Source organism: Leopardus geoffroyi, chromosome D4, assembly GCF_018350155.1.
Source record: "Leopardus geoffroyi isolate Oge1 chromosome D4, O.geoffroyi_Oge1_pat1.0, whole genome shotgun sequence".
Taxonomy (NCBI): domain Eukaryota; kingdom Metazoa; phylum Chordata; class Mammalia; order Carnivora; family Felidae; genus Leopardus; species Leopardus geoffroyi.
In genome coordinates, this window is record NC_059342.1 from 32,209,326 (window position 1) to 33,362,758 (window position 1,153,433).

General features: G+C 38.7%; 3 protein-coding genes, 6 long non-coding RNA genes, 1 other non-coding gene and 3 pseudogenes across 35 annotated transcripts; 5 read left to right on the forward strand and 8 right to left on the reverse strand.

Moving 5' to 3' along the window:
- The first annotated feature begins 11,468 nt into the window (after positions 1-11,468).
- On the forward strand, positions 11,469-94,424 carry UHRF2 (ubiquitin like with PHD and ring finger domains 2). Of its 3 annotated transcripts, XM_045467467.1 has the most exons (16): positions 11,849-12,001; positions 18,520-18,753; positions 30,757-31,016; positions 48,609-48,827; positions 60,870-60,979; positions 64,419-64,605; positions 68,838-68,961; positions 69,252-69,359; positions 72,812-72,916; positions 78,305-78,411; positions 81,696-81,858; positions 82,545-82,685; positions 84,386-84,482; positions 84,815-84,972; positions 88,800-88,898; positions 89,877-94,424. In XM_045467467.1, the coding sequence occupies exons 1-16, from the start codon at positions 11,849-11,851 to the stop codon at positions 90,021-90,023; spliced, it is 2,412 nt and encodes an 803-aa protein (XP_045323423.1). In that variant the 3' UTR covers positions 90,024-94,424. The 3 variants fall into 3 exon arrangements, with proteins under 3 accessions (XP_045323425.1, XP_045323424.1, XP_045323423.1); XM_045467468.1 differs by lacking the exon at positions 72,812-72,916 and having other exon boundaries at positions 11,490-12,001; XM_045467469.1 differs by lacking the exons at positions 84,386-84,482; positions 84,815-84,972; positions 88,800-88,898; positions 89,877-94,424 and adding an exon at positions 83,141-83,521 and having other exon boundaries at positions 11,469-12,001.
- LOC123592459 lies at positions 50,551-51,799 on the forward strand. The gene is made up of 2 exons (XR_006709785.1): positions 50,551-51,390; positions 51,641-51,799. It is a non-coding gene; the product is annotated as an uncharacterized LOC123592459 (long non-coding RNA).
- A 12,110-nt stretch (positions 94,425-106,534) lies between the features above and the next one.
- Positions 106,535-207,087, reverse strand: GLDC (glycine decarboxylase). 2 transcript variants are annotated; one of them, XM_045467470.1, is made up of 25 exons: positions 206,574-207,078; positions 205,953-206,031; positions 185,170-185,305; positions 174,776-174,940; positions 169,442-169,519; positions 167,613-167,760; positions 167,093-167,289; positions 165,172-165,268; positions 156,076-156,181; positions 154,749-154,888; positions 154,063-154,143; positions 152,337-152,434; positions 151,751-151,835; positions 151,547-151,588; positions 150,281-150,423; positions 135,026-135,101; positions 129,101-129,226; positions 127,526-127,675; positions 126,179-126,291; positions 124,792-124,933; positions 122,256-122,367; positions 114,647-114,742; positions 109,947-110,119; positions 108,375-108,455; positions 106,535-107,220 (listed from the first exon to the last, which is right to left on the reverse strand). In XM_045467470.1, the coding sequence occupies exons 1-25, from the start codon at positions 206,823-206,825 to the stop codon at positions 107,077-107,079; spliced, it is 3,060 nt and encodes a 1,019-aa protein (XP_045323426.1). In that variant the 5' UTR covers positions 206,826-207,078; the 3' UTR covers positions 106,535-107,076. The 2 variants fall into 2 exon arrangements, with proteins under 2 accessions (XP_045323426.1, XP_045323427.1); XM_045467471.1 differs by having other exon boundaries at positions 107,104-107,220; positions 108,328-108,455; positions 206,574-207,087.
- Positions 207,088-263,574: 56,487 nt separating this feature from the next.
- Positions 263,575-291,014, forward strand: LOC123592462. Of its 3 annotated transcripts, none has more exons than XR_006709787.1 (6): positions 263,575-263,726; positions 268,662-268,753; positions 283,182-283,243; positions 284,049-284,228; positions 287,931-288,187; positions 290,967-291,014. It is a non-coding gene; the product is annotated as an uncharacterized LOC123592462 (long non-coding RNA). The 3 variants fall into 3 exon arrangements; XR_006709788.1 differs by lacking the exon at positions 290,967-291,014 and adding an exon at positions 287,743-287,802 and having other exon boundaries at positions 287,931-288,618; XR_006709786.1 differs by lacking the exon at positions 290,967-291,014 and having other exon boundaries at positions 263,581-263,726; positions 287,931-288,618.
- On the reverse strand, positions 275,393-276,245 carry LOC123592461 (annotated as a pseudogene).
- An 11,715-nt stretch (positions 291,015-302,729) lies between the features above and the next one.
- LOC123592463 lies at positions 302,730-320,594 on the forward strand. The gene is made up of 4 exons (XR_006709789.1): positions 302,730-303,654; positions 308,403-308,593; positions 310,647-310,728; positions 320,204-320,594. It is a non-coding gene; the product is annotated as an uncharacterized LOC123592463 (long non-coding RNA).
- A 10,046-nt stretch (positions 320,595-330,640) lies between these two features.
- KDM4C (lysine demethylase 4C) lies at positions 330,641-758,826 on the forward strand. 20 transcript variants are annotated; one of them, XM_045468819.1, is made up of 27 exons: positions 330,641-330,752; positions 337,105-337,170; positions 354,246-354,345; positions 368,759-368,920; positions 376,272-376,447; positions 384,643-384,757; positions 419,262-419,455; positions 445,758-445,807; positions 461,264-461,367; positions 465,136-465,273; positions 570,613-570,806; positions 573,500-573,777; positions 576,173-576,486; positions 578,224-578,332; positions 603,888-604,069; positions 605,976-606,189; positions 608,021-608,097; positions 609,739-609,787; positions 615,505-615,563; positions 630,984-631,039; positions 633,469-633,577; positions 693,993-694,178; positions 714,485-714,535; positions 716,799-716,969; positions 749,289-749,408; positions 753,293-753,385; positions 757,746-758,826. In XM_045468819.1, exons 4-27 carry the CDS (start codon positions 368,777-368,779, stop codon positions 757,920-757,922), a joined length of 3,360 nt encoding a protein of 1,119 aa, XP_045324775.1. In that variant the 5' UTR covers positions 330,641-330,752; positions 337,105-337,170; positions 354,246-354,345; positions 368,759-368,776; the 3' UTR covers positions 757,923-758,826. The 20 variants fall into 20 exon arrangements, 19 of the variants coding, with proteins under 19 accessions (XP_045324775.1, XP_045324778.1, XP_045324776.1 ...); XM_045468822.1 differs by having other exon boundaries at positions 573,539-573,777; XM_045468820.1 differs by having other exon boundaries at positions 337,105-337,163; positions 354,249-354,345.
- LOC123593550 lies at positions 377,309-378,809 on the reverse strand (annotated as a pseudogene).
- On the reverse strand, positions 387,849-462,525 carry LOC123593224. 2 transcript variants are annotated; one of them, XR_006710197.1, is made up of 5 exons: positions 462,435-462,525; positions 450,177-450,300; positions 430,491-430,592; positions 416,890-417,007; positions 387,849-388,162 (listed from the first exon to the last, which is right to left on the reverse strand). It is a non-coding gene; the product is annotated as an uncharacterized LOC123593224 (long non-coding RNA). The 2 variants fall into 2 exon arrangements; XR_006710196.1 differs by having other exon boundaries at positions 462,445-462,523.
- On the reverse strand, positions 551,223-551,715 carry LOC123593223 (annotated as a pseudogene).
- LOC123593226 lies at positions 666,086-680,224 on the reverse strand. The gene is made up of 3 exons (XR_006710199.1): positions 680,015-680,224; positions 679,756-679,877; positions 666,086-666,457 (listed from the first exon to the last, which is right to left on the reverse strand). It is a non-coding gene; the product is annotated as an uncharacterized LOC123593226 (long non-coding RNA).
- Positions 689,677-689,795, reverse strand: LOC123593882. Its single transcript, XR_006710572.1, has one exon. It is a non-coding gene; the product is annotated as a 5S ribosomal RNA (ribosomal RNA).
- LOC123593225 lies at positions 707,514-716,855 on the reverse strand. Its single transcript, XR_006710198.1, has 2 exons — positions 716,745-716,855; positions 707,514-707,667 (listed from the first exon to the last, which is right to left on the reverse strand). It is a non-coding gene; the product is annotated as an uncharacterized LOC123593225 (long non-coding RNA).
- Positions 758,827-1,153,433: the final 394,607 nt, after the last annotated feature.

Here is a 1,153,433-nt window from a genome sequence, read left to right on the forward strand (position 1 = left end):
AACAATAATTTCAGGGGTAGATTCCTTAATCCCCCTCACCCATTTAGCCCATTCCTCCTCCCAAAGCCCCTCCAGTAACCCTCTGTCTGTTCCCCATATTTAAGAGTCTTATGTTTTGTCCCCCTCCTTATTTTTATATTATTTTTGCTTCCCTTCCCTTACATTCATCTGTTCTGTGTCTTTTTTTTTTTTAATTTTTTTAATGCTAACTTATTTTTGAGAGAGAGAGAGACAGAGCACAAATGGGGGAGGGACAGAGAGAGAGGGAGACACAGAATCCAAAGCAGGCTCCAGGGTCTGAGCTGTCAGCACAGAGCCCAACGCGGGGCTCAAACCCACGAGCTGTGAGATCATGACCTGAGCTGAAGTTGGACGCTGAACCTACTGAGCCACCCAGGTGCCCCTGTTCTGTGTCTTTAAGTCCTCATGTGACACTTGTCTTTCTCTGACTGACTAATTACACTTAGCATAATACCCTCTAGTTCCATCTACATAGTTGCAAATGGGAAGATTTCATTCTTTTTGGTCATTGAGTATTACTCCATTGTATATATATATACCACACCTTCTTTATCCATTCATCCATCGATGGACATTTGGGCCCTTTCCATACTTTGGCTACTGTTGATAGTGCTGCTATAAACATTGGGGTGCATGTGTCCCTTCGACACAGCATACCTGTATCCCTTGGATAAATACCTAGTAGTACAATTGCTGGGTCGTAGGGTAGTTCTACTTTTAATTTTTTGAGGAACCTCCATACTGTTTTCCAGAGTGGCTGCACCAGATTGCATTCCCACCAGCAATGCAAAAGAGATCCTCTTTCTCCGCATCCTCACCAACATCGGTTGTTGCCTGAGTTGTTAATGTTAGCCATTCTGACAGGTGTGAGGTGGTATCTCATTGTAGTTTTGATTTGTATTTCCCTGATGATGAGTGATGTTGAGCATTTTTTCATGTGTCAGTTGGCCATCTGAATGTCTTCTTTGGTGAAGTGTCTGTTCATGTCTTTTGCCCATTTCTTCACTGGATTGTTTGTTTTTTGGGTGTTGAGTTTGTTAAGTTATTTACAGATTTTGGATACTAACCCTTTATCTGACATGTCATTTGCAAATATCTTCTCCCATTTTGTCGGTTGCCTTTTAGTTTTGCTGATTGTTTTCTTTGCTGTGCAGAAGCTTCTTATTTTGATGAGGTCCCAATAGTTCATTTTTGCTTTTGTTTCCTTTGCCTCTGGAGACATGTTGAGTAAGAAATTGCTGTGGCCAAGATCAAAGAGGTTTTTGCCTGCTTTCTCCTCCAGGATTTTGATGGCTTCCTGTCTTACATTGAGATCTTTCATCCATTTTGAATTTATTTTTGTGTATGGTGTAAGAAAGTGGTCCAGGTTCGTTCTTCTGCATGTCGCTATCCAGTTTTCCCAGCACCACTTGCTGAAGAGACTGTCTTTATTCCATTAGATATTCTTTCCTGCTTTGTCAAAGATTAGTTGGCCATACGTTTGTGGGTCCATTTCTGGGTTCTCTATTCTGTTCCATTGATCTGAGTGTCTGTTTTTGTGCCAATACCATACTGTCTTGATGATTGCAGCTTTGTAGTACAGCTTGAAGTCTGATTGTGATGCCTCCTGCTTTGGTTTTCTTTTTCAAGATTGCTTTGGCTATTTGGGGTCTTTTCTGGTTCCATACAAATTTTAGGATTATTTGTTCTAGCTCTGTGAAGAATGCTGGTGTTATTTTGATAGGGATTGCATTGAATATGTAGATTGCTTTGGGTAGTACTGACATTTTAACAATATTTGTTCTTCCTATCCAGGTGCAAGGAATGTTTTTCCATTTTTTTTTTTTGTATCTTCCTCAATTTCTTTCATAAGCTTTCTATAGTTTTCAGTGTATAGATTTTTCACCTCTTTGGTTAGATTTATTCCTAGGTATTTTATGGGTTTTGGTGCAATTGTAAATGGGATCGATTCCTTGATTTCTCTTTCTGTTGCTTCATTGTTGGTGTATAGGAATGCAACCAATTTCTGTGCATTGGTTTTATATCCTGAAACTTTACTGAATTTATGAATCAGTTCTAGCAAGTTTTTGGTGGAATATTTTGGGTTTTCCATATACAGTATCATGTCATCTGCGAAGAGTGAAAGTTTGACCTTCTCCTGGCCAATTTGGATGCCTTTTATTTCTTTGTGTTGTCTGATTGCAGAGGCTAAGACTTCCAATACTATGTTGAGTAGCAGTGGTGAGAGTGGACATCCCTGACTTATTCCTGACTTTAGGGGGAAAGCTCTCAGTTTTTCCCCATTAAGGATGATATTAGCGTTGGGTGTTTTGTATATGGCTTTTATGATCTTGAGGTATGGTCCTTGTATCCCTACTTTGAGGGTTTTTATCAAGAAAAGATGCTGTATTTTGTCAAATGCTTTCTCTGCATCTATTGAGAGGATCATATGGTTCTTGTCCTTTCTTCTATTGATGTGATGAATCACACTGATTGTTTCGTGGATATTGAATCAGTCCTGTATCCCAGGTATAAATCCCACTTGGTCATGGTGAATAATTTTAAATGTATTGTTGGATCCAGCTGGCTAATATCTTGTTGAGGATTTTTACATCCATGTTCATCAGGGAAATTGATCTACAGTTCTTTTTAGTGGGGTCTCTATCTGGTTTTGGAATCAAGGTAATGATGGCTTGGGTTAAATATCCTTTTTAAAAAACCTGTCTTTTGGATGCCTGTGTGGCTCAGTCAATTCAGCGTCTGACTTCGGCTCAGGTCATGATCTAATGGTTTGTGAGTTCGAGTCCCGCATCCAATGAGCTTGAGACCTACATCAGGTAAGCTTGCGTCCCTCTTCGAGTAAAATATGAGCCCCTCTTCAGGTGAGCCCCACTTCTCTGTCTCACTCTCTGTCTCTTTTTCTTTCTGTGCCTCTTGTGGGATTCTCTCTCTCTCCCTCTCTCTCTCTCTGCCCCTTGCTCACTTGCACCCTCTCTCTCTCTCTCTCACTAAAAAACAAACAAAACAAAACAAAAACCTCTTTCAACAACCTAAAGGTAATAACAAAATTCCTCACTGTATGGAAACTTTATAAAATACAATTTTAATAGTATAGTTTTGTAGGGAGTACATTAGATATATTTGGTTTATTTGTATGTTTTAAACATCATTTTAGGTACCAGGTAGAAAATGAGACTGTTATATCACTGTAAATATTTTTGCAACTGTTTTGTGATTTTTTTTTGGTTTTGTAAAGTTATGTTTTAGATTTTAAATTTGGATTCTGGGAATGAGAAGAGAGAAGGCAAACAGTAGATCTTTCTGAGTTTTGGAAATCCTCTGGGATTTCACAAGAGTCTAGAAACCTTAAAGTGCCTTATAAGTATTATGATTTATTTGCTGAACTAATGAAACACAATAATAATTTAGATATATGTAAATTTGCCAAACAAAGTTAGCACTTCATAATTCATCTCCATCTTGAGCTGATGGGAACCCTATCAGAAAGAGCTTCCTCAAGCTCATAAACATAAATCCATAAATCCATAAACGGATTTAAAATGACAACAGTGCTTCCCATTACAATTTCTTTATTATCTCAAATCACCAACAGAATCATTTGAAAACCAGCATAAATTCTATTGACAGAATGCATTCAGGTATTGTGACAAAAACAAAGTGCTTACTCAATGAGACTTTGTCTCATTTGTTTCTTGCGGCGCTCTGTATTTTGGATACAGAAATCAAGGCTCGGAGAAATTAATTAAGTTGCCCAATGCTATGACACTGGTAATTAGCAGATTGCAGGTTCAAATTCAAGTGTCCCTGATTTTGGAGCCCATGATCTTTCCATTATAATACACACTTTAAGAAAATTTTTTTTAACGTTCTTATTTATTTTTGAGAGACAGAGTGTTATGTGGGGGAGGGGCAGAGAGAGAAAGAGACACATAATCTGAAGCAAGCTCCAGGCTCTGAACTGTCAACACAGAGCCTGACATGGGGCTCAAACTCATGAACTGTGAGATCGTGACCGGAGCCGAAGTCAGATGCTTAACCAACTGAGCCACCCAAGTGCCCCTATGCTACGCAATTTCATTAAACCTACATTAAACAAACTAATTACTAAACAGATATGGATCAATTACAAAGGGTTTCTTGCTCAGGCAAATCAGCAAAATAGCATCAACATGTGTTTTCAACTGGAAAATGGGGGGAAACACCCTACTATAGAAAGTGTTTATGTTAATAAGTTTTCCCCTTCACAGGCAGTAAATCCTAATAGCAAATTAAACATTATATTAATGAGATTGAAACATTGTATTTTCTCTCTGTACTATTCTAGAGAAAAATCTATTTTTTGATTATGTCAATTTTCTTGTCTGTCATAAATAGCAATAGTTTTAAAGCTGTTTAACCTCTTAAAACCTATAATTATAAGAAAATGTACAGCAAAGTTTTTTCTAGTAAAAATTATACTTATCTGTATAAAAGAATACATGATTTATCTGCCTCCCTGCAAAGAAGAGGTAGGAGGGCATGAAGAAATGCTCTATGGTAAATTGGTATAGAATGATGAAGAAAGAGGAATCTCCATATTTAGAGGCCTACAGATTACACAAATTTGTTTTTTGTTCCAATTAGATACCTGAATAGACTCTAATTCCTCCCTCCCTCCCTTCCATCCTTCAACAACCAGTTATTAAATATATCTAGGTACCATGCACTGAATTTTGTGTTGGAAACAAAGATAATGAGACTGACTCCTTGTCCTCTAGGGAATAAAAAAATTAATGGGGCAAGACAGTCATGCAAACAAATAATTACAGCTCTGAGTTAAGTGTTAAGAGTAGAGACATGATCTAAGTATGAGAATACAGGAGAAGCATTTCCTACAGCTGGGGAGCATCAGGAAAGGCAGCCTGGAAGAAATGGCATTTGAGGGAAATCTTGACATAAACGTTCTAGGCAGAGAAGGCATGGTAAGAAAGCGCCAGGTCAAGTTCAAAAGATGGTGGCTAGAGGGGTCTAAAGATAGGAATTTGCTGACCTTTATCCTCAAGAATAAAAGATGAAAACAGGAGTCAAGTGAGGCTTCCCACAAATCAAAATTTAGCAAATCTGCCAATTTTATTCCTAAGTCAGTTTTGCTCAATACTTCTTAAGGCAGAGGAGTATGATAGGGATGGGGTTGGAGATGGGTTATAACCTAGAGTAAGTTTTAGGGAACACGAGATATCTGTAGTGTTATAATTGTTATATTAGAGCTTAGGTAAGCAATGCTGCACTCTGAATTTATTTTTATAAAATAAAGTTTAATCAGAACATAGGCACACTGAGCCATGTCTAGGTGGCTCAGTCTGTTGAGCATCCGACTCTTGATTTTGGCCCAGGTCATGATCCCAGGCTTGTGGAAATGAGCCCCATTTTGGGTTCCATGCTAGGCATGGAGCCTGCTTGAGATTCTCTCTCTCTCCCCTCTGTCCCTCTCCCCAACTCATGCACTCTCTCTCTCTCAAAAAAAAAAAAAAAAAAAAAAAAAAAGAGAACACAGTCACATCATTCATTTACATATTGAATAGAGCTGCTTTTGTATTACAACTGTACAATGAAAAGTTGCAAGACATCGCTTGTCCAGAAAACATATTTACCATATGAACCTTTAAGAGAGTTTGTACTAGAGTTATATAGTAACATAAATAAATCTCAGAAAAAAAATTGAGTTGAAACATAAATTTCAATATTATAAAGAATCATGTTATATAAACCTTAAAAAGACATCAAAGTTGTTTGCTATTTTTAGAAATACATGTATTTTTTTTACACTTATTTATTTTTGATAGAGACAGAGCACAAATGGGGGAGGGGCAGAGAGACACAGAATCTGAAGCAGGCCCAGGGTCTGAGCCATCATGTACATGTATTAAAAGCGTAAAGACAGGCCTAATAATAATAAATGTCGAATTCAAGACAATGTTTATCTGTTTGAAAAAGGAAGAGAATGTAAGCAGAGAGGGTTTTAACTACTTGAAATATTCTATTTCCAAAGCAAGGTGGTGAATACAAGAGTGTTTATTATATTATTCTCTGTATCTTTTTTGTATTACTGATGTATTTCATAATTTATTTTTGTTAAAATTTTTTTCTAATGTTTATTTAATTTTTGAGACAGACAGACAGTGTGAGCAGGGGAGGGGCACAGAGAAAAGGTGACACAGAATCTGAAGCAGGCTCCGGGCTCTGAGCCATCAGCACAGGCTCTGAGCCATCAGCACAGCTCCCGACACGGAGCTCAAACCCACGAATGGTGAGATCATGACGTGAGCCTAAGTCTGATGCTTAATTGACTGAGTCATCCAGGTGCCCCTGTATGTCATAATTTAAAAACTCTTTGGTTATACAAAAAATTAGATGGAGAAGTTATCCTACCGTTCTATTTCCTCAAAACGGCTGCAACAATATCTTCCATCCCATATGTTCTTCTTACATGATTTTGATACCCTTCCCATCAAGGGTATCTATCCTGTCCCCCTGACAGTGAGTGGGCTTTTGTGAATGTTTTAGTCAAAAGAGTATGGTAGAATGATGCTATATGTCTTTCAAACAAAGCCATAAAAAGTGATACAGCTTATACTTTGCTGAGTGCAATTCTCACCCTTGAAGTCTTCAACTACCATGTAAGAAGCCTAAGTACTCTAAGGCAGCCATGCTGTGAGAAAGCCCAAACTAGCCCAAAGAGAGAGATCACATGGAGAAGTCTGAGGGAAAGTCTCCTAGGGAGAGATGCCTAGCTAATCCCCAACTGCTCTAGTCCTCATTGTTCCAGTTTGAGCTGCATCTGATTATAATAGCTTAATGAATTCTGAGCCAGAACTCAGGCTCTCCAACTGAGCCAATTCAGAACTCCTATGTCACAGAAGCTGTGTAGTCACTATTGCTATTTAAACCTCTAAAATTTGTTTCACAGAGCAAGTTGTAACTAGCACTGACCCCGTAATCAGAAAGTTGAGCCCTAACTGCCTTTAGTGGGGGAAGCTCAGCTGAATTGATCCAAAGACCATCAGAAAGGTTCAGCAATAGGAGGACCAATTTTATAGGGCAGGAAGGGTGCCTGGCTGGCTCAGTCTGTAGCCCATGCTATTCTTGATCTCAAGGTTGTGAATTTGAGCCCCACGTTGAGTGTAGAGATTACTTAAAAATAAAATCTTAAGAAAAATTTTTTTGGAAGTCAAGAGAAAACATGTGACTGAAAACATGGATAAATTTTAAGTCTTTAGTGAGAATCCCAGGTCCCCACTTCTATGTGAGCCATCAAAGAACCAGAGACACTATAGGAAGGATAAGGATTATTCTCTGAACAAAGTGAATGGAGAAGCCTTGACAGAAACAAAAGAGGGATGGCTGAAGAGTAAAGAACTCTGGCAAAAGAGGAAGAACACAGTGGGTCACATGTCCGTGTCCAAATCACTTTCTCATTTGTTAAAGACAAGGTAGACCGGAATGATCTCTAAAGCAGATGTCCACAGTAAAAATCTGTGATTCTATCAAAAAGAAAGAGCATACCCTTTAAAATATAGCTAATTTAAGTAATAAGCCACAATATGAAGTGTTTTTTAGTCAATGGAAATTCTAGTTCACTTCTCATAACGTGTAGTTCTTTTAGAAATAGCACTAGAGATTATAACAAAATCTTCAATTAAAAGGGTATGGATGGGCCATGGTATAAATCTAGGGCTGTAGAGCTGTTACAATCTGTAGACCCAAAGCAACAAGAGAAAGGAAAGATTATCAGAACATGCAAAAGTGAGTCAGTCATGTAGAGTAGGCCACTGTGAGAGGAATAGTGACTTCCCAGGAAGGCAACAGACAGCTAGAGGTGAACTTTCAGAGGGGGAAGCCAGAAGAATAAATATGCTGACCTTATTCTTCCAGTTTACTGTCTGTGCTTCCTCCCTACTGGCTAGATTCAATTGGAAACCTGAGAGCACTGATTCCATTGATGTATTCCTTGCCCTTAGACTCCAGGAGAGCAAGCAGGTAGCTCTGGTGGAACAAAAGGAAGACCACCAACATAGAGATGCTGATGAAAAGATGATAATCCCACCTTCAAAGAGGAAATTGAAATTCATTTTTAATGTATATGAAAGTTCTTGAGTTTGAACAGTAGGTGAGAAAACTGGAGATATTCTGTGGTATGAGGAGTCTAGAATAATTAGTTCAAAAACCAATCTTTTTCTGTTTTGCCTGTTTTGACTTGCAGAAATATTGAGTCATGGCTGATGGCATAAATTTTAGTATTTACTCTTTATCCGTGAAAATAATCCTCTTCTCTTCGATTATTCACATCCAAGTTGTGTCAGCTATACATGTGATAATAAGGTATGTTTATGTCAGAACTGTCTCATATTTTGTTTTTTGTCAGAGAACTTCTATCTTGCTTTTGCAACTTAAGAATTTTCCTAAGCAGGAAAAAGCACTGTAGGGAAAGAGGTAAAACCTTAGTTACAATATGTACTGTGCGATGAAATACAGAAACACATTTTGTTACATACAGAATGTATTTTGTTACATACAGAATCACTATTTGCAATTACTTATTTATATCCTAAGTAACTTACTACACACATAAGCTTATGTTTCCAGAAGTAATTAATTTGTTCTCCACATGACAAATATATCTTTTCTGGGTCTCACACTTCTAAGTCCTGTCCTACCAATCCTTTAGGATCTATATTGACTAAATTAACATAAACCCCATACATTCCAAGTAGATACCACTCTTGACAGTTGTCTTTTCCCCCCAAGAGTTCTCCACTACATTAACAAGGATAAATCCCTTCATGGGGGTGAGTACAGAGGTCTTGACTAGTTCCTCTGTCAGAACTTTTCTACTTCCCTTAAAAACTTTGGACTTATTTTTCCAATGGTCAGTTACATATCTCCATCTAGTTCAGTTTAAGAGCATCACCATTTACCCAAGCCAACTCATTTTTCTCCTAAACTAGAAACTCGGGAATTAGTCTCAGCATTTCACATTTCCACAACCCTCATATTCACACATTTTACAAGTGTGAATGAACAAGGGTTCATTTTCTAGAATATTCTGGAATCTACCCTTTCTTCTCTTAGCCACTGCCACAAAATTTCACTGAAAATGACACAATTGCTTCTTCACTAAACTTTCTGACTTCATTTCCCTTTCCTTTCCCTGTCCCTTAGTTTTCCCCTAAGACATCCTACAACAAACCTTTTACTGTCTTTCCAGATGCATATTTAATCACATTGGTGGGCTCCCTAAAATTTTAGTTTCTCCATGGGGCCCACAAAACCTACTGCTTTGAATGCTAATCTTCACACTCTGCCCTTCTCTATTTAGTCAACCTTTCTCTGATATGCGATCTCTTCTGACCTGTAAAAATTCATACCCTCAGTCTGTGCTTATGCACTCTCCCCTCTTTGGGCATTCTCTGCTTATCTAAATCCTCTCCATAATAATAGCATGAAAATAATTTATTGTGTACTACCAATGAATGGGTACTACGTTAAACACTATATATTCATTAAATGTTGTAAGCACTATTTTACACTGAGGAAATTAAATAATTTGTCCAAGATCACATTTGAAGTAAATGTCAACACTAGGATTATAATTCAGATCTATCTCAACCCATGAGTTGAACATTTAAATTCTGTCCCCATTACAATATAACATCTAACTCAGGTCAAGCTGTACCCCATCCTTACACTCTAGTGTAAGTGTAGTCCTCCTTCTCTCATTGCTAATTACTGCTTAAACTGACAGCAAACTATTTTATGCTAAATGATTCTTTAGTATTTTCATTTTTCTAAATCTTACCTAAACTAGGTTGTAAATTCTCTGTACACAGAGAATTAAAGAAACTCTTAACATGCCTCCACAAGGGTATAGCATATTCTTTAAAAAAAAAAAAAAAAAAAAAAACTTAATGTTTATTTTTGAGAGTCAGAGTGTGAGCAGGGGAAGGGCAGAGAGGGATTGGGACACAGAATCTGAAGCAGGCTCCAGGCTCTAAGCTGTCAGCACAGAGCCTGACACCTGCCCAAATCCTACAAACCATGGGATCATGACTTGAGCCATGCAGGTGCCCCTAGCGTATTCTTTTAATAGCAAATAGCTATCCCTTATTGAGGCAGGTTAGAAGTGTGCTTTACATATCTCCATCATCTCATTTACACATATAATGAATATTCAATATTTGCTTTACTTAAATCAGGAGCAGACAAGATGAATTATATTTAGAGGATATAAGTGAATGTAAAATTTTCAGCAAGAGCAGACACCCAAAATATGTGTATGTATTCCATTTTTTGTGTCTCTTCCATGTTGGGTCATCCTTTTTTAATGTTACTTCTGGACTTCTCTGTACTTGTAATTATTTGAATTGGTTATTACAAAAATGCTGCTCTGCCTTTATGGTAATAATTAGCATCAGACTGAATATTCAAGTTACGGATTTTGGCAAATATAAAGTCCAAATCTTGTTTTAATATATATATATATATATATATATATATATATATATATATTATTTTATACCTCTATCTCTAAAGTATTTCTACTTTCATATGCTCTTTTCCTTCTTATGAAAGCATTTTCGTTTTAAATAAACCCACTGTTGAGCAATGCTGCGATAGGCCTATTCCTGAGAATTTACTCCTGGTAGGATCTTGGGAGTTTTTTTCCTCTGAGGGGTGTAGTTCCGCATCCTTTGTTAAGTGTTTTCCATGACCCCTCCATCCCTTAGGTCAAAAGCGCACCAATAAGGAAGGTCCACAAACAACGTCCTGGAGAGCGGCCCACCGGGCGGCGACACCAACACGTCTGTGGCCAGAGGTCCAGGTGTGAGCTCATTGGATCGGAGAGATAGCAGCTGGACCAGCGGCCTGCGGAACTGAAGCCGCCACCTCTGCCCAGCTGTGGAAAACCGCAGGAAGCAGGTTTCCACGCGAAGGCAGCATTCGGGCCCGGCGGGAAGTTAGCGAAGCAGGATCCTGGGTCCTTTCCTGGGCAGCGGGCCCCGCCAGGCCCCATTGGGGGCAGTGTCCCGCCGAGCGCGGTGGGACAGGCTCACTTCCTTGTGTGCTTTCTCAGAAATCTAGGCCGTGCCCGCCCGCACCCCCATTTTCATGATCATAGAAGTGGACGCCAGAGTTTATTTTGGACATGTTTTTGAGATCACAGAAGCCGTATCCACTAGACCTGAGGAGTTGCTCAGTCCCAAAACCGGTACTAAGCCGGGAACCCCTGTGGTAGGCTTTGTAACGGCCCGAAACCCAAAGGCTGGAGGGCGTGTTCAGGGCCCAGGTGCAGGCCTAGAGACAAGTAACTGCTCTCGGCAGCCCCGCCCCTCAGCCCGCCCTCCCCGCACCCGCCCATCTTAGTTCTCTCTGGTCTATAGCTTCTTCCCTCGCTGCTTCCTCTTTAAGGCGGAACCGGGCGTCGATCTCGCGAGATCCGGGTTGGCGCCGTGACCTCCATGTGGGAGCTAGAGCTCTCTATAAGTAAACACTCCGCGCGGCGCAGACAAGGCTTCTTCCTATTTGTGAGGCGGCGGTTGCGGTAGTGGCGTACCCTGCGACTGGTTCCGGTTTCCTTTCCTTCTCGGCTCCGCTGGGCGGGCGTGAGGTCTAGCAATCACCGCCGCCAGTGGGGCCCAGCGTCTGGTCGGTTTCCTTCGTTTGTGCGCGCGTTCGCCCGCCACCCGCAGAGAGCCGGAGCCTCTGGGGAAGCCGCACGGGCCGGGCGGGGCGCGGCGTCCGAAGAGCAGGGGGAGACAAAGCCGGGCCAGCCCCCTTTCCCGGAGCCAAGATGTGGATCCAGGTTCGCACCATCGACGGCTCCCAGACGCGCACCATTGAGGACGTGTCTCGCAAAGCCACAATTGAGGAGCTGCGCGAACGGGTGTGGGCGCTCTTCGACGTGCGGCCCGAGTGCCAGCGCCTGTTCTACCGGGGCAAGCAGGTGAGGCGTGCCCACCGCACCCTCTCGGGAAGCCCGGGGTGAGGGCTGCAGGGCGCCTCCAAAACGCGTGGGCTCGGCGGGCCGGAGGGCTTGGTTCGCAGCGCGTGTAGAGAGCACCTGGCTCCTCCTGGGATGGGCAGCTCGCGAGGCTCTATAGCGCATGCCCAGGGCCCGCCGAGGGGGTGCAAAGGGTCCCTACCAGCTCGTTGTGGAAGTGCGCCCGGAGGGGTGAGAGGAGGGGACGCCCAGAGCGCAGAGACCTCACCCCTCTTCCTCAGCTGGGCAAGAGCAGCTCGCAGCAGAGCCCGCTAGAGCGTCTGGGTTCCCTCGCTTCCCGCGCTCAGTGGGGTCCGGCGCCCCTGGAGGCGGGGAGGGCAGCTGGCTCTGGCGGCCATGCCACGGTGCGGGTGGGGAGGGCTGACTCCGGCTAACGGCTCTCAGTGCTTCCGCGGCTCGCAGATAGGAGAGGGGAAACTTAAAAATCGCTTCCTCTTTGGCACAAGATCCCTAGTTCTGCCTCCTCGCTGTGAAGGGTTTTGAACACACTGAAGATTCGAAGGTTTTCCAAAACTTCTGGCTCCCTTCCTTCACCTTCTCTTCTAAAATTGAAATCTGTCTTGAAGATTGGAGACTTGGGCTGAAGGAGCGAGCTCTTGATGTAATTCGGAATCGGGTTTAAGCTGCCAGGTATAGGCAAGGGGGATTATTTTCAGAGTGGGAAAGAGTACGAAAGGCTGTTTTATTCTTCCTGTTCTCACCTTCTAATGTCCCCCTCACCCAAGCTTTTAACACTGCAACTGGAGCATAACCAGCGGTACGTACAAGGCTGAAAGTGGTATTGGCAGTGAGTGAGGGTGTTTGTGGGTGTCTCTAGTAGTTACATGCATGGTATGGCCCTGCCCTGACCTATTGAATATTTTACCTATACCAGAAGTCTCTCATGGTCTATACCTAGAGGCAGGTCTGTATTTTGTCTTTGCCTTATTATTATTTTTTAATTCACTAAAAAAGGTGGCATTCTCCAGTTGGGTAGACCACAGTTTGGCTCCAGTTCTGTGGTTTGGAATAAATGTAGCTTGTTGATTTGGTGGAAGTAACGTTTTTTTTTTTTGTTTTGTTTTTTTATTTTTTTTTATTTTTGAGAGAGACAGAGACAGAATGCGAGTGGGTTGGGGCAGAGAGAGAGGGAGGCACAGACTCCGAAGCAGGCTCCAGATTCTGAGCTGTCAGCACAGAGCCTGACACGGGGCTCGAACTCTGGAGCTGTGAGATCAGGACCTGAGCTGAAGTCGGCCACCCAACCTACTGAGCCACCCAGGCACCCCAACGTTTTCCTATAGCCACAGAGGATTTGAAAGGAATATTTTTCTTCTCTTCATAGGTTTAGCTTCAAAAACTACCCAGAAATTTCAGAGTAACAAGATTATGCTCAGAGAAAGTGCCAAGGTTATTTTAATTAGTTTTTATTTTTAATTTATTTTAATTTTTTTTAATGTCTACTTATTATTGAAAGAGCATGAGCAGGGGAGGGGCAGAGAGGGGGAAGCACAGAATCTGAAGCAGGCTCCAGGCCCTGAGTTGTCAGCACACAGCCGGATGAGGGCTCGAACTCACAAACCGCGAGATGGTGACCTGTGCCACCCAGGCGCCCCTATTTTGTTTCCAAATAAGTGGTAGCATCTTTCATATGTGTTTGCAGCTCTTTTACGTCGATCATTTACTGTTTGACTTGTAAAACACATGTTCAATTTTTAGTTGTAAATCTTGCTTTTGAAATCGTGTATGTTAAACCCCATGTAGCTTTATATTGCTGTACCTCCAGTGATCCCTTTTTTATCTTTTGGTCAAAGATGAAAATTAGGTTATCAAGTCTTCTGAGTTTTATTTTCTAGGTAGGGATAATAGTACATGAATTCTGGGATACTTAGGTGGCTTCAGCACAAGAGAGAAATGAAGCATGGGAATATATTCCTGGGCAACACACCTAAAGTCTAATTATCAAATATGCAAAAAGAGAACCTGCACATGGCTGCCTTGAGGAAAAAGTAGAAATAGAGTTACATTTAGGTCAACAAAGTAGACTTCCAGTAAACCAGGAAGTCAGTTCCAGGTTTAGGGAAAAACTGTTCAGGGTAATTATCCTTTTGTACTTCTTCCCCCAGGACTCTTAACTCACTACTTTGATTTCTTCAGCTCAGTGATAAAGCAGTAGGGATGAGGAATGGACCTTCGGTGCCCCATTGAGTTGAAGACAGAAGGATGACACTGCTCTGTTTTGTTTACTTCTCTGTGAACTAAGTAGCCATGGCAGTGATTATTATCTCTTTGGAGTTCACAGTGCATGGAGAGAGTAGTATGTCTATAGCAGACAACTACTGGATTGGCATCACAGGGCTTTCTCTCACTTGTAAATTGCCTTTGTGCTTATCAGAAAAAGGCACCCCTTACTACATAGTGAGAAAAAAAGTCATAGATAAATTTATGGTGTCTGTGATGTAAGTGGTACCCTTTCTCCCTTATTCCCCACCCCTTTTTGTTAGGACTGTTACTTATAGTCTTTGGTATATATCACTTGTGGATATTTATTATAGATGCTCAGCTCAGCTCACCCCAGAATTGCAAGTGGTTGAATATAACAAGACCGCATGGGAGATTCTCATGACCACCAGAGTTGAAAAATAGTCGGTCTCCTAATTTCTTACTCTTCAAAGTATGATCCCTGAATCAGCAGGACCTGCAGCCTTAGCTTCACCTGGGAGCCTCACGCTACACCTATCGAAGTAGAATCCATATTTTTAATAAGGTCCCCAGGTGATCTCTATGCAAATTAAATTTGAGAAGCAGAGTAATTGATTCCACTTTTGTGGGTCAAAATAGCAATTCTGGGCTGTGGTTCTGGTTAGAGTAGGGTAACCTCACTTGGACATTATTCTGGGAGTTTGAGTGTGCATCCTGGGGATTGGGTCTTTAAGGAAGAGTTAGGTTGATGGATCTCTAAATATTTTGAAAATCCGGAGCTTTCCTACTTTTAAAGGAATTTGTTCCCTCCTCTTTTTTTCATTTGTATCACTGTAGATGGGACATGAACCAAAGCTGAAGAAAAACGGAGTAGTTGCTTTTGCCCCTAGATTCTGTTTTCACATGGATTACAAAGTAAAAGTTTTTGCCTATTTAAAGGGGAAAGAGAATGTGTATGTCATATTTATATTATATATGTGATGGGAAAGATACATAAAAGTTGTCAACCTGATGCCCTCTACCTGCATTCTTTAGCAGTAACCCCTTTGGAATGAATTCTCCTCCCCTGACTTCTCAGCAATTGTCAATTGGTGTTTGCTTCCTAGTTTTCCCTTGCATCACTTTTCTAGTTCTTACTGTTACCTGGAATTTCTGATTTCAACCCAATACAAATTGAAGACTGCAGTGTGGCAAAAAAAACCCCAAAAAACAATAATAAAAAAATCTAGGGCCATTCCTGCCTTTCTAGTATTCTAAGACTGTGCCCCTGTCTTCTAGGATGGCAGTTGGAAACATTTTCAGCTATGAGACATTGATGGACTATAGTTACATGCCTGAAATGCATAGGTGTTTATAATTTCTAAGTGACTCAATCTCTTTCTTACAGTATAATATAAATGACAGTGATTCCAGTCTGCACTTTCATTAATTTGGGGGCACTTCACTACTTTTCAAGTAACATTCATTCCAACATTATTCACAATAGCCTAGCTGTGTGGAAGTTACTATGCAATGGCTGATAATCACTTTTTTTTGAAAACTGAATTAGGGAAGGAGTAGATAATGTAGGTAAAAGTGACTCTCCTAGCAAGCATGAATAATTGAAGGAAAAGTTACATGTTAATGTAAACCTAACTTCTATTATAGAGCCTCATTCCTTGATATGCTTCGTATTTTACTACACACATTGCTTTTCCTTTCAAACGAAATCCCATTTGAAGCAGCTTATGTTATTTGGACCAATCACTTGGTAGAAACTAGTCAGAGGTATTGAATATGAGAATGTCCCCACTATCGCTCTGACTCTTGTGCCTCAGATTTCAATGGAAAAATGTTTATGGAAGCACTTTGGATTTCCAGTTATTTTACTGCCCTCACAGCTCTCTTCATTTCAGGAAATGTCCTTCCAGTTAATTTGCATGTACTGTACTGTTTTGGTTTGGTTTGCATGCCCTATAAATGTTAACAGAGTTTTTATTTTCTGCTTTGAACACTGTCATAATGTGCAATAGTTGTATGTTTGATCACATTGTACTTATTTAACTATTCCAGAACTAGTATGTTCTCACCTTTTTTGGGGGAAAGGAGTATTGGAGAATGTCAAATGAAGGTGTGAATGTATAGTTCTTTTGCTCCTTGAGTTTGTTTTCTCCAGGAATTCAGGATTAGAGGAAGTTGTTGTTTGCTAATATTGCTTACCTTATTTATTTATTTTTTATTTTTTTATTTTTTCAATATATGAAATTTATTGTCAAATTGGTTTCCATACAACACCCAGTGCTCATCCCAAAAGGTGCCTTCCTCAATACCCATCACCTACCCTCCCCTCCCTCCCACCCCCCATCAACCCTCAGTTCTCAGTTTTTAAGAGTCTCTTATGCTTTGGCTCTCTCCCACTCTAACCTCTTTTTTTTTTTTTCCCTTCCCCTCCCCCATGGGTTTCTGTTAAGTTTCTCAGAGTCCACGTAAGAGTGAAAACATATGGTATCTGTCTTTGTCTGTATGGCTTATTTGACTTAGCATCACACTCTCCAGTTCCATCCACGTTGCTACAAAGGGCCATATTTCATTCTTTCTCATTGCCACATAGTACTCCATTGTGTATATAAACCACAATTTCTTTATCCATTCATCAGTTGATGGACATTTAGGCTCTTTCCATAATTTGGCTGTTGAGAGTGCTGCTATAAATATTGGGGTACAAGTGCCCCTATGCATCAGTACTCCTTTGCTTACCTTATTTAAAAACAAAACAATCTCTAATCCCTATAAGGACTTATCTGCTTATTGACCTGAGAGACTCCTTAGGCTTATTTGGAATAAGCATGTTAACTAACCTGTGAGATGGTGTCTAATTCCCCCCTGGGAAATTTGTGAATTTTTTGATCCCATATTGTAGTTAAAACTGTGAACATCTGTAATGTGCAGGATTGTGCTAGATGTGTTTTGGGACCACTTGAATTAAAATTACTCATCTAGTACATTTAGTAAGTCTATCAATATTTATGGACAAACTTTCATTCTTTGGTGGATTTTGGAAATATGGCCTTATTGTGTTAGGGAGTTGAGGATTGGTGACAGGAATGATATACAAAGAGGGGGAAATGAATAGTGATTAAATTAGTAATGTCTCTGGGGAAATGATAGTTTTGATATTTATGGAGTTTGGTTTTATTACTGTATCATGGTGAAATAGCCAACTGATTTTATAAAGAAACAAAATGGAGACTTTTAGTGTCTGTAACAAAGAGGGTTTCTGTAACAAAGTACCAAAACTTACGTGGCTTAAAACGATAGAAATTTATTGTCTTCTATTTCCAGAGGCTATGAGTCTGAAATCAAAATATCATCAGGGTCATGTTCCCTGGTTCTAATAGAGAATCCTTGTTTCCTTCAGCTTCTAGTGTTTGCCAGCAATCCATTGTTAAGTTCCTTGGCTTGTAGGTGCATTGCTCCATTCAGGTGGCTGCCTCCACATCTTCCTTCTGTGTTTGTTTCTGTGTTCCAAATTTAAACTTTTTATGAGGATGTCAATTACAGTGGTTTAGGGCCCACTCATATGACCTAATTTTAATTGATTACTTCTGTAAAGATCCTGTTTCCAAATAAAGTCACATACTGAGATATTTGGGATTAGGACTTCCGCAAATTGGGGAGGTGGGCAAGGTCTCTACCAAAATATGGGTAAGTTGCAAGATAATTTATTCACTATTCATCCTGGAAGACTTTTCATGATACAACTTGACAACCTTTACAAATAGAATTAGAGAACTTTAGGCAAGTGGAATACCATGAACAATAATTGTAATTATTTTTCAATTTTTTTGATTTAAAAAAAAATTACAGTGCTTCAGAAACATAAAATTTTTAACTTAATGTCTTTATGAACACAAGATCATAAAACCTCTTACTTTCAAAATTCACCTTCCTTTCTTACAGTGGATTCAGATACTGTTAATTAAAATAAATAAGACCTGGTGAGAAATCTAGAGTTTTTCTGCCTGGGTGTTGAAGTCACAGAAGCAATGGTACATTCTTGGTTTCAGTGGCTATCTGTCTTCCTGATAGGTAATACAGAATGATTCTTAAGAATTTATTGAGGTCCTGAGAAGATGCTGACATCAGAGGCCATAAAGTAGTAGGAATGGTTTTAAGTTCACTAAATTGCATTGCTATGAATTTTGTTTTAATAATTTGGCTAGGACATTTGAGTATCTAAAGATGTAGAAAGATCAAATTTTGAGAGAAGCATTTTAATCTTTTTTATTCTTTTTTTCTAGTTGGAAAATGGATATACTTTATTTGACTATGATGTTGGACTGAATGACATAATTCAGCTACTAGTTCGCCCAGACCCTGATCTTCCTAGCACATCTAAACAGACTGATGTACAGGCCAAACCCTGTTCTAATAGCCCACCTAAAGTAAAGAAAACCCCAAGGGTGGGACTTTCTGGTCAGCCGTCTACATCAACTTGTGATTTTCTTATTGATCCTGGCATTGGGCTATATAAGGTATGTTGTCTTCTTTTGAGAATACAGATGTCTGTTCTCTTTAGAATGTTTCAAATGGCAATCAATCTTCACTTATTTGCAAGTAAAGACTGAGCTGTTGATACTTTAACTTTTAAAAGTAGTCTTTAAAAATTGTGAAGTATATAGATAAATGTATATAAAATGTATAAGTGCAGGTTAAAGAATATAAAACAAAAACCTGTGTAATTGCAGTGAGGTTAAGTAGAATAATGCCAGTTCCTTTTTAAAGCCTTCTGTGTGCCTCTCCCAGAACATATCTTCCTCTTATCTGAAGAGGTAAACTATCATGATCATTTTGTTTTGTTTTTCTTTAGTGTTACTACTTATGTTATCTCTAAAAAAATGATTTGCTTTGCCTATATTTGAAGTCTATCTAATGGAATTCTACTTTTTCACAGCTTTGATTCTCATGCATATAGTTGTATTTTACTTTTCATGATTACGTTATTCTATTAACATGCTACAGTATATTTAATCCATGATTAATAGATACATTTGGGCTTTTCCCAGTTTCAGCTATTTTGAACTTTTGTGTATCTAGGTGCACATGTTCTAGAATTTCGTTAGGAATTTTTGTCTAGAAATAGTGCTCGTTCACTCACAGGATGCTGCATAACTGCTGTCTACTGTGTTCCATTGGTCTGCTTGTGTATTTCTGTGCTTATACTATTCTAAGTACTAGTAGCCTAGTAGACTGTTACCTCCCTACCCCCCATCTCCCAGATCTATTCCTATTCAAGGGTGTCTTGCTTAACACTTGCATGTAAGAATTTTAAAATTAGTTTGCCAAAACTCTGCAGATAAATAATGAGATTTTGATGGGAACTGAATCTATAGAGTAACTTGGAGAATTGACCTTCATTCTTGAACATAATGTCTCCATCAACTTCGATCTTTACCTCATTATCAGTTTTCTCTATATATCTTATTCTAGTAGCTGCATTTTTAAATGCTATTATAAATGGTTATCTTTTAAAATTGTGATTTGTTTGCATACATATGGAAGTGCAATTGATAATATTTATTGACCCTTGTATCTACCAACTTTTTCAAATTCTAATAAATTTTGTAGAAATAATTGACAGTTTTGCTTCATCCTTTTCTATCCTTAAAACTATTTTTCTTCATTCATACTGGTTGGGACAAATTGGGACCTAGACTCAATTTTTTAGAGCATTTTTAAGGTGAAAATTTAAAAAATTGGTAGCTGAAATAAATTGTTTAAGAAAATGCAAATAGAGATAATTTTTGATCTAAGGAGAAATACAGAAAGTCCATATGTATATAGAATCAAGAAAACCCACCAAGACCTATATCTCCAAAGTACCTGGTCTAGATGGCTACACTGATAAATTACCTTGAACCTCTATTGTATTATCTAAATTGACCCACATCTTAAAAAAAAAGGAAAGCTTCCAGTTGCTTTTTAAATTTAATATAATACTGATTCTAAAACATGACCAAAAGGACACCAGTATCACTACATATTGATGTAAAACCTAAGTTATATTTAGCAAATAAAATTATGATTATATGTTAAAAGAACATAGTACCTTGACCAAGTATGGTTTGTCAAGAAGTGGGATAGTTCATTATTTGGATTTTTTTTTTTAATACAAGTTTCAAGTATATAGCTTTATAGTTTGCCACCTAAAATTCAGGTGTACAGCTTTATAATTTGATAACACTACAAGGTGATCACCACGAGTCTAGTTACCTTCTGTTACCACACAGTTGACTCCCTTCACCCATTTCACCCAACCCGCAATATAGTAATATAATTCATCATATTAATAAATAAGTGATCTTATCTTAAAAGGGGGCGTCCATTTCTAAATTTTAAAAAATCCTTGGTAAGTGAAACAAGGGGAGTGGATGAATATTTTAAAGCCAAAAGCCTTCCCATTAAAGACAGGAGCCACAGAAGTCAGTTAATGCTGTTACTTAACGTCTTTCTAGATGATGCAGATAGGCAGGAGAACAACAAAGTGTAAATATTGGAGAAGGCAAAATTATTTATGGATATATGGAAAGACTAAGATAAACCTATTAGAATGATGTGAACAGTCATTAAGGTGGCTCTTTAAATACCAATAGCTTTCCTTGTTACCATCATTTAGTAAAAGAAAAAAAAACTTACAATAAGAAAATGTAAAGTCTGGGAATATTAACATGATATGAGCAAGACATATCAATTAAAACTTTTATGGGGGTGCCTGGGTGGGTCAGTCGGTTAAGCATCCAACTTCAGCTCAGGTCATGATCTCACAGCTTGTGAGTTCAAGCCCCGCATCAGGCTCTGTGCTGACAGCTCAGAGCCTGGAGCCTGCTTCGGATTCTGTGTCCCTCTCGTTCAGCCCCTCACCTGCTTATGCTCGGTCTCTCTCTTTCTAAAAATAAATAAAACATTAAAATAAATAAATTTTGGGGCGCCTGGGTGGCTCAGTCAGTTAAGCATCTGACTTCGGCTCAGGTCATGATCTTGCGGTCCGTGAGTTCAAGCCCCGCATCGGACTCTGTGCTGACAGCTCAGAGCCTGCAGCCTGTTTCAAATTCTGTGTCTCCCTCTCCCTCTGACCCTCCCCCGTTCATGCTGTCTCTCCCTGTCTCAAAAATAAATAAATGTTAAAAAAAAATTAAAAAAAATAAATAAATAAAATAAATAAATTTTAAAAAACTGTTTTATGTAGTACTCAAAATTTAGACAGAATTATTAATATTGAAAGTCCCCTTTTGGAGATTTCATCCCTCTGAGTAACCAGTATTTTCTATGTTTTTTTTCTAAATAAATTTGTTATTTTAGGACAATTTTAGATTTATAGCATAATTGGGAAGATACTAGAATTTTCCATATATTACACACCTGGTTTGCCCTGTTAATTTTAGCATTTTACATTAATGATACTATGGTACATTAGTTATAATTAATGAACCCTGTCTCCTTAGCTTTTATCTAATGTCCTTTTTCTATTCCAGAATCCCATCTAGGGTAGCATATTTACGTTAGTGCGATAGAAAAAGGTTGTTGAATTTCCTTAGGTTCCTCTTGGCTGTGACAGTTTTTCAGACTTTTCTTTTTGATGACCTTGACAGTTTTGAGGAGTACTGGTCAGATACTTTGTAAAATACCCTATTAGTATTCATCTTGTTTTCCTCATCATTAGACTGGATTTACATATTTTTGGAGGAAGACCACAGAAGTGTAGTACTATTTTCATCACATCCTATGTAGGGCACAAGCTATCAGCATTCCATTTGCTAATTATAGCTTGGGTTTTTACATCAGTAGTTAAGTTATCCCTGTTGCTATGAACCTTAATTACCTGGCTGAGGTAACATTTGTCAAGTTTCTTCACTGTGAAGTTATTCTTCCCCTACCCCTTTTTCCATGCTGTAGTCTTTGAGATGAAGTCCCTACCTGTAGCCCAAATTTAAGGAGGGAGTTATGAACTCTACTTCATGAAGGGTAGATTACCTACAAAATGTATTGGGAATTCTACATGAGAGACTGATCTCTTTTCCCCCATTTATTTTTTGTTAGTCGTTTATTCACATCAGTAGGGATATTTTTTTCCACATATCCCTTCAGTATACCTCCATTTTTGTGGGGTTTTTTGTTTTTGTTAAAGCACCTTCTTTCTGGCCCTAGAAGTTGCTCCAGGCTCATCTTAGTTATTTCTGCCCCAGCCCTGGAATCAACCATTTCCTTAAGGAGCCTTGATTCTTTAATTGGGGAATGGTATTAGAAACCAAGATCTGGGGACTAGGTATGCTTCTTGCTACTGGAGTATCATTGCTCTTATTACCCTTAGATGCCAGACTAAGGAGGTTTGTGTATGTATGTATAATTCCTGTATATCCATATATCCATAAATATGTATGTAGCCATCTGTATCTATGTTAAGTTTACATTTTGACTTTTTGGCTAAGGGTAACAGTTGAGAAGCTGCTACATTTGACTTGATAGATTTTGGGCAGTGAAGGTATAGAATTTATTTTCATAGGAGGGCCAGCTTATGTATTGTCCAGGTTAAGCTGTCTAGTCAACTTAAATTCTTTCTGTTTAGCATGTTTCTCAGTACCCTTCCATGTCTCCAACCAAATTCAGAAGACCATTATGAGAAACTGCTTTTCTCAGCAGATCTATGCATTTCATTTTCAGTATTACTACTTTGCCCACTATTTCTAGCACCTAACTTTTTTTAATACATTTTTTTTTCTTTTTCTTCTTTTTTTTTCTTTTTAAAGAGGATTTTATGTATAGGACACAGGAGTATTTTTTGTCTGTTTTTTTTTTTTTTTTTTTTTTTTTTTAAAGCTTTACATCCAGTGTGGGGCTTGAGTAATGGCCCTGAGATCAAGAGTCATATGCTCTACTGACTTGAGCTGGTCAGTCACCCCTCATGTACCTAACTTTTTAAACAACTCTTATATTTCATGTTAATATATAGCGTAGAGGTTAAGGTATTCAGTTTTGTCATCAGACTTGCTTTCAAATTCCAGTTCAGCTGCTTCCCAGTGGTACAAATGTGGCAAGTTTTACATGGTCTCCCTTTCCTCATTTAGGAAACACATGAAACAAACATGCAAGCTGGAACTTAAACTCTCAAAAGGCTGTTATTTGTAATGTTTAGTCAAAGCTGCATTTAACTTACTAGTTGAAGAGAGTAACAGATTTATTTGCTTTTTTCATTAAGCTTAGTAATTGTCATAGGTATTTGAAATTTTCACTGATTTTTTTTTTTTTTTTTTTTTGACGTAGAAGTGCTTATTTCTGGGTAATTCATTCATCGAATAAATGGTTATCTAGTATACATTTGTACTAGATATTAGAGATGCAAGGATAAACAAATGATATTGCCCCCTGTTTTCATGGAATGTTGTTAGCTATTAAAACTTATCTTTGGCTAACCTGAAAACTCTTAGAAGCTGCTACCTTTAAATTGGTTTGTTTTGAATATTTTCCTTTAAGCAAGTCTCATCAAAATTAAATTGTTCCTAGCCCAGTAAAATTGGGAGGGTTTTTTTGCCTTTGTCTTGAATTACTGCTTATGTCACTTCTGCTTTGCAAAGATTTTCCTTTCATAGACATAGGACTGTCTGTAATTAAAATTGCTTTATGGATGAGCAAACAGATTTGGGGCTTTCCTTTTTGCCTAAACTTTTCTTTGGACCTCAAGTGGATACAAAAAAATGCATTTTCAAGTTACTATCTCAAAAGTGGTATAGGTAAACATTTAAACTTAATACATGAAGATAGAATTTTAATCTGAAATTCTTACCCACCATCATTCTTGTTTCGCCCTATTTGGTAACTGAGCAACATTTGGTCAGTTTCAGACATCTTTTCATAATGAAACTAAGATATCATTATCACACTCAGCCTGTGGAAGATTGTGCAGAGGCTGGGTCCATCCATTCCCATTGTTTCTGAGAGGTAATTTTCTCAAACAAAGTGGACTTTTGATACCTAAATAGAGTTTAATTCTGGTTTTTGGATGCAGAAGCTTTGAATGACTCACAGTAGATCCTACTGTTGAAATGACTGTCATCTTGGCCTAAATAACTGGAATGATGATGATAATAAGCCCTTTAGAGTTTAGTTAAGTGTGTGGCACTGTTAAATTTTACATATATTCTAATGCTTATTATAGGAAATAAAGGAAAGAGGAAACTTCACAATAATTAGTAAAATTCCTGGATACTTTAGTATTTTCTTTTACATATAGTGCAGCTCTTCTTGATTTTTAACCTTTTTGATTATGAAGCGTAATAGACAATACAAAAAAGTAGAGCTTAGTGAAATATTATGAAGTCAATGTCTGTAAATACCACCAAATTAGGAAATATAAAGCAGTCCCCCAGGAACTTCCCAGGGGCCCCCTCTTGATTCTTACTCCCTCCTCCCTAGTTGTAACTAATACCCAAACTTCTAAAAAATTTTTTTTAAATGTTTATTTATTATTGAGGGACAGAGAGAGACAGAGCATGAACATGGGAGAGACAGAGAAAGGGGGGAGACACAGAATCTGAAGCAGGCTCCAGGCTCTGAGCTGTCAGCACAGAGCCTGACGTGGGGGTCGAACTCACAAACCACAAGATCCTGACCTGAGCTGAAGTTGGACACTTAAGTGACTGAGCCACCCAGGCGCCCCACCAATAACCCAAATTTCTATGGTAATTATTTCTTCACTTTTTATTAACTTTATCCTATTGTTACCCTTTAATAACCTCTTAATAACCTTTAACCTATATTTGCATCCCTTATTTTCTTTCTGAACTCTATGTAAATGGAACCACATTGTACTCTGATTTGTAAATTTTAGAAAACAACATGATATAATGAGAGAGTCCCAGAGTCAGAGAAACCTGTATCAGCTTTATCACAGTTCCCACTTCTAGCTGTGTATCTTCTGAGGACTAGTGTATTTACTTCTGTACCTCGTTGGAAAATAAGAATGACTTTGTATTATAGTTATTAAAGGAGTTAATGAGCATAATTATAAACTGCTAATATCTTTACTAAGAAGACTATGTTAAGACTATACTGAGGTTTAATGAGTCTTATAATTGGACATACTGATACTTAGCAGAAGGAGGCAAAGTTGTTTCATTTGTGTCTATGCTTGCTAGGTTGGCACATCGTGTGGATTTTGTCACCCAATCTCTTAATACACAGGAAAGTATATAAAGATGCTGAGGTGAGGGAGGTTAAGTAATTTGTTCTAGGTTATATCTAGTAGATATTAGAGACAAACTTAAACCTAGGTTTATCTGCAGGGCTGGTGTGTTTTAAACAGAACATATAAAGTGCTTAGGAGTACACCTGGCATATAGTAAATTTTCTAGTATTTGTTGATATTTCATTTTTTAATGATTTCTCCTTGCCTCCCATACTTCCTTTTTTCTTTTTTTATATCACCTACTTGGATGTGGTAGATTCTTCTCTGAATGTGGCTATGGTTTTTATATTTACATAATTTTTATAATTGGGTTTGTTTTGTTTTTAACTTTATCTCATGACTTTAGCTCAAACACCTCTCCCCCATTAATTTGTTTTCCTGTATCTTTACATGTTTTGATTTTTGACCTCTTTGGGGGAGGTACTTGCTGGCTGAGGATAGATTACCTCTTTCTAGATAGACCATAAACAACTTGTGAGTGAGCCCACCTTCCCCTCCCACCCACACCATGGTAATAGGAAGATTTTTATATAAGAATTCCGTTTATTTATTCAGGGTAGAGGTGTTTAGATTTTGTATTTCTTTTTATTTTATTACAGTATAGTTAACACAGTTATATCAGCTTCACATGTGCAGTATAGTGATTCAACATTCTTGTACTCTTTAATCCCCATCACCTGTTTCCCTTTTTTTTTTTTTTTTAAAGTTTATTTATTTATTTTGAGAGTGCGTGCAGAGGGTGGGATGAGAGAAGGCACCATGCTTGATCTCATGAACCCACGAATGAGATCATGACCTGAGTTGAAATCAAGAGTCTGATGCTTAACCCAGGCACCCCAACCCATCACCTATTTCATCCATCCCCCGCTCACTTCCGGTTTGATAACCACCAGGCTGTTCTCTGTAGTTCAGTCTGTTTCAGGGTTTGTCTCTCTTTTTTTTCTTCTTTTGTTCATTTGTTTTCTTAAATTCCACATGAGTGAAATCATGGAATTTGCCTTTCTCTGACTGACATTTAGCATTGTACTCTCTAGCTCCATCCATGTTATTGCAAATAAGTAATAATAAATAAAGGAATGCAAAGATTTCATTCCTTTTTAATGACTGAATAATACTACATGTGTGTGTCTGTGTCTGTGTGTGTATACACCATGTCTTTATTCATTTATCTATGGATACTTGGGCTACTTCTATAATTTCGCTATTGTAAATAATGGTGGAACATGGGTGAATATAGCCTTTCAAATTAGTGTTTTTGTATCCTTTATAAACACCCAGTAGTGTGCTTTACTGAATAATAAGGTAGTTTTATTTTTAACTTTTTGAGGAACCTCTATACTGTTATCTACAATGGCTGCATCAGTTTGTACTCCCACCGACAGTGCAGGAGGGTTCCCCTTTCTCCACATCCTCACCCACATTGGGTGCTTTTTGTGTTTTTGATTTTAGCCATTTTGACAGGTGTAAGGTAATATCTCCTTGTAGTTTTGATTTGCATTTCCCTGATGATGAGTGATGTTGAGCATCTTTTCACATGTTTGTTGGTCATCTGTATGTCTTCTTTGGAGACATGTCTGTTCATGTCATCTGCCCATCTTTTAATTGGATTGTTTGTTTTTTGAGTATCAAGTTTTATCAGTTCTTTATATATTTTGGACACTAACCCTTTATTGGATATGTCATTTGCCAATATCTTTTCCCATTCATTAGGTTGCCTTTGAGTTTTGTTGATTGTTTCCTTCACTATGCAGAAGTTTTTTTATTTTAATGTAGTCGCAGTTGTTTATTTTTCCTTTTGTTTCCCTTCCCTGAGTATAGTGATTTATGACAAATCATATGGCCATACTGAGGAGATACTATGGCCAGTGTCGGAGACATTACTGCCTGTGCTCCCTTCTAGGATTTTGATGATTTTAGGTCTCACATTAGAATTTATTTTTGTGTTTGGTGTAAGAAAGTTGTCTGTCCAGTGTCGTTCTTTTGTATGTGGCTGTCCAGTTCTTCCAACACCATTTGTTGAAGAGACTTTTTCCCATTGGATCTTTATTCTTCCTTTGTCAACGATTAAATGACCATATAATTATGGGTTTATTTCTGGGTTTTCTGTTCTGTTCCATTGACCCATATGTCTGTTTTTGTGTCAGCACCATACTAGGTGTTTTTGGGTTTTTTGTTTTTATTTTTTGATTTGAGAGAGAGTGCAAGCAGGAGAAAGGAGTAGAGGGAGAGACAGCAGATCTTAAGCAGGCTCCATGCTCAGCACAGAGCCTGATGCAGGGCTTGATCCCACGGCCCTGGGATCATGACCTAAACTGAAATTAAGAGTTGAACGTGCAACTCACTGAGCCACCCAGGTGCCCCAGTATCATACTGCTTTAATTATTATCGCTTTTTGTAGTATAACTTGAAATCTGGAATTGTGATACTTCCAGCTTTGTTTTTCTTTTTTCAACATTGCTTTGGCTACTCGAGGTCTTTTTTTGGTTCCATAGAAATTTTAAGATTTTTTTTTCTAGTTCTATGAAAAATGCTGTTGGTATTTTGATAGGGATTGTGTTGAATCTGTAGATTGCTTTGGATAGTCTAGACGTTTTAACAGTATTTGTTCTTCTAATTCATGAGCATGGAATGTCTTTCTGTCTTTGTGTCTTGAATTTTTTTCATCAGTGTTTTTATAGTTTTCAGAGTACAGGTCTTTCACCTCTTTGGTTAAGTTTATTCCTGGATAATTTTATTGTTTTTGGTGCAACTGTAAATGAGATTATTTTCTTTTCTGCTATTTCCTTATTAGTGTATAGAAATGCAATAACAACAAAAAGAAATGCAACAGAGTTCTGTACATTGATTTTGTATCCTATGACTTTACTGAATTCATTTATCACTAACAGTTATTTGGTGGAGTCTTTTAAGTTTTCTATGTATAGTATGTCATCTGCAAATAATGAGAGTTTGACTTCTTCCTTGCCATTTGGATGCCTTTTTTTTTTAATTTTTTTTTTTTTTTTTAACATTTATTTTTGAGACAGAGCATGAACGGGGGAGGGTCAGAGAGAGGGAGACACAGAATCTGAAACAGGCTCCAGGCTCTGAACTGTCAGCACAGAGCCCGACGCGGGGCTCGAACCCACGGACCCTGAGATCATGACCTGAGCTGAAGTCGGCCGCTTAACCGACTGAGCCACCCAGGCGCCCCCATTTGGATGTCTTTTATTTATTTGTCTAATTGCTGTAGCTAGAGCTTCCAGTGCTAATTTGAATTAAAGTGTTGAGAGTGAACATCCTTGTCTCATTCTTGACCTCGGGAACAACTCTGTTTTTCACCATTGAGTGTGTTAGCTGTGGGTTTTTCACATAAGACCATTATTACTGAGATATGTTTCATCTAGACCTACTTTACAAAGGGTTTTTTATCATAACATATCCTAACTTTTTATCAATCAGTTCTGAATTTGAACTGGATTACCATGAAATCCAAGAAATTACCATGGCAGTATCCTATTTTCATGTTAATCATATTAAGTACCGTCTTCTATACTATATTCAAAACCTAGGCTTTACCTTTAACTTCTTGCATGCATTTTGACACGTCAAATTTGACCTAGTTTAGTATGTCCACATAATGTGCAAAAACCTTACTTTTTAATTAAAAGGCATTTTTTCCCCACCCAGGTTATATACATTGTCATATGCTTAATGAAAATTTGTAGATCTTGTTTACAATTATAAGTCTCAGGTTGCTGTACTCAAAGGATGTCCTACCTCTTTGAGATAGTAAGTTCTCTTATGTGTGATGTATAAGCAATGGGAGTATTTTTAGATTTCCTTATGTTTCCTGTTACTATTTCAGTATCCATTGCATGCCACATTTTCTTCTATAATTATGTAGTGCTACATACAATCTTATATTTTGATTTGCTGTGAAAGAATAGTCTCAGTTTATTCTCCCAAGTATGATAGACCTTAACTTTAGTTTTTGTTTTACCTAATGTTGCCTGTAAGAAAGTAAATGTCTTTAAATTTGTCAGTGACTATTGAGGAAGAAAAGCATTTGTGTCCAAATGAATTAATTTATGTAAAGTATATCGTGTTTCAGCTCTGATTCTTTCTTATGTCTAGACTGGTTTACCCTTACATCTTTTTCTGTCCTCCTAAACTCTTTGTTCTCATATTATGTCAGATGTTATTATGTCTTTGAAACTTTTCATTTGCTGTTGTATTCATTATTTACAGTACTTTTGGTCAGATATTATACCTCTAATGGCAGTGATTGTTAATATTTTTTGGTTTTGTCTATAGTCTACCTTGTATGTTAGCTTGGTAGTTTGAAACCTTTATATATATACGTATATATTTTATTTATATGTACATATACATGTATATTTTATTTATTTATTATTTACTTATTTATTTTGAGAGAGAGCGACCATGAGCCAGGGAGGTACAGAGAGAGAGGGAGAGAATCCCCAGTAGGCTTCATGCTGTCAGCATGGAGCCCGATACGGGCTGGAACTCAACGACTCGTGAGATTGTGACCTGAGCCAAAGTCGGACGCTTAACTGACTGAGCCACCCAGGAGCCCCTGATAGTCATATTTTCTAATGTACAGTTTTCCTTTTGTCAGATTGCATGGTTTAGTTCTGAATCATCCACTAGACTTGAGTTACATCTATTTTGGATCTTATACATCTGTTCTCTTTTTTATTTTCTTTGTTCTTTGAAATACTAAATAATGCATTTGTTAGTGAACTATTAACAGGTAGTGGAACTTACCCCATTTTATATATATAGGTTCACTAGATTCTTCTCTTTATTCATGTGTATAATTTCCCCCATTTTCAAGTTTCTTCTGTTTAATACTTAACTGTTTTCTGTTGAACTGACTATATAAGTTATCGCTAGGATTCTGAAGAAATTAATGGAGCAAATCAATAACAGCCACAATACTATGAAGTCCCTGCTTTTCACTAAGTGACATACTTATTTAATGACTTGCTAGAACAACTCTTGGGAACACAAGAATGATATTTTTAAAAGTCTAATGTAGACCCAGGCAAGGAGTAAAAGAAAACATCTATTTCATTGAACGAAATTGGAAGGAAAGTTAATTTTCATAGTAGTAAATAACAGATTTCACAGTATAGTCCAAAAAGAATAGTTCTGATCTAATCTTTGAAATTAAACATGAATAGCTGCAAATGTTATATACCTTGATAATTCTCACAGTAACTGGAGTTATAGTATGGTTTTTGAAGCAATAGATGAAATTAAGCTTCATTAACTAATTTTAAACTTTTTTTAGGTAAATGAATTGGTGGATGCCAGAGATGTCGGCCTTGGTGCTTGGTTTGAAGCCCGTATACGTAGTGTTACTAGAGCTTCTGATGGACATTCACGTGGCAAAACTCCACTGAAGAATGGCAGTTCTTGTAAAAGGACTAATGGAAATGTAAATCATAATTCCAAAGAGAACACAAATAAATTGGACAGTGTACCCTCTACGTCTAATTCAGACTCTGTTGCTGCTGATGAAGACGTTATTTATCATATCGAGTATGATGAGTAAGTGCTCATGCTATTGAGGACTTCGTTCATATTTTTGTTTATAGAAGCAAAGCCTTCCATCCAAGATTGTTTTCAAATAATAGTCTCTCTGAAGAAATCTTTTAGGGGTCATGTTCAGTCTGTTATCCTTTGTTTAATGGTTGTAATAAGGGCTTCTTAATGCTTAGTCATCTCTGGCTCCTAAGTGGTTTGTTGTTTTTGGTATCTTAATACCTGGCTTAATTTAGCATGGAATAGTTTCTCTTTGTCTCTTCCTCTGTGATATTAGTGGTTTTTTTTTTTTTTTTATATGTATTCAGTAATGTTTTAGAAAGCATGTAATAACATGTAGAGTAGTAGCTTTTAGGATGAAGTTAAGAATGTTGAGTAGCTTACTGAGAAAATTCACATACACAGTTTACCCATTTAAAGGGTACAGTTCAGTGTTTTTAGTGTATTCACAGGATTGTTCATGACCACAAACTAATTTTTGAAGATTTTTATTCCTTCCCCACAAAAACCCCCATACCCAGCAGTCACTCCCTTCTCCCCCTCTCCCAATGAAATGTTTTTAAATGTTCATTTGAAAACTGTTAAGAACTTGCCTTGAGGGTCAAGATTCTAAAACTGAATTTTTTTTTTTTTAATTACCTATTTTCAAAATCCTATAAAAGTTACCATTGGGCAGATTTAGTATTTATTCAACACACTAAATGAACTTGAGTCATCATGATAACCTTAATGTGTGGAAATATTAGACTACCAAATCTTTATCTAGTATAAGAGTTCAATATCCAAAACCAGTTGTTATTTTTCTTGCCATAAAATGGTATAAAATACTTTGCTGTTAACCCAGAGTTCCAGGATACCTGGAAAGGGGTCAAAAGTAGATCACTTTAATCTACTTTTCTGATATTTCTTATGGTTTTGGCTAACTTGCCAACGTTGCTTATTTCAAATGAGACTTCCTACAACAAAAAGGACATCATATAACCAACAACTAGAATGAATATTAAGATCTAGAATTGGCCAGAACTGGCATTATTGGTAAATCAAGGCTGAGATAGAAAGGGTTTGGAGTTGGTGTGTTGGTTGTAATCAGTTTATGAGTTTATGAATGGTGTAACAAAGAGTCAAGATACTGTATAGGGAACTTAAGCTCTCTGTATATTTGCTATCAATAGTAAGAGTTCCTGATTTGCTTTGAGTTCTATCTCTTAGAGAATAGAAGAAATAATCCAGTAAAGCATCTAGTATTGGCAAAATATATTGTACAGAATGGCATGGCAAAGAAATAGGGTATTAAGCTTTAAACACTAAGCAAACCAAGGCTTATTAAATTTTCAACAGTTTTAGGGGCTCTTGCTATTGGAGTAGGACTTTTCCAGGGATAGGCCTGAGTTTGGTGTAATTAGGGCACAAATCACTGTACCTCAGCATTGATTTGGCTGGGGTTTTTTTGTTGTTGTTGTTTTGTTTTGTTTTTTGTTTTTTTAAAGAAGGAGATATTTGTCTTCATTAGAATAAATGTTAGTCTTCTCATGCTTATTGGGTTTAGACTCTCTTTTACTAAAATTAATTTGTCCTAAATACTTTTTTTTTTTTTCAACGTTTATTTATTTTTGGGACAGAGAGAAACAAAGCATGAACGGGGGAGGGGCAGAGAGAGAGGGAGACACAGAATCGGAAACAAGCTCCAGGCTCTGAGCCATCAGCCCAGAGCCTGACGCGGGGCTCGAACTCACGGACCGCGAGATCGTGACCTGGCTGAAGTCGGACGCTTAACCGACTGCGCCACCCAGGCGCCCCTGTCCTAAATACTTTTATGTGTTATAATTAAATGTGTCACTGTTGGCAACTTAAAAGATATAATAGTTGAACTATCTTTAAGAGATAAAAGATGACAGAAGCTTAGTGGTAGGTAAATGTCATTTACATCTTTAAAAAGAGAAAAAGACTATATAAAACAAAGTATAAAATAGATGAGCTTCTGGATAAGAATCTCAAATAACAGAAGGTTGGTATAGACATGACCCAATAAAGGTGGATAGCAAATCTTGTTAAAGTCTTGTTTCCCATGGTTACTGGAAAAGTAAGTTAAAAACTATAGTAAAGTACATAATGATCTCACTAAGCTAATAAAGTTCTTGATTCCTTGGATGGAGGATACATTGTGTAGTGCTTTTGGAGTGTATGGTTTAGCAGCAGTAATAGAATTTTATTGAGTAGTAAGTTCCAAGTGAATCAATAGAATATGGCTATTAGATACTTAAACTGGGGGCACCTGGGTGGCTCAGTCAGTTAAGCGTTCAACCCTTGGTTTCTGCTCAGTTTGTGATTTACAGTTTCGTGAGTTCGAGCCCTGTATCGGCTGTCAGTGCAGAGCCTGCTTGGGGTTCTCTCTCCCTGTCTTCCCCCACTCCCACTGTCTCTCTCAAAATAAATAAACTTAATTTAAAAATGCACTGTAAGGATGTTTTATCATCCTTAGATACCTAGAAAATATCTAGAATAAGCCCAGTAATGTTACTGTTGTGCTGGACTGGTTATTCCCTCCTTGGAATATTATTTTCCATCTCTCATGCTTTAAGAATACCAACAGGACCAGGGCGCCAGGGTGGCTCAGTCAGTTAAGTGTGTCCGAGTTGGGCTCAGGACATGATCTCGCAGTCCCTGAGTTGGAGCCCCCTGTCTGGCTCTGTGCTAACAGCTCCGAGCCTGGAGCCTGCTTCAGGTTCTGTGTCTCCCTTCCTCTCTCTCTCTCTGCCCTTCCCCTACTCACACTCTGTCTCTTAAAAATAAATAAACATTAAAAAATTTTTTTTAAAAATTCATAACAGCTCATAAAATCTCTTATGGTTTGCTTCTCTCTGTTTTTATCTTATTTTTCCTTCCCTTCCCCTATGTTCATCTGTTTTGTTTCTTAAATTCCACATGAGTGGAATCATATGTATTTGTCTTTCTCTGACTGACTTATTTCGCTTCGTATAATACATTCTAGTTCCATCCACATTGTTGTAAATAGCAAGATTTCATTCTTTTTGATCACTGAGTAATATTCCGTTTGTGTGTGTGTGTGTGTGTGTGTACATATGTATGTATATACACACCACATCTTTATCCATTGTCAGTTTTTAGACATTTGGGCTCTTTCCATAATTTGGCTATTGGTAGTGCTGATATAAACATTGGGTGCACGTGCCCCTTCAAATCAGCATTTTGTATCCTTTGGGTAAATACCTAATAGCGCAATTGCTGCGTTGTAGGGTAGCTCTGTTTTTAGTTTTTTGAGGAAATTCCATACTCTTTTCCAGAGTGGCTGCTCCAGTTTGCATTCCCACCAATAGTGCAAGAGCGTTCCCCTTTTAGAGATCTTGATTTCTAAATTTTACCTGATTTCTATGAAGAGAAATCTAGAAAACACCTAGTAGTTTGAATAAGGAAGTATATATGTAAACATGGAAAATGTTTATGGAAGTTATTTTTTTAAAGATTTTATTTTTAAGTAATTTCTACACCCAATATGGGGCTCGAACTCGCAACCCCGAGATCAAGGGTTGCATGCTCCACTGACTGAGGGAGCCAGGAGCCCCTTCTATACCATATGTTAAGAAAGAGTAATTATTCAGCAAAGTTCAAATCCTTAAACATTGTTAAGAGTTTTCATAATCACATGAAAACTGTGTGGTTTTCCATGCTCTTACAGTGTTCCCTCACTCACTCTCGCTCTCCCTCTCTCTCTTCCTCTCCCACTTAAAATAGCAATGTCAGTTTACCTCAGAAACCAAGGTTCTTTTTGTTTTGATTTTTTAGTAAATTATTTTGAAGTATTCTTTTTAAAGTATACTAGCTTAATTTAATAATTATCTTTTTTTTTTTAATTTTTTTTTAACCTTTTATTTATTTTTGAGACAGGGAGAGACAGAGCATGAACAGGGGAGGGGCAGAGAGAGGGAGACACAGAATCCAAAACAGGCTCCAGGCTCTGAGCTGTCAGCACAGAGCCCGACGCGGGGCTCGAACTCACAGACCACGAGATCATGACCTGAGCCGAAGTCGGCCGCTCAACCGACTGAGCCACCCAGGCGCCCCATAATTATCTTGTACAGTGCCTGACACAGTATTATTCTAACAAGTACTCTACCTGGATTGTTTTATGTAATCCTTATAAAAACTCAGTGATGTAGATACTTTTTTATGTGTTAAGTGGAAATAACTGAGATTTAAGAGTAACTTGCCTAATGTTGGACTGCTAGTAAGTGGTAGATCCCAATTCAGGAAAGCACATACTTGGCAACCACTCTACCATACTGTAATTTTGAGAGAAGCATTCTTATAAAATATCTATATATTGCATATAGGGTTGTTAACATAATTAAAATGTTTTCTGTCAGTCTCTCCAATTATGATTGCTTTTTGCAGAACAGATACCTTGAACCAAAGTTCTTTACCTGTCCATGAATGCCTTTGTGCCCCTTTTCTCTGGGGATAATCCATAGCTCATTAGTGTTACACGACATTTAAATAGGTTAAACTGCTTTTAACAGTGTCAAGGCTCTACCGTGGGATTGAAATCAGATGGAAATTCCATAGCATCACTTAGGACTTGCAGGGTAACTTATGCTAGGCTGTAATTAAAAGCTCATCTGGGAAGTGTCCTAGGATAATGTCATTGCTTTCAGCATTCTTTAAGATTTTTCAAGCTATTCCTACCCTGTGGTGCATGCCTTTGAGTACCTTTGCGTAGCCTTCATTATTGCACAGAATCACTGAGCCAGTTCTAAATAAAATCAAGTGGTATTTTAGATAAAAGTAGTTTTTCTATAAGGGAGCAGCACTGATTTTCTTAACTGTATTGATATAGTGATCTATTTCTGAAGGAGTCCCAAAAATATTTTAAGCAGTTTCAAGATGTAATGGTTTCTGGGTTTTGATGAGAGAGAGTAGGAGATTTTTAATCAAGTCAGTGTCCTGTTGGTATTGAGTATAGGGAGCAGCAATGAGAGGTCCAAACTGTCCTATTGTTATGTGTATTTACCAAAGACTTAGACTATTTCCTTCCAACTTTCTCTGACATACCATTTTCTGAATGGATTATAATCAGAAGGAGGCAGAAGAAGTTAGGGCTGTAACTTTATCATTGCTCTTCTGCTTACTGCTTAGAAGAATGACTTTACATATTGATTTCACCTTTTCCTTTTGTTTTTTTGTTTTGTTTTGTTTTTTTAGAGTGTGTGTGGTAACAGGGGAGGAGCAGAGGGAGACAGAGAATCTGAAGCAGGCTCCGTGCTCAGCACAGCGCCCGATGCAGGGCTTGATCCCACAACCCTGGGATCATGACCTGAGCCAAAATCAAGAGGCTCAACCAACTGAGCCACCAAGGCACCCTCACCTTTTTAAGTTTATACATTGTCCCTTTACATTAGTGTTTCTCAAAAGGCTGGTCAGCAGCACTTCAGATTCATGGAGGAAAGTTGTTTAAAATGTAGATTCCAGAGAGACACTAAATTCACCCCCACTCCTGTATAGGGTGGACCTGGGGTAGGACCCAGGAATCTGCTTTTCAAATAGGTACCCCAGAGACCTGTTAAGTTTTCAGAGTGGTAGTTCTTTCATAGTTCAGGTATTAGAATCAGAATTTGGTTTGAATTCTAGGTCTTTGGTTTATTGGTAAGTTTTTGTTTTGTTTGAACTCTTGCAGCTTTAATTTCTTTATCTTCAAGTAAATATCTACTTGACCTATGCTTTTTTCCCTAATAACGTTGAAAAGTACCCAGTAATAATAGAATCAAAGTTTCTACATTTCATTTATTAAAGCCAGGTTGGTAGATACTCTTAAATAATAGAGTTTTATCTTTAACATAGGTATTTAACATAATTATGTTGTTTATATTATTAAAACATAACGGTAGTTATCTACCATTGTTAATGTCTTATACAAATGATATTATTACCATGTAATATGTAAAGCCCTACTATAAGCAATTATAAGTTATTCTTAATTGTCTGAGTATGCTTTGCATTTAAGGTGTGACATTTTATTAAGCTGTTACATTAAGGTGTAACATTTTAGTAATGTTATCAGTTAGAATAAGAAATGCTTTTTGCATGCGGTATGACATTAAAGACGTGCTAAACTAGAACATGCCTCCAGGTGAATGGTGTTCTTATTTAAGCACGCTGTCTCCAGGAAGCCACGTTTTGAAGGAAAGTTTCAGTGATACCACTTTGTTAATACAGTTTGAGTCTAAAATTAGCATTAGCCTACAAGCCACATAAGGAAATGTAGTAGAAGAATAATACTCAATTTCCCTTAAATTTAACTCCCCTGTCTTTACTCAGTGGTTGTTTTGTGAGTTGAAAACAGACTTGGCTTTGCTAAACAGAGTTTAGAATAATCAAAAGCATGTACTCTGAAGGATAGCTCTAAAAGATATCCAAATATTTGGAGCAGTGCGAATGTTACTGAAGAAACTTAAGCTTAGGGATTTTTAAAAATTTTAATTTAAGTATAGTTAACATACAATGTTATATTAGTTTCAGGTGTACAACATAGTGATTCAACAATAAACAGGGATTTTTTTTATAATTTTTTTTCTCAATATTTATTTTTGAGAGAGAAGGGGGTGGGGCAGAGAGAGAGAGAAGGAGACTGAGGATCCGAAGGATCTGTGCTGACCACCCGGAACCTAATGAAGGGCTTGAACTCACAAACCGTGAGATCATGACCTGAGCTGAAGTTGGGCGCTTTAACCGACTGAGCGACCCAGGCACCCCTAAGCTTACAGATTTTTAAGCTTATCTAAGTAGTCTAAACTCTAAAGAATGCAAGTAGCTAACTAGAACGATTTATCTTACATTAGAGTAAAACCTTGACTTCAGGTTCTGAGAACAGGAAGTCATGTAATATAAGAGAAAGAAGGACCCTAGTTTCATACTTTGGTACGTTATAGAGTTGGCCCTCAGCACCATGTAGGTAAAGTTGACCTTGATAGATTCCTATCTCTCTGTGTTTCAGTCTTTGAGGATGTCTTGAGCCCTGTTTTAGAAGTTGTTCAGGCATCCAACATTTTGTAAAATATTTCAGCCGCCTACAGTTTTCCCCTGTGCAAATGCTGAAAAAAGTCCGCAGCTTGGGCCAATTTGCAGAGGTTGTCTTCAACCATACACTGGACCTCAAGGGATGGGGAGAATGGTGTTTTGGGGACTGCCTATAGCTGTCTTGAGTACTGGCGTAATTAACAGTTGAATTGACTACAGGTTTTTTGTTTTTTGTTTTTTGTTTTTAATTTTTTTTTTAACGTTTGTTTATTTTTGAGACAGAAAGAGACAGAGCATGAATGGGGGGAGGGTCAGAGAGAGGGAGACACAGAATCAGAAGGAGGCTCCAGGCTCCGAGCTGTCAGCACAGAGCCCAACGCGGGGCTCGAACTCGTGAACCACGAGATCATGACCTGAGCCCAAGTCGGACACTTAACCGACTGAGCCACCCAGGTGCCCCAGGGTTTTTGTTTTTAAGAACATCAAAAACAGTCTTTAAAAAGCCGGTATTAGCTCTTCATAGAATTCTGTGGTCCTGCTTAACTATCTAGCTCAAGGAAGGAGACTCAGAAGGATCTTTTCGAAATATAATGGTCATAGTTTATTACAGTTGATTAAGAGCCTTAGTTATATAAAAGTAGACTTTGTTATTTAATGCGTTACATCTTTCCAAACATTTGTAGACCTGGTATATCCCAAACACACTTAAGTTTGAACATGGTACCTGCTCCTCAAGGAAAAGTCGTAAGTACTGTGATAGAAATATGCACCCCTAGCTTTTAGAGTACCTAGGGCTCTAAGAGTACAAGGTAGAGGAGATAACTTTTGTATTCCTGAAGGAGAATAGCAGGGTACCAAGGATAAGTAGGAAACATAACAGGGTTACCTGAGGGTAGATTACTGTAGCTGGAGTGTAGGAGGTATATGGTGAGTAGTAAGCAGTAAAACTAAAGGTGAGTAAAGACTTTTCATTTAAACATGGCAGATTAAGATGGCTGTTTGTCTCCACTTCTTAAACCCTCCTAGAAGACAGTAAAAGAATAGATGCAAAAACCCCAAGGATAACAAATGAAATAGGAATAAAGTACACAGAAAAGAAAGCAGCTAACTTTTGGAAGGTACGAAGCTAATAGGTAAATGATACCTAACTTAGCAGGCTGGAGAAAACTGGAACCTAAAGGATGAGAAGCCAACAACAAGCAACTAAATTGGCATTGAAGAACCTTTGGAAGGCTCAGGCCTTGGATTTACGAGCTACTTTGGAGGTAGGCATATGGAACAAAACTGAGAACAAGAGGATTGGTTAATTAATATGAAAGAGCATTTTAACTACTCCCACCCTGCTCAGAGTTTAAACCAAGGAAGAGGGAGACTGTGTTAGGAAAATAAGAAGTAATGAAAGGAGATCCCAGCATGAAGCTGTGGAACAGGTATAGGCTTACAGAGCACAGAGCACACTAGTCCAGGTTAGACTAGGGTGAGGTCTCTAAAAAAGATGTTTTAAAGCCTGAAAGATTGGTTGAGTGCCTGAAATGTCTGAATGTACAGGAGTTTTAACAACAGGGGCAAAATGGAGGTAAAGTAATGATAAATACAGAACAGTTAAGCATTCAACAGAAAACAAAGCTGTGGAAGAAAGGACAGGTATTAAAGCATACTTTATTTTCTTGTGATTACTATTTAATCAACATGTTTTAAAAATCATAAAAAACATAGTTTTACAAAGTTTGTATAATATTCTTAAGAGCAACAAAAAGTTTGGGGTGCCTGGGTGGCTCAGTTGGTGAAGCATCTGACTCGATTTCAGCTCAGGTCATGATCTCACAGTTGGGAAGTTCAAGCCCCATGTGAGGCTCTGCAGTTACAGCTCCAAGCCTGCTTTGGATTCTCCCATCTTTCTTTCTCTCTGCCTCTCCCCTGCTCTCTCATTCTCTCTCTCTGTCTCTCAAAAACAAACAAACATTAAAAAAAAAAAAAGAAAAAAAAGAAAAAGTTTGTTGAAGGAGAATGGGATTTAGATCATCAGAGTTGGAATCATGTCTCTGCTTCCTGCTCCTGTCCAGAAAACCTCTGTGCCTCATCTGTAAAATGGGGCTTAGAAGAGCATACCTCTGTTCCAAGGATTGTAAATATATGTGCACACTTAAAGCAGCACTATGTGTTAGCAATTATAAAGAAGAGGAGAATGGAGACAAATGAACTATACATGGGGACTGGGTAGAATAATAGTTTAAAGTAAAAAATCAAAGTTCAAGCATGTTATTAAAAAATACAGATGTAAATAAAAGAAATAGCTAAGAATTGAAAATGGTTGCATCTGGGGAATATGAGCCAGGAATATGGTGGGCTAGGGCAGGCTGTTTATCCTCACAGTAAGCCATGAGTGTTAACTTTTTGGATTTTGTACATATATGGGAAAACTGAAAAAGCAGGATGAGCCTTTTGTTTGGATTTTAACCTGAACCACAAAGCATTGTATTATTTATTATAGAAATCTTTAGATTTATTCAGAGATTGAGAGAAAAGTATAACAAACCCATGCCCTAGCTTCAACCATTACGAACTCCTAGCCAGTGTTGTTTAAACCAGCATCCTCAGGCACCACTGGATTATTTTGAAGCAAGTCTCAAACCTTACCTCATCTCAACCAGTAAATGGTCTTATAGATGGCCTTAGTAGCTATGGTGGGTGCACTGCTCCCTTCAGAAAAAAACAAAAGCAAAAAAATGACTAGCTGCAAGGAATGAATGCAGTTAGCTGATAACTTTTAGCAACAGCACTTAGATAGCTGCCGCAGTGTTTGAGCCAAGATCACGCTCTCCAGGCATCCTCCAATGAGTTAGTGTGTGTGACCTGGCAGTTTCTGCTCACTATGGGACCATGTAGTCAGTTTCTGTACAGGGCTCACTGTTGGACTGGTCAGCTTTGTCAGAGTTGTACCACATTCTGATGCTTTTCTTGCCCAACTCTCCTTTCTTCTTTCAAAGTGATGGATCAACATGGTCTAAGGGCTTTTGCTATCTAGTCCAACTCTTTCTCCATAGCTTTTAAAGGTTCACCTTCATCTTAACATCTCGGGGCATTCAGCTTGCAAAATAGCTGACAGGATTCTTTTTAAAGTGTATAAGAGAAGAACTAACATATCAGATCTCAGGCTGATATTCTTTAAAAGGTCTGTTTGTACGGTGGACCTTTGGCTGGTGTTTGAGAAATTCACTTTCAGGAGGATTCTTACCATTCCCTGACTTAAAAAAACAAACCCACTGTGTCTAAACTGCAGACAGTATGGTTTATACTGAACACCTGCTTCTGGGAGTCTGGAATTTTGGTACGTGCTAGGAATTGAGTGCTTATGTGACCAGCCCCTAATAAAAATCTTGAGTATTCTTTACTACACATCCCTGGTACATAATACTTCACACGTGTTGTCATAATTTGTTGCTGGAGGAATTAAGCATATTTTGTGTGATTCCACTGGGAGAGGATTCTGACTGAGCTTGTACCTGATTTTTTCTGATTTCACTACGTGTGCCTTTTTTCCTTTGCTGATTTTGCTTTGTATCCTTTCACTGCAGTAAATCATAGCCATGGAAACAACCTTGTGAAAAAGAGTCCTGTGAGTTTCTGTAGTAAATCACTGAATCTTGGGGACCCTAGCAAGCCAACAAATCCCACATGAAATTTGTAATGATTCATGAATATCAAATGACCAGTCAATAGTCTGGTCTTTTCAAAAAATATATTCAGGTTGGCCAAATAGGGATCAAAAGCAAAATAAATCTACCCATTGCATTTAATTGATAGGTTAAGTTTCAACCTACAGATTTCACCCATTTTTCTCCCTTGCTAATTTATTTGCACAAGGCAAGTGACAGTTTATTCAGTTTTCAAAGTCCGGGCTTTCCTGATTACAACCCTGTAGTGGTATTTAACTTTTTTTTTCTGTTAATGTTAGTTTCCTGAAAGCTTATTAAAATTCCTTATTTGATAAGACTAGTTGAGAGATGATGTTTACTTACCTTTTGTAAGATATGGGGAGGCACATAATACCTGCTTCTTTCTCTTTTTTTGTCTTAAGATTTCGGTGTTGTCATCCTGATCCATTTATTGTGAAATTTGCTATTAGCTTTTTTTTTTAATTTTTTAAATGTTTTCATTTATTTTTGGAGGAGAGTGAGACAGCATGAGCGGGGGAAGCGGAAAGAGAGAGGGAGACACAGAATTTGAAGCAGGCTCCAGGCTCTGAGCTGTCAGCACAGAGCCCCATGTGGGGCTCGAACTCACGAACTGTGAGATCATGACCTGAGCCGAAGTCAGATGTTTAACCGACTGAGCCACCCAGGCACCCTACTATTAGCTTTTAATGGTTCTACAGCTATTTATCTTTACCTGTATCCACTATTTTGTCGTCTTGCAAAAAGGATGATACCTCATTCTATCTTTCCCTCATTTACTAGCTATAATTCTTTCATAAAGAACTTTAACAAGCAATTGGTTCATATATAAAAGGATAAACTATTGATTCCTGAACTTTTTGAGTGTTAAGAGTAAGTTCTTTATCATCCTCCAAAGGTTGGTCAACAAGATTAAAAATCTTAAGTGTCATTATGAATAGATTTTAACACCTGATTTAAAGCTCTTGGTGCCCAAATTGTCCCCTCTCTGGCCTGGGGAGGCTCCTTTGGGTTGATTTTCACACAACAGTTCTTGAGGGCTTTTTGCAAATAGGTACAGCAGGAGTCCCCAGCTCTTCTATTTCCTTCACAGGCCTGGATTCAGCCATTTCTTCGTGGAGTTCTAGTTCTTTTTAGAGATGGTATTTAGAGTGCATAGTCTGGGCTGCTCCATACTTGTTTAATCATATTTTTAGGTTTTCTGACTGGACACAGCTGGGAAATACTAAATATATACCATAGTTTTATATTGATATTATTTCTAGTTAAATTTAAAGGGTTATACTTTAATCTCTTTAATCTTCCATTTATTATTTTTTCTCTTGAAAAGCATGGTTCCTAATAACACCATTGATTTGCTTTATCCTATTCATTGTAGTTTCAGAATAGGCAGTAGTAATATTGCAAACAATATGATTATTGGAAAGTTGGTGCTTTTGTTTTTTACTTTATGTCCTTGGGAAACAACCCTGTATGGGATGTGTACTGTTAATTTAGTGTTTTTAAAGTGATTCCTGTCTATGTATTTAAGCCACCATGCTTTTGATTTTAAGGAATTTCTTACATTTTTTTTATATTTTGCTTTTATAAAACATTACATGATCTATAGGTAAATCTCCAAAACAAGATATATGAATAGAAGTGTCCATCCTGGTTTCTTCTATTTCTTACTTCTTTTTATAGTAACTATGTTTATTAGTTTTGGTTTATCCTTCTGTTTCAAAATAAACATATATACATATATATACACATACATACACTCACATCTATTTTTATATGTATACAAGTGTATTTTTATGTTTGTATTTCCACACACTTATTAGGTATAAAGTAGCACACTATAAACTTGTTTGCATCTTGCTTTTTTTTTTCTTAAGTTACTATAGAGCTCTCCATATATATTATTTCACTGTAGACAATTCTGTTCCTTTTTTTTTTTTTTTTTTTTTTAATTTTTTTTTCAAAGTTTTTATTTATTTTTGGGACAGAGAGAGACAGAGCATGAACGGGGGAGGGGCAGAGAGAGAGGGAGACACAGAATCGGAAACAGGCTCCAGGCTCTGAGCCATCAGCCCAGAGCCCGACGCGGGGCTCGAACTCACGGACCGCGAGATCGTGACCTGGCTGAAGTCGGACGCTTAACCGACTGCGCCACCCAGGCGCCCCATTCTGTTCCTTTTTATAGGAACATAATATTCCATTATGTAATTGTATCATGTTATTTCAAGTGGTTTTCTACTATGGATATTTGATTGTTTCTAGTCTTGCTATTATAGATAGTACATATATAAGTAGGCTTGTGTATGTGTCCTTTTTTCTTTTTAATGTTTATTTCTGAAAGAGTGGGAATGGTGGAGGGGCAGAGATAGAGGGGATAGAGGATCCAAAGCAGGCTCTGCACTGACTGCAGAGAGCCTGATGTAGGGCTCAGACTCACAAACCATGAGATCATGACCTGAGCCAAAGTCAGATGCTCAACTGACTGAGCCACCAGGGCGTCCACCAATGTGTCCTTTCACAAGGATTTTTGTTATCTATGTTTGGGATGGATTCCTAGAAGTAGAATTCTGGATCAAAAGGTAAACATAGGCAATTTTGCTGGTTATTGCTAAATTTCTCTTTACAAGGGGACAATACTACTTTGTATTCCCATCAGCAATGTTTGAGAATACTTGTTTTCCCTCAACCTGTGAACAGACCATTATCAAACTTCACAAAATATTTTGAGGTATGATCATAAAGACAGGGAGCTATGTTGGGCTTTGACAATAGTCTTAGAGAAATGCAGGTCTTCACTAAGGATGTACAATTACATTAAAGTAGTGTCAAAGGTATAGCATAAGGAGGACTTATTAACTGGATGAAGGCATTATAAGAGGAATCAGGGGTAATTCCTGAGTTTCTGGGAATATGAATAGTTTGCTCAGAGAATACCAAACATCAGATTATAGGATGGGAAATTCCATCTTGGTTGCCTTGAATTTGAAGTGCTTCTGAGATATCTGTTAGAAATGTAGTTGGATATGTGAGTCTGAAGAAAATTGCAATTATAGTAGAGTTTATGTGTTCCCATTCTGTTTACGCTAAGATGTCTGTAGGTGAAGATGCTCAGGTAAATAGTAATAATATTTGAGTGTTTGGCATGCTCTTGATTTTGGTAAGGGTGGTTTTATGTGCCCCTTCCATGTTTGTGTTTATACACAGCATTGACTTAGCATCTTTTTGTGGCTGGAATTAGAAGAAGTATACTTAATTTTCATGACTTACCTTCTATAGACTAGTAGTATATACATATAGAGTATATGTATGTATAATTGTTATGAAATTGTACAAATTTATTCCATGGCAAATATAGCTTATATTCCCTTGCTGTGGTGTATGGGATGGTTTATTTTGCCTTGTCTCTGATAAACATGATTTTATATACAAATTTGAAACTTTGGTCAAGTTTTCTACTTTAAAATATTTCCTTAGTGTCTACTTTTGACAAACTTAGGCAAATGGAGAATTGTTTTGCCATTGAAATATGCTTTCTTCCTGTATTAAACATACAGAGATGCATGATAATGTCATGATGTCAAAGTATAATTTTCACATTACAGCTGAAAAAGGAATCTCATCTAAAAGAATAGTTTTCTATTCTTATATGGTCTTAAGAATATTGAAGAAGGAAACAAGTTCACAAACTTCAGAATTAGAGAAGTCCTAAAAAAAATCTAGTTTAACTTCATTTTACAGGTTAGGAAAAATGTTGGTTATTTTTGTGACCAAACCATTGTGAAACAACATGAGTGTATAAGCCCCAAGTGTTAGAGACTTCTAAATTTAGATTTGACCATTAAAATTTTTTTAAATATTTGTTTATTTTTGAGAGAGAGAGAGACAGAGCACAAGCAGGGGAGGGCAGAGAGAGAGAGAGAGACACAGAATCCAAAGCAGGCTCCAGGCTCTGGGCTGTTTGCACGGAGCCCAACACGGGGCTTGAACTCATGAACCATGAGATCATGACCTGAGCCAGAGTCTGACGCTTAACTGACTGAGCCACTCAGATGCCCCAAGATTTGACCATTAAAAAATGGGATTGAAATAGAAGAGCAGAACCATAAACCTGATGTTGTAATTGTCAGTTTCTTTCTTTATGATTATTTCTGTGGGATAATAACAATATCTTAACTAACATTTACTTAGCCTATTATGTACTATTTTAAGCACTTTACAAGTCTTCTCATTTTAGTTCTCAAAACAACCACATGACGTACAGTTAGTTATCATTAAGCTACATTTTACACATGACAGAGTATTAGTAAGGGTACAGAATTTTCCCAGGGAGTCCCAATAGCAGGAAGCTAAAATGGGAATTTAAACTCAGCCAGTGAAGACACCGGGATGATAAAGGACTCAAAACCTTTTTCTGTAAGTTGAAGATATTTTTACTTAGAAGAGAAGATTGAGGGTGGTGGGGACATTGAGACCATCAAATATTAAGTCTTCTGTGGATAGAGTATATGGATTCCTTCATGGAATTTGGGCATAGAATGAGTTCCAAAGCTTATGTTTGATCCAGTATCAAGTATGTTCTCCTTTTTATGTCAGAGCTATGTGAAGATAGAATGGCTTTTCTTAGGGTTAAAATTTACCCCCTTGGGGTACCTGGGTGGCTTGGTCAGTGAAGCAGTGGTCTCTTGGTTTCAGCTCAGGCCGTGACCTCACTATTCACAGGTTAGAGCCCTGCATCAGGCTTCACACTGAAGGTGCAGGGCCTGCTTGGGATTCTCTTTCTGTGCCTCCCCTGCTTGCACTCTCTCAAATAAATTTGAAAAAACAACAACAACAAAAAACTGCCCTCTCATCACAGTCCAAGCAGAGGTTACGTGATTTTTTGGAATGCTTGTGGTAGAAGGGAATTAAGGCAATAAGAAGGTAAATAGACGAGATCCACTTTGAGGCCCTTTGCTAATCCTGAGATTTTTGGATGATTAACTAAAGATCCCACCTAGAATTAATACCCATTTTCTCTAAATGAGTTAAATATACTGTGAGAGTCATAGGCTTTCATAGTACTTGGTTTCTTCAGAAGAACCAAGGCTTTCTGCTAGAGATGCTTCCAGTTTCAGACCCACTTACATTTTGAGCAGGCCACTCAGTTGGTTAAGGGTTAATGGTCTTTACTCTTAGTTTCTACCTTCTTAATATTGTCACAGTAGGCTATGCTACTTATTCTTGTATTCTTAGAGCACACTAGGTTATCAGACTCGAGCATGCTTTTCAGTTACTAAGAGGATTTGTGAAATCAATTGCTAGGCCTTATTCCCAGATTATCTGACTCATTAGATCCAAAGTAGAGCCCAAGAATTTGCATTTGTAGCATATTCCCAGATGATGTTGATTCTGTTGATCATACTTTGAGAAACACCATTATATTACAGTAGTTTGGCCTACCCAAAAGACTGAGCTTTACAGGAGTAGGAACCAGACATTACTCATTTCTTTGCCCCCTTCCCTACTCCCAAGCAATACATAGGGGCAACCGGTCTTAATTTTTTTTTTTTTTTTTTCAACGTTTATTTATTTTGGGACAGAGAGAGACAGAGCATGAACGGGGGAGGGGCAGACAGAGAGGGAGACACAGAATCGGAAACAGGCTCCAGGCTCTGAGCCATCAGCCCAGAGCCCGACGCGGGGCTCGAACTCACGGACCGCGAGATCGTGACCTGGCTGAAGTCGGACGCTTAACCGACTGCGCCACCCAGGCGCCCCAGCCGGTCTTAATTTTATAGAAACCACTACAGACTATTACATTGCTGTCTTTCGCCTTGTTGATACCAGAAGTTAGGACTGAAAATTTAGAAAACTTCTGAAGCTTTAGGTTCAGATCAGTTTTGTTTTTTATGTTAAGCTTACCATTAGAAGCACAAAATCAAGATTCTGCTAGAATTATTTCGCACAGTTCCACTCTCTGATATATACAAGTTTCTTTTTCTTTTTTTTTTTTTTTTTTGCCATTACTAGACTACATGGCTACATGTAAGAACTAGAATTTTACCTCTCTCTTCCTGGAAAAATGGAGGCTATTGAAATGTGCTAAGTTGTGTAAAGCAAACAGCAGATCTCAAACTGATTTCAAGTTCAGGAAGAGGTCCACATCTAGTCCCGTTAAAGTAATTTTTTTTTTTAACATTTATTTATTTTTGAGAGAGAGAGAGAGACACAGAGCATGAGTGGAGGAGGGACAGAGAGAGAGAGAGACAGAGACAGAATCTGAAACAGGCTCCAGGCTCTGAGTTCTCAGCATAGAGCCTAAGGCAGGGCTCAAACTCACAAACCGTGAGATCATGACCTGAGCCAAAGTCAGACACTTAACTGACTGAGCCACCCAGGCACCCACTGTTAAAGTAATTCTTAAGTTTAGGTTAAAAAAATGGAATAAGAAGAACTTGGGTTTTTTACCTACCCCTACCCGCACCCCTCAAGCTAGCAAAGAATGTCTTACTAAAATTTTAGCAAGAACTTTATTCTGGCAATTAAAATCATGAAAAGATGTCATTTAAGTTAAATTAAGAATGATTTGATTCTTTATATGTTGCATATAGTTTTCGTCTTTGGTAGTAATCATAAGCAGCATTCTTTTTTTTTGTTTAATGTTTTTAATGCTTTTTTTATATATTTTTGGGAGCAAGAGAGAGACAGAGTGTGAGTGGGGAGGGGCAGAGAGAGGAAGACAGAATCTATAGCAGGCTCTAGGCTCTGAGCTCTCAGCACAGAGCCTGACGTGGAGCTTGAACCCACGAACTGTGAGATCATGACCTGAGCCCAAGTCTGACGCTTAACTGACGAACCACCCAGGCCCCCCCATAAGCAACATTCTTATGTGATTCTTCTCTTTTTCTCTCCTCAGATATCCAGAAAGTGGTACTGTAGAAATAAATGTCAAGGATCTTCGACCACGAGCTAGAACCAATTTGAAATGGAATGAACTAAATATTGGTGATGTGGTAATGGTTAATTACTCTGTAGAAAATCCTAGTAACAGAGGATTTTGGTTTGATGCAGAAATTACTGCACTGAAGACCATCTCAAGAACCAAAAAAGAACTTCGTGTGAATATTATCTTAGGGTAAGATGCTCTACACTGATACCCTATAATTGCTGAAGTAATCAAGGAATGTAATTCTTAGGTATTACTCACATGTTCCTCAGTAAAAAAGATGTAATCTATGAAAGATAAAAATTTACATGCTAAAAGAGAACTGTTTTATACAAATTCTTGAGATTTTTTTTCTTTCCTTTTTTTTTTTTTTTTTTTTATAAGAATGGCCCTTAAATGTCTATCACTGCTTTAAGACTGGAGATACTATTTGAAAGCATCTTGGAAATAACTGAGTATTAGAGAAATCCTTGCTTACCTCACAGAGGATGTATGTTGATGTAGTAACAGTGACTATCAGCCTAATCAGCTATCTGCAGTACTTGTAAGACTAGCTGAAACTTTCCTTCATAGTAATTTTCTTAAGTTTACAGAATTTAACAAGCTTAACGAAGAGAATTCAAAATGTAAAACGTCACCCAAAATGCCAAATTACTTAACCGCTATTTCCATCATTAATTCACTAATTTACTTTTTGAAAAGTCTCTTAAACTGTTTCTAGTTCTTATAATGTTTAAGTAAACAATCTTGGATTATGTATTTTGTGCTCTGCTTTTTTTGTAGAATGAATTCTTAGAAGAACATTTCTGTTGAGCAGTGGGGATTCTAGAATGACCCTGGCAGTTGTGCGTGTGTGTGTGTGTGTGTGTATAAATATGTATGTATTTATATATGAAGCAGCCACACTAATGCTTGTCAAATTCTGAACAGAATTATTATATATAATATATATTGGATAGATAATAATTTATATGTTAAATATAATGGCTGTGTTCTGTCTTGTAACAAATCTGAGGTCAAGCATCTGCTTATGATTAGTAATACAAAGTAGGGGTCTATAAACTATAGCCTACTGGCTACCTGATTTTAGGAAAATAGTTCTTGGAATGCCTATCCATTTGCACATGATCTATGGCTGTTTTTGTATTGAAAAACATTGTTCAATGTTTCAATGCATACCATTACAGTAATGTGTACTGAAAATATAAGACTCCCTGGCTTGCAAAATCTAAAGTACTTACTTTCTGACTCTTGATGAAAAAGTTTGCTGACTCTTACAATAAAGAAAAATAATGTGAGGTACTGATAATAACTTATACTTTAGAAAATGGTTTCTGAACTTTCTACAAACAGAATCACACTTCCAGGTAAAGATGTAACTCACAGACTTCCAAGCAGCTTGAAATTCTGATAAGGATATAAATCATGAAGAAAAAGAAAAGGCATCTATATAAATTAGTATATAGGGAGCCTTATAATGTACTTGAGTACAGGAAGTACAAAAACAGCATGTATACATAATAGGAAGAGGTAACAGTACTCATAGTATAGAGTAAAAAAAAAACAAAAAAAAACAAAAAACCAGCTCACTATTTAAAAAGTTTTCCCTTAGTGATTCTGAAGTACAGTTAGAGTGGAGCACCCTGGCTTTAGGGACTAGAACTACAATTGAGTGGAAATTATAGATAGGCAAACAATTAGAACAATTATGTGATGCCTCTCCCAGTAGTGCAACATGCTGTCCTGTAACACGTTATGTTCTGTCATTTAAGGTTTTTTTAAAAAAATTTTTATTTAAAATTTAGTTTATTACATTTACTTATTTTTGAGAGACAGTGAGAGCATGAGCAGGGGAGGGGCAGAGAGAGTGGGAGACACAGAATCTGAAGCAGGCTCCAAGCTCTGAGGAAGCATTCAGCACAGAACCCGACGCAGGGCTCAAACCCACGAACCATGAGATCATGACCTGAGCCAAAGTCAGACACTTAACTGACTGAGCCACCCAGGCGCCCCTGTCATTTAAGTATTTACTAGATGTGTTAGGAACATGAGAGCCGAAAAGGAGCCAGTGTGGTATGTGGCTTGTGGATAGAATTTTTTTTCCCCCATGTTTAAAAGTCTTTTCTCATTACTAGAAAGAGTGGATAAAAAATCAGAATGAAGGTATAAATGTATTCTGACGTTGATAGTTTGGAGCTGTTCCAAACTTTGCTGTTGTGACATTATCCCCGTGTTCTGGTGCTTATGTGCATTAATTTCTGTGGGACGCATCTTGTCTAGAAGTAGAATTGCTGGATTGTAAAACCTGTACATCTTTAATAGGTAGGACCAAATATTTAAGGGGCTGTATCACATTACACTTCTACAGCAGTATTAGAGGTCTCATTGCTCTGCATTCTCATCCACACTTAATTTTGTTAGACTTGAATTTTTGCTAATCAGGTGGGTGTAGAATAAAATAGTATATCATTATGGTTTTGATTTGTATTTCCTTGACTACTAAGGAGATTGATAACCTTATGTTTATTGTCAATTTAGATATCTTTTGTGAGGACTCTGTTCCAAACATAAATGTTTTGTTGTTACTAGGCAGTCTGTTATTAGGTAGTCTGTATTACTGATTTTTTTATATTACTAATTTTTTAGGAGTTCTAATTGGGGGGCTTGGCCATTTCAGTTATGTGTAGAGAAAATATCTTTTATAGCTTTTTTCATGTTATGAATAATATTCTTAACCTTAAAACTATCTGAGGTAGGGGCGCCTGGGTGGCGCAGTCGGTTAAGCGTCCGACTTCAGCCAGGTCACGATCTTGCGGTCCGTGAGTTCGAGCCCCGCGTCGGGCTCTGGGCTGATGGCTCAGAGCCTGGAGCCTGTTTCCGATTCTGTGTCTCCCTCTCTCTCTGCCCCTCCCCCGTTCATGCTCTGTCTCTCTCTGTCCCAAAAATAAATAAATGTTGAAAAAAAAAAATTCAAAACAAAACAAAACAAAAAACTATCTGAGGTGATGGAAGTTAACTTTTTGTGGTAATCATTTGTCAGTATATGTATCTATCAAATCATTATGGTGTATAGTTACACAGTATATGTCAATTACATCTCAATAAAACATGGCATTGGCAGGGGAAAAACTTTTTCTGCCCAGAATGCATTATTATTTTAAGCAGCTTTGTGGTTTTATCTTTCTTTAGTAGGCCTTTAATCCATTTGAAGTAGGTTTTTGTGTACAGTGTGAGGGTTTGACTTACCTTGATATATATGGATAATCATTTTTCCTCGCATCATTTATTAAAAAGCCCATTTTGGGGGGCACCTGGGCGGCTCAGTTGGTTGGGTGTCTGACTTCAGCTCAGGACATGATCTTACAGTTCGTGGGTTCGAGCCCTGCATGGGGTTCTGTGCTGACAGCTCAGAGCCTGTAACCTGTTTTGGATTCTGTCTCCCTCTCTCTGCCCCTCCCCCACTTGCATTCTGTCTCTGTCTCTCAAAAAATGAATAAACATTTAAAAAAAAAAAATGAGGGGCGCCTGGGTGGCGCAGTCGGTTAAGCGTCCGACTTCAGCCAGGTCACGATCTCGCGGTCCGTGAGTTCGAGCCCCGCGTCAGGCTCTGGGCTGATGGCTCAGAGCCTGGAGCCTGTTTCCGATTCTGTGTTTCCCTCTCTCTCTGCCCCTCCCCCATTCATGCTCTGTCTCTCTCTGTCCCAAAAATAAATAAACGTTGAAAAAAAAATTAAAAAATAAAAAATAAAAATAAATAAATAAAATAAAAAATGAAGGGGTGTCTGGGTGGCTCAGTCAGTTGGGCATCTGACTTCAGCTTAGGTCATGATCTCACCGTTTGTGAGTTTGAGCTCTGCTGACAGCTCAGAGCCTGCTTCAGATCCTGTGTCTCCCTCTCTCTCTGCCCCTCCTCTGCTTGTTCTATCAGTAATGAAAAAAAATTTTTTGACAATTAAAAAAAAATAAAAAGCCCATTTTTGAGGGAGAGAGGCTAAAATAAAACCCACTTTTCCCTCACTGATTTTCAGTATCCCCTCATATCAAGTGACTATATTTGATGCATCCATCTGATGTCTGTTCTATACCATGGGTCTATGTTGTGTGTCCTGATAGCAGTTCCACACTTTAATGATACGATACAACAGGGCTTCCTACCTTGCTCTTCAGTAGTTCTCTATTTTCTTAGGTCTGTGTGCTTTTATTTCAATTTTCCAAGTCATCTTGGTAATTTAAACATAAAAACCATTGGGAATTGAATACGTATTGTGTTGACTCTAATCCATGAATGTGCCTGTTCTCCACTTATTTAGGTCTTTAATGTGTTTTTCTCATGTTTTTATTAGGTTGAACCACATAAAATGTCTTTGTAGGTTCAAAATAATTGAATGTTGGCAATTATATGGTAGATCCTGATTTAATGCCGTCCAGAGATCTGATCTTATATGGGTGTCTGTTATCCTTATTTAACTTCAGGTACTACTTGTTATTCCTGTAAATGGTATTTTTATTTCATTTTCCTTTATTAGTGGTATACAAGTAACCTTTGATCTTGGATCTAGTAGCCTTACTAGATTTATTAGTTTTAATTTACATGTCGATTTTTTGGGGAATCTTTATTATTATAATCATCATGTGTGAATTATGACATTTTTGTCTTTTGATTTCTTTTATTCACCAACTGAATTTAGTATGTTGTTGAAAGGAAGTGATGATAGCAGGCATCTTTTTTCTCCTTTATCTCTATAAAAAAAACTTTCAAAATCTCACCAATATCTATAGTGTTTGACATAAGTATTTTGTGGATACTTTGTGTGGGATTTTTGCATTGTGTTAATGACTAAAATTTGCATGTTAGTTTTCCTATTTAACTGTCCTTCACAAATTATTCAGATTTTATAAAATAATGAGAATATTCTTTATCTTATGGTGGAGTTTTGTTTCCTTTTCTTGAATGGTATAACTTCTCACTAAAGCCTTCTTTGTGGGAAGGATTTTTATAATTGGTTAATTTCTATAATGATCATAGGGCAATCCAGATTTTCTACTTCTTGAAATAGAATTTTTTTTTTTTTAAGGAACTTGATTTTATCTAAATTTTATTTAAACTTCAGCTTTGATACTCTCTATTGTATTGAAGGTGCAAAGGAAGTAGTAAATATAGGACATGATTTTTAATCTGCCTTGGATATTTGATAAGGGAACTCGGAGTTAAAGTTCATGCTTGTTTCTATTTTTAATCTGTGACTACTAAAAAGTGAATATGCTTAAACTGTCTAGCGATCAAATTCTATTTTTAGCTTATTTTCTGTTTATATTTTAGCTTTGAAAAAAATTCACAACAAAAGTTTAGGAGTTTTAAGTCCATTTTTCAAAATACTTTGTTCAGTTTCTATTGTGATGCATATTCATTTAATACCACATGAAGTTATATTAGTTTAGATATTTATAAGTAGAATTTGAGGGGCACCTGGGTGGCTCAGACCGTTAAGTGTCCAACACTTGGTTTTGGCTCAGGTCCTGATCTCAGAGTTTGTAAGATTGAGCCCAGAGATAGGCTTGTGCCCTGACAGCACCGAGCCTGCTTGGGATTCTCTCTCTCTCCCTACCCCTATACCCCTCCCCTGCCCCTCCTCCACTCATGTGCGCATGTGCGCTCTCAAATTTTTTTTTTAACAAAAACTTAGCCTTTAAAGACAAAAAAGTAGAATTTGAATCCTATAGGAAGAAAATCCTTTATCTAAAGCTAAAGTAAGCTATGGATGTACTTTATTTTCAGTGTCCTTTTTCTAGGGCTTTTTACTTACTAAATTTTATCCAACTCGTTTATCATCACATCTCTTTAGTGATATTCTTATTATTGTACCATTCTTACACACTACAATTTTGGTGACCATATCAAGTTATAAATCAAAGTTTACTGTATTTTAACCATATTGGCCTCTTTGTGGTGCTTAATCATATAAACATGCTTCTGCTTCAGAGCCCTTGCCATTTGCTGTTCCTCTGCCTGGTCTGCTCCACGCATATCCTTATTTGGCTTGCTCTGTGTCTTGTCTTGGTTGTTTGTTCAGACATCACTTCAAAAGAAGCCTTTAATGTTGTATAACATTACATATGTACATGCATGGCATTGAATTGTTTCCTTACTCTTTCTTTGTGGTATTGATTATCACCTGAGATTTCTCTCTCTTGCCCTACTTGTAGTAGTTTCCTGTTGTTGCTGCAACAAATTCATAAATTTAATGGCTTAAATAGTAAAACTTACCATTTTATAGTTCTGTAAGTCAGAAGTCTTATATGGATTAAAGTGTCAGCAGAGATGTGTCACTTTTTGGAGAATCTAAGGGAGAATTTGTTTCCTTGCCTTTTCCAGATTTTACAGGCCTCCCAATGCCTTGGCCCATGGCCTACTTCTCCCATTTTAACGTTGCATATCTCTGACTCACTTCCCTCTTCTACTTTTAAGTTCCCCTGTAATTACCTTGGGCCTACCTGGTTAATCCTATTTCAAGGTAATTAACTTAATCATGTCTACAAAATTCTCTTTTGCCATGTAGTATAATATTCACGTGTTCCCGTACTTAGGGCATAGATATCTTTGGCACCCATTATTCTGCCTGTCATACCACTGAAATGTTAGTGCCTTGACTTTTGTTGGCTACTGTGTGCCAGGCCCTGTTCTAGGCATTAGTTATAATGAATATTAAGTAAATAGAGTATTTCATAGAATTGGAGATTAACGGTTTTCTTTATTTTACCATCTCAAATTAAAATATCTTGCTATTGGACCAAAGTTGGGTTCTTTAAGAGATTGAGTTTGAGTTTGCATCTACAAACCTGCATGAATCCTACCTTGTGGTTCAGTTCCTGGGATACTTTTTCTCCTTATACCCACTGATAACATTGAAATAGTCATGTTTATTTTTTATCTCTACCTGCTAGGTGGTTTATTTACCATTTATCTTAAACTGTGAGAAGAGCCGTTTGGTGTCCTAGCTTTATTTGAGAGTGTTTCTCAGATGTCTCCTCTCAAATTTTTTTCTTTTTTATGATTTCATAAAATAGTGTGCCTTATAGTTGTCTTCCATTTAGAGTCCTAACTTTGGGAGTTCTTCTTAGACTACCCCATTGCAGGCCAGTTCCTTTTTGGTAGTACATAAAATAATGTATTTTATAATTGGTGGTTTATTAGATTCAGTTTTGGCTTCATCAGTTTTGTTCAGAGGAAATCGGTATGGTAAGCCTTCAACTGAAATGATAGATAAATGAAAAGGTGATTCTAGTTTTGAATCTGTTTTTGTGATATTTATTGTACCACCTAATGAAGTACATGGAAGGTTTCTGTTTCCAGGTAGGATGGAATAGCTGGCAGTAGATTAGCATTTTTACCTAAAACTAGAAGAGCCAGCTCAAATAACATTATCATCTGTTATGTTAATGACAGCAGAGAGGTAAGGAGAACTACCAGAGCCTATGACTCTGGAATGGGAAGAACCTTAGAAAGCAGTTGGTTTTTGTAGTTGCTTTTTGCCCTGGGAACCCTTGCTAATAATTATGGATGTAGAGCAGATCTAGTTGAAAGCAGCTGGGGGCAGGGTGGAGACTGAGCTTTTGGCAGATGTTGGGGATGTTTCACGCATATGGCCTATTTTCCTCACATGACTTTTGCTAAATACTGGGGTTTTGCTGGGCAGGACGCTAAAAATGTAAGTAAAAAGTACAGTGGAGTTTTCAGTAGTCTTCGAAGGCAAACAGATTTTGTGATCACTGGGTGAAATGGTCCCACAGAGTATACAAAAGGCTCTTAGTTGAAAACTGGATGGCTAAGACAAATATGTAGACTACATTTTGTAAACAGGCCTTGCCTCAGCATAGTTGCTGAATAAAATGTTAAATCACCACAGTATCTTCCCAGCATGAGGAAGATTGGTCTGAAGCCTCCTCTAATGTTTTATACTTATATTGTTGAATATTTTTGTTTGGTTTGATAACATCTTTATCTCGGCTTCATTTTTTATAGTATGTTTTCATTAGAACTGTATTTCTAAGTTGAGAAATTTTTTGTCCGTGTTTTCAGATGCTGTTCCATTATGTTCTAGCTTACATTGTTTCTGATGAAACTTGGCTCATATTCCTTTTGTTTTTATCTTTAGTTTTCAGCAGCATTATTGCAATATGCGATTGTATTTTCTTTATGTTTATCTTGCCATGGAACCAAAAGTATGCTACCAAAAGATAGGGCCACATAATCAAAAACCAGAAGAAAAATCAATAATAAAAATGGACCCATAGATGATACTGATAATTCAGGTTATCAGACAGGATTTTAGAATAATTATGATTAATATGCTCAAGAAAATAAGTGAAGATTGAGAATTTCAACTGAGAATTGGAATCTATAAAAAAATCACTGGGAATCTATAAGATAATTACTCTATAACTGAAAAATACAGTATCTGAAACTAAGACTTCATTAGATTGGCTTAATAGCAGAAGATAGGAGTAGTGATAGGCAAGTCAGTGAAAAATATCAAAACTGAAACATGGAAAAAAATTATGAGAAACAACACAGAAAAGACTGTCGGACACATGGGACCTGGCAAAAGGTATGCATTACATCTATTTGTTGTTCCCAAAGAAGAGAAGGGTGAAAACAATATTTGAAAAACTAATAACTCGAATTTCCAAAAATGGGAGAAGATAGTACAAATTGAAGCCCTGTGAACCCTAACCAGGATAAATACAAAGAACACACTGTGGCATATTGCAATAATGCTGCTGAAAACTAAAGATAAAAACGAATATGAGCTGAGTTTTCATCAGAAACGATGTAAGCTAGAATACAATGGAACAACATATGAGAACACTGATAAAAAATGTTAGAAATACATTTCTAATGAAAATAGATTTGAAAAATGAAGCAAGATAAAGATGTTATCAAACTAAACCTAAGAATCCAAACCCTTTTGCACTGCTGGTGGGAATGCAAAATGGTGCAGCCGTTCTGGAAAACAGATGGAGGTTCCTCAAAAAATTAAAAATAGAACTACTCTACGACCCAGCAATTGCACTACTATGTGTTTATCCAAAGGATACAGGTGTGCTGTTTCAGAGGAGCACATGCCACCCCAAGGTTTATAGCAGCACTGTCGACAATAGCCAAAATATGAAGAGAGTACAAATGTCCATTGACAGATGAATGGATAAAGAAGATGTGGTAATTATTACTCAGCAATCAAAAAGAATGAAATCTTGCCATTTGCAACAACATGGATGGAACTAGACTATATTATCCTAAGTGAAATTAGTCAGAGAAAGACAAATATCATATGACTTTACGCATATGAGGACTTCAAGATACAAAACAGATGAACATAGGGGAAGGGAAGCAAAAATAATATAAAAACAGGGAGGGGGACAAAACAAAAGATTCTTAAATACAGAGAACAAACTGAGGGTTGCTGGAGAGGTTGTGGGTGGGGGGATGGGCTAAATGACAAGGGGCATTAAGGAGACACTTGTTGGGATGAGCACTGGGTGTTATATATAGTGGATGAATCACTGGATTCTACTCCTGAAATCATTATTGCACTATATGCTAACTAACTTGAATGTAAATTTTAAAATAAATTTTTAAAAAAATCCTAGGGAAAAAAAAAAGACATAAAAAAAAAAAAAAACCTAAGAATCCAATACCAACATACTACACTAAAAGAAATACTAAAGAGACATGAAATACAGGAAAGAAAAAACATAGGAAGGGTAACTGTATGATTAAGTTCAAATAAACTGTTCATAACACACAATAATAGTGAAGTTTAAAATACGTGTAAAATAAAATGCATGACAACCACAAAAGATGGAAGTTGGTAAATGAAGCTATGAAATTCTGATATGATCAGAGAAGTAGTGAGAACTTAAAAGTAGATTGATTTTTACCTGGTATATTCTCTAAGAGCCACCACATTAAAGAAATATTTTAATACATAATTAAATATTAAAATATTAACAAGTAGGGTAAAATGGAATAATTATTAGAATAATTCAAAAGAAAGCAATCAAGAAGAGTAAAAGAAACAAAAAGGTAGATAAAATAGAAAACATATAGTAAAATGGTAGAAACAAACCCAGATATGTCAGCCATTATATTAACTATATGTGAGCTAAATATTAAAGATCAACAGAGGAGATAAAAACAAAACCCATATGCTGCTTATAAGAAAGACTCCTTGGGGCGCCTGGGTGGCGCAGTCGGTTAAGCGTCCGACTTCAGCCAGGTCATGATCTCGCGGTCCATGAGTTCGAGCCCCGCGTCAGGCTCTGGGCTGATGGCTCAGAGCCTGGAGCCTGTTTCCGATTCTGTGTCTCCCTCTCTCTCTGCCCCTCCCCCGTTCATGCTCTGTCTCTCTCTGTCCCAAAAAAAATAAATAAACGTTGGAAAAAAAAAAAAAAAAAGACTCCTTAAATATGAAGTCACACAAGTTGAAATTACAAGGATAGATGAAATTCTAGAAAGATGACAACAGCATAGATTTTTAATCTCCCTAGATATTCTTATACAAACATAGAACAACTAAAATATCTAACCCGAAAGTCATGGGCAACATTTATAACCATTCAGGGAATTGTGGTATCCCTTACAAACACCAAAATAGCTGGTGGGATAAACAGCTGATAGCTATGAGACCTGTGTGGTATCAGCAGCCGTACAAGAGGTAGGAGAGGGTAACTATAGCATATGTGATGAACCCAAGCACACTGAAATAATAAAACTAGTTCAGCAAGCTGTTTTGAGAATAACAGTTATGGTGTTCATCTTTCAAAATAACCTGCAGTGATTCCTGCTTCCTGGTATACCACTTCCAAGAACTATTAACAGTTTTACCAAAAAATGAACTGGATTTGATTAAGCATTTCTAAATGCAAGGGTTGGCCATTGTTTTGTGCAAAGGGCCAGCTGGTAGCTTTAACCTTTGGCGGCCAAGTGGTCTCCACCATCACAACTATTCTGCCACTATAGTACGAAATGAACTATAGAGAATGCATAAATGAGTAGTTTTTCCAGTAGAACTTTATTTATAAAAATAGGCAGCAGACTAGGGTTTTTTGACCTCTACTCTGGATCCAACTATTAACTTACTAGAAATACAAATGATGGGGAAAAAACCTATTTAAACTACACTTTGGGAATGCACATATCAAAATCAAGTCTGTGGGGAAACTCTATAGGACAAATGATAGCAGTTCTTCAACAAATTGTAAGCAAGAAAAAGATTGCATGGAAATTGATAGGTTAGAATCTTTAAAGCACAGGTAGAACTATATATATCATATGCTTAGGCAGATAGGTGATAAGACTAAGAAAATTAAGGTAAATAAAACTCTTGAAAGGGAATAATGAGATTGGGAGGGAGCATGTCAAGTGCTTCTGAGGTAAACAGTTCTATTTCCTGTCATGATTGATGACTGCAAGAATGTATACGAATGTATACCTTATAATTGGCTATACTACACATTTGTCTATGCAGTTTTCTGCATTTGTAAATATTTGGCATTAAAAGTTTTAAAAGGTGAAAGAATAGAAAAAGTTACCAAGCAAATTCTAACCAAGAAAAGTACACTTTTGATATAGAATGCGTTACAGAGATACAGAGCCATTTTGTGACAGTTTAAGAATCCTAAATCTCTGTGTACCCAATAACAAAACTTCAAAAATATAAACCAAAGTTGACATGTTAAAAGGAGAAATCCACATATAAATCCATAGTCACAGCCGGAAAGTTTGAAGAAGCTTATGCAAACAGGTATAAACTGTGTCTATGAGGAGTATGGCTTGGTATCTGAAGGACTTTTCTTTTTAATAAGAGGTCAACTTTTTACCCAGAAACTTACTGTATTTACTGGAAATATATTTAAATTTTTTATTTTGATTGATAGAGTATCATTTTATCTAGTATTTAATTTATAAGAAAACTGTCTTGTTCCTAGATAATCTAGGTGAAGTCTATAAATTTTTTTCCTAATATTACACTAAAGTTACACTTAATTTTGAATAGTAACTAGTCACTATTTGACTTTTCCTGCCATTGGAAAGCTCAAAGTGATTGGAATAGCTATAGTCCCAATTTGTAAATAGACAAAGTTCAGTGGGTTTCCTAAATGACTCTTAATTATTTGTATATGATTTAGATTTTGCTGGCAGAAGTTAACTTTTCTTCTTTTTTTAAACAGGGGTTCTGAAGGAAAATTAAATGACTGCCAGATAAGATTCGTAAATGAAATCTTTAAGATCGAGAAACCTGGAGCACATCCCCTCTCACTGGCAGATGGAAAGTTTTTAAGTATGAATTTTTCTTATGGATTTAGATTACATATATTGTACTTGATTGGTATTTTAACCACCCAGGGAATAACTTTCGAGAAAGTATAAAGTTGCTGCAGATCATACAAATTTATTTTCATGACCATAGTTTTGAACTAAGATCCTTTCTGGTTTAGTGAATTTTTCTCAAATGATAAGATTTGTTTTTAAAAAAACAAATTTTTTTTCTCACTTTGGCATTTTATTGCCATTTTCTTGTTTCGTTTATTATAAATCTGTCCAAATAACATTTCAGTAATTTTGTGGCTACCTAGATTGATTTTTAATAATGAGACTTATTTTCATATGAGTAGAGCCTGACAGTAATGATGGTTAAACTTTGAATTTCTGGGAGGTAATAAATGAGGTTTAAATAACCATGAGAATATTAGGACGTAGCCCTACCTTTTCACTGTGCATATTGTATTTGCTTAATATCATACAGCTGGTTGGTAACAAAGGTAGGGCAAGATTTTAGGTCTTTTAATTCATGATTGAATTGTTATCTTTCCAAATAGATTACTGTTTCATACGTTCTTAATTCTGAATTTTTTGTGGGAAGCAATTTATTGGCTTTATGCCACATGTCAATGTCTAGTATTTTTTGTTTGTTTTTTAAGATTTAAGTAATCTCTACACCTAACGTGGGGCTCAAACTTACAACCCTGAGATCAAGAGTTGAATGCTGTATCTACTGAGCCAGGTGCCCCCAATTTCTAGTATATTTTAGAAAAATAAAGTTTTTAGGCAGAATAAAACGTTCTGCCTAACCTCTTCTTACCACAATTGTGCAAGATTACAGCAAGACAAGACCTTTAACAGATCAGTAAATAGACTTTCATGTTACCAGTCTAAGCCATTCTCATTTTTTGAGACTGCAATGTTGATGTATCTAGATTTGAATTAAGAACCTTTAGGAGTACTCTGTCAGGCTCTGTGCTGACAGCTGGAGCTGCTTCAGATTCTGTCTCTCCCTCTCTGGCCCCTCCCTTGCTCATGGTCTGTCTGTCTCTCAAAAATAAATACACATAAATTTTTTTTTTTTTTTAAAGAACTTTTAGGTGTACTCCGTAGGAGTACTTGTGTGGTTATATCCTAGGATTACAGGTAACTTGAGTAATTTGAGTAAACCTCTTTAATGTAACTTAGTCATTCTCAGTAAAACAGTGCAAAACCAAGATAGATAAGGTTTTTGTCATCTTTCTGTTCTCAGTACCTCTGCATGTATTCTGTTCCCTCTCATTCTCCATATATCTCTTCTCTGCCTAATGCTACTCACATTATAGCTACAACTTGTATGTGAAGAAATCATTTCAGAGCCACAGCCAGACTGCCACTGATCATATCACTCTTCATACCAAAAATCTCAGCATGCCAAAGGCATGTTTTTAGGTCTGTCATGCATCCATTACTTGTATGTCGTCATAGCTCCCTTAGTGAAAGTGAAACAAAATTGTAATCTGCCATTCATTAGCAACAATAGAGTCGAAATCGACTCTTGATTTCAGCTCAGATCATGATTCTCAGGGTCGTGAGATTGAACCCCATATTGTGAAGCCTGTTTAAGATTCATTCTCTCTCCCTCCCTCCCTTTTTCTCTTTCCCTCTCTCTCTCCCCCTCCCTCCCTTCCTCCCTTCCTCCACTTCCCTCACTTGCACTCTCTCTCTCTCAAAAATAAAATAAAATAAAATAAAATAAAATAAAATAAAATAAGGCAGTCACCAGTTAGAAAGATAGTGCTGAAATCAGTGCCTTTTCTCTTCCCCCTCTCTTATTTTTCAGATATGGCTTCCCATTTCCCTTATATTGCTAGATCAGTTCTGATATGGTAAATTTCCTCACAAATATGTTGTGTACATTTGTCAGAAATTCAAAATATAAAACAATATTAATTTAAAAATAGAACTCCCAAGAAGTAATCAGTCAAACTATGTATATCATCCTAGACCTCTTCCTCTATCTACATAATTCATCTGCAAAATTCTGCAGTGGGTGCCTGGGTGGCTCAGGTCGTGATCTCACAGGTTCGTGAATTTAAGCCCTGCATCAAGCTGGCTGCTCTCAGCATGGAGCTTGCTTTCAGATCCTCTGTCCTCTCTCTTCTGCCCTCACTTGTGTTCTCTCTCTCTCTCTCTCTCTCTCTCTCTCTCTCTCAAAGATTAATAAACATTAAAAAAAAATTCTGTAGTCCTTTTTGAATTTTATATAAATTTACCTTAGTTTTCATAAAATCTTCCCAACCATTTCTATTGACATTTTAATTTTTGGTATTGTGAACATAAAGATTTTTTAGTATATATACTGTATATTTTAAAATTTCAAGGGAACAGTTGGGTAGAAGGTGTTTGGATTTTAGTAGGTTGCCAGAGTTCTGAACCAATTGACAAATAAGATAAAAAATCAACTGGGTTAGAAATGCTATTTCTAGGGGTGCCTGGGTGTTTTAGTTGGTTAAACATCCAACTCTTGATTTTGACTCAGGTTATGATCTCAACATTTGTACCATCAGCTCTACACTGACTATGGAGCCTGCTTGGGATTCTCTCTCCCTCTCCCTCTTCCCTTCCCTGGCTCATGCGTGCATGTGCTCTCTTTCTCAAATAAATTTTAAAGACAAATAAAGAAATGCTATTTCTATTATGTTAAAAAGTATGTTGGGGGCATAACTTGAATGAGAACCAGAATGGGCTTGCTAACTCTTAACAGCCCTCCCCTTCCTACTTTAGCATATTCAAGGAAAGGTTTGGGTCTGCAGAGTACATGGTATTTAATAGTTCCACTTATTAAGTAGTTAGATCCAAACGACTTTAACAGAATGTAGTATTCCCTTGAAATTTATTTTTTTATCATGAATATCATTGTCAAATTGGCTTACATACAACACGCAGTGCACATCCCAACAAGTGCCGTTCTCCATGCCCATCACCCATTTTCCCCTCTCCCCTACTCCCCCACCCCATCCACTCTCAGTTTGTTCTCTGTATTTAAGAGTCTCTTGTGGTTTGCCTCCCTCCCTCTCTGTTTGTAACTATTTTTTCCCCTCCCCTTCCCTCATGGTCTTTCCTTGAAAGTTAAAGATACCTTATGATGCCCTGGTGAGTTCACTGTATTGCCCCTGGACATTTGGGGAACTTCCAGCTAGCCAATACAAATTTTTAAGGCAAAAGTATACATTATCCCCATGGTTGCAGGTAGTGATGCCCGTTGTGCCTCTGCTTTATCCCTGTAATTTTGGTAAGAATAGAATGAAGCTCAGGCATTTATTTTTAAAGTCCCACACTTGATTATTCTTTGTGATTTTTTTCTGTTCGTTAAGAAAAGCTGTATGCTATCTATTTTCATGCGTTTTTCTTTATAAGATTCATAGATAATAAAAATTATTTTAAGACTGAGCTTGTTATAATTTTGTTCTTACTAGGGAAAAATGATCCTGAGTGTGATATTTGTGGTGGAGATCCAAGTAAGAAGTGCCGTTCTTGCTCCTGTCATATATGTGGTGGGAAACAGGAACCCAACATGCAGCTTCTATGTGATGAATGTAACATGGCCTATCATATTTACTGCCTGAATCCACCTTTGGATAAGGTCCCTGAAGAGGAATACTGGTATGATTATCAGGGTTTTTTTGTTATTACTGTGTTAAGAATTGAATGTGAAATATGTATTTAAACCACAAAAAGATTTCTTAAGATACGTAATGTGTATTAAAGTACTTAAAATTTTATAGCCAGTGGTTTATTGGCATTGATAACTTTGATTATTATCACAGCTTGTGAACCAGTCTCTAGCTGTTTTTAATCCTTGCAGTCCTTCCTCTAATACGGAGTCTGTGTTCTTTCAAAAATGCAAATCTGATTGTGTTAATTCCTTTGCTTCTCAGGTTTTATGTTGCCGTGCAAGGCCTTGCACAGTGTTTTTTTAGTTGATTTCTCCAGGTGCATTTCTTACCATTTTCCTCTTCATTTTCCCAAATACTCTACAATCTAGCCAGTTTAAATGTCTTTCAGCTCCTTAAGTAAGTCCAGTTCTTTCTCTCCTCTGGGTTTTTATACTTGACACATTTTCTCTTTGAAACCTATTCGTCTTTGCTTAACTTTAGGATATTTATCCTTCAGGTTTTCACTTAACTGTGATTCCATCTGGGAAGCCTTTTTGGGTGGCCTCTCTATCCCTCAGCTATTTTAGATGTGCCTGTTATAGTACTTAATAGTTATTTAAGTGCTTAATATATGCTAGATGCTAACAAAGTGTTTTACATGGATTATTGTATTTAATTCTATGAGGTTAATAAGTGGAACCAGGCACTAAGGTTAAATATACCAGCCAAAATCTATGCTAAGTAGTCTTAGCTACAAAACAAAATCATTAGAAAAGAGGCTGGGAAGAACATGCTCAAAGTAATAATGAACTTTTTCATGTCATAATAAGTTTTTTCTTAAGCTTTGGACTATTGCTGGCGTGGAGGGTTAAGTTAAGGAATGACATACTCAGAAGTATGGGCATTCCTCAGAGATAGTACAGGTTCCAGAACAGTCTGGTAAAGTAAATATCACAATAAGGCAAGTCAGATGAGCTTTTTTGTTTCTCAGTGCATATAAAATTTATGTTTACACATGATGCTGTAGCCTATTAAGTGTGCAAAATACTTTATTGCTAAAAATGCTAGCCATCATCTGAGTTTTCAGCAGGTCTTAATCACTGATCACAGATCACCCTGACAACATAATAATATTGAAAAAGTTTGAAATATTGTGAGAATTACCCAAATGTGACACAGAGACAGAAAGTGAGCAAATGCTATTGGAAAAATCACACCAATAGACTTGCTCAATGCGGTGTTGCCACAAAGCTTCGGTTTGTAAAAAATAAACAAAAAACCACACAGTATCTGCAAAGTGCAATAAAATGAAGTGTGCTTGTAATAACATTACAATTGGGTAGCTGGTGTTACTGTAAAGAATAGATTGTTTTCTTCCCTTTGGCCTATCCCCATCTGTTGGGAGGGTTGTTACTGTATTACCACAGAGGCTGTAAGGGTGGGTGGAGGGAAGGGATGTAACTTCTTCCTTTCACTCCCTTCCTCTGCCTTGCGTGGTCACAGCCTGAATTTTACCATCTGTAAACATATTTCCTCTAAAATCTCATATATTTTTCTTCCCTTTTGTTTCTGTGGACAGTATGTTCCTGCTTCTCTAAAATGCGAACCCTTCTGTCTGCTCTCACAGTTCCGTATCCCTTTGCCTTTTCAGGAACTTCATTCCTACGGTGAATTCCTCTCCCAGATTGCCATTGCTGGGTTATTCTCAGTATCCTATAATCTATTCAGTCACACACACACCTTTCCCTTGATCCCATTTCTTTGCTTCCTTTATGGCAAAGCTTCTCAAGAACTGTCTGCATTGGTAATTTCCATTTCCTCTCCTCCTGTTCATACTTCAGCTCTCCAATTGGACTTTCCTTCTCACAACTCCACTATATTTAAGTTAGGCTCACAGACACATTCGTGTTGCCAAATCCATTGGTCCTGTCTAAGCCCTCTCTTACTTATACTTATCAGCTCTCTGTCTTTATAGATTTTATGATACCATATGACCTAATTTTCATCCTACTCCACTGGCCTTTCCTTCTTAATCTCTTGTTGGTTTTCTCATATCTACCAGATTTTGGAGTTTTCCAGAGCACTATTCACTTGCTTTTTGTTCTTCATGCTTGCTCCCTAGATGACCTCATCCTATCATGAGACTTTAAATATGAAGCTAATGGTTCTAAATTTTTGATATCTTCATAGCTAATCTCCCCTGGGCTCTGTATTCCTGTATTCATTCAATTGCTTACTTGACAAGTATCACAAAAGTAGTCCAGCTGGAGATCTTGATTTCCATAAACATACCTCCTAAAACCTTCCTCCTCCCTCAGTCCTCAGTAAATACTACAGTCATCCTGTCTACTTGCTCAGGCTTAAAAGCTAAACTTCATCTTTGATTCTCTCTTTGCCCTCCTTACATAGTCCACATCCAATTATACATGAGCAGATCTTGTCAGTCCTGCATAATCTTTCTCCACTCTCACCCTTCAGTCCAAACCAACATCTCTTCCCTGAACTGTATAATAAACACCCAACTTGTGTCCTTGCTTTCACAATGCTTACCAGGTGTCCTTTCTCCCATAGCAGCAGAATGATCTTACTAAGTCCGAATCTGTTCAAAGCCCCCTAGTGTCTTCCTTTTGCACTTAGAATAAAACTAAGCCCATGCCATCAATGACCTGACCCCTGCCTGTTCTATAACCTCATTGCTTATCTCTGTGCAGTTCAGAGTTGACCTAAACTTCAGCTTCCCAAGCTTCATGTTTTTCAAGGCATACCACTCCTTCTTATGCCTCGGGACTTTTATACTTAATGTCTTTTTGCCCGGAATGCCTTCCCTGGCTTCTTCTCAAAGGAGACCAACTGACTCCTTTGGTCTCAGCTGGAATATCACTTCAGAAACTACTCTATCTAAAGATACATGCCATGTTTAATCAGTCTTAACATCCACATAACCCTGATGTATTTCCTTTATAGAACTTGTCACTTCCTGAAATTGTTTCATTACATGTACTAGTTTTCCTTAACTACTCTGTACAAACATTTTGATCACATTTATCCCCAGTATCAAAATAGTGCCTGACATAGGAGGTTCTGAGCAAACCTGATGAAGGAATGAAGGTTTGACCATCTTTTCTATGTCTCCAAATCATTTCACCTCTGAACTCATTTTCTCATCAGAAATAGTACCTGCTTTGCCCCTAAGATCTCTGATAAAATTAGTTTTAAAAGTTAGCACATCAGGTAAAATTAATTTTGGGAAACCTCCTGATTTCTCAGTTAGAAGGGATTCTACTTGGTATTATCTGTTGACTTCTACATTTTAATTTTTGCCTTGATTTTGCATCTGTATATCACAACTTAACTGATTTTCTCAGAATCAGTGACTGACTTACATTTTTCTTTCCTGTAGTACTAAACAAGATATCTCATAATTAGGCAATTAGAATTAACTGGTGGGCGTCGGTATCTTTTTTTCCCTATAGACCATATGGATAATTATGAAATAGAAAGTATAGGCACATTTAAGATTAATTAATGCAGGGAGAGGCCAGTTGATCTTTGTTAGGGTATTCCTCAAGTTTCCATTTCTTGCTGACATAGGAATAGCCCCATCTGATTCTATACACATATTTATTTATACTTTGCTCTTTAGAAATGATTTAAGGTAGCATATAATGATATATAAGTTATAGTAGGGTAACCAACTACAAATAGGCTAAAGAAAAAACAAGTATAGGGAATTAAAAAGAGCTAGGGATAAGGCTAATACATAAACAAGCATCCTTGAACCCTCTATATTTGCTGTGATAGACTATACGTTTTGACTTGGAGAGTTCTAATAACTAATTTAGATGGGGAGATGTATCAGTTGTATAGTTGAACAGTCTAGGATCATCTATTCTTGCTACTTTTGTTTTAATAATAGGAACTTCAAATGAGTAAATTCCATTCTCCAGGTTAGTGATAAGATCAGAGCGCATGCTGCCATTTGAATTGGACAGCTCTGGCTTTTGAACTGAATTTGAGATTCTATGATATTATAATCTTTCACATTCTTTAAAGGAATGATAAGGGTTTTTTTTCTGCTACCTTAACCATATAAATATTTTGAAAAGTTTAGTACTAAAATGCCGGCTGAACATCTATATTATACACCAAGTATTACATCTTAAAACATTTTCTGACCTAGAAAGGCCATTCTGTTACTGGCTTTAATATGGTATATTAAAATTCCTTTCTCTTTTAAAGGTATTGTCCTTCCTGTAAAACTGATTCCAGTGAAGTTGTAAAGGCTGGTGAAAGACTCAAGATGAGTAAAAAGAAAGCAAAGATGCCATCAGCTAGTACTGAAAGCCGGAGAGACTGGGGCAGGGTAAGGAAGAAAGTCATCTTTCCTTCTTAGCTATAATGTTTTAACTGTAATGCAAGTTATAACTGTTTGATACCAACAGTAGTAGTGACATAAATTACATTTGCCGTATCAGAAATATTAAATAATTGTATTGTTTATTTGCTATAACTTAATTATGTGTTAATTAAATCATATAAATTATGTATTATGCGGTTAGGTTTCTGTTTTGTTCTCATTTTATTTGACTTTAAGATTTGGCTTTAAGGGTTGACATAACCAATTTGTCAAACAACTTGTTCTATAACTTGTAGGGGATGGCCTGTGTTGGTCGCACTAGAGAATGTACTATTGTTCCTTCTAATCATTATGGACCTATTCCTGGGATTCCTGTTGGGTCAACATGGAGATTTAGAGTTCAGGTATGTTTTAAATTGACTTTATTGAAAGGGTAAAGTTGTAAAAAATTGTAGCAGTGTCAGTATCTATTGATTATAAGTGGGCTAATCTAGGTTGTATCGCATGGCATTCAGTTGTTACAATGAAAGATTCTCTATAGGATGGGTAGACTCTTCCACATAGTTTAACAGGTCCATACATCATGGAATTAGGCATCAGCTGTGCTTTTTTTTAATCATTTTTACTGTTTTCTAGATATGATAGTTAACATTATTAAACTTTCTAGAGAATTTTTCTTGCTGAGAATTTAATATTTGAAATATTAGGGGTTTCTTTCTTTAAAATTTGTGGTAAGTTCTCATTTAATGTTATTGAAGTCCAAGAAAGCTCATTCCGGGTGTTTTGTTTGTAGCTTATCCTCCGGAATGAATGTTAAGTTGTTGGTCAAAGGAAGTGCCAGGTGATCCAATGATAAAATCACTTGTCACATCTTTTCCTGTTGTATTCATTTCTAATTTCTTTATTATAAAGGTAATTTTATCATTATAGAGATTTTAAAAGTTTTTTGTCCTCATTTTCTGTTTCTCAGGCACCACCACTTTGAAGTTTTAGCTGTTTCTTCTAGATTTACCTCCTTATTTCTAAGTAGCATGTTTATACTGCTTTTGTCTTTGTATTTTAGTTTCATTAACTTCTTTCTATGGTTGATGAGCATTAAGTTTAACACACTGTGTGTCTTTCCATGTTTGCAATGGTTATATTACAATTTTGGCTAAATACATATGCATGTTGTATAGTATGACTCAAATCTTTAAATACAGTAAAAAATACTACAAATAAATACAATATAATATAAATACAATAAAAAGTACACTTAGCATATTTTTAATTGCCTTGGGTTTTTGTTTGCTTCATTCTTTTTTTATATACCTGTCACTAATTCATTCCCAAACTTTAAAAGCCCCCATTAATACTGTCTCAGATGCGTTTGCAGTTGTTAGCCTGAGCAGTTAGAAGAATGGATTTGCCATTTAGGAAGTGGGGAAGAATCAGAAGAGATATATTGTCATCAGGATTGATGAGGTTGAGAATCAGGTGGTCCCATCTTCTGAAGTACCTGGTGTTTTCAAGGGTTACACTCAGGTTCTGAGGCTTTTATTAGCTTCTCACTGGCTTCTAATGTGTGTCTTTCCCTGCCCCACTGTACACCGTCCAGGGAATTTGAGGAACACAAAGTAATGCTGTTTTAGTGAGCCAAAATTGAAGATCTATGGGGAGAAGCAGTAGGCCATTGAAGTAGTAGAATAGCATGATTAAACTAACGAATTGGGTAGCATGTTTGGATAACATTGAATAGTTTTGGTTCAAACATTTGCTCTATGAAGGAGAAGATAAGAGTTAAGGCTGGGAACACGCAGAAGAATGAAACTGGACCACTTTCTTACACCACACACAAACATAAATTAAAAATGGATGAAAGATCTAAATGTGAGACAGGAAACCATCAAAATCCTAGAAGAGAAAATAGGCAGCAACCTCTTTGACCTCAGCCACAGCAACTTCTTACTTGACATGTCTCCGGAGGCAAGGGAAATAAAAGCAAAAAATGAACTGTTGAGACCTCATCAAGATAAAAAGCTTCTACACAGCAAGGGACACAGTCAACAGAAGTAAAAGGCAAGCAACAGAATGGGAGAAGATATTTTTAAATGACACATCACTTAAAGGGTTAGTATCCAAAATCTATAAAGAACTTACCAAACTCAGCACCGAAAAAAGAAATAATCCAGTGAAGAAATGGGCAGAAGACATGAATAGACCCTTTTCCAAAGAAGACATCCAGGTGGCCAACAGACACATGAAAGATGCTCAACATCACTCATCATGAGGGAAATACAAACCAAAACCACATTGAGATACCACCTCATACCAGTTAGAGTGGCTAAATTTAACAACTCAGACAGCAACAGATGTTGGCAAGGATATAGAGAAAGGGGAACTTTCTTGCTCTGTTGGTCGGAATGCAAACTGGTGCAGTCACTCTAGAAAACAGTGTGGAGGTTCCTCAAAAAATTAAAAATAGAAGTACCCTGTGACTCAGCAGTAGCTCTACTAGCAATTTATCCTGAGGATACAGGAGTGCTGATTCATAAGGGCACATGTACCCCAATGTTTATAACAGTGCTATCAACAATAGCCAAATTATGGAAAGAGCCCAAATCAACTGATGAATGGATTAAGAAGATGTGGTGTATGTATGTGTGTGTGTGTATATATATATACACACACAAACACACACACACACACACATACACACACACACACACACACACACACACACACAATAGAATACTACTCAGCAATTTAAAAGAATGAAATCTTGCCATTTGCAATAATATGGATGGAACTGGAGGGTATTATGCTAAGTGAAATAAGTCAGTCAGAAATAGATATCATATGATTTTCACTCATATGTGGGATTTGAGAAACAGAAGAACATAGAGGAAGGGAAGAAAAATAAGTTACAGAGATAGAGGCAAACCATAAAAGACTCTTCAATACAGAGAACAAACTGAGGGTTGATGGGGTGGGGGGTTGAGGGGGCAGGAAAAATGGGAGATGGGCATTGAGGAGAGCACTTGTTGGGATGAACACTGGGTGTTGAATGTAAGTGATCAATCACGGGAATCTAATCCTGAAGCCAAGACTACACTGTATACAGTGTTAGCTAACGTCGCGATAAATTACTTTAAAAAAAAAAAAAGTTAAGGCTGGGAAAGCAGATAGGAGCCAGATTGAGAGAGAGTAATGTGTAATAGTTAATTTGGGCTTGGTATACAATAAGACCATTTAATATATTTTAAGCAGTTGAATATTAAAAGCAGAATTGTTCTTAAAAGTATTTTCTGTTTGTGATCGGTAGAATGGGGTTTGAAGGGAAAAAACTGGAGGCAGTGAAAAAGGGGGGTTAATGACATTCATGACTCAAACTAAGATTATAGCAGAAGTAGAAAAGTAAAGACTTGAGAGATTTAGGAGATTGAATCAGCAGTATTTGTGACCAAGTGTGTTTTAAGAATAGAGAAGAATGATGCAAAAATGACTCTTGCCTTTCTCATGTGGCTAGGGAGCAGTGCCATAATTAAAGACAAGAAATAAGGTGGGGAGGGATCTGGACCACTGATAGCAAATTCTGTTTGACCCAAGTTGAGCTGGAATGACCGGTAGACATAAAATGATGATTATTTAATAATTATTTTGAAACTTGGAATTCTAGATCTGAGCAGTTTTAAGAGTCATCAGCTTAGTACCTAAGGGATATGTAGTTAGAAAGAAGTAAAGTCGGGGAGGAAAGATAGAACTCTGGGTGACATTCAGTTCTTAGTTGGAGGGTTTTAGGATCCAATAATATATACGAAAGCATTTTGTAAACATAACTGTTCAAAGGTATTTTGAGACTCTCTTTATTTCATAGGTGAGCGAAGCGGGTGTCCATAGGCCCCATGTTGGTGGAATTCATGGTCGAAGTAATGATGGGGCTTATTCTCTTGTCCTTGCTGGTGGATTTGCGGATGAAGTAGTAAGTCATAATACAACCTTGTTCTTTAGAACCATTCTTAATCATTCAGTAAAATACAGAAGTTTTGTGTAGGGTGTATAAAACCCCATCTTTTTTTAGCATAGTTTTTATGTTGAAGTGGTCACTTCTATATAAGTTATAAGAAAAGTCAATTGACAGTCTTCAATCTTTACAAGTGTTGATTTATGTATACATGTGGTTGCTGATTATTGCAATGAAAACATACTTTACAGAGCTCATTTTTTTTATTAAACTTTTTATTTTGGGATATTGCAGATTGACATGTAGCATTAGAAATACTACAGAGATCTCTGTGCTCTTTATGCATTTTCCTCCCAATGGTAACATCTTGCAAAACTGTAGTACAGTATCACAACCAGGATATTGACATATTGATACATTCAGGTCACTGAACATTTCCCTTAACCACAAGTATCCCTCATTGTGCCCTTTGATAACCACACATACTGTATCTGCTCTCCCGTTCAACCCATCCCTAACCCCTGACGACCACTAATCTGTTCTCCATTCCTATAATTTTGTTGCTTCAAAGATTTTTATAATTGGGGTCATCTGGGCGTCTCAGTCCATTATGTGTTTGACTCTTGATTTTGGCTCAGGTTATGATCTCACAGTTGTGAGGCTGGGCTCCACACTGATCATGGAGCCTGCTTAAGATTCTCTCTCACTCTCCCTCTGTCCCTCCCCCATTTACATACTCGCACTCTCAAAAAAAAAAAATAAATAATTTTTATGAGTGGAATCATACAGTATGTGACCTTTGGGAATGGTACTTTTTGCCCAGCATAATTCTCAAATTGTGGCATGTATTAATATTTTATTCCTTTTTTATTGCTGAGTAGTATTCCATGATATAGGTATAACACAGTTTGTTTAACCATTCACTCATTGAAGAACATTCAGGTTGTTATAGTTTTTGACTTTGCAGATGACTGTGATAAATGAGTACAGGCTTTTGTTGTTTTTTGTTTTTTTATAAACGTAACTCTTCATTTCTCTGTGATGAATGCCCAGAAGTGTACTGTTGGGTTATATGGTAGTTGAACATTTAGTTTTTTAGGAAGCTGCCAAATTGTTTTCCAGAGGGATTATACTACTTTACATTCCTATTATCAGTGTGTAAGTGATTCAGTTTCTCTGCATTCTTACCAGCATTCAGTGTTGTTGCTTTATTTTACTTTAGCCATTCTGATACGTATGTAGTGAGATCTCATTGTGGTTTTAGTTGACAGTTCCCAAATGGCTGATGATGTTAGGCATGATTTATTTGCTTTTTTGCTGTGTGTATAGCCTCCTTGGTGGTATATCTTCAGGTCATTTGCCCATTTTTCTAATTGGGTCACGTTTGGTTTGCTGTTCATTAAATGTGTACTTTACATGTATTTTCTCCCATTCTGTTTCATTGGTTTGTTTTCATGGTATATTATAATGATGGATTAGAGTAGCTATGGAGAAGCCAAGATGTAGTATGCTTTCAGACAAAGGTAGAAAAGTTTGCCATTTTTCTGACTGGCAGATTTGGCAGTACATTTGCATTAGCATGGCAAAGGAAACTGAAAATGGAAATATTCAAGTTAAGTCTTTGAGTACTCCTTTAACATGTATATTTTGAAGTTGTATTTTTCAGAAATACAAAGGGTGTTGTATAGTTTATTACAGTAGGCACTTATTTTTTTTTTAAGGCTCTGTAAGAAAACAAGCCAGGAGTAGAAACTCTTTAACATGTTTTTAGCATCGACCCAGTTGTGTTTGATCTGGAGTCTCACATTTGTGTGTGAGACTTGCCTAATTATTTTACCCCAGTGAACCTCAGTTTCCCCATGTGTAAAATAGAGAAAATAGTATCACCATTTTATATCAAAATAATTGATGTTAAATGAGGTAATTTATGTAATCTTGGAACATAACAAGAATTCAAATAATTGTATTGTCTATAGCAGATTATCTTAAATATATGAAACATAAACATGTAAAGTTGAAAATGAGTGCTAATTGAATTCAGGCGGGTATTATTACTTCCCTTTTTCCCCATCTTTTGAATATAGTTACTAATCAAACATTAAACATTTTCAGTACTGATGAGCTCAATGATGTGTATTAAGCAGTTAAAGAATGTTAAATAATGTAAGAATATTTTAAGGCTAAAACACATAGGCTTAGTTCACCAGCTAAGGTGTATCTGGAGATGTTAATATATTTTATAAGCATTTTCAATCTTTTCCTCTTTTATCATAGGCAGATCATATGTACAGAAATAGGTGGAGGAAACCTGAATAAGCTCTTTTTTTTTGTTGTTGTTGTTAGAAAATGATTTGTTTTGAAACCTTTAATTTAGTATAACATACATGGAACCAGTGATCTTTGTTCTGTCCAGATGAATGGACATGAAACAACTGAATACCTGTTGATAAACTGGTTAATATTTTAGTCTAGTAACTTGACAATCAAATGCTAGTTTTAGTGCCCTTTGTGACCTCACTTAAGGAATGAGGATCCACAAAGCTGGTCTGCCTTTTAGTTGTCTTGAGAAGTAGTTTGCTTAGTGATAGGAACAGATTCTGGAACTAAACAGTTAGGGTTTGTGTCCTGGTGCCATCTCTTACTAGCTAAGTGACTTTAGGGAAGTTAATGAACCTCTTCCTCATCTATAAAATAAGGCTTTATGATACTTTGCATTACAGGGTTGATGTGAGGGTAAAAAGAATCCATGTAAAATCTTAGCCTAACCACACACACACACACACACACACACAGTAAGTGGAAGTGTTACCAGCAGTAGTGGTAGTACCCAGTTTTGCAAACATGTAAGGAGTATTAGAAGAGAGAAACTCACAGAAATTGCAACTGTATTCTATCTAAATAGCCTTGAATTAAGGAATCATCAAAGGTGTCTGAGAAAAGTTTAATGATATTAACTATGCTTTAGGATATTTATCTGATTGTCTTTGGCGGGGGGTGTTGAGAAGATTTGAGATGAACTCCTTTTGCTTGATAAAGGTGATGGCAGGAATGGGAACATCCAGCTTATTGTGTTAGACAGCTGCTTTACAACTTGAAAAAAGAGTAGAGACTGGGAAATTGAGTCACTGTGGGGCAGTGGTATGTCCCCTCTATAAATGATGACTTCTTATGTGAGGGGTTCTCAGACAGCAGTCTTCTTTAGGCTACTGGCTCACAGGGGTACATGGACTTAAAGATGTAATAAATTTGGGCTGATCATTTTTCCTTAGGAAAATTAGTCTGAACTAATACTGACTGAGCTCTGACAGTCTGACAATTCTTTTTTCCCCAGTGACAATTAAAGTTTCTATTGGTGTGACAATTAAAGTAAGGATGAGTTAATGACATAGAATACAATATGAGGTAGAATAACTATTTTTACTTATTTGCTGCTTGAAAAATAATCAGAAATGTTTTTGTTCTTTCGTTTTAAACAGTACTGAGCTTAGATTGTCCCTATTATTCTCTCCTAGTCCCCACTCCCTTTTCCTTTATAGCACTGCCACAATTCTAACTTCAAAAGTTGACAAGAGTTGGGGTGCCTGGGTGGCTCAGTCAGTTCAGTGTCCAACTCCTGATTTTGGTTCAGGTCATGAGCCTTAGTCTTGAAGATATAGTCCTCAGTATTGGATCAACAAAAACTGAAGTCAAGGTTTTTAGACAGATAAGAACACTTACTAGACCATGAGATTTGGGGGGCACCTGGGTGGCTCAGTCAGTTAAGCATCCGACTTTAGCTCAGGTCATGACCTCACGGTTCATGAGTTAGAGCCCCGTGTCATGAGTTAGAGCCCCGTGCAGGGCTCTGTGCTGACAGCTCAGAGCCTGGAACCTGTTTCAAATTCTGTGTCTCCCTCTCTCTCTGCCCCTCCCCAGCTCACACTCTGTCTCTCTCCATCTCTCAAAAGTGAATAAACATTTAAAAAAATTTTTTTTTAAACATGAAATTTTAGTTTTGACTTTATCCAAAGGAAAAACAAGATGCAAAATAATTGACCTTTATTACAGACAAGGATTTAATAGAGAACACTTCATTATCTTGAGTTCAGTCTAAACTAACTAAAATCTTGCAATAAAGAAGTAACACTAATGGGTGGGGGAATGGGCAAGATGAGTGAAGAGGAGTAAGAGAGTCTTCTAGTTATGGAATTACTAAGTCATGGGAATATAAAAGACAGCATAAATAATATAGTCAATTGTTATATTAGCATTGTATGGTGATAGATGGTAGCTACACTTGTGGTTAGCATAGAGTAATGTGTAATTTTGTTGAATCACTATTTTGGATGCCTGAGACTAATGTTATATTGTGTGTCAACTATAACAATAATAAAAAAAAGAACCACAATTTTGATAGTGCTAATAGAATTAATTTGTATACTGATACTCTTCTCAATTGATTTTGAGTACTGATTCAGATAGAAACTTAGTAATATCAATATAAATTTATAGCTATTACAGAGATATTTGTGGAGCTAGTTTATATAATACCTACTTCCTTTGGCATGTTTTTTTCACATTTACTAGATACTTTATACAGATTTTAGTTTTCAAATTCTTTTCCAATGTTCTTTTTAATGCTAGGTGATTTTTTTTATCTCAGTGTGATTTGAGTGAACCTGTACAGCGTGAAATGTGGGGAACTTAGTATTCTGTAAGGATTTTAATTTTGAAATTTAACAGCAAACTTGGGTATGACATCGATTGCTGATGGGAAATCAGATACAGAGTATTTACTGAAATGATACTCTGTAAAAACCTACAAGCTAATATTGATGTTTATTTTAATACCGTTGAATTAAATGAAATAATATTCCCAGTCCATAAGACCTTATTTTCTAGCATTCTTTTTTTTAATTTTTTAAAATGTGTGTTTGTTTATAATGTTTATTTGTTTTTGAGAGAGACAGACAGAACAAAAGCAGGAAAGGGGCAGAGAGAGAGGAAGACACAGAATCCGAAGCAGGCTCCAGGCTCTGAGTTGTCAGCACAGAGCCTGACCTGGGGCTCAAACTCACGAACCGCAGGATCACAACCTGAGCCAAAGCTGGCCGCTTACCCGACTGAGCCACCCAGGAGCCCCTGTTTTCTAACATTCTGTAGATTATTGGCTTATATGTATAGCATGAGAATAGCCACATTTAGAAGTATTGGAAGCTATAACTTTAAAATGATCAACTCGATAACTTGATATAACTTGAAGGTATACTACATACACCGCATTTAAATTTTGTCTGATTTTGGTATATACCTTGAGAGAACGTGTAAATTCATAACATCCTAACCAAGTGCTCTGACTGTAAAACAAGAATTAGTGAAATTATATTTGGGCTTAGGTATCTTAATGTTGAAATTTTTCTCCTGTAGGACCGAGGTGATGAATTCACATACACTGGGAGTGGTGGTAAAAATCTTGCTGGTAATAAAAGAATTGGTGCACCATCAGCTGATCAAACATTAACAAACATGAACAGGTATTCTTTACTGTTAGAGTTTGTAAAGTCTATTTATTTGGGCTTTGTATAAAAGTTTGATTATATTAATATAATTTGTAAGTTATTCTGTAGGGCAGAATCTTAAATTGAGAGTTAAAAATCTAAATTTAAAATCCCATTATCTGATTATATAATTGTTTATAAGTATTGTAACTTATTTCTTTATATTTTGTAAATAACATAATTCCCAGTCTTAATACATGTGCTTTACATTTTAAAACATGTTGAAACCTTTGAAGGAAGGGAATCTAATATAAGTGATATTGAGAACAAGGTGGCTTATCTACTACCTCATGGATCAAAGTTATGTTTTACCCAACACAGATTTGTCTTTTAAAGTAACAAACTTCTTTTTAGAGGAAACTCACCAATATGAAGTAGGTTTAAGATTGGGAGCCCACATTTGTGGGCATAAGTGAAATATCAGATAAACTTAAAGCTATACTCAAGGTGCTTTTAGGATTTATAATGTCTTTTAAGTGTTAGAATGTTTAGTTATAAAAGTGACCTTTTCTAACTAAATGCTTATAAAGCATTACAAAAGAGCCACCTTGTGCTGACCTTTGTTCTATGGTATTAATGATATGCCAGCTTCCATGGGAGCAGAAAACTTGACGACTTCAAAATGTTTTAGTTCATAAATGCATGCTAATAGCAATAATAATAAAGTGACCCAGATCATCAGATAGCAACAACCACATTATAACTTGTCATAATTTTTAGATCAATTTCATAAAGTCAAAATTTTTATATCCTATTGTTATGAGTGTTTTATGGATTATTGAGTAAAAATGAGTATTTTTCTTTGAATCTGAATCACTCGGTTTTAAGTAGTGTGCCCTTAATTTCTGATTACCGTGTGAAGTAAAGAATATACCAGTATGATTTCAAGAATTTGTTGCATACCAAATTACATAGTCTGTTTTTATGTCTTCCTTCTGTATTATTTCTGACAGTAGGATTATTTAACTGAACCAGCAGAGGAGACAGGTCAGATTTGCTGGTGAAAACATTCCTGAAGTAGGAGTCCAGTCCCTAGTTAGTCTTTTTCTAGCGAGAAAGCAGCTCTTTAGGAGGAATGATCTTAAAAGGAGTTAGAAATATTTTGATGTGTTTTTGTCAGTGAAAGTATATCTTGAATTTTTAAAAGTGCTTTTTTAAGTTGTCTCATCTGAAGATTATATTTACCCTTTAATAATAATGAATTATTTTGCTTGAATGAGATTTGTTTCCTAACTACCTGCACTTGTAATGTAAATGGTAAATATTTTTCAAGCTTTTAAAGAATCTAAGTATAACCCTGTTTACCATTATGTTACAATCTCAGAAAATAATTGACAAGTTGTAAAAATGTTTGTATTTAAGAGAAGGTAGTGAAAATAAAATTCTGACTGAAAACAATTTAGGATTGACTTACCATAGGGACTCTGACATCCATTCAGTTAATTTATACATTAAGTTTTGAGTACACATTGTGATTATAAAGACCTCTTGAGCAAAGATACATATATGTTTCATAAACATGAAAACCAAGGTCAAAGACCCTTAGCTCTGACCCATATTACACTTTTTCCTGACTAGTGTATGGTCCAGTTTATTTTTCCTTCTCCACTAAGAGGGAGTTTGACCCTTGCTTCTTGCTTTGAGAAGGTTGTTCCTATTTCTTCTCAGCTCTTTCACTTTATGAAACTGAAGTGGGCAGCAAGGTATCCTGGCCTTCCTTTATCAGGGCAGTTAGAAACAACCAATTGAGCTGCAGACTAATGGTAAAGCCTTGTTTTGCATAGTTTGATCTTCTTGGAATCTCTTCACATACTTGAACAACCTACATACTTAATGTGAAAATAGAAGTGAGTTATTAATGCCAGTTAGTGGTGACAGTTCTGACTAAAGGTCCTTGTAAGTACCAAACCATTCTGTTAATTAATGTGAAAATAGTACTTATTCTTTTCCTTGCTCTTTAAGAAGATGAAGTATGTATATCTCAATAGGTATTCCATAAATAAGATATAATACTAACACTAGAAGATTGGATACATTTTCTTCTACCTCCCAGAGATTTAATGCATCTCCCTTTGAGATAAAAAAAAAAATAACTTGGTAAACTCCAACTATTTGACCACATTTATGAAACTTTTTTTTTTTTTTTTTTTTTAAACAAAACACTGTATTTACTTTAACAATATAACTGTGATGAAGAGATTTGGGTAGATTAGACATTTCATCTTACGGTCAATTTCATTTGAAGCTGCATAAAAAGAATTATGCCCTGAAAAAGTATTTTGTATCATATCTGAATTTACCAAATTGGGTGTGTGTGTTTTTAACCTTACATGTTCTCAGTGGTGTCTTGTCACTTAAGTTAGGAAGTAGGTATCTCAGAGGAAGAATACTAATTTTAAATAGTTTCTGATTTGGTGGGAACTTTGGGGTTTTTTTGTTTGGTTTGGTTTTTTTTGTTGTTTTTGTTTTTTTGGCAGGACTAAGTTCTCCCAAGAAAGGTCTTCTAACATAACCTTACTGATTAATTACTACTAAGTGAGTACACATACTAAGGAAGTTTCAAGTAAATCAGGTGCTGCTTCTCACTCACTGTTCCTCCTTGTTCATGTGTCATCATAAAAATAGTGATCTGGAGGAGCCAAAAATCTTTATTATCATGATTTAGTGCAGGCATTTGATTGCTTCAGTTTTATTTAAACTTACCTTTTTACTAGAAATCTTTAAACGATAATTTCATATTAAAATTGTTCTTTAATAACTTTTAAACGGTAAGGAATCTCTATCATCTGGAATGTGGAAAGTAGACCTAGAAAGGTCATTTGTACCTTGCTGACAAATTTATTTTTCTGGATTTCTTTCTACATTATTCCAGCAATATACTTCACTCCCTCCCTTATCAAAAATAACTACTACAACAATCACTTGCTTTAGTGTCCAACTTTCTCCCTTCCCTCGTTATTTAAAAAAAAATTCCATGTATTTCTAGTTGTTTTCTATTATACGTGGCACAGATGTTATTACTTTCAGAAGAACCCTACAGGCTATCTGAGAACCAATCCCCTGGCTTGGGGGTGACATCAGAAAACTGATTTGTCTTCTCTGCTGGTGGGGGAAAGCATAATCCTATTATCTGGAATAATATGGAAAGAATCATAGAATCTTAACTATCAGGTAAGGCATAATTCACCTTTTAATTGAGCTAATAATGCGATTATATACTTAAAGATTACTTGGTATAAAGACTTTGTTTTATTTTTTAGGGCATTGGCCCTAAACTGTGATGCTCCATTGGATGATAAAATTGGAGCAGAGTCTCGGAATTGGAGAGCTGGTAAGCCAGTCAGAGTGATACGCAGTTTTAAAGGGAGGAAGATCAGCAAATATGCTCCTGAAGAAGGCAACAGATATGATGGCATTTATAAGGTGCTCTATCTGGCATGACATCTTGTTAGTCATTTTTCCTGGGCTTTCAAGACAGGGTTGCCACAGGGAACTACCCTACAGTGGGTGGGCTAAAGGAAGTAGTAGACCACCTTAGTTGGTATCTCTACTTTTTCTGGAAATGTAACAGATATACAAAGTGAGCTCCTAACTTTGATATTTTTTCTCTTAATGCTTATTTGAAGTCCATAAGGGCAGAGTTCTGTTTTAGGTTAAGTTTTTTATAAGTATATATTCTCTGTGATAAAGCTATTTAAATAACATGGGCATCATAGATACTGATTGTTATATCTTTCAGAATTATTTTAATTATAATAGATTTTCAGAGCCAAGCACATTATAATTGTTCAGATAGATTGTATTGTTTTAAAAAATGGAGGCATTTACTGCCACCATTTTTATATCCTATTATGCGAGATTCTATTATTGAGCATAATCTTGTTAATATTTCAAACTTATAGCAACGGGTACTTATGTGGGAACTACCTTAATTAAAAATCAAGGTAAAAACAGTATTCTAGTGATTTTTTATTTACTATTCTTAAAGCAAGTATCTTTTGAAGTTGCATTCAGTTAAGTCAAGTGTACTTAGTTAAACTAGTAATGTGGCATTATGAATAAGTCTAAATATTAAATCTCAAACTAGTACCGAAATAATTATGATTTAGGTGGTGAAATACTGGCCAGAGATTTCATCAAGCCATGGATTCTTGGTTTGGCGCTACCTTTTAAGAAGAGATGATGTTGAACCTGCTCCTTGGACCTCAGAAGGAATAGAACGGTCAAGGAGACTATGTCTACGTTTACAGGTTAGATTACATTTGTCTAGGCTACCTGTATGCTCATAAAAACACACACCTCTGTAGTATCTTTGTGCCTTAACACTGGATACAGCTCACAGCAATTGATCAGTGGACTGTAAGGGGTGAGGAATGAAATCATTCAAGGATACAGAAGGAAAACAAATAAAAAGGTAGTAGCATTCTAGGTGTCAAACTGCTCTAAGACCAAGAATTGTGCTTGGGAAAAACCAAGCCTTCAATGAAAAGTAAAATAGTTGTAATTCAATTTGGAAATGACTTGAACAATGAAGGAGAGGGATACATAAAATTAATATAGAGAAGACCTTAAGAAGGGAAGTTTATCATAGAGGGCACAGGGGGTGTGTCTCTGGTAGGGGAAGGGGGAGGTGGCTTATAAGAGTGGTCTGCTTCTCCTACCCTTCTCACTTTTCCTCACCCCTTTTTTCTCTTCCCCCTCAAAGCTGCTTCCCTGTCCTGTCACCACCTTTAGTGCTTTGCCTTTTTTTTCCCCTTTGCCCATGTTCAGCTGTTAACCCATATAAGACTTTGTTGGTTTTGTATGCATAATGGATGGTATGGCTACATTCTCCCGTCCACTGCCTATGCACCCTAGACTTTGTCCCTGACACTGACTTCAGAGCATGGTTTGAGTTCATCTTCCATCATTCCCCATTGTTGTGCTTCCTGTAAAGACTACCAGCTTTTCATTTCCCCTGGCTCTGCCCACACTGCATGTGTAGGGGCTGAACTATGGGCAAGTGTCTGACCACCCAGGCAGGTGAGTGTGTGTTTTCTAGTGCAAGTCTGTGTCTGTTTTTGTTTTCTTTTTAAACTTGTAGAATTGATTGTTTAAATGAGACCCATCAGCTGATAAAATAACTGCCAATATTCTTTTTATAACTTAATATAAAAAAATAACTTGTTAAATCCATTTTCAAAAGAATTTTTCAGATTCATTGTTCAGCAGAGCAATGCTCTAGATAGGTTAGATTTGAAACTGAGCAGAAGCATGTAAGCTCATCTACTATGATTAAGTTAAAAACATCATTGATGGGGCCTGAAACATGTTGAGCTTTAAATATCAGTGTTATCAACAAAGCATGTTCTCCCCATAAGGGTAGCCAGGAAAACACAAATAGGTAGAATTTTATTCCTTAAAGTCTAACCTTTAGCTGATAAAGAATTCAGTAATTTAGTGTCTTTAGGTCCTCTAAAAGCCCCTGTGCCCCACCTTATTTTGGGAGATAAGAAATTTGACCCTTAATGTTGCGGGTGGGTTTGTTTTGTTTTGTTTTTTAAAGATTGGCTCCACAATTGAGTGTACTACCATCTCTATGAGTACCATATTGTGCTGTGTGGTTGATCTCACTTACCTTCATATCTAGATTCTTTAATTTCTTCCTCACACTTTTCAAGCCACCTAGTCAAACCTCCTGAAAACTTGTCTTTCCTCTTTTAGATCTGAAACTAAGATTATTATTTTATAAAATGGAATGTTTAACAGTCAAAACTACATGGTTTTACACTGAATTGGGGATTTTAATAGTCTTCTGTCCTTTAAATGTTTGTTTCCTTTATATAAAGTCTTTCAGTTTAGGGAAAATACAGACTCTTACCCCACCTCCCCTTTTTTAATTTCTCAGCAGCATCTAGAACCCCTTTTCTCTGTGAAACTTAAATCTATATTGTACTTTTTCCCCCAACAGTATCCAGTAGGTTACCCTTCAGATAAGGAAGGGAAGAAGACTAAAGGACAGTCAAAGAAGCAGGCTAGTGGAGCCTCAAAAAGGCCAACTACAGATGGTAGGTAATGATTGCAAACATAAGTCCTAAAATCATAGTTTCTAATAAAGAAAAATATTAAGAGAAAAATTTGAGAAACTCATAAGAAATTAAAAGCAAAGTGAAGGATTTTTGGGGGGTGGAGGGGTGGTGGGGGGCTTTCTGTGTATTTTAATAGTGTCAGAGCCAAAATAGCAGCAAACGTAGTATTCTAAACTCCATCGGAAGTTAGATGCTGCTGTGTGTAGGTTATCTTCATGCTAAACATTAACTGGTACCAGTTAACTCTTAGGTCTCATAGTTGTGCTTAGAACCGCTAGTAAACTTGCTTATGTATTTTTAAATAAATCTAGATGATTGTCCAAGTGCCTCCAAAGTGTTAAAAACATCAGATTCAGCAGAAGCAGTTGAGGCTTTCCAACTAACCCCTCAACAACAACATCTAATCAGAGAAGATCACCAAAACCAGAAGCTATGGGATGAAGTGCTTGCATCTCTTGTGGAAGGTCCAGTATGTAAAGATTTTTTAAATAATAATGTTTTATTATTGACATGATGAAAAATAATTTTCCTTTGCAAGTCAGTCAAAACTTGACGTTTTTATGTAATCATCTCATCCAGTGTCACTTTCAGAAATAATCTAAGGTAATACTTAAATGCTCTTAGGTGGATTTTAGGCCTCTTAGTTGTTGGTTTTGACCTCTTTGTGCCTGAACTTAATCATTTATGTTGAAGGCGCACTATTCATGGGAAGAATTTTCAGTTGTGTAAACACACTTAATTTAAAACTCATCAGGAAATTTTTTGCTATAGTTCAAAGTTATCTGATGATGGCATAAGTCTTAAGCAATGCAGCACATGTTTCACCTGTTTGTAAAATAAACCAGTGTTGATTTATTTAAATACTTTATATGTTTTGGATTTTTTTCCCTATTTTTGGTAATCATGAAATTTTAAAGTGAAAAGAAATTACAACTGATGTGTGTAGATTTTGTATTAAGCTGTGTTTTGCAAATGAGGCTTCCTTATCAAATCCTAAAAGCTGGAGTTTTCAAATGTGAATTGGCTATTCCTTCTTTGTTCACTTGCTTTTATTTATGTCTTAATTTATTTTGCTTAAAATTAGAATATTCTGTTTATTAGATATTAACCCCTTGTCAGGTGTAACATAATTACTTCTCTGCACTTTTTCCTCTGTGCAGCTATTGTGAGTGAACCTTAGTATCTTCTCTTGAAGTTTTATCCTGTCATCTTCTACTAATTTTCTTCTTTCCAGTGCTCCTTTTATTTGTCAGTGTATTAGCCAGAATTTCTCATATGTCTGAAATCAGGTTAGTTAAGATCTATCTTTCTATCTAAATTTAGAACTCTGAATTTTTGTGTTGCTTTTTGTTTGAGAAATAGTCACCAATATTAAGGAAGAATGTTCCCTGATACAATTTTTAAACATTTATTTATTTATTTCTATTTGTGTGTGTGTGTGTATACATATTTTTTTTAAGATTCCATTTTTAAATAATCTGTACCCAGCACGAGGATTGAACTCAGAACCCTGAGATCTACCCTGGCTCTACCGATTGAGCCAGCCAGACGCCTTACTTATTTTTTAACTTATTTTTGAGTAACACCCAAAAATGGGGCTCAAACTCATGACACCAAGATCAAGACGCTCATGCTCTACAGACTGAGGCAGCCAGATGCCCCTAATTTTTAAAGTTTTAGAAATGGGTGAAATTTATCAAATACTCTTTAGGAGTCATCATTTCCTTTGCTTATGTGTGATAATGGGTTATTCATGGTAAAATGAAGCTTACGTGTTTGGAGGACAGAAGGAAAGTGATTGAGCTCTGTGTGAAGTGTTACTTGCTTTTTAGCCAAGAGACCCAGACATAGTGAGAGTCTGACCCTGGTAGGTCATTTTCACTTAGAGAAAGTAAGGTGCAGCAAACAGTTATTGATCATAGTCTAAATATTCTCTAGTTGGAGGGGTACAGCTGGTGGTTAGGTGGATAACATGGGTGAGTTCCAGCTGTGGGTGGGTAGGAGACAAAGTAGCAGATACAGGTGGAGGAAAAAGCTACCTGAGTGTACATGGAAGTTCTCTTGCACATCTATTGACTGGTTTGGATGTGTGTATTGGGCTTCAGTGTAAGACTGCTAATATGTGTATACTGTTTATCAATTAAAAAAAATTATTGAAGTGATTGAGTCCTGTGAGACTTGGCAATTGTATGCAAACCAAGTACACTTGTGAGCTCTTTCAATGTAACTTTAATACGAAATAAAGTCAAAAATTGACAGTTCTCAAGCCACAATTTTAAAAAAGATGGGAGCACCTGGGTGGCTCAGTTGGTTAAGCATCTGACTCTTGGTTTCACTCAGGTCAAGATCTTGCGTTTTTGTGGGTTCCAGCCCCTCATAAGGCTTCACACTGACAGTATGGAGCCTTCTTGGTATTCTGTCTCCTCTCTCTGCCCCTCCCTCTCTCTCTCTCTCTCTCAAAATAAATAAACTTAAAAAAAAAAGACAAAATTGTATCCAGTAGGTTATCCTCTGTTGGCAGGATCTTGCATGCCTGGGTGAGATGATTATGAGCTTGCTGCTATTGATTACTCTGGATGTGTATGTACTGTTGTTGTGAACAGCTTTTATGCCCATTCTCTTCAGATAAGCCAGGAACACATTTATTAAGCCAGAAAAACCAAGTGTTGGCCATTGGTGGCTTTAAAATAAGTGCATATGTTATGTATATGTGAGTATATTTTTATCCCAATACCTTCCCAAGGCCCTACATGATCTGGCATGGGCCCTCTCAGGCCCAAACGCTTCAGCCATATTTAAACACGCTCTGTGCTATTTAAACACGCTCAGCCTGTTCCTTATCCTAGGCCCTTAGACCCATACTATCTCTCTGACTAGAAAATTCTTTACACCATCATGTCGCTCACTCCTTCTTTCCTGTAAGTCTCTGCAAAGTACAGGTCTTCACAAAGGTCTTCCCTGGCTACGCTTTCTAAAACAGCCACTCTTTTACTCTGTTGCTTTAGTTTGCTTTGTTTGCTTAGTTATTACTATCTGAAATTGATTTTATAAAGTTCCATGAAAGGAGAGACTTTGCATTTTTGTCACCACGATGCAGATGAGTACCTAGCCCATTGTAGGAATTTGAAATATCTTAGTACATATTACAAGTATCATGGAGATGCCAGGGAAATTAGCAGTCATTAACAAAGTAGTTTGTTGTGTGTTGGGGGGTGTACTTGGTATTAAAGTTTGAGTTTTTTCCGTATCTCCTCCCATTTTATTCTTCCAGTATATTGTATAATATTGTGTTACTAATTCACTTGACTTTTATAGTGTCCATAAATAAGTTAGTTTCAAGATATAACTTTGAAATGGGATCTTTGGTTTAATTTTAACTTGAAACTCTTGTAAGTTCTACTTTTTTATTGACAGAAAAAAACATAAAATATTTTCCCATATTACCAGAAATAACTGAACAGAAGATTAGCCTTGTGACTATTCAAAACTCTACTTACCTTTCTAGTTTAAAAGAAATAGTTGGGTAAAATGGAACCAGTAATCGCTTTTGATGAGTATAAGAGTACCCATTTGATCATATTTGCTTTAGATGGCTCTACCGTTTATAATTTAGTCCCAATTTGAGTAAACATTGGCATCAGGGTAATATGGGATTTTTGGATTGAGGCAAAATATCACAGAAGATAATCCTAGGAGAATAAATATGTTGATTCTTTGGAGTATTAGATACTACAGAGTATTATTGCCTAGTGCTATTATTTATTTATTTATTTATTTATTTATTTATTTATTTATTTAGCTAAAAAATAAATATTGAAGTTTCTTAACAGCAAAAGATTAAATAAATAATGTGTTCATATTACTGGAATACCACCCACCCAGCTTTTTTGAAAAGAGACATCTATATGTAATGACCTTGAGACAAGCTATCCATGATTGATATTTTTCCCCCTTTTAAGTTTTTATTTAACATGTCCATGACTGTGTTAAAGGCAAAAATAGTAATCTCTGGAATGTGAGGTTTAAGGGGAGACATTCACTTTTTAATGCCATATATTTTCACTTTGCAGCTTTTCCAAACCAATTATAAGATTTAAAACTAATGTGTATATATTATGGAATGAAGTTTCTTTGGTTTTATATTTTCATATTTGCTTTTGGTTACCATTACTTTTTTTTAATACAAAATGTTTTAAATGTGACAAAGACATTTTTTCCCTAATTACTTATAATCTTACTAATTTTTTACAAAGCTAACCTTTTTTTTTTTTTTCTTCCCCCTGGGTGCCATTCTAGAATTTTCTGAAAAAATTGGAACAATCTTTTATGTGTGTCTGCTGCCAGGAGCTAGTTTACCAGCCTGTGACAACAGATTGCCTCCATAATGTCTGTAAAGTAAGTAGGTTTCTTTCTCATTTTCCCTTGTTAGGACAGAGGGCAACTAACCTCCAAACATAGTTTTAGCACGTGAAACATTTTTCCATGCAGCAGAATAGTTGTGGAACCTTGCCAGTTAAGAAACATTTCATTACATTTTGGCAGTAATGCATGTTTTAATTTATTTTAATTTTATTACTATAGACAGTAATAGTCAAATATGTATTCTATAGTCAAAGGTATTGTATCATGTTTGGAATTGTTGAGGAGAATTTGAAATGGAGAAGAAAGTAAAGTGTCATTGCTATTTTTGTTATAGCTTATGTATGTTTTATATATTATAATGCGGACTGAAATAATCCCATCCACTTAATGAAACCTAAAACAGATTCTGTCTGGTAGCATTTCCAGAGGAGTTGAATATTGCATTATTAGTGTGGTGTAAAGGGGAAGATTGAGTTTTAGTCAAACCAGCGTTGGAATCCTGCTCTACTGCTCAGTGGTTGTGTGTCCTGACCTAGCTTCTGAATTTTAATTTCTTTTGTAACATGGAAACAAATCTTCCACATATGTGTTTGTGCCTGACCCATATATTTCTGGAAGACACATTCTATGTTAAGTGATTTGATAAGATATATAACTTAGTTCTAAGCAGGGAAATCCTAAATTTCTTTTAGGTGTTCTGTTATGAAAGAACAGGATTAAAATCCAACGTAGGTGAGGCTAGTGAAAATCATACATAAATTCTAACACTCTCATTTTATTGGATGAGGAAATTAAAGCAGTCAAAATTAAGGTCATTTACCTGAAGTCTCACAATATATGCTGGAAGTGGAACTTAAAGCCATGTCTATAGACTAGTTTTCAGAGTGCAGATTCAGGCAGTTCATCTTAAGTTTCTAGTTCCTATTTAAAAGCATAAGCCATTGACTTTTCTACATGCTATACTCTGATGAAATTGGGTATGTTTTTGTTTCTGTTTTGATTTTGCCTTAGGATTGCTTACAGCGCTCCTTTAAGGCTCAAGTTTTCTCCTGCCCTGCTTGCCGGCATGATCTTGGCCAGAATTATCTCATGATTCCCAATGAGATTCTGCAGACTCTACTTGACCTTTTCTTCCCTGGCTACAGCAAAGGACGATGATTTGTCTACTACTGTGTTGCTCTTGGTGGCTTTTTGGACAATAAAGAATCTAAAATGGTTGGGGGGAGGGGGCGGGGAGGGTGGAAGCGCTATGGTGGACCATATCTCTCACGTTCTGAAGCAGCTAATCCTCTTTCCTACATAGCCATTATCTTGTGTGTGTAGTGAGAGGCCCATTTCTCAACTGTCTTTTAAATATCAAAAGGTAGTTCCTGTCAGTAACAACTAGTTTTAAATGAGTAAAAAGTCAAAGCCTCAGCTCTAGTTGATATCCAAGTTATGATTTATTTTGCAACTACCTCAGGACAGAAAAGACGTATGGGGATTTTTTAAATCATTGAGTAATTAGTTAAATGAAGTTTTAGCTACGCACTGCCTCCCAAATATTAGTTGTGCCTGGTTCATGTAATTTGATTTTACAGAAAAGGAAATGACACTCGAGATCTTTGGAACGCAGCTTCTGTATTGTGCATAATACATTTTTAATGTCTTCTTCCATTACAATGTGTTTTGCAAGGACAAGTTCATTTTTTAGCCCATTTTGTGAGCTCCATTGTGCTTTTTTTCTGGTGTTTTATGCAAGTTGACTACTAATGACTAATGAGAACAATATGAATGCATTGTTGCTGCATTAGTGTAATGTGGTGTGGTTTTGCACTTAAAAGAGGTATTCAGATGCTCTAGTTGTAAATGTTCATGAAAAGCCTCTTCTGTACTAGTCAAACTGCTTTTAGTGAGTCTCACCAGTGGTTTTACATCTGCAGAGCATTGAGGGCTGGGCTTGACTTTTGAGAGGACTGAAATTGCTTCATATTGTGATCCTAAATTTTATATTCACTATATTCCCTAAAGTATACATTAATAAATATTTTATGACCAGAAAAATAGCTCATCTTACTTCACTTTTCTACATTTGTCTGGCTTGTAAGTATGTATTTTTAAGAAGTAATCACTTCCAGAAGTAATCACTTCCAGAGTATTTCATTGTGCATTTTAAAATAGACATTTTGTACAATTCTCTATTCTTGATTTTTGGTAATAAGAACTAGTATGAACTAAGGACAGGTTTCACCTTATGTTTGATTTTTCTTTTTTAATTTTACTAAATTAGAAAAATTTTCTATAATAACTTGTCTTACGTTCAATTTTAGCATGAGTGCTACTTCTTATTTCACAGACATGAGAATATGCTAAAACATTGTTCTAGTCTCTGAAAGTATATTGTTTTCATCAGAGTAAAGTTTTAATATGATTGAATCAGTTTTTCTATTCCTGAATTCAGAGCCATATATAATGCCAATATTTATTGAGTATATGTGTGTTTATTTAATCCTTCTGACAACCCTTAGAGGCAGTCCTGTTATCCCCATCTTATGGATGAACCTCAGAGGTACAGAAAGGTTAAGAAACTTGCCAAAGTTCAGGGGCTTCTGGGTGGCTCAGTCAGTTAAACGTCTGACTTCAGCTCAGGTCATGATCTCACAGTTGGTGGGTTCAAGCCCCACGTTGGGCTCTGTGCTGACAGCTTGGAGTCCAAAGCCTACTTCTGATCCTGTGTCTCCCTTTCTATCTGCCATTCCCCTGTTCACTCTCTGTCTCTGTCTCTCTCTCTGTGTCTGTCTCTCTCTCTTTCTCTCTCTCTCTCTCTCAAAAATAAATAAACATTTAAAAAAAAAAAAAAAAGGAACTTGCCAAAGTTCATACTTCAGAGAAGTGGCACAGCTGTGCTAGAAACAGGCAATGTGAGCCCAGGTGCTGGCAGTCTTTACTGTTGGGCTATAAAGGATCTCACATCAAAATCAAGTTCTGGGGAACACTTACAGCATAGTGATTGGAATGGTTGTCACTTTGGGCTTGTTTTTAACAGACATTGGAATCATTTTTATTTTGAAGGATCTAATTTAAATAAAACCTTTTTAGATTGAAATGAATCATTAAATTGCATCATCTAGTGTATTCCCTTTGGCATTGGCCATCTCTCTGCATGAAGGGTGGGGAACATCTCCCAGTTTCAGCTACTTGAACTGGATTGTTCTGCTTTTATTAGCAAAATAAGTGATTTCCATAGTTAGGCTATGTTTTGTCGTTTCTTTAATTTTTACTATTTTTTTTTAACGTTTATTCACTTCTGAGAGACAGAGCATGAGTGGGGAAGGGGCAGAGAGAGAGACACACAGAATCTGAAGCAGGCCCCAGGCTCTGAGCTGTCAGCACAGAGCCCGACGCGGGGCTTGAACTCATGAACTGCGAGATCATGACCTGAGCCTAAGTCAGACACTCAACTGACTGAGCTACCCAGGCACCCCTACGCTATGTTTTGTCTTAACTTTACTATAACATTATAGACTAGGAAAGAAAGCTGATTCCAGCTTAACATGTTCAGGAGTCCAGGACGGCCCCAAACTAAGCAATTTTATTTTGCTTTTAAACTTTTTTAAAAGACTTCGTTTGTTTTTACATAAATATTTCAGTTTACTCTAAAAGATACAGGAAATAACCACAATACCATTGTCATACATGTAAAGAAAAAAAACGTTATTATCAAATATCTAGTAAATATTCAAAATTCCATTGTCTCAAATGTCATATATAGATATTTTAGGTTAGTTTGTTTGCATCAGGATCCAAATGAGGACCTTACATTGTTGTTAATTGCTATCACTTAAGTATCTTTTAGTCTGTATATATCCCCTCTATCAATTTTCCTTTACTTTTTGTGATTTGTATGTTTAAATTACTCTAGAATCTGACAGAGTAAGATTTTGCTGACAGTAACCATGTGGTATGGTTTAACCTGTTTCTCTTTTATGTAAATTGGTAGTTAGAATTCAAGCATGACCAGATTTAGGTGTGAGGGGTTTTTTTGGCAAGATTTCTTCATAGGTGATGTGGTTATCCCTTCAGATACTACATAGTATCTGGTTGTCTCAGGCTTAAATTTGAAAGAGGAGCTTTTCACTGGATTCTGGTACATGTAGTAGGTTACAGTGATTACTATTAAGTACTCAGCCACTTTCATATGGGTAGAGTTTTTTTTCTTAAATTTTCTTAGATTTAGAAGGGCCTCTAGTTATAGACTCATTTCTAAATAATATGGCTCACTCAACAAATATGTGCATCCAGGTATGTTTAAGAATGTTAGGTAAGGGCATCTGGGTGGCTTAGTTAAGTGCTGATCAGACTCTTAATTGCAGCTCAGGTCATGATCTCAGTTTGTGAGATTAAGCGCCATGTTGGGCTCTATGCAGACAACTCAGAGCCATCATGGGATTCTCTCTCTCTCTCCCTCTCTTTCTCTGCCCTTCCCCTTCGCAAGCCCTCTCTCAAAATACACAAACATTAAAAAAAAAAAAAAAAAAAAAAAAAAAGGAGGGCACCTGGGTGGCTCAGTTAAGCATCCAACTCTTGACTTTGGCTCAGGTCACGATCTCAGTTTGCAAGTTGGAGCCCAACTTCAGGTTCTGTGCCAACAGCACAGATCCTGCTTGGGATTCTTTCTGTCCCTCCCCCAGTCACATGCTCTCTTTCTCTCAAATTAAATAAACATTGAAAAACAAAATGAAACAAAATAATATTAAGTAAGCTTTGGGGAGGTAGCAATCTAAAACACCGTAAGCTCTCTCACAAACTTGTTACAACAGTTTGGCTAACAGAAAAGGGCCCTGCCTGTAACTTAAAAGCTTTGGATTTTAGTGTAGAGTCTACATACAAATTGGATAGAGATCTGTTCTGACTTGTCCACTGTGTGGCATTTCTATTTTTGCTTATTAGGGATCAAACCTTTCCCTATTCTTCAGAGCACCCTGAAAAGATAGAGCTCATGACTACCTGATTTGAGGGAACTGAGCTTGATGGTCTACTCATCACCAGCTTACGCTGGGAAGAGTGTTTTGTGCTTAACTGTTGTATGCTGGTTGATCCCCATATCAGACCTTTAAATCCCTGAAGGAACTAATTATTTAGTAACCTGGATTAATCAGACGCTACACACACACAAAAAAAAAACAAACACTAGACACAAGATATCAAGAACTAGCTAGAGGGACCAGACAGGCAGACCAAATGACTACTATTGAAAGAATGAATGAAAGAATGTCACGCTATATTCTCAAGTATAAAATTGCATTGCATTGATAGAATAACAACAAGCTGCTGTGTGAAGAGTAGTTTGAGATTAAAATTCTTGTAAATAAATGAAAACAAAATAGACAAAACAGAATAGACAAAATCTGAACATATTAATAGGTATTCCATTATATATGGATATTCCAAAATTTGTTAATGCATCTGCTAATGGATATTTGAGTTTCCAGGATATTGCTGTATAAAGCTGCTTCATGTGTAAGTATTTGGAAAATAGTTGAAAGTTTCCTATAAATTAAGTATGTTCTTACTACGCAACCCACCAATTTCATTAGTATTTACTCAAGATAAATTAAGAGATATTCGAAAGTGGTTTATACCATTTTACATTCCTGCCAGTCATGTATGGGAATCTAGTTGCCCCACATTCTCACTAACACTTCATTTTTGCCCTTTCATTATAATCATTCTAGGGGACGTGTAATTTCTGTAGGACACAAGAGTGGGTTGAATATTTACTAACCAGAATGAGGGTAGTCATTGGTACTGTACTCCTGGTATTTCTGACTCTCAAGGGCATGTTAGGATTGTACATCTTAGCCTCCTTGTGGCTGGCTATAGTCATGTGACCAGTTAATCATTGAACTGTAACAAATGCTGTGTGTCACTTCTAGGCAGAGCATTTCATTGCCCTCCAGAGTTTTCTTTGCCCTTTCATGGGGATCAGTAGCACCAAGACAGCTTTTCTCATAACCTGGGTCCCAGAATGAGAATAATACAGAGGCCCACCCCACCCCCAGCCAAGCCATGATGAACATGTAACCATAAGTGAAAAGTAAATCTTCAGACCCTAAGATTTTTGAGTTAACACAATATGACCAAGACAACATGACCTGTTAGAAGCCAGAGGTGCCAGCTAAGCTACTTCTGGATTCCAGACCCACAGAAACTATGATAAGGAATGTTGTTTTAATTACTAAACTTTGGGGTAATTTGTTACGCAGCAAAAGATGACTAATACAGATAGGGTAACCCTAAGTGTCAGTTCGTCAGGACAAACCAAGTTTTATTGTTTGTTCCAGAGTGATTATGAATACCATACACTTTTCCTCTTTTAAAGTGGTCAAGTTTAGGAAAGATTACCTTATTCATAGACTCAATTAAGATCTCTAATGACCTAACCCTGACACTTTGTTTCTGAAAATATTCTTTCCCTACCATACCCAAGAATTTAACTCAATACCATTTTTTTTCCTTGAGAAAATACAGGGTTTTTTTTGTTTTGTTCTGTTTTGTTTTTTAAATCTCTGATGAATTGCCATAGATGAGAAACGATACCGGTAGAAAGCATAGCATTCCCATGAACATTTTGCCTGGAAATGGTCTCCAAAAAACTTCTAACTAGAACTCTACTAGACACTAGGAAAAATTTTTGAGGTGCCCTTCCCTTCTCACATATATCTGTTCTTCATTCTGTTTGTGTGAAGATCGTGAACTATATTGCTCAAATGCTTTAGTTAGAATTTGCCTGATTGGTTGTCTATTAAGAAATCACAGTAAAAGTTGCATGAGTTTTTGAGCTTGTTTACAACCACCACTAAACTATATAGACTACACATTTTAATTTTGGTCCCAGATATTTATTTACCAAAAATTCACACAAACACATCTTAACAAATCTATAAGTCCTTATAAAATACTTATAAAATATAATACTTATAAAAATACTTCAGTTTTATAGAGAATACCCCCGACTCACTTTTTTTCACTTTGTATTTTAAATTTATTGTACACTGACAAGTTCTAGAGTTCTTGTGTACTCTTCACTTACCTTTACCTTAACGATACATCTTCTATAGCCACAATAAGTTATCAAAACCAGGAAATTGATACTGGTGCAATAATATCAATTTATAGATCTTACTCAGATCTCATCAGTTTTTACATGAAGTCATTTTAGACAAATCTAGTTCTGAAATTTTATACATGTATAGATGGGTGTAACTGTATATTTAAAGGTTCCATCACAGGGCACCTGGGTGGCTCGGTTGAGCATCCAACTTCCACTTAGGTCATGATCTTGCAGTTGGTGGGTTTGAGCCCCACAACGTGCTCGGTGCTGACAGCTCAGAGCCTAGAGCCTGCTTCAGATTCTGTGTCTCCCTCTCTCTCTGCCCCTCCCCCACTCACTCTGTCTCTCTCTCTCTCAAAAATAAACATTAAAAAAAGATATTTCAATGTTCTATCACAAAAAAATTGCTTCATGCTATCCACTTCATAGTCACACCCTTTCACTAACCCTAACTCCTGACAATCGCTAATAAGTTCTCCATAATTTTGTCATTTCAAGAAAGTTATATCAGTGGAAACATACAGTATGTAACTTTTTGAGATTGATGTGTTTTTTTTCCCCATAGCATGATAACCTTGAGATCCACCTAAGTCATTGCATATATTAATAGTTTCATTCTTTCTATTACTGAGGAGTAGTCAGTTTTATCTTCTATTAACCCATCAATGGGCTTTGAGGTTGTCTCTAGTTTTTGCCTATAAGGCAAAAAAAAAAAAAAAAAAAAAATCATACAGGTTATTGTGTGAACACAAGTCTTCATTTCTCTAGGATACATACACAGCACAATTCTGGGTTATATTGTGTGTGTGTGTTTTACTTTATAAGAAACTGCTACACAGGTTTCCAGAGTGGCTGTACCATTTTGCATTCCTGAGAGACCCAATTGTTCAGTGTTCTTGCCAGTACTTGTTATCGTCAATATTTTTTTCTTTTAGTAATTCTAATAGATGTGTAGGAGTATCATCATGGCTTTCTTTTGCATTTCCCTAATAGCTGATGATTTAATCTTTCATGTGCTTATTTACCATTCGGTATATTCAGTCATGGGTTCATCCGGGTTCAGTCATGAAGTGTCTGTTTAAATTTTTTGTCTGTTTTCCAGTTGGATTGTTTCTAATACTGAGTTTAGAATTTTTTTTTTTTAATGTTTATTTTTGAGAGAAAAAGATCGAGCATGAGTGGGGAGGGGCAAAGAGAGAGGGAAACACAGAATCCAAAGCAGGCCCCAGGCTCCGAGCTGTCAACACAGAGCCTGATGCAGGGCTTGAACCTACGAACTGTGAGATCATGACCTGAGCCAAAGTCGGATGCTTAACCGACTGAGCCACCCAGGCATCCCTAGAATTCTTAATATGAGCACTAGTCCTTTGTCAGATATGTGAATTTCAGAATATTTTTATCCCAGTCTGTGACTCATATTTTTGTTAAGAGAGTGTTTCTCGGAGAAAAAGGCTTTAATTTTGATGAAGTCTCTGATTTATCAGTTTTTTATTTTATGGGTCATGTTTCTAGGGTTAAACAACTCTAGAGGAACATAATTTATTACTTTTACTCAGATACTTTCCATTATTCTTTACAAGCCTGATTTTCCGCTTTTCTCTCTGTTATTTCCTTTCTGTATGAAGAATTTACTGTAAGAATTCTTATAGATCAGATCTTCTGGTGACAATTTCTCTTTGTTTTCCTTCATCCAAGAAAGTCTATTTCACTTTTACTCTGGGAGATCTTTTCACAGGATATCAAATTCTGGTTGGCAGTTCTTCTAGCACTTGAAAATATCTTGCCACTTCGTTCTGGCCTCTATGGTTTCTGATAACAAGTCTGCTGTAGAGGCATGGAAGCCCCAATCATAAAACACATATCTTGTCCAGCCTCCTTCATGTCCACATGGTTTCAGGCCCTGTGGGTTCCCTTTTCATTTCTGCCATCTGGAGGTCTCCTTTTCTTCCTTAATAGCCAGTTTTTGTTTTCCTGTTTGTTTTTAATGGGGGGGATAGAGAACATTTTACCAGCCTTTCCATTTGGAACAGGAATGGCAACAGTTCCCACATCTCTTGAGTCTGTGTCCAAAAAGAAAAGTGCTATTGGCATTTTTCATACATTATTATTTCACTTCTCATACACACTTTGTGAGGTAAATGATATTATCTACATTTTATAGATAAGTTACTGATTTCAAGAGAGTTACCGTAAGTTAGATAGCAGCCTTAAACTCAAGGCTCTGTGTTACTTTCTACTACTTTTTCTGCTTCACTATGTTGTTTATTTACTGCAGTATTTACTTTGAATTTATACTATATCCTTTTGCTCTTTGAAAACCAAGTTTGGACACTATTTTAAAGAGAACAAATGTGCAACCTAACTGAATTTCATCTAAAAATTCTGAATTGTTGCGTGGTGCATATTTCTTTTAGAGCTTCTTTTCATTTTCATAAGAACTGTATGTTAACTAAAATTTAAATTAAACAAAATAAAACATGGGGGCCCCATGGGGGTTCAGTCAGTTAAGTGCCTGACTTCGGCTCAGGTCATGATCTCACCGCTTGTGGGTTCCAGCCCTGTGTGGGGCTCTGTGCTGGCAGCTCAGAGCCTGGAACAGCCTGCTTTGAGTTCTGTGTTTCCTTCTCTCTCTGCCCCTACTCCACTTGCACTCTGTCTGTCTCTGTCTCTCTCTCATACACAAAAATAAACATTAAAAAAAATTTTTTTTTTCAAAACATGGATATCATTCTTCTTTTAATGTTTTTTTTTTTTTTTTTTTTTTTTTAATTTACTTTTGAGACAGGGAGAGACAGAGCATGAGCAGGGGAGGGGCAGAGAGAGAGGGAGATGCACAATCCTAACCCGGCTCCAGGCTCTGAGCTGTCAGCACAGAGCCCGACGAGGAGTTCAAACTCACGGACTGTGAGATCATGACCTGAGCTGAAGTCAGACACTTAAAGACTGAGCCACCCGGGTGCCCCAACATGGATTTCATTCTTAAAGGCAACTAGGAGCACCTGGGCGGCTCAGTTGGAAGCATCCGACTTGGGCTCAGGTTTTGATCTCATCGTTCATGGGTTAAGCCCCACATAGGACTCCATGCTGATGGTGTAGAGCCTGCTTGGGATTCTCTTTCTCCCTCTTTCTATCCCTCACTGCTCATACTTTCTGTCTCTCCAAAATAAATACGGTTTAAAAAAAAAAAATTAAAGGCAACTAATTTCTGGGAAATAATGAATTATGTACTTAGCCTGTTTAACTGTAGCACCTTTCAGACTCTCCTCCCAGAACTTCCTCATGCTTAGGAGCATTAGACTTCAAATTAACAACAATTTTCTGAATGGCAGATACCATTCCAGGCTAAAGGCTGTCTTTTTGACAAAATACAGAAATAGTGCTAATCCTCCACAGTCCATCCGCTCCCTCCCAACATGGCTGGCACCACATACTATACTCACTCCTTTGCTATTTGCAAGTTTATTTAACAGCCTACCCAACTGTCGCCTTCTGTGGAAAGTATTTTCCTCATTGTATTGTGGAATGCATTTGAAGCAACTTCTTTTAACCAATAAAAACATTTAGCTCTATTTTGGGGAACTTTAATATTCCTCTGTAGTTCATGTAGGATAGAATGTCTTGAACATAAGCAGGTTATTTTTTTCTTTCTGTTCTTTATGCCAGACTTTAAAGAAAGGATCTGTTAGCCTCTAATTCTTCTTTGGCTGCTCCTACTGCAGTGAGTAGCAGTTTGAGATCAAATTCCCAGTGACAGCACTGTTGGGAAAGTCTGCATATTTTTAGGATGACTGACATCACTCCTGGTGCTGTTGGATGACACCCTGTTTTCTGGAAATTTATGACTTTGGCTGTTACTTAAAACACTTAAATCTTCACAGTCTCACCAAGGTTTGTGTTTTGTTTTTTCAAATGAACTTCAGAATTGTTATTGTACAAAATCAAAAATGCCACATCCTGAACTCTACAAACACTGGTAAGGTTAAAGTACAGTGCAACAAACAGATCAAAAGCACACAAAAATTTCCCTTGCATTAGTTCTGAAAACCCTAGGCTTCTGTAAGAGGTCCAAATACCCAGAGAATCATACAGATTAATTTAAAAAATAGTTTGTAGTTGATTTTTTCAACCCCCCATCAATTTTTTTGACTTTTGAAGAAATTACAGATTTTATCTAACTTAATTTTAGAAGTTAATTTTTAAGATGATGACAATGATTTCTGACTTCATGTAGGTTGAAAATGCAATTATGTCATTTGTATGAATTTGTACAAACATTTTGTATAGGAGCAGTGATACATAGAAAAGGGAAAAAGGTGTAGGTTCCCAGGTTAGCATACAAAAGACTATTAAACCATAATTTAGTAACACTGCTTTTATGGAAAAGATATCCAACAACCCTTGCCAGTTCCAGGCAGCAGAGACAGGTACTATTCCAAATTTACTACATTTTTCCCAACTTTGGGGTGGGTGATCTGAGGGTACAGATTGTTATCTTCTTTAATATCAAAGGCTCATCTCTATTCCTAGTGAGTTGCATGTATGAAAGATAGCAGGGAGACATGGGAAAAGCTCCAGATGAAAGTAACAATGTATGCAAAACTGGGTGGTTAAAGCACCACTGGGAGGCACCCCTGAACTGGGAGGAATGGGGGGCATCAAAAGGGAGGAGTGGGTGGGACCCAGTACTCAGTGAAGTAAGCAGTGAGAAGGACTTGCTAATAGGAGAAGGAAGAAAAGGGCAGCAGTACGAGAACATCATACACATTACATGAATCCTGCGTATCAGGGGACTTGTCTGTGTCCATAGTTATAGTTGGTAATCAACAAGTGGGTCCTCCAGCATCTGGGTTACTGCAGTGATTCTGGGAAGTGTCCACCAGTCCTATCCTCAGGGTTTTGCTGCACACTGGGCTGTTTTCAACTTTGCAGACACTCTAACCAGGGCATTCACTTCCCTGCCTCAGGCCTCAGGTTTAGGTTCCTGTATGGTCCCATTAGCTCAACAGTCTTCCTGCCTAGTTGGTTTCCAAAAAAACTTCCCTTGTTCTTCCTCTTCTGAGGGTCCTCCCTTCTCACACACCTTTCCCTTCTAACCATGGACCCTGTAACCCTCTACCCCTTTACTGAGAGGCCACCCTAAAATTCGCCCACACCCTGCCCAGACTTTTGCACTCTGTGTACTTTTTAACCATGCCTCTTCTCCATTTTCTTCTTGCTCCTTGTCCTCTTCCTAATTTGAGGGAGTCTTCTTGCACCTCCTGACCCTGTGCCTTATTACTTATAACTCTTGACTCCCTTCTCTTCCCACCCTGGACAGCCTTCTCCCATGTCTCCTACCCCACCATTTCCTGACTTTCATCTGTCTGGTCAGTGAGCTGATAATGTTCTTTCTCCTTCCACTTCTTAATCCTTTCCTTCTCCCCATCCCCACTGGAAGCCTCTATCTACCTCCTCCCCCCATTTCCTTCCTATCTGTAACCTGCATCTTTCTCCCACTTTCAATCCTACTCTCTGCTTTACAGTCCCCATTACAGATCCTTCCCTCTTCCTGACCCAAGGACCTCCTGACCCAAGGACCTCCACCTTTTTTTTTTTCTCAAAGCCCTTCACCTGAGACAGAGTCCCCTTCTTCTCCTCTGTACCCTATTTTCATTTTCTGTGATCTTGACTCTAGGCTAAAACCCCTCCTCACCATTCTTAACTCTTAGGAGTCCCACACCTCTTCCCAACCCTGATTTTCATTCCTCATCTTCTTTCTCCCATCCATATTTCCCAGGGACTCTTTTTTTTTTTTTTAATGTTTATTCAGTTTTTAAAGAGGTGGGGGTGGGAGGCAGGATCCGAAGTGGTCTCCATGCTGTAGCACAGAGCCCCACACGGGACTCGAACTCATGAAAACAAGATCATGACCTAAGCCAAAGTCAGACATTCAACCAACTGAGCCACCCAGGCCCCTTCCTAGGGATTCTTAAAACCCTTTACATATGAAAATAACCAGATGCTGCGATAGAGATTCTAAGGCCTTCAAGCATGCTTCTCTCTATTCCTGAACACTCCTCCTGCCCTTTCCCCACATCTAGTCATGCCTGGCTTCTTTCTGTTCAGATTTTAGGCTAAACGTCACCTCAGAGAATACCTCCCTGCCCACCCAATGTAAAAGTTTCCCAAATCCCCCCCCCCCCAACCTACCATCTTTGTTTTCTAAATAATATTTAACACTGAAGTCTTGATTGATGTGTTTTCTGTTCATCTAGCATTGGTGCTGCATGAAAGAGGTTGTCATTTAGAATGGTGTCTAATACAAAAGAGCTCAGTCAAAATTTGCAGAATAAGTCTGATTTCTGGGTGCCACTATGCTAAGTGATCACTTTGTGTTATTTCATTTAATCCTTACAATAGGCCTGATTTAGGTAAGTACTTTATTATTGCTATTTGACCTTAACTGAAGTGCAGAAAGGGTAAGTGAATTTGCCCAATGTCTCAAAACAGTTGGCATATCTAGGAATTTAACCTACACCTTATCAAGTCACAGCCCGTGTTCCTCGTATATTCTCTGGGAGCCATTTATAGGAAAGGGGCACTTAGGAGTGTAGAGAAAAGGAAAGGATATGGATCCGAATGCAAGGTGGGTCCAATTGGGGTTGGGGCTCCCCCACTCCTAGAGCAGGGAGTGCAGGGATGTGCAGTACAGGACACAAGACCCTAAGTGAAGCTCTGAAAATAAGAGCTAACACTTACAAGTACTTACTTGGTGTCAGGCAATGTTTCAATATATTGAAACCTCACCCAAGAGTGATAGATAATGTTTTCTACGTAAGGAGACTAGAGCTGAGAGATGCCAGTTATCTTTTCCAGAGTCATACAGTCATACAGGAGAGCTGGGATATGATTCCAGGCCATATGACTCCAGAGCAAGTACTCTAATTGCCAGCAAGAAATTCAACAGGTTTACAAGAGTAGTGTACTCTGTGTTGGGCACTAACTCCTACTTCCTGGACTTTGTTTTCTTCATGAAATGACCTCAGGTAATGTTACACTTCTCCCTGCTGGCCTACTCCTCACTACTCTCCATAGAGAAGGTGATGGATGACATTCATTCATCCATGTCACTGCACTACCACTGGGGAAACCACCCTTTTTATCTTTTGTTCCCCTGTGATCCTCATGAGGCAGCAATTCTGCACTGGTGCATCTGCTCTACAGACTCAAACTTCTTCCTTGAGTGGATGTCCCAGGCTTAGATTGGTGAAGCATGAGAGGGGCAGAAATGGAGAGGAAGCCCTCCTAATCGCAAGTAAAACACTATTTTTTCCAATCAGCTTTATTAGCAATAAAACTGACATTTTGATCTAAAAAAAAATTTCCTTCATGCACTGCTGGTAGGAGGAAGCCTACCAGATCAGAAAGCATGGCCAAAGTGCTGATTGCTTCCACTCCTGGACAGCCTTCTCCAGCCATAGGATTCTCAGTGAAAGCAAGGCAAAGAGGGATTTTTTTCAAAACGGTAAGATTTGCATAAAAAATACAAAGCTAAGTCCAACCTCTCACCCACCTTCAGCCTCCCAAAACCCATCCTTTAAAGGCTGAAATGTGAACAAAGGAAGCTGAGAAGTAATACCTGAAACTCATTAGAAATGCAAATTCTCGGGGCGCCTGGGTGGCTCAGTGGGTTAAGCGGCCGACTTCGGCTCAGGTCATGGTCTCGCGGTCTGTGAGTTCGAGCCCCGCGTCGGGCTCTGTGCTGACAGCCCAGAGCCTGGAGCCTGTTTCGGATTCTGTGTCTCCCTCTCTCTCTCTGACCCTCCCCCGTTCATGCTCTGTCTCTCTCTATCTCAAAAATAAATAAATGTTAAGAAAAAAAAATTTTTTTTTAAAGAAATGCAAATTCTCTGGCCCTGCCTAACACCTGTATCAAACTCTGAGGCCAGGGCCCAACAACCCCTCCTAGTGATCTATACACACAGTTTGAAAACCACTGCCCTAGCACACATCCCTGACCTTGGCCAATTAAGGACCCAAAACATTATGTCCCATAGCCTTGTAAACCTCTAAAAGCACTAACATCTCAGTTTCCAAACTACTTGTCTCAAATGGCTTCTTGCACCCAAAAGTGGTGCCTACGTCCTTTATTTGGATGATAGGCACCAGTTTGGTCATTGAAAAATTTGGCCCTGTATTTATCTAAAGATTTCATAGGGTTTCCAGACTGGGCCAGGGCCCTTGCTCTTTATCATACACAGCTTCAAGGCCACAGACTAAGGGCTGGGAGAAGGCAGAGGGAGTACCCCATTTATATGAAGTATGTGCATGTCTACCTCAGATCCTGTCTTCAAAACTGCTCAAAAGGCACATTTTGCACATTTACTACATACTTAATGCTACTGAATTGAATAAATTTTATGTATACCATAGAAAAAAAGAGGCAGACATCCTATATATACAAAGCCTGTCCAAAGGCCTTGTCTTTAAGGCCTGGCATTTTGTACTTTACCATGTCCTAACAGCAGGCATTGGAAATACTGGTTTCCATGACAGTGTCTCTTTAAGATAAAGGATCATTCCTTTCATCAGTTCATATTTCTTTCTGTTGAACATATACTATGTGGAAGACCCTGGGTCAGCACTGGAAATCCAATGATGAATGAGATATGGTCCCTGTTCTCAGGGAACTTAGTCTGGTGAGGCAGAAGAAAACCAAGTAAATAGAATAATTACTAATTGTGCTAAGGCTAAAGGAAAACAAGCTAGGTGCAGATACAAAATAGCACAGGGGCACCTGAGTGGCTCAGTCGGTTAAGCAACAGACTTGATTGCATCTCGGGTCTTAATCTCCTTGTTCATGAGTTTGAGCCCTGCGTCCAGCTCAGTATGGAGCCTGCTTGGGATTCTCTTTCCCTCTCTCTTTTTGCCCTACCCACCACTCACGTTCTCTTCCTCCCTCAAAAAAAAAAATTTTTTTTTTCAGAAAAAATACCAATAGCACATTTCACAGACATGAGTGGAAGACCTTCTTGAGGAGACGCTAAAACAAAATCCAGTAAAGCAAAGTTAGTAGGGAAGACTGCTCCAGGTGGATACCACCTGCGCAAAGACCCAGAGGTGGGAAAGATGGGCACAAGCATCAGGTAAACATGAGTGACTTAATAGTGAAGGACAATTTCAACTTTTTTTTTAGTTTGATTTATTTCCTTAGCACGGGCAGAGGAGGGGCAGAGCCAGAGGGAGAGAATCCTAAGCAGGCTCCAAGATCCCTAGCTGGCTTCATGCTGAGCCTGATGCAGGGCTCTCAGAGCAGTGAGATCATGACCCGGGTTGGGTGTTTAACCGACTGAGCCACCCAGGCACCCCAAGAGCAGTTTCAACTTTTTATCACCTGTATTTGCTTCTGATATACTTTACAGTCTGATGAAGAGCTGCTGTTCACCTGTATGATTTGTTTTTATGTGCTTGTCTTTTCTTCAAAGAGGCTACTCCATAACCTGATGGATAGTCTGTGTTGAGACCCTGGTTTCCAACTCAGGAAAGGCAGAATCTCCAGGTATAAAGTGACCATGGTGGTGTGGTAGCCTGTTTTGACCAGCTGCCACTGGAGTTGTGCAGTCTGGGTTCAAATTCTGGCTTATCCCTCTCATTAACTATATGACTTTGGGCATCTCTTTATACCCACCCACTCACCCCCACCCCCCCCCCACGCCCACCCCGTGTGTAAAAGCGGACTGTTTTGAGGTTCCAATGAGATAATACATCTTAAAGACTTAGAATAGTACCTGACTCCAGAGAAGAACTCAGTATTAACCATTTAATTATAATGTAAAAAAGAAACGATGGATCCCATCACTTCTCTATTGCTTAGTTAGGCTAAAATAAATTGTTCTATAAACGTTTTAAGTGTGAGAATAAGTGGACCACCTACAGAGCATTCAAAAGAGCACTAAGACCTTTCTACAGATGACTATCATAATAGTTTGAATAACAGTTGTGTGATCAAGCTGCCATGCAAAGAACCAAGTGGTCAGGAATTGAACAGTGCTCACTAATAGGGAAGAACATCTGAAGCATTTGCTATTTCTAGGGAAAAGTTATTTTGTGCCAAGCATGCTAGTTGCTTATCTGAAACCCACTTGCCCCCTTTTATTTAGCTAATAAACTGATTTTCTTTGGGGCACTAACATACCCAGGGAAAAGACCTCCCCATACTCCTTTGCAGGTAGAAGTAGCAATATGAACCATTTCTGGCCAGTTAAAAGCAAGCAAAAATTACTGGGTGAAATCTGCCTCTTGTTTTTGGTTTTTCTCCCCTTTTCCTATCAAAATGGGTATGTGATGTCAATATGCAGCAGCCATCTTAAGACCATGAGGATGAAGACTACCTACAAAGGAAGGCTGAACAAAAGACTGAAGGGACACTACACCTGGACTTACTCTGTCTGGACTTACTGTTAAATGAGAAAAGTTGCTAAACAAAACTGCTAATGTAAAAAAAAATGGCTATTGGGTTGGATCTTCTTGCCATTCAAATCCCTCTGAACTTAGTATAAATGGGAATAACATTGAAAAATGGACCAAGAAGACATTCTTCAAATTGAAATGCTTTTATTAGAATACTAATAATGGAAGATAGAAGAAAACCATACACATGGAAAAAGGAAAATACTCAGAAATGCGATTACAGATTAGGCAAATTAGAGAAAATTTCTTCAGTGTATGCAAAATGTAAACATTTGCCCTGGGATTCCTCACAGATGGCACAGTCCACAGAGACTTATTTGGAACAAGAATCTATCAAGTAGTCTACAGTATAGCCTCTACAATGTTTCCAACATTAAACTTAAAGCTCCTAGCACACCCAAAATTTTCTATGCAAAAAACTAAATGGCTCCCAACCAAAGCAACTTGAACTATCAACTGCTACATGTGAAAGCAGGCACTGAAGCAAACCAGTCTTTCAACACTGAGCTTCCATACACTACTATGCTAATTGTATTTACATTTACCTTGACAGAGATTACAAAAATATACAGTGTATATGAGTCCAGTGTGGAAAATTATAGAGTTCTTGTTCATCAAATGCTTCAGAGAAAGACATCAAGTCAGTCACATGAACTTAGGGAAATAGGACTAAGAAGAGGCCCTTTTCTCCTCAGAAAATGGGGACTCATAAACTTCCATGGGTGGACAGGTACAAACCAGGTGCTGATCTCCATAGATGTCATCAATCCGGGCAATGGTTGGCCAGAACTTGCTCTCTGGTTTCACAAAGGGCTGCAAGGGACAAAAGATGGAAATGTTCTGGGTATTCTGAAACATTTCTCTTGCAGAAAGAGATTGCAATGATGTCCCTACAGGCTAAGATGCCACTAAACCACAAATGCTCAAAAGCATAAGAAGGTAAAACCCACACTCCTATTTTTACTGCATCATTAGTTACAGTAGCCAAAACATGGAAGCAATCCAAGTGTCCATCAGTAGATGAAAGAAGATATGTATGTATGTGCGTGTGTGTGTGTGTGTATACACACATGTGTGCACATAGATACTCACATAGGAATATTGCCCAGCTATGAAAAAGAGTGAGATCTTGCCATTTACAACAACATAGATGGACCTAGAGGGTATTGTGCTAAGTAGAAAGACAAATGCCATATGATTTCACTTACGTGTGGTATCAGAAAACAAAACAAAAGCAGAAACAGACCCATAAATACAGAAAACTGATGGTGGCCAGAGGGGGACAGGCAGAATGGGCAAAATGGGTGAAGAGGAGTGGGGGGGAACAGGCTTCCAGATATGGAATGAGTAAGTCAAGGGTATAAAAGGTACAGCATAGGGAATATAGTCAATACTATCGTAATAGCATTTTTCCAGTGACAGATGGTGGCTATGCTTGTGGTGAGCATAGCATAATGTATAGACTTTTCAGATCACTATGTGGTACACCTGAAACTAATACTACATTGTGTGTCAACTATACACCAGTCCAACAAAAAAGCTAAGTCACCCCTTCATTACTGTCCCCCCAAATCCAACTTTTGACCCTTGTCCCCACACTGCCAGAGAGACTGCAGAGCACCTTTTCGTGTAAGAATCAGAAAGGAAGAAAAATTGCATTTGGGGATATCTCCCTTTGGATGATAGTAGAAAATACCTTAACCCATTTGACAGCGACTCCTATTTGGTCTTTCTCCACTGTATTCCCTGTGGATCCTCAGGCCTGTGGCTGACACTCTAACCTCAGAGCTCTGAAACCCAATTCCTGTGCTCTGCGTCACTTGTCATGACCCATTTAAGAAAATGTCCCACATATGGTAACTGTAATGACACTGCAAGGATAGGAGTCCCATCAGATAGGTGATGGCCCCTCATACGCACGTGGACGCTATACCAGCTGGCACACTTGGCTTCAGAAGACAACTTACAAGTGGGAATGCCGCCACCTCTCTGGAATATGGCCGATCCCAGTGGGAGGATGTGACGCAGGTCAGGGAATGTGGAGACATCTGAGACACACAGATGGGAAAGGGATCAGAGCAGAACACTGCCTTCTGCTGTGCTTTGCTTCAACCAGTGAGCTGACAGAAGCCCAGGTATGGGGCTGCTGGTTGGTTTTATTTCAATTTGAGGGGGAAAAAATTGATGGGAAATTTATTCTGAAATATTTCAAATGTCAGAAAGTCATGGTAATATATTAAGCACATTTACCACCCAATATAAGTCAACATTTTATCATATTTGCTTAACCCTTTAAAATAAACATTGGGGGCACCTGTGTGGCTCATTCACACAGGGGACACAAAAGTGTCCAACTCTTGATTTCTGCTCAGATCTCACAGTTCATGAGATTGAGCTCTGTGCTGACGGCACGGAACCTGCTTGGAATTCTCTCTGCCTCTCCCCCACTTGCATGTGTATGCACACCCTCTCAAACATTATTTTTTTAAATAAATAAAATAAACATTGAAGAGACAATTGAAACTGCCTTTATAACTCCTCCAGCTCATCTCTTACCCTATTCCCAGTGATAACCACTGTCCTGAATTCACCATGCTCATTGTGATTTTATACTATTATGGCATATATGTATAAACAGCATATGGCATAGTTGGGCACATTTTAAAATCTTTTATCATTTTACGAGTATTATTCTCCACTTGCTTTTATAGCTCTGTATTATGTCCTTTAAATGTCTATTGCCATTTTTAAAATTAGCCTAAATCCTTATAATCTCTTTTCAGTATCCACAAAGAGAAATAACAATGAGCAAGATGCCTTCTCCTGCCAGCCATTGGCCCCTGTGGTACACCTTCAGGTGCGCACTTTTAGAACTTGCCTGAGCTTCGCCAGGCATCTCAGACTTGTTCTCTGGCCCAAGGCCATAGTAGCACAGCCACAGCCTTCACAATATTCCCAATTCATGATCTCCCTCTGGCCCCCCAGCCCAGATTAATGTCTGGAGCTAACAAAAGACTTACAGCTCAGAAGCAAATATACAATAAACATGTTTCAGATTTTCTCCAAAATAGGCCATAAGCATTAAAAAACATTCAGGCCAAGTACCAATCAGTTGTTCTAAGCAATAATTGTTCTAGTAGAAGAACTTGTCTTTATCCAGAGTTTGTGAGGTAAATAATCTCACTAGAGTGCATTAGAGACACAAGAATAAAACTACCCCAACTAGATAAGAGCTCTTCAGCCCCTGCTCCCTCCCTTGGTAACCAGTTGGATGCATGTGGGAGGTACACCTCTCACAGTGACAAAACAATTACACAAACAAAACATATCTCAGAACATCCACATTATACTTAACTGCTACTGTGTTGTTCAAGATTCAAACCTGCAAGTAATGAATTTATCATCCTTTCAGAAGAATGGTCTTATTCTAGGCAAGAATAAATATCTTCTGATGGGAGTTCAGGGGTTGCTGGTACACTGTACATATGCACTCTTATACTCTATGGAACATTTTGGATCAAGTACCAATGCCTACGCACCTTCAGTGGATTGACCCTGGGGTCAATGCGGCCCTCCTCAATGTCAGCAATCTCCTGCCGAATGCTGATCATGGCATCACAGAATCTATCCAGCTCTTTCTTGTCTTCTGACTCAGTGGGCTCAACCATGAGAGTTCCTGCCACCGGCCAGGACATGGTAGGGGCATGAAATCCTGCAAAGGAGATAGGGGAACTTGTGTCACTAACTTTGACCTCCCTGATTTGTAATTTTTTAAAATGTCTATTATTGAGAGAGAGACACAGGGTGCGAGCGGGGAAGGGACAGCGGAAGAGGGAGATACAGAATCTGAAGCAGGTTCGAGGCTCCAAGCTGTCAGCACAGAGCCCAATGCAGGGCTTGAACTCACAGACCATGAGATCATGACCTGAGCCAAAGTCAGACGTTTAACCAACTGAGCAACCCAGGCACCCCTGACCTCCCTGATTTGGAAGAAATTTATATATATATATATATATATATATATATATATATATATATATATATTCATCTCAGCAAGAACTTAGGAAATAAACTAACACCCAAGAAGAAACCATCAGTTAAGCAAGTTTTAGAGAGTATCCATAATAAATATGCAACCATACAAATGTATGTAAATTTTTATTTGTTAAATTGGGTAAGCAATAAAAAATATAAAAGGGCAAGTTACATAATGACATCCCATTTTTATGAAAATGATAGTGTTTATATATTTTTTAATATTTTACTTTTTTAATGTTTATTTTTGAGATATAAAGCATGAGCAGGGTAGGGGGCGGGGACAGAGGATCCAAAGCAGGTTCCGCACTGATAGTCCTGACACTAGTGAGCTCAATTCGGGGCTCAAACTCACAAACCATGAAATCATAACCTGAGCTGAAGTCAGACACTTAACCAACTCAGCCACCCAGGCACCGAAAGTGTTTATATTTTGAGGGAAGACACTTTGAAAAATAAGTACTAAAATATTAACAGGGCTTATTGCTAATATGAGGCTGAGATTCTTTGATTTTTTTATTAGAATCATACTATACTGCTTATTTATTGCTTACAATAAGAGAAATTAAAATATTATAGCCTATCAAAAGTTAAATAAAGTGATAGCAACCATAAAGAAACCTACTAACCCCATTTTACAGATGAGAAAACTGAGGTTTGGCAGTACATGGAAACCCTTTGCCTTTATTCAGAACATAGGCTGAAGGTGTTTCTGTTTACAAAAGTAAGATGAATCACCAAGACATATTCAAGAGAGATTTTCTGGACAAAAGCCAAAAACCTTTTCCCATTTCTGGCTCTTTTTCTGTAAAACTGTAAAAGATGAAGACATTTAAATGGTTCCCCAATTCTGATTTGCATAATTACATGGAGTGCTTTAGGGTCATGCCTGCATGCTTTAAGGGATTATCTCCTCAACATGTTACAAACATTTTCAAATGGTAAGTTGAAAGGACTATAAAGTGAACACCCCCATATCTTTCACCTACATTCAACAATGATGCTCTCTTTGCTTAATCACATCTGTTCATTCATTCATCCATCTTATTTTTGATGCAATTCTAAGAATGCTTCAGTCATCAGTATACTTCTCCCTTAAATACTTCAGGATGCATATCATTAACTAGAATTCAATATCTGTTTACATGTATTTCTGATAAAATCTACATACAGTAAAATGCACAAATCTTAAGTTTATCACTTACTAAGTTTTGACAAATACATAGAATAGTGTCACTCAAATCAGAAAGGGATTTTAAAAGCTAATCTCTACCTATTAAGTCCAACCTCAATTTCATGGGTGAGCAAATTCAGCCCAACATACACTGTTGTAGTGGTTCCCATAACCAGAACCATCAGAGTTATCTTGGGAACACAGATTCTTTGGTCCTGACCCTGATTCAGGAAGCCCAAGGTAAGTCTCAAAAACATGAGTCTTAAAACTCCCCCAGGTGACTCATTACTCGCTAAGTCTGGATGCCTCTGCCCAAAGGCATTATGCCCCACATTTGGCTGTTTAAAGATACTGATTACTAGGCCCCTCCCCTGGAGATTTTAATTAAGTACATGTGATTAAGACCCAGAATCTGTTATTCTCGATTGCTGTTTTTTTGCTTAGCCATTCATTCATTCATCCATTCATTCTCTCACTTATTAGACACATATATTTTGAGGTACTAAGTGCTAGCCACCTGTACAATTCTAGGCTTAGGGCAAGTGTGGCATTCACTCTATCAAACATCAAAATAACCTCCTAGCCAGTGCTCTCCCTCCCTGCAAATGCTGCTACTGCAGTCAGATATGTGATACAGACAACACATCCCAGAAGTGAAGGTATATCCTGCCTGAATCTGCCATCAGCCAGGAGGCCTAGTCAGGTTACAGGAGCAACCAAGAGATTTTGGAGAGGTGATTGCTAATTTCATTAATGAAAACTTTCTCTGGCTTTCCCATTTATAATCAGTATAACTTAAGATCATGCATTCAAGAGAGGAATGAATCACACATGTGGGATTCCCAATATGATGCAGTAGTAAAACTATTAAATTACTGAAGCTTTCACTTTCCTTACTAAAAGAAGTTATTCCAGTTATTAAAATTCAGATAGGACTCCACATCCATTGAAAGGCAAACTTCTCACCATCTCTGCCTTTCTAAATATTGAGGGGTCGTTGATATTATTAATAATGTCACTAAAAATAGGTATTTCAATAAGGTCTGTGCTTAATGAACATCCACTGATTCATTAAAGGCCTGTCTTTCAAGTCTTCCAAGAAAATACAGTCTTTATGGAACTAGCATGTGCCTATTCCTTCATCTATGGAAGCAGCTATAGAAGCTGTAGAAGCTGAAACAGCTATAAAGCTCAAATGCCATTCATCTCTATCTAACACTTCAGCAGTTTACCTGAACTTCCCTTCATCATTACACCAACTCACCTCTTCATGGACTCCTTTCTTTACCAGAAATGGGATAGGAATAAGAATTTAATAGGAACATAGGCAATACAACTCAACACCAAAAATCCCCAAATCCAATTAAAAATGAGCCGAAGACATGAAGAGACATTTCTCCAAAGAAGACACGCAAATGGCCAACAGACACATGAAAGGATGCTTAACGTAACTCATCAGAGAAATGCAAATCAAAACTACAAGAGGGGTGCCTGGGTGGCTCAGTTGTTTAAGTGTCCAGACTCTTGGTTTCAGCTCAGGTCATGATCCCACAGGTTCATGGAATCGATCCCCACTTCAGGCTCTGCACTGACAGCACAGAACTTGCTCGAGATTCTCTCCCTCTCTCTCTCTACCCCTCTCCAGCTAATGCTCATGCACACACTCTCTCTCTCTCAAAATAGATATACTTAAAAAAAAAACAAAAAAAACACTGCACAATATTAACAAACACCTGTCAGAATGACATAAATGAAAGGCACAAGAAACAAGTGTTCGAGAGGATGTGGATAAAAAGGAATCCTCTTGCACTGATGGTAGCTGATGGTGGTAATACAAAATAGGGCAGTCACTCTGATAACAGTATGGAGGGTCTTCAAAAAGTTAAAAATAGAGGGGTGCCTGGGTGGCTCAGTCGGTTAAGCGTCCGACTTCAGCTCAGGTCATGATCTCACGGTCTGTGAGTTCTAGCCCCGTGTCGAGCTCTGTGCTGACAGCTCAGAGCCTGGAGCCTGTTTCGGATTCTGTGTCTCCCTCTCTCTCTGACCCTCCCCCATTCATTCTCTCTGTCTCAAAAATAAATAAACGTTAAAAAAAATTTTAAAAAAGTTAAAAATAGAACTACTCTATCCCTATGATCCAGCAATTGCACTACTAGGTATTTACCCAAAGAATACAAAAATACTGATGCAAAGAGATACATGCACCCCGATGTTTATAGCAGCAATATCAACAATGGCCAAATTATGGCAAGAGCCCAAAGGTCTACCAACTGATAAATGGATGAAGAAGATGGCATATATATTATATACACATATACATGCACAGTGGAATATCAGCCATAAAAATAGTGAAATCTTGCCATTTGCAATAACATGGATGAAACTAGAGAGTATAATGCTAAGCAAAATAAATTAGAGAAAGACAAATACCATATGATTTCACTCATATGTGGAACTTGAGAAATGAACACAAATGAACAAAGGGGGTAAAAAAGAGAAAGGCAAAGAAACAGACTCTTAACTAGAGAGAACAAAGTAATGGATACCACAAGGGAGATGGGTGGGGGTGATGAGTGAAATGGGTCATGGGGATTAAAGAGTACACTTATCATGATGGACATTGAGTATGTATGTAAGTGTTGAATCACTATATTGTACACCTGAAACAAATATAAATTAAAATTTAAAACTTAATTAAAATGAAAAAAAAAGAAAGAAACTAGGGAACAAAAACCATTTTCTTTGGGATTTTAAATTCTTTTAACTATAAAGACTTTTCTTGAATGCCAATGGATTCAAGACGCTGATTTAATATCTTTTGAAGGGTAGTACCAATGCAGTCATAGGGCACGTTTTTTCTCTATCACTTTGAAGTTTACCTAGAATCCTGTGCTCACCATTTATCCTACGGATCAGTTTATTGTGGTGCCTGCATGTTTGTTTTGTGCCTTGAGGAAGTCGCCCATAGCTAGCATGAATGTCAAAAACCTTAGATGCCCTATGAGGGTTTTTTCCCAGAGGATCACTCACCATAATCCTGAAGCCTCTTGGCCACATCCACAGCCTCAATATTTGCAGACTTTTTGAAAGGTCTTGTGTCCAAAATAAATTCATGAGCCACATAACCTGTGGGAAATTGTTTCAGTTCAAGATTACCATCAGCTTGTTTTGCCCAAGCAAATGTACAAATCAGCTTTGTAATGCATATCAACAAGGCCCAAGATGCCATGGTAACTTGGAAGTTTATAGGTGGCAACAAAGACCTCATTTACTTTTATTAATAACTATAATTATAGGGGCACCAGGGTGGCTTAGTCTGTTCAGCGTCCAACTTCAGCTCAGGTCATGATCTCACCATTTGTGAGTTTGAGCCCCACATTGGGCACTGTGCTGCCTACTTGGGATTCTGTCTCCCTTTCTCTACCCCTCCCCTGCACACACATTCTCTCTCTCTCAACCTCTCTCTCAAAATAAATAAACTTAAATAATTATTTAAAAAATAATTATAAAATATAAAAGTGATTATAAAAATAAAATTTTAACATGTCAAGCCAATGTGTTCAGTCCTTAGTGCACAACACACACAAGGCAAGAGGCTGATGGGAGGTGGAACTTTGGTGCCAGTGCATTGCTGGAACATTTGACTGAGATTCCTGGGGATGAGATTCTTTCAACTCTGATGATATAAAATCTATTTGCAATAGTTAAACATGTCATCACACAGGCCTGACCCTTTTATACAAAATATCTCTAGAGCCAAAGGTCCATTGATACCATTCTCCATAACTCTGCCCCAGCATCAAATAACTGTTTCATCTGTGTGAATGTAATTATATACGGAACATGTATCTCTAAGGCACATACATAATTGTATGAGATTCTTCAGAGGGGCTTTTGAGGGTTTGGTTTCAGGCTTCAGGCTGATTATTAGAAATCGGGGCTGTCAAACAGCACACCACAGGTGGCAAGAAGATGAAACCAAAGTCTGTGGGAGTCAGTTCACTTTGCTCTAGTTTGTAAGCTGGTTTCCTCTCTAGGCCCAGGTCACAATCTCCCCAGCACAACCTGTTTGACCCATCAGCAGGAATAAACCATCAATGAAGTCAGCATTTTCATTAATATAGAACAACAGTTCTGGGGGCTTCCCAAATTCTGTGGCCCCAAATCTGAGGAATTTCCTTCTAGGAAAGTATCTATAGATGAGACAATAATGTATTACTTCCTAACCTACTTTCCTCTCAGCAAACAAGGAATCTACTTACAGATACATGGAGCAGATAATTCCTCAAGCCTGAGAAGAGTTGCTCCAGTCACTAAACAGCTTCTGAAATCATCCATAACTGCTCTGCTTCTTATGTAATGAATAAATAAGAAAGGACTGATTTTGTGAGAAAATAAAGTATGAGAGCCTCAAGCTTTAAATATACTGTCACTGAATATTATAAAATATTCTAACAATGATGGAAATTAAATTTGTGAGGAGTGTGATTCAAAAGTGGGAAGTTATATTCATAGCTAGGTAAAGTCAGGGGCAAAAAGTGCTTAAAAGGAATGCCCAGTTGGAATGTTCAGGTGTGAGGGTGGGGTGGGGGTGGGGAGGCAATGGAGATCATTTAAGTGCAGGAATCCTAAATACCCAATTATCCCCACCCCATTTTGGGAGCCCAGCCTCAACCTTTGACCTTTCTTCTCTGAGCCTCTGGCAGCCACCCGGTGCTGTGACAGTGACACAAGAAAGAAGGGTAATGAAGTTCACTGCTCTAAAGGGCACTCAGTGGGCAGGAGACGAAGAGGGGAGGGACACATCATGGAGGAAAAGGAAAGTCACTCTTGCTGGCAGGCAGAGGGCTGTCTTCCAAGAAGTTCAGTAACAGCTGAAAGGCCCCATCACGTGGAGCCCAGCCCAGCACTAACACAAAGACTACATCTGCAGTGTCCCCACCACAACCAGGCGGTTTGGGAAGAGCTCCATTTCTGAAATGAGGTTCAGATGTTATTTTCTAAATCCATATTCTAATGTGTTCAAATGGAAACGGTAGAATTTTAGCATATCTCTCTGAGATCTGAAAGGGATGAAATTGAAACTTGGTGGCTGTTGGAGGCTAAATCCCAAAACGTTCATCTGTGTTTGTAGTTTTTAAGGAGAAGAGGTACACAAACCTTCTGTGGTATGTGGTAAGTCAGGGCAATCTGAAGTAGAAATTGTATACACTGATCAGCACAAGGTTTAATTTTCACTGAGTAGGTATTTCTCCTGGGCCTAACCATGGCTATAGCTGAGAGTCTGAAAAGATACCAAGTCAAAGGAACAGGGAGAAGAGGGAGGGGGTGACAAAAAAACAAAATAAAAGTGGCGTGGCTCTAAATTTGGAACACCTTTCCTCCAACTCCTATCCTCAGAATGACTACCTAGAGATATGTGGAACTCACTAGCTAATTACTCTTTAAGGCTTAGGTGAGCAATCAATGCTTAGTCAAGCTTTTCAGTTGCAATCCAGAGACCATAACTAATAGAATCAAAACTGAATGTTTCCATGGGAATGAGGTCGGGTAGGCAGAGCCTCTGGCCTCAGGAGGGTCACTTCCTTGCCTGGGACATGAAAGACCATTCCATGAAGTCCATGTCTGGCCGTAAAGGCCACTGGGAAACCAACTCATAACAGAAATTTCCAGGCAGCATTAGGTTTGTCTGAGGTCATAAGGGGATAGGCACTGAAAAAATTAAAACATAAATGAAACATTGGGATAGTAACAAAGTTGCCGCCTCCACTAAAAGGAACTCCATTTTCATCAGTGAGTTTAGCCTCCCACATGAGTAGACGGCTGTGAATTTTTTAAATTCCTCCTTTAAAAATGTACTATCTTGGGGCGCCTGTGTGGCTCAGTCGTTTAAGCGTCAGACTTCGGCTCAGGTCATGATCTCACAGTCTGTGAGTTCAAGCCCCACGTCAGGCTCTGTGCTAACAGCTCAGAACCTGGAGGCTGCTTCGGGTTTTGTGTCTCCTCCTCTCTCTCTGTCCCTCCCATGCTCATGCTCTTGTCTCTCAATAATAAATAAACATTAAAAAATGTTTTAAAAATCAATCAATCAATCAATCAATCAATAAATAAATAAAAATATGCTATCTTACCTGAGGTAATTCCTTTCTTTCCTCATCCTAAATACTACTGCTTTTCCCTTCCCAATTCTTGCCTGTCACTCCCTTGCTTCACAAAATCCTAAACCTCAACAGTTCAGCTGGGGTTTTCAAATCTCTCAAAGAAATGGTTCATAAAGGGAAGACTGGAGTTCATTAAAATTATTGCCTCATATTCATCTGTAATTACAATGTCTTATATAGAGCTAGTAAATATGATTAAGATGAATAATAGTCTCCTAATATTGCCATTAGACATTTTGGAATACAATGTGCTTATTAAGAACATTTCTATTTTGGGCCCTCAGGAGGTACAATAATAATTCTTCTTTAGGTCTGAGAATAAATGTGTTTACCAGACCAAATATGAGACAATTTTTGATTTCATGAACTTTTGGATTAGGTGACAAGGTCTGTAATTACCAATACATCTCTGTGTGGGATGAGAAATACAATTCATTATTTGATTCTGGGATAAAATGTCAAAACAAACGGAAACTGGATCTATCATTTTGTGCTGCAAATCCCCTAGGACTGAGACAGTCGCTGTTTTTAAAGCAGTCACTCAAACACTAAGCACGTGGTTAGGCACCTGAGAAACACTTGCTTTGTTCACTTTCCTCTCTCCTGGACTGCCACCAATCCCCATGTAGTCCAGATCACATGGACTCTTTAAAAATGAAAGTTTGCATTTACACAAGTCTGTGAACATACTAAAAATCAGTGAGTTGTACAGGGGCGCCTGGGTGGCGCAGTCGGTTAGGCGTCCGACTTCAGCCAGGTCACGATCTCGCGGTCCGTGAGTTCGAGCCCCGCGTCGGGCTCTGGGCGATGGCTCAGAGCCTGGAGCCTGTTTCCAATTCTGTGTCTCCCTCTCTCTCTGCCCCTCCCCCGTTCATGCTCTGTCTCTCTCTGTCCCAAAAATAAATAAACGTTGAAAAAAAAAAATTAAAAAAAAAAAAAAAATCAGTGAGTTGTACATTTAAAGTGGGTGATTTGTGTGATATGTGAATTGTCTCAATGAAATTATCAAATTAAGTTAATCACAAGGAAGTTTCAACTACATTTAAAAAATAATAAACATGGGGCCCCTGGTGGCTCGGTCATTTAAGTGTCTGACTTCAGCTCAGGTCATGATCTCACAGTTCATGAGTCCAAGCCCCACATTGGGCTCTGTGCTAACAGCTCAGAGCCTGGAGCTGTTTCAGATTCTGTGTCTCCCTCTCTGTGTGTGTGTGTGTCCCTCCTCCCCCCCTCAAAAATAAACATTAAAAATTTTTTCTTTAAAAATAATAAACGGGGGGGGGGGGGAGACCTATAAACCTTGTCAATTAAAACAAAAATACCGTTTTCCAGTCACCGGATTGGGAAAGATATTTTGGTTTCGGTTTGTGGGTTTTTTTCCAGCCTGGCACTTGGTGTTCACTGGTCCCCAGCATGATGGTCACTTCATATGCTATGAGAGTGAAATAAATTGGCACCTGTGGGGATAACCAGGGCACATGTACCAAGAGCTTAAATGCATTCACACTCTGAGATAATAATTTCTCTTCTGCAGCTCTAAGGAAATAATCAGAGATGTTTTTTAAAAAATCTAAGTAAAAGATATCCATTGCAGCATGTTACAGATGCAAATGACTAAGGGGAAAACATGACAGAATTCGTGGAATCCTGGTATATCCAAACAAATGAATCAATGTAGCCTCTTTCAAAGAACACTTAACGACATGAGGAAATGATCACAATATAAGATAAAATTAAAAAACAGGACACAAACTGTAATACTGGCTCAATGGTCTAAAAGTAAGATGAGAAGAAATACAGTGAAATATTAATAGTGGTTATGTCTTCTTACCAAAACCATGAATCATTTACATTTTCTTCCTCAGATTTTTAATTTTCCAAATTTTCCATGTTGAGCATATACATATTACTTATATAATCAGACAAAACAAATACTTAAACTTATCCTGAAGGCCAATACATAACAGGATGCATTTCACAGAGCAGGAGCTATATTTGAATTAATTAGTAGATCTTGTAGGTTAATACCCACTTCAGGAGCATTTTATTGTGTTGCTTAGAGACATATTGCCCACAATTTTTTTTTCCTAATCTCTAGGGAGCATTCTGGTTATTTAGAGCTTCTGACTATTTAGTTCTTTCCTGTTTTCAAACTATAGAACCACGTTTTTGGATACATATTTTTAAGGCAAGACCAGCCTTTAAATTAAAGATGACAGATGTAGATGTATACTCTGCCTGAGCTGGAGAAATCAAGAGCCAAAGCGAGGTCTCATCCTGTGGCCCAGGTCTGGGCATGCTGCTGTCTGTCTGCTCCAAGCTCCAAGTCCCCATCTGTCCCTGATCTCCAATTCTGTGCTCACAGCCAATGTGCTGTGTGTCTTAGGGCCATCTCCTCCTATTACCTCCAGTATAACTTTGTTCCCCCATCTACTATTTCCTCTATTGTAGCTTCACTCTTCCCTCTTCAAAGCCATTTCTCTGGCAGTTTTAAATCCTCTACCGATTTCAAAACAAAACTGCATCTTACTGAAATAGCTTCCACATGTACCCCTGCTTTACCACCAAACTCCCCCAAACCATGACTGCTTCTCCTTTGTCCTCCCCACCCTCAATCCATTCTCAACTCATTGCGGTTTGGCATCTGCCTTACCATTTTTGTTCCAATTCTTTCAAAGGTGACCAAAGGGTTGCTAATTGTTACAGGCAAATATTCTTTTAAGACTCCTATCAGAACACCATTCTGTCTCTCCCTGTTGTGCAATACATTTGTACTGGGGCAGGCATGATGCCAGGGATTGGTGCTCGAGAATGGAAGCAGGCACAGTCTTTACCCTGAAGGAGTTCAAGGTCTGATGGACAGAGCCAGACAATAAACTGAGTGGGAGAAATCCTCAGTAGCAGAGGGAGCCAAGAGGAAGGAGAAGTTCTCTCCACCAGGAAAAAGAGGCTTCAGGGAGGAGGTGTGAGGCCAGAACAGAGGCAGGCAGGACAAGCAGGGGCTTCTCTAGGGAGAGGCATTGTGACAAATGCTGCAGGGTCCTACAGCTGCCTCAAGCAGGGAGTCCTCTCTCACTGGAGTCCCCTATGCTCATCCTGCCTTTTTTTTTTTTTTTTTTTAATTTATTTTGAGAGAGAGAGAGAGAGAGAGAGAGACTGCAGAAGGGGCAGAGAGAGAGAGGGAGCGAGAGAATCTCCAGCAGGCTCCACACTGTCAGCATGGAGGCCAACACAGGGCTCAAACTCATGAACTGTGAGATCATGACCTGAGCTGACATCAACAGTTGGCCGCTTAACCAATTGTGCCATCCAGGTGCCACATCCCTTTTTTTTTTTTTTTTTTTTAATTTTTTTTTTCAACGTTTATTTATTTTTGGGACAGAGAGAGACAGAGCATGAACGGGGGAGGGGCAGAGAGAGAGAGACACAGAATCGGAAACAGGCTCTGAGCCATCAGCCCAGAGCCTGACGCGGGGCTCAAACTCACAGACGGCGAGATCGTGACCTGGCTGAAGTCGGACGCTTAACCGACTGCGCCACCCAGGCGCCCCGCCACATCCCTCTTAAGGTAGCCATCTGCTTGCAGGGCTTTGCTCTGGTTTCTCAAAACTCTTTCCTTGAGTTTCACCATTTCCAAGAGTCTGCTCTTAGATTCTGTGCCTAAGCCAAATTTCTGCAAAGCTATCTGGCTCCATCCTCTCCTATCACTTCCAGGATGACTTGGTTCCCCTACTATTATTCTCTCTGCTGTTCCTCTATTATAAGCATAAAAGGCTTACATAGAATTTCACTTCACATTTAATTAATCAGTAACTAAGCCCTATTGATCCTACTTCTAATAGGATCTTCTTCCCTTGCCATTTTTGAAATGAGTTTAACCTTCTCTTAATCCTGTCACTCCACTACTCAAAAAACCTTTCATGGCTGTCATCAAGGGTAAAGTCAAGAGGCTTCCAAGACTTCAAGTTGGCCTCTCCAACTTCACCTTCATCTGCTCTCCTTCCTCCTATTCCATTCAACAACCCCCCAACAAGCTTCTCACCACCTACACAATTCTTTCTTGCTCCAGTATTTCTGTTTACTGGGGTCTGATACTCTCCTTTCCAGGCTCATCTCAAGTGTCTCCTCCCAGAAGGCTCTCCCAACTATTCTGCACTTCCTCTGCCCAGTCTGAATTAGTCCACTCTTCTGGAGCCATTCCCATAGCACTTTGTGAGGTTAAGAGTGCATGGTATTTATATATACATCTCCCCATGCTGTGGGCTCCTTGTTGACCTGGGCTGTGTAGGCTACTGCATCACACAGCCTTGCAAATAGTGATACTCCTAACCTGTTCACTCAATTGAAGTTATTTCCAATAACTATGATTTATATATGCAAAGAAACGAAAGTTTCCTACCCACCGCAGAAAACATTTACTAGGTCAAACCTGGTCAAGAAAAAAACCAAGGTGATAGTAGACTGTGGTTGATACTTGCCTCTTGCACCCCGGAAAAGGACTCTATAGTGTTTTTCTAATCGCTTGGCCATGTAGTTGGCATTTAATATAGCAATTTCTGTGGCCTGTTTAAGGCCTTTGCCTCCCATCATCTGCAACAGAGAGGAAGAGTCATCAGCCATGGAACAGGTTAAACCCAAGGGGCACTAATGAAAGACACACCCAAGTAAATCCCACCCTCAAAGGGAGTCAGCCCAGTGTCAATCCCAACAAAGATGTCTTCCAGTCTTCTCTGATGCTGAAATGATTTTTGGTTTTCTCCTTTGAACATAACTTTGTATTTCTTATAAAAATAACAAAGTAATAACAAAGTAACAACATGGAACAAAGTAACAGAGGCAAAATTGATTGCTGACTATTATGTTACCTAAAGAGGAAAAAGAAACTTAGACTACACTCATTTGGGAATGTTTTTGTTTGTTTATGCATTTGAGATTATCTTGATAATTGCCAGGAATCTAATGGGATATTGACCAAAATCCTCACTGAATCAATTTGGTATGGTTTGTCTTCCAATTGACCATAGTCAGAGTTATTTATACATTTAACAACTGCCAGGCTTGATCTTACCCTGTTCTGGTGGTTCCTAGGTCCCTGTGATTATACCAGGTGAACATCATCACCAGCAAAGAGCTTAAAATCAAGACTGCATCAATTTTTATTGCCTACATTCTTCCCAGAATACCTCATGTATGATGGGGATTAATATGTATTAAATACATAACTAATATAAAGCAAATGAGAAAGCATCAAATAAAAAATAGAGACACCAAAGTCCAAAGGAAGGAAAGGACACATCTTGCCTGGCTGGAAAAGAAGGGTTCCCAGAGTAAGAGTTAGTACTTGAGTGGAAATCTACAAATGGGTAGAATTTGGTGAAGCAAAAAGAATGGGGAAGACACTCCAGCTGAGAAGAATGGCCAAAACCAAGGTGTAGAGGTAAAGGCACATGGTTGCAGTCTGGAGGTTACTATAGAGGTTGGTGGGTTGTGACAACTTCTTGCAAGCCTGGAACCTTTGCCACAAAGAACTTGGATTTGGTTCAGCCAGCCATGTCTCTCCACTCATGCACCAGAATCACTTGGAAGCTTGATGGCCAAAGCCCTACCCAGTCATGTGCTGAATTTGATTTTCTCTGGGATTGGGCCTAAGAATGTGTGTTTTGGGATAAATCCCCTAAGAATTCTGTGTAGGCTAGTAAGACTGAGAAGTAGAGGCAAAAGGAAACCATAAGATAATTCTGGCTCTTCGGTAGAATCTTGCAGTCCTATAGGGAGTGTCCACAATGGGCTGCAGCAGGGAAAGAAGGTAGTTCTAATGCCCAGGTGGCAAGTAACAACAGCATGAAACAAAGAGAAGGGTCAAAGTCAGAGGGGTATTTTTAAATTTACTTTATTTACTTCATTGTTATCTGAGGTTCTGTCTGGTACTCCTGGCATATGGCCAAACCAGCCTGGGGGCATTTACTTTTTAAATGTGGGAAATCATCTCCAACCCAAATACATCCATAATAACCCACGTTTACATGATCTAGGGACCAAAAGGAACCTGGGAATAAGATTCTGTTTGCAAAGAAGCAGACCTTTATTATGATTGTTTTTGTTGTTACTGCCTGTAAAATAACTCAAGTATCATTTTTAAAAGCAGGTTTTAGTCTCCGGGGTACAGAATTGTTGTTTCTGCTTCCCAGAAAGTTTTCATTAAGAATCATAAATGCCACACTGTTAAAGAGTAACAGCCAGCCCCAGAGAGTCATCCAACATGATTTGCACAGCTGAGTTTTAGAGTCTTGTTTCACCCTCCTTTAAGGAGGGAAGACAGTTTGGGAAGGCTGTTCTAATTAGCCACTGAACAAGTGTTCCTGTCCAGTGTACAGTCTTAGCCCAGGAGGTAGGCAGGCCAGTTTGAACAAGAGCTGTATAAAATAAACTATGGCCCTGGTGTTTTTTTGGAGAAACACAAAGGAAGGAAAGCTGTTCTAACAAAGTTTAATTACCCCGGAGAATTACAGTTCCACAGACTCTAAAGGGCAAAGAGCTTAGGGAAACCACCAGATAAGCAAATTTCTGCTACTTTTTCATCTTACCCTCCAGGCTCATAAGAAATCTAAGCCAAAATGAGATTTCTAAAATTTATCCTAGGATTTCAACCTTCTGTAATAATTAGTATGTGCACTGTTTTTCACTTGCAAGGGGCTATACAAATCCTACAGGAAATCAAATGATGTAACCAGAATATCCATATGACTCATGGAACTTTGTCTGGAAAACATATCTGGCATGTCAGTTTCTCTGATGGTAAACTCACTATGAGAGCTCCAAGGAAGCATAATGAAGAGATGAAATAAATTTTAGCTGATCTTTTTAAGAAGGTTTCTTCCACCCAAGTCAGCAATGTTCACTGAACTCCATCTCAGATCACGGACTTCATTTTTAAGTCAAGAAGAAAGTCTATAGACTTAGTTTCCCACCCACGTATCACATCCCCCACTGGCCTAACACAGTCACAGGCCTCACCTTAATGTAAGCCCATGAAATGGGCAGGATGGAACTGGAGCCCCATGGGGCTGCGCTGACAGTACCCACAGGCCGGTTATCCTCACATGGCTTTACTGAAATGATCGGATGATTGGGCAGAAAAGGAGCAAGATGCTTCTTCCTGTATTTTTTCAAGCACAAATTCAGAAGATATCAAAAAGATCCAGACCAACCAAACACACAAGTAAGTGCTGGGCCCTCTTGGGAAGCTCTATTCCTAGTAGAGAAACTCAGAGCAGAAGGGATCTGACGCCTGCTAAGAGACAGATGTTCAGGAAGTGTTCCATTCGTCTTCCTCCTCACCAGCCATCAGTGTCCCAGCAGCTCACCGGAGAACTGTGGCAGAGGATTTGGCAGATTTCATGTAGGCAGCCATGAAATAGCTTGTGGATTCATGGACTCACCAGGATGTGGAGACCTCCCTGCCCCACACTCTTTCCCAAGGCATCTAAGGGATAGAGGGTGCTTCTGAGGAGCCACAGGGCCTACACATCAGAGGCCAGCCTATGAATGCTACTCAGCCGCCTCCCGCATATCTAAGGCACTGAAGTGCCCCCACTTACTATAAATAATAATAATAATAATAAAAAGCAAGAGGGCCAGACTCCCAGCAATCTGAAGACTGGGACCTTTGGTCCATGTTTAGAAAACTTAAGAAACTCAGGAAATGGCTGATCAGCATCATCTTCACAAGATGATTCAATTTCAGTGTAAAAAGTTATCAACAGCTGCAAGATACTCCTTTAGTGCTATTATGATCTCATCCAATTATTCCAGTAACAAGGTTTGTTTCCTGCTTATCTCAGATGTAATCAGAGTTCAGGCTGCAAAGGGACACCTTATATCCAATTCACTGCTTCCTTTCCCTTCCTTTTTTCCCTCTCTCCTTCCCTCTCTTTTCTTCCTTTCTTTCTTTCTTTCTTTTTTTCTTTCCTGAGAACACTTAAGTTCTACTCTCTTACAAATTTCAATTATACAATATAGTGTTATCAACTAAATCACCGGGTCAAACATCTATGGCTGAAAGTTTGTACCCTTTACCAACCTCTCCCTACCCATCCCCTGCTCCCCAGCCCCACTTTTCTACTATAAGTTCCTTTGGTTGTTGATAATTCACTTTCAATGTAACCAACAGCTGATTTCTTTTTTTAAAAGACAGGAAAAAAAAAAAAAAAAAAAAAGAGAAAACATCTTGGAAGTCTAAGTTATCACCCCTCTCACTACTTCTCTCCAGCCCCTAAAGGAGGACTAGATATGATGGTGTCCATGACACTCAAAGACCTCGATGAGAAGAACAGCAAACTTGGGGCCATTCTTTCATTCTCAGTCTCCAAACCCATCCTGAAATGAGCAGCCTGGAACTCACACGCCAATGGGCCCCATGCCAGGGCCACCTCCTCCGTGGGGAATGCAGAAGGTCTTGTGAAGATTTAGGTGTGAGACATCAGACCCAAAATCTCCAGGACGACAGATTCCCACCTACCACAAAGGGAAAAGAGCCAAAAGCAAAAGTCAAGAGCTTGCAAGGATATTCTGGAAAGGCAGCCATGCTATTTGCTGCAGCTTCTCCTCTCAGAGGAAAGGCAGGCAGCACTGTTCACAGAAATGTTCTTAATACCGGAAGAGTTCCACATTCAAAATCTGACATCCCATAAGCAGCCTGGCTTATGGTTTCTGTGGAAACAGCAATTGACCATTTAGCCCAATTTAGATTTCAAAATACGGATTTGAGGAGAGAAAATACCATGAGCAAAAGGGAAGTACCTCCTTGCTGCAGAAACAGATGACATTCAGACCAGCAATGCTACTTCCCCCGCATGGTTGGCTTTGAGTATCATGCATTTTGGGTACCCCAATGAAAGAGACTGGAAGGCTACCTGATAGGATGCTGACCCAAGGCGAAGAAAGGAAGGAAGTTTTCCTGAGACCACCCTAATACCAGTCACAACAGGCCTTCCTGCCACTTAGGCATTAGGGCTAATTTTGAACATAAATTAAGTGCCAAACATAAAGAGTGCATTCCTGAACTCTTAGCAATAGACAATCTGTCAACTACACTTACAAAGGGAATCAGAAAGAAGCAAAGAAAAGCAGAAAGAGTTTGAAATGGTAAAGCAAAACAAAACAACAAACAAACAGCAAACAAACAACAAACAAACAACAAACAACCCACAATCACAAAATAATGACAAAGAAGTTAAGAAAACTCTGAAAATAACACCTTCTGCTCCAATGAACCCCTACAGCATTTGCAGAGAGGTGCACATTACACCCCACCCCCAACAAACACAGTTAGGATTGGCCCTTCAGGGACAGAACCATTCAGCTATTTTACACTGATGAAATTGAAGCCAGATTAAGGACTTGTCCATTGCCATGGGAGATCAATATCCACCAGTGGCTAGAACATGGGTGTGAATTTCCGTAGGGAGTCAGGAGACCTTCATAGCTGTAGCACCCGAGAGAGATCAAACACTCTGACATTCAGTTTATTCCATGCTTCCTGTCAACCTTTTTATCTCCCCCAACCTCCCCTATTGCCCCCTTCAAACCTGATCTCAGTGAAATTGCGGTACTTTCCTTGAAGTTGGCAATACAGAAAGTCAACCTCATTTCTGAATTCAGTATCATGTTTTAAGACAATTGTCAAGAAATCAGAGGAAAATAATATTTTTCTGTCACTTTCTCAAGGAGTCCCTCTTCTGTTGCTCACCTGTGCATTCATATTTGCCCCATCTAGATAGACCTGTCCTCCATGTTGGTGGATCAGGTCACACACATCACCAATGTTCTCTTCAAACACCCCATTGGTGGATGGGTATGTAATCATGATTGCTGCCAGGTTCTCCTTGTGTTTATCCACCTATGGGATAGAAAAGGGCAGAGGGAGACAGAAGAGGAACTGTTTATTTGTTGCCCAAACCATTGCTTTTACCTTACAGGATTAGGAAAGGTGATTTTTTTGGTCTTTTAATTTCTAGAATTGTCTCAAACTATGATGACAATAAAATCCATTACTCCTTTCCTAAGTCATTCCAAAGAAACAACAAAATCCCTTCAAACTAAGTCTCCATGATCAAGACCAAAAAACTGTTTGGAAGTTGGGTATTTTGGGCTCAACTCTCCTAGGTTTTCCTTTGGTTTTAGTCATCTCAATAATTACTTCAGATATTTTTCGTTATGGACATGTCTATTCTCACAGTTAATCTCTCTCTGCTGATCTTGCCATATCCACCCTTATTCCCTTTCCCTCTCATTCTGTTGAAATTAGAATTCCCACAAGGAGTGTTCTGCTCTGATTTAAAAAAAAAAAAAAATCTCCCTCATGTTTCCTTTTCACAGAAAGCAAACATATAAAAGGCATATTCCTGGGGTTTTTTTTGGCCAGTGATTCAGAGCAAGCTCGTATGGAAATAAAAAAAAAAAAAAATTTAAAGGTCATATCCTATATTGGGGAAACTTAGTAATTACAAGCACTGCCCCAGAATATCTGTGGGTAAAAACTTTGTGGGGTGCTGAATAGGTGGGGATGGTTGGGAGAGACTAACAGTGCTATTTTCAGCTTCCTTTGAAGGCAGTTACATGAAGTTCTCTGTCTCCATGCCTAATAACCTTGACAAAATCACATTGCTATTCAACTGATTTCCTTCCCTCTTAAGATGCAGCCTCCAGTCCACCAGTGGAAAGCAGATACAGTTGCTAGGCAACCTCTTCCTGGAGGTTGGGAGGTTGGGAGTGAGGGGTTGGTGTTGCAGAAAGGAGTGGAATGCCGCCCCAAATTCAGCAGGTAATGGCTGGGACAGTCACACACATTTAAAAAATCTACATGTATGTTTTAATTCCCAACACAAAGATTGAGAACAACTGTGACTGCCTGTTTGGTTATTAATAGGGGAAGAAAGGGGAAGGTGGGCAGGAGACAGGCAGGCCCTACAAGGAGTAGCCTTACTATGACCATGAATAATTCATTCAGTTTCTTACATATGCACGAATTAAGAGAATAGGATTTCAGTTTAAAGGACCTTGTCCCTGATTGGTGAAGGAAGAGGTAAAGTAGACTATGTTCGGTTTTATTCTGGACCAAAAATGTGACTGTTGCTTTTTATTTTTCTTACAGAGACAGGTTTTCTGATTTTATGCCATTTTCCCCAGACCCATTCAGGAGAAACTGCAGTCTTTTAATTAGAATGCAAAGAAAGACAATGTTGCTATAAACTATCCAGTCCCTTCTTCCCACCACCTCTTCTCAACCCAGACCTCTTCCATCTGTTTAGCGGAAGACTAGTACCATGGCCTTGAGGTGAGCTGTGTCGATATTCCCATATTTATCCACCTCCACAGGCTGAATCTTCATGCCTGCCATGTGGGCACTTGCAGGATTGGTCCCATGTGCTGATTTTGGAATGAGGCAAACCTTAGGAATGGAATGAAAGGAAGGAAGCAGAAAAAATCATCACCAGGCTATTCATGAGAGAAAAGTCCTACAACGTGCTTGGAGCACAGATTAAATAGGTGCTACATGCTTTATTTAAACTGACCATAACATCTGAAATCTGCTATAATTTCATTATTACTGTATTGTAAAACAATGTCCAAAAGGGCAGGTTCTGTTTGAATCCAAAAATATCGCTCTTTTTTCCTGTAGGGACACCTGGGTGGCTGAGTCAGTTAAGCATCTTACTTCGGCTCAGGTCATGATCTCACAGTTTGTAGGCTCAAGCCCCACATCAGGGTCTGTGCTGATAGCTCAGAGCCTGAAGCCTGCTTCAGATTGTGTTCCCCTCTCTCTCTGCCTCTCCACCATTTGCACTCTGTCTCTCAAAAATGAATAAACGATGAATAAACAATTTTTAAAGATTCCTATAATATTAATCAGTATTGTCCTCCCTTATCTCAGCACACCAAAACACAGGTCAGTGCTTATTCTGACCTTGTCTCAGTTATATGTAGAAAGTATCTTATAAGAACATGAGATTAGAAGTTAAACTCTAGGACCCAACTGCCCACATCACAGCTTCAGTTTTCTGCTTCACTTTGCTGAGATCCAGGAGAGACGATAACAGTAGACATAATTCCAAGGTCTTCCTATGCTGTCACACCAATTATGGCACCATTTACTGGATGCTTATTCTGTGCAATGAATTGCCATGAGAATCATACAGCAAGCATGAAAACTAATCAATACCTGTCCTGGGCACATTGACAATGCTGGTAAATGTATAAACAGGTGCCATAGAAACTCAGAATAAAGTGGAACTCAAGTGGAAGAGGTCAAGGGAGGGTGATTCAAGAGCTAGAGCCTAAGCTAACATTTAAAGATAAGTTGAATTCTTACAGAAGGTGGAGGGTGGGTACAATTTTAGAATTCCCAGATTTAAATCATTTTCATTTCCTCCTACAAATCATGTGAACACAAGTGAACACACGTGCTCTGATAGATCTGATGATGCTGCACTGCAGGAAACTGCATCACAAGAGGTTTTACCAAAAGAAAGCAATAAGGAGAAACAATGATCACCTGAAAATAATCCTCCTTTTTTTTTTTTTTTTTAAGTCCCAGAACTAATATTGCAACCCCTTGAAGAGAAATGGATGGGCATTACAGAAATGGCCTTATGGAGGGAAAACTTTGCTCTGCAGGTATTTCCTCAAAAACAGCAAAGGTGTCTACTTCAGAAAGGCACAGGAGTACACAAAGACAACTGTTTGCCAGAGGCAAAGTGTTACTCTTCTGTTGACAGAAGGTTTGTGCCTCTTTTGAACAGCTATTTGTCTCATGCTGGTTATATAGTGTTGTATTCAAATCCTTTTTCTTGTTTGAATGCTCCCCTATTTTATTGAGTTTAATTTCTCAGAACCAAAGCTGGAGACACTTGTCCTTTCCCATAAGGTATTTTTATTTTACCAAAGGATCTTTGGATAAAAGGATCCCTTCTGAGCAGAACATTGATCACAAAGGAAAAGGCAAACATTAAAAGTGAATACAGTCAACCATACTTAAGCGTAAAAGAAAGTTTAAAATTTTTTAAATGTTTATTTATTTTTGAGAGGGACAAAGTGCAAGCAGGGAAGAGCAGAAATAGAAGGAAACACAGAATCTGAAACAGGCTCCAGGCTCTGAGCTAGCTGTCAGCACAGAGCCCGATGTGGGGCTTGAATCCACAGACCACAAGATCATGACCTGAGCTGAAGTTGGACGCTTAACCGACTGAGCCACCAGGCACCCCTCAAATAAAAAAAAAAAAAAAAAAAAAAAAAAAAAAATTAATGAATATAAAACATTGGCTAAAGGCCTAAATTAAGAATTCATACCAGGGAAGTTCTGCTGAAATAAATATATTCAAGGTAAAAATGTCAAACCATCCTATGGTACGCTGAGTACCCCTTCAAATGCCCATGTTCTAATTCTCAGAATCAATGGATGTATCCTTATGGCAAAAGGGACTTTAAAAATGCGATTAACTTCAGGCTCATGAGATGAGAAATTAAGGATTTTGAAATCTGTCTGGATTATCAGTGGACCCTAAACACATTCCCCAGTACTCTCAGCAGAGGGAGGCAGGTGGAGGTTTGACAACAAAGTAAGTAGAAAATATGATGAATGGGGGCGCCTGGGTGGGCAGTCAGTTAAGCATCAGACTTTAGCTCAGGTCATGATCTTGTGGTTCATGGATTTGAGCCCCACATCAGGCTTTCTGCTGGATCCTCTGTCTCCATCCTACCTGCCCCTTCCCAACTTGCATGCACGTGCACACACACTCTCTTTCTCTCTCTCTCTCAAAAAGAAACATTTAAAAAATACTTTTAAAAATGACAGGAAATTTGAAGGATGAACAAGAGGATGGAGTGATAGCAAGAAGGGGCCCCAAGCTAAGGAATGCAGGAGGCATCCAGAAAGGCAAAGAAACATGTTCTCTCATGGATCCTCCCAAAGGAGACTGCCTTACCAATACCTTGACTTTAGCCAAGGGAAACCAATTTCAGACTTCTTGACTCCATAACCGAGAAGATAAATTTTTGTTTTTTCAAGCCATTAAGTTTGTAAGAATTTGTTACAGCAGCCACAGAAAACTAATACATATCCTGATATAAGGAGCAGCAGAAAAAGTCTCAGCGGTTTTGTCAGTGACTCATTTATATGTTGCTATTATACAGTTCTGTTTTTCTATGTAAAATTAGGAAACTTTAGTATTTTTTTTTCTGTAATTTTATTTAATGTTGGTTTTGCCTCACTTTAAAATTGTGCGGTCACAAGGGAATGGATGTGATGCTTTAGTTTATATAAAACAAATCCTCTTTGGAGCATTTATGCCCATTTAGATGGATGCTGTTTTTCTAACTCCCCAATGTACCTGGCATAAACCCAACCCATAACTCATTCTCCAACACTTGCTGAATGAGTGAAGGATTAAGAAGGAGTGCTCATTTGTGAGGGAAAATCGAATTCTTACCACTAAGAAAATCTAAAAACCAAATGCCACTACTTTGTCTCAGGCAGTTAGGAAGAGAAAAATACTCCCATATACATTTTGGGGGATGTTTTTTGGTATTTTCTGTGGGGTCAATGTTTTCTGTTATATAAAAACCACATCTCTGCTCAGCAAATCTAAGTTAATATTGGACTAACAAATGGAGTTGTTAATTACAAAGGGTTTAAGACAATCCCTGGTGTTTGTTAAACAAATTTATAGTCCCCCAAATTAAACTGGTAGATCAAGAACTTGGTTGTTGTATTTAGGAACCTCTGAAATTTAACCCAAGAGCAAATGTGAAAAATAATTGCCAAAAAACAGCTTGAAATAAGAGAACCATCAGGGACTCGGGTGGTTCTGCAGCATACAATTTCCCCACACTCCTTTTCAAAAAAGAAGGATGTATTTTACTGGATTCCATTAGGGTCTATTGTGCAGGAACAGCTGTCTGAGACTCTTCTGATATGGAAAAATCCTCCCTGATTATTTGAGTAATAAGTCATTTTCTTCTCTAACTGAAAATGTCAACTTTAATTAAAATCTTTAATCTAGAAAGGATGCCAACATTTCCAAACTTAAGAGTTCTGTATTTCTACAAGCTCAGGGACTGGGTGGCCTTCCCTGTCTCTCCCACCCTCGGCCCTTCCCCAGCTTCAGTGGCTAGCTCCCTGCAGTCCTTCAGAATGAAAAAATGACACTGTGGTTATAGCAGTGTGAACAATGGTCAGAGAAGAAACATCACATGCAGGGGGACAGACAGAGAAGAGAGGACTGGAAAACACAAAGAGAATGAAAAGGAACCATAAAGGATCTGTCAGTCACAGAAGAACTCTGCCCAGGCCCAATCAAAAGTTCTTTCATCCTTTCTGCTTGACCTTTCTGGTTTGGTCCCCCACTCCTGGACATTCACAGATACTTCCTGATGTCAGAGTGGAGACCTGGAAACAATAAGGGGTGGGGAGCATCAAAGATTGGATGGAACCTGGATTTTAGCATGACCACTACAATGCAGATCTCAAAAATCTCTTTATAAAGCAGGGGCAGGAGGAGGATGAGGAAAAGGAGGCAACATGGAGGTGGTCACACAGAATGAATGGATCCCTTCCCAGGATCCCCAGACACCCAGTGGTTAGAAAGTGTAACAAGGAGCTCCAGTGGCTACCTTAATACATGGAAGCCACAGAGGAAGAACAGAAGGGGGAACTTTTAATGTCAGTCACCTGCCATTCTTTCCCTGGACAACATGAGCTTCAATGTTTCCTTTCTGATGCTATGACAGTGCTGAGACTCTGAGGTCCAAAGAATGATTCTAGTTCTAAACTAACATTCCCTTAGAAACTTAAAGAATTCAAAACCACTAGGAAACCCAACTTGGAGTGTCAGGGACTGTGTCTATCTGATTTATCATTTAATCTAACTCAGGACTGGCACACACCGTGCCTTGTATGTAACCAGGATTGAATAATTATTCAATTAATGATGTCCTCTTTTTCAAAGATTTTTGAAAATTAGTTCTACTCCCCAACTAGGACAAAGGCCTGAGAAAACATACCTGTGAAATCAGGATGGATAAACAGGAGGAGAAAGAAAATTCTTTTTTCCCTCCGTTTTTGAAAGTGAAGTATAACAGTTTTCAGATTCTCCATTGCAAAATACAGGCAACTAGCCACAAATAATCTTCTAGTTTTAATATACCCAGAAATGGACTGAGATAGGGCCACCAGCTTCTGCACTCCCACTAACTTGGGCAACCAGAACTAGCCTGGCACCCTTTTCTAAGTCTCCTGGGATGGGCAGGCACTTTTATCCTGCTCCCGACCCCTACCCACTGCTCCCTCTAAGAACTCCACCTCCACAACTCAGTGGAAGTTCTCGCTCAGTGTTGGTCAACACCAAAATGAAGACCTCAGAAACAGGCTCATTCACCACACTCTGAAGCCTATGTCAGATCAACTGCTAGAGGCACTGCTACCTGGAGATTAGTGGAGTCCAGTCAAGCCCATTAGCACCTGTGGGTCCCTAAACAGGCTCCACAAGCAGTTTGGACCCTGGAGACTAGACTCCCATACTAAAAGCAAAAACTGAAGCAGAACCATGAACTCTGCTCCACCATCTTCTTTTGCTGCTTAGAGATGACAATCCTCAATAGGGAATTTACTTATTCAATAAATATTTTATAAAAAAAAATTTTTTTTAAGTAATCTCTACAGCCAACGTGGGGCTCAAACTCATGATCCTGAGATAAAGAGTTGCGTGCTCTACTGACTGAGCCAGCCAGGTGCCCCTCAATAAACATTTTTTGAGCATACATATGATCAGAACTGTGTCTAGTCACAGTAGGGGTTACAGAAGAATTAAAGGCAAGTCCCTACCCTTTGTTCAGGTGTAGGGCCAGGACTACACAAGGGAGAAGAGACCTTGAAGGGTAACATTCCTGCCCCTTCCATCCTTTGCAACCTGTGGAAAGCAGTTCCATGGCCAACTGGCTGACTTTTACAGACTGGGCTTGAACAAAAACCTTTATTTTCAAATGTTTTCCCTCAAAATGGTCCGTGGAAGTGTCTCCGGGGCAAGGATCGTAATGGCCAGTTCAGGGAAATCTGTTTCTTGATTATATGTTCCCTAGCTGATTCCAAGAAGGCTTAGAAGGAGTGCACCACAAAAGAAAAGGGACTCTTCTGTCCCCTGATGGGGACCCACTGTCCCCTGATGGTGGGCAAGCACCACCTGCCCATACTTACTGTCCTGTGTCCCTCTCCTTTCCCCTCGAGGTAAGCTCGGATAGTGGCCAACCCAGCATATTCCCCCTGGGCTCCGCTGCAAAGACAAGAAGAGAAGGGTCAGGGCTTTGGGCCTCTTTGCTTTCATTGACTCATTCACTATTCACTGGGCAGGGACTGCATGTTCTCCATTTGACAAAAAGGCATTACTAGACACCATGGAAAGCTCACCTAGGATCTCTGCACAACCTAAAAGCTCTTGAATGACCACAGAATGGCACTCAGTCCGTGTACTAAAGCTCATCTACTCCTACTCAGAAATGGGCCTTTCAAACCTCGCTCAAACCATGTATCTACGAATTCTATTACAGAAAATTTCAAAAATCACACAAAAATAGTAGAATATAAGGAGCTGCCATATACGTATTATCCAGCTTTAACAATTCTTGGGTATGGTCAATCTTTTTCCAACCATATCCCACACTAACCCCCTCACTCTGAACTAGATTATTTTTATTAGGTGGGCTTCACACCCAACAGGGGGCTTGAACTCACAGCCCACAGATCAAGAGTTGCATGCTCTACCTACTGAGCCAACTAGACACCTCCTGAACTAGATTGTTTTGAAGCGAAACTCAAGTATCATATCATTTTATCAATTCAAATGTCAGTGTGTATCTTTCAAGGAGAACAATTTTTAATAATATTAATTACAATTATTACACCTAAAACCAGAATTTGTCCATACCACATATATAATCAGTGATGATATTACCCCAAAGGAACTATACCCTTTGAGTGTGGCAATAGTCCTTTATTCTTAGGTGAGCTTTGCCATGCCCCCATGCATGTGGCAGCTAGAAGCTGTCCATACCCAACTAGGCAGTCCTTGAAGGCACCAATTTAAGAGCACACTTAATAATAGTCCAGTGAGCAATACTGAGTCAATCATAAACTGTTACTTAATGTTCTCAGTAGTCTTTGCAGAAGGAAAGGGAAGTGAGTAATAGGTTTTTAAATCCCATTCAAAGTGGTTATTTCCTCTATTTTGCAAAATTACACCATCCCTTAATCCTGTAGAAGACCCAGTGGTTTGGGTGTTCATCCATTCTAATCATCCCATAATACTGAGATAACACTCTAAAAGTACAAGTTGTAAGAATAAGATAAATTTCTAAATTTAAAAACTTCTAAAAGCTAGGAGTGATGGGTGGCTCATTGGGTTAAGCGTCCAACTTTGACTCAGGTCATGATCTTGCAGTTTGTGAGTTTGAGCCCCACGATGTGCTCTGTGCTGACAGCTCAGAGCCTGGAGCCTGCTTCATATTCTGTATCTCCCTCTCTCTCTGCCACTACTCCACTCATGCTCTGTCTCTCAAAAATGAATGAACATTAAAAAAAAAATTCTTTAAACCAAAAGATAAAATTTGGAGCACTATTTTTGTTTTGTTTTTTTTTTTTTTGTTTTGTTTCCTTGTTTGTTTTATTTTGAGAGAACACCAGGACAAAACCAGTTGGATTTGAAATGTTTTCAAACTACTGTGGGGACACTGATGGTCTGGTGTTAGGAAACAGCAGAATTGAGGACTTAGGTCAGGAGAGATAACAGGGAAGCATCTGGGGCTTATAGCCTGGCTGGAGAAAGAGAAAGTGGTGACTTGCAAAGCAATAGGATAGGGTAGATTAGCTAAGTAATAGTAATAATAAGTATAAATTGCTCCATTAATTAAACACTTCCTACTTAACAGGCACTCTGCACAGAGTACAGAGAAATGGTAGCCCTTGTTGTGGGGGTTACCACTAAAGCATTTTACATCATCTTATTTAGTCCTTATTTAATCCTCCCAATACCCCCATATGATAGGTCCATCACCCCCGTTATGTACATGAAGAAACTGAGGTTAAAGTGTTACATGCCCACATGGCCAACAGTGACAGAATTAGACTTCAGTACAAGTTGGCCTCTCAAGGAGCCTCATGTTTCCCCTGAGAGCAGTACTGTTTCTCCGAGCACATTGCGCTTCCCAAAGGATTCAGAGCTGTGATTTTCTTTCACATAACCCTTGTCGAACTAGGGAGGGTTGGCTAACACATATAATAAGATTCTTGTCACTTACACTGAGTGAGGTCTGCCTCTTCCCTCTTCCAGAGAGGTAGGCAGACATGAGTCTTCCATTTTCCTGTCTTTGGAAAAACAAGTTGTTGCTCACTTGTTGTTTTTATTTTGGAAACAGAAAAATGAATATGCTTCAGCAAACCACCAATACCAAGTTACCTAGCCTCTGTTTCCTCATCTCTAAAATAGGGATAATAATTGTACCCATATGCACTCAGTATTTTGTTACTGTTATAACACAATCCTATAAGTGCACTGTACATTGAAAATTATTTTAGAACTCCAACGTACTTTGTGTGCCTGTCTTATCTCAATTAGAGTGTAAGCCCTGAGGGTAGGATATAGTTCTCAGCATATATAGAACAGTACTCTGCATGGACTTTGTTCAAAACTTAGTTCCCATGGCCAAATCATGGAAAGAGCCTAAATGTCCATCAACTGACGAATGGATTAAGAAGATGTGGTTTAAATATACAATGGGATACTACTTGGCAATGAGAAAAAATGAAATCTGGCCATTTGTAGCAACATGGATGGAACTGGAGAGTGTTATGCTAGGTGAAATAAGTCAGGCAGAGAAAGACAGATACCATATGTTTTCCCTCATATGTGGATCCTGAGAAACTCAACAGAAGACCAGAGGAGGAGAAGGAGGGGAAAAAAGTTACGGAGAAGGAGGGAGGCAAACCATAAGAGACTCTTAAATACTGAGAACAAACCGAGGGTTGGTGTGGGGGTAGGGGGGAGGGGAAAGTGGGTGATAGGCATTGAGGAGGGCACCTGTTGTGATGAACACTGGGTGTTGTATGGAAACCAATTTGACAATAAATTTCATTTAAAAAAAATTAGAAAATAAAATAAAATAGCCAAAAAAGTTGGTAGAAAAAAACAAAACAAACAAAAACAAAAAAACCCCAAAATTTAGTTCCCATCTCCAGCCGAAGCAGTCAACATTGATATCCTTTCTTCCATCGAAAGGGGACTCAACAAATGGATTCTATACTTACCTCTATTTTTTTCTCATGACTTCTCATCTTATCTTGTTGGAAACCAATCAAGGTGTTCAGAACAGGAATGAAAGAGAATGGAACTGTGAGCCAGTAATCCAAGAGAGAGGCATTATCCTACGGATGATCATAAATGCTACATGTGGCAACTTAAAACTAAATGCCACATAAGGAGCGCCTGAGTGGCTCACTCGGTTAAGTGTCGACTCTTGATTTTGGCTCAGGTCATGATCGCACCGTTCATGAGATAGAGCCCCTAGATGGGCTGGCATTGACAGCACGGAACTTGCTTGGGATTCTTTCTCTGTCTCTCTGCCCTTATCCCACTTATGCTCTCTGTCAAAATTAATAATTAAAAAAAAAAAAACCTTAAATAAATAAATAAATAAATAAATGCTACAAAGGCTTATTATTGGGGTTCTATTAAAATAAGAGGAATTAGGGGCGCCTGGGTGGCACAGTCGGTTAAGCGTCCGACTTCAGCCAGGTCACGATCTCGCGGTCCGTGAGTTCGAGCCCCGCGTCAGGCTCTGGGCTGATGGCTCAGAGCCTGGAGCTTGTTTCCGATTCTGTGTCTCCCTCTCTCTCTGCCCCTCCCCCGTTCAAGCTCTGTCTCTCTCTGTCCCAAAAATAAATAAACGTTGAAAAAAAAATAAATAAAATAAAATAAGAGGAATTAGTGCCACATGTTGATGGAAAAGTATTATGAAAAATAACTGCTTATCTCCATAACCCAGATTGAGAGTCCATCAGAAAACCACTACATGTGGAGAAAAAACACAGCAAAAACAGTGGTTTTCTGACATCCATTTAAATTGAAGTGGTTGGTGGCTTGGATCTGCAGAGTTGGCCACAGAAAGGAGGACACTAGTGGGTGGGGAGCCTCAGACCCACAAAAGTGTCAAGTAAGCATAAGCTTAAATTGTCTTAGAAAAACAACATCCTCCAGTCATGGCATATATTCAGGCTGGTGAAAGAACTGCTACATATTGTACTGCTAAACACAAAATGAGCGAAGTCTAGCAGACAACATCCTCCAAAACACAGACTCATTGCACAAAAAATCTATAAGAAGTCATAGGCTATAAGAAGCTAGAACAAGTACAATGTCCCACAAGGTGAAAATAAAATGCAGTTGATGGGATTCAACAGTTTTGTAATGATTAAACTAGACTATTAGTATCAGCGTAGAATTCTAAGTGCAATCCTAGTCAGTGTGAACTTAGCAAAAGGTTTGGGGGGGGAGAGGAAGAGGGTAGAATTTGAAGATGGCATGACAGAAACAGGGTGACACTACAGCTCTTTTGCTAGAAAGAGACTAGAACTAGAATTCAAGGACACAAATGTCAATGATTTTTATCACTTTACCTTCATCTTTGCTAAGAACCCTGGGATTTAGAAATATTGCAACTTAGTTCTAACCTGGAAAGGTTTAGTTTTTAGACCTGTGGAACAAATTTTTATTGGACCTTCACACAAGATGAATCCCAAGGGAGACTTAAAGACTTTTGCTAGATGTTAGAAATATGACTGCAGATGATCTAACAATCAATGATGAAGAAGGAATAAGGTCTGCTCATACAGATGATTGTGGAGAACATTCATGGCGAGTAGTCACAGGTAGAAAGCTTAGCACTCCTTAAGCATAAAACTAAAGATGGGTTAACATAATGAATGAATTTTGGGGGCACCTGGGGGGCTCAGTTGGTTACTAGTCCAACTTCAGCTCAGGTCATGATCTCACTGTGAGTTCAAGCCCTGCATCAGACTCTGACTGAGCCTGGAGCCTGCTATGGATTCTGGATCTCCCACTCTCTCCTACCCTTCCCTGCTCACGTTCTCTCTCTCTCAAAAATAAATGTAAAAAAAAAATTTTAAAGAAGGTTTTTATCTTAAAAATTGGGGGTGGGTGGGCAGGGGCGCCTGGGTGGCTCAGTCAGTCAAGCGTTTGACTTCAGTTCAGGTCATGATCTCACAATTTGTGAGTTCGGGCCCCACGTCAGGCTTTGTGCTGACAGTTCAGAGCCTGGAGTCTACTTCAGATTCTGTGTCTCCCCCTCTCCCAACCCCTCCCCCGTTCATGCTCTGTCTCTCTCAAAAAATAAATTAAAAAAAAAAAAAAGAAGTAGGAAGGGAGCAAACATTCCCAATCACTGTCCATTAACAAGTTATTGAACATGTGACCCAATCACAGCATAGAGGAAACTCCCACAGTCTGGGACTTCATAATCTGGAGGAAATGACCCAAGAAGTGGGACAGTCACAGATTTTCCAGTGATAGTGGTGACCCTTCACCTGGAGTAACCCTGATTTGTTCTCTGCTGCAAGCCTCCCTTGGGTATTGTCACCTAATTCATAGGTGGATTTGAAAGTTTTTTGTTGTAAAATAAAACATTCCTGTGTTTAAAAAATTTGCATCTATAAAAAAAAAGCAACCTTCTCCCATTCTTCCCCATCTAATTCTCCAAAAGGAAACACTATTAATGATATGTTTTTTTTTAATTTTATAATGCTTTTTTTTAATTAACGTTTATTTATTTGTTTTCAGAGAGAGAGAGAAAAGCACAAGCTGGGTAGAGTCAGAGAGGAGAGACAGAATCCCAACAGGCTCCGCACCATCAGTGCAAGAGCCCGATGCAGGGCTTGACCCCAGGAACCGTGAGATCATGACCTGAGATGAGATCAAGAGTCAGATGTTTAACCAACTGTGTCATCCAGGTGCCCCTGTGATATATGTTTTGATGTCAAACTCCCCTCAACCAAACACTTTAATAATACCACCATCAAGTGCTTGGGAAGTGACCAAGTGAAACATTAGCTAAGAAACTGACATGATGGGATGCCTGGTGGGAAGAATCTGACTTTGGCTCAGGTCATGATCTCATGGTTCATGGGCTGGAGCCCCACTTGGGCTAGCTCAATTTCTTTCTCTCTCTCTCTCTCTCTCTCTCTCTCTCTGTCCCCTTGCTCACTTGCGATCTCAAAAGAAAAGAAAAGAGAAGAAAAAAAGAAACTGACATGGTAAAACTGATCCCAGTAAGATGATCAAAACAGCCACTGCTTCAAAATGACCCACTTTAGTCCATGGCAACATCCTAAGACACCTCCAAGAAAATAAAGTAAAAAATGGCACTGATTCCTATCTTATGAATGGAATAAATAGGGTGACTGACAATTTTTTCAATAAACATACCTTGGAAGCAAAAGGATATTAATCAGTCTAATTCTGTTGCTTACCTCAAGTACCCAAACACTGCCTGGATCTCCATTCCAATGAGCTTATAATAAAAATCTCAATGTATCATTCTGGAATGTTCTTACCAATCTGTATCTGATTTAAAAATTTTTTAATGTTTATTATTTGAGGGAGAGAGAGAGAGAGACAGGGAGCAAGCAGGGGAGGGGCAGAGAGAGAGGGAGACGCAGAATCGGAAGCAGGCTTCAGGCTGTGGACTGCCAGCAAAGAGCCCTACGTGGGGCTCGAACCCACAGACCATGAGATCATGAAGAATGAAGTCGGCCACTTAACCAACTGAGCCACCCAGGCACCCCAGTCTATATCTGATTTGACTTAAGCTGAATTCTATACTTAACCTTCAGATTCTGTCAAGAAACATCTGAATAGATCCAGCTGTTCTAACCATTCTGATATCCGAAGAGTATGTTAAAGCAACGGTTCTCAAACTTAAATCTCCAGAGCATCAGCATCACCTGGGAACTTGATAGAAATTCAAGTTCTGTAGTACTGAGTCAGAAATTCTGAGGGTGTGACCAAGTGCAAAAACCACTGCTCCAAGCCTTACAAACTGCAAAAAACAAAATATGCTTTTGAGAGTTAAGGAAATTGGGGGAGGGGAGGTCCTTCTCCTATTTTCTGTGTCCCCAAAGATGGTTCTCTTCATCCTTCACCCTTCTTTCTCTTCCTCCTGGTGTTCTGAGTACTTCTTTAGGAAATCAGTCTCTGACCAGAGGTCTCTGATATCTGGCTTCCTGGAGTTCTCTGATAGGAGGGTTCTGAAGCTGCACCAGGCTCAGTAGGAAAGCATTATCAGAGATTATCAATGGTATCAGTCATGTTAGAGCTAATTAATCAATTATGAGCTCAAGAATGGGGGTGTGGGAGGTAACAACCATCAAGTGTTTTGATTCTCCTTACTGTAAACTGTCCTGATACACACATGGTGGTCATGACTTAGTCTTCAAAGGGCAGTTTCAAAGTTCAGTCCACTGGAAGATATTAATCATCTAACTAAACCTTCCTCTTTGGTGTTCTTTCAGGGCAACACACTTTCCACCTCAGTGATGCACATTAGAATCACCCAGGAAGAGTTTTAAAAACCTTGATTCCTGAACTCCACCCTAAGGGGAAATTCTGATGCAACTAGTTTGTGGAGTGAGAAGAGCATCAGTATTCTTCAGAGTTTCCCAAGTAATTCTAACATACAGCCAGGACTATGAATCTCTGTAACCCCAGTGGTTTTCCCAGGATGGTAGTTAAAACAGCACATTAGCATCATCCAGATACTTGTTAGAAATGCAAAATTCTCAGGCTCCAAACTAGACTTACTGAATCAAACTCTGGCTGTGAAGCTAGCAAGTTAATGAGCTCCCCCAGGTGATTCTCATGCACAATAAAGTTTGAGATTCATAGATTATGCCCTGTTTACACCTTTATTTAAGAACCTCCAGGGAAGGGGAGCCTGGGTGGCTCAGTTGGTTAAGTATTTCTGACGCTTGGTTTCAGCTCAGGTCATAATCTCAAGGCTCTTGAATTCAAGCCCCGAGTCAGGCTCCATACTAACAGTGTGAAGCCTGCTTGGGATTCTCTCTCTCCCTCTCTCTGCCCTCCGCTACTTGTGCTTGCTCTCTCTCAAAATAAATGAATAAACTTAAAAAAAGAAGAAGAACCTTCCTGGAGATTCTGGAAAAGCAACTGCCAGCCTCAATCTACATTCAAGATCATAGTTTGCTGCTTTTAAAGACAAAAGCAACTTATTCACTCTTATAAGCCAAAGGAGCTAATAGTAATTCCAGATTGTATTTCACATTAGATATCTGTGGAAGGTGTTAATTACTGTTGCTGTGTGCCTCAAACATTACATTACCCAGCATTACATTACCCAGCAATTCCTGGAGTGTATTTGTGAGCTGCTGAATGATTTTAAGAGTGTCACAGTGTAATGGGGAACAAGTCAAAGCAAGCCACACTGGGCACAATGGAAAATGGAAAGGTAATTAAATATTTTATGGCGATTTTCTTCACCAAACTGGAAATGCTCTCCAGGTTCGTAGATTGAGCAAATAAATAGGAGAAAGGGGGACAAGTTTCTTGACATTTTTGTTTCAAGTCTTTTAAACACCTTTGGGATCTTAGGAATCCCAGAAAATAGACCTAATAAAGGTTTAGTCACATGAACAAAAGATTTTATGCCACAATTTATCATAATAAAATCCTTTATCAACTATAATCACTGGCCATTCCTCAATTAAACCTCACTCAGATCAATAACATAGCATTTGCTTTCTTGCTGTTTAGGACAGATGCCTACATCATCACTAAGGAGGAAGCCATATAACAGAGGTTTGGAGGCCTCCACACATTGTGGGTGCTATCCTTACAACTTTGAGCTGCTGAATTTCCTTTCAGAGAAAAATCCTCTGACAAGAAAGCAAGTCTATATCCAGGCATAAACTATTAAAGAAGGAACAAAAGCCTCCTGTAAGCATAATGTAGATAGAAGTGTACTGGATCTGGACACTATTGAAGGGCCTAGCAGCAAAGATGAGGTATAGAAGTCAGGGCCATATATGCAGAAACACTCAGGTTTGTCCCTGAAAATATAGTTCTCTTATACAGGCCTATTAGAACCAGAGTTGTATTTCAAGTTCAATATTATTCTCTTCTGCAGAGCTTGGTTCCTTTCCCTTTGTTATGAGCCTTTCACACTTTGAGTACTGAGTTGCTCCTAAAACTGAGGTAGTATATGGTTTGCCTCCAACCCGAGGGCAAGCTTCGAAGCTGGCTTCATCATGCCATCAGCTGACGGAGAAATCCTCTGAGATCAGGTCACCCAGGCTAGAAATGAATCTGCAAACGTCTTACATTGCAATTAATTATTTCATAATACATATGTCCCCCAAATAAAATTAACTTCTTTTCATTTTTTTGAATTAACTTCTTTTTAGATTATATATTAAACATATACCATGGTTTAAAAAGGTTTCTTGTGGGGCGCCTGGGTGGCGCAGTCGGTTAAGCATCCGACTTCAGCCAGGTCACGATCTCGCGGTCCGTGAGTTCGAGCCCCGCGTCAAGCTCTGGGCTGATGGCTCGGAGCCTGGAGCCTGTTTCCGATTCTGTGTCTCCCTCTCTCTCTGCCCCTCCCCCGTTCAAGCTCTGTCTCTCTCTGTCCCAAAAATAAATAAACGTTGAAAAAAAAATTAAAAATAAATAAATAAATAAATAATAATAAAAAAAAATAAAAAGGTTTTTCGTAATCTAAAAAAGGATAAGGACAAAAAGTATTGAAATTCTACCACCTTGAGATACCTATTCTTTTCTTTACCTCTTTTGAACTATAACTCTGCATATATATATAAAACAGTATGGCCATTCCTCAAAAAATTAAACTGAGTCACCATATATCCAATGTCACACTTGAGCATATACCCCAAGAATTAAAACCGGGGTTTAATTGTATGTATACATACAGTGGAATATGGATCAGCCTTAAAAAGGATATGTTGAGGGGTGCCTGAGTGGCTCAGTTGGTTGAGCATCCAGCTTGGGCTCAGGTCAAGATCTCGCAGTTAGTGAGGTCAAGGCCCGTGTTGGGCTCTATGCTGACAGCTCAGAGCCTGGAGCCTGCTTCAGATTCTGCGTCTCCCTCTCTCTCTGCCCCTCACCCATTCATGCTCTGTCTCTCTCTCTCTCTCTCTCTCAAAAATAAACAAATATTTAAAAATATTTTAAAAAAAGGATATGTTGACACATGCTACAAGATAAAGACATGGATATAAAGACATTATGCTAAGTAAAATAAGCCAGATATAGAAGGACAAACATGATGTGTTTCCTCCTACATGACATACTTAGAGTAGTAAAGTTAAAAGCAGCAGAAAATAATAGCACCAGCCAGTGGCTGGTGTAACAGAGAAATGGGGAGTTGTTGTTTAATGGGTAAAGAACTTTAAGAAGACAAAGTCCTGGAGTTGGATGGTGTTGATGGTTGCAAAACAATATAAATGTACTTCATGACATTGAATTGTACTCTTAAAAATGTAATTTTTAATTGGTAAATTTTCATGTTATGTTTATTTTACCACAAAAAAAATTTTTAGAGTTGCAAAACATTACTAATGCTACTTCCTAATTCTTGCCATATTTAACTTTTAAGTATACGATAGCAGCGCCTGGGTGGTTCAGTTGGATAAGTGTCCAAATGCGGCTCAGGTCATGATCTCATGGTTTGTGAGTTCAAGCCATGCATTAGGAACCCTGCTGTCAGCACAGAGCCTGCTTTGAATCCTCTGCCCCCTCTCTCTCTGCCCCTCCCCTGCTTGCGCTCTCACAAAATAAATAAACTTGAAATAAATAAATAAATATTATACGGTAACAAAAAAGGAAAGGAACCGCTTACTCTTTATTTATTTATTTATTTATTTATTGTCTTTATTTATTTTTGAGAGAGACAGAGACAGAGTGTGAGCAGGGAAGGGGCAGAGAGAGGGAGAGACACAGAAAGTAGGCTCCAGGCTCTGAGCTGTCAGCACAGAGCCCAATGGGGGAATCAAACTCCCCAACTGTGAGATCATGACCTGAGCGGAAGCCAGACACTTAACCTTGACCGACTGAACCACACAGGTGCCAGGGAAAGGAAACATTTAGATATATTTTGGTGACCAGACTCTAGTCTACAGACATACTGACCAACTCCAATTAGGTATAAGTGAAAACACCAAGAAATGGTCTTGAGAAGAAAAACAAGATAAAACGGGCCAGCCAGATAACCCCAGATGAGGCTGGATACTCCCCTTGCATACTTTTGGCTTCTGTAATCTTGTTTGCCTCCTGCCTCCACCAACTATCTGTGTAGCACCACTGATAAAGGACCCCTCCCCTTTTTCTTTTGTCTCTCAACCCCCTACCATCCCCAGCCATAAAAGGAGACTGATGCCAAAGTTGGGGCTCAGCCTATGGAGGTGACTCTGCTAGGCCAGCACTGGTGTGCAATAAACAGTTTTTTGTGATTTCCTGAGCGCATGTGGCTTGTCTCTTCCTAGGCGCCAAGGAGTTGCTGTAACAGTCTCTTGATAATTGCTACCACACCCTTTATTTTATGAGCATAATTTCAGTGGCTGACATGATACATCAAATTCTTCCTCTGTACAGAATACTCAAGAAAACTTCTTACAGTAAATATGAAGCCTACATCAGCATCTTGGATTGGTCACTAGCCAGCAATAAATCATGATAAATAACAGTTAACCCTGTGGTAGACTAATTATAATACTTCAAACATAGGTTATAGGACCTGAAAATATAATTCACTTGTGGAGAGAAGCTTAGCACAAGTAAACCAAGATAGTGTCACAGCAAGATAAAAATAAAATCTCTTGCATATAGAATATATGGTGCATCCCTTCCTCTTTTCCTCAAATTAAGACATCAAATCACTTTCATCTCTGGAAGCATGGCCCTTGATAGAAGGGCCAACAAAAGAGCAGGGCATTTCCTTACCTGTCAGAGCAGCCTCTGCTAAGAACCAGAAATATCCCTCATCTTAAGCCTCAACTTTGGGTACAGCTACTGTCACTTTCAAATCGGCTCCTAGAAATAAGTGTTACACCTGGGAATCTCTGTAGTGTAAGAAGGCATCACTGACAGGAAAGGCATCTTGATAATGATCTCTTTATTTTCTGCACAACTTAAATGGGGTAATGAAACTCACTGCCAATCATATGAGGAGAGCAGGACAGAGAAACTTCTAAGAGAGTAGTTCTTAACCTTGCCTTGTCTTTCTCTCTTTCTCAAAATAAATAACTTAAAAAAAAAAAAAAACTACTCATGCCTGTGTCCCTTCCCTTACCCCTCTTTTGCTATTAAGATTATGATTCAATTTGGGATTGTGATCTGATCATCAGGATCTTTTTATAAACGCACCACATGAGTAATTTCTATGCAGGGTTGAGAACCATTTTATTAAGGGAAGGCAAACTTCCTCATTTGTAGGTCGGACTTATGGGAATCCTGTTTTGGCCCTCAATTAGCTGCAAAAGCTAATGATTTAAGAGTTAAAATAATCCTGAAAAATTACTAATCCACAGAAGATGTAATCATATTCCATCACTAGAGGGCAAAATTTCTTCACTTTCAATATTCATTTAACGTATTATTTCTTCAGGCTTATCATTCAGTTTCCTTTCCTCCTTTGAAAAGGAAGAGGGGCCGGATGATGATGTTTTAAAGAAGGCATGAAGCCTGACTTTCATGAATATCATTCCTTCCTATTTATAAAATCAGGGTTCCAGAAGCTATTATTAAAAGATCTCGGGGCGCCTGGGTGGCGCAGTCGGTTGAGCGTCCGACTTCAGCCAGGTCACGATCTCGGGGTCCGTGAGTTCGAGCCCCGCGTCGGGCTCTGGGCTGATGGCTCAGAGCCTGGAGCCTGTTTCCGATTCTGTGTCTCCCTCTCTCTCTGCCCCTCCCCCGTTCATGCTGTGTCTCTCTCTGTCCCCAAAATAAATAAACGTTGGAAAAAAAAAATTTAAAAGATCTCTGTGTCCTTTCATTTGCATATGCCCCCTTCCTAAAAGGTTTGTATTTTATAGGATGTACTGTTTTTACAGAGTGCATGGCTTTGCTGTATACCCTATCTTACCAACCAGGAGGTGGGGCTTGGCTGTATCTAAGATCTGATTATTTTCTGTTGCATAGGGTCAGAAAATAAATGTCTCAGTTTTAAAATCATTTGATTTTTGTATCTTGAAATACAAAGTCTGCATTTCTTTTTTTTTTTTTTTTTTAATTTTTTTTTTCAACGTTTATTTATTTTTGGGACAGAGAGAGACAGAGCATGAACGGGGGAGGGGCAGAGAGAGAGGGAGACACAGAATCGGAAACAGGCTCCAGGCTCTGAGCCATCAGCCCAGAGCCCGACGCGGGGCTCGAACTCACGGACCGCGAGATCGTGACCTGGCTGAAGTCGGACGCTCAACCGACTGCGCCACCCAGGCGCCCCCAAAGTCTGCATTTCTAACAAGCTCCTAGGTGTTGCCAGTGTTGAGGCTGCTGGTGGAAAATTAACACTTGAGTAGTGGAAGGTGGAAAAGCCAACGGCAGAAACACAACTCTTCTGAAGATACTTAAAATGTGAACTCCTGCTGGTAGTGTTTGTCTGCCTATCCATCTATGATGTATCTATTCCCATGAAGACAGCTCACAAACCTAGTGGATTCCAGATTGGAAATGAGAAGGGATCAGAATCACTTGTTTGCTTCTTAAAAATAAAGATTCTTAGTCCCAACTGCTGGAGATTATGATTAGTAGGTCTGGAGAGGGACACAGACATTTGTATCTTTAACAAGTACCCAGGAGATTTTGCTAGAGCCCTCTGCTTTTAAAAATCACTGTTATTCTTTATCCAAGGGATACAAGTATGCTGTTTTGAAGGGACACATGCACCCCCATGTTTATAGCAGCATTATCAACAATAGCCAATGTATGGAAAGAGCCCAATGTCCATCGATGGATGAATGGATAAAGAAAATATGGTGTATATATACATACACACACAATGGAGGATTACTAGGCAATCAAAAAAGAACAAAATCTTGCCATTTACAACTACATGGATGGAACTGGAGGGTATTAAGCTAAGTGAAACTAGAGAAAGACAAAAATCATATGACTTCACTCATATGAGGACTTTAAGAGACAAAAGAGATGAACATAAGGGAAGGGAAACAAAAATAATATAAAAACAGGGAGGGGGACAAAACAGAAGAGACTCATAAATATGGAGAACAAACTGAGGGTTACGGGAGGGGTTATGAGAGGGGGGATGAGCTAAATGGGTAAGGAGCACTAAGGAATCTACTCCTGAAATCATTGTTGCACTATATGCTAACTAGTTTGGATGTAAATTTAAAAAAATAATAAATAAAATTAGAGTGCTAAAAATAAATAAATAAATAAATAAATAAATAAATATCACTCTTCAAAAACATATCCTTTACATATAAGGAGACAGAGGCCAGAGGCGGGCAGGGAACTTTCTTTCTTTTTTTTTTTTAATGTTTTATTTATTTTTGAGACAGAGACAGACAGAACATGAACAGCGGAGGGGCAGAGAAAGAGAGGGAGACACAGAATCCGAAACAGGCTCCAGGCTCTGAGCTGTCAACACAGAGCCTGATGCAGGGCTTGAACTCACAGACCACAAGATCATGACCTGAGCCGAAGTCAGACGCTCAACCGACTGAGCCACCCAGGCACCCCTGGCAGGGAACTTTCAAAGTTAGTGACAGAAGGAACCAGGATCTAGGGTCTCCTGACCCTACTGGATTGAGACGTGGCTTCCAGTTAGGAGTTAATGTATACTTGATTCTAATTATTATGCTATGTCATTGATGGATGTAGTAACTAGTTTCCAAAGACGGCCCACAATGAACCTCAATTCTGGACATCCACACCCATGTATCATCCACTCTTGCATTCAAACTGAGCTGACTCTGTCACTTGCTGAATAAATAGCATAGCATCTGGAAATGACGCTGTGAAACTTCAGAGGCTAAGCCTTAAGGAGTTTGCAGCTTCCACATTCTTCCATTATGGAACACTCCATTTTGAACCCAGACAACATTCCAGGAGGAATGACACTTGAGCAACCACATGGAGAAGTCTACATGGGCAAGAACCAAGACCCAGGTCAGCATACTCACCTGTGCTCCCAACCAGCTGCCTATCACTAATTTTCTGGCTATGTGAATGTGACTACAATGGACCTTCTAGCCATCCGCCCCAGTGGATTTCAACTGTCTACTCAACTCTCAGAGTAAGAAATAATAAATTGTTTTTTTTTCAAGCCTCCAAGTTTTGGAGTGGGTGTTATACCACATGAGATAGATGAAATGACAGAAGAAATCTCTTACCTGTTAGGCTGGAAAGAGATTCGGTCATAGCCCGTGAGTTCACACAAGTCCTTCTCAAGCTCTCGGAAAAGTTGCTGATATCCTTGAGCTTGGTCCAGAGGCACAAATGGGTGGATATTTGCAAACTCCTTCCATGTAATAGGCTGAAGAGCAATGGGGGAGAAGACACATGCATATGTACATATTGTAATAGTAATTACCAATACTAACTTTAATGATGATGATGAGTATAGTAATAGCTAGCATAAAGAGTGCTTACTATGTGCCAGGCACTGTTTTAAGCACTTTAAATATATTCATTTAAACCTCACCACAATCTTAACAGATAAATACTGTTACTGCCATCATTTTACAAGTGGGTCACAAAAGCCCAGAAAGGGAACTTACACAAAAATATAAACTTTTTCTATCTTTTCAGGAACAAAATATATTTATATCCATGAAATCCAATGAGTTGTTGCAGGTAAGGTTTACTCAAACTCTTATACAGCACCTTTATTATTCTGTCTTCATTGAGCAGAACAAGACATAAACCAAAGTAAATGGGGAAAACCTTTCTAATAACAATATAACATGATTTCCTTTGCCTGATGTCATTTGTCGTATGGAAAAAAGGAAGATAGTTTTGCTAAAATGGATCCTAGCCTAGTAGAGATACTTACCAACTCATGATCAGGTTACACAAATTTTCTGTTGATATAAGAAATAAATGAAAACCTCCAGTCTATACCCTTCTGGTATTTCTAGAAAGAAGGATTAAGGTTCTGAATTCTACTGAGCATAATAAACTCCAAGTTGATAAAAGCTTTTTACAATGCAGATTTAAAAGGGGGAATAGGAGGGGCACCTGGCTGGCTCACTCAGTAGACATATGACTCTTAGTCTCAGAGTTGTGATTTGATCTCCACATTGGATGGGGAGATAACTTAAAATAAAATCTTAAAAAGTACACAAATAAATAAATAATGGGGGTAGGAAAGCATAAATACTTTAATATTAGTTAATTATTAATTACATATATTAATTTAATTAATAATGTTTATTTTAATTTAAAAAAATAATTTTACTCATAAATTTAAATGACCAAGTCGCAATAAAACTAGGGTTTGTCCTGAGATTGTTGAATACCAGGTAAAGAATTATTTAGACAGTTACTAAATCACAGTCCCAGTAGCTTTCTCTAGTTATCCACTTATGTACAAGCTAGAACACTGCTCCTATTAAATTCCTTCCTAAGAAAAGTTTTTAAGAAAACCTCCTACTTACTGCGAGTTCAGATGAGCTGTTGAGCTTCATGGTGCAGGACCCCTTTAAGAAGCACATCCAAAATGTATCACATTAATGATTTCCTCTTATCCCTCTGATCTCCCGACATGGCCACCCCTTCATTCCTCTTGCAGCATATCAGCTGCAACCCAAAGAGGTGGAACCAGGCGTGAGATGGAAGCAGGAATAAAAGGCAACAATTACCAGTGGAATCATGCTGTGAACAAGGGAAATATCTTTGTTTTCCAATTTCTTCATATATCGGACAATGTTTGTTTCTGAGTGATAGCTATGAACACAAAACACATGATTTGGGCCATTATAATGAGCTAAGAGTCCATGCACATCCTCCTGAAAGATAAGACACACTGAGATCTACCTTCAAACTACAGATCAAATTGAGCCATAGCCAACATACTAACAAAGTGTCAGAAGGAAGGACATAGAACCCCCACAAACCTCAGGGATGCACCAGGACAAGAAGCTTCTGGTGGTCAGGTTAGGAAGAAGAGGATGTTGAGTTCCTGGGTATGAACATCAGCCTGTCAACTATGCATCCAAACTCCCCTCTTCCTGACAAGTGGGTTAGGGGTTACAGTTCCAATGGAGCAGAGCCAGCAACAGGTGGCTTTGCCACAATCAGGAATGGAATCCTTATGGCAATGGTTTCTTAGTGAGCCATGGCTGAGCTACAAAAACCAGATCCATCTCACAGGTGGATTCAGAAGCCACTCTCTATTGTACTCCTGAGCCACAGTACACAATGCAGAAGTCTCACACCCAAGCAAACCTGTTAAACACTTGATGTGTGAGGAATGAGCTAGTTCTCTTGAAGGCAGTCCCTGGAATACCTCTCCGCTCCTCACCCATGCTTTCGGCAACCAGCTCCTGCATGGAGAGACCACAGAGTAAAGGAAGGGAAGCAAGCCTTGAATTGCTCAGCATGCATTCTGACAAAGCACTGCAGATCTACTACCACTGCCCACCTCCCTGGCATCTGTCATGGTTAGGTAAAAGGTATCAGGAGTCATGAATTGTGGCAATTGTCCAGAGCACTATTTTCAAAGTCTGTTGACCTCTGCCTCAGATAAAAAAGGAAATATGACAATTTTTATGCCCCCCACTGCACCAAAAAACTTCTCCTGTGTGTTCCTTGAGTAATGAAGCAAGTTCCAGGAAGTTATTTTAAAGTGCTATCCAAAAAAGTTATGATGATACCACTCAAGTAAGGATTCTCACTTGACACTGCTTTTGTCTTTGACAACAAGTTTAATAAAATACACGCACTAAAATGGGCGAAAGGGCAATCTCCTCAAATGAGGCTGAGAAAACTGGTATCCACATGCAAAAGAATCAAATTGGATCCTTATCTTACAACATATAGGAAAATTCAAACTGAACTAAGAACCTAAATTTAAAAGCTAAAATTATAAAACTTTAAGAGAAAAACATAGGCACAAATCTGCATTACCTTGGATTTAGATTTTGGTTTCTTAAATACGACACCAAAAGCATGAATAACATGCTTTTGAGTAACAAAAGAAAAAATAGAGTGGACTTTAATTAAAAGAAACTTTTGCATATCAAAGGCACTATCAAGAGAGTTAAGAACTCACAGAATGGGAGGAAATGTTTCCATATCATATCTGATAAGGGTTAATATCCAGAATATATAAATACATGTCTTGTTCTTCATTCTGCCTCAGGCTGATAGTATAGCCATCTAGAGCCCTCAGTGGATACTTCATAAATATTCCTTAAATGCATGGAACAAATACCTGTGGTTAAATTTAATGCAAAATTCTAGATAGAATATGGCTTATTCAGTCCTATTTATTACTTAAGGCTTAAAAAAGAACAGTGTGATATCTCTTTGATGATTTATATTTGTTATCTAGTACTCTAGATAAGTCCCTTGTTAAAGAGTTCATAGGCAACCAGGACAGAACCTATTACTACTGACCACTTTCTTTTTCATCCATGCAAGTGTAACCTTTCTCCTCACATGGCCCTGCAATTTCATTGTTTCAGAAATCAACTCAGTCACACTGTACTGTGTCTAGTTCTCACTATAATCCTTGGCCTCTAAGCCTTTATAGTTGCTTTTCCAAGTGTCTGGAACCTCTCCAGCCCCAGCCTCCTGGTCATTAACTGTGCCATCTTAGATTCACAGAGTCCTCAGAGCCTAACATACTACCTGCCATATATTAGATGTTCAATAAATATGTTACATGAATGAGTATTTTCCCAGAATTGACATAACCAGGACACCAATGTCATGATTCCCCATTTGGGACAGTTTGAATTAAACACCATTAACCATCCTTCAAATTAGCTTGACTTCCAGTTCCTAGCTAGGGCCCACAGCAGTGACCACTAGCTATAGGGGATGGTCAGTGGCATAATTTTTAACAGCAGTCCACCCAGTTTCACACTTGGAATCACAAGAGGCACAGCTATCTTGGACAACACCTCAAATACTCATTGAGAGAAATGTATCTTCTTATTTTACTTACAGCAGATGACTCACAGCCAAAGATCCACAATAAGTCATCCAGATCTTTTTCACTCACTGTTTCATCAAGAGAAATACCAAGCTGCAGAAATGAAAATTAAAGGGAAAATATCAGCCCTAAACTCCAAGACCAGTGGAGAAACCCCAAGAGAGGTCAAAAGAAAGAAGGTGCTAGATAAAACTCTCAGTTGTTTCAAACTATCAGGGTGCCATTATACCCAAGTTGGCCCATAAGTGAAGTTGACTAGACGAGTTTAGTTTAGTTTAGTTTAGTTTAGTTTAGGTTTTATGAACCATTTCTGGACCCCAGCAGTCTCATGCCTGCAGGTCACCCCTACTGATGCTAGATAGACTTATCCTTTTCTTCCTTTAACTTACTTCATTATGGTGCTTATCACACCATACTGGGTATGATACCATACTTCAACAGTCATACTGGGAAGAGTATTATGAGCAAAATATGTGCCTAGGAGTATCATACATGAAAACATAAAGTCTTAAGGAAAGCTAAGAATGAATTATCCTTTGAAGGTCACAATGTTCAAAGTTGGAAAACAAAATTGTTTGTAAGACGTAGATTGTGTCTAAAATTTAAATATTGGGTTTTTAAATAAAGAAGAAAATTTTTAGTGAGTAAAGTTATGAAATCTTAGAGAATATATAAAGAAATGGAAAAGTTTTACTTACCATGCCATCCTCAAAGAGCCGAAAATTGATTTGCCGCTGAGTGGCCCTGTCCAAAACCTCCTTCACTGAGCAGCCACACTGAATCTTCAAAGTGTCAAAGAACAATTCATGCTGGAGTTGATGTCCAGCTCGCTTGAGACCTAGATAAGATAGGAGAGCCACCAATCCCCAACAAAGAAATCTGCTCCTCTGCTCTTGGCATTCCACAGAGAAATAAAGAGGTAAATTCTAACCATTGTCTATTTCCGGTCTTAGCCAGTGTTTTGGTAACTGCTTTTTTTTTGTAAAGAAATTAAATGCTTATTACTATAGTAGAGACTATTATGAAATAAATATATATAAAAAGAAAAATCACCATAATCACCATCTAGGAATAACCGTGGGTTACATTTTGGTGTGTATTCCTCTAGAACTGTAATGTATGTGTGTATGTGTGCATGTGTGATATATCATACATCTCTTTACACTTAAAAAAAAATTAATATATCATGAATATTTTTATTTTCTACAGATCAATAACTATATCATTATTTTTAATGGTAGTGTAATATTCAAATGTATGCATGTGCCAGAGTTAATCAATTATTTTTGGACATTTAGGCTGTTTTCAAGATTGTGGTATTATAAATAATGTTTCAATGGACATCTGATTATTTCCTTTAGATACATTTCTAAGAGTAGAATTTTTGGACCCAAATGTAGGCATATTTTAAAAGGCCTCATAAAAGTTATACCAACATCAGCATTCTTCTTAATCTTTGCCAAAGTAATGGGAGAAACACTATTGTTTCAATTTACATTTCCTTAATAGTGAGGCTGAAATGTCGTATGTTTATTGGCCATTGATTTGTACATGTATTTCTTCTAAAATTTGGGGCATCTGTGTGGCTCAGATGGCTCAGGTCATGATCTCACAGTTAACAAATTCGAGCCCTGTGTCAGGCTCTGTGCTGACAGCTCGAAGCCTGGAGCCTGCTTTGGACTCTGTCTCCCTCTCTCTCTCTCTCTGCCCCTCCTCTGATCACACACTGTGTATCTCTCTCTCAAAAAATAAAAATATTAAAATAAATAAATAAATAAAATAATTTATGCTTCATGATCTTTGGTCATTTTTCTCTGAGTGATCATCCCTCTCGTTTATGGGGTTGAGAGATAAGAAAAATCCATATTAAAATTTTTAACAGTATATCATAGATGTTGAAGTAATTTCTTATTCGACTTTTAATTTTGAATACAGTATTGGACATACAGTGAGTTTTCTATTTTACTTACTCAGGTTTATCAGTCTTGTTATGTTCGAAAGTTTTTAAACAGATAAATGACTCACCTTCAGACAGAATCAAAGTGGCATTATGTACCCTCCTAGCAATATGCTTCAGCCCATGAGAACCATGGTAGATTGCAAACATGGCAGCCATATTCGCCAAGAGAGCCTAAAACAACAAACAGCATTTAAGGAACCATGTTCAGTAACATGATGGAAGACAATTAGTGGGAAGGAGTATTCTCTTGACTTGAAATGCCAAAATTAAAAACAGGGACAAAACAAAATGATCTGCATTAACTATGAGAGGGGGAGACCATTCTCAACCTACCTGACTATCTGAGGGGCAAACACAACATCCAATATACCCAGATCAAATTTGACGACTATAAAGGAGAAGGATCATTGATGCAATATAAACATGTCACTCATAAGGGGAAGATCAGGCTGTCATTAAATATTGATGGGCAATATTTAATGTTGCAAGATGTGGAGCATTAAAGTCATCAGGGAAAAAAAGTGATATCCAAGGATTTTATACTCAATCAGTTATTCAAGGATAAAACCAACAAGGAATTTTCAAATATATAAGAACTCAGGGGGGCCCCTGGGGAGTATCCAACTTCAACCCAGGTCATGATCCCGTGCTTTGTGGGTTCAAGCCCCATGTTGGGCTCTGTGCTCACAGCTTGGAGCCTGGAGCCTGCTTCAGATTCTGTGTCTCCCTCTCTCTCTGCTTCTCCCCTGCTTGCACTCTGCCTGTGTCCCCAAAATAAATAAACATTAAATAAAAAAAAAAACTCAGGGAACATATCTTCTGAGAACTTAAAGCACTAGACACTGAATTTCAGCAAACCAAGAGATGAATAAGGATTATGTGGCAAGGTTCTACCAAATATGAAAATGAAGGATGCAGTGGAATAAAACCAAAATAAATTTGCAGGACATGTATTAGGAAGAGAAAATCAGAATCTACTGGCTATTTCCTCTCCGCTCATAGCAAGGTCACTTTCTAAAGTAAAGATATCTCCCCTTGACCATTGGCCTGAAGTTTCACAAAAATATTTACAGGGAAGTATATGTTTTTGTGTGACAGAAAATAGAAAAGAATGGCATTGAAACTTCTCAGAAATAAGGGACACAGACAACTCCAATGACGCTTCAGTGAGGAAGTCCTGCATGGGGAGCAAGGAAAGGCCCCACTGTGATGGCATGTAGGTCAGGAAGGAGGATAAAAAGAGAATGGTTAGGATGAGAGACCAAAATAAGTGACAACGAGGGGGAAAATGATGGAGGCCCACCTCCTGCTTCTCTTCCTCTTGGTCTTATCCTTATTGGCTTTATCATCCTAGATCCTGCCAATAAACAATCTTCTAACCATGCAATATCATCCTTGCCTCCCAGGTAATTGGTCCAAAACCAAGTCTCAGACTCCTTCCCTACCCAGTCCACTCCATTCTCCCACAGCCCCTCCTATTTTACTGGTCTAGCACCTAGACGCTGATATTTCCAGTCCCACTAGTGACTTTTCTACTAATGTACAAGGTTAGCAGTTCAAGGTCAACTTCACAGTCAATCATCCTAGAGTGGGAAGAACACCTGAAAAACACAGTGCTTTAAAGTTGGAACGTGTTCATTATTGGATCTAGTGTCAGGTGCATATTTTCTTTGCTAGGCTACTAGAAGGAATCCAGGGGACCACTGGAAAACAAGAAACAGTTCACAAAAAATACTAAAAACTGAAACCAACAGTCAATAAAGAAAATGGAAAGGAAAAGAAAACATCTGAAAACAGAGAAATGGACTTCATTGGGCCAAAATTCCCCAAGAGAGTTTAGACTATCGTGTGGGACTCTATACAACAACTAGTTGTTGGGGCACCAGGGTAGCTCAGTCGGTTTAGTGTCCGACTTTGGCTCAGGTCATGATCTCATGATCTCACAGTGAGTTCGAGCCCCACTTTGGGCTCTGTGCTGACAACTCAGAGCGTGGAGCCTGCTTCAGATTCTGTGTCTCCCTGTTTCTGTCCATCCTCTGCTTGCACTCTGTCTCTGTCTCTCTCTCTCAAAAATAAACATTAAAAAAATTAAAATAAAAAAAAGAAAGAGAAATGTAGAAGCACTACAATACATTCCAGCTATGAAGAGGGCAAGTCAAACAATCCATGACACTGTGTATCTAAATGCTTATGACTACTACAGGAGAATTAAAACTCAGGCCTCATAATCACAAAATCCTCTGGAAGCCTCTCATTGTAACAGCTTTGTAGATGGTGGTTCATGTCCCTTTTTAATCCAGAGGTGATTCTTGAGTAGCCAACAAATTGATGACTAGTAAAATCATTTTTAGGGGCTCCTGGGTGGCTCAGCTAGTTGGGTCACTGACTCTTGATTTTAGCTCAGATCATGTCTCATGTTTTATGAGCTAGAGCCCCACATCAGGGTCTGCACTGACAGTACAAAGCCTGCTTGAGATTCGTCCTCTCTCTCTGCTCTTCCCCCACTTGCACTCTAGTGGTCTCTCTAAAAATAAACTTAAGGGGCGCCTGGGTGGCGCAGTCGGTTAAGCATCCGACTTCAGCCAGGTCATCATCTCGCGGTCCGTGGGTTCGAGCCCCGCGTCAGGCTCTGGGCTGATGGCTCGGAGCCTGTTTCCGATTCTGTGTCTCCCTCTCTCTCTGCCCCTCCCCCATTCATGCTGTGTCTCTCTCTGTCCCAAAAATAAATAAAACGTTGAAAAAATAAAAAAATAAAAATAAACTTAAAATTTTTAAATCATTTTTAGAAATCTTAGAAAGGCCTTAGAACTCCAAAGGAAGTTCAGATAAATAAAGACCGAGAAAATTTGAATTTTCTGGATAATCTGGATAAAGTTAATTAGTATACTTAAAGAAAGTAATTTTTTTAAAAAAAGGAGTAAACAAAAGCTTGTGATTAAAATTTGCTCAAGACTTTGGGAGGGAGGGGCCAAGATGGCGGGGCAGCGGGCTTCTCTCATCTCTGAAATGCAGCTAACCCTTTTGCACACCTAGAAAATTGATCTGAGGAATAAAACAACAATCTGCATAACTTAAGCTACAGGTAAGTGGCAGGGAGAGATGAACTGGGGGAGAGAGAAGCCATGGAGGGTAGGGAGCTGTTTATGAGAAGAGAGAAGAGACAAAGGGGGGAGAGTACAGGAAAAGCACTCCCCCCAGAAGTAACTGGAGAGAAAAGAGAGAGTGGAAGAACCCTCAAGTGACTGAACAAGAAGAGGAGAAAGGACAGGGTTGATACCATAAGGACTCTATAAACAGAGGAGAGCAGACTGGGAAATTCCTCAGCTCAATACCTGGTGGTGCTCAGCAGGAGGGGCGAATCCCCAGGAGAAGGCAGTGAGGTCCAAAGAGACAAAAGGCCACACAGGGAGAAGCGGTTCCCCTGCTAGGAGAGCATTTGGTAGAGGCCTTATGGTCTCCCCACAGGCAAAGATCCCAATGGACCCCGAAGAATAGTCACGTTTGCTGGCATTGGAGGAAAGATGCCAGGGGGTGGTGAAATCTGGTGCTGGCTAGATGTTCCGATTTACCATAATCCTTGAACCTTTACTGCCATGAAATTGCACGGACTTTTTCTGGGGCAAGACAGCACCCAGCCAGAATTTTTCAACCTCTGCAATACTGCAATTGTACAAACATTCCCAGGAGCAAACTGGCACCCAGGCATTGCTTGTTGAGACCCTCCCCCAAAGGGTTGGAGCGGGCTCAAGCCGCAGGGCCCTCAGAAATGAGGGGTATGGAAAGACAGTCCCAGCTGAGAAAAAATTTGGGAGGGAGGTGCCACCTGGCAGGCTGATGGCTTGGACATCAATATGTATTACAAACCTGTAATCATTAAGACCATATGGTACTGGCACTTGAACAGACACACAGAACAATGGAACAGAATAGAGAACTCAGAAATGGCCCCACACATGCATAGCCACCTAATCTTTGACAAAGCAGGAAAGAAAATCCAATGGAATAATGACAGTCTCTTCAGCAAATGGTTTGGGGAAAACTTGACAGCAACATGCAGAAGAATGAACCTGGACCACAATCTTACACCATACACAAAAATAAACTCAAAATGTGGCACCTGAGTGGCTTAGTCAGTTAAACATCCGTCATGGTCTCAGGTCATTATCTCACAATTCATAGGTTGGAACCCTGCATCGGGCTCTGTGCTAACAACTAAGAGCCTGGAGCCTGCTTCAGATTCTGTGTTGCCCTCTCTCTCTGCCCCTCCCCCACTCAAGCTGTCTCTTTCTCACTGTCTCTCTCTCTCTCTCCAAGAAAATAAATATTAAAAAATTTTTGTTAAATAAATAAATAAAATAAACTCAAAATGGATGAAAGACCTAAATGTAAGACAGGAAGCCATAAAAATCCTAGAGGAGAAAACGGGCAAAACCTCTTTGACCTTGGCCGCAGCAACTTCTTACTTGATATGTCTCCAGAGGCAAGGGAAATAAAAGCAAAAATGAACCATTGAGACATCATCAAGATAAAAACCTTTTGCAAGGCGAAGGAAACAATCCTCAAAACTAAAAGGCAAATGACAGAATGGAAGAATATATTTGCAAATGACATATCAGATAAAGGGTTAGTATCCAAAATCCATAAAGAACTTATCAAACTCAACACCCAAAAAACAAATAACCCAGTGAAGAAATGGGCAAAAGACATGAATAGACACTTATCCAAAGAAGACATCCAGATGGCAAACAGACACATGAAAAAATATTCAATATCACTCAGCATCAGGGAAATACAAATCAAAACCTCAGTGAGATACCACCTTATACCAGTCAGAGTGGCTAAAATGAACAACTCAGGCAACAACAGATGTTGGTGAGGGTGCAGAGAAAGAAGAACCCTTTTGCACTGCTGATGGAAATGTAAACTGGTGCAGCCACTCTGGAAAACAGATGGAAGTTCCTCAAAAAATTAAAAATAGAACTATCTTATGACCCAGAAATTACACTACTAGGCATTCATCCAAAGGATACAGGTGTGCTGTTATGAAGGGGCACATGCACACCAATGTTTATAACAGTACTATCGACAAAAGCCAAAGTGTGGAAAGAGCCCAAATGTCCATCAAAGATGTGGTGTGTGTGTGTGTGTGTGTGTGTGTGTGTGTGTGTGTGTGTGTATTATTACCTGGCAATCAGAAAGAATGAAATCTTGCCATTTGGAACTACATGGAACTAGAGTGTATTATGCTAAGTGAAATTAGTCAGAGAAAGACAAATATCATATGCTTTCACTCATGTGTAATTTAAGATACAAAACAGTTGAACATAAGAGAAGGGAAGCAAAACTAGTAAAATAAACAGCGGGACAAAACGTAAGAGACTCTTAAATATAGAAAACAGAGGGCTGCTGGAGGGGTTATAGGTGGGGGAATTGGCTAAATGAGCAAGGGGCATAAAGATGACACTTGTTGGGATGAGCACTGGGTATTATACATAGGGGATTAATCACTGGAAACTTTTCCTGAAATCATTATTGCACTATATGCTAACCTACTTGGATGCAAATTTAATAAATAAATAAATAAATAAATAAATAAATAAATAAATAATAGAGATGCTCAAAATCATTAGTTATAAGGGAAATTCATATGAAATCCACATGAGATATCACCTCACAGTCACTAAGATGGCTATAACCAGAAAGGCAGTAACAAGCATTGGTGAAAACATGAAGAATTTAGAACCCATATACTCTAGTGAAAGTGATGTAAAATGATGCAGCCACTTTGGAAAAGTTCAGTGTAGATTTATAATATGGTCCAGTAATTCTACTCCTCAGTATGTGCCTAAGAGAACTGAAAACATGACCCCACAAAATCTTGTACATCAATGTGCATAACCACTTTAGTCAAAATAGAATAAAGTGAAAACAACCCAAATATCCATCAGTTGATGAATGGATAAACAAAATGTGGTATGTCCATACAATGAGATATTATTCAGCCATAAAAAAATGAAGTACTGATTCATACTAGAATATATATGAAACTTGAAATCATTATGCTAAGTGAAAGAAGCTAGGCACAAATGGCCACTTACTGTATAATCCCACTTATATGAAATGTCCAGAATGCAAAGACAAAAAGTAGATTAGTGGTTCTCAAGGGCTGCAGGGAAGATAAAAGGATGGGGAACAATCACTTCATGGGAATATGTTTCATTTTGGGATGATGAAATGTTTAGAAATGAATGCCAGTGATGGTTGCACAACTTTATAAAAATACTAAAAATCATTGAACTGTATATTTTATTTTTTGAAAAAAATTTAATGTTTATTTATTTCAAGAGAGAGAAAGACAGAGCATAAGCAAGGGAGGGGCACAGAGAAAGGGAGACAGAATCTGAAGGAGGCTCCAGGCTCTGAGCTGTCAGACCAGAGCCTGACACGGGGCTCAAACCCATGGACTGTGTGATTATGACTCGAGCTGAAGTCAGACGCTTAACCCATTGAGTCACCCAGGTGCCCCAGAACTGTATACTTTAAAAGAGCAAATTTTGGGGCACCTGGGTGGCTCAGTCGATTGAGTATCTGACTTCGGCTCAGGTCATGATCTCACGGTCTGTACTGGCAGCTCAGAGCCTGGAGCCTGCTTCTGATTCTATGTAGCCCTTTCACTCTGTTCCTCCCCGCTTGCACTCTGTCTCTCTCTCAGAAATAAATAAACATTAAAAAAAATTTTTTTAAGGGCAAATGTTATGGAAAGGTATACCTCAGTGAAAGAGCTGATGAAATGTAAATTATATCTGAACACACCTGACTTTAGATAAAAGTTAATGAAAAAATGGCTTGTGGTGGTAAAACCTAAGACGTAAGAAAACACAAAGAACATGATGCAAATTCAGAGATCTGTGAAATATCACAAGTATACAGAAGAATTTTTAAAAACAATTTAGTAACACACTTTCAGAGATTAAAGGAAAAAAAAAAATCTCTGTACCACCAACAAGCAAGGACAAGTACAGTGTGGAGCCTGTCATACTCAAGAGGAAAAGGGGCAGCCTGAGAACACAATGCAGTTGCTTTAAGAAGCAGAGGCTGGGGCACCTAGATGACTCAGTCAGTTAAGTGTCCGTCTCGTGATTTCAGCTCAGGTCATGACGTGATCTCACAGTTTGTGGAATCAAGTCCCGCATGGGGTTCCATACTGTCAGTTTGGAACTTGCTTGGGATTCTCTCTCTCCCTTTTTTCTGCCCCTCCCCTGCTCTCTCTCTCTCTCAAAATAAATAAGTAAACATTAAAAAAAAAATCAGAAGGCTGGAGAAAATCAGAAGACAGAGAGCTCAAGGAGCATTTCCAAAGATACATCATCTCCTAACAAAAAAGAATAATTGCATCTTTATAGAGAATGACACTGGAGTTATGGGCAACTGCTTCATACAACCAATTATGAAAAGAAACTCATGAAATGGAATAGACAATGCATAGCTGGAAGTTCTCCAGAATGAGAAAATTAAAATCAGAGAAGACAGAGTTGGGCTATCTCCAGGGCAAATATGACTTTAATAATTGCTGAAAAAGATAGAGACCTTTGTTCAGCCCAAGTTCACCTGTAAAATTAATTCCAAACATTGAAGCAGAAAACCCCTTGGGGTGCCTGGGTGGCTCAGTCGGTTGAGTATCCGACTTTGGCTCAGGTCATGATCTCACAGTATGTGGGTTCAAGCCCCTCATAAGGCTCTGTGATGACAACTTGTTCAGAGCATACAGCCTGCTTCAGATTTTGTGTCTCCTTCTCTCTGTCTCCCCCTCCCCTGCTCATGCTCTGTCTCTCTCTGTCCCTCAAAAATAAATAAATGTAAAAAAAATTTTTTTTTCTAAAGAAAACCCCTTAATTCACTTATAATCAGACCGGCATTTTTTTGGAAGAACATGTGCAGAAAGGGCAAGACAGGAGCAGTCAGCTGCAGAGGACAGAGAAATATTTAAGCAGATAATTCAACAAATGAAGGGTAAGCTACAGAAAGTAACAGCATCGTATAAAGTTCAACTTGCTATCAACAGAGGAAAAGTTTGTGACAGCTAGCTCCATCCTAAGATAATAGAAGAGCTCTTACCTGAAAAGAAATAGCCACCTTTTTTTTTTTTAAATGTATTTATTTAGAGAGACAGAGAGAGAAAGAGACAGAGAGCAAGCAAGGGAGGGGAAGGAGGTGCATGGAGAATCCTAAGCTGGCTCTATATTGTCAATGCAGAGCCTGATGCAGAGCTCAAATTCATGAACAGTGAGATCATGACCTAAGTTGAAATCAAGAGTCAGATGCTTAACCAACTGAACCACCCAGGTGCCCTGAAGCAGCCACCTTCTTGAGGCAACAAATACAGGAAAACCTACTGAGGAAAGTATTCCAAAGACCAATAGCTATAGAACCAACTTTAATAATACCTTATCATCTACTGACCCTGGAAAGGGTTTCCAAAACCTGGTGGTGGTGCTTTGAGCCAATGCCCTGAGAGAAAAAAACTACTGTACTGCCCAATGAGGTATGGGTGAGATCTCTTTCTCTGACCCTGAATGGAGAAGATGGACCTAGAATGGATTGGATGCTCAGGAACCATCTTCTACCTAAGCCTAGAAATTGGCTGGGTCTCAAACACTGCTCCCTCTGACCTGAGTCCTGGGCAACTTCCAGGCTCATCAGGAACTTGCGAAGCTCCTCCTCTTTTATTTCATCCATTTCAAGAATGATTTTCATGAGCCCACAGTAAGAATACCCCAAAACCACCACCAACTGGTCAGTCTGTACCATCCCCTCAAGCACAGTCACCTCAAACACTCTCACTTTGCTTCCTCACCACATTCCTGGAGGGCTTCCATTTTAGCCCTAAGAGAAGGTGCCCAATAGCCACCCATAATGGACCTGCCTATGGCCAAGATTACTAGAGACGCTGAAGTATAAAGTATGTACGTGGACAGAGCTCCAGGTAAATACATCGTATTTTGGTTCTGACAAGATCACAAGGCTTCTCTACCAATAAGATCTCTCCATTTCTGGTGTGCACACTGGTCAGCAGGTGGTGAAGGAAAATTAAGTGAATGAATGAGCAGCTCACGTCTACAGATTATAAGGCATTCAGTGGGAAGGACAGTCATGTGATCTACCTGAGCTGTACAAATGTTGCTAGTAGCTTTGTCTCTCCGGATGTGTTGTTCCCTGGTTTGAAGAGCAAGACGATACACTTCTTTCCCAGTGGCATCTCTGGGCAGAGAATAAAACATCTAGTTAGCAAAGATAATCACTACACCAAGGGTAGTCACAAATAGACCTGCTTCTTTCCTTCCCAGCTTGAAGGGAACCCAGCGAATTTATTCGGCTGCAAGGCCATAAGGAAATAATTACCAAGCCATCCACTTCTAAATAGGACTACTAATTTTTAGTATGTACTTTGAGGGAGGGACCAAGGTATACACAATAAAGCTAGGAACCTTGAATGGAAACTTCCCAGGAATTACCCAGGCTAATATAATGATGGTGAATGTGGACTGAATTAAAAATTAAATTTAATGAAAAAAAATTAAATTTAATGAGAATTAAAGTTGACTATGAGCTTCTTGGCACACACAGGAAAAGGGGAAATATCTCACAAAGGAATTAATTTCTTCACTGGAAATCTAAAGTAACTATACAGGTATTAAGAAAAAGAATGTGCTGAATCACTAAATTGTACACCTGAAATTAATATTACACTGTATGTTAACTATATGGAATTTAAATAAAAACTTAAAAAAAAAAAGAATGTTAATAATCTTACCACCTATCTCTAAGAAAAATTTTCCTTCTTTCTGAATGCAGTTAATAATTTGGATAACATGGAGCTCCTGGGTGGCTTAGTCGGTTAAGGGACCTACTCATTATTTCGGCTTGGGTTGTGACCTCTTAGTCGGGAGATGAAGCCCCACAAGTAGGATTCCATGCTGAGTGAAGAGTCTGCTTGGGATTGTCTGTCCCTCCCCTGCTCGCTCGCGCTCTCTCTCTCTCTCTCAAAATAAATACACATTAAAAGAAAAGCATTTGGATAAACACAAAGATTCAGCAGTCTTATCCTGTATTTCATCAAGCTCTGGGGTCCATTTTTCAGAAAGGTAAGTTCAATATAAAAATCAGCAGACAATAATTAATATATTAAACTTTTATTAATTAGAATAGTCTCTACCTCATCTCATCTGGTCAAGACACATCATTGAAAGAAACTAATGTAAGAATATTTGAAGACATTTATTTTTACACTGAAAAGCAAGGTGCCTCTTGCTATTATGTGATAATCAATGAGTATTTCAAAAATTCACATCATTCACTAATATAGACTATTCACTTAGGTTAGTAAGTCCAACCTGTATGAAAGGTCTAGTCTAAAAGATCATGCTAAATTTCCCCAATAATGATCATGTCATTCATCTAAATTCTTAATCTGAGGAGCTTTATCAATGAATAGCACTTGGGAAGATACATTTGGAAATTACTAGCAGGGTGCCTGGGTGGCTCACTCAGTTGAGCGTCCAACTTCAGCTCAGGTCATGCATGATCTCACAGTTTGTGGGTTCAAGCCCCCAAGTCAGGCTCTGTGCTGACAGCTTGGAGCCTGAAGCCTGCTTCAGGATTCTGTGTCCCCCCTCTCTCTCTGTCCCCCCCACCCCACCCCTGCTGGTGCTCTCTCTCTCTCTCTCAAAAATGAACAAATAAACATTTTTAAAAAATTACTAGAATAAACAAGTGGCAGGCCTCTAGGATCACATTATGTTCATGATAATCTCTCACTATACTTGTATTTTACATAACTGTGTAGCATGATAATGCTTTTGAGAATGAAACTGGTCAGATAAAAAACACACCTAGAATATCAAGTCTTTTCAATGCTTTCAACAACCTAATTTAATTCACTTATATGCCTTCAATACAAATATGTTATAAATTATTATATACATGGCCCAGGTAAATTTAGAGAGAAATCAACAACTTTTGTGATAAGAAGGAACAAAGAAACTAATAGTAACAATAAAAGGGTAGAAACATGAGCTGCTTTACCTTGTTACCCCCACCATTCTCCCAGGCATCATCCTCACCAAACTTTCTCTGACAGCGAAAAAGGCTGCATGTGGTCCGCCATAGCCCAGTGGCACTCCAAATCTCTGTGAGCTACCTAGGGCAATGTCTACACCAAATTCTCCAGGTGGCCTCAAGATACACAGAGCTAAAAGGTCAGTAGCACAGCAGGCCAGGCTCTAAAGAGGAAACAAGAGAAAATGGACATGGTTGTTCCCTTCCCCTGAAAGAAGTGGGAGAGTAGCAAATTATCCCCAATATAAGCAGACAGACAGAGGGTTGTTTCATGCCATTTACTCATTGATTCACTAAAAAATATTTACGGAGTTTTTACTATGTACCAGGAATTAGTTGGTGAACAAAACAAATTTGAAGGCAGGCAGGAAGGAGACAGTTTTACCATTCCAGGTGATACAAATATGGAAATTAAGACACATCCAAAAATCATAATACAAAGTTGGGACAGACCTACGTGGACCCCCGCAAGGAGACAGCTGCCTACCCCTGTCTGATGGGCCCTCTCCACGAGCTCTGTGAAATCTTCCACCTTCCCCTCAGTGTCTGGGTACTGGAACAGCACTCCACTAACATCTTTTCCACTGAAGTCCATTTCATGGGGTAATTTCAGCTCGATGAGAACTCCATTGTATCTGGAAAGAGAGAAGACAAAGAACAATCATGCTTTTGGTTTTCAAAAGGAAATGAAACTCCGTAAAATTTGTTTTCAGTGATAGAGAATTCATATTCTGTGTCCTTCCTCGTCGCCACCCACCCCCCAACTTCATCCAATACACACACACCCCCATCTCACACCTAACTGGTAACAATGCTTCACACCATCTCACATGCTGCCAACAGTCTGACTTCTGTTTCTCTCTTGTACCTTCCCTTACCATTCCCATTACCCCTTTCCTGCCAGAACCTTCTGAGAGGATCAGGAACATGGCTTCCTAGGACTAAAGAATCAATTCCTGCAATTACAGAGCTGTCTCACCAGGTCACCACCTTCACCCAGGATCAGTTTTAGATGAATGGAAAGCCATCAATTAAACAAAGAGAAAGACCTTCCTTAACCATCCAGTTCCAATCATATGTGAGAAGACACCTTCTAAAGGAATGGTGGTATGGGGTTGGGGGAGATTGCCCAGCTCTTACAAGAAGAAAACAGGCGGCTCAGTGGTTTAAGTGTTCAGCTTCGGCTCAGGTCATGATCTCACAGTTTGTGAGTTCAATCTCCACATCAGGCTCTTGCTGACAGCTCAGATTCTAAAGCCTGCTTTGGATTCTGTGTCTCCCTCTCTGTCTGCCCCACCCCACTCACACTGTCTCTCTCTCTCTCAAAAATAAACAAGCATTTAAAAAACACAAAAGGGGCACCTGGGTGGCTCAGTCGGTTAAGCGTCCGACTTCGGCTCAGATCATGACCTCACGGTTTATGAGTTTGAGCCCCACATTGGGGTCTGTGCTGACAGCTCAGAGCCTGGAGCCTGCTTCAGATTCTGTGTCTCCCTCTCTCTCTGCCCCTCCCATGTTAATGCTCTGTCTCTCTCTCTCAATAATAAATGTTAAAAAAAATTTTTTTTTAGACACAAAAAAACAAGAAGAAAGCAAATAAACACACTGGCAAGTGATAGTTGTGCTGTTTATCTGATTGCAGCACTAAACAAATACAGTACACTTGCTTTAATCTATATCATACCACATCTAGGTTTAAGTGGATTCTGTATAAACTATGTTTGCAAGAATACACACAAAACTCTAATTGTGGGAGAGTTTCATTTTCTCCCTCTGCTTTGCAAACTCTGAAACATTGCTGAAATTATTTTAATATTTTAATTTTATTTTTACAAAAAGGAAACAAATAGCATGGTTACTCAATATAGAGCAGAGGTGGGGCACCTGGGTGGCTCAGTTGGTAAGCGTCCAACTTCAGCTCAGGTCATGATCTCACAGTTCATGAGTTCGAGCCCTTCTCAGGCTTTGTGCTGACAGCTCAGAGCCTGGAGCCTTCTTTGGATTCTGTGTCTCCCTCTATCTCTCTGCCCCTCCCTTACTTGTACTCTGCCTCTCTCTCAAAAATAAATAAAACATTAAAAATTTTTAAAAATAAATAAATAAAGCAGAGCCAACTAAAGTCACTCATGTGTTCTCTCAGTTCTGACACATTTTTCTTACCAGCAAGATCTCAGGAAGAAAGTGGGAAAGAAAGTAAAATTCAACAACCGCAATTTAAACCAGGTTCACTTCCAATCAGTTTGGAAGTAAGAAAAGAAACAACAGAGATGAGCATGATGCTATCCCTGAGTTCAAAAAGTGAGTGAAATTAATTACTTAGCTCGAGTCTGGACCACAGCTATTGTCTGTGGGTGGCAACGGGGGTCAACCAAAAATTTCTTCCTCTTATTGTGTCTGTTGGAAAGAAAAATCACATTAAAAAATGCACATTAAAGAAATCAAAGTATCTTCTAAGAATGCAAAGCAAAGTTGGTACTTAGGGAATCTCTGAGCATGGTATAAAATATGAGGCATTAATTACAGTGGTTAGAATTCTACTGAAATCCAATTTGTGTTGTTAAAAAAAAAAAAAAAAAAGTTACCAAATGGGAGTCACTTGTGCTAGGCCCATGTCACCAAACTGAGGCTTAATACATACCTGATTACAACCTTCCCTAGTAATATAATTTTAACTAGTCAGTCTAGAATTTCCTGGTAAGCACCAAAGAGGTAATTCACCTAATAAAACACTTTTTGTCTCCCAAAGGAAAGTGACCTTGCTCTAAATAATCCCTTTTTTGTTTCTTTAGGACTTCCTTCACCTACCTTTAAAAACCTTTCCCTTTCAAACTGGACAGAAACATGTAAAAGAATGAAACTGGACCACTTTCTTATACCATACATAAAAATCTATTCGAAATGGAGGAAAGGCCTAAATGTGAGACAGGAAACCATCAAAATCCTAGACGAGAGTACAGGCAGTAACCTCTTTGACATCAGCCATAGCAACTTCTTACTAGATGGATTTCCTGAGGTAAGGAAAACAAAAGCAAAAATGAACTATTGGGACCTCATCAAGATAGAAAGCTCTACACAGCAAAGGACAAAATCAACAAAACTAAAAGGCAACCGATGGAATGGGAGAAGATATTTGCAAATGACACATCTGATAAAGCGTTAGTATTCAAAATCTATAAAGAACTTACCAAACTCAACACCCACAAGACAAATAATCCTGTGAAGAAATGGGCAGAAGACATGAACACTTTTCCAAAGAAGACATCCAGATGGCTAACAGACACATGAAAAGATGCTCAACATCACTCATCGTCAGACAAATACAAAATAAAACCACAATGAGATACCACCTCCCACCTATCAGAATGGCTAGAATTAACAACACAGGAAAGAACAGGTGTTGGTGTGGACACAGAGAAAGGGGGACCCTCTTACACCATTGGTGGGAATGCAAATTGATGCAGCCACTCCGGAAAACAGTATGAGTTTCCTCAAAATGTTAAAAATAGAACTACCCTATGATCCAGCAACTGCACTACTAGATATTTACCCAAAGGATACAAAAATACAGATTCAAGAGGATACACGCACCCCAATGTTTATAGCAGCATTATCAACAATAGCCAAATTGTGGAAAAGAGACCAAATGTCCATTGACTGATGAATGGATAGTGATACACACATGCACACACGGGCAGGCACGCACACACACACACACATATGAGCATGCACAATGGAATATGACTTGGACATCAAAAAGAATGAAATGTTGTCATTTACAACAATGTGGATAGAGCTAGAGAGTATTATGCTAAGTGAAATAAGTCACTAGGAGAAAGATAAATACCATATAATATTACTCATGTGGAATTTAAGAAACAAAACAGATGAACATAGAGGGGGGAAAAGGAGGAAAATCAGGAAACAGACTCCTAACTATAGAAAACAAACTGAGGGCTGCTGGAAGGGAGGTGGGCAGGGGGATGGGTTAAATAGGTGATTGATACTTAAGAGGGCACTTGTTGTGATGGGCCCTGGGTGTTGTATAACTGTTGAATCACTAAATCCTACACCTTAAACAAATATTACACTGTACATAAACTAACTGGAATTTAAATAAAAACCTGAAAAAAGAAAATTAAATCATTGAGGTGGGGGGTGGGGGAGAAACATTTCCCTTTCTGTAGCGCTTTGGTGCTCCGTTCTACTTTATTTATCTTTATTGAATAAACATCTTTAAATTTACTCAGTTGAATTGGGTTTTTTTTAACACCAATCTGATCCATTTCGCAAAATCAATCTTAAGTTGGTTTAAATTTTGAAAAATATGCTAGGAGTTAAGAGAAATAAAAACAGGGTAGCAATTGGGTACAAGTTGAAATAAAAAACTGTTTTCTTTTTTCTTTTTTTTCTTAAAATTTTTTTTTTAAATTTTCACTTATGTTTGAGAGAGAGACGCACACAAAGCATGAGAAGGGAGGAGTAAAGAGAGGGAGACACAGAATCTGAAGCAAGCTCCAGGCTCTATGATATGGGGCTCGAACCCATGAGGCATTAAATCATGACCTGAGCCAAAGTTGGGACGCTTAACCGACTCAGCCACCCAGGTGCCCCAAAACTAACTCTTGAAATAAAAACATCTGAGAATTTTACTGCCAAAGAAGCATTTAGAGATTATCTAAACCAAATGTCCTCATTTAGCAGAGATGAAAAGGACTGAGTTAAGTTGTGACATGTACAGCACCACACAGCTCCTAAAGGACCCAAATCCTGGGAGTTTTCTAACAATTCATGATTTCAGGAAATCAGACTGATAGGGATTGTTAAAAAGAAAACCATAGGCCCAAAATGGTATTTCTCGGGCCAAGCCCAGTCACCAAACCAAGGCTTAATTACTAACCTAATTGCAGTTTCAACCTCCTCCAGAAATTTAGTCTTAACCTGTGAATCAGGAATTTTCAGATAAGTGCAAAGGTGATCTGTCACAGGGGTGTTCTCCATCCATCAGAGGCTAGATGAGGTCATCTGGATAATAAGACCCCCTTACCTCCTCCCTAAAGGGAAGGTGATCTTGCCTGGATTCTTTACTTTTACTTATCATTTTCTTGCCCTACCCTGCTTTCCATAAAAAACAAAAACCTTCTTGTACAACTCCTCAGGGAGACTTTCTACCCTTTAGATGGAACATTGCCCCATTTATGAATTGTTTAATAAAGGCAATTAGATCTTCAAATATGCCCAGTTGAATTTGGTTTTTAAAACAGGATACATAACAGTTCATGTATCGTGAGCACATCTGGGTGAAAAAGGTGGGAAGCGCATATATATTGTGCTTTTCATTTAACTTCCCAGAAAGGTACACAATGACCAGTTAACAACAGTTTTCTCAATGGAACAGGACTGCGAAACAGAAGGTTTCACTTCATTATATTTTCTACTGTTTGCATATTATTTCCACTCTTAACAGGTATTTTTATAATAAGCATAAGTTAATAGAAGAATAAGTAGAGTTGGGGAAATACAAAAGTGATTAATTACCCAAAGCACAATGCTCTTCACAGTGTGAATCTAAGTAAATCAAGAGAAGAGCCATCTGAGCCTAAATGACCTAAGATGAAAACAAAAAAAAACTGCTATTTTAAAGAACATTTTCCTGAAGACAAAAAGCACAAGGCTGCTTTTCAAGGGTATAATTAAATGCAGGCCCGAAGGTATGAGACTGAAGAGAGAGGAAGCAAATCAAGCATTTACAGAGTAGTAGGTCATTAACTCAAATCAGTTCAGGACAGAACCCCTGAACCATCAACCAGAAAGACCTCAGCTTCTCCAAGTGTGAAATGGAAGCCCTTACTTAGAAAGAGAGTCAGGGAGGAAAATGAAAAGGCAGCACAAAGGTGGATGAGGAAGACAAAAATATGAAAAGCTGAGAATAGAGAGGTATTCCTTTTTGGCTGTCCTCCCAGGGTAAGGAGGAAGAGCCTGAGCCCACCCCTAGGGCTGCTTGGGAAGCAGAACAGCCTGCGGCGGGATATTTAGACATTTCCATACCTGGTAAGCGAGTTTGGAGTTCACTACTGCAATGTTATGATGTATAAGAAATACATATTTGGTCATTCAGAATTGAGTTGAATTCTTGGACACCTGCCTCTGTCCAAGAATCATTTGTTGGTGTGGGGGAAACTTCCATGCACACAGAACAAATTTAACCATCCCTTAAGTCTGTGGAAGCCAAGAAAGAGACTTACATGAGCATTCAGGGCCAGAGGCACAAAACCTCACAGACACACCAGTGAATGTGGGCAGATTTCCCCACCAGATGACATCTACATGAGAATTCTACCAGTAAGGTAAGCTCAAATGTACTCACAAGGCAAGAAGCAAAGGAAGGTGGAAACTGGAGAGCAATTGTTAAGTATATACCATGACCCGGCAATTCTACTTCTAGAAATGTGTCCTCAGGAAATAATCGGAATCTTTGACAAAATTGATTCTAAAGATGTAAAAAATAACAAGAACATTAGTAACTGTAAAAGATAGGATTAATGTACGTGTGAAACAATAGAGGTGAGGTTACATAAATGATAGTATTTCCATGCAAGTGAGTACTATCATGTAGTCAATAAAAGCCATATCCTAAAAAGCTGACTAAAGAAATGGGGGGAATGTTCACCATATATTGTTAAATAGAAAAAGAAAGCAGGCTATAAAAATTATATACAACCTAAAACAATATGCTTCATGAAAGAAGGTAATATTTATGTATTACAATACAGACTGCCAGTTCCTTTGTAATATCCATTCTCTCCTGAACCAATAATAGTAACAGAATCCCAATATGTAAAGGGGCAGCAATGTGCCCATCTAGTGAAAACCACATTTCTCCAGGCCACTTGTAGATAGATGTGCTCAATGAAGAGTAAAGTTGCTGAGTTGGGGCTTCCAAAAGTTGGGGCTTCTTTAAAGTGCAGCGTTGGTGGTATAGTGGTGAGCAGAGCTGCCTTCCAAGACTCTTTAAAGAGGGCTTATTTAGCTAGCAGTACCCTTTACACTGCCCCTTTTCTTCTTTCTGGGTACAGAGGTCATGGTGAAAGCCCCAGCAGTCATTTTGTGACCATGAGGACCAAGACCTCACGCTGAAGATGGTACAGAGCAAGGAGCTTGATACTATCTCAGAATTGCTGTAACATCCCTGAACTTAACACTATGTAAGAGGACAAATGTTTTTCTTCTGTAATGTAAAACAGTGAACAATAGTGGCTTTAAAAAGTAGCTTTTTTAGGGGCACCTGGGTGGCTCAGTTGATTAAGCATCCAACTCTTGGTTTCGGCTCAAGTCATGATCGCACAAGTCATGAGTTTGAGCCCCACATTAGGCTCTGAACTGAGAACACGGAGCCTTCTTGGGATTCTCTCTCCCACTCTCTGCCCTTTTCCTGCTCATGCTCTTTCTCAAAATACAAACTTTAATAAGGTAACAAGTGGCTTAAAAAGCTTTAAAAAGCCAGTTTTATTTCAGATTTTGTTATGTCAGGTGACTAGTATAATGCTATGTGTGCCTGTGTGAGAGGGATGAGTCACTGGACACTGACAGGGCCAGCTTCACCAGCACAGCAGGTGAGACTGGAGGATGTCCCTTGCCCTGTGGGCCTCTCACCTGTGGCACAGCTGCATCGCCTCAGCAGCTGCTGTAGCCTCATCCAGCAGGGATGCGTTGGCCATGTCCATGCCTGTGATGTCGCACACCATGGTCTGGTAGTTTAGTAAACTCTCCAGTCTCCCCTGAGACACCTCTGGCTGGTATGGAGTATATTGGCTGATCCTGTGAGAGACATAAGAGGCCATGTCCAAACTCTGACTCCACTATTGGGAAAAGCTCACAGAATGTCTTCATTTTGGAATTTAGTAACTGAAAATTAATTTTGCCCCTCTTGAGAATTGTGTATCAGTAAGCTTCCCTTTGACCTTTGTTGGGTTTTTTTTCTTTTTCTTTTTTCAATTTTTTTTATTTTTTAAAATTTACATCCAAATTAGCATATAGTGAAACGATTTCAGGAGTAGATTCCTTAATGCCCCTTACCCATTTAGCCCATCCCGCCTCCCACAACGCCTGCAGTCACCTTCAGTTTGCTCTCCATATTTATGAGTCTCTTCTGTTTTGTCCCACTCCCTGTTTGTATATTACTTTTGTTTCCCTTCCCTTATGTTCCTCTGTTTTGTCTCTTAAAGTCGTCATGAGTGAAGTCATGATTTTTGTCTTTCTCTGACTAATTTCACTTAGCATAATACCCTCCAGTTCCATCCACGTAGTTGCAAATGACAAGACTTCATTCTTTTTGATTGCTGAGTAATACTCCATTGTATACCACAAGATGTATACCACATCTTCTTTATCCATTCATCCATCGATGGACATTTGGGCTCTTTCCATACTTTGGCTATTGTTGATAGTGCTGCTATAAACATGGGGGTGCATGTGTCCCTTGGAAACAGCACACTTGTATCCCATGGATAAATGCCTAGTAGTGCAAGTGCTGGGTCGTAGGGTAGTTCTATTTTTAGTTTTTTGAGGAACCTCCCTACGGTTTTCCAGAGTGGCTGCACCAGCTTTCATTCCCATTCCCTTTGACCTTTGTAAGGAAGCTCAGAGATAAGTCATACTAACAATATTATCTTTTGCTTGGGTACATTCAGTATTTACATTTCTATCTCTTTAAGTTATTTTTTAATCTTACATTTCTTTTTTTATTAATCTTACCTTTCTATTTTAATAACCTTTTCATATCTATGTCCAGTAAAACCTTGAATTGAAAGTAACTTGAGCAAACATTTCTAATAAACTTTAACTTGACAAATGAGCTATGTCATGATCACAACTGAGACAATGGTTCTTGAAATTCACTGATATGCAAGTGCTTTGGATTACAACCATGTTTCTGGAACCAAGGTTTTACTGTATTTTATTATAAGCTGGCTCTTAAAATCCACTTGAAGCTACCTATAGTAACATAGAAGTTTTACTCCCTGTTATCTTTCTTCTAACTAAAAGACTACCTCAATCACAGTTCACAATAGGAAAGCATCCAAGAATCTACTATTTAATACTCAAAACTTTTTGTTTAGGGGCACTCGCGTGGCTCAGTTGGTTAAGCACCTGGCTCTTGATTTTGGCTTAGTTCTTGATCTCACAGTTTGTGAGTTTTAGCCCAGTGTCAGGCGGGCTTCTCATGGTGATTTTCTCTCCTCACTGTCTGCCTTTACCCCCCACCTTAAGTGCACGTGCACACACATGCATGGACTTTCTAAAATAAATGCTAAAAAAAAAAAAAAAAAATTCAAGGATATAAATAAATGGTTAGAAAGCAGCATAGATGTGAGTTCCACCCTTATATCCTCCAGTTATTAGCCAAAAATGGTTTATTAGGTATTTGAGTTAACCCACTTAGTGCCTTCATCCTTTTTTTTTTTTTCATTCCTTCATTCACTCATTCATCCATGTTATTACATGCCTACTAAGTGTCAAGAACCATATAATAAGTTCTGGTAATGATACATCATAAGCAAATAGATCCCTGATATCAAGGAGAACATATTGTAATGGGGAAAAAGTGATAATAAATGAAATTATTTCACCATGATAATATTGTAAAGAAACTAAAATAAGCTGATAAGATAGAGGGTAACTGAGAACGTGTGGTAGAGCTATCTTTTCACCAAGAATCTGTTCACTCTGACAACCACCAAAGTGAGATAGATTGGTGCCCACGCTCCCACATATGGTTGACATAACTCTATTTTTGTTCTTCCCAGCCAGGAAAGCATTAGGAAAAAAATTTAGGCTTTTTGTTTTGTTTTCACTTTTTCAAGCCTTATGCCTTTCTCTCCTCCTCTGGTAATCATGTACAGGATATTTCCATCCTTTTTCTTTTTTCTTTTTTGAAGGCTTTGAAAACAATACTTCTTATGTTGAGCGGAAGTGGGTGGGGGAACTTGCTTTACCAAGCAGTACAATGTCAAGACTTTGAAATAATTTTCCCAAAACTTTTATTGGTATAGCTGTGTATGTGTGTGTGTGTGTGTGTGTGTGTGTGTGTGTACACACACATGTGTGCGTGCGTGTGCGCACAGCAGAGTACATTTTTGTTTCAGTTAACTCCTTGAACAGCCTGCCTTAGCAGCTTGGTTTGCCAAATTCTAACTGGGTAGTGAACTGGAATGAATGAGGCACACAATACATGTTGTAGACAAGTAGAAAAGGAATTTGAGTAGAAATGGGGTCACACAAAAGGCATAGACAAGGAGCAATTGTGACCTCACATCAGATAAGACTTTCACACACAGCATTGCCTGCCACCACAAAGACACGCTTAGTATGCCTGGCTAACATGAAACTTTATTCAGAGTCATTATTTTACATATAGACAGACACACAAACTTGCATACACGCACACACAAGCGTACACACAGATTAGCTAGTCCATCTAATGAATGGGAGAGACTCGGTATATCCAATGACATATAATATACAATAGGAATACAGAGAGCAATGCTCCAAAGAACTCATCAGAGCACTGAAAGTTGAAAAACGAGGAACAAAATGAAGTGTCCACTGAAAAAGAATGATTGGACACTATACACACATAATACTATGCATTTACTAAAAATGATGGATAAAAGAATATTTCCTGACATGGAGATATTCCCAATATATTAATTTTAAAAGTACGATGTAAAATTCCTTGATCCCATTTTTATAAATTCATAAAAACAAGTAAACCAAAGTGTAAACTATAGTTTTCTCTGGGTGGTTTTTACTTCCTTTTTATTTTGTATTCTGAATATTAAAGACCTCTGCTACCATTTATTAATCACTTTATATATCAAGAATTTACAACCTTACACCTTTTCATTGTACAAAGTGAAAAACTCAGTCAACTGTCAAAAAAATAAAATCACTCATTATCCCAAAACTCCATTGTTATAATAGTTAACATTTACATACATTTCTTTTCTGTGTTTTTTCTTTTTCTCTTTTGTGACAGGCACACTCAACTATTATGCTGTCCATTTTTCTGTTGTGTTGTCTGTCTCTTGTTGATTTGTGACTTTTCTTTATAATTCTTTTTTCTCCAGCTTTATTGAGGTAATCAAAACTGTATATATTTAAAGTATGCAATGTAATCATTTGATATATATGTATCCATTGTGAGATTACCAGTCGGTTAATTTACTCTCTTTTCTACATCATATATATGAGAGTAAATTAACTCATATATATACATATATGAGATATATATATATATATATATATGTTTATTTTCAGGGGCACCTGGGTGGCTCAGTTGGTTAAGTGACCAACTTTGGCTCAGGTCATGATCTCACAGTTTGTGAGTTTGAGCCCTGCATCATCACACTCTGTGCTGACAGCCCAGACCCTAGAGCCTGCCTTGGACTCTGTGTCTCCCTCTCTCTCTCTCTCTGCTCCTCCACTCACGCTGCCTCTCTCTCTCTCTCTCTCTCTCTCTCTCTCTCTCTCAGAAATGAATAAACATTTAAAAAAATAATAGCAAATTTTTATTTTCAAAGAGAGAGAGTACAAGCGACCAGGGAGGGGCAGAGTCCCAAGCAGACTCTACACTGTCAGGGCAGAGCCTGACATGGGGCTCAACCCCACAAAACCGTGAGATCATGACCTGAGCTAAAATAAAGAGTTGGATGCTTAACCTATTGAGCCACGCCAAGTGCCCCCATATTTATAGTAAGACTATGCCTTATGTACATTTTTCTTTTTATTTTTTTAATTTTACTTTTTTGTTTTTATTATGTACTACATTGATACACTGCATAACCTTCTAGAAAGGGCAGATGAGCATAACTGAATTATTCTTCATCAGTCAGGAAAAGGCTTCTTCAATCAATATTCTCCAAACACTTTGACACATAGTAACGATTAACTCCAGAGATGTGCCTATCTCTTTGCATCAGACTCCACTGATACGGATAATAGGCAACCCTTTTTTCCTTGCCCTCATTACAGAACCTTTGGTTGTACGCAGTGGCTCATGCCAGGGATGACCAAGCACACTACCATGATGCCGATCCCAGGCAGAATCTCGAACCACCTCGTGCCGCGGCTGCCAGGACCAAGCCCTTCCTTCCTGACCCCTAAAGGTGACCCTATCTCGGACCCTTCCCGGTAGGCTCCTGTAAATTTTTCTATACTGATTTTCTATACTGATTTTTTCTATACTGATTTTCATTAACATTATTCCATGGACAATTTCTAATAACTTCATTATTCTACAACATAATTTTAATTGTTATGTGGTATTAAATCATTTTATTTACCATAAATTCCCTTCAAATTAAATATTGCTTTGTGTTTTAAATATTAGAAATAGCATTAACAGTGAACAGCCTTCTCTTTGTCTTATTTCCTTTGGATAATTTCTTAAAAGTGGAATTTTGAATTGTATATGAAAATTAGTTTTAAGGTTCTCAGTATATATTGCCACGTCCCTCTCCAGAAAGAACATATCTGTATGTACTCTTAAGTAGTATAATGATTCACAGATTTCTCTGCATTATCATGACACTAAATATTAATATGCCCTGGGTTTCAACCTTAATTCTTTAACTTACTACCTGTGAACTGGGACAAGTAACTAAATCTCTCTGCCAATTTCTCTTGGTGATAACATCACCTATATCATGTTTTCTTTGCACTCAAAGGAGATTAATATATATAAAGTATTTGGAAACGGTAAAATCCTACCTAAATGTTAGTTGTTTTGAAAAGTTGTGTTTTTCCCCTATTTTGATCTTCAAGAGGATTTACATATAGTTCTACTCAGATATTATTAGATATTTCTACTTGGAAAGTTTTTTTTTCCCCCTGGAAATTTATCACATCTTGTGTCAGCCTCACATTGCCTATTCTTCCTCCAACTAGATCCCCCAAACAAACTAGTTTATCTTCCGGAATATTCTTATTCCTTCAAAGGTACTCTGCCAATTCTCAAGGTAGAAAATACAGTTTTTTTGAGCTCAAATAATGATTAATTCCCATAGTCTTCCTTCCAATGCCTTATATCCACCGCTTGTTCTTTATCGCCTTACTGTCCTGATGCTGTCCTTAGAACAGGAAACTATTGAATATCTGTGGTGCAGATGTGTGCTGTATTTGACTTCCTTGCTTAAATGGGGATATCTCCCCATTACCTGCAGGAAAAAACCCCATACCTCCCAAGCACAGTCCTTCATACCAGAGACTGTGCTGTTCCTTTCATAAGAGACTTTGAGATTTAATATTCTCTTCCCTTGCTCATCTTTTCTCACTGTGCTCATCACTTCATAAGCCCAAACTTGGGCTGATGCTAATTAGCACTGCTAAAGGTAGAGAGATATAATTTTTTCTTGCAAAAAAATAACATATGATCCCACTTCTTTTACTTGTGAACTTCCTTTATAGTCTACACATTTTCTACAGTACTGAAATAACTGGCATTAAAGGTCTTAACAAGCACTTATTTTAAAAATTCAGTTCAGTGAGTCTGAGGCCCAAGGATACTAGAAAACCCTCATTTCAGGGGAAAAATGTTAACACGGGGCCTGCTGTAATACATGCTTCAATTAGACAAAATACAGTGATTAAGAAAGTGTGTCTGTAATCTACATTTTTCTTTATTTCTTTTCTTTTTTAAAGGTTTTATTTTTAAGTAATCTTTACACCCAATGTGGGGCTTAAACTCACAACTCCAAGATCAAGAGTTGCGTGCTCCACCAACTGAGCCAACCAGGTGCTTCTACATTTTCTATATTTCAACTGACTATTTAACTGAATTCACTTCTGTTTCTTGTTGTATTTTAATTTTTTTTTTTTAAAGCATCTGCACATCCAAGAAGGCATTTTGTCTGGCTCAAACAGGATGTTTGATATATTCAACTTGGCATTAACATTTATTCAAAATAATCAGTATTTTCATGATTTGGGGCTGTGACTTCCTCGTAGAATTGAGAAAGAAGATGATGGTGGGTTTTGAGGTAGGACAAACATTCATTAGATTCTGTCATTTTAATCCCAGTGCCAAAGTTACACAAAACAGAAATAGGTACAAAAAATATATAAGTTTTTTTTATATTAGTTACTGATGTTATCAGCAGTAAAAGATTTGTAGCAGTGGACCCCAGAAAATAAAATTCTGGACCTGATGTAAATTTTCTTGTAAGAGCCCCAATGTTTGTATTCTTTTGAAGCTATGTTGTCCATTTATTTTCACCTCACGTTACCGGAATTTGTTGGCTCCGTCTCTATGGAAACCATTCAGAAGGATGATAATGTGAAATCTCATGTGCACAGCCCTCTCTATCAGTGCTGGTGAGGTACAATATTACCCTGTGATTCAAATCCGCTTTCAGTAAATGGAAAAGAATAATATGTAAAATGTGCCCAAAAACCAGGACTGAAAAGCACAAACAACATTGGCTCCCTCTCAAAATCCTGGCTGCTCCTAAAGTAAATTAACACATCCACTCACAGCCAGGAGGCAATATGGTGAATATTCTCTATGGCCACCAAGAGTGAAGGACCCTGGCCACTATTCAGAAATGCTGAAGTTCATTCATGTACTTTTGAGGCTTATTTTGTAAGGGGAAAGAGAGACAGACCATTTGCATTTGGAGTTTATCATTCAAACTTTTATCAAAACCATAGTGGAAAACATGCCTCAGCAATGCAAATACATTCTCTCACACATACCAAAAGCAAAGCAACAACAACAAAACACAAACAACTCTACCTCTTTGATAGTTCTTTCCTGTTCTCTTACTAATGAAGGAATGGAGCATGTTCAAACTAAAAGCTGTGGCCAGGGATCTGGCACCTATAATGATGGGACACAAGTAACTGCATCTAGGACAAAGCACTCTGAGCAACCAGGTCTGCTTTGCATTCATGCAAAAGCAGAAAATGATGCAAAGGTGCTGTGCTCCCATACATCCAGGATAACTTCTGTGCTGGCCCACACAAATGCCTTTTTCCTCAGAACTACAGGTCTGGACTTGAGGCAGCAGATAACTGTCATCTGTACTGATAGCGAAACACACCTCCAGCCCCTCACAGACTCAAACACACAGAAACCAGTTATGCTTGTGGGTGGTATGCAGGCAAGTATAAGTTCCCATGTCATAAACAGTAGCCACAGCAGGTTTATTCCTGGTGCTAAGAACACTTTGTGCAAAGTTTAAGTAGGACATTTTCAAAATGCCAAAATTGTCAAAAAATTTGTATTCTTAGATGGGTCTGCATCTTTGTATGTGTGTGTGCATATGTGCGTGTATGTGGTGTGGTATGTGTACAAGAGGTAGCTCGATGTTTTAAGGAGAGAATGAGGGGGTAGGGAGGGAGTGAGCAGGATCTCAGTGGAATCAGGGAAATGAAAAATTACAAAAATCAGAAAGGAGTGTGAACTCATCTGGTTGTGCTAACTGGTGCTCAGAAGTTAGCTCTTTCCCTCCCACAGAGGGCCCTATCTTCATGTGCTGACTACAACAAAACAGTACATTTTTTGGCAGCTCCTGAGTTTTTGGGGGGTATGAGGGTTACATATTTGTCTTTAAGGTAAAAAAAATGGATTAATCAATGTCTCAATAGTCTGTCCTAGGGTGGCGGGTAAAGAGCCACTTATATAAAGCCATTATATAGAAATGAGAATTCTGATCACTGAGAATTCAAATTAAATTTAAAATTTATTGCTGTGGAGCATGTCCTTTGGTATTTCAAAAGCTCACGTTGGGGCAACTTATGATTTCCCATAGAGAAGCCTACCTTCCCTTTACTAAAGTTGATTTTTTTACATATGCTAACCTAAAAGACAATCTTTACATCTTGCTATAATTACCTTTGAATTGCAGAGGCAATTGCTTAATCTATCCTCACATGATAATTGGTAGTACTAGAAATTAAAGTTACCTCTTATATCATCAGGTGCCAAGCATTGAAACTTGTTTTAAATTTTTTTTTTTACTGTTTTGTTTTTTTTTTTTGAGAGAGAGAGAGAGAGAGTGTGTGTGAGCTAGGGAGGGGCAGAGAGAGAGGGAGACACAGAATCTGAAGCAGGCTCCAGGCTCTGAGCTGTCAGCACAGAGCCTGACATGGGACTTGAACTCAGAATTGTGAAATCATGACCTGAGCTGAAGTCAGAGGCTTAAAGGACTGAGCCACCTAGGCGCCCTAGGAAATTGAATTTTATCTGCCATTTCCTCCTTTTCTTTGTTCTCCATATCACTATGGAGGGGAGGGTGAAATTGGGGCTCCAGGAAACTGAGTAAATAGGTTTCTAGAGATTAGGCTTTGATAAGATTGCCTTTTTCTTATAATTTACTAAGATATTGAGCAGTGTAGTAGCAGAAAGAGGGAGACAGAGGATCCAAAACAGTCTTCATGCTGTGAGTGCAAAGCCCGATACAGAGCTTGAACTCACAACCCTGAGATCGTGACTGAGCTGAAATCAAGAGTCGACCCTTAACCAACTGAGCCACCCAGGTGCCCCTTGAAACTTATTTTTAAATATTAACTGGCACTATATATATTAATGTAAAACCATGTTAATTTACTCAATTTTTCAGCTTGTACTTCCTGGTATGTCTGTGTAAGAAGCCAATTGTGTATTATTACAGTTTCAGGTTATTTATATTTGATGTTTTATAAAACTCAAGTACAGCTATGCTTATGGACCAAAGAAATGGCATCTGCATACTTGTTATACGTGCCTACATAATTAAAAAAAAAAAAAGTTATTTCTTACAGCAACTAACTCAAAAAAAAAAGTCATCTGGGAATTATCATTGCCTCCACACTTCTGTTTCTACACCAGAAATAAGTGCATACATTCCTTTTGAGACATCAATTGAAATACAATTTCATATTCAAACATTCACACTTCAAATAAAGTGTATGCAATGATAGTGATCCAAAACCAAGAGAAAGAAAGGCCCAGGCATCCCCATCTTTCCTCCTCTATAGTCAGATAATATTACCCACTGGGCAGAAGCAGCAGATGGCCTGGTCTGCTCTCAGGCTCCTTTGGAGCCATGACCTCTGCCTATCAAGAAATATCCAAGGTGTTTTCTTATTTAGTTTTGAGATGTGAACCTCTGTTTTGTTCTTCCTATCATACAGCCAACTGCAATGGAAAATAGCAAAATAGCATGAATGTGGACTTGGGTGTTTTCCTTAAGTGTTGGGGAAACACTTTCAGAGTTGTGCAAACAGTAGCAGCAAGAGTGGGCAGAACAGGGGAACACACACACACACACACACACACACACACACACACACACTAGCACGCACACCCCTAGAATAGGAATGAGTTTCCTAATTGGTGAGATAAGAACAGAGCAAGCAACTGAGTATGTGCAGCTCCATCCCTTCTTTTACTGTTTGTAGAAGAGCCTGTTCACAGAATACATGTGTTCTCTTTCGCTACAAAGTGTTAAATAATGAAGCTGATATTTTAATCTCCATTTACCTAATACTATGTCTGCTTTTGCCATTGATTATGAACACAGAATATTGGGGGAAGGAGGTAAAGGACACTCCTAAAATCCTGAGAAGGCAATGGACTAAGATTCAGACTCACAGACATAGGCTTAAAAAAAAAAAAAAAAAGACATAACCTTAAAATCACAGTGTCTCCGAAGTATAAAGCCCTGAATCTGTCCACCTACAAGTTGACATCTTGCTCAATGTGCTTACAAAGACAGAATGAACATTATATTGGAACAGATTAACACCATCGACATTTTAGAGCTCTAGAATGTTTTAAGGGAATAAAAGTGGGAAGAACCTCAACATTTTCTTTACATTTAAGTAAGAAAATTTCCCAAACCAGAGAAAGCCCGGTAGGTTCCTGAAGGTTAGAGACAACACAGGAGTGTGGGTGTTAGTGTATAAGTTCTGATGCTCCAAGGGGGAGGAGGGCATGGGAAAATGGAGGGGAATAATGCAAATCAAAACACAGTACTCCTGTATTCAATCAACTAATACATTACCATCCTGCATTCTCCAGTAAGTTCCGCAAAATCGTCTGTGGCACAGAGCAGTTATAATAGCCCATGCCCATATACGATCTCCAGATCTGGTTTTTGCTGGAAATGGCATGCAGAGTTGTAAGGATTTCATTTTCACCTGATTGTAAGAAAGAGAAATATTATAGGCAAAAAATATCACAAAAGAGAGCTTTAATTACAGTTGAAGACCTTTATTTCATTTGAATATACCCTATATATGAAAACAGCTATCTGGAAAATATAAGAATCAATCCCTTAACAACACTAAGGACTAAATGTAGAAATCTCAAAAATCCACAAAATAGTACTCAATTACTCCTCAAAGTTGGTTCCTCACAATTTTTTTTTGGCTCCCCTTTTTTGGCTTTGTTAGAATTACCCAATTTTAATACTTGCCTCATTCCAACTTTCCTCTGGTTCCTTTACATTTCTGTGGTATTTACACCAAATAAAAATTCAGTTTTCTCTTAGTAAAGTACTGTTTTCCCTTTTAAATTGCCTTATACCAATATTGGCATAAGTCTTAAAAATACATGACCTATATTTTTCTCTAAAACTCCTCTACTAACTCTGATGCTTTTCCCTTTGTATCACTGACAGGGCTACTTATTTATTTTTTTTAAGGTTATTTATCTATTTTGAGAGAGATAGAGACAGCATGTGCGAGCAGGGTAGAGGCAGAGGGTGGGGGGGAGGGAGAATCCCAAGCAGGCTCTGAGCTGTCAGCGCAGAGTCTGACATGGGGCACGAACTCACGAACCATGAGATCATGACCTGAGCCAAAACCAAGAGTCAGACACTTAACCGACTGAGCCATCCAGGCACCCTTGAAAGGGCTACTTATAAAAAGCTCTTCACCCAACAGTGTAAAATATTAGTTGTCATAAAAGATGTAGTTTAAAAAAAAATGTTTTTAGTGTTTATGCATTTTTGAGAGAGCACGAGCAGGGGAGGGACAGAGAGAGAGAGAGAGACCGAGTCCGAAGTAGGCTCCAGGCTCCCAGCTGTCAGCACAGAGCCCCATATGGGGCTTGAACTCAGGAACTGTGAGATCATGAACTGAGTGATAGTAGAATGCTTAACCAACTGAGCTGCCCAGGCACCCCATAAAAGATGCAGTTTTAACCAGAATTCCCATTACAGCATTTAGATAATTGAAAAGGAAGTACAAAGTTTTTGGTACAGGTGCGACCCTATTTGGGGTCATTCATATAATAATAACAAAATAATAATCGCATCTGACATTTGAGCATTACTCTTTGCCAAGAATTGCACCAAATGCTTTTCATGCAGCTAAGGAATCTAAGGCATGAGCAGGATCACTGGCCCAAGGCTACATGGCTTTTAAATTGAATGGTTACAACCCAGTTTATCTAACTACAGATTCTACACTTTCCCTACTGGACCAGGTACAGACCTGCTACAGGTATAGCACTTATACTAATAGTTTCCAGATACAAATGACCTTACATGGTTCTTTCTCTGCCCTTCTGCATATAGATGCATCATGCTGCTAAAAATTTAACTACTTGGGCAAATGTCTGGCTCTTTTAAGATCTTCTCAGGGACTCAGTCACTTACATCTTAGAATTATCTGATTTTATTGTTACTATATCAGAGAAAAATATACAGCCGTCTCTAAAATGGCCAACTGGCTAGAAGGATGCTTCACTTTCTTTTAACCTTTCTTAACTCTATGTGAATATTACTCTCATTACTCCTTTATCCTCAAAGAAAGCACTTTTACCCTCCAATCTACCTTCCCACTCCACATGCTTTCACAAGAAATATATTTACAAGAAATGTATCATTTTGCCAGACTAAGTTAAAGAAAGAGAAGACAGGGTTTTTTTCTTAATTTGTTTATTTTTGAGAGAGAGAGAGAGAGAGACAGAGCACGAGCAGGGGAGGGGCAGAGAAAAAGGAAGACACAAAATCTGAAACAGGCTCCAGGCTCCAAGCTGTCAGCAGAGTCTGACGCGGGGTTTGAACCCACAAACCATGAGTTCATGACCTGAGCCGAAGTCGGGTGCTTAACTAACTGAGCCACCCAGGTGCACCAAGAGAAGACAGTTTTGTTACATGAGTAAATATCATTCAACTGACTTATGATAGACAACCTTGCCTTATTCCATTGAAAGTCTAGGAATATGTGAAGTTCAATAAACCAATATCTGAGGAGATATAGCATCCTTAGCAATTATGCAAGAAATCCAATCACTTACCAAAGTCTTAGGATAGAGTGATTGAGAAGTCCATTAGGAGCTGGGATAGACTAGCAGTGCCTGGCGGGCACACTATTCAGCAAGGCCAGCTTCAATTAAGATCCTATAAAAGAGGGACGGGTCCCTTTTCCATATTATGTCATGAGGACAAAAGGTCTAGCATCCAAATGAGAACAGTCTGTGAAGGACTTTATCTGTCAAATCAAGAGTTTAACGTTTAGGAGTAACAGAGTACTAAATAATATGATCTTTTCTACATTATAGAAAGAAAATTGTAATGATACTGTGCCTAGGTCAGAGAGGAGACCCTGGAAACAGGGAGGTATGGTAAGAAGCCAGTACATTAGTCCAGGAGGGAGATGGGCAAAGAAGTCCTGTGAACTGTGTCCTAAGATGTTGAAGTCCTAACCCCCGATTCCTGTAAATGTGATCTTATTTGGAAATAGGGTTTAAATAATGTAATCAAATTAAGATGAACTCAGGCTATATTAGGGTCAGCCCTAATTCAATGACTGGTGTCCTTGTAAGAAAAGGGAAATGTGGACATAGAGCAACACATCACCATGTAATGACAGAAGCACTATAGGATCAACAAGCCTTGCTTCTCAAGCTTGACTTTTTTTCTTATTTTAGTGATTAAAGTTTTTCCCCCCCTTAAAAAATTGGACTGAGGATCAAGTGAATTAATGGGAATTGCAGGAAGAGGAACCCCAGAGACATAATAACATGGCTGCAGTCAACTGAGTACTATCCCTCTCTGCTCCCGTAATTTTTCATCTGGAGCTCTCTTGGCTAGTAACCTCTATGCTTCTGGGTCTTCTCTATAATTAATTATTTTGCTCTTCACTTATGCCAGTGGGCCTTTAAATTTCTTCAAGTGTTTCATTCAAGTGTGTAAGGCATAATGGCAGCTATAAGGGATATAGATATCTATCTGAAGACCTTGAACTGATGTGGAATGTGCCAGTGGGTACCTGGCTAGTCTGGGTTCATGTCTTCTTTTCCTAACTGTTTAAGGCATATGGCCAGGACAGGACCAGGGCTTGGGTGGCAGAGGCTGCTGGAAAGAGGGGAGCTGGGCTCTAGTTGAGGCACCCACTGGGCTCTACCCTGGACAGCTCTGCTAAGAGGTATGAGAGAATGGGTTTTCCTGCAGAAGGAAAAATCAGATCCCTCCACCATTCTAGCTGAGATTTTGGGGTCTCCAGATACATTATCAGCATCCCTCATAACTGCCACTATCTCTTACACACTACACACACACACACACACAGACACACACACACACATACACACAATACCCAGAGCATGAAAATGATCAAACTTGAGACAATGAAGTTTCTAATCCTATAACAGATTTATTCTAGTCCTCACTGGACCAAACTGCCAAAGCACTCATGTGCTCTACCACTATTCAGCTTGGGGCTAACACAAATGTTCCTCATTTGGCTCTCATCATAGCTGGTCTTTACAATCAATTTTACCTTCTCTTGGGAAGAAAGTGAGTTAATAGAATGAGCAGTCCTCTGTACACCAAGCTAATTGACACTGCTGAGACATCAAGAGTAGGGTAGTTACTTGGCCACACTTTCAAAGTGAGAATGGTGTGGAAGTCTTTCTCATTCTCTCATCCGTTGTTCATCCTGAAGACACTTCCCACCTGGAGACCAAGGCAGTTTGTGACTTGAAGAACAAAGCTGCTCCTTTATTGTGATAAAATCAAGACCTCAGGCTGCATCAATCACATATCATAAAAAACATTCCCAGACACACAGCTTAGTGGGTAAGTGCCTGAATTGTTTCAAATGTCTGTTCACTGCTCACCATTTCTCATACCCACTAATGAAATCTCACTTTGGCCCAATTAGCAAAAGAGCCAACCCCATGTATTTAGGAGTCCAGAATTTGAATTACTATGTTAAATGATGCCAACCAAGATCCAATGGACATTGAGAAAAGGAGGAAAGAGGAAAGGTCCACAATTAGAGATCTACCTACTGAACCTATCTCAAATGGAACCTAGCAGAATCAGTCTCTAAGGGCAAGTTTTGGGGCATGATTGGTCTAAATAATAGCCAAAATCCTAAGCATGCAAATCTACCACTGCACTTCACACTAGATTTAGATTCCTTTCTCTCTTGGAACAGAATTCCTTTCTAGGGAAAATAGTGTAGGATCTATAACTGTAAAGTGGCAGTCTTTTCCCCCTACCTAGTAAGAGAAGCATTATAAAGAGGCAGTTGTGCCATCCAAACCTTGGGCAGCATGGCCCAAGGAGAGCTCTGTGGACAAGACAGAGAGGAAAAAGATTCCATCTCCCCCAGAGCAAACCACACAACAGTGCACATTCCTCACTCTTCCTTCCAATGTGACAAAAACAGCTTCCTTCTGTAACCAGACCCAATTCCAGTAACTGTTTTCCTTAATGAGAATGGCAGTGAAACTAGGGGGGAAATGAGACAGAAAGAGAAAGGGAGTGTCCATTAAGAAACACTTGGAGACAAGTGTCATTCTTCAAATGCTTGCCTATAGCCTCCCAGGGGAGCAGCTAGTCTCACTATTGTGCCCCTCCCCACCCCCAGCCATGAAAGTCCCCAGGCAATCCTTCAGGAATTCAAGCAGTAAGTTCTTTTCTTATGGAACAAACCCTGCTTCTGACCTTGTTTACTAGTCTGCCTCTGAGCATTGCATAATGCCCTGGTTCTAATGTACCAAGAACAGAGTTCAGTGGCCTGAGCCCTGAGTCCCTAAGAATCTACAGGTGGGTCTCACACTGATCCTCTTGCTGTTCCTCTTTGCAAAATTCAGAATGAACACTTTCTTGTTACATAATTCCATGTAAGAGACTTTCCAATAGTGACTCCCTTCTGTCACCAGCACATAAAATATCAAGGAGGGCTTTGTACTAACCACTACACTAAATAAATACTTTCTAACAGGAATAAACTAATTTAGCTATTAAATACTCAATGCACTCTAGGCCCAGATTATAATTTTTCATGTGTGTGAATTTTGACAAAAATTGGAAAAATATCATTAGAATAAGACAGGCAGGCTGTATGGGTTAATATTCTTGTGGCTTCAAAACACATGCATACACACAGTTCCCTCTTATGCTTTAACCTATCACCCGTAACACATAACCCCATGATTACTTTTTGTGTCAGTTATATGAAAAAAAATGTATCCATGCTTTGCTTCTGGTTTTTGACAATCTAAAAATATTAGGCATAAGTTTCCATCAAGAGTATATATGATTCTGCCATTTATATTAAAAAGAGAATACAGGGGCGCCTGGGTGGCGCAGTCGGTTAGGCATCCGGCTTCAGCCAGGTCACGATCTCGCGGTCCGTGAGTTCGAGCCCCGCGTCAGGCTCTGGGCTGATGGCTCAGAGCCTGGAGCCTGTTTCCGATTCTGTGTCTCCCTCTCTCTCTGCCCCTCCCCCGTTCATGCTCTGTCTCTCTCTGTCCCAAAAATAAATAAACGTTGAAAAAAAAAAAAATTTAAAAAAAAAAAAAAAAAAAGAGAATACATATGTATATGCAATCTATTAACAGTATCTCTTGAATGATTCTCAAGAAACTAATAAGAGGAGACTGAAGGGGTCTTGCTTTTCCCTATTTATCTTTGTTTTAAAATTTTGGACAATATTTCTATAATACTCAAAAACTAAAAATTAAATTAAAATGTTATGTGCAGAACAAAATCCTTCTTGGTGAAATCTATGAACGCAGACACCTATCAGTTCCCACAGTGGCCAAAAGTCCACAGAGCATTTTCCGAGAAATTCAGCAGCACCCAACGCAGAACAGTCACTCAACCAGTGTCAGAGCCTCCCTCCCACTCCCTGCGCTTCGTGTACTTGGCAAGATACTCAGAAAAGGTCGCCAAGGAAATCATCAGGACTGAAAACCAACACAGTCATATTTGAATTTGCCCAGAAAGACCTTTTTCTGCCAGAGACTGAAGGGGAAAGCTGGGGCCAGCATGATAAGACACAGAATGCCTTAGCATATTTTTCTTGCCAACCTGCAGATCCTTGGCTTCAAAGCTGCTCAGAAAACAATTGGGTAGGGTCGAAGGTCTCAATCAAGATAAACAGACCATGAATATTCAGATAGCATTTGTCAGGACATTTTTGGATTTTCTGAATGGAAGCTGGAGTTTGTATACAAATTCCATGCTAATCTGTAGCCTTTCGGTAGCATCACCTAATCATTTGCAGCACCCCTCTCCCTCCCCCATAACACCCTGGCTTCAACCCACTTACCCAGCCCATAAACCCTACTCCCTCTTGTCAAGTTTCCTCCCCACCAATGAAAGATAGTTTCACAACCAAAGTCTGTGAATTACAGAATCTCTTTATTCCAGGAAGGTAAACCAATTCATAAGCTCTGTGTAGTGTAGAAAAATGCATGGAAACTCTTTGAATTGGAAACTCTTTGAGACTGGCAGAGGGACACCCACCCTACATGACAAGATGTGGTTGGGACAGCACCATGCAGGCCTGACTTGGGGCTCTGATCCACTTGGCCCTAATCCTGCCAGGTTCTTCCCCATCTTCTTTCTAAGTTAATTAACACACCATCACACCCAGACCCTCATTACCCTCAGGGGTTAGAGCCATCCAGCAGGTACCTCCAAAGTCAAAAGGAGCTGAGGCAAGTTCAATCTTTGTTTGCAATGGCTCTTTGGTCCCTTGTCTCCACAGGAGACAGCTCTTCCCCTACAGCTCTTCTTTTCACTCAAAACATATATAAGATTCAAGATCTTACTACTAGCTGTAAGAAAACCAGAACAACATCCCACAGTGGGGAGGTGAAGAGAAAGGGCACCATGTCTCCTATTTTCTCCTCAGCCTTGGGTCACACTACTTTCTGTGAGAGGCCTCCTCCACCACATCTTTTCATTTTATCTATGAACATTTTTTAAAGAAATATACAGAGAAACATTACAATTCATATTTATCTGGAATGCCAGTTTACCTATATAATCAGGCCAAATGGTAAATTTGAAATCAGAATCAGAGTGCAAGTCCTGGATTATTTGTTTTTCCTCATTGCTGCCTTGCGGGGACATTGTTATAGCCAGCAGAACAAAACCAAGGGAAGAATATGTTCTAGGAGTCCAATTCAAACAATTTAACATGCTTGCAGGAAAGAGATCATTTTTTATAGATCAAAGGAATAGGCATAGGGAGAAATTTATAGTCCAACCCAGAACCTTACCCACTAAATTATAATCTCTTTATGAGCAGGGGCATAGCGGGTTGCTAGGCACATAGTAAGTGCTCAGAAAATATGGGTGGATCAAGGTGTTGCAATGAAAACTCACCTAAACTCCCACATATAGCTAGCTCAATATTCACAATAAATAATCACCCATCACAGAATCCCATGATGACAAATCAATGCACAAACTGTTCTCACATTTAGTTCAACTGCATCCTTAAAAGTTTGGGCTTCAGAGAAACGTTTATAAATGGAAATTCAGCTATTAAGCAAGTTCTGTGAAATAATGCACTACATTAACTCATTAATGCAATAATTTCAGAACCTCAGAAATTGTATTTCTTCATTGCTTAATCAGTATGTTGATGCTCTAGATATTGAGAATCCTTACTAAAATTGTTTACATTTTTGTAAAAATACTGTTTATGTGTGTGTAAAATTATGAGGTTTCTTCCTACACAGATGTTCACAATAGCTATTCTGGACCTTCCCACTTTTCTTTAATGTTCAGTCTCCCACTTCCTGTCTCTTACTCAGATCATCAGACAGGCAAACTCTCAACACTTACTTCAGAATGTCCTTACACCCTCAGGTGGACTTTATTCCCTTTTATGCCTAAGAAAGGTCCAGAATATGACAATAGGGCACAGAACACCCTACCTCCAGCCTTTGGAATTATTTCTCCTCAGACTGTTCTGCCTCCCTTCTACATGCTCTATTTCCCAACATCCTGGCTTCCACATTTCTTCCCATATTCCATCTCTAGGAAATCTCACTCCCATGAATTCATTTAGAAGACTCACGAAATCTGGAACTCCATCTCTCAACTCATGTTTCTGACTATTGCTTCAACATTTCCAAATGCATGTTCCATGAACACCTCAAACACAACTCTGCTCAAACAAGAGCATAATCTCTACTTCCTCCAGTACCCTCTTCTTCTCCTGTTCCTTCTCTTAATAAGATGACATCACCTCAAGACATTCAGCCTAGAAATTGACTGACAGTCCGCCTGCTGTGTCTCTGGATCAACCAGCATGTTTATACTGAAACCATAATCCCCATAGGCTACTCCCAGTCAATTACTAACAACAGCAAGAGAACTAATGCAGGCCCATTCTTGCAAGCTGTGGGACCCCCTCCCATGGGCAACTTTGACTCAAGGACTCTCATTTGGACTGACCAAAAGTTTCTTAGATCTGCGATGCAGTCTAAGAGTTTCCTAGCCATTTCTCCTTCCATCCCTCTCCCTTTCCACCAGGGTCAGATCTGCATCACAGTCTAAAAGTTCCCCTGCCTTCTCTTGTTCCCACTCCCAGTAAATTTCTTGCATATCTAATATTGTCCTGGTGAGTATTTCTTGGTGGACCTGAATGAATGCACATTTAAAATCTCACCTCTAAACTCTCCAATCTCCCAGCTGGTCTCCTTGCCTCTGATATCAGAGGCACTCTGCAAAACACAGTCATGTCACTTCCCTCTGTAATAACTGTTATTATCTTCTCATTAGAGAGAAAAAATAAATCCTTTATCATGGCTCTGAGCCCCCCCCATACCTTGTTTTCTATGCCTTTTGGCAGCCTGATATTCTACATACATGGTCATTCACCATATCAAAATAACCATGTTATCTCTATACCTCCATGTCTCTGCTCATGTCTTAACTTCAGCCAAAGCATTCTTCCTAATTTACAGATCTCACTGCTACTCAATATCTATCTCCCTATTATTTATAACCTATAGTCAGGGTCATATCTTTATCATCCTTTACCCCTTGATTCTTACCCTCAGTGCCTAAATGGTAACTTATCTTCAATAGAAGCTTCCCAATAAATGAGAAATGGAAGCAGACGGAGGAAGCTGTAAAATTAGCTTTGATGATAGCTTATAACCCATTGGTGACAAAGGTGAGTAGATGGGGACATTTAGTGTATGGGCAAATGGACCTGTGTACCATAATAGTCCTTAGGAGTAACACTATATTTACAATATAGTGATACAATATGACTGATTTCATTTTGATAACATTGAATAATTGTAACAGATAAAATTATTTATAATTTATGATAGAAATATGTGCTAATTTGGATGAATGTGGTAGTTTAAAAATGTCTGCAGGGAGGGGCGCCTGGGTGTCTCAGTCAGTTAAGCTTCTGACCTTGGCTCAGGTCATCAAGCCCCATGTCGGGCTCTGTTCTCTGACAGCTGAGCCTGGAGCCTGCTTCAGATTCTATGTCTCCCTCTCTCTCTGCCCCATCCCTGCTTGCATTCTGTCTCTCTGTCTCTCAAAATTGAATAAACATTTAAAAAAATTTTTTTTCAATGTCTGCAGGGGAAAAAAATGTCTTCAAGATATTTTTAGGGCAGTGAAACTATTCTGTATGATACTATAGAGGTAGACACATCATTATACATTTCTCCAAATCCATAGAATGTACAACACCAAAAGTGAACCTTAATGTAAACTATGAACCTTGGGTGTTGATGTGTCAATGGAGGTTCATCAGTTGTGACAACTGTATCACTTTGGGGGTGGGGTATATTGATAATGGGGGAGGCTATCTCGAGGCAGGAGGTATGTGGGAACTCTGTGCCTTACACTTAATTTTGCTCTGAACCTAAAAGTGATCTAAAAATTAAGTCTAGGGGCACCTGGGTGGTTCAGTCGGTTGGGCGGCCAAGTACGGCTCAGGTCATGATCTCGCGGTCTGTGAGTTCAAGCCCCACATCGGACTCTGTGCTGACAGCTCAGAGCCTGGAACCTGCTTCCTATTCTGTGCCTCCCTCTCTCTCTGCCCCTTCCCTGCTTGGTCTCTGTCTCTGTCTCTCTCTCTCAAAAATAACATTAAAAATTTTTTTTTCAAGATAAATAATTAAGTCTAGTAAAAAAATACATCTGTACATTCTTTTTAAGTCCTGCTTTCAAAGCGTGGAGGAATAGCATATCCCCTAGGTCCTCCATTGTTGTAAATGGCACGATCCCATCCATTTTGTGTGTATGTGTGTGTATACACATATATACCATGTCTTCCCTGTTCATTTTTTTTATTCCACTGTGTGTATGTGTATGTATACACACATATACCATATCTTCCCTATTCATTTTGTCAGTGGACACAGGTTACTTCCATATCTTAGCTATTGTAAATAATGCTGTGCTAAACATAGGGGTGCATGTCTTTTCAAATTAGTGTTTTCATTTCCTTTGAGTAAATACCCACTAGTGGAATTATTAAATCATGACATTTCTATTTTGAAGTTTCTTTGGAAAGTTCATACTGTTTTCCAGAGTAGCTGCACCAATTTACATTCCCGCCAACAGTGTAAAAGTGTTCCTTTTTCTTTATCCACATCTTTGCCAACACTTGTCATTTGTTGTCTTTTTTATTTTAGCCATTCTGACAGGTATAAGGTGATACCTCATTGTGGTTTTGATTTGCAGTTCCCTGATTATTAGTGATGTTGAACATCTTTTCATATGCCTGTTGGATATCTGTATTTCTTCTTTGGAAAAATGTCTACTCAGGTCCTCTTCCCCAGATTAATTTAATCTGATTGTTTTTTAGTATTGAGTTGTATAACTTCTTTATGTTTTGGATATATTATGCTAAGTAAAATAAATCAGACTGAGAAAGACAAATACCATATGATTCCACTCTTTAGCAGAATCTAAAAAAATAAAACGAATGAGTAAACAAAAAATAGAATCAGACCTATAAATACAGAGAACAAATTTGACTGATGGTTGTCAGAGGGGATGGAGGGGAAGGGAGTGGGCAAAATGGGTGAAGGGGAGCAGAAGATACAGGCTCTCAGTTATGGAATGAGTATGGCATGAGAATAAAAGTCACAGCATAAAGAATATAGTCAATGATATAAGGAATAGCACTGTATGGTGACAGATGGTAACTGCACTTGTGGCGAGCACAGCAGAATGTATAGAGTTGTCCAATCACTATGATGTACACCTGAAACTAATGTAACATTATGTGCCAACTATATTCAAATTAAAAAAAAAAAGCACACGTTTTTAAGTGAACGTTAATCCCCCTTCCCTTGAATTCAGGCCAGACTTAATAACTCATTCTAATCAATAGAAAGTGGTGTTAAGTGATGCTAGAGGAATTCCAAGATTATGTCATCAAAAGGATAGCTTCTGCCTGGCTTTCTTTCTCTCTTGAATCACTGGCTCCGGGGGAATTCATCTGTCATGTGAAGACACTTAAGCAGCCCTTGGGAGAGACTCATGTGGGGATGAACTAAGATCTCCCACACAGACAGCACCAACTTGCCAGCAGTTGTGAGTGAGCCACCTTGCAAGTGGCTCCTCCAGGCCTAGATGAGCATCCACCAATATGTGGCAGCAATATCATAAAAGACTCTGAGCCAGGACCATCCAGCTTGGCTGCTCCTGGATTCTTGACCCACAGAAACAGTGAGGATAATAAATGTCCAATAAATATTTAAGCCATGGAGTTTTACAGTAACTTCTTATACAGCAAGAGATAAAGGATATAGTAGCTTCCTCCCCCGCTCCCCAGCCCCCACCACCAAAAAGTCAGTTTTTAAAATATTTTAAACAAGTAATTTCAGGGGCACCTGGGTGGCTCAGTCAGTTAAATATCCCATGCAGCAGCGGTTGTGAGATCAAGTCCCTGAGATAGAGCCCCAAGGCCAGCTCTGCACTGGGCGTGGAGCCTCCTTAAGATTCTCTCCCTCCCTTTGCCCTTCTGGGGTGATGGTGGGGTTCGTGGGGTTTGGAGCTGAAGGCCAAGAATTCTTGAAGACATCTGGTGCAAAAAGGTGATTTTATTGAAGCACAGGGACAGGACCCGTGGGCAGGAAGAACTGCACTGGGGTTGTGGAGTGTAACTGGTTACAAACCATGGATTTGGGGAAGGTAAAGTCCACAGGCAAGTTTCCACTGAGACTTCCACATGCTAAAGACTCACAGATGACTGGAGGCCTAGCTATTGTCAAACTAAATTTGTTTCTCCCCCTAGCAAAGCATTAACATGAACACAGTAGGGAGTTCCTGGAGAAATGTTATACTCTTATATTTGCCACAAGTATTTGTCAATGGGCTGCAGGTTATAAGGACATTTAGTTTTATCTGCCCTTGCCTTCTCCTTTGTTCCCCATATCACGATGGAGGGGTGATGTCAGGGCTCCAGGAAACTCAGTCTACAGGTTACTGGAGATTAGGCTATTGATGGGATTGCCTTTTTCTGGTAAACTGGTGTACTCTTTATCAGTTTAACCATTTGTTTTGTCCTTTCCTTTGTCCTTGTGATGAGGGAGGATGGGGCAAGCTGAGGGCAAAGTGCAGGCTAACAGCACCCTCCCCACCCCAGGTGGGTTGTGTATGATAATCCTTGGACACTCTAGGCTCCCAAAACAGGAAAGGACAAAAAAACCCAAATGGTAAACTGATAAGAATCTCCACCAGTTTACCAGAAAGAGGCAATCCCATCATTTCCTAAAGTCCAGGAATCCTTACTGTCTTAATGTTAATGCTTTGCTAGAGGGAAAAACCTTAGCCTGACAAAGCTAGGCCTCCAGAAAGTCTTTAGCATGTTAAAGTCTCTTTGGAAACTGCCCCTGACTCCATAAAATGGTCACCCTCCACCCCCGCACTTATAGTGCAGCTCTTCCTCTTCAAGAATTCTTTCTTGGTCTTCAGCTCCAGAGCTCACGAACCCCCCATTACCCCAAAACTTTATCACTTGGGCAGCCAGAAGTGCCTGAGGAGTATCACCCATAATCCCACTTGGGGGAGGGGGGGGTGCTAGCTTGTATTTTGCCCTCAACCTGCCTCACACTCCATCTATATCATTTAAACTTTACTGTTTTTAAGTTTATTTTTATTATTTATTTTGAGAGAGAGAGAGTAGGGGAGAGACAGAAAGGGAGAGAGAGATAATGCCAAGCAGGCTCCTCACTGTCAGTGCTGAGTTGGAGGCGGAGCTTGATCCCACAAACCATGACCTGAGCCTAAATCAAGAGACACTCAACCAACTGAGCCACCAGGCGCCCCAATAAGCAATTTCATTTATATAAAATGTTTGATGATGCTGGATGAATTCCATTATCCATTAGCAAGATGAAAAGGAAAAGTTGTTTTTATATGTTATGTTTTTTTCCCAGTCACAGGACCTATTTTATTTGGGCTCTCATCAGCATGTTTACATGTTTGTATCCTTTATATGTCAATAAATAAGCCCCAAACATTTTAATGCTAAAAATGGTCAATTTATAAAGACTGAATTTCAACTTTGTATTCTAATTTTAAAAAGGGAAAAAACTGGGGTGGCTGGGTGGCTCAGTCAGTTAAGTAAGTGTATGACTTCAGCCTTAATTCCTGATCTCACAGTTCTTGAGTTTGAGCCCCACATTGGGTTATCTGCTGTCAGCACAGAGCCAGTTTCGGATCCTCTGTCCCCTTCTCTCTGCCCCTTCCTCACTGGTTCTATCTCAAAATAAATAAATAAACTTTAAAAAATAAATATAAAAAGTGAAAAAACTGATTATAATTTATTTCAGGACACATCCCTTTTATAATATTTTCATTTCTCAACTTCTATTGGGATACACCTCCACATATTTAACTGAAATATCCCTGTGGTAATAATAAAAACTATATATGGTCTTTGTCTTTGGAATTTCTTGAGTAATGGGATTCCTTTGTTATTCATAAGAAGCCCTTGTAAAAAGTCACATTTATGCTAATGAAGTGTTTTAGGGTGGTGTCCCTAAAAAGCCTCAGGATGGGGCTGGTTAGAAAGACCTAAAAAGACCTAGTGATAAGAGGGTGGGAATTTTCTTGGCCTCACCCACAGACCTCTGAGGAGAGGAAGGGGTGGGGGTGGGAGGCTACAGATTAATCTCGGACAAAATTTGATGAGCTTCTAGGATGGCTAATGCATCCACATGCTGAGAGGGTGGTGAACCCCAAGTTCCACAAGGGAAGAAGCTCCTGTGCTCAAAACCCTTATGGACCTCACCCTATGTACCTCTTCATCTGGTGACTCATCTGTATCTTTTATAATATCCTTTAAAATAAACCGGTAAACATATGAAATGTTTCTGAGTTCTGTGAGCTGCTCTAGCAAATTAATCAAACCCATGAAGGGGATTGTGGGAATCTCCAATTTATAGCTTGTTGGTCAGAAGCACAGGTGGACTTGGGATTGGCATCTGAAGAAGAGGCAGTTTTGTTATTGAGTCCTTAATCTGTAGCATATTATGCTACCTCCAGGTGGATAGTGTCAGAATTGAGTTAAATTTGTAGAACACCTAAAGAATTGCTTTTGTCATGTTGGAACATACACTAGAATCCCTGAGTGATTAACATAATTATTCTGATTAAGATTACATGAGCAGGGGCGCCTGGGTGGCGCAGTCGGTTGGGCGTCCGACTTCAGCCAGGTGAGGATCTCGCGGTCCGTGAGTTCGAGCCCCGCGTCGGGCTCTGGGCTGATGGCTCAGAGCCTGGAGCCTGTTTCCGATTCTGTGTCTCCCTCTCTCTCTGCCCCTCCCCCGTTCATGCTGTGTCTCTCTCTGTCCCAAAAATAAATAAACGTTGAAAAAAAAAATTAAAAAAGATTACATGAGCAGAACTACAACAACATTAAAATACTTCCCTAATTATGCTCTTCATGCTGCATTTGCCATTTTCGGTTCTCAGTGAAGATACTGCCTTTATTCCTTTGCATTTTTCCCATTTTATATGAAGTATTTTTACACACCAAAAGAACAGTCAATGTAAAGGTATTGTCTTTGCTTCTAACTGGAGAAGATATATTTCAACTCTTTATGTTGTTCCAGAAATCCCATTTCTCCATCCAACTGCTGAATACTCGCAGCATTTTATCCAAACTTCTCAGGGCACCTGGGACTTTTTAACTGTGTTTAACTTTTTAACTGACATATTTATATTAAGAAGGTAAGATATAAGCTTGAGGAGAGTGATTATGTTTACTCATATATTTTTCCTCACAGTGCTTTGCACATACTAGATGGCCGATGAACATTTAGCAATTTAGGCAATAGACTGACTTTCCAAGGTATCAGATCCGCAGCCATCTGCCTAATAAGAATTCATGACAAAAATAAAAGGACAAGATAGATTCTATTGTAAGAGACTGAATACACAAATAGACAATGGCAGACCATATATTACCACAGAACTTTCACCCACAACCTGCAGCAACCTGCTCAAGAAACCAACACCTTTTCTATAACAAACTCCAGAAGCCAGCCTGCTGTAAGTTAGACTTGCAGAAAGTCAACTTGTTATCTTCAGTGACTATGCAGCAAACTGCACAATAACTTACATAATAATTGACCAAAAATTATTGGCCAGGACTTGATTAATAACTGACAGCTACCTTAATTTTGGTGCTGGCTTCTGATGTAGGACCAACCATAAAAGCCAAATACACACCCTTAACCAATCACACAGGATCCCCTGCTTCTACTTGCCTCCCCTACATCTTCTGCATGCCAATAGCCCCCAACACTGGCATACCTGAAGCCTTTCCTTTATTTCACTATAAGGTTTTCCCATTCCTCTGCCAAAACAAAAGGCTGACTCCCCCTATAACAAGTACAGAATAAATAGTCTTTGCTTTTCTCATTTGACTGGTCTTCGTTTATTTCCACAGCTGCATAATGAAAATCCACTAGTATTAAAAAGACAAATTAATTCATATAAACTGGGAACTTGGCCAGGTAAAGGCCAAGGGTGAGCCTTGTCACAAACTGAGGAGTCTACAGACAGAACCCAATGATGGATATCATCCAGCTGAAAGACACCTGACATCTATCACCTGGGGAAGTGTTATCCTGTTTAGGTGTCCTTGAGATCAGTGCAGGAAAATGCCCAACCCCACTTGGGTGACATAGTCACCACCTGCAGCTGCATTACACAACACTCCTTCCATTAACCATTTATTAAATAACACTCTAAAAGATGTGACTTAGAACATCAAGTTCCCACAAGTCTGTCAAAAGTCTCATTGTGACAGCTCAGCTGCTTAGTTCTGCTTGAACACTTTGAACATTAGAGGGGTTAATGTCTCCTTTCTTCCTCAGCATGCTCACAATAAGCAATGTGCAATTTTGTGTAAACTTTAAACCCTGCAGCTTCTGTGCAGTTCTGGACTAGTTCAGTCTGGTTAGCTTGAGATTATTTTACTGAGAATACTACACAGAGAGGCATACCATAGCTAAAAGTGATTAGTTGGTTCATACACAAAGTATTTTGAAATTTGGTATTATAAAATAGTTACTGTAGAAAATCTAGAAAAAACAAGGTAATAAAAAGAAAGCTAAAATCATCCCTCAAGGCCCATCCAGGGAAATGAATGCTGCCATTGATATATATCCTTCCTATTTTTTTCTCTTTATGTGTATGTGGGTGAGGGAGAGTGGATTCACTTGAACAGGATAATAGGATTTTGAATTGAGTAGCTTTGCTTCTTTGAAGCGTGATTTACTGAGAATTCAACTGATAATCAAGGTATTCTTTCAAAGCACTTAAGTGTCCAAGGGGAGGGGAGCATCCCTCAGGACAGATGAATCATCTGATTCTGTCAGGCCACTCTATCCAGTACATGATGGTCCCTCGGTGGCAGCCTCCCCCAGCCTTGTCCAGCAAAGCCATCATGACTCATCCCTCAATACTCAACCCTAGTGCTGCACCCATCACCCCTTCCCTCTCCCTGGTAGTGGGTTGAGTGTTTCCACATCTGTGCTCTCAGTATGCCACTGCATTTCCACCAGAGCAGTTGGCAAATGGCAGAGGGATTCTGGCATGATTGGATTTGTGCATATCAATAAACTGGATACCTCAGAGTCAGGAGTTTTCTACTTTGCAGAAGGCACAGTGAAAACAGTGGTGTAGACTTTGGAGGGTGGACAGTGGATCTGGGCTGCCTGGGTCAACTTTTGCCTCCACTGTAAGTTACGACATATCCCCTGTAAAACAGATGATACTGGTACTTACCTCATAGGATTGTGCCAAGGACTAAATTAACACATGAAAAGCACTTTTAAAAGTACCTACTATATGGTAAGCACTAAACAAATGTTCAAGATTATTAAATTATGTGTAAGAACTAACTCAAGGATCTCCATGGTGCTTACAGCTCTGTCTTTTCACTCAGCAATGAGGGCATTTAAGACTCATGTAACCAACTAGCTCTTGTTAGTTTCCTGTGTATACAGTGAACAAATATTGGGTCCAGAATTCCTCTCTGAACACAACAGAAAACAAGCATTCAACATGAAACTGTTTGGGTAATGCTGCTCTACTATTAAATGGAAATGCTACTACTGGAGGTTACCCGGACCAGTTTGTTCTCCTCATGTGAAGGACATTCATTAACAATGACATGTGCACACCTCAGAATAAAACATTGATGCCTTTCTGACACATTCTCTGACTGCCCCAACCAGAGCTCATTCTTCCAAGAAGCAAGCTTTGTTGGAAAGCCAATTCACTTCAAGGCGAGGGAGAAGGGGGTGGAATCCTGACTGTGCAATATTTTCTCTGAGTCATCTCAGAATAACCAGATGGAACCAGCCCCAAATCTCACAGAAGCCACTGGGTTTAAAGTTTACAGTTAAGTTGCAAATTACTTATCAGGAGTTCACTTTCAATGAAAGAGGAGAAATGGAATCCCCCAATGTTCACATTATTCAGCTGGGAAGAAACTGCTGAACTTTTTTTAGAGAGGCGGCTTTGACATGTTCCTTAGGCTCTAATGCTCTTAAAGAACATCTTGTTTTAGAGTATATTCTAAGAATGGGTGACCCAAACATTTTCTGACTTTGAAAATCTCAGAAATGCATTACCTAAGGCTTGCTTTAAAAATATACAGCTCCTAGGGGCGCCTGGGTGGCGCAGTCGGTTAAGCGTCCGACTTCAGCCAGGTCACGATCTCGCGGTCCGTGAGTTCGAGCCCCACGTCAGGCTCTGGGCTGATGGCTCAGAGCCTGGAGCCTGTTTCCGATTCTGCGTCTCCCTCTCTCTCTGCCCCTCCCCCGTTCAAGCTCTGTCTCTCTCTGTCCCAAAAATAAATAAAAAACGTTGAAAAAAAAAATTTTTTTTTTTTAAATAAAAATATACAGCTCTTAGGGGCACCTGGGTGGCTTAGTCAGTTAAGCCTCTGTCTTCGGCTCAGGTCATGATCTCACTACCCATGAGTTCGAGCCCCACGTCAGGCTCTGTGCTGACAGCTCAGAGCCTGGAGCCTGTTTCAGGCTCTAGATTCTCTATCTCCCTCTCTCTCTGCCCCTCCCCTGCTCATGCTTTATCTCTCTCTCTCAAAAATAAGTAAAGATTTTAAATTTTTTAAAAAATATACAACTCTTAAAAATATATACAACTCTTGGGGTGCCTGGGTGGCTCAACTGGTTAAGCATCCAACTCTTGATTTCAGCTCTGGTTATGATCTCACAGTTTGTGAGTTCGAGCCCTGATGTGGAGCTCTGCACTGACTGCACAAAGTCTGCTTAGGATTCTGTTTCCCTCTCTCTGTCTGTCCCTCACCTGCTCGCTCTCTCAAAAATGAATAAATAAATTTTAAAAATATATATATATACAACTCTTCACTCTTTAAACATCCAATAAATCAGGATTCTGGTTTCCTAAAACTGAAATAGATAAGACTATCCCAGGACTGAATCAGTTCAATTGAACAAAATGTGCAGATTTTCTTCTAAGGGCAAGGTCTTTGCCATCAGGAGAAATGGTTCAGATCTGAAACCAACAAGGGGAGCAATTCTTATCAGAAACTGAGTTACATTAGCCACCTGGAGCTGGACTGGCTTCATACTTCAAGTTGTCTACTTTAAAACAAAATAAATTTTATCACTTCTTGGCCTTTTGGCTAAGATCAAGTATAAAACAAAATAAAGTTTGCCATCCACATATCTTTTGTGTCCTAAAAAAAAAAAAAAAAAAAACAAAGTTCCTTTTTTTCACCTGACTCCAAAAGTCTAAGAGACAGCATCTCTGTGATTCAAAAACCAGATAACCCAAGAAAATTCTTTCCTGTTTAAAAGAGAGAAAAGAGATGGGCGCCTGGGTGGCTCAGTCAATTAATTAAGCGTTAAGCATCCCACTTCAGCTCAGGTCAATGATCTCATGGTTTGAGTTCAAGCCCCATGTCACGCTCTGTGCTGACAGCTCAGAGCCTGGATCCTGCTTAGGATTCTGTGTCTCCTGCTCTCTCTGCCTCTCTCCCACTGGTGCTCTGTCTCTCTCTCTCAAAAATAAATAAACATTAAAATTTAAAAAAAATTTTTTAAAAAGAGAAAGAGAGAGCGAGAGCTCTTCAGCTCTGCCTGACCCTTTGACATGCAGATTCTTGTCTCACTCCATGAAGTCAAGTACTCATAAAAATACCTCTGGGGCGCCTGGGTGGCGCAGTCGGTTAAGCGTCTGACTTCAGCCAGGTCATGATCTCGTGGTCCGTGAGTTCGAGCCCCGCGTCGGGCTCTGGGCTGATGGCTCAGAGCCTGGAGCCTGTTTCCGATTCTGTGTCTCCCTCTCTCTCTGCCCCTCCCCCGTTCATGCTCTGTCTCTCTCTGTCCCAAAAATAAATAAACGTTGAAAAAAAAAAATACCTCTGAAAGTCAGTCTTCAGGACTATTAAAAATATTTAAGTATGAAACAAAATTCTAAGTAATCCTATGAGTAAACTAAACTTTTTTAACCAGGCACAAATCTTTTTTGCACATTTCTTCATAAAAATTATTTGAACTTGAAGAGTACTGCTGCCTTACAGTAGATATAAGTAAATGAAATTGGACATAAGAGAACAATTTGAAGCTGTTGTGATATAAAGAAGCTTGGGCTAGGAGGCCCTATGTCTGCATCTCCTCCCATTTTTGTCACTTCCTTAGTTGTATATGATTATAAGCATGTCCTTTCTCCTTTCAGTATCCTGACCTGCAGAGGTGATGACATCTCAACCCAAAGGGTGTGAGAACCATGGCCTGGGACATGGGGAGTCTTCCACAGCCTTGTGCACTGCCTTCCTTCCACCGGCAGTTTGCTGGTGCCTAGATAAAGAGCTAGAAAGGCGAGGCATGGACTCCAACCTAGGGTACAGAACTGATTGCTCCAGGAACTAAATATTCCACCCTCTCCCGCCCTTTGAGGTACTCGCACTGTTTTGTTTTAATAAAGATATTCCCAGTCCTGGGCAATCCTAACCCAGAGCTGAATTTTCAGAAACTGTAGAAGACAAATAGGCCAAAGCAAGCAGAGTCGAAGGGAGCTCTCCGGCAACTTACAAACAGGGTCTTCCATTTTCAAGGGTCTTTTCAAGCGGATGCTGGCAGGCACCGTCTTCTCAATCAGTTCATCAATACTCTAAAATGAAAAAACATAAATCCGTGAACACTAAAGGGAGAGGAAAGTGCTTCTGAGTTAAAGGAGTCACCTCTGTTTTGCATCTACAAAGGCCTGTGGGAACCTCATTTAAATCTCCTAATTAGTGTTTCTTTAAAAAAAAAAAAAAACAACTTTGAGCAAATCAGAAATCACTTGGAGGAAAGCAAAAGAACTGGGGTAGCGATTCTACCACTCTAGGCTGGATTTCAGTCAGCAACCAGAGATAATTGGATAAACCAGGAGGTCCTCCTTTTGCAAAGTTAGGGTTCATCAGGAGGGCGAGTTGGGTTGAAAAACATAAGGTTCTGAGGCGCGAAAAGCGGGTGGAGAAAGTAAACGGGTGAGAGAAGCCTGCGGCACAGGAACGGAACTCGCGGGCTCGCTTCCACGCCAGGGCCCAAGAACCGGGGTGCGGGTCCCACGCGGAGCTAAGCAGAGCTTCAGGCGGGGGCCGGGAGGCCGAGCCGGCAGAACCTGGGTAAGGCGGGGTGAGGCCCTGGAGGGCCGGGTGGGGTCCTTACCGCTAGCCCCAGGGCCTGTAGCATCTCCCTCTGGTCTTTGTCCCCCGGGCCGATGTGCCTCCGAGCGAAGTCGTCGTGTCTGGGCAGGAGGCGCTCGAGGAGGCGCGAGTCCCCAGCTCTGCTGCTGTCCGCGCCGCTGCTGCTGTCACGGCCCCGCGGCACCCAAAGCGGTCCCTTGCCCCCAGCCAGGCGGCGGCTGCCCCCGATTCCGCAGCCCAGACGCAGCCCCCAGGCCCTGGCGCACGTCTGCATGGTCGCGACCACAGTCCCCTGCCCTGGCCCACGAGGGTCAGCCGCACTCTCGGCCCCTTTGGGTCACAGTTCTCCAGGTGGCGGTTGCCTTCGGCCTGGAGCCTCTTCTCGCTGGACGACCGGTAGGACAGACGGATGGGTGCTCGTGGGCAATGAATGGGCGCCGCGCTCAGCCTAAACACGCGCAAAGTTGTTGCTCCACGCGAGGCACCTGCTCTGCACACTTTAAGTGTCGCCCGGCGGGCGGGCGGTGGGATGGGGCCTGGAAACCCTCAGCCAATGGGAGTAGATGGAGGGGCGGGGGCGGGGCGTCTCCCGCCCCGCCCCCTCTCCCTACTTTCTTCTCGGCCCTCAACCGAGTCCTGCGCCTGCCCCAGAACGTGCTGTCCTCAGTCACTCGTACTCCATCTCTGGCTGATGGGGAGATCTGGGCGCTCCATGCGGTCGGGGCCAAGGTCTGGGACCGCACTGGCGCGGGATCCGGCTGCACAACGGCGGGCGAAGTGCCTGGGGAACTAAGCTGAGGTGACAGATGATTCTGACAGGGAGGCCAGACTCTAATAATTAGGCTTCATTCATTAATTTTAGGCTCATATTTCATGGAAACCACTATGGACAGATGACTTTTTTTTTTTTTTTTTTTTTTTTTTTTTTTAGCAGTTGTCGTCTTTGGGGGCGCCTGGGTGGCTCAGTCGGTTACGCATCCGACGCTTGGTTTCTGCTCAGGTCATGATCTCAGGGTTGGTGGGTTCCAGCTCCGTCTGTACTGACTGCCAGAACCTGCTTGGGATTCTGTCTCCCACTCTCTGTCCCTCCCCTGCTCGTGTGCGCTCTCTCTCTGAAAAATAAGTAAATAAACATTAAAAAAAGTTTTTTAAATAAAAAAAAATAGTTGTGGTCTTTTATAGTTGTATTGTGGGCAAATTACGCAACCTCTCAGCTTCATTCAGTGTCCTCATCTCACATAGCTTGGTGGGATTTAAAAAGAGATTATACTGTTGAAAGAATTGCCCTAATAGTAGACTTGAACTACTTCTCTCTCCCTCCCCCACACCTTTTCTCCATATGTGTGTGGGGAGGGGGTAAATACAAAAGATATTGAAGTATATATTATGCACTATCATCTTACTTGGAAAATTTTGTAACTCTAAGCTCTCCAGCTGTCTCTTAAGATTTTTATCAAAAATAAACTTTTGGGGCACCTGGCTGGATAGAACATGTGACTCTTGATCTCGGGGTTCTGAGTTCGAGCCCCACATTGGGTAAAAAGATGACTTAAAAATAAAACCTTTGGGGCACCTGGGTGGCTCAGTTGGTTGAGCCTCCGACTTTGGCTCAGGTCATGATCTCACGGTTTGTGAGTTCAGCCCTGCGACAGGCTCTGTGCTGACAGCTCAGAGCTTGGAGCCTGCTTGGAGTTCTGTGTCTCCCTCTCTCTGCCCCTCCCGCCCTTGTTCACACTCTGCTTTCTCTGTCTCTCAAAAATAAATAATTAAAAATTTTTTTTTCTAATAAAATAAAATAAAACCTTTGGGGCGCCTGGGTGGCTGAGTCAGTTGAGCATTCGACACTTGGTTTCAGCTCAGGTCATGATCTTGCCATTGGTGAGACTGACTTGTGCTGACAGCATGGGTCCTGCTTGAGATTCTCTTTCTCCCTCTCTCTTCCCCTCCCCTGCTCACACTCTCTCTCAAAATAATAAATTTTTTTTCAACGTTTATTTATTTTTGGGACAGAGAGAGACAGAGCATGAACGGGGGACGGGCAGAGAGAGAGGGAGACACAGAATCGGAAACAGGCTCCAGGCTCTGAGCCATCAGCCCAGAGCCCGACGCGGGGCTCGAACTCACGGACCGCGAGATCGTGACCTGGCTGAAGTCGGACGCTTAACCGACTGCGCCACCCAGGCGCCCCTCAAAATAATAAATTTTAAAAAAATTAAAAAATAAAATCTTTTAAAAAATTAACTTTCAAAATTATTATTGTCCTAATATGAGGAAGAGAGGACAGATGCCATCAGAACATTACTTAGACTACAGGTAAGTAAAACCTGTTTTGTTTTTTTTTTTCCTCCTCTTAACTTCCTCCTTCAACTATCCTATGCGCATTCTGGTTTCTGTAGCTGATAGGCACATAGACTAGGCAGAGAGGCAGGAAAGTATAAGACAAAAACAGTAAGCAAACAGTAAGCAAAATGTGTGTGTATGGCAGGCAGGGGCAGCTAGTGAGCTAGAAGGGCTGGTTGAGTGTCTTTAAATAGTCTTTCTTCCATTTGGAATTGAAATTATAGCCTGCATAAAAGTTGGGAGATACCCTCAGTGTAAGATGTGATGAGGCAGAGAGGCATTTATCCCTATTCCTGTTTATGCACTCTGTATCACAGGGACTGGAAGCCAGAGAACTGTATCTCCCAGATTCCTTCAGCTCTAGGGTTCTGGATGTTATTAATCTTCTGTCAACAAGATACCCTTGTGTGATAATTGGAAAATAGAATAAAAGACACCATTTTCTTATTTCTCTGACAGCAGCAGAAAAATGCATGAGTGGCAGCAAACACAAGTGCTTCCCTAACAGCCACCCACAGCACAGCTGTGTCCCTCTATAAAAATGTCCTTTGGTTTTCCAACATCGGAGGCTGCAGGAATTTCTCACTGTCCTGGACTAAAGTTTCAGTGGTTTACCTGGAGATAGGGATGGTCTACTCTATTTTTTGCTCTCCAGTCCTTCCAATGGTTTTATATGCACCTATTCCTGGCATTTTAATCCTCCTCTGCTTGAGTACTCCAGGTTTTCTAAATAAACCTTAACAGACTGTAACTGAGGCCAAAAGTAGCTTTAGGAAACTGACCCCCCAAAATAGGAATCTGGGATTAGCTATCCAACCTGGTTCTATTTGAAGTAAACACTAGTGGAAGTTCGACGTTATTACTAGTGGAAAATGAGATCATTATAGTCTTAGGCATGAAATAGAAACAGTTGCTTAAGTTATCAATGGGGGATTAAGTGCCTATTGAAGGCAAGTCTTTGCAAGATCAACTAGTTGCTGGGTTGGACCGCTGTGGTGGGAATGATGCCTACAAGGACTATTGGGAAGGCTGGTGGCTTCCGGATGCACTGGAGAATTTACGGGATAAAATGACAGTTCAGAGAACTAGAGGGCTTCACCACTATAAAAGAATCTCTTAACTTCTTTAGCTGCAAGGTATTTATAAATCAGACCCAATGTTTGATCCTGTGAATTGCCCAATGATCATACAAGTTGAATTCACACCTTATTAGGTCTCACATGTGAAAGTTTTGGTTTAATTAAACATTAAGTGTTAACTTTCAGCAGGGAGATTTTGGTAGTTTGGATTGAATTTGACTATCTTGAACCCCCCAACTTTCACTGAGTCCCCCTGCCAGCTGAAGCTATTCCTCATACCCTGACATGCTGATCATCCCTTGCTTGAACATTCTGTAATGGTTTCACAAAAGCATTAACCTTGCAAAGGTATGTCAATAATTCTTTACCTCTAGATCCACAACAAGACTCTGATCTCAGCATACCCTGGGAAGATGAATAAGACATCTGACACCAGAGGAGAAGCTTACACAGGGGAAAAATTACAAGATATTGCTAATGTATATCAGTACTGGAAGACTTCTATGTAGGAGTGGGTTCTAGACCAAGGAAAAAGGAAAATAATACTGAAATTATTGATATGCTAGTAGCACCAAAGATTCCAAATTCAGTGGCTCTAAGAGTTTGCTGAGCTGGTTGACCAAAACCAGACTCAACAATGGCCTTCATTAAATTAGGTTAAGAGGGGCGCCTGGGTGGCGCAGTCGGTTAAGCGTCCGACTTCAGCCAGGTCACGATCTCGCGGTCCGTGAGTTCGAGCCCCGCGTCAGGCTCTGGGCTGATGGCTCAGAGCCTGGAGCCTGTTTCCGATTCTGTGTCTCCCTCTCTCTCTGCCCCTCCCCCGTTCATGCTCTGTCTCTCTCTGTCCCAAAAATAAATAAAAACTTTGAAAAAAAAAATTAAAAAAAAAAAAATTAGGTTAAGATACTAGAACTTTCTTGGTATAACAGAGAAAAAGTGATCTCTCTCTTTGTCTCTCTCTCTCTGTCTCTCTCTGTCTCTGTCTCTCTCTCTCTCTCTATATATATATATATATATACACACACACACACATATATATATCTCACTATATATATCACTATATATATCTATATCTATATCTATCTACCTATCTATCTGTCTATATCACTTCTGTCCTTAGAACAAGGAAAGTCCGGATAAACTAAAAATCAACTTTGGACACATCTGAAAAGTAAAATTGCAGGACAAAATGCCACTCTGAAATCTAATGAGACAGGCTCATCCAAAGAGACACAGCCAAGATCTGTTTGCCAGGAACAGAAGCTGCTAGAGCTATAAACTGGTAGGAACGTGTAATGGCAATTATGATGGATTGTTGGATGCTGACTGTGGAGTAACTTGAGAGGGAGAAGCTCCTGGGGACTACAGTCTTAGTAGGGCTCCTACACTTGCATGATTTCATGGGCTTTACCTCTAGAAGCCCCACCACAGTTAGGCTGAAAACCCAAGAAATGTCCCTGCACAGCACTGGTAGGAAAAGGAAAAGAGTAATCACTGTGAAATATACCCAGAGCCTTCTTCATAACAAAGACCTACTCTCCAAAGAAAAGGACTTTCAGAGTTTATCCAAGCTAGGGAAGGGAATTTCTCCCACTGAAGCCCTCTGCAGCCTTCGTGTCTCATATAATGTGGAAAAAGGTCAACAGGGTTTAGTGCTTCCAGGAAATAGATTGGGAATCCTGCAGCCAAGGAAAGGAGTATGGGGTGGGGTGGGAGTGAACAGTTATATCACTGGAGAAACATTTGGAAGTTCACAGTCTGAGACATAGAATATACTTAACTAGAACATTAGAAAACACTTTTCCTCTTCCATAACACATCACCACATTAATAGGGCTCCAGAAATACAACCAAAATTGCTGTACGACATAGGTTTTCTCTAAGGAAGAGTACTAGGGAATCCTACAAGCAACAAGGGAAAGAAAAACAAGGACACTAGAGGAATTTAAAGTCTCTGGCACTTTTAGCTACAGCAAACATTAAACACAATACAACCCTAGTCAAATTATCATAAATCTTCACACTAAAGCCCTGTTTACCTCAGTTCCTATTACCCAGCATATCATGTTCAGCTTTCAACAAAAAAATGCAAGACATGCAAAAAGTCAAGAAAGACAAACAGTCTGAAGAGACAAATAAATCATCAGAACCAAATTCATACATGATACAGACGTTGGAATCATCAGACAAGGAATTTAAAATAATTATGATTAAAATGTTAAAAGCTCTAGGGGTGCCTGTGTGGCGCTGTCGGTTGAACGTCTGACTTGGGCTCGGGTCATGATCTCATGGCTCATGAGTTCAAGCCCCACATCGGGCTCTGTGCTGACAACTCAGAGCCAGGAGCCTGCTTCAGATTCTATGTCCCTCTCTTGCTCTGCCCCTCCTCTTCTCATGCTCTCTCTTCTCTCTGTCAAGAATAAACATTATAAAATTGTTTAAAAAAATAATAAAGTGTTAAAACTCTAATAGAAAAAGCAGACAATTTGTAAGAATAGATGGACAATGTAAGCAGAGAGATGGAAACTCTAAGAAATTATCAAAAGGAAATGATAGAAATCAAAACCCTATAGAGACATGAAGAATGCCTTCTGAGTGATCATGTGTAGACTTGACATAGCTGAGGAAAGAATTAGTGACTTTGAACATAAGTCAGTAGAACTTTCCCAAATTGAAATGCAAAAGAAGAAAATTGAATGAAAAAGAAAACAGATCAGAACATCCAAGAACTGTGGGACAATTTCAAAAGGTACATAATTGGAATATCAGAAGAAGGAAACAGTGAGAAAGCAGAGGAAACTTTTGAAGTAATAGTAACTGAAAACTTTCAAAAATTAAAATAAGCATCAAACCACAGATGCAGGAAGATCAGAGAACACTAAGCAAGAGAAATACAGCAACACTTAGGCATATCATATTCAGACTACAGAAAACCAAGGAAAAGATAAAATTTTTCTTTTTTAAAGATTTTATTTTTAAGTAATCTTCACACCCAACATGGGGCTCGAACTTATAACTCCGAAATTAAGAGTCACATGCTTCACTGACTGAACCAGCCAGGTGCCTCAAAAGATAAAATCTTTTTTTTTTTTTTTTTTTTTTTTTTGAGCAGCAGGCAAAAATGTATTAGAGTTGAAGATCAGAAAGTAATAATAGTAGAAAAGCTCTCTTTACAGAGAGGGGACATTCGAAAGTGAATGCCCCAAAAGATAAAATATTTTTAAAAGCCAGAGGAAAAAACACCTTACCTATCATAGAGGAACAAGAATAAAAATTACAGCAGATTTCTTTCTTCTTTCTTTCTTTCTTTCTTTCTTTCTTTCTTCTTTCTTTCTATAGCAGATTTCTTAAAAATATGCAAAAAAGAAGCAGAGTGAGATATTTAACTATTAAAAAACCACCACCCTGAAATCCAATGCAGTGAAGTTATCCTTCAAAAGTGAACAAGATCGGGGTGTCTGGGTGGCTTAGTCTGTTAAGTGTCTGATTCTTGATTTTGGCTCATGATCTCACAGTTCGTGAAACTGAGCCCTGAGTCAGACTCTGTGTTGACAGTGTAGAGCCTGTCTGGGTTTCTCCGCAACCACCCGCCACCACCACCACCCCCTTACCCCCTCCCCTTCCCTACTTCATGCTCTCTCTCCCTCTCTCAAAATGAATAAATAAACACTAAAAAAAAAAAAAAGTGAACATGATAGAGCTAGAGTGGATTATGCTAAGCAAAATAAGTCAGTCAGAGAAAAATATACCATATGATTGCATTCATCCATGGAATTTAAGAAACAAAACAAATGAACATAGCTGGGAAGAAAGGGGAAGACAGGGGCAAACCATAAAACAGGCTCTTAACTATAGAGAATAAACTGAAGGTTGCTGGAGGGGAAATGGGAGAGGGGACAGACTAAACAGGTGATGGGTATTAAAAGGGCTTATTGGGATGAGCACTGGGTGTTATATATAAGTGATGAATCACTAAATTCTACTCCTGAAACCAATATTACACTATATTTTAACTAACTGGAATTAAATAAAAACTTGAAACTACAAACAAACAAAAAAACAACAAAACTGAACAAGAAATGAAAACTTCCTCAGACAAAAATTAATAGAATTCATAACTAGCAGACATTACCTATATTTTTGCTCTTTCCTTGCTCCTTCTTTTTCTTGACATTCCAAGAATATGTGTGGTTTTTGTTTGTTTGTTTTTTAATCATTTTCTTTTGTTTACAGAACTTCCTTCAGGTATTTTTTAATTCTAATTCTTAGTTTTCCTTTTTGTGGGAATGACTTGATTTCCCTTTCATTCATGAAAGATCTTTCATAAGACAAAAGATTATGGGTCAACACTTACTTTCTTTCAACACTTGAAAAACATGTGCCATGTCTTTCTGTCCTCCATGGTTTCTAAAGTTTTTCTTTTCCTTTTTTTTTTCACCTCTATTTATTCATTTTGAGAGAGACAGAGATAGCTTGAGTGGGGAAGGGGCAGAAAGAGAGAGAGAGAGAGAGAGAGAGAGAGAGAGAGAGAATCCCAAGCTGGTTCCATGCTGTCACCACAGAGCCAGACGTGGGGCTCAGTCTCATGAATGGTGAGATCATAGCCTGAGCAGAAACCAAGAGTCAGTTGCTTAACTGACTGCGCCACCCGGCACCCCTGTCTTCCATGGTTTCTGTAAGAAAATTATCATTCAATGGGGTGCCTGGGTGGCGCAGTTGGTTAAGCGTCCGACTTCAGCCAGGTCACAATCTCGTGGTCCGTGAGTTCGAGCCCCGCGTCAGGCTCTGGGCTGATGGCTCAGAGCCTGGAGCCTGTTTCCGATTCTGTGTCTCCCTCCCTCTCTGCCCCTCCCCCGTTCATGCTCTGTCTCTCTCTGTCCCAAAAATAAATAAATGTTGAAAAAAAAATTAAAAAAAAAAAAAGAAAATTATCATTCAAGTAGTTTTTTTTCCTATATATTAGATGTCCTTCCTCTTTTGGTTTTTCCAGCATTTATCTTTGTCTTTAATATTTAGCAATCTGACTATGATATGTCTTGGCATGAACTTCTTTGGGTTTATCTTTTTTGGGGGGGCGGAGAGGGGAGAGGTATCTTATTTGAGGTTTTCTTAGTGTCTCAGTCAACTTGTGTTTTCATAATGAAATACCACAGAGTGGGTAGAAACAACAGAAATTTATGTCTCACTGTTCTGGAGGCTAGAAGGTCCAAGATCAAGGTGCCAGCCAATTCAGTTCCTAGTGAGTACTCTTCCTGCCTTGCAGATGGATGCCTTCCTGCTAGGTCCTCACATGACCTTTCCTTGGTGTGCACACAAGAAAAGAGAGGTGGTGGGCAGGGGAGAGGTGGGTAGAAAGGAAGAAATCTTCCTCTTCCTATAAGGCCACCAATCCTATTGGATTAGTTCCTCCACCCTTATAACCTCATTTAATTAATTAAATTGCCTCCTAAAGGCCCTATCCCCAAATACAATCACATTGTGTTTAGGGCCTCAATACATGAATTTGGGGTGAGGAGTACAATTCAGTCCATAGCACTCAGCTTCGTAAAAATGTAGGTTTGTATTTTTTACCAAACTTGAGAAATTTTCAGACATTTTTTTCTTGAGCTCTTCTCTCTTTTTCTCCTCTCCTACTGGGACTTCAATAACATGAATGTTAGATCTTTTCTATTTTATATATACATAAATTCATATGCTTCTGAAGCTCTGTTCATTTTTTTCCTCCTATTTGCTCTCTGTTGTTCAGATTGGGGAACTGTTGCTGCTGTACCTTCTATCCTCTGTCCTTTCCATCCTGTGTAAAGCCTGTGTAACTTTAATAGTATTTACTCATTGTATTTTTCAGCTCTAAAATTTCTATGTAATTCCTTTTTGTATCTCTCATCAAGTTGAGGACTTTCCTCATTCTTCATATGATGAGTAATTTTGCATTTTATCCAGGACATTTATTATGAGACTATGGGTCCTATTTAAACCCTCCAGTTTATAAGGCAGTCAAACTGTTTTGGTTTAGAATGCATGTCCTGGCCCAGTTTGTGGGCCATATTTCAAATGTCAATTAGTTTTCAAAGCCTTTGCTGTGCTATTCTGGTCTGCCCCACTTGGGTGCTTCCCACAACAATCTAAAACCTGGGCAGTAGTCCACACATAGTTCAGTTTGCTGTGTTGATTATGATCAGTTTCATGCATGGTCCACTCCAAGGTCTGCCCAGGACTTCATACACAGATTTAAAGAATCCCACTTTCTTTTTTTTGAATTTTATTTTATTGTTATTTTATTTTTTTAATTTACATCCAAATTAGTTAGCATATCGGGGTGCCTGGGTGGCTCAGTCCGTTGAGCGTCCGACTTCAGCTCAGGTCATGATCTCGCGGTCTGTGAGTTCAAGCCCCGCGTTGGGCTCTGTGCTGACAGCTCGGAGCCTGGATTCCGTGCTCCCGCTCTCTCTAACCCCTGTTTCAGATTCTGTGTCTCCCGCTCTCTCTAACCCCTCCCCCACTCATGCTCTGTCTCTCTCTCTGTCAAAAATAAATAAACAAAAAATGAAAAAAAACAAAAAAACAAATTAGCATATAGTGCAACAATGATTTCAGGAGTAGATTCTTTAATTCCCCTTACCCATTTAGCCCATCCCCCCTCCCACAACCCCTCCAGTAACCCTCTTTTTGTTCTCCATATTTAAGAGTCTCTTATATTTTGTCCCCCTCCCTGTTTTTATATTATTTTTGCTTCCCTTCCCTTATGTTCATCTGTTTTGTATCTTAAAGTCTTCATATGAGTGAAGTTATGATATTTGTCTTTCTCTGATTAATTTTGCTTAGCATAATACCCTGTAGTTCCATCCAAGAATCTCACTTTCTACTTCCCTTTTCTAAATCTCACTCACTCTCTACTTGAGATGAAATGGCATTTTTTTGAAAGATGTTTTTAAATTGTTAATGTTTTTATTTGTTTTTGACGGAGAGAGAGACAGAGCATGAGTGGGGGAGAGGCAGAGAGAGAGACACACACAGAATCCGAAGCAGGCTCCAGGCTCTGAGCTGTCAGCACAGAGCCCGACGTGGGGCTCAAACTCACAGACTGAGAGATCATGACCTGAGCCGAAGTAGGATGCTCAACCCACTGAGCCACCCAGATGCCCCTGTTTTGTTTTGTTTTTTTAATTTAATTTAATATTTTTAATTTACATCCAAGTTAGTTAGCATATAGTGAAACAATGATTTCAGGAGTAGATTCCTTAATGCCCCCTACCTATTTAGCCCATTCCCCCCTCCCACAACCTCTCCAGTAACCCTCTGTTTGTTCTCCATTTTTAAGAGTCTCTTATGTTTTGTCCCCCTCTCTGTTTTTGTATTATTTTTGCTTCCCTTCCCTTGTGTTCATCTGTTCTGTGTCTTAAAGTCCTCATATGAGTGAAGTCATATGATATTTGTCTTTCTCTGACTGACTACTTTCACTTAGCATAGTACCCTCTAGTTCCATCCACGTAGTTGCAAATGGCAAGATTTCATTCTTTTTGATTGCTGAGTAATACTCCATTGTATATATGTACCACATCTTCTTTATCCATTTATCCATCAATGGACATTTGGGCTCTTTCCATACTTTGGCTATTGTTGATAGTGCTACTATAAACATAGGGGTGCATGTGCCCCTTTAAAACAGCACACCTGTATCCCTTGGATAAATACCTAGCAGTGCTATTGCTGGGTCGTAGGGTAGTTCTATTTTTAATTTTTCTGAGGAACCTCCATACTGTTTTCCTGAGTGGCTGCATCAGTTTGCATTCCCACCAGCCGTGCAAAAGAGATCCTCTTTATCTGCATCCTCATCAACATCTGTTGTTGCCTGAATTGTTAATGTTAACCATTCTGACAGGTGTGAGGTGGTATCTCATTGTGGTTTTAAAGCATTATTTTTTTTATGTTTATTTATTAGTTTTTCTGAACTTTTATTTTTATTTATTTTGAGAGAGAAAGAGGGAGAGAGAGAGCGTGCATGAGTGGGGGGGTAGAGAAAGAGGGGGACAGAGGGTCCCAAGCAGGCTCTGTGCTGACAGCAGCCAGCCCAATGTGGGGCTCGAACTCACGAACCGGGAGATCATGATCTGAGCCAAAGTCGGACGCTCAACTGACTGAGCCACCCAGGTGCCCCTCGAATGGCATTCTTAAAGCAATGATGGTCAAAAGTGTACCACCTCATAGTTTCTGCAGCGCTTGGTTAGAGGAGTGCTGCCTCCGTTACTGCAGGGCAGGCATGACCCACAGGGCTTGGTCCCACAGTCTTGTCCAGACCCAGCAATCAGGGGGATGGGTGTGGCTTTTTTCATGGTGTCTACCTGGAGTAGGACAGGAACAGTCAGACAGGTTTTGTCCTGCAGGGTCTCCCTTTTCTCATTCCTTTGGCTACTGAAAGCAGGTTTCTCTTGCACTGAAGCCTGGATACACAAGAGGCACAATAAAAACCTCAGGAAATGGGTGCCTGGGTGGCTCAGTCCACTCAGTGAGAGTCTGACTCTTGATTTTGGCTCAGGTCACAATCCCAGGGTTGTGGGATGGAGCCCTGTGCTCTGCACTGAGTATGGAGCCTGCTTGGGATTCTCAGTCTTTCTTCCTCTGCCCCTCTCCCCTGCTCAAACTCTTTGTCTCTAAAATAAAAACAATAAAAAAAAAAAAAACATTAAAAAAAAAAACCCAAACCAACACAAAAACCTCAGGAAACTCACTGCTAGGTCATTTTTCAGTCCTAAAGTGCCTGGGCCACTTTCTTTTCTCCACCTTTCAGAGTCTTCTGATAGGTGCCTTACGTATTTCAACCAGAAATTTTAGTTCTAAATAGTGGGAGGAATAGGGTAAAGTACATTTACTCCAGAAGCAGAAGTTTGGTTCATATCTCTTTCAACCTTCCTGTTTAATCTGTGCAGAAGACATAATTTTAGAAATTGATAATGGATTATGAAAATTTATGCAGGTAGTAATTCCAATTGGAGCTGCTCCTACTGATTGCTAGAACAAATTAACATAGCTCCTTGCAACTGATATGTGGCTGTTAATCTGTATTTTTCCTCTATACAATTGGTACAGACCACCAGAAAGACTTAATTTCACCTGTCAACAGAAGCAGTACACCTGCCTATCTTACCACAGGGCTGTGTCGGCTTTTCAACTCTCTGCCATGCTCTAATCTGCCAGGGCCTTGGACTGTCTTGCCTTCCCATAGGAAAAAACACTTGAAGAACCTGGTGAACTGAATGCAGCAAATTTGCTTGATGCCTGGTAAGACACATATCAGAGTGGGAGATAAAGCTCACGAAGATTCAGGAATCCACTACCTCAGTTAAGTTCCTAATGTTCTAGTGGTCTTAGTCATGTTGAGCTATACACTTTGAAGTAAAAGACAATTTGTACCCCTTAAACTTCATACCATTCAAAAAGATGTACAATGTTTGGTGGTCCTATTTTTATTTTGGAGGTTATATATGTCCCATTTACATATACTACTCCAACTTATTTACCTATAAAGTTGCCAGTTTTCAGTAGAGCCAAAGAAAGAGGAAATACAAGCTGGTTTCAACCCTTGGGATTCACAACCTAGTAAATCCAATACTGGTCTGTCTTTGGCACATAGGGATACTATATGGAGCCTCTGGTAAGCACTAATGGGAGAATCACAGAGTTGAGAGATAGGCTTTAAAGCAAAGCCATGCCCTTTTCTGCAATGATATGATCTTTTTGAGAAAGAGCTTTTGGACTGATATTGGGTCATGAAACTGAACATCTTACAATGAGTTACTTAAGAGATCTTGTGATTTATAATGCCCATTAAGAACTGGATGTTAACTAACCTACTAGTCTTTTTTTTTTTTTTCATTTTTTTTCTTTCTTTCTTTTTTTTTTTTTAAATTTTTTAACGTTTTTATTTATTTTTGAGACAGAGAGAGACAGAGCATGAACGGGGAGGGGCAGAGAGAGAGGGAGACACAGAATCGGAAGCAGGCTCCAGGCTCTGAGCCATCAGCCCAGAGCCCGACACGGGGCTCGAACTCATGGACCACGAGATTGTGACCTGAGCTGAAGTCGGACGCTTAACCGACTGAGCCACCCAGGCTCCCCTAACCTACTAGTCTTTAAAGTGGAGCATGCCCAGTAGCATTCTGTCAAGTAGAAGTGGTATCCATTCCATCATCCAGTGGAAGACAGGTTCAAGCAGTTTCTGAAGGTTCCAGTAATTTCATGAACAAGTACTCAGACTCCTTGGTGCTTACTTGTGCTGCATTGACTCCTCCCCTTCAACCCACATGTATGGTCTCATGAAAGAAAGAATTTAGGCTTGACGTATAGTTGGTTCTTCATGATATTTGGCAAAAACTAGAAGAAACTACTATAAAACTATAGCCTACTCCAGAATTGCCTTGAAGGACAGCAGGAAAGAGAAATCCTCCAAATGGGCAGAACTTGAAATAGTTCATTTGCAAAGACAGATGTCCAGAGATATAAATCTCACTGACTCTGTGATAGTGGCTAATGGTTTGTGGATAATACATTGTTCCAAAACAAGACTGGAAGATCAGTGATAAGGAGAGAGATTGCTTGGACCTCTTAGAATGGCACAAAATGAAAAAATATGAGTTTTCCACGTGAACATTCGCCAAAGAGCACTGGCTGCAGATGAGGGTCCCAATAATCAAGTGGACAAGACTACAACCAGAATCAGTCCCCAAACACCTCAGTACTTACTCAGTGAGCTCATGTTTAAAATGGACAAGGAGTTAAATACAGGCTTAACAGTGTGAGACTATCCTCATTCTAGTTTTTCGCTCTGTTGATTCAGAGAATTTAATTCCAAAGAAAGGAATGCTTCTTTCAGGAAATAAAATGATCCCAGCTAGGGCTGTCACCTGGACATATGGGGCTCTTCATGCCATTAAACCAACAAGCAAAAAAGAGGGTTACTTTACCAGCTGAGGCCATTGATGCTAATTATAAACAGAAAATAGGTTTACAGCTTCACATTGTCCACATTACTTCCATGTCCAGTGGCTAAAATGTAATGGAAAACTATAGTAATCCTATACAGACAGGGCCAGTAAGCGCTCAGACCCTTCAGAACTGGAGGTTTGGGTCATCCCACTACTGGTAGAGAATCATGACCAGCTAAGGTTCTGGCTGAGGAAAAGAGAACAAGATATAGGTAGTAGATTAGGGAGATTATAAATACAAGTTATAGGGCAATGACAAGTTGCAGAAACATACATGAGGTTCCTATGTATGCTTTTCCATGTTTTGTTGTGTGTATACTTTATCAACCTATTTTCCCTTTCCCCTTTCTCTATTACTTTAAGGTATGTTGGGGATAGTTACCATTATAAATTAATGCACTGTGTACAGAATATCAAAGGGGGATTATAACTGAACTAGAAGTGTCATTCATAAATATAAGAATTGATGAGAATTTGATTGTCCCATTCCAGGGGAAACGGTGGGTTATGCTTCTTTTGTATATGCAATTTTTACATTACATTAGAAGGAAGCAGGCTATTTTTATTGGTGTTATTTGTAAACTTGAATATAGATAGAATGCTCTATATGGTTGCTGAGAAGCCAGAGAAATAGACTGCTTTTTTTTCTTTATCGAAAATGCATTTCCACCCCCTTCTTTCTCTTCTCTATATGACAAATGCTGGCGAGTCTTGGAACTGTATTTCTCAGACCCCATTTCCTCCAGGAACCTGAATGCAATTTACAGCCAGCCACATATACATTCATACAATATTTGTTAGGCAGAAGAGAGGCAAAAGCCATTTCTTTCTTCCCCTGACAGCAGTGGGCAGATGTGTGGGATGAGGCAGATGGGAAGCATTGTAACAACAGGTGTTCCACTGTTAGTCACTCGCGTCCATGCAACAAAATAACAATGACAATTGGTAGCTAGTTCCTGTAATTTCCTGACCTGTGTGATAATCACAACTTACTTCTTTTCAGAACCATAGCAACAACACAAATCTGGCAGCCAGTGGCAGCTTCCTTTGACTTCTTCACAAAGAATCTACTGAATCTTTGCTCACAAAGAATTAAATGAAAGTAATTTGAACTAATAAGAGTTTCAATAGCTTATTCCTTTGCAATAAGCAATGATCACTTAGAATGAGAAAAATTTTATTCATAATAGCAACATAACACTTGGGAATAATATTAACACTAAATATTCAAAATTTATAGTATAAAAAACAAGGCTTATTAAAAAACCTAAATATAGTAAAAAATGATCACTTCTGCACGATATAATGTATAGGTTTAATTGAAGTCTAATAAAAATCCAACAGTAATTAGAACTTTAAAAAATATGTCTGTTTTATTTACTTATTTATTTATTGAGAAAGCAAGCCCAAACAAGGGAGAGGGGCTGAAAGAGAGGGAGAGAGAATCTTAAGCAGGAGCCTGATGCAGGGCTCTATCCCATGACCCTGGGATCACGAGGTTAAAGTATGTCTAAGTTTTAGTTGGAAATAATAAACAAGAATTGTTAGGACTGTTTTAAACATAAAGAGTGATGACAGTAGAACTTTAAAACTTACAATGCTGGGGAGCCTGAGTGGCTCCGTCAGTTAAGCACTTGATTTGGCTCAGGTCATGATCTCACGGTTCATGAGTTCAAGCCCCACATCATACTCTGCGCTGGCACTGTGGAGCCTGCTTGGGATTCTCTCTCGCGTGTCTCTCTCTCTCTGTCTCTACTCCGCTTGCTTGCTCTTTCAAAATAAATAAGCTTTAAAAAATTTATTTTATTTTATTTTTTTAATTTTTTTTTAACGTTTATTTATTTTTGAGACAGAGAGAGACAGAGCATGAACGGGGGAGGGTCAGAGAGAGAGAGGGAGACACAGAATCTGAAACAGGCTCCAGGCTCTGAGCCGTCAGCCCAGAGCCCGACGTGGGGCTCGAACTCACGGACCGCGAGATCGTGACCTGAGCTGAAGTCGGCCGCTTAACTGACTGAGCCACCCAGGCGCCCCCCAAAAAATTTTTTTAATAAAATATTGCAACAATGCAAGGGGTGCCTGGGTGGCTCAGTTGTTTGAGTGTCCAACTTTTGATTTCTGGTCAGGTATTGTTCCAAGATCATGGGATCATGCCCTGCATCAGTCTCTGTGCTGAGTATGGAGCCTGCTTCAGATACTATCTTTCCCTCTGCCCCTTTCCCTTATTCACTTTCTCTCTCTCTCTTAAAACAAAAACAAAAACAAAAACAAAAACAAAAACAAAAAACAATGTGAGGCACCTGGCTGGCTCAGTCAGTAGATCATGTGCTTTCAATCTTGGGGTCTTGAGCTCAAGACCTTGGGCATAGGGCCTACTTGAAAAATAAAGAAATAAAAATTACAACAATGTGATACACACAAGAATCCTGATTCAGTTCTAGCTCAAAACACTAGCTATACAAGATAAAACTGAGTATTACATGGCATGAAGGAATTTTTGTTAACTATCTTAGACGTGATAATGATTATGTAGGACAATGTTCTTATACTTAGGAGATATATATAAAGTATTCAGGGAGGGGGTTATGATGTCTGGGTCTTATTTTGAAGTGGTACAGAAATTTAAAAGACAGGCATTTTGTTAGAAGATGGAGGAGGGACAATGAAGTATCCTCCATTTTATGGAGTTTATTCACAATAACTTACAGATAGGATGGGGGAGGAGGAAGGTGGGAAAGAAGAGGAGATTTGGCAGGCAATGGTCCAGGCACTAAAAAGCTAGTCTCCACCCAGTTTGGACTTTAACCTACAGCTTTTATAGAGCAAGGGGCATGTGGTGGGGTGAAAGGGTAGTTATCTAAAGTGGATACTTTCTGGACACCACCCACCTACAAGTTATCTAAAGTGGAGCCTTCTGTGTGCCACTTTAGGGAATATCAGAACAAGCCTTCCTATATTCTGATCAGGGCATACATTAAGCTCCATAGGGCCTGGAACATACAGCCCTGAGGAAGATCATTGCACAGGCATGAACAACATGGAGGGCCAAAGATGGAGTCAGTGTTGTCAGCACTCCTAGACTCCACCCTCAACATCTCTATGGCCGGTACAATCTTTATACGCCATTCTTCCATGATGACCCTATAGCCAGATATCGGGAGGTGACTTATGTCCTTATGCCACAGCAGCAATATTAATATACCTATCACACCAAAGAAAATACTTAGAATTATGGTTCCCCAGAGGGTAAAGAAGCCCATTCCATAGACCCAACAGTTGGAGTGATCGTGAACTTCAGTGTAAGTGGAGGCCCATGACAGAAAGATGTTTCCTGATGTGACAGAAAGAAACATCAGTAATAGGAGGCCAGGGGCAAGAAGATAAATGTTTCCATAGGCAATGGATATGTAATCCATAGGCAAATGTATCCATAGGCAATGGATATGGTAAATCTTCATTTAGTAACAACACAGTTGTTTGGTCCCCAAGAGTCAATACTAACTCTGGCTTCGGTATTTTCCCTGGAGGATGATACCGTATATTTTGTCCCTTAGTATCATCAGAGGGTGTGTCTATATTGTGCATAGGCATCTCAGTTGGTCCCCATACCAACAACTCTACCTCAGTACCAAGCGCCAGAGATTCAGGAGCAGTTATTTGCATGTGTGTCGGGCCTTGACCAATGTAGAACCAGAGGTTAAGAATAATACTGGGGGCACCTGGGTGGCTCAGTAGGTTAAGCATCTGACTTCAGCTCAGGTCATGATCTTGCAGTTTGTGGGTTCGAACCCCATCCCGGGCTCTCTGCTGACAGCTTGGAGCTTGGAGACAGCTTCGGATTCTGTTTCTCTCTCTCTCTCTGTCCGTTCCCCACTCATGCTCTCTCTCTCTCTCTCTCTCTCTCTCTCTCTCTCTCGATAATAAATAAAACATTAAAAATTAAAAAAAAAAAAAGACTAATACTGGATGTGAACCTTTGGCCCCAAGAAATTAGGACACCAAGCCATCTATGGGCACACCAAGCCCATCTGTGGGCACTCCAAGCCAATTCCCAATGAGCTAAAGTCTTACCAGGTGGGAAGTCTTGTGGCAGTCACAAAATGAGTCCCTCTTCCCAGATAGGCCTCAGACCTCCTGACAGTACCTGCACCCAGAGGTCCAAGAAAGTTGTGGTTAGGCGTTGATATGCTGATATCTATCCTGCTGTAGTCTTGGCATTGAATTGAATTGCCTCTATTAGTATCAGAGACTATCCTTTGTAGGAAGCTTCTTTAGCGCATTTTTTTATTAGCCCAGTCACCCTTTCAATTAGGCCATACAGCAGTGCATAGCAGGTGGAATGTTCATAATATATCTTAGGCCTCTGCCCATTCTTGGACCTCATGACTGGTAAAATATGTCCCTTGATCACTACCTATCTGAGTCAGAGCTCATACATGCCCTCTAGTTTTATTAATCCCTTTATAATTGCAGCTTGATTAGCTCTTTTATGGGCAAAAGCTCATACAAGTCCTGAATATGTGTCCACACAGGTTAGTGCATGTTTTCTTCTGATACTGGCAAAGGGCCTATATTGTCTATGTCCCAGTGAGAAACTGGGCAGCAGTCCACTCAATATGTCCCAGGATGTGGCACAACAGTGGTCACCTGAGGTTGCACTGGGGGCAGTCCTTGTCAGCAGCTTGTCAATTGGAATGTTTTTTTTAAATGTTTATTTATTTTGTGGGCAAGAATGGTTGAGCAGGGGAGGGGCAGACAGAGGGAGAGAGAGAATCCCAGGCAGGCTCTGCACTGTCAGCACAGAGCCCATCATAGGGCTTGAACTTATGAACCCTGCGATCATGACCTGAACTGGAATCAAGAGTTGGGTGCTTAACTGACAGAGCCACCCAGGCACTCCTCAACTGGAATATTTTAAAGATAAATGTAATCTTTTTACTATTTCCTGAGTAGTTTGGAACTTCAGTGTCCTGACTTATAGTTGACCCATTCTGCTACAACAGACAGGGTCAAGATTTCTTCTGGCAGAACGGCTCATGCCCAGGCTAGAGTGTCTGCCTCATGATTGCCTGGATGGGGAATGAGCAGACATGAGCCATACTTGGATGAGTGCATCAGGCTTAGTGCATATTTCACAAATAACTTTCCTTAGTTCTGCTCCCCACAGGGGTGTATTTGATAAAGCCCAGCCTTCTTTTTCCACTGCAACTTCTATGTTGTTAATACTTATCACACTGCCTAGCTGTCAGTGGCCAAATGGATGGGTAAGGGCTCATGCATCAACACAATCCATATTGCTTTCAATTCTGCCCACTTACTACTTTGTTTAGTTCCTTCTTTGAACAAAAGTACATCAGAATGCAGTCAAATGCCAGAGGAATGCCAAATAGGCTAGTTTCTCTGGCAACTGCCACCAGTGTACTATGTGTCCACTGGAGGCAAGCCTACCCTTTCCTTTACTTGGGGAATGGGAGGCATAATGTCCTCAAATTCTGGAAATTGGGCAGGTGGATGTGAGTGACTGGCAGTAGTAACCAGTGTAGTTCATGAGATAGCATGCCATTTCTGTAAGGTGCTTACCTGGGCACAAGCACTCTTAGGTTTGCTTAACATATCCTTAATCCATTCTCCTGCTGGCAGAGAAGTTCGTATCAACATGGGAAGGTTGGCAGTCAGGCCCATCTGCTGCAGTTGAGATATACAGCTGATAGTTATTTCTCAGTGGGACTACATACCTGGTTCCTGCTGTCTTCCATAATTGAGACCAGAATGTGTCTCCCATTTTGTCATTGCCGCAAGCCCCAGCCAAACCCTTGTGGATGTGAATTTGCTGCTAATCCACAACTCATATCTGGCATTAATACTTCCAGAGCCTGTACTTGTTTTACTACCATTTTTGCCTTTAAGAAAGCCTCTTGTTGGTTAGCATCCCATTCCCATTGGCTCCTCCTCTTAATCCAGGTATCTGTACTAGATGGAGCATAAAAGGTCTCCAGCAAACCAATAAACCAACAAAAGCCTGTAATCCCATTACTGTTTTAGGAATCAGGAAGGCTTCTATTTTATCAGTGCCTGCCTGTGGCATCACTTTTGTCTTACCCAACCAGATGACTATGGTCAAGGACTATGCTGATTGATCTGGCCCTGGGATCTTGTTGGTATTTACCTCCTATCCTCAAAGTGAACTTGAGTACTCCTCTAATGATGAACCTACTTGAGACAAGGAGGCTGAATCACCACAAATTAACATAACATCATCTAGGTAATGAGAAGGTACCATCTCCTCTGGCAATATCCATATTTCCAAATCTCTGGCTACCATCCTGTGGCAAATTGTGGGACTATGGAGATACTCTTGGGCAATGCCTGGAAGGTCCACTGTCACCCCCTTCATGTGAAGGTGTATTGGTCTTGGGTTTCAAGTCCTAATGGAATGCTAAGAAAAGCATTAAACAAATCCAGTACATAATGATATGTCTTAAAGTGTGCCGTAATTTTTTTCTAACAATAGGCCGTATTAGGATGGGCAGAGTAATTTTATTGAGTTCCATATAATCTCATCATTCCCCAGGTCCCAATTAGATTTCTTTATAAGCCAACCCGGACTATTGTACGGGCTTTGAGCAGGCCTGATTATCCCCACCTTTTCTAATTCTCTAATTGTGGCCATAATCTTGCTGTGCCCCCTTAAGTGGCTTACGGTGTTTAATGTTTATTACTCTCTGGGAATGGTAGCTGTATAGATAAATTCCCATTTTGCTTGACCCATAACTGTGGGTTTCACTACTCAAATATGCTGCTATAAACATTGGGGTGCAAGTACCCCTTCAAATCAGCCTTTTTGTATCTTTTGGATAAATACCTAGTAGTGCAATTGCTGGGTTGCAGGGTAGTCAGAGTGGCTGTACCAATTTGCATTCCCACCAGCAGTGCAAAAGGGTTCCCCTTTCTCTGCATCCTTGCCAACATCTGTTGTTTCCTGAGTTATTACTTTTAGCCTTTCTGACAGGTGGGAGGTGGTATCTCATTGTGGTTTGGGTTTGTATTTCCCTGATTAGGAGTTATGTTGAGCATCTTTTCTTGTGTCTGTTAGCTATCTGGATGTCTTCTTTGTAAAAGTGTCTATTCATGTCTTCTACCCATTTCTTCACTGGATTATTTGTTTAGGGGGTGTTGAGTTTGGAGAATAACCTTATTTTTATAGATTTTGGATAATAACCCTATTTTTGTGTATGGTGTAAGAAAATGGTCCAGTTTCATTCTTTTGCATATAGCTGTCCAGTTTTCCCAACACCATTTGTTGAGAAGACTGTCTTTTTCTCATTGAATATTCTTTTTTTTAAATTTTTTAACATTTATTTATTTATTTATTTATTTATTTTTTATTTTTTATTTTTTATTTTTTTTAACATTTATTTATTTTTGAGACAGAGAGAGACAGAGCATGAACAGGGGAGGGGCAGAGAGAGAGGGAGACACAGAATCTGAAACAGGCTCCAGGCTCTGAGCTGTCAGCACAGAGCCCGACGCGGGGCTTGAACTCATGGACCGTGAGATCATGACCTGAGCCGAAGTCGGACGCTTAACCGACCGAGGCACCCAGGCGCCTACATTTATTTATTTTTGAGAGACAGAGAGAGACAGAGTATGAGCAGGAGAGGGGCAGAGAGAGAGAAAGAGAGAGAGAGAGAGACACAGAATTCGAAGCAGGCTCCAGGCTCTGAACTGTCAACATAGAGTCAGAAGTGGGGCTCGAACCCACAAACCGCGAGATCATGACCCGAGCTGAAGTTGGATGCTTAACCAATGGAGCCACCCAGGCACCCAAATATTCTTTTTAAAAAAATATTCATTTATTTTTGAGAGTGACAGAGCGAGGGAGAGGCAAAGAGAGAGGGGGAGACAGATTATCCAAAGCAGGCTCTGTGCTGACAGCAGCAAGCCCGATGAAGGGATCAAACTCACATACTGTGAAATCATGACGTGAGCTGAAATCAGGAGTCAGATGCTTAAGCAACTGAGCCACCCAGGGGCTCTGCATTGAATATTTCCTGCTAAGTCAAAAATTAATTGACCATATAATTGTGGATTTATTTTTCAGTTTTCTATTATATTCTATTGATCTATGTGTCTATTTTTGTACTAGTACCATATTGTTTTGATTACTACAACTTTGTAATATAACTAAGTATAGAGTTGTGATCATGCAGTTTTCTTTTCTTTTTTAAAGAAAAAGCTATTTGGGGTCTTTTGTGGTTGCATATAAATTTTAGGATTTTTTTGTTGTAGTTCTATGAAAAATGCTGGTGGTATTTTGATAGGGATTGCATTAAATGTGTAGATTGCTTTGGATAATACAGATGTTTTAACAATATTTGTTCTTGCAATCCATGAGCATGGAATGTCTTTCCATTTCTTTGTGTCATCTTCAATTTCTTTCCTCAGTGTTTTATTAAATATTTTTTAGTGTTTATTATTTTTGAGAGAGAGAGAGACAAAGAGAGAGTGTGAGTGTGGGAGGGACAGAGAGAGAAGGAGAAGGACAGAAGACCAGAAGCAGTATCCAGGCTCTGAGCTGTCATAACAGCACCTGATGCGGGGCTTGAACCCATGAACTGTGAGATCATGACCTGAGCCAAAGTCAGATGCTTAACCAACTGAGCCACCCAGGTACTCCAGTCTTTCATTGGTGTTTTATAGTTTATAGAGTACAAGTCTTTCACTTCTTTGGTTAGGTTTATTCCTAGGTATCTTATTATTTTTGGTGCAAATATGAATAGGATTGTTTTCTTAGTTCTCTTTCTGCTACTTCATTATTAGCATATAGAAATACAACAGATTTCTGTACATTGATTTTTTATCCTATGACCTTACTAAATTCATTTATCAGTTCTACTAGATTTTTGGTGGAGTCTTTAGGGTTTTCTGTATATACTATCATGTCATCTGCAAATAGTGAAAGTGTTACTTCTTTCTTAACAATTTGGATACCTTTTATTTATTCTTGTTGTCTAATTGCTGTGGCTATGACTTCTAGTACTATGTTGAATAAAAGTGGTAAGAGTGGACATCCTTGTCTTGTTCCTGACCTTAGGGGGAAAGCTCTCAGTTTTGCCCTATTGACTCTGATATTCACTATGGGTTTTTCATACATGGCCTTTATTATGTTGAGGTATGTTTCCTCTAAGCCTACCATCTTTAGGTCATTTATCATGAATGGATTTTGTACTTTGTCAAATGCTTTTTCTGCATCTACTGAAATGATCATATGGTTTTTATCTTTTCTCTTATGGCTGTGATGAATCATGTTGATTGATTTATGAACATTTAACCACCTTTGCATCTCAGGAATAAGTCCCACTTGGTCGTGCTGAATGATTTTTTAACTTATTGTTGGATTCTGTTTACTTAGAATTTTCTTAAGGATTTTTGCGTCATTTTCTTAAGGATTATATCTGCATCAGATATATTGGCCTGTGGTTCTCTTTATTTGTGGTGTCTTTATGGGTGATACTGGCTTCATAAAATAAATTTGGAAGCTTTCCTTTTTCTTCTATTTTTTGGAATAGTTTGAATAGAATAATTATTCACTCTTCTTTGTATGCTTGTAGAATTTGCCTGTGAAGCCATCTGGTCCTGGACTTTTGTTTGTTAGGAGTTTTTTTTTTATTCTGATTCCGTCTCCTTGCTGGTAATCAGTCTGTTCAAATTTTCTATTTCTTCCTGCTTCAGTTTTTGTCGGTTATATATTTCTAGGAATTTACCCATTTCTTCTAGTTTGTCTAATTTGTTGGCATATTGTGTTTCATAATATTCTCTTATGATTGTTTGTATTTCTGTGGTGTTGGTTGTTATTTCTCTTCTTTCATTGGTGATTTTATTTATTTGAGTTCTTTCCCTTCTATTTTTTTTTTTTTTTTGTCTTTCTCTTCTTTTTTTGATTAGTCTGGGTAGAGCTTTGTCAATTTTGTTGATCTTTTCAGAGTCAGCTCCATGTTTTTGTTCATCTGTTCTATTGTTTTGTTTTGTTTTGTTTTGTTTTGTTTTGTTTTAGTTTCTATATCACTTGTTTCTGCTCTGATCTTTATTATTTCCTTCCTTCTGCTAGTTTTGTGTTTTATTTTATAGGTCCTTTACATGTAAGGTTAGGTTGTTTGAGATTTTTCTTTTTTTTATTTTTTTAATAATTTTTTTAAGTTTATTTATATTGAGAGAGAGTATGCACAGGAACGGCAGACATTGGATGAGAGAGGCAGACAGGGAGAGAGAGAGAGAGAGAGAGAGAGAGAGAGAGAGAGAGAGAGAATCCCAAGCAGGTTCTGGACTGTCAGTGCAAGGAGCCTGAAACTGGTGAGTTCATGACCTGAGCAGAAATCAAGAGTCAGATACCCAAATGACTGAGCTACCCAGGCGCCCCTGTTTGAGATTTTTCTTGCTTCTTGAGTAGGCCTGTATTGCTATAAACATCTCTCCTAAAACTCTTTTGCTGCATCCCAGAGGTTTTGGACTTTTGTGTTTTCATTTTCATTTGTTTCCATGTACTTTCCAGTTTCTTCTTTGATTTCTTGGTTGACCCACTCACTGTTTAGTAGCATGTTATTTAAATTTTTTTTAATATTTCTTTGTTTAAAAAATGTTTTTAATGTTTATTTATTTTTGAGAGAGAGAGAGAAAGACAGAGCATGAGAGGGGGAGAGACAGAGAGAGAGGGAGACACAGAATCTGAAGCAGGCTCCAGGCTCCAAACTGTCAGCACCAAGCCTGACACAGGGCTCAAACTCATGAACTGTGAGATCATGACCTGAGTCGATGTCGGATGCTCAACCAGCTGAACCACTCAGGAGCCCCAGTAGCACGTTATTTAATCTCCATGTATTTGTGGTCTTTCCAGATTTTTATTGTGGTTGATTTCTGCTTTCATAGTGTTGTGGTCAGAAAAGATCCATGGTACGATTTCACTCTTTTTGTGTTTTTGAGGCCTGTTCTGTGGACTAATATGTGATCTATTCTGGAGAATGTTCCGTGTGCACTTGAAAAGAATGTGTATTCTGCTGCTCTGGCATGGAATGTTCTGAATATATTGTTAAATCCATTTGGTCCAGTGTGTCATTCATAGCTACTGTTTCCTTATTGATTTTCTGTTTTGGTGATCTGTCCATTAATGTAAGTGGGGTGTTAAAGTCCCCTACTATTATTGTGTTAGTATCACTTAGTTCCTTTATGTTTCTTATTAATTGTTTGATATATCTGGATACTTCCATGTTGGGTGCATAAATATTTATAATTGTTACATCTTCTTGTTGATATATACGAGTATTATATATGTGTGTGTGTGTATATATATATATAGCGAGAGACACACACAAGTATATATATATACATATATATATATATATACACACACACACACGTGTATGTATATATATACAAGTATTATATATAAGTATATGTGTATATATATATACAAGTATATATATATGTGTGTGTATATATATATATATATATATACATATACACACACATACAAGTATTATATGTAAGTATTGCCACTTGAGGTTTCTTTTGACATCCATTTGCATGACAAATATTTCTTCACCTCCTCACTTTCAATCTGCAGGTGTCCTTATGTTTGAAATGAGTCTCTTGTAGGCAGCATATAGATGGGTGTTGTTTTTTTTATATACTTTGTCACCCTACATCTTTTGATTGGAACATTTAATCCATTTACATTCAGAGTAATTATTATATGCATTTATTGCCATGTTTTGTGGTTGCTTTTGTAGTTTTCCTCTGATCCTTTATTCTCTTTCTCTCTTTTGTGGTTTACTGGTTTTCTTTAGTAATATACTTCGGTTTCTTACTCTTTAGTTTTTGCATATATATTACTGTTTTTTGATTTGTGATTACCATTCAATTCATATATTAACATCTTCTGCATATAGCAGTGTATATTAAGCTGATGGCTGCTGAATTTTGAACTCATTCTTACTTCTCTCCACTCCACATTTTAGATATTTAGTATCATATTTTGTGTTCTTTTATTTTGTATTTCTCTTGAATGATTTTTACAGATATAGTTAATTTTTGTTTGCTTTTGTGCTTCCTATTTTTCTTACATTTACCTATGGTTTTTGTTTTCCACTCACAGAGTCCTCCTTAATATTTCTTGTAGGGCTGGTTTTGTGGCCATGAATTTCTTTTATCTTTTGCTGGTCTGGGTAACTATTTATCTCTTCTTCTAGTCTGAATGATAGCCTTGCCAGATAGAGTATTCTTGGCTGCAGATTTTTCCCTTTCAGCACTTTGAATACATCTGCCACTCCCTTCTGTCCTATAAAGTTTCGGCTGAAAAATCATCTGATAGCCTTATGGGGTTTCCTGTATGTACCTGTCTACTTTTCTCTTGCAATCTTTAAAATTATTTATCACTATTTTGTGCCATTTTAATTACAATGTACCTCACTGTGGACCTCCTTCAGTTGAATTTTTTGAGAAACCTCTGTGCCTCCTGAATCTGGATTTCGGTTTCCCTCCCCAGATTTGGGAACGTTTCAGCTATTGTTTCTTCAAATACATTTTCTGCCCTCCTTTCTCTCTCTTCTCCTTCTGGAATCCATAAAATGTGAATGTTATTATGCTTCATGGTGTCACTGAGTTCTGTAAGATTCTCATTACGAAGTATTTGTTTTTCTCTCACCTGTTCAGCTTGATTGCTTTCTATTACTCTATCCTCCAGGTCACTGATATGTTCCTCTGCTTCCTGTAGCCTACTATTTATTCTACCTATTGTATTTTTTGTTTCACTTATTGAGTTCTCTGTCTTTGATGAGTTACTTTTTATCTTTTTATGAAGGGTTTCACTGATGTCCTACACCCTTTATGAAGCCCATTGAGTATTTTTATGATCATTGGTTTTTAAATGTTTTTTTTTTTTTGTATTTAAGAAAGACAGTTCATGAAGAGCTGACTGAGCCACCCAGGTGTCCCATATGATCATTACTTTAAATTCTCTATAAGGCATATTACATATTTCTATTTTGCTTAGACCTTCTGCTGTGATTTTCTCCTCTTCTTTCATTTGAGACATATTTCTCTGTTGCCTCATTTTGACTACATCTCTGTGTCTGTTTCTGTGTGTTAGGAAAGTCAGCCCTATCTTTTACCTTTTTTTTTTTTTTTTTTTTTTTTTTTATATTTTACTTTTGAAAGTAGTGAGTGGCTTTATGAAGAAGAGGTTCTGGGGATGCCTGGGTGGCTTGGTAAGCAGCTGACTTCAGCTCAGGTCATGATCTCGCGGTTCATGGGTTCAAGCCCCACATCAGGCTATGTGTTGACAGCTCAGAACCTGGAGCCTGCTTCAGATTCTGTGTCTCCCTCTTTCTCTGCCCTTCCCCCCCTCAAAAATAAATAAATATTTTTTAAAAAATTTTAAGAGGTTCTGTAGTGCCATACAGTGTTGTGTCCCCTGTTCACCAGAACATGGTGCTTCTGGGGAGTCTCCTATGTGTGTTGCTTGAATCCTCTATTGTGTCTGAGTCGCTTTTTCTTTCAGTCCAGATGTCTGCACTGCCTCTCTGTCTATTGTGGGCTGTGCTTACTGTCTGTGATTGTTAGTGAGACCCAGGCAGGCCAGCTTTGAGGGGACATGACACAGAAGGGCTTGGGGACAGGGCAGCAGTGTTAGCAAAATTTGCACTGAGCTGCTACTCCTACACTTGCCTGGTGACTGCTGGGGCATGGCTCCTACACTTGCCTGGTGGCTGCTGGGGCATGGCTCACAGGAATGGCAGTGGTCAGGGTCTCATGGCTTCTGTGCATGCTGTAGCTGGGCAGGGTACTCACGTGGTGTTAGCAAAATTTGCACTGAACTACTAGTTGTAGCTTGGAACTCCTGAAGTCCAGTGGTGGCTTAAAATTTGCCTTTAGCTCAGGGTGGAGGCCAGCCAACTTGGAGTGGGTGAATTCTCAGGAGAACATGTTCCCCAGGGAGAACTGCTAACAGGTTAGTCAGTGCTGCCTCCTGCTATGGGGCTGGGGAGAAAAATGGAGAGTGCCAGCTCCTTTGTTCTTAGAGAAGTCCCCTAACACACTCCAAAATCAGTATAAACATATCTCCCTTCTATTGCGCAAACTGTCAGTTCTACGTTGCCTCTCCTGGGGCTGTTGTCTCTTTAAGGGCGGGGACCCAGCCATCACCAGCCCTCCTGGCTCACTCAGTGCCGAGTCAGCTGACTTTAAAGCTCCAAGCTCCAAGTCTTGCTGGTTGTACAAATTCATGGAATTCAGCCCCTCAGGTCTGCAAGGCCAGACCCTATGGGAATTCATTTTCCCTGTGTGGGCTCTCTGGTGCTTTCTTCTCTCGGCCCCTTCTTCCTGCAGGCAGCTCTGACCGTGGTTTCTTCCCTTCCTAACCTCTCTGATGCAGCTTTTTCTCTACATTTAGTTGTGAAGTTTGTTCTGCCAGTCTTTGGATCACTCTCCAGTTTATTTACTTGGATATGAATGATATCTAGTTGTAAACATGGAATGAGGTGAGCTTAGGGTCCTCTTCTACCATCTTCCCAAACCTCCTTGTTTTTCCCCATTTTTCAACCCATCTATTTCCCTATGACAGATTTTTTTTTAAGTAGGCTCCATGCCCAACATGGGGATTGAACTCATGACTCTGAGATCAAGAGCTGCACATTGCACTGACTGGGCCAGCCAAGACACCCCAACAGATTTTTTTTTACTTTCACTTAAGTCAGCCACCATAGCAGCTACTGGAGCAAGGGGCTGATTAACCATAGCGGCAAGGACAGATGCTAAAGTCTTGTAACATATCCCTGGGGCTGACTCTAAGATACAGCCTTTCATACCAGAGGAAAATAATTCATTATCTGGGCCTCTAAAATGCTGAGCGTCAGGGCGCCTGGGTGGTGCAGTCGATTAAGCAAGTATCTAACTCATCATCTCCGCTCAGGTCATGATCTCACAGTTTGTGAATTTGAGCCCTGTATTGGGCTCTGTGCTGATAGTGCAGAGCCTGCTTGGGATCTTTTCTCTCCTTCTCTGTCCTTCCCCCGCTTATGCTCTCTCCCTCAAAATAAATAAACTAAAAAAATAAATTAATTAAAAAATAAAATAAAATGCTGGGTGTAAATGCCATGTTTCATTGCCAGTTCCTGTATAATTTCCTGTAGTTCTTCATTAGAGGTCCAGTGTAATGCAGGTCCAGTGTACTTTGTTAGGCCAGGCTATGTTTTTTTGTTTTTTGTTTTGGTTTTTTAATGTTTACTTATTTTTGAGAGAGAGAGAGTGAGCAGGGGAGGGGCCTAGGGAGAAAGGGACAGAGAATCCGAAGCAAGCTCTGTGCTGACAGCAGCAAGCCTGATGCAGGGCTCGAACTCATGAACTATGAGAGCATGATCTGAGCCAAAATTAGATGCTCAACTGACTTTGGCACCCAGGCGCCCCAGGCCAGACTATTTTAATGCCAGCATTTATCCAGTTAGTCATGACAATTTTCACCCAATGTCTGTGGCATATAATCTTTGTCACAAGGCAGGTTGGGTAAGTGACTGAGGCCATTTTTGACTCATGACTGGCCTGGGTCTTTGTTTGAATCAAACAGCATGCCTATAAATAATTTTTGTCCCCTATAATAATGTCCTCCTCATCAGAAGAGTCATTATCCCAGGGATCCCATGCTTAAGGGTCCCAATTCTCTTGAGTTATAATAATTCTCCTTTTAGGGCATTATAGTCTGCACGCATGCATCTTTGTCATCTTACATGCTTTTTTTTTTAAGTTTATTTACTTTTTTAGTAGTCTCTGTACCCAATTTGGGGCTCAAACTCATGATGCTGAGCTCAAGAGTTGTATGTTCTTCCTACTGAGCCAACCAGGCACCCCACATGCCATAATTTCTAAGGATTCCTCCTGCTGTTGGATTCTTTTGGACAAAATGTCCATATTAGAGAAACATGCACCTCGTACATCTTTTTCCAAAGTCAACACTTCTCTAGTCCATTCCAATACTCTCCTTACCTATAATTCCCTTTCGATAGCATCTCTTAATGAACAGATCAATGGCCAAGCTACTGTTGCAAAAGCTTGTTCACTTTCCCTTCTCCATGTCCTTTTCCCACCATTTCAGATAAGATATCTAACAATCCCTGGGGCATTTTGGGACATCCCTGTACCCATGCACCGGTCCAAAATACTCAAAAACATCACCAAATCTTCCCAGATAGAGATGGCTGGCCAACCTGGGTTTTCCCCCTCAGACAACAGGCTTTCTCTTGGCATGGCCCCATTACCCATGGTTGTTTTATTTTTAGCATCCTGGTTTGCTTGCCAATAGTTAGAAGGTGGTAGAAGAACAGTAAAGTATCCCCCAGACTGAGAAAACACTTTGAGACTGAAAAATGAAGGAAGCCACTCCATACTGTTTATACAGAGTTTTATTCAAGAAAATTTGCTGATGTGGGGGATCAGGTAGGCAACAGTCCAGGTGCTGGGCAGCTATTTTCTGCCCAGTTCAGACTTTACCCACAGCCTTTATATAGCAAGGGGCATTGTGATGAGGTCAAATGGTGGTTATCTAAAGTGGCCTTCTGTGCACCAGAACAAGCCTTCCCATATTCTAATCAAGGCATACTTTAACTTCCATGGGGCCTCGAACATGTAGCCCTGAGGAAGGTCATTGTACGGGCATGAAGAAGACAGAGGGTCAAAAATGGAGTCAATGTTTTCAGCATTCCTACACCATCTAAAGCAAATATGGCAAATGGTATATAATTGTTGAATCAAGGCAATGTAGAAGTGTTCATGATATATATGTTATTCTTTTATTTTTCCTTTGTTTGGAAACTTATAATAATAATAATAAAGCAGTGGGACATTGGCCTAAGACACAGCAGTCTGGTGAATAGAACCAAGATCCCAAGGCATATCTTAGTACACATAAAAACTTAATATATAACAAAAGAGAAAGAATTTGTAAAAACATTCAATGTAGTTTCACATAAGACTAAATTCCAGGGCACCTGGCCGGCTCATTCAGTAAAGTATGCAACTCTTGATCTCAGGGTTGTGAATTCAAGTCCATGTTGGGTGTAGAGATTACTTACAAGTAAAATCTTAAAACAAAAAAAAAAACCCCAAATTCCAGATAAATAAATATAAAAATATAGCTACACATATGAAAGGAATACAGAGATGAATACCTAATCTCTGGTAGGGGAAAGGTTCTGTATATATTAAAATAATGAACAAAAGTAAATAGTTATGTTATATTAATAACAGATATATACTTTTTTAACATATAACATAATCAATGTAGCCATTTCCCTAACTGTAGATATGCATCTCTACCCCAGATCCTTTGCCTCCAGCTTTCTTGCTTTGCACATGCAGTTCCCTCTGCCTGAATTGCTCTTCCCCTGATATTGCTGTGGCTTGCTCCCTCAGTTCATTCAGCTTAGATGTCACATCACTGAAGAGACCTGTTCTTGTCACTCATGTAAAATGATATTAAAGCAAGTCACACTATATCCCCTTCTTTGCTTTATTGTTCATAACACTTACATATTTGTCATGATCTTATGTTTGTTTTCCAACTGTCTCCCTTACTAGATTGTAAGCTCCATGAGGTAAACAAACAAACAAAAACCCTGCCTTCTCACTGTTATATCCCAGAGTCTAGAACATTGCCTGGTGCCTAGTATGTGCTCAAAATAATACATTAAATTGCATTGTGTTGCATTACATTACATCAATCAATACAAATTTTGATAATGAATCTAAAAAGAAACTGGTGCTATGAGAGATAATAACAAAGTCAATCTAATTTGGAAAATGCAAGGAAGGTTTTGCTGAGGAAGTGATATAAACTGAAATCTGAATGTCAAATCAGATGTCAAGTAGGGAAAGAGGCATTTTCCAGGTAAAGGGAACAATGTAGACAAAGGTTCAAAAAATAGAATAGCCATATATGAGCAGGTAAAACTGCTATGCCTGGAGCATAGTGAGGGAGGAAGGGGAGAGAAAGAGTAGGGAGAGTTGCTTAAAATGGTATAGAACTTAGGGGCACCTGGGTTCTAAGTCAGTTAAGTATTCAACTTCAGCTCAGGTCATGATCTCACAGTTTATGGGTTCAAGCCCTGCATTGGGCTCTGTGCTGACAGCTCAGAGCCTGGAGCCTACTTCAGACACTGTGTTTCCCTCTTTGCCCCTCCACTGTTCATGCTCTGTCTCTCTCAAAAATAAACATAAAAAAAATTAAAATGGTATGGAGCTTAAAAAGTTGAGTGGTACTGGGGTGCCTGGATGGCTCAGTTGGTTAAGCACCTGACTTTGGCTCAGGTCATGATCTCAGAGTTTGTGAGTTCAAGCCCCTGTACTGCCCCTGTACAGTGTCAGACTCTGTACTGACAGCTTACAGCCTGAAGCCTGCTTTGGAATCTGTGACTCTCCCTCCTCTCTGCCCCTCACCTGCTCACTCTCTGTCTCTCAATAAATAAATGTTAAAAAAAATTTTTTTTGAAAGTTGAGTGGGACCCTTAGAAATGATTTATTCAATCAAGTCCCTTGGTTTATAGAAGGAGTTACTGAGGGCAAAGAGTTGACTGTTTTATTTGTATTGTCAGAAGCAATGTTAGAACACAGGCCTTCTGATCTTAACTCCAAGATCCTCTCTATTGGAAAGGTTACTTGATCATTAAACTAGCATTTCAAGTCCTATAAATAAAGATGATCCTTTAATTATTGCTGTGAATATCTCAAGTTCCTGCCTATTCTGAAGCATTCTCCCTGCTTCTGTGAAGAGGACAATCATTTCTGGGCACCTGGGTGGCTCAGTCAGTTAAGCATCTGACTTTGGCTCAGGTCATGATCTCGTGGTTTGTGAGTTAGAGCTCCACATCAGGCTCTGGGCTGACAGCTCAGAGCCTAGAGCCTGCTTTGGATTCGGTGTCTCCCTCTCTCTCTGCCCCTCCCCAGCTTATGCTCTGTGTCTCTCTCTCCTTCAAAAAAAAAATAAATAAATAAACATTAAAAAAAATTTAAGAGCACAATCATTTCCTTTGGGAAAGCATCTCTCCCACATTATCAGGCCATGTATCTGAATGAGGTGATGCCACACCAGGCCACAGGCCTGCCCAAGACTTTCACTGTAAGTCCTGAGAGTTGGGGTTGCATATCAGATTGAATTAGATTCAATACATGTAACAACCCCCGCCCAAGTGGCTTAATCACACAGAAATGGATAAAGAGGGGCTCGTGCATGCTCTCTCTCTCTCTCAAAAAAAAAAAAAAAAAAAAAAAGGAGAGAGAGAGAAATATGGACAAAGAAATATCCCATTCCTATGACATTAGATGAGAACCTGGACCTAGCACCCCTTAAAAGCAAGATACCTTTAAACTGTGAGCTAAAAATTTCTCTCTCTTGATCTCTCACCAAAAATGTTTTGTACCCCAAATCTCATGTATTTCATGAGTGTCTAGAATCTTCCAAACTAAATTATATGGTAATGCTTAGACATGAGGGTATATTAACAGGAATTCAGCATTAGGAAGATAATATAGCTTAGTCAAACACACAAACTTTGGAGTCATGTCTCCTGAATTCAAATCCTGACTCCACTACTCATTAACGTGGTGACTTCAGATGAATTTAAATTCCAGACTCTTTAACTATAAAGCAGAAATGAAAATAATACCTAGCTCATATAGTTACTGTGAGAAGTAAATGATATATTGTAGGTAGAACAGCTGATGAAAATAAATTCTTTAATGAGTGAGACATTCTGAGAAATGCAGAACTGATTTTATTTAGCAGTGCTTTCTATGACTGAGCTAGGAAGGGCTAGAAAGCCAAGAGCAAAGAGCAACTTTTCTCTTTTGAGCATTTCTGTGCCCACATCCCCTTTGTGATTGGGAGAAGAAACCTTGAAAGAAGTGTGATCCCTACAAAATAAAAGCCCTTGTCAGTCTGAGCAGGGAGAAGCAGGAGCAGGAGCCCAGATCATGGTCACCTGGTAGCATCTGTGTAGAAAAAGAAAAGGAGTACACTGCTTGGGTTTGAGCGACTTAGAGGGAAGCACGTGGGAAAATGTTTTGACATATTTCTACCCCACCGGAGTCCCCGTCCTCCACTGCATTATGCTTTTGCTCTCAAGGCCACAGAAATCACAAAGCAGAGTAAATGCAAAATAGTATCTTTGATATGCCCAGCACAGAGTCTGGCATGCAATCAATATTCAGTAAACATCCTTCAAGTCCCAAAGATACTTAGACCTATAAACATTATATGCTTGGATCCATGTTGAGTATTTGTTCTGCAACCAGAACTAAATAACACCCCAAGTTAGCATTTGATATCTTGTTTCAAAGGAAACTGGCAGTGATTAGTTTTATTACTTTAAAGAACTGCCACCCCAAAATCCCTGCCCTTTGGAATATACAGGCCTTATTATTTAGATTAGGTTAGCTAGGTCACCAGTGAAAAGAAACCTGAAATAATAGTGGCTTATTTCTTCTCATCTAAATGAGATCTAGAGATTTGACAGTCTAGGGGTGGTATGATGGGGCCACAGTCAATTTTCTAGGTTTTTCTCTCTCCCATCCTCATTACATGCCTTCCACCTCATGGTTCAAGCTAGCTATAAAAGTTTCAGCTCTCACATCCACACTCAATCCAGCAGGAAGTAGGGATGGGAGAAATAGGGCGTGCCTCTTCATTTAGGGACATTTCTGGGTTGTTGTATACACAACTTTCATTGCATCTTGATGGCCAGAAATAAGTCATGTGGCTATACTCAGTTGCAAGGGGCAAAAGCTAGAAAATGTAAATGATATTGGGATAGCTATATGCTCAGGCAAAAATTAGCATTCCATTATAAATGGAGAGGTAGGTAATAGGTACTAAAATTGATCTCTCCCATACAGAAACATTCTGGCCAGTAAACATTTGCATCAACAATGGAAAGATGGGGATAGGGGCGTGAGGGGAATGGTAGAACATGGAACACTTAACAGGGAAAGATTCATCAAATCTTCTTTCCCTTAATTGAGCATGCATTTCCTGGAAGACCTCAATTAAGTCAGAAAGTAACATTTATAGAGGCCTACTATGTGCCAGTACTTTAAAAGCAATTACTGCCATGCCCAGTCTCATGTGAATTCATCTAACAACTCTGTGAATTCCTTTAAACAGACAATCCACTCAGCTCTTAGCTGAGGCCTTGTAAATGTCCAGCTAGAGTCCCTGGATTTACCAAACAGCAAATTTATGAAGTAAATACATGTATCTCTCTATTAAAATTAAAGGAGAGAGAAGCAGATTCAGAAAGATGACTGTGGCAATGGGTGATACAGAAAATGTACTGGAAGAGGATCATGTTTCTTTCATTGACCAGCATGTGCAGTGTGGAAAGACAAGAAAGCAAAAGCCTGATTCAAAGCCCAGAAGACCACTAATTCACTGTTAAGGGCAGGCAATGTGCTGAAGAATTTGCTTCCAGACCTGGGCTGTTACCACATGCATAAACAGGATTCTGATGCAAAACTGGCCACCAGCTCAACACAACTGCTAAACTCTGACGGCCTTGCTCAGATTGTAAATTTCATTGCATAAATAATAAGTACTGTTCTTTCTAAGGATCCAATAGACATAAACATATTTTTATTTTATCTCTTCTTTTTGAAGTGATTTTTTTTTTTTTTTTGAGAGAGAGAGACAGAGAGAACAGAGAGTGAGGAAGAGAGAGAGTCCCAAGCAGGCTCCAGGCTGTCAGTGCAGAGCCCAACATACACAGGGCTAGAACCCACAAACCATGAGATCATGACCTGAGCAGGTCTTGAATCCACAAACCATGAGATCATGACCTGAACCGAAACTAAGAGTCGGACACTTAACAAACTGAGCCACCCAGGCGCTCAAGTTAATTTTAAAAAAACAAAACTTATTTTTTAAAAAATACTATGTGTTTTGTAATGGAAAAAATATCACACAGAAGACAGTGCTCTAGGTAAGCAAGGGAGCTACCTCAAGCAAAGGAGCATTTGCTGTGAGAGGAGGAGTAGAAACTCAGCTCTCTGCAAGGATTGCAGCTAAGTCCTGGCTCTGCCACTTATTGAAGTGTGTGTTTTAGCAGATCTTAACCTTGCTCCACCACTATTCTTCATTAGTAAAATCCAGTTATTGTGGGTTATAAATAAATGAAATGTTCCTTTCCCTTCCTTTCCTTTTCTTATACTTCCAAAGTATTCATGTTCACAGCCCCAAATATTTATAGAGATTGCTATTTTTTATTTGCTTGCATTACAGTTTCCTAACGTCAGTAAGTCAACATGATGCAAGAGGATCAAGACCTTTTTAGTCATTTACTGGGCTGAAATCTTGTCATACATGCCTACAGGATCCAAATTGGCAAAAGCCATATCGTTCAAAAGACTTGAGAATATGAGAAGTTCAGAGTAATGTCAGGTACAGGATAACAAATGTCAGGGAGACATTGGTAGGATTATTTGGGTAGTTTAGTCACCACTCCAAGCCCTAATGCGTATCTTCATTATTAAATATCGCAGACAGGCAACCTCAGAGCTAATCTGATGCCACGTCACTTAAGCACTGAACAAGATGTAAAGCCTTCCCGAACTTCTTATGCAAGATCCAGATCAGGGCAATCCACTCCAACCCTACCCTGAGCACCAGTCTTAGAGGAATAAACTATCAGGAATGAGCCAGCACCAGGGCACCCTTTCACACAGCTTTCCATAAGAAGCCACTTACATGCCTGCCCAAACCCAGTGATTCCAAACCCTTGACAGAAAATTAAAAGAACAACAAACATGGCATAAAAGCACCAGTGTAGCTCCCATGAAATAAATGTTGAAAATATATCAAAAGGAACTCCAAATTATTAGCTTAAGTGGGGTGTCACCACATCTCAGGCAAGCCCTCACACCTGCCCAAAGTTTGAAATTGTCCTAGAGCCTGATAACCCAGGCTGAGCCTACAGGTATAGCGTGGCTGATCCAGGCTGTAGGGAGAAGAGGCCCAAAAGTTTTAGGTCAGTCAGGACTTTTCTTGAAGCATGGAGAGACATTTTACAGTCTCTTGGTTAAAGGAAATTATCTGGGGGGCTGGGGAAACAGTTGAGAGTCTTTACAGTGATTCAAGGTGAGGGCTTCAGAGAGTGGTCTCAATGGTGTGAATACAAAGAAGGCAATCACAGCGGTGATTTTTCTGGGTGAATCACTGAATCCCTGTTTCTCAGAATTGTACAAGCCAGAACATTAGTTGGGAAATTTATTTTTAATAATAATTTTAAAGCTAGAATAAGTCACAGGGATAAGTGTCCAGCATAGGAAACATAGTCAATCGTGTTGTAATAGTGTTGTATACTGACAGATGGTGGCTATGCTTGTGGTGAGCAGAGCAGAATATATACACTTGCTGAATCACTATGTTGTACACCTGAAACTAATGTAATATCGTATGTCAACTATACTTCAATAATTTTTTTAAAAAACCTATATACCAATGAATTTTTATGTTTATATCTAATAACTATTTTATTTATTTATTTATTTATTTATTTATTTATTTATTTATTTACTTTAGAGAGCAATTGAACATAAGCAGCAGAGGGAGAGAAAAAGAATCTTACGCAGGCTCCATGCCCAGCATGAAGCCCTATGTGGGGCTTGATTTCAAGACCTTGAGATCAGGACCTGAGCAGAAATCAAGAGTCAGATGCTTAACTGACAAGAGTCACCCAGATGCCCTACTAACTCTCTATTCATATGTATTTTGTTTGCTTTCATAATAATAAAAAAATTTTTTTGACACACTTTTCTTAAGTTACTACAGATTTCTTTCCTTTTCTCTAGGGTCTGACATGAGGACAGTCCATTCCACAATCAATACTGCTATGTAAAACATGGGAGAGCAGAAGAAAAGAGGGTGGAGAATTCTTGGTCTTCATCAGTTTGTGATTCTTGCATATACATGCCCTTGCTACCATACCATTCTCTATCCCTCTTCTTCCTGGAAAGAACAAGTAGGGCAGTATGATGTTTCTGCTGGTGGGACTTTTTTTTAAATTGAGGTGATGTTAAAAATAAATAAATAAATAAATAAATAAATTGAGGTGATGTTCAGATAACATAAAATTAACCATTTAAAAGTGAACAATTCAGTAGCATTTAGTAAATTCACAATGTGTGCAAACCTTACCACCATCCTGTTTCAAAACCTTTTCATCACTCCAAAAGGAAAATCCATAGCCATTAAGCAGGTATTTCTTCTTAATCCTACACCTTAGTAACCCCTAATCTGCTTTCTGTGTTTCTGAGACCATGCTTGGTCACTTCTTCCCTAACAAATCCATGGAGACATGCAGGCTGTAATGTCTCTGTGACCTCAGAGAGACCAGAATGTAGATCACTCTGAGAACATGGTCAAACTGTGGACCTCCCTGGGGGAAATTATTCTGTTCCTTTAATAAGAATATATAGGAATTGGATTAAGAAATCAAGTCATCATATATTCAAAATCCCCTAATAGATGAATTGATAGACTTCTTATAACTCACTGGTAAGATCTAGTCTCATAGCCACTACTATATGCTGGGAAACAGCTTCTGTACTTATAGACAAGCCAAGGAGAAGAGAGTTGGGACACTTTTACAGTCAGAATAAGAAGTATATATGTATATATTTAAATGCCAATAATTCAATCACTTGAAAAGGAGACATTGGCCTAATAATAAATTAAATGTATATAATTAAGCCCAATATTAGTGAAGGGTAATCACGATGGGGAAATACACTCCTAAAAATATTTTTAAACTTTTTAAATAATATATGTATATTATAAATATATAAATAATATTATATATTATATATACATTTTTTCATTTGGGAGACAGAGAGTGGGAAAGGGACAGAAGGAGGGAAAGAGAGAGAGAGAGGGAATCTTAAGCAGGCTTTATGCTGTAAACCTGATGCAGGGCTCAATTCCATGACCCTGGGATTATGACGTGAGCCAAAAATCAAGAGTCGGATGCTTAACTGACTGAGCCACCCAGGCGCCCCAAACTTTTTAAAAAACAAAGTAGTACTTTGGGAGCCTGGGTGGCTCAGTCGGTTAAGTGACCGACTCTTGGTTTCAATTCACGTCATGATACAATTCATGGGTTTGAACCCCGCAACAGGTTTAGCACTAAAAATGCAGAGCCTGCTTGGGATTCTTTCTCCTTCTCTCTGCACCTCCCCTGCTCACTCACTGTTTCTCAAAATAAATAAACATTTAAAAAAATAGTAGTACTTGATATTACAAGATATAATGAACACCCTTCCTGTAATATAAGTAAAAGACAAAAGGAATAATCAAAGGTCACTCCCAAATTCTGAGTGTAGAAAATGGGAGAGTATTAGCATACATAACAGAATAGGTCTATCCAGGAGGAGAGTGAGTTTAGGGTATAGGAAGTTGACTTTGCTTCCAAAACCGTGAGTTTGAGGTAGGGAGGAAGGCTACTCAAGGGAAGGCAGAGAACACGCCAGTGATAATGTAGGGTTAAAGTCAGAGGTCAAGTCTAGGAATCTGGGCCTAAGAGCCATCTACTTTCAGTGGGGGGGGGAGGAGGGGAGTACATAGGGGGGGTTGGGGTAAAGAAAAGGTGGGAAGTTAGTATATCATATCCAAGCAAGGTCTCTGGGAAGGGGTGTGACCAAACAGATCAGATCAAAACTTAGGGATCACCCATATTTAAGAATAGAGAGCAAAGCCCCTGAAGGAAGCAAGGAAAAGTCTTGAGAAACAAAGAGGAGACACAGTATGGCTTAGAATCCTGGAGACCAGAAAGGAGAAATGTCAGGATTGGGTGGGTAGGATCATTGTGTCCATATGCCTCAGAAAGATCAGGGGAAAGGGAAACAGGAAAAGAGTGAATGAAGTTTACACCGAGGAGACCCCTGTGGCCTCTGAGAGAGCAACTGCCCGAGGTTCAGAGCCTGTCCATGCAGGGCTTGAGTTGAGAGAGTGACAAGGGAAGGGATGCAACAGATTTCAGTCTTCAGATGTCTGGTGATGAAAGAATGGAGGAAAATCCCATGGTGGTTTGAAGGAAAATGACAGAGCAAGTTTTCAAAGCAGCAGACCCTGACCTTCGTGGCAATGGGTGACACATTCACGTGGGGTTTCCTGGCTGGTGCTGGCCAAGGTGGTGTAATCCAGCACTCTCTGGTCAGAGTTTTACACCAACAGGTATCATAGAGTAAATTCCAAAGTTCACTCAGTGGCCAGCTTGTGAAAAGAGCAAATAAACCATGAGTGGTTTTTCTTTAAATCTATACAAAAATGACCTCTGGAATTGCAGATAGAACCTCTACCTATTTTGGAAAGGAGTTCCATCATATATAGACACTGCATCAGAAGATGAACAGCTCATTCACATATTTGGAGAAGCTGGAGCCTAGCCAAACACAGTTCTCATTAAAAAATGGGGATGAAGAAGGCTGAGTATGGTGGAGATGAAAACAAACAAGATGAAAAACCTCTAACTTTGTCAGGCTGAGACTAGCTGCTGCTGCTGGTGGTGGTGGTGCCCTCCCTAGGAGGGACTTGGAGAGTCTGCAAGATAGAAGAAGGGTCATAGGACTAATGCATAGTCCAGGGGGTGGCATAAGAGTGGGAGTAAGCATATTTTAGGAGCTTGGAATCTGGGGGGGAGGGGTCAGCTTTTAGCAATAGCCACTGCTGTGGTAGAGTGGGGAGGGGATCTTTCACCACAAGCAGCCAGAGCTTGGCCTCAGGCAACTGTTTTTTTTTGTTTGTCGTTTATTTTTAAAGCTGTAGGAGGCAGAGGTTCTAGCAAGCAGTAACTCCAAAGCAAGGTCTGGTCACTTGAAGTTCATGAGGTAAATACTCCAATAATACAGTAAGGAATCCATGAGATCCTAGAGACACTGGGGTAATAGAAAATCCACTTGGAACTTAAGATAATTTTGGTGGCAGGGTCAATGAATCATGCAGAGTGCCCATTACTAAAAATCCAGGCAGAATCCCAGTTATTGGAATCAGGGAATAAGGTCCAAGTAGATCACCACCCACCCCCACCCTAGGCTAAATAGGAAAACTAATCTCCTAAGTATTTCCCTGTTTAGAGACCAGATTAATGGATTACTCTTAGAGTCTGGAGTAGGTGAAGGCCTGCAGCAGGGGATGATGTGGGAGGGATTTGGAGCCAGAATGAGGTCAGTCATTGCCAAAGCTATGTGTCCAGCTCAGCATTAGGCATCAACTCCTGTACTGTTTTCCACACCACCAAACAATTCCCCAGTTCTCAGGGGACACCACCTTGGTGTCCTACAAATTTAACAATTCTGACATTATCTACTTGGAGATAGCATCAGATCCCACAGGTTAAGAGCTCAGTCCCACAAGACTGCCCCCATTTCAGATGCCAATTACAAGTCCAGATTGTCACCTGTACTGGCTGACCACGTATACATTAGAGGTTCCCACAACCCTCTCCTGGGTTTGATTACTTAGCTAGAGCAGCTCACAGGACTCAGAGAAACATTTTTTTTTTTTTTTGAGGCTTATTCATTTTGAGAAAGAGACAGAGAGAGAGTGCTTAAGTGCATGGGCAGGGGAGGGGTAGAGAGAGAGGGAGAGAATCCAAAGCAGGCTCCCCACCGTCAGCACAGAGCCCTGTCAGCCCAGAGCCTGACTTGGGGCTCAAATTTACAAACTGAGATTATGACCTGCTGAAATCAAGAGTCGGCCACTAAACTCACCAAGCCACCCAGGTACCCCTCAGAGAAATATTTTCATACATTTACCACCTTATTATAAAGGACATTATAAAAGATACAGGTGAACACCCAGATGAGAGGGTACACTGGAGCTTCTGTCCCTGTGGAATTAAGGTATGCCAGCCTCACTGCACTTGGATGTCTTCACCAACCCAGAAGCTTATGAAATCTTGCCATTCAAGAGTTTAACCTGTAACATCCCCTCTACCTTCCCCTCCCTGGAGGTCAGTAGGTGGGGCTGAAAGTTCCCACCCTCTAATTGCTTGGTCTCTCTGGTGACCAGCCCCATCCTGAGGCTATCCAGGGGCTCCACCCTAAGTTACCCCATCAGCATAAACTCAGGTATGCTAAAAAGGGATTTTTTATGAATAACTTTTTTTTATGAATAACTTTCAAAAGAGTTTTAAAAAACTACTCTCATTCAGGAAAACAACAACAAAACCACTCTCACTTAAGAAATTCCAAGGGTTTTAGGAGTTTTGTGCCAATAACCAGGGAGGGACTAAGACTAAATCTATTTCTTATTAACCACACATCCCCACATGGAATTAGAATGATCCATGACGCTGTGGCATTCTAGTTCCTTAGCACCCAGTGGGGAATCCTTGGGGCTCCATCATCTCTGACTCTGAGCTTATGCCAGGGTTAGTATTCTCTTCCAGTTCTAGGCAATGGGTGAGAAAGGGAGATGCAGGGTTGGAAGAGTACTGGGCCTGGCCTGGGTTCTGTCCTCCTCAGCTCTGAGGAACAATAAACAGGTCCTAAGAGGAACTCACTCATGGGGGCACCTGGCTGGCTCAATCTGAAGTGCATGCAACTCTTGATCTCAGGGTCTTGAGTTCAAGTCCCATGTTGGGTGTAGAGATCACTTAATCAAATACATAAACTAAAAAAAGAAAAAAAAAGGAGAAATTCACTCACGATCCCCAAAGGTGGTTCTCCTCCCCTAAGTCTTCTCTCTATAGAAATGGCATATGAATGTTAGCCTCTGACCTGAGGACAAAGACAACCAGAAGCCTTCACACTCTTAGAAATGTTTTGTTTTGTTTTGTTTTTTTAAAAGAGGCACCTGGGTGGCTCAGTTGGTTAAGTGTCAGTCGGTTAAGCTCAGGGTGAGTTCGAGCACCACATCAGGCTCTGTGCTGACAGCTCAGAGCCTAGAACCTGCTTCAGATTCTGTGTCTCCCTCTCTCTCTGCTCCTTCCCTGCTCACACTCTGTCTCTTTCTGTCTCTCAACAATAAATAAATGTTAAAAAAAAATTAAGAAGCCTTCACACTCTGCACACTGTAGATCATATCTTCCCTTTTTAATTAAAATTTCCACTTCAGTGCAGCCTGATTTCATTCACTCCCTGTGGGGTTCTGCTCCTGTAACATTTTCATTGCCAATTACTTTATGACTCCCTTATTTGAGGCATACAGTCTTCCTTTTAACCATCAACTCTCCTCTCAATCTCCTCTCGGTTAATCAACCCAGTATGAAACTGACTGAGGGTCAGAGAAACTCAAAGTTAGGAGGGGTCAGGCAGCAGTCATAGGCTGAAGACATTTCAGACACAGGAGTAGAGACCATATGCTTTTAGGGGCTTCAGCAGCTAAAGGCTGGCCTCACATTATTTACAGAACCACATGCAGAAGCATACAGAGACTGAGAACGCCATCAGCAGAGTGTTGCTGTCAACCTGAGCACTAGCTTCTTTAGAAGCTGGGCTCTACTTCCGGGATTTTCACTTTTCTCTTACCCCACTTCATCAAATGTGGACCTGACTCTAAAGTCTATGCTTTAACCACTCTGTATGTGCAAGAAAACATAAAGGACTGGCCCGTGTGTCCCCTACTATCCTCTAGTAATGGCCAATTTAACAGAGACTTGAAGGGAAGGACCAAGGCAGAAGGTAATATTATTGGCATATGTACATTCACTTTACAGCCCAGGGCTTAGCATGTAATGACTTCGGAGTCAAAAAGTGTGTGTTGAAGTGAAAGCCAAAACTATTCATACGTGGGAGATCAGAATTCGATGTCCTTCACCTGCCTGAATTCTATGGATAAGATCAGAATGTGGAAGGCAACAGACAAAACAAACAGGAACTGAACTACACAGGGTAGTGCTGGGTCAAGGTGGAGAACCCTCTCCAGTGATCTACTTCATTGGTACCTTATACCTCTCAGCAGATTTTTAAGCTCTCTTCTTTTCCCCTTTAAAAAGGGCATCTTTTACACACATTCCTATCAGACTATACACATTCTTTTGGCTTCTGTGTCTCTGTCTATGGGGTGCCCAGACCACTCTTCCACCTCCACCTGTCCTATCAAAACTCTACCATTCTGTAATGCACATCTATTACTGAATATCCTGAAAATATATCTGTATTCCCTTTTTTTTTATTATTTTTTAATGTTTATTTAATTTTTGACAGAGAGAGAGAGACAGAGCATGAGCAGGGGAGGGGCAGAGAGGGAGGGAGATACAGAATCCGAAGAAGGCTCCAGGCTCTGACCTGTTAGCACAGAGCCTGATGCGGGGCTCGAACTCACAGACTGTGAGATCATGACCTGAGCCAAAGTCAGACGCTCAACCGACTGAGCCACCCAGGCACCCCTATCTGTATTCTCTTTTTAAGTTGAAACAAAGAACAGCAAAACAAAAAACAAAACAAACAAACCCCCCCCTCCCCCCGCATACCTCAAACCAAAGAGCAGCAATTGTCACTCATACATGATGTCTTATTCTACCCCTCTTATCTGTGTACCTGTGGGCATTACTTACCCTCTATAAGACTCAATTTCCTCACCTAAAAATGGGAATATTAACAACCACTTAACATGAATTAGAAATACATAAAGTGAGGGGCGCCTGGGTGGCTCAATCCCACTGTCAGCTCTGTGCTGACAGCTCAGAGCCTGGAGCCTGCTTCAGATTCTGCGTCTCTCTCTCTCTCTCTGCATCTCCTCTGCTCACACTCTGTCTCTCTCTCTCTCTCTCAAAAATAAATAAACATTACAAAAAATTAAAAAAGAAAGAAAGAAAGAAAGAAAGAAAGAAAGAAAGAAAGAAATGAAGTGGTGCCTGGGTGGGGCTCAGTCCAATTCTTGATTTCAGCTCAGGTTGTGATCCCAGGGTCCTGGGATGGAGTCCGAGTCGGGCTCTATGCTGAGCATGGAGCCTGCTTGGGATTCTCTCTCTCTCTCTCTCTCTCTCTCTCTCTCTCTCTCTCTCTTCCTCTGCCCATCTCCCCTGCTTGCATGCACTCTCTCTCAAACAATAAACAAACAAGCAAATTAATTAGTTAATTTAAAAAATGAAAATAAAATTTCAAAAATGAAAATATATGAAATGGTCTATGTAAAGTGCCTAACAGGGTCCTGACATATAGTAAACTCTCAATACATATTAATTCCCTTTCTCTACCTTACTGCTTACACCATTATAAAATAATTCATACCTCCTTTGCCACAATAAAACTTCTTTTGTGAGAACAAAATCCACACATTGCACACTCCACTTTTTCCTATATTATTAACTTACATGTCCTCTTTTCTCTTCAGTTTGCAATGCTTTTAAGCGCTAGAGACTTAACCTTATATGATTTATTTTACCTTCCCATCCGTGGGCCCAAAATGACACACTTAGTATTTCAAACACTCTACATGCTTTTAAAAATACTTGTTGAAAGCATGAATAATAAAGGAGGAAAGGAAGGTAATGAAGGAAAAAATTGAAAAAAAAAATATACCAGGATAAAAATGAAATTACCTTGTGTGTGGGTTTTTTAATTTATTTTCGTGAAAGAGAACATGACTGAGGGAGGGGCAGAGAGAGGGCGACAGAGAATCTGAAAGGGCTCTGTGAGCCTGATGCTGGTTTGAACTCATGAACCAGTGAGATCACGACCTGAGCAGAAGTCAGATGCTCAACTGAGTGAGCCACGCAGGCACCCCATTTTGTGTGTGTGTATGTTTTTTAAATTTATTATTATTTTTTTAAGGTAAACTCTACCCCCAACATGGGGCTCAAACTCTCAAATTCAGGACTCCAAGATCAAGACTCACATGCTTCACCGACTGTGCCAGCCAGGCATCTCTATTTTTTCTAAGAAACTTAATATATAGAAGGAGAGGGCTTGTGGGCTAGGATTTTGTTTCTAAGTTTACCTACTCTTTGTTTTACCATATGTAAACGTGATCAGAATAGTGCCTGGCACAAGTAAATACTATATAAACTTTTATTATTATTCCCCTCTCCTCCCAAGTGTACTTCTTTTAGTTTAGTTCCTGGCAAATACTGTCAAATACTGTCTCTCAGTTACTGTTCAAGCTAAGCAGGAAGATGGCTGGGCTTTTGTTTTGTCTGGGGGTTGGAAGGTATGGGTGTGTGTGTGGTGGAGAGAAGCCCCTTGGTCTGATACAGAAAACCCTGCCTAACTGCTGCCATCTAGTGTTCACTTAAAAAAGCTAGAAGTGTCTTAACAGACTAATCCTGTTCCTTCCTCTAAAGACCCTAATACTGTTTTGTTATTGGATCTCAGATTTGGGGAAATTCTGATTACCAAAAGTACAACTTTTGACAGCAATGAGGTGGCAATTGAGAAACCGGAAATTTTCCTAGAATCCTAACATAAATGATCCCATAGTGTACTAATATAACTGTAACCAAAGTCAAAGAAATGAAATTTGCATTATCCTGTGAATCTTTCTTCTTTAAAAAAAATTTTTTTAAGCTTATTTATTCATTTTGAGAAAAAGAGAGACCACGAGCAGGGGAGGGGCTGAAAGAGAGCATGAGAGAGAATCCCAAGCAGGCTCTACACTATCAGCACAGAGCCCAATGCAGGACTTGAACCCACTGAACTGTGAAATCATGACCTGAGATGAAACCAAGAGTTGGATGCTTAACTGACTGAACCACTCAGGTGCTTCTTTTTTTTTTTTTTTAATTTTTTTTTCAACGTTTATTTATTTTTGGGACAGAGAAAGACAGAGCATGAACGGGGGAGGGGCAGAGAGAGAGGGAGACACAGAATCGGAAACAGGCTCCAGGCTCTGAGCCATCAGCCCAGAGCCTGACATGGGGCTCGAACTCACGGACCGCGAGATCGTGACCTGGCTGAAGTCGGACGCTTAACCGACTGCGCCACCCAGGCGCCCCATCACTCAGGTGCTTCTTGCAGGTACACGTGGCTTCTGTTGGGAAGAGGAGTGAGAACATAGCTGTTTATTTGAGCACTTTCATGTAACAGTTTCTTTATACACACATACTCTAATTTCACATCTCCCCAGATCCCTCTGAGTTAGTATCACTATCCCCATTTTATTGTTTTTAGTTTTCCCATTTTAAAGATAAGAAAATAGAGGCCTAGACAGTTTAACTTGCCTGCTTTGTTTAATCATGGCTGAGAAAAGAATTAGGACTTGTACCCATGTCTATCAATGTCAAGCTCTATGTTTTCTCATCTGTAGTTCAATGCTTGTTAAACATTTGGAAATCCCAAAAACAGCCCACAAACTGTGGTTAAATATCCTTATATCTTTCCATTAGTGATGACCTTCTTTAAGAACAACTGAAGAAACACAAAACCCTCAGCATATTAATGTCCTTGAAATTAACTGTACCACTGAGATCTGAACCAACACTTTCAAATACCTAAGTTAGAAACAATTGAGGCTAAGTACAAACTGACTTAATTCAATTTTGTAAGAACTGAATTAGATGATAGTAATTTAAAGGGAAAATAATCAATAAATAGTAAAATAGCAACCTTACCAAAAGTATCTTATATTTTGTCTTAAAAAAAAATTTTTTTTTAAGTAATCTCTACACCCAACGTAGGGCTCAAACTCATGACCCTGAGATCAAGAGTCAGAAGCTTGGGGCGCCTGGGTGGCTCAGTCGGTTAAGTGTCTGACTTCAGCTCAGGTCATGATCTCACTGCTCCTGAGTTCAAGCCCCACATCGAGCTCTGTGCTGACAGCTCAGAGCCTGGAGCCTGGTTCAGATTCTGTCTCTGTCTCTCTGCTCCTCCCCTGCTCATGCTCTCTCTCTCTTTCTCTCAAATATAAAATAAAACATTAAAAAAAAGAATCATGGGAATACAAGCCGGTGCAGCCATTCTGGAAAACAGTATGGAGGTTCCTCAAAAAACTAAAAATAGAAATACCTTATGACCCAGCAATTGCACTACTAGGTATTTATCCAAGGGATGCAAGTATGCTGTTTCGAAGGGACACATGCGCCCCAATATTATAGCAGCGCTAACAACAATAGCCAAAGTATTCAAAGAGCCCAAATGTCCATCAATGGATGAATGGATAAAGAAGATGTGGTATATATACACAATGGAGTATTACTCAGCAATCAAAAAGAATGAAATCTTGCCATTGCAACTACATGGATGGAACTGGAGGGTACTATGCTAAGTGAAATTAGTCGGAGAAAGACAAAAATCATATGACTTCACTAATATGAGGACTTTAAGAGACAAAACAGATGAACATAAGGGAAGGGAAACAAAAATAATATAAAAACAGGGAGGGGGACAAAACAGAAGAGACTCATAAGTATGGAGAACAAACAGAGGGTTACTGGAAGGGGTGTAGAGGGGGGGATGGGCTAAATGGGTAAGGGGCACTAAGGAATCTACTCCTGAAATCATTGTTGCACTATATGCTAACTAATTTGGATGTAAATTTAAAAAAAGAAAAATAAAATTAAAAATTAAAAAAAAAAAAAAGAACAACAACAACAACAAAAGAATCAGATGCTGTACCAAGTGAGCCAGCCAGGTACCCTTCTATATTCTTATCATTATGAGAACTGAAACTAAACTGGAGAAATCATGGAGATGTTGGGGCACCTGGGTGGCTCAGTTGATTGAGCATCTAATTTTAGCTCAGGTTATGATCTTCCGGTTCATGGGCTTGAGTCTGGCATCAGGCTCCACACTGAAGGTGCGGAGCATACTTGGGATTCTCTGTCTCTCTCTCTGCCCCTCCCCTGCTCTCTATCTCTTTCTCTCCTAAAATAAATAAATGGACATTAAAAAAATTAAAGAAATCATGGAGATGTCATTTTTAATTACTTCTTATTAAAAATAAACTTGTGCTCAATGCTGAAAAAAAATTTTTTTTATGTGGAAGAGGAAACAAAATTAAAAAGCAACACCAGGAGGGGCGCCTGGGTGGCTCAATCGGTTAAGTGTCCGACTTCGGCTCAGGTCATGATCTCATGGTTCGTGAGTTCGAGCCCCACATTGGACTCTGTGTTGACAGCTTGGCTCCTGGAGCCTGGAGCCTGCTTCAGATTCTGTGTCTCGCTCTCTCTCTGGCCCTCCCCTCTCAAGCTCTGTCTCTCTCTCTCTCAAAAATAAATAAACATTTTTTAAAAAAAGAAAAAAAGCAACATCAGGAGCGCCTAGGCTGGCTCAGTCAGTTAAGAGTCCAACTGTTAATTTCAGCTCAGGTCATGAGGTTAGGTTGGTTAGTGAGTTCCAGCCCCAAGATGAGAAGTGCATTCAGTGCAGAACCTGCTTGGGATTCTCCCTCTCTCTCTGCCCCTCCTCCACTTAAGCATTCATGTGCTCTCTCTCAAAAAAAAAAAAATTAAAAAAAACAAAACAAAACAAAACAAAAAACCACACCAATCTCTAGAATTGTATCACTTAACCTCTCTTAATAAAGTTTTAAATCTATATGTGAATATGTGTGTATGCGTGTATATGTATTATATTTAAAGATTTTTTTTAAAGTAATTTCCACACTCAACAGGGGGCTAGAACTCACAACCTAGAGGATCAAGAGTCACACTTTCTATTGACTGAGCCAGCCAGGCACCTCTGTATAATTTTAAAGTAACAATATGTTAAATATGCAGTTTGGTTGCCTTTTTATTTTTATTTTATTTTTAATTAAAAATTAAAAAAAAATTTAAAGTTTTTAAAATGTTTATTTATTTTTAAGAGACAGAGAAAGACAGAGCACGAGCAGGGGAGGGACAGAGAGAGAGAGAGTGAGACACAGAATCTGAAGCAGGCTCCAGGCTCTGAGCTGTTAGCACAGAGCCCGATGCAGGGCTTGAACCCACGGGCCGCGAGATCATGACCTGAACCGAAGTCAGACGCTCAACTGACTGAGCTACCCAGGCACCCCAGTTGCCTTTTTATGTTTAAGTTTATTTATTTTTAGTAATCTCTACACCCAACATGGGCCTCCAACCACACCCTGAGACCTAGAGTCGCATGCTTTTCTGACTGACAGGTATGCTGGTTGCCTGTTTTTTTTTTTTTTTTAAGTTTACTTATTTATTTTGAGACAGAGAGAGAGAGAGAGAGACAGAGAGAGAGAGAATGAGTGGGGGTGGGGGAGAGGGAGGGCAGAGAGAGAGAGGGAGAGAGAGAAAGAGAGAGAGAGAGAGAGAGACAGAGAGAGAATTCCAAGAAGGCTCCACACTGCCATTGCAGAGCCCAACACGGGGCTCCAACTCATGAACTGTGAGATCATGACCTGAGCCAAAATCAAGAGCCCAACGCTCAAATGACTGAGCCACCCAGGTGCCCTGTCTTTTTAATTTTTTTAAACTGAGATACATTGGTAACAATTTTCCATTACAGAAACATTATTCTTTAATTTTTTAGTGCCTGTATTGAGTTCCATTTTATGGGTAATATTTTATTTAACCAGACTCAATATGAACATTTAGTTTAGTTCAGATTTTTACTATTGCAAGATGATGCAGGGATAAAAAACTACATACCTAAACCTAACATTGTTAGGTTACTGTGTTAACATTCAGAGAGAGATAAGCAGTAAAAATGGAAAGGAGCTTTTTTTTTTTCATGCTTTTTTAATGTTTTATTACCATCACATGAGGTAAAAAAAAAAAATCTATTTCCTTCTTTTCTCTCTCCCTTCCTGCTTTCCTTCCTTCCTTTCTTCTTTCTTTTTTTTTCTCAATATATGAAGTTTATTGTCAAATTGGTTTCCATACAACACCCAGTGCTCATCCCAAAAGGTGCCCTCCTCAATACCCATCACCCACCCTCCCCTCCCTCCCACCCCCCATCAACCCTCCGTTTGTTCTCAGTTTTTAAGAGTCTCTTATGAAGGAGCTTTAATCAACAGTCGAAAAAATCACAGGGTACAAAGATTTAATAGGAAAATAATAAATGATCAGTTAGACTAAGCACCAAAGTTGCCCAAGAAAAGCCCTCTTGTCTGTTCCAAATGAAGTTAAATTGATACAAACTGCTTTCTCAGAGGCAGGGCTCTGGCCTTTCCTGTGTGCCGTTATGACAAAATTAGAAGAAATCAGGGTGCAGTCTCCAGTTAAGAATAACAAACTAGGGGTGCCCGGGTGGCTCAGTTGGTTAAGCATCTGACTTCAGCTCAGGTCATGATCTCACAGCTTGTGAGTTTGAGCACCACATCAGGCTCTGTGATGCCAGCTCGGAGACTGGAGCCTGCTTCAGATTCTGTGTCTCCTTCTCTCTCTGCCCCTCCCCCACTTGTGCTCTGTCTTTCTCTCTCTCTTTCTCTCTCTCTCAAAAAAAAAATAAATGTAAGAATAACAAACTAAATGCTTACACAAAGGAAAGTGTTAGAAAATAAAGTAATATTTTTAGACTGGACTCACAAACACAGGCAGAGGTTAAGAATATGAAGGAGAGATTAACCAGAGACCATGTGAAGTCAGGGTTCTGGAGGGTGGTGGACCAGGGTTGGAAACCCAGATCTGCTAAGTACTGGAATTGTGCACCTGGGCTAGGTACTTATGGTCCTTGACCCTGTTTCCACATTTCCCTCACCCTGAAAATGGAAAAAAGTGATAATACTTCTCTCTCAAAGTTGTTAAGATTGAATGAAATAATGTGGGGCGTCTGGGTGGCTCAGTTGGTTAAGTGTCACTCTTGATCTCGGCTCAGGTCATGATCTCACGGGTTTGTGAATTTGAGCCCTGCATCAGACTGCACGCCATCAGTGCGGAGCCTGCTTGGGATTCTCTCTCCCTCTCTCTCTCAGTCCGCCTCTCTCTCTCTCTCTGTCTCTCTCAGAATAAATAAACTTAAAAAAAGGTTTTTAAGCTTAAATGAAATAATGTAGCTTCCATGCAGAGTAAAGTGGATGGCATGGGGTAGATGCTTAATAACCAGTAGGTATTAACCAGGAAACAGTCTTATCTGATTAGGGTAGAAGGTATGGTGCTTTAGAATTAGAGGCTGGAACTAGATACAGCTCAATAAAAAGGGAGGAGAATGTCTAGGTCACAGAAGGGATGATGGTGACAGTGGTGAGGGACTGATTATGTGATACTAGATCCCAGAAATCAGTATGACACTTGGGATCCATGAAAGGGAAGGGAAGCATGTGTTAACAGCCCCATGCTAAGTCCAGAGAGTATGTCCCCAGTTGGAACTCTCTTAACTCCTCTGATTTCCCTATGAGCCCCCAAAGCTGTATGCTTTTTTTTTAGCTACTTTTACAGGGATTTCCCTCCTCCCTCTTTCTCTGTTTGCCCCTGTTAAGTTTCATACTGACCAAACTTTCAATATTTACCACTTTCTAAAGAGTACAGCCTTATTCCAGAAAGATCATATACAGCTTTGTTTTCTTGGTCGAAGTGAGAGGAATTTCTGAATTCTTCAGAAAAGCTTGGAAACTCTCTCAATCAGTTTATCAGATCTTACCTGTCTCATTACCCCAAGGGTCTTTTCTGAATGTTTTCTGAATATATACACTTTCCTATATCTTTACTATTACCACTATGGTTTAAAATGACTTCATGTTTTGTCAGACACCTACAATTATCTCCTAACTGTAGTCTTCATTTCTACTTGTGCCCATACCAATCCTCCATTTGCAGCTAGAATGATATTGTATTATAAAAACAAAAGTATGATCAAATCTCTCTCTAACTTAAAAAAACTTCTGGTAATGTTCCCTACTACCAGGATGAAGTCACAATTATTTTAATTTTACTTTTCTTTTTTTAAATTTACATCCAAATTAGTTAGCATATAGTGCAACAATGATTTCAGGAGTAGATTCCTTAGTGCCCCTTACCCATTTAGCCCATCCCCCCTCTCACAACTCCTCCCATAACCCTCAGTTTGTTCTCCATATTTATGAGTCTCTTCTGTTTTGTCCCCCTCCCTGTTTTTATATTATTTTTGTTTCCCTTCCCTTATGTTCATCTGTTTTGTCTCTTAAAGTCCTCATATGAGTGAAGTCATATGATTTTTGTCTTTCTCTGACTAATTTCACTTAGCATAATACCCTCCAGTTCCATTCACATTATGCGAATGGCAAGATTTCATTCTTTTTTATTGCTGAGTAATACTCCATTGTATATATATACCACATCTTCTTTATCCATTCATCCATCAATGGACATTTGGGCTCTTTCCATACTTTGGCTATTGTTGATAGTGCTGCTGTAATATTGGGGTGCATGTGTCCCTTCAAAACAGCACACCTGTATCCTATGGATAAATGCCTAGTAGTGCAATTGCTCAGTCATAGGTTAGTTCTATTTTTAATTTTTGAGGAACCTCCATATTGTTTTCCAGAGTGGCTGCACCAGCTTGCATTCCCAGAAGTCACAATTCTTTAATATTGCTCACAAAGCCTGTATAACCTGGGCCTTATTTCTCTCTCCAGATTCATCTTGGCAACTCTTTGTTCATAATGCTGCAGTAGCACTGACTTTTTTTGCTCATGGAAGTCATTGAGCTTTGTACAGCCTCAGGACCTTTGCACATAATGTTCCCTCTGCCCAGAAGGCTCACTCCACAACTTTCCACCTGACCAATTCCTCCTTATACTTCAGCTCTCTAATTAATTTGTGACTTATTCACTGACACCTACCCAAACACTGCAAACTAGGTTAGGTCTTTCTGTTTTATACTTTCCTAATACCCTGTACTTTGTCATGGCTGTACTTATCATGAACCTAATTAAATAATAGTTGTTTAGTTATTGAATATCTAGATCTTTGGGTTGTGAGCTCCATGAGATCAAGAACTTATATCTTATGTTCAAAGTTATAAATCAATTATATAGTACAGTTAAAAGCACACAGCAGGCACTCAGTAAATAATGAATGTCCATAATTATCCATATTTGCATCTTTGGTCATAGATCTGTGCATATGAATGCTATATATATATATATATATATATATGTTTTGTTTTTCGTTTCATTTTGTTTTGTTTTGTTTTGTTTTTGCCTTATTTTCTGAGGGAGACTCACCATGATAAATTTTCTTCAAGTTTGGCTTGAAAAAACCTTTTTTTCAAGGTTTATCCATACAAAAAGAGCATGTCAACTATAAAGGATAGGGTAAATCAGGCTGTTAGCAATCTCCATATCAAAATTTAATGTTAAAAGAAAATGACACAATAGCCTATAAAGCGCACAGGCAAGAAAAAAAGTGTGATGCAAGATTGTAACATTCAGTACGGTGTCTTGAGACATAAAAGTTAAGAGAATGAAGAAAATGAATTAAATCTTAAATTTCTATTTCCAGTTATGATGGGCTAGGTTATTCAGACCAATATGTCCATAGATAACGAATAAAGATGCTGAATGAACTATACACATATATAAAAATTCCTCCAAGGCACAAAATTGCTGACAAGATAGTAAAAACTATTAGGCCAAAAGCTAAGAAAAGGTGGAAGCCCAGAAAAGGTGGAGTACAAGAGCACAAAAGCTACTCTTGCCTTGAAGACATTTTCTAGACAGGGACATCTAGCATTGTTTTTAGTAGGTTCACTGGGCATGGAAAGAGCAGACAAGGTCCAGGGCTACCCAAGGTGAAAATGCTATTAGGTGGACTCTTCCTATATTAATTTGGGACTCCATAGGCTATACCGTAAGGATAAGGGTGAACCAGTACCCAAGAACTTTAGAAAATGTTGTTTTTTACATGGACTATAATAGGAGAAAAAAAATAAAAGCATCTCTCCCTATCCCATTTTTGAGCAGATATGGCCACCACACAGCTCCTGCTTAGATTTGTAGCCTGGGTTAGCAATGACTCAAGGAACCTCAATCCATGAAAACAGGTCTTACTGAGAAAGCCCTGGGGCACCTGGGTGGCTCAGTTGGTTAAGCATCCAACTTTGACTCAGGTCATGATCTCACGTTTTGTGAGTTTGAGCCCCATTTGGGGCTCTGTGCTGACAGCTCAGAGCATGGAACCTGCTTCAGATTCTGTGTCTCCGTCCATCTCTGCCCTTTCCCCCACTCACACTCTGTCTCTCTCTCTCTCTCTCTCAAAAATAAATGTTAAGAAAGCCTCAAGGCACTTAGCAGGAGCAAACAAAAATCATTTTTTTTCCCCAAGAAGCCACAAATACTTTCCTTCACAAATAGTTTTTCAAGGATAAGAAGTAAACATACAAGGAAACTAGACACCACAAACAACACACAGCAAAAATATCAGGCAGCAGAAATAAACCAGAAAATAATTGAGACATTAGAATTATGATACAGATTACAAAAGAACTATGATTGCTATGTTTAAAGAAATAAAACAACACAACTACCAATGCAGGAAATAGGAGAGAGGAACATGTTGAAATGCTCCATATACATGCAATTGGCAAAATCCAGACTGGAGGAAACTCTGTATTGTCAAAGAACCCAGGTTAGTTAACAAAAAATTGTAAGGAAGAGAAAGCTTTAAAATTTGAAGATTATCATGTTAATTTCCCCGTTATTCCTGGTTTTTCATGAACATTTCTCATAAATAAGTGTTTCATTTCTTCTACATTTATTTTAGAGGACATTCTCCACATTAACCATTAGTACCTTGAATTTTGATGTTAAAACAACCTAACTTGCTTGTAATGTATTGTTCTTTCTATACAATCCTGGATTTAGTTAATATTTTAAGGATTTTTGAATCTACATTCATGAGCAAAACTGGAATATAATTTTCCTTTAACTTGGTGCCTGTCAGGTTTCCCCATCAGGGTTATTCTGTGCCTCATAAAAAGTTGAAGTGTTCCCTGTGACTGTCTCCCTTTCCCCAGTTTGTAAATATCTCATTAAGACAGGAAAGTTATCCTGGTAATATGTTTGGTTTAACTTTCCAAGGAAATCAGGGTAGTCTGGAGTCTTCTTTGTGGGTAGCCTTTGCACTACTTTCTCAATTTGTTTTTAAACGATTTCGGTTTTCTATTTCCCTGTACGCAAGCAAAGAAGTACCGGCCCAGGACTTCTCAATTCCGGTAAGCCGACTGCAGAAAACTGAAGCCACAACACAGGAAAATGCGCATAAAACAAGTCACTTCCGTCTAGGAAGTGACGGTGTAACCACGTCAGGCGCAGCGGGGCCTCAAAACCCCTTCTGCGGAAGCCGCGTTCTGACGTCACCACGCAGCCGAATACCCATAAGACCGCAACGAGCCATATTGCATTGTGGGACACTTGTCCATACCCTGGGGGCTTAGTGCGTCAGTAAGGGGTTCTCCACAGTGACGTATGCACCTGTTCATTCCGCCTGCTCAAAATCTCTCCCCTCTATTAAGAACGGGGGCCGTCCCATCTTAGAGGAACAAGAAAATGCTAGAGGATAGCGCCGGTTTTCGGTGACGTTGAAGGTAACAGAACCTGGCCCAGGGCCTGAAACCTATCAGAGACTCACGTGACTCACTGCTACTCTCCCACTGGCCCCTTTACTGAGGCGTGCGTGTGCGTGTGTGTCATATGACAGACTTCTGGCTCAGCTGTCACGTGACTGCCACGTCGCTTGCGACTTTGGAGACTACTAGCCTCTAGGGGGCGAATGTCTTTACCGCCTCTTTTCCCACTTTGGTTTCCCCGTTAGTAGCGCATGCGCAGCATACGACTGCCGCCAGCTTTGTCTCCCGAACACCTCGTTCACCATTTCTTCCTCCGGAGTCGGAAAGGCGCGCTTCTTTGGGCTCTTGAGAAGGTGGTCCGGAAGCTGGCGACCAAGGGTAGTTGTTCGCCCTCATCTGCTGAGACTATAGAGGTCGCCCCCACCCCCACCCCAGGGTTGAAGTAAGGGTGCAGTGGGCAGGGCGGCGCAGCTGGGGAATCGGTCCTGCGTTGGGTGTTCTCTCAGAGCCAGAACCCGAGTGGGGAGCGCGCGTGCTAGTGACCCGTGATGCGGCTATGTCGCTGTCATCTTCCCTTTCCATTGGGTTATCCTGGGTGTGAGCCTGCGCCACACGAATGTATTCTCTCACTCAGGAGAACCACAATCCACCCTCTCTTCCACTAATGTAAATCTAAGTTGGCCTGTTTTTGTTTGTTTGTTTGTTTGTTTTAGATTTTTAGCTACCCAGTTCAGGAAATACCTTCTATCTTGTTCGTGATTTCCATCCTAATCTCATGGTGCTAGGACTAATCCACCGTTGCCATCTTTAGGTGTTTACCATTGTATTTGGCATCCCCCATCCTTTCATGGTATTTGACTTGATTTGACATGATAACATTTTTAAAATTTTATTTAATTCCAAGTTAGTTAAAAAATAGTGTAATAATGGTTTCAGGAGTAGAATTTAGTGATTCATTACACATAACACCTACTACTCTCAACAATACCCTCCTTCATGCCCATCATGCCCCCACCCCCCTCCCAGCAACCCTCAGATTTTGTATTTAAGAGTCTTATGTTTTGCCTCCCTCTCTGTTTTTATCTTATTTTTCTTGCCTGTATGTTCATCTGTTTTGCTTCTTAAATTCCCATATAAGTGAAATCATATATTTGTCTTTAACTTATTTCACTTAGCATAGTATGTTCTAGTTCCAACCAAGTTGTAGCAAATGGCAAGATTTCATTCATTTTGATCGTAATATTCCATTGTGTACACACACCACACTTTCTACATGCACTCATTCAGTCGTTGGACATTTGGGCTCTTTCCATAATTTGGCTATTGTTGATAGTGCTGCTATAAACATTGGGATGTATGTGCCCCTCCGAAACAGCATACCTGTATCCTTTGGATAAATACCTAGTATTACAATTGCTGGGTTGCAGGGTAGCTCTATTTTTAATTATTTGAGGGATTTCCATAGTGTTTTCCAGAGCAGCTGCACCAGTTTGCATTCCCACCAACAGTGCAGAAGTGTCCCCCTTTCTCTTCCTCCTCTCTAGCTTTGGTTGTTTCCTAAGTTGTTAATTTTAGCCATTCTCACAGGTGTGAGATGGTATCTCATGGTTTTGGTTTGTATTACCCTGATGATGAGTGATGTTAAGCATCTTCATGTGTCTGTTAGCCATCTAGATGTAATCTTCGGAAAAGTGTCTGTTCATATCTTCTACCCATTTCTTCGCTGGATTATTTGTTTTGTGGGTGTTGAGTTTGATACATTTCTTTACAGATTTTGTATATTAACCCTTTGTCTGTCATTTGCAAATATCTTCTACCATTCAGTTGGTTGCCTTTTAGTTTTATTGTTTCCTTTGCTGTGCAAAAGCTTTTTATCTGGATGAGGTGCCAATAGCTCATTTTTACTTTTGTTTCCTTTGCCTCCAGAGACATGTCTAGTAAGAAGTTGCTGTGGCCAAGGGCAGAGAGGTTGTTGCCTGTTTTCTCCTCTAGGATTTTGGTGGTTTCCTTACACTTAGGTCTTTCATCCATTTTGAGTTTATTTTTGTGTATGGCATTAGAAATTGTTCCAGGTTCTTTCTTCTGTAGATTACTGTTTGCTGAAGAGACTGTCATTTTTCCGTTGGCTATTCTTTCCTGCTTTTTGGAAGAGTAGTTGGCCATACATTTCTGTATCCATTTCCGGGTTCTCTATTCTCTATTTTGTTCCATTGATCTATGTCTGTTTTTGTGCCAGTACCATACTGTCTTGATTACAGCTTTGTAATACAGCTTGAAGTCCAGAATTGTGATGCCTCCAGTTTTGGTTTTGTTTTTCAACATTACTTTGGCTCTTCGGGGTCTTTTCTGGTTCCATTCAAATTTTAGAATTGTTTTTTCTAGCTCTGTGAAGAATGATGGTGTTATTTTGATAGGGATTAGCTGAATGTGTAGATTGCTTTGGATAGCATTGACATTTTAACAATATTTGTTCTTCTAATCCAGAGGCATGGAATGTTTTTCCATTTGTGTCTTCTTCAATTTCTTTCATAAACTTTCTATAGTTTCCAGATACAGATATTTTACCTCTTTGGTTAAGTTTATTCCTAGGTATTTTATGGTTCTTGGTACAGTTGTAAATGGGATTAATTCCTTGATTTCTCCTTCTGCTGCTTCATTATTGGTGTATAGAAATGGCCACAGATTTCTGTACATTGATTTTATATCCTGCAACTTTGCTAAAATCATGGATCAGTTCTAGCAGTCTTTTGGTGGAGTCTTTCAGGTTTTCCACGTAGAGAGTGAAAGTTTGACTTCTTTCATACTGATTTGGATGCCGTTTATTTCTTTTTGTTGTCTGATTGCTGACTCTAGGACTTCCAGTACTATGTTGAGCAACAGTGGTGAGAGTGGACATATCTGTCATATTCCTTTTTTAAAAAAATATATTTTTTTAATGTTTATTTATTTTTGAGAGAGAGAGAGAGAGAATGCAAACAGGGGCTGGGCAGAGAGAGAAGGAGACACAGAATCCAAAGTGGGCTCCAGACTCTGAGCTGGGCCCACTAGGCCCCAATGCAGGGCTCAGACTCATGAACCATGAGATTATGACCTGAGCCGAAGCTGGACACTTGACCAACTGAGCCACCCAGGTGACCCTCCTGTCGTATTCCTGACCTTAGGAGGAAAGCTCTGTTTCTCCCCATTGAGGATGATATTAGCTGTGGGTCTTTCGTATATGGCCTTTATGGTGTTGAGGTTTGTTCCTTCTATCCCTACTTTGTTGACTTTGTTGAGGGTTTTTATCCAGAAAGGATGCTGTATTTTGTCAAATGCTTTTTCTGCATCTATTGAGAGGATCATGTGGTTATTATCCTTTTATTAATGTTATTTATCACATTGATTGATTTGTGGATATTGAACCATTCCTGCAGTCCAGGAATAAACCCCACTTGATCATGGTGAATAATTATTTTAATGTATTATTGGATTTGATTTGCTAGTACCATGTTGACAATTTTTGCATCTGTCTTTATCAGGGAAATGGTCCATAATTCTCCTTTTTAGTGGGGTCTTTGTCTGGTCTTGGGATCAAGGTAATGCTGGTAATACACAGAATCTGAAGCAGGCTCTGAGCTGTCAGCACAGAGCCCGACATGGGGCTTGAACCCACAAACCGTGAGATCGTGACCTGAGCTGAAGTCAGATGCTCAACTGACTGAGTCACCCAGGTGCCCCTAAAAATCCAGTCTATCTTTAAGATAAGTTTGGTAAAAGTCTTTTAGTCATATAATTAAAAAATTAAAATGTAGAAAAGTATATAGTGAAAAATCTGTTTCACATCCTTACAGCCTATTTGCTCAATTTCCAATGCACCCCATCCCAAAGACAACTAGTTGGGAGGTTATGGTAGTTTATGCTAGTTGGCTAGACAACTAGTTGGGAGCCAAGGAAATACAAATACACTTATTTTCCTACTTTCTTTTTTTTACACACAAAGAGTAGCCTAATATACATAATGTTCTGCATCCTACTTTTTTTTCATTTAAAAACATTTTTGAGGGGCGCCTGGGTGGCTCAGTCAGTTGAGTGTCCAGCTTCGGCTCAGCTCATGATCTCACAGTCTGAGTTTCGAGCCCCGTGTCGGGCTCTGTGCTGACAGCCCAGAGCCTGGAGCCTGCTTCAGATTCTGTGTCCCCTCTCTCTCTGCCTCTCCCCCACTCATGCTCTGTCTCTGTCTGTCTCAGAAATAAATAAACATTAAAAAAAATTTAAAAAATAAATAAAAAATAAAAACATTTTTGAGATTCATACGCATATACAATGTTATCACTTTTTGTACAGCTGTACAGATTCCATGGTATGGCTATACTATGTGTTTTTTTTTTTTTTTTTTTATTTTTTATAACCAGTCCCCTATTGATAGCCATTTGGGATTGTCTATTATGAACAATGCTGTAATGAAAAAAATTGTTGTTGTGCAAATTTATGATGATACAAATTCCTAAAAGACCATTTCTGTGTTAAAAGTTATATGTATTTGAAATTTTGATAGATAAATGCCAACTGCCTTCTGTAAGCATCATACTAATTGAATTTCCACTACCAATGTGTATATATTTTCCCATAGTATTATCAACAAAATGTTAGCATACTTATTTCATTTGATGACTTGATAGATTGTCATGATATCACATAATATTTTTAATTTTCATTTCTCTTGGGAAATGAGCATCTTATATTTAAGAGCCATGTATATTTTTTCTTTTCTGGGAACTCAGTGTAAACCATTGTCAATTTTTCTATTGATTTGTTTTATTCATTAATTTTTAATGTATTTTTAGTTTAGTTTTTTTTTTTTTTTTTTTTTTTTAATGTTTATTTTTGAGAGAAAGAGGACATGCATGGGAGGGGCAGAGAGAGAGGGAGACACAGAATCAGAAGCAGGCTCCAGATTCTGAGCTGTCAGCACTCATGGGGCCTGAACTCATGAATTGGGAGATCATGACCTGAACCAAAGTCAGAGGCTTAAAAGACTGAGTGAGTCAGGTACCCAAATATACATGCTGCTTCTTAATAAAAGGACCTGCAGCAGAGATAATGTATTCAATATGATTGGGAAAATTGAAAGGAAAATTTTCTGCCAAGCTTAATTCATTTGCTGTGATGGAGCATATTTCAGTCTGAGCTTCTATCAGCTATGGCAAAAAGGGAAAGGTATTTGGCAAAAGGAAACAAATAGAAAACCTTTAGTGGGTTCTAAAAATTCTAAACGAACTATAAAGCTATAAGAGGAATCCATTACCCTGACTCTGTTTTGTTTTTTCCCCCTAGAACAAGACAAATTCATAGGAAAAATGGAAAAGCAAAAGTTCTGATGTTTTGCTTTTGATTTCACCAGCTCCAGGTGTTTTCTTTTTAGAAAGGTAAGAAATTTATCTCAGAAACTAACAAATATGCTGTGCTTGAAAGATTCATTCTCACTTAGATTGCTGAAAAGCATCTCTAACAATTCAGTTAAAATAAGAATGCTTACCTGTCTAGTATTTTTTTTAATTTAAATTATTTATTTATTTATTTAAGTAATCTCTACAGCCAAAGTAGAGCTTGAACTCATGACTCTGAGATCGAGAGTTGCATGCTCCTCTGACTGAGCCAGCCAGGCGCCCCCACGTGTCCAGTATTTGATTCAACTGAAAATGGACACCAGAAAATCCCTTTCTTTTTAATAAATTAAATAAAAATAATTTAAAATGAGTACTTTTGAAAGCACTGATACTATAAAAGGTAATACTAAAAAATAAAGGTCCTGAAGAAAACAAAATACTTGGAAACTTACAAGATGGTATAGGGACATTTGGAACCCCAAGGTCAGTATGAAGATTATTTTAAGCTGAAGACATTTGAGAATCAATACGTGCAGAAAGAAGCCTTCTCAGAGCTTCCCTTATCTAACTAAAAGCAGAAACGTCTGGGAAGTGAGGCTGCAAGAATTTCCCTGTCAGGGTCAGCCTATCCCAAGGAGAGAAATCAAGAGTAAACCTACTATAAATCCCTTTCCCAGAAGAGTTTTATGGCCATGAAAAGTAAGGAAAACCACTCACAGCAGCATAAACAAACTATCACAAAGGTTCTTTCCAGGTTGTTTTTTTAAAAACCCATTTGTTTTTCTTAAGTAAATCTCTTTATTCTTCCCACAAAGTCTGTTTTTCTCTACTAAATTAGGTTAGCCTCTGGCTAACTGTTCAATGAGCTAGATTCCTCCTTTATTAACACCATATGCCTATGAATAAACCTTAATTATCAGATCCCCAGTTGCTGAACTTAAAAGGGTGGAGGAAGTTTTTCCTCTCTAACAGTGGTCAAAGGGACAGCAGTTTTTTCAATGAGGAAAAGAAAATGCGGTGGTGGTGCAGGGAACTTCAAATATTTTCCAAAAAGAGGAAATCTAAATGGATCATAAACAAAGCCTTTTAATTTCATAAATATCCAGAAAAGGCAAATTTAAATCACCCTTCTGATTGACAAATATTAAGAATCTGACAGTACCCAATGTTTGGCAAGAATGGTGAACAACAGGAACACTCAAACACTGCTGGACAGAGTGTAAATAGACGCAACAATTTTACAAACAGCTTGACATTTTCTAAAAAATTGAATATACAGTTATTCTAGGACCCAGCACTTTCACTCCCAGCTATACACTCACCCTTGCTACTCAACTGCGGACTATACACCAGAAACCTCAGCATTTCCCAGCAACTTGTTAGAAGTGTAAATTTCTGGGCCTTACTATAGATCATATGAATTAAACTCTGCATCTTAACAAGATCTTGAGTGATACATAAGCACCTGTGCCCCAGGATCCATGGACAAGAATGTTCTTGATAGCTACAAACAAATAATCCCTTTATCTATGAACAGGAGAAAGTATGCTATATTCATAAAATATATGAAAACTATATGTTAATGAAAAGGAACAAATTACAGTTAAATGCAACATGGATAAGTATCACAATGTTGAGAAAAATAAGTAAGACAAAAAAATACATAGACTATAATTCATATATGTAATCTTCAGTAACAGTTATAACCAAACTGTGCTGTTTATGTATGATAAGGTACATTAAGGTAATGATACTAAAAAGGGGAGAAAGTAAAGCAAGAAATTGATTCAGGGTGAAATCAGGGTGGAATTTCTCCAGAGGAGAGGGGTGAGTTGTGATCTTGGAGGGAGGGAGGCAGTTGTAGGGTGCTTACAGAACAGGCGTATGTGTTGGATAGTGTCTAAAGTGGTTCTATTTTATAAGTATTTAAATGGTATATAAGTTCCGTGTAGTTTTCAGTATGTGTGTTATATTTCACATTAGATAAATAAATGCTATAGACTTATTTCCAATGATATCTGGATGGCTGACAATGAGAAAAACAATAAACAGGAAGTAACAGCAAAGTAAATTGGCACTGGATAGACTAGAAAAAGAAAAACCAAGGCCTCCCAGTATTTGTTCTATTGAAAATAAGGCCTTTTTTTTTTTTTTTTTTTTTCCTGGGTAAGGCAATCTTTATTTTCCATGAGGGAAGTTTGGGCATACAGACTCAAAGAGTGGATGTGTTCTAGGGGGAGGGGTAGAAGGAAGCAGGAGAATGGGAGGAGGCTACAGACCATGCCAGGGTGGAGGAGGAGATGGGGATGACAGAGAGTGGGGAGGGGTTGGGGTTGGGTGGCAGGGGTGGTAGTGGTAGATGGACACAGGATACAGCACTTAGAGATCAAAGAGGAGGCCATACCCCAAGCTCTCAGCTTACATGTTTTCCTCCTTCCCCTAGTCCTGCCCCCTGTCCACCTGTTTGCATTTGACCACAGACCCTCACAGGAGTAGCAGTTCAAGAACCCTTTTCTGAGTCAAACATAGAGGGAAATAGTGTCCCATGTTGGAACTATCAGAGGTACATCCCAAAAATTGAGTTAAGGAAGATTTGGCCACTAGGGCACCTAAATAGGAAGTTAGGTAAGGTGAAGAATGCCCAAAAAGAAAACAATCAACCTCGGCTATGCTTTCTGTAGCTTTTATACCTAGATCTGATGTTCATGGAGTGGCCTTGAAGCCTCTCATTATCATGGCCTTGATGGAGATTGGTGAATATATTATTTTAATCTGGAGAAACTTCCTTTCTGTGTAAAATAGACTATGTAAGATAACTAAACTTCAAATTGTTGAAAATAAACCTCACTTGAGGGGCGCCTGGGTGGCGCAGTCGGTTAAGCGTCCGACTTCAGCCAGGTCACGATCTCGCGGTCCGTGAGTTCGAGCCCCACGTCGGGCTCTGGACTGATGGCTCAGAGCCTGGAGCCTGTTTCCGATTCTGTGTCTCCCTCTCTCTCTGCCCCTCCCCCGTTCATGCTCTGTCTCTCTCTGTCCCAAAAATAAATAAACGTTAAAAAAAAAAAAAATTTTTTAAAAAAAAAGAAAATAAACCTCACTTGAAAGAAAAAAAAAAAAAACCCAGAAATTCCTAAGAATGTGTCCAAACATTAACAGATGATAACAGGAACAAAGAAATCCTTGGGTTCATGACCACTTCAGAATATACTTCAGAATACAACTCACTTTTTTTTTTTTTTTTTTTTTTTACAACTCATTAAGAAGGCTGGGCTTAAAATTGTACTCGGGACTCTAAGAAAGTAGGGATAAGACAGAGGAAGATAAATTTAGGATGGACTTTGAGAAAGAAGTGGCAAAGAAATCTGAAAAATGTTACAAATTTCTGGAAAGATAAAACATAAGAAATCACTAAAATTTATAAAAATAAAAATGGTCATTAATTGTCTTAGTCCATTCCGGATGCCATAAGAAAATACCACAGACTGGCTAGTTTATAAACAACAGTAATTTATTTCTCACAGTTCTGGAAGTTGGGAAGTCCAAGATCAAGGTGCCAATATGGTCACTTGGTTTACAACTGTGCTTTAGTGCTGTGTCCTCTCTTAGTGGAAGGGGCAAACAAGCTCTCTGGGGTCTCTCTTATAAGATCATTAGTTCTACTCATGAGGGCTCCACCTCATGGATAAGCCCCTCCCAAAGGACCTACCTCCTAATACCACTACACCAGGCATTAGGATTTCAACATAAGAACTTTTGGGGGAAACACGTTAAGACCACAACATCAATGAAGCAAAAGTTGTTAAAGAAACCATCAAATGTGAGCTATTTCAAAAGTAGGGGGCAAGAAATTCAGGTTTTGGAAAATAGAGCAGTTGCCACAGAAAGTAGAGAATTGGGATGAACCAGCCACATTGAGCTGAGTAAAACCTTGAAGGTCATAAGAGGTCTCCAAATGTGGGGTGCCTAGGTGGCTCAGTCGGTTAAGCATCCAACTCCTGATTTTTCACTCAGGTCATGATCTCATGGTTGGTGAGTTTGAGCCCCACGTTGGGCTCTGCGATGACAGCACAGAGCCTGCTTGGGACTGTCTGTCTCCCTCTCTCTTTGCCTCTCCCCTTCTCTCTCTGTCTCTCTCTCTCAAAATAAATAAATAAGCAAACAAACAAACATTAAAAAAAAGATGTCTCCAAAAGGAAAGAACAGATCTGTTGATTACAAAATTGCAAAGAGAATTGGAACAGTTATTTTGAGATGAATTCTGAAACTGAGGACAAAAGTAATGAAAAAACTTTATGTATATACTGAAATAAGCAATAGAGAATCAGGGCCCAAGCTCTATTAGAACATGAAGACAGAAATGCTTCACTAGGCAAGATAAAGTGATACCAGCCACTCACAAATCATAGATTGTAGATGGAAGTTGGAAGACCACAGAAGGAAGTTGAAAGAGTAGTCCTGTTCATTGCGATTATTCCAGGTTTAACTAGAAACTGACCCTAAAGCAGAGTATGAAGAAACTAAAAACAAATGTTATGTACTAGGTTGAATAGTATATCTCCCAAATCCATGTCCACCTGGAACTTGTAAGTGTGACTTTATTTGGAAATAGGGTCTTTACAGATGTAGTCAAGTTAAAATGAGATTATGCTGGATTAGAGCAACTGGTGTCCTAAGAGGGGAATTTGGACACAGATATACACAGAGGGAAGACGGACAGAGATAGGAGTGATGCTGTCATCTGGCAAGAATGCCAAAATTTGCTAGCAACCACCAGAAGCTGGAAGAGTCAAGGAAGGATTCTTCCCTAGAGACTTTAGAGTTGGTGTGACCTTGCTGATGCCTCAATGTTTGACTTACGGCCTCCAGAACTGTGAGAGAATAAATTTCTGTTGTTTTAAGCCACCCAGTCTGTAGTATTTACTATATAGCCCTAGGAAACTAACGTACCCTATGATCAGATAGCGGAATGAGAAAGGTCAGGAACAATTAGTTGAAATAAAACAGTAAAAGCAGAGAATTCAATATCTGGAAAATTAATACAAAACAAGAAGATAACATTGCCATTCTGTAACAAAGTTCACTAAATTTTTTTTTTTTTTTTTTTTTTTTTACACAAGGGCAATTTTAATCCTCCATTATCCTGCAGTAACATCCACTGCTGGCTTTATATGTATTAAAACTGCATTTGCCAAGAACTGTGAACATTGAGAATCTTTACATGAAGTCACATGGTTGATACAGGTACATAGATACCTTCTAGCACCAACAGAATACATACACAATACATATCAAATGGTCTTGATGGATAAATTTGCTTCATTAGATACTCATATTTAGTAAAATTCACAGTTAATACAGAATTTCATTTTCTTAACTTATCTTTATTACACATTTTTTCTAAGATTTTAAGTATTTAAAAAAAACACCACTCATTCATTCAAGGTTGTAATTTGTAGGGCAATAAACAATGGGTTCTAAATTTCTTAAAGGTGTCTATAGCAATTTAAAATACCAGGACTCTTCTTTTCAATTTGTAGCACCTGACTTGAGACCTTTATTAAGTGCAAAGTTTAAGTTCATTTAGTGCATTCATTAAAATTCATTGTCACTGTTTCTCTTGTGAGAAAGACTTATTTCAATTGTTATTTCTCAGACTACCTATATATATAGAGAGAGAGCATGGATGTATATTCTTTCCAATTGGGTAGAATTTTATTTTCAGAATTTATAGCTAGAACAAGAACTCACAGCATCTCTGAATGGCCTTTCACTCAAAACAATGGTGATAGTAATGTATAAAATGGATTTGGGGTCTTCCCCCCTATTTAACATTACCAAACATGTTTCCAAAGTATTCTTGGAAAATATTTAAAAATATATGAATAATCTACCATATGGTACACCATCATTCTCTAACCATTTCTCAATTGTTCATTTACATCAGTTGCAGTTTTTTTATGAGTAACATTGTGGTGAACATCCTCACCCACAGTTTTAAGCAAGAATGATTCTATCTTTAGGATAATGTCAACTAAGTAGCTTACTGGGTCAGACTGCAGATGGTTTTAAGGCTTTAGTATACTTTACCAAATAATCTCCAGAACGTGAACAACTCCTACCAACATTAATTTACTGTGATCATGAAGTGGACTTGGTATCAGTGAAGGAAATTCAACCACAAATCTATTAGATGCCCAAGCATCTCAAAACTATCACACCAAAGAAGCAAGGAGACAATATTAATGATGATTAAGCCAAAATTCAAATTCTTTAAAACATTACTCAGCTTCAAATCATGATTTAATTAAATCATGATTATTTTAAGAAAATTAACTCATTAAATCATGATTATTTTTTTTTTTTTTTTAATTTTTTTTTTTTTTTTCAACGTTTTATTTTTGGGACAGAGAGAGACAGAGCATGAACGGGGGAGGGGCAGAGAGAGAGGGAGACACAGAATCGGAAACAGGCTCCAGGCTCTGAGCCATCAGCCCAGAGCCCGACGCGGGGCTCGAACTCACGGACCGCGAGATCATGACCTGGCTGAAGTCGGACGCTTAACCGACTGCGCCACCCAGGCGCCCCAAATCATGATTATTTTAAGATAATAAACAGAAAAGCTTTGCACAAAAAAATCTGTTTTTCCAAAAATAAAAAGTTAAAAAGAGAAAAAGTCAGTACTAAATGACCAAAAATTTTTATTTGACTAAATTCTATTTCACGCGTAAGCATGACAGTCTCCCCTGTTTTTTAGACTTTGGCAATTAAAAGAACACGCAGCCTTATACAGAACAGTGAAAATGCCAAGGGTGAGAGTAATCTACAGTTTTACTGTAGGATAAATATATATATTTTTAAAAGGCCTCTCTCCCTTTGGCCATATCTACTCTCAGTTCAAATCATTAAATAGGGACAAATTTTCAAAATCACTTCTTTACTTCCGCAAGATTTTCGATGCTACCATCATTCACCACCTCTGGCCATATTTCCTGAATGACATCAATGATGCCATCTGTAAAGTCTTCCTGAATGATGATTTCATCCTCTCCTGTTACTGAGATACCACAGGAGAATTTTTGAGCAAAAAATCTTTGTACTTCTTTTAGATCAATTTCAAAAGTTGCAGGGCCACATACTCTTGTTACATATTTCTTCTTTGCTCTGGGAATTTTGGCTATCATAACCTTTTGTGGTACATTCTTCTTTTTTTGCTTCATTTGACCCCTTCCACCTGTCTTTTGCTTTTTCTTCTCTTCTTCTTCCCCTGGTGTGCCTTGACCCTCACTAGTTCCAGCTTCTTGTTTGGGTGAATTTTCTATAGTTAAGTTTTGCAAACTCATTTGGAAAATTCTTCTCTAACCACTGTTCACATTTAGCGACATCAGGCATATATTCACAGTACTCTGTTGGTAATGAACAGACTCCACAGTAGAGGACTTAAAGTGGGTAGTCTGCATCTAACTTGGTATTTGCCCAGCTCTCCTTTGCAATTATGCCTACCAGATTCAGAAATATCAGCAGCCATCTCAAAAACCCAGGTGGTCACGCAACCCCTGCTGCCTCCACTCCACCATTACTGCCAGCTCCACTGTAATTTGACCCTTGTCTAGGATACAGAAGGAACTGTTGCTAAAGAGAAAAAAAATCTTCCTAAGGCAGAAATGAATTCAAGTTATCAGAATTAACATCTCACTCACAGTGCCTTCTTTAAGAAGCAGTCTGGGGCGCCTGGTGGCTCAATCGGTTGAGCCACTGACTTAGGCTTAGGTCATGATCTCATGGCTTGTTGGTTGGAGCCCTGCATAGGGATCTGCGCTGATAGCTGGGAGCCTGGAACCTGCTTCGGATTCTGTGTCTCCCTCTCTCTCTGCCCCTCCCTCACTTGCACTCTGTCTCTGTCTCTCTCTCAAAATAAACAAACATAATAATAAAAAAAAAAAAAAAAAAAAGGCAGACCTAATTTCAGTTCCTGATGTTACCATCCTGTGTGTTACTTTGGGCCTTTTAGTTAATCTTCCTAAAAAACATTCCTCATCTCAAAAAATGAGTACAAGGTATTAATTACCTAATATGGTGCAGGCTTTGTAAAGCACCCATTATGTAGTAGGGACTCATAGTAGTGTACTTCCTTTTTCCTTACCCTAATAAAAGATGATAAAATGCTACTTAATAAGACTTCGGTGCTGTGCTTATAAAATGTACATGCCACAAAGGGTACCTTACTCTGAAATTTATACTGCTGTCTTATTTCCCTCATGAGCCTGTGGTGGTGAACTTAACCAAATATATTTTCTAATCTCCCACCCTTAGTGACAGACTGATGCATATACCAAATCTTACACTGTAAACACTTGACTTGTTGAAAGAAAAGTAGAGTAGAAAGATTTTTTAAAAAGAACAAGTATGAGGTGAAAAACTTGCTGTTATAATGAACAGAGGTCTTTAGAATTAATTGAGGAAGATTCCTTTCTCCCCCTGCTCTACCCTCTTCATCACCGCAAAGATGAAATCACCTTGTATTGGTTCTTTAAAAAGGAAAGTAAAGTATAATGGAGGGACTTTATAAAGTATAAAACAAGGACAGGCTTAGAGGTTAGTTTGTTATTGTTTGTTTTGTATTTAATCTTTTCTCTACATAATCCTTTACAGATGCTTCATTTTTAAGGTTAGTAACTGCTATCTGGATGGAGGCAAGTGGGAAGGCCCCTGGAAGCAGGATCCCCTGGGTAAGAAAGATTCCATGCTCAAAGAAGACTTGGTTTAGGTTTTGTCAGGAGTGGAGAAAAATGGGTCATTTTACCCAGACGATCTTGTCTAAAAGCTGCCATCTAGTGTTCATTTCTGAGAATACATGCTGACATTCTAATCCTGTGGTTCTCTATCCCAAGGACCATTTTTATTGATGTTTTTTATGGTTATGCACAGATTCTAAGACAATTTGGTTACCAAAAGGAACACAATGTTAGAAGGAAATTGTTTTTCAGATATTTTCATCATATACATATAGTACTGCCAAAATAGGACTTTAGAATAATAACAGTATAATAATATTTCTGAAGGAGATTATCTCATATTGAACTGCTGTAATAGCAATTTAAAAAAAGTAACTCAGGTTATCTTATCCATCCTTCTAGTTAGTAAATGTTGCCTATAGTTTTTATTGGAGAGAGGGAGAGAAAAACCATTTATTGTATATTTTCAATATGCCAGACTCTAAAAACATTATCTTATATAAGTCTTACCACAATCCTTTGAGTTAAGCATTCTTTTCTTTTAAAAAGTATTTTTATTTATTTTTGAGAGAGAGAGAAGAGAGCTTGAGAGAGGCCAAGAGAAAGGGAGACAGAGAATCTGAAGCAGGCTCTGTGCTGACATCAGAGAGCCCAATGCAGGGCTTGAACTCATGAACCATGAGATCATGACCTGAGCATAAGTCAGACGCTTAATGGCCTGAGCCACCCAGCACCCTTGAGTTAAGTATTCTTTACTTTTTTCCCCTCATCTTTACTGAAGTGGAATTGACAAAGGAAATTTGAGTTAGTATTCCTAACACTATTTTACATATGAGAAATTGTAGTGAAATAATTGACTTAAAAAAATTTTTTTTTAATGTTTATTTACTTTAGAGACAGAGACAGACAGAGTGCGAGTGGGGGAGGTGTAGAGAGAGAGGGAGACACAGAATCAGAAGCAGGCTCTGGGCTCTGAGTGGTCAGCACAGAGCCCTACATGGGGCTTGAACTCAAAAACTGTGAGATCATGATGAGAGCTGAAGTAAGACCCTTAACCAGCTGAGCCACCCAGGTGCCCCTAATTGACTTTCTATCAAAGAGCAAGTTGACTAAAGAACTCATATCTGTCATACTCACGGTCAGTGCGTGTTCATTTATACCACAATACCTAGTAAACTTTTTGAAATTCAGGGGAAGTCTTACAAACCCCTTTTACTGCTTTCATAAATTGTTCAAAGGCCTAAACAACTCTAGAAATCATGGCATTAAAAGGAACCTCTAAAGGGGCGCCTGGGTTGCTCAGTTGGTTAAATGTCTGACTTCGGTTCAGATCATGATATCATGGCTCATGAGTTCCAGCCCCTCGTAAGGCTCTATGCTGACAGCTCAGAGCCTGGAGCTTGCTTAAGATTCTGTCTCTCTCTCTCTCTCTCTGCCCCTCCCCTGCTCGTGTTCTGTCTCCCTTTCTCTCTTTCTCTCTCTCTCTCTCTCTCAAAATAAACATTAAAAAAATTTAATAAAAAAAATAAAAAGGAACCTCTAAACTCCCACATTGCTCCGTAGGATTATTTCCTTAAAACAGATTGTAGTTTTGAGACCTGAATCAAAATGTACACAATTCTTTTTTTTTACAATAAAGTTTATTTATTTATTTATTTTGAGAGAGAGAGTGCGAATGAGGGAGAGGCAGAGAGATGGGGAGAGAGAAACCCAAGCAGGCTCTGCATTGGTAGCACAGAGCCCGATGTGTGGCTTCAACTCATGAACCATGAAATCATAACCTGAGTCGAAACCAAGAGTTGGACTAAACCACCCAGGAGCCCTGAAAAGTTACAAAATTCTAAGTTAAAAACACTTGGGTGGTTTTATTCTTGAGTTTTGCTAAAGCAAATTCATGAAATGTATGGGTTTTTTTTAAAGATATACTTTAATTATAATACATTTGACTGAAATCCCATATTTTATATTTACTTAAACCTTTAGCTATTCTGTATTACTTCAGGAATGCAAGTTCTTGCATGGATCAACCAAATGTGCCATGCCCCCAGATTTCAATTTTTCATTGTGTACAGACTATACTAATCACAACAGAGAAAACACACAGTTAATTTTTAAAAATTAAAATATTAAATTTCCTAGATTCATTATGTAATGTATTTGATCACCTTTTGAAATTTGATGAGTATTTAACGCTAAATTCCCTAATTTGGAACAATTATTTTAGGGAGCCAGTATGATTTATTAATGAATCATTTAGCATAGAAAAGAGGACTCACTGATTGCCAGAGTCCAGCTCCAGCAGGTCCAGGGGTTCCCAAAGGAAGAACGGCGTCAGTGAAAATAAAACAAAACTAAAATAAAAAACTAGAAAATAAAAAACTAAAATAAAAAACTAAAACTAAAATAAAAAACTAAAAATAAATAACTAAAATAAAAAACTAAAATAAAAACAAAAAATAAAAATGGACACAGACAACAGCAGTGTGTTGGATTGGCCGATTTATTGTAGTAAACATGCATTATATATGCTAGTGATTTCCTTGTAACATACATCATCTATGTTTTTCTAACATTACCTAATTTTAAAAATGTTCCTATGTGTAAACAACCTTTAAGAAATAACATGGTGATTTTCCCCTAACTTTCCTGCATACCCTTTGATTATAGATTAATTTCTTACATTATTCCATTATGCATCTGCATTTATCTATAATCTACAAAGCATTCGCTTTGCTGTTCTCGTGAAAGGCCCTCCATTTCTCAACACCTCAAGTGGAACAGTTACAGGGACATGACCTCCTAACCACATGAGGCCAGAAGAACAATGTGTTTGCCTCGGTCCAAGGTGCCAGAAAGGGGCTGAAAAAGCCTTAGAAACCCATGCCCCATACATTCTCAGAGAGACAATGCACCTAGGAACCAGTGAACCATTCTATACCTTAACCGACTAGGTTCAGTCATCATCTGGAATGCCTCCGGGGGCCAGGTGGGCCTAGGGGTTGAAGTCACTTGTGCCCAGAGATACACTCCTTAGTTGCCGGAGTGGGGCTTTCAAATCCATATGTCTCTCCTTAGTTGGCTGCCTTTGCTGGCAAAGGTATGAGGCTATCCTTCCTGTAAGTAGAGGAGTCTCCATGGGGGATGGAAAGGGCTAAATGTAAGGCCGCACAATTTCTTGCGGAACCTTATTTTCTTCCCTAATGGTTCTTTTCCCAGGGGGCCTGCTGAGGGCAATTCCCCAACAGACAATACCCCAGGTAGTTTTAAGGCCAAATTACCTAAAAGTGGGAGTACAAGAAGCTTCACTGTCTGTGGGCCGCCCTGCAGTCACCAATCTGTCCACAGCCCGGGCCCTGCCACTCAGGCTGGGATAGCTTGGCTTCCAGCAATTGATTTGACATTCATCTTTCTAAAACCTGAGCTGCTTTTCTAGGCAAGATTATTTTCCTTCAATCCTGACAACAGTTCTGTTAGGTTTGTAATAATTGTGTGAATTTTTCGGCAAACTACTGCAAATACCCCTCATTTTAGGGTGCTCAACACAATAAAATTTTATTGTTCACATCACAGTCTTAACATGGATTGGTGGAGGTTCTGTTCCATGCATTCATTTAAAGAACTAGGCTCCTTCTCTCTAGTACTCTACCACCTTCAAGGCAGGTAGGATTGTCTAAATCCCAGTTTTCCCCCTTTAGGAGTCTGGCTTCAGGGCCATGCTTTTTTATCCATTCCTTCCCTATGGCTTGTTCTTACCAACCCAGAGTTAGATTTCTCTTTTTGAGCCTAAGATGTGCTTTTATTTATTTATAAATTTTTTTAATGTTTATTTTTTTTTTGAGAGAGAAAGACAGAGCATGAGTGGGGAAGGGGCAGAGAGAGAGGGAGGCACAGAATCTGAAACCTGCTGCAGGCTCTGAGCTGTCAGCAGAGCCTGTCGAGCCCAATGCTGGGCTCGAACTCGGAAACGGCGAGATCGTGACTGGGCTGAAGTTGGTAACTTAACCAACTGAGCCACCCAGATACCCCTAAGATGTGCTTTTATAAAGTTGACTATAAAATAATTTAATTCATAGAATATTAAGCATCAGACACAGTCCTTCACACTGGCAAGTTATCTTTTTGGCTAAATAAATCCACAAATACATTCAGGCAAAATATTCAGAAACAAATTCTTCACATTTCATACATATTTATGAATTGAAACTTCATGATGTTACTTTTGAAAATATATGTATAGACCTATCTGTATATATGTATTTTAATTGACTGGCAAATGGGCAGTTGTTCTTCAGACCTTAAATATAGATGCACACATACATATATTTATTTTTAACTTAAACTGTAACACATTTGTAGCATTATAAACTGTTTTTAGAGGGTAAAATTATTTTATCTGCAAAACAGAGATTACATGTTAAAACGGAGCTTTCACTTACACATATTTAGATTTTAATATTTACTCCTGCAACATTAAGATTCTTTTTTTTCCCCCAAAAAGCCGACAAGTTCTGTACTCCCTGGCCTTTAATAATTTCTTTGGATAGTGTGAAATTACCTTATTTTTATATATTTCCAGTTACTGAAAAATTAGGTTTGGGGCAATTAAGGTGTTAAATTCATCAAAACACATCTAGGGGGCCCATTTAACATGAAGAGATGGCTTCCATTGGAGCACAGATGTTTTAGGGAGTAGCTGGGTACTCTGGATGCATCCTTTCTATGGTATGACTTCCTAAGGACTATAGGCTATAGGCTTTTGGTGATAATTCAGGCAATTAGTCCTATATGGAGGCAGTTTGGTAGAAGATTCCTGCATCAACTAGTTCCGGGCATCCCAGAAGGAAACCTGGAAGGTTTAGTCAGTATAGGGTGATTTTTAAGTTAATAGCGACATCAGGGAGTTGCTGAGGTTTATTGGGGCATTCATTTTTCCAATGGCCATGCTTTTACCATGGTTACATTTGGACTACATAGTCCATTGGGGGGAAATGGCCTGTATTTGGTGCTTATCATAGGAACCCAATAAGAAGTATTTACTTTTAGACCTAAGCAAGAGGGCCCTGTACTTAGTGGCCCACACATACTACAAACACTAAACTTGTGAGGCCTGTAGGAGGCAGGAGAAAGTTCTTTTCCTTCTCCTCCTCCCCCCCTCCTCCTCCTCCCCCTCCTCCTCCTCCTCCTCCTGCTCCTCCTTCTTCTTCTTCTCCTTCTTTTTCATGGTTTTCCTCTTTTTTTTTTTTTTTGTATTTTTTATTTAATTTATTTTTTAAATTTATATCCAAGTTAGTGTGCAGTGCAACAATGATTTCAGGAGTAGATTCCTTAATGCCCCTTACCCATTTAGCCTATCCCCCCTCCCACAACCCCTCCAGCAACCCTCTATTTGTTCTCCATATTTAAGAGTTTCTTATGTTTTATCCCCATCACTGTTTTTGTGTTATTTTTGCTTCCCTTCCTTTATGTTCACCTGTTTTGTATCTTAAAGTCCTCATATGAGTGAAGTCATCTGATATTCGTCTTTCTCTGACTAATTTCAGTTAGCATAATACCCTCTAGTTCCATCCACGTGGTTGCAAATGGCAAGATTTCATTCTTTTTGATTGCCGAGTAATACTCCATTGTGTATATATACCACATCTTTTTTATCCATTCATCCATCAATGGACATTTGGGCTCTTTCTATAGTTTGGATATTGTTGATAGTGAAAGTTCTTTTCCTTCTACCATTATAGGTTCTCTGGCTGAGGCCCTGCAAATTAGACTGATGAAAGACAGACTAACAAGAGAAAAACAAGTTTGTTAATATGCGAATCGTGTATATATGTGGGAGTACTCAGAGATAAGTAACTCAAAGGGATGATTAGAACTTGGGCTTATATAGCATTAAAAAAGTTTTTTTTAGTAATCTCTACACCCAACTTGGGGCTTAAACTCATGACCCTGAGATCAAGAGTCACACACTCTTACCATCGAGTCAGCCAGGTGCTCCATGGCTTATATAGCATCTTAACAAAAGAACAATAAATGTTGAGGGGCGCCTGGGTGGCGCAGTCGGTTAAGCGTCCGACTTCAGCCAGGTCACGATCTCGCGGTCCGTGAGTTCGAGCCCCGCGTCAGGCTCTGTGCTGATGGCTCAGAGCCTGGAGCCTGTTTCCGATTCTGTGTCTTCCTCTCTCTCTGCCCCTCCCCTGTTCATGCTCTGTCTCTCTCTGTCCCAAAAATAAATAAACGTTGAAAAAATAAATGTTTAGAGAAGTGATAAAACAAAGGAATTGAGTTTCTAGGGCAGCAAATTGTGGGAAGGCAAATATATGGGGAACTAATGGAACATAAAATTAGTAAAATTTGTTATGGAGATTCCACTGCTGTAGTCTCCGAGCTGGTAAGGGTATAGAATTGTCTCTGGTCATTAACTTCTGTTCTTTCTGGTTGAGAGAAGATGGGGAATACCTTTATGAGTTTATGTTTTGCTTTTAGGCAAATAGGGGGAGGAAAGAAAGCTTTTTTTTATACTTGATTCTTCTCAGTTGCCTTCAGCTCAAAATAATCCTGATGCCAAAATGATATGTTTTGAAGTGGTGTGTTCTGCTACCCTTCAGATCCCAGGGAGATTAACACTTCAAGACATCTCTTATCTTGGACATATTCTGATGTCCTCAAAAGAAAATGTGACTGCATCCAAATGCTAGGATGGCTCCCCAGTTGTGCATTGTGACATTGTGCCAACATCAGAGATGGATACTACTGCAGAGTGGAGAGGTTCTGAGAAGCAGAAGCATGTAAGTAGGACATCATAGGAAATTACATTTTTTGCCAGATCCTTTCAGGTAGATGAATGCAAGGGATTCTTACATAACAATGACCATTTGCCAGTAGTGTGGCGCATCCATTTCTTGCTTCTCTTCATATTTCAGTGAGTGGTTCCAGAATCACTCATGAATTAGTTTAGCACAGTGTTTGCAAAGCTTTGGAAACGTTTATGAATATTAATTTATATTGTATTTAAAGTCCTCTACATGTATGCCAAGACCTGATATACATGAAATATGCTGTTAACATTGTCAACTAGATGAAAAAAATTGGCAACTAGCTGGACATTGAATGTTAAAATCATGTTAGTTTTATTAAAAAAATTTTTTTTAATGCTTATTTATTTTAGAGAGAGTGAGAGAGTGGGGAAGGGGCAAGGAGGGTGTGGGGGACAGAGGATCTGAAGCAGGCTCTATGCTGACAGCAGCAAGCCCAATGCAGGCTTGGCCTCACAAACTGGAAGATCATGACCTAAGCTGAAGTTGGAAGGCAGCTATGCTCACCACTATACCACCAACGCTGCACGACCTGAGCTGAAGTCGGAAGCTTAAGCCATTGAACCACCCAGTTGCCCCTTAGTTTTCTTTCCTTCCTCCCTCCCTCTCTCACTTCCTTCCTTCCATCCTTTCTTTTTAAATTTTCATAACAGTGTTTAATAAGGGAGTACCTGGCTGGATCAGTCAGTAAAGTGTGTAGCTCTTGATTTTGGGGTTGTGAGTTGAAGCCTCATGTTGGGTATAGAGATTACTTAAAAACCTTAAATATATATATATATATATATATATATATATATATACACATATATATATACACACACACACACATATATATATATATATTTAAGGTTTTTAAGTAATCTCTATATGTGTGTGTGTATATATATATATATATATATATATACTAAGATTTAATTACATTTTATTACTCATTGCTGTTATTACAATCACTCATGTCACCCGACCTCCTAAGTAGTGTTAGAAGTCTGATATTGAAAAAAATAAAATGAAAGAAAGAAAAAGAATGAACGAACCCTGGTAATGTGCTCCTTATTAGGAATATACCCAATTATGTGCTAGTATAGGGAAAATTCAAAGTTTTGTGAGTGTGTAACCATGAGTATCATGCTCCCTTTATCTTCACTGTTCCCTTCAAAACCAAGAAAACATATGGGTGTAGAGACCAAATAAATTTTCAAATAAGCTGAAATTAGAGTTTTGTAGCATTGAAATGTGGAGTCTTTTCACCAAAGTACACTATAACTTGAAATAGGAAACAGCAATTGGACTCTGCCCAAATCTGTTGACTAGCATTAAGATTGGGCTAATCTTTCTTAGGTGGGAACACTACAGAAGAAAGTCCCACAGGGACTGGCAGTTGAGACACTGTCAGGCAGTTATGAAAATTCATTTTACCTTTGCTGAACATTTGTATGTTGAGCCAGCTGCCTCTGACAGCACAAAAGTTCTAAATTTGACACCTTGAAAGGCTGGTGTCGAAGTGCAAAACCAAAGGCTGCAACAACCTGACTTTGATACAGTGAATGGAACCAGAGTGCACCTGCACTTAAATTCTTTCAATTTCAGCCCACAGTGGGCTCCAAACATTCCTGATAATGTTCCTGTTCAGGTTCCCTTTTTGAAGGCTCCATTTGTGGGGATAGAACATGCTCCATACAGGTGCTTCCAGCAGATGGCTCTTGCCCTCCCCTAAACTTACAGCACAGCCATTGCTTAAGTGCCCCCTTGAAAAAGATCCAAAGAAAGATATGTAAGCCCATCTATGACATTACCACTTCACAGAGGCTGCAGAGACCCCAGGCCTGAGGGAGACTCACCACATGACATGATCTCTCCATTCCAGAGCTCCAAGGCTGATGAGACCTGCAGCTGGTGGGTGGGAACTCACACCTCTAAGGTCACTGCTCTGGAAGGCCCTATGCTATGGTGTGGGAATTTATTACTAAGTGGGGTGCATTGACTCCAGCTGGTTCCCACCCTACAGGAATCCCACAGGGGACTAGGTATCATTTCCAACTTATATTTTCCAGCTGTGTGATGACCGGTCAGTCTAACAAGGAAGTAGGATGCTTCAGTGTCTGTGGCTTTAGTTCAGGTGCTGTGTGGTAGAAGCCTAGAAAACTTAGTTGACCAAAGTGATGTAGGGCCTGGCCTAATGGTGCTCACTTTCACCAGTAGATGCAAGCTCATGTGAAGCACCTCAAACCTAGCAGGTCACATGAGGCCCTAAGAAGCAGGACCATTGGCATCCAGGTCTTTCTGTCTACATGTAGGCAATCTACTGCCACCTTGGTGGAAAAATTTCTCAAGTGGTACCCTTAGTACTGTACTGTGCCACCTTTCTTCTGCTGTTATGCCTAGAATTCGTGATCCCCAAAGACCACCAGGGAGCCGAGTCCGATGCAAAAGCAAAAGAGCCTGTATTCGAGCTAGCTCGAGCTCAGTCCCCTACCTGCACCGAAGCAGCGGTGAGATACCAGGGAGAGAGAGTTTCAAAAGCATAAAGGTTTTATAGGGGTCTAGGGCAGCCGATTGGCTGGGGAAGGGGCGTGGCCTCGGCCGATTGGCTGGGGAAGGGTCAGAGTCCCGCCACACAGGTCGCTGGGCGTGTTTTGATCAGGAAGCTTGAATGGGTGAGCGGGAGGTCACTCAAAGGGAGGAGGCATGGTCTAGGTGAAGGACACAGAACAAGATGGAGCCGGCCGGCGTAGGCCCGCCCTTTCACTGCTACTTTCTCTTCCAAGATCCTGGAGGAGTAACTGTCCTTCCCAGCACACAGTGTTGGTGGAGGGTCTGGAACCAGGCAGCTAAGAGGTATGGAGACCACTGGAACACAGACAGTTCTTCTTAGGTTTGCTGTGATATGCCCATTGTCACCTTGAGTGAGCTGCAGACACTGACATCTTACCCAGCCCTGTTGGACTTTTGCTGTCTCAGCTTGCAGCTCTCTGGAGGACCAGAGTTGGTAGTCCTGACCAGTTGAATATTGGTGCATGCAGATGTCACTGGATGCCAGACCCAGCCCTGTCCTTCGCCCCATGGGCCCCTCTTTTTCTGAAACCACCATCCCCAGAGAGTTAGTTCTCCTGGGATATTCCCCAGACCCTTTGGCCAGCTTTTCCACCTTTCCCTTCTGGGGTCAATACTTTACAGTGTCTACAACCAAAATATCTCCCCACCAGGAGAACTTTCACCATCCACTGGTCATTTAGAACCCTTCTTCATTTGTGGACATCCATGGGCCTTATTCCACTTCACCTTTCTGGTAGGCTATCTTGGTCTTAAGACAGTACATGTCTCCCACCTGTATAAATGGATCATCCCTTTGGCCCTGAAGACTATTAAACTGACCCCCATTTGTTTTTTTAGACCTAAGCCCTTCAGCTCAGATTGTCCTTTCCTCAAGGTCCTTGATTACCAACCCATCATAGGACTGGAGTAACTAACCGACCTTTCCCTTTTCAAGGTAGAAGTTTCTTTACATTCTTTCCTCGGGCTACTTTGTTAAAGCGCATTTCAAAATAAGGTATACATTTTCCTTTGATGTTTAGTTTTAGCAGTTTTATCAAACAGTATTTTTCTCTTGCAGCTGCCCTGGTATTATGCATTTCTGAACCAAACAACTCATATCTGATTGTTCTATCAAAAAAATAGGTTTGACATTAGCTGCAATGGAACACCACCTCAAAGCCTGTCCTCTTTGAACTCTCCTGCTTGGGCCTCAGCTGCTGCAGCAAGGAAGCCTAGATAAGGCCATATGGAGGAGAACTGAAACCTTTGGGCAACAGCCCCAGCTGAACTTCCAGTTGGCATCTGCTACCAGCTGTCAGCTTTGGGAGTGAGGTCGTTTGGACCTTTCTTCTGTACATCACAGAATGGGAGTCCTTTTCCAGATGTACTCCATGTGTGAGGTTTGGAAAAAACACATATTAGTTGATAATATTGCAGTGTGATGGAAAAAGAATGGCAAATAAGATCTAGCAGAGAAGAATGCCAATAGGATCCCTGTGAGGTGGGCATTCCGGACAGCAAGAGGGATGGATGTTCCAAGAGTGGGCAAGCTTGAGGTGAGCAAAAAAGACACCTATTATGATGAAGTCATAGGTATTGAGCTGGAAATAAATAAGGACAGGTGGCTAGGTCCGAAGACTAAATAGAGATTTCTTGTGGCAGAAAGGTGAATACCCAATACTTGTTAGAGGTGATTGGTTTAGAAAGGGTTTTACCTTATCCAGATACTTGAAGAACCATTATACAGGGGGCAAAGAAAAGAATGCCTAACAACACTATTACTAAATTATACTTGAATTTAAAAATAAAGCCTCTTTCATTCTTAAAAGTACCCATTTCAAAAGCTTACATTGCCTACCAAACAGTCTTTATTTTTTTATTAAAGTTTATTTTATTTATTTATTTTGAGAGAGAGAGCAGGGGAGAGGCAGAGAGAGATGGAGGGTGGGAATCCCAAGCAGGCTCCACACTGTCAGTGCAGAACCTGATGCAGGGCTCAAACTTACAAACCGAGATCATGACCTGAACCAAAATCAAAAGCCAGACACTTAACTGACTGAGGTACTCCTCAGTAGCAGCAGTTTTTATTTATTTATTTTTTTTTTCTTTTTTTTTTTTTTTAAATTTTTTTTTTTTCAACCTTTATTTATTTTTGGGACAGAGAGAGACAGAGCATGAACAGGGAGGGGCAGAGAGAGAGGGAGACACAGAATCGGAAACAGGCTCCAGGCTCTGAGCCATCAGCCCAGAGCCCGACGCGGGGCTCGAACTCACGGACCGTGAGATCGTGACCTGGCTGAAGTCGGACGCTTAACCGACTGCGCCACCCAGGCGCCCCAGCAGCAGTTTTTAAAGGATAATTTGGATCATGCTCAAATAGAGCTCTGCAAATTTCTTACTGCACTTTTCTGCACTTGAGAGAGAAACTGTTTACACGAACATGAAACAAACCTAAAACCTGGACCTTCACAGAGCTTTCACTCACCCAAATAAATGCATTTATTTGTTATTCTTAGCACTTAACCTAATAATACCCCCTGGGTTATATACAACATTCTTCTGAATATCTACAATGTAGCAGTTATTTCTGAACATTTACTCCTGGAAATTCACAGGATGAACAAGTTTGCATGCCGTAGGATTTCTGAAAACCATCTTGGCAAAAATAAAATAAAAATAAGTGAGGTAGGGCACCCGGGTGGCTCAGTCAGTTAAGCATCGGACTCTTGGTTTTGGCTCAGGTTATATTCTCATGGTTTGTGAGTTCAAGCCCCACGTTAAGCTCTGCACTGATAGTCCGGAGCCTGCTTGGGATCCTCTCTCTCCCTTTCTCTCCCTTCCCTGCTTGTTCTCTCCCTCTCTCTTTCTCAAAAAAAAAAAACAAAACAAAAAAAAAAAAAAACTTAAAAAGTGAGGTAATCATTTCACAGTATATACATATGTCAAATCATTATGTTGTACATCTTAAAGGAATACAGTGTTCTATGTTGATTATATCTCAGTAAAACTGGGGGAAAATGAATGAGGGCTTTGGAATAAAATTGGAACATAATTTTATTAGCTAAGTATTTAGTCTGTCTTGGCTTAACTACAGTGAAAGTATTCTAATATTAACCTCAATGAATCCTATTCCAAGAATATGGTAGTTAATGGTAAATAGGGCTGGAAGGAAGTTCCTCATAGGTGGAGATTTTTACGAAACCAGTTAGAGTCTCAAAGTTCTATTTTTCTAGAAACATCAAAAACTATCAGGATGTGTTGAATTTTGATAGTGACTCTTGAAGATGTTTAGAAATGAAATGCACTGGTTCTTTAGTTGTATGTATATTATGGTGGATTTAATGAAAAGAATCTTCTCAGATCAAAAGCATATTTTCCTCAAATCTATCTTAGTTCCTTAACTACCTTGACATCCCAATTAAGAGCAGGGAGAAAATCAAGGAGAAGACACAGGGAAAATAAAAACTAATACAAAAGGAAGACAGTGATGTTTTACATTTGTATCCCAGCATTCTTCATTTGCCCTCATTTTTTGCTGACAATAATAAAATCTGAAGCATGCAGTCTCACATAGTGAGTAGCTCAGTCACTGTAACCTATTATGGTAATACCTGCTCATAATTCATCAGGGGACCACAAGAAATACAGAACTACATGCTCACAAAAACAGCAGCTAGCCTTTAAAAAAGAAGCAAAAAAAAAAAAAAAAACAAAACAAAAACAAAAAAAGGAAAGGAAACAAAATGTATGGGGTCATTTCTTCTCCAGAGAATAAAAAAAGACTAAAATATATCAACTGATGGCAGAATGTGAGAATTCATTATTCTTCTGTAAAATTTACAAAAATATTTGCATGCTAAAACCTATCAGAGTTTATTAACAAGCTGTCATTTATTGAGCACCTACTAGATACAGAGCACTTTTACATGTCAGTTGGGGTTACCATTCACAGTTCTAAACCAGAGTAGCAGGGACTGTTACTTGTAGTAGGGACATAACATACTTGTATGTATGTAACATAACTGTTACAACAACTCCTTTGGAAATAATACAAAACCCAATGCAAACTGGCTTAAGAAAAAGAATTTATTGGGTTACACAATGCAAAATTATTTTCAATAAAAAATAGTTTTGATTTTTTTTCCTTTTTTCTTAATGTTTGTTTGTTTATTTGTTTAGAGTGTGCACAAGGAGCAAAGGGGCAGAGAGAAGGAGAGACAATCCTGCACAAGTGGGGAAGGGGCAGAGAGGAGAGACAGAATCCCAAGCAGGCTCTGTGTCATAAGTGCAGAGCCCGATGTGGAGCTCGAACTCATGAACTAGGAGATCATGACCTGCGGTAAGATCAAGAGCCAGATGCTTAACTGATTGCACCACCCAGGTGCCCCCAAAATAGTTTTTGAAAATAAATTATATCATTGTTTCAATGTCTATATTTTCTAGAGTCCAATGGACTTCAGAACATCAAAAACTGATTATGTAATTTGCTATTAGTATTATGAGCAATTGAAAAGCTCATTTATTTACTTATTTATTTTTAAATGTTTATTTTTGAGAGAGAGCAAGCGTGTGTGCGCATGAGTGGGGGAGGGGCAGAGAGAGAGGGAGACAGAGAATCCAAAGGAGGCTCCAGGCTCTGAGCTGTCAGCACAGAGCCCAACATCAGGCTCAACCCCACAAACCCTGAGATCATGACCTGAGCTGAAGTCGGATGCCGAACTGACTGAGCCACCCAGGTGTCCCGAAGAACTCATTTTTTAAAAGTTTATTTATTTTGAGAGAGAGTGGATGAGAGCACAGGCAGGGGAGGTTCAAAGAGAAGGAGAGACAGAATCCCAAGCAGGCTCCACACCATCAGCACAGAGCCCATGAGATCACTACCTGAGCTGAGATCAAGGGTCAGACACTTAGGGACCCCCTGGGGTGGCTCAGTGGGTTAAGCGTCTTTGACTTTGACTTTGGCTCAAGTCATGACCTCATGGTGGGTCCAAGCCCCATGTTGGGCTATTTATGCTGACAGCTCAGAGCCTGGAGCCTGCTTCAGGATCTGTGTCTTCCTCTCGTTCTGCCCCTCCCCCACTCACATTCAGGCTCTCTAAAAAAAAAAACCAAACACACACACACAAAACATTAAAAACAAATCACTCAAATCAGCAACTGACCAAGCCACCCAAGGCACGCTGAAAAACTCATTTAAAAAAATTAAAATAAAATTTAATGTTTATTTTTGAGAGAGAGATAGAGCGTGAGAAGGGGAGGGGGAGAGAGACACACACAGAATCCAAAGCAGGCTCCAGGCTCTGAGTGTCAGCACATAGTCCGATGTGGGACTTGAACCCACTAACTGAGAGATCATGATCTGAGACTAAGTTGGATGCTTAACTGACCACCCAGGCACCTCAAAACTTTTTTTTTTTTTTTTTTTAATGGCCAATGTGGAGCTTGAACTTAAAACCTCCACATCAAGAGTCACCTGTTCTATCAACTATGCCAGCGATGCCCCCAAAAGCTTTGGTTTTGTTTTTTTTTTTTGAAAAACTCATTTTTTACAAGTAGTGTCTCTGAGGTAATTTCAAAGGTAATTCATTCACATAAAGGTTTCAAAAGGATCACAGCTACCTTGCAACTGTAGTTCATTATCAGAACTAAATGAATTATTCTGACAATATTAATTACAATCCAAATTTAATGGTAATTCTACTTCAGGGATATATTGCAGTTGTTTGGATTATAATTTAGTCAGTTTTCCTAAGTGGCCTGCTTCAATAGTCAAGACTGTGAAACAAGTACAATGTAACATATTTTATATAGCGTTTTATAGCTTTAAAAATGCTCCCATTTAAAAAAAAACATTGTGTTTGGAGTGCATAACAACTCAGGGAGGTCAACACAACTGATTTAGCACCTTCAGTCTTAAGGTGAAAAAACTGAGACTCAGTTATACTTAGTTGAGCAGTTGTAACTTATAAACATTACACAACTGGTAAATAGTGGGGATGGGTCTGGAATAGGCCCCCAGACTTCCAGTCATTTCCCATTACACCAAGCGTAAAGAATACTACTTAAAAGGGCAGACGCTGGCTCCATGTGACTGTGAGCAAATTAATCTCACCAGGCAACAATCTGTCTGTAAATTGGGAATAATAGCATGTACTTCACTGGATAATACTTCACTGAAGATAAAAGGTGTTAATACCTGCAGAGCACCTAGAACAGTATCTGGCAAATCACAAGCCCTATATAAGTTCTACCATGTCACCTTAACCCCTAATGAGATGGGGGTCTTCTACACCTTACTAAATAATACACCCAATTAAGCACAGAAGGAGGGCACATCTCAGAAATTTTCTAAGTGTGAGAAGAGTAGAGAGCAAACCATATTTTTTACTTCTAATATTCCCACTATTTTTGATTTAGTTATATTTCCACAATGTCTTTACAACCAAGTAAATCTGGCAAACCTGTGTTAGGAGCACTTGCCTGGGATTGAGACCACCAAGACCCTTAATTACTCAAGAAGCTGACATCAAGAGGACATGCCAGTCAACGTGTAACATAATTTTCAATAAAAACGAAGCAATTGGTCTCAGCCCAAACCCACTGATTAGTACATGGAGTGACCTAATGAAAGATGGCTGGGTCAAAGCCCCAGCGAGACCCAGGTGCAACAATGAAAATTCTTTAAAGAAGTGTTTCAGTCCGCTAAAGGTCTGTGCGGGTCTTTTGGATACCTTGGATTGGGCAGAGCTTAATGCTCAGCTACAACAGGTGGCTGTAAATCGTCCGTGACCAGGAGGCCCCCACAGTTCTAGTTCTGCCAATGCAGGCCGAAGTTGGTTCAGCCTCCGTGCTCCTGACAAACCTGGAGTCCCCATTTCCCATTCGTGCCTCGCCCTCTAAAATCTCCACCAGTGGGGCGGGACGTTCTCCGAGGCCTCGCGTTACTGGCGCAAATTCAGAGCAATTTCGCGAACGGAGGCCTTTGCTACAAAGTCGGGGGTAAGGGGATGGCAGAACCCAGGTCTTCCCTGGCAAGAAGACCGTAAGTGGAAGGCGACAAGGCGACGCCATAAGAGACGCCGAGCTCCAGGCTCTGTCGCCGCGGCTCCGCCCACGACGGCGGCTCTGACGTCGCAGCCTCTGGCGCCCCCACTCTCCCCAGCTGCTTGCGATAGGCCAATAGGCCAGGTAGACGCAGGGACTCTAGTCTGGTTGTGCCCAACGGCGGGGAGTCAGGGGGGTGGGCTGCGTCCGGCTGCCCCCTTCGCGTCGGTTCCTGTCCTCTCTCCGCTCTCTCCTCAGCCTCCCAGAGCCAAGACTTCCTAGGCCTCAGGGGGCCGGAAGTTACGAGAAGGTGGCGCTTGCCCAAGTGGAGTGCGCAGCTTGGAGTTGGAGGGAGGAACGTGACAGGAACCCTCTAGGCCATGGAGGGTCACGCGGCTCCAAGTGGGGCTGGTGCTCACCGCTGCGGTTGACGGTCCAGCAGTACATCCTTTGGTACCTTTACCGGCCCTGCGAGTACACTGGCTTCTTGGGGAATGTCTCTAACTGACAGCCTTTTTACTGCCTCTGTAACTCACTCGCCTTTTTACTTTTATTTGTTTTAAAATAATACACATTTATTACCTCCTAGTTCTGTAGGTCAGAAATACAGGTTTGCTCAGCTGAATGCTCCATTTCAAGGGGCACCTGGGTGGCTCAGTCAGTTAAACATCCGACTTCAGCTCAGGTCATGATTTTAAAGTTTGTGGGTTTGAGTCCAGCATCGGGGGTCTGTGCTGACAGCTCAGAGCCTGGAGCCTGCTTCAGATTCTGTGTCTCCCTCTCCCTGCCCTTCCCCTGTTCACAGTCTGTCTGTCTCCCTCTCTCTCTCTCTCAAAAATAAATAAACATTAAAATAATTTTAAAAAAAGACCCACTCGCCTTTTTAGCTACAGTCTTGACCTGCCCTTCCAGAAAATTGCTGTCCGGCTGTGATGGGTGGGATGGAGGTGTAAGAAAAGACCTCAGAACAGTTTCTGAATACCAGATTCTGGAAGTGTTAGAGCTAGAGAAGGCAGAGACCATAGGGCAGTTTCCACCGTGTCCTCTATTCCTGTTGTCTGGTGGAGTGAGCCTCTGGCTGACCATTACCCCTTCTACTATTGAAGACTTTTTTGCAGTGCTTTTTGGCATTGGCACATGGTCTCATGGCATTGGCACCACCACAAGCATGAGAGCTTCCTGGGCCTAATCCCTTCTTCCACCTCCTTTTCTACTAGGCAAATTTTAGGATGATTAAACACCAAGGTCCTTAAAGTCTGGTGGAGAATCTGAGTTCAAAATTAAATTTGGAATGTTTCAGGTGGATTAAAAAATATTTCAGCAATGCAGACCATTGTGTTGTGAGGGATGGTGCTATTGGTAAGATAAGTCTTGATATCCTATCCAACAGTTTAATGTCTGAATATGTTCAATGGTTTTTGACAACTATGCAGTCACAGTTGTGATTGATGGGAGCCATACATGTTTGGACTTTTTGATCCCAGAGGCAAGAAAAATTTGACAGAATAAGCCCTCTGCTATTCACAAACAGACATATTTCTAGTTTCTTTTTTAGTTAGTACCCTCGTCTGAAAATATGAGAGAAAAGTGGGTACCTAAGATAATTCTCCATTGTCTGAAGACTTCTAGTTTGTTGAAACCAAAATTGATCTCAGAAATGTGATTCTCGATTATTGAAAAGCTTGCCAAAGATACATAGACACCTCTCATGACACAGACTGCTGAAATGTTGGTCTGTGACCTGAACGCGTGAAATATGTGGAGTATTCTGTATTCACACAGAAAAACCTAAAGGATGTGTTTGACAAAGCACTGTTAGCTGCCTTGGAGCCTCTAGAACTACAGAATAGCTGCAGGTGAGTACTGGTCTGAACATACCTCCAGACCACTTTCTGCACCATTATCATTAGACTAAAAGCAACATTTAAATAAAATTAAAAATTAAAATATATTTTTGCACTTGTAGAAGGAACCACTCTATGCTAGTTCTCTAATGACCTTACATCCTGTCAGCCTTACTTGACACATTTGGCATCCAACCTGGGGCTTCTAAGGTTAGGAAGTCTTTTTGGAAGAAAGAGCCACTTGGGCCATATCATAAGACTCCCTGCGATCTGGTAGTGTATGCTTTTGTCTAAGTGGTGGACAAGAGTGGGGAAAGAGCCTCCTCCCACTGCCATACCTGTTAATAGACTGTGTGTTGGATTAAGTGACACGAGTGAGGGCTCTGAGCCAATTCAATGTATCATTGTGAAAATGTATAATTTGAATGATATGCTACTTTATTGTAGTATGAATGCTTATAAAGTGTTAGAGAAAAAAATTTCTGATATTCAAAGTTTCCACTGTGTAAATAATGCTTGTTGACAAATCAAAAGTTTTTGTCTCTGTGATATTAGCAGATGCTTGCCCACACGTGTGACTAATAAACCCTTACAAAACTCAAGGCCTTCTTAACAAGTAACGTTTGGGGACTGTGTGAGTGAATTTTCCACACTGCCTTCTTGCAGTCGAAGAAAAAATGATGCCTCTCACAAAGTAAAGGACTGTATGGTTCTTATGAAGCTACCGTGTCATGCCAGACTTGTAAGACCTGCCAGGAGTTGACCTGCTTATCTGCGGTGAAAGAGTTCATACCATTATGGCCATTGAAACTTATCTATGTTAGGTTTTATTCAGAAAACAATTCACATACCCAAGTAGTTGTAACTGATACCTCTGAATAAATTGTGGGAACAGGTGTGTATGTGTAATACTTCTCTCGATTGTAAGGAATGTTCCCCTTGGGGAAATGCCACAAATAAAACAACACTTGTGGGACGAGTATATAAGTAGGTGCATGCTGGATCTTTCAGCCTAGTTATATGACACAAGTAGAGCAGTACAGAATGCTGAGTGAAGGGAAGAGAGTGAATGAGGAGATCACTGTAGTGAAACTACCCAGCAGAATGTACAGACTGCCCTTCAGCTTGGACTGCTTTGTTCTAATTTGCCTTATGAGCTATATGTGTCAGTGATTAACAGTTATGTAGCCTGGAGCCTGTGACACTAGGCAGTAGTGTCCACTTGGGTTTTTGACACAGCATTTGCTTGAAACTGCTGCCTGGTATACTCCATTTGAGGGGCAGTTATTGGCTTGTTACTGAGCGTGGGTGGACACTGAGAAGCTAACTAAACCATAGCAGGTGTTGTTATATTCTGACATGCCCATTCTGGAATGAAGTAAAAATGAAAACACCAACAAAATGACTATTGCCTAGTAATCATGCATTATAAAATGGAAATGATATATCTGGGAAAGAAGTAAACTCAGTGTATTTGTTTCCTGTTGTTGCTATAAGAAATTACCACAAACTTAATAATTTGTTTAAGCCAAACTGAGTTGTGGCTTAAAATAACCCAAATTTATTACCTTACAGTTCTGAGAGCCATAAGTTGAAAATGGATTTCAGTAGGCTGAAATCAAGATGTTGGAAGGGCCATACACCCTCCAGAGGCTCTAAGGGAGTATCTGTTTCCTTGTCTTTTCCAGTTTTTGCAGAGTCTCCTCATTCTTGGGCTCATGACCCCTTCCTCACAATCATTCCAACCTCTTGCTTCCTTCATCATATCTTCTACTTCCTTTTCTAGTCAAATCTCCCTCGTCTCTTTTTCTAAGGATACTTGTAATTACATTAGGGCCAACATGGATAATCCAGGATAATCCTCCCACTTAGATCCAGCAAGCTGGATCTCCTGAGTGTTTTTTGCTGTGCTAACTAAAGCGAGGGGGGGAAAAGGTGCAATTTGATGACACCTTTTTGTTTTTTGTTCTCTCCTCTAGGTGGGAGTGGAAAATTACCAAAGGTGAGCCTAGGTAGGCCAAAAATATTAAAAGTTTGGTGTTTCTCCAAGTGGAAGGAAAAAATGTTAGATCAATTCCTAGGGCTGGAGTAAAGCAAACCAGAGGGGAGTGGGGAGGGAAAAAAAACACTTCAGCCGTTTCTTCAGCTTAGTTGCTATCACTATTAGTCATACCTTCCACCTCCATTCTAGCTGATTCTTCCTTGGTACCTGTAATGTTAACCCTAAATTTTAAGTTCACTGTTGGAAAAAATTTCATTTAAAAGGGCGGGGGGCATATTTAAAAAAAAAAAAAAAAAGCTTTGTGTTATCCTGGACTTCAGCCTCTACTACAAAACTATAATCATCAAGTCAGTATGGTATCAACACAAAAACAGACACATAGAACAGGGGAATAGAACAGAGAACCCAGAATTGGACCCACAAATGTATGGCCAACTAATCTTTTACAAAGCAGGAAAGAGTATCCAATGGAAAAAGGACAGTCTCTTTAGCAAATGGTGCTGGGAGAACTGGACAGCAACATGCAGAAGAGTGAAACCAGACCACTTTCTTACACCATGCACAAAAATAAACTAAAAATGAATGAAAGACCTAAATGTGAGACAGGAAACCATAAAAACCCTAGAGAACGACCTCTTTGACCTCAGCCACAGCAACTTCTTACTCGACATGTCTCCAAAGCCAAGGGAAATAAAAGCAAAAATGAACTATTGGGACCTTATCAAGATAAAAGGTTTTGTACTGCAAAAGAAACAATCAACAAAACTAAAAGGCAACCAACGGATTGGGAGAAGATATTTTCAAATGACATACCAGATAAAAGGTTAGTATCCAAAATCTATAAAGAACTTACCAAACCCAATACCTGAAAAACAAATAATCCCATGAAGAAATGGGCAGAAGACATGAATAGATGCTTTTCCAAAGAAGACATCCAGATGGCCAACAGACACATGAAAAGATGCTCAACATCACTCATCATCAGGGAAATACAAATCAAAACCACACTGAGATACCACCTCACACCGATCAGAGTGGCTAAAATTAACAACTCTGGAAACAACAGATGTCGGTGAGGATGTGGAGAAATGGCAACTTTCTTGCACTGTTGGTGGGATGCAAACTGGTGCAGCCTCTCTGGAAAACTGTGGAAGTTCCTCATAAAATTAAAAATAGAGCTATCATATGACCCAGCAATAGCACTACTAGGAATTTATCGAAAAGATACAGGAGTGCCGATTCATAGGGGCACATGTACCACTATGTTTATAGCAGTGCTTTCAACAATAGCCAAATTATGGAAAGAGCCCAAATGTCCATCAACTGATGAATCAATAAAGAAGATGTGGTTTATATATACAATGGAATACTACTTGGCAATGAGAATGAAATCTTGCCATTTACAACGACATGGATATGGAACTGGAGGGTATTATGCTAAGTAAGATAAGTCAGAGAAAGACAGATATCATATGTTTTCACTCAGATGTGGAATTTGAGAAACTTAGCAGAACACCATGGGGGAGGGAAGGGGAAAAAATAGTGTCAAACAGAGAGGCAAACCATAAGAGACTCTTAAATACAGAGAAAAAACTGGTTGATGGGGCAACAGGGGAGAGGGGAAATGGACGATGGGCATTGAGGTGGGATGAGCACTGGGTGCTGTATGTAGATGATGAATCATGGGAATCTACTCCTGAAGCCAAGAGCACACTGTATATACACTGTATGTTAGCTAACTTGAGAATAAGTTATATTTTTTAAAAAAAGGAGATTTGTGTTTTGTGGCTATTGCATCTGAGTATAGAATAAAAATTGATGTAAAATGTTATGCTTATAATTTCATAAATGCTAGAGGGATCATCCCAATCAAGGAAACCTGCAAAAAACCTTGCTTTTTTGCCACTGGTGGGTGGGTTGAAATAAAAAATTTTAAGTATCAAAACCCAAGTAAATCTCCATAACTGATGATATTTACTATATTTTTTGCCTATTGGAACCTCTGGAGAAAAGGCAAAAGCATGAAAAGAGAGGTACTCTTCAGGTGAAATACACTTACGAAGTTTTACAAAGCAGAGTTTTAGATGCTGATGAGCTTTTGTCAAATCAGATGTTCTGACCCATAAAAGCTGATCATTTTCCAAAGTGTTGTGCATATTTTTGAGTGGGTGTATTTGGACTCTAAGCCTGATAAGATAAAAAGGGTGTAACAAAGCCTTGCTTGGCAGTTGGACCTGGTACATAGTAGTCTAGCCTTGCAGCATCCCAGCTTTGCTACTGCTGAAGAAGAGCCACTGGCTCTTTTGGTATCCTAATGCTAATCGCCTAGACCTGACTCTGAGCTGAAACCTGATACTTTTGATAGGGCTGTTTCAACCCCACCCCTAGGTTTGCCAACGTAAAATCTGACAAAATTTCCCTGTTCAAAAATCAAAACTCAGATGCTGGGACAGTTGCAGATGGGACAGCCTAGATGTGGGCTACATTGTGGAAACATCTTGGATGCTGTCTATACCATCTGGGTCACAAACACCCAAAGAAAATGGCTTATTTCTAATGTTTGTTTATTTTTGAGAGAGGGAGAGAGAGAGAGAGAGAGAAAGAGAATGATTGGGGGAGGTGCAGAGAGAGAGAGGGAGACACAGAAACCGAAACGGGTTCCAGGCTCTGAGCTGTCAGCACAGAGCCTGATGCATGGCTCAAACTCACAGACTGCAAGATCATGACCTAAAAATGGCTTATTTCTGATGGGACCATCTGAAATTGAGCTACTGATCCGCACCGTATCTCTGCTGCAGAGACTGATTGTGATCCTAACTTCTGATTCCTACAAAAGCTGCAAACTGGGCACATCATAGTGAGTGTGACCCCTCTACCCATTACTGACAGATGAAACCCTGGACCCCATCTCAGGGCTGTTTCACTGTTGTTGACTTGTTGTTTTTGGCTTTCCAGATTGGTTGCATTTTGCAACAGTGATCTGATAGCCTGACTTCCCTCACCTTCCTCCAGGTGCATACACCATGGTAAGGCAGTTTGATTATTTTTTATTTTTTTTAATGTTTCTTATTTATGTTTTAGAGAGAGACAGAAACAGAGCATGAGTGGGGGAGAGGAAGAGAGAGAGGAAGACACAGAATCTGAAGCAGGTTCCAGGCTCTGGAGCTGTCAGCACAGAGCTCAATTCAGTGTTTGAACTCACAAGCCGTGAGATCATGACCTGAGCCAACAAAGGGAGTGATCTTTTCTAGGTTGCTCCTTAGATAAACAATCAGGACAAAAGGATGGGAAGTTATGTAAACTCATGAAAAAAATTGTTTTTAATTCAAAATTTCATTCTAGACAATTCTGAATATGATGTCTTTCTGGTTCTTTCTAGTTAAATTATATAAAAATGATTTTGTGAAAATACTTTTGTGTTTCTTGCATACAACCCTTCCAGATGAAAGATCTAGATGAGAGTAGGGGGTGATTGAAAAAATGTTATGATTGCTAAAAAGGACACAACATAGTTTGTAATGATGAAGGAAAAAAAAATCCCAGCATCTGGGGTGTGGGGAGGGGGAAGGGCATTAATGATTTTTGCTTTTCAGAAGTGTTCCTGCAAGCTTTGCCCTCTTCCTAAAGGAAAACTCACTGTGTGCCTTTTCAAGCTGTAAGCACTTTGAATTCTCACTTGTTGACCCTAGCCTCAAACCTGACTAGCACTGACCATGAGATGGCAGGGGGTGACCCCAATACCAGCACTTTCCTGCAAAATACCTACTGATGTCCACATGATTGAACTGATGTTATAGACATATAAAACTGTTTGGAACTGACAGCCTCAAGTAGTCCCTCTTGAAACCATAGACTGAACTGCACAATTTGGACTAGACTAAGAACCTAGGGTGGGAGGCCCCATAGTGGAAGGCCACACTGGGTACCCTGTTAACCTGTATTGCCTGGCTGATGTATGTCCTGCTGGGCATGCCGCAGGAGTGGAAAACCCCTTGCTTCTATGCATACCACATACACCCTCTGAAACTGTACCTCTTGTCTGTGTGCCCTTGCCTATCATGCAATGCCTCAGCCCTGGAAGACTTTCAGGTCAGCTTCAATTTACTGGCTGTGCCTGAATTGATGCCTTGGGCCAAGTTAAAAAAAAATAAAAAGTTTTAAAAACAGAAACTCAAGGATGAAGCCATTTGGCTTTCTCAGATATATATGTGGTTTATTTATTTCAATTGGCTTAGTAAAGGACCCCTAAATTTAGGGCATAATTGAGATCAATATTGCAGGTTGCTCTCAAGGTCCTACTTGAGACACTTTTGCTGTAAAGATGCCTTGGCCAAGGGCCAAAGCCTGCTTATTCTTAGCAAGTCCTGCTTACAAGGTTGGCCTTAGGCTAGTTGTCTGAGAATTGTGATTTGGGAGGGTTCCCATTATTTGCAGAGCTGATAAGAATGACTTACTGTACCTAAAATGTCTGTGCAACCAGTGTGGTTTATGCTGAATACCTACTTTCCTTCTGGGAATCTTTAGGCAGGGTGCCTACATGACCAGCCCCCAATAAAAACCTTGGGCATGGAGTGTCTAATGAGCTTCCCTCGTAGACAACATTTCATATGTGTTGTCACAACTTGTTGATGGCGGAAATAAGCATGTCCTGTGTGACTGTGCTGGGAGAAGACTTTTGGAAGCTTATGCGTGATTTCCTCCAGACTTTGCCCCATGTGCCTTTTCCATTTGCTGACTTTTTTTTGTATCCTTTCAAAAAAAGATACAAGTTTAGCTGTGAGTACAACTAACTATATGGTGAGTGTTTTCCATTCTCCTGGTGAGTCATTTGAATCTGGTGGGTAGTTTGGGTCTCCCCCACCCCAACAGGATTGTACTATGACATTGTAGCTGTGCAGCTCTAAAGAAAACTAATGAGGGGCGCCTGGGTGGCTCAGTCAGTTAAGCATATGACTTTTGGTTTCAACTCAGGTCATGATCTTGCGGTTTGTGAGTTCAAGCCCTGCATTGGGCTATGCTCTGACAGTGTGGATCTTACTTGGGATTCTTTCTGTCTCTTTCTCTGTCCCTCCACTGTTCATGTTGCCTGTCCCTTTCTCCAAAAATAAATAAACAAATGAGAAAAAATGAAAACTATGCATGGAAAAGGGAACTCTGCTCATTGGGTATAGGTGTGAGTTGTGGTGCTTGCTCTAAAAACACCTCCCAAATGTTACGTTTTCATTGACTCATGACATTAGTCAGTAGGCTTGCAGTATAGTCTGGGACATGGCAGTAGGAAAATTAGATGATCAAGTCTCAGACTTGGTGGGGACAAATATTATGGCAGAAGAATGCACAAGACCCATGCCTTCTGTTCACAACCCATGTGGATGCCTATGGGAAAGGACTGTGGGAGGATAAACAGAAATGCAATCAACAAGCTGATTTGGCCTGAACTTCCCAAGTAAGGACTGTAGCCACATGGATATACTATCACAGAGGGAATGGCAATCCATTTACAAGTCAGGACTGGGCGTGAAAATAAGCTGTTGTGATTTTAGCACCTGAGACCAAGGAAGCCTGGCACACATGCCCAAACTGCTAACTACACACTTAAGTAGCAAGTGGAACTCAAGGACACATAATCTGGGGCACTGGTCTTGGCAAATGGACTACGTAATTAATCCTCTTATTCTTCGTCCCCCCCCCCCCCCGCCGCTTCCATGTCTACTTCCTGGGAAACTGGGGTACTGGGGTTTGTGAATATAAAAGAAGAGCCAGGGAGTGGAAGAATCTAACTTGGTGTTTTGTTTTGCTCCCAAACTAAGTTTCCTGGATTTGGACTGTTATGGATGATGATAATGATCATGGATATGGAATGACAACTCTAAAGTGCTCCTAGTCTGGCCCAGAGGATGGGAGGTGTTCTAGGGTGTTACATGTTGGGCAAGAAAGAAACTGCTGAGCCACCTGGAAATGATTCTGGACATATGGTGTGAGTAAGACATGGGAGCACTGGTAAAAGGGTGACATTATTGCTGTGGGGACTAATACTGAGCATATGGCTATAGCAGCACAACAACAATCTTGGCTGCTGGGGAGACTTGGGGTTAGCAAGGAATAATTAATCTCTCTCAGTTCTTGTCTACAGAGCAGCTGGCCAATTTATTTTATTATTTTAAAAATATGTTTATTTATTTTGAGACAGTATGTTGCGCGTGTGCACATGAGCAGGGGAGGGGCAGAGAGAGAGAGAGAGGGAATCCCAAGAAGGTTCTGCACTGTCAGCACAGAGCCCCAGGAGGGGCTCTATCTCATGAACTATGAGATCATGACCTGAGCTGGAATCAAGAGTCAGACGCTTAACTGGCTAAGCCACCCAGGCACCCCATATCTGGCCAATTTAATGGAGATGGCCACTACCAGCCTCAACGTGATGGATGGCCAGTGAGAAATATTAATCTAAGAACTTTCAGAAACATCCCAGTAGCTTCTGACTCCAGGAGTTAACAGTCTGCACTCAAGACAACAGAATAAGATCAACTTTCTGGACATTGATTGGATTTCCTTTAACCTCATCCTATTTACATACTATTGCACCTGCTCTGAATTTAACTGATTGTTGAATCTACATTGCCTATTAGGATATCTGGTGGGGTGGCCTATATTGTAAAAAGAGCTTGGTTGGTGATGTGAAAGGTTAGGAGGTAGAGTTATATGGTAACTGCTCTGTGCAAGTGTCCTTTTGTGTATTCATTCAGACAAGACCATAGACAAGGCTTATGCTCAGTTCATTTAAGTTTTGGTAGAGTGCTCCGTAACAGGAGAGAATGGCAGGCTTGTGAGGAACATGGCCATTTCTTACCCACCTCTTTATCTTCCCTTGAGGCTGTGATGAGACAATTTCTCATTACCTTCCAGGTTCTAGTGAGATATAAGTGTTTCTGCCTCGAAATTCCCCTCTTCCCCCAACTTTAGGGTAGATGTATGCTATAGGGTATAGACATATACTATAATACTCCAAACTGCTGAGTATGACATTGGCTTATCAGAAACAGAGCTCCCCATTGCCCATGTTGCATTATCTGATGTCTTCTGTTTTGGCATCCGATGGGGCAAGGGACACAGTGAATTGGCACCTTTGCTGATCTTAGTATTGTTGTCTGTGTAAGAAACTACCTTATCTAAACAGGCTCATTTTTCTTTACCAGGTGAATCTCTCAGCCTTGCTTGACAGCAATCATGACAAATGCTCTGGACTCACCCATATGCACTTGTGTGAGAGAAAAGGTCCAAGGCCCAAGAGGTGTGGCCTGCTTCCTCCTCCCAATTCAGTTTAAAGACTAGTTATAGTTGAGTAATGTCAGAAAAGTGATTAGAATTAGTTTTGGTTTTTATTACTACAAAAAATTTGTATGTTTAAAAGTAAGGTGTGCTCATGATGACTTTTTAACAGACTAATTCTTGGCTCCAGTTTTTGAAACTGCCCACTGGTTTGTATCTGGAGAATAATCTGGGACATCTTAGTGTTTAACTTTTCTTTTTTGGCAGTGTGTCTGGTGTCTTGTTGTCGTTTTTAAATCTTGTTTTTTCATTCATTAACCAGTGAGCAGACTTAGAGGACAGATTGATTCTACTTCCTAGATTTAGTTTAGAAAACATAGGCTTCACCTGATGCTCTTAAGAAAGCATATTGCAAATGCCTCATTTAATAACATACTCTACTTTTTGAAATTTGCCTTTTCTCTCCACCCTTGAATAAGTCCAGTATTTGATGAAACTCATGAAAGTGAGTGGAACCTGACTTGTCCCTCTTTTCTAGGATACAATGCATATATGATTGTGACTTTTAAAGTAATTTGTTTGTTATTTCCTTATTTATTTGAAGTTAATTTCTAACTTTTTAAATTTATAATGAAGAAAAATATTACATCTTTTGAAATATACTCAAGGAATTGAGTTTGTAATTTGAACAATTTTCATTGTTGGCGCCCTTGAGTGGCTCAGTGGGTTGTGAGCCCAACTCTTGATTTCAGCTCAGGTTGTGATCTAATGTTTGTGAGACTGAGCCCTGCGTTGGGCTCTGCACTGACAGCATGGAGTCTGCTTGGGATTCTCTCTCTCCTCAGCTCCCTGCCCCTCCCCCACTCACTTTCTCTCAAAAATCAATAAACTTAAAAAAAAATAAAGAATTTTATCCTATTAAAAAAAATGTTTGGTGGCACCTGGGTAGCTCAGTTGGTTAAGCGTCCAAGTCTTGATTTGGGCTAAGGTCCTGATCTTGTTTTGTGAGTTCAAGACCTGCACGGGGCCCTGCACAGGCAGCACAGAGCCTGATTGGGATTCTCTCTCTCCCTCTGTCTCTCTGCCCCATTCTCACTCATGATGTCTTTGTCTCTCTCAAAATAAATACATAAAACTTAAAAAAAAATTTTTTTAAAGTTTCATTGTCAAAAAAAAGTAAGTGCAGCAACCATTCTATAGTTCCAATATGTAAGTGTATGCATATATATGTATATTAGAATTCTGGGAGAACACAGAAGAAACTAGTTATAGAGGTGAAGGAATTGATTGGTGATGTTGAAATGGGAACTGGGTACACATAGCAAGACTGTAGAGATCAGAGGAAACAACCAGACTATATATTGCCCATGTATATCATTTAAAAAAATTTTTTTTTAACATTTATTTATTTTTGAGACAGAGAGAGACAGAGCATGAACGGGGGAGGGTCAGAGAGAGAGAGGGAGACACAGAATCTGAAACAGGCTCCAGGCCCTGAGCAGTCAGCCCAGAGCCTGACGCGGGGCTCGAACTCATGGACCGCGAGATCACGACCTGCGCCGAAGTCGGACGGTTAACCGACTGAGCCACCCAGGCGCCCCTCCATGTATATCATTTTATAGTTTTTAACATGATAATACCTGTTGAATACTTAATTTAAAATTAAAATAGATTATATTATTTTTATAATTTGATAAATATCTATTTCCTTAGAAAGTTTTGAGAATGATTTTTTTATGATGGCTCATCTAAATAAGTTTGTAAGATAGCATTCAAGTTAATTAAGAAGGCATCAGACCAATTTATTTATTTATTTTTATTTAAAATTATTTTTTTCATTTTTAGATAGAGAGCATGAGATAGAGAGTAGGCAGAGGGGGAGAGAGAGAGAGAGAGAGAGAGAGAGAGATTTTTTTTTTTTTTTAGTATTTATTTTTGAGAGAGGGCATGCATGCATTAGCGGGGAATGGGCAGAGAGAGGGGGACAGAGGATCCGAAGCAGGCTCTGCTCTGGCAGCAGCAAGTTCAATGTCAATGTCAGATGCTCAACAGACTGAATGTCCTGGTGCCCAAAGAGAGAGAGACAGAGAGACAGAGAGAGAAGAGAAAGAGAGAGAGAGAGAGAGATAATCTTCAGCAGGCTGCACACTAAGCGTGGAGCCCACCACTCTAGGATCATGACCTGAGCTGAAATCTAGAATTAGACACTCAACCAACTGAGCCACCCAGGTATCCCTACACCAGTTTATAACAAGTACAAGTAATGTAATGTGAACATGGGCCTTAACTAAATGCAGCTCACTTGGTTTGGGAGCATAATTTGTTCCAGAAACAGTCTTATAATCCAAAGCACTTGTATATTAATGTGAATTTCCCCATAAGAAATAATGAAAACTCAGATTCGTTTCACAACCCAAAAATATTCATATAAAATTATTATAATATTGTCATATAACATAAAATAATAAAGAAAATACAAAATATAAAGAAAAATAAACAAATTAACCTGCACTTATGTTTGAAAACCTTCGTGGCTGGTGTGAGAGAGACTAGAGAGAGGAGGGTAATTATGTAGGACAACTTTCACTATCGCTGACGGAATCATTGCTATCTATTGGGTCAATGGATCTTTTTCTTTTTGTACAACTTTAACAAGGAACCTATCCAATAACACTTGCTTTGCCTCCTTTTGAGGATTTTGCAGAAATGTGACATTGCATTGTCGTTAAACAGATTCATCGCTTGCACTGTTACAGCCTTATTGGGTAGTGCTTTTCTACAAAATTTTGCACTGTTTCCCACATTTTACACATCTCCCTAATCTCATTTGAAGTGAGGGATTCCTCCACCTTTATCTCCTCCTCTGCATATGAGATCTCCTCTGTAACCTCTTGCTGTTGCTCACAATGCAAATCCATCAGTTTGTTGGTGGTCAGCTCCTGGCCATGTTCCTCCACCAGTTTTTCAATGTTGTCCTCATTCACTTCCAGTCCCATGGTCTTCCCCAAGGACACAATTTCATTGACAACTGGCAGCTCCTGTTCATGAGCAAGCCCCTCTAAGTTATGTCCAAGAACACAATCAGGCCAGTTTTCTCCAAGCAGAATTCAGGGTTCTCTTGGTGACCCCATCCTAGGTTTTATCAGTGAACTTGAGGCAGTTTCTAATATGGAAATAATTTTTCCAAAACCCTCGGAGGGTAAGGTTTTTTTCCTTCAGTCACCTCGAAGAATCGCTGAAATAGTGCTTTGCTTTAAAGCTTTTTGAAATTCAAAATGACCTGCTGATCCATGGGCTGGAGGATTGGAGTGATGTTAGGAGGAAGGAATTTGAGCTTAATGAGCTCGAATTCCTCCAATAAGTCAGCCTCAAAGCCTGGAGGATGAGCAAGAGCATTATCCATAGCCAGCAAGGCTTTGAGTGGCCGACTCTTTTCTAAAAGCTATTTCTTCCCTGCAGGATCGAAGACCTCATTGATCCACTTAACAAACAAGATATGAGTAACCCAAGCTTTGCTGTTGGACCTCCACATAACGTTTAACTGGCTCTTCTGCACCTTGCATTTCTTGAAGGCTCATGGATTCCTGGAATGATACACAAGCAAAGGCTTGACTTTGAAATCCCCATTTGCATTAGCATAACACATGAGGGTGAGATGGTCTTTCATGGATTTGTGACCGAGCATTGCATTCTCTTCTTCTGTAATGTAGGTCCTCTTTGGTATCTTTTTCCAAAAAAGCCCCCCTCATCACAGTTAAAAACTTGCTCTAGCAGGTAACATTCAGAAACCATGATCTTTTGGAACTTAGGAGTGAATTCCTCAGCTGCTTAGTGTCTGAACTCACAGCCTCTCTGTGCCTCACAACACTATGGATGCCACTTCTCCTCTTAAAGTTATCAAACCATCCCGTTTGCCTTGAAGACTTCTTCATTTTCTGTTGCTGTACGTGGCAGTTTACTTATGAGGTTGCTGTACCAGGCCTTTGCCTTCTTGCAGATAAATTTCTCGGTCACAGTATCACCTGCTAGTTACTTCTTGTTTATCCAAACCAGAAGCAACTTTTCTATATCTTCCAGAACATATGGCCATTGCTTTCATATTCTTGTGACTCCTTTTGCTGCATCTAGCCCCCTTATTTCTTCTTGCTTCTTCAATACTGTGCAAATGGTCAATATAGACTTATAAAATCTTGCAATTTCAGCCACTCACATACCTTGTTCATATTTCTCAATGATTTCATTAACTTCCACCATAATCATCTTCTTACTGCCTTTCTTTTCAACCTTTTTCTACATGGGGGTCATTGTATACATTCACATGGATGTTGACTACAGTACAGTATTAATAAACTCTTGTCATATACTGCATTTAATGGAACTGGCAATAAGGCAGCAGAGGAAAGGGTCTGTATCTGGAGGCAGCCTGGCCTAGAATGAAAAAAAAAAAAACATTCCTAAGCTTACTCCTGTATGGAAAAGCAAAGGACTGTCCATAGGTGCTTTGAAGTGACAAAAAATACTCTAGTGCCAGTTGTAGACACCTTCCAATGTTCTGAAAAATCACTGATTTCTGCCAAACACTGTGGCCTGAGACCAAGCATCTGAGCATGGGAGACGATAACCCACAATTCCACAGAAAGAGAGAGAGAGAATCATTGGCTCAGTTGTGATCATGTGACGTTTGGCATCACGTACTACCTGTATTGCAAGCCATTGCTCATTTATCAAGTTAAAATTTATTAGAAACGTTTCCTTGTGTCTTGCAGAACACTCACAGACAAGTTGCTCTCAATCCAAGGTTCTACTGTACTTCGATCTTTGGTCCGGTCCAGAGATAAAATTTTGAAAGAAGTGCATTGCCCTGAATTGCAGACCCAAGAATAGCTTGGTCATGAGGGCTAGGGCAGAGTGAGAGAGGGAAGAAAGGTAGGCGACAAGGTCAGAGAGACAATGGAATGGTCCCTTGCCTATAGCCTATGGTGATAGAAGTAGTTCCTTTGAAGCACCAACTTCAGACTGCAAAGTCCTTCCATGCTGTAGACTCCTTCTATCTAAACCCTGTGGATACTAGACTCTTACCCAAGAACAAGGGGTAAGAGGCTGCACACTATGGGTTACAATCTCCATTTGAAATTAAGATATATACTTTAGTGTGGCCTAACTTATTTTGTTCCTTGTAGAATCTAGCTAATGAAAGAGTTTTCTCACCAATTACTTCATGACTACTTGCTCATTCAGGACACATAGCTCCCCTTCTACCACCAACATTCTTCTATGTCAACCAAGTCAATGTGAAAGAAGGCCATTTGAGGGTTGCAGAAATTCATTCAAGGTCTTTGGGATTGGGTACTAGTCAGAGGTCACACTGAGGAGAGCACTAAACACATCCCAGACATGTGAGGAATGATCCTGGTGCTGTCAGGAGCAGGCAGCCTAAGGCTGTGGCACATATAGTTATGAGCCACCGAAAAGCTCATGGAGACAATGATTAATCCAATATTGCTATTTATCTATAAAACTCAATTTTTCAGATACAAGGATAAGGCTTGTGTTGTGACTTTTCCTTCTGGCCCTCATTCATCATCCTTCATTTGTTGGCAACCATTTATTGAACACTTAATAGATGGCAGGTATTATGCTAAGCACTCAACTTGCCTTATTAAGTCATCAGAAGCTGCTATTATTATTATCCCCATTCTACAGAGAAGAAAACTGAGGTTCACAGAAAGCCTATATGATCAAGTTTCCACAATTCACAAGGAGTAGAACTGGGACATGAACCCAGGTATGTCTGACATCAGGTCTATTATTTTAATCAGTCTTCTTTACTACAAGAAATTACAAAGGAACTCCAAAGGAGCTCATAATTTGACAGAAAATTTAAGAGAGGCTCAAGTAAGATATAATTATGAGGCCTGGCCTCCATTTCACTCATGTTGGCATGTACATCTTTGGGGCAGGCCCACCTGCAGTAGGAACTCAAACATTTTGTGTTGAGAAGAAATGATACACATTGGTACCAGCATTCTTAGGACTTGCTATGTTCACCTCTGTGAATTTGGTGAATGTATCATAATGCAAAGGCCATTGGGAAAGCCAGAATAGGGGCTCAGGAAAAGCAGGACACCAAGGTCAAATGGAGAGATTCTAGAAATAATCTGCAGATGTATTGACACAGATTTGGTTCTTATGTAGATTTGAATGCTGTCTTTTTTTTCCCCTCTCTTTCAAAGCATTTATTGGTCTAAGAACTTAGGATCAATCACAGGTAGCCCCATTCCAGGCAGCCTGAATGCTCATCATTTCTCTCCTCTGCTTCCATTTTATGTCCATGCTATGCCTGGATGTCTGTTTCCTGCCTTCCCAATGTATTACAATTCTTCTATCTTACAATGACTATACATAAAGTTTCTATTTCTGAAAAATACAGTAAGCCATTTTCAAAAATAAAAACAGTAGCTGATGCTACCCCCTCCCCCCCATGAACAGTCTTTAGAGGCATACAGACCTGGGTTCAATCCTGGATTTTGCTGCTTCCTATCAGGAAACTTGCCAAGTTTATTTATCCTCTCTAAGATTCAGTTACTACTCCTGATAAATGGGCATTGTAAGTAAGAAAGTTCTAAACAGTAAAAATGATATGAAATTAAATCATGTATGTAAACCACCTAGCTCAATAACTGCCATATATATATGTCTATCCACATATATTTACATATATATGTGTGTATGTATATACATACATTCCTTAATATATTTCACTTTCTTTCTTTTTACTACTCAGCCAAATTGAGATAATCCTCTCTTTTACATCTGATAAAATCTCACATGTCTCACTTTCTACCTGCCCTGTGGTATTTCTGTAGTTGTCTTATTTTCTCTTCAGGACTACAATATCCTTAAGGAGAGAGGGTTGCTTAGAATGTGTGACCCATTTCCCACTCCCTTACTTCTACCTCCCTCATCCTGCATTTATACAAAGTTCTTTATACACAGTATGTTCTTGTTAAAGACTTCTTCAAAACATGGTTAACATAAAAGAGAGGAAAGAAAAAATGAAAAGATAAAAGATAGTTGCATTAAAAAATTGATTGAAGTCATAAAAATGATTCAGATTCTTAACTAATACATTCTCTCTCCTAAATTGCAGTGATAAAATATAGCATATAGCTTTTTGTTTTTAAGTTTATTTTGAGAGAGAGAGTGTGTGCGGCAGAGAGGGAGAGAGAGAGAATCCCAAGCAGGCTTTGCACCTTCAGCAGAGAGCCCGATGTGGGACTCAAACTCGTGAACCATGAGATCATGACCATGATGATATCATGACCCGAGCCGAAGTCAGATGCTTTAAGTGACTGAGCCACCCAGGTGCGCCCCCCTCCTTCCGGTTTTTCAAGAAAGTAAAAACTACTGCAGAAATGGATCTGGCTGTATGGGTTTCAGTGATTGGTGTTTGTTTCTTTTCTCCCCCCATTGAAACTCTCCTAGGTACTTGCCCCCACCTTTTTGATGTTTATTTATTATTTTTGAGAGACGGAGCATGAGTGGAGGAGGGGCAGAGAGGGAGGAAGACACAGAATCCAAAGCACGCTCCAGGTTCTGAGCTGTCAACACAGAGCTCAAACCCATTAACCATGAGATGGTGACCTGAGCTGGAGTCAGATGCTTAATGAACTGAGCCACCCAGTCTCCCCAGTACTTGCCTCTTCTAATTTGGCTACCAGGCAGTGAGGTTTCCAAATATCTCAAGTACCAAAATATCTCAACTCTCACCTACGAAGAGGAAATTGGGATTCTGTGTCAACTGAGTAGGCTGCAGGATTGTAGAAAAAAACCCTAATTAATTTGTGACCCAGAAAATCCTGTCTAAAATCTGCCATCTAGTGTGGGCTTTACAGAATTACGTGTTATTGGGCACATTAATCCTATGGTTAATTCTTCTTCCCTATGGATATGAAGTTTGAAATTTTAAATTGTCAAACAAAATGATCAAAAATAGCATTAAATTTGGATTCCCATTTGGTTTTAATTATAGTTGTATATAGAGATAGAGACAGAGATAGAGATACTAGATAGATATATTGATATGCCAGAGCTCTTGATCAGCATGGTAATGTGGTACAGGAAAACTTTAAATATAAAAATTACCTACCAATGAATTTTTATAACTGGTAATAAAAACAAGGAAACACATTCCCTTTGTTTTCCTTATTACTGGTAAATGTCATCCCTGATCGGAAAGTGTGAGTTTGTTGAGTACATTCTATTGTTCTAGGCTCTTTACCTACCTACTTTAATTTCATTTAAACCTTATTTTTGCTTTTTGAGTTAAAATATTACAATACCCATTTTACATATAAGAAAATTGACACCTAAAAGATGAAGTAATTGGTCTTCTATCACAGCTGGTTAGTAAAAGCAGGATTTGTACACATTGCTGTTAACTCCTGCTCATGCTCTTTCATCTACTCCATAATGCCTGTTACAGTTTTTGAAATATTGAAAATAGTGTACAAACCTCCAGTATGTAGCAGTAAACCCCCTTTCATTTCTGATATTGGTAATTCATGAGTTCTCTCTTTTTTCTTTTTCAATCTTGCTATAAATTTATCAATTTTTTTTTATCTTTTCAAAGAACTACTTTTGGTTATATTGATTTTCTGTTTTCAATATTATTTCTGCTCTTGTCCCTTCTTTTCTTCTGATTGCTTTGGGTTTATTTTGTTCTTTTTCTGTTTTTCTTTTTTTAAGTTTCTTAAGTCTTAAGGTTTAAGGCTTAAGTATTAAGGCTTTCTTTTTTTTTTTTTTTTCTAATATAGGCATTTAATGCTATAAAATCTCCCCTAAACACTGCTTTAAGTGCATTCTACAAATTTTGTCATATGTTTTCATTTTCCTTTAGTTTAAAACACTTTCCAGTTTCACTCAAATTTCATTTTCATCCAAATTAAAATCTTTTTTAATTTGAAATTTCCTTGATGTATGAACTATTTAGAAGTATGTTGTTTAATGTCCAAGTGTTTAGAGATTTTTCTGTTATCTTTCTGTTACCAATTTCTATTTTAATTCCATTATGATCAGAGAATATAGTTTGAATGATTATTTTTTTAATGTCTGTTTATTTATTTTGTGTGAGAGAGAGAGCATGTGCACGAGTTGGGGAGGGGCGAGAGAGGAAAAGAGAGAATCCCAAGCAGGCTCCATGCTGTCAGTACAGAGCCCAATGTGGGGCTCAATCCGTGAGATCATGACCATGATCTCATGTGATCACAAACTGTGAGATCATTTCCTGAGCCAAATTAAGAGTCAGATGCTTAACTGACTGAGCCACCTAGGCACTCCAGTTTGAATGATCTTAATCCCTTTACATTTATTAAGATCTGGGGGCAGGGAAGTTGTGGGGGGAAATTTATTAACATTTTTTTAATGTTTATTTATCGAGAGAGAGAGAGCATGAGGGAGGGGCAGAGAGAGGAGAGGGAGAATCCCAAGTAGGCTCCATGCTATCAGGGTAGAGCCCAACAGCGGGCTTAATCCCATGAACCATGAGATCACGACCTGAGCAGAGATCAAGAGTTCAACTCTTTTTTTTTTTTAATTTATTTTTGACAGAAGAGAGAGAGAGACAGAGCATGAGTGGGGGAGGGGCAGATAGAGGGAGACACAGAATCTGAAGCAGACTCCAGGCTCTGAGCTGTCAGCACAGAACCTGATGTGGGGCTCGAATTCACGGATGGTGAGATCATGACCTGAGCCGAAGTCGGACGCTCAACCGACTGAGCCACCCAGGCACCCCAAGAGTTCAAGTCTTAACCCACTGAGACACCTAGGTGCCCGTAAGATTTGTTTTTATCACATACATACACACACACACATACACACACACATACACAGACACACACACATTTGTTTTATCACAAATCTTTGATGGATGTTTCGTGTACACTTGAAAAGAAAATGTACTCTGCTGTTGTTGGATAGAGTATTCTGTAAATGTCAATTAAATCCAGGTTAATGGTGTTCAGTCCTTCAGTGTCCCTTCTATCAACAAGATAGGAATGTTGACATTTCCATCTATAGTTGTGTGTTTTTCTATTTTTCCTTTCACTTTTTTTAGTTTTTACTTCATATATTTTGAAGCTTTGTTGTTAGGTGCACCCACATTTAGGATTTTTATGTCTTCTTTATGAATTGAGTCTTTTATCATTATGTAATGTTCCTTAGTGGTACCTAGCTTCTGAAATGACTCCTAACGATTCCCAACTCCTGTTACTTGCACCTGTATGTAATCGTCTCCTCTTGAATATAGGCTGGACCTGGTGACTCACTTTTAATGAACAGAGTATGGCAAAAAAATGATGAGCCATCTCTTCCAAGATTAGTTTTATAAATTATTGTGACTTTTTTTTTTTTTGCTTGCGCTTTCTCTCTGGGTTTTGTTTTATTTTGTTTTTGTTTTGTGCCCTTACTCTGATGATGACATACCGTGAGCAACCTTATGGAAAGGCCCATATGGCAAGGAGCTGAGGGTGGCTGGCCTCTGGCAAACAGCCAGTGAGGAACTGGGGCCCTCACTCTAACAGCCTGGGAACAACTGAATCCTGCCAACAACATCATGAGTGGGTTTGGAAGCAGATCCTTCTTTGGTTAAGGCTTCAGGTGAGACCACAGCCCTAGCTGACCTTTGATTGCAGCCTTGCTAGAGACCCTGAAGCACAAAATTTAGCTAAGCCATAAGGAGATTCCTGACCAACAGTAACTGTAAGATAATAAATGTGTGTTATGGAGCACTTGGGTGACTCAGTTGGTTAAACATCTGACTCTTGATTTTGGCTCAGGTCATGATCTCACAGTTGTGAGATGAAGCCTTGCATCTGGCGCTGAACTGAGCGTGGATCCTGCTTAAGGTTTTCTCCCTCTCCCTCTGCCCCTCCCCTGCTTGTACTTGCTCTCTCTTTAAAAAAAAAAAAGAAATAAAATAAAAGTGTGTTGTTTTAGGTCACTAAATTTGGGGGTACTTCATTATATAGCAAGAAGTAACTAATATACCTACCTGGTAATTTTCTTTGCTCTGAAGTCCACTTTTGCCTTTAATATAGCTGTTCCAGCCTCCTTTTCTATTAGAGTTTACATTTCCCCCCACCCTTTAAATTTTAACATATCTATATCATTATATTTGAAGTGACTTTCTAGTAGACAGCATATAGCTGGGTCATGTTTTTTAATTTATTCTGACAATCTCTTTTAATTGATGTGTATAGAGCATTTAGAGTTGTATGATTATTGATATTTAAATTTCAATTCCTTATCATCATTTTATTATTTGTTCTCTCTTTATTTTCTCTGTTTTTCATTCCTTGGTTATCCCTTCCCTACTATCATCTGGAAAATTAGAACAGTTTTTGGTATTCCATTTTAATGTATTGATTGCATTTTAGCTGTATCTTTTTGTATAGTTTTGTGGAGAAGTTGCTCCAGAGATTTTGATGTACATACTTAACTTTTCGGTTTCCTTAGAATCAGTATTTTATCATTCAAATGGACCCACCATTTAGGTTCTTTTACCTTTCTTCTTTTATGTTATATTTATCTTACATATTACGTCTATGTATATTGAAAACTCATTAAAACAATGTTTTAATTTTTGTTTTCAACCATAAAAAATATTTTAAACAAATAAAAAATAATCTATTCTATTTATACTTATGTTATTCTTCCTTCCTTTCTGATGTTCCCAGTTTCCCTCTGACATTAGTTTCCTAATATCTGAACTTCCTTTAGAAATTTTTAAGAGCAGTTTTTTTCAACAAATTCTCTTAGTTTCCTTTTATCTGGGTATGTCTTTATTTCATCTCCATTCCTGAAGGATGTTTTCACTTGATACAGAATTCTGAGTTATCATCTCTTCTGTTTCTTTCTCTTTTTGGCACTTTAAACTTCTAAAATGAGTTTTTTAATGTTTATTTATTTTTGAGAGAGAGAGAGCAAGTGGGGGGGGGCACAGAGAGAGGGAGACAGAGGATCCCAAGCAGGCTCTGTGCTGTCAGCACAGAGACCAATGCTGGGCTCAAACTCACAAACCATGAGATCGTAACCTGAGCCAAAGTCAGATGCTTAACCAACTGAACCCCCAGGCACCCCTCTTTTTGGCACTTTAGCCCTGGGTGTCATATTTAGGAGATGAATCACTGGGTTTTACTCCTGAAGCCAAGACTATACTGTGTTAACTAACTTGAATTTAAATTAAAAAAAAATCTTATACTCCTTCTGCCTCCACAGTCATTTGAATCTTTGTCTATCTATTTATTAGTAATACATTGTTAGTCTCTGGCTATCTTCAAGATTGTCTTGGGGCACCTGGGTGGCTCAGTCAGTTGAGTGTCCGATTTCGGTTCAGGACATGATTTCAACAGTCTGTGAGTTCAAGCCCCACGTCAGGCTCTACGCTGACAGCTCAGAACCTGGAGCCTGCTTCAGATTCTGTGTCTACCTCTCTCTCTGCCCACCTCCCCCCCCCTCCACGCTCTGTCTGTCTGTCTTTCTCTCAAAAATAAACTTAAAAAAATATTGTCTTTAGTTTTCAGCAATTTGATTGTAGCATATTTAATTCACGTTCATTTGTATTTTTAAAAAGAATTTTTAACGTTTATTTATTTTTGAGACAGAGAGAGACAGAGCATGAACAGGGGAGGGGCAGAGAGAGAGAAAGACACAGAATCTGACACAGGCTCCAGGCTCTGAGCTGTCAGCACAGAGCCCAACGTGGGGCTGGAACTCATGGACCGCGAGATCATGACCTGAGCCGAAGTTGGACGCCTAACTGACAGAGCCACCCAGGCGCCCCTCATTTGTGTTTTTTGTTTAGGGTTTGTTGACATTGAATCTGTAAGTTGTCGTCGTTTGCCAAATTTGGTAATTTTTTAGAAAAAAAATATATATAGTAACACAGTTTTTCTCCTCTTTTTCTGTAACTCCAATGACGTGAATGTTAGTCCTTTTTGTACTGCTCATAGACCCATGAGGTTCTGTTCAATTTGTCTGAGAAGGGATTTATTTTTTCTCTGTTGTTCAATTAGGATAATTTCTATTGATCTGTCCTCAAGTTCATTGGCTCTTTCCTCTGTCACTTACATGCTTCTGTAAGGTGTTTTTGTTTACTTGTTTAGTTTTTGTATTTTCAGTTCAAATTTTTAAATGTTTTACCTAATTTGTTTAAAGAATAGTACTATCTGGGAATGCAAGCTGGTGAACCCACTCTGGAAAACAGTATGGAGATTCCTCAAAAAACTAAAATAGAACTACCCTATGACCCAGCAGTTGCACTACTAGGCATTTATCCATAGGATACAGGTGTGCTGTTTCGAAGGGACACATGCACCCCCATGTTTATAGCAGCACTATCAACAATAGCCAAAGTATGGAAAGAGCCCAAATGTCCATCGATGGATGTATGGATAAAGAAGATGTGGTATATATATACACAATGGAGTATTACTCAGCAATCAAAAAGAATGAAATCATGCCATTTGCAACTATGTGGATGGAACTGGAGGGTATTATGCTAAGTGAAATTAGTCAGAGAAAGACAAAACTCATATGACTTCACTCATATGAGGACTTTAAGAGACAAAACAGATGAACATAAGGGAAGGAAACAAAAATAACATAAAAACAGGGAGGGGGACAAAACAGAAGAGACTCACAAATATGAAGAACAAACTGAGGGGTTGCGGGAGGGAAGATGGGCTAGTAAGGGGCACTGAGGAATCTACTCCTGAAATCATTGTTGATATGCTAACCAATTTGGATGTAAATTAAAAAAAAATTTACAAATTAAAAAAAAAAAAGAATAGTACTATCTTCTAGTATATTTGTTTTCCAATTTCTCTTTTTCCCTATGTCTCATGACTCATTTTCACTGCCCCAGCTGGGTAAATGCACAGTTGTCTGCCAGCCACAGCTGGCGTTAGCTATGGTAAACTATGTGCTCAAGTGAGATATCAAATCCAGTAAAGAATTTACCACAAGTTTCCTCTACTTTATGTAAATTTTCACCTCTTCTGCAATGTCTGTCCAGATATGTTTCTTCTCAAAGTTTAAATCTCTGTTCTGAGATGTTTGAATATATACATCTCATTAGGGCAGTTTAAATTTTGGGGGAAGATGCTTTAGTTTTACTTCAAAGTTCATTATACACTATCAGAAGCCTTAATTTTTATCCTTTTGATAAATTATAGTTATTTTATATTTGAATGTTTGGGCTGTTGCCCTCTGGCTAAGAGGGTGGCTGGGAAATGACTGCTTCTCAAGATAACCTGCTAAAAGTATCCTCTTCATCTTTTTTTAACTTTTTTTAATGGAGATATAAGTGGCATATAACATTGTATAAGTTTAGGGTGTATAATGTGTTACGCAACATAATTATATATATATATATATACACATTATATATATGTGTGTATATATATATATATATATATATATATATATATATATACACACACAGTGGTGAGAACATTTAAGAGGTAGTCTCTTAGCAACTTTCAAGTTATAATACAATATTGTTAACTATAATCATGATACCGTGTATTAGATCGTTAGAACTTACTCATCTTCTAATTGCTGAGCTTGTTCCCTTGGACTAACATCTCCCCAATTCCCTCACTCTCTTTCCAAATCCTCCCCCCGAAAATTTCTATTTTGTGTCTGTTTATATTTTCTATTTCTTTGCTAAGAGTTTCTACCTTTCCATTCATTTCAAGAGTGTTTGCCCTTACTTCTTGGCAAACTTTTTAATAATAGCTGCTTTACAGTCATTGTCAGGTAATTCTAATATGTATACAGTCTCAGTTTTGGCATATATCCATTGTCATTTCCCATGTAAAAACCAAGATTTTCAAGGTTCTTCTTATGTCAAGTAAGTTTACTTTGTATCTGAGAGATTTTGAACATTAATATTGAGACTCTGTGTGTTATTTGAATCCTATAGACTATGTTGATATTTTTGCTTTAGCAGGCCTGGGGGGAATATAATTGTGGGGGCAGGGAGGGGCAGGTGGATGATAAACCCAACTCAATTCTCTGGTACTGATTTCTGTTCTTCTGCAATTCCAGCTATTATTTATTTTTCATTGTCTTCAGACTATTCCACACATTCTATCTAGGTTTTTTAGCTGGATCAGGGGAAGAGAAATAGTAGAGTGCAGTTACTACTTTTTACCCTGAACCTGAACTCACTGTCTTTTTTTTTTTTTTTTTTACAGATAAACTTGATGCAAATTTGCTGAACATCTACTACCACAAGGAATGACCAATAATGTTAATATTTTTTTGTCTTAAACCCAATCCTACATCATTAATTGTGTGAAATAAAGCCACCATAGAAACTCCCATATCATAGAGTATCATGGGGACTTAATTTTTTCTAATTACTGATGTAATATGTGTGGGGTTCAGAGATTTTGAAAAATATAGCCAATATGTAAGAGGAGCCATTGCTAAAATTTGGTTATAGAGTTTCTAAGATTTTGTTCTTTGTTTATATGTACAGATTTTAAGCAAATGTAGAAACATATTGCTTTGTTACTTTTTCTTTAACATAATAATACTGTATATTGACCAGTGTTTTCGGTGACAATAAATACTAATGTTTAATGTTTTTATTTATTTTTGAGAGAGAGAGAGAGAGAGAGAGAGAGAGAGAGAGAGAGAGAGAAAGAGAGACTGAGCACAAGCAGGGGAGGGGCAGAGACAGAGGGACACACAGAATCCGAAGCAGGCTCCAGGCTCCGAGCTGTCAGCACAGAGCCTGATATGGGGCTTGAACCACAAACCATGAGATCATGACCTGACCCGAAGTCAGATGCCCAACCAACTGAGCCACCCAGCGCCCCCCCTTTTTAAGTAGGCTCCATGCCCAGCATACGGTTTGAACTCATATCCCTGAGATCAAGAGCAGATGCTCTATTGACTGAGCCAGCGAGGCGCCCCAGATTTATCATTTTTGACATTGTGCCATATTTGCCTTATCTCTCTCTCCCTTTCTTTCTCTCCACACACACACACACACACACACACACACACACACACACACATTTATGTTTTTTCAACCAGTTGAGGCTAGGTTGCGTAAGTCATATTTCCTTTCCCCTGAAAACTTTAGTGTATTTCTAAGAAAAAGAATATTTTCTCACACAACTACAGTACAGTTACCAAACTTAGGAAACTTAACATTAATAAAATACTTTCATTTTATCAGTGCTCTATAGTTGTATCTGCTCTACACTCTATATCCCAAATTAATTGTCCTAATTCCATTACGACATTTATTATTTTTTTGTATTTATTGGTCCAGGACTACATATTGCATTTAGTTATTATTTCTTTTAATCTTCCTTTGATTTGGAATACTTTTCCAGTCTTAGTCTTTCATGACATTAGCGTTTTTGCAGCATACAGCTTAGTAGTTTTACAGAATGTGTTTCAGTTTGAGTTTGTGTGATATCCTTCAGTAGGATGCTACACCTAGATCTAAACAAGAAAAATGAAGCTGAAATAGCATCAATCACGAATATGGCTTTCATCAAAAGATATTCTTGTAGAAAAAAATTGTGCTACCAAAGGATCACCCAATATGAAAATAACAAGGGATCAAGAGGAATAGACAACACAGCTGCTAGATAATTAATCCTTTAAGTATAGCTAATGAAATTAGGTCTACAGAAACGGTTTTGTCAGTGGTGGGGGCTCCTGCCTTTTCAATGGTGTCACGTTGTGTAGGCAAAGCTATATCTACCGCATATACAATTATCATGGGCATCTTGACAATTCAATGTATATCCATTTACTGAGTTAATGAATGACAAGGATTACCCAGAATTGGCATCTTTAGTCTTACGGTTATTTTATTTTGTTGTTTGTGTACTCGTTTTACAGGAAGCTAGAACAAGAAAAAATACAAGATTTTCTGCATTCTATATGGGATCTGTGGCTAATCTTTGTTCACTTGACAAAGTGGATGTAGACCTAGTAGCTAAGAGATTCATTAATGTAAAATCTTCATCACCTCTAGGAGGTGGAGTGGGGAAGCAGGCAGGCTTCTGCAATCTCAATAGGGACAGTCTTTGGAAAAACTTATTTCCAAACGTAGAAGAACTCAGGATCTAGTTCACATTTAATTGAAAGGAAAAAAACTAAATTCCTGAAAAGATGTCAGAATATCAATAAAGGCTTCACAAACTAAGAAAGAATTCACTTGAAGAGAACAGCCAACAAAATAGGAATGCATCTCTCTGATGAAGGTGCTGGCTAAAATCAAGAAACAGTAAAAAAGTAATTTAAAGCCAGTGGAAAAAAACACTTGTTAGGGTGTAAACTAAGAAGAAAATGTAAAGAAATCTGTAGAAAAGCTTTTTAAGTTCATAGAAAAATAATGAGTAAGAATTCAGTAAGCCTTTTAAAGGTAAGATAGCTCTTAAGGAAGCTATAAACCATTGAAGAGAAAGTTATATGCAGGCTCTGTCTTGCTACAGGAAGAGGAAGTTGGATGGAGCAAACATAAAGCTCAGGAAAAACTGAAAATACATCAGAAGTCTCCAATCAGAGTAAAGAATCTCTTGATTATAAAAGTTATGATGCTAGAGTTTTCAATAATTTTCTTGTGCAGTTTGATTCTGAAACTGAGGGAAAAAGTAATAGGGATGAAATTGTATTTTCTGAATTAGACAATGGAGAGCTGGGGAATCACCAAGGTGAGAAAGTGAAAGAGAAGACAGTTCTATCAGTTATCTATTGCTGCATAACAACCCCAAAACTTAGTGGTTTAAAGCATTGGTGATTTATTTATTTATTTTTTTCACAATTCTCTGGGTTAGCTGATAGTTTATCTGCTGGTGTTGCCTGCATTCAGCCAGAAGGTGACTGGGCTGAAAGACCAAGGTAGCCTCACTCACGTTTGGTAATTGGTGCTAGCTGTCCATTGGGAACCTTAGTTCTTTTACATGTGACCTCCTATTCTCTAGTAAGCTAAGCTGGTTTCCTTATATGATGGTCTCAGGGTAGCATCATAAGAAGATGAAAACAGAAGCTGCAGTGTCCTTTAAGACCCAGCTTTGGAAGTCACATAACATCCCTCCTGCACATTCTGTTGATTAAAGCAAGTCACAAGATCAGCCCAGTTTCAAAGGTTGGGGAAATAGACAACCTCTTGATGGGAGGAAGAGTAAAGTCACATTGTATAGGAACATGGGAGGAATTTGTGGTCATATTTTGTATTTCATCACAACATGGAATGGATATGACAAAGGCCCTAGCTACATTAGCATTAGTTCAAGGAGAGAAACCATTTATGACTTTAGCTGACCGATGCCAATCACTCATGATTGAAAGAAAACGTAAGGAAGGTGGAACAGGATACTCGTTCATTGTAGTCATTTCGAGACCCCTAGAAAATGTATTACAAAGCTGAGAAGTGAACTCATTAATCAGGCAGAATATGTTACTGGAAGAATGTGAGCAGAAAAGAAAGATTAGGAGTAGTCAGGTACAGAGAAAGGGAAATAGAAATAAACTGTAGAATATGAAAATACATAGCAACATTTTATTCTGCACAAGAATGCCCATGATAATTGGATACTTGTTTGTGATACAAAGAGCTGTTACTGGAGAGATGAAGCAAGCCACCTTTCTGAGACAGAAATTGATAAAGGAACAAGTGAAAAGAAGTTGGTAATACTCTGAAAATCAAGGATTGTTAAAGCAACTTCAAGAAGACATTTTGAGGTCTCTTTCCAACTAATACATTAATTTCGTTTCTAAAATGTCAAGTGCTTTGTTTCCTATTGTAATCAGAGACTACAAAAATAGCAATACCAGAGCTCATGTCTCCCTCAGTGAAGGGATCTCTTAAGCTCATTGCCCAAGGGCAGAGGGGTATATTGCCCCTTGATGATGAAGGATATCCTGTGAAATTATAGGGGCTCTATGACCATTAATGGAAGAGATGTGCTTAGACTGGAACCCTGATGCAGTATTAATCAGTAGCCAAAACAATTCCTCTCCATCCACCACAATGGATAGCTTAGTTGACTCTGGTACAAATTCCAACCCTTCTCAGATATGCCCATCACAAACCACCAGCTGGGCTTCTACCTCCTCCTGGTCAGGTTGGACCACCTTTCACACTTCAGGAACATTAAAACTTTCCTTCTAGCCCCTATTCATGGAAGGCTGCCACCGCAGGCCTAAGATAAAACATACCTGGTCTCTACCTGAAATAATGGCCTTGTTCTATAGTTATTAAATCTGCAAACACTGATCTCCACCTTTTATCTTTAGCAATATGTTTTTGATACTTACAAAGAATACTGCTCTAAGTATGTATTTTGATGCATATATACATGTATTTCTGTTGAGTATATACCCAGGAGAGAAATTACTAGGTCACAGAGTATGTATATGTTCAATTTTAGCAGGTAATGCCAGTTCTCCAAAGTGGTGTTAAGTACTTAAAAGATATATGACCATATAAACAAAAGCGGCCTGTCTTTCATTTAAGATTAACTTGGAGACCCCAAAGCAATTTTTTATGGGAAATAAGAATTAAACTTTGAAAAAGTGAAACAAGGTATACGTATGCATCAAAAAAACCATTAGAATTTTTTTGATTATGATTGGGATGAAGTCACAATAATTTCTCCACCAAATAAACCCTTTCCTCTCTATAATTCACATGAGAATACTATTTCCTAGCATATTTCAATAATAGCTGAATGACATAATTAATAGTTCTTCTCTACAGATTGGTTTAGTGCACTGGAATCTATTTGTTCAATACAGTGGAAATTATACGGTGTTTAATGGTTAGATATGTAATAAGATACACTTATTACTCCAGATAATTTTGTTCTGGGGCTTTAGTATATCTCCCCAGTAAACTCTCTGGTCTACAGACTAACGCAGTTAGTTACCACACAGTTGGCATTATCATCTGCTGTCATAAATGGACCTGCTGCCTTCTTTACTATCTGAAATGATTTCAGCAAACTGATGTGAGAAAATATTTACAAAATCATCCCCTTTATATTTTAAAAATTTTAATATATTCTTTGCCTGCAACTAAAAAGGGTTAGAAATATTAGTATGTTTATAATATGGCTGGAAAAGCCAAAAAATAACTTATGCTAATAAAATTATTACAATGGATTCTGAGTTATTGACAACCCTGATTTAAAAAAAAAAAAAAAAAAGGAAGAGGCACCTGAATAGCTCAGTCAGTTAAGCATCTGACTCTTAGTTGTGGCTCAGGTCATGATCTTTCAGTTCCTGAGACTGAGCCCCATTCAGGGCTCTGTGCTGTGAAGAGGCAGAGCCTGCTTGGGATTCTCTTCTTCTCTCTGCCCCTCCACCAGTCATGCTCGCATTCTTTCTCTCTCAAAATAAACTTAAAAATAAATAAGTACAAAAAGGAAAATATCCATGTAAAAGAAACAGAGAGTTAAAGAGAGGAAAAAAAGTCTTTCAGTTACTAAAATTCTTTTTTCCAGTTGCTTAAAATCATAAGTGTTGATAGGATTAAAAGGAAAAAGGAGCTCAGTTCCCCATCTACTTGTTTTTGCCTTCAAGTTTTCCTCTTTTCTTTTCTTTTTTTTTTTTTAATTTTTTTTTCAACGTTTATTTATTTTTGGGACAGAGAGAGACAGAGTATGAACGGGGGAGGGGCAGAGAGAGAGGGAGACACAGAATCGGAAACAGGCTCCAGGCTCTGAGCCATCAGCCCAGAGCCTGACGCGGGGCTCGAACTCACGGACCGCGAGATCGTGACCTGGCTGAAGTCGGACGCTTAACCGACTGCGCCACCCAGGCGCCCCAAGTTTTCCTCTTTTCTAATACAACAAAAATTGTTACAGGAAAGGAAGGGGAAGGCTGAGAAGTTTTACCTTTTAATTTATTAAGCTAAAACAACCTGGGTGGTCCATTTGTCAAAAGGTAAGAAAGGGGATATAAAACATAAACAAAAATTAACACAGTAAATGTTGAAAAGTCTTTTAAATGTCACACATATAAAAGTGCACACATCATAAGTATATAGCTTGATGAACTACCACAATTATTGTCATCTGGGTCAAAAATTGAGCATAACCAGCATCCTAGAGGATCCTAGTTGCTCTGCCCCCTTTCTCTTTCTCAAATCCAGCCATTATTTTGAATTTTAACACCATAGAATAGTTTTATCTATATTTAAATGTTACATAAATGAAATCATACAGCACATATGATTTTGTGTCTATCTTCTTTCACTTAACACTATATTTGTGAGATTTAGTCATTCTTTTTTTAAATTTTTTATTTATGTTTATTTTTGAAAGAGAGAGAGAGAGAGAGAGAGTGAGTGTGAGCAGGGAGGGACAGAGAGAGAGGGAGACACAGAATCTGAAGCAAGATCCAGGCTCTGAGCTGTCAGCACAGAGCCCGACATGGGGCTTGAACTCACAGACTGCAAGATAATGACCTGAGCTGAAGTCTGATGCCCAACCGACTGAGCCACCCAAGAGCCCCTTAGCCGTTCTTTAAAAAAAAAAAAAAAAAAAAATTTAATATTTATTTTTGAAGGAGAGAGAGACAGAGCATGAGCAGGTGAGGGGCAGAGAGAGAGAGGGAGACACAGAATCCGAATCAGGCTCCAGGCTCTGAGCTGTCAGCACAGAGCCCGATGCGGGGCTCGAACCCACGAACTGTGAGATCATGACCTGAGCCAAAGTCAGATGCTTAATCGACTGAGCCACCCAGGAGCCCCTAGCCATTCTTTTTTTTTTTTTTTTATTAATATTTTATTTATTTAAGTAATCTCTACACCCAAAATGAAGCTCGAACTCACAGCCCAAGATCAAGTCACATGCTCCACCGACTGAGCCAGCCAGGCGTCCCTAGATTTAGTCGTTCTATTTTAGATTGCGGTAATTCATTTCTTTTCATTGTTGTTTAGTTTTCCATTGTAAAAATATAGAAGCATTTATATCTTCATTCTACCATTGATGGCTATTTGGATTGTTTCCAATTTGGGACTTCGTAAGTATAAATTTTCTCCTACATGTCTCTGGTTTATATGTATCTGTATTTCTATTGGTGTGTATGTCTATCCACATCATCACTGATGTTTGTTGCTGTCTTGTTTTTTTTAGCCATTTTTTTGTTGTGTATTAGTATTTCATTGTGGCTTGACTGTGCGCTCCATGAAAGCAAGGCCACATCTGTCCTGTTCATAGTGGTGTCACTATCCAATATTGTTTATAAAACATGGTAAATACTAAGTGGTAATAATAAATAATAAAAATGAGGATTGATCGAAACAATTACACTCAGAGCTTGCAACTTTAGCTTATTATTTATTTTTATTTGTTAAAATGAATAGTTTTTACATTGTGTTATGATTTGGATGTCATAAATCATTTCCAATGTTTTCCTTTTTTTTTTTTTTTTTAAATTTTTTTTTTTCAACGTTTATTTATTTTTGGGACAGAGAGAGACAGAGCATGAACGGGGGAGGGGCAGAGAGAGAGGGAGACACAGAATCGGAAACAGGCTCCAGGCTCTGAGCCATCAGCCCAGAGCCTGACGCGGGGCTCGAACTCACGGACCGCGAGATCGTGACCTGGCTGAAGTCGGACGCTTAACCGACTGCGCCACCCAGGCGCCCCCCCAATGTTTTCCTTAATGTGAAAAACAAACTACTCACTGTTCCCTTGACACCCTGCCCTCCCAAACACACATACATGCAAATTTAAGGCAATGGCCCAGTGAGAAGTAGAAGCCCTAAGGAAAATATGGCATATCTCCCCTTTAATTTTATTCAAATATTTTGATAGGAAAGTTAACTAATTTAACTGCTAAGTAATTTTAAGTATTTTTCTTACATTGAAACAAACACATATATAATGGTATTCAAATTGATTGAATATTGTACTTACCTAGGAGGCCTGCATCACCTCAAAGTCTATCTGTATACCCTTAGCCACCATACTCTTCTTAGCCATTGTGACTCTTTAGTGGAAAAGACTGAAAAGCTTTGATATGATGGGGAATTAATGATGTGTTTCAATTGTATGGGATCATGATTCAATTTTTATTTTAGGATAATTTTGGCTTGCACTACAGAAGATGAGTTGGAGGGGAAAGGGGGATGAAGAAGCACTGGAGGAAGAGATAGAATTAGGAAAATATTGAAACACATTATATTATAATAATCCAGGTAAGAGATAAGTTGACCTAAACTTCAGAGCACTTGACACAGAGAAGAACAGGTACCAAGATTTCTTTTATTAGGTATTCACTTTTATATTCACAATGACCCTTTAAAACATCATTTAAATGTCTAATTATTGGTTAGGGTTTGTACTATGCCTGCATAAATAACATACATATGTGATAGGATAAATAGAAATGTTAATGAGCACTGCTATTATTTAATTCCTTATATTTGCAAAAGTGTAATGGACTTCAATATATTCAAAATTAGCTATTATTTAGTTGTGTTTCAATTTGCTGCCTTATACCTAAAGAAATTTACAACAGCTGTCTGTGAGGTGATCTATGTAAGTTATAAACATAACATACAAGCTTCAAGGGAAATCTTTGTATCCATTGTGGAATTCTAGCTTATTGCAGTTGGAAGTTTTAATTGGACCTAAGTAAATTAATCTACTATAGGGCTAAAATGTTAACTATCCTTGTAATTCACAATATACAGGTATTTGATATACTAGGGACTCAACACTGCCATGAATCCATTTGATTTTTCCTTCAATTTCCCAAACTGTAAAGTCCTTAATAGATTCACAGTGCTTTCCAGCTTTCGAAGTGTTTTGGCATTTTACATTATCTTCCTTGATATTCAAAAATGCTTGGAAAATTCAACAAGGCTGGTATGTCACCCCAATTTTTCAGTTTAAAAAAAGCTCTGAGACTTGATTTAATGTGTTCCACAAATGTTATTTGTGTAACATCATGCACCTGCATACTGTAAAGGGACTGGAATTCAGATTTCTGGACTTTCCTAAGGACTCTGGTTTTTAGTAGCTGTTTGAAAAATTTCTTAAGCTCTATACTTCGGTTTTCATATCTAAAATAAGGAGATAATAGTACCTAGTCATTGAATTATTATCAGGGTACATTTAGTAAATATTTGTTAAGCACTTAAAAGCAGTGTCAAGTTCACAGTAAGCTCTAAATAAATGTTGGATTATATATTTATTGTTTCAGCATATCCAACTGACTTGTAAGGAGAGTTGGTATCCTCAAAGTACACACATTTGGAAAATTTCCAGTTAAGTGTATGCTAGGCAGGTTCAGACGTGTATATGGGTAATAGAGCATAACCTTTGTTTCTAATTTAATAACTAAAGAAATGTGGTGGCCCATTAATCCCATTAGCCTTGTTTAATTAACCACATTTCATCTGACCTCGATATGCTCTTCCCAGAGAGAAAAGACTTCAAGAGTGTAGTGACTTTTTATTTTAAAAAGCAGAAATCAGTAGATTGTAATAGAAACAGTATATTAGCCCAAGTGTGCTCAGTAGTGTAAAGATCCACCCAATCTTTCTTAGCTGAGAGGACGTTACGGGAAATGCTACAAGGGACCCAGCTGGGTACTCTGCAGGAAGTTAAAAAAAATTGTTGAGTTTTGCAAAACATCTGGTGTCAGCCATCTGTCTTTGGTAGTACAGAGACTTAAGGTCTGTGTGGTTCCGTCTGACACCTTGGAAGGCGGAGTTACAGCGCAGAAGTAACAAATAGTACCAAGCTAATTTAAGTAGGTTCTCAGGGGTCCGGAGACACTTGCACTTCCTGTTACTACAGTTCAGGCCAAACTGCTGTCAACCCCTAGTTTGAGAGATTCCCCCAGACTGGATTCCTACTGTGGCCACCCTCAAGTCTCCTCAGCTCCAGCGCACACCTGGGCGGGGGCGGGCTGTGCTCCACCTAGGTGCTTGGAATATGGGACAGTTTCGCTCTCCGAGGCAAACAACACACTCTCTTGCTGAGAGTTACTCGTTAAAAGGTTGGCAGGTGGACCCCCTGGCCCACTCGGGATCTCCCATTATTTTTTGGAGGCTCAGGTGCCCGGGTCCGTAAGACGCTGTCATTGCCACCCAGCCGCGAGCCCAGACATCCTAGCCAGGCTCCGCGGGGCATTCTGAGGCCCCACCCAAGGCAACGCCACTCTGACGTCCGCGCGCCGGAGGCCGCCATAGGCCCGCGTCGCGGCCCAGGACGACGTGTGGCGCGTGGACTCCATCAGTTCCAGCCCTGAGGGAACCCGGTAGGCACTTCCGGGCAAGGTTCTGTGCACCTGTTCCTTCCTTCTGGTTAAGTGTGTTCCTCTGTGGGAAAAAGTGGACATGCCCCTCCGGAGAGAACACGATGTGTGATAGCTAGTAAACCTAGATTAAGAACAGCTCGAGGCCTAATCCCAAAGCAAGAAGGCGCCGGGCATCTTTAAGCCGTTTGGAAGTTCACGTGACCCAAGAAGTGCCGGGCCCCAGTGGTCACGTGACAGCGCGCGCGCCCTCGCGCAGGGAGAGCCGGCAGGCGCCGTGCGCGCGCCTTCGCCGCTGCCTCCCTTCTCCTCGACGGGAGGGTGAGGAGCTGCGGAGCGATCAGGCAACTGGGGTCCGGTGCGCGTGCGCAGCGAACAGCTGTCACCCAGTGCGGAACAAGTCTTCCAAATTTCCCAAATCTCCCTGGGCCGGAGGCCACCTTCTTCCTCCTCATCTTCCTCCTTGGGGTCGTATCTCCGTCCCCACCCGCGCGCCAGGTAACCGCTTTTCCCGAGTCCGGACGATGGGGATGGTGGGGGAAGGGGTCAGGGCTGTCTTCTCGGCACTGCCCCTCTCTGCGCCGGGCCGCTGGGGGTGCCGGCGGCCGGGGCAGCGGAGACGCCGGTCAGCAGACGCTCGGTCCCCGGCCGCCGCGGCTGTCATGTCGGGGAGAGAGTGGCCAGCCATGGTCGCAGCGGAGGAAGGCGGGAGCCAGTGACAGTCCGCTCCGGCCCTCTCGGGGGTTCGGTCCCCGCGCTCGCCGTCCTCCTGGGGGCTGGAGTGCAGGTCGCGCTCCTTGGGGCAGAGGAGCGCGCGGGTGGTCCAGGGGTGCCGACTCCTTTCCATTCCCCTCCCAGCCTGGTCTGCGGCGGACTCCTGGGAGGCACGGCCTGCTGCACCCTCGGTGCCATCTCTTCTCTGGGACTGTCACGACCCAGGGGGTGAAGGCGGGGGCTCCTCTCCAGAACACCTCACCGCAGGCAGGCAGCCTCTCTCCCGGGTTCGTCCTCAGTCCCCGTGCTGTCCTTTTGGTTTTTCCCGCAAGGGGCCATTTCTTCCCGCAGTACCTGAAGCCACGATGTGGTGTAGACAGTGGGTGCTTAATAAATGATTTGGATCGCTTCGCGTGGAATGCCAGGCACGCAAGACGTGGCATAGGGTGGGGATGTGGAGGAAGGAGGCAGGCAAGCTGTGGCTCCGGGTTCGAGCTTCGCTTTTTCCTCCAGGCTTAACCCAGTGGAACCTGCAGGGCTCAATTCAGATGCTTTCCCGGTAAACTCGGACCGGGTCTTCCCCTAAGCTGCACGGTGCAGGTCTGCACGGACTGGCTTTGGTGGTGGGCGATGCCCAGGAGGGGTTTTATTTGGTTTCTGCTCCAGCAGAAGAGAGGGCAAACTTTTTTTTAGCACATGGTAAATTACACCGCAAGGTGATTTAGCAAGCCCTGCTTCGGAAATGTAGGTTAGAAGTTGGCGTTGGTTCACTTTTATTTTGGTGAAAGTTTCTGTTAGGCTCAGTTCCACCTAGTTCGGACCAAATTTTGGTCTATTACACCCACTTGATTTTGCAGTAATTTTCATTTTTAATTTTAGGAAATTCGGCTTCGCTGTTTCTATGGTAACAGTAACTAATACTATAATTTCGAAGTATTGTGGTTGAAAATGAGTGGCTTTAATTCTTGAAGGTCCATTTTTGCTTTGAAGCACTTGGTTCTTCTTTACGATCATTACTCAAATTCTGCCTTGCTGGTCTTCTCCCAACCCCCCATGCTTTGTTTTGGAATGTATTACACGGCTGTTCCGGTTTTTTAGGCCCCTCTTTCTCCCAATTTAAGACGTTATGAAAAGTTTGCACATAATCTTTACAACACTCCACGAACTTGTAGTAAAATCCAATTTAAATCGGAGACTTGTTTCGTTTAATTAGCAGATTTTAATCGGTTGCTTTTCTAAAGTTAAAAATATATGTTTTAAACCTTTTTGTAGGTGCACAAATGCTTTTAAAAATGCTTAACCTTTCTATAAGAATGAAGATTTTAAGAAGCTGAACAGGTACATAATTTTTAAAAAGTCAGTTAGATGTAAATTTCAAATTAAGAATAAAAATCTGGTATTTTGAATTCTCTTCTTGACACCTTCTGAATCATCCAGAGGTAGGTTAGGTGCATAACTAACCTTGGGGTAGTCTGTGAATTCTTCCTTTTTCTTTTTCTCATTATCTTGTCATTCTTTCCTGACTGGCTTTTCCTCTCTGTTAGAATGTTAGGGCTTTGAGAACAGGTTCTATGTTTTTTTCCCTTTGCTGTATTTCTGGCAATTTACCGTGATATGTGGGGTGCTAAAAATATCCTCTCTCTTTTTAAATAATTAAGATGTAATTCATATACCATAGAATCCACATATTTAAAGTATACAATCCAGTGGTACTACTATCACCGCAATTAATGTGAGAACATTTTTAAATTTTTTGTTTGTTTGAGAGAGAGAGAGAGAGAGAATGCAAATGGAGGGGGGAGAGAAGAGGGGGAGAGAGAATCTTAAGCAAGCTCCATGCATAGTGGCGGTGCAGAGCCTGATGTGGGGCTCAATCCCACGACCGTGGAATCATGACCTGAGTTGAAATCAAGAGTCAGAGGCTCAACCAACTGAGCCACCCAGGGGCACCAATGTGAGAGCATTTTTTATCACCTCAGAAAGAAACCCTGTTCCTATTAGCGGTTGTCCCTTTCTTTCCAGCTCCCATCCTCTCTAGCCTGAGGCAATGACTAATCTGCTTTCTGTCTCAATAGATTTGCCTATTCTGGACCTTTCATATAAATATAATCATATAATATATGGGTTTTTGTGACTGGATTCTTTGACTTAGCATAACATTTTCAAGGTTCATCTGTCATGTAGCATCTGTCAGTACTTCATTCCTTTTTATGGCTGACTTATATTACATTGTATGATATATTACTTTTTGTTTATCAGTTGATGGGTTGTTTCTAGTTTTTGGCTATTATGAACAGTGTGCTATGAACATTCGTGAACTGGTTTTAGTATGGATGTATGTTTTCTTTAATCTTGGATATAGACCTAGTACTGGAATTTCTGGGTTCAACATTTTCTCTTGAGTGAATGGATGAATGAAGGAGTGATAGTGTTGAGAGATACTCTCTCCAGGCCTTTGAGGGGAATACTCTCTACTTCACTACCAAGTCCACTTCTAGAGAGGCCAGAAGTCTTTGTGTGGGGCTTTGTCCTGAGGATACTGGTGTGTTTTACTTGTCTGGATGTTTTTAAGATCATCCCTTTATGTTAGCCTGGTTTTTCTTCATACAGCTAATGATTATTCCCTTGATACTAATTTATTTGTTATATACTTGTTAGAGATATGGTGATAAAACAGGTATATTCCATATTGTCATTACACTCAGTTGCTAATGCAGGTCTTTCAGTTTTTTAAGATTTATATTTTTTTGTTAATATGAATATTTAATGCTCCTCTGCCCACCTCCATTTCTAATATGAATTTCTTGGTAGTTGTGCAAGAGTTAAAATCACTTTTTTCCTTATTTGCTACCAGTGTAGAAGGTTGTGTGGAACCTAAAATACAAATTTAAAATATTGGATCACTGTCTTTTTATTCCCTGCACACCCCCAAAGATTCTCCTGTTTCTCGACCCTCTATACCCTTTGGGGGAGAAGATGCTGATCACAGAAGTCTGCACTTGCAGGGTCTAACCCTTTCCCCACCCAAGCAGTTGCAACAATCCAATCCTCCTTTTCCCAAGGATCAAGTCCTCTCAGCTCTCTCAGTAAGGCTCTGCCCAGCCAGTCTCCTCCTTCCACCCAACTTTATACCCAATGCCCTGCTGACATTCTTTTTTTTTTTTTTAATTTTTAATGTTTATTTAACATATCTCTCTACATCTCTCTACATATTGAGAGATATATATAGAGAGAGCAGGGGAGGGACAGAGAGAGGGAGGCACAGAATCCAAAGCAGGCTCCAGACTCTGAGCTGTCAGCACAGAGGCCAATGTGGGGCTCAAACTCGCAAACCACGAGATCATGACGTGAGCCAAAGTCAGACGCTTAACGGACTGAGCCGCCCAGGTGTCTTCCTGCTCACATTCTTGTTCCCTCTGCCTGGACTGCTACCCTGACCTGTGCATCTTTATCTGGTTAATTCCATTTCATCCTTCAGGTAGCTCAGCTCAGTTGTTGCTTCTTCAAGTTAGTCTTCCCTCAATACTGTACACTAGCCATAGCAGCATTCTGTAATCTCCTTCGTAGTCTAATTATATCGTTAGTTGTGGATCACTGTTTACTCTCTACCCCCATGTATGCACAGAAAAAGTTCTGTACAAAATGTTGAAAGTGGTTAGTTACTTCTGGGTGATGGGCTTATGGGTTATCTTTCTCTTTTGTGTCTGTGTGCATTTTCTGAATTTTCTCCCATGTATCGGTATAACTTTTGTTAACAGGGGGAAAAATCATCAGTAATTGCTTTTTATTTTCATAAATTTTCTTCTAACTTTTGTTTGTTTTAATAACCTAGATGAGATTTTACTATAGCTTTAAACATCAAACTTTTATTACATTTTGATTCTTTTTCATATCTAGGGGTAATAGGGAATGGTGAGCATATTTTACCATTGGTTGTCTAGGGATAGAATTTCTGGTATTGAAATTTAGCTGATTCTTAGGGAACAGAATCTAGTTCTGATACTATTAGGGTATGATAGAGTAAATAACTCCTTTCCCTTTTTTCCCTGAGAAATATCCTTGCTATACATTTGTATGTTTCATAGTACAGAGTTTTTCCTTGCACAATTGCTTATTTGGGCTATTTGTCGTATTTTTGCTGGGTAGTTTATTCTGCCTAGTAGTGGGTATATTTCTTCATTAGATATTTTAACACCTGCTGTGTGTGTCGTGCTGCTATGTTAGATGTGGAGCATACAACAAGTGAATATAATAGACAAGTGATTCCCTACCATTTCCTGGAAGAGGATTATTTTGGGTGTGAATGTTTAGTTACATTGTTGCTCTATATTTGTAGATACACAGTGGGTTCAGCTACTGTGGTATTTATGAATTGTTGCTCCTTAGAATCTTTTAAGATTTATTTTAGATTTTTGGAGGGTTTGTATTACACATTATTGTGGGTAAATATTTAAGGAGCAGAATGGTATTATCAAAAACCCTTTGGATGATGACTTCTTTTTTTTTTTATATTTCCATTCAGTTCTAGTTTTTAAATTTTTTAAAAAATGTTTTTATTTATTTTTGAGACAGAGAGAGACAGAGCCTGAGCAAGGGAGGGGCAGAGAGAGAGGGAGACACAGAATCTGAAGATGGCTCCAGGCTCTGAGCTGTCAGCACAGAGCCCGACACAGGGCTCGCACTCACGGACTGTGAGATCATGACCTGAGCTGAAGTCGGATGCTAAACCGACTGAGCCCCCCAGGCGCCCCCCAGTTCTAGTTTTTAATTTGACATCTCTACTTGTTAACTGTAACCAGCTGAACCAGGATCTTCCCTCTCAGCTCTGCCTCTCTGAGTTTCTCATGCATCTTATCACTGCTCACTTAGGAAACCTACGAGTTATCCCAGGTATTTCATAGTTTCTCAGCCCTCATCACATCACCAAACCTTGTCACTTCTGCTTCCTAAATAGGTTAGATCAGTCTTCCAGTCTCTACTTGGCAGCATCTCAGTAGCCACTCTAGCCTCCTTCCTATTTCTGCACCACTAATGATCTTTTAAAATGCAAACTGAATCATTCTCATTGTTCTCAGGAGACTTAAAATTCCTGCATTGTCTCCTCCTATCCTAAGCAACCCCCAAACCTTATCTAGATGTTTTTAGTTTTCCTATCTGCCCTTTGGCTTTTCTTTTTCACAAACTGTGCAGGCCTTTGCCAAACTGCTGATTTCTGCCACACTTTCTTCCTACTTTCTTTTTGGTACATCTTTCCAGTCTCTTCTTGAATGTACTTCCTCAGAGAATCCTGACCTGGCTCCCCCACCTCTTCCTCAACCTGAATCAGCTTTCCTAATGATAATCTATCTTAATTCCCTAAATGTTTCCTTCCATAACACTTAAGCATACAGCAATGGACACAATAGATAAGTGATTCCCTAACATTTCCTGAAAGAGGATTATTTTGAGTGTGAATGTTTAGTTACACTGTTGCTCTATATTTATGTGGTTATTTGATGGTTTCTAAACTGTAAGAATTGTGCAAGGGCAGGGACCCAAATATTTTTATCACTTGTGTCATACCAGCACACCGTTGTCTCATCAACTGTATAATATAGTTACTCAAACATTTGTTGTACAAATTAATTACTTCTGCATATATGAAAAATTTAAGGAAATTAAAACTAGGGCACACAGTAGGAAATAATTTTACCCATCCTGACCCAACACACATACACCACACACACACACAAAACTGAAACAAAAATTTCACAAAACAATACTTTGCCACCTTTGCCACCTCTGATATTTTCTGTTTTGTTCTATATCACATATTATGAAAATATTGATATAGCCCTCCAATTGGGTAGGACTTCAGGCTGCTGTCTGAACAATACAGTTCTAAGGCTCTACAAGGAGCCTCATTTACATTAGCCCCTCCCCTCTTTTTTGAAACACAATTACTATTTTCTAATTCTTGTCTGATGGCAAGTGCAGGTGCATATAGCTTTACATACCGTTGTCCCATCCTCCATCCTTACTATTAAAAGAAATCACTATTGCTAGTTCTACTTAGAAGTTCTGGCCTGACCTCAAAGGAGTGTTGCTTAAAGCCAGGTTGAGAAAAATCTAAATCTGACTCTGCCTTATCCTCTAGGTTTCTCTGGGCCACAAATAGCCAGTACTCTTCTCTCTACTTGGCTGAGCTCATTGCAGGTGTGTGGTAAGTCGCTGAATTTTAAGGCTCGTCACTTTTATTCTCTCAGTTTGTTAAAAACTAAACAAAACTCTGAAAATGATAACAAGGGAATCAAGGCAAACAAGTATTTGTGAAAATATGAATTAAAGAGCTGGCTTAGTAAGTCGTGTTCAGTGGATCATTAGAGCTGATCACTAGAGCTGTGTTTCTCATTTATTCACTTTACCAGGACTTCTGCAAAGAAGGCTTGGTGCTATATCGCCCCCATCAATGAAATATTGATCTCTCATCTATTTTGCTAACCAAATAATAGAAATAACCTAAGTGTTTATCCCAAGGTTATTTTAACTGCACACTGTGATGTGATACTTGTAACTTGGATGAATATTTTAAGATGTTAGAATTATTCCAAACCTATGTTTATTAATTTTTAATTAAAAAAATTTTTAAATTTATTTTGAGAGAGAGAGAGAGGGAGAGAGACTTACAGCATGAGTGGGGGAAGGGAAGGGAAGAGAGAGAGAGAGAGAGAGAGAGAGAGAGAATCCTAAGCAGGCTCTGCCTTATTAGAGCAGAGCCTTACTTGGGGCTCGAATTTACAAACCATGAGATCATGACCTGAGCTGAAATCAAGAGTCAGACACTCAACTGACTGAACTACCAGGGTGCCCCCAAACCTATGTTTAATGAAAAAAGGCATTATTCAAAATTGTATACATTGCATGAGCCCAGTTATGTTTAAATGTGTTTATAAATGTGTATATGTTAGAAAAAATATGCTGAAATGCTAATTTGGTGGTGAGATTACTGGTAATTTTGATTTTCCTTCTTAAAATTTTTTTAGAATGAACATTGTTGCATTTATAATCAGAAAGACTCAGTTGAGAAACAAATTTCCTGAACATGAATTTAGGTATTTACAAACAAGAAAAATAAAACCTTTGTTAAATGGTGGATAGAGCCCAGGTTTCTAGTGGCTGTGTTTTGGGGACCTTTGTCCAAGTGGGACGTACATTCTACCTTCATGATACGTAGTCTTGCACAGCAATCCGTGTTTCTTCTCCTAGTCTGTGTTTTTTTTCCTTTCTTGCTTACATTATTAAAGCTTACCTTGTTCATCTTTTTTGCTGTAATAGGATTCTGTCTCTTCCGGTCCTACTCATCCATGTTGATAATGAATGTTTCACTGATGGTTGCCCATAGCATGATAATATGGGAAGTCCTAATATCCCTTATTAAATCCTGCTGTGTGGCATGAATTAAAGGGATGGAGAGGATTTGGATGAATTATGTATATGCAGGTTATATCTTTTTTCTGTTAAGTTTGTCCAGTTATAGTGAGAATTAATAAACAAAATTGAAGGAAACATACAGTGACAGTTCAGTTGTGTAATCAGTGCACATCAGTACATTTTTCCAAACCTGTGTCTGAAATTGTTTACTTTTTTAGCACTCAAGCCTTAGTAGTTTATCCATTTGAAAATATATTTGATAACCATACAAAATAGATATACTAAATATTATTGATTTATTGTTTTCTAGAGGAGGAATTGGAAACTTGAATTTAGAGAGAAATACCAAAGTAAGAGCAGTTGGCTAGAAAGATAGTACCTTTTGTGTGTGTGTGTGTGTGTGTGTGTGTGTGTGTGTGTGTGTGAGCACTTTTAGGAGATTTCATAATTCTGTTCTCATTTTTAGTGTGGCATGTTCAGAAATCTGAACTTTCCTAGTTCATATAGAGCATGTCAGGCATTAGTTGCCTAATGTCCTCAGTGTCACCTCCTGATCAGACTCATAAGAAGAACTATAACCTGGATCCAAAACATGCTTGTCTGCTCTTCATGGCTCTTTCTGGGAAGTCTTGCTTTTTGGGAAAGCACATTGTTTGGTGACAGGGAGATCCCAGCAGATGGACATGGGTTGTGTTGAAGAGTAGTTTAAACAATATATTTTTTTAACTGATGGGCTTCTCTGACCCTCTAGAGTACTCAACTTTCTCATCAGAGCATTCTTCATGCAGTAACATTTCCTCCTTTTGAATGAGGTTAAAGAAGAAGTCAAATTTTTCACTTTGGCTCTGTCTTTATCTCCATCTTCTAACTAGTTTTTCACCAGACATTTGTTGAAATTCTGGTCCTAAGGATATTTTCTCTGATTCAACAATCGGCTTGTTCCTTCTTTTCTGTTTTGAGAATCTATCAGATACTTAGAAAGATCACTGGTGTCCCTATGTGGGTAAAACTGAAGGTGCAGGTGTTTTGTTTTGCAGTCTGCTTATCTCACCCATTTTGTTTTTATCTGTTTAACTCTCAAAAGGAACTATCACCTGAAATTTGGACACTTTACTGAGAATTCTGAATTTTCAGGGCAGCTTTCATTAGGTGGAATTTGGGCCCGCAATAGGGAAATTCATTCCTTTTTGATAATTTAACTTAGTAAAAATCATTATATTTTATATATATATATACACACACGCACACATATATATACATACATATACATATATGTGTATATATACGTGTATGTATATATAATACACGTATATATGTGTATGTATATATATATGTGTATATATATACACACACATATATACACATACATATACATGCACATATATATATACACACATATATGTAAATGTATGTATATGTATGTGTATATATATAAAATACATATTATTTTAAATAGACAATGCAAAGTATTCAACAAGGTGTAACATTCAGAAGATATAAATAGGTAAAAAGTACATACTCTCACTTTTGCCATCAGACAGCCAGTTTCCTCTTTTTGGTTAAACACTTTTTAAAAAAATTTTTTTAAAGTTTATTTATTTATTTTGATAGAGAAAATGCGAGTGGAAGAGAGGCAGAGAGAAAGGAGAGAGTGAGACTCCCTGGCAGGCTCCACACCGATATGTTGGGGCAGGGGGGCAACTCAGGAACCATGAGATCATGACCTGAGCTGAAGTCAGAAACTTAACCGACTGAGCCACCCAGGTGCCCCAGTTAACCACGGTTAAAGGATTTCTTTTAGGGCTTTCCAGAGATATTCCATACAGCCTATATAAGATACTTTGTAAAGCATATATATGTATATATACACATTTTTTTTTACACATTTATGTATCGTAGTATCTATACTTGCTGTTCTGAATTATTTTTCATTTACCACTATAACTTGAATGTGGTTTTTAAAATATGAGTACATGTAGAAATCCCTCTTTTTAAAATGATTGCACAGTATTACCTAGTATGCATGTACCATAATTTATTTAACCAGTGCAATATTGAAAGTGATTTAGGTTGGTTCTATTTCTATATAGTGATCTATTTATACATCATCATTACTTCAATGTTTTAATTGTTGTAGCTTTATAACATGTTTCCAGAACTTTTCAGGCTATTCTTATTTATTTTCCCTCATTATTTTTAATTTAAAATTAATATGTCAAACTCCAAAAACCTATTGATAGTTTTATTGGGAATGTCTTTAGATGGACTAACAGAGAAATATCTTTCAGATGTTGACTTTTCCTGCCCAGCATATGGTATGCCTTTCCATTTAAGTGTTTAAGTCCTTAGAAAGGACATTTAAAAAAATATCTTTACACAGATCTTGCATATTTTCTTAAATTTTGTTCTCTTTTATTTTATTTTAAAAATAATTTTTTTAGAAAAGTTGCAATTATTGTACAAAGAACTTTTATTTCCTTGAAAAATTTGCCTCATGTCCCATTGCTCCTCAGTACTTCAGTGTATATATTTCCTAAAACAGGCAGATCCACATAAACACAGTATTTCCATCAAAATAAAAAAGCTGCCATTGACATACTACTTTCAACGAATCTTTAGTCCTTTATATATCACCATTTGTAATAGTAATGTTCTTTGTAGTGAAAGTATCCAGTCCAAAATGGTGCATTGCATTTTCTTGTTTTCAGGTCCTTTAAACATCCCTTCACTCTCAAATATAGTCATTAGTCTTTCCTTGATTTTCATAATATTGACACCTTTGAAGATTACAGGCCAGTTATTTTATAGTCTCCTTTAATTTTTGTTTTCTGATGTTTCCTTGTGATTAGATTCTTGAGGCATGTTTGGCAGGAATGTCACAGAGGTGGAACTGTATTCATTACATCTTATCAGGTGGCATACAATCTCATTTTGTTCTGTTACTGGTAGTATTCACTCTGATTGCTTAAGATCTATGCTAGAGTCTTCTATGTTTCGCTAAAGTTTTTTTGTTTTGTTTTAAAAAACTGTATAAATATCTATCTCCTTATTAAGCTTTCAATTTATTTATTTTTATCTATTAGGATTTATGGTTTCCTATGCTATTCAATGAGTTATAATCTGTTAATAATTGTTATTTATATTGCTGCTTACATTGTCATAAGTTTGGCCCATGGGAATCCTTTATGTGAGATTCTGTGTCCTTTTGACATATCCCATCATTCTTTGAGCATCCCCTCCGTTTTGGGCACAGTGACATATGCAGGCTTATCTTGAACTTTTCCTGCCCCAAATATTTAGAAGCAAAGATCTAGATGGTTATTGATATTGGGTGTTGCTCCTGTGCCGTTTCAGCGAACAGAGCTAGAGAATATGTGTTTGTTTAGACATACATTTATATGTATTTATCCATACACACACATGCACACAAAAATTATATAACAGATGTACTAATATTGAAGCATTCTTGTACTCTGGGATGATTTTTTTAGTCATGATATATTATTTTAATGTGCTCTTGGATTTTTCTTCCTCAGCTTTTAAAAGAATTTTCATTGATACTCTTACATAGAATTGTTCTGAAGTTTTTTGGGCCGTATGTCAAATTTTTTTATCCATTTAGGCTTGCTTCTTAAAGAATTTTAAAACATTTTCTTTTCTTTCTTGGGCTCAGGAATAGCTTAAATAACTTTGGATTACATTTCTTAAAAATTGAGCATAATTCTGTGAAAACGTCTGGGCTTGGTACTGCAAGTTTATTCTTTTTTTAAATTAAAAAAAGTCTTTTTAGACATTTTCTTTAAACGTTCATTCGTTTTTGAGAGACAGAGAGAGACAGAACATGAGTGGAGAAGGGGCAGAGAGAGAAGGAGACACAGGATCTGAAGCAGGCTGTGGGCTGTCAGCACAGAGCCTGACACAGGGCTTGAATTTACGAACCACGAGATCATGACCTGAGCCGAAGTCAGAGGCTTAACTGACTAGCCAGCCAGTTGCCCCACTGCAAGCTTATTCTTAATTTAGTGGGCTTTTGGCTTATTTTTTTATGGTAGCTGAGGAGTCTAGCAAAGAGGTCAGTTATACTTGGCAATACTAAACGTGTAGTCAGTTCATTGCACGTATTTGCTGTCTGACTTTAGGAGAGTGATTTCCATTGCTGAGCCTTAGTTTCATCATCTCTCAAATGTAATAATCACAGCTGGCTAGAACACTTTTAAGAATGAAAATGAAGTACTGTATGTTATAGCACAGTAGAGAACCAAGCAAATGCAAGGTTTTTGTTTTTGTTTTTAGATTAATTTTATTTTTTAAAATTTATTTAAATTCAAATTAGTTATCATACAGTATAGTATTGTTTACAGGTATAGAACCCAGTGATTCATCACTTACATGTAACGCCCGGTGCTCATTCCAACAAGTGCCGTGTAGCCTATCTCCCACCCACCACCCCTCCAGCAACCCTCAGTTTTTTCTCTGTATTTAAGAGTCTCTTATGGTTTGCCTCCCTCTCTATTTTTATCTTATTTTTCCTTCCTTCTCTTAAGATTCATTTTAATAAGATTTCACTATTCAAAGAGTTGTCAATGAAGATAGTCCTGGGTGACTTGGTTGGCAGAGCATCCAACTCCTGGTTTCGGTTCAGGTCATAATCCCAGAGTTGTGAGATGGAGCCCCACCTCAGGCTCCATGCTGAGCCTGGAGCCTGCTTGGGATTCTCTCTCTCTCTCCCTTTGCCCCTTCCCTGCTTACTCTCTCTCTCTCAAAATAAAATAAAATAAAATAAAATAAAATAAAATAAAATAAAAATTCAAAAAGAATAAGTCAAGGAGAAGCATTGGGTAACAGATTATGATTTTCCTTTATGCTTTTATGATTATATTTGTGATTATTATAGTTTTGTTAAATATTTGAGATTTTGAGGAAAGTTAAACTCATCTAAATAGACACTGAAAATACTTTCATGTGTTTAGATGTGTTTGCATGTAAAAGAATTCCTGTATTGGTATTAAGATTAAGAGAATATATGATCAACAAATACCTGTGCGAGGTATAGCATTGCATACAGGATGAGAATATAGTAAACGCTTTTTCTGTAAGCTTGATTTTTTTGGAGAGCTAGTTGCTGAAAAATGTGCAAATTGTCGTGGTTCTTTAAAATAGTGTTCTTTGTATTCATTAATAATGAAACAAGTAAGAAGTGTCAGATTATTGTGTCTGATGTTTTCCAATCCTTTTTGCTCCCCTGCTCAGTATAGCTGATACCATGTATGGCTTGTGTGATTGTGAATCTTTAGAAATAATTTCAGAGTTTGCATATAAAATTGCATTTTGATGTTTTATGTATGAAACAAATAATGAGTGATTTACCTGGCCTCTCATGAGTTCTTCTGATAGGCCTAAATGGTTTAGGTAATCTCAGATGTATATGCAAAATGGGCTTTACTGTAGAGCCGGTGGTAGTGATATGGGTTCTACCCCAGACATTGATTGGGTCTGCGCCAGGCCAGGAATTGCACAGTTGGTACAGTTCAGAAATCAGCTGAGGGGCTGGCCAGTAAGCTTGCCTCAGGGTGCTGGGCTGTGCGGTGGGCAACACAAGGCCAGTAGTTGCCCAGGTACTGCTGCAGGTGTCTTGGGTCTGGGCATTGGGACCTGGGAGACTCAGGTAGGTCTTGCCTGTGCCAGGAAGTGTTCCCTCCTTTGCAGGTCTTGGACGGAGACAATCTAAGCCCTCCAAGCCCTGCAAGATTCTTAGAACTCACGATTATGTGCAGTGCAAGTTTTGCAAACTTGAAATTGCTTTATTTCCTTTAGCTGTTTTGTGTGTCCTTATCAATCCTTCTGCATAATAATAGGGATTTAGAAAGCCAATCAGATTTCTAAATTCACACTCATAGGGGAACAGCCCTTTTTTGCTATTTATGCAGAAATGGTAGTTAGCATTGACTGCATAATTTTTTGGTACTGTCTGTACCCATATTTTACTATAATTTTGTGATTTTCCTAAACTTGGAATTAACAGAGAATGAGTTTTTTTTTTTTTTTTAATTCAAATTTTAGAAAACTTTAGAATTTCTCTTTTTAAGCCCTTTTCGTAAAGGTCATGAATCTCAATCAGATACAAATTTGAATGTTTTAAAAATTATTTCTACCTTCTTCATAACTTTTAAAGCATTTTTTGTTCCATGCTTAGATGTTTTATTGATATACAGGCTAAAGATTATGTTTGGCTTTAAATTTAAAATAGTAGGTTTAGAAGGAGAGTTCAGTGGTAAAGAAAATATTGGTCATTTTTACTTAGTATTTTCTATTCTTAAAAAAAAAAACTTAATGCCAAGATGATGCTTTCTCTGCCTTTTGATCATTGTCTGTCAGGTAATTTACTGTTAAATGTAATATCCATATTACTTTAGAATATCTTTTACTTTCCTCAAAAGGATTTAACATTGTGTCTGCATTTATACTGAGTTTTTTTCTTTTTTTTGACCGTATTCTCTGTACTTTGAAACATTGAATTGTAAGATCTGACATTTTCCTGCATTGCAATATGAGAAATTGCTTTTATGAAACACGATAAGCTACTTTCTAGATAAACAGATTTATTATTTAGAATCACTGCTATTTGTGAACTTTCTTTTCCTCTGCCATTAATGATTCATTTATGTCAAAATTTCCTCTCAGATCAAAAGTATTGGTAGGATACATAGTTCACATAGCTAGGAAAGATTTTTATCCTAGTGTGCAAATGATTTTCTACACAAATTATCTTTTTTTTAAGTTTATTTATTTTCAGAGAGAGAGAGAGAGAGAGAGAGAGCGAGAGCGAGAGAGAGCACACACAAGCAGGAGGGGTACAGAGAGAAGGAGAGACAGAATCCCAAGCAGGCTCCATGCCATCAGTGCCGAACTTTATGTGGGGCTTGAACTCACCAACTGTGAGATCGAGACCTGAGCCAAGATTGAGAGTTGGATGCTTAACTGACTGTGCCACCCAGGTGCTCCTACTCAAATGATCTTTTAGTGTTAAAATCATTGTTGATGTTGTAGTTGATGATTATTTAAAAGTTAGTTATTTTACCAAAAGAGCCACACTTTATTAATCTGTAAATTTAAAGGTATTTATAGTTATGTTGTTGGTTGTATAGCAGAGTAGACTAAGAGAAGGAAACCCAAGCAATTTATTGCCACTTTAAGAGCTTGAATACAAACACAGAGCCTAATTACGGACTTTTCAATTAAAATAATGTCACAAAATACGGTTAGAAAACAGCTTAAAGCTGTTGAGGTCTTTACTGGCCATGCAGGTCTGTCTTACTTTTGGTACATTTAATGTACAAAAATATGGAATTGCCAAAATTAAAAGCTGGGAGTGATTGTTTGGTATTACAAAAAGATTGTTTATATTAAATAATGATTTTAGCATAGAAGTTTATTAAACATTTTTTTTGGTTTAATTTAAAGTATCTTTTTCAATTTTCTAACTATTTTCAGAAGTATATCATTTCTGTTATTTCATAAATGTAAAAAAGGTTTTCTGTAATGCATGAGGCATGCAAAAGACAGGGGACAGTCCTATGAATGTATCCAGATATTATGTGATGCTCTTGTATCCCATCTTTTTTCCTTCAGCAACCTTGTCCTGATTTTTGTGTTTAGTATTCCCTTGCTTTATCAATTTTTTTCAATTAAAAAATATTTTTATTTTTATTGTTATTATTATTTTTAAGTAAACTCTATCCCTAATGTGGAGCTCTAACTCATATGACATGAAGAGCAAGAGTTGCATGCTCTACTGACTAAGCCAGCCAGGTGACCCAGTATTCCCTTGCTTTAAAAAAATGGATTTATTTTATATGCATTTAATTAAGAACAGATTAAATTTTATTTTTTAGGTTTGTAAAAATAGACATATGGTTTGAGTAGCCTAAGACTTTCTGTGGTTCATATGTATTGTTGAGAGTAGTTTTGGTTTGTTAATTTTCACTGCTGTATAATATTCCACGGTTGAATATACTCTTATCTAGCGATCTTCTGTAAATGAACATTTTAGTTGCTTTCAATTTTTAGCTATTACAAAAATGCTGTTGTGAACATTATTGTACAATGTCTATTATTGAACATACACTGTAGTTTCTTTAGGCCCCAGAGCAGGGTTTTTGAACCTTTGCACAGCTGACATTTAGGGTTGGATAATTCTTTGTTGTGGGTGCTTTCTTATGCATTGTATGTTAAGCAGCGTCTCTGGCCTATGCCCACTAGACGCCAATAACACTCCTCCGGTTGTGACAAACAAAAATAACCACAGACATTGTTAGTTTCCCCAAGGGGACAAAAATCACCCCTGGTTGGGAACCATTGTTGCCTTTGACTGATGAACAATTTAAACTTATCTTAAAAGTTTCACGCATATGGGGATTTAAAATTTATCTTTTAATTTATAATTTAAGAAACTCCTCGGTTTTGGTAAATATTTGTGCCACAAAAATAAAAGCTCTTACTATTGGGTCCCTCGGTAAACTTTAGAAGTATATGGGAGCCCTGAGACTAAAAAGTTTGAGAATGTTGATCTAGGCTTCCAATTCCTCACTTACAGAATAGGGTTAATAATAATACTTCTCTTGTTAGGGCTGTTGGGAAGATTAAATGAATTACTATTTTCTATGTTAGTGTGTTATTGTGTGCTCCCTATCTCCTGTAGAAGGACAGCTCACCTTTTTTTGACCCAGATGCTATTTATTTTAAAGGCCCATCTCAAACCCACCTCTTCACTGTGCCTTTTCCCACAGTGCCCATCTGTGGTCTTTTCTTTTCTCTAGGAACTCTTATAGCATTTATGTTTGTACCCTGAATTTGACTCAGAAGTACATACTGTCTTGTATTGTCGACTTTTCTAGGATTCCTTAGCCTTCTGGATTTTCAGTTTCTGACAAAGGGAAGGAATTGCTGGTCAATTGTCCAATCTTTTATTACTATTGTTGTTTTCCTTCTGAGTTTGGTCAAGCTAGGTGTCGATTATCCTGGGAGGAATTCTTTTTACTTTTGGATTCTGTACCAGAGCTAGATGGAAGCATATTTTAAGCACCGCAGACTCCCTTTCTACCTCCCTGTCCATTTAATCCTCTACAGCAAAATCTCAGCAATATCTATAATTATCTTTTCAAAGCTATGTGACCTTGAGTAAGTTTGTTATCTTTTTGATTGATAATTAATTGTAAACTGTTGTTCTGCCATTACGTGATACAAAGATTCTTCCTTCTGCTTTGGCTTGGACATACCTCTTTTGGGATTGTCTCAGAATGACTTTGTAATCTCTTCTGTTACCTTTTCTGTAGTGAGTGTAGCTCTTTCAGTAGTCAATGCCTGTGTTTTGCACTTTCGAGATGGCTCTCTTATCTTAAGAAAGTTATTTTTTTCTTCCTTCTTATTGCCTCCAGGTCCTTGAAGTTAAATAGTTTTATCAGGCAACTTCTTTGATTAATCTTTGTATTTAGCTGTAGAAACAGAGCTGTCATTTGACGGAATGAATGATTTAGGAGGGATAGGCAGTAAGACCTGAAAATCTATGTGCTTTGGAGGAAAATGATGGGACTAGTTATCTTACATAACTAGTAGATCATGCTTTGAAGTTAGAGTGATTTGCAATCAGAAGCCATTTTTACTGAGAGAAAGATTCATTAAGAATGTTACATTTGGAAAATTTATCTATTTAAGTAGAGGATGGGGGTATTGTAGAGTTAAAAGCTTGGAAATCAGGAAGGTGTTGGTTAAATAAGGACTTGAGCTTGAGTAAGTTACTTGATCTTTGTTAATGTAAATAATTAGTTTCTTCCATCCCTCTATCCTTTGTCCCTTCCTCTCTCTTACATACAACATTGTGACCATGAAGGTGTTAGAGATCATATAGTTTATTGGTTTCCAGACTTCTGGATTTGAAAAAATAAGTTGGATTGACATAGGCTTGCCAACTTTTAATTTCCTTTCCTTTTTTTTTTTTTTGGGTCAACTTTTTCTAAAAAAAAAAAAAAAAGTATCAAAGAAAACTTACTATCTATTCCTACTGTCCAAAAAATATCAACAAAGTAGAAAGCATTCTTTGAGAATAAAACTGGAACTTTATGAAAAATTAGAGCACTTTCATTCTTATTTTTCAGAGGACTGGTGGAACCACTGTTCACCAGTTGTAGGAACATTGAACTTGTTCAATTTCCCAAGTTTACGGGTTACTGAGACTTAACATTAACAAAGATGAGGTGCTTAGGTGAAGTCACTGTGCTATTGATGGAGGCACAGTTCAGCTCACTTCTGTGGCTGTGATCAAATCCAGTAACTCTTATTTTTTGGGTTCATGTGTGATATATTTTTGAGAGTGATAGGAGCTGTGGATTCTTATCTTGGATAAAAAACAATGGATAGGAATAGCATGAGGACCGGAAAGACTACTTTATTATACATGAGGCCATGAAAAACTTAGGCAAATACATTTGCATGGACAGTTTTCCAGAGAAGTATAAATTCTGAAACAGATTCAAGAAGGAGTAGCAATATTATGGCAGATGGTAGCTACACTTATTGTGGTAAACATTTCATAATATATATATTATTGTTGAATCAATATTTTGTACATCTGAAGTGAATCTAATATTGGGTATCAACTCTACTTCAATAAAACACACACACACACACACACACACACACACACACACACACTAAAACACACACAAAACAAGAAGTAGTAGAAACATACCATTTAAGAGAATTGATTCTGTAGTTATAAGTCTTACTGCAAAGAAAATGCCAGGTTCAGATGGTTTTTCAGGCTAGTTCTACAAAGTATTCAAATAATACTTAATTCTAACCCTAACAAAGTCAAAGTTTGTCTCTTTTAGGAACACTGCCTGCCTCATTTTTTCAGGTTGATACATCCTAATGCCAGCATTAGACAAGGATAGTGTGAATAAGGAAAATTATAAGCTAGCCTCACTTAGGAAGACAGAATATGAAACCTTAAATATTATATTAGTACAGATAATTGTAGTGTGATATGGCATCAGGTGTATTCTAGTAATATAGGTTAGTTCAACATTAGAATCATATATATTTTTTAAAGTTTATTTATTTTGAGAGAGAAAGCATGAGTGGGGGAGGGGCAGAGAGAGAGGGGGGAGAGAGAGAGAATCCCAAGTAGTTTCTACACTGTCAGAATTGAGCCCAGTGTGGAGCTCAAAACCATTGACCATAAGATCATGACCTGAGCTGAAGTCAGACGCTTAGCCAATTGAGCCACCCAGGTACCCCAACTTTAGAATCATATTTAATTGCAATAATAGATAAAAGAAAATCCATTGTAACAGGTACAGAAAAAGCATTTGATAAAATTTAACATCTATTTGTGATTTGAAAGCAAAACAAAAACAACAAAAAATCTCCTGGAGAAGGGAATAGAGTAGAACTTTTCTAACCTGTTAAAGGGTACTTATACATAGTAAGAATTTTGAAGACTAAAGGTTAGAAGCATTCCCTGTATATATACATACATATATATACATACATATATACATACACACACACACATATATATATAACTTTATTTTTTATTTTTTAAAATTTACATCCAAATTAGTTAGCATATAGTGCAACAATGTTTTCAGGAGTAGATTCCTTAGTGCTCCTTACCCATTTAGCCCATTCCCCCTCCCACAACCCCTCCAGTAACCCTCAGTTTGTTCTCCATATTTATGGGTCTCTTCTGTTTTGTCCCCCTCCCTGTTTTTATATTACTTTTGTTTTCCTTCCCTTATGTTCATCTGTTTTGTCTCTTAAAGTCCTCATATGAGTGCAGTCATATGATTTTTGTCATTCTCTGACTGACTAATTTCATTTAGCATAATACCCTCCAGTTCCATCCATGTAGTTGCAAATGGCAAGATTTCATTGTTTTTGATTGCTGAGTAATACTCCATTGTATATATATACCACATTTTCCTTATCCATTCATCCGTTGGTGGACATTTGGGCTCTTTGAATACTTTGGCTATTGTTGATAGTGCTGCTATAAACATGGGGGTGCATGTGTCCCTTCGAAACAGCACACCTGTATCCCGTGGATAAATGCCTAGTAGTGCAATTGCTGGGTTGTAGGGTAGTTCTATTTTTAATTTTTGAGGAACCTCCATACTGTTTTCCAGAGTGGCTGCACCAGTTTGAATTCCCACCAGCAGTGCAAAAGAGATCCTCTTTCTCCACATCCTTGTCAACATCTGTTGTTGCCTGAGTTGTTAATGTTAGCCATTCTGACAGGTGTAAGGTATCTCATTGTGGTTTTGATTTTTATTTCCCTGATGATGAGTGATGTTGAGCATTTTTTCATGTGTCGGTTGACCATCTGGATATCTTCCTTGGAGAAGTGTCTATTCATGTCTTTTGCCCATTTCTTCACTGGATTATTTGTTTTTGGGTGTTGAGTTTGATAAGTTCTTTATAGATTTTGGATACTAACACTTTATCTGATATGTCATTTGCAAATATCTTCTCTCATTCCTTTGGTTGCCTTTTAGTTTTGCTGGTTGTTCCCTTCACTGTGCAGGAGCTTTTTATTTTGATGAGGTCCCAGTAGTTCATTTTTGCTTTTATTTCGCTTGCCTCCAGAGACGTGTTGAGTAAGAAGTTGCTGTGGCCCAGATCAAAGAGGTTTTTGCCTACTTTCTCCTCGAGGATTTTGATGGCTTCCTGTCTTACATTGAGGTCTTTCATCCATTTTGAGTTTATTTTTGTGTATGGCATAACAAAGTGGTCCAGGTTCATTTTTCTGCATGTTACTGTCCAGTTTTCCCAGCACCACTTGCTGAAGAGACTATCTTTATTCCATTGGATATTCTTTCCTGCTTTGTCAAAGATTATTTGGCCATACATTTGTCGGTCCATTTCTGGGTTCTCTATTGTGTTCTGTTGATCTGAGTGTCTGTTCTTGTGCCAGTACCATACTGTCTTGATGATTATAGCTTTGTAGTATAGCTTGAAGTCTCGGATTATGATGCCTCCTGCTTTGGTTTTCTTTTTCAAGATCGCTTTGGCTGTTCGGGGTCTTTTCTGGTTCCATGCAAATTTTAGGATTATTTGTTCTAGCTCTGTGAAGAATGCTGGTATTACTTTGATAGGGATTGCATTGAATATGTAGATGCTTTGGGTAGTGTTGACATTTTAACAATATTTTTCTTCCTATCCAGGAGCATGGGATCTTTTTCCATTTTCTTGTGTCTTCTTCAGTGTCTTTCATAAGCTTTCTATAGTCTTCAGTGTATAGATTTCTCACTTCTTTGGTTAGATTTATTCCTAGGTATCTTATGGTTTTTTGTGCAACTGTAAATGGGATCGATTCCTTGATTTCTCTTTCTGTTGCTTCATTGTTGGTGTATAGGAATGCAACTGATTTCTGTGCATTGATTTTATATCCTGCAACTTTGCTGAATTCATGAATCAATTCTAGAAGTTTTTTGGTGGAATCTTTTGGGTTTTCCATATAGAATATCATGTCATCTGTGAAGAGTGAATGTCTGACATCCTCCTGGCTGATTTGGATGCCTTTTATTTCTTTGTGTTGTCTGATTGCAGAGGCTAGAAGCATTCCCTGTATATTAAGACATTCCCCTGTCATTACTTCTCTTTAGCACTAGGGTGTCCTAGACAGGTCAGTAAAGGAGAAAGAGAAATAAAAAGAATAAGTTTTATGAAGGAAACAACAAAAAAGCACTATTCTCAGATAATTTTCACATGATAGACAAATTAGTGGAAATGAGAGGACTAGGGTAGCTGGATATGAGATCAATTTAAAAATTAATGACATATTATATGCCAGCAACAAAAGGAAAAATTCTTAGCTTAAAAAATATACCAAGATGAAAAATGTTGTATTTATTTATTTATTTATTTATTTATTTATTTATTTATTTATTTAACATATATTCATTTTTGAGAGACAGAACATGAGCAGGGGAGGGGCAGAGACAGAGGGAGACACAGAATCTGAAGCAGGCTCCAGGCTCTGAACTGTTAGCACAGAACCTGACACGGGGCCCGAACTTACAAACTGTGAGATCATGACCTGAGCTGAAGTTGGATGCTTAACTGACTGGGCCACCCAGAAAATGTTCAATTTAAAACAAATACACGTTCTATTTAAATGTTAAAACAAAATGACTGAATACTTAAAAAATTAAAGACAAAGAAAGGCTCTGGAAATATCCCACATTAAAGAATACTAAAGAGACATGACAGCTACATGCATTTTCTAATCCTAGATGGAATTCCCTACTAGAGGGAAAAAAAGGTGTCAAGTATCTTATTTGGTCACTTGACAAAATTGGAACACAGAAATTGGATACAAGTATTGTATCTATGTTAAACTTACTGGAGTTGAAAACTTTATCTATGTAAGACCCCTATTCTTAGGAAATGGGGTAAAGGACCATGATGTATGCAACTTAGTCTTAAATGGTTCAGAAAAAAAAAATTGTGTGTGGGTGATATATTAATGGAAGAAGAGAGATGAGAACACACATTGATAAAGCAGCAAATAGGGTAAAATATTATTAGATGAATCTGGCTTCAGATCATCTGGCTGCAGTATATGCAGGCTTTTTCTTTTATTCTATTCCAGCAATTTTTCTGTAAGTTTGAAGTTCTTCTAAGGAAAAAGTTAAAAAAAAAAAGTAATAATAGCAGTAAGTATAAGAATAAACCCACAAAGTTTTGTGTTTTTCTTTAACTCACATTAGACGCCTTCATTGATTTAACTTTCTTCTAAAGCATGAATGGAGGCTTGGCAGTGTGGAAGAAATAAGGGAAATAGCTATCCTTAGCCATGTGGAAAGACTTTTGACAATTGACCTTTCATTATTATAAGACAGAATGGTTCTTTCCCAAGGTATTGAGTAGTTTTTGTTTTGGTTAAAGATGCCTATTATATAAAAAAAGATACATACATCAATTATTTTATTTCTACTTAAAACTTGTACAATAATTTGCTTATCTTTTGTTGTAAGGCAAAGCCATTTCTTTGAAAGAAGTTTGAAGTCCTGCATTTCCTCTTTTGCATAAACCACACCCAATACAGCATCTACCGCTTTCAGTTTCTATTTTTTCAAAGCAGAGTGAGTGAAACATTTGAAGTAATATGAGCTGGAATCGTAGATTTTACAAATCCTTCTACCCCCTAACGTTTTACTGTTGCAATTCCCACACTTCATTTGATATCCCCCTTCCCTTTTTTAAAAATCATCTCATCTTTACTGGATCACTCCAAAAGATTCAACTTAAATCTTATAGAAACATAACATTGTTGTATTCACACTTCATCTATTTACATAATATTTAATTATGTCAGATAATTAGCACAAGTAGCATAAACTGGATTGGAAATAAACACTTGATTGCTAAGCATGCAATTCAACTGGTACTTAGACATAATAAACATACTCAAGTTTGTACTGTGTGGTGTTTTTCAGAGATAATATATAGTGTGTATCCTTTATCTGGCAAATCTGTTAAATAGAAGGTTATTGAGAGCTTCTACTATAGTAGGCCACTAAGAGTAAGTGGCTGTAGGTGGCTGGTTAGTTTGTTTAGTGGCTCAATTGATAATTTGTACTCAATATTACAGAATGAATTTTGAGTCATTCAAGTTAATTTCATTAAGATATACCAAGGAACTGATTGTTAAGAAAGGATTACTAATAAAAGGCAAGCAGATGTGAAGAAAGCATTCATTTGATTTACATCTGGTATTTTTTCTTTCTTTCTTTCTTTCTTTCTTTCTTTCTTTCTTTCTTTCTTTCTTTCTTTCTTTCTTTCCTTCTTTCTTTTTTTTTAAAGTAGGCTCTATGCCCAGCGTGGAACCCAATGTGGGGCTTGAACGCATGACCCTGAGATCAAGACCTGAGCTGAGATCAAGAGTTGGATGCCCGTACATCTGGTATTTGTATACCAGGTTTCTTTTCCATTCATCATTGTTATCAGCTTGTATTTGATAATTTTATCAGTCATGATTTAGTGACAGATTATGGCTACTGCCCTGGTTAACTTAAGCAGAAATGGATTTGATACTGGAGCTGTTGAAGTTTGGAGAGCAGGCACTGGATGTATCCCAGAACACTACTGCTGGAGGTGCTGCTAACGGATCTGCCATTTCTGCCACAAATAGAAAACTGAAGAATCAGGGTCTGGGATCATAGCACCATGGCTGAAATCTGGGGTGCAGGAGGTTGCTGCTGCATTTGTTTGTTCCATGAACATGCTGTCTTAGTTGTCATCCAGAGATCAGTAATAGTGCCAGGACTGTTCTTAAGAGCTAAATTACCTGTGCTAGTTCTGTTCCAGTAAGAAGAAAACCTTGTGGTCTCCAATTTGTTCCACACTCTGTCCAGTTCTGAATTCAAGCCTCTTCATATTGGAAGAATTTAAAGCATATCTGGAATGCCTTTTGCAATGTAGATTTCAGCTCTTCAGACTACTCAGTCTCTTGCAGATGCAAACTCTTTGAGTGTTTACCCTATGACTTCCATTATGCCTACGATGTCTGAGGCTTGGTTTCTTTCCTTCCTTTTTTCCCCCTCAAATCTCTCTCTGGGGCTATGTGGACTCTCTCTATTCTACTTCTTTCTGCTAATGTCCTTCCTTTGGTCATTCTCTGTTTATGCAAAAGGAAGAAAAATGGCTGTCCCAGCCCTTCATGGCTTCCTCTGTTCCCCAATTCTGAGTTCCTAGGGCAGTAATGGAGCTCGTGCAGGTCAATTGCAGTATGCAGTATTTGGCTGCCTGGGCCACTGCCATGAGTGGGAGAAATTCTTGAGGGAAGGAGGGAAGATGGCTTCCAGGGCTGAGGGGTGGAGGCTTTTTCTGAATGGTCTCATTCAAAGGGCTAAGATATAATTGATTCTCATGATTTTTGGTAGTTATGTTACATAAAGTCACTGAGAATACTGAATTACTGAATACTGAGGGGAAATACAGGGTTAGATTTCTGTGAGGCTTTGATCACACATTTTTGTCAACTGAGCTATATGTCAATCACCTTGTTTTATGTGTATTTCTGTTTTTTTTTTTTTAATGTTTATTTTTTTGAGAGAGGAGGGAGAGTATGAGCTGGGGAGGGGCAGAGAGAGAGTGAGAGAGAGAATTCCAAGCAGGCTTCGCACTGCCAGCACAGCGCCCGACGCAGGGCTCAAACCCACCAACTGTGAGATCATGACCTGAGGGGAAATCACCTGAGCCACCCAGGCACCCCTGTATATTTCTGTTTTAAAGCCACCTTATTTAATATATAATTGTTGATTCACTAATGTTGAACCCATGCCAGCAGCACTATAACTTATGCCTGAAGTTACATAACCTAGTATGTTTGTCATAGGGCACATTATAGCTTTCTTGCACTTAGGAACTTATGCTTGGGGACTGTTTTAAGCAGCTAAATCACCAATAAGAAACAGAAAAAATGCAAATACCACTGGCACTAAAGAGAGTGCAAAAATATATTTGTTTACAGTTTGAGGACTGAAACAAGAGGGAGCATGTCCTTGTTTGACCTCTGCTGAAGGGATGTGCATATTGGCTGATTCAAATATTTCAATACTGCGAATGTTTATGAATGGCCATGCAGGTGCCACAAGTATTGGTTTGGGGGTTACAGATAAATTTTAGCAAGTAGGTGAATTTGCAAATGCTGAAACCAGGAATAATGAGGGATGACTGTGTATATATGGAGTGAGGGTGAGAAGAACATTAAAAATGACCATTAGTTGGTGGGGAGTGTTGCCAGGAAAGGCTTCATAATGGAGTCTACGTGTGAGATAACCCTGACCTGTAGTATTACAGCCACTTGTGTGCATGTTCCCTCATGCACTTGTAAGCTCTGAGGATTGTGCTGGTCAGTGCTGGCTGAAAAAGGCAGAGCAGGACCATGGATGGATTGAATGAACTAGGATTGGGACTGTGGGGTAGAGAAGCAGATTTTAGAGGAAGGATTCCTTTTTATTCCTAGTAACTTTTGGATTAAGTTTTCTCTCTGTTGAGTTTGAGAATCGTCTAAAAATGGCTCTGCCTACTAGGCATTTAGATTTGCTGGACTTGGATTTAGGGGAGAGAGGTCCTTGTTTGCATATTTCTGAAGCATTGGTAAGGACAGTTGGATGACAGTGTCTGTCTGTGACTGATGGAAAGGGAAGACAACCACAGAAAGAACCTTGTGGTATACCATTTGTGAAAGATTTGGCTCTGGAGGAGTGCAGAAAGGAGTTCAGGGTGGAGGGTGGAGTTAACCATGAGCGAGTGAATGGAGGATGGTATATGTCCTCCCCATCTGCAGTAGCTGTACCAGGGGAGGACTTATTCAGTTTTAAAGGCTACAAAGAGACTGGGAAGAGGACTAAAGACAGCATGTAGCCAATAGCAATTAGAAAGTCATGGGGGCACCTGGGTGGCTCAGTCGGTTAAGTGACCGACTTCGGCTCAGGTCATGATCTCACAGTTCGTGAGTTCAAGCCCTGTGTCGGGCTCTGTGCTGGCAGCTCAGAGCCTGGAGCCTGCTTCTGATTCTGTGTCTCCCCCTCTCTCTGCCCCTCCCCTGCTCATGCTCTGTCTCTCTCTGCCTCAAAAATAAATAAAAACATTAAAAAAAAATTTATAAATAAAAAAAAGAAAGTCACTGGCAACCTTACCCAGAGTGATTTCAATGCACTGGTGGATGGAGATGTCAGATTGCAGCAGGACTGATGATTGAATAGATGGAGTGGACAACGTGAGTGTAGGCTATTCTCTGTTGGGTTTTGTCTGTGAGGGGTTGTAGAGCAAAGGCTATAGCTGGGGTCTTTCTGGGAGGGGGATGGTGTACAGAGAACCTTTAAAAATTATGTGGGAGAGATTTGAGCATGTGTATAGGCAGTGGGGAAGAAGGTAATAGAAGGGATTTAATTTGAAAAGTTTTTTTTTTTTTTGTAATTTTTTTTTAACATTTTTATTTATTTTTGAGAGACAGAGAGACAAAGCGTGAGGGGGGTGGGCAGAGAGAGAGGGAGACACAGAATCAGAAGCAGGCTCCAGGCTCTGAGCTATCAGCACAGAGCCTGACGTGGGGCTTGAACCCACCAACTGTGAGATCATGACCTGAGCTGAAGTTGGACGCTTAACTGACTGAGCCACCCAGGCACCCCATTTTTTTTTTAAGCCAACATCTGTGTCATTACTGTGTAGCCTGACAATGTGCTAGATTCTTACATTTAACTTCGAACTGAGTACCCATTACAATGCTATAGGGAGGAGTGGTATTAATGAGGAAATAGAGGTCTAGCTTAAGAAACTTTCCAGAGGTCATGTGGTCATTAAGTGGGGGAGACAGGAGGGATAAGAATCCAGTTTTGGGGTTGCCTGACTGGCTCAGTCTGTAAAGCATGCAACTCTCAATCTCAGGGTCATGAGTTCAAGCCCCACATTGGGAATGGTGCCTACTTTAAAAAAAAAAAAAAAGAATCCAGTTCTGTCTGGCTCTGTCTGGCTCTGTCTGCCTCCACCTGGCTGCCTCTTAAGTGAAATAGTCACAATTTGAAAGAAATATACAAGGTGATTTACTTCAACATCCATTGTAATAGTAATTAAAAAAAATATATCATTCTGTTTGGCTGAGATTACCAGTGTGATGTCAATTTAGTTTAAGTGCTGGAAAGCCGAGTAACTGTCACTGGCTACAGTAATCTTTTGTTTAGTCTAGTGCTTCAACCTAAGGATTTGGGCACAGACTAATTAATCAACATGGTTGTGGCCATTGTACTGTTAGAGATGAATGGAAACTTTATCCCAAGGGAAAAAGATAATGGGATTTCTGACAATTAGGTGGTTGTTGTGTTGTGCAAGCTGTGACTGAATAGAATCTATCTTTCCCCAACCCTCATCTCCCATTTTCTAATAGTTGCCTATTTAGTAGAATCTGACTGTTGATAAAGGAACTCTGACATTCTGCCATGGAACTTTACAAGTATAAAATAATAGGTTAGGCAGTTAGAAAAAGTCTGAGTATTGAATCTAAAATGTTCAATGTTCTAATTTATGCCTTTCAAATGAGGATATTCTCAGGTTTATAAGAATGTAGATATGCATATGCATACATATTAAACATATTAAAGACCCTTTATTCTAGTTGTGTTACTGCTCTTTTATAATATTATTATTAAAAAAATTTTTTTTAATGTTTATTTATTTTTGAGAGAGAGAGAGAGACAGAATGTGAGCAGGGGAGGAGCAGAGAGAGAGGGAATCCTAAACAAGCTCCAGGCTCTGAGCTGTCAGCACAGAGCCCGACGCAGGGCTTGAACTCACAAACCATGAGATCATGACCTGAGCCGAAGCCGGACGCTCAACTGACTGAGCCACCCAGGCGCCCCTATAATACTATTTTTTTATTTTGAGTAAGCTCTATGCCCAGCATGTGGCTTGAACTCATGAACGTGAGATAAAGAGTTGCATGCTCTACTGACTGAGCTAGCAAGGCATCCATTGTGTTATTGTTCTTTTAATCTAATTTTTTTCTCCCTTGTTACATTATTGTGCTTTTCTGTGCAAATATCTGGTGGCTGGTTGTTGGTGCATACATATAGTTTTTATCCAATATGTAATGCTCTTTTTATTATCTAACAGTCTTACTTTTCATTGGAATAGCCATATAAGTGATGGTGTATCCTTCTCAGTGTATCTTATCAGGAGGCACATGATATCTAATTTTCTTAGTAGTGATTTAGTTTTGAAGTGATAATGTACTCTCATTAGTCTTTGATAGCTTGCTTGCTTTCTGGAACAACATGTTTTAGTCACATATTATACATTTCTTGTCCCAGACCTGGAACTAGCCTTTTCTTCAAATATCCCTGGTTCTTTTTATTGAAATATAATATTTAGAGACCATAATTTGTGTGCAGTAATTTTTATTACTGTTTTGTCATTGTTTCTATGCCTTTTTCAGTGGGCAGTATTAGAAGATAAACATTTTAAGAGAAAAAAATCTTGAGTTCATGTTGCTATTTCAAATTCTAATGAAAGACTCACTTTTTATGTAATCAAAGGATTTTATATTGGTATCTCTTGATCCTGAGATCAAAACCTGAGCTGAGATCAAGAGTCAGACACTTAACCACTGAGCTACCCAGGGACCCCTATAATGAAAATCTTGATTCCTAATGACGTTAGCATTATTGCTTACTTGCTGTATCTTATAGTGTACTTGTAATAGTTAAAAAAGAGCTAACACTAATATTACTACTAAAAAATCTAACAAAGAAATGTAATTTATATACATTTAAAAAATCATCCTATATCCTAAAATATATCCTGTTAGAATCTACAGCCTAAATACTGTGATTTGAAGTTACTTAAGCAATTCTTTTCCTTGTTTGCTCATGTCACTGACTTATTGTACAGTTAATTTGTTTTTCAGGTGTTAGGCCTGGCTTTTTTTTTTCTTTTTAATTTTGTTTTTAATTTTGTATATCATTTACGTGATTGCTGAGTTAAAACTAGAAAAAGGGCTATACTCATAAAAGTTTTGCTTCCTTACCTGTCTCTTCTTTTCACTATAGGTAACCATTTTTGTGGGTTGGATCTTGCTTCCTATACAAAAAGTAGAACATTATAAACTCTGTTCTGCACGTTGCTTTTTTAATTTAACAGTGTAATTTGGAAATCACCCCAGATCTGTACTTAGAGATCCTTCTCATTCTTTTTATGTTGCCTATACTCTGTTGTTGGAAGTACCACACTGATCCAACCAGACACCTATTGGTGGACACTTAGGGAAGTGTAAGAGATACAAGAACGAAAACCAAGAAATGACTTGTGTCATTAATATCTGACTCAGTGCATTTGAAAAATTGATGCAAGACTGAAGTGGACACATAAATTAGATATTATATATTATAAGATTTAGTGCTGGGAAGAAGTTTGGGGTTTGCAACTAGAATCAATTACACTGTGGGCATTTCATGGAAAGAAAATTGCTTCTCCTGACCCACTCACTGAAGTCTAGACCTCGTTGTAGTCTGACCCAGGAAAGGAATGTTATGTGGGGTGGAGCCAAGAGTGAATATTTGGCAATTTTGCTGGTTTCAACACCTCTTCTGTGTACTTAATTCTGAGAAGATGACACCCTGAGTGCTCCAGTATCTGTTAATCTTGCCAGATCTTTGGTGAACAGGAGAAGGAGAAGCACTGCTCAGTTCGCCCAGGAGGATGATTTCTGCCTGTTTCCATCCACCAAGAGTATAAAGAGTGGTACAGTCAGGATTGTGAGTTGGAAAGAATATAGACTATTGGAAAGAATCTACATGTTTCCTTGGATCACTTCTCTTCAGGAACCTTCTCCTGGGACTCATCCTAGATTCTGTGCAATAAAAGAAAGTTTTGCACAGATTTATCTGTTGCCTTGACTCTTCTTTCCCAGAACTGTCTCCCTGAGTCCAACTTCCCATTCTTACTTCTGATCTCTGTAGGCTGGTAGAGCAAGGTGGACTGCTGATTTGAATGGGACCAAGAAGATTAAAGAAGAGCCCCCTGGGTCTCTGGGAGAGGATTGAGGTCTGGCTTAGGCAAAAAATGATTAATAGACTGAGGATTTTCTTTGCTGTCTTGCTCTCTAACTTAGGGCTCCAGGCCTGTGAGGTCCTGGGATGATAGAAAAGGGAAGAATTTAAAGCCCGATGTCCCTGTTGTGTTTCAGTTCCTAGATAGGCAGTGCTAGTGGTTAATGTGGCATTTTCAGGGTGGTCTGCCAGTTTTCTACCCAACTGAGAAAGATGAAGGAGTCAGATGGAAGGTCAGAGTATTATAGGCTTTACTATTGGTGAAACTGGGTTGGAGAATGTGGTAGGCTACTATGTTCCCATCAATGTGACCCCTGATGCCTGCGTTAGTTTGCTAGGGCTGCCATAACAAATTACCACAGACTTGGATGGCTTAAAACAAGAGAAATTTATTCTCTCACAGTTCTTCAGGCTAGAAGGCCAAAATCAAAGTGTCAGTAGGGCCATGCTTTCTGTAAAGGATTTGGGGAAGAATCTGTTCTGTGCCTTTGTCTTAGCATCTTATATTTGCTGGCATTTCTTGGTTTGTAGCTGCATGACTCCAGTCTGCCTCCCTCTTCACATGGTATTCTTCCCTCTTTGTCCAGCTCTTCTCCTCTTATACAGACACCAGTCATATTGGACTAGGGTCTGCCCTCATGAAGCATGACCTCATCTTAACTTGATTACATCTGCAAAACCCCTGTTTTCAAATAAAGTCACATTCACATGTATTAGGGGTTAGGTTTTAACACATCTTTTGTGGGGACGTAATTCAACTCATAACAATGCCTGACTGAGGCACTCTGCAAGTAGAAGCTTACTTGGCTCACTGTGAGGCCCAAAGTGGGTGAGCTTCCGTGTTGCAATAGAAATGCCAGACTTCCAGGGTGCCTGGGTGGTTCAATTGATTAAGCATCTCACTCTTGATTTCAGCTCAGGTCATGATCTCAGGGTCATGAGATTGAGCCCTGTGTTGGGGCCACGCCCCAGCGTGGAGCCTGCTTGGGATTCTTTCTCTTCCTCTCTCTCTCTCTGCCCCTCCCCAGCTTGCATGCTCGCAGGCTCTCGCTCTCTCTCTCTCTCTCTCTCTCTCTCTCTCAAAATAAATAAACATTTTGTAAAAAAAAAAAAAAAAAAAAAGATGCGAGATTTCCAGCTGCCTCTGGTGGACTTAGCACTTGGGAACTGAAGTAGAGTAGAGTAGTCACACCTGTTCCTTCTGGACCTTGACTGCTAAGTTTCTTTTAAAATCTCACTGTAGGGAGGGAGGAGTGAGGGCTGGCAAGGATGCCTCCAGTGTTCGGGCGAGTGCACATGAGGAAGCATAGGGGAGTGTTCTCTTCTAATATCACATGACTGATAATTGTGCCTTAGTTCATTTTCTTTTTAGCTTAATTATCTGCTTAAATGGTGAGTGCTTTATCTCTTAGGATTGCAGTAGATCCTTAAGTGTTCTCTTCGGAGGCAGTTAGCAGTGCAGACCAGTTCTGTGGGAAGGCATTGTCTAAGAAAATAATACCCCTAAGATGAGAACCATCCGTTTTTATGTTTTTCATAGAAGTTGCTTAAATAAGAGAACAGAAGTTGGAAATACAGCTGTACACAGGAAAGCAATATAGGATATAGATTTACATTTAGCAGGAAATTATCAGCCCCAGTTTCTTTTTTTATTGCCAAATAAAGATACATGATTAAAATAAGAATAGATGTTTGTCCTTCATGATAAGGCAAAATTTTTCAGAAAAGAAGCTTGGGAGAATTACAGAAGTATGAATTAGTGTTAGGCTTTTCTTCACTTAATAAAAAAGATCTTTAGCTCATTAAGAAAAAAATCTTAGGGTATTTACCAGAAATATGACTATTTGGTTTTGGTGGTTTATAAAAACATTGAAGGCTAGCTCTGTAGAAGCAAAACAACAAAGTTGTCATCACAGTATTGCTGTTACTCACTTTGGGGATTCAGTCTCTAAAGAGGGGGAACGTTGAAAAAATGATCATTGTATCACCTTCAGCTGAAAATCATAGGTATATTCTTCCCAAAATATAACAGTCTTTTTCTAAGAATCATTATTGCAAGAGCATTTTAAACCTACTTTTCTGCATGATTCAGAGAAGTAAAAGTAAAGGAGAAAGAAGGGTGGCTGGGAATTTGTGCAGCATGATTAAATTTGGTAGTGATAAATGTGGATTAGGAAAAACTCAAGGAACAGAAAACTTATAAGTTACCTTTTAAGGGTAAAGAATGTAAGGAAGCAACCCAAAAATGAAATGAAAATGGTTATTAACTCCCCCAAAATGATCAGTATCACTAGTATTCAAAACAAAAACAAACAAACAAACAAAAAAAACCCGGAAACTTGGGGCACCTGTATGTTCATTTGGTTAAGATCTGACTCTTGATCTCTGCTCAGGTCACGATCTCATGGTTTGTGGGATCAAGCCCCACATCGGGCTCTGTGCTGATAGCGTAAAGCCTGCTTGGGATTCTCTCTTTCTCTCTCTCTGCCCCTTCTCTGCTCTCTTGCCTCTCCCCCCCCCCCCCAAATAAAGAAACTTAAAAATAAAAAAGCTTAACAATAGACTTTTTTGCCTCTCATTTTGGCAAAGATTAGGGTGGTGGGATTAACGTTAAATTTTTAGATACTTTAGTATATTTCAAATTTTATGATGATCATATATTAACTTTATAGATTGAAAAAGGTCTGAAATATAAGCTAACCAGGTCTTTAGTATATGTACCTGATTTGTAGGTATAACTAGTTTTGTGTAGTCAAGGAATAGTGACACCAGGAGGAGGCAAAGTATATTTCAAAGGCCAGGTAGCAAACTGGGCAGAGATTTAACTCTGATTGCTACTAATTCTCTGCATATATTAATAGTCCTCTGGCTTCAGTTTCTTATCAGAACCATTGTTCTATATTTTAGGCCAAAAATCTTGACTTGTCTGTTTCTCACTTCTATCAGGAAATTCTGTTCCGAATATATCTGCAATCTGATCACTTCTCACTTCCCGCTGCTGGTCAAAGTCACCATTTTATTTTGCCTGGATTGGTGTATATTGCCTCTGTGCTTCCAATCTTGTTTTTGCTTGGTACAGCAGCCAGAATGATGCTGCTCACTGCTCTGCTTAAAATCCTCCAGGAGAGTTACCTTAGAAAGCCGTGTCATCTCCTTGAAATACCTGTTAGAATAGCAAGAATGGGAATGTACAAGAAGGGGAAGAGCCCCAGATTATTTCCCCCAAACTCTCTCTTCTCATCTTCCCTGTCACCATTCTCTTTTTCTTATGAGTTCTAGTCACACTCACATCCTTGCTATTCCTTGAAGAGCCCAAGAGGCTCCTTGCTCTTACTTAGTTCAAAATGCTTTTCTTTCAGATATCTGCATGATTTATTCCCTCTCTCAGGCACCTGAAATGTCTTCCCTCACCTACCCTGTATAAAATAGCTACTCCCTGGTTTCTTCTACAGAGGGCTTATGACTTATTTATTGTCTATTTCACTCCACTCCTTGTTAGGGTTTCTCTTCATCCTTCCTGAATGCCCGCTCAGCAGTTAGGCCTTCAGTAACTGTTGAGTGACTGGCTAGATTTCTCATTTCTTCCCTAGTGGCTTTTTCCTCTGCTGGAGAGCTATGCATACCACCCTTGTTCTTTGGCGAGGGAAAAAGTAAGGCTCTCTTCCAGGTACCAAATATTTCTACAAAGGTAATCTGGGAGCTTCTTCCCCCTTTTCACTGCTCAGATTTTTGTGTTCTATTATTCTTTACCAGTCAAGCAAATGAGTTTGTTTTCTAAGTAACTTTCCTGTGTGTGAGATCAATGCTTTCCTTTTTCCTGCATTTGGTATCATTTTATGTATATACTTTAGCATTTTGTCATTTATTTCTTCATTCGGTTGGCATGTAGTTATTATAGCAGATGTTACAAACCAGGCTGGATCCCAGACTGGAAGTTAGGGCTTAAAGAGACAGTCTGATTTTCCTTTGAGGGGTTTAGAGTTTCAGCGTATGGTCAGAAGTGTCAACCGTTGGGACAGGCAACTGCTATAAGGAATGCAGAGAGGGAGGTCAAAGCAAACAGGATGGTTCACTTAGGCCTACTTGAGAAGGGTTGAGAATCTTGCCAGGTAAGGAGGTAGCTAAAGGCTACTGTGATGGTAGGGAATGGTTTGGGCAAAGGCATGGAGAGTTCTGGTTTGTTGAAGAGAAGCACAAATCGGTGCAAGTTGTTGGAGCTTAAAGTATAATGCAGGCTGTGGTGAGGGACAAGGCCCTGATAGTTATGTAAAGGCTTAATCTAGGCGCTTCTTAAGGATTATGTGTATCCTGTATAGAGGTTAGACTTCCATCCTGCAGCCCATGGATTTGGGCATGTGTATCACATATGAAGGGGGATAGGCGAGGAGGTGGCCTGGAAGGTTTTTTCTTTTGCATGCCTCGTCCCTGAGGCAAGGAGAATATTTTCTGTCATGTATTAATATATCTATATCCATGCAGATTATTTTCTCCTTTATATTAAGTTAATAGTGGGTGGCAGGGTTTAATTTTGATTCTCCTCACATGTACTTTTTGAGATAGATGCTTATTTAAACCTTTACTGAATGATGATCACATCTTTATCTGTAGCCCTGATCTGTTTTAACCTCTTAGTATCCCATAGCATGTTTTCATCTTTAATTTTTTTTTAAATTTTTTAATGTTTATTTATTTTGATAGAGAGACAGAGAGCGAGCAGGGGAGGGACACAGAGAGGGGAAGACACAGACTCCGAAGCAGGCTCCAGGCTCTGAGCTGTCAGCACAGAGCCCGACACTGGGCTCAAACTCACAAACTGGAGATCATGACCTGAGCCGAAGTCGGACGCTCAACCGACTGAGCCACCCAAGCGCCCCAGCATGTTTTCATCTTTATCTATTCCATCCTGTCCCAGTTTTTCTTTTTGTCAGGCAAATTAAAATTATTAAAAAAAAAAAAAAAAAAAAGGAAAGCTTTGTTCTGAGAGTATTTGTGGTTTGGATTGTCAGATGCCAGGCACTGTTACTGCATCTGGAAGTGGGATGGGGCAGGACTCCTTTCTGGGGCAGGCAGGCCAGTGCTTCTTACTCAGTTTTGCACTCCATGTGTATTAGGTGATTAGTAAATGTTGAGGGAATCATCCTGACTATTGTCAGCATAATTAAGTTCATATTTTTATAGCACAGTCTGCTACCTACTTTTTTACTTTGACATCCTGTAAACTTTCCTCTTTTCTTTTTTCTTTTCTTTTCTTTCCACTTTGCTTTGCTTTGCTTTTCTAATTTACATCCAAGTTAGTTAGCCTATAGTGCAACAATGATTTCAGGGGTAGATTCCTTAATGCCCCTTACCCATTTAGTCCATCCCCCCACCTCTCCAGTAATCCTTTGTTTGTTCTCCATATTTAAGAGTCTCTTATGTTTTGTCCCTTTCCCTGTTTTTATATTATTTTTGCTTCCCTTCCCTTATGTTCATCTGTTTTGTCTCTTAAAGTCCTCATATGAGTGAAGTCATATGATATTTGTCTTTCTCTGACTAATTTCGCTTAGCATAATACCCTCTAGTTCCATCCACGTGGTTGCAAACGGCAAGATTTCATTCTTTTTGATTGCCAAATAATACTCCGTTGTGTGTGTGTGTATATATATACACATATATATACCACATCTTCTTTATCCATTCATCCATGGATGGGTATTTAGGCTCTTTCCATACATTGGCTATTGTTGATAGCGATGCTATAAACATTGGGGTGCATGTGTCCCTTTGAAACAGCAACCCTGTGTCCCTTGGATAAATACCTAGTAGTGCAAATACTGGGTTGTAGGGTAGTTCTATTTTTTGTTTTTTGGGGAATCTCCATACTGTTTTCTGGAGTGGCTGCACCAGTTTGCATTCCTACCAGCAGTGCTGCACCAGTTTGAATTCCCACCAGCACTGTGAAAGAGAGGATTCTCCGCATCCTCGCCAACATCTGTTGTTGCCTGAGTTGTTAATGTTAAACATTCTGACAGGTGTGAGTAGTATCTCATTGTGGTTTTGATTTGTATTTCCCTGATGATGGGTGATGTTGAGCATTTTTTCATGTGTCTGTTTGTCCTCTGGGTGTCTTCTTTGGATAAGTGTCTATTCATGTCTTTTGCCCAGTTCTTCACTGGGTTATTTGTTTTTTGGGTTTTGAGTCTGATAAGTTCTTTATAGATTTTTGATACTAACCCTTTATCTGATATGCCATTTGTGAATATCTTCTCCCATTCCGTCAGTTGCCTTTTGGTTTTACTGATTGTTTCCTTTGCTGTGCAGAAACTTTTTATTCTGATGAGGTCCCAATAGTTCATTTTTGCTTTTATTTCCCTGGCTTCTGGAGACGTGTTGAGTAAGAAGTTGCTGCGGCCAAGATCAAAGAGGTTTTTGCCTGCTTTCTCCTTTATGATTTAAAAAAAAAAAATTTTTTTTTTCAATGTTTATTTATTTTTGGGACAGAGAGAGACAGAGCATGGACGGGGGAGGGGCAGAGAGAGAGGGAGACACAGAATTGGAAACAGGCTCCAGGCTCTGAGCCATCAGCCCAGAGCCTGACGCGGGACTCGAACTCACGGACCGCGAGATCGTTACCTGGCTGAAGTCGGACGCTTAACCGACTGCGCCACCCAGGCGCCCCTCCTTGATGATTTTGATGGCTTCCTGTCTTACATTGAGGTCTTTCATCCACTTTGAGTTTATTTTTGTGTATGGTGTAAGAAAGTGGTCCAGGTTCATTCTTCTGCATGTCACTGTCCAGTTTTCCCAGCACCACTTGCTGAAGAGACTGTCTTTATTCCATTGGATATTCTTTCCTTGCTTTGTCAAAGATTGTTTGGCCGTACGTTTGTGGGTCCATTTCTGGGTTCTCTATTGTGTTCTGTTGATCTGAGTGTCTGTTTTTGTGCCAGAACCATACTGTCTTGTGGATTACAGCTTTGTAATACAGCTTGAAGTCCGTCCTATAATCTTTTCTAAGCTCCTGACAAACTAAACTCTCTCTGTCCTTACAGTACTTCCAGGTATTTTCACTGCTTGGAATACTCTTTCTCTTGTCTGGCAAACCTTACACCTTCTAATAAGTCTTAACTGTGTTCCTTTCTGGGGAAGTCATTTCTGAGTAATTTAGGTGGAGTTAGTTACTCCTGCCAGCGTACAGTTTTGTGTTGAGGTTTGTTCTGCCTCTAGACAGTGAGTTTGGATGGTGAAGACAAACCTTATCCATTTCTCTGTCTCCAGTACTTTAGTCTGGTGCTTGGTAGTTTTGCTGAATGGGTAGTTTGTAAATTGTTCTGGGAAAGATTATGACAAGTAGAAGTACACCTAAAGTCAAGTCTGTGCTGGGGATGTTGAACATTGTCCATTCACTACTCAACCTAGACTAGGCCTTTATGCAGGTGCATGTATGACAGGGTGTTTCAGAACTGGTACATAGAAACAACACCTTTTGTAAACTTGTGAAGTTAGAAAATTTGTTCTTACTAGGAAGGATTTTGAGTAGGCAAGTAATACAATCAGGTCAGTGATTGAATCACAGAAATAGGAAGTTGGGAGGAGGAAGATTAGAGGCTGGCTTTTCCCCCAGGAGTCCAGGGAGAGATAAGGAAGTCTCCTCAATGATGTGGTAGAGGGAATGGTAAATAAAGGAGAAGAGTTCCTCCTGGGAATGCTTATATGCTTTTTGGGAGAAATGACCGCCAACCTTAAGCACACAATAATTCAGTGCTGATGACTGCATCATCTCCTCTGCAGAGACTGCCCTAAACCATCATGGAGGTGGCTGAGGTAGAGAGTCCTCTGAACCCCAGCTGTAAGATCATGACCTTCAGACCCTCCATGGAGGAGTTCCGGGAGTTCAACAAATACCTCGCGTACATGGAGTCTAAAGGAGCCCATCGAGCGGGTCTTGCAAAGGTGATTATCCTCAGATCCTTTAAGCCAAAAACAATCACTTGGCCTTTCATTTATGCTCTTAGTTTTCATGATATGGGAGATTGTTTATTCCAAAGGAAGATATTTGCAAATTTTTTTCTTGTTAACCATGCAGGGCATTTGATTTCTTCACAGAATAATTATCTTATTTTTCAGTTAACTATTTATGCTAGGTTATGTTCTAGGGATTTTTTTTATTTTAATTAAAAAATTTTTTTTAATTTAAACAAAACAAAACAAGAATGGCTCCTAGAAACTAAAGATATCCATGTACGGGGCTCCAGAGGGGTGAGAACTATTCCTTCAACCCTAGGTGACCACTAATCTACTTTCTTTCTCTGTAGATTTGCCTGTTTTCATTTCTTTTCAGTTACTTGCTTAGCAAGTGTGGAGAGTGCTTGCTACATACCAGGCCTGATGCCAGGTGCTGGGGGGTATGATGGGATAGAACAGACCATGTTTCTGCCCCCGTTGAGCATATATTGTAGTGGTAGCCTCTTTGGGTGGTGAAATAAGGACATTTAAGCAGAGACCCAAAAGATATAAAGAAACCAAGATGTGGGGACACAAAGAATAGCAGGTCCAGAGGCCTGGAGGCTGACCTGAGCTTCAAGTGTGAGAGGAAGGTGGTCTGTGGAATTGGGGCTCAGTGAGCAGGGGAAGAAGTTGGTAAGTAAGGTGAGGGCCCTTGAAGGGACCAGATCATACTGGGCTTGCCTGGCCTTAGTAAGGATTGGGGGTTTATTCTCAGTGCAATGGGAAGCATTGGTGGGCTTAAAGCAGAGGAGTGGAGGACATGGTGGCTATTTGTATGTTTGTTGTTTTTGTGTCATTATTTTGAAAATGTCACAATGGCTCCTGCATGAAGAATGGATGTGAGGAGACAGAGTGGATACAGGGACTCCTGCCAAGGGTAGTTGTGATATACTGAGGGTCACAGAAAGCACTGAGGAATGCATTGCAGGTTTGTACCCATAGACCCAAAGTTAGAACTCTGTTTTTCTTAATGTTTATTTTTGAGAGAGAGAGACAGACATGAGAATGGTTGGGGCAGAGAGAGATGAAGTCACAGAATCTGAAGCAGGCTCCAGGCTCTGAGCTGTCAGCACAGAGCCTGATGTGGGGTTTGAACTCACAAGCTGTGAGATCATGACCTGAGCTGAAGTCGGACACTCAACCAACTGAGCCACCCAGGTGCCCCCCCCCAAAGTTACAATTTTGAAAGAGAGATCGTCTATATAATTCATCCTTTGATCTCAACCTAAGATGGATTTTCTGTCCTTTCTATAATGGAAATATATTTCAATCAGAAAGCTTCCCTCATAAGAGGCTGGGGGTGAGGGAGGGAAAAATTTTACCTCAGAAGAGTATATTTTATTGCACTTACTTCATTTTATTATTCTAAATGTTAAACTTGTAATCTGGGTTTCTGTAGATTTGTCAGCATCACCTCATAAGTTCCTGAGCCCTGTCAGAGCCTGCTCAACTGTATCTGGGTTATGGGTTCTCCTTGGAATCCCCATCTCTGAGGGGAGGTCCAGTAACATTAAGAGCAGATATCAGAGAAGAGAACTTCCAGAACTGCAGGGGTTGGTGTTCAAGTCCTCCTGCATCTGGATGCTCCTGCTTGTGCTGGCATCTATCCCCTGAGGTCTGTCAGTTTTGTTATGTATAGTTCAAGTCCCTCCTGAAAAGGTTTAAAATTTGGTGATATGAAGTAGAATGAAGGTTTATTAGAGGTGGGAGAGAGATAGAAAAGGAAGCTAAAGATAAAATAAAGAGAAAAGTAAAGAAGTTTATAATGAATTTCTCAGGTGAGGAATCCTTACTTTAACCTATTTATTGAGTTAGCTCTTAAAGAACTCCTTTATGGAACCTCAACACCGGATTATCTTTGAAGAGAAAAATAATTCTTGAGTTGAAGAGAATGTCATTTCAGAATCATTTGACACATATAATTTTGATCATAAACTAGTAGTGGATTCGCAAGGATTTGGGCTTTATTTAGGTGGAGGGAAATTGGGGGTGACAGGTTGTCCCCTTCTCTGGGCTTTGAATGCAGCCCTTTGTCCTGTTTTTCTTGCTTTTTGTTTCTTGAAAACATAGATCTTACTGTGTTCCACTGAGATTAGTGAGTGTCCTGTGGTAGGGTGGCACATTTAGTAACATTAGGAGGGGAAGTAGCACACACACACCCTCACAAGGGAGTTGCAGGCTCACAGGGTACACTTCTGCTTGCTGCATTATGAATGCATTATGAATGGCATTTGAATGGCAATTAGTTTCTGAATGTTGAACAAAACACACCTGAGTCTAGACATTTTTTTTTTTTTTTTTGAGGGAGAGAGAATCCCAGAAGCAGCAGAGAGAGAGAGAGAAGCACGGCTCACCCAAAGCAGGGCTTGAGCTCACCAGAAGCCAGGCTCGTGCTCACCTAAAGGGGGCTTGAGCTCACCCAATGTGGAACTTGAAGTCATGAACTGTGACATCATGACCTGAACTGAAGTCAGATGCTTAACTACTGAGGCATCCAGGCACCCCTAGACATTTTTTTTTTTTTTTTAGTGAGATTTATTGACAAAGTTGGAGAAATTCATTTATTCAATCTTGTGATAATTTTCTTTTACTTATACTAGGAATACAATGAACTGTTTTTTTTTTTTTTTTTGGATTTTTTTTGTGGAGTTTTTGGCCATTTGTGTTATCTTTTACATGAAGTCACATAAAGTCAGTTTCACCTACTTACCTTTTTTTTTTTTTTTTTTTCTGGAAGTTGCAGCAATAGCAAACGTGTAAAACTTCACCAAATCAAATTGTAAAAATCAAAACTATATTAATGCTGCTAGTTTGCTTTGAGGTCAAGTCCTGGAGACAGAACCACTTATGAGATTCTTTGTTAATGCACAATTTAATGAATTGCTCTTAAAATATGATTTGGAGAAAATGGTTCAGTAGTTCCAATAGTAGTGACTTTGGCCTTAGATTTTTCTTTAATCAACATTTTTTAGGTTTATACTCTGGATTTAATTTTTATTTCCATAGTGAGAGATTTGACACCCTGACTTCTATGTAAAAGGTGGTGGTCAAGTTGGGAAAGTAAAGAATGTCAGTCTCTTTAAATTAAATGTAAAACTTACATTGTTTTTGTGGAGAACGATTATGATGAACCTTTAATTACATATGAAATGGATAAAATTATTCCACAACAGTAATCTGGACATAGACTACCCTGGGCTATAGGTTATGCACATTACATAATTTTGTGTCCTTAAAGTGTGAAGAAAGATTGTAAGATGCACTGTTCTTCCCCTTCCTGCTTCTTCCTCAGTAGGTAAATGGTGATAATAGCAATTTATTTCAATGTAAGTAGTACAAATACAGATTTCAGTTAGAAAATTACTATTGGATATCCAGTCCAGGCTGGGATTGGGGAAATGGTGAAATAAAATAACATGTATGTATTCGTTTTGATAGAATAATCAAGAAGGTAAACTTTAGGAGGAGTAGTTTTTTCCTTCAGTTAGACTGATTGAATGTAAAAGTTTAACTTTGGAATGTTTTAAAACCCTAAGTATGTTGTGCTTCCATTTCCTGTGTAAGAGAATCTGATGTGTTGATACTTAAAATTATAGTCCAAAAGTAAGATTTTTGTTATAGACCTGAACTTACAAATTTTTAAAGTTCTGTCTGAACATTTTTATCAAAAGTAAGTGTGAACACATAAATGAAATATTTACAAAGATAATGTTTAATGTTCTAAATTAAATTTCTCTAAATTTAGAAAATTGCTACAAAACTTTTTTTTCCACAAGACAGGAAAATACTAAACTCTAAATATAATATTAATTTTGATTGTAGATGTATTTATTTCTAAACAAGAGCCTGAATCAATCCATGTTTATTTGTTTGAATTACTTGCACTTATTTCTGTTGAAGAAGTTAGCATTTATAACCTTTTTCCCTTTCAGTATATTATGAAGACAATTTAATGTATTTATCCATATCTATTTGGTACGATTATCCATATTCTTTTAAAGTATTGAGTATGGGGGTACCTGGGTAACTCAGTTGAATAAGCGTCTGACTCTTGATTTTGGCTCAGGTCATGATCACACGATTCATGAGTTCAAGCCCTACATTGGGTTCTGCGCCGACAGTGTAGCTCCTGCTTGGGATTCTCTCTCTCTCTCCTTCTCTCTCTACCCCTCCCCTGCTGTGTCTCTCTCTCTCAAAAATAAATAAACTTAAAAAAAAAGTGAGAATAGAGACAATCATATTATATGCTATCGAAAACATATACTCAAGGGGTGCCTGGGTGGCTCAGTTGGTTAAGCGTCTGACTTGTGTAAACAATTCAGAGCCTGGAGCCTCCTTCAGATTCTGTGTCTCTCTCTTTCTCTGCCTCTCCCCTGCTCCAGTCTGTCTCTATCCCTCAAAAAGAAATAAACATTAAAAAAAACAACAACACATACCCAATACTTTATTTTTCAATGTTTATTTATTTTTGAGAGAGAAAGTGCATGTACATGCATGTGTGCAAGGAAGGGGCACAGAGAGAGGGAGACAGAGAATCCCAAGCAGGCTCCGCACAGTCAGTGCTGAGCCTGACATGGGACTTGAACTCATTAACTGTAAGATCGTGACCTGAGCTGAAACCAAGAGTCAAATGGTTAACCCACTGAGCCACCTGGGCATCCCTCTATTCTCACTTTAAACTAACATACCTTGGATGCAATAAAATGTGAAATATCTCTGTATTGCTGATGTAATTAAATTAACTTTAGATTCGACAGTGCCCTGTTGATTTTTTTTTTTTTTTTTGTTAGTAAATACTGTCTTTTATCAGCTGTGTAACATTGGACAAATCACTCATTCTTCTGTCCCCGTTTTCTCATTTCATGAAGCTTGACCTAGAGTTTTCACAAAAGCTCCTTGCAGGAACACTGTAGATCTGAATATGAAAGACAAAACCTTAAAACACTTATAGTATAACATAGAATGCCTTCATGCTCCAGAGTAGGAAATTTTTTTTTTTAAACCAAAGGTCAAAGCAGCAAAGTGAACAAATTGGATTTTGTTAAGATTAAGAACTTAATGTTTATCAAAATATACTCTTAAGGTTGGAGGGCAAGTTATAGAGTAAGAGAAGATATATGATATATACACACATATACATATAGATATTTACAAATGTATATATACATGATCCAAGAATAACCAGACTATATAAAGAATTCCTATACATTAAGAAGAAAAAGACCAACAGTGCAGTAGTAAGATGGTTAAGAGTTGAGTAAGCACTTTATAAAAGGGGATATTCATAGGGAATATATAAAGAGATTTCTTTAATAATTAAGAAAATGCAAATAAGGTCCGCAATTGACTACCATTACAGAACTTATGAGAAAGACTAAAATTTAAATGATCAGCAATATAAAGTGATGATGAAGATGTGAAGCAACAGGAATGCTCCATACACTGCTGGTGGGAGTTATTGGTAATAACTGTTAAATTTGATCTATACATATCCTATGTCCCAATAATTTCACTGTTAGGAGTGTCTGTGTATACGAGTTTATTTTAGAGAACTGTGTGCTCATATGCAGCAGAAGATGCATGCAATATTATTAATTGCTGTGTTCTTTGCAAAAGCCAATAAACAGAAAAAAACAAGTGACCACTAAATGGTCATCCATTTATGGATAAATATTTGTATGAAGGAATATTGAGTAGGAATGAAAATCAATGAACTTCAGCTATGTGGGTCATAATATGTGTTTTTTTTTAATGAAGTTAATTTATTTATTTTTAGAGACAGTGAGTGAGCTTGCACAAGAGCAGGGGAGGGGCAGATAGACAGGATAGAGAGGGAGAGAGAGAATCCCAAGCAGTCTCCATGCTGACAGTGTAGAAGCAGATGCAGGGCTCAAACTCATGAACCATAATCATAGGCCATCATATTTGACCCCTAACAAAAATATTGAGTGAAATAGAAAAGATAAACCTCAAAGAAGATATGTATATATGGATGATTATATTTCCGTACATTTCAAAAAAAAAAAAAATGGTGCTGGGATGCATACCTAGGCATAAAACTATAAACTCCAGCAAGGAAATGAATATCATAAATGCTATGTGAGTGGTTACCTTTTGGGCAAGAAAGGGATGTGTTTGATGGGCAGTTGGAGGTACTCTGGTGTTTGCTTTATAATAATTCACAGTTACATCTTTGTGATTGTGCATTTTATTAATGTGTGCTATGTTTTGTGATTAATTTTTTAAAGTTTATCTTAAAAATTAAAACAATTTCTAAAGGTGAATAAATTCCAGCTATAAATCATGACTTTATAACTTTGTCCCTTCTAATTTTAATCACATGAACATATGTTTTTGGTCTTATTGTTAATGATTTTTTCCTTGTTTTTTAAAAAATTTTTTTAAAAGACAATCTTTTTAAAAAATTATTTATTTACTTTAGAGAGAGAGCAAGCGAGAGTGTGAGTGAGGCAGAGGGGCAGAGGGAGAGAGAGGGAGAATCTTAAGCAGGTTCCATGTTCAGCGTGGAGCCTGATGCAGGGCTCAATCCCATAACCCTGAAATCATGACCTGAGCTGAAATCGAGAGATGGATGCTCAACCAACTGAGCCACCCAGGTGCCCCTAATCTTTTGATTGTTAATAACCAAGTGTTTAAATAGTGTTGGAAAAGAGTGGTGTGCTGAACAACCTCATACAGGAACATAAAAGTTGATAATGCACGTCTCTTTCTAACTTTGTGTTCAGTTATGTCATGTTGGTAAGCTCAAATTAGCCATGGTGGGAGTAATTACATCATGGAAATAAGCAAGAGCTACAAACCAGGGTTTTCTCTACCTTCCTGGAAACTGATTGTTAAACATTTACTAACACACCAACCACTATGCTGTTTGCTGTATCGTGTGAGAGGTATTTAAAGAGAATAATACTGACTAAACAAATGTTTACTTATTTTTTATCATATTAATATAGGCATTATTTGAACTTCAAGTTATTTTGCTTCTATGTATCTCTTCATTTTACCTTTAAAATTGAGAGGTTAATAGTATCAACTAAAAAATAAGTTGATAAAAGTATAGTTGATATAAAAGTACTATTTGGTATAGTGCACAATAAATTTTGCTATTTCTAAAAAATCATATCAGTAAGGTGAATATTTAAGAGAATGCAAGTATTTCCCTTCATCTGAATCCTCATTGTTCTTTTACGCATTTGTTATAGAAATGCTGAGAAATTCTTTGTTTGTATTCCGTTGGAATATTTTCCAGATAATATTTTATTTATTATTTTATTTTTAGGTGATTCCTCCTCGGGAATGGAAGCCAAGGCAGTGCTATGATGACATTGATAATTTGCTTATTCCAGCACCTATTCAGCAGATGGTCACAGGGCAGTCGGGACTGTTCACTCAATACAACATCCAGAAAAAAGCCATGACAGTGAAAGAGTTCAGGCAGCTGGCTAACAGTGGCAAGTGAGTGCATGCAGTTTGCTATTTTATTTTTTTCAAAGATATACATGAACATGGGAGGAAACCAAATAGAGGAGCTTGTGATGAAAAGCAGTGGTTTTCTGCATATCTTCTTTCAGTTTTCATTTAACTGTTCCTGTTTTCTCTTCTTCAGGTGGTTGCCTGATTACATTTAGTTTACTCCTGAGGAAGTTGTTTCTCGTTTTATCATCTTATTCATAATATCTATAAATGGTTTTTTCTATATTTTAGTTGCCCTGAAATTTTGATTCTACACATTATTCATATTTGTTAGGCAAATTTTCTTCTTTGTGTCAGAGTGCTTAAATCTTTTTTTTTTTTTTCCTTTTTTTTGGCAACTCTGAGGTAAACTTTTCTTTCTTTCTTGGCTGACAGGACTTTTCACACCCATGCTCCTCCCAGCACCTTTTTCCTGTCCACACATTGGCAGTGTATTCCAAAAGGTACCATAGCCATGTGGTTGGGGAGTCACTTCACATTCCAGGCTTTTGGAGTTGGGGGCTTGGGAATACTGTCCACCCCCAACAAATTTTTACCAGCAAGAGGCCATGATATCCCCAGCCCCCAAACCTGTATCCTGGTGGGAGGTGGCAATGCCTCCTTAGCTCTTCACACCTTAGAGAAGCAGGACCACCGAGGGTAAGCCACAGGCCCCCCAGCTCCAGTAGCTCCCAACACTGGCCCCTGCCCAGGTCACAATCCCAGCCCCATTACCAGGCAGCAGAAGTCTTTCCTTCTCCTTTGGCTTCAGTGTCAGATGAGCCCTCCACACTAGGCAAGACAGAGGCAAAGCTGGAAGTAGCAGCAGTGGCAGAAAAGGAGCAGGCACTGAGATTGGTGGGTTTCTGGGCCAACAGCATGGGGCAAAAGGCTTTCCCAAAGTCAGGGCAAGCTGTCTGTTCATGCAGCTCTGAGGATGGCCAGTATGTGGGTGTAGTTGACTATGACACAGGCACTTGGACACAGTCCTGCCCAGATGCTAGCCAATGGCATACCAGTGATGGCATACCTGGTATCATAGGCTGGTTTCACCTCATGGGGGTTCCGCTGATCAGACCTTCTGATATTGGTTACCACAGTCCAGCTCTCAGGGAAGAATTGCAGTAGCCTGCCATGCACCTTTATGTCCCAGTTCTGATTCAGGTAATAGATAACAGGTGATGCAGTGCCCACTGCCATGTGGATTGTCAGCATGCTTCATGTTCCCCAGCCTATTGACTGAATAACATACCACCATGGCCTTGATTGTGCCTGTGGATGACATAGCCACCTAGCACCCAACATAGGGACAGATTATAGCATCCATGTGGGCCATGAGGACCCCAGTGCTTTGACAGCTAGGCTCATGGCCTTCTATCCAGGCAGTCTGGTCCCTACAGAAGCTGCATGGTGAAATAGCCCATTGGCTCACTAGCTGCCCATCATGCTGGTGCCTACTCTACTTTAGGGCCTCTGCCTCAGCCACCACATGGCCATCCAGTGCTGACCCCAGGAAGTTCTCCTTGATACAGATGCTGCAGGATACAGTATAGTCCGGGGCCAGGTGCTTGGGCATGATGGGTAGTCCCTCCTCCTGCACTGTGAGCCCCACACTGTTCTCCCCATTGCCACTGCTGCAGCCCATGCTGCCCTTCCCTTTGGCCTCTGCTTCCTGGTTCTCCTGTCTACCCCAAGGGCTACTTGCTGCTGCCCATTTCCCTTTGGGGACCTCAAGCAGGGCTCCCTGAGCCACCAGTTGCTAGTACTCCTTGGTGACCTGTGCTGCAGTGCCCGTACTCTACAGAGGCTGCAGCTCACCACCATCCTGCCTGCTGAAGCTCTCCCTCAGGGGGCTGACTGTGGTGGAAGTGGCTGTGGCCCTGGGAGTCCCACTCCCCACCAAGGCCTGATCAGATGCTCCTGATTGGTGGTGGGAGGGTAGCGGGGGACAGGGCAGGTAACTCTTCACACCAATTTTGGCCCAGCCAGGATCCAAGGGCTGAGACACAGAACCTGGGAGAGCCTCACTTAGGGACTGTGGCTGGCATGGGTTGGGTTGTCCATGGCAGCAGTGTCTTCATCCCCCCGATATGAAGGACACGGCCCAGGCTCATGGTGCCACCCTCCTCTAACTCGGCCTCCTCCACTTGATGCAGCTGGGGACAGGGTGGCTGAGCCTGGTGTGAGGCAGGGTGAGGCAGGGCAGGCAGCAGAGACTCTTCTTGTGCCTTGTGGTCGCTTGTAGGTCACCAAGTCCTCTGCTGCCCTTAGGGCTTGGGAAAGGACCCATCAGGGTGGTGAGCATTTTTCTCTGCTCTCTGCACTGTTGGTTGTACCTGCTACCCAGTGCCATACACCACGCCATACCCCTGACAGTGTTTAAGTCTCAGATGATAAATTATATATTTAGAAGATGAGTAATTTAAAAAGAAAACCCTTGAATGACTTAGAGGGCCACCATTATTGTATTAGCATTATTGTAATTATACCTATTGCTGTGTAGCAAATTACCCCAAATCTTATAGCTTAAATCAATAAACATTTATTTAATTTAGTTTCTGAAGGTTAGGAATCTGGGAGTGGCGTGGCTAGGTGACTGTGGCTCAGGGCCTCTCGTGAGGTTACAGTCAAGATGTTAGGAGGGTGGGGCTGTTATCATCTGAAAGATTGACTGTGACTGAACGATCCTATTTTAAGATTGCTCCACTTACATGGCTATTGGCTGGAGTCCTGAGTTCTTTGCCACATGGACTGCTCTTCATGTTGTGGTAGCTGGCTTCTTCCAGAGCCGGTGATCCAAGAGAGTAACCAAGATGGAAGCCACAGTATCTTTTCATGATCTGTCTCTTGACTATCACTTCTGTGTTATTTTGTTTCTTACAAGCCAGTTGCAAAGTGAATCCAACAGTTAAGGGGAGGAGAATTAAGCTCCACTTCTTGAAAGGAGGAGTATCAAAGAATTTGAACATATTTAGAAACCATTACAGTTATTAAGTTACCTTTTTAAAATTTTTAAAAAATGTTTATTTATTTTTGAGAGACAGAGAGAGACAGCATGAGTGGGGTGGAGCAGAGAGAGGGAGACACAGAATCCGAAGCAGGCTCCAGGCTCCAAGCTGTCAGCACAGAGCGTGACGCAAGGCTTGAACCCACGAACTGTGAGATCATGACCTTGCGGAAGTTGGATGCTCAGCTGACTGAGCCACCCAGGTGCCCCTAAATTACCTTTTTTAAAAAAGTTTCTGATATGGTAGTTAAGACCCTAGATCAAAACATTAATTTGAAAAAAAGAATTAGAACCCCAAACCAACCAACTAATCAGCCAGTCAAAAAACATTGTCTAAATTCTCTGGATAGGTGTGTGTGAAATTATGCTCTTTGGATGAATTTAGTTTATATCTTTTTAAAAGAAATTTATATTTGACATAGTAAGTACTTTATGGTACTTGAAGAATCTTAATTCTATGTATAATTTTTTTTTAATGTTTATTTGTGAGAGAGATACAGACAGAGTGTGAGTGGGGGAGCGGCAGAGAGAGAGGGAGACACAAAATCTGAAGCAGGCTCCAGGCTCTGAGCTGTCAGCACAGAGCCCGATGTGGGGCTCGAACTCATGAACCGTGAGATCATGACCTGAGCCGAAGTCAGACGCTTAACCGACTGAGCCACCCAGGCGCCCTTTAATTGTGTGTATAAAGTTTCTATGGAGCATTGTAGTTATTTCAAAGGAATTGAAATTTTTATATTTAATGTGAGTCCCTTCTTTTAAATTAAAAAAAAAATTAATGTTTATTTATTATCGAGAGACAGAGAGACAGAGCATGAGCAGGGGAGGGGCAGAGAGAGGAGGAGACACAGAATCCGAAGCAGGCTCCAAGCTCCAAGCTGTCAGCACAGAGCCCGACACAGGGCTCAAACTGAAAAACTATGAGATCATGACCCGAGCCGAAGTCGGATGCTCAACCGACTGAACCACCCAGGTGCCCTGCTTCTTTTAAATTTTTGATAAGCATTAGTAAAGCCTCATTGTTTCAGATCTCATTAATTGAGAATGTGAAACTTTTATCACTAACTGGACTAGTTTGTATTCAAACTCTTTTAAGAACTCTTTTAACAACTTACTAGTGCAATGCTATTGAAACAAGATTGTGGAAGAAAATTTACCCAAGTTTTTAAATTTTTTTTTTTTTCAACGTTTATTTATTTTTGGGACAGAGAGAGACAGAGCATGAACGGGGGAGGGGCAGAGAGAGAGGGAGACACAGAATCGGAAACAGGCTCCAGGCTCTGAGCCATCAGCCCAGAGCCTGACGCGGGGCTCGAACTCACGGACCGCGAGATCGTGACCTGGCTGAAGTCGGACGCTTAACCGACTGCGCCACCCAGGCGCCCCACCCAAGTTTTTATAAGTATGAATGGTTTACTGTGTTCTGTTATTTATCTTCTAGCACCCATTTCCAGAGTCATTTTTAAAATGTTAATAAAATAGGTTCATTTAGTGGAACATCTGCTTGGCTACTTTGATATTTTAGGAGACAATTTTTTTTTTTTACATATATTTATTTTTGAGAAACAGAGTGAGACAAAGCGTGAGCAGGGAGGGGCAGAGGGAGAAGGAAACACAGAATCTGAAGCAGGCTCCAGGCTCTGAGCAAGTGGTCAGCACAGAGCCTGATGTGGGGCTCGAACCCACGAACTGTGAGATCGTGATCTGAGCAAAAGTCGGTCGCTCAGCCGACTGAGCCACCCAGGCACCCCAGGAGACAATTTGTACTTGAAAGTAATCAGGCTATACTTACTAGGAAATGTTTGTTAATACCTTTAGTAATCATTTATAATCACCACACGAAAAGCTCAAAGTGCCATGGAATTTCAAAGAAAAATAAGACTTCTGTGGTTGTTAATCAGGATAGGAATGATTTCATTTTGTAGTGCTGTTGAGATGGATTTTAAAGATGGTCAGAAATGTTTTCATCAGTTACAAAAGTAACACATTCTTATTTGAAAATTCGAACATTTTAGAAACACAGAATTTTAACACCCAGAGACAATAATTGTTAATAATACATGGTAATTCAAAATATTGATGAGAAAAGAGACTGGAAGACCTTTTTTTCTTGTCATAGAGAAACTTAGATCATCATCTGTAGCCCATGTGATTACCTGAGCATGGTATTAGTTTTCTATTTAGAGGGAATTTAATTTACTGGGCACTTACTTTGTTTATATATCTGTTCAATTTTTGCACAGATGGCTTGTTTGTAGATTGTTCCTGAAGATAGCCATTCAGGTGACGTTGTTTGTTTTGTGTACCACTTTATATACTCAATACCTGGTACAGTATCTGGGATATAGTAGGTACTATTTCAGTTTATGTTGATTGAATGATTAGTGCCATGAAAGCCAAAATATAACTTGAGGTGGTGTCAATTACTGGACAGATTGTTGTGATTTTCTTAATAACAGAATGTACATTTCTTGACTTTCTGAAGTTTAAAAATGATTTTTAAAAATAATTGGCCCTTTTTTTAGTTGTGAAATATATTATAAGTTGCATGAAAGGTTATTCCATGTTAAAGTTTATTTTTTAGTTGGATTAATTTTGTTATAATTGCTACAATGTTAAAATACTTTTGAGAATTCTCTTTTTATATTTCATCTGCCAATTCCATGTGGAAATTTATTTCAAATGGCAATGAAATGGGTTTCTAAGCCTCAATCCAAGGCTCTTGCTTGTTCACTTACAGCTGTACTAGTGTCAAATGGTGTTCATTGAGGTTGTAGGATGGTCCTCAGGTGGGGTTAATTTTCATGGGAGGCAGGAGGCATCCTCCTGGTTTTTCTGTTCATCTGGTTTCCTTCATTCAGTACATGTCCTTGTATAATGTGCTTGGTATAAACAGTAGACAGGATAACATGCTCATTTGGTTGACAACACAACTTAATCCAACGAAAATCTAGAAACCTCCAACATAGCACTACTATAATAAAACTTTATGGAGGTAAGTAATATGCTCTCTTGTATCACTTACATTACTGACCTATACTTTCTTCTAGGAGTGGAGCTATGTGTTTTACATAATTATGTGATAGCATGCTCACAGTAATTCAATTGATATTATCCTGTTTTATAGAGGAATAACTGAGGTCTGGAGAAATTCAGTCCTTTGCCCAGGGTTACATGGCTTATATATGGCAATGCCTGGATTCAAAGCTCTAGGCAGGCTTGTTCTGGACACCCATCTCTTTTTTTTTTTTTTTTAATTTTTTTTTAACGTTTATTTATTTTTGAGACAGAGACAGACAGAGCATGAACGGTGGAGGGGTAGAGAGAGAGGGAGACACAGAATCGGAAGCAGGCTCCAGGCTCTGAGCCATCAGCCCAGAGCCTGAGGCGGGGCTCGAACCTGCGGACCGCGAGATCGTGACCTGAGCTGAAGTCGGAAGCTTAACCGACTGAGCCACCCAGGTGCCCCTGGACACCCATCTCTTAACAATTGTAATATAGTGAATAAAAGGTTCTAGAGAAAAGGAATGGCTGGATTGCTTTTGAGCAAATTGACACTGGATTTGTGGGACAGCTGTGATTGTTTGACAGTCCATTAGGGATGAAATCTGTAGCCAACTGAGTGAACTGGTCACTTTTTTTCAAGTTTAGGATCATTGTTTGTTTCAGATATTCATAGATCTTAGAATTCATCCTCAGTAGCCAATACTGAACCATATGTTTCCTTTTTAAAGTTATAGGTTGTTAAAAATTGATCATGATTGAGTAGTAAATAGTGTGATAGATTCTTTAGGTCATCTTATAGTGAAAGGTAATTTAGGACTTCTGTATCCAAAGTCCAACAAATTTCTTTGTAAATCGAAATAAACAGTATCTCTGTTACCTTTTTTATCGCTTGAGTCTGAACTCTGGTTAGCTTGCTTAGCTTGTGCCTAGAATTCATGTTACTACTGGAACCTACTAACTGAAGTGGTGAAATACAGTGGAGTTAATGATGCTTTCATGCCCATCCCTTTTATTTTTGGCTGTCCTGTTGAAATTCTAATGATTTGAGTAAATCAGAAAATTATTCTGTATTTCAAATACAGTTGTTAAATTGTTTGGTATTCTTGCTTATTGCTTAGATAACCAGTTTGGGGTCCCAGTATAGTGTATATTGATTTTGCTTGTTCTACAGTTATTCATTCTAAAATGCTCAGTAGGCTTTATTGGGATTGCTCCTGCTGCTAACCACTCTTTTTACTGCTAAACAAACTGTTTCATTACCTTCTTCATTTGATTTCTTTTTTTAAATGTAGAAATAATGGTATTTTGTGTGTGTGTGTGTTTGTGTGTGTGTATGTTAATATAAGATTATTTGTTCACAATCCAAATAGGACAGAGGAGCAAGTGCCTTTCTGTAATTCCAGTGTGAAAGATAAACATTAATATTAATAATATGGTATATATTTTCTTTTTGACCATTTGAGTACAGTTATAGATATTTTTTACATAAATATTATCATAGTATTCTGTAACCTGCTTATTAATTCACTGTGGAGAAATATTAATGTCAATGCATAGGAAGATCTACCTTATTTTGTATTCTGTATTTTATTTAAGCCCTTTTATTTAACTAATCCTGTAAAATTCAGTATAGTATAATTGGTTAAAGACTTTAGAAAATATTTTGAAAGATAAATTAATGAGTTTTTAACTGTTCTCCTTATATATTTGGTACTTTCATGAGAATATTTTCCTTACTAGTCAAAAATATAAAGATATTATAAAGAGTTATTTAGGAATCTTAAGAGTATTCAGAGATCTATGATAAATACATTGGTATATTTACTCACTCGATTTGACAACATGAGTTGTTGCAGTGTTTTCATTTTGATAAGATTTTGTTTAGAAAGTGATTTAAGAAGGGGTGCCTGGGTGGCTTAGTCTGTTGAGTGTCCAACTTCGGCTCAGGTCATGATCTCGCGGTTCACGAGTTTGAGCCCTGCATCGGGCTCTGTGCTGACAGCTCAGATCCTGGAGCCTGCTTCAGATTCTATGTTTCCCTGTCTCTTTTCCCCTCCACTGCTCATGTTCTCTCTTTAAATAAAACATTAAAAAAAATTAAAAAATAAAATGATTTGAGACATATGGGTGGAGAAAATCTTATAATTGTCATATGGTTTGTGCTCTTTTAATTTACCTTTTGCAGATACTGTACTCCAAGATACTTGGATTATGAAGATTTGGAGCGCAAGTATTGGAAGAACTTAACTTTCGTAGCACCCATCTATGGCGCCGACATTAATGGAAGCATATATGATGAGGTATATTTATAGTGTAATGGATTTTGTAAAGGACACATTTCCTATTTTTGTTACCATTTTAGACACATGAGAAGTAGTCATTTGTTATGCTTTGTGTGATCCATAATTCCTCATAGGACAAGAAGAAATAAAGACACATCAGGATTTCTGCTGCTGGTATTTGTCAGATTGAAACCACCTACTGGTACAAATATCTGAAATTGTTCAACAGTAATATATTATGTGGTTATCTGGCTGATCTTTAAATTACACTAAAATTTTTTTAAGCAAAACACCTTTTAAAAACATTTGGAAAACAGGAAATATAATCCATTTATAATACCACCTTAAGGCTAAAACAGTATTTTAATATGTATTCTTCTAGTAGTTTTCCCCTAGTCATTTAAAAAAGTTATATTTGAATAGGTTTATTCTCCTTTTTTTTCCCACAAATTGTGAGAATTTTTCTCTTTTTAAAAAAGTACATATTATTATAGTCTTTCCAGTATTATTTATGTGGCCATAACATGCTTGAAATAAACCAGTCCTTTTTGCTTCCTGGTAATACATGTAAATGCTGTTTTTTTGTTTTGTTTTGTTTTTTGTTTTCTTTTTATTTTGAGAAATGTCTTAACTACTGAAAGGTTGGAGTAGTGCGATGAACACTTGGATACTCTTCATTTAGATTCACCAGTTGTTAATATTTGCCTCATTTCCTTTGTTTCTCTGTTGCTCTGCCATTGTCTCCCTTTGTCTCTTTCTTTGTCTCTCTGCTATAACAGTTGAAAGTAAGTTGCAGACATTTTGATAGTTCAACTTTAATTATTTCAGCATGTGTTTTAATATCATCTAATATACAGATCACATTCATGAGATCCTAATTTTGCCAATAATATTTGTAAACTGGGTTTCCTCCAATCTAAATGATCCAGTCAAGAATTTCTCTTTATAATTAATCAGTGATTTATAGAGTGATACTTAGAGGATAGATAACTATCCTGTATCCCAGCAGCCTTTCACCCAGTGAATTTACATCCATTGATAATCTTTGCCCGAATCAGTTACTATAATATTTTTAAACTTTTCGTATTTTGAAACATAAAATAAGGTAGAAAGTGCACAAAACAGAAACTTAAAGCTTCATAAATTATTGCAAGGTGAACATCTGTGTATCATCACTGACATCAAGGAATATATTTACTAGCATACTAGAGTTCCCCTACACATCCCCTTCACTCATCGTATGTTTTATCCAAAGATAATCACTATTCTGACTTTATGGCAGTCACTTCTTTTTTTTCTTTAAGAATATAGTTCATTATATTCTGTTTCTGAATTTTATATAGCCAGAATCATTCAGCGTATATTCTTTTTGTCTGGCTTCTTTCATACCTTATAAACATTTCTAAATTTTTTCTACATTCATTTTCTTTGCTCTATAATATTCTATTGTATGAATATGCCTCAATGTATTTATTGTTGTGCCACCAAGGGTCATGTTGGTTGTTTTAGTTTTTGCTTTTATGAACAAAACTTTCATGGATGTTCTGCACATGTTTCCCTGAGCATGGAATGGTGTGTTTATATTGGGTGTATGCCTAGTAGTGGTTATAGGGTATGTACATAGTTAGCTTCAGAAGAAAACTCTTTTCCAGTTTTCACCTTCTTATAGCAATGTTTTCAGATTCCCCATTGTTCACATCCTATCTAATATTAGGTATTGTTGGTCTTTTAAATTTAGCCATTCTGTTGGGTGTGTGTTGTAGTTGTGGTTTTAAGTTGCATTGTGATTTTTTCCCCTTATGTTCATTGACTGTTTGGATTTTCCCTTTTATTGAGGTACCTTTTTAAGACTCTTGAATATTTTTATTTTGTGTCATGCTTTTCTTACTGCTTTATAGTTCTTTATACATTCTAGATATGAAATAGTGGCACAATTTAAAATTTTCTAGATGGATCTCTAAATTGAAAGGAACATTCTCATTTCCAAATATGGACTAGACATTAGATGATACTGTGGAATTATTGTTGTCCTATTAAATATAATGATGGCATAGTGACTCTATTTTTTTATTAATTAAAGATACACATTTAAACATATGCAGGTTAAATGACATGGGGTCTGGGATTTGTTTTTAAAATACTTTAGAAAATAAAATGGTTTGGATATAGTTGAAAGAAGATTGAAAAAATATTGGTAATTGATGGCAGTAGATGATAATACATGGCATTTTAAATATGTGTATGTTTGAAATACTAAAATAAAGTTAAAAAAAAGAGAAAACATTCCCCATTGCCCTTCTGGGTTTTCATTAATACAAGTAAATTCTGTGTTGAGAATTTGTTTATTAAGGTAGCATATCCTTATGTGGAAAAATGAAAAAATATAGGCAAATATGAAGACAAAAATAAAAATTACCTATAAGCTTACCAAACGGAAACAACCTCTTTATGATTTCCTTTGGCTTTTCATTTTATGTGAGTGTGTATATATGTATGCACGTGATTGCACCTTAGTTTGCGTTTCCCCAAAGCACCAAGGAAGTTTTAACAGTTTTTGACTTTAGAAACATTTTCTAATATTGCATTTTAGAAGATCATTCAGTGAATTCTAGTTCCTGCCATGTTTAGATTGCCACATTGTAATTTGTATTAGATTATTGCTATATATTTTTTATTTCAATTCTAGTTTATTCTTAATGATTTATTCTTCAGTGATAACAGATATATTTTTAAGCTTAACATGTTATGATTACTTATATCTGGGAAAATGAGCACCATTAACAGTTAGGCTTCCTTACAGAACATGGCACCTTGTCTTTTGTTTTTAAAATTTTTTTAATGTTTTTATTTATTTTTGAAGGAGAGAGAGACAGAGCATAAGCAGGGGAGAAACAGAGAGAGAGGGAGACATAGAATCTGAAGCAGGCTCCAGGCTCTACGCTGTCAGCACAGAGCCCGATGTGGGGCTCGAACTCACGAACTGTGAGATCATGACCTGAGCCGAAGTCAGACGCTCAACTGACTGAGTAACCCAGGCGCCCCCATGGCACCTTGTCTTATGAAAGTAGCTTCTGTGGGATTTCCATTGGAATGAGTAAGGCAGAGTAAATACTGTTGACATTTTATATTTGAGACCTAGGGAGATATTTCCAAAGTTCCTAGGCTAGTAGAGGGGCTGCCAGGTGCTCTTATTACCTCTCCTACCAGTTTTAAGGAAACAATTATGTAGAGTTAATCTCTTAGTTGTAGAAATGTGTAAAACTAGGTTGTTGTCAACCACAAATTCCCCGAGCTGATGGTTTATTTTGTGCCTTCTCTGGTTTCTTCCATGTGGTATGATGGCAAGTTTTCAGGCTTCCGAGAGGAAGATTGAGCTGAGGAATCATCTGGATTCTGGACTGAGAGGTTGCATGTCTGAGTGACCTAAAATGAAATGAAATTTTGTGTTTATTATTAAAATTTTTAAAAAATGTTTATTTATTTTTGAGACAGACACAGAGCAGGGGAGAGGTAGAGAGAGAGGGAGACACAGAATCTGAAGCAGGCTCCAGGCTCTGAGCTGTCAGCACAGAGCCCGATGTGGGGCTCACACTTGTCAACTGAGAGAGAGATCATGACCTGAGCCAAAGTCAGATGCTCAACCGACTGAGCCACCCAGGTGCCCTGTAAATTATTTTTTTCTAACCACCCTGTGGGATCATTGGCCTCTTTGTTCCTTTTTGCATATATAATTAAGAGTTAGAAGCAGTATATCTGGGGCAGTTTTCAGAACAATTAACATAAAAATGCCCTGAATTAGCTTTCCATATTTGATAGTGAAATAACATAATTGTTTATGGCACAGAAGAGGCTGATGGACTTTGGTTTCCTGTGCTTAGCAATGTGCTGCTTGTATTTGAAAACCAGTTACACATTGGCAGTGCTTCAACGAACATTGACTTTAGACTTCAGATTTGAGTAACTTTAGTTATTAAAATCCAATGAACAAAATCCACTGGTTTATAAACATGACATTTTAAAGCATCCTTATCATTTCCATGTTCTGAAGTCAGGAATCTGTCATTTTGGTAGGACCTACAAGGCATAGTATTTTATGGAATTTGTGTAGGCTCTGAGGGAACATTTAGTAGCTCCAAAGTTGAGTTGATATTTTCAAAGCTTTTGGAGCATACAGAAAGATGAGAGAGATGTTATAGACTGCTACTGGTAAACAAAACCAATCATGTTTATGACACCATAATTCAGACAAATGAAAAACAACTTGTTTTTGCCCCCTTGAGGTAGATGGAGAGTAACAAGAGAAAGAGTGCATTAAAGAGAGTGACAAAGAGTGAGTGTACCAGTAACCCACAACTGTCAGCAGTGTTTGAAATCATCACAACGAATGTGCATTGGAAAAGCATTGTTTTGCTTTTTTCTATTGTTTCCTTGAATTGTTTAACTGTTTGGCTTAATATTTAAATTATATTGAAAACTGGTTTGATATGGTTCATGGCATTATTTTGGAAGGAATTATGGTCATCAAATTGTAGTTTACTTTTCCCCCTAATGTCTAGTTGTGGCCATTTTAGTAGAATGATTGAAAAACCATAGCTTTTTTTTTTTTTGTGTGAGTCTGGGAGTTCTTGGAGAGGGTGTGGGGAGGTGAGAGAAACAGTTTGTGTAGGGTACAGAGATGAATAAGGAGCCTTGTTTTCAAGTAATTATTCATAGGCTTAGAGGGGCAATAAAGTACAATGAGCTTGGCCATAAAAGCAAGTGTAGGGTTCCAGGGAGCCAGGAGGAGACACACTGAGAGCAAGCTTGGCACTGAAGGAACACTTGCTAGAGCAGAGAGGACATCTGAGCTTGGCCTAGATGAGTAAGTTCAAGTCAGGTAAAGGAAGCAGAGAGGAGGATGGGGCAGGAATTAGGCAGATTTGTGGGTAAGACCACACTGAATTTGGAGGCTTTTCTATGAGCTTCAGCTAGAAGAGGGTGAGGCCAATCTGGAATAGTGTGATCTGCGGGGAAGGGATCTGCTCTAGGCTGGAGACAGGGCTGTAGGTATGGTCCCCGACCTGTGGTGCTATAGTGACCCCACCTGCTCAAATGTTTGTCTTGCAGCACAAGGCAAATCTTTTGGGCAAAGAGGTGCCATTTTAGTGATTATCAGTCTTGAATACAACACAGGAATTAGAGATGAGGGTGTTCACAAAGGTCTAGTTGAGAACAATCAGCCTTGATAGTAAAGGGAGAAAGGCTTGGAGATCCCAGGGCATGAGTGTTGGTTCCTCTTTCAATTTTTTTTTAAAGTTTATTTTATTTTGAGTGCATGCCTGCTGGAGAGAGGCAGAGAGAGAGAGAGAGAGAGAGAGAGAGAGAGAGAGAGAGAAGGAGAGGAGAGAGAGAGGAGAGAGAGAATCTGAAGCAGGCTCTGTGCTGTCAGTGTGTAGCCTGACATGGGGCTCAATCCCAAACACCGTGACATCATGTCCTGAGCTGAAACCTAGAGTCGGATGCTTAATGACTGAGCCACCCAGGTGCTCTGGTTCCTTTTTCATTCTGCCACTTCTTTCAGAGCTTAATTTCCTTTGATACTAAAGAATCTCAGTTGGTACCATGGGCAGTAGACTAGGGCAATAGTAACAGTCACATGATTTAAACAAGTTACTGTTTTTTAAATAGAAATACCAAGGCTGTTAAAGGCATATGGTGACACAGTCCAGAGCATGGCTTGACAGTCAGATTCTCTCTTTGGCTTGTCTTTATAAATAAAGTTTTACTGGAGCATAGCCTAATTCATTCATTTATGTATTATGGCTTTTTTCACCATAAGGGTAGAGTTAAGTAGTTGTGACAGAGATTGTATGGCCCACAAAAGCTAAAATATTTATTGTTTGGCCCTTTGCATAAAAAATTTGGCAACCCCTAATACAGAGGCATAATTATTTACTCTTGCTCAAAACCTTTTTGAGATAGATGGGATATAATTCTACATGTTCTCAGGAGAATGTGATTCATTTACATTGACTCCACTGATACCTTGAGACAATTAAATTGAGATATTTGGTTATGTCAGGAATTTTCTGTAATGAAAGAGGTTTTTGAGCTTAGAGGTAGAGCAACCTGTGTTCTTGGGTGGCCCTAGATGACTCCTTGGTAACAGTAACAGAAGCTTAAGAGTCCTAAGATGTGAATTTTTGTTGTTGTTATGCTTCACTAAGGACTTACTTTCTTTAAAAGTAAGTTTTATTTATTTTTATCTTATTTTTTAAAAATTTATTTATTGTTTAATTTGTATCCAAGTTAGTTAGCATAACGTGCAACAATGATTTCAGGAGTAGATTCCTTAATGCCCCTTACCCATTTAGGCCACCCCCTCTCTCACAATCCCTCCAGCAACCCTCAGTTTGTTCTCTATATTTAAGAGTCTTTAATGTTTTGTTCCCCTCCGTGTTTTTATATTATTTTTGCTTCCCTTCCCTTATGTTCATCTGTTTTGTATCTTAAAGTCCTCATATGAGTGAGGTCATATGATATTTGTCTTTCTCCGACTAATTTCGCTTAGCATAATACCCTCCAGTTCTATCCATGTAGTTGCAAATGGCAAGATTTCATTCTTTTTGATTGCTGAGTAATACTCCACTATATATATATAAACACCACATTTTCTTTATCTATTTATTCATCGATGGACATTTAGGCTCTTTCCATACTTTGGATATTGTCAATAGTGCTGCTATAAACATTGGGGTGCATGTGTAAAAAACAGCACACCTGTGTCCCTTTGATAAATACTTATTAGTAGGGCAATTGCTGGGCCATAGGGTAGTTCTATTTTTAATTTTTTTGAGGAACCTCCATACTGTTTTCCAGAGTGGCTGCACCAGTTTGCATTCCCAGCAGCAGCGCAAAAGAGATCCTCTTTCTCTGCATTCTTACCAACATCTGTTGTCTGAGTTGTTAATGTTAGCCATTCTGACTGGTGTGAGGTGGTATCTCATTGTGGTTTTGATTTGTATTTCCCTGATGATGAGTGATGTTGAGCATTTTTTCATGGGTCTGTTTGCCATCTGGATGTCTCCTTTGGAAAAGTGTCTATTAATGTCTTTTGCCCATTTCTTCACTGGGTTATTTGTTTTTTGGGTGTTGAGTTTGATAAATTCTTTATAGATTTTGGACACTAACCCTTTATCTGATATGTCATTTGCGAATATCTTCTCCCATTCCTTCGGTTGCCTTTTAGTTTTGCTGATTGTTTTCTTCGCTGTGCAAAAGATTTTTATTTTGATGAGGTCCTAGTAGTTCATTTTTGCTTTTGTTTCCCTTGCCTCTGGAGATGTGTTGAGTAAGAAGTTGCTGCAGCCAAGATCAAAGTGGTTTTTGCCTGCTTTCTCCTCGAGGATTTTGATGGCTTCCTGTCTTACATTTAGGTCTTTTATCCATTTTGAGTTTATTTTTTGTGTATGGCATAAGAAAGTGGTCCAGGTTCATTTTTCTGCATGTTACTGTCCAGTTTTCCAGCACCATTATCTGAAGAAACTGTCTTTATTCCATTGGATATTCTTTCCTGCTTTGTCAAAGATTAGTTGACCATATGTTTGTGGGTCCATTTCTGGGCTCTGTGTTCTGTTCCATTGATCTGAGTGTGTGTTTTTGTGCCAAACAAAGGAAGTGCTAATTGTACATTTAAAAAGTTAGCCTTCTGTTAAAAGAAGCATGAGAATTTCTTTAGGAAACACACACACACAAAAGAAATACAAAGAGAAAAGAGGAACAGGGAGAAAAAAGTCCTGTAACTATGTGGGGATGATTCAGCTTAGCTAAGAGACATGAAGTAAACAGGTATCTGTAGAAAAGACAAACTAGAACATTTCTGAGGTAGCCAGTAGCTGTGTGTACTTCTACAGACCTTTGGAGATGGAGTACGTCCCTTTGTTCTGTATGTGAGAGCTAAGCACAAGCGTTAACATTATTTATACTAGGACAGTGAGAGTGAAACATTCAGACTTGTGTTCTGTGCTGTTTAGGATGGCATTTCTAGTAATACTTATATAGTATAACGGTGATCCTCTTAATGATGGTAATGGTTCATTAAATCAAGGTTTAAAATGAAATTCAATATGCTTTGTTTAAGCTGGCTATTATCTTTATAACTGGTAACACTAGAAGGATCTCTAAGAGTGTTGTCTGTTTTCAAAAGAGTCCTCTATGCAAGATTTCCCTTTGTTGATTGTGACTTATAGCTCTACCTTTAAGGCTCATCCATCTCCTCCACTGCCCACGCTTTCTTCTTTGAATATCTCATATCATCACAGATAGTGCAGTCTGCAATGACCCCTTTGAACCGATGTTGTCAGAGTATTGTACCAGCAAGGAGCTTAGCTTATCCACATCATCGCAGTTCTCACTTAAGAACAAGTTAGCCTTTGGATGCTTTGCATCCAGGTACTTTGTCCTGAAATCAACCTATGAGATGGCATTGCATTAAGATTGATAGTTTCCTTTGTGTGTCACCATCTTTGATGATAGTTTTCTGCAGTTCACTGGAGGAAGATAGCACATCTCACTGTGAGGGGAAGCTGCTTCACCCGTGACTTACAGCTTGTGCCATCTATCACTGTTTATAAATCTCTCAGACTTGCTTTGAAATTCAGTTCCCCCCCCACCCCCAAATCATGTTCTCTCCCACTGCAGCTGCTTCCAGATCTCTGAAGGTGTCCACTACCCTTCCCTGTACCAGCCTGGTACCCAGTGGCCTGGTACTTAGAATGGCTCTCAGTCCACTGTACAAGGAGTTTCTCTAGTTTCTCAAATATTGTGTTGGCTTAAGCACAGTTAAGCTTTCTAGCACTGTTGTATTTACTAGATAGGGACATGTCTATGTCTATTCCCAAATTTCATTGGGAATTTTTAGTTTCTCAGAAGACATTTTTATTAATAAGATGGGATGATGATAGCATTGATGCTCAGTACATTTAATATGAGCACAAGGCATGATTACCTCCCCTTTTGGGAGAACAGTTGAGATACAACTTAACTGTTATATACATTCCCTTACCCGGATTTGTATACAACCAAAATGAATCTTTTGGTGGACATTCACAGTCATTATAGAGAGTTTTTGATGTGGATAGTGCATTTTGGGTGAAAAAAATTTATAATTCTAGCAAATTTGGAAAATGAATATAGAAAATTAAGGATGCGTATGTTTATGTGAATATTTCTTCCTCAGTAGACTCTGGGTCCAGGGATGGCAGGTGTTACTTCTCATAGACTGTTCAACCCCAGCCCCCGTCATAGTGTCTGTTGCAAAGAATGCACTGAAATAATTGTAGAATTGATGACTGTATAACATTTAAAAAATAATCTGAGGACAAATCATGGAGTTTCTTGAATGTTTTTGGTTATTGCTTGAACTGTTTGAGGTTATTTTAGTAGGGGAAATGACAGGATCAGAATCATGCTTTAGGAAATGTGATCAGATAATGGTCTGTAAGATGGACTAGTCACAGCCAGAAGCTTGGAAAGTGCTTTGAAGAGCAGGAAGAGGAATAGGGTAGAGTGATCTTCCCTAGTGCATGTTTTTCTGAACAGTGAGGCAGTGGTTCTCAAACTTTTTGGTCTCAGGACCCCTTTATGCTTCTAATAATTTATTGCGGACCTCTAAGAGCTTTTCCTTATGTAGGCTATGTCTATCCTTGTTTATTTTATTAGAAATTAAAACTGAGAATATTTAAAAACTCCTTAATTCATTAAAAATCATTATATAATAACATACATATTTTTATTAAAAAATGACTATACCTTCCTAGGCAAAAAATTAGTGAGAGGAGTGGCATTTTTTTACATTTTTTCAAATCTCTAATGTCTAGCTTAATAGAAGACCTCTGGATTTATATACTTGCTTCTGCATTTAGTCTGGTGATGTCATGTGGCCTGCAGAAACTCGACCTCATGTGAGAATGAGAGTGTAAAGGCACATAATGTCTTGGTATAATTAAGACTGTTTTGATGCCACAGACCCTAATGGGACCTGGGTATTTCCCAGTGGTCCCCAGAAAGCACTTGAAAACTTCTCCTGTAAGATATTTTGCAAAAGATTCCTTCACTGATCTCAGTCTGCATAGATGATACAGGGATCTTGAGGCAAGGGAACAATGTTCCATTCTTGATACTGACCTTCCAGTAACTGTGTTCCTGATATATACTTCAAAGCCCTAATTACATTGAGAGACAGTGGTTCTCAAACTGGAAGACCTGGAGTTCTTTGGGGGAATACCATGCCATATGTTCTGTCATATAACTCAGGCAAAATTTTACAAGCAGAAAATGGACTTAGGATGTGAACTCAAGTCCTTAAGTCTCAAAATATAGAAAATATTTTAAAGAAATTATATTTCTAACTTTATCCTTAAGTATTAATTTGCTAGTCATCCAGGTATTTATTAATGGACAATTGATAGAAAATTAAAAATATTTTGAAAAATACCATGGTAAGCCTTAAGACAAAAATGCAGTGTCTTATTCTGTGTATTTCTCCTTGAGAGCTGGAGAATTTTTTCCCCTGCTATTTATGTACTGGATGGATGGATATGTGTTTGGAGTCCTCTTTCCAGTTTCTTTTGTTCATTTTCTGATGGTCTATGAGTATAAATATATAAATATTTAACATAAAAATTTCTTTTTGTTAATAGAAATGTTAAGGAGGAGCTTAGCCTGGGTGGCTCTGTTGGTTAAGTGTCTGACTCATGTTTTTGGCTTAGGTCGTGATCTCACAGTTCCTTGAGTTAGAGCCCTGCATCGGGCTCTGTGCTGACAGTGCAGAGTTTGCTTGGGATTTTCTCTCTCTCCCACTCTCTCTGACCCTCCCCCACTCATGCTGCCTCTGTCTGTCTCAAAATAAACTTAAAAAACATATAAATGTTAAGGATAAAAAATGTGCAAAGCATTATGTAAGAGAAAAAATTTGAAATCACTCATAATCCTGGCATTCAGAGACACTACCTGTCAAAAATGTTTAATGTATTTCTTTCCAATGTTTTTTCTCTATTTAATGCTCTAGAACTGTATTTTTTTTTTTTTTTTTTTTTTTTTTTTTACAGATATGGTATCATAGTGAACATATTTGGTCCTTTCTTTTCCTCTCCCATTTTAACACATTATGAACTCTTTCCTGTGTTGATAGATACTCTTCAAAAGGGTGATTTAACATTTATTTTATCTGTCTTACTTTTATTGGTAGGTTGATTTTCTTGGGTGGAGGAAAACATAAATCTAAGGTGAAGAGGGATGCAAACAGGCTGTGGAGGCAGGGAGGATATAACAACTCCTGGTTGCGGGTCAGTTTAGGGGTAGGCCACAGTCCACAGTGAGGTGGGCAGATTATTGCCAACCCAAGAGAGTGGCACTTTGCCACAGACACTGGCTGCCTCATTTCCTGCCTTTCCTGCACAACCTCTTTAAATAGAAGGCCATATTAAAAAGTTGAGAATATTTGACCTATTTATTTATATAATCAATGCCTGCTATCCCTAGCCGTGACTTTCAGGAGAGCTCTGTCTTTGCCTTAGATTCTTCATCTGTAAAGGGAAGGATTTGAATAAACTGTTGTCTGAAGTTCCTCCCAGATTAAAAATGTTTGCTTCATATGAGCAACATTTCTTCAAGAAAGTGAACTGGATTCTTCGATAGTGAAGTTTATGAGTTCTAGATTTTTTTCATATTATAATCTTGTCAAGAGCCCCTCTATAGAAATCTTTTGGCTAAAGCATGGGAATCTTTACACTAAGATTTTAGTTGCAATGACATATTGTATATATGTATATATGTATATATATATATATATATAATTATATATTTGTATAATTATATATCTGTATAATTACATAAATTATATATTTATATGTATAATGGGGGAGCTTAAATACCTTTATCCACCAGATGGTGCACTTGGACAACAAATTTATCTAAGGCTGAGCATTTCCAAATGAAGTTAAACAGTTTAAACTGAGTCACGAATGGAGTTCCTTTTCATTTTGTATTTTTATCATGTCAGTATATCATTTATCTTGAAATAAGAAGTAATTTAAAGCCAGAACACTGTGTGTGTAATTTTCACATCCAAGGTAAAATGTCATTATTCCAGACATGTTTTGGTGCAAAGAGAGAACTATTGGTTTATAGGATCATGACTTTCAGATTTTAGTTCTGTGAAATAAGGCTTCTAGTTAGTCAAAACTCATTATCTGCTGGCATATTATGGCTGATCTTCAGTGAATGAAGTCTTAACCTGCATGATCCCATATTATGCCATCTAGACAGGGGAGGTGATGGTATTTCCAATTCACTAGTCATATTGCATCTAGAATGTTCCATCAGTTCTGGAAGCTTTTAGAGGGCTATTGCCAGAGCAGCATACCAGGAATTGTATAGGAACTGCCAATGGAAGAGAATTAAAGCCCAGATGCAGGGTGACCTCAGAGTATATCACCACTGCCTTCAAGTGTGTTGCATGTGAGAAGGTTAGGTGAGATCACTGTAGGGAACATCAATTTTGTCTCTGGAAGAACTTTCTGAAGAATACATCTCTGCCCCAGAACAGATTGGGCTGCCACTTGAGATAAGCAGCTGTTGACCTCAGCATGTTTATGGGAAAAACTGTTTGATCTTATGTTGGAAATGATTTTGGGTCCTGAGGAGGGGTGTAATCCCTGAGATTATGGTGAGGATTAAAGGTACAGAGGCCCTCAGGCATATGAGCCATGGTGAGGGGTAAGGATGCTAAGGGTTGTGTGGGTACTAGATGATCAGTAGGCCCAGAGGGGCAAATATCTGTGGGAAAGTATTAGGGAAGCAGCAGTAGGAATTACTGAAGGGGCAAGAACATGAAGCCAAGAGGTGAAGAACCAGAATTTTATTACTGAATTTGACTGGTGATCATAAAATCATTGATTTTACCTGGAAGGAGTGTTGGAAATCATATGATGTAGTTAACACATTTAATAGATGAAGAACCTCAGACTGAAATGTGAGGATTCATCTAAGATGACACATACTTAGTGGCAGAGCTTGGGAGGCCCTCGTTCCCATTCTCTTTCTACTACTCTACAGTGGTACCAGGAAGGAAAATTAGAACTTTGAACTGTGTTGTGTACTCTGGACCTCTTCCTGTCTTGGGTTAATATCTGCCAGGGTCTTCACTGGATGTTTAGTATCTTCAGAAGCAAGCTTCTTCTGTTCCCATTGCAGCCCAGGCTTTGTCTGCAGGCTTATAAAAGTACTCTGATAAGGCATGTCCATTTGAAGCCCCATTCTTACTTTGGCCCCACTCTTCCCCATTAAAAAAAAAAAAAAAAAGGAAGATGAAGATAATCTAGATTTCATCTTTATTATGGCTTTTAAAGACATGGAAGTGGGTATTTTTTTTAAAGGGATTTTATAGAGTAGAAAGACTCATGTAACTCTGCTGTAAAAAAGGAACTATTGATCCACACCTTCTGCTTCTAGAATCTGTTTTAGAAATGATCAGATATATGGGTCAATACTTATGCACCAAAATTATTTTCCAGTGTTTCTTAAAATTAGAGCAAAGAATGTAAAACGATGTGTGTGTTACAAAGGAAAATAATGATACAAATTCTTATAGACATGAAGTAATATGTACAATAAAATAGATGTTAAGAAATGTTCATAATTCAATGGTGAGTGAATAAACCAAAGTAACTGTGTATAGCTATATCCCCAAGATCTTGAAATGCCCACATTGGGTTTCCAGTATTGTGTAGAATTCCCATGATAAATCATCCAATTGACCATGGGCAGAGAGTGGCTGGTCTGGCTGAAATGGAGAGGTTGTGGAACTGCTCCCACATACCAGTTTCCTAGCCTGGATTCCTCAAAGTGAGTTACCACCTGTCAGTGGGCTTTTGGGGTCACTGGAATATAATTAGAGCCACAGATTCCAGAAGTCTGATTCTAATTATGTTTTAATTTAAAATATTTCTTTTTAGAGAAAGGTATAACTAAAATTATATAATGGTTTTCTTTTGTTTGCAGGTTTATAAGTAAGTTTGATCTCTTAAAAACTTATATTCCAAATTTTCTACAATGAGAAAATATAGTTTAATATTCAGGGAAATTATTGTTAGTTCCCCCATTTTCACTGAAGGAATAATGTTGAGCCTGTGTATATGATCCAGAATTTTACACTGTGAAGAATGAAAATGAGATCATTGTTCATGCCTTAGATTGTTTTTATTTATGAACAATGAAAGGGAAGCTCAATAGTTGCAGCTCTCTGCCAAGTGTTATGAGAGTGTGTTAAATCTAAAATTGCTTTAAGTGAGAAGTTACACCAAGAGAAAAATGAAGCAAGGTGGAAAAAAACAACTGGGAGAAACAGAAGAAAAAGTAGATAGAAGTCTATAGAAGAATTTGGAGAGACAGATAAAATCTTTTCTAAATTGGGATTTTCCTGGAATTATTAATAAGTATCAAGTAGTAAAGAGGGTGAAAACAGATACTAAGTACTTAGGTAGTCTAAGTACCTAAGTACTTAGGTAGTACTTTAGGTAGTCATGAAAGTGTATTATACAAATGTTTTGAAATACTGTGTTACACTATAGTATAATACACTTAAAACAGTTGGATGAACAAGGGCTTGCTTAATCTAGAAAAGTATGAATACATTAGTAAAGATTGTTGTGTTTTTAATTTCCCATATGAAAAAACTAACTTACCAGGGTGTAAGTATGGGATTTTCTTGTTTTATTAAATATGGAGACAACTGATCCTCTTTAAAGGAGAACAAGGCTTCATTATGGTTCAGGTCCCCTTTAGGATACTCTTCAAGGGCCATGTGTCGATGTGTAAAATAAGTTTGACAATTCTGTTTATTACATCTGTGATTTTTTTTTTTAATTTTTTTTTCAACGTTTATTTATTTTTGGGACAGAGAGAGACAGAGCAAGAACGGGGGAGGGGCAGAGAGAGAGGGAGACACAGACTCGGAAACAGGCTCCAGGCTCTGAGCCATCAGCCCAGAGCCCGACGCGGGGCTCGAACTCACGGACCGCGAGATCGTGACCTGGCTGAAGTCGGACGCTTAACCGACTGCGCCACCCAGGCGCCCCACATCTGTGATTTTTTTTAATAGACAGCAGATCTTTGAGTAAATCTATTAGTCCTGCTCTTAGCCTAAGCCAGTATTTACAAATCATCTTCTTGACAAGTAGTCCTTTAAAAAAATAGAAAGTAAAAAGCATACTAACTTTCCTTTCCAGTTATTGAGGGATACAAGGAAGTTTTTACCTCCTTGATTATATAAAACTAGGTGGTTTAGAGTTGATTTTTCTGGCTCATTGCTTGGCTGTGTGGCTTCAGAATAGTTGAGCCAGAGTTGGTTAAAGTTTTCCATTCTCACTCTTGAATGGCAGCTCCTTGATTATGAGCTGTGAGATCTTAGGCAAGTTATCCAGTTTCTCTTGGCTGCAGTTTCCTCATCTATAAAATGGCACTGATAATAGATGATTTTAGTGTCTGCCTCAGGGTAAAAGATGTTACAAATGAAATACCTTGTGGCCTGTTCCATAGTATATGTTGGGTAAATGTTACTTGCTGGTGGTGGCACTATTAAAGCAAGAAAGGCAAAAATCCTGAGTCTGTAATGAGATATCCAATAGCTGATTCCAGGAGGACTGGGAAGATTCTGTTCTGCAATAGTCATTTATGTGTAAGTCTAGGCCAGCAGTTGAAACTTTCTAATCATCTGTCAAAGCCTGTCAGAACCATAAAGGATGTTTGCTTAGGGATTAATGCTTTAAAAAATACCCCCGTTTTTTTTTAAGATATAGACCATCATCTTGTCACTGGCCAGACAGAATTTGGTGCCATGGTGTGTGTATCAGGAGAGATCTACTTTATTGTGATTTTTTCTTTATTGTATTTTTGGAATGTAACACCTGATTATGTGCAGTGTATTTAAGTTTTAAAGCACCATGATACATTGAATACCTCAAACGTACCATGCAGTCCAACAGTAGAATGTTAACAGTACTTGGCCATGGATTACTCTCTACAGCCCTTCCTTGCTACCCTACCCTATCACTCAGGGGTGCCTTAATTTTGTGTTTGATTTTTTGCCTTTTAAAAACATAATTTTCTCACAGATGCGTGTGTGTGTGTGTATGTGTGTGTGTGTGTGTGTGTGTGTGTGTGTGTAGTATAAAAAATAAACGTTACTATATATATGTATATACAATATATTTACAATGTATATACAATATAGTAATGTTTATTTATTTATTTTGAGGGAAAGAGCACAAGCAGAGGAGGGGCAGAGAGAAAGGGAGAGAGAAAATCCCAAGCAGTTGCACTAATAGTGCAGAGCCTGTCATGGGGCTCAATCTCCCAAACTGAGAGATCATGATCTGAGCCAACATGAAGAGTTGGATGCTTAACTGATGCACAGGTGCCCCACAGATGCGTGTGTGTGTGTATACATATATATATATATATATATATATATATATATATATATATACACGTATATATATATATTTTTTTTTTCAGATCAGCACATTTATTTTTTATTTATTTATTATATGAAATTTATTGTCAAATTAGTTTCCATACCACATCCAGTGCTCATCCCAAAAGATGCCCTCTTCAATGCCCATCACCTACCCTCCCCTCCCTCCCACCCCCCCATCAACCCTCAGTTTGTTCTCAGTTTTAAAGAGTCTCTTGTGCTTTGGCTCTCTCTCCCACTCTAACCTCTTTTTTTTTTCTTTTTTTTCCTTCCCCTCCCCCATGGGTTTCTGTTAAGTTTCTCAGGATCCACATATGAGTGAACACATATAGTATATGTCTTTCTCTGTATGGCTTATTTCATTTAGCATAACACTCTCCAGTTCCATCCACGTTGCTACAAAAGGCCATATTTCATTTTTTCTCATTGCCACGTAGTATTCCATTGTGTATATAAACCACAATTTCTTTATCCATTCATCAGTTGATGGAAATTTAGGCTTTTTCCACAATTTGGCTATTGTTGAGAGTGCTGCTATAAACATTGGGGTACAAGTGCCCCTATGCGTCAGTACTCCTGTATCCCTGGGGTAAATTCCTAGCAGTGCTACTGCTGGGTCATAGCGTAGATCTATTTTTAATTTTTTGAGGAACCTCCACACTGTTTTCCAGAGTGGCTGCACCAATTTGCATTCCCACCAACAGTGCAAGAGGGTTCCCGTTTCTCCACATCCTCTCCAGCATCTATAGTCTCCTGATTTGTTCATTTTGGCCATTCTGACTGGAGTGAGGTGATATCTGAGTGTGGTGTTGATTTGTATTTCCCTGATGAGGAGCAATGTTGAGCATCTTTTCATGTGCCTGTTGGCCTAGATGCATATATTTTTAAGCAATATATTCATTTCGCTTATTTTGACCTTAATAGAAATAGTATCACTTTATGTAGTCTTTGAGACATTTTTTTTACCCAACAATAGGCTTCCCAGGATTATTCGTATTATTTGTGAATAATTTTCGATGCTGTATAATATTCTCTTTGGTGAATATATATTTTATTTTTTATTATCTTGCCAGGGGACATTTTCTGTTTCTTTTTTAAATAATAGATATTTCTGGGTGATACAGGTGAAGGGCATTAGAGTACACTTAACATGATGAACACTGAGTAATGCATGGAATTGTTGAATCACTATATTGTATACCTGTAACCAATATACTGCCTGTTAGCCCTACTGGAATTAAAATTTAAAAATATAAATAAATATTGCTGTTGTGAGCACATTTCTGTGCATGGTTCCTAGTGCATATGTATAAAAGTTTCCCTAAAGCAGTTACCTTGGAATGGAAGTGCTAGCTCGTGGAGTGTTCAACATTATCACATACTGTTGACTTGTTTTTCAAGAAATTTGTACCAATTTACGTTCCTCCAGCAGTGTATCATCATTTTTAAGAAAGCTTTGTTGAGGTATAATTTGTATATTATAAAATTTGCCTATTTTAAGTGTAGAATTCAATGATTTTTGTGTAACCAGCACCTTGAGTCCAGTCTTAGAGCATTTCTGTTGGCTCCAAAAGCATCCTCATGCTGACATAAATTCTCAACCTTTAATTTTGTTCATCTTACTTATTGTCAATCTTTTTCCGATAAAATATCTCATATGGGAATTTGCATTTCTTTGAATACAAGTGACATACAATAGCTTTTCATGTCTTTGTTGGCATTTATGATTCCTCCATTGTGAAACATCCACTGCCTATTTTTCTGTTAGACTGTTTGACTTTTTCTGATTATTTGAGTTTTTTTTTAATGTATTCTGGAAAACAAAATTATGTCAGTTATATTTGTTGAATTATTTGCTTCATTTGTGACTTACTCCTTTATATTTTTGTTTCTTTTGTTTTCAGTGTCTTTTTCTTTTTTTTTTTTTTTTTTGTGATAATGATGAATTTAAATCCAAGCTCCTGAAGCTATCCAAGGTTATACTTTATCAGGTCATGGGACTGTTGTACACATTAAATAAAGTGAAGTTAGGGGTGCTTCAATGGCTCAGTTTGTTGGGTGCCCGATTTTGGCTCAGGTCATGATCTTATGGTTTGTGGGTTTAAGCCCCACATCAGGCCCTGTGCTGACAGCTCAGAGCCTGGAGTCTGTTTCAGATTCTGTGTCTCCCTCTCTTCTCTGCCCCTCCCCTGCTTGTGCTCTATCTCCCAAAAATAAATAAACGTTAAAAAAATTTAAAAGAATACTAAAACAGGTCTTGCAATTTATGAATTAAAAAAAATTTATTATTAAAAAAAGTGAAGTTGCACAATACCACTTAGTATGGAACATACTTTTGAATTGTTTACACATAAGCTGAAGAATTAAAAACAAAATTAGAAGCTACTCAGTTACACTAATTGTCATTTAAGTGTTGTGCACTTAATACTTGATATAGCAGTCGGTCTAGTAAGGGGTGTTAAAAGTAAGTTCATATCTTCATCCTGTTGTACCCCATGGTGAAGGTTTCTTGAGTAGGTATGTGACTAGCCAAAGGTATAGGACCAGAGGGCAAATAAAGTTCTACCACAGTTTCTGTAATTTTCACTGATTTTTTTCTTCATCAGAGAATGAACAGCAAGAGTGAAATACTTCTTTTTACATATATACAAGGTATGTTGTGAAAACGTATTTGTTTACAAACATAAAAATACTTGGTAACTGTTTTGATAAGAAAATATAATGAATATTTTATATTACACCAAAAAATGTGTTTAGTTTTTTTGAATTCCTTATCCAGAAACACTTGAAAAGGAAGAAGACAAATTATTTATCTTTACTCTCACATGGCTGTGAAGAATTAAAAATGAAGAACATTGAAATAAGTCCAGAATAACCTCAAATATTTGGCCACATAGACTATTATAATCTTCAAAAGTAGGTGTAATAGTGAAGGCTTTATAAGTGGTTTTCAATCCATAAATACAGTAGGCATTTTGGTATTTTGGCCATTTGGAAAATAAAAGCTGCAGCATCAGTAAAGGTCTGAGATGTCCCAGTTTTGTGGATTCAATTCAGTCTATTTATTTATTTTTTAAAAAGTTTATTTATTTAGAGAGCATGTGTGTGCAAGTTGGGGAGGGGCAGAGAGAGAGAGACACACACACACAGAATCCCAAGCACGTTCTGCACTGTCAGCGCAGAGCCTGATGTGGGGCTTGAACTCACCAACCATAAGATCGTGACTTGAGCTGAAGTTGGGCTCTTAACCGACTGAGCCACCCAGGTGCCCCTCAATTCAGTGTATTTAAAGTTAATTGAAGTTGATATCAAAAATTTTAGAGATAGGTTTATTTACAGTGTCTTTTAGTGAACAAAGATTTTAATGTAATTGATTTTACATCAATTTACATGTACTGCACCGTGTGTTTAATGTCTTAAATTTTATCTTCTGGTTAACTACCTCTCTTGTTTAACCCTTTCATTGAGTTTTTAGTTTAGTAATGACGTATTTCATTTCTGGAAGTCTACCCCTTCCTCCCAGATCTGACTCGCCATTCCAAATAGTTTATTTTATGAGCTTATCTTTGTGATTCCATATTTTATTTTTTTAAATATTTCATGTTCTTTAGTGTCTCTCTGGTAATTCTAATGTCAACTACCTTTGGTGGGGGCTGGTTCTAAATGCTTTGTCAGTTGTTTTTGCTAGCTTTTTCCGGTGTTGCCTTGCTTCCCTGTGTGTATAGAGATCTTTGGTTGTATGCTTTGACTTGATCTTAATTTGTGAAAAATTTATAGATCTAAATGGAGGTTGCTTTTCTCCCAAGAGGATTGGGGTTGCTTCTGTGTGGAACCAAAGACACATTAACCTCAAACCCTTAATGGTCCACACTCAATTCAGGAGTCCAAAGCTCTCTGCAATCTTTTATTTGACTGGACATTTCTCTCTTTTTCTTCTCTGCCCTCCTTCTCATATTCATAATTACCTTTTTATAAGGTGAACAGCCTGCCTTTTTTTTATGGTACTTTTGTTGCAGAATTTTAATTTATTTGTTTCTCTCTTTTTTTTTTTTTTTTAACGTTTATTTATTTATTTATTTATTATTTATTTATTTATTTTTTTATTATATGAAATTTATTGTCAAATTGATTTCCATACAACACCCAGTGCTCATCCCAAAAGGTGCCCTCCTCAATACCCATCACCCACCCTCTCCTCCCTCCCACCCCCCATCAACCCTCAGTTTGTTCTCAGTTTTTAACAGTCTCCCATCCTTTGGCTCTCTCCCACTCTAACCTCTTTTTTCCTTTTTTTTTTTTTTCTTTTTTCCTCCCCCTCCCCCATGGGTTCCTGCCAAGTTTCTCAGGATCCACATAAGAGTGAAACCATATGGTATCTGTCTTTCTCTGTACGGCTTATTTCACTTAGCATCACACTCTCCAGTTCCATCCACGTTGCTACAAAAGGCCATATTTCATTTTTTCTCATTGCCACATAGTATTCCATTGTGTATATAAACCACAATTTCTTTATCCATTCATCAGTTGATGGACATTTAGGCTCTTTCCATAATTTGGCTATTGTTGAGAGTGCTGCTATGAACATTGGGGTACAAGTGCCCCTATGCATCAGTACTCCTGTATCCCTTGGGTAAATTCCTAGCAGTGCTATTGCTGGGTCATAGGGTAGGTCTATTTTTAATTTTCTGAGGAACCTCCACACTGCTTTCCAGAGCGGCTGCACCAATTTGCATTCCCACCAACAGTGCAAGAGGGTTCCCGTTTCTCCACATCCTCTCCAGCATCTATAGTCTCCTGATTTGTTCATTTTGGCCACTCTGACTGGCGTGAGGTGATACCTGAGTGTGGTTTTGATTTGTATTTCCCTGATAAGGAGCGACGCTGAACATCTTTTCATGTGCCTGTTGGCCATCCGGATGTCTTCTTTAGAGAAGTGTCTATTCATGTTTTCTGCCCATTTCTTCACTGGGTTATTTGTTTTTCGGGTGTGGAGTTTGGTGAGCTCTTTATAGATTTTGGATACTAGCCCTTTGTCCGATATGTCATTTGCAAATATCTTTTCCCATTCCATTGGTTGCCTTTTAGTTTTGTTGGTTGTTTCCTTTGCTGTGCAGAAGCTTTTTATCTTCATAAGGTCCCAGTAATTCACTTTTGCTTTTAATTCCCTTGCCTTTGGGGATGTGTCGAGTAAGAGATTGCTACGGCTGAGGTCAGAGAGGTCTTTTCCTGCTTTCTCCTCTAAGGTTTTGATGGTTTCCTGTCTCACATTCAGGTCCTTTATCCATTTCGAGTTTATTTTTGTGAATGGTGTGAGAAAGTGGTCTAGTTTCAACCTTCTGCATGTTGCTGTCCAGTTCTCCCAGCACCATTTGTTAAAGAGGCTGTCTTTTTTCCATTGGATGTTCTTTCCTGCTTTGTCAAAGATGAGTTGGCCATACGTTTGTGGGTCTAGTTCTGGGGTTTCTATTCTATTCCATTGGTCTATGTGTCTGTTTTTGTGCCAATACCATGCTGTCTTGATGATGACAGCTTTGTAGTAGAGGCTAAAGTCTGGGATTGTGATGCCTCCTGCTTTGGTCTTCTTCTTCAAAATTCCTTTGGCTATTCGGGGCCTTTTGTGGTTCCATATGAATTTTAGGATTGCTTGTTCTAGTTTCGAGAAGAATGCTGGTGCAATTTTGATTGGGATTGCATTGAATGTGTAGATAGCTTTGGGTAGTATTGACATTTTGACAATATTTATTTTTCCAATCCATGAGCAGGGAATGTCTTTCCATTTCTTTAAATCTTCTTCAATTTCCTTCATATGCTTTCTATAGTTTTCAGCATACAGATCCTTTACATCTTTGGTTAGATTTATTCCTAGGTATTTTATGCTTCTTGGTGCAATTGTGAATGGGATCAGTTTCTTTATTTGTCTTTCTGTTGCTTCATTGTTAGTGTATAAGAATGCAACTGATTTCTGTACATTGATTTTGTATCCTGCAACTTTGCTGAATTCATGTATCAATTCTAGCAGACTTTTGGTGGAGTCTGTCGGGTTTTCCATGTATAATATCATGTCATCTGCAAAAAGCGAAAGCTTGATTTCACCTTTGCCAATTTTGATGCTTTTGATTTCCTTTTGTTGTCTGATTGCTGATGCTAGAACTTCCAGCACTATGTTAAACAACAGTGGTGAGAGTGGGCATCCCTGTCGTGTTCATGATCTCAGGGAAAAGCTCTCAGTTTTTCCCCGTTGAGGATGATGTTAGCTGTGGGGTTTTCATAAATGGCTTTTATGATCTTTAAGTATGTTCCTTCTATCCCGACTTTCTCAAGGGTTTTTATTAAGAAAGGGTGCTGGATTTTGTCAAAGGCCTTTTCTGCATCGATTGACAGGATCATATGGTTCTTCTCTTTTTTTTTGTTAATGTGATGTATCACGTTGATTGATTTGCGAATGTTGAACCAGCCCTGCATCCCAGGAATGAATCCCACTTGATCATGGTGAATAATTCTTTTTATATGCCATTGAATTCGATTTGCTAGTATCTTATTGAGAATTTTTGCATCCATATTCATCAGGGATATTGGCCGGTAGTTCTCTTTTTTTACTGGGTCTCTGTCTGGTTTAGGGATCAAAGTAATACTGGCTTCATAGAATGAGTCTGGAACTTTTCCTTCCCTTTCTATTTCTTGGAATAGCTTGAGAAGGATAGGTATTATCTCTGCTTTAAACGTCTGGTAGAACTCCCCTGGGAAGCCATCTGGTCCTGGACTCTTATTTGTTGGGAGATTTTTGATAACCGATTCAATTTCTTCGCTGGTTATGGGTCTGTTCAAGCTTTCTATTTCCTCCTGATTGAGTTTTGGAAGAGTGTGGGTGTTCAGGAATTTGTCCATTTCTTCCAGGTTGTCCAATTTGTTGGCATATAATTTTTCATAGTATTCCCTGATAATTGTTTGTATCTCTGAGGGATTGGTTGTAATAATTCCATTTTCATTCATGATTTTATCTATTTGGGTCATCTCCCTTTTCTTTTTGAGAAGCCTGGCTAGAGGTTTGTCAATTTTGTTTATTTTTTCAAAAAACCAACTCTTGGTTTCGTTGATCTGCTCTACAGTTTTTTTAGACTCTATATTGTTTATTTCTGCTCTGATCTTTATTATTTCTCTTCTTCTGCTGGGTTTGGGGTGTCTTTGCTGCTCTGCTTCTATTTCCTTTAGGTGTGCTGTTAGATTTTGTATTTGGGATTTTTCTTGTTTCTTGAGATAGGCCTGGATTGCAATGTATTTTCCTCTCAGGACTGCCTTCGCTGCGTCCCAAAGCGTTTTGATTGTTGTATTTTCATTTTCGTTTGTTTCCATATATTTTTTAATTTCTTCTCTAATTGCCTGGTTGACCCACTCATTCGTTAGTAGGGTGTTCTTTAACCTCCATGCTTTTGGAGGTTTTCCAGACTTTTTTCTGTGGTTGATTTCAAGCTTCATAGCATTGTGATCTGAAAGTGTGCATGGTATAATTTCAATTCTGGTAAACTTATGAAGGGCTGTTTTGTGACCCAGTATATGATCTATCTTGGAGAATGTTCCATGTGCACTCGAGAAGAAAGTATATTCTGTTGCTTTGGGATGCAGAGTTCTAAATATATCTGTCAAGTCCATCTGATCCAATGTCTCATTCAGGGCCCTTGTTTCTTTATTGACCATGTGTCTAGATGATCTGTCCATTTCTGTAAGTGGGGTGTTAAAGTCCCCTGCAATTACCACATTCTTATCAATAAGGTTGCTTATGTTTATGAGTAGTTGTTTTATATATTTGGGGGCTCCCGTATTCGGCGCATAGACATTTAAAATTGTTAGCTTTTCCTGATGAATAGACCCTGTAACTATTATATAATGTCCTTCTTCATCTCTTGTTACAGCCTTTAATTTAAAGTCTAGTTTGTCTGATATAAGTATGGCTACTCCAGCTTTCTTTTGGCTTCCAGTAGCATGATAAATAGTTCTCCATCCCCTCACTCTCAATCTAAAGGTGTCCTCAGGTCTAAAATGAGTCTCTTGTAGACAGCAAATAGATGGGTCTTGTTTTTTTATCCATTCTGATACCCTGTGTCTTTTGGTTGGCGCATTTAATCCATTTACATTCAGTGTTATTATAGAAAGATACGGGTTTAGAGTCATTGTGATGTCTGTATGTTTTATGCTTGTAGTGTTGTCTCTGGTACTTTGTCTCACAGGGTCCCCCTTAGGATCTCTTGTAGGGCTGGTTTAGTGGTGACAAATTCCTTCAGTTTTTGTTTGTTTGGGAAGACCTTTATCTCTCCTTCTATTCTGAATGACAGACTTGCTGGATAAAGGATTCTCGGCTGCATATTTTTTCTGTCTAGCACACTGAAAATCTCATGCCAATTCTTTCTGGCCTGCCAAGTTTCAAAAGAGAGATCAGTCACGAGTCTTATAGGTCTCCCTTTATATGTGAGGGCACGTTTACCCCTTGCTGCTTTCAGAATTTTCTCTTTATCCTTGTATTTTGCCAGTTTCACTATGATATGTCGTGCAGAAGATCGATTCAAGTTACGTCTGAAGGGAGTTCTCTGTGCCTCTTGGATTTCAATGCCTTTTTCCTTCCCCAGTTCAGGGAAGTTCTCAGCTATTATTTCTTCAAGTACCCCTTCAGCACCTTTCCCTCTCTCTTCCTCCTCTGGGATACCAATTATGCGTATATTATTTCTTTTTAGTGTATCACTTAGTTCTCTAATTTTCCCCTCATACTCCTGGATTTTTTTATCTCTCTTTTTCTCAGCTTCCTCTTTTTCCATAACTTTATCTTCTAGTTCACCTATTCTCTCCTCTGCCTCTTCAATCCGAGCCGTGGTGGTTTCCATTTTGTTTTGCATTTCATTTAAAGCGTTTTTCAGCTCCTCCTGACTGTTCCTTAGTCCCTTGATCTCTGTAGCAAGAGATTCTCTGCTGTCCTCTATACTGTTTTCAAGCCCAGCGATTAATTTTATGACTATTATTCTAAATTCACTTTCTGTTATATTATTTAAATCCTTTTTGATCAGCTCATTAGCTGTTGTTATTTCCTGGAGATTCTTCTGAGGGGAATTCTTCCGCTTGGTCATTTTGGATAGTCCCTGGTGTGGTGAGGACCTGCAGGGCACTTCCCCTGTGCTGTGGTGTATAACTGGAGTTGGTGGGCGGAGTCGCAGACCTGGTGTCTGCCCCCGGCCCACCGCTGGGGCCACAGTCAGACTGGCGTGTGCCTTCTCTTCCCCTCTCCTAGGGGCGGGATTCACTGTGGGGTGGCGTGGCCCGTCTGGGCTACTTGCACACTGCCAGGCTTGTGATGCTGGGGATCTGGCGTATTAGCTGGGGTGGGTAGGCAAGGTGCACAGGGGCAGGAGGGGCAGGCTTAGCTCGCTTCTCCTTAGGTGATCCACTTCAGGAGGGGCCCTGTGGCAGCGGGAGGGAGTCAGATCCGCTGCCGGAGGTTTGGCTCCTCCGCAGAAGCACAGAGTTGGGTGTTTGCAGGAGCAAGGAAGTTCCCTGGCAGGAACTGGTTCTCTTTGGGATTTTGGCTGGGGGATGGGCGGGGGAGATGGCGCTGGCGAGCGCCTTTGTTCCCCACCAAACTGAGCTCTGCCGTCCGGGGGCTCAGCAGCTCTCCCTCCCTTTGTCTTCCAGCCTTCCCGCTTTCCGAGCAGAGCTGTTAACTTATAACCTTCCAGACGCTAAGTCGCGCTTGCTGTGGGAACACAGTCGGTCAGGCCCCTCCGCTTTTGCCCGCCAGACTCAGGAGCTCTGCTTGGCCGGCGAGCCGCCCCTCCGCCCCAGCTCCCTCCCGCCAGTCCGTGGAGCGTGCACCGCCTTGCTGCCCTTCCTACCCTCTTCCGTGGGCCTCTCTGCGCTTGGCTCCGGCGACTCCGTTCTGCTAATCCTCTGGCGGTTTTCTGGGTTATTTAGGCAGGTGTAGGTGGAATCTAAGTGATCAGCAGGACGCGCGGTGAGCCCAGCGTCCTCCTACGCCACCATCTTCCCAAGAGTCTATTTGTTTCTCTTTTAAAAAATTTATTTGTTTAAATTCAAGTAAGTTAACTACAGTGTACTATTGGTTTCAGGAGTAGATCCCAGTGATTCATCACTTACATATAACGCCCAGCGCTGTACCAACTAGTACCCTCCTTAATGTCCTTCATCCATTTAGCCTATCCACCTACACACTTCCCTTCCAGCAACCTCAGTTTGTTTTCTGTATTTAAGAGTCTCTTATAGTCTTCCTCCCTCTCTGTTTTTATTTTATTTTTCCTTCCCTTCTTCTATGTTCATCTATTCTGTTTCTTAATTTCCATATCTGAGTGAAATCATATGATACTTGTCTTTCTGTGACTGACTTATTTCGCTTAGCATAATACACTCTAGTTCCATCCACATTGTTGCACATGGCACCAGAAATTCTTTTGGGTCACTGAGTAATATTCCATTGCATATATATGTATATATACCACATCTTCTTTAGCTATTCATCAGTCGATGGACATTTGGGCTCTTTCCATACTTTGGCTATTGTTGAAAGTGTTGCTGTAAACACTGGGGTGCATGTGTCCCTTCGAAACAGCATTTTTGTGTCCTTTGGATAAGCATCTAAGTAGTGCAATTGCTGTGTTATGGGGTAGTTCTAGTTTTAATTTTTTGAGGAACCTCCATAGTGTTTTCCAGAGTGACTGCACCAGTTTGCATTCCCACCAACAGTGCCAAAGGGTTCCCCTTACTCTGCATCCTTACCAACATCTGTTGTTTCCTGTTGTTAATACTAACCATTCTGACAGGTGTGAAGTGGTATATCACTGTGGTTTTGGTTTGTGTTTCCTTGATGAGGAGTCATGTTGAGCATCTTTTCCTGTGTGTGTTAGCCATCTGGATGTCTTCTTTGGATAAGTGTCTGTTCATGTCTTCTGCCCATTTCTTCAATGGGTTGTGTTTTAGTTGTTGAGTTTGTTTCGAAACTTGTTCTACATTGGTTATTATCTAGACTTTTATATTTATTTATTTATTTATTTATTTATTTATTTATTTATTTATGTTTATTTTTGAGAGAGAGAGAGAGACAGAGCATGAGCAGTGGAGGGGCAGAGGGAGAGGGTGACACAGAATCCGAAGCAGGCTTCAGGCTCTGAATGGTCAGCACAGAGTCCAGTGTGGGGCTCACCTCAGCAAGTGCACTCCTTAATCCCCATCACCTATTTTTCTCATCCCCCACCAGTCTTCCCCCTGGTAACCGTCAATTTGTTCTCTATAGTTAAGGGTCGGTTTCTTGGTTTGCCTCTCTCTCTCCTTTTATTCCCTTTTCCTCGTGTATTTCTTTTTTAAAAAATTTTTAATGTTTATTTAGTTTTGAGAGAGAGAGAGAGAGACAGACAGACAGACAGATTGTGAGCTGGGAAGGGGCAGAGAGAGGGAGACACAGGATCTGAAGCAAATTCCAGGCTCTGAGCTGTCAGCACAGAGCCTGATGCGGGGCTTGAACTCACAAGCTGTGAGATCATGACCTGAGCCAAAGTTGGATGCTCAACTGACTGAGCCACCCAGGCGCCCATTTGTTTTATTTCCTAAATTCCATATATGAGTGAAATCATATGGTATTTGTCTTCTCTGCCTGACTTATTTTGCTTAGCATAATACTTTCTAGCTTCTTCCATGTCCTTGCAAATGGCACGATTTTATTCTTTTTCATGGCCAGGTAATATTCCATTATATATATATATATGTATATATATATATGTATATATATATGTATATATATATACACACACACATACATATTATATATATACATATATACATACCACGTCTTCTTTTTTTAACTTTTTAAAAAATTTTATTTATTTATTTTGAGAGAGAGAGAGAGAGCCAGCAGGGGAGGGCAGAGAGAGAGACAGAGGGTCCGAAGCAGGCTCTACACTGACTGATACGGGACTTGGACTCACGAACCATGAGATCATGACCTGAGCCAAAGTTGGATACTCAACCGACTGAGCCACCCAGGCACCCCATATATCATGTCTTCTTTATACACTCATTATTCGATGGGCACTTGGGCTGTTTCCATAATTTAGCTATTATTGATAATGCTGTTATAAACATGGGGGTGCCTGTATCCCTTTGAATTAGTATTTTTGTATTCTTTGGGTAAATACCTAGCAGTGTAATTACTGGATCATAGGGTAGTTCTATTTTAACTTTTTGAGGAAAGGGGGTCTGTTTTAAAGCTAATAAGTTTAGGGGCACCTGGGTGGCTCAGTTGGTAAAGTGTCCAACGCTTGATTTAGGCTCAGGTCATGATCTCATGGTTCGTAAGGAGATTGAGTCCTGCATTGGGCTCTGCTCTGGTAGCACAGAGCCTGCTTGGGATTCTTTCTCTCCTTCTCTCTACTCCTTCCCCACTCTCTCTCCCTCTCTCTCAAACTTAAAAAAATTAAAACGAATAAGTTTAGAGATGTGAGACGTTTTTATGGAAAGGAAGAAACAAAAAGAGCTATAGTGTCACACACTGTAATTAATTTTAAAGCAGAATGAATTTCATTTGGGTGTAATTTATTTTTATTGTGTAAAGATCTGAAGGAAATCCTCAGTCTGTTTTAAAATGTGGACCATGAGCTTTCATTTTAGTTATGGAAAGGTACAATTTTCACTCATTACTGTGTAAAATGGATTGAAGTTTGAATTCTTTAAAGCACTAACCAAGTTTTATTTTTCTTTCCCCATGTGCATTACCTTTGAAACTTCAAGGGCTTGTTAAAGCCATATAAATTAGTGGCAGTAATTTACATTAGCCTATCTCTAAGTTTCTGGTGAATTAGTGGAGATTGGTGCCTGGTCTTTTGTTAGGTGTTGGCCGGACTGTGATAGGGTCATTAAAAGGGATGGTAAAAGCCTAATGAGGAAGAGCATACTCTTTTAAAAAATGCTTAAAATTTAGTATTTTTATTTAATTGGTTTAAGTAAACATATCTAAAAAAAAAAAATACCTCACTGTAATGTCCTATGAGAAACAGTATGTAATAATACTGAGTTATAAAAATGGGACCAGCTCCGCTATTTCTCAAGGGATTGATTACAAAGAATTATGATTCACTAGACAGACAATACATCTACTACTAAGGAGACTGACTGGACTAATTTTCAAACAAGGAGGCCTGTTAAATTACTGAGTATCTTGCTTCCAACTGTAAAATGAGGGTGTTTTGCCTCTGTTTTGCTAGCATGGGGATTAGCCCAGTGCATTTTAGGTCTCTGCATTAATAAAATAGTTACCAAGTACTTGTACAGTGTCAAAACTTGGCACTAGTTTTTTGGTAGATGTCAGATATAAAGAAAATGTTATTTTTCCTTTTCAAAACTTGTTTACTAATTTTTAAAATACATTTTGCATACATTGCTTTGTTTCTTCTTAATAATTTGATGAGGGATGTTATTAGGTGTAAAAGATGCCCCCAGTTCTGCAGTTGGTAGACTTTGAGAGAGAGGATTTAAATAGGTGCTAGCTATGTCAGCTCTTGTAAAGACCAAGAGCACAACATCCAGTTATAACTCAATGACGTTTCTGTGTCAGAATACCGTAATTTGATTTCTCTGTATTTTTATTTAAAAAATTTTTTTAATGTTTTTATTTATTTTTGAGAGAGAGAAACAGAGCACGAGTGGGGGAGGGGCAGAGAGAGAGGGAGACACAGAATCCGAAGCAGGCTTCAGGCTCTGAGCTGTCAGCACAGAGCCCGTTGAGGGGCTTGAACTCGTGAACCGTGAGATCATGACCTGAGCTGAAGTTGGATGCTTAACCAACTGAGCCACCCAGGTGCCCCTGTATTTTTTTTTTTTAATAACCTCATTTGAATCAGGGGCAGACCTGAAAATGTTAGAATCTTTAATAATTCTTTCAGTATTTTCTCAGTCTTATAGCTTCTAGGTGGTGATTCTTATTTTTTTAATAGTTGGGTTTTTGAATAGAATGATATTTTCCCCTTATAATTCTTACATTTCAGAAATTTTTGTTGGTCATTGTGAATCCAGCTTAGAGTGGGGCATAAGCCACTGAAACTCAGGAGAAAGATTGGGGGCTCATAATATTGTTTGGAAAGTAGCCCCATTGGGATAACATTGAAGGTGTTGAAGATAATGGCAGGAGATGGGGGGTAGGGAGAGAAACATGTGGTTGGATATTGACAATTTTGAAGACAGAATATAGAGTGATAGCAATGAAGATGTGGAAAGCCCTAAATGAGAGAGTGCCAGGTTAATGATTTAGGACTAATTTTGGAGAACAAGGGCTTTATGGTGAATTATTTCAGAAAACATTACAGACACAGGGTAAGAAGACAAACGGAGCAGGAGAGGGCCCAGGAAGCTGACTGGATGGGGTGATTGGAGTGGAGGGAGTGGGGATCTGACAGGAAATGTCTGCCCCAGTGGAGGTCAAGTGAATGACAAATATTGCTCAAGCACCTGCAGAGCATTGTGTGGAGAGCTTTTTTTGAGGGGGATGGAATCTCAGAAGAGGCATTAGTCTATGAACTTGGGCTGGTGTTCAGACTTTCTGCTAAGACTCATTAGCTGTAAGCTTTGAATAGTTGGGCAAATTCTGACCTGTTATTGTTTGTATCTAGGGTCTTTCTGAAGACTGCTTTTATAGTAAATGAGTTCTGTTACCACTCTCACAAGTAAAACAGGCTTGCATTTTAAGCCTTACTAGTGTTTGTGTCGGATGGCTGTACCCGTGGGTGGGAATAATGGGAGCTTTATATGTTTGCCTGTCCTGAATTTTAGCTCCTTGGATATTTGTTGAGGAGGCTGAGAGAAGGGAATGATACATTGTATTTTAAGATGATCAGAACTGGAAGCATAGAGTTTAGAAATGATGGCTCAGGAGTCAGATTTAGGTTTATCTTTGCCACCTCCTACTAGCTAGGAGTATTAGTTTTTCCATTTGCTCATTTGGGTATAATGTTACCTATTTTACAGGATTGTTTTGAATAGGTATAGTGTGTATGTATGTGCAGTATAATGGGGTAGAGTATGGCACAACAACTTATGTAAATGACAGACTAGATGTTCTCCTTGTCTAAATCTGGACTCTTAAGTGTTTCAGCAGAGCCTGTCTTTGGTGGTGGTTAGTTCAGTCAATAGTAGAGAACACAAATTGGAGAAGGAATTTTGAAGCAGTAAGATTTATTTTTAGTCTCCATTATACCAGTTACTCTTAATATTTTAATACGCTCTTTAATTGAAATGATATGACTTTTTATTTTAGCAAAATAAATTAGGTTTCAGCATCGTGGTAACCTTGGCCTTACCTAGAAGAAAGTGCTACAAACATGTTATTTGCCCACTAATGGAAAGAACCAGTAGTGAATTTCACAGAACTTTTTTTTTTTTTAATCACTTATCTCCTTGTTGTTTTGGAGGCTTGCCAGTAAGATATACTACAGAATAGTGGAGGTGTTCATTTCGTAGGTTCTAAGAAATAATAAGTGTTATTCCCAAAGGCTTTGTGTCCTTTAGACCATTCAGTACTCTGAGTAGCTCTGGGAAGTGCTGCAGCTCTCATGTTTTCTTGAAGAAATACGGAAGCTCAGGAAATCTCAGTGATTTTTACCTTGGTCAGTGGCAGAGCTGGGGCCATAATCTGGGTCTTCTCTCAGCACGCTTTCTCTACCTTTTTCCTCTCAGACCTGCATGTCGAGGGATATCAAGGGATTCAGCCTTAGTTATTTCTGAAAGATAATGTCAGAAATAAAGATAAGAATTCCCCAAATGTAGGAATTTCAGAGAAATAGTTTGTTTGTAAATTCGCAAGCTCATTCAGTTTAAAATGATTTCTATAATATGTTGCTCATTTATTACTTCAGATTCATTGCCTCAGTAATGACTTTCAAATAGGAATCTATTATTAGAGTGATTGGGCTGAGGTCTGATTGGACTAGAGTTAAGAGGCTGCATCACTATAAATAGAGTGAGATAAAACATTTTATAGAATTTGATTTAATTTTTATGAAGTCTCATAAATTGGAACCTAGGATTTTCTCTAAAAGGATACTAGTTTTGACCAGTTTCCAAATAGCAGACTTCCCACTGTGGAGTTTTAAGCTGTAGATAGAGTGGCTGCTTAGGGAAATTTGGGAATTAAATTATTTCCCTTGGGACTTTTAATTATGTTACCTGAGGCAGAGCTTCATTAACTGCTGCATCAATAATTTTGCTAACCCAAAGCTTGAGGAAGTAAGATTAGTACACTGATTAGAGAATCATCTAGAGACCAAATTAAAACAGAACAACCCTGAAAGTTTTTAGTGGATAAGGGAGATCTGTGTGGTCATTGGCATAGTTATTGGAGAAGGCCTTACTGTTATACAGAAATGCATTTAATGCCCCTCTTTAATAGCATCATAAGGAGATTGAAATGGATTTACAGGCATTGCAGTTTCCTCATGATATCATAGGAATGATCCCAATATCTGATGTTTATGTGTGGTTATGAGAAAGGCATATAGTAAAAATACATAGTTTGTAAAGATTTTAAGCAGTTGTGAGTTATAATTGAATAATTGGTAAGTTCTAATAAAACTAGAATCTTTTCCTATCACCAAAACTCTGGTATCAGTGATTCTATCCTTTTCTCTGTATCATCACCATTATTGCTATAAAACTACATTATTCCAGCAGTTTTACTAAAGTCTGGATAAGGAATTTTTTTTATTATTCTGTATTTAAAATTTCCCATCGACATAAGAAGTTAATATTTATGCAGCCACTCTGGAAAATAGTGTGCAGGTTCCTCGAAAAATTAAAAATAGATCTACCCTATGACCCAGCAATAGCACTGCTAGGAATTTACCCATGGGATACAGGAGTGTTGATGCATAGGGGCGCTTGTACCCCAAGGTTTATAGCAGCACTGTCAACAATAGCCAAATTATGCAAAGAGCCTAAATGTCCATCAGCTGATGAATGGATAAAGAAATTGTGGTTTATATACACAATGGAGTACTACCTGGCCATGAGAAAGAATGAAATATGGCCTTTTGTAACAACGTGGATGGAACTGGAGAGTGTTATGCTAAGCGAAATAAATCATACAGAGAAAGACAGATATCATATGTTTTCACTCTTATGTGGATCCTGAGAAACTTAACAGAAGACCATGGGGGAGGGGAAGGGGAAAAAAAAGTTAGAGAGGGAGGGAGCCAAACCATAAGAGACTCTTAAAACCTGAGAATAAACTGAGGGTTGATGGGGGGTGGGAGGGAAGGGAGGGTGGGTGATGGGCATTGAGGAGGGCAGCTGTTGGGATGAGCACTGGGTGTTGTATGGAAACCAATTTGACAATAAATTTTATATAGAAAGAATAATATTTAATTGAAGGAGCAGTAAAAGCACAATGATCTGTGGTTTAGTAGTGCTAAGAATTTTTCCCATAATTATAGTGGAATTTTTAGGAAATAATGTATCACATTCTAAAGTTGAAATGCATAGGGATGAGAGTGGGAAGGCAGAAGATATATTTTACTATTAGTATCTTGAGATGATGTCTGATGTTGAATATGACTTCTAAGCTAATGTACAAATAAATAATTTAAAAAGAAAAAACTACCCCCACCCTCAAAGAAAAGGTGTGCCAAAAATGGAAAGCACACTTCAGATCATAGTCTTTGAAGCAATGATTTTTTGATAACAACAACTGAGGGGTGGAGCCTTAACTTATACTTCCATTTGGAGTCAGGAATTTTATTGGTATACTTTCATACTAATGTTCATATAGAACCATATTATGCTAGTAGTAATCTTGGATCTTTAATAATTGATATATACATACATATATTACCTGAATAATGATTGTTTTATTTTTCATTTCTCAGTGAATTTAAGTGTACAGTATGATAATTTTGGCACATGACAGTTTGATTAATAAATGCTATTTTTATTAGTTTATTAACATTTCATTTTTTTTCCTCTTTCTCCTGGTTCCAGGGTGTGGATGAATGGAACATAGCTCGCCTAAATACGGTCTTGGATGTGGTTGAGGAAGAGTGCGGTATTTCTATTGAGGGTGTAAACACCCCTTATCTCTATTTTGGCATGTGGAAAACCACATTCGCGTGGCACACCGAGGATATGGACCTCTACAGCATTAATTATCTCCACTTTGGAGAGCCCAAGTCTTGGCAAGTTTCATGTTTAATATTCATTTGCTTAGGAGTTTTGAAATTTGGGTAATATGAACCTACTGAAGAGGATTTTTTCGTTTTATCTGGTGAATTCAGATTTATATGAGGTGAAATGTTTTGAGTGTAATAATTGATTATTTTCCACTCTGCCCATGGTTTTACTCGAAACCATAAAGCTAGTGGTGACTTATGTATCTAAAGTGGCTTGCATACCATTTTGTGGGCCATGGGTTGATAGATACTGTAGTCTTGAAGAATTTGTTAGGCATTGTTACTTTTTTGAGCATTTGTTAGAAGGTATGCAGGAAATAGTTAAGAGTGAAAGTTGACCTCATGGATGTGGAGTATCCGGTAATCATAATGATCTTCTGGTCCAGCCTTTTCTAAATAAATGACTAGTTTAGGAGAGGAGGTATGAATTCAGGAAGCCTATCATTGCTCTTTGGGTGATGGGCATGGGGAAAAGAATGTCATTGTTAATACGTGCTCTTAACTAGCAGTTTCCTGTGCTTGTGAGCCTCGTTCCTCATATTTCTGAGCAACGACTTACAGATGTACTGCTTTGTAAAATACATCATGTAGTACACACATATGTAATCGTTAGTTTGTCAGTCACTCTGGCCAATTTCATGTTTTGAACTTGTTTTTGTGGGTTTTAGTCTTAGGGGAGTTTAAGCATCAATTCTATTTTCTGTAATACATGGACATGCAGGAAAACACAGACAGAAGCATACAAAGCGTCACCTTGACCAACCCAGGGAAGATAATGTTTCTGATGGATGTGAACATGATAGGATGCTCTTCAGGTGTTCGTGTCAGCCCAGTAGCTTTCTTGCCTCCAAGTTAAAGATAATGGTCTGTTTTCAAGTTCTCCTGCTGATTAAGTATTGAGATACAGTTATTTGGGGATAATCTCCGCACCCATTTTGCCATTATTACTTGCCTTTGAGGTTTTATCATTTGGTGAGATGCAAAGTTGTAAGCTTTCTCCAAAAAACTCAAATATAGCAAAAATTGCTAATGATCAAAAATGGCATTTAGTTGGAAGGCAAGTTTTAGGTGGAAGAGGAAGGTTCTTAGGACATACAAGAAAAATTCAGACAGTTCTGATTTGTTGTGTTCTGATTTGTTGTTAAGGAGTCCCTTAACTCCACAACAAAAGTTAGGGGAAAGGCTGTTTAACTTTTTTTTTCTTAATAGGAAATTTATTATCAAATTGATTTCCATACAACACCCAGTGCTCATCCCAACAGCTGCCCTCCTAAATGCCCATCACCCACCCTCCCTTTCCTCCCACCCCCCATCAACCCTCAGTTTATTCTCAGGTTTTAAGAGTCTCTTATGGTTTGGCTCCCTCCCTCTCTAACTTTTTTTTCCCCTTCCTCTCCCCCATGGTCTTCTGTTAAGTTTCTCAGGATCCACATAAGAGTGAAAACATATGGTATCTGTCTTTCTCTGTATGACTTACTTTACTTAGCATAACTCTCCAGTTCCATCCACATTGCTACAAAAGGCCATATTTCATTCTTTCTCAGGGCCACGTAGTATTCCATTGTATATATAAACCAGAACTTCTTTATCCATTCATCAGTTGATGGACATTTAGGCTCTTTCCATAATTTGGCTATTGTAGAAAGTGCTGCTATAAGCATTGGGGTACAAGTGCCCCTGTGCATCAGTACTCCTGTATCCCTTGGGTAAATTCCTAGCAGTGCTACTGCTGGGTCATAGGGTAGGTCTATTTTTAATTTTCTGAGGAACTTCCACACTGTTTTCCAGAGTGGCTGCACCAATTTGCATTCCCGCCAACAGTGCAAGAGGGTTCCTGTTTCTCCACATCCTCTCCAGCATCTATAGTCTCCTGATTTGTTCATTTTGGCCACTCTGACTGGTGTGAGATGATATCTAGTGTGGTTTTGATTTGTGTTTCCCTGATGAGGAGTGATGTTGAGCATCTTTTCATGTGCCTGTTGGCCATCTGGATGTCTTCTTTAGAGAAGTGTCTATTCATGTTTTCTGCCCATTTCTTCACTGGGTTATTTGTTTTTCGGGTGTGGAGTTTGGTGAGTTCTTTATAGATTTTGGATACTAGCCCTTTGTCCGATATGTCATTTGCAAATATCTTTTCCCATTCCGTTGGTTGCCTTTTAGTTTTGTTGATCGTTTCCTTTGCAGTGCAGAAGCTTTTTATCTTCATGAGTTCCCAATAGTTCACTTTTACTTTTAATCCCCTTGCCTTTGGAGATGTGTCAAGTAAGAAATTGCTGTGGCTGAGGTCAGAGAGGTTGTTGCCTGCTTTCTCCTCTAGGGTTTTGATGGTTTCCTGCCTCACATTCAGGTCCTTTATCCATTTTGAGTTTATTTCTGTGAATGGTGTAAGAAAGTGGTCTAGTTTCATCCTTCCGCATGTTGCTGTTCAGTTCTCCCAGTACCATTTGTTAAAGAGACTGTCTTTTTTCCATTGGATATTCTTTCCTGCTTTGTCAAAGATTAGTTGGCCATACTTTTGTGGGTCCAATTCTGGAGTCTCTATTCTATACCATTGGTCTATGTGTCTGTTTTTGTGCCAATACCATGCTGTCTTGATGATTACAACTTTGTAGTAAAGGCTAAAGTCTGGGATTGTGATGCCTCCCGCTTTGGTTTTCTTCTTCAATATTACTTTGGCTATTCAGGGTCTTTTGTGGTTCCATATGGATTTTAGGATTGCTTGTTCTAGCTTTGAGAAGAATGCTGGTGCAATTTTGATTGGGATTGCATTGAATGTGTAGATAGCTTTGGGTAGTATTGACATTTTAACAATATTTATTCCAATCCATGAGCACGGGATGTTTTTCCACTTCTTTGTATCTTCTTCAATTTCCTTCATAACCTTTCTATAGTTTTCAGCATACAGACCTTTTACATCTTCGGTTAGGTTTATTCCTAGGCATTTTATGCTTCTTGGTGCAATTGTGAATGGGATCAGTTTCTCTATTTGTCTTTCTGTTGCTTCATTGTTAGTGTATAAGAATGCAACTGATTTCTGTACATTGATTTTATATCCTGTGACTTTGCTGAATTCATGTGTAAGTTCTAGCAGACTTTTTGGTGGAGTCTATCGGGTTTCCAAGTATAATATCATGTCACCTGCAAAAGTGAAAGCTTGACCTCATCTTTGCCAATTTTGATGCCTTTGCTTTCCTTTTGTTGTCTGATTGCTGATGCTAGACCTTCCAACACTGTTAAACAACAGCGGTGTGAGTGGACATCCCTGTCGTGTTTCTGATCTCAGGGGGAAAGCTCTCAGTTTTTCCCCATTGAGGATGATATTAGCTGTGGGCTTTTCATAAATGGCTTTTATGATGTTTAAATATCTTCCTTCTATCCCGATTTTCTCGAGGGTTTTTATTAAGAAAGGATGCTGAATTTTGTCAAATGCTCTTTCTGCATCAGTTGACAAGATCATATGATTTTTATCTTTCTTTATTAATGTGATGTATCACATTGATTGATTTGCAAATATTGAACCAGCCCTGCATCCCAGGAATGAATCCCACTTGATCATGGTGAATAATTCTTTTTATATGCTGTTGAATTCGATTTGCTAGTATCTTATTGAGAATTTTTGCATCCATATTCATCAGGGATATTGGCCTGTAGTTCTCTTTTTTTACTGGGTCTCTGTCTGGTTTGGGAATCAAAGTAATGCTGGCTTCATAGAATGAGTCTGGAAGTTTTCCTTCCCTTTCTATTTTTTGGAACAGCTTGAGAAGGATAGGTATTATCTCTGCTTTAAATGTCTGGTAGAACTCCCCAGGGAAGCCATCTGGTCCTGGACTCCTATTTGTTGGGAGATTTTTGATAACTGATTCAATTTCTTTGTTGGTTATGGGTCTGTTCAAATTTTCTATTTCTTCCTGTTTGGGTTTTGAAAGTGTGTGGGTGCTTAGGAATTTGTCCATTTCTTCCAGGTTGTCCAGTTTGTTGGCATGTAATTTTTCATAGTATTCCCTGATAATTGCTTGTATTTCTGAGGGATTGGTTGTAATAATTCCATTTTCATTCATGATTTTACCTATTTGGGTCCTCTCCCTTTTCTTTTTGACAAGCCTGGCTAGAGGTTTATCAATTTTGTTTATTTTTTCAAAAAACCAACTCTTGGTTTCATCGATCTGCTCTACTGGTTTTTTAGAGTCTATATTGTTTATTTCTGCTCTGAATGTTATTAATTCTCTTCTTCTGCTGGGTTTGGGGTGTCTTTTCTCTTCTGCTTCTATTTCCTTTAGGTGTGCTGTTAGATTTTGTATTTGGGATTTTTCTTGTTTCTTGAGATAGGCCTGGACTGCAATGTATTTTCCTCTCAGGACTGCCTTCGCTGCATTCCAAAGCATTTGGATTGTTGTATTTTCATTTTCGTTTGTTTCCATATATTTTTTAATTTCTTCTCTAATTGCCTGGTTGACCCATTCATTCTTTAGTAGAATGTTCTTTAACCTCCATGCTTTTGGAGATTTTCCAGACTTTGTCCTGTGGTTGATTTCAAGTTTCATGGCATTGTGATCTGATAATGTGCATGGTATGATACTTATGAAGGGCTGTTTTGTGACCCAGTGTGTGATATATCTTGGAGAATGTTCCATGTGCACTCGAGAAGAAAGTATATTCTGTTACTTCAGGATGCAGAGTTATAAATATATCTGTCACATCCATCTCATCCAATGTATCATTCAGGGCCCTTATTTCTTTATTGATCCTGTGTCTAGATGATCTATCCATTGTTGTAAGTGGGGTATTAAAGTCCCCTGCAATTACCACATTCTTATCAATAAGGTTGCTTATGTTTATGAGTAATTGTTTTATATATTTGGGGGCTCCCGTATTCGGCGCATAGACATTTATAATTGTTAGCTCTTCCTGATGGATAGACCCTGTAATATATAATGCCGTTCTTCATCTCTTGTTACAGCCTTTAATTTAAAGTCAGTTTGTCTGATATGAGTATGGCTACTCCAGCTTTCTTTTGACTTCCAGTAGCATGATAGATAGTTCTCCATGCCCTCACTTTCAATCTGAAGGTGTCCTCAGATCTAAAATCAGTCTCTTGTAGACAGCAAATAGATGCGTCTTGTTTTTATCCATTCTGATACCCTATGTCTTTTGGTTGGAGTATTTAGTCCATTTAAATTCAGTGTTATTATTGAAAGATATGGGTTTAGAGTCATTGAGATGTCTGTAGGTTTCATGCTTGTAGTGGTGTCTCTGGCACTTTGTGGTCCTTGCAACATTTCACTCACAGAGTCCCCCTTAGGATCTCTTGTACGGCTGGTTTAGTGGTGATGAATTCCTTCAGTTTTTGTTTGTTTGGGAAAACCTTTATCTCTCCTTCTATTCTGAATGACGGACTTGCTGGATAAAGGATTCTTGGCTGCTTATTTTTTCTGTTCCTCACATTGATGATTTGCTGCCATTCCTTTCTGGCCTGCCAAGTTTCAGTAGATAGGTCTGCTACTACTCTTTTGTGTCTACCTTTGTAAGTTAGGTCCTGATTATCCCTAGCTGCTCTCAGGATTCTCTCTTCATCCTTGTATTTTGCCAGTTTCACTATGATATGTCTTGCAGAAGATCGATTCAAGTTACGTCTGAAGGGAGTTCTCTGTGCCTCTTGGATTTCAATGCCTGTTTCCTTCCCCAGATCAGGGAAGTCCTCAGCTATGATTTGTTCAAGTACACCTTCAGCTCCTTTCTCTCTCTCTTCTTCTTCTGGAATTCCTATGATATGGATATTGTTCCGTTTGATTGCATCACTTAGTTCTCTAATTCTCCCGGATTTTTTTTTATCTCTCTTTTTCTCAGCTTCCTCTTTTTCCATAATTTTATCATCTAATTCACCTATTCTCTCCTCTGCCTCTTCAGTCCATGCTATGGCTACCTCCATTTTATTTTGCTCCTCATTTATAGCATTTTTAAGTTCCTCATGACTATTTTTTAGTCCCTTGATCTCTGTAGTAATAGATTCTCTGCTGTTCTCTATGCTTTTTTCAAGCCCAGCAGTTAATTTTATGACTATTATTCTAAATTCTTGTTCTGTTATATTGCTTAAATCAGTTTTGATCAATTCGTTAGCTGTTGCTACTTCCTGGAGTTTCTTTTGAGGAGAATTCTTCCATTTTGACGTTTTGGTTAGTCCCTGCAGTAACTCCAAACTGCAGGGCAGTTCCCCTGTGCTGTCCTGAGAAACTTGTGTTGGTGGGCAGGGTCACAGTCAGACCCCAATCCACGGCTGAGGCCACAGTCAGACTGGTGTGTACCTTATCTTCTCCTCTCCCAGGGGCAGGACTCACTGGGGAGTGGTGTGCCCCCTGTCTGGGCTGTTTGCACACTTCCAGGGTTGTGATGCTGCTTCAATAGGCTCTGGCCAAGGGCGTTTTAGATGGGGTGGATCTGAAAGGTGCACAGGGGCAGGAGGGGGTGGCTTACCTAGCTTTACCATGGGTGGTACCCTGCGGGAGGGGCCCTGCAGCACTGGGAGGGAGGTAGGCCCCTTTGGAGGGATGGATCCACAGAAGTATAGCATTGGGCATTTGCGCGGTACAAGCCAGTTGGGTGACAGGAACTGGTTCCCTTTGGAATTCCGGCTGGGGGATGGGAGAGGGAAATGGCGCTTGCCAGAGCCTTTGTTTCCCCACCAAGCTCTGTGTTTCCGGGGCTCAACAACTCTCTCTCCCTGCGTCGTCTCGCCCTCTCTGCTCTCTGATAGCAGAGCTGTTGACTTTTAACATTCTAGATGTTAAGTCCCACTGGCTGTCAGAACTCATGGAATCTGGCTCCTCCGCTTTTGGAAACCAGACTTCAGGGGCTCTGCCTTGCCCTGCGGACTGCTCCTCCACTGCCCTGGCTCCCTCCCGCCAGTCTGTGTAGCACGCACCACCTCTCCGCCCTTCCTACACTCTTCCGTGGGACTTTTGTCTACACTTGGCTCTGGAGAGTCTGTTCTGCTAGTCTTCTGGCTGTTTTCTGGGTTATTTAGGCAGATGTGGGTGGAATCTAAGCGATCAGCAGGATGAGGTGAGCCCAGCATCCTTCTACGCCACCAACTTCTCCGGTTCGTTTAACTTATTTTAAAGGTGTTTTATTTGCACATTTCATTTGATAAAGTCTTAGCATTCTGCTCTCTTAATGGAATAAATCAAAATCAAACAGTTTTAGCAGGTGGTCTAGGACCCAGAGAAGCTTTTGTGACAGAATGGTATGATGGGACTATTCATGACAGAGGTGTTTCCTCAGGGCTGGTTTTGAGCACATGCTTTAGATCCTGTGGGTTTCTGTCATATTTCTTCAACACCACTGTAATGTCTCTTGGAATGTCATCCTTTAGTACTTTGGGGACTTAGCTTTGAGAGACTTGGAGAGATATTTTAAGGAATCGGCATTTGGGCTGTTTCTCAACTGCATAGTTACCTCTGTGCTCTTTGTGACATTCACTTTTAGTGTGAACCAAATTAAATGAAATGGATAAATTCAACATGTTGGTAAAATCTAATGTATAGGCAACTATGTACTATATATTTTCCTTAAAAATCTGAAAAGCTAGTAGCAAAACTTTTCTGGAGGTGTTTTAGAAATTAGTTAATGAGAATGCCTGGAAACAATAATTTGAGATTTTCCTATTAGAGGAGTTTAGATGATATCTCTGCTTTCTTATCAAGAAAGATGATCTCCCCACCCTGTCTGGGGAACAGGATTATATTATCTCCTAAAGATCATTTAGGGGAGAGTATTCTGATCAGGGAGAAGACTGATTCTAGAGTCTTGGGTCTTTGTGAAAGAATACCACTGTTCATGAGTGATAATAATTATGCCCATTTTCAAAAATTTCTTTCTGCCAGCATCTATATTTTCTGTAGTTAATTACTCTATTAGTTATTATAGACTCCATTATATGCATCAATGGTAGATTTATAATATCACTATTATCTTTAACCTTGACTATTATTTATAATGATAAAATAATAAAACACAACAGTGAGTTATGACTGCTAATCTACATTCCATTTTCTAAGATAACTACTGTAGGAAAAGAATTATATAAATGACTCTAAGGCTATTTCCCGACAGATTTATGAAAGATTATATTAGTTCAGCATAAATAATTTTGAGGTAAATTCTATTATTAAAATTCATTTTAGTACTCATCATAATACATGTTAAATGAGTTTTGAATGATGGTAGAAACAGTACAAATTCATGTAAATATTGGGAGGTGGACAGTGTCTGTTGGCAGAACTTAGACTCAAGGGACCAGCAATCTGGGCTCTAGTCCTTATTCTGCTGGTAACATTTGTGGCTTTGGCCCAATAACTGTACTTCTTTGGAGCTCAGTTTACTCACCCACAAAATGACAAGGTTAATCATGATAATCTCTGATGCTCTAATTCTGTGATTTGTGATCAGAACCATGGAAATATTTCTACTTACTCTGTCTATAAAATGAGAAGATGAGGAGGTGACATCAGGTTCTCTATGTGCATGTGTGTACATGTGCTGGTTCCCTTCAGCTGTCTTCACCTTGTTGAGTTGAATGTGGGATGGTTGCCTTTACTTTTCTCCAGGGAATGCCCACAACCTGTGCTTGACATCTCTGACCTGAGCAATGTGTCTTCCTTCTTCTAGCCTTATAGGCTGTTGTTGAACTTCAACTTCTACTACTACTAACTACTTTTACTACTTCTCCTCCTACCCCTCCTTCTACTGCTGCTTCTCCTCCCCCCTCCTACTTCCGCCCCTCCTCCTCTCCCCCTCCTGTTTCTACCCACCCCCCTCCCCTGCTCTTTTTCCCACTTCTCTTCTTCCCGTCCCCCTTCTCCCCCTCCCCCCCCTTCCTTCTTCCTTTCTACCTGCAGGCATCAAGTTTTGGAAATGATTATTGTAAAACTGCCTAATATTCCCTCCTTAATTCCATGTCTACACTGGTCTCTGCTGTCTTCTGCCTGTGTATCCCTTAGTTATTGCCTGAAGACCTTCTGGACTGTGCGCTGCCCCTACCTTAGACACCTGTTTTTGTACTTTTAATGTGCTTCTGACTACCTCCTTGCCCTTTCCTGTGTCTGTCTTGAAGTTGGGGTCTGTGTCTATTTGCCTTTGAATCATCAGCACTTAACAAAGAGTCTAGCTATAGTACTGAGGCTCTGTAATTCTTGTTTGGATTAGGAGAGTGTTAAATTGTTTTGGAACAATCTGTTTAGGGACAGACAAGGAAATATATAGAACATTTTATAAAGATTTTTTTGTTTGTTTGTTTAAAATGTAACTGTTAAGAATATGCAGTTTCCTGAGATTTCTGAGTAGCTGCAGATATGCACAGCTCCAGATGGAAGCCCTGAGACATACTTTGCTGGACACTGAATGAACATGGAGCTATACTGAAGAGACTAGAGGAGGTGATGATTTATTTAAACATTTTTGGTGTAAAGGTTTAAGGGAGAAAGAATGTTTTAAATAAGCAGATAGAAAGCTGTTTTAGCAGTTAGTGGTAAAGTATTTATTTTCTTGGAATGAACATTGACTTTGGAGCCAGAAGACCTGTTTTAAAATCTCAGTCTGTCACTTACCAGCTGAATAAGTTAGGGCAAATCATGAGTTTCCTTAACTGCTGATCGGAGGCATGATTTATCCTCTGCCTCTATAGGGTTGCTAGGAGAGTTCAGGGATATACTTTGTAAAAGAGCTTTGTAAACTGTAAAGTACCATACAAATATTTTCACTTACTATTATTTTAATAACGTTATGAAAATAAATCTTTTTTTTTGTCATAGTAATGACTCAAAGCCATAACTTGGCATGATGTGTCTATATATAATACAGTAGGGGTTTCAAGGATAAATACAATATAATTCTTCCTTTCAAGTGTTATGTGTGATAATGTTAATTACTGGAGGATATAGAATTTAGATGGTACCTTGAATCCTTCTTCTGGAGACTGTCCAAACAGTGAATATGAGACTTTCAGATTTATTCAAGTATTTTTTTAAAAGAACAAAGAAGGTGGTGTTACATTGATCTATGCATGTTTAATATATATCTTCTCCATCAAAATGTGAGCTCCTAGAGAAGGGGACCCTGTTAGTTTTGTTCACTAACACATATCCCTTGCCTGGCACAATATCTGGCATGATTGTGGCACACAGTACTCATGTATCTGGCATGATTGTGGCATGATTGTGGCACACAGTACTCAATATTTGTTAAATAAACAGCTTTATGGATGAATTTCTTACTGAGATTTTTTTCTTTAAACACCTAATGCAGAACATTGCTTTAGGGATTGGATAGCCTGATAATATTCAATGATACATTGAATTAGCAACCCATGGTATTAATTCCTACCTATCCACTTGGTAAGTTTAGACCCATTAATATATTCTATTTTTAAATGTTAAGACTAATTGGATAATGGTGACAGCTGTATCCTTTTTGATGGTTTGTATAAAAAAAATACTCTTGGAATTAGTTTGTTTCTGGTTTTAATTACTATTCCTAGGGAAAATTGCCCTGTAAATAGGAAAAGTAGACTTGCATAAATACTTTGTCTAGTATTAATGAAATTAACTGCATAAGTTATTATTATTTTTAGGCATATGGATGCATAGTTTTTTTAAGGTATTATTAAAAAAGGTGTAAGAAATTGGAAATCTGCTTAAAAAGTATGGTGTTTATTTTGTACTTAGCTACTGATTATATTATTAGGAAGAAAAGGGTACAGTGATAAATGGTATCAAAAATTATTTGATCAAATGGATTATAGTTTACTTAAACCTGAGCCTGACTTCCAAATAAACACTATTGTACAGGCACACATACACATACTTGTGGTCCAAACATTGAGTCTTGTAGACGCCTGCTCAGCAGAGTTCCCTAAAAGAAGGATCTGTGAGATCTAGTGTTTGCAATTTTCAGAGCAAATCTCACTGTTTTCACTGAAGTAATGTGATGTAATGCCTTTTTACTAACTGATCCGTAAGTGTGCATTTTCATACAGGTACTCTGAACTTACATTAAGTACTCTTGGTATCCCTGGAAGACAGAGCAGGGGCTTGTAAATTCCTCCAGGATGCCTCTTATTGTTGGTACTTTCACTTAAAGTTATCATCGTCACCTACAAGAGCCAGAAAAATCCCTTCAAATGAAAAGAAATTGCTGAATCAAATCCATAACCCTTAGGGAAAAATAAGATTGTTAATGCAAATTTATTTACTTTGGAGTTCACGGAAAACAAACATTAGTGCTGTAAGTTTTGCACATTACCATGGCAAATGTTGTAGTTCAACAGTTACTTTGCCTAGCTTATCTTTTTCCCCATATTTCTTCTCTCCTTTTCAGATGGTTTTAATCTTACTGTTTAGATAGTACTTTGTAGAAAATACATACTACTTCATATTTGTTTTGCAAAAGTTATTCCTTGACTTGAGCATATAGGAAAATTGTATGTGTGTGTGTATGTGTGTGATTACATATCTACAGGGAGGCTTGCAAATAGATTTATGTCTTACTTCTATGATCTCAAATGTATTTGTTCTTTGTAAGCTTACTTTCCAAGGAGTAGGACTTGACTAGGGTGGTGAAGTATGTTTTGTTTTTGGTGACTCCATTCCATTTAGTGAAGTCCTTTTATGTGTGCCAAGAACCATGCTAATCACTTCAAGAAAGCACAGAGTTTTTCAGGGGCACCTGGATGGCTCAGTTGGGTGAGTGTACTACTTTTGATTTTAGCTCAAGTCATGATCTCATGGATTTGTGGGATTGATCCTCATGCTGGGCTCTACGCTGACAGTGTGGAGCCTACTTGGGATCCTCTCCCTTCCCCTCTCTCTCTGCCCCTCCCCTACTCATGTGCACATGTACTCTCTCTCTCAAAATAAAATAAACTTAAAAGCACAGAGGTTTTTCAGACTTATGTAAGTGAAGTTTATTTAGAAGGTCAATATATAAAACTGAAAATAAAAGAAGAGCTGACTTGGCTGAAATGTCAGGTGGGACATTTGGTGGGACACTCTCTCTCAGTAACTCCTTCCTTGAAGCACTTTCATCTGGAGACTCTGGGCCCAGGATTGGGGGGTGATGGTGGGCATGGAAAACAGTTTGAAAATCAGTCATTTGATCCTTTAGTAATAGAAAACATTATTGCTGATTGTGTTATCTGTTGAGTGTTTTGGAGAGTATTTAAAAAATTTTTTTAAATGTTTATTTATTTTTGAGGGGGCAGGGAGGGGCAGAGAGAGAGGGTGACACAGCATCCAAAGCAGGCTCCAGGCTCCAAGTTGTCAGCACGGAGCCTGACGTGGGGCTCAAACTCATGAACAGTGAGATATGACCTGAGCCAGTTGGGCGCTTAACCAACCGAGCCACCCAGGTGCCCCAGTATTTTGGAGAGTATTAAGGAGGAAAGACTTCTTTCTACATAAATGGCCTATATTTGATAGCAACTAACAATTAATAGTACCTCTTGGGGAAAAGAAAATGTTAGTAGTGGGTAGAACACACTTAGAAAATATTCAGTGGATTAAGTAATATGAAATACATTCTTTCTTGAAAATCAAGTTTTGTGCAGTTATTGTTTTTACTAAGTTTTATAAGGATTTCAGACAAAAATTAACTTGATTTTTATGATTACTCAGGATATTAACTTACATGTATATGGATACTGAACTGTATTTTGAATCCCAGATGAAAAAGAACTGCTTATATTTTTAATGTTCAGTTATTCATTAAAATTTCCTTGTTAGGCCTTTTTTTTTTTTCCTGCAGTTCCCTCATCTGTGACTATCTGCAGATGTGGCTGGTAGAGTTTCTCTTTTTATCTGATTGTTCTGTTAGGAAATGGGACATAAGATAGCATAAGGGTGGGCCTAAGCTCTGGCTCAGTTCCTTTGCTCAGGGGCTTTTTCTTCTGGTAGGGTCTTAGCTCAAATACCTCATTCTCTAGGCCATGCTTGGAATGGGCCCATGTTAGGAAATGGGCCATAAGATAGCATAAGTGTGGGCCTAAGCTCTGGCTCAGTTCCTTTGCTCAGGGGCTTTTTTTTCTGTAGGGTCTCAGCTGAAATACCCCATTCTCTACGCCATGCTTTTAGATGCCTCGCTTTGAGTGACACCTCCTTACAAACCCCTTAATTGTAGCGCAGATTGCTCAGGGAGCCCACTCTGAAACTCAGATTTCTGTACCAGAGGTGTCTGTGATAACACCTGTGAGGGGGAGGGAAGGCAGGACCGCACAGAAGGGGAAGTGAAACTGCAGTGGAGCCATGGCAGATCCCACAGGCAGCTGGAACTGTCAGGTCCCTTCTGAATTACCCCAAACTGAAGCAAGAGGATCTGGCTTTTATATTCTTGTATGGATCACTCATTGGATACCGGCTACCACTGCCTCCTGTTCTAGAGGCCATGATGTTGGGAGAGGGAACATGACTTTGAGTGGGTGTAAGTGGAGCCTTCCTTTAGAGAATGGAATGAAGGCCTCATCTGGAAGGCAGTACCTACCACAGCATCCCTTATAGTCCTATGTTCTGTTTCTCACATTCATCTGTTTTTATGAACTGAAAATGAAGTAAGTGATCCTCTCTTTTCCACAGTTAACTAATGAGACTTTATAATTTAAAATATGAATGCTTAAAGTTTAATAAATGCACAAATATTAAAACTTGTTAACATCATCAGTAATGTGAAAATGTAATCACACATATAAAATCCATAGTTGTTCAGTCTTCTTTTTGACACAGGAGTATGCCTTGATTAAAAAGTATAGTGTAAATTAACCACTTAAGAAAGATTGAGTTTTGTGGAATATAAATAGGTATTTTACTTTTTGATTCATGAAGTTTTGTGTAACAAGAACCAAGGAAAACTTTTGTACTTGTTTAATGGTTTTGTTCTTTATATCTGCATTTTATTTAAAGTGCTGTTGTCTTTTGCTTGGTGAATATTGTAATTTTAGTTTGAGAGGTTAGTGACTTTTTTGTTTCAATTGTGAGTTTTAAGAGAGATAAAGGTATGGGGCACCTGGGTGGCTCAGTCAACTGAGCATCTGACTTCAGCTCAGGTCATGATCTCGTGGTTTGTGAGTTTGAGCCCCACATCTGCTGTCTGCCTGTCAATGCAAAGCCCACTTTGGATCCTCTGTCCCCCTCTCTCTGCCCCTCCTCTGCTTGTGCTCTCCCCAAAATAAATGAATATTTACAAAAATGTAATAAAGGGAGAGAAGATGGTGGCATAGGAGGATGCTGGGCTCACCGCGCATCCTGCTGATCACTTAGATTCCACCTACACCTGCCTAAATAACCCAGAAAACCACCAGAAGACTAGCAAAATGGAGTCTCCAGAGCCAAGCGCAGACGAGAGGCCCACGGAAGAGGGTAGGAAGGGCGGAGAGGCAGTGCGCGCTGCATGGACTGGCGGGAGGTAGCCGGGGCGGAGGGGCAGCCTGCTGGCCAAGCAGAGCCCCCGAGTCTGGCTTGCAAAAACAGAGGGGCCAGATGGAGTGTGTTCCGACAGCAAGCATGACTTAGCATCTGGGAGGTCATAAGTTAACAGCTCTGCTCAGAAAGCGAGAAGGCTGGAGGACAAAGGGAGGGAGAGTTGCTGAGCCCCGGGACGACAGAGCTTAGTTTGGCGGGGAACAAAGGCGCTCGCCAGCGCCATCTCCCTCGCCCATCCCCCAGCCAAAATCCCAAAGGGAACCAGTTCCTGCCAGGGAACTTGCTTGCTCCGTGCAAACACCCAACGCTGTGCTTCTGTGGAGCCACCCCTCCGGCAGCGGGTCTGACTCCCTCCTGCTGCCACAGGGCCCCTCCTGAAGTGGATCACCTAAGGAAAAGCGAACTAAGCCTGCCCCTCCTGCCCCCGTGCACCATGCCTACCCACCCCAGCTAGTACGCCAGATCCCCAGCACCACAAGCCTGGCAAGTGTGCAAGTAGCCCAGATGGGCCACACCACCCCACAGTGAATCCCACCCCTAGGAGTGGGGAAGAGAAGGCACACACCAGTCTGACTGTGGCCCCAGCGGTAGGCTGGGGGCAGACATCAGGTCTGACTGTGGCCCCACCCACCAACTCCAGTTATACACCACAGCACAGGGGAAGTGCCCTGCGGGTCCGCACCACTCCAGGGACTATCCAAAATGACCAAACGGAAGAATTCCCCTCAAAAGAATCTCCAGGAAATAACAACAGCTAATGAACTGATCAAAAAGGATTTAAATAATATAACAAAGTAATTTAGAATAATAGTCATAAAATTAATTGCTGGGCTTGAAAACAGTATAGAGGACAGCAGAGAATCTATTGCTACAGAGATCAAGGGACTAAGGAACAGTCAGGAGGAGCTGAAAAATGCTTTAAACGAGATGCAAAATAAAATGGAAATGACCACGGCTCGGATTGAAGAGGCAGAGGAGAGAATAGGTGAACTAGAAGATAAAATTATGGAAAAAGAGGAAGCTGAGAAAAAGAGAGATAAAAAAATCCAGGAGTATGAGGGGAAAATTAGAGAACTAAGTGATACACTAAAAAGAAATAATATACACATAATTGGTATCCCAGAGGAGGAAGAGAGAGGGAAAGGTGCTGAAGGGGTACTTGAAGAAATAATAGCTGAGAACTTCCCTGATCTGGGGAAGGAAAAAGGCATTGAAATCCAAGAGGCACAGAGAACTCCCTTCAGACGTAACTTGAATCGATCTTCTGCACGACATATCATAGTGAAACTGGCAAAATACAAGGATAAAGAGAAAATTCTGAGAGCAGCGAGGGATAAACGTGCCCTAACATATAAAGGGAGACTTATAAGAATCGTGACTGATCTCTCTTTTGAAACTTGGCAGGCCAGAGAGGATTGGCAGGAGATCTTCAATGTGTTGAACAGAAAAAATATGCAGCCAAGAATCCTTTATCCAGCAAGTCTGTCATTTAGAATAGAAGGAGAGATAAAGGTCTTCCCAAACAAACAAAAACTGAAGGAATTTGTCACCACTAAACCAGCCCTACAAGAGATCCTAAGGGGGATCCTGTGAGACAAAGTACCAGAGACATCGCTACAAGCATAAAAAATACAGACATCACAATGACTCTAAACCTGTATCTTTCTATAATAACACTGAATGTAAATGGATTAAATGCGCCAACCAAAAGACATAGGGTATCAGAATGGATAAAAAACCAAGATCCATCTATTTGCTGTCTACAAGAGACTCATTTTAGACCTAAGAACACCTTTAGATTGAGAGTGAGGGGATGGAGAACTATTTATCATGCTACTGGAAGCCAAAAGAAAGCTGGAGTAGCCATACTTATATCAGACAAACTAGACTTTAAATTAAAGGCTGTAACAAGAGATGAAGGGCATTATATAATAATTACAGGGTCTATCCATCAGGAAGAGCTAACAATTATAAATGTCTATGCACCGAATACTGGAGCCCCCAAATATATAAAACAATTACTCATAAACATAAGCAACCTTATTGGTAAGAATGTGGTAATTGCAGGAGACTTTAACACTCCACTTACAGTGGATAGTGTTATAGATAGATAGATCATCTAGACACAGGATCAATAAAGAAACAAGGGCCCTGAATGATACATTGGATCAGATGCACTTGACAGATACATTTAAAACTCTGCATCCCAAAGCAACAGAATATACTCGACTGCGCATGGAACATTCTCCAAGATAGATCATATACTGGGTCACAAAACAGCTCCTCATAAGTATACAAGAAATGAAATTATACCATGCATACTTCCAGACCACAATGCTATGAGGCTTGAAATCAACCACAGGAAAAAGTCTGGAAAACCTCCAAAAGCATGGAGGTTAAAGAACACTCTACTAAAGAATGAGTGGGTCAACCAGGCAATTAGAGAAGAAATTAAAAAATATATGGAAACAAACGAAAATGAAAATACAACAATGCAAACGCTTTGGGATGCAGCGAAGGCAGTCCTGAGAGGAAAATACATTGCAATCCAGGCCTATCTCAAGAAACAAGAAAAATCCCAAATACAAAATCTAACAGCACACCTAAAGGAAATAGAAGGAGAACAGCAAAGGCAGCCTAAACCCAGCAGAAGAAGAGAATTAATAACATTCAGAGCAGAAATAAACAATATAGAATCTAAAAAAACAGTAGAGCAGATCAACGAAACCAAGAGTTGGTTTTTTGAAAAAATAAACAAAATTGACAAACCTCTAGCCAGGCTTCTCAAAAAGAAAAGGGAGATGACCCAAATAGGTAAAATCATGAATGAAAATGGAATTATTACAACCAATCCCTCAGAGATACAAACAATTATCAGGGAATACTATGAAAAATTATATGCCAACAAATTGGACAACCTGGAAGAAATGGACAAATTCCTAAACACCCACACTCTTCCAAAACTCAATCAGGAGGAAATAGAAAGCTTGAACAGACCCATAACCAGTGAAGAAATTGAATCGGTTATCAAAAATCTCCCAACAAATAAGAGTCCAGGACCAGATGGCTTCCCAGGGGAGTTCTACCAGACATTTAAAGCAGAGATAATACCTATCCTTCTCAAGCTATTCCAAGAAATAGAAAGGGAAGGAAAAGTTCCAGACTCATTCTATGAAGCCAGTATTACTTTGATTCCTAAACCAGACAGAGACCCAGTAAAAAAAGAGAACTACAGGCCAATATCCCTGATGAATATGGATGCAAAAATTCTCAATAAGATACTAGCAAATTGAATTCAACAGCATATAAAAAGAATTATTCACCATGATCAAGTGGGATTCATTCCTGGGATGCAGGGCTGGTTCAATATTTGCAAATCAATCAACATGATACATCACATTAATAAAAGAAAAGATAAGAACCATATGATCCTGTCAATCGATGCAGAAAAGGTCTTTGACAAAATCCAGCACCCTTTCTTAATAAAAACCCTTGAGAAAGTTGGGATAGAAGGAACATACTTAAACATCATAAAAGCCATTTATGAAAAGCCCACAGCTAACATCATCCTCAATGGGGAAAAACTGAGAGCTTTTTCCCTGAGATCAGGAACACGACAGAGATGCCCACTCTCACCGCTGTTGTTTAACATAGTGCTGGAAGTTGTAGCATCAGCAATCAGACAGCACAAGGAAATCAAAGGCATCAAAATTGACAAAGATGAAGTCAAGCTTTCGCTTTTTGCAGATGACATGATATTATACATGGAAAATCCGATAGACTCCACCAAAAGTCTGATAGAACTGGTACATGAATTCAGCAAAGTTGCAGGATACAAAATCAATGTACAGAAATCAGTTGCATTCTTATACACTAACAATGAAGCAACAGAAAGACAAATAAGGAAACTGATCCCATTCACAATTGCACCAAGAAGCATAAAATACCTAGGAATAAATCTACCCAAAGATGTAAAAGATCGGTATGCTGAAAACTATAGAAAGCTTATGAAGGTAATTGAAGAAGATATAAAGAAATGGAAAGACATTCCCTCCTCATGGATTGGAAGAATAAATATTGTCAAAATGTCAATACTACCCAAAGCTATCTACACATTCAATGCAATCCCAATCAAAATTGCACCAGCATTCTTCTCGAAACTAGAACAAGCAATCCTAAAATCCATATGGAACCACAAAAGGCCCCGAATAGCCAAAGTAATTTTGAAGAAGACCAAAGCAGGAGGCATCACAATCCCAGACTTTAGCCTCTACTACAAAGCTGTAATCATCAAGACAGCATGGTATTGGTACAAAAACAGACACATAGACCAATGGAATAGAATAGAAACCCCAGAACTAGACCCACAAACGTATGGCCTACTCATCTTTGACAAAGCAGGAAAGAACATCCAATGGAAAAAAGACAGTCTGTTTAACAAATGGTGCTGGGAGAACTGGACAGCAACATGCAGAAGGTTGAAACTAGACCACTTTCTCACACCATTCACCAAAATAAACTCAAAATGGATAAAGGACCTGAATGTGAGACAGGAAACCATCAAATCCCTAGAGGAGAAAGCAGCAAAAGACCTCTCTGACCTCAGCCATAGCAATTTCTTACTTGACACATCCCCAAAGGCAAGGGAATTAGAAGAAAAATGAACTACTGGGACCTTATGAAGATAAAAAGCTTCTGCACAGCAAAGGAAACAATCAACAAAACTAAAAGGCAACCAACGGAATGGGAAAAGATATTTGCAAATGACATATCGGACAAAGGGCTAGTATCCAAAATCTATAAAGAGCTCACCAAACTCCACACCCGAAAAACAAATAACCCAGTGAAGAAATGGGCAGAAAACATGAATAGACACTTCTCTAAAGAAGATATCCGGATGGCCAACAGGTACATGAAAAGATGCTCAACATCACTCCTCATCAGGGAAACGCAAATCAAAACCACACTAGATATCATCTCACACCAGTCAGAGTGGCCAAAATGAACAAATCAGGAGACTATAGATGCTGGAGAGGATGTGGAGAAACGGGAACCCTCTTGCACTGTTGGCGGGAATGCAAATTGGTGCAGCCACTCTGGAAAACAGTGTGGAAGTTCCTCAGAAAATTAAAAATAGACCTACCCTATGACCCAGCAGTAGCACTGCTAGGAATTTACCCAAGGGATACAGGAGTACTGATGCACAGGGGCACTTGTACCCCAATGTTTATAGCAGCACTCTCAACAATAGCCAAATTATGGAAAGAGCCTAAATGTTCATCAACTGATGAATGGATAAAGAAATTGTGGTTTATATACACAATAGAGTACTGCATGGCAATGAGAAAAGAATGAAATATGGCCCTTTTAGCAACGTGGATGGAACTGGAGAGTGTGATGCTAAGTGAAATAAGCCATACAGAGAAAGACAGATACCGTATGTTTTCACTCTTATGGGGATCCCGAGAAACTTAACAGAAACCCATGGGGGAGGGGAAGGAAAAAAAAAAAGAGGTTAGAGTAGGAGAGAGCCAAAGCATAAGAGACTCTTAAAAACTGAGAACAAACTGAGGGTTGATGGGAGGTGGGAGGGAGGGGAGGGTGAGTGATGGTTATTGAGGATGGCACCTTTTGGGATGAACACTGGGTGTTGTGTGGAAGTCAATTTGACAATAAATTTCATATATTGAAAAAAAAATAATATGAAAAAAATGTAATAAAGGTAGGAAGGGTAGCTGGAGAAGAATTCTGTGTGAATATTGGAACTTTGGTCTGTTAGTTGCAGGCAGAAAAATTTTTCTTCCAAAAGTTGGATCACCGTCTAGTGATCTCAGTGATCATTGTGTATTTGCTTGGGGAGGGTGGGGCTCATTAGCCCCTCTCACTTCCTTCCAGTTGGCATCTTTGTGGTGATTGGTGAAGAAACAGGAATGAAATACAGGGCTGGAAAGCACATCTTGGGCTTTGGCATCCCATCACCCAACCCAATACAGGAGTTGGGTGCCAGCTCTGTTGTCCTTCTTGCTCAAGTAAATCCCTTTAAGCCTTGGTTTCGTCATCAGTAAAATGGAGGTGGTAGTAGTAGAATTTGCACAAGGTCTGGCATAGTATAAATGTTCAATAAACAGTAGCTGTGATGAGCTGTTATAGTATTTATTGGTCAGTTATTCTTTTCACTGAGCTTTCCACTCCTTAATAACTATAGAGAATAAGCCAGGTGCATAAGCTTATGCCAGTAAAAGCGTGGAGAGTCAATTTAGACTCGTCTATCAGAAAACTGTCCATGGGGATGTGAGCTTTATTCTTTTTTGGAGATGACTATAAGAGAAATTGCAAGAAGAAAAGGAAACACAAGAAGAGGAAAGGGCTACTTCACATGTAGCCTCAGTTAAGAGAGGGGAGTAAAGAATAGTGCTGTTTTAGGACTGATCTGCTTGAAGATGACACGGACCTAGAAGGGTTCTCCCTCTGCTCTGGGCTTGGTAAGACTGCCCTAGATGTTACAGAGTGGGTTGAAGCTGGGCCAGCAGGAGGTGCCAGAAGCACCCGTTGGTGAGACTGGTAGAGGAACTCACACAGCTACTTATGTCAGACAGCACAGTGACAGAGATATGGGCGGGGTGGGGGGCGTAGCTGAGAACATTTCTTTCTAAGCATGTTAGTGACAGTCCCAGGGTTCCATCCCAAATTAGGGATACTTTCAGGGAGTGATCTGAAAAGTAGGAGTTTCTCTTTGAGAAGTGCTGATAAACACTTCTAATGAACTAATGGACTGAGCATACCTTGAAAAGAAATACAGTAGGCCACTTTGTAGAGAAAACCTGAATCAGAGGAATGGATCTACTACATTGTGAAAAATACACCTTTGCCTACTGACAGTTTGAACTGTCAGCCTGATATTATTCATTCAAGATCGTGTTTATATTACACCCATCAGGATAACATTACTTTAGGTCTCTTCTTTGAGTAAACCACCCAAAGATGTGCTTAGAGGGATTATTCTGTTTTCCTTGGTCTTCAAATTAGATTTTTAAAAAAATTCATAAAAGACTCTGGTTTTAAATAAAACATCACCCTGTAAATATCTAATTAGTGTGTTCATAGTTCATTAGTGATTCATAGTTTCTTAATATTAGCAGAATTGTTGGCAGTATTTATTATATCTGAAACAAAAACACTGTCCTGAAGGTTAAATGAGCAATTAATAATTTCAACAAACCAGTATGTACTTGAGGGTATACAATGGTAGGCATCTTATTTGGTGGATTTCAAAGAGTACAGAGAAGGGCAAGACACATTCATATCCTTGAAGAATTAAGAATTAGCTGCATAACCAGCTAGTGGTGTAGTACATAGTAGAGTGCCTGGCTATGAACTGGGTACTCACTATACAAGGTATGTTAAAAAGGATAATTCATGTGAAAATTTCCAGGTTGTGGTAGTCATTCTGTCCCTCATACAACTCATTGGTATCCAGTCAAAAGTGACTTACGCACACTGAACAGAAGCTAGCTCTGGAAAGTAGTAGATGATAAATACTACATGAAAAATAGAAGGGCACTGGAAGAAAGAAAAGGGGTGAGATTGCTGAGATTTATAGTGGTCAGTGAAAGCTTCAAGGAGGAGGTGGAATCAGGGCTTGGAAGGCTGGGGTTTGAAGTGGAATGGAGGGGGCTATTTGAGGTGAGGCATGAGGTTAAAGCCCATGTGAGTGATAGAATAATTCATAGTCTAGCCTAGTGAGAGCAGACTGTTGATGTTTAAAGCTAGGGCTAAACTGTGTGTGTGGGAGGTCCTTGGAAGCCAGGCAGTAAGGAATAAAGGGTCTTATGATAGTGTTTCACAAACTCTAGCTGCCCAGGGAGATTCAGGCAGAGAGTTTAATTATTATAGTAGTCTAGTTGGGGGCAAATCAAACTTGAAATTGATGTGATGCTAAGGGAGATGGATATGAGGTTTTGGGTATAGAATGGATAGGACTTGTGACTGGCAATGAGGGCAGAGAGATTGAAAAATCAGGAAGAATTGACTTAGTTTGGAAGGCGAAGGGAAAATGGAGTTATGAATGCTTAGAGAGAGAATCATTTTAAAGGAGGAGGAAGTCATGAGTTTGATCTTATGTGTGTTGAAACTTCTGAAGTGATAGCGTACGAACTTTTCCAGGCCATAGAACTCCTCTCAGCCAGGTCACTCATTGTCTGTGGTAAATCCCTCTGCGTATGGGCCCTCCAGCTTGTCTCTGTTTAGTCACAAGTTCCTCTTGCTACATAGATTTTAAACAGGGAAGGAAAGTGATATGCTCTGATTGGGCCACCTGGACTACAGAGGGCAAGGCCAGAGGCAGGGTAGCCATTTAAGAGATGAAGCAGTACTGTGTGTGATGGAGAATGATGGCCTGGGTCAAGATGGTGGCAGTGGGGCTAGACAAATAAATGCATGAGATTCATGAGACCTCTCTTGAACAGGTACAAAGTAGAACACATACAACTTGGGGATTGATTAAATAAGGGGAGCATAACTATAGACAACTCCAACATTTCTGGAAAGTTGGATGGATGGGGAACTCTGGAGGAGAAGCAGATCTGTCAGGAAGATATTGGAGGATTAAACTTTGGACAAATTGTGTTTGAGGGCTGCCAAATGGATTTGTTGAGTAGCTGGTTTGTTTTAGAGGTTCAACGCCCAAGAGACGCTTGGAATGGAAATGTGTGGTTCAACACCACAAGGAAAGTTGTGAAGCCTTGAGTGAAGGTGGTTCCCTCAGGGAAAAATGTAGAAGCGCTAAAACATGGAGTCCTGGAGAATGTCACTGTGAAGTTTGGCAAGAGCAGAAGGAAGAAAATTATTGGAAATGAGTTAGATCATGAAACTCAAGGGAAGTGAGTGTTTCAAGGATCTGGTCAGAAATTCAAGAGAAGACCAAGTAGGTAAGGACTAAAAAATATATCACTCTTTGTCCAAGCAGTTATATCAAGAATGATAAAAATAAGATTCAGGTTGCAATGGATTCCAGGGTTAATGGGAATGAAAAATGTGGGAGTACTTTTCTTTTTCCCATATCCTTCCTCTCCTTCATGCCTTCTATCATGCAGGAGCAGGAATATCATTCATCATTTGAGAGTGACAGAAGTCAGCAAACACTGAGCATCTGCTCAACTGGTGCTTTGTTCTAGGAGAAAGACACTGGCCTTTGCCACTAAGGTGCTTGAGAGGAGAGCAGGGAGGCACAAAGGTGAAAAAAAAAATTAAACTTTGAGTGCCATGGTGGAGGTCTGTATTCCATGTGGGTGATACAGCAAAAGAGGGAAGGGGAGGCTCTCCCTTGGGGAGACTCAGGGTGAGCTTGGAGAAAGGAGTGTTTTTGTTGACTGGACAAAACTGAGGGCTTATTAAGCTAAGAAAGAGGGGATGGAAAATAGTGGAGGTGTGAAATAGCAAGGACACTGGAAAGAGCTCCAAATGATTTGTTAAAACCAAAGAGCAGGTTTGACTGGGACATCTGAAAAGTTGTCAAGATTGCAGCAGGCCTGTGTGCCTTTCAGAGGAGTTTGGCTTCTGTCCTTCAGGTTACAGTCAGCCATTGAAGGTTCAGGGTTTTGTCATCATCAGCTGTAGTTCACAGAGATGACTTTAGTATACTGTGGAGTGTAGTTTGGAAGAATGTGGGGAGCACACCTGTAGTGGTCAGTTACATCTTAGTGGCTCAAAGGGCAAGCTGCATCAAGGAGACACACCTAGTGTCTTACGGTCATGTGTCCGATTTGAAGAATTTTTGTTACATGTGTAGTGTATGGAGAAAATCTTTTTGATGATCAGCTTCTAGAGAAGTTTCATAAATATCCTTTTAGAAGATGACTTTAGAAGAAGTGTTGGGTATGTGATTTTGTCATAGGGTTGTGTGGACCAACTGAAAGACTATGTCAGAGATATTCATTTTCCTTACATGTATGTTTATGTTTATAATTACATTTATATATATATATATATATACATATATATATATGTTTATATGTTTTCTTTGAATAGATGATTGAACCTCAGATTAATGAGCTTTAACTTCGATACCAATTTTTCAGAAAAGGAAATCTGGATGTATATCTCCATCCATGTCTAGCCATTGTGGGCAAGCATATACTTGTTACATGTGTGCAAGCATATGTTTGTACATGCATGGGTGTGTATGATTGTTATGGGGGACATGGCCCTCTTGTCTGGTGTATGTAGATGGGTTTTTTCCCCTTTCTGGGTATATTTGGCGATACAAACTGGGGATTAAAAACTGCTAAGAAGTGGCCTGTTTATAAATAAATTGGATGATTGTCATTTAGTTTTGCTAAAATTTTATCTCCCTATTCAGTTGGAATAATTTCATTAACAGCGCCTTAAGGAACAGGATGTATGGTTGAATTTTCTTTCAGAGAATCGCCTAGTTACATTGGATCCAGTTAAATTTTGCATATGTTATCAGTGGCATTAAATGCAACCAAGTGTGGTGTTAAGTAAAATGAGAAAAATTATTTTAGTAAAAAGTAACTTGTACTTCATATATATCATATATATTGAGCTAGTAAACATAGCATATGTAGGTCTTAAGGATAACATCATTTTTACTTAAAACGTGAAATAATCATTTAACTATATTTTTAATATCCTTAAATTTCCTCATTAAACTGTTTATAAGATTATTTATGTAATAAATTTTGAGATTGTTTAAAATTTTTAGTAAGTTCACCATAGATAAGTTCAAGTATTTCATTTTTGAAAACACCAGGAACTAGAAATGAGTATTTCTATAGCAGGGTGAACATTTTTTTTCTATAATCAAGATTTTATAAATCACAAAATCACAAAATCAATAAACAGTTCTTTCTTATCACTGGTAATTTTTTATTTAAAATCTTTTTTTTTTTTTAATTTTTTTTTTTTTTCAACGTTTATTTATTTTTGGGACAGAGAGAGACAGAGCATGAACGGGGGAGGGGCAGAGAGAGAGGGAGACACAGAATCGGAAACAGGCTCCAGGCTCTGAGCCATCAGCCCAGAGCCCGACGCGGGGCTCGAACGCGAGATCGTGACCTGGCTGAAGTCGGACGCTTAACCGACTGCGCCACCCAGGCGCCCCAATTATTTAAAATCTTTTTGAGGGGCACCTGGGTGGCTCAGTTGGTTAAGCATCCGACTTTGGCTCAGGTCATGATTTCACAGTTTGTGACTTCAAGCCCCGCATCAGACTCTCTGCTGTCAGCTCAGAGCCTGCTTCAGATCCTCTGTCCCCCTGTCTCTCTCTGCCCTTCAAAAATAAATAAACTTAAAAAAAATCTACTTGAAAGGTATAATGTTCTTAGAAATATTTGGTGCAAATATGAATATTGCTACAATAATTTTGTGCTTTATCCTGCTGTCAATAAAAATATTTTAAAAGGTTAAAAAAAGCACAGCAACCTAGGTCTTCTTAAAAACAAAGGCCAAACTAACCAACAACAAAACATAAAACATACAACCAAAAATAGCCCTGGATTTCTGGGGTGCTGTGAGTGTTGGAAAAGAGGTTCTAGTCTTCCTGCTGTGGCTAACTGCCTCCCTTCTCCAAGTAGTTTACTGGCCTTGGGCCTTTGTTCCCTAATTTGTAAAATGTGGTTGGGATGGTGAGCTGGGGTATTGAAATAGGTGGTTAAGTTTATTTTTCTTCTGTCTAGTGTTCAAGGGATATGACTCTGTGATTAGTTTTCTAATTTCACTATGTCTAAATGGAATTTGGCATTGTTTTTGTTTTTGTTTTACATGACATTGTGTTAGGATACTAAGAACAGTTATAAACCTAAAATTTTTATTTGTGTTTAAAATTTTAGGTATGCAATACCCCCGGAACATGGAAAACGACTTGAAAGACTAGCTCAAGGTAAACTTGCTTTCTATGTTTCTCATCTAGACAGATTATTTGTTTTTGAGGTATTTTTACAGTGTGGAATCTAACTTGGTTAGTTTTACTCTTTTTAAGTTTTGAATGTTTTTCTAATAGAACAATTAAATTTTTTTTCACATTACTGTGTGAATATTTTTTCCTGTTGCATAGTCTTTATGATTATTTTAGTTGGCTGCTTAGTAGTTCATCAAGTAATTGCACTTAACTATTTTGATTATTTCCAATTTTTTCTCTTTTATATAATTTTTAATACATATATACATATATATAACTTATTTAACATTGTGCTAATAATATTTTTCCCTTTTTTATTATTAAAATTAAAAAAAATGTTTATGTTAGAGAGAGATAGAGTGCAAAATGCTAGCAAAGGAGGGGCAGAGAGACAGAGAGAGGGAGACACAGAATCTGAAGCAGGCTCCAGGCTTTGAGCTGTCAGCACAGAACCCAATGTGGGGCTTGAACTCATGAACCGTGAGATCATGACCTGAGCAAAAGTCTGATGCTCAACTGACTGAGCCATCCAGACATCCCTGTTTTTCCTTTTTTAAAGTTACACTCTTGAGATGAATTCCAAAGAGTACTGATGCTGCATATCAGGGTGCAGGTATTTTATGAGTACTTTTCATGTTGTCCTATCATTTCACCAAAGGGTTGTGTTAAATCTCTTTCTGACTCCTGATTTGGCACCCTGGGTTTGGGGTTACTCTTACGGAAGTATGAAGATGACATAAGCAGATAAGCATGAGGGTACATGCCTTCTTAGACTGTCAAGTTTTTTTTTATGTTTATTTATTGAGAGAGAGACAGAGACAGAGACAGAGTACAAGCAGAGGAGGGGTAGAGAGAGAGAGACACACACACAGAACCTGAAGCAGGCGCCAGGCTCTGAGCTTTCAATCACAGAGCCTGTCGCGGGGCTTGAACTCACAAACTGCGACATCATGAATTGAGCTGAAGTCGGACACTCAACCAACTAAGCCACCCAGTCACCCCTTAGACTGGCAAATTTAAACATACCTTAGTGGAACTTGAATTTTTATTTTTTGTGGCTTTGTCCAACTTCATATGGGCCAGAATGAAGAACTCTATTAATGGTTTCATTGTGTACCCACTTGTATCACAGAAGGCGCTTTCCTCTTTTCTTTTCTGCGTTTAGGACAGAAAAAAACTTGCCATATCTGTTAATACAAGGGAGGAGAATCATATTCACCCACTGCCAACCTCATCTGTTTTCCTTGACCAAGGAAGAAGTAGACTGGTAGTGACTTGTTTCTAGGGGAAAGTGGAGTTCCATTTGAGTGACAACTAGCCTAAGACATTCTACTTTTATCCAGGATCGAATCCTCAGTGACCATTGTCCTTTTAGTCAGGTGCTGATCTGTTTTATTGCTATTTTAGGTTTGCCTTTTATTAGGAAAGGATTTTTGTTCTTGCATTATGTATGTTTTCATTTGATAATGAAATGGGGACACTGAAAAATCTCTTTCATTGACTTGACAGTTTTGAACAGAACTTGTTAATGATATCTAAAAGTTACTTTCCCCCCAAATTATAGGAGAGTATTAGAAGGAACAGTTATAGTATCACATTTGTCAGAAGCATTATTATAATTTTGGCAGGCTAATAACTATAAAGTCTTAGTGTTTTTATAATGTAATACATTGTAGTAATAATAGCAATGTAACTGTAATCTTGAACTTTGTTAGGGACTATTTTCATGAATATTAAGGTGGATGAATCCTGGTTCTGGATAATAGATTAGACATAGCTGAGAAAATGATTATCATAATCCTTAAATACACAGGCAGTGAACTTTGTGCTAAATCTGTATGCTGAGCTATCCTCTTCTCTATAATAATTATTCCACCATTTTCTGTTTGCCTCACCACCAGAGAACTTTTAAAATGGAGCCAATGTAAACTTTACAGTATAGAGTCACACACTAAAATTTCTGCTATAAATTGTCTGCGAATGCTTTGACATAAACTGTCTGAAAATGACATTCTAGGAAAGTGGGTGCCATTTGTTTAATCAGTAAGAGGTTAATAAACTTGAAGGATGAACAAGAATTTTAAATCAATCGCATGTTTGTTCAGAACTGTTTTGCAGGATTATTTTGAGAAATGACACAGGGAAAAGACCCAATAGACAGTAGAGGAATCCCATCCACTGACCAGATGCCAGCCAAATTAATTGAATTCTGCTACATAATTAAAATGATAAAATAATGCAGTAAATGTGATGGAACATTATAGGATGTCTAGGTCAAGGCAGCACTTGATACATAAAATGAAAAGCAGCCTGGGATATTTTCCATTATCTTGTCTGCACATCATAATTATCACACTTGCCTTTTATGCATGAATGCTTTCATCTTTGGTTTCCATTGAAATCTTGATTGACTGTGGCACCTACAAATATTTTATCTGGAAGACATTAAGCCTGCATCTAATAAAGCCAGGATTTGATTTTGCCCTTCAGCTGCTTTCTCGTTTATATAGTTTTTTCCCCAATATTATGTAGATGTAAGTATAATAAAAAAAACCTCAAGTGAATTGTTGCAATTCTTATACTTGTTATGTTTGCCTGTAATGCCATTACATTCTTTCTAATTTTTGGTTTGATACAACTGAATGAAAGATACAAAGGAGAATAGAGATATAATGTTAAATCATGAATGACAGTTTTGAACATTTTCACTTTTTAGATCATCAAAATCTCATCTATTTTAGAAATAAGACAATATCTTTGCTGTTCTATTGAGTTAAGCAACATATGGATTAAAATAAATTGGGAATGACTAAAAGTTTTTGTGAAGGACTGTAGTCCATTAGTTTTTTGTTGTGAATAAAATGCCAGCGTTAAAAAAAATTGAAGATGACTTACTGTGGTCAAAATATTGGTTACTGGGAAAAGAATATGTGAGTTAGGGCTTTGTGCATCTGAGTTTGGAAGTATGAATGATCAGCAGGAATCTTGTTTCAGATGACAGTGTGGTAGAAGTGAATAAATTGATTCTTATACTTGTAGCAAGTATTTTAGTTGTGACTTATTAAAACAACATTTAGCAAAAAAGAACAGAAGAGTCATTGTTATGAAGGATTAATATGCTTTTTTTAATAGTTAGTTTTTAAAAATTTGGAGTCGTGTGTGTTTTAATGACTAGTAGCCTTAAATTTAAGCCTGTGGAGCAGAGAGCCTTAGCCTGATTGCAGAAGGGTCTTGTGGGTGGGATACAGGCAGTCTGTGGACTCTGAAATTATACTCAAAATTGGTCATTTATATGGATTTCTGGGAAGCCATCTTTAAATCCCTTCAGAGGGTTTGGCCTGAAGAGATTGTGAACCTGCTGTCAAGAGACTAGAAGAGCAGCAATAAATAACAAGTCATTTTAGTGTTATGAACAGATTCTAAATTGATCTGTTCTCATGCCTCTGTCTTGGAATTAGGAAAATATACTTTTATCAGATCTCCAAATCATAAATACATTATTCCCTTAAGCATTCATTTAGCTAATGGTCTGAAAATATCATATTAAAATGCCTTGTTTTGAAAGACTAATAAATAAAAACACCCCTGTGTGTAAATAGTCAATTTTATGGGACCCCCTAAGCCATAAAAAATGAAGTTCAGTGATATACTCTCTGCCTTCATGCCTAACTCATGCCTTAGGCATGGAGATCAATGTGTGGTATGTCAGGGTATGTTATTTTCATCTTTCTATCAGCTGAGTTACATTAAGAATGGTGCAACAGGCCCTAAACTTAATTTCCTCATAATTTGATGTCAGATATCACCGTCCATGTTTAAATATATCTGAATATTTTATACCCAGCTATGTTCCTAGAAGGATTTTAGACATTGGGAAATGATACATAACATACACCAAGCTAGCATAATTTGAATGTAGGATGGAAGACAATTTTCTAAAAAGTGACAGCAGAGAATGGGAAGGAAGAATTCGGGAAGGGAATGTCAGCTGTCAGGGAGGAGTTACTATGGAGGGAAAGAGTACTTTGATTCTGCATGATGGAAGCTGAGCCAGGAAAATTCTGGTTAGCTTGACTATGACCTGTTTGAGCTCAAAGTACTTGGCCTGGGGAGTCCTTGATCTATTTTGTGTGGTCCATGTGTCATGTCAAGGGGACAGAAGTGGGATCTGAAACAATGTGGTCTTAGGAATGCAATAAGAAACCATATGTAATGACCTATATACTTGTTAAATTGGGTAGAAATTTGAACCTTAAATGTTCTGACAGCCAGCTGGAACTGGAAAAAACTTGACTATTACATAGTGTACTGTGTTCAGGAGATAAAATAAGGTGATTGTTAGGAGACTCACCATCCTTCTCAAGACCATGATCAGTGTGAATATCTCCTGGTGCTCCTCTGGAGTGCTCCATGGAGTTCTGTCTCTACTAGTAGTGATGTTGGTGGGTCATGGGACACTTAAAGCAGAGTGAAGCCTGTTTTGATAGATTATGAGACGCTTAGAGGTGGGTGAACCTTGCAGTGTGATAATTTTCTACCTAATCCAAATTAAATGGTAGCAAGCACAGAGAGGTCAACTGTAGCTTAAACCTCTAAACTTGATATTTTAGGTAGGGATGTGGGTAAAAAGTACCAAGTTTTTCCCCACATACTGTAGCTCATTGGTTCTTTTCATTAATAAAGTTGTTAAGAAATTTCATGTGTAAATTTAATACATCTATCTAAAAGCACTTCTCACAGAAGTCAAATTAATTGAATCCTTCTATATCCTTTTTCTGTATTCTTTTCCTTACCATTTGTTTGTATGGTTGCTATATATTTTCAAGCCTGTTAGTCATATGAATATTGCAAAAACCATTATAAAAACTCTATCAAAGCATACTTGGGTAAATTTCAATTATATTTAAATTAAATTATCTTAAAATCTGTTGCTAATGTGGGCATATATTCTACATGTCTGATTTCTTCATCTTTCCTCATTCCTTTCTTCCCTTCATCCTTTCCTTCCTGACTAATAACTAATTTAAACTTCTCCAAAATAGTGTTCTCAAATCCATAGTAATAGTTACTAAACTTTGATTTTTAATCTTTTTCCAAGGCTCAAACTTTGGTGATTTAATAGCAACATTATGGGTTTAGTTTGTCATATGAGATTGGAATTTAGAAGGAATTCCTTTGTGGGGCACCTGGGTGGCTCAGTCGGTTTAGCGTCTGACTTCGGTCCAGGTCATGATCTCGCGGTCTGTGGGTTCAAGCCCTGCATCGGGCTCTGTGCTGACAGCTCAGAGCCTGGAGCCTGCTTCGGATTCTGTGTCTCCCTCTCTCTGCCCCTCCGCCGCTCATGCTCTGTCTCTGTCTCTCTGTCAAAAATAAATAAACATTAAGAAAATTAAGAAAGAAAATAAAAGGAATTCCTTTGTAACAGCCAATGTGTTAGAAAATATAAACCAATGGACAATTTAGAGAAATTTTTATCTGAAGGAAAGAATACATTTTTAGAGTAGATCTGCTCTATCTCTAAAACAATTTAAAAACATTTAATGATTATTTTGGGAGGTCAGATTATTATTATTTTTTTTAATTAATTAATTTTTTTTTTTTTTAAATTTTTTTTTCAACGTTTATTTATTTTTGGGACAGAGAGAGACAGAGCATGAACGGGGGAGGGGCAGAGAGAGAGGGAGACACAGAATCGGAAACAGGCTCCAGGCTCTGAGCCATCAGCCCAGAGCCTGACGCGGGGCTCGAACTCACGGACCGCGAGATCGTGACCTGGCTGAAGTCGGACGCTTAACCGACTGCGCCACCCAGGCGCCCCAAGGGAGGTCAGATTAATTGAGGTATGATGTGCTTACAACAAAAGTGACTCCCTTTAAATATACAGTTCAGTGAGTTTTGACAAATATGTACAGTGGTGTAATTACCACCATCATCAAGATACAGATCATATCCAATTCCCTGAAAAGTTCTGTTGTGCCATTTCCAAGTTAATCCCTCCCCACAGCCACTGGCAACCATTAATCTGATTTCTGTCCCTAAAAATAGAATTTTACAGTATGTAGACTCCTTTGTCTTCTTTCACTTAGAATAATGCTTCTCACATATGATCATTTTTCCATTGGATACTGGACATTGTATTTAATGGATGCAACCTGGTCCTTGAGAGGACTTACGGGATTCTGCACTACCCATGCTGCACAACTCCTAGCAGTATTTTGTTAGTCTTTTTTTTTTTTTAAATTTTTTAATGTTCATTTATTTTTGAGAGAGAGAGAGAGACAGAGAACAGGTGGAGGAGTGGCAGAGAGAGAGGAAGACACAGAATCTGAAGCAGGCTCCAGACTCTGAGCTGTCAGCACAGAGCCCGATGCAGGTCTCGAACTCACAAACTGCGAGATCATTACCTGAGCTGAAGTCAGATGCTTTACTGACTGAGCCACCCACAGTACTTTATTAGTCTTAGCAAAGGTTATTATGGGATACTTTTTGGGCTTTAGGGCTTTGTTGGGAGCTCTGGAGTACATGCTTTTTATCATACTACATTTTTATCCTCTAACATGTTTGGGCTGAAAGAATGTTCCAAAGACTATCGTTGCTTGCTTACCACTGTAAAGTATCTTAAAAAACAAACAAAAATATTGTCTTTATTTTATTAAGGAGTTGGCAACTGGTAGGGTCCTATCTTTATAGATAGTATAAATGAGGTATAGATCATATAAATCAAGTTGTTTAAGCAGCCTATTATAAGTTTGTATTATTGCTCTTCCCTTCTCTTGGATGCTATAACCACAAGAGTTGATTCTTCTTGAAATATATATTTAAACTGTTTTGCTCATTGGAAACTTAGTTTGTTTTTCCAAACTATTCTTCCAGTTTTTTTTTTTTTATACCTCCAAATCAGATACCATTTCATTGGGAGTTCATTGATTTACCTGTCACAGAAACCCTAATGTGTTACTTGTGGACAGGAGTTGGTATGGGGGAAATAAGTTGTAAAATGGTTGTCCTTACCAATATCCATAGCTTGGAGTGTGAAATAAGTGATTGTCTTCTCAGTCTGGTCTTTCTAGTTGTATAGGGTTTTTACATTAGAGCTCACCTGTGAGTGTTAATTTGGAATCCAGGCTGAATGTTGATGTTTAATTTTAAAACAATAGAGTTAGAGAACAATTGGAAGAATCTACAGGTGAATACAAAGTTAAAATTGAATCCATATGGTTTAACTCAGGTTGTGCTTGACTGTTAGAATTCCTTTTTGGGGAAGAAGTTTGTTACTTGTGGCTAGAACTGTTAGGTTTAGGTCAGAAGGCCCAAGAGAATGATACAGTTTTTTTTAACCTTTTTTTTTGACGGTTGCTTATTTGGGGCGGGGGGAGGGGGGATGAGTAGGGGAGGGGCAGAGAGAAGGGGAGATAGAGAATCCAAGCTCCACATTGTCAGTGCACAGCCTGATGCGGGACTCAAATTCACAAACTGTGAGATCATGACCTGAGCCGAAATCAAGAGACAGATGCCCAACTGACTGAGCCACCCAGGTACCCTGGAAATGAGACAGTTTTTAAAGCTTTGTAACCATTGACTTTTCATGAAAACACCCCCAGTCAGCTCTCTAGATCTCTTGGGACTGTGATTCCCCCTTCTCAGCTAGCAGGCTGCAGAGATAGTGGAAAAGGAAGATTCGTTGAACTAACATGGTGACTAGAGTCAGTATTGTTTAAATGAGTAATAGGGATAAAAAGAATGGTTACTATTTACTGAAATTTACTGTGTCAAGTATACTAACAAGTTTTTTTCTCCCTTTTTTCTTTTCTTTTTTTCTTTCTTTCTTTCTTTCTTTTCTTTTCTTTTCTTTTCTTTTTTCTTTTCTTTCTTTCTTTTTTTACTGTTTGCTGAGTATGTCTTACATACTTCATTTTTATTTTATTTTTATTTTTAAATTTACATCCAAGTTAGTTAGCATGTAGTGCAATAATGATTTCAGGAGTGGATTCCAGTGATGCGTCCCCTATGTATAACATCCAGTGCTCAACCCAACAAGTGTTTTCTTTAATGTCCCTTACCCATTTAGCCCATCCCCCCACCCACAACCCCTGCAGCAACCCTCAGTTTGACCTCTGTATTTAAGAGTCTCTTATGTTTTGTCCCCCTCCTTGTTTTTATATTCTTCTTGCTTCCCTTCCCTTATGTTCATCTGTTTTGTATCTTAAAGACTTCATATGAGTGAAGTCATGATATTTGTCTTTGTATGACTGACTAATTTTGCTTAGTATAATACCCTCTAGTTCCATCCATGTAGTTGCAAATGGCAAGATTCATTCTTTCTGATTGCCGAGTAATATTCCGTTGTGTATATATACCACATCTTCTTTATCCATTCATCTGTCTATGGACACTTGGGCTCTTTCCATACTTGGGCTATTGTTGATAGTGATGCTATAAACATTGGGGTGCATGTGCCCCTTCGAAACAGCACACCTGTATCCCTTGGATGAATACCTAGTAGTGCAATTGCTGGGTTGTAGGTTAGTTCTATTTTTAGTTTTTTGAGGAATCTCCATACTGTTTTCCAGAGTGGCTGCACCAGTTTGCATTCCCACCAGCAGTGCAAAAAAGATTCTCTTTCTCTGCATCCTTGCCAACATCTGTTATTGCCTGAGTTGTTAATTTTAGCCATTCTGACTGGTGTGAGGTGGTATTTCATTGTGGTTTTGATTTGTATTTCCCTGATGATGAATGATGTTGAACGTTTTTTTCATGTGTCTTTTAGCCATTTGGATGTCTTCTTTGGAGAAGTGTCTATTCATGTCTTTTGCCCATTTCTTCACTGGATTATTTGTTTTTAGGTATTGAGTTTGGTAAGTTCTTTATAGATTTTTGATACTAACCCTTTATCTTATATGTCATTTGCAAATATCTTCTCCCATTCCGTCAGTTGCCTTTTAGTTTTGCTTATTGTTTCCTTCGCTGTGCAGAAGCTTTTTATTTTGATGAGGTCCTAGTAGTTCATTTTTGCTTTTGTTTCCCTTGCCTCCAGGGACGTGTTGAGTAAGAAGTTGCTGCGGCCAAGATCAAAGAGGTTTTTGCTTACTTTCTCCTCGAGGATTTTGATGGCTTCCTGTCTTACATTTAGGTTTTTCATCCATTTTGAGTTTATTTTTGTGTATAGCATAAGAAAGTGGTCCAGGTTCATTTTTCTGCATGTTACTGTCCAGTTTTCCCAGCACCATTATCTGAAGAAACTGTCTTTATTCCATTGGATATTCTTTCCTGCTTTGTCAAAGATTAGTTGACCATATGTTTGTGGGTCCATTTCTGGGCTCTGTGTTCTGTTCCATTGATCTGAGTGTTTTTGTGCCAGTACCATACTGTCTTGATGATTACAGCTTTGTAATACATCTTGAAGTCCAGGATTGTGATGCCTCCAGCTTTGGTTTTCTTTTTCAGGATTGCTTTGGCTGTTCGGAATCTTTTCTGGTTCCACACAACTTTTAGGATTGTTTGTTCTAGCTCTGTGAAGAATGCTGCTGCTATTTTGATAGGGATTGCATTGACTATGTAGATTGCTTTGGGTAGTATCAACATTTTAACAATATTTGTTCTTCCAATCCATGAGCATGGACTATTTTTACTTTTTTTGTGTGTTCTTCAAGTTCTTTCATAAGCTTTGTATAGTTTTCATTGTGTAGATTTTTCACCTCTTTGGTTAGGTTTATTCCTAGGTATTTTATGGTGTTTGGTGCCAACAAGTTTTTTTATTTTAAATTGAAGTAAAATTCACATAACATAAAACAAACTATTAATTTGAAGTGCACAATTCAGTGGCATTTAATATATTCTTTTTTTTTTTTTAAAGTAGGCTCCATGCCCAATGTGGGGCCTGTGCTCGCAACCCTGAGATCAAGAGTCAGATGCTCTGCTGACTGAGCCACCCAGGCACCCCTAGTATATTCTTCTTGTGTAATCATCACCTCTATCAAGTTCCAAGAAAATTTCGTCACCCTAAATGGAAACCCTGTAATCAGTCGTTCTCTGTTCCCTCCCACTTCTCCCTCGCCCCTGACAACCACTAATGTGCTTTCTCTCTAGGAATTTACATATTCAGAATATTTCAGTATACATGGAATGATACGATATGTGACATTTTGTGTCTGGCTTCTTTCACTTATCATATTTTCCATTTTATAGTATGTATGGGCATTTAATTCTTTTTTATGGCTGAGTAATATTTCATTGTGTGAATATTAACACTTTTTGTTCATCCACTTATCAGTTGATGGACAGACACTTAGGTTGCTTCTACCTTTTGACTATAGCTAAGTTATTTGTGCATTATCCTTTTGGTTTCCTGTAATGATCCAGTGAGGACAGCCATTGTAGGAAACAGTATGGAGTTTCTTCAAAACATTTTAAGATAGGGGGCGCCTGGGTGGCTCAGTCAGTTAAGCATCCGACTCTTGGTTTCGGCTCACATCATGACCTCACATTTTGCGAGTTTGAGCCCTGCATTGGGCTCTGTGCTGACAACCCAGAGTCTGCTTGGTATTTTCTCTCTCCTTCTTCCTCTTTGCTTCTCCCCTGCTCTCTCTCTCTCTCTCTCTCTCAAAATAAAATAAACAAACTTAAAAAAATTAAATTTATAACTACTGTATGATCCAACAATTCCTCTTTTGGATATATATGAAAAGGAATCATTGTTTAGAAGAGATCTCTCCACTCTCATGTTCACTGAAGCATTATTCACAGTAGTCAAGATATAGAAACAATCTAAGTGTCCATTGACATTTGAATGGATAAAGCAAATGTGTTACATGTGAAGGCAATGGAATTTCAGCCATAAGAAGGAAATTCTACCATTTGTAACAACATAGATGAATCTTGAGTTGTTACACTAAGTGAAATAAGTGAGACAGAGAAAGACAAATACTAGATGATCTCGCATGTGGAATCTGAAAAAACTGAACATACAGATACTGAGAATAGATTTTAGTGGTGGTTCACAGACATGGTGGGTAAGGAAAATGAGTTAAGGTGGTCAAAAGGTACAAACTTAAAAGTTCTAAGAAGAATAAGTTTTGGAGATGTACTGTACAGTATGGTGGCTATAGTTAATATTGTATATGTGAAGGTTGCTAAGAGAGTAGATTTTAAAAGTTTTTATCATATCCAAAAAACAGTATCATTGTCATTTATGATATATCATTTATGATTATGATATGATAAAATTTATGACATTATAACTGTATCATTAAAATCATTTATCATTACGAAAAACTGTAACTGTATGAAGTGATGGATATTAACTAAACTTATTGTGGTAATCATTTCACAGTATATACATGAATCAAATTCTTACTCTGATACCTTGAACTTATACAATGTTACATGTCAGTTATATCTCAATAAAGCTGGAAAAAAAGAATCCAGTGAGGAAGATAATAATAGCATCCTAATTGTACAGACAGGGAAACTGAGGAGCTGAGAGAGTACACGACTGTTCAAAGCTACATGAGTGTTGAAGTTGTGTTTAGAATCCATGTCTCAGTAAGACTCAGCAAGTTCTTAACAACTGCTATTCTCTCTTGTTTTGCTGGCCATGTGGACAAGGTGAGGGTGGCTTTAAATATTTCAAACAATTAGATCTTTGGTCTAAAACTTAGCTTTGCTGTTTAATACCAGTGAAAAGGTGTGTGTTCATTCAGAGTGGTAAAGGAGAGAGGAAAGTTGGTGCTCAAGTAAGCTTGTGTGTCAAGCACCTGTAAGAGGGCATTGGATAAGGTTTATACAAAAATCCCATAGCATAGTTCATGTCTTGTAGTCTGCCTCTCAAATATTCTTACCAAAATATCCCTGTAGGAGAAAAGAGTAAAACCTCACTACCCCACAACACTCATGCAGATTTTGTGTCTTGCTCCCCTACCTAATATGTTTATTTTTATGTAAGAATAAGCCAGGTGACCTAATGTGACAAAAGTAGTTGCTGCAGAAAGATGTGGCAGGTTTATTCTGTGTGTTCTACACCTGGCATATTAGCTGGTGAAGATGGGTGTGAGGCGTGGCAGTGGGATGCTAGCTGCTGTTTCCACTCTTAGATCATTGAAGGGTCAGTGTAGAAGTTTTTTCTTGTTGGAACTTCTTGATTTCCAAGATCATGAAAAGAGTGTGACTGGTAAACTAGAAAATTTCATGGAATGTTATAGTAGTGACATTAAAATATAACTTTTAGAGACCACTTCTTCCAAATAAATTATTCAGAACTTTAACATCAAGAAAGCAAATACTAGAGTAGAAAAAAATGCTTCTGAAAGGCATATTTTAAAGAACTTATTTGCAAAAATTTTTAACACTTTTTTCTTTTCTTTGTGACTCTTGAAAAACTCAACTTGTCTTAAGTTGAATTTTTTACCCTAATGTTATCTTTTATATCAGAGAGTTTTTTTTTTTTTTCAACGTTTATTTATTTTTGGGACAGAGAGAAACAGAGCATGAACAGGGGAGGGGCAGAGAGAGAGGGAGACACAGAATCGGAAACAGGCTCCAGGCTCTGAGCCCTCAGCCCAGAGCCTGACGCGGGGCTCGAACTCACGGACCGCGAGATCGTGACCTGGCTGAAGTCGGACGCTTAACCGACTGCGCCACCCAGGCGCCCCAGAGAGAGTTTTTTTTTTTTATGTAGGTGATTCCAAAGCATTTTTTAAACTAATTATGAAAGATAGTAGCATTTCTTCAGCCAGCATTGCTCTGAGTTTTTAAAAATACCATTTTGTATCTATAAGTATTCTGATTATATTGGCTTGCTTTTATGTTACATAACATACTTTTCATACACTGTGGAATAAGCTATGTACTGCTGTAGATATTTTGAGGTAAAATTCATTTTGAGTTACATGCTTTGAACATAAATTGTGCTGTTTACGAGGTGTTTTTCAGTGATGTAAAATATAATTTTGATAGCCTGTTGTAAATATAAATTCTAAACCAATTCAAGTTTTTTAATATACTGTAAATTACCTTCCTCCCGTGGTTTTCCAATTTAAATTAACTTATGACCAGTCACCACATTGTTCAGGCCCTGATTATAAATCCATATCAAAAGAAAATTAAATAGACTCCTCTTTCTTCATTGATTTTAATTTAAAACTCAATTCATTTAGGACGCACAAAGTTACAGATTCGAAAAGTTTGCTAAATCCACTTGAATTGTAATATTAAAATGTTTCCATGGGTTGTGCGTTTGGGGACAACTTTGCTGTGCTTTACTGTCGGTGGTGTAAGACTCAGGACTTCATATTGTGTAGATATGGCCATTACACTAGTGTGGTATTTTCTCTTCATTCTCTGAAGTCTGCATTTTTCATTGGGTTGCTTATTTGGTATAAAGTTTTATTTTCTACTTATGTATAATAAGTATTAACCATAAACAAAGGGCTGCATCAAATGACCATATAGGGCAAAATTATTCTTTTTATTCTCATTGGTATTATAGGGAATAGTAATAGTTCTGTTGTTTCCTTTGGCATATACTTTTTAATATTTCCAACTACTTAAAAAATTCAAGTGCAGACGTTTAAGCAGTACATGCTGCCTTTTTGCAGATGGTTCCTTATAACCTAATGACTATTTCTTGGCTGGCTGATTTATTTCCTTCTGATGAGCACATACTACATGGTAGCATCAATAAAGTCTTATTTACTTTAAAAATATTCTTGTGAGATACTTCCATGAGGTTAAAATGGTTCATGGAGTTAATGAGTACTGGTAATCCTTTTGTCAGATTCGTCACATGCTTGACCTATTTGTGTGTTGAAGCACAGAGTTAGATAACTGGCATTTCCAGTGGCTTTCTCTTCATTTTGGTAGTGGAGGAATTAAACAGCATCTTTGCTTCTTCCTGCTTTACTCATGTGCATTCCTTGTTTTCCTGGTGAGTTCTGTTTTCTGTCTGGGTTCTCTGTCTCGGATTCTTTTCTGTCTTTCCATGTGTGCCTTTCCCTTCTTGCTTTCCCACTCTCTTTGGCATGGTTGTGTTTCCCTATGACTGGGAAGGTGAAGAGCCAGGGTCATGCATGCTCATTTTCCTCTAGCTTAGCATAGCTGAATTCATGAGAGTCTGCCTCAGCACTGCAGGGATGGAGTCAGTGGTAGAAAAAAACGCCTCTGTTTTGGTCTGTAATATACTGTTGAGTGAAAGGGTTGCTGCATGTTAAGCTTCCTCACTTAAGGGACTCCTTAAAACATTGCTCCCACACAGGCTGGTGGAGCAGGTGTCCAAGCATTTGACTGGTGCTGGCCAGGAAGTTGGTTCAGGAAATTGATAGCAGCTAACCTTTTTTTTTTTTTTTTTTTTAGTTTTAATTTAAATTCCAGTTAGTTAATGTACAGTGTAATATTAGTTTCAGGTGTACAGTATTGTGATCCAACACTTTCACCCAGTGCTCCTCACAACAAGCACCCTCCTTAATCCCCCTCATCTATTTCATGCATGTCCCCACCCACCTCCCCTCTGGTAGCCATCAGTTTGTTCTCCATAGTTAAAAGTCTGTTTCTTGGTTTGCCTCTCTCTCTCTCTTTTTTCCCTTTGCTTTTTGTTTTCTTTCTTAGATTCCAGATATGAGTTAAATTTCCCCAAAGAACACAAAAATACCAATTTAAAGGGATCCGTGCACCCCAGTGTTTATAGCAGCATTATCTACACTAGCAGTTAACTGTTTTAAATTGATCAAAAAGAAACACAGAAAGGTGGGAAACTGCTGTGTTTCTGTTCTTTGCCAGGCATTGGGACAAGTGTATCTGGAATGATCACTTCTAGGAGCCTTTTTAAAATGAGAGATTTCTTTATGAAAATGCGTATTTACCTCCCTAATCAGCTTTATTACTTTGCACATTCATCAGTTACAAGGCAGGTTGAATTAAAATGTGTTCATTTAAATTTGTAAGGCTTGGGGCACCTGAGTGGCTCAGTCAATTGAGCATCGGACTTCGGCTCAGGTCGTGATCTCCCAGTCTGAGTTCGAGCCCTGCGTCGGGCTCTGTGCTGACAGCTCAGAGCCTGGAGCCTGTTTCGGATTCTGTGTCTCCCTCTCTCTCTCTGCCCCTCCCCCGCTCATGCTCTGTCTCTCTGTCAAAAAATAAATAAATAAACATTAAAAAAATAAAAAAAATAAATTTGTAAGGCTTAGTAATCTTATATGTTATGAAAATAATTTTGGGAGCTCTTTTTGTAAGAAGGTCTACCTTTAGTGATACACATATGTATTCCTTAGTTTTTAAGAATTCTGACTCTAATTTTTAGAACCGGAGGTTTTTTTTGATGGTGGAGTTAGTCTCTATTTGCATAAAGCTGTCATTCTGTGAGAATACTAGAACGTAAGGTTTACAAAACCTGTCTGAAATTTTATCATAATTGACACGTTACTACTTGTATTTATTATTTCCATTTAGGTTTTTTCCCAAGCAGTTCTCAAGGGTGTGATGCATTTCTTCGCCACAAGATGACACTGATATCTCCCTCAGTACTGAAGAAGTATGGTATTCCCTTTGACAAGGTATATTAGTATTACTCTTTAACATTTCATTTCGTGTGTGTAGTATTTATATTTAAGACAAGTGTAACACAAGCTAATATATCCTTGACTTCAAATATGAATTTTAGGATGTGGGTAGGAAAATTCAGATTTATGTTTTATAACCTGGCAATTATTTGTCTAAATACTAATTTGAAGTTACTTTTATTTCAGGATACATTTACTAGAGATTTCATGCTGGTTATAGTTCACTTATAACAATACTGAAAATAAAATGCAGAACGTTCAACAAAATGAGATGTAGCACTTATACACTGAAGTCTTTTATAACATAAAACATAACATAATTTATATATATGTGATCAATATGTGATTATGAATAACAATTTATATATATGTGATCAATTTTTTAAAAACAATTATTATTAGAAGTTTGGTTAGAGTCAATGATTATGACACCAGTATGTTGCTTCTAAACACATTCAGACATAGTACAATGAAAATTTCATTATGGATAAAATTGCCTGATGACTTAATCAGATATTGCTTCTTTGGAGTATTTCTAAAGATTAAGTTCTGTAAGAGTACATGCTAGATTCTTCTATTTTTGTGTCCATGGGTAGTTATTGGGTCAGAATTATTACAGAGCATGAGAACTTTTATGTGAAGAAGCTAAAATGAAGAAAAAAAACAAAAAAAAACTTTTGACCAGATAAATAAAAGCTCCCTCTCAGAGGAGGATTTAGTAATTAGCTCCTTATAGAAACATTAATAAATAGCTATACCCTCTTCATCTTCTTTTTTTCTTCATTTTTAATTTGACTTTTCTTCCTATAATCTTTGCTGTTTTTCACCTCAGAAGTTTTTCACTTGTGACTAAATCTTTACCTCTTATTAATATCAGGCCCTTAAAGTGCATTCCACCCCCCAATCCCCAGCTTTGTTCAAAGTGGAATTTTTGCAAGGACGAGGAATCATTCTCCAGCTTGAGGGGAATCCATGCTCATGCACAAAGCATCTAGCTATATTCACGCATGAGACATATCTGTCTTGTGTGACAGAGATGCTGTCACCACTGTTTTACTCACATAGTCTTACCCATGACAAAAAGCATACTTCTGAGATGTGCACTGTGGCAGGTGTGCACAGATGTGGAGAGAGGCTGGTCTTGAACTGCAGCACTGTCACAGTGCCCACTGTTACAGAGGGCGGGGGGTGTGTCCCTGAGATGGGCCACTGCTGCTGTGGCGCTCTGTCTCACTTGCAGATACCTCTGGGCACTGGGTTTTTTAGTCTCAGACACATCATCAGTGAGTGTTTCTTTTAGGTGGTTGGCATTAGCTTGATCAGACACTTTTATTTAAGTTGGAGTTTTAGAAGACAGAGGAGAATGAGTGAACTAGGGTCTCCCAAGGATAGAAAATCTTTTATGATTTTAGGGCTGGTGTTAGATAATTGATCAAGCTGGTCTTTGGAGAAGGGATTATGTGAAGTAGTAGGATTGTGGGATTGGTTCATTTCCCCAGGATGGAGGCCTTGGAACTCATAGCTCCTTTCCAAGCTTTGGGGAGAAGGAGGCAGGTGCCCTCCACCCCTTTCTGGGCTGTGGCTTCTTAATACTCCTTGGTAAATCACCAGATGGCTCTCCTCTGCTCTCTTGAGGGTGGGACATTTTGTGGCTTCTGAAGACACCAGTGCCTCATCATCTGATTGGCAATTGCAGTTTTTCATATGAAATACTGCCACTTCTCTTTCCACATTGATGAAGGATGTGTGATAACTCTGTGCTCCTCAAGAAACATATTCTCTGATAATGGTAATGTAACGTGGGACAGAGTAGTGTAGGCTTCCAAATTAAACTTCACAAATTTATTCCTGATTCTGTCACCTGGGAAAATTATGTAATTTTTCTAAGCCTCAGTTTCTTTAGCTGGAAAATGATGATAACAATAGTACCTACTTAATAGGGCTGTTACGAGGATGAAAAGAGATGACCTCTAAGAAGGGCTTTGCATAATATATGTTATACAGAACATATTCTTTCTCCTTACTTCGACCCTCTTTTTAGGCAGTTCTTTAACATTTGGAGAAACATTATTTTCCTCCTTCTTTCAATGTTTTTTCACATAATCATATATATATGTACATATATATATATATGAAAAAGTATTTAATAAACATAATGTATGCTTTTAGATCATGTGCACTTTTCAACTTCCTTCATTATATGGAATTGTGGTGATTGTTTAGTTTTATAATAAAAGGGACTTATTCTTTCCTGTTACTCTATTTTCTGACCTGTATATTACACCAAAGGCAGTTAATTAGCCTTATATTTTGGTAAACTGGGACTGACCTGTTTCTAGAAATTATACAGAAGCATAAAATTTAGAGTCCCATTCAATAGGAACAGGTGCTCTTTTTCAACATGGCAAGAGCAAGATTTTCTAGGTAGAGTAGAAAAAGATTGTAGGTGGCATTCAGTGGAGCAGTGAAGATAGTCTCCTTATTCCAAAGGCAGCAGCTGCACCCTCTTCCCCCATCTATGTAGGGTTATAAACAGGTGATCAGGGTGAGTTTTGTTTTATCACAAAGTATAGGGAAGTGCCTAGTTTCCAAGCACAATTATAATTAATGAAATTCAGTGAGACCAGGAAAGGAGAGAACCAGGCTGTGTTCTCATGTGGCTCAAAATGATGGAACCGGAACCATGTTGAACACTGATAGCCATTCTCTGCCTGCCAGGTGGCAACTGAGCTGCTGCTCATTGCGATAGAACACCTGCTGGGCTGTCATGGGGGAGAAGATGATGAGATAAATTTCAGGATTGTTGGGAAAGAAAATACTTGTACAACATTTTAGCATCCCTAAAATGGCAACCGAGTTGCATTGTGTACAACTGTTATTTATTTATACAGTATGCCTCCTGAATGTTTACATACATGTACATACCCACATATTTCTCAACATTTTAGGACTGAAAATTAACCATGGATAATAAATTTGATAGTCCATAATAGTATAGGTAAATTAAAAAAAAACACCAAAAAATTTTGTTTTACTATTTTTCTATAGCTCATGGTGTATTTTGTGTGTTTTGGTAATTATAGAAAGCCATGTCTTTAGCCTAATAAATAGGAGTGGAATAAGTATATTTTTCATGTTGGTCTTTAATCTCTGACTGGTTTATTCAAGTTACTTTAATTATATTTGAAGATGTACTTACACATACATATTTGAATAATTCTTTGATAGAAATTTTACTATTAAATGGAACACAGTTAATTAAATGTTTTTTGAATATTATGGAAGAATAATTTGGTGAATACCACCAACTCTTTAGCAATAGAATTAATAGTAAAGCCTGTTGAGCATGCATTATTGAAGTTTTTTTTTTAGCTCTAACAAACATCAGTCAAAATATGTCCTGTGAAATGACTCCAGTAACATGATTTTTTAAAGTATTAAAAATATGCACATTGATTGCTAATATGAACAAATTTACTTGGATAACTTAAAGACAGCTTCAAATAAAATAAAATATCTTTGATTATGTATTGAATGAGGGAATTACATTGCCAGAGGTCACACCCTGTTTAGGAAAGTCTTTAAAGTTTCCTGAAAAACTACTGAAGGATTGGATAAAGATCTGGGGGAACTTCTTTTATACTAGATAGCTCTGATATCATGACATTTTTTTCTTTTTTTTAAATAGGAAATATATTTTAATTGTCTTTGCAATTTGGAAAGTCTGATAATTGAAAATATTATATGTTTTGTACCCTGCAGATCACTCAGGAGGCTGGAGAATTTATGATTACTTTTCCATATGGCTACCATGCTGGTTTTAATCATGGTTTCAACTGTGCAGAATCTACAAATTTTGCTACAGTCAGATGGATTGACTATGGGAAGGTTGCTAAATTGGTAAGTTATGCCTCAAAAATAAGGCATAAATTAAATGTGTATTCTCGTTATTGTGGTGGGAAATCTAAGATCATATGCAGCACTTTTTTTCCCTTCATTAATACTGTGTGCCTCGCACCATGGTAATTTATTTTCAGACTAGATATATTTGTTTTACATGGCATGTGTTATCATTTGTAGCTATAGTTTTCTGTTTTGAGATTTTTGTGGAGAAGTTTACTTTGAGAGGTAATTTTATGCAACTGATGTTTGCTTCCTTTCTTAAAGCCACCAATTATTTTTTTGTGAGATTTCCCAGTGGCTCCCTGTGGCTCCATGTTAGGTAAAGACTTGGCTCTTTACCTAACATGGACTAAATATGGAATTTAGTTCCATGGCTTAGAAAACAACTACTTATAGATGAAAATGTCTGTAAAAATTATAGTAAGAGGTTGAGGGAGGGTGGTAAGAAGAAATGATTAAAACTTCCCTTGGTGCAGAAATAAATTTCTTGAAAGTAATGCAGAATATACTTTAATAAGAAATGTATCTTTATGTTGCATTTGTACAAAATTTTGCATTTCCTGCTCAGTATATTTAATTTAGTTCACATACTGTGTATTTTCATTCACAAGAAACAACTTCCATTACATTTAATTAATTTCCCCCTGTGGTGTTAAATAGAGGACATCTTCAAAGAGATGGTGGCTTACATTAAGTTGCTTTCTTTCCTATGGCTTTGAAGGCAAGGGTATAGGCTGGCAGAGGGCAGCTATGAATGAAACTGTGTATTTTATGGAGTGTGTAAAATTGACACAGATTTAGTGGAAAATGACATAACAGCTTATGTGGCTGTATCTTGGCCACTGCATGGTATAAGTGAGTGTTTTTCATTCCACATTGATAAAGCTTGTATGTGGAACCATTGTGAACTTAGAAATATATTCAGGGAAAAGAACACCAGGTTTGATTTACATGTGTATTTAGAAAATTACATAATATATTAAAATAAAAGTAGAGCCCTTTGGCAGCCTTGGAACCATTTGTATGGATTTATGAAAAAAGGAAAGCTCCTGCTATTAGAAGACTTTTTCTGTTCTGAGTAATTTCTATTTATGAGGGGTAATTTAGAAAGGAACAGAACTGAACTACTTCTTCCCATTATGGATCCTTCATATTATAATAAACCTAATAAAAAAAATAGGAAACTCAGTGTATGTACCTTGGCCAGCTACCTGCAGTGTTTTCACAGAGAGGTAGTGCTTGGATCTACATTGAAACAGAGCCATACACCCATAGTAATAGCAAGGTATGTTATTTTACGGTTTGCATTATTTTTTTTATTAACAATTTTTTTTTTTAACATTTATTCATTTTTGGGAGACAGAGCCGTGAGTGGGGGAGGGGCAGAGAGAGAGGGAGACACAGAATCTGGAGCAGGCTTCAGGCTCCGAGCTGTTAGCACAGAGCCCAATGTGGGGCTTAAATCCACAAACCGCGAGATCATGACCTGAGCTGAAGTCGGATGCTTAACCAACTCAGCCACCCAGGTGCCCCTGTGGTTTGCAGTTTTAATCATTGACAGAGTAAGTCAGCTATCACAGCTGTTCAGTTATCAGAAAATTAGCTGGTGCTTGTTTACTCTGAGTTTCAGATCTCGTTCACGGTATTGGCCAGATTAGTTTCTCCTCAAGGCTAAAATGTCCTGGGTGGGTTTCCGCATTTCTTTGTTAATGTAGAATGGGACTGGGGTGTGACCAAGTAAGAGAGGTGGGCAGTGGTCCTCTGAAATCCCAGCTGACAGAGCCTAGGATTGTGGGACTGTAAGAAGTAGTGCGCTGTGGTGGAGGAAGCAGGGATCTAAGGCCCAACTTTTCTTCTGGCTAGTCGTATATCATTAGGAAAATTGTTTATTTTGTTTGTTCCTTCCTATATAAATTAGAAATACCTCTCCACCCATAGATCTGTTATGAGAGGGAGAAAACCTTAGGTATGTGGATATCCATTCATGCTGCGTTGATTTGTATCACTCAATTTAGTTAAGGAATATGACTGTCTTGGTTCTGGAATTTTGCTAGGTACAAAATTGTTCAATGGCTATACTGCAGTTTTGGGTAAATAGTGCACTAGATTGCATGTGTTTGAGATGTTTTTAGGTGTTGTCTCCACCCTTCCCTTATTTTGGTGAGGTGGTGCTGCTCTGAGAAATGTATTTGTTTTCTATTGCTACTGGAGCAAATTGCCATAAAAGTAGTGATTTAAAACAACACTCACTTAGCATCTCTGTAGGTTGTATGTCTGATATTAGTTTCACTAAGCAAAAATCAGGGTGTTTGCAGGGCTACATTTATAACTGGGATTCTAGTGAAGAATCCATTCCCTTACTCAGATTGTTGGATGAATTTGGTTCCTTACAGTTGTAGGACTGAATTCCCATTTTTTTGCTGCCTGTCAGCCAGGTCTTTGCTCCTAGAGATATCTCTCATGTCCTTCCAGGTGGTCTTCTACATTTCAGAGCAGGCAGTCCACAAAATCCCTTTTGTCATATAAGATGACATATTTACAAATTATAGGGAATAGGACATGGGTGTCTTTGTTGTTGGGGGTAGGGGTGCGAAGGTGGGGGCAATATTCTGTCTATCACGGAGTTCCAATTAATAATTGACATGGTGATATATTAAGAATCTACTTTGAGTAGATGTAACTAATTTAGTTATTCTGCATAAAAACTGGAAACTAGGGGCACCTTGGGTGGCTCAGTCGGTTGAGTATCTGACCTTGATTTTGGCTCAGGTCTTGACCTCATGGTTCATGAGATTGAGCCCCGGGTCTGGCTCTGTGCTAACAAGCATGGAGCCTCCTTGGGATTCTCTCTCTCCATTTCTCTCTGCCTCTCCCTCTCTCAAAATAAATAAATAAAGTAAACTAAAAAAATAAATAAAATGAAGTGAAAAACAAGGTTATTTAAACAACAACAAAAAACTGGAAGCTAAATTGTAATGGATACAGTTTTGAATGTTTCACTAAAACATACTTATGCTTTCTTAAATTATACCCCTCAATTTTAATATTATCTTGGCTATTCTCAGAAAAATAAGTTATCTTATATTGTAGGGTGCTGTGATGGCATTTTTGTGCATATGTTGGTGTCTTTATAATTTATCTGACACATTTTTATTGATCTCCAAGGCTGTTTCTTTACACACTCTTGTATCATGTGTATGTGCATGCTGTCTATGCATGCGTGTGTAGCTTTTAGTCTCGGGAAAATTTGTGAATTAGGCAGTTAGTTTTTATGTTTTTTTTTTTTTAAGGACAAATGTATAATGGATTAATTATAAACTGCACTTAAAAGACTTGTGGCTTTGAGGGTGCCCAAAATTAATTCTTAAACTAACAAATTTTTGCTTTAATTCTTTGCCATATCCAGTTTATTCTAAATGATAGCTATTAAGAAATAGTTATTCACAAGTGATGATGAGTTATGCTTTTTGGGGGGGACAGATAATTAAAAAAAATAATGGCATGCTTTTTCCTAGTGGAAGCACTAGGTGCAGTGAGGTCTTCTTTACCTGTCACACTGGGTTCATATGGGTATGTAAAAACTCCCAATAGTGTCCCTTTGTGGGACAGAAGTTAATGTGGTGCAGAATGTGGGGTCTGTACTGGTTATATTTTACATATTACAAACCAATATTTCTACTTTGACAACTTAGGAAAGAACTTTACAAAATCCTATATTTAATTGAAAAATACACCAAAACACTAGGTTTTGAAAAGATAACCCCAGGCTCACTGATAATATTGGAGATATTGGTGATTTTATTCAGAAAAATCCTGCATGATACTCCAGAACAGAAGGGCTTTGCCTTTAAGAGAACTCACCTACCTAAGAAGGGGGTTATGTAATTTTCCCCCATTTCATTGTTCAGAGGTAAGGTTTTCACTGAAGAAGAATTGAGAGGATTGTTCTAGGTTGCTACATGCCCATTTGCCTACTGGCTTAGGCAGAGTTCAGCTTCAGAGAGTGCTTGGTGAGTTCCTCCTTTGCAACAGGATTGTGCTACATGTTTGTACAAAGAAGATGGGCATGTTTTCTTTGTCTTTAGGGAGCTTTCATAAAGAACAGAAGGGCTTTTAATAAACCTCCATTTTCAAAACTGAAGTATGAGTGGAACATACCATCGTGAGTTATTTTAGGCATTTTTATTGGTTTGAACATCAGAGTGATCTAGTGTAAAATGCTACATTTTTTTATGGTAGAGATTTAAAACTATGAAATGCTTTAGCAATTGAAAGAAAATTTTGGTGCATATTTGAGATGAATGTTTCCCATTTCTGGATCGTTCTCTCCTGTGGTTAAATGGAGTCCATGGTTACTTCTGTGTGGCAGCTGTGGTGGCACTTGTCCGCTTCCTGGCTAGGCTGGATCAAAGAGCTGGCCTGCAGGTTGTATTTCATTTTTCCGTTTGGTAGGATGAAGTGCAGTTGTTTTGATGTTAGGTTTGATGGATTTGTTTGCCACTGCATTCATTAGCTTCACATCAAAAAACTGACAGGCTGTTAAATGAAACTTTGGCTTAGATTTTCAGCTTGACTGTTTGGAGACATTTGTGAAGATATTTTGTTTTTGTGTCGCAGCAGCCTCAAGCACTGTGATTGTCTTGAAGGGAAGAAAAGTTATTTACTGTACTGATTTTCTTGAGTAAAAAAGAATCATTGTCTTGGGGACAGTCATATCTGGCCTACACCATCAGTAGTGTATTTATGACCATGTGTGCAGTGTGAGAAACTTATCTATGGCATGGTAAATAATGTTATCTTCTTGGGAGGAAAGGTAATAGTTGGTGGCTTCAAAATGATACTTCTTATTTTATATCAATTTTATTTTAAGTGATAATCTACTAACATGATATGCCAGAAATTTGAAAAATTGCACTGCAGATCTGGGAATGTTCTCTCATGAACTTCAGGAACATTATTTCACAATATAATTTTAAAGCATTTTGACATTTGAATCCTCAAATGTCTCAGCAAGTTTAAAAAGATAGAATTTTGAAGTTGATTTCCCTTTAATCTAGAAGGGATTTTGATTATTGTCTTACATACAAGAACTGTGATATGGCTTCATTCCATTTCATATTTCAGGTTTTTTTAAATAAGATTTTTTAAATGTTTATTTATTTTCAAGAGTCAGAGAGACAGAGCATGAGTTGGGGAGGGGCAGAGAGAGAGGGAAACACAGAATCTGAAGCAGGATCCAGGCTCTGAGCCTTCAGCACAAAGACCCATGTGGGGCTTGAACCCATGAACCGTGAGATCATGACCTGATCTGAAGTCGGATGCTTAACTGACTAAGCCACCAGGCGCCCCTATTTCAGTCCTTTTCTAAAATTAGATTTCATTATTCTTAAATCAAGTAGAATCCTTCCAAAAAATCTTTAATCTTGGGCAGTCTTTTTTTAAACAATCAGAAATCATTTTAGTGGTTAGTCCCTATGTTATATTTTATTATGCTTTAGATCACGAGATTTCTCTATTCTTAGAGCACGTGAAAGAAGGAAAATGTAGACTCACAGTCCCTGCATTCTAATTTTGGCTATCTGATGTGGCATATATAATATGAACTTTGTGAGCCCAGAGATTTTCTCCATTTTTTTTTTCCTTTTTACCTCTATTTTGTTTCTATTTACTGGGCCCTGGTAGTGCAACATAGAGTACAAAATACCATGTAGAGAAACAGAATCATATGAAGGCATGTCCTTTGGAGCTTGTATCTGACTGGGGAATTAGTACTTATATATCTGGAATAAGTATTAAGAAAGAAAATATTCATATTATATCCCTCATTTTATTCTGATAAAGTATTGAATTGTGAGATTCAGAAAATCTGAGACTTCAAGTAGTATAGTAGAAAGTCAGTTGATTAGTATATATTGTGTCTGTAGGGGAGATATCTGGGACTTGAGTCCTCAGAACTAGGGAGCCCAATTTGATTTATTACTAACTTAAATTTGCTGGATTTGGGGAGTTGAGGTATATGGTTTATGACACTGATATTTAGTTGCTAAACTGAAATCAAGGTATTATCTGGTTTTTTTTTTTGGTTGTTGTTGTTGTTGTTATTAAGTTTTAGTTTGAGAGTGAGAGAGCGCATGTGCGAGCTGGGGATGGGCAGAGAAAGAGGGAGAGAGAGAATCCCAAGCAGGCTCCATGCATAGCAAGGACCCCTTTGCTGGATCTCATGACCAGATCATTACCTGAGCCGAATAGTATGCCTTTTTGTTTACACTGTTGAGTGCAATTTTTACGATGGCTTTGTCTCTTCTTATTATTATTTGATATTTTGATTTTTATTATACTTGAGTATGAGCAATGAATAAATGGTTAGAGTCAGATGCCTTAACTGACTGAATCACCCAGGCACCCTTGTATTATCTGTTTTTCAGGTCTTAGTTTAAGTCTTTTGATAAAATGTGGTAATTTTAAGAACAAGCTAGTTAAAGGAGTACTTAGGAAAAGTGGGATCTGCACCCTTGGCCCAGCTGATGTTTGTTTCCTGGTGGAAGAGCTAAGTGTGAATTGGGACTTCTTAAATAAGGCATACCAATCCGAGTCATTGTTCCCTTTCCTTTGAGATACCCTTCTCTGCTGATGCAACAAGAGCAGTATGTGCAGATGCCCAATTTGAAGCTTTGGTATGGGAGTATTGCTTACTTGATCATTTGGTGTGACCTCTTTGAATCAAAAGAAAGTTTTAATGGGATATCACTGAGGTCAGTGGGTATAATTAGACTTTAATCTGTGGATCCACAATCTATCCTCCCTCTACTCTGAGCAAGGTGATAGAACACACTTCTTTCTAACTGCTGGTCATAACTGTAGTGTAGAAATTTCCCACAAGCCCCTGGGAGCACTCTGTGTGGCAGTACCAGGGACCGTATTCAGGCAGAAAGCTGAAAGTAATGAAAGTATATAGCTGAATAAGTATTGGTATAAATATCAAAGGGAATAAAGAATGGGTGATGAATCCTGTGATTATTCCCTATTATTGTTCTAATAGTTCTACACCTTTGCAATTAGAAGAATCAGAGTATTAGCCAATTCAAAGAGGAAAAGTGTCCCCAGTTAGGCAGACCCTGAAAAAGTCTCATGTTATAAAGAAGCCAAGTCTTAATTTTCTCCCTTGGTTAGCCATGCCTATTATTTTTAATTTACTATAATTTTATCCCCTACAAGCTATGACCAGTAATAGTTTTTGCCTCTTTTTAAAACAAGGAAGACAAAACAAGAGTGTCTTCTGGATGATTTCCAACATGTTAGTTTAGAGCACTAAATAATTCTTTGCGGCACAATATACAAAGTTTAGTGCTTATAGCTAATTCTTCCAGGCATTATTTTTTTGTATTTTATTTATAGTAATCAGTTTGCATTTTTCCATGTGCTGCATTTAAGCAGGGCAGTATCGATAGTTGTAGGTCTTCTTGCTTATGCTGTTGAGTGCAATTTTTATGATGGCTTTATATGTTCTTATTGTTTCATATTTTGATTTTTATTATACTTTTGAGTTAAGCAGTGAATAAATGGTTAAGTAAGGGAAATTTCAACTTAGAGTTATAATGTCATTTAAAAATATGAAGAAATGAAATCTTAATATTGGGGAATTGTCTATCTTGTAATCATACATATCAGTAGTTTGGGGGACAGTGGATGAAGGTTGCATAGCATGTATACATATATTTCACTATTATTGCTATTATATTTTAATCTTTAGGAAAGTCTAGAACATCTTAAGGAAGAAAAATTTAGCATGTGTTAAGTTTAGCATGTGATAATATCAAAGTTAGTTTTATAAAATTAATTATATCTTACATCTCCTTTCAATACACTTAATTAGAAATACAGCTGAAGCAGTTCTTAAGGTTCTGCGATCACATAGGATTGCGCTGTCTGAATCACACTCCAGGGAGGTGACACAGGGTGTGGGGGTGGTAGACCCTTTGGGGAGTAATACAGTTTGTCTTGAATCTCTCAGGCTGTGTGTGTAATTGTGCTGAGCTTCATTTTCTTCCTGTAGAAAGGAAGCATTGATATGTAGTGGTGAAGGGATACAACAAGTTCAGGGGTTAGTTGCACTGATTAGAATTCTGACTTTTCTTTTTACTGGCTGTGTGATTGGAGTCAGTACGTAACTAACTTGTCCAAATCTCCTTTTTCTCATATGTGTAATGGAGATTATAGCTTCTTTATAGTTATTATGAGAAATAAATGCAAGTAAATATGTAAGGAGCCTTGAAGAGTTGTGATGAGAACTGGTAGACGTGTGCAGCATTTACAGCATTCCAGTTTGGGGAATTGACCTTGGCTCAGTGGTGGGCCTGACTGATCTAAGGGAAATCTGTTTCTTTGTCCAGTGATGATGAGTCAGTTCAGTGGGCCAGTTCCTGGTCCAATAGAAAGGAAGATTGGGTTGGTGGAGACAGAGGAAAATGCCAACTTGTCTCGGAGAGTGTTGGGAGGCTCGTCTCTCCAGATGGGCACAAGGAATCACTGACACCTGCAGCCTGTAGTCATAAGGGGACCAGACCTAAAGTCTATTCTTTGGACACCAGATGAGAGAGCTGAAATGCTTGTGTTGAAAATCAAAGTCTAGAAAGAGCAATCCAGTGTTTCATTTTTCATAACATTGTCAGAGATGCAGGGGTTCATTGCTCCATCTGTGTAGCACTTCCATCCCTAATAAGAGTTTTGATGGCTAATTTGAGTGCGGGTAAACAAAAAGCAACCCAGTCACAAAGACCTGTGTTAGAATTCTGGTTCTGTGTAACCTGCCTCTGTGAACCACATTTTTCCTACCCATCAGGAGGGCTTTGACCCTGGCCTCATCAGCCCTGTGATGAGGATGGCGGTGTAGCTGGGATAGTCATCTAGCACTGTGTCTTTTTGACTGAAAACATTTTAAAAAAGCGATCCATGATGGGTCATTTCTAAGTCTGGGAACTCTCTGATACTAATTTGGAGAAAGCTGGTGGAGTTTAGGCCTGAGGCGTTGAGAAGTCATGGCTGTGGAGATAGTATTTGCAGAATAAGTGCTAGAAGCAGGCTGGACAGAAGGATTGCTTTATATACTTCTACTGATTTCTCACACTTTCACTGTCTGCCAACATGAGGGAAGTATGAAAAGAAGTGACATCACCCAGTAGTGCTTGGGGTTCTGTGGGCCAGACTGCTGAGGGGGTGGTCTCTGGAGGGGCTGTTGCTTACGTCTTCAAAACCATACTGTAGCTCTTGGGCTCCATGTGGAATTGGAAAAAACATGTGTTGTAAATCCCTGGAAATAAAACCCATCATGGGTATTAGAGATTCCTGCTAAATTTGACTGTAGTCCACACATGGCTTTCATATACTCCAGGTTTTTATTTGAGTTAAGATACAAAAATAGGTAGTTTCCAGCAACTTTCTAAATTTCATAACAGATATTTTTATAAGGCCTGGTAATAATTCTAGTGATTCTTGGTCGAGTATTTCTAGTTCTTGGGAATGTATATTCTGGGTCATCCTTTAAGTATTAATTTTAAAAAAATTGGACGGTTCTGATGATTATTAAAATAGCATGAAACCTGTTTCTTTGCAGGTAAATAAAATTGAAAAATTGCTCAAACCTCTATATTATTCAAAGTAATAGTGAAGGATTTCTTTTTCTTATTATTGAAGAGAAAAGGAAAATTCCCATTGCTCATGAGAATGTCATTGCTAGAGTGGGCACTCTGCACTTCTGTTAGGTGGTAGTGTCATCAGTGTAAGCATTCCCAAAAAGCAGGTAGGTAGTATGTATCAATAGCCATCAACATCTCCACGCTCTTGACCCATTCTTATACTCCTAGGAAATAATCAGAGATGTATGCAAAAGTTCATTGACGAAGATGATTGTCATAGTACAATTTTTATTAGCAAAAATTAAATTAAAACTAAAATGTCTAATGACAAATGGGAATCATTGAATAAATTATGGTGTGTCCATGTACTAGAATCCTTTTAATTTTACAGAAGATTATTTGAAAGGAAATCACTATGGCTGTTAACATTACTATTTAAATACTCCTTGTTAAAATGTATAAAAATAAAAAAATACATGTGCATATATTAAAAAAACAATTAGAGTACAGAAAAATATTTTATGACCCCTTCTAATCCCTTCCTGTGAATAACTTGCATATCCCTTCAAAAATATCAGCATATGTTTATATCTTTTTAAAAATCCACACACATTTGGTTAATATCGTGCACATTGTTTTCTAATGCCTTCCCTTTTAATGTCTTTCCTTTTAATGTATCTTTCATGTATGCCAGTAAAACATTTTTAGAGTGTAGACATTTATTAGAAATATCTTCTAGCTTGTCCCAATAGAGTATGACAGGTGGTTTGCAGTGGATTTTTTTCTGAGGGGCATCATAGAACCACAGCAGTGCATGAAAGTTCATTGCACAGATCTTGTTAACAAATCAGGACTTTGAAAATGAATGCCTTAGTTCACTGCTCTATTTCCATTCCCTCCATGCAGAGCAGACGGCAAGGTGGACCTGGTGCACTCTCACGTTTCTAGCCTTGTCCTTGTTGACGGGCCCCGCCTGCCCCACCATCTCAGTTTATTTCACCACAGTTCATATTGGAAGATAGTTAATGCCATCATTGTTTCTGTTTTTTCAAATAACAGCATTTGCAACTGTGTTCTCATATTTGAAGGATTGGATCGGTCATATAAATTTTAATAAGTTCCTTTAGAATTGCAAGTCTTTGGCCTAATAAAGAATTATCCCAGTGAATTTGGAATACATGGCAGGAAAAAGTAACTAAATGACTTTTGTCAACGATTCTGTGATAATGAAATATTTGAAATAGGAATGGCACAAAGTGGGGATAAAACCCAGCCTGGTTTGTACATATAAACGGGCAAGAATACATAGGCAACAAAGGCTACATAAAATAAGAAAATATCAACTGTAGTAATCATAAAGGATACTCTAGATTTAAAACACACACATGAAGTAAGACAATCAGGAAATTATTGCCCATTGTTGCAAGAGAGCAGATGGTGCTTAAATACCCCTTAATTTTATATCATTCTAAAAATCAAACAACCAAAGAGCATGTACCATCTATATTTAAAAAGTCAAATGCAAACTTTTCTATTTTGGGGGTTTGCTAGAGTTGAGTTGAAGAACAAGTGAAACATTAATTTACCACTAACGACACACATTGGAGGCTGTCTTGGCAGGGGATTGAAGGGACAGTGAAGGAAGCAATTTCTAAGAAGGCAGTATTCAAACCTTCCTTAGCTCCTGTGTGAAACTCTTCTCTGTTATGTATTTTCCCCCTAAGTGGCTCTGGTAAGATACTTGATGTTGAATGTTAAAAGTTCTTAAATGTCTACATTATGTCTCTAAAATGACATCCATTTAGATACAAGGTCATAATTTTTAGAAAATGTATTTCATGCTTAAGTATTTCACATTTGATTAAAAAGAATGTTGGAGAGGTTTTCCTGAGTTTTGATGCTTCCTACACCCCTGACCATCATAATTAATGCTGAATCCTGAGCCCTAAAACGTTTAGTTTGAGTAAGTATGACCAAGATATCTTACTAGATAAATTACTGTTCTTAGATTTGTGCATACATTTGCTTTATACAGTAAATGTCCATGGAGTACATCTTAGAAGGTATTTCTGTAGTATAGTCTCTTTATGATTAATTCATTGTGTGTTTTTGCTCAATTACTGTACAGATGTGTTTTCTGGTGCTATTGAGGTGAACTGTGTCTGTGACAAAGCTAAATCAGTTTGTGATTTATTCAGCCACTCAGTGCTGGATTGATAAATGTTGGTGCTGAGCACAGATTCTTGTTCAGTTCCTGTTAAACTTTACTTCTTGTTGGTACTGGAGATCCTGCCAGTCAGACAGCATATGTGAAAATGAAGAAAAGGAGTTGGAAATTCAGATCTATATTACTGAAAGTATGCATTCTTTGAATTGTGCAGTGGAGAAACTGAAGTCCATACTCAATTACCAAATAACTGATGTGGTTACGTATCAAGAAAATTTGGACTGTGCAATTCACTGTGTTTTCAAAGAAACATTTTGAGGTTGGGAAGTTTATAAACTTAGAGTTTCAATGGCCACATGAAAGTTTAGTTTTATTATTAGACTTAAATAATGTAGTTTGTGTTGATTTCATTATAAGAGAGCTTTTTCCTCCTCCAAGCCGTTCCCCCCCGCCCCCTTTATTTTCTCCATTTACCTTCTGGAACTTATTGACATACTAACAGATTGAATCCAGTGTATTTTCTTAGACTTTCTAATTCCTCAGCTTTGAAGTAAATGAATGGTGTTTCTTATTTATGAAACTCCACAGGAAGAAGCCAAATAGGCACAACAATGGAAAGAATTTTTTTCGGTGGATGTCATGAGTCCAGCTCCCAGCTGCCTGTTGTCTCAGTCACTCAATAGAATCTAGGGACAAAGTGATCCTCAGTGAGTAAATTAGCAGTTCTAGGCCTTCTGCTTCAGTGGATTTCTCTGAAGCAAAGACAGAGAAAATGTTTCTCTGCCTGCCATTCCTAGATGTAATAGCTATGAAACCAAACCCATGCCAAGTACAATGGTCTTGACCTGAGTCAAAAGCTGGGAAACCAAAGGGTAAGGAAACTACAGTCTTGGGGAAATAGAAATTGGACACAGAGGGAAATGGGTGTTCAACAGAAAGTCAAAGCACAACTGTAGATTATCCGTTCATGCACTAAGCTACACATTTAACAGAGGGTGATAGACTTTTGGGACTGAGCAGTTTGCAAGGGGGAAAAGCTTATTAAAAATCAGTTTAAGTCCATAGATCTATGGTTTTACAAAACGTGTGTGGAGATGTGCAGACAGTAGAGTATGTGCTTCAGTAAATTTAACAGGAAGGAACCTGATGATAGCTAGGGTGTTTGTGGTTGTGCTGTTCATTAATAAACATTCAGAATAAATTTATAGCTAAGTGAAAGGAGGAAAAAGTTTGCCTATTTTATGTCATTTGTATGTTATGGCTTAAGCCCAAAGCAGAACTAATCATTGGAGTTGTATGGATTACTGAACACAAATGAGGAAGGTTGAACTTCAAGGAAATGTGCTATTTATAGAGTTATTTGTATATTCAGTTGGGGATTCAGTGGTATAAAGGAAGAGTCGTATAAAGAGGAAAGATCATTGGGATGCTGTATGGTTGTAAGTGTGTTATTCTTAGGGTTACATGCTCACAATTTTTGTGAGCTTTTGATGGTTTTTTAATGGAGGGTGAATATTTTTAAATAGTTAAAAACGTGAATACTCAGTGTTTTTCACGAATATATAATGTGCATTTTTCCCTCTGTATAGGTTTAGCTTTCGGTTTTTAATGATTTCTCTTTGAGTCACTGAAAAGTGTTGGCATTACATATTTTTACAAATACATTACATAATTTGGATTGTTATTGTGTACAGTTGTAGACTCATGTGAGCTTTAAAATCAAGTTGCTTCTAAATGTTAGTTTGCAGAAATAAAAACTATGCGTATGCTGCAGAGTATTTGTTTATTATGTGTGATGTGTATTTTATTTCCTGGAAACAGTATCAGATTTATGACTTAGGTCAAGGATTCTAAAACCGTTCTTGTGGCCAGTTCCACAAGGATATTTATAGTACTCCTCTCATTACACTAGTGTGAAAATATTGTTACTAGGGGTGACTAGATTTTTAGAACATCTCTACTGTATAGCTGTTAAAAACAGTGGGGTAAATCTATATGTACTGATGTGACAAAGATCTTCACAATATATTATAAAGTAAAAATCAAAGTGACAAGTATATTCTATAGTGTGAAGCTATCTTTAAAAAAACATTTTTTTAACTATCCTAAGAATATGTAAATAGAAAAAGAAATGGAAGGATACAAACGGTTAATTATGATGGCCTATAGCCAGTGGAATGAATTTGGGATTTATAATGCAGGGACCCTCACCTCTTATGCACTCTACTTCTGTGTTGGTGGAATTTGTTTTTTTCAAGGCTGTTTTTATGTTTTACTCTGTGCTTTTTAAAATCCAGTAAAATTATTTTTATAGTTTTCAAGAGTGTTTATATAGAGAGGTCTAAACTAATGTATAAGTATGTTTTATAGGCACAGGATAGAGATGTTCTGAAATTTATGTTCTTTAAGATATTTAGTTTGTAACCAAAATTTCACTATAGGGGAGGAGAGTAATATATGTGTCTATACATGCTCAGAGTACTTTTAAAGCATTTAAAAGTTTATCCTGTGGTTACTAATTGATCTCTGATTGAGGTAATATTCCTTATTGAATCTAAAATGTAAATAAACAGCATTGACATACATTATTCAAAAAATTGCTGAAAGAATTAAAGTGGAAATTTGCTTTGAAACTATTTGCAGATTGAATATAATGTTCTGTATTTGTTGTAGTAAAAGAGCCTGAAATTGCATATTGGCTTTTGCTAAAACATGTACAGTGTGTGTGTTTATCATTCCCATATAATCAAAACTCACTATTAGACTCTGTAAATTGTATCATGGACAGTGGTGCTTAAATATTAATGTATTTCATTACTTTTGTTCTCAAATTTGAGATTCATGGACAGTGTGTATCATTAGCCAGCAGATGGCAGTGTCTCTGCACAAATTCTTTTCCTGCAAAGTCTTTTGACAGGAATGGGTTGCCCTCATAGCATTTGACCTAATTTGACAAATGGAGTCATTGAAAATATTCATTGATTATAAATTTGTAACTGATATGTTTTATATGGAATAGAAGGTGGTAAAAATGAATGTAACTTAGGATAGTGAGTGATATTTGTAATATTGTTTATATTCCTCCTAGATTAGTTGTTTCTTGAAATGTTCATTTTATGTATAGGAAGTGTGTGCAGTTAGCCTAAAATATCATCAAATTGAAGTGATTTTCCTTGTGAAATAAATGTATAATGTACCTAAGTCTATTGCAAGCTGTTCATGGATTTGGTCCCTATATGTTGTTATATAGTGTGGTTGCTGGGCAAAGGAGCAATGTGTGCTCATATACATACATAGTGCAAAAATAAAGTAAAATTTATTGGCAGAAATTTACGAGCTGATAAGTAGCAGTATGTGCAAGATCTCCCAGGTCTCATTCTTCCACAGTGAGGTGGATTTGAATGGAGTATAGCTGGGAAAGGGCTTCCACTGAAGGATCCAACCTAGATCCTGTCATGTCATTATCCTCTTATTTACAAGGAAATGGAGGCAGAACATATCCATGAGCTTCCTGGGTGAGGAGGTAGTCTTTTTAGAAATGGGAGCTTCTACTGAACATTTAGGGAGAGAGTATTCTCCTGAGTGCAGACCTGCTGAACTAGCTCTTTGCTAAGCTTTTTGGAAAGTGAAGGTAAGGAGCTTAACTGGGGATAGTAAGTGGCATTTACTTGTGAAGAAAAAAAACACTTAATTTAGATTGCCTGAATTTGAAACCTTGGTAGGCCACTTACAGGTAGTATCATTTTAGGCAAGAGATATATAAGTTGGTATAATAATACTACATTATAGGCTAGTTGTAAGGACTGAAGGAGGTAATTATTATAAGTTACTGGATTAATGACTGCTATACGGCATGCAATAAGTTTTTCTTCTCTCTCTCATGAGGTGTTGACATTTATAAATTTTAAAAACAATTTGGGATCCCCATTATGACAAATTGTGCTGTGGCAGTATGTCAGTGCATTCCTGCATTTTGCTTCCCAGACGTGCCCCAGGAACTAGTTGTAAGCCAAGATGCCTTGTTTTGTGATGACACTTTTGGTGGGTGCAGTTCTGATATACTATCATTACTGGACAGGTACCAGTGAAACACATACCAGCTATGCTGTCAACTACTTCAGAATAAACTGTGGAGGTACCCAATGTGGGAATGCATTCTTATCATCTGGGTTCTGAGGGACTTTAAATAGGTCAAAATATTTATTCTTTGGTTTTCATTTGGGCTGAGTCCAGAGCATACTAAAGGATTCTAGTATTGGAATAAATTTTTTATTGAGTTAGTCATTTAAGAGAGATAGAAACTGTACTACTGGGAGAAAAATTCAAATGCTGAGACAGCTGTTCTAAAATATCCCTTGTTTTGTTCTTTTTTTTTTTTTTTTAACTGACCTCCTTTGTAAAATAAAACAAGAACATGAAACATTTTGAAAATGCAAAAAGCTACTTGAAGGTGTTTGTAAGTAAAAACTGTAATTATTTAATTTGCTGGATATGTACATGCAAAGGAAAAGAGTTTGCTCTTGGTCCAACTCTAGCTTTGCATTTGTGGAAGCATGTCCTTGATTTTGTGGCTATGGCTAAAAGAGCAGATATACATATACAGGTGGGGAAGAGAGGATGGAGTGGTGCAAAGATCAACACTTGCTCTCTCTACTGTGGATCAAAAAGGCTTGAGAGTTCAATCAACACATTTCTTTACTCCTGCAGCTCATTAATCTGGCCATGTCATAACTATCTGATCTAGCATAGCACACCGATTGGCATTGGTGTATATTAGGGATAGAATTTTTATTTTACAAATTCAAGATATTCAGTAGTGGCCATGAAAAATCAGATGGATCTTTGCCACCGTCAGATGTTTCAAAGATTTCTTCTATTAAATGCTGTGTCCAAAATTATAGAATGCTCTTCAATTTTTTTTGCATAAAAATAAAATAATACACCTTAAATATATATAATTTTAAGTAAAAATATAAACATGAAAATAAAAATGAGGTGAAACACCTTGGGAAAATTATATAAGATGAAATAGCAATATAAATTAGAGTAGAATAAAAAGCCTTTGGAATAAAATAAATTATTTTCTGAATTATTTCAGAAAATAATAAATTAAAACACAGGGGTGCTTGGCTGGCTCAGTCAGTAGAGCATGTGACTTTTGATTTTGGGGTTGTAAGTTTGAGCCCCATGTTAGGTGTAGAGACTAGTTAAAAATAAGATCTTAAAAAAATTTAAAACTCAAAAGTATGTTTTCATTTGTATTTTTAATATAGCACTAAGTCATTTAGTGAAGAGTAGCTAAGAATGTGCTCACATTTTAAAAGCGTCAGTAGTTTAGGGTACATTTGACAGAGCCAAAGAGGGTGAAGATGGATGGCAAGAAAGGGGAAATAAATTGAGATTTCTGTCACATCAAAACAAAATTTTATATAGCAGAAATAATTCATGTAAAACATAATGAAAGACAATGTAAGAGAATATTTATTTGCTCCTTGGGTTGAGGAGGGTTTTTCCAAGGGGGATACCATTGGTGGATACCATGAAGGAAAAGACTGTGAGATTTGAACTGCATTTGGAAAAACTGCAAACTAAATAAACAAGTACCACTTGCATACCACTTGTGTTACATGAAAAAACAGTGGATTACTATCCTTATTAGGCTGTAGTTGTAATTAATTCCTAAATGTTACTTAATAGCAAATTAGTTGAAAACGTATTTAGTCAAATATTGATATAATTTAGGGCAGAATGTAAAATTTACAAGAATATTTAAAATAAAGCTGGATATTTTAAGGAAATTTGGTACTTCTGAGATGCTGGTTGGCACTTTTCGATGTCATGAGACTATGAGTGTTTCTCTGCCATTAGGTGTACTTTAGTGGTCAGGTTTGAGAAGCATTGCCACTTGAATATATAAAGAACTGCTGAGTCTTAATTCATTAGTAATTACAATGGCTAATATCCAATGAGTCTTTATTTTGTGTCAGGTATAAAACTTCACTTACGCTAATTCATCTAATTTTTACAACTGTTGTATAAGATAGGTAGTATTAATATCCCCATCTTACAAGGAGAAATGGGTGCAGTTGAGATTCAGTCCACATTTAAAGTAGAAAAATTGGGTAAAAGGCAATTCATCAAAGAAGAAATATAATAAGCTAATAATCACATAATAATCACATTAAGGTCACATAACCTTAATCTAATCTTGTTAGTCATAGGAGTGCAAAAAGGTGAGTGCTGTTTCTAACCTCTCACTGGCTAAGGAGACAAATGAAAACATCCACTGTTGTTAATGCCTATGCAAATTAATACAATCTACAGGATGCCCACGCCATCATCCTTGGAAATAAATGTGTCCTGTGACCATGCAATCTACATCTGGGAATTTGTCCTGTGGAAAACATGAGAAAGTTGCATGAAGGCATATTTATTTGGATAGTCCTTACAAAATTGGTAGTAAGTAAATGTCCAACACTCTGGGATGGTTGAATAAATTATAGGACATCCATCCATGATGTGCTGATCAGCATGAAAAATGACGCAGGTGTGTAAGTATCAATATAGGCAGGCATTTATAATATACTGTCAAGGATTAAAAGCTTGTTACAAAATAGGATGTTTTCCTTTTTATCTTTGAAAGTACATATGTATTCTGAATTATAGAAAGGTATTCATTAAATTTTAACATCATCATCTTTGACAGGGTTGCAATTTTCTTCATTATTTCTCCAGTAACTATTACATGCACAGTTAAAAAATTACGTTTGTTTTTAAAAAGAACTGTCTTATTGTATCTTGCACGTAGTTATGGATTTCAGAGTACTGAATTTACTTAAAATTAAGTGTACATCTATTGGTGAAGTGCTTTTAAAATGGAGGCAAAAAGGCAAGAGCAGTAGCTTCAGAAAATATCCAAGATGAAGAATTTGATAGATCAAGGTATACATAATTGACTAGATTTGAGGCTTTGGGTAAATTACTTGTTTTCAGCTTCAAAGAGGAGTGTAAATATCAATAATCCCTGAGTGCATATAACTGTATATAATATCTGGAGTGATGACTGTGAGCTGGTAAGTTAATGATTTTGATGTATTGCATATCCTGACTAAGAAAGTAAATAAGTATATTAGGGAATGTTAGAATTAATAGTGTCAAATAGTTGAAAGTCATGCCCATTCTTCTCATGGTACATTTTACTTCCTACCTGTGCTAGGTAAATCAGGCATGTTTAGTAATATTAGTAGTTGTATACAGATGTTCATACTTCAAGCAAAAGCAAGGATTTGACAAATGTCCTGGATCTCTAAAATAATTTATTAGATCTTGGGTTCCTAATTAAAAAAAAATTTGTTGTTGTTGTGGAGGGTTTTTTTTTTTGAGGTATTTGAAAAATGTTCATAAATATATGAAACTGCTTGACCTAGCTGGCTGCTTCTGGTCATGCATAGGCTCACAGCGGCTGAGGGAGGGAGGTGGCAGGGGCTGGACACTGTCCCTGGAGAGAGGAAACCTCAACCCAACCCAAACCCCTCTCTCCAGCTCTGAGCTTTAAGGTGCTGTGACTCTTCTTCAGTGTCTCTCCCCAGCTTTTGTTGGGGGCTCTGGATCAGGTTTCTAGTGTAAAAATCTGTGAATGAGTAAGGTGGGAACCTGGTCCTGAAATTCCGTGTCAGCCAATCCTTCTTTTTTCCAGGTTTTCCTCAGGAAATTGGGACAGGATGGGCAGGTGAAAGGTGACCTTTGAGAATAGGTTTTCTCAAGGTGCATGCAGCGTGGGGAAGGGACTGCACAGTGCTTTCCTGTGACCTGTCAGCCTTACTCCTCCTCCAAACCCACTCACTCCAACTCTTCCTTTCTTGCCATCTCTCACTTCTTTATAGCCATTTTCCAAGAATTGTGCCACTTCTTCCCCATTTGATGAACACTGTATACTGTGAGTCTCAGCTGTGGCAGGCAGCATTCTTGACCCCTCACGTGCAGGTTAATAGGCCTCCTGTCTGTCTTCTGGGGTTGTTCTGCAAAGTACATGGGAACATTTAGTGCTTGCACTCCTTGCACTGCCCTGTGAGTTACTGTTCTCTGAAGAAGAGTTATAGGAGCTCTGGCCATCCTAGAATTCACTGCAGAAGGAACACAGATACCATAGCCAAACACAGCAGATCAAAACAGAAATCCACTTTAATATATGTGAATGGAGTATGTTGAAGGTACAGAAAACCCATGTACAAGATTGACCCCTTTTCTAGCTGAAGGGTAGTAGGCTTGGGCATAAGCTTATCAGTAGACTGTAAGGAGAGATAGATTGTGTATATGTACAGCTTTGTGTGATAACTAATTTTTGTTTTGCAGTAGTCCAAAGACATTTCTCTTTAGGAGAGGAGGTGTTTCTTTCCCATTAATTTGATTCTAACCAGGATAACATGTAGTAGTACCTTCCAAACTGGTAGTTGCCCTCAGAGGTATATGTGTATATTCCCTGTGAATTATAGTGGTATTCTTACCTTTCTTTTTGTACTAATTTTGATATAGAAATAAGAAGGAAAGAATACATGTTCTCACCAACATTTCTACTATTGATGTTTCAAGAATTATGAATTCTGTTTTTGGACTTTTTTCATATGATAACTTACTATATTATTGCAAACCAGTGGATATTTTCAGTATGTTGAGAAATTTAACAAAACAAAAATAAAAAACAAAATACTCACTATTTCAGTTCTTCCTCTGAAAAGAAATGGAATGTGAAGGTTGAAATGCTTGAGATACAACTTTAGTTCAGTAACTGACAGTTTAACTTCTCTGTTTTCAAATAAACAAAACATCAGCACTCATACTGGGAAAAATAAATGTATAGATTTCTTAGTAGGTAATGCAGTTTGATTGTATTCTTTTAAAATTAGCTGCCCAGGGATATGAATTGAAAAATAAAAATTCTGGCATGAAAATGTTTCCCTAGTATTAAAATTTAAATGCAAGCAAATTGGTTTAAAACTTTAAAAACACACACACAACTGTTTAGGTATTCTTAAAGCATATTGTGAAACACACATTTATTGTAATGTAATGCAACATTTGTGGAATCTAATGAACTGTCTTAGGCTCAAGTTTGCAAAATGGATTTTTATGAAGCATATTCATTTTTAGTCCATGCTTTGTGCTAACTGGGGAAGAATACATGTCATATTCAAAGTGCTTTCCAGTGGGATTGGTGAGAGGCAGGTAATTATTTGGCACCTCCTCATGAAGGTGTGGGTCAGTGGACGTAACCTTCCCTTGTGGGTGGGCAGAGCTGTCTCACTTCTGAAGGTGCCCTGACAACCTGCCTGTCTGCCTGTCTGCCTTCCTTCCTTCTTATCAGTGAAGCTAACACTTGGGGAAAATTGGGCAACTTTTACTTTATTATGATAATGTTTATAAACAGAATTGTTAAATTCCCATATGAAAATTTATACAGTTACTACTAAAAACAAATGACTGTATTTGACATGCCCTGAGGCCACCTGATGTCCAGTTTGTGCAGTATTCAATTTAACATATTACTTGTTAAATGTAGGAAAAAAAGATAGCGTAATAGTTGTGTATAGGTAATAAATTAAAGGTCAGGATGCTAAGAACTCTTTTAGGAGCAACCACACTTTCTCCTTTTCTATTTGAATTTTATCCCATTGTCTTTATTTGCAGTTCAGAACCCAGTTCTTATCTTTGTTTATAACATTTCTAATTTTCTTATTCCAAGTAAGTTTGTCTAAGAAAGCGAGAAAAGAGTATATTATTCCCTGGTCCCTTGTAATAATACCCTTATGATGCGCCATATAGTTTTGGTAAAGTTAGTGTTTATAATGAGGAATGAAGAGGTATTGGACTAATTTATGGCTGCTTTTTGACATTAAAAAAACATAAGAATTATTCAGATTTCTTTGGGTATGTTTTTGATTTTGCTAACATATTTTCCTATGTTGTAAGGATTTTTACGTATGAGAATGGGCCACAGATATGAAATTTTGGAGTTAATTTAACTTTGTTTTCAAAATTAACATTCTGAAAGTACCTAGAATGGTAGAATTATGAGGTACTTTTTAGTTTAGGAAAGTTACAAGCTTTTTTACTGCTTTTAGGATATATCGTGTTATTAATTTACTAGAATGCATCATCTTTTATTTTTTCTTGTGGCCCAAATATGCAAGAGGCACATAATCTGTTCCTGCTGTTTAGATTTTGCAAAATAAGTATTCTCTTATCCTTCTATGAGCATGTATTAGGTTCTTCACATCTTCATGAGGGGTTAGGGGATTGCATAGTAAAAGGGATAGGAAAAAAAAGAAAGTGACCTTCCTCTGAAGCCATCCTGTTTAGCGTATTCTTTTAGCTACCAGCATGATGGACTGGAGATGCTTGTCACTCTGAGGTTGGGGGTTAAATTCCCTTTCAATTCAAAAGAGATAGAAAATGATTGTGATAGTCTAGTCATTAAGAAGTGATTGTCCTCATTGTATTTGGCATTTTTTTATGCTGTTTCATTGCCAAGATTTGATTGTTTTTAACTCTTAGGAAAACAACAGTATTTGGGGAAAAGCCATTTGTCTCTCTCAACAATAAAGAGACTTCTTGATTTTGTTTTTCTTTCTTCGACTGGTGCAGCACCTTATATACCTTCCTTGGACCTCATTGTAGCTTTAAGCATAGTAGGTATACATTGCATCAAAGGTTATAGCTCTCGAAGAAAAAGGAAGGAAAGGGCCAGTTAAACATGTCCAGTTTCCATTGTAAGCTGTTGGTTAATAGAGCTAACGTTATCAGCTTGTGTTAGTGACAGGATCTATGCTAGGTGTGAGAAGCTCACAGATACTTTTTTAGCATTTGAATATGCAACAGTCTGGGTTGTTTATCGCTGATTAATGCTGTAACAAAGGTACAAGGTAATATGGGAGTACTAGCTGGAGAAAGTTTAATTCCAACATGGCAAGGATCTGAAATGTTTTGTGAAAGAGCTGATATTTGAACTGGTGGAGATTGGATGGAGTTTTTCAAGTACTGGTTCATAATTTGGTGTCTGAAAGAGGGAATCAGCAGCTTGAGTAAAGTCATGGAGGCAAAACATGGTAGGATGTTTTTGACAATTGTCTCTGTGTGGTTTGAGATGTAGTACTTTTATAATGGTAGGTATAGCTAGGCTATGAAATAACTTGAATGCTATGTAGAGAAATTGGGACCTTTTAATTCTGTAATGTGGAGCCATTGACTGTTTTTGAGAAGAGGTTCAATAAACCCTTTATAAAACACAGTGGTGAAATTACAACAATAGGTGTGTTTACAATTTTAATGTATTTTTCTATTTTTTGGCTAGTTCTTTTGGCCAAATAAAGTTTTTTACATTTAGTCAGGAAAGTTCCAGTTACATGCAAGGTAATTTATATATAGGAATAAAATATGAATAAAGCCAGGTCCGGCCCATGAAGAGCCTTTAGCAGGATGTTTCATTTTATTTCTATTTTAAGAATTGAATATTGCATACTTATTAAGAAGACTGTGTCTTCCAAAATAAGAGTGCTTTTAGAAACAGACCCATAAATACAGAGAACAAACTGGTGGTTGTCCGATGAGAGGACCAGTAGGAGGATGGGCAAAACGGGTGAAGGGGAGTGGGAGACACAGGCTTCCAGGTATGGAATGAATAAGTCATGGGTATGAAAGGAACAGCATAGGGAATATAGTCAATGGTATTATCATGGCTTGTATGGTGATGGACGGTCGTTACATTTGTGGCTACCATAGCGCAATATATAGAGTTGTCAAATCACCATGTTGTATATCTGAAACTAATGTAATAGCATTTGTCAACTACACTTCAACTAAAAATAAACAAAATAAGTCTGTATTTTTAAGAAATTTTGATCATCTTTGAATATTTTCCTTTTTGGCCAAATAACTTTAAAGCAGTGTGTTTTCCTATACTTGGTGGATGGCCATATGATTGAAGATTACAGTGGAGACATCCTAGTTCCATTTATTTTTCTCTCTCATTTTTGGGATATATTACAAATGGGATATTCATGTTTCACACATTAGAGATTAGTTAGATCATCAAGCTTTTTGTTTGTTTAGTGCAAGAGGTTTAAATCATTTACTGTAATATGAACTATTTTCATTGGCTGCAGTGACTTGGAGATGTCAGAGACTAGGCATGAAGTGAAGGATTATGAATGTTCAGAGGAAGACTATGAGTATGTTCAGAAAGGCCTGGACAAATCATTGTTGTGCAGCTCCTGCCTTGACTTCCTCTCTTCCAGTGATCTTGCCCCCTGACCTCAGTCATTCTTGTGGTCTTAATATTTGCACTGTCTTCCTATTCCCAGCTTTAGGCATCTCATCCTGTGACATCCATCCCTTGTCTCTTCAGTTCATTCCTTCTACTACCCCAACTGCAGCATACCCTTGAACCCCAGCAGGCAGTGAAATCCATTGATCCTACTTTTCATAGTTGTTCATCTTCTTCATGCTCTCACTTCCTCCTCAGCAGGTTATATCCTATCATTGTCATCTTTCTCTTGGTTACACGGCATAGCTCTTCTCTCACTTTGTCATATCCCCTTCTGGTTCTGCTCATGTATCTCCCTGCTCTCCGTGTTTGTCCCCTATGCAGTCAGCTGTGACTGTGGACAAGCACACAGCCATCCATCCCAACTGCTCTTCCCAGATCCAAGACCTCAGGTTGGCATTTTACAATGCCTGGCAGTCCAGGCATATATCCTAGTTCCCCTCTTGTCTCCATCCTCATTTTCTGCTAAATGCCTTGCTTCGTATTTCAGTGAAAAAGTAGAGAACTTCCACAGATTTCCACCAGCACTCCTACCTGCCCACTAGCATTAGGGCCAATATCCTCGATCTCCTGCTGTATTACTCTGGATAAATTGTTTATCCTTCTATTTGAGGCCACTTGTGCACTTGACCCCAGCCCCTCTTACACCTTCAAGAACATTGCTTCAACAGTTCCTCACTCTTGTTCCTGAATTGTCAGTTTTCTCTTCACCACTGAATCATTCTCATCATCATACAAGCTGTTGTCTCTTCTATCAGAAAGACTCATAATCCCTCTTCTCATCATACATTTTAACCCCTTTTCTTTGCTCCTCTTTTTAACAGTACTCTTTTTTTAAAAGTTTGTTCAAAGAGAGAGAAAGAGTGAGAGAGCAAGAGGGGGATGGGCAGAGAGAGAGGGAGAGAGAATCCCACCAACTGTGAGATCATGATCTGAGCTGAAATCAAGAGTCAGATGCTCAACTGACTGAGCCACCCAGGCACCCCAATAGGTCTCTTTAAAGGAATTATATATATTTGCTCTTTCAATTTCATTTTTTCCCATTATCTCTTTAACTACTGCACTCTTTAATCCTCTCCATGTTCTAAGAACTGTTTTTGTCAAAAGCCCTTGAAGCATCTTCTTCCCTTGGTTTCTGAGGACACTGCGTATTTTTGATTTCCCTCCATGTTATCCAGCTTTTTCTTCTCAGTCTCTTTTGTTGGTTTCTTCTGTCTCTGAAACATCATAACATTGGAGAACTCTAGGGCTCAGTACTTAGGTTTTTCTCTTTTGTTCATACTTGCTCCCTTAGGATTGAATTCAGCCTTATAATTAAAAAAATTTTTTTTAACATTTATTTATTTTTGAGACAGAGAGAGACAGAGCATGAACGGGAGAGGGGCAGAGAGAGAGGGAGACACAGAATTGGAAGCAGAAGCCTTATAATTTTAAATATCATCCCTATACTGATGATTGCTGACTATTGATTTTATATCTCTAGCCTAGACTTTCCCTCTGAACCCACACACTCCTGCCAAGTAATCAAGCTGATTACTGCACTTAGATGTCTAATAGGCTTTGCAGAATTAAATAATTCCAGTAACTGCTCTTCAGGGTTTCTACATCTCATTTAATCACAACTCTATTCCTCTAGTTGCTCAGACCCAAAACTCTGGAGTCTTTATTGATGTCTCTCTTTCTCTTTAATTTCACATCCATTATCTCCACAATTCTCCACCTTCTAAATCTATCTGAAAGTGACTACTTCTCACTACTCTCACCACTACTACTCTGGTCCAACCACTATTATCACCAATCTGCACTATCCCAGGAACTCTCAAACTCTCCCTGCTCCTGTTGATTCTTTTTTTTTTTTTTTTTTAATTTAATTTTTTTAAAAAAAATTACATCCAAATTAGTTAGCATACAGTGCAACAATGATTTCAGGAGTAGATTCCTTAGTGCCCCTTACCCATTTAGCCCATCCCCCCTCCACAACCCCTTCAGTAACTCTCAGTTTGTTCTCCATATTTATGAGTCTCTTCTGTTTTGTCCCCCCTCCCTGTTTTTATATTACTTTTGTTTCCCTTCCCTTATGTTCCTCTGTTTTGTCTCCTAAAGTCCTCATATGAGTGAAGTCATATGATTTTTGTCTTTTTCTGACTGACTAATTTCACTTCTGCTCCTGTCGATTCTTAATTTAGAGGCCAGAGGGATGCCTTTAAAATCTTTGTTCATATTACACACTTCTATGCTTAAAATCCCTTTTCAATGACTTCCCATCTTGCTTATATTAATATTTAAAGATATCAGGTACACAAATACTACATGATCACTCTTCAGCCAGCATACGTTGTCTCCAGACACAGACACTCCTTATCTTTCTGACTCCTCTACTACCTCTCTGCTGCTTGACCATTAAGCCCCATGCTTCTTCCCTGATGCCCCTGGATTCTAAGATTCCTTTGCTAGAAATGCCCCCATTCCACATAGCTTGTTCTTTCACTTCCTTGAAGTATTAACTCAAATGTCACATTTTCACTGAAACTTAAATTGGAATCTTCTCCACAATCCCTCTTCTCCCTTACTAGTGTTATTTTTCTCCTTAGCACTTTATCATTTGACATGCCCTTTTGCTCATTTATTTATTTTTTGTGTGTCTTCCCCAACTTGAACATAAGCTCTATGGAAGTAGGATTATTTATCTGTCTTATTCACACCTGTATCCTCAGTACCTAACACCATAACTTGGACATAGTATGTACTTAGTAAATAGTTACTGAATGAATGATTACAGTGACAAAATAAATGGTGAATATCTTATCTACCACAAGTTAGCCCAATCTTAGCTGAAGCTGGTAAGTTTTTGTGAATGTCCATCCAATCTCAACTTTTACTTTTTGTTTTATAACTAACATTGAATATTTCTAATTTCTGTTGCCTTCAAAGAGTGCCCTTCACCAATGTCCAGGGCATGTGGTTAGAACTATTATAGTTAGGATCATAAGAAAAAGACCATTTTGCACTATTTCCTACAATAAGTTCTATATTACATTTATCAAAGTATAGCTCTCACTTGCTATGAAAATAAGGGGTAGAATTCCTGGAAATAGTTAGCTAACATCTTCAATCAATAAGCTTTCAACATTTCCAGAAGTGAAATTTAAAAATCTTGGTCAGATCTTTTCACTGGCAGCAATCATTGAACTTCAGCCTGAAATAATAAATGGGATGCTTGGCTCTCCTTACCAGGTTCTAGCCACTTGAACCGTGCACTAGCTACAGAAATGGATAGTATATTAGATTTATTTCCAAAGTGATATTTCTATATTAACTTAAAAGATGTCATAGGAAGATTTCTCAATAAATCCTCTTATTTCTTGTTTTATCTTATGCTTTAGATTCTCAGGTATGACTTTTCTTCTCTGCAAATCAGTCTATTTTATGGGTATTTATTTGGCAAAGCCTGTGTGATTTAATATTTTTACTCTGTACTAGGTTTGGAAAGTGTTGTCCCCTCCCCTTCCACCTGGTGACCAAGATTATAGTTACATAATAGCTCTTTCATTACCATATACAGAGCATTTGAATCAGATTCTTAAAATCTTTTAGAACTTCTTCAAAAAGTGTTGCACTGATGCTGTATCTGACTCTTCTTTCTGATGAATGTGACCAAGAGTTAGGCTAGCAGTGTGGTTCTACCTGTGGTTTTATTGAAGTGTTTTTTCCTTTGTGATGTTGGATTATTTACACTGATCTTATATTTTATTGAGTGGTTGGTTATCTTCCAAGGCAGTTGGAATCTCTATAGTCCCCATATACATTCACACTAATCTCTATGGTTAGAGTTTAGAGTTCAGATGTATATTGTTAGTGAATTGTATTATTGGGTTATGTGAATGAGTGAATGAGTGATTACAGTGGCTGAAGGAAGGATGCAAATTTTAACCTTCTATTGGATTCCAAGAAATGTCTTCTTGAGTTTATGTGCTAGGGAGCCATCAGGTGACTGAGCATAGTCAGAATAGCCAAACATTGTGGGCAAGTTCTGAGTCTTGTGGACTTTGGTATCTCACCCACTTGCTTATAATTAATGACCAAAGAAAAAGATGTTTATATAACCATATTGAATGGTTCTTTATCTTTGTTGTTGGTTTTTTCAAATGCTTTCTGTGTCAATGACTACAGAATCCACAATTGTCTGGTTAGGGGCAGGGAATGAAAAGGGTACCACTTTGTCTTCCCAGGCATGTCAGTTTTTATTCTATTTGTAGGAAAAATAGGAGTCCTAGAAGAAAGGGGTGCTTGTGCCTGCTCCATCCTTGCAGGTGGGTCATGCGACTCTTCCTTCCTCTGATATTTGGAAATTTCTTGGGAATTTTGGGGAACATTTCTCAGCATGTCTCCCTCAGGTGCCTTACGAAAGACCGTGTTTCCTTCTCACCAGTCTCAGATTTGGTAATCTAGAACCCTCTTTCAGATAGCTGCTGACTTTCTCCTTTTTTTTTTTTTTTTGGAAAAATCAAGCTATGGTTTATATTTAAATGCAAAATCACAACATATAGATGCTTGAGCTTTTGTTTGTTTTAATTCATCCTGACCAAGTGTGGGAACTAGTTTGATACACTGCATAGTGTTGATGTTGGATGGCTTGTATTTGTGCCTCCAGGTCTGTTTTGCACAGGTCTCCACCCTGCTTTCTGCCCAGGGTTGCTGGTGACAATCACCATGGACTCTGTAGCCCTCTGGCTTCTAGTTGGATGAAGGCATTGGGAGCAGGCAGGAGGGTAGGGCTGAGAGTGGGATGGGGAGGGGAGCAGAATGAGGGCCCAATCACAGCAGTTGCTTCAGGCCATCCTCCCAGGTAGTCTCCTTCTGGATTCTGGTTATTACCTTCTCAAGTATTGCATATCTAGCTTCATTGAAAACCCTACTGTTCTCTGGCCCAGGGTACCACTCTGTCTCTTCTGTTTCTTCATGCCCTGTGCAAACCTGTTCCATCCCTTAATTAAGTCCTTCTCAAATGATTCTAGTGTTTACTATTTCACCTATTTTCTCCTGGTGTCAACTTATACCATGTTGACCCAGAAAACTCTTACGGAATTTGTTAGAGGGGTTCGTATTAAACATAAAAACTGAAAATATTTTTCCTAAAAACTATTCTGTTTTTGCGTCTCTAGATTCTGCTTTGCTGTTAATATGGATACAAGATAGATTGCCTACTATATCTATTTTTTTAATTAAAAATTATAGGTGGTGGAGAATTTTGTTGATCAGAGTAAGGCCTTCAGCTCACTCTAATGTGTCTGGCGCTAGTTCTTTCTCTTTAAAAACATATTTTGGTACCAAAGCTGGAATGTTGATGTTTTGTTTTAGTGAGTTTTAGGCGTCCTACTTTTGAAGTTCTGAAATGAACCAGGTATATGACAATGAATATTCAAGGAAACCTGTATTCTTTTTACTATTTAACTTTCTAAACCTTTTATTGAAGGTTCAGCATTCATTTTGAAACTTGCAAAGTATGGGTTATTGATCACAGGGCATTCATTGTTTCTTCTTTAAGCTCTTCCATTAATGCCCAAGTTGTGCTTCACTGGGACTTGTTATGATCGTATGTAAACATTCCAGGTTGTTACTGTTGGTGGCACATCTCACATGATAGCTGTGAAAGAGCTTCTGATGGAATAATTGATATATGAACAGTATTGTAGGACTATTCATAGAAAAATATGTGGATCAAATAAAAGAAATACAAACTTTAATAATTTGGGTTTCCTTGCTTTCTTTTGTTCAGGATAAGCTCAATTCCAGAATTCTCCTTACCTGCTATAGTAGAATGATGGTTTATTATGGATCCTTTACTGTTTTTGGAAAAGTACTGTTATAAAACATGTTTTTAAAGAAATTTTTACTTTTTCTCTCTTTTCTCCCAATTAGCATGCAGATTATTTAAGTTTTTTAGTGAGATTCTAATTCAAATCTCAATTGAGAGGCAAGATTTCTCTAGTTGAGGCTCAAGTTCAAAGTCAAGTTTTGGCTTCAGTTTTGATTTTGTGGTAGCTGAAATGATGTAGTACCACATCTTGAGAAATTTAAAGTTTATATCTTATAAAAGAACATTGGGGTTTGGAAAGGCCCTGTTTTAATGTTGAGTTGCAGTCAGCCTTGGGTACTGGGATTACCAGTCTCTGAAGTGGAAGTTTGCAGATGGATCCTTAATGGACCCTGAATTCCCCTTCTCTGGATTAGCAGTGTGCAGTTTCAGAGAACAGCCATTGTGAAGGATCAGATCTTGTGGTTAGAGACAACTGTATTGGTAGCATGGCTTCATTTTGCTCTTACAAATGACCTTGTGATCAGCTGGTGACAGAAAAATGAAGTCCTTCTTTTTGATGGTGGCTCGCTGATAAGCCAGGTTTCTCCTCTTTGTGAGCAAACTAATCAGTGTGATGGCAAGTGGGTGTTAGGCATTGGGTCTTATAAGGAAACATTTCCGCAAGCTGTAGGCTTCATCTGGGAGAGGCATCTGTGGTGGTAGTGGCAAAATAAAACTGGCCTTGTCAGAATTTGATAGGTCCACTCACGTCTTTCAGCTTCAATCTTCTCATTGTTTATATGAGAATGTCTGTAAAATGTGTTGGTATTAAAATTAAATGAGCAAATATAAGGGGGTTCATAAATATAAACAAGTATGAGATGGCATTACAGTAGGAGATGTAGAGAGAAAATCAGCAAAAGAGATGAAAATAAAAATGGAAGAGAGGAAAATATTAGTTGAAAGGTGGAATCTTATTTTGAGTGTTTGCTTTCATTTTTTGCTTTTATAGGATTTTGTAGCCAGTTTTTGCATAATCAAAACTATTTCATGAGTGGCTCATTACAGTATGAAACTGATTATATACCTCTCAATGAGAAGCCACAGGATCTTTCCACTATTAACGCCAACCCTCCTTTATGTCTCATTCTGCACTCTAGGGTGAATAAGGCCTGGTGCTAAGAACACATGCTGAGAAAAACAAATCAAATGCCTTCAAACATTATTTATCACAGATACAGACTAGGGAAATGGATGTTTAGAATTCTAAAATAGTTGGAATATGTTCAGTAGTTTACACATTATTAGAAGTCACATGTTGTGACTTTATTATAGGGATTTAGAATTTGTAGCTTAGCGTTATAAACCCTTTTCAGATGATCTGGTCATTCTCAGTTGTATTGGTGCCTTTAATTGTTGCTCAATTTTGTTTTCATAAACATGCCAGTAGTATTGCTACATGTAATTAGGTATATACGTGTTCATTTTCCTTAAGTGTTATTTATATAATTGATGGAAAATATATTGGGTGACTATAGTTTTTTGGTAAAATTAATGCAGAATTTTCACCATTAGACTAAAGAGTCTAAACTCTTTAGACTTTTATACTTAATAACACTGCTGAACATTTTTTTAAAATTTATTTTTATTTTTACTTATTTGTTTTTTAAGATAGCATGCATGAGCAAAGGAGAGGGACAAAGGGACAGAAAGAGAGAGAGAGAGAGAGAGAGAGAGAGAATGAGAGAATGAGAATTCTAAGCAGGCTTCATGCTTAGCATGGAGCCAGATGCAGGGCTCAATCCCATGACCCTGGGACCATGACCCGAGCCAAAATCAAGAGTTAGATGCTCAACTGACTGAGCCACCCAGGCGCCCCACCTCTGATCATTTTTATCTAGACTGTAAGGTGATAGTGATAGAGGAATTGATGACAAATGACATTAATTAGAATATGGGATGTATCAGACTTACCTCCCAAAGTAAGAAGTTTCCCTTTGAGGTGGTCATCCATCCTCTCTGTGGAGGCTTCCTGGCCCTCTCAAGGCATTCTGTTATTTTGTCTGATTACGCCACTGAAACTGGTTGAGTTATTGGCCTATACTTTACCCAAACTCAATTTTAGCCTTTGTTTTCATCTTATTTGACTTTTCCATAGCACGTGGCCACTCTTCCCATCTTGAAAAACTACCTTGTCTTGGCTGCCACACCCTCACACTCTTGGAAGGAGTTGCTATACTTATTGTCTCTATTTCCTCACTTCACGTTACTTCTTCAGCACACTTACACTGGACTTTCAGAATAGCTTTTATCAAGGTCTTCTCTGGCCAGAGCCATTAGTCAGTTCCCCATCCTCATTTTATTCAACCTCTCCATCTTTGAAACATGATCTTCTTTTCTCCTCATAACACCATACTCACCTCTGTTTTCTTCCAACTCTTTGGCTATTTCTCAGGCCTCCAAATACTAGAAGGTCACAGAACTCTGCCTTTGGCCCTCTTCTTGGTCTTTAAGGTCTTTATTGATTTAGCTATTTGTCTTATCTATACTAGAATGTAAGCCTCTTGTGAGCAGGCACTGTTTTCTGTCTTGTCCGGTGCCCAGAAAAAGCTGAGATAGTAGGTGCTAGCTGATTGGCTACACTTTCCATCACTCTTCACATGATATGGATTTGAGTGTCCTAGTTCCCTATAGTTTTCCCAAGATTGTAGTCAGTAGTTCTGTGATCACTTTGAGCATTACTTTAGTATCCTGGAGTACTGTTCATATCTCACTCACTCATGTTCTGTTTCCCACTAAGGATACTACCTCTTTGTAGCAAATAGAAACTGGAGTTTTTTGCTATGTTGTTGGTGCCTCCATCATTATCCCCCGTGATTAGTCACTTTGCTTGTTGTGGTGTTGCCTACCCATTTCTTTTCAAACATTCACCTTTTAACTACCTTGGGGGGTGATGGTTATCCTTGGCTCTAGTCTCCCTCTTAAAATCTGTCAGATTACTCTGAGAATGCTGAGAATAATCTGAATTCCTTCATGAAAGGATTTTGAGCCAGGAATCCCAGCTGCCAGCATTCTTTAAGTCACTGTTTCCTGCGACACACATTCAGGGCACTCTCTAGTTTGTCTGTAGTCCATTTTTCAGGCTGTTTGGCCCAGCACTACCTATAACCTGTGCTTTAGCAAAAATGAGTTACCTTGTACTCCACACCTGTGCTTCTTCATCTCCCTGCTTTGCCTTGTGCAGTTACTTGAAATATGTTCTGTGTCCAAGCTCTACTTACTTCAAGGCCTTTTCAGCTGCCTCGGTTTGGTGAAGATTTATCTGCTCACCTTAAACTTGAAGTAATCTCTCTCTACTCTGAAATTCCTAGTTATCTTTGCCTTAATTATAGTGCTTAGACTTTTCTTTCTTGTGTTTGCTTATGTCTGATATCTCTTGTAGGTCATTGAAGACAAATGCTTGGCCCTTGCCTTGTGTTCAATAAATATTGAAGGAATGAAAGAGACTTGGACTCATTTAAAGAAACTAAATGCCCTTTTACTATTTACTTACCTATCCTGGGTGTCAGATCTCTTTTAATTGTGTTTATTCTTCCATTTCCAAGTTAATAACAGCTAACATTTGAATGTAATGCTTTACTTTTCACAAAGCAGTGTACATGTTATCCTGTTTGACTCCCCCTCACATCCCCTCAGCAGTTCAATAAGGAGATATAAGTTACAGAATAGGATAGAAATCAAGGTGCAGAGGCTGTTCCTTTAGTTAAGTGGCTACTTTGGCTATTCTGCCCAGTCACTGGTCCCGAAACTTATCCCTTCTATTGAATTGACTCTTCTTAGCAGCTCCATTTTATGGAGTTACCTGTTTGAAGTTACCCAGCTGGTATCTCAGTCAGATTTGCAACCTGAATTTGAGGTATGGAACAAGGAAGAATAGCATGTGGGTGCCAAAAAAGAATATGTAAGAAATTTATCTTTACTATTTTGAAGACGTTGTAGAGGTTTTCTTTTAAATGTTTTCCTTAGTTTTTAAGGATTAAAATAGACTTGATTTCTACAACCCTCTGTCACTTCTTTCTTTTATGGCTCATAAGAGTCTCTTTTCTGAAATGTCATTAATTTTACTGGCCCCTGAAGGATGTTACTCACTCTTAATGAGTCCTGAGGGTCTTTGGGATATTAGTCTCATTTTAACTCTTCCTGGCATAATTGGATCAATGTGATGTTTTTGGCTTAATTGGTTTCAGTTTGTCAGAGGAGAAAGACATTTTCCTTGATGCTGTGCTGTGTGTTTATCTCCCAAGACTCCTCACAGAAATAAAATTTTTCAGAGTCAGCAATTCTTGAGCTCTCCTAGAGGTGTTAGATACAGCCACTGGTGGGGAATTGTCCAGGGCAGCCAGAGGTAGGTTATCTGGGATATGTGTGTTGAATTTTCACATCCTCAAAATAACTTCTTCCCCATTCTGTCAGTATTTACAGAATTGTCTACATGAGTTGTTTCTGTAAATTTCTCTATAATCTTTTTATATAGATCCTTTCATTTTTTAAAATGTTTTTATTTATTTTTGAGACAGAGAGAGACAGAACATGAGCAGGGAGAGGCAGAGAGAGAAGGAGACACAGAATCTGAAGCAGGCTTCAGGCTCTGAGCTGTCAGCACAGAGCCCGTTGTGGGGCTTGAACTCACAGACTGTGAGATCATGACTTGAGCTGAAGTTGGATGCTTAACCGACTGAGCCACCCAGGCTCCCCTTCTTTCATTTTTTTTTTTTAAATTGCACACCTAATACAGAGAATGCCTAGAAAGTAAAGCAGCTGTTCAATTTAGTGGCATTTACTTAAAAATATTTTTTTGAAGGTTCTACACAGTGCAATTCCTTTGTATGTCTCAAGCAATTAGTATTCTTTTGTTGTAAAAAGATGATATCCAGTAGTACTTTCACTTTTGTGTGCATACGAAACTTGGAGTACCTGTATAAAATGTAGAAGTTGGCTTCCACTCCTCTGCACATGCATTTTGTGGCAAGCATCTTAGAGTATTCTGATGCCTGTAATCCTCTGAATACATATTGAGATATGTACACTACTGCAGTCTTACCCTTTGCCTGTGACTACTGTCATCTTCTGTTAGAATCCTTCAGGATACCACAGGCAATTACAGTTTCCTGACATCCTGGTCTGCAGGTGTTTGGATTACTTTGTTTCCCTTCCTTTGTCATCCCTTCTGCTCCCTGCCCCCCCCCCCCCAACCCCTGTAATGGGTGCAGCAGACATTGCTGGATACTTACCTTGTTTTACCATCTAGGTCACCCCCACCCTCCTCCCTGCTACCTGCAGTGTGAAAATAACATCACCTCATTATAGTAGGTTTATAGTTGCTCAAAGTGGTATATATTGAACAAAATGATTTTCATGAGAAATACAGTGGTTAACATTTAGTGATACATAACAAATAGAGCTGTGAGATTTAAAGTTAAAAAATGGTCATGGTAATTAATGTTTTACTTAGAAATACTTTTCATTAGTTAATAAATATACTTTTATGCACTCAATAAATGACCGTCAACTAAACATTCATGCTTGATAATAATTTTCTCCATATTAGTAAATATTATTCTTGAATATTAGTTTCTTGGGGCTGTGGATGCCAGTAAGCACTATCATATCTTAATTGAAGTCTTTTCTGGGAAAAATGTTTACTACAGAGCTAATATAAGAATTATATCAGCCTATAAGAAAATAACCAATTAATTCTCTAAAGGTACTGCCAATTACAAATAAATCTTAAGTAATATTGTGGCCAGGGCCCTGGCTGGACGCTTCAGGGTAGACAGAGTTGCTTGAGAACAGAACAGGTACTTGAGGTTTAGCAGGCAAATGAGTTCCTATATGTGTAGCTATCACTAAATCACTCATGCCCTGAAGAGTACAAATACTGTGAGAGAGATTCCATCATAGTGTTTGGGGATTGAGTAAGAGGGATGAGTTGGATGCCATCAGGAAAATACTTCATGAAAGATGTTGGATTCTAACAGATATGTGGGTACACAATTGGTGGGGTCATGTCCATCAGACAAAAAGCTGCAGTCAAAGTACAGAGAAGGGAAAGTATATGATGTGACCTGTGACCATTCTCTGGTGCATAGACTTTGGGAAATAAGTTTTGGGAACATATTCTTATGGCCTACAATACAGGGTTTTAAGGAGGAATTTTGAAGCAATCCATAAGCCTAGGAATACCCAACTCCCCTCCTCCACCCCTCCCCGGCCCCTTTTAATACCTCGGTTTGGAGCCCTCAGGAAGAAGTTTGTTGAAAAAGTGTACATTTGAGGGGAGGAGGGGAAGATGGCAGTGGAGTAGGAGGACCCTAGGCTCACCTTATCTCACGAATACAACTAGATTACTATCAATTCATCCTAAATACCCCAGAAATTGACCTGAAGACTGGTAGAAAAAACTCCACAACTACAGGGAGAGAAGAGGCCACGTCAAAAAGGTAAGAAGTACGTAGGTGCAATTTAGGAGAGAAATGGATTGTGCCCACCAAGGTAGGGAGGGAGCCATCATTGCAGAGAAGAGGGACAGATGGGAGTGCATGGGGAAAATGAAACCCCATAGCAATTGGATTGGAAAAGTAAGAGGAGCTGAATTTTGTGAGTTCTGGCAACCAGCAGGGCTTAAATCCTGGAGTTCTAAAGGTTAGTGGGCTTGGCTCAAGTAGTACCTGGAGAGCATTGGGACTGCTTTTGGAAGGAAGGCAGGCAAACAACCTGTGGACATACAACATGGAAACAGAAATCTCAAGAGTGTGTGGGGCATTTAGTGGGGAGGTTATTTGCTCTTCTTGGAGTGTGTCCCAGAGAGGCAGCATTCACAGAGACCCCTTTGGAAACAAAGGAATAAGCAGGTACCATTTCCCTTCCCCACCCCTCAGCATAAACTCAGAACTACCTAACAGGAATCAGCCTAGCTCTGACACTTGCTAAATAACTTGTTTACACCAAGCCCTGCCTACCTAACCCCTTCTTTGGTGGAATGACCCTTCCTAGTCATGCTTGCCTCAGTCCCAGTACTGCAGTTCCCTTCCCCCAGAAGTCCAGCCCAAACCCCCATCAAAACCTCGTCTTGCAAACTGGGAGGTTTGTGGAGCCTCAATTCCAGTGGTGGTGGTGATAGGTCTCATTTCACAGGCAGACCAGAGTACACTTAGTTAAAATATGGCACATTCAGATTAGGGACCAAACACTGTCCACAACAGGCAGAGAGACTCTGCAGATGACTGGCCTGAGGGACAAAATTGCAGAGCACATGCAGCACACATTAAAAACACTCCTGGAAGTGCCAGGCCCTAGGGAACAGAAGATATTACATGGCATGGCACTACAAGACATCTTCAAAAGGCCATTACCCTCAAGAACAAAAGATGTAGCTGACTTTCCTAACACACAGAAATGGGCACAGAGACTTAGACAAAATGAGAAGACAGAGAAATTTGTCTCAACTGGACAAGGCCACAACCAAAGATCTAAGTGAAAGATACAAGTAATAGGCCTGATTGGGCTGCCTGGGTGGTTCAGTTGGTTGAGCATTCAACTTTGGCTCAGGTCATAATGTCCTGGTTTGTGAGTTCAAGCCCCACATTGGACCTGCTGCTGTCAATACAGAAGACCACTTTGGATCCTCTGTACCCTCTCTCTGCCCCTCCCCTGCTTGCGCTCTCTCTTTCTCAAAAATAAACATTAAAAATTAAAAAAAATAAGTAAATTAAAAAAGTTTTTAATGTTTATTTGTGTGTGTGTGTGTGTGTGTGAGAGAGAGAGAGAGAGAGAGACAAAGAGACAGAGAGGGAGGGAGAGACAGAGTGTGAGCAGGGGAGGGGCAGAGATAGAGGGAGACACAGAATCTGAAGCAGGCTGCAGGCTCTGAGCTGTCAGCACAGAACCCAACATGGGACTCGAACCTGCCAACCATGAGATCATGACTTGAGCCGAAGTCGGATGCTCAATGGACTGAGCCACCCAGGCACCCGTATTTAAAGTAATGATGGTAAGGATACACACTGGACTTGAGAAAAGAGTGGAAGACATCAGTGAGACCCTTAATACAGAGATTAAAAAAAGAACCAATTAGAGATAGCGCAAAAAATGAGATTAGAAACACACTTAGTGTAATGAACAGCAGGCGGGAAGAAACAGAGGAACAAATCACCTAGAAGACAGAGTGATGGAAAGTAATCAAGCTGAACTAAAGAGAGAAAAAAGAATTTTGCACAATGAGACTAGACTTAGGGAAATCAGTCACTCCATCAAATGTAATAACATTTGTATTATAGAAGTCCCAGAAGAAAAAAAAAAAGAGAGAAAAGGGGCAGAAAATATATTTGAAGAAATAATAGCTGAGAACTTTCCTTACCTGGGGAAGGAAACAGATATCCAGATCCAGGAGGCACAGGAAACCCACAGCAAAATCAACAAAAGCAGATCCACACTAAGACATATTGTAACTAAATGTGCAATATAGCAGTAAAGAAAATATTTTAAAAGCAGCAAGACAAAAGAAGACAGTAAGATACAAAGGAAATGCCATAAAGCTGTCAGAGGATTTTCCAGTAAAAACTTTCCAAGTCAAAGTAGAGAGACATGATATATTCAAAGTGCTGAATGGGAAATATCTGCAGCCAAGAATACTCTATCCAGCAAGGCTATCATTCAGAATAGAAGGAGAGAGAGAGAGTTTCTCAAAAGCTAAAGGAGTTCATGATCACTAAACCAGCCCTGCAAGAAATATTAAAGGGGACTCTTTGAGTAGAAAGGGGAGACCAAAGTGACAATATGCAGGTAGGAAACAGAATAGCACTAAAAATGAATATTTCTATGAAAAAATAAGTCAAGGAACTTACATGTAAAATAAAGTATGTAAAGTACAACAATGAATGCCTAAAACATGGGGAGGAGAAGAGAAGAGAATGGGTTCAAACTTAAATAACCATCCACTTAATATAGACTGCTATATGCAGAAGAGGTTATATACAAACCTAATGTTAACCATATATCACAAACCACTAATATGCAAAGCATAAAGAGAAAGAAATCCATATATATCAATAAAAAATCAGCAAACCATGAAAGAAAGACAAGAAAGGATCAGAGAATATCTTAAGAAATAAGCAGAAAACAAATAATAAAATGACAATAAATATATAGCTATCAATAATTACTTTGAATGTAAATGGACTAATGCTTCAATCAAAAGACATAGGGTGACAGAATGGATAAAAAGACAAGACCCATTTATCTGCTGTCTGCATGAGACTCATTTTAGATCTAAAGACACCTGCCAGTTGAAAGTGAGGGGATGGAGAAACATCTATCACACAGATAGATATCCAAGAAAGCTGGCGTAGCAATACTTAATATCATACAAACTAGATGTTAAAACAGACTGTAACAAGAGACAAAGAGGGACACTGTATCACAGTAAAGGGGACAATCCAACAAGAAGATAAAATAATTGTGAATATTTATGCACCTAACATGAAAATAGCCAAATACATAAAGCAGTTAATAATAAACATAAAGGAACTCATTGATAATAATACAGTAATACTAGGGGAGTTTAATACCTGATTTGAATCAGTGGACATATCATCTAAACAGAAAGTCAACAAAGAAACGGTGGCTTTTCTGAATGTATCTGTTAAGTCCACCTGGTCCTGTGTATCATTCAAAACAATGGCTTTGAAATTCCATCCTAAAACAACAGAGTACACATCCTTTTTAAGTGCACATGGAACATTCTCCAGGGTAGGTCACATATTAGGCCACAAAACAAGCCTCAAAAATTCAAAATGATTGAAGTTGTACCATGCATTCTTTTCCCACAATGCTATGAAACTTGAAGTCAGCCACAAAAAAAAAAAGCCAGAAAGACCACAAACACATGGAGGTTAAATAACATGCTATTAAATGTGAATGGGTCAACAAGAAAATAGAAGAAGAAATTGGAAAGTATATGGAAACAGGAGAAAATGAAAACACAACAGTCCAAAACCTCAGGGATATAGCAAAAGCAGTTTTAAGAGCGAAGTTTAAAGCAATACAGGCCTATCTCAAGAAACAAGAAAAATCTCAAACCTCACCTTACACTTGAAGGTCCTAGAACAAGAACAACAAACAAAACCCAAACCTTGCAGAAGGAAGGAAATAATAAAGATTAGAGTAGAAATAAATGATGTAGATACTAAAAACAGATCAATGAAACCGGGACCTGGTTCTTTGAAAAAATGAATAAAATCAATAAGCCTCTTGCCAGACTTATCAAGAAAAAAAGAGAAAGGGCTCAAATAAATTCACAAATTAGAGAAGACAAATAACAACCACCACCTCAGAAATACAAACAATCATAAGAGAATATTATGAAAAAGTGTAATGCCAAAAAATCTGGCAACCTAGAAGCAATCAATAAATTCCTAGAAACATATAAACTACCAAAACTGAATCAGAAAGAAATAGAAAATTTGAACAGATCCATAACCAACAAGGAAATGGAATGAGTAATCAAAAAACTCCCAACAAACAAAAGTCCTGGACCAGATGGCTTCACAGGGGAATTTTACCAAATATTTAAAGATGAGTTAATACCTATTCTACTCAAACTATTCCAAAAAATAGAAGAGGGAGGAAAACTTTCAAATTCTTTCTATGAGGCCAGCATTACCCTGATACCCAAGCCAGATAAAGACACCATGAAAAAAGAGATGTACAGGCTAATAGCTCTGATGAACATAAAATCTCCAACAAAACACTAGCAAACAGGATCCAACAATATGTAAAAAAAAAAATCATTCACCACCATCAAGTGGGATTTATTCCTTGGTTTTAAGGGTTGCTCTGTATTCACAAATTAATCAATGTGATACATCACATCAATAAGAGAAAGGATGGGGGGCCTTAGTCAGTTGACCATCTGACTTCAGCTCAGGTCATGATCTCATGGTTTGTGAGTTCGAGCCTTGCATCAGGCTCTACACTGACAGTGCGGAGCCTTCTTGCGCTTCTCTCTCTCTGCCCCTCCCTCACTATCACACTGACTTGTTCTCTCTCTTTCTCTCTCTCTCTCTCTCTCTCAAAATAAATAAACTTAAGAAAATAAGAGAAAAGATAAAAACCATTTGATCATTTCAGTAGACACAGAAAAAGCAGTTGACAAAGCACAACGTCCATTCATGATAAAACCCCTCAACAAAGTAGGTTTAGAGGAAACATACCTCAACATAATAAAGGCCATTTATGAAAAACCCACAGCTTTTCATTCTTCTTGTTCTTAATGGGGGAAAAACTGTGAGCCTTTTCTCTAATGTCAGGAACAAGACAAGGATGTCCAGTCTCACCACTTTTTTTCAACATAGTACTGGAAGTCCTAGCCACAGCAGTCAGAGAAGAAAAATAAATAAAAGGCATCCAGACCAGCAAGGAAGAAGTCAAACTTTCACTATTTGTAGATGATGTGATACTATATAGGGAAAGCCTAAAAGACTCTACCAAAAACCTCATAGAACTGATAAATTAATTCTATAGAGTTGGAGGATACAAATCAATGTACAGAAATCTGTTGCATATCCATACACCAATAACGAAGCAGCAGAAAAAGAAATTAAGAAAACAATCCCATTTACAATTACACCAATAATAATAAGATACATAGGAATAAACCTAACCAAAGATGTGAAAGACCTGTACCCTGTAAAGTATAAAACATTGATGAAAGAAATTGAAAAGGACACAAAGAAATGGAAAGATATTTCATGCTCATGGATTGGAAGAGCAAATATTGTTAAAATGTATACTACCCAAAGCTATCTACACATTTAATACAATCTCTATGAAAATACCAACAGCATTTTTAACAGAACTAGAACAAAGAATCTTAAAATGTGTAGGGAACTATGAAAGACCCTGAATAGCCAAAGCAACCTTGAAAAAGAAGAGCAAAGCTGGAGGCATCATGATTCCGACCTCAAGTTATATTACAAAGCTCTAGTAATCAAAACAATATGGTACTGACACAAAAATAGACACAGAGATCAATGGAACCCAGAAATAAGCCCACAATTATTTGGTCAATTAATATTCAACAAAGCAGGAAAGAATATCCAGTGAGAAAAAGACAAGTCTCTTCAACAAGTGGTGTTGGGCAAACTGGACAGCAACATGCAAAAGAGTGAAACCAGACCACTTTCTTACATTATACACAAAAATAAATTCAAAATGGATTAAAGACCTACGTGTGATGATTGAATCCATTAAAATCCTAGCATATAACACAGGCAGTAACTTTGACATCAGCTGTAGCAACTTTTTTCTAGATATGTCTCCTGAGGCAAGGGAAGCAAAAGCAAAAATAAACTATTGAGACTACATCAAAATAAAAAGTTTCTGCACAGTGAGGAGACAATCAACAAAAGTAAAAGGCAATGTACAGAGTGGGAGAAGAAATTTGCAAATGATATATCTGACAAAGGGTCAATATCCAAAATGTATAAAGTACTTGTAAAACTCAGCACTCAAAAACTAAAGAATCCAGGTGTGTCTGAGTGGCTCAGTCAGTTGAGCATCCAACTGTTGATTTCGGCTTAGGTCATGATCTTATAGTTTGTGGGATCGATCTGTCAGCATGGAACCCACTTGGGATTCTCTCTCTCCTTCTCTCTGCCCTTCTCCCATTTGCACTTGCATGCTCTCTCTCAAATAAATAAACAAACAGACAAAACCCACTAAAGAATCAAGTTAAAAAATGGGCAGAAGACATGGACAGACATTTCTCCAAAGAAGATATACAGACACATGGAAAGATGCTCATCATCATTTCCCATCAGGAAAATGCAGATCAAAACTACAATGGGATGTCATCTCACAAATGTCAGAATGGCTGAAGTCAACTATATAAGAAACAACACATGTTGGGAAAGATGTGGAGAAACGGGAACCCTCATGTACTGTTGGTGGGAATGCACACTGGTAGTCATTGTGGAAAACAGTATGGAGGTTCCTCAAAAAGTTAAAAATAGAACTACCATCCAGCAATTGCACTAATTGGTATTTACCAAAAGAACGTAAAAACATGAATTTAAAGTGATACATGCACCCATATGTTTATAGCAGGATTATTTACAATAGCCATATTATCGAAGCAGCCCATGTGTCCGTTGATTGATAAATGGATAAAGAAGAGGGGATCTATACACACACACACACACACACACACACACACACACACACACACACAGCAATATTATTGAGCCGTAAAAAAGAATGAAATCTTGTCATTTTCAATGACATGGATGGAGCTAGAGAGTATTATGTGCAGTGAAATAAACCAGAGAAACACAAATACCATATGATCTCATTCATATGTGGAATTTAAGAACAAAACAAATGAAGAGAAAGAGAGACAAACCAAGAAACAAACTCCTAACTCTAGAGAACAAACTGATGGTTACCAGAGGGGAGGTTGGTGTGGGAATGGGTGAACTAGGTGATGGGGATTAAGGAGTGCACCTGTTGTGATGAGCACTGGGTGATGTATGGAATTGTTGGATCAGTATATTGTACACTTGAAACTAATATAACTGTATATTAACTAATTGAAATTATTATAATAAATACTTAGAAAAAAGTATTCATTTGTAGCATAGAGAGTCTAGAGAGAGAGATGCTACAAAGTATACAATGGAGACAATCATAGCAGTAGCAGTGGGCACTGTTCAATCCTCTCATTTAACCCTTATACCACTTACTTGAGGTAGGAGGAAATTGAAGCAAAGAGGTGAAATGTCTCCCCCTGGTTGGTGCACACCCAAAGGAACAGAGCCAAAGTGTAACCTGTTTGTGACTATTTCCATAATTCATGAGATCTGAATCATAGAATGATTTTCGTCTCTAGAAGACATTTAACAATGTTTGGGGACATTTTTGAATGTCATGAATGGGACATGCCACTGGCATTTAGTTAAAAGAGGCCATGGGTGCTGCTAAGCATCATATGATACACAGGACAGTGCTCTACATTAAAGAATTATTTGGCCCCAGAAGGTGAATTGTGCAGTGATGGTATTAACTGTACTACCACACTTTGTCACCACCCTTAACCAGAATCCTATTAAGTTTTTCTCTTAGCTGAAGAGCTAATTTAAGTAAAAGACAATTTATTTTATTCTTAATTTTTTTTAATGTCCAGGCTGTGTAGTGAGTTCATTTACATATACCTTCAGTAGTAAAATATCAGAGTATTTTAAGTCCATAAGAAATGTGTACCTCATGTACTAATGCTGTGTTTAAAAAGCTTCAGATAGACTATCAGCATAAATTGAATCAGCTTTTCTAAAGCACATTCTAGAATTCTCCTGTGGGAACAGTAGGCATTAGGATGTTAACTTTAGAAAGCCTTTAGTAGATTCTGACAGGTAATTACGTGGACATGTTCTAAATCCCTTGGTTTCTTTAATTCTGTGGGTGGTGCCGAAGGGAAAGATAAATACTAGCATTACCTATTTGAAGCCAATCCTAGTTATCTGCTGCATGCACTGCTAGGGAGGAGCATAGCTACCACTGGTTGGAATGAAACAGATTTAGGAAAGGAATGGCGTGGACCACGTTCAGGGCTGACTTTCCTCATGGAAAGAAGTGATGCTGATGAACTGTGTTCTTCTGGGACCCTGGTTCTGTAAATAACATTTAGACTAAAGTTTTATGCACAATTTTTAAAAAGAATGATGTGTTAATAAACTTTAAAAGGGGAAATACATCCCCTTCCAGTATAGTTGAACCTGATGGTAATTTAATATTTACTTAGGTATAGTTTTACTATACATGTAAGACAGTGTATAAATCTCAAGAAAAACATTTTCATCAAGAACATCAAAAAGCTTGGCAGTAAAATAAAGACAGAATGTGATGGCAAGGATTTTGGCATGTTTGTTTTTAGAATGAATGGTTCTTTGAATTATAATTTTTTTAGCTCTTCCCTATGGTAAAGCTCATTGTTAAAACCAGACTTGGATAATTTTTTCTAAAATGAAATTTCAATACTAGTATATATCCTCCTCTAATTTTTAAAGAGAACTATAATTGAATATAATGTGATACTTTTCTAAAATTTAAGATTTTATAACCAAGTTGAGGCTACTTGTTAATATTCAGGATTTTAAAAATAATATTTTAAGTATTTGAAGTGTGCCTGTATTCCTACTTGTCCAATTTCTTATAACCACTATTTAAAAATTTTTTTTAAATATTTATTTTTTGAGAGACATAGGGAGACACAGCATGAGTGGGGAGGGCAGAGAGAGAGAGAGGGAGAGACAGAATCTGAATCAGGCTTCAGGCTCTGAGCTGTGAGCACAGAGCCTGATGTGGGGCTCGAACCCATGAACCTGAGATCATGACTTGAGCTGAAGTCGGACACTCAACCATCTGAGCCACCCAGGCGCCCCATAGCCACTATTTTTTATTCTGAAAATCATCTAGGACTTAATCTTTATTAGAAAGTATGGTATAAAACAAAAGAGATTATAAAAGTGCCTTTAAATATTTTACATTAATAAATCTCTTTGTAGTTTATGTAATTACTTTTGCCACTGAACAGCATAACTTCTTGCAGGTAATTACTTGCTGGATAGGAAAAAAAAAGTCGGAATGTATATGCCAGACAAAATGCTTAAATTTTTTGAAGATACTATGAAAGTGGATGAAAAAATAATAGTTTAAAAAATGTCAGCTTCCTGTTTAATAAAACCTATTGAATTACACTAGCAGACAAGTATACTTATGTTTAAGATTTCACATATTTTAGGGACACCTAGGTAGCCCAGTTGGTTGAGCATCCAACCTTTGATTTTGGCTCAGGTCATGATCCCAGGATTGTGGGATCGAGCCCTGTGTTGGGCTCCATGCTGAATGTGGAGCCTTCTTGGGATTCTCTCTCTCTCTCTCTCTCTCTCTCTCTCTCTCTCTCTCTCTCTCCCTCTCTCTCTCTTTCTCTCTCTTTCTCTTCCTCTCTCTCTGTCTCACTTTCTTTCTCTCTCTCTCTCCCCACCCTCTGCTCCTCTCCCCTGCTCTCTGTGTGTGTCTCTAAAAAAAAAAGATTTCACATATTTTATTTGGGTTTAAAAATAAATTTTTATTTATTTTGGCTTTGAAATGAAAACTAGAATTACTTAGAGTTAGAAGGTGGCTCCAACACATGGAGTTTATTCACATCCTTGAGAGAAAAGAAATAAACCTATAACCAGCAACATAAGAAAAAGATATCTTGTGATTTCAAGATATCCAGGTATATGTTTGTGGGTTTTCCTTTTAAACTCCATCACTCACTAAAATGGTGTTTTTACTTAAGTTAGAAAGATTTTCCCCCCACAAAATTATGTAACTTTGTATCCATTTTTAAAACTGTATATGCTATAAAAATTGGAGATCTGTGGGTATGTGTATACATGTGTATATATAAACAATAATACTTCACATGAATTTGATTTGCTAAGCAAATCAGTGCATAGATACATTTATCCATAGATAACAGGGCTTGAGAAAAAGACATTGCCTTTGGATATTTAATATTTTCATTTTTTATTTCAATAAAGTCATCATCTCTTGTGATAGTCCAGATAATACCATCTAAAGATAAACTGAGGTTTTCCAGGCTGAAATTATTCAGCCTATTCTGTGACGTTTTCTTGCCTTGCTCCTGGTGCTATAGTTGACTGGTTTAAGTTGAACACTCAAGCCTTCTGATGAATGAGAATGTCCCTTATCTGGACTGTTTAGAAAATGGCAGGGTCTATTCTTTGGGAGCCAGTTTGTAGACAGTCTCTATAGCGGAACGATAGTTTGGAAGATACAGAGTGTAGTGGTTAGAGTGAAGGCTTTGAAGTAACACCCATTTATGCCACTTAATCACTGTGTGCCTTTGATCAGCCACTTATCTGCTCCGTGCTTTAGTTTCCTTGTCTGAGGTAATAATACCCTTTTCAGAGTTATTGTGGGAGGTACCTATGTAAGGATTTTAATACAGCGCCCAGCACAAAGGAATAAGGAAATTTTGATTAAATACCTGTTACTATTGACCTGATCTGAGGTGCAGATTTTAGACCTGGATCTTACAGTTACTTAAGATTATTTGGCCATTTGAGGAGCCTGGGTGGCTCAGTCAGTTAGGCGTCCAACTCTTGATTTAGGCTCAGGTTGTGACGTCACTGTTGTGGGATCGAGACTCCCACATTGGGAGTGGACATGGCTTACGATTCTCTTTCTGCCTTTCTGTGTGCTCCTTCCCTGCTTGTGCTCTCTCTCTCTCTCTCAAAACAAACAAAAAACCAAACAAACAAACAAACAAACAAACTTCAAATTATTTGGCCATTTTGCCATGTAGACTATATGGAGATCATAGCTGTTTGTATTGGAGAGACAAAAAAAGCAGAATAATTTATTATTGTAGTCAATAGGAAAGAGTCGAATGAAAAGTTTATTGATGTTCATTATATTTACAAGACTTAATGGTGTCTTAACTACCTAGCTTTCAGGGTTTAAAAAAAGAAACTAAATAGATTTCTAGGTTTCAAAAAAGATGCATTCCAGGTTTTAAAAAAGAACCATCATTATCATCATAATCATCAATTAAAGTTATTCCTGCAAAAGCAGTAAAATCTGTAATTTCTTATCAAAAGGCTCTTGCAAACCTCCTGGTTCAAAGTACTTTTTAGGGAGATAATCTTTCTAGCTCACACTGTAAACTTCATGTGCTTTTAGGGTTTAACATTGATCAGTAAAAGTAAAATTTAAGTGGAAGACTGTAACCCTGGTTTTGTGTTTCTAAATGTCTTAAATGTTGAAATGTATTTGTTTGATTTAGAAATTTTACTTCAGCAACTGAATATTGGCTTTTTTGGGGGTGGGTGTTTGTATATGTTTGTTTTTGTTTTGGATCTCAACATGGGAGTTCAAATTCAGATGCTGTAATGAAGGAGGAGTACAAGAGCCTGAGATTTTTATGGCAGGTGAGGAAGAAAGACTCCCTAAACGCAGCAGAAAGAATGGGATCAGGATGTATAGTTTTCTAAGGAAGTTAGAACTGGCAATCTGTACATAGTTTTTCATGTTTAACTGTGTGTTTTTTATTTTTAGTTGAATTTCAGAGTTAAAGTTTGAATCTCTGAAAACAAAAAATGCAAATCAGCTTTTAAAAATAGGTGTCCACTTGGTTGGTGGGAAGGTAAATAGTGGAATGGTGCCTGAGAAATTCTCCTCTATATTGTACATATCAGTGAAGCCCTGAGGAAGGTATTTACCTTGCCGGGTTACTTAGGGCAGTCAGGTTTTGCTTTGGGGATAATGCAAAATACTTAGTCTTCTTATTTGTAACACGATTGGCTTATTTTTTGTCACAAAAAACAATCTTCACTGTAATACTGTGTATCATAGGATATTGTTCTCTCTTGTAGCAGAGCAAACAGTTCTTAACCTACTGTGCCTACGTAGCTGTCCCACACTGAGATTCTTCCCCACAGAATAGTAAATTGTCTCCCGAGTCCTGGGAATGGCCCCTCCTCCCTTTTTTTCCTTCTCTGCTGCAGAATAAATGTTTTAAATTTATCATCTTAGTCAATTCTTTCAACATTTTTATAAATTGCTAACATATCTTATCTACATAAAATAGAACGTAATTACGCTAATTACATACACAAGGTATTCTTCAGAGCTTCTCCACCAAACCTCTAGCTAGAGGTTTCCATGTTTGCTTGAGTGATATGCATGTGTGTATGTATATATAATTTAATATACAGTTGGCCCTTGAGCAATATGGGGATTAGGGGTGCTGATCCCCTGAGCAGTTGAAAATCCACCTACAACTTTTGACTCCTCAAAAACTTGACTACTAATAGCCTAATGTTGAAGCATTACTGATAATACAAACTCAATTAACACATACTTTGTATGTTATATGTATACATACTGTAATCTTAAAATAAATTAAGCTAGAGAAAATGTTGTTAAGAAAATCATAAGGAAAAAAAGGAGAAAATCATAAGAAAGAGAAAATACCACATTGTATGGTTCTATATTGTATTTATTGAAAAAAATGCACACATGTGGACCTGTGCAGTTCAAACCCATTGTTCAAGGGTCAACTTTATATTGATATATCACATACACTGCATATATATCATATTTATATATTTGGTATATAATATATATTTAATAAATATATTTATTTTATTTCATTACTTCCATGCCATAACACCCATTTTCAGAGAGTTGCTTGTGATCATCCAGAGAATACTCCAACTGGAAAAGACAGGTGATTTTTCTAAGTGAGTAAAACTCAGTTCTAAAACTTCTTCAGGAGAACAAAATGGAACGTAAGTCTTTTGTTCTCTTGTAAAGGAAGTTAATATTTTCTTTGCTCCTTCTATCTAAAGGTTGAAAAGATAGCTTAACAGTATCAAAGAAAGGGAAAATTGAAACCAACCATACAAAGCTGTTTTTGGAAGATATTTTAAATGAGAACAGTCTTCCAAAACTCAGCTGATTTTTTAGTTGGCTAAGCCATCTGTTTGGTTTTTCAGCTGGTGCTGTCTTCCGTCTCCCTGATTTTTATAGCTTCCCCTTGGGAAACCAGGAACCTCCAAATCATCACAGCACTGCAGAGCCATTTGAAGAGCTTTGTGTGACTTAGAAGTTTGTCAGTCTTCTGTCATATAATTTGGAATGGTTTTACTTCTACAAAACTTGTGCATTTATAAATTTTGGGAAGCGGTCTGAGGAAAGATAGTTAAAATTGTTTTTCCTACACAAGCTTTTATTTTCCAGATATACCAGTAGTAAAATGGTAGCTATTTCATTCAAGTTAATTTACTCATGTTTCATTTAATGGGAACACATAAACCTGTTACTCAAAGTAAAATTGTGTTCTGTTTTTCAGTTCTGCCATTAGTTTCTTTCATTCTTATGTCAAATTTAGTGATGATACAGTTTTATTATAAACATTCCTTAAATTTATTTATACTCATTATATTGGGTATAGTTTCCTAGAAATAGAAAAGACATTTTTAAAGTTGATGCATAGGCATCAATGTGTTTTTGATAAATGAGTGTTCCTTGATGTTTTAAAAGCTAATCATATTTATAAGAGTATATTTGAGTAGTATGTGACAGTCAATAAGTGACTCTTATCATCTCCTGGTGTCTCTCTCTTTCACGCACAAACACACATACACTCTCTGAGGAAGAGATTTAGGTTTTATCCTGTAGTTAGAAACCACATTTCTTGTTCCTGTCACATGTGCTCTAAACCTAGAAATAACAGTTCAACCTGCGTATCATGTGAGCTTCAAAATGTGAATAATAACTACCCATCATTGTCACTACTCTGGAGAACAAGATGAGTATAACTTTTAAAGGTCATTGTGGGAATCATGAGAGTTTGCAGTTCCTCCCCCATAAAAACAGGACCTGAATGTTAGAGGATTAATACTAATGCAAATAAATACTTGAATTTGAAAGATTTAGACTCATCCACAAAGCAGAAATATTCTTTAAAGTCATTTCACCTTTGGGGCACCTGGGTGACTCAGTCAGTTAAGCGTCTGACTTTTGCTCAGATCATGATCTCTCTCTTTGTGAATTCAAGCCCCACGCTGGGCTCTGTGCTGACAGCTCAGAGCCTGGAGTCTGCTTCAGAGTTTGTGTCTCACTCTCTCTCTGCCCCTCTCCCGCTCATGCTCTGTCTCTCTCTCTCGAATAAACATTAAGAAAAATAAAGTTATTTCACCTTTAAGATTTTATAATTAAAATAATGGGGAAATAATAATGGGAAAAAAGTATAGCCAACATTTAAATACTTAAGGTTTCATTTCTATTATATTCAACTAGCATCTTGTTGAAAAGATAGCTTAACAGTATCAAAGAAAGGGAAAATTGAAACCAACCATACAAAGCTGTTTTTGGAAGATACTTTAAATGAGAACAGTCTTCCAAAACTCAGCTGATTTTTGGTTTTTTGATTTTTTTGATTTTTGTTTTTTTCATACTCATTTTTTCTAGGCACATAAATATTCATACATCACTAAATGTGGAACTATGCCACTTTTCTTCCCTAGAAATTAATTATTTATTGTCATTTTTGTTTCTCTTTGGCTCTCTTCATTGCATGAGCTTTATGTAATGCTTGATCTCTTACTTGATTTTGAAACCTCAAAATATTTATCCTCTTCAGACTGATTCCCTCATGTCTCTGAGGAGATGTCTATTCTTTTCCAAACTGAGTCATGTATCCTCACTGTCCTTCCCTACCCCATTTCCTTGATCTTCACCTGTGGGGCTTTTTTTCAGAGAGAGAAAGAGAGTGTGAGCAGGAGAGGGGCAGATAGAAAGGGAGACAGAGGATCTGAAGCAGGTAGAGAGCCTGACCCAGGGCTCGAACTCATGAACTGTGAGATCATGACTTGAGCTGAAGTTGAATGCTTAACCCATCAAACAATGAGGTGCTTCTCACCTGTGGGTCTTACTCTTTGTCCACAAGCACATCCAGGTCAGTCTCCAAGTGATCTTTCAGCTCTGAAACCATTCCTGTACATAGTAGTATGTTTCTCTCTTCAGATGGCACATCTTATTTAATTAGATTATTACTTTGTATATATTTGCTGTTCAGTATCCGATTTAAATTTTTGTATTTTATTTTTTATTTTGGAAAGAGAGAGAGAGCACGAGCTGGGGAGAGTGGCAGAGGAAGAGAGAGAATCTTAAGCAGGCTGCACGCTCAGCACGGAGCCCATTGAGAGGCTCAGTCCCATAACCCCGGGATCATGACCTGAGCCAAAACCAAGAGGTAGTGGCTCAACCTACTGAGCCACCCAGGTGCCCCATGATTGAAAATTTTAATACCATATTAAAAGTTTTTTTTATGTTGAGTTAGTTTGATTATAGCACAATTAATTATTTTGATGTAGTGAGGATGAAAGTGCTTTTCCTTCTATTGAAGAGTGACAGAAATATGTAGGACTTGATAAAAGGAACTAATCTGGTGAAGATGTGAATATAGATTTTATTCTTCCTTCTCTGATGAATGGTGTTAAAGACAGCTAAGAAAATGTGTTCCTATTTTAGACGAGACTGATGAAGAATGAAGTTACTGTATTTCTATGAATTTTATTCTAAAATATAGGTTGGGTACAATTTCCTGTTCTGTGGACAGATCCCTAAAGGAAGGTTCCTTAATCTTTTTGTTTCAAAATTAAGATGTGTAAAATTTTACTGTTTTGGTGCAGCATGGATCCAGTGTAAGATACTGGATACATTTTCTTTATTCCATTTGCAATTTCTGCTTTTTGAAATTGATTTTTTGTTATGTTCTGTCATAGTTAATTTTGCCTCTGCTTCTTTCTGTAAGATTGTCTTTCCTGCTGTCTTCCAGAATAGTTTTCTCTGCTTCCTATGACTTAATATTATATTTAAAGGATTATTTTCAAAAGCATTTATTTTTAGAAGCAAATGTACAATAGCCTAAATTATATAAAACAAATTCATTATGGGATTAATGGAACATGTTCATGGAACAGTGGAACACAGAAACTTGAAAAAACTACATATATTTCATGAGACCATAATCTAATTTTGTCCCTTGGGTGTTATCAGGAAAGCAGAACATGCTTGTAGATAAGAGAAGCAAGAGAGAAGTGGAGTAAACTTGCTTTATTATCAGATGTATTACCCTCATATTTATCCTCTGGCAGCAGAGCCAGAGATGGCTCTCCACTCCTTGCCAGGGTCATTCTCAACCTGAAACCACAGCAGATTATCCAGAAGCCCAGGAATCAGTACCTAACAGTTTGCAGGCCATGACTAAGCATGTACATGCAGATAGAGGTTCACAGTGTTCTAGAAATATTTGAATTATGTGAATTGTCAATGTTAAATATCAGGATGTTTCACATAAAACTCTGGAATTACAGGTTCACTTGAACACTGGGGTGATCTGAAAACACTGCTCTGATATCCCACCCCCCAGGCAACATTTGCCTGGAGCCAAGCAGACGCTGTCTCCTTCAGACCATGCAAATTAGCTTTCTCCAGTTCCTGAATTCTCAGCTTGCCCTTCTCTAGTCAGACACAGAGGTACTTTGGGCACTACTGCCACCTATGCCTGCCCAGTTATTTTCTGTATGCCCTGGCCCAGTGCATTTATTCCTATTACCTGTCCAGTTCTGTGCCTATTTGAGTTTGCTGCCTTCCAATTTTGGTGCTCCTTCAATCAACTAGATAGTTAAATATAGTTAAATATATTTTTTTGACTGTTATTGTCATCTGATTCTTTGAAAATGGATTTTCTATGTTTTGGGCATGTGATAGTAATCAGTTAGGACTAAACTAAAAACCTGAACAACAATTGTTGGTGAGGATATGGAGAAAAAGGAACACTTGTGCACTGTTAGTGGGAATTCAGACTGGTGCAGCCACTGTGGAAAACAGTATGGAGATACCTCAAAAAATTAAAAATAGAACTACCATATGATCCAGTAATTTTGCTGCTGGGTATTTACCCAAAGATTATGAAAACGCTAATTTGAAAAGATATATGCACACCTATGTTTATAGCAGCATTATTTACAAAAGCCACATTGTGGAAACAGCCCGAGTGTTCACGGATAGATGAATGGATAATGAAGAGGTGATATGTGTGTGTGTATACACACACACACACACACACACACACACACACACACACACACACACACGATGGGATATTACTCAGCCATAAAAGAATGAAATCTTGCCATTTGCGATAACATGGATGGATCAAGAGAACAGAACGTAATTGAAATAAGTCAGTCAGAATGACAGCATATGATGTCATTCACATGTAGAATTTAAGAAATGAATGGACAAATTAAAAAAAAAAGAAACAAACCAGGAACATATTTAACTATAGAGAACAAACTGATGGTTACCAGAGAGGTCATGGGTGGGGAGATTAAGAATATACTTATCACAGTGAGAACTGAGTATCGTTTAGAATTGTTGAATCACTGTATTGTACAGCTAAAACTAATATAACACTGTATGTTAATTCTACTGGAATTAAAATATAAACAGACAAATAAGCAAGTAAGCCTCTACTGAACACCTGTGTGCATAATAAAGATTTCCAAGTTCCAAGGGAATTAATAAGTGATGACAATTCTCATTATTTTTCCTTAGAATTTCTGGAAGGAGAACTCATTAGAATGAATATTAGCATGTATACATCAGAACTTGCTCTCTTTCTTCGATGCTGCTGGTGGATTTGCCTTCTTGACTTGCACACTGACCTCCTTCCTGAGCCCTCCTTGGTTGTGTTGGAGTGAGCTTGGCTATGTGGCACAATGCTGCTCTGAACCTGCATGACCCCACTTCCTTTACAGCCTAGAGTCTGGGTGACAAGGAGCCCTTTTTGAAGGGATTGTGGATATTAATTGGCAGAATAGTTATTTCAAATTTATATGCTTTCATCTCCTTTAGGATAGGTTTGACCATATTGTGTGAGGGAAAATATAATTACCTAAAAGTTTCAGGGAAATAGTAAAGTAATTGTTAAAGATGAAACTGGTTTCTTGCAATTTATCAAAAATATATCTACATTTGGTTTCCTTTCCCTTTTTTTTATTATGTCTCTTTGCTGTATTTATTTTTCTCACTTTTTAGTCTTTAGATCTTTTCATTCCTCCTGTAATTACCCCTAAAGCTAGTAGCCACAAAAACTTTTATAATCTAGGTGGTTAGGTACAGAATCTTATGGGTACTTCTTTTATATAAGACAGTACCCATTTACATTTTGTGTGTCCTGAACTTCATTGAATGTCACTGTGCCATTAATCTTCTGGTACCAAGAAGGCATAGGCTTAGCATAAACTGTGCCCCATTGTGCTTTCTCTCAATTGTGATATTTCTTTCTTTAGGGTTTGTGAACTGATACTTCTTTCTTGGTTTTAAGTCAGTGGACTTTATTGTTAATATAATTATATACTTTTGTAAATGAAGGCTTCCATCTAGTGACAGTCTACCTTTCTTTTGACGGTTTTACCCTGATATTCTATATAGTGAAATAAAAAGTTCAAGGTGAGGAACATAGAAGCATAGGAAAAAAAAAATTCTAAAATACTAAGCAGTGGTTACCTCTGTGATAGAATTTTGGGATTTCTTAATCTTTTGTGGTTATTTCTATCATCCAGGTTTGAAGCAATTGAACATGATTTTCTTTATTCAGAAGAAAAGTCATAGGGGTGTTTGGGTGGCTCACTTGGTGGGGCATCCAGCTCTTGATTTCAGCTCAAGTCATGATCTCATGGTCTTGAGATGGAGCCCCACATCAGTTCTGCACTGGCATGGGCCTGCTTAAGATTCTCTCTCCCCTTATTTCTCTGCTCCTCCCCTGCTCACACACGCACTCTCTTTCTCTCTCAAAATAAGTTATAGACATTTTAGAGCATAAATATTGAGAAGTAAATTAGTTTTCTTTAGAAATTTGTAAACATTTTAAAGTCATCCTTATTTGAAAAAAAAATATTTTTAAATTTTATGTTCCTTTTTTAATCAAATAGGACACCATTAAAGAAGTGCACAAATAGTTACCTGCCCCGGTAAAAACACTTTGGTCTGTTACTAAATGGTATTTTTCAGTGCATAGTGTGGAAGTACAGCATTCTGTATTAGAACCAACTGAAATGCTTATTAAAAGTGCAGATTTCTGGGCCTCATTTCAGGACTCACTCAACCAGAATCTTGAGAATACTTGAGAAAAATTTGTGCTTTTTAACACATTTCCCAGATGTTTCTCATACTTGCAAAAGTTTGAGATCCACTTACCTGTGCTTGATGCCGGGAGAGTAGTTTTAAAGTCCAAACTTGATGTTTACCTGGATTCTTGATACTTTTCAGTCATACCTGCTCTAGGTATAAAATGTGATAATGTATTCTTTCAGGTTAGCATAAATTTATACATATCAGATAAAATGGCACAAGTTTTAAAAGAGTAATTTTGTTGAATGGTGATGTTTAAGAAATTCTTTAAAATGAAATTAAATTACCTGCAAGCAGAGGGTGCTGTTGAATTGGTTCTGTACTCTGATTTTACATCTTTACATTTGAATTTATGCCAGATTTAGAAGGCCTAAGAAGCAGTTAATATTGCAGTGATAGTTAAAGCCTTTAAATGCCCAAAAGCGAGGGTATTAAACTTCTTTCTGCAAATTGATTTTCATTTGCAGGGTGTCATACATATCAGTGATGGAATGACAGCATCTTTTAATTGTTTGAAGTCATGGCTTGATAGATATGGACTTTGTCTTTTGGTGATTCTTTAGAGTTTAGCTCATGTCTTTTTTGCTTTTTTTCACCTAAATTAGGGTGTAATAAAATGTATGAAAGTTATGAAAGCATTTTGGCACTCATTGTAATTGTGAAAATTCTGTTCATTTTTATGGGTTACTTTTGGATAAGAAGATTAAACTTTAGTATATTTCCTGTAGGTGCCCGCTAAACCAAACCACCAGGAACACACTGCTAGTCAAATAAAGTAGACCCTTTTGCCTGTTTGTAACAGAGGCAACAGCACAGCATAGGGAATCATGTATGCTTAGTAGAGGCTTACTATTGGATCTGGGCTTGTTTAGTTGATTTGGGGGAGAGTTCAATGGAAGAGTAGTTTTGGTTTGGATTGGATGCTGGAAGAAAGTGGGGGCAATTGTATGATCTGTTATCCTAATAATTTATCTATAAGGCAAGAGGGAACAGAGTAGGCTAAAGCTGTAATTGGTAAAGAAGTAGGAGTTACTCATATTAGCTGGATCTGGGTATATTATGGTTATTGTTATAGTTTGTATAGTGTTCATTTGTCTGTGTTTAAACAACAGTTGTGCAATTATGTTTCATTTTGTCCTACTCCATCTTGATCCCTAAGTAGGTTTTTCTGATCTCTCATTCTCTGTCTGTATACACACACACAGACACACACACACACACACACACAGACACACACACACACACACACACATGCTCTCTTTTTAGTCAGCTCATTAGGTGAATAATAAAAAATCAATATATTTTTTTCTTTTATTAGAATCAGTACAACCTTCCTTTTAAATAATTAAACAAACCTTTTTTACCTGCCACTCTGGCTGTGAAAAATATATCCATAAATATTATTTTGGGCAGCATAAACTCAAAGTGAATTTGGGATTACAAACAATCTAAAAGTAGCATTGGTATATTCTATGTTGATACTCATTTACCTAAGTGTTTGTTTCTTGAACTCCTTCTGTCTCTCTCTCTCAAAAATAAATAAACATCAAAAATAATAAATAAATAAATAATCTAAATGACAGAGCACGAACAGGGGAGGAACAGAGAAAGAGGGAGACACAGAATCCAAAGCAGGCTCCAAGCTCTGAGCTGTTACCACAGAGCCTGATGTGGGCTTGAACTCATGAATTCTGAGATCATGACCTGAGCTGAAGTCAGATGCTTAACCGACTGAGCCACCCAGGCATCCCTATTTTTTTATTTTTTAATGTTTGTTTATCGCAGAGAGAGAGAGAGAGAGAGAGAGAGAGAGAACAAGTGGGGGAGGGGCAGAGAGAGGGAGGCACAGAATCCAAAGCAGGCTCTGTGGTCTGACTGTCAGTACAGAGCCTAATGTGGGGCTCGAACTCATGTACCATGAGATCCTGACCTGAGCTGAAGCCAAATGCTTAACCAACTGAGCTCCCACAACCCCTCATAAATATGGAGAACAAACTGAAGGTTACTGGAGGGGTTGTGGGAGGGGGGGATGGGCTAAATGGGTAAGGAGCACTAAGGAACCTACTCCTGAAGTCATTGTTGCACTATATGCTAACTAATTTGGTTGTAAATTAAAAAAATTAAAAAAATAAAAAGAAGAAAAACATATTTTTAGTTCTTAAAAATATTTGAGGTTACAAATATGAAAGATCATCATTACAAATTTAGTATTATAATATTTAAAATGGAAATTTAAGAATACAGTGACTTTATAAGAACATAGTCAATGTAATCTTTATAATAACAATGTCTGAGAGATATACCTTAGAAAAATAGTGTGTTAGCATAAAATGTTACTTTTATTGTCCTAAAAAATAAAATAAAAATAAAAATAAAGTAAGCATGCAGTGTAGAGACATTCAAATTCATTTACAAATAAAAGAAAAACATTTGTGTGATTTACTTAAATTTAGTACTTTGTGTGTAAACTGGGGATAAAGTTATAAAACAGTAACTAGCAATATTATTTAAATGATTTTTATGTTATACAAATATGAAAATTGACGTTTTGTCATTTTAAACGTATTTAGATATTTTGTCCTCTTTATCCTTTTAGTATTAGTAGTAGTGTAATATGATTTTATGCTATTATTTAGTTCAAATTTTAAGCAATATAAATATTGTTGAATAAAGATAAATAACTATTATTTATAAAAGTGAACTTCAATTGGCTTAAAACATGTATTGTAAATGACAGTGTAAATTGGTCTAATATTTATGAAAGGAAATTAAAGAAATGTCTGAAAAGCTTTGGAAATGTATATACTCTATGATTTGGCATTTTACTTTAAGAATCTGAGCTAAAGATATAGATATGAGGAAATAGTTACAGATACATACAAGATTTCATTTGTAAAGATGTTCAACATAGCATTATTTAAAACAGGAAAACAAAACAATCTGACAGCATCACTGTGTCTAGCAATAGAGGACCAGTGACATAAATCATGGTGCAGTTACATAGAAGAATACTGTGGAACCATTCAACAGTGTTGTTAGGTAAATACTTAGTGTTGCCATGGGATGTTGTTCAGTGTGTTGTAAGACAGACATCATGTGAAGTACTATTCCCATAAGTGCGCTTAGACAGGTGAGTGTAAGAAAAGTAACTTAAGTGTTCTTCCAAGGTGGTTATTATTTTCCTTGTGGTATCCTTTTTTACTTTTTAACATTACTCCAATGAGCCTGTTCTAATTTTGCAGGTGGGGTGGGGACCCAATACTATTTTTAAAAATTTTGCTTCCTGAGATGACTGGTACTTGCATTTTTATGTGATGTCTTTTCATAAATGGTTTGAGGCATCAGGATGAATATGATAATATGTAACAACATGTAACACATTATCTGAGCCATTTTCATGATTAATTGATACTTTTCTATTTTAGATGTTAGAAAATTTCTTGCCAGCTTTTCTCTGTGAAATAGCTGGAATTGGTAATAGATCTTTTTTGTTCATTTCAGCATATTTTATGAATGGATATTTATTATGAAAAGTATCAAGCATCTTCCTTTCACTAAGAGTTGACAGCCAGAGTGTTCTCACTTGATTGAACTGATGGCATATAATAGTCTGTTTATTTAATCACTTTAGCTTACTCAGCCATTTTGAACCACAGTGGAGAAAAGACTCTCTCTGCCTTTACTTTCTAAAGATAAAATTGAGAGATTTAAACATGATTCATTCTGCTTTGACCTATGGTTTGAATTAACTTCACTGCTTGCATTCATTTTCAAGAGAAGCACTCAGTCCTTTCAGAGTAATAATCTAATCAATCCCTTTGTTTTTCAAATTGCTCTAGAGATAGCTCTAAGCTGCCTAGACTATCAAGCTTTCTTTTATTAGAGTAAAAAATATAAAATTGATTTTGATAGCTCATTTTGAAAACAATATGTATTTAAGACAGCAACATTTTGTTTCTAAGAAAAGTCTCAGCGCACGATGTTATACAAACATTTCTCCTATTCATGCTGACCTTTACTTGCTGATCAGTAGATATGATTAATAAGCTTTGAGAGCACAGAGAATTTTTAAGTGCTATTATCGAATTAGTTCTGGATGAAAGTAAATACACTGATTTTCTTAATATACCACCATCTCACCTTCCTTCTACCAATTTTCTTAACTGGGTATTGTATCAGGGGTAGTTACTGGGGAGTCTGCAGACAGTATTTCTCACAGAGGCCTGCCATGCTCTTTTCTTTCCCAACCACTACACTTCATTCTATATTTATGTTGAACTGACCAGGCAGCACCCCTTCTAAAGGAATTGTTCTTTTCTGACCTTCAATCCTTTTATTTTCTGTTGGTTATGATCCTATGTATCTTTTCAATGTCTCCTTTAAATAGCAGAAGCACCCTTCCCCATGGAGTATAGCTTTTTTTCTGAGACTCCATTTCAATTTCTTTTTAGTACTTGGTCATGTAAATACCTTTGGAGTACATTTGTTTTTATGTTCCTAGAAGAGTAGGGCTGTGCTTTCATTTATTTCTGTGCTTTCTTAGAACTCTGCAGAATTCCTGCACATCTACTGAATATAATTAAATAAAGACTTTATGTGATAATGAATTATTCTGGTAGCTATGCTTGCCAAGTAAGATAGACAAAACACACAAGACATGATTTTTTTTATCCTTCCTTTTAGGAGTACTTAATTTGGGGTCCAAGGAGAGACCTTAGTGATGTGTAAGCCCTATAAAATTGTATGAAAAAGTCTTACATGTGTGCACTTTTCCAGAGTTTGGGTCAATAGTTTTTTTATGAGATTGTAAACAGCAATTTTTGCAAGGTTAAGAATGTCTACTTTAAATGATTTACCATTGTAAGTAATTTTTTAAGGGTACCTAAGCCCAAAAGAAGGAGAATCAAAGCTACTAACTATTGTCAGTTCATTAAGAATCTCTTAAGTGGTCAGAATTCATGTTTTAGAACCTGGAAAAGTCAGGGTTTTAGAACCTGGAAAAGGTTTATGTATGCTTTAGAACCTGGAAAAATCAGGGGGTCCTGGATGGCATAGTGGGTGAGCGTCTGCCTTCAGCTCGGATCATGATCTCAGGGCTTGTGAGTTCCAGCCCCATGTCAGGCTCTGTGCTGACAGCTTGAAGCCTGGAGCCTGTTTTGGATTCTGTGTTTATCTCTCTCTCTGTCCCTCCCCCACTTGTGTTCTCTCTCTGTCTCTCAAAAAATAAATAATAATAAAAACATACGACCTAGGAAAAATCAGAAAATTCTTCTTGAGTTCAATTTTGGGTTAAGTTGACCAGGGACAGAATATGGCAACTTGAGAATTGAAGGCTGGCTTCTGGTCCTAATTACTTTATTTTTCTTCTTTTCTCTTCTTTTTCTTTCTGAGAAAGAGAGGGTGCAAGTGAGCAAGGGGCAGAGAGAGAGAGAGAGTGGGAGAGAGAAGCAGGGCTCACCGGAAGCAGGTCTCGTGTACACCCCAAGCAGGGCTCCAGCTCACTGGAAGTGGGGCTCGAGCTTACCCCATGTGGGACTCCAACTCGTGAACCATGAGATTGTGACCTGAACTGAAATCCGCTCTGCTTAACTGACCGAGCCACCCAGGTTCCCACTTTGCTTTCATCTCTAGTACTCAGGAGGCATTAGGGAATTTCTGTCAAAGAGTGGGAAATCTTAGTTTGCTAGTGTGAACAATCATATACTTATAGAAATCGAGTGCTAGATCATTGGGCGTCACATTCAGAAACAGGTGAGTGCCCGCAGGTTTAAAAGGCACAGTGCTGGTAACTAGATAGTGGAAGTGTCTGGATTTCTAGTATAGAGGTTATGTCTGGTTGCCTCCCTATGTTTTATCAGAAATTCATCTGTGGGGTGGGAGGAATGGACACAGAGTTTTAAGAGGATAATTTTTTGGTCAGTGATACGAGACAAGAGTAATCATTTAGTTATTTAGGTCGGATAAAGCCCAGAAAGATGAGAGGCTCAGTGCACAGCTGTGTATATAAGAACATTTTTATTTTTCATCTCTGAATGGAGGCAAAGCTGTCTGCCATTTTGTTCCTTGCCCTTGGTTTGCCCTTTCTTTTTCATGGAGGGCAATGGACCATGACTCAGGTTCCACAGATTTGAGTGTAGAGGCTCCTTCTCCAAGAGCTGAGCAGGGATGTCTTTGATCTGGATGCACTTATTCATTTCACCTCCCCTGTTGTTTTGCTGGAAGATTTGCATGGAATTTGTGCTATAGTCTTATCAAGTATGTCTCCTGGAAAACAAAGTGTGACCAGCTTCTAATTAATGGCACAATGGTTTCTAAAATTTACTTGAAAACATTTCAGCTTCCTCTTTTTTGTTTTGTAAAATAGTTACAATCTTTTGGCTTCTTTCCACATTTACCTTACCAGCAGTACCAAATCAATTAACTCAATTGTGGGGAAAAATACTTCCTTTATATCAAATTGTCTCATAATTTAATGTATTAACTTTAATTTCCATGGCAAGTCATTAACCTCAGATGGGATACAGTGACATCTTTGTGTAATACAAAATTATTCTCAGTCTTTATAATGTGGATAAAAGAGCACATTACAGGGGTGCCTGGGTGGCTCAGTCAGTTGGGCATCCGACCTAGGCTCAGGTCATGATCTCACAGTCTGTGAGTTCAAGCCCCACGTCAGGCTCTGTGCTGACAGCTCGGAGCCTGGAGCCTGCTTCGGATTCTGTGTCTCCCTTTCTCTGCCCGTCCCCTGTTCATGCTCTGTCTCTGTCTCAAAAATAAATAAACATTAAAAAAAATTAAAAAATAAAAAGAGCACATTATAGCCAGTTGCCTTAAGCTTGGGTTGGAAATATACCAGAGCTGCACCACCTCTGACTGTGCCTCATTTCCAGATCCTCCTCCAGTTCTTTCAAAAATGGCGATGTCGGTGCTGATAACTGCTGTGTTTTAATTTTGTGTTGGCTGTCTAGTCAAAGAGTCAAATGCCACCTCACCTGTTTTTCTAAAACTTCATTTTTTCTAACTCAGGGTTTGGCAAGCCATGGTCCCTGCTATTTTTGTAAATAAAGTTGTATTGGGATATAGCTATGTGTATTAATTTATGTGTTATCTGTGGCTGCTTTTATATTACAATGGCAGACTTAAGTAGTTGTGACAAAGATCATATGGTTCACAGAGCCTGGAATATTTACTGTCTGGAATTTTTCAGGAAAAGATTTCTTGTTACTGTCTGTGAGATCTGGCTAGGATCAGGGACCTGGCATTTTTAGATATCTGCATAGCTTTATTTATTATTTATTTATTTATTTATTTATTTATTTATTTTTATTTATTTATTTTTCAATATATGAAGTTTATTGTCAAATTGGTTTCCATACAACACCCAGTGCTCATCCCAAAAGGTGCCCTCCTCAATACCCATCACCCACCCTCCCCTCCCTCCCACCCTCCATCAACCCTCAGTTTGTTCTCAGTTTAGGTAGAGAACCTGCTGGCCTGCTTTGTGCTTATTGGTAGCAGAGAAATGTTACTTCCTGCCACTACAGCATGTGTAGTTGTGTCCCTTCCTTTGGCCCAAGGCCTCATCGGGAGCTCTGTAGTGCTCTGTGGCAGTGGTCCTAGTACCACAGCCTTTTCCAGCATCTTCAGGCATGGCTGTAGTTTTGAGATGGTATCATAAGGGATAGACTGGTCTGAGTTGTGCTCTTCCTCACAGTGAGCCTGTGTTGCACTTTCACACTTGGTTAATATGGACAAGGGACCTACCAGCTTTCCTGACACCCTTTGTAGAAGGGCTGATTAGCATAAAGCATGACCTCTTGTTTGTGATATTTTTTCAGGCTGCAGCATCTAGAGTTAGCAAAGAATGACTTTGATATAAGCTCTTTTATCTGTAATGCCCTGCAAATGCATGTGCAAATTTTCTCTGGCACACAGCTGCGTAGAAAGATAATGCTCTGCGAAATGTCACCAGTCATCACTTTTGATATTCATTTCTATCATAAATCCTTTAATATGTTTTATAGAAATATTACAAACTAAATCTATCACTCATTTTCTTTACAAAATGAGTACTTTTAAGACTGAAATCTGTGTCCTAATTTTCATGGAGATTTTTGGCACTGGCCTCTCCATTCTTCATCGAAACCTTTCTTTTGGGACCTTGTTCCTTCCAGGCAAAAAAAAAAGCTACATTTTGGCCAATTTAGAGCTTGTGAAAACCATAATGAAATTAGGGAAAATTTTTTTTCTCTGCAATCATGCCAGCAAGAGCGGTGGCAGCCACGTCATCAAAGAATATTTGTGAATCATGATCCCACCACCATCATAAGAGATGAAACACGGAGACTCCTGTTTCTCAGAAGACCATTTCATTCGTCTGTACATGGAACCAGAAGTGTCTTGTATGGCAGATGATCTCTATCCTGCATGCCTCTGTGAATGAGTATTCATTCTCACAAACTTGATGTGTGGTGTGATAGATGTTCGCTAATAGAGGCACAGTTTTGCTCTGTGGGAAATGGAACCACGGTGTTCATGTTTCACCCGAGTTGTGTCAGGTGACGTGGTGGTATGTGTTCAGTTTTAGACTCAGAGAGTTCGGTTTATAAACTGGCTCCGTTCCGTATTAACTAGACAACCTTGTATAAACCACTTATCCCTTCTGAACTTCACATTCGTTTACAGTAAAATGCACACCGTTGGAGTACATATATTTATGGTTGTAATAATAAAATCATTATCACTAGAAAGCCACAGAATCCTTGTTTGAGGGCCACAGAGGTGTTGGGTGGTAAGATGCTGTGACCTCCAAGTATATTACTCATCTAAGGGAAAGAATGGAAAGAACAATTATGGACAGGCAAGCTTTAGTTGTGTTCAACTAGTCCTGATTTTGTAAACATCATCTGGGGCTTTGTTATAGCAAAGTTACCTTTTTCTTTTTTAATTGCTTGTAGATTCTGTTTTCATTGCAGGGCAAAGAAAAGTTTTCTCCAACTATTTCCAAAGTTGATTCGTAATTCTATCCTTTCCCTGTCAACTCCACACTTTGCCAAAAGATTAACAACAATAACACAATTACAAATGACTACTGAAAGAATGTTTTCAGTAGAAATCACTTAACTATTGTGACAGTAGCTAAGGACAAATAATAACATAGCTCTGAGTAAGGTATCATTTCTTCTCTTAAATAGTTCAGTTGTAAAGTTTATGGTTTCTTTCATATGTTGCCATTATCAGAGAGGAAAAACCAGGGTCTTGTAGAAGGTATAGTAAAGTCCTAGAGGAAAGTCATAAAACCCTTCTTATGCCTCCCTTTAAAAGCATAACACCTGAAATAAATCATTTGTAGTCATTCCCACACTTTTTCTTCCCTTTTCAGAGCTATTCAAGAACCGCAACGACCAAATGACTTGGTCTGAGATAGCTCTACCCCAGATACTTTCTCTAACAGAAACAGGAGAAAAGAGCTGGAAAGCTCCCAAGCTTTCTTCCTCGCTTTACAGTTTTTTAAAAACACCTGAAGAGTCCCACCCTCCAGTCTCGGACTGCTTTTCCTCATGTGGCCACAGACAGAGGAGAGGGTGTCAGCTGCCCCTTCTCTCTTTAAAGTGTTGGCCTGTTTCATTGCATCTTTGTTATTTTCTTTTGAATTTTAGGTGATGATGTCTGTCATGGGCTCCTAGAGAATATGCCCTCTATTATTATTTCTGATTTTTTCTCTGCCCAATGAGTTTTAACATTCTGACTATGTCTTGTTTGTAGTTATTATAGCATAGCGTCACCTGATAGCACAGTCACATATTTACTCTGAACAACTGGAAAAGCCATTTCATGGGTTTTTACACTGGTCAGATTTACTGAAGAAGTGCACAGCTACTGTCATTCTCTAGATTTGTTTCAATTTATGAGTTCCTATTAGAGATCATAAGACAACTTTAAGAAGTGTAAGTAACTTGTAATTTATAGTCACAGTATGTTAATTCTGTGAAATTGTAGTCTAGTTAGGCTATATGAATTATGACTACACTTGTAAGTTGTTTACACCAAACAACATGATAGAAATATATGTCTTCCTTTGAATCGTAATAAAAGGAAATGCCCGTCAACCTAATTTATCACCAGGCATGTTCATATTGAAAGCCTTTTATAGTGAAATAAAAGCCTGACCTGAAGATTATGGCTGTTGCAGACTTGACAGCAGCTGTGCCCAAGGTGTAAAATACTTCAGGGCCTCGATTGCCATAAGAAAATCTGGGGGGCTCATATGGAAAGTTGTTACATAAGGTGAATGTTCTTCGATGTAAGAATGATTCAAGTAATCCTTTCAATCGGAGGTCTGAGAGGTCATCTGGTTCAAGTTGCCATGGTCCCTGTCAGGTTAAGAACTTTCCTGTGTCACATGGTGGAACTGAAATTTTGGCCAGTGTGCCTCCCCCCCCCCCCCCCCCGCCATTTTCTCTGCTTCAGGGTAGAACTGCAGTTTTGACATTAATCACAGATACGTGCACTCTTTCTTTCCACAACATCTCTGAGGCAGTAGCAGGAAGAAAAGGAAGCTCTTTAAAGAGTGTCATATAGAGAACAATGGTTTAAAAATTCACACTGACATGAATTTTCATGCAGACATGCAACTGTCTGTTGCATATTTGCCTACTGCGTGCCTGGCAGGAGGGTTGAGCAGAGTGTTCCTGCCAGCAGTAGACAGTCCCTGGATGATGCAGTAGCCTGGCCTAGTGCAAGATTTCTTGACTTCAGCACTATTTGTAGCATCTTCCTGGCCTCTACCCACTAGATGCTAATATCAGCTCCCAGTGTTGACAGCCAGAAATGTCTCCAGGCATTCTTAGGTATCCCCTGGGGGGCAAATGGCCCACAGCTGAGAACCACTGTGCTTGTGGGTGCTACTGGTGTGCGACACAGGCAAGCACACAGGGAAGTAAGTACTAAATACATCCTGTAGGATGAGCTAAGCATGAGCCACAGGGAGCACTGTGAAAGAAAATGGGGAGAGGTGGTTTTCAGAGCAGTCTCAAATTCACTGTCTTTCTCTTAGGCTGACACTGGGCCACATTACAGTGTCCCTTACTTAGCTCTGAGAGTTTATTTATATTGTATCAGGTTTGTGACTTTTCAAACATTTGAAACATTTTTGTTTACTAATGGCAGTATGTAAAATTCTTTTTTTTAAAGTTGAATATTGCTAGTGCTGAATAGCCACAAATATCAAAGGATGGCTTTATAGTTACTTAGAGGTAACTACATAGTACGGACCTGCCATCATGCTGCCACATATATGCAGCACTGAACAGGGGCTGATGAATTGAACATTCTGAACCAGCAGAGAAGAATCAGGTGGTTTGCTTACAAGTTTAGCACATCAGCTACTGAAGCTAATCTATCTACTTTCCATCAGAGATGGAATTGATTGTACAAACTGTCAAAAAAAGTTTATAAAATTTCTGTATGTATAGAAGATCACATTTTCACAATTTCTCAGCAGAAAGGACATAGCATAATGCATTGGTAACTCATGAATTGTGTTTTCTTCTTATATCTTTTATAATTAAAAAAAAATTTATTATTGAGAGACAGAGAGACACAGAGCGTGAGCAGGGGAGGGGCAGAGAGAAGAGGAGACACAGAATCTGAAGCAGGCTCCAGGCTCTGAGCTGTCAGTAGAGAGCCCGATGCAGGGCTCAAACTCACAAACTGTGAGATCATGACTTGAGCCGAAGTCGGACGTTCACCCGCCTGAGCCACCCATGGGCCCCATGTTTTCTTCTTACATCTTAAACTGAGACTTAAGTTCAAAATTATTTATAGAAGTAATCTTTGTTATCAAAATTCAAACTTGTGGGTGTAATGTGCAAAGTAAAAGTCTGTGCCCCTCTCAAAGAAAAACAAAAATAAAAGCCAGCTAACCTTTTTAATGGTATTTAACATTGTTTCTTTTCTGTCATCTGTTTATTGTCATGGTTATTTTTCGATGTTATTGCTTCTCCTATGTAGATAGAAACTGCCATCACTTTAAACTTTCCCCCTTGGGAGACTAGTCCATGGTTTTTGAAGGATGTTGTCAGTGCAGTTTCTGTGCACTCCTGGACAAGTGTATGCATTAATCAAGGACCATGAAATGACTGCAGGCACTCCCAAGTTCATTTAGAAATCAGCTATTGGCTGGGTTATGTTTGCTAGCATTCACTTTGTTATGAACTTAGGTTAGAGTGGTGGGGAAATGTGCAGTCATGGTGGCACACAGGACAAGCATAGGTGGCTCTATGTGTATGGTATGGGACAGAATGAAATAAATTGATGGAAAAAAAGCAAGAAAAGGACTGAAGGTGATTAGGCATATATCTAAATGTCCATTACCCAGTTAACACTTGACTGAGCCTGAATCAACATCCTGAATTAGAAATCTTTACATTGTAGCACAAGGTCCCTTCCTATAGCAGTGTTTTATGGAGTTAGCAGTAGCTTAAGAAAAAGTTATATCTAATGCATTTGAAGACAAGATGTAGGTAACTCTTCTAGTTTTCTAGCGTTCAGAAATAAACTGAACTTTGGCACTGAATCCATTAATGTTCAGATAAATTAAGGATAACTGAAATTTTCAACTTAATATGATAATCACATAATCAGGCCATATGAAGGCAACACTTTATGATTTCTTTTTTAAACAAAATGTATGCACAATGGTCATTTTAATCAGTTTGATTTTATTAAAGGAAAAAGAGGTGCTATAAATATTTTTAGCATTTATGTTTTTATGTAGTAAATCTTTTGTTGTCAACATGATAGATTCAGTAAATAAGATGCTGATTTCTTTGTTCCACTAAGGCAAAAAAAAAAAAAAAAAAATCAGGTTTCCCAGCTACCTTGGTCTTGACATAGACTTGTTTGTTTCTCCTTCAGCAAATCCTCTGGGCATCAGGATTATAAATATGTAAAAAACAATAAGTATGAAAACTTTATTTCTTCTTAAAATCTCATGTAATATTTCAGTTACTGAAAAAACAAGAGCTCAGCATCAAGAATCAGTTATTGAGATTTTCCTTAATTCACTATTCATATGTGAGAATTCCAGAGCTAAAATGTGAAATCCTAGACCATTAAATATTTTATAGGATACTCTCAGTAGCTTTTTTTGAACATCATTTTGATAATTAATTAGTAATGAATTATAGAACTAGGCTGCCTGGGTTTGAATCGTGGCTCCACCAGGGACCTTGGCAAAGCTACTTAACCTTTCTATACATTGGTTTTCTCAGTTTTTATGTGGGACTGATAATTATACCAGCCATCTATAGTTGAATTCTTAAATGTAATGTGCTTAGAACAGTGCCCAGCATTTAGTAAGTACACCATGCAAGTGACAGAGAAATAAGTAAATAAGTGTAGACATATGCTTTTTTTTTTTTAATATTTATTTATTTTTGAGAGACAGAATGTGAGTGTTGGAGGGGCAGAGAGAGAGGAAACAGAATCCAAAGCAGGCTCCAGGCTCTGAGCTGTCAGCACAGAGCCCTATGCGGGACTTGAACCCATGAACTGTGAGATCATGACCTGAGCTGAAGTGGGACGCTCAACCAACTGAGCCACCCAGGTGCCCCAGACAGATTCTTTCTTTAGTGTTAATAATTTATTGTTGAAATACATCAAAGGATGCATTTTTTTTGTCATTCCAGTTTTAATTCAAAAATATTTATTGACCACTTTGAGAGTTGCAATGATGAGCATGATAAGCATAATCTTTGCCCTTTCACAAATAAGGCTTAGAGACTAACATTTATAAAATAACTACACAACAAAGTACTTAATTGGAACTGTTATTTGTGCCACATATTCATGGAATTGGATTGCTTGCAGTAGGGGGAGCTAAGCTTGTCTGTATGCATTTAAGGTGAAGTCTGAAAGATGTTAGCTGGATAAAGATGCTTGGTATAGTAAGAACATGAAGATGTTTCCAGGAGGGGTAACGGTACATAGGAAGATACATGATGTCACATAGGAATAACAGTGGAGAGCAATAACAGCTTCTAAATTGTTAGCGATGTTTTCATTGCTTTTAAATTGGTAAGATCTGTTCTTTTCCTGTAATGTGCCTTCTTGTCTGTCCTCCCACACATTCTTCCAGGGCAGCATCCCTTTTTTTCATCTCTCAGTATTCCTGGCCTCCCTAAGAAGCAGTCTGTACATTCTTCTAGTTGATGGTGTTTCCATCATCCTCTTGTTTCCCTGAGATATTTCTATTCCTTTTTTTAATCTTACTTTTTCTCACCATCAGTTTTCAACTATCCCTAGGTCAGCCATTCCTCAGTCCAGGGGAGTATTGGAATGTTTGGGAAATGATTAAAAAGGAGCATCATTAAAAACTGTTGGAACTAAGATTTAGAGTTTTTTGAACACTAGAAGTATGCCTTTGTTGATATTTTATTGACTAAAGCAATCTTGTTTAATTTTTGCTTATGACTCAAGAAATGTTCTAGTTCAGAGTTTCTTCACGTCATTGAAGACTAGGTTATTTAAGTTAACTTCTGCCTGAATTATTTTCCTAAATAATCTTTTTACAGGGATGCTTGGGTGGCTTAGTTGGTTACGCATCCTATTCTTGATTCCAGCTCAGGTCATGATCTTATGGTTTGTGAGATCGAGCCCCACGGGCTCTGCACTGACAGCATGGAGGCTGCTTGGGATTCTCTCTCCTCAAAATAAATAAATAAACATAAAAAATAATCTTCTTCCATGTATCCACATTTTCTATCTTTTGATCTCTGTTTCTTAATGCCAAACGTTAGAAAAATGGGAATTTCTAAGAGGTTTCTTTACTGCACTTTGGGAGTTCTATAATTTTAATGAGAGAATAATAAATTAGTAGGAAATAAAATAGAAAAGTTGTTCTCGGTGTGTAAGCATAGGAATCTGTGAACTTAAATTAAGGCAACTTATAGGGAAATGCCTAAAATCACACATCCATTTCATGTACTTTAATCCAGTTATGTGTTATAGCTGAACTATGGTAAAGCGAGCATAATTGATGACTAAGTGGCATTTGTCTCCAGAACACAAATGTACTACTCAGGTTCCTCTAGAACCAAAAGGATGTATATATGTAGAGATTTATTATAAGGAATTGGCTCATCAGTATTACAGGCTGAAAAGTTCCAAGACCTGTAGTCAACAAGCTGGAGACCCAACAATAGCTGATGTTTTAGTACTACTCCAGAGTTAGGAAAAACCTGATGTTCCACCTCAACAGTTAGGCAGGAGGAATCCCTTCTTACTCTTGAGAAGGGTCATCTTTTTGTTCTATTCAGGCATTCAGCTGTGATTGGATAGGGCCTGCCTTCCTTACAGATGGCAATCTGCTTTATTCAGTCTACTCATTCAAATGTTATTCTTATCCAGAAACATCCTCAACAGGCACACCCAAAATAATGTTGACCAAATATCTCCATGGTCCAGATGACACATAAAATTAACTGTCAAAATAAGTTTGGATTCACATTTGAAAATGAGTTCAATTCACTGTATTAACAGAATAAAAAATAAAAACCGTATGATCATTTTAATAAATGCAGAAGAAACAACAGCCATTTCAGATAAAAACTCTCAGAGAGAACTTTATCAATAAAGCAAGTATAAGAAACCTACAACATAAGAAACTAAAATGGTAAAATATTACACAGTTCCAAAGATTTAGATCAAAGCAATAATTTTCATTCTCATCATTTCTACTCATGATTTTATGATGATTGTAGCCTCTGCAATAAGTCAAGAAAATAAATAATGGGCCTAAAAAAGAAGAAAACTCTTCCTACTTATAGATGATATGATTGTTTATGAAGAATATATCTACATGTAGGTTTTGTGCTTAATGTAGATCTGGATCTTCTTCAGTAGAAGAGAAGGAAGAACCTAAATAGACTCACTCTTATATAGCATTTAATTTTTGTCAGTAGCATCAAAGCAATCCCCTGAGGAGAAGAGTCTTCAGTATTTGGGAAAAAATGAAACTTGAACCCCACCATATAGAATTTCTTTAAAAACTTTTTTTTTTTTTTTTTTTTTTTTTTACTTTAGGGTCGCCTGGGTGGCTTAGTCGGTTGAGCATCCAAATTCAGCTCAGGTCATGATCTCGTGGTCTGTGAGTTCGAGCCCTGTGTCGGACTCTGTGCTAACAGCTCAGAGCCTGGAGCCTGTTTCTGATTCTGTGTCTCCCTTTCTCTCTGCCCTTCCCCTGCTCATGCTCTGTTTCTCTCTCTGTCAAAAATAAATAAACGTTAACATTTTTTTTACTTTATTCATTTTTGAGAGAGAGAGAGAGAGACAGAGCATGAGCAGGGGAGGCGCAGAGAGAGGGAGACCCAGAATCTGAAGCAGGCTCCAGGCTCCAAGCTGTCAGCACAGAGCCCGACATGGGGCTCAAACTCACAAACCGTGAGATCATGACCGGAGCCAAAGTTAGATGCTCAATCAACTGAGCTACCCAGGCGCCCCCAGAACTTCTAATTAAAGATGGATCCTAGATGTGAAAGAGAAAACTAAAATATAAAGCTTTTAGAAGAAAATATAGGAAATTATCTTTATAACTTGGGGATAGACAAAGGTTTCTTAAGTCATAGAAAGCAATAATCATAAAAGATAAAATTGATGAGTTGTACTTTATTAAAGTTAAAAACTTCTGCTTATTAAAAGATATTAGAAAGTCCTGAATTAGGAGAAAACATTTGCAAAACATATACCTGGTAAAGGATTGGCATCTGGGATATATAAAGAACTCAACTCAATAATAAAATTACAAAAATATCTCAATAAAAAAATAGTCTAAAAATTTAACAAGAATCTTCACAAAAGAAGATATATAAAATTAAACCATGTTCACATGAAGACTTGTACATTGACATACTGTTCTTAGTAGTTGTGTTCATAATAGGAACTAGGCTGCAAAATTTTTGGAAGGACTAGAGGACTAAAAGGGTTTGTAGGGAAGATAGTGTTACCTAGAGATCAGGGATGCCAGGGAGATCTATTGCTCCTGCATTCCTCAGCCCCTGGCCAGCTTCTGTCTCTTCTCCAGCCTGCTGCTGAAATCTCTTTTGACTTTCTTCTATCTTTGCATATCTGAAATATAAATATCAGCATGAAATAGAACTTTTTTTTTTGTCTCTGGACAGCTTCATGCAGGGGAGAGTCAGTAGGACTGGCATAATACTGATTATTGGTACTCTAAATCCTGTCAGTACTTTTGTTGACAATACTGTCAATATTTTGTTAGATTTTAGGAGCACCAGTATTGATGCCAAAAAGATAGAGGCTCTAGTCTTTATTCAACCACTTGCTTAAATAATGATCTTTGGCAAATTATTGATCATGTTTCCTATATTAGTAACATAGGGATATTACAATGCCTGTAACTTAATACTATCTTTAGATACGTGTTATTCATTTTCAGGCATTTAGTAATGTTATGTCTGTGGTTATAGGTTGCATTATTCCTGACATTTTTAAAAAATTAGTATTATATCTGAATACTAAAGTCAGATATATCTTAGGCTGTAAAGTAATGCTTTTTTTTTATTGGTTCTGGGACATTGGAATATGCAACTTCTTTTTTTTTTTTTTTGAATATGCAACTTCTATTGGCTTAGTAGTTAATTGCAATTTTGATGTTTCCTTCTTGATAATATAGAGACTGAAGTGAATGTATACAATTATAAACTGTTTTTACTGAAAGCTTTTTTGTGTTTTGTGACTGGCATTTAAAATCATGAGTAGTTTTAACAGCCATATGAAAATCAAGTTTCCAGATTAAAAACATGAAGTTAACACATCTATTTTCCTTTAGGTCTGATATTCTACACATGTTCATTGACCTCAGTTGTTTAGAACATATATAAAAATGGAAATTTGAAATGGTCTTCTGTTTTGGCAAATTCTTATGTGTAATGTTGTGTCACTGATTGTCTTGTTAATTTATCTTTTATATCTGTGTTTTGTTCACAGATATGTCTGTCTTACCTGATAACTCATACTATCCCATTCTGACTATGAAATCCTTTTTTTGTGAGTCAAATGCAAATGATTGTGCTTTGGTTTCAAGTATAGATATATTTCCAATAACAGACCAGAGAACTGAATTCAAAACTCTTTTTTATGCTCATAGATGATTTTTAACATTTCCTCTTTGGTAAGTTAAGTATGTAGATTCTGTCCTAAGAAAATCTTAATGGGTAAACATTCTCAAAAGTTTTGTCCTTTCAACTCTTATGGATGCAGAAAGAAAATGGGCTACCTTCTTGATATATATAACCTGGATATAGATTATATCTATTAGATATTTAGTATCTATGTATATATATATATGTAGGTATATATATACATATATACACACACACACATTAGTCCCTTTAATCATACTTTGTTGTTTCTGGTTCTTCTATTACAGTTGGCTTCCTTCTTAGGCAGTTGTCACCCATTTTGTAGCAAAGAAGACTTTTGGCTTTTCTAGGTTAATAAAGTGGACCAAGTCCTGAGATTCAATTCTATTCACCTAGTTTGGGTCATGTACCCATCCCTAAACCAATCACTGTTGCTGCTGGGGTGGAATGTTTAATTGGCCAGTCTAGCATCACCTAAAAAAACATAGCCTAATCTTGGGCGAGAATCAAGGTGTTCTTTTTAGTCAAAATATCCTAATGCAGGAAAGTCTTAGGAATGAATAACGCCATAAAACTTAATGATTTAATTCTGCCATACCAATTACAGTAAAATTTTTTGAAAAAAAAAAGTAAAAAAATAAAAACCTGTCAAGTTCTGTAAAACTCTACCAATGGTGAAAGTTGAAAACTTTTTTCTCCCCACAGATCTTTGCCTTTTTTCAGTGTAGCTTCTTGTTTATGAAGTTATACCTCTTTGCTTATATTAGGCTCAAAATGTTTGTGGAATGAATTTGGCCATAGCTTGTTATTGTGGATATAATTGCAGTAGCACCGTATTAACTTGAATTGAAAATGGATGTAATTTACTATTTGATTAAAGAACTGGGCCTTCTGTCAGTTTTCTTTTCAATATACATTTCACAGAGAGGAGAAATAAAAGCCTGTGGTGGGATAGGCTTTATGATTACCTCTACTGTGAAAGGAAGGCTTGCCATTTATAGTCTTGGGCTAGGGATTATATAGATCAGGTGTGGTCATTTTGCAGCAAAATTCATTTCCCAAACAGAATTGGAGTAGTGGGAAGCCATTTTCAACTTATTTCCTATTTTCTTGGACAAAGTAAACCAAACCAGCAATGGGTGGGCAGACTTGGTGTGTGATAATTGTTTATTGCTATAAAAAGAATTCCTTGACCCCTACCTGGCCCTCTCAGCATACTTCAGCAACAGCTCTTGCAACACAAAGTGAGCCAAAATCAAAATGGTGAACTATTGCACTAACCCTGCCATTCCTGGTATTGTACTTTCATCTCCCCTTTAATGGGATCACTCTAAACCTGTGAAGAAACGTTTTTGCATTTTGATTTAATAGATAGCTGCTGCAGCTTGTATTTATTCACTAGTAAAGACAAAACATTCCTTTTTTTTTTATTTGTTGGCAGTTGATGGATGGTTATAGGCAGCCACATCTGAGGAAATAAGTGAATTTCTCATTACACATATAAGTGAATAATCTTTACTCTGATTATTGTATAAGTTATGCAAATATGGGTCTTTTTTTTTTTTTTTTTTTTGGCATCAGAAATGCAGTTGAATGGAATTGTTTTAAAGTGGTCTTTACTTACAAGGCCTGGCAGAACATGAAGCTGATATAGGCTGTATTTATGATTACTTTTTGGACTCAGTCCAATCTGGATTTAAATATATTAAGAGTACATGTGACTATGAGGAAATGTAGATCATTAAAACTGCATTTTTTATGGAGCCTGATTTTACATTTGGACTGATTAATGAGTTTCTGTGGAGTAAAAATAGAGCACATTCCACCAAACCACTTTCTAGATTTTATCAGTAGACCCATTGCCCTTGGGGTAGTGAAAGAATTCTCTTGTCCAGTTTGTTAATGATTCATTACAGCAATGACAATTCTACATTTTATTTGAATTAATCAATTTCTTAGACAATGGACATAGAGTTGGAAATCTGACTTGTAGTTTGTAGCTACAAGTCATTTTCTGGCCAAAAATGTGCTTTTTAACATTTATGACATGTTTCTCATTAATTAAGGCAGAGTCCCTATATTTACTAATGAAATACTTTGAGGTCTTCTAATCAAAGCTTCTGCATACTGATCCAGTAATTCAATTTTTAAATAAATTTTTAAATACATTGTGGCAAATCATTAAATAATTCAAATATAGTGAGGTCAACATTATATTTTAGTTTTACTTTTATCTTTTTTCTTATGTTACTCTCAATACTGTAGTGTTTTGGCAATCATTCAACTAATGCTTAATGGAGCATATACTCTGTGTTGGTGATGGATATACAGTGCTAAAACAGACCTGAATCTATCCCTCATAGAACATAGGTTCTAGTGTGGGAAACAGATGTTAACTAAATAAACACATAAACACATGTTGACAAATTGTTAAGTGATCTGAAGAAGAAGAACGAGGTGCTAGGAAATGAAACCCTTTTGGTTTGAGAGAGATCAAGAGTGAGGGAGAAACTTTATGTCACTTAAGAAAGGGATCCATCTAAAAAGAAAAACACAACAAAACGACAAAACAAGAAAGGGATCCATCTATTTCTGGATATTTCTACTCCACGTGTGGGGCTTTAGTCCAGGCAGCCTCCTCCTGCTGTGCCCACTTTGAGTTGTACCCCCTACGTCTGTCCCCATATTGCTCCTCCTAAATCAGATGTAAGGAAATATATGTTTCTCACATACATATGTTTATTACAGGCAATCATACATATATATTACATATATGATTATATGTATATAAACCTGTTTTCTCCAGCTAATGGTAATGCTTTTCCATGTCATTAAATATTTTCCCATAAGTTATACAAAGACTTTAAAGGAATATTCTGTTGTTTTCAGAAAATGTTTTTTTCCTTCCATTTTTTAGATTTTTGATAAACAGTGCTAAGGTGAACAGTCTTAAACATAAGTGGTACATTAGTTGATAATTATTTTGTTATGGTAAGTTCCCAGTTGTTATGATACTGGTGACAGATTATTCATATTTTAAAAATTACTACCTATTTAAAAGTTTTGTTATATGTTAGCAGATTGTTGGCAGGATTTATTTGTAATATGTCATGGATTGGATTAATGCAGCTTTATTTTTCTATTTGTGAGTCTGAAGTCAAGCAGCTAAGAGTAAGAGTTGTGGAGGTTAGTTCTGCGTGTTGGATCCTTGTTGGCCATAAGCTGATTTAAATCCTGTTTTTCCCTTCTCGATTCCACAGAATAATAATAAATGTCTTCTTATAAGAATTATATGTGTTCTGCATATATTTTCCTATTGAAGGTGTAATTTTGGCCAGGGAGAAATCAAAGAAACACTTAAAATCCATGTGTGTTTTTCTGTCCTCTCTTTGTTTTTCTTCGTGCTCAAATATACATGTTGAGTATATTTACCCTTTTTCTGCATTAAATAATTTCACAAGTTAGTAACAGAGAAAAGATATCAGCAGTGCCAGACACTTTCTCACACTTGAGTGGAAATACAGGAATTGCCAGATAAAATGAATCTGAAAAGCTGCATTATTTACTTATAGTGCTACTATGTGGTTTTCTAAGGAAGTGTACTGAGAAATAAATATGTGTTGTCAGTTAATTTTATAATTTAAAATATCTTATTTCCAACAATATTATTTGTTTTTCTTTTAATATTTAGTGTTAAATTTTTGACCATATTGTTCACATTAGGAAGCCTGAAATAAATTGTGTTTCTTCCAAAGGCATTAATTTTTCTGTCTAATTAGCTTTCATAAAGTTGTTTCCCATTTTAGAAGTAGTATCAGAAATTTTTTAGGTGGCAAGAGACATGTGATCAGAGTGCATTGAGTGTGGGTAGTGTTTGTGGCATGGCTGTTAAATAAATAAGGTTTTATTTTTCCTGAGACTCACATTCAAAATTCAGTATGACATATAGGATTTAAAAATATGGTAACCTAGAATTTATTTGAAAGCTGTTAGCAGGTTATTTTTGTTTCTACTAAGCAAGAGCACCCTTAATATATACTATTCAGAGCTTCTGTTGTGGGGACTGTGCATACACGGCTGTTTTATTAATTTTTTTCATTTCCTCCTCCCTTTGCCCCTTTATGAAAAACAATATTTCTTCATTAATATTTTCCTACATTGATGTTAGTGTTTGAACTGTGCAAAAAAGATGGAAGAAAGTTAGGGGATGCTGCCTTAATCTCCAGTTCTCTTCTCCAGAAGTGGAGAAGAGGTGAACATCTTTCATATCAGTGAGATGTTTTTGAACATGGCCAGCATTCTCTTGTGAACCCTGGAAAATGGCTGGTTCTCTGTCCAGCCCCTTGCATTACTCAACAAGTTCCTATGTACTCTGTGGTTCCTCAGTGAATGGGAAATTGAAAATCCCAGGGAGGGAGGCTGGTAAGTAGGATGAATCTCACATCAGTTGAACCTTTTTTTTCATTCACTATCCTTGCAACATCCAGTAAGTCACTTAGCATTTTTGTGGCCTAGTTTCTTATCCATGAATTGTGGTGATTGGAGGAGATGATTTACTTTCTGGGGTTCATTCCAGGTGCAGGATTAACTTCAAATTATGTCCATTTAGTCATGTAGAAAGAAATATCTGATAGACTCAAAAGTGGAAGTTAATATATCTAAGCATTATAGAGAAGGATTATATGTTGTATACTTCCATGCCATTTCTCTTGGCTCTGATACATGGTCTTACAAACTCTTATGAGCAAATATTTATAGTCATAAAACACTTAGATCCTAAGAGTCTATAGAGCACTATTTTTAATCTGATCTCACCCAAATTTATCATCCATAAAAATGTGAAATGCAGTGCATGAATTCAGAACAAAATAACTTCATCTGTCCCTTAATGCTAAAGAGTTCAATTTCATGCTGTGTTTTACATGGCACAGCAGGAGTGGATTGTTTAATATCTGTAACTCTGAACTTCCACAGCCTTTCTATCAGATCCTCAGGTTAGTGTTGAAAAGCAGAAATTCTAAAAATAATTTCTACAGAATCTTTTGGAGACCCCTGGAGCAAGCTATTTGAATTCATTCCCCTTCTTTTGCATAGTTTTTCTTTGTCTGTTTGAACAGCAATCCCATGGGTCAGAAAGATAAAGTTTCTAGTCCCATACCTTAAATTGCTTTATAATTGCCTTACTTTATAAGGGAGACATATCTTGGCATGGTGAAGCCTAAAAATACTCAGAAGAAATTAATCTGAACCTATTAGAGGTAGAGGGAGTGGAGGAAATGTACTTTGGAAAATTGTTAGCTAGACTGGATAAACTCTGTCAACATAGTATGATATCATGCATAAAAAGCAAAAATAATGAGACCCAGACATTTGTTCTCAGCTACAATTTCAGTTTGGTTTTGTGACATAGAAAAATAATTTTGAGATGGAAAAATATGTCCTACATTTAAATTAAAAACTAAGATGAATTCAAAATGGTTTGATTTTGGAATTTCCATAGTAGAGTGGGTAAAGAGTATGGAAATTGTTTTAGGTTTGAATCGGGTAAAGGATGTATAACTTGTTAGCTGTGTGACTTTGGCCAAATTAATTTAAATTCTCTGAGCCTCTGTTTCCTTATATGTTAAAAACCAGGTTATTTATTGAAAAAATATCTAATTTTTTTAAAAAGTTTATTTTGAGAGAGAGAGAGAGAGTGCATGCATGCGAGTGGGGGAGGGGCATAGAGAGAGAGGGATAGAGAGAGAATTCTAAGCAGGCTCAGTCCGAAGGGCCTGATGCTGGGCTTGAACTCATGAACTGAGAGATCATGACCTGAGCCAAAATCAAGAATCAGAGGCTTAACTGACTGAGCCACCCAGGCACCCCAATCTCTAAATATTTTATATATTTGATCCTCTGAGCACCTAGAATGCATTTCTTGGTAACTCAATAAATAGAGTGTATATTTTCATATTTAGAATAGAATGGAAGGGAGGCAGAAGTATCTGAAACAATTCACAATAATGATTCATTAAAATTAGAATAAGAATTTTGGTTCTGGTATCATACTTTTTTACTATGACTGTGAAATATCTTTTTGGTCTTTTTGGTTTTTATTTTTATTTTTTTATTTGAGAGAGAGATCATAAGCGTGTGAGTGGGAGGGGGGCAGAGAGAGAAAGAGAGAGAGAGAGAGAATCTTAAGCAGGCTCTACCTTCAGAGCAGAGCCTGACTTGAGGCTCCATATCATGATCCTGGGATCATGACCTGAGCTGACATCAAAAGTTGGATGCTTAACCCACTGAGCCACCCAGGCACCCCAAGGGAACTTTTAAATATGTCTATGAGAACAAAACATGGAGAAATTTTTTTCTGGGGCGGTATTCTGGGACCTCCCCCACCTCCTGGAGCTTTCAAGCATATTGTGCACCTTGACAAAATCATGGTTTTGTGAGTTCTGCAGATAGTCATTGGGAGTGGAGGTGGGGAAGGGGGTAGGTGGGGGAGGGGGAAAAACAAGGGATGGTTAGGCTTCCTGCAGACCTTCCTTCATTAATGGATATAAGGACAAAGGAAAGGGCCTTTGCACTCTTGTATACTGACTTCTTTGATTAATATTGATCTTAGAAATTATATTTCTTCCCCCCCTGCTCAGTCAGTGTAAATGTAATTATATTGTTTACTTTTCATACACTATGGTGAAAGACTGTTATTTGTCTTTGACTGGTATTACTATATGAAATGCAACCCAGGAAATCAAAGTGATATTCAAATATTATTTTTTACCTTAATTAGATCTAAATATTTTAAAACTCTGTTTCCTGTATTAAAATAATTATTATAAATTGTTCAGGTAATTATAATAATTTTCTCCCCAAATTACTTGTATAAGAGAGTACATATACAAATGAGTAATGATTGAATAAGGACACAGATGAAATAAATCAGTGTTATAATTGATATTATATAAACAATGGGTCCATTGGGGTGTACAGTGATGGGTGTATAGTGTATTCCATATATGAAGTGGCAGGAAACAGAATTTTTCTGTTCTACTATTAGATCAGTTTCTTGCAAAATTTTTAAGCTTTTTTTAAGCTATTTGAAGAATCGTATGGCTCTACCATCTTGCAAAATCAATTTTGTAAAATACAAGTATTTGAGTACAGACTAAAACGTAAAAAATTTCTTTGATTTATCACAACATTTTGAGTTTACTTCAACTTTGTTTTGTTTTGTTTTATTTTGTTTTATTTATTTATTTTTTTTGCAGGGAAAAGAGGGAGACCACAATCATGGTCACATTTAAAGAGCTCAGTTGATCAAGTATATTTAAATACTTTTTGATTTTTGAACTCCTATGAGAGAGCTAGGAAAACATTTTTATATGAAGAAGACAACTTGGTTTTAGTCAGCTAATAAGCAGAACTGTAGTCAGTCAAGCTTCAGCAGACATATACAGCAGTGTGGCTACTGCTTACTAATCATATTAAACATAATTATATTCATTGCTCTGCCAGAATAACCAGTATGGACTTTTTAATGTCTGACTTCTTTAGCTTAGCATAATGTATGTTATATTCATTTACATTCATTACACTGATTCTAATTTTACTTTTTTCTAATGTACACTTTCTTTTGAGACCACAAAGAAATGCTGGTCTGTTTGGAGTATGCCAAAGAGGCTGGAATTTGGTTCAGATTTGTGACTGGTAATGAAAACTTTATAAGAGAATGAATGTGTTATAGAAGCAGAATATTCTACTCATCTTTTGGAATTTATTGTGAAGAGTTTCAATATGAATAGATCTCTTTATATTTTTTACAGTTAATTAGCACATTAGATACTTTAAAAAATGTTTATTTATATATTTTGAGAGACAGAGAGAGTATGAGTAGGGGAGAGGCAGAGAGAGAGAATCCCAAGCAGGCTCCATGCTGCCAGAGTCCGACACTCAACTGACTGAGTCACCCAGGCACCCCAGTGTTAAATACTTTTTTAGAAAAAGTTCTTAGGGACACCTGGGTGGTGCAGTTCATTAAGCATCTGACTTGATTTAGGCTCAGGTCATCGTTTCATGGTTAGTGGAATTGAGCCCCGTGTCAGGCTTCATGCTGACAGCGTGAAGCCTGCTTGGGATTCTCTCTCCCTCTCTCTTTCTCTCTTTCTCGCTTGCATGTGCATGCGCGGGCGCGCGCACACACACACACGTGCACACATGCACTCTCTCTCAAAATAAGTAATAAACTTTAAAGGAAGAAAAAAAGGGTTTAAATTCCAGTTCGTTAACATGCAGTGTAATATTAGTTTCAGGTGTACAATATAGTGATTTAACACTTCCATTAAACACCTGGTGCTCATCACAAATGCACTCCTTAATCAGATTTCACCCATCCCCTCACTCACCTCCCCCCTGTTAACCATCAGTTTTTTCTTTATAGTTAAGGGTGTGTGTTTTTTTGGTTTTTCTTTCTCCCCCCCCTTTGTTCATTTGTTTTCTTAAATTCCACATATGAATTAAATCATATGATATTTGTCTTTCTCTGACTGACTTATTCACTTAGCATAATACTCTCTAGCTCCATCCATGTCTTTGCAAATGGCATGATTTTGTTCTTTTTGATGGCTTTTAGATATATATATGACAAACACACACACACACACACACACACACACACACACACACACTACCTGTTCTTTATCCATTCATCCATGGACTATTGGAGCTCTTTCCATAATTTGGCTATTGTAGATGCTTCTGCTATAAACTCAAAATGGATTAAATACCTAGATGTGAGACCTGAAACCATAAAAATTCTAGAGGGGAGCACAGGTAGAGATTTCTCTGATATCAGCTGTAACATCTTTCTATATATGTCTGCTGAGGCAAGGGAAACAAAAGCAAAAATCAACTATTGGGACCTCATTAAGAGAAAAACTTCTGCACAGCAAAAGAAACAATCAGCAATACTAGAAGGAAACATACAGAATGGGAGAAGATATTTGCAAATGACATATCTGATAAAGGGTTAGTATTAAAAATATATAAAGAGCTCAAACTCAATACCCAAAAAACAAATAGTCCAGTTAAGAAATGGGCAGAAGACATGAATAGACACTTTTCCAAAGAAGACATATACATGACCAATAAACACATGAAAAGATGCTCAACATCACTGATCATCAGGGAAATGCACATTAAAAACTGCAATGAGCTATCACCCCACACTTGTCAGAATGACTAAAATCAACAATACAAGAAACAACAGGTGATGGCATGGATGTGGAGAAGGGGGAACCCTCTTGCATTCTTGGTGGGAATGCAAACTGGGGTGCAGCCACTGTGGGAACAGTATGGAGGTTCCTCAAAAAGTTAGAAATACAACTTCCCTTCAATCCAGCAATGTCAGTACTTGGTATTTACCAAAAGAATACAAAAATACTAATTCAAAGGGAAGTATGCACCCTGAAGTTTGTAGCATATTAAATACTTCCATGCATTGTTTGTATCTGGTGAACATGTAAAGAGCAAAAGCTCCTTCAGCAATTTTTGTAGAATCTTAATAGGTTCTATACTTCTACAAATAGAACAATAGCCTTTCAATAAATGCTGGCTTCACTAACTGCATAATGCATCTGTTTCCTAAAATTGTCTTTGTTTAACATTTGTTTGTTTAATGTTTCTTAACAACTTTTTAGATGAGGGCACATTTCCATTAAAATAATTGATTAAATTTCATAAAAATATGTAGCTTCTCCATTGGAATATATTGCTGGAAGTAATTGATCAGAAATTTTAACCTGTAAATCTGAGTTCATTTTGCAAAATATCATTCGTCATTCATAGTCAGCAATAACTAGGTGTAAATGTAGCAGAGAACATATTGGGAATCATATTAACACAGTTAACTGGTTAACACAGTTAATGAGTTAACTGATAACACAGTTAATGAGTTAACTATGTGGTAATTTCCCAAAGAGCTAGGCCTTTTTCTTCTGTAAGTTTGGGATGATGCAGGAAAGTTATTCCATTTACATTGAGTGGGTGGATGTTTAAGTAGATGTGAGCTAAAGATGGAGATTCAGGAGTATTAGTGGATTACTAATAACGTAACTTGTTTTAATGCTAACAAATTTTCCAGCAGGTTATTATTTACATGTGTAAAGAAAGAAGAGTGTTTAGGGTTTGGTTATAACTGAGTTAAAAATGGATAAAGGATTTAAGAATAGGAAGGGATGAAAGAGTTGCATACCTGGTAGATTGTAGATCAGCTGGTGAAAAACAGGGTAAAGAAGGACTTATTACAGCCTTGCCAATTTAATACCCACATTCTGTAGTTAAGATTTCTGTTGGTGCTCTACCCCTGGAATTGTCTAAACATATTTTTCAATGAAGTATCTGAATTTACTGAGCATTAAATTATCTGTTACAATAAAAGGTAGTTTGATAATTTAGAATAAAATTACATTTCAGGTCTAGTTATTGATTTGGGCCTTAATTACTTATCACTATCAGTCACATTTTTGGTTAAATAAGAGGTTGCTATGCTTAATGCTGAGCAATGTCTTTGTTGCTTAATGTAGGAATAAAGAATAATTTTGCCTAATTATGTTAATGATATATTCTTCTTAATTCTTACTGTCATAGCTAAAAAACATGGGTTGTTAGAAAACAATGAAATGGAAAATACCTCTGTTCTCTTTGTTCTTTATGAAATACTCTTTCAAGGGATAGCTTGTAACATGCAAACTTTTGGGCTCTCTCAAAGCAAATAACAGTGATTCCATTGAACATGTGGCATTTCTACATTTTATGTACACTCCCGTATTTTCATACCTTATATACTTGGAGATGTAAGACGTTTTTGCTGTCTGTTGGATAGGAAGTGGAGGTTACTGAATTTCTGATCTGAAATGGAAATTTTGTTGTGCCTTGGAGATAATTAACTGATAACCTTCAAGAATAATAATTTATTTTGGGGAGGGCTAGATTTTGGTATAAAAAATAAGGTGTTAAAAACTAGCTTTTTGGGCTAGTATCCAAAATCTATAAAGAGCTCACCAAACTCCACACCCAAAAAACAAATAACCCAGTGAAGAAATGGGCAGAAAACATGAATAGACACTTCTCTAAAGAAGACATCCGGATGGCCAACAGGCACATGAAAAGATGCTCAACGTCTCTCCTCATCAGGGAAATACAAATCAAAACCACACTCAGATATCACCTCACTCCAGTCAGAGTGGCCAAAATGAACAAATCAGGAGACTATAGATGCTGGAGAGGATGTGGAGAAACAGGAACCCTCTTGCACTGTTGGTGGGAATGCAAATTGGTGCAGCCACTCTGGAAAACAGTGTGGAGGTTCCTCAGAAAATTAAAAATAGACCTACCCTATGACCCAGCAATAGCATTGCTAGGAATTTACCCAAGGGATACAGGAGTACTGACGCATAGAGGCACTTGTACCCCAATGTTTATAGCAGCACTCTCAACAATAGCCAAATTATGGAAAGAGCCTAAATGTCTATCAACTGATGAATGGATAAAGAAATTGTGGTTTATATACACAATGGAGTACTACATGGCAATGAGAAAGAACGAAATATGGCCCTTTGTAGCAACATGGATGGAACTGGAGAGTGTGATGCTAAGTGAAATAAGCCATACAGAGAAAGACAGATACCATATGGTTTCACTCTTATGTGGATCCTGAGAAACTTAACAGAAACCCATGGGGGAGGGGAAGGGGGGAAAAAAAAAGAGGTTAGAGTGGGAGAGAGCCAAAGCATAAGAGACTCTTAAAAAACTGAGAACAAACTGAGGGTTGATGAGGGGTGGGAGGGAGGGGAAGGTGGGTGATGGGTATTGAGGAGGGCACCTTTTGGGATGAGCACTGGGTGTTGTATGGAAACCAATTTGACAATAAATTTCATATATTGAAAAAAAAACTAGCTTTTCAAATTACTGATTTGAATTTCTGAAGGAAATATAAATTAATATATTTGCTTGTGTTTTTAAAATGAATCATTTTTGTTATTTTGATTTTTTTTTAGTCCAAAATGCTTCATTTTTTTATTTAGCTTTCTGACTCTGTGCTTGTGCCTTCAACACTTTCACAACCATTTTCTGCTCATCAATAAGGAAAGCATGCTTGATCCTGTCATGAACACACTTAGCACACATGGAACCACCATATGCCCTGCTGATGTGTTTTTTCGTTTTAGACAACCTCGTAAGACTTAGGTCTCACAGCACGAACTCCTCGAAGTCAGTCTGGGTACACGCCACATATGGATTTTGGTACTTTTGCAACCTTCTTGGTATAAAGGTAAATGATTCTATTACCAGGGGGTTTGGCACAGCCTAGTTTTGTTAGGGCTGTAGTGTAGGACAGCCTACAATGGTATGTCAAATTCTGGACCATTTTGAATGCCTATAGATGCCATCCCTGGAAGAGGAAAAAAGGACTGAGTCATTTTTATTGTGTGCAGTTTTGTTTTGTTTTGTTTTGTTTTTTTAAAGTAGGCTCCATGCTAAGTACAAAGCCCAACGCAGGGCCTGAACTAACGACCCTGAGGTTAAGACCTGAGCCAAGTTCAAGAGTCAGATACTCAACCAACTGAACCACACAGGCACCCCTATTATTAACTTGAATTTGTAATGGATCTGAGAAAGGACATCATATCACATTTATGTAATATTCTTACTATTTTTTTTTAATTTAAATCCAAGTTAGTTAACATATAGTATAATAGTAATTTCAGGAATAGAATTTAGTGATTCATCACTTACTATAACACACAGTGCTCATCTCAACAAGCGTCCTCCTTAATGCCCTTCACCCCTTTAGCCCTTTCCCCCACCCAACACCCTACCAGCAACCTTCAGTTTGTTCTCTGTATTTACAAGTCATTTATGGTTTGTTTCCCTCTCCATTTTTATCTTAGTTTTTCTTCCCTTCCTTTATGTTCACGTTTTGTATCTTAAATTCCACATGCGTGATCATATTATATATGTCTTCCCCTGACTGACTTACTTCGCTTAGCATAATACACTCTAGTTCCATCCACAATGTGGCAGATGGCCAAGATTTCATTCTTTTTGATTGCTGAGTAATATTCCATTGTACTCCACATCTTCTTTTTCCATTTGTCAGTCAATGAACATTTGGGCTCTTTCCATACTTTGGCTATTGTTGATAGTGCTGCTATAAACATTGCGGTGCATGTGCCCTTTTGAATCAGCCCTCCTAAATCCTTTAGATAAATACCTATTAGTGCAGTTACTGGGTCACTGGGTAGTTCTATTTTTAATTTTTTGAGGAACCTCCATACTGTTTTCCAGGGTGGCTGCACCAGTTTGCATTCCCACGAACAGTGTAAAAGGGTTCCTCTTAACTCTGCATCCTTGCCAACATCTGTTGTTGCCTGAGTTGTTAATTGTAGCCATTCTGGAAGGTGTGAGTAGTATCTCATTGTGGTTTTGATTTGTTTTTCCCTGATGATGAGTGATGTTGAGCATTTTTTCATGTGTCAGTTGGCCATCTGGATGTCTTCTTTGGAGAAGTGTCTATTCATGTTTTTTGCCCATTTCTTCACTGGATTATTTGTTTTTTGGGTGCTGAGTTTGATAAGTTCTTTATGGATTTTGGATACTAACCCTTTATCTGATATATCATTTGCAAATATCTTCTTTCATTCTGTCAGTTGCCTTTTAGTTCTGCTGATTGTTTCATTTGCTGTACAGAAGTTTTTTATCTTGATGAGGTCCCAATAGTTTATTTTTGCGTTTTTTCCCTTTACTTCTGGAGACATGTCAAGTAAAAAGTTTCTGTGGCTGAGGTCAAAGAGGTTGTTGCCTGTTTTCTTCTCTAGGATTTTGATGGTTTCCTGTCTTATGTTTATGTCTTTCATCCACTTTGAGTTTATTGTGCATGGTTTAAGAAAGTGGTCCAGGTTCATTCTTCTGCATGTTGCTGTCCAGTTTTCCCAACACCATTTTCTGAAGAGACTTTTTCCACTGGATATTATTTCCTGCTTTGTCAAAGATTAGTTGGCCATATGTTTGTGGGTTGATTTCTAGGTTATCTATTCTGTTCCATTGACCTATGTGTCTGTTCTTGTGCCAGTACCATACTGTGTTGATGATTATAGCTTTGTATTACAGCTTGAAATCTGGAATTATGATGCCTCCAGCTTTGGTTTTCCTTTTCAGAATTGCTTTGGCTATTTGGGGTCTTTTCAGTTCCATACAAATTTTAGAATTGTTTGTTATAGCTCTGTGAAGAAGCTGGTGTTATTTTGATAGGCATTGCATTGAATATGTAGATTGCTTTGGGTAGTATCGACATTTTAAGAATATTTGTTCTTCTAATCCATGAGTATGGAATGTTTTTCCACTTTTTGTGTCTTCAATTTCTTTCATAAACTTTGTATAGTTTTCATTGTAAAGCTTTTTCATCTCTTTGGTTAGGCTTATTCCTAAATATTTTATGGTTTTTTGTACAACTGTGAATGGGATTAATTCCTTGATTTCTCTTTCTGCTGTTACTTTATTGGTGTACAGAAATGCAACAGATTTCTGTACATTGCTTTTATATCCTGTGACTTTGCTGAATTTATGTATTAGTTCTAGCAGTTTTTTGGTGGATTCTTTTGGGTTTTCCACACAGAGTATCATGTCATCTGTGAAGAGTGAAAGTTTGACTTACTCCTTGCCAATTTGGATGCTTTTTATTTCTTTTTCTTGTCTGATTGCTGAGGCTAGGACTTCCAACAGTATGTTGAATAGCAGTGGTGAGAGTGGACATCCTTGTTGTGTTTCTGACCTTAGGAGGAAATCTCTCAGTTTTTCCCCATTGAGAATGGTATTAGTGGTGGGTCTTTCGTATATGACCTTTATGATCTTGAGGTGAGTTCCTTCTATCCCTATTTTCTTGAGGGTTTTTATCAACAAACGATGTTGTATTTTGTCAAATGCTTTCTCTGCATCTATTGAGAGGATCATATGGTTCTTGTCCTTTTTTTATTGATGTGATGAATCACATTGATTGTTTTGTGGATATTGAACCTGCCCTGCATCCCAGGTATAAATCCCACTTAGTCATGGTGAATAATTTTTTAAATATATTGCTGGATCCGGTTGGGAAATGTTGAGGATTTTTGCATCCATGTTCATCATGGAAATTGGTCTATAATTCTCCTTTTTAGTGGGGTCTTTGTCTGGTTTTGGAATCAGGGTAATGCTGGCTTCATAGAAAGAGTTTGGAAGTTTTCCTTCCATTTCTATTTTTTTGGAACACCTTCAAGAGAATAGGTATTAACTCTTCCTTAAATGTTTGATAGAATTCCCCTGGAAAGCCATCTGACTCTGGACTCTTGTTTTTGGGAGATTACTAATTCGATTTCTTTACTGGTTATGGGTCCGTTCAAATTTTCTATTTCTTCCTATTTCAGTTTAGGTAGTGTACATGTTTCTAGGAAGTTGTCCATTTCTTCCAGATTGCCCATTTTATTGGCCTATAATTCCTCATAATATTCTCTTATTCTTGTTTTTATTTCTGCTGTGTTGTGATCGCTCCTTTTTCATTTGTGATTTTATTTATTTGGGTCCATTCCTTTTTTTTTATATATATATAAAACTGACTAGTGGTTTATCAATTTTGTTAATTCTTTCAAAGAACCAGCTCCTGGTTTCATTGATCTGTTCTACTGTTTTTTTGGTTTCAATTGCATTGATTTCTGCTCTGATCTTTATTATTTCTTGTCTTCTGATGGTTTGGGGTTTTATTTGCTGTTCTTTTTCCAGCTCTTTAAGGTGCAAGTTTAGGTTGTGTATCTGAGATCTTTCTTCCCTCTTTAGGAAGACCTAGATTGCTATATACTTTCCTCTTATGACTACCTTTGCTGCATCCCAGAGGTTTTTGGCTGTGATGTTATCATTTTCATTGGCTTCCATGTACTTTTTAACTTCCTCTTTAACTTCTTGGTTAGCACATTCATTTTTAGTAGGACTTTCTTTAGTCTCCAATATTTGTTGCCTTTTCAAATTTTTTCTTGTGGTTGATTTTGAGTTTCATAGCATTGTGCTATGAAAATATTCATAGTATGATCTCGATCATTTTGTACTTGTTGAGGGCTCATTTGGGTCCCAGTATGTGGTCTGTTCTGGAGAATGTTCCATATGCACTGGAGAAGAATGTATATTCCACTGCTTTTGGGATGAAATGTTCTGAATATATCTGTTAAGTCCATCTGGTCCAGTGTGTCATTCAAATCCATTGTTTCTTAGTTGATTTTCTGATTAGATGATCTGTCCATTGTTATAAGTGGGGTGTTGAAGTCCCCTACTCTTATGGTATTATCAATGAGTTTGAGTTTCTTTATGTTTTTGGTTAACTGATGTATATATTTTGGTGCTATCACATTTGGAACATAAATGTTTACAATTGTTAGGTCTTCTTGGTGGATGCACCCCTTAATTGTGATATAATGACCTTCTTCATCTCTTGGTAGAATCTTTATTTTAAAGTCTAGATTGTCTGATATAAGTATGGACACTCAGGTTTTCTTTTGTAGACAATTAGCATGATAGATAGTTCTTCATTCCCTTACTTTCAATCTGAAGTTGTTTTTAGGTCTAAAGTGAGTCTCTTGTAAACAGCATATAGATGGATCTTGTTTCCTTATCCATTATGTTACCCTTTGTCTTTTGATTGGAGCATTTAGTCCATTGACATTTAGAGTGAGTACTGAGAGATATTAATTTATTGCCATTTTATTGCTTGTAGAGTTGGAGTTTCTGGTGGTGTCCTCTGGTCCTTTCTAGTCTTTGTTGCTTCTTGCAGGGTGGTTTAGTGGTCATGAACTCCTTTAATGTTTGTTTGTCTGGGGAACTTTTAATCTCTCTTTCTATTTGAATGACAGCTTTGCTGGATAAACAATTCTTGGCTGCATATTTTTCTGATTCAGCACATTGACTATATCCTGCCACTCCTTTCTGGCCTGCCAAGTTTCTGTGGATAGGTCTGCTGCAACTGATCTTTCCTTGTAGTTCAGGACTTTTTTCCCTTGCTGGTTTCATGATTCTTTCCTTGCCTGAATATTTTGTGAATTTGACCATGATATGTCTTGTTGATGGTTGGTTTTTGTTGAATCTAATGGGAGTCCTTTGTGCTTCCTGGATTTTGATGTTTGTGTCTTTCCCTAGGTTAGGAAAGTTTTCTGCTATGATTTGCTCACATAACCCTTCTACCCCTTTTTCTCTCTCTTCATCTTCTGGGACCCCTATGATTTTGATGTTGTTCCTTTTTAATGAGTCACCAATTTCTCTAATTCTTAAATCGCGTTCTTTTGCCTTAGTCTCCCTCTTTTATTTTCTGCTTCATTATTCTCCATAAGTTTGTCCTCTATATCACTGATTCTCTGCTCTGCCTCACCATCCTTGCTGCTGTGTCATCCATTTGAGATTGAAGCTCAGTTATAGCATTTTTTACTTCATCCTGACTAGTTTTTATTTCTTTTATCTGCATAGAAAGGGATCCTAATCTATTTTTGACCCCAGTTAGTATTCTTATTATCGTGATTCTAAATTCTGGTTCAGACAGCTTGCTTGTATCTGTGTTGGCTATGTCCCTGGCTGTCATTTTTTCCTGCTCTTTCTTTTGAGGTGAATTCCTTCATTTCGTCATTTTGAAGGGAGAAAACGAATTAACAAGGTAAAAAAAATTAAAATTAAAATAGTTAAAATAAACAAATTAAAAATTAAAAACAACACAGATACACACAAAAATTAAATAAATGATGCTTGATCCTAGGTGTGTTTTGGTCTGGGTGTTGAAAGGGGCTTGATATATTAGAGAAAAAACGGGAAAGAAAAAAAAGGAAATTGTTTGAAAATTTGAAAAAATGAATACACTGAAATAAAATGAAATGATGTAAATAATAGAGTTTGAAAAAATTTACACAAAAGTAAAAAATATAGTAGAAAAAAATTAAAGAAAAATATTTTTAATAAAAATTGAAAATATAAATCAATTTTTTGTCTTTCTATATTCACACACAAAAAAAAAAGAAATAAAAAAGACAGAAAAAGAAATTGAATAGATGGACCAGCGAACGGACTGAAATATGATTGAAATTAGTTCATTTTCCCCTGGAAGTCAAACTATGAAGTAATTTATAGCACTAACCACTAAGCAGGTAGAGAGATTTGTGTTCCTGAAGAGTAAGGTAGGCCCAGTTGTGTGGGGCTTAGTGTAATGGCTCAATTCTCCACTAGATGGCGCTGTTTACCTTACTGGGGTGGATTGTTGTGGTGCTTTAGGTGTGTATGCACATGCACAAGAGTGGTGAAAATGGCGTCACCCAGCTACCCAGTCTCTAGTTTCGGAACTCTATTCTCCCCGATCAGCAATTGTGCACCTATCCTTTGTCTTCAGCTTCCATCCACTCCCCGGTGTTACACTGCCTGTGACCAAGCCCCAGGCAGCACCTCCTTCCTGAGTTTTATCTCAGATGCAGCTGTTTTTCCTGACTCCTTATTTCTGAGGAACTGTGGGTTTAACCCATTATGTCCCTCTTTGGGAGGGTCTCACTGAGCAATGGTTGGGTGCAGCTGGCACATTTGTGGGACTGTGCTACTGCTGATGCCCAAAGAATGCGGCTGGGTGCCAGCCCATTCCAGAAAAAGTTCATGCAATCATGTAGCAGCAGTGTTTCAGGAATTATGGAAAATCGCAACACACATCTGATTCCAGGTTTCACCCCTCAACAATCTTGTTTTGGCATCAGCGAATGTGGTTGTTCTCTCAGGTCCATGGGGGCCTTTGTCTGGGGAGGGGGGCACACAACCTCTACCAGATGTTCTCCCAACAGGGGAACCACCTCTTCCCATGTGGCCTGAAGACCCCTGGACTTCACTCTGCTCCTGTGAATTCACTCTTCTCACCAGAGCACTGTCATGTATCGAGCTGCAGAGATTCAGACTCTGTGCCTCCTCTGTTTATAGAGTCTTAGTGGAATTTAAACCCTCTCCTTTCTCCCTTCTCCCTTTTTAGTTCAGTCCCTGTGGCTGTCTCCACTTTTCCACTTTCTCTCCAGCCGTTTTTTTGGGGGGGTGCTTTTCCCATATTCTCCCTCCCCCCATCTCTGTCCTCTCTCTGCAAGCAAAAACAGTTCCCTGTCCTCTACAACTCTCTCCCCCAGTTCACCTCTCTGTGCAGTGTACCTGCTGAGTTCTGTGGTTCAGGTTGTGCAGATTGTTGTGTTAATCCTGAAATCAGTTTTCTAGGTGTGCAGGATGGTTTAGTGTTGATCTGGCTGTATTTTATGGATGTGAAACACACACAAAAAAACTTCCTTGCTGTTCCACCATCTTGGCTCCTCCCCCTGTGAATAATTCTTTTAATGTATTGTTGGATCTGGTTGGCTAGTATCTTGTTGAGAATTTTTGCATCCATGTTCATCAGGGAAGTTGGTCTGTAGTTCTCGTTTTTAGTGGGGTCTTTGTTTGGCTTTGGAATCAAGTAATGCTGGCCTCGTAGAATGAGTTTGGAAGTTTTCTTTCCATTTTTATTTTTTGAAACAGCTTGAAAAGAATAGCTGTTAGCTCTTCTTTAAATGTTTTGTAGTATTCCCCTGGAAAATCATCTGGCCCTGGACTCTTGTTTGTTGGAAGATTTTTCGTTGCTGATTCAATTTCTTTACTGGTTATGGGTCTGTTCAAATTTTCTATTTCTTCCTGTTTCAGTTTTGGTAGTGTATATGTTTCTAGGAATTTTTCCGTATCTTCCAGATTGCCCAATTTGTTGGTGTATGATTGCTCATAATATTCTCTTATTATTGTTTATATCTCTGTGTTGTTGGTTGTGATGTCTTCTCTTTCATTCATAATTTTATTTGTGTCCTTCCTTTTACTTTTGGATTAGTCTGGCTGGGGGTGTATCAATTTTGTTAATTCTTCCAAAGAACCAGCTTCTGGTTTCATTGATATCGTGTATTTTTTTTGTTTTTGTTTTTTATTTCAATACCATTGATTTTTGCTCTAGTCTTTATCAATTCCCTTCTTCTGCTGATTTTTGGCTTTATTTGCTGTTCTTTTTCTAGCTCTTTTAGGTGTAAGGTTAGTTTGTATATTTGAGACCTTTCTTCCTTCTTTAGGAAGGCCTGGATTGCTATATACTTCCTTCTTATGACCACCTTTGCTGCCTCCCAGAGCTTTTGGGATGCCGTATATTCACTTTCATTGGCTTCCATGTACTTTTTAATTTCTTCTTTAATTTCTTGTTTAACCCATTCATTCCTTAGTAGGATGTTCTTTAATCTCCAAGTATTCATTGTCTTTCCAATTTTTTTCATGTGGTTTATTTTGAGTTTCATAGCGTTGTGGTTTGAAAATATGCAAGGTATGATCTCGATCTTTTTGTTCTTGTTGAGGGCTGATTTGTGATCCAGTATGTGATCTGTTCTGGAGAATGTTCCATGTATACTTGAAAAGAATGTGTATTCTGCTGCTTTTCAATGAAATGTTCTGAATAGATCTGTTAAGTCCATCTGGTCCGCTGTGTCATTTGGAGCCATTTTTTTCTTATTGATTTTTTGCTTAGATAATCTGTCCATTGCTTTTAGTGGATGTTGAAGTCCCCTCCTATTATCGTATTGTTATCAATGAGTTTCTTCATGTTTGTGATTAATCTATATATGTATTTGGGTGCCTTCATGTTGGGGGCATAAATATTTGCAATTATTGATCTTCCTGGTGGAAAGACCCCTTAGTTATGATATAATGCCCTTCTTCATGTCTTGTTACAGTCTTTATTTTAAAATCTAGATTGTCTGGTATAAGTATGGCTACACCAGCTTTCTTTTGACGACCATTAACATGATAAATTGTTCTCTCTCCCCTTTCTTTTTCTTTCTTTCTTTCTTTCTTTCTTTCTTTCTTTCTTTCTTTCTTTCTTTCTTCCTTCCTTCCTTCCTTCCTTCCTTCCTTCCTTCCTTCCTTTTTCTTTCTTTCTTTCTTTCTTTCTTTCTTTCTTTCTTTCTTTCTTTCTTTCTTATGTTTATTTTTGGGAGAGACAGAGCATGAGCACAGAAGGGGCAGAGAGAGAGAGAGAGAGAGAGAGAGAGAGAGAGAGAGAGAGAGAGAATTCAAAGCAGGCTCCAGGCTCTGAGCTGTCAGCTCAAAGCCTGATGTGGGGCTTGAACTCACAGTTGTGAGATCATGACCTGGGCTGAAGTCAGATGGCTAACCAACTGAGCCACCCAGGTGCCCCTCTATCCCCTTACTTTCAATCTGCATGTGTCTTTAGGTCTAAAGTGAGTCTTGTAAGCAACATATAGATTTGTTTTGTATTTTTATATATTCTGATACCCTGTGTCTTTTGATTGGAACATTTTGTCTGTTGACATTTAGCGTGAGTACTGAAAGATATGAATTAATGTCATTGTGTTGCCTGTTGAATTGGTGTTTCTGATGTTCTCTGGTCCTTTCTACTCATTGTTGCTTTTGGTGTTTTTTGTTTTGTTTTGTCTTTTCTCCACTCGAAGCGTTCCCCTTCAAATTCCTTGCAGGGCTGGTTAAGTGGTCACAAACTCCATTAGTTTTTATTTGGGAAACTCATTATCTATTCTATTTTAAATGAAGGCGTGTTGGATAAATAATTCTTGTCTTCATATTTTTCTGATTCAGCATGTTGAATATATCCTGCCATTCTTTTCTGGCCTGCCAAGTTTCTGTGGATAGGTCTGCTGCGAACCTGATCCGTTTTCCCTTACAGGTTAAAGACATTTTTTCCCTTGCTGCTTTCATAATTCTTTCCTTGTCTGTGTATTTTGTGAATTTGACTATGATATGCCTTGCTGATGGTTGCTTTTTGTTGAATATAATGGGAGTTCTCTGTGCTCCATGAATTTTGATGTCTGTCCTTCCCCAGTTTAGGAAAGTTTTCTGGTATAATTTGCTCACATCAGTCTTTTGCCCCTTTATATCATCATCTCTTATGATTTGGATGTTATTCCTTTTGAATAAGTCACTGAGTTCTCTAAAAGTATTGTTATCTTTTGCCTTTGTTCCCCCCTCCCCTTTTTTTCCTGCTCGTTATTCTCCATAATTTTATCTTTAAATCGCTGATTTACTGTTCTGCTTCATCTTTCTGGCTGTCGTGGCATATATTTCAGATTGCATCTCGATTATAGCATTTTTAACTTTATCCTGACTAGATTTTATTTCTTTATCTCCACAGAAAGGGATTCTATGCTCTTTTCCTTTTCAGCTAGTATTCTTATTATTGTGGTTCTAACTTCTAGTTTAGACATCTTGCTTATATCTGTATTGATTAATCCCCTGGCTGTTATTTTTCCTGTTGTTTCTTGGGGTGAATTCCTTCATTTTGTCATTTTGGAGGAAGAAAAAAAATAATAAAGTAAAAAATAAGAATTAAAAACAAAACAAAAAAGCAAATAAAGGAATCTAACTTCTAGGTGTGTTTTGGTCTGTTTGTTGAAAGAAGCTTGATACACTAGAGAAAAAAGGGAAAGAATAGAAAAAAGGTAAAATTTTTTTTAAAAATTCAAAAAATTTTATGTAATAAAATAGAATAAAATGAAATAAGGAAAATGAAATAGAATAAAAAAATTAAAAAATAAAAAAATAAGTAAAAAGTAAAAGTAAATTTTTCTCTTTCTGTATCCAAGAATGAGAAAGAAAAGGAAGAAAGGAAAAGAAAACAATTTAAGCACAAAAGAAGGAATGAAAAAAAAATTAGCAAACAGAGTGAGTCCCGAATAAAGTTATATCCAGTTTCTCCTAGAACTGAAATTATGAAGCACTCTAAAGTCTTGTACAGTAAGCAGGTGGAGTGACTTGTGCTGGTCTTCAAAGGGGATGTGCTTGGAGAGCGCAGTTGGGGTGGGGCTTGGTGTAATGGCTCTGTTCTCTACTAGGTGGCTCTGCTTATTATCTTGGATCATGCATGGGAGAGGTGGAAATGGCTTCATCCAGGTCCCTAGTCTGTGGCACAGGAATTTGACTCTCTCACTGATTGTCAATCAAGCACCCCTCCTTTGTCTTGGGCTTCTGTCTACTCCCCCCTCTACCCTGTCCATGTTCAAGCTGTCCACCTGCAAGGCAGCTCCTCCCTCCAGAGTTTTATCTCAGATGGGGTTGTGTTTCACAACCCTTCGCCTTGTAGACCCCTGTGGCTTGGACCCACACCGACTCTCTGGGAGCGGGTCTTGGGTCTTGCTGAGCAATGGCAGGTGCTGGCTTACTCCAGAAAACATTCGTGGATTGGGCAGTGGGAGAGGTTCAGAGATTATGGCAAACCACAACACACAGTGCCAGGCTTCACTGCACTCTGCTATCTTTGTCCCAGTACCCGCAAACATGGCTGCTCTCCAGGGTTGCCTGGGACCTTTTTCTGTAGGGAGGCCTTAGGGCCTCTACCAAATGTACTCCAAGCAGGGGAACCACTTCTCCCCATGTGGCACATGGACCTCTTAGACCCCACTGCCTGGTCCTGGGGATTCACCCTTCTTCCTCACCAGAGCACCTCCAGGCACTGAACTCCAAAACTTCAGACTCTGTGCTACACTGTTTATAGCATACTTGTGATATTGAAACCCTCTCTTTCTTCCCATCAGTGGTCTTGGGGAACAGATTTCTTGTTCATTCCCTGTGTTTTCACTCTTTCTCTATCTTTCTCTCCAGCTACTTTTGGGGGGAGTGCTTTTCTTTCATGATTGTGGTGTGCCACACTCTCTACCTTTACCTTTCTCAGTCCTCTCTCCACAGAAATAGCTCCCTCACATGTTAGTATTCTTATTACAAAGGACAGTGTTCTTAGGTTTAGACACACTAACAACTCTGGTGTCAGCAGAAAATGACAATATGTGCTTTATTTTGACAATTCTAAATCTTTGAGACAAGAGTTGCTATTATTGCCTCCTCCCCACTCTTTGATTGTCCTAAATCAGTAAATCTGTTTCATCCTATGTATTGGGCCCTTTTCATAATTGTTGGGAAATTAATAATTTCTTTTTTATGCTTATTTAGTTATTTTGAGAGAGAGAGCTCCCACACACAAGTGAGGAAGGAGCAGTGAGAGAGAGAGAGAGAGAGAGAGAGAGAGAGAGAGACAGAGAATATATCCCAATTGGGCTCCTCACTGTTAGCACAGAGCTCGATTCAGGACTTGATCTCATGAACCATGAGATCATGACCTGAGCTGAAATAAAGTCAGATGTGTAACCGCCTGAGCCTCAGAGGCAGCCCAAGGAAAATTAATAATTTCTGGGAAAGAGAGTAATTCTCTTTAAATTTAAAATTTTCTATCTGTTCTGTATATTCTTTCTGTTCTGTATATTCTGTAGTTAACATTCATTGGAATATTGTATGTGAGAAAGAAGAGGACATTTCCCTTTTTTTATGGGAAGTTACTCTTTATAATCCTGAGATTCAAGTGGATATTATCTTATGTCTCTCAAAACTACATACATGGAGGCAGCTAATAGCGAGCTGTTTTTTTTAAATTAATTAAGTTTTAAATTTACATCCAAGTTAGCATATAGTGCAATAATGATTTCAGGAATAGATTCCTTAATGCCCCTTACCCATTTAGTTCATCCCCCCTACCACAACCTCTCAAGCTACCCTCTGTTTGTTTTCTATCTTTAAGAGTCTCAAGTTTTGTCCTCCTCCCTGTTTTTATATTATTTTTGCTTCCCTTCCTTTATGTTCATCTGTTTTGAATCTTAAATTCCTTATATGAGTGAATTCATATGATATTTGTCTTTTTCTGACTAATTTCGCTTAGCATAATACCCTCTAGTTCTGTTCATATAGTTGCAAATGCTGAGATCTTATATTGAGAAAAACTCTCCCCTTCATTTTGGTTATAGGGGAGAAGTCACATGAATTCAACCCCCACCCCCATCTAATCCCACCTTACAGTTTCCTACTTTTGGCATCTTGCAGGATAAGTTTATGTCATGGCATTTCCCCTCATAAATGCCGGACTTCTGGGCCTTCAGTTTTAATGATTATTTGAAAATGGAAGGCAAGGAGTTTAGATGACTGCAACATATGTCCCAACCAGGAGCTGGATGTGCACAGCACTGGTTCCACCCATGAGAAGGACTCATTTTTCTTATAGTATCTCTCAGTAAACCAGAAGTCCATGATTGCTCTTGATTCTTCAAAACCACTACACAGTTCTTATTGACTCCTAGGGCTATTTGTTAGACATGGTAACCTGATGCTTACTTCCTCAATTGATTCAGCTTTCCCAGTAAGGTCAGATTTAATAATACCAGGAACCCCTATTTTCTTGTGGTCAGACCAATATTAGGCTATTTTTGTAAGGTTTATCCTATTAAAAATTTTTTTTGAGAAAGAAAGAGAGTGTGACAGGGTAAAAGCAGAGATAGAGGGAGACAGAGAATCCAAAGCAGGCTCCAGGCTCTAAGCTGTCACCAGAGAGCCCGATGTGGGATTTGAATTCATGAACTGCGAGATCATGACCTGAGCTGAAGTAGGATGCTTAACCGACTGAGCCATCCAGGTGCCCCTATCCTATTTTTTTTTTTTTTAAAGGCACTGATAGAACATTTATTGCAGTCTGAGTAACTGTTTTACAAGTATGAAAAGTTTAAGCAGGTGGAGTGACCTGTGCTGGTTTTCTAGGGGATATGCTTAGAGGGCACAGTTGGACGGGTTTGGTGTAACGGCTCTGTCCTCCACTAGGCAGCGCTGCTGAGCTTATTGGGGTGGATCATTGTGGTGCACAGGCACGTGTGTGGGAAAGGTGGAAATGGCTTCACACAGCTCCCTAGTCTCTGGCATGGGAACTTCATGATCTCACCGACCTGCAATCAAGCACCCCTTACAAGTACGAAAAGTTTAGTCTTTTTATCAGCCCCTTGGGTTAGTGAAAATTTTTATGCCCAGTTTTTCAGATGAGAAAACTGAGGCACAGAGAGGTTCAATAAGTTGATTAAGGTTACACAGCTAATGATGGTGGGGTTTGAATCCAGATTTTTAAGTACCATACTATGCTGCATCATAGTGTGATCTTGTAGTTCAACAAATTGATATCATTTTCTTCTTTTTCTCATCTTCCAAGGTACTATAAACCCAAATAGAATTTTAAAGGAATAATTTAACATATTTAAAGGAATAATTTGTATATTATTTTTTATACTGTTGATAGCAATTTTTGTTGCATTTTTGTTATTTAGAAAACTTTAATATGCATGTGTTTTCTTGTTGGTTTAATCCCTCAATTAATGTATCTTACATAAAACATGACAGCATCTTTCTGAATCCCCAGTATATTAGTTTGTGAAGGCTACTATAACAGCCTGAGCAGATCCTATTGGCTCAATCTTCTTTACTCTGACTTTTCCCTTGGAGTGATTCTTCTTTCATTTCATTCTGTCTCTGTTCCTTTCAATCCAGGGTAGCAACATTTTTGCTGGTATAAAAATCTCAAAAACTGTGTTGGCTCTCTGTGCAGTTCATGGCTGCGCAAGCCATCAGACAGAAAGGTCCTCCACACTTCTTTCCAGGGTAACGACATCTCTAGTCCAGGCTTCTTCTGAGATGGTTGAGTTGATCTGTAATTCACATGCTGAATCTCCTTAGCAGATGTTTGTCCTAACAAACCATTGGCCTGGTCTCTAGAGCACACTTAGGTGGATAGGCTGACATGTTTGTTTTTGCTTAGAAGTTCCTTCATCATTTTGTTTCTTCCCTCTTCAATCTTACAATAAACAGCAAAAAAACAAGATCCACCTTTCATGCTTTCCTTGGTAACATCCTCAGCTACATATTCAAGCTCATCACTTACAAGCTTTACCTGCCGCCCAACAGAAGAACACATTTCTGCCACTGCATAACAGAGATCAAGAGATCGCCTTTCCTCCAGCGTCCAATACTGTGTTCCTCGTTTCTTTTTCTTTTCTTTTTTTCACATTTATTTATTTTTGAGATACAGAGCACAAGTGGGGGAGGCGCAGAGAGAGGAGACATCAAATCCGAAGCAGGCTCTAGGCTCTGAGCTGTCAGCACAGAGCCCGACCCAGGGCTTGAACCCACAAACCATGAGATCATGACCTGAGTTGAAGTCGGACGCTCAACTGACTGAGCCACCCAGGTGCCCCTGTGTTCTTCGTTTCTATCTGATACCTTGCCGAAAGCAACTTTAACAAAGTTTATATGTCTAGCAACATTCTGTTCATGACTATATATGTATTGTTTATGTTGACAAAGTTTCTTTACCCTTTTCTTCTCCAAAGCCACTTCCACATTTTTTTAGGCATTCGTTCAGCAGTAATGCTTGCCAGTACCAAAACTTTGTTATTACTTTTCTAAGGCTGTATTGTTTCTGAGGACTGCTGTAACAAAGCACCATAAACTGGATGGCTTAAAACAACAAAAATGTGTTGTCTTACAGTTATGGATGTTGGAAGTCCAAAATCAAGGTGCCAGAAGGTCTGTCCTCCCCCTGAGATCCTTCCTTGCCGCTTCCTGGTGGTGGAAGTTAATCCTTGGTGGTCTTTGCCTTGTAGATATATTACTCCAGTCTGTGCCTTCATCTTCACATGGCCTTTTTGCCTGTGTGCTGTGTCTCTTCTCATAGTGATACCAGTCCTATTGGATTAAAGGCCTATCCTACTCCAGTATGATCTTAAGTCATTACTTCTGCCATAACCCTGTTTCCAAATGGGATCACGTTCTGATATACTTGGGGTGAGCACTTCAGCATACTATTTGAGGGGGTCACAATTCAACCTTTAACACCCTCATAATCATAACAACCATATCAAGTTGCTACTAGGCTTTTCTTATTTTAAGGCATTCTTTCCTTAGTTCCTTCCTAATTAGCATTTAATTTTTATAAATAGACTGAAAAGCAGAATCATTTCACACATTTTTTCCTACCTTCAAAGCCTTCCTTGTCAGACATTTGCACATGAAAGTATTTTTTTCATAATTAATTAGCCATCCTGTGTGTCATGAAGAAAATATGTTAAAGGAATACCTCAGTTTGGGTGCGTTAAGTATTTTATCATTTATTGTGGTTATGTGAAACTTCCAATTCTAAGATTCAAACAACTAAATTAATATTTTCTGTCTTAGAAAGTTGTTGAATTTTAAAGTGTTTTCATCTTTAAGTTAGATTGTTGTTTTTAGTATAAATGCTAACATGAATTTGACTTTTTGGGAGATAGGAACAAATAGTCATGACTCTGTAATAAGTCTTAGGGTACTGAAATATGGAAGAATTCAGTGCATACAAACTTCTGACAATTCTCTCTAAATTTGGACTTTGCATTTTTAACCCGTGTGTGTGTGTGTGTATGTATTTATATTTATATAATTTATATTTTATAAATATAATTTATATATTTATAAATTATAAATCTGTGAATGTAGAATTTATATTTTGTAAATATAAATTATATAAATTATATAATTTATATTTATAAAATATAAATAAAAATTATTTATATAAATTATATTTATAAAATATAAATAAAAATTATTTATATAAATTATATTTATAAAATATAAATTATATTTATATAAATTATATTTATAAAATAAATTATATTTATATAAATTATATTTATAAAATAAATTATATTTATATAAATTATATTTATAAAATATAAATTATATTTATATAAATTATATTTATAAAATATAAATTATATAAATTATATATTTATATACTTATGCTTATATATTTAAACATATGTATTTAAATATTTATTTTTAAGAGAGAGAGAGCGCATGAGACATATCATGAGCAGGGGAGGGGCAGAGAGAGAGGGAGACACAGAATCCAAAGCAGGCTCCAGGCTCCGAGCTGTCAGTACAGAGCCCGATGCGGGGCTTGAACTCACAAACTGTGAGATCATGACCTGAGCCGAGTCAGATGCTTAACTGACTGAGCCATCCAGGTGCCCCAATATGTGTATACTCTTAAAAGAAGCAACAAGAATAGCTATTCTTATTAGTACTTTGACTTGATATCACAAATAGTTTGTTTGAAAAGTATTATCTATTACTGATTATTGCTCTTTGTACCAATATGTAATGTGCAAGTTTCTTTATTTCTAAATGGGACTGCTAATGTTATTCTTTCCTACTAATAAAGGTATGTATTACGTTCTCTTAAATGATCTCATTTAATTTTCATTGGGGTTTAGATGAGTGTTACTATTTGTCACTAGTAACAAGAATAGATTTCTCTGTCCTGCTGAATTTTACTATTTTTGACTGTGACATTATTCCTTGCATAATTTTGGGTATTTTTTTGCCTGTTTATTTCTAAATATTTAAATTTGGAAATAACACTTACCTGTTGTCTTTGGAGTGAGTTGAGCAATCAACTGAGGGGTAGATCTTGTTGCATGTTTGCAAAATCTAGGACTTCTGGGAGAGGGGTATGGGAAATTAAAATGAATTTAAACAGAATTCTCCTTTTCTAACGTAACTGAATAGTATCTATATTGTTTGCTCCCTTATTTTTCTTCATGAAGCAAGTATTAGTAACATTTGAAGAAAATAAGAAAGTTTCTGCTGATGAGTCTGAACTTCTATTTCTACCTTTAGTGAAAAGATTGCATTTTAAACCAAAATATCCTAAAATTTCTCAGGATTTCCATTTTCCATATTTCTAACCCAAGATAATTATAGCAAAATGTTGTAGAACTTTCTCTATTCCTAACTAATAATATAAAACAGAGTTGTAGTTAAACATTACTGCATTCAGAGGAATAATTGGTACAACTTACAGTGTTTAGGATGAGTTTTTTTTTTGTGTGTGGAGGGGAGTGCAGATAGCAGAACAGTGAGCAGGAAGGCATTGTGGTAGGAACAGAGGTACTGAGTGAAGGAAACGTCTGGTGCATTTGGGCTCTCTTCAATTCCTTGCGTTGAAGAGGAGTATTTATGTTGATTTGCAATGGGAGAGAAACTTGGAAATCTCCCTGGCAGAGTCAAATCTTGCATCCCTTGAATGCCAGACTTAGGAGTCTAGACTTTATTCTAACAGTAGAGGAAGTTAGATTACAGTTGAACTCAGAAATGAAAGATTACAAGATATGTGAGGGGGATTAAAGTGGTAGCTGTAAGAGTGAATTGGTGCTAGGAGCTACTGCAGGCAGAGAAATGAATTAGTTTTGTTTGCTAGGGTGTATTGTCTGCAAGTAAAGATGGAAGGAGTCTGGATAAGGACTTTACTCAGGAGACATTTAAAAGGAAGGTCTAATAGCAGATGATGACAGGGTGATGACAGTAGAGGAGAAGGGAGGGATTAGGAAATGCTGACTGTGAATGTAGGAGAATGGAAGAATCATGGTATCATTGATTACAGAATATTTGTTTACAGCTGAAGAAGTTATTTTAGGCAGGTTGACTGTAGGGTGTTTCCTGAACTTTCAAAGCATTGTATCTGTCAAGATTTGGACTCTAGGGGTGGCTAGTACAGGCTGGAAAATTAAGGCTTTGAAGTTAATTTGGATGGAGATGATGATTTTATCACCAACATATTGAGAGACTTATTGTTTCAAGGCTGTTGAATCAACCAGGCTCTTGCCATGTTTGCCAGGGATTGTCAGGGCCTGTTAGTTACATCTTTGAGACTACTTCTGTACCACCATTTGAATGATATCTGCCATGTTACATGGCATCTTGGCCTAGACACAGTTTAACCTTTTGAAGTCTTTATAAGAAACTTGTTTTATAAGATAGAACTTCTGACTATGTATTCACAATAATCAAAGTTCTGGTAGATTTAAAATAATATTTTCTTTGAATTTCTGCCCTTAACACTATTCGTTTTTCTTAGTTATATATTTAAAGAGATGGCGATGAGTGTCTTATGGATAGGACATAGAAGAGAAGTCATTTTTTTGCTCTAATTATTGGTTAATTTGTGAGAGTATATTTATTAACAAGCATAAATGTGATTAAAGTATATATCAGAGAAAATTTATCTCAGTTCATTGGTTGAATTTTTCTAATCAAACATTAATTGGCTACTTTTATTCATTGGAACCTAGGTTTTCAACTTTATAGACCTTCCAGCATTCAGTATATTGATACATACTTATGATGAGAGGGTAATTGTTCTGTTGCAGGCATGCTTTCAAAAGTGTGCTCATTCCTTTTAGTTGTTCTTGATACACAGTTCCTGATGAACTCTGTACTGCATTCTCTCATCTTATTTTTTCATTTGTAAATGTGAATGTAGAGGTTGTCACCTCCATTCAGAAAAAATTGAATTTATCATTCACTGAATGTTAAAAAATGTAAAACATTACCCTCAAGTAGGTAGTGAGTATTCATGTATGGTACAAAGTATGACTCGGTGTGACTTTATGTAGCCAGTAAAATGTTTAAAGCATTTGATCCCTGTTGTGTTTCAGTGCACCTGCAGGAAAGACATGGTGAAAATTTCAATGGATATTTTTGTGAGGAAATTTCAGCCAGACAGATATCAGCTTTGGAAGCAAGGAAAGGATATATACACCATTGACCATACAAGGCCTACTCCAGAATCCACACCTGAAGTAAAAGCATGGCTGCAGAGGAGGAGGAAAGTAAGAAAAGCATCCAGGAGGTAATGATTTCTTCCCACCCCATTCCACTTATACCTACTCAATAAAAATGGGTCATTGAATGTGATGTTCTCAGAAACTATGTATTTGCTTTTTCCTGTTTATTCATCATAAATTTACTTAATATCTTACTGAAAATTTGAGGGAAAGTATAATTCGTAAGCTGTGTAATAAGTAGAATATAGGAAGTGGGGGGTATAATGTGTTTGTGAATATTCCTGACATGCTATACATGGCATATAGAACAGTCCTGGATGGCCAGGGCCATTTCTTTTAGGTGGGCATCTTGCTATTTTAAAATCCATTGAATAGGGTGTGTGTTATGTTGCTCAGGTCCTCAGGCAACTTTTATTTTCAGGCTCTTATATTTTCTTGGTTTATGTTAAACTTTTGTTCTCCAATATTACTCATTATTTTTCTTTCAGATTGTAAAAGTAATATTTGGGCATTGGGGAATATTTGTAAAATAAGAAAAAGAATAGTGAAGGAATCCCAAATCACCCATAACATCATAATCCAGAGATAACAAGTTTTAACATTTGGTAGATATCCTTTACATATGTATTTATTATATAATATTACATACTTTTCCAAAATTGGGGCCATGCTCTGTTAACCCTTTGATTACCAGTTTTGTGTGTTTTTTTTCATATAATTAAATGATTTGGTTCAGCATAATATTTAGTGCCTGCATGTATTTAATCCCTTGTTTTTGGACCTGTAGCTAATTTGTAGCTTTTTTTTCCCCATTAACTAAATAACAATGTAATTTCAAATCTTTGACCACACTTCTGGTATTTATTTTATTACTCTGACATTTATTTTCTGCTATTTTAGAATTGTAGTGGGTGGAAGAAACTTAAGAACGTGGAGTCACACTTCTGCATTTTATAAGAGATATACCTGAGGTGCAGAATTAGTAGCAAAAGTAAAACTCAGGTGTTCTTATTTTACCCTGCAGTTTACAGCAGTGATTTTCAAACTGTTGGTTTTCAAATTTATTTAGTAGGTTAGGAACAACATTTTTAAATTAGGAAGTAAAGTAGAATAAAAAGTATCATAGTCCTTCCCTGCGGTAAGGGTAAGTATTAATTCATGATGTGTGAACATGTGTGTACGTGTGTGTTGTATCATTATCTAAAATATATAACTTATAATTGGCTGGTTGTACTAAAAAATGTTTGGGAAATACTGATATAGAGAGTCATTGCCAAAAAGCCTACCTGTGGGAGGAGGCAATAGTCAATCTGAGTTCAGAAAAAACACCAATAGAACATCTTGAGAATTGTTCTTTAATGAACAGAAAACACAATACTTTAGGTGAATGATCTGGTCTTCTAGTGACTAACTATAGTGGACTTTTTGGGTTGACAGAGAACATAGATCTATGACATTGGACAGATTTGAAATGCCTTTTCATAGGTTAAAATAATCAATGGACTTTGCTCACTCAGTTAGAAAGCCTCATGTTTAGAGGGGGTCATTGATTATGCACAGCCTTATGGCTTGATCCTAGACTTTTCTGCTTTCCAGGAAATTTAAAACAGGGAATGATTTATTGAAATCTCAAAGAGAGATCAACCATGTTATTTTACAAGTACTATGCCATTCGTGATGTGACAATTTCCCACGTTGCCTATGCATGGGTTTTCAATAAAAATGATAGTGATGATGATAATACCAGTACCATTAGAAGTAGAAGTCAAAGCTAATTTATGTTGGTTATCCTTGGCTACTCCCTCTATCTCAGAACCTTGCCCACTCTGACTTCTGTAGTGCATAGTGTTGTGGTGTGTGTGTGTGTGTGTTTGGACATGGAAATACATGTTGCTTAGATTTTAGTTGTAATTATTCTTAAATGATAGTGTTGGAAATGTGTCTTTTTTATGAGAGAGAGCCCATGTGTGCATGCCCTGTGAGCAGGGGAAGGGCAGAGGGAGAGAGAGAGAATCTTAAACAGGCTCCGTGCCCAGCATGGAGTCCAACTTGGGGCTTAATATCCTGGAACTGTGAGATAATGACCTGATCCAAAATCAAGAGTCAGATGCTTAACTGACTGAGCCACTCAAGTGCCTCAGAAATGTGTCTTATACAAAAGGTATCTACAACAAAGACATCAAGTGACTTTCTGGAAAATACTGAGAATAAGACAATTAAAATGGCATCCGCTCTGAAAACAAGAGTTAGATATAAGATGTTAAATACATATAGTTAGCCTGTCTCCTGTCTTAATTCCTTTAGCTAATGATGATTTGGCATTTACTTTTAATGATTTTCATGCATACTTCAGAATTATGCAAAAATCAGGGATGTGTTCACCCTAGAATGTAAATAATCTATTCAGATTTTAACACCAGGTTATAGAGATCGCCTCTTTTCCTTTTGCTTTCTTCATTGATTTATTTTCCCCATGTCATCATTTTTCACTTTATTTTTATTTTCAGACTTCTTTTAGTATTGTTATAAAATGTTAGCCATGACATTTTCCCAATAATATTTAATAATCAATTATTTACAATTGTTTTAATTTTCATTTTTAGTAAATTGTTATTAAAACTAAGATTTCAATTTCAAATCTAATCTACTAATTGTGAAGATTATTTTTGCATAATGATGAAATAGCTATTAGTTTTTTCACTTCTTTCAATAAGTGATAATAATGTTTGTATTGGTATGTGTTTTATCCTGTCCACTGCAAACATTCTGCTCTGACCACAGTGTCTCTTGTTAATAGTTTCCAGTGCACTGGTTCTTACTCTAAGAGGCTTAAGAATGAGGAGGATGAAGAAGTGTCACCTGCAGTCGATAGGGTGGAGGGCCTCACCCCTGACCAAGACCCAGAAGACCTCAAGGTCAGTGAAAAATCAGAAGAAGCAGTGAAGATGGGGAACACAGAATCTCCTTTAGAAGAAGAGGCTTCTGCTAGCAGGAAGCAGCCAGATCAGAATTCATCAGATAATGTCAAACTCTCAGGTGAGAAACTGGCTAATTATGTTCATGTGTAAGTGTTGAGGTGGTTGATCTGGTGCCTTAAATCTGTGCTCTAGGATTGGTATCTTACTTTTCCACATAGCTTAACCAGTAGAGCATCTAAAGCTATGGAGTAATAATGAGGAGGCCAAATGATGTTGTAAAAGTCAGGAACATTACTGCTATGTGTGATGGAGTTCTGAGGCAGAGTGCCTATTTGGTGTAATAAAAAAAAGATTCTAAAATGAAAATTTTTTGTGGGGGTGCAACTCAGTTTACAATATAGAATACATTTTTGGAAAGCTTCTCTTAAATCATATGGAATGGTAAAAACCAATTATAGATAATTCTTTGCAGATTCTTAGCTTTCAACTTAATTTTAAGAAGAAAATAAAGAATAAGTTTTTAAAAAATAATAACGAAAGTCATTTAGTTTTGTGAAATAGTAGCTATAAGCCCCCTGGCTGTTTCTCTGTACTAAAGTTATCATCTATACCTCTCAACTGCTTTGCTTTTTTCCCCTTTATAGTGTATTTCTCTGAAATTGCTGTATCTATTTGATATTTGTTTGAGTTTTTATCCTTTTACTAATTGAGCTTATTTTTTATTACTATTATTATTTTTTAATGTTTATTTATTTTTGAGAGAGAGAGAGGGAGAAGGAGAGAGACAGAGCACAAGTAGGAGAGGGGCAGAGAGAGGGGGAGACACAGAATCTGAAGCAGGCTGTCAGCACAGAGCCCAACACAGTGCTCGAACTCACGAGCTGTGAGATCATGACCTGAGCCAAAGTCAGACACTTAACCGACTGAGCCACTTAGGCACCCCACTAATTGAGCTTATCGGTAATTTCTCATACTTCTCATCCATTCTGTCTTTCAATTGTGAGACTCCCCCAAATCTAGTTACCCACTCCTGCTTCCTCCTTGTTCAAAGTACCATTATCTCTTTAAATTTTTAAATTTTTATTTTTGAAAGAGATACAGAGAATCCTAAGCCGGCTCTGTGCTGTCAGTGCAGAGCCTGATGTGTAGCTCAATCCCATGACCCTGGGATCATGACCTGAGCCGAAATCAAGAGTCAGACACTCAGCTGACTGAGATGCCCAGGAACCCTGTGGTACTGTTATTCTTAACTGGACCATTGCAGAAATTGCTTCCTAGTTATCTATGCTAGTTACTTCTCCATATGGCACTCATAGTGATCCTTTAAAAAAATGTAGGTGAGGTCTTGTCCCTTCTTTCTTCATACTCTTATTCCACTTAGAGTAAAAGAAAAAGTCCTTATCATCGTCCAAATTTGATTCTCTTCTGCTTCTCCATTTTCATTACCTTTGCCCTTTAATATATGTATTTAAACAGGTTAAATCATAGACTTTCTTGTAGTGAGTTCATACTTTATTGGAGAGGTAGACAACCATATAATTACAATCCAGTGTGGTAAGCACCACAACAAAGAAGTCCTAGAGTGTTGCTGATATACCAAGGAAAGACTCCAAACAGATTAGAGGCTGGCCTGGCAAGGTTTCTTGGACTAGGTTATATCTGAATTAATTTGTGATGAATGGATAGAAGATTGCAAGGTGAAAAAGGTGGGGAAAGGAATAGCAAGCAGTGCAGAGAACACAGTTATGCTATACATATGGATTTTTTTTATTGTCCCTTACCATAGTCTTTAATCACACTGGATTTAATTAAGTACTTGATCGGTCCCTGGGTGGTTTAGGCCAAGGGCACCCAGGTTTATTAGTTCTGTTGCTACATGGTTCCTTGTATTTTGACCTCCAGGTTTTGAGATCTGGCAGAACACTTAAGTACAAAACGTGGCTGGATTAAGCATCAAAGCTAGTATGTGATATGTGAAATGATGCTTATGAATATTTATAAGGGAGAGAGAGGGGTAAGTAGAGATGGCAGTGGAAGAGACTTGCTCATAATGTCCTTTCCCCTTTACATGCCATCAGTGTGTGATACAGGACCTAGTGTAGGACATACTTCTTATTTGGATCTGCACAGCCTTGCATGTATTCTTTCCATACATCCTCTGAGCTGGAATGTTTCATTAGTAGCAAGCAGCTCTTAGCATCATATTTCCTATTTTTAGAAAGATTTCAAGTTGCTATTGCTTTGGATAAGTATCATTATTGCACTTACTTTTGACATTGGTCTGCAGCATAACCCCTTTTTAATCTCTTATTTTGTCTGTAAGTATATTCTTTTGCCAAACTCCAAGATCTCACCTTGACAACTATGAAGGCTCCATGGTGCTTTAGTGACATTTCCCACTCATATCTGTGAGACTTTAGAGGGGAGTTGAAAGACAGAAATTTAGGTGAGAATTACTATATAGTAATAATGCAATGTAAAATTTACTAATATTCTTTTGTTTCACTCCTCAGGAAATAGTTGCTTAAGCACATCTATACCAGAAGAAGTAAAAATTAAGGATGACCAAGCCTATGGTGTAATTCTACCTTCAAATCCCAGTGAAGCTGATGATTCCATATCTGGTGGCCATGTGACATCCAAGGAATCAGACCCACCCAAGCTTCCATGGCCAAAGTTACCTGAGTCATGCTTCTCAGTGGCAGAGAGTAACAGTGTGTTGATAGAGGGAGATGAGAGTGATGTGGAGACCCGCAGGAGTGGCCTCGAACCTGGGGAGATCCCAGTGATCCCCAGGGGAGAGAGAAATGGCCTCGCTGTCCTTGGTGTATGTGGCAATGTCTTCTTCTTCTTTTTTTTTTTTTTCTTCTATATTTATTGTGTAGTGGAGTAGTTTCTGAAAGCAGCATGATGTGCATTGAAATCTTGCTTTAGGGTGGAAATCTAGCTGTGTCGTGTTCTTTTCTCACACCGTGGTGTCAGGCAGACCTTCTAAGCAATATGGTCCCTTTTCGTTCTTGTATTGTTTTTACTGATGTTTCTTAGTATGAAGTGTAATGCTGTGTGCATGCTTGCAGCAGTCATCTTTAGTCAGTCTTCCCAAGAAATACTGAGTTATTTTTTGAACAATGTCTCTGTCCATCTCTCTGTTCATCTATAACTGGGCTTCCTGCTCTTCTTGGAATACACTGACTATGTCCCCATATGCATACTGTTCCTGCTGCCCCAAATACTCCTCCGAGGCCAGAGAACTCCCACAGTGCACTCAAGACTCTACTCAGATGTCTCCTTGTCAGAAAGGCTTTCTAAAAAAATAACTCCCTCCCATCTCTTTTCATGCCCTTTTTTTTTCTTTACTGCATATTTCTTAATAGTACCAGATAAATATATACTTTTTACTTTTTTATTGTCTGTGCCTTTCTCCTCTATAATGCACATTTCTTGAAAGCTGGGACATGGTGTAATTTTTTCTGCTGTAGTTCAGCTCTTAGAACAATGTGACACATAGTGAGGACTTGATAAATATTTCTTATTAATTCTTAGCTGGTATAACCACAGATAAATCTCATCTTATATTACTTTGACATCCTTTCTTTACTTCCATCTTTGATTAGAATGTTGCACACATTTTCTTTTCATTCATTTTTATTTCAGATATCAATGTAGTTTCTCTACTTCCAGCCACTGCTTCGTCAGCTTACAGGGACATTTCTGAGACTCATTTCTTTCCTAGTCAACTGTTGATACAAACCCTTTAGTTTCAAAGTCTTTCTCTGAACACCTCCCTCCTTCCCATCCATCCATCCATCCATCCATCCATCCATCCATCCATTTTCCTTCCATCCTTCTTTCCTTTTGGATTGCATGGGCAAGAAAGCTTGTAAGTAGGTTCTATCTGGAAGATGTCAGGATGCATATGTCTTTTGCACATACCTTTGGGAGGAAAGTAAAGTTTAGAGAGACCCACATGAAAAATTTTATGTAAACTTTAAGTGGTTTCAAGATGACAGTAATGTGCTGTTTAAAAAAAAAAAACAAACTTAAAATCTTATTTGATCCTCAGAGAAGTGGTGATTTATTTCTGAATGGAAGGAAGTATCCAGGCTCACTGTAGCATTAATGCTATCTGAGTGAGGATAGAAAGCAAAATAACCTGCCATATAATCATGTGGCTAGCGTAGAGGTAACCAAATGCCACGGTTCTGTATTGTTACAAATATGTAATCCTAAATTTTGATTAGTTTGAAAGAACTTTTGAAAACTTGCTAAGTTCTGAGTTAATTGCAAGCTTGATAAGCTTACCCTATACCACAGATAGTGTTTTAATGTGCGGTGGAAGGATAGATCATTGATCTCTTGGTAAAATAACTAATAGAATGGATTCCTATTTCTTTTGACTTAAAGGCTTAAGGTTTTTAAAATAAAGGACTAATTCTCCAGGAGGTAAATAAGTGTAATAATTCTTTATAATTAAATGGTCATAAATTGTTGTGAACTATAGTTTTCCATCTAAAACAAGTCTTTAACTGTGAGTATTTCTCCTCTATTTTTGCTCTGTGACCAGAGAATAGAGGGAGAAACCAAAACTGCTAAAAGTTGGCGCCATCCACTTAGTAAGCCTCCGGCAAGGTCCCCATTGACTCTGGTGAAGCAGCAGGCAACAAGTGATGAAGGTGAGTGTGTGATGTTTCTCAGTGTTTATTCTGTGGATACTGTATGGTATTCAGCAGTCATTCTGTCTGTTTGTTTTAAGAAACTGGTCTAAAAAATTGCTTGGTAGAGAGAAAATTTGACCAAGTTGCAAATACATACCATAAAGAGATCATAAGTAGTAAACAGTTTATAGACAAAAGGAATTTGGATTTTAAGGGTAAATACTTGCTCCACTAGTCTAGCCATGTTCCTAGTCAAAGTCTTCCCATTTTATATGATGGGATAAAATTAATCTTTTCTGACATTTGCCTTAGGATATTCTAGAGGAAGTTGGGAATCATTTCCCTAAAAGTGTCAAATTTTGGAGTCACCACGCTGTTGCTTTTTTACATTGTCTTTATTTTTAACTTGAATCATCCAAAATTATTAATATCATCTTGAGTAAGAAACTATGTGCAATACCTGTGTATCCAGTTATGCCTGGTGTGTGGTGAAACATCTTTTCTCCTTAATAGATTTTACTGACATGACTTGATGTGAACCAATTTCTATTCCTGGATGTAATATTTACTTGTTTGTTTTACCTGGTTACCCTTTTTACCTCTTTCTCTCTTTTTCTAAAAATGCCTTTTTTTTTGTCTTCAATTAAATATCAGATCACTGACTAGCTATTTCTTACTTGCAAGTGTTTCATAGCATCAGGGGGGACCTTATTTTTTCCATCTTTAAAAAGATCAATTTAAAAAGGTTTTCTATAAAACGCCCGCCTTCAAGGTATTGTCTTTACTGGAACAAATTGTTGAGGTCATATGCCTGTGAAGATGCTGTCAACATAGTAATGTGAAACTTGGGGTCAGTCTTTTTGTTTAGTTTAAATACAGTCATTAGAGTAGACATCTGTAGCAGATTTATTTTTTTTATTTTTACTTACTATCTTCTTTTATACCCCATATTTAGTTGGGAAAAAAAGATGATCAGTGTAGGGATCAGATCATGATTGTAGCATTTTCTATAACACCAGTCAAAGGTGAAATTCTGTCTCTAGTAACAGAAGTAATGAAACATAGTTGTATTTATTTCCATATATCATCATGTTTGTTTCTTCCTTCTCCTACTTTATCATACCCAGCACAATCCATTTTCCTCTTAGTGTCAAGATAAAGGACAATTCTGTATAAGGTAATTACTATGTTACTTACAATACTTGTGAATTTTAATTATCCTTCCCCATCATCGCCTATGTTTAATATAGCTTTTTGGAAGGGAATCAACTATATTAACATACAAGGAAAACTGCTTTTTCCCCATGTCCTTATTTTCCCAGGTCGTTTATTTTGATGTGGGCCATCTAAATTGGCTTAGAGTTTCTACATGGAGAGCAGTTCTGATTTCAATCAGGATGGCTTACAAAATTTATAAGCGAATTGGTTTAACAAAGTTGTCTCAAGGGTTTAAGGTTAAAATGTCTTGCTGCAACATTGGTGATTGTGGCTTTTGCAATAGCATACTCTGTATTTTAATACGTTAAGGACATATTAAAAGGATCCTCTGAGGATTTTTGAGAATTGAAAAGAAAAAAAATCGGAGAATTTTAGTGATGAATAAATACTTTTACAAGCTTCCAAACTAACAATGGGGGGAATATTCTGTGTCCTGGAGTAAATTATATTTGACCCTTGAACATCACATTTGAGTTGCATGGGTCCACCTATGAGTGAACTTTTTCAATAAATACAGTACCATAAATGTAGTAAATATAGTAATATAGTTTTTTCAGTAAATATAGTACCATAAATGTATTTTCTCTTCCCTGTGATTTTCTTAATAAAGTTTACTTTTCTTTAGCATACTTTATTGTAAGAATATAGTATATAATACATATAATATACAAAATATGGTTGATTGTTTATCTGTGAGGCTTCTGGTCAACAGTAAGCTATTAGTAGTTAAGTTTTGGGGAAGTCCAAAGTTGTATGTGGATTTTCAACTGCATGGGGGTTTGACCCCCCTAACTCCTAAGTTGTTTGAGGGTCAACTATATTTATATCATGGGGCCCTTGAATGTTATCTTTGCCTTTTGCCTCTGTGTCTGGTACTGTTGGAAGTGAATGAGCATCGTCATCATTAGAAAATGATGAACAGTGGGATTAGTGCTCTTTGGGAGCACACAACTCCAAATCCAGCTTCTTTTAGGAATTTCCTACCCTAACTACTGGGCTCCTTTTGCATTCCTCATACACAAGTAAGTGTGTATGTGAGTCAGGAGTATAACTAGGTTAGAGCATCTGAGAAATTGTGTCTCTAAACAGCAGTCAGTATCCTCTGTTGGTAAATGAGCATTTCTCAGTTGAAGCTTGAATTTGACTCCTTAATAGAAAAGCAGTAAAGGGGAAAAATACTGATTCAGCACCTCTGGGAGTTTATGTGCAGGTAAGAGATAAGAGTCATTTCTAAGTTTGCTCTTCTCAAAAGACAATGAAGTAGCTCTTTGATATTCAAATGACCTAAAACTATAGAGACCATTCTGGTTAGTGGCAGATTCAATAATTATAGAATCAGCAAGGATTTCCTAACTCTCAGCCTGTTCTTTCCTGGAAGATTTTCCATGCTTACCAGCAAAACACTGGTTGTTGGTGGTAGAGCAGAGAGGTGATACATAAGAAAAGAATGCCATTTAGAATATAGCATCTTTACATAAAAACTAGTATCAAATTCATCCTTTTCTCCTCTTTCTCCTTGTCCTCCTCCTCCTTGTCCTCCTCCTCCTCCTCCTTCTAGTGGAAAAAAATTTTAGGTGTATACTGAATTTTATTATTTATAATTGAAAAGAAATTACTAATCTCTGGTTTTCTTTCTATATATATATATATATATATATATATATATATGTATATATATATATATGTTTTTTTTTGAGAGAGAGATTGAGTGTGCACATGCACACATGAGTGGGAGAGGGAGAGAGAATCTTAGTGGGGCTTGATCTTACAACCATGAGATCATGACCTGAGCTAAAATCAAGAGGCAAACACTTAACTGACTGAGCCACCCAGGTAATTTTCTTTCAGCTGAAATGTTTTCCATTTACATTTTTCCTTAAGTTAGGCAGCTGCACAAAGTGATCCTGAAACATGGATTAATATTGTATATTTTTTTTCTGTATATTAATGTAATTAAACAAATGTTGAATTAAAATATAAACTTGAAAGAAAAGCTCTTGGGTGGGTCTCTTTTTTTTTTTTTTTGAAGCATTTCTTATGTGTTCCTCTCCTCCTCTTGTAATTTGTCAATATAATGGCATATTCCTATTCTCCAACTTCAGCACTTCATGGCTGAGTGCCTGTAGGGAAGGTGAGTGTGTGTGCAGCATGGGTGAACCAGGCAGGCTCTAAGAAGAATACTCTTGCTTGACCTCAGGAGTACTGAGAGTGAGGGGATGGACCCACTAGAGTTAAGCTTAGAAATCTGCCACAGTATTTCTTTTTCCTTGATTGGTGATGATGCATGCTCAAAGGCTGTCACATATTTCCCTTAATATTCCAGCTTTGATATAGGATAAGTGACTTTAAGGCCACCATGATCCAGTACTAGATTTGCTCTCCAACTTTGTTTCTCTCAACTACCCTCCATGAAGCCTCCTTCTCTTCCATTTAGACAACTTTTTTTTTCCTCCTGAATATAATCTACTGCTTTTTATTTCCACATGCTTCCCCCAACTATTGCTTTCCCTGTGATACCCTTTTCCTTCTTGGAATCATTCTCTGCTCACCACTTACTCCTTTCCTACCTCTGCTGTCCTATTATATCTATACTTACTTGGCTTTAGAATGCCACTTGTCACCTTATATTGTGCTTCATTGTCTGTGTGTCTGTCTCCCTGCTCTCATTCCTTTCATCTTGCCTCCCCTGCCTAGTCCAAGGTTAGTTAATCACTGTGGCTTAAATCACCTCTGGATACAAGAGCAGGAAAGCCCTGGTGATCAGTAACTTTGAAATCGGCCATTAGTCAAATACTTTAATATTTAATACGCTGTCATATTAAAGGAAAATGTAAATTTCAATCCAGGAAATATTCTCTGTAAGTATATATGTATGTGAAAACATGCAGTTTTAATTAGCTGGAGAAATATATATGTCAGCTAACCCAATTTTGTATTCTGACTGTATTAGAATTTTCTTTATCACTGTGCCAAATCCTAGGATGTGCTCAAAGTTAAAATGAAGCTGATACATTGTAGACATGGCCAATGCTTTGGAGACCTGAGGGCTCCCAGAGTAATGATATTCCCATTGGGATAGTTGCTTACCTAGCACCTCAGTTTGTATATGTATTTGTTGCCTTTCTTCCCAGTTTGAAGTCATTCCAGATGCAAAAATTTTTAACTCCTTATGCTTTTGCTGATTAGGATTTTTTTTGACATGTAAAATATTCATGTTTTATTGTTAGTAGAAAGCAAAACTATACCATCTGGGAGGAAAAGACATTTTATATGTGTATATATGTACATATATAAATATATATTTATATATGCTATGTTATGTAAGCATTTTGAAAGAGATACACTAAAATGGGGTTTATTTCTTAGTGTCACGTTTTTATTTTTTCTCTGTTTTCTAATTGTTCCCCTTTACAGCATGTGTGACTTATGGCAACAGAGAAAGTACTGAACTTTCCTTTTCTTTTTATTATTATTTTTTGATTTATTCTCAAGTTATCTAACATACAGTGTATTCTTGGTTTCAGGAGTAGATTCCTGTGAATCATCACTTACATACAACACTCAGTGCTCATCCCAACAAGTGCCCTCCTTAATGCCCATCACCCATTTTCCCCTCTCCCCTATTCCCCCCATCCACCCTCAGTTTGTTCTCTGTATTTAAGAGTCTGTTATGGTTTGCCTCCCTCTCTGTTTTTATCTTATTTTTTATTCCCTTCCCCTATTGTTAGGGTTTTCATCAGCAGACCTTTAACTGTGCTGACCTGGACTCCAGACCTTCTGCTACGCTGATATTCTGAACATGAATTTTGTCAACCCCCCTGCTTGACCCCTCATGGTTCATTGTTTGTTCTCTGAAGCTCTCATCCTGCATACATACATGTGTATGTATGCATTTCTTTTACATTTACATTAGTTTCCAATGTAACTTTTCCAGCTTCTCCTACTGTTGACTTTCAAGATGTTTACTGCTTTTGTACCTAGTATGCACGTAAGTCCCTTGGTGAATTGATAAGGTTAATGTTTTAAAGTAAGTACAAACTAAGGGCAGCCCTGTAAACACAGAAGAGATGTCATGAACATGGTAGTGGCTAATGCAGTACTACTTTACACAATGATGTCCATCATTGTTGATGGGTATTGGAGTTGATGCACTAATGCTGCCAGTGGAGTTTTCCTGGAGACTGTGAAAATAAAATTGAAAATTTATAAGAAAATATAAAAGATTCCTGGGGATCCTGGGTGGCTCAGTCACTTGGGTATTTCGGCTCGGGTCATGATCCCTGGGTCGTGGGATCGAACCCCACATCAGGTTCTGTGCTGAGCATGGAGTGTGCTTAAGACTCTCTCTCTCTCTCTCTCTCTCTCCCCCCCTCTCTCTCTCTCTCCCCCTCTCTCTCCCTCTGTGCCTCTCCCCTGCTCAGTCTCTTTGTCTCTAAAATGAAATAAAAGAAAATATATACAAGATTGTTATCAGGTGATTTTAATTTTGCTTTCTATGTTGGTTAATTTTGCATATTCAAACACATTTCTTGTAATTTGGGCAAAAAACTATTTTAAAGAGACATAGAGTGTCAAGGTGTGATGGGTTAGATTACCAAATAATCTTACAGTTACAAAAGAACCAGAAACAATTGATACAATAAAACAATGACCTTTATAACATATCAGGGACAAAATCATGGAAAGTATTTCTCCATGTCTACAGTCATGGTCACTTGGCTCCAGTTCTCTGTTAACTGTGAGATCCTCCATGCTTTGGCAGATGTGTTTACAAAGTAGGATCATAGCAGCATCTGCCACATGGAGTTGTTTTGAGGGTTAAAAGACTACTGTAAAGCACTCAGAATAGTATTTGGCACGTAACAAATGTTTTTTGTTGTGATATGGTTATGAGGAGCAGGTGGAAGGTGACAGCTGAGCTCTCAAGAAATGAGAGAAATCTAGAGAGCATTCAGAGAATAATGACATGTAGATTGGTAGGAGAGAGCTAATACTGTGGCTATTTGGGGGAAATATGCCAGGACAAGAGTGGAAGCTTAGAAATCAGAGTTAAGACCTCATAGGATTCCTCAGACACACAAAGATGGACTCTCAAAATCCTGTACCCTTTATTAAGGGTGTACTAGGGAAAAACAACCTGAACTGACTGTAGGCACAGGCAGAGGACAAGAGGGCTTGCCACCTGGGTCTGGGCTTGAGTGGGGAAAGGTTGATAGCATAATAAGAGAAAGTCACCCTACAAATTTTTAACCATAGGACTGCCATCAAATGTATACCTCTTATCCCAAGACAGAAATTTAAAGTGAAAGTAGGCTCTGGCTCTTCATGTTTCCAGGGCATTGAGCAGAAGCAATTGCAAAATCTTATGAACTCACTCTGAAGTGGAATCTGGTTTACTACTGGACAAAAAATAGTCTGACTAATCTCCTGGCCTCACTGTCCCTTATCAGCTTTTTGACTGAGCTTGGCCTCAGTTTCTTCTTGGGTGAAACATGAGGATTGGTCACAGATGATCAGGATTTCTAACTTAGACGCTCAGGAATGGATTTTTGACATTTCAGATACCCTGAAATGACACGTGGTGATATGTTAAACTCATCCCCAGTGGACTAAATTTTTATTTGTAACTCTTCACCTATAATTTTTTAATTTCTAGAGTACCATGTTGACCCAAGTGCAAAGGTGACGCCACCTACAAGTTTGAAAATTGACAAGATTCAGATTAAAGCCTTGCTATGGCTCTAATTTTCTCTAATCTGAACTGTCTCTATAACTCTTTATAAATCAGCAATTCAGCAAGCAGAGTATGGTAATGAGCTGCTGTGCATCTCTTTGAAATTAATGACAGCTTAGACCCTGATCCCTATCTCTGTAATGTCTGCATGCCCTGAGGGTTAGATTAGGAGTGTATTTCAGGCAATGTTACAGCAATTTATTTTTTTGGACAGTGTGTCTATATTAATATCATAATTCATTTAGTAATGAATTAAATATTTAAATATAGAGATGGAAAAGATGGAAATTGCAGCTTTAATTATAGATTATTCTTGGTGCTTGACCACTAGTTAACCCATTTAACCTAGGTTTTCAGTTATTTTAAAGAATAAAATGTATACGTTTAAGTACTCAGGAACGCAAGTCTGACAAAATTTTATTTCTTTCCCAAATGGTTTTCTCTGTTTCACACTCCTTTTATTAAAGTGCTCATGTTTATGATGCAATTGCATGCTAAATCGGTCTGAAGCACATTTTCCCATAACTAGAACTACCCACTGATTTCACTTTATTGGTGATTTTTGTTTCCTTTTGGGATTGCCTGATATTTTCTGTGGTATTTTCTGAAATTTAGCCAGTGCCCTTTAGTCATTGTCAGTACTGCTAGGGTATAAGCTGGTTCTTGGGCACTTTGCAATTGTCCCTCAAACAAAAGGATATTATTTAGAATGGGCTGTTTCACTTTACCTTTGGTAGGTAGTTGTTTTGGGGGAGAATTATGCCCTCCAGTCCCTGGCATGCTGCAACTCCCTCCTTTCTAGCAGAATTGGTATAGATTTGCCACTCTTCGTTTTATTTGTTTTATTTCAAGGATTAAGTGGATATCCTGACCAAATTTAATAGTGATGTCTTTTACTGACTCAAACTTTACAAATATTATTTAAGTATTAAGTTAGATAACAATTTTATTTTAAATATTGAAAGCACGCTTTTGTCTCTTTGTTTTGCCAGGCGGTAATGGGTACATGACTCTGTTTATGTTGGACAATCTGAAACCCTGTTCTGGTCTCTCCTTGGCTGTTAATAGCCATGTGCCTTGGAGAACAAAGAAAAGTCTAAGGTTCATCATATGTTTCCTCATCTGTTTGATGAAATGGTTGGATTAGTAGTACTAAAGTTTTATTCAAACTCTAAAGTTTCATTCAAACTTGAATTCTATGAAAATATTATAGGAGAGTATCCTCTGTAGTCTCTTGCTCCATGTTAGCCTTTCATTGAAAAGCAAAATGGTGAAATATAAGAATATCCCTCATCCACAGTGTTTCCCCTCTGTAAAAAGTTCTCTGCCCATTTTAAAAAACAAATGCTGTTTTATGACTGTTGCATGTCGTGCTCCAAATGTTATTAATTTTTACATAATGATCTCTTTGTTCCATCAATTCTTATTAGCTTGAGGTAATATGACACTTCCATAATAAGCACGGTTGTATTTTTGTCTGTTTAAGCAATAAAACAGCAACTTCAGCAGATTACTAGGTAGATTGGCTTGGAATGTGTATTGATAGGTCACAGCCAATGTTTTCCTGCATTATGTGGACATAAAACATTAAATGTTGTTGGCACTCAGATTTAATGGATATTTTATCTAGCACTCGGCTGTGTAATAATAGTCGGACATTCTCTGTTTAGCTTGATTTCACTGTCAGTAAATTCCATTGGCAGCCCCAATGGCGTTGACTTTTTACTACAATATGGGGAATAAAAATCAAAAACACCTTCCTCTTGTTATGCTAGTGGCTTCATAAGGGTTTGATTGAATTAGAGGGAAAAATCCTAGCTTTTAACTTATATGGTTGCTTTCTGTATATTTTAGAAAAATCTTGGAACTTTTCTAAGCGACAATTGGCATCAAGTCTTATGATTGGGTGTCTGTGCTGAAAGTGCTGGGATTGTAAAATGATAGTCAAGACTTTGATTCTTTTGAATTCATGTGGATATTGTTATTCTTAAAGTCTGGTAGAAACATCTGAGGGACATCTTTTGATACTACAATTGTGTGGTTCATTCCATTCTTTAGAAAAATAAATTATTGTATTGGGTTGAAATGTGTGAAATTGCTAATACTGTATTTGATTTTTTTTTATCTACAGAAACTGCAATTTTATACAACTTAATATATTGCTTTATATTTCCTTATGCTTGTACACAACCCACTTTCCCTGGAGACAAAGATAGACCATTGAATTATCCCATATACTATACCATATATTCTGCATTTCTATTTCCACCTTTTGGTTGTGAAACTGACTATGAAGATCAAGAAAAACCATGAAAAGTTTGCAAAATTTACATAGATTTTAAAATTTAATTTTATCATTACTTTACTGTCTTCATTTTCTTTGTTTTGCCTCTGACTACTGAAAACTTAGTGCTGAGCTGGCAGTGTTGTGCAGGCTGATACTTGGGGACCATCATCCTGGATTTTAAGAGGGGACTTTTCACTGCTGGGGCTCGGGGTGGGGGTTGGTTAAGTGACATGTCAAAGGCTCCTAGGGAGTGAGTAGGAAGTGGCTCACTTTATCATAATTTTAATTCTGTATATTATTGTGTGTTTTTTTTCCTTTTCTCTTTTCTGGTTCTTAGTTTCCCAGTTTAAAAAAAAAATTATGAGGTAACTTTTTTTAAAAAATATGTATCAGAGGGATCTCTAAAGTCTATGCTGATATTCCATTGTTTTATTATTCATGTTTTGTTGGAGAAGCATTTTCAAGATTGAACCATGTAGTGATTTTTTTTTTTTTGCTGTGCTAATAAAAAGGAGTAGAAACTTAAGGAAAAAAGGTTTGCTATGATATGTGAACATGTTTGAATATTACTCACATATTGCCATAGTTGCTAATGTCTTTTCTTGAGGAAGCATCTTTATAATGCTTGTAAGTAAGTTAGCCAAGGATCCGGAGTAAGAATCTTCTTGGGAGAGAACACTGAGTACAACCTCAAGAGGGGCTTAGTGTGGCATGTTTGAAGAACAGCAAGTAGTATAGCTGGCAGGACCACCTGATGACTTTGGATGTGGGACGGCAGAATGAACATTTCCCGCCTTGTCCTCTTCTTACTTCTGTGCCTTCTCTCAAGTAGCCAGTGCACTTGTTTTCCTAGTAATTGGTGTGCTGGAAGCTCTGAATGAAGTTCTTTCTGTTTCTTTAGCAGCTGTTTGATCTGCTGTGCAATTCCTGTGTTGGTGCTTGGGTCAAAATGTCTCAGGATTCTGCTAATCTTTAACACAGATGACCAGGGCTGACCTTTAGCTAAGGGGAACTTTTTTGGCAGATAAATTGCAACATGCTAGTGGTTCTTTGCTTAGAGATCTTATTTAACCAGTTTTTTTTTCAATATATGAAATTTATTGTCAAATTGGTTTCCTTATTTAACCAGTTTTTGAGTTTGTATTATAGATGCCATTAATGAAATGGTTTAAGAAACTGGAGATTTCTCCCAAGGGAAATTTTGAACTGTTTGAAGGCAAAAGACTTGTTGTTTTTATTTCTAATTATCAGCATCTGTCATATTGCCTAGCACATAGTGAGATTCATGTGCTCACTCTTTTACTATCTTTGATTTGATGCTTGGAATAAGCTCCTTTTGGTATCATGTTGCCAGCTAGTTTTTCCAAAGATAGGCCAGCTTTTTTTCAGGAGTTTTCTTTTCCTCATCCCTACCACAATGTGAGAATTGACTTTGCTACTTTCTTCCTATTGAACACATTATTACAATTGTTATTTATAATTCTTGAAGATAGATGGTATTATCATCATTATTACTGTTGAGAAAACTGAGCTCAGAGACTTTGATTCACTTGTCCAGGACCACAGACTGGTAATTGGTAGATGACAGGCTTTAAATCCTACCTAGTTTCCAAGTTTATACTTTTTATTTTATCATATTTGCAACCCCTGATAACAGCCCCAGTCCTGATAAGAGAAGCTGAAGTGAGCACATATAAATGTCTAAGAACCAACCATCTCTGTTGACAGAGTAGACCATTCATAGTAGCCCTTGTTGTCCATGTGTATTGTAAGAATATATACATATGTGAAATATAAGCTAACTTTCTTAAACAAGTTTAAGTAACATCGGTAATCCCAAAGTTCTCCGTGAAACCTACCTCCCCAGAAGCACTATTAAGTATCAGAGTATTTTTGTGTAATAGAAATTTTGAAGGGCCATGATTTGGAATGTTTCTGTTGTTTAAAACAGTACGTTGATGAGTTGGAAAACATCATTTTGAAATGTTTTTGAGATCTCTATTAGTGTAATGTTATGCATAAAGAATAAAACTATGTCTATGCATTTAGTTTAAGAAGTGCTTTGCAACTGAAATAGCAGAATTCTGTTACCCATTATTATGTTCATATTTTAAGGGATTTCATTTTTTCTTAATACATAATTTAATTTTTCCTTAATGTCAGTACTTCCCAGGAAAGCCACACCTAAAAATCCTATAATTTTTTTCTCTTTTCTACTTTTGAACACACTTTTACAAACCTTCAAAATTCAGTGATTTATAAGATCGTTGAAATACAGTTTGTATACAGATTATTAAATAGTTTGAGTAGGAACAATAAAGTTCCCAAGTTTGAATTTCTTTGTTTTTTTTTTTGAGTAGTTCACTTGTGGCCTCAACATCCTCTCCCGCACTTTCTTCCAGGACATTGAAACCATATATAATGCCTCCCAGGACTGAAATTTTGCTCAAGTACCTGAAAGATAACAGATGCTGCTGTGCTCCTCATAGCAGAGAATAGTGCTAAACCAGCCAAAACACATCACTGGAACATAATCCCAGCAGCAAAATGGTTGTGGTGATTGGTAAAGAGAAATTGTACTATAGTAGAGTAGATGACTTTCCCCATCTGCTGGATTCCATCAGCAAGTCCTGGCAAAACCCCTTCAACAATGGCCCAAGTGTTCTTCTGTTGAGAAATCCACTTACACTAGGAAGCAAAATCTGTTAAAAAAGACTGTACTGAGGAGTGAATGAATCTGACATGTGTCTGTTTTTAAACTGTTTTCCCCAGTTTGTAGGAGCTACCTAATATTCTGACTGCAGGTTTTTTTTAACTTTAAAGATTGCATATTTTTATAATTATAAAAACTTACAAATTCCCTTTTTTATTCCAGATTTTTAAATGTATCTTTATAGAATTGACATTATTCTCTCCATATAGTTTTGTATCAGTATTTTGTTTATTAATATAATATTTATATTCACTTAATATTATATATGTGTTTATATTTATTATATTTTATTAATGCTCTTTATTTTTTACTTTATTTTTTTTTCAATTTTTTTTTAACGTTTATTTATTTTTGAGACAGAGAGAGACAGAGCATGAACGGGGGAGGGGCAGAGAGAGAGGGAGACACAGAGTCGGAAGCAGGCTCCAGGCTCTGAGCCATCAGCCCAGAGCCCGACGCGGGGCTCGAACTCACGGACCACGAGATCGTGACCTGAGCTGAAGTCGGACACCCAACCGACTGAGCCGCCCAGGCGCCCCTATTAATGCTCTTTAAAAACATCATTTATAATGCTGGCATAATATGGCCATTCCATAATTTATTTATATATTTTTAAGTGAACACTTTTGGGGGGATACTTTTGTAAAGGACATTAATCTTTTTTATTAATCATAAATAATAGTGATGTTTTTAACTGGGAGAATAAAGGCTTTTTTCCCTGAAAGGATAAATCTTTTTTTTAAAAAAATAAATGCTTATTCATTTTTGAGAGAGAGAGAGAGAGAGAGATGAGAGAGGAGGGACATAGAGAGAGGGGGAGAGAGATGATCTAAAGCGGATTCTGCACTGACAGCAGTGAGTCAGATGCGGGGCTTGAACTCACACACTATGAGATCGTGATCTGAGCTGAAGTTGGACACTGTACTGTCTAACCTACCCAGGTGCCCCCAAAGGATAAATATTTTGATAGAAATGTTTATATAGATATTTTAAAAGTTATTTATTTATTTTGAGAGAGCTCAAGCAAGGGAGGGGTAGAGAGAGAGGGGGAGAGAGAATCCCAAGCAGGCTTTGCACTGTCAGCGTGGAGCCCGATGCAGGGCTCAAACCCATGAACCATGAGATCATGACCTGAGCCAAAACCAAGAGTTGGGTGCTTAACCAGCTGAGCCACTCAGACCCCCCAGAAATGTTTATATAGTAAGAGAGAATTGGGTACCTGTCTAGATGAGCTTTTCCTGTTTCAGTCTGTCATGTCATGTTAAAAGTTTAGTATTTAGGGCATACATTTTAGGTAATTTTCTAGATGAAAATTTTCTGGATAATATTTGCAAAGATTATGCTGCAGATCCCATAGGTTAATGCTGGAGACCTAAAAGGGAAGGAAAACCATCATTTGTTGAAGCCAGGCCTTACATATTAATGGCTAGCAGCTTTATAACTTGTATCTCATATAACCTTGTAATTTAGAAAATCTTGTGCTCATTTTGCGGATGAAGAAGCAGGTTTAGAATTGTAACCAAACTTTAAGACCACATGGATTGCATGAATGAAACATTTTAAGTTATTTTAATAGAGTTGTATTGAAGCTCCACTCTTATAGTCATGTTTACCTCAGATTAGTTGCATGACTAATTCTAATTATATAATTCTGATTAGTTGTATAACTAGTTCATAACTAATTGTGGTTCTAGACCACAAAGTCAGGGGTTTGTTACATTTCTTACCTAATTTATTATAATGTTTAACTATATGATAATTTGCCATAGACTTAATTTTATGATCACATGAGCTAATATTTTTAAATATTATATTTTAATTTCATTCCTTAATATAAACTTGTTTTTAGTCACATATACTTTTGTATGAAAAGCAATGTAAATTCTTTTATATAGAAAGTAACCAAAAATAAATACCTAATCAGTAAAATTAAAAGTGTGTATGTAGGGGCGCCTGGGTGGCTCCGTCGGTTAACCGTCCGACTTCGGCTCAGGTCATGATCTCACAGTTTGTGAGTTCAAGCCCCGTGTCGGGCTCTGTGCTGACAGCTCAGAGCCTGGAGACTGCTTCACATTCTGTGTCTCCCTCTCTCTCTGCCCCTTCCCTGCTCATGCTCTGTCTCTCTCTGTCTCAAAAATAAATAAACATTAAAAAAAATTTTAAAAAAAAGTGTGTATCTACAATAATCTCTAAAATCACTTCTCAGTGTCCCCTGCTACACCTTGGAAAGTTTTATTAATTTGAGAGAGAAGTTGCTCTCTGAATAACGGAACATAACTCCAAGTGAGTATAAAAACTGTTACAAAGATTCTATGAATATTTTAAGATTCTCAAGTGAATTGCAGCAAGCCTAACTATTTTTTCAGAACCAGAAAGTGTTTAGGATTTCCTGGGCTCCCAACTTTGTAATATGTGCTAGGATTGAGTCTCTTCCATGCAATCCCTTTCTGACTGCTGTGTAGTCATTGGGTCAACATCAGATGCACCACTGGCCCTCAGACTCTATAGTTACATACTAAAAAGACACATTTCTAGCTATGCCTTTGTGACTGGATTCGATCTTTGAAAAACACCATTGTTTATGGCCGTGAGGAAAGGGCCAGTACTACAAGTATGAATACTTCTGACAGCAAATGTGTGGGTCATATTTCCCAATCCAACCATTTCTTTCACTCCCCAGACACAACTGGGTGTCCTACAATTTAGTTTCTGATGCTAACAGCTCAGAGTTAGTGCAGCCCCCACAGGTTAAGGAGTCATTGCCACAAGATGCCCCTACTTCAGATATCAATTGCAAGTTGTTACTCGTGACCAATGTACTATAAAGGCTGGGGCTTCCTACAGCTCCCTTCTCGGGTTTGATCATTTGCTGGAATGGTTCACAGAACTCAGGAAAGCACGTTATATTTACTGGTTTACAATTCAGGGACAGCCAAAAGGAAGGGATGTGCAGGGCAGAGTTGGGGTGAGGAGAGTATGTACAGAACTTTCATCCCTCTCCAGGTACATCACCCTCACAGTATCTTGATGTGTTCAATGCTGAAGCTTTCTGAACCCTGTTGTTTAAGGTTTGTTTGGTTTTTAAAGTTCCAGCATAGTTAATGTACAGTGTTATTTTCATTTCAGGGATACAATATAGTGATTAAGTAATTCTGTACATTTACTCACGGCTCATCATGATAAGTGTACTCTTAATCCCCTTCACCTATGTCACCCATCCTGCCACCCATCTCACTTCTGGCAACCATAGTTTGTCCTGTATAGTTAAGAGTTTGTTCCTTGGTTTATCTTTATTTTTCTTTGTTTTGTCTTAAATTTCATGTAAGAGTGGAATCATATGTATTTATCATTCTCTGATTGACTTATTTTGTATGTGTACACACACACACACACACACACACACCACAACTTCTTTATCCATTCGTCTATCCATGGACCTTTGGGCTCCTTCCCTAATTTGGCTATTGTAAATAATGCTGCAATAAACATAGGGGTGCATATATCTTTTTGAATTGGTGTTTTCATATTCTTTGGGCAAATACCAAGTAGTGGAATTACTGAATCATGTAGTAATTCTATTTTTAATGTTTTGAGAAATCTCTACACTGTTTTCCAGACTGCCTACACTAGTTTGCACCAGCAGTGCATGAGGGTTCCCCTTTCTCCATATCCTCACTAACACGTGTTTCTTGTGTTTTTGATTTTAGCCTATCTGACAAGTGAGAGGTGATATCTCATTGTAGTTTTGATTTGCATTTTCCTGATAATAAGGGTAGATTTGATTTGCATTTTCCTGGTAATGAGTAATGTTGAGCATCTTTTCATGTGTCTGTTGGTCATCTGGATGTCTTCTTTGGAGAAATGTCTATTCATGTCTTCTGTCCATTTTTTTTAGTTAGATTATTTGTGTTTTGGGTGTTGAGTTTTATAAATTCTTTATATAGTTTAGATACTAATCCTTTATTGGATGTGTCATTTGCAAATATTTCTTGCATTCAGTAAGTTGTCTTTTAGTCATGTTGATTGTTTCCTTTGCCGTGCAGAAGCTTTTTATTTTGATGTAGTTCCAATAGTTTATTTTTGCTTTTATTTCTCTTGCCTGGGGAGACCTATCTAGAAAAATGCTATGGCAATGTCAGAGAAATTACTGCCTGTGCTCTCTCCCAAGATTTTTATGGCTTAAGGTCACATATTTAGGAACTTAGTCCATTTTGCATTTTAGAGCTTTTATGGAGGCTCATTTGTCCACACAATTGAATAAACCATCGTCTATTGGCAATTTAACTTAATCACCAGCCCCTGTCCCCTCCACTGAGGTCAGAGGTGCAGCTGAAATGCCAATCCTGTAATCATGCCTTGGTCTTTCTGGTGGCCTGCTTCAATCCTGAAGCTATTTCAGGGCCCCCAACTACCAGTCAGTCACCATATTAGCATACAAAAGATGCTTTTATCTATTCTAAGATTCCAGGAGTCTTAGAAGCTCTGTGTCAGGAATGAGACTAAGACCAAATATTTCACCCAATGGTGCTCTTCTCACCCATACCTCTCAGGAAATTCCAAGAGTTTTAGGAGCTCTCTGCCAGGAACTGAATCAAAGACCAAATATATTTCATTTTGTATCGCAGTATCACAGTGAGTATGATTTGAAAGCAAGCAGGGAGGATAATTTTGGAGATGCATTTAAGACACACTGATGAAGCATGAGGTGAGTTGTAAGCAGGCTGCCTATGAGGGGCTGCTTAGTGTGATTTTATGTAAGAGGCAGAAGTGTGATTACCTGTTAGTATTCAGCTATCATATATATAAATAAAGTACTGTTAATTTACCTCTTAATTCTTCTTGAGCACTATTCATGGGTACTTTGTGTCTATCTATTCCCATTACCTCTCTCCAAGAGCTCTTATTTCTTCCAGAAATATTTAGAATTAGAGACAAAGTTTGGTTTCTTAAGTATAAATCAGAAAAAAATTATTTTTTTAAATGTTTTAGTTTTTTATTTTTATAAGATTTTATTTTTAAGTAATCTCTATACCCAACATGAGGGTTGAACTCACGACCCTAAAATCAAGAATCATATGCTACACTGAGCCAGGCAGGTGCCCCTAATTTTTAATTTTGAGAGTTTTAATTTTAATTCCAGTTAGTTAACATACAGTTTTATGTTAGTTTCAGGTATACAATATAGTGATTCAACACTTCTGTACATTGCTGGGTGCTTGTCACAACAATTGCACTCCTTAATCCCTGTCACCTATTTCACCCATCCCTTCTGGGAACCATCAGTTTCTTCTGTATAGTTAAGAGTCTGTTTCTTGGTTTGCCTCTCCCTTTTTTTCCCCTTTGCTCCTTTGTTTTGTTTCTTAAATTCTGCATATGAGTGAAATCATATGGCACTTGTCTTTCTCTGACTTATTTCACTTAGCATAAATTCTAGCTCCATCCCTGTCATTATAAATGGCAAGATTTCATTCTTTTTTATGGCTGAGTAGTATTTTATTTTATATATACTTTATATTTTATATACAAAATATAATTTTGTAATTTTATATACAAAATATAATTTTGTGTATATGTATGTGTGTGTATACACACACATACATATACACAAAATTTTATGAACTTCTTTACCCATTCATCAGTCGATGGACATTTGGGTTCTTTTCACAATTTTTAAAAATTTCTTTAAATCCAAGTTAGTTAACATATAAAGTAATAATGGTTTCAAGAGTAGAATTTAGTGATTCATCACTTACATATAATACCCAGTGCTCGTCCCAACAAGTGCCCTCCTTAATGCCCATCACCCATTTAGTCCATCCCCGTACCCAACACCCCTCCAGCAACCCTCAGTTTGTTTTCTGTATTTAAGAGTCTCTTATGGTTTGCCTCCCTCTGTTTTTGTCTTATTTTTCCTTCCTGTCCCCTATGTTCAACTGTTTTGTTTCTTAAATTACACATACGAGTGCAATTATATATTTGTCTTTCTCTCACTTATTTTGCTTAGCATAACACACTCAAATTCCATCCATGTTGTTGCAAATGGCAAGATTTCATTCTTTTTGATTGCCAAGTAATATTCCATTGTGTATATCCAGATAGATAGATAGATAGATAGATAGATAGATAGACAGACACATATATACTACGTCTCTTTATCCATTCATCAGTTAGTGGACATTTGGGGTCTTTTCGTAATTTGGCTATTATTTATAGTGCTGCTACAAACATTGGGATGCATGTGCCCCCTTTGAATCGGCATTTTTGTATCCTTTGGATAAATACCTAGAAGTGCAATTGTTGGGTCGTAGGGTAACTGTATTTTTAATTTTTTGAGGAATCTCCACATTGTTTTCTAGAGCAACTGCACCAGTTTGCATTTCCACTAACAGTGCAAAAATGTTCCCCTTTCTCCTCATCCTTGCCAACATCTTTTGTTTCCTGAGTTGTTAATTTTAGCCATTGTGACAGGTGTGAGGTGGTATCTCATTGTGGTTTAGATTTGTATTTCTCTAATGATGAGTGATGTTGAGTATCTTTTCATGTGTCTTTTAGCCATCTAGATGTCTTCTTTGGAAAAATATAATTCAAAAATAATAAAAATATAAAATATAAAAATAAAACAAAATATAAAATATTTAAAAATATAAATATATTTATATATTTATATAAATATATGTATTTATATAAGTATAAATATAATCATTATCATTGATAATGTTGCCATAAGCATCAGGGTACATGTGTCTTTTGAAATAAGTTGTTTTTGTATCTTTTGAGTAAATACCTAGTAGTGCAATTCCTGGATCATAGGGTAGTTCTATTTTTAACTTTTTGAGGAACACTCATACCATTTTCCAGAGTGGCTGCACCAGTTTGGATTCCCACCAACAGTTCATGAGGGTCCCTTTTTCTATACATCTTCACCAACACCCGATGTTTATGCTGCTTTTGATTTTAGCCATTCTGACAAGTGTGAGGTGATACTTCATTGTAGTTTTGATTTGCATTTCCTTGATGGTAAGTTATGATGAACATTTTTTCATGTGTCTGTTGGCCACCTGGATATCTTTGGAGAAATGTCTGTTCATGTCTTCTGCCAATTTTTTTTTGGTTGGATTATTTATGTTTTGGGTGTTGGGTTTTATAAGTTCTTTATATATTTGGATACTAATCCTTTATCAGATATGTCATTTGCAAATATCTTTCCATACATTGACTATTGCACAACTTACTGTTTTTTTAGTGACATGGCAATCAAAAATTTCAGGGCAGCTATTGAAGGTGCTGCTGGTATGGCAGTAACATTTTTAACAGGTTACTTCAGTATATTTATCCAAGATATTATGTATTTTCCCCATTTTTACATCATAGTAGTGGTTGTTAGGGAGCTGACCATCCTTCATGGGAGGCCACCTAAGCCATTGCTTACATTTCCTTTCTCAGGACAAAGTTCTGGAGAACATGGTGTCTTGAGCTGTGTTACAACTTGCTTCTATGAATTCTGTATAAGCAATTATACAAATTTAAGGAACTGCTATATATTTAGGCTCATGGTTTTCTCAACTGTATTTCACTCACTACAGAGTTATGGGAACATTTTTGTAAAGTGCTGTTGGCATAGAATTTGTTTTCTACTATAGCTAACAAACCTTGTAGACCTTAATGAAGGAACTGAGAGGAAAGGATGCCTTCTTCTAGTATTGACTTGTTTTCTTTTTGTTTAAGAATCACACATTGATTGGGGAAAGTGATTTATAAAATTCTTGCTGGCTGTCAGAACAGAGTCTACACCTGTTTTGTTTGGGCTGTATTGTTGAACAGTAACTCTGTGATACTAATATTTTCAGTGAATATATATATATATATATATATATATATATATATATATATATCCATGTGTATGTTTGTGTTTCTCGACCTTTTTGCTCTCAGGACTCCTTATGCACTTAAATTTTTGAGGATCCCAAAGAGGTTTCCTTTCATCTTGTCATGTCCTTTCCTTTTTTCCTTCCCTTCCCATGGGTTTATTCTATGTATATTTACTTGCTGGAAGTTAAAACAGGAAAAGTTTTAAATGTGTTTAACTGTATTTAACTGTATTAATTCATTTGAAAGTAGAAATAATACATTCATAAATAGTTACATTTGTTTTCATAAAGAAATAACAATATCCCCAAATCATAAAAAACAAAGAAGGGAATGGTATTGTTTCACATTATTTGCACAAGTGTTTAATATTAGATTTAATAGAAATAATTGGATTCTTATATCTGCTTCTGCATTCAGTGTGCTGCATTATGTTCTGGTTGAAGTATGTGAAGAAAGTCCAGCTTCACACAGATAGGAGATTGGATGGGGTACCATATTTCAGTAGCCTTTTCAGATAATTATGGATATTCTTCTTTGACACTACACCAAAGCTTGGCATATGTTAGTTTTTTTAAAGATTAGTTGCATTGTGGAATCTGAAATCACGTCAATGAACTCTTTGTACTCTGTTAAGCTACAGATTCATTGGTGTGTCTTGCACTTTGAGTGATTCTTTTACACATGCTTCATTTTGTAACAGCATCCATTGGTAAATAGTTACATAGGTCTCTTTATGTAATATTTAAAAATTACATTTGATATTATCTCCATCAATCTCATCACAAACAGCTTTAAGTATTGGGAAGCTATCAAGCTTACAGTAGTGGATACACATTTTCCAGAATTCTAATTTTGACTCATAAACTTGAATTTACCATTGTGAACAAATACTCTGAATAGTTTTTTTTTATTAAAATGACAGTCTTTTTGTTCCCTTTCATGAAAATTCCTGCCAGACCCAAGTCTGAGTAACCATAGTTTGTCTGCTAATCATTCTTTTAAGTAAAAATGGTGTCCCATGAAAGAGCTTATCCATCTTGCAATTCAATTAATTGCATATGTGCTTTTCCCCAAGACAACTATTGAACTTCATTGTGCAGCAGAAGTACTGTATGAATATATCCCATGTTTATCACAAATTTAATAAAATCGATGCCAGGGTGAGATAGACAAATAACATCTTTGTATTATTATGAAAGTAATTCTGACCATCCAGACCCTGTGAAATTGTCCTTTGTGTCTCTGGGAGTCCACAGACCTTACTTTGAGAACTGCTGTTAAACTATTAGCTCTTCTTTTGTTCTCGTTGGGAATACAGTAACTGCTGGTAATGTTTTCACAGATTTACCAAACTTTGATGCACTTACGCCAAGGGATTTTTCATTTGCCTCACTCGCTCCTGAATCTATAGCAAATTGTAGCATTCAGGATGAGACTCAGATCTGTGTACAATCTTCTGATTGTTGGTATGCTGTTATAAAAGAGGATATAATTTTTTGGGGCGCCTGGGTGGCTCAGTCGGTTAAGTGTCCGACTTCGGCTCAGGTCATGATCTCGCGGTTCGTGAGTTCGAGCCCCGTGTCAGGCTGTGTGCTGACAGCTCGGAGCCTGGAGCCTGCTTCAGATTCTGTGTCTCCCTCTCTCTCTGCCCCTCCCCTGCTCATGCTCCGTCTCTCTCTGTCTCAAAAGTAAAAATAAAAACATCAAAAAAATTTTAAAAAAGAGGATATAATTTTAGTAATAAAAACATTGGTAATTCATTAAATGCCTGCAGTGTCTATGTCTTTTTATGTTTGATAATTTCTACCCTTGCCCTTTTATTTTACAAGGATGTTGTGAGAACTAATTTGATATTTAACAACTGTAAGAATCTATTTTTATCACATCACATGTTTTAAAATACATCATGTTGTGAGGTGATTATGTACTAATGAGTACAGTGACTCATTCAGGGGTTCATTAGTCAACTATAGTTGAAGAAAGAGAGGAAGAGAGGAAATTCCTAGGCATAGTGATGCCAAATGATCGAAACGTCTCAAAGCTGCAATAAAAAAAAAACATTTTTCGTCATCTGTATATTGGAAGTAGAAGTATTTTTTTAAAAAAGTAAGTAGATGAAGGTGTACTAAAATGGAACCAGGAAGTGTGGAGGTTCCTCAAAAAATTAAAAATAGACCTACCCTATGACCCAGCAATAGCACTGCTAGGAATTTACCCAAGGGATACAGGAGTACTGATGCACAGGGGCACTTGTACCCCAATGCTTATAGCAGCACTCTCAACAATAGCCAAATTATGGAAAGAGCCTAAATGTCCATCAACTGATGAATGGATAAAGAAATTGTGGTTTATATATACAATGGGGTACTATGTGGCAATGAGAAAGAATGAAATATGGCCCTTTGTAGCAACGTGGATGGAACTGGAGAGAGTGTGATGCTAAGTGAAATAAGCCATACAGAGAAAGACAGATACCATATGTGTTCACTCTTATGTGGATCCTGAGAAACTTAACAGGAACCTATGGGGGAGGGGAAGGAAAAAAAAAAGAGGTTAGAGTGGGAGAGAGCCAAAGCATAAGAGACTCTTAAAAACTGAGAACAAACTGAGGGTTGATGGGGGGTGGGAGGGAGGGGAGGGTGGGTGATGGGTATTGAGGAGGGCACCTTTTGGGATGAGCACTGGGTGTTGTATGGAAACCAATTTGACAATAAATTTCATATATTAAAAAAAAATAAAATAAAATGGAACCAGGAACAGGAGTAGAGGCTAAAAGGGAGAGTTTTCATTTGAAGTAATGTGATGAAAGTTTTAGATATCCCAAAGGGATTCCCCACACCCAAAACCTTCTTGGTTCCCTAAGGGATTGAGATTTGCTTTAAATGAATGTCATTAATCTATGAAAAGCAATAGCCAGGTTAGTCTGTGGTTGACCAATGCCATGGGTCAAGGGTAAGCAAGAGTTCTTGGGAGATGGAGGAGAGGATGAAGAAATTTCAGGAGGACAGAATGTTTACCTTCAAAAATGTGCCAGTGATTTTGACGTTTAAAGCTAAAGTAAAATCTGAATAATCATCTGATTAAATGCACTATATTTTCCCCCTCATAAAATATTGTAGCATTTAATTGATAAACAGATCAAATGAAAATAAAATGATTAGATGGATTTTACATAATAATGTATATATTAAGTATGTCACTTTAGACTTTACAAAGAACTCTAGCATTTTAGATTTTATTTTTTTAAAATATTTATTTACTTTGACAGAGAGAGAATGCATGTGCATTCAATCAGGGGTGGGGCAGAGAGAGAGAGAGAGAGAGAGAGAGAGAATCCCAAGCAGGTTCTGCAATGTCAGCTCAAAGCCTAACATGGAGCTCAATCCCATGAACATGAACCCTGGGGTCATGACCTGAGACAAAATCAAGAGTTGGATGCTTAACCAACTGAGCCACCCAAGCACCCCAGCACTTCAGATTTTAAAGAGAACTTTTACACTTACTATTTCACTTTAAAATTAAAAAGAAAAAAAAAAAGCTCTTAAGTAGGTGAGAAAGGAATTCTCACTATGTGAGAATCTATTTACCCAAAGCCGTAAGCCTTTTGATCAAAGACTTTGAATTAAAAAAAAAAAAATTTATGTTTTATTTATTATTTTTGAAAGAGAAACACAGCACGAGTGGGGAAGGAGCAGAGAGAGAGGGAGATACAGAATCCAAAGCAGGCTTCAGTTTCTGAGCTATCAGCACAGGGCCAGACACGGGGCTTGAACCCACGAGCTGTAAGATCATGACCTGAGCTGAAGTCGGTCACTTAACTGACTGAGCACCAAAGGGCTTGAATTTAAAACTAGGTCTCTGGAGTAACAGTTCCCTATACTTGGTGCTGCACAGTGTTGCTGCCTTGCCACTTTTAAGTGATGCGATTACATAGTTATGTTCACTGTGTATTCTGGCCTGGAGATTATCCAAACAGAAGATACTCTTTGGGCCAGAGTACAACATCACCTTTGGGGAAGGACATCTGTAGAGCAAGATTCTCTACCAGGTCACTGTTGAGAAAGTATGGGAAGTGTTCAATTTGAGTCAGGCTGTCCTAGGTCAAGTCTTGCTCTGGGTCTTACCCACACTCTCTGGCTCCATTGTTAGGAATTGTCCTTTTCCTTTACTTCTTTCTCTTTGTTAGGCTTTTAGGAGGTAATAGTATTTCCTCCATCCCTAAAGATAGTTTGAAAACTCTGCACATTTACTTATGACCAACCAAAGGGATAAGGGCATCATCTATCTTGTATGTTTCAACCTTTTATAATAAAGTAAGTGATATGGTGAACTTATAGTGTGTCAGGAAGAGGCAATAGCTCTTCAAACCCAAAGGATTTCTTTTAGTTTATATCCCAGTTTTAGTGTGTATTTGGGAGATATTAGCCTATAAGTTAAGGACCTAATGGTATTTCAAATTCTTGGTTGACTTTTCACTCCCATCTTTCATTTGTCAAATCTAAGTGTTCACAGAAAGTCTTCTATTCTGTATTATAGGGAGACTGAGGTGGAAGTGATTTCTGTTTAGCATCAGATTACTTCACTGCAAACATTCTTACCTTTTGTTTTGCTTTCAAACACTGCCTGGCTGAATACTAAGCATTTTCTGTAGATGATGATGATGATACCACTACCACCATGGAAGCAGGAACATTCCCTTTCACTTCAGTTGGCATTTGATGTCTTTTGAGTTATTTTCAGCCTCATTTAGCCCATCTTATTTCTCCATCTCAGCAAATCTATTTTGACTTTTTTTTTTAGAACAGGTAAGTCAACAAGGCAAGGGCTGGAGCGCACTGATTCACAGGAGCACCTGTGCTTGGGACTTGAGGACAGTGCTTGACAATTTTGATTTGTAAGACTGTGACAGCTACTGGTGAGGAGTTTTAGAATGTGTCACAGCTGTAGATGTTAAGTACTAGATGTGCTGTGATGGCTGCCACCTGCCCTGGTATACTGTCCCCTGCTATAGACATGAGGAATTTTTTTCTCTTAACCTGTTAGGTCTTTCTGTATTTTTCTGGCCTTCTATAAAATTTGGTAAAATGGTATTTTTGTGGAGTAGATCTCTGCCTCTTTCACATTAACAGATATATGTGCTTAAGAGACTTAACCCTCGGGGGGCATTATATTGAATAAATAAGATTTGAAAAGGAATTGTCCTTCATATTCATGTAATGGCAGTGTATTGCTTGGCATCTGATAGGTGCTCTATAAATATTGTTATGAATTCTTGAACCCAAAAATTAAATGACATTCAATTAATAAATTTTTGTTTAGCCACATACAATGTTAGGTGAAGAAATGAAAAATATTGGCAAGGCAGTTACTGGGCTAGCAAATTCCTCTGCTAGTTGGAAGGTAATCTCACAGATAAAAGCTACTTTACCATGTGAGTTATTAATGGTAGCAGTGGAAACACAGAAGTGAAATTGAAGGAGGGGACAGTTTAGTCATTCCTGGCAGGAATGGGGAGGGTGTCAAAAGGAGACTCATTGTCTGGCCATTAGATCTGATCTAGCGCTTGAAGATGAGGAGGATGAAAAGAACATTCCTTTTGTTCTGCTTCTGTCAGTATGTATTTGAAAGATAAAATACGTTTCCTGTCTGACATTAATATCACAGGTACTTTGGAATGTTTGCTTCTTTTATAACCAGGGTGAATTTTCCCTGGGTCCCATGCTCACAGTGTTTTCATGCCTTGATTTGTAAGAATTGCCCGAGGTTCCATCGATTGAGGAGGAAGTAGAAGAAACAGAGTCTTGGGCGAAGCCTTTGGTCCACCTTTGGCAGACGAAGTCCCCAAACTTTGTGGCTGAACAGGAGTATAACGCAGCCATGGCCAGAATGGAGCCACACTGTGCCATCTGTGCTCTTCTTATGCCATACTACAAGGTAATAAGGGTTGAGGGGTCGCTGTCAAGGTGTCCTTTCACTGCTGCACTTTCTGTATGACCGTAAAAACACAGGTGAATCATTGTAAGGTAAGTATGCACATGAAAAGGAAGGCATTGATATGTATGTACCCACATGGCCGTTACAGAATAGCAAACAGAATTTCTGAGTGCTACTTGAAAGACATTTTTCTGATAGTGCTTTATTGTTTTAATTAAATGATTGGTTTATTTGTCAGTCTTGGTTTATTTCAGTCAAGGGGAAGTTCCAACCTTTCTTTCTACCCTTTTCATCAAGAAACACAGAACTTGGGGCGCCTGGGTGGCGCAGTCGGTTAAGCGTCCGACTTCAGCCAGGTCACGATCTCGCGGTCCGGGAGTTCGAGCCCTGCGTCAGGCTCTGGGCTGATGGCTCAGAGCCTGGAGCCTGTTTCCAATTCTGTGTCTCCCTCTCTCTCTGCCCCTCCCCCGTTCATGCTCTGTCTCTCTCTGTCCCAAAAATAAATAAACGTTGGAAAAAAAAAAAAAAAAAAAAAAAAAAGAAACACAGAACTTAAAGCGTAACCATAGTAGAAGCATTGCAAAGAGAGAACTTAGCCCTACTTTCTGTTTTGTGTTTGAATATATCATTCTCAATAACATGTCACCTCTGGGCCCACATTTAAAGTGTCTCTCTTCTCCTGTGGAACATACATATGATACAGCAGGACTCAATACAAACTGAATTGTTCAGTTCACCCTCACAGCCAGCTATGCACGGTGCTGTTTTCAATGTTATTTCACATATGTAGTACTGATGGCATTTTAGTTTGCTGTGGGCCACATTCTTTAACACTGTCTTGGACAAAGTGATCTTTAGGAATCTAGTAAGGGTGGAACTTCTTGACCTATTTTAAGATATACTATACTATTAAGTGTATTGATGTGAGCATTCTGTTCTGAGTTATATTCTTAATAATTGAATCAGAAGTATTTTGTTTAAGATTGCATCTCTCTTAGAGTCCATGTAAATACTTTCTGTTCAACCATTTCAAGGCATGAAAATGTGTGATATACCACATTTTCAGACCTTTGTAAATGGAGGAAGTAGTTTTCTCACTTATCTTTGATGTGGCCCTTGCGAGTAACACACATTGTTTTTATTTTCTGTTTAGTCATTGAATGTCTGTGTTTTCTTGGAAAAACTTAACTGTATTGACTCTGATTGCTATATCATAATCTGCCTGTGTATTTTCCCAATAATTAAAAAAATTCTCACTCAAATGATAAGATATAGGGAAATTTATTAATTTAAGAACTCTGGAGATTAAAGGATAGTTCATTAAGTAGAATTTCAATTAAGAATTAAATGCTTTTCATATATTTTGGTGAGAGATGACAGTTTTGTTTTGTACATATTTTCTTATTTAGTGACATTTGCCAGATCTTTCCGTCTTGATGTTTTAAAACTTTGTGGTGAGGTGAAAACCTTCAAAAATTCTCTAAAAACTGTTGCACAGATTAAAACTGAGGTCTTTGAATACACTCTTTCAAGTGTGAGAGGTAAAATTCTTCAGTAAATTAAACCAGGTCTGTTAAACTAGTGGAAATAAAGAAGTGAATAAAAACTCATCAGAAAAATTGATGCTTTCCATGAACTACTTATGTAAGAATATAGTTTTAGCAGGTTATCACTTTTTGTACAAGCAGATGTACAGAATGTCCTCCTGTTTCTACAGCTTTGGCTTCTGGATGGGAGCCTGAAGAGGAACATTGATAAAAAGCTAATAGTTATATCAAGGAAAGCAACAGGAAGAACAGAAGCTGGAAGTTAGTGCATGGAACCTGTTAGTGGATTTGAGCGACCAGAACAAATGATGAACTTTTTTGCATGTTAATCACTCATGTGAGAATATTATGTTTTTCAGCCAGATAGCAGCAATGAAGAAAATGATTCTAGATGGGAGACAAAATTAGACGAAGTTGTTACTCCGGGAGGAAAGACTAAGCCCCTCATTCCAGAGATGTGTTTTATTTATAGTGAAGAAAATATAGAATATTCTCCGCCTAATGCCTTTCTAGAAGAGGATGGAACAAGTCTTCTGATTTCCTGTGCAAAGTGCTGCGTACGGGTTCATGCAAGTAAATGAATCTCTCATTCATCAGTTGTTAGCTTTCAGTGCTTCACATAGTCTTTTTTTCTTACCCGTTTGTCCCCTGCCAAATGTATTACATTGAACTTTGGCATTTTTAATGGTTAGATCATTCTTTCTCACATTGCTTCTGATGAAAGTATGAGTAAGTATAATAATCCCTTTTTCTACAGTTTTGTGCAGTGTAAGTGAAGAGCAGTTTTGTTTGTTTGTTGTCCAGATAATGGGGTCATTGTGGGGCTCCTTTCATACACTTGAATTTTACTTATTTTAAGATATAGTTTGTAAAAACTTGACTTTAAGCTCACATGTTGATTCATGATTATTTTTCTTTGTGACTTTTTAAAAAGAAAACAATATTTCTTTGGTGGTTTGGGGAATTATTGTTAAATTTAATAATCATAGAGCTTAATTTTTATTCTTTGTAAGAGTAAGAGATCTCTCTTGCCTTCCAGGGGAGAACAGTCATTACAATTATTTCCCCCCGGACTGAGATGGTAGGGCTCCATACCTGTCTCAGTTTGGTATTTTCACATCATGGATAAATGGCAGATAGATTTTTTTTTTATTATTAGCCTGCCTTGTAAATCCTCTGAAATGTGAAAATATTCTAAATCTATTTTAAAGCATTTTAATATTCCAGATCTCACAAAATTATATGTCATATTAACATACTTTTGTAGGGCTTATCTCTGTCAGTGTAGCACACAGACAAGGTAGGCATACCTTCTGTATTTACCCCTGAGAAACACCAGTCTTACATTGACTAAGTTGAAATGGTTTCCCTATCATTTATTGATTAATTGCATATTGTCAGCTTCCCCAAGAGATTTGAACATAATGTACTTAAAATATAGCAATTCTTGTACTTGTGTCAGTTTGTAACACACCCATATATATATACACACACGTTCACCCTGTATTATTATAGAATATAACAGCCAATTTATCATTTCACAAAAAACTAGGATTTAGTTTTTATTCCTAAATGTACTAGTTATAGAATTTAGCCATAGTATTTCATAAACATGTGTCTGAACTAAACATTTTATAGCCTTGGTTAACTATGATAGGCTTTTCTTTGGTAATCACATTTCTGTTATTTTCTCTTTTATTTAAATGTTATGGAAATTTGATATTAAAAATTACTTCTTTAAATCTCTTAAAACCCTTTGAAAGAAAGTCGGAATAACACGTGTTTGTTGGTACTGTATAATTGCTGCTTATATTTGCATCATCAGCTATCTCCTTACACAGTTATTTTGAGTCAGACATGTAACTGAATAGACAAATAGAATTGAAGATACCCCTTCATCACTAACCGTGAATTGTGCATCCTCTGTCCCTATCACTGAAATTAAAACTAATTAAACATTTTTGAAATGTAATTTTAAATTACATTAATTTGCAAAATACGTCAGAGTTTATTTATTGTGTTATTTTAAAACTTCTTCAGATTTTGCTTCATGAATTGCAGCTTATTTTGAAATATGTTTTGTATGAGTAAAGGACTGGACCCAACAATTTAGAAATTTACTTATTGCAAGAATTATCATCAGTATCCTTTGATAACTATTATGAGCATTTAGTAATATTTACGACCCATACTCTCATGTTTCCTGGTGCTGATCCTGTTAGTTATGAGGCATGAGAACCAAAAGTATCTTTGAGACAGCCTGGTTTATGTTTTGTTCTAAGCAGTGAGAATCAAGAATGGTATCATGGCAAGTAATTCCGATTTTATGTATTCAGTGCTAAGATGTATCATATTGCCAAAATATGAAAGACCTAATTCATGAATCCATTCTATTATATTATAGGTTGCTATGGTATCCCTTCTCACGAGATCTGTGATGGATGGCTATGTGCCCGGTGCAAAAGAAATGCATGGACAGCAGTAAGTGGCTTATTTTAATATATTCTAACCCCTCTTCTCACTCTGCCCACAGTGGACACGTTTAAATCTAGCAATAAGGTAAGGCTGTGCACATGCTTTTGTGTGCACTTCTACACTTACCCATCTTTCCAGTATTTTCTTTTCAAATCATCCTTTCTGGTGGCTCTGTTCATCATTGAAATATTAAATAAATTTCTAGGTGTCACTTCTCTACTCAGGAGCCTACAGAGGGTGCCAGTTCATCAAAGCAAGTCTAAAATATTACTTCATTTTCTGACGTAGCTCTATTTTGCAATTATTGAAAATGTATTCTAAGTAACAGTCAAGGTGAGGATTCTTGCTGACCCCTAATGAAACCATGCTCATATGTAACTTTTCCACTAACATGAGGTCTTTCCCCCGTTATTCATTCATGCATTCGTACTTCAACAAACTTTGGAGTCTGTCCTGTGCTAAGCATTACCATGAACTTGAGACAGAATCTTTCAAAAATAAGATACCCCACTTGGGAGACATAGATTCCTTCTCATTTTAAATCTTTTTCCTGATGAACCTGTTGAAACTTTAGCTTACATCCAAGCATTGAGTTCTGCTCACCTGTGTTTTCACTTAATCTACCCTGTCACCTGTTTTTTCACTTAATTATGTGCTGCCTTGATATTTCTTAAAAAGTCTCTTTCAAGAACTATCAGGCATTTTTGAAAGTTAGGACCTGTTATATCTCAACATTGTACCCTCACTCTTGATCTCAGAGCAGATTATTTCAATTGTAATAGTAGCATTTGCTTTATTTCTCAGTGATCTCCAATGACAATGAATTAAATTTCTTTGCAACTAGAGTTAAAAACCTGATGGACAATATAAGGAAAATGCCTTACATGATGAAAATTTATGTCATGATATGTATGTTTAGCTCTCAGGGTTGAAAGCGACATATGGTGACTATAAATTAAACATGTCTGAGAATGTCTTTCTGAGTGATTTTATTGCTGGCATTCACTTTAGATAGTGAGGGGAAAATGGGGGAAAGTATGGACATTCTTTTTTTTTTTTAAATTTTTTTTTTCCAACGTTTTTATTTTATTTTTGGGACAGAGAGAGACAGAGCATGAACGGGGGAGGGTCAGAGAGAGAGGGAGACACAGAATCGGAAACAGGCTCCAGGCTCTGAGCCATCAGCCCAGAGCCCGACGCGGGGCTCGAACTCACGGACCGTGAGATCGTGACCTGGCTGAAGTCGGACGCTTAACCGACTGCGCCACCCAGGCGCCCCTGGACATTCTTTATAGCCCAAATAATCTTATCTGTTTGGTGTTAGAGGTACTATCTTCTATTTAAGAAGTCTTTTATTAGTGGGCCCAGAAAACATTTTAATATTTCCTTTGATGCGATCATTATGTTAACAAAAACTATGTAAGTGTAGAGTATCTTAAAATTGGCCAGAAAGTCCTGCTGTTATAAGTGTATTCAATTCTTGTTTACCACGCATGTGCTGTGTTTATTGTATGAGCCAACATAAAGCTTTGTAGCATCAGTCTGGCCAGTGATGTCCTCTCATTTACCCTGAAGTATAGGTTTAGAGATTAGAGATATTCTAACCCAGTTCACCAAGGTGTGAACAATTCTCTGTTTCATCCACAGTTACTGCTTGACTCCTGGGCTTACACACTGAGCAGTTCTGTTACCCAAGGTACTATTGTCTTTGCATGGCAGAGCCAGGGCCAGGCCTAAGTCACCCACCCTGATTTTAAGGCTGCTTCTGATAGTTTGTGCTGTTTTCCTTTAGCATGTCTTAAGAAGGAAATACTACATCAATAACTCTTTAGAACTGATTTAAAGCTTCTATTTATGTTAACCTCTCACAACCTTGGAAAATATGTCTTTTGTGTTTTAATCTTGATACCATGTAAATCTCTTTCAAATTGCAATAGAAATTGAAACTTCTTATTTTAAACAAAGTTTAGTTTTCATTCTTTTTTGAGAGAGAGTGCACGCAAGAGAGCACTCCTGCAGGCATGCACAGGGGAGAGGCAGAGGCAGGGGGAGAGAGAGAATCTTGACCAGGCTCCATGTTCAGTGTGAAGCCTGACTTGGGCCTCAGTCTCACAATGATAAGATCATGGACCTGAGCTGAAATCAAGAGTTAGACTCTTGACTGAGTCACCTCGGTGGCCCAGAAATGGAAATTCTTGAATACAATTTTACGATGATATTTTTAGACCCACATAATATTTCTAAGTGGAAATGACCCAAATTCACAGTGAGTCAGTTGTTTTTTCAACTTACCTGTTTGAGTGAATTTTGTCTAGGAAGCTCTATTCCTACTTTTTTCTCCTTAGAAATCAGTGAATTGCAGTTTAAGCATTGCAGAGAAGTAACTGGTAATATCAATATTTTGGCTTTAACTCCCTTATTTAGTATGGCTGTGTTACAGTTAATTTTTAGCAGACACGTTAAGTATGATTCTTTGGGTTTTGTGGCTGGAATGATTGCATTTTATTTATTTAGTTTATTTACGTATTTGAGATGGATGAAATCAGCATGAGTGGGGAGGGAGCAGAGAGAGGGAGAGAGAGAGGGAGAGAGAGAGGGAGAGAGAGAGAGAATCCTAAGCAGGCTCTGTGATGCCAGCACAAAGTCTGATGTGCGGCTTGAACTCACAAACCCGTCTGACTAAAGAGTCAGACGCTTTAAGCTTTAACCGAGTGAGCCACCCAGGTGCCCCTGGAATGATTGCATTTTAAAAGTATCCTTAGACCTGACTTCTTCAGGAATCAATCTCACATTGTCAGTTTTAGGTTCCAGAGGAGACTTACAGCTCCTTTTAATGGAGGCTCCAAAGGAGCTGATGGAGATCTAACAGTGCAGGGGTGGGTCAGATGATGTTTCATTGCTGGTTTGTACATCACTAACTCTCATTCCTAACTATTTTGTAGGATTTTCTTTTTAAATATACTTTGTGAATGTAAGACTTATTCATCATGGATACAAAATATTTCAATAGCATATTTTGCTTGGGATTTATATTTATACAACAAATGTGATTGTTCCAGCTAATTCTGTTCCCTTTTATGATGAGTACTTTACACATCTGGAGGCTAGAAAGAACGTAGCCTGAAATACCTTATATTTATCTTTATAAGGTATATGTGAAAGTTGACTGTGGTTCTGTTTTTTAAAGATTCATTTTAAAGAGTTCCCATATGACGGATGAATGAATAAAGAAAATGTGGGGGATGTATATATATAGATACACACTGAAATTTCACATTCAGCCATATAAAAGAAGGAAATCCTGCCATTTGCAACAACATAAATGGACCTTGAGAGCATTATGCTAAGTGCAATAAGTCAGAGAAAGACAAATGCTCTCATTTATATGCAGAATCTTAAAAAAGCACACTGAACTCATAGAAATAGAAAGTAGACCGGTGATTGCCAAGGGTGGGGGGTACTGGGGGCAATAGATAAAGGTGGTTAAAGGGAACAGACTTCCAGTTTATTCTGGGAATATAATATACAGTATAGTATTTATAGTTAGAAATACTGTAATGTATAGTACTACACTTGAATATTGCTAAGATCTTTAAAGTTCTTGCCACAATAAATAAATAAATAAATAAATAAATAAATAAATAAATAAAACTATGTGAGGTGATGATGTGTTACCAAACCTTATTTTGGTGATCATTTGTCAATATGTAAATAAATCATCATGTTATACATTTTAAACTTACAATGTTATATGTCAATTACATTTCAATAAAGCTAGGTGGAAAAGGAGACTATAACCATAACTGTATCATAGAGTTAAGCATTAGTAATTTAAATTTTGGAAGTAAAGGCATTGTAGGTATTATTTCATCTGTTTTGAATTAATTCACTTATTCATGAGGAAATTCTCTTAGCATTACAAGGTTTTGTCACTGTCCACTTGGGCGAGGTAACTGAGGACTTATGCAAGGCTGGGATCAGTGCTCACAGACCAGCCGTCTTTTTATTTACCAATTCTAAAGAGGAGCATTGCTCTGGCCCCATCTGTTCTGTTAGATTTTAAGTAACCAGAATCCAGAACTTTGTCTCATTTACCTCTGTAGCACCCCTCACACCTGGTGCAGTGTTGGATCATTTCTGAACAGGTGAAGCATAAAGTAGGAAGGTTGTGATTGCAGCGATAGGGACCAGACATTTATTTGTGGCCTTTAGTGCTCTCACTGTTTCCAGAGTTTTGCTTCAGTACTCTCTGTGTTTCATTTTGCTACCTTTTCTTTATCTGTTTATGTCAATTAAAACAAGAAAGAAGAAGCTGTATTGCAGCTTCAACTGAATGTATTGGTGGAAGAGATTAGTTACAAATTTTAGATTGCACCCTAACTTGGATTCTAGGATCCTGGCTCTATATCCAAATTCAAATGAAATGAAATTAGATAAAGAACCACCCCTCCACCCCAGCCCCGCAAATACCTGTCTATCCTCAGATTCAAGTTGTACGTCCAATTGTTCTAATAAATAACATTGCTTTGTACCTATTTTCCTATTTCAGTACTGCTCAGGTAAATAGATACAACTATCTGAAAGCTACCTTTGAGCTTATGGCTTAAAACTCAACTGTATTGGATTATTTTATTTTCAGTTCTGTTTTCAGCCTTTTTGTGACTATTTATAAAACTCATTTTGGAACAATTTTTACTCTTTTATAGTATCACTTGAGAGTACATGCCGAACATTATCAAGGTCTGTAGACTGTCAATACTCCAATTCTATCATGTATTTCTTATTACTTGAATTCTTAATGTGAACCTAATCACTTTTGATTTAAAATGCTATAGTTTGTCTCCAATCTGTTTATTGATTTCCACTGAATAATGACTACAAGTTACTACTGATTAAAAATGCTAGTATTCTCACTATAAAAATACAGAATTTGTATTGTTTTCATTCAGGTTTTTCCCCAACCATTTTATTTTTATCCCTATACTGAAAAAAATGTTTTGAGTCTGGGTATTTCTGTGAAATACCTGAGTATTCCTTTAGGGCTACACTTCTGATTTATGAAGAAAGATGTTAGTTATTTGTCTGGAATAATAACCTAACTACTATTATTCTAAAATAACCCATGTGCTTAATATTATATAGAGTAAGAATAGGATGTTCTATATTATATTTTGAAGAGTTTATAAGATAGAATTTTAAAGGATAAATAAATATAAGCATGTTAAAGAGGTTAAAAAGGAGTATGGATAAGATTTTCTTTTTTTTTAATTTAAGGATAATGTAGCTGTCTGGTGGTTCTTTCTTTCTGGGAAATTTAGGCATTTCTTCAGGGACCTTTCCGGGGGCAGGGGCTATGAAGTTTTGTTTTAGTGCCATAAATGGTGAAAACTGCATGTGAAGATTGGTAACTTATCATGGAGAGTCACATCATACTCAGATTTATGACTCTGACAGATCATGAGTTGCCAGCCTTCTGTGCTTGGCAGCATTATACCTGTACTGTAGTTTTCCATCTTAAGTGTGAAAAATTTTAAATAAAGTATATATCATTTATGCTGTGTCTTATTAGGGAGCTTTTTTATGATCTTATATAATTCTTGGTGGGCAGGGTTGACTCAGTAGCTCATATACTTATAATCTAAACAAAACCTAAATTAAAGAAAGATTTTAAAACAATGTAATGAGAAGCTTCTACTAGAGATTATGTCAAAGGTCTCTTCTGACCCTAAAATCCCTTGATTGTGTTGCTTTGTGTTTCCATTTTGCTTTAATTAGCTTTCCTTTAGAATTGGGAACCTTCAAGAATACTAAATTTATTGTGCACTTCTTAACCTAGTTAGAGATGCTGAGTAACAGAAATAGTATAGGAATGGGTTATTATTGGCCGGATCAGTATAGTTTTTATGAGCTAAAGGAAATTTTTAACAAACCAGTGGCTTCAAGGCCTTCATATAACTTTATCTGCCTGCTGTTTGGAATGCATGACAGTTTGCATTATCTTCTAAGTTCTTTTTTTTTTTTTTAATTTTAGTATATTTCACTATACTTAATTTAGGAGAATTTGCTTCAATATTTTTATTTGAAATTATAAAAAAAAGTAGCTGTATATTATATTCTTGGGTGAATATTGCCATTTTATCAAAAAAGCAGATTTTGTAATGAAAAATTTAAAAAACCCTGTAGAGGTTGGAATTTTCATTCTGTTTAATGAAATGCACAAACTTGGTAATTGCATGCATTTATTATCTATTGAAAAGCATTTATTGTACTCTGTAGAACTTGTATATGTGTAACATAACATTCTGGGTCTTTTCCCCCCAAAATGGTTTCAGGAAATCAAAACCCAAACATGAAAATATGTTTTCACATTTATTCACTGTGCCCTTTATTTCTCTTATTTGCTTGTTTTTAAAAATGGAGTAACAAATAGATATGAGCAAGTTATACCTTGATGACCATTTGGAATTTGCATTTCCTTTCCTTGTAAAGAATGGAATATGCAATTACAATGATTAAAGATAAACATTTTGGTGTTTATTATTTTACTGCTTAACTGTAAGTAAGTGATATCAATAGATGGGTAGTGGTTGCTATTCATGCCCTCTGAACATAGCTATTTTATTTGGCTTCTGAAAGAAAATGAAGTCTTTTTTCTGCATAAATCATAGTCACAAAGTTAAAGTATGGAAATTCCTAAGGTAGTGGTATCTACAAAATTCACTCCCATGGTGTTACTAGGACTTGTAGACTGAAGAATCTAAGTCATTTGTTGAAATGCATTTGTCTGAACTCCTGATCTCTGGAGTGTACCTTAGTCTGCCAACTCTTAGATCTCAGGTAAAAATGATCTACCTCTTAGAAATGGTGGCTCTTCAGACCTTTGGGAATGATGAAGTGCCTACCTGTGTACCTTTCTCTTTACTCTGCTTGATGATTGGTGGGTGGAGGAAGGTGGTTTATTAGGTAGTCTTTGGTTCCTACATTGCATTGAGACTGGGTCCTATAGATGGAGGTGCATCTATTATGAAACAATCCTAATTTAGCTATGTTGAATCTCAAGTAGTGTTTGCCCTCTCTCTAAAGTAGGAGTTCTCTTTGGGTGGATATTAGTAAAGAAAATCTGTGTGTATAAGGTTTATGTTACCTTTACCACATAACACAACCCTTATTTCCCGTTTAGCTCCCCAGATATATAAATAATGGTATTGATAATAGATGTTAGAAATTACTAATAATTATGCTCTTAGAAGTCTTTCATTTTACAAAAAGTTTTATTTTTCAACTTTTGACCTACAAATTCAGGAAACTCTTGATTTAAATATAAACTAATATAGGCAGCATACAGTTTCCATAAAATGTAATACTGGCAGGACTAAAGAATTCTTCATCTGTCTCAAAAATCTCCTTTTACAGATAATGAACCAGGGTTTGAGAAAGTAAGTGTTTTACCCCCAGGATCGCCTCACAATATGGTAAGAGAGCCTGGATTCATGGGACTACTCAAGTCTTCAGATTTCCAGGCCCAGGCTCTTTTTTTCTCAGTTGTTTGTTTTTAGAGTGGGAAGAAGGCTAAGCAATTGGCCAGTTTTTGAATAATGTTTTTGAATGATTTTTGTTTGTTTACATTGAAAATTAATCCAGCACTAACTTCTAGTGTAATTACACTATAATTAGTTATCTACTTAATGTAGGATAATTAGCATTACCGGGTGGTTGACTAGAGCAGTTTCTTTACTCTTTCATATTTACTTTAGTTTCTGCCCATAGGACCTTCCCCAGAACTGGATAATCTCCTGAATCCAATTTCCCAACTGACAACAGCATTGACACTTTTCTTTTACGAAGAGCTCTGAAGTGGCTTTGTAGATCAGAGACATTGATTTTTAGATCAGATTGGCTTATGGCCTTGAGAGGTCATGGTGGCGCTGCTGCTCCCTGTGATGTGTTTTATGCTGTATTTTTTTATTCCATGAGACACTGTTAAGACCAGGTGATGGGAGGCTGTCAGCCTAAAAGGCTGACTTTGATCCTCATATACAGTAAAACTGGTAAGAAAAAAGAAAGGCTCCATTCTTGTTAAAGGCAGGGCATTTACAAGTGAGCACTGGCTATTTGTAGACAAGTGGTTGCTTCTGTCACTGCTCCTCTCCATTGAGGTGTCCCTTTAAGACACTAGGCAGAACCACACGCTCCCATTTGAGGGAATACATTCGGATTCACAATGACCTCTTGCCTCCTGAAGAGGCAGATTATTCTAAACAGCTGCGGCCTTAACCCTTGGCTCACAAAGGCCAGGGTGATAATTATTATGTTACTTTAACCAAACAGAACAGCACATTTGAGGATATCAGTTATCCTGACAGCATAACTATGATGTGGAGGCCTTCCTGTTAGGGACCTTCTTACAGGCTAAAAAGTCAAAAATCATTTTTTTTGTACTTTCTTCTTCCTTTCAATAAACATCATTCTTCTCCCTCCCTCCACTTGGTAATGAGAGAAAGAAAGTCTACATAGCTTATTGTAAGTGGAACTATATTCATAAATAGCTTCTTGATTGAGAACAAATGCTTCATTAATCTTAAGTGCTTCAACCAGAGAGCAGAAGTAAAGTCAGGAAGAATAATGACTGACATTATGGGGAGCATAGCATACAGTACTACATACCAGGATGTGCATGCCCAGAGGTCACTGGGCTACAAGGCACATCTCCTTAGCAATGAGGAAAGGGATCCCTAGGAAGAGTGGAGGGGGGAAAGTAAGTTCAGCTTGAAGTACTTTGCTCAGGTTCCTGGAAATACGATTATGTAAATGCATTAAGTTTCATGTAGATGACTTCTGACCAATTTTAAATTATAGAGGTGTTTGTTGCCATTGAGCATGTATCTGGCCTGCTACCAGATAGGTGTTCTGTCAATCTCAAATTAATTTTTATTTTGGTATAAGCAATGCTATTAGAAAGATGAATCCAGGGGGGAAATGAATTTGAAACAGAGTATGTATGACTTTCTATTCTTCTGTTATTTTCCCTTCATACACATGGTTGTATGAGACAATGTGGTAAATGCACTCCCACTCCCAGGTTTCCTTGTCTAAATCCCTGGAACCTATGGGTGTGTTTGTCATGTTGCATAAAAAATGGAATTATGGTAGCAGATAGAATTAAGGTTGCTAATCAGCTGACCTGACGGTATCCGGGTGCACCTGGTGGAGTCACAAGGGTCCTTAACTGTGGAAGAGGCAGAAGAGGAGGTCAGAGTGAAGTGAAATGAGAGGCACTTGATGTGCTCTGCAGATGGAGGAGGGCCATGAGCCAGGGTATGCAGTCCACCCATAAAAGCTGGACACGGCAAAGAAATGCCTTCTACCCGAGAGCCTCCAGATATGAATGACCCTGTGGACACCTTGATTCTAGCCCAGTGAGACCCATTTTGGACTTCTGACCTACTGAACTGTATAAATTTGTGTTATTTGAAGTCATTAAGTTTGAGGTAATTTGTTATTGCAGTAATAAAGAACTAATACAGCATTCAGTAGAATGACAGCCTTTAGAAAGAGTCGTTCATTTGTTTTCACTCTTCACCATTTGGCATTCCACAAGATATGTCCGTTTCCAGTGTCTTCTCCCAATCTGAGGCATCTTCCTCAGACTGCCTTCTTCTGTGTTACAAGCCCACACTCTAGTGCCTGGAATCCAGCAATCCTTTACCTCCCTGTGACATGGGCTTTAGTAATGTTCCCCGCTTTTCAGTCTCTCCCTCCCCTCTTGTCCTTACGTATCTTTTCTGCTACTGTGTCCTTGCACACACTTTCAGCTCTCCAGCTTGCTAACTTTGTTATTCTCCCAAGATAGAACTCAACCCTGGTAAAACCTGTTATCTATCTGCTCTGCACCTGCACCCCTGCAGCTAAATATGGCTGTGGAGAAACACCCAGCATGCAGAGTGCTTTTGCTTTCAGTTTGTGACTATTGATGTGTCCTCATGGTGCCAGTAATTCATGCTGCAGTCCCATCACACATTCCCTCTACCACTCTCTGGCTTGACTGTTTCATACCTCTGTCACCTGAAACTTCCCATCTTCTCTCCCATCCTTACTCTTACCTTGCAAACACACTTTATATTTTACTGAGCAACAAGAAGCCATCAGTGGAGATCTCCAAGTTTCCACCTGCATCATATCTACAGTATCTCTGGTCCTACCTACACTACTTGCTCTCTTATACACACGACCATAGTTCCAATAATTCATCCCTTTCTTTCCCATACCAGCAGGGTTCCCTGTCTAGGTAATTCTCATTATCACCCAAGCAAGCTGTTATTTCTCCCATTTTCAAATAAACCAAGAACCTTCTCTTGATCCTTCTTCCCCACCAGCTCCCACCCTCTCTCTCCATGTCTCTATGTATAGTAACACTCCTTAAAAGATTTGTCTTTTATTCACTCTCTCCCATTCTTCCCCGCTTCTCTCTTAAACTTATTCCAGTCACAGGCTTTGCCCACGTTTTTGTAGAAACTTCGAGTCTTTTATTGCTATCAGTTGGCCTGCCTCCCGTTTGAAGCACTGTTTTCCTTTGGCTCTCAGGACAGTGGATACTCCTGCTTTTCTTCTTCCTTTACCAGTCACTTCTTTTCCTTCCGCAGAACTCAAAACACAGGCCTCTTCTCTCCACCAGACCATTTGGTCATCTCATCCGTGTCATAGCTTTGATGGTTTTAAACAGCAGCTAGTCATTGATGGTCTATGTATGTCTGTGTCCACTCAGCCTCTCCCCTAGGTGCAGAGCTGTATGGCCAACTTCATGACCAGTGTCTCCTCTCACATGCCTGATAGATAGCTCAAGTTCACCATGTCCCACACTGAATTCCAGATCTTCTTCTCCCACAGGCTTCTTATTTCTAGGCTTTCCAGCTGCTGAAACCAAAATCTCTAGGGTAAGTTGTGGTGCTTTTCTTCTTCTCATACCTATATTTGTCTAACAGTAAATCCTATCTTGGCTACTTTTAAAATGAATCTGGAATTCTCACCACTTCTTAATTGCCTCTGCTCGTATTACCCAGACTGATCTACTCATTACCTCTTTCCTGGATTATGGCAGTAACCTACTAACTTCTCTTTTTGTTTCTAACCTTTTTTAAAAAAGTTTTTTATTTCAATTCCAGTTAGTTTACATCCAGTATAGTATTAGTTTCAGGTGTACAATATAGTGATTCAACATTTCCATACAACACCCAGTGCTCACCACTACAGGTGCCCTCCTTAATACCCACAACCTATTTCACCCATCCCTCTGGTAACCAACAATTTGTTCTTTATAGTTAAAAGTCTTTTTCTTGGTTTGTGTCCCTTTTTTTTTCCCACTTTGTTAATTTGTTTAATTTCTTAAATTCCACATAGAGTGAAATCATACGGTATTTATCTTTCTCCAACTGACTTATTTCACTTAACATTTCTTACTTCTGCTCTTGAACCTTTATTGTCTGTTGTCAACACAGCTATTGGGATGACCCAATTAAAATGTAATTCAGATGATGTCCTTGCTGTACTCAAACCTTACAGTGCCTTGCCATCTCAGAATAAAGTTGTTACCTTTTTTCATGGCCTGTGAAGCTTTGTCAGTTATTCCCCCTTTTAAATTTCTGATCACCTTTCATATTAGAAAAGGCCAAAATTTTCTGGCATCACCTTCCCTTTGATAATTCCATGGCCTGCTCTCATAGCACTTAACATCCTCTGCCATCTAAATAATGTCCTGATTTAGTTTGTCTGCTGTCCCAGCAGAAGGTAAGTTCATTGAGGGTGGGATCTTTATAATTCACTGCTGTTGCCCAGTGCTTAGAACATGACAATTAACCAATATTTGTTGAATGAATATATGTTTTCACTTATGGCACAAAATCAATGTGGGCATTTAAATTGGAGAATTCACTTACTAGTGTGAAATTCACGAGCCTGTGGAATTTCCATTCAGAAGATACCAGCAGAAAACCAGTCATGTAATTTCCTTAATCACTTAGAATTCATGCCCATCCTGTCCTTTTGTGAGATCCCATCCTCTTCTCAGCTCTGATAAATGAGCCACATCTCCAGAAATGGTTCTTCCATGTTTTGTTGATTAGCACTTTGTAAGCTAGCTTTCCGTTAATGTGATTAATTACTCTTTGTTTTCCCAGCTCAGGCAACCCTATTTTATGGTTTTGCATTTCTGTTATGAACATGTCAGATAAATAAGGGTGTAGGGAGGTACTTCAATTTTGTAGTTTTTCTATAGCATTGAAAATTGGCTTTAGTAGCACTTATAGATATGTCAGCTAAAATGAGAGCTTCTTATGAGGCAGCTTGAGAATGTTGGTATTGGCATTTCTTTAACTGATGTTTTATAGAAGAGCCATTGGAACGTGATTTCCCTCTACCACAAATAATGAACAACTGTGACAGCTGTATTATAACAATGTCCTTCTCACCATTATTGTTAATGTTGTGTCAGCACTTTGATTATAAACACTCTTTTTCATAGTTTAATAACTGAGCTATTAAGAAACCATTCCATGTAGTAAATGGGTATACTTGCTGTTCATTGCAGTGGTGATTTTTTATAAAACCAAATTTAAAAAATACTTGGTAATGCTAGAAGGGGATTTTTGTGAATGCTGTTAGGTGAGGGAAAGGGATCCAAGCAAGAGAGGTGCAATGTTCAGTATATGATCTGAATTGGTACTTTTTCATTCAGCTTTTAGCTGCCCTGGGGTGGGGGGATAAGTATAACAGAATGGCTTTTTTGATGCTGTACTTGAGAGACAGGAATTAGAGCTGTCTTATAGATTAATCATGTTGTGACAGACATTTTAGTATTTGTTTTGTTTTAGGAGACATTGGTTCACTAGCAATATATCTAAATCTTTATAATAGTGAGTCATTTTATATTGGGTGTTGTTGTTCCTGGAAAAGGCATGCTCATTAAACATGAGATAAAACAAGGCTGGCAATGAACCTGAATACTGAATTTTATTTATTTATTTTGTACTCTGGGTATTTCCAGAGGTTAGACTGGAAAGAAGTTTCAATATACTGAAAGACTGTAGAAGAAATCATAGTGTTCAGTTAAAACTTTCATTTAAGTAAAAAAAAAAAAAAATAGGATACACCTCCACAGTTACATTAATTTTAAATTGCACATGTTTAATAGGAAAAAGGTTAAATTTCCTTGTCTGTGGGTTTTCTCTTTTTTTAATTATTGTGATTATTTTTTTATTTTATTTAAATCCAGGTTAGTTAACATATAGTGTAATGGTTTCAGGAGTAGAATTTAGTGATTCATCACTTACATTCAACACCCAGTGCTCATCACAACAAATGCCCTCCTTAATGCCCATCACCCACCTAGTCCAACCCCCCAACCACATCCCCTCCAGCAACCCTCAGTTTGTTCTCTGTATTTAAGAGTCTCTAATGGTTTACCTCCCTCTCTGTTTTTATCTCATTTTTCCTTCCCTTCCCATGTGTTCATCTGTTTTGTTTCTTTAATTCCACATATGAATGAAATCATATGGTATTTGTCTTTCTTTGACTAACTTTACTTAGCATAATACATTCCAGTTCTATCCACATTGTTGCAAATGACAAGATTTCATTCTTTTAGATCACTGAGTAATATTCCATTGTATAATATTATATCATGTCTTTTTTTTAAATGTTCATTTATTTTTGAGAGAGAGACAGCAAGAGAGAGGGAGAGAGCACATGAGGGGTGGGGGGAGGCAGAGGGAGAGAGAGGGAGACAGAACCCAAAGCAGGCTCTGCACTGTCAGCCAGAGTTGGACACCCAGGCACCCCTATACCACATCTTCTTTATTCATTCATCAGTCGATGGACATTTGTGCTCTTTCCATAATTTGTCTGTTGTTGATTAGTCACGCTGTAAACATTGTACCCTTTCAAATTAGCATTTTTGTATCCTTTGTATAAATAGGAGTACAATTGCTGGGTCATAGGGTAGCTTGGATCATAGGGTAGCTCAATTTTTCATTTTTTGAGGAACCTCATTGCTGTTTTCCACAGTGGCTGCACCAGTTTGCACCAGTGCAGAAGTCTTCCCGTTTCTCCTCATCCTTGTCAACATGTGTTGTTTCCTGAGTTGTTAATTTTAGCCATTCTGACAGGTGTGAGTTAGTATCTCATTGTGTCTTTTGCCCATTTCCTCACTGGATTATTTGTTTTTTGGGTGTTGAGTTGGCTAAATTCTTCATAGATTTTGGATTCTAACCCTTTATCTGATGTCATGTGCAAACATCTTCTCCCATTCTGTCAGTTGTCTTTTAGTTTTGCTGATTGTTTCCTTCTCTGTGCAGGAGCTTTTTGTCTTGGTGAGGTCCCAATAGTTCATGTTTGCTTTTGTTTCTCTTGCCTCCAGAAACACGTGTAGAAAGAAGTAGCTATGGCTGAGGTCAAAGAAGTTGTTTCCTGTTTTCTCCTCTAGGATTTCGATTCGCTCCTGTCTTATGTTTCAAGGTCTTTCGTCCATTTTGAGTTTAGTATTGTGTATGGTGTAGAAAGTGGTTCAGGTTCATTCTTCTGCATGTCGCTGTCCAGTTTTCCCAATATCATTTGCTGAAGATACTGTCCTTTTTCCATTGGATATTCTTTCCTGCTTTGTCAGATATTAGTTTGGCATATATTTGGGTGTCCGTTTCTGGGTTCTCTGTTCTGTTCCACTGATCTATGTGTCTGTTCTTGTGCCAGTACCATACTATCTTGATGATTATAGCTTTGTAATACAGCTTGAAGTCTAGAATTGTGATGCCTCCAGCTTTGGTATTCTTTATCAACATTGCTTTGGCTATTCAAGGTCTTTTGTGGTTCCATACAAATTTTAGGATTGTTTGTTCTAGCTCTGTGAAGAATGCTGGTGTTATTTTGATGGGGATTGCATTGAGTGTATAGATTGCTTTGGGTGGCTTTTCTTTTTTTGGTATGAGAGTACTAAACATTGTTAGGAAAGTTTCCCATTCCCAACACTCTCGAATTCTGAACTCTTTTTTAAACAAAACTACTCATACTGTTTTGTTGGTTGAGCTTTCAGATCTTTTCTATACATACATTAATGTAATGGCTTACTTCTCTTGGGGAACCCAAATGGTATCACAGTTTAATGTACCTTCGTGTTTTCATTTAGTAATACATTGTGTCATTCTTAGTCACTCAATATTTATGGATTTACCAGACCTTTTTCATTGATACTTTAAATTTCAATCTTGATTCTATTCTTATTTTAAAAATCTAAGCATTACAAGTAAAATGTAAGCAATTGACAAGGCCAGTTCCTCCCAGAAGTAATTGTTTTCTCAGTTATAAACAGAAATAGATGATTGTACATTCTTCCTGCTGCACAGATATAAATGTTTATCTAAGATAGATTCTAAGAAGTTGAATTGCTGATTCATACTTCATGTGCATTTAAAATTTTGATTGATAATGCCAAATTCCTCTCCAAATCCACCATAAAATCTTATATACCCCCAACCCATATGTTTTCTGATGTAAAAATCTGAAGTTATATCTCATTATTTCATTTTTCACCCTTTATTCTTGAAGTTGGGTATCTTTCTGTGTTTATTGTCAGTGAAGAGTCCTTGAATCTTTTGTCTATTTTTCAAAAGTGTGGGTTTTTACAAAATACTTTCTGGATAGCAGTCTTTGTTTTATATTGGAAATATTTTTTGTCTTATCATCTTAGGTTAATTTATTTATTAGTATGTTATTTATCCTTCAGAATGTTAAAATGTTGATATAGTCAGAATTTACTAATCTTTCCAATATGCCTTTTATCTTTTAAATGTTATATTAAGGAGTCATATTTATTCTAAATACATCAATATATTTGCCTACAATTCATTTTAATACTTTTATATGTCTGTTTTGTTTTTGAGTTTAGATTAGTAAATCAATTGTAATTTATTTTTATGATTCAGAGATGGATACTCTCTCTTTGGCTCTGTCTCTCTCTCTCTCTCTTTCACACACACACACACACACACACACACACACACACATTTCAGTATTCAGTTGAATACATTGTTGAACAGTTTGTGGTATTGATTTTTGGTTATTTAGCCCTTTGTTTTTTCTAATTTTCTGTTACTAAGAGTGATCTATTTAACATTCTTCAAGTTTTTTAACTATATTTTTTGGTTATAGAATTTTTATATTGTTTTTAAAAATCTAATTTGTCATTTATTTATAGTCTCTTACTTACATTTCTAATACCTGCATTAAATTTTAAAACATGCTAAAGTACTTATTTTATATCTTGTGCCTATGATTATTATATATCTATCTATCTAATTCTACATTTTATTTATTCTGCTCATGGAATCATGTTTTCTTGCATGGCTTTTGAGTTTTGATTGTGAGCATATTAACCCTTAGAATTTAATATCTGGGAATTTTTTGTGACCTTTGTTATGGGTGGTGACTGAAAATCATAATTTTCACTTCAAAATTATCACAACCCACCTTCCAGTAATATCACCCTACTTTATGAACAATGTAAGAACTTTACAGTAGTGTGATTTCATTAAACCTCTTTCCCTTTATGATCTTATCTTACATTTACCATTACATACATTAAGCTCTACAACATTGTTATTTTTGTTTGAAACAGTCAAGTCTTCTTATGAAACTTATAGTCTCTGTCTCTCTCTCTTTGTATCTTTGTGTTTTGAAAATACAAAACATTTATTTTATATTTACCCATATATTTATTCTTTTTTGGTGTTCTTCGTTCTTTTGTGCCAATCCGTGGTTCAGGCTGGTGTCATTTTCCTTCATTCTTTCAAATTTTTTGCCTCTATTTTTTATTTTTTATTTTATCTTTATTTTCAAAGGATATTTCCTTGGAAATGAATTCCAGATTGCCAGCTTTTTTTTTTTTTAAGTATTTTATAGATATTGTTCCATTGCCACTTTTCTGGTCAGATATCAAATATAATTCATAGAGTTTACTGAATATGTCTTTTTTCTTGTGCTTCTAAGAATATGTTCTTTATATTTGGTTATCACAATTTTGACTACTGTATATTTAGATGTGTTTTCTTTATATTTATCTCTTGGGATTTGCTGGGCATCTTGAAATTGTGGGTTCACCTTTTTTTTTTTTTTTTTTTTTTTTACCACTTTTGGAAAGTTTTCTACCGTTTTCTCTTCCAGTGTTTCTTGTCATCTACTCTCTCTTTCCTCTCCTTCTCAGTCTCCACTTATACAGAAATGGAACAGGTTATTTTCCTTTAGATCTCTATTCCTCCTCCTAACTGTTATTATTCCTTCTATTTCCTATTCAAGTCTTTAAAGCCATTTAAGTTTTACTCTCACAATTCCAGTCTGTTTGGAAATCTATTGAATTCAACATTATTGATGTCATTTTTTTTATTTCTACCATTTACACTTTTTAAAAATAGTTTCTATGACTTTGCTAAAATATTTCTCTCTTCACATATGTTGTCTTTTTCATTAGCTCCTTTAGCATTTTGAACATACCAGTATGAAACTCTCCATCTGATCATTCCAGTATCTTGTTCATTTTTTGTGTCTGATTTTATTGATTCTTTCCTTTCTTGATTGTAAATCATCTTCTTGTTTTTTTAGTGTACCATGTGCTTTTCTTGATTATGTGCTGGATATTTTGCCTGTAGCAACTGATATTAATATTATTTCCATAAAGGACATGGCCTTCTGTCTGTCAGTTTTCTACAGTAGTAGTAAGTCAGTCTGATTTGTAGGTTGAGCTGGGTTTGAGCTTTGTTTCAACTTTAGTTTGATTCAGTCTACTCTATTTTGAGATGTTTTGAGGATGGGATTGAGATTTTCCCTTCAGCATGTCTGTTCTCTGAGCACTGTGGAAACTCTAGCTTCTGTTGGCTTTTCATAACTGAGTTGACAGCTTTTAGAACTATAGAAGATCTTTCCTTGCTTTAGAGCCTAGCTGCCTGGATTTGAGGTTCCTGGAGAGTTTTCTTTTCTCTCCAGTTCTACTTCTTGCATTTTGCACCTCATGAGAATTATTAATGACAGATCTATATTTTGTTCCCTGCTAAACCACTGTACCCAGATAATTCACTGGCAATGTTATGTATAAGTTGTCTAGAAGCACAATTAACTTTTCACATATGTAACCACTGTTCTTGTATTTATTGTGTGTTTGTGGAATGCTTTACATTTATTAACTCATTTAGGGAAGTAGCATTTTTCCCACCCTTTTACAGATAAGATATCTGAGGCAAGGTCATACCACTAGTAAATGACAGAACTGTGATTTGAACCCTGACTGTCTACACCTTATTAAACCTCAGGATATGGCCTGGCTCTCTAGTGTTACTGTTGTTCCTCTCAGTTAAGTTGGATTCATGTAGCCCAGACTACCTGAAATGTTGTTTTTTCCTAAAATGGTATCATTTTTCAAAGGAAGGAGTGGAGATAAATTTAATGATCTTATACCAGTGAGAAACTTTACTTTCTAGATTAATGAAACAAGTGGGAATACAAATTGTTAATTGATACATGCTACTGTAGTTCAATTTTTTATGATAGGTGTTCTTTCGAGGGTATTAGTTAAAATATGAATTCTTAGTCATTTGTAGAAATGAGGAAATGGGGACTTGATTATACCCTTTATCATTTTCTTCTTCATAGTATGGTTAAGTACACATCTGTCTTCTCCCTTCCTAAACTGTGAGTTTCCCAGGGCAGGCATAGTTCCCTGTTTACTTGGGCACTCTACTTTGAAATCTCGTGCCTTGCCTTGTACTTACAGGCAGAGGATGCTGGAGAAAAAGGTCATGGGCATGTGCTCAGGAAGGCCTGAGTTTGAACCCCAGTTACTCCCTTTGCTGGTTGGAACACTATAGCTTGGGCCAAATCCAGCTCCACTGCCTAGTTTTGTAAATAACATTGTTATTGGAATACAACTAGACCCATTTGTTTACACATTGCCCTCCAATGTCAGAGTTTAGTTACAACTCTGTAGTTGTGCAAAGCCTGAATTAGTAAATATCTGGCCATTTACAGAAGAAGTTTGATGGTTCCTGGATTGGATGGTTTTAGGCAAGTTACTTAATCTCTTGAATCTTAGTTTCCTCATAAATGAAGTGGGATATAAATTACCTAATAAGTTCATGTTAAGGAAGGGAGGTAAAGTATATGATGTTTCCGACATGGTATATCTGGAGTGAATTAGGCCTTTAATTAGCCTTTATTCTTCTAATTGAAAATACTTATTATTGATAACCAGTTTAATAAATCAGGGTCCTGAAGGACTCTATCACTCTGCATTCATTCAATCCTTTTACTGAATTAAAAGATGAGCAATACTAGAACAATTGGTATATTTGGTAGGTGTGAGCCTTTATGTAGCTCAGGTATTGTATGGATTCTTAAGAAAACTTGCACTACTTTTTAGCTAAGGATGTTAATCCTTATTAATCCCTATTAAATTTTAGAATTATCAATTTAGTTTCCTGACAATAAAGTACTATTTAGAAAAGGAAAGAAATGTTAAAAAGTGTCCATTCTGATTTTGCCCTTTATTGGGTTATAAACATAGGCATTTAGGGCAAGTTCATTCACAAATGAATGAATTGACAAATTGACATGTTTGTGCTGTGACAAATCAGCTAGTTTGCACCATGTGAGTGATGGTTCACAATGACATAACTGGATATGACTTTTGACTTTTCCTACTTATTTTTTCAAAATTGAGTGAATTAAATAGAAACCATGATATCATATATATCATGTAAATAATATAAATAACTAACTGGCCAGGAATATTTTTCTCTTTTACAAAGAAAGATGATTTTTCAGGTAAATTGTGACAAAAATAACTCCATGTCAAATCATTGTTTCTTAAGTCCATGTTAAGTTACCAAAGCCCACAGCTTTCCTTTCCTTAGTGCTCCAGTATGTGAAAATGATCTTTGCAGTTTTTTAAACCTTTGGTAATTTTCAAGATTTTCACTCTGCCCTATTTTGCCATTTTCTCATTTATTTAACAAATTCATCTGGAAGATGTACTCTTTATTGGGCATTGTAATAGGGAAAGAGTAACCTGACAGATATTTCCACAGCACTCATTGAGCTTACAGTTTAGTGAGGAGAGCAAAATGAATTCAACAAATAGTTAAAAAGAGTAATGAGTGAGAAGTAACTGGGCCGGGAAACTAGGAGAGCCTTCTTTGAGGAATCAACATTGAGGTTGAGATATCAAGGATGTGTTCAGTGTAATTAATAAAGACATAGATAGAATAGTACAGAGCAAGGGTGGACAAGGTCTAGGCCTGACGATCCTGGCCCTTTGGAATGATGTTAAGTCCTGAGAAGCATTTTCAAACCCATTCTGGTTAGTTCTTCACTGACCTGGAGTGGCTGTTGCAGTAAAGTAGGTCTGCTTGAAGGGCACTGGGGGTATCAACTAATGCGGCAGCAGTGATGGTGGAGAGAGGAGGACGTGTTTGGACATGGGATCGACAGAACTCAAGTGATTAGATCTAGGATGAGAGGAAAATTATGGCTTCCAGCATGAGCTAGAAAGGTACATGGTGCCACTGATGGGAAACAGTGGCGAGTTGAGGAGACATGAGTTCATTTTTGCATGTGTGTTTGAGATGCCTGTCGAGTGTTAGCCAAACATTCCAGGAAATTAATGTTTGAGTCACTCACCAGCCTTTTGAGAGTCAAGGTAGGGGATCAGATGCCCAGCAAGTAGATGTGGATAAGAAGTAAACGGGAACTCTTACAAAAATTACAGTGTTTAAGGAGTGTGGAAGAGATGGCTGTTAAAGGAAGCACAGGATCAGTTAGAGATGGAGAAGGACAGTGAGGGGTGTGTAGGGTCATAGAAACCACAGGTAGAAATTGTCAGGTATGCTTCACATACCTGTGTTGAATGCCGCTTAGAGGTCAGGTGAACCAGGGGCTTGGAATTATCCGTTAGATTTTGTGACACGGAGGTCACTGGTAACCCCAGAAAGAACTAGTTCTATATTGTGGCGAGTGGAAGCCTTCTCAGCTTCACTTAAAATCGAGAGTCTATCTGTTCTGTTTGAGAGGACGCTTTCCTCCCAGAGTGGTGGTGTGCTGCAGTGCGTGCCCCTTTCCGGGATCCTCTTCAGGTGCTTTAAAGCAGTTGCCACGCTGCTTTGCTGTATTTAACTCTGCTAATGTGTCCCTTTAGGCTTCTTCTCACTACTAGTTTCATTCATCAGAACTCTTACGCTCTTAGTGTCTGAGCTCCGCACCCTCCACAGCCCTCTTTTGCCACATTCCCACTTCAATCCTGGCATTTTTTAATATTCAATGAAAATATTTTACCTCGTGTTTTGTTTTCATTTTCGTTTTCTCTCTCTGTAGAAAGTGTGTTGAAATGCTGGAAAAATAGTTAAAATCAGTAATGTTTTATGAAATTGTTTTTGAATATTTTAGATATTGAATAATTTGAACTGGTAATATTCGGACTGAACTATTACTTTTAACGTGTGTTTCATCAAAACCATTATTTCAAAGGCCTCTAAAATCTGGCTTTGTTACGGAGAAAATCCATCAAGTTATCTCCTTGAGCTGGGTTTATACTGGATTCAGATGTATATACACATGGCAGCTTTTGCTGCTCTGAACCTTTAATAATAACCCAGGAAATTTCAAATAGATGTTTAGAGGCTTTCCAGACCCACAAACCCATTGAACATTTCTGGTTGTTTGCCTTTTTTGCTGCCTGTTAGGAGTTATACAGGTATATTGATTCTCCTGAGTTGTTTTGGTATTTCGCTAGTCAGAAAAATTAAAGCTATGGAGTTTGACATCCCGGTATTAATAGTAGATGAGTTAAAGGGATTTCCTGTAAATTAGGCAAAGCTGTCAACATTAGTTAAAGAAGATCACCTTGGAGAACAGATAAAGAGATTTTATATATATAGTGTGGAGAGGGAAAAAATCCAAAATAACCCATAGTTATTTTTAAAAACTTACTAATGCAGTAAATTGAAAGGACATCTATTAATGCCTGAGGTTGAAAATTTTAAAAGTTACTTAGGTATTTAATTTAAAAATTATAGGTCAGCAAAAGGCTGACCCTGGCCCTGTTTTCTCATGGACTTTTTCACAGAGTTTTAGTGAGAAATGATAAAGTTTGTATTTGTGGTAAAGGGAGTCCTCTTCAAGTGAAACAGTCTATGCCAATCTAAGATATACAAAAGTGCCCAAAATAGAAACTTAGGTGGGGAGGAGACATTTCATGGCACTTTCTTCTGAAGGGGGTGGATAGCCTGGGTTTATCAGTACAATTTTTGCAATACCGTTTGCCCACAGAAAGACCCAAATGATATTTTTGTGAAAAGAGTACCTTTTAAAAAGAGCTTTCTGCTAATCCTTATATCGAATGGAGCCTGCCAATACTCTATTTTGTAGCTATCCTGTATACACGAACGGATTCCCAGAGCACAAGAGAACTCAGTCATATGTATATTCTCTGTTCTATAATTCTAGTACATACTGTCTAGTCTGTCAAGTACTGTGTGTCACAGCTTTCCCCCAAGGATGGCAATGAACATGATACCAGGGTAATGATGGTTCCCTCTAGGATATATCTGTTTCTGTCTGTCTGTCTGCCTGTCTGTCTATTGATCTCTAGAGAGAGAGAACATTTTCGTGTGTACCCTCACTTTTTTACCCTCTCTTTTTCCCTTCCTTTCTTGAACTGCTTAGAGATAGCCATTATGAAGTTCCTGATGGCTTTAATTTCAAATAAAAAGGTGAATTTATGGGAATATTTACATATATAGTAATGATGTCTGTTAAATGGGTGTGATAATTGTGTTTTTTTTTTGTTTGTTTGTTTGTTTTTGTCCTAGGAGTGCTGTCTCTGCAATTTGAGAGGGGGTGCTCTTAAGGAAACGAAGAACAATAAGTGAGTAATGTGTTCATTGTGTTCAATTTCATTGTTTCCTTCTGCTGTCTAGAATGTTGAACCTCAGTGTGGACTGTTTGCTTTACCTCTCATTATTGGACACATTGTTCCAGAACTTTTGCTGTCCAGATCTGAAGTTGAGATTCTGTGCATGTCTTCGGAGACCATTCATTACTGAAAGCACAGCACATTCCCCTCTGCTGGACAAAGGTGGTCTTGCTTCTCTCCATGTCTCTGACACTGATGAAGGATAACCCCTCTTTTACTGATGGTGTTTTTAAAATGAAGGCAGCCCATGTCATCTAGGTATCATTGGGATCCTAGTGTTTAATATGATGAATCCTATTAGTCTAATAGAACAAATGTGCCTGAAAACAGTGAAATCTGTTGCCTTCAGATAAAATCAATCATAGTCATAACATTTAAACAAAATTATTTGCTTTTAAAACCAAATTAACAAGAAAGTGTGTATACTAAAATAGAAACACAGGGAGAAAACATTAATTTTAAGATACAAAGGATTGGAGAACATGAAGAGAATCTTGAAAGAGTAATAAGTGAACATAAAAGAAAGGCAATCTGGTTTTTAATGTGGTTATTGAAATATATTTTTTGCATGAGTATTATTTTCATGACCCAATTTTAGTATTGAAAGTGGGGACAAAGCATATTAAAGGTTCCTTTGGTAATAGGAATATGTAGAAATGGTAGAGGCAGGGGAACCTGGGTGGCTCAGTCAGTTAAGCGTCCGACTTCAGCTCAGGTCATGATCTCACAGTTTGTGAATTTGAGACCCATGTTGGGCTCTGTACTGACAGCTCAGAGCCTGGAACCTGCTTTGGATTCTGTGTCTCCATATCTCTCTCTGCCCCTCCCCTGCTCAGGCTCTCTCTCTCTCTCTCTCTCCCAAAAATAAACAAACATTTAAAACAGTTAAAAAAAAAAAAAACAAAAAGAAAACGAAAAAGTAGAGGCAGAGGTTGTAAGCTGGCATTAAAGGGTCAAATCCAACCCCAAGGTATGTTTTAGTTGACTGACACACAATTTTATAAATTTGATCTAAATTTTAGAAGTTGATAGGTTTTATATAAAAATCCAGATATTTATCTGTACTTGAAATATAATTGTGCATCTCTAAATGGCAATAACATGTTGGGATGAGAACCTGGCCTCAATAGGACAGATGCTCCCCAGGTTACCATCATTTACCAGTACACATATATTTGCTTACCTCCTGTCTGGCCCTGTAGGCACTAGAGTTGAGACCCCTGGTGTAATGTAATGATTGAATTAGGATTAACTATGTGCATGTGCACTTGTTTCTGATTGCTTCTAAGGAAGAGTAAAGGCATTCATCATTCCTATGTTGATAAATTTTAGTCTATTAGACTTAATATTTGCTTGATTTTAGATCTTCCTCTTTCACAGTCTTAGTTAATGTGATTGGTAAGGTACTAAAAAGTGTTGCTAGGTCTAGGGTATTGAACAAATCATGCAGACTGTTAGATGATTTAGGTGGTTCCTATAAAGACAAAGGTGATAAGAACTTCTCTTCCTACCCATGGGCCAGGACAAAAGGGAATAATGTGTACTATAGAATTATAATATTTATTTAGATTTGAAAGAATGCCCTGATGGGGTGGACACTTGTCCTTTCTCCCTTGGTCTTTAAAGGCAGAATGGAGTCTGAGTGACATACTACTCTTTGACTTATAAATGGGCTGATGGATGTGGTAATTCCTTCAAGATGTCTTTAAACCTCAAGAGTCTTTATTTTTACTTGGGGCATAACATTTATGACAAACTAAATAGTGTTAATGGGGACATTTTTCTGGAGTAATTCAGAATTTGAGAGGAGATACTAGGATTTAAGTAGGAAGTGAGAGAACCAGCTAATTTCATTCCTCCTTATCTTGGGTTTCTTTGGTTATAGTTTGATTGAAATGAGAAACAATTTAATTAAAGACTTAGTACTAATTCTCTTAGAAAACTTTACTATTCTAATTTTCATGACACTTGTATTATGTAAAAGATTATATGCTCTATCCAATTCATACCTTTTATTAATTGAACTAATCTTTTGCCACATATTGATTTGCTTAAGTATATTAAACACCTGTTATATTTTAGTACTAAATGAAATAGCAGCCCTACATTTCAGTGTTTTGCAGATCCAGTGTAGAAAAATACCATATATTGATAGGATCAAGTCTCGGTCTTCACCCCACTCTACAGGTTGCAATTGTGGGCAGGTGTGGTACTGAATCTATCCGGGTATCACCTGATAGGTTTAAAATTCAGAGTCTGGTTTGTGATTGGTTTAGGCTTTTGGCTTTCCTTCTCTGTGAGAATTGCCACCGCCCAGTTGAAGTGTGTGGTGTGCAAGCTTAGAGAACTTTTGTTTATGTTTCATGTCTCCTTTCCCATAGGTGGGCCCATGTCATGTGCGCCGTCGCGGTCCCAGAAGTTCGATTCACTAATGTCCCAGAAAGGACACAGATAGATGTAGGCAGAATACCTTTACAGAGGTTAAAATTGGTGAGTGATAAAGCTTCTTTTTAACTTCATAAATTGGTGTTAATTTCAATTTCTGAATATTTCTTTTAATGTATACATTCTCAAGATAATTTTTTTTTAGTTTCATTTAATATTCTACCCTTTTCTCCTAAATTTACATATTTGTATATGTTCTTTCCATGTTATATTATAAATATGCATATAACCTTCCTCAATTCTGTTTAAAATGAGGCAAAAGAATACTACTTTTTTTGGATTAGTGTGAATTTTCAAACCATAGGCTGTCTGGTGAAGTTTGTTAGTAATATACCTGAGATATCTATCTTTATTTCAATTGTTTAGTTTTCCTCTCTGGCCTGTCTTTAGTTGGTCCTGACTTAGCAAAATGTACCTAACCTGATTTCATCATTTCTTCACCAAGAGATTTGCAGAGAAATAGAAAAAGTTTTTTTTATTACTAAGGGATTTTTTTTCACTTATGAATAGATACAAGTCATTTAATTTGCCAGACTCTCTGGCTGATTATCTTCTGACTGGTTTAGGAACATTCATAGAAATCTTCCTACTGGTTCTCTTTGTTAAGAATGTTTTTCATTGCAAAGATTTAGGCCTTTAATTCCTCAACATTGAAGTAATGTTGGAGTTCTGTTCAAGTGTGAGCCAAGAGAGCATTAGTGTAGGCCCTTAAATTTCATATTTAATGATGATTTTTTCTTATTTTATATTGCATGATTTAGAAAATACTGGAGTGTGTTTTACACATGGATTTAATTCCCTAGAATTTCTTCAGTACTTGTTATTTTTGACTTGAGGTCTTTCCACTATAGGATATTTTGGGTATGGTAGCTGTAACTTTTTACCCAACTATTAACTTGTTACTAAGTCTCTTGCCCTTCAGGGAGCTGGGCATATTGTCTCTGGACCTCTGTCATGAGCACTTAGATTTTAGTCTACAGTTTTTCATTCTCAGAGAAGAGAAAGTATATATTGTTATGTTCCATTGAAGCTGCATCAAGAATTTTGCATCACTAGAAGATATGTGGTGACCTGATGATTGTCATTGGCAGGTGTAAGTGGTAGGACCAGGATGTTCAGGATGTGGTAATGGAAATTTTGTGGATGAAATTGAAATAATGGGTCATTTAAATGGCCCTTTAAAGCTCACAGTGATATAAGAAGAGAGTAAAAAGTTCTTCAGCTCATGGACTTCCCATAGGAAAGTTTGAAATCATATATCTTGGTCAACAGTTGAAACACACACACACACACACACACACACACACACACCCCAATGAGAAACAGTTTGCCGGAATTAGGACTATGAGGCAGGATATTTAAATAATGTTGAGTTCATCACATGTTGAAGAATTCAATGTTTATTAGGACAAATATTAACAAAAGTCTTGTATTTTAATTTTTTTCTAATTTACAAGTGTTACGTATTTGCGAAAATTCCAACACGGCATTTAACAACCATCTTTGGTTCTCTATCCTGAAAGATGACTTCTGTTACCAGTTACCCCTCATTGTTAACCCTCAGAATAAGTGGTCACTACTCTTGATGTGTTCCCTTAAGGAACTATATCCTGGCGAATCTAGTCCATGAATGCTTCCTTAATGATTTATTGTTCCTCACACCAGTCCCAAAGGGGTTTTAAGGGAACAGCAGGAAAGGACAACATGGGATCACTTCAGTGCTATTCAGGAAGTTATATTTAGAAATTTGACATCTGAAATGGCAAAGCTTACTGTTTTCTTCTCAGTGGTATACTTCACCTTGATTGTATATATCACATATTCCTTATAGAATGTTTTACATCCTTAAACAATTCGTATCTTGAAAAGAGTATGTTTTGACTGAATTTAAGATCACCTAAAGTCTACTTCTGATGTCAAGGTAGAGCTGTTTATTGACATGTTTGGCTAAAAATGGCAGGCTTTTTTTCTATTTTCAATATGCATGGAGAGTTTCTTGGAGTGGTATTTATAAAAGTACTCACAGTGGTTAAGTGGGAAAATACAAGGAAGAACTTCATTTTGGGGAAAAGATCACTCAAAATGAAGTTATAGTTTGAAAGTGGGCAACAGCCAAAAGTCTGGATGACTTTTTTGTAAGAATCCTAAAGAAAGCAGCATCACTGTGGTGAATCTCCCATCACAGTGTCTGTGCACTAGTCTTTCTCACTTGGTGATCAGACTCAGCTAGGCTGGCTTGAAAAGCAAAATTCACAAATGATCACCTGTGTGTGGTGTGGGATGCACCTTTCCAGGGAATGAAATGCTGTGCCCTATAGGTATAGTCAAGGGTATGCTTTCCCAATATTAATTAGTATCCTTTTAAAGTTAAGTAATCTATTGGTACATGCCAACATTAGATGTCAGTATTAATTTATTTCACCAAACAATTATTACCTTACCTTGCCAGATACCTAGTGTATATTTAAAAAAAAATTTTTTTTAATGTTTATTTATTTTTGAGACAGAGAGAGACAGAGCATGAACGGGGAGGGTCAGAGAGAGGGAGACACAGAATCCGAAACAGGCTCCAGGCTCTGAGCCATCAGCACAGAGCCTGACGCGGGGCTTGAACTCACGAACCGCGAGATCATGACCTGAGCCGAAGTCGGCTGCTTAACTGATGGAGCCACCCAGGCACCCCCCTAGTGTATATTTTTAAATGAGGCATTGTTCCTGTATTTTGGCATCTTACAGTTCAGATGGGCTTTCTCAACTTTGGCCCTGTTGATGTTTTACACAGGATAATTTTTTGTTCTGGGTGACTGACTGTCATGTGCTTCGTGGATTGCAGCAACCCTGACGAAACAGACCAACCCTCCCAGATATCTTCTGGGAGGCAGTATCATTCCCATTGAGAACCAACCCACTGGTCTATAGGGAAGATATATACACATAAAGATAAAATTTTAATTTTTGTCATTTTCAGGCAGAGAATATCTTGGTTGAAAGAAGTTGGAGACTGAGAGAATAGAAATTCTTAATTGTTTTCTAAAACAATTCTAGAGAACTTTTTTTGGCAAATTGTTTGAATTTATGTGTCAATAATGAAATTTGGCACATATATGTATGTTTACTACCATATAATTATTACATAATCTAAGTGTTTTAACATTACTTGTTCTTATAAAAATTGAACAACCTTGAATACTAATCAGGTGATGTGTATGTGTGTGTGCATGTACACACACACACACAGTAATTTTGAGTATTTACGGAATAAAGAAAGGCAGGAAATTGTTACTATTTCTGGTTATGGCTTAAAATTATCATGGCTGGAGACAATACCAAACGTCTTCTGCCTTTTTATGGCCTCTCCTTTAAAAGTTGTGGTGGGAAATTTATGCACAACTTTGTGTAAGCTGCTCCAAAGCAAGCATTGATTTCCTGATTAACATCACAGACACACAGATGATTAAGTCCAAGTAACTAGGAGTACTTCGGAGAGCCTGTGGAATTGGAACATCCATTCGGCACTTGCTCTGTTGTCTGAGAGTTCTGATGATGGAACTTCTGGTCAGTTGAGGATTGAAAACTGAAGTGACCTATTGTAGGAAGGACAAATTGCTCATCCATGAAGCAGCTGCAGCAAGTTGGGGGGGGGGGGGGGCTCTGAGCCTCTCCCCAGTGCCCACTAGGTGGTGCTGCTGTACAAGGTTTTCATCACATTGCCCTTAAATCACCTCCCTTAGCAAGTGCCTAATTGGAGTCCTGCCCACGTTTGTAGAGGTGTGTGTGTGTGTGTGTGTGTGTGTGTGTGAGAGAGAGAGAGAGAGAGAGAGAGAGAGAGAGAGAGCGCGAGAGACAGAGACAGAGAAAGACACAGAGAGAGGGATGGCAGCAGGTTAGCGAAAGTGCTACTGGCTGTGCATTCAAAATGCTGAATTCCAGGGGCGCCTGGGTGGCGCAGTCGGTTAAGCGTCCGACTTCAGCCAGGTCACGATCTCGCGGTCCGTGAGTTCGAGCCCCGCGTCGGGCTCTGGGCTGATGGCTCAGAGCCTGGAGCCTGTTTCCGATTCTGTGTCTCCCTCTCTCTCTGCCCCTCCCCCGTTCATGCTCTGTCTCTCTCTGTCCCAAAAATAAATAAACGTTGAAAAAAAAAAAATTAAAAAAAAAAAATGCTGAATTCCAGAGGGCAGGGTTTTAGTTCAGTTTTCATTTAGCCATAAGAAAAGAGCAGCTTCCCCTTGGGGCAAGTTAGTGTTTTTCTGTATAAGTAATAAGCAATGCTATATTAACAGCTAGTAACTGCAAGAGGCTTAAGGAGCAGCTGCTGGCAAACAAAAGTTTAAAATGTCTTCTGAAGTATGAAAGCTGTATATTTAAAAGATGATCATTACTATTAGTTTTTCTAGAACATGGAATAGTGGAATTTTTGCAGAGGTATTTGAATGTTTTGGTAATACTGTTGTTAGCCTTTTATTTATTCATTGGTTCAACTTGCAGCTTTTGAAATAGCTCTCTGTACAATTTTTTGTATAGGAAGTACCCCTCCCACCCCCCGTAGAAGGTATAAGAAAGGATTTGTTTACTTTAGCAGATTTTCCCTCTTATTTACAATGACCATTTTCATAAAAGAGACAGCAAATGGAAAACAACTTTTCCAGTGCTCATCAGTGGATTATGTTGATCCTAAAATGGTGTGTGCTTATACAAAGAACCTTTATCTCATCCAGCCACCTTGTTTGGTAATGTCACAGGTGTGGCCTCTGCTCATCAGATAATTAAATGGACAATAATGATGATGCTAGAGTTATTTTCAAGACAATGTATTTTATTTTCTGTGGTTGATAATTTTAAATACTTTAATAAAAGTATTTTTTAAACTAAACAAGATTTTTGTGCAAAAATTTATTTGGCATATAGTGGTCTTTATCTAGATAGTTTTTTCTTTCCTTTCTTTCTTTAATAACATTTAGTTTTTGTGTAGGGTAATTATCTCAAGGGTTATGAAAGTAATTGCTGCCTTATCTAAAAAAAATGCCACAGGTTGCTCTCTAAAAGCACCAGGTTATCAAGCAGAGCCATCCTTTAATAGGAAAGAAATGGCTGAAAGTGACCTGAATAGGCTATAGCAAAGTTACGTCCAAAGAGAGAACCATTTATTCTCTGTCAGCCTGAGCACTCTTCTGATTATTAATGCACATTCTAGATTACTTCGTATTTTTCTAACCTCATTTTGAATGATTTCCTTTGCCTCTGCATGACTTTTCAACATGGGAAAAGTTATTCTTTCGGTAAGCCCTGTCACAAACCCCTTCTTGTGTTTTCCAATACCTTCTCCACTGTCCAGTGAACATCAGAGCATGGCACCTTGTAGGACAAATAATGAGGAAGATCCTGAGTACATTCCTACTCCCTACCTGAATGGCGTGCTCAGGGACAGCCAGTCTAGGGGTTTGTTTGAAGTCACAGATGACAGGTATGCCTGAAGACAAAAAGAAAACAATTGACCTCAGAATCTACTCAATCATTTCCTTTTCTTAATTCCTTCAGCTTTGTTTTATATATTAATATGATTGCTTGGCCATGGTCATAATTGAATCTCTCAGAGAGGAACAAAATTGTGCAAAGATGGAAATACAAGAAAAGGAAATAGAGATAAAACACATATGAAGTTGGAATTCCTTTTTTTTTTAATTTTTACAATCGAAAAAAATATATAGGTAAAAATTATCAGGAAGAAGAATTAAGGACAGAAATTTAGAGAGGTAAAACAATATATTCTTTATATAGTGGAATCACACAGAAGACAGCAGTATTGTCTGCTGAAATAATCTTCAGTATCATTATTGTCTTTTGGAAGCAGATCACCAAAAAATCTTTAAATCTGATTATAAAATTTAAGGGAAGAACATTTTAAGAACCTAACAAAAGGAGTAAAACAGCATGAAGTTCTGGTATTTGTTACATACTTACCATGAATGTCTGTTGCATACATCGATCACTTGAAGATTAAATTAATTAAAGATCTGTGGAATTGGTATAAATAAAACAGCAAGTAGGATTTGTAGATTCTAAGAAATCTTGGAAATTTGCAGAAGACCTTAAATGCAGCCATTAGTTAAATTTTTTTTTTTTTCCTATAGGGAGAAAAGTTCTCAAATAGAAATGTAAGAATATTTATGGGACACATGGGTTGACTCAGTCAGTTAAGTGTCTGACTTCAGCTCGGGTCATGATCTCATGGTTTGTGGGTTCCAGCCCCCGCATCAGGCTCTGTGCTGACAGCTCAGAGCCTGGAGCCTACTTCAAATTCCGTGTCTCCCTCTCTCTCTGCCCCTCCCCTGCTCACGCTCTGTCTCTCTCAACAATAAATAAACATTAAAAAATTTTAATATTAAATGCATGTATCAAAGCAAATGATGTTTATGTTGATTGCCATCATTGCATAAGAACTTTCGCTGTTCTTTTACCACACATCTGTTCTTACAGCGGCATAGCACAGGGCCTTTGGCTTCTGTGCATGTATGTGTGTGTGTGTGTGTGGACATTCCTAAGGTTTTTACATTTGAAATACTATTTTTGCAACCAAATAGAGGGAGAAATGAATTTTGGAATAGCTAAAGTTGCCCCCAGGCCTTCAGTGACCTCCGATGTGTATTTGACAAGTGAACTGAGCACAGGCACAAGTGTTCTCTGAGTGAAGAACATTATTTTGAAAAGGAATTTACACTGCAATGATGACTGAGCTACAAGCCTTTCAGTATCTGGCTGAGACCAACTATTCTGCTTAGAAGCCTCTATACACTTTAAAATTTGTACCTGAAGGCAAATAATAGTGAACTTGAAAGCCAGAGATTATAGTTTTGAAAGGTACATCAATTCTGAAAATAGAGTGGTTTCACTGTGGTGTTCCATCTGAAGAGTTGAATCAAGGGAAAAAAAAATACATCCAGGCTTCCTATTTCTTAGAATAAAGCACTTGTTCTCTTGCTAACTGACTTGTGTTATCAGATGTATTGCATACTAAAAATAGAATTACTGAGAGAGTTGAGGTCTGCCTCATGTGCTGGAAGATCACCCTAAGTCCTATTTAGTTAATGTTACAGCAGTGTTAGAGATCAGCTTTGCTTCCTTTCTAGAGGAATCACGGTTGTATTTGACAGAGCCTCTGTTAATGCATTTTGGAAAATGTAAAGACATATTGATTATCTTTCATCACTTTGAAGGAAAAAAAAACAGCATTATAAAGGCAATCAAAAAGTGTCATTGTGTTCCACATTAACTTATGTACTGTTTTATTCACATATTCAGTTGTTTTCAAAGACAAAGAGGAATTCTAAGAGAATAATAAACATTGACCGTGACCAGAGACTTTATTGTTTAAATGCAGTTGAGGAAAAATTTGCTTTTAAGAAAGTGAACTCCTGAAGGAAGAATAAGTTATACTACTAATGACATAATTGTGGTGTGATGTGTAGGATCCTATGATTTAATAAATTCAGTATGAAATTTACAATATCATTAAGACCATTCTTCAGGATTTCAACAAACACTGTATCCTCAACTTTGTAAGATTTTAAAATAAGTTTAGTGTAAAAAAAGGTACATTAGTAGCTGTATAGTACTTAACTGTCACAATGATTTGCTACAGGGACTAGATCCTATTGCAAGCTGTCAAATTTGTATATTGCTGTAATACCAAACCATAAAATCTTTTGAGTAAAATGGAAAATGTCAGATAGGCATGACTACAACTAATATACTTTCTGAAGGCTGTAGACATCTATAGGAGAAGATGTGTAAATGCATGAAATGTTATCTTGTTACTATGGATTTTTCTTTATCTGCTGAAAGAAAACTCCGAGGAAAGGAAATTGATTGGAATCTTTAAATTTTTACTTTTGAACTCATTTTTCCTGGGGACTAATTTTTGCAACATTATTAGATAGATAAGTAGAACTTCAGATGATTCATGATTAAAAAATATTGTAAGAGAGTAATCTTATTTTTTAGCTTGCATTTCTGAATTGTTCAATTTTTTTGTGATCTTATCTGTGTGAATAGTGATTACTGATGGATATTTTAATTGAGTTAGTGAGCTGGGGTCGGGGTTCCAGAGATGGGGTCCCCCCCCTTCACTCCAGCATTGACTGGGCCAATGCCAACAAACACATGCCAAACCAAGGCAGCTGCTAGATGGCTCTAAACTATCTATAGGGTTTTCCTTGGCTAACAGTGATTGACAGCAGAGAGGTTATAGTTTTGGAAAGGTATAGTCATTATTGTGAAACAGTGGATTCATTATTATTTGTTTTTCTAATATTTTAGCATAAATTAGGTTGTTTATTTTCTCAGAAGGGTGTTTTTAGAATCTACAAAAATAGGTTGTGAGATGTTTTTGTATAGAGGGTGAATTTTTCCATAACTTGTAATTAATTTAACATATCACTGTGGTATATTTTAGACATGTTCTTTTATTTTTTTTTTATTTTTTTTGTATGGAACATATTTATTTATTTATTTATTTTTTCAATATATGAAGTTTATTGTCAAATTGGTTTCCATACAACACCCAGTGTTCATCCCAAAAGGTGCCCTCCTCAATACCCATCACCCACCCTCCGCTTCCTCCCACCCCCCATCAACCCTCAGTTTGTTCTCAGTTTTTAAGAGTCTCTTATGCTTTGGCTCTCTCCCACTCTAACCTCTTTTTCTTTTTCCTTCTCCTCCCCCATGGGTTTCTGTTAAGTTTCTCAGGATCCACATAAGAGTGAAACCATATGGTATCTGTCTTTCTCTGTATGGCTTATTTCACTTAGCATAACACTCTCCAGTTCCATCCATGTTGCTACAAAGGGCCATATTTCATTCTTTCTCATTGCCACGTAGTACTCCATTGTGTGTATAAACCACAATTTCTTTATCCATTCATCAGTTGATGGACATTTAGGCTCTTTCCGTAATTTGGCTATTGTTGAGAGTGCTGCTATAAACACTGGGGTACAAGTGACCCTATAGGCCCCTATAATTTGGTGATGTCATTTTCTAACATGAGTTCATAAATACAGGTACCAGCACTGTTTTAGCCAGCCACAGTTTGGACTTCCTGATTGAAATATGAAAAGGCCTTTACATTCATCTGTGTTACTGTTTGGATCATGTAATTGTACATCTCTGTTACATTGAGATTAGGCTGTTTGTATCCAGTGTCCTCCACTTAAGCAAGCTTGCCATGCAGATTGACCTCTCTTAAACTCATCTGTAAACTGGGGTGGTTGTGAGGATGAAGTAAGAAAGTGAAGGGCCTGGAATATAGTCTCTGTGAGCTGCCATTTGGCCAATCAGGAACAGAGCGGATAAATGTTTCTAAGGAGGGAGTAGGTTCCTGGCTCTCTTTTGTATGTTTGTTTTTTATCTGTTCAATAATTATTTCTTTAAGACTTGCTTTGTGGTTAGGTGATAGATTTTATTTCATTTCTACAAATATTACAGAATAATGGAAGTTATTGAACATTAGACAAACATTAGACAAGCAAAGCAATATGAAAAGATCTTTTGTAGTAGAAATCTGGACTGCAGTGAAGGACCTTACTATATTTGGAGTATCAGGGTTGGCAATCCAGAGGTGGAGAAAAGCTTCCTGGAGAAGCAATGCCTTAATCTGAGACCTGAAAGATGAGAAGAGCTAGCTGGAAGAGGGGTCAGTATGCTTAGTAGCCTGGAAGTGGGGGGAATTGTAAGGTCTAGGAAGTGAAATTTCAGTAGAGCTGGAGCATGGAGTATAAAGAGGGAGATTGGAGTCTTGAGGAGAGAAAGCCTCAGATGATCTGGAACTGTGTGGTCCAACATGATAGCCACCGGCCACTTATGGCTGTTGAACACCTGGAATGTGGTTAGTGTTACTAAAGAATTGAACTTTAAAATTTTTGTTTTTTGGGGGCATCTGGGTGGCTTAGTAGGTTGAGCATTCAACTCTTGATTTTGGTTCAGGTCATGATCCCAGGATCATAGGATCGAGCTCCGCATCAGGCTCCGTGCTTGGTATGGAGCCTACTTGGGATTCTCTCTCTCCTTCCCTCCTCCTGCCCTTCTCTCTTTCTCTCTCAAATAAAATTTAAAAAAAGTTTGTATTTATTCTCATTCACATGGACACACCTCCCATTGCATTCCACTGACCCTCCACAAGTTTAGGCCCAACCACAGATATGGAGCACCAGCATGCAGGGGCTGGTAATGTCTAGCCTTAAAATATGCCTCTGTTGTACAGTGCCCAACAACAGTTCTGCCTCTCTAAATGAACCCTGACTAAGACACGTCCTAAGACAGTTAATTTCCACTCCTGCTATGTAACCTGAAGCAGGTGGGCAGTGGGCTAATGTTGGCAGGAACTATATTTTCACACTCCCCTTTTATTTTAAATTTTATTTAATTTTGGGGCGCCTGGGTGGCGCAGTCGGTTAAGCGTCCGACTTCAGCCAGGTCACAATCTCGCGGTCCGTGAGTTCGAGCCCCGCATCAGGCTCTGGGCTGATGGCTCAGAGCCTGGAGCCTGTTTCCAATTCTGTGTCTCCCTCTCTCTCTGCCCCTCCCCCGTTCATGCTCTGTCTCTCTCTGTCCCAAAAATAAATAAACGTTGAAAAAAAAAAATTTAAAAAAAAATTTTATTTAATTTTAAATAAGCTAAACTTAAAAACTGATGCAGCATAAACACATGAAAGACAATTGTAGTTTTGGTAGGTATACATTTCAAACACCCTTGAAAATTTAGTATCATAGTTGAGATGTGCTGTAAGTGCAAATAAGTACACAGCATATTTAAAAGACAGTATGAAAAAAAATAATGTGAAATGTCTCATTAATTTTTATATTGGCTACATGTCAAAATGATAATATTTTACATTTGTTGACTTAAATAAGATATATTAAAATTAATTTCACCTGATTTATTTTTTATTGTAAAATATACTTAACATAAAATTTTCAATTTAATCATTTTAGGTGTATATTTCTGTAGCATTAAATGTATTTACGTCTCATGCCCCTGTATCTTCAGAACTTTTTCATCTTTCTAAATTAAGCTTACTCACTGAACAAATAATTCTCCATTCTCTCTACCCTCACCCATTTTTTAATGTTGCTCCTGAAATATTAAAAATTGTAGTATGGCTTCTATTGTATTTCTGTGGACATTGCTATTCTAGAAGACTTTGTACTTTATTATAAACACACTGGAGAACCTTTAATTACTGTTAAGAAGTGGAGTAGCATGGTCATATTTGTATTTCAACTTTTTTTTTAAGTTTATTTATTTATTTTGAGAGAGACAGAGTCAGTGCAAGTGGGGGAGGGGCAGAGAGAAAGAGAGAGAATCCCAAGCAAGCTCTGTGCTGGCAGCGCAGAGACCAATGTGGGGCTCCAACTCACAAACCGTGAGATCATGACCTGAGCCAAAACCAAGAGTCAGACGCTTAACTGAGCCACCCAAGAGCCCCTGAGCACAGGGCTCCACCACTGGAAGGAACATAAGGTTCGGGCAAAGTACGTTTTGCACATACTTAATCTGAGGTCCTTATAGTTCATCTCCTGTTGCTCAGGAGAGAGATGTCCCAGAATCCTCCTTGTTGTGGGTATGTAGCTATTTAACAGCTTGCTCCTAGATTGTTAGGGCTAGAGGCATGTGATGGTCAATGACTATTACTGGTCAGTAATTCAGAGGTGGTGAACAACTGGGCTTTCTCTGGATGTGCGTTTGGTTCATGATAGTAGTGTATCTGCCATTCCAAACTCTTATTTGAAGTGTAGTAGTAACCACAGTGTCAGCCCTGTAAGTTTCATTTAAGTTTTTCTTAAAGCAAAGTTGAAAATGAAAATGAAATCTATGGAAGTGAAATAGTTTGGTTCATAAGAAGACAAGCAAGAAAGAATGTCTCATGTTCTCCTGAAAGATAAATGTGTCCTGCAACCAATAAAAACACAGTATACTCTGGTATGTTGTTGCCAAGATGGGTGGCCACAGTATGAAAAAGGATTTGTTGTAAGAGTCACACGGAATTCACAAATCCATGAAAAAGTATTCATTTCAGGATTGTTTTTAGTTGTAATTTTAGCCTAATTTTAGTTCAAAATCATCTTTTTACTAACAGTTTTGGAGATAAAACTGACTTTAGGGTAAAATTTTAAATCGTGAATTTTTTCCATTCAGAATATAAAATACATTCCATCTTTCTTTGGTAACAAAATATTTTACTTTAAATAAATGGAAAAATAGTCAAATAAATTGACCACTTTTCTTTACAGGAATAGTACTTAAGGTTAATTAACACTTAACCATTTTTCCCCTAGAGTCATCTGTTGCTCCTAATTGATTTAAAATTCATTGATTTTTTTTTTTCAGCGTTTATTTATTTTTGGGACAGAGAGAGACAGAGCATGAACGGGGGAGGGGCAGTGAGAGAGGGAGACACAGAATCAGAAACAGGCTCCAGGCTCTGAGCCATCAGCCCAGAGCCTGACGCGGGGCTCGAACTCACGGACCGCGAGATCGTGACCTGGCTGAAGTCGGACGCTTAACCGACTGTGCCACCCAGGCGCCCCTAAAATTCATTGATTTTAAAACACTTATTCTCTATAGACAAAGCAAAAAAATATGGTAAAATCTTTTCACTAAACAGATATTTTTCAGTAAAAAGAATTGTGAGATTCTGGCAAAAGTATAATTTTCATAGACTAATGAGCTATCTGACCAGAGCCAACTGAGCTTCATGTGTTTTTTTACAGTGATAAATTGACCATGTCAAAATATGCAATCTAGTCTGGTGAAATATTTTACTATGAAAGTTTAATTCTCATTTTTTATTTATGAAAGCAGGAGAGTGTCATACTAGCTGATAATATGCTGGCCATTTGGTATGATTTATTTCAATGAGTGTCACTTGTTGATGTGTTTAGTGATTGTTGACCTATATTTAATTCTAAAACTCTAAGTGGTATGAAATGTAATAAATCAGTTGCTGTAGTTAAAAACAAAACAAAACAAAAAACAAATCATGATCCACAGATCTATTCAGTTGTCTTTTCTTAGTTTTAATGATGTCACAGCTTTATATTTGACAGCTGTTGATTTGGGGACAATGGAAGATTAACAGATTTCTTTACAATTGTGGGAATTTGCTTAGAATAATTTCTACTACAAAGCATATCTTTAAAATGTAATAAAATCATCTTTTATTACATGATTTTGGAATTCCAGCTTGTCATTTTCAAGGTTTTGAGGGAAATTATGGAATAAAGAGCATTTCTTTCATTCATTTATCAATCTTTTATTCAGTAAATACTTATGGAGCTGATCTTAGCATTTGTTGCTTGATGACAAGGTGCACAAGATGGATAGGGTCACTCCTCTTTTTGGGTTTCCATTCTGGAAAAATTTAGATGTAGAACTTCTAAGGATGTGATTTCTTCTTTGGGTCATTTTGGAAGGCAGAAGGAAGGGCTGGAGTAGAATGTTCATCTAAGGCATTTATTTACAGAGAGATTGAAATATGTACATCTGTTTCCTAACGTTGCCTAACAGGTATTTTTCTCATGTAGATAATTTCTTACAAATAGATAAAGTTTTTAAAAATGTACTGGGGAGCCTCGGGAGCTCAGTTGGTGAAGTGTCTGACTCTTAATATTGGCACAGGTCATGATCTCACCATCTTGAGATCGAGCCCCGTGTTGGGCTCCACACTGAGTGTGGAACTTGCTTGGGATCCTCTCTCTCCCTTTCTCTCTGCCCTTCCTTTGCTCATGCTGTCTCTCAAATAAATAAACTTTAAAAATGTACATCCTTCAGATATGAAATTAGTTTGAGATCATTTCAGAAATAATAAACATCTTTGAAAGCATGATTTTAAGGGGCACCTGGGTGGCTCAATTGGTTAAGTGTCCGACTTTTGATTTTGGCTCAGGTCATGATTCCACAGTTGGTGAGATCAAGCCCCGCACTGACAGCATGGAGCCTGCTTGGGATTCTCTGTCACTCCTTCTCTCTCTGCCCTTCACCTGTGCTCACTCTCCCTCTCCCTGTCCTCAAAATAAATAAATAAACATTCTTAAACAATTTAAAAAGCCTGGGGCACCTGGGTGGCTCAGTCGGTTAAGCAGCTGACTTCATGTCAGGTCATGATCTCCCAGTTTGTGAGTTCAAGCCCTACATCGGACTCTGTACTGAAAGCTCGGAGCCTAGAGCCAGCTTCTGATTCTGTGTCTCCCCCTCTGTCTCTTCCTCTTCACCACTCATGCTCTCTCTCTCTCTCAAAAATAAATATTAAAAAAAAATCTTTTTAATTTAAAAAACCATAATTTTGTTTTATTTTTTTAAGGTTTATTCATTTTTCAGAGAGAGACGGAGCGTGAGTGGGGGAGGGGCAGAGAGGAAGGGAGACAAAGAATCTGAAACAGGCTCCAGGTTCTGAGCTGTCAGCACAGAGCCCGATGCGGGGCGAATTCACGGATGGCGAGATCATGACCTGAGCTGAAGTTGGATGCTTAACCGACTGAACCACCCAGGCACCCCCAAAAACCATAATTTTAAAATAGTGGTATACTGTTACCATAAAATTTTAAATTAGTCATAGCTTACAACAAAATTAAATATGAATAAAAACATTCATAATGATGAAAACTTATTTATAATATGTACTGTTTCAAGTACCACAATGTCTCAGAGTTGTTGTTTAAACAATTGAAGAGCATTGGTGTTGTATGGAAACCAATTTGACAATAAATTTCATATTTAAAAAAATAAATAAAGAATTGAAGAGTTACGTTACTTCACTTATACTGCACAGTAAAAGGCATAAACTCAGTACTGCTGTAGGAATTTGCTTTAAAATTTCTCTAGGAAGAGGCCATTCAGAGATAACTATCCTTTGGTATTACCCCTTTCTTATGTTTCTCAAAGCAATTTGTAAATATTTTTCAAATAATAATTTTAGTTGGCAGATCAACTTAGAACTAAGAAAGAGATTAATAGCCCAAATGTTTTTAGAAACAACAAAAAAATTTTAAATACTTCTAATTCTTAAGTCCTGTTTCTCTAAAAATCCTTTTTCATAATGTGAAAATAAAGAAGTCAACAACACGAGAATCACTCATTTTCCTGGCAGGCCCAGCAGTTAATATATGTGCATTTTCAGGCTTCTCAATTTGACAGGGGCAATCACCATTTAATTTCAAAATTCCATTTATCTTAGTGATAGCCTTAGAACTATTGAGTCTTCTTTTCCTGTCTGTGACAGCATTACTGTGTCTCTGCTCTTTGCCACATGCTGATTTGGGGATCCCTGCCCAACACCTATGGCATATAACACCACTGCCATGTACATTCTGCATAGATAAGGCATGACAGCCTTGTAACCTCAGCTTGCTGTGCATGCAGAGGGGGACAGCTCACCTGCACTGGGGAAAGCAAACAAGCAAGTGTGATGTGTTCATCCTTAATCACATTCTGTTTCTCCCAGAGACGTTTCAAGAAAATGATAGGCCACGCTCAGAGTTCAGGTTATCAGCCTGAGACACACGAGGTGCAGGGTATCTCCATAGCTAATAAGGCTAAACTGTACTATTGAACTTTGACCTGTTTATTTAATGTTAGAATTTTAATATACAGATCATATACAGCTCTTGGTCCTTTAACTTTTAGTTTAAAAGACTTACTGTTTTAGTTATAAAAGTAATGTGTGTTTCTCTTCAAAGATTAAAAAAACCAACTAAGTGTGTAAAATACACAAATAAAGTAATCTCCAGCTCCATGGCACTCCACAGAAGTGATCATGTTTCATATTGATTCTTAGCTTCTTTCTATAGAAAAAACAGCTTGGAAGGATACAGCATTTTACCATCTTGTGTTATAATTGAGTATGTGTCAGTAGCCTATTATATATATGATAGTCAAACACATGTATGTAAGCCTGTTTTATAAAAATGTCAATCTTAAAGATAGTTGTGTTGTTCCTTTGGTCTGTGAACCCAGCAGTACTCCTAATATTTCACACGCCTTTGCTTATCTCACCCATTTTGAAATCTTTCAGTCTGCAGGTTTGAATTTTGTTTTTTTTTTAATAGAATTCGATTATCTGAATTGCACTAAAGGTAGTGCTCACTGGTTCTTGTGTGACTTGGAACACATTTTTCTCATACATAAAACAAAAATGATTAAGTACCAGTACAGTTCACAAATGTTTAACTTTTTAAAAGAAACTTTTGATTTGTAAATGGTTACAGATTCCTAAGAAGTTATGAAGTTAGTATGCTCTTCTGTGCTCTTCTCCCAGTGCCCTCCTCTGGTTACCTCTTACCTACATATAGTACAGTATCAAAACCAGGAAATTGATATGTATGTAGAGTTCTATGTAGTTTTGTCATGTTTATTGCTATAATTTTATTACAAGGAAATGTAGTTTCTTGGAAATGGTTAAAAGGAAGGTCAAACAAAAATAGTAGCAATGTATTATGGCTTATAGCATATGTAACAGTAAAAATAACTCTTGACACTTGGCATAAAGCCCTGTAAAATTGTGCAAAAATTTGATCTTACACTTCACCAGAGGACAAATATGGATAGCACATAAGTGCATGACAAGTTGCTTAATATCTTTATCCATTAGGTAAAGCAAGTAAAACCACAATGGGATGCCACTACCTATCTGTGAAATAGTTAAAATCAATATAACTGACAATACCAACTGGTGATGGAACTCTGTTACATTGGAACTCTCTTATATTCTGATGGGAATGCAAAATGGTACAGCCGTGCTGGGAAACAGTCTGGCATATTAAATTAAACATGCAATTTACCATGTTGCCCAGCAATCTCACTCCTAGGAATTTATCTAAAAGAAATTTTATGTTCACACAAAAAACCTGTAAGTGACATTTTTTTTGTGGCTTTATTCATCATCACCAAAATCTGGAAACAGCCTAATGGTTTCCAACTGGCTAATGAATCAACAAACCGTGGCGTATCCATACAATGTAATACCATTCAGTACTAAGAAGAAAAAAACTGATACCATCAATGTAGATGAATCTTAAATGGAGCATGCTAGATGAAAGAAGCCTGACTGAAAGGCTCCATACTATATAATTCCATTTCTATTACATTGTGGCAAAACAAAACAAAACAAAACAAAGCTAACCCCCCTCCCCAAAACTATAAGGACAGAGACTGCACAGGGGTGGAGTGTTGACTACAGAAGGACCCAAGGGAATTTTTTTGTGCTGGTGGAACTGCTGTATATGTTAATTGTGGTGGGCGTTGCATGACTGAATTGTTTTACTGAAATTTATAGAAGTGTACACCTGAAAGGGTAAATTTTACTATAGTTAATTACACTGTAATTTTAAAATTATGTGTAACACTTTGCAAAGGCCCATGGTGGGTGTTGACACAATGTGACTTTTGCCCAGTGTTCTGAATGTCAAAGTGAAGAAATTCAATGAGGCGCAGTAAATGGTGGGAATAACTATTACTTTTTCAAGGTAGCCAAATGCCTTGTTATCTAATTAGTGTCATGCATGAATGGATGAACGAGATACCCGCTGTCCCTACCTACTATCCAGAGAAGCTATAGCCAAGAATAAAAATTATGTGTAAAACTTTAGTTTTAATATTACTAGATTGAAGGGGCACCTGGCTGGCTCAGATGTGGCTCTTGATTTTGGGATTGCAAACTCAAGCCTTATGTTGGGTGTAGAGATTACTTAAAAAAATAAAATCTTAAAAAAAAATATTGCTAGACTGACTATGGAAATGACTAACAAAACTAATGATAACTCAGTGGCATAAGGAGAAAGAAAATGTGAAGGGAAAGAAAAATAGAGGAAATCAAAGAATGGAGATGACAGCAGAAAAGGAAAGGTTTTGGGAAACTTAAGAGGCAATAGAGACCATGACTGCTCACATCCCACCCCAAACTCAGTGTTTTCTTTCCTTCTTGACAACATTTGACTTTTGTGGCTGGAATCTTCTGCTCATAAGGCTTTTCATGTAGATCTCCTCCCATTCAGAAAGTTCTGATCTCAGGTAGTTATTTCCATAGTTAAAATCCTACTGCCAAAATGATTCCTAAGAAGGGTGTAAATCTTAGCTTCTACTGCTTCATCAACATAATCATTATCTCATTGAAGAGTAAATGAAATATTTGTTATGTTGGCACATTGACTGGCACTGAGTAAGTTTCAATAATTAAACGTCATGAAGTGATGGTGTTGACTCTTATTTAATAGATGAGAAATCAGAGGTTTAATGTGGTTATATAGGTGATAATTGAAGAGCTGTGCTAAACCTGGCCTTGACCCAAATCCCATGCTCTATGCTACTAGGCTATATTCATCATTGAGTTAGGTAGCTCCTTGAACTTTTCAAAGGCTGAAAACAAGCACTGATGTGCAGAAGTTAATTGTGTCCAATATCTTCCATGAAAATGATCATCTCAGTTCAGGTATACAAACTTTTTGTTTTATTTTGTTTTGTTCTCCATGTCAGAGGACATTAGCTGTGTCCAGTACTATAAAAAGATGTCTATGTTATTTAAGTCCTTGGGAGAAATAGGTTGCAAGAGAATTGGGGAAGTATTCTTAAGTTACAAAATATTCTCACATAGTGCCATTAGCCTTGCAGGGCCCGTCAAACTCCAGTTTGCTCTTGCCTGGTGTCAGATCTGTTGGAAAGCTTTGACAAACAGTTGATATGTCAGAGACAGAAGCCTCAGAGAGGCACATAGAGACACGTAAATCTATCATCTAAATAAACTCTACCAGTGGCAGGTGTCTCTAATTCTAACTCACAGTGATGGGGCACATGGGTTTTGTTAACCAGAAACAGCATTTTAACATTGACAGCTTTTAAAAAGACAGTTCTAGATAGGGATTTGCTATCTGAAAAACTGCAAACTAACCTTTCCCTCAAATGAAAATATTGTACTGGGGTTCACTTTATAGAGAAGAGAAGGATGTCATCATTGGGTTTGATTTCCTAACGTCTGAATCTTTTAAGTATATAAGCAATTTTTATATAAGCTGTTCTTAGAACTTAACCAGAATGAAAACTTTGGTTATAGAAAGTTATGTACAATTAAAATTTACCACTTAGTTTTTACACTTGTGAAGGGCATATTATTTCCTTTATGTTGAAAAAAAAATGCAGATGGTTTTGAAGCATTCCAGTTACTGTATTAAATTCAACACAAACATTTCACCTGTCTACCCTTTGCAATGTTTATTATTTGTGAATAACTCTAAAGGGCTAGATAGATCCTTGTATTTAGTAGTTTTGCTGAGTCTTTTGTGGCTGCTGTAAAAGGTATTAGCCAGTGACCCTAGCTGACCATTCAGCCTTGACATGCAGGCATAACCTTGTTGCTTCTGTACATCAAAATGTGTGTTTTACATGGAAAGTATGTATTCTACAGGTTTTCATGAATTTGGGGGTTTACAGAGGTCTCTGGACATCTGACAATATCTTCTACCATATATAGTGAGTGGATGATTTCCATCCTTGAGAATGAAGGTCTCCTTTCTTTGTACTTGTGAGGCAATAAACAGAATCCCCTCTTTCTCAAGCAAAAGAAGGGATATGACACAATTTCCTCCCCAAGTGGACCCCAGTAGAAAATACCTCAGCTGTGATGGTGACATGGTATGCAGTGAGTGGACTGTCAGCAAAACAATTCTGTATTCGGATATTTTGCCAGTGCCCCCCAGAACAGATCCCAGAACTTAGTATCTCTTTGCATGTAGTAAATTAGTTGTGATTCTTTCTGTTTAGCCAGAGTTTTTACATGCTTTTTTTTTTTTTTTAAATTAACAAGCCTATATAGTCAATTTGATCTTACTTATCAGAAAGGGCAAGCTAGCTGGTGGAGAGAAGAGAGACCCCTTCTCCTAGACATTTTATTTAGTTATTTTGAAAGGTTTTTATTTGGAGGATAAATTAGATCGTTGGCACAATGATTTGTCTTGTTAGTATTCTTAAAATGAGTCAATCCTCGCTTATCCCCACTCATGGAAAGGAACACGAGTAGCAGAGCTTGTGGGAAAGAACTGACAGCGCGTGTGTGCCCTGTAGTGAGTGCTTTGCCCAGCCCTACCACGTGCATCACCCTTGTAGTTCTTGACAGTTCTGTATCCTCATTCTTTCTGTTCCCCCTTTGCCAGGCCCTGTTGTAGACATGCTGCTGTGATGAAACAATAGTAAAAACAACAGCAAATCCCCCCCAGAGTTCTTGCTTTCATGATGTTTTATGGTAGGCATTATTGCCAACTCATTTTTACTAGAAAGAGATAATTTTAAGGAAATTGATATATATGAAAATACAGTCAAGATATACATTATGGGAAGTGGTTGACCTGGGATTAAATTGATCTGTATTAATGCTAAAGCCTTTGCTATGTACACTACTATTCATTAATGCCTAGCATATTGGGCTTTTGAAACTTATGATACATTGAATTTTTTAAGGTAGATTAGGAATCTGTACACTGAACAACAACAATAATAATGAAGGCTTACCATGAAAATGACAGTTTTAAGTAGGAACTAGAAGGTTGCATTGGCACACCACCCCTGCCCCTACCCTATCTTATTTAAGATGCTATTTCTCATCCTAGATGGGAATAGCCAGCATAATCTCTAGAATGGGGACACAACAGCCTGAGCTCCTGCTTGAGTCATCCATGGATTTTCCCCAAGATAATATGTCACCTGTCATTCTCCCCTGAAACCTTAGGATTTTGTGCTCAGTTATTTTAAGTTTTGTTTGTTGACCTAATGTGTGGATAAGCTACTTCTTTTGACTAGTGTACTTCTCCTATCCTGGAATCTCTCTTTCCTTTTGTATCCTATTACAGCCTCAAAAACAATAAGTAGAATCAAAATCTTTCCAAGGTATATCAAGTTAATGATTTTGGTACATCCTGGGGTCACTTTCCATGGCATGGAAGCATTTTAATAGGAGTCTCAGAAGTAGAGCTGTTAATCCTGCAGCACATCATGTGCCCAGAGGCTTGTTTCCTGGGGAATACACTTTGTATCTCAGCCTGAATCCTGCTTTCCGGCAGCACATCAAAGCAACTGAACATACTTTGAGTTTTGGGGAAACTATCACTCATTCATCAAAGTTCTGTCTGGATAATATATGTTTTTGTTTTGTTTATTTGATTATAATTGACTCACAATGTTACATTGATTTTGTATATACAATATAGTGAGTCAGCATCTCTACATGTTTTGCTATGCTTACCAGAGTGCGGCTACCATCTGTAACCATACAGTGCTATTACAGTATCATTGACTATATTCCCTATGCTGTACCTTTTATCCTGTCACTAATTCATTCCATAACTAGAAGTCATATCTCCCACTCCCCTTCACCATTTTATTATTTTTTTAATTTTTTTTATCTGCCAAGCTACTTCTTCGCATTTTTTTTGTCAATATATGAAGTTTATTGTCAAATTGGTTTCCATGCAACACCCAGTGCTCATCCTAAAAGGTGCCCTCTTCAATACCCATCACCCACGCTCCCCTCCCTCCCACCCCCCATCAACCCTCAGTTTGTTCTCAGTTTTTAAGAGTCTTTTATGCTTTGGCTCTCTCCCACTCTAACCTCTTTCTTTTTTTTCCTTCTCCTCCCTCATGGGTTTCTGTTAAATTTCTCAGGATCCACATAAGAGTGAAACCATATGGTATCTGTCTTTCTCTGTATGGCTTATTTCACTTAGCATAACACTCTACAATTCCATCCATGTTGCTACAAAGGGCCATATTTCATTCTTTCTCATTGCCACGTAGTACTCCATTGTGTATATAAACCACAATTTCTTTATCCATTCATCAGTTGATGGACATTTAGGCTCTTTCCATAATTTGGCTATCGTTGAGAGTGCTGCTATAAACATTGGGGTACAAGTGCCCCTATGCATCAGTACTCCTGTATCCCTTGGGTGAATTTCTAGCAGTGCTATTGCTGGGTCATAGGGTAGGTCTATTTTTAATTTTTTGAGGAACCCCCACACTGTTTTCCAGAGTGGCTGCACCAATTTGCATTCCCACCAACAGTGCAAGAGGGTTCCTGTTTCTCCACATCCTCTCCAGCATCTATAGTCTCCTGATTTGTTCATTTTGGCCACTCTGACTGGCATGAGGTGATATCTAGCATGGTTTTGATTTGTGTTTCCCTGATGAGGAGAGACGTTGAGCATCTTTTCATGTGCCTGTTGGCCATCCGGATATCTTCTTTAGAGAAGTGTCTACTCATGTTTTCTGCCCATTTCTTCACTGGGTTATTTGTTTTTCGGGTGTGGAGTTTGGTGAGCTCTTTATAGATTTTGGATACTAGCCCTTTGTCCGATATGTCATTTGCAAATATCTTTTCCCATTCCGTTGGTTGCCTTTTAGTTTTGTTGGTTGTTTCCTTTGCTGTGCAGAAGCTTTTTATCTTCATGAGGTGCCAGTAGTTCATTTTTGCTTTTAAATCCCTTGCCTTTGGGGATGTGTCAAGTAAGAAATTGCTGCAGTTGAGGTCAGAGAGGTCTTTTCCTGCTTTCTCCTCTAGGGTTTTGATGGTTTCCTGTCTCACATTCAGATCCTTTATCCATTTTGAGTTTATTTTTGTGAATGGTGTGAGAAAGTGGTCTAATTTCAATCTTCTGCATGTTGCTGTCCGGTTCTCCCAGCACCATTTGTTAAAGAGACTGTCTTTTGTCCATTGGATATTCTTTCCTGCTTTGTCAAAGATTAGTTGGCCATACATTTGTGGGTCAAGTTCTGGGGTCTCTATTCTATTCCATTGGTCTATGTGTCTGTTTTTGTGCCAATACCATACTGTCTTGATGACTACAGCTTTGTAGTAGAGGCTAAAGTCTGGGATTGTGATGCCTCCTGCTTTGGTCTTCTTCTTCAAAATTACTTTGGTTATTCGGAGCCTTTTGTGGTTCCATATGAATTTTAGGATTGCTTGTTCTAGTTTCGAGAAGAATGCTGGTGCAATTTTGACTGGGATTGCATTGAAAGTGTAGATAGCTTTGGGTAGTACTGACATTTTGACAATATTTATTCTTCAAATCCATGAGCACGGAGTGTTTTTCCATTTCTTTATATCTTCTTCAATTTCCTTCATAAGCTTTCTATAGTTTCAGCATACAGATCTTTTACATCTTTGGTTAGATATATCCCTAGGTATTTTATGCTTCTTGGTGCAATTGTGAATGGGATCAGTTCTTTATTTGTCTTTCTGTTGCTTCATTGTTAGTGTATAAGAATGCAACTGATTTCTGTACATTGATTTTGTATCCTGAAACTTTGCTAAATTCATGTATCAGTTCTAGCAGACTTTTGGTGGAGTCTATCGGATTTGCCATGTATAATATCATGTCATCTGCAAAAAGTGAAAGCTTAACTTCATTTTTGCCCATTTTGATGCCTTTGATTTCCTTTTGTTGTCTGATTGCTGATGCTAGAACTTCCAACACTACGTTAAACAACAACGGTGAGAGTGGACATCCCTGTCGTGTTCCTGATCTCAGGGAAAAAGCTCTCAGTTTTTCCCTATTGAGGATGATGTTAACTGTGGGCTTTTCATAAATGGCTTTTATGATGTTTAAGTATGTTCCTTCTATCCCGACTTTCTCGAGGGTTTTTATTAAGAAAGGATGCTGAATTTTGTCAAATGCCTTTTCTGCATCGATTGACAGGATCATATGGTTCTTATCTTTTCCTTTATTAATGTGATGTATCACGTTGATTGATTTGAGAATGTTGAACCAGCCCTGCATCCCAGGAATGAATCCCACTTGATCATGGTGAATAATTTTTTTTATATGCTGTTGAATTTGATTTGCTAGTATCTTGTTGAGAATTTTTGCATCCATATTCATCCAGGATATTGGCCTGTAGTTCTCTTTTTTTACTGGGTCTCTGTCTTGTTTAGGAATAAAAGTAATACTGGCTTCATAGAATGAGTCTGGAAGTTTCCTTCCCTTTCTATTTTTTGGAATAGCTTGAGAAGGATAGGTATTATCTCTGCTTTAAACGTCTGGTACAACTCCCCTGGGAAGCCATCTGGTCCTGGACTCTTATTTGTTGGGAGATTTTTGATAACCGATTCAATTTCTTCGCTGGTTATGGGTCTGTTCAAGCTTTCTATTTCCTCCTGATTGAGTTTTGGAAGTGTGTGGGTGTTTAGGAATTTGTCCATTTCTTCCAGGTTGGCCAGTTTGTTGGCACATAATTTTTCATAGTATTCCCTGATAATTGCTTGTATCTTTGAGGGATTGGTTGTAATAATTCCATTTTCATTCATGATTTTATCTGTTTGGGTCATCTCCCTTTTCTTTTTGAGAAGCCTGGCTAGAGGTTTGTCAATTTTGTTTATTTTTTCAAAAAACCAACTCTTGGTTTCGTTGATCTGCTCTACAGTTTTTTTAGATTCCATATTGTTTAGTTCTGCTCTGATCTTTATTATTTCTCTTCTTCTGCTGGATTTAGGCTGTCTTTGCTGTTCTGCTTCTATTTCCTTTAGGTGTGCTGTTAGATTTTGTGTTTGGGATTTTTCTTGTTTCTTGAGGTAGGCCTGGATTGCAATGTATTTTCCTCTAAGGACTGCCTTGGCTGCATCCCAAAGTGTTTGGATTGTTGTATTTTCATTTTCGTTTGTTTCCATATATTTTTTAATTTCTTCTCTAATTGCCTGGTTGACCCACTCATTCTTTAGTAGGGTGTTCTTTAACCTCCATGCTTTTGGAGGTTTTCCAGACTTTTTCCTGGGGTTGATTTCAAGCTTCATCGCATTGTGGTCTGAAAGTATGCATGGTATAATTTCAATTCTTGTATACTTATGAAGGGCTGTTTTGTGACCCAGTATGTGATCTATCTTGGAGAATGTTCCATGTGCACTCAAGAAGATAGTATATTCTGTTGCTTTGGGATGCAGAGTTCTAAACATATCTGTCAAGTCCATCTGATCCAATGTATCATTCAGCGCCCTTGTTTCTTTATTGGCCGTGTGTCTAGATGATCTGTCCGTTTCTGTAAGTGGGGTGTTAAAGTCCCCTGCAATTACCACATTCTTATCCATAAGGTTGCTTATGTTTGTGAGTAATTGTTTTATATATTTGGGGGCTCCTGTATTCGGCGCATAGACATTTATAATTGTTAGCTCTTCCTGATGGATAGACCCTGTGATTATTATGTAATGCCGTTCTTCATCTCTTGTTACAGCCTTTAAGTTAAAGTCTAGTTTGTCTGATATAAGGATGGCTACTCCAGCTTTCTTTTGACTTCCAGTAGCATGATAGATAGTCCTCCATCCCCTCACTCTCAATCTGAAGGTGTCCTCAGGTCTAAACCAAGTCTCTTGTAGACAGCAAATAAATGGGTCTTGTTTTTTTATCCATTCTGATACCCTATGTCTTTTGATTGGCTCATTTAGTCCATTGACATTCAGGGTTATTATACAAAGATATGGGTTTAGAGTCATTGTGATGTCCGTAGGTTTCATGCTTGTAGCGATGTCTCTGGTACTTTGTCTCACAGGATCCCCCTTAGGATCTCTTGTAGGGCTGGTTTAGTGGTGACGAATTCCTTCAGTTTTTGTTTGTTTGGGAAGACCTTTATCTCTCCTTCTATTCTAAATGTCAGACTTGCTGGATAAAGGATTCTCAGCTGCATATTTTTTCTGTTCATCACATGGAAGATTTCCTGCCATTCCTTTCTGGCCTGCCAAGTTTCAGTAGAGAGATCGGTCACAAGTCTTATAGGTCTCCCTTTATATGTTAGAGCACATTTATCCCTCGCTGCTTTCAGAATTTTCTCTTTATCCTTGAAGTTTACCCGTTTCACTATGATATGTTGTGCAGAAGATCAATTCAAGTTACGTCTGAAGGGAGTTCTCTGTGCCTCTTGGATTTCTATGCCTTTTTCCTTTCCCAGATCAGGGAAGTTCTCAGCTATGATTTCTTCAAGTACACCTTCAGCACCTTTCCCTCTCTCTTCCTCCTCTGGAATACCAATTATGCGTAGATTATTTCTTTTTAGTGTATCACTTAGTTCTCTAATTTTCCCCTCATACTCCTGGATTTTTTTTATCTCTCTTTTTCTCAGCTTCCTCTTTTTCCATAATTTTATCTTCTAGTTCACCTATTCTCTCCTCTGCCTCTTCTTTTCAAGCCATGGTCATTTCCATTGTATTTTGCAGATCGTTTATAGCATTTTTTTAGCTCCTCCTGACTGTTCCTTAGTCCCTTGATCTCTGTAGCAATAGATTCTCTGCTGTCCTTTTCAAGCCCAGCGATTAATTTTATGACTATTATTCTAAATTCACTTTCTGTTATATTGTTTAAATCATTTTTGATCAGTTCATTAGCTGTCGTTATTTCCTGGAGGTTTTTCTGAGGGGAATTCTTCCGTTTTGTCATTTTGGATAGTCCCTGGAGTGGTGCGGAACTGCAGGGCACTTCCCCTGTGCTGTCTTGAATAACTTGCGTTGGTGGGCAGGGCCGCAGTCATACCTGATGTCTGCCCTCAGCCCACCGCTGGGGCCACAGTCAGACTGGTGTGTACCTTCTCTTTCCCTCCCCTAGGGGTGGGGTTCACTGTGGGGTGGCCTGGCCCATCTGGGCTACTTGTACACTGCCAGGCTTGCGGTGCTGGGGATCTGGTGTATTAGCTGGGGTGGGTAGGCAAGGTGCACAGGGGCGGGAGGGGCAGGCTCAGCTTGCTTTTCCTGCGGAGATCCGCTTCGGGAGGGGCCCTGCAGCACCTGGAGGGAGTCAGACCCGCCCGAGGGATGGATCCGCAGAAGCACAATGTTGGGTGTTTGCGGGGTGCCAGCAAGTTCCCTGGCAGGAACTGGTTCCCTTTGGGATTGGCTGGGGGATGGGCGAGGGAGATGGCGCCGGTGAGCGCCTTTGTTCCCCATCAAGCTGAGCTCTGTTGTCTGGGTCTCAACAACTCTCCCTCCAGTTGTCCTCCAGCCTTCCCGCTCTCTGAGCAGAGCTGTTAACTTATAACCTTCCAGATATTAAGTCCCGCTTGCTGTCAGAACACACTCTGTCCATTTCCTCCGCTTTTGCCAGGCAGACTGGACGTCTCTGCTTGGCCAGCGGGCTGCCCCTCCACCCTGGCTCCCTCCCGCCAGTCCATGTAGTGAGCACTGCCTCTCCGCCCTTCCTACCCTCTTCCTTGGGCCTCTCGTCTGCACTTGGCTCCAGAGAATCCGTTCTGCTAGTCTTCTGGCGGTTTTCTGGGTTATTTAGGCAGGTGTAGGTGGAATCTAAGTGATCAGCAGGACGTGGTGAGCCCAGCGTCCTCCTATGCCTCCGTCTTCTATAGCCCACTCCAGTTCTTTGGTTATTAACCCCTTATCATATATATCATTTGCAGATATGTTCTCCCATTCCATAGCTTGCCTTTTATTTTTATTGATGGTTTTCTTCACTGTGCAAAAGGTTTTTATTTTGACATAGTCCCAATTGTTTTTTGTTTTTGTTTTTGTTTCCCTTGCCTGAGGAGACATATCTGGAAAAAAGTTGCTGCAGCCAATGTAAAAGAGGTTATTGCCTTTGTTGTCTTCTAGGATTTTTATGGTTTCAAGTCTCACATTTAAGTCTTTCATCCATTTTGAGTTTATTTTTGTGTGTAAACCACATTTTGATGAGAAAAAAAAGAGTTTAAGAGACATTATATGCGCAGCATTTTCCTAATTGTTGTTGTTTTTAACAAACAGGGAAAAGATTCTAAATGCCGTATTGTGGTTGCCTCTGGATGGTAGTGTATATTGGGTGATTAAAAACTAATTTTAGACATACTTTGGTGTAATTTGAAGTTTTTCTACAAGAACCCTTGTACTGCTTGTAAAATCAGAGGGAAATAGTAAAGTATAAAATTGGAGAAAATGTTATTTAAACACTTTGGTCTTTTGTATGACTTATTGTCTAATGACCCCAATAGGAGGGGTATGTGACAAACTATAGTTGAGAGAATGTCTATGGGTTTCCTCCTTCTTATCCCATCACTTATCATTCCATAACTGGAAGCCATATCTCCCACTCCCCTTCACCCATTTTGCACCCCCCTCAGCAAAACATCAGTTCGTCTGTGACTCTGAGTCATCTTTTTTTCCCCCCTTTCAATTATGGACACATTTTTTTTTTCTTAACAATGTTCACAATTCCATATTCATCTTCTTATTAATGGTTCCTTTCAACATAGAAGTTTCCTTTCTGATATCTTTGGTAGTAATTTTCACGGAATTCTTGTTTTACTTGTTAGCTAAGACCAAGATCAGTATTTTTTAATGAATTTCATTATTGTCTGTCGTTTAAAAAGTATGTAGCTTAATTAAATTGAATATAAATTGCTTTGAGCCTTTTCTAGAGGTCCCATATCCCCCCAAATAACTTGAATTCAAAATGTACTGAAATATCTATCTTTGCTTTCTATGTTTTAAATATCCTGAAATTAGTCTGTTCTTATTTGTCAGGAGACCCCAGACCACCCCCAAGTTCAGTGATTCACTGGCAGGGTTCACAGGACCCTGCACACAGCTGTGCTCACAGCTGTGATTACAGTGCAGGGGCAGAGAGCACAGTTAGCCGAGCAAAAAGGTACTGGGGATAAAGGCTGGAGGAAACCAGGGGCAAGCTTCCAGAGTCCTCTCCCAGCTGAGTCGCATAGCACTCCTTGATTCCCCCTGGAATGAGTTGTGACAACACGTGCAACATGTTGCCAACCAGACAACCTTGTGAGAGAATCAGTGCCCACAGTTTTTACTGGGTACCCTCTGCCTAGCATGTACCAAAATTCCAGACTCCTGGAAGAGAAGCAAGCACTCACCATATTGTTGGGAGTGTATAGTTTCGGCACAGTGAGTCATTCTTAGGGAATTGGCAGAACTCTCCTGAAATTGAGGTTGCCAGACAACTGCCAGGGGCCAACCTTGTAAGCAGGATTTTCAGTGAATACCAATCCCAGGCCTGCTGTGTTAGCTCCTATCTACACACCATGCAATAAAAGCTAAAAATACCTATTCACACCAAAGGCAAAAATGAGTTTGCTAAAGTAAGGAATGGCCCTACTATGTGCATTAACCTCTGTGAGAGTGACTTTGGACATCTCTTTGGCTAATTTTCCACCTCTGTAAAATGCACTGGTACTTTGCACTTTAGAATTCTGTGATCCTGAATGTGTTCTAATACTTTGTATGTCAGTGATTCAAACTGGGGTCCAGGTGCATAGAGTTATGCAAAGACTGTCTTAGAGATCCAATGCAGTGATAGATCCGAGAGAATTAATTACCAGACCCTCAACTTTTGTATGTACTCTTTTCTCATATTGATCTGTATGAGAATGAATGTTGGAAGGGGCTGCTGGTTCTCTTTTCCCACTACCCATTTTGCTTTATAGAATAATTGCATAGGTAAACAAAGAGATCCTGAATGCAAGTCTTTTGTGTGTGTGTGATTTTTTTAATGTTTATTTATTTTTGAGAGAGACAGAGAGACAGAATGCAAGCAGGGGAGGGGCAGAGACAGAGGGAGACACAGAATCTAAAGTAGGCTCCAGGCTCTGAGCTGTCAGCACAGAACCTGATGTGGAGCTCGAACCCACGAACTGTGAGATCATGACCTGAGCCAAAGTCAGACGCTTAACCGACTGAGCCACCCAGGTGCCCCCTGAATGCAAGTCTTAAGGCAGCAAAACAAAGATAGATTAGGTAATAAGTACTAAAGAGAATAGCACATTGTTTCATGTAGGCCATAAGTTTATTGCAAAAGCTGTGACCTTATCTACTAGCTACCCATTAATATCCACAGTCTTCTCTTCTTTGGTCCACAGCTGGTCCACGTCATCCAGCCTTCCTTGCAGCTAGAAGCTCAGCCAGAGATAAGGGAGTGGAAATGATGGGTACTACTCCCAAGTCTGGCTTCTAAATCTCCCCACATGCTGCTCTCCTTACTGTCCAGATTGACACCCAGAACCCAAATGTTGAGATGGCGGCACTTTTGTCCCTGAATGACTGGAGGAGTGCTGCTCCAGCCCAGTACTGTTACATGAGCCAGAAATGAATTCCTATTATGTGTAAGCCATTATATACTTGAGGCCTATATTTTACCCTAATACACTTTTTTTTTTAACATTTATTTATTTTTGAGACAGAGAGAGACAGAGCATGAATGGGGGAGGGTCAGAGAGAGGGAGACATAGAATCTGAAACAGGCTCCAGGCTCTGAGCTGTCAGCACAGAGCCCGACGCGGGGCTCGAACCCACGGACCGTGAGATCATGACCTGAGCCGAAGTCGGCTGCTTAACCGACTGAGCCACCCAGGTGCCCCTACCCTAATACACTTTTGATTAACTCTTCGAAATAGAATTCAGAAATGAGATGCTTGATAAGGGAATATGTATTAATATATGTATTTTGTTTTAAAAATGAATTCAGACTTATTCTGATAGAAACCAAATCAGTTTTGGCAGATTGGTTTGGTAATGAGGATTGCCTTTGTCTGTTGTGTTACACACACACACACACACACACACACACACACACACACACGTATATCAGATACTTCACATAAATTGGGTTTAATCTGTAGTCTCGAAAGTTTGACAAAAATATATTGAAAGCACACATATGATTATAACTTAGAATTCTATACTAGAAAATAATATCCTTTAATATTTTTAATCCTAAAATAAAAAAAAATAAAATTTATAAGGGTTAACTTTAACATATGCAAGGAAAGAAAATAGTTTCCAAAAGTCTTTGGGGAATTGTAAGAAAAAACATTTGAAGACGACTACTGTATAAAGAGGACTGTTAGCAAATAGTTTAAATGAGTCTATGTTGGCCTGATTAATAAATAGGCAGTTAGTTTTTCACTTGTGTAAATGAGTTAAATGTCCAGGGCAAACCTAAAGCAAACGATGGAGACTAATGCTATAGCTTGAACAACTTCTGCTGTTGTAAGTCTTCCAAATTACCCTCTTAAAATATTTGTAGATCTCATCAGGCAGGTGAATGAAAAGGTTGAGTAAGAACCTTCTTACTTCTTCCTGTAAGAAAAGTGTATGCGTAGTGGGATTACTTCACTTAGTGCTGCCAGTAAACCTGAATTTTTATTGTTCTTCTCCTTTCCTGAATCTCTTTTATGTGCCGAAGAGACACATCGATACGGATGGACCTCAGGATCTGGGCCAAATGTTTGTAGGGAAGAAATTGAAGAATAACTCAGTGACTAAAGTGCTAAGGGAAGGACTTAGTCTAACAGAATGCAATTTCCTAAATTTATGGTTTGGCAAGCCTGACGCCCGTAGGGTTTTAAATAACTGAAGAGAAACATTCCTACCCATGCCCCACACAATACGCCAAATTCACTGCAAACAAGGAGCAACAGAGGGAAACCTGAGCATGTGTCCTGCACGCAGATACGTAAAAGATCAGAGGAGATCATCCGCTTTCATAGGTGTTACTAACCCAGCGACTGACAGTGCCTCCAGGAGTACAACCCTGGCATTCATCCACTTCGAAGATGTTGGCAACCATAAATGCCAGAATCACACCTGACATTTCCGTTGAAAAACATTGAACACACCCATGGGCCCAGAGCCTGGAGGAGTAATGGGGAAATCTGGGAAGTAGAATATCTGCTTTGCATAAGGAAATATGAAGACAGACCTCTTCATGTTGATGGAAGAAATCCTTTGGGTTTCTGGTGTCTGAAAAATAAGTGTCTAAAGCTCTGGAGATGAGTTCAGAGGGGCAGTCAGTAGAAGGTAGACCAAGGGGCTCATAAGCAATGGCACGTGTTACTTCACAAACTCAAGGGACAGGATGAATATTCTAAATTTCTTGCACTCCTTTAGAGATTGGATGGTGCAGGAACTAAAGAGCTAATTACTGGCCAAAGGACTTTTTAGGAAGGTATTTGGGTAGATTACATTTAGACATGAAGTGCCATTCTCTTGGCTTGGCCTGTCTTCCTGTGAATGGCATCATGGTGGCTCTGAGAATGAAATCATCAAAGAAATATTCCAGAAACTTCTTTCTCTGGGGATTCTGTTCTTCCTGCAGGACAGAGACTGTAATCCATTCGTCTTTGCATCACTAGAGCTGCAGGTGGGGCCTGAGCCCATACCCAGAAAAGGCTTAAATGTTGAATGAGTGGGGGTGCCTGGGTGGCTCAGTTGGTTAAGTGTCAATCTTCAGCTCAGGTCATGATCTCACAGTTCGTGGGTTTGAGCCCTGCGTCGGGCTCTGTGCTGACAACTTGGAGCCTGGAGCCTGCTTCGGATAGTCTGTCTCTGTCTCTGTCTCTCTCTCTTTCTCAAAAATAAAATAAATAAATAAATAAAAAATAAATGATGAATGAGTGGACAAGTTACAAGATTTCCCTCCGACCTTGGCTGCTAGAATGGCACAGAAGGACTCAAACCAATACTCCATTAGGAATAGTGTGTGCCCACCTGTGTTTCATATCAGGATTCCTAGCAGGTGAGATTTAGGAGGAATTAGGAGACCCAGTCAGGCATTGTCACTTATATTGTGATCAAGGTAAGACACGAGGGACAAAGGCATCCCATTTAGAGTGACTCCACAAACGTTCATTGGATCTTCCAGAGCCTTGTAGTTTGGGTCTTCTCTGAGGTTGATGGTGAAAGGGATAGTCCTTCACATGTAACCATTTGCAGAAGCAGAGCTTTGATTGTGTCCTGCCTGTGAGTCCCAGCATGCTGCCAGAGGGCTGCAGGCAGTCCTTTTCCTGTGAGAGTCTGCTTTGCTTTTGCAGCCAGCTTTGTCTGCTGACTTGACACTTCATCTTGAGACTGCTGGGTTGTCATGCTCCACTCCAGATCTCACACTGCTTCAGAGCCACTTCCTTGAGGGCAGAATGATCTATAGAGAATAAAAAATGAAACGGGCAATTTTGTCAAGCATTTGCAGTAGCAAAACAGAGAGCTGACAATAGGGGCTTATGTCTGTTGTTCAACAGAATCAATGATCAAGTTGTATGCAATAAAAGGAAATTGTCAGATTTAGGAGAAGTGATAAAATATAGCACCAAACATTACAGGCATTTTCCTTATTTAATATTTATGTTCCTTGCCATTGTTAGGGTTCAGTCTCAAGCAGAAATGAGACCTGCAGTTCCCTATTGTCTATTTTCATGAAGAAGTGAGCACAGTATTTAATTATTTATCAAATAAGTAGAGTTCTGTCAGTTCACCAGTGTGCAAGTACTCAACAGTTCAAGAACATTACCCCCTCCTCCCCGCCATTCTGAGCCATGTTTTGTGCATATGTTCATACGTTTGTATATATATAAAGCACACACATGCATATAAAAATATATATATTTAGTATGTGTGAATAGATGCCTTTGTGTATGTCAGGGGAAAGGAATTGGTGATGTTTACTCCAGCTATGTCTTAACTTTAGCTCGAAGTCATTAGAAATTATAGGTTAACATTTCTGTGCAAGGGGTTGAACACCAGGAGGGGTCTTTTTGTCCTGGTTCTGCTGCTGGCTATGAATCTTAATGCAAGGAACTTAATCACTAGGCATCTAATATTATTTGCTACCTGTAAAATGAAATAATCATATCTAACATCCAAAGACATAACGAATCATGAATTATCACGTGTAAAGAGCCCCGGGCAAATAGAAGTTAAGTTCCATATGAGACAAAGTGGTATCATTTAAACAGTAAAATTGTTAGATTATATTCCTTCTTTATCGTCCCTTCTCTCAAAGGAAAGATAGGCGAGGTCTCTCCACTGTACCTCTATGAGAATTTTGGTCCAGGTCATTAAGGGGTTTTTCGGTTGGGATAAGGTTGAATGAGTAAAAGCACTATGTAGAGACAGGACTAAAAAGCCTTAGAGATTTATAGAAAGGATTCAACTGGTAGTCTATGGTATAGCTGTGGCAAAGAGTTACTCAGATCATCGCCTTTAGGTCCTTGTAATCAAGTGCGTAGAGAAGACAGGCTGTAAGTAACCATGAGCATTTTAGTGAAAATAATCTTAATGGAGTTAGTTGGTTGCTTCTAATGCACTGGGGAACTTAAGGAAAGAAAATAATGAGCATGGGAGCTCTTAATTTAATGTCCGTGGTAATGACGTGAGTGCTACTAAACTGAAGCTTTAGGTGCCCCTGCATGGTGCCACCATCTGTGAGAATGGCTTGGTTCTGATGGGGGATGTGCCCTCAGCCTTGATCCCAGATTAAAGAAGGCCCAGAACAGAGTCATAGCCAGCATTTGACATGAACAAGAAATAAACATTTTGTGTTGTTAGCCACTGAGGTTTTAGAGATTGTTTCTACTAGAGCATGAAAGATAATATAAAGTCTGTTCAATCATATGCTTTTGGAAAATGCTGCCATAGTGCCCAGTGGGCTTGTCCTATAGTAATTGTTCTAAGTGTTGGGGGCTCCTGGGTGCCTCAGTAGGTTAAGCGTCTGACTCTTGGTTTCAACTCAGGTCATGATCTCATGGTTTGTGAGTTCGAGCCCCACATCAGGCTCTGTGCTGGCCATATGGAGCCTGCTTGGGATTTCTGTCTCCCTCTCTCTTTGCCTTTCCCCAACTTGTGCTGTCTCTGTCTCTTTCAAAATAAATAAATAAGCTTAAATAATGATAATAATTGTTCCAAGCATTGATTATGTCCTAATGCAGGTCTCTTTGATCATTCATAAAGCTGCTACCATAAACGAGACCCAGTGCACATTGCATGTATTGTTTATTTATTTATTTATTTATTTATTTATTTATTTATTTAAGACTAGTTTTATTTTGCAAACTAATTATTCTTTTTTTATGAATATAAGTTATTGTCAAATTGGCTTACATACCACACCCAGTGCTCATCCCAACAAGTGCCCTCCTTAATGCTCATCACCCATTTTCCCCTCTCCCCCACCCTGCCATCCACCCTCAGTTTGTTCTCTGTATTTAAGAGTCTCTTGTGGTTTGCCCCCCTCCCTCTCTGTAACTATTTTTTTCCCCATTCCTTTCCTTCATGGCATTCTGTTAAGTTTCTCAAGATCCACATATCAGTGAAAACATATGATAATCTGTCCTTCTCTGACTTATTTCACTCAGCATAATACCTTATAGTTCCATCCATGTTGCTGCAAATGGCATGATTTCATTCTTTCTCATTGCTAAGTAGTATTCCATTGTATATATAAACCACATCTTCTTTATCCACTCATCAGTTGATGGACATTTAGGCTCTCTCCATAATTTGGCTATTGTAGAAAGTGCTGCTATAAACATTGGGGTACACATGCCGTTTTGCATCAGCATTCCTGTATCCTTTGGATAAATTCCTAGTAGTACTATTGCTGGGTCATAGGGTAGTTCTATTTTTAATTTTTTGAGGAACATTCACACCACACTGTTTTCCAAAGTGGCTGCACCAGTTTGCATTCCCACCAACAGTGCAAGAGGGTTCCCGTTTCTCCACATCCTCACCAGCATCTATAGTCTCCTAATTTGTTCATTTTAGCCACTCTGACTGGCATGAGGTGGTATCTCAGTGTGGCCTTGATTTGTATTTCCCAGATGATGAGTGACATTGAGCGTCGTTTCATGTGTCTGTTGGCCATCTGGATGTCTTCTTTGGAAAAGTGTCCATTCGTGTCTTCCGCCCATTTCTTTATTGGATTATTTGTTTTTCAGGTGTGGAGTTTGGAGGTGGAGGTGTGTTCAGGTTTGGAGTTCTTTATAGATTTTGGATACTAGCCCTTTATCCGATATGTCATTTGCAAATATCTTTTCCCATTCCGTTGGTTGCCTTTTAGTTTTGCTGATTGTTTCCTTTGCAGTGCAGAAGTTTTTTTTTGCTTTTTTTTTTTTTTATCTTGATGAGGTCCCAATAGTTCATTTTTCCTTGTAATTACCTTGACTTTGGAGATGTGTCGAGTAAGAAATTGCTGTGGCTGAGGTCAAAGAGGTTGCTACCTGCTTTCTCATGTAGAGTTTTGATGGTTTCCTGTCTCCCATTCAGGTCTTCCATACATTTTGAGTTTATTTTTGTGTAGGGTGTAAGAAAATGGTCTAGTTTCATTCTTCTGCATGTTGCTGTCCAGTTCTCCTGGACACCATTTGCTAAAGAGACTTGTCTTTTTTCCATTGGATGCTCTTTCCTCCTTTGTCAAAGATTAGTTGGCCATACATTTGTGGGTCTAGTTCTGGGGTTTCTATTCTATTCCATTGATCTATGTGTCTGTTTTTGTGCCAATACCATACTGTCTTGATGATTACAGCTTTGTAGTAGAGACTAACATCTGGGATTGTGATGCCTCCCACTTTGGTTTTCTTCTTCAATATTACTTTGCCTATTCAGGGTCTTTTGTGGTTCCATATAAATTTTAGGGTTGTTTGTTCTAGGTTTGGGAAGAATGCTGGTGCAATTTTGATTGGGATTGCTTTGACTGTGTAGATTACTTTGGGTAATATTGACCTTTTAACAATATTTATTCTTCCAGTTCATGAGCATGGAATGTTTTTCCATTTATTTGTGTCTTCTTAAATTTCCTTCATAAACTTTCTATAGTTTTCAGCATATAGATCTTTTACATCTTTGGTTAGGTTTATTCCTAGGTATTTTATGCTTCTTGGTGCAATTGTAAATGGGATCAGTTTCTTTATATCTCTTTCTGTTGCTTCATTATTGGTGTATAAAAATGCAACCAATTTCTGTGCATTGATTTTGTACCCTGTGACTTTGCTGAATTCATGTATCAGTTCTAGCAGTCTTTTGGTAGAGTCTTTTGGGTTTTCCATGTAGAGTATCACACTGTATGTATTTTAAATAACTCTTCCACTTACAAGCTGTGTGATCTTGGTGAAGTTTCTGAACTGCTCTGTGCCTCAGTTTCTTCTTCTGTAAAGTGGAAATATTTGTGTTACCTATTTCATGGAGTTTAGAGGATTAAGTGAATAGTTTGTATAACATCCTCAAAGCAATGTCTGACATGTAGTAAATATTTATTAAATTTGTCTGTAAATATGTTCCAGGTCCTGAGAAGTTACTTATAAGGGGTTACACATAAAGCCTTATAAACATGAACAAGGACATATTAGTTCCAATGTTCTTGAGTTCTTGGAGCTCATAGGTCTAAGTAGAGAGATATGTTAAAAAATGATTATGGGGGCGCCTGGGTGGCGCAGTCGTTAAGCGTCCGACTTCAGCCAGGTCACGATCTCGCGGTCCGTGAGTTCGAGCCCCGCGTCGGGCTCTGGGCTGATGGCTCAGAGCCTGGAGCCTGTTTCCGATTCTGTGTCTCCCTCTCTCTCTGCCCCTCCCCCGTTCATGCTCTGTCTCTCTCTGTCCCAAAAATAAATAAACGTTGAAAAAAAAAATGATTATGAAGAGGTGTGGTGCTGCAAGAATATCTATCACGCAGACTAAGTTAATTTGTGGGGTGAAGAATGGATGCTCTTGAAGGAATGACATTTCAGAGCTTAAAGGTGGGTAGGTATAGCGAAGATGAAGGTAGTGATGGCAGGGGAAGAGGGGAGGGAGTTATGTAGGTAAAGGGAGTGGTACATTCAAGGACCCTGAAAAGGGTAGCAGCTAGGCACATCAGGGAACTGAAAGAAGCCAGTGGGATAGGAGCCAAGTAGAATGATGCAGGAGCCCTGGAGCAGTGTGGCAGAGGAGAGCAGCATGGCCTACACAGGCATCCTGGCCATGGTTGTGTGACCATGGGCAAATGCTCATCCTCTTCAGGCCTTAGTTTCTTCATTTCTAAGGTAAATTATCCTTTCAGTTCCAAAATTAATATTTTAGGATCTGTCTTCCCTTTTTCTTTCCTAGTTTCAAAGAGCCAATGAGTTGTTTCTAACAAACTCTAATTGTTTAGAGAGAACTAAGGAACAAATGAAAGGAAGGGAGAAATAGATTCTTTCTAGTCTGATGCTTAACCTGACTTTTATGCTGTAAGATATGGAGTCATGGTGGCTGACCCTTGGGCAGCTCTGGGTCCTTGGATGACATTTAATCTTGCTTGAGGATGGCATCATGTTGAAAGCTCCTGCTAGATGCAGAAAGGCAGGCGTTAGGGTGATGGTCCCACGCCCCTCCTCTGCTCACAGGAGTGTGGACTTTTAAAAACTTTTTTTCTGTTGTTGTGTTTTTCTTCTCAGACTATATGGTGAGATAATTTTAGCATTTATAGAAAACGTTGCTCCCCACTGAGTTTCTACATTAACCCCTCCTGAGGTGAATGGAGCATGCAGCGGAAGAACTTCGTATTTTCCTTTTTCTTTCTTTTATTATTTTTCATTAAAAAATATTCATCTCTAGTATATTTGAATACCATATCAAGCAGGAAAGTTTTAAAAATTGGTAGATATTTCTATGTTTTGAAACTCTACCAGCCCTAATTGTGGATTTCAGAGTTAGGCCACACAGGATTTTGGTCTTGGGTCCTCTTATGTACAGTGATTCGTGCAACAGCAGTATCAGAACAGAATTACTCTGCTGAGTAAATATGCCTTCTGCCACAGAGGGAAATAATTATCCACATTTTGTGCTGTGTTTCCCAATGGATTCTTTATAGAAGAGTGAGGCTGGGGGAGATCGTGGAACCAGGAGAGTCCACTTTGGGATAGGCTGCTCTAAGAGGGATACTCATACCCTTCCTTCAGTTCTAGTGCCCCCGCCCCATCTGCCACACTGTCCTTGGGAAGTAAGCACTGTACTGGACACCACCCTGTTCAGTCCTTTCTTCTGTCTGAGCTGCTATCAGTGTGCTCTCTGCCTTGGGTAACTGTAGGTACCACCAGAAGACCCCTGCAATCATGGGCTGCAGGATCATCTTGCAAGAACCTTCAAACTGGTATACACCCCCTGAGTACCCTCATAAGGACAGGCCCATGGGTAATTCATACTTTTCCCTAAAGTTTGTCTGCCTGAGAGCAGGCCTGAAGTCTATAGGGTCTTCTGGCCTCCTGCCCTTCAGTCAGTCTCCCACTTGACTCTCCCTCATTTCTAATCTTATGGTGGGACACGGCTCCTGCCCCAAGTTGAAAGACCTCTGGCATGCTAAACAGAGGTAGGGTGCAAAATACTGGTCTTAATAAAGTTGCAAACTGAAAGTAATGACAGGGTAACATGTATTTATTTGCCACTCACATAGCTCCTTTACTTTTGACAAAACTGAAGGAGCTCCCAAAGGATATCAGCCACTAGATAGTGCTGGATGGGGGCTGGTATGCATTTGGGCATCTGACTTGGAAGGAGTTCAAAAGAATTGAGGGATATTGCTGCAATACAACTCTTATATTTCTACCCACTTACTGATGTGAGTGCTTTTTTTTTAAAAAGAAAAATACAATTTAAGTGACACTTGAAACTTGTCTCACTCCATCAGTGTGCAAAATAAACCCATATTTATATAAGCTAATTTAAAAGAATCTTCATTTGTTTATCTGGTTAATAGATACATTTCTCCCGGGGCTCCTGGGTGACTCAGTCATTTAAGCATCCTACTTTAGCTCAGGTCGTGATCTCACAGTTTGTGAGTTCGAGCCCTGTGTCGGGCTCTGTGCTGACAGCCTGCTTCCAGTTCTGTGTCTCCCTGCCTCTCTGCCCCTCTACTGTTCACGCTCTGTCTCTCTCTGTCTCAAAAATAAATAAATGTTTAAAAAAAATTTAAAAAAAAATTTAGAGCCTTGTCATAGGAAAATTAAAAACTGAAACTTCAATTAATATGCATGTTTTTGTTATGCAGAGGATTATGATAGTGGTCAATAAAAGGGCTTTGAGCATAAAAGTATCTTCAGATAAAATTCTGCGGAGGAAGTAGAATATAGATAATATAAGTTTAAAGAGAAGAAGGAATGCTATAACATCTGTGAAAGAAGCGCCTGTTCTTTCATGATTTTTAAATGGATGGGAGGGGTAGAGATGTGTTTTTTTTTTTTCTAAACATCAATATTTAATACAGAAGAATTATAACTTAAAAAAATTTAATGTTTATTTATTAAAAATTTTTTTTAATCTTTTATTTATTTTTGAGAGGCAGAGAGAGATAGAGCATGAATGGGGGAGGGGTAGAGAGAGTGGGAGACACAGAATCTGAAGCAGGCTCCAGGCTCCGAGCTGTCAGCACAGAGCCTGACATGGGGCTCGAACTCACGAAACATGAGATCATGACCTGAGATGAAGTCGGACCCTTAACTGACTGAGCCACCCAAGTGCCCACACTGCTTATTTATTTTTGAGAGAGACAGAGACAGAGTGCGAGTGGGTTAGGGGCAGAGAGAGAGGGAGACAGAATCCGAAGCATGCTTCAGGCTCTGAGATGCCAGCACAGAGCCTGGCGTGGGGCTTGAACTCACGAACTGAGAGATCATTACCTGAGCCAGAGTCAGATGCTTAACCGACTGAGCCACCCAGGTGCCCCAGAAGAATTATAACTTTTATAATTACTTAAAGTTATGAGAAATTTTATATGTCTACTTAAAACTGTGCAAAGGAGCATATAGATTTTCAAAATTCTATCTGTTTTTGGTTTGTGAAGGAGGCTGGTTTGGGATGCTACGGTGGTTTCCAGCTCTGGCTTGGGAGTGTATGAACAATACAGATATCTGAGCCCCTGTTCAGACTATGAATCAGAAATTCTAATTGGGGGCTGGGGTGGGACCTTATGTTTCACACAAGTCCCTGATTCTCAGTGGATCTCAGTACTAGTGTTTGGCTCCCTCGTGTACACTTGCTTGCTTTCCTCCTGGGAGGGACTCCTGAAGCAGGAGGTGACAGACACTCAGGTGGGAAGAAACCAAGAAGCCAGAAGTTCCTGGGGTGTCCACCATGGAATGGGGAGCTGGAACAAAGGCCATTTTGTCCATTCACTTTAGGGGAGGTTCACTATCCATAAATGATCGCTGCATAGCTCATCCTAAGTGGCATTTTTGAGCTCCCCTTTGAGAACTTTCAGTTCCTTATTGCAATGTTTTAGCCTTATTAGGATTAATATTGACCCAAGATCTACCCAGGATCAGTCAAAAACCGTTGATTTAGAAACTATTTGAGTTTCAAAATCTGAGTCCATCGAATAATGAAAAATAGTCAGTGATTCCTAGCCATCCTCCTAGATCTTTTGATCATAAAAAATTCCCTCAAGATATGAAATGTGGCTATTATTAGGCAGTATGAAATAGTCTGAAGGGTTTGACTTAATGGACTAAATTTGCTACACATTGCCATGGGTGCATTGTCTTTCTCTATTTTTTCTTTTATGTGAGAAATTTGTTGCCGTTTCCTGTGTCTTGACAAGATAAATGAACTAATTTAAAATATTTTCCACACCTCATCTGTCCACTCCACAAGCTGTCGATGGGCTCGGATTGGGTGCCTGCATGCCAGCCGCCCTCAGCCGGAAGTATTGTTACTATGAAGAAAGAATGTCGTTTCCATAGCAGCTTGGACCTCCTTTGCAAGTGTGCTTTCACATTCTTGCAGGATTGGGTGAGAAAGTCGATATTTGGTCGAGCTTTCTAAAGCACATTTGCTTGACTTAAATGAAGTTATTACATTTCTTTTTGTTTGTTTGTTTTTAATTGAAGAGGTGGGAGAAAATTTTCAAGAACCAGTGAAGGGTAAAAGTTGAATGAGTTAAAAACCAAAACAGAAAGGAAGAAGAAAAATATTGGAGTTATTAAAATCTAGAATTATAAAAATTACAATTGGAAAAAGTTACTATTTGTCTTCAAAATAACGTTTCTAATTTTACATATATTACAGGTTGGGTAATTTAAAAAATATCATGGAATTTCCACATGTATATTATTTTTTTACAGTCACTCGAATTCACCATAGATTCCTTCATTGCACATTTCAAGGAAAGATTATGTTCAGAACATTGCAGTGGCACACAGCTGTCAGGCATTCTCATCCTCTTTTGCATCAGCATTGAGTTCTTCACTGTATTTACTTGTATTTGTAGAGGAGGCAGAGCAAAGAAGTGATAAGTTGGAGACCATTTTTACTGTTTCTGAGATAGTACAGACGGATTCCTTTTGGATTTTCTGAACTTTTTTTCTACTTAATAATACATTTTAATGGGTCTTTGGGGGAAGTCACAACTTTACTACACTGCTTATCACACCGGCTGCTCACATGACAATACTCTTGTGAGGTATAATATTGAAATCATCTCTGGCTAAAAGTGGATTTTGGCTTTTAGCCTAACACTGAGCAAATAACCTTTCCAGTCTAAGTTAAATGTTCCCATAAGCTCCTTAAAACCAAATTTTCCTTGTTAAAAAAAAAGTTACTGAATATAATTCCCAAAGGGTAGGGTATGGAAGCTATTTAAATTAGACTTAAAAAAAATCCTTCCTGTATTTTGCTGGCTTGGCCTTTCTTTTGCTAATATTTGGTTGGTACTTCTTTGCTAGGTTTGATGTGAGAGGTCAGAATTCTCCCCAGGAAGGTTGATGGTCCATCAGATGGGTTCACTTCCTTAGTTTGAACCGTGGCTTAAAGCAGGATGCTGAAGTCTGCCACCAAGTGATGGTGCCTTCCCTGGGAGTCGTTGCAGAATCTGTCTCAAGCCTCATCTTGTACTTGACTGTGACCCTGTTACTGCCCAGAGCTCTAAATCTCCAGCTCCCTCATAACAGAAGGCCAGGCTTTCTGTGGTTTCCCCAGTAGGTCAGCTTTAAGGTAGATGAAAATTTGATAAATGCACTTATAACCTCTTTGGAGCTTTCTGTGGGAACTTTGACAAGTACATTCTTTCTCCTAAATATTTTAACACACAGCCTTTAAAATGACATTTACCTCTTCTAGGACCATTTCTGACAGTGGCATGTGGTAGTTTTATTTTTATTTTATTTGAAAACATCATTTGGGGTTTTATAGAAAAAGAATAAAATATTTATCTCCACAGCTTGTTATCAGCAGGGAGGATAGGCATTCTTGGATGGATGGAAGGTTTATTGGTGGAAAGAGTTAAGAAGCTATTTTGTGATAAAGGATTTCTTTGCATTTTTTCCTGTAGTCAAGTAAATTGCTTGTGGGTTCTTGCTAAAAAAAAAAATAATAATAATCCCTCTGGTGCTGCTTTTAATTTGATCAGGCTTAAAATGTTTTCAGAAGGGTTAAGCTTCCTTTGCATTAGTGTCTGGTGTGATCAAATAAAGGGATGGCTTTGGAATGGACTAGATTTTTTTTATGATGCTGTTTAACGTTTATACAGAAGGTGCAGTATAGTGGACCATTCAAAACAACAGCACCATTTTTACATGACTTTGGGGTGTGTGGTGTATCCCCTTTCCACCGATAGATTTGACTCATGTAAGAATTTGTTTCCTGTGATGTATATCTAATGTAACTCCAATGTCATTTAGAGGTAGTAGGCATAGCAACCCACTGACATGATTCCTCATGTATGGCTACTGATAGCTAAACTTTACCTGCAGGGGGAAGAATTAATTGTATATCCTGTTCTTCTTCATTAGGTAAAAGTTCGCAAGATAATATATAATCCCGGTAGGGCACAGAACCATTTTATGAACAGGTGAGCCAAGTTGTGAAAAGACCATTGAAAAGCCTAAAACTTGGTGGAAAAACCAAAAGCCTCCACTGCTTGGGGGCTCTGTTTTTAATCTGATTCTCTGCTGAGTTCATGAATATTTCAAGTGGACCTGAACAGGTGACTCTTTGTTCCCTGGGAAGAAGATGGTTTTCAGTGGAAACTTACAGTCTGTCATTTTCATGGGAGTGGCTTTAACCTAATACAGAGTGGAGGTCTGAATCCACCTGAGAGAAATAGGAAAATACTGTGTGACATTTTGCCAAACTTTACACAAGTCTAGTAGTAGAATAGAATATTTTTTCCACCCTAATAATGTAGATGTTGTTTTGTTTTGTGTAACTGAGAAACTTGAAATCGTTGATAGAGTTTTTCCCTTTTAGAAGAAAGTAGAAATAGATGCTGTCTGTACTGTAACACAAGTCTGTGAGCCCAAATATCTAGCTTCTTATATTTTGATGAGTGATAGATGCACATAGGTAGATACATGCTTTTAGTGACCCTGCTTTAAAAATTAGTTTACTAAACGTGGCTATAGCAGAAAAAAATGTAAATACTTCAGTGTTCTGGATGCAGACCCTGAATCTGGTAAGGAGATTTCTCCCCACTCCTGGTTCATAAAAATGAATCTGAAAAACGTACACTGGTGATAAAGAGTTAAACTGTAGTCATCACACTTGCCATCAAAATGGGAAGATAGGATTGAAGAATGAACATACCGGCTCACAGCTGGGAAGATTTTGGCAGGAAAAAATCACATGACATTGAGTGAGGCCAGGTCCATCAAGGAGACTTGCTACAGATTAGTTTGAGAGAAGAGTTGTTGATGCTTGTCTTACCATTGGGCTCTGCACAGGTTCAGCAAATGCTGCTACACTCTTTGTGAAGATTTGTTTAAAAATCACACATTTTTGTCCCTTGGTGGTACACTCCCCTGATAAACAGTGCAACTTGATTTTCTGCCCATTTGTGTTGTATACCCAAGCACTGGTGCCTTTTGCTTTGGCACCCTGAAGAGAACTGACGTATTATCACATTCTATTTCTTTTTCCCCCCTCATCTTTTATTTATTTTTTTTTATTTATTTTTTTTTTAATTTTTTTCAACGTTTATTTATTTTTGGGACAGAGAGAGACAGAGTATGAACGGGGGAGGGGCAGAGAGAGAGGGAGACACAGAATCAGAAACAGGCTCCAGGCTCTGAGCCATCAGCCCAGAGCCTGACGCGGGGCTCGAACTCCCGGACCGCGAGATCGTGACCTGGCTGAAGTCGGACGCTTAACCGACTGCGCCACCCAGGCGCCCCCCCCCCCCCATCTTTTAAAGAAAATAGTAACAATGGCCGTGTTTGTAACCTTTTATGTTTAGAGGGCACTTCTGTACCCATTATCCCATTAATTCCTACAGTGATTCTGCCAAGTATAGCTGGAGAAACGGAGGCGCAGGCACAGGGGTGCTTGCCCAGGAGTGCTCCTCCTTAGTGGAAAAGCTGGAACTCATACTCTAGGCTCTACCAGTGCCTCTAGTCTGGCAGGTAGAGGTAAGTGGTGTGAATTAGTCTGAAAATTGCTGAAATACCAGTAAGCATTATGAGCCCCAACCCTTACTTTATTACAAAAAAAATCTCGAGGCCTTGATCTCTTCTATTCCCTCAGTTGCATTAATCTTACCAGGGCCAGTGAAGAGGATTCCAAAGAAAAAGGTTTTTTCGGGGCGCCTGGGTGGCGCAGTCGGTTAAGCGTCCGACTTCAGCCAGGTCACGATCTCGCGGTCCGTGAGTTCGAGCCCCGCGTCGGGCTCTGGGCTGATGGCTCAGAGCCTGGAGCCTGTTTCCGATTCTGTGTCTCCCTCTCTCTCTGCCCCTCCCCCATTCATGCTGTGTCTCTCTCTGTCCCCAAAATAAATAAACGTTGAAAAAAAAAAATTTTAAAAAAAGAAAAAGGTTTTTTCTTTTTAATTTACCATTTAAAAGTACTACTTTGGCCTTGAAGTTGTAGGACTAAAACATATGTGTACATACACTTAGACCAAAGCCGTTTATATTTTACTACCTTGAAGCTTGATGGACTCTTGTGGAATGGAGAGAGCAAAGGGGCTCTCTTTCTACACAAGCATACACATGACAGAAATAGAAGTGTGTGCATTCCAGGATAAACAGGATTGTCTTTATCTTTTAAAAAAGTAATGTGAATGATAGAAGACCACACTTCAGTTTTATGATTGCCAACGAGCCATAATATAAGCAGTAAATGTCTCTTAAAGTATGAACACGTTCTTTCACACATCTGCTTGGGTAATTCACTGTTCTGTTTGGAAGGATCTCACAGAAATGGAATTTTTAAATATTGAGAAATCCATTAAGAAATAGAGGGAGAATGAAAAGCTCATTATAAGAGCCATGCCAAGGATAATTAAGATGTGGTCTAGCATCCCAAAAATATTTACTTTTAATTGAAATGAACTTTTAAAAGAAGTTAATGTTCCCACCCTTTGGCTGAAGAGTTCATTGCTGGGTTGGTCTAACATCAGTTTGAAGTTGATCAGCCAATTTGTCACGAAAGAAAAATGTTGTATACAATGTAGATAAGGCATTATCATTTTCATGAAGAAAATCTGCAATTTTGGAATTGATTTACTCCTCTGTTGCAGCTGTACACCTTTTTGTGACCTGTTCATGGCTAGTTGCAAAGACAGGGAAACAGAGGGTAGTACATGGTGCCTTTGGTTCACTGTGGGAGTAAGTTGGCTACTTCTGATCCTGAAATGATAGGAGAGGAAAAAATAGGTCTAAAGATATCATGGTTTATGCCCTATCCTTTTTTTTTTTTATATTATTGTAAAAACAATAAAGCAACAACCTTAGAGGAGAAAAAGAAAACTCAGAATTCCACTGACCTAAACATGATGTTCTTCATTGAAATCTCTGTTCATTTGTGTGCATGGTTGTAATCACGGTGTCCATAGTGACTGTGGACATTTTTAATAGTTCTGTGTCAGGAGTTCTTAACTCTTCTGTTCCATGGACTCCTTTGGCAGTATTTTTAGTAAAGCCTATGGATCTCTTTTCAGAAAAATGTTTTTAAGTTTTTAAAATAAAATATACAGGATTACATAGGAGACAATTATATTTAAATGCACTTATTAAAATAGTTTTAAAATTAGCTTGTGATATGGTAACACATGCTTTACTACCAAAGCATTAAATAACAAGATGTGACAAAGCCATCATTACCTAATTTCTGAGTAATTGTGAGCATAAATATTTTGAAATTGTGGATCTGAAGGTGGAGGGGAGGGCAGGACAGGTGGGGAATTTCATGCCTGATGATCTCTATTACCTGGGTGAAGGAAGAGGCTCAGCGTTTCTAGAATGTGAGGAGTTGGGCTAGTGTTGGAGAGTGTTAAGGTTTTGGAACAGATGGGGCAGCATTGCTTAGTTCTTATTGTGTCTTAGGTACTGTACAAAACTTTTTATGTATGTTATTTCTTTTAACACTGAGAACACTCTCATGAGGGATAGTTGCTACTGTCATCCTTACTTGACTGAGGTGATAACTAAGCTTGGAGAAATTACCCACGAATAGATCATTCACTGTTCTTCAAAGGAAGTCTACCTAAATAATCCAGAAGTATTATCCCTGATTGGTAATGCAAATTCAGGGCCTCATTGGGGACAGCATTAGGATTCAGTCCTAAACCTTTGACGAGAGCCTGTTTTACTGCCTTTTGTCCACTTCTGAAACTGAGAAAGATAATTTGTCTTATCTAGAAGATAAATCCTCAAGCTCACTGTTGGGTGATTTTTCTCCTGAAGCTACTGTTGTAGAAACCTGAACAGGAAAAGCAGTAGGATGGAGGCCGCAGAAGATAGGATAGGCTCTGGATTGTTCACACCTTCAGTCAGCTCTTTGCAGGACCACAGTCATCTCTACTGGAGAGGTTCTTCCTCTGAAAAGTCCCATGGGACATATCTGCACCGCATTAACTTTATAGCTTTTCATCACTGCTTCCTCAGGGTTGTTTGGGCATACGTTGCCAGGGCATTATAATGTAAGCGTAAATTTTCTCGATGTGGTCTAAGGCTGGCATAATGGAAGGACAAGAGGCAAAGGGTTTGGGGCAGGCCACAGACCAAGTACTTCATAAGTGACAGTCTCTAATAAGGGTCAGATATATGCAGGAGTCTTGGGACAGCTCTGGTGCTCAAAGCAGGAGGCATGTCCCAGGACAGCAGCTTGTAGAGCCTTCAGCAAAAACTGATGAGGCTTCTGGATGTTTCCTTTTCCCAACCACCTGAATAAGTACCATTCACTGAGATAAACATATGCAGTAGGAGTGCATATAATTGTTCATTTAAACTGCTAAAAAACGCGTGTGGGAAGTTGGATATGAGAGAGGTACTTAGAACCTGACTCACACAACCTAGTTCCCTCATTGCAGACTGACGAATGGGAAATGTTTTTACTCTTCCAACCCAGATTTCACCAATGAATGCAATAAATTTACAGAAAACAGAGATTTAAGAAATTTCAATAAATCTACAGAAAACAGAGATTTAAGAAACTATACGCACCTCTCTTAAAAAAAAAAAACAAAAAACATTGAACAAAACAATACTGCAGTCTTTCATGAGATGCACTGTCTCAAAACAAATACTGCTACGGTCTCTGTCTTTGATTTATTTATTTTTTTGTCAAATATCTTTAGAACGTCAGGCTTAAGGCCAGAAATAAATAGAAAATGTTTTATAGTCCTTGATTTGATAATGCCAATAGCAAATCATATCTGATATTCATAATAAATAAAGTTTCTTTGGCCAGGGGCAGATGGTGGGGGCTGCCCTTGGAGCAGCGGAAAGCTTTGTAAGCCAGCCTTCCAAAGTTGTGTGAAACAGGAAAATTGTTTCTTTTTAAATTTAACATTGAGAATTAAATGATTAAAATATTATCATTTCCAACCTTAATTCAGAGAGATCTAAAGAAAATGAGTTTAGAAATCCTCCTAAGTTACAAGTAATTTACAAATCTGGGTTGTTTTTTATTAATTGGGTGGAGAGCACCCTCAGTAACTTTAGCAGGGCTTACTTGTACCAAAAAGAACAGAGGGTTTTAAAAAAAAAATTAAGTAAATAATTCAGTAATTTTGAGTTCAATTAAATGCTTTATTCAAGGGGAGTAAGAATTCCTGTTTGATCTCTTGTAAACAATAATTTCAAATAATGAAATTTCCTCTAGGAAACAGGTGCTCTTTAATATTAACATAAAAAGAAATAAAAATGCAAATACAAAAGTACTTAGAGAATGTTTATTTTGTGATTTAGGAGGCTTGCTTTTCCCTCCTATCGGCTGAAAGATGTTTAGTGACACTTAATAAGTACTCGGAATAAGATTTGTTCTAAAGCTCTCTGTATGCTGTAATTGTATGCCCCCTTTGCCCTTTAAATTTGAAATAAACTTGAAATGAAGGGTGGAATCCAAACAGGCTGTTAGAGAAGTAGAAATGATAAGTGATTGATTTTTCCCAACATAGATAACATTGCCTATTTTGTGATTCAGCAAATGCTGCTATATACTATCAGTGAAGTGCCTATTTCAACAAGAGATTGTGATGTTGCCTTTAATTTATTTGCAAATGCTGCTTTTATGTCTGGGTTTTTCTGTGCAGCCCAGGTAGTAAGTGCAGAGGGAAAGCTGTTTTATGTTTAGGGAGGATAGGAAAGAAGGGCAGGAAGCATTCAGAGGCTAACCTGTTTCCCCCAGGACCTTCTCTTCACTTATGTGTGTTCAGTCCCCTTTCCCCCACCCCTCCTGTGACTTGCCCTTGTGTTGTACCTGTGCAGAACTAGAGTCAAAACCACATCTCTCTGACTTCCCAGTCCGGGCTTCCAAATACTATGAAATTCTGTCTGTGTAGGGAAGGCAGAAGTGTGGTCTTTGGTCAGCATACTTCCCAGATACTTTGTAAACTGTGCCAGGTGCCTTTGGTAAGAAGATGAGTAGAATTTGTCCAACCACTGAGAAGCAAAAGATGGACAAGCAAAGAGACATACCTGACCAACAAGCATTCTTAGCCAAAGGTTGTTCTGATTTTCTGGATGGGCTGGTTTGGGAATTGCTTGGTTGCCTGGGTTTAAACCTAAGTCACTCAGAAAACTAATAAAATAGCAGTTCTGTTTTCCATCTAAAATAAACCAACACTACTAAACCTTCCTCAGTCTCTCATCTTGGCAAGAGAAGGTGAGGTTTGTGTCAGGTACCGTCTAAGACCTTCTGAGAGCTTGCCTTTCCAGCCTTTCATCCCTTAGCTTTGCTCACACTTTAGTTAGTTTTGCCTGTTTTTCCATCTCTGAGCTTTGTTACATCTATCTAGAATGTTCTTCCTCTTTCCCATGCTACTGCACATGCACTGGCTAACACCTGCTGGTCCTTCCAAGGCGAGCACCACCTGCTTTTGCTAGCCTCCCTAGTTTTCTAAAACCCTGCTGGCAGCTTCTCTGAACCATGTGGCAAACCCTGTATCCCTGCTGCTGTAGGCTCGGTTGATGTACAGAACACCCCCAACACTCTCCAAGGCAGTGTCTGACCTGGTAAGAAAGCACTGCACGTTGTCTCTAAACTCCAAGAAATTAGTTATAGGAAACTTCTGACTTTGGAGAAATCCCATTTTTACTTTATTACAAGTTCTCTAGAGCCAGCCTGATGGAACTGACCTGATAGTGCCTGGACTTGGTGACTTGTGCCCTCAGTTCAGAGAGGTGCACAGGTCACTTGCCTGAGCTCTGCTGCCACATGACCTCAGCCATTCAAGCAGAATCATACCTGCTGTCTTGTCCTGTATGTGGTGTCCCTCAAATGGCTGTCATGAAGGTCATCCTGTCTTTCCCCTCAGTGAGAGAAGGATGGTGGAAGTGCTGGGGGTGGGGGAAGTGACCAACTGAGGCCACATGTTGGCCTCACCTTGGTTCTCCAGCCCTCTCTCCTTCCAAATCCAGTAGCACTTCATCTTGCTTATTGTGATGACCACTGCAAAGCTTTTGTTACAGCTATTTTTGTATGCCAGATTGAGCTCCTTGAATACACAGATTATATCTTTTTCACTTTTATATCTCCTTTCACATTTAGCAAAGTACCTTTTATATGGAAGATATTTAATAAGTATTGAAATGGCCAAAAGAATGGATTAACACATGATCTATAATAAGGAAACAATAATTCATTTAATCAGTGTGTATTATACACCTGCTGTGGGCAGTCAGTGTTCTGGTGCTGGGGTTAAAAGGTGCTTCCAGACGGATTCCTATTTGATGAGCTTCTTTGTGGTGTATCTTCTGATCTAGAATAAAAAGTGTGACTGGGCTGTTGACATAGTACTTTTCAAGAGTCATTTGTTAATTTGTCAGTTTATGTATGAACTACTATGGCCTTTCCAGTTCTAGAATTCTTTTGTGCTTCTTTAAATTTCTCAGGGTCAACAATGACTCTCTAGCCTTGTTTTGAATAAGTGCAGACTTTGATCTGATCCCTACCACCTCTGCCCATTTTTCTAGCTGTGTCTCTTGGCCTGACTGAGCTCATTCCTCTGCCCTTTCCTCTTTATCCTGCTTCTTGACTTTTTCTTAGCTTCTAATTTTTTTGCATGGTGAATCTCACTGAACAAAAAGCAATGAGATAAATGGCTTCTGATACATATCATAAATAAAGATTTAATGCAACACACTTGACATCATGAACCATATATTTTAATGCTCTGAACTTGAAGTGTAGAAATAACTTTTCGTGAGGAGGGTGGGGAGACAGAGGACTTATAAGCTGATGCATGAGTATTCAGAATTGAGTTTTACTGTACCATTTCATAGTGTCTTCTGTTTGTAACATGCTTAGATGGCTGAGGTCAGACAGTTCTGCGTGGTGTGAGTGGTGTGAGTCTGTGTAGTGCTTGGAAAAAGCATCTTTGGAGAGCAAAAGGAAAAGGGAATTAGCTACTATATCATTATCATTAGCTTGTTAGTTGTCTGATAGGGAAACACTAATTAAAAAGCATTTGTGCCTGTTTGGGAATTACCTGCCTATGTTAGGAAGGAAAAACAATCACTAAATTGGCAAAACAACAATAAAATCATACTACAAATCATATTAAAAGGGGAAAAAAAAGGCAATGGATGTGCTTTGAACTTCCAACTCCTTCACAGCTCATCATTTCTTGATGCCCTTTGTGCTCAAGGAATCTAATGATACACAAAGCTTCATTGCCAGATACTTCATTAATTCCTCAATCCATTAGGAGCCTTAATGGCCTATGCCATTGGAATAAGTATGGAAATCCAGTCCCCCAAGAAAGTACAGTGCTCTATAAATCATACTCGCTCGAGGATTCTCTAAGCCCTTGACACAGAAGAATAGATGAAAAATCATTGTACTTCCTGAATTGCCTTATCCTAAGAGGCTCAGAATAATCAACATCCTTTAACCCTTTAACCCTCAACCCATGGTTCTCAAAGTGTGATCCCTGGATCAGCAACATCAGCACCACTGGGAACTTGTTAGAAATGCAAATTTGGTGGCCCTAGCCAGACACACTGAAACTCTGGGGGTGGATCCAGCAATCTGTGTTAAGCAGGTCTCCCTGTGACCTGCTCTAATGTCCCTGTGGCATACTTCTATAATGAAGCCTTTTTTTTTTTTTTTTTTTTTTGACTGTTAAGGAAAAAGGTGAGCAGGTCCATAGCTTCATCCTAATCTACTTGTTTGGATTCAGTTTGAGCAAACCTTCACTGAGTAGCTGTTACATCCCAAGCGTCCTCTCAAGGAAAAGGACACTTTAAAATCTCTCTAGTGTCATCTGTGCTAGCATTTTCCTGCTGTGGTTGGCCTGCCTGGAGGGCAGCCCCTCCTCAACTTTGTTCTAAAGCACCAAAAACAATGGTCCTCTGGGCTGCCTTATTTGACTTCTCAAATCTCCTTCATTAATTGTCATCCACCAGTTGGTTCCTCATCCCTTTCCCAGAGGGACACTGACACCTTTGAGACCTGCAGGAAGAATGGCCCTGTCTTTCTCAATCTTTTCTGCTTTCAAATGCCTGATAATCTTGCCTTGCCATTCATAAGCTCCCTTCTATCCCTGTCCCTCTAGAATTACTTTTGCCTCTACCCCATCCACTGCTAGCGAGGTTCTTTCCCCCAGGGGACAGACTGTTCAACCCTAATCTTTTTTTTTTTTTAAATATATGGAATTTATTGTCAAATTGGTTTCCATACAACACCCAGTGCTCATCCCAAAAGATGCCCTCTTAAATACCCATCACCCACCCCTCTCTCCCTCCCACCCCCCATCAGCCCTCAGTTTGTTCTCATTTTTTAAGAGTCTCTTATGCTTTGGCTCTCTCCCACTCTAACCTCTCTCTCTCTTTTGTTTTTTTCCTTCCCTTCCCCCATATGTTCCTGTTAAGTTTCTCAGGATCCACCTAAGAGTGAAAACATATGGTATCTGTCTTTCTCTGTATGGCTTATTTCACTTAGCATAACACTCTCCACTTCCATCCACGTTGCTACAAAGGGCCATATTTCATTCTTTCTCATTGCCACATAGTACTCCATTGTGTATATAAACCACAATTTCTTTATCCGTTCATCAGTTGACGGACATTTAGGCTCTTTCCATAATTTGGCTATTGTTGAGAGTGCTGCTATAAACATTGGGGTACAAGTGCCCCTATGCATCAGTACTCCTGTATCCCTTGGGTAAATTCCTAGCAGTGCTATTGCTGGGTCATAGGGTAGGTCTATTTTTAATTTTTTGAGGAACCCCCACACTGTTTTCCAGAGTGGCTGCACCAATTTGCATTCCCACCAACAGTGCAAGAGGGTTCCCGTTTCTCCACATCCTCTCCAGCATCTATAGTCTCCTTATTTGTTCATTTTGGCCACTCTGACTGGCGTGAGGTGATATCTGAGTGTGGTTTTGACTTGTATTTCCCTGATGAGGAGCGACGTTGAGCATCTTTTCATGTGCCTGTTGGCCATCCGGATGCCTTCTTTAGAGAAGTGTCTATTCATGTTTTCTGCCCATTTCTTCACTGGATTATTTGTTTTTCGGGTGTGGAGTTTGGTGAGCTCTTTATAGATTTTGGATATTAGCCTTTTGTCCGATATGTCATTTGCAAATATCTTTTCCCATTCCGTTGGTTGCCTTTTAGTTTTGTTGGTTGTTTCCTTTGCTGTGCAAAGGAGGTGCCAATAGTTCATTTTTGCTTTTAATTATCTTGCCTTTGGGGATGTGTCAAGTAAGAAATTGCTACGGCTGAGGTCAGAGAGGTCTTTTCCTGCTTTCTCCTCTAGGGTTTGGATGGTTTCCTGTCTCACATTCAGGTCCTTTATCCATTTTGAGTTTATTTTGGTGAATGGTGTGAGAAAGTGGTCTACTTTCAACCTTCTGCATGTTGCTGTCCAGTTCTCCCAGCACCATTTGTTAAAGAGACTGTCTTTTTTCCACTGGATATTCTTTCCTGCTTTGTCAAAGATTAGTTGGCCATACTTTTGTGGGTCTAGTTCTGGGGTTTCTATTCTATTCCATTGGTATATGTGTATGTTTTTGTGCCAATACCATGCTGTCTTGATGATTACAGCTTTGTAGTAGAGGCTAAAGTCTGGGATTGTGATGCCTCCTGCTTTGGTCTTCTTCAAAATTACTTTGGCTATTCAGGGCCTTTTGTGGTTCCATGTGAATTTTAGGATTGCTTGTTTTAGCTTCAAGAAGAATGCTGGTGTGTTCAACCCTGATCTTAAGTGTGGAGCTCTATTAAGAGGAACACCTAGAACCTCTATCAACAAAGGGTAACAAGAGTAAAAAACTCAAAGTTTACCTTTCTCCTAATAGCTGTTTCCCGAACCCAAGTCCTCATTATCCTGTGCCTCAGTTTTCTGTGGCTTCCTAACGGTTTTTGGTCTATGTGTCTGTTTTTGATCCCTCTTGCTGCTAGAGTGGCTACTCTTAAATACTAACTCTATCATTTCTCAGCCTACTATCTTCAAATATGTGCCTATGGCCAAAGCAGGGGTCAGCAAACTAAGGTGTGTGTTTATTGTTGTATATAAAGTTTTACTGGAACACAATGACACTCATCATTTGCAGATTATCCATGGCTGCTTTTGTGCTACAATGGCAGCAGAATTGAGTGGTTGCAATTGGGACTATATACTACACAAGCCTAAAATATTTATTATCTGGCACTGTAAGAAAAAGTTTGCTACCCATGGTCTATAAAGTTTAGTCTGTTTGCACATAACATACTGGCATATTTGAGTTCAGTTCTGCCAGATTACAATATGCTTTCCCTTTACTCCTGTCTGTGCTGCTTCTGTTTCCTTCCTTTCATGCCTTTGTTTGGATTTATTATTTTTCCTTATTCTGTTTCGTTTTTCACACTATAAGTTAATTGGTACTTTCACCCTTGTCCCAAACAACTCAAGAACCTTAGAACATTTTAAATGTCACTTTTACCATTTCTTTCTTATACGCTTTAGTTGTCATCTGTTCATGTTCTCTATATTTGAAACCCAGAAGACATTACTATTATTGTGCATAAAGTCAATATTCATTGAGACTTATCTACATATTTAGCCTTTTGGTTGTTCTTCACTTCACACTTACTTCTGATCCTTGTTTATGAAAGAAGAAGGAAAAATTCCTATGTTTGCCCTCACATTTGAATGATAACTAGGCTGAATATAGACCAAATTTAATTTTCTTCCAGAAACCAAAGACATTGCTTCATTGTCTTTTAACATTCACTTTTGCAAATTAGAGATCTGATGGTAATCTTATTTTTCTCTTTTCTTTTCTGGAACATTTTGGGATTTTTTCTTTTTATTTTGAAGTCTAAGATGTGTTTAGGTGATTCTTTTTTCTTTTCTTTTTTCTTTTTTTTTTTACTTGATTCTACCTGTTGGGCTTTTTTTTCAGGTCTGGAAAAAATTTCTGTTATTTTGTCTGTTTTTATTCCTCTAAAATGCCTTTTGGAAAGATAATAGAATATCTGGATTTTACCAAACTGGTTAGCATTTGTGTTCTATTTATTTTGATATTTTCTTCTCTGTTTTATAGGCTCCATCTTCCAGTTGCTAATTTGGGATGTAATCCAATACATCTTGATTCTTCTTTTTCTTTTTTTTTTTTTTTTATCCACCCACCCAGCCCCCACCCTCCAGCCCCCAGGCGCCAACCCCCAGTCCCACCCGCACCGCACCCCCCCTCCGTGCGGGTGCGGGTGTGGGTGGTGTGTCAGGAAAGGTGCAAAGCTTGGGTGTGGCTTCCAGCCGGTGCAGTGGGATTTGGCCAGGTGCGGGGAGCGGGGAGCGTGCAGCGTGCCCCTTGTGAAGTGGGGTGGGGTGTGAGGGCCGGGCAGGGCCGGGCGGGGCGGGGCCTGGCCAGGCTGCTTTGCTGGCCGGCTGGGGAGGGAGGGGCTGAGGGAGCAGTGGCTGGGGTGTGTTTGGCCCCAGGAGCCGTGCTCCCTGGGGGGAGGGGGGGGGGGCAAAGGAGAGGTCAAGGAGGCCAAAGGCAAAAGCCTACAGCACCTGGTATTCCCAGGTGGTCTCCCATCCAAGTACTAACCAGGCCCGATCCTGCTTAGCTTCCGAGATCAGAGGAGATCTGGCATGTTCAGGGTGGTATGGCCGTAGATGCCAGTGGCTGCAGCTGGGTGCCTCAAGAGCCTGCTCCACACGTCCCAAGCCCAGCGGGTGCAGTGCTTCACCCATGCACCTGCCAGCCTGCCTGCCTGTCTGCCTGCCTGCCTGTCTGCCTGCCTGCCGCCACCCTCCACCGCGGGCCTTGATTCTTCTTTTTCTTAATGTTTATTTATTTTGAGAGAGAGAGAGAGTGAGCATGAGTAGGGGAGGGGCAGAGAGAGAGAGAGGGAGAGAGAGAATTCCAAGCAGGCTCTGTGCTGTCAGTGTGGAGCCTGATGTGGGGCTTGAACCATAAACCATGAGATCATGACCTGAGCTGAAATCAAGAGTTGGACGCTTAACCTACTGCGTCACCCAGGCACTCCATCTTGATTCTTTTTAACAATGATATTTTGAATGTCTTAGAGCTATGTAGTTGTTCATTTTTTTTTAATTGATGGGATATATTTTGGAATCTGTATCATAATCTGTACCGTACCTCTTTTAAACTCATCTGCTTTCACTTACCTGACTCCTTAGGTCAGATATTCTTTTATTTGGTAATAATCATAGCACCTCTCATTTATTTTTGTTTTCCTTCAAATGTTTCTGGTTTTTAAAATGTCTGATTGCATTTTGGTTGCACATCGTAGGTGTGCTTTTTCTTTTCTCAGCCCAAATGAAAATCTACTTGTCTTGTTGGTGAATGATGGGTCAGATCACAGGACTCAGATTCAGATCAGATAGGATGACCTTACCTGCTGATGATAATTGGGGCAGGATGGGCCATGGGCTGGTCTGACAGTGGGTAGCTTGTCTTTTAGGTGTTTGCTTCCACTCTTGGCACTGGCCTTACCAGAACTGTCTCCTCAGAGATATCTACTGTTTTCTGGGGATTTGCTCCCTGGGGTTAGTTACACATTTTCTTGATAGTCAGTACTATTAGGGTTTCACTCTTTTTCCTTTATCTTTACTTAGGGGTTGAAGCTGGGAAGTTTGTAACACAGGCTGACTCTACCATCTTGATCCAATCAGCAATGTGTTTCCTGAAGGCCTTCTTCCCTGTCTTGCCTCCAAGCATGACTCGTTGCACAGTCATTCTGGTTCCACATAGCACTTTGTCTCTACTTCTTTCATAGTGCTTATTCCACTGTAACATTTCTTAAGAAGTATCTATTTGTCCTTGTCTTTGCCCTGCTGAATTAAATTCTGTAGTTAAGACATTGTGTAGGTGTCAGATTGCCATAGACATTTCATCCAGGGTACAGAATAACTGGTTTAGTAGTCAGCAAGTGAAAATGGGGTTTGGAAATGTAACATAGGCTATACTATAAGATACAGAATGGCTCCCCTACTTGGTTTTATGTATTTATCTCCTCAAGAACCTGCTTGATGTTTAAGTCAAACTTTCCAACTCTATGAATAAACATCTTCCAAAGCATCAAATTATACTAGTCTGAAGTTAGATTGATTTTGCAAAGGATAAAGTTGTATCCTTAGAGATGACTGCCTCTGGGGGAAAAGAGGGTCCTTCCCTTATTAGATTCCAAGGATTGAATCCTCACTGGGATTAAGTGTGTTATCTCTGTTTCCTTTGCCTTTTTAAAAAAACTTTTTATTTCTTTTTTTTTTTTTTTTTTTTTTTTTGAGAGAGAGAGAGAGATAGAGAGCAGGGGAGGGGCAGAGAGAGAGGGAGACAGAGGATCCAAAGTGGATTCCAAAGCAGGCTCCATGCTGACAGAAGGGAGCCCAATGAAGGCTCAAACTCATGAACTGTGAGATCATGATCTGAGGTGAAGTTTGATGTTCACCTGACTGAGCCACTTAGGTGCCCCTAAAAAACTTTTCGAGAGAGAGAGAAAGATTGTGTGTGCATGTGTGCAAGTGGGGGGAGGAGCAGAGGGAGAGAGAGAGTCCCAAGCAGTCTCCACATTCAGTACAGAGCCTGACATGGGGCTTGGTCCCATGACCCTGGGATTATGACCTGAACTGAAATCGAGAGTCAGACGCTCGAATGAGCCACCCATGCACTCCTCCTTCACCTTTCTGGAAGGTCTCTGTTTAATGAGGACGCTAATGATGGAAGAGGCTGGAGTTTCCAATTCATTAATTAGCTAAATCACAATACTCTTTCCTACTCTTAAAAAATCCTATTTAATTAGGAAAATAAGAAACAGTTTCTCCTTTCATATCTGTCATTATCTGAACTTACTCAAACGCTGACATCTAGGTAGTATGATTAGGCTCTTAGAAGATTGATTATGCCTGGGGCTCCTGTTATGAATTTTTGCTATTATATCTGCCATCACATTTCAAAAGATTGGAATTGGCAAAAAGATTCCAAAATAACAGGGCATCTGGGTGACTCAGTCGGTTAAGCGTCCGACTTCAGCTTAGGTCATGATCTCACAGTTCATGATTTTGAGTCCTGCATTGGGCTCTGTGCTGACAGCTCAGAGCCTGGAGCCTGCTTCAGATTCTGTGTCTCCAGGTATCTCTCTGCCGCTCCCCTTCTCTCTCTCTCTCACTCTTTCTCTGTCTCCCTTTCCCCCTTACTCTCTCAAAAATAAGTATTAAAAAAAATACTACCAAGAATTACCAAGAATGTATTGAAACTGATAACAAGAATTGCCAAGACATCAAGATATTAAATAATGCTTTTATTCAGATTATAATGGATCTTGTTTCAGTTCTGTGTGTTTGTATGTAGTTTTTAAATCAGCTAAGCCACATTCTTAACCCCCACTTTAAAAATGCTTCATTGTATATTGAATCTAGATGTATAGGGAGATCAGATAAATGCCTGAAGTGTAGAGCCCCTATGGGGACTAGTGAGAAATAAGACTGCTCATATGGACCATAAGGGCCTTTACTAAGGTTTCCTCTTCCATCTCATGCTGTTCCTTTTTTTCTGGAATATTTTGGAGATAAGGAGAAGCCATTGAAGGACATTTAAGCAGGGAGCTGACCTTAGATTTATGTTGTAAAGAGATCACTGGCCTTTTCCTGGGGAGGATGATTGAAGTGGAATGAAATAAAAGACCGGTTAGGAGGACAATCCTATGCTGGGTACCATGAGCAGAGGCAGTGGCAGTTGATATGGATGGATAGGGAAAGATCAGAGCAAGATTAAGGTACAGAATCTGTAAGACTGAAGTTGCTGATCGGATGTGAAGGCAAAGAAGAGTGAAAAGTTAAGTGCACATTGATTTTTAAGGTCTGTGATAAAATATTACAATCCCCAAAAGACATTGAGTTTAAGTACCGTTCCTGTCCCAGGAAGGAAAATGTTCCTATAAAAGAGCACACCAGCATTTGATCAGATTGCAGACCCTTTTTATCCATAGGAATGAAAAGTCAAGCTTTTAGATCATTCTGTTTCTTCTGCTTTCTGAACCTTATTCTACACCCACTGTTTCTAGTCCTTAAGTATTTACTAATTGTACATATAGTGAAGCTGTTTGATTTTTCTCATCTTTCATAACAGATATACTAATAATGTCTAGGGCCAACTGTATGTGATTTAATTTTTAGACTGTGGTAGTTTTTAGATTGCTGTTTTTATTTTCATTCTCTCTTCAGGCATAGTCAGCTATGAATACTCAACAAAATCATGCCCTTTGGGGTGATTTTCAACTTTCTTACTTTGAGAAGCATATTTTTGTGTCAGTTATGTAAGGTTCAGATGTGTATTATTAAGCCCCTATTTTCCACATTGGACCATTTAACACAGTTCCTTGTAAATAGAAAAATTAGACCATCGGTGTGCTATTTTGGATATTTCTGAAGACTTCGTCTAACTTAGGAGAGTAGGTACCTGTATTCCAAACCCATATTCTATCTCTTGATGTACCAAAAGTCCTGCCATGCAGGAGGTAAAAGGGAGGTAACTTAAGCATTCATGGGTGATTTATAGGAGCACCCTGGGGGCTTTTCCTCACTGTGACTGGAGAAGCATATGCAAAAGGCTTTGGCTTTCTTAACCACAAATGTTTCAACATGTGTTTGGTAGTATGTGACCATAGCAGTGCGTTTCATTAGAAGTACATGACTTATATTTTCACAGTTGCTCTCACCACTAGGGCCCCTGGAGGGCCAGGACTTGTTGATGTAATCAGTTTTCTGCATCTCTAATAGCTATTATTCTCTGAAGTGTGGAAATAAGCTGAGTTACAGAGTTTGAATTGATATTCTTCATTTTCACCCTACAGAAATGCATCTTCTGCAGACACCGGGTCAAGAAGGTCTCTGGAGCCTGCATCCAGTGTTCCTATGGCCGTTGCCCAGCCTCCTTCCATGTCACATGTGCTCATGCTGCTGGGGTGCTGATGGAGCCTGATGATTGGCCATACGTGGTGAACATCACATGCTTTCGACATAAGGTCAACCCAAATGTGGTAAGGCCCTCCTTTCCTTCCCTGATGCCAGGACTGCATAAGAATTCCCTCCTGTCCCATGGCTAGCATGCTCTACTCTGTAATGTTACTTATTGTTGACATGTCTAGACTGTGAGTTCCTTGAGGGCAGGGATTGTACATTAATATTTACTTGTATTTGCCCAGGACCCATCAGTGTCTGGCACATGCTAGATACAATAATTATTTATTGAGTTGAATAAGTGAATGAACAGATGAATGAATAAAATTCTTTATGCCTGTTCTGATTTTGGATCTGTATGTAGGTCTAACTGAGTCATAGAGTCATAACTGAGTATGGCTGTATAGATTGTGCACTGCACATATCCGGGATGAAGGTGAGATCACTTCTGAGAAGGGAATGATGTGAAAGTACCACTTGAAAACATGCAGTGTTTAATCCATGTACCTGTACATTCTGGCCTTTGGGTTTTATTTCATCTCTTCTGGAAGAAACAAAGAGCAGTAACACAGTAAAGGGAGAATGGAGGTGGTCATAAACATTTGGGTCCTTGTTGTCTGTGATGGGATCAGCTAGGTATAGCATGTGGAGGCCCTAGGAGGAATGAGGACAATTTCAGAAAAGGAGAAATGTAGAAGGGAAGTATAGAGGTCACTTTTTTTCTGTTTTTTTTTTCTATTTCACTCAGGACTGAACCTATTTCTGGGAAAAGAGTGTTTGCAAGTAAATAGCGTGTGAATTTAACTATAAATTAGTTTACCTGTCCTTGGTAAATGGAATCTTTTGTCTGTTTTAAGTGCTTAGAAAAACTAGGACAGTGTGGAGATGGTTGATATGCCTTTGTTACTTTTCCAGTTCCCTGTAATTGTTTTTTGCTGCCAACAAGGAGGCTAAAGCTTCAGCTTTGCTAACTTGCTGCCCTTTGTTATCCCTGGGAGGCTTGGCCACTGACTATTTGCAGTCTAACATGCTTGTCCTATGTCTCTAATATGTGAGCAGACTGCCAGGGTGTCAGTATGGACTTGGGGAGTCATGACCCATACACAACAAATCTCCTGGATTTTTAATGATTCCAGCAACTTCCATTGGCATTTTGAGAGATACTTGATGTTTGCGGGTTGAGACTTTGTGCGGATGTGTGTGAATGCACAAATGTACGAAATGACACCACCGTCACCTCTATTTTAAACTTACTTTCCATGTTTTAGGTGATAAGTTGCATATTCATTCATGCTTTTTCCTTAATTTCTTGAATTAATGGGCTCTTGCTAAGAATATTATTATATATTCAGAAGAAAATACATTTTAAAAACTTAAAAAAATGGCAGTAATAACACATTGCATTACTGTGGTGCTTTGCCATTTACAGTGTACCATCAATACCTCATTAGATGACACATGGGAATGCATTTGAGATGTGAATCAGATCATGACCTCCAGAGTCAGAGTAGTTTGTGTTCACACTTGGATTCTGCCGGCAGCACATATGCAACCTTGTGCAAGTTTTGCCCTCTAAGCCTCAGCTTCCTTGTCTACAAATGATGGCATGCCTATGCTCACCATGTTGTTTTTAGTCCATGGCACAGAATAAACACTCAGAAAATGAAAGCCATATTATTACTTTCTCTTTTACTACTGCTGTGCTGCTGCTGGCTTTGGTGCTACAATTCTGTATGAATGAGGCCACATGAGTAGTATTATCCCTGCTTCAAGGATAAGCAACCTAAGTGCCAAAAGGTATAATTCCTTGTCCAAGTGGATTCAGTTAATGAGCAACAGGTGCTGGAATGTCAGTGCTTTTTCAGCTCATACTCTATTATTTGTTGAATTCCCAACTCCAAACCCTGAATGGAGCTAGAGGTGTTCATCTAAAGCTTTGCTTGGGATCACACATTCTTATTCTAATATTCCAAAGCTCTGTGGTTACTGATGATTATATTGAAGTTGCTATTAAAGAGATCCAGATGTTTAATCAGGACTTCATTCCTCTTAACTGTGATGTGTGGTTCAGTCATGTTTATATTACTGTTTGTTTAATAAATGATGACCAAAAAGAACATCTACTCTCCTCTATAGATTGACTTTAAGTTTGGTACACTTTGTCAAATGTGAGGAAAACATCATATAATTTACATTAAATGAGTTTTTCCTTATGAAGGTAACATTTTAGCATTTCTAAATTGCCTTGAGAAGTTCTCTGGCAGGAAGTACTGTGAATACTACATTTCCAAAATATATTTCTGGTAGCTATTACTTATCCCTTATTCTTCATTTGGACTTCAAGTATGGATTCTTCCCCAAAATGTTTGACAACTAACCAGAAGGAATTCGTGGAATCTGGTAATTTGGTTCAGAGCATTGTGAATTGTCCCTGTTTACATTGAATATGCTTTAGTTTTCAAGCATACAAAAGTTCAAATTCATTCCAGTATTTCTCTTTGTATAAATTGTATATGCCAGGGGTTGTTCTCTCAAGAGCTGGAACCATAATGTGGCTATATTTTCCACCATACCTTGATTATTTGAGAGTAATGGTCAATTGCTGAATCATAGCAGTGAAAACTGTAAATAAAATTCAGGCTAACTTGGCAGCCTAATCCAGTCATTCTACAGAACAGAGGATGCCTATTTAGTTTCAGTGAAATGAAGTATAAAGCTGCAGTTCCTTCAATAGAGTCTACATTTTTACTCATTTTAGGGTTTTTGTTTCCTTTATTTTTTTCTCCCAATTATTTGCTTTTTGAACCAAAAAGGACTGTTTTAAGGCAACTTTACCCTTCCTTTAATGCCAAAAATGTCTTAAATATAATAGTTTTTTCAATGTTATTGAGCTTTTGAGCATAAAATCACTCTGGATAAGAGTGCAAAAATCTCATCTGATTTATTATAATGAATTCTTCCATTAGAAGTAAGCACCCTTTTAATTGAAAAGGTGGTATTTGAAAAAATAGGCAGGTTACAAAGTCTTAAAGCTATGAATACATTATATAAAGTGCACAGCTAATCCCAGTTATTTTAATCTAAAGTTTAATATATATTTTTCAGTGTTTTTGTCGAGCATACTTTTTGACTGGCACCTGCTGTCTTTCAAATGTAAGATTTCATTTGTGTGTGTGTGTGTGTGTGTGTGTGTGTGTGTGTGTGTGTGTGTTTCTGTGTCTGCACATGTGTTTCTGTTGTAGTGTTGTGGTACTTGACCACCCACCTTTGCTATGATTTAGTGTGACCTATTTTCTGGCTATATTTCAGAAGGTTCCATTGGATGTATTCCTAACCTACTTATGTAGATCTTGCATAAATGTTTGATAAGGAAAAGGAAAAACCAAAGAACACAATAAATAGTAAACTGGTTTTGAAACTGGCATCCTTGAACATATTCCTTCTCCAAAGCAAACAATGAACTACTCATAAATTATATACTTCCTGCAAAGTACAACTACCATAGGGTCTGTCTCCTTACACCTGAGTAAACTAGACAGGTGTCCAATGGAAGAGACACCTGAGTAATGGAGAGTAATGGATGTGAGAAAGATGGCATGCACAGATCTTTTTTTTTTTGAGGCAACTTACTTCAATAAACCTTCATGTTGGATTAGAATATTCCATACATGCAGTGTAGAAACACTAAAATCACTGGCACTTTATATATTAGTTCATTGCAGTGAATAAGGCCTTTTTTTTGTTGTTATTTTTTCAATTTTGTATTTAAATTCTAGTTAATTAACATACAGTGCAATATTGGACTTAGGAGTATAATTCAATAATTCATCACTTATATACAACACCCAGTGTTTCTTGTAACAAGTGCCCTCCTTAATACCCATCACTCATCTAACCCAACCCCCACCCACCTCCCTCCATGGTTTGTTTACCTCTCTCTTTTATCCCTCCCATATATTCATCCATTTGTTTCTTAAATTCAACATATGAGTGAAATCATATGGTATTTGTCTTTCTCTGACATCTTTTGCTTAGCATAATACACTCTAGCTCCATCAACATCCTTGCAAATGACAAGATTTCATTCTTTTTGATGTCTGAGTAATATTCAGTGGTGTGTGTGTGTGTGTGTGTGTGTGTGTGTGTGTGTGTGTGTACACATCTTCTTTATCCATTCATCAATTGATGGATAATATTTGGGCTCTCTCCATAGCTTTGCTATTGTTGATAAAGATGCTATAAACATCAGGTGCATGTACTCCTTCAAACCTGTATTTTTATATCCTTTGGGTAAATACCTAGTAGTACAATTGCTGGATCATAGGGTAGTTTATTTTTAACTTTTTAAGGAATCTCCATACTGTTCTCAAGAGTGGCTGCACCAGTTTGTATTCCCACCATCAATACAAGAGGGTTTCCCTTTCTCTACGCCCTTGCCAACACCTGTTGTTTCTTGTATTGGTAATTTTAGCTATTCTGGCAGGAGTGAAGTGGTATCTCATCATGGTTTTGATTTGTATTTTCCTGATGATGACTGATGTTGAGCATCTTTCCTGTGTCTGTTAGCCATCTGTATGTCTTCTTTGGAGAAGTCTGTTCATTCTGCTGCCCATTTCTTAACTAGATTATTTGTTTTTTGGGTGTTGAGTTTGCTATGTTCTTTATAGATTTTGGATACTAACCTTTTATCAGATATATCATTTGCAAATATCTTCTCTTATTCTATAGGCTGCCTTTTAGTTTTGTTGATTGTTTCCTTCACTGTGCAGAAGCTTTTTATTTTGATGAAGTCCCAATAGTTCATTTTTGCTTTTGTTTCTCTTGCCTCTGGCAACGTTTCTAGTAAGAAGTTCCTGTGGGCAAGGGCAAAGAGGTTGCTGCCTGTGTTCTACCATAGGATTTTGATCTTTTCCTGTCTCAAATTTGGGTGTTACATCCATTTTGAATTTATTTTTGTGTTTGGTGTAAGAAAGCGGTCCAGTTTCATTCTTTTGCATGTTGCCGTCCAGTTTTCCCAGCACCATTTTTTGCCATCCAGTGTTTCCCAACATTGTCTTTTTTCCATTGGCTATTTCCTGCTTGTCAAAGATTAGTTGACCATATAGTTAGGGGTCAAACAAGGTATTTTTCTTCAAGTTTATTTATTTTGAGAGAGAGAGAGAGATAGAGTGCATGAATGGGGCAGAGAGACAGGGAGAGAGAAAATCCCAACTAGGCTCAGCACTGTCAGTGCAGAGCCCAGTGTGGGGCTCAAACTCAGGAACCATGAGATCATTACCTGAGTCAAAATCAAGAGTCGGACATTTAACCGACTGAGCCACCCAGGTACCTTAGGTATCTTATATGAGGTACACCATTCTTATCTCAATATCCTCTCCTCCTCTTGGAAAACATGACATTTGAGAAATTTGTTTCTTTCATAGTTTTCTAAGTTGTAACTATTAACATGGAGACAGATACCTATCCAAAGAAGAGGAACTTTTATAGAGAAAACATCTTAGTGGTCAATTTTTCCCTAGTATTTTGTGTATTATTTTATTCAATATTATTTTAACTAAATTATTTTTAACTAGATTATTTAACTAGGTTTAATTAATATTTTGTCTCTTTAACTAGCATTTGGCCATCCATGGAAGCTGCTTGATATAAATTTGTTGAAATAATTCTCTAATGCTAACGACTGGGATTAGAGGAAAAAAAGAGAACTAGTATTTATTGAGCAACTTTATGTCAAGGGTGTGTTAGATATTTTGCATGTGCATCTTATTTCCAGGTTGTGTTATTGGTGTGGATAATGGAAAGTAGTGGTTATGTTGGCTTCTGTATTGGTACTTCCCGCTCTGGAAAGTTGTCTTGTCTTTTGTTATTCTGCCCTTCTAGCCATCCTTCGTGTCCTATTCTGGCATTCATCTTTGTAATAGAACTTGAGACCTTGCTCAGCACTTACTGACTTATTTTTCCCAGGCTTCATGTCTTCAGGCGAGCTCCTCAGGCAGCCTTCAGGACAACTCTTCCCTGCCATCACTATGCTTGGCTCAGGACAGGACCCACATTGCACGGGATCTGGTGATGGGCTCAGGGCAAGATGGCTCTTCTGGTTAATCTCTGCTTATGTAACTAACCTTTGGGTGGTGTCGGGTAAAGATACCTGTCAAAACTAACTTAATAAAGTCTTCTCTTGGTATGCAAAAATAGCTCTTACCTCACCAACTTGTGGAACAATAGATGATCAAAGCTCCTAAATTCTACACCCTAGAATAGTTCTTATCACAGGAGAATATTGTATAGCATATTTTACTTCCAGTATCAGTTATTGAGAAAACACATAATGGCAAAAAAAAAAAAAAAAAAAAAAAAAAACACCTTTGGGAAATCAGTTCACACTTTTATATGAATTCATTAATTACAATGAGTCTTCAGTGTTTCATGTTAATTATGGATTGATAAAGACCCAAACCACACTCCCACTGTAAATTTCCACTTAATTAGCCAGGGATATAGAAATGTAGCAGAAATGGTTTGACCAGAGAGGGTGGAAGTGAATGCAACCTATCATAACAAAACTTCCCTTGGCCATATTTCCCTAATGAGCATATGCAGTTGCCTGTGTGTTAGGTGCTGCCAGATCTGAAGCAAACAATATATTGCTGTACCACAGGTGTTTATATTTGGGACTCATTCAAGAAAACTAATTATCCATGCCTTTCATTTAATAAAATGCTTATAAACATGAAAACACCCTAGTTCTTACACAGAATCAAGGTCAACAAGACCACACACTCTACCAGAGGAAGAAGGTAGCCTCAGTTCCCAGATTGGTACCTAAGCAATATCTCCCCACAGTGTTCTACTGTTCTAGAAACCTATTTTCCCTGAGTCTACTCCTGACTCTGACTTATGACTGTTAGTCCAGTTAGTTCTGATATACATGCGATATACATGAAGACCAGAATTATATTTCACCATATGTTGCATTTTAACATATGGTGCCCCTTGGGCCCATGATGGGTGGTCATAGGCTTATGTTTTTGTAATCAGGCAGCATTTATTTAATTCACATCAGTAAGTACTTTGCTTGGCTGTGCTTTATATTATTTGACCCTTTGAACATCATTTTGGTTCATAGCCTTTTATAGACTCAATGAGTACCAATTGACTTGTAATTTTCTTCTTGATGCTTCTGTCACACTTTGACTATTTGGGACCTCTTCAAGGTGATTTTATTTTCCTTATTTAAAACCACTTCCAGGTATGTTTGAAACTGTCATTGCTTTATTTCAATAAGCAATGGCAAAATCATCTTGATTTTCATTGTTCTAAACTTGAAATCAGCAACTCATCAAGGAGCCCAGATTCTGTTTTTTTTTTTAATGTTTATTTCTGAGGGGGGGGAGGAGGGGCAGAGAAAGAGGGAGACATAGAATCTGAAGCAAGCTCCAGGCTCTGAGCTGTCAGCACAGAGACCAACACAAGCCTCAAATTCAAGAACCATGAGATCATGTCCTGAGCTGAAGTCAGACGCTTAACCAACTGAGCCACCCAGGCTCAGCTTCTTTTTTATAGGTGCTCTATTAGCAACCACATTTGGAATGAAGGGTGCTTTTTGTTTTTTGTTTCATGTGAGCACTGGCTACTTGGGCAACGGAGCCACATTAGTGACAGAGCAGAAAAATAAAAATTTTTCAAATGATCAAAAATGTTTATGTTTATGTGTCCAATTTTCCTATCTTTAATAAATTTATTTTTATATTCTAATTTTAAGGCTTTATTAACACATTTTTTCTTATTACCATTAACTGGTCTTTTGATATGTCACAGCATACGTTGTCACACTACATGTGTTTGTATTATGTTGCTGATAAAAATTTTAGGGGTCTTGGTTTTCTCTTCTTTGAACCATTGGATCAAGTGTCATGGAATTGGCCTCAGTGTTTTTTAGGTGTAGAAAATCCCAACTTCAAGCATCACCTAAGCACCACTTATCTAAAAAGAAACAAACAAAAAATCCTTATCTTCTTTTAAGAAACACTAAAGCAATGAAAATACTAACACCATCAATACTGTCATTTTTAGGATTTTCAGAAAAATATAAGATTTTGATGTTTTGTCTAAAATTCTTTTAATTTCTCATGGGCTGTGAATGGTTTTGGGGGTAGGCCCACCATCTCGTCACCACTCACGTACCCAGCACCAGAGCTCCAGACTGCAACCTAGGTTACTCTCTAGAAGGCAGCCTTCTGGTTTTCAACTCCCTTTCATTATCCTTTCAGGATGGTTCCCCAAACTTGCAAACATGTTAAACTTTTTGAAGAAAGGATGGGAATGAGGTAGAAACCTCATAAATTGTGATCCCATTCCAAGATTTTTAAATGAACTGAAACCAAGGAAAATAAAGCCACTTTTTAAAGATTGTCGGTATTGGAGGGAAACTTTGATAACAAATTAGCCAGCCATAATGTCTGCCTCCTCTTTTTTATCTCACCACTTATGTCCTCAGCACCAGGTCATTAAGAAATATATCCAGCACAAAGGTTAGTTATAGAGAACTTCAGTTAGACTGCTCAAACTGTTCAGTTCAATATACTAGGGGCCATGGAGTGTCCTGGGAATAAAAACATATATATTTTTTTAACTTCTCAGCCCAACAGTAAACATTCCTTCTGACATGCCTCCATTCACATACCTGTTTTAAGCAGATGAAAAAATGATGACAAAATTTATTTAATACATAACATCAGTTGTGTTCTAAAGGCTTTACAAGTATTATCTCATTAATCTTCAATCCCTTTTTACAGATGAGGAAACTGACGCAAAAGATGCTTAGGTTTCTGTAATTTGCTATTTTTTACATAGGTAGTAAGGGGAAGAACAGTCAAAACCAGGCAACCTGACTCAGTGCCCAGGCTCTTAACTACTATATTCTATTACTGTAACAAGATAGGCTAAATAAAAGTAAAGATAAAATGTTTATCTGGGAGCCCAAAGAAGGAAGCCAGTAACTCTACAAAGACAGTCAGGTAGAATTCACAGAGGAGGTTATGACTAAGAGTTTTGTCTGCTCTAAATGTGGCCTTCTAATACCAGTGAACTTGCCTCAGCACCAACAGGGTTGGGCAATCAAATGCAGCGTTGGAATTAATCCACCTTTTCTTTTTCCTTTCCGTTTTCCCTCCTTTAGTCTGGAGCTCAGTTCTATGGCTCAGCTCGTCCATTTTTAGTTTCTCTTCCATTCTTTTAAGAAAGGGAACCAGGGACGCCTGGGTGGCTCACTCGGTCGAGCATCCGATTTTGGCTCAGGTCATGATCTCGCAGTTGACGAGTTCAAGCTCCACGTCCGGCTGTATGCTGACAGCTCAGAGCCTGGAGCCTGCTTTGGATTCTGTGTGTGTCTCTCTTTCTCTGCCCCTCCCCCACTCATGCTCTGCCTCTCTCTGTCTCAAAAATAAAATAAACATTAAAAAAAGAAAAGGAAGAGAAAAGAAAAGAAAGGGAATCAGAATTTAGCCAAAACTCATCTAACAATGATCTGAATGGCCTCTTCCTGTTTCCCAGACCTGGGTGGGTGTCTTTGTGTTTTGTAGGTAGTAGAATTGTTTTGGTGGATGTTGTTTTTTTCATAACATTTTGCATATTGCCAGCTCCCATTCTGTTCAGTTATGTTTGCTATGGCCAACATTATTCTTCTCAGACTTGCTCACAATCATCTTGGGTTTATATATGTTTTTTTATTTTACATTCTACATAAGTTATTTTCCAAATGCCCTGCTGACTTTGCACTGATAATGAAAAACAGAATTCTAATCAAAGAAAAGGTCTGGAATAAAAAAAATTCTCAATAAGGATTAAAAAAAAATACTACAGTGATTCAGGCCTGAATCTGATCAATCTTCCTCAATCAAACATACAGTAAATAAAATGAATCCCTTACCCTTTCATCAATAGAAGTATTTTGTTGAGATCTCAATCCACATATCCCAGGTGATAGAAAGTTAACATCAGATTAGCCTCTGAGGAGAGGTCTTTAGCACAGACATTTTAGAATAGTTACATTTGGCATGAATCATTCCCTTGCTCACTTTATCAGGTAAAACCAGTAAAGACATCATTTTTTCTTAATTTTGTAAACAAAATGAAGTGTATCCTACCTCAAATTTTTCTATTCTCTATTTAATACCCCACATTTAACTTCCTCCTCCTACTTCCATAGCCATTTCCATAGGAAGGGTGGGATCAGCGAGCACAGAGCTTCTCTCCCCCATGCTTTTGGTCAGGATAAAAAGGGCTTGAGCAGCACATCCCCGAGCCCTGGGCTTAATTCCCTTTGGGGATCTCACTGTTCTTGGCTTCTTAGTTAGTGAAGGCAGCAAGAGCCAGGTAGTCTCACTGTGGGCCATCCTGCCTTCTACTGGGCCTGCTGTTTAGTCACTGGACCTGGCTGTGGGGAGAGGTTTCCACTGACATGCTCCCTAGAAAGCAACCTACAGTGACCTTATAGACCCCAGACCTGAGGCTCTTTTGCCTTGAATTGAGCCATCTCTAGCTTATTTGTTTTTCCTTCCCCCTTTTCCAGATCTTTCTCAAAGCCTGGCTACTTGGTAAGGGTCTTTGTACCAGTTCTGATTCAGGCACCAGCTGCAGGAATCTTCAACCCACTTCTGATGCTAATTGAAGTGTTTAAAGGGGTTTTGGATTTGTGGGAACAGAGAACAGATGCCTCCATTGCAGATTCTGGTTTTAATCAGCCAAGGATATGGAAAGTGATCAGAATGTGGAGGCCATGCAGGCAGAGCAGAGGTTGAATGCCTGGGGGTGGCACTTTCCTACACATTGCTCCCTGTTGGGGCTCTCCCCAGTTATGGCAGTGTCTGCATGGGGCTGGCTGCTGCTGGAACTGAATAAAAGTCATATTTTGTGACCATACAGTTGCTCTATATTAAGGGCTTACATTTCCATTGTGGAAGAATTTACTTTTGAGAGGCTAGGCCTTTCCATTTAAGGAAATTCTTGCAAGGAGTTGGCTCTTGAATCAGATGCAGGGTCAGCAAGGCCACATCCTCATCTGGGGGCAGAAAGCAGAGTCAGGTCCCAGGTGGTTCAGAAAAATACCTCTTCTCTTAGAATAGCCTTTCCCCAGACTTTTATTTCTTTTAATTTTTTTTTAATGTTTATTTTTTGAGAGAGAGAGAGAGACAGAATGCGAATGTGGGAGGGACAGAGAGAGGGAGACACAGAAGCTGAAGCAGGATCCAGTCTCTGAGCTGTCTTCACAGAGCCCAACGCGGGGCTCGAACCCACGAACTGTGAGATCATGACCTGAGCCGAAGTCGGGTGCTTAACTGACTGAGCCACCCAGGTGCCCTTCCAGACTTTTATTTCTGATCCTTTAATCTGGTTGGGTAAAAGAACATTATCTCAGATATATTTCCTGGAAACAACCAAATGCACTGGAAAAATGTTAGGACATACATTGTGTGGGACACCTTATTTATTTTGCAAATAGGCAATACTTACTCCTGAGGGCCTAAAGAGCCCCTGAAATCACTTTGAAGCCATCTGTGGGACTGAGGCCTCATGTGTTTTTAACATGAGTGTTCATAGTTACCCTCTATAGACCTTTGATTATTGGATCTCTTATCTGAAGGCCTCGGTTATCTTTATCTCTCTCAAAATGTGTAATATGTGGCTTCACAGAAAAGAATATATTGCTGAACTTTTTATTCTGGCCTTGTAAAACTACAAATTAATCCTGATTTAAAAAAAAATTAAGAAAGATCTGCATCTTGGTGCAGGTGTTTGGTTTTTACCACAAAAGCAGACTCATCAGAATCCCCAGGAGAAACTTGTCCGTGTCGTGTTTCCTCCTTGGCTCTGTTTTCCCCATCACACAGCATGCATGGAACCAGGGAGCCAGTCAGCAAGACCTAGGCTTGCACTGCAGGAAGGAGTATTTACATGACACAGTTGAAATTTGGCAACTTCAAGGACCACACATACTGAGGAAATCAAGTCTTCCTTTCCAAGGACCACTTACCTGGTTTCACTTTTTAGCATAGGTAAGGTATGTTTCCATGTAAAATGCTTGCACACTTTTTCCATAGAATTAATGTATCTCAGTACCCAGAAAGTTTTAAGCTCTTTAGCAATTTATAGTCTTTTTTAAAAAAGAAAATAATTGAGGCACGCTTTATTGTCTGATAGCTTGTGAAGAAAATTAGGTAGTGACACTAATCCCATATTTTAACATTGGTATTAGAATGAAGAACTATGGATACAGTAGAGAAATACAAATGGAATGTGTCAACAGACAGACAACAGGAAAGGGTATTTGACATTCCAACATCTTGTAAAGCACAAGAGATAGGGTTTCTCAATTCTTTCATGTAGAGTACCGTAATTAGATGCCATAGTCATAATGCAATCCATAGATACCAACAAAATGCAATGAAAGTGTAGCTTTTTAAGACTATTAGCTGCAAACAATAGAAATGGCAAGTAAATAAGTTCCAACGTTTGTATCTAAGAAGGTACTTTCTAGGTCAACATAATCTGTCCACTTTTAACAAACATGATGTATAAAACCCTGGATTAACTAAAAAGCCCTTATGAGGTCTCTTTGCAGGAAGCCAGTCAGCCTGGGGACACCCCAACTTCTGTGCCCTTCCTTTCCATAAATTGTTGGTAGCCATCTTGGGGTCTGACAGTCTCACACCTACAAATCAGTTCTTCTTTTTTTTTCCATTCTTTATCTGAAATTGGCTTTTTGTGTGTGTGTGTGTGTGTGAGATACCATGCATTCTGTTTATCCCACACTGTGTGTAGTGGGTCAGTGAAATTACAGAGTGTAGTATCTGAAGAAACTTAAGAAGTTACTGTTTCTACATTTTTAAATAAAGCATTCTTTTAATTTTTCTTTGAGCCATTACTGAGATAACTTGGCACTCAGAAGCTTTTGCTTGTGGCAGGAAGCAATTGGAATTGAAATGCTCTTTTCTGTGGGCATCAGATACCTTAATCATTTACTTTTGGTTTTGTTTGACCCCCCTGGAGTACTAGTTAAGCCTTTTGGTTAAGTTTCCTCATATATTTTTTCAGGAATAAGAAGAAAATACAAAATTTCCAACCCTTATATTCAACACCTTTTAATTGTACCTTCAAATCTGTTATTATATATCTTTATCATGTGTTTGGAGTAAAGACTGGTGTCCTTACTAGATAATGAGAAGTAATTTTTGCCAAGGCTATAGGGACCACAGAGATTACCTTCAGGTGATATTTGAGAGAACATGGGGGGAAATGAAAGGGTTCCTGCTACAGAACCTCTCAGTTTTTTCCCATCCCTTCCGCCTCCACAGGAACCCCACATATCTTTTTCAAGCACAGTGCTTGGCACAGAGATGCACTTAAGTAAAACTAGATAGGTTGATAGATGGATGTTCATTTTCTTGATTAACAATGGGAAGATTTTAACACTGGTGCGATGGCCAGGCAAATTCTGTGCTTCTGCTGTCATGAGGGGTGGTAGAAAGCTGTTGGCTGGTTCTTCTTCCATTGTTCCTATGGCTATTTCTCCTGAAATTTCAAAGGAAACCTAAGAAGCTTGCATTTTTGAGATCTAGTGCATCCTCTCACTGTGTGTCTCTCTCTTCCCTTCCCTCCTTCCCCTCCCTCTCTCTTCCTTCTCTCTCTTCTCTCTCCTCCTTTCTCTCCCCGTCTCTCACTCATTCTCATATAACTACTGTGTTTTTATAGAACCACAATTGCTTATGCCACCCTAATTTTATCTTCTGTTCAAGGGGACTACCTTCCTTTGTTGGGAGCAGTGTGTCAATGCAGACTAAGGTGAATAAAAGTAGTATAATAATAGCTAATATTTGTATAGTGACTTTTATAGTTTACCGTGTACTTTTATATATAACTATTTATCTCATTTGGTCCTTATAGTCACCACCTCCCTGGTATTATGATTGTATACATTTTACAGATGATGAAGTGGCACTTCAGAGAAGTTCACAAATCATTAAAAGATATAGAGCTTTCAAGTCATCAGAGTCACAGCATGTGTGACATTTTATTTAGACTGTGCAGTTTTGGTAGTCACTTTTCCAACTTGAGACTATAGCTTAGGTTAGCTTACATAGTGTCATTATTTACCTGGATTTCCTTCTTAGTGGCATGGAAAAACTGTATAACCACTTAATTAGTCTAATTTATTACTTTGAATTTTCTGGTAACATTTTTTTTTGCATCTATTTTAGCTGTTTTGAACCCATACACCAGCTGTAATTGAGATTCAAAAATCCTTATTGGCAAGAATGCCATATAGTGATACTTGCTTCTCTCTGTTGAAAATGTCCCATCTGAGGTAATTTTTTAAAGTTGTTATTACCTTATAATTGAGCCAGTGATTTTCCTGCTCCTTTCCCCTGTTATAGTTCCTCTTAAATTGTTTTTTCTTTCAAGATTACTTTGAGTATTTTAGTTTCTTTGCATTTTCATATAAGTTTTAGAATCAACTTGTTAATTTCTACCACACACACGCACACACACACACACACACACACAGCCTGCTGTGAATGATTGAGATTTTGTTGAACCTGTAGTTCTCTCCAGATTTTACTGTTGCTACCCTGAAGCCTGAAGAGCTCCTGAAATGTAAAAGCCCAAGGCAGAGCTTCTGGGGGCAGGCATCCAGGGACTTGCATGTTCACTAGCAACTAATGAGTTTGGATGTGACTTAGGAGGAGTGCATGTCAAGTTCCATCTTAGCAGTGGGAGGCTTCCACACCCCTCCAGCTCCACCAGTCTAATGGATGTGAACTTTGCTCTCTGCTGTTTTTGAAGTAAGTTGTTTATTATTCAGAATAGAAAGCAGGTGGTGCCTACCTGTTGAGAGTTCCCTACATGGACAGAGTGAGCATCTAAAGATGGTTCTCCTGTCTCAGTCCTCTTCACTTCCCTACCAAACAAGATCTCTGAGGTGAGCTAATGACTCAGATGGAAAAGAATTAGTTTTTCCTCAGTATCTTCTGCAGCCTGTTAGTTATACTTCTACAGGCATTTTAAATGAATAAGACCTTAAATCTGCTGGGAAACTGCTTACCACCATTTCTCACTGTATTAAGTTTGTACTTAAAAATGCACAAGAAGTGAAAGTACACGTGAACAAACAGACGTGTAGAAAATTAAATACTTGTGACATTTTTATGGGTCCGCATGTGCATTTCTCCTGTTGGAGCAATTATTTCTTCATGAAGCCCCAGGGATTTGGGTTTTTCCGGATAGAAGATTTTTACCTAGCTCTTGTAATTTTACAAAGAAAGCTTTCATTATTACAAGGCAAATTTATGTGAGTGACTTCTACTACAGAAATTTGGTAAAAGAAGAATAGTGGGTATTAATTTACTCAGATCCCTCTAGGAATTTTTATAAAATGGTACCTTGAAAAAATACAATAATAATATCTCATGGGTTATTAAATCATAGAAATTAGGGAGAAATAATAAAGTTGAGAAGGTTACTGGAGATAAATGAAATGTGCTTTTTGGCCGGTTTGCTGGATAAGTAACTTCATTTCTTCAACTCTCCAGTGTTGCTGGCTCTATATACACTATTGTGTTTGGATTTACACCCTTTATTAACATCATTATATAGATGGAGAACCCAGTCAGGGATTTTCCCAAGATGACATCTCTGCCCATGACTCACCTTGTCAGACGGTGAGTGACCCTTCTTCAAGGCATAAACACAACTAAGCCTTTGCCAGGTCTGATCAGAGAAGATATTGCCAAAGTATAGGAATCTTCCTTCCTTCTGCCACACAGGACTCCTTCCCCCTGAGTCCTTGTTTTAGGGGTCTTATGTGAACTAACTGCTCTCTGCTCTCAAAAACCCAATGGGGAGAAATATATTTGAGAATGCAGTGTACATTCCAGCCTCAGTACTTAAGTTAGATTCCTGTGTCAGTTTAGGTCACACCCGTTTTAGTCTCCATAACTTTACCCTTCACAGAAATGCCTTCATTGATTTTCATTTCGCTATTGTGTTCTTTTATCTCACTATATACAAGCACAATATTATGTAAGTAATATTGTTGTGATTTTTTTATAAGGCTGTTAGAAGGTTGGCTGCTGTGCCTTTAAATATTCCAGGTGATAAACTCTTTTATACTTTAGGATCAAGGAAAATTTGTCTATTAAAGGATGAGGAAAGATTTACCACTGTTTTCCACTAACTCTAGCGAGAATTTAACAATTCCCGTCAGTTCTGAGGCCACGGTGGCATTAACAGTTTCTGTGACTCTGTCCACAATAGAAACCATATTACCATTGTAACAGAGATTTAAAATATTGCTTATGTTCATCACAACTTTGAAATTAGAATATCAAGTTATTAGGCCTGCCACTAGATAATAGTATTTAATACATTATTAAAGAAGCAAAGATATTATACCACAAATTTACTTCTAAATATTATTTCAGTATAATTTGTTTCTTTTGTAATCTTTTCTTGTTTTATTTTATACATTTAAAAACATTATTCTGAGTAGGTGCCCACAGGCTGACAAGGTGGTAAAGGCCAGAGGTTTGTGACACCAAACACTCCATTCTCAAATAGCCTTCCTGGCATGTGTGCAAGAGTGCCTCCTGGCTCCTTCGGACTTGGTTCAGATGTTCCCTGTAGTGAAACCTGTGAAGGTCCCTTCCTGACCTCATCTGGGCATTCTCAATACTTTGCATTTTGGTGAGCTATGTCTGTCTTCCCTACTAGCCTGTGAGCTATTTGAGAGAAGGGACTCTCTCTTTCTTGTATTTTAATCTTTAGCACCTAGCAAGGTGCCTTACTTATAACAAGCACTCAATAACTGCTTATTTAAATGCCACTTTCTTTTTTTTTTCTACTCCATGTCCATCCTTGCATTGCTTTTCCTCTTTGCATTGCTTGCCAGCTGGTTCTTGACTCTTTGGCTCAGGATTTACTACTATAGTGTACTCATCAGGTAGGCAGTGATGATTTCTTTCATCCTGTTTTATCAACACTAGCGTTAAATTTTTTGAGTTAGCCTATTCGATGTTGGAATGCCTTTGATGAACGAGGCCAGGCATTAGAAACATCTTTTTCTCCTTATTTGGGTTGTGGTCATTGATAGTTAGCCATCTTTTCTTTCAAGTGTGGCCATTTATTTAAACATCAGTAGAGTCACAGAAAAGTTAGAGAGCTATGTGATAAGGGCCTGTTTCCTTTCTAAGCCCACTCCTAAGGGCAACACAGTATCAGGGGGAGAAAACACTTCAACAGCCTATTATTTGTGCTGCCCCTTAGAGGTGGCTTAGTATGATGGAGAGGACAGGTATAGCAATAAGTAGAAAAAGATTTGTTGAGGGGTTTTGTTTTTGTTTTGATGTTGTTTGTTGTTGTTGTTGTTGTTGTTGTTATTGTTGTTGTTTTTTAAATAGAACCCCAAACCTGAGAACAAAATCTATTCATTTTACTGAAGCATGTAAGCATGTCTTAGGACTCAGTAGTGGTTAATAAGAACAAAATAAAGGTGCCTTTTTTGTTATATCACATTTGGCATAAATATAGGGAGATATAAAAAAGTCAGATGAAATTTTATAACTAAATTTGTGTATCATTCTACTTTACAAATCATTTCCTGAGGCCCTTCTTTCATCTTATTTAACTGAAAGATAAATGATGAGGGTAGTCTTTTCTTACTAAATAATTTGGCTTCAGCTTTTTTTGAGCATCTCAGTTAAGTAGACCTGACTATGGATTGGCTGTCATTTAAAGAACTTAGAAACTTACAAAACTCTTATATTTTATTACATTTAGTGTTTTAAATAATTAAAGAAATATGTAATGGAAAGTACAGGGAAGTACAGGAAGAGGCAAATAAACAAAATCCCACTACCTAGAGTTATATCTGCTAGCAGTTTAGTATATTTTTTCTTACTGTTCTTTTTTCTTAGTTGTGTATGTGTGACAAACCATCACAAAATGTAGTGACTTAAAACAATGATAGTTCTTCAGCTGGAAATTCTGTAGGTCACAAATTTTGGCTGAGCTCAGGGGGGTGGTTCTTCTGTTCCAGGCTGATTGCCTCATTCATCTGTGGTCAGCTACAGAACAGCTTGCCTTTTCCTAGCTGGGTTCATGTCTAGCACCTGAGCTCTGGTCCATGCGATCTCTCATCTTCCAGTAGGATAACTTGAGTTTGTTCACATGACAGTCTAGAGCCCCTAGAAAGAAACCTCAGAAGTGTGCAAGGCTTTTTGAGCAAAGGCTTTAAATTGGCATTCCATTACTTCAGCTGTATTCTTTTGGCTGAGGCAGGCTAAGCTACAAGGTGAGCCCAGATTTGAAGGGTGGGGAAATAACGTCCAGTCCTTGAAAGGAAGAGCTGCAAGGTCACATTGCAAAGGATGTAAAAACAGGAAGGAATGAAGATGTATGGACATTTTTGCATCTTACCACAGTGTGTCTGTGTCATGTGTACGTGGAGAAAAATGGACAGCATGTCATTATACATTATACATTTTTCATCTCCATATAGGCTTCAAATCAAGTTACAGATTCAACTCTGTGTATACTGGGGAGTATACTGAATATACTGGGGTGGTTAAATGGTTTCTTAGCTGAGAAGTATCTCAACGGGTGTGTAGAATAGAGGAGGTGCTCGATAAATCAGAAAAGAAAGCAAAAGAAAATGTAACTTCTTTAGGCAACTGTTTGAATTCCATTGGGTCCACCCATGGTAGGTTTTATTTATACTCTGATTTCTGTCTATGTATCTTCTCCTGGTTGATGATACCAAGGCACTCGCTATAGGAGAGCGCCTGCCTCTGAGCCCTACTGTAGCCTCTCACCATCTCTGAGATCTTGGAAGAGTCCCTTGACTGTGTACCTCAGTTACTTCATCTATTTAATGAAAATAACAACTACCTCACAGAGTTGTTGGGAGAATTTAATTAACTAAGGTATATGGACATGTATTGGTAACTCTACCTATATAATTGTGTCCCAGGAACTCTCTGATGCTTTCATGGAATGTCTATAACATTTCTTACTTAACATTTTTTTCACATCCCCAGCATTTCAAACTGGCTCTAGCTTTCTTTAAAAGAAATTATGCTTTTTTTTCCTTAAACAACTGTTTGTTCATTTCTGCTTAGTGCATTTTGAAGGAAATTTAACTTTCTCAGCCTTAGCCTGTGTACTAATCTTCAAAATACGATAGCCATTTCTATAATCTGATAGAGCCTCCCTGTTAACATCAATAGATCCTTAGGCTTTTCTGACAGGAAATATTTTTGAGAATGTATAATCAGTTATGGGGAATTCTTGTCAATACATTTTCTCTACAAAAATAAATCAGAAATCCTATCACAATAGCATTATGGAAAAAATCTGTTTTCCTTACTACTCCCTACAAAATGGTCATGCTTGAAGCTCATGGAAATTTTTACTTGGGTGAAGGCTATGTATTTAATTTGTGTGCTAGCCATCTTTCCAACCAGCCAGTTTGCATAAATTTCAGGTCCTAAGTAGGAAGAAGGTGGTTGCGTATAGAGTCAACCTTTTCTCTATCAAGTCTGTATCACTTTTATTTTCCCATGACTGGCCACTTCCACTTTCCAGACCCTGTGAATTTCACCATAAACTTTCTTTATTCCCTCCCCCTACTCATATACATGCCTATGCACTCCAAGAAAGAGGAACATCTTCCTGAAACTCCCCATTGTTTCTCTTTTCCCTTTTCTGGACCATGAATGATTAGAATTAGTCCACTCCTATTATGAAAATGTGTCTGTAACCATCCTTACAGTTCGTTCATTCATCTTTAAAAACTCATTCACTCACTTGTTCATTCATTCATCATTCATCCAGCAGTAACAGTGTTGTACATACTGTGGTGGGTGCTGTGGAACAAAAGACATATAGGCCTGGCGCTGATGCATGGATTTTGCCCTGCTGTAGGAGGAACAGTCCAAGAAGGTATCATTTGGGCAGGACTTGAAGACAGTTGGGAGTGGGGGGTGGAGGCCACCTTACACGCCTTCCCTGCTAAGGACCATAGCTTTGTGCCCATGTTTGACAAGAGTTAGAATCAGAAGTGGAAGAGGTAAAGAGCAGAACAGTGATGGGACTGGATTCAGCCACTCGTGTGAAATAAGGGTGCTGCACAGTCATACATGCCAAGTACTGAGGGACAGCAGAGAAGAGTGGCTGATTAACCTGGGCTAGGGTCTTATGTATGTTCTCCACTTAACAAAAATAAAACCAGTTAACAGTAGCTAAGAACCAATTGCCTGTGAATCTAGGTAGTTTATGTACTTTATCCTGTTTTTGTAGCAAACCTTTAATGTAAATATTATCCCTCCTACAGATGAACAAACTGAGGCTGATAAAGGTTCAAGATCCCAAGATCACACAGCTAGTAAGTAGCAGAGCTTAGAATTCAAATCCAAATCATTGTTTCCTTAGAGGGTTAATTCCAATTTTAATAAGATATGCACACAGGAACTAATATCATAGTAAAATATAGTACTTGCAATCCTGACCATGAGTGTTTTTAAGTCAGTTTGACAGAGAGATCACAACATCTACAAAAATTGTTGCCAGCATGAAGTCACTAAGGGCCACTGTGGATGGCCACACAGGCTGTCATGTCGCCCCCTACAGTTAGCTGAAGCCTATATAGTCCTTAGGAGCATTTGTGGGCCCAGTTTTGGAGTTATGTAACTGCAAACTGCTTTCACTCGTGTTCGTTACTAACTACATCTAAGTCGTTCTTCTTACTTTGAGAAGTTAGATATATTTAAAGGGGTTGGGTGGAGAATGAAACAGGAAACTAGGTAATTATTTTGGTGTATGTCACATACTTTGGCCTAGCTATTAATGATGTCTGCTTCAAGCGTAGTGCACTTAAATCACTATAGCCTTCTTACTGTTGTCCTTTGTCAAGATGTTTACATGTCTACCTAACTACATCGAAAGGCAAAGAAAATTTCCCCAACCAACCCAACAGCCACTGCGGAATGGTATCAAGGAGAAAAATACTCTTTTATTTTGTTAGGCATGTGAGAAACTAGATGGCAGAGCTCACTCTACAAGTAGGAGGCTGTAGGGACACACTTGTTGGGAGGGAGTCACCCCTTCATCCAAATCATGAGCACCTTTGTCCTCAGTGCCTTACTCCAGGCGCTTATCTTCCACCTGGCCCATTGTGATAAGCTCCCCACTCACCTTCTCCACCTATAGCCATACACACCTAGATCATTTCTCTTCTATTCATTCCACCTCTCAGTAGCTTCCTTAGGCCCACAGGATATTGTCCTGACTCCTTACGATGGCAAAGGAACTTCCCCTCCTTCCTTCTTCCCCTCATAGCCCCTGACCTATGCCCTTGGCCATTTCTGCAGTCTTCTGCCTTCCCTCCTCCCCTGCCACACGAACAGAATGTGGGGAGAGTGAGAGCCTCTTACTTAACAGGTGCCAAGTGCCAGCAATTAAGTGTGGAGGGAGTGTGAGAGCAGCGGTAATCGGCATATCACTACCATCATAGTAAAGATCGGATCAGGAACAACTCGTCAGTGGTGCTAAACCTGAGCGGATGTGTACAGGAACAGGATGTTTGTATGGCATTCAAGTTTCTCCCACAGATTGCTGATTAGTTGCAAGGGAAAAATAGTGATTGTAACATGGAGGAATTGGACTACAGTTTGTTTAGGATCAAAATTAACATCACCATTGAGAGGCAGACAGGCATCATGTTCTGCCAGATGTGATATCTTGAGAAGAATACAACATTATCTGTGTGGTGTTCTGGCCAGGAATGTATAACTTGAATCCAATCATGAGGAAACATCAGGTAAATGCTCTATTAAAAAAGGGAGAAGGGGAACTGTGTCCTTCAGAAGTATCACTCACAATCATAAAAGACCAAGAATGGCTGTGAAAATGTTCCAGATTAACAGAGGCAGAAATGCTCCAGATTAACGTAGCAGAACATAGCAGTCAAATGTTCCAGATTAACAGAGGCTAAAGAGAAGCAGCAGTACCTGACTCCCCAGGACCCTGTGCTGGAGAGCAGGGGCAGGGCAGGGGTAGGGGTGGGATTGAAGATCATTATTGGCTCAGTTGACAAAATTAGAACATAAGTTGCATCCATGTTACATTTACTAAAGTTACTAACTCTGTTGTGGTTATGTGAAGGCAAATCGCTATGCTTAAAAAATACACAACTGACATATTTAGGAGTAAAAGGCCTGTGATGGTGTGTGTGTGTGTGTGTGTGTGTGTGTGTGTGCATGTGTGTGTATAGATATATATGTGTGTCAGTTGTGTATTTTCTAAACATAGGAATTACATATGTAAACATTGTGTGTGTAAATACACACATATATAAAATAGAGTCAGAATATGCAAAAAACAGAAATGGTAAAATGTTAAAAATATCAATTGGTAACAATAGGTGAATCTGGGTAAAATGGTCAAGAGTATATGGGTGTTTTTGTACTACTCATGTGCTTGTAACTTTAAGTTTGAAATTATTCCCCAATAAAAAGTTTAAAAATTAAAAATATTTATCATAACCATGTGAATTATTTTTTTCTAAATAAATATCTTTTCTTTTCTGTTCCTACCTTTTCCCTTTCTCCTGTTTCTTTTCTCTCATCTTTGTGTACCTCTTCTGTCAGAAGTCCAAGGCTGGCGAGAAGGGCATCTCTGTGGGGCAGACGGTCATCACGAAGCATCGGAACACCCGGTATTACAGCTGCAGAGTGATCGCTGTGACATCGCAGACCTTCTATGAGGTTGTGTTTGATGATGGCTCCTTCAGCAGAGACACATTCCCTGAGGATATAGTGGTGAGTAAATTCCTGGGGGATTTGCTCCCCAGTTTATTTTTTGTATAACTAAACTAGCTGAACCTTTTAGCAATCCTTCTTTCGGCTTTTGGAGTAACTCATTTCACTTAATATTCAACTCAGGTGTGCTTTTTGTCACTGACAAGAATTGTTTTCCAGGAGGTTCCTAGTGTTTTTCATTCTAAATAGTAGCCATGTGTACTTTGACTCATCTTCCCAAATTCCTTTAAGTAAATGAGAAGTGTATGTGGCTAGGAAACATCAAATGCAAATTCACCTATTCTTTTCTGTTACAGAGCATTAGCATATTTGAATTCCTTTACTACCTCTTTTTCTTTATGCTTAACTGGAAATATGGCTTTTATTAATCTGACCTGACAGTGACATCTGTGATCCAACAGAAACATCTGTGGATGTTTCATATTGGAATAACAAAAGTCACTTAGGAAAAAGACTGAATTTTACTGAGCTTCTTAACTGGTCTGATACAGGATGAGTAGGTGTGTGCATATGTGTGTCTGTCTGTCTTCTCCTTCCTCTGTCTCCTCAGTAAACACCTCGGGATTTAGAGGAACTCGTGAATGTGTCTCATGGGCTTTCTTTTTAATAGCATGTTTCATGAGAAGAATACTTTCCACAAAAGGTTTTTTGAAACTGAGGTAAAATCACATACTTGAGACCAGGGTTAGTCCAGTGGTCATCTTGTTATCCTTTCTATATTTAAGAGAAATGTTATTTTGGGGGAGCCAGGCCTCAACAATATAGTTGTAACTTCTGCTTGATGCTTTGCTCTTGTTTGTACTTGGAAGGGCATTTTTTTAATGATTCTTTAATAATTATGCATTATATGTGCAATTGATAATTGAACGTAACCATAGGAGATTGCTCATTAATATTTTCAGAATCTTGGTCTCCTGGGGCAAAAGTAACATTGATTCAATTAGCTTTGTTGTGTTTACTTCTCTGTACCATTAAGAGGGGCAAATATGTAAACAAAGTGACCTTATTTGAAAGATTTTAAAGCAAATGAATTTAGACAAAAAAAATCCCAGGACTTGATTATACACCAAAAGGGTGAATTGTGTTTCTTTGCAGAATTCTACCTAGAGCTTCACTTTACTGCATTGCTGTTGCCATTCATAACCAGTAGCCCTTAGGTAACACATTCTCCTTGTTAGAATTAGTTATGTCTTGAAGCACTCAATCCACAGTTACTGAGTGCCTGCTGTGTGCCAACACTGGGTGCTGGGAAAGATAATGAGAATGTGTGATTCCTGCTCAGTCTAGAGGAAGGCAGGCTGGTAAATGGGTGCTTTCTATACCATGTGAGAAATGTAATAAATGAACCAAAAGCAAATTACTACCTGTTGAGTCTGGAAGAATGAGTAAGAGACTTGACAGGGTTAGTAAGGAGCTGACACCAACATGTACCACAGGCCAGGACCACTTTAAGAATGTGTTGTGCTTGAACTGATTTCATCCTCACAACTCTACATACTGGGCACTACTATTGTTTACATTTTTCTGCTGAGGAAACTGAGGCACAAAGAGGTAAATAACTTCCCCATGGTCACACATAGCTAATAATACCAGAAAAGGTATTCAATCCCAGAGTCTGGCTCCAGAGCCTCTGTTCCTAACCCCTGAGAAGAAAGGAGAGGAAGGGATGTGCAAGGGCAAGAAAGGCACAGAAGATGCAGGAGACGGAGGCCTTGGCCTGTCCAGGTTACATTCTCACTTCAGAATTAGCTTTCTTTTGTGCAGACTGTGACCACTGAGCTGGTAGAGTCCAGGAGACTTTGCAGGGTGGGATGGAAGATTTCTGAGTACCAATCCCCAGCCTGAGCAAGTAGTTAGGTCTTTATCCATGATAGTGTTTAATGAATCCTAAATTCCCTTTCACTTCCAAAGTCTCCATATACCCAACATGTTCTAAGCTTTCCTAAAATGTCTTTAGCTTGTAAAATGTCTGTGATCCTGGAAGTTTTTTGAAATTCTAAAAGTCTCTCCTTTTACACCTTCTGTTTCCTCTCTCTGTGAACCTCATACAAAGATGATCTTAAGTATATGTGGGTGCCGTGAGAAGAATAGGATTGTTCAGGACCACCTTGGCATTTAAGTCAATGAGAATGAAGAAACAACATTCTTTACAGCTTGATTAGCTGTCACTTAGCATATTTGATAAGGATTGAGGTTGAGCAGCAGTGTGTGTGTGTGTGTGTGTGTGTGTGTGTGTGTGTGTGTGTGATCACAACTATAGCCTTGGAGGGAGGGGCTAGCATCTGCCTCTGCCTCAGTTGGTGTGAAAAGATACTTTCTGCAGGAAGAAATCAGTTATAATCATCTGCTATTATATAATCTTTTGAGTTTTTACAAGATGTGAAAAAGTATAGGGGCACCTGGGTGGCCCAGTGGGTTGAACGCCTGACTCCTGATTTTGACTCAGGTCATGATCTCATGGTTTTTGGGTTCAAGTCCTGCATCAGGCTCTGTGTTGACAGTGCTGAGCCCACTTGGAATTCTCTCTCTCTACTCCTCCTGTGCTCTCTCTCTCTCTCTCTCTCTCAAAAATAAACTTAAAAAATGTATATTGCCCTTGTAAAAAAAATTCATAGGATTGTTCAAGACCACCTTGGTCTTCTCTCCTTCACCCTCAATACTCTACCCCACCCCATCCCATCTCTTACATTTTTGATTACTTGTTCCAAACTTCTTATATAAGTAGGAATACTTCAGTCATGTTTTATTTTCAAATATCACATACTTTCTAATAGTATCACCATTTGTTGGCTGCTGCGACCTATTTATCTTGGTGAGGAAGAGACATTCTAGCTTGACTTTTTTGGTGGCTCTGTACGGAAGAATTTTTTTCCATTGTAATGCTGTGTTAGTCAGGGTTCTTCAGAGAAACAGCACCAGTAGGGTTTTTGTGTTTGTATTTAATATAATAAATATATTAAAAGTGTGTAATATACATATTAAAAGTGTATACATGTATATATATATATCTTACAAGTGTATGTATATTACAAGTGCATATATATTAAAATTGTGTATGTGTGTGTATATATGTATATATATATGTCAAATATATATGACTTTTTAATGTTTATTTATTTATTTTAAGAGAAAGAGTGTGAAAGGGGGAGGGGCAGAGAGAGAGGGAGACAAAGGATCTGAAGCAGGGCCCTCACTGACAGTAGAGAGCCTTATGCAGGGCTTGAATCCACGAATTGTAAGATCATGACCTGAGCTGAAGTCGGACGCTTAACCAACTGAGCCACCCAGGTGCCCCTATGTGACATTTTTATAAAGAATGGGCTTCCATGATTATGGAGGCTGAGAGGTCCCAAGATCTGCAGTTGGTATGCTGGAGACCCAGGAGGGGCAATGGTTTCATTCCAGGTCCAAATCTAAAGGCCTACGAACCAGGAGAGACAGTGGTGTAGTTTTAGTTTGGAAACTTGCAGGGTTGAGAAGAGCTGATTTTCATTCCAAGTGTGAAGGCAGGAAAAGCCAAGTTCCAGCTCCAAGCCACTCAGGCAGAGGAACTCCCCCTTATTTGGGGGGAGGGTCAGCCTCTTCTGTTCAGCCCTTAATTGATTGGATGAGGTCCACCCGAACTAGGGAGGGTAGTCTGCTTTACTCAGTCTATCAGTTCAGAGATTAAAACAATCCAAAAACACTTTCACAAACTCATGGGTACCTAGTGGCCCAGTCAAGTTGATACATAAAATTAACCAGAACCTATATTGTCCTGTGTCATTTCAGAAGACTCTTCATCTTGTCATATGAGAAGCTCTGATTCTACCTCAAGGTGTAGTTTTCTTTTCCATAAAGCAGCCACATTGTTTTGGGTGGTTTGTAGCACTCTATAGATCCACTCCAGGAGCCACATACTTTGTCCTGGTCATCATCTAGGCTTCCAAAAGCCAAGTCATGGATTTTGTAAGGCAAATTTTTAAAATTTAAAGGATTATCAAGGATTGGTTGGGGTCTGAGTTTCTCACTAAAATTAACGAAAGCTACATGATTAAATGCCTTTGTAATGTAGTATGTCAACTAGACCAGTTTGAGATGGGGAACTTGATGTTATGTTTTAAGACATAATGTGTGTGCATAATTAAGTATATTATAAATATATTCACATATAAATTGTATTTATTCCTGTATGTGATGCTGTGTAAATATGCTCACATCACCATTTTTTAGGCCATTAGTTGCTGCAGCTGCAGTTATCCCACTACCACGTATGATCTCCACCTACACCAGAGGTGTCTTCTGGGATAGTCCTAGGATGCCTGACACCCTAATGGGAAGTCTCATCAGGAGATAAGAAGAAGAGAGTCAGCTGTGTTTCTGTCTCCGTGTCTTATAGATGGTGGTAGAACTATTATTTGGTGGAAATTAGAGAAATTTTGTTTTCATTAGCTGATACACCTGTGGCATCTGACACTGAGGTGGAAAATGATTTTTCTTCTCTTTGTACCTCTAATCCACACAATGTGCTTATCAGGGGTGAGTGCCTCTGGGAAGGCTCTTTTCATCAAGTGCAATATGACATCAGTGTCACTGGCTAGTGAAGAAGTAGCTTCTCTGAGCTGTGGGTGCTTGCTACCTAGAATGGGCACAGCGCAATTCCAATTTTTAAACTGTGAAAATAGTATTGAGAATATCACATTTAATTATTCTAAGCTGTTTATTTATGTACAAAGTAGATGCAACCCCTTTTGCAGCCTAAGGCTTTAGCAAAAGTTGCATTCCTTAGTTGTAGAATCATTGATTATGAATCATTTTATAAACACAACAGAAGAGAAACTTCTAATGCAGTCTGGTCTATCCATGTTTAAAAATAAAGTTACCAGGCATGAAAATGACTATGTTAGGATTATGTAACTAGAAGGTATTTGGAGGAGTAGGGAGAAATATTCTTTGTACTACCAGGAAATTTCTTTCCATACCTAGGTACTTTATTTCCATGATAGCTGGAAAAATGTCCAAAATTTTTTCTCTCAACAATACACCTGCAGAATGTGTGTATCAGCCCAGTTAAACTCAGCATGCAATCTGTAGCCGTCAAGGAAAGTAATAAAAGATGTATTGCTACATGCCTCCGTCTGTCAGTCTGTGAAATTGCAACACACTTCCTGATGAATTTTTTTGTCTCCTCCTATTTTGATGGGAATGAAAGTTGCCCACCTGAGAGAATGCAACAAGCACAGTGATTCCAGGGCCTCCTTTTAGTGCTGCTGAAACCTGGGCTCTTCTCGAATGTCCGTGTTGACACCAGAGTGATGGCTGCTTCCTTTGCTCTGAACTTAGAGCTCATTTCCAGGGAGGAGGACAGTGCGGTGAGGCCTGGATGGCTCTAGGACGTGCACTTAACATTCACCACTGGGTGTGAGAAGAGAAACAGGACCATTTAGAAATTTGACAGCAAGAGTCCATCACTGAAATTTCCATGAGGACTTGCTAGATTTTTCAGCCTCTGTTGAAATGCGAAAGAAGCACAGGAACTATAGTCTTCAGGATTCTAGGGACGGATCGTCATGGATTCTAAGGATGGATTGTCATGGCCTTCAGTGTTTCTGGGAGGTGTCATGCAGACTGAAGTTCTTAGGGCTAATTTTTTTCTCAGGACTAGGCAAATTGCTTCAACTTTCACACCTCAGTTTTTTCCCCACTAAGAAGGGAATAATAATTTCTACTTTTCTAGGATTACTGAAAGAACTAAGTGAGCTAATTGCCTGATACAGAGTTGGCACAAAATCTAATATTTTATGATATTAATGTCAGTCTGTGGAACTTTTTTCCTCCCCATCTCATTTATGCTGCCCTTTTCTGGTCTTGATGAAATTTGGCTAGAAAGTATGTTAGAGGAACAGAATTCTGTCCTACTTGTTAGTTAAATGGGCACCCGTACATATGATATTTCACTGAATCAGTTTATCATTTCTACCTGCTGCATATAAAGCAGTCCTAGCATCTTCAGACTTTATAATAAAGGACCTAATTCTCTACACTTACGCTTGTATTTTTCTGGGTTTTAAAGTGTTATTTCAGTGGCTTTTCATAACAAACCCTGTTCCAAAGTAAGTTCATGTTCATTTCACAGATGTGATACTTGCCAAGTCACAAAAAAGCTTTGAAAAGCTCTATCCCAGCATTCCGAGCTAGGTGGTGACACAGGTCCAGGATGTGGGTCAGCCCCTACCTTTTAGGGCTTATTGCCTCCATGATTTTGGGCACCTTTTTGGAAGTCTGCTCTCTGTGACTTAGTATAGCTGTGGTAGAAGACCTTGTGCCTCCTTTGATGGATACGGTGTGGAAGCTGCTGTTCAGCATCTCCTAGGGCCCCACTTGGCAAGTATGGGTGTAGGGGTGACTCTGAATGTTCCAGAGGCAAAAGAAAATATTTGAGGGGTGTTGATAAACTTCTTAGTTGTTGCCAGAAACATTATATGCTATGGGATCCTGGAAAGCATCTTCAAATTCTTATTGACTCCTAGATTTTGAGGTTCTCTAGATTTTCAAGTCGGGTGGAGACTTCACCCCATCCCATACCATCTAGGTTATGTTTGCTCTAGATCGATGCCCCTAACCTCCCACTTCCCTTGCCAGTCTTGGTTTTCCTAGGATCAATGGGCATTTGCCAGAGAAAGCTCTGGGGACTTTTGTTGGTCTAGGATTCTTCAGGTATGGCCCAAGTGGTATTTAACTGCTCAGTAGTGGTACCCATGGTTCTCTTTCTTGACTGTGGAGCTGAGAGTCTATGAGGTGAAAGCTTTGACCAATTGCCATTAACCTGTATTCCCTTGGGAAGCTTTTTATACTCGTAAAAGAATATCTGTTATTACTTTGATTTTAATCAACATTCGATTTAAAGTTTAAATTCAAATTCAGTTGACAAAGTTTATTTTATTTATAAATTTAATAATTTTTGCATGAAAAATAAGTGCAAACTCATTAGTTCCTTGATCATCATTTATATAATGCATAAATTTGACACATCAAATCCTAACCATTTTAAATTTAAGTAACCAAATTTCCTTGGACATCTTTAATGTAATGGTAGATACATTTAATACATATTATTAAATTATATATATTTAATATATATTAAATATATATTATTAATATATATTATTCTTAAAAATGTTGTAATTTTTCTAAGCCCCTACTGTCCATAACGTATAAATCAGGCACTAGTTTAGTAGTTCACATTCTCCGAATTACTTCAGGAATCTTCAAAAAACAACACATAAAGCAGTTCAGTATTTACAAAATACACTACTGCACCTTTATGAACACAATTTACAATGGAGAGACTGTGTTAGAACACAGTTTAATCAATATATAGCAAATAGAATCTACAACTGAGGGGGAATATTACTCTGTTGGCTAGGAGTTTATTTAGAAAAAATGAAGAATTTCAAGGCCATTTAGAGGAATAGAGTCTGGTCGTACCTATGAAGACTAAACCCACAGTTCCTTTCACCTGTTCATAAGCTCGCTAAACTGTGCTCTTCACTGAGGCCCCAATTAGTCTTAGAAGTTTCATGAGCTGTCTCAAGTTAGCGGGGGTGGGTACTTACCAAACCCTGGGATTTTATTCACTTTTGTATAATTCTTGTGTGGCTTCTTGCATGAAAGCCTGGGGCATACTAATGGGATTCAAGCCCTTGCTTGAATTGGACTCCCTTTCTCTTTTATAAATTGTATGTATCTCACTGACTACAATTCTGCAGCCATCATATTGACAGTTTCCATTTAGCACTGGTGATCCTCTGAAGAAAAAAGTGTGTCATCACCCTGATATCTCATGTAGGAGATTAACTAGTTGCCCTGAAGGCACAATGTCGGCTACATTTTTCTTCAAATATATACTTCCCTCACTTGACAGTGTTTCTCTTATTTCCCTTTTAGTAATTATCTCAAGGTGATTGGTCTGGGAACTTATTCCCAGGAGATAGGTTGCTGGTGTTTGCTTCCCATCCTTTTTCCAAGGGAGCTTAGTCCAACAGAATCAGAATAACTACCTTGAACTTGAGAGCAATATTATTAATTTGCAGTATTTCACCATCTCTTCTCAGTGTAGAGCTTAAGCCCAAGAGTGGTGGGCACCATGAACCACATGTGCCCTGTGTTTGGGAATATTCAATTATGTCATTCATTCTTTTTGATGTGCTTGTTCAACACTGTGCTAGGCACCATGGGAGATTCAGAGGTGTGTAAACATAGGTGTAGGAGTGATCCTGGGTATTCTGGAGGCAAAATAAAATACCCAAGTGGGTCAAAATCAGTTGTTCCCAGAAACATTCCATGCTATGGGATTCTGGCAAGCTCCTCAATTTTCAAGTCAGGTGGCCACACAGACATTACAGTGGCAGAGACCAGGTTGATGATGAGACACCTCTTATCTGAGAGGCCACTTCATCTTTGGGAATTCATACCCCATCCCATTCTAGTCCATTTGTGTTAATTTTCATCACTGATGCCCCTTACATCCCCTCACCTCCAACCAGGAGCTGATCTGAAAGATTTTACAAGAAAAATACCCTGTGAAGGTTATTGTAAGTTCAGAGATGGAAGCAATCACAGTGGGCCAGAGTGTTGAAGGAAGTTGCACCAGAAAAGAGAGAGATGAGCTGGGTTACTGACTTGTAAGAGTTCTTTGTGTATTTTAGACACAAGTCCTTTGTTGGATACTTTACATTTTTTTCTCCTAGTTTAAATAGTATTTCATGTGTGAGTAAGATTTATTTTGTTTATCCATTTGCTGGTTGATGGACATTGGATTATTTCTAATTTGGAGTTATTATGAATAATGCTGCTATGATCATTTGCTTTCAAGTCTTTGTGTAGACATGTGTTTTAATTTCTCTGGGATAAATATCTAGGAGTAAGATTATTGAGTTATATGGTAAGTGTATGTTTAGCTTTATAAGAACCTGCCAAACTGTTTTCCAAAGTGGCTGTACATTTTGTATTCTCACCAGCAATATATGAAGCTATAGTTTCTCTACATTCTCAGCAACATTGGTGTTGTCAGTCTTTTGGATAATAACTATTCTAGAAGGTATGTAGCAGTATCTCAGTGTGATTTTTTTTTTCTTTTTTGAGAGCGAGGGCAGAGAGAGAGAGAGAGAGAGAGAGAGAGAACCCACAATTGGCAGAGAGAGAGAAAAAGAGAGAAGCGGGGTTCACCCGAAGCAGGGCTCAAGCTCGCCAGAAGTGGGGCTCGTGCTCACTGAAGGGGCACTCAAACTCACCAGAAACGGAGCTCAAACTTACAAAGCATGAGATCGTGACCTGAGCTGAAGTCAGATGCTTAACTGACTTGAGCCACCCAAGGTGCCCTCTCCGTGTGATTTTAACTTTTATTTCTTTGATGACTAATGATTTTCAGCATCTTTTTAAGTGCTTATTAGGCATTCACACATCATCTTTGTTCTTGAAAGGCCTATTCAAATATTTCACTTATTTTTTTATTGCATTGTAAGAAATTTTTAAAAAAATATTCTGTATGTGAATATTTTGTTAGATATGATTTACAAATATTTTCTCCTAGTTTGTGTTTTATCTTTACATTCTTAATAGTGTCTGCAGATAAAAAGTTATAAATTTTGGTAAAACCCAATTAATCATCAATTTGTTCTTTATGGATCATGGTTTTGGTGTCATGTCTTAAGAAATCTTTTGTCTAACTCAAGATCACAAATATTTTCTCTCAGGGTCTATTCTAGAAATTTTTTAGTTTTAGGTTTTACATTTAGAACTGTGATCCATTTTGAGTTCATTTTTGTGCATGGTGTGAGGTCAGAGTTCAAGTTCTGCACAGTGGAAACCATGAAACCTAACTTACTGAATTGCCATAAGGATTAAATGCGAGAAAGTCTATAATCATTATGGTGCAGCACCCACACATAGTAGGTGCTCAAAAACTGTGGTTCCTTTTAGCTCCTTGACTTAACTTTCTCAAAATTGTACTACAGAAGGGAAAAATCCATATTAGTTGTTTCTTTTAATATTCTGAACTTCTAGAAAGCCGTGTGAACAGCTCATTTGCAGATCTTCTTAATATCAGGAATATTTTGGGAATGTGTATTATATAGGTCTCTAAAAATTTAATTTGAACTTAAGTTTTATATCTTTAAAGAAAAAGAGCAGAAAATACCAGATAAAACAGTGGTTCCTTCTGTGATGAATCTTAAGTATGATTAAATGCACTTAGACCTGAGCAATAGTTGATATATTTAGATTAGGGTTTTAAGCAAGGGCATATTTTGTTTTTCCAAACAAAGAAAGAAGGAAGCGAAGGGGAAAATTTTTGTTAGCAATGTAATGGAAATTAATGAAGGAGTGCCTACTTAAAGATGAAATTAAACTCCAAAATTTTCCATTTTTTAATCTTTTTTTATCAATTAAATATATACATATTTATTTATTTAAATATGAAATTTATTGTCAAATTGGTTTGCATACAACATTTAGTGCTCATTCTAACAGGTGCCCTCCTCAATACCCATCACCCACCCTACCCTACCCTCTACATGGAAAACCCAATAGACTCCACCAAAAGTCTGCTAGAACTGATACATGAATTCATCAAAGTCGCAGGGTACAAAATCAATGTACAGAAATCAGTTGCATTCTTATACACTAATAATGAAGCAACAGAAAGACAAATAAAGAAACTGATCCCATTCACAATTGCACCAAGAAGCATAAAATACCTAGGAATAAACCTAACCAAAGATGTAAAAGATCTGTATGCTGAAAACTATAGAAAGCTTATGAAGGAAATTGAAGAAGATATAAAGAAATGGAAAAACATTCCGTGCTTATGGATTGGAAGAATAAATATTGTTAAAATGTCAATACTACCCAAAGCTATCTACACATTCAATGCAGTCCCAATCAAAATTGCACCAGCATTCTTCTTGAAGCTAGAACAAGCAATCCTAATATTTGTATGGAACCACAAAAGATCCCGAATAGCCAAAGTAATTTTGAAGAAGACAAAGCGGGAGGCATCACAATCCCAGACTTTAGCCTCTACTACAAAGCTGTGATCATCAAGACAGCATGGTATTGACACAAAAACAGACACATAGACCAATGGAATAGAATAGAGACTCCAGAATTGGACCCACAAAAGTATGGCCAACTAATCTTTGACAAAGCAGGAAAGAATATCCAATGGAAAAAAGACAGTCTCTTTAACAAATGGTGCTGGGAGAACTGGACAGCAACATGCAGAAGGATGAAACTAGACCACTTTCTTACACCATTCACAAAAATAAACAAAATGGTTAAAGGACCTGAATGTGAGACAGGAAACCAAATTTTCCATTTTAATGTGAATTTGTTTGTCATAGTACTTAGCCAAGTTTGATGTTTGACATCCAAGAGGCTTTGAGCTTAAAAACAAGGACCACATCTGTTTGAATTACTATTATGTACTTTGTTCTCAGTACATGGCCTGGATTATAGTAAGATAACAAATACTCATTGAATTAAATATTAAATAATTTAATATTAATAGCCTTTCACACACTCAAGTATTAAATTTGTTATTCTAAGTAATACTTTTGACAATTAGTATGTTATCTTAAAACTCATAGTCAATGTTAAGAATTGTTTTTAAATTTGAGTCAACATTTATATTGTAATTTTTATGCCATTTCCAGGTAATATTTAGTTCTTAGAGCAGGACCCAAGCCTTCAGTATTTGGGATTCCATATATGATTTATTTGAAGAAACAAGCCTCTAGCCCTGAAAAAATTTGAATTAAAAAAAATATTTATTTTGAGAGAGGGAGAGAGTGTGCATGCATGCTTGAGCAAGCAGGAGAGGGGCAGAGGGAGAGAGGGAGAGAATCTTAAGCAGGCTTCTTGCTCTCAGCACGTAGTCCAACTCAGGGTTCCATCCCACAACCCTGGGATCATGACCTGAGCCAAAACCAAGAATCGGACACTTAACCAACACGCCACCCAGGTGCCCCAAACACTGAAAAAATTTGAAACCACTAGTTCAGATGAAGTAAATTTCATGTACTGTGAAAAGAGGGCTAAGAGACCCATGGTGTCAATGCAGCTGCTGTTACCTGTGTCTACTGGAGAGCGAGGATTATTGGGAAACGTCTCTAGTGGTCTTAACAGGCTCCTCATGAATATTCAGCTCCAAACTGTGAATATCAGTGACATCGTTTCTAAATCTTAGAAGGCTGAATCGACTTCCGTTTAATAGAGAATATAAACATAATGAAAATTCTTCATTTCTTTTAATCAATATGTGGCCAGTTGTCACTGTTGCTTCACGTCACAGTATCAGAATGTCACCATTCATTATTGACCCTCTATTCCTCTTTAAATAAAAATGGCACACTAGCTGTTTATGATGTGAGGTTTCAAACTTTAAAATCTTTCCTTGCTCTAACTTCATTTTGGTGTCAAACCTTTATACTGACCCTGAGTGTGATATGATCATGCATGTTTTATAAATGCCTTAAATTTTCTGGAACTGACCCTTCCTGTAGCACAGTTGTAAGAACGATGTTCTGCATACAATTTCTGAAATATATAGCTAACAGTGAGAGCTTCCTGAGGCAAACAGTCAACAGGGAGATTCCTGTTTACAAGCCCTTTTACATTATCTTTCACCTCTAGCCAACCCCAGGTGCTAATACACTGGGATATAGCACATAAATTGGTGACATATCCCAGAAGATATTGAGCTCATAAATCAACAGAGTTTATGTTCCTATTTGACCATGGGGTTTAAATTATTTTGGTAGTAGAGTGAACTTAGATTATTGTTTGATAAGTATATCCAGAAGTCCGTGCTATCTATTTATTGATGAACTGACACTGCACTCATTTTATTATTTCCTTTTCATACCTTACTTGAAAGAGGTTAGCTGATTTTCATGGGTGAGAGAGAACCAGTAATAAAACTTGCCTTCTGTTTTACTAAGCAAATTTTATTTTGAAGCTAGAGTATGTGAGTAAAGGGAGAGGAGGAATGATGTGAAGAGAGACTACAGTGTGTTTTTCCTTCAGTTTCCAATCTTTCCCTCAGAGAATGTTCTCTGCTGAGAAGTAAGTAGAAAACTTGAAAGCTGTTACCTGCTATAATATTTGTTGGTTGTACGTGTTTCTGTAGATTAGCAGCCTTGCACCATCTGATTTCTTGGCTTCTATAAGATAGAGGATATTATGCTTCCAGGTCTTCTATGGTTTAGATGTTTTATCCAGTATCATTAAACATAAAAAATGTTTTGCTCCTTTATAATAGTACAATGTGTTAAATAATATTTTATACACGGTTTTTCAGATCCAAGCAGGGTTTTCCAACAGTAATTAATGCTGATGTGATCAGTGCCTGAAAAAGATGCCTTCTGCAGATTAATGGCTAACAAGTCAATAAAAGCGGAGGAGGATTATAACTATGCATATTTCTAGTAGTATAGTTATAACAATATATTTATAGGCTACTGTTTTTACAATATGCCTTATATTTACCCTTTTTAGCCTTTAATTAAGAATATTCTGACCTAATGATTCCTTTGTATGTGCTATCCTTTTTTTGGTGGGGAGTAAAAGATAAAGTTTAATCTTCTAAAGTGGTTTACTTGATTTATACCGTAAAAGCAGTGACTAGCACAAAACAAGTCAGGCTGTAGCTGCTGCATCCTAAGCAGCCAGGATCTGAAGCCCTGTTGAAATAGGAACTGTAAGAGAGCTATTAAGAGAACATAAACATGAGTACCATTGACATTAAGTGAGATTCCCTAATGAGGTAAGACATATCTTTTGGAAATTATCTCATCATGCAACAAGCCTTATTCCAGGATGCTACTAGTAGGTTTTATAACTTTGCTTCCACTTCTTACTAGGTATTTTATTCCCTTCCTGGCCAAAGAATTTTTAAATGATTTGTGTATTAAATTTAATATCTTATTTAGTTATAAAATTTATTTCAATACTAGTAAAACCATTTTTTTATATTATTTATCCTGAACTCTGCCCCATGTCATTATTATGTTTCTATAGAATTTTGTTTTGTGTTACATTTTGCTTTGTATGAAGCTGAAAGGACAAATATCTAACTGATATATATTTACAAGTGGGTCTCCTCCAGGGGCAGTCTAATGAGGACGAGGAAACCGTTGTATTGGTGCTCCAGTCCTTTTTCTTCTCCAGGCATGAGGGGCTTATATGGATGTGGAAGGCTGATGCTCCCCCAGGAGGCCCTTCCTCTTGTAGAGAAGGAACTCCCCCAGGGGCAGGACTTTCATTAACTGCATCTGGATACCTGCATATGGTGATTTATGGATTCCCTAGTCAAGGGATATCTTACTCTTAAGTAAGTGGTAGCTTTACCATAAAAATTTGTTTACAGTGAGCACCTATTACATGCTAAACATTGTACTGGGTGAAACATGATGTATAAAATTGAAATGGTTTTTGCTCTCATCTAATTTACAATCTAGAGAGAAAGAGTGACCTACAACAGTTATGCTAATAAAAATGTACTTAAAACTGAGATGAGCCATGGGATGATAGGCATATAATCCTATAAGAGCATGTAACCAAAAATACCTTATATAGATGAGTAATCAGTATATTAGCTAGACAAAGGACAGAGGGAGAGTATCCCAAACAAAGCACACACAAGAGCTGTTGCAGGAAGGAGCATGGCCTGCTCAGGTTCCTGAAAGAGGTAAATGATGAGGCTAAAGAGGAGGAAAGGGCCAGAGTAGGCTAGGTTTGGAAGAGTATGTTATAGGATTGGGTCTTTATTCTAAGACAGGGAGAAGCCATTGATGGTCTTAAGCAGAATTCAACATGAAGAGATTTGTTATGAAGTATTTTCTTTGGCTAGAGTGAAGAAGACAGATTGGAGAGTAGGCCATGGTAGATGCTGGGAGACCAGTTAGGAGAGCATTTCAGTAGATTAGGGGAGAGACGATGTAGCTGGGACTAAGTTAGGAGCAGTGGAAGAATCTGAAAAGGACTCAGTGGTGAACTGATAACTGGAGCTGAGGAAGAAAAAGAAGTCAAAGGTGATCCCCGGGGTTCTGGCTTGCTTAGCCAAATGGAAGGTCACACCTGTCAATGAGGGAATGTTGGAAGTAGCCCAGGTTTTAGGGCCAAGATTATGAGTTCAGACTTGGCTATATTGGAGTTTCTTTCTTGCTTGCTTGCTTTTCCCATCTAGAGTAGTTACTGTTTTTAGGGCCATCCCAAGACCCCTGGTTTACAAAGCATAGGTTTTGGGGTTTTTGTGTTTTTATTTGCCTCAGTGTTGAAGGGATGTTGAGTGAAAAGACCCCATGCTACAGTCTGAGAACAGACATCACACATTTCAGAAATGGCATGGTCAGGCACTCCATTTTCATCTCTGAATGAACATATTGTAACACACACACATACATACAATTAACTTCTGTCTCACCCATTTGATAGAACAGTGGATGCTTGCTCAGTAATTCTTCAACATGACAAAATAGCCACCAAAATGGATTCATATTTACCCTTTCTGGGGCTTCCATTTTGACCCACAGACATTTTTTTTTTTTAACTTTACTTATTTATTTTTTTAATTTAAAAAAAATGTTTAGTTTTGAAAGAGAGAGAGCATGAGTGGGTGAGGGGCAGAGAGAAAGGGAGACACAGAATCTGAAGCAGGCTCCAGGCTCTGAGCTGTCAGTACAGAGCCCAATGCAGGCCTCGGTCCCACGAACTGTGAGATCATGAGCTGAGCCAACGTTGGACGCTTAACAGACTGACCTATCCAGGCACCCCTGACACACAAACATTTAAATTTAACCCAACTGCACATATGTAGACTTTGGCCTCACTGTACAGCTCACCCTACATTCCCTTGATCTATAGCTCTCTTGAGCACTCACCTGCCTTCTGTACATGTTGTCTGGGAGCTCCCCCCTCTTGGATCTTTTACCTCCCTTTGCCTTTAGTTGCTGTGCCTTATCGCCCCAGTGCTGCCGCACCATGAACCAGTGTAAGGAATGATGCATCTGCTGTGTGCCCTGGGAAGAGCTCTTATTTTCTGAAGGAGGTGGACTGCATGGCCTTTTAGAATCTTGGACATCCCTTGTTTGGAAGATGCACCTTTCTTTTAAGGGAGAGATTCAGTGATTTACATTGGTAGACAAAATGTGTTTGATTCGCAGTGATAAGAATTAGCAGCCAATATTTAACAATCACATATGCACAGTGTTTTGTATAACATACCCATGGTTGGCAAAAGTTCAAGAAATACAGAAAAGTACAAGTCCCTGCAGCACCCCACATCTGAGTACTGCCCCACTTGATGCTTGTATATCTTCCCAAGATTTTTAAGATGCATATGCAAGCTTCATGGGTGTGTATGTGCATGCAGATTTTTGTTTGAGTGCACTTGGCAGAATATTGACTTGCTAAAAGCTCAAAATCGCATCCTGTTTACTATTAATATTATTGCTAATTGGTTGTTAGTGATGGATGTTAAAACCATTTGCTGAAAAGCTGTTTCCTTTTCTCTTCCTCTACTTCCATACTTGCTTTTCCACAGTATCATTTCTGGGATTTTACCTACCCCACCCCCTCTTAGTTTAACCTACAAAACCCAGGCTCAGCTGTTCTGGTGCCTGTATCACATCCACTGACCTCTCTCTTAGATGCCCACATACCTTGTAATCCCCCTCCCTGTGGCATAATTTTGGTTCACAGTTGCCAGTACTTGCAAATCTACATCAATTCAAAACTATGAGTATATGTTTCAAGGAGAGTAAGGAGAATGCTAACAAAACTTCATGTGTTTTGAGGGAGGAGAGTAAAAAAAAGACCATATCATAACAGAAATGTTAATTGACTGACTACTCAGTGTTCTTTAGGCAAGACAGATGTTAGCAAGAATCAGGCTTCAAATAAAGATTAATAACCAGTGTGAAAATAACAAAGAGGTTCCTGTTTCAAAGGTTTGTTAACTATCAGAAAAAGGGCACAACAGAATCCCCAGTGTAATGCTGAACCAGGCATTCTAGGCTTGAGTGTAATCAGTAAAGCTAAATTCCCTGCCCTTTCGCTAATGTATTTTTAAGTCTTCGGATTAAAAGCTCTTGTTTGGAGAAATATGACAATACTGTGTTATCTACATATCAGTTTCATTCTTGTCTGGGAACATAAAAACAGCAAAATTCTCCTTAATTTCACATTAAGATTATTTTGATTTGAGTCTTTTGACAACACAAAAAATCATTTAGGGAGTTTCTGAAATTTCTGACTTCCCTTTAAGGGTAATAGTGTTGAGTAAATAGATTGGTTCATTATCCTCTCCCCAACTATCTTATTTATGTGTCTGCCATTTATGAACAGACTAGCCTCTGTGGAGATAGGCTGGTAGTAATTATGCACGTCCTGTTCTTCATAAGACAGTCTGTTATGAACATGATTGTTTAAGTTTATGCATTTGCATTAAATCTGAAAAGAAGGACATGTGAATTAACAGATAGAAGCAGTGGCTTACATAGGAAATATTTATAAAATGGGGTTGCGCACATTATATTGCTATCCTCAGGCACATTTGCAACTTTGAGGAAATTCTGGATTACTTCATTTGTACATACATATGCTTCAGGACTTGTCTGCTTCTGAATTTAATATAATACGGGCTGACATTTTTTGACAAATCATATTCTCAGAAATCCTTTCATTTGTCTTCACCCCTTCCTGTTTAAACCCCTCTGTGGAATCCTCTCCAGATGTTACTCATTTACTCAAAATCTTGTACTGCTGGGCTGTGAATGCAAAATTAAATTAAATGATAGCCATCTCTTGGCGAGATGTGACTCTATGCAAGTCATTTCACTGTTCAATCCTTCTCCCTTCTCTTTAAAATGGGGACATTGGCCACCGGGATCTCTTAGGCCTCTTCTGAAAGAAAGCAAATGGGTTATCCTTAATCATTTCTGATTATAAGCATTGGAATGTTCCCCTGGCCTAGCTGTCCACTCTTCTGCACACACATCTCCCTTTCCTGATTCCAGGCCTTGATACCACCTGAATTGTAGGTGTGAAGGACTACATCCTGGGCCAGCTTGGGCCAGGCTGAGGGCTAGGAAGTGACTGTTGATTTGGGCACACGGCACACACTGCACCATGATGGGCAATTTGTATACTGCAGTATCATTTGGAGCCTGGAGGAAGGACCAAGCTATTCTTAGGTCTTAGCCCAAGAGTAATTAATCCTTGGCATATTTTTACACACCATGATGTCTTTATGCAGTTGTTCACGTTACCACAAAAGCTTTGTAAAAAAAGCCTTTTCCACAGCAGTAGGCTGAGGCCACACAGCTGTCTCTTTCATCATTTCTACATTTTTGCTTCACCCACTTGAGAGTTACCCAGTTGGTTAAGTTAAAACAGACCTTTTTATGTGCCCTCCAGAGAATGAGGTTGTGCTGAGGGGATAGGTTTCCTTGGGGTGTTGATGCAGAAGGATACCCCTTTCTTTGGCCATGGAGGAAGCTGATGTTATAAAGAGCTGAAGGAGCATAGCCACAGAGTGACTGAAATTAGATTAAGGGAGAAGATAACTGTCCATTTGTGCTGGATTCTTCTTTCCATTTGTTGCATATTCCATTCTCAACACTTCAGTGAGAGAGGAACAGCACTTGACAAGAGTGTTAGAAATTTAGGAACCATAGTCCTAATCCACTGTAACATCAGTGAGGCTTGGCCAGGCCCCTCGATGAGAGAATCTTAGCCAGGGAGTCTCTTGTCTAAAAGCTCTGATAACCACTGGCACAGTTCAGGGCTACTGCATAAATAAGACAGGCTAAGGGGTAAGTGTGCAGCCTCCTCCCACCATAGCCTTTGAACCACTCACAGCCTCCTCTGACCCTCCTCTGTGACTCCCTCAAACTCTCACCCGTTGCAGGAAGTCTCCTGTATCATAGCCCTGGTGAGTGACCTCAGGTCCATTGTTGAACACTACAAGTGACAGGGAACTCACTACCAATTTGTTGCTGTAATAATTAGAAAGCACTGACTTCTTTGCATGGAGCCTAAATAGCACCCCAAGAGCCAGTCTCAGTTGACTCCCGGGGCAAAAATGAACAAGCCCATTCTCTCTTTACTCACAGCTCTTCATGTGTTTGTGGAGGACTCTCAGGTTCCTCCCGAGTCTTCTCAAATCCAAACAAAACAGTCCTCCTGCCTCATCACTTAATACATATTTGTTGGGGACACCCTGGGTGGCTCAGTTGGTTGAGCGTCCGGCTTCGGCTCAGGTCATGATCTCACCGTTCGTGAGTTCGAGCTGCGCGTCAAGCTCTGTGCTGACAGCTCAGAGCCTGGAGCCTGCTTCGGATTCTGTGTTCCCCTCTCTCTCCACCCCACCCCTGCTTGTGCTCTGTCTCTCTCTGTCCTTGAAAAATGAATAAACATAAAAAAAAATTTTAAAAATACATATTTGTTGTGGGGAGCAATGAATGATCTCATAAGAAAGTGGTTTTAAGAGTGCTCTTGCTCCAGGACTCCCCTCAGGATGAAATTTTTTGGACAGTACCCCACTCCAAATGTTGCTCTCAGATGTGAGAACACTGTGCCTAAACCCAGTCTGACCATGTAAACATGACATCTCCTTGTTCTTTAGACCTAGGCATTGAACATTTACCAGTGCACCTGGGAGGAACACTAAGTGAATTATTTATGTAGCTATTAAAAATAATATTTTAAAGGATGTTTAATAAATGGAAAAATCAGTATGTACAGTATGATCCCAATCACATATAAAAATATAAATGTATGAAGGGAAAATCCTCAAAGGAAATGCATTGAAATGTTATCTCTAGAGAATGTAATCATAGGTGATTATGATTTCAACTTTATCACCTTCTTATAGTTTCCATATGAGCATGTTTTATTTTTATAATAAAAAAGTTATTTTTTCTTTTTAAATCTGAACCATTCACAGACCTCCTTATTTCATGATTTATTTTCTCTGGGTTTTCTCTATCTGGACTCTTTCAGATTCTTGGGTCAAAATTTCATTTTAGTTCTTCCATCTCTTGAGGCGTCTTGAAGCTCTCTGGAATATAATAACCACATAGTATGCTAATAATCTTTCTGGTAAAATACTTTGCACTGTAATTCTATGACGCAGGAGTTCCTACACTTAACGTTTTAATTTTTATTCTTTATTTTAATGTCTGTGTTTTCCACTAAAGAGTTGCATGAAGTAGAAAGCCACATCTGTTTTTCTCACTAGTAACCCCAGTGTTCTGAGAACACGAGAAATGCTTGAAATGTGGGTGTTGAATGAATGACTACCCCACTCATCCACTTATTGGCCGTGTGACTGGGGCACATGATTGTGCTTCTCTACCTAGGTAGGAGATGACACCTGCTTATCGACCCTGCTGGGTTGTTTTGGATTTCAACCAGGATACCCTTGTCTGATAACATTTTTAGTAGCTTCTTGGCTTCTCAGTGCATCTTCACAGTTTTAAACCTCAAGGGTCATCTGCTCCCAAGGTTTTCTGTCCCCTTGCTATCATCCTCCAGATGTTCCCTGTTGATATGAATTAAATCCAGTCACAGTTCACTTCAAACTCACCAGCTGCCAGTCACTGTGCTGTGCTTTTCTTTCTCTTCTCCTCTCCTTCTAAATATATTTTAGCCCCAATTCACTCACCAATCCTTTAAGGTTGTGTTATATATGCATTTGACTGATGAGGACACCAGTGTGTGAGGAGATAAAGTAGCTTGTGTCCAGTCACAGCTCTTCTTTGACCCCAGGCGATGTGACCCCAGACCTTGGAAGCTGCACCCTGTGCCGCTTCAGTGCAGCTGCTCTGGGAAGTGGAATGTACACTGTGGAGCCGATCGAGAATCCACAGAGGCTGGCGTGGGCCTGGCACTCCTCTTCTGATCACAGAGCTCCTGTTGTGGCGCATGAGCACAGGAGAGCCTTCTCTTCTCTTAATGCTTACCCTTATCTTTCCTTTCCTCATCTTTTTCCAGCTTTTGGAACTGACAGTTATTTTTAGAAATCATGATAGAGAAATTCACCTCAAGGCTGTCTTTCTCTCTTTTACAACATACATTTTTATTGACATAGTAAAATATTTGTTCCTCTCATGCATTTTAGCCTCTGCCAACAACTATATAAAGGGGGAAAGATCTGTCCTATAGATGGCAATGTTTTTTCCTTATTTGAATATGAGGAGTTACAGTCCTGGGGTGCTGATGCATTGGTGTCTGCAGGAAAAACAGGAGGAAGATGCAGCCAGTCCAGGGGCAGTCCTTATAAATGCTGTTGGCTGTCTGTCTGAGGTGGGAGGAACTTGATGTGTAGCAGACAGCCATGCAAACCTGGGCAAGGAAGTTGACACCAGTTACCTTAACCCTAAAATGGAGATAATAATAAATACTAGGATTATTGTTAGAATTATTGAAATATAATATAAAGCAGTCAGTGTGGTGCCCAGCACATAATAAACACTCAAGTAGTAGTGTGACTATTTCTGGTTATTGTTGGGTGGTAGCAGCCAGTTGTTTTCAGTCAGCTCATTGGTCAGAGGTCCCTAAGCATGAGATTCCCAGTAACACTTGGAAATGACACATCCTCCAAACCTTTATAAAAGGAGAGGTTATTGGAAAGGAGATCTAAGAAGAAGTACCAGAGAGCTTTAAATATATAAATCCCTTTTCAAGTGGCTTGCATTTCTGGGGCTTTTAGAAGATTTTCTGTTTGGGTTCCTGGTGTTATGGGGCCTTGGCCTTGCAATCACTGGTGACATCATTTTAGAACACTCTTGAGAAGTAGAGAGAGGGGTCAGGGCAACACCTTTGTCCTCCTGACTTGGCCACACCACTCAACACAGTCAGTGGGATAGCCTAGCCAACTATAGGAGCCCCAATAAAATCAAACTGCTAATGCCAGAGCCTCCAACAGTGGATCCCCACAAAGCTCTGCTAGAGCTGCCAGCTCACTTCTCCCTCTAACATCTGTCTTTAAGGACTGCATTGCTGCTCTCACCATAGTTTCCAAAGCATTCACATATACCTAGCCAGGTGAGTGCAGGAGAGTCCTGAATGGGGGTTTTAATTAAGTCAGTTCATGTGGAGGGTGATTTAACTCTGAGGGGAAGATAGGAAGGAATTTTGGTTAATCTCTAGCTGAAAGTCCTTGACACAGTTGGTGTCATGGGAGGGTGAGTCATGGACACAGCGTTCCCACCTCCTTGCCACTCACTACAATCACATATGGTACCTTGCATTGCAGATACTCATCTAAACATTTAAGTCCCCAACTGGACTTGAATTCCTTGGGGAAATGACTTCAAAAGGACTCTTTCTGTCTCTCTTTTCCCAGTGCTGAGTTCAGGATTAGGCACAGAGGAGACACTTATAATATGCTAGAGGGAGGGAGAAAAGGCTGGGAAGGCAGGTGGTCTCTCTCAAAGATGTGTAGCTGGTGAGTGAATGAGCCTTTCAGTGCCATTAATCCTCTCCAGTCCCAAGAATGCAGAGGACCCGTTGTTGGCACTTCATAGCCACCTCCCTTAGCTATCTCCATATCCCTCTCTCACATGCCCTTGCCATTAGGTGAGCTCCCCAGTGTCACCCCTGGTTCTAGTTAATGACTTTTCTTATACTGTCTTCACTTAAAAGAACTGGACGATAATTTCTGAAGAGACTGCCCAACTTTGTATTTTCTGTGCCTTTTAAAGCTTTTGCTTGCCAGAATCTCACCTATTTCTTTTTTTTTTTTTTTTCAACGTTTATTTATTTTTGGGACAGAGAGAGACAGAGCATGAACGGGGGAGGGGCAGAGAGAGAGGGAGACACAGAATCGGAAACAGGCTCCAGGCTCCGAGCCATCAGCCCAGAGCCCGACGCGGGGCTCGAACTCACGGACCGCAAGATCGTGACCTGGCTGAAGTCGGACGCTTAACCGACTGCGCCACCCAGGCGCCCCCAAATCTCACCTATTTCTAATAACATAAAGATGTGATTTCTTTTAGAAATATATTGTCTGGGGGTACCTGGGTGGATTAGTTGGTTAAGCATCTGACCTTGGCTCAGGTCATGATCTCATGGTTTGTGAGTTTGAGCCCTGCCTCAGGCTCTTTGCTGTCAGTGCAGAGCCCACTTCGGATCCTCTGTCCCCAAGTCTCTCCTCCCCTCCCCCACTGCCTCCCTGTCTCTCTCCTCTCTCTCTCTCTCTCTCTCTTTCTCTCTCTCCTTCTCTCAAAAATAAACATTTTAAAAAAAAGAAAAATATTTTCTGAGGTTTAATGCTGTGGTAACATTCAGAAAAATAAAACAACCTCCATCTCTGTCACATCAGTATTTTTACCAGGCATGGTATCTACTCTTGGCTTATAGCTAAAGGGAAAGTGTATGCTAAACTTGGCCCTCAGGAATTCAGCAAATAAGTGTCAGTGTTGTGTTCCCTGCAGAGAAGACGCTATGTTTTATAAGACGGGTGTGGTTAAGTGTCAGGGCATTGGCAAAGTGTGACTGCTGGGAAAGAATCTAGCTGGTTGAGGGAATAACGAGGCATTGCCCCAGCTTAACAGAGACAAACAGAACATCTTGGGGGTAGAGAAAGGGTGTTTGTGTGTGTGTTTCCCTTATAAAAGAAAAAAAAAACTATTAAAAAGGAAAGCTGGACATCAAACTTGCAGTTTTCCCTAAGTAATGAGTGTCAGTGTGGAAGCAGGTTGGCCTGAAACCATTATCCTACAGGCTGCAATGACAGTGTTACATAACTAGGACAGAGCACAGATAAGTTCCTCAGTGTGAGGACATTGCAAGTTTTCTTTCAAGTATGTTAGACGTCTCTCACTGTAGAAAAGTTACATTCAGAGGAAGCAGCTTGGAATTAGTTTTTTCTTTATTCGTAGAAGTGTATTCTGGAGATAATCTTGAGCAGTGATTATCAATGTGACCAACCATCATATTGTTTGGGAGAACATTTAGCTTGGACCCTACCTTGGATTGACTGAATCAGAATTTTCTGTGGTGGTTAAGATTTACTGAATAAGAGAAATGAGTCTGATGTTGAATTTTTCAAAGCTTAATGAAAGCAACTTTATTAATAGTTTATATGATTTTTTACCAACGTATTCCTATTGCAAGACTTTAAGAATATAGTCAGTAATTTGGACAAAGATTCATGAAGACAAATATATTGTGGGAAATATTACAGTGGGAAAGTGGTTAAATTAATTGAGGAATAGCCATAATGTTGCATGTATTCAGCCAGTAAAATGGAGTTTTTAAAGGATAATTCATAACTAAGAAGATGCTTATAATGTAGTTATAGGGGATAAATAGCAAGGCACAAAATTATATATGTACACAAATGGACAAATATTATATGATTTCCCCTATAATGAGGTGCTTAGAAATAATCAAGTTCATAGAGACAGAAAGTAGAATGGAGGTTACCTGGGGCTGGGAGGAGAGGGGAGTGGGGAGTTAGTGTTTAGTGGATGTAGAGTTTCAGTTTGGGATGATGAAACATTTCTGGAGAGGATGGTGGTGATGGTTGTACTACACTGTGAATGTACCTAAGTCCACTGAAATGTGTACTTAAAAATGATTAAAATTGTAGTTTTATGTTATGTCTATTTTACCACAGTAAAAAGAAAGACCTCTTCCCTCCAAATGGTGTGGAATGATTGAAAAAACATGGCATGGACTGCAACACTGAGCTCTTCACAAAAGGCAGCTTTGTCTGCCTCTTTAGAGAGCTCAGTTGTGCTCCATGTGAAAGAAAATAAAGTTTGTAGTTATGAAAAATAATTATGTATATATAGGAGGGCCTACTTTGTAAAAATCAGAGAAGCATAGAGATTAATCCAAATGGTAACAGCATTTAATTTAATTTAATTTAATTTAATTTAATTTAATTTAATTTAATAGTTAGCATACAGTTATATCCATTTCAGGTATACAATATAGAGATTAAATCCTATACATTTTTCATTTCATCATGATAAGGGTATTCTTAGTCCCCTTATTTCACCCACTCCCCACCAATCTCCCCTCTGGTAACCCATCAGTTTGTTCTCTGTAGTTAGGAGTCTGTTTTCTGGTTTGTCTTTTTATCCTTTGTTCATTTGTTTTGTTTCTTAAATTCCACATATGAATGAGATCATATGGTATTTGTCTTTCTCTGGCTTATTTTGCTTAGCATTATACTCTCTAGATCCATCCAAGTCATCGCAAATGGCAAGATTCGTTCTTCTGTATTCGTTCTTTTGTACAATATTCCATTGTATGTATATTCCATATCTTTATCCATTCATTAGTTGATGGACACTTGGGCTGGGTCCATAATTTGGCTTTTGTAAATAATGCTGCTATAAACATCAGGGTGCATGTAACCCTTTCAAATTAATGTTTACACTTTCTTTGGGTAGATACTCAGTAGTGCAATTACTAGGTCATATGGTAGTTCTATTTTTAACTTTTTGAGGAAGCGCTATACTGTTGTCCAGAGTGTTGCACTAGTTTACATTCCCACCACAGTGCATGAAGATTCCTTTTTCTCCATTTCCTTGCCAACACTTGTTTCTTGTGTTTTTGATTTTAGCCATCCTAACAGGTGGTAACAGCATTTACTTCTGGGTGATGGAAGTCTGGGTTGTTTTTGTTTTTTATATCTTTTTTTAAAAAAATCTGTAATTTCCCCTAATGAAATTATAGTAGATACTCAGAACAAAGAATTATTAAGAAAAATAGTATTAAAGTATTTTCTATATTTGTTATCTCTACATGAAGGGTGATATGAAATATGACTTCTATTTAACAAATAGTCCAGAATTTAATCCATCCAAATATGATGCATTCCCTTCAAAAGAGTCCACTTGAGAGCCTACCATTGATTAGGATACTTGGAGACTTACCTTTATGGCCTGGGTTGCATTCTTGTGGATATCCCTAAAGAGAGTACCTCTTCAGATTGTGGTGTTTATGAAAAGTTCGGGGACAGTCACAAATGATCTAGGGCCAAGCCTTGTGATTAGGTAAGTGGTGCTGTGAATATGTTCCTTTCTTTTTTGAAAGATGGCTTTCCTCATAAATTATTTGAATGAGGATTGGGTGGTCTAGGAAGCTCCCCAGTTTTATATTCCACCATTAAATGAAAGGTGTCTTTTCTAGTTTGTGAGAGGAAGGATCTGCCATCACCCAAACCAGCAGTTACTTACCATTCAGGGTTGTCAGTTGTAAGCAACAAAAAGTGACTGTAACTAATTTAAGCAATAAACGAATATAGTGGGAAGTTATTAGGAAGCCCACAGAATCTCCAGGAATGCAAAAGGACAAGGTCAGAGAATAGGTGAAAACAAGGGAGGCTGCTCAGTTGGAGCATGGGCAGGACCAGGCCATGGACCTGGACACAGCCGCTTCCACGTGTGTGGTCAGCCTGGCCCCCTGCTGTGCCTTTGGTGCGTGGGTGCTGCTGTTATGGCTGCCACTGCTGCCGATTGTTCTCCCCTCTGCTGCTTCCCTGCATCTCTGATCACAGGTTCTACATCCTGAGCAGGTGCAGCCAATTGGCCAGGCCCCTGTCCATGTCTGCTGCCAGGGAGGCTGGGTAAGAGAGTATCTGGCATTTTCCTGTGTCTATAATGGCAGGCTAGCTCTTTCTCCCACTGAGACCCTGCAAGGGAGATAGGGGTTCAGATGCCGGGCAGCCAACCAAATGATAGATAGCTAGTACAATTAGTACATGGCTATCAGTCAGTCTGTTAATTCCTGCCAGAGTCCATTAATGAGCAGGTGATTATCCCTCAAAATGCCAGCAGCTGCGGGTATCAGTTTGCTCCTGGTGACTTAAGCGTTGTCCCCAAGGGGGACTGCCAGAGGCTCCAGACTATATGGCAATTAACTACTGGGAGTTCAAGTACCCTGTCTTCATGTACTACAGCTGAACTGATAGACGGGGTTGCCTGCTCTGTGGTTTCTACGTGTTAGGAGCAGAGGTGGGGTAGGGTCTGGGGGGAGGATGGCAAAACAGGCATCATTCAAGGACAGCCACTTGCAGAGGTCCCTTTCATAGGCCCCAGTAAAAGTTCCAAGAACACAGTGATTTCAGAATTCAGGTAATCAGACTGGCGGCTCGGCTCATCTCTGTAGTTGGTGGAGCAAGCACAGGAGTCAGCCCTGACTATGGCAGGAGTGTGATATGACACCATGCTCTTGCCTGGGCTGGTGACCCATCCCAGTCCTTTCATCAGAGCCCTTTAATCATGGCCAGAAGCCTGCTCTTGACTGTGATTATGATTTCTGTCTTTAATTCTCACATCATCTATTTAGTGTTCTAGCCACAGGCTTACTGGCAGCTCCAGACACCAGTGTCTCTGTGGACGGGGCCCTGGCAGGCTTTAGGGGGGTTTACACGTCCCTGGAAGCAGTACAGCAAATGGTGAACAGCTATTTATGTCAGGTGAAGCCAGACTGCTTCTGAGGGTCCAGACAGCAACTGAAGAAAATGCATTAGTCAAAGTTTTAATGCATATAATTTCCCAGCAAAGGTGTTTACTTGCTCCAGCAACACACTAAGAACTGCATTAGGAAAAGACCTCTTTAGCATTTTACATCCTTTACATCCTTTAATAGATCTCAAATTCTAGAATGCTTTAACAAAATCCCCTAGGTCACACAGAGCTATGGGGGTGGGAGGCTGGAATCTTAATTTTTTTTTGAACGTTTATTTATTTTTGAGAAAGAGAGCATAAGCAGGGGAGGGGCAGAGAGAGAGGGAGACACTGAATCTGAAACAGGCTCCAGGCTCCAAGCTGTCAGCACAAGAGTCCGATGCAGGGCTTGAACCCATGGACCACAATATCATCACCTGAACCAAAATCAGATGCTCAACCGACTGATCCATCCAGGCACCCCTGGAATCTTCATTTTTAATGTGTGCCTTGATGGTTGGGACCATACTGTAAGGAGCCATACTCCCTGTGCACAGCACAGGGAAGTGTGAGCTAGCTGAAGGCCTTTAAAAGAGGGGGCAGACCATTCACTGGGGCTCTCCACGAACTAAATCCCCTCAGTTTTAGACAGGTGATTTTATTTTTCAGACTTGTGATTTTTGACAGAAACCTTTTAAACCTTTTTTTTCTTTAAACCTGAAATCCTATTCAGAAACCCAATCTATGAATCGAATAGAAGTTCTTTTCTGGTTGAAGTGATCATGGATTTCCCTTGCAGAGACCCTGAGGTGCTCATGCCCCAGAGCTGACAGGCCTCCAGGTGTGGTCAAGAGGCCCTCTGTCCCTGGGCATTGGTGGCTCCTCTAGTGTCTCACACAGATGGTCAGTAAACAGACACTGGATTAGTGACTCTGACAGTTCTGGAGACACCTGCTTTGGAGAGACCAGGGGAACCTCAGTGTCAAACCTTCCAGCTTCTTTTCGTCAACCTATGTGCTTCTGCTTCCATTCCTGTTTGGATGCTTTGTACTCCATGTAGTCATAGAAGGTTTCTAGCAAACTCAAAATTTTGAGACAGCTGGTGAGTTGAAACCATTTCTCTATGGAGGAAACTAGATGTTACGGAAATAAACCTTTTTATGTTTTACTATGAGTTGTCTTAAATCCTTTTTGGAAAGTAGCTGGGGTGTAAACAGTGAATAATACTTACTAAATGAAGTTATATGCAAATCAAAATAAAACCACTTCCAGCTAACTGACCTGGCAGAGGATGAGAAGGACCCCTCCTGGTGGTGGAGGAGGGAAGGAGTTCACACCCAATTTTATGTTGTATATTGTAGTTGGATGGTTATTTTTCTTTCTTCTCCTATGAATAAAGAAAAAAAGAGTTCTGAAAGCAAGAAGATTGAGAAAGATAACGCAATGTCTTTACTAGATTCTGTCATGGTTTTGGGGGCTGACACAGAGTAAACTTAGTGGAGGCTGAGCTGTACATTGGCTCTTTGAGGTCAGGCACTGGCAATACCAAATTGGGACTTGTGAGTAAAGGGCAAATGGACAGGTAAGACAGATAACACACTGTATCTCAGACATTTTTTTCTCAAACACCTTTTTAAAAAATAATTATTTCTCACATGGTAATGTTGCATACATTTAATTTATCAAGGTATGTTTTTATGATAAATTGCTCAAGTATCTTCATGTTTTGCTTAGACCACGTTTCTGTGGCCATTGCCATACCTCAGTGATATGGTACTTAAAATTTCAGGTCAGGATTTGTTGTGAAGATTTATTTTAAAGGTTAGAAAATCTCTGACGAAGGTCAGATCTCTAAAACTAAGGACCTAAGTCTCCTGCTTGGCAGTTGTTTTTGGTAGGTGAGTAAATGGGGAGTGCATGTTCTGTATTCCACAAGGCCTTGAATTCCCTCCATTTGGATTAAATAAGGGCCCAATAAATAGAATTTATCCTGCCTGAGGAAAAGCAAAAGAGACAACGGAGTCAGGATTTAGAGACTGAAAAGATCTTCTTCATTACTAATAAAGCAGATGTTGTAGTGTGTGGTTTTATATCTGTGGGCAAACAAAGTTCCTAATACTGCATCTGAGGATCAGACAGGCCTCCTAGTGACAGGGTTTCAGGACACCACCAGCTCCTCTCTATGGAAGGAACAGAGCAGGACTTGTGTTCTCTGCCCACAGGGTGGTTCCAAAGAGAAAGAGAACGTGAGGGGGTAAAGCCACAATTACCAAGCTTTACTAGTTCACAGCCCCTGGGTATCTCAGCACAAATTATATGTGTATATATATATATATATGTATATATATATATATATATATATATATATATATATATACTCTCTCTCTCTCTCTTTCTGTATATATATATATATATATATATATATATATATATATAAAATTTATTATCAGGTTAGCCCACATACAGTGTATACAGTGTGCACTCTTAGTTTTGGGGATAGATTCCCATGATTCATCGCTTAGATACAACACCCAGTGCTCATCCCAACAAGAGCCCTCCTCAATGCCCATCACCCATTTCCCCTTCCCCTGCTCCCCCCATCAACCTTTAGTTTATTCTTTGTATTTAAGAGTCTCTTATGACTTGCCTCCCTCTCTGTTTAAAACTATTTCCCCCCTTCCCTTCCCCCATTGTCTTCTGTTAAGTTTCTCAAGTTCCACATATGAGTGAAAACATATGATATTTTTTTCTGACTTATTTCACTTAGCATAATACCCCCCAATTCCATCCACACTGTTGCAAATGTCAAGATTTCATTCTTTCTCATTGCCAAGTAGTATTTCAGCACAATTTTTTTTTATGGTGTCCACACTTCCATGTATTAAGTGAGTTAGGTCTAAACAACTTAAGAGTAGTAGTGGTAAGCTGGGTGTCTGACGAGTGTCACTGGGTTTCCCCTGAAAATATCCCACAGAGCCCCTGTGAGTTTGCTGTGGTGCCCCAGGGCTCTATGGTGCATAGTTTGGAAAATGTCATATCCTTGAGAACTCAACAACAAAGTTCAGTCACTGCTTATTCTCTTGGAAGAGTGGATGAATGAGAGAGTGGAAAAGAAACCAGGAACATTTACCCCAATGGAGCTTCCTCCACATGGAAGAAAACTTGAAGAGAGGGAAGAAACATACTCTTGTGCCCCCTCCCCCATTCCCCACTCTGCTAGGTTTCAGCTCAGTTACCCCTGAGCTGATATCACTTCCCAGGCTAGCAGACTGGATAGTGTCTATTTAGAAGCTGCACCTTCCAGTGTTCTTAGTACCAGGTTCATCTTTGGAAGGGAAATGGAAAGTAAGAGGATAACCCCAGGGACATAGCTAGAAAACATTTCTATAGCCTGCCCTTTCAATTCTGCATGCCCTAAGGCCAAATATTATGAAGGCCACGGAGAAACTTATTTTTGTTTAACTAAGTTAGATGCAGACTGTCAATTCTATAGAGCTTCTGAGCACACAAGTTTCTCTTTGCCTGTAGCTTTAAATGGAAGTGAATCTGCAGTGAGGAAAATGAACAGCTGAGCCTCTCATGTGTATTCTGAATCCAACAATAAAATGTCCACTTCTTTATAATGCAAAATTTCTATTAGTAATGGAAAGGAATAGAGGGTGGATTTCTAGTCCTAAACAACTAAGTATTTCCTGTGTGCGCCTCTCATTTAAACCATAGAACCATGCCCAGTCTGCATTTATAGCTTGATTGATCAAGTGTGCATTTCAGTCAGTCATATTGGCCTCATCAGTAAAATACTGGTATTAGCAAAACACGAATTGCTAAATGTGCAAAAACTTTACCAAAGAGGTCAAGTATTTAATTCATTTGTATTAAAATTTCACTCTGTCATACCCAATACATACAAATTTAAGAGTTTCCAAACTATGTCTGTGAAAACATTTTATTTGACCTGTTACCTCCCTTCCCTGCCAAAAAGCAAGCACCTTCCAGGATGGACTACTGGGTTTTTCTCTGAACCCTTGCCTTAGGAGGAAGCACTGTTGAGTCCAAGACATGAGTGAGAAGAAGATGGGTTTTGGATGGCCACCATGGATGCCTGTAGAAGGAAGAGGGCTGGTCACTTAATGGACAGCCAACAGAAGCATGACTTTCTGGGGAGGTCCAAGGGTCTTCCGAAGAGGCCTGCTAAACAGCACACAACCCTCCCAGCCTCACCTGCCATGCTGCAGATGCTTCTTGCTTTCCTTTCCCTTGTTGCTTTGTCACAGCCTGACAGCTCGGACCTCACTGTGCTCTTCCCTGGCCCCACTTTCACCTAGCTATCCCACTTCTTATCCTGCTATTAAGCTTCACTCCTCCAGAGATGCTGACAACCTAAAGGAGCCTCCTTGGAGGCTCAGTTTCCTTGCCAGTAAAATGGGATAATTAATAATCTCTGCTTACTTTGTGGACTGATTATGAGGATCGAATAAGTTGTGTGTTAGAGCATTTAGTTGACTGCAAAAATGCTATATAAATGTCAGGTGTTGTAAATCATGAGCTGGTCTATTCTTCAGCTAAAGGACTTTCCATGCATAGTTTAGTTACCCTCTGAACAGTTCTTTGTCAAGTAGCAAATGTAAATGCTGCTGTTTTTTTCCTACTTGGCTTATGGTGGCTCCTTTGCAACTTTATGATGTAGGCTGAATCTTTAAGTACTCCTTTGGCTCATATCTCTTCCCCTGAACACCCATGCAAGATCATAATCCATAAAACAGAGGCAATAACTCCTTTTAATTGCCAGGAGTTCATCATTTGCTAAGTTCTAAATGCAGTCACTTAGACACTTTCCTTGAAAAGCCTGTCTGCGTTTCTTCCACAGAGCCGAGACTGTGTGAAACTGGGCCCTCCTGCTGAGGGAGAAGTTGTCCAAGTCAAGTGGCCTGATGGCAAACTCTATGGAGCAAAATATCTGGGATCAAATGTTGCCCACATGTACCAGGTGAGTGCTATCCTGTGTGAGATGTTCACTGAGAGGAAGCCAGAGGGCACATGTATATCCAGTATGCTGCTGATGAATAGGCCACATGAATTTGGAGCACCTCTTCTTTTTTAAAGGAGGCAAAGATTCAATGTCTGATGGCACAGATATTGGAGTTTTATTACCAATTCAACACTGGGAAACTCTATTAGCATTTGATGAGTGGTTTAATTGTAAAGAATATAGGTAGGCCCCAAAGATAAGCGACTGGATGGTAGGCTGCTTTCTTGTGTTTACATCATATGGGGAGAGACTAATTGGCTGATTTATCTCACTGTATGCCAAGACAGTGATGGCTGTTCATCAGCTAGCAGCCCCTGAGTTGGTGGCTTTTGCCTGAGAGACTTACCTCCATTGGGTGTCTCAGCAAACCTAAATCAACTGTGTGTTGACACAGTTGTGGCCGTTTGTCCACTTAAACTTAATGGAGTGCTTATTTAATGAAAAGTAGAGCTATTGGTTGGATATTCTGTTAACTAGGGAACTCTGCATATTATTAAAGAGTGCATATGCAATTAAACTGAAAATATTTTATCTCTGTCAGAAATGAGAATGAGTTAAACTCTAACAAAACAACATGGATGGCAGATGTGCGTTTGTATTCCTTCAGACTTTTTTTTAAAGTTTATTTACTTATTTTGAGAGAGACAGAGAGAGAATGAGCACAGGAGGGGCAGAGAGAGAGAGGGAAGCAGAGGATCCAAAGTAGGCTGTGCACTGACAGCAGAGAGCCCAGTGCTGGGCTCAAACTCACAAACCGTGAGATCTTGACCTGAGCCAAAGTCAGATGCTTAACTGAGTCACCCAGGTGTCTCTCCTTCAGACTTTAAAAAGAACACATTTATTAGAATCCATACATTGTAGTACTTTCAGTAACACGATGGCAGAAATCAACATTCTCAAGCTAAGCAGTAGAGCAAAAACAGGAAGATTGAAGTTAAAAGAAGAAAAGAGTAAGAAGGTTCAGGCCTATTAAGTTAAAAACAGCTGGAGAATGACAAGACTGCCAGTTTCAGCTTAGAATTGTTCAAAGACTGATAAGGGGCAAGGGTTTAAGTGGCAGAGTACATTATAAGACACTGAATCAGGAACTAGAGCACAATGTAATTCAAGGGGTTCAAAGAAGTTTAGGAAACGAACATTTTTTTAAGGCCTAGAAAAACCCAAGGTGAGCAGGTAGGAGAGCACATTTATGTGTATGTTGTAGGTGTGTGTACTGGTGCACATGTGTGTGCATGAGTGTGTCAAGGCTGTTTTCCCCTTTGTATTGGTCCATAGTGTTGAGTTGCAGATTCAGGTCATTTGTGATAGGGTAGGTGCTGGAGTTTCTTTGCATCAGAACATCCAGAATTAGGCAAAAAGCATAAGACAGACTGATAATAGTGGAGACTCCTAGAAAAGAAGCATTACTACATGATTCAAAAGAAAATAATGACATTTAATTAAACAATAAATGTAAAAGTGAAGCATCTTACATGTAGCAAAGCTCTTAGCTACATGAAAAGTATCACAGTGAGGACCCGATGAAATTCAGGCTAATTAGTAATCAGTATGTTAACTTCAGTGGAATTTATGATGGCCTATCAACATAGAACTATAAGCATATTTATAGACTCCATGAAAAAGTTAAGACTAATATTAAAATTATCTCTCAAGTACAAGGAATTTAAAATTCCTCATTAAACCAAGTGCCCTTTTGAGATCATTTTGTGTTTTGTGTCTAACTGTTCAGCCTCATCATTGAATAAGCAAAGATGTTCACAAAAAAAGATACAACTAAAATACCTATTGCACAGAGCTAAATATGCTAAGTGTGTGCACTTTTTTTGACCCTCACAGTAGCCCTGCAAGATAAATGTTTTTGACTCCTATTTTACAAATGAGGGTAAAAAGGTTACATGAATTTAATAATTTGTTGAAGATCACACAGCTGGTAAAGGGAAGGACCAGAGTTTACTCTAAGCTGTGTCCCAACTAGGGTGAACAACCATCCTAGCTTGTGAGGGACTGTCCCTAATTTTAGCACTAGAAGTCGTGCATCCCGGGAGACCCCTGGGTCCTGGGATGATTGGTCATCACACCATACTCCCTTTCAGTTTTATAATTGCCTTTTTTTGCTTTTCAGAATTTTCAAATGATCTAAAACAGAAGAAAGGTAGGCACAAGTACTTCTAGCTGTGCTATCAAAATGTATAAATGAGATGACACCTTGGCCTAATTAAATATTAAAGAAACCACTCTGCTAAAATAAGGCCAGGAAGAAAAGCCTTCCCATCTCACCCTTCTGGGAAGTAACAGGGAGAGCTCTCCTGTGACCGAGACCTAATTCCAACCGATTGTTTCAGCTTAGTCAAATGTGTGTAGTACATGGATAAAAAGAAAATTATATATATTATCCTAATTTTAGTATTTTTTGAAGTCCAGCAGATTTTTTTTTATTATTAACCTAGTACAGCTGCAAAGTTTCACTTACCTTTTAACCAGAAATACAAGCCTATTTTTATTGCTTACACCTAAAGAATTCAGACAGACAACTTAGGAACTTCAAAAATGTCATAAGTGGTTCAGGGTTAGAACATATTAGATATTGTGCCCTGAGGGCACCTGGGTGGCTCCGTCGGTTAAGTGTCTGACTTTGGCTCAGGTCATGATCTCATGATTCATGAGTTCGAGCTCTGCATTGGGCTCTTTGCTGTCAACACTCAGAGCCTGCTTCAGATCCTCTGTCCCCTTCTGTCTCTGCCCCTGCCCCACTTGCACTCTCTGAAAGTAAATAAATATTAAAGAAAAGAGAGAGAGAGAAATGGAGTAAAAGAAGGGTGCCTGGGTGGCTCAATCAGTTAAGTGTCTGCCTTGGCTCAGGTCATGATCTCGGGGCTTGTTGAGTTCAAGCCCTGCATCAGGAATTCTGTCTCTTCTCTCTCTCCTCTCTCGGCACCTACCCTGCTTGTGCTCACTCTCTCACAGTAAATAAATAAACTTAAAAAAAAAAAAAAGATATTGTGCTCTGATTGCATCCCTTTTGTTGTTTGCTCCTGATAGAGCTCATGTGTGGTTTAAGACTAAACCAAGACCAATTACTTTGAATAGGGAATTTGATGAATTTCCCCCAGATGCCCTTGGTTTCTTTTAACCAGTGTCACTTACTTTTCTCTGACAAAATCTTCTAAAATGTTGAAAATACTGGTTATGCAGTTATTTGCTGCCATTTGATTTACTTGAATAAAAAGTTTTAAATTTCATTTTAGATGAAAGTTTTCACCCATTATTGTGATTTTACATGTTATGAGGTTGAGAACCTGGGATTTTTCTGGCCAAATGGTTGAATTTTATAGAAGTGAGTTTTGAACGTTCTCTAATAACTTGAGAAATTACTTTATCCTGGAGGATTATTATACAAGAGTAAATATATCATCATTTGTCCCTCTTAGGGTGTCAGAGCCTCTTAAAGAAACAAATGGTACTGACAGGCCCAGCTCTTAATGCCAAATTGGCCATAATTTCATATTCGAAGAAATCATTGAGGAGCCGCTGTGTTTCTTTGTTTTTGCTTTGGGGGTAGGGGGAAGGGATAAAGTTTTCATATCACATATTCCAAGACACTCATTTTCAAGAATTTTGGCCTGTTTGAAAGCATATGTTGTTAGTTTAATAAAGGGAAAGAGCTTTTCTTTGTTCTTTAGCTGTTGGCCGGTCCTCTTGTTTGTTCTGCTTGATCCTTTTTCCCTTTTTTTAGTTACTTAGAACCTTGAAAAAAATGGTGAATGCTTCTTTGTGTATGTATGTGTATATGTGATATTGTGTGTATATGTTTCGTTGTATGCATGAATCTTATTTCTCATTAGGTTGAATTTGAAGATGGATCCCAGATAGCAATGAAGAGAGAGGACATCTACACTTTAGACGAAGAGTTACCCAAGAGAGTGAAAGCTCGTTTCGTAAGTGCTGGCAAATACCCCTTGGGGATCCACCATGTGAATCTCTCATCCTCTCCCTCTGTTTCCCAAGCCCAGCAGGAAGCATACTTAGGCATTTGGATTGATTTCCAGAAAGCCAATGCAACTTTTCCCTTACTTATGCAAGCCTAAAATTTGGCCCCAAATGGGAAACCAGTGTAGGTTTCTTGTTTTTCTTTCTAATGAAGTCAAATGATGTTAACATTTATTGGCATACCAAAATAGTTGTTGAATATGTACTTATAATCATGTCATCAGAAGCAACATTAAAGGAAGTTTTCAATAGTTGTTTAAAAGGGACACAGTATAAGTGAGCATCTGGTTTCCTATAGCCCTATCATATACATTAACTTCTCTCCAAAAACTCATTAATATGTCAGTTCATAATTAAACCAAGCTCTCACTTTTATAACTAAAGGAATTTTAAAAAGCTCCAAAAGTAGTTGTGGGAATACTAAAGCAGTTTCTAAAAAGAAAAAAAAGAAAGAAAGAAAATGTTTTTAGTTTCAAGCTTTACACATTCCATTAAAAGACAAATAAACATGGACAAATAATCAAAACTGAAGTTGTTAAAAAATATAATTCACAATAACTTAGATTTCATTATTGTATCATAAAATATTTAGTGGACCCTGAAATGAAGTCAATTTTACTCATTTAGAATTGCATCTACTATATCTGAAAAATGATAAATCCTGAACAGGGAAATTTGAAAGAATGGGATTTTTTTGACTAAAATGAATTTTGTTTCCAGAATAAATGACACCCTTAGTTTTCAGCACATGCTTATGATATACTTTTCTGCAGTGATAGTTACCTTAATCTGGAAAATCCTTGGATTCCTTGAGTCTTCAGTTGTATATTTAGTTCCTTTTTCTGTCAGGTGGGATTCTGGGAACAGGGTAACTGCACCACGTGTCAACTGTCTTTCTGAGCTGCATCCTTGAGAGGAAGGTCCTTCACAGTGAAATCATCAAGAGAAGAGTGACAGTAAAGCAGTGGTACCTGCCCAATGAGAAATGTGGCACATAGGGGACCCAAACACCTAAAAATAGATTAACTGCCAGATAAACTGCAGGGAAAGAGAAAATCAAATATTCCTGTTGTAAAGACATTGGCTAAATCCTAACAAAGATCTAAAAAAGTCTGGATAGCTTGTCCAGCCCTACATCTTTAAATCTCTTAAGAACAACTTTTCCTCTTCAGGATGCTAAAGATGGCTACCTTTCATGTTGTGCTCCTGTCTTCCATCGATTCTCCCTCATCTCCCTGCCCTTCCTTGCCCCCCACTCCTTTATTTATTCATTTATTTATTTACTCACTCACTCACTCACTCACTCATTCACCTAGAGATTAAAAGATGGGGAATGGAGTAGGCAGTCCTCTGTAAGTCACTCAGGTCTTTGGTTTTCTAATGTGTGTATAATTAAGCACCAGCTAGGTCTTGTGTATTTAAAATACTGTTTCTTAATCACACTAAAAGAATGCTTTTTTTGCTTTTTGTTCAGATCATAATCTCTTTGTTCCATAATAGATTTGGCTCCAATACCAGGTTGCCTTCCTACATAGCTTTATTCGAACCCAGCTCCTGAATTTCCTAAGATCCATTTCTCTGAACAGTCATACCAACATCCAACTTTTTTTTTTATTCTCAGAGAATTTTTTAATTAAAAATAAAAGTCAGTGAAAAATATATAAATCACGTATATTATCTGAATGTAAACTGTTATATCAAACAGTTGAGCCTAGTAGAAAATATCTTTAGGAGCAAAGGCTCACAGTCATTAAATCCAGTTTGCTACCTCTGTTTTTATTGAATCAAAGACTCCTCTGCTCCTGTTATAGCAAACCAGCTTTTCTTTCAGGTTAGTATATCACCCTCAGGCCCTTGGTTGGTCTATGACTGCTATTTTTTTTTTCCAGTTGGTGAAACAAATCTAATTGGAAAAGTCATTGATGGAAGATATTTTATGATTAGAGAAATCTCTTTTGTTTTTCTAAAGGAGGGGGTGGGCTAGCAGCCTCACTGCTAAACAGGAGGCCTCATATTTTAATGACTTCTGCTCACCCAGACACACGCTGACTTGGGAAGAAATTTTTCAAAAGAGTCAGCAGTCCACCTCAGTGATTTTGCGGGGGTTCTTTCCCACTAACTTCAGAAACGGCCCCATTACCTTTTATTGTCTCACAGAATAACCATGGCAACAGTGCATAATTAAGTAGAGCTGCTGGTAAATCGGTTTTATTATTGTATTTGAAAGGCTGACTTTTGCTGTTCTCGCACAATGGCAACACTTTCATAGATGTTTTATTTTCTCTTTTGATAACTTTAGCACTTACAAAAGGGAAAGATTACTCAGAGGAAGTGCTTTGCCAAGAATGAATGAAACAAAACTGTTTTCTCCTAATGGCAGAGGGTGCCCAACCAACTCATAATCTTTTAGTTATTTTCTTCCCAAGTGAAACAAGGGAGTGTCTGGGGGACCCGTGCAGGTAGCCTGTTACCCTGAATAACCATCTCATGAACTGTCAGGGAACATGCCTGCTGTGCACGTAGCTCCATTTTTAGTTTTCGAGCTTCTTTGTAACTGTTCCATTGTTAATCTCTTCTTCATGATTGACCATGTGTTTCAAGCCCTCAAAGCTGGACTCTGCCTCTGTCACCAACCAGGGGAGGTGGCCTCAGTGATAGTGAGATCCACTGTGCATTGGTATTGTCAGGAGTGATCTACCTCAGTGAAAACCAGTTGGAAATGCATTTTAGAAGGCAAAGCAGTAGGGAATTAGGAAGCAAAAATAGTCTCCTAATGTGGCCTTTACCTGAGCATAACAGAAAAAGCCCACATTCCTTCACCTAGCTAACAATTAAGCAGTGACTGAGTGCTGGGCATGTTGCTTGGTGTGGAGAACACATAAAATTCTGAACTCAGTGCCTAATATCCTCACCCTCAAGGGGTTCAAGGAATCCCCAGTGGGGAGAAACTTACCTGCCCCTCATCTCTGCCACTGACCTCATTCTGTGGCATTGACTTGTAAAGTCTGACTGGAACCAGAAGAAGAGCCCTTGAGTCTGCCTGTGGCAGAGAAAATAGAAAGACAGCTTCCATGCAAAGGAAAAAGTACGTCTAATGACAGAAAAGCATGAGCCAGTGAGACATGGTCAGGAACTGCAAATAATTCTATTTGACCAGAACGTGGCATAGGATTATGCCAGGTTTTGTAGGTCCAGCCTAGGGATCTCAGGTGCCATCTTAAAGGCAGCAAGGCTGTTGAAAGATGATAAGCAGGGATGTCATGGGATCAGACAGTTTGTAAAGCACTTTCTTCCAGTGGTTGTATAGAACAAAGTCGGGGGGTGCAGCATTTGCAGTGGTTTAGCAGAGGAAATGTGAAGGCCTGCACCAGGGAGTCAGCCAGAATAAAGAAAGGAGGGAGGGCTACAAGAAATATGTAGAAGGGATCCTGGACTTGGTAGGGGCGGGGGACATTACCAATGACTACAGTGCAGCTAGATGGATAGGATAGGTAGGCCATGTGTGCAGTATGGGAAGGACAGTAATGGGGAGGGAAGACTGAGTTCAATGTAGGGCAGCTTGATGTGAGGTGCCTCTGGGGTCAACACTCTGAGACGCCTCCTGGGCAGTTGGACATGCAGGCCTGTGCACAGGAGGGGGTCTGAACTGGAGTGAGAGGGGTGAGCATCCTTGGAGAAGAAGCAGGAATTAAAGCCATGAGTATGGGTGTGAGGGGTCAGCGAGCATATGTGGAGAGGAGAAGTGCAAAGTGCCAGGAGCCTCAGAGTTGAACAGATAGTTAAGAAAGAAGAACCCCTGAGACATCAATAGTCAGAGCCAGAGGAAGAAGAGAGGCAGGAGGAAGGCCTTATCAATGTCAGATAAGTGAGCTGCCAGCAATACTTAAGTAACAGAAATAGTCAAATAAATTTAGGATGGAAAAGTGTCATAGAAAGTGGACTGGAGCAAGGACAGTTTCAGGGAAGGTGTGCGGGCAGAGGCCTAGAGGTAAATCGGAATTGGGGCGAATTAGAGATGACTGTTGACAAATTTGTCAAAAACTTGGTTGGGCATGAGCCAGAGGGGAGGTGGAGAGTGAGGGAGATTTAAATGAGAAGACTTCAATGCTGCTTCTGCTGGGGCAAGGTCCCTGGGGGTGAGGCTACATGGAGTCAGGAGCCTGGCTGAAACAGGTGGGGAGGCTCCAAAATCCTGGGCCTGTGGCCTGGCCTCTGCACCCCATCTCGAGTTGGTTGGATCAGATCTTTGTCCATTCTTGTCATGGTCAAATGCTGTGCCTTCTGCACTGTGATGCTGGCTCTTTCTAGTCCACAGCCTCTGATATGCGATTTGAAGACACGTTTTACGGAGCAGACATAATCCAAGGGGAGAAAAAAAGACAGAGAGTGCTGAGCTCCAGGTTTAAGAACGAATATGTGGATGACCCTGTGTACCGCACATTTTTGAAGAGCTCTTTCCAGAAGAAGTGTCAGAAGAGACAGTAATCTGCATATACTGCTGTAGGCAACTAAGCAAGTTGGGCTGGAAGAAGAAAGATGAAGGGACAGCCTTGGGGCCAGCGATGTGTTTCACTGGGGTAGGTGGCGGGGGTGTTTCTGACAGTGGAAAATTAGGCTTGCCAGAGTTTGTCACCCAAACCACAGAGTACAAGTGTTACTAATTGGACACAACAATCTGAAGTCATCCCCTAGTCCTGCTTTCACTTGTGAGCAATTGTCTTCGATGATCCCAAAGAACTTTTCTAAGTAAAAGGAAATAATAATGAATCACCCACCAAAAAAAGCCACTGCCTGAGGAGGCGGGTCCCACATGCGACCTAATTAGGCCTTTAGTCAGGAAACACATGGAGACTTTTCTCCACAAGCCCAGCGGGTGGGAGCCTCCATACCCAGGTAGGAGGGTGATCATTTATATATTTTCCACAGTCAGGGAAGGACTCTCACTTATTTAAATGGCAGTTTTTATAAAACATTTTTAAAATACAAATGGCCTGTATGGTAATGAGATTTACCCGTGTGCTATCTGTAATTTCCCTTGTACAGAACTTTTACAATTTTTTATATCCCTATTACTTTTGATTGTGTCTGATGAGAACTGAGTTGTTGGCCTTTGTGAAATTTTTGGCTCTTGAGAAAGAATTCTTATGAACTGTATGGGAATTTTATATATTTAAAGAGGGAGATCTGGGGCGGTTATTTTTAAACACTTTTTTTTCATAATATTCTGAGTAGATATTTATAAAATATATTTCTTTCATTATGTGTTTGTAAAATTAGAGTTTAAATAAATATGCTTTGATGCATAGTTTTCAACTAATATGATTTTTCCTTTTTAAAACAGCTTGAAAATGTACTAGTGTTTAAAAATAAAGATTTCCATTTTCTCCAATTCTGTCTTCTGACTTGCTTATTTGTTTAGGTTTATTTTTTTTAAATATTTTTATTTTTGAGAGAGAGAGAGAGGAGAGAGAGCAAGAACATGTGAACACAAGCTACAGAGGGGCAGGGAGAGAGGGAGACACAGAATCCGAAGCAGGCTCCAGGCTCTGTGCTTTCAGCACAGGGCCTGACACAGGGCTCTAATGTACGAGCTGTGAGATCATGACCTGAGCCAAAGTCGGATGCTTAGCTGACTGAGCTACCCAAGTGTCCCTGTTTAGGTTTAAATCAACAGAAAAACAGGTTTTCCTTAGGAGTTGGCTATGAAGACATATCAAAGTTTGTCAGGCCCTTCTTTGATCACAGACTTTTTACATAACTGGACACGTTGCCACAGATGTTTCAGGCAATGTCACTGGGCATAAAGGCTCTTCACCCTGCCCATGGTGCCCATTAAAGTGTTTCCCTCAGCTCCTTCTAGGGCTTGAAGAACTCTGATCACCTAGAATCTGGAGTTCCTTTCATCCCAGGTTTCTTGGTCCCCAGTTCCCTTTAGAAAAGGCTGTGTGGACCCTCCAGTCCCTTGCCTCTCTTCGTAGATGAGCTGTAGAGGACAGGCAGGGAAGGGATTGCCGAGGGTCACACAGTCCTTAGTGACTGCTTCAGTTAACTGTGGCTGCAGTCATGCTGCTTAACAAACAACTGCAGCATCCCAGTGGCCTGCAGTGGGAAGCGCTTGTTTTTCTTATGGGCCTGCAGTCTAAGCTGGGTTTGGCTGGGCAGCTGTGCTGACCTCAGCTTGGGTGAGCTCACATGTCTGCTCCACATGTCTCCCATCATCCCACTGGACCCAGTGGACTAGCTCAAGTGTGTTCTTCTCATGTGAATGGCAGAGCCTGGGGAGCAGGTGAGCCCAGCTGAGTAAGCATATTTCAGTCCTCTCTGTGATGCCGTTTAACACACTATGGGCCAAAACCCAGAGCCAAGGATTGGAGGGCATTTCAAGGTTTCATGGCAAAAAGTGTGGATGTATCATGTTACTGGGTAGAGAGTAAAGAAGTAAAACAGTAATAACAGAACCACAGTTAAATCTCAGTTCTCCAGACCGCCTGCTGGCTGAGTGCTCATTTTCCAGAGTGCTTCATGCCTGAACTCTGAGCTAGGGAAAGACCACCAGTCTTACTTTTACAGGGACTGAGCACTCCACATTCCCTACCAGTATCATCATATATTTTATCAAGTAATCAAGCTTGTGTTTTCTGTCTCCAGATTTTGAATGAAACTGACCTGCCTTCTCCACAATATGCCAGGAAAGTAGGCCTGTGTAAAGCATTAAAAGGAATTAATCTAAATAGGATCATTCGTTCTGTACAAGTTTGCCTGTCAGCAAGATTTCTGATTGGCTGCCACAGGGAGAAAATGTGCAGAGTTCTTTGTGATCTCAAATACAGCTGTTTTTTATAGGCTCACTTAACTAATGTTCCTATAACCAAGTACAGCTGTATATGGCCTTAGCAAAATGATGCCGGCCACAGATGCACTCTGGCTCTTGAAAGAGACACCTTCGTTTCACGGCATTCTGCGTAAAGCCATTATTAGCTCTATGACCAGACAGATCATTAAAGCTTTTTCACTTACTGTATGACACTTCAATTGTAATTTTAATTTCTTTGTGTTACACTAACTGCATTTTTAGTGTGTATGTGTAGCATGAAATCAGTTGAAGGCTAGCTTCTGGTATTAAAAAAATTGCTAGCTGTGACAATTCTAATGTAAATCTAATTGCAAGCCCTTTCTCTGGAGGTTAGAGGATTAATATAAACTGCCTGGCATATTTCACAACATTTTAGTTCCTTTATTTGTGTTTGAAATAAGAACAATGTGATTCTTGTCAGTTTACTTTTATTAAGGTGCTTTTGTTTAGTTCATCTAGAGAGAAATTGAGAAGAAGCCTCCATTAAAATACAACATGGCTTCTTGGAATACATTATAAATTGCTACTGGCTAATAGTATATGGAAACATGAAGACTCAGAATACAAAATAATTAGGAGGAATGGTTCTGCCACTTCTCCCTGAACCCATCCAGTGTGAAACAAGGCTGACATGCATATGGTACCATAAATGACTGGGAGGTCTTATGAGTAATCATATTGGAGTGTGTATGCTGCAAAATAACATTGTGCTTTATTTTTGCCTTTAAGTAAAAGGAATCTGAAATGAAACTATCTTTATTTCAGATATTAATCAGCCTCATAAACGTGAAGCTAACTAGAGGCATGAAGTAATTATGACTGATTGGTTTTAAGACTCAATTGTACTACAGACTCTTTCTGAGAATTCAGATGTGCACTCATTGAAAGTGATACGTGGTCTTTTGCCCAGTATGTTGTAGAGACATAAGCCACTGACTGGTGGGGAGAAGGACTCCTGGCCTCAGATGAGGTCTGAACTCTACAGCAAGTGGAGTCCTCCACCCTCAGAAGGTGCAGGACCTCTTGAAGAAATTGAACTTTATGAAGAGATTCTGATATTAATGATGTATTGAGTATCTATTGTGAATTCCCAGCCTTGTAGACTCATTAGTGGCATTTATTTACCTTATTTAACTTCCCCAAGAAATCAGTAAAGTATCATTCCTCGCTTTCATGGAAGAAAACTAAGGCTTAGGTTAAGTAACCTCTAAATCACTCAACTTTTGTGATGCATGAAAAAAAAAAAAGGATTCTAAACCTAACCCAAACAAAAGACATTAGATAGACAACTCTGAAGCTCAATACAGGTTAGTACTGGAGATGAAAATGAGGAAGGCATCATTTTTATTGGTAGATGTTTAAAAATACATGAAGCCTTACCGTCTGGCAAAGGCAAAACTGTAAGGACAGAAAAAAGATCAGTGTTTGCCAAGGACTGGAAGTGGGGGAGAGTACTGACAACAAAGCAGTATGAAGGAGCTTTTTGGGGGGGGGGGTAGTGGAAATATTCTTTTGCTTGGTTGTGGTGGTGGTAACAGGACTATATGTCAAAATTTATAGAATTGAACACTGAAATAGGTTGATTTTACTATATGTAAATATCACCTCAATAAACCTGTCTTAAATAAAATCTAGGTAAACAGTGGGCAAGCCACCTAGACCGCATGTCCTGTGAGTAGAGGACAGGAAGTGAGACGAGATCAGAACCCTGGGATAGCTGAACAGATGGGGAGAAAAAGAGAAGTCTGTGAATGAGCACTAAAAGGGAAAACCAGGATGCTCTAATGTCCAGGACATCAAGAGAAGAAAGTGTTTCAAAAAGGAGGGGTGATCAACAGAGAGAAAATGCTGCAGAGTCCAAGTAAGATCATGTAATTGTTTATTAGGAGGCCAGTAGTGACCTTGGTGAGAGCAGTTCAAGTGATTTCAGATGAGAAATCTGTTAACGTTAAAATTGGTGTTCCCTGTGGACCAGCACCACCTCTTCATCCCCTTCCCTTCCTCCTTCCTATCCTCCCACCACCTCTCCCCCTCCTTTTCTCTCTCCTTTCAAGATTTTATTCTTTGTGTTCAGTTTTCAGAAGTTTGACAATAATGTGTCTTGGCTTTGATTTCTTTGGGTTTATTTCATTTGGGGGTTGTTTAACTTCTTGGCCTTTCACCAAATTTGGGAAATTTTTAGCCATCATTTCTTGGAATTTTTTTTTAATTGTATACCCTTTTCTTCTCACCATCTGAGGCTTCAATGATAGAAGTGTTGGGTCTTTTGTTGTTGTTACACAGGTCCCTGATGATTTTTTTAAAGTCTATTTTCTCTCTGTTCAGATTGGATAAATTCTATTGATCTGCCCTCAAGCTTACTGGTTCCATCCTTTGTCATCTCCAAACTCATTGAGCTCACTGAATGAGTTTTTTATTTTGGCTATTGTATTTTTCAGCTCTATAGTTCCCATTTGGTTCTCTTTTATATCTTCTATTTCTTTGCTGAAATCTTCTATTTTTTTCATTTGTTTCAAGAGAGTTCATAATTATTTGTTGAAGCATTTTCCTTCCCATTTAAATCTGTGTCAGATAATTCCAATATCTAATTCATCTTGGTATTAGTATGTGCTGTTTTTTCTCATTCAAGTGATTCTCCTGCTTCTTGTTGTAATAAATGATTCAGTTGTAACCTGGACATTTCGACTATTGTGTTAGAAGACTTTGGATTACATTTAAATCTTTTTCTTATGCAGGCAGTCACCCTGTTTGGGTTTAGTGCTTGGGTCCTGGCCTACTTTTGTGGGCTGGGGTTCCAGTGACAATTTAGTTTTCTGAGCTCTCCTGAACTACTCTGTATGTGTGCTACCCAAAGGCCACTCTGCCAACCAGCATGCTATTCCACACTTCAGTTCAATTCTCAAGCTTTTTGGTGAGTTAATGTCCATCAGTTTCATGTGTGAGTCAGTAAGCAAATTCTTGTGCATATTTAAAGAATTCCTTTCTTTAGCTCCCTACTGTCTAAGATAACCTCTCCATTCTCTAGTTGAAAAAGTGAGGGACACTGCTGTTGGGAAATCCCACTCAGTCCCCACTGATACATGCTGGCAGGGAGGGAAATGCCACCCAGGACTTCCAGCAGGTGGTAATTAAGGTGCAGAGGTGAAAGTCCAGACTCCCCACTTAGACTCCACCAGTGCAATACTGAGGGTGAAATGGGAGCACCACCCTGGCTCAGTTGCTGTCACCATGTGAGGGGCAGAAATCCAAACTCCCCATTTGGTCTCTACTGACATTATACAAGCAGGGACCATTCATTATGTTTGATTGGGGTAGAGTATTGCCAAAAAGGATTTTGTCCTGCTTTGCTGCTCCTTAACTGGGTCCTTTGACTATAGAGAGCAGGTTTTAAGTGTTATTTTTTTGTGTGCGTTTCTTTTTTCTTTATTTCCTCCCTCCCCACCCCCCACTGTACCTGTTGGTGGTTCCAGTTTGCAGACTTCTCAGTTTCAAGTCCAGAATATATGGGAGATAAAAAGAAAACCTAGAAAACACATTCCTGTGTAGTTCTGAAATTCTGAAGTCGCTAGGTAGTCTTCTTGCCTCTTTCAAGATTTTATAGTCCTCTTCCTGGTAGCTTAGTGTTTAGGATTCGGCACTCTCAACATGTCATAGTCCTCTTATGATTGTTATATTATGTCCATTACTTTTAATTATACTTAACCAGGAGGAGCAGGGAGAACTAAGTCTTCTCCACCTTATCCAGGCTGAAAAGTCCTCACTTTTTCTTAAAGATGGGAGAAAATAATTTATTGCTGATGACAAGGTCTAGAAATTGAAGATCAAAAGATAATAAGGAAAAGAGATTGAGAGCAGAGGCAGAATGATTGGCCTTACACACAAAAAGGGAGATTTCATCCATGGAGACCAAATTTTTTATTATAAAAGCAGAAAAGGAAGATTACAGAATTGTTTCAGGAAGGGGCTTTTCCAGTGGGTTTGGTGTATGGAAAAGAATGTGAGAGAATTAAAGATGCTAAAAGATAGTTTCTTCCTACCCATTAGTCTGGGTTGAAAAAGGAAGGTAGTTGATGTTAAGACAGAATTGACTGGGAACAAATAGAGGGATGTCCCCTGACAAAGATGTCCACAGTCTAATTCCCAAAACCTGTGAATATGTTACCTTCCATGGTAAAGGGGACTTCATAGTTGCTGTTAAATATTTTGAGATGCGGAGATAATCCTGAATTATCTGAATGTTCCCAATATAATTAGAAAGGCCTGCACAAGAGGGATACAAGAGGGTCAGAGACTGAAAATGAGATGTGTGATGAAGGAAGCAGTGGGTGAAGTGATCTGCTTTGAAGACAAAGGCAGGAGCCAGAAGCCAAGGAATGCAGGTGGCTTCTAGAAGGAGGAAAAGGGAATTCCTCCTAAAAGCCTCAGTAAGGAACCAGCCCTGCTAACACCTTGATATTAGCCCAGTGAGACTGATTTCAGACTTCTGGTCTTCAGAAAGTTAAAAAATATATACACTGTGTTGCTCTAAGCCACTAAATTTGTGTAATGTGTTGTAGGATCAACGTGAAACTAAGATAATTAAACGGCAGGGCTAGGGTGGAGGGTGAAAGAAGATTTTCAAGGTCAGGAGCAGGGGGCAGAGGAAGAGGAATTAGTTTATGATTTCTACAGTGGAGTGTTGGTAAGGTCCAGGGTCTGGTCATGGGAGTAGAGTGAGGCTGAAAGCCATTTCACTGAATTAACTTTTTCTTTTAACTATTTAGTGTTTTTTTTTTTAAATTGATAATGCATATAGCATAAAATTCACTCTTTTAAAATGTACAATCTAGCGGTTTTCAGTATATTCACAAGGTTGTGCAGCCATCACCAGTACCTAATTCCAGAATTAAATACTTAGTTTTGGTTCAGCACTATTCATTCTGTTTTCATGTGTTACAGTATTTTAATGAATATTTCATAGGAAACTGAGAGGCATAAGAAGAATATTTTCATGAGAGTATATTTTTTGGGCATGAAGAGTTCTTCTGAACATGTTATTTCCCCATTTGAGAAGATGATACACTTGGCCAAATGAAGACTTACCTACTATTGATTTGGCCAGGTGTGTGAGTATGGTGGTGATAATGGTGGGTCTTCTTAATGGAAGGCAGACTTCAAAGGGGGAAGACACACCTTGGCCACAGAGCTTCCCTTGAAGGTCAGGCCCAGGAGACTATGGGGGAGTGTGACCCTCAGCTCCAACAGCCACCAGGAACACTGGGACACATCCCCTTTGCAGCAGCTCTTTGGAGAAAGATGAATGTCTGACCTCATACTCAATCATGGGACTCTCACACCCTACCAGTCGTCCCCTGGATCCCCCATAGAAGTCAGTTCTCTCAGTTCACTGCAACTTATTCCCTTGCAGGATTATTATAGATGAACCAGTCATCCCTTTCCCTCCCAGGGCCCTCTCCTTTACTGGGTGGCTCTTCTTTTGCTTCCAGAAGATTTTTTTTAATAACACATAAATCATTAAGTAGCAAACTTGACCTGACCTGAACTGATAAGAGGCTGTTTATGTTCTTTATGTCATTTAATGTGAATATTCAGATAGCATTATAGAATAATCATGTTGGGTATTAGATAATACGTGATATTACATATGAAATTACCTTTCCAAATACTAAAAACTCTGAACTCACACAAAATAAATGTAGCCATATGGATTTTAGATAAAGATGTGGACCTCTCATTTTACACCCGCTACTTACCCCTGCTATCTAGGGCCTTTTTCATCTCCATATTCCCTATGATCCCCTGCACACAACAGACCCTCAATAAGCTTGGTTGAATACCAGCCACTTGGTTGAATGCCACTTAGTCTTACGCTGTCACTGGGGTTGGGGACAGTTTGTTTTAGGTTTGGATACTAAATTAACATTACCAGGCTTGAGAGTTGAAGTCCTGCTGACCAGGGGAAGCTATTCTGCGGACTGAGGTTAACTGTGAACACAGCCGGAGGCTGAGATAGAAAATGGCAACACTGTGCCCTTCTGGAAAGGGACAGGTATCACCAGAGAATGGGAAGGTTCATTTGCTGAGGCTGCCTCATGCTACCTAGACAGGCTGCCCATGGCTTCTCTAACTCTAGAAAGCAGGTTCTTCCCTAGACCACAAAAAGGCAGGACATAGTCTACCTAGGTAGGGAGAAACACTTCTTGTTTGCCCTGAAACAGAGATTTGGACTCTATGGGAGGGATTGTCTGAGGCCTGCAAGGCCAAAAATGGAAATGTCTGCTTAGTCCCCAGAATGCCCTGCATCAGGGCTTTGAGACCAACCCTCTATTGATCCCCTGTGGGTTCTCACTGTGTGACTTCAGTTTGACACAATTATGAAGCTATTTATTTCATGCCTCTTCCCATCAAAGCCATAATGAGAAAAAAAGGCCCCACAATAATTTCTGCATATTTTGATAACAAAGGAAATGGTTGTTGATGATGATAATAAAAACTGCTGTTCACAAATTTGCTTCCTTTGTTAACATTTATAAAAGAGACCTTGTATCACGAGCTCATTAGTAGCTGAACTTTATTGTGTCAAAGAAAATGGAGTCAAGAGAGATTATGTTTCATCTTTAATATGGCTGTTCAACAATGCCATTATCCTGAATTTCAGATTAATTTAATTGAACCTTAATGAATAAAATTAGTTGTTTTATGCAATTAGAATCCCATTTAAATGGTTTAGAAAATGAATAGGATGGGAAATGTGGTTGACTTGATTTTCCTCAAGACTGATTCTCTAGGCCTCTTTCTGCCTCTGGGTTTTCTCCCTCCACTGAATAAGAGACTAATATTTTTGTAATTTAAAAAGACTTTTGAGTTGCTAGGTTTTTTCCTCAGGCAAAACAAAATGCCATCAAGGAGGTGGGGGAGGGGGGCAGAGGGAATTGGCTAATGGGAACCAGTTACAGAGAGCTAAGGTAGAAACACTTTCCCAGCCCAGTGTGGCCCAACCCTTTACTCACCTGAGCTCTCCTTCTGAGATGACAAAGTGGATATTGGGGAACATCTAACAAAAAAGGAGGGATGGGCTTTACAGTCAGCTCCCCTCTACCACTTAATAACTTTGTGACTTGGTGTTTGTCTTGACACTTGAACGTCAGTTTCTTCATCTATACGATGGGATTTATAATACCTATTTACTCACAGTATGTTAAGCATTCAGTGAAGAATGTATATAAAGTATTTGGCATATTGCCCAGCTTCAAAAGAGGAAGCGGCTGTTATTAATATTACTATTCCTTATCATCATCACCATCACCATCCTCCTCATCTTTATCTTCAATCTTGCAACATCTCGGGACCTTACTTGATGTGCTGAAGCCAATACAACCCACCTAACTTAGGTTAGTGTGTCTGGTCAACAGTAAGATTTCCCAAGTATTATCTTACCTGGAAGAAGGACGTGAGATGAGAAAGCCAATTTACTTAGGTGGCTGGGAGGATTGGCACTTATCTAAGGGAGAGCGGCAGAAGCTGGTAAGATTTGATATGGAGGAAGGGCATGGTCACATGAAATTCCTGCAGAGAGTCACAGAAAACTGCTATCAAACTCCCCAATCTGTGATGTGAGAGAATTAGGCCATCCCAATGGACCTTTTCAGCTCTAAAGAGCTTACTATTCTACAATTCCTATCGCCTTTCCTGCTTAATGGACTACATTCCAATGAGCCAGCCCTTGCCAAGAAACTCTTCCGACTTGCATTAGGACTGCTGAAGCTTCCTGCTGAATGTTCCCTCAGTGCTCAGTCCCTCAGTTGACTCAGTGCTTTGGAATGTGGCTTCCTGAGACACAGCAGAGGTGAGAAAGGACCAAGGGGATTTGGCACAGCCTTAGTAAACATAACCTTCCCTGTGCAGCACAGCATTGACAGAGGTGAAGCAACAGAAAATCAAAGGAAAGAATTACTCTGTTCCCCTTGGTCTCATCAACCTGAAGGTTTAAATGGGTTCTCAGTGAAAATTTGAAAAACGGTATTACTTTTATTTTAAGTACAAGATGCTATTGCAATATTCCAGTCTCCTATCAAATGCTCCCCAATTATTTCTGAACATCCTCAAAGAGCATCTTGTGCTCATAAATAAATCCTTCTGGTTTCCACACGGTGACTGCTATTTTCCTTCAAGATAACTTCCAGCAAGTCGGCTTCCTCAGCTGTCACCGCCCTCCAGGCCGAGGGACAGGGCCTTTCTCCCGTATCCTGTTGATATCGCTGAAGCTACCCTCATGCTATGTCACCCCGTAATTGTCTGAAAATCCCTTTTTAAAATTTTTGAGCATGACCTCTAAAATCGTAGGCTTACTCTGTTTTGATCCCATTATTAATTTCTTTCTCGTGTTTGGTGTGGCAAAGACAGACAAAGGGAGGATATCCTCTCATATGAGAGGACCAATCAGATACTCCTCTGGTCTCATTCCTGAGGGAGAAACTTTAGGTGAGGTTTGGCTGTAGCGGACTCAGCTTTGTGACTTGTGATCAGAATCTGCTCCGATACCACCCTAGGCCTTATATGCTTACCATGACACAGGAGAGCCCATTCAGATTCCACAGACTTTTGGGGACCTTAAGGGTGCCCGTCCGTGGAGCCACAAACTCGAACTCGACTGGCAAGCCTGGCCTAGCCACACATTCACACACACACACACACATACCAGAGTCCATTACATTCTCTCCCACAAAATTCTCTACCTGTGAGACCTATTAAGGCCTCTGGGGATTGATCAAGTCTCCCTTCCACCCTTTTAGGTGTGCCTGACTTCTTTGGGGCCCCGGCCTTACCGGTTCCGATGTCTGGTCCAGGTCCTCACCTATCATGTCTCTTTGAGTCCGGCGGGAGCAATGCAGCAGGGTGGCCAGAGACAACCGAGAAGGAGACTGCTGAAATTCAGGCAGGACGTGCCTTCTCCCTTGCTATCCCTCACTCTGTCACTGCCTCACTGTTCTCCCAAACCGGTGGCAACAATGGGCCAGTGCAGTTGGGTTTCCTGGTTAGGGAACCAAGTATGTTACGGAACCAGGCTGGAACGCTGGCAGAAAAACCAAGCGGCACTCAGAGATCTTGGTAGATTGGAGATTTATTTAACACTGGCGGGCTCAGAGGAGACTGTTTCTCCAAATGTCTGAGCCCGGAATACAAGTGGGGAGGGTAATTTATAGTCATCAGCTTCCATATCTGTGGGTTTTCACGCACACAGCAAAGGAAGAAGAATCTGGAGTAGGGGTCTCTAAGCTAGAGACCAGAGTCTGTTTTAGCCCCGCCATCCATATTTGGTATACTTTACTTCTCCAAGATTACTTCAGTTTGGGTGGTTTTATTGTTGGAATAAGAGGATGCAAAACGCAGCAGTGGAGCTGGGCCCTACAAGGCTCTTGGGAGAATCCGGGCCTTATAGATATGAACATGGCTGGAATCAGGAATGTTCTTGGGACCTGTTTCTTCTGTTGAGCCCTCACCCTCTGTTCACTGCTCTTTAATTTTTTCTATCATCTGCATCTGTTGATGCATTTTTCATCACTGATCTTTAATGTCTTTCTATCATGGCTTATGCTGCTGGCCTTCACCGGTTCATGTTTTTAAGCTTCTTTTCCCCAAACCACTGACTCTCCAAATGTCCAGGCCCAAATCATCAGTAGAAGTAAGGTTGCTGAGGACATGAATTTTGGTCTCTTTTGTTTATTAATATATTCATAGAACTTAAAAGACTGACTCTACCACAATAAATGTGTAGCTTGGGGCAAGTTAGGCTCTCTGCACCTTGGGTTTTTTTTTAACCTTCAAAATGGGGATGATAATAGCAGCTAACTTACAGGGCTGTTACAAGAAATTAATATTATAAAATATTAATGTCTGGCACAGAGTACATTAAATAGAAACATTTGTTAAATAAAACTTAAAGCAGTTGGGGCACCTGGGTGGCTCAGTCAGTTAAGTATCCAACTTCAGCTCAAGTCATGATCTCATGGTTCATGGGTTCAAGCCCCACATTGGGCTCCAAGCTGATGGTGCAGAGCATGCTTGGATCTTCTGTCTCCCTCTCTATCTGCCCCTTCCCGCTTGTGCTCTCTTTCTCCCAAAATAAATAAATAAACATTAAAAGAAAAAAAAAAAACTTAAAAAACAATAAAACGTCAGGGCTCCTGGCTGGCTCAGTTGGTGAAGCATACCCCTCTTGATCTTGGGGTTACGAATTCGAGACCCACACTGGGTGTAGAGATTACTTAAAAATAAAAATCTTTAGGGGCACCTGGGTGGCTCAGTCAGTTAAGTGTCCAACTTCAGCTCAGGTCATGATCTTGCAGTTCATGAGTTCGAGCTCCGCGTCGGGCTCTCTGCTGACAGCTCAGAGCCTGGAGCCTAATTTGGATTGTCTTCCCTTCTCTCTGCCCCATCCCTCCACTCATTCTCTGTCTCTCTGTCTCTCAAAAATAAATAAAATATTAGAAAAATTTAATAAAAATCTTAAAAAAACAATAAAATGTCTACACATAGTTGGTGCTAAATAGATATTTGTTGAATTGATTAAATAAATTTCTTGAAGAATTAGATTGGCTTAATTGCCCCTTCCCTATTTGAGAACTCTTGTTACAGGCTTCCTCACATTCTGCCTTCACCTCTATTGACTACTCTTGGGTTAGGTTTCCACTCTAGGCCATTTGCTGGGCTGGGAGTTTGAAGTTTTGTGTTACCAGCAAAATGACTCATATAGAAGAAACTCCTTAAAAGACGGCTCTGGAAGTTGTAGGTACTCTGGGGCATGCCTGTCTGATCTGGTGAGGACCTCACACCATACTCAAAGTAATCCCTCTCATCCACTGGCTGAATTATTGTTTACAAATTCATGTACCAACTCCTTCCTTTGGGCAATTCTTTCCCAGAAGAGTTCTTGTCTCTCATGCTAAAATGCGTGTGCTGGCCTTTCCCATCGGCCTGCCAAATGGCTCAGGCTTCTTTTATTCTCAGTGGTAAACAAAATGCTGAGAGTCTTGCTATACCACTATATTCTCTTTCTCCCTGTCCATTCTTTGAACTTCTTCAGCTCAGGGACTTTCAGGTTCTAGAAAAGAAGCCTCCTCCACTGCGCAGTAACTGTGCCTTCACACACACATACCTGCATTATGATGCCAAGATGCTCCTTTATTGACCTAAAGGGGTTTGTGTTTTATATTTTCTGGCTAGGCCACCTGAGAGCCAGGAATAACATTTCTGGGGCCTCCAACCAGATAACGAATACACAGTTTTTATTATTCTTCTCCTCTGGCTCCTAAGAGAGCTGAGTTCCACACGAGGTCCTAAGTTATCAGGCAGGATGTTTTTCAATCTAATTTTTTCAGGAAGTTGAGTTCCTGAAGTCCCACAAGCTGAAATGGAGCAGTCGGGGGAGCTGGCAATGGAATCTCCATTAAGTGGTCCAAGTAATGAGGGCAGAAGTGAGCTCTGCTGAGGGCCATGGAGAGGAGTGGAAGGGAAGAAACTATTAGCTTAAACTGTGGCAGGCCAGGATGGCTGCTGTCTAGACACCTGAATTGTTACATTCCAGTAACTGGCATTTGATTATCCCCACCTTGAGCCTGGGGGACCCCTCTAGACCACCTTCAGGACCTTTAGGGCAGTGGTTTTCAATCAAGCTACATGCCAGTGTCATCTAGGGAGCTATTTAAAAAATACAGATTCTCAGGCCACACTCCAGACTTTATAAATCATAATCTCTTGGAGTAAGGGCCCAAAAATCTTATGGTTCTTTAATCCTCTATAGATGGTCCCAACATGGACCATTATGGGCCATTCTGGGCACTATATGGAAAATGGATGCAATCCCATTGGGTCATACACTATTCTGGGTGAGTTATAAAAGCAGCAACATTACCACTTGGAGAATCCATAGACTTAAGGAGAAACATTTGGCTTTGGCATTTTAAGGCCTGGGTTTGAGTCTCTCTGCCACAAGCTGGACTACTCTGAATAAGTCATTCAGTCTCTGTGTTATTCCTCATTTGTAAAATAGGGATTGTAACATCTGCCTTGTCCACTTAGAGTTGTTTCAGGGACCAAAGAGGATAATTACATGAAAATGCTTTGATAAGTAGAAAACAATAAATACATGATATAAAATCTATAGAGTAGTGTTATTTGTGTCCTCATGATGAATTTGTAATGAATCCTATGAAACAAATACCCCTTTGTGAATGCCTCCTCCCATTCTGCCCCATGCACAAAAAGTGCAGAAGCAAGAAAAGTTTATTTAAACTCTTTACACTTTGATTATTTGACCTACCAACAAGAAGCAATTACTAGCCAAGAAATGGAAACAACCTAATTTTCCATCAATTGTTGAATGGATAAAGACGTGCTATGAACCTACAATGGAATATTATTCAGCCGTGAGAAAGAAGGAAGGAAAGTCTGTCATTTGCAACAACACGGGTGAAACTGGAGGGCATTACTGTAAGTGAAATAAACCAAACAAAGACAAATACTGCATGGTATCACGGATATGTGTGATAAATTTAAAAGAGTCAAACTCACAGAGAATAGAAAGTGGTAGCTTGTGGGTGGGGGAAATAAGAGAGGTTGGTAAAAAGGTACAAACTTTCAGCTATAAGATGAATAAGGTTTGTGGGTCTAATGTACAACAGGATGACCATAGTTGATAATGTGTTAAGTCATTGAAATTTGCTAAGAGAATAGAACTTAAATGTCCTCACCAAAATAATAATAATAATAAATGAAGTGATGGATGTGTTAATTAATATGGTAAGAATCCACTCACAATATATATGTATATCAAATCACCATGATGGACATCTTAAATATCTTTTTCTTCCCTATTCTTAAGCTCAGTAAAGTCATAGTAAAATGATTTTTAATAGTATAAAAATACAAAGACATAGAAATGAGAGAGAAAAGAATATTTTAAAAAATGAAAGCTAGAAAACCAAAGGGTGGAAAAGGATTTGGTAGACTTAAGGAAGTTGATTCCTAAGTTGGCAGTGGCAGAAAGCCACAGAGTAAACCACTGAAAAACATAGAACCCTCCTGTCCCTGCAAGGCTCAGGAATTAGTGATTCCATATACATCTAAAAGTGGACACGATGATAGGGCTGAAAATAGAAAAATTGTTGAAAGATTAAGTACAAATTAAGGAACAAGAGGCACCTGGGTGTCTCAGTCGGTTTACCATCTGACTTTGGCTAAGGTCATGATCTCATAGTTCATGAATTCAAGCCCCGCGTTGGGCTCTGTGCTGACAGCTCCAAGCCTGGAGCTTGCTTCAGATTCTGCATCTCCCTTTCACTCCCTCTGCCTGTTCACGTTCTTCTCTCTCTGTCTCTCAAAAATGAATAAACATTAAAAAAAATGAAAATAATAAAAAAAGAAAACAATGCAATGAGTACCCCCAAAGACTCAGGAATTTGTGTTTCCTATTGTCTGGAAATGGAGGTGAAAAAAGAACTGGAAATAAGAGTATATTCAAAGATTATTTAAGGAGACACTTTCCAATCTCTTGCATCAGGGGGACTGCCTTTTTCTGTCCCAAGAGAAAGCTGAAGTGTGATTTCTGCAAAGTATAAGACAGAGAACTGTGGGCTGGAGAACAGCAGGTACAACTGAGAGTAAAACCACATTGGGAACAAGATTAAATGAAAGATCACAGACTGACTGGGACTCTGCCTTCTTCCCTCACTTAGTTCTCAATGTTCTGGCAACTAAGCTTATATTCTACAGACAGGAGAGCGGAATCTAGTCTAAGAGAAAAAATTTTAAGATTCTGACAGTAGAGAATTCCCCAACAAAATGTCCCAAACATTTTACCCAACAGAAAAGCCCAGATGTACCAATCACTTCCCTTGTGCCCTGAGCTTCTATTTGACTTGTGTGTGTGTGAGCAATCACTAAAGCATCTAATATGAAAGTCACAGACAAAACAAAACAAACAAGAAAACTCAGTTCGAGAAAATTGACTCTACTTAGAGAAACTTAAAAACAAACCCTTTAAACCCACCTACCGTTAATAGCTTCAGAAAAACAACAAAAGATGGTACAGAAAAGAACATTCAAAGAACTACAAGTTCTTGAAAATTGGTATGAAGTTAAGTAAATCTCTAAAAAAAAACAATACAAAAGATAAAAGGAAAGACAAATGAAAAGATAAATAACTAGTGCTGGAATTTAAAGATACAAATAATTGGGTTTCCAGAAAGAGAAAACAGGTGAAGAAATCACTAGGGAAATAATTCAAGAAAATTTACCAAAATTTAGAGACAGAAACCTTATTTTATTTTATTATTTTATAATATAATTTATTGTCAAATTGGCTTACATGCCACACCCAGTGCTCATCCCAAGTGCCCTCCTCAATGCCAATCACCCACTTTCCCCTCTCCTCCACCCCCATCAGCCCTCAGTTTGTTCTCTATATTTAAAAATCTCTTACGGTTTGCCTCCCTCCCTCTCTGTAACTTTTTTTTCTCTTCCCCTCCCCCATTGTCTTCTGTTAAGTTTCTTAAGATCCACATAGTGACGCCTGGGTGGCTCAGTCGGTTAAGCGTCCGACTTCAGCTCAGGTCACGATCTCGCGGTCCGTGAGTTCGAGCCCCGCATCAGGCTCTGGGCTGATGGCTCAGAGCCTGGAGCCTGCTTCAGATTCTGTGTCTCCCTCTCTCTCTGCCCCTCCCCCATTCATGCTCTGCCTCTCTCTGTCTCAAAAATAAATAAACTTAAAAAAAAAATCCACATATGAGTGAAAACATATGGTATCTGTCTGTCTCTGACTGACTTATTTCACATAGCATAATACCCTCCAGTTCCATCCACGTTGCTGCAAAATGGCCATATTTCATTCTTTCTCATTGCCAAGTAGTATCCCATTGTATATATAAACCACATCTTCATTATCCATTCATCAGTTGATGGACATTTAGGCTCTTTCTGTAATTTGGCTATTGTAGAAAGTGCTGCTATAACATTGGGGTACATGTGCCCCTATGTATCGGCATTCCTGTATCTCTTGGGTAAATTCCTAGCAGTGCTATTGCTGGGTGATAGGGTAGTCCTTTTTTAAATTCTTTGAGGCATCTTTACACCACACTGTTTTCCAGAGCAGCTGCACCAGTTTGCATTCCCACCAATAGTGCAAGAGTGTTGTAGACTCTAAATCTAAAGTTCTCTTTTGGCCAGCCAAAGAGTGGGATGCAGGATTAAAGCGAGAGATGGCTAATGTCCAGGAAAAAAAAAGCCCTGAATAAGGGTCCCCCTTGCCACGTTTTTATTAGGATCAAAAGGCTTACAAACATGGCGGTGGACGTGCACATAGAGACAATGAATCTGTGAACATTAATTTGTGCACGTGAAGGAAAGGGGGTCTTGAAGATATTCGGGGTTAGGGGTTTGGGTTAATACAAAACAAAATCCGGGTTCTGGGCAGTTGGGAGGAAGGTTGTTTACAGCAGACATGAGGTATCACTTCTGTTTATTTTAGCTAGCCTAGGGGATAAGACAGGGGAAATAACCTCAGAGTTAACAAGGCACCTTTCCTTTTGTTAATCATCTTCACTCTGGGCTGCTATACCTGCAGTGCAGCGGTCTCTAGCCCAATTTACCTGTTTACCTAATTTGGCCCTTTCTTCCTGTGAAAGGAGCTTTCTGCCAGAGTACTAAATTGGGGGTGCTTCCACCTTGAATATTTAACCTTGTTTATCTCATATACCTATGTATTGGGCATCTGTGTGCCCTTATTTTTGGACCTTGGCCCCTCCCTCTCTATTCTGGGGGCTCTGTACCTCCTCTCTATTCTGGGGTGCCTTTGCACCTCCCTATTCTTGGTTGCTTTGTCTTGTTTACCCAAACTTGGGTGTGAACATTTTATGGCTTTGTATTTCTTTATGCCTTGTTAACCCATCGGTGTAAGCCTGGGGGATTCCTAAGCTTATTCCTTACACAAGAGGGTTCCCGTCTCTCCACATCCTTGCCAGAATCTGTAGTCTCTTGATTTGTTCATTTTAGCCACTCTGACCAGCATGAAGTGGTATCTCAGTGTAGCTTTCATTTGTATTTCCCAGGTAATGAGTGACATTGAACATCGTTTCATGTGTCTGTTGGCCATCTGGATGTCTTCTTTGGAAAAGTGTCTATTCATGTCTTCCGCCCATTTCTTTACTGGATTATTTTTCAGGTGTGGAGTTTGGAGGTGGAGGTGTGTTCAGGTTTGGAGTTCTTTATAGATTTTGGATACTAGCCCTTTATCCGATATGCCATTTGCAAACATCTTTTCCCATTCTGTTGGTTGCCTTTTAGTTTTGTTGATTGTTTCCTTTGCAGTGCATAAGTTTTTGTTTGTTTTTTTACCTTGATGAGGTCCCAATAGTTCATTTTTCCTTGTAATTCCCTTGCCCTTGGAGATGTGTTAAGAAATTGCTGTGGCTGAGGTCAAAGAGGTTGTTACCTGCTTTCTCATGTAGGGTTTTGATGGTTTCCTATCTCCCATTCAGGTCTTTCATACATTTTGAGTTTATTTTTGTGTAGGGTGTAAGAAAATGGTCTAGTTTCATTCTTCTGCATGTTGCTGTTCAGTTCTCCCGGCACCATCTGTTAAAGAGACTGCCTTTTTTCCATTGGATACTCTTTCTTGTTTTGTCAAAGATTGGTTGGCCATATATTTGTGGGTCCAATTCTGGGTTCTCTATTCTATTCCATTGGTCTATGTGTCTGTTTTTGTGCCAATACCATACTGTCTTGATGATTACAGCTTTGTAGTAGAGGCTAACATCTGGGATTATGATGCCTCCCGCTTTGGTTTTCTTCTTCAATATTACTTTGGCTATTCAGGGTCTTTTGTGGTTTCATACAAATTTTAAGGTTGTTTGTTCTAGGTTTGAGAAGAATGCTGGTGCAATTTTGATTAGGATTGCATTGAATGTGTAGATTGCTTTGGGTGGTATTGACATTTTAACGTTATTTATTCTTCTAATCCATGAGCATGGAATGTTTTTCCATTTCTTTGTATCTTCTTCAATTTCCTTTATAAGCTTTCTATAGTTTTCAGCATACAGATCTTTTACATCTTTGATTAGGTTTATTCCTAGGTATTTTATGCTTCTTGGTGCAGTTGTAAATGGGATCAGTTTCTTTATTTCTCTTTCCGTTGCTTCATTATTGGTGTACAAAAATGCAACCAATTTGTGTACATTGATTTTGTACCCTGCAATTTTGCTGAACTCATATATGAGTTCTAGTAGACTTTTGGTGGAATCTATTGGGTTTTCCATGTAGAGTATCATAGAGACAAATTTTAAATGGTAAAGACCAGTTGAGCTCAGTATTCAATAATGAAAAAGAGCCATACAAAAGTCATCATTTTGGAATTTCAGAATTATAGATAAAAATATACTAAGAGCCCAAAACAAAACAAAAGAGCTCATGTAAGCTTCCAGATTTTATATGAAGAACCAACTATTAGAATAGCATGAAGCTTCTCAGCAGCAATAATGAAATCTAGAAGACCAGAGAGTAAAGAGTCAAAATTATTTCCAACCTTGAATTCTTTATCCAGCCAAACTACCAATTTAGCTTGAAACAGTAGACATTTTCCAGATTTACAAATACCTATGTCTCATGTGCCCTTTCTCATAAAGTTACTGGAGAATGGGGTCTTCCAAAATAACAGAGTATACAAAAACAGAAAGACATGGCTTGCTAGTTATTCTTAGTTTGCTTCTTCAGTTCTATTCTTGATTCTTTTCAGTGCCCAGGTTACTGATCTCTATGTACTACATTACTTGGCTTCCATTGCTAGCTTATTTTCAAGTGGGTTTACCACTAGAGATTCTGGCAGATCAGCAGGAAGAAACTGAGGTGGTAATATTTATTCCTCATGCTTCCTCTCTGCTGGTCTTAAGTTGGTCAGATGCTGTCTTCTACCTAAGACCACGAACCCCATTTGATGACCTCTCTACCACAGCTGCAGCTCTACCCAGGTTCAGATAACACTTTATTCACTTTGCTATTATGGATTTCTACTGCTTTTGTGTAGGAGATCTTGAGATAAAGCAGTCCAGATTTGAACAGGTCAAAAGGCTCTGGGAGAAGTTTCATGAACATGAAAAGACTCTTTAATGTGCTTGAAGGTATTGAGGGGAGAGATACACAACTGGAGGTCAGATTTGGGTTGAATTAGTGTCAAGAGCATAAAAAGGAAGCAAATGTAAAACTATACAAATATTAAATTCAGGAAAGACAGAAAGCTGTGCTGGAAAGGAAAAGTAATTGCATACTATATGGCTCAGCTACACACTTACAAAGGCAATAACATAAATGAAATTTATACAATTAAAATCATGATAGGACTTAGAATAGAGGGAATAGAGGGGGGCAAGAAATGGTATGTTGGTTGCTGAGAGCTGGTGGTAGTGGTGGCAGGCAATGAAATTTATATTCTCATCTTCCTCAGTGGCAAGTCAGTAACACCTAGAAATAAAAACTAAAGAACTAATATAATATAAATGGCAGAAATCATCTCTAAGCAGATTATCTAAACAAATACCTAAACTATTTATTAAAAGAGGTGAAAATAATTGCCTTTGGGGAAAGAGAATAGTGAGGTGGGGAATTGCTGGCTTTATTTTTATTTCTTTATTTTTAAACAAGACATTCAGACTTATTGCCTCTAAACTATGGCCAGGTGTATATTTGATAAAAATAAAACTGATTTTTCTTTAAAAAGGAAAAGCAACTAAGTTTTCAATTCTCTTTTTTTATTTCCACCTGAAATACTAGAACTCCCTAAACTCCAAAGATGCCTTCCAGAACTCAAGACAAAAAAGGTCCCAGAGTAAGGAGTAAGGAGGTAAAGAAGATTGGAACATTTTGTGTGGGATACCATTTAACTGGGATGGCTAATGATCTGCCAGTGACAGAGAGAGGGAGCAGATGGACCTGTACCCAAGGAAGCTCAAAGTTAAAATAATCAAAGAACCCAAGCAGAACAGGCTGAACCATTCTAGACATCAAGAGGTAACCCTAGAGGAAGGATACCCGGAATTGTACAGAAAGTCAAGTTCCTTTAGCAGGGTCTCAAATCTGCTGCCAAGTTCTTGGTAGCTAAAAACCAGAACTGGGGCATGAACTGTTACATAATCTTTATGATCAGAGAGAATTATGGAAAGTTCCTCAGGGAAGACGGAAGAGCTTTTCTTAGTAAATTCTAAAGAAGTATCTTATGTGGGGCTCTTACAGGAGACATTCAGTGATGTAGGTGACAAGGCCCTCAATAGTGCTGCCACCAGAACTGTAGGGATGAGTTGCCTGTGCCTCCTTTGACAAATGCCCAGGGCAGAGAGCTTTGCGGAGGTTAATGTAGACTGGATGTGGGGCTTGATCAGAGAAGTGCCCAAAGATGTCTGGCTTTGGGGTTGACTATCAAAGACAGAAGAATACATTTAAAAAAATATGAGAAACATGGAGACTGGTGTGAGCAGCAAATGAAGAAGATATTGGGAGCAGTTTTAAAGCCAGAAAAGTAAAGCAGGAAAGTGAGAGGAGCATCCTGTGGGTGTGAGGATAGCCAAGATGTATCAAGGCTTCCAGCAGTGGAATTGATAAAAGGTTCAGATAGAAATATCTCTACTTCCCCAAGGGCTGAAATGGGAGAACAAAATCCATAGGTACCTTGGAACTAGTCACTGAAGGCTTTAGCCTGCTGTTGGGAATAAAGCACGTGGCCCAGGGTCTGATGACTAAGTAGGGGAAGCTTGTGTCCTGTGTCCCTCCTCAGTGTATTATACTCAGAGTATTCTAAACTTGTAGAAAATTTGTTAGACCTTTGATGTGCTTATACTCTCAAAAGAGACTTGAGAAAATAGGGATGCCTCTGGATTCACTAACCTTATATGTGCTGTAGAAGCTAAGAGGAAGACAAGTTATGTTCCAGTTAGATTGGAGAGACATCCTGGAGGAAGTGGCTTTAGAATTTAGGGCTTGAATGATGTGGAGGATGTTGACGTTGGTGATGACATTGACAGCCAAGGACTCAGGGGCAGAATAGATAACAGTGGGGGAGTGGTCAGACTTGGTCAGGGTGTTAGTTTGAAGAAAGTTGAGAGATGAAGATTGAAAACAAGGTAAGGACTTGCCTTGGATGGTCTTGAATTCCAGGACAGAAGAGCAGAAGGCATCAGTGGCTGGTATCAGCTCTCATAGACTATGGTAGGGGTACAGATCCAAAAGCAGGGTGGTAGTGGTGGTATATGAGTGTTAGGAATGTTACTTCTCTCTCCTGTGTCCATTGCCCAAATACCATTCCTAACTTCCAGGGCAGCTGACTATAATCTCCTTAACAACTGCCAACATTACTTGAATTCATACTAGGAATCCAGGCACAATACTGGGTGCCTTACATTTCTTATCTTCAGTCAGTGAAGTAGGTACTATTTTAGTATAATTTTATAACAAGTGAAGGCTGTTAAAAGTTGGGCACTTTTGTTCAAAGTCACATAGCTAGTAGTGATGGAACCAGGTTCAGAACCCAGCCCTATGTGTTTTGTTCTTTAGCACTTAATGCCTTTATTTAAGTGAAGAAGCCCTTCTTTTATAGTCTTACTTAACCCAAAGATGAGGGAGGAGCAGGTGCTCAGAAGATGCTTCTTGACCCTGACTGCCAGAGTAAGATGCTAGGAAGACCAGGCTGGCTCAGGCAAGAGGGACTCCTTGCCTGGAGACAAGGTGGGGCTCAGTTGCTAAGGGCAACAGCAACCCATGTCTCCCAGCTTGTTTTTCCTGTCCTCTCCCAAGCTCAGGAGACTCAACCAGGATCCTCTGAAGTCCTACTTCTGGGGACAGGGCCCAGAAGGGCAGATGGGGGTCTGCCTGCCACTGCTAAGTCTCTGGGAAGTGCCCCTCATTCTGCTCTTGGCTTCTAGGTATCTAGTTAGAACAGGGGCTAGGCCACACTAGTGTTCTTTAACTTTGAGGGGACTTCTCTTGGAGGCTGTGACTTCTGCAAGTCTAAGTTGATGCTGGCTGAAGTTTCTGGCATGGACAAGGGTGTCTATCTGCAAAGACATTAGCTCTGAGATGTTCTGCTCTCATTTTATGGGTCAGGGTGGTCAGGAGGGGGGATGTGGACTCCTTGTGCTAATTCCTACTCCCTCACATGGAGCCTGGCCACAGGGCCATCTTTGTTAGCCAGAGAGCAGGCAATTACACAGGCTTTCTTCCCACCTCCATCATTGTGTCTAAAATTTCATTACCAGAAACCTATATACTTTCTGCCTTTGGAGTGTCCTATTAAAATTCAGATCCCCCTGGCAAAGACTATATTTTAAGTACTTATTACCTGACTTCTCAGCTAGGAATGTTTGAGTGAGATAATTATGGGAAACCTAGAGTCAGAACTTTAGGAGGATAGGATGGAGATGGGCTGGAGGAAGTGGGTTACTAGCAAAAGTGGAAGACAGGCATTGAATGAAGGATGTCAAGATACTTAGGTATAGCTCTATATGACCATGACAGTAAGAACATGTTCTAGAGTAAGAGCAGGTTCGAAATACATTTATCAAAAACATTATTAAGCCAGGAATACATAGGGAATTCATTTACCCACCCGTTCCCCCATTCATCCATTTGTCTATCCTTAAAACCTATAACAAGGGCCTACTTTGTGTCCATTATTGGGCCAGGTGTTCTAAGAGTTACTTAGGTGATTTACATACAATACCTTCCCTCTAGGAGTTTCTAGTCTGGTGGGAGATGAGATAAGATATATGTAGAAATGACCTCCAAACAAAATAGTAAGTGTTAAGGCTCAGCAAAACCTCCAAGTGCTCCAGGAATTCTGAGGTGGGGCAAGCCCAGTGACACTGGGCAAAGCTTCCTGGAGGAGGACTCCTGGAGGAGTCAGGCCTTAAACAGTATATAGGATCCCAGCACATGGAACTAAGAATGACATAAAGAAAGGAAAGGAGATAGAAAATTGCAGGGTATATTGAGGGGCTAGGAAGTAGCCTCTGTACCTTCACAGAGCTTGTGAAAGAAAGATTGGAGATAAAGCTGGAAGAGCCCTGGACTTGACTCAAAGGAGCCCTGAGGCTTTGACTCAGAGTGGACTTGGTTCCCAGGAAGGGGGTTGCTTTGCTGTTATGCCTGGGGATGCTTGGGAAGGGCTAGTGAGACTGGAAGGGAGGGGGAAGGGAGGGAGGGAGAGACAGAGACAGGCCTGAGAAGAACTCACAGCTTGTCTTGTTGCTTTGCTGAGAAATTTAGAGCAATTAGAAAAATTTAGAGCTATTTGGTTTTCTCTGCCTTCACTTTTTCCATCTGTAAAACTCAGTTTCTTGGGGCGCCTGGGTGGCGCAGTCGGTTAAGCGTCCGACTTCAGCCAGGTCATGATCTCGCGGTCCGTGAGTTCGAGCCCCGCGTCGGGCTCTGGGCTGATGGCTCGGAGCCTGGAGCCTGTTTCCGATTCTGTGTCTCCCTCTCTCTCTGCCCCTCCCCTGTTCATGCTCTGTCTCTCTCTGTCCCAAAAATAAATTAAAAAAAAAAAAAAACTCAGTTTCTTAAGGGAAAATATTTAACATAACTAGGCCTAAAAACAGTTTCAAAACTTCCCGGGCTAGAGGCTATGGCCTTCATGGCACTTTGCAAAATTTTTTTAGCACTTGTGAGTTCCAGAGGGACAGAAGCAGTGTCTGTTTCATGTTTCCTGTGTCCTGCCTGGCACATAACTGGCACATCCCACCGGCTGGTGGAGGATGAGGGTGATAGAAGTGACAAGATTAGCAGGAGACCAAGTGATTCTTGCTATCCATGTGCTACATCTTGAATATAGAGCAGATTCCCAGTCCCAGAGGAGGGACTGAACTTGGGCAGGGGCAGCTGCGTGTTGAGAACTGGCTCAGGATGACCTGTAATAAGCCTACAGTCAGGGTACCGGGGTTAAGAGCCTGGTTTGTCATCATTTCTAACAGTGAAATTAATGTCCAAAAAGAGGGGATTGATAAAATAAAGTATGGAAGAGGCATTCTCTGAAATATAGTGAGTCCATGGTATTGGTCTAAGTTTATTTATGAAGTAATGTCATTATAATATAGCCAATTCATCAATAGATTTTAACATAGCAGGTATAGTATGAGACTATTACAAATTTCTAAACACCTCCTCTATTACAATTAGTAAATGTCCAGTGTCTTAGCAAAGACCCCTCACTCTACTTGTGCACAAAATTCTGTTCATTCCCCCTCTAGGGCATAGGTGCAGTCATTATATCCTCTTTCTGTCATTATCCTTCCTTCCCCTCCTCTGGATTATAACCATCACCTCAAAAATGTGCCATTCTATGACTCATCCAAAATCTAAAATAAAATATGCAACCTTTTTTGACTTCCCCATCTCCTACCCATTACCTTGTCATCTCTCTGCTTCCTTTCATCACAAAACTTTTTGAAACAGTTATATTTGCCTCTACTTCCTCTCCACTCTTTCTTAAATTTACTTGGATCATGTTTTTGTTCCTACTGTTCCATCCAAACTATTCTCGTGATGTCATCAATACCAAATTTGGTTCTACTTTGTCAATCAAATGGTCAGTTTCCTCTCCTCATCTTATTTAACCTCTTAGCATCCTTTGTTAGTTTTCTTATTTGCCTCTGGGGATGTGAGATCCTCTTTGTTTCCCCTTAGTTCTCTGGCTATTCTTTCTTAGATGTTTTTGCTGATTCCCTTAATTCTCCTTTTTTTAAAAATGTTGATTTACTTCTTTTGAGAGAGAACATGAGCTGGGGAGGGGCAAACAGAGAGGGAGAGAGAGAATCCCAAGCAGGCTCCATGTTTAGCATGGAGCCTGAATTGGGGCTTAATCTCAGGAACTGTGAGATCATTACCTGAACCGAAATCAAGAGTCCCATGCTCAACACACTGAACCACCCAGGCACACCTTTCTTTACTTCTTAATGTAAGTTCCCAGCTCTCTTTGTTTTTCTGTACTCTCTGTAGGGAATCTCATTCAGGTGCATGATTTTAAACACCATCTATACACTGAAAATTCCAGAATGATATCTCCAGTTTCAATACATCTCTGCTTGCATGCTTAATAAGCATCTGAAACTTAATTCCCCAAGAACTTGTGGCTTTCACCACATCATGTGCTCCTTAGTACCAATAACTCCTAAAGCCCCTCACTTCCCATTCAGATCATCTTGACTCCTCACATTCCACAACAATGCATCATCAAATCTTGATGGTACTATCTGGAATTTGCTCTAACTGCCAGCAACACCTTAAAACATTTCCTGAATCTGACTCCTTCTCATCAGTACACATCTCTCATCTAGCCTATGTGACCAATATCACTGTCTTTCTAAGCCAACCTGGTTTCGCTGTCTCTTTTTTTGCTACAGAGCAGCCAGACTTGTTCTTTTAAGATATCCATCCCTGCTTACAACTCTCCACGGCCTCCACTGTACAGAATAAAACCCAAAGTCCTTACAATGTCCACAATGCCCTGGGATCTGGCCGCCATCACCTCTCTGACCTCTTTTCCCATCCTTGTCCCCTTATCACTACAACCTACCTGTGACAGCCTCTTTCCTATTCCTTGATCATGCCCAGAACATTCCTACTTTAGGTTTTTGGCATTTGCTATTTCCCCTGCCTGGGAAGTCCTCTTCTCTCAGATTCCTGAGATCTCTCAGATCCTGCTAAGCCTGTTCTCTCACTATCTTTTTGTAATTCTTAAATATTCCTTAATCAATGAAGTATTTTCTGACTTTTCATCCAATAAAATAATATTCCTCCTTTATGTTGCTTTATGTCTCCTGTTATTATCCATCGTGTATGATATAGGAGTTGTGCCCAGCTTCTTTGAAGATCATTCACATTAACTGCAGTGTGATTAGTTCCCCCTGAAAGTCTGCAGTGCACAACCTGCACCGTTGCATATGACATACATCTAGCACACATTGTAGCATCAATTTATTTATTTATTTATTTATTTATTTAAAAATTTTATTTATTTATTTTGAGAGAGAGAGAGAGCACAAGCAGGTGAAGGGCAGAGAGGAGAGACAGAATCCCAAGCAGGCTCTGCACCATCATTGCAGAGCCTGATGTGGGGCTCAGACTCATGACCGTGAGATCATGACCTGAGCTGAGACCAAGAGTCAGGCACTTAACTGACTGAACCACCCAGGACCCCCTATTTATTTAGTTTCTGATTCCCCTTCTAGAATATAAGCTCCTCCAAAATTGGGACTTGGAGTACCCTAGCCTGTAGAACAGGACCCACAACATAGTAGATGCTCAAAAATTATTTGACTTATGAACTAATATCTGTCTATGTGGATGTAAAGGGGGAAAAATAAATAAAGAAATATACCAAATATTGGTGATTATATCTGACCAATGAAATTACATGTGATTTTTCACTGTTTTCTTTATCCTTTCCTTGGGACATATGTATTTTAATAAGAATATATTATTTTTACAAAGATGCACATATTTTGGAGTCAGATAAACCTGAAGTTTAATTCTGACTCTACTCTTTACTTGTTGTGTAACCTTGGGCAAACATTACCATCTCTGTGTCTCTTTAAAATGGAGATACTATCTAGTTCATTGGGCTGTTGTGAGGATTAGATAAAATGTGTACATCAAAGCTTGGCACAGCAGTGTCTTAGTAAGTAGTGTTCTCTCTCCTGTTAATTATTCTTGTTTTTATTATTATTCTTGAGGGGAGATCATTGAGATGTAAATAAAGGTCTCTAAGTCCTTGAGGAACAAAGTGGTCTACATTCAACTGCAGTTGTTCTTCCTGATGGTGGGTGGGTGAAAGGGAATCAGTGGGAGGAACCAACACCCAAGACCTTGCAGAGTGGTGAGTGAATAAAGGAGAAGCCAGGTCAGTGCCATTCAGATGTCAGTGAAGACTCGTCATTAATAGGATTTTAACTTTTTTAAGGCTTCTATACCCCTATTTGCTTTCTTGTGGATTATAGCGGGAAAATGGGCTGGCAAGTGGGCAGGGAAGAGACAGAAGGGACCTTCTCCTTTATTCTTTACTGGCTTGGTAATGGAGGAAATCTGTGTGAAAGAACAATGATGCACTGGGAGCAATCAATGGGAACACTAGGGTCTCCTGGAGGGAAGAAACGCTGCAGGGAGCTTGCAAGAAGACTAGTGTGCCTACCCTGGGACACAGGCCAGCACCAGCAAAACTCCTTGGCTTTGGTCCAGAGCCTTGGGCGGGTGGGGGTGGGGGACACAAATTCCAATCTCATCATGCTATCTTTCAACTCAAACAGGGGAGATGACTTGTTAGTCATAGATTTATGGTGATATTTATCTTGGTCAAAACTCATGTTCATGTCCATCATAATGATGTACTTTATTGCTCACCTGCTGGCTTTCCAGAGAGACTACCCAAGACTACCCAAAAGCCAGTGGTTAAGTTGTTAACTCTGGAAACTCTTCTGGCCTGAATCCTGCTACATCCCACCATGGAAAGCTCAGTTAAATTAATTTAGAGTGAAACCTTGAGGTATTCTCCTTTTTTCTCCTTTAAAATTGGAACTGCCTGGGTGGATCAGTTGGTTCAGTGTCTGACTCTCCTTCTTGGCTCAAGTCATGATCTCATAGTTCATTGAGTTTGAGTCCCCTATTGGACTCTGTGCTGATGTTGAGGAGCCCGTTGGAATTCTCTCATTCTCTCTTCCCCTCACCCACTGATGTGCACACTCTCTTTTTCTCTTTCAAAATAAATAAACTTTAAAAAAATTGGAACAAGCCTTAAGCAGGAAGATCCTGCTCCCTGAGCTCTGGCCCATCCTCATTCCTGAAGGATTTCCAGAGTCATTTTAACTAGAAAATATTCCACACTCTTAAACATGAGAGAAGAAACAAGAAAGACAAAAAAGGTCATTGGACCAAACCTCTAACTAACCAAGCTACCTTAAAATCCAAAAGATATCTCTTTCCAAGCCTTGAGCCCAAAATCTCTCTCTCTAGGTGTAAATAAAAAGTAAAAGCAGATTTGGTTCTGGTTTAACTAGAGGCACTCATAGGGATCCTGTCTTGCAGTCTTCTGAATGCTTTTCTTGATGAAAAGGAGACAGGGCTAACTTTTTCCTTCCTAGGCCTCCAAGTCAGGTTTGAGAGAAATATCTATCATGGTGTATATCATATCCTTCCATTTTTCTGGAAGAAACAGCCCTATTTGGCACCATGCCTTAACCTGGCAGTAATGCTCCATGCCAGCTACATCTGATTGGACCAGGAGTGGGGGCCTGACCCAAGGGCAGATAAAACCTTGGCTAACCAGTGGCCCATGACTTGGTGTAGTACTAGAGACTCTGATGGGAAAAAGCAAGGGCAATGAGATTTTTGCCCTCTGGAATTTGAAATGGAGAAGATCTGAGGCTGAAAGTATGCATCTCACAAGACACAAGGAGTCATTAAGCAGCTGAAAATGGTATAAACCAAAATTATGAGAAAGCAAAAAGTGCAATATGGAGAAGATATATATTAAAGGTGCTGAGGCAGTTGCTGGGTCATTAGAAGAGGAATGGACATAAGTAAATACAAACACTGTTACTCAGAATCACTTGCCCTCTGTGGAATTGCTTGTGGGTTTGATAGTTACAGTCATAACTTTGACCAACTCCATAAATTGTCTTGTAGTAGAGAGACTAAAGCTAGTTTTGCCAGATCTTTCTTTTTTCTGCAGTACATATGAAAGGTGGTGTCAGTGTCCTGCCAGGGCCTCAATCTTCCAACAAACATAACTAGCACTTTCTTAGTGTTCAAAATCAATCTTGACAGCCTTGCTCTTCTCCAATCACCTCTGACCACTCATAAAGCTATGTTCCATCGAGCTCCTGTGAAGCTCACATGAAGGTGACAAGAGGGGTAGTTCCTGTTTTCCCTTTTTTGGCTCCATTAGCAGTGCATTTGGTCTACACTGAGTCAAAGCCTTACAATTAGAGACGCACATTTTTCTCCCTTTCTGTGTTCCCATGGTCCTCCACGGGGAAGCCCTGGTGGATTCACATCCCATCAAGCATATTTTACGTTTGGTAATAGAACTCCCAGGGGTTACATGGGAAAGAATGCAATAGAGATCACATATCCTCAGTTTTATATTGAATCTTGGTTTTTGCCTTAGCTCCTCTAGTTTTTGCCTTTAATTAGATCCACAGAATAACCCCAGAAATTGCAACCATGTGGAGATCAAAAGGGTCATTGGAGGTCATTTTGTTTTCCAGAAGAGTCTTAGCCCTAATTGGGAGAAAATTAAAAGATTATGGGATTCCTTCTAGTACAGAAGTATTCGGGGATACACAAAAAAACAATTTAAATCTTTTAAAGGCCAAAGAAACATGAAATATAAAAAAAAAAGATATTGCAGCTTGGTAGACATGGCAAATTTTGCCTGAGATGAAAGAATCAAAAAATGATCCCTGCCATAGACACATGGGAATCTGTGTATCTCATCAATGTTATGGCAAAAATTCAGTCATCATCCCATGAGGAACCTCTTCTTGTAGTTAATAAATTACAGCAAAAAAAGAATGGCAACTCCAAAAGTGCTTGGGAAGATAATCCCCAAATCGTTTGGGATTATAAAACGAGCATCTTTTAGGGGCACCTGGGTGGCTCAGTCTGTTGGGCATCTGACTTCAGCTCAGGTCATGATCTCACAGCTTGTGAGTTTGAGCCCTGTGCCAGGCTCTGTGATGAAAGCTAGGAGCCTGGAGCCTGCTTCAGATTCTGTGTCTCCCTCTCTCTCTGCATCACCCCCACTCACACTGTCTCTCTCTCTCCTTCAAAAATAAATAAACATTAAAAGAAAATTTTTAAAAATGAGCATCTTTTAACTTCAGATATATAATTAAGAGTAGAATTTTTAAAGAAAACTAAATATACATTATTAATATTTTTGCATTAAGGGATCTGTGAATATTTTATCATGTAAAACTTAAAGATAATTTAGCCTGTTAGAATAAAAAATATGTCTGATAATTCTAATTTAATACATATACTTCAGTTAATTTATTTTCGTTTATGATTTTAAATTGAAGTTACTTTATAAATAGTATTGGAACATCTAAAAATCAAGATTTAATTTGATAGCTTTACAGGGGTTAATTACTTAGTTTTATAAGCTAAATTAGACAATTGGTGTACTTAAAAAGGCTAGAGGATAGTAATGATGGTGGATCTAACACCCACATAACTTCCTCTTTCCTGAAGTCCTACTAAAACTATAGCAAATGGATTTTTTTTTTTTTTAAACAGAAGCCCATAAGGATAGGGAGAAAAGGCAAGGAACAATGACAATAAATTTTGGAAGCTGAAAACAGACAGATAACTGTTAATTTACTTAGCAGAAATAAGAAACCTGAATTTTGAACCTGAAATGGAGAAAGCCAAGAATATCCTGATCTAAATCACAGAACCCTCAAAAGTGTTAGAGCAGAAACCAGGGAGGAAGGTGGGGGGAGTGGTCAAAAAAGCACTGGTTGAAAGTAGAGTCCTAGCTCATCCCCCATCATAAGCCTGTTGGTGATTGCCTCTCCCCTTCCCTAGCACAATGAACATGGAGTTTCTTCTCTGAGCAGAATCAAATGGAGGGGCTCCACAATGGAGAACAAGCCATAAGTGACAGCATGTGTGTGCCGAAGAAAGAGTAAATGAATATATGCATATGATGTGATGAGTGCTGAGACCCCCAAATCAACCCTTACCCCTAACCACCACTCTAGTCTTCCTTTCTCGTTCAGCTCCAAGAACAATTGGGAGCTAAGCCTCTCCCTAAGGCAGGAGATTGGAAGAGTATAACTCTGGGAAATCTGACCAAAGAGGAAGGATCTAGGGATTGTGGCATCAGGTATTACTCATCAGGACCCCAGTCAGATTCATCTAAGTGAAGCCCAAAGTCAACAAGCCTCCACCTAGATGCTCAGGATTTCCAATCTGCTCTTTACTTACTGTTAGACATGAGCAGACAGACAAGGTTTGCCAAACATCTGAGAAATGGCTCAAATATGAAAAACAGAGACCAAGACAAACAAGCCAGCAAGTGGGAGGGAGCAGAGACTACACAGGGATAAAAAAAAAAAAAAAAAAAAAAAAAAAAAAAAAACTTGCAAAAACATGATTGTTACAATAATCAGAAATAAGCACAGGTATTGCATCCATGAAAATAGAACAAGGTGAGATAAAAGGAACATTCAGGGAATAAAAAAAGAGCTTTTGAAAATGAAAAACATGATAGGAATTATGAAAGAATTTAAAAGGGTTAGGAAATCAAGGTGATAAGCAAAATAATGGAGATAGAAAAAAAAAGAGGATACAAGAAAATCAATAGGTGACCAATTTAGGACAACCAACATCCAAACAATAAAAGTTCTAGAAAGAAAGAAACAGAAAGGGGAAAAAATAGCTGAATTAATAATCAAAGAAATAACTAGGAAAATTTCCCAGATCTGTAGGATAGGAGTTTCTGGATTAAAAGGCCTCATCAGGTTCCCAGCACGATAAATGAAAATAATGTGCATGGAGTAATGGTATTGTAGACTATCAGAATTGTAGGGATTCATAGATGCTAGAAATAAATAAATAAATTCCACAAATTAATAATTGAAATGGAATGAAGCTTTGCAACAACTATAGTAGAAACTAGAAGACAACTAAACAATGACTCAAAATTTGGAGGGAAAATAATTTCCAACTTAGATTTTTCTACTAGATTAGCCAAAATTAAATGTGAAGGAATAAAGGAGATATTTTCAGACACAGAAATATCAAAACACTTAGCTCCCAAGCACACATTCTCGGGAAGCTAGAGGAGGATGTGAGCAATCATCAGAATAAGGGAATTAGTTCACCCTATCAGAAAACAAGTGGAAATGTTGAGTTCCCATATCTGATTCTTGTTTAGGGTGAGAAAGTGGGTCACTCAGCTCTGTGTTAAAATGTTGGACATTTGAGAATGATCAGGATTTAAATAGGAAGAGAGAGGGGCACCTGGGTGTTTCAGTCGGTTAAGCATCTGACTTCAGCTCAGGTCATGATCTCACAATTCGTGGGTTTGAGGCCCGCGTTGGGCTCTGTGCTGACAGCTTGCTCAGAGCCTTCAGGCCTGCTTCAGATTCTGTGTTTCATTCTCTGCCCCTCTCCCACTCACACTCTGTCTCACTCTGTCTCCCAAAAATAAATAAAAATGTCAAAAAAAAATTAAATAGGAAGAAAGAATTCTGAAGTGCTCCATTATACAAACTACAGGGATAAGAAAATTGGGGTGTATCATAAGACACAGTGGAGGGAACCTTCAGGATGGCAGTGAAGGGAGATGCTGGGAACCCCATGCAGGGAGGACGACCATTGAGACCCAAGCAGTGAGACTCTAGAGGTCGACAACTTGACACCAGCACTTCACTGGCCAGCATACCCTCTTTCCTAATCAGCTAAGCTACTGGAGGATGTGCTTCAGCAAAATAGAGATGGAGGGAGACATGAGATCCTGTTTCTTCCAGGAAAGAAGAAGACTTGAGATCCAGGAAATGGACCTTACTCATGAGAAGACAAAGGGAATTCCTGTGATGATGGTAAAGAGAAGTCATGGGTGATAATATATGGCAGACCTGGACTAGCCCAGGTTGAAGGAGAACAAAATTCTCTGGGAGGGAGGCCCCCAAGGAGGAAAAAGGCAGTGTTATATCCTGGCATGATAAAATTTATGAAATATTATACTGAGATATTTGGGGAAATTATGAATTAGCAACAAAAACTAAGAAAATTTTATTTTTTTTAAAGTTTATTTATTCATTTGGGGGTGGGGAGGGGCAGAGAGGGAGAGGAAGAAAGAGAATCCCAAACAGGCTCCATGATTAGTGTGGAGCTTGACTTGGGGCTCTATCTCATGACTGCGGGGTCATGACCTGAGCTGATATCAAGAGTAGAACACTTAACCAACTGAACCACCTAGGTGCTCTAAAGCAACTTTTTAAAAGGCAAGCAATTGGTAACCCCAGGAAAGCAAAAAATAAGAAATAAAACAATCATAGTGCCCTACAAAGCTCAGCTTAGAATAATGTTTACATAGACAAATAATGTAAGAGAATTGCTTCAACCAAAGATCTTTATATCACTGTAATGAGACAGTGGTCTAGACAAGCAAAGGGTTAGGTGACATGAGAAAGTAAAATCCTCATCTGTTACTATAGGTCAGGAGAAGTGGGTCAAATTGAGCTACCCAAAATTAGCATTATATGCATATCACTTAGAAATATGTTGAAGGGTGTATACTAAAAGAAATGGCTGAAGGGGTCAAGAGTAGCTGATCTCAGGGGGATAGGAGAGTAGGGAGACAAGGGAACCATTTTGTTGTTGTTACAAGGTTTTTTGTACTATGTCACCGTGAATTATATGCATAAGTTACTTTAACAAAAATAAAGAATAATTTAATGAAATAAAATAGAGTATATTAAATTTATAAATATTTAACATGATGCTTAATTAAGTTTGTAAATGGGATCAGGTTTAACCAAGGACCCCTAAAAGTGATTGTCAGATTTGCTGGAATTATATATAAAATAATACAGTTTGTAAGTTGAACATAAAAGCCTAAGGAAGGATTAAGTTCAATTAACTTGGCTAAATTTAATATTATTTTGAAAAAGCTCAAGTAACTTCTGAATATCCTTTTCTCTGCATAAAAGTCCTTCTTGAGAACATGAAATTACCTGGTATTGTCAGATTTAAAAGCCTGTGCTGAATGGTAAAAGAGGGAGAGATGGCTGGCTCTGCTCTGGAAAAAGGAAGGAGTCATCAACTGTGGGCTTTTCCTTAGCACCCACCATTTAGACACTGGGCAGATGGACCGATGCAGGCACCCCAGTATCTCAACTACCCAGGAAGCTGGCTTCCTCCAAGCAGTTCTACATCAGATGATCAGAATGGGCTATTTGATCTTGAAGCTCTGTCTGGTCATTCCTGAATCACACAATGTACTAAGCAGCCTCCTCCACAGCTCTGGGCAATTCACAGTGGGATAGACAGTAAGGCTGACAAATTGCTTTCTCAATCCTGTTAGTGACCTTCACTGCCTCACAGTCATTAGACTCTGGGGAGATGAGCAGTAGCTGCTAATTAGGAATAGTGTGGTGGGGGTGAGCACAGCAGAGGATAAGTGAGGATCCAGAGACACGGTTCAGAGACTTTTGTCTAAAGAAGTCCAACCTGAAAGGAAGGACAAATGTTGAATTAGTCTACACTAATGGACACTCATTTGAAAAGATTACAAGAGATGTTACCACAATCAACCGCAGGAACCATTTCCCCCCATGATTTATAGCCCTCTAGCTCTTCAGCATGTGGGACTGGGCAGACAAAATTAAATAGGCAGGATGGGGGTGCCTGGGTGGTTCAGTCGGTTGAGCATTTGACTTCGGCTCAGGTCATGATCTCACGGATCATTAGTTTGAGTCCCATGTTGGGCTTTGCACTGAAAGCACGGAGCCTGCTTCAGATTCTCTGCCTCCCTCCCTCTCTACCCTTGCCCTCCTCTTTCTCTCTCTCTCTTTAAAAAAAAACATAAAAAAATTAAATAGGTAGGATGATTCTAAAATATTGTACCGAGCAGAACTTAAGAAGGACAAGATAGTAAAGATTATGGACTTTGTGGGCTGTATCAACTCTGTTGCAACTCCTCAACTCTGCCATTTTAGCACAAAAGCAGCGTTGACAGTATGTAAATGAGTGAGCATGGCTGTGTTCCAATACAACTTTATTTACAAAAATAGACTATGGGCCAGATTTGGCCCATAGACAGTACTTTGCTGGTTCCTGCATTAGATGATACTGTGAAGAGGTAGAAATGCTAAGGAATGAGTCTTCAATGGTGGAATTTCAGGTTGTTTGATAATTAGAGAAGTGGGTGAGAATATCAGTCAGAATGATACCTGTTGCAACTGCTGGACAATCCAAACTTGTTTTAGCCAAAAGGAATTTTTCATTTATATAACGAAAATCTAGAGATAGAACTGTTAGGAGCAGTTCTAAATGACTTTTCTATGTTCTCATCTTGGGGCTCACATTCTCCTCTGTTGAGGGCATTCTTGATCAGCTTCCCAGAGTTATAAAATGGCTGCCACCAAGCCTAGGTCCTTCTAGATTCACATCCTGTAGACAGAGCATAGAATTCCTGGCAGAAGACTTGAGATGCACTCAAATTATACTGGCTTTAAGCCAACTACCTATTCAGTCTCGATAAATGCTAGGATGAGGCTCTTTCTTTGCTTTTCTTCTTTAAAAAGTTTCTGATTACTCTTGAGCCTTATTCTTCCATATAAACATTATAATCATCTTATCCAGCTCCATGATAAAAGTTGCTGGACTTAACTGAAACTGTATTAAATCTATAGACAAATTTGAAAAAACTCAACATCCTGACAGTATTAAGTCTTCATATTTATGAATGTGATAGGTCTCTCCATTCATTTAGATTTTCTTTAATATCTCTTAATAATGATTTCTAATTTTCCCTATAGAGTTATTAGATTGGTTTTGTTAGATTTATTTCTAGATTCTTGATAGTTTTTGATATGAATATAAATGTATCTTTATTAGTTCTCTATTTCTGCATGCTCCTCCAAAATTTAGTGACTTAAAACCGCAATAAACATTTGTTATCCTCACCGTTGCATGGGTCGGGAATTTGGGGTATCTTACTGCAAACTTGGATCTCTCATGAGGTTGCAGTCAAGCTGTCAGCAAGGGCTGCTGTCACCTGAAGCTTTGACTGGAGCCAGAAGATCGCTTCCAAGGTGGCCACTCACATGGTTCGCAAGTTGGAGATAGTTGTTGATGGGAGGAGGGCCTCAGTTTCTCCCCTATGGGGTCTTCCTACAGGCTGCTTGGTACCCTCACAACATGACAGCTGGCTTCCGTCAGACTGATTCAAGAGAAAGAGAAACCCAGGAAGAAGCTATGATCTTTATGATCTAACCTCAAAAATGACACAGCATTACTTTCTATTTGTTAGAAGTAAGACATTAGTCTGACCCATTTTAAGAGCGAGGGCAATTTGGTGCCACATTTTGAACCTCAGGAAGGAAACAAGCACAGTCCCTAAAGTCTGAAATCTTTTTGTTTGTTTTTTGTTGTTGTTTTTGTTGTTTGTTTGTTTGTTGGCAAAGAAACCTCTGTGCTTATACAAAAAAGGACATTTGCTTTTCCTACTCTTACAATGTGCTTCTGCGAGATACTTGGGTAAATCCTATTAGAAGAAGATACTGTTCTCACCATTGCCCCTGATGGGCTCTGAATTATAGCCACATTGAATTGACATTAAACCCATAGATGCTCCAGTCTTGCTGTTATTCCTTTGCATGTGTTTTTCTCTCTGTGTGGAACACATTTCACCTAGCTTATGCTCACTTAAGCTTTCCCTGACAGAGCCTGAGTAGGATCCTTCTTTATATATGCCCATTACACCCTATACTTTTACCTGCATAACGCTAATTACACTAAAATGCAATGCTTCTCAAAGTCTAGTCTTTGGATAACATTAACACAACCTGGGCGTTTGTTAGAAATACAGATTCTTGGGGCGCCTGGGTGGCTTAGTTGGTTAGGAGTCTGACTTAGGCTCAGGTCATGATCTCATGGTTCATCGGTTCGAGCCCTACATCAGCTCTGTGCTGAGAGCTCACAGCCTGGAGCCTGCTTTGGATTCTGTGTCTCCCTCTCTCTCTGCCCTTCCCCCACTCATGCTCTGTCTCTCTAGCTCTCTCAAAAATAAACAATAATAAAAAAAAGAAATGAAGATTCTCAGGCCCCACTCACACCTCCTGAATCACTCTGAGGTTGGGCCTGGAAATCTGTGCTGTAACAAGCCCTCCAGATGATTCTGGTGCTTACTCAGTTTGAGAACCACTGCTCTTTCTGATGCACTGCCTGTTTACTCTTTAGATCCCACACTGGAGGTAAGGTCCACTGGGCAGGGATGCACCTTTCCCTATTTCCTATTCACCTCTGTGTTTGGGAAGCCCACAGTAGGTCTTCCTTCAATTCTACTGGGTAGAATCTGAGAGACAAAGGTAAGAGAGAGAGAATGTGATAAGAGAGAACTACCAAGTGTCTAACCTCCACCTTGCTGCTTTCACCTCCCACTCGCCTGTGAAGTCAACCCCACTAGGGCCCCAACTTTTTGTATGCTTCTTTGCATTGCCTGGGGATTCATTACCTTACAAAAAAAATGCCTCTCAAGAAGCCAGAGGGCCTGGCACCATGAGCTTTAGGTGGATCTTGAGAAACATAACAGAAGACCATGGGGGAGGGGAAGGAGGGAAAAAAAAGTTACAGAGAGGGAAGGAGGCAAACCATAAGAGACTCTTAAGTACTGAGAACAGAGGGTTGATAGGAGGTGGGGGAGAGGGGAAAGTGGGTGATGGGCATTGAGGAGGGAACTTGTTGGGATGAGCACTGGGCATTGTATGGAAACCAATTTGACAATAAATTATATTAAAAAAATGAAGCACTCTGAGACAGACAGCTGCACTAGGGGTGGGTGGTGACTCTGTGTTAACCACAGGATTTGGCTGAACTCCAGCAAGTCTGTGTCCCTCTCTAGGGGCTTCTGACATCCTGTGGCTGGGCAGGTGCATTGTCTTCTCCATAGGAACCCATAACACAGCATAGGAAGTGTAATGAGACAGAACAGAAGCCTGATGATTGTGAACACCAAGGGTACCAGCAGGGGGATGTGAGGGTAACAACACAGTGACCACGTTGCAGCACAAAGGAATTTTAATTGTATTCAGTTTGGATTCTTCTTTCCCTTCTTCCCATCTCTACCCATCTCCACAGTTTCTCTTACTCTCCATTTCTTCTTGATGTGGTACCTATCTTATGTGGTCATTTCCAGATAGGACAATGGACCCGAGTAGAAACTTAATTTTTTTCTTTAAATAAAGCAAAACATTCATTGTACAGTTTTAGATTGTGATTTCTGAGGTCAGGTTTCTCCTTGTGTGTGTATGGAGGCACAACTTTTCCGCCTTCATTTTCACACTGGCATCTGTAATGACATTCCTTTCTGTCTCCCACATGAATGTAGAGATTATCACTTGTGTTTTCTAGGCTGACATGGGTAGCCTGCAGAGAAGAAGGCTTCCCTCTGTGTTTTCTTCTGAAGGAAGTGGAGATTACTGATGTCAATCACTGTGAACAGACAGTGGTGAGGTGCTTCAGAGTGGCAGAGGTTAAGGATGAAGTCTGTCGCAGGGAGTTAGACAGGAACATTTCTCTCCAGGGGACCCCAACTGAATGAGAAAAAGCCAGATCCCCATATGCCCAATTATCTAGTTCAGGGGTAAGCAAACTCTGGCCCTTGGACCAAATCCAACCCATTGTCTGTTTTTATAAAGTTTTATTAGAACACAGTTATATGCATTCACTTACATATTGTCTGTGGATGCTTCACCGCTACAATGACAGAGTTAAGAAGCTGTGACAGACCTTCTTTTGGCTTCTCTTGGGCCCAAAAAGGCTAAAATATTTATTATCTGGCCCCCTTTGAAGTTTTCAGTTCCCTGCTCTGGTGGAAAGTTTATTTCCCCTGTATGATCCTCAGCCCCTGGCCCTAACCTGGACCATATTTAAAGGGTCCAGCCTTATTTCACCTATGCTAGTGGGCTTAAAATATTTACTTTAAACTTTAAACTTAGAAATTATTTCAAACCTACAGAAAAGTTTCAAGAATAAGAATAATACAAAGAATATCATATACCCTTTACCAGATTCACCTCTTGTTGACATTTTACACTACTTGTTTTATTATTTATACTCAATATCTCTATATACAATATATTTGTATTTTATACATCACATTTATTATATATAATATTTTAAACCAACTCAGGCTAAGGTATATACATCAAAGGTACATTAGAGTAGTATACATAAGGTACATTAGAATAGTTCATATACATGTACAGACTTTCTAAGAAATTAGGATTTTCTCTTCATAACCAATTTTCAACTTTAGTTCATATCAGAACATCAGTGGATTTCCTTTGTAGCATTCTTTTTCCTCTCCAGTATACTATTCAGGGTCAGGAATTGCATTTACTTGTTATGAACCTCAGGCTTTTGAAGTTTTATTCTGTTAAGGAATAAAGTATTTCTTTCATAGTTCATCTCCTGGAAAACTGTAAGGAAAAGGCAACATTTTCTTGGGTCCTCTAGAGCTTATATTGGGGACCACCTACAACAGCCTGGGGAAATTTTCTAAAAACAGGGGAAATGACCATGGAACAAGGTTTCTAGAAAGGCATGTTCCTACAGACACCTGCCCATCCTCTGAATGTGGCAGCAATGTCACACATTTGGAAACCATGAGAGTGTCCAAAGGACCCCCAGGGAGATGGTTTTCCAGCCAACACTCTCTACTCTCTGGCTGCAATGAGCCTGAGATATCCCTTTTCGTGGGGGACCCCAGCCCTAAAGAGGAAATGCATTAAACCCTTCCATCAGCTTGCAAATTTGCAACTGGGATGAATAGGACCCTAGAACCAAATGCACAGATTTGGAAGCTGCAGATCTGGGGAGGGACTGAGCCTAGTAAGCTCTTAAGGATCAGTTCATGACAAATTAAAATTAATTATATCAATTAAAGCTACTATTTAAAGAATAATTAGTGATTCTTTTAAAATAGAGATTCTTTTGTTAGCATAAATGGATCAAATAAAAATTAACTTGTACTACATGCAATAAAGTTTGATTTGGTATCTATGTAATCTCACAGAAGTGTGTGTGTGTGTGTGTGTGTGTATAAAACGTACCATTCATTTAATTGTTTATTCATTTTTTAAAATCAATGATTTATTAAGGGTCTATTGTGTGCTAAGTGCTGGATGGAGAAATGAATCACACGTTCCTGGGTACACTGCGAGGGGCCATTTTGCTGAATTAAAGAATTTGTATTTATCTTTCATAAAGTATTATTCTCACTGTCCCTGGCCTGGGCCAAGAGAGTGCAGGTTTGAAATTTTGAGCTTTTTGCGGGTGGTTAGCGCTCTTTTGGAAACCATGATGCCTGGCAACTGTCTGCAGCAGGACTGAAAATACTGGTAGAGGGTTTAAGACTTTAACGATTCTTTCAGAACAACCAGCTTGACAATGAGTAATATGCAGTTTGATGTGAAAATTAGAAAACTGGCAGATGAACCTGCAAGAGGGAATTGGATTTCCAGAGAGACAAACGGGAGGCCATGCGGCTGAATAGAGTTCATAAGATGCAAACGCATGCAGGGGAGTCGCGATCCTTTCTCATTCCCGGCAGGCGCAGAGCAAGGCCCTATTATTTATTTATTTGCGGGTGAAAAGCGAGAGTTCCGTGGTCCTGGTATTTATTATCAGAATGGATGGATTCAATATCGAGCAGTGATGTGTTCAAAATGAAAGCCACATCATTAAACGTTACAGACATTTATTAACACAGTTTCCTCCTTATTCAAATAAAACAGGCATTATCCCACCAGATGCCACGTGACTCCAGCCTTTTCTCCTCTGGCTTTAACAAAGGCTCAGCTTCTGGGAGGCAGTGTGGTCGAGAGCATATCCGGGGACAGCAGAGATATCCAGGGGAATGTGATGAGGAAAGGAAAGCATCTAGATGGAGGCTTTAACAGGGAGGACTCCATCTTCTGAAAGCACGATGGGGCCTGCCAAATGACTGCTCTTTCTCTTTAGCTCCCTCATCATCTGCCCCATCAGCTTACCCATTTGCTTCCCTTTCCTTTCTCCTCTCTCTTGTTCTTCTCTCTCGCTGCACGTTACTGATCAAGGAGCAGCTTCCATTCTTGTGAACTGTGACTTCTAACCTGGACACAGAAGTTAGTGGGATAGGTGGCAGCCTTCAGCTTGGGGTCTGTTCAGCTCCATGCCCAGAGCAATTCCATGCTAAAAATACTGCACAGTTTTGAATGGTTATGCTCCAATTGAAAGAAACCACCTTGGGAGAAACGACATAAATTCATTATTGCTGAACTGAAACCTCTTTCTGCTCCAGGCAGAGAAGATAAATTACCACTCAAGTGATATAAAGTTATTTGAATGTTTCATTGGATCAAATGCATCATGATGTCTGGAAATCTCTTCTCTTTTAAGTTGGAATTAAAGAATGGTTATCAGACCAATAATAGACACTATCATTTGCATACATTTCATCTCAAGAGACTTTTGAAGTTATGCAATACTCAAGTGGCTAATTGTTCTTCACACTCCTGACATATCAAGTTACAGCTTAGATTAAGGAGGACACATTGGTGACTGAGATGATTGGTGGGAGCCCAGAAAGAGGCTTTTGCAAGGGGCTGGCAGGGGCACTGAGGGGCCTTTTAAAATGCTCCCAGGAGGGAGGTGAACTTGGCAAGTTTATTTAAAGCAGGTTTTCTCCATGTTTTATGCTCCAAATAACTGGGTATTCAGTGATGACAAAAATGCCAGTGTTTTTTTCTCTTTGTCCCTTTTCATCAAAGACTTAAATTCCTTGAAATAGCCTCTAAAGTTGCCATTAATCCCACTCACCACTACCATCCCCCTGAATTCTTACAGGTCTCTAGTCTGAGGTTGGGATTTGAATGGAATTAATTTTCAGTGTTTGCTTAGAATGTGTAACATCATCAGGCTGATTTTTGAAAGTCCTTCCTTCTTTCTTCATAATTCCATGAGACTTTCAAGGAAGAGTACATTTTATGTACTCTGAGCCTCCAGAGCCTAGCACAGAGCCAGGCATGAAATGATGTCCCTTTCTTATTGAGTAAAGAAATGACTACCCCATTTCCCATGGTGCCACTCTTGTTATGATTCCCAATATTAGCTGCACAGTTGTAAGGTACTCTGTCCACATACAGGTGCTGGGCTGACATGAATGCTAGCCTGGTTAGGCACTTTAGCTTCAAATGAGACACGTTCCAGATTACCATCTGTAAGTTAGGCTTCCTACAAGGATACAGGCTTGTAGGTAGCAAGAGAGATCATCTTTGTCATGAGGTCACCTCTGTGGCACAGTGTCACTCAACATTCTACATGTAACCCAGCACTTTTCAAGACTCCGTTAGATGACTGTGATATAACTATGTGTGGCCAGTGGATTCTGAGAGAAAGTTCATTTCCCAGCATAGGTAGTTGAGACCCAGTATCCTCAAATCCAACCTTTTCTGTCTCTTTCATGGGAACTTTAGAGACCTCAGTTTTAGATTATTTCATTCTAATGTGCTGAAGACTTCCTCAGCCTGGGCTTCTTTGTGAATGTCAGTTCCCCCTGACTGTGTTGCAATTATAAATTTTTGTTGTGTTAAGTTGCTGAGATGGGGTTATTTGTTACTGTAGCATACATAGCAAATTCTGACAAATACAACCCCAGCAGATTTCCCCTTCCATCTCCTTAGCCAAACCTAAGTCATATGGTCACTTACAGCTGCAAGGAAACTGGGGAAAGTGGGAAGAGGATTGCTAATTTGGCTTAAATCAATCACAGCCTGCCCCTTGGTGGCTGTTTCACCCCAGGAAAACTTGGGGTTCAGTTACAAGGAGGAAGTGAGTTGACACTTAGTGGACACTCTGGGTGTCTGCTAAATCACCAGACACTGTTCAGGCTAAACAAAGAAGATCCGAAAGCCAAATAAGCAGAGGTAGGTATCCAGGTATTTCTGTAATTCCACACCTCAGACTTAGTGTCCCAGAAACGTCTGATGGCAAGTGGCTCCTTCTCCTGTGAGCTGTCAAAATACCTGGTTAAGTGACTGCTAAATTGCCTCCGCCTCCTACCTCCTGTCTCCCACTGCCCCAAACGCTGCCCTTGAGGTAGGGAGGGAAGCGATCCCCTCTATCCCTTTGCCAAATCTCTCAGACAGGTTATGAGGCTGAACAGATTTGTGTTTGAAAATGGCTTTGAAGCTCTGGCCTGAAAGGTACCACAGAAGTGCAAATGCCTGCAATTCATCGCCTGCTGAATGGAACAGGAGCTGAATGGCTTTAAACTGGAATTTCAGGGCCTGTGGCTGGTGTCTGGGATTTGCACAATGGCTTTCTGAAAGCCTTTCTTCTGTATAGTCTGCTATTTGTTCTCTCAGTTCCTCACCCAAGTTAACCCTCAGTCTCTCCTCACCCTTCTCCTCCTCAGGAAGGCATTGGGCTAGAGGAGGCAAACTGCAAATTGCTCAGCTTGGCTCTGAGGTTTGTCCCTTCTTTCCCTCACCTTCTCTAGTATTCACCCTCAGGCATCTTCCCCACCTCAGGCCCCTTCCTGTTGGGAAAACGTGAACCCCTATCAGTTAGACCCTGGGATTGACCCAGTGGTGGGTGGGGGGGATGCATTCTGAGGAAAGTGGCCTGACCCATCTCAACAAAAAACTGGGATGGTTGTTAAAGGTGTGCATTCCAGGCCCAGCCCAGACCTACTGATGAGGGATTTTCAGGGGTGAGTTTCATGGGTCTGCATTTTCCCAAGCACATGACTGTTTGCCAGAGAGGAGGCTCAATAAATTCTTCACGTGATGGATGACTTGTGCAACACTCACATTGTCCCAGGTCCTGTGCTGAGTATCCTCCTTATAACTTCTTATCAAATCTTTCCTAGAGCCTGGGACAGAGCTATAATTCTCAGCAGCCCTCCGCTGTCTGGATGAGGAAACTTGGCCAAAGAATTTAGCCAGGATCGGGACCCAGGCTCTACACAGGCACCTTAGCATGATTAAGTTGTCTGTTTCCTCTCCCTGAGGATTAACATTTTTAAAAGGATTTCAGGGCAACAACCCAGTGGAATGGATCTCCAGTGGTGATGTTTCTGGCAGCAGAACTGGTAAGAGGCTATTATCCAATGCTTCAGTGTCAGGAAGAGTTAAATCTTTTTGACAGTTCAATGGCCCCCTTTGGGTTTGCCCAAATGGCACCTGTTGTTGAAGTCAATAGAGCTTACAACTTAATTTCATCTGCCTGCAAACAATCTCTCTCATTAGGGGGTGGAATGATGATGGGATGCTCCCAGCCATGCAGTTTCACTTTCTACAGGGGCAACACATAAGTACAGTGGAATGTACTGTTTTCTGCAAGGAGCAAGGGAGAGCCCCCCTCCATCCAGACTGCTTGTAATGAGAAAGCGAGTCCCTGGGTAAGGAGGAGGAGAAAGGCAATGAGTAGGGTTAAGAAGGGGTGAGAAGGGGTCAAGCTTGCACACAGGGCTCCTAAGAGCGCTTGTCATTTCCCTTTGTGAGCTGTCACCTGTCCATGCACAGGCTAGTCATTATGCTCAACAGAATTTGAATGCTTCCATTACCCAAATGACAAGGAAGCAACTTTCACCACAAGGGCATGAGGGGTTCTTTCTGTTTTCAACTCTGAGCTAATAGGCCCCTTTAGTTCAGCAATAACAATGAGGGTGATAAAGATGCCAGCAATAGCAAGGACAGTACTAGGGGCCATTTGCTTGCTACTCCATGAGGGGCACTGCATACATTTCTTTAGTTTCACAACAACTCTGTGAGCTAAGAATCCTGTGCCCATTTCACAGAGGAGGAAACTGAGACTGAGCTGGACGAGGTGACTGACCAATGTCACAGCCAGCAACAGACAGAAACAGGATGGGAACTCAAGTTGGTCTGACTTCAAATGTGTACTTTTTCTACCACTCTCATCACCTATCCTTCAACTGTATTTCAGTGATGAGACAAAGATTGTGTGTCTCAGTTACTCTCTGGGGATCAGGGTTATATCTATGACATTGCACATTGCACCCAGAGTGTTGAGGGTGTTTAAACATCCCTTTCCCTCTCCCCAGGGAATTCCTTGGAGAAACTGGTGGGGGGGATACTGTTGGAAATTTCATTTTCTTTTATGAGTTTTCAGTGACAGAGTGTACGTGTGTGTTTGCATGTTCTGGCAATACTGGTGTCTGATGTGTGACCTGTTTTTTATTAAAGTTATAGCTTTTGCAGGGAGTTGGGGTTATTACTGGTGCTTTGGGAGAGGAGTTGTCAAAGTTGGACTCACTCTGGCATGTAGAAGGTGATTTCAAGTTCTTTGCCCGGGAGATGTATATGCTAATAAGAAAAATGCTCTTTCTTCTCTTCAAGCCAAGTTCAGAAAGATTATACTAGCTCTGTGGATTGCAAAAAGAAAATGAAAGAACAGACATGGCCTGGGAGGCAGACTTGGGAGGGAAGAAGAAAGGAAGAGAAGGTAATGAACCCAAAGAAAGCTGACAAAGGGAGGGGAGTGTACCTCCTTACAGCTCTGTGGAGCACAGGTGGTACAGGGCAAACCAAAACAGTGAATGTTCCTTATTAAATGAATGAATTGTGGCATTGAATTCAACAGGTTATTATAGACTAAAAATAAGTGCTATGGAAAAATTCAAGTCATACATATAACTTCTCTTTCTCTAACTTTGTGTTAAACAAGAACTTTGGGATGGTACGACAGGATAAGCCCATCTCCAGAGCATGCTGTGCAGTGGATATTCATCATAATCAAGCCACTCTACATCTTTTGGACTCTCCTTTAATATTTTTATGATTTTTATCATGTAGATTTTCACCTTCCAGTAGAGGCAAGAAAAGTTGCATATCAAACCACACGTACAGTCCAAACCACATTGAATCAGGTTCCACCAGAGCAATGGACCACATAAAAGGAAGGTCATATTCAGAATCTACTTTTACAGAGAGAATGGCAGGAACTGATCCATCTTTTCAGGAGTAGTAGCAGCAGCAAAGCTCCTAACAGTAAAATCCTATGGTCAGCACACCACACTCAGTGCCTCCTGCTCCGTCTACTGGGTGAGCTGTGTTGCTTTGTCTACAACGCCAATGGGACTTACCTATGAGTAGCTCAGCAGTAGCATTTGGGTTCTTGTCTTGGCTCTACAGTCTCTGAGCTTGATACACTCTCTGAGTTTCTGGAAACTCTATGAATTTCCCAGTAGCTGTAACAATTTTCCTTTTTGTTTCAACTAGTTAGAATTGGTTCTGTTGTTTGCACTTGAATATCCTGATCTACTTGGGTAGACATTCCTGTTTCTTACTGTGCGTTAACAAATGGCACTCTGATTTTCCTGATTCTAGCTCACTCTGATACACTGATGAGTTCCAAGTTTCTGAGTATGCAAGGCAGAGAGTGTCATGCCCTGGACCCTGGACGGTGGCTTTTACAGTGCTCTTATACTCCATCACCCTATTTAGGAAACCTTGATGGCTCACTGTCTATGGGAAAAATTCCAGACCTCAGACTCTGGTATTGAAGGTTTTTCACATTCTGGTTCTACTTTCCCACTGTGTTCCCAATACTCTTAACACCACTACCAAATTGCAATGTTTGCTTTTCCCTTTGAATTTTTTTAAAACTCTGGCCACTGATTACACTATTCTCTCTGCTTACAGGGATCTGACCTACATCTCTGTCTACCAGAATCTTACCCATCATTCAGGACTCTGTTCAGATTTAATTTCTTAAATGAAGACTTTACTAATGATTCCCTGCAGAAATACTGCCTCATCATCTAAATCTTCTCTGCACTGAGAGTATTTATTCTATCCTGACTTGTCTAAGAATTAGTTTGTCTACTTAGACATCTTCCCAACTATATTGTAGACTTGAGGAGCAGACCATGTCTTATGATTTATTTTGTTTCTTCTTGTATCACTGACATTGAATCTTGGATGTGGTAGATGCCAACATAGTCTATGCAAAAATTAATTAGTGAAATGCTCACAATAGATACACTATCTGTAAAAACAGAAAAAAAATGTATAGTTTATTTTAGAGATATGTGGGAATTTTGCTAGAGCTTCAAGATTGGGGTGTCCTTGTGGACCATCCATGGAATCACAACTCTTCAGCAGTGTGACTTATAACCTAGATACACATGCACTTACAGTGTTGGAAGAATATCATGTTCAAGACATGCTCAAGCCATGTTCAGTGCTAAATTGTGGGTGAGAGAAAAGGTTTGTCCTTCCTTTAACATGTACTCTCACATACAGACTCATTAGTAGGTAGCGTCCTTTCAGGAGGGTTGAAAGAACAGAAGTCTTAGGAATCCAGTGTCCTGGTTTCTCTAGTCTTGTTTCTGATGCAAATTAGAGACGTGACCTTGGGCAAGTCATCTATCTTTTTTGGGACTTAGTTTCTTTGTCTAAGAATTGGGCCCTGATAATGTTTTTACCTCATTTGATAGCTAAGAGGCCAAATAAAATACGAACACCTTGGAGGCAGAGGGGAAGATGGATATAGAGGTCAGTGGTAAGAGAGAGAGAGAGAGAGAGAGAGAGAGTAATAACAAGGAGGAGCAAATATGGGGGGATAGAGAATGGAACCAGGCACTGGCTTAGAGGCAATACAGGTGGAGGATGCCCCTTTCTATCTGAAAGACATGAGGGAGTCTTTCCGAAAGTGTTTCTCAGGGCTATCGCAGACTGCTATTTCCTTACCACACTTTCATTCTCCCTTCTTCTTTGCCTATGTTATTAGGAGGAGGCACCTTGGAAAGAGCAAGTGTTTTTTTCATGTGTTGCTCTTTTCTCAAGCCTAGGTCTGAGAGGCTAGGGAAACACTTACATATTTCAGACATTCTGCATGCCTTGGAGAATTAGTGCTGTCCAAAGAGCAATTGTGAGCTTTCTCATAAAAAATCACAGTTTAGAACAGAGTTTAAATAAATAACATTAGACTGGGGCATCTTTATGGCCTGTTATCACCTGTTATCTCCTAGGGGAAAGGCTTTTCCTTCTATTTTCTTTCCTTCCTCCCTTCCTTCCTCCCTCCCTCCCTCCCTCCCTCCCTTCCTTCCTTCCTTCCTTTTTAATACAGTCATGTAGTCAGTGTTGTCAAGCAGCAGAGACATTGCTAGGACTTTCTAAAGGACCTATTACAACAAGAATTTGAGTTTATCTCATGAGCCCAGGCCAGCACACCTAACCTCACTGCTGCTGCAGCCTCCTCTTCTTCATTGTGAAGATGAATTTCATCACACTGCTTCCCAAATGATGAAACTTCTTAACACAGCCAGGTACAGTCTCATCCCTGTGGTCCTGCTTTGAACTAGCCAGATCCAGAACAGGGTAGGACGGTTTCTCCTCATTATCACCTCATCACTCAGTTCCCCTTGTCTGAGTAGGGTCAGAGAGGTGGGGCTCAAAGCTGAGTGCAGGAATGGAAGTGCTAATGAAGAGAAAGTGTTCAAACATGGACCCTGCCCTCTCATTCAGGCCCCATTGAAAATGATAACACCATGAGATCATCTTTCTTCTTACTGCTAAGTTTGAATGAATTTTAATGTTGCTGTTTTCTGGAGTAAGTAGCATGCAGATGGCTTCAGTTCTAAGCAATAAACTGTCCCATGAAGAAGGAAGTGAATCAAATATTATGTTGGTGCAGAAGATTTTTATCTCTTTATTAATAGAAAGACATAATTTTTGTTGGAGAAATATTTTAGAGAATGAGGAGTAGCTATCAATTTGACATTCAAACCAAGTTTCTGTTGAACAAACATCATTGGAACACCTGCTATGTGTTGAGTTTTGGGCTAGGTGTTAAGAATATGAATAAATATTTAACATTTATTAAGTGCTTTCTTTGAGATAGGACCCATGAGCTAAGAGCCTCTGTGGTGCTTTTATGCTTTGTTGACTTAGCTGAGCTGGAACTGTGGTTCTCAGGTTTCCTTCCTGGTGCAGTTCTAGTTTGTGGGTTGTGGGTTAAGGCTGAGGACAAGAGAAATTTGCATGAGGTTTGAAAGGCAGAACCGAACAGCAGCAGGTATGCTCTGGAGGTCGCGCATGCCACCATGATCTGCCGCTCACTTTGCTGGCGTGGGGCGGCAGCTTGGCCTGCAGATCTTCTGGCACCTGAAGAATCTTGTCTTTTAGTCTCCTGAGCCAGATGTTCATGCATCTTTGTGGTGAGGGAGCCATATCTTTGACATAGAGGTGATGAAAGACACATGTGGGTTTAGTTTGTCCTGTGGGTTCATGTTTGTCCTTATGGGTTACAAGTTTTTCCCCTCTCTCCTCATTTCAAGTCCAGCTATTCAGCTGCTGGCCCTGCTGACCTATAGCAAATCTAGCCCCCTAAATATAGAGTCCACAACCCTCCACAGGCTTCTCCACCAGCTTCTTGCAGTCTCTGTGAGTGATTGTCTCTGATTCTCCACCTCTCCCCTTTTGGACTTGTACTTCACTAGCTTCTCCCACAGTTGCATAAGGTCTAATCTGTAATGTTGATCCTTTATTCCACAACATTTGTGTGACATTGATTTGGGGACTGGCAGAGGCTTTGGAGGGTCTCAAGGGGGAGGTGTGAAGGACAGTCTGGAAGTTGATGTTGGGGGATAGAGGAAAGGCAACCCATAGTATGTAGTGGTGAAAAGTTTGGCAACACTGTTGTCTGCAGTAATTTGAAAACACAAAATATACCCAATGAACTAGTGGATTTGGTTAATGAGATCCAGGAAGGGTACTGAATTTGCCAACTGGGTTCTTTTAGCAGTGTACAATAAGGTAGACAAGGAACCAATAGGTTTTTCAGCAGAATTTAGAAGAAATATAGAGGACCCAAACAAAAGTTTAAAGAAGGACCTCAAAGTAAGAAATGGTCTGTCTCAGGGAAGGGAACAAACTCAGGGCAATAAAACATTTGTTTAGGGTAACAATAGAGTCAAGAGTATGACTCTAAAATCTGGTGCTAAGAACCTAGAAGTACTTAAGGGTGTGTCTTGTAGATGTTAACTGTGTGCCTCTTAAGTGTTCTTGGCTGGACAACAGAGCTTCTAAGACTCTTACAAACTTTGTCCCATAGCAGCCTGGCACAAAGTAGAAAAGATTTACCCTGGAAAAACATTTGGATGTGGCATTTGTCCAACAGAGTGGAATATAATTTGATGCATAAGAAACATATTTTTAAAAGAATTGTATTAACTTGAAATGAACAGAGATAATTCAAAATGAAAAGACACCTCTGTAAACTGGAAGCAGGAAGGAAGTAGGCTAGAAGCAGGCTGTGAAAGCTACTCAGCTGGAAATTCAAGCCATTTCTGGTGGAACAGGATGCCTCAAAGCGTGGGGCTGAGAGACCTGAGGACACAGCCAAGAGCCACCTCAGATGCCCCAATCTCTGCCTGATGACTTTTTCCAAGTAACATGAAACTTGCTGAGCTCATTTAGGAGAGCCAAGGCGTGTCAGAGACTTACTGCACTCAAAGACACGCTGTAAGCAATAAGGAGCAGGGGTCAGTGGGCAAAGACTCCTACTTCCATGTTCTTTGCTAAGCATGGCTCCTCCAAGATTCCCCAGTGGGAATGAGCCACAGTTGTCAACTGTAGTAACTTATTAACCCATGTTACTATCTTTCCTTATTTTTACTTTCCTCACTCTCACCATTATTTATTTATGCTTCCTGCGATCATTCTCCAGATAAACCACCTGCACCTAATCCTTGTCTCAGGGCTTGCTTTTGGAGGAATCCAAATTAAGACCAGGAGGAAATGATTACCTCTGACAAATACCTGAAGTTCTATCAGAAGGGTGGTCAAGGAGTAAGAATATAGCAGACCAGCAGGATGGGTGAGGTGAGGTGGGCATTGCTGGCAGATGGTAGTATGTGTCAATGCTACATACGTTGTGTGGAAGAGAACAACTTGCTCCTCTGGGCAAATATAGTTGGTTAACATATAGTACACTTGTCTGAATTAGAAAAATGTGCACAGGGAGAAATGGATACGTTTTCCTCTAAGCAGATGCAGCCTATCACCAGAGATTGAGGTTGGGCTGGATTTCATCCCACTCTTGACCTTGAGTGGTGTGAGGAAATGAGCCTGAACAGGTAGGCAGAGCAGTTGTGAGATGGGCATGTGGGTTGTGCTAATTGGGGTATCATGTAAGTAAAGGAGCATGTTAAAATGTTTTAAGTGAAGGGTTGCCATCATTAGATTTGTGTGTGGGTGTGTTTTTAATTTTAATTCCAGTATAGTTAACACACAGTGTTATAGTAGTTTCAGGTGGACAATATAGTGAGTTAATAATTCTACACATTATTCAGTCCTTATCAAGATAAGTGTCTTCCTTCTTGATCTCAGGATCAAGGATTCAAGCCCTGCATTGGTCTCCATGCTGGGTGTGGAGCCTGATTAAAAACAAAAAAAACAAAAATCATAAGTGTCCTCTTAATCCCTTTCACCTATTTCACCCATCCCCCACCCACCTCCCCTCTGGTAACCATCTGTTTGTTTTGTAAAGAGTCTGTTTCTTCGTTTGTCTCTTTTTAGATTTGTGTTTTAAGAATCTTGTGTCTGCTGGGGTGCCTGGGTGGTTCAGATGGTTGAGTGTCTGACTTCAGCTCAGGTTATTATCTCATGGTTCATGAGTTCGAGCCCAGCATTGGTCTCGCTGCTGTCAGCCTGTCAGCAAGGAGCCTGGAGCCCTGTTCCCCTCTCTCTGCCCCTCTCTCTGCCCCTCCTCCACTTGCAGTCTCTCTCAAAAAAAAAAAAAATTAAAAGCATTTATAAATAAAATAATTTTATGTCTGCTGTGAGCAGAGGTGCTTAGGATTGGGGTCAACACTGAAGGCAATGATGATATATTGAAATAAGCGTTATCTTTAGGGATGGGAAGGAATGAACATATTTTCTAGAAATGGGGAAGGTAGGGTGAATAGGCATTGATGACAGCCTGGTCAGAGGTGGGACCTGGGGGGCAGAGGGAAATATGGCAGCCATTTTGAACAAATGGTGGTTACTCAAAATTCTATTTTGCTTCTATATTCTCCATTCTCCTTGAAGTTCGGTGGGGTCTGTGACTGATACTGTCTCATAGGCTATAATTAGAAGTGATATATGAAATACATATCAACCCTCTGATGATCCATGATGGACATGTAGTATAAATGAAAAATAAATATTCTGGTTAGGCCATTTTGGTTTGTCATCATGGCATAACCCAGGCTATTCTGAGTCATCAAGAGACCTCAAGGGTGATGCCTAGTTTCTCAATGGGATGCCTGGGTGGACAGGTGGGTCACAAAGATATATGGGAATTGAGGAGTACTGTGTCAAGACAGGAGAGAAACATTTTCAGGTCCCTAATGGAGAGAATTGTCAGTAACTTTTCCAAAAATAAAAGCATCAAGACAAGAGCAACAGAAACTGGTCATTGCACTGAATTCACTGAGTACCTTCTCAGTGTCCTGTTCTGGGCTCATGTTGGAAGGGAAACAAGTGACTGAGGACACAGCCTTTGCCTCCTGGGAACTCAATCCGACTGGTGAGATGAGGCATGTACAGAAGAAAGAGTTATATATGCAAGGCAAGGAAGTGGCCCCCCACAAGAGGGAGAAACAGCCATGGCCACAGCATTCAGAAGAAAAGAACTGAGCAGAAAGCTAGGTCTAAAGATTCTCTGGTCAGAACAAAGAGGAGGGACCTACAGGGACACATTATTCCCCACAGGAACTCCAAGTCAAATATATGTGTGACTAAAGGACTCTAGAAAAGTCACAGAGAAATATAAAAGAGAGCCTAAGCCTAATCCATATTTGCCCCAGTGCAGACAATTGGAGTAAAAATGAATCCACATCACTGGCAGGACAGATTTTTCATAGTCAGAGCAATCACTTTAAAGTTCCTGTACATCATCTGTCCTATATCCCCAAAGACAGGGTCCTGGATATTCATGTGATAAATATCTTCCTGGGCTGCTGAAAGGGGTACTGCTGGGGATGTTTAGAAGGGAGAGTTACTATTTTTAATGCAACTTTTATTAGTACTTCCCATCATTAATCCTCCCCCCAACAGGATCATGTGTGTGTGCACGTGCGTGTGCACACACAAATGTACACACACACACACACACACACACACACTCATCCCCACACCCTCCAAATCCCAGTCAGGAACACAGAGCTCTGGCCACCCAGGCACAGAGAGCAACGTCTTAAATTCTCTCACTAATGTTATGGATCACTTCATAGGAAGGCATGGAGAAGCAGATATTCCCTACAGGGACATGTTTGCTAATCGGATGTTAGCGGAAGAATCTCTAGGGTTTGCAATCTATGTGCTTATTTTATTTAACGCCTGGATGTATGGCTGTATCAGTGCTAACTTTCCTCACTTGGGTTGTCTCGGAGCATCCTCCCCACTCCTGTGAACATCTGAACATCCGGCTCCCCAGTGCTATGGAGGCTATTAAATTAGCTTAGGCAGCAGGTGGGCAACTGAAGAAATTGGAAAACAACAGCTGATCTAAGTGACAGTGCACTGTGGACCTCTGTGAGGGGGATGTGAGATATAGACCCTATCATGAGAGCCCATTCAGCAAGGGACCAGCTCCCCCTCCACAGCCCCAGAAATGCCAGCTACAAACAGCCACTTACAAGCAGAAAATAGTGGGGGTGCTGGGCTTCCTTAGCACCTCCTTCAGCATTGTCTCTGCTTGGAGTCATCCAGTTTCTAAAGGCTGTCTTGGGCAGCGTGTATGTGTGTTGGAGGAGTGGGTATGGAATGATGATCCTGCCTCATATTCGTGTCAGAATCAAGGAGCCCCCATGTTACAAGAATGTGGCTGGGACAGAGTGAGGATGGGAGAAAGGCAATCATAGAAAGAGCCAACATTTGTTGAGTATCCACCTATGTGCCTGGCACTGAGATTTACCTGCAATGTTTACATGGAATGTTTCATTTAGTTCTCTAACAACCCTATGACAGGGATAATAGTGTACATATGCATTTTTCAGAGGCAGAGACTGAGGCACAGAGAAAAGGCAACACAGTATTTGAACCTCAGCAATCTCGCTCCTGAGCGAGGTAGCAGGTAGCAAATGAAGAAGGGGTAGCCGCAAATAGGGAAGTGCCTTAGTGGGTAACTGCAAGTGGGCGGAGATAAACCATGCCCAAGTCCCTGGGAGAACATCAAAACAGGACCTAGACATTTCAGTGGAAGTGAGTGAAGAAAAATGTCACTGCCTTTGGGTTTTTGACTCAGAAGCATGAAGTGGAGAAGAGCTAGCTGGAATCATTCCACATTCTGCAAAAATGATTCCACCCCTAAACTCTCTGCTTACTGAAGATAGATTCCTTGCATCAGGTAGGTGGGGAAAGGAGATAATTTCCTTAGAGTCCTCAGAATGGCTGGCCTGGAATAAGATGAACCAGAACAGCAGCTGCAGCAGCACAGGAAGCAGTGGCTGGGGCCACAGAGAGCCTGGTCCAGTTACTGTTCTTGTCATCATTGGCCCTTCCTGTGGGTGCCAAATTCTTGGTAATAAATACTGTAATAATAGTAAAGCTACTGTGTGTATAGCATTTTATTAGATGCTGGGCACTGTTATAAGTGCTTTGCCATTTTAAACTACTTAATCCTGACAGTAACTTTATGAGGTAGACCTCATTTCTGCTTTACAGATGAGGAGACTGAGGCACAGGGAGGTTAAGCTATTTGCCCAGTCACCTAGTTAGAGACAGGCACATCTGAATTGTGATTCAGATGGTCTAGCACCAGAGTCCAAGGCTTTAAGCCACCTTCAGGGGCTTGCCATTTGAGAGGTGTTGATGCTGCTGCTGAATGTGACATCCTTGTACCCAGGAAAGAGCTATCCACAGGAGAAGAGAGGAAATGTTTATTCTGCATTTAAGTCAAGGACTATAATTTTGCTGGAGCAAGGAATGACACATGAATGTGGGCTGTGGCTAGAACTTCCTTTGGTGCCAGGGGGTCCACATGTGTGAGTGATCTCTGCTTTCTGGAACAGTCTGTTTCCTTTCCTTCAAGATTCTACTTTGGTCACTGTGAGAGGAAATAGCTCCCTTTGGGCCAAAGCAGATATTTGGAGGAATGGCATGATTAAGTTGTAAATACACCAAATTTCTACCTGACCCAGAGCCCACAACCTCTTTTCTCTGTCCTGCTGAAGAATTTATTAGCAGAAGTCCAAGAAGCCAAATTGCCAAAAGTCCCTCTTGATCTGTGCTAGGGGAGGTATGGAGTGCAATGTTAAGGGAGAAGAGGGTCCAGTGTTGCATTGCAAGGACCGTGGTGTACCTGTAAAAAGGAGTACGTGAAGCAAAGGTTCTCCTTGTGGGGAGAGAAGCAGAGGGTCAGGTTAACCCACTTGGAGTTTAGAACAACCTTATTCAAGTAGAAAGATACCATTAAAACGATATGCACAGAAACTAAGCGGACCTAATGCTTATTGAGTGTCTCATTTATGCCAGGAACTGTGCATGTATTGTCTCATCCAATCTTCTCAATTTTCTGTGTGAGGATGGTGGTATTATATTGTTCTCATTTTACACAAAAGGAAACTGGTGCTCAGAGAGGTTAAGAAATAAGCCCAAGGATGCCCAGCTAGTTAAGGGCAAAACTGGGATTTGACTTTTAGAGCCCACTAGTTGACTGTGGATGCTGAGCCATTGCACCCCACAGCTCTGCGCAGGTAAACCAGTACACCCCACTAACCTCTGCAGGGAAACCAGTGCACCCCCTGCTCTGGGCAGGTAAACCAGTATACCTCATTGATATCTATCAGAATAAGCCAGCATACTCCTATGATATTTGCAGGTAACCTGAGAGTTATTTGACATGTTTTTCTAACTGGTGGGTGGGGTTTTATTGCATAGGATATAGTCGAGAGAAACCAATGTTCACTTTGCAAAGTGAACATTATGGGGAAAGTTGGAGGCACCTGCAGGGATTTGGTTCCAGAGACTGAAGCCTAGAGAGCTGCCTCCATAACAGTCTTAAGGACTTGAAAGTGTCCTTGGTGGCACTTTAAAGATGTGTTTGTCCTGAGAATAGGAGATGAGGGACATCCTGAATGTATTTAGGTCAGAGTCTAAAGGGAAAATTCCTTTTTCACTGAAAAGGGAATTACACTCTGGAGGTTGTATAATCTCCTTCCCTGAGTCCTTTAAGTAAAAGGAAAATGTCTATTAGGGAAGGATTGTGAATACTGAAGTTTGCCAAATCCAACTGAACCTCCCAGCCCTAGCCTGCAAGCTGGAGGAAATACAGACTTCTGGGCTCCATGTCAGTCAGATGTGGAGGTGGGCCCAAGTATCTGGGTCATGAGTAGCAGCATTATTTTGATTCACAGGAGACTGATGTCCAGTGGTGGAAGTTTTAAACCTGCCCTAAAGCTCTAATTTCCAAGTGAAGGTGGAGTTCTTCAGAGATACTTTCAGTCAGCCACTCAGGAATTGTGCTAGATTAGGTTTTCTTAACCTGGATTTCACTGTTGGCTTCAATGGCCCCAGGAATCCCATAAAATTGGAGGTAAAATTCTGTATATATGTTTTTCTGGAGAGAGGGTCTTTTATATTGATCAGGTTCAGAGAGATCCATGATTAGAACAGTTTGAGAACCTCAGCACTATGTTTTGACAAACTGCTCTGAACCCATTTGAGATCCTTACAAGAAAAGAAGGCTCATTGATTTATAGATACATTTTCAGTTGTGTGTGTGTGAGTTTGTATGTGTATATGTATATTTGTGTGTTTGGTGCAGCACAAAAATGCTACCCAGAGATACCACTCAAGGTATTCATAACACTTAGCTCAAATTACTTAATAAAAAATTATATGCAATAAAACCCCCAAACAATCCATTTAGATAATGAGCAAAAGACATGAACAGACATTTCACTGAAGAAGATATACAGATGGCAATAAGCATATGAAGAGATGCTCAAGATCATTAGCCATCAGGGAAATGCAAATTAAAACCACAGTGAGATATCACTATATGCCTATCATAATGGCTGAAATAAAAAGTAGTGACTGGTGGGGATGCATGGAAACTGGAATGTAAAACAATAGTCATTCTGGAAAACTGCTTGGAAGTTTTTAACGCAACTAAACATATAACTACCATACCACCTACCATTTGTACTCTTGTGCATTGAACCCAGAGAAATCATAACTTACGTTCACACAAATATCTTCACATGAATGTTAGCTGTAGCTTTATTCATGATAGCCAATAACTAGAAATTACCCAGATGTCCTTCATTAGCTGAATGGTTAAAGAAAAGGTGGTATAACTTTTCAATGGAATATTACCCAGCGGTAAAGAGTGAACTATTGATACATGCAACAACTTGCATAAATTTCCAGGGAATTTTACAATGAAAAAAGCCATTCTTAAAGGTTACATACTGTATTGCTTCCATAAATATAATATTCTTGAAATGAGAAAATTATAGAAATGGATAACCAATTGGTGGCTGTCAGGGGTTAAGGAGAGTGTGAGTGCAGGAAGGAGGTAGTTTTGGCTATAAAAGGGCCCCATGAGGCATCCTTATGCTGATGGAAATGTTTTTTATCCTGATCATATCAAAGTCAATACCCTGGGTGTAATATTGTACTGTGATTTTGTAAGATGTTGCTGCTGAGGGGAAACTGTGTGAAGTGTAGACAGAATATCTCTGCATCATTTCTTGTAACTGTATGTGAATCAACAATTATCTCACAATAAAAACTTTTAAAGATTCTACCCACCCAGCAAGAATAAAGATTTTTCACCCCAGGAGAATTTCAAAGGATGAGCTCAGTGGTACAAAAGCAATTCTGAAAAGAGTTGTGGCAGTGCCTGGTGCAGGGGTGACAAGACTAGGACCATGTGCAGCCTCCCAGGGACTCTTGGGAATGGCCACTCCTTGCCCAGGTCAGCTCTGGGCTGGCTGAATGGCCGGTCTCATCAGCTTGGCATGGCTTTGTGTAAAAGGGAAGAATATGGTGCTGGAGGATCCCACCCACACTTTCACCTGTCTTTCAGCATCTTGGGAGTCTGGGACACTATCCCAGGATGGGCACGATTAAGCTCTGAATGGACCCGTTTGAGTCACATGATCAAGTGAAATGGAAGGAACTTAGTGAGTGTGAGTGTTGCATACATTCATGTTGTGTGTGCATAAAAACAACATTTCCATTGGGCCAGCAAGGTGTTGTCCAGGTGTCTTCACATGCATGATTCCATTGAACTTTCATGACAATCCCATGATTCAGGCCTTATCATTACCATTTTACAGATGAGGATATGGAGGCTTGGTAAGGTAAAGTGACTTACCTTAGGTTGCATAACGAGGGAGTAGCATAGTTAGTATTGAAACCAGGTTTTTCTGGCCTTAAAGCTATGGTGCTTCCAGCTCATCATGTGCAATCTCCATGAGGAAGCAAGATAGGGAAGAAACCTAAGGATTTTTTTTTCCTTTCTGAACCCAAGTTTTAAGCTGGTAATTTGAATGACAGTGGAATTGAAGAAAAGCTGTGTCAGGGAATCTTTCTGAACAAAAATAAAGAAGAATCGTTTTGAAGCCAAAGTCATACTGATTTCTCTGGCCTTTATCAGGACCTTTCTCTGGTTCCCCTTCATGCTGACATCTGTCTGGCACTTGGTTCCAAGTCCTAAGGACAGAGTGTATGGGATGTGCTGCGCATATGCTCTGCTGGCCTGTTACCTCTGTGCTCACCCTGCTCCCTCTCCTGGGCTTGCCTCTGGGGCCCAAAGCCGGAGACCATTAGGTATCTAGATGCTTCTCAGCAGTGTGGGGGCAGATGGGACAGGGGTGGCTCCCTTGGAGCAGTGGCCTTCAGAGCTCCTCTACCTCACCTTTTCTCTTCTTAGTGGAGAGGGAACTTGGTAGAACAAATGAACAAGACTAAGATGTAACAACATAGTGAGTATTTAAAAACAGAATGGCAACAATGCAGTGATTACACAACAGTAGCATGAAAAAAGTCATACCTAATAGTAAAATTACTAAAATAATGACTGGCATAAGAATAGCAGCAACTGAAAAAGTCATGTATTTACAATTTCATTTATCAAGTGTTATCACTACTCGCTGTGCTAAGCATTTTGCATGGGTTATGTCTTTTAGTTCACCGAAACCCACAATGTGGGTACTATTATTATTTACACTTTAAACAGAAAGAAATGAAGATACAGAGAAATTAAGTCACTTCTCAAGGTCCCACAGTACAGGAGAGCCCAGATTTCAAATCCAGGTAAGCTGACTCCAGAACCTTCTCTTAATCACACTCTGCTACAACTAAAAACAATATTGATGATGCCTGATATTGTTAAAAGCAGTTAGTTAGGTTCTAACAGAGTATAGCTGGAGGCCAGCAAAGAGGAAGTCACGGCCAGCCATCTGGAAAGTCAGAGGCCTGTCCTGCCACATTCTATAAGAAGTTGGATTAAACCTGACAGGCCCAAGATGGCAGGTGCCATGACAGGAAACCCTGACCAAATAAAGAAGAAAAGGCATGAAACCCTGCATCCAAGAAATCCCTGCTCCAAGTGATGAATATACTACCCCCTAGTTAACAACTGTCAATAAAATATAGAAAACCCAAACCCCAGGGCATAATGCTCTCTCCCTCAAGCTCGCTTGCTCTCACATCTAGACGGTGTACTTTCATACTTTCGCTTCAGTAATCTTTCCTGCTTGTTGCGCTTGTAAGCTCTGTGTGTTGTGACTGTCCTTGAATTCCTTCTCCTGATGAGATTTAAGAATCTTTGGCAACATCTTTGAGAGGAGCTGAGTCGAGGCCTCAGGGCCTGGGGTCTCCCTAGATCACTTGGTAACAGTAAGAGAGTATCCTCATCACTGATTGAGCAGTAGAAGCTTTGTGACCTTTCCAAGTGTTGCACGGCAGTCAGGCTTCTCAGAATTCTGACTTAGAGTGTTTTATAAACTATAGTGAACTGCTAATTTAAATTTTGAATACCAAACTCCACTCACTCAGTAGATTATGTTAAGAAGCCTTTTGATGTAGGTAAATATTGGAAGTTTCTTGAATTGAGCAGAATTCTGATATCTAAACAAATGATTTGTATTTTTATGTGTGTGGAGCCATTAAGGAAGTCCTAGGAGCCCCAGATTGTACAGTGAGAAACATTGATATATAAGACTGAGTCAGGATTTCTGGAAAGACCATTTTCCTAGTGCCCTTTCTGAGGAAATTCTTAGGGACTGGGTAGAAGCAATCCTCCAGAAATTTTACTCCCAGCCAGAAGACTGGGAATTTTCTCAGCTTATTGAAAAAAGGCAGAGCAATTGTGTTGCTAACTGCAATGGTCAGAGGGTCCAGCCTAGACCCTAACTTAGGACTAGGTCTTAAGGAATAAGTTGAGTTATACTTTGAAGCCCAAGAACCCGCAAATATGCATGCCTGGACAAGGAGTGGGGGCAATGCCTCACCATTAAGTTAATCATATTTTCCCTGATACCTGGAGAGACCCCTACGGTGTATAATACTTAAATATAGATGGTCTCAGGATCTTTTAGAAGGGGTTTCAGTAATTAAACAAAATAGAAATTTCATTCAGTTTCAACATTTCCCATTTGTAATTATCCTCTTGAAGTCCCTTTGTAATTATTCTTTTTAAAAAAATACTTCTACATTAGCATATTCAATCTAAATTTTTTAATTAGATGGTTTGCTCGAATTAAAGATGAATAAGTTTCCTATGTAACCCTCCAAAAAGATTGTTTTGTGCTTCAATACACCGATGGAAAGAACACCAAAAAGCAAGGGAGGAAGATAGGATTATGCAGACACTGCCAGATAATGATGCAAATTTCATATCCATGCTTTAAGACCTTCTAGCTTTATGTCACAGGCAAACATCAAACTGGGCAGTTTATATTTTGCCAGTTGCCCCTAGCTAGGCTATTCATTGATTTGTTGAGTTCCTACAGTGTGCCAGACACTTACTAGGAGCATTGTGGAACAAAAGTAGCAAGTGTCAACAACTTTTGCGAGCTTATGGTTTTGTGGAGAGACAGATATTCATCAAAAAAATCACTACAAGTTTGAGTTTCAAACTGAAATTAGCATCAAAGGAAGCAAAGTAATATGGTTTCATGAGAGAGTGTGCAAAAGAGTATTGGGAGATCATTCTTAACGGCTCCTTCATGTTTCTGCATGTCTTGCAACAGCCTTTGTTCTGGACTTTCTCTCCAAGAACATTTGTATAGGAAACAGTCTGAGAAGGTAGAGATAGCATCCTCCTCTGGAGCAGAGAGCAGCATTGTTTCCTGACCAGTGTAGGAAAAATGTCTCCCTCTGGGCAAAGATTGGGCAGGTGTGCTAGTAGTCCCCCTTATTCTTATAAGAATCCCCCAGTCTTTTGGGAGGTTCCTGTGGTGCCTGGGTGGCTGCAGTTAAGCATCTGACTTTGGCTCAGGTCATGATCTTGTGGTTTGTGAGTTCAAGGACCGTGTTGGGCTCTGAGCCCGGAGCCAGGAGCCGGGAGCCTGCTTGGAGTTCTGTGTCTCCGTCTCTCTCTGCCCCTCCCCCACTCGCATTCTGTCTCTCTGTCTGTCTCTCTCAAAAATAAATAAATATTTAAAAAATTTAACAAAGAGTCTCTTATGGTTTGGCTCCCTCCCTCTCTAACTTTTTTTTTTCCCCTTCCCCTCCCCCATGGTCTACTGTTAAGTTTCTCAGGATCCACATAAACTGAGGGTTGATGGGGGGTGGGAGAGAGGGGAAAGTGGGTGATGGGCACTGAGGAGGACATCTGTTGGGATGACCACTGGGTGTTATATGGAAACCAATTTGACAATAAGGTTCATATTAAAAAAATAATAAAAAATAAAATAAATTTAATAAAAAGATTGGGGGATTCCTAAGATTGGGGTTCCTTACATGTGATGCAAACCCACCACATGCACAGTATCCATTGGGGCTACTCTGCATCCCCTTGCATGGGACTGTGGTTTAGGGATTAAGGGGAGCTGATTCAAATATGGGGCTCATGCTGCTTGCTGTGCATTTGGTAATGAAGTCCTTTGTCTCTGATCTATGAATCTTGTGTCTTCTGTCAGCGTCCATGAAATGGTGGCAACCTAACTGGTTAGTGTGCAAGTAGGGTCAATTCCCAGGTCTTCTGCAACTCTTGGCACAAGTGGGAGTAGGACTTTTCCTTTGTCTTCCTCCTCCTCTTCTTTTCCCTCTCCTATTTTCACTTCTTCTACCTTCCCCTTATCCTTCCCCTCCTCCTTTTTAACATATACATGTCCAACATTTTTGGTGCGTGTGCGTGTGAAAGGAATGAATTTTGGGGAGAGGAAAACATGGGATCAGGGGAGAAGTATGGGATAGAAAAAAATACAAATGTAAGTTGCTTTGATAATTGTTTTATAATCATAACAAACAACTAGAGAGAATGCCTGTACAAAACAACATAATAAAGGTTTGAAGATGGAGGTCTTCCCTTAGCAAGACCTGAAGATTTCAGTGTCTGGCGTTTGGACCTTAGGCTGTAGTCCTTGTTTTTGGATGGATCATTGGGAGTATGGTACTCAATTTGTTGCTGCTGTGGCTTTTTCTAAGAACAAGTGAAAGTCCCTCAGGGCCTGTCAGTGGGACAGTTACATACACTAGTGATGACATCTCTTCTTTCTCCTTCTGAGGAGACTGCTCAGCCTTCCCATTTTTCTGACATGGATGGAGAAGTTCTGTCCTGGTTTCAGAAGCTTAGCCACAGAACTTTATGTCCATAACACTGGTTCACAACTTCTCACCTCTTGGTGGTTCCTTTCTCACAGGTTAGAACAGACATTTCATGTTTTCTGGGAAGCACCTGAGTATGGTGGTAAGACTCCTCTAGAGGGAACTCAGGATCATGGTGAGAGATGAAAACTAAACCAAAGCTGATCCATGGTGTTCTGCTGCTGATGGATACCTCTAGGACTTTTCTGTCAAGTCCTTCTGATGTAGAAGTATTGAACAGTCAGGGACTGGATTCAAGTCACTGATAGGATAGGCAAATCTCTTAAACCTCTCTGAGACTCAGTTTCCAATTCTATGAAGTGGACCTCTCAACAGGGACATATGCAATTAGCTTAAATGTATGATAATAGACATCCAATGATAGGCAGCCCCAAGTTGTCACTGTTCTCAGGGACTTAGTCTCCTTACCTTTCTGTCTACCTGCTAGGTGGTTGCCATTCCCAATGTCATCTCATGGTCTAAGAGAGTTTCTGGAAATCCAGTCCTCTTCTCTGACTTTCAGGAGATAAGACAAAGGGAAAGAGCAAAAAGGTCATACCCAACCCCCACCCCCAATGGAGTCAGCTCCAAGGGAGGCTGAGAAATGTAATCTTTCACTTAGACCATAGGTATTCTGTTCTAAGTAAGGGCAGCATGGTGGGAGAAGATGGGTACTGGGTGGACTCCCAGGGTTGCCACAGGCAACAACGTGGGCCTGGTTGGGTGTAGGGAATACTGGTCAATGTGACAGAGGTGGGGAATGTTGTCCAGGCAAATGTATTTTTCCTACAGTGACTTGGCATTTTGTTTTTTTATTCTGCCAGTTAGTGGACATAAACATATTTTGCCCCTTATAAGGGACTTTTTTTGAGGATCTGTTTGGTCCAGCGTGGGAGATAGCAGGTTTATATGGAAGACAAACAATGCAGCTGGCAGCTGGGTGCACATGATAAATTACTGCCAGGCTGTGGGTAACAGCAAACGAGCTCTGAGTAGTAATTCTCATCTCTCCTCCTCTTTTATGAACACAAGGCCACACAAAGCCCTTCGCAATGACAGTTGTTTTAGCACCAAGGTTCAGGGTGGCTGACTTCTGGAGAATTTCAGAATAGAATGTTATTTGCCATTTCTCTTATTTGGAAGATGCAACTGGGACAAGATATTGACATTCTGATGGGAAATAGCAATAAGGCTCAAGATGTTTCCCACTGCCTTCTCTTTTATCCTCCATACTCAGACAATCAAGAATATTGGTGTTGTTCTTTTTCTTTCTTTTTCTTTCAAATATTCTCTGCCTTCATCCTTTTCTCTCTGGTCACATTGCTAATGGGTCTGGACCACTCCCTTTCACAACCCCACATGTATCCACTCATCTTAACTAACCTACCCGCCCTGTAGAGCAAGATCTTCATTAAATATACTTTTCATTCTGGGGGCACCTGTGTGACTCAGTGGGTTGAGCATCCAACTTTGGATCAGGTCATGATCTCGGGTTTGTGAGTTTGAACCCCACATCTGGCTCTCTGCTGTCAATGTGAAGCCCTCTTTGGATCTTCTGTCTCCCACTCTCTCTGTTCCTCTGCAGCTTGTTCTCTCTCTCAAAAATAAATAAAAACTTATATATATATATATATATATATATATATATATATATATATATTTGTATGTATGTATTTTTTTCTTCTGTTCCCCACCTGGTCAGAACCCTTCTACTACTTCTTTTTACATGAAATTATCCATTTATTCATAGGCATTTGTTATGGTTACTCAGACATAGGAGTGTTAGATCTCTCTGTAAGATGGCAAGCTTTGGCTTTATGTTTTTATGTTGCTGAAAAAGATTGTTAATTTTAACATTTCTACCCCCTGCTGCCAGTAGAATAATGGCCTATTTTGTCTTTTATGTGGATTATTTCATATATTTTGTATAGCCCTATAGTTTTTCTGATGTGTGTGTGTATGTGTATGTCTTTCTTCTTGGCAGTTGGGTAGGAATGTACTCCTGTCCCATTGCTACACTCATTTCTTCATTCATTCACTTATTACTCTAACAAGCATTCCCCTCCACCCCAGCTTTCAATTCACCAGGCATTGTGGTAGTTGCTGAATTTTTATCTGTATTACTGTTGCAGCGGCATTGCTCAAGTTGATATAGATTGCTCTTGCCCCAATTTACTTATCTAAATTCTATGACCTTTCAAAGCCCAATTATAATTTAAATGCTACCAGGAGTTAACCCCCCACCTCCACTCCTCCATCACTCAAAGATTGATTCTGAATGTCTATAGGAGTGTGATGCAAATATATTAGTCACAGCTCTTTGAGTGTAAGTGACAGTAACCTAACTCAACTTACTTAAGCCAAAAGGGGTTATATAAACTCTCATAGCCAAATTGTGGGAAAGGTAAGAGCTGACCTTTGGGGTTACTTGGAGTAATGAAGTTGAAAGATCTCAGGGGTCTCTCTGTTTTCCTCTCTTTATTTCTTACCTCTGTCTGGCAAGCTTGTTTCTCTTTACTTCTAGAGCATACTAATGGGCCATTGGGTAATGTTGGAATATGACCTATATAAGCTTTGGATTTATACCCTATGGCTTTGTAATCAGAGAAGGAAAAGATCCCAAGGAAAGATTTTGATTGGTTGATTCTGATGATCCCACGGCCATCTCTGTGGCCAGTTACTCTAAGAAAGGGGCATGGTATGTGGGTTAACAGAAGTAGTAGCCACTACAAAGATTATTTTAAAAAAAATGACCTAGTCTTGTTTTGCAAAAGATAAAGAGAGACTCTTGTGTTCATTATTCTTGTTCCTTCTGTGTTAATTATCACCTGCAGCTTAATGCACAATTCCTGAGGGAGGAAATCACACCTTGTATTCTCCTGTTAGGTCAGATCTGGCTCTAATTAATGTGAGGAAGAGCTAGGATAGGATTCATTAGACCCACCCACTCTGCAGAAAGACACAGATCATAAAGGGCCACTGGGGTCTTATTTTTAGTTGAGGATCCCAGAGCTCTTGGGCCTCCAAGTCACAGAGTTTTCAAACACTGTCAACAGCAGCATGTCCCCAAGGCACCTGGAAGTTGCTGCAGATCTACTCCAGGTTAAGTTGGAATCAGCAAGTATGAATTTTAGTCCTCCTTGGTCAGAGAGACAGCCTGAGCTGTGCTCATGGCCTCGGTGAACCCAGACTCATGACAGTTGTTTTTTTTTCCAGTGTTTCTGCCCAAAGGGCTCCTAAGGGGTGACTGTTCACTCAGCACCTCTCATGGGCCTTTCTTCTAGAGTCACCCAAAAGCCAATCTGCTTTAGGACAATCCATGGAACTGGTCACCAGGACTGATCAAGGTGTGTAAGGAGGGCCATTTGAGATGAGCCTCTCAGTGAGAGTTTTGTGATTGAGGCCATGAGGTATGATGGCCAAGTCTGAAAACAGACTACTGTTCAAGTCTTTTCTCTACAACTTATTAGCTTTGAGAGCTCTCATTGTTTATCTTTGTGGGTCCCAGTTTCCTGAGAAGTAAGCTGAGGATAATTGAGCATACTGTTAAAGCTGTCATAATCTTCACAGCCACTGAACAATTAGACCAATCACAGTAGACATCAGCCATAGCCCTGGAGCAAGGATCTGGGACCCTCTGCTGGGATCTGGGACCAATCCTTTAGTTGCTGAATATGAAGAGTCTAAAGGGTCCTAAGTAATTGGCCCACATGACTAGAGTGGCCACAGACACATTAATGGGCTCAAGTTTTAAGTTTTTCCCACCGGTAACTATTTCAATATTTTAAGCAACTAGTACTGCTATATTTGTGGCATTGGCTAAATATTAACCCTGAGGATAGTCATTGTACTTCACAGGGCTCTTGTCAGGGCCACCAGTTACTGTTGTGCAAGCCATGCATTGCTCCACCCCAGAGGCATCATACTCCTTGGAGCCATTGTAGATGCGTGGAGTTATAATGATAATTTTCTGGCCCACCGCAGTAAAGTATCTTAAGGAAAGAATGCTGTTTTCTAATTTGCAGTAGGTTGCCATATGGGTTAGTGATGGGGCTGGTTGCTGTGAAGATTAAAAGAGGTATCCCATTTCACGTGCTTAGAGTAGTGCAGATGTGTAGAGAAACCTCAATTTAAGTTAGTTATTACTGTCTATAAATGAAGTGATACTGGCACACAATGTGCAGAAAAATAGTTATTTATCATTGACTTCAAACTTGTGTTACGCTATCTGAACTGCAAAATAATTTCATGTTAAAAAATAAATCTGCCTTTATCTTTTTTTTCTCCAACAGTGAAAAATTTCAAACAGAAAAATTGAAAGAATTATACATTGGACAGTCATATGCCCACAATCTAGAGTTAAAGTGATCTGACCTCAATACAGCTGTGTTTGAGGGATGAGGGAAATCCTGGTCCCCCTACTTCTCCATCATCTTAACTCCCTCTCCAGTCTAGATTTAAAAATGAATATTTTGCTGTATTTGTTTTGTCACATGTCTATTTACCCATCCTTCTATCTATCTATCTATCTATTCAATTCAAAATGCATTTCAAAATGGATTAAATCTATATACTTCATTCTTAAACTTTAGCAGGTATATCATTAACTAAAGTTCACCATTTGTTTATGATTCTTTTTTTTTTTTTGGGTGAAATTTATATGCAGTGAAGTATATAAAACTTAAGTGTGTCATTTGGTAAGTTTGGACAAATTGTTGGAGGAGGTAGGTCTTTGAGATAACAGGACCTCCGGTTGAACTCTGGTTCCCAGCTGGACCTGGGAAATTACAGGCTCCTCCCCCCTCTCCCCTTGTCTTTGGAATATAAGCTCCACCCACTGTTTCCACAGTGGGAGCCATGAAAGAGTAAGGTGGTGCTCAGGCCTCTTGTACGGTGAACATGACTGACCCTAGTTAAGGCTTATACATAAACTTTTAAGATTCTAGCAAGTGGGTGCAGAGATCTATTCATCCTGTGATGGCATAAGACAAGCCTTGTAAGTAAGTTTCCTTACGCATACAAATCTGGAGTGACCTGCCTCTTTCTTTGGTCTCTCCCTGCCCTCCCTGTACAGGGGACAGTTTGTGAGCCAACACAAATGCTTACGGTTCTGTAACCCAAACCCCATTAAGAAGTGATGACTGCTGCCACAACCTCCAGAGGCTACCATTGTTCTGATTTTGTTTTTACCATAGGTTAGTTTTTCCTGCTTTAAAACTTAATATAAATGGATTGATGCAACGTTCATTCTCTTGTGTAAGACTTATTTCACTCAGCATAATGTTTTTGAGAATCATCCATGTTGTTGAACATATTCATAGGTCTGTTCCTTTTTCTTTAGGAGTGGGATTACATTATATGAATAAAACAGTGTCTTCAGCTATTCTTTTATTGATGGACACCTGAAATATGTCCAGTTTGGGGCTATTGCAAATGAAACTTCTCTGAACAATCCAGTGCAGGTCTTTTGTGGACACATGCTTTCATTTGGGGGATAAATATGTAGGAGTAAAATTACTGGGTAACAGGATAGATGTATACTTTGTTTTATAAACACTGCAGACCTTTCCCCAAATTGGTCAGATCCTTTTATGCTCCCACCAACATGTATGAGTGTTGTCTATGCAACTGCCCTGCATCCTTGCCACCACTGAATGTTATCAGTCTTTTTCATTTTAGTCATTCTATTGGTTGTGAACTGGAATTTTTTGTTTGTTGTTTGTTTATTTGTTTTAAGCAGGCTCCACACCTAGTGTGGAGACCAGTGTGGAGCTTAAACTCATGACCCTGAGACCAAGACCTGAACTGAGATCAAGAGTCAGATACTTACCAACTGAGCCACCCAGGGGACCCTGGAATTGTGGTTTCAATTTTCATTTCTCTAAACTAGTAATTACCTGAGAACTTTTTCTTGTGCTAGTGTGGTAGGGTCTCCTCCCTAAGGAAAGAAACAAAACAAAACAAAAAAACCCTCAAGGTAACCTGGCTATGGGCGTACATGACAACATCCCTCATGACCTTGTAACACTTAATCAGACTGTGTGTTTGTGTGTGTTACCATATATGGGAGACAAGTAGAAAATATACAAAACTATGCCATGTGGCATTCAGGGCTTAGTTCTTTGGGTGTGAACCCAACTGAGCAGTGTTGGCATGAATAAAGTTGCTTCCTGGAAACAAAAGCCTAGGTGTCACGACTCTCTGTGTGAGAATCTTGCTACACTAGTAGCCATTCATATGTCTTCTTTTGGGAAGTGTCTGTTTAAATCATTTACCCATTTAAAAAATCTTATTACTTTGAACTAATTTTAGACTTACAGAAAAGTTGCAAGTTCCTCTATATGTTTCATAAAGCTGCTTCTTTTACTGTTAACACCACATGAAATCATAGTGTAATTATCACAGCTGGGAAATGAATGGCACAATACTGTCAGCTACACTATTGACTTTATTCAAATATACCAGTTTCCCTACTATTGTCCCTTTTTTGTTCCAGGTTCTTCTAGGATCCCACACTACATTTAATCTTTATTTCCCATGCCTGCTCCACTTTGAAAAATTGGCTTGCCTTTTTATTATTAAGTTCTAGATATACTTCATATATATAATTTGGATGAAGTCTAACATAATTTTTCCCTTTATGGTTATTGCTGTGTCCTGTTTGAGAAATCTCTGCCTAGCCCTGATTTGTGAAGATATTCTCCTGTTTTCTTATAGAAATTTATAGTTTTAGCTTCTGTGTTTAGATTTATCATCAATTTCAAATTAATTTTTATGGATGATGTGCACTAGGGGTTGAGGCTACTATATATCCCCCCCCCAAAAAAAAATGGATATCCAATTGTTCCAGGGCCATTTGTTAAAAAGACTTTCTTTCTGCATTGATCGTTTGGTTCTTTGGTTGAAAATCAAATGATTTGGGGCGCCTGGGTGGCTCAGTCGGTTAAGCGTCCGACTTCAGCTCAGGTCATGATCTCACGGTCCGTGAGTTCAAGCCCTGCATCACGCTCTGTGCTGATAGCTCGGAGCCTGGAGCCTGTTTCAGATTCTGTGTCTCCCTCTCTCTCTGCCCCTCCCCTGTTCATGCTCTGTCTCTCTCTGTTTCAAAAATAAATAAACATTAAAAAAATATTAAAAAAAAAAAAAGAAAATCAAATGATTTTATAAGTGTCCGACACTGATCTATTTTTCTATTCACATGCCGGTACTATGCTGTCTTGATTACTGTAGCTTTGGAGTAAATCTTGAGGTTGGTTAGTGTAAATACTCAAAATTGTTCCTCCTTTCAAGATTTTCTTGGCTATTCTAGATTCTTTGCATATATTTTAGAGTCAGCTTGTTAATTTCTACAGAAAAGACTGGAATTTTTACTGGGAATTGGGAAGAGATATCACCATAAAAATATTGTCTTCCAGTTCATGAACATGATACATTTTTAACATGTTTTTCTAAGCATTATAAAAATTTCCACATTATTAATATCTTTCTTCTTAGTTTCTTTCAGCAAGTTTGTAGTTTTTATGTCTTGTACATCGTTTGATACATTTGACCCTCAGTATTTTATGATTTTCAAGTAACTTAAGAAGAATTTTAAAACAGTTTATTTTCCATTTGTTTGCTACCAATATATAAAAATACAATTTATTTTTGTACATTGATCTTGAGAAATTCTGTTAGTAGTTTTTTAAATTTTTTTAATGTTTATTTATTTTTGAGAGAGAGAGAGAGAGAGAGACAGCATGAGTGGGGGAGGGGCATAGAAAGGGAGACAGAATCTGAAGCAGACTCCAGGCTCTGAGCTGTCAGCACAGAGCCCAACATGGGGCTTGAACTCAAGAATCAAACCATGAGATCATAACCTGAGCTGAAGTCTGATGCTTAACCAACTGAGCCACCCGGGTGCCCAAGTAGTTTTTTTTTTTTTTAAAGTTTTATTTATTTATTTTGAGAGATAGCATGAGTGGGGGAGGGGCAGAGAGAGAAGAAGAGAGAATCCCAAGCAGGCTCCAGCACAGAGCCCGAAGTGGGGCTCAAACTTACAAAACTATGAGATCATGACTGGAACCAAAACCAAGAGTCTGATGCTTAACCAACTGAGCCACACAGACACCCCTCTGTTAATAGTTCTAATACTGATTTGTACAATCCTCAGGATTTTCTAAATGTAGAATGATATCATCTGTGATTAGAGACAGTTTTACTTCATTTATTCATTAATTACTACTTTTTGACCATTATGCCTTTCTGTTTTCTTGCCTATTGTACTAGCTAGGACCTCAAATACAATACTTGAAAGAAGTAATAGAAATGCCTCCCCCCCCTCCCCCCCCCCAACTCCCTGGGCACCTAGGTGGCTCAGTTGGTTAAGTACTGACTTTTTGATTTCAGCTCAGGTCATGATCGCATAGTTCGTGAGATCAAACCCTGCATCAGGCTCTGTGCTGACAGAATGGAGCCTGCTTGGGATTCTCTTTCTCTCCCTCTCTCTCTGCCCCTCTCCCCCTCCTGTCCTCCCTGTCAAATAAATAAATAAACATTTAAAAAAATGTCTTTTTCCTGATAGGTAAAGATCATTCAATACTTTATCATTGAGTATAATGATAATGATGTTTTTTTTTTCTTAGATGCCCTTTATCAGATTGAGATACATCCTTTTCTATTCCTAATTTGCTGAGAGATTCTAGCATAATGGGCATTGACTTTTGTAAAATGCTATTTTTTGTGTGTGTCTGTTGAAATGATCAAAGAGTTTTTCTTCCTTAATCTGTTAATATGATGAATTAAATTGATTTTCCAATGTTAGACCCATCTTACATATGTGGAATAAACTCCAGTTAATCATGATATATTACCATTTTTAAATATTGCTGTATTGGATTTATTAATATTTCATGTAAGTTTTGTGCCTATGTCTATGAAATATTATTTTGTAGTGTTTTTAGTGATTTCTTTGTCAAGCTTTATATCAAGGTTATTTAAAACTCATACATGACATGGGAAGCAATCTATTACTTTTTATTTTCTTAAAGAGATTGTGTTAACGTTTATATTAGTTCTTTAAATTTTTTTTTTCAATGTTTATTTATTTTTGGGACAGAGAGAGACAGAGCATGAACGGGGGAGGGACAGAGAGAGGGAGACACAGAATCGGAAACAGGCTCCAGGCTCTGAGCCATCAGCCCAGAGCCTGACGCGGGGCTCGAACTCCCGGACCGCGAGATCGTGACCTGGCTGAAGTCCGACGCTTAACCGACTGTGCCACCCAGGCGCCCCTATATTAGTTCTTCTATGAATCTTTGATAGAACTCACCAGTAAGATCATTTTGTCCTAAAGATTTCTTTGCGGGAAAGTTTTTGATAATAGATTCAATTTCTTTAATGTATATATAGCGGACTATTCATATTTCCTATTTTATTTTGCATCATTTTGGTAAGTTGTATTTCTTAAGGAATTTGTACTTTCAACTAAGTTGTAAAAAATATTTCCTTCAAATTGTTCATAATATTCCTTTTCTTGTCCTTTTATTGTCTGTAAGGTCAGTAATGATATTCCCTTCATTCTTGAAACTGGTAATTTGTGTTTTTTCTCCTTTTCTCTTAATTGATTAACTTAGGGATTTATCATTTTTGTTATTGTTTTCCAAACAATTAAGTTTTGGCTTTTTAAATTTTTCTTTTCTTTTTAAATTTCATTTAAAACTGCTCTTATTTTTTTCCCTTCTACTTACTTTGGTTTTATTTTGCTTTTCTTTTTCAACTTCTTATGGTGGAATCTTAGGTCATTGACTTTTTGTGACAGATTACATTTTCCCAAAATGGTCATAATGAAATTTTTTATTCCACCCGCTTTTCTAGAACTTTACCACACTCTATCAAGCATGAAGTCAAATTTTCCTCCCCTTGAATTTTGAGAGTTTGTGACTCACTTGTAACCAATATAATGCAACAGAAAAGAGGCTGTGTGACTTTTGAGTTAGGTTATGAAAAGCAATGCAGTTTATGCCTTGTTAGCTATGAGTTTTTATACTTGGAATCCAAATTTTCATGTAAGAAGGACAATAGCCCTGAGGCCTCCATACTGTGAGAAAGCCAGGCCATGTAGAAAGGTCATGTGAAGGTGTTCCAGTGAGCAATCCTAGCTTTTGAGTGCTCCCAGACCAAGAGCCAGAGCAGTAAGTGAACAAAGTATTAAGATGATCCAGCCACTGAGTCCTTCCTAGCCTTCATGTTTTCCCACTTGATTCCTCTTCACTTTCAGACACTGTAGTAGCCCCAAATTCAGCATCCCAAGTGGTGCATACTGAGGACTGCCTTCCAGTCAAAGGCTATATAAAAAAAACAAAAACAAAAACAAAAACAAAACTTACCCAGGGCCAGTTCATTCTTCCCAGTGTCAATACCCCTCTAATTTCTGCCAGAAATTGGTGACTCTAAAGCTTTTGGGTGGTTGGTCTGAGAGATGTTCCTCAGGAATTCATTATCAGAAGTGGAAACTCAACATGTGTCTTTTGAACTTCTGAAACAGTATTATCTGCTACCTTCAAAGAGAATTAATCTGTTTAATACAAATGTTTAGTATTTGTCATATTTTTGGTAAACTTGTTTAAGAATTAATTTTTTTTTACCAGTCCATAGATCTTTTATTCCTTTATGCCCATTATGAATTCATGGGAAGGGGATCCAGCAACTCAGGCCTTGCTCCATCAGTTCTCACCAAGTACGCAGGCCTGTGCTTTGGTTGAACCCAAGTACCTTTCTCTTTGGCTTCCTTCTTCTTCACACACTTCAGCAAGCTATCTGCACTGTTAGAGGGCTTACTATGGTTAATATGCTCACTAATTCTCTTGGCAAGAATCTTGCCCCTAACTTGTTTGTTTACCACAATGCCAGTAGCGTCCTAGGCAACATTGTAGACTCTTCCAGTTTTGCCAGGTAACATTTGTGGAACTTCCTTTTTGAACAGAGCCCATTCTCTTGATGTGAACAGTATCAAATTTCCTATAGATTCCTGTGTATGTGGGGGAAGAAACAATGCTTTGTTTTCTAAAAGGCCTAGAGAACACACTGCAGGTGCCTCTCCTCTTTGCCTTTGTGTTGGTCATTTTGTCGAATGACTGGAAGATGGTGGTTTGGGCCAAGAGGGTGAAGTTTTTTCCAGAGAGTAGCCAGAGGAGAACTGGACCTCAACTTCAGCTGTTTTCATTCCTGAGTTCATGTTGGAGGTTCATGTGTCCTGTCCTAGATATGGCCCAAAAAACTTGCCCTCTGGGTAAATAAAATTTTAGGAGAGTAGATACAGCTCAACAAACCCAACAAACAAAGAAAGAAGAAAAAAGTGAAGACTTCTAGGAATTAATGGAAAAGGAAATCACAAACTTGCCTCTAGCAAGAGACCCTTAAAATCACAGGCTGGCGGTGGCAGGGGGTGGGGGGGGGGCGGCTAGGAGCTGTCAGGGAAGGCCTTGCATCTGGCCCCAGTTTCTACACCAGGACGGCTTTAATATCTGTGTTCCTGTCCCCCTCTGGGCTGCTTGGGCTGGTTTCAGCAGCATTGAGTGCTGTCTGCTTTTCTGTGATGTCTTGTTTTGCTTGAATTATTTTTGGCCAGGGTAGAACACTGTGTCCATTTCTCTTCTGGGAGGTGGGAACAAAGATGGCTTTGTGGGGAACAAAAAGTGAGGCCTAGCCTCAAATGCAATTGGAGCTGATTGTTATAATTTATTAAAAGTGCAATTCTGTTCAGAACATGAAATGGAGATAATGAGTTAACAGGCACACAAATGAGTGTTGAGTCATGCAAAGCTTGAAAAGGGACCCTAGATAAAAGTGGAGAAGGGGTAATGGTGCAAATAGAGGACAAAATTTTCTGATTAGAGTCGCACTGAAGCAACTCTGGAAATGAGCACCAAGAATTCAGGGTCCTCTTAGAGGGTGAGGTGCAGTGTTAAATTGTGTGTGTGTGTGTGTGTGTGTGTGTGTGCCTGCACACTTGGGGGAGGAGTGGGTGTGGAGCTGTGTAATATGAGAGAATAGGCACAGTCTAGAGATTGGGAAAAAACAGGAAATCTTCCCACTCTGTTACTTTCTTTTCCGTCTCTATACCACATCTCCTCCTCTTAAACTAAAAGCACAGACATAAGTTACAGTATACTGTGAGTAATCAAGCTTTGGATTCAAGCACCTTCTCCCCTTACCATCTGTGTGGCCTCAGTTTTCTGTTTTCTAAAAAATTTTTAACGTTTATTTGTTTTTGAGAGAGTGCGTGCATGAGAGTGCAATGGGGGGAGGGGCAGAGAGCAAGGGAGACACAGAATCCGAAGCGGGCCCCAGGCTCTGAGTTGTCAGCATAGAGCCCGACATGGGGCTTGAATTCATAAACTGCGAGATCATGACCTGAGCTGGAGTTGGACACTTAACCGACTGAGCCACACAGGTGCCCCATGTGGCCTCAGTTTTCTAATCTGCATAATGGAAAAAAATGGTAAGCAAAGCTGGAGGATTGCTGTAATAATTGGTTGAGATGAGCTACCCCAAAGCACCTGATAGAGTGCCTGGCACTAGTAGCTGCTAGAGCTGATTGCTGCCCACTCACCTTTATCTCCTTACCAGGCAATTTCTTTAACCCCAAATTCAAGTATTGATTGGCTTGTTACAGTTCTTGCATTTCCATGTTGCACAGAATTACAGAGTCATATAACCTTTGATATGGAAAGGACCATAGAGTTTAAGGGAATTGACCAACATCTTTCAACTTGTTACTGAGTTGGCAAGTATTTCTATGTGCCTGTCATTGTGGTAAGAATTGGGATACAGCAGTGAAGAAAATCCTTGCCATGTGTGGAACTTACAACCTAGAAGGGGAAGAAGGCTTTCTTTAAGCAAATGTTTCATAGATAACTAATCAATCAGGACTGTGCCAAGTGGCAAGATGAAGGGAGAGCTCTGAAGGGGAGTACAGCAGGGGACTGAAGTAGATGGGGGTGTCAGGGAAGGCAGCCCAGAGAAGTGGTTTTGGGTTGAGACCTGCAAATGAGCTAGAATTAACTCCATGAAGAAACTGGAAGGCATCCATGTTGGGATGGCTGAGGAGGGGCTGAAAGAATTGGGTAAAGTGGGTGGTTGGGGACTATCGAGAGAAGCTGAAAAGGTGAGGTAGGTAGGAGCTAGATTATGCTGTGCAGTCATGGCCAGGGAATTGACAGAACAACACAAAAGCAAAACAGTGTAAAACATCAGTCTTCCTTTCCTTACGTCTTTTGCATGGTTCTCTTCTGCTCTCCATGGTAATCCAGAGATGTGGGATCTTGTAGGGCAAAGGCAGAGGTGATTGAGGGTTTGAAGCTAACACTTTAAAGGCATCCAGATCATGGAGTCATTTCTTTCCAAGTGGATTAATGAAATGCCAGACATGAATCTAAGTGGTCTTGAGATGTCTTTCTACTTGGGAGCTGGCCGAAGTGGAATGTTAACAGCAAATTGTACAGCTTTTTATTTTCTTTAGAAATAATGTACTTAACCTGCTTTAGAGAGTGGTCTCAAAGAATGCTTCTTTAGAATGTCTCTACCCAGTTCACTCTTAACTGCAGGGAATCCCTCACAGAAAACCGTAAATAAGCAGCTCTGGAATTAAATTAGCTCCCAGCTATCTTAAGCAAATATCCTACAAGGGAAATTGTGTTATCTAACTGGCCAGTTGATTCTTGGATTTTTTCAGCTTCAAGAAAGAATTTAAATGGGATTCCTATGTGTTGCTCTCATTTCAAATCCTCTGGAGCAGATAAACATTATCATGAAACTGGCCAAGGATGAAATTTAAATAAGTAGTGATTGGAAAGGATGACAGTAAGAGTTTCCAACTCACAAAAACAGACAAATTAGTTTAATTAACTGAAAAATTTGGAAGACAAAGATATGGGGGGGTTATTTATGTTGATGTGTGATGCATGCTCAATATTTTTATAAACAAACTTAGGGGAAAGGAAACACACCAATATAATTATCCCTCAAAACTGTACCACCAAAGAGTACTTGGAGCCAAGAACATGTTTTTCTTCTTGCAAGTTACTGTCTCTTTTATATGGAAGATGACAGAGTTCTCCTTACCAAAGCAGGTCTTCCTCTGTTGTACCATTATACTGCCAGTCTGACATTGGCTTATCTGTTGTGCGTATTGTTGTTGTGATCACAATGGCTGCTCATGTGGTTGAATCATTGCCTGAATAGAGGAAATAGAGGTTGCCTTTATGCCAGGAGTGGCTATCTTTTCCTGATGGCTGAGGGGAAAAGGAGTTTGATAGACAGCAGAGCATGCTATGGAATGGTGGAAAGACATTGGCCAATAGTTAGCCAGAGAAGCTTCCAAAGCAAAGTGGATAGTTAAATTCTACTCTTTCTCCTCTTCCAACATGAAGCCACATATGCACATATGGACTCCAATTTGCTTTTCTGTTACTCTGGTTGTATAGACAAGGACTCATCCTGATATAGTAAGTTAGAGGTCAGTGTGCTTTAAATCTTGAAATCTTTTTAACCCCTAATTTCAGCCTCTGAGGCTATGGTACTTAGAGTCTGCCTGGCTGGATCAACCTTCTTTCTTTTCTTCTTTCCTTTCCCTTCCTTTCCTTTCCTTTCCTTCCTTCCTTCCTTCCTCTCTCTAGCTCCTTCCCTCCCTTCTTTTTCCCTTCCTTCCTTTCATTCATTCAACAATTACTTTTGAAAATTTACAATGTTAGAGAGACTTTTTTAAGGGTGGGGAAATTATGGGGAGTAAGACAGACAAAATTCTTGTTCTTTTGGTTTTCCTTCTAGGGAGACGGAATACAAAATGGATTAGCAAGCAAATAAATAATCGCAACAACTGCAAATAGTATATAAGTGCTATGAAGAAATAACATCTAAGGTGACGTGATAAAGCCTGACTCAAGGTAGGGGAGAGAGCTAATTTTGCCTGAGTGTTCAGGGACAACTTCACTGAGGGGTCCTTGAGTTCTTGTCTGAAGGACAAGAAAGAACTAACGATGTAGAGATCTGGAGAGCAAGAAGCCCAGCAGAGGAAACAGCTAGAACAAAACCCCTGATGAGAAAAAGCTTAGGGTGTTAAAAGCATAAATACAAGTGGTGGTAGAAACAAGGGCAGTAGGAAGGAAAACGTGGGTTAGATGAGATTGGAGATCATGTAAGGATTACAGTCATGGGCCTGGGGGTGAGATTTTGTTCTAGGTGCACAGGGAAGATTTTGGAGAGTTTTAAGCATGTGAATGGAATTATTAAATTTGAATTTAAAAAGTTTTAGTTTTGGTAATATACAGAGAATCATTATAGGGAGGAAAGAGTAAAAGCCAGGAAGCCAGTTCAGTGTTTTGCTCTTATATTTATTGAGATGACTGTAATGATAAGAAAGCCAATAAGAATATGATTGCATTATTACTATTATGAAAACAGAAACAGTTCCAGGATAGTTCTTCACCTCACATATATCATTCAGGATCCAGGTTATAAATGGCAGAATTTTAGCATTTTATGTTTAGCATATATACTTAGTTTTTAGGCCTCTATTCTCTTGTTTACCAGATGACTGCCTCAGTTCCAGGCATCTCATGTAGCTATACAATGTCTGGACAATGAAGGGACTGTCCCCTGGTGATATTCTTTTTATTCACAGGGATAACTCTTTCCAAAGCCCCTTCCCCCCTCAGAAACGAGGATTAGATCACATATCAAGGGAGAATAGAATTACCATAATTGTATTTAACCTTTAAACCCATTGTGGTTCACTCCTTTCCATGACCACATGGAAGGGTAAATGTCTGAACACAATCTGGATTCACCAACCGGGAAAAAGGGAGGCAACTTACAGTGTCATCCATGATTTATTTGATTACTCTGAATAATTCATGTAAATTAAAAAAAAAACCTTTAAAATACCCCCCCCCAACACCAGTCGTTGCCCATGTTACCCTATTTGTTGATAGACGAGGAAACCTCTTGCAGTGATGCTATTCTAAATATCTTCATCACAGTTGGGTTGAACCTTGAAAATCATGAGGAACTATAATTCATAATAGGGTTTCCTGAATTTGTCATTTATCAGCTCTTTTTTACTAATGAGCTCTTTTAGTATTCTTGCGTTTAATGGGGTAATGGTGACTGGCAAGTCCAGGTGACATTGTTGCTATTTTGGTCCTTCTGAGACAGCTATGAGATTGATTCATACCATCACCCTCCTGGCCCATGTCTTTATCCTCTTTGTCATCTTCATCTTGCTCATCAATGTGCCCATCTTTGCTTTTATATACTGGTGACCTGCTAGTTCCTTTTCTTCTGAAATCAGCTGGTGTAATTTTCTTCTGATGGCCCTTGCTCTGGATTACTTTGGTCAAGGTTATGGCTCTACAACTTCATCATGAAGCACGTGTTTCTCCTATTGTCCACATTGCTGCTGCTGACCTTCCTGCACTACACTGTTGATACTCCCCTTAGCTGGAAGGGGGAAATTTCTTCCAAAGTTCCCAGTCAGCAGCTCTAGATTCCCTTCCAATGCCAGATTGCTACTTCTATCCTGTGGGTTATCTCATTGTCCTCATAACACAGCCAATATAGTCATTTCTTACTGAAGTTAGTCTGCATTTGATTTCTGTCATTTGTTACCAGTGTTCCTGACTAAATATACTTGCCTCATATAAATTGCATTTTAGATGGGAAGAGGAAGATAAGTATAGATAAGTAAGGCTTAAAAAGGAAGACTGACTTGTCCTATTTAATCAGCTGAGTCAGGGACAGTGCTGGGTAGAATTTTCTTGGCTGTCAGTTTAGTGTTCTTTTCACTTTCTTGAAGCCTGTGAAATTTCTTTACCTATCCAGCCTCAGTCATTATTTAAAATCATTCAAGTCAATGTCACCAAGCTCTCCCAAGAGAAGCAGGCAATGGCAAAATCCCCTCTGGTACGTAACTCCTGCAACCTTAGTGTCATGTTTTATTGAGTCTCCAACAAGAAATGCCTTTTAGCTGGACACTGATTTTATGTCCAAATCAGGTAAGTAGCTACTCAAATGGAGTGATTTGAGAAGAAACAATAAGACGTCTTGCTTTCCATCACTCCTAAGCAGCTGACGTTATAATATCCCTAAAGGAAGCAAAATCCCACTGTCATCCAAGAGGAGAGAGGAAGGACTCTCCTTCTCCACCTCCCTGCCTCTCTTGTCTCATTTCCCTTTCCCTTTTGGGAAGCAGCCAGTTTCGTACCAGCTTCTCAAACTGGAATAAGCTGACCCCTGAGGTATGTGAAGAGGGATGGGAGGCTCTAAGATAAACACAGACCATCTTCCCAGAGTGATACTTTCCTCACTAGGAAATTTGGACAAAAACTTATTTTAACATTTAAGAAAAAACCTCACATAAAATAATATAGTCAACATGTGAATTTTACATGAATTTGTAAGCTAAAACATGAGACTTACACTCAGAAGCTCCTTTGGGGTCTGCCCATTCACCATGATACATGAATTCCCTCATCCTAAGGGACATAAAGGGTACTTTGGTAGAAAAGTTGCAGGGTACTGATGTATTAAAAAGGGCATGGATTGTGGAGTAGTAAAATCTGGGTTCAAAATTTATTTCCACCTCTTATTTGATCTGTGTCCTTGGGAAAATAGTTATAGCTCCTGGAGCCATATTTCCTTAGCTATAGAATAAGGACAGTAACTCCCCTCACAGAGATGTGGGCTTCAAGGAAATGAGGTCTGAGGGGTGCCTGGCTCACAGGGGCCTGTTCTCAGTGGTACTTTCCCCTCTACTTACACTCTGACCTGAAATCTGCCTCCAAGAAACCCTCTATTGGCCTTAGTTTTATCTTCTAGGGCCTCAAGACTAAGTAAATCCCATCTTATTTCTTCCTCCAGTACAATCCTTCAGTCATATTTTTTAAAAATGTAGTAAAATATGCATAACATATAATTTATATTTTAAACATTTTAGAATGCAAAATTCAGTGACATTTAGTACCTTCAACAATGATGTGTAGTTATCACTTCTCTCTAATTCCAGAACTTTCTCATCCAAATGGAAACCCTGCACCCATTAAGCAGTCCCCCCATTCTCCTTTTCCCCCAGGTCCTGGGAACCAGTAACCTGCTCTCTGTTGCTGTGGCTTTGCCTATTGTGGATACCATATATATGGAATCACACAATAGCTGGCCTTTTGTGTCTGGTTTCTGTTTTCCTGGAGCTCAGAGAAATGAGGAGGCTAAAGGGAGCTCAGGTGAGGGGAAGCACATTTTACCTCAGCCTGTAGCCCCAGGCCCTGCTCTGACGCCTGGCAATCAGAGGCCCGCCACGTTGCTATGGGCCACAGGCCTGGCACAGGCATCTGCACTAGTCATCTGAATGATGAGTCTGAGGCCAGGGGCACTGTCAGATCCAAGGTCGACTTGGGCAGCAGGTGCTTGGGAAGCAATCTTTCGAGCTCACCGAGTCCAGCTGGATGCCATGCGCTGTTTATCCTTATATGGCACAACAGAGGCTCGTTATAGGAGCAGCATTTGGCCAAACATTCACAGGAAAGGCAAACCAGACTGGCCCAGCCATGGCCTTTGGAAAGGCAGAAAGGCCACTCATGTGTGCAGCCAGAGAGCTGCATGGGCAATTAAATCACTCCCAAGGAAAATCTTGTTTGAGCACTAAAGGTCAGGGCCATGATTTGTCTGTGATTCTTTGTCAATACGTTTTTCTAACCAACTACCACATAAAGAGTCCATTATATGGGCTTCAGCATTGCCTGCATGCCCAGGGATGGGAACAGAAAAATCTGTGGGCAGGCCCTGTTAAACGCACCATTTAACACCACACAATTGCTCTCGGTTCTCAAGTCTGCCTTTTGTTTACTCAAGTCCTAATTCATGTGGGGGGGAAATTAGTGTAACTAGAAGTTTAGGGTCTCATAAAAGGCTTTAACTAGTTTCACAAAGATATTCACAGATGGCTGTGCAGTAAACATTGAAAAGGTCCAGAGCTGGGTGAGAAGCTGGATGAATGGAGCCCCAAAACGTGTTTGTGTTTTGCTTTAACGATTCCAGGCTGGTTATAGTAAATCACTGCATTAGATGCAGAGATTTCTGCTTTTCTCCTGGGTCTTTCCCTGTCGTTTCTCACAAAGGGGACCTAGAGAAACCACTGCATCAAACTCTGGCTTAGAACTTGAGAGTTGTGAGCATTTTCACAGGTTCTTTTAGGAAGCTGGTGTTGGGAAACAGCTCAAGCAATCTGGGCATCTGTGGGAACAGGAATGCCTCTGAATTACAGAGGCTTGGCCATGGCAACCCCAACCCCACAGAAAGAAAGGGGAGTGCCCAGATGCTCAAGGAGCAGCTCAAGTGGAGAAACATTTCCTCCTATGGAAACTCCAGCTCAAATCCCACCTCCTCCATGAAGCCCTAAGTGATTTAGAAGTTTTGTTTTTCTCCGAGTAATGTAACACCAGGAAAGGTATATGGCAGCTTAATGTTAGCATCAGAGACCTAGGTACCCTTTGTTCTTTCTGCTCTTCTGTTTCTTAGTATGTGATCTTTTACCTGGGGCTACACTGTTGCATTTAGTGTAAAAAAATGAAAATATGTACTTCAAATTTCTCTCTTACATGAACAAAGTTTGGAGGCCAGGAAGTCCAGTTTGGTAATTCCTTGGTGTCATCAGGGACCAGGTTCCTTCTAGATTATCACTCTGCTGTTTCCAGGGTGGGACCCTCATCCACAGATTCTAGGTTGGCTGTCTCAGCCATCAGATTTGAGTTCCAGGCAACACAATGCAGAAAGGAAGTAGGGTACATTCTGACCTTGTAAAGGTTAGAAAAAAAAAGAGCCCAGAATTTGAATTCTGGGGAGATGACAGTGAAGGCCCATAGCTGAGATCAAGCTAAGATGAAATGGTAATTTTATTGATTTATTCTAAAATGTGTGTGGAAGAATGAGCCCACAACTTGGAGCTAGGGTTCATATCTTGCTTGGTTATGAATGTGACCTTTGGTCTCAGTTTCCTCATTTATGCAACAAAAGAGATTGACTTTCTAGAAACCAGGTTATGAGGCTGGGTTCCCTTGGATCAAGGATATGGAGATTTCAGGATGAATAAAAATGGGCTAACTAGCAGATTAAGAGTCCCCTGAGAGGAATTGTCCTGAAGGAAAATGCTGGGTGGAACCTGGGAAATGGATCAGAGAAGCTGAGAGCCAACAAGCAAGACAACTATCATGAGGGGCTGGAGATGATGGGCTTCAGAGAAAATGGGAGAAATAAATTTGGAATTGAGGTAACCAGCAAAGTACCCAAGGGTTGAATGACTGTGTATGAACTAGGCCAATATAGTTGGCGTCTTTGCCCCGTCCCTCTTCTGTCTGAACTTTGTGGGTCTGGGAGAAGTTCTTGAAGGGGTGGAGTCCCTCAGGACAGGGCAAACTGGTGCTCAGGTCTCTTACATCTCTTAAACCCTGGGATTCTAAGTTGAATGAAGAGGTGATAAAAATCCTGAGGTAACAGAAGTTGGTCTGGGAGCTGCTGCCTCCTACCTGTCTAGTCCTGCCTGATCTTTGGTTCGGCCACAGACTTCACTGACTCTGGAGTAGGAATGAGCAATACTAGTTTCAAGATATTCAAAGAAAAAAGTTCTCTGTCAGGTGGAGATACATGAGTTAGTTCAACCAAAAGGCTGTGGGGACTTTCTGAGAGTAACTGTGCTCATCTGGAGCATGAGCCTTCTGTGATGTTTCTCTCTGGGTTTCAGAAAGGAAAGATTGAGAGGTAATGAGCAAAGGCATAGAAACTTTGCAGAAAAAGTTAAGTATTGGATTTTAGACTTCCATGCAGGCAAATATCTTTGCTGGGAAAGACAAATGATTTTTTATACTTCCTGAGAATACCAAGAATTTTTCAGATTCTCTCAAGTAAGTGGCAGAGGTCAAGTACATGCTTCCAGATAGTTTTTTTCAGCTGTCCATGAGTTAGCATTTCAAAACTCTCCAGAAATCACTGTGTTCTTTACCCAAATTCTTCGTAAGTACTCTGCATGGAATATGCACTAATCTTGGTATTCTTTATTTGATTTGATTGATGGCCTGTGCAGTAGAGAGGCAAGAGCAAGAAGATAAAACTGAGGGTGGTATTTCCTGCAAGAAACAAGTCCAGCCTCTTGGGTAATGGGGGGAAGATGGGAAGAGAGGGCTTATGAAGGGAACACAGGTCAATGTACCCTGCTGAGCTGAATTGCAGCCAGCTTGGCCACAGGGAATTTTCTGGTATGATGAGAAAACTGAGGGTAGTGTTGTGTTTCAGAAAAAATGAAAGAACATTTTTATTTGCTTTTCTCTTATATGTCTTTTGAGTGTAAAAAATAGAATCAGGATGTACCTTGGGAATGAGACATTTCTATATTTTCAGGTGAATTCAAATAATTTATTAGAATCTATTTACAACAGGGAGAGTCCCATTTTTTTCATGTTAGGAGAAGCTCCCTTGTTGACAAGGTAAATAGCAAATGAGTAAAAGGACCCTGAAAAAAAATTTTTTGAAGGTTTGCAATAATATCCTGAAGGTTAAATCATTAAACGTTCATGATTTAAGATATACTAATTTCACCTAAATTATAGTTTAAAATATGTAGGGAAGCAATAACATAGATTTCCCCTCTTCTGCAAAGCTTAAAATAGAGTTTGAGAAGAACACAGCAACCTATGATGTTGGCAACATTTTCTTTAATGAGGAAAAGTCAGAGAGCAGTTTGAGGGATATCTTCCATGGCACATTCTCAGGTATTCCAGTGTAAGTTATTTTCTTTAAGATTGTAAGGAAGATGCATGAATAAATGAGTGAATCAAAGATGATCTCTGTTTTTAAGAAGGCAAGATATATAAAGAAAAACAGAGGGGGGCGCCTGGGTGGCGCAGTCGGTTAAGCATCCGACTTCAGCCAGGTCACGATCTCGCGGTCCGTGAGTTCAAGCCCCACGTCGGGCTCTGGGCTGATGGCTCAGAGCCTGGAGCCTGTTTCTGATTCTGTGTCTCCCTCTCTCTCTGACCCTCCCCCGTTCATGTTCTGTCTCTCTCTGTCCCAAAAATAAATAAACGTTGAAAAAAAAATTAAAAAAAAAAAAAAAAAGAAAAACAGAGGGATGCCTGGGTGGCTCAGTTAAGCGTCTGACTTTGGTTCAGGTCATGATCTCATGGTTTGTGAGTTTGAGCCCCTCATCTGGCTGTCTGCTGCCAGTGCCCAGTGCAGATCTTCTGTCTCCCTCTCTCTGTCCCTCCCCCACTCACACATGCTCTCTGTCTCTCTCAAAAATAAATAAACATAAAAAAATAGAACACATGACTGCCTAAGATAAATGCTAAATGACAAGCTTAGGTTCTGTTCAGTGGTTCACCATCTGCCTGATAACCCTGGAATGGAAACTGGAGGTCATTTTCAACTTCCTCCTTTCCCTTGCCCCTCCACCTGTGTTCCCAATTCTTGACCTTTTTTCATATTGATCCTCTCCCCTGGAACTCCCTTTGTCCTGCCCTTCTCACTCCTTAAGGCCAAGGTCAAATGTCAACTTCAGCATGGAGACTTCCTGATGTCCTCAGTGCAAAGTAACTTCTGGAGCCTAAACCTACTTGCAAAATTCTAGTGCTCTAGGGTGGACCACATGGAGGCTGTCTTTTGTCTGGCCTAGATGAAGAAAGAAGCTGGAAAGGTTTTTATTTTCGTCTGTAAGATCTGGAGCTGAAGACAATTCAGTTGACCTTCGAGAAGAGGCATTTTTAATACCTTTAAATATCAGCTGTTTGATAGGAAGTATAAGTGGCAGATATGCATCTTCTCTGAAAAGTCATGAGCATCAGGAAAGCTGCGGGGAGAGAGAGAGAGAGAGACCTGGAGAGAGAGAGACTGGGATGAGGTCTCTCCTGGGAGGGAGAAGGCCCAAACCATCCCAGTTCTCCATTTCTGTGACAGCAAAAAATGTGGCCAGAAAACATAATATTTGTATATATCAGCTGCTGTGTTTCTCATTCAGTTAACTCCTGTGACCTTTGGGTCTCTCCCATTCAGTCAGTGATTAACCTTGCTTTAGAACTACAGCAGACGAGAGCCTCAAAAAGAACAGAGAAGCATTACTTGGCTTTTTGAAAACTCCTGACAGAAATAAGAACTATGAGAGGTAGAGATGAGAGAAAGTTTCAGAGTTTGTGTATGCCCAAAATGAGGGCCTGGGGAGATGGGCCAGCTTCATCCACCCATTGAGACTGAAGAAGTGCCTTGGGCACAAGGCACAGAGTGGTAGGGAGCTGGGTAGTTGAGTTTTGGGCAGTGACTAAGGCCTTACACTTCAGAGGGCGTCTTAAGACAGAGAGGATCTGTGTCCTGGTTCTCAGGAGAGTCCGTGAAGCTGTTAAGCCTTGTAGTTTTCTTGCACCATCCGGCTTGGTGTATAGTGTGTCTCTGTGCAAGGAGAACCCGAGATGTCTCACTGCCTCTCCCACAGCTGCCAGGTGGCATCTGAAAGCTCCTCTGTCCATGCTACCGTAGAGAAGGCTTCTCACCTATCTGCGAGAGGACCAGTGGGCCAGAAGAGAACTCAGATGTGGTGACCACACAGGGAGCTGTGACATCTCTGGGAATGAAGGGGCAGATAGACACAGGCAGCCAGGACTGGGGATCACATACATTCATCCCAGGGGATGTGAGGTGCAGAGGTGATGGTGACTGACAATGAGATACCTCCGTCTTATCAAAGGAGCTTTACCAGACTCAGTGGGACACATAGCTCTCTGGACAAAGCGATGGAAAGAAACTGGTTTGTCTGAGCTTACCCTGTTTAAGATGAGGCTTCTGTTACCAACAAGAAGGGGGTTGGAGATAGAAACATAAAAATAAATGTCCATTTGTTTGCTCATCTCAGTTCATGGCCAAATTCCTATGTGCTATAAAAGTCTGGTAAGAGATACCATATCCTGGAGTGCTGTGAGTGTCTCATTTATTTGCACAGTGAAGTGCCTCGCCTGCTAGTACAACTGCTAATACAATGTCCTTAAACCTGATCCGCTGTTAGTTCTTTTTGGAGGTGAGCTGGGGGTGGGGTGGGAAGAAGACTGGAGCTTCCACTAGGGGCCACCAGACACCACAAAGCAGTGGATCCAGCCATCCAGTGCAAGGTTAGCCACTTCCGTAGAGTTCCTGCAAGTCACTAAAATATCCACTGAGTCCTAGCCTAAACCTGCACCCAGCCTATACTTGCACTGAAATTTTGGTGTGGGGTTAGGAAGGGCTGTGTTTTTAGAGCACTTCAGTGAAAGATTCTCCTTGAAAGGAGCAAATGCTTCATTTGTAAGGAACTGTTTTTTACAAGTTATTCTCTTACAAAGAAGCTAATAACTTAAAAATCATTTGGCAGAGTCTCCAGTTTCTTCAGAGATGTGAGATGGCTGAGTTCTCGATAGGTGATTAACAACAGTGCGTTTTCACTGGTGGATATTGCATGCAACTCCTATCAGTTACCACACATTCCAGGTTTTTGGAACTTCCTGGAAGACACTTTACCTTTGCCTGTTTCTGGGACATGGAAACACTTTAAAAGCCATCTCCTCAGCACTTGGGAGCCTATCCATTGGCTATCTCAGCTTTGCTTTTTAGATATGATCTCTGAGTTGTAGGTGTTAGATGCAATGAAATGATGAACAGCTTGGAAATACTTTCCTGTCTTGCTGAAGTGAGCAGTCAGCATCCTTTTTGTGGCAGAACCTGGCCTGGCACCCTCCTCAACAGCTATCTAATGAAAGACAAATATCATATGACTTCACTCATATGAGGACTTTAAGAGACAAAACAGATGAACATAAGGGAAGGGAAACAAAAATATAAAAACAAGGAGGGGGACAAAACAGAAGAGACTCATAAATATGGAGAACAAACTGAAGGTTACGGGAGGGGTTGTGAGAGGGGGGATGGGCTAAATGGGTAAGGGGCACTAAGGAATCTACTCCTGAAGTCATTGTTGCACTATATGCTAACTAATTTGGAAGTAAATTTAAAAAAATGAAATTAAAACAAAAACTAGGTTAAAATCCTTCAGTAGATCCCCACTGAGTCCTAAATCCTTAGTGTGGCACCTAAGGACTTAGTCTGACTTTAATTTGATGTCAGCTCTTACTTTAAATCCCTCCTCGTGGTCATGCAACACACCAGATTTTTTCACTTTTGTGCCTTTGTTTATACTGGTACCCAGAATATTGTCTCCCTTTGTCCATCTGGTGAATACCCACTTGTATTTTAACACTTAACCCCTCTCCTGAATCCTTTCTTGAACTTCTAAGAAATCCTAACTTGATAACCCTCACACCTCTGCTGTACTTGTTTTATAGCCTCTTTAGTCTTTATTGGAGGAATATAATCATGTGCTGTCACTCCTAGATTGTAAGGACTTTGAAGGCAAGGACTATGTCCCAGCTAGCTCTGTGTTCCTAATGTCTGATGCCTAGTAGGCCCTCAGGAAATTTTTATTAAGTATATAAATCTGCCTTGATTTCTTGCAAAAATCTTGTTACGCTGCTAGTTTGACAACGGTGCTTAGAACCACCGTTCTATATAGCTCAGGATTGGGGAGAACAGGGTGTTATCTGATCCTGACTTTAGGTTCAAAGGGCCACTGAATCACAAAGCATTTTGTAAAGCAAAGAATTCACCAACCAAAAACTGGGTAAAGGACTTCATTGTAGTTTATTATATATGGTCTCTTAAAAGAGTTTATTGCCATTAGGGATTTAGCTGACTAGGATCACACCCTCATCTGAGAAGCTCCAAAGAACCTCTTTTCAAAAAAAAAATTTGTTTTAGATATTTACTTATTTATTTTTGAAGGAGAGAGACAGAGCATGGATAGGGAAGGGGGAGAGAGAGAGAGAGAAAGAGAGAGAGAGAGAGAGAGAGAGAGAGAATCCAAAGCAGGCTCCAGGCTCTGAGCTGTCAGCAATGAGTTCCATGCAGGGCTCAAACCCACAAACCGTGAGGTCATGACCTGAGCCGAAGTTGGATGCTTAACTGACTGAGCCATCCAGATGCCTCTCCAAAGAAGTGCTTGAAATTAACTCCTGGAGAAGCCTTGCTTGAAGGGCAGGTTCTAAGAAAACTGTGACATAGAGGAAATCTCTTTACTCAGCAATTTTTACCCCTCTGTTTCCCCTTTGATCTCAGATGGTAACTAAGAGATTCAAAGTGCCCTCTTTCCCCTATTTTTAAAAAAAATATATACCAGAAATACTGTTTTAAGGATTTAAAAATTTTTTATTCAAGTATAATTAACAAGTATATGTGACATACAGTGTTATATTAATTTCAGGTATACAATATAATGATTCAATAGTTCTATAGCTTTCTCAGTGCTCATCAACACAACTGTACTCTTAATCCTTTTATTTGTTTCCCCTAAGCTCCCACCTGCCTCTCTTCTGGCAACCACCAGTTTGTTCTCTATATTTAAGAGTCTATTTTTTATTTGTCTCTTTTTTTTTCTTTGCTCATTTGTTTTGTTTCTTAAATTCCACATATGAGTGAAATCATATGATGTTTGTTTTTCTGTGACTGACTTATTTCACTTAGCATTGCTGCATAATATTCCATTGTGTGTGTGCATGTGCGTGTGTGTGTGTGTGTGTGCATACACATACTGCATCTTCTTTATCCATTCATCAGTCAGTGGGTACTAGGGCTGCTTCCATATCTTGGCTATTGTAAATAATGCTGCTATAAACATAGGGGTGCATGTAGCTTTTCAAATTCCCTTTCATCTCCTTTTAAAGACTATCAACTATCTGAACACCTGTGATTATTAACATGCCTCACAATGTATTATAATCACATGTTTGTGTAGTTATATCCCTTATGAGATCTTGGGCTTCTGGAAGTCAGGAAAGTGAATTGTATTTACCTTTCTATCCTTGGGTGCTATGTAGTGCCTCAATAGTCAGTGCTTGATAAATGTTAGTTGAATGAAAGCATAATAAAAAATATACAGACTTCGTACCTCCTACTTTGCTTTTGAGATTTCCTTTAACAGAGAGCACACATTTTTCTGGATCAGACAATAATTTTTAGATTAAGTAGAAGCACACAACACTCAGCACATATTGCAAGATTGTCCTGGTTCAGTAGTGGAACTGGAAGAGTATGTACCCTCAGTCTGCAGAGTACTTTATAGTTTGAAAGGCATCGTCCCCACTTTGCTTTTATTTGACTTTTCTAAGGATGACCCTGTAACATGAATGTTTCAACAGTTTACCAGTTAGAAAACTGGTGTTCAGAGAGGTTAGTGACACCCCAGAGTTGCACAGCCAACAATGTCCTGAGCCTGAGCTAGAACTTCACTCAAGTCCTTTTGAAGATAATTTTGGAAGATTTCAGTCTTTTGAAGATAATTCAATGTTCTTTTCATTATTATACAATCTTTCCAACTTAGTTACCTCTGGACTTAGTGAGGTCTATCATGGTAATGCAATGCCAATTTTGTATACAAACTTAATTGAAATGTCTTAAAACATGAGACTAGTTTTAGTGTTTTCCATTATTCTAAGAATTATTCAGTAAATAACTGAAAAACATATGCCTATATATCAGACATTATGTTAATAGCACACCTACTGCAAAACAGAATCCCTTTGCTCTCGGCTGGTATGGTATATGCACAATATTCTATGTACTCTAAACTCTTCACTTAAACCCAACATAATAGCAATGGAAAAATTCAGTAAGCGAAAGTATCTGCAGCCTCCTCAATTTGTGTATTTGCTCTATCCATAGTATTAGGCAAATACGAAACTCAGTCATATCTATGCAGTGTTTAACAATAAAATGCTTGGGAAAATAGCAAACCAAATGCATGTTGTACAGTAAGTTTAGAAATTTGATTTTTTATAACCTTGGGCATTGTTAGATTCTCTACAGTGTTTCTAAATCCTTTTGCTTTATGGTGTTCATATATCTGAAAAGATAAGTATATGCAAAATTGGATATTTTCCAAGCAATGTGTCTTTCATTTGTAGTTCCTGAAGAGCTCAGCTATATGCAGTAATGTATTTATGTTTTTGAATGCTGACTATGGAATAAAGTACTATACTTAAATATACAATGCCTCTACCAACATTCTCTAAAATATTTGGATAAATGTGATTATGATTTTTATATAATTTATTGTGTTCTATCAAATCATACAGCTCCCACTTCATATTTTAGAAATTTGAAAACATATCTTATTTCTACCACTAGAATATGGGTTCCTTGAGTGTGACATCTATAACACTCAGTATTGTGTTTAGTTACCAGTAGAAGAAAGCTTTGCTAAGGGACTAAAGTGAATAGGAGTTGAATTACTTCATAGAATAAGAAGCAGAGGCAGGCAGCTGCTGGGGTTCATTTGGTGGCTTAATAATATCGAAGCAAATTTTGTTGCATATCTCTTGGTCTTTCCCTTATGCTTGGGGCCTCATGTTGCCTCATGGTTGCAAAAGGGCTGCACTCTCTCTAGTCATTGAGTCAACAGTAAGGGCAAGAAAGAAGAAGGAAGGGCAGCCGCAATTGTTTCTATTCCTTTTTTTTCTCAGAAACCCACTAGTAGATTTTTGAATTACTGTCTCTTTGGCCAGAGCCATGCCTCAGCCACTCAATTGCAACAAAGTCTGGGAAGGTGGGTATCTAACTCTACTGCTTTTATGAGGCACAGAGGCAAGGCATAAGTGGTTGGGAGCAGCCATTGGCTCAGCCAGCCAGCAGTATTTGCCAGAGTCCTTTTTCATCTCCCTGAATTTCCTATAGCCCCAACACTGTGCATATATATTTCAAATGGATAAAATCCCTTCAATATAATCCAATTTACAAATTATTACATTGACTCTGCCCATATAGGTTTTCAAGGGAAAGGAATTAATATGAATGCCTGTGATGTACTAGTAGACATTCCCCATGTTCTGAATTACTTATTCTTCAGAACATTTCCTGTTTGACAGATGAGAAAACTGGAGCTCATGTGGATTCAGATGCTTGAGGTTGCAGCTAATGAATTGAAAAGATTGTCTTCAAACACAGATCTGTATCCACTCTACCACCCTGGCTATTAAAAATTAAATCACTTTGATATGAAGATCATTCTAGTAGACTGGCACATTCTTGACATTCCTTATAATTGTGAAATGGATACTGTGAATGTTCTTCTGTGATAATATTTTGGTTTTCATTATAGCCTGTGACATCATTAGTTAGAAGTTCTAAAGTGCTGGTGTTTTTGAAAAGTATGTCTGTTTAAGCAGAGGTTATGGGGGTTTCTGAGGTGATTGAGTGAGAGGTAAGGCTTGTGCCAACCTCTGTTACATCTAGGGGTAGAGACAGCATATCACCTTGGGTTTGACTTGCTTTGTTCAAGTAAGAGTCATTTGCAGGGGGCCTCACAGCCATGCAGACTGAAGGTGAGGAAACACTCCTTGCTCCAGGAGAGCACAAGGAGCTTTTGTACCTCCATTTGGACTGCCAAATGCAGAGCTGCTCAGTATGATCAGTATGCAGAGCTGATCATTGGGAAGAGTTTGCGTGAGTCCAGAAGGAAGGACTGAGAACTTAACTCCTGCTTCCTGAGAGTCACATCAAGGAAACAGATTGGTTGGTCCATTGGCAGAAGATACCAAGGGACCAAAGAGAACCCCACCAAAGGAAGTCTGAGGTAGTGAGCAGAGTGAATGAAGCATGTGGCAGATTCAGAAGGCCTCTGGTAAAGTGTCCTAACCCGGGGGACAGGAGGGAATAAATGAGTGTAGACTAGGGGCACTAGGCATCAGTGCAACATGCAAAGCACGGATAGAACTGGTGGGACTTATTTTCTGTGGCATCCTGAGTCTGTGGGAGGCAACAGAAGTGGACTATCAAACTCTTCAGTTCTCTGCTGGCTTGAAGTTCGATCAAGACAATTCCTCTGGAGACTGAGGGAGCCCAGGAGCTCTGGGGTGGGCTGTGGGAATCAAAGAAGGAAATCCAAATTTGCAGCTCCAAAGGGCTAATATTAGGTCTGGAGTCATGCTTAGGACAAGCAAATGACTATATTTGGGAAGTACCTAGGTTATACCATGAAGGTCAGTGACATAAAAATACTGCTAAGCTGAGGTTCTTCTGAGAAGCTAATATATTTCTACATCTTCAAGTGAAGGTAACTAATAGATTGGTATTAAATTTCTGGGTCTGGAACCTAGAGGCACAGAAGAATATTAGTGAAATCACCTCTCTAATGAGTTATTCTTGATCCTGATGTAGATAGATAAGACAGAAATGAAGATTATGGAAGAACCACTTGGGGTTCATGGTGTATGTCCACGCAGAGAATCTTCAGTGACTAAATTGATAGGAAACAAAGGATAGGAGAGCTAGTAGCAGGGATTAACAGAGCTAACTATACCTTTTGTTTCGAATAGGTAGTATGCTCACATGTCCAAATCCAAGCATATTGAAAGTATATAATAAAAATGCCTCCAGTACTATCCCCATCCACTCAGTTTTCTGCCTTAAAGGCAGCCAAGGTTATGAGGCCCTTGCATACTTCTTGAGATACATTCTATGCATATATAAGCAAGTATGTGTGTGCGTGTATGTGCATGTAGCCGCATCTTTTTATACAACTGCTTTTATAGCATATGCACTCTTTTGCATCTTGCTTTTTAAAAGAAAACTTGGCAATATGATTTGGAAATTATTTCCTATTAATATAGAGAAAGAGTCATCCTTTGTTTTTCTTATTTTTATAGCTGCTAACATCCCATTGCTGGATGCATGATACTTTAGCCAGTCCTCTCTTAAATGGACATTTTTTATTGCTTCCTATGTGTTACAATTATTAATATTATACGTACATCACTTGTGTGTGTGTGTGTGTGTGTATGAGAAAGAGAGAGACAGAGAAAGAGAGAGAGAGAGAGAGTCTAATGCTAGAATTGCTAGACAACATGTATTTCAATATGTGAAGATTTATTTACAAGGGTCTGATTATTTGTGATCTACAGCTACTAAGAAGAACAAGAGGGCTCCAAATTTGGTTATTAGGTTCAATTGAATCTAACAATCTCCACTGTAATGAACAAGAAGTTCTGGAGAGCTATGTATGTTTCCTACCTTGCCTCCATGAGACTTTTGATTTTTCTTCACAGCTTTGGGGATGGATGACATTATTTTCAGATTGTAGCAAGACATCAGCTAAGTAGATCCCTTTGGATTCTCTAAAATTGGTGCCTCTCAGTCCCCTTGTAGTCTCTGCGGGTAAAGGGCATAAGTAAATATTTGGTTTTAAATGTTCCTAAGCCAAAACATCCCCTTCATCCTTGTACACATGGTCCAAGAAAGTTTAGATAGAATCAAAGAAGAGATTTTGGCAACAAAGGGGTTTGGGTTGACAGAGCAGATAATCAGGCCACTGAGGAGCTGAAATTAAGATTTGTTGTGGCAGATCTACTTGTAGATATTTGAGACTTGGCTGTAATTGAATTTTTATTGTTCAATCAGAATGCAATACATCCACTGGCCTTTTAAATTTTTAATTGAGGAGACATATTTAAAGTTTTAAATTACTAGATTTATTTTGCTTTGATTGGCCACTATATAAAACCAGACAGAGTCCATCTATAGTAGTGACATCAATCAAAGTGTGTTTTTCCATTTTATTTCCTGCCTCTACTATTAACTTGTCACTACCAACCTGCTTTTATTCTTTCACATGGTGTGTGATGGATTAAACTAGTTAGCTAGCCAGATAGATTATATAGGGTACATTAACACTTAGTGTTTTTGATGGAGCACTAAACAAAACAAAAGCCATTCCTTACAGAAGACAGTTAAGCCTGCTGCTTGCCGTGTTTTGGACTTTGTGGTTCTAACTTTCTTTGAATGGGCAGATAATAGCCATGTAATCATTTTAGTGTAGGAGCATTTAATTAGTTTGTTTCATAAGAGGCTTCTATTATAGCATAATGGTCAGTCCTCTGAGTAGCCAGCATCCTTGCATCAGGCTTCCCTCCGTTCTACCTCTGTGTCTATTTTTGGCAGAATGGCTGAGAAACTCCTGAAAGAAAACTAACTCCATAGAGTCTTTGTTTCTAAGAAATGGGCCTCTGGGTTTCTGAGCAGGCAGCTCAAGAGGTTTACTCCAATTTTTAGTGTTTAGTTGGCCCAGGTTCCTGATGCTTTATTTTCTGGTATTTGGAGGCAGGATTGGACCAGCCTAGTGCTACTCAGATACCTGACCTGCATGGTGGGCCTGGGATCTGGCTTGTCTTTGCCTCATCAAGTGAGACAGGTGGCCCCATGGTTGGCCCCTAGCTGATCCATCTTGCTGCTCAGGACCCATGCCAGAGCATACCTGATGCTGTTGCCCACTTGCTCTTATCTAGTTTGAACTTGTAAGTCTCCATGGAAATGCCATGAACATTCTCTCAGCATTTCCATAGGAAGGACAGAGAACATCCTTCTCTGACCATGGGCCCCTGTGACTCAGTCATTGCTGAATTCTAACATTGTTGGTCAACTTGACCCACATTTTTAGTAATGTTCAGTGACTGGGTTCAGGGCTCAGTGGTGTTTTCTGGTTTTCTCACTTCTATGTCCATTCTAAACTCCTAAGGCAGCTGTAGAGCTTTCTGGATCCCTTGGATCTAGAAAACACTGGAGAAGGAGCTGAGGAAAAGGCTAGTTCTCTGTTTCCTTAGTATCCCTATAGATCTGGGAACTAGTCCTGCCCAGTGAGCTTGTGTTGTGAACTTCCTGTTGACTCCCTCACTGTGGCAAGTGGCAGTTGCTTGGACAAAAGCTGATCTCCAGCAAACTTTCCCAGAGGCTGGCCTGGTCCCCACTGGTACACATGGTGGGATTAGAGAGTGGGAGTGGGCAGTGAGACCCAAACCTTTTCCTCCTTGCTTGCATTTGTGGAAAGAGGCTGGATTGGGTCTCTATGTCTCCTCAGAATAGGAACACAGAACTTGGCTTAGGCAGATGCACACCCATCACTCCACATTACTGCTACTTCTGCTAATAGTACTAACAAGAGTAACAACAATAACAAATGATATCTTCTGTTGGGGTGAACATGGGGCCTCTTTGCCAGGAGTTTTAAAAACACTAGCTGCCTTGGTCCTCCATCTATAACATCATTCATAACCTCCCTGAAAGTGAAATGATAGGATCTCACATTATTGATCTCCTGTCTTGTGGAGGTACTTTACATACATGATTACTGATCTTCTCAGCATCAGGAGCCTGCTTTTACTATTCACTATATGCCACGTGATGTTTTGGGTTACACACATCATTCAGTCCTCAGAATCACCCTGTATTGTAGGGGCTCTTCTCCACCCCATGGAATCCTGTCCAAATAATCTTTTAGATCAAGGATGTCTGATTAAACAGCAACACAAGCAGCAGCAGCTGCTAATGTGTCTTGAGTACTTACAACATACCAGACACTGTTCAAAGACCTTATATATATTAATGCATTTAATCATCCCCAACAACCCTATGAGTATGAGGTAGGTATTATTGTTTATCCTCATTTTACAGATGAGAAAAATGAGGCATAGGGAGGTTAAATAACTGTTCTAAACTCACTTACTGATAAAGCTTTCTAGCAGTGCCATAAGATAGGTGTCATTATTCCTGTTTTAAATGTTAAGAATAAGAAAATCAATGATTTTTTAACAGCTGGCTGAATTTGAGCAGATTGACCCAAGAGGAAGGTAAAATTAGTTCCTCTTTCACAGCCAGAATTATTCTTTTATTCAGGCAAATGCCTTAATGAGCCTGTTTGCTGTTGAAAGCAAGGTGCAATTGAAGAAGTTTAAACAAACATGAGGTAACTGCTCTGCATAGTAAAATAAAAGGAAGTTTGGAACTGTCCTCTAGCACATTGAAATGGTTGAGAACTTAGAAGAGAAGAGGGTAGGAACGGTAGAGAGAGAGAGAAGGGGGGCTTGGTAGCATGGTAAGAGGTTAGGATCTCTCCCGAAAAAGCATAGTCAGTGAGAAATTCCCTGTGTAGGGAATGACCAGTGAATTTCTTGGAACAGGTTGTCTGAGTCAGTGTGAAGCTGTTTCTGTGTATGTCATAACTGCTCTTTGTTCAGCCTAAACCTTCAATAAAAGTTTGCTACTCACACAACCTAGTGCTGGTGTATTATAGGAGCAAAGGGAGAGGACATGGGCCAGGCTTTCTAGGCAGTGACTAGCAGTAAAGCAGTTTAGATGCTTGGGCCAGAGCAGGGAGTAAGTTTCAGCAGAGAAGCTGGACTCCCTTGGACATAGGTGAAAGAAACGCCCAAGCTCCCTTCCCCAAATGTGCTCAAAGGAAGTGAACCATGTAAGGGCAAAAGGGAAGAGAGAACAATGAGTAACTTGTATAATAATAAATTATTTTCTAAATTGGAGGATGTGTATCCTTTAGGGATTCGGCCTCAAGTAACAGAAAGCATCATTGCAATGGAAGTAAACAAGGAAATTTCTTACTGCACGCAGCAGGAGGTCCAGAGGTAGGGTGACTTCTGGGTTGGTTGATTCATTAGCTCAACCATGTCATCAAGGATGTAATTCCTTTCCCTCTCCTCTGCTATCTTCAGGATTTGGGTCATCTCCAGGATAGTAGCAGGAGAGCTGCAGAAGCTGGCTCCCAGCCTGGAGCATGGATTCCTGTATACTTGTTCTGCTGGACACAAGTTCTCTCAGTAGCAGACCTACCTCTCTGTCATCATCACATGGCTGCTAATTCATCCTTGTAGCCCTTTCATGATCCTTAGGTTCCCTGGTGGAACAAGGACAAACAAGAGGTGGGGAGAGGTAAAAATGTAGCCTTTTCTAGAAGAAATGACAACAACAACCCCACCCCCCAGGGTGTTTGGGGGAATAAATATACATAGTAAGCCTGAAACATCTTTTCATACCAGAGAGCAAGAAAGCCATGAAAGACTTTGGGGATTGTGTTGAAAAGATTTAGGAGCCAACTTGAAGGACTCTTACTGGCCAAAGAAGGGTGATTTGAGAATCACAAAGAATATAATTGTGAATAGATTGAAGTGCATAAGATATATTAATGTGCATGACTTCTGATTATACAAAAATACTAATTGGTCACCCTTGTGGGATGCTAGGGAACTAACCCATTATTCTGAAAATAGGCAAATAAGAGGAAAAGTCAATCTATAACTTGCTTTTCTTGTATTACTTGTACCTCAGAGGTACCAAATATTTGTTAAAAGAGTTATTCTCTATACAAAAATTCCATTTTTTATTAACTGGATTGCAATGGAGAATATTAGATTTAAAATATCAACATTTTGATCTTTAATAAGATAATTGATCCAAGCAATTAACATCAAGGCCTGCTAAGAGCATCAGTTGAAAAGCTGATAGGGAATTTTATAATGAATGAATCAGGCTGGCAACACCTGAACTGGTTGATCAATAGTAACAGCAGGCATTATGTACCTCCTGATGGGATGCAGTAGGAAATACACAGCACCACCCAGGAAGTGTTCTTGCCAAAAAATTGAACCTAAACAAAGTCAAGCCTTCCAATTTACAGGAATATATTGGGGCATAGGAATAATAAAATATATGCGGACCTGTTTTGGATTCTGATTTAAGCAAACCATATACTAAAAAATATATGAGGCAATAGGAGAAATTTGAATACTAACTGAATATTTGATGATATTAAGAAATTATTAACTTTTTCAAATGTGATTATGGTATTATGGTTATGTTTTTTTAAAGTTCTGTATTTTTTATAGATACATAATGAAATAGTCCCCTTTGAAATAATGTCTGGGATTTGTTTCACAATAATGCAGTGTATATGTGGGACAATGAGTAGATAAGCTTGGTCATGTATTGATAATTACTGAAGCTGGGTGATGGGTATATGCAGTTCATTCTAGTATTCCATTTGGCATATGTTTGATCTTTTTAAAAAGTATGTATGTATGTATGTATGTATATATTGAGAGAGACAGAGAGAGAGAGAGGGGGAGAGGGAGAGAGAGAGAGAGAGAGAATGAGAGGGGGAGGGGCAGGGACAGAGAAAGTGAATCCTAGGTAGGCTCCATGGACAGTGCCTAGCTCTATGCGGTGCTCAATCTGACCGCTGTGAGATCATGACCTGATCTGAAATCAAGAGTCAGATGCTTAACCAACTGTACTGCCCAGGCATCCCTATATTCAATCTTTCCATAATAAAATGTGGGGAAAAAAAAAGAGTCAGCTTTGGTCAACCACTTTGCATCATTGCAGTTCTGGCTTCTACTACTTTGGCTATGTCAGGGGCCTTGATGCAAAGACTCAGGCCAAGACAAGTGATGGCTGTGTGAAAGTTGTGTGGAGGCTGCCTTGGGAGTAAGGATTGCATACATAGAACCACGGCTTTTCAGGTCTCAGCTACATTGGTGTATTGATCTTACTGTTGCTTCCCCTCCTCCCATTTCTGCCGTATTCTGGTTTGGACAGGATTCAGTGGAACAAACTGGGTAAGATGAACTGTGGAGGGTTTGTTTTTAGGAAATGTGACATTGGCTTTTAATGGGCATACCTCTTGTTGCTGATGCTGTGATTCTGGGAGTTACCACAGACCACAAGTCAAAGAAACTGTCCTCTTCTACTAGTGGCTAAAACTTGACATCACTTCACTGCCAAACATAAAGTCTTGGATCCTGTTAAAAGGTAAAGCCTATAAAAAATGGCAGACTCTGCAACCTGTAAGTTTTCATGTTAAGTTTCCAAGGAAAAACTCATTCTCTGAGGGTTCTGCTACTCATCTGGATATGGCCCTTTTCATTGGCTCTAGTAAAACTGTTAACTCAAAGGATGGGATTTTATCAATTGTAAACTTTTTTCCATTTAACTCTTTTTATATTCAGAGTATGCTATGGTTTGAATATACTAGAATCTAAGATGGTATCTGATTTAATATAGGATTGTATAATTGATGTTAATTTTTATATGTCAAATTTTCATGATATTCCAAGAACACCATGATTTTCAGGGGCCTTGCTACTTGATCAGATCTGAGAACAGAATACTGAGGTATAACTAATTACATTTTGGTGTGAGTGAAGAATCTGGTGAGTTTTATGGGATGCAGAATAGCTTTATTCTGGGTGAGAACTGAATAGAAACCCTAACCCAACCCTTGTCTAGTTTAAGAATGTCTTTGACAGCACTCTTTAGGTGAAATGACCTAAGTGAAGATTAAACTCTTTTAGGAGCATCTCCAAAGCTGGGAGAGATGATGTTTAAGTGGAGTTCTAAGATCCAAGATTCCTGATTGTGATTGAACCTGCTAGGTCATGGCTGTGAGATTTATTTCTTGCTTTAAAAGATACAGCTTGGGGCGCCTGGGTGGCGCAGTCGGTTAAGCGTCCGACTTCAGCCAGGTCACGATCTCGCGGTCCGTGAGTTCGAGCCCCGCGTCGGGCTCTGGGCTGATGGCTCGGAGCCTGGAGCCTGTTTCCGATTCTGTGTCTCCCTCTCTCTCTGCCCCTCCCCCGTTCATGCTCTGTCTCTCTCTGTCCCAAAAATAAATAAACGTTGAAAAAAAAATTAAAAAAAAAAAAAAGATACAGCTAGTTGTAATGACACAAAAAATGGAAATTAACCATCAAGCTTTCCTTTCATTCCTTCTCATCTTCATTTAAGTAGTTCAAGGTCATAGCCAAGGAATGGGGGCAATTGGTGGCAACAAAGGAAGCTTTAAGCCTGGGTGGGGACTTCAAATAAGTGTGAATGGAAAGCAACACATTGAATTTAATTCACATATTTACTCTGGCAAATTGGAAGGAGGGCAGAAAGTGCTTAGGCCATCAGCTAATTAACTGTGATTATCTCAGGCCCCTCCCTTAGCTCAAGGTGGCCAGAGGTTCCCAGGGGACATCATGTTAAAATGGAGTAACTAGGTGCCTGTCAATTGTCTACAATTATGTTTGGAAGATGGCATTTGTCATTTATCACTACAAGGATGAGAGAAAACAAGTATAAAGAAATACTTTAGATCTGTGTGATTCTTCTGATTCTAGTTGGATCTAATTTTTATATTATTATCATCTTTGTAAAATCAGTTTCCTTGCTATCTTACTGCTCTAATGCACCAGAATTATGCTGTTAACCAGTCACATGTGGCTATTGAGCATGTGGCATGTGGTTAGTCCAGACTGAGATGTGAGGATTAAATAGATTTGGAAGACTAAGTGTGGAGAAAATAATATAAAATATCTCATCAATAGTTTTTTTTAACGTTAATTACACAGAGAATTGAAAATAATTTGGGTGTATTAGGTGAAATAAAGTACTATTAAAACTTCATCTGTATATTTACTTTATTTTGAATTTTCTTTTTAAAAAATTTTTTAATAGCCATGAGAACACTTAAAGTTACTGTGTGGTTCATACTATATTTCTACTGGACAGTGTTTTGTTAGGAAATACTTGTGACATGTCTATTTTCTGATATCTTGAGATTAATGGTGTGAATTCCAGAGCTGGATTCCTAGGTTTGAATTCTGGTCTCCACTTTGTATGTGTGGAGACTGGTTGTATTCCTCACCAAGCCTCAATGGCCTAGTCTGTAAAATGGTGAGGTAAGAGTTGCAGCTGCCTATGAGATTGCCTGAATGGGGTTGGTTCAAAGGAAGTTATGAATACTCTTCTCTACCTTCTGCTGATGCTCCTGCTCCCTTGCTCTGTCCCAGAGGAGCTAATCCCTTCTCTTGCTGAGGATCACAGACTCTATAGAAAGGGGGCATAGGCATCAGCCTTCCCAACTCCTTGACTTCTGCAGAGCAGGCACTCTTTCCCACCACTTACTCATTTACACTGCACTCGAATACCTACATGCCACTTGAGCATTTGAGGGTGGGGATTGCACGATTTTCTTGTTTCACCCACAGTATTTTATATAACAGAAAAGACATGCTAAATGATTATTTAAATCACCAAAAAAGGGAGAAAATGACTATCTAGGAAACACGGGCGATAGTATCAAGTTTAAGGGACACCTTTGGAAACATACAGAGATCCTATGACACATATAATGTCTTTTGTTTCTCATGGCAACCTGTAAGATTATCATATTGACTATGGAGTACCACTTTAAAGGGATATATGACAAGAATTCTCTCCTAGAAAGAAAGCCATGTTTTTTTATTTTTTAAATAAATAGAATGTATGATGTCTGAAAACCTTTGCTAAACATGTTTTGTTGTTCTCAAAATATGCTTGCCTGCTTGCTTTTCTCTTCCTATTAAAGGTAAAAACATGCTCCTTCATGTCTCAAATGCGCTAAGGTAGTGGTGGTAGGATGCCATTCTTTAAGGTAGGAAAGGCCTTATGATTAGGTGGTCTGCCAACCCTCAATCTTTGCTCTGAGGAAACAGAGCAAACGATAAGAGACTCTTAAAAACTGAGAATAAACTGAGGGTTGATGGGGGGTCGGAGGGAGGGGAAAGTGGGTGATGGGCATTGAGGAGGGCACCTGTTGCAATGAGCACTGGGTGTTGTATGGAAACCAATTTGACAATAAATTTCATATTTAAAAAAAAATAAAGTAAGACTGATTTAAAAAAAAGTGCTCTTGTGAGAATCAAACTAATAAAGTTTTAGAGACCTTCAGAGGCTTCCTGGCTCCCACCATATCAATTTCAAACTCCTTTGTCAAGCTTCCAGGACCCTCTGCTGTTGTCAAACACACCTCCTTTTTTCCATGAGTGCATTCTATTCCTTTTATTCGGCCCATCTAAAATTGCCTTCCCACTCCTCGTGTTCTGTCTGACATTTAAAGCTTCATTTAAGTTCTACCTCCTCTGTGAAGACTCATTGTTTCTTTCAGCTTTTCTTAGTATATTTAATCAGTACCCACACCTATGACTATTGTTCACTCTTGCTTCAGGTATGCAAATCATATTTCCCTGCTAGAGGCCAAGTACCACCTGAAACTTTTTTACCCCTGAAGCTGAGGTATTGATGAGGATACTTGGCTCTTACTACAGGGGAGATGTTTCTGACAATGAAAACTGCACCAAATGGAGGTCCCTCAGGACATAGTGAATTCCTTATCATGAGAGACTAAAAGAAAAATTACCAGGTGTACTCACAACTGCAAAGAAAAGACCTCCCCCACCCCCCCTTCCAGGAACCAGCCAGGGCGTGCCCGGTTGTGGTCTGACCTAAAGGCAGGAACTAATCAAGTTCTGCTGAGTGGTATGAAAAAAAGGCGGGAACTAATCAAGTTCTGCTGAGTGTTCAAATTTAAATGTCAACCAATAACAGCTCTGTAACCACAAAAAAATCCCTAACGTGTTTGTGCCTGTCTATAAAAGAAGCTGTAAGATCCTCACGCGGGGCCTCTTAGCGTCACCGGCAACGAGTGCGTGGAGGACCGGGTTCGAACCTGCAATAAACGACCCTTGCTGCTTGGCTTTGACTCTGGACTCTGGTGGTTTGTTTTCGGGGGGTCTCTCGAATTGGGGCATATCAGTCACTGGAGGGAATCAAGTAGACACCATGTACAAGTGCTTTCCTTAGGGTGTGGATTATTGTTGGTGTTTTATACAGTTAAAAAAAAATGTTTACTTAGAAAGAGGAAGAGAGAGAGAGAGCACTAGTGAGCACGGAGGAGGAGCAGAGATAGAGGGAGAGAAAGAATCCCAAGCAGGCTTCACACTGTCAGTGTAGAGCCTAACTCAGGGCTCAATCCCACGAACCATGAGACCATGATTTGAACCAAACTCAAGAGTGGATGCTTGACCAACTGAGCCACCCAGGTGTCCCTATACATTTTTGATGAATAAATGAACACATAGGGCTTTGGAAAAGAGATTCAAATATTCAGTTAAGTGGTCTGACAAAATTCTTTAAGACTGAGCTTTGGTTACTCTATAAAATGGTTGCCCACTCAAAAAGAAGCATTTGTTGCATTCAATGAAATCTTTTCTCACTTGAAAACAAGTTCCCATTCATTTGATTTTAGCAAACGTGTGAGAAGTGTGAACCTCCCCCATTATCTAAGTGTTACATGCCAAATGTTGGCAGATGACAAGGATGTATAGAAAGTGCATGAGAGAAGGGGGACACAAAAATAATCAGAATGCATTGGTAGCCATGCTTTGGTTTCAAGACAGTGTGGAGGGTTTGGGAGGGAGGTCAGGGATACTAATGGGCCAAGTAATCCATGGTTGAATTTACTGCTCTGGTATGGTTCTGATCTCCCCATTAGTGCTTGGGACTGTTGAACTACCTATTAAATCAGGACTCTATGCAAAAGCTGATGGTTTTACTCTTGAACAGAGAAGTTAGAATTGCAATTTAGATGAACATTTTTAGCTGAGTCATAGTTGTTATTTTGTTACTGGTGGTAGAATCCAGAAAAACTCAGAAAATTTGAAAATATCAAATCTTGTGTCTTCAGAGGATATATATGGAATCTATTTCCCACTTTGAAAATAATGTTTTAATGGAATAGTATTTAAAAAGTCATCATACAACAGAGATTGCTTATTTTAAGGATAGACTATGTTAAAGGGTTGAGGTAAACTGTAGTACTGTTTTGCTAATGCTGTCTTGTAAACCATGACAGTATTATCAGTTCAGCAACAAAGTTATCAATCATATATTATGTGCAAATCATGCCGCTGAACACCTGTCGAAAGCTTTGGTTATGCTTCCTCTGGAAGAGGCCACCATTGAAAGACTTGGGAGGCACTGAGAAGTAGAATGACAAATTGATTAGTGTGTGTGATATGTGGTTACATTCATTTCCTATTGCTGCATAACAAATTATCACAAACTTAGCAGATTGAAACAACATATATTTATGATCTCACACTTTCCATGGGTCAGGAGTCTGGGCACATCTTAGCTGGGTCCTTTCCTTGGGATCTGGCAAGGCTGAAATAGAAGGATTAGCTGGGTTGTGTTAATTCCTAGAGCCCAGGGCCCTCTTTCAAGCTCCCTCAGGTTGTTGACAGAATACAGTTCCTTGTGGTTGTAGGATTGAAGTCCCATTCTACTGCTATCTCCTGGGGTCTACTCTCAACCCCCAGAGGCCACTCAGTTCCTTGCCATGTGGTCCTTTCATAGAGCTTCTCTCTACATGCAGCTTCTGTCTTCAGGGCCAGCAGAAGAATCTGGGAATTCCTCTGTCTCTGCCTTTAAAGGGCTTATTTATTAGGTCAGGCCTATCCAACATAATTTCCCTTTTGATTAACTCAAAATGAATGGATTTGGGGCCTTAATTACATTTTAAAAATCCTTTCACTATTGCCACAGAACAAAACTTCATTGCAGAAGTAAAGTCCTATCAAATTCATTGGTCCTGCCCCCACTAAGGCGAGGGGATTATACAAGGTCACTGAATTTTGGGACCATCTTAGAATTGCACCTGTTAACACTGAGCAGTAAGAAAACAAAAACATCATTCTGTTTGTTAGAGATTAGGATGGGTCATGGGAGGGCACGTCTTTTCTAGCAGCCATCTCCCACACCAACTGGTGTCCTACAGTTCAATTCAATCCTGGAGTTAGCATTTAGAACTCACAGTTAAGGGCTCAGCCTCATCATACCACCTTCACTTTGGGGATCAGCTGCAAGTCCAGGGGCCCACCTGCACTTCTGCTTGGAAAATGACAAATTTCAGGGTTCCCATGACCACCCATTGGGTTCCGTAATTTGCTAGAATAACTCACAAAACTCAGAAAAGCACTATATATACAGTTACTGGTTTATTATAAAAAATACAAATGAACTGCAAAGTGAAGAAAGAAATGGGGTAGCAAGGTCTGGGGGAATGCAGGCACAGCACTCGATGACTTCTCCTTGTGCAGCAGCCTCCCAGAACATTGTTGGGCTCACCAAGTCCAAAACTTCTTGAACCTTGTTGTTCCAGACCTTTTATATAGGGTTTCATTATATAGGTGTAATGGACTGATTGTTTGTGTCCCTTCCAAATTCATAAACATGTAATGGTATTTGGAGATGGGGCCTTTGGGATATAATTAAAGTTAGATTAGGTCATGAGGATGGGCCCTCATGATGGGATTAGTGGCCTTCTAAGAAGAAGAAGAGAAAGAGATTTTTCATTCTCTCATTTTCTCTGTGTGTATACTCCAAGAAAAGGCCATGTGAGGACATAAAGAGAAGGTGGACATTTGCAAGCCAGGAAGAGGGCCTTTAGCAGGGACTGAATCATCTGGCACTGAATCAGTGGGTACCTTTGTCTTGGGTTTCTAGCCTCCAGAGCTGGGAGAAATAAATTCTGTTCATTAGACCACCCACTCTGTGGTATGGTGTCATGGCAGCCTGAACAGGCTAAGACAGGGGGTATGATTGATTAAATTATTGCTTCCTTGATTCAACTCAGTCTCTAGCCCCTGTCTCCTCCTGGAGACTTTTTGGTGGAGTAGGGCTGAAAGTTCCAACCAAGCAACCAGGTGGTGGTTTCCTGTGGTGACCAGCCCTCATCCTGAGATTGTCTGGGCCCCTCCTTCATGAGTCATCTCATCAGCATAAACCTTGGTACAGTTAAGGAGGCTTCTTATGAGTAACAAAAGACAGTCTTATTCTTTATATATTGTTTATTCTTTATTTTACTTCAGAGATTATTACCAATTTTGTAAATCAGAATCTTGGCAGAAAGTGTCAATTTGCCCTAACCAGTTCAAGAACTTCTTAGCAATATCAAAAAACTATGTAAACCGATTCATATGTATCTATCTATCTATCTATATGTATATGTATAAATATATATATATGTGTGTGTGTGTATATATGTATATATACATATGTACATATATATATACACACACTCAACACTAAGCTGCTATATAGTATATATAGTATATGTAATATAATATCTGTGGATTTTAACTCATTTGTTCATACAGGAAATGCTTACTCAATGTTACTAAGGGAATATCTCTTTACTTGTTTTATTCCAGATGATTTTCTCTCAGTACGTTCATGGTCCTTCCTGATCTACTATGATAGGAAAAAAATAGGATAAAATAGGCAGAGAGGGAAAGGATGAGGTCCCTGGGTGGGGAAAGACATGTTTTGGAACAATGCTGGGAGTGTCTGACCATAGTAACACCCCTCAGGTGACTCCCCCTCAGGTTTCCTTCAGGAATTTGACAAAAGACCTGACTAAAAATAAGTAGACCATAAAACCTATGACCCACAAGGAACTGGTATGGCCATAGACCACCCCTCATACAATGGAAATGAACCAATCAAGAATGGACAACATAGCACCTAGTTATCCAGCCAATAAGGATAAAACCTGAGAAGAACAAGGGAAAAGGAAGGGGGAGGGGTGACCAGAACCTTACAAAACCAGGACCCTTGCCTATTTTCAGGTGGGCATTCACTTTTTTTTTTTTTTTTTAATTTTTTTTTTCAACGTTTATTTATTTTTGGGACAGAGAGAGACAGAGCATGAACGGGGGAGGGGCAGAGAGAGAGGGAGACACAGAATCGGAAACAGGCTCCAGGCTCCGAGCCATCAGCCCAGAGCCCGACGCGGGGCTTGAACTCACAGACCGCGAGATCGTGACCTGGCTGAAGTCGGACGCTTAACCGACTGCGCCACCCAGGTGCCCCGGCATTCACTTTTAAATGTCTCCTCTCTATAAAGAGAGTTTTCCTACTGTTCTTCCTTTCTAATCTTATACTCTAATAAACTTTTGCCTGTTGTTCATTTTGTGTCTACCTCTTCAGTCTTTGAAGTGGCAAGACAATGAATCCTGGGTATTGTGGTAAGAAATCCTGCAACACTACTAATCTACCTCTGACAGGGATCCATGGTTAATTGGAAGTCTCATTTGGGGACCAAGACTGATAAAGGATCTCTGGAGAATTGTCAGATTTCCTGGATGCATTTGCATTATGTTTAAGCTTTGTGGAAGCTTCTTCAGCATCTGGGTGTGTACAGGTATGGTTTGTCCGGTTCATATTTGTGTTCCTTTCCAGTGATTAGACTCAGGCACATTGCCCTCAACTGTTGCCTTGATACTTATTAAGAGCTTCTTTTCCCCCTGTTGTTGTAGTGGAGTTTTACAATCTATTTTTGCTTTGAGGACAAGAAGAGTAATCTTCATGCAGAGAAATGCTTCCAGAAGTTTTCACCATTTTTCTTCAGATATGTCCAATATTGCACTCTTAAATGTATCCCCTAACTGTAGCTGTGTGTGTCACCATTTCATTTCCACGGATGTTCATGCTATAGATATAAACTGCCTTAAATGGTTCTTCATCTGTTCCTTGGTGATTTAACACAACTTTCAACTGTCATTGTGTATAGAATGACAAGTGTCCTCTTTATCCTTGAGTGTCACCAGGCAAGTAAGCAATGCCTGTCAAAGAGAGTCAGAGATCAGAAAGGAGAGGAAGAAGAGAGAAGAAAAAGACCAAGGGAGGAAAAGATGGAAGAAGGTATAGTATGAGAGAACAGAAAAAGAAACTAGTCCACCTGATAGCAGAGGACCAAGAAAAAAAAAAAAAAAAACACCTCAAAATTGCCCAGATAAACTCAAAGCTACTTCAGGTGACAATAATGAAACATATTTCAAACATAGTTTTTAAAAGTAATTTAGAATTTTGAGGTATTCTCTTGTCGAAGTAGCTTATAGTGGGCCCCAAATGTGCTGAATGAAGAATGGGAACCTAGACGCAGGACCAAATGGGGCAGAGAAGTAAGGAATGAGGAGGCGGACTGTAGGTGAGCCTGGAAGAAATTCCAATGTGGCATGCAAAGTGATCAGAGTTGTTTATGGGGCAACTTGCTTCAGGTCTCTGAGTTAGGGGGGACAGAGCAGGACCTAGAAGAGGGTCTTCTGACCCTGCTGTGAAGCACAATGACCTCTGGGCCCAGACCATGAAGAAGGGCAGTACATCTGATTATGTGACTTTGACAAAATGTCAGAGAAATGAAAACAAATGGCTGAGCAGTCCCTGGAGGGATAAAGAGTTCAGTTATTAAGCTCCTCGACCAGAAACACTGCGATTCAGTCATCTAGGATGATTTTATTCCATCTTCTATTATGGGCTGCATCACATAAATCTGTGTTTTATTGCTAGAGTGAGATGCTGGAGAATTTCAAGATTACTTTTGGCACTGTCTGAGTTGGCTCACTGCTGTGCCGACAAGTGCTTGTGGAAAATTAGCAGCAATGATATTAATCACCTTTTTCCTACCCACCCCACTAGACCTTTGTTTTGTCCTACTTCCTTTGAAAACAAAATACAATTCCCCCTCCAAATCTTCTAAAATACAAGTGCCTCGAGTGGACTTAGAGAGTGGGGTGGCCAGGAAGAAGAGGGGATGGTCATACCCTGGGGCCCTGCAGGGGTGTAATGAGGAGTCAGTTGTGATGCTGTTTGCTGTGTCATGTATCTCATGCCTGGAATTCTTAGGGATGTGGCTATTGGGAAAGGGAAGGGAAACAAGGAAAAGTGGTACATGAGGAACATTAAAGTCTGTCCAGTTTTCTTTTTTGAGTAGCACATTTAACTGGTGCAATACAGGAGTATAAGGGAAGTTGAGAAGTAGGAGGTGGGTTGGTGGATGGATGAGGGATTTGAACACACACAGATACACACACTTGTACACATACATGAACTTATGGGGCTATGACAAAGGCATTTTATTTGGGGTCACCTGCCTTGACAGTGGATGCCCTCATTCTCTGTCCCACGATGTCAAATGCTCTCCCATCAAAAGCTGATCTCATTTCTTTCCTCTCTATTGTTGATTCCTACTCTTCTTTGCATAGTCCTGATTTTACTCCTGTTTTCTAAATTATTTCCCCAAGGTTTTTCCCTTTCTGCCTCTGCTTTTGGGCAACTGCATCTATTCATTTGGCTTTCAATGTCATCTCTCTGTTCATGACTTTCAAATTTATATCTCAGGCTTTGCTCCTTCTCAAGCAGGAATAGGGTTTCTGTTCAGTCCCAGGTGAGATAAAGGGAGCTAAGACAAAGCATAGCTTGCCTTGCAATTGTATACCTGGGTTTGTGGAGGCAGGATGCTGAGTTATGTGTGAGGAAACTGGTGAGGGCCATCTTGGAATTCTGTGCTTAAGAAACCAGTTCAGTGAGTGAGTAGTGAGAGGTTGGGAGCCAGAATACTAGGATTCAAATCCTGACTCTGTCACGTACTTGGTGCGTGCTCCTACATCTCTAGTCCCTTATATGTGGAAGAGGAGAATAATTGAATCTCTCCCCTAGGGTCGTCATGAGGATTAAGTGAGATACTATATTTAAAATGCTGAGCCCTGCACATAGTAAGGACTCAGTAAATCTTACCTATCCAAGCCACTTGTCATCTCTCCCAAAAGAGAGAAGAATGTCTTTTCCAAGAAGCCTATGACAGAAAGCAAAAGGCATTAATGTGGAAAGCTCTCACTTTTGTGAAGTCAAACGCTGCACCAAGGTCTGGGGCTTTGTGACAGACAGGGCTTTATTTATTGCTCATTATGAATAGGTTGATGAGAAGTAGGTGGGTTAAAGATGAGTGAAAAGCTTTATGACTGAGTTTATCCTGTTTTCTGGGCCCAGCTCTCAGAAAGCTGATTTAACGAGGCTGGGGCTACACAGGACTGCCCTACTTAAGGCTTTTGTCAGCATTTCCTTTGTGGATTCTAAGTTCCAGGGCCTGGAAATAGCTGTGTTGGAAATATTCTCTGAGGGCTTGAGCTTGGTGGAAGATCTTTATCAGGCAACAGATAATCTTGCCAAGTGTTGAAAGAGGAATAGAGAAAGAAAGAAAAAAATGTTGGAAGGGGACAATGGAGAGCAAAAGAGTGAGAAGGGGAGTGAGAGTGGAGCAACGGAAGGTGACAGAAAAGGAAAGAGAATTCTTTTTGGAGTTTCTTAGCCATACACTTTAAAATAGCTCCTCCAAGTCAGGCATTTCTCTGACATACTTGACCAGGCCCTATGCTGTTATAATAATTGGAGAGAGCTATACCAAAGAGCTTCCTGCTGCCTGTCCCTGAGATGTGTTCTCACAAGCTGAGTGTACTGTTGGTTGCCTGCCTATGTTTTGCCAACATGGATTTTACCATTCTCTTTTTCCATAAAACAGAGACACCAACTTGATTTCTGGCATCTTGCAAAGTTTGGGCTGGTGTTGTTGGTTCCCTGGAAAGATCTTTGATTATCTTCTTGGAGGGTGCCAAGTGGGCTCAGAGTTAAAGAAGAGACATGGGCAAGGAGCTACAAAGGAAAATAAGGCCACAGTTAGGTCTGTATGAATACTCAATAGCGGAATTCTGGAATGCTGGGTGCCCTTGGCACAAGCCCCAATCCCTGTGGCAGAGTCCATGGTGATGACCTGAGAGAATCTAGGGTTGGATTCACCATGGTGGGGCAGGTGTGCACAAAAGAGATGGGACTGGCAGACTCCATCCACACAGGAAAGCAGGGGGTTCTTACCATGAGCTAAGGGAGAGTCACTGGTGATGCCCTCTCCCATTCTGCTGCTCTGAGAACTTTGGAATGGAAACTGGTAACATTCAGAGAAAAGCCACATTCTGGAGCTCCCTGTTTCCTTTAACTTTGGGTCTACTTCTCTCAGCACTGGAGGTGGTAACTGATAAGGACCATAAGCAGAAGAATGTTCACTTTTATCCCAGAAGGCTGACCTCCAGCCTGCATAGTTTCGATAAGGCTCAAACAAGCATTGGCTGCTACATTCTTAAAGGTCTTATGATTGTCTGTACATCTCACCCATAGTTAATATTGAACTGAATGACAAACACCAGAAAAATCGTGCAAAAGTAGTTTTATGGGCAGAAATTCGAAGAAAATGTTTGTAACCTAATACTCCTAGCACATCCCTCCCCCTTGAGCACTAAGCATATAACCACGAGCTTCATACAGCAAAACTGCAGCTCTTTATGCCCACAGGTCCTGTCCCTGTGCTATAATAAAAGTGCCTTTTTGCACCAAAAATGTCTTAAGAATTCATTCTTACCCATTTGCTTGTGGCCCCAAATCAGTAACTATGAAAGAGAAGCCTGGAAGATAGACAGCCATGTGACTACTTTCCTTTTCCTTTCCAAATCCCACTAAGACAATTGTAGAGGAATAAGATAGATACAAACCCACAAGTATAGACAGCCAAGGAGACAACTGAAGATGGAATCTTCCCATAGGTTTAGGAAGCTGGAAACTGAGTGAGGAGGCCAACTCTCTTTAGTAAGGCAGGTAACATCAACTGTGCCATGTCAGTATTAACAGTATAAACAACAAGAGTCAGGAACTAGCAGGGGTTCCTAAAGAGTCATAGGTTCTAAAGGGTCAGAAAATCTGTTCCCATTTCAACTCTCCCAACCTTAAATAGTTTTGTGACTATGAGAAAGTCTATAGCTCTATGGGCCTTAGTTTCCCCAGGTATAAATTGTTGCTCAGAATTGTTGGAAGAATTAAATGGGAATTCATTCAACCCATTCACTTGACAGGTCTTATTTAAGCTTCCAAGTTTTTGGCATCTACCACGCATCAGGTGCTATGCTGTGGATGTAATTAAGGAAATTGGCACTGAGTGGAAGTTAACAAATGTTAGCTTCTCCTCTCAGACTGTTTCAGCTCTTTTGGTATTCAGTAGTCCCAGTCAGGGCCTCATGAATTCAGAGCATTGGTGTAGAGAAGTAGGGCTGGCTGTTTGGGAGCAGGAGAAAGTCATCTAGATCATCATTTATGCTCTGGCTAGTCTTTCATTAAGAATGTTCTGGCATTATTTCCATCCATCAGAGCTGTCTGCATTGGTTTAACTATTCTGAACTCTGAAGCCTTCTAGCATGCAACAGTCATTTCCTCTGGGCCTGCCCAGCCCAAGCACCTCTAAGCAGGGCTCAGCTCCATCTTGGGGATACTGTTTATGGTGGCAAGAGGCCCTTTAGTGTCTGTGGCTTTTGCACTGTGGACAGCTGGAGCTGAGGTCACCTCCTTTCCCTAGAGGAGGAAGTGGTCTGATGAGGTACTCCAGGTCATGGGGTATGCTACTGTCTGCTTAGAACTTGACAGAAAGCCGCTGAGTAAGGATGACTAGCCACTTAATGGACATTAATTACTGTTTGCAGCATCCCTGTGGGTCAGAGGACAGGAGGACTCTGATGTCAGGGCTGACACGCTGTAGCTGGCAGCAGGCCAGCACTTATATTTGATTAGGGCTGTGGCTAGTTTAGCACAGCCAGAGGGACCCTGATGGGAAGTCTGAGCCTTGTCTGACTTCCAGAGGGAGAGTTCACAACTACTTTCTTCTTCGATGACATTTCCACAATGAGCTTCAGCCTTTGTTTCCTATGTCCCACACCTGGATATCCCTTGTCAATTTAAACTGGGGTCCCTAAGGTGCAGAGCCTACTTTTGGAGCTCTACCTTCCTTGATTAAATTGGAACCAGGAGTTCTAGAGAGTGTGGGTTTATCCCAAGTCCTCATTTAGGGAATCCTTGCATTGTAGATTTACAATGCTTCTGTTTTAGAAGCAGATTAAAAACAGATGAGTAATTAATGGTGTTACAAATTGGAGAAGCAAATGGCAGTCCTCTTAATGCTAACCTCTGGTTCCTGCAATAAAACAGAGATTTGTATAGGTTCCTATGTAGTGCATCATTTTAAAACATCATCTCCTAAGCACTCATTAGTTCCGTTTTAGCCTAGGTGGCATATGGAAGGTGTCGGTTGTGAATATTTATTGGGATTGAAATGGACTCTTAAGAGGTGAATGCTGAAGGGAAGCATCTTGTGATATTAATAGAGCCCATATAAGTCACCCAGAGGATGACTGATGGGCTGGCCCTTCCCTTCTCCGTAGCTTGGGAACAGTTCCTTCTGGGGGTGGTGCAGAACAATGCAGGTTATAACAGCCCTGCATCTTCTCCAGCTGTTTGGACTGCAGATACTTGAATTCAAGTGGAGGTTGGGGAAAAGTTACCCAGCAGAGAAAATAAGAGGCAGGTTTTCCCTCTCGTTTATGTGAAGAGTTTAACATGACAAAGAGAGACCTCAGCTTTGGGATTGCCCATGGGACTTGGTTGGCCTCTCTCTACTTCTGTGGTAAATCCATCAAGACAAAAAGGGCTCTTGTCTCAGAACAAGTGCTTTGGAGGTGAACACAGTTGAACCAAAGGAAAAGCTTTCATTGTGATTTCACAAATGCCTGGAAGCAGCCAAAGACACTGAAAGTGACTTGGACTTGCTATGAAGTTTAAAAATCTTGTTCAGTGAGAATGTCTAAAGTGGTCATGAGTGCAGTTAAGTAGGAACTAATACACAATACACTATATCTATTGATAAATGTATATTTGCTCTATGTTTCAATTAAGGTATAATTTGCATACAGTAAAATCCAGCCTTTTTAGTGTATAGTTCTGTAGGTTTTGACAAATGCATGTAGTCATGGAGCCCACACTCAAATCAAATATACAGTAGTTTCATCACACCCCCAAATTGTGCATCCTTTTGTAGTTAACCCCTCAGCCCCTGATGACCACTGTTGTTTTTTTTTTTCTGTCTATGGTTTTGCCTTCTCCAGAATATCTTTTAAATGGAATTATAGAATTCCTTATTATTCTGACTTTTTTCACTTAACATCAGAACATTCTTTCACTTAATATTGCATATGAGATTCATCCATGTTGTTGCATGTATCAATCATTTATTTCTTTTTTATTACTAAGTATACATTCTATTTAGATGTACCACAGTTTATCCATCTCCTAGTAGGGAGTTACTTGTATTATTTCCAGTTTTTTGGCAGTTATGCAAAAAGTCACCTGTGTACCTGTTTTCAAGTGAACTGTAAGTTTTTATTTTGCTTGGGCTAAATCTAGCAGTGAGACAGCTGAGTTTTGGTAAACACGTGTTTTATTTCATAGGAAACTGCCACACCCTTTTCCAAAGTGGGTGTACATTTTGTATTTCCGGTGTTTCACATCCTTGACATCACTTAATATTACAATTTTTTAACCTAACCCTTCTAAAAGGCATTTAGTGGTGTCTCATCATGGTTTTAATTTACATTTCTGTTACAATTAATGATGTTGAGCATCTTTTTACATTTTTATTTGCAATCTGTGTATATTCTTTGGTAGAGTGTTTATCTTTTACCTGGTTAAAAACAAATTGTATTTTGTTAGGAAAAAATGGCATTTGGTTTTGTTTAATTTTTTTTTTTTTGGCTTAGGTTGAAATTTTCAAATAGTAGTCTGACTAGATAAAGCCCCATGCCCACCCTTCGCCCCAGCTGTTAGCCACCAGAAAGACACTGAGATCAATGTTTAGTGTAGTTAGAGTCACATTTTCTCTAAGTCATACAGCAGGAAACTATATATGGAACATTTTTCTGGATGGCTTTGGAAATAAAAAAATAACTGCTCCCATTTTCTCTGGAGGAGCCCACTTTGTCCAGGGAATGGGGTCATTAAGCCAAGTTCCCCTCATAGGAGAAGAAACAACCATAAGATGGTTCTTTTAAGAGGGTAACTTGTTTTTCCTAGAGCTATAAGACACCAGAGGATTATAGGATTCTGGTTTTTAAAATAGCCCTTAAATTTCCTCAGGGCAAATATTGATTATTTGTGACTTGAACTCTTAAGTCAAGAAAGACAACATGCTTCAGATGTCACTTTAAAAAATAAGTTGATACATCTATATGCTTGACACAGTTCTTTCAGATGTAAGATACAAACAGAAGCAACAGCAACCTGTACTACTTACCAGACTGAGGAAAAAATAAACATAAAATATTTTATTTTTGCTGGAATCTATTTTTAGTGGGCTTCTTTTAGGATTTTTTTTCCAGCTCCCTTCTTGAGAACTACCCTCCTTCTCATGTCTTTTCTCATCTTCCATAGAGATGGGTCCGAAGCAGCCATGTTCATAGTACCTAACCCCACACACCTCCTTGGCCTGAATCAATGTGATCAGAGGTAGTTATTTACTCATTCTGGGCCAACCAGGTCTTCTATACTGTGGCTGAACCTGACATGGTATCAGTTTGGGCAGCATGGCATTTCTTGCCATGTAGATTTGGAGTTAGGGAATCCTGCTCTGTAAAAAAAAATAAAAATGAGGCTGATTCTTGGAAAGGCCAAGATTAAAGACAGAGAATGGGCACTTCTGAGATTCCTGATGGTCCAGGCCTTAGTTTCTTCCCCTTCCCTGAGTCCCTCTACACTCGGAAACCATGAGATTCTTTAATATGCTTCCATTGAGTTTCCTCTTAGACTAATGGTAGCTTGAGTTATCTTCTAATATCAAAATCAAGACAGTCTAAACTAAGGTAGCATTGGATAATCTTGGCTAGGAAACCCATCTATCTGAGCTGGCATCCTGCAAAGAATTTGGAGTCACAAGTGGCAGAAATGGTGCACTTAATAATGCTAGATAAATAACCATAATTAAAAGCAGACAGTCAAATTGAAGGCAGATTTCAGTGAAGAAATCAAATTACTCCTTTATTTTAAACTGTAGTCAGATTCCTTGGATCTTAGCTTTGGAATGGATCTTAGAGGTTTTCAGCTCATTTGTCCAAACTTTCACATAGAGCTGAAGGCCTCTCTCTGGAATTCTTCACATGGCCATCTAACCTCTAATTACATCAATTGGTTAAATTCAGGGCCTATATAGACCTAGAAAGATAAATGTTGTTTTCTGTTTTAAAATTCACATTTCTTTCCCTAGATTCTCTTCCAAATATTAAGACAGTTATTGCCTTTAATACTCTCTCTGGATTCCTCTTCCCATTGACTCCCAAGGCCATCTGTAGATAATGAAAAATTCTTGCCAGCAGGCATTCCAATTTGGATTCAGAAACACTGATCAAACTTACTTTTTGCTTTCTGCTTATGTGTTGATGACTTATGCTTCCAATGCCTTAACTTATACCTTGTGCATCATAGACCATTCATAGAAAGCTCTGTGTGCTTGGGGCAAGGACATTTTTGGCAGTATGAAAAAAACTCACCTCACATAGACTTTGCTTATAGCAATAGAGTCAGCCTCACTACCTGGAGGCTTACACAGACTACTGGTGGGAAGGAGAAAAAGAAGGCACCTGTGATGGTAACTATGCATAATAGATGCTCAACCTATTTAGTGAACCAAGTGAATTACTGGAGACCAAGTCAAAGCTTTTCTACGTAGAAAGAATTTGTTTACACCATTTTACCCCAAACTGGAACGAAAGGAACCTTGAAGATTGTGATTAGATTTCTCTCCCCTCACTTCAGAACAATGGCTAATGTAGGGCCTACAAGAATAGCACCGTTTTGTGTTCTGTACCTAGTTTTAAAGTGTCACACACCAGCTGGGATTGGAAGTTCTCAGAACTCCAGAGGTGTTGGGCTGTGTCAGACTGATGAATTATGTAAAACCCATTTTCCCTGAGTATTATTAATCATCCTCAAGCAAATGAAGACATGCTAATTAATTTTTGGTGGTTTTTACCTGCAAATGCCAAAGGAACTAAACCAAATTAAATCTATTCTCTTCAAGACCAGCACCCTGTTAAACACTCTATGATTTATCCAATTCAATTTGGAAGATGTGATTCTTTGGAAAGTTAGTTTGCATGTGGTTTCAGAATCCTAAAGGCTCCTTCTTGAAAATGTAGCCCAAAGTTTCATGCATAATTCCTTGAAAAATGGATGAATAGAATTCATTGCTATGATTTACAGGAACAGCATACAACAGACTGTATTAGATAGTTTACCTGGTGTTATCACATGGTTAGGGATTACCAAAGCCCACTGGTAGGTATTATCATTCTAACTGTACAAATAAGGAGACAGACTTAGAGACTTTATGTAAATTTTCGAAGTCAAACAAGTAGGTTAAGCTAAAATGCAAATCCAGGTCTGTCCGACCCCATAGATGATGCTTTTTTGACTGTATCATGTTTCTCTCAAGGAGACAATCCACTGTGTATGTGAACTTTTCACCAGCCAGATGCCTGTGTGCTGTACATTGTAGGCTTTGCATTGTACTTTAAGAATTAGGGCTTCCCATTTTATTTCCCTTACTAGAGAAAAGTCTTAAGGAAAAGAGTTCCAGGGTCTTTTAATGATTTTTATTAGAACAGCATCACATGTAATACCACTCCATTCTTGCTCTCAAATCTATATGTTCTCTGATGTTCCTCCAAAGCTCTTTTCCTTTGGGTGACAATTTAAATATTGTGGCTCAAATGAGAGATATTTTTCTATCCATGGCCATGAGTTTGTCATGTGAGTCATGTTTAATGTGCCCCTGAAAGCAAGTGGTCTCTGAACATCCCAGCAGGACTCTGGGAGGGCCAAGAGACAGTAACATACTGAGCACAGATGGCTTGCAAGGGATGGCTCTGGGAACCTTGGGCCTTTGCTTAGTTCAGTGTTCCTTATTCCAGGAAACAGGGTCCTGACGCATGTATCTTGGGTCTTTGGGGTGGCTTGGAGCTTCCTTTCCTTCACGCATGTTTGGGTGGTTACCAGCCCTCTTTCAAGGACTCAAAGGCACTAGAACAGCTGTTAAGGAGAGAAGCCCTTGGAGCACTTTACTGAAGATGAAGAGATTGCATAAACTGATGTATACTTTGCTACTTCTCACAATGACACGAAAGTCACCTTCACTCTTAATTACGTCACTTGTGTTTTCCACACCAAATTATAGAAATACTAGTGCTTTCAGTAAAGATTTCAGACTTGGGCACCTCCTCTCTTCATCATTTCAAGCAACAGATGTCCCTATTTTGTCAAAGAACTAGTGCGATATATAAGGGTATGTACTCCTGAATCTCTGTCACTAACTGTGTTATGCAAGGCAAGTCACATTCTTTATGAGCCACTTTTTTTTCTCCTGTGAAATGGGATGATTATGCCTGCCTTAGAGGGCTATTCTGAATGAAGATTAAATGTGAATGAAATTAGCTCAGAGTCTGGCATACAGAGGATGCTAAAACAATGTTTGTTTTCTTTTGCTAAAATGAAGACCGTTGCTTTTTATTTCTAAGTCTCTAGAGCCCTCGCTTATCATTCTTACATACCATGAATACATACACAGCACTTTCATGTGTTTTCCAAGCAAACATTTCAATATTATGTGGTATAGCTTGCAAATTGTGGTCAACATTAGTAACTTAAAATTTTCCTTACTTTTCTTCTGTTACCCTGTCTTCCTCCACAGTGCAGAACAAGAGAAATATGAATTAAAATGCATTGTGTTTTGCTCAAGTTTTCCCCCTTATTTAGAATCTCCTTATATGCACACGTACACATGCACATCCCCCCATCTCACATTTTATGCTCCTCCTTTCTTTTTAAAAAAAAAAAATTTTTTTTAACGTTTATTTTTGAGACAGAGAGAGACAGAGCATGAACGGGGGAGGGTCAGAGAGAGAGGGAGACACAGAATCGGAAGCAGGCTCCAGGCTCTGAGCCATCAGCCCAGAGCCCGACGCGGGGCTCGAACTCACGGACCGCGAGATTGTGACCTGGCTGAAGTCGGACGCTTAACCGACTGTGCCACCCAGGCGCCCCTCCTCCTTTCTTTTTAGAAGTCCTCACTGTACATGGTTTTCACTGTTGGGTGTACTGCTGGAATCAGAATTACTGAAGTGGTGCAGTAATGCATGTGTGGTTGGCATTGTCCAACACTCACGAAAAAATGAGAAAAATGGTTCCACTTTCTCATGGGCTAGTCAAATGGGAACATGGCAGGTTGGTGGGAGAGAAGTGACAAAGGAAAAAAATATATTTTATTGCTTTCTCTGGAAGAAAGGAGATGGTTAGCAGTGGGTAACTCTTTTCCTGGAGACTGAATTTTCTGAGATGAATATGTCACCCATTTCAGAAAGAAAGTTAAAATAAATCTCTCTGAGTTTTATTGCTCCTCATGGGGAAAGGGTACTAAACTCCCTCTCTTTTCACTAGGCCATTTCCAGAAGTTTCTCTTCTTGCTGAAATAATCTCTTATGAAGCCAGTTCTAAAATTCAAGACTTTATTCTGTCTTTTTTCCTAGCCATTATTTCATCAGTTCTACCTTCTCCTGGCTTGAAAGTATCTGGTAATGCCAGCCAGATTCTCTGTGTGAGAGTGAGGTGTGTACCTGACAACATGGGAGTGGTGGACAGCTTCCAAGATGGCCCTAATGATCACTGTTTCATGATATTTATATCCTTGTGCAGTTCTCTCCCACAGAGTGCTGTGGTTGAGCTTTGTATCCAACAGAATATGCCATAATTATGGTATATCATTTCTGATATTAGATTATAAAAGATGCTTCAGCTTCCATTGGGTCACAGTCATTCTCTCTTGGATCACTTGTTCTGGGGGAGGAAGCCAGCTTCCATATTTTGAGGATACTCCAAAAGCTCTGTGGAGAAGCCAATGTGGTGAGGAATTGAGGCCTCTAGCCAACAGCCATATGAGTAAGCCTTCTTGCCACTGTATCTTTCAGCCTCGATCAAGCCTTCAGATGACTTTAGTAGCCCTTGCTGATGGCTTTATGGTAATCTCAAGAGAGACTGAATGAGAATCATCCAGGTAAGCCAATTCCAGATTCCTGACTCTCAGAAACTATGAGAAAATAAATGTTTATTGTTTGAAACCACTGTCAAAAACTGAGAAGAATCTGAGATCTTGCCCTATGTGTAAGCTAACAAATTAGTCTACCACAGTTTTATGGACACTAGTAGAAGTCATTGGACTCATGAGTCAGAGACAAAAGGCTCGTGTAATTTATAGCAAAGCAGTCAGTGTGAGCTCATGTTTGCACTGGTTCCTTTGCTCCTAAGTTCTGTGGGAGTGAGGCAACAATAGGCAGGTGGGTTCTTCACACACAGTGGGGTTGCCTCACAGCTGAGGAATCCTCAGCTTAGGAAAACCCAACCTTTTATAAGAGGGCTTCAAGAAAATCTGCTCAAACTTTACCCTGGAGGAATATGTTATTTTTATTATATTAGAGAGCAGACAATTCTGGCTCCTGGCCCAGGGGGATACACTGTCTCCATCATTCAAGGTTGTTTGCTATACAAATATCCTGGAAAGGATAATCTGGACCAAAAGCTGTCTGTGATTTTGCTCACAAGAAACACACAGGGCCTAATGGAGGCTAGTCTGCCAACAGCCACTGAATTTTGGAATAATTTTCTGTGCAGCAGTAGATAACTAATGCAGTGGGAATACCTGTATCTGAGCCTCACCTGTCAGAGCCACTGTACTGATGGCATGTGTAGTAGAGTTGTGTCTATTGACAGAGAATGAGTGCAGGTTCTTTGATTTTAATAATAGGTGCAGGTTTAAGGTGCTGGTTTTGGAAGGTGACAGAGAGTGAGAAGAGGAAAGAGAGATGTAGGGAATCATCAACAGATGGAATTGACTGGATTTGACATGGTTGGCTTCTTTTAGAAACAAAGGGTTACCTTGGGAATAGATTTCTTAAAGGAGAGAATTCATTACTTAGCATCTTGCTCTGTTAAAAAATCTCTTTTCATCTTTACTAGTAAACTGCCTTTTTGCAAAGCATGGGCTGTGTTGTGTGTGTGTGTGTGTGTGTGTGTGTGTGGTTACTTTTCACACTTTTCTTCTCTAGTGAAGGAAAATGAGGTGCAGTTAATGTTGAACCAATTCATAGAGAATCAAACTTAGATAATTCTGTCTGAAAGGTACAGGAAATAAATTACCTAAAAGATTCTTTTTTGTTTATTTGTTTTATTTTTTGAAAGTGAGGGATCACATAAGTTATCTTGGGCTTTCTACCATTAGGTATTATCTTCATTTTCCTCATGAAATTAGAGGGGACAAAGAATTGAGTGGTTTTAATTTGAAATGATATTTAGTCATATGTTTCATTAAGTTTTAGGAATATAAAGTTTTACAAATATTAAATGACATCCTTCAAGGAGTCATTCTTAGAAACACAGAACAGTATCCAAATGTGTAAAATGAGCTTTCACTGGCCCATAAGAAAGAGGATGTAAGATACTCAATAGATAATATTACTCCAGGTTTCTCCCAGGGATCCACTGATTGGACAGGGCCCAGAGATGCTACCGGTTCTCCAATATATAATTCTATAACTAGTTGTTCAGGTTTTCATTAGGATCTCTCTATACAGGTACCCAGGATAAGTTATACACTTTATCACTTGGAAATTTAAGAGTGTAAGGTTCAATGCCAGCTCTTTAACTGAAGTTTTAGTTTCTTCATCTTTTACATGAGAACTTCAATACTTATCTCTCAATGCTGCTGTGAAGTTTAAAAATGCTAAAGTAGATAAAGGGTTATGGTTGTGTTTGGCTAATAATAAATGCTCAATAAATTAAGGCTAGTATTATTTAAATTAATAATTAATAACTCATTAAATTAATTAAAGATATTAAAAATGCTCCTCCATGGGTTACTTTATGTCATTTCAGATGCAGTACAGTCCTCTTAGATGACAACTGTCTCTATCATCTCCTATTACATTACAGGTGAGTTCATATTTCTCATTTGTATAGAGTTATATGATGTTAGGTTTGTGCTTCCCTTCCCTGGCACATGATAAAATCTCTCAATAAGTGTTGGCTTTTTAATACTAGGAAAATAATAAATCCCACCCACAGACCAAACTTAGCAAAGTCTGGCTATTCTCAAGGCATATTGATTTTAACTTTTTCTTAAATAGAAAAGCTGCTTACAGAAAATTTCCGTAGAGACTAGAATGCCTAATAAGCTCAACCTGTTTTGTGTTTAAAACCCACAGACCTGGTCCAAGAGGAGGCTAGGACTGTGAGTTATCCTGCAGGTGTGAGGAGGAATGTAGTGCCCAGAGTCTTTGCCCTTTTGCTGAGATCTTCCCAGGGGGCCCTTAGTAGCATAGCCAGAGGCATCATCACTCACACACAATATTCACAGGGGTTGTCACAGTCTGGAGAAAATCATTTTGCATTTCTGGCAGTGAGAGCAGGCCTTCATGTCCCAGGGGCCTCACAGTGTTGGGTCTGAGACTGAGGGAGTGGCGGATGCGGTGCTGCAGCCATATTCTCTTGGTACCCACCATTCCCAAACATGCCTACTCTATGGTTTCTGCTGCAGGGACCTGCAAATCTTTGCTTCAGGCTCTCTCTGGCCATGCGACCCCTGTCAGTCCAAGTGTGGGGCAGATTGGAAGTGTGGGGGAGTTAGCCCATGGGACTAAGGACTTGATGAGTCAATGCCAAGTTCCTTTGGCTCTCAGGTGGGAAAGCTCCAAGATGTTTTCTACACTGTCTTCCAAAGTTTCCAAAGTGAAACTTCCCAAAGTTCTCCATGCTTGGTAATACTCTCTTTATCTGATTCCTTCTTTCTCTTCTTTCACTCCTCCATTCTCTTAACAGTACTTCCTAGGATCATCTCCCAGACAAATCCTTGTTGCACAGGACCCCAACCCAAAGCAAAGAATCCACTCACAGAGCCTCACTTCCCCCATTAGCAATTATCACACACACTGGAGGTGCTCCTTCTCCAGAATCCCTCTCCTCTCTATCTCATAGGAAGGAGGGAAAGAAAGAGCGGACTTGACGTCCTAACCATCCACTATGTGGGTGGTTTCAAATCCTTCATCTCTTTTATATCTTATTTCAATGCCATGATGTAGTATTTCAGTTTTACAGATAGGGAAACTGAAGCCAGAAGATTAAGTGTTTTGACTAAAGTAATGCAGCTTCTAGATGGAAAAGGTAGGACTTGATCCTAGCTTTTCTGACTTTTTGTCTAAAATGTTTCCAGTTTATTTCTGAAGCTAAGAACTGGTCAGGGGAGGAATAATGTACATTTCTGCGTTTTGTGGTATACATTTAAAAAAGTGTTTATTTATTTATTTATTTTGAGAGAGAGTGGTGAAGAAAGGGGCAGAGAGAGGGGGAAAGAGAGAATCTCAAGCAAGCTCCTTGCTCAGTGCCCATGAACCCATGAGATCATGACCTGACCCTCCATCAACTAAGCCACCCAGGCTTATACACCCCTGTGCTATACAATTTTAAAAGAAGCATAAATCATATCAGATCTCTCCAAAGTTTTCATGTAACAAGTAGAATAAAATTTAACTCCATTCTATGGCCTGTGCAGTCCTACATGATCTAACTCTTATTAGTTTTCTGGTTTCACCTTATACCACTCTCCCTCCCATGCTGTTCTAGCCAAACTGACCTTCCCTGTGTTCCATGCAAGTACCAAGCTCAGCCTATCTTGCAGACTTGCAGTTCTTGCTGTTTCCTCAGCCTGGAATGTTCTTTAGATCTTTGTAGTGCTACCTCCTTGTCAGCATTCTAGTCTTTGTGTGAGTATAACTTCCTCAGAGAAGTCCCTGACCATGTTAGCCACCTGCTCCCTGCTCCCTGTCCTGGCCTTGCTTTAGGCATTCTCCATTTTTTAAAAATTATATTTAATGCACTTACATCTTGCTTGTTTCCTTACCCTGTTGGCATGTAAGCTGATCACATTTTGTTTATTACCATTTTTCCAGGGCCTAGAACAGTGCCTGGCACATGGTTTTTGTCAATTGAATTCATAAACAAATGAAGGTGAGTCAGTAAAGAAGGAAAATTCTTAGCATGTATGAGAAAGGACCTTAAAACAAATTTTGTGAAAAACTAAGATTTATTTACCCAGCTCTTTGTAATCAGAAGAATTAATATAACTTGAAAGCAAATGAATCTTGCTGACATTTTGGAACCTGTATGCATGCATTAATACCAATCAATTTAAGTGTGTGTTTCACAGGATGCCATTCGAGTGAGAAATATTGGAAAGGAGGAAGGTAGACAGTTTCATAGTTTCCTTTTTTCTGGCACATTTAACATCATTCCAGTAAACTGGGCTCTGGGTTTAATCAAAGATTGTTCAGGGTGTGGAGAAGGGGTATGGAGAAAAGCCTTAACAATCTTTTACATTTGGACTTCAGAAACAAAGAAGATATTATTGTGGTTAAACGGCCCATAGTTTAAGTCCTCTGAAATCTAGTGTTTTTTTTTTTTTTTTTGGCTTTCTTATCTCTTTTATTTTGATATTTATTTTATTTTATTTTTTTTTAAATTTTTTTTTTCAACGTTTATTTATTTTTGGGACAGAGAGAGACAGAGCATGAACGGGGGAGGGGCAGAGAGAGAGGGAGACACAGAATCGGAAGCAGGCTCCAGGCTCCAAGCCATCAGCCCAGAGCCTGATGCGGGGCTCGAACTCACGGACCGCGAGATCGTGACCTGGCTGAAGTCGGGCGCTTAACCGACTGCGCCACCCAGGCGCCCCTTGATATTTATATTTTTGATCAATGAGTTTTTTAGGGCAAGTCAGAGGTAGAAAATGGTATGCCTGTGCTCATGTATTTGTTTTTCCTGATTATGAGATTTTTCTATATTCATTAGAAAATTTTGAAAGTAAAGAAAATGTAAAGAAGATAATAAAAATTATCTATAACTCTGTTCAACAATGACTACTAATGTTCTGATGTGCTTCATTCCAGTTGTTTTTCTAGGATTATGAGTAGCTATGTGTATTGTAGTTCTTTAACTCTAAGATACTGTTTGTTATAAAATGCAATTTGGTTTAGTCACTGTATTTCAAGACAAATAAAGATACATTTCTTTTTTTACTAAAAAATTGGCAATTATATACCATTTTCTTCTTACAAAATTGAGACCAAGTTTCCTTCTTAGTCTGAATAATGTTAATTTAAAATCACTTTTGGTTAAACTCCACACCCAAAAAACAAATAATCCAGTGAAGAAATGGGCAGCAAACATGAATAGACACTTCTCTAAAGAAGACATCCAGATGGCCAACAGGCACATGAAAAGATGCCCAACATCGCTCCTCATCAAGGAAATACAAATCAACACCACACTCAGATACCACCTCATGCCAGTCAGAGTGGCTAAAATGAACAAATCAGGAGACTATAGATGCTGGAGAGGATGTGGAGAAACGGGAACCCTCTTGCACTGTGGGTGGGAATGCAAACTGGTGCAGCTACTCTGGAAAACAGTGTGGAGTTCCTCAAAAAATTAAAAATAGACCTACCCTATGACCCAGCAATAGCACTGCTAGGAATTTACCCAAGGGATACAGGAGTACTGATGCATAGGGGCACTTGTACCCCAATGTTTACAGCAGCACTTTCAACAATAGCCAAATTATGGAAAGAGCCTAAATGTTCATCAACCGATGAATGGATAAAGAAATTGTGGTTTATATACACAATGGAGTACTACGTGGCAACGGGAAAGGAAATATGGCCTTTTGTAGCAACGTGGATGGAACTGGAGAGTGTTATGCTAAGAGAAATAAGTCATACAGAGAAAGACAGATACCATATGTTTTCACTCTTATGTGGATCCTGAGAAACTTAACAGAAGACCATGGGGAGAGGAAGGGGGAAAAAAGTTAGGGAGGGAGGCAAACCATAAGAGACTCTTAAAAACTAAGAATAAACTGAGGGTCGATGGAGTGTGGGAGGGAGAGGAAAGTGGGTGATGGGCATTGAGGAGGGCACCTGTTGGATGAGCTCTGGGTGTTGTATGGAAACCAGGGTGTTGTATGGAAATTTCATATTAAAAAAACAAAAAAGAAATAAAATCACTTTTGGTCAATCATAGTTGTACAAATCATACCTATTAGGTGCTGCTTCCCATTATATGTGATTCAAATGTTGACCCCTATGACATCTTTATCTACAGTCTCAGGTCAAAATATATTAAAAAACAATGGGATTTTATCTGCATTTCCTATTTGGTTAAACTCATAATTTTTTCTTTATTGAATTATACATCACAAGTTTGTCTTGAAGTTCAGCCAGAAGCTTTTACTCATTGATTTTCAGTTCCCAAATAATAGTCCTTCATAATGCATGAATCAGTCACACCAAATTCTTCCAGCTTTAAAGATTGCATGATATATTTGGTGAGACCGGGCACTCTTCCCATATGCATTGCAAGAAATGACAAGTATGTCACAATGTAATCTATTTGGCAGCTTCTAAGTTCTTTCTGGTATAAATTATTAAATACATCCAAATTTCTAAAAAAATATCAAGCTGTGGAAAAACATGCACCATAGATCAAAGATATATGGTATATGTATAACAATATGAATGTCTTGATTTCAGCATGGTGGTTTTCAACTCTGCTGCACACTAGAATCACATGGATATTAAAAATAAATGTATGCTGGAATCACACCCTCAGGCCTTCCAGAGAGGTTCAAAGAGTAATGTTTATTTAAAAAGCTACACACACACACACACACACACACACACACACACACACAATGACACATCTCAGAAATTCCAAAGATTAGCCAGGATTGAGAACCATCTTTTTAATACCAGATAGACCAGGATTACTCTTAGGGTAGGAACTGTCTTTATTTGGGAAAATACCTTGATAAGCAGCCTGGGATAGGAGGTAGGACTCAGAGAGTCCAGCTATAAAATAAACACCAGAACCTCAGCTATAAAATAGACAATTAAGTGGCTTGCATGGGAGATTAAAGAATTTATTTTATTGCTCTTGGAGGAGAGGTCAAGAGCAAAGGGAAGGGGAAGAAGGATGTGCCTATAAAATGTGCAGCTGGGTGATCTAACAGGCAAATAGCCAGTGGACTGGCTAAAAATAATTTTTTAAAATGGTAATACTTAATGTTCAGTTTAAAATGGTTTGCATATTGTTAAATGAACTTCTGTATCTTTCAAGTGCTTGATCCTATTATACTCTTGATTGCTTTGTGTGATTTTTTTCAGCTCTCTGGGTGGAAATAGGAGCTAAGCTAAAAACTTGAACTCTGGGTTCATGCAGGACAGAACAGAGAAGGTTTCTGAGTTGAGGTGACTGCATATATCACCCTTCAGGAAATCTTCAAAGGGATTTTGCTTTTCCATAGAACATGGAATTAGTTATTAAGCCAATTTGATTCAACATGTAAATCCAGGGAATCTTCACTTGGCATACAATTCAGTATACACAAACATGCCTCTATATCTCTGTATTCATATTTTAAGATAAATTAGATCATACTGCATATCCTGTATTGTATCCTGATTTCTTCACATAATGTAATGCCATAAACATTTTCTCATATCATTAATTATTCTGAGAGTTTGAATTTTAATTTGTATTCCATCTTATAATCATACTGTGATTTACTTAAACATTACCTTAAAAGATATAGGGCAGGGTAATGTAAGTACTTAGCTCCTGCTGCCACATGCTGTGCCAGCTGTGTTGCCTGGACAAGCATTCCCACACCACTGCCCCTTACTGACACAATATTATCCTTCACCAAAGGATTTGCAGCTTCAGTGGCTAAAAATTGTGTATATAATATTATCCACCACAAGAGGTTTTGTAGTTTCAATGACTAAAAATTGTGTAATCATTTTAAATTTACTTTTCTTTGATAATTAGTGAATTTGAATCCCACTTCACCCCCTAGTAGCATTTTACCAGTTTGTTCTTCTTAGATCCATTTTTCCAGATTGAAATGTTAATTTATTCCAATGGGTATGTGTTCATGTTGCTCCTTTGACAAAGAAAAGTTATGAGTAAGCAGATCTGCTCAAAGTGATTTTGGTTTGTTGAATGAATTACATACCTACTTCTCTGAGAGCAAGTTATTTACAAGTGGGATCAAACCCACCTGAAAATATCTCAATGAAAACTCTAGCCAAGAATTAGGTAGAGAGATATTTGTGAGAAGAAAAGCAGAAAACCAGTGAGCTGCCAGTTGCTAGGAGGGTCATATTAGGATCTTATTAGGGAGTGATTTAGCATAACTGAGCATTGTCAGCTTCATATTAGTGATGAGCACAACACGGGAGGGGCTGGGTACCCAACCTGCCAGACAATCTGGCCAAGTTTTCCTGGGCTGTGTGTGCAAACCATGGAAAATGGCTTTTACTCTGTCTAATGGCTGCTTCTCAGCAGATCATTTCATTAACAACATCAGCAGAACAATTTTAATTGATGTATTTTTGAGTGGGGAGAAGGAAAGGTTTATTAAAAAGAGAAGGTTATGCTTCTTTCTTTCATTTCACTCTTTAAAGGAAAAGCAAGATGATATTTTCTGAGTGCTTTGAAAGGTCCTTTATAGAGAAGGTTTGCTGATCCCTGGCCGTCCCAAGATGACTCATGTCAGGCTGCAGAATATACCTGTGACCCTCTTCCATCTCCCCATCCATGAGGCACCTATTTACCCACACCACATCTGTAGAGATGTCCTGATGAGAAAGGGTCGCATTTGGTGCATCCATGAGCCTGAGAATGAGAAAAGGTTGAGAGGAAAACAGGGGAATTTACAGCTAGCTACATTTTAGGTAAGACAGAGTAATGGAAGAAGGCAATCTAAAGATGGGGAATTTATGAGATGTTAGAAGAAAAATCCTCCCTGACTTGGCTGGCCAGTTAGCTGGGGCTCTGAGCTGAATGAAGAAAAGATGGTGAATGGATTTCCAGTTCAAAACAGAGGGTTGAGGCAGAATGGGAAGCTTTTTAAAGAGGAGGTGGATGGTCCCAGAGAGACCTCGATACCATTTGACTCTGTTAAAGATACTTGGAGAATATATATTATACTTAAAAATAGCCAAGCTGTACAGGTCAGGCTTCAGCTCAGGGGAGAGGAAAGAGAAGGGCCATGGCAGAGATCAACAGCCTTGGAAACAAATGCTTTCCTGCCAGCCAAAAAGCATGACCAGAGAATAAGAAATAAAGAGCAGCAAAAGGTGGAACTTCTGAAAGGGAAGAACTGGAAGAGAAAGGGGTATGGGTTAGCAAAGCCACAGCATCCAGCAAGAAGTCTGGAGATGGGGATGGCAGCTGTGTGCCATTGGGTTTAACAAAAATAATTTATTTTGATTTTGAAATCTTTCAAACCCACAGGAAAGACCCCTGCTCCATCTTCCTTTCTGTATATACACTCTCACTTTTGAAAAAGTATCCAAAAGAAGGTTGCAGCCATTACAAGTTACCCTAAATATATCAGCATGTGCCTCCCAAGTACAGTACCAGTTTCTATGAAACCACAGACCTATTATTGCACCTGAGAAAAAAACCATTAATTCAATAACATTATCATCACAGTCCATGCTCCAATTTCCCCAGTTGTCCCTAAAATGTCTTTTGTAGCTGTTTCTCCCCCTCCCCTCAACCCAGGATCTAATTGAGGGTCATATATAGCATTTGGCAGTTCTGTCTTTTTAGTCTCCCCTAGTCTAGGAGATTTCATTACCTTCCTCTGGTTTGTTGTTGTTGCTGCTTTGCCTTTGCTTGTTTCTTAAAGTCAGGCTTACTGAGGAATAATTTACATAATTATCAAAATATTTTAAAAGTTTATTCCTTGTGGCGTACAGCTCTATGAGTTTTAACAGACATGTACAATTGTGTTACTACCACCACAGTCTACATAAAGAATGGTTTCATCTCCCTCCAGAATTCCTTCTGGTCCTTTGATGTCAGTCCCTTCCCTCCCCTCAGTCTCTGACGACTAGTCATCTGCTTTTTGTTCCTATCATATTGCTTTTGCCAGAACTGTGACCATCAGTGCTTGCCTTTGTAAAGATTCATTTTTTTTCCTCCTTTGTAATGAATAAGTGAATTTGAGTAGGAGGTTACTTTGAATCCATGTCGATATTTTGTTCTCTAATAACCTTTATTTTTTAGTATTTTTAAATTTTTATTTAATTTTTATTTTTTAAAATCTTTTGTTAATGTTTATTTTTGAGAGAGAGAGAGAGAGAGAGCACAAGTGGGGGAAGAGCAGAGAGAAAGGGGGACACAGAATTTGAAACAGGCTCCAGGATCTGAGCTGTCAGCACAGAGCCCAATACAGGGCTCAAATCCACGAACCATGAGATCATGACCTGAGTCAAAGTCAGATGCTTAACTGAGCCACGCAGGTGCCATATTTTTTAATTTTTAATTTTTTAATTTATTTAAGAGAGAGAGCGAGAACAGCGAGAGAGAGAGAGAGAGAGAGAGAGAGAGAATCTTAAGCAGGTTCCATGCTTAGCACAGAGCCCCATGTGGGGCTCGATCCCAGGACCCAGGGTTTAGGTCATGCCCTGAGATGAAATCAAGAGTTGGATGCTCAACCAGTTGAGCCACCCAGGTGCCCTCAATAACCTTTCATTCTGTTCATGTTGTCATTTACTGATGATTTTGCCTGAGTCAATTCTTATACTGGGTTTCAGAGTGGTGGTTTTACATTTTATCATTCATTCCTCATTTTTTAGCTGGTATTCTTCCATAGAGAAGAGTTTTTCTCTCTTTTTCCCTACTTTATTTTGAATATCATGATGGACTTACATTTTTCCACATGTTTTAATTCATTACTGTCATTGTTCCTTTTTGGCTATCAAGAATGACCAGTGGCTGTCCCCCTGGGCCAGCTTCTGGGTTCACTAATTTTCAAGTGTTTCCTTACTTTTTAGTATAAGATATTCCAGGATCATCTTGTGTTTTACCTGTCTCAGACCTGGAATTAGCCAGTTCTCCTAGGAGTACTGGTGACTTTTTATTAGAGAATAGTACAAGAACTAAGCACTAATTGTGCCTCATTGCTATTGAGATTTATTTCTCCTAGCGCCTTTTCAGTGTAGAGTTAGGAATTTTTTTTGACACCCCAAATTCAAAATCAAATAGACCCCGGCCAGTTCCTATTTTATATTTGCTTCTTTTCCCCTTTCTTCAAGTAAATACCCTGGTTCCCAACATAATAATATATTTTCTAATGTTTTCTATCTTAGAAAACACAAAATGGCTTCAGAATGACAATATCATTGCACTATTAAGAATAACCCTACTAAGTAAAATTCAAGACTTTATCACATTCCCTTTGTCTTTAGGGCATATCCAAGATAATGGGCTCTTTTTTCTAGGGAGCTCATGTGAACCTCAATGCAGGCTCTATATTGTACTGAGTTTATAAACCTCATTGCAGGCTCTCTATTTTACTGAGTTTATAAAAAGGATAGGGCTTGAGGACATCCAGTCTTCTTAGATAGGTAGAGAAGGATATGTAATTTTTATAAATTATCCGTAAATGATTCATTGAATATATATATATATATATATAGTCAATATTCTGATCAAGTTTTATATGCCAATAAAGTGAATATTATAATTTGAGATATTATTTTTCTATTAATATTTCTTATCTTAGAGATTACTTTGATATTAGTATAGCAGCAACACCAGGTTTTATTTTTGTATCTGTTTACTATCAAATTTTCTATATTCTGCTATTTAATGTGTCTCCTTTAATGTGTCTGCTATTTAATGTGATGGATATGTCTATGCTTTGATGATGGTGATAGTTTCATGGGTGTATACTTATCCCCAAAGTCATGGAGTTGTATACATAAAATATGTAGAGCTTTTTATATGTCAATAATACCTAAGTTAAGTGGCTTAGAAAATGTGTCTCCTATAAGTGGCAGATAGTTGTTTTTTAAATCTATTTTCCTCAATCTTTAACCTTTAAGGATTTAATTCATTTCCATTTAATGCAATTACTAATACATTTGGGCTTAAATCTATCATTTGACTATTTTTTATCTGTTCAACTGTCTCTAATGTTTTATTATGGATGTTTCTGTGGTTTTCTCTCTTCTTTGTTGTGTTGATGTAATGTCTCCTGCAATGCCTAGTGTTTCAGTTGATATCAGTCATTATGAATAAAAACTGTAGAGGTAACCTGAGGCTCCAAATGATGTTATATTTCCCCAGAGAATTACTTTTGTTTCTGGTAGCAGTTAAAATAGGGACGAATCACATTAATATAACCATGGAATGAGCTAATCCAAAGCTGCGCTTTGGTCTTATAAGGGCTATTCTTTAAATTCTTCTTCTTTTTTTAATGTTTATTTTATATTTTGAGAGAGAGACAGAGACAGAGTGTGAGCAGGGGAGGGCAGGGAGAGAGGGAGACCAGAATCCAAAGGAGGCTCCAGGCTCTGAACTGTCAGCACAGAGCCCGACACGGGGCTCGAACTCACAAGCCTTTGAGCTGTGAGATCATGACCTAAGCTGAAGCAGGCTGCTCAACAGACTGAGCTACCCAGGCACCCCATTTTTTTTAATTCTTTTTTTTTAATGTTTGTTTTAATTTTGAGAGAGAGAGAGACAGAGAGCGTGAGCAGGGGAGGGCAGAGAGAGAGGGAGAGGGCTATTCTAATTTTGGTTCACCTTTACTTCAAGGGTATATATCTTGGGGACCCCAAACGAAAACAGGGTTTACCAGGACCTCTTTCTTTTTGGTGGATCCTGAACTCCAATATTTTGCATTCTTAGCTTCTTTAAACAGCTCCACTTCTCAGCTTCTCAAATACAGCTTTCAAATTAACAAATGACTTAAAGGGAAAAATGGTGGCAAGTGTTGGACTCACCATCCTGCCAAATTTTGTCCCTGTACTTCCCTTTTTCTGAATTGATTCTGTAGTGCTCTGATGACTTAAGTTGCTAATACCCCCATGTCCAGATTTTTAGTTGGGGAGAGAGAGAGAGAGAGACAGAGACAGAGAGAGAGAGAGAGAGAGATGTGAAGTGTTGATCTGCAACAAACTTTGTTTTATTATGGACTAATTATCCAATTCCAGGGATGGAGTGAGAAGTGAGGTTTATTTCTTCCATATAAGTAGTTTGGCATACTTTTGGAAGTTTGGCATGATAGTACTTTCTTAGCTTTAGGTTGTCTTCATCTCATGTGATAGTGTGTACTTTTTATTTTATTTAAAAATTTTTTTAAGTTTATTTATTTTGAGAGAGAGAGAACGCATGCGTGCATGTGTGCATAAGAATGCATGTGTATGAATGGGAGAGGGCCAGAGAGAAAGAGAGTGAGAATCCCAACGAGGCTCTACACTGTCAGTGCAGAGCCCGATGCAGGGCTCTATCCCCCAAACCTCGAGATCATGACCTGAGCCGAAATCAAGAGTCAGATGCTTAATGAACCAAGCCACCCAGGTGTCCTTGTTTACTTCTTTCAAACTTAGACTTTTGGCCTGTGAGCAGAGGTGATGGAGGCAGAACTGGGGGTCACTACACAAGTATCTAGAGGAACAAATGGTAATTGTTTTAGCAGCAAAACCCAGTATCAAATCAGTGGTATATCAATAGGGCAAACTGGTATTAGTGCCTAGCAGTGATGGTAGTGTTTTGTTTGTTTTTGCTTTTTATGAGAACAGCCCTAGAACATACTTTGAAGTGTTATTCATGACTGCAGAGCCTCCAAATCCAAATTTTCAGCCTTGTTGGTAATTCCTTGAATGATATAAATTGTTGAAGCAAATTCCGCTTATATGCAAAGTAGGTAGGATTGGTTGTTTGCAACGAAGAATCCTGACTTGATATATGAACTTTAGACAGAGAGACAGAGTCACATGGTATAAACATAAGGAGCTTTCATAACACTGTCCTCTGGGAACAAGAGGCAAAGGAAGGATAGGCTCCCTAGCAAGATGGGGATTTAGGTTAATGGTTTTTCACTCTCTAGACAGGAAGTGGGATATACTGACATTAAAGAAGGAATGGAGTAGTATTAACATCCCATGGGGCTTGAAGAAAACCAGGTTTTTTCCTTATGAGGCAAGGGAAGAAGACCAATTCCATTGATGAATCTCAGCAGATACAGCAGTGTTACTTTGGGTACTCCAGGAAGCAGATGGCAAGAAAGAATTAGAAGTGCATGGAATTTATTGGGGGAAGTGCTTGTGAAGGATAAAGGGGAAGAGTAGGTGGGAGAGCCTAAAATATGATGTATAGCTGACATCTGCCAATGGGAAGAAGGAAGGAGAATTGGTTAGGAAAAGTCAGGCTGTGGTGCAGTTCCGAGGAGGTCTCAACCCGATTTATTAGGAACTCTAGAACAGTGTCCATTAGAGGAGTTCTATGGTGGTCAAGAATGGCTACATTTTATAACCTCATTGTACACAGTGATTAATTAGGAGCCACTTACGGATATAGCATGAGCTTGGCATCATGAATCCTGATGGTGTGATAGCTGGAAGCTGTCAGCCTACTACGTGTATAAGAACAGGATCTCTCCTGAAGGGAGATCTGGGTAGTACACTCCCATATGTGTGGCTGCCACACATTAGTAGCAAGTTTTGGAGGGGGATGTGCTCGATTGCCTTAGATGATCCAGGGGATACACTGTTCCTACACAAGTAATTTATCAATCTTTTGAACTATGTACCAAAGGGCAATCAAGCTCTGACATTTCCTTAAAAAAATGTTTTTTAATGTTTATTTATTTTTGAGATAGAGACAAAGCGTGAATGGGGGAGGGTCAGAGAGAGAGGGAGACACAGAATCTGAAGCAGGCTGCAGGCTCTGAGCTGCCAGCACAGAGCCTGATGCAGGGCTCAAACTCACAGACTGTGATATCATGACCTGCGCTGAAGTCAGACGCTTAACCGACTGAACCACCCAGGTGCCCCTGGCATTTCAAGTATAATTAAGTTCAGACTGCTATATCAAGTTTCTAACCTTCAATTTAGGGTATAAATCTTCAACTACATCAGGGGACTATTCAGTAATGAGAAAAAGGAAGGCCTATTAAGCTTATAAGGGCTTACCCCTTGTAAGAGGGGTAAAAAGGGAGAACATGTTCCAAACTCCAGGAAAATGGGCATCCAAAAGCTTATTGTATGCATTTAATGAGTTTTGACAAATGCATATACCTATGTTTACATCCTCTCCAGCACTTGGAATTGTCAGTGTTTTTAATTTGAGTCATCCAGGGGCGCCTGGGTGGCGCAGTCGGTTAAGCGTCCGACTTCAGCCAGGTCACGATCTCGCGGTCTGTGAGTTCGAGCCCCGCGTCAGGCTCTGGGCTGATGGCTCAGAGCCTGGAGCCTGTTTCCGATTCTGTGTCTCCCTCTCTCTCTGCCCCTCCCCCGTTCATGCTCTGTCTCTCTCTGTCCCAAAAATAAATAAACGTTGAAAAAAAAAATATTAATTTGAGTCATCCAAATGAGTAGTCGGTGATGTTTCTTTGAAGGTTTAATTTGCATTTCCCTGAATGATGATGAGTATCTTTTTATTGTTTATTGCTATTCATATATCTTCTCTGGTGAAGTGTCTTTTCATATCTTTTGTCCATCTTTTATTGCATTGTCTTCCTATTTAGTTGTAAGAATTATTTATTTTCCAGACACAAATCTTTCATCAGATACATGTTTTGTGAATAATTTCTCCTATTGTGTGATTTCCTTTTTTATTATTTTATCAACTGTGTCCTTGTCTTTCAAGGAGCAAAAGTTCTTTAGTTATGATAAAGTCCGATTTATCAATATTTCATGGCTCATGTGTTTTACATCCTAAGAAATCTCTGTACTCACCCCTGGTCAAAAAGATTTTTCTCCTATGTTTTCTTTTGGAAGTATTATATTTTTAGCTTTTACATTTAAGTCTAAGATCCATTTCAAGTTAATTTTTATATATGTTATAAAGTGAAGGTTGATATTATTTTTTCTCTAAAGGATATCTACTGCTCCAGCATTAGTTTTTGAATAAACTTTCCTTTCCATTGAATTGCCTTTGTAAAAAAATCAATTGACTATATAAATGTTCGTTTTTATTTCCTTCCCTTGGTCTGTATGTCTGTCCTTATACCAACAGCATCCAGTGTGGGCTTCTGTTACTTAAAAACCAGCTACTGAGAGTCCTTTTTGGTTTGCTCTTCTCTTTTAAAATTTTTTACTTTCATTTTTATTTTTTTAAGTTTATTTATTTATTTTGAGAGAGACAGAGAGAGCATAAGTGGGGGAGGGGCAGAAAGAGGGAGAGAGAGAGAATCCCAAGAAGGCCCAGCATTGTTTGTGCAGAGTCTGATGTGGGGCACGGAACTCACAAGCTGTGAGATCATGACCTGACCTGAAACCAAGAGTCAGCTGCTTAACCTATTGAACCACCCAGACCCCCTGTACTCAATCTTAGTATCAGTTCTTCAATTGAGCAGCCCCTGTGCTCAATCTTAGAATCAGCTCTTCAATTTCACTAAAAAAACATTCTGGAATTTTGATTCGGATTACATTGTGTCCACTGGTCATGCTAGGAATAGTTGATATCTAAACAATATTGAGCCTTTAAATCCATGTACGATTTATGTCTCCAATTGTTTAGGTCTTTAATTTCCCTCAGCCATGTTCTGCAGTTTTCAAAAAAGAGTCTTACATATTTTTTGCTAAATATATTCCTAAATAATCTATTTTGTTGCAGTATTATAAATAGAATTATTTAAAAATTCCATTTAATGATCATTTGCTGTCATATATATATATATATATATATATATATATATGGCAACAAATGAATAAGCAGTAAATGAAGAATAAATTATATACATAATTTATTTTTAAATATTAACCTTGTATGTTGCATCTTACCAACTTAATTATTAACTATAGTGGGTTTTATATAGATTCCTTAAGATTTTCAACAAAAGCAGTAATGTCATCTGCAAATGGAGACAGCCATTTTCCCTTAATAATCTTTATTGCTCTTATTTCTTTTTCTTGTTTTACTGGTGCCTAGGAAGTGGTAACGATTGGTATCTTTGCATTTTTCCCAATATTAAGGGTAACTATTTAATATTTTGTACCAAATATACAGTTAGCTGTTTTTTATAGCTATCTTTTGTTAGATTGAAGAAATTCCCTTACATTCCATATTTGTGAAAGTTTTAAAAAATCATTATTGGATATTAAACATTGTCATATGCTTTAATGCACATTTTGAAATGATCATGTGCATTTTGTACTTTTTCCTTTTAGTATGGTAAATTAACTTTATTGCTTTTTAAATATTTTGTCAACTTTGCATTTTGGCGACAAATGCTACTTGGATTATATAGTCTGTTCATTGTTTAAAGGACTTTATATGTGAGAGATAATGGTCTAATTTTTTATGGTATCTTTTTTCAGATTTTGATATTAGGGTTATGCTAGCATCAAAAACATGAGTTTGGAAGTTTCTTTTTCCATGTTATGGAAGATTTTATGTAAAAGTGATATTACTTCATTGAATGTCATATGGAATTTTCCATTGAAATCTTCTGAGTTTTATTGGTGGGAAGATTTGTAATGAAGAATTAAATTGTCTTAATAGATAAAATGCAGAAGGTGTTTTTGTTTCATCAAATGTCATTTTGATAACTTATATTTTTCAAGGATTTTGTCCAGTTCGACTAAGTTGTTGAATTTATTGGCATAAAGTTGATCATAGTATTTCTTATATCTTTTTAATATCTGTATGATTTGTTCTGATGACTCTTATTTCCTTTCTGATATTTATGATTTATGTTCTTTTATTTTCTTGTTCAGTCTAGTGAAGGCCTTATCAATTTCATTAATCTTTTTAAAAAACAGCTTGGGGATTGTAAATTTTTATTATTGTGTGTATGAGTTCTATTTAAATTATTTCTGTAGTTATTTTTATTATATTGGGTTTATTTAGCTCTTCTGTGTTTTAATTTCTTGAGTTGGAGACTTAGGTAATTGATTTTAGGCCTTATTTATTTTCTATTATGTATTTAAACCTGTAACTTTCCCTCTCATAGTGCATCAGGTACAGTTCATATCTTTGTTATATTTTCATTACTATGCAGTTTGAAGTAATCCTAATTATCCTTATGATTTTTTCTTTGACCTATGGATTATATAGGAGTGTATTGTTTGATTTACAAATAGCTGGGCTTTTCCTAGATATCTCATTGTTGTTGACTTCTAATTTAATTCCATTTTGTTCAAAGAATATATTTTGCAAATTCTCTTAAATTTAATGAGATTTGTTTTATAATCTAGCAAGTGGTCTATCTTGGTGAACGTAATATATCTACTTGAAAGTAATATAAATTCCAAAATGATTGCATGTATGGATCTATAATATCAATTAGGTGAAGTTGTTTGGTAGCATTTTTCAGATTTTCCATGTTCTTACTGATATTTTTTTGTCTATTCATTTTAGCAATTACAGAGCTTTTTAAATTAGAGGCTTTTTTTTTTTAATTTTTTTTTTCAACGTCTATTTATTTTTGGGACAGAGAGAGACAGAGCATGAACGGGGGAGGGGCAGAGAGAGAGGGAGACACAGAATCGGAAACAGGCTCCAGGCTCTGAGCCATCAGCCCAGAGCCTGACGCAGGGCTCGAACTCACGGACCGCGAGATCCTGACCTGGCTGAAGTCAGGTGCTTAACCGACTGTGCCACCCAGGCGCCCCTTAAATTAGAGTCTTTTATTATCATTGTGGCAATGTCTATTTCCTCCTCTGATTCCGCCTCTGAAGGAAATAATTTTTGCTTCATGTATTTTGAGGCTCTGTTACGAAGTTTATACTTATCACTGATTATTATGTCTTTTTTTTGATAAATTTACCCTATTATTATTATGAAATATCTCACTTTATTGTTGTAATGCTCTATCTTGAAATTCATTTTAACAGCCTTTTATTGCTTGCTGTTTATATAGCATAATCATTGACATTCATTTATTTTCCCCATGTAGGCAGGATATACTGTAGCTTGTTTTTCTATATATTCTGATAATCTCTGCCTTTTGACTAGGGTGTTTAGTTTATTAGCATTTTATATAATGATTGATACTATTGGATTAAGTCTACTGTTTTTTTACTGTTGGTTTTCTTTTTGTCCCCTGTGTTGTTGGTCTTCTGTTTCCTGTTTCATGCTTTCTTTTGTATTATTTGAATAATTTTAGAATTATATTTTAATTTATTCGTTGGCTTTTAAAATATACCTCCTTGAGGATCCTGGGAAGATGGCGGTGTAAGAGGAGGCTGGGCTCACCGCACGTCCTGCTGATCACTTAGATTCCACCTACACCTGCCTAAATAACACAGAAAACCGCCAAGAGACTAGCAGAATGGAGTCTCCAGAGCCAAGCACAAATGAGAGGCCCACAGAAGAGGGTAGGAAGGGCAGCGAGGCGGTGCGTGCTCCACGGACTGGCGGGAGGGAGTCGGGGCGGAGGGGCAGAACCCCTCCAAGCAGAGCCCCAGAGTCTGGCTTGCAAAGGCAGAGGGGCCGGACAGAGTGTGTTCTGACAGCAAGCGGGACTTGACATCTGGAAGGTTACAAGCTAACAGCTCTGCTCGGAGAATGGGAGGGCTGGAGGACACCTGGAGGGAGAGTTGTTGAGCCCGGGACAACAGAGCTCAGCTTGGTGAGGGAACAAAGGGGATCACCGGCGCCATCTCCCTCGCCCATCCCCCAGCCAAAATCCCAAAGGGAACCAGTTCCTGTCAGGGAACTTGCTTGCACCCTGCAAACACCCAATGCTGTGCCTCTGGGGATCCATCCCTCCGGTGGGTCTGACTCCCTCCTGGTGCCACAGGGCCCCTCCTGAAGCGGATCTCCACAGGAAAAGCAAGCTGAGCCTGCCCCTCCCGCCCCTGTGCACCTTGCCAATCCACCCCAGCTAATATGCCAGATCCCCAGCACCACAAGCCTGGCAATGTGCAAGTATCCCAGACAGGCCATGCCACCCCACAGTGAATCCTGCCCCTAGGGGAGGGGAAGAGAAGGCACACACCAGTCTGACTGTGGCCCCAGTGGTGGGCTGGGGCAGACATCAGGTATGACTGCAGCCCCGCCCACCAATGCAAGTTATTCAAGACAGCACAGGGGAAGTGCCCCGCAGTACCGCACCATTCCAGGGACTATCTAAAATGGCGAAACGGAAGAATTCTCCTCAGAAAAACGTCCAGGAAATAACAACAGCTAATGAACTGATCAAAAATGATTTATGGGGCGCCTGGGTGGCGCAGTCGGTTAAGCGTCCGACTTCAGCCAGGTCACGATCTCGCGGTCCGTGAGTTCGAGCCCCGCGTCAGGCTCTGGGCTGATGGCTCGGAGCCTGGAGCCTGTTTCTGATTCTGTGTCTCCCTCTCTCTCTCTGCCCCTCCCCCGTTCATGCTCTGTCTCTCTCTGTCCCAAAAAAAATAAATGTTGAAAAAAAAAATTAAAAAAAAATGATTTAAACAATATAACAGAAAGTGAATTTAGGATAATAGTCATAAAATTAATCGCTGGGCTTGAAAACAGTATAAAGGACAGCAGAGAATCTCTTGCTACAGAGATCAAAGGACTAAGGAACAGCCAGGAGGAGCTAAAAAATGTTATCAATGAACTGCAAAATAAAATGGAGACAACTACGGCTCGGAATGAAGAGGCAGAGGAGAGAATAGGTGAACTAGAAGATAAAATTATGGAAAAAGAAGAAGCTGAGAAAAAGAGAGATAAAAAAAATCCAGGAGTATGAGGGGAAAATTAGAGAACTAAGTGATGCACTAAAGAGAAATAATCTACACATAATTGGTATTCCAGAGGAGGAAGAGAGAGGGAAAGGTGCTGAAGGTGTACTTGAAGAAATCATAGCTGAGAACTTCCCGGATCTGGGGAAGGAAAAAGGCATTGAAATCCAAGAGGCACAGAGAACTCCCTTCAGACGTAACTTGAATCGATCTTCTGCATGACATATCATAGTGAAACGGGCAAACTACAAGGATAAAGAGAAAATTCTGAAAGAAGCTAGAGATAAACGTGCTCTAACATATAAAGGGAGACCTATAAGACTCGTGACTGATCTCTCTACTGAAACTTGGCAGGCCAGAAAAGAATGGCAGGAAATCTTCAATGTGATGAACAGAAAAAATATGCAGCTGAGAATCCTTTATCCAGCAAGTCTGTCATTTAGAATAGAAGGAGAGATAAAGGTCTTCCCAAACAAACAAAAACTAAAGGAATTCGTCACCACCGAACCAGCCCTGCAAGAGATCCTAAGGGGGATCCTGTGAGACAAAGTACCAGAGACATCGCTACAAACATGAAACCTACGGACATCACAATGACTCTAAACCCATATCTTTCTATAATAACACTGAATGTCAATGGACTAAATGTGCCAACCAAAAGACATAGGGTATCAGAATGGATAAAAAAAACAAGACCCATCTATTTGATGTCTACAAGAGACTCCGTTTAGACCTGAGGACACCTTCAGATTGAGAGTGAGGGGATGGAGAAATATTTATCATGCTACTGGAAGCCAAAAGAAAGCTGGAGTAGCCATACTTATATCAAACTAGACTTCAAATTAAAGGCTGTAACAAGAGATGAAGAAGGGCATTATATAATAATCACAGGGTCTATCCATCAGGAAGAGCTAACAATTATAAAGTCTATGCGCCAAATACAGGAACCCCCAAATATATAAAACAATTACTCACAAACATAAGCAACCTTATTGATAAGAATGTGGTAATTGCAGGGGACTTTAACACTCCACTTACAGAAATGGACAGATCATCTAGACACACAGTCAATAAAGAAACAAGGGCCCTGAATGATACATTGGATCAGATGGACTTGACAGATATGTTTAGAACTCTGCATCCCAAAGCAACAGAATATACTTTCTTCTCGAGTGCACATGGAACATTCTCCAAGTTAGATCACATACTGGGTCACAAAACAGCCCTTCATAAGTATACAAGAATTGAAATCATACCATGCATACTTTCAGACCACAATGCTATGAAGCTTGAAATCAACCACAGGAAAAAGTCTGGAAAACCTCCAAAAGCATGGAGGTTAAAGAACACCCTACTAAAGAATGAATGGGTCAACCAGGCAATTAGAGAAGAAATTTAAAAATATATGGAAACAAACGAAAATGAAAATACAACAATCCAAACGCTTTGGGATGCAGCAAAGGCAGTCCTGAGAGGAAAATACATTGCAATCCAGGCCTATCTCAAGAAACAAGAAAAATCCCAAACACAAAATCTAACAGCACACCTAAAGGAAATAGAAGCAGAACAGCAAAGACAGGCTAAACCCAGCAGAAGAAGAGAAATAATAAAGATCAGAGCAGAAATAAACAATATGGAATCTAAAAAAACTGTAGAGCAGATCAACAAAACCAAGAGTTGGTTTTTTAAAAAATAAACAAAATTGATAAACCTCTAGCCAGGCTTCTCAAAAAGGAAAGGGAGATGACCCAAATAGATAAAATCATGAATGAAAATGGAATTATTACAACCAATCCTTCAGAGATACAAGCAATTATCAGGGAATACTATGAAAAATTATGTGCCAACAAACTGGCCAACCTGGAAGAAATGGACAAATTCCTAAACACCCACACACTTCCAAAACTCAACCAGGAGGAAATAGAAAGTTTGAACAGACCCATAACCAGTGAAGAAATTGAATCAGTCATCAAAAATCTCCCAACAAATAAGAGTCCAGGACCAGAAGGCTTCCCAGGGGAGTTCTACCAGACGTTTAAAGCAGAGATAATACCTATCCTTCTCAAGCTATTCCAAGAAATAGAAAGGGAAGGAAAAGTTCCAGACTCATTCTATGAAGCCAGTATTACTTTGATTCCTAAACCAGACAGAGACCCAGTAAAAAAAAGAGAACCACGGGCCAATATCCCTGATGAATATGGATGCAAAAATTCTCAATAAGATACTAGCAAATCGAATTCAACAGCATATAAAAAGAATTATACACCATGATCAAGTGGGATTCATTCCTGGGATGCAGGGCTGGTTCAACATTCGCAAATCAATCAACATGATACATCACATTAATAAAAGAAAAGATAAGAACCATATGATCCTGTCAATCGATGCAGAAAAGGCCTTTGACAAAATTCAGCAACTTTTCTTAATAAAAACCCTCGAGAAAGTCGGGATAGAAGGAACATACTTAAAGATCATAAAAGCCCACAGCTAATATCATCCTCAATGGGGAAAAACTGACAGATTTCCCCCTGAGATCAGGAACACAACAGGGATGTCCACTCTCACCACTGTTGTTTAACATTGTGTTGGAAGTTCTAGCATCAGCAATCAGACAACAAAAGGAAATCAAAGGCATCAAAATTGGCAAAGATGAAGTCAAGCTTTCACTTTGCAGATGACAGATATTATACATGGAAATCCGATAGACTCCACCAGAAGTCTGCTAGAACTGATACATGAATTTAGCAAATTTGCAGGATACAAAATCAATGTACAGAAATCAGTTGCATTCTTATGCACTAATAATGAAGCAACAGAAAGACAAATAAAGAAACTGATCCCATTCACAATTGCACCAAGAAGCATAAAATACCTAGGAATGAATCTAACCAAAGATGTAAAAGATCTGTATGCTGAAAACTATAGAAAGCTTATGAAGGAAATTGAAGAAGATATAAAGAAATGGAAAAACACTCCATGCTCATGGATTGGAAGAATAAATATTGTCAAAATGTCAATACTACCCAAAGCTATCTACACATTCAATGCAATCCCAATCAAAATTGCACCAGCATTCTTCTCGAAACTAGAACAAGCAATCCTAAAATTCACATGGAACCACAAAAGGCCCTGAATAGCCCAAGTAATTTTGAAGAAGAAGACCAAAGCAGGGGGCATCACAATCCCAGACTTTAGCCTCTACTACAAAGCTGTACTCATCAAGACAGCATGGTATTGGCACAAAAACAGACACATAGACCAATGGAATAGAATAGAAACCCCAGAACTAGACCCATAAACGTATGGCCAATTAATCTTTGACAAAGCAGGAAAGAACATCCAATGGACAGAAGACAGTCTCTTTAACAAATGGTGCTGGGAGAACTGGACAGCAATATGCAGAAGGTTGAAACTAGATCACTTTCTCACAGCATTCACCAAAGTAAACTCAAAATGGATAAAGGACCTGAATGTGAGACAGGAAACCATCAAAACCCTAGAGGAGAAAATAGGAAAAGACCTCTCTGACCTCAGCCGTAGCAATTCCTTACTTGACACATCCCCAAAGGCAAGGGAATTAGAAGCAAAAATGAACTACTGGGACCTTATGAAGATAAAAAGCTTCTACACAGCAAACAACCAACAAAACTAAAAGGCAACCAACGGAATGGGAAAAGATATTTGCAAATGACATATTGGACAAAGGGCTAGTATCCAAGATCTGTAAAGAGCTCACCAAACTCCACACCCAAAAAACAAATAATCCAGTGAAGAAATGGGCAGAAAACATGAACAGACACTTCTCTAAAGAAGACATCCGGATGGCCAAAAGGCACATGAAAAGATGCTCAACGTCGCTCCTTATCAGGGAAATACAAATCAAAACCACACTCAGTTATCACCTCACGCCAGTCAGAGTGGCCAAAATGAACAAATCAGGAGACTATAGATGCTGGAGAGGATGTGGAGAAATGGGAACCCTCTTGCACTGTTGGTGGGAATGCAAACTGGTGCAGTCACTCTGGAAAACAGTGTGGAGGTTCCTCAGAAAATTAAAAATAGGCCTACCCTATGACCCAGCAATAGCACTGCTAGGAATTTATCCAAGGGATACAGGAGTACTGATGCATAGGGGCACTTGTACCCCAATGTTTATAGCAGCACTCTCAACAATAGCCAAATTATGGAAAGAGCCTAAATGTCCATCAGCTGATGAATGGATAAAGAAATTGTGGTTTATATACACAATGGAGTACTACGTGGCAATGAGAAAGAATGAAATATGGCCTTTTGTAGCAACATGGATGGAACTGGGCTGAGTGAAATAAGCCATACAGAGAAACACAGATACCATATGTTTTCACTCTTATGTGGATCCTGAGAAACTTAACAGAAACCCATGGGGAAGGGAAGGAAATAAAAAAGAGTTTAGAGTGGAAGAGAGCTAAAGCATAAGAGACTCTTAAAAACTAAGAACAAACTGAGGGTTGATGGGGGGTGGGACGGAGGGGAGGGTGGGTGATGGGTATTGAGGAGGGCACCTTTTGGGATGAGCATTGGGTGTCGTATGGAATCCAATATGACAGTAAGTTCATATATTGAAAAAAAATATATACCTCCTTGCATTATTTTTTAGTGGTTGTTCTATAAATTACAGTACACATTCTTAAAATTTCATAGTGTATTTGGAATTAATATCATGCTACTTTACATAAAATGCAGAAAACTTGAATCCTGTAAGTCCATTTGCCCATTCCCTACCATTCTTTTATGCTTTAGTTGCCATACATAGTGTATCTGAATATATGCTTTAAGCACCAAAGGATAATATTCTATTTTTTCCTTCAAATTTTCTATTAAAGAAATTTACAGGACAAACTGTGTTTTTTTATTTGCCCAGATATTCACCATATCTAATTCTCTTTATAATCTATTGAAGAATGATTTTTCCTTCTGGTACCATTTTCATTCAAACCTAAGTATTGTTTGTTTTATTTTTATAGTGAAGGTCTGATGATGACTAGTTCTCTTAGCTTTGTTTTATCTAAAAATGTTATTATTTCACCTTAATTCTTGGAGGATATTTTCACAGTGTATGGAATTCTGGATTAACAGAATTTAGTTTTTCATTTATTTATATGGTTTTATTTGTTTTCTGACCTCCCTACTTTCTTGTGAGACATCGGCGGTCATTTGAATAATTGTTTCCCTGTATATAATGTGTCATTTTATCTGGGTATTTTCAAGTGCTTTTTTTTTTGCTATGATTTACAACTTGATGATACCTAAACATGGTTTTCTTTATATCTGTTACATGTGAAGTTCATTAATTTACTTCAATCTCTGTAAGTCTTCATCTAATTTGGGAAGGTTTTTTCCATTTTTTTTCAGGTATATGTTCTAACCTATTTTCTCACTCCCCTCAACCTGGGTCTCCAATTATACATGTGGTAGACTTTTTGATATTCCACAGATTTTTAACACTTTATTTAACTTTTTTCAATTTCATTTTTTTTCCAGATTGGATAATTTCTATTTATCTGTTTTTGAGTTCACTGATTCTTCTTATTGTCATCTCTATTCTGCAATTGTGCCATCCTTTGAATTTAAACATTTTTTTATGTTCATTTATTTTTGAGAGTGAGAGAGACAGAGAATGAGTGGGGGATGGGCAGAGAGTGAGGTAGACATAGAATCTGTGGCAAGCTCCAGGCTCTGAGCTGTCAGCACAGAGCCTGACACAGGGCTTGAACTCACAGACTGCAACATCATGACCTGAGCCAAAGTCGGGTGCTTAACCGACTGAGTTACCCAGGCACCCCATCTATTGAATTTTTAATTTCATGTATTGTACATTTCAGTATTTTTGTTTGGTTCTTTTGTGTTTTCTATTTCACAGATTTCCTCTCTTTTATTTATTGTTGTTATATTTCCCTTTACTTTATTTAGAATGGTTATAGTAAGCACATTAAAATCTTTGCCTCTTAATTGTAACATCTGGATCATCTTGGTGTCGGCCTCTGTGAATTGTCTTTTCTCATAAACATGGATCACAGTTTCTTGGTTCTTTTCTGTTTCTTAATTAGTGGTTATGGGAATTTTGGAATATTGTGAACATTCTGTATTCTGCTACATTCCTCCAAAGAATATTGATGTTTCTGTTTTAGCAGGCTATTAATTTTGTTTGACTCAAAGTGCAAGCTCTCTCTTACACTGTGACAGCTTAAATGTCAGTTCAGTTCTTTTAGGTTTAACTACAAGCTTCCCAAGTATGCATGGTTGAGGAGTTTCCCAGAGACTTGGGCAGAGTTTATACTGACAACTTGTGGTTTCCTGGTTTATAGTCTCTGGCTCCTTTTTTCTCTGAAATTTCCCTTCACTTTCTGGTGGCTGTAGTGCCTGTACTCTATCTTCTGGTTACTTAGTACATATGGATGGAAGATTTTCTGTTGGAGTTTTGTTCTCTATTTTGCATTCTGTGACCTGCTCTCAGTATAAAGCCAAAAAAAAAAAAATGGAAAACTTATCTTGTTTAAGTCTCTTCTCCAGAGTGTTGACTCATCTGTAAAATCTTTCTGATTTCATCTGCTCTGTAGAGCCTTTAATAGTCTGTGTGAAGGTTGATCTATGAGTTTACTCCATAATATCAGAATTGAAACTCTGCCTTATCTTACCTATTATAATTATAGTATCTTGAAAAACTTGTCTCAAAACACAATGCTACTAATATCTTAAATCTTAGGGTTAGAGATTTTTTTTTTTAGGTATCTCGTGTAACTTTCCTGTTTATTAATGAAGAAATGGCGATAACCTTGACATTGAATTCAATAATTCCTTCATCAACAAACACTTTTTGAGAGCTTACTATGTGCCATCATTCCCTGTGCTGGGTTTTCGAGACAATAGAGACAACTTCCTCAAGGTCACCCAGCCCCCGGCAGAGCTGGAAGTAGGACTCATGGCTTCTGTTTTCTAGTTTATTGCTTTTTCTGGTACTACTGAGGAGAATAAAAAGGGAGGAGAGGAGGAAAGCCTCCAGGGCATAGACTGTGGTCACCAAAATGACCACACTTTGGCAGCTACCACAGCCTGAAGTTCTTACAATTTTTTTTTTTTTTTCTGTCAGAGCCTTGGGGACTCAAGCCATGTATATAGAAAATCTCTATGCTCATTGTTGGTGGAGTGAGAATGTGAGATATATCCCTAAACTATAAGTGCATCCTTTACTTAGTGTAATATCTTCCAGGTTCATCCATGTTGTTGCATATGGAATCCTTTTTTTTTTTTTTTTTAAAGCTGAAAAGCATTCCATCATACACACACACACACACAGAGACCACATTTTCTTTTTCTATTCATCCATTGATGGATATGTACTAAGTGAAATAAGCTAGTTATAGAAGAATAGAGACTGGATGATTCTACTTATATCAGGTGTCTAAGTTAGTTAAAGTCTTAAAAAAAACCAGAGAATTGAATGGTGGTTGCCAGAGGGGCTAAAAGGAGGAAGAATCAAAGAGTTTCAACAGGTATAAAGTTTCAGTTATGCAAGATGAATAATTTCTAGAGATCTTTTGTATAGTACCATGCCTAGAGTTCACAATACTGTATTGTGTACTTAACAATTTGTTAAGAGGGTAGATCTCATGTTGTGTTTTTACCATAATAATAAAAATGTACGTATGGAACAAAAAATAGCAACAACAAAAAATGTGCATCAAAGCTCACCTTAGGAAAACTATCTGATACCCCTTGAGGAACAGCAGGTTTGAGGTTTTGAGGGTAAAGAAATTATTGTAATTTGCAAAAAGAAAAATTGCCTGACTTTATACAAATATATCTTTAGCCCTGGATCTTGGTTAATGAGTCACTGCCAGGCTTCTATCCCCCTAGGCTTGTGGATTACTTTAGGTATCCTGGAGCTTCTGCCTTCTTCCTGAGTGCTTACTGCCACATGGCTGGCTGTGGCTCTCCACTGCAGGCAGTAAATAAACCCTGTTGGCTGTGGAGATGGTTGATTTGGATAGGTTTGATTTCTTTCCATGTGGAGATTTAGGAATTGGCTCTATAAAAAATGCCAAGAAATAGAGGGGCAGAAACAGGAGGGTTTAAACCTCTTTGTTGGACTTTTTCAATTATTTATGGAAAATCTATATTCTCTGTTATCAGCTTTAAGCAAAGCAACTTTGTTGTTTCTATTGATCATGCAATTTATTAACTTTATTTAAACTCTTTAGGCAATAAATAAATAAAAAGCAGTTGGAGGGAAAGAAGATTTTCAGAGAAAGCAATTTCCTAGGCGAGTAGTTTAATCCTTTTAAAATTAGGCTTATAAACTTAAAGATGGTATCTGATTATCCTATTTAATTCCATTTTAAAAAGGAGTCTAGTCTTGGTTTCCCTGTTTTAGCTGAGATCTCTCAGTTCTTACTTCCCTTTTCACCAAACTCTTTCCATTATACTCATAAATTAATCTACAAAAAAAATAGCAAAATGTATTGCAACTGGAAATAAGAAAGCTCTATCTGAGTAATAGTCTCATTTCTCTGTCACTTGCTGGTGAAAATAGTTTACTTAACCTCTTTAAGCCCTATTTCTATCATCAGAAAAATTGGGACACTAATATTTGCCCTTTCTTCTTCATGGTCAAATGAAGATTACACAAGATAACCATAGTGATGAAAACACTTTTGTATAGTAATTCATTGTTTATTAAGTTATTTAACATTTTAATTTTCTCTAGGTCTTCTGATGCCAAATCCAGTGGGTTGTTTTTGTTTTTTATAATATAGGCTGTACACTATTATAAAATTAGGGGGTTGTATGAGATGTTCTTGAATTTCTGATATAATATTCTGTGATTTCATTATAGCTTTTCATATAGAATTCCTTTCAAGTCAGAGACTGTCCATACTTCCTGTTGTGCTTTCCCCCCTGAATCCTGGGTAAAGTTGTTATTGGTACAGTCTACTTCTTGGGCAAGTGAGCATTTGATCATCTTCACAAGTTTTCATCCTCCCTCTGCATGTCTCCTTTCTCTGCCCTTATGTCCCTGTCTGTGTTTATTGGGGAAGTGCTTTCCTTTTCTCATCTGACTCAGTGCTATCAAGACGAGCAGTTTTTCCTGTGCTCTGTGCTGCATTAGTGCACCTCACTTGGAGCCATGTTGATGTTGTCCTTGTTCACTGCATCTGTGTCTCCTGGCCTCACTGCCCATGGCCATGCTCTAGTAGAATTTCTAAGACTTACTCTGTCTTTTACCCTTGCTGTTAAAATGTCTCCAAATTCTCATTTTCTGGATTGAATCTCTTTTATTTAAAACAAACAAACAAACAAACAAAACAACCTAACCGTGTCTCCCTCTTAAGACAAACATTGGTTTACTCCTGTACAGTGATTTACCGGAATTTGAATAGGCTCTGTGTGGACATGAAAAATCAACAGGTGAAGATCTAGTTCTTTTCTTGGGGTGTGTGTATAATTATAATTATGTTCTTTACTCTTAGAAATGTAACACAATATCCCCTAACATAGGTTTAATATCCTCCAGAAAGCCTCTGTTTATTATTCTAAAGCAACACAGGTGCTTTTGAATTTAAATGCATCTTAAACCAAATCCTCTGAAGATTATTATAAGTGATACTACTAAACCACAAAGAGGCCACAGTTCTGTTTCATGCAAAAGCAGCAGGGTGCTGGAGAATGATAATGGGTTTTGGAGTTAGACTGGCTTAGGTTTGCATCTTGTCTCAGCAATTTACTAGCTTTCTGAGCTTGGGAAAGCTATTTAGCCTCTCTGTACTTTAATCTTCTTGTCTCTAAAATTGGGTGTTAATAATAACAACGTCATTGGTTTCTTGTGATGGCCAAGAGACTACACCCATGAGTGAGCTATCCTGGCTAGTCTAGACTCATGGAGGAGGAGAATTAATTGCCATAGGATCAATTACAGCTGACCCAGTAGATAGCAAATAAGTGGAAGTGAGGAAAGGGGTGGGGAGATGAATGACAGAGAAAGACAGTGAAGAAATTACCAAGACTTACAGAATTTAGCAAAGAAAGAACAACAGCAGGGACAGCTCAGGAAGACTAGACTGTGGTGGCCTTTTACTCTGAGCACCGGACCAGTTTGTGGGAAGGGAACTTTGAAGGAGAGGAAAGAGAGAAACAAGTTGAAAAGGACAAAAGGAGGAGATGAGGGGAAAGAAAAATGGAAACAAGTAAACAGAGAGAAGAGGAGCTGAGAAATTCTCTGTGGCCTTTTGGGTCCAGAAGAGGGAGCTGGAGGCAGAAAGTGAGATATTTGTTGAAATCAAGAAGTTGTTTTACAGTTTTTCAGGAAGAGACTGTGGTGAATTTAAGGAATCTCAATGCGTGCATTAATATTGAAGAAATTAGAAGTTGAGGTGTCAGTTTAGCAGAAAAACAGCTTATTTTTAGAATATCTCATGAGAAAGATTAACTGTTGAGGGGATAGTATGAAAATATGACTAGGGCTAATAGCCTCAACAACCTGTCTACTCTCTTCATGGATGTCTCAACAGCTTGTTTATTCATTTTTATGAATGGAGGTCAGACGTAGGAAATGATGTGACTGGATTACTGTTGTAATAAATGTAGTGCCTGGACTTAGCATTCCCTCTAAGAAATGTGAAAGGGGATTTTGGTAAGTGAAGGGGAGGTTGATCATCTGCTAAGTATCTTTCATTTATGGATAGCAAGGAACAGCCAAAAACATCTCATCTATATGAATTATTTCCCATATGTGGTGTGTAGCTTGAGACAATTCTTCTGCAAAGTGAACTAGAATGCCTGCTTAGGGTCTCTGGTGGATAAGGGTCCCAAATTACTACTATGAATATTCTTTTGGCCTCAAGTGAGATTGTAATATACTCCACTGCTGTAGGTATGTATTTTTTCCTTCAGTCATAAGAAAGAGTATCGAGTATGAAATAAGGTTGCTTTAAAATCATTATATTAGGCATCTATTAATTCCATCTTTTTTGAAGAAATTTCTTCTGAAGACCTGTACCTCCTCTAATCTGGAATGTTTTCTCTCCTGACATTTATCTTCATTATCAGGCTGTGGATTTCCTTCATCTTTCTCTTGGTTGATCCTAGATTTTTTAATGACATTTCCTTTTTGTTTTTTCTCTCTCTTTTTTAAGTTTATTTATTTATTTTGAGAGCGAGAGAGAGAGAGAGAGAGAGAGAGAAAGCAAGTGGGGGATGGGCAGAGAGAGAAGAAGAGAGAGAATCCCAAGCAGGCTCAGCTAGAGTCCAATGGGGGGTATCTCATGAACCATGAGATCATGACCTGAGCCTAGATGCTTAACTGATTGAGCCACCCAGGCATCCCTCCTTTTCTTTTTATTTATGTTCTGTTTTTGGTGGCACACATGCCCTACTAGTGTCCTGAAAAATGGTACTTAGAAGGAAAATTTTCTGAGACCCTACGTATCCCAAAATATCTTTCTCCTGGTAGCTCAATTGAGAATTGGCTGAGTATAGCATCCTGGTTTGTAAATAATTTTCCCTCAGACCTTTGAGTGTGTTGCTCCATTGTCAGTTGGCTGCCAGTATTGCTGTTGAGTAGACTGAAGTCAGCAACTACATCCCCATGGCTTGTTTAGTATGTCCCATGAGCTAAGAATGGGTTTTACATTTATAAAGTATTATAAAAGTCAACCAACCAACCATGTCTTGGGATAGTCAGATTCTTCAGAGAAAATGTTTTCAAGGTAACGTCTATAGAGTAATAGACTTATTACCACTGTTCTGGGAACAGTGAGATTAAGAAAACTGTGGGTTGCAAAATTCAACATATAAAAATTCCTATAGCTCTGTTTTCAATATGCTTCCTCCTATGCTAGATGTCTCCTTGTTGATGAACTCTCGGTTTTACGATTTTCAGGGAATTAACTTATAGTTCTCAAGTGAGGTGAGAAGGGCATTCACTAAGCTGCTCAGAGAGAGGACAGGAATCTGGGGCTCTAACTGCTTTTAAAACAGACTTTCAGCCCATCATCCTACTTTAGCTCCAGTTTGGCCTGCACTTCCAGTACTTGATATCATCAGCGTTTGAACTTTTTAGGGGGCTTATGGAGAAAATCAAGTGTTTTTCTGCTTCCCCACTGTCAGCATAGGATTCCCTTTTCTCAGTTCTTTGAAGTCAGAAATCCCATCTGCTTTCCAGCTTCCAAAATTTGTTTCCATTGTCTTCTTTCTCATTCTCTTTATCCTTTTAGATTTATGCCTCAAAAATACATTTATTATCATTTTAAGGGAGCTCAGGAGGGAAAAAAAGTAAATGTGGGTTCTCAATCTGTCATCACCCAGTTTAAACCATTTTTAATGTTTGCCATAGGTACCTAAGATTTCTTTTTCTTAAAAAACAAGACATCACACAATCAGCTGAAACTCCTCTTGATCCCTCTAGTCTCATTTCTCTCCCTCCTTCCACCAAGAAAACCACCATCTTGAAGTCAGCTTATATCCTTCTCTTCCTTAGTTGTTTACCTTTATTGCACATGGATGTATCCATTAAAATGCATACTGTTGTTCCAATGTCTTAAAATTTGGATAATTGGTGTTATATTATGTAGCTTTATGCAGTTTTCTTCACTCAACCTTAACAATCTGAGGTATAAGCATGGTGATTGATTTAGCTCTAGTTCATTCATTTTTACTGCTTAAGGATATTCATTGGTTAAATGCTGTCAAATTGTGCTCCTGTGTTTCCACTAATTTATTTTCCCAATAGCTGTATTTCTCCACTAGTGGAGCTCCCATTTCTCCACATCTTCTCCCAACACCTGGTATTGTAACATGTTCTTTACATGTTAGGTGGTGATAACATAAGTTGTGTTACCTATAAAAACACAACATTAGAACTCTGTACCATTTCAAGAGTCACACATACTAAAGCAGGAGGTAATATGGGGCCTGAGGACCCCCTGGATTCTATGTGGTCTGACTTCTCTTGTACCTTAATTTCTTAGAATTCTCTTTGATCATGACTGGTGCTATTCATGAGAATACTATGCTTTTGCTTAAATGAACAGAGTTTGAGATGTGATAATTTGGGGATTTGGGTGTAGAATGGAGGGAAAGTGTAAATAAAAGTAGTCTTCAGGCAGATGGTGATGCTGGTCCTAGCAGCTCTACTCTCTCTTATCTTTCAGTTTTCAGATTCTGATGCCAAGGTACTCATTAATCAGCGAGACAAGGCTAGGAGACTAGCTCTTAAGAGGCTCACTGTTTGACTTGTGTGCTTCCTGGTGTGAGCACGTCTCCAGAGAGACAGGACAATCTGGCTGCTGTGATAGCAAAGTCTTGTGTATAACCTTTACTAACACAATCAACTCACTGTTGCTAAGGGGGGAATACTTTCCCTCACAGAGATTTTCCTTCACTTTCCTCATCTTTGGCAGGACTCTGCCAGCAGATTGTAACAGAAAGTTTGACACAGCTCACCCATACTTTAGCCCTTTCCTTGTCAATAGAAATGATGTCTCAAGGCCCCTGGGTGTTTTGCTAATTTGTTTTCTCTTTTCCAGAGATCACTGAAAAATACCTTTTAAATTTAATGTGTACTTGAAAACAAGAAAGTGAAACCTATGAAAGTTAAATGACAGACACAGCTTATAAAAGAATCTCAGTCATAAAGTAAAAAAAAAATATTTTCAACTTCCTAATGATATCTTTCCTTTTATTTTTTTATTTATTTATTTTTTTAAATTTTAACGTTTATTTTTATTTTTGAGACAGAGAGAGACAGAGCATAAACAGGGGAGGGGCAGGGAGAGAGGGAGACACAGAATCTGAAACACCCTCCAGTCTCTGAGCAGTCAGCACAGAGCCCGACGCGGGGCTCGAACTCATGGACCGTGAGATCATGACCTGGGCCGAAGTCGGATGCTTAGCCGACCGAGCCACCCAGGCGTCCCTATATCTTTCCTTTTAAATATCATCTTCAGTATTACATTTCCAACATTATTTCTTTTTTGTTATTTTCCTTTGCAACTGAATGGACAATCAGCTGGCTAATGTCCAGCAAAAATTCAATTCAGGTAAATGATTTGCTGCCATTGGTGTGCCTGATGAGTCCCCTCTTTGTCTCAACTGAATTAAGTGTATGGCTGGTGTCAGCTATTTCATACTTTTTTGTTTACCTTTGTTTATAAACTAATGTTTATTTATAAACTAATTATAAACTATAACTTATTAAATAATGTATTAATAATAAATGACTTCAGGTGAAGTCATTTGTCACCTGAGATATGAACATCCAAGTTTGACATAGAAATATATTTGTCACACACACACACACACACAGACACACACACACACACACGAGTTGTTTGAAAACTGTGTGAATGTTGAGACCATAGGGACTACTGCTCTCTCATCCTTTTTTCCCTTTTGATCTTCTTAAGCCCCACGTCTTTCCCCTTCCAGTCATAGGTATCCACTCTCATCAATTTCATTTCCATGGAAAAATGTATTCTTGTCTCTGTTATTGCAGATGCTTTTTACACAGAAGCTCATTTGACTATCCTATGTTGGTCATCCCACCAGCTCCTTGTGAACTTCAGGAGGAAAGTGAGAGAATTGCAAATAAGCATGTGAGATCATTAAAACACCTTGCACCCCAAAGGCTTGGGACAGGCTGGTAATGTTAATTTTCTCTGACACTTGGCTGCAGAACATCAAGCATAGGAAGCCTGAAAAGTAACACCAAGGGCCTTAAATACCCCAGAATAGAACAAACAGGTAGCATTTTAGGTATTTTTATGTATAATAAAATATCCTTCAAGAATCTGGAAATAAAAGAAATAAGATTGCCATCTGAGAGTTAAACATTTAAAACAAACAGATAATGAATTTTTCTATAAGAAAGAGAATGTCTCCTTTGTCTATAAGACCAGACAGAAAACTTACAGAAACTATTAATACATTAAAAGAAAGTCTATGTCAACATGTGAAAATGACTAAAACAATTTTGGGAGACAGCGAAAGAGAGAGAGGGGGGTGGAGAAGGAGGGAGAGACAGAATCTGACCAATGATTTGATATATCTGGTCTCATGATCATTCTATTATAGAGATAAAAACATGTCATTTCAGCTTGATGCCATTAACATCCAACTCATAAAACTAGCTCTCCTTGTTTTGATTCTGTGTTCACCGAGTTACTTGTCATTGCTACTTGTTTCTCTGGGTAGTTAGTGTGCCTGTAGGAAGAGAATACCTGGACTGGTGGGCTGAGTATGTGAGCCTTTTGGCAGTTTGCTTTGCTATAAATAAATAAAAAAAAATTCTGGTTTCAGATATTAGCCTCAGATTTCAGTCAATATAAGCCCAGCTCTGAGCAGTGGATTTTAGAAAATTCATTAAGGCAATGCCACTCTGTGAGGCCACTTTTGAAATAGTTGGCTGGTGACACACCCCTCAGATCATGGTTAAAACTGAACAAGCATACCTATTGAGCATAGTATCTTAAACCCTAAAGAGAGAAAATACAGCAGGAGAAACAAATTGCCTTTGAGAGATTAGACAAATTAAGATTTAGCTCTTTTTTCACAGGACCAAGATGTGCTGTACACATGTGTAGTCTCATTGTCAGACCTCCACAATTCACTCTTCATGTTTTCCCTGCCCTCATTTTGGTTATTTTATTCATTTCCATGTTACAGGCTCTCTCAATTGGGTTTTTTTTTCCTTCCCTAAAAGCAGTTTTTAACTAAACCACCGATTTCTGTAGGACTTCTATTCAAAGGGCAAATATCAACACCAGAGATTTCTAGCTTTCCCTGTCACAGTAATTAGGACTGCGTGGGACTCAAGGAAGCCCAAACCTTTTCTGAGGCAAGATGTAAAGGTCCAAGTACAGGGCAAAGTTCTGCCATTAAGGGGCTTTTCTGGAGCCATAGGGAAGGCTGGAGGCAGTGAGGACCTCTGGGCCCCTTAAAGAAACAGCTGTTCCCTTCTAGGTATTGCATTTGGGAAGAACCAGGCATGTGGAGCCAGATCAGTGAGAAAAATTCTTTCAAGACAAATGAATACCTATTGATTTCTTCCTATCTTGATTCTGGCATCATTAGTGTCCCTACAGATATTTTTAAAAAACTAAACCAAGAGACAAAAAAAGAAAAGAAAAAAGTTCCCAGAATAATAACAATAATAATTCCAAACATATCAGAAAACATAATCTTCCCCAAATAATAACAGAAAAGAAATTATGTGTAAAAAATATTCCAGATATTAAAATTAGGTAATTTTTACCCTGAAAGTTGAGAATAGCCAGGCTTCCTAGGCTCTGTGTTTGTCAGAGTTTTATGTGTTTTTCTTTGGTCTTTATGGGTAAGGTCACAAAACTGGAAAGCCCAAACTGAAAGCCCAGGTGTTAGACCTGGGTGATGAATCTCAAGTGCAAGTGCAATGCTGGTTCTGAGGGAAAGCACAGACTCTTGGGTTTGGGAGCTGTAATTTCATATTCACACCATATGAGGTACTCCAGGCTTCACTGGCAAAATCTCAGAATCTTTTACTAATACAGCAAAAGTTTCTGTGTCTTGGTTTATAAGTAATTGAATAGGAAAACTGTATGGATGCTGCTTTTATAAATGCCACTATTCATTCAAAGGGTATGTTCTTAGAGGGATGGAATGAGATCCAAGTTTGATGTCTGAAACTTACTGCCACTGTGATCAACTGCCTATCTTCAGGAGGTCACCTAAACATTCAGTCATTTGCTTGTGTCCCAAGCTCTCTGTTTGGGATGTGTGAGCTGTTGAGCCAAGAAAGCAGTTCTGATCTTAGAGGGGGTTCTAGACATGGGCTTGGGAGACAGACTGTCCAGCCTGTGAGCTGCTTTCCCCTTTCTGAGATTACATTCCTCTGCCTCACTGCATATATGTGCTGAGTCCCTGGAATCATATCTTTATATATGGTCCAACTTTCCCTACTCCCTTCCCCTCCAAAATGTAGGGGACATTTGAGTCAAGTTAGGCAACATAATCTCTTTCCTGGGGAAGGGGGAATTTGAACCTAGAGAAGTAACCTTTATAGTGGTGGTCAAATACTAACATATGGATGAGGAAGAAAGAAGCCTGTCTTCAAAGAAAGGCAAGAAGAAGCTAAGCAGAAAAGGACAGACACAAGAAATGCAGAGAGGGTACTTCTTCACATTCTCCAATTTTCCAGTTGCTAGCTTTTGTCTCATTAAGATCTGGCTATGTTTTTGCCTTTGGATTTAATGAGACACCTCCATATATCCTTATAATAAAATCTTCCTTTGGTTCAATGCTTGAATTAGTTACTTGTAACCCAAAGAGTCTTAATTAACAAAAAAGAATAAACAGAAAATGACAGACTATCAATGTTTTAGCCTTTCTTAATAAAAGTAATTTGGCTTGGATCTAAGAGGAGGTTTTTGTTTGTTTTTTTCATGTTTTATCTTCAGGAAACTGGGGTCTATCTTAAAAGCAACATGTTCATTTGGAATGTTTCTTTTTTGTTTGTTTGTTTCTCTGAGAAGCTGCTAATAACCCAAAGGAGCATCTGATTATCAATAATATCTCAGAATCAAGGAAATGTAGCATATTTGTGCAACACACTTCATGTCCCTCTTTTTTATACTAATATTCCCGGATTTCCAGATTCTTAGACTATAAGAAATGGCTGACCTACTTTGGGGACTCCTGTCAAAATGATTATGCTTGTGGAATGGTTGGTTTTATTTCCCCAAGACTTCTTATTTGACCTGGGCAGAGTTTTCTTCTCACAAAGTGAAGGCAACAAAAATGAAGACACCTGACTTGGGAGTCTTCACCTATCACTGGAGCCATTGCCACTGGGAGAACCCAGCCACCTTCCTGGACCTGTAATACACCTGCATTTTCATTTTTGATTTGCATTTAGATGGTAACAAAAACACATGTGACTTTTCAGTGTCACTTTCCTTAAAATTAAAAAAAAATCAGAAAAACTTCAAATATGATATTGTTTAACAAATGCAATGACACTTCTTTGAAATTTGACTGCTTTTGTCCTTAAATAGATACCACTTACCTTTCATTACTTAGAACTGCCTCTTAGGATGGTTTGCAATTTAAATACATAAAACCACTAGAATGAATAATAGGAAAATCAATCTTTATACTTTCAGATTAAATAAACTTGCTCATGAAAAATATCTTACATGGACACCAAAATGTATCCAGAGCTGTGTTATTTTGGAGGCCATTAGACAATAATGGATAAATCTTTTAAAGTGGGTAATTTCTTTTTGTGGGAAGGCTGGTCCTCTGGAGCTTGGAAATTCTTGGGTCCAAGTCCACATTTCATTTCAAAATGTTATAGTGTGGTGATGGTGGGCTTTGAAAGCAGAGAGGCTTTTTACTAAGACTGGCTTCTGTACTAACTGGCTGTGTGTTTTTACATAATTCACTTAACTTCTGAACTTCAGATTTCTGAGCTGTGAATGGTGGTAATATTACTTAATTTTCAGGGTGACCATAGAGATTAGAGAAAGTGAGTAAAACTGACCAGATTACCACCTGTCCTGCCATGTGTCTCCTCAGAATCAGTCTCCTGTGGGTGGGTCTGTGTGGTGGGACCAAAACCGTAAGCCTGTTCTCTGATAGCAAAGGATATTAGGATTATATTTGTTTTTTTTAATTCTATGTTGAGAAGGTAGGATTCATAATGTGGAGAATTATTAAAAGATTTTGGCAGCTACAGAGAGATATGTCCATTATAATATCTTGGGTATGTTAGAAGCATCTTACTCCTTCACCAGGCTGTCATGTCAGGGCAGGAAGTCAATCCCTGTAGTCACAGTAACAGCCACTGTCATCAGGATCTCCAGGGTCTATTTTCATCATGTTGCTTCCCAAATTACCAAGACATAAATTGAAAATATAACTCATGTTTTATGTGTTTTATGATTTACAAAGGTCTTTTCACATTACTGTGCTCTTTTCCCCCCTTATAAAACCCTGGAAAATGGTCATTATTAGTTCCGTTTATGTATAAGGAAATTGATCATCAGTGGAAGTATATTTTGCCAAAGGTCATCCAGCTAATAATTGCTAGATCTAAGAGTTCTATAGAGGCTTTATCTAAATTGGTTGTTTCTAACTCAAAGAAAAAAGACATTTGGGTCTGACAGACGTAGGTTTGTATCCTAGCCCTGCTATTTATAAGTTGTCACTTAACCTTCTTGAAATCAAGCTTTCTCATCTGTAATTTATGGTAGCATCTACTTTGTAGGGTTATAGTGATTCTTAGATAAGATACCATAACCAGAGCATTTTGTACAGTGTTGTGATAGGAAGTTGGTGACTTCCGTGTGATATCATTTCTGTCATTGGGATAATCATCATTTGTATTACACCACACCACTTCAAGAAAGTTGTACACGTACATCTCTCAAATCTTCACGAATGTGTACTCTAAACAATCCTAGAGAGAGTGTAAGCTTATTTACAAAGTGCCCTGGCAGACAAGACTGTGGCTCTATTTACTGACTTTTAAATAATTGTGATTTTAGAGTTATAAGCAGTTTACTTTCTCTAGGAGAGAAAATTTATTCGCTCTTGGGAAAACTCACTTGGTTCTGGAAAGGGCCACCAAATAACTCCTTTAAGGTATTTAGATATCTGACACAACCCCACTCTACTTGTGTGTCTCCACCGATTTACAAGGTTTCCAAGGAGACTTTGAAGTTCTAATGGACTGGGGCAAAGCCCTCTTAGGTTAGAGCTCCAGAGAGGTTGGCAAGAACTCTAAGAGGAAATTGCCCCAAGAGAGGTAGAAATGTGAATGTGCAGTCCTAAGTCAGCACCGGGACTGAGACTGTTGGCTAGTGAACTCCTGGATACAGTTCCTGGCTTATGCTGGAGACTCTTTATGGAGAAAAGATGGATGAGATGAGAGAGCTAAGAATATAATAATTGAAACTCCATGTTGAATTTGGGTGGAGACCTCCACATCCTGGTAGTGGGGTCTAAGGAGCCACTATGGGGGATGGCATTGGGGCCACTGAGTTTGAGAACCTCTTTGGTTTGGGTGATGACATAGTATTCCAGTAACAACAGTGACAGCGAAAGCAAATGGGCATTGCTTCCAATTCTCAAGTATTTCTAGTGTCATCTCCAATGAACAAAGCTTTTGTTTCCTAGTAGTGCCTTTCTTACTTGGTTATAGTGTCAGCATTGGCAATAAAACAGCCCTTTCTTTGGTTTGATTGAACCATCACCTTTACTCTTACAGCAAGAAAATCCAGGCTGAATCTGAAGACTGAGTAAGCTCATTTGGGAATTCTGGTCACACCTAGGAGCGAACTGCTTTGTATGACTGTAGAAAACTTAGATTTTCTGCTAATTTGTGTATGTAGGGATTCAGTGGCATTGTAATTTGTATATAAAAGAAAAATGTATTTTTTTTTTGTTTTGAGTCCACTCTGGTAAAGTCTGGGTTACATATATAAATAATGATTGTGACTGTGATAGGAAACAATCAAGTGCTATTGATATTGAAGATGGTGCTTTATCAAAAACCAAGGAAAGGTCGCAGACTCACACTGAACAGTGAAAGTTGTGATTTCCAGCACACACAAGCTAAGTGCTACTTGGAATTCAGAAAGTAGCTAAAATGTCTTTTTAAGGCTCAACTGCCAAAGGGAAAGCTTGCGAGAGGGAAAGGACCACACCGTCCCACCTGTCTGCATTTGGGGTGGAGCCCACAGCTTGAGGGGTCTAGTGAAAGAGCATAGACCCTGTAGTCAATTGGAACTGGAGTCCACCTAACCTTTCTGAGCCACACATAACCTTTATGAGTCCATTTAGCAAAATTGGAATAAACACACACATACTTATGGGGCTGTTATGGCCCTGGTGTGCCATAACACAGGAAGGGTGCCCAGTATGGGATCTAGAACATGTTGATTTCTTTCATCCTTTTTCCTTTACTATGGGCAGTGGGTGTGGGGATAAGAGGTGGGACCAGAAGCCAGTGAACACTTTCTTCATTCTGCTCACAGGCCTCTGACAGACTTTTCTGTTGGTGATTTGATAGTTTTCCCCAATTTCTAAAAATGTACTTACTCCTTTGTGGGTTGTATGATTTGAAAATAACTAGTAGAATTTTGGTGATTTGTATTAATTTATTGGTGTGTTATAGGACTAGGCTAATAGGATCATAGGCTCCATTTCCATACTGGCAGTTTGCTTGTCATAAAACAAAAATCTGTTTCAGGCCACTGTCTGCCTTCTTTATTCTTGGCAGCCATGGGCCTAGAGACAGTTGGTGAGGGCACTGCAGTGAACCTGCTGCATGCAGTGAAATTGCATTTATCTTGAAGAGGAGGTCTGGGGAAGGGTGAGGCCACATAGCAAGGCCAGACATGGGGCAGCCTGCCATTACCAAGGGACTAAGTGAACCCTGACAGGCCCTCCAAACCTGTCATTAAATGCCAATCTGGGAGAAGGGTTTTTTTTTTTTTTCAGCTGCATTTTGTAAAAGAAAAAGCTGAGGCTCAGTGTGGTTAAATGACCTGTTGGAGAAAATCAGGAGCCGAAATAGATATAATTCCATGGCTTTGGATTCAGAGTTATCTACAAGGCATGAGCCCAAGGCCACACCTCCCTCTTTTCCATTAAGGCAAACTCTTTCACTGCTAAATTTGTCTTGCTTCTTTAGACTTGCACCGAAATTAATAAAGGTCTACTTTCCTAATTGCACAATCAAAATAAATTATGTCCACAAATTAGAAGGCAAGGAAATTGCATGTGCATTTTGGGTGCTCTGATAATGTCCTGCAGTAAATTGTTTTCATATAAATTGCATGCTTAATTAATCGCTTTCAAAAATGCCCGTGTATTTTCCTGCAAATACATCTCTGCCTGCAATTCATAAAATACAAAGACAAATTAAACTGCCCATCCCCATATAAAAGTGTTGCCCTTGGTGTATCCTGGCTGTGCTCAGTCATTCTGCCCTCTTTCCAAGGAATGCAATAAAACTGGTGAGCTTCTTCCTTTCTGAGTTGCCCCTGGGTATCTGATTCAACAGATTTGAGGTCTCTCTTAAATTACAGCTAGACAAGGCAATAAAGCTAATGTGTGGTCCATAACTGGTTGCATTGAAAATCTGGCTGGCTCAGGTGACTCTGAGGCCTCACTTAGCCTGAAAGACAGCTTGAGACAGTGAGCTTTGAGAAAGCTAGCCACACTAAAAATAAAAATAAATAAATGAAATATCCACCAACATTGAAAATTAAAAAAAAAAAAACTTTCTACAAAAGCACACATTGTTTTGTTTTGATGAAATTATAGAAAAGAATGAAAAGGATTGCATTCCATAATCCCAACACTCAGATATAATCACAGATCATCATGTCTTCTTTGAACAGAATGCTAAATGTTAGAAAAATGGAAATGGTCATTGGCTGATTTTGTCGGTTTGTTTAGGAAATTATTTTTAGGGATGAGTTTGGGCTTGCACAGTTTTCATTAGTCTGAAAATATGTCCTCTATTTCAAACTCCCACATACAGTATGCCTCAATAGGCAAAAGTTAATGTTTAGAAATGACCCTGGTGTGGCTTGCCTGCTGCAAATCCTTCTGTTCTGATTTCTAGAAAGGAATTATACTAACAGAAAGTGAAGGGAATGCTTTGCTAGATATTGGAATTTATTTGTCAAAGAGAATTCAGTGCCTCAAAGCTTTGCTTTTAAAAATACTGCAACAAATGTTTTTGATACAGAGGCCTTTCCTCTGGCTTCCCCTTAAGGTGACTGGCCAGTGTTATCTGGGGTGAGAGGTGACCCAGCAGAGCCATGCTCATCAGCCAGAACAGCTTGCGTTTAGCTGATAATTCTTGCAGCTGGAACTGAAGGGCTTGTCTTTGGAAAGCAAAGAAAACACAGTCAGAAGGGGCTGAGATGGTCCAATTTGTGGGGTGGTTGGGCTTAGGTGCCTATTCATTTCTATGGAGTCATGACCTGTTAAGCTAAATTGTAATGGAAGAGTCAAAATGAGGGTCGAAATCCACCGACATGTCATTTCCAGTGACATCCAAAAACAACAATCAAAACAAAACTGAACACCCCTCCACGGATGTATTTTTGTAGATGCTGTGAACATAGCCTTGCTTCTGGCTCCAGTGCTAAATCTGGGTGCATCATGGGAAATTCGGCTTTTACAGGGGCCCAGCTACTCCCTCAAAAGGTAGCATCTGAGCTGTGGTTTGGAGTCAAGAAGCTGATATCCCCCCACACTGTGCCAGTGACTATGCTGGGAACTTTGTGGCTGACTCAAGTGCCTGTAGAGGCAGAGATCCTCTCAGGCCCAACTAAGGTCTGAAAAAAAAAATTGTTTTCAGCAAATTCTGCTGTGGGCCCTAGAAATGCAATAAAGTGAGGAAAAAAGTGACCAGGGAAAATTTGAGACCAAATTACATATAGGTCTCATTCCTTCTCTTTCTTGCATAAAAGAAAAACAAAATGAAGGGTGCCTGGGTAGCTCAGTTGTTTAAGTGTCCGACTTTGGCTCAGGTCATGATCTCACAGCTCGTGAGTTCGAGCCCCACAGCTCAGAGCCTGGAGTCTGCTTCAGATTCTGTGTCTCCTTCTCTCTCTGCCCCTTCCCCACTCATACTCTCTCTCTCTCTCAAAAATAAACATTTAAAAAATTTTTAAAAAAGAAAAAAAAAAGAAATACAAAATGAAAAACCTAATCATTAAATACTTCCTCAATAAATTATGTTACCATAAAATGTTACAAAGTATAAATATTTAATTATGCATGTGGCTGTGCATGAGCATCTGGGTACACACACACACTGAATGGAGGGTTGATTCTTAAAAACGTTTTTTTTTTAAATACGAAATTTATTGTCAAATTGGTTTCCATACAACACACAGTGCTCATGCCAACAGGTGCCCTCCTCAATACCCATCACCCACCCTTCCCTCCCTCCCACCTCCCATCAACCTTTTTTTTAATTGAAGTATAGTGAACACACAATGCTACATTAGTTTCAGGTATACAATATAGTGATTTGACAACTCTCTATGCTATTCTATGCTCACAAGTATAACTACCATCTGTCACCAGGGATGTTGATTCTTGGTAAGCTTATGAAATCAGCAAAGAATGTATTGGGTGTTTTCTACAGCATCTTTTTTGGTCATTCCTTGTCATTCTTTGCCTGTTAAACCCCATGTACCCTATTTACCTCTATAACCATCATTTCCCACTGAGGCTTGCTTTTCATTTTACGTCAATAAGCACTTTGTAGATTAAATGATTGTCGAATGCAAATGTGCTCTTCTTTGGATATTTAAAATCTGTAAGCATGATGTTTTACAAATATTCTGTGTAAAGTATCCAGAACAGAAGCACACTAATGCCCATATAAATCCAGTGATTTCCAACTTGCTGATATATGTCCTCTTTACAATATGGACCCTCAGGCCTCATAAGGGTAAAATGATGGAATTTTCTTTGAGACAGTTGACTCTCTCCTCTCTCCCTTTCTTCCAGTGCTCCTTGAAAACATAATAGGCTCGATAAGAGGCCTGACCTTTCAGTTTTACAATGCAAAATCATGGGCCTTCTGACCTTTGTAACTGTGAATATATACCTCCAAAATTACTCCCTACCTAGGTGTACAGGAGAAAATGACAAGGTATATCCATTTTTCTCTCAAGGAGAGAAGAGAAATTCTCATTGTTTTTTCTTTCCCTTCACTGTGTAAATTTGTGTGAAATTGTATCTACACTGTGTAGTCACTGTTGTCCTATCTTACATGTGTGTAAATCTGATAATGCCTATTTTTTAATGACAAATAGTGCCTATTCTGTTTTATATTGATATGGGTGAATCTTTTGTTGGAAGGATTGTTTTGCTTCCCCAAAAGCCTATGGCAGCTTTCTAAGTAAAGCTGTGCTTGTGGGCTTCTGGGTACTTCTTTAGAAAAGAGATGTTTGAGTGTGGAATGATTAATATTACATGCATTCAGATGGTGATATAGCCGGAAATACATCCCTGTGGTTACCTGTGACTGTTGGCAGACTTACATTTTGGAAGGAATGGATATGCCTATGCTTTATAGAAGGACTAAGGAGAACCAATGCATTAGAACACTGAGTTTCAGTTATTTTTGGTGCATAGTAGGTACTCAGTATGCATTTGTTGAATGAATGAATGTTTGGTGAGTGTGTGGTGGGTTTGCTAGAAGTCTGCCTTTTCAAGGTACTTAGGGGCCTCTTGGGAAAAGGGACCTGGTGTGATGAGCTTGGCTTTGTTGTAATGAAGCCTTGGTTGTCAGAGGAAAGGGATGTTCCAGGTATGATCTAAAGGCTGCGAACTCAAATCTCTCTCTTTCTGGCCCAATTTCAGGAATTCATTTCTGGTTCAATGGAGATAAAGGGATGTGGGTAAAATATGACAAACTTATTCTACTAAAATCACCAAAAAGCAGAAGACCAGGAGCAGTACTATTTTCTGGCTCCTCTGAGTGGCTCTTGCACAGCAGAGAGGTGAGTGTCATCTTTGTCCTCATTCACCATAGGCCAAAGTTTAGCACACTGAAAGTTGTGGTGTGGTGGCAGAGGTCACAGAGCTGCTTGGCAAGAGTGCACTGATTTGTGAGCACATGCAAGGCCTTCCCTGGGACTCCTGGAGATAGATGGGATAACAAGGGATTATTTCATAGAGGACTCTGGTCCTGTAGCAACAAGAAGAGTCAAGAGTCTCTGCAACTTGAGTTGTCATTGTCACAGTAACTATTATACTCTCAGATGGATAAGGTATAGGTGAATTCATATTTAAAATTTTTAAGTTTACTTATTTGTTTTGACAGACACAGAGACAGCATGAGCAGGAAAGGGATACAGAGAGAGGGAAAGAGAGAATCCCAAGCAAGCTCTACACTGCCAGCACAGAGCCAGATATAGAGTTTGAACTCATGAACCATGAGATCATGACCTGAGCTGAAACTAAGAGTCAGATGCTCAACCGACTGAGATACCCAGGCTCCCCAAGTGAATTTGTATTTTAAAAATAAATATCACATTTGTTCCATTACTCGGTTAGACAGAAAACCTTAGCGCTTGAACCTAGATTACTTATAACTGTTTAGAGCAGCCATAATAAGATAAAAATTCAGGTTTTCTCAATCCCAAGCCCATTATGAGCACAATAGTGCAGTCTGCCTGGTGCCAATGAAAAATACTATTCTGTATACCCTTTTCCTTAGACTTTTAAATTTCATTGTTTTTAACAGGGACAAAGGAATATGATATCACCATAATTTTCTAACTATTCCTTCCAAACCAGGATTTCAAGGCAGCTAGCAGCTAGTTCATGGCCTTTACCTCTGTCTCTCCCACTCCTACTCCCCACTCCCATCCCTTGTTAAAATCTTTAACTCCACCACCAGACACCATATGAAACTGAGCTCCATGCATCTGTTTTCTGTCATCCCGGTTGACAGTATATTTTCAGAACTCTGGAATTTCTGCTGTTGCTTAATCTTATATCTGAGAGCAGAATCTATGAAGCTAGGGCAGGAAGCAAAGTCTACACTCTCTGGGATCCTGTCCTAAATTTTTCCTTTCAGAGGGGTGGGAGCAGCTGTCGAGTTTCAGGCTGTCAGGCTACATGCCAAGCTCCCTGGGACATCCAGCAATAAGAACAATGACTTCTTAGGTCTCTGAAGGTGGTTGAGAGTGGGGAACTGGGGAGAACCTACAATGAAGGTGCCTGGTTTTGAGTGGGTCCCAGTTTTGGAACAGGATGTAGAAAATCAGAACCAGACAATAGTGGAAATGCAGGAAGTGTGGCACAAGTATAAAATTAATTGCAGGAGTTTTAGTTGCTCAGTTGTATAAGTCAGCTTTCTGAGGCCCATAAATTATTGCTTAGAGAACACAGAAGAGAAGGCAAATTATTATCAGGCAGGCATATAGCTCTTTAGACACATAATCAATTTAAATTGTATTTTCTGCACAATGTACAGTGCTGTCCTTCATTCTCCAAGAGGGTGTTTCTTACTGGGAGTGAGAGTGCGATATAGGGTGAAAAGAATAGGCTTCAGTCCCGGGATATCCAGGTTTTGTCATGATTTTGCTGGTTTGTGGCAAAATCTTAATTTTTCCTGACCTCAGTTTCCTGATCCGTAGGATGGGATTGAAAACCACCATAATATCTATCTCCCAGGATTACCATGAGAATCAAATAAATTCTCATGTGAAAGAAACGTATGGCAGCGAAAGAGCTGACCTGCCTGACCCAGTCAGGTTCCACCTAACTTCCCACTCTCAACCACCTTCAGAGGCCTAAGAAATCATTGTTTCATTTTTATCAGGAGGTTCCAGGGAGCTGGTACTTGACTGAGACTTGACAATTGCTCCCACCCATGTGAAAAGCAAAATTTAGGGTAGGATGGCAGAGAGTTCACAGACTTTGCTTCCTGTTCTGGTCTCGTAGATTCTGCTCCTGGATGTCAGATTAAACCACAGCAAAAATAGTAAAATGTTGCTCTAAAGTTGGTTCTGTAATATGTTGTGCTCATGGATAGAACCCACATAGTACCCAGAGGCCAGCTCGACTCTTCCTTTCCCAAGTGGAAGAGGCTCCATTCATTTGTGGTATCAGCTGCTTCCTGAACAGTCTGGTGGCTTTGCTTCTGTCAGGCCTTAGACCAAATGAAGAATAATTTTGTGGCACGTGTCAACCTGTCATCAAATAAATTGTCCATGAAGTTGCTTAATGTTGGGGCCACTCTACCTCTCAGAGCCCGTTTCCTCATATGTAAAATGGGCAGGCTTACTGGGAGCACTCAATGAGGAGATGCCTGGCTTGTATGTATGTTCCATAAGTATTAGTTTCAGTGTGGATATGATAAATCTCTATCTAACTTTTTTCTCAGCATTAAATTTTTGTTTTGCTTGATGCAGGTTATGCTTTATTTTCAGGAGTTAATGAGTGTTTGCAATTCCTTATGTCTGTAGCTCAAAACTATATTATGGTTAGTCACAATAAATATACTTATGCTAGATTTTCTTCTATAGTGAACTCTCCTTCCAATGCTGTCTCTTTGTTCCCCATCTCTTGTTCTTTTTACCCTTGTTTCAGTGATTCTATTATATGTGCCATGGGGGTTGGTTTTTCCTTAGAAGTCAATGCAAACTTTTATGGAACCAGGGACATGAAAGTACTAAGTAAAATGAAGGAAGGCAAGAAAAAAGGAAGGGAGGAGAGGAAGGAAGGAGGGAAGGAAGGAAGGAGGAAGGAAGGATGGAAGGGAGGGAAGGAGGGAGACAAGATAGATTCATCTGTCTATTTGGCTCACTGTGGTCCTGAAGTCTTTATGAACATTTGTTCAGTGAATGTTTATACTTGAAATCAGCTGCTGGGCCCCTTGACAGCTGCCTCTGACTCCACATGTGGCTGTTTCTCTGGACAGTTTGTTGGAAGGTGGGCTTTCAGGTCTCATCAACAGAGTTTCCCCTTTCCCCTTCCCTCAGACTCCCTTTCTTTCAGCCAGGCAGTCTGCTTCATCAGCTGTTTTGCTGTCAGTCTTTCCCTGTGCCTGTCTAGTTGAGCAATTCTGAGCTAAGCTTAGCAATCCCCCTACTTCCCTGCCCCCACATACTGTTTGTTGATGGACAGGGAGACTGAGTGATACAAAATTAGACTTGAACAAAGCCTTAAGTGCAGACTAATATATGAGATCAAATGTTCCCTGCTGAAGGTAAATGACCCTCTTTAGCCAACGGGTGTCTATTATTTTGTTCTTAAGGTGGGATGTCTATCCTTCAGAAGGGAAGGAACAACTGTTTGGCTTTATTGTCACCTTGTAAACTCAGAGAGAGAGAGAGAGAGAGAGAGAGAGAGAGAGAGAGAGAGAGAGACTTCTCAAACTCAAGATAAGGTGAGTGTGAAGGGAAAGGTTAATGCCCTTTTCCTTATATGGATACATAACTCATTCTACAGTTTGTAAATGTCATAATCATTTATCCTATTTTTTTTTTTCAGTGTAAATATTGAATGGATGCGTCTTGGCAGGAAGAGGGAACCAGGGTAGCAAATTTTTCTGGCTTCCAGTATCAGTCTTTTTAATGATGGAAAATGGATTAGGGTGAAAGCATATCAATACACAATGCCGAGTCTAATATAGAAACTGGAGCAAGTTGCCAGAGCGCCCTGGGTTGTGTACTCTTGGAACAGAGCAGCCAAGCCCTGAGGGGCCTCCTAAAGGAAGAGTCAGAAATAGAAGCAGACACGCTTGCTGTCGGAAGGCAGAATTCTCTGGGGAATGCTGGAAGCAGCAGGGTGACCTATTTTTTCCATTTTGTTTCAGGTCTTCTGATAAGGGTCCTGGAATTCTTGTCCTATATCCACTTGCCATTTGATTGTAAGTGGGCAGGGGTTTAGTGATAGGGTAAATGTGTGTGTGTCTGTGTGAGTGTAAGAGAGATAGATTTGTGTTCTTTACTTCCTTAGTGACTGTTATGTTTCACATTCTTCATTTTGCCTTTAGGATACTATGTGTTTGCAGGAAGCCCATAACTACCCAAGGACCATCTCCATTAATCTCCCTATGAAAGTATGGCTGGCAGCAAAAGACAGACTTCGAAAGTGGAAGTACCACCTACAAAGTACATAGTATCTCAGAGGCAAAGTGAAGAATGTGAAACATAACAGCCATTAGGGAAGTATAGCACATAAAGCTCTCTCTGTCTTGCACACACACACAGGTACACACACACACACTCACATTCACTCATCCAGCCCCCACCCCACTTACAATCAAATGGCAAGTGGATTTAGCACAAGAATTTCAAGACCCTTATCAGAAGACCTCAAACAGAATGAAGAAAGTTATTATATCATATAATCATATAATTTAATATGTCTCTCTCTGTCCCAAAAATAAATAAACGTTGAAAAAAAATTTTTTTAAAAATAAAAAAAAAAGCTTTCCTGAGATCAGTTTCTTTCTTTAAAAAATTTTTTTTACATTTATTTATTTTTGAGAGACAGAGCATAAGTGGGGGAGGGACAGAGAGAGAAGGAGACACAGAATCAGAAGCAGTCTCCAGTCTCTGAGCGGTCAGCACAGAGCCCAATGCGGGGCTTGAACCCACAAACCGTGAGATCATGACCTTAGCCAAAGTCAGATGCTTAACCAACTGAGCCACCCAGGTGCCCCTCCTGAGAGCAGTTTCTAATGAGGAGATAGCATTGAGCATTTGAGTAGTAATAATGCCTTCCATTTGAATAGCATTTTATAATGTACAAAATATTTTCACATTTCTCACTTATCCTCACCTGCTAAGTTTGGGTCTTTTGGAGTCTCCTGCCATCTTCCACTGGATTCATAGAAGGCCTCTAGGAATTGCTGTAATTTCTGGAGGACCCTCAGTTCTGGAAGGGGACCTCATTGTTTTTATTACATAAAACTTCAACCTTTGTCCTTCTGCTGGGTGATTCTTCTTTCTAAAACAGGCCACACCTTGGTGAAAGCTCCTTGTCTCCCCCAAGACTGAGATCACATAGTCAGAGTAGGCCAACCTTTTAAGAAGAGGTAGAGGGATTACCTTTTAAGTTTTTTTAGAGAAACCAATGCAAGATAAAAATGATCTCCACAGCTTTTCCTACCACAGCCTTGAAAAGGTAGACATAGTCTTTTATGAGAAGTTCCCCCAGGTTAAATCATAGTGTCAGAGGATAGAAATTAAAGGCTATGGCTCTGCAAGGCTTGGCCTACAAGAAACAAAAGTGCCCATGTCACTTGCATTATGTGGGCCCAGAAAAAAAGTCTGTAAGATCTATTGCCAGTCTTTACACACACAGTACCTGAGAGAGTGCAAACCAGATTTCTCAAGACTGAAATCTCAGTTTCTAAATGTTATTTGGATATCATCATACAGATAGAGTAAGGGACTTTATATTCATCTTATATTGAACTTATTTGCCTCCCAGACTTGCTCCTTTATGCTTCTTTATCCTGGTCAATGGCATCACTATCTACTTAGGCAATTGATATAAAAAATACAGCATCAACTTTGTCATTTTGTTTCTATTCCAAATATACCTTGAAAACCCAACTTGAATTTCATCTTCTCCATGAAGTTTTCCACCAGTACAGTAAGACATTTTCTATTTCTGTTAACAAACTTGTTAACAAGCCTGTTATGAATGTCTTGATTTCTCTTTCCCTATCTCCTTCCTAGCACTGGAGCACCTTTGATGCAAGTCTTCATGCCTTCTTCACCTCTGTATTCTTCTGCCTCCAAGTACCTAATACGGTGTCTTAAATATAGCATGGACTCCTGGGACTTTCAGGTTTCTAGAAGCAGGTGTTAAGATACATAAAACAATTTAAACCATTCCCATTGTTATCTTGGCAGCGCTCTCCAATGGTCTTTTTTGATAATTCAACCTCTCAAAATGGAATGCTTTCTGTAGAGTTTAGGTTGCAGGATTCCCCAGTGACACCCAGTCCTCCATGTTCACACTGCCCCCTCCCTGCTGTGTAAGTCTGTCACTTTCTTCTCAACGGTTGTGAAGTTTACAGCCAAGGGAGGAGAGAGGCAGGAAGGGCATGTCTTGTTAGTTGTAGCGGTCATACATGGTTCTCTAAAATGTGTTGCCAGGGCTTCTCATGTTGCCTTATAAGAGACAGCTTCTGCTAACACTCCACCTCTCTGGATAAACTGTTTGCCCTCTTGTAGACACAAGTTTTAAAGAATCATACTGTAGATTCTTAAAGGTATTTAAACAAGATGGCCTTCTGGATCCTCAAGATCCTGTTAAATGTGCGACTTTTGAGCTCAACTCATCTGGGAAATCTTTTCTTTTGTACAAACTTGGGAAAAATCAATATAAATGGCTGTGAGATACTGAAATGAATCCCTACTCACCCCTGCTGTTTCTTTACATGCCATCTGATTCCTCCTGAAGTAAAAATGGTTTTCGCTTTCATGGAATATTTTACAATGCTAGCTACAGTGGGAACAATTATTTTTCCCTTGGAGGAAAGTAAATGATAATTTCTGAGTTATTCAGATAATGAAGGTGAAAATTTAGTTTCTGGAAGACCTAAAGGTTGCACGCTTTGGGTAAAAGGATCCCCTGGTGGCTATCTGTGGTGAAATATTTCCACCCTCCTGGAATGTGAGGGATGTGGCTTCTCACAAAGCAATGAGACTGTAAACACTGACCTCTAATACAGCTCATTGAAAAAAATCCCTTTTTCACAGAATGTTTACACACAGACTATTTGGCTGTTAAGCAAATACAGTATTTAATAGGCCCAGAGTGATCTGCTTACATAGGAGCCTGTAACAATCAGACAGAGACCATGCCAGAACATTAAGAAATTAATATGTGGCTTAGACAAGCAATGATCCTTGAAGAGAACAACAGTTTGTGGAAGTCAAGACAAATGCCACCTGCCGCAGTGACTCCAGGGGAAGATCCAGGGTATGGTCTCCTCTGGAGCACAAGCAGTTTTCCAGTACCTTGAACAGCCAGCTGAGGTGGAACGCTGGAAGAAGGAGTCAACTGTTTGGTTGTTCCCTCGGTAGTCATCTCTTACACCATTGGAGATGACATTGTGCAAGTTGTAGCAGCTGGTGTTTTCATGCCACCAAGCACACTCCCAGTTCTGTGGCACCCTATAGATTCATGTGGAACCTCAGAGGATCTGTGAGAGCCACATTTATCATTTATTGTGTACTTCCTCTATGCCAGCCCCAGCATTCATGTGCTTGGTATACATTACTTCATTGAGTCCCAATGGGAGGGATGCATATCTGTAATCTCCATTTTATAGGAAAGAAAACAGGAGCCCACAGAGGATAAGAGAATTGTTTAAGGTCTCACAGCTTTTCATTGGTGGAACTAAGACTCAAACACTGATTCTTTTTAGTTCAAAGCCACTAAATTAGAACCCTCACTCTATGGTGATCAGAAGAAGGTTAGAGAGTTGCTGCATAAGTGACTTCGTATGAACAAGTCATTGTAGGGGTGCAGACATGCTACAGAGATTAAAGAGCCTCAGCTTTGATGATCTCCAGGGACTGCATCTTTTCTGAGGTGACATGAATTTTCCTGACTGTTGCCACCACCACAACGACGTAAAACAGCAGATACTTGAGCAAACACTTATTGATTTGAAATGTTTGACTTCTAAACCTACTCCCATATGACACACCTCCCACATAAAACAGCGGAAATTTCTAATATACTCTATCACTGCCTTCTAAGGCTGGAAATAATTGTGAGGGAAAAAATTTAACATATAAATATTCCCAGGTATGACACCCTTCTGTCAATTTGTTCAGATCCTGGACTTTGTTTTACTAATGGGGACAATGGGTGATGGAGAAAAAAACTAACTGGGTTTTCCCAGTAAAGCTTGAAAAGAGTCATACAAACACTTGGTGGGGCTTGGTGGGGATGGAGAGAGCTGATTTGGAGCAGCTGTGATGATGAGTGCATGGTGAGGTCATGGAGAGTAAAAGAGAACCCCTTAGATGTCAGTTTTGTCACGATCGGCTAAGCTTTGTTAGAATTGACTTTTGTTTCTCTTGGATCAGCATTCCTAGGATTTGCCCATGAGGCACCCGGGTTATGGTTATTTAAACTAGGTTATTAAAAATGCTACTTTCACTTGTGTACAACCCTTTACAATTTAGTAACCATTATTGCATTCGATTCCCACGATAACATTAGGATGCCGGGAGGACAATACAAATGAGGTCATTTCATAGATGGGTTTGTAGAGGTTTTAGAGACATTCCTGCAATCACACAGCTTTTAAGAAGTCAGGCCAGTACAAGAGCCCAATTCTCTGATACTTCCGCCAGTAGCCCCCTCTGAAGGCTTCCTTTAAGAACACAAGAGCAGAAGATAGGCCATATGGGGTCAATCTGTTGGTTCACCCCACCAAATATTTCGTTTGACCAGGCTGGAGCTGGGGATGTTTTGTAAAAGAGCGTGGCAACTGCCTCTGAAATATCAAAAGTTGGGATGCATCCAGACACCTCAAACCTCTTTTCAACAACCAGTAAGAGATTGGGCATCGCAATTTTTCCAAACCCTTCTTGAACCTATTTACATTTCTTGGCTTGTTCAAGTCTTTGGGAGTAACAAGTTCCACATGTCTCCCACCTGCTGTGTGAAGAAGTACTTCCTTTGGTTATTATTTTAAATGACTGCTTTCCAGGCTTAAGTGCTCCCGTACCCAAATCCCTTCCCCAACCAGTTATAGTCCCCAGGATGCAATGTCTGTCTGGCTCACAGCCGCTGGCATGCACGTTTCTGCTGCTGTTGAGGTGCACGTGGTGGTTTTATCTGCAATATCACAGCATGAGGAATATTTGTCCATAGGTTTGTTTTGGGGTGCAAATACTGCCTGTGTGCTAAGAGTAAAAATTGGAATGTGGCTTTCCCCCACAGTGCCCTGACAACTTGGTAATGTGAAAAGAAAGATCACTGTTATGAAACTTTTCCCTTTTCTGTGACTATGTCCTTCCAAAAACCTTCACTGCTCTAAGGAATTCCATGCTTCTCCAAATGAAATAACTACAAAATCATACTTGCGTGAATGTGCTATTCTGGTTTGAATCCTTTCTAGAGACTGACCTTGCTAATGCAAACATGTTCATATGGTTAAGATTAATGAGTCAATTATTTTTATACAAGCTATCTCTCATGTAGGCTGTTTTCCTTGACTTGACTATGTTAATTAATAAAAAGCATTCAATCCTCCTTCCTTTGCAGTTTGTGGTTAATCAGGTGCAATTATCAATAGGGTTATGGTGAATGTCTATGTGCTCAGGCACCTCTAATGAAAATAAGATATATTTGGCTATGAAGAGAAGTACTTAAAGTTTCTCTTCAGTGAATGCTTCCAGACGGAAATAAGGCTATGGATCTTGGAAGGCACAGCCTGCCATTATAAATATAGTTGTGTTTTTAATTAAATAAATACTGAAACAAATGTGATTGAATATGAGATAATCCATTCATGTGGATATTATTTCATGTCATGCTTTAAGTTAATACTTCCTAGGGCTTGGCCTGGCTCTTGCTAGTTGAAGAGTGGAATGTGCAATAAATACACAAAGGCTTGTGTGCTCTCAGTCTACCTGCACCAGAGCTGTGAAATGACAACTTTGCTTTAGGAAAGTCCAAGATAAAAAAATTTCTAATTTGCAGAGAAATTTGAGTAGGAATTATTGACATCATCATCAAAGGTTTTCTTGTTCTGTGGGTGGTTGTAAAGGAGTAAATTTACATAAAGCAGTTTGCTGAGTGACTGCCATATAGTAAGCAGTTAGAATGTTAATCATCTTTATTACTATTATCAATGTGGGTTTTTTGTTGTTTTTATTTTTGTTTTTTGGCTTAATGAAAATTTGTTTCTCACAGTTTTGGAGGCTGGGAAGTCCAAAATCAAGGTGTTGTCCAATTTGGTTCCTGGTGAGGGTCCTCTTCCTGGTTTATAGATGGCCATCTTCTCCTTGTATCCTCCCATGATATAGAGAGAGATCATCTCTCCTATGTCTCTTCTTACAAGAGCACTAATCCCATGCATGAAGGCTCCATCCTCATGACCTCCCAAAGGCCTCACCTCCAATACTATTACATTGAGGATTGGGACTTCAACATATGAATTTTGTGGGAACACAAACATTCAGCCCCTATAACCATTATTATCAATGTTCACTCTTAGCACTCTTAATATATGGATTTGATTATGATATCATTTGTCAAGGACACAACTCTTATATGAAATGAAACATGCTTGAGAACAGTTTTGTTTTTCAGATGAGATAGTTGAAACAAGAGTTTCAAGACCCCTGTGTAGTTGGTAGATGCCAAGTCTTTAACAAAAGGACTAAGTTGAATTGGTGAGTTCCTGGACTTGTGCGTTTTGAAGATGGATAGGTGAATTTAGTGAATGGTCAGTTTGCCTTAGTTTAGATTAGAATACTGTGGATTTCAAAATGTCATTAGCTTTTGAGGTCCTGAGAATATTTTTAAATACTGAAATGTTATCTTCAGGGGAGATAGTTCATTAAAGCTGTTTCTATATACATACAAAATGAATGGCTGCCATTAAAATTTTACTCCTGTCTGTTGCCTGAAATTACCTTGAACAAGGACAGCCATTCATTGCCCAGGGAGACCTAAGGCATGGCATGCTTGTGGAAACAAGACATTCAATTCACTCTGAGGTGTAAATGACTGCTACTAGAACACTTCCTGATTGCCCTTCATGATGGAAGAGAGGGAAAGAGAAGAAGGACACTGAGAAGCTAAAGAAGAGCTTGTGAAGCTGAGGACAAACCTCATAAACTTAATAAGACTAGTTCACTGTATCTCTAAGAGTGCAGGATTGCCAAAGAGGTTGGAAATCTTCCTGTGATGACACTCACTCAAAAGGCATTCACTAAGGACTTAATCTGGGCAAGGTGCATGCTGAGTGCTGGAGGTATAATGAGAAAGCATTGGTAAAATTCCTGCCATCAAGGAGCTTGCAGTTTATTGGAGGCAGATGGCACAGATATCTAGCCAAATGCTGCATTAGGTAGAGCAGTGCCAAGTACAGTGGGACACAAGTGAAAAAATGGTTGATTTGACATGAGGTCACAGTGGTATATTGCAGCCAGCTTATATCAGCTCATGAAGCTGTGTGTTCAGTGACGTCATGTAGGTAGCTTAAAGTTAGTATTAGCAATGGGAATATTAGCACTATATCAGCTGGTAAACACTACAGATTAGGGTCCCCCTCTCCAATATCCCCAGCACTGCTGCAGAGAGATAGTTTTTAAACATTTCTTAGCATACTACTGCCCTGGGTGTGGAGCAGGTATATAAGGAGAGGTATTACAGATAAGGGGATTATTGGGCCAAATCTTATAGACCAACTGGACAAATAGCCATTATTAGACTTTAGGAGAGGAGTTTAAGGGTTTTTTTTTGGGGGGGGTAGGAATTTTTTTAAAAGATGGGGGAAAATGGGACTTGTATCAGATACATTTTTGCTGATTATAAACTGTAGCCAAAGTTTTAATCATCAACTGATCCCTGAAGTCACATTCTAAGTTTTATTTATCTATGTGTTAATACACACAACCTGCACATGATAAACATGTATGTATCTTGCATAAATGGAATACATGTTGATATTCCTCAATTATCCTATCTGGATGGCCTCAACCATTTTCACTAACTATATGTCAACCATGGTGCTGGGCATTCTATGTAATTTTATACAGACACTTAAGAGAAGAAGAAACCAAGCACTGGAGAGGTTAAGAAATTTGTCCAAAGTCACAGAGCTAATAGCAATAGAAGCAGTATTTAAACCTAGGTATTTTGCTTCTAAACCTCACATTTTTTCAACTGTCCTACATTTCTTTTTAACTCAGGGGCCATTTGTTACCTGTGGATGACAGTAAGTACTTTGGGGGTAAGAGATCATCAGGGTCTGTGGACATGAAGTAGATGGTCTTTAGCTTAAAAATTACTGTTTTATGGGATATTGCATCCTCTGTATTTGACTCCTTTGGTGACATTTACATTAGCACCTTGGATGATCTATGATGACCTTTTCTATGGTCTCCTATTCTGAAATGCAGCTTGACACACTTATATAGTATTCCAGAAGGCTGAAGGATGAGGTTTGGATTTCTTTTCCTATCCCACCTTCAATTCACTTACCAAGAAAAGATCTTTTAGATCAAAACACTATATCTCCCTAACCATAGAAAAGATGTCAGACAAAAATGTTGAGAGATAATTTTGGATGTGGTGCACTTGAATACTGCATTCAAGGGCCAAATATGACAGAAATAGGGGTTAGCATTATCTATAAGTAAAAAATGGAATACTAAATTTTGGTACTTCAACAGCTTGCTGCATGCTATTTAGCCAATTTTATGACCTCTGAGTTAGACTGTACAGTATTTTAATTCCATTTTCCAGACCAGGAAATTAACTCTTACTCCTTAAGTCATAACCTGAAGTGACTTAACACTTGTGTATTGCATTCAAAATCTCATAATGGTGGAAAACAATACAGAAGAAATCTGCACAGAGTTGCATTTTGCAAGTGAGGGATTAAAAGCTCATAGGGTTAGTATTTAGATATTGCCATAACATAAAAATCTGTAGGGTATAGGGACCTTGTGGGTAATTTCTGGATAACCAGTAGTTAAAGGAGCAGCAACTGGATCCCCTTATATTACCCTGCACTAATAGAGTTCTTGGTTGCAAACAATCAAAGACTACTCTATTTAAATTAAAAAGAGGACAAAAAGTTAGGGTAGTAATCAAGTGACGCAAGGCATGGCTGAGGCACTGTCATGGGAGAATCTTGCTGAGGACACTTGTTCGCCAGCTGGGGACTCTCCACTGCTGCTGGCTCTAGAGTCAGTGGACGTTCATCATGCTGGTAGATTGTGTCTCGCTTAGACACTTGCTTCCCTGCTTCTGGATCATTTAATCTGCCACAGCCACCATGAAAAATCTCTGATGATCCCACACTTGTATGTATGTATGTATGTATGTATGTATTCATCCATCCATTCATCCATCCATCTATTTTTTTCCTTTGTTTCTTTTCAAATTTTTATTTAAATTCTAGTCAGTTAACACACAGTGCAATATTGGTTTCAGGAGTAGAATTCAGTGCTCATCATAACAAGTGCCTTCCTAATAGCCATCACCCATCTAGTCTGTCCATCTATTCATTCATTCATTTTTTTCACACTACTCTTTTAAAGATCTATGGGAGCATGGGGTGAACATCTAATAAGTGATATCAAATCACACAGCCGCACTCTAAGATTCCTGGGAGGAGACAGCAGGACTATTTTTCTCTTATTTTCCCAACAGGAATTGAACTCTGTCTCCTACAAATTCTGTGATTCACTCAAATAGGAGTGGAGTTTAGATGTTGGGCAGTCCTATATAAGTGATGTTTCCTCTACAAATTCTAATATGCATAGAAATGTGCCTAAAAGAAGCTGAGATGGCTTTGTTTATATGGAACACTGTTCAAACAACACATGCTGTTATACTAATGGCAATGAGTGTAATTATGACACATTTATTTCTCTAAATCCATGGCCCTTCTGAACCTTTTATGTACACAAAGTGAATTTGTCTAGGCTCTGGATTTGTCTGATTCAAGCAAAATCTCACATGCAAGCTAACTTCTTTCTCACTGTGTGGCTTTGCAATTCAGAAGATGTAAAGAGGTTTTCCCTGGCTCTCAGCCTCCCTATCTATTTTGATCATGAAGGTTAATAATGCTGAAAAGCACTCAGAGTATATAAGGCCTCTGAGGAAATGAGAGCTCTATGTTTTATGGCTGGGACATGACTGGTAATGTATCTGCCAAGAAAGTTGCCATTCAGAATGCAGCAATGAATATTGAATTCCATAAATACTCCACCACATCTCCCTTCCCCCACCCCAGCCCACCCCCTTGCTTCCCACTTGGGAAGGGAGCATACAGAGCCCAGATCTGAGCATACTGGTAGCTTCTGTCTTTGTAGGGCTCTGCCAGTGTTGGTCAGTGGCTTACCATCCTGGTTGCACATTGGAATTGCCTGGGAATTATTAAAAGGTCTCATGTTCAGGTGTCACCCTAAACCAATCAAATTAGAATCTCTGGGAAGAAACCCAGGTGTCAGTATTTTTAAAGCTCCCCAGGTAGTTCTGATGAGCATGGAGGATTGAGAACCACTGTGTAGCACAAGCCCCTAATGTCCACACTAACCAGGCTGACTTCAGAATGGAAAAACCAGGCAGTAGAAATGGATTGCACTCCAGTTTTCTAACTGTGTGGTCCTGGGCAGGTTACTTTAGCACCCTGGCCTTCAGCTTCCTTGCCTGTGCTAATCTCTGCTTCACAGTATTTTGAGGGAGGATTATATAAGAAAATTCATTTCAGTTTCTTAGTGTAGTACCTGGCACACAGTAAGGGTTTAATAAATCCTAGGTAGCTTTATTATTGTACAACACGTAAGAGTTTTCAGAGCATTCCCATATCTGCTATTTCTCTAGATTTTAGACATCATTCTTTGTTATAAGATGGCCTGGAATTTATGGCCCCATTTTAGAGAAGAAGACACTGATCTGGAAGTGTTAGTGAATTGCTGACAGTCATACAAGTTGTGTCATGATAGTAGGACTAGAACTTGATTTTAGGTCCTAAATCCCAGACCAGCATTTTTTGCATACTATGAGTTGTCTTACAGAGGGGGTCAAATGAGAAGGGAAGTGAGGATAACATGGAATAAGTTGGGGGGTGGGTGTCTCTGCTGACTGTAGATAGCGGGAGAAGAGATTGTTACAGGGAAGTCCCTGTGTCTTGGATTAAGCTTCCATGTATTGTTATAATAGTAATGATTGTAGAATTTGTTCAAGCAACTCTCTGATCTGACTCACACTTCCCTCTTGGCACATTTATAGAGTTTGGGAGTTGAGGGAGGGTAGTAGAAAGTGATCATACACCACCTGTAGGAACAGGACAGGGCTGGGAGTGTATCTTGAAAGGTCATCATGTTACTTTGAGCTTGAATCAGAGATTGTGACTATTATCTAATGTGTGTATGTGTTTGTTATAGTCTTATATAAGCTTAAGAAAAGAGACAAAAATAAAAACTAGGAAGTATAGGGACAATTGTCAGAGTAGTGAGAAGTTCAGCCTTCAGAATCCGTCAGAGCTAGGTAACCCTATTACCTGTGCCTTGAGGAAATGACTTAATTGCTCTGACGCTTGGTTTCCTCATCTGTAAATTGGGATAACAATGACACTTAGCTCCTAACATTTTAGGAAAGATTAAATGAGTGAAATATGCTAAATCCTGAGTCTAGTATGAGATGTGTGATTAACTCTCAATGAATGTTGGTGTAGTGTATCAATCAATCAGCCAATCCATCAATCAGTCTGGGATGGAGTTCTAAGTCAAACCCGGACGCAGGTCCACACTCTCTTCACATACTTCTGAGACCTCAATGATGTCAGATCTACCCATTTCTTCAACAGTCTCTCCATCCATGTGATGGCAAAAATTTACTCTTGTTAAAAATAATTTCACTTATCTTATTAAATGTCACCTGAGAAAAGTTAGGGTGAAGTTGTCCTTGTAGGAGGGAGGAGAATCTAAGTTCTTAGATGTATTATTTAAACACAAATTCCATAAACTTAAAATGGCCTGAGGGTAGTTATTGTTTTTCTTAATAGTTAAAAGTTTTTGTTCAATTTGATCTCCCATCTATTCAGTTAAAAAGCATACTTTTTTTAATATGCAATATTTATGGATGGATGTAATGTCATATTGACATGATAGTCATTTCCGGGCTTTCCAGATCTGTTATTTTATTTGCCCTATTGCAATGTCCTTTGGCCTGTGGCTCTTTCACAAAGTGTACTAATGACAGACAGCACTCTATGGGATGGATTTCAAAATGTAACATCTTTTATATCAGCTTGCATGCTAGACAGTCGTAAGAGCACCTTGAGAGTGAGAAAAAGAGAAGGATGATAGTGAATTATGAGCCATCTCCTTGTGAAGGGTTATTTTGAGGGGGAGGCTGGGAGTCTGGTGTGCATGGATAAGGGTGAGGGTCTTAGAGTTAGCTTCCTGTGGACCTTGTATCCTGGCAATTACCACTTACTGGCTGTGAGGACTGGACTAAGATACTTCTCTACACCCTAGATTTCTCATCTGTAACATGAGAAAATAATAGTAAAAGTCTTGTGAGTAGATGAGAGAATCCTTTTAAAGTGCTTAGTGAAATTCTTGTACATATAAAGTATTTTTAAAGTTGTCTAGTGTTTAACACCTGTATAAATTGATAACTTGTTCTTTAATGTTTTTTGGCACAGAATCAGAACAAACAGGAGTAAGCTAATATTTACTGGGCATCTTTTAGGTTTCAGGAACTTTACATATTATTTCTTCAGATATTCCTCCCAAATATTATGTGATACAAATTCTTAGTCCTATTTCACAGATGAGCAAATTGAGACTCACAGAGGTCAATTTGTTTAAGATCAACACAATTAATAAGCTGTAAAATCTAGCTTTCAACTTGATGTATATGACCCTAAGACCCATGTTTTTTTTCTTCTAAACTGAATAACACATATTGAATGAGATTAGAAAAAAATGCAACCCACTTACCATTATGTTTAGTCAGCACCAAATCCAAGATACAAATGATGATTTTATTGAATAAGCCAGTTATAGGGATCATGGAGACCCAGTAATGACCCAACCAAAAAATGCTTCCTTCTACTTGAGATTAAACAGCCAACCAAGAAATGTACTAGAATCTCCTTCTGCAAGAATTCTTTAAAAACAGGACAGGTGATTTGTCTCTGCCTGTTTTATCACTGGCCTTCAAGGGGACAATGGAAGAAAAACAGCCTTTTGGAATTTCTTCCTCATCTATTCTATCTCTGCAGTATGTTGCAAAAGCTATTTCTTTCTATTGCTAAGCAAAATCTGAGAGTAACTCAGCACATAAAACAGTGCGTACTACTAATAACTAATATTTGTTACTAATACCTAATATTTGTATAAACATTTTAGAACTTCCGGAGCTGCTTGAAACTCATATCAACTATGGGAAGAAGGATAGACAAGTATTATTCCTAATCGCTTTACTTTTCATCTAAAAAAAACTGGAAGCTCAGAACTTAAAGAATTTACCCCATATCCTGAGGACAATAAGTAACCAAATTCAAACCTGAGTCTGTCCAACTCCAAAGCCAGAGCCCTCAACTTAAGACTTCCCTGCTCAAAGTAGGATCCCTGGACTAGGAACACCAGCTGCTCCTGGGGCTTATCAGAAATGCAGGATCTTTGATCTTGCCTCTGACCCATGGAATCCAAATCTATAGTTTGGCAAGACTGCCTTGTGATTGGACTATTTGAATAATCTCTGAGAAGAGCAATCAATGATTCTTAGGCAATACCACCTCCCACATCTGTAGCATTAGTATTAATCATATTAGCCTGAAAGCACAAGGCTGCCCATAAGAAAGAATTCAGTGGCCTCCCACTGAACATTGCCCTCTCCTCCCTTTAAATAATGGGAAGTGATTTACTTTTAAGCATAAAGCAATCTTGCTTTTATTTTCTCTTGCTGGTATCTTTGAGTCATGTCTTGGGAGTCTAAAATGACTAAGTTCGGGTGAGTGGTAGAATTTGCTCAGATAGTAGTGCTGACTTAGGTGGAAAGGGAGTCCAGACTGCTGGGCATGGAACCAGGAAGTACTCTGGTCCTGAAAAGCATATCCTGGGGGTTGACATAAGCCATAGTTGGCTTTATCTGAGAACCTTCTCCAGGTTTTAAAGCAGTTCTTTGTGGCTCACTTAGAAATGGGATATACTGAGGCCAGATGCCCTGCATGAGGGAACCCTCTTCAAACAGCATCTGGCTAGCATCATTCAACCCCAGAAAAGCCCCTGAGAGCCTGAGCTGGCCTTCCTTGCCCAATGCCTGGACTTTCTTTTCTTTAGAGAGCCAGCTGTGTTTCTAAGAAATGTGTGCTGTTTAGATGGGCTCCCTCAGTTATACAGCACTGCCTCCACTCCTAGAAGAAGTGTCCAGGGAGGCCCTGGCAGCCTGCTGGCATTGTGACCCTGGCCAGCAGACTATCTTCTTCCCAGGATGCCTCTCCATACTCTATCAGATGATGCTGGTGAGTGAGGAAGAGCATGCTTTAGCACGTTTTTGCCCTGATGTAAAAACAAGGAATTTATGATCCTGGTGGTTTGAAAAGAGGGCCTAGGGAATCATTACTGAAAGCATAAAAGACTAATTTTCCCCATAAAGTGGCAGCAATAAATGTCCTGTAAATATAGGCCTCCACTGACTCCTTCTTCAAAAGCATATTTTTACCCTCAATCCAGTAGAGTCTATTTCATGTTTCAGGAGAGTAAATGACATAGACTCAGTGGCTACTTTCACATACCTGAAGTAAATCCATATATACTAAGGCAAGGGAAAATAACCCAGGGGGACACAGTCAGCTCTGGCTGCCTCCAGTCTGGGAAAGAAGGAAGGAAGGAACAGTGTGGAAATGAGGAGGAGAGGCTGGCAAAGGAGCAGTGAACAAAGCCACCAGTCTGTGCAAGTCCAGAAAAGTAGCAATGGTGAAGTTGAGGCATTGCCTTCTGAAATTCCAGGAGTCTGGGAGGATTCTTTTGTTGTTTGAACTTTGGGAAAACCCATATTTTCACAATATCTATGTATGAAAATAAAGCCAAAATTTGAATGTAAGTTCTGTTGCTCCTCAATTTGTACATATAACAAAGCATTTGAAATTGAGTTTTGGGAAACTTTAACATTTTTATTTACTTGTGCATGGTCAGCAGCAGATCAATGAACAGATGCTGAAGTTTTGGCATGTCAGCTAGGAAGAGGATCCTTGCTTCTCTGAGATGCTGAGAGATTGTGGCAGCCCAGGCAATGGGTTTATGGGGAGGGGGTACTTACTGCTCATAGGCTACATCTGTGGGTGGGTGGGGGTGGGGAGTGAAAGCCATCTGTGCTGGCTTGGTGGCCAAGCAGAGGAAGGAGCAATGTGTTCCTTCATTATCAGTAAGGAGATCTCTATAAGCAGTAATAATAGTTTAAAAATGAAAAAAAAGAGAGTTGACATATAGAATGTTCTAGATTATTTATAATCTATAAACCTACAAATATTTATTTTTTAGGTTTTAATTTCTGGGAGTAGGACATAGGGTAACTAAGGAGTTCCAGACTGGGATGATCCAGGAACTAGTTTCTGGATGCTAGGTATTGGGGTGGGGGATATAAAATTACAGATAAGCAGCAGCTGCTATCATCACTATGTCACCTGGCTAAAAAGCCCACCTTAAAAGGCAGACTGACACAGGGGTGGGAGGAAACAGCTTAGACCAAGGACTGTAGAGCCAGACATGCTTGTTCAAATCTCACTTCCACCACTTAGCAGCTGGGTGACCCTCGGGAAGACATTTACTCTGCCCATGCTGGAGATTCCTCATTTGTAAAGTTCAGGTAATAGTTAATATTTGTAAAGGACTGACAACAATGCCTGGCACATTGTAACGTCATAGGTTGTTGAAGTTGGCTTCACATATATGTTGGCTACTAAGTTATTATGAGTTATATAACATATAATGAGTTATCATGAGTTATCTATCCCTTTTTACTTGCTATACATCATATGTGGGAGAATATGTCTCATAATAAATGGGCTATGTTGTTTTTCCACACACGCTTTGGAGGCATTGCTGACACAAGATTGTGTTTATTTTTTAATCAATGGAAAACAGACATTTTTCAGATGAACTAAATGATTGTTAAATACGATTCTGGAAAATTGGCTTCTCCCTCCCCCACTGCATCATACTCTGGTACTTTTAGGTGACTTCACTTGAGATGACTGAGGATTAATTGGGTTTTCTGGTGACTGTGTTTAAACTTCTGATGCCTGAGTTTTTATTTTTTCTACTTTCCCATTTTTCTAATGTCCAAACTGTGATCCATCCTCTTGCTGAGGTGCCTTCATTCATGGGCACTTTTCCAGCTGCCTTGCAGACTGTCCTTACCCTGTGGGACTCATGCTTCCTCATTCCACAGGGGGAACATGTCTTAGTCTCCATGCTCTCAGTCACCATCTTTTTCCTCTTCTTCCTCCATGACATTCCATCTCGCCCCACACTGGAGTCTTGCTCGGTCTCCTGCACTCTCAGAGGAGGAACCTCTGACAGACTGTCTCTGAGAGTTATATGAGATGCTAGGAAGTGAGGGTAGGGTGCTACCAGGCATGGTGTAGGGCAGTTTGATGCTGGGGAAAATCACTTCTGTTTCTGAGACCACCACACCCACACTTGCTTTTAGGTGAAGGATGGGAGGGACAAGCCTGCCACTCTGGAATCCTGAGAAACAGGTTGTGTTAGAGTATCCGCAGCAAGTGCCTCAAACAGTTCTTTGGATTATAGGGGATTTTAAAAAAGGATAGGAGATGTCCCTCAGCTATAAGTATGTAAATAATCACAAAACTGTTTTGTTAAGACTGAAAACAATTAGGAGCACCTTGGTGTCTCAGTTCACTAAGGTTAAGCATCTGAGTCTTGATTTCAGCTCAGGTCATGATCTCATGGTGGTTCATAGGTTCAAGCCCCAAGTCAGGCTCCACACTGCTTGGGATTCTCACTCTCTCCCTTTCTTTCTGCCCCTCCCCCTCTCCTGCACTCATAAATGCAGGTGCCCTCTCTCTCTTTCAAAATAAATACATAAACTTAAAAAAATAATGAAAACAATTAAGAAAATCATGTTCTAAATTATTAGTCATGGTCTATAAGAATAAAGGAGAATAGAGATAGAGTGAGGGATGGTGGCTTCAATGAAAGAGTGAGATTTGAAGGATGAACTTGGTTTAGGTAGGGGGACTTGGACAGGGAGGAGGAAACATTCTAGGTGACAATGGAATGTGTGGGGTGTTTGGTATGGTGTTGATGCTGGTCCAAAGGGCTCCAGGTGGGGTGAAGGATATAATAATAGCAAAATACACTTAGAAAAATATAGTACTTCTGTTTCCTAAGCGAATTTACATGCAATATCTGCTTGGAAATGGAATTGGTTAGGTTGGAGGTCACAGGATTTTGCTAAAGTGGGATAGATCACAGATCTTGAAAAAGTGGAGTGCTTCTGCCTACCCCAAGTGGAGTCAGGATATGGGTTTGTCTGGCTCTTTTACCTTGAAATCATGGATTCTTTACCAAAAGGGATCAGTCTTAATTGAACCATTCTTCAAGTATCTGGGATCCCAGCCTCAGTTTTATTGGCTCTATGCTTCTGTTTCCCTTCCATTTCTTAACTCAGCTTTCCTTTTGCTTTATTTCAGATAACTCACCTTGGATCCAAATGTGAGCTCAGGTAGAGAGTGTGAAAGACCTGTACCAGTGCTCTTTCTTTCACTTGCCTTTAAAAAAAAGATGGGTCCATCTGTTTATAGACTATTGGAAATAATGATCAAGTTTCTTTATCTAGGAAGAAGCACCTGGTAATAGTTGGGTCTTTTTAAAGAAAAAAAGAAATGCATATATTAGCCTGACTTCATGCGTTATTATTTGCCATCATTTTCAAATTCTCAGAGTGCTGTCACCCACCCCCGAGGATCTCAGCTGGGCTGATATTGGCATGGATTCAGTTTACATTAGTGTAAATTTGGGTTTTCCATGGCCTGCTGCTTCATAACTATCAGTGGTTCTGTCCCCATTGTATCATTAGCACCTTCTTCCTCCAGGTGCTGACTAGGGCCTGCTGAAAGCCCCCAAGCCTACAGCAATTTACACCTATTGACTCTCCCTGCAGCTAATTCATCTTCATGATCTGTCAAATTCTTCACTCAACTCTTAACTCTCTCACTACTTTTATGGAGTTGGCTTGTCCAAAGTGCATTGATTTTTGAGCCTTATTATAAGGTTAGGGAGGCAAGGGACTTTGCAGATCATCATTTTGACATCTTCTTTCTGAATGATATAAGTGAAGGTCAAAGAGGTTAAGTGACTTCTCTGAAATCACACAGGAAGGAGTAGAGGCAGAGCCGGACCTACATTCTGTTCCCCCTAATCCTCATTCCATATTCTTCCAATTACCTTGACTGTAGCTTGAGACTAGGTAGGGACTACCATGACCCAATTAGCTCTTGGATATGTGGTCCCTTGAGATGGAGGCCACAGCACTGAGGGATAATCTCTAGGTTGAACTGTCACATTTTAATATAATTGAAAAAAACTACAATCAATGGTTGTAGAAATTTTTATAATGTTGTGACATGTATTATCCTTACAAGACTGTACACATACACTATATTTATTTTACCATAATGGGTCAAATGGTCACTGTTCATTTTTTCTTTCCTTTTCTCTCTGCATCTGGTCAGTCATCAATCCAGCTGAGCACTGCCCCTTGAAAGCATTTCTCAAATTCTTTCCCCAGTTCCTGCTCCAAAATCTCTCTCCTGTTTCAGATCCCAGTGACTGCAATATCATCTTAGCTGGTATCCCTGAGCCCTCCACTCTTGACCCCGTAAATCTGTCTTCCACACTCATTTCAGAGTCATGGGCTAAAACTGATCCTATCCTTTCTCAGCACGTCTTCTAGGTGATGACTTCTCACTTAAAGAAGTCTCCCAATGGGGCTACAGAGACTCTCCAAGGGGTACATGCACTTGGATGGATTTAAAAAAATCAATTTCCAGGTCTTTAATATCCAAAAGAGCTTGCAATCACAAGATTCTTCTACCCGTTACAAAAGATAGGCTTTTTTACCCATCCTAAATCTTGCTTTGGTACATTGCCCTAAGATGTAAAAATCTCTGAATATCAAACAAAAGGATAAATTGAAATATTGGCTTTTAGAAAAAACTTCCTTGTTAATAACCATACCTTGATCTGTCGACTGAAACAGTAAAAGGTTAATGATGCCACTTCTTTTGAACGTAACTGGAATGCATGGGGGCTATCACATTTTCCCAGATAATTGTATAAAAACTAAGGATACATATTTTACATGATTTCTCTCAAATTTAGTGTGCTTTATCAACAGGGTAGTTAAAATCTATTTATCAAATCATAAAATACAATATTTGTTTCATAAACAGTCAATTCTCATCTTATTTCACTTTATAAAATGTTTAACATTTTCTGTGTCCTTTTGTTTAAAAAAATAAACTTATGATGAAAAAGTTTAAATATGTGTGAGAGGTAACATAGTTTTTTCTCTCCCCAAATTTTTATTGTGACAAAATTTTAAACATACAGAGAAGTTCAAGGACTTTATACATAAGTACAGTATATGCACCACTTAGATTCTATAAACTTTTAATATATTTGACTTACCACATATCTAGCCATGCATCTATGCATCCATCCATCCACCTTGTGTTTATATGCAGTTCAAACTAAATTTAAGACATGAGGCACATAGTTTTTTAGTTATTTTAGTGGGTATATGAGCAGAAAAAGTTTGAAGACCATGACTTCCAAAAGAGAGCCCAAACTCCTTAGCTGGCTGTCTGTGGTGGGCAATACTGAGCCTTGGCCAACAGCAGTTTTGTTGTGCTTCCCTTTTGTGCTTTGTCCTTGGCATCTGCTGCATCCAGTGCTCCAGTAACAGAAGTGCCCTTGCACCCAGCTGATTAATGAGTCTTTGTCATGGTAGCACAGACTGTTCTCTCTGCCTGGGGTTTCCTCCCTGTCCTCACTTCGGTGTATCCTTTAAGACTTAGCCCAAGAGGTGCCTTCTACATAATAGAGGCTTAAAAACAAAAAGCTTGTTGAACTCTACTGAATATGGTATGGTGAAATTATTTTTTGCATTACATATCAGACGATCTAAGAGTAAAATCCTTCCCTCAAAGTTTTCTTCTGCATCCCTCATATTTGTTCTAATGTATTTCTCCTTTTGCTCCTATTAGCATGTAAGAACTCCCAATGGCCTAAATCTCTTGTAATTTATATTTTTATTTAATTAAGTATATTAATAATAATTAAATTAAATATTAATTTTAAATTAATTAATTAATTAAATTAATTAATTAATTATTAATTTAATTAATATTAATTTATTATATATATAATTTATATATATTGTAATTTATATTTTATTTATATATTAATTTATTAATTAATATATAATTATATATATATATAAATATATATAAATATATATTTATATATATTATATATTATATAATAATATAATAATATATTAATTTATATATTAATATATAAATATATATATTTAATTTATATATTAAATATATATTGTAATTTATATTTTTATTTAATTAAGTATATTAATAATAATTAAATTAAATATTAATTTTAAATTAATTAATTAAATTAATTAATTAATTATTAATTAAATTAATATTAATTTATTATATATAATATATATTAATTTATTATATATATAATATATATAATAAATTAATATAAATTAATAATTAATAATTTAATAAATTATTAATTATAAATTAATTAATTAAATTAATAATAATTATTAAATATATCTTAAAACAATATAAATTTAATTAAATATGTTTAAGTATGTTCATATTTATATTCTTATGTTCCTGGTCTTTTTAGGAAAGGGAAGCCAAAGTCCAGGTCCCATCTACACCAACTTTACAAAGGTCATTTTTTTGGGGTGCCTGGGTGGTTCAGTCCATTAAGCATCCAACTTCGGCTCATGTCATGATCTCACAGTTCCTGGGTTCAAGCCCCACATTGAGCTCTGTGCTGACAGCTCAGAGCCTGCAGCCTGCTTCAGATTCTGCGTCTCCCTCTCTCTCTGCCCCTCCCCAGCTTGTGCTCTTTCTCTCAAAAAATAAATAAACATTTAAAAAAAAAAAGGTCATTTAATCTTTCTGGATCTTAGTTTGCTTATCTATTAAATGGAGGTGGGAAATACCTACTCTACCTAGCTCATGATGTTTTCTTGAGCATCAGATATATGTGAAATTCTCTTTCTAAATGCTTTGGATAGTTCATAGGAAGTGGTAGATGAGTGTAAGATATTCCAGGTGTTCATATGACATATGCAGGGAGGAGACAGTGTTGTTAAAGTCAGTGGTTTGGGTGCCATGGTTTTGTTCATCAGCCTGTGTGATCATTCTGGTCATTCCCTCACCTCTGGTCCCCCCTTTCCTCTCAGTTTTCCCACATGGTGGTCCTTTTCTGTCTAACTCAGCATCAGCTTAGTCCAGTGTGAGAGCCCTGACCCAGTAGATAAAGGACATGTGAGACCCTGCAGAAAGGAGTGTAGAGGACCCTGATCAAAACCAAATTTGGGCCTTAGTGAGAAGTGTTATAGGAAGACCTTACTGTATTTATGCCTTGTAAACCGTGGTGACATTGAAGCTTCTCCTAGAGTGCCATGTCTGTGTCTATTTCCCAGCCATAGAAGATCAAAGATATGATATCTCCTGGTATCGGTTAGGATTCCCTCAGCACAAGTGACAGGAATGTGAAGCAGCTGGCTGAAGTGGTAAGGACATTTATTTTCTCACACAGCATGAAGTGGAGAGGCAGGGACCCCATGAAAGGAACAATCCAAATGACAGCCCTACCTTAGTTTAAAGCTAGGTTCTCTTTTCTGCTTATTATGGATCTTTGATAAGAAATACAATTGCTGAGAAGTCTGTTTTGCTTGCTGTTTGCTATGAGCATTGTGAGACCTTTTCTGAATGTAACCCGCTGTGTAGTAGAATGGGTTGTAAACCTTCCTAAATGTAGTCTGATATGTAATGGAATGAGTGATTGTACATAAACTAACCGGCGTTTCTCGCTTCTGTAAACCTGCTTGCTTAGCACATTCCTCACCTACCCCCTTCCCCCTTTTTCCCTCCCACCACAAGTAACGGACAAAGCCTTCCCGCCAAAGGACAGACAAAGGACGCCCAATCAGAAAACAACAAATGTCCGTACTTTAAAATCGACTAATCAGGCCCCTCATAATTTGAAACCTCACCTGTGCTATTTGTCTGTCTATAAAAACACTGTACCAACCCTGATCGAGACCTCTTAGCGTCACCGGCAACGAGTGCGCAGAGGTCCAGGTTCGAACCTGCAATAAACGACCCTTGCCGCTTGGCTTTGACTTACGACTCTGGTGGTCTTTTGTGGGAGGTTTTGGAACTTGGGGCATTACACCCAGAGCTGGTTAGCTCATTGGCACAGTTGTTGAGAGTCAGCCTCCTTTTATTTCCCACTCTGCCAGCAGCTCCAGGCACCACATTGAGACAAGATGATATTCAGAGAGAGAAGAAAAATATGGTCTCTTCTTTTGCTCCAAGTCCTCAGTGTCATTGGCCAGAAACGTGTCACATGTTCGTTCCTGAACAAACTGCTGGTCGGGGGAGAGCTGAGGCTACATGAAAGGCTAAGACCAATCAGAATCCACCCCTGTGGCTCTGAATGGGGCAACCTGTCTTAAAGACTTGAATAAAACAGAAAGGAAGAGGTTAGATGTTGGAGAGGCAACCAATAGCATCTGCTGAACTTCCTCTCCCTAAATTGGCTAGTAACCTAAGGGAAATTGGGGAAATATATACTACATAAGGTTGGTGCAGCTAATTGGTGTAAGCATGTTTTGCTGATCTATTTTCTTCCTCTTCCCTCCATTGCTCTCTCCCTCCTTCTGCCTTCTCTTTGCTCTACCTTTTCCTTCATCTTCTCCTTTGTCTTCTCTTTCTTCTCCTCTTCCTCCCCCTCCTCCTTCCCCTTCTCCCTTCCCCCCTTCCTCTTCTTCTTCTTTTGTTCTTTTTCCCCTTCACCTTGCCCTTCTCCCCTTCCCCCACCCCCTCCCTGTCTCCCTCTCCTTCCCCTTCTTTTGTGGCTGGGTATTTTGGCCAATTGTTACTCTTTTAGTCATGAAATTACTAATCTCTGCAATTCCATCAACTTATATTTTTCTCTCATTTTATCATCTTAAAATATTTCTCTTTCAAGTCGCTTTCTTGGATATTCTCTCAGAATTAATGTCTGTCTCTTATGTACTTCCAGAGCATACTTTGATAACTCTTAACATAGACTTCCTTCTTTCTGCAAAGCTATTGTGGTAGGATTTGTTTTCCTAGTACATAGTGAACAAACAGAGCTCAGGGGCTATCTATTCTCATTTCAGTTCCCTGAGCACCTTTCCAGTGTTTCATACATAGCAGGTACTTAAAACATGAGTTCATTTGAGGAAAGGGTCTGTGGCCATGTGCAGATGTGGTCAGGAAAGTAGAATTTTTATTCTCTTTTGAATGAATTTAACCATGACATTGGTTCATTTCCAGATGCTTTTTTGAAAGCTTTTTTTTTTTTTTCATTTAGCTTACAACTTTCTAAGAACTGAAAACCAAGAAATTAAAAGGCTCTGTGAGGGGCGCCTGGGTGGCGCAGTCGGTTAAGCGTCCGACTTCAGCCAGGTCACGATCTCGCGGTCCGTGAGTTCGAGCCCCGCGTCAGGCTCTGGGCTGATGACTCAGAGCCTGGAGCCTGTTTCCGATTCTGTGTCTCCCTCTCTCTCTGCCCCTCCCCCGTTCATGCTCTGTCTCTCTCTGTCCCAAAAATAAATAAACGTTGAAAAAAAAAAAAAAATTAAAAAAAAAAAAAAATAAAAAATAAATAAATAAATAAATAAATAAAAGGCTCTGTGATTTTCTTTGACCTGAGGAGAGATTTTTCTGCATTCAGCCCTTTTTAATGGTGGGTTTCAACCAGATGCATCGGTGGCATTCCCATACTTTATGATAGTCTCCTCCAGTGGCTCTAGCCTCCAGTTTCTGAAAAAGCTTTCCTTGCAATGAAGACAACTGTTTTCTTTAGTTTGGGTATTGCTTTACTGCTTCTTTTTCTTTTTTACTCTCCTTGCAGTGTGGTCTTTCTTATGCACTTTGAAAACTCAGCCCCCAAAGCTGAGTTCCTTCAGGAAGACTGTACACTTCGCATTCATCCTGGGATGTGGACTGGAGCAGTCAGGCAACTCCCTTTCAGGAGTCAAGGCTATCTTAACTCCAGAAGACAGTGACACACTTCAATGAAAAAGATTTCCACTTCTGTATGTTTTAGCTTCTCTTTTCTCAGAGCTGCTCATGACTGCAGACAGCTGACACATGAATGTCCTTTCCATGTGAAGATTTGATTTGTGCTATATTGAAAGAATAATGGATTCATCTTGGATCCCTAGAGGATCAGGAGAGTCCTTTGAACCTGATATATTCTCTTTTTTGATCCTAAAAGTTGATTAGTAGCTATTGGACTTGAAATGGGAAAGAGAAATTTATGATGTGGCTTGGCTGGTCTTGGCTGGACACCCCCATAGATCATATGGAACAGGCAGAGGAAGAAACAGGGAGATGGTGGTATGTTTCCTGGTGCTCTAACACAGTATGCCTGCACAGAAATTATAGATAATGGTCAGGTTCAAAGAACAACTGAGGAAGTTCTTCTTAATCCATAAAGTACCTCATGTTGCAAACTATCCTATATTGTGTAGAGTTATAGTTATGGAATGCTTTTGTGTATAGTACTTTATTTGACCTTAATAATACTATATGCTATGTTACTATCCTCATTTTATGGAAGAGGAACATCCTAGCTCACAATATCCAGCACATTGTAAGTGTTCAGTAAATTTTTACTGGATGAATAAGCAATCAGAAATAGTGTTCTCAGTATCACATGGTATTGTGGTGAAGTGGCCTTGAACACAGGTCTCTTAAGTCTCTGGTCCATCACGAGGATCTTTATATCTCTGTACTTTTCAGTCTTGCTCATGGAAAGACTTAAGTGTTGGAGGAGAGACAATGTGCCAACTGTGTCTGAGGATATAGCCTGAATTTGTTCTGTAAGAGATTTCTTAAAGAGTCCACACTTTATTGGTTTAAAACTGTATTTCCCCCCAAATACATGTAGACTTGCTTGTAGAAAAAAAAAACTGAAACAATGCAAATTTATATAATCACTGAGTTAATTGCCATTTATAGTTTCTGTGCACATCTGGGTTTTATTTTAAGGGTCATGTGAATTTAGCTTTTAATCCCCTATACTCATCTACACGTCATGTTTGAAATGACTTATCAACAAGTACAACTGATTCAGGGAAGACATCCATGTGTATCCCGTAACCCTGGTCCTTAGTACTTTGTGGCTTGCTCCTGTAAGAACAGGGAATATCCTAGTTGGAGATCAGTGCAATCCTGCTGCTGTTCCTGCTTCTCAAGACTGAGCATGGATTATGAAGGCTGGCCTGGAATTAACCATACACAATGACACTTTCTAGGAGGAAATATATGCTCAGTGTCAACAAATGAATGTTTAGAACACTAGCTGGGGACTTTAGGTCTGTGAGGTTATTGTTGATCTTAGAGTAGTTTAGTTTCAATCTCAAACCTTTTTTGAATCCACATTCCACAGGAAAGCTATAAATTCCTCCTCATCCTGTCTCCCAGGGACCATATCTGAAGATTGGCAGAGTAAGCATGTTGGTGGTGTCTTGTATTGGCTGGTGCAATGCCAGAGGCTTGTAGCTTTGAAAGCAGCATGCCACCATTCCATGCACCAATTCCATCATCAAATCTCTCCTTGGAATCTGAATTAAATTTGATGATTCCACCCTCATCTCCTTCTGACCTCAGCTGCCCTTAAGAGACAGAAGGTAAATGTCCTTACATAAAGCAGCAAGGGTTACACTTTGCTATTTTCAGTCACACTTGTGTGATCAGAACAATGGGCTCCAACTTTGAGTTAGGAGCAAGGGAAACTTGTGCTTCCTCCTTTCATCCCCACCTTCTTCTTACCTGCTCTCTCTGAGAGTCAGCTTCTGAAGATACAGCACCCTCATTTCATCTCCCACGTCATACCTCAAATCAGCATGTAGCAACATGGGTAGTCTGATTTCACTGGTGGGGGTGGGGAGGAAATCACTTTCATTTAGATTTTGAAAGGAGTGGGGGGAGGGAAAAAAGGTCAGTTCAGTGGGAAATAAACTGAGGAATGTCCCCTCATTCCAAAATCAGGAAGATAAGTATTGTACACATGATGGGATTTTGGATAATTTCCCTGCTTGATTATGTTCATGCACATTTCAGGAAATAGCCTATTTGTCTAGTCGTTGCCTCCCTATTGTGTTAGACCCATCACCCAGGCATGATTTGTATGATTAAAAGCAGCACATGTACTAGGTCAACAATACAGCACTTCTAAAAATATGCATGAGTCCACTATGGTGTCATTGTATTGGGAACCAGGAAAATGAACTCTACTCTCAGGAGAAATAAAAGTGAAAAAGGGGAAAAGAATCAACAATGTGATTATAACTCACTTTCCCCTTAGCCCCTCTTGTATGTTTTAGAGTTTTTGGCAAATATTTTTCCTTCTCTGCACTGTCTTAGTACTTTTCATTAAGAAAAGCTGGTACCTGTCGAATGGTGGTCCTCTGATCAGAGGAGTACGAATTCCTCTCCTCTGTTTTACAAGAAGCCTTTTGACGTGGGAAGAGTTTGTGTTTAAATTAATCTGTCACTGACAAGCATGAGAAAGTGTTTAATTAATCTAGTGACCTTCTGTTAATAAGGGGAAATATGACCTGAGAGTCATTGGAAGAAGCTACCAGAAATTTGGTGAAACCCACTAAGCAAGATGGTTCAGAAATAGTTACTGAACTAGCAAAAGAATCAAGAGGACAACTAACATTCATTGAGCACTTACTATGTGTGGGGTACTGGATTTGCTTTAAGGGTGTAATAGCCATTAAATCTGTAACTCATCCTGAGAGGCAGGTATTTTCCCCCTTACTTTATAGATTAGGAAATTGAGGCTTACAGCCATTCAATGACTTGCCCAAGATCACATAGCTTAAAAGGGGGGGGGGGGGCATAACTGAGTTTTGAACTAAATCCTGCCTGACAGTTCCTATTATAATACTTAGAAAGGCAAGCGTTAATTTAGTATTTGTGATAAAGTTAAACATTAATAAGCAAATTTTGTATGAGGATCCATGCTACAAAATATCTTTTCTATTTGTCCAGAGTTTTACCATTAAAGATATATTCCCCTGGGTTAAATGTCAACTCTTTAAAATAGCTGGAGGAAAAATATTAAGGTCATCCATGTTTTACAATTTGATGCTGAGTGCTTTTAAGAAAAGAACAAATTTCATATATCCTAAATCATGAGAACATTAGTAGATGCTAGTAGGCCGACAAGGGGTGGTGGAGATGGGGTGGTGGCAGGAAGGGCTATGCCAACCAGTGATAAGCAGGGGAAGGGACCAGCCACCATGTCACTTTACTTAGCCACTGGGAATTTCAGTAAATCAGCAAGAAACATAGAGTAACAGTTTTATAACTACCTATCACAAATTTCCAGGAGCTCAGAGTCTGCAAAGAAGTACCTGAAATGCTGGCAGAAAGAGGTGAGAATTTGTCTCACTAGGGGCTCAGACTCAGTGTTTTGGTGGAGGATGGAGGACAGGGTTAGAGGGAACTCATGATCTCTCCTAAAGCCCTTTTCTGAATTCCCCAGTGTCTGCCCCCAACACCCTTCCAATCATGCTCAGGCCCAGAATATCAGTCATTTTTTCCTCTTAGTCTATCAGTCTGCATGCTAGCACACACCCATACACACCCACAATCTTCTTTGCCAGTGGTACTTCAAGGTCTAAGATCTTGAACAACTGATTGTGAATAGCTTTCTTTAGATTTTCTAATAGATATTTGGCAGTAAAGTGTCTGTAGGTGGCACTCTTAGCTCTGATCACAACTCTCCCAATAGGAATTTAAGCTGGCTGTGGATAAAGTACAAAAGAAGCTGGTTTGGTCACTTGGCTCTGGGACAACCAGGTCAAAGTAGGGCTCAGTATCCCTTTGGCACCCAGAGGAGCTTTCATCTGGTAGGTATTCCCTCAGGCTAGACCCCCTTCACCCAGTCTCATTCATCAGTTTAGCCTCTTTGCTCCCAATTTCTGAATCACTAGTTAACAGTTGTGTGTTATTGTGGTTTGACTTTAGGGCTTACCCTACTAAGCTACCCCCCTGGTAGAAATCCTAGGTGTTCCTACCTTTTACACTGTGATTTTGGTTTCCCATGGAGAGCCTATAGGTGGGGGCACAACCCCCTGGGTACACCACCCTCCTTGAGAGAAAAAGTTGAGTGAGCACAATTGCTATGAATCTATACCTGCCCTTACCTCCCCTCACCCAATGCCATTGGTGACTTGGTGGAGTTTGTAAGCCAAACTTCGGGAAGTGGGATAGCTCTCTACTTCCCTTTTAGAAACCAACCAACCAATCAACCAGCCAAAAGCAGCAAGAAACCTCACAAAGGAGGGGAGGAACTCTAAATTTTTTTCAACTGCATTTGTGGTTCAAATAGAAGCAAGGAATGCTATAAATGTTCTGACAAGGATTTGGAGTATTTTTATGTTGACAGATGCACATGTGGGAGCCACCTGTGGTACCACTTTAGAAGGAAGACTCCCAATTGCCCAGGTCATTAAAGCCAGGTGTTCTTCCTTGCTTGAGTCTTAACCTCCATTTGGAGAGAAAGCTTACATTCTGCTCAGACCAGATTGGCCTCACTAGTGAGAACAGGCTTGTGCTTTTGTGGAAAGAGAGACTATCCAGTTAAAAAAAAAAAGTTGGTGTTTATTGCAAGTTGATGACAATGGACGTGGCTTAGACCCATAGCTCTGCTTCTGTGGGCCCGGAAGACCTGGAAATGGCTGTTACAGTTTATAAACTGCCAGCAGTCCAGACCCTCAATTGGGGGGAAGTGACTGGACTACTGAAAAAGACAGGGTGTAGCAGGAGATAGTTGTATTATGAATTCAGTTTCAACAGAGAAAAAAAAATGAACATTTCTTCTCCATACCTCTCACTGTTCTGATAATTTTTGTTTGTTTGTTTGTGTTTATGCTACCAGCATTTCCTTAAGGCTACACATTTGGATTTCCTGAGTCATCTTTCACCTTCATCTTTTGTATCCAATCAGCAGCCACATCTTTCCAGTTTTACTTTGTCTGGTAAAACACACACACACACACACACACACACACACACACACACCTTTCCATTCTCTATCATCACCATTCCAGTGCAGGCCCTTCTTAAATGTCTTTCCCACCTCAGGGACACCTGGGTGGCTCATTTGCTTGAGCGTCTGACTGTTGATATCTGCTCAGGTCATGATCTCATAGTTTGTGGGTTCGAGCCCTACATCAGGCTCTGCACTGACAGTGAGGAGTCTGCTGGGGATTCTCTCTCTCCCTCTCCCTCTGCCCCTCCCGTGCTCATGCTCTCTTTCTCAAAAAATAAATAAACTAAAAAAATTTAATGTCTTTCCCACCTCAAATGTCTCTGCCAGTCCATGGCACTCAACACTACAAGACTGATAGTCTGGTCAGGTTACTCACCTCCTTGTAAGTTTTAAATGGCTACATGCCGGACAGTAAAACCCAGACTTCTTAAGAAATGCATGCCCACTGAGGGAGGAACAATATTTACTTTTTTTTTCTTTAAGAATGACTAGGACCCTGAAATATTTACTGATTTGAACTCAAATGAATGGAATACAAGGTCTTTGGTGTTGGTTCATAGTTTGGCATTTTAGCTTTACTCCCTATGGCAGATGCAATTAGCGACTCACCCTGTAATAGACCATTCTCTATACACCAAAAAGGCTTCTTGTCTCAAATCCTTGTGTCTCTTTACCTGAGGACTTTCCCAGCTGGAGGAGAATTCTCAGCTGGGAGTGTCATGGAGTTAACATCCCTGAAGCAGCAACCCTCAACCATTGAGAGAAGGGAGTTAGTGGGTAGCTACCTCAGCTTCCTTGTCCCTTGTTGCAAACAAGGCTTCCCTCCCTGTCCCTCCCTGTCCTGACTGGTTTCACTGTTCCCTCATCTGAGTTTCCTGGCGTCACTCCAAAGTAAACTGTATGAACCCAAATTCTTGTCTCAGATTATCATTTAGAGGAACTCATGCTTCAGTACACAACTCTAACCATGTCTGCCCCACTCCACAAAGTGTTGTCTGAACAAATCCTGTCTTTTCTACCTCTTCCTAAGTTGTTCCCTCTGGCATGAGATCCTTCCTTTCCTTTCTGTGGATGAAAACTTCATTTATCTTTTAAGCCCTCACAATTTATACTTCTCCTAAGATATAAATCTATACTCCCTTACATGATAATCTTTATGTATTTGCTTTATTTCTTCTAGAAGGCTATCAGCTCATTGGAAATATGTTGTCTTTATTTTTGCACTGGTGTCTTTATTTTGCACTTTATAGTGCCTGGTGCTGGTAGGTGCTCAATAAATGCATGTTGACTAATACTTAAGTGGGTGGTCAGGGATGGATATTGTTCAGTCTGCAATTGTCTGGTTCCTATTGACACACTGGAGCTAGAACGTTTCTAATTTTCAAGACTCCAGCAGGTCCAGATTTGATTCTCATTTAGTTGGTTTAAGGATTCCAAGTATTTTACAGAATGACTCTGCAGTTCTTTTTTTTTTTAATGTTTATTCATTTTTGAGAGACAGAGATGAGTGGGGGAGGGGCAGAGAGAGAGAGGGAGACACAGAATCTGAAGCAGGCTCCAGGCTCTGAGCTGTCAGCACAGAGCCCAATGCGGGGCTTGAACCCACAAACCACAAGATCATGAACTGAGCTAAAGTCGGATGCTTAACCAACTAAGCCACCCAGGCGCCCCAGAAATTCTAAAAGCAGAGATGCAGTTTGAATATTCTTTTGGGCTTGGGACCAAGTAAATGCTACACCTTCTGTGGTGCCCAGAGCCCCTTGTGTTATAGTTGGAACTGATCTATAGCAAATGTATTTTTAGTTATCTCAGAGCACATTAAACCTTATCTTTCAATTATGTTTCTTTCACACCATCTTGAGTGAACCAGAGTGATTACTATGGGTATTTTAGAAGGAAAGCTAAGTGGGATTAGATAGAAAAGACTGATGGAATATGTGCGACCTGTGCATGTCCTTAACAGTATATCACGCATACTGTTGTCTCTTCAAAAGCTAGAATCGCTGAGATGACCCAAGCCCGGTTGCCAAGACTGCAGGGCTTGTAACATAGGAGTAATTCTTGTAAAAAATGCCTGAGTTGGGTCCCTGTTTTTCAGTTTGTTCCGTGTTCATTTCAAATGGTTGACTGGAGATCAGGTTCCTAGGATGAACTGTCACAACACAGTAGTGAACTGTTCATAGGGTTCCAAATTCCTCAACTTGGGAGTAGGGGGCAAACTTGAACCCTTAACAGCCTGTCTCCAGCTTTTGGTGTTTTACATACATGAAGTGAGACCATATGTGTATGTGTGTGTGTGTTCAATATGGTCTATGACTCTAAAGCCTCTTGAGACATAATAAGATTATAGTTCTAAATTTCCTCAAGGGAAGTAAAATGATGTCTACGGTGATTTTTATCTATACATCTACATATTAGAGACAAGGGGAGGAAGAGTTATATTTTCCCATTATTATTATTATTAATTATTTTATTTTCACTGTTGTGAAAATAGCACATGTTGATTCCCAGAAGGACTAGGAGTTCTATTTCTTCTTCCATCTAGACCTGGACCATGTAGCAAAAATGGAGCTTTCGTTTTAGAATCATGGGTCTGTCCCCTACTCCTTGAGTATTTAAAGTTTAACTTACAAGATCCAGTTACTAGATTGTGGTCTATGCAGCCCATTTTATTTTATTTTTTTACCTTTAGAATAATTGAGATATAGTTGACATATAATCTTGTATAAGTTTAATGTATACAACATGATGATTTGATATATGTATATAATGCAAAATGATTATGTTGTGGTAACAAGGTTAGTTAACACGTCATCACTTTACATAGAAACAATTTTTCTTTTTTGTGGTGACAACTTTTACATTTAATCTCTTAGCAACTTTTAAATATGTAATACAATATTATTAGCTATAATCACCATGTTGTACTTTAGCTCCCCAGAACTTATTCATTTTAAGACTTTGTACCCTTGAGCAACATCTCCCCCTTTCTCCTAACCTCCAGCCTCTGGCAAACACTAGTCTATTTTTTGCTTCAATGGGTTTGGCTTTTTTTAAATTCCACATATAAGTGATATCTTACAGTATTTGTCTTTCTATGTCTGACTTATTTTATTTAGCATAATACCCTCGAGTTTCATTCATGTTGCTTACAAATGGCAAAATTTCCTTCTTTCTCATGGCTGAATAATAATCCAGTGTGTGTGTGTGTGTGTGTGTGTGTGTGTGTGTGTGTGTGTCTGTGTGTGTATTAATCATGTTTTCTTTATCCGTTTATCTGTGGATGGACACTTAGGTTGTTCTCATGTCTTGGCTACTGTAAATAATGCTTCAATAAACTTGGGAGTATGTGTCTTTTTTGAGATATCATTTTCTTTGGATATATATCCAGAGGTGGAATTGCTGCCTTATATGGTAGTTCTGTTTTCCATTTTCTTTATGTATATCCAGAAGTGGAATTGCTGAATCATATGGTAGTTCTACTTTCCATTTTTTGAGGAACCTCCGCAATGTTTTCCATTCCAATCAACTGTGTACAAGTGTTGTCTTTTTTCCAGTCTTCACCAGCACTTGTTATTATAGCTTGTCTTTTTGATAATAGCCAGTCTAACAGGTGTGAGTGATATCTCCCGTGGTTTTGGTCTGCATTTCCCTGGTGTTTATTGATGTTGAGGCCCTTTTCATGTAATTTTTGGCCATTTGAATATCTTCTTTTAAAAAATGTGTATTCAGGTCCTTTGCTTATTTTAACTGGATTATTTGTGTGAATTATTTATATATTTTGGATATTAAGCCCCTTATTATATATGACTTGCAAATATTTTCTCCCATTCTGTAGGTTGACTTTTCATTTTGTTGATCTTTTCCTTTGCTGGGCAGAAGCTTTGTAGTTTGATGGAGTCCACTTATTTACTTTTGCTTTTGTCTTTTGCTTTTAGTGTCAAATTAAAAAAAAATTATTGCCAAGATTGATGTCAAGGAGCTTACTGACTGTGTTCTCTTCTAGGAGTATTATGGTTTCAGTTCTTATGTTCAAATCTTTAATCTGTTTTGAGTTAACTTCTGTTTATGATGTAAGATAGTGGTCTAGTTTCATTCTTTTGCACAAGGCTGTCCAGTTTTCCCATAATGTATTGAAGAGACTATCCATTCCTTATGATATTTTTTAGATCGTTTCTTGTAAATTAATTGACCATTTTGCATGGGCTTATTTCTGGTCCTATATTCTGTTCCATTGATCTTTCTGTTTTTTTTTTTTTTTAATGCTAATACCATACTGTTTTGATTATTATAACTTTGTAATATAGTTTGAAATCAGGAAGCATGATGTCTCCAGCTTTGTTCCTTTCTCTCAATATTGCTTTTGCTATTCAGGGTGTTTTGTGGTTCCATATGTATTTAGGATTTTTTTTCCTATTTCTATAAAAACTGCTATTGGAATCTTGATAGGGATTTCACTGAATCTGTAGATTATTTTGGATAGTTTGGATGTTTTAACAATGTTATTTCTTTCAATCCATGAACATAGGATATCTTTACAGTTATTTGTGTCTTCAATTTCTTTAATCAATGTCTAATAGTTTTCAGCATACAGATCATTCATCTCCTTGGTTAAATTTTTTCTTAAGTATTTTACTGTTTTTGATGCTATTGCAAATGGAATTGCCTTCTTTATTTCTTTTTCAAGTAATTCATTGCTAGTGCATGCAAGTGCAGATGATTCTTGTATGTTGATTTTGTATCCTGCAATTTTGCTAAATTTGTTTATAAGTTCTAATCATTTTTCTGGGGCACTTGAGTGGCTCAGTTGGTTAAGCATCTGACTCAGTTTTGGCTCAGGTCATTATCTCAGGATTTGCAGTCGGGCTCTATACTGACAACACAGAGCCTGCTTGAGACTCTCTCTCTCCCTCTCTCTCTCTCCTCTTTCTGTCCCTCCCCTGCTCACATGCATAAATATTCTCTTAAAATAAATAAATACACATTTTTTAAAAAGTTATAATTTTTTTTTGACGTGTGTTAAGTCTAGCATTTTGTGTATAAAAGATCATGGCATCTACAGAGACAGTTTAACTTCTTCCTTTCTGGTTTGGATGCTTTTTATTTTTATTTCTTGCTTGACTGCTCTGGTTAGGACTTTCAGTACTCTGTTGAATAGGAGTGGTGAGAGTGAGTACCCTTGTCTTGTTCCTGATCTTAGAATGCTTTCAGCTTTTCACCATTGACTATTATGTTATCTATGGGTTTGTCATACATGGCTTTTATTATGTTGAAGTATGGTCATTCTCTACCACTTTTTGAGAGGTTTTTTTTTTTATCATGAATGATTGTTGAATTTTGCCAAATGTTTTTTCTGCATCAAGGTGATCACATGATTTTTATCTTTTATTCTATTAATGTGATATATCACATTTATTGATTTGTGTATGTTGAGCCATCCTTGCATCACAGGGATGAATTCCATTGATCATGGTATATGATCCTTTGAATGTGAAATTGAATTTTGTTTACTTGTATTTTGTTGAAATTTTATCCATATATTAATTAGAAATATTGTCCTGTGGTTTTCTTTTCTTGTAGTGTCCTTATCTGGCTATGGCATAAGGGTACTAGTGGCCTCAAAAAATGAGTTTGGTAGTATTCCTTCCTCTTCAATTTTTGGGAAGAGTTTGAGAAGGATTGGCATTAATTCTTCATAAATGTTTGGTAGAATTCACTAGTGAAGCCATCTGGTCCTGGGATTTTTTTTGGTTGGGGGGGGGGGCAGAGTGGGGAGGTAGGTTTTTGATTCTTGATTGAGTCTCCTTACTTGGTCTGTTTATATTTTCTATTTCTTCTGATTCACTTTTAGTAGGTTGTATGTTTCTAAGAATCATCCATTTCTTCTAGGTTGTCCAGTATAGTTGTTTATAATAGTCTTTTATAATCCTTTGTATTTCTGTGTAATAAGTTGTAATATCTCCCTTTTTCACTTATAATTTTATCTATTTGGTGCTCTCTTTCTCTCTCTTTCGATTAGTCTAGTTAGTAGCTTTTATCTTTTCAAAGAACCAAAACTTGGTTTTGTTAATCTTTTCTGTTGTTTTCTGATTCATTCCTTGTTTTATTTTTATTCTAATTTTTATTATTTCTTTTCCTTTTTTTTCCCTTTTTTTTTTTTTTTGGTCATTTGTTTGACACTCAGGGAATGCTAGCTCTATTTCTTACTACATCTTGGGCATGAGGGAGACAAAACCTTGATAACACATGACTATGTTCTGATATCATGGGGAGTTTTGGAAGTCATTTGAAGATTAACCTTTCCTAAAAACCTCAAAGAAATAATCTTATACAATAAAGTAATAAAAGTCTTCATTTTCTGACTATAAAATGCTATTTCAGGCCCCAAAACTATCAGAGGGGAAAATGTTGAAATTTGTAACAGGGTTTTCTCATTGAAACTGGAGCCCTATATATATATATATATATATATATATATATATTTTTTTTTTTTTTTTAAATGATGACTAGAAGCAGAAGAAAGCTGCCATTCTGAAGGTGTCAGTAGTTTTTTTCTGTTTCTCTAGAGTTCTGAATTCATCTTTGAGGGCAGATTTCTTTATTGTTTTGGGAAAACACCAATAACCAAAACAACAAAGGCAGCCATTTTCTGGAACTTGATTGTGCAAAGATAAATCAAAGATCCTTTTTAGATATGGGAAGACTCCAGGCCAGAGGTCTCAAATAGGTAGTCTATTCCCATCAATATGTTTGATCTATTAATGATGTTTTAAAACTTCTAACATACAGAAAATAGGAGAGTCACATAATACTTCACATTTTCCCTGGAAAATGAGAATAGTTTGGCCATATAATCTGGTGCTCTTACTTGGAATCAATGACCTTAAAGCTAGGTAGAGGCCATTTCTCTTTGGTTGCCCCTTAGGTTGCATGGGCATCACTGAGCCTGCTTCCCTGGTTTGTATTATCTGTCTTGGATACATTTCTCACCTGTCACCTCCAGTCCCCCACTGCAACCATCACACCTCTTAATATCTTCAGCTAAGTTGTCTCTTCCTAAATAACCAGAGAAGTTGGTATTTACCTCATGATACTAATTACATTTGATCATGTATATTCTTGTTTTTTAAGAGCAATATCTGTGTCCCTGTACCCCCAAAATACTTAGCCCTGTGCTTCATAGCTAACAGGGCTCCAGTATATGTTAGGGGGGTAAAATAAAGAAGTTTGAATGTGGTTGTTACTCTTCTGTGCCTCAACTGATTTTGTCTGGTAGTGTTCCCAAATTATGAACAGCTCAGTTTGTTTGCCACAACCCAACAGAGCCTACTGGAAATGACAGCCAATTTTGCTGGATGATATACACGATACCCACAACTAGAGGGGCACAGAGTTCACCTGCTTTAAAGGATGACAACTATTTTTGCAATAATCTGAGTTAATAGCAATGACTTAGAGTTGTTACAGCAATTATAGCAAACAAGTCTCTTTGTATCTTTTGTGGGAATACTCCAATGTCCTTTGTCCTGGGAGTACAGGATACCTAACCAGCCCCTTCTCTTCACTTCCAACAAAGCAATGATGCAACCCATTGCTGTGCCTGTGGGTTTTTCAGGCCAGAGAATTTCACCTGTTACCAATAATTTCACCATGTCCCCAAGCTGAAGAGCCCTTTTTCTTTGAGATAGTGGCAAGCACACTTCTACTTCTGCCATTGGCTGGGGGGTGGGGGAGGGTAAGAGTAATTGGAAGTAGAGCTTATCAAACTTTTTGGTGTTTCCATTTGGTCCTTTTATATAATCTTCATCTATGTTCTGAAATTCTCATATTTTAATGTATATTCTTCACATTTCTCCCTAGATTCCTTTAAATACATATGATATCTATTTTTCCCCCCTGGTAATTCTGAATATTGGTCACTTGGGGACCTGCTTCTATTGACTATTTCCTCTCTTAACCATAGGTCAATTTTTTTTTTCTTTGTTTATGTGACTTATAATATTTGATTATATGCTGGATACTGTAAGCAAAAGAAGAGTAGAGACTGAATTAAAGAATAATTGCCCCCCCACCCCAGGCACACCCTTGTTTCTGTCATATTCAGCTGGGAAGCTGAAATCAATCTACTGTATAATTGTGCAACTTTATACTGGGCCTGGGCTTTGTTGCAACTTTAGACACAATTTCTCACTGGCTTCATATGTTTTGAGGTCAGAGTTAAGGACTTACTTATTGTGGGATCCTGAGACCTGAGTGTTTGTGAAATTCTAGAGATTTTTCTCTACTTTAGAAGTTAGTCACCAGATTTCTGAACTGTGATTAATTGCTCTACTTTGCCTGGATGACAGAATTTGGGGGTCATTATGCTTTTGTAGCTTATCTGTTTCTCATTAGAGTAAGAAGTAAGCTCTTTTCATTTTTTATATTGTAATTGGAGATCAAAGGTGAATATTATTCTGAACTATAACTGTACCATGATTAACTTAACCATTCCCCAGAAGCTGGATATTTAGAATTCTTCCAATTGTTAACTATATTAAATAATTTTATAATAAACATCTCCATTTATAGATCATAATTTCTCTTTCTGAATATTTTTTTAGCATTGATTCCTACAAGTGATTAGAAAGGGAATAGGGGAACTTCAGAAGTGCTGGTAATGTTCTGTTTCTTAATCAGTGTGGTGGCTATATGAGTGTATTTATTCTGTGAAAATTCCTTTAGTGGTATGCTTATGATATATATTTTTTTTGCTTTTCTGTAGGTATGTTAAACTTCAATAAAAATTTATGTAAATATTATTGGGTTAAAATTTTTGTTTGTGATTGTGTTCTAAGAATTATCTATTAACATTTTATAGATTGATGATTTAGACCAAATCATTCATTCATTTTCCTCATGTATAAAATAGGACAATGAACTTTATCACATAGTCAGGTGAAAATACTTGAAAATACTTTGAAGACTTGGAAGTATATAAGTGTAGGAAACATTTTTGTCCTTAACTATTTGTCAAGGTGCTTCACACACAATTCTGGGTAACATGGAACATCTGTGAAAGAATAAGTGCGCCAGAGAGAGTGGTAGTGTGTGAACTTTGGGAAAATCCAGAAATAAATAGATGAGTATGGACCCTTTGCACAACTTTGTTGTCATTGAAATTTGTATTTAGTATCCTGTCTATCCTGGAAACTCTGACTTGAAAGCCAGTGCTCCTCCCATGCCTCCTTGCTCTTCCTCTGTACAGAGAGAGAAGTTCCTCTGCAGTAGTTGCTGCCCTGACTCCTGATTGTAAAGTCTTGCCGTTTTGTTCATTATGAGTTAATATGCTCCTTGCAAAATCGTGGTTTCATTTGCCTCATTTACATTGGTTATTGGGTCAAAATGAGTATAAACATCAAAATCCTGGTAAAGGGAGATAGATACAGGGCAGCAAGTTAATCTGTATTATACAGTATTTTAGTGGTCATTTCTAAGGAATGAATTTACAATGAGATCCCCAGGTGAAAATATCAAGTGTTACATGTGCCACACCTTAGACCTTCAGTCAATGGGATTGCTCTTCCTTTCTTTGTCTTCCCAGGACCATGTTTGCTTTTGTGTCAGTGGAAATGTGCTTATTAGAGCTCTCTTCCTAGCTTCCCTGCCCTAAAAGGAATTCCTGCTGGTTAACTAACCATGGAGGAAGGGCAAAGTAGAGGGGGCCAGACAGAACACTCTGCTAGGAAAAGACTGTGTTCTACAAGTTGGTAAAGTACTTTCAAGCATACTCTTCAGGATGCACAGTTCTGAGTGTAAGGTATCATTACTGTAAACTCAAGCAAAGTACAGTCTAATCATAGTTTACAAAGGAAAGGGGAGGAGAAGCCTGCAATTCACTTTTTAAAAATCGATGGCATTTTCTCTGACTGACACTTTTTTCCTGCCAGGTCTTTTCTTGACTATATCTTCTCAGTGACTGCCACCAACCCTATCAAATATCAGAATATTTTCACTAGATGACTATTTAAAAGTCCTTTAGGCCAGCTGACTGAACATTTATCTCTAGTAATGGAGATGATGTGGTCTCCATTTGGGGATTTGACATTGTTTACCAGCCTTCTAACACTGAAATTGCTTCTTGGAATCATAAATGAGAAGAGTTAGGAAAAAAAAAAAACACTTGAAATGATTTAGTTCACTGTCCTAATTTTCTGGATGCCACACCTGAGGTATTAGTCCAATGCCCCTGAGTTAGTTAGGGATCAAAGATAAAACCCAGTTTTAAGCACTCCTGATTTTGGACATTTTCTGGGACTGGCAAAGAAACCCTGTAATTTTATTGGTGATTATATTAATTGGTGATTATATTGGTGATTATGTTAATAATACTGGTGATTTTATTGGTGATTATATTACATATGGCAGCTTGGGCTGCCATAACAGATTACTGCAGACTGGGTGGCATAAACAACAAAATTAATTATGGAGACTAGAAGTCCATAATTAAGATTCCAGAAAATGCACTTTCTGATGACAGCTCTTATTTGGGCTTGTGGATAGTCACCTTCTCAGTGTATGCTCACATGGCCTTTCCTATGTGTGTTTGTGGAGAGAGTGAGAAGGCTTTGTCATGTCTCCACCTTTTATAAGGACATGATTCCAATCAGTTTGGTGCTTCACCCTTAAGACTTTATTTAAACCTAATTATCTTCCAAAGACTCCATCTCCAAAAAGCATACTATCAGGGGTTAGGGCTTCAACCTTTGAATTTTGGGGGATGTAATTCAGTCCATAGCAGTAATGAAAAAACACTGCTTATGTCAAGGTGGAAATCTAACTGCTACTACGCATAGGAAAAGGGCCTGGATCTCCAACCCACAGACTCCAACTGTGGAGGGCTAACATGAGATTGGGTGTTAGAAGAATAGAAAGGATGTAGAAATGACTCTGAAGAGAGCAATAAGACTATAACAAACAAACAAAAAAGATTAAAAGACAGAAATGTACAGCAGGTCTAGCCAATAAAGGAAGAAGACCAGGGGCCAGCTCTGACCTGAATTCTGACACCTTCTAGACAGCATCACCTTACTCCCCTTGGCTTCCTTCCAATCCCACTTCTCACCCACTTTACACCAAGGCTGTCCAGGGGAAGCTCACCAAACATCTTCCTATTTCCAAATTTTTCTTCCTATTCTTCTCTGAGAGTGCCTCCTTCTTGCCAAAGTTAACACCTCCACCTTTATGCTATTTTACACTCACTTGCATTTCCATATTTTCTGTAAACTAGCCCTCTCCTTTTGTCTGCTTCATTTAATCAAATGTCTCTGCTCCCTTTGCCTCACATTCCCTTGCAAGCATGGAGCACCATCTCTGAGTAACATACTAGGAGCCCTAAGGTAGACACAGTATGGCAGCACCTCTTAAAGCATTCAGGGATGAGTGCAAAATATGCAAGACACAGATGAGAATGCTATAGGTTGAACCCATAGGAAGTAGCATCAAACTTTTCTAGCCATCCAATTGATTCACCCTTTCATTCTATCATTTTCTTTTTGCTAAAAATTTTCTGAAATGTCATCAGATACTCTCAAGTCACCTCGTAGAACAGGATTTTCCCACTCTTTGTTCTATTTAAACTTTGTGCAGTATAACATGTGCTTTACCTCACAGCCTCATCTGGGAATGTTTGTGATAGGTCTGTTGTCCTTCTACTGCTCTGTCCTCTCAGTGACCTCAGCTAGCTTCTAGTCCATGCTTGTCCATAGGATGTAGAAGCCACTTCTTATCTCCCACTACTCTCTCCCTATCTGTCTGGCAAGCTCTCATGGATTCAATTCTCACCTCATGCCTACTCTCAGACCTGAATTCTGACTACTTGCTGGAAGTCTCCGTATAATGTCTTAGAATTCTGAAAACGAATTCATCTCTCTCCTCAATATCTTCTGGCCAACTCCCACTTTTGTCTTAGATCCTGAGTTGTTTTAGAATTTGTCTTTATTTTCTACTTATGTCCAATCACTAAAGTCCCTTAAACTCTGCCTCTTCAATGTTTATATTATTTTCTTCCCCCTCCTATAACTGCTTTCAAATTTAGGGCTTTAGTGCATTTAATCTTGTATAATACATTAGTCACCTAAATGATCATTTTTTTACTTCAAACTATTCTGAAAATGGTTTTTAAAGTAATTTTCTGATTACTAACTTTTCTTCTTTAAAAAACCCACAAAACTTTCAATAATCCCTATCAACTAACATTAATTATCTCACCTTGATGCTCAAGTCCCTTTAATAGCATGAACCAAACCTATCATTACAACTTTTCTCCCCCTCTCTTGTATATCTCTTTGTGTATATTCCAGGGTACAGGCAGATTCAGATCCTCACACTTAGAGTTTCCCTCTGTCCCCACCTATATTCTTGCTCTTTCCTCTTTTGGAATTGTCCAACCTCCTAATTTTTCTTGTGAAATCCTACTAAAAACGTGGTGTTATTGACACCCTAGCATCCATTTACCTTATTGGATAGCACTGGGGAAGTGTATATTATAGAGGAGGGATGGAATGGATGGTAATTTGTTCAGGGACCATGGCTGATGTGACCAGAGTGGGTACCATGTGACCCACACTGCCAGATTAAGAAAGAAAAGAGATAATTTTGACCTATGATTGGGGCAGAAGTACTTGTTCCCCACTGTGAAAAAAGAAGCATAGAGATCCATTTGCTATCATTTTATGATTGTAATGGAAACAGACCAAAAAAAAGCAGCTGATAGTGAGGGCAGTGGCATAGTACTCTTATTATACAGACAATACCATTGAGTCACGGAGCCAACCAACTTAGAAGCCTGCTTTACCTCTGGATTTTTTTTGATGAACAAAAAAATTTCAATTATTTGACCCAACTTGAATAGGAATTTTTGTTGCTTGAAATTGAGAATAACATAAAAGTATACCTGTATAATTTAGTCTTACATTCCTCTTTGTCCAGGGAACATCTCTGAATACAGCTAAACTAGTGCTTTACTTTTAAAACCCATTGGGATGCCTAGGTGGCCCAGTTAGTTAAGCATATGCCTTTGGCTTACTTCGTCATCCCAGCTTTGTGAGTTCAAGCCCCACATCAGGCTGTCTGCTGTCAGCACAGAGCCTGTCTTCCTCTCTCTCTGCCCTCCCCTGTTTTTGCTCTCTCTCTCTCTCTTTCAAAAATAAAGAAACATTAAAAATGAAGAAACAGGGGCGCCTGGGTGGCGCAGTCGGTTAAGCGTCTGACTTCAGCCAGGTCACGATCTCGCGGTCCGTGAGTTCGAGCCCCGCGTCGGGCTCTGGGCTGATGGCTCAGAGCCTGGGGCCTGTTTCCGATTCTGTGTCTCCCTCTCTCTCTGCCCCTCCCCCGTTCATGCTCTGTCTCTCTCTGTCTCAAAAATAAATAAACGTTGAAAAAAAATAAAAAAATAAAAATGAAGAAACAAAGCAGACTGCTTCTTTAATTTTTTTGATGTTTATTTATTTTTGAGAGAGAGAGGGAGAGAGAGAGAGAATGAGCTGGAGAAGGGCAGAGACCAAGGGAGACATGGAATCTGAAGCAGGCTCCAGGCTCTGAGCTGTCAGCACAGAAGCCAACGCAGGGCTTGAACTCATGAATCGTGAGATTCTGACCTGAGTCAAAGTCTGATGCTTAAGCAACTGAGCCACCCAGGTACCCTAAGGGACCGCTTCTTTAAAAACAACAATAAAACCCATAATAGTATCTACCTTTTTTGTGAGATGGCACATATCTTACTATACTGTTAATTTAGCTCTGTGAGTCCTTGATTTATCCATGCATGAGGCCCTGGTATTACTTTTCCTTGGTCTCTGATCACCTAGTGCAGAGCACTGTGGAGGTTGTTGAATGGAAGAGATTTTGGTGGAGTAAAAGGACCTCTGTCATCCACTAGCTGTGCAAACCTTAGGAAAATCGACCTAATATCTCTAGGTCCCAGTTTCTTGGTATACAAAATGAAAGGATTGTAAAATAAGCTCCAATGTCCAAGATTTTCTTGAAAATTAGTAGGCAAAGACAAGAAAGAACAAAAGAGTTGATTCTTTTTTCTCATTCTTCATCCAGAGTAGACTGTAGCTATACATTTCATAAACATGACCTCCCACAAAAAATAATTTTTTTTCCTTAAGAGGAATTCTTCTGTCCTGAGAGCATCTGGCTCAAAGAGCAGCCAGGTTTTAAAATAGAATTTTCCCCTGCATAATACAAGGAAGTTAATTCCTATAATATGGACCCACTGTAAGGATTCAATGAGATATTATTGAATTCAATATTGATTTTCAATAAGATCAGAAGCAGGTCAGATGGCCATATGGATTCAGCACATGAGCTAATGAGTCTCTACCTGGGATTAAGAAAGGGTTCCACAAGAGAAGTACCAGTGACTCTTCACAAAGTTTCTGCAGATCTACCATACATTTTGGTGTGTGTGTGTGTGTGTGTGTGTGTGTGTGTATTTACACACACACACAATTTACTAATTGTTGGTAACTTTCCACAGTTTCCTCATCTATAAAATAGAGATTTTGCCTCCCTGAGAAGTGTTGTGAGGATTAGATGAGGTGATTTATACAGACTGTCTAGCATATGTCTGGCTAACTTGTGGTTACTTTTTGTTACTTTTATTGCCTTTACACTTGAAAGGGAAAAAATGGAAGGTTGTGATGGTACCCAGTGAGATTCAGAAAGCAAAGAGCCAGTACAATGCCAAGAAGCCAGCCAGACAAATCATCCAGCCTTAAATCTGCCTCAAGGAAAGGGATAAAGAGACAGAAAATTGGGAAAATCTGATTTAGGATCCACTTTGGGGAATCATGGTGACCAAAAGGGTTTGTACTTAGAAGTGAATTGGAAATTTTTGCTAGGTTACGCAGATGGGCAAGCATAGCCTGAAACCATGCAGCTACCCAACCACCACACAACTAATGAAGAAACCAACCTCATTCCTTGCATGGGAAAGAGGAATGTTAGTGAACACATGTAGCTCATTTTACATTTTATAGAGCTCTTCCTTATTTCACTTTGAGTTTCACTCAGCCTTGTGGGGTAGATAGAGCAGGAATTAATACTTTTCCTTTACCATGTGATAAAAAGGGCAGTGAGAGTCTAAGGGACTTGGCAAGTCCCATATGTTGGTGAAATATGTTTCATGATCAATGCCATCTTATGACTCATCAGTAGAAGGTACTCTTCATCAGTTCTGGTTTCTGCTTATTTTGAATAAAGAAGGGAGACCCAATTGTCCTCTTATTTCTTTTCTTTCCCTTGACTACCTTCAGTTCTGGTTGAATTTATAACAGCTGTTGGGGGTGATGTGTATGTGTGTGTGTGATTTACAGACAAGATATGCTACTACTTCCTGTAGATGCTAACCTAATCCACGTGTTTCTTCTTCTTGTTTTCTCCTGAGCACAGGGACTCTTTTTTTTTATGTCATGGACTTAAAATATTTAAGCAACAGAAAAATTGTATTTTCCACTATTCTTTCCAGGAATCTACCTAGCCATTTTAAGAAAAAATGGTTAATCCCCAATCATTGACTTTCCTTCCATATGGAGGAACCTCCATTCTTTGCAGCCTTCCTGGACTCTTCTCACTCTCCTCACTGACTTTTCATATGGTGAGGCAGTGAAGGGATGACTTATAAGACCAGTGATTTTGGAAAGTGAAACTGAACATGCATAGTCCAGCCTTTCCAATAGAGAGTTTCCTGTAGGAAGTACACATTTCACTTTCCTTCTAAGCAGCTGCCCAAGCCTGCTAAAAACACTTCCCTACACAGGCAGCTGCTTGAATATGAGCCATTCAGGTGCAACTGAAATCAATATGAGACAATATTGAGAAGCATCTTTCCAAATACAAACCTTTTAGGCATTGGAAGCAAAGCAATATTTGCTCTTTGTAATGCAAAAGTGAGCTGAGTTCTGTATGTGTGATAGAACACCGAAGAAGCTGTCTTCACTGTCAGTGCCCATGTCTAGATAGACAGCATGAGATCAGATGCCCACAGTTCCATTCTGAAGTCAGGGCTAAGGAGGGTGATGTGAGAAGGCTACAGTTGGGTTTGAGTGGTTTGTATGCAGACTCAAGAGCTATCAAGCATCATTTTGTCCCACGTTCACTCTAGGTTAGTTTCTTACAAACAAGGGAAACACATTAACTAGGGGCTTGTTTCTTAGGCCTCAGAAATTCCTTTTATGAATCAGGGAGAAAAAGGCATAACTGTGGTATAATATTGAAATGACCGCTCATAAGAGGACACGGATGCCGTGTCACTAGATGGAACCTCTCATCAGTCCAGGGCTAGGGTGCCAGAATATGGAGCCTCAAAGGGAAAAAGGGAATTAGGAGGCTTTAAATATACCATATAGAAAATAAAGCTTCCTCAAATAACATCTGGTACAGTCGTTGCAGCTTTTCAAAGAAAACCACTTTCTTTCTCTGTGAGAAAAGAGACTGTATTTTTCTTTTAAGATATGGTTGAATATATAGTACCAAAATGAATCTTTTGATGAATTTAAAGCCCAGAAGAACTTAAGTTCATAGATCACGTATTTAAGACAACTGGCATAGATTACCCAGCGTCTTGGCAAGACTAAAACCAGTAAGGACATGGTGGGTAAGAGTGCAGGCTCTCAGGGAAGCCTGCCTTTGATTTGCATCTTGGTGCTGCTCCTGACCAGCTAGCTAGATGACCTTGGGCAGATTTCTGGAGGGGGATGGCTTGTTTTCTAAACATGGTACATATAAGGCTAGTGCCTGGCCTACTTTAAGAATTCAGGCACAATAAACAATTGGCATTGAATTAATTTGACATTGAAGGTCTTGAAGAAAATACATCTATTCCAAGGAGAACCATTGTGCCATTATTGGTAAAGGGCTCCTGTCTCCACTCAGGCATTAAGACCTCCTCTGCAACTCAACTGACCAGAAGAGGAAATTGGGGAAAATGAATTTCCACTTCAGTTTCCTAGGGCCTTTATTTCACAAGGGAAAGGTAACATAACCCAAAACTTCAATTATTTGAGAATTTAACTTCCATGGAAATTTAATTTTTGGACTCTAATTGCTCCTTAAAAATTTGGTAATGGGGATTTATATTAAAATTTGGAGCATATTATTGCTGACATTTTAATATTTTATTATCTTATTTATTTTATTATTTTAGTATCATGTTAATTGGACTTGGGGAGCAGGAAGTGGCAAGTATTCTGGATGCTTTGGTAAGACAGGCACACACTGTGGGGTGGGAAATAAACCCTACTCAAATCAAGTGTACCACCTACCTCTAGGAGCTAGGCATGAACTTGGTAGGCAGATTTTGAAGACAGCATAGCCACATTTGGAGATGTTGTTTCAACTCATTTGTCATGTGACTCATGAGGCTATTGGTTTTGAATGGGGCACAAAGAGAGGAGTCTCTATAATAGTATCAGTTTTCAGTACAAGTATAGCTGATTGGACCATATTACTCAGCAGATCCCAAATTATTAGAGGTATCTCTGACAAGGTCTCTGGCAAGCTCCAATAGGAGAGTCATAGCACAGACCCCTGGAGCAAAGCCATGCCATCTGCATCAGATAAGTATTCATTGTTTGAGATGCAGTTCCTGGCATGCTCCTCAGCCTTATGGAGGACATTCAGTGATTATGTAATTGGAGCTACTCATGATGAGTTGGGTATTGTCAGAACTATTAAGTAATAATGTCAGGAGAACACAGCAGCAATCCATTGTATGATGGAAATTATATACTTAGGGTTAAGCCTGAGCATGTCCAGAGGGCACAGCTGAGAGTACAGGTGGCCCAGACCCCCATGTCTCCTACCTCTATTGTACTGGTGTCTCTTTAACCCATGCCTATGGTTTCAGGGTGTTCTCAATGGCCAATTAATGTAGGAAGAAAGTATCCAGACCTGGATCACAAATGGCTCAGTTCAGTATGGGCCATTGCTGCTCTACAGCCACATACATGGGTTGTCCTAGAAGACAGTGGTGAGGGGAAATTCACTCAGTGGGCAGGGCTTTGAACAGTACATCTGATGATTAACTTGGGCGGGGAGAAGTGGCATGAAGTAAAGATCACAAACTCTTTCAAAATTATCAGTGGTTTTGTAGATTATTCAGGAGTTTGGAAGGTGCAAGATTGGAAGACTGAGGACAAAGAGATGTAGAAAACAGGCATGTAGATAGTCCCATGGGAGTGGGCACAAAGTGTGCAGATCTTTGTGTCTCATGTCAATGCCTACCAGACAGCATTCATCACAGAGATGGCACTAAATGCCAGGCTGAATAGATGACTTGTCTAGTAGAGGTCAGCAAGATTTTGTTTTTGTGGCCACTAGTCCTTGCATAACAGACTAAAGTAGTCATAGTGGCAGAGTTGTGGCTATAGTTAAGCCCAACAACACGAACTCCTTTTACAAAGGCTGATTTAACTGGTACTGCAGATTGTCCAAAGTGTCAGTAGTAGAGACCATTGCTGAACTCTCATTATGGTACCACTCTTATTGTGGTACCAATTAGCCACTTGCTGGCAATTTGATTACATTGGATATGTTCCACATGGAGGGTGCAGAAATTCTTTCTTTCTTGGTATGGTATGGTATGGGTATATATTCTAGGTCTGGATTTGCTCTCTGTCAGTATGGATATATATATATATATATATATATATATATATATATATATATATGCCAATATACACATTGGGTATCATATAAACAACAAGAATTTATTGTTCACTGTTCTGGAGGCTGGAAGTTCAAGATCATGACTCCAGCATGATTGAGGGCCTTTTTTAGTCCGTAGTTGGTAGCTTCTTGATTTGTCCTTACATTGTGGAAAAAGCTAGTGAGCTCTGTGGGTTCTCTTTTATAAAAGTGCTAATCCTATTCATGAGGACTCTGCCCTCAAGACATAAGTACCTCTCAAAGGCCCCAGCTACCAATACCATAACTTATGGGGTTTAGTAATGCAACATATTCATTTTTGGGAGACACATTTAGATCATAGTATCTGTTCTGCTATATTGGCTTGGTTAGTACTTCTGTCTGAAGACCCACAGTGATCATGTGCTTAATGTCTGATTTATTTTCATAAGATCCTGCATCCCCTTGAATCAAGTAATCCATTTTTCAGGTAAGATGCAACAGTGAGCATGTGACCATCATGGGATCCACTGGCCTAAAATAGACTACCCCATTTAGGAGACACTACCTGGCAGAATTGTTGCAATGTCTTCTTAATACATAGCTAAAGAGCCAGCTTTGTGGATACAAGTATTCAGTATTGGTTTGCTGTCTTTCACAGTGTGATATATATTTTGAACTGATACTCGTTATATGGTGTTGTGTCCTTGATAACTAAAGAACATGAGTCTGGGAAACAAGATATAGAAGTAGACATGACTCATTCCCAGCCATTCCCAGTGACTTACATGGGGAATTTGTGCTTCCCATTCTCACAAATCTGGACTCTAATGAACTAGATGTCCTGGTTTCTCATGGAAGTATGTAAAGGACACTTCTGCTAGGGGACACATTAATTATTCTAATTATAAAGCTATGATTGCAGCCTGGACATTGTGGGCTCCTCATGCATGTAGACAAGTGGGCCAGGAAATGAGTTATATAGTATCATACTATACTACACTAACTACACTACTCTGTACTATACTAAACTAAACTATACTATTCTGTACTACACTACACTTCACTACACTACACTATACTATGCTACGTCATACTACACTATACTGCTGTCAAGGATGGATAATCCTGATTATCATGCAGACATAAGATTGCTGCTATGTAATGGGGACAGGGAGGAGTATTTCTGGAACTCAGGGGATTCACTTGGTTGCCTCTGGAGGAATTCAAGACCAGTATTCATTGTGAATGGGCAAGTAAGCCTGGTAACCACAGCCTGTTAGGTATGTTAATCAGAAGTTTAGACTTTAAGGGATGAAAGTAATCTAGATCAACAAAAGTGGTGGCTAAGGGTGGGAAGGATCCAGTACAGGTGGTAGAAGAGAGAGATAAAAATATCATTTGTGGAAGTGAAACTTTAGTTTCTCTCACTAGCTCTGTTGTTATAAGTTTGGTTTTATAAATCAAATGGAGGTGTTAACTAACATTATAGTAGTTACTATTTTGCAATATACAAATATATTAAATCAACACATTGTTTACCTTAAACTTGTACAATGTTAAATGTCAAATATTTCTCATAGAGCTGGAGAAAAAAAATAAATCATGACCACCTTGGAGAAGCAGTAACAGTAAGGAGTTCATTTAAAATGTGGGGCATTGTAAGGGATGGAGTATAGCAGATGTTCTCAGTGCCCACCTGTATCTCTTTTAAACCATTAGCATCTATATGGTTTGTTGCCTGATGTCATCTTCTGATGACTAGAAGCCACTCTGCAAGTGTGCTCACAAGCTGGAAGTTGTGGAGAATTACCAGTTTCTGGAAGTAGCCCTCAACCAAACCTGATGAGAGTGGATGTGTCAGTGCCCTATCTCCCTCACCTCACAAGTGGAATAACTCTGTCCAACACCAGCTGGAGCTCCCCTGCAGGGTGAAGCTTCATTTGCCCACAATAGGAAACTTACATGATAACAAACCCTGTATTGGCTGCTGCCTCTCTCCCTCCATCCCCTAGAGTCCTGGGATCACCTCTCAAATAAACCTCTTGCACATGAATCTTTATCTTGTGATCTACTTCTTGGTGAACCCAAATTAAGATAATGCCCAATATATATCACAAAATCAAATATAAAACAGCTTTATTCCATTTTATGATTTGCCTACACTATAATTTGTCCAAGTAAAGATAGATAGATGTTAATGATGTTTAAATATTTGATAAGGGCCTAAGCAATGGAAGGAATGTTTATTTGTCTATATCAGGTGTTGGGCATATTTTTTCTGTAAAGGGCCAGATGATAAGTATTTCAGGCTTATAGATCACATACATTCAGTGTCACATATAATTCTTTGTGCCTTTAAAAATTTTTTAAATGTGTTTTACAACCATTTAAAACTATAAAAACTATTCTTAGTTCATAAGCCATATAAAACAGGTGATGCATCAGATTTATCTCACAGGCTATCATTTTCTAGCCTAGACAAGAGGAAGAGAAGAAGAAGAAGAAGAAGAAGAAGAAGAAGAAGAAGAAGAAGAAAAAGAGGAGGAGGACAAGGAGGAGGGCAAAGAGGAGGAGGAGGATGAAAGAAACAAGGAGATGCTAATTTCACAACATAACCTTGCCTCAAATGTGAGGATTTGAGTTTGAAACAAGTTCTCATTCTTTGATATTGATTTGTATTTGTGCAAGTAGCTAAGGGTCTTGGCTGTGGGGCAAGAAGTACCTAAAACTTGTAATGATATGAGTTTAAATATGACAAAAATATATGGGTTGAAATTTCCTCCAAAACCCCATGAAGGGAAAGAGCGTTTGGCACAGATTTTTGGGGGGAGAGAAGAGGGTTATTATTTTAACAAAAACATTTGTAAAATAGTTCTAGAGACTCAACAAACCAAAGAGGTGATTGACTTTGCCCTAAAGAGTCATTCTGCACCTTAAGCTTACATCCCAAATATATTGACGTTTCAAAGTACAATTTTAGCTTTTAAAACCTTCACCAATGTGTTCCCAACACTATATATATTGAGGGAAGAAAATCCCAATGGAGTGATTTATTTGAAAAATTCCCAGGTTGAGTAAAGGTGTCTCTTGAAATGGTGGCCTCAGGGAAAGAGTATATTATGATATATTTGGTAAATGATGTTGAGGGAAATTGCAGAAGACTATATAAATTGGGGGTTGGAGAGAGAATAGAAAGAGAGAAAAATATTTTCCCTGGATGAGATTTATGAGTCAAGAAATAGTTGATTGGGAAAGAAAATGTCTCCTTTTGTTCCCTTACCCTTGATAGACTAACAGCCCTTGGAAAACTGAGGTAGAGAATGATTTTGCCCTTTTATGCTTTGCATAACTTCTCACCATTTCTCCATAGAACAATTGCATGGCAATATATTTTCCTGTTTCTATTCCTTGCTCATCACAAAAAAATGATATGAATTTCTGAACTCTGTTCCTTGTAGACAAGCACAGTTTGAAATCACATTCATTCCTCTTAAAAAGCGTTTAGCTGTATTAGCCTTCATGGGAATGTGTATAGTTGTCCACAGTTTAAGGGAATAAATTGTGTTTCTGCTTAGGAGTCTTGGCTTCTGAGGCAAAGGAAGTTAGGACTTGAAATCATTTTATTGACAAGACAGTCTGAAGCAGCCATCCTCTTGGACTTTAAAATGTTTCACTGACTCAATTCATTGGTAGTAATGGGGGACCAGAGGAATATGATGGCTAAAATTCTCAGAAAATGCAGAAATCACTGATATGCCCTTGTTCAGCTCTTATCTTATCTCAAAGTTATTAATGCGCCACAAATGGATGAGCTGGATGTGTGGCTCCTAACAGATTTTCTAAGGGAAGTGATGTGATCAGAGAACAAGACAAAAAGGAATAAAAGAGGAAGGAGAGAACACTGCAAAGAATATGAATGTCTCATTACTAGATAATCAACCTGTGAACAATTGAAGGTTAGCTATGCGTGGCTCTGGGGAGGAATTTCATTATTTCTTAACTTCCTTTTTCTTCTTAATCTGAGGATCTCATTACATCATGAAACACTGGATTGAATCAAGGGTTTGGGGCTCTTTGGAGATTGTGAACATTCCTACAGATCAATGGGGAAAACTATTTGTTGTTAATATATCTCATATCTGTGAGCCTCAAAATTGTCAAGAACGATTTATAGAGAATCTTCTATGTGTAACCTTGGATAAAGTGCACTAAAGGGGAAAAAAAATAAATACATTGCCCTGGTGGACTTTATGATCTTCCTGAAATTCTTTGGTATTGTTTAGCCTTTACAAACACTGTTTCTTTTGCCTGTCTCTTCTCAGCTGTCTGCCTGGGAAAGGCTTGCTCATCTTCCCAGATTGTACTCTCACATCCCTTCCTCTTTGAAGCTTTCCATGAACCCCTCGGAAGTGTCTTTTTCTTTGTGTTTTCACAGTGCTGTCAGGCCCTGGTTATATCTTACAGTTATCATGTGTTTTCTTATCAATTTCCTCTGGGCTGTAGGCACTCTATAGGCAGGAACACTGTTGTATGCACTCCAGCACCTGGCACAGAGCCTGATATAGTGTCAGTTCAGTTAATGGCCAACAGCCTAGAGGCCAAATATAACCCACACACATTTGGTTTTGTCTGAGAAGTGTGGAGCTACAGAGTGCTTTAAACTGTTTTGAATTAATTGCCAATTCAAGACAAAGATCCACATTTATGATATCACTTGAAATATTAGAAGATACGTCAGCATTAGGCTTATTCTCTTGCACGAAACAGTTGGCTGGAGCTGAGTGGCTATTCCATATAAAAAAGAACAAGTGCTTTCTAGCTAGCCACAGTGTCCAGTGCTCCCTCACATCAACTTGACCTAGAATACCTCATTTATTTACATTACTTGCCTGGTCGCTGAGATATTAGAGATTGCACCTCTTTTTCTCAGACCTACTTGTCACTTCCTTTCCAACGTCATCCTGGTCCCTACTCCCGTGTCCAGGAAGTAATCTATATCCTTTGAACTCCTCTCAGTTCAGTGGTTCTTAAAGGAGAAGAGGGATGTGCATATCAGAGTCATCTGGATGCTCTTTCAAAATATTATTTTAGAATCTGAAGGTAGTAGAAACATATCTGAAAATCTTTCACATATAAACCTCTTACCTACTTTAAGAACCACTGAATCTCGTCTTTTATCATTCTCTTCCTTACATTAGTTATTAGGCACATGGGTTATAGCCTCTACTAGATGGTAACCACCCCCCCCCCCAAGGGGGCAGGATGCTGCTTTATTTCATCTCTGTCCTGGAAAGTGTATTGACTATAGCAGATACTCAATAAATATTTTTTGAATGAAAACTTTAAGTACAGTAGAAAATTCAGAGAAAGGAGACCCTGAATTGGCAGAGGTGGCTGTATAGTCTTCATGGGGGTATGATGGACTTGACCTTTACCAAAACACCATTACCTTTGTGGTCACTTTCAAAGGACCATCCCTTTTAAATGCAACTCCAATGTAATAGTCTGCCAATAAGGCTAATTTCAGAAGGAAGTAGTTAAGGCTTTGGAAGAATCTTACTTCCTCAAGAAAATTACTCTATGAAAGTATCTTCGTATCATAAAATATTTGACAGCCCCCTCACATCTTTATTTAAATATCTGTCTTTGCTGAAGAAAAAAAAATTGAGTACCAGATGTCACTGAGACTAAAGGACCCACTAGAATGTTTTATATATATATTTTCTTGTCTCTATTGTTCATGATTAAGGCCTTAAGAAGATACAGATAACTGAAACTTGTTGGATTAATATACTTCAAACCACATAAATGTTACCGTTTTTTTATGAAGTGTGCCTTGTTTCTATTAAATTCTAATTATGACTACTGTAAAACAAAATGAAGTCTTTCTAATTACCACAAGAGGGAGATATATAAATAACAGGCTAGGCACTTGACATGCTTCTGTTTGGTACTGAAGCTTGATGAGTTCCACATTCTAGAGTTCTCTGAGAAAAGAGAATAAGAGAGAGGTTTTATGCTTTATATTATCCCCTTATTATGAGATGCCAACTATCTTTTCTGCTCTGTAATTACTTCATTCTGCTCTAGTGGATTTAGCATTCATAACCTGTTTGTAAATATATTAGTATATATGGGTCTACCTCACTTCATGAGCAAGTCAGATTTGGAAGAATCCTAGTTATGCTCAACAGATTCATTCTATCAATACACATTTGTTGTATATTTTAGATCCTGGGCTAGGTAGAGGGACATAAAAGAACAAGACTTTTTTTTTTTTTTGGTCACCGTGGACTTCTCAGTCTAATTGGTGTGTGCCAATACAACACAAGGTGAACAGATTTAATGGCACTGGCACACAAGAAATGGTTAAAAGAGTCAGAGAAAAAGAATTAATTATCTGAGAATTTCAAAAAAGGTGAGCTATGAAGAATGAGTTGTAGTTATGCAGGGCATTTCATAGATATTTTAGGCAAATCTAGAGAAACTCTAAAATGCTTAGCCTTTTATGAGAAAAGCAAGTCATCAGCATGGCTGAACTGAAGGATATATGGAAGGCATAATGGGGAGAATATTAAGAAGACTGGTAAATTAGGTTGACATTTTGGGGACATATGGGGAGTAGCTTTCTAACCTCCGTTGGTGAGCCTTTCTTTACCTCAGAGTCTGAAAACTTAAAAATCTGAATTCCTTGATCTCCTTCAGCAGATAGACTCCATCAGTCAAATGTCCTCCTATGAGATTTGGAAAGTAGAAGTGACATAGGGCCTATCTTTTTGCTGCTTCTGGCTGTATCTGTAAGCATGGTGAAGAATTTGTATTTTCCTACTGTGTAATCTTTAGCTCTTTGTGGGTGTTGAGAGGCTGTCATGGTGGTAGTGATTTTCTGATCCTGAGATTACAATTACTGGGTAAATTTTGAAGTCAACAGTTTGAATTGAAGCTTTGACTATCCATGTTCTTATTTGTGGCTGAGGAAGCAGTAGCTTTGGTGGGAAATTCTGCTGTACTCTGTGAATCATTCTTGGGGAGCTGGGCTAGAGTCCACTCCTTCAGCCCTTCTAATTAATTTGTAAACTCCTAATCTTCTAGATTAAGACTGTCTGTTTAAAATAGGTAGTATAGTTTCCATTTCCTACAATTCTCATGCAATTTTATCCTGGAAACAGGGGTGATCATTGAAGGATTTTTAAGTAGAGTAATGAAATAACCAGACTTGTTTGTCAGAAAGCTTGGTCTATTGACAGAGTGGAGTATGGATTAAAAGGAAGCAAAACTGGATGCAAGCTTATTAAGACATGGTTGCATATCATGAGAGTGATCAAGAGGATGAGGTGAAATGCTAACACAGTGGTGTGTCTCCAGGAAGGGCTCCCTTCATGGACTTGTTCACAGGACTATGTGCATAGAAGGGCCCCAAGCTTGGATCTAATGTTCTTTTATCACCGCCTTAAAATTCTTGGTGATTTTTGTCTTTGAGTTTGTGTTTTACAAGTGAAGTCTGATGAGACAATGGAGCATGAAAACCTCAATGGGCTCAAGGCCTCAGCTTGTGTTGCAAACCTCAGGGTTTGCACACTCCTAATAAGTATCACTGTGCCTAACACACAGTAACATTAAATAACAAAACCAGTGAAGAAAGGAGAAAAAAGTCTTATATTTTACTACTTTTAATGGCACTTTTGCCCTCCCTTTTGTACAAGGTGTCCACATTTTCATTTTTCACCGGGCTCCACACATTATGTAGCTGGCCCTGCCTCCAGGTACACTACCTACAACAAAATTGGACCTTTATCATTGAATAATCCCTTGTTTATAAATGACCTGTGGTTCATTATGCTAAAAGAATGGTTGTCTTTTCTCCAGATTTGAGTTGCTTTATAGTAGGACATGTTCTACGACCAGAAATGGTGGGAGAAGAGGAAAATAAAATTCCTTGTATTTTATCTGTAGACTTTGTGTGTGCAGAGGTGTGTGTGTGCATGAGAGGGTCAATACATAGGGAAAGATAGAATGAGGGAAAGAAAGAGTAGAGAGGGAGAAGATTTGGGGGAGAGACAGGTTCACCTCCAGTGCAAAGATGTAAAAGAGAAAAAGGACATTGAAAAAGAACATGGGGGAAATGTTTGAATCTGGCAAAGAGATGGGTATGCTCTTTCAGAGAAAGAAGGGAAGGAAGTTATAATGGTTGAAAATAAAAGTGATTTTAAAGGTGGCCGGGGTATATCTTCTATTTCTTAATTTTGGTTGAATAAAAGTTAATAAGACTGGAAATTAGTGGATAGAAGAAAACAAAAAAAGTTTAGCCATTGGAAACAGTAGAAGGAACACGCTGGAGATAAATAATAAAAAAAAAAGACTATAAAGAATTATTTGCTATTTGAGGCAATTCCTTGATTTTAAAGAAGGGGTCATCATAGGCTTACTACAAAGCACCAACACCTTTCATGCATTAGAAATAATTTTGTTTCAACAGATTCCATGTGACACCACTTCCTTTGGCACATCTATTGCTTAAAGCAAAGAATTTTTTTAATTTTAAGTTACTTTTAAATTTTTACTTGGCTTCAGTGAATTCCTAATTTGTACTTTTGGATCTCAGCTTTTTACTCTTTGCTTTATCTTGTGTTTTCCTTGCTTGGATTTCCAGGGAGTGCAGGTCACAGCATCAACTGACAACTTCCTTTGGCTCATGAGGCTTGCTTGTTAAAAACATACTTTAAGGACAGGTTTTAGTATATGTAAGTGGGTAGGACTTACCCTAGCTTGACCATGCTCAGAAACATATCCTGGAAGTTTCTTATTTGTCAACACTGCAGTATTGACCCGTCTTGCTCAGACTCTATTCCTAGTGGCTCTTATAAATTGTTTCTGCAACGAAATAGCCCTTAGCATGTCCTGTGAGGTTCTCTGAACATTGCTCTGGAAGAGGGCAAGCCTCTGCTTTTTGTGGTCACTTAGTGCTTCTCTTGTTTTCACAGTCCTATTGTTTTTGAGCTTTAAGAAGGAAAAATATATGTTATGCAATGCATTTTGTTCAGCCCCCAGGTGTCAACATGGGACCATTTTTATACCATTAGGAAATCCAGCACCACTGTCTTTAAAAGTCAATATTTTTATATGATGGTAGAGACTAATTTACTTGTTTTTCATTGGCCAGGAGGGGTGGGTAAATAAGATATCCTGATAGTTCGTGTTTCTTTTTGAGTATTAGCATATCTTCATAGAGAAGAGCATGATGTCTCAATCGGTAGTTTTTGTATGTAAGCATAAAACCCTCCTGCAGTAAAATCGGGGGAAAAAGGCTATTTATAGCAAGAACACTGGGTATAAACCAGAATCCAAGCATATCACTCCCCAGTGGTTAACTCAAAGGGATAGAGGATGTTTGTAACAAGGAGACTGGGTAGATTTCAGACTCAGAGGCAGAATTGAACAGGTGGATCTTGTCAAGGGCAAGATCTAGATTGCTCTGTGGAGCCAGGGATAAGGAACTAAAGGACAAACAAACTCTTTTTCCAGGAGCTTTCATTAGAAATGCTTGCTTCCTACTGTTTTCATCTTTTATGACTCACACATCTTTCAGATTGTTAGGAAAGAAAGAGTGTGATTGACTTGATCTAACACTGCACACATAGCCACTTCTTGGCTGAGTATGTGACTGTTCCACTATGATTGTGCCTAGTAGGAGAAGCAATATTCCCAACTGAAAATGAACACCGACTATTGTCAGGCTTGTTCACATGTGCCTCATTTAACCCTCACCTTGAGCTCACACCCTATGGGGTATGTATTATTATTGCTTTCCAAACAAAGAAGTTAAAGCTCTGAGAAGCAATCTTTGAAAAGATCAACAAAATTGGTAAGCCTTTGGCCAGACTCATAAAATAAAGAGAGAGAGAGAGTGAGTGCAACAGGACTCAAATACACAAAATCAGAAATGAAAGAGAAGATGTAATAACATACACCACAGAAATACAAATAATTGTAAGAGAATGTTATGAAAAACTATATGATAACAAATTGGACAACATAGAAGAAAGGAATAAATTCCTAAAAACATATAACCTACCAGAACTGAAGCAGGAATAAATAGAAAAGTTGAACAGACTGATCATCAGAAATGAAATTGAGTTGGCAATCAAAAAACTCCCAACAAACAAAAGTCCAGGACTAGGTGGCTTCACAGGTGTATTCTACCAAACATTTAAAGAAGAGTTATTATCTATTCTTAAACTATTCTAAAAAATACAAGAGGAAGGAAAAGTTCCAAATTCATTCTATGAGGCCAGTATCACCTTGATACCAAAACCAGATAAAGACATCACACAAAAAAAGGTAATTATAGGCCAGGATCTCTGATGAACATACATGCAAAACTCCTCAACAAAATATTAGCAAAGCAAATACAACAATACATTTAAACAATCATTCACCACAATCAAGTGGGATTTATTCTGGGGATGCAAGAATGAGTCAATATTCACAAACCACATCAACAAGAAAAAGGGTAAAAACAATAGGATCATTTCAGTAGATAGATAAATAGCATTTTACCAAAGTAAAACATCCATTCGTGATAAAGACTCTTAACAAAGTAGGTCTGAAGGGAACATACCTCAACATCGTAAAAGCCTTATGTGAAAAATCCACAGCTAACATAATACTCATTGGTGAAAAACTGAGAACTTTTCCCCTAAGATCAGGAAGAAGACAAGGATGTCCACTCTCACCACTTAAAAAAATTTTTTTAATGCTTATTTATTTTTAAGAGAGAGACAGAGCATGAGTGGGGGAGGGGCAGAGAGAGGAGACACAGAATCCAAAGCAGGCTCCAGGTTCCAAGCTGTCAGCACAGAGCCAGATGTGGGGCTCTGGTGAACCACAAACTCATGACCTGACCTGAAGTTGGATGCTTAACCAACTGAGACACCCAGGTACCCCTCACCAATTTTATTCAACATAGTACTGGAAGTTCTAGCCACAGCAATCAGACAACAAAAAGAAACAAAAGGTATCCAGATTGGTAGGGAAGAAGTAAAACTTTCACTGTTTTCAGATGACATGATACTATATATAGAAAACCCTAAATACTCCACCAGAAAACTGCTAGAATTTGTAAATTAATTCAATTAGGTCATAGGATACAAAATTGTTGTACAGGAATCTGTTTCATTTGTACACAATAATAATGATTCAGCAGAAGGAGAAATTAAGAAAACAATCCCATTTATAGCTTCACCAAAAATATTAAAATACCTAGGAACAAAAACCAGAGGTGAAAGACTCTGGAAACTATGAAACACTGATGACAGAATTTGAAGATGACACAAACAAATGGGAAGATTCCATGCTGATGGGTTGGAAGAAATACTATTAAAATGGCCATACAACTCACAGCAATATATATATAATGCAATCCATATCAAAATACCAATAGCATTTTTCAGAAAACTAGAACAAATAATCTTAAAGTTTCTATGGAACCACAAAAGACCCCTAATAGCCAAAGCAATCTTGAAAAGAGGACAAAACTGGAAGTATCACAACCTTAGATTTCAAGATATACTACAAAGCTGTAGTAATCAAAACTGGTACTAGCACAATAATACACACATAGATCAGTGGAACAAAATAGAAAGCCTAGAGATAAACCATGATTATATGGTCATTAATCTTTGACAAAGGAGGTGAGAATATGCAATGAGAAAGAGACAGTTTCTTTAGCAAATGGTATTGGTAACACTGGACAGTTACATGCAAAAGAATGAAACTGGCCCAATTTATTATGCAATACACAAAAATAAACTCAAAATGGGTTAAGTACCTGAATATGAGACTTGAAACCATAAAACTCCTAGAAGAGAGCACAGGCAGTAATTTCTCTGACATTTAGAGTAACAACATCTTTCTAGATACATCTCCTGAGGCCAGGGAAACAAAAGCAAAAATAAACTATTGGGACTACAAAAATAAAAGGCTTCTGCACAGCAGAGGAAACAATCAACAAAACTGAACAAGAACCTACTAAATGGGAGAAGACATTTGCAAATGACATAGCTGATAAATGGCAGGTATCCAAAATATATAAAGAACTCAATGCCCAAAAAACAAAAAATCCAGTTAAAAAATGGGCAGAAGACATGAGCACACATTTCTCCAAAGAAGACATACAGATGGCTAACAGACATGTGAAAAGATGCTCAATATCACTAAGTATCAGGGAAATGCAAATCAGGATCACAATGAGATATCACCTCACACCTGTCAGGATGGCTAAAATCAACCACATGAGAAACAACAGGTGTTGGTGAGGGTGTGGAGCAAAATAAGCCCTCTTGCACTGTTGGTGGGAATGCAAACTGGTGTAGCCACTGTGGAAAATGGCATGGAGGTTTCTCAAAAAATTAGAAATAGAATTACCCTATGATCCAGTAATTCCACTACTGGGTATTAACCCAAAGAATATGAATACACTAATATGAAAAGATAGATGCACCCCTATGTTTATTGCAGCATTATTTACAATACCCAAATTATGGACGCAGTCCAGGTAGTCACTGATAGATTGATAGATAAATGGATAAAGAAGAGGTGGTGTGTACATAGATATAGATATGGAATATTACTCAGCCATAAAAAGAATGACATATTACTAATTATTAGTAGAGATGATGATGATGATGATGATGATGATGGTTTTAGGGCCATTATAAGTGTTCTTCCCTCCTTTTAGATTTGGTTTGTTAATTAATCACAAGTACTTAGAAGGGTTTAGCTGCCGAAATGGCCTTCTTTCTATCAATTGAATGCATCATCACATGTTCTTTTTTCATAGAAGAGGCCCTTAGAGACTCACTCTGAGTCCCCTTATATTTGATATGATCCTAGAAGAACCAAATTTTAACTTCGGAAGTGGACTTAATTGAATAAACCATTATTAAAAAAACTGATAGGAATAATAATTGCTGGCTTGGCAGAAAAATGGATCCAAGAAGACACCAGAAATCAAAAGGCCCAGTCAGAAGGAACCATTAAGCCCCAAGGGCATATGTCATTTGTATCTCAGTAGACACTGAGGGATTCACTATATTAAACCACAGGACAATCACCATTTTCTTAAAAGAACATTAAATTATGCTCAGTGTCTTCCATCTAAAATGCATGAAAGGACAAGTTTATTCCCACCCAAAGCTGAGGTGTCACAACCACTTGCTGGTGTGCTGCTTTGAGCTGAACACCCACGTGGGACTCCCAGCACAGAGTGTTCCCATAACGATGACCTTTCAGTGAGTTGTACCCATTTATCCTCCTCTGACATAGGAGAGAACAGCATCAAGGGCCAAACCCATGATAATATACTGTGGTTTCTTCAAACACACAATGGATTTTTTAAGACATGTATCTTTCTTCTTTTAGTGTTGAAAGTACTCCGTACACATACCATGAATTTATCTTACTTCAGTGGGGCTGAAGACGAGGTTTCAAACCTTATTTCCTACTATCTGAACTTTTTTACTCTCTATATATCCCTTTTAGTAGCTCCTCATCTTTTAGTGAAAGCCTTTGGCAGTCTTTACTGCATTCTTTCTAGAGTATAAAGTTACTTGAGAGGAGAGATCACATTTTGGCCATTTTTTTTTCACTGCTTGCTTACTTTCCTCCCACATATTTCCTTCTCTGACTACTGCCACTGCGAGGATTTTAAATGCTGTCAGTGGGCCTTGGGGAGCATTGTGCCATTGTGACACAATTTTCAAATATCCCATCACATTTTAAAGGGATCAAGCTGATCATACTAAAGAAAGGCTGATGCTTTGGGATAGAATGAAGCTAAGTATGAGCTAAGTAGGAGGAAAGGAGAGAATGATGCAAAAAACACTAGGCTCAAGGGAAATGAAAGAACATAGACCTGGGGAGCCTTGAAGGAACTGTGACAAAGGCAGAAGACAGAGAATAGGAAAATAAAAGTATTTCTAGATGAAAACATAACAAAGAGACTCAAGTTTAGTTGGTGAAAGTTATTATACCAATGGCAATTACAAGACACCATAACAAGTGCACAGTAGATCAAAGTCTTTATGGTTATACCAGTTGGGGTAGGCTAAACTGCTTACCAAATAGATGTCACCACAAATTGACCCAGGCAAAGTATAAGCTTATTTCTTGCTTATGTTACAGGCCAAAGTAGATGCTTGGGTAGGCAAAGAGCTCCTCTCCATTTGGCAATTTAGAAACCCAGACTCTCTCCTTCTTGTGTCTCTGCCATCCATCCCTGGGATTTAATCATTGTCTGCACCCACACAGTGAAAAAGGAATGGAGAGGCACCTGCTCACTTAGATACCCCTGCCCAGAAGGGACACACATGACTTTTCACATTCCACTGGAGATGACTCAGCCATTTGGCCTACATTTCTTAGGGAGGCAGGGAAATGCAGTCCAACAAGGGCTCAGATGAAGTCCACATATTACAGAAGAAGGGAAGAATAGATTTCCATAGACAGCTCATGGTTTTTGCCACCGTGGCTCAGGGAGTAATAGCATAGCCATAGGGTTCAACAGATCTGTTTTAGAATTCTTACCTTGTAAGACTGGTCACTTATGTAGGCTCTGTACAAACCCAAATAACTTCATGTACAAAATAGAGATAATAGTAACATCTACCTCATAGGATTCTTATGAGGATTAGATGAGATAATTAGTATAGTGCATTTAGCACAGTGCATGGCAACTATAAACATCCAGTAAATGTTTGCTATTATTCTTCATAGCTACGGCCCAAATAAAGGAAAGCAATAGACATTTATTCTGTACCTACTTTAGCTTCAAACTAATGATAAGCAATTTACATATGTTTACTGTATAATTCTCAAAACAGAACCTTGAGATAGGTATTATCTGCTTGTTATAGATGAGTGGCTTAAATATCAGAGAGGTAACACAGCTAGGATATAGGAAAGCAGGATTTGAGCCAAAGTTTATTTGATTCTAAACCTCATATTACTTCTACTAAGCATATAAATGGAGGAAAAAACAAATGGGGGGTGGGGTGAGGCAGATGACTAGAAGAAACAGCTAAAGTCAGGACAAAAGAGTGGAAACTATTTGAACTCAGAATAGAGGCCTTAGAGAAGAGGGACCAAAAACTTAATTATCAACCTCTAATCTTAACCTACAGTTTAGAGGTGGGACCGTTACGCTGACAGGAAGAAGAGTATGTTAGACTTAACAAGAGTTAGACTTGTGCAAAACTAGCACAGAATTATATTTGTGTTTGTATTCTACCTCTAATGTGTTCAATCTGCTGCCTGAGACTCCCAGGTACTGGTCAAGTTTAATGATATGCTTAAAATCTTTGTGTGCTGTTATTAGGACCATTTTCAGAGAAGATGCAGCAGAGGAAATTTGGGACCCAGGTGTGTAGTCATTGAAGGGAAAAAATCTTTCAAGTGCTTCTGGAGGTAAATGGATGGATTCCATCTTTATTTGTCAAAGATATTCTCTCCCACTTCATCTTTAGGGATAATAACTCAGGTCAATTTTCTGGAATTCCCATAAGTCCTTATAAAAAACCCCTTTAAATGTATAATACAAACCCATACTGAACATATTCTTTATTAGAGGGCTTCTCAGAAACTTTGCTATGCTAACTTGCATTAGAGAAATTTACATTGTGGAGACATAGTATACAATATTTCTCAAATCTATTTGCCATAGAGCATTTAGCCATAGGGACTATTGCTTCAGGTAATATACTTTGGGAAACACTGATCTAATATATTGCATTGGCTAGTGATTCAGAATGACCTAAATTTTGATATCTTTGAAACGGGTTTGCTGTGTTCTTAGAAAAACACATTTTCCAGAAGTTTGTGAGATTTCTTTCACAGTACGACCAAGCAAATCCCTTTAAAACACTTCTCAAACTACTATGTATGGAGACACTCTTAATTGCATATGCAGCAGTCGTTATATCCTCTTTTTCCCTTGTTAAGTCAACAATGTGCCCTCTTTCAGGGGGCATATCATGGAGAGTTTAATCAAGTATTAGTAGTCATCTTTCCAAGAGTAAGTGTTGGTTTAGGGGTTAGACATATGGCTCTGTACTGGCCAATAAGGCAAAGAGAAGTTTTCTTAGATATATATATATATGTATGTGTATATATATATATATGTATGTGTATATATATATATATTTCCTAGTTTTCCTAGGTGTGTGTGTGTGTATATATGTATATATTTCCTAGTTTTGCTAGGTGTATATATATATATATATATATATATATATATGTATTTCCTAGGTGTGTGTGTGTATATATATATATATATATATATATATATATATATATATATTTCATTAAAAAGACACACTAGTGAGGAGCAAATCTCACTTCTGCCTGTTCACTCCTTCCCGCCTTGAACATTGCTAGGTAAGGATGTGCAAGCATCACAGGACAGGATGAGATGTCTAGGAGAGTTGAAGACATTGCATCAATACCTTTGCTACATTTGATCCAATCCTAGAACCATCCACTTATGAAATTCCTGTCAAGTGGGATTATATAGATCTCTTTTGTTTGATTCACTTTTATCTGGCATTTTCTTACCTGCAGCATAGAGAATTTTGTTACCTAAGATATATGTGGAATGACAAGCCACACACTCCCTGGACACAGCTAGGGATGCAGTGATACCTACAGCACTAACAGCAGGTCCCCTTCCTTTTTTCTTCCTCTTAAAAAACCATATTAGAATGAAAGTAAGGGTTGACTTTCAACTCTGTTGACATAGTTGCATGAACACTTTAAACTTGTTCTAATTTAGAAAACAAAATTATTTTCAAATTTTGTCACTTTGAAATACAAGTAACAAGTGATGTGGAATACACCTTATAACTGAATGATAAGCAGTGCACTATAACACTGCGTTTGACACCTCTGATACAAGACAATTACCTCACAGATTTTGCTTGTCAAATTAGCCTTGTATAAGGATAAGGATTCTAATTGGTCTAGTCCAAAGGTTAGTAGACCTCTGTAAAGAGCATCATAGTAAATATCTTTGGCTTTGTGGGCTGTATAGTTCTCTGCCACAACTACTGAACTCTGCCTTTGCATTGTGAAGGCAGTTACAGCCTGTCATTAACAGTCATGGCTGTATTCCAGAACAACTTGGTTTACAAAAATCAACAGTATGCTGATTTTGGCCCATGGGTTGTAGTTGGCTCACCCCTTGTTTTCTGCCATTCTCCCTCCTTACCATTTCATATTCTCTGGCTAGCATTTGAAAAAAATGATCCCCCTTTTATAGATGAAGAATTTAAAGCTTAGAGAAGTTAAGTGATTTGTCCATGAACAAGTCGCATGGCAATTTGGGATTCAACCCCACTTCTGGTTTGCTCCCAAGCCTGTGATCATCCCTAGTGCCCTGACACTGTACCACATTTGGGTTCTTTTCTGCAGATCAGAACAGGCCCATGTTGGAGCCAGAAGTCCATTTTGGTGGTTAAACAGAGGCACCCAAAAGACTCCTTGTGAAGAATGAAAGTTCAATCTGATTATTGAAATTTGAAGAGCTGGGTTATGGTCCTTCCACCAACTGGGAATTATTTTCTCAATTTATTTCTAGAAATAAGAAGGGTGTCTTTTCTCCTATCTTGGACCTGCCTAGCTAGTATCTTTTCAGGTTTGTCAAATGCTGACATGGGCTCTGCCTTTGAGTGTCAGCCCAAGGAAACCAGCTGCCATTGCATGCTAACAAGACAACATTTTTCTTGGATCATTTGTTCTTCAACCTGGGCCACCTCTGAGCCCATTTCTGACAAAGACTCTTCTTCCCCACAGGCCAGTTCCTCTCCTACAAACTCTGAAAGGGCCTCTGAAGCCAACACTGTTTACCAATTTGTTCTTAAAAGTGTCAGAATTGTAATCAGACGAGGTCAAGCAACAATTCTCACAGCTGTTATAAAACATTGCTAATTGCTCTACAGGCTTAATAGAAAACACAGCGCTGAAGCCTGGAAATGGTAATTATTGTGACTCAGGTTTCTTGGCCTAAATTCCCTAGTTGCATGTTCCTTTCCAGGTAAAGGTGGCGGGGGTGGGGGAAGCAAAACATGAAATATCCCAATCCCAATTGTGATAATAATAATAATAATAATAATAATAATAATAACAATAATAATAATAAAATCATACAAAGTATTGATGACATAAATAGTCTCCCTGATAATTAAAATTTGGATCCTTTGTCAAGAAGGTAGTCTAGGTCTCATGAGTAGAATGAAACTGAAGATTTGGATTCTCTACCTCATGTTAAGAAATATTGATTGCAGCCCACAAGAAGGCTTTCACTTAACCACATTTTAAAAAGCTTTCATAAATATTGCAATAAAGTGAAATTCATTGCTAGTTAAACTCTAACACCGGCATGAGCTTATTTATCATCCAGATGACTGAGCTGCTGGGAAGAGGAAACAGAGAGACAGTAGGGGATTTATATAGCACATCTTGAAATATCTTTCTGCAAGGTAATAAAGGCCATGCTCCATATTCGCATCTAAAGGCCAATAAACAATTTTCAGAAAAAGAAAAATAAAGGTGGTGGAAATAGAGTACACTGGGAAATTCTCTTTACACTATAGTCAATTATTGCAGTGTTCAGCTTTATTAGAAATTTTTTTTTTCCCATTAAGCATAGCTTGTCAGAAATCCTATACCAAGGGAATAAAATGTCAGGACGGTGTCCAAATCATTATAGCATGTTCCTCATAACAGATTCTTACTTCTAGAAACTCTAAATGATTTGTGACAGTGTTCATGGCATTTGAAAGTAAAATTAGTCAAGTGAGATTTTTTAATGAAGAATCTTTGATAGGAAGAGCTGTTTGAGTTAAGCCTGCTGACACATGTACCTGAATTTTTTTCCTGCCCCATGCTTTCATTCACAAAGTGAAAAGTCCTGTCCAAATCCATGCCATGTGTTATTTTCAAATAGGACACTGCTTAAATAAAGTTTATATCCCTAAAGTCATCAAAATAAAAACAGTTTAAAAAGAAAGAGAGGAAAAATTATTTGTAAAGAATACAATACCCATTTCATTTGAAGTACCATTAACTTTAAAGGTGAAATGAAATATAGGCAGTTGAGAAAATCAGATTAGAGTGAAAACAAAGACAGAAAATGTAAAACAGAGAGAACATGATATACAAAAAAAAAAAAAAAAAAACACAAAAATTGACTGTACATTCATTTTCTAGAGGCCATAAATTTTTCTCTGAGCTCCTTAGTTTCCCAAACAAAAAAAGGTAAATAGTCACATGATTCTGGGCCCATAAAATAAAACTAATATAAAGCAATTTTGCATGATAGACATAAATTTTTGGTACTATGACAGAATGGTGAGAAGTTTGTCCTATGAGATCTTATAAGAGAAAATTGTGTTGAATGATAAAATGTATCCTCAAAAACATTATGAGAGTAAGTGTAGTAAGGTATCTTATCAAGCTTGTTCTCATAATATCTCTCAGTCTGGGTAAGTGTTAAATTGGTACAGCACACTTCAGCCAATTCAGCAGCTGTACAAGAGGAGGGCTAAACCTCTGTTCTGTAACTGATGAAACTATGGTTTGTCTTTGTTCCTGTTGCTCCCTCTTTCTGTTGGCCCTTTTACCTGGTGTCTTATTTTTCATATTTGTTTTATACAGTCCCTTGGGTTCACCAAACAGAACCTGCCATAGGAAATACAAGTAGAGAACCTACTTTCCTTATAGAGTGATGGTCATGTTGGGTCTTAATTTACACACACACACACACACACACACACACACACACACACATATATATGCACATACATATATACCTGGACCTTTAGGAAGTCAAGACAGGCAGCTAGGGTTCCTGGGTATACAAGTGCCTGAAAGTTTAGCCAGTACAGCATAGTCCTGACTTATGCCTGCCATCCTGGTATAATTACAGTAGGGCCCCTTTCATGCTTAGAGATATCTCAGTTTGGAAGCTAAGTAACATGATCAATCACCTTACCTCTGGATGCACTAGAGTCAAAGGAAGGAACCTAGTGATGTTTCCAATTAGTTCCCCCCAGGCCAGTGGGCCAATTACTGGGGAACATAGCAAAAATTTCATGACAGAAGAAATGAAATAGTTAACCTACAGGATCAAAGCTACCTTTGAATAAACATAAAGAATTGGAGTCACTGGATAGCTAAATTATGTATATCATATCAGAGGTTAAGTCACTTTCCACTTGGAACAGAAAGAGCTCTGACATTGATGGAGATATGAGAACTTGGATCCAGCAGCTATTTAGGAAGTGCAGCACCATTTATAGCATCATCAACACAAGAGGAGAGGGTGGTATTGAAAGGTGGCTGAGATAGGAGCAGTGGCATTTAATGTCTGAAAGCAAGATCAGAAAGGGCATGAGCCATGGGGGATATTATGGGAAGAGAAGAGGAGAATCACTTTCTTGAAACTATATACATTCTTCATTACTACTTAAGGTAAGAACTATACCTAGTGCTACTGATTTGAGTGTGTATGTGTGTGTGTGTGTGTGTGTGTGTGTGAGAGAGAGAGAGAGAGAGATAAAGAGAGAGAGAGAGAGATAAAGAGAGAGAAGCATTGAGAATGAGATATAGAACAAAAATAGAAAGAGAAAACTGGGGATTGGAGTAATGACAGCTTGCTGGTGATTAACTTGGAGACTCAGGAACAAAAGTGAGAAAGGCAAACATCTCTGTGACTACCAACCAGGCTGAAGGGAGGCAAGTGCTAGAAATGAACTTGACTTTATTTTTTATTTTCATTTGCATTTTCATTTTTATTTTTTAAAATTTACATCCAAATTAGTTAGCATATAGTGCAACAATGATTTCAGGAGTAGATTCCTTAGTGCTCCTTACCCATTTAGCCCATCCCTCCTCCCACAACCCATCCAGTAACCCTCAGTTTGTTCTCCATATTTATGAGTCTCTTCTGTTTTGTCCCACTCCTTGTTTTTGTATTATTTTTGTTTCCCTTTTTTTTGCATTTTTTTAAAAAAAAACTACATCCAAATTAGTTAGCATATATTGTAAAAGTGATTTCAGGAGTAGATTCCTTAGTGCCCTTTACCCATTTAGTCCATCCCCCCTCCCACCCACAACCCCTCCAGTAACCCTCTGTTCTCCATATTTAAGAGTCTCTTCTGTTTTGTCCAACTCCCTGTTTTTATATTATTTTTGTTTCCCTTCCCTTATGTGAATCTGTTTTCTCTCTTAAAGTTCTCATATAAGTGAAGTCATATGATTTTTGTCTTTCTCTGACTAATTTGACTTAACATAATATCATCCAGTTCCATCCATGTTGTTGCAAATGGCAAGATTTCATTCTTTTTGATTGCTGAGTAATTCTCCATTATATATATATATATATATATATATATATATATATATATATATGTGTGTGTATATATATATATATACATATATATATACATATATATATATATATATACACCACATTGTGTATGTGTGTGTGTGTGTGTGTGTGTGTATATATATATATATATATATATATAAATATACCACATCTTCTTTATCCATTCATCCATCGATGGACATTTGGGCTCTTTTCATACTTTAGCTATTGTTGATAATGCTGCTATAAACGTGGGGGGGCATGTGTCCCTTTGAAACAGCACACCTGTGTCCCATGGATAAATGCCTAGTAGTGTAATTGCTGGGTCATAGCGTAGTTCTATTTTTACTTTTTTGAGGAACCTCCATACTGTTTTCCAGAGTAGCTGCACCAGCTTGCATTTCCACCAACAATGCAAAAGAGATCCTCTTTCTCCGCATCCTCGCCAACATCTGTTGTTGCCTGACTTGTTAATGTTAGCCATTCTGACAGGTGTAAGGTGATATCTCATTGTGGTTTTGATTTGTATTTCCCGGATGATGAGCGATGTTGAGCAGTTCTTCATGTGTTGGCTGGCCATCTGGATGTCTTCTTTGAAGTGTCTATTCATGTCTTTTGCCCATTTCTTCACTTGATTATTTGTTTTGTGGGTGTTGAGTGTGATAAATACTTTATAGATTTTGGATACTAACCCTTTATCTAATATGTCATTTGCAAATATCTCCTCCCATTCTGTTGGTTGCCTTCTAGTTTTGCTGATTGTTTCCTTCACTGTGTGGAAGCTTTTTATTTTGATAAGGTCCCAGTAGTTCATTTTTTCTTTTGTTTCCCTTGCCTCCAGAGACGTGTTGAGTAAGAAGTTGCTGTGGCCAAGATCAAAGGGGTTTTTGCCTGCTTTCTTCTTAAGGATTTTGATGGCTTCCTTTCTTACATTTAGGTCTTTCATCCATTTTGAGTTTATTTTTGTGTATGGTGTAAGAAAGTGGTCCAGATTCATTCTTCTGCATGTCGCTGTCCAGTTTTCCAAGCACCATTTGTTAAAGAGACTGTCTTTTCTCCATTGGATATTCTTTCCTGCTTTTCAAAGATTAGTTGGCCATACGTCTGTGGGTCCATTTCTGGGTTCTCTATTCTGTTCCATTGATCTGAGTGTCTGTTCTTGTGCCATACCATACTATCTTGATGATTACAGCTTTGTTGTAAAGCTTGAAGTCTGGGATTGTGATGCCTCCTGCTTTGGTTTTCTTTTTCAAGATTGCTTTGGCCATTAGGGGTCTTTTCTTGTTCCATACAAATTTTAGGATTATTTGTTCTAGCTCTGTAAAGAATGCTGGTGTTACTTTGATAGGGATTGCATTGAATATGTAGATTGCTTTGGGTAGTATCAACATTTTAACAATATTTGTTCTTCCTATCCAGGAACATGGAATCTTTTTCCATTTTTTTGTGTCTTCTTCAATTTCTTTCATAAGCTTTCTATACTTTTCAGTGTATAGATTTTTCACCTCTTTGCTTAGATTTATTCCTAGGTATTTTATGTTTTTTTTGTGCAACTGTAAATGGGATCAATTCCTTGATTTCTCTTTCTGTCACTTCATTGTTGGTGTATAGGAATGCAACCGATTTCTGTGCATTGATTTTATATCCTGAAACTTTGCTGAATTCATGAATCAATTCTAGCAGTTTTTTTGGTAGACTCTTTTGGGTTGTCCATATAGAGTTCATGTCATCTGTGAAGAGTGAAAGTTTGACCTCCTCCTGGCCAATTTGGATGCTTTTTATTTCTTTGTGTTGTCTGATTGCAGAGGCTAAGACTACCAATACTATGTTGAATAACAGTGGTGAGAGTGGACATGCCTATCTTGTTCCTGACCTTAGGAGGAAAGCTCTCAGGTTTTCCCCACTGAGGATGATATAGCGTTGGGTTGTTCATACATGGCTTTTATGATCTCAAGGTAGGCTCCTTCTATCCTTATATTCTTGAGGGTTTTTATCAAGAAAGGATGCCGTATTTTGTCAAATTCTTTCTCTGCATATATTCAGAGGATCATATGTTTCTTGTCCTTTCTTTTATTGATGTGATGAGTCACACTAATTGTTTTGCAGATATTGAACCAGCCCTGCATCCCAGGTATAAATCCCACTTGGTCGTGGTGAATAATGTTTTTTAATGTATTGTTGGATCCGGTTGGCTAATGTCTTGTTGAGGACTTTTGCATTCATGTTCATCGGGGAAATTGGTCTATAGTTCTCCTCTTTAGTGGGGTCTCTGTCTGGTTTTGGAATCAAGGTAATGCTGGCTTCCGAGAGAGAGTTTGGAAGTTTTCCTTCCATTTCTATTTTTTGGAACAGTTTCAAGATTATAGGTGTTAACTCTTCCTTAAATGTTTGGTAGAATTCCCCTGGAAAGCCATCTTGCCCTGGACTCTTGTGTTTTGGCAGATTTTTGATTACTCATTCAATTTCCTTACTGGTTATGGGTCTGTTCAAATATTCTATTTCTTCCTGTTTCAGTTTTTGTAGTATATATGTTTCTAGGAACTTGTCCATTACTTCCAGATTGCCCATTTTATTGGCATATTATTGCTCATAATATTCTCTTATTATTGTTTTAATTTCTGTTGTGTTGGTTGTGATCTCTACTCTGTCATTCTAGATTTTATTTATTTGGGTTCTTTCCTTTTTCTTTTTGCTCAACCTGGCTAGTGGTTTATCAATTTTGTTAATTTCAAAGAACCAGCTTCTGGTTTCATTGATCAGTTCTACTGTTTTTTTGGTTTCAATAACATTAATTTCTGCTCTAATCTTTATTATTTCCTGTCTTCTGCTGGTTTTGGGTTTTATTTGCTGTTCTTCTTCCAGCTCCTTAAGGTGTAACGTTAGGTTGTGTAGCTGAGATCTTTCTTCCTTCTGTAGGAAGGCCTGGATTGCTATATACTTTCCTCTTAGGACTGCCTTTGCCATGTACAGAGCTTTTGGGTTGTGGTGTTATCATTTTCACTGACTTCCATATACTTCTTAATTTCCTCCTTAACTGCTTGGTTAGCCCATTCATTCTTTAATAGGATGTTCTTTAGTTTCCAAAGTATTTGTTACCTTTCCAAATTTTTTCTTGTGGTTGATTTTGAGTTTCATAGTGTTGTGGTCTGAAAATATTCATGGTATGATCTCGATCTTTTTGTACTTAACTTAGGGCTGATTTGTGTCCCAGTATATGGTCTATTCTGGAGAATGTTCCATGTGCACTGGAGAAGATGTATATTCTGCTGTTTTAGGATGAAATGTTCTGAATATATCTGTTAAGTCCATCTGGTCCAGTGTGTCATTCAAAGCCATTGTTTCCTTGTTGATTTTTTGATTAGATGATCTGTCCATTGCTGTGAGTGGGGTGTTGAAGTTTCCTACCATTATGGTATTACTATTGATGAGTTTCTTTATGTTTGTGAGTAATTGATTTATATATTTGGGTGCTGCCAATGTTTACAATTGTTAGGTCTTCTTCGTGGATAGACCCCTTGATTATGATATAAGGCCCTTCTTCATCTCTTGATACAGTTTTTATTTTAAAGTCTAGATTGTCTGATATAAGTATGGCTACTCTGGCTTTCTTTTGTTGACCATTAGCATGATAGATGGTTCTCCATCCCCTTATTTTCAATCTGAAGGTGTCTTTAGGTCTAAAGTAGGTCTCTTGTAAACAGCATATAGATGGATCTTGTTTTCTTATCCATTCTGTTACCCTATGTCTTTTGATTGCAGCATTGAGTCCATTGATGTTTACAGTGAGTACTGAAAGATTAATTCATTGCCATTATGATGCTTGTAGAGTTGGAGTTTCTGGTGGTGTTCTCTGGTCCTTTTGAATCTTTGTTGCTTTTGGTATTTATTTATGTTTTTATATATATTTTCATCTTTTCTTCCCTCAGAGAGTCCCCCTTAAAACTTCTTGCAGGGCTGGTTTAGTGGTCACAAACTCCCTTAATTTTTGTTTGTCTAGGAAACTTTTTATCTCTACTTCTATTTTAAATGACAGCCTTGCTAGATAAAGAATTCTTGGTTGCATATTTTTCTGATTCAGCACACTGAATATATCCTGCCACTCCTTTCTGGCCTGCCAAGTTTCTGTGGATAGGTCTGCTGCAAACCTGATCTGTCTTCCCTTGTATGTTAGGGACTTTTTTTTTCCCTTACTGCTTTCATTATTCTCTCCTTGCTTGAGTGTTTTGTGAATTTGCCTATGATATGCCCTGTTGATGGTCATTTTTTTTTTTTTAATCTAATGGGAGTCCTCTGTGCTTCCTGGATTTTGATGTCTGTGTCTTTCCCCAGGTTAGAAAAGTTTTCCACTACGATTTGCTCACATAACCCTTCTACCCCTATTTCTGTCTCTTCCTCTTCTGGGACCCCTATGGTTATGATGTTATTCCTTTTCAATGAATCACTGATTTCTCTAATTCTTAAATCATGCTTCTTTGCCTAAATCTACCTCTTTTTTTCTTCTTCATTATTCTCTATAAGTTTGTCCTCTATATCGCTGATTCTCTGTTCTGCCTCATCCATACTTGCTGCCGCTGCATCCAGTCGTGTTTATAGCTCAGTTATGGCATTTTTCATTTCATTCTGGCTATTTTTTTACTTCTTTTGCCTGTGCAGAAAGGGATTTTAATTTATTTTCAACTGCAGCTAGTATTCTTATTATCGTGATTCTAAATTCTGGTTCAGACAACTTGCTTATATCTGTGTTGGTTAAATCCCTGGCTGTCATTTCTTCGTGCTCTTTCTTTTGGGGTGAATTCCTTTGTTTTGTCATTTTGAAGGGAGAAAAGATATTAATGAAGTAGAAAAATTGAAATAAAAAAATAAAATTAAAAAATACTAAAATTGAAAATTAAACACACACACACACACACACACACACACACACAAATTGAATAGACGATGCTGTATCCTAGGAGTGTTTTGGTCTGAGTGTTGAAAGTGGTTTGATGGATTAGAGGAAAAAAGGGGGGAAGAAATAAAAAGAAGGAAATCGTTTGAGAATTTGAAAAAATGAATACACTGAAGTAGACTAAAATGAGATGATGAGGGTAAAATAGAATTTGAAAAAAATATACACAAAAGTAAAGAATATAGTAGAAAAAAATTAAAGAATAATATTTTTAATAAAAGTTAAAAATAAATGTGAATTTTTTTCTTTTTCGGTATTCAAGAAAAAAGAAAATAAATGTAATAGAGAAAAAAGATTAAAAAAAGAAAAAAAAGGAAATCATTTGAAAATTTGAAAAAGTGAATACACTGTAGTAGACTAAAATAAAATGATGGAAGTAAAATAGAATTTGAAAAAATGTACATAAAAGCAAAAATATAATAAAAAGTAAATACAAATATTTTTAATAGAAATTAAAAGTAAAAATGAAGTTTTTCTCTTTCTGCATTCCAGAAAAAGAAAAGAAATGAAAAAGAAAAAAGAAAAAGAAAGAAAAAAGTAAATTGAAAATTTGAAAACATGAATACACTGAAGTAGACTAAAATAAAATGATGGAAGTAAAATAGAATTTGAAAAATTTTACATAAAAGCAAAAAAATATAGTAATAAAAATTAAAGAAAAATAGTTTTAATAAAAACTGAAAATAAAAATGAATTTTTTCTTTCTGTATTCAAAAAAAATAAAAGTGTAAAACAGAAAAAGAAAAACAAAAGAAATAAAACTGAATAGATGAACCTGCTAACAGACTAAAGTAGGACTGAAGTTACTCCGTTTTCCCCTAGAAGTCAATCTATGAATCCCTTTGTAGTCCATAAACTAAGCAGGTGGTATGACTTGTGTTCTTGAAGAGCAAAGTTGGCCCAGTTTGGTGGGGCTCAGTGTAACAGCTCTGCTCTCCACTAGATGGTGCTGCTATCCTACTGGGGTGGATTATTGCAGAGCTCTTAGGTGCATATGCGCATGTGCAGGAGTGGTGAAAATGGCGTCACCCAGTTACCCAGTCTGTTCTCCCAGATCAACAATCACGCATGCATCCTCTGTCTTCAGCTTTCGGTCACTTCCTGGTTTTTCACTCTCTGTTACCAGGCCCCAGGCAGTACCTCTTTCCCAAGTTTTGTCTCAGATGTGGCTGTTTTCCCTGGCCCCTTACTTCTGAAGGACTGCAGCTTTGACCCGTTCTGCCCCTCTGTGGGAGGGTCTCACAGAGCAATGGCCAAATGTCAGTTGCACCCAGGAACACTTGCTGGACCTTGCTGCTGCTGGTGCCCCAAGTTTGCAGCCTGGTGCCAGCCTGCACCAGAAAATTTGCAAGACACTGTAGCAGCAGTGTTTCAGGGATTATGGAACATCACAACACACATCTGGCACCAGGCTTAACCTTTAATAACCTTGTTCCAGCACCAGCGAATGTTGCCATTTTCTGGGGTCTGCTAGGACCAGGTGGCTTCAACAGTCTCTACCAAATGTTCTTCTAGCAGTGGAACCACTTTTTCCTGTGTGGCCCAAAGGAACCTCCCAGACCCCACTTTGTTCCTGGGGATTCGCCCTTCCCACCAGAGCACTGCCAGGTAGCGAGCTATGGAGTTGCAGCCTTTGCACTCCCCTTGTTTATAGTCTTAATGGAATTTAAACCCTCTCCTTTCTCCCTTTTTAGTTTAGTCCCTACGACTGTTTCCAATTTTTCACTTTCTCTCCAGCTGCTTTTGGGGAGGGGTGCTTTTCCCATATTCTTCCCCCATCCCCAGTCTCCATCCTCTCTCTGCCTGCAAAAACAGTTCCCTACCCTCCACATCTTCTCGCTCCCCAAATTCACCTCTCTGCACCATGTACCTGCTGAATTCTGTGTTTAGGTTGTGCAGATTGTTGTGTTAATCCTCCAGTTTTCTAGGGTGTGTAGGATAGTTTAGTGTTGGTCTGGCTTGTTTCATGGACGTGAGGCACACAAAAAACTTCCATGCTGTTCCACCTTCTTGACTCCTCCTCCCTGGACCTGACTTTAAAATCAGCTCATCAAACAATGCAAGAAGGTAAGAGGAAATAATTTTGCCATTTTATTTAGAACCCTGTGTTAAAATCCTGTTTTTTCAAGTGTAAATTTACTTCCCTGTTATCAACCAAGAGAAAGGGAGAGAGATGTAAAAACTGAAATAAGTAAAGAGGGTATAAATATAGACCCTAAGGGTGGGGTCTATAAATATAGACCCTAAGAGTGGGGTGGAGACAAGTGATCTTGGCCTAGATAAGGCAAAAGACATGATTTGTATATGTAAATGAGGACAAAAGCCTCAAAAATCTACTTAGTAAACATCTGGAAAAGTAGATGTTTTTTGGGCTATTTCTTTTGAAGGACTTTATTGTGTCAAAACAATTATCTAGGAGAAATCAGATGCAAGTCTTCTAGCCTAGGTGAACAAAAAATTTGAATTTACTTATCTCATGTGGTGTAGGAACTCTAGACAAGAAATTAACATTAAAAAACATCCAAGAAAATTGATCAATTAGGGATTCTGGCAGAAGGAAGTGAGAGTGGTTCTGTGAGACATACTCAAAAGTACAAGGCTGATAGGACTCCCAAAGGTAAGCAATACATAGTGAAATTGACTTCACAATGAAACAACAACAACAACAGCAACCACCAAATCTGAGTTCACAGATGGTATGAAAGAGGATAATCAATACTCTAATATAAGGGAAATAATAGAACATATTAGAATAAAGAAATAAATGAAAGACAAGAAATTATATTAAAATGGGAGCAAAATAGCAGAGTATTAGTAAATGGTAGGCAACACACACACACACACACATACACACACACAACAGTTTTGAAAGGAACTAAACAGAAATTGTAAAAAGAAAAAAAAATACTATATGAAATTAGGAACTCCATGGGTGAGTTAAATGACAGATTAAATACAACTGAAGGAAGTTGAGAGAATTGGGAGATCAATATGAGGAAATCACCCACAATACAAATCTCAAAGACAGAAAAAGCATACAGGAGATCTGAGGGAAAATATGAGAAAGTATAAAGTGAATCTAATGTTAGTTCTTATAGGATGGGGTAGAGAGAGTGAAGAAGAGGGTAAAAAGATAACATTCTAGAAGGAATTTTCCATATTTGAAAAAATAAGTGAATCCTTCAATTGACAGGACATCCTTAGTCCTGAACAGGATAAAAACCTACACACAGTGTGAGAAACTAGAAATATCAAAGAGAAAGATCTTAAAACAAAGGAATAAGAAATTTTCTCTGACAGAGGAATCATAACTAGATTGGTATAGTTCTCAACAGTGGCAGTGGATGGCAGAGCACAGCAGGATAATATCTTCTAGTTTTCAAGGGAAGCTATGCCTTAGACTTTAACAAGGAATTACTAAAAGATGCTCTTTAATTAAAAAAAAAGAAGATAAAAAAGTAATAAACCCAAAAGGAGTGGCAAGCAAGAAAAGATAATAAGCAAAACAATTGTAAACATATGAATAAATCTAATAAGTCTTAACTGCAAAAATATAAATCTTGTAGGAGATACTCATTTTACGGAAAGAATTATTAAAACTCAGATGGAACCAAAATACTGAAAAACAACATGGAAGAAAAGGGAGAAATTTGAAATGAAAGCATTCCTAAGTCCTTGTATTATTTAAAATGGGAAAGAAGAGACTAGCTGGAAGATGGCAGCATAGGAGGACGCTGGGCTCACCTTGTCCTGCTGATTGCTTAGATTCCAACCTACATTGGCTTAAATAACCCAGAAAACTGCCAGAAGACAGGCAGAACAGACTCTCTGGAGCCAAGTGTAGACAAGAGGCCCACGAAAGAGGGTAGGAAGGTCAGAGAGGTGGTGCATGCTACACAGTCTGGAGGAAGGGAGCCAGGGGGTAGGGCGGCAGCCCGCCAGACAAGGCAGAGCTCCTGAAGTCTGGCTTGCAAAAGTGGAGGGGCCGGACTGCGTGAGTTCTGACAGCCAGAGGGACTTAACATCTGCAATATTAAAAGTCAACACCTCTGCTCTCAGAGTGTGGGGAGGACAACAGAACACCGGGAGGGAGAGTGGTTGAGTCCCAGAAACACAGAGCTCGGCAGGGGAAAAAAGGAACTGGCAAGTGCCATTCCCCCTCCTATCCCCCAGCCGAAATTCCAAAGGAAACCAGTTTCCATTACCAAACTTGCTTGCACAGAGCAAATGCCCAATGCTGTGCTTCTGTGGATCCATCCCTGCAATGGGTCTGCCTCCCTCCTGGTGCTGCAGGACCCCTCCTGCAGGGGACCACTGAGGGCAAAGCTGGCTAAGCATGCCCCTACTGCCCCTGTGCAACTTGAGGATCCACCCTGGCTGATACGCCCTTGGCCTGATCCCATTGAAGCAGCACCACAAGCCTGGGAGTGTGCAAGCAGCCCAGACAGGGGCCACACCATTCTACAGTGAGTCCTGCCCCTGGGAGAGGGGAAGATAAGGTACAGACAAGTCTGACTGTGACCCCAGCGGTGGGCTGGGGGCAGACATTGCATCTGACTGCAACCCCACCCACCAACACAAGTTTCTCTGGACAGCACAGGGGAAGTGCCCAGCAGTATGGAGCTACCACTGGGACTACCCAAAATGACAAAATGTAAGAATTCTCCTCAAAAGAAATTCCAGGAAGTAGAGACAGCTAACAAATTATTCAAAACTGATTTAAGCAATATATGTAACAAGAATTTAGAATAGTCATAAAATTAATCGCTGGGCCTGAAAAAGGCATAAAGGACAGAAGAGAATCTATTGCTACAGAGATCAAGGGAAAAAAATAGTCATGATGAATTTAAAAATGCTATAAATGAGGTGCAAAATAAAATGGAGGTGGCCACAGCACTGATTGAAGAGGAAGAGGTGAGAATAGGTGAATTAGAAGATAAAATTATGGAAAAAAGAGGAAGCTGAGAAAAAGAGAGATAAAATAATCCAGGATTATGAGGGGAGAATTAGAGAACTAAGTTACACAATCAAACGGAACAATATCCATATCATAGTAGTTCCAGAAGAAGAAGAGAGAGAGAAAGGGGCTGAAGGTGTACTTGAACAAATCATAGCTGAAAACTTCCTTGATCTGGGGAAAGAAACGGACATTGAAATCCAAGAGACACAGAGAACTCCCTTCAGATGTAACTTGAATCGATCTTCTGCACAACACATCAGAGTGAAACTGGCAAAATATAAGGATAAAGAGAGAATTCTGAAAGCAGCTAGGGATAAACAGGCCCTAACATACAAAGTTAGACACATAAGGGTAGTAGCAGACCTATCTACTGAAACTTGTCAGTCCAGAAAGGAATGGCACAAAATCTTCAATCTGATGAACAGAAAAAAATATGCAGTCAAGAATCCTTTATCCAGCAAATCTGTTGTTCAGAATAAAAGGAGAGATATAGGTTTTTGCAAACAAAAACTAAAGGAATTCATCACCACCGAACCAGCCCTACAAGAGATCCTAAGGGGGACTCTGAGTGAAATATTGCAAGGACCAAAAAGTACCAGAGACATCCCTACAACATGAAACCTACAGACATCACAATGACTCTAAACCCATATCTTTCAATAATGACACTGAATGTAAATGGACTAAATGCTCCAACCAAAAGACATAGGGTATCAGAATGGATAAAAAACCAAGACCCATTTATTTGCTGTCTACAAGAGACTCATTTTAGACCTGAGGTCACCTTCAGATTGAAAATGAAGGGATGGAGAACTAGGTATCATGCTACTGGAAGTCCAAAGAAAGCTGGAGTAGCCATACTTATATCAGACAAACTAGACTTTAAATTAAAGGCTGTGACAAGAGATGAAGAAGGGCATTATATAATAATTACAGGGTCTATCCCTCAGGAAGAGCTAACAATTATAAATGTCTATGCACCGAATATGGAAGCCCTCAAGTATATAAAACAATCACAAACATAACAATCTTTTTGATAAGAATGAGGTAATTGCAGGGGAACTTAATACTCCACTTACAACAATGGATAGATAATTTAGACACAGAATCAATAAAGAAACAGGGGCCCTGAATGATACATTGGATCAGATGGACTTGACAGATATATTTAGAACTCTTCATCCCAAAGCAACAGAATATACATTCTTCTCAAGTGCATATGGGACATTCTCTAAGATAAATCACGTACTGGGTCACAAAACAGCCCTTAATAAGTATAAAAGAATTGATATCATACCATGCATACTTTCAGACCACAGTGCTATGAAACTTGAAATCAACCACAGGAAAAAGTCTGGAAAACTACCAAAAGCATGGAGTTTGAAGAACACCCTACTAAGGAATGAAGGGGTCAACCAGACAATTAGAGAAGAAATTAAAAATACATGGAAACAAATGAAAATGAAAATACAACAACCAAAACACTTTGAGATGCAGCAAAAGCAGTCCTGAGAGGAAAATACATTGCAATCCAGGCCTATCTCAAGAAACAAGAAAAATCCCAAATACGAAATCTAACAGCACACCTAAAGGAAATAGAAGCAGAACAGAAAAGACACTCAGCAGAAAAAGGGAAATAATAAAGATCAGAGCATAAATAAACAATATGGAATCCAAAAAAATAAATAAAATAAAAAAAAAACAGTAGAGCAGATCAATTAAACCAAGAGTTGTTTTTTTGAAAAAATAAACATAATTGATAAACCTCTAGCCAGGCTTCTCAAAAAGAAAACGGAGAGGACCCAAATAAATAAAATCAGGAATGAAAATGGAATTATTACAACCAATCCCTCAGAAATACAAGCAATTATCAGGGAATACTATGAAAAATTATGTGCTAACAAACTGGACAACCTGGAAGAAATGAGCAAATTCCTAAACACCCACACACTTCCAAAACTCAAACAGGAAGAAATAGAAAGCTTGAAAAGACTCTTAACCAGCAAAGAAATGGAATCAGTTATCAAAAATCTCCCAACAAATAAGAGTCCTGGGCCAGATGGCCTCCCACGGGGAATTTTACCAGACATTTAAAGCAGAGTTAATACCTATCCTTCTCAAGCTGTTCCAAAAAATAGAAAGAGAAGGAAAGCTTCCAGACTCATTCTATAAAGCCAGCATTACTTTGATTCCTAAACCAGAGACCCAGCAAAAAAAGAGAAATTCAGTCCAATATCCCTGATGAATATGGATGCAGAAATTTTCAACAAGATACTAGCAAATCTAATTCAACAGCATATAAAAAGATTATTCAACATGATCAAGTGGGATCATTCCTTGGCTGCAGGGCTGGCTCAATATTTGCAAATCAATCAATAAGATACATCATATTAATAAAAGAAAAGATAAGAACCATATGATCCTGTCAATAAATGCAGAAAAAGCATTTAACAAAATTCAGCATCCTTTCTTTAAAAAACCCTTGAGAGAGTCGGGATAGAAGGAACATACTTAAACATCATAAAAGTCATTTATGAAAAGCCCACAGCTAACATCATCCTCAATGGTGAAAAACTGAGAGCTTTCCCCCTGAGATCAGGAACACGACAGGGATGTCCACTCTCACTGTTGTTGTTTAATATAGTGTTGGAAGTTCTAACATTGGCAATCAGACAACAAAAGGAAATCAAAGGCATCAAAATTGGCAAAGATGAAGTTAAGCTTTCACTTTTGCAGATGACATGATATTATACATGGAAAACCTGATAGACTCCACCAAAAGTCTGCTAGAACTGATACATGAAGTCAGCAAAGTCTCAGGATACAAAATCAATGTACAGAAATCAGTTGCATTCTTATACACTAACAATGAAGCAACAGAAAGACAAATAAGGAAACTGATCCCATTCACAATTGCACCAAGAATCATAAAATACCTAGGAGTAAACCTAACCAAAGATGTAAAAGATCTGTATGCTGAAAACCATAGAAAGCTTATAAAGAAAATTGAAGAGGATACAAAGAAATGGAAAAACATTCGTGCTCATGGATTGGAAGAATAAATATTGTTAAAATGTCAATAGTACCCAAATCAATCTACACATTCAATGCAATAGCCATCAAAATTGCACCAGCATTCTTCTTGAAGCTAGAACAAGCAATCCTAAAATTTGTATGGAACCACAAAGGACCCCGAATAGCCAAAGTAATATTGAAGAAGAAGACCAAAGTGGAAGGCATCACAATCCCAGACTTTAGCCTCTACTACAAAGTTGTAATCATCAAGACAGCATGGTATTGGCACAAAAACAGACACATAGACCAATAAAATAGAATAGAGAACCCAGAATTGGACCCACAAAAGTATGGCCAACTAATCTTTGACAAAGCAGGAAAGAATATCCAATGGAAAAAAGACAGTCTCTTTAACAAATGGTGCTGGGAGAAATGGACAGCAACATGCAGAAGGATGAAACTAGACCACTTTATTACACCATTCACAAAAATAAACTCAAAATGTATGAAAGACCTGAATGTGAGACAGGAAACCATCAAAATCCAAGAGGAGAAAGTAGGAAACAATCTCTTTGACCTCAGCCGCAGCAATTTCTTACTCAACACATCTCCAAAGGCAAGGGAATTAAAAGCAAAAATGAACTATTGGGACCTCATCAAGCTAAAAAGCTTCTGCACTGCAAAGGAAACAATACACAAAACTAAAAGACAACCCACATAATGGGAAAAGATATTTGTAAATGACATATCAGACAAAGGGCTAGTATCCAAAATCTGTAAAGAACTCACCAAACTCCACACCCCAAAAACAAGTAATCCAATAAAGAATTGGGCAGAAGACATGAATAGACACTTTTCCAAAGAAGACATCCAGATGGCCAACAGACACATGAAATGATGTTTAATGTCACTCATCATCAGGGAAATACAAATCAAGGCCACACTGAGATACCACCTCACACGGGTCAGAGTGGCTAAAATGAACAAATCAGGAGACTATAGATGCTGACGAAGATGTGGAGAAACAGGAACCCTCTTGCAGTGTTGGTGGGAATGCAAACTGGTGCAGCTGCTCTGGAAAACAGTGTGGAGGTTCCTCAAAAAATTAAAAATAGATCTACCTTACCATCCAGCAATAACACTGCTAGGAATTTACTCAAGGGATACAGGAGTGCTGATGCATAGGGGCACTTGTACCCCAATGTTTATAACAGTGCTTTCAACAATAGCCAAATTATGGACAGAGCCTAAATGTCCATCAACTGATGAATGGATAATGAAGATGTGGTTTATATATACAATTGAATACTACTTGGCAATGAGAAAGAATGAAATCTGGCCATTTGCAGCAACATGGATGGAACTGGAGGGTATTATGCTAAGTGAAATAAGTCAGTCAGAGACAGACACATACCATATATTTTCACTCATATGTGGATCTTGAGAAGCTTAACAGAAGACAATTGGGGAGGGGAAGAGAAAAAAAAAGTTACAGAGAGGAAGGGAGTCAAACCGTAAGAGACTGTTAAATACAGATAACAAACTGAGGGTTTATGAGGGGTGGGGTATAGGGGAAAGTGGGTGATGGGCATTGAGGAGGGCACTTGTTGGGATGAGCACTGGGTGTTGTAGGAAGCCAATTTGACAATAAATTATAATTAAAAAAAAAGCATATCTTACAGGAGTGCAGAGGGAGTGTTCAGTGAAAGGAAGCTTACTACAAAGTTTCACAAAAGCCAGATGAAGGCAGTCTGTGTCAAGATGGACCCAGCGCTCACCTTTCAAGGTCTTTTCCCCTCATTATAATAGTAAAAATTGCACTCAGGGTGGAGATTTAACATGTTAATTAGACATGTAATGCACCAAGAAGCATGGCCTTTAAGTGCGCAGGTGCTAATAAATCCTGTCTCTACATGCTTAGGCATCACCCTTTTCCCATCTAAGTTCCTTTAAAAAAACTCTCCCTGGCCTCTCCTCAGAAAGCCAGCCTGAGGACACTTTCCCTTGTGCTGCTTCCCTTGTGCTGGAGTTAGGGTCCAGTAAAGCCCTGCCTGGAACTCTGTTGGGCCTCCAGTCAATTTCTATTGTTTAAGACATCTCAGGGGCCAGTAACACAGGGAAATGGTTAATTAGATTTTAGTTATCCATGCAATATTAAGAAAGACAATCTCTTTGTGTAGTATTAACTTTTTTCTCATTTACATTTTTCCTTTTTCTTTGAGTATACATGACTTAAAGTCGAGCCATAGTATACATGAGTATACATGACTTAAAATCGAGCCAGACTATAAATACTTAACAAATAAACAGAGATTGAAAAAAATTCCATATAATAATCAGAGTTAATATTTTCTTTGTCTTCAGCATTTTTGTTTGGGGAGGTTATGGCTAGTGTTGATCTGAAGGCCTCCGAAGTTCTGAATTTACCTCATCCCTTTGGTACATATGTGAACTTTCCAACTCTTTACACGTGCTTTTCTGCGTTGGTGTCTCTTCTTCCATTTTCACAGTAGTTCCTCTTGCTTATGGCAGGAAGCACCATTTTTCCCACCAGGGGTATAATTCTACTGGGAATAAGCTACTTTCCCATTCTTAGTTCTTGCAATGCTCCTCGTGTTTGCAGCTCTTTTCATTTGGTCTGGTTCTTTCATTTCCTACAGTTCTTGTTTCTTGAGGAAACCCAGTTTCCTGATGCTTGTGTCAAAGGAAAGTATAAGTATCCACATAGTTCTGCATCCAAATGGTCTCTTCTCTGTAATTGAACAACCATACTCTACTGAACATGGGCTTCTCAATTTACTTGTTCTATAGAGTGCAGGGTGCCCACTCAACTTGGAATCTTCCTGAGAGTTAACTGGGAACCTTTGCCTTTCCTCTTTATTTCCCTAGTGTTTTATTGTGTTATCTCTGTCACAAGAAATCTGGTTTGGTTTCCATGAAAAGGAGTCTCTCAAGGGAATAATTGAATAACAGCGTTGGAAGAGACTTTAAACCAGTGTTTTCTAACATTTTTTCACATCATGGCAAATGTATAAAATGAAGGTCATTTTACAACACATTGGAATAAACGGAGAAGCATGCTTGAGGCTGGGAATCTCTAGTCTAGAGGCTCTTGCTGTACGAGACTGTGCCCAGTCACCATGAGGGTTGGTGAAAATCTTGGCACACTTGTGACCTATTTGACATATATCAGAGTGCCATGGCACAGCAGTTGGGAAGCTTTGCCTTAAAGATCAGCCACTCCCTCCATACTCAGTCCCTCTGCTTTATAGACTATAGACACATTCTTGGACCTCATTGGTACCATAGGCTGAGACTTTGAGCCAGTGATCTGGGGAAATGGAAGAGCTGGGGAATGGAAGGCACTCTATCTCCCCATCTTCACTCATTCATTTAACCTTCTATTTAGAATTTTCTAATGTTTTTCTTTACCCCTAACAAATACTTGTCTCATTATGAGGACAGACTCCAAGCTGCTTTCAAAATTAAGTGGGGGAAAAGTGGATCTGTTAAATCCTACAATGTTCCTCATGCTGGCATTTTTCATAAGGTAAAGCTGTTGTGTTTTTTTCTTATAGATTTGGTAGCAGAAACTAAAGATTTGTCTCAGTTGCAGGTCTTGGGTATTTATACAAAGTACACACTTCATGCAAAATACTGAGATGAACTTCCTGTGAGAAGGAAAAGCTAACAATGATCCACTTAGGATTACTAGGCTCACAGCATTAGTTAAAAAGACCACGTGCCCTCTGCCCCTGACCAAAGTGCCTGCTCTCAGGGCCCAGAGGGAAGGTACTCAAAATAACTGATATAAACCCAATGGCAGTTCTCAAATGGCTATTCTCATCTTTTCCTTCATGCTCTGGAATACACAGAAAGCAAAGCTAAAATTCCTCTCTGGAGATCCACTCATTGGACAATGGACTTCAGCTTTTGCAATCATCACTTGAAGATTTTGAGGTACATTTCAGATTCCTTGCCTTTAAAAATAGACAGATGATAGGCAGAGGAGCAGGGGAGGAGGTGTGAGTCTCAAGCTTCAAGTGAATGAGATCATTCTGCAGCCTTCCCATTTCCCAGACTGCAGATGTCACAAGGTGAGAATGAATCCTCAACTTGTTCTGGTTTCCAAGTTACAATCCCTCTGTTTTTTTCCTACTCCCCTTAGGGAATTTGTGCAGTCTGCAAAGCCACTTGACAGACAATCATTCTTACAGGCAGCAGACACACACATTACCCCACTGAAACTCTCTTACCCAAGAGTTGAAAGCTCTTATGCATAACAGGTTTAAGTATAAACATGTGTTTTTGCCATTCATCACTCCCCCACCACCCCTTTAAAGAAGCCATATGTGATCATACTCTGGGAGGCAACACAATCTACAGCAGGTGGGCTCTTTAATTGGCCTGCTAGGGAAGTAGCTGAAGTTGGGTTCAAAAGGTACTGACCTTCTGGGTTTGGTTAGCAGGAGTTTGTGAATGGGGTTATAAAATCTAAACAGAGAGCTGGCCTGCCTCTCAGACCCATAGGGGAACAGAGGAAGCCAATGTGAATATTTCAGGGGAAGTGATAGAATATGAAGAGGTTGTGATGTTGAAGGCCAACAATATTTAGCTGCAAAAATACTCCTATTTATCCCCACAACAGTCCCATGGATGGCTCCATGGGTTCACTCTGGACCTTTGCATTCTTTCATTCATCATCCTCCCTGGAACACACTAGGGTAGGGCTGACAGTGACTGAGCACAGGAGGCTTGGGGGTGTCAGCTAAGCCACCAAGGTTAATGGCAGAGCCAGCACATTCTTGCTCTCATATCTTGGTTGTTGCTGTTTTGATCAGAAACTAAATCATAAAAAGATAATGTCAGAGCAGTGTCTACACAGCAAAGAAAAGTAGTGATAAGGTGATGGCTGATAAGTTTTATCAAAAGCAAACTCTGTAATTCAAGTCCAAATTATCCTTTTAGGTAGGTTACATCATTGAAATTAGCTGGATGATGAACAATTTGCTTTGTACTCTTGGAGAATCAGCTTATCTGTTGTGAATGCTTTCAAGACGGGATTCCTAAAATTAATCAATTCAACTAATATTTATTGAGTGCTTGCTCTATGCAAACAAAACAGTGAGGCAGATTCAGGCCTTGCTCTCAGCAGTGTGGTCTAGAAAAAGAAACAGATTTGTTACCAGGTCATCTAAAGTTTCTCTGATAGTTGTTATGGGAGTGCATAGAGGGAATACCAAAACCAGTCTTGGTTGCAGTGGTCCATGGTGGTAGAGGGTAGTTTGGGAAGGTTTTCTGGAGGAATAGTTAAGCTGAAATGTGAAGGATAGAAAAGAGTTACTTGGCTGAAGAGAGAGGAGAAAGAATGTTCTAACATTGGGGGTCTGCACAAGTGTCAGGAAGAAGAAACGGGGAAGATGCCTCTCAGGACCTGAGAGTTCAAATATGTGAGGCAGAAGTAGTAAGGGACAAAATCATAAAGGATCCATGTGTCCAGTGGTTAGTTCCATTCTACTTAGAATGTAGGGTGGTTCCTTTTATCCTGGAACACTCCATTTGGGATTTACTCCTTTTGTTTCTGTGCCATGTTTCTAAAGGTCTGTCCATTATCTTAGTGTAAGGAGATATGCATTAATGGTTTGGGAAAAGGGACATTGGTTAACCACTTTTCTTAGAAAAGGAAAATATGAATCTGATGGAGACATCTGAAACAAAGATAGAGGTGAGAGATTTTGGATATCCACATTGTACTGAGACAGGCAGAGATTCTCAGAATGAGGCAGCAATAAAGTTTCAAGTTTTTAATAAGCAATCATTGTCAAGAATTTAGCTCAGCCCCTACTTTATCATATCACATTTTCAGATTACATGCTAGTATTAATTTGTGGAGAAAAGTATTAAGGATAAATGATAAGCTTTCCAGATGGTTATAACATTAATTGGCATGAGTTTTATGTAAGTTAACCATATTTTTGCAGTTTTTCTCCCTCTGCTTTTGTTAGTGCTTTAGGAATAATAATCATTGTTATCATTGGCAGATTTCCCAGATTCCACCTATAGTTTAACAATCACAACAATAACAGCAATAATAATATCTAATATTAGTAGAAAACTGTACAGATTACAATACAGGTTTATAGGCTAGCATTCTTACCTCTTCCATTTCCATGACACATCTCATCTACATGTACATGTGATTAAAAGATAGGTCCTAGATCTAGTTTCTTATAAAGTGTCCAGGCCATAGTAACATATTTAAACATGTGCTGGATTTGAAACCAAGGTCAGTGATTTTTATTTTCTCACCTAAAGGTTCTGTTTCTCATTATGGCAAATCGTTGGCTTCTTCTGTTATGTCTTTGAGAAGCATCAGTTTCTATTACATTGCCATTATTTGCAAAGCCTCTGATTTACCCCAGAAGAGTAGAAAGGAAAAGAATGGTTTAAAGCTTCTGGGATATGAAGTTATTTTTACCAATATCTTTGAACTTTCTATGATTCCTTACTAGGACTAATTACATGAACCTTGTAACCATTTAAAAGAACAGAAAAAAAAAAAAAGGAAACATGCTTTATTATTACTATATATGGACCATTCACTGAATTGTATGTTAGGCATGTGAGAGAGATTATTTTTAATCCTTACAATAAGGCATCAGGTATTTCTGTATTTCCATTTTTAATGAAACACTTTCAGAGATTAATTGCTGACATCTATACTGCCATTGGAATTGACACATGTGGTTTCCAAGCTTCTTTCCATCATACCATCTTCAAAGTTTCTCACTCCAAGGTGACTTGTTTCAAATCATCCAGAGCATTTGATGTGCTAAAACTTATTGGAACCTCTGAACATCAGGTTGGAGGCTGCAGAACTAGAGCAAAGGGAAATGCAAAATTGCTCTATTAAAATGACAAATATTCCAGATGTAGCTAATTAGTATGATAACCTATGCGTAAAAGAGAATTGTAAAATTAGTGAGATCAGCCTTGCAATGCCATTAACCATATTATAACTCTTCCCATGATTTTCCCCCCACCATGAAATGGTCTTGCAAATGCCTGATCTCAATTTGCTTTATCATATGGTGTAGCTTGTCAGTGCCACGCACTACTGTGAATACTGTGGTTCTCACAGTGGGATATTTTTTATCTCTGCAAATTGGTAAATTGAAATAATTTCACCTAAGGCGATCTTGCACCAAAAATACGCTGGTGACCTTGACAGCAACTCTATTTTTTCCTTTTCGCTTGCTTTTCCATAATTTTCTTTTTCATTTCTTTTCTGAATCACCTATTCAAAGATATAAAGACTGAGGCAGATTAAGAGGTCAGTCCTGTTTATCCAGGACTGATTTCTCTAAGAGGTAGGTTACCAGAAAGGAAAAAAAAAAAAAAAGCTTTATTTGATGGAAGGCTGAAGTCAGCAGACAGCGGTTAGAGCTAAGCCATTACAGTTCTTCTAAGAAGGAGCACTTGAGGACCAACAGGTTTAGAAAAGCTGGGAGAACAGAAGCACAAATTACTTCTACAAATTAGGCTAGAGACACTCAGTACATTCATTGGTTGCTATGAAACCAACATGAAGGAAGAAAGGAGCAAAGTCAGGTTCTGTGATGGTGGAGAGTGTTTGGGGAAGGTGGCCAGTTTGATCAGGTTGGCGCTAGCAAATGATAGAACAATTGCTTGGAACTCTGCCTTCTGTTTCCTCTTCATCTCTCATCTGAACATTTCTTCCTCCGTTCTGTACATTTCTACCTTAAAGCCTTTTATGGCAATTCCATCTTCGGAAAGGATTTCAAATTTGAGCCAGAAAGCACCTCGTGCTGGAGGCAAAAGTTCTAATTAATGAACTTGGGTTTTGTGAAATGTATGTGGGAAGAGGAATTGATTTATACAAAATACATTGTTGACCTGTGATACATACATAGCCTGTGATGTTTGCTATCATGTTTCATGTTTTCTGATTTTACTTTGAGTTGAATTTGATTTGTCACAGTTCAAGAGGACAGAATATACACAGTGTCTGTTACACAACGGGCGCTCAAATGAAGGAAAGGCAAATGAATAGGTAAATTGATCATGCCTGAATACAATTCAGATATGTTAAGATAAGATGAGATCTTGTTTTAATCATAAATTAGTAATAAAACATAGTTTGTAGGTCAAAGATACAAGCACTCATTCACTGACTCACTAACTCATCAGATCATTCATTCATTCATTTTACACATGGTAGTCATTTTATAAAAACCTATTTTGTGCTTGCCCTTGAAATTATATATTCTAGTGGGGACAATCAGTATCAACTTATAAATTCATAAAAAATGAAGGTAATTTTCAAGATTCTTAGATGGGTGATACTGGGTAATGCAGTTATTAAGGAAGACCTGTTTAGGGACACTTGCAGGAAAAGAAGGAGCCATGCCAGAAAGCCAGAGGCAGAGAGTTCCACAGAGGTAGATAGTTTGTCAAATGCTTTTAGGCAGGTGGGAGCTTGTGGTGTTCTAGGACTGAAAGAAGAGAGTATGACCAGAGTGGGCTGAGCTAGAGGACGCCGGCCTGGGAGGGGGCTGGACAGTGGAACACACACCAGATTCTGCAATGTTTTATAGAGAGACCCCACTTACCAGCACATTGTCAAAATTCATTTGTAAGATCATTGAAGGGAACTTGGAAGACATTTCCTCATAGAAAGAACATCATATATGATTGTCAGCTAGGCAGCCTGCAAAAATCCACTTAACTTGTAATATCACTACAGCCAAACCACCAAAGAGTATAGTTTCAGTAGAAAAAGCATAGTATAATTTGTGCAGTGACAAGACTCCCTGTCTTTGTACTTCCAAAAGCTCCAGCACAGACCTCCTCCATAGTGATTCCAGGTATGATTTGACTATTGTTCAGATTGATTCCTATTCTATCAGTGGTTTTTTCTGTTACTTTGTTGTTCTGTTTTGTTTATAATCATTAAGAATACATATGTAGTTTTACCAAGTGTCTTCTTTTTGTAATTATTAAACTGTGATGGTGGAGAACTTTTTGTTAACAAAATGGGGATGGAGGTGTTATTTCAATAGCTACCTCCTAGGTTCCTTGTTCTTATACCCCAACTTCCTTCATAGTTGGGGTCCCTCATCTTCATCTGTGGCTCAGCATAAGTCTGAACTCAATTACTAAGTCTGCCAGATGTAGCAAATAAAAATACAAGATGTCCAGTTTAATTTGAATTTCAGGTAAAGAAACAATTTAAAAATACGTGTTATGATATTAAATTACTAATACTAAAAAAATTGTTATCTAAAGTTCACATTTAAGTGGTCATTCTGTCTTTTATCTGGCACCCCTAGATAATCATGCTCTCAGGTGGAATGTAAGACCCAGGCCAGGAGGCTTGGTGCCTTAGCTTTACTCTTGCCCCTCTGCAGGCTTTCCCCGGGCTCACTCAGTAACTGGACCATGACTTATCCCCTCATTCTTGAATGACTCTTGATTCTTTACATGATGTCCTCGTTCTATAAAAATTTGGGGTTGGCCCTTCCTACTCATGCGTCAAGGACTGGAATCCTATACCCAAATAAAATTCCTTAAGTGAGTCCCTATCATTTGCCTCTAGGCTTCCCTGAGGCCTTTATGGGGGGGGGGGGGGGGGGGGGGGGAAGGGGGGGAGGGGGGGCGGGGACCATGGTGTCAGTTCAATGCAGAGAAAGGAAAGAACAGGCTTTGAAAGTAAAGGCAAGTTGAATTCCTTGCGCTGCTCTTCACCTGTGAAAACTTGTATTTAATGTCTCTGAGCTTCAGTGTTTTTAATCAGTATAATGGAGTCATTGTAATAAGGTTATAGAATTGTTTTGTGGGTTTCATATGGTAGTTGCTCAATTAACATGAAAGATTTTCCATCGGCCATGATTAGACAGTGGTTTACTGCTAGATCTCTTTATACTGTTTGCTTTTTTAACATCCTCCTATTGTCAGAAGCTGGGGATTCCCCAGCACCCAATAGATTTAGGGTTCTGTGAAGTCCTCTATGGGTCTGATTGTGTTCCTCAGTATTGAGAATAAATGTTTGTTAAATCAGTGAACACAATACCTCACCCACTTATTCTGTTTGCCTAGTTTCTGGGTCCCAGCCATCTAATAATTCCTGTCTCCAGATATGGTCTCACTCAGCACCCTAATATCTCAGGCTTCTGTGGGCGTCCCTCCTCCACCAGTCCTTAGTGATCAGTGGCTAGTTGGAGAGTTGATCAGGCTGATCTTCCTGCAGCAGGAGGGGCCCTAACTCTCCTCCCAAGACTCTCTCCCAATCCAGCAGAAGATGTCTGTCCCATTGCTGGGTTTTGTTTGCCTATGACCTGTGCACCAGTTCAGCTTAAGTCAATTCTACTAATGTTTGCTTAGATCCAAGTGCCCTTCTGCCACACTTTTGTGGCCCCCGTAACCGGGTCCCATAAGCCCCTCCTCATTCATGTGCCATGCTTGGCTGGGAAAGCCCAGAAGGCAGCAGTGTTTTGCCTTTTTGTGTCCATTGTAGATACTGTAGGTTTTCAGATACTCTATGTCCAACACTGTCCCAAACGTGATTCTGCAATGTGCTTTATGACCAGCTACACCTTGCCTATTTGATGTCAGCTCTCTGAGAACAACCGTTGGCATTTTTAAAACTTGAACTTTTATTCATGGCTGTAAGGTCCTACTCCTTAACTCCAAACTTCTTCCCTAACCAAGACAACAAGCTATTAGTGATGGTGGCAGTATGGCTGTCACCTTGGTGCTGTGTTCTCAAGCTAGAAAACTTTGGGGAATATGAGAAAGGCAGTTTGGGCTATTTATCTCACTTTAAAATCTTTCTTGGCCTCTTCCTTTTCCTGGAGAAAGAACTCCCAGGGGGGGAATAGGCTCACTTCCTGCTCTTTAGCCCTCCCCTCACTTCCCACTCCTTTCTAACATTGTTTTGTCTTGTTTTGTTTTTTAATGTGATAGAAGCTAAAGAAAAAACAGAGCATCACATTACAGCTTTGGGGATTAGAGTGTAGAAAAATAAATTCTACAACTTGGTCCCCCAAACAATGAAGATAACCTCAAACTAAACCTCTTGTCCTTTTATTTCCCAGTCAGAAGCAGCTAACTTTCCAATTAATGTTTAAAACAGTTAAAAGTTATCCCTCTGGGCAATTCTACCCAGAGATAGCTTCTAGCTAAGTGTAGCTGCTAATTTGCATATAAAGACTTCTTTTAATTACTCCCTAAAACCTGAAATTTTTACAAACTCTCTCTGACACAAACGGTTACTTTATCCTATCGTAAAAGAATCCTGTGAATCTCATTCTAAGGCAGTATCCTGATCAGGAACCTTCCACATAAATGCCCACCCCCAACTGCCAAATCTGCTTTCAAGCTCTTCTGAACCTCTCATATTACTTTTTTCTAGGACCTAGTAAAGGTCTTTACACCTAGAGCAAAACTCGCCAATAAGTTTTTTTTCGATTGGATCAAGGCCTTTTACTTCTTTCCATGTCCAGTTTGATCATAGTTGTTCTCTCAAGGTCTTGCAACCTCAGTACCAATGACGTTTTGGATCAGAGAATTCTTTGTTGTGGGTGTTGTGGGTGTGGCTGCCCTACACACTGCAGGCTGGTTAGCAGCATCTCTGAACTCTATCCTTTAGATACCAGTTTCACCCCTCAGTGAGACAACCAAATATGTCTCCAAGCATTGCCAAATATCCCCAAGGGAACCAAATCACCTCCCGTTGAGAAATACTGGTCTAGTTGGACCTAGATTAAGTTGAATAGGAAGAATTGTAAGAGGTAAAGGGGAGAAAACCCATCTCTTGGTACATAGTTTTGCTTTATATCTTTTGTAATTTAACTGCTTCTCTCCTCCATTCTGCTTATCTTGAATATCTCTGTTCCTAATATAGCAGAAGTGAGTGCCTGGAGATACTAGGACATTTGTTCTTAAGAGACCAGGAAAATCAAATCCAAAGGATGTTTCAGAATGAGAATTAACAGAGTCTGGAATAGAAATAGAGAATGAATATATCCGCTCAAATGTAACTTCCCCACAGTTTCCCTTGGAAACCCCTGTTTAGGAGAGGTTTATATCCCTATGCAACTGTAGTGAGAATAATACATCTTAATTAATTGAGTATGTACTATATTCTGAATTTTTTTGTCACATAGGTTTTATCAGTTAATCTTCTTAGTAGTAAACATTCAGGTGAATTCAATATTATTATGCCCACTTCATGGAAAGATAAGAAGGAGCAGACTCAGAAAGAAGAACTAACTTGTCCCAGGTCACCCAGATGGTAAGGGCAGAGATGGGTTTCAAATGATCTGCAGATTACAAAAAAAAAAAATACTTTTTTTCATACATCAACATGTTCTTTATTATGCTGATTTTGTCATTGTCAAGGCACAGGTGAAGATCTTTGCCTAAGGTAGTTTTAAGTAGTCAGCTCTCATTTCAATATGCCAGGAGATAATATGCAAACCCTTAGGCCAGTTCCCCCCATTTTTGTAAAGTGGTTTTTGAGTGCTACTGAGCCTTTGTGGTTATCTGGTTAAGGACTCTTTTGACCTACATAATTAAACTGTTCTTCCACAGTTAGCATTGTTCATTATCTTCTATACTTTTTGGCATTAGAATAAATAAGTCCTAATAAAGATAACCCCATAAATTTTTCAGAGAATATATGTTTGACTGAACATATGTTGGAGGAGGTGTACTTGCTTACTATCCAAATGTTTAAACAGTGATAATAAAAGAAGCTGCCGTTACGTTATGTTGCTGGAGCTAATGTTTATAGTGTTAATTTCCAGTGGGGGCTTAATAGAACCTTGCAAACAAGGGAAGAGTATTTGCCAGCCTTCTTTTTCTATGCAAGGATTATAGTGAAATAATTATTCTTGTCTCCTTTCCAGCATACAATTTTGAATAAAATCATGGAACCACTGACGTTCAGAACTGCAAGAGTAATTGGCTTCAAGTCTAGGTCAGCCACCTACACGCTGTGTCACCTCAGAGCAATCACTTAACTTTTTGAACCTTAATTTTCTCATCTTAAAATTGGGATAATATTACATATCTCATAAATCTGTCAGAATGAACAATAAGTAAATGTATGTGAAACTACAATGTAAATACTAAAATGTTACATGAATTTAAGTTCAGCAAATATATAATGAGCACCAACTATAGAAAACACTTCTCTATAGACGCAAGGATGAGTAAATAGAAACCCTTGCTTCAAGGAGCTCTTCCTCTCATGGAAAAAGAAGACATACAAACAAATAACAGTATTGGAAATTATACTGCAAGCCCTATAAGAGAGGGCAACAGAAACAACAAAGGAGAAGGTCACAATATCTGATGTTGAAATGCTTACAAAGAAGGAAATATTTGAACCTGGTCTTGGAAGATGATTAGGGTTTGGACAGGCAAAGAAAGGGGATGTTAATCCAATTCAGGAAAAGCACAAAAGCAAAAATGTAGGCATATGGGAATAAATGGAACATCTGGAGATTGAAATGTGTTTAGTGTAGTTGGGCAATAAGACTCAAAAACAGTAGGTAAGACTCATGTTCAGAAAGATCACTCCAGTGACAGGCAGCATGGGGTGTGGAATGAAACAGGGGAAGTTGACATATGTGTTAACCAATTGGTTGGCCATTGTAATAATTCTGTTGGAAGAAGATAACAGTACCAGAGTTTATTATGTAGATGAAAAACTTGAGTAATTTTGGAAATACGTTTTGGTTCCTGGCTATATTTCTCTGACCACAAACACATGAGATTAGGCAACATGTTCCAGATCCATGAAGGTTATAGATGAGTAGGAGTTACAGAGCTGAAGGTACTGGAAGGTGGGTGTGGAGTGTTTAAAGGACATTCTAGGAAGAAGGAACCCCATGGGCGGATCCTCTGTTGGTAATAATGAAACCACAAAATCAACAGCAGAACATAGAGAGAACAGGGAATGAATAATGAGACAGAAGGCTGGAGATGTTGGCAGGGGGCAGATTACATGTGGCCCTGAATGTTCAAATTGAGAGAGGGTAGTGTTAGAAAGGAGGATCATATCATGCCTTGCTTTGAGGCAGGACTCAAACCTCCAGGTCACCGAATGATGGTGATTCTTTGGACCTTTAATAATAACCACTAAATTAGGCAATAAAAATCTTTTAAATGTAAGTCCAACAGTCACTTTCCAGAGCATCACATGGTTGTGCCAAAAAAGGTCAGATGTTTCTAGGTGTGCCTTCATGGCTCAATTTGTTAAGTGTCTGACTGTTGACTTTGGCTCAGGTCATGATCTTTTGGTTTGTGAGTTCAAGTCCTCAGTCAGGCTCTGAGCTGACAATGTGGAGCCTGTTGGGATTCTCTCTTTCTCTCCCCCTCTCTCTGCCTCCTCCCTGCTGGCATGCATTCAGTGTCTCTCTCTCTCAAAATAAATAAATAAACTTTAAGAAAATGTTTTAAAAATATCAGATGTCTTTGCTGGGATTTCTCAGGAGTGTTCACTTGGAGACTATGTCACAGCTACTCTCTCAGCTCCCCTGTCTCTTCCCTATCCAGAGTAACCATACTGCAAATGAAAGTAAGAGAGCTTGAGCTGGTTCCAAACTGTCCCCTTCTTTCTTACCTTTCTTTGTGCTTTGCTATTGTTATTTTCAAGGTAGCGCATGAGGGCAAGATGGGGTGTTAGTCTTCCCTTGGAACACTAGCCGAAAATGGAAAATAAGATGCACTGTGACATTTTAGCTAAGAGACCTTTCTCTGGCTTTGGGAAAAGCCAGTTGAACAGGCAATCATTGTCACACAGCCGGAAGAAAACCACAGTCCAAATGTCACCTCGGAGCTTGTTTGCTGTTACATTTTCAGTGTACATTTGATTATTCTTCCTTTTTATTTTTAAGGATAAGGGGTCAAAGCGACTGCAGCTCTGCCTTTCTTTTCATAAAAGTCTCCCTCCCTCTTCTCATAAAAGCCACCCACATGAGAGCAGGACTTGCATATCTTTTTCCTGTTTCAAATTGGCAAGAGTAAATTTGCAAATGCATCTGTACCTGAATGATGTGGATTCTCTCAAGCTTATTCTTTTTTTTTTTTTCCAGAGAAATTGACCTAAATTGTCAAAGAGATAAAACCACATTTGGGGCATTTCAAGTCCTTTGCTCTAAGCCCTAACTTCTAGTGCTCCCTTTCAATCTTTTACTTCTCATACCTTTTAAAGAGGCAAGATGATGGAAGCAGAAAGGACAAAAACTTGGGAAGCATTCAGAGCTGCTTCTGCCTTGGCATCCTCATTCACTTACTGCAAAGCTTAGGTCAACTTTGTTAATCTTCAATTTCCTCATTTGTTAAATGGGAATAATAACAGTACTTGCCGTATGGAACTATATTAAAGATTAAATAAGAAAATGTATGTATACCATCTAGCCTATTGCCATTAAATGTTTTCAGAAGACTTCCTGACCTGGTTCAGGGTAATCACATGCAAGGCAGGGCTTCTGACAGAGCAGGAGTGATGGGCCTGTGGCTGGAGGAAGCATGGGAAGGTGTCAAAGACAGAAGAGCATGGTTCCCACTTGAGTACTGTGCAAAGACCTGGGGATACATCAGGGGTTCAAGCTAACAAGGTCCTGCCTCCCAAAAGCTTACCTGCCTGTGGGCTTCATGGAGACACTATGCTGCTCTAGGTGCTGGGGAGGAACTGTGTGGAGGGTAAAGGTGTTACCTCTCAATTCTGGGGCCTTGGGCTTCATTTCCAGTTTGTCATTTAGCAGCTCTGTGCTGTGGGCAACACATTTCAGCCCTTGTGCCCCAGCTACCTCATCTATAAAATGGGCAGCAGATCTACCTAACAGGCTTGTTGGGAGAATTAAATGATGCAATATTAGCTAAGATTTAACAGGAACTAACTTTTTTTTTTTTTTCTGATCATGTACCAGGCACTGTTCTAAGCATTTTACATGTATTAACTCATTTAACTCAGGACAATCCTGTGAAATTGGTGCTATTAGTGTCCTAATTCTATAAATGAGGTTACCCAAGTTTACTCAGGTTGTAGTTGGAAGAGGCAGGATTTAAAAAACCTAATTGGCTTCCCAGCTGTGTTCTTAATTGTCTGCTGTCTAGACAGTGGCTCTCGAAGTGTGGTTCCTGGACTGGTCATTAGCAGTGCCTGGGAAATTTTTCAAATGAAAGTGGCATAGAAAGGTGGGCCCTTTCTTGTTCTGGGGCTTTGGCAGAACTCCAGAAACCCTGATTGGAGTGCTGATGTTTACTTAGTAAAGAGTCTTTATGCATTCATCTCTACATTTCCCCAGCATATTTCACATAGTAGGCTCTCAACAATGTTATTCTGCTTGACTGGTATTCACAGGGGAGCTGTGGCTAAGTGGTGTTCTCCCAGAACAAAAGCTGCCTCAGGCACTTGTGGCTGCAGGCTGAAGCTTGGCTGGTCCCTGGTTGGTTTTTGTCTCTTCATTCCTTGTTTAGCCCCTCACCTTCGAGAACAGATCATTAACTAGACTTAAGAGGAAGACTTAAGAAGATGTTCCTCCATCCTCAGAGCTGTGGCCTCTTTGGTTTTTCTGCTCCCATTTGGGATCTCCCCTAGCTGTCTAGGAATACTAGTTAGCTAAGTGCTTGGCTGCAGATGCCTGGCTGGGCCACTGGGCAGAGATGCAGACACTTGGCAGGTGGGTTTCAGAGAATTCATTGCAGCAGCTGTGTGGCCTGATTGCTCCAAGCCCATTATTCATTTTGCATAATTGTTGACCTTTCTGTCTGCACTCTCCATGGAGACTTTCAAGCCATTTTCCAGAGCACAGATGAATATCTGAAGTGCACAATAGCACAGGAGACTGTCAGCATCCACCTGTAATCCCTCTTGGCAGTGGAGTAGGGGAGATGGGAGAGGCCTACTTACAAGGGTAACTCCAGCTCCAGTGAGGAGCTCCAAGAGTCAGGTAGCTTCAGGAGGATTAGACAAAGGAAACTGATTCGGGCCACTTGTGGATGTTGCCTGCATCATTCTCAAATTCAGGTCTGACCATAACATCCTCTGATGACCAGATGTACAAAGCCCTTTACAATTGGGTTCCAACACTCCTTTTTTAGCCACAGCTGTTTGTGCTTAGCATAGTAACCCATATGTAAGCCACAACAGACTCTTGGCGATTCCCCAGAAAATCTATACTGCCTCATGCCAATGGGCCTTTGCACATGCAATATGCTTCTCCTAGAATGTCCCTTCCTTGCCTGCTAATCATCTTTACTGATACTTTTCAGCTGAATTAGTCTCTTTGTTCTCTGTCTTCCTATAACACCTTCCTCTATCGTCCATATTGCATTGTATTATGTCATTTCACACCTTTCTTTTACCCTCCTTGAGGAGCAAGGACTGGGTGATATTCAGTTTTTTATTCCAAATCCCTGGTATTTAATAAGCAAACTGTAAACACTTAAAAATAAATGAGTGAGAAAACAATGAATTCTTTTCTTAGGTGCTACAGACTTTCCTTGTTATCTGTGAGGACTCTATGTTATAAGCAAGAGAAACTCAAAGTAGTTTAAGCCAAAAATGTATTTCTTGGTTCATAATTGAAAAACCTTGGGAATAGCTAGAGTCAGGGTTCAGATCAAGTGTCCAGCAGACATATGTCAGTTCTGCTACCTCTAGGTGGTAGCTTTATCCACAGCCTAGTTCCCCTCATAGAATTGAGGTGGTTAAAGCAGACACTCATTCTACTATGGTCTGAGGAAGAGAAAGTGTTTCTTTTTCCCAAAAGCCTATGCAAAAGTTTCATCAGCTCTGACTAGATTATGTGCTAATATCTGAAGTAATCCCTGTGGCCAAGGGGCTGGGCTAGGCAAAGTGGCTCAGATCAACCAGGGACTACCTTTGTCAATCTTTTTCTATACAACAGTGACAAAAAGTGGGAGAAGAGAAATCAAAGTAATATTGCTGTAGAAAGAGAATGTGGATGCTGGCCAATAAAATGAGCAATTTTCACTTGGTATATTCAGTCCCGCAGGGACAATTCAAGAGAAAAAATAAACAAACAAAAACTTTTCAAAAGCTTTAGCAGTAATATTCAATTTTTGTGAACTAAATCCAAACCCTAAAGCAAAATGTACACTCAAATCTTAGGCCCTAGAGTTTAAAAAGCCCTGGTGAAGCTTCCATTTCATAAATCACATGGTTGGGTTTTTGATTGTTAAATATTATTTTTTATTATAGTAGACATCAGATGTGTCATTCTTTCCTTTGGTTTAGGTGTATTATCTCTTGCAATAGTTACTAATTTTATGATTTGGGAAATTGTGTTAAAGTCAATGAGTAGAGAATTATTAGTTTCCAGACACAGATCTGTGCCTCAAATTGCTGACTGGAGTTTTAATCTTTTTTTCTTTTTCTATGGCCAAGTATCACCAATTGGGAAGGAAAATAAATCAGAGCTAACATGAAGAAATTTTTATCTTTTTAGCAGTAGTATGAAAATTCTTTTCTGGGGAAAGATGAATAATTTCAAAAAGGAGAGTTGGAGAGCATGTGCTGGAGTAGAGACAAGTCCAAGTGATATACAGGTCCCTAACATCCAGAAGAAGGAAGGCTACAGGTAGAAGAAGGAAGAGGAGTCAGGCAAAGCCAGAAGAGGAAGAGGGAGATCCAAATAAGCAAAAGAGAAGAATTTACCAAAAGGAGGATCTTATTTTTGTGTGGGGCAGAATATAGAACCAGTGACATGATATTCTTTCTCTATTTCTCTTAAAAAGTCTTCAGTAAAATCAATATTGTCCATAGAACTTTGGTACATAAAAGTTTTAGGAGGCATTCCAAAAAGAGCTGATGATTTCTTCAAGATTAATATAAATTTCTTCTATAGGTATATACGATGACAGAGAAGTTAAGTGTAGATAGGAGTCAAGAGAGTACCCAGAGAAAAATTATTTGTAAAAGTCACCAAGAACCATTAGTCAGATAGAGAGTCTTTATCAAAACTTAAAGGCAGATAGAACTCTCGTACCCACACACAGAGTTCAACATCTGGAACCATTTGTATAGAGTTTGTAGGTCAGGAACATACCCACAATAGAAGATAAAAACTTGGAGCAAGTCTTCCCAAGGTGGACTATTCCAACTTCAGAAATATTTAGTTTACAAACCCAGTAAAACCATTAGGACCTGCCCAGTAAACCTTAGAAGAAAAGAGCATTGAGAGAATAGGAACTCCTTTCTTCACCAGTGGTAGTGTCAAAGACATTAGACAGGTTCTTTATCTTCCTCCTCATTCTTTTAATATTTTCCAGGTAGTGAGAAGGGAGAAAAAATAAAAAAAATAAAATTTCTTTTATAGAAGCCCCCTCTGTCTCTGTACCTCATTAATCCTTAATCCAGGATCAAAATTATCTTTTGGTTAAAAAGCAAAAACAAATAAACTGTTTGATAAGAGTTTTGAAATTTAAGTACAACTCAATGGGTGTATAGTCTGCATTTTGACATATCTCCAGATAATTGCACCATACAAACAACTACAACAATTGTCCATTCACTCACACCTTAATTCATCTGCAAGTTGGAGAGAAGTCAATTTTGAATCCAGAGTACTAAAGACAGACCATGCTACCCTGTTCTCAGTTCATCACCAATGATAGGTTTTCACTTTCTCTGTGGAGGGAAAGGACTGCCCAGGAGATAGAAGTAGGTTTCCTTCTTCCTGAAGTCACTATTATTTTTTGTTTCATTTTTTTTCCCCAGTGACTTAAAGGTTTCTTAGTTTTAGTCAACTTTGCACACAGCTCTGGGCTTAGAACACACCTTTCCTTTGGTTGTCTCTCTAGGTGGGGGATGAAGGTTGCTTCTGCCTCTGGATTTGGGGAAGGGGCTTAGACTTCTCACAGCCCAGTTGAAAGTCACTTTAAGAGAGAACTACTCTAGCAGTCTTATCCATGTTCCCCACAAAGATTTCATTTCATTAAACTCTAGACTTGACTCATTCAGGAAGGTCAGGAAAATGTTACCTGTGGCACTATTCCTCGACTCCACTGATGCCACCAATGTTTGATTTATGGCAGCTGAGCCTTTGTGAGCCTCAAAAAGGCCTTGCTGAGAAATGCCTCCTTCCTCTGAGATTAAGGGGCACTGATAAAGAGCTGGATGCGTGTTTGTGAGTGAGAAATGGAAACCTCCATCCATCATTTAGACTGAGACTGGGACTATGGGTCAAGGGAAACTGCTCTTTTAAAAGAGCAAAGAAATTTTTATAATTTTGATCTCTGTGTGTGTGTGTGTGTGTGTGTGTGTGTGTGTGTTGTTAAATCTCAAGCCTGAAGTTGTGTGTGTGTGTTTAATAGACTTTCTTTATTTCTTCTTTCTTTCTTTCTTTCTTCTTTCTTTCTTCTTTCTTTCTTTCTTCTTTCTGTTTATTTTTGGGGAGAGAGAGAGAGAGAGAGAGAGAATCCCAAGCACTAACAGTGTGGAGCTCGATGTGAGGCTCAAACTCACACACGAACAAAGGCAGACACTTAACCAACTGAGTCACCCAGGTGCCCCTAGACTTTACTTTTTAGAGCAGCTTTAGATTCACAACAAAACTGAGAGGAAGGCTCAGAGGTTTCCCATCTACACCCTACCACCATACATGCATATCCATAATACATTGTAACAAACAGATCTTGGAATTTTAACCCTAGTGATCTCAGATAACTGGCCAAAAAAATATGAGAACAATTGTGGGATGTGGCATATGGCTCCTGGGACATTGAAGCCCAGATTTCAAGACCATAACATATCTCTGAGAAACATGTCATTTGGGTTTCACAGAACTCATGCTTCATTGTGGCCAAGGACCATGCCTGGGCTTAGCATTTCCAAATTCCAAACAGGTATTAATCTTCAAGGTTGTGGAATGAAAAATCAGAATTTATAGGCATTTTCAGCTATGCCTAAAATTATAGGTTATTCTTAAAATACGTATCTAATATTTCTCATGCTATTTATTTGCTATTAAGAATTTTTACCAGGTAGCTTAAGAAATATTTTAGTATCTCTTACCAGAATACATGACCTATAATGAATAATCAAACACTGGAAAACACCAGTAACATAATTAACATGTAGTGTTCAAATAACAGTATCTGTGTCTCCTAGCAGCATAAATAGTGAATTGCCAATTAAGGATTTATTTTTTGTCCAAAACTTATTTCTTTGAACACCACTCATAGGATTTGCATAAACTATACTGTCTATATAAACATATTAATATTTATTTTAATTCAAACATAACTTGTGCTTAATAAATATTAAACTTTCATGTAAGCAGCTAGACAGCGATACATACACATTGTGACAACATGGTTAACAGCTATAAGTGGGACCAACAAGTTAGATCTTGACCTTTCTTTTCCATGTAGTTTTCGTCCAGTTCCTTGAAATGCCAATCTTGATTTTTAGTTCCATGTGTCAGTGGATTCCTTAGAGCCAGTAATCTTTCTAAGTTAGTTGTTAAGTTTTGATTCTCACAGGAGAATTATAATATTTTCTCCTATTTTCCCAATTTATCAATTGATTTTTCTTGAGATATGAGATTCAGAAAAGCATAAATTTCCTAAGTAATACCAGGAAGGAGTTCCTACATGGACACACTACTTGGGTAATATCTACTTTCTCCATCATACAGCTACATAATGTGACATATACATTCTTAAAAATTGCTGTGATGTGCAAAATCATGCAAGAAAAACCACAGGGTTTCTGTGGAAGAATGGGGCCAGGGATATAACACTCAAAAACTTCATCAGTGACATACAAAAGAGAGTTAACCAAATAAAATAGTAGCACAGTGTTATACAAAGTTAAATAATAGAAATGTATACAAATACTTCAATGAATATGACACTTTACTTTGAAAAAGACCTAGGGTCTGTTTCTGGAATTGGGCATTGGAAGAGTTACAATTTGTGAGTTATGGAAGTGATGGAAGAAAAGTGATCTGAAATAGATGAAAGTTGTAACACCAGATGTGTGTGGGTGTGGTTCATAACACACGATAAACTCAGATAGTGAGCAGATGTTTGAAGTGCATGCGTGTGTGTGTGTGTGTTGTGTATTCCGATGGTTGGTTCAAATAGGTACAGTTTCCTGCATTTACCTAGTGTTACTTGCCTACAAAGTCACACATAAACAAATGTGAAATTTGTGTTATGCTCAAATTGTTCCCAATTATATCAATCACACTGGAACAAATTTGAGTGTTCACAGCAAGTGTTTTAGCAGAACTGATCGTACATGTAGAGTTAACTGAAGCTGCTGAATGAAGGAATGGATCTTCAGGCTCTTCTCCATTTATTCTCAAGCTATGCTTTGGGTTGCAGAGATACATTCCTCCGGTGGAGATATTCATCCCATGGATGTGTAGTTGGGTCAAGCATGTAATCACATCAATGTCTTTGATTTCTCTTCTTTTCCTTTCCTCCCCAGTCTGAAGAAGCAGAGAGAAGTAGTTTATGTAGACAGTGGGGGGGTGTGACATTGGGGTATAATTTGAAGGGATCAAAAAGTCCTGCTTACTTAAGAATAACAGTTCGGCCAGCCTCCCACAGTAGCTTGAATTGCTGTTAGTGGGAGATAGGTCATTGTTTTTGTTTTGTTTGTTTGTTTGTTTGTTTTTCTGTCAAGAGAGGTATGTGACGCTGGAATTGGGTACATTAGTACTGCCCATAGCACTTTATGGAAGTATCTACTGTATCTCCCTATCAGGGGAAACATACTTAATGGTAAATGTTCTTTTTATGTATTTAAAGTGCATTATATATTTTTATCCATTATGAAAAACAATATTCTATCCCCTCTGGCAACACTTCCATGAATTTCCTTATAGTCTAGGAATAATAGGTTTGATGATGGAAGAAGAGAAGAAAATGGAGCTGATCACAAAGCGAGATTTCTTGCTGATCTCTTTACTTTATTCATGAACGTAAGGACTGAATGAAAGCATGCTTGGGGCAGCTAAACACATGGAAACTTCAGAACGATTCCTTCTGCTCTCCTGGCTGTGCTTTGCGGTAGAGCTTTACTGCCCATGATGATCTAAACTTTCCAACTGGCTATTGGCTTCAGCTGACTTTGAATACAGTATAGGTTTGGCAATTCAGCTATTGGATTTATCTTCTCAGCTCTTAAATTTGGCTTGTGCAATTTACTTGGCTAGTTGTTGAATTTCCCTCTTGACTTTAGGAACCTGCTTTCTACTAGCTTCCCAGCTTATGGATTTAATTTATGTATGGACTTGGTTTTGGTTTTGGATCATGCCTTTGACCTGAGTGAACTAACCTGCACCACAACCACAGTTATGAGCTACCTGATTACTTGATGGGGCAGGGAAAACACCCAGTTCCAGTGTTGAGGGAGCAAGATTAGCTAATGGGGCCCTGTTATCAGGGATAACAAATTTGCCATAGGTGCCATAGTAAAGGACCTGGGGCAGCCTCAGAATGACATACACCATCTCCTAAGGTCACTATTACAAAACTTCTGACCCTCAACACTCCCTGAAGACTTCTTTAGCTTTTGTGCTCCATGTTGGCATTTTGGCTGGGAGTAGGAGATAGGCAGTTTTTTATTGTGCTGTTTGGTGAGTCTACCACCTTTGCAAATATACCCTAAGGTCCATTAGCCAAACCACTGTGATTCCTTTGTCTAAATCTTACTGGGACTGGATCCTTCTGGGAGATCTGAGCCATAAGGCACCTGTAAATATGGTCCAAACTACCTTGGGGTTCTGATGATTTCTCTGCTACTCCACAAACTCTTAGTCCATGAGTGACAGCTGCCACTCTGTCCCCATGACTATACTGTGTCTGCTTGTCACATTTACACACTTACAGCTCTGAGGCTCAGGAAATTGTCCAAGGCTGAGGTAGACCTATCTTGGACCACAATGTTATGGTCAGTTAAAGTTGAATGTTATCAGGGACATTTTATAATCCAGGCTTGGGAGAAATACTTCAGGGTACTTTTGTGAGTAAACCACAACAAAAGAATGATAATGACAGTGGAATCTTGCATTTGTATAGGGCTTTACAGATTACAAAATATGTCCCTATTCATGATTGCATCTTATAAACTCTGAGGATTGGGACAAGGGGATGGTAATGCTCAGGTGACTTGGACAGTTGTAGGAAAAGGATCCAGGTTTCTTAGTCAAGTATTCTGATTCCTAGTCCAGACTTCATTCTATCACTGCATATCATAGTAGACTATTCTACCAGACCTTAGCACCAGGTTGGAATTATAAACTGAAGACCAAGACAACTTCTGTCCTTTAATATACTCTGATATAGGACAGGTAACCCTGTGGGGCCCTTAAAACTATTTATAAACTGGCTTGTTCATTTTTTTTTTATAACTTATCATTCTTTTTTCCTAAGACTCACTAAATTTTAGAAGTAGGAAGAACTGTAGAGATGCATCTTAGTCTTCCCATTTTATACATAGAAAGATTGAGGCTCAAGAGATTTAAGCCAGCCTGTAAGTGGAAGGGCTGGTGATTTAACCCAATTTATGAATTCCAATCCAGCTCTTTCTCTTACTTTAATCTACCTGGGGGTGAGCAACCATCTTCACTGATTCTTTCCTCTCTATCTCCTTCACTCCATCCACATGTGGACTTAGTGTAGTCTTAAAGGGTTGGAGGCTCCTCTGGGGTCTTTCCTGGGTTAGTACCCTAGACAAGCCTAGATATTTGGATAAAAGATAGGCCAGGACAGCAAGGCCATGGGGTGGTAGCTCATGGAGTTGCCTGGTGGACTTGGCCAAAGCCTGGACCTCACACACTGGCCCCCAGGCTGTTGTTGGTCTGTGTGTGATCATGTCTACTTCCATTTATGGAAGTATTTCTTTGTTCCTTTTATTGAGACTCCACACTCATGGATCCATTGCTTATTGCCACAGTCACACTGGAGGGAACCTGCAAGACTAATTCTGGACATTCTTCTTCAGAGCTAATGTGAGCCATGGAGTCCTGGATTTTTGGGACCAGGAAACTATGGACATGGAGCAATGTTGCTACTTTATGACACCCCTTCATCTCCCTCAGACAACCTCAACTCCCTCAACACTTGAACATTTATGAAACTTCACAATCAGAAGAAAAATAATAATCTCCACTCTAAGTGCAGTAGCTGACACCATTCATTGAGCAGGTGTGCTGGCTGACTTTTTAGTGTTATCTCATTTAATTGTCTTAGAGGCCTCTTTTCTCAGGTGAGGAAACTGAAATTTAGAGTGGTAAGTAACTTGTTTTAGCTCTCTGCCACTCGAAGTGCTGTATTCGTGCCACTACAAAGGGTAGTGTCTGGCAGCACTGCAATTTGTGGCAGTGGAATGGTAGGTGCCATGGAGCATGCACCCAAGGGGAAGGGCATGAGGGTGGGGACCTAGGGGAAAGCTGCAGAACTGAGGGCAACTCAGCTCCAACTGAGGAGGAGAGAGCAGATCATCACTTTCCTTCTGACTGAATCCTCTCCCATCAAAATTATCTGGCCTTTTCTTTTAGACTACCCTAATGACATTTTATGCAGGCAATGGAAATTCTTCCAGGGTCTGTGAGCTCAGGGTGCTGTAAGCATGACCTTGTCTTGTGTTACAGTAAACAGGGTTGGCTGCCCACTCTTTTCACTCTGTAGATTTTTCCCAAGACAGAATCCTAGTTCATAATGTTTTGATGGTGTCTTTACAGTTGTCTTTTTCACAATATCAATTTGCCCCTTGCCCAGGAAGGGTCTCTTCTTCATCTCTTATTCTCAGTGATCATGCCCCCATCACAAATGAAGAAAGCCCCCCAGAACTTGTCCATGCATACTCATTCATGACACCATTTTGATGCACTTGACTATCAAGTGGCATGTAGAGTCCAGCCAAAATATCTACATCAGAAGGCAAAATGGCCTGCCTTGAGTGACACATGACTCACTGCAATAGGAAGGATATTTGGCAACCTGAATTTTTGGATTGGTGAAGTGAGATGAAAAAAGTACATTTACTGTGTAATTTTGGGCAAGTTTCTTAAACCCTGTGAGTTGCAAATAAATTATGAATAACACTTTTCCCTATTTCAAAAGAGAGTTAAAAGTACTAAATGAGGAATGCATTTCAACTTGGCACATATTAGGTACCCAGTAAACAGAGTTCTCTTCTAATTCCCTCTCTCTCTTTGATTTCTTACAGCCCTGAAAGTAACCTTAGGAAATTCCAACTCATTTAGGAGAAGTCTTTAGTGGGGTAAGCAGCTCTGTCATAGACTTGGTGTTTCTGTGGGCCAACTTCTTCCTGCCTTCCTCAAGAGATTCTTCTGTCTTGGTGGGGAAGTACATGGGGAATCCTCAGGTTTCTGTGCTGCTGCCTTGGCCCCTGGCTATTACTTCATTGAACACAAAGCTTCCTTTCCACAGGGAGTCAGAGATACCTGGCAGTGGGAAAGCTACCAACAGCTCTGCCTCCCTTTCTCTTGCCCTCGCTGCTCTCCACCCACCCTGCCCAGTGTGAGAGCAAAGGAGCCAGGACTGCTTTGTCTAACATGAAATCAGTCTGAGGAAGCTGTTCTTTCGCTCCCAAGGACGGGAGTGGGGGACATAACATCACAGATGTCATCAGCAGATAGTACTTATGGAAGCCCTGTCTGGCCCTGGAGTAGGATTATAAGGAAGGAAAAGGCCTCTAGCTCTGTCCTCTGGGAATAGACCTTCCCAGACAGACAATGCACAGACACATATTTTGACACCCCCTTCCTTTCTCACCTCCTGCTCTCATTCATTTCTACTTACTATCTTATCAGCTTCTCAGAACTGCTCCATTATCCCCTCTTCCCTTGAAACTGGAAACACTTTAGCCTGGGAAGGTGGAAGTCACACGAAGGAAACAGTGGCCCCACCTAATGCAGGTGGGATTTGGAGCAGCACTGACAAGCATTTCAGCATTTTTAGCAAACATGGTTTGAGTACCTAGATGTGCCAGGACATTTCACATGTGTGATCTTATTTAATTCTGACAACAGCTCTGAGACAGGCCACATTTGTCTCATTTTATAATTTTAAAGCTGAGATTTGGTTTTGTGAAATGGGTTGTCCGGTGACACCTGTCAGTGTCAGTGAGTGCCGTTGACCACACTCAGCTCTGTCTATTCCTCTACCTGGGACTTCACAACTCTCACTGGAGACTGTGAAATGTCTGAGACAGTCTCCAGAAAAAAAGAAAAAAGGTCACTATTTCCACCAATTATATGTTTTTTACCCCTATATTTATTGTAATATAATTGACAAATAATATTGTGTGAGTTAAAGGTGCACAATGTGATCATATGATATACATATAAAGTGAAGTGATTACCACAATAAAGGTAGCTAACACATCTGTCACCTCTTGTAGTTACCATGTTTTTTTTTATGTTTGTTTTTTTGTTTTTTGCACTGACAACATTTAAGATCTACTCTTTCTAGCAAATTTCACTTATGTATTATTTACTATAGTTGCCATGCTGTATAATAGATCCCCAGGGCTTATTCATCTTAAAACTGAGAGTTTGTACCCTTTGACCATTATCTCTACCTTGCCTTCACCAGCTCTTGCCAACCACAATCTACCACAATCTACTCTCTGTTTCTATGAATTGAATTTTTTTCATTCCACATACAAATGATATCAAATAGTGTTTGTCTTTGTCTGACTTACTTAGCATAATGCCCTCAAGGTTCATCCATATTGTTGCAAATGGCAGGATTTCCTTCTTTCTTATGGCTGAAATATATGCATTTATATTTATTTGTATATGTGTATATATGTGAATATGTATGAATAGAAAAAATATATGTATTCCATATCCTGGCTATTGTGTATAATGCTTCAGAGAATATGGAAATGCAGATATCATTTAGATATACTAATTTCATTTCCTTTGAATATATACCCAGAACTGGGATTTCTGGATCATATGCTAGTTCTGTTTTTAATTTTTTTAGGACCCTCTATACTGTTTTCCATAGTGGCTGCACCAAATTACAAACCCACTAACAGTACACAAGGGTTCCCTTTTATCAACATCCTCATCAACATTTGTTATTTCTTGTCTTTTTTTGGCAAAATATTTATTTAGGCTCTTTGCTCATTTTTATTTTTATTTAAAATTTTTTTAATGTTTCAAAAGAAGGAGAGAGAGACAGAGCATGAGCTGGGGAGGGGCAGAGAGAGAGGGAGACACAGAATCTGAAGCAGGATCCAAGCTCTGAGCTGACAGCACAGAGTCTGACACAGGAATTGAGCGCACAGACCCTGAGATCCTGACCTGAGTGGAAGTCGGATGCTTAACTTTGCCCATTTTTAAATCAGAGTGTTTTTGTGTTTGTGTGTGTGTGTTTCGCTATTTAATTGCATGAGTTCTTTATATATTTTGGATATTACCTCTTATCAGATCTGTGGTTGCAAATATTTTCTCCCATACTGTCAGTTGCCTTTTTGTTTGGTTGATCTTTTGTTGTTGTTCAGAAGCTTCTCAGTTTGAGGTGGTCCTACTTGTTTTGCTTTTGTTGCTTGTGATTTGAGCATCATATCCAAAAAATTATTGCCAAGACCAAAGTCAAGGAGCTTTCCCCTATATTTTCTTTTTTTTTTTTTTATAATTTTTTTTTTAATTTTTTTTTTCAACGTTTATTTATTTTTGGGACAGAGAGAGAGACAGAGCATGAACGGGGGAGGGGCAGAGAGAGAGGGAGACACAGAATCGGAAACAGGCTCCAGGCTCTGAGCCATCAGCCCAGAGCCCGACGCGGGGCTCGAACTCACGGACCGCGAGATGGTGACCTGGCTGAAGTCGGACGCTTAACCGACTGCGCCACCCAGGCGCCCCTCCCCTATATTTTCTTTTAGGAGATTTATAGTTTCAGGTTTTACATTTAAGTTTTTAATCCATTTTGAATTAATTTTGTAAGTAGTTTTAGATGGGGGTCCAATTCCCTTCTTTTGCATGTGATTATTGATTGATTATCTAGTTTTCTCAACCCCATTTGCTGAAGAGACTATTCTTTCTCTATTGGGAATAGGGAATATTCATTCTTGGCTCTCTTGTTCTTTGTTTTTGTTTTTGTTTTTTGTTTTTTGTTTTGATTCTTGGTTTTTGATTTTGTTCCATTGATCTCTGTATCTGTTTTATGCCAATACCATGCTGTTTTGATTACTACAGCTTTGTAATAAAGTTTGAAATCAGTTTGTAATAAAGTTGAAATCAGAACTCCAGCTTTGTCCTTCTTTCTCAAGATTGTTTTATCTATTTGGGTTCTTTCATGTTTCCATCTAAATTTTAGGTTTGTTTTTTCTATTTCTGTGAAAAATGACATTGGAATTTTGTTAGGGATTGCATTGAATCCATAGATTGCTTTGGATAGTTTGGATATTTTAGCAATATTAATTCAAATTCATGAACACAGGATTCATTTTTATTTATTTGTGTTTTCCTTAATCTCTTTCATCAATGGACTTAAATTTTTAATATACAGATCTTTCACCCCCCTTGGTTAGATTTATTCTCAACCATTTTGTTGTTTTGATGCTATCATATATGGGATTGTTTTCTTTATTTCTTTTTCAGATAATTCATTGTTAGTGTATAGAGTCACAAATCATTTTCTTTTTTTAATGTTTATTTATTTATTTTGGGAGAGAGAGAGAGAGAGAGAGAGAGAGAGAGAGGGAGGGGCAGAGAGAGAGAGAGAAACAGAATCTGAAATAGGCTCCATGCTGTCCATGCAGAGCCTGGTTAATCCCATAAACCATGAGATCATGACCCACGTCAAAGAGTCAGACACTTCACCAACTAAGCCACCCAAGCACCCCAACACAAATGATTTTCGTATGTTGATTTTGTACCCTACAAGTTTGCTGAATTCATTTATTATTTCTTATATGGTTTTTTTGTGTGTGTGAAATCTTCGGGGTTTTCTCTATATAAGATCATGGCATCTTCAAACAGAGACAATTTTACTTTCTCATTTCTGATTTAGGTGACTTTTTCTTCCTTTTTCTTGTGTCATTGCTCTGGCTAGGACTTGTAGTATGATGTGTGTAAAGCTGAAGGTACACAGGTGGGGTTTATCACTCACCTGTTGTATTCTTAGTGCAGACTTCTCTCACTTGGATATCCCAATGAACTTCTTTCTCTTTGTTATTTTATTGGCACCCTGCTTATGTTCTTGGAGTAATGGATTTATCCCAAATAAAGGGGAGTCCACTGGGGTCAAGAACAAACACATACACCTGCTCCTTACCTCTCCTTTCAGCTTAGTGGCCAGCAGATCATGCCTGCTATTCAGAAGCAGACCATGTCTTAGACGCTGAAGAAAAATCAGCAGAGGAAGAAAACACTAGAAGAGGAAAAGGACTTTGTCAAACTCTCATTCTCCAGCTGATCCTCCTGCTCTGCTCCACTAACAGAGACTACTGCTATTCTGGGTATGAGAGTCTTTTGATGAGGCCAAGTTCAGTGACCATGCTGTAACCCAGCTTCACTTCAGATTTGGATAGTATTTTTCAGAGGCCACCTTTGTTACCCTTGAGAGACTTGTGAGAAAGAATGTGATTTTCTTTTCTTTTCTTTTTTCCAGCTCTCCCAGTCTCACCTGCCTTCTTTCATTTTGTCTCATTTTCATGATGGCAGTGTAGATCTTCCAACTCATGAAATTGCAGTCCAATGGCAAGAAAACATTGGGTGAGGGGGAGTCAAATGCACATGGAGATCAGGTTTATTGATTCATATTCATTTAACAAAAAGTGATTAAGTGCTTCCTATGTGCCAGGTACATAGAAGCCGGAGATACAACAGTGAGCAAAACAACTTTACTGTTGCATTGTACTGTTGCACTGGTACTTGCATTGTAGTGGGGTGTAAGATACTAAACAAATACATGTATAAAATATGTTTTCATTTTGGTTTTCAAAAAACAGACCCTGGGAAAAGAATTTGGATTCAAGTAGTTTATTTAGGAGGTAACCTCATGAAGCACAGTGAGGAAGTAGAGAAGTGAAGCAGAGAATTGGGGGGGGGGACGGTCAATAAAGGGTATATTAATGAGTGGGTTACCACTATGGGTAACTGGGGCTGAATACCACTGAGGACCATCAGGAAGTCAGTACAAAAGGCTATTCAGAGTTGTCCTTTTGAGAGACAAAATATTGGGATATTTATTCACAAAACTCTCATCCCTCCTTATTCCCAGGATGCTAACTGCTTAGCATTTCTGGCTTGCCCTGCACATGGGCTGAATGTGCTTCTATTGCTAGAGAAAAGCAATAATGCCATTAGTTATAGACAAAGAAAGCCATGGCTGTAAGGGAAGTATCTGTGATGACTTCTGGGGAAGCCAAAAAGTATGATCAAGAATATAGGTGGGATATCATCAACTACTGCTGTATTAAATGGAAGTAAGTGCTACAAAAATGAATAATGAAGAATATAGAGTAATAGTTGGGAGATGGAACTATTGAAAATTATGGGTTTAGGAAAGACATCTCTGAAGAGGTGATATTGGCATAAATACCTTCAAGAAATAAGGGAATAAGCCATGCATACATCTGCAGGAAGATCATTGCAGGCAAAGGTAACAGTGAATGCAAAGACCTTAAGGCAGGAGGAAGCTTGGATCTATTTTAAAGGTAGATATAATAGGTTTGCTGATGGATTGTGTATGGGATGTAGAAGAGTGGAGTCATGAATCATTAAAGGGGTTTTGACCAGAACATCTGATAATGGAACTGCTATCTATTGAGATTATGCAAGTGCAAGAAGTGTATTGGGGAAGGGGAGGTATTAAAAGTTTGATTTCAGACATGTTACATTTGAGATAACTTTTAAAAATCCAAGTGAAAGTGTTGGGCTAATAGTTGTATATATTTTTCTGAATTCAAGGTAGAGATTAGTTCTGGAAGTACAGACTTGGGAGTTATCAGTACGTAGATGGTATTTAGAACCACAGGATTAAGTGAGATTATCTAGGAGTTGAGCATAGATAAAGAAAAGAGATTTGAGGCCTAAACTGTGGAATATTTCAGTCTGTAAAGTTCAGGAAGATGAAGAGAGCCAGTGGATCTGAAACCCAAGAGAAACAGTGTTAGACCCAAGGCCAGGTGAAGACAGAGTTTCAAAAGGATTGTGTTAAATGCATGGGAGAGCTGTGCTGAGTGGGAGGTGAGTGGCTATGGAATGGATCATGTAAATGCCCATTGACAGGAAGTGATGGGTTCCATGATATTCATGCAGTTGAGGGTCAGAAGGCATTCATGACTGATTTAGAGAAAGGCTGAGAGGACAGAATATTTAGGGGAGGGGTCTCTGAAAGCCAAAATAATGGGCTGCCCAGGTAGTTCAGAAAAGAAGAATGAAAATAAAAACTTCAAGGGGGAGATTGTGCTTCAGTGATTTTGTGCTGGGTTCATTGTACATGCTAATTGGTGCTCAGAAAATGTCTTCCTAGACATGGAGACTCAAATCCTCACTTAAGATTTATATTAAAAAAAAAAAAATATATATATATATATATATATATAAATCAAACTAACAAAGAAACAAATAAAAGTTATTCCTATTTGTGTAAATGAAAAAATCTAAACTAATACTCTACACCTAAAAGAATGAACTTTACTGTATATAAACTATGCCTCAATAAACCTGACTTAAAAGGTACTAATCAACTCCTGTCAGTGTTGAGGTTCCTCCCAAACCACTCCACGATCTGGCCAGTGCACATCTGGGCTGAGCTATGTATTACATGTGGGCACAGCTCTGTTCTGAATGGACTGCCCTCATTATTAAGAAAAGTTTATTATTACAGTGGCCTACAAACAAAATCTGTTTTTTTTCGTCCTTGTATTTTCTCATTCCAGTTCATCAAATAAGACGTTGTCTGTTGCCAATTTAATCAAATAAGATCTTTCAAGAATTGACAATGCTTTTCTGTTTCTTATAACAAACTCTTGTTTTTCTTTCAAGGTCCTCCAAAATTTGGCTTTGGCCTAACTAGCCCACATTATTTTCCCAAAATATAGGCCCTTATTTTAATCCAGTTTACCCTTCTGTGTAACAAACATGCTTCAATGTTACTTCCCAGATTTTCTGAAATCTTCACTCAAAATATACTTCCTTTTTCTTTACCTTTTAAAATTCTATTTCTTTCTGAGAGTATAAGAGAGAGCCTAATCTTTGAATTAGAGAGGTTTATGTTTGAATTCTATCTTTACCTCAGTTTCCTCATCTGTAAAATAAAGGTAATAATACCACTCTCACAGAGTTGCTAGGAATTGATTACCTATAGGCCTTAGAATGTGATCTAGTACTGACCTCTTCCAATTTTATCTGAGAGACATTCCAAGATAGGATAGAAATTTAAAAAATTACTTTATACTTTCCTTAGGTTATTTTTAATCTTATATAGATTTATAGAGTAATTATTAACTGGACAAACAAGTTAAAAATTATACCCAAAAATTATAGTAGTTTCTTATGTCAATTTGTAAAATTCAAGTAAACTTAAATACTATTGTATACAGGATATTAATTAGTCCCTTTAACCAAATCATATGTTTCTTGAGGACAGGGATCATCCATTTCTTTTTTTTCTTAGCATAATATACAGTACAATGTACACGGTGATCATTCTATAGATTTTCAATGACTGGCTAAATGAATATGTTACCAAAATGGTCTGGTTCTCTTCAATTTTACTCAGACTTTCCAGAGATGGTCTAATGTCAGATATGGTGTGTGTGTATATATATAATTATATACATTATGTATATATGCTCATAATTTATGTTACTAAATAAATTACATTGAATGAAATTACATTCTGGCTAGTGTTGTCTTGACAAATTTAAAGCACTAATTATGGTCACAATGGAGTGTAATAAAGTATGGGCTTTGAGAAGAGACTTGGGTTCAAATTCCAATCCAGGCCTTTAATGGCTGGGTGACTTTGGGCAAATTACTTGGCACCTCTGAGCTCAATCTTCTCCTTAGTTAAAAAAGGAGATAAAAACACATATGCCCTCACTTGCATAGGCTAAATACAATTCCATGTGAAAGTGCTTAGCAAAGTGTCTTGAAAGTAATAGGCATAAAGTACATATTTGATTATATTCTTCCTTCTGTTTCTGTTAAACTGAAATTTTCACTTTAAACTGCAAAGATCAAAAGAAGTCATCTGTATGAAAGCACTTTGAAAACAACAGAGTTTTGAACACCTGTAAAGCATTACCATTATTATTATAAGCAAGGAAGGCAAACTCAGTGCTCTACTCTTTAGAAGGACAATCTCCCTATGAGGCTGTCAGCAAAGTTGTAGATCTAACTTTCTGAAGATTCCTAGGTCAGATCCTGTAACATTCCTGAGATGTGACCCATGGTTGACTGCCTATAATCTTCCTCTGGAAAACCCTCAGCCCAAGAATAAAATTCAGGAGAATAATAGAATAAATTACAATTGTCATAGCTATACTTTTATTTCTCAATATATAAGACAATGAAGTCTTTTATTTCCCTGTGTTTGCATGTTTTTTTACTTGTCCTTATTCCCATATTCATTTTTTCCCTCCTTTCCTTTGATTAGAATCAATGAGGAAAATATTGGTAAATGTTGACTTTCCTCTCCAACCCTTGGGGATGCTGGTCTACCAGAAGGGAGTCCAAAGACAAAATTCTCATTAAGTGACCTTGTTATGCTTTCTGCTGTTGTCCTCAACTTCTCTCTCATCCAAATTGTTGTAATTAAGAGAGTGGCCATTAAATGATTTCCCTTTGTCAGATGGATTATGTTTTATAATGGAGCCAAGTTCTATACTCATTATGATTCTACAGGCCAGTGCCAACAAAATGTCGGCACCTTTTCCCCGACAGCAGCTGAAACAGCAGAAGAAGGTCACTTAATGACAATTTGGGAGGAAACCTGTATAGCTTTCAGCCAATCGCCTCCTATCCTTGAATGTCAATAAGGTGTTCTTTTTCAACTTAAGGCCTCTTCTTTTTATGAAGTAGGGATTTAAAAATGTGCTGGTATCAAAGTGTTTCAGAACAAAAAACAGCCAACAAATTTCAAACTAAAGTAATGTTGAATTGACCCATGCAGACCTGAAAAATGTCCCACTCTGGGGATCTTGGTGGGTCAAGATACCTGTCATCCTTATGCTGTGTTCTCATGCTGTGATTGCACTTCTGGGTCACTGTGGCCAAGCTCCCTAATGAAAAGGAAATGATCCCATCAATTTCCCAGATGTTTGGCAGAGGGTAGACTAAACATCTGGTTGATTGACTGAATTGTTTTCTCTCTGACCAGATGTTTGGTATCAACTAAGTGCTGTGTGAGTAGATCTTTTAAATGGGCATTCTCCTGAGGCCCCCAATCACATCTAGGGTATAGGAAGTTCTTCTCATATTAATACAATTTTTGATTCTGAGATGGAATCCTGCTTACTTTGCTTACTCTATAATTTCTTCATAGCCCTGTTTGATTCCCTTTTCTACAAAGACATCTTTGGCAGAGATGATAGTGGTGGTAGTAGCGATGCAAAAATGTGTTAGCATAATCACAACATTTAAGTATATTTTCATGGCATGGTTCCATATTCCACAAGTTATTCTTGCATTGAGTTTTCTTTGCAGCATATATCATTTATCAGTTAGACATTCTGTATTCTAGATATAGCAGTGGAGATTTTGTGCTAGCATGGCAATGTCCTTTCTATCATCTTTTACTTAGCCAAAGAACTCTCCTCTGTCTGAGAGAATTTTCTTAGTAGCACTGGATGAAACATTGGAGTCTGAAACAATGGAGTTGGTAGTGTCCTATGGTGGCAAGAGCACTGGATTAGGGGTCTAGATTTGAGAACTGTGGCTAGTCCATTCGTTAACTCTCTAAGTGACCTGGGTATCAGTTTAACTCTGTAGGCTTCCATTTCCTTACCCAAAAAATGATGACATACAACCGAGGTACTAACAGTCTGTAATTTGATGAAACCCAGGAGGTGATGGATGAGGTATAATCAATTTTATAACATTGAGTTCAGTTTGCTGCTTGAAGAATAAATTCCATCCAGGTAAGAAAAGAACTTGCACAATGAATTAGTGGTTCTAGTTACTTCCAAATGCTTCTAGAATGGGCAATGTATTACATATGATAGTGCCATTAATATTCTAGAAGCACATGATGAATATGGTTTGAGAGTGGACATAAGAATCATTAAAAAGGCTTGAAATGGGAAAGGTGGTTCTTATGCACTGCCATAGTGGGGATGGGGGATAGGGTCCTGGTGACTGCCACTGGAGAAGGATGAAAAAGACATGGAAAGAGGATGGGAGGGCCCAGAGGAGTAACTTTACTGGTATCACAATTTTGCTAAGACCAGTTTCCCTCTTTCTCTTCAATTTTACTAGATCATAGTGTCTCAAGGTTAGAAGAATCAAAGACCATAAATGCTCTGAGCATTAATTAGGCATCAAAATAGCTTAAATCAGCCATTGTTTCATCTTCTGAAACTGAAGATCACTGTGTATATCTCCGAGTCAATGAAATGTATATTCTAAAAACCCATATTTCTAAGAATAGGGGATTTTAGAGAAAATAAATAAATCTGTAGGTAATGGTTTGTGATGTTTCCAGATGAAATTTCTGAACCTTCTAGTTTTTAAGCTTTTGGAAGCAGTTTTACATTTGCAAAATGATCAACTAATTTTTCAGAATGTGGGTTGCTATTATCAGCCTTAGTTTATTTGTAAGTTGACAGAGCTATGAAAAAAAAAAAAAAAAACAAACTCAACTGATCTGTCTTTGGGTCTCCAAAAATCAGACTGTAGCCCTTTAACCTCTATGACACGAACATATACTTAATTAAAAAAAATCATACTGTGAGCATTGGCTATGTTTTCATTATTCAAAACAAGTTTGTTTCTCTACTCAGATTTTCTATCTCCCCTTATCCACTCCTGATTCCTCTTACCTCCTCCAGAAAGTGTAAGGATCAGGGAGGGGGAAACATAGCTAGAGTAGAATTCCCATTCCTTGATTCAAATACTTTTTATCTTGGAAATAATGTCTCTCAGCTAAAGACCCAGACCTTCAAAGAGAGCTTCCAAGAGTGCATTTTATCAGGGCAGCCAATAACTGGGAAAGAATGGAGGGAAGATGTGGGTGTTCTCCATACCATATCCTTTACATGCAAGGTAAGTTCTCATCAGCCTGTGGTGGGCTACGGGCAGTTGTACCTGGAGTCCTGGGGCTAAGATGACTTCCCAGAGGTCCTCCTGGTCCTGTGGTTCCTCAGAAGTCCCCTAGAACTACTCAAACATATGTGACATAAAGTCCATATGGTTTCAATTTCCTTTACGACATGACTATTTTTGCTTTGTTCTCAGACCTGCCTTACTCAAAATTCCTGCTCTGTTGAGCCCCTTCTGCCACAGAATTAGGGGTGGGATGAGGTTAAAAAAACACTGAAATGGAAGAGAGCTCAACCAGCTCATTCCGTATAATAAAATCCATTCTACTGTGGTCCTAATTTCATCAAGTAATACAAGTCAACATTGAACATTAATGAGAGAAGGTTTCCAATTAGATATAGTCTGACACTAGCCCTGATTCTCAGTCACCTTCAATTGTCAGCGATAAAAAAAGGACAGTTCAATATGATATGGATCATTCACTCCAAATCTCCACAACTCATTTATGACAAACACAACTAACAGAGCATGGGGAACGGCAGAATTGTTTTTCATTATCCTGGCACACTGGCTTCCAACTACAGCTGTAATGATCTTCAGTGGTTTTCCATACCACTTTGTTAATGAATTGTCTGAGATGTGATGGTAACCAGAATTCTGACTGAGAATCTCAGTAATCCTTTTGTTTGGAAAAAAAAAAAAGAGTCTCCAGAAGAAGAAAAAGAGAAAAAAAATTATTTAAAAAGAAGTTTTTTTGTTTTCATAAGTGACATGGGTTGTGTTGGGAGGTAGGGTGTCATTCCAGAAGTATTTGGGGAGGAAGAAGTGGGAGTATCCAGAAGCTCTGGAACATTAACCCACAGAGAACCTTAGAGGTGACCACATAACCAAGTCACATGGTTTAAAATAATGGGATAAGCTAGGGTTTTATGGAGGTTAGTGCCAGAGCCTACATAATTCCAATATGGTAAATAGGGCCTAACCACTAGGATTTCTGGGAAATAATGCTATTTAAAGACAGTTGAATGTCAATATTTCAGGTAGTATAGTCAGGATCCTTCTAGTGTCTGAGGATGTGGGACCAGATCCCCAAGATCTGGAGATACAAAGACTAGGATGGTTAAACTTCTGCCAACCAAACAGTCTAGAATTTATTTATTCATTTATTCACTTAACAAATACTTACTGAACACTCACTCCAAGTCAGGTATGGTCCTCCATAGGTACAGATATATAGACACTGTCCAGGGACCAGCAGCCAGAGTTGGAACTCTAGGCAAGACAGACAGAAAAAAAAAGCCTTTCAAGTTTGAACATGCAGGGACTTCAGTATACTTAATTATTTTATTTCTTCATTTAGCATATTGTTAGTTCTCAATTTTATTATTTTTATTACCACAATAATTACACCAGCCACATTTCAATATCAAACCTCATGGGTACCAATAGGCAGGGCAGAACAATAGCTGACTACATAATCAGGATCCAGAAGGGCATAGGTATTGAGAACAAGATAAGGCAGACCCAGGAGAAGCAGGCATCTCATATTAGTGAGCATGGAAAAGCTATAAACTGGAACCTAGGCTAACAAACTAGGCAACATATGTAAAATACCAGCAAAGAGGCAATGAGAGTGATACAACCTTTGACTTAGCCAGGGTGTTTCTTACATGCTCTCTGCTGGTGCAAGGCTAGTCCTACTTGATTCTTCATGTGGGAGCAAGTGGGTGAGTGATGCTGAATAAAAACAGGACATACCTATTTACTCCCTCACAAAGCTGCTATGTTTAATTATCTCATTTATTTGAGAAGCAGTTTTATAATGTCAATTTGGATCTTCTCTTATGTGGTTGAGTTAGCAAATGCATCTCTAGGGCCCTGCACTGAGCAGAGAAGTTATAAACACTCATAGAGTCCATTATTCTTACCACACATAGCTCCACAGCCTTAACCTTCAAAATAAATGAAAACCAAAGCAATGTAAGCAACGTTGTATAGTTCCAAGATTGTAGAAATGAAAGCTGGAAAGGCCCTTTGAGGGCAGGGGCTCCAGCCCCTACACACACATGGAACATGACTTCCTTTGTCACTGGCTTAGGTATTTTAAGTCCAATGAGATTTTAAATATCCCAAATGATAGATTCCACTTCTGATCTTGGAGGAGAAATCTAGGAAATAATAAATCTCACTTTTAAGTATTTCCTTATGTTTAACTCTTATTTTTCCCTCTCTTCATTGGGTTTTATTAATCTAAGAGTGTTAGCTTTCTCCCCCTTGCTTTTAAAATATTTTTGCTTCCTGTATAGCATTTGTACCCTTCAAATATTTATAGACTTCCTTGTATTTCCTCAGTCATTAGCCAAGTCATGCATATTTAGCACTTTTAATCTTCTAGACTCTCTTCATAAATCAATGCCTACATTGCTGGTGTCATTTTCACTCCTCTGCCTATTTGATCTATATCTTTCTGATTCAGAGGTGTTCAAACTGCATTCATTTATTCCATTGCAAGTGTCACTATTATTGCAAATACCTTAGTCAAAATCTTTCTTTCTCATCTAACATTAAAGGCAGCCCTTAACTCTTCCTGCAAAATTTTGTAACCAACCTGGATCTATTTAATCATTCTTTCCTTTCAAGGCGTTCTAGGAAACAAGAGAATTTGGTGAAAAGATCAATCATTTATCTTTGGGTTCAAGTGCTTGCTTTGCAACTAATTAACTCCATTATCCTAGAGAAAGTAACTTTCTGTCTTTAAGTCTTAGTTTCCCAATACGTAAAAGAGGGGATTAGATTTGGTGATTGTAAGGAGAAATCAAGTTTTGAAATTCTGTGCCGGTATTGAATTCATGAATTAAATAATCTTGTAGAAATTACTTCCCCACCTTAATGTCTAATCTTCTCTCCTGAAACAGAAATTATAATTCTTTTCTTGTTTACCACACCAAGTCATTTTGAGGATCATGTATATGAAAGTGCTTTCAAAATCATAAAGTGCCAATCAAACAGATGACTTTATTATTGTTATTTTTAATAGTAGCAGTAGCATCACTGTGACAATTACAAGTATCCTTAATACCTGTATTACTCCAAAATGTGATAGCCTGTTCATGGTCCTTAGGCTGAAAGTCACTCTTCCTGTTGCTAGTGGCTTTACTCATGGCCTTGATTCATGGGGCACCATTATAGAATATCAAACTTTTCCAGGCATAGGATGGTTTTGCAGTTTCTTTAGCTGTTGGTGATGACAAATATGTTTTTATCTTCCTAACCCATGTGTCTTGCTTTTATGGTTAAGTTTATTTTGCTTCATCTGATCACTGATATTTTAGATCATTTCTCCTAGGGAAATATCTTGCATTTCCCTCTTAAATTAGAACTCAATATATCTTTGCCAAAGAGTCTGCATTACTTATTTGTCCTCGGTGGTGTTCTACCACCTCCTAAAAAATATCAGCTTAAAATTTCATCAGTGTGCTATTTACTTCTTCTTTAAGATCACTAATGGAATTGATTAAAGGGTTAGAAAAAAAAATAACTCTGAAGGTCCAAAGATCTGGTAATACTAATCTAAATGAGACAACACTAAGTGGTACCTTTAAAAAAGTCGACGTTAAGCTGAGAAGCAGCATGCTAGAGTGGAAAAATAAACTAAGTAGGATTAAAACCCGGATCTTTCAACTCCAAATTCTGTAACCTTTCTTTGTTACCATGTCTCCTTCTTTATTATGGTTCCAATATGCATACTTCTATGGCATTCATCTATAATTGTCTTTGGTAGCTTTTAAACAGTTGACTATTGCAGTGAGTTTTGCACCTGAAAACCAAGTATACTTGGGTCAGTAATATCTTAGCCCAAGAGGAATAATGGCAGACCCTCCAGTATGGTGGCAAGTCTGGACAGAGGGTCTCTTTGGTAGGAGGTTTTCCCCAAATAACATTCTAAATAATTTCACAAATAATGTTCACAAGACAATTTCCATTATATCTACACACACATAAGATTGGTTCTTGAAGTGGTGCTTATTAAATGAGAACTTTCCCAGAGGTTAGAATGCCTTAAATGATTAATAATCATGAGAAGAGTACTACATACATTTATTGATACCCTTTCTACTCTATTTCTGCTCATGTGTTCAATATATTTCATAAAAAAAATATGTTGGCCCCCTTGAATATATGTGTCTAGTGAGAACCCAGATTTGAAAAAGGAAACAAAAGGATTATCCTAAGAAGGGACTAGAGCTTTGAAAAGTGAAAATCTTCAGTCTTGGAATACAAGTTAGAAATCCTGGTTCCCCTTCCTGTTCTCTACTTTTTTAACTCTGTTTCTCTGGACAAGCCATTTTGCCACTCTGAACTTCAGTTCTTAGTGTGTAAAATGAAATGTCAATGCTTGCCTGGACTGCATCATAAACAATGTGTTGAAAGTTAGGTGGAATTATTATAAAATGCTAAGCCAATGAGGTAGCCATCATCATTATTTCCATGTAGAAAAGTTAGGAGGAAATGAGTAACTTAGTATACTGCCAATTAAAATGGAAAATAAACCGAAATAAAATGTTTAATATGCACTTTGGACAAAAGATAGTGGATTTTTAATTCCAACAACCAAGAACTGAGCATTCTGGAGAGCTGGTCAAGGGCTTATTAGGAAAGTGAAGAATGCCAAAGTAACCCTTCTCTAAGTTATTTGATATAGCTAAATCTACCCATGGTGAATATATTCTAGGAAGTTTGAATTAGAGTATGTTTCCTTACTAGGTCTGAGTGAAAACAGTCTTTAAATGGTGATTGTTAATGGTGGTGTTAGAGTCCCACTGACTCTCCCTAGGCAAAGTAGCAATTGTATATAACTATTCAGCTCATCAAATTTTGCTCAAATGGTATATATGCTGTCAGCATTTATGTATGCTGTTAAAGTAATAAATAAGTACATAATAGCTTATATTAATTGATCATTTCATGTGTTCTATGCTAGGTGATTTGTTGCAATCAGTCATTTAATCTGCACAATAATCCTATGATCCATTCTCTGTTATAACTCCCATGTTTCAAAAGAGAAAATGGAAGCACAGAGAAGTTAAGTAATATATCCAAGGTCACACAGACATTAAGTGGTGAAGCCAGGATCTATATCCAAGTCAGACTGAATGCAGAGCCACTAAATAGTGATATATCTGAGTTTTGTGGGTCATAAAACTTATATAATTGGAGAACCCTCTTTAAGAAAAAGAATATGAAAATTACTGATTCAAAATTGCTTGGAAATGTTGCTTAGCCTCATTAGATTGACAGTAAATCTAGGTTGCTCTGTTGTGTACACTATTTTGATTGAAGAAAATTTTGAGAGAAATAAGCATATTAACATCATTTGCTTTATTTATCCACAAAATTCTGCCTATGTGAATAATTAACAACTGAAATTCCATGTGACAATAGTTAATATCTAAGATTTTTGTGTCACAATTCAGAAGCTACTAATATCCACTTAGTGGCAACTACCAGAAATTGCAGCTTAGTCCTAGAAGGTAGTAAAAGCTTTTACAGGGTGTGTTTTCAGATCCCAGAAGGTTTTAGTAGGAAGAAGCCTTAAAGATTAAAGGAAAACCCCTGAACTTTGGGATAGAATGAGAAGCCCAAGAGGAGGAACTGCAGAGAATTGGTTAATAATGTGGGTCTTAGAATCCACCTGCCTGGATCATGGAATCATACAGCCAAATGTCTCCACTTCCTTTGTGACTTTGTGCAAGTCATTTGGTCTCTCTGACCCTCAGTTTTCTTACCTGTGAAATGATGATGATAAATGCCCACTTTAAAGGGAAGTAAAGATTAAATGAGATAATAAATAAAGAATTCTTACCATAACATCTAACAGATGAAAACAGAAGCAGAAATACAAGCTAATGATAATTGTTGTTAAAGTAGGACTTGTTCAAAGTCACACAGATGTTACTGGCAGAATTGAGGCTAGAGTCAAGATCTCTTGATTTTTGATCAAACGGTCTTTCCAATCCTCTAAACAGTTTCTTTACCAAAATGAATGTAATGATAGAAATAACACAATCATAATTTCAGGAAATCCAGTCATTTCTAGGAGATGGGGATGGTAAATGGGAACAAAATGTCTACTTTTTGGGTTCCCCAAGTGAATAGCTAAGCATTTTAAGAGTGAGCCTATGCAACTTAATGAGGTGTTATTGTTACCTGGCAAGGCTGTTGGTAGAAATTTAGTTCCCATATAGTCCCAGCACTTCTTGAGAATGGGAACTTATTGGTCCCAGAGGGAGAAACTTCTTTCTGTGGGAAATTCTGTATTCAGGGCCCTGGATCTCCATTTTTCTTTCATTCTCACTACAGAATCACATGTCAGGAAAGCCTGATTAGAAAGTGAACAGCAAAGTATGGTTAGAAAGTAACAAGCCAATTTCATGTGGAGTTTTGCTGGACTGGCCTTGCAAATCTCTGGATTAATCCTCACCGTGCATCTGACATTAAGCTGGGGACTCAGACATCTTTTGTGTTATTTTCATAGATGACACCTCTAAAAGGACAGACATATATAATCTCTAGGTCATTTTTCTCAATGATCCAAACAGGTTACATTTTAATGATGGAATTTTGATACTGAACAAATGTTTTCATACTTTGAGCTTAATTTTTCTTCGTCTTTAAATGGGATAAAGATTCTTACTTCATAGAGGTTAGTTGTCATTGAACCAGAGAGCATAGTATCTAACACATGAGAGGTTTCAGTAAATTCTAATTCTTATTTTTATTACTTTGTACTCTCATACAGTATTTTGGGGTTAATAGGTGTGCTTCAAAGTATAAACTTAGTGGTTAAATAAGTTTGAGGAATGCTTCCTTGAACAAAGTAAAACATTTCTATGCTATAGCATTTCTCCAAATCTTTGTGTTAAAATGCATTATGAACCTCTAAGAGGGAAGGAAGTACCAGCATGTTGGGCTTCTCAAACTCAATTTCCACATGACTATACCAGAGTTTTGCATAACCGAGTTTGGAAAATGCTGTACCTTATCCAGAATAATCTTTGAGAGGATTGATGATCTCTGCACTCTCAAAGCAAAGCTCTGACCCTTAATGGAGATTCTCAGAAGTTAAGCAGCAATTGTAGTAGGAGAAGTGGTTATATAGGAATTATAAATGAGTCAGGAGGTTATATTCTATGGTCACAATAAGTTTCATTTTTGGAGAAATGGAATTAATTTCATAGAAGCATATTTCTTTATTACCACTTCCCCAATAAAGACTCGTGTATCAGAAAAGCATAATTGAACATCCAGATAGGGACTCCCTCTTATAGTGTGCAAGGTTATTACAAGGGAGAGGCTACCTGGCCAGGACTGCATGTCCCACCTACCTGTCTTTGGGAATGATCATGAGAATAGTTTTTACCAATGAAACAGAAATAAAAGTGATGTGTGCCATGTGTGCCATTCTGGGCTGAGAATATTTTTCCCCCCTTAGGTATTTAAAATTTTTTAATGTTTATTTATTTATTTATTTATTTATTTATGAGAGAGAGAAAGAGAGAGAGAGAATGATCAGGGAAGGGCAGAAAGAGACAGAGACACAGAACAAAGCAGGCTTCAGGCTCTGAGCTGTCAGTACAGAGCCTGAGATGGGGCTTGAACTCACAAACTATGAGATTATGACCTGAGCTGAAGCCAGAGGCTTAACAGACTAAGCCACCCAGGTACCCCTGGGCTGAGGGTTTTAAGCAGAAGCTGTGCTCCCTTCAGGTGTTCTTTGTCTTTCTATTGATGGATGAGGAAGATACTGTAGTTTCTGGTAGTGGTGCCACATAAGGGAAGTCAGGGTCTCTGGACTACCACCTTGAAGAAAGCTGTGTGCTGAGCAGTGAATTTACACTGGACTATTATACAGTAAGAATAAAATTCTACTGTGATGAGACACTGATGTTTTGGGATGTATTTGTTACAGCAGCTGGTATTTCTTAGCTTCTATAATCTCATCCTACTTTTCTTTTATCCAGAAACATTTTGTTACTTAAAATAATTCTATGAAGCATAAGCTGTGTTTAGTCCTGTGAGAGAAAAGGTATTAGGGGAAGGAGAAATTTAGAAGCTCAAGATGTAATCCCTTTTCTTGGAGAATCCTTCAGTCTGAGATAATGACTCAGGGCACACATACATAGAAGTTCAGATGCACCGAAGCTGGCTTCTTTCCTTGTCTTTGAAGCTGTTCTCTCTGCAGAAGAGCTTTCTAGAAGACATAGCCACTATGCCCATGCTGCAGCAGAATGGATGTGGAACAAATAATACGCATACTGGGGTTTGAAGTTTTCTCCAGACCTAGGCTATCAGCCTGTCACCTGGAGCTGAAAAGTCTCCAAATAATTTGTGGCCTCAATGATGGCTTTTAGTTCCAGCTGAGTAATTATTTTTTTTAAAAAAAGAATGAATAAGTGAATTAATAAATAATTTTCCAGCTTTATTGAGGTACAATTAACAAATAAAATTATAAAATATTTAAAACATACAATGTGATGACTTGATATATGTACATGATGAAAAAATTTCCCTCGTCAAGATAATTAACACATCCATCATCTCACATATTTACTGTGTATTTTCTTCTTCTTCTTCTCCTTCTTCTTCTTCTTCTTTTTCTTCTTCTTTCTTCTTCTTCTTTTGTGAGAATATTTAGGTTCTACTCTCCTAGCAAATTTCAATCACACAGTACAGTATGTCAACTATAGTCATTATGTTATACATTAGATCCTCAGCTGAGTAATTCTTAACTGTGGGTGAGAGAATTTATTCTCAGAGTTTCAACTGGTGCTTTGTTTGTTACCTCTTGCATTCATTCAGTCATTCATTCATTCAGCATATCTTTGAGTTCATACACTGTACTAGGTGCCTCTGGTGAACAAAATTCCAACGTTTCTCTCCTGGAGCTCCCAGATTGGGGGAGACATAGACATATTTATAGTTTCAACAGGTGTAAAAAAGGCTATGATAAAGATGGAAGAACTCTTCTCTGTGGTATCAGAGGAAGGAGTGATGAACTCTGCCAGAGGGAGTTGGGGAAGGTGCTCACAGAAGGTGGGCTTAGGAGAACTCTGAAGGAGGAGTAGGCGTTTGCAGGAAAATGGGAAGAAGTGATTTGGAAATATGCCCTGATAGGCAACACAATAATGAAGTCAAGGAGTTGAGGAAAGGTTGAATGTCTGAGAAAGGCAAGCAGCTCAGTGTGAATGGTATTTAAAATGTCCTCTGTACGTATAACAGTGCTTGTCATAGAGATGGCACTCAATAAATGTCTGTAAAATGAATAAATGGCATACTAAGAAGGTTGGGTTTTTTTGTTTGTTTGGTTTTTTAGTTTCTTTTTTGTTTGTTTGTTTCAAGTTTTTATTTAAATTCCAGTTAGTTAATGGGGCACCTGGGTGGCTCAGTAGGTTAAGCGTCTGACTTCGGCTCAGGTCATGATCTCACCGTTTGTGAGTTCAAGCCCCACGTTGGGCTCTGTGCTGACAGCTCGAAGCCTGAAGCCTGCTTCTGATTCTGTCTCCCTCTCTCTCTGCCCCTCCTCTGCTCATGCTCTGTCTCTCTCTGTCTTTCAAGAATAAATGTAAAAAAAAAAAATTCCAGTTAGTTAACATATATTGTAACGTTAGTTTCAGTAGAATTTAGTGATATCACTTATATATAACACCCAGTGCTCATCACAACAAGTACCCTCCTTAATGCCCATCACCCATTTAAAGAAAGTTGGTGTTAATCCCATAAGGGACTAGATGCCATCAAACATGTTTAAGCAGAGGATTCAGATAAAAAAGAAAAAAGCAGAAGATGAATTTTTAAAAAGCATATCACTTAATTATGAGACAGTCTCTTGGAAGACTATGACTGCAATATAGATTTTCATTATGGGCAATAGAGATAAAGAGGTTATAATGTTGTGCCTTTGAAATCTTAACTGTGACATTATTTGCTGCTACCTTGCAATATCAGGAAAAAGAACAGGCCCTAAAGCGAGCATTGAAGAGTGCAGAAAATAAGACTTCTTTGATGAGTTACTTATTGAGGACATATGCGAATGGGAAATGGGATGTTGAAAACATTCCTACATAAGCTGAAGGTTGTTTATCCTATTGTACAATCAATCTCTATTATGCTAGTATAAATAAAACCTTCAGAGAATCAGAGGTGCCAAGGAGGACCTGAAATTTTGTTTGCATTCTCATCCACAGATGACGCTAAGAGAATAATGGCAATGAAATCATTTGGAGGTTGCAGGCAAGGATGGAAAACTTATTTGGATTCAAATCAAAAGCATCATTTTGAATTGGAAAGCAACTACATATGCACACAGGCTAATGCATTTTGGAAATAAGGAACTTAAAATGCCAAAATATCACTATCTCTTCAGGGCCATGTTGAACCCAAAGAAGAAGATTGTTATTTCCAAATGGCACCACCACCCACAATTATATTGGCAGGAAGTATAAGGTCCCACTGGAAGCAATGAACTTCACCTCCTACCAGGAAAATCTGGAGGTAAAGGTTTAGTGCAATACGGTCATGAAAAATATCCTGTGCCAACTATTTTAACTAGCATGAAAATTGTCCAATTTGAGGATGTTTAAGACTTTACATAGCAGTTTAGCTAAAACGTAATCTGTCATCATCTCCATTTCCTTTCCTTTATGGGGTGTATTGGCAGAACCTCTTCTGACCATAAACAAGCAGGGCTAGAGGGAAGATAATTTGAACACCATTACCTGCATTCTTTCCCTGGAGGAAAGGTATGGAAAGAGCCCAGAATTCCTCATTTATAGTTCACTTTCCAGACTACTGCAATCCTATCCAAGGTTCATCTTATCTAATGCCCTCTGGATTTGTAGGGGAGTCTCCCAGCAGTTTTACCAACATGATTTAGATTCCAAATTCCCAGGAGGGTCCAGGGGGAGTGAATTTTCCCTTATAAGGAATTTTCCCTTACCATTATACTCATGAGCATGTATCTATCAGTAGGCTAAGACAATATCTTTTGGGGAAGTTGGTGTGCTCAAAAGATGATGCCCTTTCAGATCTTCCCTCCATGTTTATCTTTGTCCTGAAAGGCTGATAAGCATAGATATAATCAACAGGCTCCTTTGCCCTGTGCCTTGCTAGAGTCTGCCATCAAACCGCAGTTCCTGTCAGATGGTCACATCTATATGGTTCTATTTCACCTGGTCCAGGTAAATGCTTTCTTCTCATCCTGTAGGCCTGGGGTGGGGATAGTACCCCACTGTTACTGCCTCTGCTGTGCTGCCCTGCCCTGTGGTTTCCATGTACCTGCCCTCATGTCTGCAAATAGTTGTTTTGTTAATCTCTCCTTAAATTATGCCAATTAGAGTATTCCATTTTCTACCTTAGTTTCTATCCTAGTTAATATGTTAACATTTGATTCAATACATGGTAACTTGGGCAGTTGTTACTGTGTTGATGCAGCAACTTCCCAACATTTCTAATTTGCTAGGGAAAAGATATTATTTTATGTCCCTTTAATCTCATGCAGCAACTAACTGTAGATGCTCACTAAGTAGTGGTTCAATGAATGACTAAAATGTTAATTGACTATTTGAGTCTCAAATTTTCAGGCTAATCAGGGGAGGAATGCCTCCAAAGAGATTAGGACACTTTTTAGGTGACTTAAAAATTCTCTAGATCTCAAAATGGCTTACCACAAGATTAACATATGTTATATTGAAAATATATTTTTCAAGTCATGTTAAGTACAGTTATATTAAAAAGTTGGGATGAATTAGCAATTACCTTTATCTTAACCATTTTTACACAATATTATCAAAAGGGATTTTCCTATCTCTGGGTCTCAGGGCAGATCATTATGTAAGTGATTTAAAATTTTTTTTAATGTTTATTTTTGAGAGAGAGAGAGAGAGAGAGAAAGAGACAGAGAGAGAGAGAGAGAGAGAGAGAGCAAGCATAAGCTGGGGAGGGGCAAAGAGACAGGGAGAAAGAGGATCCAAAGCGTGCTCAACGCTGTCAGCGCAGAGCCCAATGTGGGACTTGAAATCAAGAACCAAACTGTGAGATCATGACCTGAGCCAAAGTCAGATGTTTAACCGAGTCACCCAGGCACCTCGCAAATGAGTTTTAAGAGGACAATAGCGTTTACTGGTTTTGAATTCCTACTATGTTTCTGCTACTTTCCATTCACTTTACATGCATTATCTGACTTTGTAATAGTAAATAGTAACTCATAATTAGTCCCAATTGTGAAATAAGAACTATGGTTTAGAGAAAGTAGGTAAAGTATCAAATACTTGTAGAGAAAGATCTAGTTCATTAAGGAATTAAACTTCTGCTGCAGAATGGCAAGGAGAAGATAAGATTCTAATGCTTGGTCAGGAGGAAGAGGAATGACCTCATCTGGGTAGGGAGATGGAAGAGAGAAAAGGAGAGTGATGGAGACTTATTTCCCAGGTGCATGCAGTGCTGGAAGTAGTACTGGCTGTGAGAATCGTGTGGAAGCTGATATTGGTTTCTACTGCAAAAATACTCATACATAAACAGGCCACTAGTGGTTTAAATGAAAGTTTGCACCCTTTGACCAACATGTCCCCATTTTTCTCAACCCATATCATAGTTAATAATACTGTATTGTATACATGAAATTTGGTAAGGAGGTATATCTTAAGTATTTTCAACACACACACACACACACACACACACACACACACACACACACACAAATGGTAAAACAAATAAAACAAACACAGAAACACGGTGGCTTAAAATAGTGATCTCAGAATTTCTCACACACCAACAGTTCTACCGGCTTTGACTGATCTACTCTGTGCTCAACTGTGTGGATCTACTGACTGCAGGTGTCCAGCTTGGCTGGGGAGGCTCTGGTTCAGTCCACAGTTACTGGAGCAACTCTGCTCCACATGGCTCATCATATGTTTAGGAACTGTGTGCAAGATGGAGGATGTTCTCATCACAAAGGCAGAGGCACAAGAGGACAAGTGGAAATCTACAAAGCTTCTTAAGGTATAGGTTCAGAACTGACACTGTCATTTTCCCCTCATTGTACTGACTGAAGCAATTCACATGACTCAACCTGAAGTCAGGGGTTGAGGAAATATATTCTTCTCTTTTAGTGGTGGAAACCACAAAGTTACATGGCAAAAGATGTGGATTCTGAGAGGAGTGAAGAATTTGGGGGAAATAATGCAGTTCATCACAGCTTAATGGTGACTTTCAGTTCCCTGATTTCAAGTGATGTTGAGCATATTTTCGTTTGCTTGTATATCCTTTGTCCAATGTTTTATGATGTTGATTTCCTATAACCTTGAGAGCAGGAGGGAGGCTCTGTGGCCAACTCTGCAATAGGAGAATGGCGTGCTGGAGGAGGCATCTCTGAGCCAACCCAATGAGGCCATCACTAGCTTATGCAGTGCCATTGTGCAAATTAGCAAAAGCACCTTGTGTTGTCTAGTGTTAGACATTGTGATCATTTTGGAGGAAGGCGATGATGACACTGCATAATTTTTTTTGCATACCACATAACTAGATAGATTTAAAATTTCTATCTTATGCCTAATCATGGAGCTATTTTCAATCACTTTTGGAACTGAAATATTCACACAAGCTCTTCAGAGAGCTAGTAACTTCAGATGTGGGGTACAGAGAAAGGCATTCTGGGAGAAAACTATATATGAATGAACTTGAAACTCTAAATTGATTTACTATCGCCTCTATAGGATTCGCAGTACAAGGAAACAGAAGCATTCCATGTTGCCTTACCCTCATGAAGTTCCTCTGTCTCTACCCCCCACCTTTGTTACTCATTCCAAGTTCACATGGGAGCTTGTGCTTATTAACAAAATGTCCCCATAGGGTCTCTTCTTCCAGTATAATTCACTCTCTGTCCATAAAAACCACAGGTATCATCAAAGACTGTGAGGCTAGATCTGCAGGCTTCCTTAGGCTGCAGCAACTAACCTTTCCTACTTAATATCTTTTTGCTAGAAGTCTCCTGTTTTTAATGTTCTCCTACATATTATTTGCATATTCATATTATATACAGAGTTCTATACAGATATAATCTGAACTAACATGGGTATGTTTTCAAGAATAGCAACAAATTTTGTTTGACCTGTGATTGTCTATTCTATTTGGGCTTCTTTTTTGGAGACTTAAGTATATTTCAGGTATAGTAATGTTGCTTTGCAAAGCAGCTTGGGGATTTGTGACATATTTTGATGGGAACAATAGGGAAAAGAAATATTTGGAATTTGGATTTTATCTAAAAATCTAGGAAGAAGTTTGCTATTCCTCTTATAAAAAATGCTTGGCATGGGGCGCCTGGGTGGCGCAGTCGGTTAAGCGTCCGACTTCAGCCAGGTCACGATCTCGCGGTCCATGAGTTCGAGCCCCGCGTCAGGCTCTGGGCTGATGGCTCAGAGCCTGGAGCCTGTTTCCGATTCTGTGTCTCCCTCTCTCTCTGACCCTCCCCCGTTCATGTTCTGTCTCTCTCTGTCCCAAAAATAAATAAACGTTGAAAAAAAAAAAATTAAAAAAAAAAAAAATGCTTGGCATTGTTTTGAAATCAGAGGAGAGGCTGTGCATGCACATCTCCTTGCTCATCCCAAGCCAATTATTTATGGCATTTTTCTAGCAGTGATAAAATAGAGCCAGGGCATAAAATGTCATAAGGAATGCTGGAAAGGAATTAGAAGTAACCCTTAAATATTGAATATTACCTATTCTTAGCAGCATTGAGTGATGTTGACCTTTGATAGGGATGTGTATGTGTGTGTGCATGCTCATTACTCCAAATGGCTTATAAGTTCAACTTACAAAGACTGAGAACAAAATTATAACTGTCCAATAGAAATGATTTGAAATTCATGCGGCTAGATCAAAAGGCTCCCCCAGTTCCAAATGAGCAGTAACTGGAATGAATTACATTATGGAGCCTTCCCAACTGCAGCTTAAATCATTTAAGACTTGTTTGGTATGGCACCTGCTGCTCACTTATTTTTAGGAGAGAAAATGTACTTTCTTGAGCATAAGGACCTGAAGAATTTTTACACCCAAGGAAAAACCTAAATGTGCCAAAATTTTGGGAGTTGAATTTTTAGAAGGGCAGTTTAATTTGCTACTCTTCTACTCAGGTTTAAGGGGCTGAGATCACAGCAAAAGAGCTGCCAGCACCATGACCCCCCATGTCCTTCCTGCAGGATACTTAGTGGGAGGCCATTGTGAAGGCTGCTTCAAGCTTTTGATCACTTGAGCTGCAGACTTCATTAAAGCAGACAGAAGGGCGAGCTTAAGAAAAGAAGGAAAGTAACTGGAATTCCAAATATTTGCTAAGTTTTTAATAGTTTCAATCCTCATGTCCCTTCTGAGTGACCTTTACATTTCAGAAATGAGAAACCCTGACCTAATTACTTTCTAAGTTCACTGGAACTGTTATACCTTATGTAATACTCTGCTTCCTTTACAAAAATAAGGGTTGGAAGAGAGCAGTGAAGCTGTGTCTACAAGTGAGAAGCTAAAAGGGGAATGAGGGTAAGCATCTGGATCATTTGTGCCAGTTGTGAGAGAGTTTTGGTACACGCCTGTGAGATCTAGTGAGGTTGCCAATTGTTACATGTAACTATTTAAATTTAAGGTAATTAAAATTAAATTTAATTAAATATTCAATTCCTTAGTCACACTAGCCATGTTTGACTAGCCACATGTGGCTACTGTATTAGACATCACAGATACAGAATGTTTTCATCATCACGGAAAGATTTTCATACAACAGTGGAGAGATGTCTCCCCTTATTCTTAAGAGAAAAAGATTTGGACTAAGTGTTTAAAGATTCCCAAATTAAAAAAAAAATAATGGAAACCCCATGTGTGTATGATAAAATTTCTCCTAACTAAATTGACATGCATTAAAGTTTGTTTGAAGTTTTCAGTGCTTCCCACCTACACATCAAAATAACTTCCCTTTGACTGACTTTCAGTCAGTCTGACTGACTTTTCACTTGAGTCTTGGGCTCCTAAGTTTACCCTGTGAGCTGTGTTTATTCCCACTTCCTTGTTCACAGTGATGGTTTCTCCACATATAAAAGCCTTACCTTCCCTTTACTGCTTACCTCAAATCCATCCTTCCTTAAAGGCCTCATTTATATTGTCTTCTGTGAAGAATTCTCAGCCCACTACCGCTCATATAATCACTTTCTACTCTGATAATTTGCCGTTCCCCCCCCCCCCTCCATATTACACTTTTGATTGTTTCCTGTTCTGGTTTCTTTCTTCATTTAGAATAGAATGAATGTATTGTCTTTGAGAGCAGGGACCCTGTTTTATATTCTGCTCATCATAAATGACCTTTGCCATCATCCTGAACTCCATCAGATTCAAGAAATTTAACACTGATGCCTTTAATCTGTAATTCATTCTCCAATTCTGTCAATTGTCCCGAAAATGTGGGGTTGTTTTTTGTTTGTTTGTTTTTTGTTTTGTTTTGCTTTGTTTTGTTTTCAAAGCAATTTTGTGTTTCTCTTCTGCGATCCAGGTCAGGATCAGGTATTGTATTTAGTTGTCATGGCTGTTTAGTCTTCTTTACTCTGGAACAATTCCTCAGCTTTCTTTGTTTTTCATACCATTGACATTTTTGAAAAAAAAAACCAAAACAAAACAGGCTATTTATTTAGCATGTTCCTGATAGTTTTTCTGATGTTTCCTCATGATTAGAACCATGTTTTGCATTTTTGGAAGGAACTATTATATAAATAATAAATTGTATTATTTTCAGGGTATTATATCTCAAGTGATATCATGTCTATTTGCTTCTGATAGGTGGTGTTAATTTTGATGGTTTGGTCAATTTCTCCACTGTATAGTTACTATATTTCCTTTTGTAGTTAAAAAGTAATTGTGGGGAAATTGTGTGATTAGTTCTTGTCTTTGCATATTTCTCTTAATAAATTTGATGCATGTATAATTTTGTTATCTTAGAGTGATTTGTTCTTTTTTGCTTGGTGGCCCTAAGAAACTTTTGTCTTCAAAATCTACTTTTTTAGAAACCATCTCAAAGTTGATCATTCCAGACCAACTTTTCAAGGTACATGGTGGACTCTCTTAGTATGTAGATTTTCTCTTTCTTTTCTTTTTTTAAAGTTTATCTATTTATTTTTGAGAGAGGGGGACAGATAGAGAGAGAGAGAATCCCAAGTAGGCTCTGCCTTGTCAGTGCAGTGCTAGATGCGGGGCTCGAACTCAGGAAATGTGAGATCATGACCTGAGCCAAAATCAAGTCACATTGTTTAACTGACTGAACCACTCAGGTACCCCCTTATCTCTCATTTCTGAAAAAATTTCCCAGATTATAAGCTTATAAGCTTTTCCTTTTAATGACTCCAATTATACATAGATTGAATTTTCTTTGCCTTTCAACCATTTTCTCTCTGACTCTTTTTACTCCTTTTCCTCATTTGCATTCTTTTAGTTGTTTTTTTTTTTTTTTTTTGGCCTTTATTCACTGGCCCTCATAATTATTTGATCCTATTTGATACTTTGTCATTTTTTTTTCTTTATTTCTGGGTTTTACACCTTTTCTTTAATTTCTTTCTGAAGTTCATTGCATTCCCTCCTATTATTTTTCACTTTTATCCTTAATTTTTGAATTTGAATATCTTTATATCTCCAAATGATTAAGGAAATTTAATTAAGCTTGGAGCATTGGCTTATAGTTTTTATCTCATGGTTACTTTTCTTTGGGGGAGTTTATAATGAGCTGAAATGTTTTAAGTCTCACTGTTTTCCTTCTACTGTGGCTTTACACACACTTAGGCTGAGTTTCTTTCTTTTTTTTTATTTTGTTTGTTTTGTTTTGTTTTCTTATTCCAATATATTTCAGAAATAGAGTGCATCATTGAAGAGTATTCTCTTGTGCCAGAATAGTGAAATGCAGTTTCCTCAACGGATATTTTTTTGCTGGTGAAAGTGTTGGGGAAGGGATTGGTGTAACTCACGTTTCTCTCTCTTTTATTTTTCTGAAGGATATTTAATTTTTTCCCTTCTAATTTCTACATGTAGCTTTAATGCCACATTGTCAGGGGGCACCCCTCCTTCTCCAGTTAACATCTTCCCCAAAAATGCTTTGCAGAGGCATCAGTGGAACCCCTGGTTTCATTCACTCTTAATACTTTTTTGTTGTCAGTACTGTAAACACTACTTCCCACACCTGTGTTTAGTACTGAACATGTAGTATACACTTTTTCTTCCTGGGAGTTATTCCTATCTGGGTTTTATGTAAATCTTATAGACTCTTCTTTTCCCTGGAGACTCCTAAGGCAACTCTCCATTCTCCAAACTCACAAGCTTGTCATGGCTGTGGAAGCTCTGTTGAAATTTGGTATTAGTTTTTCTACTTATAGGTAATTTGAAATTTGTACTATTAAATGTCTCCTAGTAATTCTGAAGATGTGGTTTTGAACTCCTTGCATTTTTTTTAATGTTTTATTTATTTTTGAGAGAGAGAGAGAGAGACAGCCAGCAGGGGAGGGGCAGAGATAGAGGGAGACACAGAATCCAAAGCAGGCTCCAGGCTCTGAGCTGTCAGCACGGAACCTGACATGGGGCTTGAACTCATGGACCATGAGACCATGACTTAAGCCAAAGTTGAACACTTAGCCAACTGAGCCACCCAGGCGTCCAGAGTTCCTAGCATTTATATTTGAGTTTCCTGTTGAACTTAAAACTTTTTTGGGAGGATGTGTAGAAAAAATTGGATTTAGGAAGCTGCCTTTGTGCCAGGGCTGAGCAGACCTCTCCAATAACTTTAAAGTTTCTTTCTTTCTTTATCCTTGATGATCTATATTTTACTATAATGTGTCAAAACATAGATTTATTTTATTTATACCTCTGGGTACTAGGAGTGTACTTTATATATGAGAACTTAGATGTTCTTTAGATTTGGAAAATTCTTAGCTATTATTTCTTCATATATATATATATATATAATGTTCATTAATATATATTATATATATTCATATATATATATTATATATATAATGTTCATTAATATATATTATATATATTCATATATATATATTATATATATAATGTTCATTAATTCTTTTGTTATTTCTTCCTGGAATTTGGTAGATATGTGTTAGAGCCCTCCCAAACTCTTCTCTATGTCTTTTAATTCATTAATTACTCTTTGTAGTTTATTCTCTTGTGTTTTTGAACTATATCTGGGTGAATTCCTCAGTATTATTTTCTATCTTACTAATTCTTTGTGTCAATCTGGAATTTATTCTATTTGTTGAATTTTTTATATCAGTGACTACATTTTTTATTTCTAAGATTTCTAATTGTTTTTCTTTCAGATTTACTTATACTTTTTTAAATTTCTAAATTTTTAATAATTTTTATTATTTCATTTAATTTTTTGAGCATCTTAATCGTATTATTTTTTGATAATGTTTTTTAAAATAATTTTTTTCTGGAAGTAATTCATGTTTGTGTGGCTGATGTTTTTGGGGGATCTTTAGCATTATATGACTTCATATCTTTTTGAATTCTATTTTTGCAGCTTCATTTTGGACTGGACATTATTTTCGTTTGGTTTTGTTGTCTGTTTTCTTATGTTATAACTCTTCTGTATATAGTATTTTTGTGGTGGCCTTTTATGCCCAGACCGATGCCAGTATTGATAATAGTGACCCCAGGCTCCACCCATGATGATGTTGGAGATACTGCAGGCCCTGGCACTGAACTAGCTGGCAGCTTGGTTCAGTTCCTGGTATGGAGGCAGTGTCTGTGTCCTCCCGCCCCTTTGAACTCCCAGGTTTCTATATTCCATAGAATGAGGCAGTGGTGAACTGTGGTATTTTATTAGCATCCTTATGAGTGGGGAGCCCTATTTCATCTCCTTATTTTGTGGAGTCTGTCTCTAGTCGCACACTCTGTGTTGGATACCTTTTGCCCACAATACCCCACCATCTGTTTCTGTATCTCAAGCCTTAGCAGTCCCATGGCTTCTGCTCAGCATTTTGCATTTTTGTCCCATTATTGTCCATGGAAACAAAATTTTTGTTTCCTTTAGACTAGCTATGCATTCATCTAATATTACTAAATGTTTAGAGCAGAAGTTGTGTTTCAAACCATGAATTTACTCTATCACCTTCACCAGATAGCTCTTTACTTGGTACATTAGTTAGGGTCAGGGGAAAAACAAACAAAGAAACAAACAAACAAAAAAACCCCATGATGTATTTACATTAGACAATTTCAAAATATTTAAATAAAGGGATTACTTATATGGGTACAATTGAAGTATAATTGGAGTATACATCCAGGAATAGTACAGAGTCTTGGAAAATAAAACACTAATGTAGTATCTTGGGACTGGTAACAGAGAGGAGCAGTTTCAGCCTCTAGGTCTGAAAGGTCAGGGAGAAGAAGATATTAGAACCAACAGAGAGAAAACTGCCTGATCTGGGGCCTGATCTGGCATAGCCAGCCAAGGTGCACCTATTCAGAAAAGGCTGGGAGAATTAATATATTGAATTCACTTTTTCCCTTCAATCTCTTGAGAATGCACCCTTTAGTCAAAAACTTAACAGAAGCCAGAGAACAAGGGAGCCTGTTGTTGATGCAATTCATGTATTTAACTTTTCCAAGCAAGAGGAGTATGAAGTATAGACAGTGAGTTCAGATGACTGTGGTTGATAAAGCTTTCCAGAAATGACTAACATAGTATTTCCTATCTCACATGTTAATCTTGATTATTGTCATGCTTGTATCAAGAGCTGGAGTCTGGTCATGTTTCTTAGGTGGGCCTTTAGGACTGTCTGGACTCATAGGATAAGGTGGATGAGAGTAGTTGTTTTTGAGGTTGAGTCATAAGAAGTAATACAACTTCCATCTGATGTGCTCTCCTTGGACACTCACCCTTGGAACCTGGTCTCCATGCTTTAAAGGATCCCACAGCACATGAGAAGACCCATGTAAGGGGAATTGAGACCTCTGGCACCCACCTTAGTTCAGCTCCCACTTGATCATTGGCATCAACTTCTTAGCCTTTGTGAGCAGGCCGTGATGGTGGTGAATTCATCAGCCCTTGGTTGAAGCATCCAGTTTATAACACATGGAGCAGAGACAAGAGTTTCCCACTAAACTCTGAACAAACTGCAGATTTGCAATCATAATAAATAACTGTTGTTATTTCAAGTCACTAAGTTCTGGGGTACTTTATTAACCAGAGCAAGGGGAAAACAGAAGATATCCAGCATGCTTGGCTGATGTGAACTTATCCTTTGTATCTTAGCTCAAACCTCATATGCTAAGAGGTTGTGGCCCCGACCCAAGTCTTCCTTGTGTCTGAGATGCTTCTCCCATAGCATACAGCACTAATCTGTCATGGCATTCAAACTATTGTATTTTAATTACAAATTTACATTTTCCTCTCATGGTTTGACTAGCATTTTGCCCCCAGTGCCTAGTACAGAGTCTGAAACATGGTACAAATTTAATGTATATTGGTTAAATAAATGAATGTGGATTTCAACCTTTTTTTCACTAGCTTTACCTTTCTAATAACTTTTATGGGTTGTCATTCATAACCCCAGGGTTGCAGATTAAGAAACATTTGTGAGCAGCAACTCAGCATGAGGCTGCAGTTTGAACAGTTTCCCTCTGTAATATACCAGCTTTTCAGAGTGTCTGGCATGACACCACTATCATTTTTGCAGAGCACCAATAAAAAATGATTTGATATCATTAAAAATAATTTCTCAAATGTGTTCTTAGGAGGAAAGGGAAATCATGAAATAGAACGAAAGAGTTTAAAGAAATGATTATTATTTTGGATGGGGGGAAGTAATGAAGATGGAGAAATAAGGAAAAAAGGGAGCACAAATAAAGTGGAAAAAAGATGTGGTAGCCCTACATTTAAGATAGTCTGTGTTGCAAAAAGGGAAGACCATGGGTTTTAGAATCAGAACTGAATTCAGAGCCTGTTTCAGCTATATATGAGCAACTGGGCAAGACAATTCCAGTGTCCTCCCTTCAAATGAACATAGTAACTGCCAATTGATAGAGTTGTAGAGGATTAAGATGCTCTCTATTGGGGGCTAACACAATATGTGATATATGGCCGATGACTAACAAATGACTACTACATCCTTACTCTCACCACAACCACTACTACCATAAATATGGAACTAATTGAATGATGAGGAGGAGGGTCTTGTGTCTTCTGACTCTCCTGAGTATAGCTCTCACCAAGTAGGTGAGATAGTAGGCTGCTGCTGGTAGCTAATATTTAGTGAGCTTTTTTTTTTTTCATTTTTTTTTGCCTCAGGTGTAAACAGCTGAACTCCATCATAGTGTCATTTTATAGCCACTGCACTTGCTAATTTATAAGCAGATTCTCCTTCTTAAAGTTTTAAACAAACAAACAAAAAACAAGCTTGCCACCCCCTGGAAAGGGAAGTGAGAGAGAGAGAGATGAGGAAGCAGAAAGAAATAGGGTGATGAGATGGAGCCCCTTAGTCGTAGATCCTTCCCTGAGGACCTGGGTTAGAGGTAGTCAGAAGGCAGATAAACCTGGAGAGTAACATGACCCATGGCTCCTTCACCATCAGACCAATGATTCATCTGGTTGTTTTGAGCAGAAAGTATATTATTGAGTAACCAGAAGACACCATAAAACAAAATTTATGTACCCTATATCACTTGTAAACATGATAACTAGGATTTATATCGAGATGTATTTAGCTATAAAAGCTACAGATGTTGCACTACAAGAACGAGCATGCGATGCAGGAGAGATGCCAGGTTGGTTTACACATGGTAGAGTTGTTTCTCTTTGATGACAAGGTAACAAAGAATTACAGGTCCTATTATTATAGACATAGGTTGAGTGGGAAGATGCTTAATCTAGCTGCCAGAGCCACCTTATAGATAAAGAAAAAAAAGGTAAATAAATGCCTTGGAAATAATTTATTTTCTAATTCATGAAATATGGAGTTGCAATTCTCATTGCTTCAGCTGAATAATATGTAAATCAAATGTCTTGGGTTTCTTCAGCTTATAAGTGTGCATATGGCCATACTAACATTAAAAAGTTAGTTTCAATGATGCTGAACCTCAGTTTCCAAACTTTAAAGTTTGCCAACTCCTGACTTAATGGAAATATTTCTCCATTTGAATTTCCATTCTGTCATTTATAATCTATGCTGGGTTCAAGCATGTTTCTTAATTTCCTGGAGCCTCAGTTTTATCATGTGTAAAATGCAATAATACCAATGACCTCATTAAACTACTCTGAAGATTGAGAGGATATATGTGCAACATGTGTTGCACGCTCCACACAGACCACAAAAACCTACCTAGCATATAGATATCTAGCACTCTATATAAGTTAATTCATTATCTTCCTTTACCTCTTCTCATTTTTCCCCTAAGACTGTTCCTGATGAGAGGATTATAGCTAGAACAATGAGGGGCTTGACAGGTTTTATCCAAGTGTAGATGTTGAAATTGAGTTTCAGGATTAGACTCAGGAGTCCTAAAGTGAGTTTTCAACACATGCAGTTGTTTCTGTTGATCCCTTTTGGGGAAGGGGGTTTAGGTAAAGAGAGGACATGGTAGTCAAAGGAAGGAAGACATATTTATTTGTTATTGATGGCAAGGAGAAGGACTTGAAAGTCCCCTTCCCCTATAACATCTGTACTTGAACTTTTATCTTAGAGGTTGTCAATAAAAAATAATAATCAGAGTGGTCTGCGTTGGGACTGGGGGCCTCAGGAAATCTCATCATGTATGGGCTCCATAACCTCCATCCTGGGAAGGCAACCATACACATTTGGCCACTAGAAGGTAGGGTGCCCTCTAGTGTGGTGAAGTGAATAGCTTGGCTGAGTGTGGAGGGGGAAGCAGGAGGTTCAGGGACCCAGATAATAAACTTTGTGAGACTCCCCCTTACTTTCCTTCCCTTTACAATGGGATATTTTGCACAATTGTGGGAGCCAGGTGGGTTTCTTCCTCTGCACAATAGGAGACAAAGGAAACTTTAGGAGAAGTTCTAACTGCATTTTTTTACTTATATTCTGGCTGTTGAGTTAGTAGTGTAATGAGCATTTCCTGTTCTGATTTAAGCTCAAAGTTCAAGCTATAAGATTGGCTACTCACTGGCTGGTTGGTTGGTTGGTTACTTGCTTGTTTGGTTGGTTTTGGATTATGATTAACTAATTCTTCTTTGGGATTAGAGTTCCTGATCATGCCATCAGATTGCCAGAAGTACCAGCCATCATTGCTTAGGTCAGCCTTTACTCAATAGTCCTCCATCTTTGGGGATTAGCTATTCCAACCCTTCACCACCACCACCACCACCTTTCTTGGGTACCCTAAAGAATGCTGAAAAACAGTTTTAGAGTAAACTCGCAGCAATATTGCCAAAGGGCAAGCTTGCAAACCCAGAGAACACCTCCAGGAATTATTAGGACACTTCTACATACACTTATTTATTGGTAGGAAAAATGGTGTGAATTTTGGCTTCAGTGTCTACATCTTGACTCATCACTTATTTCCAAAGGGGCCTTAAGCCCTTTTACTTTTCCAGAGTCCATGTTTTCTTATTGGAAAAAAGGATATAAGAATAATACTTACATTGTAAAATTGCTATGATAATTAGGAAAAAATATAAAGTGCCCATTGCAAAGTGTGATACACCTAGGTGCTCAACACATGCTTGCTAGAAAAATTATTATTAGAACAAAGTAAAGCAAGAAGTGTGGGGAACAGAGGTTGGAAATAGTAGCAGGGGATGAAGTTGGGAGGTAGGCTGGGGAAAGATTTTCAAAGACATTCGATGGAAAGTTTGGATTTTAGTTTAGTGGATATTAGATTTACTTGAATTAGATCAGATATTACATAAGAGGCTTGTAATTTGGAAAGAAAAATCTGCTATGCAAGTATAGGATAGAGAAAGAGATGCTGTTAATTGAGAGACACTGACTTGACCAGGCAGTGGAATTGGGTATGTAGAGGCAGAAGAATACATGATTGAAGGACTGGGGTGCTGAAACCAAGATGCCTGAGTTTAAATCCTGGCTCTGCCATTTATAAACTGTGTGGCCTCGTGAAAGTTGCTTTACCTCTTGGCATCTCAGTTTCCTTATCTCTAAAACGGGAGTCGTTTTAATGCCCTCTTCACAGACTTGTAAAGCTTAGAGCAGCACCTGGCACAAAAGGAGCATTTTTTAGACAAAAATATCATTTTTAATAGAACATCAGTTTCACTTGACCAGAGACTGGAAATGCAGGAATAATGGAAGATATATCTGAAGCTCCATCTTGGGACACTGAGTACATGCTGGTGCCATCAACTGACATACAAACACAAGAGGAGGAACAGGTTTGGGAGTTTTCATGATGGGTCTGGGATAAAGACGTGATTGAGGAAGTGCATCCTGGGAAGTAATGGGACTAGATGAGTTCACCCAATGACATTAGACATTTGGAAAAAAAGAGCACTATACAAACTTGCAGTATATTTATATTCCTCAGGTGGTTAAAGCCTATGATTAGAGTAAGGAGGGAGCTGAATGAAAAGAAGAGAATCAAGAGATATCTGGGTGGTAGAAGCCAAAAGGAGAGATAATTACAAGTCTGACAGGGTGGTCAACAGGGGCAAAGTCCAAATACTCTACGAATCTATCTTTGTACAATTTGCCTCCCAATGGGCCATATCTCTAATGTTTCTGTTAATGAGATCTGTCTTTTTTCCTCATGAATTTCCAGCTGCTTTTGATTTTCAATCATGTAATGAGTCCCAGACACAAATACAATCAACTGTGCAGCAGAAAGGAGAAATACTCCCATATACATGAGCATACATGCACACAGATACACATCACAAAGCCTAACCTGGGAAATGAGTTAATTAAGCCAAAGAGAATTTTTTGTCCTTAAGTAGAACACTAATGGTTCTCTGTAAATTAATGGAAATGGTGTTAATCAGTTCCTCTGCCCCGCTTTGCAGACCTCCCTGATCTCTACCAAAACGCAGTGCCTCTTGTATGGCCTTGCTTCATATTTTACTCAGACAACTCATATAAGTCATACTGAGATGTAGGCTCCATTAACTCAGCTTTCAGGGTTATCATTTACATTTTTAAAGCCTGAAAGACTGGACTGCATAGTTGGCTCTCCCTCACCCTGGTCTCACTAAGAGTGTGGTGGGCAGAATCTTGGGTACATCTGATGGGAAAGTTGTCTCTCTGCTTCTGGGAAGGACTGCATCCCAAATGTCCCAATGGAAAATCTTTAGGTTTCCAGAGAAAAAACAATGCATGTTTCCACTGAAAAGCCTGCACTGAGTACCCACTATGGACACATTGCTGAACAAGTAGTTAAGGATGCCACCATGTAGTGTCCCTGTCTTCCAACTCACAGTCAGTAGGGGGAAAGAAAACCAATAACAGCAGCATTGGAGAGAAAGAAAACAGTGTTTGGGGGTTTGAGGAAGTGGAACAAATGCAAGGCAATTGTATCTATTTTCAGAATGCTAATGAGATGAAAATATTGAGAATGGGGAAGTAATGTACTCTTGCCCCATGGCATATTTTAGGTTTTTTTTTTTTTGAGGGGGTGAAAACAGTGGAAATTGTAATATAGAATGACAAATAAGGTTGGCAAAGAGTGTTTATCAGAGCAATTAGAAGAGGTGAACTTGATCGTTAGTTAATTAATTCAACATGTATTTATTACATGGACACAATATGGAAGAAACTCTGCCAGGTGCTGGGGAGCCAGCTGGCCTTGTTGGGTATGCCGGGTAATTATCAGCACTTTCTGGGAGTGCTCCTTTCCTACAAAATGAACATGAGGGGAAAGGAGACTGTGAAGAAAAGGTTATAAACAATTTTGTGTTGCTCACATTCTTACAGGACTCTTCTGAACCATGGCTGAGTTGTTGTTTTACTGATGTATCAAGCATTTTCTCCCTTTTACTTCCACCATTAGTGATGAAAACCAAATGAGTGGGAATAAATTGTCCATTCCGCAAACCATTTGTAGAAATGTTTAGTTAATGGATAGAAAAATGCACGGTAGTTAAATGTTAATTAATTCCTTTTTTGAGCAGCATATTCGTTTTATACTATTTATGAGGGTTGTCTTATAAACAGATTCCTATTACTTTGGTTCAACCATTGAATTTCCCTAAGTCACTTATCCTAAATGTTTATTAATTTCAACCAGCTCTAGAGACTGAATTCTTACTGAACATTACCACAAAATGCAACTCAAAATCAAGGACTGTGTCTGTTTCATGTTCTAAAAAATGCCCACTAAGGAAGGAGAAGTGCTTGAGGGAGCCCCAAAGAGAGGGTTTGTTGAAGATAATGATGATGATGATGATGGTGGTGACAATGATAGGGAATTGGGCAATGGTAATGATGGCAATGACAATATTGGATCTATTCCCTGTTTTGATGCCAAATGAAGATGAGAACTGTGGTGTGAGTAACTTTTCTTTCCAGGTGTTTTAAAGACATTTTGTGTTTCCTAACAGAGACACAAAGGGAAATGCTTGAAAGGGAGGGCCTTTTGGACATTCTAGCTTGGAAGGACTGCTAAAGAGTGAATGGACTAAATCTGTCCATCTTCCAGGAAAATGAAATGAACCCTTGGCCAGTGTGGAGGAAGAATTTGAAGCCAACACAACCTAAATAAAACTCTGAGGTCAATTTTGTGAATTTGGGTGGTCACATAAATGCCAAGTCTCCCATCTCCTCATGTGTAAATGGGATACAATTCCCTAGTTGTCGGGGCTGTTGTGAAGACCATTGGGTAATGTAGTGAAGTTTCCACAGTTTCTAATGCGTAGGTTGCAAAAAAAAAAAATTCATCCTTCTTATCTTCCTTGTGATCATTAGTTTTTTCACCTATAAAATAGGCTAATGATGTGTGCATCAAATGCAATAATGTGTGGGAGAGCACTTTGTAAGGCAGAATGTCTTATAAACTTGTAAGCATTAATTATATTCTGGTGCAATATAGGCAATTGGGGAAGAGCAGATCCTTTGGACAATCCCTATAAATCTCTGGGATTTTTCAAGATTCAAGACTTTGAATCCAATTCAATACTGACAATGTCAACGTCATCCTCCAGTGGAGAGCAATAGTCATCTCTTTGAACCATGGGTTGTCGGGAGGTTGGAAGGTAGAAACAGAGGGTGGAAAAATGGAATTGACCCTTTGAGTCTGAGCTCTGCTATCCTGGCTGTGGAGGAAATGCTGAGTCTATCCATAGTCAGTTGTGGAGAGAAAACAAGAAATGGGGGCAGTATAGAGTAGCTACCAGGAATTCATGAGGCTTTGTAACGTTCATCTTTTCAATAGTTGCCACAAATGGCAAAGAGAATTAGGCCTCAGCTATGCAGAAGGAGGGGGACTGTCACTATCTGGGCTATGTGGTCACCCTTTGAAAATGGTTCTGAATTGATTACTTTTGTTAATGGCTCAAGAGGGCCAACTACTCAGTGGCCCTCACTTCCACAAATGCCCATCCTACTCTGCCCATTTTTCCCCTGAAGACAATTTCATGTCTGCAGCTCCCTCTGTATCCAACAGAGGGAAGGGAAGAGGCAAGGCTCTTCTGCTTGGCATCAGGAAGATCTGTCTGCACTTTGGCTCCCCACCAGCCCCATCAGCATGCAAATAACTCCCTTTGTTCCTGCCAAACATCCTTATTGAAAAATCGAAACATCTTGTCTTTATTTTAAATTTTAAACAGGCAAATTAATTTTATTAGTTAAACCACTCTGGGGGAAGAAAGAGCTTTTTACCTTAGAAGCCATGACATCATCTCATCTGTCACCTTTTAAAAGCCTCACGTTTGAAATCAAGCCTCTTGGCAGCCACTGCACTGGGCAGCAACAGCTCTAAAAAGAGAGAGAGAAAGGGGAGAAAAAAGCCATAAAATGAACTCACTTTTGGAAATTTAGTGACATGGCTACAAAGCATCAGACAGGAGAGCTGAGCTGGAACAGCTGCTCCAGACTTAAAAGTCTGAGCTCTGGAGGCAGGGCTCCCAACACATCATACACTGTGACAGATGCCGACTGCAGCAGGAACATTAGTGGTTATTAGAATAGGGACAAAGCTTGAAATTGTGTTGGGGGCCAGTGTGTTCAACAATGACTGTTCCTCTCTCCTATTCAAGCACTAGGGAAGTTGGAAACATCTAATCCAGGAACGGATTAGTGAGTTTCTTTCATTGACTCTGCATATGATCTGTTCTCTCAGTATTATTCTGGGGCCCTTAGGCCTTTAAAAGTTCTGTCAGAGCATTTGTCTCCATAGAATCCAGCACCACCATGGTTGAGGTTACTGGTTTTCATTGCCAGGCTCCCACAGTCTTCTGATTGCCTTGCTGAGTTGGGTTGGGTTCCCCAGAAAGCAAACTTTGAGATGCACATTTACATACAAGGGGATTATTTAAGGTGTGCTCTAGGGTCATCACCTGTGAGGAGAGAGTAGCTGGTCTGAGCAGAAGGAGAGTTCAGCTGGATGTAGTTGTAATAAAGCCTCAGCTAAATGCCATAGGGAGCTTGAGAACCCAGATAGCCCTTCAAAGCCACCTCAAATGGAAGTTTTTGTAGCAGCATTTTTCATTCATCTGATCCCACCTGTCCCCTGGGAGGAACATAACTTCCCTTTGGTAGCATCCTTCAGTCAAGGGCCACTCACGTAGAAGGTCTTAACTGTAAATTGTCAACAGCCAACACTCCTATATCTGGGAGAATGCATCTCAATCCCAAAGAGTGTACCTGGGATGCATGCAACAGCATCCACTACAATGATCTCACACTCCTGTTCCTCCATCCTCTGTTCTCTATACCCCAAATTATCTTTCTAAAATGCAATAGGATATGCCTGCACCCTGATCATAAAGTCATCAATGGCTTATTGTATCAAGGTAAAGGCCCAAATCCTTATATGGCTTTCAAAGACCTGAATCAGTTGAATTTCCAGCCTCATCCATCTTCACCCTTCAGACAGAGGGCACTATGGATCCTGTTTTTATTCTCAGTGATGCTCTTCTTTTTCTGCCTCAGTAGGTAGACTGCCCTTCCTTTTTGGTGTACATAATTTACCACCCCCTTCCTAGTTCTGTGAACTCCCATCACGTGGGTCAGTAAAAGAAGAGCCTTCTTGTTCTTGGACACCTGAATTAACCTTGTACAACTGTGTGTTCCCACTGCACAGTTTGAATCTGGAGACAGTGACAAAAAGACAAAGGACAATGAGGTTTGATTGCTGGCCTCAGTGGCAGCATCATTGAACAGGAGTGGCTGCAGGTCCAGAAGCATTTCTGCTGCCAGTTTACCTTGATTCCTGACAGTTTCTGAGTTGATGCCTTCAGTCTTCCTGTCAGTTTGGTGAGTTACCCAACGTCCTTCTCCTACATCCCTCTTTTGATATACTTTTGATTCATTACTCATACTTTTGATATCAGCACGAGTCACTTCCTTAGGAAGCCTTTAATGGCACCCTCCCCAGCATAGGTCAATTTCCTTTCATATCACCAGAGCTCTTCATTCAGAACACTTACATATCTGTAATCAAACATTCATGAAAGTGATTATTTGATTAATGTCTAACTCTGCGATTAAAATTTGAACTTTCTGAGAGCAAGACTGTGTCTATTTTTGTTCACAGTTTTCTCCACAGCTGTAGCACAGGGTCTAAAACTAAATATATAATCACACATTTTGAATAAATAAAAGAATAATGAGAGCCAGTGTATGGAATTGGATGTCTCTTAACTTTTTAAAAAGTCAGATAGATATAGACATTGAAGGAGAAAGGCATAGGATATTTTCCAGAATGACTGTGGGAACACCATTTTTGTTATGCATTGTCTTCTTGTGTTTGTCAATAATTTCCTGTTTCTTTTCTTTTCTTTCCCCTTTAGTGAGATGTTTTAATGACATAATTGATTGGCTCCCTTACATTCTGGTCCTATCACACTTTAGGAAGGTTGAACATTCCAGTTTCACATCTTTTAGATCTGAGTTTTCCCATTGTTTAGGCACAATTTTGCTTTGTTTTCCTTCTCACACTTAACTGAACCTTAAAGAATTACTGATGAAATCAATAGGCACATGATGTGTGGAGACAGATTCTTTTACAAGAGGCTTTATTAGGTTGCTTCTGAAAACTAGGGTGACAAAGATATTTCTTCAGTGGAAAGAGCACCAAATGAGAGAGGCTCTCCCCTTGTTCCACTTTTGGGTCTCTACCAAACCTCACATTTATAACTTTAGGGACAAAACTTAATATCCTTTCATTTGAGCCTTGCCAGGGAGTTTGATTTCCAGCTGGCCTTGGGAACTCTTGGGGCAGGGATGGATGGATGATGTTCTAATGATAGTTGCCTAGGACCACACAGCCATCGGCAAATTTGTAGGGAGGATGAAAAGGGCTGGGTTTTACAATCAGGGGGCCTCTTCAAATAGCATGGCCTGGCTTTAGCCCACATCAGAGCACATGGGATTCCAATGTGTTCTCTCTGCTCTAAGTTTCACATTATCTCTGGTCCATGAGTCGAAAGCCAACTTGGAAGAAGGATTAACTACCTCTGCCAACATTTCACCCCTTCTCAGGGCTGACATACCAACAACCAGAATTCTTCCTTACAATAGCATCAAATATCTGGGAGATTACCCATAGGAAAATGTAGTTGTTGTTTAAGAAGACAGACTTCTTATTAGGAACTACTGGTCAAAAAGAAGGGGAACAAAGGGAGTATCCAGTAGGCTCCAAAGTTGTATTAAGCAGTTTTAATCATATTAAGTTACTGGGTCCTCATACTACACCTGACAAATAGGTAGAATTACTCCTACTTTCAGATAGAATATTGAGATTCTGAAGGCGTACACAGCTAGCACATAATCACACAACATTAAAGTGATAGAACAATGAATAAAATTGAGGCTGGGTTTTCTCACTCCAAACTGGTATACTGAAAGAGCATTGTGGAACAGAGAGTACCTCTGCCTGTAAGACCCCACCCTGGTGGACACTGCTGCTATACAGCACTCTTCACTCTTATCTGTAGATGTGGCTTGGCATTGATCTGCTGGCACTGCTACACCCCATATGTCTTGAGATATCTATATTCAGAATTTTTTATGAGTATCTTTTTTTTTGATTGGCATGATATCTAAATCAGACAGGATGGTGTTGTGAAAATTGATGAGAAGGGCTTTGCTTAAAAGTTACAAACTCTATGAGTTGGATTCCAGCTCTGCCATTTACTCGTTGTGTGACTATAGGCAAATTATTTCTCTAAGCTGCATCCTTAAACTGGAAATCCTCCTATGTTTGTGGCAGGATTAATTCTATAATAAAAAAAGTCATGCTTTCTTATTTTCTTTAAATCAGCTCAAATCTGATTCTGAGCTCCCTCCTACCAGCTCATGGAAAATGTACTCTCAAACATTATAGGGGCTCCCCCTGCTAGTACTGTGCAAGACTATGTGTGGGAGACATGAATGGTATGTGCAAAATGTGAGAGGAGACTGGAACGTTGCATGGGGATCTCCATACCAGCCATTTCCTCATAAAACAACCAGTATGTTCTACTCTGTGACAAATGTCAAGGCCAGAATGGAAAACGCACAGACTCAGTCATCACAGTAAGGCTGAGAAGACAAATAATGTTATAATAAAGTGTGATAAATATTAGAAGGGCATGTGGGTAACTAACCTAATCCGGTGGTGGTGGTGGTGGTGGTGCTGTGTGTGTGTGGTGGGAGTCCATTAATCCTGGAACAGAGAGCAAGAAGGGAGAGTGGCATGAGATGGGACTGAGGAGTTAGGAGGGGCCAGACAGTTGAATACTGAGATTCAGTAATATTGAAGTTAAGAAAGGGTAGGTGACACCCTTGCAGGGTAGCCCTCAATCACAATTAAAGTTGTGGCAGTGATTAAGAATGAAGATTGACCTGTTCAGTTTTCTGGCTCAATCTTGTTATCAAGGTTTACAAAGTCTTTTCCCAAAGGATTTATCCGACAGCTTTATCTAACAGGAAAATTTGTAAAGCAGAAGGAGAAATGCATCAACTGACATTTATCGGTATGATTCATGTGTATATTTGTTTCTTCAGTGTTTTTGGACACTTACTGTGTATCAGACATGTTGCTATGGGCATCATCTCACATAAACATCACAGTAACCTAATGAAATACAAGCCATTATTATGCCCGATTTACGGAAGAGAAAAACAAGGATTAATGAGGCCAAATAATTTGCTCAAAATCATACAGCTCATAACCATGATTTAAATCTAGGTGGTCTTATTTCAGAGCCCTTTTATCTTCTAATTTCTAACTAGATAATTGGGTAAGTTGCCTCTTAACAGAGAGCAATATCCTGAGGTTGTACATATATTTTGGTATATTTTGATGATGAGTGGAAGCTAGTTTTGGAAGGCTGTACTAGAAAGTGAAAAGTGGGTGAAAGTAAAAGTCAAAGTGAAAAGCAGCTATGATATTTGCATATGTATGTGTATATGTATGCAGTGATATAGTTGGTTGAGGTCCTACACCAGAATTTTTTAAGCTGTGAAAAGTTCTAGTTTGACAAATATTAAGAGATGTTTTTTGAAAGAGGGATTCTGCAGTCAAATTGGTTGAGGAGACATTGGGAAACAAAGCAAAATTTCTTTACTGTAGGACTTCTCATTTCCCTTAATATGGTATGTAAATAAAACATAACTCTTCTAGAGGGGATTTTTGTTTTTCAAAGGTAATTGATACAAGTACCTATTATTATTTTTTTCTTAAATGTCTATTAAGTAACACCAAGTATGACATAGGTTAGGGAATGCTGCTGTAATAATCTTTATATTTTAGTGATTTTCAGTGGGTGAAATCGAGTATGATAATTAATGTAATTCTATGAGTAGCTTTTGATAAATATCCTCTTGTGAGATGCTTTCTTTGAGATACAGAGATTATTTTTTATTGGCTTGTTCACTTTAATAGGAAAAGGTCTTTATTATTGTCTCGGGGCAATCTGAACCTAAGGGAAAGCCCTCAGATACTTTTGAACATTTGTGGATTATACAGAGATTTAATAATACCTTCAATATTTTATTACAACACATTTTTAGAGGTGGATAAGTTTGGTACAGGAGGGCTTCAAATTAGATTTTAAATCTCGAGGCAGAACCTCTTTTCCACAATATAAAGTCTTTTGTATCAAAAAGACTTATCCATGTTGCAAAGACAACAGGACGAGAAATGGAGTGGAAATCTGGCTTTTGGAGTTAGCAAAAGTAGAGAGTGGAAATGCAAACCGAAGAGAGGAAGGGGAATTTACTGAATTGTAATTTCCTTTTAAAATCTGTTTGGAGGGTCCTTTGCTTTTATCACAATGTTCATCCATTACGCTTTCTCTTTTTAGCAGTAAGCATTGATTTGCGAAAATAATGGCTTCTGCTGGAAGATGAGAATTTCATTTAAAAAATGCTACATCTTGTAGTTTGTACTGTCTTTAAAAAAATCTAAAAGAAGAAATTGCTAACTTGATTTTGTCGGTTTTCACTGGGATTTGTTTTTCAAATTCTTGGACTGTTTCCATTCATAGAAACAATTTCAATGCTTATGATTTGGCAGAGAAATGACATTTTTTTTGTCCCCAATAATTGTTTTCTTTAATAGTCTCCAATTCAAAAACAAAAACTTATTCTACAAGATGAAAACTTGTTAAGTTTTGAGTGTTTAACACTTCTAAATTCAACCTTAAGAATGATGCAAATAGAAATAGTCTTCATAGGATTTCTACATAGAACAGAAAGCTTAAAATTCAGCAAAGTGGAGCAAACTTTCTTCCACTCTTTGAGGTGGGAGGACAAATGTAGCCATAGGTATTTGTACCCAGTACCTCAGAGTGGCTGTGGTAGGAAAGAGGACATGAGGGGAATTGTTTTAAAAGTTCTTATAAGTTATATGCAAAAGTACTCTCCCATTGCCTCAAACAACAGTAATATTGTGTCATGGGTAATGCCACAATCCCATTTTATTTTATTTTTATTTTGTTTTTTATATTAAATATAATTTATTGCCAAATTGGTTTCCATGCAACACCCAGCGCTCATCCCAACAGGTGCCCTCCTCAATGCCCATCACCCACTTTCCCCTCACCCTACCCCCCCATCAACCCTCAGTTTGCCTTCTGTATTTAAGAGACTCTTATGGTTTGTCTACCTCTCTCTCTGTAACTATTTTTTCCCTTTTCCTTCCCCCATGGTCTTCTGTTAAGTTTCTCAAGATCCACATGAATAAAAACATATGGTGTCTGTCTTTCTCTGACTGACTTATTTCATTTAGCATAATACCCTCCAGTTCCATCCATATTGCTGAAAATGGCCAGATTTCATTCTTTCCCATCGCCATGTAGTATTCCAGTGTATATATAAACCATATTTTCTTTATTCATTCATCAGTTGATGGACATTTAGGCTCTTTCCATAATTTGCTGTTATTGAAAGTGCTGTTATAAATATTGGGGTACAAGTGCCCCTATGCATCAGGACTCCTGTATCCCTTGGGTAAATTCCTAGCAGTGCTATTGCTGGGTCATAGGGTAGATCTATTTTTAATTTTTTGAGGAACCTCCACGCTGTTTTCCAGAGTAGCTGCACCAGTTTGTAGTCCCACCAACAGTGCAAGAAGGTTCCTGTTTATGCACATCCTTGCCAGCATCTGTAGTCTCCTGATTTGTTCATTTTAGCCACTCTAACCAGTGTGAGGTGGTATCTCAGAGTGGTTTTGACTTGTATTTCCCTGATGAGGAGTGACATTGAGCATCTTTTCATGTGTCTGTTGGCCATCTGGATGTCTTCTTTAGAAAAGAGTCTATTCATATCTTCTGCCCATTTCTTCACTGCATTATTTGCTTTTCAGGTATGGAGTTTGGTGAGTTCTTTACAGATTTTGGATACTAGCCCTTTATCTGATATGTCATTTGAAAATATCTTTTCCCGTTCCTCAGTTACCTTTTAGTTTTGCTGATTGTTTCCTTTGCAGTCCCAATAGTTCATTTTTGCTTTTAATTCCCTTGCCTTTGGAGATGTGTCAAGTAAGAAATTGCTGTGACTGAGGTCAGAGAGGTTTTTTTCCTGCTTTCTTCTCTAGGGTTTTGATGGTTTCTGGTCTCACAGTCAGGTCTTTCATCCATTTTGAGTTTATTTTTGTGTATGGTGTAAGAAAGTGGTCCAGATTCATTCTTCTGCATGTCGCTGTCCAGTTTTCCCAGCACCACTTGCTGAAGAGTCTTTTTTTCCATTGGATATTCTTTCCTGCTTTGTCAAAGATTAGTTAGCCATACATTTGTGGGTTCAATTCTGGGTTCTCTATTCTATTCCATTGGTCTATGTGTCTGTTTTTGTGCCAATACCATGCTGTCTTGATGATTACAGCTTTGTAGTAGAGACTAAAGTCTGGGATTGTGATGCCTCCTGCTTTGATTTTCTTCTTCAATAATACTTTGCCTATTTGGGGCCTTTTGTGGTTCCATACAAATTTTAGGGTTGTTTGTTCTAGGGTTGAGAAGAATGCTGGTGCAATTTTGATTGGGGTTGCATTAAATGTGTAGATTGCTTTGGGTAATATTGACATTTTAACAATATTCATTCTTCCAATCCATAAGCATGGGTTGTTTTTCCATTTATTTGTATCTTCTTCAGTTTCCTTCATTAGCTTTCTACAGTTTTCAGCATACAGATCTTTACATCTTTGATTAGGTTTATTCCTAGGTATTTTACAATTCTTGGTGCAATTATGATTGGAATCAGTCTATTTCTCTTTCTGTTGCTTCATTATTAGTGTATAAAAATGCAACCAATTTCTGTACATTAATTTTGTACTCTGCAACTTTGTTGAATTCATGTATCAGTTCTAGCAGACTTTTGGTGGAGTCTATTGCATTTTCCATGTAGAGTATCATGTCGTCTGCAAAAAGTGAAAGTTTGACTTCTTCTTTGTCAATTTTGATGCATTTTATTTCATTTTGTTGTCTTATTACTGATGCTAGGACTTCCAACACTGTGTTAAACAGCAGTGGTGACAGTGGACATCTCTGTCATGTTCCTGATCTCAGGGGGAAAGCTCTCAGTTTTTTCCCATTGAGGATATTAGCTGTGGGCTTTTCATAAATGGCTTTTATGATGTTTCAATGATGCTGACTTTGTCAAGGATTTTTATTAAGGAAGGATGCTATATTTTGTCATATGTCTTTTCTGCATCTATTGACAGGATCATATGGTTCTTATCCTTTCTTATATTAATGTGATGTATCACACTGATTAATTTGTGAATATTGAACCAGCCCTGCAGTCTAGGAATGAATCACACTTGATCATGGTGAATAATTCTTTGTATATGCTGTTGAATTAGATTTGCTAGTATCTTGTTGAGAATTTTTGCAACCATATTCATTAGGGATATTGGCCTCTAGTTCTCTTTTTTTGCTGGGTCTCTGTCTGGTTTGGGAATCAAGGTAATGCTGGCTTCACAGAATGAGTCCAGAAGTTTTTCTTCCCTTTCTATTTTTTGGAACAGCTTGAGAAGGATAGGTATTATCTCTGTTTTAAATGTCTTGTAGAATTCCCCAGGGAAGCCATCTGGTCCAGGACTCTTATTTGTTGGGAGATTTTTGAGAATTGTTTCAATTTCTTTGCTGGTTATGTGTCAGTTCAAGTTTTCTATTTCTTCCTGTTTGAGTTTTTGTAGTGTGTGAGTGTTTAGGAATTTGTTCATTTCTTCCAGGTTTGTTGGCATATAATTTTTGGTAGTATTCCCTGATAATTGCTTGTATTTCTGAGGGATTGGTTGTAATAATTCCACTTTCATTCATGAGTTTATCTATTTGGGTCATCTCTCTTTTCTTTTTGAGAAACCTGGCTAGAGGTTTATCAATGTTTATTTTTCGAAAAAACAAAACAAAACAAAAAAACAACTCTTGGTTTCATTGATCAGCTCTACTTTTTTTTTTATTCTATATTGTTTATTTCTGCTCTGATATCTATTATTTCTCTTCTTCTGCTGTGTTTGGGGTGTATTTGCTGTTCTGCTTCTAGTTCCTTTAGGTATGCTGTTAGATTTTGTATTCGGGATTTTTCTTGTTTCTTGAGATAGGCCTGGATTGCAATGTATTTTCCTCTTAGGACTGCCTTTACTGCATCCCAAAGGGTTTGGATTGTTCTGTTTTCATTTTCATTTGTTATCATATATTTTTTAGTCTCTTCTTTAAGCCTGTTTGACCCATTTGTTCTTTAGTAGGATTTTCTTTAACCTCCATGCTTTTGGAGGTTTTCCAGACTTTTTCCTGTGGTTGATTTCATGTTTCATAGCATTGTGATCTGAAAGTGTGAATGGTATGATCTCAATTCTTTTATATTTATTGAGCACTGTTTTGTGACCCAGTATGTGATCTATTTTGGAGAATGTTCCATGTGCAGTTGAGAAGAAAGTATATTCTGTTGCTTTGAGATGCAGAGTTCTAAGTATATCTGTCAAGTCCTTCTGGTACAATGTATCATTCAGGGACATTGTTTCTTTACTGATTCTCTGTCTAGATGATCTATCCATTGCTGTAAGTGGAGCATTAAAGTCCCCTGCAATTACCACATTCTTATTAGTAAAGTTGCTTATGTTTGTGAGTAATTGTTTTATATATTTGGGGGCTTCCATATTTGGTGCATAGACATTTATAATTGTTAGCTTTTCCTGATGGATGGACCCTGTGATTATTATATAATGCCCTTCTTCATGTCTTGTTACAACCTTTAATTTAAAGTCTAATTTGTCTGATATAAGTATGGCTACTCCAGCTTTCTTTTGACTTCCATTTGCATGATAGTTCTCCATCCCCTCACTTTCAACCTGAAGGTGTCCTCAGGTCTAAAATGAGTCTCTTTTAGACAGCAAATAGATGGGTCTTGGTTTTTATCCATTCTGATACCCTATGTCTTTTGATTGAAATATTTAGTCAATTTACATTCAATATTATTATTAAAGATATGGATTTAGAGTTATTGTGTTAGCTCTAGGTTTCATGGTTGTAGTGATGTCTCTGGTCCTTTGTGGTCTTTGCAACATTTCACTCACAGAGTCCCCCTTATGATCTCTTGTTGAGCTGGTTTAGTGGTGATGAATTCCTTCAGGTTTTTTTGTTTTGTTTTGTTTTTTGTTTGGGAAAACCTTTGTCTCTCCTTCTATTCTGAATGACATGTTTCCTGGATAAAGGATTCTTGGCTGCATATTTTTCCTGTTGATCACATTGAAGATTTCCTGGCATTCCTTTCTGGCCTGCCAAGTTTCAGTAGATAGGTCTGCTACTACCTTTATGTGTCTACCCTTGTAGGTTCAGTCCCATTTATCCCTAGCTGCTTTTGGAATTCTCTCTTTATCCTTGTATTTTGCTAGTTTCACTCTGATATGTGGTGCAGAAGATCGATTCAAGTTACATCTGAAGGGAGTCTCTGTTCCTCTTGGATTTCAATGCCCGTTTCCTTCCCCAGATTGGCTAAATTCTCAGCTATGATTTGTTCAAGTACACTTTCAGCCCCTTTCTCTCTCTTCTTCTTCTTCTTCTGGAATTCCTATGATATGGTTATTGTTCTGTTTGATTGAATCACTTAGTTCTCTAATTCTCCCCTCATAATCCTGGATTTTTTTATATCTCTTTTTCTCAGCTCCTCTTTTTCCATAATTTCATTTTCTAATTCACCTATTCTCCCCTCTGCCTCTTCATTCCATGCTGTGGCCACCTCTATATTATTTTGCATCTCATGTATAGCATTTTTTAAATCATCATGACTATTTTTTTTATTCCCTTGATCTCTGTAGCAATAGATTCTCCTCTGTCCTCTGCTTTTTTCAAGCCCAGCGATTAAAATTATGACTATTATTCTAAAATTCTTGTTCAGTTATATTGCTTAAATCTGTTTTGATCAGTTCATTAGCTGTCACTTCTTCCTGGAATTTCTTTTGAGGAGAATTCTCCCTTTTCATCATTTTGGCTAGTTTTCTGTCCCTTATGAGCTTTAAAAGCTTGTTGTGTTCTCTACACCTGTGAGCACTACTATATTAGAGGGGGGTCATACACTGTCCATGGCTTGGCCCTTCAGGAGGTGTGTTTTGGGGAGTGTTACTTGCTCTCTGTTGTGCGTTTGATTATTTTATTTCCTTCTTCATAGTGATGTTATGGACCCTCCACCAGATGTGCTTTGAATTGTTCCTTGGAGTAGCCCAGTAAAGGAAAAAAAAAAAAAAAAAGAAAGACAAAAAAGAGACAAAAACACACAAACATACAAACATAAAATAAACAAGCAAATAAACAAAAACAAAATAGCAAAAAACTAAACACAATACAAAAGCAAAAAAACCAGAAACACCGACTACAAGTAAAGAACAGGGTGGAGGTGATGCTGATGGAAGAGCACATGCAAAAAGAGAAATGACAGAAGCAGGGAAAAAGAAAAAAATAAACATTGATTAAGCAGAGAGACTAGAAGGCTTAATCCAGAGAGAGAAAGGAAAATAAAGAAGGAGGCAGGGAAAAAGAAAGGAAGATAAAGTTACCCAGACAGAAACTATATGGCTTGATTATTCCAGAGAGAGAGAAAGGAATGTAAAGTAGAAGGTGTAGAACATGTATCAAGAGAATGGATTAAATATGTCTATTTAGACAAACCAATAACCAGGGTAACCAGTCTAGAGGAGGGAGGAGATAAAGGGGAGAAATGGAGTGTGGGGGGTGAATATATCTATATATCCAGAACTGACCTAGAATTAATCCAGGTAATGTTTCAGCGCTGGTCTAGAGGAGCTGTCTGTCTGTTTAAACAGGGTCTGTCTGGCTCTAGTGGATACTTAGTTACCTGGTACGGAGGGGTGTGGTTTGGTATAGGCTGGTCCTGCCTCCACTGTGGGCCCTCAGAAGATCCCTAAAGCCCCACCTTGGTGGTGGGGGGGTGGGGAAATGGTGATCCCCCAGTTTCTTCTTCATGGACCTGGTGGACTCTGTTTGAGTCATGCTCACTGTGCCATGGGCACAGATGGGGTGGTCCTTCTCGCTCCACCAACACCCCTGATCCTGCACTTGGCTAGGATTCAAAGGCCCACTCTGTGCACTCTGGCACAGGGCAAGGGCCTCTCTATGTGACCTGATATGTGGTCCTGGCTGGCTTTGTGCTGCAGCACTTGAGGCAGGACCACCTGCTCTTACTGTGAATTGCACTGCCTACCTCAACTCCAAGCCCTGGGGGTGGCAGACACAGGCAGGCTTTGTCTTTCCCCACAGCACTCCAGGGAGGTGGCTGCTTTCTACTACTGTGGACTGTACCCTTTGACCTAGCCACTGAGCCCGGGGGTGGCAGACACAGGCAGGCTTTGTCCTATCATGCAGCCCTCCAGGGAGGGGACCATTTTCTCCTACTGTGGACTGTGCCCCTGATCTACCATAGAACCCAGGGCTGGCTCCCCTCCTCCCCAGATGTACTAACAGGGAAGCAGCCCCAGTCTGAAGAAAGTCCCACAGTTAGAGATAAGATCCCTCTGAGTCCCAGTCCGAGGTTTTTCTCTTATCCAGATACAGTCCTACACTTCCCAAGCCACTCTTTCTCTTCCCTTTGTCTCTCCTCCTCAGAAATGGATCCCTCCCCCCCCCCCACCATGCCTATGCAGCCTGTTTTATCTCCCCCAGTTCACACTCACCCACCTATTGCTTCTCAAGTTGTCCCTTTTTCTTCCTGGTAGATTCAGTCTCTTTTCCTCCCAGACTCGTGGGGTTGGTTCAAAGTCCTTTGGCTTCAGCAGTTCTTTGTTTGAGAGATGTGGGAAGTATGGATCCCTCTACTTCTCCTCCACATTGGCCCTGATCTCCCATAATCCCCATTTTATAAGTGGGGGAACTGAAGTTCAGAGAGGTTAATGAATTTTGCCACAGACTGGGCAGTACAGCTAACACTTAAACTAGGCTATATTATCCAGGGCTTTCCAGAGAAACAGGATATATACAGTATGCGCGCGCGCGCGCGCGTGTGTGTGTGTGTGTGTGTGTGTGTGTGTGTGTATTGAGAGAAAGAGAGAGAGATATTACTCTGAGTCTGAAGACCTGAAAACTTGGAGAGCTAACACTGTAAGTTATAGTCTACAAGCTGGCAGGCTTGAGGTGCTAGAAGAGTAGATGTTTCAGAGTGAATCCCAGGGCTGGAAAAGACCAATACATCAGCTCCAGAGGTCAGTTTCCTCTTTGCAGGAAAGAGAGGGAGAGGGAGACAGAATCTTAAAAGCAGACTTGACATTCAGGGTTGAGCCAGACAGGCTTGGTCCCATGACCCTGGGATCATGACCTGAGCCGAAATCAAGAATCAGATGCTTAACTGCCTGAACCACCCAGGCACCCCAGCAGAAATTTTCTTTTAACACAGGTCTTTTGTTCTATTTAGGTCTTCAGCAGATTAGATGAGGCTCACCCAGTTCAAATGTTTATCTCATCCAAGAAATACCTTAACAGACACACCCAAAATCATGATTAACCAAATATCTAGGCACCCCATGGCCTAATCAAGTTGACACACAAAATTTGCCATCACACAGGCCTTCTGAGTTGAATCTCATGCTCTGCTTGCATAATAACAATATTAAGCCCTCTTTCTGACATATTTTTGAAGCTATCATCCATGCTGTTGTTTATATTCCTGTAACAATTTTACTTATTGCCATTCATGGTGTTTCTCTGTGTGAGTCTATTGATCAAGGCTGTCCTCTCACAAAATTTTATATTTGTATTGATCCTTTGGAGCTAAATAAGCTCAACTAGGGGCAAGTTTTTCTCTCAACAGCTATATATATGGAACAGTTTGGGCTATCATAACTGCATTGTAGAGGCATGGGGACAGATTTCTGGCATCTAGTAGATAGAATCCAGGGATCTGCTAATGAATGATCCTGCAATGCACAGAACAGCTCCCCATAACAAAGAATTATCCAGCCCAAAGTGTCAGTCAGGTTAAGGTTCAGAAACTATAAGTGTTCTTAGGGTCCATGGTGGGTTTTGGGAAATTCATACATACCATGAAAATGCATGCAAAATTTTATATGTACGTTGTTATTTTTCCCCCACAGGGGAGAGTCCATAACTTTTATCTTATCATGACAGAGTTACATGCTCTCTCTGTTGGATATGGCAGATTAACACTTAGCATCAAGCTTCTATTGTACCTTTCTGCACTGCAGAATCTGGATGGCTAAAAGCTACATTTCCCAAACTCACTTGTAGCTATAATACTGGGTATAAATTCAGTTCTTCTGGAAGGCAGAAGCAATGTAGAGGGTATATTCCTGCTGCTTTGGTTGTTTGTATAGAAGTGTAATGGTAGTCATGTTGAGTTTTTCTGCTTTGTTTTTCTGCTTTGTCTTTCTGGGAACCAATCAAGAGCTTCATGGGCAGTAAAAGACAGTGTAAACAGTGGTAGCAAAGACAGTGGTTTTCTGATCTTGGATCACCATTACAAGAGAGTGTTTCCTTGAAGTCCACAATTCCAGAGTCAGTCTTCTGGAAGGGATATATCCCTTATTTCCAACAGAAGCAAATATAGAAGCTACTTAGATGGACCATATTTTGAATATTTTTCTAGGAGTCATTTATGGAGGCCTACCTAGAATCTGTTCCTCTAAACCTTCTAAAATTTGAAAGCATTTGCCTTCTTATACAAAATCCTATTCTACTTAAAAACATTGAGACGAGTGTCTGGGTTTTTTCTTGTTTGTTTTTTGTTTTTTGTTTTTTTATAACTGAACTTTGCTGATACACCTCTAAAAAGTTAAGGATCACTGATTTTCTGGACTTCTGGCCTGGTGAGGTTGTTGATTCTTTTTTCATTGTAGAGTATCATTTACCTAGATGGCAAGATCTTTTTCATATCTATGTAAGGGAGCCATTAAAAAATGTTCTACCTGTGCATCAGTAAGCTTGTCATCATGGGGAACCAGCAAAAACCACAGTTCAGTGTAAAATAAAACTGACTTCATCAGCATAGAGCTCTTACCATGCATGTAAGAAATATTGAAAAGTTAACATTAGAAAAGGCCTTAGAAACCATATAGCCCAGTTATTTTCAGTGGAGATTTGTGGGAAATTTAGGCTTATCGCAATGCCTGCTACTGGCATTTAATGCCCAGAGGTCATGGATGCTAAACATCCTGCCATGTGTGGGTCATACCTACACCATAAACAAATGCTCCTTGCCCACCAATGCCCATAGCACTCTTCTTGGGAAACACCAGCTTGATCTCCTTACTTTACCAAAGGAGCAAGTGGAGCACAGGACAATGAAATGATTTTCCTAAGGTCATAGAACTCATAGCAGTAAGACTGAAACCCAAGCCCTATGAATCCCAGAGCAGAGGTCTTTTCTCATCACACTAAGAGAGGTTCTATGGTGTCATCAAGGGAGTCAGGGAGCCAGGGAGCCGGGGAGTCAGGATACATGCCTGGAAATGGAAATAAAGAGAGAAGGAGCTGAAACAGGTCTATCAGGTGTCTGATATTCAGTCAACATGAACCTAAATGGCCAGACTTGTTCTGTTTTGTTTTGTATATGGGCAGAATGAGTTCTGATTGCTCATTATTCAGTGTTGTAATGTTATTCAGTGCTGTAGTGTTAACTGTTTTGTATATTACCCTGAGTTAGAGAATCTTGTTGAAGAATAAAAGTGAATGGAGAGATGCTGGCTTGGCATTTGACTTTGTTCTCAGCATGGTTACCACATCTTGAGATGTTTATTCCTCAGTGCACACAGGGAATTTTAAATTCTTCCTCATTACATTTAATTGCCATGCAGTAATCTACTTGCTATCATGTCTCAAAAAGACACCCTACCCCTGCTGTGGATTTTTGTCTCTGTTATGATATTTTCCTTTCTGAGATGTTCTAGATTCAACTAGAAAGTTTTGCAAATGTTTTTTGAAATTCTCAAAGTGTCCCTAGGATTCCTGGTACAGAATTAATTGTACAGGAATTGGTGATTAGTTCTTACTTTGGGAAAGAATACTTGGCTGAACAGGAGGCAGATTTACTAAATAGGTTGCCTCTTTTCTGTGTAAAATTTGGCCATATTCCCTTTTCTCTAAGAATGAAGGTCCTGAATTATTTCAAATTTTCATTGTAAGCCTGCTATTCACTCATATGGTGATTTTAAAAACATAGGTATTAGAAATAAGATGGATAATTAAGCTAGAAATTAGGATATACTAAATTAAATCTTGACTTTTTCTCTACACCTATAGGCAATAATCATCCATACCTTCCATAACAGTGAATTGCTTTTTTTTTTAATATATGAAATTTATTTTCAAATTGGTTTCCATACAACACCCAGTGCTCATCCCAAAAGGTGCCCTCCTCAATACCCATCACCCACCCTCCCCTCCTTCCCACCCCCCATCAACCCTCAGTTTGTTCTCAGTTTTTAACAGTCTCTTATGTTTTGGCTCTCTCCCACTCTAACCTCTTTTTTTCTTTTTTCCTTCCCTTCCCCCATGGGTTTCTGTTAAGTTTCTTAGGATCCACATAAGAGTGAAACCATATGGTATCTGTCTTTCTCTGTATGGCTTATTTCACTTAGCATCACACTCTCCAGTTCCATCCACGTTGCTACAAAAGGCCATATTTCATTCTTTCTCATTGCCACGTAGTATTCCATTGTGTATATAAGCCACAATTTCTTTATCCATTCATCAGTTGATGGACATTTAGGCTCTTTCCATAATTTGGCTATTGTTGAGAATGCTGCTATAAACATTGGGGTACAAGTGCCCCTATGCATCAGCACTCCTGTATCCCTTGGATAAATTCCTAGCAGTGCTATTGCTGGGTCATAGGGTAGGTCTATTTTTAATTTTCTGAGGAACCTCCACACTGCTTTCCAGAGCGGCTGCACCAATTTGCATTCCCACCAACAGTGCAAGAGGGTTCCCGTTTCTCCACATCCTCTCCAGCATCTATAGTCTCCTGATTTGTTCATTTTGGCCAAAGGGCTAGTATCCAAAATCTATAAAGTGAATTGCTTTTTGACATGAGTGATGTCTTATTGCTTTCTCACCTGCACAAAGTAGTCATTCATTCATTTGTTCATATCATCAACAAACATTTCCTGAGCACCTACAACCTGTTATACACTGCTATGTGCAAGGGATTTATCTAAGGTAAGTTATCTACGGCTATGTTGTCCAGCAAGGTGTCAGTCTGTTTGGAGTACTGTAATTTTATTATTGGTATTTTACAATGGCTTAGGTTTCTTCATTCTATTTCTCATTTTGCACCAGACTCTAAAGATGAAACTGCCAGTGATCCAGAGCAGCGAGATCTCTAAAGTGGTGAAGACAACCAAATAGTCTTTTCCTTCAGGAAGTTTATATTCTGGTTAATAATAATAGTATGTTGAACTAGAGTAAACTACCTCATCGGGGTATTAGAAGGGTTAGTGAGAAAGGAAATAAAGAGTTCAGCATAATGCCTGACTCAAGTGAGTACACATTAGTTTATAATGTTTATTATATTAGTTATTAGGTGAGGCTTTCATAGCTATTTTCCAATTATCTGTCCATCCTAACTGTGTGAGTACCAGGCAGTCTCTCTCTGTTCCAAATCACTGTCAGTTTCACCTCCAGGCACCCCAATAATAAAATTACTATACCTCCAAACTGGCTGGCACCTAGGCTGGGGAACATAGTCATAGATAAATTAAGTAAAATTTCTGTGTTTGTTTCTCCATTCAAGAAATGGAAATCATAATGCATGTCATTTCCTCTTCCTCCTCTTGGAGCTAGGAGGATTAATGGGAGACTAGATTACAAGTTTATTAAGCATGTAGGGTGTAGCTTTTCTCAATGGGTAGCACACTGTGATGATCAGCTGCTGTTCCAACAATAACGCCACAGCAGATAAAGTGATGGCTTTATGCTCCATTTGAAATTTGATGTGTAAGGATGGAAAGAGTCTATGAACATCAAATAGAAAAAAAGAAAAGTGAAATTAATAGAGAAAACCAAAGAACACTGAAGAATTAGAATTAAAAATAATAGGGTAGTTGAAGGCATTTGAAGTGAAGAGTATAATGTAGGCAATTGTGTGGAGTATGGTATAATCACAGCAACAGAATTTTACTCTGCAGTGAAGGAAGATGGCATTCTTTTGAGAAGAAAGAATAGTCAAGTCTGGGCTCTGGCTGTCAACAACCTGGTAACTTCAAGCATCACTCAAGCTGTCTGAGTCCCAGTTTTCCATCAGTCCAATAATAATACTTTCCTTGATCCTCAGATATTGTCTTGAAGACTTGTGACAATGGCAACAATGAAAAGGTAAAAGATGTGAATGGGCCTTGGGCTGAATCAAGTCTTCTGCACCCTCATTTATAGGTTGAAATGTTAGCTCCCAGTACCTCAGAATTTGGATGTATTTGGAGATAAGACCCTGAAAGAGGTGTAGGAATGCTAACAATACTGACTCCATCTCTGACCCTCCATTTTGCTTGTGCCCGTGCAATGATTTCCCTTGGGGTTACATGTTTCAGGTCCTGTGCATGTTAATGTATGTCTTGACTAGAATGTGGGCAGCCTTGTTCTGGTACTTCCTGAAGTTGTTTAGGTAACTGGAAAGATAAAATAGTTTCTCTCCCTACCTTCAGTCACAGGTGACAGCATGAGGTCTGTTAAATGTTAGACTTTTTGACCTCATCACAAGACTTTCTGCACATCCTCTCACTCTATAAAATCTGTGGACTCAAGTCCAGACTTTGTGGAGAATAGCTATGTAGTGCCTGGATCGTCACCTGCCCAATTCTCCCATCAGTAAGTTGCCCTAAACAAAAGTATGTATAAACTATATAGAGTCACCTGCTTTGTTTTCTGGTTGCAAGGTGCCTTCTCAGTTTGGACATACTTTACTCTCCCTCTGCCAGCTTATAAAAAGGGGTAGTTAAGGTTGAATGACATCATTAAAGTGAGCCCTAATATAATATGACTATTATCTTTATAAGAAGAAGTTAGGACACAGACAAATATGGAGGGAAGATCATGGAAAGCAGAGAGAAGATGGCCATGTACAAAGCAAGGAGAGAGGCCTCAGAAGAAACCAACCCTGTCAATGTCTTCAGTTCAGACTAGTAGCCTCTAGAAATGTGAGAAAATAAAATTTCTGTTTTTTAAGCTACCCAGTCCATGGTACTTTGTTATGGGAGCCCCATTAAACAAATACAGGCTGTATCAAGATAAAGGTACTATCTACTTTTTGTAAATTGCTTTGGACTGCATATTTTGCTTCCTCAAAACCTAATATGATGGTATTTGGAAGTGAGGCTTTTGGGAAGTAATTAGGTCAGAGGGTGGAGTCCCCAAGATAGGATTTGTGTCCTTATTAGAAGAGAAAGAAAGATAGTGCACTCTCACTCTCCTTGCTATTTGAAGGTACAAAAAGAAAGTGGTCATCTATAAACCAGGAAGAGAGCCTTCACCAAGAACCAGAACATGCTTGCACCTTGATCTTGAACTTGCAGGTTCTATAATATGAGAAATAAGCATTTGTTGTTTAAGCCACCCATATGTGGTATTCTGTTACAGTATCCCAAAGTGGCTAAGACACCCATATAGCACTAAGCACACAATAAACAATAACTTGAATGGGGCTATCAATGATGCCTGGGATCCTTGTCTAATATGGAAATATTAGTCTGTTCTACTGTGAGATGACATTGAAGGAACACAATTGAGATATTTAGAAGGTAGTCTTTGCTGAATAACTCAATGTAGAAGGTGAGAAGTATAAAACCATGGTGACTAGCATGGGTACAACTTTGCAGCTGGGCAGGTGATGGTTCCATTTGCAGAGATAGCAAACCCAGGAAGAAGAGAAGCAGAATCTGAGATAACTGTTAGTTAAGTTTGATTTATGCTGAGTATAGTACATGCTTATATTCATAAATTGATTTTAGTACCTTCTTAATGCTATACTCATCTTATGTATCTTTACTTTAAAAAAAAAAAAGCACTAAGGGCGCCTGGGTGGCTCAGTCAGTTGAGCGACCGACTTCAGCTCAGGTCATGATCTCACAGTTTGTGAGTTTGAGCCCTGGGTCAGACTCTGTGCTGACAGCTCAGAGTCTGGAGCCTGCTTCTGACTCTGTGTCTCCCTCTCTCTCTTCCCCTCCCCTACGCATGCTCTGTTTCTCTCTGTTTCATAAATAAATAAACATAAATTTTTTTTTTAAAAAGCACTAAATCTAGTATGTCTACTTTCCATGAATGGTCTTAGATCCCTGCAAACAATCCTTGACTTGGGAATATTTCAGTCTATGTTCTTATCTTCTAAGTACAGTGTCCAAGAAAGGACAAATTGGAGAGGAAACAGGAAGAAAAGAGAAACAAGCATATGGAAAGAGAGTAGGGCACAAATACACTCCCCCAAGCACACTTCATTTTAATTTCCAAGAGAAAACATGAGGCTTGCAGATTGCAAGGTTAATGTGTTTGAATGTGAGTGGGTAGATGGTGATTTTTGCTAAAAATACATTGTGTGAGAGGAAGAAAAGATGATCTCTGTTTCTATCACTCTCTTTTGATTCACAGCCATTTTATTTCCATTGGTGGACTGTTCTTATATAAATTGACAGACACCTGTCCAAATAACTTCACTTTGAGGGATAAGCACTTTTTTTGGTCCTTGTTGCCCTTGTAGTAATGACAGAACTAGAGGCACGGTTGCCCAATTCTCCAGTCAGTTCATGGAGGCCTGTCACAAAAGCCATGAGAAGAAAATGGTTAAAGGCAGCAAACAGGTCTGCAGGGTCCTCCTGGGAGACCTGGTTGGCTAGGTGAGGGGGAGTAGCTGTAATAGGGAGGAACTTAGCATGACTGACTCCATATTGTTTCTATTTCCTTTGCTGCTGTGACCTGCAGCTTAGAAACTTCTGCTTAGACCTGCATGTGCACATGTTAATCATTAAAGGAATTTTGCTTATAGCTTAGATTTCCAAAAGCCACCTTTCACTCAAAACCTACCTCACCTGAGGAAGGTAAGTACAGAATGACTATATTATGTTTAAGATTTACAGGAAGGACACAACAATGTTCTTGTGTGCAAAGATCAACTGATCAAGGACAAAGAAGTTACAGGAACTTCCCTGAAAGTCCACAAATGTCAGTGACCTTTTGACTCTAAGTCCTTCCCACTGCCCACTTCTGCTAACACAAAAGAAACTCAAATCTTATGCTCAGGGAGATGGTTCTTTGGGTCAATATTCTGCCATCTCCTTGGTTTGCTGGCTTTCTGAACAAAGTCACTTTTCTTACCCCAACATCTTGCCTCTTGACTTACTGGACTGTTATGCTGTGAACAGAATGAGCTTAGACTCAGTTACATAGCCACCTTGTTAAGCAAGGAGTGGCCTACTGCCTGTTTGTTTGTTTGTTTGTTTCTAGAAGTTGCACTAAGGCTTTTGGTGCCAGTTAGCAAGTACTACTTAATCAGGTCTTCCAGCTGAAATATTTATCAGCAGCTACTGAAAAGAATTGGTCTGGCTTTGGAGAGATGTTTCCACCCTCCTTCTGAGCCCAGAGAATGTAGATCAGGAGCTGATTAGCATGCAGACGCCATGGGAGAATGCCTTTTATTGCAGATAGCATTTTATCACCCAGAATGACTGGTATATATACAAAGGGGCTCTTCAAAAATCTTCCTGGAACAGAAGCCCTGGCCTACCCCAGCTTCCTTGCCCCTTTCTTCTCCCCAGCTGTTGTTTTTGGATTGCTGATTTCACAGCTCTGCAACAGCAACCAAGAGGTTGCTGTTTCAAAAGAAACAAGACCTCTCTGTGTTTTGTTTTGTTTTAGGCTGACTGGAACTTTTGAAGCCGTCAGACTTTGGGGAACTCAGTGGCCCCACTGTGAGATGTAAAGAATGTAAAGGAAACAAGCAAAATTTTACAATATGTCTTCTTTGCCCATCCTTTTTGCTAAAAACAAACTAACAGACAACCCCCCTCCCCATATCTTGTCTGATTTTTCCAGGGTGGGGTGGGGATAAGGGAAGGATATAAGCAGTGAGAAAGGGTAGAAAAACACTCACAGCACTCCCCCCACAACCATGAACCTGCACCTCCTACACACTGCCCCCGAACACCCCCTCTGGTAAACTTGTGCAGAAAAGAGCCATTTCAAGTCTGAACGCTGGAGGAGGCCTTCAAGTAAGAAAGGGAAGGTGTTTCCCAGGTTCCTGTTTCCTCTGTGTTTGAGCCATTAACGGTGTTAACTGAGTAAAGCAACCACCAGGCACAGCTGTTTTATTCCAAATACTTGCTGATCCACACAATTTCTACAGAGCTCCAACAGTTGTTCTGGGCTCATAAAGGACATTTGAATAGATTGTTCTAATTCTGACTAGCACTGGAGTGTAGGATTCTGACCTCCCCGGAAATGGCATTTTTCCAAGGGGAGAGATGGTAAATAGAATATTTCCCTCCTCTTCCCTCCTCTTTATGGCCTATGCTAGCTGGGCTGAATTGTTTAGAGACCTGTTTCATATTCCATCTTCCTTTCAGAGAGGCTACAACATTACAACTCAATTACCATATGGCAATATTTAGAAATGATCTGAATAAATGAAAGCAAACAAGCACATAAAAACACACACATACTCATATAATTTCTAGCTAAAGAGCTAATCTATTTAAAATGTAACTCTAAATTGGTAGTTCCTTATTTGCCACCGAGGACAAACATAAGGGCAGTAGATCATTACATATTTCTTGGTACTGTTAAAATTCCTAATGCAATCTAGAATAAATATAAGATATTGAAGATATCATCCTTACTGTGTCCCAATCCAGAACACATTGAAGGCTTAAACTGTTCCATTTTATCAAAAAAATTTTTTTAATCTCCCAAAGTTGTGAAAACCCAATCCCTTTCTGTAGTGGTTCTTGATTTTTTTTTTTCCTGTTAGGACCACAAAACCATAAATAAGAATTTGCTTCCCACTGGAGTGCTGCATCAGCATGTCTGAAAGATCTGTGGATCTTGGATCCAAGCACTGTGAAAGTAGCTTGTATTATTTCAACTAGACTCTGAGCATCACGTTAGATAATGTAACACTGTGTCTATGTTACATTTTGAAGGAAATATGCGAGTTGAGATGGTAGTTAGGGCAGTCACAAAGTACTGCTGTTTCAGGGGTTTGGGTGGGGAGTAACACTGTTATAGGATGATAGGATTCCTTTTTTTCACACTTTTGAAAATGGCCTCAACTTGTGATCTCAGTATTTAAAGTGTTGAAACTTAAGAGGTGTTTAAGTACAATGTGTACATAGATATCCATATTGTTCATGGAGATTCAACTTCCTCACAGGCAAAATGCTACACTTTCTGAGCTCTCATTAAGAGGAACAACAGTGATCTGTAGTTAGAAAGCATTTGAATCTTTGACCAGAAAATTAAGCATTACTGTGATTGTAATCAGTAAGTAGAAGGTAATATATATATATATATATATATATATATATATATATATATATTTACACACAGGGTTTTATTAGTTTCAAGTGTACAATATAGCAATTCAACAATTCCATACATCATTAGGCGTTTATCACAACAAGTGCACTCCTTAATCCCAATCACCTATTTAACCCATCCCCCAGCCCCCTCCCTCTGGTAATCATCAATTTGCTCTCTTATAATTAAGAGTCTGTTTCTTGATTTCTCTCTTTTTTTTCTCTTTGCTCATTGGTTTGTTTCTTAAATTCCACATATGAGTGAAATCATTTGTCTTTCTCTGACTGACTTACTTCACTTAGCATTATACTCTGTAGCTCCATGTCATTGCAAATGGCAAGATTTCACTCTTTCTATGGCTGAATAATATTCCAGTGTGTGTGTGTGTGTGTGTGTGTGTGTGTGTGTGTGTGTATACCATCTCTTTTTTATCCATTCATCAATCAATGGACACTTGGGCTGCTTATTATAAATAATGCTGCTATAAACATAAGGGTGTATATATTCCTCTGGGTTAGTGTTTTGGTCTTTGGGTAAATAATACAAAGTGAGACTGCTGGATTGTAGGGTAGTTCTAGTTTTATCCATTTGAGGAAACTCCATACTGTTTTCCAGAGTGGCTGTACCAGTTTGCATTTCCACCAACAGTGAAAGAGGGTTTCTTTTTCTCCACATCCCTGACAAAACCTGTTGCTTCTTGTGTTGTTGATTTTAACCATTCTGAAAAGTGTGAGGTGATATTTCATTGTAGTTTTGATTTGCATTTCCCTGATGATAACTGATGATGAACATCTTTTCATGTGCCTGTTGGCCATCTGTATGTTGTCTTTGGAGAGATATATATTCATGTCTTCTGCCCAATTTTAATTGAATTATTTGCTTTTGGGGTATTGAGTTGTATAAGTTCTTTATATATTTTGGATACTAACAAATAAGGTGGTATTCTTGATCCACAGTCTGCCCCATCTGCTCTTTGAATGGATTTGGTTTTGTTTTTAGTGGAGAAAAGCAGAGACATTATTTTGTCTCTTCCTAACAGCTGTCACGTATAAAAATATGGTAGGTATAACTTATATGTTATGGAATTTTATTCTTGAACTATTTGCTTTTATAAACAGAACTGAGACTAGAGTGAGACAAGAAAGGCACCCAGGGCACAGAATTTAAGGAGATACTCACTTTTAGGGTCATACCAGTCCCAGCCCTGTTCATAAACATAAGGATCTATTTTCCAGAAACAACACAGAGTATATCCATTTTGGGCCTTTGACAGAGGGTAAAATCTTTGTCATTTGATCTTTTACAAAGCTGTGCTAAAAGAATGAAGTATTATTCAAAGGATCTGTGATTCACCTACGCCTCTAGGTACTATAGCTTCTATTCTTGGATCAAGTTATTCTCAGAAAAATATACAACTGAACTCTTTTTTACTTTATTGCTTTCAGAATTATATTTTATTGAATTTTCTTTTAATGGCATTCCCTTAGCTTTTATCAAAAAATAGTAATTTTTAAAAGCCAAATCAAATCCATAACCATATTTATTGAAGAAACCTTGCTTAGGACATTTCCTCCAGAGTATTCTGTGCTTCTTGGATTGATTAGTTTAAAATTCAGTGCTAGGAAAAGTTATACCTCCCTTGAGGAATAGTTATGAATCATCTTGTGCTGGTTAATTTTTGGGGTCAACTTGACTGGGCCATAAGGTGGCCAGATGCTTGATCTTAAACATTATTCTGGGTGTGTCTTTAAGAGTATTTCTGGATGAGATTTACACTTGAGTTGGTTGACAGTAAAGCAGATTGCCCTTCCCAAGTGGATGGGTCTTATCCAATCTGTTGAGGGCCTGAATAGAGCAAAAGGCTGAGTAAGAAAAAATTTACTATCTGCCTGATGGCCTTCTGCTTAGATATTAGTTTTCTCCTGCCTTCTACTCAGTCTGGAACATACACCATCAGTTCTCCTGGTTCTCAGGCTTTGGACTGCAGACATTGGAGCTTCTCGGCCCTCTCTCTCTGTCTCTCTTTCTCTTTGTGTGTGTGTGTGTGTGTGTGTGTGTGTACCTATTGGTTCTATTTCTCTGGAGGAACCTAATACACACCTTCTCTGATAACTGATATTATGTATTTGTCTATATCTTCTTTTATTTTGGTGTTCAGGATGTTCAGATCCAAGTTTGAAGCTTATGTCTCACATCTGTACTAACCACAGTTTGTTTGTGTCTTAGTCTGTTTGAGTTGCTACAACAAAAATGTCACAAACTGCATGGCTTATAAACAATAAGCATTTATTTTTCAGAATTTTAATAAGAATTTATTTTTCTGGAGTCTGGGAAGTCCAAGATCAAGGCACCAGCAGATTCATTAACTGGTGAGAACTGGCTTCCTATCTTTTTTCTGTAGCCTCACATGGCAGAAGGAACAAGAGAGCTCCCTGGAATCTCTTTTATAAGGGTGTTAATCCCTTATTAAAAAAAGAGCCCTCATGACTGAACCACCCCCCAAGGCCCCACTTCTAAACACTATCACTTTAGGATTTCAATATGAATTTGGGGGAGGGGGATACATTCAGTCATAGAAATCTGCCTTTTTTCTTTTCTTTACTTTGGAATTGATTTTCTTGTGGTCATATATTTTTTTTAGCCACAACTGTCTACTTTATATTTTAAAGTAAAAATGCTTAAGATTTACTGAATGCTTATCATGTGACAGGTATGTTCTAAGCATTTACTGGAGATTATTCCATTCAAACCTGACAACAATTCTGATTCATTACCTTTATTAGACAGATGAAGAAACTGAGGCATGGAGTAAATAATTGGCCCACACTCATGTAACTATTAATTACCATTAATTAATAGAGCCATAATTTGAACTCACATAGTCTTACTCCTAAGTCAGTATTTTTAGCCAATATCTATGACCTTGTTTGAATGCATTAACATAACCATTATTTTTCTATGTTTTTTATATAAACCATTTTAAGTAATTTGAAGAGAGAGAGAGATCCAAGTAAGTATTGATTTTGATTTTTCTTCTGCCCCAAATTTATATGTAAACTACAAAGTCTATCTAACTTCTTAATATCTCTCTGCTATACCCTTTTTTCAGTGAAATTTTTATTTTGAGCACATTCAAGCTTACAGAAGAGTTGTAAGAATTATACGATAAACCCTTGGATACTTTTCACATAGATTTTTCTATATTTGTTTATAACTTTTATTTGCATCAATAGCATTGTTGCTATTATTATTATTATTGTTTGACAACTATTTGACAATAATTTACAGACTTCTTGGCCCTTCACCACTAAATATATCAACATATATCTCCAAAGAACAAAGATATATTCTTCATCTTGTTTTTAAATATTTATTTATGAGAGAGAGAGAGAGAGAGAGAGAGAGAGAGAGAGAGAGAGAAGATGAGTGGGGGAGGGGCAGAGCGAGAGAGGACACAGAATTTGAAGCAGGCTCCAGGCTTTGAGCTGTCAGCACAGAGCCCAGTGCAGGGCTCGAACTCAAAAACTACGAAATCATGACCTGAGCCAAAGTTAGATGTTTAACCAGCTGAGCCACCCAGGTGCCCCCTGTCTTACTCTTTACAATTATTGAGTTCAAGGAATTTGACATTGATATGGTGATATTCACATTTCAGCAAATTAGCCAGAATATCCTTTATAGTACTTGTCTTTCTCTTTCTTCCCCTTCTTTCTTCTCTTTCTCCCTTTCCCCTGTTCCTTCCCTTTCTTCTTTTCTATCATCCTCCAGTCCTTCTCTCTCTCTTTCTCTCTTATTCACTCACTCTGTTACTTCTACTCAGGATCTAGCCCAGGATCATGTTTTACATTTAGTTGCCATAAATTGCTATGTGCTTTGAACATTAAATGTCTTCGAACATTCACTTTCTCTCCTACTCAGCCAACGTTCTTTTCATTTGGAGTTCCCAGCCTCTTCTTTCCTCACTTTGCTTACAAGTGTTTTTGAACTATTTCACAAGGAAGAATGGGCTGCAAGTTTTCCTAAACTTCAAGGCTTCTCCTTCCTGGAGAAGGATTCACATTTTCTATTTGGTTTATTAAAGTGGCTGAATCCTATTCCAAACATTTAGAAACCACCAGACAAAACATGCACCAAGAAGTCAAAGTTAGCTTTTTTCTCCTTACCTTTTCATTGGAATCTTTCTAAACTTCATTATAGATCAAATTTGATTGCTTTTGTCCAAAAGCTATGTATGATCAGCAAAGCCCAATATACAGGTGTATGATTTGAAGACCAAGTATACTACTGAGTAAGAATGTTTCAGACTGTGAGTTTTTGAGACTGAATATATGTGTCACTTCAGAGGGAATCTTAAAAGGAATTATCAAATCAGCACATCTTTGTGTCAAATATAACTGTAATTGATACAACATTATCTTCTGATTTTGAAGCAGTTAGTTCAAAAGCAATAGAGATTCCAAAAATGAAAAACAAGGCTGTTTCAGTAAATTTCTAGAACACATACCATAGAGCTTTTTCAGGGTGTTATTCACATTTGTACCCATGGAAGTAGACATGGATACAACATAAAGATCAGACCATCAGTTTACCCATTTACCTACCCCTTGAGGAGTTGGGATTTTCAATTCATACAAGTTTATTTTTATGCTTAAGATTATATTTTCCATTGTTTTATAATATAATTGAAGTAATTTTTATTAAAAAAATCCTTTCCATCAGTTAGTTGAGTATTTTAACACTCTAAGGCTCTTTCCTTCCACCCCAGTCTTCATGTCAAATACTTAATGATCTATAAATATTTAGAAAGTTCTAATGGAGTATGCTATTAAAAGCAAATGTATAAGAAAGTCTGGTATTGTTTGAGTAATCTTCCCCAATTTACCTCTTTGTAAGCTTGGATACATGAGCACTAAATTTTCTTAAATGGAGTTTTCTCCTCACTTATAATTTTATTTTATTCCTCCACCCCACTTACAAACTGGTAGGAAGTTGAAGGTCCTGATCCTATTTTTATTCTTTTTTTTTTAAAGTTTATTTATTTTGAGAGAGAGAGAAATGGGTGTGTGTGTGTGTGTGTGTGTGTGTGTGTGCAGGGGAGAGGCAGAGAGAGAAGGTGAGAGAGAGAATCCCAAGCAGACTCCATGTTGTCAGCATGAGTCCAGCATGGTGCTCTATCTCAGGAACTATGAGATCATGACCTGAGCTGAAAACAAGAGTCAGATGCCTAGCTAATTTTTTTTCTATTAAAAAAAAAATTTTAATGTTTATTTGTTTTTGAGAGAGAGTGCACAAGAGGGGGAGGTGCAGAGAGAAAGAGACACACACACAGAATCCAAAGCAGGATCCTGGCTTTGAGCTGTCAGCACAGAGCCTGATGTGGGGCTCAGACCCACCCACCATGAGCTCATGACCTGAACCGAAGTCGGATGCTCAACTGACTGAGTCACTCAGGAGCCCCAGTATTTTTTTTTTTCTTTTTTCCACGAGAACATTTTGTTAAAATATTATATTGGTTTCCTGGGATGGTCAGTCAGCTGATAGAGTTCATTGCATTTTATTTGAGTTTCATTTCCAATAGTTAAGTTTAAAATTCACATTTTCAGGCCATTATATGGGAGGACCTAGGAAACCCCCATTTTCATTAAGCATTGGATTCCTACACACTGAAGAGTGCCCTGATTGGCAGTATCAGTGATTTCCACCAGAATCCTCTTTTGACCTTTATCCTTGCCAGTACTGTTTGACCACTAGGTGGCACACATAAGATGCTAAGGCAATAAATGTCCATGATTGACTCCCAGTTCTGAACTGGTGGAGGATTTACGGGAAATCTGGAAATGAGTGTATAAAAGTGTATAAAACGCTGGTCAAGTGTACGTAATTTTCAAAAATTATAAAGTAATAAGTGTAAAGATTTGTAGGTTGTTTATCATGTTCTGGACTTTAACAACACTAAAATTTTTAACAAATAGCTTGTTATATTATCATATTCCTTTTTGTTACTGGGGAGGAGAAATCTAGTTAAACGAGAACTTCATTTAGTTGAATTAAGATAAAATGAGAATTTTTATTTTATCAAAATAATAAATGTATATGATAATATATAAAATAGTACACAAGTGCTTATAATAAATAACAATAATCCATCTTCCTAGAGACATTCCTCAGAGGCAACTTAAAAAAAAAAATTTGTAAGAGCATTAGTTAAATAGCAAAATCATGAAATAGTTTTAACTAGAAAATATATATTATATTTCTAGAAACATGAATATGCAATGATAATGTGGTATGGGTATGATCTTGTACACTTGTTTCAAACTGTTATGCCAATGGATGCTTTGAAATGAAATTATAAACATATGCTAAAAATCTTCTTTAAATTGTATAAAAAATGTTTATGCTTTTGGACACCCTTTCTTATAAATAATCCTACCAGTGAAGAAGGGAGAGGGAAGAGAGAGAAAGACAAGACTGAATGAAAACAAAGTCAGAGAACAGTAAATGATGGGGAAATGGAGAGAGAAGACCATCGTGCTAGTCCTCAAACTTCACTCACTATTATCTTTGGCTTATTCATTCCTTATTGAGAGTCACTCAAGGCCAAAACTCATCCAAAAAAAACCCCTTCCAAAACCTGCAATTCAACTCTCTGCTCTGAGAACAAGCTTATCCCCAAAGCTTTTGAAGGATATCTAGCTTACCAATGAGGTCATGGTACAGGTAGGCATTGCATTGCCTGTATAACTTGAAGGTCTGCCTTTTGTACCAGTTATAGTTACCATTGTGAACCATTTCTTAAACATTAAATTTTTTTCATTGACCACTTGTGATCCAGATTATCCTGGATGGATGGGATCATCTTGGTTGTAGACAAAATTATGTTTGTGAGCATACAAAACTTATCATGAAACCTTATCATCAACTTTCTGGGGAGAATCTTAGTGGGACTCCTAGAGGACAGTCTCTATTTTTTTCAAATCCCCAAACACCTATTTTCTACAATCCACAGCCTGAGGAAGGAATAGAAACAGGAATAGATCTATATCTATTCCTGGAGACAGAAGACAGGAATGGAAACAGGAATAGATCTACATCTCTCCAGTTTTTAAGACATGACCTAAGGAGTTCATTTCTACATACTCACCTCATTCATGACATACTTATTGTCTGTAATTTCACTCTCTTAGGCCATGTGTCTTAAGGTTCTGGGATTCTTACTGTATCCATTTATTCTCTGATTACATCTAAACTGTAGAATGAAGATAATTAACAAGAGATGGCATTCCTATCAGTTCTACTGTGATCGTTTGTGCAATAAGAAATTCTCTTGTTCTAGACTCTCAAGGACCTTGTTGGACTCTCCACATGATCTCTTCCTATGTGTACTCCAGGAATCTCCCTATGAACTTCTTACAACCACTGGAGAATTGGCTAAACCCAATATGGCTAATTTGCTAGTCCTCCCCTCCCATAGTTTGCCTCTCTGCCTTGAAAACCTCTCTCCATTCCTTGGTATCAGGACAATTAGTTATATTCAAGTTTTATTATATTATCATATCCCTCTTTGTTACAGAGGAGGAAAATTCTAGTTAAATGAGTTTTATTTAGTTAAGATTAAATGGGAATTTTTTATTTAATCAAAGTCATAATTGTACATTATAATAAATCAAATAGTACATAAATACTTATAATAAATAGCAACAATCTTTCAGCATCTTCTCTGAGTTGGTACCTTTTTCTTAATCATTCTGACCATGGCAGTTGAGTTTTAGGAACCAGCTTTCACGCAAATTGATCAGGAACAAAGTACAAGACATCTTCAGTGTATCAACTCAAGTCTTTTTGTAGACTGATCCCATTTGGGTAAGTGAAATTATAACATAACTACGTAGATGTAGTGCTTCACAAACTCTATGACTCCAATAATAATTATACCTTATATTATAATGCAGTAGACACACAGACACATGATATATAACTGAAAAATTTAGAAAATAATATTTACCTTTAGTACCTACGAAACGTAGAAACACAATATAGTAAATTTAAACCTAAGTATTTATTAACATAGAAAAAATACAAAACAAAATGAACAACAAGTTAGTTTCATAATCCACTAATAGGTTATAACACTCATTTTGAAATACACTTATCTTGAATAAATGGGAAAAGTGCTTCTTGAGAACTTTGATGAGTGGTGTCTCCCTCACACTCAGAGACTGCCATTTCTCTTCAGGTATCTTTTTATTTCTGCTGTGTTCAAGTGCAAACATCTTTCATATGCCTGGACTAAGTTCTGGGTGTGGGATACATGCTCTGAGAGTTTTCCTCAGTCTCTCCCAGGTCACGAAGGACTTATGAGTGAGTCATATCACTAGTAATATTTTCCAGAACAATCAGGTACTTTGAGATATTTGCCTGTTGGTCTTGGCCATGAAGGTGAATAAGAGAACAACCTGGAAAAACCACAAAGGGGCTTAAGAAGAGTTTATCCAAGACATACAGCTGGCAGAGAACTTGAATGGACTCCATCTTGTCTAGGAGTTAGGTCATGTGCAGTGGCTAGGGCAGAAAGTTGTGGTCCACTCTACCACTCAGACAGGTGGTCACCACTGAGGATTTGATGGCATATATTCCCAGGACATTAAGGAAGGTCTGTATACTCATAACACTCTCCTGAAGATGTTCCTGTTTCATATAGAATATAGTGACTCACAGCTGAGTCCAATAACCTCAGAAAAACTATCCTCCAACATGTCAACTAGATCCAAATATAAGAAGCAATGACTGTGAGAAAAATCCATCCATTATCTGCAGAAATTCAAAGATCTTCCCAACTAGGATGATATTGTCTAGAGCATCTTCAATGATGTTCAGAGGTAAGTGTGATATTTCTCTCCCCCAAAGTCTTTCTCTTTATTGGTGGCTCTCCTTTGGGTATAAGCGCTGCTGGTATTTAGGTATAGAAGCTCTTGGAAGCCCTGGATCCCAGGCCCTCTGAGTGCTTGAAGACCAGTGTTTTGGAGGCTAAGCTCACCTTTCATCATTTTTGGTTCTGTCCCAACCCCGATTGTGAATTCAGTCCCCAGGCATATAAACTTACTCTAATATAAATACTCTTATGTTAAAGGTATTCATACTTTATCATGATTTGAGAACCTGTAGGGAGAATTTTGTCATTTTCCTATCATTAGCTTCTACAGCTTCTTTCTCCAGCAAAGTAGTTAGTTGGGACTTTTGGTCTTTTTAGTTCTAGAAGTGGTCCCCATAACTATAAATAACATGCTTGTTCATACCTCTATTTCTTGACATATCAACCTTAGAGTTACCTCTTGACTCCCCACTCTGGAAAGTGAAGATTCATTTCACATGGTTTCTCCTTTCTTCCATTCAATTATTTAATCACAATTTTACCACAATTTAATGTGTATCCATGAATTGCTTGTTTGGTTTTGCTTTTTTCTAGTTCCTTGGGGAAAGGCTTTAATTCCCAAGCATGCTTCTGGCAGTACAGTCCTATAAGAAATCAAAAATGCTCAGAAGCATTAAGGAACATATAAGCACAACTAGCAGATGCCCTTAGTGTCCTATAAGTTTATCTGGGAATATAAGTTTTACCTTGACTTAGCTGAGCAAGAGACTAATTAAAAGGAAGTTTACATTGTAAAGGCTGCTTTAAGCTTGTAGAATTAGATGTGATCTTAAATCTGTAAAAGATAACATGGTAATAATAGTACTATCACTGGCTCAAGGCCCTGGCAAATGTGGTACCATGAGCTTTCTATTCTTATCTCTTCAGTCTTTTTTTTTCTTCCTTTCTCACACCCAGGATAACATGTTTACAATTCCCTTCCTTGCCAGAGAATAACATGATACAACAACCTCAGCCTTGTACAACCTACTCTTCTAAAAAAGTGATGGGAGGGAAGTCAGAGCTAGACAGTTTCCTCTATAACTGTTTCTGTGTTCCCTTCTTTCTTAAAGCTTCTCTTTTCCTGGAGTAAGATGTATTCACTTATTCCCTTAAGAAGTAAGTACTAAGAACTTCCTTTTTCTAAGTACTCCGATGTCTAAATGAGACAGATAAGATACCTGCTCTCAGAGGACTTACAGTGTAGCTGAGAAGACAGGCAATTAACAGGTGTTAACAATAAGGAATGGTGATCACTATAGCAGGGGAAACATAGAGTCACAAGTGGGGTGATCAAAACATAGTCCAGATGTGTGAGAAGGCATCCCTGAAGACGTGACTTTCTAGCTGTACCCTGAAGAATGATACAGAAAGTATCTGCAAAGGGCAGATTGTTCTAAGTAAGGGAATAGCATGCAGAGAAGTCTCAGAGCTGAGAGAGAGCCTGCATGAGTTTTGTAAGGACTGACGGAAGGAGACTTGGAAACAAAAGCAAGAGCCACATTATGCCTGGCTTCCAATAAGTCAGGTTGAGAACACCTAAATGTCTTTACGGCTAAAAATAATGGAAATACACTAAAATAGTTCAAGTGAGAGAGAAATATAACCATATTTATATTTTAGAAGGCTCATTCTAGCTTCAGGGTGGGGAATGATTTGTTAGAACTTACTAGTTAATTGCCTTGATGGTGAAGGAAAGGGAAGCAGCAAGAATGGACTCCTAATCTTTACATGTGGGAAACTGGCTTGATGATAGTGGCATTTAGTGAAGCAAGAAACTCCAGAGAAGGTATGAATTTGAGAAAAAGATAATGAAAAATCTGGAGCACATTTTAGGAGGCTATAAGTCACTCATATTGAGATGTCCAGAAGGATTTGAACATAGGGGTTGACAAACTGCCAGACAGTAAATATTTCAGACTCTGAGGGGCAGGAGTCTTTGTTGCAGCTACTCAACTCTGCCACTGCAGTACAAAAGCAGCCATAGATAATACATAATTAAATGAAAATAGCTATGTTCCAATAAAGCTTTATTTATAAAAACAAGTGGAGTACTAGGTCAGGCCCTTACTGATCCCAGAGCTAGGAAAATGGAGCTGGGAAAATGGAGATGGGGAATCAAGAACCATCAGTATGTGTGCTATGACTTTGGTTTGAAATATCTTTATTTTATTTTTATTTTTATTTTTTTAAGTAGGCTTCACACCCAGTGTGGAGCCCAATGCAGGGCTTGAATTCACAACCCTGAGATCAAGACTTGAGCTGAGCTCAGTAGTCAGATGCTTAACCCACTGAGCCACACAGGCACCCCTGAAATGTCTTTTTTGATAATTTTTGTTGAATTTCCCATTTTTCTGAAGACACTTTTCTGAGAATTAAAAGCTAAAAATTAAAATATGGCTTGATATAAAACAGAATAAATTGTGTCCAGAAGCAAATACATAATTTTAGTTCCTGAATTTTATTTTTTAGTGGTTGTAATTAAGTGTACCACAAAAACAATACTCTAAATCCCAAGATGGGAGTGACAGAAATGCTTTTCCTGGATGGAAAATGTATGAGGGAAAGAGAGGTGGGGTAGCCTCATTATATGGGGCAGCATGTCACCAAAGCAGAAAGAGAAAGTGCTTAGGAAAGAGTCACACAGCAGAGTCTACTCCCTGTGATGCCACACTCCTCAGGCACACAGAAAGTCATCTTTGGTGAAGCTGGTTTGCCTTGTCAAGTCAATAATGTATGAACAATTAAATTGCCTTTCTTGGCTTGGTAAGGGACCAAGTATACATCCCTGGGGAAGAGTTGATCTTTTAAAAGTCATTTTTTTTTTCTATCTCTTTCTTTTCTATTCTCAAATAAATCACTCTATTCTTGACTCCTAAATTATCCTTCTTATCTGAAGATGTCCTGTCTTGGACCAAACTGTCTTAACATACTCACTGTATTCCAGAGGAGCACTGTTGACTGTGTAATTGGGGCAGTGTGTTTCACTCAGGATGCCTCTACTTTGGGATTGTCAAAGCCTAGATTTTAGTAAGGCCTCAGGTAGGCCTGCCCATGCAATCCCCTTCTTTTTTCTTGGAAGCTCGAGAAACTTAGCAGGTGGTGCCTAATTTAGCCTCCCAGGATTTCTGGGAGGCAAGTCAGCCTGGACCTGTCTGTGTCCTCATTTTTCTGTTGAGGACACCAGGACATAGGTGGGTCAAGCAGTGCTTGGTCTGTTATCTAGCAAGTCGGCCGTGGAAGTTGGAAAAGAACCAAGAAGCATGTTTCCTACTCTTTGTCAAGAAGAGTGATGATTTTCACACAGATTTGTTCCCAGGGGTTTTAAAGGCACACATGACCCAAGGGGAAAGCTAAGTAGGGTACTCTGGGCTTCTCTTTCCCTGAAACTCCCACATACTTCAACAAGAAACAGCACTACTGCTTCCTTTTTCTGTTTTTTTTTTTCTCCTTGAGATTTTGCTTAAGAACTCTTGTAACTTGAAAAAGAAATGACTACACACTCTTGTTGAAATCATGCGCCTTTAGTTTATAAATCTGTGTGTCTTTCACTCCAAGTCTCCCTTTAACTTCTGTAGCCTAGTTTTTACTCTGGATGCCCACTTCTTTTTAGAAATGCATTTATTAGCACCTGTTGTGTGTTGTACCTGTCTGTGATTGTGATGGAGAACTTCTCTAGCACATGCACCATGTCTTCTTCATCTGTGTAAACTGTGGCACCTAATCCATATTGGCTAAATTGTTAATGAATGCATAGACGGATGGGTACATGAGTTAGACAGTTTCTGCTTGAATTTTTATTTGGAGCTTGCTGTACCTAAACAGTAGTTCATCTGACTTTATTTTACTCTAGCCTGATAGCCAATGAGTATTGTGGCCCATCTCTCAATCATCTTTGTGTATATAGCGCCTAGAACAGGGCCTGGCTTGTAGTAAGCATTCGATAAACAAATTATTGAATAACCAAGCAGATGACTTTATAGTTAAGGTGATTCTTCCAGATGAATTTCTGCTGGGAAGCACATTGAGGAATTAATGTGTTTCAGTCAGTAATCTTAGTACTGGGGTTACACATACTAGTAAAATTTGGCTCTGCATGGGAGGAATTTTGCTCTCCAGAGTTGGAGTTGGGAGTTTGGCAATCCATGGAGGAGAAGGAAAATGGCACGGTCACACCATCTAAGAAACAGGGCAGGAACCAAGGCTTCAAGTTTGCAGCAATACTCAATAGGGTGCTAGGTGTAGAGATGGAAAGAGAGGGCTTACACTCCCAGGACATGTCCGTATTCTGCAAAACTTCTTCCAGTAACATATCCTGCACCTCCCCTGACAGGTATTTTTGGCATATTTCAGTGAGCCACTATTGCTGATGGCAATATGCATATTTCCTTAGGTATCTTTGTGCTTACCATAGTTTGGGGGTGAGCCTTGCCTGTCTGGTGGCCTCTACATGGATACACAGGGTGAGCTGTTTATTTCTGTCTCAGCTTCCATGCTGCCTATAAGGGAAGAACATTTTCACATGGAGTTTCCTTATCCACTTTAAAATAAAATAAACTCCTCATTACCTCTCTTTCCATTTCTAGTTTCCCCATCAACTTGTGAGATTCTACAGTCCATTTTTTTCAGTCAAAATACCAAAATTCTATCCATTACTTGCAGTACTCTGTTGGATAAAAGGCTAGATCCTCCCCTTTCCAGGTCTGCATAATCTATCATATTGCTCTCTAATGAGGCTTGCTCTATGCTTCCCTTTGCTGATCTCCATTCAAATAAAACACCCTGCTGGCTGTGCTCAAGTCCTTCTATGTCATGCTCACACTAGGTCTCCCCCAATCCCTCTGGGTCACTTGGAAGCTGCTGACAGTGCTCATCAGTGCACTCTTGTTTTCCAAGTTGACCATGTCTTTCTCACATCCTCTTGGACCACTTTGAAATTCCCTGATCTATTACAGGTGCTGGCTCCTTTCAGAAGTCTCTCTAGTCTCCCACCAATAAAAATATGATATCTGTGGCTCCTTGCATCTCCTTGTATCTTTTTGTGACTCTCATGAAACATTTTTAATATTCTTCCTATTATGAGAAATTATACATTGTTCCTTCAGACACTCCATTTTACTGATTAAAACTAAAACCCAGAGTAGTTACTTTAGAGAGTTCCCAAGGTTAATCCATTTGAATTATAGCAGAGTAGGCATTGGAACTCAGTTCTCTTTTAAGTGCTTGTCTAGTTCTTTTTCATATGTGTATTGTGCTTGATGTAATATGCATATTAGATGTACCCATATTAGACCTTGTTATCTAATCTAGGATTGATTAATTGCAGGGGTTTCATGCTAGTTTGGGTAGAAGGGTAAGCCATAACTTGTGAGGCAGCTTGTAGAAAGGAAAGAGTGATGTGAAAGGCATCCTTCAACTCACACTCAAAACACAGGCAGTACCTTAACATCTGTATTAAAGTTCTTTGGAGAAACAGAACCAATAAGAGATGATAGACAGATGAGAGATAGGGAGAGAGAGAGAGAGAGAGAGAGAGAGAGAGAGACTTATTATAAGAAATTGGCACATGTAATTATGGAGGGTAGTAAATCCAGTCTGCATGTAGGCCAGCAGACTAGAGACGCAGGGAGAGCCAGTGTTCAAATTCAAAGGTCATCAGGCAGGCAGGCAGAGTTGGTGTTCTTGTTTGAGGGCTATGAGGCAGGAAAAGTCAATGTTTCATATCTGTTGGAGAATTTTCTCTTATTGGAGGAGGTTTGGTCTTTTTGTTATATTCAGACCTTCGAGTGATTGGATTAAGCCTGCCCAATTATGGAGGGTGATCTTCTTTACTTTACCAATTAAAATGTTAATATCATTTAAAAATGCCCTCACAGAGACACCCAGAACAATGTTTGGCCAAAATGGAGTGTTTGGGCACTCCATGGCCCAGTCAAGTTAACACCTAAAATTAATCATAATGGCATCCTTCAACTCATGTACAGGTGGTACCTTGAGCATCCTTCACCTTGCATGTAACACACAAGTAGTACCTTGAGTGTCCTTCAACTTAAACTTAACACACAGTATCTTGGGCATTCTTCAGTTTGGGCACAACACACAGATAGTATCTTGAATTTAACTCTCACATAAAATTGAACAGGAATGTAAGTCACTCATATGCATCCAATTTCTCAAAAACATAGGTGTTAAAAAGTTAAAACACAACTGAATTTGCCTTCACTAATTGATATTGTTGTTTAATTGCTCTTTAGGATCCAAGCCACCTTAGGGCATGGGGCATATCCTTTTACCACATACACATTGCACAGGCTGAATAAATATGGTGGGTTGACCATCAGGTTCCTTGCCAAGATGGATCCTACACCTGATAGTTCAGAGTCACTGGCCTCCCTCACTTGTTTCACATGCTTAAAACTTGAGAAAAAATTATCCTTTAGGCTTTAAATTTTCATGCTCAACTTTATCCCAAAGGTGAGGTTTTTAGGTTGTTCAATGTTTAGAGAAACATCTGTTCAGCTGTTTCTGATACTCAGGTGCCTGAAGAAGAAGAAAAAAAAAAAAGCAGACCCTCAGTTTTATGTCATAAAAAACATCTAAGATTATTTTTGCCCATGAATAACTCCAACACAGAGTAATTTTAAAATTTGAAACTTTCCATGCATCTGCTTCTCACAGGGGAGGAAGCAGGGTCATTTTAGAATTTTTAAATAATAATATGCATATCCAAAGCAGTTTTGAGTGACCAAAAATATACTTTGTATGTGAAGAGCTTAGATGTAAGGAGCAGTTTCCATAGTTGTATGCTGGGTAAATACACTACAGCTCTACTAATACTCAGTGCATGGCTTTTTATATATCTAATTATAAATTTGTTTGAGGTTAGTGATACTATATCATGTCTAGACAGAGGGAGTTGAAGTGTATTTTTGGTTTTTGTTGTCTTGTTTGTTTTTGTTTGTTTGTTTCTTTGTTATCTTTATTTCCTTCCAAACCCATGTTCTTCATTTCTGGTGCTGAAGGAAAATAAGCTTCACTTTTTTCAGTAAATTTCAACAATGAGACCTTGTTCCTCCAAGAATGTTCCTTGTTCCTTTGGGGCCTATTGCTCTTGGTAGTCTCTATTCGCTATTGTTACATATGTCATTGTCGGGCTCCAACACCAGACTGTAGCTTTTTTTTTTTTTTTTTAAGGTCAGAGATTGTGTTTTATTTGCCTTTCCTTGAATGCCCATCTCTGGGTCTGGTGCACTTGGGAACTTATTAAATGTTGGATTACTGGATGAGAGAGGGCAGGTGTTCTTTCAGATTGGTGGTATGGCCTGTGGTATGGAAAAACTCTAGATCTCTAGTCTGGTCTCCTGCCTCCAAGCTGATTCTACTTGTCATTGCAAACATGATGTCCTGGTGTATTGAAGCATTTTTTTACATAACCTGTTCACTCCTGTTCTCATTTTATAAACACAAGATATTGACTCTCACCCTCCACTCCATTAAGAATCTTCCTGGCTCATAGTATGTACAACTCTTTGTTATACTTGACTTTAAAGTTTACATTATGAAAATAATAAGGCTATTTGAGTTATCCAAGTATATGATATCATAATATTGAATATGCTTTAAAAAATATCCTCCTGTCCCCACCTATGCTACTCCAATATGCTGATATGACCCCAAGCTGGGAGCATGATATATCTTTCAAACACCTGTGCTCCCCTTGTCCCACCCATGAGAATGATTGCTTTTAACATCAGCAAGAATAGTGACTACACAGGAAACTTGCCTTTCGAGTTCTGTTCCCATGTTTAATCGTTGTTGTAGTAAGGAAGTTCTGACCTACATCCCATAGGATGGGATTCCATATTCTCTAATATTTAGTTCTGAGAACAACTGTTCACTGTCTCCCTTGTCCTAACCCTCCATGTAGAAAAAAAAGAAAGCTAATGAGTCTGAAGCTTGGTTTTCTTTACTTTTATAATAAAAAACCCATAATCCCTTAAACTTTGTGCTCACTGACTGATTTATAGACACTTTAAGTAATTTTAGTTGGTATTCTCTATTTGTTAGTTTTTCTCCATTTTTCTGCCACATTCTTTAAACACTGCCCTGAAACATCTGACCAAAGCTAAGCATCATGGAGAAACAACTTATTAGCTTCCTCTTTAGAGGGAAAAGTAGAACCCCTGGGATGGAATGACTGCCTAGAGCCTCATAATAATTTGTAAAATTGGACTGCATCAAAGAACTCACAGCATGCTCAGTGGAGAGAACACTTAGAATCAAGAGAAAGGGTTTGAGTCCATCACCTACCTGCTGTGTCACTTATCTGTCATCTGGGAAGTGGAAATAACAATATACTCTACTTCTTTCCTAGAGACATCATCAAGTTCATAAGAGACCATACGATATAATTGTAAATTGTACAGCTCTATAGAGAGGATTGTCAGACACAAGGGAAACAGTAAAAGGCCTCCAGAATGTCAAGATAAAGTTAACTCCTGCAAGTGCGTTGGAGAAGAATTTAAGTGTAGCCAATGAGACTAGTGATTTGTTGTAGTAACTCTGAGGTAGAGATAGTCAAATCCGATGAAGATGCTCAGGTAGCAAATAAGGAAAAGTATAGTGCCTATTCCTTTGTGTCTATTGTGTGATGCATAAATTATTATATTATTTAACATTTTTCATACGCAAAAAGAGATAGTGACAGTCTTTTTTTTGCTATTTCACAAAGGGAGTCTTTGTGCTCAGAAAGATTAAATGATTTGCTCAAGGCAGTAAGGCCATTGGAGGCTGAGCCCAGAGAAGGACCCTCTGTCACCTCGTCTTCTCAGTTCTATTTTTGTTTCTAAGTTTTTTTCAAGAACTTGAAGTGGAATGAACACATGTATCTACAAACATGGCTGAAACTGCAACCTGATATATTGTAATTATATGATTGGAGGTACAACACAATCAAATATAAACTAAAACCACTGTAATGAAACAGCTGAAGCTGATTAATGAAAAGCTGAAATAGCAATTATATTATAGAAATAGGCAGTGTTAATGGAATGTAGTAAAAAAAAACTCTCAAAGAGAGAGAGAAAAAACAGTATTTATCTGCTCTGGTCTAGGAAGGATTCCCAGCTCTTGTAGGACAAGAAGTAAATGATGTTGTAGCAGCCAGAAGGAAAATTTCTTTTTTTCAATTTTAACTTGTTTTATTTTTTTTTTTGTTTTATTTTTTAATTTACATCCAAATTAGTTAGCATATAGTGCAACGATGATTTCAGGAGGAGATTCCTTAGTGCCCCTTACCCATTTAGCCCATCCCACTTCCCACAACCCCTCCAGTAACCCTCAGTTTGTTCTCCATATTTATGAGTCTCTTCTGTTTTGTCCCCCTCCATGTTTTTATATTATTTTTGTTTCCCTTCCCTTATGTTCATCTGTTTTGTCTCTTAAAGTCCTCATATGAGTGGAGTCATATGATTTTTGTCTTTCTCTGACTAATTTCACTTAGCATAATACCCTCCAGTTCCATCCATGTAGTTGCAAATGGCAAGATTTCATTCTTTTTAATTGCTGAGTAATACTCCATTGTGTATATATAGCACCTCTTCTTTATCCATTTATCCATTGATGGACATTTGGGCTCTTTCCATACTTTGGCTATTGTTGATAGTGCTGCTATAAACATGGGGATGCATGTGTCCCTTCAAAACAGCACACCTGTGTCCTGTGGATAAATGCCTAGTAGTGCAATTGCTGGGTCACAGGGTAGTTCTATTTTTAGTTTTTTGAGGAACCTCCATACTGTTTTCCAGAGTGGCTCCACCAGCTTGCATTCCCACCAACAATGCAAAAGAGATCTTCTTTCTCTGCATTCCTGCCAACATCTGTTGTTGTCTGACTTGTTAATGTTAGCCATTCTGACAGATGTAAGGTGATATCTCATTGTGGTTTTGATTTGTATTTCTCTGATGATGAGGGATGTTGAGCATTTTTTCATGTGTCGGTTGGTCATCTGGATGTCTTCTTTGGAGAAGTGTCTATTCATGTCTTTTGCCCATTTCTTCACTAGATTGTTTTTTGGGTGTTGGGTTTGGTAAGTTCTTTGTAGATCTTGGATACTAACCCTTTATCTGATATGTCATTTGCAAATACCTTCTCCCATTCTGTCGGTTGCCTTTTAATTTTGCTGATTGTTTCCTTCACTGTGCAGAAGCGTTTTATTTCGATGAGGTTCCAGTAGTTCATTTTTGCTTTGGTTTCCCTTGCCTCCAGAGACATGCTGAGTAAGAAGTTGCTGCGGCCAAGATCAAAGAGGTTTTTGCCTGCTTTCTCCTCGAAGATTTTGATGGCTTCCTGTCTTACATTTAGGTCTTTCATCCATTTTGAGTTCATTTTGGTGTATGGTGTAAGAAAGTGTCCAGGTTCATTCTTCTGCATGTCCAGCTTTCCAAGCACCATTTGCTAAAGAGACTGTCTTTTTTCCATTGGATACTCTTTCCTGCTTTGTTAAAGATTAGTTGGCCATACGTTTGTGAGTCCCATTTATGGGTTCTGTATTCTCTTCTATTGATCTGAGTGTCTGTTCTTGTGCCAATACCATACTGTCTTGATGATTACAGCTTTGTAGTACAGCTTGAAGTCTGTGATTGTGATGCCTCCTTCTTTCGTTTTCTTTTTCAAGATCTCTTTGAATATTTGGGGTCTTTTCTGGTTCCATACAAATTCTAGGTTTATTTGTTGTAGCTCTCTGAAGAATGCTGGTGTTATTTTGATAGGGATTGCATTGAATATGTAGATTTCTTTGGGTAGCATTGACATTTTAACAATATTTGTTCTTCCTATCCAGGAGAATGGAATATTTTTTTCCATTTTTTTGTGTCTTCTTCAATTTATTTCATAAGATTTCTATAGTTTTCAGTGTATAGATTTTTCACCACTTTGCTTAGATTTATTTCTAGGTATTTTATGTTTTTTTGGTGCAGTTGTAAATGGGATCAATTCCTTGATTTCTCTTTCTGTCACTTCATTGTTGGTGTATAGGAATGCAACCAATTTCTGTGCATTGATTTTATATCCTGCAAATTTGCTGAATTCATGAATCAACTCTAGCAGTTTTTTGGTGGAATCTTTTGGGTTTTCCACATAGAGTATCATGTCATCTGTGAGGAGTGAAAGTTTGACCTCCTTCTGGCCAACTTGGATGGCTTTTATTTGTGTTGTATGATTGCAGAAGCTAAGACTCAGGAAGAACATTTCTTAACACTATCTTTTTTGACTTGATTCATACATCATGTGACCTTGGCCTACACAAAGTCAATAGAAACATCTCTTTTTATATAGCAATACTCTGGGGGAATGGTTTATACATCAGTTTCTTGAATGTTGAGTTATTATGTGTCAGTCTTTCAGAGCCAAACCAACGTCTTCACAAATAGGTTTTTGAATTTGCAGATTCAAGTGCTAGTTGTAAACTGTGGCAACCTCAGCTGGATCCAATGCCTCTTGAAAGCTGGACTAGTGGACAGCCCTCCATCTATGACATCTGTCATCTCTCTTTGATCATATCTACCACACTATTGTTACTTTTTCTCTAGTCTACCTTTGTTAAAAAGGATAGAATTTTTGATTTTGACTTTATTATTATCATTCCATAGGCTCTGACACATTAAGTAACTTGCCCAATTCAAATAGTTAATGAAAGTATTTAGACATGAACCAAGGTCTCCTGAGTTCCACTTGAGTTTCTGCCCCTTTTCCCACTATATTTGTTTCCTATGTTCTTCCTCTCTTTGTGTTTTTTGAAAACTCCTATGGCAAAGGCTGTGTCTCTGTCATCTGTACCTTAGTTTCCTCATCTTTCAGCTGTGGATGATAATACTTACTCCTAGGGATGTCATGAGAATGAAATGAGACACATGTAAAACCCATGGTACCTTGCTTTGGATGGACTAGAGGCCAAAAAAATGCTAATTTCCATTCATTCCATTACTCAAGGTATTCTACAGACCTTTCTTCAATAAATTTGGTTTCATTACTTTTCTCCACTAGACTAGAAGCCAGTGTGTCTCAACTTTGACTTTGACTGGAATCATCTGGGGGAGCTTTAAAAGCTACTGATGCCTAGGTGGACCTTATTCCCAGGGGTTCCAATTTAATTCCTTTGGGGGAGGAGAAGGGCTTAGATATTAGTGTTTAAAATCTCTCCAGGTGATTCAAATGTGTGGCCAAAGGCTAAGGAACCTCCCTCCCCCAACGTATTGTGAGCGTTGGGGTTTTGTTTTACTCATTTTTGCAATCCCAGAACCAAACTCAGCATTGCATTGTGGGCAATCAATTTTGGGTTGTTTGTAAATGGCCATGCAGTAATCTCCTCATTCATGTGTTTGTTCCTTTCTTCCTTTCTTTTATACACACACACACACACACACACACACACTACCCACTATAGTGTGTGTATAAATACAGAGTATTTCACTTTGAATCTGGATGGAGTGTTTTATGGATGTAGTTGGAGACAAACATACAAACCAATAAATAAGTAAAATGAATAAAAAGTCATTCTGGTGCACAGCCTGACACTCTCCAGATAAAACCCTAGAAAACTGTCTGTCTTTGTCCCTATCAGAAGAGCATTTTATCATGACATTTTGATAGCATTGATTATTTATAGCAAAGATTTATTTCTATTCTCAGTTCTTTTTCATTAGCACATGAAGTATATTTTAAATTATGCAGAGTTTCAGAATTCTTTCCTAATCAGGGGGAAAATTCTTGGCAATTTGGGGAGATTAAACTTTTTTCCTTATCTTCTGACTGAATTATACCATCCACTTGCTATCCTGGGGGGCCAGTTGGGATATTTTCATTTTAGATGACAAGGTGGGAGGATGGGCTCCACTTGGTCAATGAAAATAAAATATTATACTCCATGGGGGGAAATAATAGAAAAAAAATTATTCTAAGCTTTTTTTTAGACCTCATCCATTCACTAATTGGCCAGTATGACTCATTTTAAGCTAAAGCTAAGTTAAAGTACTTAGTATATGAGATTGGTTAGTCAATCATCTTGCAAGCTTATTTGAGAATGGGATCAGAAGAGAACTGATTTTTTTGAAGGGGTCAGAAGGATGTGAAGAATGAGATGTGGTTAGATAAAGGCATCCCAGAGGAGCACTGAACATAAAGGCTCTGGAAATATATGTTTTTCCTGTCTACATAGGAGTCAGGGTGGAGCGAGGAGGGTGATGCTGAAAGATCAGGAAGATTAGCCTCCTCTGCACCATTTCTAGTTTGTGCAAGGCAAGAATTCTCAGCATCTGCACTCCAATATTTTGGTCTGGATAATTTTTTATGGGAGGCCTGACCTATGCATTGTAGGATGTTTAGCAGCATCTCTGGCATCTACTCACTAGATGCCAATAGCACCTCTCCCCTTGTTGTGGCAACTGAAAATGTCTCTAGACATTGCCCAGTGTCCCCTGGGGGATAGAATTGTTTGGTTGAGAATTGCTGGTCTATGGAAAGCCAAGGTGATTGAAGGCGATCAATTTTTTAAATCCTTTTTAAAAATCTGTAATGGAGTCTCAAGTTAGTCTACTAAATAGTGAAGGCAGTAGGGCAGACACCTACTGTGTATATATTATCTGTTGTTAGCACTAAGTGGACAATTAAGACTAAATTGTGAATGAATGTTGTCAGCAATAGGTTAGGTATGGAAGATTAGAGATTAAAATGATCTTGCTTTTATAGGAGCTACCATTTTTTCTAAGGACTGAGGTAGGAGCATAGATTCTAATTCAGATATTATGTATTTGGCTTTGTTTATTTACACACATGCATAATACATTATAAAATACATTTATTTAGTAACTGAGCACCTGATACTATAGTTCCTGGGGAAATATCAGTGATCAAAATAACTACTTCCTCAGGGCTGTATCATTTTGGATGAGTTATTAACATCTGGGAGCCTCATTGTTTTTTTCATCTATAAAATGAGGATAATACTGTCTGCCTACTCCACTATTAAATAAAGAACAAAAGATAATGCATATAAGTATTTAGTGCAACATCTGCATAGGGTAACAAAAATGACAATAACTGTTATAAAACTGACAATGATGATGATGATGATGTAATGATGATTTACTACTAGGAAAATCATCAACTTAACCTTTCAGAAGAGGAAACTGAGCTCAAGAGCATGCAAGGAACTTCACTATCTAGAGCTCAGAAACAGAGCTCCCTACTCTCCTTTTCTCATTGAAAAGAGGATTTAAGTATTATAGGTATTAATAAAAAGGATCAGACCTTCTGAAGATCCATCTTTTTAGAGAAAAAATTCATAGTTATCAGGAGCTGAACAAAGATCACCCACATGCCATAGAGAGTTTTATCTATAAAAGATACATATCAATGTTGCATTCATAAGCATCCTGGTCCAGATGATTATCTGGGTGGGGTGGAGAGGATAAAAACATGAAAGAAAAGTTATAGAAACATCAAAACAGCAGGAGTATTCTTCAAAAGGGCCTTTAAGTCACGAATTTTTTTAAGCCTCTCCAACAATTCATAAGGCAGAAATTTCACACTAGGGTGAAGAGAGCGTGCAGAAGCAGCTTACAGCCTTAAGAAAGGACATCTTAATGGGCTCTACAGGTGCTATTAGGAATTTTTATTTGAGTTAAAAAAGGAAAAGAAAATTAAAAAAAAATGCCTGAAAATGTATGCTGGGAGACAGCCAATTGAATTTACCCACAGGCTCCAGTTAAAACGTTCTTGTTCATTTCCATGCCTGTTGGCAAATTGGGAGGACAATCAGTTCTCTTCTTCCTATTCCTACGCATCCTCTGGGATAACTTTCCAGTTTCTTGCTCCCCAACACTCAGCCTTGCCACGTTGGCTGCCTTGACACCATCTAGATTAATCTTGTTATATTTTTATCCTTGTTTATGTCTGCCACCACAAGGATCCCAGGACTTCCTGGTAAACCTTCATCCCTGTGTGGCTCCACACAACGTTACCCACATCCACCCTGCCACATATATATTTAATAACCTCTTACTTTATTTTTTCTATAGTACTCATCAACAGCCATATTAGCATACTTTCTGTCTATTTTTTTTTTTGGTTTGTTCTCCTTCAACCCTAAAATCCAAGTACCATGAGTTTAGAAATATGTTTATATTTTGTTCAAGGCCGTATCTCTGTCACCTAGAACAATGTCAGGCACATGGTAAACATTCAATAACTTTTTGGTAAATGAAAAGAATGAACTGATAATTATGTTTGAATAGTGTGCCAGGGGTTGTGCTACAAAGGCAGGGGGAGGAGAAGAAGCAGTGTTAGATAAGAAAGAAACTCTGCCCTCAACATGTTTGTAATTTGTAGAGAAAATTATCTTTCAACATAAAGTTGGACAAGTGCTTAAGGAGTGTGGTAGTGATACCCAACTCTGACCTGCATCCTGTTCACTTCTTCCAGACCAATAGAAGAGTCAAAATTCCCCATGCCTTTTGCCATGGCTGTTCTGACCATCAGGTTGTAAGAAGAAGTGATATATTTCACACAAGGATTTGTTAGTACAAAGACTCTCTAGCAGTCTCTTTTCTTCATACTGTAACAACTGAAGAAGTAGCATATTCCAGACAGTGCAGCTTGAGGATGGAGAATCTTCATCAGCCTGGATTGTTGACAGGTTGTATGGAAGATAGATGCCCTAGTCACCTTGGTTGGCAGCAGATTTTGCAAAAGAGAAAAATAAGCCTTTTTATGTTAAGCAACTGAGATATTGGACTTATTTTTTCTTGCAGCATAACCAGACTTAATATAAGGTGTACAGAAGATGCCCTTTTTCCTGAAGTTAAAATTATAGCATAATCCTGACTCATGGCCACTAGGCCATTAAGGCAGAACATTTAAAAGTATAAACACTCTCTGTGGCTTAGAAAACTACAAGATACCTCTGATTTTATAAGTAAAGGGGGTGCTATGTTTCCTCATATAGAATACCATTTTACTTTCTTTTCTGACTTGAAAATGATAAATGGATCTGTGGCAGCTGGAATAAAGATTGAGGAGATGTACTCTTCATGATAGCAACCCATCTGGAAGATGATAAATTGACAAATATTTCCTGAGTGTCTGTTCTATACCCACCACTAGATCAGGGACAAAGAGAGATGGCAAAGCAGCAGAAGACATAGCTTCCATTCCAAAGGAGACTATGGCTAAATATTTACTGTATTAGTTATAAGGTTTGTAATAACTTAAAGAAAGGGGAGATTTTTGAAATCTGGAGGAATCTAGGAAGGGTTTCTGGAGGTGAGAATTTGATCCTTTCCTTTAAAAATGGGCAAGATTTATTATAATTATTAATAATTTATTGAGCTAACTAGGCAGTAGGCACAAATGTGAAAATCTATATAGCTCATTGAGTCTTTCATACATACTGTGGATGGTATCTCCACTTTATAGATAAGAAAACTGAGTCTTGAAGATGTTAAATAATTTCCAAGTCCTAGAGCTTGGATTCAAACTTAAGTGTGTGCCTTGCCAAAGCAGATGCCCTTAATCATGAAGCAATTGTGTTGAGGTGGAAGGATGAGTAAGCCTTTCAAGATGGAGAATGTATTGGAGTAAACCTCATTTGCCATAGACCCAACAAACTCTAGGCTTTATGGATTTTTCTAGCAGAAATCCTTCATCTTTCTGGCTGTGGAGGAAGAATTAGGTGAACTTATCTTTAAATAGTGCCTGAAGTAATGGAGGTGCTCAGCTATCATATTTGCTGAGTGGCTTAACCTTTTCACATTTCCCAAATATGAATATCCATCTCAACCCTTCAGCCATACAGACATATAAGGAAATTAAGTGGTGGGTGGAACTATTCCTAATTCACTCAGACAGCTGGTGACTCAGGACTCTGCTGAGGATTATCATAGGTTAATGGGATCGTTAACTGTAGCAAGAGTCCAGTCATACCATTTTATCTGTGGTGGGCGAGTGAGCATTTTGTGATTAGTCAGGATACTGGCAATAGTCATATTCGAAGGGTTAGTTGGAGAGAATTTAATGAAGAAACTATTTGTAGAGCTGAAGGTAGGGTAAAGGATTCCACATGGAATGATGAAGGTCCAGGAATTAGCGACATCAAAAAGCCATCACCACTTCTAGACTTGAAGAAGCAAATAGAGGGAACAGTGTTGATAGAACTGACAAGAGTTAAATCCATATGTAGCAGAAAGAACAGTGACCCCTCAAAGATGTCTGTGCCCTAATCCCCAGAGCCTATGAATATGTTACAAAAGGAACTTTGCAGGTGTGATTGTGGTTAAAGACCTTGAGATGTGGACATTATTATGAGCCCAGCCTAATCCCATGTGTCCTTCAAGGCAGAGAGCCTCTCCCTGCTATGATTAGAAAGAGATGTGATGAGGAAAGAAGGGCCAGAGGGTGGCAACATTGCTGGCTTTGAAGAAGGAAGAAGGGTAACCCTTAGCAAAGGAATGTGGGCAGCCCTTAGAAACTATAAATGGTAAGGAAATAGATTCTCCTTAGAGCCTCCAGTGTGGAACCCAGCTTTGCAAATACCTTGATGTTAGCTTATTGAGTCCTGTGTGGGATTTCTGACTTACAGAATGATAAGATGATATACTTGTGTTGTTTTAAGCCTCCAAGTTTATGGTATTTTGTTAAAGCAGTCTCAGGAAACTAATATACCATCTAAAAGAAGCTGCCTGACAGGAGCTGGGGGTCTGGATAGAGGATTGCAGCTACTGGGCCACTGTAATCCAACAAAGTTAGGAAAGGAAATACCCTGACTTCTCTTTCCTCCTGCCCTCTGGGGTCCTTCTAGTGCCCACCATTAGCTGAAAGCTACAGGGCAAAACAGCATGGGGGGTTAATTCCCAAGTGTTTAGTCTTTTAGAGCACAGAGCAGGTAAGGTCAAGGCAGAGAATGGATCTACAGGGCCAAATAAAAAAGAACCAGCATAGAGGTTAAACTTTAGGGTGAAGGTTTCAAATGGTTGTGTGCTTGACCTTATTTCACTCATTATCATAGAGAGGAGGATCTGGTAGGAAGCACTGCTGAAAACTTGCTTTCGGGAAAGCGGTTGGATTAGTTCAATGTATTTCATCTTTGCAGCTAGGGAACAAATATGTAAATGTGGTTCATTCAATCCAATTAATTAATCAGTTGATCATCTTAGTCACCATTCAATAAATATACTTGAAAGACTTGCCATTCATGAGGTATTAAGAAGCAAGTCGGGTGGGGGGGGTGGACAGGTAGGATACAGGGATGCACAAAACACAGCCTTTGCTCTGAAGGAATTTAAAACATGCAGAGTAGAGGTAGAATTGATCTAGAGTGAAGAAGCAGACATGCACAATAATCCATAATTCATCCATCAGGGCTGTGTTCTTGAATCTGGTGGAGGGAGAGGAGGTGGGGTAGAGATCAAGGGTATTGGTGTGGGGTGGAGTGTTCACAGAGAAGGTGATACTTAAGCTGGGCTTTGAAATATGTGTATGACTTTTCTAGTCTGAAAAAGGAGAAAGGGCATTCAATGCAAAGGAAACAGCGTGAGAAAAGTAGGGGCCAAAAGGCTTGGCATTCATGGAACTGCCAGAAATTGTGTCTTGCTAGGATATAAGATACCTGGAGCATGTGACATTGTGGGGTGGGTGCTTGAGGCATAATAGAGTGTGATGGATGATGAAAGGTCTTGAATGGGGTATGTGTGTACATGTGTATGTGTGTGTGTATGGTTTTAGTACAGACTTCATAAGCATATGAAAATAATTGGTAAGTCCTATGGAAATGTACTATAATTATAACATACTCTTAAACAAATATAACATACTTTTAAAGAAAATACAAAGAAGTAAAATGTGTGAAACAAGTCATTGCTTCCATAATATAGACATTTCTGTCTCTTAAAGTTGATTCTTGTCTCATGCCCCAACATAACCCTGCTCTTCCCATTTACTTATGGAATTTTATATGCCAAAATAAAATGCTAAACAAAAATGTTGAAAGAATCACAAACTTTGAATTCCCTGAAAACAAACACATGGCAGATATGACTTTTCTTTGCTTCAGTTGGTTCTTGTCCTCTTTCTTTCCATACCCTCTTTACTCTTGGAACTTATGCATGTGCATGTGTATACACATACACAGAAATACCCACACACACATAGGAGGAACTCAACTCTGAAAGTTCTTTTCTGATTTCAGGAAGATGAACAATGTCTCTCCCTTCACCTCTCAAGAAACACTGGGCTGCCCATTGAGCCATTTGACTGATTCAACACATAAATGATTTCCAGGGTTCTATTTGGCATCACTCAGACCCTAGCCACTGCCTCAAACAAATGTGCCTTGTCTTACTTAAGAAAAGCACTCTATTTCAGAGGGCATTTGGGAGAGAGAAATGGAATAGGTTTATTCCTTGAAATGTGTCAGAGAAACTGGCCAAGTCTTCCTTAATGTAGGTCCACTGTTACATACATTTTTTTACCATGATGGAATCTTTTCCATAGTGCAAGTGAGTTAGATACTGCAGAAAAAGAGGTGGATGTTGTTATTTAATTACTTTTGGCTGAGTTTTGTAATATGTATTGTAACACCCCTCTCCAAGAACCTCAATAGCTAAACAAGAATGAAGAAAGCAATATTGAATCCGGGAGAAAACTCCAAAGACTCAGGAAGCCTTGGGATCTTGAGAAAGTTGGTTGTATCTCTCTAGACCCAAGTTTCTCACCTGTAAATAAGAGCCAAGGCAACATATTTCAGAGAGGCAGTTAAAAGAGTGTGGTAGTTAAAAACACCAATTTGGACCAAACCCAGCTTGCCACTTTCTAGATGTGTAGGTATAGCACATTGACTCACTGAGTTTCATCTATAAATGTGTAAAATTAGTACCTGGCTCAAGGACCATGGGGAAGGGTAATTAGGAAATACATGTAAAGTGCTCTGTATAGTGAGTGTGTGTGTGTGCCTGCCTGTGTGTTTTTCACAAATTGAGAAAACAGGGAGGCAAAGAAGGGTTGGAACTCTGAGGGGCAGTGATACAGTGCCTTGGCAGTCACCTAGGAATAATCAAAGAGTTGGGAAATTTAATACTGTCTCTTAGAAGACAGCAGGGGGTCACAGGTGCCACAGATCCGTGAGATGTACTTTACTCACTTCTAGTAAAGAAGTTCTCCTAATGCACAGGAGAAAAAACACACCCAAATCCAAAAATGATGATGAAAAGTGACTATCTAGAGGGAATCAGTGGAGTATTAAATAACAGTGTTCACCTTGCAGTAGCACATGCTTTCTGGATGCAGAAATGAAATAGTTTCTGGTCAGACATGAACACTCATTAGCACCATCTTGGCTTCACTTTTTATTAATTTGAGGAATCAGTGGTGGATGATGCACCCTGTCATTCTTTCCTAATCTCTTCTTGTTGTAATTGGAGAATTAAATCAACTTAACCAACCTCTCATCAAGAAGCTGTGCAATAACCACAAACAGAATACAACGAAGAGGAATTTATCCTAGATTCAATACTACAGACCATACCTTCTTGAAATTACAGGAAATGATTCATAGTTCTGGCTGTGGGTTTCCCACAAGATTTGAGGGTGGGGAAAGGAAAGAGTAACTCATTTGACCATGTGCTACATTTCTCAAGATATGATCATAGATCATGCTGGGCTCATGAGTTGCTCCTTAAAGAGTGAGATAGAACAGCCATTAAGGCAGGAAGAGATTGGGGACTACAGTGGAATATTTGTCTCTTATGGACAGAAAGAGGGCCTTGCCAAAACAAACAGACAAAAACCCCTCTAAACTTGGAAAAAGATATCACCATTCCTCCTTTCCTATCCAACTCTCTTATGACTGGAATGCCTTTGAATACTTCTCCCTATCCCTGAAAAGTAAAGCAGTCATAAAGTTAGATGTTCAACTCCTTCATATGCATGAAAACTGGTTCTTTCATCAGGTAAGGTATGAAGTAGGCCAATTAATATATACTTACGACACTGAGTTTTATCATTATCATTATTATAATGGCTTTCCTGTCTGTTCAGAGTTCGATGTTTATTGAAACCACTTGCAGTATCTTAGAGCTCTCTGCCTTTAGTCCGTCACTACGAAAAGACTTCCTTCGCTTGTCAGTGATTAGTAATTATCTTCACATGTATGGAGGTGGCCCAATACATGGTTGAACTATCACACAGAAAAATACCTCAGTTTTTGGTTATCAATTCAGCTTTGCAATGCTAAAATCCTTTGTGGCTTTATTTCTATGTACAGTTGAGATTGTCACGAGGCCTGCCCATATCCATATATCATCTTTCAGCTCACTCAAATCATCCTAACAAATGTTTATATGATTGCCTCACTTTCTCCTGATCACAGAGCAGATTGGGACATCCATCCAATGTTTCAGCACATTCCTGAGTTACCACTGTGATGGAGTGTTCTTGGAAGACTCTCCAGTTTCTTGCTTCTCAGGACTTTGGCTGCTTTCCAAGGAATGTACCTTTGGAAACCATCGTTATCAGTCCTAGGTTAGGTCCTTCTTGTCTCTCCCACCTTGCCTGTCTGATTCCCTCTGACTCTAATCCAGATGAGGTTTACTGGCCACGTATGTCTAAATAATGCCAAGATTACTTTCAAATAGCACTTTACATGTTTCAAAGCATTTTCCATGAGAACCCTGATATCTAATAGTTTTACCAGCTTTGACTTAATACAAGGAAAGGACTGGCAAATGACTGTTTTCTAACTTGAAGTTATATACTTGAGGCCAGCTGTGGAGCTGTCTTACCCTGGTTGTCTTTAATAATAGCAAAGATGTTGGGCAGACAGTTTTGGATGTGATTGTAGCCAAAGAGGATAAATTAAGTCTTTTCAGAACACATATGGTCTGATTTTCATGTGTATCTTGAGAAATCATTTTTTTGTTGTTGTTAAAAAAAAAAAAAAAAAAAAAAACCCAACATGGTATACTTGTACATCTGCATTTTTTGAATGGTAGTGTAAGGAGATACTTTATTTAGTGTATTAGGATCTGAATAACCACTCTCATCCCACATTTTTGAAGACCCTTACATATCTCTCTTTTGTTCTTGTATGCTTTAGAGAAATCAGTATAGTTACTTACTAAATCAACATCATACTTGCTAAAAATCCTCACCTCACTCTCATGGTACCGGGGGAAAGTTCTTGTATTATTACTCATAATGTATCACTAAAGAAAACCCAAGATATTGAACAGACAAAAATTCTTTGTATTTTTAGAGAGTTTCTACATCTTAAATATACAATGTTGTTAATACAATACAAAATTGCTATTAATCTAAATCAACTGCCGGGGTTCTCCCAGTTTAAATTTGTTATTTATTCAAAAAGCACACTATAAGCACTCTCTGCCTCAACCAGGCTTCTGGGTTGTTCTGCTTGTTGGATATTGCTGGATGCAACAGAACTTTGAATTAAGTATGAGCTCTACCAAAAGCTCTTAAGGCATATCTTATTGTGATTACTCATGTTTCCAGGACCATTCTTTCTGGGAGTTTCTTGAATCACAGGATTTGAAGCTGGAGGGGAACTTGAAGATATGGTGTTCTAGAAAGCTCAGACAAGTTCATGAAGGTCATACAGAAGACAGTAGGCAAGTCAGAAGTGGACAGACCAAATTTCTTAATTCTATTCAAATGCCCTATGTGACTTCTTACTAAAACCAAAACTTATACGTAAGAACATGGCAGCAGTCTTATGTCATTTGCAACTGAAAAGATAAACACAAAGCAAATATTCTTTTGTAAATGTATATGGCAAAAGACAGTCTTCAGTATTAACTAAAGTATGTAGTATTCATTCTTAAACCTGTTCTGACCTTAAAAGCTTGATTCATAACCTTTGCTAAAATAAAGTATCTCCTTCCTGAAAGTAACCCCATCTCCTGGCTACTTTCATTTCTTTTTAGACCATAGCTATTCCATAGATTTCAAACTGTACTTATGCAAGATCAGAAGCTTATTGGGACTCACTGGAAAGTAAAAATCACTATTCCAATATTGCTCCTATCCCTAAAACTCAATTATTTAATTACAAAAAATTCTAGGAAATGTAAAATTTACTTCACAATATTCCATTTCTGCAATACGAAAGGTTTTGGATTGTCCATAACTTCTCAGAACCATATCAAACTACTCTTCCTGAGGATTTTAGGAATTGGGTCCTTTAATTTACTTGCTCTGTGCACTTTTCCTCCTCAGAGATTTCTCTCCCAAGGGCTGAACCAAGCTAGGCTAATCTTATTTTTCCCCCTAGCAATCTGGAATTGGTACATAGAGCCTCTAGTTACCTGCCACCAGGCTTTGGAGCTAGGAAGTTAAACTGCGGGACAATTTTCTACCAAGTGTACAAAAAGAAAGAAAATGGTTGGCAGAGAGAGAACAGAGATGGAAATAGTAATTTGGAGTCCTGACCTTTTGTTCCTGGTTCAATAAGCACATAAGGTACAACTGTACTTGCTCATAAATCCCCATTGGGATTTAATTTAGTGTGAGTAGCATTCTGTTCTTGGAAAAAATAAAACCAATTCATTTTAAGACAGGGAACATCCCCTCCCATACCCAAGTAGGAGACATGGCTGCAGAAAAACACAAAAACAATGTGACTGGGCTTAATTTAATTTTATATACATATCTAATGTGAGGCTCCAGTGCTACCAAGCATGTGACTACCTTTTCATTCTCCAAGACAACCATTTCATAATTCCTTTTCTTTCCTGAAACTTCTAATACTCTCTTCCCTTGTCATTTCCACCTTAATGACTCAGGTTTTTATTTTACTGGGAAAATAGAAGCAATGAAAAGGAATGGCTTCATCTTCCCATAGACAGCATATCTGCCAGTCTACCTTCATTTGTGCTCATTTACTCCACTTTCCCTCCTGGTAAAGTAGACCAACTGCCCATATGCCTGATAAGGCAAACCCATTGACATATGTGCTGCGTTCCATTTTTCTTGGCCTATGCCAGGACTTTGTTCCTTCAATTATTTCCCACTCCTTATTTCTCTTACATTATTAATTTTGCCTCTATACTTACTCAGCATCCAAATGTACCATAAGAGTTCACATATAAATAAACAAACAAAAAAGCAAGCTTCCTTGTTCTAGAGCAACTACTTAACCACTACTCCATTTTAAAATATTACAATAATTATTACGAGCAATCATAAATCAAATGTTACCGCCAAGTCTTAAAAGACATTCAAGTAAAGTATAACTTGAATATAAGAAATGATTATAATTCATTTTAGACAGATGGAGAAAAATAATAGGGAGTTATGGGAAAAAAGTTAAAATATCCTGATAATCTTTTATTTTTTAAAAAATATTTTAGTAGGTATGTATGTATTTGGTGTATATTTGTACATTTTAATTTAGATATGATTGACATACATTATATTAGTTTCAGGTGTACAACATAATGATCCGATATTTGTACATATTGCCACTCCATTTCTCTACAACTTTTTCTGGTGAAACCCTGTACCACCACACCAACACTCCACTCCCCTGAAGATTCACAATGATTCTCATGCCCTCAAATCCTATGGTTAACTCTTAAACTTCCTTTTCTTTGATCTTTCATCTGCATTTGGCAGAACTGATAACTCCTTCCTTATTAAGGCATTTTCTGTGTGTGGTGCATAATAAAGTACATCTTTTTCTTGTCTCCTTACTGACTGTTCTTTCTTATCTTTTTCTGCCGGTTCCGCCTCCTCTTCCATATCTGGTATCAATACTAATTGAACACTGAGTCAAATATTGGTACCACTAGAAGTAGTTCTAGAGGAATACAATATTAGTATAGCATTAGAGCTCTGATATGAGTAGTTTTAAAGGCATTGATTAGTCTATTCAGTGTCCAGTGGCACACTGGTAGTCTATGTCAAGCAATAGTGATTTTCCAAGTTATGAAATGTATAGTTGAAATAACTAAGTAACTGGTAGAATACCCATATTGGTTCCCTGATCTATGGAATGAGGCCTTTTGTGATAGGAAAGGAAAAATTAAAACCTCTCTAGAACTTCTTCTTACTAAATCAGTAACTCATAACCAGTACTGCATTCCTGGAGGGTTTGAAGAGATTTTTTTTTTCTACCATCAAGAACTAGGAAGATGCAGGGATGGTTATTGCTGCTACATCCCCGTCCAAATTTGCCTTTTTGGAGTGTGCAGATGATAGATAGATCTTGGAGAATGAGAGTGGATTACCATAAGCTTAATCAGATGGTGAGGGAATCCATTTATAATTTGTTTCAGATATGTTTTTTTTTCCTACTGGATCTACCCCTTGGATTCTAGTATAAAGCTAGTAACCTAGTAAATACCTTAGTAAAGACTGCCAAAAGCAGTTTTCTTTCAGCTGGTTACTAGAAATACACTTTATCATATAACTGTATCAGCAATTTATCCCTTTATCATAACCTTTTTTTCTCAGGAACATCCCTACCTCTCCATTCTAAAGGATATCTTGCTGCTTCACTATGTTGATGACATCATGTCCTTGGACCTGTTAAGCATGAAGTACATACTTCCCTAGACATATATGTGCCAGAATGTAGGAAGTATTTCCCACAAACATGCGGGAGCATGCTAATTTGTCTAAGCTTTCAGCCATCCAATGGTCTGTGGCATATTAAGTTGTCCGCTTGGTAAGAGGTCATGGGTAATCAGCAGAGTACTATAGACTGCAGATATAACATAGGGTTTATTAGGGGAAACTCTTAAAATCAGAGAAGTAGTAGAGTGCACGCAGTCTCATGAATTCTCATTGCTCTAAGTCCAGCACAGACTTGCTTTGGACAGAAAGCTAGATGTTCAAAAAAGAACTCCCGCTTATGCACCCCATATAAGTTAGCCTAAGAGGGGGATACAGTGATTACTTGTAGTAAAAAGAAGTAAAATAGGGTTCAGGAAATACTAGTAAAGATGCATACTAGAGACCAAGGTCTAAACACAGAGGTCTCAGAGAACAACCTTGCTTGCTAAATGGAAAGCTAAAATTAACCAAAGTCCTTATCTCTGCAGGCTGGCTCAGTGGAATTAAGCCAGCTCTCTGCTAAGCTTCCAAAAGGGGAAAGAGATGAGCCCCCAAGACCATCCAGATTTGTCTCTCATCAATATCCCTTCCAAGGAAAAGGAAAAGTTGCTGCATCTGGCCCCTCTTCCAGTTCTAAAACAGTGCAGCTGGTTGTTCCTTTTGTCTAGGAGAAATGGCCAAATATGTGGATCTGCACTGATTCATGGGTAGTGGCTAATGGTTTGACTGCTTAGTCAGAGACCTGGAAGGAACACAAAGGAAAATTGTGTCCAGTAGTTCGGAGGTAATGTGTGGATAGAGCTCTCCAAAAGGGTCATGAATATGAAGATATTTGTGTCCCATGTGATTGTTTACAAAGAATACCCTCACCAGGGGTGAATCTTAACAACCAGGTGGACACAATGACTCATGCTGGGATGTTAGTCAGCCTCTTTCTCCAGACATTCCTCCTCTTGCCTAGTAGGCTCATGATGAAGGTGGCAATGGTAGCAGAAATGGAATGTATGCATGGGCTCAGCAATATGGACTAATGCTCACAAAACCAATTTGGCTTCAACCACTACTGAGTGTCCAAGTCACCAGCAGGAGAGACAAACACTGAGTCCACATATGTCACTACTCCCATAAGATATCACCCAGCCACTTGATGGAAAATTAATTACATTGGATCACTTATATCATGGAAGGAATAGCCCTTTGCTCACAGTGGAGCAGACATATATCCTGGATATGAATTTGTCTTACCTGCTTGTGATGATTCTGCCAAAATTACCATCCGGTGATTTCCAAAGTGCCGTATTCAGTGTTAAAGTTTCCCACACAGTATTACTCTTAACCATGGAAATAATTATTAAATATCAAATTCACTAGTCTTATGGTCCTTATCACCCTGAGGAAATTGATCTGATAGAATCAGACCAGAATCTACTGACTGTCCTTTTGGAAACTGTTTCAACACCATGTTTTTAGCACTATTTTGCAGGGTTGGTATAATTCTTCAAAATGAATGTATGCTCTGAATTGGTGCTCAATGGGAATAGTTCTTCCTGTTACTCCTAATGATCTAGTAGCAAAATTTATTCCCATATTTTTGAGATCTGTTGATTTAGAGTTCTTACTGAGAAAGGGAAGGGTATTTTTACCAAAGTACATACAAAGCCTCACTAAATTGTAAGTTGAGACTATTACCTGGTCATTTATTACCTCCTCCCAGTGGACCAACAGGCAAAGAGGGTCATTGCATTAGAGAGGGGTTGTTGATCCTGACTATCAAGGGGGAAATTGGGCTTCTCCAACATAATGGGAGTAAAGAGTAGTATGTCTGGAAAGCAAGAGGGTCTCTGGATGCCTCAGTGCTTCTCCATGTCTTATGTTTAAATTAATGAAATGCTGCAACAATCCAATAGAGGCAGGACTGCTAATGGCACAGATTGTTAAGGAACAAATATTTGGGTCACCTAGCTATCAGACAAGGAACTGTGACCAACCAAGTATGTTCAGCCTAAAGAGAGTACAGATAGGCAATGAAAGCAGGAAGTTATAAATCCCAGTGGTGATGGCCTGACAAGTTACAGAAATAAAGACTCTCACGATTATTTCTTCCTTACTTTGATGTAAATGTGTGTGTATGTGTGTGTGTGTGTGTGTGTGTAAAATACCATTTGTTTTCTTTCTTATTTCAGTTTCTGATTCTCATACTTCTCAACATGAAATGTATTAATATTGTTTAAGGTATAGATATCAAAGGAGGAGTGTCACCCAGAAGAAGAACAAGCATAATTTACAGATGGACAGAGACAGGGAACTTAGTGCATCCTCATCTAGGGAGGCCATGCTATGTATCATTGGTTATACTAATTTGCATCATGTTAGGTAGAAATATCATTTTGCTATGGCCTTGATTTAAAATTAAATATGGTTTAAAAGGTATATATGGATGACAAGTTTACAAGGTCTGGACTTAATACGGATTGATTAATCTAGATACTGCATTTTCAAGAATCTCCTTTCCTGAATGGTTCCAGGTTATAGTTGACCAAGATAGGAACTTCTGTGATATTCAGAAGGTGGACAAACATGTACAGAGGTGCCTCGCTTGTCCTCATTCTCTTCTGTTGTACGTCCAGCTCTTCTTTCCAACTGCAATGCCTATTATCCAGGCATCTGTACCAGATGCTTGGATGTGGACCCGCAGAAATAGTAGCTATACAGAGACTACATCTCATAAACTTTTGCTGCTGCTTGTACCTGTCTTCTCAGATTTCTCCAGAAACCGAGCTTCTCTACCTGCACCAGAACTTCAGGAGGACCAGTTAGTGATTTTTCCTCTAAATCTGTAGTGCCACCCCCAAGGTGTTTCCTTTTTCATCTACTTCCATAATTGTGTAAGGTCTAATTCTCCTAATCAGTTTCTTATCCAATAGCAAACACAATGCTTCTGTCTCCTAGTCTGAACCCCAACTGGTATAGAGCCTACCAGAACACCTACAGTAAGTGTTTGATGAATGTTAAGTGTCTCTGTGTGTGTCTGTATGTGTGTATCTGATGGGGGTAGGTAAATTGCTGGTGGCGCCATTCCATTTTTTTGTGATATGCAATTATCAATGATGGAATTGAGAATGTACAATCCTACATATTGAGAAAGGGAATTTGGGGATAATTCCTGGACCTATGATGGTGTAGGGGATAGGGTAGTTAAATATCCCTTGCTCAAACTCTTACATCTGAAGCATCTAAGTTACTCTTTTGAAGTAACTCAAACTTGCTCAAACTCTTACATCTGAAGCATCTAAGTTATTCTGTTGAAACCCAGAATGTAGAAGTGGACTATTCATGACATAAAATCAGAAAAGCATTGGATAATAGGATGATGAATTAGACAAAGTAACAGCAACAATAACCAGAAGAAGAAGAAGAAAAAGAAGAAGAAGAAGCAGTGGAAGGAGGAGGGGAAGAGGAGGAGGAGGAGGAGATGATGACAGTAGAAACAAACAAAAAATCCCTGGCCTTAGAATGTGTGCGTATTTTCTACAACAAAGCAAAATGAATTTTTAAACATTTTTATTGAAATCAGGGAGGGTACTCAAAAGTTTCTGGTGAGCAAGACATAAGAAATTAAAAATATATTAATTTAAGATATATGAGCTATCATGGATATTATATTGATTAGTGGGCTTCTTTTTATCATTTTACTTCAGAAAGTGAAAATATTTATAAAGTCCCTCATAAATACATACAAGGTCTCACTCCTCCTGCTCAAATCTTTCCTCATGACAGGTTAAGTCCCTTACAACAGTTGTAATAATTTTTGAGTTATTTTCTTAGGTTTTACTCAACCTTCGTTATACTACCTTTTGTTGTTGTTGTTGTTAAGGAACAACAACAACAACAACAAAATTCCCTCATCTTTGACTTGTTCTGCTAAAGTGATAGACTCTAGAGTAGATGATTTGTGTGCACTTTCTCTAACCTTGACCACAAGTAAAGAATGCAGGAGTTGGGTTTCCTGTTTTAGAGGTGAGGAAAGTGAAGATCAGAGAGATTATTTAAGTGATGTATTCAGGGTCACACAATGAGGTAATGAGTTTAACCCAAATCCACATTCTTTCTGTTTTCTATTGCTTCCATTTAACTTTTGTATCATTGCTTTCCACATCCCAAGAACTATTGCACATTCAACTTTTATACCTATTGGTCAATTGCTCTCCAGAAATTGCACCAATATACAAATATTCCTACCAGAGTAGGAAACTCTCTATTTCTCCGCATTTACATGTGTACCAACTAGATTTTCCAAAATAATTTTAGAATCAGGATGTGATTATAAAATTATTGCTAGGTTGAAAGGTAGGAATAATATGATGTGTTAGATATTTAAAATGTTAAATGCCAAGCATTTTTGTTTGAGTGTGTAGTGTTTTAAATAAACCCTATAGCTTTCTACACAACTGACTGTAATTGTGTCAGGACTTAGATTCAGCTGGAGCTTTAGGTCTCATGTTCTGGAATTGGTGTATCAGACAGAACTTTTAAGCTACTGGTTAACTGAGGCTCTCAGCAAACGGTGGAACTACAAGCTTTTCACTGAGAAGGCCAGAAACTTTCCAATCATACCTTCTCAGTCTAAGAAATGGTCTTTGCCACAATGAACAGCAAATATTTGACCTTGTATTGTCATTCTTATTGACTCAGAGAAAGATACACTTCTGATGGAATGTGTCCATTATAAATGAGTACGGAATCCATACCATTCTCTAAGCATAAGGAGATTCTAGGTTCTTTCTGGGGTTTCTCATCCATGGATTCTGATTCTGAGCCTTTCTAACCTAAAGACGTTTCAATTATCCACAGTTCTCTCCACCTTCTCCAATCCAGCACTGACAGTAAATGCAAAGAGAGCCTGTAAAGCTCATCTTTTTCTTCTTACAATGCACATTTTTCTTATCTGTTTTAATTTTAGCCCTCTGGGAAATAAAATTTGATAGTAGGAAGATGGAGAGGGAGAGACAGAGAGACAGAGAGACAAAGAGCAGGGAGAGAGAAAGATCTCGAGAATCTGCAGCTTGCTTTATTTAGGGTTCTTTCAAATGCTGACAATAAAATATGAACTTGGGTGCAGGTAGTTTATTTGATGGGTCATCCTGGGAAGCACAAGAGAGACAGTAAGGATAGTGACACCAGGAAGGGAGAGGAGATAACACAGATGCATTAATTATTTGCACTATTGCTGTGGGTAATTGGAGTTCAGTCCTCCTGGGAGACTTCTGAGAACCCATATTGAATGTCTGAATTGAGGGACAGAGAAGCCAGCATTGATCTGCTTTTTATTGGTTGAGGCTGCTCTTAGCGACATTGAATTCCTGATGCTTCTAAGGTGCCCTATACGGAGGTTGGGTGAGCTCCTGTGATGTTAGAGGAACTGAGTCCAGAAGCATAGTGATGTATAAACTGGAGGTATGCCACTGTCAGCATGTCAGGTGGTTCCTGCTGCAGGTGAATTAAAAGATGGCCTTAGGGGATATGGGGCAGGGTCCCAATAGTATCTGTACTAAGACCCTGCAGAGAAATTTCATGACTTTCTCATTGTCTCCAGCCAACCTAATAATATTGTTCTGGGTATGGATATAGATGTCTATGGAGAGAGAGGTAGAAATGCTGCTTAAGAGAAAGAGAGGAAAGGTATGGATATGGTATGGTTAAAGACAGGAATTGGGAAAAGAAAACAGGGATTATAGATAAGACTTTGTGCTCACATGTGTATGTATTATTTGTGGCCATATCTATGTGTGATCTATAGGGTCCCATATTTAATGGGAAATAAAAATCTATTAAGTGCAAGGGGAAACTGTGGCCCCTGCTTGGAATCTGAAAAAAGAATAACCACCTAGTCATTCAGGAAAGTTAATCTATTTCCACATTAGACTGTATAAAACTTGGGCTGAATAGCCATACATTCTGCTGAATCCTAAAGACTCCCCACAAAAGGAGAATGTCTTCTCTGTATTCCTCAGCCTTGACTTCTCATTGAAATTCCATGGAGAACTTTACTATTATTGTTATTACTTATTATTATTATTATTTATTGTCAAATTGGCTAACAGTCAGTGTGTACAGTGTGTTCTTGGTTTTGTGGGTAGATTACCATGATTCATCGCTTACATACAACACCCAGTGCTCATCCCAACAAGTGCCTTCATCAATGCCCCTCACCCATTTTCCCCTCTCCCCAGCCCCTCCCATCAACCCTCAGTTTGGGTTGTATTTAAGAATCTGTATTTAAGAGTCTCTTATGGTTTGCCTCCCTTCCTCTCTGTTACTATTTTTTCCCTTTCCCTTCCCCTATGGTCTTCTGTTAAGTTCTCAAAATCCATGGAGAACTTTAAAAAAAAATACTGACGTCTGGACCACACCTCGAGGGGTTCTGATTTAATTGGGCTCAGTGCAGCTTGGGGACTGAAACTTTCAAAATCTTCCTGGGAGACTTTCATATGCTGCCAAGGTGAGAACTTCTGCCCTGGAAGTCCTTAAAGGAGTATGACTTCATTTTATTTTCATGGTGAATGAGTGACAAAGTTCCAGTCTTCCAGGTGGGTGATCTAGGGTGGTGGTGAAATGAGCCATTAAATCCTTGGGGAGATGAAGGCTAAGATTATGCTGAAATGACTGTGGTTGGCAGGGAGACTAGCATATGTCCTATTCTAGAAAGGAAAGGAATAAACCTGGATCTGGTGATGAAAAAGGGAAGCATTCTCTTTGAGTCATCCTCAGTTGTAGTTATTTAAAGCCTTTCTATGTCACTCATCATCAGGGAAACACGAATCAAAGCCACATTGAGATACCACCTCACGCTGGTCAGAATGGCCAAAATGAACAAATCAGGAGACTATAGACGCTGGCAAGGAGGTGGAGAAATGGCAACCACCTTGCATTGTTGGTGGGAATGCAAACTGATGTAGCTGCTCTGGAAAATTGTGTGGTGTGAAGGCTCCTCAAAAAATTAAAACTAGAACTACCCTATGACCCAGGAATAGCACTGCTAGGAATTTACCCAAGGGATACAGGAGTGCTGATGCAAAGGGGCACATGTACCACAATGTTTACAGCAGCACTTTCAATAATAGCCAAATTATGGAAAGAGCCTAAATGTCCATCAACTGATGAATGGATAAAGAACATTTGGTTTATATATCCAATGGAATATTACTTGGCAATGAGAAAGAATGAAATCTGGCCATTTGCAGCAACATGGATGGAACTGGAGGGTATCATGCTAAGTGAAATAAGTCAGTCAGAAACAGACAGATATATGTTTTCACTCATATGCGGATCTTGAGAAACTTAACAGAAGACCATGGGGGAAGGGAAGGGGAAAAAAAAAACGTTACAAACCAAGAGGGAGGGAGGCAAACACTAAGAGGCTCTTAAATACAAAGAACAAACTGAGGGTTGATGGAGGGGGTGAGGGAGAGGGGAAAGTGGGTGACGGGCATTGAGGAGGGCACTTGTTGGGATGAGCACTGGGCGTTATATGGAAACCAATTTAACAATAAATTATGGTAAAAAATTTTAAAAATATAAAAAAAATTAAAAAGAACATAAATACCTTTTATGGGCCAAAAAACAAAACAAACAAAACAAAATAAAACACCTTTCTAAGGTGTCCAGAAGATCAACATGATCTGTTATTCTCAAGCTTCATTGTTCATCTCAGATCTCAGAAACCATGTCAAGTCACCCAGTGCTCTTAAGCATGTCTGTGGCAAAATCTTAGCTGGTTGAATTTGCAGGTCTAAGAAGAGTATGACATATGCAGCTTATTACAATTCTTAAATTCATGTAATGATAAACATGTACTGAGCACCTACTATGGAGTAAGTTTTGTACCAATACAGTAAGAACAACAAAGATGAACTAGTTGCAGACTTTTTTCTCAAGGATCTTTTGGTTCCTTAAGGGAAATTCATTCATTTCATTCTCAAATATTTATTAAGAATCCATAATGTGCCAATCATTATCCTTGGTTCTGGGGTTATAATAGTGAACAAACCAGAGATGTACCCACTTATATGAAACATACATCCTACTGGGGAAAACGATTAACAAATAAACTGGTAAACATATGCAACATCAGAGGGTGATATTATAAATAAAAGGAGAGTAATGGGGTGATACTTTTGATTATGTGGATGGGGAAAGTTTTCTAGTTAGGATGAGATTGAGCAGAGACTGGAGTAAATGGAGAAGGAGGCCATACAGATATCTAGAAGGGTAAATGTCATGGTGGCTCAGATGAGGTAGAGCCATAGTGGCAGTGTGCAGTGGTCCATTTCCAGATATGTTTCAGGAAATATGCTATTCTAAAACAAGATTATTTGGGACTCCTGATGTGCATTTTAAAGTCAATCACAGACCACATACCTATTCTCTGAGTGCTGCCCTGTGCTCAGCAACGTGTGAAAGGCTGTGTGCATTCAAGAAAGAAGGAAGTATGGATCTTCCCTTATTATGTGGTGGAAGATATGTTTTCACCAGACTTCAAAACCCCCTTCAGCTTCTTCAACCTGGAAATAACCCACTTAATAAAATGTATTGGTCTTCACTCATGCAGATACCCATCTTGGTGGCTTAGAAATAACTGATTTCAAACACAAATTTTTATCAAGAACCTACCCTGCATCATACATTGTGTTAAGCATTTGGAGTAATATGATAGTAATTAAATATCATTCTTTTCTTTCAGGAGTTTGTAATACCAGAGGGAGGACTAATTTCTCATGGCCTTCCCTTCTTCCATGTGGTCCACCAGTAATATTCAAAGCTGCTCCTTAGTTAAGGAATTTTTATTTATAAGGGACATAATTCCACATGAAGAAGCTCAGGTGAGAAAAGATTTATTCCAATAGTCTCCAGTGGAACCCAATTGTGGAAAGTATTCCTAGTCCTTGGAGGAGTTACAAAGCCTGTCAAAGCCTTTGCTTCTTATTTTGGAGCTACGTGATTTCTTATCCATGTCCTTTTCTGCACATCTGCTTCATACTCTCCCTGTAGCCTAGATTTCTTCTTTTCTCATGCTTTTCCATCACCCCTTCAGGGCCAATTCAAAGTGGTATCTTTGAGCCCATTACTTTTCAGCTCATGTATCCTTTTCTTGGTCTCTGTGTCCCCATTTCCAATTTCCAGAAGAGAGAGTATTATAGGTTAGGTCCATTAGCTTTGATGTGATTTAGGGTCACTTGGTATACAGGACCCAGCATCTTGATGCATGAGTACATCAGGGAAGATGAGCAGAAGAGAAGTGGTGATCATCTCTAGTACCATATTACTCTGTTATATTATCTTTAATGAATTGTTGGATAGCCAGCCTGCTTCTCTGTATTTTGGATTCAGTATTTAAGACCTTCTCCATAGATCACCTTCTGGATATCCAGCCTCATTATTCTTTCATACTTATAGTGGTTCCCTGAATCAGTGATGGCTACTTTACTGACCTACCTGGAAATTCATATTTAAATAGATAGCCTCCCTAATGATGTTGTACTGAAACATAGCCTTTTACAAGTGAGTTTACCCCTGTGCATGCAGCAAAATGAAAGCTACAATGATGACAGTGGTGATGGTGGTGCAGGTGGTGGCAGACTGAGGCCAATGCTCAGGTTGGCCATGAAGCTATAACCCCATCTCAGAGGGAGTTTTAGGCTGCCAATAAGTGAGCACTTTATAAAGGATGGCCCACTGATAGCAAAACTAAATGACTCAGTCCATATTCATTATTCTGTGTTCTCCATTCATGGATTCTGAGTGATCATTTTATCCTCTTAGCCTGTTCTTCCATATGTGTGTGTGAATCTTCCTGATGTTAAGGCTACTGAGGGTGTGTAGGCAGCATGCTGAGAGAAAGTCGGACGAGGCTGGTTTAGCTGGCAGTGTGCCACCAGGGGGATTCTGTTGAAGCCGGAGCCCTACTGTATGTCATATTGGAATCAAACCTCCTATTGCTGAAAATCACAGTGCCTCTGATCTCAGAGCCATCAGATAAGCTGCCAGAAAATAACATCTTAGATATTCATTTAACAGGAGGCAGGGGTGTTGATAGAACTGTCTTGCTTTGAAAATTCCTACAAGAAGGCAGAACTGAATGCACGGATGACAAAACTCTGGTGGAAGCACCAGAGAGACAGAAGCTAAAAGTATGGCAAAAATAAAGGATCTGGGGATCTTTGAAATGTGTTCCCTTTTAAGAGCATTAGACAAGCACATGGCAGAGACTGCACACCCCCTAATTATTTTCTGGCCTCTGTATTCAGAAATAAGCACCATATGAAAAGCAAAGATCTTCATGAGAAAAGGGGAAAAAAGATTATAAGAAACACAGAAATGTTCTAGAAATCATCCTGGCTGCCACTTGCCCTAAGCACCAGCACTGTGCTCATTCCTGGGATATGGAGATGAGTGGTGTGTGGGCTTGCTTTTCAGAAGCTAGGATACTAATCACGATAGTATTCTATCTCTCAGCCTCAACATTTATGCTTTCTGTACTCACTCCTACTGCTACCACCCCAGGCCTGGTCCCATATCCTATATGAGTAACTGAAAAAGCTTCAGGGGTCCTCTTTCCTTCTTTCAATTGTACACTGTGCTAATGTTATCTCTTTCCAGCAGCATATTCATCACACTGTGCCCCTGCTCAGGAAACAGCAGAAACATCCCTACTGCTTACTGAATGGAATCTGAACTTTATGGCCTCATATTCAAGGCTCCTTCCTTGAGCAGCTTCCAATGTGTACACATATGCAGCCCCACCTTCCCTTCATTCCTATAGTGGTTCAGTGATGGGGCCCTTTTACTGACCTATATGAATAGTACTCTTATTGCTACAAACAAAGCATTAACACCTACATTGTAAAATACTGAAGAATGTGTCTTTAGCCTTTCTTCAACTGAATTTCCTATTCTCTATGCATGTGACACTTATATTTATACTAATAATGATACCTGAGTGGCAGTATATTTATTTGTTGGAATGAATGCTGGTCAATTTTGATATGACCTGAAGGTGTTATGTTCTATGCGAAAATACTGTCACCAAAAGACATTGCTTCTATTTCTATATGCTTATTCTTGCTTTCATATCTTCATATATAATATCACATTTGCTCAAAAGTATCCCTTGCATCTTTTCTTTCCGTTCATTCCAATTCCCCCAATTGACAAGTGTATTCCATCAATTGGCTCATATATTTGTAAACTATCCTTACTTAGGCCACATCAGCACAGAATTTGAAATTGGGTCACATAGACAGGAAACATGTATGTTTGATGCATCTTGTGTCATCAATTAAGGCCAGGCTTTAAGGTTCCTGAGAAACCTCTCCTTTTACAGGGAGTGACATTCCCTCTGTTCTTGTTCTGGACCCATTCTGGTAAATGCTGTCATATTCTTACAGATACCACTGCCCCTTCTTCTGACAGCCTCTGTTTCTGCACACACTGGTGCTTAAAGTGGAAACTTGCTGCTTTTGGAAGGCATTGCCCTCCTTTGGGCTCTAATTTTCCATCTTTGATGCACTGGAGATTTGAAAGTGACAGATCTATGAGTTGTCTTGTGGCATAGATGGAGAAAATGCCCTAAACACCTGCCATTTTGATTTCTTGTTTTAAAGAGTACCAAAGCAATGTGGGTTTTGTTCTAAACTCTTTCTGGTTGTACTAACAGTCCAAACTGTCACAGAACTCAGACGTGAATCTTAGGAGTCTAGAAGGAAGGTGAATTTGGATTATCACATCAACTTCTGGACCAGGCCTACCTGTCCTAGCTCCCTTTCTCTTAGGATAGGTGCTTTTCAAGGAGGTTCTCTAGTTCCTCATGAGGATGGTCTTCCAGTGGCCTTCTCTACTGCTTCATCCCATTTGGCCTAACATATTACAGTGCTATTTTTGGCACATTATGCACTAAGATAAGAACAGGCCATATATTTATTTAATCATTTCCATCACTAAGTAGCTATGTGACTGTAGTCACATCAATTATCCTCTCTGGGCCTAAGTTTACTCACTTAGATGACCTTTAAATTCTCCTTACCTGTAAAAATTCCTTGCTTTTAGATGTTCTCTATTTTCCTCTCCTCGGTCTGATAAAATGAAGTTCTATGAGATAACTTCCCAAGGCAGAAAACAACTATACAACTTGGTCACAACACAAAAAGCACATACCTGAAGGTACTGGAGAATGAACAGAAGCAGACACTCCACTGTACCCTCAGAGGAAGGGGGAGGTAAGAAGTACACAAGGAAGTTCCCATCTTGTTCACTTTTAGACTAAGGCTAACCCTTGCAGTGCAGAGAGTTAGTGGCATACAAGAGGGAAAGACTGTCATCATTCTGGCCTGAAGAACAAGAAAAGGAAAACCGGGAAATCAAATGCTGAAGAAAGTAGTGAAGTCACATAAGGGAAGGAAAAAATGAAGACATGCCTAAACTCCCTAAACTCTGTGTACCCCAGTAAGAATTGACATATAGACAAATGGAATAGTATATAGTCTAAAAATAGATGCACACTTAGATGACCAACTGGTTTTCAGCAAATGTGCCAAAGGAATGGAGACACTTGAGTAAGTATATATGTTAAGTTGGGTAGGTTAGGCTGCAGTAACAAATGAATAGCCAACTTTAGTGGTTTAAACAACAAGAATTCTATTTCTTGTATAGGAAACATGCTTATATTGGTAAGGCGGCTCTCCTCCATGAAGATATTAGTAACCCAGGTATGTGATAGCTCTGAAATTTTCAATATGTGGCTTCTAAGACCATTCTGAATATCACTAAGGATACCATATGGAATATCATAGAGCTGTGCATGTAAGAAAGTGGTGTATGTGGAAGGTTTTAAGGGACCAGAAGTAGTTGTTTTACAGGTCAGACCTACGCTTCAGTTTTGTGGTCATACTCAGCCCCAGTGGAGGCCAGGATATGTAATTTAGCTGTTTGCCCATGATGAATAGGAAGATATTTTGGTGAAGAGCTAGGAATATCAGTCATAGTATGAAAGGGTATATAACTTAAGGTAACTGGACAGATACAAATAGATGAAATAGGTAAATGGTAAATGAATAACAATTTCATTGGACATGTGCCAATATAATTTTAGAAAGAAGATTATTAACCCATTGAAGATGAGAAGGAAAAAGAGTATTATACAATGAATCTGTATTTAATGCCATAGTTATTTGTTTTCTTTTTAGTTTCTAATTCTAGAGAGTGTACATCATATAGAACAGACATAAAGAGCATAACTGTTTATCAAGGTGTGATCATGGTGACTTCATGAAAATTATCAGGCAGTGTATTATTAGTCATCAGATATGTATTGATTCCTGAAGAAGCTGTCTGAGATTACTTGTTTGTATAGGGCCTTATATGTCCATTCTCTATGTATATGAATGCATGAAGCACTCTTTTTGACCCATGGCAATCCCTCAGTTAGCACTTGTGAATGAATACATCAAAAAGGCATTGCTGTTAGTATTCTTGTCTCTTCCCAGATTAGCAAACTGGGAAATTATTTCCTCAATGTGAAAATGTAGTTTTTGTTTTACTACTTCCATTTGTTAGGGATTAAGAAAAAACTCTAAAATCCCACAAAAAGAAATACAAAGGCCAAATAAATCCTAGAGACCTGGTAATAATTGATAATGTCATGTATCTTCTGAGGATATGTGTGTGTGTGTGTGTGTGTGTGTGTGTGTGTGTGTTCATGAGAGAGAGAGAGAGAGAGAGAGAGATTGAGAGAGAGAGAGAGAGAGAGAGATGGCTAAGTGAGAAAGACCAGATAAATTCCAGGTTATGTCAAGGGGGACTGAGGTCACAAATTCTTATTGCCGTAAAAGTACACTACCAATTTTTAAATAAAAAATTAAAAAGAAACAATCACAGAACATCTTCTAAAGATTGACTATTCAAATCTCAGGTATAACACCTGGGAGGAATCTGAGACTACAAACATCTGAGGAAGCACTGCCTGAGTTAGCTGTTTTATAAATGGCATAAATGGTTGAGATAAAGCAACCAGTTTCTCAAAGTCTTTGTAGAACCACAGATGTAAAAAAAGTAAAATAGGAGTGTGCTATGATCCAACTTAAGAAATTCAGGAAAAGAAACAAAGGAAAACTGTTATTCATCAAGTGTCTACTGTGTGTCAGGACATGTGCTTCCTGCATTCTTATTCAGGAAAGTGAAAACATTAAGTCTTAGATTAGGGTTCAATAATATGGGATTTAATTTCTGATTTGCCTAGTTCCAAATTCCAGTTTCTTTCATCAAAATCTCAACATAATAAAACAGTAGGTTTTTTTGTTACTATTCTCCTATGAAGAATACTAGGACAAGCCTTCCTTTTCTATCAGGCTAAATCCAACTGTAACTGAATGCTTCCTTGTTCCTGCTTAACCTGTATTTAATTCTTCCTCTGCTCTTGCTTATCCTGGTTCCTTTTACACAGGCTTTGTCTTCACAAAAATTGACAGGAATTGGGTATAAACTGCCCACTTTAAATGTGTTAGGAGCTCTTCAGATGTCAAAGGCCCCACTCCTCCCCATTACTCTGCGTACTGTAGCTGAATGCCTGTGACCCTTTATTATCATGCTTGCACCATTGCTTTTCTTATAAAAGAGTTAAGAGGAATTTGGGATATTCATTATTCCCATGTTTCCCTCAAAAGTGAGAAATGAAATACAGACTGAAGAAGTCATACGTGTTTACCTCAGCTGGCCTCACTCATTTATATTATCTGCCTGTTTTGTGTTTGAGTTTGTGATTCCTGGAAGAGAAACATTCTGTGAACCCTTCAAGGTGACAACCATCTCATCTGAGGAACTCATCTTTGTTACTATGATGAGGTTTGGAACCCTTTCTGCCCTATGTGTTTTAGTAGAGTTTCTTTTTTTTTTTTTTTCTCCACATTTCTTGTTTGTTTTCTAAACCAATAGTACCCAAATACTGAATCAGCTGGACTGATTTTATCACAGACATATGGACAACTGGTTAAAAATATAGATTCCCCATGCCATGGCTTCAGACTTTCAGATTCAGTAAATCTAAGATAGGGTCTGGGAATCTGTTTCTTAACAAGTTCCCCAAGGGCTCTTGATGGGCAGCCATGTTTAGTAATTATAGGCAAATGGAACAACTCTATATGGAAGGGTACTTTAGGACAGGTAGAAAATTGGTGGAGAAAAACATTTGGGGGAGGCAAAACATCATAGTACCCATATGAATTGAACTCACTTAGACTGCCAGATATGTTGAATGAACTCCAATGATCAGTTTTATGTAATAGATACCATAGATTATCCTACCTCTCCCCAACCACACATCCCAGGCCAGTTAGGCCTCTGTTTCTATAAACTCTAAGGAAAAAAAAAAAAAAAAGATTGTGCTGGCTTGAGAAGAAATCACAGCTTCCAAAAACACTAGCCTTATATAGGCAGGGACTTAATTAAATCTTAAGAAGATAAAGTTTTCTATTTTGCTGTCTTTGCTTTAACAGAGTACAGATATAAAGGCATTCATTGGAGGGCCAATTCATATCATTGAGTAATCTCTAAAGTTTTCCTTTTTATTTCCCATCTTTAGTTGGCATTCCTTTTGTGTTGAACTTTATAAATGTAGGATTATTACATATACTCCCTAGATTAGAGATATTAACTGCTTATCTTAACTAAAACTATAATTAAAATGTTTAAAATGCTTGGAGTTAATTATATACATTTAGCTTTTTTTTATGTTTCTCTAGTTAATATACTACATATGGCCAAAAATATGGCAATAATAAAAAATAAATTATACTTGATACCTGGGGAAAGGATGTACTGAGGTTGGTTCAAGGGGGTGAAATTTTAATTTTCAGGGTTTTAATTTTCACCCTGAATAAATTCTTGACTGATGGTTGACATGAGTAAAGATTTTGATTACAGAATTTCATTTGGCTTATTTGAGGTAGTCATGGTTTTGGTGTTGTCTTTTTGAACTAGTGGTATCTGGGATTTTTCTTGGGGATAAAAGTCAAAATAGTCAAAAGTAGTGGAGGTTTAAGTCCTCACTTTCAAGGGTGCTCTATTCCATGTTTGTCCAAAGTGTAGCCTCCTTTCATCTTTTGGGGAAAATGTACCAAATTGAAAAGAAAGAGAGACACATCAGATCTTGGCCAGACTCCAAGCATTCATTCAAAGCTCACTTTCAGGTCCAAGCTTGTGGCTCTCCTCACTTTTGCTCTATAGTGTTGTTGCCTTTGTGTGCCATTTTATAAACAAAATGGTGCACCACAAAGCACATTTATCACATAAGAAAGACAACTTGCAGAGGTATGGAAGTTAATTTCATTATGCTGAAAAGCTTTCTCTATATTATGATTTTTACTACTGGTTTACAATAATTCATCTGCCTAAAATAATTGGATAGTCAAAATTCGCCTATGAAATGGCTTCCTTGTTCCATTGTATAACCCATTTTTCAATTCTTTGACCTACTTTCTGATCCTTTTTTAATTACTTCAGTACCACAAAATTTCTAAAAATTTTCTTAACTAGTAAATATTCCAAGAATTATATTTTAATAGTTCCCAGAATGGACCTGAAGTGAATGATAAGGTGGAATCCAGTGGCTACATAGAGCACCAAGGGTCTAGAAAATATGAGGAAAGTCATTCCAGGGTCAAATCTTGGCCAGAGATAAAAATATGCTTAGCTCATACAAAGTGATATTAAGCTATCATCCTTTGGTGGGTTTCATGGGAATAAACACGGATGGGTTTGCATCGTGCAGATGTGCATGGCTTCATGCTAGAATGTTGTCTGTTTGCACTAGGGATATTTCCTGACTCAGTCCAAGACATAGGAGTGTTGACAGGCAGCTCTGGGTGAAGTATGGTGTAAAGGACCACTGGGAAGTTTTCTGTTACCATAGCCAAATGATTTCATCTACAATTGAACAAAGCCCATTCCTTCAGATAAGTACAAACAATGAGGTTGTTCTTTCTGGCTATTTTCTTTTTTCTCTGCTGTTTTTGGTGCATGTTCAGATATATATACACATGCATGTGTGTATATTACACAGACATAT

What these genes read in the sequence shown, in the direction of transcription:
- UHRF2 (XM_045467467.1), top strand. Translation starts at nt 11,849, where the DNA reads ATGTGGATCCAGGTTCGCACCATCGACGGCTCCCAGACGCGCACCATT. An exon ending in CATGGAGATTTAGAGTTCAG is followed by an intron (nt 69,360 to 72,811) that starts GTATGTTTTAAA and finishes TTTATTTCATAG; the next exon opens with GTGAGCGAAGCGGGTGTCCA. An exon ending in GACTATGTCTACGTTTACAG is followed by an intron (nt 82,686 to 84,385) that starts GTTAGATTACAT and finishes TTCCCCCAACAG; the next exon opens with TATCCAGTAGGTTACCCTTC.
- GLDC (XM_045467470.1), bottom strand. Translation starts at nt 206,825, where the DNA reads ATGCAGACGTGCGCCAGGGCCTGGGGGCTGCGTCTGGGCTGCGGAATC. An exon ending in GGCTCTTTGAGGATGGCATG is followed by an intron (nt 154,144 to 154,748) that starts GTAAGTAAAACT and finishes TCATTTCTGCAG; the next exon opens with CTTGGTATTTCTCTTGATGA. An exon ending in TTTCATGGGCTTACATTAAG is followed by an intron (nt 122,368 to 124,791) that starts GTGAGGCCTGTG and finishes TCTCTGTTGCAG; the next exon opens with ATGATGGGAGGCAAAGGCCT.
- KDM4C (XM_045468819.1), top strand. Translation starts at nt 368,777, where the DNA reads ATGGAGGTGGCTGAGGTAGAGAGTCCTCTGAACCCCAGCTGTAAGATC. An exon ending in CTTTACAGAGGTTAAAATTG is followed by an intron (nt 633,578 to 693,992) that starts GTGAGTGATAAA and finishes TTCACCCTACAG; the next exon opens with AAATGCATCTTCTGCAGACA. An exon ending in CATTCCCTGAGGATATAGTG is followed by an intron (nt 716,970 to 749,288) that starts GTGAGTAAATTC and finishes TTTCTTCCACAG; the next exon opens with AGCCGAGACTGTGTGAAACT.